The sequence below is a fragment of the Lissotriton helveticus genome, chromosome 6 (assembly GCF_964261635.1).
Source record: "Lissotriton helveticus chromosome 6, aLisHel1.1, whole genome shotgun sequence".
Classification (NCBI taxonomy): domain Eukaryota; kingdom Metazoa; phylum Chordata; class Amphibia; order Caudata; family Salamandridae; genus Lissotriton; species Lissotriton helveticus.
In genome coordinates, this window is record NC_136067.1 from 1101531693 (window position 1) to 1102685125 (window position 1153433).

The following is a 1153433-nucleotide window of genomic DNA, read 5'->3' on the forward strand; positions in this document are numbered from 1 at the left end:
AACGTGAGAGGCTTACAAGACCCGCGAAAAACCAGGAAAGTCCTCAAATACTTAGATAGACACAAAGTAGACATAGCATGTATCCAGGAAACACACACAGCACCCCAACGAGAATGCAGAGTGGGGTATAGATGGGCACAATTCCGAGTGGCATCCTCTTACTCGAACTACGCTAGAGGGGTATTAATACTAGTTAAGCGCAACATTCCCTTCATACTACTTAAGGCAACCACAGACGATCAAGGGAGATTATATTATACTCAGGGGTAATTTTGGAGGGACAGACCTTACAGTTGTCAGAGGCTACGGCCCCAATGTGGATGACCCGCAATTCTATGATGACCTTTGGGGTAAACTCAGAGAGATGCAACCGGCGTCCATAGTGTGGGGAGGGGACTTCAATACTTGCTTAGACCCACTACTAGATAGGGCCTCTGGTACATGGAAGACATGGGAAGCGAGCAGCCCGCTCAATTCTGGAGGGGATGGAGGAGTGGTCCATGGTAGATGTATGGCGATTAAGACACCCAATGAGACGAGAAGGTACATGCACCTCACTTTCTCACAATACCTGGTCAAGATTAGACTTCTGGTTGGCTACACAGGACGTAAGCACGTGGACAAAGGAAATAGAACACCTACCTAAGACCTTATCAGATCACTCCCCCTTGTGACTGGTCATTGAGATCCCCACTCACACACCAAGGGAATTCACATGGCGACTTAGACCATCAGCGCTGAAAGACCAAGTCTTCCGCGAAGAATTGCGACAGGCTATAGAAGATTTTTTTCAGATGAATACTGGGACAGTGTAGAGTTATAGGATGCTGTGGGAGGCCTTCAATTAACCATAAGAGGTCATTGCATTAGCAAGCACGCGGGCATTCTTAGAGATATTAGGCAACAATTAAACATGGTGGAACGAGAAATCCGAACACTGGAAGCCGAATATGCTACCACACTACAAGATTCTCTCTTAGCAGACATACGTAGAAAAATAGACACATATAACGAATATGCAGACACTGAAATAAAATACCTCTCTAAGCAATACACGGCCAGAGCGTACGGTGAGGGTGTGAGACCAGGCAGAGCACTGTCGCAAAAAATTAAGCTAACGCAGGGAGCAGCACTTATAAGAAACATCATGACCGGCCAAGATGTACAGATATACGACACTCCTTCCATCCTAGATAGTTTCAGGAAATATTACGCTACACTGTACACTGCGAAGACAACACACGCACAACCAGATATTCACAATTACCTTGATGACATAGGCCTGGCTTGGCTCTCTGATACCCATAGGGAATATCTGGGGCATCATATCAGAGAGGACGAATTTAAAGAAGCAATTACTTCACTGCCAAATAATAAAGCTCCGGGAATGGACGGTATACCGGGAGAATTCTATAAAGAATTCAAAGACTTGCTGATACCTCAATTAGCCCAGATGTTTGAGGAAGCGTATGAAGAGGGTGCCCTCCCGATGACATTACAGGAAGCGCTGTTAATAGCTCTTCCAAAACCGGGCAAAGATCTCAGCTTTTGTGAATCATACCGTCTTCTCTCACTTATAAATATAGACGTGAAAATACTGGCCAAGATATTAGCGAATCGAATACAACCATTGTTACAACTCCTAGTACTACCAGACCAAGCGGGATTCATCCCCACACGATCCACAACCCACAATATTCGCACAAACTTCACAATGTTTCACAGCCTACCTCCTGAGATACCGGCAGCGGCTGTACTATTAGAGGTGGCTAAAGCCTTCGACTCGGTAGAGTGGGATTTTATGATCACCGTCCTGTCCAGGATGGGATTCCCACCTGCTTTTTTTAAATGGATTGCCCTGTTGTATAATGAACCCAAAGCAAGAGTGCGCATCAACGGACACACCTCCCAACACTTTGAGATAAGCCACGGAACAAGGCAGGGATGCCCGTTGTCCCCTATTCTGTTCGCGCTTACGTTGCAGCCCCTTGCATGCAAAATCAGGCAAAACCACCCGGAAACGGCACTCCAGTTTAGCCTCCGGCCGTGGACATATCCCAATATGCCGATGATATGGTCCTGTATACTAGACCCCCGGATGAGAATTTAAACCCACTAATTAGAGAATATATCACATTTGAACAATACTCGGGCCTTAGTATAAACTGGAACAAATCAGTAGTGATCCCTTTAACCGAGAAGACCCCGGAACCGACATTGGACTACCCACTGAAATGGGTTACGGATCCGGTAAAATACCTAGGAGTATGGATCCACCGAGACCCAGAAATGGTAGTAAGGGCGAATTATGGTGTGGCAATGAACAAATTGGAAGATCACATAGAAAAATGGATTCAATTGCCTCTATCGATGGCAGACCGCATAGCTCTCCAGAAGATGATAGTTTTACCCAGATTCCTCTATCTGTTTTGGAATATCCCTATATGGCTTACTACTGAGTTTTTTGCCAGACTACGCACAGCGCTACAACGGCTCACGTGGGCTGGAAAACAGCCCAGGGTGAGTTGGAGAGTACTCACAAAACCGTACCACCTGTGGGGCTTCGCTGCCCCCAATCTGCAACTGTACTACTACTGTGCACAGGCACACCATGCACATTATTGGTCGCAACCGCACTCTCACATCCCACATATGGCGGTAGAAACTGACAGCGTCCGACCGCACAGGTTAACAGAATATATACCAGATCCAGTGAGGAACTGCCCTAACGGTGTAATACACCCAGTTAAATGCACATCCAGAGCATGGCACGTGTTGGCGACACGAGCACGGAAATTTCCTATATACGCGCCGGCGCTTCTCTTGATGCACCATCCCAAACTGTTGGTCACACAAGAGCAGAACATGACGAAGGTACTGGGGGAAATGGGGCTAGTGACGATGGGCACGATATTTCTGCATAACACATTCATTCCTTTAACATGCCCATCCCTAAGCACGCACCAAGCACCACTAAGAATGTTTGCTTACTTCAGATTAAGGGCGGCAATAAAAGACCTATACAACACATTCCCAGCTGAACCCACAACGCTACAGGCACTCCAGACGTTGCTCACAGCGCCAACGCATACAAAACTAGTCACAAAACTATATACTACATCGCAGAACGAACAGTATGCGGACCCGGATAGGGCATTGTCACGATGGGTGGAGACCACTGGGATGCCTATCTCAGAAGACGACTGGAACTATAGCTGCACACAGCTACACTTACTCACACCAAATTGTAATTTACGAATAATACACTTTAGATTCCTCCATCAGACCTACTATACGCCTGACAAACTGTATCGTTATGGCCTCAGAGCAGATGATAAATGCCGAAGATGCTCTGCCCCCCGGGCAGACTTTATTCATACGGCCTGGTCGTGCCCCAAACTGGAAAGTACTGGTGCGAGGTGCTGGCAGCGCTGGCGCGTATGCTGACTGAGCCGATCCCAAATACACCCACTGTGTGCCTCTTGGGCACTTACAAGCTCAGACAGCCTAGAAGGCGCAAGTTACTGGCGAAAAGGCGTATAGCCATTAAATGGGGGTAGTAAACGCCCGCCCCGGTTCAAGGACTGGCTGTCTGACATGATATATTGCAAAGAAACATTGGGAACCTATGAGGAAGAGCTGTCGCAGGCATCTAGGCCCAGAGACTTTTGGCAGCCGCTTCTGGACTATTTACTCCAACAACAGGAGGAACAGGTGTCAGATACCGAGAATGTGACGGGTGGGAACGGGGGATGCACAGAACCGGGGAGCTCGGGGTAATGCTAGTAGACTTGACAAACTGTATAACTGTCACAAGAATCAATCTACCAATACCCGTACAGGTTCCATGGGCGCAATGCAATGTCTGCATTACTGTTGTATATAAATGTCCAGGTTTGGATCACTGGGGTAATGTAAAGCCATCTTCCAATATAATGTTGTGTAGAAGAGCAATGGAATGTGAGATAAGATCGATATATGAATGTACAATTGTACAATGTCTCTAAGTTGCTGCTTGGTGAAATTAAAAAAAAATTACAAAAAAAATAGTTGTGTAGGAAGACCCATCTCTTGGCGCCTGCCTGCCACAAATTTTGCTGCATGTCCTAGTCTGTTAAAAAAACGGGCGCAGGATAGACTGCACAACTAATGAAAGATAAACCTCGAACGAATCGCTCCTCAAGATGAAAGAACATACCGAACAGCTATCGCCTCACTTTCTGAAAAGGAGAGGGCCATAACCAACTGATCGGTGTTAGGGAATAAATCGAAATTAATCACCCATGTTCAGCCAAAGTGAGTAACACTGCCACCAAGTGGCCATCAAACTTTAAGGCACCATGGCAGTACAATTTGTATGACACATTAATAATATTCACCCTCATTCTGTTTTGCCTCACCTAAGGCACCACTTGGGTACTCTACACTGGAGCGCAATCCTCTGTCCTGGACACATTTTTATGCAGTATCATTTTTAAGTCTGTCTGCAGTGTAGCTCTAAATTATTTCCGCAATTTAATCTTGGATCATATTCCGGGATCACTGACTAAATATCGACGGACACAATATAGACTACCCAAAATATCGACGCCAAAATATCGACGGACAAAATATCGAATTCCTATCTACAAACAGGTAAGTACCAAAATATCGAATCCAATATATCGTTTATATATATGTACATTGTAAAAATATCGAATTTGTTAAAAATATTGTAAAATTAAAATAATATTAAAAATAAATAGCTAAAATATACTTAAAAATACTTAAATTACCTTAAAATGATTAAATAATGAATTAAACTTATAAAAAAATACAATCATATCTGTTAAAACATATATATATATATATATATATATATATATATATATATATATATATATATATATATATATATATATATATATATATATATATATATATATATAAAAACATAATATTAATAAAAAAATACACAATAATATTACCGTAGGATAGCGGGGGTGTAAAAATTACTATTCCCACTCCTGGAAGTGCAACAGTAGGGAAAGCGTTGGATAGCGTAGGGGTAAAAATTACTATTCCTACTCCAAAGAGTGCAACAGTAGGGAAAGCGTTGGATAGCGTAGGCGTAAAAATTACTATTCCCACTCCAGAGAGGGCAACAGTAGGGAAACCGTTGGATAGCGTAGGGGTAAAATTTACTATTCCCACTCCAGTGAGTGCAGCAGTAGGGAAAGCGTTGAATAGCGTAGGGGTAAAAATTACTATTCCCACTCCAGTGAGTGCAACAGTAGGGAAAGCGTTGAATAGCGTAGGGGTAAAAACTCCAGTGAGAGCAACAGTAGGGAAGGCGTTGGATAGCGTAGGGGTAAAAATTACTATTCCCACTCCAAAGAGTGCAACAGTAGGGAAAACGTTGGATAGCGTAGGGGTAAAAATGACTACTCCCACTCCAGAGTGCAACAGTAGGGAAAGCGTTGGATAGCGTAGGGGTAAAAATTACTATTCCCACTCCAGTGAGTGCAACAGTAGGGAAAGCGTTGCATAGCGTAGGGGTAAAATTTACTATTTCCACTCCAGTGAGTGCAGCAGTAGGGAAAGCATTGGATAGCGTAGGGGTAAATTTACTATTCCCACTCCAGAGAGTGCAACAGTAGGGAAAGCGTTGGATAGCATAGGGGTAAAAATTACTATTCGCACTCCAGAGAGTGCAACAGTAGGGAAGCGTTGGATAGCGTAGGGGTAAAAATTACTATTTCCACTCCAGTGAGTGCAACAGTAGGGAAAGCGTTGCATAGCATAGGGGTAAAAATTACTATTCCCACTCCAGTGAGTGCAACAGTAGGGAAAGCGTTGGATAGCGTAGGGGTAAAAATTACTATTCCCACTCCAGTGAGTGCACAATAGGGAAGGCGTTGGATAGCGTAGGGTTAAAAATTACTATTCCCACTCCAAAGAGTGCAACAGTAAGTAAAGCATTGGATAGCGTAGGGGTACAAAGTATTTTTATTGTGATGATTATTTAAAATCTTACAACATAACACATATAAAAGAAACTATTAAAATATATATTACAGCATAAAATCGCATAAAGTTATCATTACCGGACCTTTACGAAGAGTTACGTTTTGCAGTGGTTACGTCTCCAAGTTTCCTTTTGACCAGCATCAGGAACTTTACGAAGGATGCATTTAGAGCAATGTCATTTGAGTCCATACATTTAATTACTGCCTGCCTGCATGTTCGTATGCCACGTGATTTTAGAGAAAACTTGAGCATTGATTTTCTCTCTTGCGTGAGTGCAGGGCAGATACACAGGAGATGTTGAATATCTTCTTCGCCCATGTTACATAGTCTACATTTCGTTTGGGTTTCTTGAAACTCCCATGGCGGAAGATGACATAGGCCTGGCATGGATCCAAATCTTGCTTTAATGAGCACCTGCTTATTTTTTTCCGTCCACGGAGTTTTCAGATATTGTTGTATCTCCTTCTTTTTATAGCCATTTAGCACCGTCCAGGCATGTTTTCTGTTGGTAAGGGTAGCCTTGTCCTTTAGAATGGATGGGTGGTCTGCAGCTTTATTAATGATTTTCTTAAATGAAGACTTGGTTATGTTCATTTCCCATATCGAGATAACCCCAAGTTCATTAATCGCATCTCTAAGATAAAGAGCTGCACTAGAATTAGTGTCCTTCTTTATTTCTCTCTATAGGAGCAGTGAGATCTCATTTTGATAGTCACTTTTTATTTGGTTCCAAACTTTAATTAAGTGGACTTGCCTTGCAACGTGTTGATTTATTAGGCCAAACTCCATCCTTATTTGCGCTGGGGAAGCGTTCACTGGGAGTTGGAAAAGCGCTCGGTATACTCGGGTTATAATTTTATTCAAAGAATCACTATCTTTACCCATTAGTGCTTCACTCCCATATGTAATTGTGGGTAAGAGTTTTGCACCAACAATGCTCAGGAGAGGACCGTAAGTCAGGCTAGGGAGAGACTTTTGCACAGTTCTAAATGCAGCAATTAGTGTGTTTGCTTTCCTGTTAGCGTCTGCTTTTTGAAGATGGTAATTGCCCTTTGCATCGAATAATACCCCTAGGTATTTGTAGACCTCAACTTGTTCGATCTCAATTTTATCCATGAACCATTTACATTTTTGTTTTATCTTTGCGTTTTTAGTAACTACCATAATCTTGGTTTTTGTCTCATTTATAACCATTCCATTTTCTTTTGAGTAGGTATAGGTCCTTTTCATTAAACGCTGAAGGCCCACTTTTGTGTGGCTCATAAGTATGACATCGTCGGCATACATCAGACTTGTGAGCCATCTATCCGCTATTTTCGGCGGATGCGCATTTTCTTTGTCCAAAAGTCCTGGTAGGTCAGCAAGAAACAAGTTAAAAAGAAGGGGGGCTAAAACACACCCCTGCTTCAATCCTTCATTTGCTGGGATCTCAGTAGATAGTGTGTGCCCGTCACCCATCCTCACCCTCACCCATGTCTCTGAGTATAGAAGGCGAATTAGCTTGAGCAGTGGAACTGGAATTTCAATTTTTTCTAGTTTTTCCCCCCCCGAGTAATTTTCGGTTTACGCAGTCAAATGCCGATTTGAAATCTATAAAACAAAAATATAACAGTTGTTTTAATCTAAGCGATTTGTTCATAAGTAAGGCAAGAATCATTATGTTAGTTGTAGTTCCAAGTGCTTGAATAAAGCCTGTTTGGTTTAAAGGCATTCTTTTTTTTCCCGTCACCCAGTCAGTTAGTTTGGTTAGTATTAGTCTGGCAAATAGCTTGGCATCCGAGTCTTGCAATGTTATCAACCTATAATTTTCTGGCAGTGCCCAATTTACTTTTTTAAAGATTGGGGATATTAAAGATCCACGCCATGACTTAGGTACCCTTCCAGTCATCACGACTTCTAAGTACAACTTCTGTAGGATTGTTGCCCATAGCTCAGGATTTTCTTTCAAAAGCGCGAATGGAATTCCATTCGGTCCTGGAGCGCCGTTCCTCTGTCGTTTTATAAGTTTAATTAGCTCTTCTTTTTCTATGGGAAATTGCATATCTATATCATTCTCTTGGTAGATAAAGTCTGTCTCATTGTCAGTCTCACGCCCCTGTTGTGTTTCCTTTGAGGTAGTGTGTATAGGTTCTTGATTCAAATGACTCCTCAGGAACTTGACCCATTCCTGCTCAGTTAAGGGAGATGAGACTACTTGCTTGTTGGGTCTAGCAAGGCCATTGATAAAGTACCAAAAGTCTCTTGAGTTCTTCTGTTTACTGGCGTGGAATATTTTTGTCCACATAGCTTGTTTCGCTTTATTTTTCTCGCTCCATATTAGTTTCCTCAAATTCTGGTTTAATAACTTTAAATTTCCAGGATTATCCATTTTTAAATACGGTTTTTTGGTTAGTCTGATAATCCTATTTCGTTCTTTCTTCAGTAATCCTATTGTATGTGGGAGATTTAGATTTGCTTCGTTTTCATTCTTCTAGTCGTTCCCATATTTAGACCTTTTCTTTCCTATTTGCCATTGTGTTGTAGTCAACATCCCAGTCAGGTTTTCCCATTGTTCAATTTCTGTATTTGTTACAGTGTCTTTTAGGCATTTTTCCACGATCTTTTCCACTTGCTCATTCATTTCGTTTTTATTACCCAAACTCCAGGTCAGTTTTTTGTAGTTAGTAGTACCGCAATGCCCTTGGACCGTCTGATAGGTCTTTTTCATAGTTATTCCAATATCCATTAGTATTGACTGCTGGGCATGATCACTCTCATTTACTTACGTTAGTTTGTATGAGGTGATACTTTGAAACATATATAGGGTTGTCATGGTGTAATCAATCCTAGATTTTGGTTTTTGCCCAAAATAACTATATCTGGGTGGGACATCCGTTTTTACTCTGCCGTTAACTGTTCGAAGACCCATAGCTTCCATATACTTTACAAGTTTCTGACCTATTTTATTTATATTGGAGTTGTTATCACTCCCTAGGTCCTGTTCAGGTATTAGCCATTATTGGTTTTGTAGTTGCGTGGCTTCATCTCTTAAGTGTGGTGACATTAAATTAAGGTTAAAATCCCCTGTAATCAGAAAGTCTGCTATCGGGTCCTCGAGCATACTATTAATTAGTACATTATTCAATATTCCACATGTTTTCTCCCTACTCTTGTTAGTGGGCAGTATATAGACAGTAATCAAATATATTGTTCTAGGTTTTTGATTATTAATTTTGTAGGAAAGTTTGACCATCAATATGTTCGAATCATCTAGTTCCACTTGCTCATTGTCAATGTACAATGCATTAGAAATGAATATAGCCTGCCCACCACTAGCTCGCCCAAACCTTTGCTCTTTTTTTGCATTTTCATAGTATCCTGCATAACCATGTAGCATAAATGGGTTAGTTTCCCATGTTTCCTGCAGCACTACGATATCTGGGTTTCCCACCATGGAGTCTATACATGCGTTGTGTATTTTCCCCCTCAAACCGTTAATGTTCCATGAACATAGACTTATTATTTCTTTGTTTGTGCTTTTTGCTCCGATTTGTAATGGACTTCTGTTTCATTGACTCTGATTACTATGCAGTGCCAAGTTGATCCATTTTACATTTATTTCTGTGTTTCTTTCTACCTCTTTTTGCAAGGTGGGACATTCATTTTTTCTGGAGATCTGCCAAGTGCATTTCTTAGGACTGATACAGTCTTTGTCCCTACCTTCTTTTGTTTCAGTGGAGTGTCAGCTCCTATAAAAGGGCTAGGGTAAACCTCTGGTATTTGTTTGGTAAGTATTATGCCCCAGGTTTTAAATATCTTTTGCTCCTTCATTATCTGATCAGCTATGGATATTGAAGATAGTGAGATTAAGGTTGGGGTCTGGCTATTCCGGTCATCCTCATAAATTGAACAGATATAATGTCATTAGTTACAATGTTGTTGAGTGAAGGTATGGATTTGAAAAGTCGCAGTAAATTCCCTCGATTAAGAATATCGTGTCTACCTCTAGAGCGGAATTCTGGTGTAAATTTGAGTTTCTCACTAGTTTCAGTAGTGTGTTGATTTGCGGCCTCCATTTTTTTAGTATGTTTCGTTGTACAGGTTACTGTTTTATTCCCATCCACACTTTTAATCTGCAAGTAGTCTCGTTCAGCTATTATATCAAGGCTACTTTCTGCCCTTCTCTCTGTCAGGACAATGTCTTTTTTGTATTTTTCTTCATACATGCTTTGAGCTGAGGATTCATCGTTTCCGTCTCTTTAATAGAGATGCTCCCATTCGTTGTATCAGAGTTATAAGTAGTTTGATCTCTTTCTTCTTTATTTTGGTTTTCATCCTGGTTAGGTTCCATTTGTAGACTCTCTGGCATACTGTTTATTACTCGTACTTCCACTACTCTATCTTCATCCCATACCTGGTTTTGTAATTCATTTATTGTCAGTTTTTATCGAACTATGAACGTTTAGTGTTTTTTTCCAAAGATAGGGAAGAAGTTGTTAGGTCCTGAGTTAGGTGATTTGAGGTCCTTAGGTGGAATACTTGGAATATTCAACTTCTGTTTCTCATTTTTTCTTGCTTTGCGGAGTTTTTTCTTTTGGCGTTTTGTCATTGTTGAGAAACCATCCGGCTCGGTATCATTCGGATTTTGGTCGTTTTTGGAGAGTTTACACGGGGCTTCACATGGGATTTCATTATCCAGATAATCCTTGGCCTGTAAAATATGTATGTTACCTGAATCATCAGATTGTCTTATTAATCGTTGTGGTTCTATGGGATTAGAGTTGTCCGTACCATCCCCAGGTGTAATTTTTTTCATTCCCATCATACTTGTGATGTTCGTTTTAGGATTATCCTTACTGTGATGGATGGTTCTTTTGGCATCATCTATTATGCTTGTTAATACTGCAGGTAAGGCTGATAGCTTATCCATGATAGGCACATAGATGCTGTCAGAGGATGTTTTTTCATTATCTCTTTGTACTCTGATTATCAGGTCATTTAATTGGGCCAGTTTGTTGTCAATCCCAGCCACATTATTTGCCATCATTTTTAGAAGGTCAATTTGTATATCCATTTTATTTGATTGGTAGTGAAGGGCTTCCAGCGTAAGGGTTGATGTTTGGTAGAAAATATCCCAGGGTTTGACTACACCCTGGTGTTTTGCTCCAATTTCTAAAGTTTCATCTTTGGATTCGTCAGCTCCCGCGGAGTCTAGTGTTTGCTCCCTAATTTCAACCTTGTTGACACTGTTGTAAGCCACTTCATTGGATATGTTGTCAGTCCGAATGCTCCTTTGGGATTCCTGTTGATGGTCTGGGTGTATTTCAGTTACCTCAGAGATTATGCCCGACCTTTTTGTTATCTCAACGTTGACTTCAAAAGGGACCCCTTGTACTGTCTGTCTAGCTTGCTCAGTCATATCGTGGCAGTCTTGTTGGTTGGATCCCATAGATTGCGACAGCAGTTTGTTTGGGGTAGTGACAACCAGGTTAGATGTTACAGCTATATTGTTTTCTTTCGTCGTATAGCAATTTCTCATATCTTTTGAGAGTTGTTCTTGAGTTTTCCACAGCTGTTGGGCTCCAGTTTTTGTTTCTAGATCCACAGATTCATTTTCATTCCAGATAAATTCTATTTGGTTCAAATCTTTTATTTCTTTGCTGTTTTGGGACTGATTTAGGGCATCAGTATTAGTATTAGTATTAAAGGGTTTCATAGGTGTTTGTAATTTGTCTTTGTCTTTATTTGTTTCCATTGTCATTGACATCATACCACCCGCAGGATCCTTCAGAAATTGAAATCTGTCTGGTATTTTAACAGATTTCTCGAACATCCGTGCAATCGGGGATATAAGAGATTGGTTCTGACCTGGAGTGTTTGTTTTTATTTTTTTTGCTACATTTGATTGCTGTAGTTTTTTTGTACGTTTAATTGCTGTTCCCACAGTCCTTACCTTTCCTGATCTCAAGTCTAGGACTGTGCTTTTGATTATATATTTACTTTTGATCCTTGTGGGTACGATTCTGGTACGATTGTAACACTCCTGCGTAGACCTGCTACTCCCCTCTTATAGGCACTTAGTTTAAAAAGTAAGAAATGCCAAACTCCTCAGTGCGCTCCCAAGCCTGTCTACTCCTTTTAGCTCTGGAACCTACCGCTTGCTGATCCACACGGCAGGTTAGACAGAGCAAGGAGCAGCTGCCGTCAGGGGGCAGCACTGCAGTGAGGACGGAGTAAGGGCGGACTAGGCGGATTAGGGTGTATACAAGTCCACAGAGCCTGAGGGGTGTGTTGTCTGAACCCCCAAAGTTCAGCCTAATCAATTCAGTTCAGTTCATTCTAATCACAAACTTTCGTGAGGTCTCCTGGGTAAGGGCTATGGGCTAAGGGTTGTGGATTATGGATGCAAAGATTTCCACCTCGCCCCACCAACCAATGACCTATTACCTATTACCTATTAACCCAAAACCCCAGAGTAGGTACTAGAGTAGGTACTATGTAAGGAGAAAACCCTACCTCTTCAGTTGTGGTTTGGGTATGCAACTCGCAAGTCCGCCGTCCGTGATGTGCTCCTGGTGTATGGCAAAAATGGCAGGCTCCCCCTCCCCTGCTTGGCAGTGTTGTTTTGAAGAGCGCTCACATCAGCCAACTAACAGGCAGCAGCAGGTTAATGGGATTCTAAATGGTCCCCTTTATAAATCCGCAGTTCTTAGAAAGTTCCAGGCTACAGGCTACAGGCAACAGGCTACATGCTCCAGGTTGCAAGTTACCGTAGAGCAAGCTCACACTAGCACTGGCACTTACGCAGGCTGAGGCGGAGGGGTGCTGTTATCTCAGCGCTTAGCCTCAGACTTGGCTCGGCAGCGCTCGAACCTTCTCACTCCCGCCCGCCCGCACACTACGTCTCTGCCCGCTCTTCTCAGCCCGTCTCTACCCGCTCCTCCCACACTCGGGCTCTCCCGTACCTGCGGCGTGAAGCGAGGCACACACGGGCAGTCCAGCAGGGAGATCAATGGGCGGTCCGGTGAATCAGTGAACCTCGCCGCTTGCGCTCCGCTTGCTACACCGCCGTAGCTCCCTTGGCGGGTACGATGTTGGGGAGCAGGAGACGGGGGGCAGGAGCGAGAGTGTTTCAGTGAGGCGTCTCTCCGTGAACGTCGTCTTTCGTGTATGGCGTTTTCCGACTCCACCAGCACTTGTGAGCTCCCTCCAGTGGCCGAGTGCTATTCGTAGGGGTAAAAATTACTATTCCCACTCCAGAGAGTGCAACAGTAGGGAAAGCGTTGGATAGCATATGGGTAAAAATTACTATTCCCACTCCAGTGAGTGCAACAGTAGGGAAAGCGTTGGATAGCGTAGGGGTAAAAATTACTATTCCCACTCCAGAGAGTGCAACAGTAGGGAAAGCATTGGATACCATAGGGGTAAATTTTACTATCCCCACTCTAGGGAAAATAAATTAATATAAATCACATACGTATAAATTAATCAATTAATACATTTTAATTAGCATTAAGAATTAATTAATTACCAATTAAAAAATATTTCACAATTTATTCTAAATAAATACCAATTAATTAATTAACATGTTAAATTAATTATAATTAAATTACTTCCCACCCTATTCCCCTATAAACCCACAACCCGCTACTAAAAATAAAATAATATTATTCACATAATTATCAATTAATCAATTAATAAAAATTAATTATCAATTAACAATTTATTAATTACCAATTAAAAATTAATTGACAATGTATTCAAAATAAATACCAATTAATTAATTAACATATTTAATTAATTATAATTAAAGTACTTCCCACCCTATTCTCCTATAAACCCACAACCCGCTACAGAAAATAAAAGGATATTATTCACATAATAATCAATTAATAAAAATTAATTATCAATTAACAATTTATTAATTACCAATTAAAAATTAAATATCAATTAATCAATAACAATTTATTATCAATTAACAATTAATTACCAATTAAAAATTAATTAACGATTTATTCAAAATAAATACCAATTAATTAATTAACATATTTAATTAATTATAATTAAATTACTTCCCACCCTATTCCCCTATAAAGCCACAACCCGCTACAGAAATAAATTACGCAAAAATTAAATCACATAAAATTAATCACTTACAATAAATTAGAAATAAATATACACTTTTCACACATATACTAACATACAAAACATTTAAAAAACATTCGATATTATTAAAAAGTCGATATTTTTAATAACCTATATTATGTACTTCGATATTTTGACTGTCTATATTTTTAAATTCGATATTACAGTACTTACCTTCAAAACGATATTTTGGATGTCTATATTCTGCCCAGTCGATATTTTGTCCATTCTATATTTTGGACTCGATATTTAGGTAGCTCGATATTTTGGAATCGATATTTAGACCATTTACCAAGGCCTGACGCATGTGTTGCCCTTTAAACTCCTGCCCCTACCACCGGGCAAAGCAGTCCAGTACGCTGGGGCCATGAGGTGGGGGGGGGGTTGCTGCATCGATTCCCAAAACTGCGTATCCGATTTTGTGCATGCCAACCCCCGCATCGCCGCTAGAAGCTGGGTGTGCGCTGTGAGGGCCTAGGACTCTCTGCCTACAAACAAAGCTGGCAAAGGACATATATTATTGGATACACTCCTGCTCGAACCTCCTTCTCGAGCACCAGAGTCCGGAGCTCCGGCCTTTATACACCCACTAGCAGCCCGTCCCGACGTTGTCCGGGTATGAAATACAATGTGTGTAATGCGTGTATTTGGCAAGGGCAATTCATTTTAAAATCTCGCGGTAGACAACATTTTTTGTTTCATTGGAATAGGGACGGAGAAGGCCCAGCTGCAGCCCTGGTTGAGGTTAGCAGGCGCGTGTAATTGGTGTAGTGATCCGCCGCCTGAGCCCGGCTACAGCCCTGGTTGATGTTAGCAGGAGCGTGTAATGTCGTTGAATGAGAGAGTTATCAGCCGCGGGTAAATCCGTTTAATGAGAGAGTTGAGTGACAGCGAGTAGGAGAGGCTGCAGTAATTGTCCCCGCAGACACGCTCATTTGCGTGTTCCTCCGCTTGAGGCCCAGATGCAGGCCTGTTTGATGTTAGCAGGCGCGTGTTTCCCCGCTTGAGGCTCAGCTGCAGCCCTGGTTGATGTTATCAGGCGCGTGTAATTAGTGTACTGATCCGCCGCCTGAGCCCGGCTAGAGCCCTGGTTGATGGTAGCAGGCGCATGTAATTTCGTTGAATGAGAGAGTTCAGTAACAGCGCGCAGGAGAGGCTGCAGTAACGTTACTTACCAGGCCTCCAGGTGAACGCGTTTGTCACGCCCCCAGCACACGGCCACAGCAGACGATCTTCTGATTAATGTACGACCCACATGGCATGAAGGGCGGAACGTTTCTCCAGCGTGCCCCTTGATGCGGCGCAATTGCGTTCACATGGCAAGAAGGTCGGACACACGCCCCCAGCGTTTCTCACACCCCAGCGTGTTACGCCCCCAGCGTGTCACGCCCCCAGCGTGCCCCTTGATGCTGCGCAGTAACGTAATTGGCGCTTGAATGTACGACTCACATGGCATGAAGGGCGGACACACGCCCCAGCACACGCCCACAGCCCGCGATTTGTGATGGCCGTACCACACGCCCCCAGCGTTAGTCACGCACCTAGCCCACACCTACAGCACAGCGCAGACACGCCCACAAGGGACTACTTTGCTGGCACGGTTCTTTTACCTTTTAAATGTATAGAGGAGTTGGCCTAACGGCTAAGGCGCTCGACCTCGGACCTGGGGATCTGGGTTCGAGTCTTGGTAACGACGCCAAACATCCTGTGATTCTGGGCAAATCACTTAATCTCCCCGTGCCTAACAAAAATGAATGTGTGTCCTCATGTAAGGTAACTGGTGCTATGTAAAGCGCTCTGATACCTGATTCAGTTCGGGTCAAGTTCACGCTATATAAAACTCTGCAAAAAAAAAAAAATGTGGTGGCCGTCTGCATAGCCTATGTCCTTCTGCTGCAACTGCCCTTTCCAACGCTGTATTGGGTGTTGTGATTGGTGCTGTGGTTACTGAGATTACCCACCTCAAAGGTTTGGGCTCTCTCTTTATAATATTAGTATGGATCATAACGAAAACAAACCTCGCACCACCGTGCCACCCACACGTGGTTCTCACTACTACACATCGCTACTACAACGCTGATGTAACCTGAAAGTTGCTTATTTAGGCAAATCTGCAATGAAAAGCCGCATGCTGGGATGAGGGCTCCCTCCAGCAAGGCGCACAGCAATGGGCACGGGCAGGAAGCAACTTATTCAGGCAGCTAACCGGAGCCAGGGGCATGCAACTCCACCCCCATCCTCATCTCCCACTGCGGAGCTGGCAAGAGCCCAGGGAGGTTCCACAGCGGAAACCCGCGGAACACTGAGGTGTCCCACAACTATGCCCCCCCGCCAGACTCCGCAGTTCGGGATAGGACCCCTGGAGCCCTCGCTGTCCACGTGGCTAAGGGGGGGGGACTTGCGCTCATCCCACACCAATAATGGCTCACCAGGCGGCACGGGGTGATCGGCTGCATGGCAGGCAAGGGGTGTGAGTAGCAGGGCATGCACCGCAATGCCCAGGGCAGGAGGGAGGCCCCACCTAAGCCCACTGTTCAATCGCAATCTGCGGCATACAATCATCAGTGAGGAGGCTAAGGGGGCTATCCCCCGGGGCATCTTCCCCTTAGGGTTCGCGCAATAATCAGGCCACACTGTTATTAAGCGTAAAAGGCCATTTTATTAGGACCAGGCTGCACAAACATAAACCTAATACAACGATCAACAACAACAAATCTCCCCCAAACATCAACTCAAGCTTCATACATTCCAGACTCTCCTTCCATTCCACCCCACGCCACATTCCGTTCTTCATCTCTTTCTTCCAATCTCTCTTAGCATTCTGGCACTACTCTCATGCCTCCAGTCGTCCCCCCATCATTCACTCCTCCCCCCCGAGAGGTGGGTGCGCCCGATAGTAACTCCCCCACCCCTCCCAAATACCACCAACCCTGCAGCCCGTCCTAAACTGAAACGCTCTGCCAACCCTACTCCCAAGCCCTATTAACTGTAGGGTGGGTGGGTGGCCTTCAAAAACTACTCCCACCCGACAATGCCAGAATGCAGGAAGAGGAAGTCGCCTTCCTCTCCTGCATTCTTATACCCACCCCCCAAACCACACCCATTCCCCCAGCCTGGCCCTTCCCTGCGCGGATGACCCCAGGGGAAGACTAGACTGCGTCTTCGCTTCCCCTGGGGCCCTCCATCGTGCAATAATCAGGCCACACTGTTGTTAAGCGTAAAAGGCCATTTTATTAGGACCAGGCTGCACAAATATAAACCAAATACAATGATCAACAACAACAAATCTCCCCCTCAACATCAACTCAAGCTTCATACACTCCAGACTCTCCTTCCATTCCACCCCACGCCACATTCCATTCTTCATCCCTTTTTTCCAATCTCTCTTAGCATCCTGGCACTATTCTCATGCCTCCAGTCGTCTCCCCATCATTCACTCCTCCCCCCGAGAGGTGGTTGCACCGCTAGTGACTCCCCCACCCCTCCCAAATACCGCCAACCAGGGAACCCCCTTTAGGGCGGTTACCTGCCCCCTCCCCCCCCTAGGGTTCTACTGTGCACCTTTCACCCTCGTCCCTCCTGCATTCCTGTGACACCATATCGCCTCGTTCCACAGCTTGCTCACCACATCCCTCACTTCCATCATATAATAGGCATTCCCAAGCGTCGAAAGATGCACTCCGTCATCCCTAAAAAGCAGTCCTTCCTCAAGTCGTCTTCCGGGGTGGGCTATCACCTTAACCCCTTAGACGCTCATGACGAGCTGGGCTCGTCATGAGGTAGCCTCCTCGCACGCCCATGACGAACCCAGCTCGTCATGTAAAGTGCGAATCCCTAAAACCCAGCGTACGGGCGGAAATCCTACCGCACGCATGCGGTTAATGTCTCTGTCATCACAAAAAACCCTCATAGCCCTGTTCAATTTCCTCCGGGCTTTCTCGACTGCCATGTGCTTGTTCGCCCCTTTCCAAATTCTGCTGGGAACAAATTCAGTCCATGCAATGCAAGTCCCAGATAATTTCTGCTTCATCACTTCCAGGTCCCTCTGCATCAGCTGCAAGAGCGCCAAACCCGACAGCTGAATCAAGTCATTTTCCCCCAAGTGAATAATCAACAGATCCGGGCATCCTTTTTGAGGGACCATCTTCGCGCGCCAGGGCAATAGTGCCCCCATCGCATCCCCCCTTTCCCCACCAATGCACCTCATGTTGTTGTCCTCTGAGTCCCAGGTTACGGCCGTACACCTGCTGCTCTGAATATTTTGAGGCTCAGTGCACAAATGAATGCCCTACAATCCATGTGACTGTCTTAGCCCCCGGTCTGCCCACGCAACCTACGAAAGAAAAATAGATTAATATACACCCTATAATGCAGCTAACAGCAACCCTAATCAAACCAGGCCTCTGATCCCCAAGACCCTACTTACTAACATACCGTTCACAACACCGGGACTTCCACCTACCAATTCGCCGTATTCTATCCCACTACCAACCCAACCTTGCCGCTGCTGTCGCTGCCCCAATTCGAAAGGAATGTGTCCCAAAGCCTGCCGGATTCAAACCCAACCTGAGCACTGCTATTCGCCAAACCGCCAACAACTGTGTAGCCGTAACCCTAGCCCCAGAGGCGTGACAGAAGATCTCACCCCCTGTAGCCCACGCTAGATGCACAAACTCCCTCCACTCAGCCAACGGGCACACCCCCCGCATCCACTCTCACACAGCCAGACCCACTTACCCCTCCCCAACTGATCCGTTTTTGACTGGCCCAACCAAATCCCCAGTCGTCCCATCTCCAACCGGACCTCCTCAAACCTCCTGCCACTCTTAGACCTTGTTCCCAACAACTCCAAGACCCTAAAGACCCCAAAAAACATCCATACCATACACAGCCTAAACAGGCGAACTTCAGAACTATCATAACAACACAACGGCACTACTTCAACTAAACGGACCAACAATTCAAAGGTCACTGCTTCCCTCAACACCCCCACATGCACTCCTTACTCCAACCCCTGAGCATCCTACCAATGACCACATCCTTTGTGGGGTCGAAAATAAAAAACAAACCACTCTAGAAGGACAACCCTGCCAATTTCCCTGCAATAGTCACAGCCGACAACCCCTTGTCAATACAGTGTAATACAAACTGTAACACCCCTTGCTCAATTACTGAACAAACTCCGCATTGCTGCATCCTGCCGCCATCCCATGAATGCGCCAAACTCCTCCCAAGCCAGCCTGTATGTTCTCTTCGTTGAGTACGCCACAGAATTCTCCACCAGTCCCAGAACCCTCACTCCCCCAAGGCCCAGACGCCGGCCGGCATTCTGGTCTTGCACTGATCTGCTCCAGGCACCAACCTCCGGAACCGCTGCCACTGCGAACGAGACAAAGCATCGGCAATGTCATTATTCGCTCCAAGGACATGCTTGGCTCGAAAGATCACATTCAACCTCAAACATCTCAGCATGAAATTCCTCAACAAGTGCAGCAATCTGAGATCTCTCGCCCTCTGTCGGTTGACCAACTCAACCACCGTCATAATTGTCCACATGAAACAACACTGATCTGTTCTGGAATTCCGCCCCCCACACCTCCAATGCTACCAGCAGGGGAAAGAATTCCAAAAACGTAATGCTCCTCCCCTGCTTCATCCACTGGGCCGGCCACTCCTCCGTGCACCATCTGCCGTCCCAAAAGATACCAAAACCTGCTGCCCCTGCTGCATCTGAGTAGATCTGAATCTGCCGACCGTCCGCTCTTCCACAAAGTCTAGAGACACATTAAAATCAGAGAGGAACATCAGCCATGTCCTTAGGTCAGTCCGCACCCCCATGTGGTGTGGTAAGATCGTCCCGCCCTCACTACCCGGCATGCAAAGTTCAAGAAGCCCAGCAGTTGCTGCACAGCCCGCAACGCAATCCTCTTTTCTCCAATTGCCCACAACAGACATGCCCGGATTTCCTCCACCTTTGCCTGCGGGAGGCGAGCCATCCACTGAATGGAATCCAGCTCAATCCCTAAGAAAGTCAAGCAGGAGCTAGGCCCAGCTGTTTTTTACGGCGCCAAGGGCACTCCAAACTGCAGTGCCATCTCCTGAAACTGTGACAGGGCCCTGCCACAGTCCCCTGATTGCGCTTCACCGATGAACAAGAAATCATCCAGATAATGTGTCACGTCCCGATGCCCACTACTCTGAGTAAAAGCCCACTGCAAAAATGTGCTGAACGACTCAAAAAGCGCGCAGGAAATGGCACACTCCATGGGCAAGACCTTGTCCACGTATATGGCCCCTGCAAACTGCATGCCCAACAGAGCAAAATCCAACGGATGAATCGGCAAAAGGCGAAAGGCTGATTTTATATCGCATTTAGCCATTTCCGCCGCACTAATCGCATGGCGTCATCCACCGACGCATAGAGCACACAGGAGTCTACCTCCACAATGAAGTCATTGACAGACTGACCTTCCAGCCAAGAGAGGTGATGTATCATTCAAAACTCACCCTCTTCCTTTTTGGCACTACTCCCAACGGGGGAACGATCAGATGCTCAAGGGGCCACTCCGCAAATGGCCCGCCACCCTGCCTTCCACCACCTCCTTCTGCAACTTCGCCGCCACCATCATAGGCAATTCTTTCGCTGATTTAAGGTTGTCCACCCATCTCCGCACCCTTGGTCCTTGGTAGCCCACTCTAAAGCCATCCGTGAAACCCCACGGCAATTTCAAAGCCGCCTCCCTGTCCGGGTAACACGCGAGCCAAGGGGCCATGGCCTCCACCTTAACCGGAGTAGGTGCCCTTCTGTCCAGGCTGTCCCCTACCGATCGCGTTTGTGGTTCGCCACTGCTCCGAGGGTGTGGCCCATGTGAAACACTGGGTGATCGCATGCCGCCCCCCACATTTGGAGCACTCGTGCTTAAACTTACAGGAGTATCGTGAGCAATATCACTTGTTATAACTCCAGCAAGCACCGGTCGTGCTGGTGCCCGGCTTAGCTGGTGGGGCTGTGTGTCCTGCAGGTGTAACAACTCCTCCCGCCCCAGACTGGGTGGGCCGCGGCGGAAAGGACCGATAGGGGACCGGTAGACCACTAGCGGTGTGAGTGGATGCAGACGATGTGTCCATACCATCCACAGTTCCTGACCAATTTCACCCCAAGGTTTTTCAGGGTTTACACTAACACGGGCCCTAAACTCCTCATCATAACTCAGCCAGGCAAAACCCTCAAACTGCAACTGAGCCTTTCTGATAATGTCCATGTACTTCAACAGGGGGATAGCCCTATCCAGGTGCTTCTCACAATAGATACTTGCGTATATGAGAAAGGCAGACGTCCAATTCTCTATATTCAATGGCACCCTGGGCCACCTAGTCAGTTCCCATTCTTCTTCCTTAGAGCCCTCCTTCACCTGCACTTCCCCGTGCAGAAGCTTGAAAACATCTACGTATTCATGTTTCCAAATCTTACTCTTAATCTTCTTGGATAAGTGTGACCCCAGGGGCATGGCCAAACCCATATAGGGTAATTTCTTCTGATGCTTATCCTCCCCTTTTCTGTTTTTGTCCTCCTTCCCAGCAGACCGCTCCTCTGTCCCCATACGTTTGTCAGTTTGGACTCCTGCCGTAACCACCTTCTTACCTGTCGCAGCGGTCTGCGCCCGATCCTTGACCCACTGCCCCCCCCCTGTCTCCCTGACAGACCCCTCCCTCACTCCAACCGATCTGCACGCCTTCTTCCTGCCCTCCTTTGGGCCCTCCTCCCAAGCAGCCCACCACTCGCCCTCACCTGCCAAAGTCGTCTGTGTCACTCCCGGCCGTCCTTCCGAGCTGCTGGCTTTGGATGTAGACACCTTCACCTTGCCCGTCTTCTTCCGAGTGGCCTGCAAGACACCAAGACCACTGTTGCTCTGTCCCCTCCCCCGTCTTGTCCACGTCATCCCTTACCTCCCCTTCTTCCAACTCCTCACTCTCCGAACCATAATCCAGCTCCAACGCCAACTTATCTTCCACAGGCTTCCACACTACCTCATGGACCGCTCTTTTCACACCTTTCTGCACCTGCATACCACTCCCCATCCCTCCATCCACACACGTCGCCGTTGCCCGATCCCACAATGGAGGGAGAGCCGCCGCCCCTCTGCTGACCTCCGCCAGCTGGGAATCCCCCAGGTCGCTCCAACCTGGGCGGGCTCTGGCATTGCCAGGCCTCGCTGCCGTCCTGGCCGTCCCTAACTGCCCCTGCCTGCCACCTCTTGCCCCCACCGGTACCCCTCGTACCCTACCGGCTCTTTCCCTGTCCACCTGCTCTGCCCAAAGCTCCTCCTCCGAAGTAGGGGTAGGAGGCCCCTCCATCTCCACCTCCCAATCAGCCCCAGCCCTGATAGCCTCAAGTTCCACCCACCGTGCCTCCGACTCCTGGACTAGTCGCCTCTGCTCCCTTATCTTGGACTCAAGGTCCATGGCCTCCCATCTATTCAATAATAGTAGGCAGTAGCCCCTGGGCCCTAAACCCTGCATGCTCCTCCAAGTGGTGGCCGCCGAAGGTATCCCCCCACCCCAGACCTACCCTCCTCCAAGTCCAACTGGGAGATCGCCCCACCCCCTCCCCCAGGGCCCAACCCTCTACACAGGCAGCCTCCTCGCCATCACTACCCACCTCCCGCTCTGCCCCCTCCTGGATAACCCTCCCCGGCCCCCGCCCTCCCACCAGAGCAAACCCCCCCTGCCCACCAACATCCCATGACAGGCCACTCACTCCCTGCCCCCGGACATAACTGCAACGTTTGCTCCACTACCGCTCGAGGGGGGAGCGTTCTGCACCCCCCCCCCCCGAGCGCCAGCCTCTCTGTGCCCCGGTGCGCCCAACTCCAGACGTGGAGGCAGGCTCTTGGCCGGCCTCCGCGTGACGCTCCTCTGCTCCCGGCGCCCGCCCCCTCCCGGACGCATCGCGGCCCGGCGGAGCAGGCTCATCCATACAGGCCAGCACCGCTGCCCACACTCCCACAGAGGCTCACCGCAGGACCCGCTCCAGGCCCACCCACGCCTCCCCCAACACACCAGGCCGCAGCAGATCCTCCCGCCCGGCCCTCCCCAGCCCTCGCAACGCCTCCCTCACAGCCTCCTCTGAAACCCCCGACATACCGCCACACGCTGGAACCACAACGACATCGCCTCGCACCTCTCCACCGACCAGTGGCTCCTGCCGCACACGGCAACACCGTCGACCTGTAAACATCCTAGAACCACGCAAAACCCTGTGCGTAACCGCTATCTCTTTCCCTTCAAAAACTACTCCCACCCATCAATGCCAGAATGCAGGAAGAGGAAGTCACCTTCCTCTCCTGCATTCTTATACCCACCCCCCAAACCACACCCCTTCCCCCAGCCTGGCCCTTCTCTGCGCCAACGACCCCAGGGGAAGACTTGACTGCGTCTTCGCTTCCACTGGGGCCCTCCAATGCGCTTGCCAGTCAAGCCATGTCCCTGGCGTGGGCCGGTTGGATGACCCGGAGGCCAACCCCCTGCTGGCACCCGACTAAGGCAGCTTGGCCGTCCCTTACCCTGTAAAATTACTTCTCCACTGCCATGAGGGAGTGTAGAGAAAGTGCGTGCTGAATACACTTGGCACCCATGTATGTGGCCAAACCAAACTCGCCGTGCTCTTGTCCATGGAGGAAGTCATACCCCGTGGTTCAATACGACCCGGCCACGGCATCCAAAAGCCTACCAGTCGGGGAGGGTAGGGGAGACGAGGGAACATTAAACCACCCCTGGGCCAAGGCCGATGTGAGGCACTAACCTCACATCGAACGATGACCCGAAAGCCGTGCCTCAGCGCGACATGCCCCGGCCCTGCCGAGTGCCTCTACCATCACTCTCTGCATTTAGGGCCCAGGTGTAGAACTCCCCCGTCAGGCCTATGGTTCTAAGTGCCCCAGCCATGCTGTGCAAACGTGCGTTCCAGCTCCACTCCATCTCTAAAGCGGTAAATATCTAAAAGATCCCCTTTGATGGACGCTTGCTTTAGTCCAGGCTACGACAAATGCAGCAGGATTTGGTGAAGCAGGAAAGACATTGAATGAAGACCTTGATCAGAACACAGAATCTTTCTTCATACTACTCTGGATTGAGACAATATTTCTTAGTAATTCTGAAAGAATTTGTTACGTTAAGGAGCCCTGTTTATACTTTCATTGATGTTGGATTATGATGTAGTCATTGCAGTGAGATTGAAAATCCGGAATTGATGCTAGTTGGATATGCGGTACATCGAAGAGATAAACAAGGTATGTGAACCAATACTACCTTTGGCACAACGAGGCTATGGCAATCAGATTGCATGAATCTCTCTTCTTCTTGCCCAGCATTATCTGGGTAAGGGGCAATGTATGCAAAGATCAAAATGCATTACCCCACACTACTGGTCGTACATTTCTACCTGCGTGTAACTAGAATTTTTGTTGATGATGGTTGCGAACAGGTCTAGGCTTTGCTCTCCCCATTGCCGACTGAGGGTTTCTGCCCAATCATAGTGAAGTAGTGTGGCTCAAGTGAAGTAGTGTGGCTCACTGGTTAGAGGCGGCAGACCCGAGAGCAGAGGACGGCCCGGGACCAGGGCTCGATTCCCGGCGCGGCAGGTTTCTGGACCAGGGTCAGCGGACTCGATAATTCTCTCGCCTCGGTGCCCACTCTGATCAGCGTTCACACTCGGCAACTCTGGGCATTAGCTTGCCTCATCTTCACTAACGGCCCCACCAGACCGCCGGGGATGCCTGGTCTCACCCTGGAGATACCCATTAAGGGACCATCTCTCAGGGAAGCCAGGAAGGGTTTCGCAGCGGTCGAAGCGCCTTGGGACCCTACGGGTAAGTAGTGCGCTATATAAATGCCTATACATTTACATTTACATTTACATTTACATTTATACATTACATTTACATACACGGTAGGTGTTCTGCTCTAAATCAGATTCAATATTGAATGGCCCAGTTCCATGACTTCTGTCAATAGGACACTGAGCTTTCTCCCTCTCTGTTGTTTCTGTAAAACATGCAGGTTATACGGTTTGACCCAGTAAGAAACTTTTTGATCCCTGCCTGGTGGCTTTCAATGCTAGAACATTTATGTAAGGATTGACACTTATTGTGACCATCTACTGTTTGTGGACAGTTCCTGTAAATAGGCATACCAGCCCTCAATAAATCCCGTAGATCATCATAACAAGGCACAATGTCTCTTGCTGGATATTCAGAATTATTGCTGTGTTTTCTCTATAGTTCCACCAGGGTAAGGCAGCTTTAATTTGTGGCATGACTCTCACCTTGCTGTCGAAACAGTTTGCACTTTTGATCCACTGTTTGTCGAGCTCTTGTTAAAGCAGTCTCAATCATAGGTAGCACAACAGATTGGAGTTTGCAGAGGATACCATCCCTGGGAAAGATCTGAGGAGATGCAGCAAGACTATCAGTTTCTTTTGATGTAATCGGGGTAAGTCATGTAGTATCAGTAATCGCTCCTCCATATGATAGGCTTTATCTCTGCCGAAATCCAGTACTGCTCCTAGGAATTGGTTATGCCTGTCAAAGATAAAAGAGTTTTTGATTAGAGAAAAGCCCAATTGTGAAAAAGTTTTAGGCTACTTTTAATGGATGCCTTGGTCGATGGGAATGAAACCAATTTTAATTGCCTAGGTAATGGAACACCTGGTGACCACATTGGTGCAGATGGTAATGTACTTGTTTGCTGGTGGCTGGAAGCTCAAATTGCTTCGATATCCTCTCGACAGTCATCCAATGGTGAGCAAGTAGGTGGATGAGTTCATGAGCTAGTGGTTGGCATAACATAGTCATCCCATTTCCCATCTCCTCCTTGATCTCTCCCTCTTCTTGCTTGTTGTAGGTGGTATCTCCTTTGCACAAAAGAGGGGCGGTTTCCCTGGGCATCAGAGACTAATGTGAAAGAGGTTGTGCCTGCTCTCTGTGAGGCTGGTGCTGTTGTCGCTCTTAAACTTCTTGTTGAAGTGGTAACTGTGGCTGCAGCAAAGGCAGTTGATAAGTGGTGGCAGTGTAGACAACTGTGGCTGCTTTGCAGATGGTAATTGTGGCCAATCAAGATTAAGAGTCCACCATTAAATATTTTAGTCACTATTTAAAGACTTTATGGGCTTATTTTTTGATTTATTATATTTGTGCTTCTCGAAATTGTTTGAGTATTTGAATTCTAATGAGATGTAAATCATTTATTTATATACATATATATATTAGCTATTGGTGGTCACCAGTAGGTAGTTATAGTTAGGACCCAGTTTCCATAGGAAGAGCATTTTTTGTTTTGCCAATCTTTGGCACCGTTTGACGAATTTTCACAACATTTCCAAAAATGATACAAAGCTCAGTTCAGCTACAGTGTTGAAAGTTTTTGGGTGACCTGTCAAGAGGGGGCTGAGAAAAAGGGGGGGTCCCAAAACACATTATCCCCATGCTAATTCCTATAGGGATTTTGAACACAAATACAGCCCGAACCGCTGGACGGAATTCCACCAAATTTGGCAGATAGCTAGCTCTTCGCCTGGAAAGTGTGCTTCTGTGACTTGGTGTACATCCGTTCAATTGTTTTAGAGCTAATAAATGAAAACCAAATCTGTATATCTAGGGGCGCGGACCCTCTGAAGATCCACCAGCGGTGAATCTGTGGCTCCATGCGCCAAACTAAAGTCCTGATTGGCTGGCCACACATTCACAGAAAAGTTGCAGCTGCCATTTTATTTATCGGGAACAGTCGCTGGGGCAGAAAAGTTGCATGTATTGGGAGGGAAGGAGTCAGGTGAGAGGTGTCCTGACCCCTTGTGCGTGTTAAAAGCGAGTGGTAAGCATGTGTACTGGGCAGTAAAATGCCTCAAAACTTTTTGGGGGCCACAAGTAAAATATGTGAGGTCCAGCTCGGCCCCGTGCAGATCCACGAACCTCGCTTCGAAGTTAAATGGGTGGAGGCGGCCATGCTGAGCATCGCAGAGGATTCGTGGGGAAAAACAAATTGGTCTTCTTCACAGGAAACATGGAAAGGGTAAAAAAAAAAAAGTACTGACCATGTAAACATGGTATAAGAAAAAAAGAAAGATGAAAGGAAGCCTGCGATTTGTTAACTAGAGCAGCATAAGTAAGAGCACTTGGTGAGGCGTAGCCATTTTACCTACTTTTCTAATGAGAGGAGGTGCTTTGCAGGAGTTATGACTGGAGATTTAGAATGAAAACAGATGTTATCAGAAATAGAAATAAAAGTAAGAGAACAGCAAAGAGCTTTTATAGGTATGTTAAATAGGTAGTAGTATATAAAAGTATATTTAGCTAAATCTGAAAGAAAATGTGTACCTTCTAAACACTATACTAGAAGAGAAAATAGAAGGGAGCTTAGATGAGAACATTAACTAAAAATACAGAGAGCAGGAAAAGAGAAAGATAAATTGGTATAATGAAAGTACAGTCATTTTATTAAGTCAGTTTGAATAAAGGTGTTTTAAAATACATACTATAAGAAAACACGCAAAACGAATTTCATAGTATGTAATTTGCACTCACTCGCACAGTCAGGTAAGCACTTACATTTACACTCCCCAAAAAGCATTTATGTACCCACCACTCATGTAGCCAGACAGTGACTGCAACACTCAGTCAGACACCCATAACACCATTCACACACCCATTTGCTCACCTATAAGTCCAAGTTTGAGTACTAGTTTTCCCTTGGAACCTGGTAGGACAAGCACAGAGTGCAATATGCACCACTAGAAGAGTTTGAAAAGGAATACTGTAACACTCTTGAAAAAGAAGAACCCTGATTGGTGTTGACTTCTGAACCAGGGCCCCAAAGGGTAGTGGGTTTCAGAAGGAGAGAGAGGAGTGGAGAAATGAGTGGGTAAAGCCTCCAGAGGAGAGAGGGAACACCACAGAGAGAGACTTCTCTAATGGATACAGTTCAGGAAGTACTGTCTCCTCCCAACCCCAGTTCCCTGAGGACCTCAAGGACAGACAGGCTGAGTGGGACCTAAGGCCACAGCTAGCCCAGCTGGGTGCAGAGGAGAGAAAAGGTGAGGCTAAGAGAACCTTGAAGGACAAAAGGGTCTTGCTGGCTGGAGTGTCAAGGAGGTGCACTAGAAGGCTAAATAGTTGTTAGAGTCTAGCAAAAAAGGTGTGAGTACCATAGTGAGTCCAGTGCAGAAGAGTTCATATATTCAGAGACAATCGGCCACATGCATCATTGTAGGATTTTGCGATTCTTAAATTGCGAAAATTAAGGAATCGCAATTTAGGAATTGCAAAATCCGATGCATCAAGAAATCTTAAAAGTTTTTAGGATTTCTTAATTTTCTGTATTTGCGATTCCTTAATTGCGAATCGCAATTAAGGAATGGCATTACATTGATTCCTATGGGCCTAGAGGCCCATAGGAATCAATGGAAAGGCATTAGCTTTTTGCGAATTTGATTTTGCGAATGACAATTTGTTGATGCATTGCAAGGGTGCACCCTTGAAATGTTTTTTTAAGTGCAAGTTTCACACACACATGTCCAAAGGACATGTGTGTGTGTAACATGACACTTTCAAAAATGCTTTTTTGAGCTTTTTTGCACAATTTCGCAAATTAACACGAGGGTCAACCTCGTGTTAATTTGCACTTCCTATTTCCTAATTCGCATTTTTTTTTTAATTCATGCATTGCATTTAAGGAATCGCACAAATGCGATTCCTTAAATGCAATCACATTTTTAAGAATTGCAAAAAATAGCGAATTTTCTAAAATTATTTCATGCATCCCAAAAAATGAATTTTGAATCGCAAACGGCTGATTTTTCCGAATCGCACCGTTTGCGACTCCAAAATCACTTGATGCATGTGGCCGTTGGTGCCTGACTTTAGGGAGGTGTTTGATATAGACAGATTATTTCTGGCATAAAAAGTAGCTGTAAAGGTACAGAGGATCTCTTAAGAGTATTGCAGAGGAGCCTTTAGAGTCATATTCGTGGTGATGGGAGGGGCAACATACTGGCTATAGAGAAGGGGAAGAGGCTGAGGTATCCCACAATAAATGAGGTCCTTGTCAGTAAGTATGAATTAACCCCAGAGGAGTGCACGTTGAAATTCAGTGCTAGCCAGGAACTGTTTCACTACCACTGGGAGAATTTTGTAGTTTAATTTTAAAATGTTTGTGAAAAGTTCTGTTGTTTTTTAAGAAGGTGTTTCTAATAGTTTTATACGTTTTCTTTTGTTTCAAAGAGAACTAAAAAGAAGCAACTTGAGGAGCCTTTACTACAGACACTCATTGGAGTTCTTTTAGCATGCCTCATCAGATACAGTTCAATGGCATCCCCATAACCTCTTTTGAATGTAGTGAATGGATACTGCAATGATGGTACATTTTTTCAGGTCTGCTTCTATCCACTTTTCAAACTGCTCCCGAAGGCAACATTTCTTCCTCTATGCAACTTCCATGTTAGAGAGCATCTACATATTTATAGTACATACTATTGTATTTAAGATATAATGTAGCTTTCTTCACCTTATTTACATCCAATAGTTCCTGTCAGATTTTGTTGTTGTTCGTGGGCACACTATTCACTAGACTGCCAAATCCCTCTGTACACCCACAGGTCCAATATTGTCTTTGGAATCTAAAGGAAAATACACAACTGTACCTTTGAGCCCTTTGTGAAACTCAGTAGATGATACCTTTAATGTTAGACTTTGCTTCTCTCAGAAAGTAATTATGTGATGCCATGGATATTCTGCACCATTCAGAGTTAGAAACCAAGTTAGTGTTCCCAAATTTCACAACATATACTTAGGCTCAAATTGACAATGATACCAGATTGCATTTGTCCCAATATTTGCAGATGTGAAGTAAATAGACAACAGCACTGCAAATACATGGGTGGTGTCCTACTCTATCAATTTATTCCTGGCAAATAATACAAATACTACTGCACTCCCATTTATACACAGGGGATGGCTACACTTCCCTTGTACTTCTTCACACATGTCTTCCTTGGCATTTCTAGGAATCATCTCTTCTTTTTCAATGTTACAACTTTTTGTTATAAAAGTTCAAGTTTCAGTGTGTTTCTGTATTGGTAAATAGTTAAATAAGTTATGTTTGTTGGTTAATTGCTTGATTTAAATTGTATTCTAATATGTTAACAAATATACTTGTAAAGTTATAAATATATTTAATATTAAGTAAGGGTCACAAACACACCCATATAGGTACTAACACAAGGACATACCCAGCCAAACAGTAATGCATCATATAGCGCACTCAGACACACACTGATGTGTACACTGGCATACCCATGCTCACACTGATGCATATGCAAACTTACCCAGGCACATACTGATGCATACACTCACACATTCAGGCATACACTCACATATACACTAACACACTCAGGTGCAAATTATTGCACACATTAAAATACCAGGGCACACATTAATGCCACACTAACACACCCAGGCACAAACTTATGCATACACTAGCCCACGCAGACACACACTGGCATACAGACTGACACGCCCAAGCACACATCGAATCATACAGTGACACACTCAGTGACATGCCATGTCTGAACTGGGGTGGTGTGGAGTTAAAAAAAACGATGGATTTAGGCCCAGATCTCTGTACTGGGGTGAATGTATGACATTGTTCTGCATTCTGTCCATCTATTGTTGTTTTTGCATTTGTCACCCCGAGTGGGACGGGTATGCTCAGACGTGAGGCCCGTGCTCTCCACACCACTGGAGTCAAGCTATCCTGGCTGAAGACGGCTGATAGCCAGAAACCGGTCCTAGGATGCTTGATTCCGGTTCAGGGAAGACATGGCTTGGCAGTTCGGGCTGGACTGTTCCCATGAGGCACAGGGTCAAGGCTGATTTGCATATGGCCATGTCTCAACTGGGGTGGTGTGGAGTGCAAAAAAACGATGGATTAAGGCCCAGATCTCAGTACTGGGGTGAATGTGTGACATTGTTCTGCATTCTGTCCATCAATTGTTTTTGCATTTGTCACCCCGAGTGGGACGGGTATGCTCAGACGTGAGTCCCGTGCTCTCCACACCACTGGAGTCAAGCTATCTTGGCTGAAGACGGCTGATAGCCAGAAACCGGTCCTAGGATGCTTGATCCAGGTCCAGGGAAGACATGGCTTGGCAGTTCGGGCTGGACTGTTCCCATGAGGCACAGGGTCAAGGCTGATTTGCATATGGCCATGTGTGAACTGGGGTGGTGTGGAGTGCAAAAAAACGATGGATTTAGGCCCAGATCTCTGTACTGGGGTGAATGTAGGACATTGTTCTGCATTCTGTCCATCAATTGTTGTTTTTGCATTTGTCACCCCGAGTGGGATGGGTATGCTCAAACGTGAGTCCTGTGCTCTCCACACCACTGGAGTCAAGCTATCCTGGCTGAAGACGGCTGATAGCCAGAAACCGGTCCTAGGATGCTTGATTCCGGTCCAGGGAAGACATGGCTTGGTAGTTCGGGCTGGACTGTTCCCATGAGGCACAGGGTCAAGGCTGATTTGCATATGGCCATGTCTGAACTGGGGGGGTGTGGAGTGCAAAAAAACGATGGATTAAGGCCCAGATCTCAGTACTGGGGTGAATGTATGACATTGTTCTGCATTCTGTCCATCAATTGTTTTTGCATTTGTCACCCCGAGTGGGACGGGTATGCTCAGACCTGAGGCCCGTGCTCTCCACATCACTGGAGTCAAGCTATCCTGGCTGAAGACGGCTGATAGCCAGAAACCGGTCCTAGGATGCTTGATTCCGGTTCAGGGAAGACATGGCTTGGCAGTTCGGGCTGGACTGTTCCCACGAGGCACAGGGTCAAGGCTGATTTGCATATGGCCATGTCTCAACTGGGGTGGTGTGGAGTGCAAAAAAACGATGGATTAAGGCCCAGATCTCAGTACTGGGGTGAATGTATGACATTGTTCTGCATTCTGTCCATCAATTGTTTTTGCATTTGTCACCCCGAGTGGGACGGGTATGCTCAGACGTGAGTCCGGTGCTCTCCACACCACTGGAGTCAAGCTATCCTGGCTGAAGATGGCTGATAGCCAGAAACCGGTGCTAGGATGCTTGATTCCGGTCCAGGGAAGACATGGCTTGGCAGTTCGGGCTGGACTGTTCCCATGAGGCACAGGGTCAAGGCTGATTTGCATATGGCCATGTGTGAACTGGGGTGGTGTGAAGTGCAAAAAAACGATGGATTTAGGCCCAGATCTCTGTACTGGGGTGAATGTATGACATTGTTCTGCATTCTGTCCATCAATTGTTGTTTTTGCATTTGTCACCCCGAGTGGGACGGGTATGCTCAGACGTGAGTCCCGTGCTCTACACACCACTGGAGTCAAGCTATCCTGGCTGAAGAAGGCTGATAGCCAGAAACCGGTCCTAGGATGCTTGATTCCAGTCCAGGGAAGTCATGGCTTGGCAGTTCGGGCTGGACTATTCCCATGAGGCACAGTGTCAAGGCTGATTTGCATATGGCCATGTCTGAACTAGGGTGATGTGGAGTGCAAAAAAACTATGGATTTAAGCTCAGATCTCTGTACTGGGGTGAATGTATGACATTGTTCTGCATTTTGTCCATCAATTGTTGTTTTTACACTAACACACCCAGGCACAAACTTACGCATACACTAGCCCACCGAGACACACACTGTTATACAGACTGACACACCCAAGCACACATCGAATCATACAGTGACACACTCAGGGACATGCCGGTACATACACTTACATACCCAGGCATACAGCAATGTAGACAAAGATGCACCCAGTCAAACAATATGTGTGAGTCCAATATTACATCCAAGCACACACTGATCCATACACCAACATACCAAGGCTCACGCATATACTAACAAGCCCAGGCACATACAGATGCATACACTATAACACGCAGGCACACACTGATACAAACACTGACACATTGAGGCATACACTGATGCATACACTGACAGAGCCAGAGATTTACAATGTGGACACTGACACACCCAGGCATATAGGAATGCATTCACTGACAGTCCCATCCAAACACTAATGCATCAAATACCATACCCAGGCACACACTGATACATACACTAACACGCTCAGAGAAATACCAGTTGAGACACTGGCACGCCCAGGCATACAGCAATGCAGACAGTAAGACACCCAGCCAAACATCAATGCATCCAATAAGACACCCAGGCACACACAGATGCACACACTGAGACACCAAGAGAATTACCAATACAGACACTCACACACACAACCATACAACAATGCAGATAGTGACAAGCCCAGTCAAACACTATTGCATCAATAACACACCCAGGCACACATTGATGCACATACTGACACAACCAGGGACTTACCAATGCAGACACCGACACACCCAAATATACAGCAGTGCAGACAATGACACACCTAGTCAAACAGTAATTCATCTAATAACACACACAGGCACACATTGACACATCCAAGGACTTACCAATGCAGACATTCACACACCCAGGCATACAGTAATACAGACACTGACCCAGCCAGCCAAACACTATTGCATAAAATAACACACCCAGGCACACACTGATGCAGAAACTGACACACCCAGGCATACAGCAATGCTAACACACCCAGCTAAACAGTAGTGCATCAAATAACACACTCAGGCACACACTGATGCATATACCGACATAGCCAGGCTCACACTGATGCATACACCGACATAGCGATGCTCACACTGATGCAAATGCTAACACACCCAGGCACTCCCTAATGTATACCTTAACACACCCAGGCACTCATTAATGCATATAATAACACACCCAGGCATACACTCATGCACACACTGACACACCCACTCGCACACTGATACAGTCATTGACACATTAAAAACACAGAGCTAGCTCCTTGTTCGAGTATATGGTGGTTCTACTAAGAACCATTTTTTTCTATAAGGTTTTTTTAACAGTTTTGTTTCCTTTTTTTATTTTTACAACAATTGAACAGGGTAGTAAAAAGGGTAAGGGTGGGGAAATGCAAAGAAGCAACTGGCTTCCCTCTTCAACAAACATTATGTAGTCACTGGAAGCAAAAATATACCTAACAGCTATTCTTCTTTACTGTATCCAAGAATGCACATACAGAAAACATTTTTACAGCAACAAGCATGGGGCATTTTGAGCAGTGAATAACTATGTCACTCACTTCCTCACAGGCAGATGGTATTGTAAAGACTGCAGCTGAAGATGGTTCTATCAGGGCTGCTGTAGAGGTCGACTGTTCCTGTTGCACCTGCTTTCTCTTGTATCATCTGGTTGTAGACCCTTCCATGAATTCTTTTTAGGGGCTTCCACAAAGACCTTGTCCCATGAGAATACTTCTTTGCATTGTCTCTGGATAACTGCTTGCCACAAACTGTGCACCTGACATATTTTGCTGTTAGCTTCTTTTATCCAGAAGGTATAATAAAGTTCTCCAAGAATCACTTTTTTTCCTGCGCTGTGGTGTGCCTTCTTCCTGATTCTCAACAGTTTGTAGATGCTCATCTGTGACGCACGATGTAGCTTCAGCCATTGTGTAAAAGCACAGCACTGCTGGAACTCAATCCTCCTTCTAGAGACTTAACTGGAAAAGTAACTACTTTTGGTTTGGTTTTCCATGTGGAAGGGTGGGGTCTTAATTTATCCAATCAGAAGGCAAGGTTTGGGGGTGTGTTCAAGTAAATTTGCTATTCCGGTGCATAAATTCACAGCTCCGTGAAACTGGTAAAATCGGTACATAAAAATAAAAAACCCAGATATAAGGTGCTTTACATAGACTTGTAAATATGTTCACACTGATGTTATTAATGACAATGAAAGGGTGTGCATATGCACAGTAATTTTGAAACTTTTCGTCGAATTCACGGATTTGGACTTGCTGGTTTATTCCAATCACATGATAGGTTGTAAAAACCATAAAGTAGTAGCCCGTCTATATTTCCAGGTATCGTGGTACCCCTAAAATATTTTTACAAAAATAAAATGCATTTAATTACAATAAAAAAACTGTATTTACTTTACATTAACTACATAAGTGATGTGTATATTTTAAAACGTATAAAATGTTTATTTAAAAAAAAGAATCTACAGTATAAAAAAAGTAATTAATAAAAGAAATGCAATGAAGTTTGTATTAAAAAGAACCCCTGCAAATTAATCAAAAAAGAAAACATTAGAGGGACATAATATTTTAGAAATGGAATTTGAAAAACCTTTGAAATTCACTGAAAAAAAAGGTTACAGGGATGTTATCATTAGGAAATAGAATTTAAAAAAACCTTAAAAATTCACGGCAAAAACCAAAGATTACAGGGAAGTTATAGTTGGGCTCAGATTTCACTCGCAGAAAACCATGTCAATTCAGCAGTTATAGTTACCTGACCTAGCTGCACTGCTTATGACCTCACATATTACATTACTCATGACATGATCGCTGACAAGACTGATGACATCACTGATGACATCTCAAATGACATCCACAGAACCACTCACACCCCATAGTCTAATAGACCCACACAACCACTTACATACCCATTAACAGACCCTTACAACTACTCACACACCCACCCACTCATCCATAGAGCAACTCAGTCACTCATACAGCCACTCACACAACTCACCCATAGAGCTATGCACACAACCACTCACTCACCCATTCAGCCACTTACACACCCACTCACTCATCCATTCCGCCTCTCAACACAGCCACTCACTCGCCGATATACCCACTCACACAACCACTTACATACCCATTCACACATCCATACAACCACTGACACATACCACTCACTCACCTACACAGCCACTCACACACTCACTCTCCAATACAGCCACCCACACACAAACTAACTTCACCAAACACCCACTTAAACAGCTACTCACACAACCATTCACCCACCCATACAACCACTCACACACACGCCGCTACAACCACTCACACACTCATACAACCACTCACATAGTCACTCATACACCCAGAAAATCACTCACAACCCTATTCACAGACCCATACAGTCACATACTCACCAATAGACCTATACAGCCACTCACACATGCAAAGACAGATCCACACATGCACAGACAGATCCATACAGCCACACACAACCATACAGTCACTCAGATGACCACTAACACACTGAGACAGTCACACAGCCACTCCGATGACATATGTTAGAAATAGTATCACTGAGTAGTACAGAAGAATAGTAATTTAACTTATCCAATAGTTTAGTACATATTTTTAAGTCACAGAAACGTTTACGGAACACTTGCACTCACTGGATGAGGCCATTTGAGATGGCATCAGTGATGTCACGGACCATGTCGTGTGATGTAATATGTGAGGTCACAAGCAGTGCATTTCGGAGGCTTAAGTTATCGTAAGATCAGATAACTATAACTGTTGAAATTCTAATGTTTTTTACTAGGGAAATCGGAGCCTAACTAGAATGTCCCTGTAACACTGAAAACACCAAAATCGAGTCCCAAGATGGCTGCCAACACTTCCTGGTTGAAGAGTTGCCAGCCAATAAAATTTCAGTATGATCTGCAAGCCCACTGCAAGAACTCATGTCCCCAGATATCTATATTTTTTCAACTTAAATATTTCTGAAACTAATGAACGAATTTACACCAAATCACAAAAAGCATGCGTTCTGGACCAACATCTACCTTTCTGCCAAGTGTGGTGTAATTCTGTTCAGCGGTTTGGGCTGAACAATAATAAAATAATTAAAACAATACTAAATCTCCATACACTTAACATGGGGAAATTGTGTTTTAACAACCCCCCACCCTTTGTTCCTGGCCCCCACTTGACGGATCACCCCGAAACTTTCAACACAGCAGCTGAACCAAAAAGTGGAAGTTCTTGGGAAATGTCATATAGATTTGTCAAGTGGCCTCAAAGTTATTGGCAAAACAAAAAAAGCTTTTCCTATGGAAACTTTGTTCCAAGCTATAAGTCCCCACTGGCTATCACTGGACTAGGAAGACTGGGAGAACAATCGGACTAGCCGAGCAGTGGACGCGAGGAATAGGTCGACTCTGATCTTACCTGCCTAAAACTAAGTTGTTATTATACAGGCATTGACCCTACGCCCTGCCCGTTGAAGCCCAGAGTACTCATATTGGAGTCTCTTGTTTTAACCCGCCAGCTCACTTATTTTATTGAGCGGCATTTACCGCTGGCAATTTTTTGCCAGTAGGCACACAGGGGATCAAGGCCGGGAGTGCTTTTTAGGGAGCACGCACCCCCTGTCCACCTGTTTTTTCTGGTCCTGACGAAAACCGGGCAATAGCCCTTATGGTAGAAACATGTTGACCACTCAACACATATAGAGATCCCAGGGTCGTAACCCTCCCTACCAGGATCTCGCCAGTATTAATTTTAAAACATTGTTCAGTTGCTCTATAAATAAAATTACTTTTTCTGAGTACAACCAGGACAATTTTTAACATTTTTTTGCACCTACAGCCACAACCCGCTCCACTGTAGTCCAGGTGATGTAGCACACCTTGGTGTCGCTAGGACGCCAAGGTGGACCCCAATGATGAAGCATGTCACCACTAGGTGGTGAGTGAGGGGTTTCTATCAAAAGGATGAATTTCCTTCTTTTTGCCAAGAACCAATCCTCCAGATACGTCTGTTCTTCTAAATCATAGTGGATACTCCTTCCTTTGTTTTTGCCAGAACAATCGGAAGAACAGACACTCAGCAGAGAAGGCGTATGGAATAGACTGTGTAAAGTCACTCAGAATGGAGTGGAGACCAATGACCATAAATACCCAAGACCAGGACGTAGCAGGCAAGATAGTTGTAGATGGCATCACATCCATGGAGTACTATAATTGCTCTGCTATTGATTAGACAATGCCGCAGAATAGAGAGAACCGCTTTGTACCCATTGGGGCAGTTCTGATGCTGACCACAGCATTGATGATTATTGCATTGATTTTCTCATTTTAAATCTCCATCACACCTCACAAGGTGGCAAGGTGCAAGTTTAAGGCTCTTGATCGGGCTATATCCTTCTATGACATGGTGTTGTTATAGAGGTAAAATGTTTAAAAATGCACAACTTTAGATATGAGATGGCTTGGGTATACTAGGGACCTCTTTGCAAAAACATCCTGAAGAACAAAAGTTACTTGCCTGCCGTAATGCTCTTTCAAGTGGATACTCTATCTAACTGCTTATTATTCGCTTTAGAATACTCCCTAGGAGACAGACTGGATCCAGAAACTTTTTAAAATGATCCTACATGCCGCTAGGTGGTGCTGTGCAGGTCTGCTCTTGCTCCATTCTGTCATGGAAGTGACAGTAGAAGTGCACATCATTTTGGAGCATGTTGTCATCAGTGTTGGGCTGAAGTAAGTTATCATTTAAAAGACCGATACTTGCCTTGTGCTTTAGATTTATTTTAAGGGACCAGTGTAGGTTTTCTCCAGGCTGACAAACACCTCTGGCATACAGATACAGCTATGGATGAAAAATAAATTATTTGTATCTCAAACTGATTATCCAGACATTTCACCTGCTTTAACTACAGTAAAAACACTTCACCTTAGCTCATGTGTGTCTGCCCCTTACTGTAAGGGATAGTAGACATCCTTTCTACCAATGTGAAGGTATACTTTTAAACCTTATGAAACCTCTTGGTCCCTTTCATTTATCTTCCACAGTCCCAGGAGGCATTCTTACTTACAAATTGTGTACTCAAGTTATCTCCCAGGAGCACATGAGATTACATAAATACAGCAGACAATGTCTTAACAAGCAATCATAAGTGTCACTTCGCTAATCTACTACCTATCATGGAGTTCGTTGTACTTCCCATCTGTGCTCGTGTGTGCATTCATTGTAAATCAGCCAGTTCTTAAATCAGGCCCCTTGTGGATTTCACAAAGACTTTGTAGAGTAGCACACAACTTTTAAATCCTGTGCATGAATAACAGACTTGTTTCTCCCCAATATAGAAAGATGCCACCATGCCAATCTACACATGGTTTATAAGAAATTAGTTACTTACTTGTAACTCCAGTTCTCCAATACTGTTATCTTTTATATATTCATAAGCTAGTCATTCCCAGTTGTGGGGTTGGGAATCCCCAGTACATTAACATAGCTGTATACAGGGTCAAAATATACAGCATATAGTGTAAAAAGGCCAAAGACCTGAAACAACATATCTTTAGTAGCACATTCCCCTCATTTGAAGGAACCCAAACGTCAGCCAATGAGGTGGAAGCTTAAGCTCTCCTACTCCCCCTAAAGGCCAACATAGCTCAGATTTCAAAGCACAATGGTGAGAATAAAAATCCATGAGCCTCTGACTGGGGAGGCGGAAGGGCTACTCATGAATATATAAAAGATAACAATGCTGGACAACTAGAGTAACAGGTAAGTAACCAATTACTACTACTCCAACATTGGATCTTTTATATATTCACAAGCTTGAATCAGAATAGCTTGAATCAGAATAGCAAGAAGTACACATTATAAAATACAACAAAGCGGGAAACAGGCTCACCTTTATTGAAACAGGTCAGAACTGCTTTCCCACTGCTGCGTCAGCTTTTGTGTCCATGTCTAGGTAGAAGTGCTTTGTGGACAAAGGTATGCGTGCTTCTCCAGGTGGCTGCACTGCAGATATCCTTCACAGGCACCCAAGCAAAGAGAGTCCCGTCATTGAAGCCATGCCTTTGGTGAGGTGCGCCCTGACTTTTCCATTGAGGGTACACTCGGCTTTGGCATGACAAAAAGCGATGCAGGCTGAGAGACAACGAGCTATCCTCTCTTTGAACAGCGTTTGACCTTTTTGTGGTTGACTAAACAACACAAAAGCATGGTCTGATGTGCGTATGCCCTTTGCCTTGTCTGTGTAGAATTCAAGCCATCTACTAAAGTCCAAAGAATGTAACAATCTTTCTGCTATTGAAGATGGCTTTTGAAAGAAAGATCTAAGAATGACGGGTTAATTCAGGTGAAAGTCAGTTGGAGCCATTGGAATGAATTTAGGGTTGGTTCTGAGAATTACCCTGTCCTTCATGAACCGGAAAAAAGGTTCCCGGATAGTGAGTGCTTGAACTTTACAACATTTCTAGCTGATGCTAGAGCTAGGAAGAGTGCTGTTTTCCAAGAGACACATTTCAAGTCTGCTTTATGTATAGGCTCAAAAGGAGGTAACACCAGCTGACTGAGGACTTAAGTTTCCACGGAACCGGAGGATGTCGAAGAGGTGGAAATACTCTGAAGAGTCCTTTCATAAACAGTTTGATTCTTTGGGAAAACAGAGTAGATGCTGATGTATAAGTTCTCCTAAATCTCAAAATTGCAGCAAGATGGACCCTGACTGAAGAATATTTGAGTCCACTCTTGGTTACATTTAACAAATATGGAAGGACCTGAATAGGTTTTATTTCAAGTGGATGATAAACCTTATTCCTGCACCAAATACAAAAACGCTTCCATTTAGCGTTGTAAGTCTTATTAGTCACTGGAGCTTAAGCCTTTACAAGAATATGTTTACATTCTTGTAGCAGATCTAAGTGGTCAGGTACCATGTTGTCAAATTCAGCAACTTGGGATTGTGGAGGAAAATATTTCAATGTCGTCTGCAAAGCATCCAGGGATGCACCTTCAGAGGAATGGCTGGATGTGCTGATAACTGCAGCAGCTCATTGTACGAATATTGGTGAGGCCACACCATAGCAATAAGCATCAGAGTGCAATGGTCTATCTTCAACACCCTGCGGACAGGGGGAAAAGAGGACAGACATATATTGGACCAGCTGATTGAAAGAGCATTTCCCATCCTTCCTTGATGCCCAAACCGGCTTGAGAAGCACAGGCATTTCTTATCGCTTGAAGTGGCATACAGATCAATTGTGAGGTGGCCCCATTGATTGAAAATGTCATCCACCTGTTTCTGTTCTAGTTCCCACTGACAACAATGCGCACATTTCCCGACAGAGGGCATCCGTCTGATCGCTCTGGCAGATGTCCCTCAGTGATGTCTATCCTGTGAGAAATGGCCCAGGACCATGTGGTATATAAATAAATAATACCGGATCTATTTTTGAATGAATGAATGAATAACAGATAGCTCAATAAATAAGAGTCAAGATTCGAGGTAGTGGGAGTTTTGCAGGTTTAATACAGCATAAGGACAGGAACAGGACAACCTGCATAGGAATAGGATGACAGGGCCCAGCAGCTGCTGGGGCTGGGATGAGCGCGCTAACTTTTAATAACAAAACATGAGCATATATACATAGCGCAAACACATAGCATTACATTGCGGTAGGCGTAGCAGTGGGTGTGACGCGTAGCAGTCGCGAAAGATAAGAGTAAAAAGAAGGTGTAACTCAGACATGTGATGCAAACGTAACAGAATATGTCATGAATGGGCGGAAACATAGGAGGGGGCTACCTAAGGAGCCGGGACCTCTAACCTGACGGTGCGCGCAAACTGGCAATGACGTATTACTAGGAGAAGCTGGGGGCTATGAACTCTGTACTAGGAGCAGAGACTAAAGTCTGGAGGGTCGGAGCGACATGTACCTAAACCCTATCTAGTATCTGATGTTTAGGGAACATGTTGATATAAACTAGAAGTCATGAGGGGAAAGGCTAACTGACTCTAAGACTGGAGCATGCATTTATTCTACATATAGTGCGTGATGAAGAATATTAAATGACCATTAAATACAGTATTTCTCTTAATATGGAGACGTGAAGGCTAGACAATGACGGAAACTATTGATGCAGTTCAGTAGCTTAGGAATGCAGAGAAGGAGGACTAAACTGATAGCTGGAATCATAACATAGTCTTGGCAGACTCAGAGACTGAGCCAAGCTGCACCGGGCACTGCGAGGCAGGAAGTAAGTGAAAGGTCGAGGATACAGGTGGGGGCTGGATCGCTCCTCAGCGAGGCTTCAGGGGACAGGAGCTGAATCTGATGTCCGGGCCCTGTTGAGGCCTGGAAACGGGGACTTTATAATGAAATAACGTGCACACTGAGAAACGTGGCAACATAGCTTTACATAGGCCTGATATTCGTAGTATTCACGAGGACTGGAAACTAGCATACTAGAGGTGGACACAACTGTAATTGCGTCATTAATTGGACATGGGGAGTACATATGCATATCGGTCATGCACACATAACATATGATGGATGACACGTGGGGACACAGAACATGGCAAAATTTACTTTTCCACATTCCCTCCTTGTCACTACGTTTCCATCAGGAAACATCAATATTCATGATACCATCTATCATTTCATACAGTACCATTTGTTCATCTCGAATTGTCTTGGAACGAGATTTAGAACGGGGCTTGGGACTAGGAATACAAGAGGTAGCACACATGCCGCAAATCGCAGGGCCACATTGTATACAGAGGCAGCAGCTGAATATGATCGCTACTGCAATACCTAGAAAGGACAGGACTTTCCATCCCCATGCGGAAATTATATTCCAGAACCAACCGGACCATGTCCAGGTGCCTGGATCTTGGTGTAACAGATGGGCAATTTTATGAAGTCTGGTTATAGCTAAATAAACAGACGGCGCGTTATTTGGAATGAAAATGCAGCAACTAGATCCGATGAGTCTACAGGCCCCGCCCCTATCGGCCAGTATGACGTCAAGGACGAGACGATTCTGGAGCACAACAATTCTCATAAAGGATTGCTCTTCGGTTAAGTTACCTAGAGCGGAGGCAGTCTCATCTACTACTGCTTCAAGGGTTCTTGTTAACCTACGGATTAGCTTACTGTTTACAACTGTACCTAAATAAGGGAACACACCTTTATCAATATCAATGAATTGCTCTGCAGCAGTTTCAGTATAATCGACAATCGGGAGATTTCTCTTGTGTCTAGCATGTACTAGGAAGGAATTCCTATGGTAGTCAGGTGGGGCTAGGAAAACAGGTGGCAGTAGGAAGGCAATGTAACAGGTTCCCTCCCAATCGAGGGGCAGACGAACATATGCGGTCTGATCACAAACAAAACAAGCATTTGCAATGCAATAGGTCTCGCATTAGGAAAGTTTGAGCTATTGGTCTTGTAAATGACACATTTTTTATTTATGTGTTTGTTTTGAAAATAGCGAAATTAATAGCTTTGTCATTTTCAATGCCAATACTTTTATCTTTTGTAATTGTGACACCTATAGGCATTTGTAATGCAACATGTTTTGTATTTACGTGACTTAGATGTATTGATATTACAAATAACAATGGCTTTTAATTTTTTTAAATAATTAATACTTAAATAAAAGTTATTGTAACTTATAATGGCAATATCTTAAACTTTTGTAAATAACTTTTGTGAAGAATATGTTCAGTGTATTTTATTGTGATGAAAATCCAAGAACAGAAGTGAAATATTACCAACTTTTTGTGACATTGGTAATAAAGCTTGAAACATTGAGAGAACATATTTGAACCAGTTGTTGTTGAATGGTTGCACAGATTGATACTGTGGTGGCGCTGAGTGATGGTGTGGCGTTTAGTGATGTTATGGTGCCCCTGAGTGATGCTGTGGTGCCCCTGAGTGATGCTGTGGTGCCCCTGAGTGATGCTGTGGTGCCCCTGAGTGATGCTGTGGTGGTGCCATAGATTGAGTGAGGGCGATAGATAGGGTCAGGGCGATAGATAGGGTCAGGGCGATAGATAGGGTCAGGGCGATAGATAGGGTTAGGGCGATAGATAGGGTCAGGGCGATAGATAGGGTCAGGGCGATAGATAGATGTGTGCGGTTGTATGTGTGCGGTTGTGTGTGTGCGGTTGTATGTGTGCGGTTGTATGTGTGCGGTTGTATGTGTGTGGTTGTATGTGTGTGGTTGTATGTGTGTGGTTGGGTGTGTGGTTGGGCGTGGTTGTGTGCGTGGTTGTGTGCGTGGTTGTGTGCGTGGTTGTGTGTGTGTGCGTGGTTGTATGTGTGTGAGGGTGTGAGTGAGGGTGTGTGATGGTGAGGTGTGAGGGTGGGTGAGGATGAGGCTGTGAGGGTGTGTGATGGTGAGGTGTGAGGGTGTGTGATGGTGAGGTGTGAGGGTGAGTGAGGATGAGGGTGTGAGGGGGTGTGAAGGTGAGTGTGTGTGGGGGTGTGATGGTGTGAGTGAGGGTGTGAGGGTGTGTGATGGTGAGGAGGTGTGATGGTGAGGAGGTGTGATGGTGAGGAGGTGTGATGGTGAGGAGGTGTGATGGTGAGGAGGTGTGAGGGTGAGGAGGTGTGAGGGTGAGGAGGTGTGAGGGTGAGGAGGTGTGAGGGTGAGGAGGTGTGAGGGTGAGGAGGTGTGAGGGTGAGGAGGTGTGAGGGTGAGGAGGTGTGAGGGTGAAGAGGTGTGAGGGTGAGGAGGTGTGAGGGTGAGGAGGTGTGAGGGTGAGGAGGTGTGAGGGTGAGGAGGTGTGAGGAGGTGTGAGGGTGAGTGAGGTGTGAGGGTGAGTGAGGATGAGGGTTTGAGGGTGAGTGAGGATGAGGGGGTGAAGGTGAGTGAGGGTGCGAAGGTGGGTGAGGGTGCGAGGGTGGGTGAGGATGTGAAGGTGTGATGGTGAGGAGGTGTGAGGGTGAGTGTGTGTGAGGGTGTGAAGGTGAGTGAGGGTGTGAGGGTGGGTGAGGGGTGTGAGGGTGGGTGAGGATGAGGGGGTGAGGGGTGTGAGGGTGGGTGAGGGTGTGAGTGAGGGCGTGAGGATGTGAGGGTGTGTGAAGGTGAGGAGGTGTGATGTGAGTGAGGGTGGGTGAATGAGGGTGTGAGGGTGACGAGGGTGAGTGATGGTGTGTGAGGCGGAGGGTGTGAGGGTGAGGGTGAGTGAGGGTGAGTGAGGGTGTGTGAGGGGTGAAGGTGAGAGGGTGTGAGGGTGAGTGAGGGTGGGAGGGTGAGTGCGGGTGTGTGAGGGTGAGTGCGGGTGTGTGAGGGTGAGTGCGGGTGTAGGAGGATGAGGGGGTGAGGGGTGAAGGTGAGGGGGTGTGAAGGTGAGTGGGGGTGTGAGGGTGATGGGGTGTGAGGGTGAGTGATGGGGGGGGGTGAGGCTGAGGGTGTGAGGGAGAGTGAGGGGGGGTGAGGGTGAGTGAGGGTGTGTGAGGGTGTAAGGGTGAGTGAGGGGGTGAGGGTGTGAGGGTGAGGGATGGTGTATGAGGATGAGGGGGTGAGGGTGTGTGAGGGTGAGGGTGTGAAGGTGAGTGAGGGGTGAGGGTGAGTGTGGGTGTGAGGGTTGTGAGGGTGAGGGGTGTGTGAGGATGAGGGGGTGTGAAGGTGAGTGATGGTGTGTGAGGGTTGGTGAGGGTGCGAGGATGTGAGGGTATGCGATGGTGAGGAGGTGTGAGGGTGAGTGAGGATGAGGGGGTGAGTGTGTGAGGGTGGGGGGTGTCAAAGTGAGTGAGGGTGTGTGAGGGTGAATGAGCGTGTGTGAGAGGGGGTGAGGGGGTGTGATGGTGAGGAGGTGTGAGGGTGAATGAGGATGAGGGGATGAGGGGGTGAGGGGGTGTTAGGGTGTGAGTGAGGGTAAGGGTGTGTTGGTGAGGGTGTGTTGGTGGGTGAGGATGTGAGGGTGTGTGATGGTAAGGAGGTGTGAGGGTGAGTGAGGATGAGGGTGTGTGAGGGTATGAAGGTGGGTGAGGGTGTGAGTGAGGGTGGGTGAGGGGCGAAGGCGAGTGAGGGGGTGAGGGTGAGTGAGGGTGTGTGAGGATAAGGGTGAGGGGGGTGAGGGGGTGTGACGGTCTGAAGGTGTGAGGGTGTGTGAGTGAGGATGAGTGAGGGTAGGGTGAGGCGGTGTGAGGGTGAGGAGGTGTGAGGGTGAGGAGGTGTGAGGGTGAGTGAGGGTGTGAGGCCTGCAGTTTTGGCCTGCAGGTGGCGATAGGCGACCACGTCCCGAAAGAAGGTTCACATCACAGGAGGGGGATAAAAGTTTGCGGCATTTAAAAACCAGTGGCTTACATAATGTCATTGACTTTCACTTAAAATAGTCACTCTCAGTGAGAGACGGGTAGATTCCATGTGCGGCAAGAGGGCCTGTAAGCCGACATCACAGGGTGTGGATAGAGGGGAGGGTGTAACTAGGGAGGGAGAGCGAGAGCAGGGAGATGAGAGAAGAGTTGAAGAGAAAGGCAGAGGGGAAAAGAAATTGTATTGAGGCGGTTGATATAAAGCAGAGAAGAGAGAAACAAAGGGGCAATATGTAGGAAAAAAGGCTTCATTTGTGTAGCTTTCGTGAGTGTCTGCCACCAGGACAATTAAATTCACTCAGTGAAGGCGCTGTTTAACAGTGGGCTATACAAAACTAATCTATCAGGTTTTTTTTGCTTAAAGTCCAAAATCATTGTGTTGTTTGAAAGTTTATTTGTTCAGGCAGTCCTGTATTTTTAGTCATCGCCACTTGTATGTTGGACCGGGGAAACCCATGCTTGAATGGGAACAAAGCTAAGTGCCTACTGTAACGCACAAAGGAATCTATTTCTTATATTCATTTTATTACAACGACATAACTGCCGCCTTCTACTCGCAGTGAAGTGCCTCTCAAAAAGTTTCATACGTTATCAAAATGTCACTCATATAGTGAGATGCGTGATGAGAGATAGCATATGCGGGTATGGGATAAGAGAATCAGTGCATAGGCTAGTAATAGTGTTTATAAAAAAAAAAATTAAAAAGACATTTACCGTAAACCTCTTGTGCTCGTCTGATGGCTCTGATCGTCCAGCGGCTGTTCCAGCGAAAGCAGGCCGGGCGGAAGTCAGGCAGCCCTCCTCGAGACAGAGGCGGGGCCTGACCAGAAGCAGGAAGTCGACCGCGACCGGAGCTTCCCAGGAGGCAGGCTGCAATGGCTGGCGCAAGGCTCCGGAGCAGAGAGAGGAGAGCCCTGCGTGCAGCCGGCGTCCGCCCGGGAAGCCAAGGAGCGGAGTGCCAGTGTCCCTGTGCCCGTTGACGCCGGAGGGAGCAGCCCGGAGCGGGACGAGTAGAAGTCCGGGTGAGTGGGGCTCCGTGCTTGCGTGTCTGTGTGTATGCAGGGGGTGCAGGGCGGCAGTGTGTATGTGTGTGCGTGTGTGTGTGTGTGTGTGTGCGCCTGTGTGTGCGTGCGTGCATGCAGAGGGGTCGGGGCCACTCATTTAAATTTAAAAGTAAATATGACGCCAAAATAATAAATAAATAAACCAGCAGCTTGACCCATTTATTCACTGTGATGCTTCCGATAATTAAAAATGTGCCTTTACAAAGAAGTGTTTTAAAAAGAATACCAGCGTGCATGTTCATTACAAGACGGCTAGAAATAATTACTCATGATGTTCAAAGCAAGCCTGTTCATTTCAAGCTACCCTCAGCCAGCCTCGGAAAAAACGAAAGTAATACAAAAGCGAAACTGACACTGCCACTGCAGACAATGCTGCGCGCTCCCGAGGTGAAATCCGGCACTGAAAACGCTCGTAACACTTTGGTGTCCACTCTCCTAAAAACGGATCACATTAGTTGTCGAGCTGACAGCATTCATGCTTCGCATGAATGCTAACGTCAGCTCGACCTAATAAGAATGACGTGAAGCTTTAAAAATAGATTTCCCAATGTCACTATACTTGATAATAGTAGTACAATCACTATGTCCTACGTGTACAGAACCATAATTACGGACACATAATTCGCCTTTGACTGGTAGTACTGAAATAGCAGGTGAGTCTGGAGTAGTATCAGACTGAACATTCAGGACCATAAAATTCGACGAATAGTTACCTAAATTATACACTTCATTTTCTAGATCTAAACCTGTTCTGTGGGGGAAACCTTGCTTGTCTGGGAAACATGTGCTGTTAAGAAAAGACATATCTGTTGAGGATGACGTTAACGTGGACCATGCTCCACATGAACCATTATGTGAAAAAGGATAAGGAAAAAGTGGCAGAACTCCCTTTGACGTCTGAAAAGGGGGGAGTCGACCACACACCCAGCAATTAGTGGCATTGCTGGTCTGGTGTGAGTAATGTAACATGCGGATAAATGTATTGTTACGCATAGCGAGGCGGTATGAATATTCGTGAGGAGGCAGATCACTAAACGTGTGCTCTACTGTAACATTAGAAGACTTATTTACATGAGAAACTGGAAAACACAGGAAAAAATGCGTAACTAGTGCAGGAAATCATTATGCTGATGAATAATATGAAACTTAGAAAAACGATACATCGATTTGAGTTTTGACTAACTCTCTCATTATGGGGGTCTATTTTATACATGTCAGAAACAGTCTAACCGTTTCACCTAGGGGAGGACTTAGACAATCAAACTGACTGACTTATTTTACTAGACCTTAGCTTTTGCTTATACTCCTGCTGCGGAGTTTTCTCTAACAGGGGAGGGGTTGTATCAATGTCATTTGCGGGACAGTCCTTAGGAACAATGTTTTGACAAGTCTTGATATCCTGGGAAATGTTCTTAGAGACCGGCTTTAATCCGTAGAATTTCTTGACGTGCGAAAGGTGCACCCAGCCGCGGCGTCCTTCCAATTTCACGGCTGTACGGGTGGTGAGGAGGACCTGACGGGGCTCCTTCCAACGTGGCTCCAGCGGACTTGATCTGTCAAAGTTCCGGACGAGCACCATCGAACCTGGAACGATTTCATGCGGGGCCACCTCGGTATTGTCTGGAAATGCGGCGGCAACCTGTGAACGACATGAGTTGAGGGCAGACATCAAGGAAGCTAGGTAATCTGTCAGCATATTACATGAAACATCAGTAATACTTCGGGGTCTAGGAGTACCCCACATGTTAGGGGGGCGGCCGAATACGACCTCATACGGGGACAGACCTGATCTGGAATGTGCGACCATGCGCATATAAAACAAAGCAACTGGCAGAGCTACTAGCCAGTCCACACCCTTATCTTTACATATTTTGGCAATTCGAATTTTCAGAGTCTGATTATGTCTCTCTACGAGACCGGCTGCTTCAGGATGGCGTACACAATGAAACTTCCACTGGTACCCTAACAACAGGGAAACGTGCTTCATCAGTTCAGATGAGAATGGCTGACCGTTATCAGAATATACGACTCTAGGGAGTCCATATCGAGGGAAGAATTCACGAACCAACTGTTTGGCAGTGGTCGCGGCTGTGTAATCGGGGACTGGATATGCTTCTGTCCATCTGGACAAAGCGCATACAACTACAAGAACATACTTGAAACCTCGACATCGCTCCATCTGAATATAGTCCATCTGGAGGACCTCAAAAGGGTGGTCAGGAGGCTGGAATCCCCCTTGTTCCACCGGGACACTTTTACCTGGATTAAACTGACAGCATATCATACAGGTACGGACTTTCTGCTTGGCTGCAGCTCGTAAATGCTTGTTAAACCAAATGTTCTGGATACTGTCTAACATTGCTTTTTCTCCTAAATGTGCTGGACTATGTGCGGTATTAATGATGACTTGAACCATAGAGTCGGGGAGAAACCATGTGGTTCTACCCTTTGTTAACCATCCTTGATCTGTCTGGACCCCTCCTTGTTCAGACCATTTCTTGATTTCATCGGGAGTAGCATGTAACTGGATATCTATGACATCTTGAGTAGGGTCCTTAACTGTCATACATGTAGTCAGATCTGGAGTGTGTGTCATGTTAACTGGACTGTCTGCAGTCTGTGCTGTAAGCTTGGCTGTGCGATCTGCTAGATCATTACCTTGGGAAATAATGTCAGTAGCTTTCGTATGTGCTTTGCATTTCATGATAGCGATAGATGTCGGTAAATGTATTGCATCTAACAGAGCTTGAATAAGGAGACCATGCTGAATCTTGGTTCCATGAGAAGTCATGAAACCTCTCTCCTGCCAGAGCACTCCAAAGTCGTGTACAACTCCAAATGCGTAACGTGAATCTGTGTAAACATTAACTTTCAGGTTCTTGGCGTGTATACAGGCTTGTGTCAGAGCAACTAGCTCTGCTGCTTGAGCGGACAGAGTATCAATACGGTGTGTTTCAATAACTTCGGTGTCAGTAGTCACTGCATACGCGGCGACTAGTTCTCCTGTACTAGTTCTCATACATGAACCATCCACATAAAGTGTCAGGTCAGGATCTGGTAACGGAATGTCTGTCAGGTCTTGTCTTGGCTTTGTCGTAATGTTGACTACTTCCACACAATCATGTGTGGCAGAATTTGAACTAGCTGATGGTAACAGTGTAGCAGGATTCAGGATGTTGCAGCGTCTAATATCTATGTGTGGCTGAAACAGTGTCAATTCATAACCTGTTAAACGTGCAATTGTCAAGTGCTGTGTTTGTGTTCGGTTTAAAAGAACTTCCACGGAGTGTGGGACTTGTACTGTCAAGGTATGTCCTAAAACTATGGAATCACTTTGTCTGATAGCTAGTGCTGTGGCTGCAACTGACTTGAGGCACGCAGGCAAAGCCTGGGCGACTGGATCTAATGTGCTAGAAAAATAAGCACAGGGCTTGTATTGTCCTGCTTGATCTTGTGTAAGAACAGATAATGCTGTACCTTCGCGTTCAGTAACGAAAAGTGTAAAAGGCTTACTGTAGTTCGGTGTCGCTAGAACTGGAGCTTGACATAAAGCTTTCTTTAACTCGTTGAAACTAAGTGTATGTTCAGATGTCCAAGGGAGGACAGTCGATACGGCTGCCTCCTGTGTCGTTAACTGTATCAGTGGCTTGGCTAGGAATGCATACTGAGGAATCCATTGTCTGCAATAAGAAGTAAGGCCAATAAAAGCACGCACCTCCTTCTGGGTTCTGGGCTGGGGAAGACTCGCTATCAACTGGATACGGTCTGGTGTCAACTGCCTACCGTAAGTGTCCTAAGTAGACCACTTGCTGGACACAGAATTGAAGCTTCGAAGGGGACACCTTGTGCCCCATCTCGGCTAGGAAATACAAAACCGTGAGTGACGCTCGCTCGCAGTCACGTTCAGAACGGGCTGTGATCAGTAGATCATCGACATACTGGAGCAGGGCAGTGTCAGTTGGCATGTGAATGTTGTCTAGTTGTCTCTTAAGTGCTTGACTGTAAATACTAGGACTTTCTGTGAAACCTTGAGGAGCGCGTGTGAACATATAGCTCCTTCCATTTAAACAAAATCCGAAAAGAAACTGGCTGTCTGGATGAATAGGAACACTAAAAAATGCGTTCTTAAGGTCGATTACTGTAAAGAACGTGGCTTCGGAATCAATAGCAGTTAACAGGGAAGAGATATCTGGGACAACTGGGTACTGAGGAATAATACATTTATTAAGTTCTCGTAGATCAATCACTAATCGATATACTGGGGGTGCATTTGGATCAGTACGTTTCATGACTGGAATGATCGGAGAGTTACATACGTTGGAGTCAGTTTCTACAACTACTCCTTGAGCCATGAGCTCGTCTATAATTTTGGATAAGGCTGCTACAGCCTCGGGTGGCAATCTGTACTGTCTGATTCGTGGTAACACTACACCTGGTTTGAGAGTCACACGATGGGGTGTGATTTGCATATAACCTACATCAGTTGGACCTTGCGCCCATAAATGCTGCGGGACATTAGACAGTCTGGAATCAAAATCTCGTAATACATAGTGACCCTTAAAGTCACGTAGGAACAGACGTATTCCCTCCGGGGAACAACATATAACTGCACCTAACTCTTTCAGTGTTTTAATGCCTAATAGATTTTCTGGACATGACTTAGTAAGTAACAGATCAGTAGTGCGGGACAATGGACCTACTTCTAGAGTGACTGGCTTTGAAATCTCATTAACGATAGGCTTTCCTGAAAATCCAAGGGAAACATTTCTTGAGCCTGAGAGCGGAGCCCCTGGAACTTCGGCATGACTAATTGTGGTCCTACTTGCCCCTGTATCAATCAAAAACTTTCTGTCTTTCCCTAATACTTGACTGTGAACATAGGGACCTTCTTGATCTACAGGTATCTCGATGAGAGGCAAGCCTACCTCCCTCTCTAGGCTGTTTCATGAATATGGCTGGTACTCTGGATACTCAGATTGTGCATACTGGTACATCTGCGATGTAACATGCTGTGTTGCAGCGATAGGCTGCGGTACTGTAACTGTCTGTGGTGCATTCTGTGGCCGAGGAATCTGTGAAACTTGTTCCTGTCGAGGCGGACGTGGTCTTTCTTTAGTCTTACCAGTAGCTATGTTATGTTTCAGGACTGCACACTCATTTATAAAATGACCTGGCTGTTTACAATAATTGCAGTTCCCTTTAACGGGAGTTGCAGGATGACTGGCTTGATTTGGACCCCTCTTCTGACTGTCTTGAGGAACAGATTGTGCAACTAGCACTTTCATTTTCGTGTCTTTCATACGTTTTCTCTCGTATTCTTGCTCTTCCCTGATTCTATTCTGGTGGTACTGGAGCATCTGCAACATCTGGGACGGAGTATTTGCTTGCCAGGTACTTTCGACTTTCAAAACTCGGTTTTTAATTGGTGGACTTGAATTCTCGACTAATTTGGTAACGAAAAGGTGAGGGTATGACTCACTACTTGTCTTGAGGCCACTGTTGATACTAAAGCACTTTTCAAACCTAGAATAAAAATCACTAATATCTTCATCTTGTTTCTGTTTACAGGCTGAGATTGCATCCCAGTCTTCTTTTCTCGTTGTTAATAATCTGGGTAAAACTTGAATTAATAATTCTGGTAATTCTTTACATTTCTCTCCAAGACCAGTACCTGGTACACGTATCTTATCTTCTGCTTCTAGGACTGCCCAATCTATCTTTTTCTCTCCCACCTCCCATTCTTTTTCCTTTAGCTTTTCATACACCCCTGCGGGTAGCAGAACCTTTAACATTTTAATGATATCTGGGTATGTGTATTCTCCCATACGGAGCATGTCTTTTAATTCTCTATGGAACCCTGCTGGATCTTTGTCATGACAGGGAATTAATTTCTTCATTTCGAGGAGTTCCATCTTTGTGATCGGAGTGTATACAAACACTCGTTGCATTTCGCCACCCGCTCCTCTGACTGGGTGGACTTCTCGTAACGGATTCTGTCTGTCTATGTAGAATGATTTACTTTCTGGGGGTGAGACATGAACAAAATGCGGGTTCAAGAATGTTCTATATTTATGACGTTGTTCTAGAATGACACTAATTAAATCGGTACCTAGACCTCTCCATCTGTACTGGAGTAATTCGTTCAGGATATCATGTAACGGGCCTGGATCAGAATGTTGACCCTCATACAGAGTAATGAGGTGCTGAATCATATACATACCCACCAGTCGCTGCTCGGCTGGGGGCATTTTCAGGAACATTTGTGCCACTATTTCGTCTGGAAAAGTGGTAGAATCAGTAATCCATCTGACTGCTGATCGGGCTAGTTCTTGTTCATGCATGGTACTTAACTCACTATAACCGATTCGTGATTTCAGAATATGATCGGTAGCTTGGAATACTTGTTCTAGGGAACCTTGTTCTGGTGCTGAATGATGGAAAGTTGACTTGTGTTCTAGACGTAAATGGCGATCTGGAAATCTAGATTTTCCTACATACGCTATTCTGGCAGTATTCTCATCGTCTTCCTCTTCAGGGTCAGAGGTACTTTCTTTCTCGCTTACTTGTGCTGCTTTACGCTGTTCGTGTATCTTTATTATTTCTCTACGGATTTTCTTGTACATACTTTCCATGGCACCAATGGTATTGTGCTTTCCTTCGGCTATATTATCACTCCATTTTGTTAGAGTTTTCATTTCTTCCGGGTCTTTAGACGGGTGATCCTGTTCCCTTATTAGACAATTAATTAAGAACTTTAATATCATGCGCTGAATCTCGGCTTTCCTTTGAGACATGGCATCACTAATACTTTGTGGGTCATCCCCTGTACGGATGAAACGATATATCCTGTCTAGATCTTCTTTCATATTCGGCAGGGTGACTAGATACTCGGTCACCCTCCTTACACGTACGGAATATAAAACCATATTAAACTCGCCTGGAACTGGGTCATAGACACATTCGCCAAGGGTTTGCCTGATTTCTGCAACAGACTTATTACTCTTGGGAGTACGCTGTGATGCTTGAGCATGTAATTCGAGTGCTGATAAACGTTTGTATGGCGGCGGGGTTTGAGGAAGACCTCCTCCCGCGGCCCCTAAACTAGAATCATCAACTGATGCTTTTCGTCCTGGCAGGGTAGGTAATTGTAACGTGGGCTGGACTTGTATGGCGGGCTGACCCGGGGGAGCTGTTAAGGGCACCCCGGTGTCTGGAGGAGCAGGAATTACCTGATTTACAGGGACGGGCGGAGCGCGAACAGGATTTGCATATTCGGGGACTGTGTCGTCCAAATAGGACGAGATGAAAATATCAGCTGCGGTCGGTTTGTGACGTAGTTTGGTCGGAACTAGTGGTGGCGGAAAGTTACTGGATGCCTCCGGGGTCGCCTTTGGCAAGCCTTCGGCAAGAAGAGGATACATACCCTTAATAAGGGCATGCCTCTGTCTGTCTGACTGTTCGGCTTTGACTTGTTCACCTATCTCGATTAGTTCTTTTACTTGGGCTCGTTCTAAGGATTCTTTACTTAATTCTGACTTTCTGATTTCTTTTTCGGTTCTTTTATGAGATTCTTTACGCCATAACTCGATGGCATCTTTCTGTGACTGTCTGGCTTTCTTTTTCCATAATGCTTCTTCTACTCGCATGATGCACTCGGCATCCCATGTACCCGATACGGGCCATCTATACTTTTCTTCTAACTGTTTGGTATACTCTACCCATAAATCTAGATACAATATGGCGCTTATGCCATGCTTCTGATACATAAAGTGACCTGGACTGTCCCTCGGCGGAACAGGAACTGCTTCTTCTAACAAACCCTTTCTAGTTTTTAGCTGACGTAATCTCGAAAAGAGAGACATTGTAAACTTGAATCGGAACACAATACAATACACGAGGAACAATAACAACTGGGAAAACAATTCAGGCATACCACGATATTGGAATTACATTGAACAACATCATAACATAACAGTTCGGACAGAATATTACCTGGAATACTGAGAACAGAATACAAGAATTTCTCGAGAACGGAACAGACTAGAGTTACTGGATGCACTGCTGAAACAGTACGGAACATACCGGTCCCATAAAGGGACGCATCAAGACCCGTATCCACCTAGGTGAACACTTCGTTTGTGAGTCTGTGTACCACCAACCCACGGACCAGAGTCAATTCAGATTGACCCTGTCTAGATACTACCCCAGTAATGGTACTCACCGGGCAGCAAGAACGGAAAGCTTCGGACTGGACTGGACTGCTACGACGACGGACGACGAACTTCGGACTTCAGTTACGGGTGGGCCTCCGGATACCTCGGACCTTGGACTCTTGGCTTGGGCTCTGGTCGGGACTCGCCGCGTTCCTCCACCGTCTCGTTTGGATGCTGGACCGCCTCCTCCGTCTCCTCCGTGGGCCTGAGGGATACTTGAAGCAGAAATATCTGCTGGTGCACAGAAGAGTTCCGTCACGACTGCAGAGGGTCAGGGGGTTGGCGTGGCTTCACCGACGCGTGGGGAAAGGGCAAGTCCCTATTCGGGCGCCATTATGTGGTATATAAATAAATAATACCGGATCTATTTTTGAATGAATGAATGAATAACAGATAGCTCAATAAATAAGAGTCAAGATTCGAGGTAGTGGGAGTTTTGCAGGTTTAATACAGCATAAGGACAGGAACAGGACAACCTGCATAGGAATAGGATGACAGGGCCCAGCAGCTGCTGGGGCTGGGATGAGCGCGCTAACTTTTAATAACAAAACATGAGCATATATACATAGCGCGAACACATAGCATTACATTGCGGTAGGCGTAGCAGTGGGTGTGACGCGTAGCAGTCGCGAAAGATAAGAGTAAAAAGAAGGTGTAACTCAGACATGTGATGCAAACGTAACAGAATATGTCATGAATGGGCGGAAACATAGGAGGGGGCTACCTAAGGAGCCGGGACCTCTAACCTGACGGTGCGCGCAAACTGGCAATGACGTATTACTAGGAGAAGCTGGGGGCTATGAACTCTGTACTAGGAGCAGAGACTAAAGTCTGGAGGGTCGGAGCGACATGTACCTAAACCCTATCTAGTATCTGATGTTTAGGGAACATGTTGATATAAACTAGAAGTCATGAGGGGAAAGGCTAACTGACTCTAAGACTGGAGCATGCATTTATTCTACATATAGTGCGTGATGAAGAATATTAAATGACCATTAAATACAGTATTTCTCTTAATATGGAGACGTGAAGGCTAGACAATGACGGAAACTATTGATGCAGTTCAGTAGCTTAGGAATGCAGAGAAGGAGGACTAAACTGATAGCTGGAATCATAACATAGTCTTGGCAGACTCAGAGACTGAGCCAAGCTGCACCGGGCACTGCGAGGCAGGAAGTAAGTGAAAGGTCGAGGATACAGGTGGGGGCTGGATCGCTCCTCAGCGAGGCTTCAGGGGACAGGAGCTGAATCTGATGTCCGGGCCCTGTTGAGGCCTGGAAACGGGGACTTTATAATGAAATAACGTGCACACTGAGAAACGTGGCAACATAGCTTTACATAGGCCTGATATTCGTAGTATTCACGAGGACTGGAAACTAGCATACTAGAGGTGGACACAACTGTAATTGCGTCATTAATTGGACATGGGGAGTACATATGCATATCGGTCATGCACACATAACATATGATGGATGACACGTAGGGACACAGAACATGGCAAAATTTACTTTTCCACAACCATAGCAGCTGAGCCTCCTCTGAAAGGGGTTTATCTATGTAGAACTTGCTTGGATATTTAGACCATAGATGTTGTGTTGTCTGTTCTTGCCAGGACTGGTTGACCTGTATCCTTTCGAGGAACGCTTGTAAAACTAGTCATAGGGCATACAGTTCCAAAACATTCATGTGAAGCCTCTTCTATACATCAGACCAAAGGCCTCTGGTTGAAAGTTCTTGCAGGTGAGCTCCCCACCCTTCCATGGACGCATCTGAAGTGAGTATTATCCTTTCTGTTATTGGCAGAAAAGAAAGTCGAGCATTTAGGTTTGCTGGGATTCTCAACTACATTAAAGTTTACTTTTAGTGCTTTTGACATAGACCGTATCTTCCCATGAGCCTTCCATCTGTTTACATTGCAAATCCAGTTCTTGTTGGACAGGTCTCATACGAAGCCTGCAAAATGGAATGATGCCATTGGACTCAGCAGGGACTTGTATTGCCTTACTGTGGTTGACTGTCTTGCAGCAGTAGTATTTGCAACTCTCTGCAACTTTCTCACTCTTTCCACCGATGGAAAAGCTTCTCCCAAATGTGTGTTCAGTATTAGTCCCAGAAATTAGATCTTTGGGTTTCATAAAATGATTTCTCTCTCTTCAAAGTGATACCCAATAGCCAGAAGAGACTGATACAGGCATTCGTAGAAGCCTTTTCTCCTTCCCAAGATGATGCTTGGACACACCAGTCGTCCAGGTATGGGAACACCTGGTGACCTTCTCGCTTGAGAAAAGTGGCAACTGGAGCAAGAGAATTGGTAAATATTAGTGACTGATTTGATTTGAGTCCAAAAGGGGTACGTGGAAGTATGTGTCCTGAAGGTCCAAGGAAGTCATAAAATTCCCTTCCTGTATTATCAGGAAGTCTTTTTGAAAAGTAAGCATCCAAAATGACAGTTTCTTTAGAAACTTGCAGCTGACTCAGAACAAGTATTGGTGTCTTTTTGATTAGGAATAGCCTGGAATAAAATCCTTGATTTCTTTGTGGTTTTGTGGCAATTGTTATGGCTCCTTTGAAGAGAAGCATGAGAATTTCCATTTGAAGTTCCTTTTTTGGGGAACTATTAGGGGAGGTCCCTGGGTGAACTCCAACATATGACCTGAATGTACAATTTGCATCACCCATTTGACTGATTTTATGATCTTACAGTGGGAGCGAAAAGGGAAATTTCCCCGTCCCCAACTTCTGAGAACCAGATAGAAAAGGGGGAACAAGCTATTTTCTAATTGTCATTGTTGTGCTTGTGAGAAACCTCTCTTCCTCCTTAAAGATCTTCCATAAGACTGTCTTTTATTCCGATTGAAGAGGTATCCTTGATTGTATCCAGGCTGTCTTGGAGGATAATATGAGCGCCTCTGGCTTCCATATAGATTAATTTCTACTCTGAAATATTTTGATCTTCTTGAGCCATGAAAATTACACATCCCAAATCTGCGATACTGCAAAAGTCCTTATGCCTTTACAGTGTCAGTTTTAAAACCTTACAAAGCCTCATCTACATACTTACCAAAAAGAGTGAGGTCATCAAAAGGCATATCTAGAATGTTGGATTGGACATCCGTACAGAAGGTTGTACTCCGTAAACAGCCTTGTCTTCTTAGAACAATACCTTCCTTTAGAATCAATCAATCAATCAATCATGCCATTTGTATAGCGCACTACTCACCCGGGAGGGTCTCAAGGCGCTTGGGGGGAGGGGTATGCTACTGCTCGAACAGCCAGGTCTTGAGTTGTTTCCTGAAGGCGAGATGGTCCTGGGTCAGCCGAAGGTGGATGGGGAGGGAGTTCCAAGTCTTGGCAGCCAGGTAAGAGAAGGATCTTCCTCCGGCGGTGGCTCTTCGGATGCGTGGTACGGCTGCGAGGGCGAGGCTGGTGGACCGTAGCTGGCGGGTGGGCGTGTAGAAGGTCAGGCGGTCGTTGAGGTACTTGGGGCCCAGGTCGTGGAGAGACTTGTGTGCGGGGGTGAGGAGCCAGAACGTGATCCTCTTGTCGACGGGGAGCCAGTGCAGGTTCCTCAGGTGGCTGGAGATGTGGCTGCGTCGGGCGACATCCAGGATGAGTCGGGCGGAGGCGTTCTGGATGCGCTGGAGTCTTCTCTGTAGCTTGGCTGTGGTTCTGGCGTAGAGGGCGTTTCCGTAGTCCAGTCGGCTGGTGACGAGTGCCTGGGTGACAGTTTTCCTGGTCTCGGTCGGGATCCAGCGGAAGATCTTGCGAAGCATACGCAGGGTGTTGAAGCACGATGAGGAGACGGCGTTGACTTGTCTGGTCATCGAGAGGGAGGGGTCCAGGATGAAGCCCAGGTTGCGTGCGTGGTTGGTTGGCTTGGTTGCAGTGCCCAGGGCTGGGGGCCACCAGGAGTCGTCCCAGGCGCAGGGCGAAGATCCCAGGATGAGGACTTCCGTCTTGTCCGAGTTCAGTTTCAGGCGGCTGTCCTTCATCCACTTGGCGACGTCTTTCATCCCTTCGAGTAGGCAGGTTCTGGCGGTGTCGGGGTCTCTGGTGAGGGAGAGGATCAGCTGGGTGTCGTCGGCGTAAGAGATGATGTTGAGGTTGTGCTGGCGTGCGATGGCTGCGAGAGGTTTCATGTAGATGTTGAAGAGGGTGGGGCTGAGTGAAGATCCTTGCGGGACGCCGCAGATGACTTCGGTGGCCTCGGAGCGAAACGGGGGAGGCGGACTCTTTGTGTTCTTCCGGCGAGGAACGAGATGATCCACTCCAGTGCCTTCTCTTGGATACCGATGTTGCTGAGGCGCTGGACTAGGGTGCGGTGGCAGACCGTGTCGAACGCAGCGGAGAGGTCCAGGAGGATGAGGGCTACTGTTTCCCCCTTGTCGAGCAGGGTCCGGATGTCGTCGGTGGCTGCGATGAGGGCGGTCTCGGTGCTGTGGTTGGCTCTGAAGCCGGACTGCGAGGGGTCGAGGGATCCGTTCGTCTTGAGGAAGGCGGTCAGCTGTCTGTTGACGATCTTCTCGATGACTTTAGCAGGGAAAGGGAGGAGCGAGATGGGGCGGAAGTTTTTGAGATCGGTGGGGTCCGCTGTTGTAGGTTTCTTCAGGAGGGCGCTGATCTCGGCGTGCTTCCAGCTCTCCGGGAAGGTGGCGGTGTTGAAGGAGGCGTTGATGATGTTCCGGAGTTGGGGTGCGATGGTGGAGTCGGCCTTGTTGAAGACGTGGTGTGGGCAGGGGTCGGTCGGTGATCGGAGTGGATGGTGTTCATCGTGCGGGCTGTGTCTTCGATGGTCACCGTGGTCCAGGTGCGAAGGGTGGCGTGGGGGGCGTTGGTTCGACGGTTGGGTGCGTGGGTGGGGTGCCGAAGCTGTTGGGGATGTCGGCGATCTTGCGGTGGAAGAACGAGGCGAGGGAGTCGCAGAGGTCTTGTGACAGAGTGATGTCGTTGGTGCCGGTGCTGGGGTTGGAGAACTCCTTGACGATAGTGAAGAGCTCTTTGCTGTCGTGGGCGTTGTTGTCCAGTCGTCCTTCAGGGATTTCTTCTTGGTGATGCGGATGAGCTGGTGGTGCTTGCGGGTAGCGTGTTTGAGGGCGGTCATGTTGTCGGTGGTCCGGTCGAGGAGCCAGGCTTTCTCGAGGGTGCGGCAGGTCTTCTTGGAGTCCTTGAGGTCGTCGGTGAACCAGGATGCCTTCCTGCTTCTGGGTCTGCTGGGAGGGTTATTTAGTGGCACGAGGTCGTCGGCGCAGGCGGTCAGCCACTGTGTGAAGTTGCGGGCTGCTTCGTTGGGGTCCGTTGTGTTGGCGGGTGGGCTCTGGCTGAGGGAGGTGGTGAGCTGGTCTGCGGTGATCTTGCTCCAATTCCTGTGAGGTACCTGTTGCGGGTGGTGGTGGGTCGTGGATCTTTTGAAGCTGAAGTGGACGCAGCTGTGGTCGGTCCAGTGGAGTCCGGTGGCGTGGCTGAAGGTGATGTACTTGCTGGAAGAGAAGACGGGATCAAGCGTGTGGCCGGCGTAGTGGGTGGGGGTGTTGACCAGTTGCTTGAGTCCGAGGTTGGCGAGGTTTTCCAGCAGGGCGGTGGTGTTGCGGTCCTTGTTGTTCTCCAGGTGGAAGTTGAGGTCCCCGAGGAGGATGTAGTCAGTGGAGGGGAGGGCGTGCGGGCTGATGAAGTCTGTGATGTCTTCGCTGAATTGTGTGCGTGGTCCCGGGGGTCTGTAGACGAGGATGCCTCTGAGGGTCGTCTTAGGGTCGGTGTGAATCTGGAAGTGGAGATGTTTGGCTGCGGCGAAGGAGTCGTTGGCGTCGGTCGTGATGCGGATGGTGTTCCTGTGGACGATGGCGATGCCACCTCCGGTCTGGTTGATGCGGTCCCTCCTGATGATCTTGTACCCGTCCGGGATGGCGATGGCGATGTCGGGTGCAGAGGAGGCGTTCATCGGCGACGTCCGGTGATGTAGCGTCGAGGAGGTTCCAGAGTTCCACGGCGTGTCTGTGGACGGAGCGGGTGTTGATCAGGATGCACTTGAGGTGGTTGCTGCTGGTGTTTGTCTTGGCGGGTGCGGGGCAGGTTCGGAGGCAAGTGAACTTGCAGGTGCAGCAGGTGAAGGGTCCGTGGGTGCGTCTCGGGGTGGCTCGGCAGCAGGCGTGGGTCCGGCCGGCATTGAGTGCGTTGAGAGTGGCGGCGTCGTAGGTCAGTCGGGTCGTCTTGCCTCGGCGGGGAGGGCCAGGGGTCAGGGGTCCTGGCGCTGGGCGCGGGCCAGGCGCGGACGGGCGCAGACGGGCCTACCTTTGGCGCGCCTTCGGCGCTCAATCGGCGCTCCCGCTGCGCGCGTCCCCTGCGCGGTCGCTCTGGGGGCGTCATAAGTAAGGAGCCGGGAGGGAGGAGCAGCTGGGTGGCGGGGCGGCGAATGGAATCATAGGGGTGCGGGGCCGCAGGGAGGCAGCGGCGGGAAATTCCAAGAAGCAGCGGGCAGCGGGAAATTCCCAGGAGCAGCGGGAAATTCCCAGGAGCAGCGGGCAGCGAGCGAAGGAATCTGCAGGCAGGAGGCGGCAAAGGCAGGCAGGAGCGGCAGCAGTGAGTGGGGCGACCAAGCCCTGTGGAGGGCTGAGCTTTTGCCACTTTCCTCTAATCTTCGGGAATGAGTTCCAGTAATGCAGCGTTGTCATGCCATATCTGGCGATCATAATGACTTAAAATTGCCAGGGCACTGTCTTATTTGAGGTTGTTGTGTAGACAAAATTCTTCAGCCCAGATTATCAATGCATATTTATCATTGTCTGGCTTACCAGAAGATAGCATTATTGGGGTTTTGCTCCTTCTCTGAGCTGCTGAAGAAATTACTGAAACAGGTTTGACCAGTAAGACAAGCCAGAGACGAATCCAGAGCCTTATACTTTTTCTCCAGACGAGGTACCACAGCTTAAACTGTAGCCTGTCTTCATACATTTTTAACCTTCCACCAAGACATAATCAAGAATGGGTATGGACATAATAGACTTCCAAGGTTGCTCTTTAGAGTCCCAAAGAAAACATGGTTGATCTATAGACACCATTGATAGGTTACATTTCTTGGTAGCTCCTTCTATTAATGCATGAAATTTAGACATGTCATCTGCAGAATCATGTGAATATAGTTCATAATCAATGCCACTTGGAACAATGAACTTCTGTTGTAGACGAATCTATATTCCCGATTTATGCCCTTATGTGGTTATATCAAATCATATCCTTATATAGGCATAAGAATCATACCCATATTAAGACATAGCCAATGCAGTCCAAATACGGCAAGGCTACTCCCATAGACTCTTAGAAAGCACAACGCGTTCTTAGATAAACCAAGCCTCCAGCAGCCCGGGAATTCCCCCTTCTTCTGTATTGATTTGTCCTAGAACTCCCGGAGTCCTGAAAGAACTGCGAGTTCTTAGTGACGTCTTATGTCCAACCTTACGTCAAACTCGGCACCTTCCAGGTATAAATATACCATCATCTGCCATTGCAAAACACACGGTGTTTTGGAGCAGATCGACTATCTACTTGCCCGACGCCCTGCTGTAGCAAGTGCCGAAGGAAGCCGACCCTCCTGCTGACGCACTGAGAGAGACGCTGTCTTTTCTCCTGCCGAGAAATCCAGCTCCAGTGTTTCCCTATCACCCTTGCGGGTTGCTGGGAGATCGAGTCCTGAGAGAGAGATACAAGACCTCCTTCATTCTATAACCAAGGTACGGAGCTGATTAGATTCCTGGCAGAAAACTAGCTTAACTCAAACTACATCTCACTTACTCCTTCCCATGTACTAGGCTTAGGTTAGGTACACCGGGGTAGGCGTATCTTAGAAGCACCAGTTGAGTACATTTAGTCATTATTTTATCATTTTATGTATTTTATCCATTTTAAGTATCTTAGGGCTTAAAAACCATATAAATGCTTTTACAGTATTATTTCACAATACTCTTTTTACTGTACGCACTTTACTTCATGACAAGTATTGCGATTATAGCAATTCACTTCTCTTGCATGAGAAATAAGACTGCTCAATAAATAACCTCTTTTATTGAAAACGCCCGTCTCTCTATTTTTCTGCTCCTCTGGTGAAACTAAGCATGCACGATTGACTAGGTGAAATAGCTATCTATTGCTTCCGCGACTCTGGAGATATACTCCTTATTCTTGGGGGAGCAAAGTTGTCATGTTTATGCCGTTGTCAGAAACTAATCCCTTCTTGTGAATTCGAGAAGGTTTCTAGTGACCTCTGAGCTAGCTGGCATTCATAATTAAGTCTAACATATTCAATAGAGACCTAGTCGACCTAAGTCCTACGTCTAAACTATCGTTTATGTTATTCCAATGCCCAGAGCCTATTGGGAATATAGGAACTACACTACACTTCCGTCTACTGTAATTTTGTCCTCATCGACTTGTAGAAGTTCACCCTCCTCCTCATCCATCAGAATATACAGACCCATTAGAGCGGACATCATACATGTCTTCTCTGGAACAGATCAGTAACATGGTTCCCTTGGCAGTGGAGGAGGTAATAGAGGCAGTTGCAGAGGAGGTGAAACCGGTAAAGGAGCAGCTAGAGGAGGAGTAAGAATGGGTGAAGCAAATAACACCATTTTAGGATTTTATGTCAAGACCCGGAGGCCAATATTATGCAATAAATCCTTTATTGCCACCACTCAGCAGCATGTTAAAAGCTTCTTAGAACAAAGAATAAAGAACTTTGAACAACATTCCAATTCAATAAAACCATCCTGCAACCAGTCCTCTTCCTTCTTTTATTGCTGCTGCTCAATGAGATGAGTATTGTTATATTTCTCAAGTTATTTAAATCAATAAATACTCTTGTATATGAGTGTATGTGTAAATTGGTTGAAAGATATATATCTATTCGATTTATAGTTTGTCTCTGAGGAGTAAATGGTTAATTTTTATTTTAAACTGAACATGTTATATATTTAAGAATCTTACCCTTAACAATTGAGATATTTTGAAAATATCCGGTTTTTAATTTTATTGGTATTCGCAATGTGTTTTGGTTGCCTAGAAAGGAATATGTAGTTTTTCCTTCGTGTCATCTCTCTGTTTTTTGGCTTATAAATGTTTTGTTTAAAAAAGGGTTTAATATTGGTTTCAATCGTTGTTGAAATCGCTGTATTTTAAAGATGAATTTTAATTCATTTTGGCTAAATAATAGGAGTTCAAGGGAAACTGTAATTTTAGCCGTTATGGTTGCGGCAACCATAGCAACGGCTTTGCGAGCTCCTAATTGAAAAAATTACTACTGAGGTGTCAATTAGTATGGAGAGGAAGTTGGAACTACTAGCATCTAAATCTGCTAAGCAAGATGAGGAGAGATGTTGGTCTGCTCCTGAAGCTGAGGTGGCTCATAGCTCAAACAAACAGGCTTCACGCAAAAGGAAGCATGTGTCCACCAGTGTTCAACTGGGAAAGAAAAAAAAAATTCTACTTTGGTAGAACATGTCTGCTGTCCACAGGCAAGAGGGTGAAGTCTCGGGCATAAAAGATGGGCAAGTTAAAGGCCAGAGAGAAGATGTGACTAAGAGAGCACGCATCTGTGGTTTGTGATGAATCCTCGGTAGTGCGGAGGTTGAACTCAGTTGCTCTTCTGATATCGATTCAGAAGAAGATATGTCACACCTTAAGAGTTTGAGAAAGGAAGACACCTTATAAAGCATCCTCTTTCACCTGAATGGACTCCTTCTGATCATGTGGCGGAATACATTCAATACTGTATCAGAAGGGAGATACTTAAAGAGGTGTGCGTGAGACTGAGATCAGAGTGCCCTCGTCCAACTATTGAAAATAAGGTGCTGGTGACCTCGGCGCTTGATTCTAAAATCATAGCCTTCATTGCTAAAGGGGGGTGTGACCCTAGAAAAGGCATTGATCGAGCTTAGAAGTCCAGTCATGACAGGTTGTTGGATGTTGCTGGGCCATTGTCAAAGATTTTTGACATGGCGGAAGATGCATATTGATGTAGAAGAGTTGCGTCAATGGATTCAGAAAGTTTTTTGCTTATTAGGTAACGCTATTACAGCCTCTCCATTGAAAGGAGGGAAAGTATTTTGCTAAAGATTGATCCTAAATTGGCAGATCTGGCATCTAAGGAGGAAGGAACTTCGGCAAAGGGTCTTCTTTTTGGAGATGCTTTTATTAAGGATCTGTCTAGGTATGTTGGAGCTTTAAGCTCTCCTCAGAAATCACAAAGGGATATTAAAAAGGTTTTTAATGACCGTGTTTTTGAGTCGGCTCCCCGGCTGAGGCCAGGACATCACTAGAGGCTCCTTTTCATGTGGCTAGAGGTTTCCAGGGTCAACGATATTTTCGCGGAGGTGGATTTTACGCCAAAGACAAAGAGCGAGGGGAAGATACAACCGAGGAGATAAGCGGATCAGAGGATTGACTGGTAAGTCTAGACCCCTCTGTTATCCCCTTAAAGTTGGGCGGCAGACTTGCCCAATTTTGTCAGGCATGGTTGTCGATCACAAGGGACTCTTGGGTTTTAGAGACCGTTCAAGGATTTCGGATAGAGTTTATTGCTCATCCAGTTCAGAGATTTTTACCAAGAAAACTAAAGTTTCAGAAAGATCAAATCAAATTGACAGATTTGGAAGTTCAGGAATTATTAATGAAAGGAGCGACAGAAAGAGAGAGAGATCTTGTAGAAGGTTTTATTAGCAACATTTTTCTGGTAGAAAAAAAGGACAAAGGAGGTATGCTTCCAGTGATAAACTTGCAAGAATTGAACGATTGGGTGGTTTATCATCACTTCAAAATGGAGGGAATACATTTGCTAAAGGATGTGTTGTTGAATGGGGATTGGATGACCCGATTGAATTTGAAGGATGCTTACCCTACGATACCTATTTGCAAAGATCATCAGAGATTTCTGAGGTTTGTGTGGAAAGATCTAACAAGGAAGTTTGTTTGTTTGCCTTTCGGCCTGTCATCAGCACCCTGGTGCTTCACGAAGGTTGTAAGATCGGTGCAGGCATATCTGAGGGAGAGAGGTGTACGTCTGATAATCTATTTGGACGATATTTTGATAATGGATCCAGACAGGAAGACACTTCTCTCACATACAAGGTTAGCCGTAGACTTGCTGGAGTCACTGGGTTCGTGGTGAACAGGGAAAAATCACAATGTGTTCCAAATCAGCAATTTTTGGGTTTTGTAATAGATACGAAGGAGGGTGTTCTGAAGTTACCCAAAGATCAGTTAAAAAGAATTAGAAAGGAGTTAAGGAATAATCCCAAGTTGAACTGTATCTCTTTAAGAATTTTGGCACGCATTGTTGGGCTTCTATCATATACAATACAGGCTGTTTTCCCAGGTCCATTACATTACAGGGCCTTACAGAAATTAAAGACTTTACATTTGAGAAATGGTTTAAAATATTCAGAGAATTTATGTCTTTCACTAGAGGCAAGACAGGAATTGACTTGGTGATTGAAAAATATGGAAGCTTGGAATGGGCGAGCAAATTTTGGAGAGAATGCAGATCTGATTGAGGAGGCGGATGCAAGTTTGGAAGGTTGGTGTGCGAGATGCCGATCGCAAAGCACTGGCGGACGTTGGACAAATCAGGAAAAGAAGCTTCATATAAATTGTTTAGAATTGTTAGCAATAAAATGTTTTGGGGATCAGACTGCCAAATGTGCAGTAATTTTGAGGATGGACAATGTTTTCTGCTGTGAGGTAGGTGAACAGGTTGGAAGAACCACGTTCGAAGGGTTTAGCCGATTTAGTGACAGTTTTTTGGGATTATTGTTTGGAGAGAAACATTTATGTCAAAGCAGAGCATATCCCGGAGAAGAGCAATTCAGTGGCAGATTGGTACTCGAGGAATTTTTACGATTCCAGCGACTGGACTTTAGACAGAACTGTTTTTACGAGATTGGATCTTTTTTGGGGACCTTTTCAGGTAGACCTTTTTGTGAACAGATTAAATGCTCAACTGGGAAAGTTTTTCAGTTGGTATCCAGATCCAGAGGCTTTAGGGATAGATGCTTTCTTTTCTGCAAGACTGGAGGGGACTCAGTCCCATGCTTTCCCTCCCTTTTCAATGATCAGCTAAGTAACAGGAGTGATTTGCAAGTAGAGAGAGATGGTGTTGGTGATCACCTCGATATGGAGTTCTCAGGCTTGGTACCCTATGTTGTTGGAGATGAGTGTGGAATACCCAATACTTCTTCCCATGTTTCAGGGAATTTTATGAGGTCCTCAGGGAGAAATACATGGTCTGGTAGAATCAGGTCAGCTCCAACTTGTGGCTTGGAGACTTTCAGGAAAGTCTGGAGAAAGCCTGGACTTTCATTTGAGCCTTCAAAACATATTGAGGAGTCCTGGGCACCTGGAACTAGGAAGGCATATAAAATGGCCTGGAATAAGTGGAATGGTTGGTAAGTGGAATGGTTGCTGTGTACATGTATTTATATAGCGCAAATCACCGACACGGTATCTAAGCGCTTGCTTAGGGAACCCGTCCTGGTATTCCCCTGTGAGATACCCCGGCAGGGTATCCACAAGGTGAAAGCTAGGCATCCCGCCGCGAGGGGCCATAGTGGAGATTAAGCAAGCTATTGCCCAGAGTCGCAGCGTGTGACCCCGTGAGTCGAGGAGGCACCGGAGCGAGAATTATCGAGTCCGTGGAATTTTAAAGCCCGAGACCCGCCGAGGCGGGGAATCGAACCCTGGTCCACGGCCGATCTCAGCTTCCGGGTCTGCCGCCTCTAACCACTGAGCCACACTTCTCCACAGGTCCCTTTCTGTGTGGAAAGGGACCTGGATCCCGTATCAGCAGATGTAGTTCAGGTGTTGAATTTCTTAACTGGCTTGTTTAAGAGGGGTTTAGCTTATAGGTTCAGTGAATCTTCATAGATCTGCTATTTCAGGGGGGCATATCCTTGTGAATGGTATTACAGTTGGACAGGATATTATGGCGAGAAGATTGTTAAGGAGCATCAGATTGGCTAGACCTCCTGGAGCTGGATATTCTACCCTTTGGGATGTTTCTCATGTTCTTCTTTTTCTTGATTCTTGGAATGACAATATAGGTTTAAGTCTAAAAGATGTATCCTACAAACGTACGATGTTGTTGTGCCTTTTTTCTTATCGTAGAGTTTCTGATGTTTGTGCTTTAGAGGTCTAAAGTAGATGTTTTACTCCTGAGGGTATTTGTTGCTACATTAAACAAAGAACTAAAACTAATTCTTCTACAATTTTTTATCCGTACTTGGATGAAAAGGAAAAACTTTGTGTGGTGCGTTGTGTGAAAGAGTATGAACAAAGAACGAGTTCCTTGAGACCTGTTGGGGTGTATCAATTACTAATTTCTTTCAGGTTTCCTTATAAAGCTGTATCTTCACCCACTTTGGTGAGGTAGGTGAAAGGTTTGATGAAGAAAGCAGGTATTGATATAAATTTGTTTGGTGCGCATTTAGTAGAAGGTGAATTTGAATTTGAATTTAAAAGCATTTATTTAGCGCGCTTATACCCAGCGGTTTCATGGCGCTATAGGAGCTACTACTAGCAACAGCAGCAAGAGGGGCAGGTTAGGCAGCAAAAGCTCTGGAGAAAAGGAAGGTTTTCAGATTCTTCCGGAACTCCAAATTGGAGGTTGCGGATCTGAGTGTCATGGGGAGGGAGTTCCAGAAGACAGGTGCAAATTTCGCCCCACCTGCTTTCTTTTTCTTAAAGCGAGGTGTGACCAGGAGTGCCATGTGGGTAGAGCGGAGTTCTCTGCCCGGCAGGTAGGGTTTGATGGCTGAGCATATAAACTCGGGGGCAGTGCCCATCCTAGCCTGGAAGGTGAGGCAACCTAGTTTAAATAAGGCCCGCTCCCTCACAGGTAGCCAGTGCAATGATTTCAGCAGTGGGGTTGCTCGATGGAATTTGGGCAGCCCATGGATCAGGCGGGCAGCCTGATTTTGCACTAGCTGCAATCGGTGTATGGCATAGGCCGGTGCGGCTGTTTCTAAATCTTGTGTTTTGGGTGGTAGCCTGCAGGACATTCTACGTTGCGCAGATTGGTCTTCGGACTCCATATTTAGAAGATTTTATTTCAAACCAATTGAAAGTGCAGCAAAAAGTCTGGTCAATGTGCTTTGAACTTGCATAATATTGGCTTCCGGGTCTTGACATAAAATGTAGATTTTCCACAGCCTTGGTGGGCTGAACACTGGATTTTAGTAAAGACACGGAGGCTAATATTATATCTCCCATGTGTTTTCCAACCCTGGTGTTTTTTCTGTTTTCTTATCAATGCAGGTCAGTCTTAAGCTGTCTGGAGCTTTTGGACTCATTTTTTCTTCATCGGAAAGTCTCAGGAAGAATGGAGTTTGTCCTTTAATCCATGGATTGTTAAGAGACTGAGAATTTGTTTAAAGATGAAATGTTTTACTTTATTTCGCTGTCAATATAAAGAAGGAAGAGGACTGGTTGCAGGAGGGTTTATTGAATTGGAATGTTGTTTAACGTGCTTTATTCTCTGTTCTAAGAAGCTTTAACATGCTGCTGAGTGGTGGCAATAAAGGATTTATTGCATAATATTAGCCTCTGTGTCTTTAATAAAATCCAGATTTTCAGCCCACCAATGCTATGGAAAATCCACATTATCAGCTGGTTGCTGTGGTAAAACCTACTGAAAGTATCCTTCATTTGTTTCAGCGTTAATAAAAACAAGGCCATTGGCACTTGGTGGTTTCTCTCTCGTACCAATTTGAATAGTTTGAGACTCCTAATCTTGCTGAGAAACATTTGTTGTAAGATTCATCATTGTCCATTTCTTCTCCAAAATCTGGGACATATCGTACATCAAATTGTGTTGGGATGCAAGTTGTCATCAAGGCACAATTACAAACCTCCTCTTCTTGGTCCGATTGCATTATCTGAGTACGAGGTAAATTTGACACTTTTAATGGTGAAAAAATATCTCCTCTTAAGTTTATTGTTGACAGAGTGGCCGTCGACAGTGAGTTCGTTGACAGAAGAGTCATCATCGAGGACTGTGTTGATGTCATCATCGACGATGTTTCCTTTGAAGAGAAGTCTTTGAGGATTTCATCTTCTTTACTACTGTTTGAGCCCCTCTATACTGCCTAGAGGTATGCTTATCCTGCAATTACCCGAGGAGGTGACTGAAACAGCGGTACGAAATCATGCTCAGGAAACTGTACCTCTTGCGCACTGCCTTCTTGGAAGGGCACTTTTACACGAGTTCTCCCCTGAAAAGGGGCATCTTCTTTACAAGAAGGAACATTTTCTCTATACATAAGGATAATGACAACCTTGTTTCTCTGTCCTTTAGTGTTTTTGTTGCAAAGGTTTTGCAAATATTTCACTCTGATGCCTTATGAATTGGAACAAAGGTGATAAATACACTGAGAATGTGGGTCATCTGTGTAAATCATGTTACCACAAGATGAACAAGGCTTAAATAGAAATATCTTCTCTCTGTCAGCTATAGTGACAGTTAGTTGTTAGATCAAATGATCTTCTTGGACTACAACATATGGTAATCTTCTCTAAAAATAACTCACAGTACTTCAGAGCTGGTTCAAAATTAGGAAAGACCAAAATAGTAACATTTTCAGGCTCACTGAAGGGTCAAAACAGAGTACTGCCAAGTGGACTCCCTTGTGCATGACATGCGGTAGAAAGATGAGCCATGGTGGCCTCTAGGGGGAGTAAGAGAGCTTAAGCTTACACCTCATTGGCTGAAGTTTGGGTTATTTCAAATGAGGTGGATGTGCTCCTAAATATATTATGTTGTTTCAGTCCTATAGTCTTTGTACACTGTATACTGTATGCTGTTTGGTTTTACACTGTTTACTGCTATGTTTATGTACCAGGGATACCCAGCCTGTCGATGAAGAATGATACAAGCATGTGAATATATAAAAGATCCAATGTTGGAGAATTAGTTGCTCTTCTCTCACCAAACTTTATATTTCTTCATTCAAGCACAGAATGTCATCTGCCATCATAAGGGCAGAGGGCATCCACCATTTATCACCAGGATCTAGTCTCTACCCAATCTCTGTTCAATAGCTACTAGAATTGACTATACATGGTTCTTCCCCCCACCTAGATTGACATACCACTGAGATGCTTACCTAGATCAACCTGCCACCTCCATTTTGGCCCAAATCTTTGCCTTCTTTCAGGAGTATAGGCTCTTAAACGGATACCCGCAATTATACTTTCTCTCAGGTTTGCATTGCCCTCAGCATGCTAGAGCTACAGCCACCAATATCAATTTAAGTGTCACAGCCATGGTACCTAGCAAAGTCAAGTTAGTTTTAATATGATCCACCATATACATCACTAGTCTATGTGTAAAGGATACACAAATAGTTTAGCAAATATCACCAGGGCCTTCTCAAGTCCTGGCGGCTACCCAAAGATATGTACCGTATGACTTTAATCTTAATTTCAGAATTTCATTGAAGTGGCTGACACAGAAGGCATCAGAAAGCCATACCATCAAGGGCATCACATTTTTGCCACACACGTGAATCTTTTGAAATCTATTCGGGTACAGTAAAAAGGGCATTAAGGGAGCAGTTTTGTGTTTTCATTACTTATTAGTCGTGAAGTCTTTTAGAACAGACTGCTACAGATTTGCTTGGGCATTTAAGAAGAGCTGTAGGGTATCAAAAGGCTTGAGAGAAAACTTCTTGTTACATGAAAGATTAAAGATTATGCATCTGTTTGTAACAAGGGTGTGAGTGGGGCTCCTCGTGCGTGCAAGCTATCTTTTTGTGCTGAGGCATCCTCTTTGGTAACACTCTTAATGGTTAAAAAGGGAGCTGAGAGTAACTTGAAACAACAATGGAAACCATAAAATATTTAACTGCTTTGAGTAGTTCAAATGACCTCTTGAGAAAATATTCATGCTGCAAGAAAAAACAAAACTGTTGTTTTAAATATTTCTCATTTACCAGCCGTTACACTTTGGAGCATACCATTTTATGTACTGACAGTGATTTATTTGTACTTTAGGTCAAAGTTGATTAGATATGTACTTCTTATGAACAGTCTACCCAAGAAAAGCGCAAAATTCCAAAGATGGACTGAAGGTAGTGTAAAGTTCAAATCATTTATTTTTGTTCACACAGTGCAAAAATACGTTTTGGAAAATAAAGAATTTAACACAAGTTGTATTTTATTAGTTTTACACATCTATTATTGATTTAAAAAGCAAAAAATAGACATTCTTAAAAAAAGAGTATCTAATGGCATTAATATTTGTATCATAGTGATATATTAAATAAATTACAATTTATGTTCATACAAAACTAATATGAAGGAAATACAATGTATTTTCTGCAAAAACAATCACTCTACAATGACTGTTTCATTTAGTAGGATTTTTAAATACCTAAAACATTCTGCGCAGTTGCAAATCAGTGGAACTTTAATATGATAACAATTAAGTTACACCTGGCTGGAGAATACATCTCTAATAGGTATATGGGAGATGTTTGCTGGAATATTCGTATGGTGCCATACTGGTAAATCCAATAAGGGAGAAAGAGAATGAAATGTGCTTACTGAAGGCTGCTCATGGCAGAAGACTCAACAAAATTAAATGCAATTAAATCAGTTATAAAATTTTATAAGACCCTTTGTGTTTCTGCTTTAGAGCAGGTGCGGAAGCAAAGAAATATCTGGAGTTGCTTTATCAATTCTAGAATCAGTGGCGTAGCAAGGGGGGCACAAGTTTTGGGGGCAGCGGCCTCCCCCTGCTCTAACCTGCAGCTGTCGAGGGGTGGCCGCTGCAGGAATCGCCAGCACCCCGCTATTACATACGGGTCGGTGCTTGTTCATATCATGATCATCACATAGTCAGTCATCTGGCAATAGTCAACTTTGCATATGGAGCGCAAAGTGCAGTGGCAAAGTTTTAAGGCAAGTCCGGAAAGAATCTGTCTCTAAACTTTTTTGCACAGGTAAACTCAACCATGCTGGTCTGCCTGTAGTTTTATACTGCGGCAACAAAGTATAAAGTGGAGGAACAGGGGAGGTAGGTGGGCAACAAACTGCAATTTGTTGATAATTTTCATTTAACAACAATTAACTAAAATGGCTAGCGCCACAGCAAAGTGATTACCTACTAAAAGTATCTCCTAACAGGGAATACAGTCTAAAAGCTTTACACATAAAGCAATTTTTATCTTTTACAGTAGCTTCCTAAAGGGAACAAATGAAAATAAAAGAATGTACAAAAAATACTGATTTACTTAGCAATTTCTGGCTGTTTTCCCATGTCCCAAATATAGGCATTAAGCTGTCGCCATTCGTGCCTCACCCAGAAAATCATATGTTATTTCTCCAATGTCAAAAGCTTCATGCACTCCTTCTGGGGACAACAGCGAGAAGAGAGAGCCCTGTTTTTCGTGATTTTTCCGAAGAAAGTCCGCGATCGCCTTCCAGCGAGAAGCTTCAGAATCTTCTTCTGCCCATTTCAGGCCAGGAAGGAAGGTGGCGACAAGGAGAGGGTATGCAGAGTCATGATATGCCTGGATGAACAAAGACTTCAAGAATTCTTTGTCTCTCTGTAAAGAACAAGAACAAAGTTAACAAAAATGCAAATCCCAGAAACAGGGATCAGTGATTACACATTCACACACACAATCCTTTTCAAAAGATAACATTACTCACCTGTAAAAAGATCTCTCCCATTACTATTGTAAATTGGGTACAACCATTTTGAATTTCACTCAGTCTCCAAGGGATGAGGAAAAGGCAGAATAGAGAGATATTTTTTTTAATGAACTGGCCAGAATGAGGTCCCCACTCAACGATTCACTGCCACTACCGGCTACAATCCTCCAGTTCAATCCTAAATTCAACCCCTTCGCTGCGGGGGTAATTCCCCCCACGGTGCGGCGGGGGGTCTGCAGCGCCGCTGTGCTCGTGGCGAGCCCAGCTCGTCATGCCTCACAGTGGAGCTGTGCTCATGACGAGCTGAGCACGTCACAGACCCGCCCACTGATTAATTATCCCGCACAGGAGGGGAATCAACCGCGCGTGGGCGGGCTGCGGCCGTTATGATGAACTTAGCTCATCATGAGCACAGCTCCACTGTGACTCATGACGAGCTGACCTCGTAATGAGCATGGAAGGGGATAAAGAACCTCATATAAAAAAGGTTGGAAGGCAGAGTTCTGTACATAAAAAAATAAACAGTGACCTCTGATTGATTTCTCTGCTTCTTCTGGCCATTTTATATTAAAATATATAGTTAAAAGGCTACCACAAATTGCTGGTCACATCCACAATTGAGTCAGTGCCAACATTCGAGCTGTGGTACATGCAGTAATGCGAACAAAGAAGATAATCCTAGGCACTCCTCCCTGTGATTATTCCAGTTTATTGCGATTTTGCTGACATCATGATAAAGTGGATTAATGACTGTATGGAGTGCCTTGGATTGTCTCCTTTTATATATAGACAGACACACAGTCCCCCCTCCCCTCCTGGAAAAACATGCCATAACCTGCACCACCATCAATGTTGTTCTTTTGATATCATTTTCCTTTGTTCCCATACCATTGGCAAATTGGTGATTTGAGCAGCGCAAGCAATTGAGTGTGCATTTTGTCTTGTGATTTTTCTTTTTTATATGTTATTTATTTTTCCCTCCGCTATGGGCAGCCTTTGGTTATGTATAGCAGGAGTTAGCTACAGGTTTTTTTTCCAGAAATATTTAGATTATGGAAGCTATTTCAGGATGAGGGGCATGGTCTCCATGCCCCTCATCCTGAAATGGCTTCCGTAATCTAAATATTTCTCTTGGGGTAGCCAGTCAGATCACTCCGATCTGGAGCTACTACTCCAGAACTGGAGATTTTGAATGGGAGAAACTGCACTTGCATCCAATCGGATTCCTTTGTTTGTATTCATTTCTGACACTTTACAGCCCACTCTGCAAAATGCTTATATCTAAAAAAAAATAGTAAAAGGAATTACACAAAACCTACAAAAGCATGTAAAATTTTACTTTCATGCAAAATTTGATGTAATCCACTCACAGTTTAGGCTGAAAATATTTCCTATGCGAGATAAATGGGAAAACACATCTTTTTTTCACCCCCTTTACCTTTCCCCCTGAACGGATCAGTATTAAAAGTGTCATGCTGGGTCATAGCTCTCCTTGCTAACTGATTATCAAATTTGGTGCAAAACAGTCAGCGTGCGCAAAAGTGACAAACAAATCCGGTTCTAGCTGAAACATACCTACAGAATGACTAATGCTGCTTTGTAAAATAAATATGAAGAACAACAAAATGGAAAGCCAAATGAACTGCAGAACATAAAAAACCATGCAACCGATATCATTCTAAATAAAAAAGTAAAAATATTTGTCAAATGCCAGGCCTAAAGCAAATATCAATTCAGTCTAGGTCAATTAATGCTTTCTATTAGTGTCCTTCATCATCTTCCTGGTCTCCAAATATATGCGATAAAGTTCTCCCTATTGTAATAGGGATATTGTAAGTCACCTAAGTGTCCTAAGATTCTAAGTGGGCATGAGGCTGAAGGCTGAGTGCCCTTATAGTGTAATGAAATATCAAGGTGCCTTGCAATATTCTCAACAATCGCAACACAAGGAGATTTTAAGTATTATAATATGTATCTAAGCACTGTAAAAAATAGGAGTAACTATTACATAATTTGACTGTAATCAATGAGGTTAAGGACACCCTAGCAGATGGCACATCCGCGAAAGGCCCAGGACCAGATGGGGTGCCCTTGGACTTATTTAAAGGCAACCCTCAACTATGGGGCCCCCTGATGCTGAATGTTTTTAAATCGGTCATAGTGGGCCGTATCTCATTATCATGGAGAAGTGCAGTGGTAATCCTGATTTTAAAAAAATGTAACAGGAATGACCCCACATGCTATAGGCCGATCTCTTTAATTGACGCCACGTGCAAAGTAATGGGGAGGGTAATCCTTGCACGTTTGGAGTCATGGGCCAATGCCTCTGGACTTATATTGAATACCCAATATGACTTCAGACAGGTGATGGAAACAAATGAACAGTGCCTCAACTTGTCCATGATCATGGGCAATTACATGAAGGCCAGGAGGGGGTCGATCCACCTGGCCTTCATGGACTTGTCCAGTGCTTTCGATACAGTGAGCCGTGGGAAGTTGTGGACACTGATGAAAATATGGGCTTTGAAGAAACCCTCATCCCTGTTGCGTCGGCTACATGCATCTACTACTGTAGCCATTCGCTTTGGCCCTGGAGGAGAGAAGACTAGGCCAATTGCTTCTACCGAGGTGGTACGCCAGGGATGCATTCTGGCCCCTTTTTTATTCCTAATATATACCAATGGACTGGAATCATTGATGTTAGAACAGCAATTGGAATTCCCAAGCATAGAAGGGAAACAGGTCCCATTGCTGTCTTATGCAGACAATACAGTGTTGATGTCCTTAACGGCCAATAGCCTACAAAAGTGTTTGAAAGCATTTACTGAATTCATGATGGAATTGGATGTAAAGGTAAATTTTAGAATATCATTTATTATGGTATGCAGTCCCAATTCGACAAAAACAAGGCTGTTTACTGTATAGGAAAAAACTATTGATAAGGTGCCAAATTTTGCCTACTTGGGTAATGTTTTAATAATAAATTAAAATGGGATAATCTAATTGTGGCTACGAGTCAATATTCTAGCAGAATAATAGAGGGGCTTTTTCGCTTTGCTGGTAAACTGACATAAGCCTATTGGAGACATGTTAAAATGATATAAATCGAAATGTCTCAGTAGCCACTTTTGGCGCAGGAGTATGGGGCTACCATAAAAGTTTCCAGATCCAGATTTTAGAGAACACATTTTTAAAATGGTTACTGATGACTCCTAGCAGTTCTTTTTGTCAATCTGAAGTGGGTCTGGATTATGTAAAAGATAGGATAAACACTGCCCCATTGATTCTATGGGGGAAAATCTGGACCTCGGAGGACTTATTGTTTTCAAGAAGTATTCTAAGAGATTGTATGAATCTTGATAACGCAATGTCTATTCCTTGGCTACGTTATATCAAAGATACCTTTTATTAAATTGGCTTGGAAAATTACTATGATAATTCGAGGGAATCCAACAAAACATGAAACACGTTCTAAAGAAAGCTTTTCGTACTGAAATATGCATGCCTAACCCAAATCATGGATTACTAGATTGTATGTTTCCAAGCCAACCACAATTTTACTTGTCTTTTACCATGCATGTTCAATCACGTTTCCTAATGACCAGATTCCGTCTCTGCACATTGCACTTTCTTGTTGCTTTCCCCAATCGGGCAGGTTGATGTGAGAGACGAACCCCCTGTCCTTGTAATAATTTAGCCCAGCAGAGCACAATGCACTTTATGTTGTTTTGCACACTTTATAAAGACCCAAGGGCACGTTTTATCAAGCCCATTTTAAAGGAAATTCATCCCTGCTCCTATCAGGAGGGTTTTAATTATTTGCGGTCATTATCTACTGCAGTCATCTGCAGTGCTGTGCTCAACTTCATTAGAACTGCACTCTTAATCGGGAAACGTTATGAATCGTAAAATGAACTTACATTTTTAGTGATTTTATGGGTTTTTAATATCTTATAAAAATATGTTGTAGAATGATAGGAGGCTTCCTTTAAACTCTTAGAATCTGTGCTGGGATAAGATGATCTAGGAGAAGAAAATAGGTGTACCGCATATTTAACCTTTGCACAATTTTTTTTCCAATGCATACTAAGTCATGTTTTTTTCTTTTTAATGTTTGTAATGTATGAATATAAATTTCAGTGATTTTAGGGGTTTTTAATATCTTGCATAAATATGTTGTAGAACGTTAGTAGGTTTTTCTTGAAATATCTAGATTCAGTGCTGGGATAATATGACTCAGGAATAGGAAATAGATGTATTGTATATTTAATGTTTGCACAACATTTCCCTATGTATATTCTGTCTTGCTTTTTTAATGTATGTATGCAGACTTTTATGATTCAATTGAATCGAATAAAGAACCTGAACCTGACTGTAGTCAATATCCCGACTTAAGAAGGAGCAATGGAAGGGTGTTTTCGAAGAAAATCGGACTGAGGACTAAAGAACAACTACTGTGCCTGCTACCGTTGCTGTCAACGCACAGAGTGGGCTTCTGCCCTCCTGCTTCTTTATGCTTTTTGAGTAAAGACAGCCACTGGGAAGGATGGGTGCATGGCGTTGTCACTAGTAGTCTGTAATAAGTTAATTCAAGTGACTAGGTGCTATTGCACATTGAGTAACTTTACCAAGCTACATGTCTAACACAAGCATAAAAAATCACAGATTTTGGCCACTGATTTAATCTGCTCATGTAGAGGCAAACATAAAATGTGTGACTGCTTCAATCAGTATAAGTGGGAGGGTGTGTGTGAAAAATGCAGTGTGCCACTGTGTGAGGTGACCAAGGCTTGGGATGCACTGTTTCAATCAGGGGCAGTATCTGTACTAATTTGCATTAGGGGACTTATGCAGCTGATTTAGATTTTGGCAGACAGACACTCTGTTGCAACTGCGACGGAGTACCCTGTCTGCCAAACTCAAGGTCTGCCTGTTTGATTTTGCATTGAGCAGACCACAAATTTTACGCCAAAGAAGTCTAATTTACTCTGTCATTGTAAAACTTCCTTCAACAGCCCAACAGAGGAGGTGGTATCGGAAGTAAAGTATCATTAAGGTCCCTTGGTAATAAATTTGGTTGGGTGTGGAGACTGGATGTAAGTAGATTGTTGTTTCAAGTTCTCGTAGGGGTAAACTTTTGTTAATTTGTGGTTGGATAAACACTCTCCCCTTGCATTCAGAGGGGTTTCTCTCTTTGCTTCTGAAGAGGTATCGGATGTAAGCCATCACACCACACACCCTATTTAGAATCCAGATTGATAACAGCCTCTCCTTTAAAACTCAGGTGGCTGGTCTGGCCGGCAGGTGTTTTGCGATCTTGAAGATGCTGAGGAAGTTTCTGCCTCTTCTTTCTCTAGAGCATAGAAGAATCACGGTTCAGGCCCTGATAGGCTCGCGCCTAGATTATTCTAATATACTATATCTAGGCCTCCCGGACTTCCTGCTAGAGCGTCTTCAGGTTGTGCAAAACTCTGCAGCCGGGCCATTTTCGGACTCTCCAGGAGAGCCAGGGCCAGTGATCTTCTTAGAACCCTTCATTGGTTGCCCATCAAGAAGCGAATCACCTTTAAGGCCCTGACCATTGCCTTTAAAGCCCTTCACGGTACTGGCCCTTGTTATCTTCGGAAACGCATCAGTTTCTATTTACCTTCCAGATCTTTGTGATCTGCTACCCAGGCTAGGGCTGTTAACCCGGTGATCCGACGTGCGCGCTGCGGGGGGCGGTCTTTTAAACATCTTGCCCCCCGGTTATGGAACGCTCTCCCGCTGTCTCTCAGATCCAACACCAATCTTCTGGCTTTCAGGAAGGATCTGAAGACTCTGCTGTTCACGCAGTGATTCTTTTCATTTTGTTCTCAGTTCCCCTCCCTTTCTGCCTTCCACTCTGGGTCGGTGACGGTCTTTAGCGCCGGGACACTCCTCGGAGTAGCCGTGCGCTATAAAAGTACCCCTAATAACATAACATAACATAACAGAATGGACAGTCCTGATGGCTTTTTTTATTTTACTAGTAATCACAGCCAGGTATATATTGGTGGTGATTGTGAGTAAACAAAAAGGAAAATGACCCCCACATAATGAGAGAAAACTAGTAAGGGGGGTCATTTTTTTTCAAAAATTATTTTATTAAAAACAAACTCCGCTTTGGGAATTTGACAACCAGCCATCATGTTTTAAATGAGCCATCTGTTAAACTGTTCCTACATTGACAGGAACCGCAATGTTGGTGGTTCTTGCCGATATTTAGAGATGTCCACCGGGCTGGAAAACATCTCTTAACTTGGCAGATGGCTTAATGGAAGAAAGTCCTCCACCACTCTGTCTGTCTTTATTCTGTGCTAAAAAACTATGGTTTTGAATAATACCCCCAGGGTCTGCCAGTGGTTAGATTATTTTTAAACATTTATCCCATCATCTTTTGGGTGTTTAATTGTCAGTAGTATGCCTTGGAAAGTAAGACTTGTAAGACTTGCATAGCTTTCCAAGCATATTACTGCCGTTTGTGAATTTAAAAAAAGTAGTACATTTGCATCCATTTCACAAGCACTTATATGGGTGCAGATTAGCTACTTTTTAGGTCTCGCCTAGCGTTGGTGCGCGCATGCGCACCTCGCTCTGTGAGGAGTCTTGTAATCAATAAGATTTCTGAAGGGGAATTGAAGCGCTGCCCATTATTTTGATTGGGTGGCGTCATCATTTATGTTAAACGCTGGCCTCCATTTGAAAATGAGGCTTCTTACTTAATGCCCTGTCTCCTTTTGGCCCCACCCATCCGGACTCGATCTTTTACTTAAGGCGTTACACAGTGGGCTTTATCTGGTGGGCTGCAGTCTTGTTAAAATGTACACTGATGGGGACAATGGTGGCTGCCGCGCTATGGGACACTGCGCTTGTTTTTTGTTTTTTTGTTTAACTTTAAGACGGAGCGCGGCGCCCTCTTCAGGGACACCGTGCTTGTTTTTTTTTGTTTTTTTTTAAACTGTACGACTGAGCACGGCGCCGCTTCTGGGACACCGTGCTCGCTGCTACAAACTCTACAATGCTCTGCAGGGAAGGACAGACTGGCCTCAGTCTTTCAGTGCTCAGTGGAGAGTGGAGTTAGAGCGTGAGGTGCGGACAGGACATTTTCAGGAATATGTTCCACAGCGCCATTGTGCACCAGGTGCACCATTTCACAGTAAAACAGCCCAAGAGACTCATACAGTAATCCAGAAAGAAGAAACCAATGAAGATAAGGCTTCAAAAATTGAGGTTTGATATTGTGACAGCTCTGATCACCTGTGTAGAAGGAGCCCAGGCCTCCCGTTACCCACACAAGGAGAGTGCAACCATGCTACACCAGCTGCAGCGCCAACCACAGGCACTGCGCACAGCATCACCCACCTTAAAGCTCGGCGAGTCACTGCATGGCACACTGCATCATCGCGACTCCATCTTTTAAACATTGACTTTGATGCTTTCAAAAAGTCAAGTATTGGAAATATTTCTTATGCGCCTCCTCCCCATACGTTCCAAGAAGCGAACACGTCCGGGCAGCATTTTGGTTTCACAACAAATCCAAAAGTGCCTCCAAACCCAGGCATTTCTGGAGCTGCAAATCATTCTCGGACAGTTTTTGACATCTTTGGACTTACCGCACAAATCTTCTTCTCTGCAGAATGTCTCCATTGATGGCCCACCCCAGCCCCCATAACACACTTACATCCTGCCAGGCACCGCGTGCAGCAGGTACATCAGCTTTACCTTTGCCAATAACATGCAGCTTTTAAAAACCAAGCATTTGCAATGCAAAAGGTCTCGCATTTATGCAAGTTTAAGATATTGGCATTGTAAATGACAATGCCTTTAATTTATGTTTTAAAAACCAAAACATAAATAAAAGGCATTGTCATTTACAATGCCAATAGCTCAAACTTGTGTAAAGGCGAGAGCTATTGCATTGCAAATGCTTATTTGGTAAACTGGTCGATAAGGGGCATACTTACAAAGAAATGGTGCAACACAGTGCAGCAAGCAACGCTCCATGCACTGGAGCAATTCAGGCTTACTGGCGGTGCCAATGCAGCCACCCTTGCGCCATAGTGCAAGGGTGTCTGCGTTATGGTCAGGATAGTTTTGTGCAGGAAGGAGTGCCTACCTGCAAAAAAACGATTCTTTGAGGCGTATTCCTCTTTGCAGGTGTACTGCATGCAGCACACATGCAAAGAGAAAGTAACAAGTTATTTCTCCTCATTACACAGCCTCAGGTAGGCGCACCATATTATGCAAACCCATGTCTACAACTGCAAATCAATGGGTGGATACATGGGAATGCACATGCACCACCCACCTGACGCAAAGTACCTCAAGCAGCTCAATGTTACTCAGTGTTACTTTTTCTTACCATACATGCGACTGGACATTTTCCTGGCTTTGTATATATCAAAAAGTATTGCGCTTCAGGGCTGCGTCAAAAGTGATGCAACATAGATGCATGGTGTTTTTAAATCTGGGCCTATATTAAAATGGGTTTGCGTCAAAGTTCATGGGCCCACTCATAGAATGCCTTCCTACCTGAAGCAAAGTAACAAATCTCATCTCAATGCACCGCATTCGTTTTTCTTACAAAGCCATGCAAATCTACATTTGTGAGTACCATATAGGATTTTGCGTCAGGGAGCATCAAAAAAGTGACACAACCCTGATGCAAAATCTTTGTAAAACGGTATCCAAATATATTTAAGTTCCAGATCTAAAAATGAACAAATTAAAACCTCTTAGTGAAATCAGGATGACAGGAAAAACAGACACAGACATAGCAGACTCAAATCAGGGCTACCCAAGCCCCAACTGCCAAGAGTATGATTAACGCCTTACGGTGCGGGCATTCTGAAGAGTGGGCGGGGCTGCGTCGGCCGTTGGTCGACGGCAGCACTAGGGAGGTAGTGCTGCCGTTGGCCAACGGCAGCGCGAATGGGGTTAATTGGGGGTGTCACACCCCAAATACCCCAAGCCCGCCCCATCACCCAGACTTTGGCCCTGGTTACAGTGACATAAGTTTAAAAGGTGTTCCTCTTTTACATCTTGCATCTCTGTCCTTCCAAAACGTCTAACCAACACGCTGTCAACTTAAAATGTAGCGATATCAGCAACCTTTAGAGGCCTACTCAAAGTGAATGGAGCTTAAATATGAGACCATACCACAATGTGTAGATCAATAAAAGGCATGTTAGATGCTTCCTCTGGGAAACAGCTACTCCACACTCTGGGACGTCAAGAAGGCCCTTTCTGCAATTACTACTAAATGATGAGCTATGGAGAAAACAACTTTCTAGGGAAATGTCAATGTTCAAAAGGGTATGAGCATTTAAACAAGTGTGACATGGTTAAGCTGTGGAGAAAAGGAGAAAAACATTTACACCGGCAACAACTTTAGCATCAAGAAGAAAACAGAAATGATTACACAAACAGCGTAGTAGTCGTTTTTTTTCCATAATAACAACAGTTGTATGCGTTAAAAAAAAGTGAAAATGAGGGGTGATGAGACCTCCAGTTCAGAAAAAGACAGCATTTTATTTATTTATAAAGTTTTGCATAGCGCGAACTTGACCCTTATGGGTATCAGAGCACTTCACAATTTTGGGTAGGAGGGATACAGTATTGGGAGGCAAAAATAATCATTACATAATTATGCAAGATGCGTGCAGGACTCCTGAAGGTATCGGAACATTCAAACATATGTATGTACAGTGCATCTTAACGATGTTGTTCATGATGTGTAGGAGTAGCTTCTGAATGGAAAACCTTGGCGGAGGCAAGATGGCGGCCGAGTAGCTGAGGCCGAAAGCAGTAGCAGAACAGTGGAGCCCATGATCATCTAACTCTATCCGTTTGCCGGTCAGAACACGGGAAATAAACAGGAAATAATGAAATAAATCTGTGGATACGGCGCAAGCGGCTCTTTTTGCAGAGTGAATGCGGATGTTCCTTTTGCTCACCTGCGGCTCGGTGCGGTCGAACGCCCGCGGACTGGTTCCTCTCCCCGCCACTGTCCGTGCCTGCATCAGCGGTTTGGCTGGTGACGAGAGCCGGTGGAGATTGCGGTGCGAGGTTGACCTGAGGCGGGTTGGAGGGATTTCCTCGGTGGTGGTGGCGGTGTGGCCGGCGCCTGCAGCGTCTGCAGCTTCTCGGCATCGGCAGAGGAAAGGAAGGCGGGGCAAGGGCGAGACTCCGCGCAGGGGGCCAACGGGAGCTGAGCAAGGCCAGAGGCTGATACAGGGAGTAAAGTCGGCCGAGCAGACTACGAGCGGAGAAGCAGTGAAGATAGAAGGCAACCACAGTGCCAACAACATAACCAGAGCAATGGCCCCCAAACTGAACACTGGTACAAAAACTGCCACAGAAAAGAAGAAAAAGACCGGGGGTGAGACGGTACCAGCAGAAGCAGAGCAGAAAGTGCAGTCCCCCCAGGCAAAGAAACAAATCGCTTCCAGAACAAGACAAGCTACGGCTGCGGCTCCCACTGCTCCTATTGCTGATTTTTTCCCTAAGGTGATCAAGGAAAAAGGCCTAAAAAATATCTTGGTAATGGAGGGAGGGGGGAATGATCAGTCAATAGCTGAAAATTCAGCCATGCCAACACCAAACACTCTGGATGTGGCAACCACGATCAAAGATGGGCCTGAACAAGTGAAACAAGGGGAAGAAATTAATAACCAAACAAGGAAGCCCAATGTCATTGAGAGATCAGAAGATGACGGTAGCAAACCAACCGAAGGTGAGACAAAAGTGGGACCATTATGCTGTGGACTGGTTAGCTCTGAAACAGGAGATCCTCAATTGGATAAGGCTGATATGGACAAAGATGAGCATACGGCAGATGTTTTGATCGAGCTGGAATCAGCAGAGACGCCTAAAGTACTCCAGGAGCATCTGGGGGGTCGTCCTGATACGGAAAAATGCAAGGAGAATGAAAAAGTTCCAAGCGAATGCTTCTTCTCTGTGTCAGAGGGGGGCGAGTGGTCAGAGGAGGACGATAGCTCCAATCCTGGATCAGATCTGGACACAGAAAGTGATCATGAGCTGGAGTTACCGGTAACAGCAGTAAAACCACACAAAAACCGAGAGAATTCTAAAGGTGAGCTGAGTTGGGACCACTCATCAGCAATGCCACTGCAGGGCAGCCCTGGAGGAGCAGCGGCTCAGATGTCGCTTCTGGAGACCATCCATAAAGAGATTTTGGCACACAGGGAGGAAGCCCGACAGGAAAGCCGAAAATCTAGAGCAGCAGTAAGAAAGATGCAGGGCGCAGTAAGGAAGCTATCCAAAGTCTGTGTTAACCTGGGGGATCGAATGACCAATCTCGAAGATAGAGTGGTCTCAACAGAGGCGGAGGCTGCAGCAGCAACCAACAAAGTCGAAGCCCAGAGCTCACAAATAACAGACATCCAGTGGAAGCTGGAGGATATGGAAAATCGGCTCAGGCGAAATAACCTCCGGATTCTGGGGGTACCAGAGGGAAGGGAAGGGTCCGATATAAGGGCCTATGTTACTAAACTGTTTGAGCAAGCATTCCCTGAGTTATCGAGCTGGGACTGGGCCACAGAAATTCAACGAGCCCACCGCTTTCCGTTTAAAATCAAAAGGGGGGCGAAGGAGGATGAAAGACCAAGAGCAATCCTTATCTTTGTGAGCAACTTTTTGCTTAGGCAGGCGATTTCAGAGAAGGCAAGACCAGATGCTAAGAGGAATGTAGATGGGGTATCCTTCTTCGTGCGTCCTGATTTCTGCCACACAACAGTAGAGAGACGCTGGCGACTCAGACAATTGATAAAACTGTTCAATGAAAAGAAGATGCAGGCCTACCTGGTAAACCCAGCCCAACTAAAAATTATCAATGACGGGAGAACAATCTATTTTTCCTCAGAAATAAAGGCCAAAGAGTATCTGGAATCTCACGGGAAATAAAGTAATAAATAAAGTAATAGTCGGGTAGAAGTAAAGTAGTAGACCTTAAAAATACCTTAAAAAAAAAAAAAGGGGGAAAAAAACAAACAAAAAAACAAAAAAAAAAAACGACTGAACACTGATAGATAAATGGAGAAGTACGGCTGGTAGGATGTAATGTAGAGGGGGGTAAGGGGAGTCAGAAATGGCAAACGATTGGTTCTGAAAGGGCTCCACTGTTCATACTGCGCCCATCACACGCACAGACCAGGTCTGAGCGCCTCACGAGCAAGGGTGGGGGAGTGTTGGGGAAAGAGGGGGGTGGGGGAGTGCTGGAAGGGAGGGGGAGGGGTGGGAAGGGCAAAAACAAAAAAAATGGAGATAAGGAGTTTTGAAGTGGAATATGTCAGAGCTAGCAGTTATTCGCAGGAAATAATGATAATCAAGATTCGACAGGGAATGTTAGATCAACATTATAGAAAAAATGGTAAATACGACAAGCATTAACATTTGTACGGCTAATGTAGGCGGCCTGAACGACCAGAGGAAAAGACTTAATGTAGAGTACTTTGTAAAATTTAACAATATTGATATCCTTTGTATGCAGGAGACCCATCTCCCCTGGGCAAAACAAAATCTGATGAAACTGAAGGGGTATGAAATTCTATCTTGCTCCACACAAACATCAAATATCAGGGGGGTCGCTATATTGGCTAAATCCTATTTGGGGGGGGCCAAACGTCATAAATCTGATAGCGGTGGTAGATGGGCGATTGCAGAACTCAACCTTGGGTACACCCTATGTGTAGTCAATGGGTCAAATCAAGATGACCCCGAAGTTTTTGATTTTCTGGAGGGAGAGTTAGCAAACTGGCCAACACCCATGATAATCTGTGGGGATTTTAATATATCGGTGGATTGGAATGATTCGGCGGGCTATTCTGGGAGGAAATCAAGGGTATTCCGAGCCTTGGACTCCCTCAAGAATTCCCATGGGCTCAAGGACGTCTGGGGGGACAAGGAGCCTATAGACCCAGGCTACACCTACTTCTCTTTCCCTAATGCGAAATATTCCAAGCTGGATTACTTTTTGATCTCCCTCTCGGAAATGAATAAGATTGGCATCAGGAAACTCCCGAAATCAATATCCGACCACAACCCACTAATTATGAACTGTACAATTTCAAGTATGGAGAGGAAACGAAACAGCTGGTCGTTCGAGCGTAAGCTTCTGTTAGATACCAGATTTGTAGAACACATTAGAAACTGGGCAGAGGAATTTTTTGATGTCAACAGATACAGCACATCCAGAAATATGGTTTGGGAAGCCTTCAAAGCCTCTCTGAGGGGGGAAACAATTAGCTGCTCAGCTAGGCTCAGGAGGGAAGATAGGAGAGAGGTAGAGAAGCTGATGGATGAACTTGCAACGGTAGAAAAACAGCATATTAGAGAAATTAGTTTGGGGCAGGATGGTCATGGAGGCCTTACAAGAATTACCAATACAAAAGCTAACCTCCAGAAAATAGCTACGGAGAAGGAGGCTAGAAGCCATCAAGCAGCAAGGGCTAAACGGTATGAAACAGGGGAGCAGGCAGGAAGAACTTTAGCCCTGCAGATAAGACAGGAGAGAACTAAAAACATAATTCCCTGTATACAGGACGAAGGTATAGAGTTTACAGAGCCTAAAGAGATACTGAGAGTATTTCATGGGTTCTACCAAAAATTATATGATGAAGAGGAGCAGACCAGAGAGCCAAGTCCGGGCTTTATAGACAGGGGTCCCAGAGTAAGTGTACAGGATCGGGAAGAATTGGAAAAAGATATACAGATAAATGAGGTAACGAAAGCCCTACATGAGTTAGCCGCGGGTAAGGCCGCAGGTCCTGACGGGATACCCCTAGAAGTGTATGTGTGCCTAGAAAAACAGATTACCCCAATATTGCTTGACCTATTTAATGGGATTCTATATACAGGGAGAGTACCAGAATCATGGAAAGAGACAAAAATCATTATCTTTCATAAGAAGGGGAAACCCAAGGAATCACCAGGATCATACCGCCCCATATCGCTCATAAATGCTGACACAAAGCTATATTCAAAGATCTGGGCGAGTAGATTGGGGGGGATGATTGGCAATCTCGTGTCTCCGTGGCAGCATGGGTTTGTGCCAGGGAGGGGGGCACCACGGACCATATTAGAAGGGCAACAGCATTGTTCGACGCTCAGGGTGCCGCGGGGGAGGAGATGGCCATGATTCTCCTCGACGCGGAGAAAGCCTTTGACCGCGTGGTCTGGGATTATCTCTGGGGTATATTGGTAGGCAGAGGGTTCGGTAACAATTTTTTGAGGGCAATTAAAGCCATGTATTGTAATCCAGTGGCTAGGGTCTCAGTCATGGGGCATCAATCTGATAAAATAATAATCAAGAGAGGGACGCGCCAGGGGTGCCCCTGCTCTCCAATTCTATTCTCTATGTATATAGACCCCCTTATACAAAGAATCCTGGCCTCAGGACAAATAAGCCCAGTGGTGGTCAATGGATTCACTACCAAATTATTGGCTTATGCAGATGATCTGGCAATAACTACTGTGGACCCCCACCAAGCAATGCCGGAAATTGTACAAATGGCCAAAGAATTTGGCAACTGCTCTGGGTATAAGCTGAATGAGGGGAAAACCCAGATCATCTGTACCAAGAATATTAGGAAAAGTGATCATAGGTATGTAGAGTGTGCGACATATCTCGGGGTTAAAATTAATTCATCCGTTGAGAAGATGGTTGAGGAGAACTATCTTCCGCTGCTGGGCTCAATTGAAAAAGAGCTTAGAAGAATTGACGTCCTGCATCTATCCCTTATAGGTAGGGTGAATGCCCTAAAGATGACCATGTTTCCCAAAATATTATATCTTTTTAGGGCTATTCCCCTATTTATAGGGGAGACAATGATCAGGAAAATTGAATCCACGTTTGTCAGATTTGTGTGGCAGTACGGTAAAATCAGACGATCTATTAACTATCTATCTTTACCGGTAGATAGGGGCGGTCTGTCATTTCCGAACCTTAAATTTTACCATTTGGCATGTCTGTTCACACAAATGAATATATTGATTCAATCTGAACCCTTGCCAGCAGTAGGTTATAATGAAAATCAAGATCCTCCCTCCATCTATGAGCTATTGCTGGGTAGAAAAGCATATGGGTTATTACAGTGTGAAGTGGAACGGAGATTCTACAACAGGACGAGATATAGGATTATCGAAGGGGTTTGGTGGACGTGGAAATCCATAGGTAAAATTCTAGGAATCCCCAAAATAAATGCTAATACCAATCTGTGGAAATCAAGTCTATTCATCCATCTTGGACAGAATGAGAATAGTTTAATTTGGAGGGCACAAGGGATAAGATGTTTGGGCGATGTCATGATGGGAGAGAATATATTTAGCTTTACTGAAATACAGCAGAGGTTTGGGATCCCTGGGAATCACTGGCTGCTATATTGGCAAGTCGCTCAAACTATTTCAGCAATAAGACCAAAACTAGTGATGACACCAAACTGCCAACGGATTGAGTATATAAAAAGAGGGGGAAGGAAGATTGGTACTGCCTATAATTTTCTGGTGTCCGGGCTCCTAGATGATCTGGATAAAACTGAGGTGGCTTGGTCACATAAGTTAGGGGATCCAGACGTAGATATAGATCTGGCCTTACTTTTAAGCAGTAAAGTATTTCGAGCTTCAAACTTAAGGGCCCAACACTACAAGACGGTGTTTAATCTTTATTACACCCCCGCAAAATTGTTTGGGTGGAGGTTAAGGGAAGACGATAAGTGCCCAAGATGTAACACAGGCCCAGCAGATTTGATACATATGTTTTACGGCTGCTCTAGTCTGGCCTCAATCTGTGGTGAGATAACAATCTTTCTGAGGGGGCTGCTAGGTAACAATATCAACCTATCCCCCACACTGGTTCTTTTAGGAGCGGACTCTAAACTTAAGGTTGGGAAACATGCACAAGCATTGTTATTTATTGCCGCAGCAGTACTCCGTATGCTAATCTCTGCTGGGTGGAAAGATTCCAACGCCCCCACATTTCAGATGTGGATGTCTAGGCTGCTGGGTATCCACAATCTGGAAGCCTGCCTTTATGAATTAAAGGGTAGAAAGAAGCAGGAGTTTGGTAGGAATATTTGGGCACCGGTTAAGATCTGGAGAAACTCTGATTCATGAGATTTGTGGGGACTTAGCCCCTTTGCTTTTTCTTTAAGAATTATGACTGCATGTTATTAACTTTTGTAAAGCTCTGATTAATGTATTGCATATTATGAAATCTTTTTACATTCTATAATATATATTGTATCTATATATCCAGATATGTATTGATTCTGTAATTGTAACTGCCTTATCTCTAATAAAAAAAAAAAAAAGAAAAAAAAAAAAAAAAAAAAAAAAGGAGTAGCTTCTGAATGTAGGTCTGAATATCTTTTTCCACTCTCGCAAGACCTTAAATCCTAATGTTGCAGCAAGATGGGTTTTCCAGATCTCCTTGCTCTAAAGCTTTTTACTATTTGATATCACTCCGGATTGTGCCGACTTCATCATTTATTTGTTAAAAAAGCTTTTGGAGGAACTCGTGTGATATTTGACTTATATGATTGATTATCCAGCCAACAGTTGTCAGCCCAGCTGTTTAGGTTGTTGCCCACTACTGAGTTTGGTTTTATCCAAGTTAAGCACTGGACAGGAAACAGACTCAAAAGAAGCCAAAAGGCCCAAAAGAATCAGGAATGCAACATCATCTTTGTCAATAGTCAGATGGATGGCATCTAACAGGGACGTCAAGACTTGATCAGAGGAGTGCATTGGTCTAAAACCTGATTGTTGCGGGCTGAGCAATTATTTTCCAAATAACTTGATAACTGTTATGTGGCTTATGTGCCGATCCGATATGGCGGCTCCTATCTGAGTTCCGCACCAACGCAGGACTTTGCTGTATTTTAAGAGCCACGTCTGGCGGCTTTTACATCCGCGAACCAGTGACATGGCTCCGTAAAGGTGTGGTGAGCCTTTTCATCGGTTTCTTCGCGCTCCTGCTCCAGTTTTGAGCCCCTTTGTTACGGCGGTGAGTTTCCTCACAAAAAAAACCCGCCATTTTGTTTGTGGCGCTGGCGCTCGCATTTCTCATATTATCGGTCCGTTTTCCTTCAAGACTTCCTTCAAGACTTATTGGATAAAACATGCTTCTGGGCCTCATCTCCTTAAAATGAATGTCACTCATAATAATACCTTCACAATGTTCAGCCTGGTCATTTGACCATTTTTTTTTACTATGTCAAACCTGTTCACTTGTCAGCATTTATTTTATTATGCAAACCTTGTTCTATTTTAATGAACTGCTGAAGGAAGATTACGGCTGCACCATTATTAATCAGTAATTGATCAATGTGGCAATATACAACAAACGGAGTTTAACCCGTTGGCCGTGGCCGTGATTTCGCGGCAGTACGGCACTTCCTCAGAAACGTGCGGGGCCGCACTGGCCGTTGGACTTGCGCAGCACTACGAAGGTAGTGCTTGCGACGGCCGACAGCAGCACTTAAGGGGTTAAATGCAGGATTAACACCAATTCAAAGAACAACATTTACTCAGTGCTCATGCCATTTTGCATTGAGACACTTGACTTTGTCTTTATCCATCTGCTTTCAGATGTGTGTGTGCTCAGACAGTACCTCTTTTATTTCATACAGCTTGAAGAATGGTTGTCCATTGACTGTCTGTCATATAAAAGTGCTCCCATTCATTTGTATTCAATATTTTCTGTGGCAGTGACACGTCTACTCTTTAGTAAGAGCCTACTGGGGTATTTGTTATGCTATCCTTCAGATTCTCTTGCTTCTACTACAAGGTGTGACACATGCTGAGGATTACGAGAATATAATTTCTTCAGCCTTATAAGAAATACGTTTTCTCATCTCTATTTTTGAGGCATATTCACCCAGTGATGTGCATGAATCGATTATTTCAGTGTTTCACTATAGCTAGTGATCCTCATGCTATCAGATCTTCTTCCTCTGGTACAAAACCGAAAAGGCATAAGAATGATCCACCTTCTCCTATCGTCTCCTCACAAAATCCAGTCCTGGACTCTATATTAGATGAAGTTCGTGGCCTTCAACCTTTCATGTCCGCCACCCTTGAAAAACTAAAACAGATTGAGGAGAGATATGGTCCAAGGGTTTGGAACTTGAACAACGAGTAAGTGACTTACAAGATGTTTCTTCAAAGAATCCATCATTAGAACAAGAAATTCACAAATTAAAACTACACACGGAGGATCTTAAAAATCGCAATCGAATGCATAATCTAAGCCTTTACGGTCTTCCGGAAAATATTGAAGGGTCGGATATGGTTTCATTCCTACAGAAGCTTCTTCCTGAACTTTTAGATCTTCAGCCTTCGGCTTCTCCCCTCAACATACAGAGAGCGCATCGTCTTGGTCGTTGTCATCCTACTTCAAATAAGCCTCATGGTATAATGCTTTTCTTGGAATTCACCGAGCTTTTGCATGTACTGAAGGCAGTAAGGCTTAAACGTCGTCTCATCTGGTCAGGCCATAATATCTTCATATCCCAGGATATTTCCAACGCAACTAATGCTCGACGTAAAGAATTTCTTGCCCTACGTTCTCAGATGAGACAACTTAATATTCAATATGGAATTCTACATCCATGTCTTTGTAAGATTACACATGAAGGACGGTCACGTTCATTTGATGATCCTGACAAACTGAAACGTTTTCTCCATAATATTTCCTCCCGTGGAATGGATACCAATATTTGACTGTTCTTATAGTACAATGTTTGTTGAAATGGTTCTAAAAGTTGTACTTTGTTAAATTTCTAAGATTATTCACTGTTGTTTTCTTATCTACGTGGTTCTCACCTCATTTGTTATCCTATTATTTATAAGGTTCTCATTTCATATATCTTTTATCAACGTTGTCCGTGTCCTTCGGCGTCACTTTGCCCTTCTCCACTTGGTCATTCTTTTCTCCACAGATCTGGAATCTATTCCTTGATCTGTTTATTTTTTTCTTGTTCTATCTTCTTCTTTTTTCTTTCTTCTACTTCTTCCTCCTCTCCTTTCTTTCTGATCCTTTTATACCTATCATCTTTTCTCCTTTTTGGTTTTGCTGTATGTCCGTCTTGTTTTATGGTACATGTTTTACTATTAACAACATGTTTTGTTCATCACATAATAAACATTGTATTTTATCCTTTTTCCTTGTTACTTATGCAGTTCCAAGGTCCTGTCCCCTCTCGTATCTCCTAACCCAACATCATGGTTAATGTGATCTCGTGGAATGTACGTGGTTTAGGTCATCCTGACAAACGTCAAAAGGTATTGTCTTATTTAGCTAAACTTAACACCCAAGTTGCTTTTTTACAGGAAACCCACTGCAATGATCTAGAGTCTCTTAAACTCAAACGCCAATGGGTTAATCAAATTGTTTTTTCTCCAGCTACGGATCGTCATGGTGGTGTTGCTATACTATTTGATAAATCAATTAATGCCCAAATATTATCATCAGATTGTGATCCTTATGGTCGTTGGGCGCTGGTTGATACTATCATCAACAAAATGCAAACTACTTTTTTCAATATTTATGGGCCTGTTAAACCAGATCCGGCATTTTGGCGATCTATAAAAATGAAACTATTAACTATATCTAATTTTAACGTTGCCGTTGGTGGTGACTTTAATAATTGGTTGGATCCTTTTTCAGACAGACAATCCAAATTTAAATTTAAACCAGACAAAACTCGCAAATCATTCCAATTTGCCATTTCATCTCGTCCTTTATTTGATTCATGGAAGACATGTAATCATGATACCTCAGAATTTACTTTCTTTTCTCCTGTACACCATACAAGGTCTCATATTGATTACATTTTAATTTCCAAATCATTATTGCCTTGTCTCCACTCCTCAGAAATCGGTTCTATTTTTATTTCTGACCATGCTCCCGTCCCTACTTCCATCGATCTATCCATCACCACATGCAAACAAGGCCGATGGCAATTTAACAATCACCTTTTATCAGCTCATACTTTTATTTCAGAAGCCACCTCCTTTATTAATGAATTTTTTGTAATTAATAACTCGTTAGACACCTCAATCCATAATAATTGGGATGCCTTTAAAGCATCCTTTAGAGTTTTCACTATTGCTTATTCTTCAAAGAAAAGAAAGTTAATGAATGCCAAATATAAAGAAACCCTAACACTAATCAAAACTCTGGAACACAAATATTTTTCTTCCAAATCCCCCTCCTCACTACAGGAGTTAATTAAAGCTAAAGCCACCCTAAATAAAATCGCCACTGTAGACGCCTGTAACATCCTCCTTAAGATTAAATCGAAATTTCACAGAGGCCAAAACAAAAAAGGAAAAATGCTAGCAAATTACTTAAAAATCAAATCAGAACATAAAACCATCGGCCCTATACATGCAGAAACGAACAATACACTCCTCTCATCTGATTCCAATATTATTAGTACATTTCAATCGTATTACAATCTCCTATACACAGAAACTACTAATTCCTCTAAAGAACACTTCATATCTTTTTTCCAAAATATTCCTAAACCTACATGTCTCCTAGATATATTTTTGGCATTAGAGGAGGATATTTCTCTTCAAGAAATATCTGAAGCCCTCTAATCTTTGAAGAAATCGAAGGCTCCAGGCCCAGATGGCTTTTCAGTCTAATTATTTTAAGCCTTTTCTTCAATTTTTGCACCTAAATTATTAGAGCTTTTTAATTCATTCATATCCAATTCTAAGGCCTGTGGTTCTTTTTTAGAAGCCCTTATTATTGTTATCCCTAAACCAGATAAAGACTCTTCTTTCTGCAAAACATTCCGTCCTATAGCACTAATAAATTATGATTGTAAAATGTTTGCCAACATTTTGGCCTCCCGTTTGGAGAAAGTTATTCCTCTTCTCATTAATCCAGATCAAGCTGGCTTTGTCAAAGGACGTTTAGCCTCTGATAATGCCATAATATTTTCTAATGTTCTCACTCTTGGTAACAAATATTCCCTCTCCTCTAGCTGCATTATCTTTGGATGCAAAAAAAGCTTTTGATCTAATTAATTGGGAATTCATGTTACACATTATGTGATAGGGGCTGGGCACACCTTTGTATCCAAATTAGTTGCGCTTGATTAAACTTGTTTATGTTATGCGTGCTGCGTAGGTTGGCACGATGTCCCTGTCGTGCATGTACTATACTAACAAAAATTCAAGCATGAACCGCTTGACCTAACGCGCACTGTTGCACTTCCAGCTGGAGTATTACTATTTCTATAGTATACTTGTGATACACATTCGGTAAACAATATAATTTTTTAGTAATCAAAAAACCATCATAGTGTAATAACTTTCATGATTATTTACTTTGCGTTTCCAAAAATTAAGCATTTAGTAACCAATTGTAAATAACATTGAGTTACATGTTGAACATTTCATAATCATGACATTCGTATTAAGATCAGTTTACAATGCGCATTGTAAACTGATCTTAATACGAATGTCATGATTATGAAATGTTCAACATGTAACTCAATGTTATTTACAATTGGTTACTAAATGCTTAATTTTTGGAAACGCAAAGTAAATAATCATGAAAGTTATTACACTATGATGGTTTTTTGAGTACTAAAAAATTATATTGTTTACCGAATGTGTATCACAAGTATACTATAGAAATAGTAATACTCCAGCTGGAAGTGCAACAGTGCGCGTTAGGTCAAGCGGTTCATGCTTGAATTTTTGTTAATTCATGTTACACACCTTACAATGGTTTGGATTTGGCCCAAAGTTTATTTCATATATCAAATTATTATATACAGATCCAAAAGCATGTGTTTTTGTTAATGGTCTTTTTTCCCCATATTTTTCCCTGCAAAGAGGTACACGTCAAGGGTGCCCCCTTTCACCATTACTTTTCTTGTTATGTTTGGAACCTTTTCTTGAACATATTAGAAATAATCCTCGTATTACTGGTTTTACTTTGAAATCCAAACAAAATAAACTTTTTGCATATGCAGATGATGTTCGTTTTTATATGTCCAATCCTGTTACTTCTCTACCTCCATTTTTACATGAAATCTCATCATTTTCTAATGTTTCAGGCTATAAACTTAATTTCTCCAAGACTGAGATTTTACCTTTAAACTCCTCATGTTATAGACATATGATTATACCAATGTTACATGGTGTCCTCAAAAAATTAAATACTTAGGCACAAGGTTCTCCTCTAATATTCGTGATACACTATCCCATAACTTTACTGCTCTAAAACTTAAGATTACCAATTTGTTATCCTCTTGTTCCCCTTTATTTCTATCTTGGTGGGGCAGACTTGACTCCATTAAAATGATGATTGTTCCACAAATACTTTTCACATTGTCAATGATACCATTCAAAAATCCCAATTATTATTTTAAACAGATTAACTATATATGTACTAAGTTTCTTTGGAATAATAAACATGCACGCATTGCCTTATCCAAGTTACGTCGTCCCAATACAGAGGGAGGGGTCAGATTCCCTGATTTTACATTATATCATACTGCTTTTTTGATCCGTCAATTTTATGCTATGTCTAAAGATTATCAGGATTTACCTAAACCTTCTTGGGTCACTGTTGAATGTTCATTGCTAAATGATTTTTCTTTACAGGATATTGTTTTTACGACTAATTATACTTTTATTTCCAAATATCCAATTTTGAAATATTCTCAATATCTTCTAAATACACTTTTCATTAAGAATTTTGATAAATATCAATTTTTCCTCGCCTCCTCATTATGTTATAATAAACACATCAAATTTCGTCACAAATCATTTTACTACAAACATTGGAAAGAAAATGGTATTTTTTATGTCAATCAAATGATTGTTAATAATATGATTTTAACTTTTCATCAATTGCAAGAGATCTTTAATTTACCCGATTCATGTATTCAGCAATATAACATTTTAGCTCCAATACTCCAGAGCTGTTCCTGTGGGTGAACATGAAACTGCACTGTATCCAGAACAGCTCCGATGCAAGGGAGCATCTGAGGGGGAGGCCGGTGTGTTTTTGGCGCATTGAAAGTGAACCCCAGCGGGTGTAGGAGTCCGCCGCAGTCTGGAGGTGGGAGATGCCTGCCTGTGGTGAGCTCACCTTCAACAGCCTACCATTGTGAAAGGGGAAGACTGGAACCCCTGACCACCGCAGATGTGCTACAACCACAGCCATCACCTTGGAGAACACCTGAAGGGCACTGGTAAGATCAAAAACACAGCAAACTGATAATACTCCTGGCCCACCATGAACTGCAGGTAGCCTCTGCAGGTAGGAAGGGAGGGAATGTGGAAATAGGCATTCTGCAAGCCCAACACTACCATCCAGTCTCCGGGGTTGAGGGTAGATAAGACCTGATCAAGGGTAAGCATCTTGAATTCCTTTTTCAATAAGTAGTTAAGAGGGTGCTGATCTAAGATCGGCCAGAGGTCTCCATCTTTCTTTGGCACCAGAAAGTAATGGCAATAACAACCACAAGCTACTTCTGATACTGGCCCCCTCTTGATGGCTCCTTTGGCCAGAAGGGCCTGTACTTCCTGATGTAAGTGTGCAAGGTGGTCTTCTATCAGCCAAGGTGGGGACAGAGGGAGTGGCGGTTGGGTTTGATGGAATGGGAGGCGTACTCCATTGGACAATCTGGAGCACCCACCTGTCTGTTATAATCCCACTTCATTGGTGCAGATGGTATCAGATTTTGCTGTCATCCAGATGTCCATGCTGGACTGAGGGCAAACTAAAGAGTTTGACTGTGCGGCTGCAGAGGGGAGGGAGAGCCGATTGGGCTGACCTCTGGGTTTGGGCCCCACTAGACTTGTGGGAGCTGTGTCCGTGGCCATGAAAGGACCAAGACTACTAGCTGTGGTGGTGGGGGGAAACAATGCGGCTAATAGAGCCTACCATAGCCACGGATGCGGTGTGTAGTGGAATGTCGATGCTGTGGGATCACAGAGAGCCCCAATGACCTGGGAGTGGTCCTACTATCCTTGAGCTCTCAAAGACAAAGACCGAATCCATCTGGTCTCCAAAGAGACGAGTTCCATTGAAGGGCATGTCCATGAGCGAGACTTAGACAACTCCTGAAAAGCCAGTATTCCTCAACCAGATGTGATGTTTAGGCGCCACGGAAGAAGCAATGGTTCTGCGAAGTGAGTCGTCCTATCGAACTGTATCTGATTGTGAACTTTGCTGTGTCTCACCCATCAGCATTAGCTTGGGAAAGTGTGGCCCAGGGCTCATCCGGCATCATAGGGGGCACTTGTGCAACTGAATCCCACACAGTATGGGAATAATGGCCCAATAAGCATGCAGTGTTCACAGATCGCAGTGCCAGGCTGGTGAAAGATACAATTCTCTTTCCAAAGGTATCCAATATCTTGTATTCCCTATTGGTGGTGTGGTATGGAATGCACTGGTATTGATTCTGGACATTGAGGCCTGAACCATCAGACTTTCATGTGTGGGATGCTGATGAGGAAGGCTAGGTCCCCGGGCACGGGGAGATGACGTTGGGAGATAGTTCTCTGCAATAGAGTGCCTGTGCAGGGTGTGGCCTAGATCCCAGAGCAGGACATCAGTGAGGGCTTTGTTGAAGGGTAGTAAGGGTTCTGATAGGCATACAACCAGTTGAAGCTTCTCTGTAAAAACATTTGTTTTGACTTGAACTGGACGCCCTCCTGATCACAATCGCAAAAACAGCCCCTTCATCCTTGCCACTGTGGAAGGAGAGAGGAGGCCATTGTATTCTAAGATATCCAGACCACTGGCGTCAGCCAGGTTCTCATACCAGTTTTCATGGACCATGGACTCTGCTAGTGGGTCAGTGTAGGATTAGTAATCCTCAGATCACCTCCGTTCGGGTTTCTCAGTGAGCTCTAAATGAAATAGGGCTCTTGTGAGAAGTTGGCCTGATGTATGATGCTCATTAGTTCTAGTGATCACCTTGTATCAGTCCAAACAACCCTTATGGTGATTGGTTGTAAGTCAACCTTATAGACCAGCTATCCTAATGGTAGCATGGACAAAGCAGTCTTAGGCTAAACTCTTTTGGCATGTGAAGCCAACTGTTTTACCACATATAACCCCTTGAATACCAGATGAAAGGACACCACACAGGTTGTTATGAAAATAAACAATATATTTATTAATAATAAACACCTCTGAACTCTTTATGAGATCAGAGGGCTAAGCACATGACAATCTCTTAGGAAAAATACGATAAGTTGCACAAAATTACAATGGTGCCCTAGGGGCATGATAAACCATATACTAAGTAAATGGGTTAAGGAAATCGATAGAAGGAATGGAGCTGTATAGAGGCTGTAGGCTCGCTGGGACTACACTACCCTAACTTTAGGTAAGTAATAGGAGGCCCACGGAACGCGTGTGCAGAGTGTGAACTCACACGCAGGATGCGTAACAACGTCTATGGACAGTACAGTTCAAGAAAAAGGTGAGTACGGACAATCCTGACTGGTTAGGACTAAAACGACTGTGAATCTGGACACTAGGAGAGTTAATCTATCTGTGAGCACCGAAATGCTCTTGTTACTTCACCCACGGGCTACGGGTGCATAGGTGCGAAGTCGTGTCGGGTTTCGGCGTTGAAGTCTATGGAGCCTGAAAGAAAAGATGCTGCAGGCAACCAAGAGGAAGATGTCCGGTGTGATCCAAGGGTGGATCTGGAATGCTGAAGACCTGAAAGCAGAGGGGACAATGTTCAAAGTCACTAGCCAGTGACTGGAGTGGAACCAGGGAGGAACCAGATGCTGTCGTTGCGATCAGGTGAAGAGTGGACGCTTGTCTCTGCAGCCACGTGGACCAGGAGGTGTCTTCGAAGACCAGGATGGAGGCACGAGCTGTCCCACGCAGGCTCTCGCTGTCAGCGGTGTCGGATCCGGATTTGGAGTCCACAGGCCTTGGCAAAGGCAACCCACACGGTGAGTGGAAATGGCGTCTGGAGTGGACCAGGAGGGTCCAGGATACTTCTCTTTTGGAAGGAAGCAAGGGCCACTCTGGAGCAACCAGACCAGCAGTGTAGTTTTCAAAGATCGTCGTCTAGGAGGTCACTAGCCAGCCGGCAAGTGTCACCATAGTGACACTGGCACATGTGTCCCTGTAGGCCTGAGCCATTTTTCCATTGATTAAAGGTGTTTGCCTGTATTTGCCCAGAGTACTGGGACTTACAGTAGGGGTCATATCCATGTCCCCAGTACAAACAAGAACAGCCTGCGTAGGTATTCTGACTAAGTCAGAACCCACCTCAGTTCCCAGGGTTAACCCAACTATAGCCTTGGGAGGTACACTACCACTACTAACTGTACTAGGGGGTGCAGGTGTCTTAGGGACAGTAGTGGTAGGAGTTTGGCCTTTCTTGGTGCACTCACTAAACCAGTGAGTTTTACTTTTACAGTATTGGCACCATGGTTTCTTTGGAACATCAGTCTTCTTCTTTTGGGAATTCTGGGACCCACCCTCCTTGGATTGTTGGGGCCCTGTTGAAGACTTCTGGTCATTTTGTGGATTCTGAATACTACCCTTTTAGTCTGCTTTCTTTTGGCCACCACCCTGGTTCTGGTTCTGCTGCTTGACCCTGTTTCTGACCCATCTGTCTGCCTTCTTTCCCAATTCTTGGGGAGAGGTCAGATCTGAGTCAATCAGGTGCTGATGCAACAACTGGTTCTGACAATTATTTAAGATTTGTTCTCTCATAATAAGATTGTACAATCCTGCGTAATCAGTAACTTTACTACCCAGTAACCAGCCTTCAAAAGCCTTAGTGGCACAATCAACAAAGTCAGTCCAATCCTGAGCTTGAGTTTTCTGGGTATCTCTGAACATCAACCTGTACTGTTCAGTTGTTAAGCCAAACCCATCAATCAGTGCAGTTTTAAGGACTTGGTAACCATTAGCATCCTCATCTCTAACAGTGAGGAGCTTATCTCTCCCTTTACCTTCAAAGGAGAGCCACAATATTGCTGCCCACTGACTCTGGGGTACCTGCTTTGCAGGCTCTCTCCAGAGCAGTTATCCACTTGTGGATATCATCTCCTGTTTTATAGGAGGGCACTATTTTACTCAGGTGTCTATTATCTAAACTCCTGTCTTTATCCCTAGGGATATTGCTGCCACCAGTCGGTGCTAACCCACTCAACTGTTTCTCTCTAGCAAAGGCAAGTTTTTCTTTGGCAAGGGCAAGTTCTTCCCTTTGAATCCTCAGATTAACTTCGTTCATCTTTGCCTCATGCTCTCTCCTCTGAGGGGAAGTCATCCTCCTCTGAGCAGATGCATGAAAGGCATGGGAGTGAACAGATCTATTGGAGTCCCTAGAAGGAGATCTATCTCTCCTGACCCCAAAGTTAGGCCTGCTAGTGGATGGTACTGGGGCTCTCCCAGTTCCTTCCCCATGTAGGTCTAAGTTGGCCCTGGTAAGTCTACTGACTAAAGGTTGGCCATTTTCTGCCTCATCCTCAGACAAGTCCCCTTTTCCCCCGCCATCTACATTCTCTGTTTCAGGGAGGTTAGAGTCTGGGTCACCTTGTTCACCTTCTAAGGGGGTCATGCTCCCATCTGGATTAGAGGGGCCTGCATTAGCAGCCCTTCTAGCATCATATGTCTCTAAGAGACCTAACAGAAAGGGAGTGGTAGGGTTAGAACCCCGTTTCAGTCTCCTGGAGGTACACAATTGTCTCATCTCCTGGAAGCTGAGGGCTGCATATCTGGAAAGGATCTGTGGAGGGTCGCTAACCACAAGGGAAGTCACTGAGGTCTCTCCTGTGGTAGACATGCGTTCTAGTGAGGTGTAAGTGGTGCACTTACCTACACTATGGGTTTTCCTACTGATCCCTTGCTAAGAGTTGTAGTCAGGGTGTGCTAGGCCCTTTCTACTACAACAGCTGGTTCAGTAGAACTCAGAGTATTTCTAAGCTTGTTATATGTACCTATGGTACCTTATGTGATCTTTCAAATGATATTTCAAGATTATATTTGGTAAACACAACAGCAAGCTCAAATCCCAACCGCTGCACACCAATGTGAGAAGTTGGCCTGATATATGATGCTCACTAGTTCTAGTGATCGCCTTGTATCAGTCCAAACAACCCTTATGGTGACTGGTTGTATGTCAACCTTATAGACCAGCTATCCTAATGGTAGCATGGACAAAGCAGTCTTAGGCTAAACTCTTTTGGCATGTGAAGCCAGCTGTTTTACCACATATAACCCCTTGAATACCAGATGAAAGGACACCACACAGGTTGTTATGAAAATAAACAATATATTTATTAATAACAAACACCTCTGAACTCTTTCTGAGATCAGAGGGCTAAGCACATGACAATCTCTTAGGAAAAATACAATAAGTTGCACAAAATTACAATGGTGCCCTAGGGGCACAACAAACCATATACTAAGTAAATGGGTTAAGGAAATCGATAGAAGGAATGGAGCTGTCCAGAGGCTGTAGGCTCGCTGGGACTACACTACCCTAACTTTAGGTAAGTAATAGGAGGCCCACGGAAAGCATGTGCAGAGTGTGAACTCACACGCGGGATGCGTAACAACGTCTATGGACAGTACAGTTCAAGAAAAAGGTGAGTACGGACAATCCTGACTGGTTAGGACTAAAACGACTGTGAATCTGGACACTAGGAGTGTCAATCTACCTGTGAGCACCGAAATGCTCTTGTTACCTCACCCACGGGCTGCGGGTGCATAGGTGCGAAGTCGTGTCGGGTTTCTGCGTTGAAGTCTATGGAGCCTGAAAGAAAAGATGCTGCAAGCGACCAGGAGGAAGATGTCCGGTGTGATCCAAGGGTGGATCTGGAATGCTGGAGACCTGAAAGCAGAGGGGACAATGTTCAAAGTCACTAGCCAGTGACTGGAGTGGAACCAGGGAGGAAGCAGATGCTGTTGTCGCGATCAGGTGAAGAGTGGACGCTTGTCTCTGCAGCCATGTGGACCAGGAGGTGTCTTCGACGACCAGGAGGGAGGCACGAGCTGTCCCACGCAGGCTCTTGCTGTCGGCGGTGTCGGATCCGGATTTGGAGTCAACAGGCCTTGGCAAAGGCAACACACGCGGTGAGTGGAAATGGCGTCTGGAGTGGACCAGAAGGGTCCAGGATACTTCTCTTTTGGAAGGAAGCAAGGGCCAGTCTGGAGCAACCAGACCAGCAGTGTAGTTTTCAAAGATCGTCGTCTAGGAGGTCACTAGCCAGCCGGCAAGTGACCAGACAACGCGTCGAGCAGCAAACAGGCAAAAGGGCCCCACGCAGATCTCGTGGATGCTGGAGGGCTGATCTTTGGTGCAGGAGCTGCTCGGGGCTGGGGCTTCTCAGTCCCCAAAGCACTTTGTCGAGGTTACCTCAGAAGTCGTGCTGGAAGCGAAGTGCAGTTTTTCCAAGATGGCCGGTCCCACGTGTCTCGTCGCACCCACGGATCTCAGCTGTGCTGCAGATGTGAGTTGAGGTCGGAGAGGTCTGGGAGTCCAGGTCTCGTCGGGCTCTGAAGTCTGGATCCTCGAGGGAAGACGACAAAGTGAAGCCGCTGGACGCTTGATGGTGCCTGCAGTTGCAGGGTGGACACTCCTTGCCCACAAGGGAGATTTCTTCAGTCTTCTGTGGAGCAGAACGTCGAAGTCCAGAGTTTCTTCTTGTAGAGTTTCAAGTCAGGATTAATCTAATTTGGAATGGGACCAGCTCCTACCTTTATCCTGCTAAAGGGGGCTGGAGTACGACTAGGTCCCTCCTATGGATGGGACCAGGAAGGGGGGTGGTTACACCCCCTATCCTTTGTCCGGTTTCGCGCCAGAGCTGGGGCTGGAGTGCCCCAGCAACTGGTTTGAAACGGTGTATGCACAGGGCACCTTGTGTGCCCCAGGCATGTCTCATTCCTTTCAGGCCTCCCTACCTCAATACACAAAATCCTGTCTGGGGTGGTGCTAGCACCTCCCAAGGCAGGAAACCCTTTGTCCAGGCCTCCCTCGCTGGAAGGACTCCCAGCAGCAGGAGGTCAGACTTGTGTCTGTGGTAGCAGCATCCATTTTGTGATGCTGAGGCTCGAGTTAACTTTAACTGGGGTTCACAGTTACATACATGTTGTGTCCCTCTAGAAGGGTGGAATGCTACCCCCGTCGCCAGAATTGGCGAGGGGGTAGTATTCCAATTCGTATGACACCTTACTCGACATGTTTTGATAATGTTATACCAGAGTTAGCATCCAACCGCGAGGATTATAATGCACTTAAGAGTATATGGTATAGCGTTATCATGGAACAGCTAAAAGGACTTGGTTCCGCAAGCTGCAGACAGGCTCAGCTCATGCTAGAGCACCATCTCACATAATTCCAAGCACTCTGCCTTCAGGATTGATAAGGCCTGCCATAGGAGTGACTGATAAGAATATATGTGTCCATTTTGGGGTTAGATATAGGTATACTATATCTACAGCAAAGGGTGATTACACCACCTTGCCCCAGCTGTCTTACCAGCCAGTGGTGTCTGTTTAGATGGCCAGCCAGGGGTGGCATAATACATGCTTCAGTCCCTGGTAGGCCCTGGGTACACCTATGCCCTGGGTACCTAAGGTACACTGTACAGGGACTGATAAGGTGGCCCAGTACCAATTGGTAAATTCACCTAAAGTACATGGATGTCAATTTAGAGAGAGAACAGCTAGGCTGTGGGTCTGATTAGCAGGCCCACAGCCAGGGAAAGTCGTAAACCAGTGAAGCAAAAAGCAAAAATATGGGGTGACCATAGGATTGCAGACCCCACTCTCCTACAGCTCTTTCTCCAAATCAGGCCGTGTGGGCCTGGTCGGCACTGGATCCGACATCGTGGGATGCTGGTTTAACTATGTATCGGAGTAAGGAATCACAGTATGAATCACGGCGCCACTGGAAGGGTCCCCCCAGGAGGTTGTTAAGTAGCAGCCAGGTCTGATCCACCCACAGATCCTATGGGATCGACCGGCACTGAGGGTGAACCCACCAGCAGAGGTCTAGTCATAGACCCTCCCAAACCTGTGGTACCTGAAGGTTCTTCAGAGTGTTTCAGCTGACAAATGGCCGACCAAAGGTCTCATAAAACTCTCAGAGCTGGGCGAGGGTTGCTCTGAAAAATTCAAGGAAGTATGAAGCAGACCCAGTTTACAATGCCGGCTGCACAGGGACCCCCTGCAAGCGAGGTCCGGATATTTGGCGTTGTTCCCTCTACTTATCAGAAGAATGGGAGTTACATGGAGTAGTTCAAGAGCGCTTTGACTTCCTGAACCTCTTAATATGGGACAATACAGAAGTCCTGTGGCAATACAAGGATAGATGCGAGTAATTCTGAGAAAGGTCCTGAGACCTCCCATGTAAATGGAACCTGGAGTTGCGAGGAGTCACGTGTCGAGCAGCCAAAAAACTCATGGCTCGCTCGCGGGTGGCCATAGGGCTCATCATACTGCATTCTGCACACAACGCAAATTTGTGGTCCTTCTCAAGGCACCAGAGACATACTAAGTGAGGGGGTCTGCCACCGACATCTGTCGATGACAGACGCCGCAAGGTTTGAACCCAGTAGGTTTTTTCAGGGACATCTCAAAAAAAGAGGAAAAAAAGGCACAGAAAAAGTTCAAAGTCACTCAAAAAATTAGTATGGGGAGCTTGATTTGGATCCACACTTGTGCAGAAATGAAGGAATGGAGGTCAGCCACAATGCCACATAGTCAAATGACACCACCTACACGTGTGCAAGGGGGATCCTTAAAAATGTCTGGATCCATTCTGATGCCTGGGAATTTTCTCAGGTAAGGAATCTGCGACTAGAGGTCTCTATCAGATATATCAACTTTTGGGCAAATTCACTGAGTACAGGTAATACAATGTAACTTCAATATTTAAAGGAATAGTGCTTATTACGGCTGGATTCATATAGCCATGGAAATAACCGCTTGCATATGGGGAGTGCATTTTCTCCTCAGATCTGAACATATGGAAAGAAGCAGTGGGAGAAACCCTGATACTAAGAAGAGGGACGGGGTAGCAACGCAAGAGAAACAAAAATGTCCCTTTTCAAGCATCTACGTTTTAAGCAAAAAAACTGTATCCAAGAGCTTGCCTCCATATGGACAATGTGCTATATGTATGTATGTATGTATGTATGTATCGCATACTTCAATAGCGCAAAAACTGTCACCCAAAGGGTATCCTGGCGCTTTGACTCTACCCGACCAATTACGCAATCACAAGATTACACTGCCCTGGGGAAAAGATAAGTCTTCAAATCTTTTTTAAAGGATGAGATTTCTCCCAGGCTCCTCAAAGAAAGAGGGAGTGAGTTCCAAAGTTTAGCGGCCGTGTAGCCAAAAGAGCGGCCACCCATCCGTAGCCTCTGGATTCTAGGAACTACCACCAAACATGCCGAGGAAGAACGTAGAGGTCTGGCGGTGGAGTACCATGAAAAAAGCTCTTGCAGCAAAACCGGCCCCTGACCATGAAGGGCCTTGAAAACTAAGCAAGATGCTTTAAAACAAATACGCTGCTGAACAGGCAGCCACTGTAGATCTTTGAGCGCCAAAGAAGAGGAAGCAGAGCGCAACCGAGAAAGGGCAAGCCTAGCTGCCATATTCTGTATGCGCTGCAGCTTACTGATCAAGGTACTAGGTGCGCCGGGAGGCACTAGGGGGCGCACAGCGGAATGGCTGGGTGATCCGCAGCTCCGCCGATAGCGTTATGGCCTGTACCTGCCTCTAACTCCTCAGAAGCACCGGAAAACTGCTCCCCAAGGTGTATGAACACACCGTGCGTGTGGGGGTCAGAAATGGACTGCGACACTGCACTCAACTCGGAGTACACTGCCTGAGTCTGCGAGCGCGGAGACCCGGAGTTCAAGATGGCGGAGGACGCGGCTACCGTCCACAATAACACCGCAACTGTCGCTGCAGCGCAACAGTGAGTAAAGCGTGGCTCAAAATCACGGAGGACACTGGAGGGGCTGGACATGCTGCATTCCTAGGGCCCCGCACAATACTTACAAAAAGCGTGTCTGATACACGGGGACCGCAGTGCGATGACCGCTCGGCAACCGACTACATATGGGAACAAGATGGCGGCGCCCGAGTGACCGGTGCCCGGCGAAAGAGCGCATTCTTTATTATCGTCCTCAACGGCATGCAAGTGCGATAGAAGCAGTACATTACTCACCAATGACTGTGCGGTCAGTAGTGCGCATCGGTTTTGTCCACGTGACAGCGACTCCATAGTGTGAATGGTTGGTACTGCTTCAGATGAGGGGCTGGTAAAACGGCGCGCAAACAGTTACCGCATCTAACGACAACGCTGCAACGCCGAATAGATCTGATGGAACGCCCTGCATGAGAGGGAGGGGGCGTGTGCACATTGCTTGTGTTCGGACCGAGGAGGGATCACTACGAGCATCACACACCGGGCACTGCTACACCAGTCTGGAGCTCCTTTACTCTTTGCTGAGACTGCCCAACATTCTCCCCGATGCATGCACCGAGAACTGGGGAGCACAAGCATCGCATGCGGGACCCCAGTGACGGGTACGGGGATCAATCGGATTGTTCCGTGCATCCACTCACAGGGTGCTATTACCGGAATACATCTAGAAGGTCATCCCGCACGTAGCCTCCAGGCGTACACCCCGACCCGGGCATCAGGACAGCGGCGTCAAGCAGGGTCACCAGGTCTTCAAATCAAACTGCGAAACCACCAACGTCGCAGCCAGTAACGATGGTGAAACCTGACAGGCAACAGCAGAAGATATCCTTCGAGAGCAAAAAAACACCCAAACCCTCAGAGCAAATGGCAACCAGCGATGGTCCGGCGGACCCACTGCCAAGCAGCAACATGGAAAAAAATATTGTTGTCTATCCAAGCAAACCTGCAAGACATCAACGGTAAACTGGATAATCTGACGTGCAGGATGGACAGCATGGCTACCAAACAAGAAAAACATGGCGAGAGACTGGACACGGCCGAAAATCGCATCTCAGCAGTTGAGGATGAGTCGCGCATAACGACTACCAAATGCGCCGGCATGAAACGCGTCCTGGATGTGATAAAAGCGAAGGAGGAGGAATTGGAAGCGCGCTCAAGACGCAACAATGTGCGCATCACGGGCCTTCCAGAGTCGACCAACACCGGGAGGATGGAAGTATATGTGGAGAAACTATGCAGGGATATCTTCTGTGAAGAGGCGCTCTCCCAGATCTTCATAGTGGAACGCGCACACAGGTCTCTTGCGCCTCGCCCACCACCTGGAGCTACGCCTAGACCAATTGTAGCGCGAATATTAAATTATCGCGACAGAGATACCATCTTACGTCTGGCTCGTGAAAAAGGAACGATCACACACCAAGGTACCACTCTCGAATTCTACCCGGACCACACTGTAGCAGTACAACAGGCGAGGAGGGAATTCGCATCCGTAAAGGCCAAACTCAGAGAGCTTAACGTCAACTATTCCATGTTGTATCCGGCCAGACTGCGTGTGACATGGGAAGGCAAGGCGGTGCTGATGACGTCTCCTAAAGCGGCGCAGGATTTTGTAAAAAAAGCGTTGAAACACAACAAGACTAATGCTAGGGCTGAGCAGCAGCAGGACTCGGAATGATGATGCTGTTAAGGATCACTGGTGAACTGCGGTAAGATTTTAAATGAGTGCTTTAGGGGTTTGGTGAGGTACTTGCAAGATACATTGACAATAAGTTCATGATGCCTCCCATACTGGGGTGGAGGCCCATGCGCTGCAAGGCACACTGTATGACTCTTATGCCCACCAATTAAACCCCCTGTTTCCTTGGTGAAGTGGAACTACTGTAGCGTTTGAGTCACTGTACACGGCATTAATCTACGACGCCTGCCTTCTATCATGTGTTCAAAGTCCCGTTCAAGGAGACACTAACTCACTGATCCAGGACCTTTACAGAGAACATTTATTGTGATATGATACACTGGGAGAGTGGTAAAATAAGACACTTTGTCCAGTCTATCAACGCATGTAACTAGTGCCTTGTTCCTGGGTTAGTCAGAGGCGCCGATATATACAGTTTGTGTCATCTGTACTATCACTGATACCCTCAAACTGCAATATTACAAGTGTAAATGTTACATGTAATTATAAGCCGCACAATTTATTGCCGAAATAAAGCATGGGTTGGAACACCTGGTGGGCACCACCGGAGGGCGGACGCTCCTGAGTCGGTGATCGCTTGTCACCATGGGTGCCTTGTTTGCATGGGTATTGGTGCTGCTGTTCTCTGACCTGACTCGAGTTTCTATTTGGAGGTACATGGGGTAAGGGCAGCCTACCACACCAAACGTGTATGCATACATAGTCAAGTGAGTCGTCCACACCCATTCAGATGGGTGCTGTGATGTGCCCCAAGCGGACCTCCACGAGGGTATTCCCCGAATATGTTTTGGTTTATGACAGGCACTGACCTGAAGTTCGCTAGTTTGGAGGGTGTGTCTCAAATGGGAATATGGCTTCGGCAGAGTTGGGTTGCTGGAGTGGGGGGGGGGGGGGAGTAGGGATGTTGTTCATGTTACGGGACCTCGAAATGTATACACTGTTGCGATCCTGTGCATTGCTTGGCAAAGGGCTGATCGACCACGAGTAGCCCCACACACTGCAGTGAGTTTGGACTCTGATCCTGTTTGTTATCGGCTCCTGACATGTACTGAATGGCCGTTTCGATGACTCCGGCACATATAACTACCGGTAGAACACACCTAAATTTCCTAACGTGGAATAGTAGAGGCTTTACACAACCTAAGAAAATCAGGCAGGTATTTGCTTATCTGAACAGGTGGGATGTAGACGTGGCTATACTGCAGGAAACCCACATCGCGCCTAACACACATCAACATATAGGCAAACAATGGGAGAATCGTCTTACACTGCCACGTACTCCTCTTATTCGAGGGGGGTGATAACACTGATCCGTAGGGCCGTGAATTTCACGATACACACGGTGCTTAGGGACCCTAACGGGAGATATGTCATAGTGTCCGGTGTGTTACGTGGACAACGAATCACACTCCTCAATGTGTACGGTCCAAATGTAGATGCGCCGGAATTCTTTCAAGAAGTGTGGGGTCACTTACAGACATTCACTGACACGCATATCATATGCGGGGGAGACTGGAACGTGACCAGGGTGGATGGGCCAGATCGTTCCTTACACTCATCAGAACAACACAAACAAGCTAGGACGAAATTAGATCATATGCTGGCGGACCTGTCGTTAACAGATATATGGCGACATAGACATACTCACACACCGGGAGCCACTCACATTACTGCGATCCACAATAGTTGGTCGCGTCTGGATTACTGGCTAGGCACAGATAGCATTACATTGTGGACACGGGATATATGCGTCCTACCAAGGACACTGTCAGATCATAACCCTGTGCTACTCAAGCTCACGATACCGAACTACACACCACCCCCGTTTCACTGGAGATTCAATTCTCGTGCTCTGACCGACACTGTTTACGCTGACACCATCAGTACTGCAATTGAAGAATACTTTTAGATAAACACGCCAGAGAGCAAAGACCCAGGCCTACTATGGGAGGCCTTTAAAGCCACGATCAGGGGTGTGTGCATTAGCACTACAATAGGAGTATTAAAGGACATTCGACACCAGATAAAGCGCTGCGAGACGCGTATGTCAGAATTGGAGGTGGCCTATGAGTCCACCCAAGATGCGGCATTTCTGGGGGAATTACGCCACATACATACAGAACATCAAGCATTTGTCGAAGATTAAATAAAATACCTAGACAGGAAACACACAGCCAGATTATTTGGGGAGGGAGGTCGACCTGGCGGCCTACTAGCAAACAAAATCTGCGAGGGTAAAGGACACACAGCTATACTGCGCTTAAAATCAAAAGATGGTACTCCGCAGACACACGCTATAGACATATTGAATAGCTTCGTGGACACATGGGACATTATACAAATCACAGCCAATACGATCAGAGGGGGAAATACTCAGCTATTTGAATGATGTGGCAATAGGCTGGCTGTCAGATGGACAGAGGGAATGGCTAGCACTGCCTATCACGGTGGAGGAGGTGACTGACGTAATTAAATCACTTCCTAATGGAAAGGCACCTGGGCCCGATGGGTACACAAACGAATTTTATAAACAATTTGCGGATATCCTGGCGCCTTATATGGTGAGAATGTACGGTGCGTCTTTCGACCAATCAGAACTACCCCCCACGCTTCGAGAGGCAGTGATAATCGCCCTTCTGAAACCCTCCAAAGACCCGGAGATGTGTGACTCCTACAGACCGTTATCGCTTATAAATGTGGATTCCAAGATACTCGCCAAACTGCTTGCAGTTCGGCTGACTCCACTGATGACCAAACTGATCCTCCCAGACCAGGCTGGTTTTATCCCTACTGGAACAACATCACACAACACTAGGTCGTTATTTGCCCTATCGCACTACCTCCAGCCCTCCATGAAAGCGGCGGCGGTCATGCTTGATGCCGCCAAGGCCTTTGACTCTATTGAATGGAGCTATCTGCTCACCATTTTGAATAGAATGGGCTTTCCCAAACGCTTCGTAAAATGGGTGGCATTGATATACACCAAACCGTGCGCCCGGGTTCGCGTAAATGGTTATGTGTCCGACGTCTTCACTATAGAGCGAGGCACGAGACAGGGATGCCCTTTGTCGCCCTTACTCTTCGCACTTGCCCTAGAACCACTAGCCTGCCTCATAAGACAAAACTACAAAGAATCGGCTCTGCGCTTCAATTCCAGACCTCTTCATATCTCGTAATACGCAGACGACATGTTACTATAGGTTTGCGACCCAGACACACACCTCAATAGTCTGCTCAGGGAATACATCAAATTTGGGGGTCACTCGGGATTGGCCATAAACTGGTCCAAATCCTCCGTCATCCCTCTAACGGATGCGACGACTCCTATTGCCCTTGAATACCCGCTGGAATGGCAGCATGACCCCATACGATACCTGGGAGTAATGTTCCATAGAGACCCCGCGGAGGTAATAAGGTCGAACTATGGCTCAGCCATCTCCAAATTGGAAGATAAAATACATCGCTGGATACAACTTCCACTGTCCTTGGCAGACCGTATAGCGATTGTAAAGATGAACGTGTTGCCTAAACTATTGTACCTTTTTAATAACATTCCTATCACGCCCCCTGGAGAGGTTTTCCGCCGCATCAAATCGCTTGTACTGAAGCTCATTTGGGCAGGCAAACAGGCCCACGTAGATCTTCAAACACTGACTCTTCCATACATACGCGTGGCTTCGGAGTACCAGATTTTTTATTGTATTATTTATGTGCTCAGGCACAATACGCGGCTTATTGGTATCATGAGATACCATATCTCACACATACTGCTATAGAAGAGGGCGATGCAGAACCCGTCCCATTGACGGCAATTTTATCTCATGTCAGACAACCCCTACACGCTCAAGACATCAACACTATAGACACCACGGTCAAAGCCTGGCAGAAACTGGGGCACCTTGCACACAAAACACCACTGTATGCGCCTGCAATGCCATTGGACTACCATCAGGCGCTATCGGTAACAAGCGAAAAAGTGGGCATGTCGCTACTGCAGCATGCAGGGATAATTCGGATGGGAGATCTATTCCATGAGGGCACATTCTTAGACATTGCGAATCTAACATATATCCAAAATAAATCACCGATGTTCTTATTCACGTATTACAGATTGAAGCGTGCGCTGCAAGTACTCTATCCGTCATTTCCCGACGAACCTGAGAGTCTATGCACGCTGCAGATGATCATTACCACCCAGGATCTCTCGCACTTAGTGTCAAGGCTATACTCCTCAGCACAGGCCGAAATATCACACAACACTGATAAAGCTAGAGCTAGATGGGACATGGTTTTGGATGAGCCATTGACAGATCTAGAATGGCAGCAAACATGTGCAATAACACAAATACTCACTTCTAATGGTAACCTTAGAATTATACACTTTAAGTTTATACACCAAGCTTACTACACGCCTGCGCGTATGCTTAAATTTGGCCTACATGAGGACGACAGATGTAAGAGATGTGGTACAGAGGGCGCAGATTTCGTACACTTGGCCTGGTCTTGTCCTAAGATACGGGAATATTGGGCAGATATAACCACTAAGGTCTCAACTATGATAGAGGTGGAGGTAGAATGCACAATAAGAACCTGTCTGCTGGGAATAGTACCGCAATTAAGAGCCACCAAACGCAAATTTTGTGTAATATCCCTGCTGTTGGCCAAAAGACAGATTGCGCAATGCTGGCACAGCAGGAAAATACCACAGACATCTGGTTGGATGAAAGCCATGTCAGGTTGTAGAGATAAGTTATTAACTTTATGAGGAAGAACTACCAGCGAAATCAAGACCCAAGGTCATTTGGAGTTATTTCACAGACTACTTGAGTGCATTGCAAACGAACTCGGATGTATGACCTACCTATGCTTACTGAGTGGTGAGGTTGGATACTGTGTGGGTAGTGTGCCGTAAAGCCCAGTCAAGAAGACAACACAGGAATCGATAGGTCTGAGTTGTTAACGCTGATAACTGTACTGATATGTATTTTTGATTTCCAAGTTATGGTCCTATGTTTGTTGTAATCTACAAATATCATAAAATGTAAGACTTCATGCACTGCATTACGCCGCCGGACCTAGTGTTGTCGGCTACAGGGCTGTGTGAATTCAACGTCAATCGACGATATAACTCGCAGCCGGCCCTCAGGGTTGTAGGCTTTTGGCCGTGTATATTTAACTGAGATCAATAAAGGTCTTACAAAAAAAAAAAAAAGGTACTAGGTGCGCCCAGAAGCAGTGCGTTGCAGTAGTCTAACCTACTGAGAATGATGCCACGCACTACCTCCGGTCTAGCCTGCGCCGGAAGCATGGGAAGGATCTTACGCAGAGTACGGAGCAACAGCATGCAGGTGGCGATTGTCTTATTGACAAAAGCATCCAGTTGTAAATTAGGGCCAAACATGACCCCCAGGTTGCGTGCGGAGTCCGCCACCGCCGCGCCTAAGGAAGATGTTGGCCAGAAATCCGCCGGCAAAGGACGCGGGGTACGATCTATAGAGCAATACAGCACCTCGGTCTTGGATCCATTGAACTGGAGGGAATTATGTCGCAACCAGTCCGCAGTAGCTGTCACCCAACGATGGAAAGTCTCTAGGCACAACATCTTTGTCTTCAAAGGAAAAGATGAGCTCCGTATCATCGGCATAATCGATTACCGAGATACCAAAGGATTTGATCAATGTAATCAGAGGCCGGAGATACAGATTGAATAATATAGGGCTGATTGCCGACCCCTGAGGCACTCCTTGCCCTACTCTTTTGATGCCAGAACTAAAAGGCGGCAGAGCCACCACCTGATGTCTGTTATGAAGGTAGGAAACTAGCCAATCCCGCGCCAACCCAGCTACCCCGATCTCTTCCAGTCTGCTGATAAGTATAGCGTGGCTGACGTGTCAAACGCGGCCGACATGTCGAGCAGCACTAAAAAAGCTGCCCGACCAATGTCAACCCGTGAACGAAGATCGTCCAGAAAGACTACCAGCGCAGATTCCGTGCCATGGGCTGGCCGGAAGCCGAACTGCGCCACGTCTAGACAGATGTTGGTTTCCAAAAAGCTGGACAGAGACTGAGTAACAAGTTTCTCCATGATCTTAACAGGAAAAGGGAGCAGCGAGATTGGCCGATAGTTCGCCGGGCAGGTAGGGTCCAATGTGGGCTTCTTTAAAAGAGGAGAGACCACTGCTAGTTTCCAACATTCAGGCACTGTGGCGGTGCTGAAGAACTGGTGACAGATAGAATAAAGAGGAGGGAAGAGTTCCTCTTGGAACACCTTCCAAAATTTATGAGGCAGGGGGTCCATCGGAGAGCCCGATGAAACACCATTCGCCAGAGCACAGAAATCCTCTAGAGAAGGTAGAGTGAAACTATCCAGCCGAGGTTGGCCTACTACTTCCTTTGGATCACCTGGAATAGATAGGGGTGCTGAATCCGCCGAGGGCTGGAGGCAAGGAGTGCCTGGGCAGGAAAGTCCGCTCAAAATGGTGGCGATTTTGTCCTCAAATGCGGCTGCCAAGGAGTCACAAAGGGACTGAGAGGCCGGGATATTATTCGTGGCACAGGCTGGACGGGAGAGGTCGTTAACAATTTGAAACAAAGTCTGCGACTTGTTTGTTGCCTGCAACAGCATGTCCTCGAGATACTTGGCTTGAGCACACTTGATCTGTGCTTTATAATCCAAAAGTGATTGTTTGAAAGAGGCTCTATCTGACTCTAAATAATGCTTCCTCCAAGCTCTTTCCGCCTGTTTACACCGCAGTTTCAGCTGAAGAAGATCATTAGAATACCAAGGCATGGCAAGCTTATGCCTACCCCTAGCTCTCCGCAAGGAGACCACTTTATCCAAGGAATTTGTAATTTGCTGGCACAGCCTTAAGTAGCTCTCTTCCACATTTTCCCCCAAGGAGAAGCCGCCGGCTAACAAAGATAGTGGACTAGAATTTTTCAGGAGTCTAGAACATTGCCTACTAAGTTTGGTAGAACCTGAGCTATTGTCTCTCAATGAGACAGCAGGGAGGTATAGGGAGAAGTGGACAAGAGCATGGTCCGTCCAACATTGGATAGTTATGTCCCTAATCGTGGCTTGAGTAACATCCGCAAAAACTAAATCTAAAGCATGGCCCTTCAAATGAGTCTGGGAGAGTATCAGCTTTGCAGCTGTATATTGCTGCAAGCCTGGCAAAGGTCTCTATAAGCTGTATCAAATGGCCCATTTGGCCACAAATTAAAATCCCCCAAGACTATTAGCCTGGCATGTGTATTAGAAAGATCATAAATAAGATCAGTCAGCTCAGGTAGAGTGGATAGTGTATTACCAGGTGGTCTATAACATAACCACCCCGAATACAGAACTCCTTTTTGCCCTTTAAGAGAAAAGCCCATGAGTTCAAAACCTTGGACCTCCTTAACCTCAAACTGAGATATAGCCAAAGTGTCTCTAAAAATAAACCCCACGCCTCCACCTCTGCTCCCCACACGAGGATTATGCCTGATTTTATAGCCCAGAGGGCAGGCCAATCCAAGTTCTACATCACTGTCAGCTCGAGTCCATGTCTCTGTGAGCAAGAGCGCATCCAACCCATAGGATTCGATTAAGAGTGAAATTTCAACATGATGTTTGCAGAGGGACCGAACATTAAGCAGACCGCAAGATAGTACCCCGGGGCGACTGGTGATAGTATCCGGCAGGCTACTCACCTTGTGGTGCTGGTCAAACTGGACAAGCTCCTCCCTAGAGTACGCCTGACGGGAAGGAGCAGGAGAAGCAGCATGACTGGCGCTGGTCGCGACCTGAGCGCGAACGGGCGCAAATGGGCTTACCTCTGGCGCACCTCCGGTGCGCCGTCGGCGCGCCCGCTGCACGCCTACGCTGCACGCTTGACCGGTATGCATCTTAAATACCGTTAAGCGCGGGAGTCCTGCGAGGCAAACCTCTGGCCCCTCACCCAAGATGGCACCTGTGAATCGGCACCTCCTGGCTACCCACACCCATATATCAATTTGCCTACATTCAACATAGCTATATAATAAAAATCACAAAATATTTCAGTGTTTGCTATAGATTATTTTAACAAAATTTAGTGAGAAAATTATTTGTGTACACATAAAAGCATTTATTTTATAAAAACATATGTGCAAACGAAAAAGACATTACAATTTTCACAAGATTAAAAACATCTTCTCAAAGGAGAAGTTACAATACAAATTTAAGTCATACTTGATTACACATTTGAAAGAAAACTTAAAAGAGTTGACGCAACGTTTCGGTAAAACGTAAATCCTTCACCTTCTTCAGGACCAAGTTTTCATAAAAATCTATTCGCTTTCAATATGACCTTCAAAATCGAATCGTCTTTCAGACTTGAATAAATCGATTAATTGGAATGAATCGGAAGGATAAACTCAACCGAAGGAAAGGAAAATGAAGATAGAAGTGACCTATTGGTACACAGAACTTTCTATTTGTTCGATAGAGCCACCAGTATTTATAATTCAAGGCTGTTTAGACACGAGAGCCTAGACACGCTCAAAATTAGACTGCATGTAGCTAATCTGTTGTGCCATGAATATCGGCTTTACTTCAGTGAGTCAACATTATTGATACTTTTTTTTGTGTTGCTCGATATTCAAAATGATGCTGCACGTTAAACCTGAACTGGCAGCGTAAGACAGGTAACGCACGCTAACATTGTACTTATCAGGAGCGCCTGGTAAAGGGCTCCTGCGACATATCACTTGGAGAAATTGATTATTGTTAAATTTCGTCAAATTGCACTGTTTTTAAAAGTTGCTCTTCACTTTACCGGTTGAAGTTTCCTTGCCTCTTGCACTTTCCTCGTCCCACACTGAGCAGTCAGTTTGAGAGGAGGGAAGCTACACACTTGCATTCACCTGTGGAACTACACTTTCGGCTCACAAGCGGCGTTAAGGTCAGCATACCAGTTGTTCCTCTTCCCCATCCTACTTAAGTTGGACACGGGGCGCTTCGCCCTACAGACGAGCTAAGGCAGGTAACACATGCTGACATTGTACTTATCAGGAGCGCCTGGTAAAGGGCTCCTGTGACATATTACTTGGAGAAATTGATTATTTTAAAAATTCGTCAAATCGCACTGTTTTTAAAAGTTGCTCTTCACTTTACTGGTTAAAGTTTCCTCACCTCTTGCACTTCTCCGGTCCACCGCTGAGCAGTCAGTTTGAGTGGAGGGAAGCTACACACTTGCATTCACCGGCAGGACTACACTTCTGGCTCACAAGCGGCGTTAGTTGTTTCTCTTCCCCTCCCTACTTAAGTCCATACCGGTCGCTACGCGCCTGGACCGGGCCACCCCCCTTGGTCGTACCACCAAAGACCTCGCCCGGCCATCAAACTCGAGCTAAGAGACCAGCCTTCTCTCCACTGTCCCACTTGTCCTTTCTCCTTAGACAATAATTACGATCTTTCTCCACCACTCACCAAAGCGCAACACCCCGCATAGAGAACCATTCGGTCAGCCCTTATAAATGCCCGGTCGCTGCCCAGACACAAATACGAAATTCTAAATTGCCTCGAAGAACTCAAACTGGACCTCCTTTTTATAACTGAAACCTGGGGTGACCCTTCCTGTGGCCCAGATTTCTGTACAGCAACTCCTGAGGGTTTCACGGCCAGTAGATTTGACAGAACCTCCAAAAAAGGAGGAGGTCTGGCAATAATACACCGTGTTACTCAGTGAGGACAGCACTCATCCCTACAATGATTTGTGAGGCAGTCAGCTTCACTATCACGATACCCCACTATCTTCCATTTAAAGGCATTCTCCTATATCGTCCTCCCCGGCTCCCGAATAGAATTTTTCTCTTCTATGGGCTGTCTTTTAGAGTTAGTAGCAGGAGAAAGCAACTTCTCCATTCTCGGAGACTTACATTTCTATCTTGAAGCCCATAACGACCAAGATACCTTAGCCCTCCTGGGTGAAATTGAAGCGGTAGGCCTTACTCAACTAGTTTCATCCCCCACACATTGCGTGGGCCACACTTAGATGGCCTCTTTTCTAACCATCAGCAACTCATCTTAGGGGATATTATTCTCTTGCCTTGGATGGACCATTGCACAGTCCTCTTTGAAATTCAATCTAAAACCATCCCTTCCCAGGCCCACCAAATCCTCTTCTTCCAAACACTTTAAAGCATGGGGCAACTTCGCATCTCAAGAGTTCAAATCCAAATCACTCGCCACCCAGCAAGTCGCTCCTTCCTACCCTGATTTGACAGCTACCCATTACACCAAATGGATCTCCGACGCTGTGAATACGGTGGTCCCTACTAAAAAAGGTCCAACAACAGGACCATACTGTCAGCCCCTTGGTTCTACGAAGCCCTCAGGCTTGAGAAACAAATTTGTAGACGCCAAGAACGTTGCTGGCGCTTAGACTACGATCCTGTTCAAAAACTTCACTATAAACAGGCTTTGTCCAAATATAAACATCTTCTGATCACTGAAAAAAGTAAATTTTATCGTAAACAAATTGAATCAGCACAAGATTCGGTTAAGCACATGTATCAGGTAGTCACTCGGCTATCTGGACAAGGTCCCACTACTTCCATAGCTGCTTCTCAAAACCTCTGTAACTCGCTGGCGACCTACTTTCAAGAAAAAGTTAGTAACATATATTCGAACTTCACAACCCACATCTCTAGTGATACTCATTTAGCAGCCTCCCAAGAATATAAAAAACCCTCTTGCGATGTCAATGCTACATCCACAGACAAAAATCTTTATCCCTCGTTTCAGGAATTCAGTCAAGTATCTCCAGACTTGGTTTCACACCTACTCACTACCATCAATTCCGGGTCCCCTGACGATCCTTGTCCCCCGTCCACTCTTAAACTGTTCCCTGACATCATAGGCACTAATATAGCCGATATTTTTAACTTGATGTTCAAAACTGACACTTATTCCTCTATTTGGAAAACAACAGTCATCAAGCCCCTTATCAAAAAAAGTAATTTGGATCCATCAGACGTCACTAGTTATAGACCCATCGCCTGTCTTCCTCTTCCAGCCAAGATCGCCGAAAAGATCATGAATGTCCAGTTATCGTACTTTATTGATCAAAACAATTGCCTGGATTAGATTCAGAAAGGAACATGGCACCGAAACCGCTCTTATCAAGGCCTCGGATGAAATCAAGAAAATACTTGATGGAGGAGGGGCTGCTGTCCTGATACTGTTGGACCTCTCAACGGCTTTTGACACGGTAGATCATGCGACTCTGATCGACTGTGTCGCGGCTGTCGGAATCTCTCATAGGGCTAAGGCCCTCTTGGCTTCCTTCCTTTCCAACCAATCACAATCTGTCACACTTGGGAACTTTAAGTCACCGTTGTTTGCCTTACCTTGTGGTGTGCCTCAGGGATCCTCGCTGAGTCCGACCTTATTCAATATCTATGTGTCTGACTTGGCGAGGGTCATTAAATCCCACCACGTGGGCATAACATCATATGCAGATGACACGCAACTGGTCTTAGCGGTCAACAATAACGGGGCAAAAATTGCGCACAATTTCCAACAGGGAATGCTTGCAATCAGTACCTGGATGGCAGATAAGTGTCTTAAATTAAATTCCGACAAGACGGAGGTAATGATTTTTGGCAATCTCCTCCCTACCTGGTCTCCCATATGGTGGCCAGCAGAGCTGGGACACCTCCATCACCGGTTGCAAAGGTAAGAAATTTGGGGTTATATTTGACAATAAACTGTCATTCATGCACCATGCAAATGCAGTCATCTCCGCTTCCTTCTTCATCATTAAAATGATAAAGAAACTCCTTCCCTACCTTCGCGCCGCTGTAGCTAAGACCCTTATCAGTACTCTAGTCATGTCCAGGATTGACTACTGTAACTGTCTTTTAATTATTGCCCAGGAAAGAGTTTTAAACAAATTGCAATTGTTGCAGAACACAGCAGCCAGACTGCTCACAAGTACCCCCAAATTCAAACCGATCTCTAACATAGTTCGCCAGCTTCACTGGCTACCCGTCAGAAACAGAGCCAAGTTTAAGGCCCTGTGCATCGCTTTCAAAGCAATTCATATCTCTGGACCTGAGTTTTTTAAAAAGTCACTATGCGCATACACTCCCTCAAGATGTTTACGCTCCTCCACAGCAAATCTCCTGACGGTACTGCGGACGAAAAAAGCATCTTGGGGGGGCAGATCTTTCTTAGTTGCCACCACCAAACTTTGGAACAGTCTCCCGCCTCATATCAAGACAAGTCCATTCTTACTTACATTCAGGAAGCAAATAAAAACCTTGCTCTTTAACCAATAGTCACTTGTTTTGCCTGCAGGCTCAGTCTATAGTGCCGAGACACCCACAGGTATTTGTGCGCTCAATAAATCGCATTATTAAATAAATAAATAAACCTGATCCAGAAGTGTTCGATAGAGCAGGGAGGCCGTCTGTTTTTTAGCCGATTTTTATTTTAACATGCCAGCATCACTTTGAATCTCAAGCAACAAATAAAAAATTATCAACAATGTTGAAAACGTTGGCTCACTGAAGTAAAGCCGATATTCATGGCACAACAGATTAGCTACATGCAGTCTATTTTTGAGCATTTCTAGGCTCTCAAACAGCATTGAATTATGAATGCCGGTGGCTCTATCGAAGAAATAGAAAGTTCTGTGTACCAATATAAAGGTCACTTCTATCTTCATTTTCCCTTCCTTCTGATGAGTTTATCCTTCCGATTCATTCCATAGCAAACACTGAAATATTTTGTGATTTTTATTATATAGGTATGCTGAATGTAGGCAAATTGATATAGCACATGATCCAAAGTAGATCCTTGAATAGGGACATTTTTGTTTCTCTTCCATATGGAAAGAAGACCAGGACTTGGGCATGTTGGGAGAGAAGCACATATATGAAGACAGAGGTGGCCCAAACAAGAGGGCCAAAGTTTGGCAGCACTGGCAATCCTACAGAGGATTAAGCCTGAATAGATTAGAGTATGCAGAGTCTTAAAAAAATATTAGTGGAGACTGAATGCACAACATTTAGAGGCACCAAATTGATACAAAATGATGCTCACAGTTATGCTATCTGAATATGTTTCAAATAGTATCATAAAGCAATCCATCCATAAATTAAAGGTGGCCTGTACTTTGAAAGTGATAACATTTAATAAACTGCTGTTTAAAACATATTTAAAGAAATACTTAAAATAAATTAATATTACCCTCTCAGATCTTTTTAATGAGCTCTCCTTATCTGCCCAGGAACTCTAAAAAAAGAAAACCAATAGAGAAAATGTAAAATCAGAATTACACTTAGGCTAAACAATGGGATCCCTAAGTAGAAATTGTAAATTTTTAGGGGTGCCTCAGACAAAAAGTATGCAAGGTTCAGCACACTTAAACCCACTGTCCAGCTCACCTTTCCCGACTTTTTGTTTTTTTAACATGACCGCAGAGGAATGTTGAAAGGAAGAGATAGTTAATATGGTAAGATAAAAAATGTATTTAACAAAACAAAAAAAGATTTGTTGTATGATTAACGAATAGTTACAGTTGCAGCTAACTGTATACTAGCAGTACAAATAAGATTCGTTGGTTTGAGTAAAATACTGGGAAAGTTCATTGTAATCATGCACATACTTACCACCTTTAAGGTACCATAAACAAATGCACAAAATTGGCTTTACAAGTTCTGCGCATTAACACGCTCAAGCAGAAAAAGTAATTCAACTTTGGCAGAGTTTTTTCCGATGGATATTGTGCTTGGCTGCAGATTTTTTCTATTCATTTTATTAACAAACAGATCAAGTTACTTACCTACATTAACACTCTTTCTGGTGATACTCAATAAAACTGTAGATTCCTCACCTTATAAATATTCCCTAGCCATCAATCTGGATCCACAAAATCTTTACCAGCTGGTAAGCTGGTAAGTAGCTGGTGAGTAGCGTCATGTAGCTCCACACCAATGTCATTCTGCTCTGTAATTTATGTGCAGTCGTATATAAGTGCCACCCATGCGTGCCAATTTCAGTTGCTTGCTACGCTGTGTGTGCCCCCAGATGCAGAGCCCATTCGCAGAATGGTTTTGACCTGGGTGCATAGCTCTAAACTTGGGACCTTTTTCGATGGATAAAAGAGTCCAGGTTGCAGAATGGGGAGGATCGGGAAAAATATGCAGCTTAATGGAGTATCCACCAGCAAGCATGTTACAGAAAGTAAGTAACTTGCTCTTCAGATGGATACTTCTAACAGCAGATTTTTTATAGTTTGAATAGATACCAAAGCAGTACCCGCCAGGTGGTTGGCCTGCGAACTTGTTCAGACCAAGTAGTCCTGCAAGATCAAGCGGGCACAGTGCCCCTCTCCACAGCCTCGACTTTCCAGCCATTAGTGCTCCGTGAAGGTATGAAGCGACCCCACGTCATAATATGAAAAATATCCAGAACAGGTCTTCTGTGTGCCAACACAGTGGTAGCAGCCTTGGCTCTGGTAGATTCAGTTTGTACGCTTTTTGGGCAGTACATAGCAGTTTTTGATAAAGCGCATAATCCAATGAAAGATGGTTCTCTGCTGCACTGCTTTGCCCTTTTTGCTCCAGTGTACCCAATAAAGAGCTGATTGTCTACCCAATAGGTTTTGGTAAAATTGATGTAAAATTTTAGATAAGGGGAGGCTGCTTCTTTGCCTGGCTTTATAAGGAGTCACCACTTTAGGAAGAAAGGAGGTGTGGATTCTCAGGACCAACTTATCCAGAAAAAAACCCATGTATGGTGGGTTTACAAGAGGGCTTGCAGCTCACTCACACGTTGTGCCCATGCTATGGTGATGAGGAAAACTGACTTGAGGGTGAGTTGCCATAACTGACAGTTGCGTAGTGGTTCAAAGGGCATACACATGAGGAATGCGAGGGCTAGAATCAGATCCCACCGAGGCGTGATCAAAGGAGTAGGCGGAAACGTGTGTGCAAACTTTTAAAACACACACATCAAATAGCTGATTTAAATAAAAAGGGCTCATCGAACAACCACAAAATGGCCTAAAGAGCAGACAATAACCTTTAACTGTGCAAAAGGAAAGTCCTATCTAGGCTAGGGCCAACACAAAAAGCAACATTTTAATGAGTTTGGTCTGATGTGGGTGACTCTACTGAGTAACGCAACAAGCCACAAATTTGTCCCAACAGCAGGTTTATACCGATTTAGTGAAGGGATGCTTGGTTGCCATGATGGCATCAACAACCTCGGCTAAGTACAATCAACTGCTGCCACTTAATTTAATTTCCAAGCACGGAGGTTCAGATCACTCAAGCCAATGTGCAAGACCCTGCTCTTCAGGGGCAACAGGAGATCCTCTCGAAGCTGCAGCCTGATCAGGGGACAGATATGCATGCTCAGGAGGTACGGGTACAACACATTCCTGGCCCAATTTGCTGCCACTAGTGTGACTTGGACCCAGTTGTTCCTGAGCATTTTGAGAACTCAGGGCAGAAGAGGTACTGTCGGAAATGTGTGCAGGAATCCAGAGCTCCACACTAGGGGGAATACATCTCTGAGACAGAGACGCCTGCATAACTCCAGCACAGAAAAGTGTTGATATTACCAGCTCTCAGCGGTGACAAAAAAATTCAAGCCAAGATTCTCTCCATACGCGGAAGATACCTTGTGCTGTTGGACTGAAAATGCTTCTAGCTGACTACTTCTAGCATTGTACGAGTTAAGTTAGCATTTGCGGCACCATTTTGTATTCAGCAGCCATATTGTACCATGATTACAATGAAGCTTCTGTCTCATACTGTCTGCCTTAGCAGAAAGCAGCCTCATTTTTTCTCTTTATTATTCAAGGTTGAGCTTCGCTGCACTAATGAATAGATCATTCTGTAACTGCATGCCTTTCCCGGTAGGTAGGCCTGCTCCCACTCAGAGAGACGGGCAGAGAAACCTTGAAACTAAGATAGCATGTACCCGGTCTCAGGATGGTAGCTCGTCCTTCTGGATCACCTTTGTTCATGAGCTCTCAGACTGGAAAATTCCTTTCTGGGCGGGTGTTTGGGGGTGATGGGAATGTATATCTTGTATTTCCACTTTGGTGGGGGCCAGTCCCTTGGCAGCAATCTAAGGAGGCTGGTCAGACTTGACTCCGCTTGAGCGTATACTAATAAATAACTTTGGTTTGTATTCTCTACCGTCTGACCGACTCTTCATTTGTATGGAAGGCTGAGAGGTGGTCGTGAGTGACCCTGGTGGCCCTAATCAGGTCACTTCCTTCAGTGCCATCACCGGGTAATTGGTGATCCAAATAACTTGCGATCCGCTAGGCACTGGCGCCTGAGTTTATCCACCCTAACATTGAGAGATCCCACCAGGTGGTGTAACAAAAGGAAAAATAAATGCCTTTGTGTTTGCGTCACTTCTAGAGGCATAGTGTCTCCTGTCATATGGTCCACGACCCTACCCCGCTCTGCCTGTTACAGTACCATATAGCGGGGGTATTGATCCGGAGTACCTGCACCAGCCTCCTTTTCATAAATGGCAAGAAGGCTTTCAATGCCAAGGGGAATCTTAGGGAGAAAATCCCATATGGTCATCATTCTTCCTTCTGCTTCCCAACCTCAGAAACCTAGATGTGGTGTCATCTCAAGTTCAATACCATTACCTTTCCTTTTTTAACCTATGCGCAATGTACCTAGGCAATGTTCCTCACTCAGCAAGGGCCAAACTTTATATGTATGCAGATTACACCCGCTGAGTTTCAGTCATCATAACAGGTTCAGGAAAGGGGAGGGGGGTGTGTGGCCAAGATGGCAGCCACATTGGACACTCTCTGAACGAGCTCCGTGCTAGGCCTAATCAGCATCGTGCTTTATCAGTGGCATCTGACCCACCAGCGTGTCTTTTTTGCCTGCGCGGTCATGCCTGTGTGCTAACACAGGGCTGGGCTGCAAGAAATTTGGCTGGGAACCTGTGGAGGACTACTTGAGGTAATGCCAATATGTGGGGCCTGAGGCTCTCTCTGGCCGCGTGGGCATCAGAGGGCACAAGGCTGTCCCAGGAGGGTGGTGTGGAGTGCAACTGTGACAAGGCAGTCCCGCTGGCGCGAGCTGTTCCTGGCTCAAGGGCTCTGGTGTCTGCAGTGTGCCCCTTCGTGTTGCTGCCAGGAACAAAGCCCTTTCATCCATGCTGGAGCGCTTCAGTGCTGGCATGGGACTGTGTTGTCGGAGGTGTGGCTGTGGACCCTTGGGCAGCACTGGAGAGCTGAGACTGCAGCAATCATGGGCCGTGACGGAGCCCGAGTCCCGCTGTTGCTGACCCTGGCAAGTGAAGTGTGGACAGCGGCTGAGACAGGGTCGTGCCGCCTGAAGGATCTGGCCAGGAGCCAAGAAGCATTGCGGTGAGCAGTAGGCCCTGCCACATCCTTGCAAGCTGCAGCTGAGAGCATGGGTATTTATTAGGGGAGCGCAGCGGATGGGGAGTGGCTCCCTCCGTGCGTGCCCTTTCGTGACGGTGGCATAAGGCTGTCCTGCAGATGTACAACAGCCCGGCCCTCCCCCCATGGGAGGAGCCCTTTATCAATGCAGAGGCCACATTCTTGCAGTGGCGCTGGTTTAGATTCTGTAAATGTACTGCATATTGGCAGCAACTCGCTTGTGTGATCCTGGAAAGTGGCTGCCTGACAGTGGACTTGCTTGGCCTCACAGTTGGCCACGACTGCTCAGAGCGCAACCTTCTTGCCCTCTGTTGCTTTGGAGGGGCTCTGCAATTGGATGACCCTGCATGAGCTGTATCTGTTACCCAGTATTTCTGCCCCTTGTGCCAGTAGATTATCTAGCCTGGAGACCGGTCACCACTTTATATAGGGCTGCCATAATGTTCAGGCCCACACTTTTGCCCTGTTTCTGCCGCCTCAAATAGGTTTGGGGGCACCTGGATTGACGCAGACACTGGGCGGCTTGTTTCTCGTTTTGCACCCTGCGTCTCCTACCTGCAACTGCAAGAGCCCTTCCTGGGGGGAAGATACACTGAACAGATTTGAACTTGATCTCCTCTAAAGAGGTGCAACCAATTTGCCCTGTACCAGTGCATGCCCTGCCCAGTGGACTTGAGACTGGGTGTCATTGGTGCGACGGTCGGACCAGGGGAGGGCTCTGCTTAAAAACAGCTTGGCAGAGCGGCCGCGCTGTGGACAGGGGACAGTGGCAGTGTTCCAGGTCCGCTCGCGGTGCAGTCCGTGAACAGTACGATTTTAATTGTGTTTTTAAACTTACTGCTCAGGCTCTTTTTACTTGGAGGTAACACCGTATGGGAAGAACGGTGTAAGCACCCTTACCTGTACTCGATCTTTGGGTCTCCCTGCCTCGGTCCGACGCGGTGTTTACCGTTGCGCGGAAGGCAGTGGAGACCGAGACAGGTACGTGCGGGAGGGCAGCGGTCTAGTTGTGGGGAGGGCTCTGCTTAAAAACAGCTTGGCAGAGCGGCCGCGCTGTGGACAGGGGACAGTGGCAGTGTTCCAGGTCCGCTCGCGGTGCAGTCCGTGAACAGTACGATTTTAATTGTGTTTTTAAACTTACTGCTCAGGCTCTTTTTACTTGGAGGTAACACCGTATGGGAAGAACTGTGTAAGCACCCTTACCTGTACTCGATCTTCGGGTCTCCCTGCCTCGGTCTGACGCGGTGTTTACCGTTGCGCGGAGGGCGGGGGAGACAGAGACAGGTACTTCCGGGAGGGCAGCGGTCTAGTTGTGGGGAGGGCTCTGCTTAAAAACATCATGACCTCGAGTCCACGCAGCGGGCGTGCTGGTGGCGCGCCGAAGGCGCGCCAAAGGCAAGCCCGTCTGCGCCCGTCCGCGGCCGACCGGGGTTAGGGGCCAGAACCCCTGCCGGTTTCGGCCTGAGACGCCGTTACAGCCCAGGGAGGCTCCGCACTCTTTGCCCAAACCTGGACAAGAAATGTAGGCATAGTATTAATGTTGAGGGGGAGACTTGGCAATGCAGTCACTGCTCTTTCGGGGCAGAAGCACAAGCAGAGATTAGAGAAGGCGGTAATGCACTCAGGCTAGCGCTTATCAATTGTAGATCCTTAAGGAAGCATAGATTTGAAATATGTGACCTACTCTTGGAAGATCAAATTGATGTCCTGTTTCTTACGGAAACATGGCTGGATGTTGACTCTGCGCCTGAAATCTTGGAGGCACTCCCAAATGGCTATGGGATTGTGAGAATTGACAGAGGTCTGATCACTTTCTGATCCCGTTTAGGATCAAGCTGCCCATTTTAAAAACTCAGGAGGGAGCCAAGCCCGGAATAAAAAGAAGAAAGTGGGCTGGTTTCTCGCAGGGCGCTTTTGACCTGGCCTTCTTGAGGGAGGTTCCTCCCTCCGGGCAGGATATAAATGAGGTCTGCAAATCTCTCGAGAGACGTATTACTGTTGTCTTGACTGTACCGCACCTTGGTCTTCTAAAATGTCCACGAATAGACGTAAAAACGCGCCCTGGTTTAGCGAAGAGTTACGTTGCGCTAAAACCACTTGTAAACAGTTGGAAAGGTGATGGAGGAAGTCTTTCTCTGTTCGCCTGAAAGTAGACTATAAACTCAGCCTTAAGATCTACCATTCACTCATTAGAAAGGCAAAGGGAGCCTATTTTATTGATAGAATACAAACAGCAGAGAACTCTACTAAAGAGATGTTTAAGGTCTTTACTGAGATTTCTTCCTTGGCATCTGCTGCAGCACCTTGCGCCGGCTCTGAGGAGTCATGCAATCGAGTAGCGGAATATTTTGCGGATAAGGTGGAGAGGATTTATTCTTCGGCTCGTGATGGGAAAATAGTGGAAATGGAAGTAGTGGATGTGGCTGAAATGCAGGGTCCTTTTGAATTTGATGTACCGCCTCAGGACATCCGTAAGAGAATTGCCATGGATATTAAATCAGGTTTGCCTAGGGACCCGGCTACCCCTAAGGTGTTGAGGAGTAGTATGGATGCACTAGAGCCTTTTCTGAGACACCTTTTAGAACTGTCTTTTATTTCAGGAGTGGTCCCAGAAATGTGGAAGGAGGCTGTGGTGCTTCCCCTACAGAAAAAGCCTCACATTAGTGCTGACCAACTTGACAATCTGCGCCCCATCTCTCTGCTCCCGTATTTTGCAAAGGTTGCGGAAAAGATTGTGAATTCTCAGCTTACTGCCCACATTTGCACCAATAACCTTCTTCACCATTCCCAGTCCGGCTTTCGGGCTTTTCATTCCACGGAATCGGCCCTGCTGTACTCCACCGAGACCATCCGGAAGTATGTGGACGAAGGTCAGACTGCAGCCTTGATTCTCTTAGACTTAAGTGCCGCATTCGACACTGTCGCCCACCATACTTTGCTCCACGATCTGGAGAGAGGGGGTGTAGGTGGCAGAGCATTAAAATGGATGGAGTCCTTTTTATCCGAGCGCAGCTTTCGAGTTATGCAAGGAAACCATTACTCTAGAAACATCAAGCTGGCCAAGGGGGTGCCTCAGGGTTCTGTGTTGAGCCCTACACTGTTCAATCTGTATGTCGCCCCCTGGCTAAAATCTCGGATAAATATGGAATTAGCGCCTTGTCCTATGCTGATGATACCCAGCTAGTAGTCTCCCCGACCCAAGCTCGGGTAGATGCTGCCTCCAACTTTGTTGCCTGCCTCCAAGAACTGGCTGACTGGTTGGCAAATAATTGCTTACGGTTGAATGTTTTTTTTGCAATTTTCACCCCGAGTGGGCTGGGTATGCTCAGATGTGAGTCCCAGGCTCTCCACACCACTGGAGTCAAGCTATCCAGGCTGATAGCCATAAACCGGTCCTTGGATGCTTGATTCCGGTCTGGGAAAGACATGACTTTGTAGTTCGGACTGGACTGTTCCCATGAGGCACAGGGTCAGAGCTGATTTGCATATAGCCAGTGTCTAACCCAGGGTGGTGTGGAGTGCAAAAAAACGATGGATTTAGGCCCAGATCCTTGTACTGGGGTGAATGTATGACATTGTTCTACATTCTGTCCATCAACTGTGTTTTTTGCAATTTTCACCCCGAGTGGGCTGGGTATGCTCAGACGTGAGTCCCAGGCTCTCCACACCACTGGAGTCAAGCTATCCAGACTGATGAAGGCTGATAGCCAGAAACCGGTCCTTGGATGCTTGATTCCGGCCTGGGAAAGACATGGCTTGGTAGTTCGGACTGGACTGTTCCCATGAGGCAGAGGGTCAGAGCTGATTTGCATATAGCCAGTGTCTAACCCAGGGTGGTGTGGAGTGCAAAAAAACGATGGATTTAGGCCCAGATCCTTGTACTGGGGTGAATGTATGACATTGTTCTACATTCTGTCCATCAACTGTGTTTTTTGTAAGGTTGAATGGCAGCAAGACCGAGGTGTTGGTGATTGGGAAGGCTCCTTCTGTTTGGTTCTCGGCATGGTGGCCCCAGTCTCTGGGCTCGACTCCCATACCTTGTGAGCGGGCTAAGAATCTTGGGATCTGGGTGGATAACAAACTGTCCTTCGACTACCACACCAGGCAGGTGGCAGGTGCATGTTTTGGTATATTGAAGAGACTGCGGAAAACCCTTGAAGCCCTTCCCACTGCATCTAGAAAGATCCTGGTCCACGCCACTGTAACATCTCGCCTGGACTATGGTAACCTTTTATATTTGGGCGCAACTGCAAGATGCCTGCAGCGTCTACAGTGCATTCAGAATGCAGCGGCTAAACTAGTTCTCAGGCTCTCTAAAAGGGCCTCAGCGACTGGTGCGCTGGCTTCTCTGCACTGGCTCCCCATTAGGGAGAGGGTTAAGTTCAAGGCCTTGTGCGTGAGTCATCGGATTTTACAAAGAAAGGGCGCCTCATATTTTCACAAACTTCTTATACCCTATGTACCGACCAGACACTTAAGGTCCAGCGGGAAAGGCACTGTATACATGTCCCCAAAGTTAAGAGAGACAGGATACTTGGCTGCCCAATTGTGGAATTCGCTCCTGCAGACACTCCGTTTGGAGCACTCCGAAACGATCTTTCGGAAAGGTTTGAAGACCTACCTTTTCCCTGCGTCCTAATCTGTGTGATAGGCGCTACTGTTCTTTACTGCCACTGCAGCGCAGGGACACACTGGCTCAGTGTAACCAGGTGCTTTATAAATGTAACTATTATTAATATTATTATATACTGTGCTCATTGCTCCTCAAAGATCCCCTTCAGTTCACCCAGACTCATTTATAAAGATGGGAAAGCCCAAGACCACTGAATCATTGAACACTGGCACTGGGAAGGTGATGACATTCTCTTTGCCCGTTGACAGGACCCTTGACAGCCTCCAACACCTTGAAGCGATTCTTCAAACCAACTCTACTCAATTTATCAAGGTGCTCTGGGCCATCATGGACAATAAAACCTCTCTGGAAGTTTGCATTGACACGGTCTCGCTAGACGTGAATATGTTAGGAACTGACCACCGCAAACTAGTGGAGAGAGTGGAGGAAACTGAGTACACCTTTGCTATGGTTTGACCGACAGTGAAGGACCTGCAGGAACGGCTGAAACACATGGTAGAGGAAATTGCTAACCTACATTGCAGAGCGGAAGATGCGGAGGGGCATTCTAAAAGCAACAATATTCACTTTCCGGGCTTCAGCGTATGCTCAGATGGTCCAAGCATGGAATTATTTCTTGAAGACTGGCTGACGAAGACAGTTCTGAAAGACATGGTGCCAAAGTTCTCCTCCATTGGGCGAGGGCACCGGACACCGGGCCGGCCCACCTCCCGGGCACGCCATCGCGTCCCATCAGAGATCGTCTCCTCAACTATCAAGACCGTGACCTGCTGCTGCAGCGGTTTCAAGCCAAGTGCTCTTGGCAATGCAAAAATATATAATAGACATGACATATCCTGACTTTACAATGGAGGTACAGCGCTGCCAGTGTTCCTACTCCGAAGTTAAGCAACGTCTCCGTAAGTTGGTACTTAAAAATGCGCTTTTGTTTCCAGCAAAGCTCAAAGTGGCTGATTGTAAAACAGTTCACAAAGTACACTTAACGAAAGAAGTATGTACTTGACTCTATGCTAAGAATCTGGCAGCAGTTCCAACCGAGGACTCTAGGGCTGATGACAGGCTAATGCCCAATCTCAACAGTGCAAACGCAGATCCCTTAAGGCGAAACCAACCAAGGACTAAGTGGCAGCTGAGAAGAATCAAGCGGTATTGGAGGCCTTCCTCCACAGCATTAACTCCTTCTCTCCTCTGCGCTCCAAGCACCCATCGGAGTCGGAATTGGACTCGGCTGTTTGCTCGCCTCTGATGCTGGGGCCCATCCACAACGAAGATCATTCCGCGATCTGGGGATGATTTGCAAGGTAGATCCTCCTGTTGGTGGGGTGGATGATCCGGCTGGGTTGGATTCTTTTTGAGTCCGATACTCCCCTGAAGGTAAGCCACATTATTAGGGGGTAAATGGGGGGTCTGGATGCCAAATTAACCGACATGGACCCACATCATGGCTGCATTGAACATTGACAATTTCACACTCTGCACAATTTCACTTGGCCCGCCCCTGACAGACTGCTTCACATGTACATGACTATGTTGCGGGCCTCTAATGCATACCAGTTTAATTGTTTTTGGGGCTCGCAGCATGGGTCCGAAAAGTACGCAGGCCAGAGATAGGGGAGTTGTTTCTCAGAATTGTTTGAATGTTTTTCTGGCTGGTTGGATGGGTAGGCAGGGGATGAGAGATTTGTGAGGGAGGGCGGGATGGCAAGGGCCTTGAGAACCCTGAGATATACAGTTTGCATTCATGCCACTACCTTTAATGCTTTACCATGGAATATTCGTTGCATGGCAATCCTCGCAAGGAGACACAGGATATATGCTTACCTTTGTCGCAAGCGTATACACTTCGCTTGTCTCCAGGAGACTCACCTGACCATGGGTAGAGCTTGACAATGTAAAAAGGCGATGGAGTGGGCAGGTATATGGTACTGGATATTCAGCCTATGCCTGAGGGGTCCTCACTTTGGTCGCTGCAGAGGGACCATTTGTAAAATCCATAGTCTTAGCTGATATGGATGGCAGTTACGTGATTTTGGAGGGTGTCTTGGATAGGAACCCTTCATGTGCTCAATACCGCTCAAGACGCAATTTTAGATACTCTTTCCACAAACATGTTGCTGGACCCTTTTAATTGCATACACAACACTGATTTGGACTGGTCAATACCCCTAATTACGGGTATGCCGGGTATACAGGCAAAGAAACACTGCCAGCAGTGGTCTAGGTTGTCCAATTTTCATGTCTGGCGCTTGGGGCACCCAGGAAGACAGAATATTCTTACAATGCACCCGGACATCAGGTCCACACTTGGTTAGATTACCTCTTTTGTTGGTCAGACTGTTTGTCCCTCATACGTGGTTCTGAATACCTGGGTAGGACCCTCTCAGATCACAACCCGCTCAGGGTCACGTTCCAGTGGGTGGGGCGACAAGGGCTCCTATCCTTACGTGGCGGCTTCAGACAAAAGCCACACACCTTTCCAGATATTTTGAGAAAACAGGTCAGTGGGATCCTGTGTGTTGGGGTGGGACGCCATGAAGGTGGTCATAAGGTGCCACTGCATTGCCATGACATGGGTAGTTAAGTATTCTCTTACTCGTAGTATGCTGACTTCAGAGACACAAAAACTCATAAAGGGAGATGGACTTTTGAACAAACTTAAAACTCTGAGCGTTTCAACTTGGACTTTCGGAGATGCTATTCAGGTCTTGTGATATTCACTTAAGGAGGAAAACCCAAAAGGTTGTAAATACTGCCCACACCCACTAGATAGTGGCATGCTTCATCATTGGGCCGCTAAGACACCTTGTCGTAGACCAACGCTCCGGGTGGAGTGCATATTTCTTATTTTCAAAAAGAGCATATTTCTCTTGGAAAGGGATCCCACATACAGAGAAAAATAAAACATGTTAAAACTGTCTAGGTGGTGTGAAACTATCTGACCTTATTCTTGGGCCACCATTGACAGGGTTAAAAATGTTTTGGAGGGTATGTTGGAGAAATAATGTCTCCATTTCCCCCACTGCCAGTATCAACATGTTTCAGACTCTATACACTGCCCATAAGGGTCTCAGGCCTTCTTCAGGATACAGATCCCTCTATTTTCAATTGCCCTATCCCTATTGATAGGTAGTTCCTATATTTAAGGGATAAATATAGTTGCCAATACTTGCCTACTTGACAAACACTCTCGGGCATGTTCCCAAATTTCACTTTTGCCGATCTCAACTCTGGTCTGAGTAGAAACGTTCGCCTATAGTCACACTTTCTTCAAGGAGTAAAATCTCCGTACCGGCAACTCGCAACCCACCGACTTGACAACAGCCCGAGTGTGTTGTCAAGTAGGCAACTGTCCCACCTTGTCTGGGGCATCAGGGTAGGACTAGACTGAGACACTGTGTCCTTACACAAAGACGATTTGTTACTATATCTTCGGGACCATGCATGCATGCTACAGCCCTCTATGACCTGCTCGACCTCTTCGAGGAGATGGCAGGTCTCAATGTGTAAATGTTTGCCACACAGACAGGGACTTACTCAGTGGTATTCATGTTAAGTCCTTGACCTTGGCTCGCCAATCCATGCACTTCTGGACTTGACTACCCCTTTCGCTATGGGAAGGGCATCAGTGGCAAAGATGCTGGTTCTTCCAAGGCAGCTATATATTTTTGCAGCTTTGCCAGTGATACCAACTAAAGCCTTTTTCAGGACTCTGAGGCGTATGGAATCTGAGCTCATTTGGGGACCTGGTGGGAAGCGAGTTTTGATCCCCATACTTCAGCACCCTATGTTCGAGGGGGACTTGGGGTCCCAGACCTGGAGTTGTATTTCGCAGCAGCTCAATTGCAGTGGCCCATGCCCTGACTGGCTGGGGATAGAACGGTTAAGGGTAGCCTGGTTTGGGCGGACCTGGGGGCATGAACGACCTAGAATGTCTGCTCTCGCAGGGTGGACTGACCAGGAAACTGGGCAGGCTCACGTGAATGGCCAAGCTCATCTGGACTCAATATATCCATCCCAGACATGCAGCAACCACTCTATGCACCACAGCTGCCCCTCTGGAACGTGCCAGCCATGAAAAATCTGGCGAGGGTTTTGATTCTTCTCCATGATGAGAAGCCGGTCTCATCTAAATGGGTGATCTAGTCTATGATGGTGCTCTGCTCTCATTCCAGGGACTGAAGGAACTATACGAGCTTGGGACACACACTGCAGTTAGGGTGGCGATTAGGGACATGGGCACTAGGGCCGGCCAAACCGCCATTACACTTGGGTCTGCAGTGCTTCTTAACGCACGGGCTAGACGGTCAGCAGTTTCTTATTACATATGGAACTACGGGGGGCATGCAGTGAATTTCTGACCCGAGGAAAGCCCAAATGGGATGATTGCTTGGGCACGGAATTGACCACCAAGCAGTGGACCAGGGCTTTAGAATGGGTGAAGTGAGTCTCGCACAATGCCCGTTTGAAGTTCACACAATTCAAATACTTATATCAAACCTACCTTACACTGCATTACCTGCACACATGTTACTGGTAGTGTCCCCGTGGTGCCTGAGATGTGGTCACATAGATGCTACATTTATTCATATGGTTTGGAAATACCCACCGTTGATGCACACATGTAACCAGGCGATGGAACATGTGTCAATGGTGATTGATCTCCAGCTGCCACTAGACCCACTCCTTTGTCTCTTTGGGATCACAAAACTAACTAAACATACCTAACAGTATCTGAAGCTTGTTGATCTGGCATTGGTCCTATTTAGGTGAATAAATGCCGTGGATTGGAAGGGCCCTCTTCTGCCCACGATCAAGTGCTGGTTACAGGTGACTCACAAATGGGCTCTGGCAGAAGTGGATGCCATGATATGTGATTGTAGGTTGCAAGGGGAAGGTGGAGCAGCTACAATGTGGGACACCTCTGTCCTTAAATTGCAAATCCCCCCTCCCCCCCCCCAGTTATAGAAGTTCCCACGGTGAGTCAGGCGCTGGCCAGATTTTGCCCCATTCGCTATATCACCGGACATTAATGAGAAATCATGCGCTCTCCATGGTGATTTGCGCAGGGGCTCACCCCGCTCCCTTTCTTCCCTTGTATCCACTAATAGCCTGTGCCCTCTATGTTGTAGTATCCTCCTGCTGCTCATGTTACTGCACTTCCAAGTAGCAAATGACAGCGACAGCCATAGTGTTTCAAATGTTACTGTTTTGCTTCGTTTTATTCTGTGATATACACATTGGCTAATTTTCTGCATGATAGGGCGCATTATGTTGCTCTGGATCAACATCATACTCCTTTTGTCTCATTATAACCCGTTATCCCTTTAATATCATTGTATGATCTGCTACCAGAATATTGTTCATGTTGAAATGATGGGAGATGTCTGTTCATCCATCTCATGAACATTTTGATTACTGTATACTATAACATTTGTGGTGATTCTTAATTTAATGACACTAAAGAAATTTGAAAAAAAAACAGGTTCAGGAAGCTGGAGATGGTCAAGATCAATCCTCCCTAGCTAACTCCCTGATCCTCATGGTTGTGGTTTCCAAAAATGATCTTTAGCCCACAACAATAGAGCTTTTACTTACCATTGGGATACAGCTAGCTGGTAGAAGAATATTAGGCACCGATTGTGTTTCTGTAGCTCCTGCGGCCAAGTGTGAATGCACCATTTGCATTTATCTATCTTTGGAGAAGACCAATATATTCAAAGATACAAATTTTTGCTTTCTCAAAATGAAAATCATGAAGAATTTACTACCTTTCGACTTAATTTGACATATGGCAGTGATCGTACCCTTCTCCAATATCTAACTTGCTTCTAGTAAATCCATAATGTCCAGATTATATCCTGCTAGGTTGATTTGTCGGCAAAATACAGAGCCAACGTACTACACAGGCTGTTTGTTCCCTGCACTGGCTACCACGAAACATAGGATTACCTTCAAGGCTATGACCATCCAGAACTGAGAATGCCTGCCTTCAACTTCGAAATGTGGGCCCTTTCTATGCAGTGGCTGTAAAGGGATATAAACATATGTGTCTTTCATGGTAAACGGCACCACCCAGTCTCCCTCTCACATTTCTGCTAGAATGTGTAGCAAACTGGTACACATAAATGTCCTCACATGGGGACCAATTAACCATAAGTGGATTCACTAGTTGGTCCATGAAGCACCTGCTTGTAATTTCCTTACTCAATATAAGAAATGAATCATATATAAAACACCATTATTGAACAGTTCAAATATGTAAGATCATCTGAAGCCAGTTAATGTATTACTTTAGTGATCAGCACCAAAAACATTTACAGGAAATAATATTCTTTTATATAAAATGCTATTGTAAACATCTATACAATTTGTGATACACACGTACATTCTTGAAATGTGCCTAAAATGCTGCTGGTAGAAATTCTTTTTAGAGAAGCCAATTTATAATCTTCGTACACATGTGACCTAAAATCCACCATGTAATTTCTTTTAGCCAATCACATCGCGTTTCCACCCCTTTTTCACTCATGGGCCTTCTCAGAACTCTTTTTGCAACCAGAAACATTTTTTAGGAACTGACCTATGTACTAATAGGTCAGTTAACAAAACAAGAAATCAGAGTAGGCTGCAGACCAACCTACCAAATTGATAATAATTAGGTTGGTCACAAATTGCAGCTCACTCCAATAGGATGGTGGCCTGTAGGGGTCCATAGACTAACCTACCTATTATTGCTTTTAAATAAAGATTTTTTTAAGGTAACCAAATTTCCTTAAATGGAGTGGACTTAAAAATATATATACTTTTATATATAGGTGATACATATGGGACAGACAGACACACACTTTTTGTTTTTTAAGTTTGCGTTCCTCGGACCACTCCCTGCTCCTCTTGAAGCTTTAATGCAAATTCACAAAGGGCACTAACATTTTTAGTGGTGGCAAACCCACCAATTTAACAAATTGCAGGGTGTGCGATAGGTAAAACGTTTAGTATATCTCTGGCTCTTAGTTCCCATTGATGTACATTAATCTTATCACTCCAGTTCAGCAATAGTGGTGTCTCAACATATCTGTCATAAAACTCGGTCAGAACTGCCAGCAAAAATGCCACTGAATTGGGTAAAGCTATTTGCTATCCTCCAATGTGTGAACAGATAGTCATACTGTAGACTATGCAAGCCAAGTGCTTTGCATGAAAATAGGAGCTAAAACTTTGATTCCAATGAAGAAACCTTTTTTTAACATATGGGGACATGACCAGTGTTTCCAACCACGCATCTTAAGAAAAACAGGCAATGTCAACCCCAAATGGAATCAGTTTGCTGAAGTAGGCATATGCTTTTCAATCAAGTCCACAGAGAAGATACCTTTCAAAATCATGGCTCTGAAGAATCCAAGCCAATAGCCACCATTTGCTTCAACACCTGAACATGTTCCTTTAGCATAAGGTTAAGCGCCTCTTCCACAATACATTTTAGTAGGTAGCTGAATTATTAGGCCCTCAAGACACAGAACCAGAGGCAAAAACCCACTCCACCACATTATCTATCTTTTACAATTCTCGTTTAGGAGGTAAAGGGTACACAGAAATGGCTTCTGGTCAGAAGATTTTACCGACAAGAAACAATTTACAAATAGTCAATAAGGAGCTGATCCCTTGAGGAATTAAGGCATTCTTATTGTTCCTCGCAAACCTGAGAGGAAAATACAAGGAGGGAAGGGGGTTTTATCTTTTCAAATTCAGAAGCAGCCTTCAAGTTAATTTGCTCACACACCCAACAGGATTTGGAGGTGGTTGGGAATAGCCTGCGGTAGTCCCTCTCCCTGTCCTTTCTGAGACATCTGCTCATTGGATAGGTCAGCCTGATGTTTGTCTTCCCCCTAAGGTTTAAAGAAGGAATCTTTAAAACATTCATTTACTTGAAGGGAGGTGATCCTTTATACTGTGGGGGATGTAATTCAATGTATGCTGATCTTGTGGTTATTCTACTCGCCCTTCCCCATCCCCACATGGCACTAGAGAATTCTACTAGAGCCATTACAAAAAATACGTGTGCAAAAGTATTTTTACTGAGAATCTATACTGTCTTTTGGAACGTATGTTTGAATTTGCATTGCATATCATTTACCAGCTGTTTGCATCAGCTTTCTTTAACAAAAAACTTGTAAAACATAAAAATAATAATAGTCTAATACAGAAGCAGGTTCACTTACTAAAATCAGAATGCAAAACCCTAACAGATTTCTCTGATGCATCAGTAAGGCTAGCAAATCATCTATTTTGCTATCCAAACAATATTTGAATTTGAATATTCACAAACTGCAAAGTACTAACCCTTAGAGCATCCATAATGTCCGGCTGTTCCATTACTTTTGGAAAAGTTGCCAAAACAGGATTACAAATCAAATCTGTAATACAAAAGACTAATAGTTATGCAAATTAAAAGTAGCCTGCTATTAATTAATTTCTAACCAATCAATTTAGGTTAGAGTCTACATTTTATATCATGTGGACCACATAAATGATGTAGCCTTGCTTTGGAGAACAAATTACTCCACCACAGTGGAGAAAGGAAATGTTATGACTAAAAACCCTAGGAATAAGTTCAAAACTTCGAGAGAGATCTCAGTTTAACAATACCAGTAATGGCAATTCATGAAAAGACCAGAAAACCTCCTGTTGAATTTTACTTTTCCTTTCGAATTTTGAAATAAAATGCATCTCTCATGCTACGAAGCAAAATAAATTAAACAAACATATCAATGAAAAAATAACACAGTCTATTTGGACTATTACTACTAAAGCAAATTAATATAAGATAAATAATGTGCCCCCCTGCATGCACCCAAGGGCCCACAGGGAACTGGGGGTCCGTAGGGCCCTCTTGGTTTCCTCACTGCCAGAATTCCATGGCGTTAACATCACCATTAAATCCTGGTGGTGAGGAAAACTGGAATATGCTTGGCAGTGCTGCAGCGGCATTGCCAGCATATTTCATGCCTCTGACCGCCACACCATTGCCAGGGAACGTGGTTCCCTGGGAGTTGCACCAGTCCCCCGGAGGTCTGACCGTCGTAGTTGTAATACAATGGTCGGACCACTGGTGCGGCAGTCCCCCACAACCAATGCACCTACTCTACAGGTTCGGGGGTCCGATGGTCTGCCAAACTCATATCAATCAGTAAAATAATTAACTTAGTAAATTCCAGATAACAAAGCCAACAAGTTCCTTTGACACAATTCGTTCTTACAAATGAAATCTAAACACCTGTAATCAAGACAACTAGTTTATATTACAGTGCACTGTATTGAAATGCCACCAGACTCGTTGAGTACACTGCATCCCAAAATGCGATGCAGTGCGCTCAACGAAATTCGTTTTATTTATTCAAATGTTTACTTACCTGTAAAACTCCGTAATCCATACATTACTACCCCCCACCCTGCGCCTCCCCCTCCCCACGTCACCACCCTGCATTTCCTCCCACTGCCGGCCGCGGCTGTCCAAAGATCCATTGCTTCAACGTAACAGATTATCCATAATGGAGTATGCTCCAAGAAATTCAGGGATACCTTCATTTGCATGAAAGTGTAAACAATGACATGCCATGGGTTGTCATTGAAGCCTCTATATTGATCAAACTGTATAAATTGAGAAGACCAACAAAATGTCTCAAAACCCCCAATCTATCCTTCTACCCGAAGAAAAACAGGCAGTAAACCATATCTGTAAAGAGATGACTCCAGCATGATGCCATTCTATTAATCCCTCCCATCGCTGGTGCATTCGGCGCCAAAATGTTGTATTCCCAGAGCTTGCCAAATATTAAAGCAATTAGTTGCTAAAAGGAATAAAGGAAAATTTGCTAGGGATGGCAGGGAACTGGTATCAGATTAATCTTTGGAAAGTAAATATGCATGGCAGCGGCATCACCGTTGAGCAGAACGCAATGGAAGGAAGCAGTGGTGGCAACATTCGATGAAACCACAGGGTTTAAGGACTTGCTGGACCAGTTCAAAGTGTTCCTTAAAGCGTGGTTGGTCATTGGAATGATTGTTAGAAAGTAGGCAGACCTAAGAAAGGGATTTCCTAGCATTTTGCCATAAATGAAAACACCAAGACATCCTTGCCACATAGGAAAACTGTGGGACCTTTCTTTGGTCACACTTAAGTTGAAGGTTATGGACCAAACATGACACAATAAGAAAAAGAAGAAACAGGTATGGTGTAGGACTAGAGACAGAAGATATTAGACATGGGTTGATTTAAAAGGAATGTACTGACAGTCATGTGTAGTTCTTTTTACAGAAACAATTTAAGATGTCAGAAGGAAACTGAGGGTCTGCTGCCAAAAGTGTAGAACTACCAGAGCTGAAGGTCCAGTCCGAATTCAAAGGAAACTGTGTCTCTTTTTCATCTGCACCTGCCCTCCCACAAATCTTTAATGAATCACTGTGCCATGGCATTGACCATCTGCAATTGGATTTCCATTCCATGTGGGTGCCCGAAACTACAATACGTATACCCTTGAAAAATGAGGAAAGCAAAATATGCATATCTTTCTGATCCACTTAAGTCAACCAATCCTGAGCCTTCAAGGAGCGCCTGAACACATTGATCATTTGCATGCTGAAATGGAGAAACAGCACTGGTAAAATCTCTTACATGTATCACCAACCTCAAGACCTCTGGTATTTCTTTTTCACCAAATAGTATTGCTCACAAACCTGGAGCTATACCTTTTCTTTTGTGGGCTCAGAGAACAATTCTTCAGCCTCTTCCTCTGCCACAAATTTGTGCTCCCTTCAATGCAATACTCCATTCGGAAGTCTGTATCTAATAGGCAATTTCTAAAACAAATTGTTATCCTTGCAATGACTGTATGACCCATGATATTATCTCTAAATACCTCTCTGCATACTCAGTCAGCCAGCCCATGGCCTCTAGGCAGAACTTGAACAGTACTGGTGAAGATGGAAGGGACAAAAACCTTGACTACAAGGTAGACCAGCCACAGCTACTACACATTTATGTACAGCCACTGCTCCAATATAAAACATGGACCCTGCACAATGATGTCCCCTTGATGAGCACCGCAGCCCAACATGGAGGTGTTCTATACTATAGTAGCCTGCAACTGTCAGGAACTATCCACTGACAGGTCACTGCAGATATGGGATGGCTAAACCGTTAATCTGAGCCAAGGTGGGGGGAATGTCTCCTGATGCTGGTGCCTTGCCTCCTTGAGCACCACAGAAGGGCTCTCATTCATTATCAGGTGTGTGGCACCAAAGAATGCATGAGGCTGTCAAGCATTACAAAGGCAGGACATGCAGACCCAGGATGGTGTCAGAGTCAAAAGCATGGGAATCATATTTTGAATATCTGCAAACCTCTCAGGATGGGGAATGACCTTTACAAGGGTCGCATCTAGCAACAGTACCCTGAAAAACAGCTTCTGTGTGGGGGCAAGATGGAAAATCTGGGAATTAATAAAGAAGTCCAGATCATGAGAAAGTACGATGGTGTGCTGACGATATTTGGTGAGCAGTCCAAGGGACCCTGTCATCAGCAGCAGCTCAACCAAGTACAGGAATACATAGACAATAGACTTTCACAGAGAAGCCGCCACAATGACATCAGACAGGTGAAAACCATAAAAGCAGTCATCAGCCAGTATGGCAGAACCGTGAAAAGTGCCAAGACCACAAGGTAAACTTTATGTAGCGCATGCGAGCAGAAATGATAGGTAGATGAAATCAGTTATCTTGGAGTTCTAGGCACTTCAGCCAATCTCTAGTATTGAGGACCAGTAGGACAGCAATTTGAACTTGTCCTGCCGAATGAAAACGTTAATGTGTTGAAGGTTCAGAAGAAGACTCTGATCTTTAGCTTTCTTGGAGACCAAGAAGTAAAGGGAATATACGTCTGTGCCTCTTTCCTCCATGGGTACCACCTCAAAGGCACCTTTGTTCAGCAGGTCAAGAATGAATCCAAAATCGAGATGTGTTCTGTAAAGCACATCATGGTGGAAGGAGAGAATTGCACAAGTTACTTACTTGTGTAACGATATATCTGTAAGAGACATTAGTTAGTGATAGATTCCTTACCTTAGAATATCCCCAGGCATCAGACTGGATCCGGAAAGTTTTTCTGCTTAGCAGTACCTCTGCGCGCCAGTAGGTGGCGTCCTATGTCTCCGTCACTGGCGTCATAGGCGCCGAGATGATGTCACGGAGAGTACTTGGGCGCCACCCATGCGCGCTGTCAGTTCTGTACACAACTATACCGCGCTGAAACGCAGAGCTATGTAAGATACTGACAAGTGGTGCATAAAACTAGGGCCCTAAAAGGATATGACCTTAACCCTAGGAATCAGTTCGCAGAACGGGGAGGATGGGTGGGGCAGTAAGGAATCTATCACTAACTAATGTCTCTTACAGATATATTGTTACACAAGTAAGTAAATTGTGCATCTGAAAGAGACACGTTAGTGATAGATTCCCTACTTTAGAATAGATACCCCAGCAATACCAACCCAGGTGGTGGGTCTGCGAACAAGATTACACCAGAAAGTCACGGAGCACAGAACAGCCAAAGAAGCCATCTCTCCGGACCTGACTGTCAAGGCAATAGTGCTTAGTAAACATGTGCAGCCGGGCCCACATTGCTGCCTGACAAATATCCTGCAAGGGGACACCGCGTCCCAAGGCAGTAGTGGTTGCAGTTGCCCTGGTCGAATGGGTATACAAGCCCACATGAGGCTCCTTCTTGGCCAAGGAGTAACATGCTTTGATGCACAGAACAACCCACTGGGAGATGGTCCTTTTGTGCACCGCCCGACCTCTTTTGGCGCCCACGTAGCCAACAAAGAGTTGATCATCTACCCGGAACTGCTGTGTACGCTGCAGATAGAATGCGAGCGCACGCTTTGGGTCCAGACGGTGGAGCCTCTCCTCTTCCCTTGAAGGATGCAGAGGCGGAAAAAAGGTGGGCAAAGTGATGGTCTGCCCGATGTGGAAGGGCGTGACAACCTTTGGCAAGAAAGAAGGATGTGTCCTCAGAACCACCTTGTCCGGATGAACAGAAAGGAAAGGGGGTTTGGAAGAAAGAGCCTGGAGCTCATTCACTCTCCTGGCAGAGGTGATAGCTACCAGGAAAGCCGTCTTGAGAGTAAGAAGATGTAAGGGACAGTTATGAAGGGACTCAAAGAGAGCGCACATCAGAAAAGTCAAGACCAGATTCAAGTCCCACTGAGGCATTATGAAGGGCACAGGAGGGAACGTATGCGTAATGCCTTTAAGAAAACGTTAACAACCGGGGACTTAAAAAGAGAAGGCTGATCTGGAAGCTGAAGAAAGGCAGAGATGGCCGAAAGATAACCTTTGACAGTGCCCAGAGCAGAGCCCTGCTGGGCCAAATTGAGAAGGAATAGAAGAACCTCAGAAAGAGGGGTGGAAAGGGGATCCACAGTCTTAGCTGTGCACCATGCCACACATCTGTTCCACCTACAGGCGTACACCGTTTTTGTGGAGGGACGCCTGGCTGCCAGAATGACATCACAGACTTCGGAAGAAAGATCGAAAGGTGTTAACTGTCGCCTCTCAATCTGCAAGCATGGAGGTGGAGGCTGGACAGGTTTGGGTGGAGGACGGTCCCCTGCTGCTGCGACAGAAGATCCGCCCGAAGAGGCAGGCGGACCAGGGGATTGATGCTCATACTGAGTAGCTCGGGATACCATACTCTTCGAGCCCAGTCCGGAGCCACAAGAATGACTTGGGCCCGGTCGCGCCTGATCTTCTTCAGCACTCTGGGCAGAAGTGGTATAGGCGGAAAAGCTTAAAACAGACCGAAGCTCCACTCGCGTTGAAAAGCGTCGCCGAGCAAGTGCCGCCTTGGAAATTCCAACGTGCAGAACTGATGACATTGCTCGTTCTCTTCGGTGGCGAACAGATCTAACCAAGGCTCTCCCCACTGCAGAAAGAGACCTTGCGCCACGTCCGAGTTCAGACGCCATTCGTGATCCACCATGCACTGGCGGCTGAGTTTGTCCGCCCTGGCGTTCAGAGAACCTGCCAGGTGTTGAACCATAAAGGTAATGCCTTAATGTTTCAGCCATGTCCAGAGGCGCAGAGCCTCCTGCCATAGGGTCCACGACCCCACCCCGCCCTATTTGTTGCAATACCACATGGCGGTGGTGTTGTCCGTGAACACCTGCACTACACTTCCCCGGACAGAGGGAAGGAATGCCTTCAGTGCAAGCCGGATCGCCCGCAGTTCCAGAAAGTTGATATGGAGCCGGGACTCCACCGGAGACCAGAGGACTCTGATCTCTGCCTCTCCCATTTGGCCTCCCCATCCCAGGAGGGACGCATCCGTCACCACTGTGTGCTCCGGTTGGGGAAGGGAGAGGGATGTGCCACTGACCCAATTGCGATTTGTGAGCCACCACTGCAACTGTCGTGCAGCGCCCTCCGAGATCTGGACGTGATCGGACAGGTTACCCTGATGCTGTGCCCATTGGAACTTCAGGTCCCACTGCAGGGCCCACATATGCCATCTGGCATGTGTCACCAGCAGGATGCCATCAGGCCCAGAAGCCGGAGGGTCATCCTGACTGAAACCCGGGATAGAGGCTGAAAGAGCGGAATCATAGCCTGAATATCCCGGACTCGCTGCGCGGGAGGATAAACCCGAAGCAGCGTCAAATCTAGAACCACTCAGATGAAGGGGAGCTTCTGAGAGGGACTCGTGTGCGACTTCGGCACATTGATTGAGAACCCCAGCAAATGGAGGAGGTCGGCCGTTGTCTGGAGGTGGGTGACGACTGCCTGGGGCGAGCCCGCCTTCAACAGCCAGTCTCCGAGGTATGGGAAGGCGGACACCCCTGACCTGCACAGATGAGCTGCGACCACAGCCATCACCTTCGTGAACATCGAGGGGCACTGGTAAGGCCAAAGGGGAGCACAGCAAACTGAAAATGCTCCTGGCCTACCGTGAACCGCAGGTAACGCTGGTGGGCCGGCAGGACGGGAATGTGAAAATAAGCGTCTTGCAAGTCCAACGCCACCATGCAGTCTCCAGGGTCCAAGGCAAACAGGACCTGAGCCAGAGTCAGCATTTTGAACTTCTCCTTCCGGAGAAAGCGATTGACATCCCGGAGGTCCAAGATGGGGCGCAAGCCCCACTTGTCCTTCTTGAGGACCAGGAAGTAGTGGGAATAACAACCACGAAGTAGTGGGAATAACAACCACGAAGTAGTGGGAATAACAACCACTTCCTGCTTCCTGATCAGGAACGCGCGCGACGGCCCCCTTGGCCAGGAGGGCCGTAACTTCCTGACGGAGAAGAGCCAAATGATCCCCCGACATGCGGTGGTACCGAGGTGGCATGGCTGGAGGGAGGACAGAAAGGGGAACGAGTAATTGTGACAGATTATCTGCAGCACCCACTTGTCTGAGGTAATTTTGCGCCAGTGGTGGAGGTGGTGGTGTACCCTGCCACCCACCGGCGTGGGGTGCTCTCTGAAGCTCGGATTAGGAAGGCTTAGAAGCAGAAAGAGCGGGGGTTGAGGTGGACTGATCCGCTCGCTGATTACCAGACCTGCCTCTGCGGAAGCCACGCCGCAGCCACGCTGGGGCTGACTCTGCACAGGCCTAGCGGAGGAGCGTGCTTGGGTGTTCTTACCCTGGTCACGAAAGGAACGAAACCCAGACGTGGCAGGGCTCTTCGTGGAACAATCCAAAGATTTGGCCGTGGCCCGCGAGTCTTTAAAGCGCTCCAGGGCATTGTCAGCCTTGTCACCAAAGAGGCGGGAGCCATCAAAGGGCATGTCCATGAGTGAGCTCTGGACATGAGCGAAAACCCGGTAGATCGCAAGCAGGCATGGCGCCGCAACGGCACAGTCGTGGAAATTGCCCTGCCCAGCAAATCAGCAATGTCCAGACCACACCTGATGGCAAACTTCACTGCATCCTTGCCCTCAGCAACCGCTTGGGAAAGGACAGCCTGGACCTCTTCAGAACACTGAGGTAAGACCTCGGCTACCGACTCCTACACCGCGTGTGAGTAGCGGCCAAACAAGCAGGCAGTGTTAACTGACTGCAACCCCAAGCTGGCTGAGGAGACCAACCTCTTGCCATATTGGTCCAGCCTCTTAGAGTCCTTATCTGGCGGAACCATGGGAAAGGCACTCTGCAAAGTCGAGGCCTGAATGACCAGGCTCTCAGGTGTGGGGTGAGTGGTCAAGAAGGTAGGATCACCAGGCGCTGGGCGATGACGCCTAGCGATGTTCTTATCCACCGGCGCTCCTGAGGCCGGCCGCAACCGAGTGCCCAAGAGGACTTCGGTGAGGGCCTCATTGAAAGGGAGCAGGGGCTCCGACAACGTAGACGCTGTCTGGAGCACCTCTGTAGGGAGGTTGGTCTTAAGGGCCACCGTAGGGAGGTCGAGATGAAGAGCCTCCGCCACCCGTCGTAACACCATAGTGTAGGAAGCCCCCTCCTCCATAGTAGGCAGAGGAGAGGCAAAACCCGGGTCAGAAGACACATCAAGTTCCCCCGCATCTTGAAGGTCATTCACCCAATCCTGCTCGGAGTCACATTGCCGCGCAAGGGGGTCCTCGGAGCCGTCCCAATCCTTGTCTGGCTCCGGGGTAGAAGGAGCAGGCCGTGGCTGCAGGACCGGAGCCAGAGAGGGGGTCAGCAGCACCGGAAGCGGTGCCGACAACGGCGCCGCATCCCAATGTGGATCCCAGGCCGGAACAAAATGGTCCGGGAACCAGGGCAGGGGCGGCCATAAACGGCACCCAGTGCTGCGCCTGTGGCGGAGCCAGGGGCGGCGCAGGGGACGGAACCAAGGACAGCGCCGGGGCTAGAGGCGCTGCACCTTGTGGCGCCATGGCCGGAGCCAAGGGCGCTGGATCCAGTGGTTCCGGGGCCGGCGCCAGAGGCGTGCCGCCATGCCAACAGGATCTGGACGCAGGACAGCGGGGCCAGCAGGCGCGCCAGCGGGAGCCCAAGCCCCAAAAAGACGGTCCATGACAGCAAGAAATTCTTGCATCTGTTCGGGAGTCGCCGATGGACCTGGGAAGGGCGGCGCAGGGGACGGAACCAAGGACAGCGCCGGGGCTAGAGGCGCTGCACCTTGTGGCGCCATGGCCGGAGCCAAGGGCGCTGGATCCAGTGGTTCCGGGGCCGGCGCCAGAGGCGTGCCGCCATGCCAACAGGATCTGGACGCAGGACAGCGGGGCCAGCAGGCGCGCCAGCGGGAGCCCAAGCCCCAAAAAGACGGTCCATGACAGCAAGAAATTCTTGCATCTGTTCGGGAGTCGCCGATGGACCTGGGAATGGCGGATAGGCCGTGGAACTCCCAGGCTCTGGAGGAGCCGCAGGGGCGGAGCCCCTGTCCACCTTGAAAGCGTCCGAGGAGCGACGGGGGGATGTCGGAGAGCGAGCACGCTTCTTCGACTTCTTCTTATGGTATCGCTTACCGGAGTCTGAAGGCGAGGACTTAGAGCCCGAGGAGCGATGGTTCCGGTCCCGGGAGCTGTCCCGCGAGCAGTCCTGCGAATGGCCTCTAGACCCTGAGCGGCGGTGAGAGGAGTGCTGGGCCTCCAGCAACTTCCGGCACCCTCTCGCAAGGCATTCGGGGCCATGGTTCGACAGTCCAGACAATCCCGGGAATCATGGTCGGTCTCCAGGCAGTAGAGGCATAAATCATGGGGGTCCGCACCCGACATATTACGGCGGCATGACCCACAAGACTTGAAGCCGAGCATCCCTACGTGCACCAGGAGAGAAATTGAGGAGACAAAAAGTCTCAAAAAGTGGCCCAAAAATGACAGAGGTACGTGCTCAATCCAGATCTGCGCTTTCGGCGTGGAAAAAGAAAGTACTGACGTCAGCGCGCATGGGTGGCGCCTAAGTACTCTCCGTGACGTCATCTCGGTGCCTACTGCGCCCGTGACGGACGTGGAGCCGCAGGACGCCACCTACTGGCGCGCAGTGGTACTGCTAAGCAGAAAAACATTTGGTATCCAGTCTAACGCCTGGGGATATTCTAAGGTAAGGAATCTATCACTAACATGTCTCTTTCAGATGCTGAGAAGTTGGCAGAAAAGATAAGATGTAGCCCTAGTGGATTAGCTACATGACCCAGCTTTCCATTATGACTGTATTCCATTTTGTGGAGAAATGGGAGACCCCTACCCATCTGAAGTTGGTAGCATGTAGAGTTCTGAGGCCCCAGAGCTAGCAGAAGATGGCAGTGAGTAAAGCTGCTGCTTTCGGTCATGATGGCATCCCTTAGACCCACCCCGTTCCAAAAGCAGTGATACATTTGTTGGAGTACTTTGATCCGCTGCAAAGATTAGCTACAAAATTCATAACAACTAGAGCTTTGAAAAATGAAGGCTGATCTGGCAACCGCAAAAAGCAGAAAGAGCCAAAAGGCACCCCTTAACTGTGCTCAGAGCTAAATCTTGCTGGCTAGGCAAATCAATCAGATAACTTCACCGGCAGGGGTGGTCTATCTCCCGAGTGCTGCACCAAGCGACAAATTTGTCTCAACAATAAGTGTATGCATTTTTGCCAAAATAACATCAACCACCTCTGGAGAAAGGTTGAATGTGTTCAGCTGTCACTGCTCAATCTCCTAGCATGATTGAGATGGTCTGGGTGCAGAACCCCCACCTCGTACTGCAACAGCAGATCCTCCTGGACGGGCAGCCTAATTGGAGGATAGTTGCTTAGGCCCAGGAGTTCTAGATATAAACTCTCTGTACTCAATCCAGAGTCACTATGATGACTTGGGCCCTGTCCGTTCTGATCTTCTTGAGAATTCGGGGCAGGAGCAGGAATCGGCAGAAGTGGTGACACTGCACGTTCTTGTCAGTGGTGAAGAGATCAATCCAAGGTTCTCGTCATTTGTGGAAGTGACTTTGAGCCACCTACAGGTGTAACTGTCACTTGTGATCAGCTAGGCGTCAGTTGCTGATTGTGTACGCCCTGGCATTAAAAGAGCCTGCCAGGTGGATCACCACCACAAAACTTCTTTGACGGTCCAGTCATTTCCACAGGTGCAGGACCTCCTTGCCTAGGGCTCCGACTCCAACTGGCCCAGTTCTTTACATCACCAGGAGGCCAACTTGCCCAAAAAGAAAGTTGTGTATGGTGGGTCGACCAAGAGGGCTTGCAGCTCACTCACACGTCGTGCTGATGCTATGGCAATGAGGAAAACTGAACATTTGTGTAAAGGTTTAAAGAGCATACACATGATGAATGCAAGTTCTAGTTTCACATTTCATTGAGGCATAATCAAAGGATGTATTTTGCAAACTTTAAAAAAATACATCATAATAGGTGGTTAAAATAAAAAGGCTCACCCAATAACCACAAAACGATAAAAAGAGCAGATAAAACAACCTTTAACTATGCCCAATGCATGTCACTGCTGGGCTCTGAAAACACAAAAAGCAAATATTCAGAGAGGTTGGCTTGAAGTAGCAGAATCAGCGGAACATTGCACCAAGCTGCAAATTGTCCCAACGGCAGGCGTGAAAGGGTGGTTTGGTTGCCAATATAACATCACCAAACTCAGGAGGTAGGTTGAATGCAGTCAGCAGCCGCCACTCCAAGAATGATGGTTCAGATTGCACAGGCCGATGTGCAAGACCCTGCCCTGCTGTTGCAACAGAAGATTCCACCGAATCTGCAGTCTGATAGAAAGACAGATGCTCATGCCCAGAAGTTAAGGGTAGAATACTCTCCCGGCCCAATCTAGTGCCACTAGAATGACTTGAGCCTGGTTGGTAGTTTCTGATCTGTTTCAGAACTCATGGCAGGCAAGGTAGTGGCAGAATGGCCTACAGGAGTCCAGAGCTCGACTCTAGAAGGAATGCGTCTCCGAAGGAGAGAGCCGGCTGCGAAACTCCAGCATGCAAGAGTGTTGACATTGCGAGTTCTCGGCTGTGACAAAAAGAGTGAGCTAAGGGTATCTCCAGTTGCAGAAGATACCTCATGCCATCTCTAGGTGATCCATATGATTTATGATCTGCTAGACGTTGGGGGCTGAGTTTGTCCTCCCTGGCATTTAGAGATCCACCAGGTGGTGTGCCACCAGGAAAACCTGCTTGTGTTCCAGCCAATTCCAGAGGCAAAATGCCTCCTACACACGGACCATGACCCCACCCGCTCTGCTTGTTCAATACCACATGACAGTGGTGTTGCCCGTGAGCACCTGGACCAGCCTCTTCTTGATGGATGGGAAGAAGGCTTTCAAGGCCAAGGAGACGGCCCTCAGCTCCAGAAGACGCCCACCCCAACCCAGAAGCCATACATTAGTCAGAACTGTCAGCTCTGGGTGGGGAAGGGAGATGGGTCTGCTGCTGACACAATCGTGGTCTAGTAACCTACACTGCAAGTCTTCTGTAGTCTCCTTCAAAATATAAATATCGTCAGAGAGGTCCGTTGATGTTGGCCACTGAGACTTCAGATTCCACTGCAGAGCACGTACATGTCATCTGGCGTGCTCGGCCATCGGTCCCAGAGGCCTCTGAGTCAACCTCACTAAAAAGCCAAGTGAGAGGCTAAAGGATCAGGATCATAACCTGAATGTCCCAGACTCTCTTTCCTGAGAAAAAAGCATGAAACCGAACCATGCCCAGAATGGCTCTGATGAAGAGGAGCATCTGAGAAGGAGGTAGGTGTGACTTTGGCATTAATAGTGTACCACAAAGATGACAGGAGGTTTTTAGTAGTCTATAGGGGTTTTACGACTGCCTGCGGCAAGCCCCCTTTCAACACTAGACCTCAGGGTTGATGGGTTACATGGCCTTTGCTGTGAAACTGCTGGTCACATTGCTGAGGCTGGATCCCTGCCAAAACCATTAAAGGAACCGTAGTGTTGATGCAGCTGGTGCGGCAGGGACAGTGCTCTTGCCCTGCTCTCTGTGAACTGTTCTGGGGCGGAATCTGACTTTTCCCAAAGAGGCAGGCCCCATGAAACAGCATGCCCAATAAGGGATGACTGGACACCGCTCTAGAAGTCTGTTGGCCAGGTATCGGAAGAAATGGTGAAACTAGTGCTAATGGGGCGCACAATGGAGTCTGTGGTATTTATGTCCCAGGGTATCATAAATTTGGCAGCATCATTGCCATCCTGCATAGCTTGCGTCAGGACAGGTGAAAGGTCTTCCAGGACACCTGGGAGGACTTGGGCAACCAAATCCAAGAGAGCCTGGAAATAAAGGCTGTTGTACTTGGCCCTTTCTGAAGGCTTGTCCCCAAACTTTTTGCCTTCACCCTCCTGTTTTCTGAACCCATTTTTGGAGGCTTTTAGGACTCTGCACTCTTTACCACTGCTAGCCAGTGCCAAAGTGCTTGTCCTGTTTCCTTTAACCATAGTAAAATTGGCTTACACTCTATTGGCACATTTAATTTACTTTAAAATCCCTAGTAAAGTGGTACTGCATGTACCCAAGGTCTGTAAACTAAATGGTAGTAGTGGGTCGGCACCAGTCATTGTGCCACCCACTCAAAAAGCCATTTGAAAATGTCTCAGGCCTGCCACTGCAGTCTTTGTGTTCAATTTTAACTATTGCCAAGCCTAAACCTTCCTTTTTAATACATGTAAGTCACCCTCGGGTAGGCCCTACATAGCCTAGAGGGCAGGGTGCAGTGGAGTTAAAACATTGGACATCTCTTAAATTCCTTTTTCACTACTTCAAGGCCTATCTCTAACGTAGGATAACATTGGGTTACCTTATTACATGTAATAAGTGATAACTTTCACTTGGGAGCAAGTAGGGAGATTTGTGTCTAAATAATTGTATTTTAAAACTATGGGAGCAAGTAGGAAAGTTTGGTGTGTAAAGAATTGTATTTTAAAACTATCTTTAATGGTAAATGTAGGAAAGTTCCCCTTTTTGACATGGTCACCTCTACTTGTTGCCTGCCATTTGATATGATTTCGACCGGAAGTGCATTGGGTTCCTGCTAACCAGGTCCCCAGTGCCAGATCTCTTTCCCAAAAATGTGCAATTGTTTATCCAACTGACAATACCATTAGTACCCTCTGTAAGTCCCCTGATACATATGGCTGAGGTACTAAAGAGGGTCCCTAAGGGCTGAGCACGAATTGTGCCACCCTAAGGAACCACTGACCAAACTCATGCAAGACTGCCATTGCAGGCTACGTGCTTTGGTACAGACAAAATAGAAAACACAACATGACGCACATCCCTGTGTGCCATGTCCCCTAACATTGCATATAATATTTGAAGTCACCCCTACCGCAAGCCTTACAGCCCTAAGGCAGGGTGGCTTATACTTCATGTGAGGACATATCTGCATGAACATATATGCCCCTGTGCTGGTCAGTTTCATAACTGTCAGCGCAAGTGAACAAGGAAGCCATCTTAAAGCATCTGATGTACACTGATGAAAATGAGTTCCCCAGCTGCATGACGGCTTCACTGAAAATAGGGATGTTTGGTATCAAACATCTCATATTAATAAACCCACACTGATTTCAGTGATGGATTTAATAATACATGCACTCAGAGGACAGCTTAAAGGTACTCCCTGGAAACCTACTAGTTACTGGTGTGCTGACAAACTTGTTTTTGCCTGCCTGCCACCAGAGATGAGTTTCTAAACCCCAAACGTGAGGGACTTTGTGCTCAAGAGGTCAGAAACAGAGCCTGCTCGGGCAGAAGGTGTTTTCACCCACGCCCACAGGATGAACTGCAGGTTAGCATTCCAAGGCAGTGGAGCTTCAAAGAGACCACCTCCTTTGGTGGTGGTCTCACCCTAGAGGAGACCGCCCCCTTTGTCCAGAGCCCTTCGGCACCTGGACAGGCAGTAAAATTAGATAGTAAGGTAGAGTATCCACCTTTAGAGTAGTGCCACCACTAAGGTGGGCTACCTGAAGTGGATAGGAGTTTTCAGAGTTTTCCATCTTGGTGATGCCAAACTTAGGGACTCTGGGAAAGGGCCATGCTCACTTCCCACAGAAAGTGGTCATCTAAGGGGCCTTGGGACCTCATGGTTCAGTAGCCCATTGGCTACAGCCCTACAGTCCCTTACACCCGTAAATGCAGTATTTAGGGGAGGCACTGGCACCAGAAAATGAGATCCTGCAGACCTATGAAGAAGAAGGACACACAAAAGCCACAAAAGCAAAGACTGAAGAAGACTACCTGACTTGGCAACCAGCCCTGCCAGCCTGTCTGCTGTTTCCTGTTGATTTGCACCCACGTTGTCTCGTCCTGCAAGCTGATGTGCCTACAAAGCCTGGGTGGACTGCATGCCTTCAATAAAGATTCAGGACTCCCATGTAGCAGCAGACACCGCCAAGAACCACAGCACCCGAGCCCCAAGCCCAAGTCGAAGTGGCCAACAGTTTCAGCGTGGTCCCCAAGCCCTCAAGAGGCAAAGTCCTCTTTGGTTTCACCCCTCGTGAACTCCACAATGCTGCCTGCAGCCTTTGTGGGCATGTCCCCTCAACAGCGAGTGTTCCCAGACAAAATAAAACGATACCTCAAAGACCCTCTGCACCCAGCCCAAGGAGAAGAGAACCACCGGTGTCCCTTAACATTGCAAGACCTGAACCTAATGGTTGATTCAGTCGGACTGACCTCTCAGTCCCCGCCTGCAGCCACTTTGTGACTGGACAGATCCCCTTGGATAACATTGGGCACCCGAAGCTGTTTTGCATCTAAGTGTCAACTTTTTAAACATATAAGTATTTCTCTTGCAAAACATACTTACCTGGTTGTATTGATTCTGGGGCCCAAATCTGTGTTATTTTTATAAATTGATGTGGATGTCTAACACTCCTTTCTGATAAGCCTGAGGGTACTCAACCACCCTAACCCCTGAAAGCAAGCCCATGTCCATTCATAAGGGAATACCTGGACTCTGCACAGTATTCCTCTTTTTGGTTCCTACAATACAGTTGTATTTTAAGTCACAATTCTGAAAATGTCACTTTTAGAGAGCTGCCATTTTCCTGTCGTCACAATTTGGTGTCTGCCGCCTGTTTCCTGGGTCCCAGGACTAGCTGTAGCTGGCAGTTGGTCTTTGTGTATTGCATCCAGACGGAGAAAAAGGAGGAATAGTTGTGACTTGAAAGGGGGCGGAACTTGCCCCTATCATGCTTGCACATCACAAAACCTCTGCCTAAGCACCCTCACAAAAGGTTTCACACTAGTCTTTTATGTTCCCAGACAAGATGGGGCCATGACAGGGAGACAGGAACTTCCAAACACCTCAGGGGGTGGAAACCTCCATAACCTTCTCTTACTTCAAAGCGGGCACCAATTATAAATATTGGAACCTCAGACGCAACTCTTCAATACACCTCTGGACCTGTTGATACTACAAAAGAAGAACTGCTGTATTCCTCTGCTGTCAGAAGGACTGCTACTCTGCAACCCTGCCTGCTGAGTAGGAAGACTGGACCTGCACCCTTCATCCCAGGCTGAAATGACTCCCAAGGGTCAGCTGATTTACCTCCTGTTCTGAGCTATAGGGACATACGTTCCAGAAGCCTTCCTGTATCTGCCCTACTGCCTGGACCTGCAACTGGGCCTATTTGAGCCCAGCTGGCCTCTGCTGGAGTGAGTTCCTATGCCCACAAGGTGCCCTCAAGTTGTGGACTCTTGGTGTGCCATCCGGGGAGAGCCCTCTCCAAGAAAAAGAGAAATCCTGACATTTTGGGGTCTTCGCGACAGCGAATTGCGTGTTCGCATGAATATCTTGCCGCCCACGCCGTCTGCCAACAAGAAGCGTTGGTGAATCAGACTCTTCGTGCCACAGTGACTGCCAGCTACGCCCAGCAATGGGAGATCTGCACCACGAGCTACAGCACCGACAGCCCGCAGAGACCGCAAACACTAATCTCCAGCAACGACCATCTGCGACACCCGATGGGATCTTCACGCTATAGTGACGACTGACCACGACACCTGGCCTGCTCCTAATGCCAGAGCGACAACCATCCACAATGCTCTCTCTGCTCCAATCAGTCCTCCTCCGCCATGAACGGAACTCTTTGCAATGGACTTTTTGAAGCTAACTTAGCGGTCCCAACGTGGTCCCTGTATCCAGTGCGCTCCATCGCAGCCAGCACGAACATGTGATTTCACTCCGTATCGCATGACTAGAGAACCGAGAGGGTCGATTTGTGCTTTTAGACACTATACCTACCTTAAATCTTTAAAACTGTACGTCTTCGGTTTCAAAGATTGGATTTTTGTCATTTTGGTTTCAAATATTTTATTACATTTTGCTCTATTGGTGTGTGATTTTTCTTGTTTTGTTTTCTCACTTATTACTGTTTGAAGGGGTATGTGAATACTTTACATGTTGTGTCTAAGTTAAGCCTGACTGCTCTTGTGCTAAGCTACAAGCGGGTTGAGCATAGGTTAATTTGGGGTTTGATTGTGCCTCGCCCTGACAGAGACTGTGGTTGCTGCTTGAGTGGGGATTCACCCCCTCAAACAGTAAGCCAATTTCCTACAGTGGCCCACCAGGCTACTGGCTTAACAGGATCTAAGGGCCAAACTAGTGGAAGGAAATAACCTCTTCCCAAAGGTGTCCAGTTGAGCTCTATTAAAGGGAGCACTTGAGAAAGTGTTCAGGCAAGTCTAACTATCTGAGGCTGCACCACCAAGCTTTCAGGGCAAGTGTGCGGTGACAAAAAGGCTGGGTTGCCAGAGGCAGGTCGGTGGAGCCTTGCAATCCGGACACTGACTGGGAGCCAGAAGAAGATTGTGCCAGGCCCATAGGAGGGTATATGTGAGTGCCTCATTAAAAAGGCAGAAGATGCTCCGGAGAGGTTTGATCCAGCTGAAGCATTTTTGTCAGTATATTGGTTTTGACTTCTAAGATAGGGCTTAGGTATGGGATCTGCCTTGTGGAGGCGGAATAGTGGGCAGGTTACGTTTTGGTTTGATAGAAACCGATCACAGCCTTGGTCAAGGTCACAGCGAAGCCAACTCAGAGTAGGAGAGAACAATAGGCACCTCTACTTCCTTCATCAACACTCTGGGAACCGGCATGGATTGTGGAGCTGGTACTGGAGCAGGGGGGAAACCCCATGGTCGGTCCAGAGTGTCCAACTAATGCTGAGGGTGAACCTACCAGTGGTATCCTAGATAGAGGGCCTCTTGGCTACTTGGGGCACTCAGGCCAGAGGAAGAATCGAAGCATGGCCTTGGGGGATTATTAGACCTGCCATGGTGTCTGAGGCAGCCCCAGAAAAAGTGTGCTGGGACAAGCTGCAGATTGGCTCCAATATCAAAAAACTTCAAGACCAAGACCGCAAGGCATGGTGAGGCTTCTCTTTCTCAGCAGTACAAGAGTGCCTGGAAGGAGCCGAGTCCCATTTGTGTCTTTTATGTTTTTTCTTCGACTTACCTGAAGATTTGGAGTAACTTGTCAACTGAGACAACCCTTTGGAATTGGACCGGTCCGACAAGGAGTCTTCCAGTGTTTGACATTAGAGTTTCACCCGGGGTCTCGTATGGCCTTCGGATTCATCAATATGCAATCGCTGCTGGTTTTGGAGTTGTGAGCCTACCCCAAATACATAGACTAACCTGATTGTTATCTGTCACAGATACCTGTTTATAACAGTCCTTACAGGACTTAAAACCTGCCATTAAGGGAGTTGAAAGTTCCATAGTCCACTGTAAATTATTTAGGAAGAAGCGTTTCAAAGAGACAAGAGGAAGCTCTAGCTACGCCCCTAGTGGCGCAGAAAGAGAGAACTGATGTCAGCATGTAAGAGTGGAATCAGTGTGGAGCCGCATGGCGCCCTCCATCGGTGTGCAGAGGTACTGCTGAAAAAGTTTCCTTATCCAGTCTGATGCCTGGGGAAAAATAAAAAGTGTGCGATCTATGGTTAGAAGTCAGAAATCTCTAAGTCCGTTTTTTTCTGACCTCTGTACATACCTTTGGATGAAGAGCCAATAGAAATCAGAATACCAGTGTACAGATCTGTAAATTGGAATCTTATTACTGTACTGTTTAAGTCCATTCCACAGAATGGGAAGGAGGATTGGTCGGCGAGGAAACTGCAGTTAGATAGAGACTAACAGAAAAAGGTGTATCGAAAGTAGTAACCTGTTATTCTGATAAAGACATAAAACTGCAGATTGCTCACCTGTGAATAAATACCAAATGAGTGCCTCCCCAGGGGGTGTATCTATGGAATGGCTCAAACTAGAAAATCCTGCGAGGCACATTGAGTGAAATGCCCGTACAGCAGGTCCAGGCAGTACTGCTTCGTGAACATATACAGGGACACTCATGTAGTAATGTGGCAAATCCCCAGAACTAGTACACCACATGCCAAAGGTGTGGTAGCTGCAAAAAACACAGTTGATGGACAGAATGTAGAACAATGTCATACATTCACCCCAGTATAAGGATCTGGGCCTAAATCCATCGTTTTTTTGCACTCCACACCACCCTGGGTTAGACACTGGCTATATGCAAATCAGCTCTGACCCTGTGCCTCATGGGAACAGTCCAGTCCGAACTACCAAGCCATGTCTTTCCCAGACCGGAATCAAGCATCCAAGGACCGGTTTCTGGCTATCAGCCTTCATCAGCCTGGATAGCTTGACTCCAGTGGTGTAGAGAGCCTGGGACTCACGTCTGAGCATACCCAGCCCACTCGGGGTGAAAATTGCAAAAAACACAGTTGATGGACAGAATGTACAACAATGTCATACATTCACCCCAGTACAAGGATCTGGGCCTAAATCCATCGTTTTTTTGCACTCCACACCACCCTGGGTTAGACACTGGCTATATGCAAATCAGCTCTGACCCTGTGCCTCATGGGAACAGTCCAGTCCGAACTACGAAGCCATGTCTTTCCCAGACCGGAATCAAGCATCCAAGGACCGGTTTCTGGCTATCAGCCTTCATCAGCCTGGATAGCTTGACTCCAGTGGTGTAGAGAGCCTGGGACTCACGTCTGAGCATACCCAGCCCACTCGGGGTGAAAATTGCAAAAAACACAGTTGATGGACAGAATGTAGAACAATGTCATACATTCACCCCAGTACAAGGATCTGGGCCTAAATCCATCGTTTTTTTGCACTCCACACCACCCTGGGTTAGACACTGGCTATATGCAAATCAGCTCTGACCCTGTGCCTCATGGGAACTGTCCAGTCCGAACTACCAAGCCATGTCTTTCCCAGACCGGAATCAAGCATCCAAGGACCGGTTTCTGGCTATCAGCCTTCATCAGCCTGGATAGCTGGACTCCAGTGGTGTAGAGAGCCTGGGACCCACGTCTGAGCATACCCAGCCCACTCGGGGTGAAAATTGCAAAAAACACAGTTGATGGACAGAATGTAGAACAATCTCATACATTCACCCCAGTACAAGGATCTGGGCCTAAATCCTTCGTTTATTTGCACTCCACACCACCCTGGGTTAGACACTGGCTATATGCAAATCAGCTCTGACCCTGTGCCTCATGGGAACAGTCCAGTCCGAACTACCAAGCCATGTCTTTCCCAGACCGGAATCAAGCATCCAAGGACCGGTTTCTGGCTATCAGCCTTGATAGCTTGACTCCAGTGGTGTAGAGAGCCTGGGACTCACGTCTGAGCATACGCAGCCCACTCGGGGTGAAAATTGCAAAAAACACAGTTGATGGACAGAATGTAGAACAATGTCATACATTCACCCCAGTACAAGGATCTGGGCCTAAATCCATCGTTTTTTTGCACTCCACACCACCCTGGGTTAGACACTGGCTATATGCAAATCAGCTCTGACCCTGTGCCTCATGGGAACAGTCCAGTCCGAACTACCAAGCCATGTCTTTCCCAGACCGGAATCAAGCATCCAAGGACCGGTTTCTGGCTATCAGCCTTCATCAGCCTGGATAGCTTGACTCCAGTGGTGTAGAGAGCCTGGGACTCACGTCTGAGCATACCCAGCCCACTCGGGGTGAAAATTGCAAAAAACACAGTTGATGGACAGAATGTAGAACAATGTCATACATTCACCCCAGTACAAGGATCTGGGCCTAAATCCATAGTTTTTTTGCACTCCACACCACCCTGGGTTAGACACTGGCTATATGCAAATCAGCTCTGACCCTGTGCCTCATGGGAACAGTCCAGTCCAAACTACAAAGCCATGTCTTTCCCAGACCGGAATCAAGCATCCAAGGACCGGTTTCTGGCTATCAGCCTTCATCAGCCTGGATAGCTTGACTCCAGTGGTGTAGAAAGCCTGGGACTCACGTCTGAGCATACCCAGCCCACTCGGGGTGAAAATTGCAAAAAACACAGTTGATGGACAGAATGTAGAACAATGTCATACATTCACCCCAGTACAAGGATCTGGGCCTAAATCCATCGTTTTTTTGCCCTCCACACCACCCTGGGTTAGACACTGGCTATATGCAAATCAGCTCTGACCCTGTGCCTCATGGGAACAGTCCAGTCCGAACTACCAAGCCATGTCTTTCCCAGACCGGAATCAAGCATCCAAGGACCGGTTTCTGGCTATCAGCCTTCATCAGCCTGGATAGCTAGACTCCAGTGGTGTAGAGAGCCTGGGACTCACGTCTGAGCATACCCAGCCCACTCGGGGTGAAAATTGCAAAAAACACAGTTGATGGACAGAATGTAGAACAATGTCATACATTCACCCCAGTACAAGGATCTGGGCCTAAATCCATCTTTTTTTGCACTCCACACCACCCTGGGTTAGACACTGGCTATATGCAAATCAGCTCTGACCCTGTGCCTCATGGGAACAGTCCAGTCCGAACTACCAAGCCATGTCTTTCCCAGACCGGAATCAAGCATCCAAGGACCGGTTTCTGGCTATCAGCCTTCATCAGCCTGGATAGCTTGACTCCAGTGGTGTAGAGAGCCTGGGACTCACGTCTGAGCATACCCAGCCCACTCGGGGTGAAAATTGCAAAAAACACAGTTGATGGACAGAATGTAGAACAATGTCATACATTCACCCCAGTACAAGGATCTGGGCCTAAATCCATCGTTTTTTTGCACTACACACCACCCTGGGTTAGACACTGGCTATATGCAAATCAGCTCTGACCCTGTGCCTCATGGGAACAGTCCAGTCCGAACTACCAAGCCATGTCTTTCCCAGACCGGAATCAAGCATCCAAGGACCGGTTTCTGGCTATCAGCCTTGATAGCTTGACTCCAGTGGTGTAGAGAGCCTTGGACTCACGTGTGAGCATACCCAGTCCACTCGGGGTGAAAATTGCAAAAAACACAGTTGATGGACAGAATGTAGAACAATGTCATACATTCACCCCAGTACAAGGATCTGGGCCTAAATCCATCGTTTTTTTGCACTCCACACCCCCCTGGGTTAGACACTGGCTATATGCAAATCAGCTCTGACCCTGTGCCTCATGGGAACAGTCCAGTCCGAACTACCAAGCCATGTCTTTCCCAGACCGGAATCAAGCATCCAAGGACCGGTTTCTGGCTATCAGCCTTCATCAGCCTGGATAGCTTGACTCCAGTGGTGTAGAGAGCCTGGGACTCACGTCTGAGCATACCCAGCCCACTCGGGGTGAAAATTGCAAAAAACACAGTTGATGGACAGAATGTAGAACAATGTCATACATTCACCCCAGTACAAGGATCTGGGCCTAAATCCATCGTTTTTTTGCACTCCACACCACCCTGGGTTAGACACTGGCTATATGCAAATCAGCTCTGACCCTGTGCCTCATGAGAACAGTCCAGTCCGAACTACCAAGCCATGTCTTTCCCAGACCGGAATCAAGCATCCAAGGACCGGTTTCTGGCTATCAGCCTTCATTAGCCTGGATAGCTTGACTCCAGTGGTGTAGAGAGCCTGGGACTCACGTCTGAGCATATCCAGCCCACTCGGGGTGAAAATTGCAAAAAACACAGTTGATGGACAGAATGTAGAACAATGTCATACATTCACCCCAGTACAAGGATCTGGGCCTAAATCCATCGTTTTTTTGCACTCCACACCACCCTGGGTTAGACACTGGCTATATGCAAATCAGCTCTGACCCTGTGCCTCATGGGAACAGTCCAGTCCGAACTACCAAGCCATGTCTTTCCCAGACCGGAATCAAGCATTAAAGGACCGGTTTCTGGCTATCAGCCTTCATCAGCCTGGATAGCTTGACTCCAGTGGTGTAGAAAGCCTGGGACTCACGTCTGAGCATACCCAGCCCACTCGGGGTGAAAATTGCAAAAAACACAGTTGATGGACAGAATGTAGAACAATGTCATACATTCACCCCAGTACAAGGATCTGGGCCTAAATCCATCTTTTTTTGCACTCCACACCACCCTGGGTTAGACACTGGCTATATGCAAATCAGCTCTGACCCTGTGCCTCATGGGAACAGTCCAGTCCGAACTACCAAGCCATGTCTTTCCCAGACCGGAATCAAGCATCCAAGGACCGGTTTCTGGCTATCAGCCTTGATAGCTTGACTCCAGTGGTGTAGAGAGCCTGGGACTCACGTCTGAGCATACGCAGCCCACTCGGGGTGAAAATTGCAAAAAACACAGTTGATGGACAGAATGTAGAACAATGTCATACATTCACCCCAGTACAAGGATCTGGGCCTAAATCCATCGTTTTTTTGCACTCCACACCACCCTGGGTTAGACACTGGCTATATGCAAATCAGCTCTGACCCTGTGCCTCATGGGAACAGTCCAGTCCGAACTACCAAGCCATGTCTTTCCCAGACCGGAATCAAGCATCCAAGGACCGGTTTCTGGCTATCAGCCTTCATCAGCCTGGATAGCTTGACTCCAGTGGTGTAGAGAGCCTGGGACTCACGTCTGAGCATACCCAGCCCACTCGGGGTGAAAATTGCAAAAAACACAGTTGATGGACAGAATGTAGAACAATGTCATACATTCACCCCAGTACAAGGATCTGGGCCTAAATCCATCGTTTTTTTGCACTCCACACCACCCTGGGTTAGACACTGGCTATATGCAAATCAGCTCTGACCCTGTGCCTCATGGGAACAGTCCAGTCCAAACTACAAAGCCATGTCTTTCCCAGACCGGAATCAAGCATCCAAGGACCGGTTTCTGGCTATCAGCCTTCATCAGCCTGGATAGCTTGACTCCAGTGGTGTAGAAAGCCTGGGACTCACGTCTGAGCATACCCAGCCCACTCGGGGTGAAAATTGCAAAAAACACAGTTGATGGACAGAATGTAGAACAATGTCATACATTCACCCCAGTACAAGGATCTGGGCCTAAATCCATCGTTTTTTTGCACTCCACACCACCCTGGGTTAGACACTGGCTATATGCAAATCAGCTCTGACCCTGTGCCTCATGGGAACAGTCCAGTCCGAACTACCAAGCCATGTCTTTCCCAGACCGGAATCAAGCATCCAAGGACCGGTTTCTGGCTATCAGCCTTCATCAGCCTGGATAGCTTGACTCCAGTGGTGTAGAGAGCCTGGGACTCACGTCTGAGCATACCCAGCCCACTCGGGGTGAAAATTGCAAAAAACACAGTTGATGGACAGAATGTAGAACAATGTCATACATTCACCCCAGTACAAGGATCTGGGCCTAAATCCATCGTTTTTTTGCACTCCACACCACCCTGGGTTAGACACTGGCTATATGCAAATCAGCTCTGACCCTGTGCCTCATGGGAACAGTCCAGTCCGAACTACCAAGCCATGTCTTTCGCAGACCGGAATCAAGCATCCAAGGACCGGTTTCTGGCTATCAGCCTTCATCAGCCTGGATAGCTTGACTCCAGTGGTGTAGAGAGCCTGGGACTCACGTCTGAGCATACCCAGCCCACTCGGGGTGAAAATTGCAAAAAACACAGTTGATGGACAGAATGTAGAACAATGTCATACATTCACCCCAGTACAAGGATCTGGGCCTAAATCCATCGTTTTTTTGCACTCCACACCACCCTGGGTTAGACACTGGCTATATGCAAATCAGCTCTGACCCTGTGCCTCATGGGAACAGTCCAGTCCGAACTACCAAGCCATGTCTTTCCCAGACCGGAATCAAGCATCCAAGGACCGGTTTCTGGCTATCAGCCTTCATCAGCCTGGATAGCTTGACTCCAGTGGTGTAGAGAGCCTGGGACTCACGTCTGAGCATACCCAGCCCACTCGGGGTGAAAATTGCAAAAAACACAGTTGATGGACAGAATGTAGAACAATGTCATACATTCACCCCAGTACAAGGATCTGGGCCTAAATCCATCGTTTTTTTGCACTCCACACCACCCTGGGTTAGACACTGGCTATATGCAAATCAGCTCTGACCCTGTGCCTCATGGGAACAGTCCAGTCCGAACTACCAAGCCATGTCTTTCGCAGACCGGAATCAAGCATCTAAGGACCGGTTTCTGGCTATCAGCCTTCATCAGCCTGGATAGCTTGACTCCAGTGGTGTAGAGAGCCTGGGACTCACGTCTGAGCATACCCAGCCCACTCGGGGTGAAAATTGCAAAAAACACAGTTGATGGACAGAATGTAGAACAATGTCATACATTCACCCCAGTACAAGGATCTGGGCCTAAATCCATCGTTTTTTCCACTACACACCACCCTGGGTTAGACACTGGCTATATGCAAATCAGCTCTGACCCTGTGCCTCATGGGAACAGTCCAGTCCGAACTACCAAGCCATGTCTTTCCCAGACCGGAATCAAGCATCCAAGGACCGGTTTCTGGCTATCAGCCTTGATAGCTTGACTCCAGTGGTGTAGAGAGCCTGGGACTCACGTCTGAGCATACCCAGTCCACTCGGGGTGAAAATTGCAAAAAACACAGTTGATGGACAGAATGTAGAACAATGTCATACATTCACCCCAGTACAAGGATCTGGGCCTAAATCCATCGTTTTTTTGCACTCCACACCCCCCTGGGTTAGACACTGGCTATATGCAAATCAGCTCTGACCCTGTGCCTCATGGGAACAGTCCAGTCCGAACTGCCAAGCCATGTCTTTCCCAGACCGGAATCAAGCATCCAAGGACCGGTTTCTGGCTATCAGCCTTCATCAGCCTGGATAGCTTGACTCCAGTGGTGTAGAGAGCCTGGGACTCACGTCTGAGCATACCCAGCCCACTGGGGGTGAAAATTGCAAAAAACACAGTTGATGGACAGAATGTAGAACAATGTCATACATTCACCCCAGTACAAGGATCTGGGCCTAAATCCATCGTTTTTTTGCACTCCACACCACCCTGGGTTAGACACTGGCTATATGCAAATCAGCTCTGACCCTGTGCCTCATGGGAACAGTCCAGTCCGAACTACCAAGCCATGTCTTTCCCAGACCGGAATCAAGCATCCAAGGACCGGTTTCTGGCTATCAGCCTTCATCAGCCTGGATAGCTTGACTCCAGTGGCGTAGAGAGCCTGGGACTCACGTCTGAGCATACCCAGCCCACTCGGGGTGAAAATTGCAAAAAACACAGTTGATGGACAGAATGTAGAACACTGTCATACATTCACCCCAGTACAAGGATCTGGGCCTAAATCCATCGTTTTTTTGCACTCCACACCACCCTGGGTTAGACACTGGATATATGCAAATCAGCTCTGACCCTGTGCCTCATGAGAACAGTCCAGTCCGAACTACCAAGCCATGTCTTTCCCAGACCGGAATCAAGCATCCAAGTACCGGTTTCTGGCTATCAGCCTTCATTAGCCTGGATAGCTTGACTCCAGTGGTGTAGAGAGCCTGGGACTCACGTCTGAGCATATCCAGCCCACTCGGGGTGAAAATTGCAAAAAACACAGTTGATGGACAGAATGTAGAACAATGTCATACATTCACCCCAGTACAAGGATCTGGGCCTAAATCCATCGTTTTTTTGCACTCCACACCACCCTGGGTTAGACACTGGCTATATGCAAATCAGCTCTGACCCTGTGCCTCATGGGAACAGTCCAGTCCGAACTACCAAGCCATGTCTTTCCCAGACCGGAATCAAGCATCCAAGGACCGGTTTCTGGCTATCAGGCTTCATCAGCCTGGATAGCTTGACTCCAGTGGTGTAGAGAGCCTGGGACTCACGTCTGAGCATACCCAGTCCACTCGGGGTGAAAATTGCAAAAAACACAGTTGATGGACAGAATGTAGAACAATGTCATACATTCACCCCAGTACAAGGATCTGGGCCTAAATCCATCGTTTATTTGCACTCCACACCACCCTGGGTTAGACACTGGCTATATGCAAATCAGCTCTGACCCTGTGCCTCATGGGAACAGTCCAGTCCGAACTACCAAGACATGTCTTTCCCAGACCGGAATCAAGCATCCAAGGACCGGTTTCTGGCTATCAGCCTTCATCAGCCTGGATAGCTTGACTCCAGTGGTGTAGAGAGCCTGGGACTCACGTCTGAGCATACCCAGCCCACTCGGGGTGAAAATTGCAAAAAGCACAGTTGATGGACAGAATGTAGAACAATGTCATACATTCACCCCAGTACAAGGATCTGGGCCTAAATCCATCGTTTTTTTGCACTCCACACCAGCCTGGGTTAGACACTGGCTATATGCAAATCAGCTCTGACCCTGTGCCTCATGGGAACAGTCCAGTCCGAACTACCAAGCCATGTCTTTCCCAGACCGGAAGCAAGCATCCAAGGACCGGTTTCTGGCTATCAGCCTTCATCAGCCTGGATAGCTTAACTCCAGTGGTGTAGAGAACCTGGGACTCACGTCTGAGCATACCCAGCCCACTCGGGGTGAAAATTGCAAAAAACACAGTTGATGGACAGAATGTAGAAAAATGTCATACATTCACCCCAGTACAAGGATCTGGGCCTAAATCCATCGTTTTTTTGCACTCCACACCACCCTGGGTTAGACACTGGCTATATGCAAATCAGCTCTGACCCTGTGCCTCATGGGAACAGTCCAGTCCGAACTACCAAGCCATGTCTTTCCCAGACCGGAATCAAGCATCCAAGGACCGGTTTCTGGCTATCAGGCACAGGGTCAGAGCTGATTTGCATATAGCCAGTGTCTAACCCAGGGTGGTGTGGAGTGCAAAAAAACGATGGATTTAGGCCCAGATCCTTGTACTGGGGTGAATGTATGATATTGTTCTACATTCTGTCCATCAACTGTGTTTTTTGCAAAGGTGTGGTAGCAGCCTTTGCCTGGTTGGAATGAGTGTGCAAGTCTTCTGGGGGCTACTTCTTGGCCAGCCAATAACAGATATGTATGCATAACACAATTCATCAAGAGATTGTTCTCTTTTGCACCGCTCTGCCTTTTTTAGCTCCAGACAAACTGCCAAAAATGTGTTCATCCAGTTGTTAATCCCTGGTCAGAGCTATATAGAAACTAAGGGCCCTCTGATGGTCCAGGTGGTGGAGCCGTTCTTCCTCTTTGAAAAGCTGAGGTGGAGCATAGAAAGCCACCAAAGAAATGGATTGTCTGATGTGAAAGGAATTGACTACCTTCAGCAGGAATGCCACTTTCATCCAGAGGACCAGTTTGCCCTGGAAGAATGATGTGTGTGGCTGCTGTACAGATGGAGCGTGAAGTTCGCTCACTCGCCTGGCAGAGGGTATGGTGATGAGGAATGCTGCCTTGAAGGTCAGTAGGCAGATAGGACAGCTGTGCATCAGTTCAAAGGGAGTGAACGTAAGGTAAGTGAGGACCAACTGAATGTTGCACTGCAACAACAGGAAAGGCGTTGGTGTGAACAAATTGACAATCCCTTTTAAGAAAGGCATCATAACAGGTGATTTAAAAAGGGAGCACTGATTTCATAAACACAGAAGAGCCAAAAGATGACTCTTAACGATTGATACAGCAAGGCCTTGCTCGGCTAATGAGACTAACATCAGAGAATTTTGCACGCAAGGGCTGGATGTTACATGAGGAACACCAAGCTACAAACATCTTCCAGTGTACTGCAAAAAATAGTTTGGGTTGATGGATGTCTGGCTGCAAAGATTGGGGGGAGGCAGGAAGCAAAAGCCATCAGCTGTCGCTGTTCAATCTCTAGGCATGGAGGTGTGGGTAATGCAGACTCGGATGCAGAACGACCCTGTTGCTGATACAGGAGGTTCTCCCGAAGGAGCAGCCAGATCAGAGGACAAATACTTACGGCCAGAAGAATAAGTTATTTACCTTTGGTACGCTTTTTCTGGTGGATACAGTATCTGCCTGTGGATTTCTCACCTTTGAATAGAATCCCAAAAATGCCTGTAATATGGTACGAGCAAAAGGGCCGCCACTCATCACTTCCGAATTCAAGCAATAATGCTTTGCAAAAGTTTGGAGGGAGGCCCAAGTTGCCACTTTGCAGATGTCAATCGCGGGGACACCCCTAGCCAAAGCCTAAGTTGATGATTTAGCTCTGCTAGAATGAGCTCTAATAACTGCAGGTGGGTCCTTTTTAGTAATGGTGTAGCAGATCTTGATGCACAGGATTATCCACCCGGAAGGTTTTCTTGTGGACTGCTTTTCCCTTCACCTTGCCCACGTAGCCAATGAACAGCTGGTCGTCCAGTCTCAATCCACGGGTTCTGTCCATGTAGAAACTCACAGACCTTTTGGGGTTCAAACGATAAAGTCTCATCCTTTGATGGATGTGAGGGAGGGTAAAAAGTAGGCAAGGTAATAGATTATCCCAAGTGGAACGGAGTGACCACCTTAGACAGGCAAGCAACTCTGGTCCTAAGTACCATCTTATCTGCATGGAAGGATGGCTTAGAACTAAAGGCCCGCAACTCATGCACCTTTCTGGCAGATGTATTAGGAACTCAAAGTATAGTTTTAAAGGTAAGAAGCCTCAAGGGCAACTATGCGACGGTTCAAAAGGAGACCCCATAAGAAACTTAAGTACAAGATTAAGATCCCACTGAGGCATTATAAACGGAGTGGGAAGAAACTTATTAATGAGCCACTTAATAAATCTCATAACTATAGGGGACTTTAAAAGTGAAGGCTGATCTGGCAAACAAAGAAATGCCAATAAGGCAGATAGATAACCTTTAATAGTTGCAAAAACGCAACCTTGCTGTGCCAGGGACAGCGCAAAACTTAAAACATCTGATAAATGGGTTTTCGGAGGATTAACTGATTTCTGTCTACACCATTTAACAAATTTCGCACACCTGTCAGCATAGACCGCCACATCAGGTGGGAGAGAGAAAGAATTCAGGTTGCCCCGTTTATTTTCCAGGCATGAAGGTGCAGGCTCTGGAGGTGAGAGTGTAGAACCTGCCCCTGCGAGAGAACATCTGCCCTGAGAGGGAAACGGAGCAGAGGGCACAATGAGAGGTAAAGAAGGTCTGTGTACCAGACCCCTCGCTGCCAGTCCGAGGCTATTAATATGACTTGGGCCCAGTCTTGACAATTCTTCCTCAAAACCTGATGAATCAAGGGTATGGGGGAAAATGTGTCAAGAAGCTGGAAGCTCTAATCTAACTGAAATCCGTCCTCAACGCTTCCTGCATTGGATACTGGAGACTGCAGAACGACGGGTAGTGTGCATTCTCCTGAGTGGCAAACAGGTCTAACTGAGGAATTCCTCACATCTCGAAAATGTGATGCATCACTTCCGGATGGAGACGTCACTCGTGATCTGCCGAATACTGCTGTCCGAGACTGTTCAGAACGGCCAAGTGATTTGCAAAGATTCAAATCTGATGGTCCTGAGCCCAGAACCAAAGTGGCAGAGCTTCTCTGCAGAGAAGATACAACCCTAGTCCTCTCGGTTTGTTGATATACCACATTGCAGTAGTATTTTCCGTTAAGACCTGAACTGATTGACCATGAAAGGGAAGGTAGGAAGGCCTTGAGAGCCAGATGTATCGCCCACAAATTCCAAAAGATGTATGTGCAACAGTCTTTCCTCTGGAGACAAAGACCTTTCACCTCCAAATCCCCCAGACAAGCTCCCCAACCTAGAGTGGAGGTATGTGTTATCACTATGGCCACTGGAGGACGAGAGTGAAGCGGCTTCCCTTGAGACAGGTTGCCGGACACACCCCAATATTGCGGATTCACCCTAGTGTCTCTGGAGATCTTGACCAATTTCTCGAGATCTCCATTGTGTTGAAACCACTGCCTGCAGAGGCACCACGGAAGAGCCCTCACATGCCATCTGGGAATGGTTGACCAACATAATGAAGGAAGCTAATTGACCGAGCAGGCACACGACCTTCAGGACTGGAACAAAAGCTCCATTCTGAAACAGTGAAATCATAGCCTGAATGTCTTGAATCCTCGGAAGAGGTGGGAAAGCATGTCTCACTGTAGTGTTCAGTACTGTCCTTATGAAGAGGTTGCCCTGAGAAGGCTCCAGATGAGATTTGGGCACATTTATTGAAAATTCCAAGCTGAACAACAGTGGCGTTGTAGGCTGCACATGGTGCAACACCATCTTTGGCGTTTTGCTTTGAGCAGACAATCGCCCAGATACAGGACTACAAGCATCCTCGATCTTCTGAGATGTTCCACCACCACTTTTATGAAGACCCACGGCGCAGAAGTAAGGCCGAACTGAAGGACTGCAAACTGATAATGCTGAGACCCCACCAAAAGCGAAGATACTCTGATGCGATTTCAGAATGGGGATGTGAAAATACGTATTCTGTAAATTGATTCGCAACATCCAGTCTTCCAAGACCAGTGAATGAAGAACCTGTGCTAGGGTAAGCATTTTGAACTTTCCTTGTTTGAGGAGGTGGCAACTTTGGTACCAGCACCATAGGCTGATCAGAAGGTTGTTGAAGCAGAGAAGTCGGATCCGGACAATGCAGGGTCAGTTAAAACCAAATGACGGAGCGTCAGTTCAGATCCAAATGACACAGCGTCAGTTTGGATCCAGATGGCGCCAGTCAGGGTTCATGTGACTTTAAAAGGCTCTTGCCCTTCCTGTAGTGCCAACGTGTCAGCTGTCTTGGCACCTGTGGAGGCCAGGCCACTGGAGTCATGGGCATAAAAGGTGGCTGTGAAAAAAATGGGCAAGAAATCCTCTGAGAGAATATGAAAGTAGACCCATGGGGCCCACAGGCACACCGGATGGAGTCACAGCCCTTGTAAAAATACTAAACATAGCATTCAGAAGGGTTATCATATCCATGATCCGTTAACAGTAGATACTCCTGCTCCTGGTTTGAGGGCACTGGCACCAGAGGTGGTGCATGGTCCACTGGATCCAACTCCGGCTCTGGTAAATGTCGTTCCGTCTGAGTCATCGATCTTGGAGCCAGGGATGAAGCCAGAGACATCCTCGGAGATGGAGTTGGTTCTCTTTCTCCCTGAGGTTTTGGATCTGAAGAACAAAGCCGAGACCCATGACACTGCTTCTTCTTAAGTTTTCTTAGCCTACGATGACCTCTAGTCTGCCTCTTTGCCTTCCCCATAAACAGCTTCCCCTCCTTTTCCATCTAGGCCTTCAGATTCATCTGGCACATGGAGAGCGGTATTCAACATCATGGTCCGACGAAAAACACCAGAGACAGTCTTTATGCAGGTCAGGGATGGACATCAGACTGCCGCATTCCCTACAGTGTTTAAAACTAGACTTTCTCGGTGGAGACATCTTCACCCGCAACAAAGTTGCAACCACAGAACAAAAGATATCTCCCCTAAAAAGGAGAGCCTGGAAAAACCGTTACGTGTTGATGGTGCGGAAAAAAGGGAACTGACGTCAGCACACTGACAAGGCCTTCTTATGGCTCCGATGAGTCACGTATGGAGCCATGGTATTGCGAAGTCGTCGACGACGTGAGAGAGCTATGGAGAAAAGTGTCTGGGGAATGCTGCTCATGGGGTATATTCAAAAGGTGAGGAATCCATATCCATCAGAAGTTCCGGGTACCAGACTCTTCTCATCCAGTGTAGTGCCACTAGGATGATTTGGACCAGTGTTTCTGCTTTTTCAGTGTTCTTGGCAGGAGGGATCCCCAGTTCAGGCAAAAGGCATCTCCAATACAGAACCGTCCTGGGAACTCCAACATGCAAATGTTTAGACACTGTGCATTCTCTGCAGTGGCGAACAGCTCGAGCCAGGGTTCTGCCCACTGTTGGAAGAAGCCCTATACCACTGCCAAGTGCTGCTGCCATATGTGATCCGCTATGCACTGTTGTACTGTCCCGCCGAGCGTTGTGCAACAAGGAAGATGCTCTGAGTTTTCAGTCATTTGCAGAGATGCAGGGCCTTCTAACACAAGAACCACGACCTACGCTGCCCTGTTTGTTGCAGTACCATTTAGCAGTTGTGTTGCCTGTGAGCACTGTAACCATTCCCTTGATGGTCGGATGAAACACCTTCAGCGCCAAGCGAATTGCTCACAATTCTAGCAAGTTGATATGGAGGTGATGCTCCACAGGAGACCAGAGTCCCTTGGTCTCCACCTTTACCAGATGACCTCTCCAACCCAGCAATGATGCATTTGTGAGACATGTTAGCTGTGGGTGGGGTAGGAAGAGGGAGAGAGAGAGAGAGAGTCTCCTTCGACACCTTGAGAGATTCTGACCAGTCTCCTTTGTGTTGAGCCCACTGAGATTTCAGATCCCAGTGCAGAGCTGCATGTGCCAGTTGGCTTGGTCCACAAGCAGGAGGCCAAGTGTCCAGATACTCAAACCACTCTCAATGTCCTAAACTCGAGGCAGAGGGACAGCTCGGAAGAGCACTGTAACAAGGATGGCTCTGATGAAGGGGAAGAGTTGTGAAGGAGTTCAGGTTTGACGGCGAAACACAACAATATGAGCAGGTCGACCATTTTCTAGAAGAGGCTCATCACTGCTTGAGGCAAACCCACTTTCAGTAGCTAGTCGATGAGGTTTGAAAAGACTGATATTCTCAACCTCCACCACTATGCCCTTGGTGAACATCTGAGGTGCACTCGTTAGGATGGAGGGGAGCAAGGAACCATGATCTACACTTCGGAGCACCTATTGGTCGGCTAGGATACTCCTTCACACGGGGAGGTAAATGTTTATACTATTTTCCACTCGGTGATCGTGAGCTGCCAAGGGCTAATTGCACAAGTTACCTACCTTCGGTAACGATATATCTGTAAGAAACAGTAGTTAGTATTAGATTCCTTACCTTAGAATATCCCCAGGCGTCAGACTAGATCCGGAAATGTTTGCGTAGCAGTACCGTTGCGCGTCGGTAGGCTTCGTCTGCAGCTCCGCGTCCGTCGTCGGCTTCGTGGGCGCCGGAATGACGTCGCCGGAGTACTTAGGCGCCGCCCTCGCGCGCTGACGTCAGTTCTTATACACAGCTTTTCCGCGCCAGAAACGCAGAGCCATGATAAAAAGCAACACTGGTGCCATGAAACTAGGGCCCTGAAAGGGGATGACCCTAACCCTAGATATCGGTTCGCAGAACGGGGAGGATGGGTGGGTCGGTAAGGAATCTAATACTAACTACTGTTTCTTACAGATATATCGTTACCGAAGGTAAGTAACTTGTGCATCTGAAAGAAACAGGTTAGTATTAGATCCCTTACCTTAGAATAGATACCCCAGCAATACCAACCCCGGTGGAGGGTCTGCGAACCAATAATCACACCAGAAAGTCCTGGAGGACGGAATGGCCAAAGAAGCCATCCCTCCGGACTTGGCTGTCCAGGCAGTAGTGTCTTGCAAACGTGTGCAGCGAGGCCCACGTAGCGGCCTGACATATGTCCTGCGAGGGGACTCCCCGGCCCAGGGCAGTCGTAGGCACCGTGGCCCGAGTGGAATGGGCCCTCAGCCCAACAGGAGGTTCCTTTTTAGCCAAGGAGTAGCATACTTTGATGCACAAGACGACCCACAGAGAGATGGTCCGCTTGTGCACCGCCGACCTTTCTTAGCGCCCACGTAACCAAGGAAGAGTTGGTCGTCCACCCTGAACTGGCGAGTGCGATCCAGATAGAAGAAGAGCGCACGTTTTGGGTCCAGACGGTGGAGCCTCTCTTCCTCTTTCGAGGGATGCAGAGGCGGAAAGAAGGTGGGCAAAGTGATGGACTGCCCGATGTGGAAGGCTGTGACTACCTTGGGCAGGAAAGAGGGTCTTGTCCGCAACACAACTTTGTCCGGATGGACAGAAAGGAAAGGAGGTTTAGAGGAAAGAGCCTGGAGCTCACTCACCCTCCTGGCAGAGGTGATGGCAACCAGGAAAGCAGTCTTCAGAGTAAGAAGGCGAAAAGGACAGTTATGAAGTGGCTCAAAGGGAGCCCACATCAAAAAAGTAACTACAAGGTTCAAGTCCCACTGTGGCATCACGAATGGAACAGGAGGAAACATGTGTGATGCCCTTCAAAAACCTATTTACAATGGGGGACTTGAACAAAGAGGGCTGATCAGGTAGCCTCAAGAAGGCTGAAAGGGCAGAAAGGTAGCCCTTGATAGTGCCCAGAGCAGAGCCCTGCTGGGCAAAAGAAAGAAGGAAGAGGAGAACCTCAGAAAGGGGTGCAGAGAGAGGGAGAACCTGAGAAAGGGGTGCAGAGAGAGGATCAACAGCCTTTGCTGTGGACCATGCCACAAATTTGTTCCACCTGCAGGCGTATACCGACTTTGTGGAGGGACGCCTGGCTGCCAGAATCACAGTACAAACTTCAGGAGGCAATCAAATGGCCTCAACTGTCGCCGCTCAATCTCCAAGCATGGAGGTGGAGACTGGACAGGTTCGGGTGGAGGACCGTTCCCTGCTGCTGTGACAGAAGGTCCTCCTGAAGAGGCAGACGAATCGGGGGATCGACAGACATACTGAGTAGCTCAGGATACCAGTACCTTCATGCCCAGTCCGGAGCCACAAGGATAACTTGGGCCCGGTCGCGCCTGATCTTCTTCAGCACTCATACTGGGCAGAAGTGGTATAGACGGAAAGGCGTACAAAAGACCGCAGCTCCACTCGCGACGAAAAGCGTCTCCGAGCGAGTGCCGCCTTGTAAATTCCAATGCGCAGAACTGATGACATTGCGCGCTCTCTTTGGTGGCGAATAGATCTAACCAAGGCTCTACCCACTGCTGAAAGAGGCCTTGCGCCACGTCCGAGTTCAGACACCATTCGTGATCTATCATGCACCGACGGCTGAGTTCGTCCGCCCTGGCGTTCAGAGAACCTGCCAGGTGTTGAACCACCAGGGTCACGCCCTGATGTTTCAGCCACTGCCAGAGGCGCAGAGCCTCCTGGCATAGGGTCCACGACCCCACCCCGCCCTGTTTGTTGCAGTACCACATGGCGGTGGTGTTGTCCGTGAACACCTGCACTACACTCCCCCGGACAGAGGGGAGGAATGCCTTCAGTGCAAGCCGGATCGCCCGCAGCTCCAGAAGGTTGATGTGGAGCTGGGACTCCGCCGGAGACCAGAGGCCTCTGATCTCTGCCTCTCCCATGTGGCCCCCCCCAGCCCTGGAGGGTCGCGTCCGTCACAACTACGTGCTCCGGTTGGGGTAGGGAGAGGGATCTGCCGCTGACCCAATCGTGGTCCGTGAGCCACCACTGCAACTGTCCTGCAGTGCCCTCCGAGATCAAGACATGGTCGGACAAGTTGCCCTGATGTTGGGCCCACTGAAACTTCAGGTCCCACTGCAGAGCCCGCATCCGCCACCTGACGTGATGCACCAGAAGGATGCAGGAGGCCATCAGCCCCAGAAGCCGCAACGTCAACCTTACCGAGACTCGGGATAACGGCTGAAATATCGGAATCATAGCCTGAATATCATGAACCCGCTGTTCGGGAGGATAAACCCGAAACTGCTCTGAGTCTAGAACCGGTCCGATGAAGAGGAGCTTCTGAGAGGGGCACAGGTGTGACTTCGGCACATTGATGGAGAACCCCAGCAGGTGCAGGAGGTCGGCCGTAGTCTGGAGGTGGCTGACGACTGTTTGGGGCGAGCCCGCCTTCAACAACCAGTCGTTGAGGTAGGGGAAGACTGAAATCCCTAACCTGCGCAGATGAGCTGCGACCACCGCCATCACTTTCGTGAACACCCGTAGGGCGCTGGTAAGGCCGAAGGGGAGCACGGTAAACTGAAAGAGCTCGTGGCCTACCGTGAACCGCAGGTAACGCCGGTGGGCCGGCAGGACGTGGATAGGAAAATAAGCGTCCTGCAAGTCCAACGCTACTATCCAGTCTCCCTGGTCCAGGGCAGCTAGGACCTGAGCTAGTGTTAACATCTTGAACTTCTCCTGCCGGAGGAAGCCGCTGACGTTCCGCAGGTCCAAGATAGGACGTAGGCCCCCTTTGCCCTTCTTGGGTACCAGAAAGTAGTGGGAGTAACAACCACACCCTACTTCTGGCCCAGGAACGCGTTCGATGGCCCCCTTGGCCAAGAGGGCCGTAACTTCCTCTCTGAGAAGTGTCAAGTGATCCCCCGACACTCGGCGGTACTGCGGTGGCATGGCTGGAGGGGTCGCCTCGAATGGGAGGGAGTAGCCCCTTCGGACGATTTGCAGCACCCACCTGTCCGATGTAACAGTGCGCCAGTGGAGGTGGTGATGGCGAACCCTGCCTCCCACTGGCGTCACATGGGCCTGAAAGCTCGGACTAGGAAGGTTTTGAGGCGGATGCTGCAGGGGCAGGTGTGGACTGGCCGCGCCGTTGTCACCGAACGCGCTGGATGTTAGACTGCGGCGCTTGGCTGGCAGCACGTGTGGGGGCGCACCTTCCTTGGCCACGAAAGGAGCGAAAGGCACCCGTTTGCTTGCGCGGGGCCGAGAGGCCCAAGGACCTGGCCGTAGCCCGGAGTCCTTAAAGCGCTCAAGCGCATGGTCTGCCTTGTCGCCAACGAGGCGACGGCCATCAAACGGCATGTCCATAAGAGTGTTCTGGACATCAGCCAAGAAGTTGGCGGACCTCAACCAGGCGTGGCAGCGAATCGCCACAGTCGTTGCCACCGCTTTGCCCAGTGAGTCCGTGGTATCCAGCCCACACCGGATGGAGTACTGTGCCGCATCTCGACCCTCCGCAAGGGCTTGGGTGAGTTTAGTCCGGACCTCCTCCGGACATTGTGGCAGCACGTCCGCAACCGTGTCCCACAGAGAGTGGGTGTAGCGGCCCAAGAGGCATGCGGTGTTGACTGACCGCAATCCCAAACTTAAGGATGAGAATACTTTCTTTCCGTACAGCTCATACCTCTTGGATTCCCGATCGGGGGGGAGCCGTCGGGAACGCGGTCTGGGAGTTAGAGGCCTGGATGACCAGGCTCTCGGGAGTGGGGTGGGTGGACAGGAAAGCAGGGCCTCCCAGAGCCGGGCGGTGGGGTCTGGCCACGTTCCGATCTACAGGCTGACCTGCAGCAGGCCTGGACCAGGTGCCTAAAAGATCGTCAGGCAAGGCCTCATTAAACTGCAGTAAAGGCTCGGCCGAGCCTGCCTGCGGTTTAAGGACCTCAGTGAGGAGGTAGTCCTCACGGCCGCGACGGGGAGCTCAAGATGTAAGGCCTTGGCTGCCCGTGTCAACACCACACTATAAACAGCCCCCTCCTCCGTAGCCACGGTGGGAGGGGAGACAAAGGTGAGGTGTACAGCCCACTGACATCTAGCAAATCCAGGAAAGTGTTCTCATCATAGGGGTGCCACTGTTATCATCATCATCAACCATCTGATGCGATATTTCAGGGTCCATGAAGGAGAATAGGTGATAAGGCTGTGACCTCGTGGGGGGAGGATTTCTGACCCTCAGAGTCTGACAAATGGTGGGGACAGATCCACTGGTGGTAACCCGACTGGAGACCACCACATATCCTTGGAACTCAAAGGCTCTCCAGAGGAATCTGCTTCAGCTCAAAGAGCTGTTGAGGCTTTGCCAATGGCCCAGGGAAGTATTTACATATCTGGACAAGATTCACAATGAGGTTTAAAACAGAGGACCGGCTCTGTGGCCTAGAGGTGCCCAGGGCATCACGCGTCTCTGAGTAGTGGGAGTGTCGGGATGAAGTGGTGTTTTGACCTCTTGCGTTTTTTGTTTTCTGAGACTTACCTGAACTGCACATCTTCAACAATGATCGGTTGCAAGATTGGCCTCAGGAACAAGAGTACACCTGCACTCTCGACTTCAACCGAGACCAGGCCTTCTTTAACTTTCTCCTAAGTTCAACAATGGCAAGTTTGGCTTCGCGGTCGGAGATGACCTTTTTGTTCATTGTGGTGCAGCAGTTGCACAATTCAGAGTCATGCCTGGAGCCGCGGCAAAAGAGAAAGACATGGTGGGTGTTTGTCACCATAATCTACCAGTTGCAATCAATACATGGCTTAAAGCCAATCATTTTAGGAGAGGATATAATGAACAATGGAAAAGAAATCTCTGACAGTGTAGAGAGGATTCAATGAGCTCCGAACCTGCGTTGTAAGGCGTGGGAAGAAAAGAACTGATGTCAGCATGCGGAGGTGGTGCAGATATAAAGTCCCCAATGTCACGTTGGGATAGGGCAAATCAGTAGCAGGGACCCATAATGCCACCAACCGATGCATAAGGGAATTGTTATCAAAAGTTTCCGGATCCCGCCTGGTGCTTGGAGAAAATATTCACGGTGAGGGGCTTGTAGTTAGAAGTCTGCATTAAGTGCTCCTCAATTCTTATCAAACTTGGAAGTTCTTTTAATCCTCATTGCCATGTGCGACGTCTGCTACAATGGCTTCTCAAAGATGACAGGACTCTGTTTGGTAAACCTAACATTCTCTTATTCCAGATACCTGCTCATCCCTTCAATGTTAATTACCAAATTCAACCCTCAAAGCATTGCAACACAAAAAATCAAAACCCTCTCTAGAATGATGACTACACCAATATTTGGTTTCCAAACAGGTTTAGAGAATTATTTTGGATTATATATTACAATACCTGTTGCTACTTTACCTGTATTTTGCATGCATGTTCTGTCCTTCAGCAGCACATCACCAAGAATTTGTCGGTAATATACCAATGGAGTGATGCAACAGACACTGCCAATCATCGTTTCTGGAAGGAGGCTGTACAAGAATACAAAGAACAAACTATAAAGTTACGGTTCTCCCCATTAAAAAAGGGTCAATCTTGTTCAGAATTTACAAACGGCATATGACTTGCTTCCCATAGACAGGCTAACTGTAAATGAATAAGGAATCTTAGAATCTTTTGTACTTTGTGCAATAATAAGCTTATGCACATTTTACAAGTTGCAGGGGAAGCATTTGAGCTTCAATATTTAAGGTGGACGCAATAATCAAAGCAAACCCCATTTTGCATCATTAATCACTTTCTCCCCTGCTCAGTGATATATACCAACGTTTGTTCGAACACAATACAAAAATGTAGACAATGTTACACAGGAATTGCAAAAAACAACAGTTTTTCAGTTTTAAAAAGGAACTAACCTTAGCAATGAAAAACAAAATGGGATGAATGAAAGTGCACCATACTTAATAGCTACATAGGACTTGCCTGCATTTGATATTTGACGCATTTTATTGGTTTGATATATTTCCAGTCATCCGTTTTGGAAACACGTGTAAAAAAAAAGCTGTTTTTTGAGCATGGCTCATTTGTCTGCATGTCTGTGTGTTACTATTTCGAAATGAGAAACAACAATTCTCATTCAATGCTTGTTTATATCAGCTGCATTGTCACTGTCTGCTGTCTTCAGCCTCACAAAGGACTAATTTCTTACCATTTCAGGAATGGTTCAACATCCCACTCTCAATCTAAAAGCAACTTCTTCCACTGCTTAAGTGGGGGAGAGGTCACTCACACTTTTATCATTTTTAGACTAGGGTCGTTTAGTGCTTCTAAGGTGTCCACAGCCCCTTTCATCCGTGTCCAACAACTGAGAGGGTGCTTTTAGACTCCATCCTTGACCTTCACAAGGGCAGGGAAGGTGATGGATTTATCTTTTTTCATATTCCTTTACATTTCACTTGTCTTGTCTAAGTGGTGATGTGTTTATGATTGAATTTTATATTTTCAGTCTTGCCTAAAGGCCCGAAAATTACATTCTGCCCCAAAATGCCCCCATGGAATTGCCCTGCCTTGCTGAAGTTTGGGGAGTGAATTGTTTCTTTTCTCTTTTTGTCCCTTTTGGCCTTGCTGGGTGTCCAGGAAGTTTCTATGCAAAGCTTTCAGATGGCCAGGTTCTCTATGGAAAATGCTGTGGGGCACCAGCCAGTTGACCCTCGATCTTTAGCGCAATTCCACACAGAGCACTGAGACAAGCAACACCTGTCTTGGTCCATTTCCAGCCCCATTTTTTGATGGTGAACAAACACCAATTGTGCAGGAAGTCCCCTAAAACCTGCTCCACTCTTCCTTGTCCAGTAAAATTCTACAGGGCAAAAGGGAATGAGTCAGCTGATACTCACCTTGGTACTGTTGACCCTATTTGCATCTGAACAACCTTCTGTGCGATAACCTTCCCAATGGAGATAAAACATTCAACCAGAAACTCGTTTAGAATGGAGTACAACCCATTATTCATAGGCCATGTATCCATCCGCCTCTAGTAGAAGCGGAATACAGCACCTTAAGTGTTGTTGCTATATCATTTCAAGAGTAACACATGAAAACCTGAGTGAACAGGTGTAGCAACAGTAAAATCTAATTCAGCTGTCACAGGATTAATCATACAGAGTACTTTGTAAGGTCTAAAGAACCCCGGATGAAACTTTAATGGTCCTTTCAAACATAAGTGTTTTCAGGAAAGCCACACTTGATCCCCTTCTGGCAAAGGCCAGACTAGTGATGGCTGTCAACTTGCCACTTGTATTGGTTTTTGGCTTGTTCTAGATTTTGCTGAAGCGCATCCTAATTGCCTTTCAGTTGTTCATGGTGGTTAAGTACCTGGGTACTGGGTTTCCAAGATTGCACCCAGTCTTGCAGCTTCAACATTGTCCTGAAGAGGAAGGCTTATCCGAGACAGATGCTCATGCCCCAAAGTTCCAGATACCACACTCTCCTTGCCCATTCTGGAGCCACTAGGATGATTTGGGCTAGGTCGTTGTTGATCTTCTTCAGAACTCAGAAAAGAGAAGCAACGTCGGAATGGCTACAAGAGCCCCTTGTTGCGCTCTAGCCTAAATGAGTCTTCCAAAGAGAGTCTTTTTGGGAACTTCAGTGTGAAAAAGCTGTGACAATGCTAGTTCTTGGCAATGGTGAAAAGATCTAGCCAGGGTTCTCTCCATAATTGGACAATGCCCGGCATTATCTCGGGACAAAGTCACCATATGTGATCTGTCAGGTGCCATCAGCTGGTACGTCCCCTATAAGCATTCAAAGATCACACCAAATGATATGCCCTGACAGTTTAGCCAGTTCCATAGCTGAAGACACTATGCACAGGTGTCCAACCCACCATTCTTTTTGCAGTACCACATGGCAGGAGTTTTGTTAGTGAGAACCTGCTCCAGCCTCCCCTTGGTGGATGACAGGAAGGCCTCCAACACCATGCAGATGGTCCACAGCTTCAAAATACTGATGTGGAGCCAGGGTCCCATGTGAGGCCAACATCTTCTATTCTCCAATTCTCCCAGATGACCTAGCCAAGCCAGCAATGCACCACCGTCAACTTTAGGTGAGATGTGTCCGCTGCTGGAAATGTGGCCCAAAAGCCACCACTGCAGATCTTTTGCAGTCTTCTCCGAAACCTGGATAGAATAGGACAGGTTCCCCTGCTGATGACCCAACGAAACTTCAGAACCAAGTGCACAGCCTGTAGGTGCCACCTGGCACTTTTGGCAAGCAATGATGAAGGAGGCAAATTGGCTAGGAAGCTTCAGAGTCACTCCCACTGAGATCCCAAGCCAAAGCTAAAACATCAGGATCATAGCCCGAATGTTTTGGACACATTGAAATGGCTTGAAGGCCCTGAACAGCACTACATCCAGAAAGGCTCCTATAAAAGGAAGTCTCTGCGACGGAGTGATGTGTGACTTTGGCAAGCTGATTGTGAACCCTTAACGATGAAAGAAGGTTGCTGTCATCTGGCAGTGGTCTACAACTGACTGAGATGAGTATCCCTTCATCAGCCTGTCATTGAGGCAGGTGAAAACTGCTATACAAGACCCAGGAAGATGTGCTGCAATCACCATCATCACTTTCGTGAACACCTAAGGGGTACTGGTAAGGTTGAATGGGAGCAAGGCAAATTGGAAATGCTCCCGGCCTATCATAAACCACCGGTAACATTTGTTGGACATCAGGATGAGAAAATAAACGCATCCTGCAGGTCCAGGACTACGATGTATTCATCCCAATTCATTGCAGACAGAATATGGGCCAATGTCAGTATCTTAAATTTGTCCTTCCCCAGGAAGGCAAGATGATGTAGGTTTAAAACAGGACGAAGGTCTCCATCCTTTTTTGGCACCAAAAAATAACAGGAATACCATCCAGTCTTTACATTTCTGAGCCCGGTACCCTCTGTAAGGCCCCTTTGGACAAGAGAGACTGAACTTCCTTTAGTAAGACCACCAGGTTGAAGCAAAGCAACTATAGCGTTGTCAAACTAAACCACTAGGCGCTGCACTCTACAAACATAGCTTCAGCAAACCCACGCTAACAACCTTTGAAAAGCTGATAAACAATTTCTTGCGAACCAGAGGCATGATTTCCAACTCATAACATACACTATAAAATAGCAGTCAGGCAAGAAAATACATACTGTTGTGAATTGGACCTGGGACGGATCAGGGAAGAGACCTGGCGAACAATAAATGGGAGAGACTGTGGCTGGATATTCTGAAAAGGGGAAGTAGTGATAAGAAAATGTAATAGTGGTAACTGACCCTAGTACGCATAAACCTCATACTCCCTGTCACTGCCAAAAAAACCTGACTCCTCCTATGAGGAAAGAGGGACATTCTTGCATAATTGGTGGTCAGGCACGGTAATACAAATATACTGGCAGGTGGTCCTGTGTCACATTAAAGGTATTCTTGGATACCTATTTCCAGAAACCCCAGACCTTCTGCTGCTTGCGACAATGTCAGATGAGCTAGAGTATACATCCTCACTTGAATGAGACATGGCGGCTAAATATTTGATTTCTCTTTTTAGGGAAAAGAGAAGACCTCCCCCAAAGAACTTTGGTTCAACAGAATATGGCTGGCATTACCATGGAACAGCTCACACACACTCATCACAAATTCACTACATTGACAACCGCTAGAGGCTTAATGCCTCAAATTTGAATACATCTGTTTGTATCCCCCCCTCAATAAAGAGCATTTAAATGTTTTAGTTAACACCTCCATTTCTGAGAACAACAAGTAATGGCAGCCCAATAGAACAACAGGAAACATCACACCCTCTGTCTTGCTGCAAATCTTATTTGTCACTGAGTTTCTAGTTATGGACAAAATGATTCCCTACACTATGCACTGATCGTGATCATTAAATAAACCTAACGACCACAACTCTTTGACCTTTTTCACCCTTAAATTGTTTTTATTTTGGGAGAAGGGGTATTAATTACAAGGTGATGTTATTATTCTTGGCTTTCGGATTTATATCAAAGTCTTCCAACTGTGAGAACTTTAATTAGATTGAGTGGGCTGGAGACAGTTTTCCTGGTGTGCTCTTTATTGTATCCAGTTGAAACATTTACTAAAAAACAGGGGGCTTGCCCAAGGTGTTCCAAAACTCTAGCCATAAACCGGAGGGCCCAGTATTAGAAATATACAAGGTACAAGCTAGAGGTGCTGCTCTATATGGAGCAGAAATGTGGGGCCACGGTCGCACTGATAGCCTAACACAAGCGGAAAACTCCTTTGTTAGACAATTGTTTGGTCTCCCCCGTAGTACCCCACTCATACCGAATTAAAATAATTAAAAATGTAAAAGTCAATAGACAGTTGTAATTCGAATTAGGAAAAACAAAGCCTGTATCTGGTAAATGGAAAAATTGTAAAAAAAATAATATATGTCTATGCTCAACTATTAAGTACATCTACAAAACAAGTATTTGCAATGCAATAGGTCTCGCATTATAAAAGTTTGAGCTGTTGGCATTGCTATTAATAAGGCAACACTAGCAGCTTAAAGATTCAGTAATGTGAGAACTATTGCACAGCAATTGTTTTGTTTTATATATATATATCACAAACTACACACACAACCACACACACACACCACAACAAGCATTGGCATAGCTAATAGGTCTTGCTTTTGGGACCTTCTAAGTATTTATTTATGCAGCATAATATCCTTTGTGCAACTACATCAACTGTTGCATGGCTAAACACTTATAAGGTCCCAAATGCTAAACCTATTGGCTATGCCAATGCTTGGTGTGGTTGTGTGTGGTTGTGTGTGTGGGTGCAGTTATGGTGGCGGGTGTAGGTGTGGGCGTGTGTGGATGTGTCTTTGGGTGTGCTTGGGTGTGGTTGTGTGTGTGGTTGTGTTTGTGTGTGGTTGTGTGGGTGGTTGTGTGTGTGGGGTTGTTTGGTTGTGTGTGTGGTTGTGTGTGTGGTTGTGTGTTTGTTTGTGTGGTTGTGTGTGTTTGTGTGCGTGGTTGTGTGTGTAGGTGTGTGTTGTGTGTGTGTTGTGTGTGTGCCGTTGTGTGTGTGTTTGTGTGTGTGTGTGTGGGTGGTTGGGTGTGTGTGTGGTTGTGTGTGTGGTTGTGGTTGTGTGTGTGTGTGGTTGTGTGTGGTTGTGTGCATGGTTGTGTGTTTGTGGTTGTGTGTGTGGTTGTATATGTGTGTGTTTATGGTTGTGTGTGTGCTTTTGGTTGTGTGTGTGTGTGATTGTGTGGTTGTGTGTGTCTGTGTGGTTGTGTGTGTCTGTGTGGTTGTGTGTGTGGTTGTCTGTTTGTGTGGTTGTGGTTGTGTGTGTGGTTGTGGTTGTGTGTGTGTGTGGTTGTGTATGGTTGTGTGTTTATGGTTGTGTTTGTGCTTTTGGTTGTGTGCGTGTGTGTGTGTGTTTGATTGTGGTTGTGTGTGTCTGTGTGGTTGTGTGTGTCTGTGTGGTTGTGTGTGTGGTTGTGTGTTTGTGTGGTTGTGTGATGTTGTGTGTGTGTGAGTCCCTTCCACTCTCTCTTCAATGCAGGACATGTGCAGACAACGTGGCAGATGACCCCATTTGTGCATTGGCACAGCCAGCATGCGGTCACAGTGGTTTGTCTCAGCCAGACAGGGTCATTACATGAAGTGTTAAAGGTGCCAAGCTGGTAACTCAGGAACTTGAGCTTTGCCCTTAAACCACACAGTTCTCCTAATTACGGTGGTGACTTTGATGGGCCATATTTGCCTACAGTCATCCATGCATGGGATCTATTTGTCAGCATGGCTCTGTCAGTAAGGGAGGAAAGTTTATTGGCTGCTGAATTAATGGCTCCGTTGAAAGCAGATTGAGTGAGTGTTGAGCCCCACAGTGGATTAGATTGCAATATTGTTAGAGCCAGGTTCGTATATTTGTGTGCTTGGCTGTGTACCCGGATCTGATATAGCACTCCACAGAACTTTGCTCAGTGTGCCTCCCGACTCGTTTTTTATATTATACCAGGTTTTCTACATAGGCCCCAAGCATTGGCCGCGCGCGAGGTGGGGGAGGGGGAGAAGCGGGAGATGTGTGCGCGCGCGGCCAATGCTTAAAAAATTTAGCATTGGCCCTGCGGCCGCGACATAAATAAACAAGCCCAAAACTGCATGATTTTGTGCTCTCCTATTTTACAAACACAGCTAACCCTCCTCTGCCACCTCAAAACCATTCCGGAACCCTCTCATAAACCTTTGCTGGTCATCCTCACTTTTTCTTAAAGATGCCAGCCAGGCATTCCCACAGGTCTAAATCCAAGAGGCCCTCCATAATGTCTTGATGTGCCCTTCATTGTTGATTGTCTAGTTAACCCTTGTGAATGCACTTGGGTTTATTCCTTGGCATGGGTGGGCTAGTTCTCTAGCACTGTTGAACCTGTTGTTTGGCACAGATGAAGTTATGTTGTTACACTGATTGGTGTATTGAAGGGCGTACCTTGTAGTATTAACTGGCAGGGGTAAGCTTATTTTTCGGGGCAGTTTGAATTATTTTCTGGCAGAGTTGACCAAATTCTAATGCATGTGTGTGTGCTCTACAATATGATGATAGCCATAATTTGTACATTAATTACAATATTCTATAGTACAGTGCTACGTGCATTCAGAAACCCTTTGCTGGCAAGTAGAAGGTAGAAATTATTTACAAAACAATAAGAATTGACAAAGCCAATTAGTCTGGGTTCAATATGTGAACTCATTCATCATTCGCACATTAGAGTGAGATAAAGGAGAGGAAGCCAGCAGGAGTGGACTGAAACCGCTATTAGTTGTAAAACAGTTCCTCATTCAGTTTAATGCAATCACTCGAGTGGAGGGTGACCGATACATCTAAAGAGCCAATAGTATTAGGTAAGGGATGATACTCTACTTGGCTGAGCCAATGATTGATAAAGTCTCAGCACAATAACTGGAAGAGGCCGGGGAAAGAAAATCAATGGTAGGAAAGAGTGGACCTAAAGTCCACCCGAGGACAATTGTTAGCAATTGGCCTGTTTGGCAGCTACAGTGTCAACGCCCAGATGTAAAAACATCTAAATAACCCCTCACTCATGACTATTTCTCGCCATAATTATTTACTTCCTAATCAAATCAACTCCAATGTAGATAGTAATGCATATGGCACAGTATATTCATCACATACATATATGCCCTGGCGTATTGGTATTTGTTTTCAGTAATTCTGTGTCGATGTTGTAACTGTCAAAACTCCCCATTTGTCTGTGCCTCCTGGAAGTAATTGTATAGCTGTACATTCCCCCAAAATCTAAGTAGAGACAATAAATACACATAACGTGTATTTCTATAGCATATTTACCCATCAGGCTTCTTGGTGCTGAATGGCAGGTATTTGTCATCACCAACCTCAATGGTACATATGTCATTGACTTTGAAGGGCTGAGTGGACCCACCGAGATTTGAACCTGTGACCCTAAGATCAAACATATATTCAGGAAACTAATGCATTTGTCCACCAAGCCACCAGACATGCCGCAATATTCATTGTCAAGATAATATGCCTTTCAAAGTGTTGTCCTCGAATATTTAGGAAAAGTCTATTTTCAGGTGCCTTTAAATCTACTCAAACAGGAAGAATGAAAATAAAGGCATGGGAGGGGCTTACAAACTTAGGAGAGGGTTTAGTGGTGGGTTGAACAGACGAACACTGAGACCATTCAGGCCATCCCCAAAAGGTCAGTGTGTCGCTCATTCACAGATTGACTCCTTCATTACCTTTACTCTTAAACAAAGAGTCCTGATGAAGGTCTGTTGGATGCGTTTTCCTGGTGGTGTAATAAATGAGTATTATAAATATGTATAGTAACACCAATGCAATATATATCTGCACAGACCTGAAAAGAAAACGATCTGTGACCTGCAAAGCACCTGTTAAAATGTCTGGCTCCTAGATGATAGATTCTACCGAAAAGTCAGAAAATTAATTTCTACATCTCAGTTGGCAGAAAAATGTGCTATAACTGCTCATAGTCTGGATGTAAAGCTCTTTCAAAGCCGGCCTTAGCTCTCTATTTGCTTCCCGTGAACAATTCAATCGTTATTTTGGATTATAAAAAATATATTGGAGAGATTATTTACCAACCTTGAGAAATGTACTCCTGCATTTATGCTTCAACCTACAATGACCTACAGCTAGTTTTATCGACACATACATTTTTATTGGGTCTAGCTGTGTGGCATGGTGATAAAAATGCACTATGACCTTGTTAAATATTGTAAGACCTGCGGTTAAATAATAATACGTTTTTAGCGCGCTCCTCTGGTGCCATTTTTAAACACTGCAAAAAAAACAAACCCGAGTATTTCTATTAACTAGTTTATTGGTATTCAACTCACCAACCTCTGAAGGAGCGTGAGTCGGCCTTGCAGGGATTCGATCTGAGGGACCTGCAGGTTTTAGCGGCCAGGCTTGTTCGTGCAGACAGGAGGCAAATGGAGGCTTCCGGTCTGTGCTCTTCTCGCAAAGGGAGCAAACTCGATCTCATTCCATGCTCAAGTAGTGAGTATTTTTTGCACTGCATCAATAGCTGGTACATGTTGGGTGAGGTCGGTTTGCAGAGCAATGGTCAGATGTGTATAAGTGACGCTGGCAATGTTATTGTCTGCTAAACCACATGTTAAGGACCTGCTCCATGCCTGCCAACTTGAACAACAAGAGCAGTTAAGGTATCACCGCCGCCGGCCTGAAAACCTGAAGTTTTGGAGCGTCAAGCCTGTCATGGGGCAGGACTTTTGCCTTCTGCGGGAAGCCCGCGCCCTCGGAGTGCATAGCTGAGAGGAGCAGTGGTGACGCGGGGCTCCAATGCCGGAGGGAGAGCCCCCCGGGGTGGCTGCAGACGTAAGGAGGAGCAGAAGTGGCGGCTGAGGCCGCCGATGCAAGTGCGGGGCTCCCATGAGTGAAGGAAGCCCTGCGTGTGCCAGGTGATGCGGAGAAGATGACACCAGCGCAGCAACAAAAGAACCCGGTGAGGGGCTTGTGTGTGTGTGTGTGTGTGTGTCGCTGACTTGCCTCAGAAGCGGGACAGGAGATGTGCACAGCGCGTGGCTGTACGTGTGCGTACACCTGCTGAAATCGCTGGAAAGCTCTGCGCGTGCCCATCTCCTGACCCATTTCCAAGGCAAGTCCCTAACAATAGAGCTCGCTGGCGACAGCACTTTCGCGCTGCTTACACCAGGCTGAACCTAAAAAATGAGATAACATTCCCAACTCCACTGAGCCACCTCACACTGGAACTGTCCTAGCTAGTCTAAAAAAAACAGACTTGAATGGGAAAAAAGAAAAGTAGACAAATAATTGGACAAGGAAATCGGTCATAATATCGGGCGCAAATAAACAAAATAAACTGTGACTTCAAAACTGTTTTAATTCAGCAGAAAATAAGTTTGTCCGACCTTGACTCTGCTTAAGAGGTCTCATTCAAATCAAATCAAAAAGAGCTTTATTCGATTTTAGTCTTGTAAAATCACAAAAGCTAGCAGATAAAAGCATGTATAAAAACATTTCATAAAAACATCTTAAAAAAGCATGAGCACACAGTTACATATTTAAAATCGTCATTTCATGGAGTTATATAAAATATATATGTCTCATTCAAAAATGTTATGAATACCTAAATTGAAGTCATGTGCAGAAAAAGTAAAATTGGCGAATCAGGGTTTTGGATTTTTTTGCTTAAAATCTATTTCTGAGGACAATATACTCATGTCTGTTTTTCCAGTCAGAAAGTTCAAACTAAGGGAGATAAGTGGCCACTCAAGAGGTGGTGGGTACTCACAAACCTTATTTGGTCTGCATGTTTCTTAGGGAGAAATAGGGGCGTGAAAAATGAGGTTTGGAGAAATAGTTTCTCTATGAAAAATATATGTTTCCTCCTGAAGGTAAAAAGACAAAATAAGACACGTTTGCACCTCAAAAACAGGTGCACCTAATGCTTAAGGAAAACACATCTGTGTGACATCCACATAGGAAATTCTGCATGTTTGGCAGATTTCCATGGAGACATCTGTGATTAATGTGAGTCACAAAAAAGTTATTTGATGATATTCCCAAAAGTAATCCTCCAAATGGTGAAAATACTGCCTAAATTATTTGTGAACTCCAAGTATATGTAAATTTGCAGGAAACAGTAGTAGATTCACATTTCAATTTACGGTTGTAGACCAAATTTAATAATACATGCTGTAATAAACTGGATTATTATTTGGGGTGGTGACTACCCACCTCAAGAAATAATCACAACCCTTATCAAGGAGGAGTTTCAAAATCACTAAATTAACCTGAGCTCACACCCCGGTAGCTATGGCACATACATACAGGCTTAATTGAGGAAATGTGTAAAGTATTTGTACAGCATTAAAACAGAAATAAGGTTAAAATGCAAAACAATAAAAATCCCAAACTATATTAGTAAAATAGAGTAAACTTAAATAAACAAAATGAGGTCTAAATGACAAATATCCAAATTGGTGAATTGGAGTTTTAAGAAGAAATAGTGGCACAAAGCGGTAATGATAGTCAATGGTCGCGTTAGACCATTACCCAAGCACAATTTGAGGTTAACCTCAATGGATCGCTTGTCAGTTACACCATCCAGTTTCATCCTGGTTAAAGATTTAACCTTCTGATTTATTATATTTCGGAGGATGGAGTAATTACCATCGCCATCAGTGGTGTAACACAGGCCCCTGAAGCCCCAGTGGTGCGGGGGGCCCCAAAGTTCCAGCGGGTCCCCTCAGCACAGTACTCTGACCAGGGAGCACCCGATTGAGTCAGAAGGGGGCCCCTCCACGTATCTTACAGGGCTCCCCCATCATGTTTCGTTTTCCCAGTGATCGCCATTGACAGAGTTGTTTACTTCCGCCAAGGCAAGTGTGCTCTGCGTACCGTATTTAGGGATATCCCCTGTCCCAGCGGAGATCTCTTGCATTTTCAGGAACTCCCGTCATGGTGGGTCCTAGTAATGCATTGTAAGTGTAAAGGATGGCTTGGTCAACATGAAAAAAATAAAAAGAAAATGCCCCCCTTGCCATTAGAGTTTACTCTCAAGGCGCGGGGGCATTGAGCACTTTTCAATGTCCCCACATCTAATTTAGGTTAGCGGACATATATATTCAAACCTTCAACAGCCTTAATGGGTTTGACCACTAAGGAGATAGAGTAGTCTCCGACATTGTCAAACCCATGGTCCGCCCGACTCTAAATCAGGAGGACGGACTATAATGTTGGAAGTTAGGGAACACCAATGTTGTTGTGACAGAACTCCCTCTCTGACAAAATACAAGCATTTGCAGTGCAATAGGCCTCGCATTTGCGAGACTTTGAGCTACTGGCATTGTGAATGACAAACCTTTTATCTATGTGTTGGTTTTGAAAACATATAAATCAAAGGCATTGTCATTTACAATGCCAATAGCTTAAAATTTCACAAATGCAAGACCTATTGCATTACTTACTACAGGCAATGTTTGTAGTAATATCATGGAAATCGACAGTAAAAATAGGCCCACCTACCAGGTCCAGAAATTGCCCAAACGCGCCTACACACTGACCTTTCAGATCAGCCCTCCCTTCCGGCACTGCCTGATTGCCCTGTAGGCCAGTTCCACCCTGGTTTTAACAAAATATATTTAACCAAAACCAGTAATGAGGGTTAAATGTGTGAGCTATGGTAAATGCGCATTGAAGCTCCTGAGTGCCTATTAAGAGATGGGGCTCTCTGTGAAAGGCGGTAAGAGTTAAATGGATTCTGTGAGGCAGTAAAGGTGTTTTTCTCACATCAATGAGATATACTGTTGTACAAAAAATAGAACATTATCCTTTTAACTTTAGTAATCCATTAGTGAGGACCCGATACACAAGCATAATTTTTTACTAATTCTTTAATGTCATCGCCACAACATAGTATGTGGTTAATCTGTTATCCTTTTGTGAAAAGTAAAATGATCTTGCGTGTCATGTATGTTCTCTCCAATTCACATTTGTGTATTGGAGACTGGAGAACATACATCTGTGTGCCGGGTTATTCAGGCTTGTCTGCTAATATGTACATGTGTTTACTGGGACTACACCTGTGTGTGCTAAAATAATAATGCATGTATGTGCGAGGTAGTGAGGCATGAGTGCAGTGGAAGTTTATTAGTGGAGTGGAAGTGTCCTAACGCGTAAAGCTGTCGACTTTGGAGCGAGAGAACCAGGTTCGAGCTTCAGTGTCTGATTAACACCCTGTGATTCTGGGCAAATCACTTTATCACCACATGCCTAACAAAAAATGTATTCGTCCTTGTGTAATATAACTGGTTCTCATTTAAAGCGCTCCCATACCTTTGGGTCGAATTTGCACTATATAAAAAATATATATGTCCATATGTAATACATAGATGACATATTGATTTCGGATAATATGTGTCTGTTCTAGGCAATACAAGCAAGTGCACATTGGATAATGTGTGCGTGTAGGTACGTGGACAATCTAGCCACTCGGTGCTCATGAGAGGCTGGAGTCCAGCCTTGTGGCAGCGCCAAATACATAAAAAAAACAAGCTGCAGCCAGGCCACGGTGGGAAGGGGAGGCAAGACCCCCAGCAGGAACAATAGAAGCGGAGCAGCAAACATGGCGATCCGACAAAGGAGGGCATGATGCAGCAGGGAATGCTGCATGAAGCCGCGTACCCGTCACCAGGGACTACTAGATGCAGGAAGGGATCCCTCAACTCCACAGAGACTGCTGGGGGCAGGACGAGCACCCCTACCAAGCCCTGCCTGCCCCACCACGTGGAGGGGTCCCGAGACTGCCTCAAGCCTCATCCCCCAGAAGCCGATGGGCTCGAACACGCCCCTCCATTTCTGGAGCTCTGAACATGTAGTATCCCCGGGCACACGTAGGTCCCTGGAGAGAGGAACAAAGAATGTTGGGGGAACGAGGGGCACAGACCTCCACTCCACGGGAGACACATGTCCTCGTCTCAGAAAGTAGGCAGTGTGAAAAACCAGATAAAGGGAACACCGTGGCAATCATAAAACAAGCTGTCAACACGTTGGATGTCCCTGCGGCGCTTGAGGGAGATGGTGACAGGGGGACGTGGCGCTGCCTGGGGTCCGTAATCAAGCTGTCGCCATTGTAAAAAAAATAGTGCCTACTGACTAGTTAAGGAGACAGTTTAACGCCACAAGTAAAACATCCAGTCCGGAAGGGCCGTCCAAAAAAGAGACAGGACGGTAACAAAGCAGCCCCATTTTCAATCGGAGGCCACGGTGTAGCATATACGATGACGCCAGCCAATCAAAAAGATGGGCAAGGCTTCAACTCCACTTCAGAAATATCCCGATTACAAGAAGCCTCGCAGAGCGAGCAGCGCGTGTCTGCTGCAACGCAGGTCTGTGAGACCTAATAAACCAGGCCCATATTCCTTTAGTCCTGTTGTCGATTGGGACTTACACTTCCAAAGCCCCTCCAAGGACCATATGGGAGAACCTTCGAGACTCAAAGAGTGTCAGGCAGAGGTCAACAGCCGGGTCCAGTCCAGGTCCAGTTTTCACTAGTCAGCTGGAAGAGGCCTCTTGAAGTTTGTTGTTGGGAATGACTCCTGGGCACATGCTAACCAATGGGGTAAAACTTTCTGGGCCATTCCCACCCACTTTGGGAATTTTCAACATGGTGTAAGTCTTTGGCCACACTAAACGTGCGTACTGGGTGAATGTGTCTGGAGTGTACTATAGTAATCCCTATTGCCCTCCCACATCTAACACTAAAATCCAGTTTTAAGCAGGTACTGTACCTACAGCAAAACTAAGAGACCTAAGTCTAGCAGAGTCCTTCAGCAACCAGACAGTGAATCCACAAGAACTGTCTTGGCATTCTGTTCTCTCCCCTTTCAGGTGTGCCACAAGTATTCTATGAGACACAACAGACCCGTCAAGCAGGATTGGACTATGGGGTGTCAACAAGATGGGTGCAGCCCCAACCCTTCTGCTGAGCTAAAAAGAGTCCTCCCTGCCCATTTAGGATGACCCGTCAACCTGACCCATTGAGTAGTTCCTGAGAAGAATTTCACACTTTACTCAGTCTTAAAACAGGCTAGGAGAAGCTGGAGAATTAATGCAATTAGCCTCTATGAACTCCGTGCAAGGAAAAAGTAACTTTCTAAAAGTTACTTTTCCATAATAGTCAAAACCAAAATTCACCATTGAATTAGAGTTTTAGTAACTATTAAAACCAGTTGTTTAGTTTTTTTCCCAGCTTACACTTTCCTGAGATACATCAATAGTATTGTAATCTGTACTCTGTTTTTTTTACATAGGACAACTAAGCCAGCCACAGTGAAAATAGCCTTTGGGAGCTAGTCAATGTAAGGAGATGTTAACATCACATTTCTACTTTTAAATATCATGCACCCTACCCTGCCTCTTGGGTTACAGTGTCTACTTATCAATATTGAAAAAGAGCTTTTGCCTGTCAAAAATGGTTTATTTGGCATGTCAAATCGCTGTTTTTACACTGCTACAGGCAGGTACAATAGTAGGCATAAGGCTGTGTTTGTACTGCCACTGCAGTGGATGGCACAATAGGTGCTGCAGCTAACTAATGGCATTTAACATCCAGGACTTGGGAACATTATATAGTATGTACTAAGGACTTTCAGGCAAGTTAAATATACCAATATAACTATACCAATGTTCAGAGACAAATCACAGGTGCTTTAATACTGGTTAGCAGGAATAAAGTGCACAGAATTTTAAAGATAGCAAAAAGATAGGGTCCAACAAAAGGCGAAAAGTCTGCAGGGTTTTCCTACATTCGGAACTCACAAAAGATCCTAAATCCATTATGCCATCATAATGTTACCCCTTGTGTAATATCTCACTGGAATAAATCACAGAAAGAAGCAGGGCATGTGAATTTCAGTTTCTTTAGATGGACTGATCACCACTGGCTTCCCTTTTAAATCAAAGTCTCAGGGAAGTTACAGCAGCTGAAGATCTTACTAATTCTCCATCTTGCAAATGAAAAAACTTCAATCTTGAACTGGTGGTCCCTACATTCAAAACGGTCCTCCACAAGGCCCCAAGTATCAGCACTGACAAGAAACCAGATGTGCTGCTTCGTTTATTCATTAGTTCTCTATTGATGGGTTTATATGTCACTCCGGCTCCCAAAGCAGAAAGCTCTCACAGCGTGTAGAACTAAAAGGGATACTTGGTTCTCTGCCAAACTAAAAGGTTTTAATTTATAGCACACAGAGTAAAAAGGACATTGATGAGAACCTATGTGCCAATCTCATAACTAATTTTACAACCTTCAACCTCCTCATGTAAGCATAGAATTAATTTTAAAAACTGCATACTTCACCAAATGCATTGTTGCAATGGAAATCTTCAATATAGTTTCTGAATTGCAATCATTCCAAGCAGTCCAGATTAGGCTCAGAGTTTCCGACAACTCTGAGAAGATATTTTAACTCTCTTTGAAGATACAATCACCAGACTACAAGCTGCTTTTGCCCTTAAAAACAACACTATGCCAGAAGATCTTATTAGTAATCCTCTGTCCAGTATTATTGATAGTTACCTTTCAATTTTCCAGCCCATATCTGATAAGCTACATTAGTCTTCTAGCAGATGGCTCCCCCAGGGATCCATGCCCAGACTGATTCATAAAGGTAGATTTTCAACCAGGGTGTAGCACAGAGCTATTAGTTGTTGATGATTTCAGAAGGCTTGTAGACGACACAGGTTTCGGGGTTCTGAATTGACCATGACATCCTACTAGAAACCATTGCAAACCTTTGCTTTTTTCTTGGCTTTCCCAGAATGGTCTCTAATGGGTCAAATCCTTTTTGTCTAGTAGAAATTATGTTGTGGCATTATCCCTATTCACAATCAAAGACAGAATTTTGAGCTGTGGTGTTCTGCAGGGATCTATTCTTTTTCCTTTCTTGTTCTTTATATGCTCCTTTTAGTTCTACTCCAAACAGAGGTCCGCTTCTAAATGCTTGTGGACCACACCCAGATCATCTGTGAGCTCTCCCATAGTCCCATCACCAGATCACCGGAGCCCATGCATGATGAAAAAATGCCTACAATTAGCTGGTAGATGTCTACTAACTTCCTCAAATTAAATCTTGCCAAACGTTTACTGACTTTAAGGGTAATGATACTGGTCATTTTAAACATTGCCCATATGGAGCAGCCTTAAACAATTTGGGGGCTGATTATGATCTTGGTCGGAAAGCCTCCGATCTTATGTCGGAGGCTTTCCGACAAAGATCGTTCGTTTCACTTCAGACCGCCTAATTACAATGTAGGTGGTCGGAAGTGAAACTAGATGGTCATTCGAGCTGGATTACGACAGGCTTCAGTAAGAGACTGACCCATAATCCACATGGTAAGTGTTTTATGCGTCCAGATTACGATGCTTGGTTTCGGCAGGCTCGCCAGGCTTTTTGACATGGATAACCTGTTGAAAGGCAAGTTTGGGGGCCCCTAGCAGGGACACCTTCTGTTTGCGGCCTCTGGTTGGGGGCTGAGGGGGCCCCTATGGTGCCCCCTTGTTGATCCCTGCAACTGTGCGGCAGGCACTCTGAGGTGCCTGCCACATGGTGCAGGGATGAACACAACTTCCCATTTCCCTATGGGAGCTTGTGCTAAGGCTGATTTACAGCCACGGCACATTCTTCCATAGAGAAATGTGAGTATTCGAATGCCCCTTGTGTGGTCGTATCGTAAGTTGGCGGCTGGTATGCACCGACCGGAGGTCAGTCGGACTTGTATCTGCGACAATGTGCGTCCGCCCAACTTCGTAATAAGCCCCTTGATGTTTAAATATAATTTAAATATGGCAGACAGTTAGTGCTCCAACAATGAACCTCAACCCCAACCCATATTTGTTGAGGATGTAAAAATAAAATAGATGGCATTCTCATCTTGGATAGTGAAAGAATGAAACCCTATAATTACCAGGTGGGAAAACTATATTAGTGATCAAAACCCAGTGATTTTAATAATTCGAATCTGGATACAACCAGTAACTGTGACAGGCAGAATACTAAACATTATACCCGTTGGGCAAAATGGTACTAAAATGAAATGGATACGTGTGAACCCTTCTAAATTTATAACAGACGTAGTAACTATGTGGCCTGGCTTTGGAGGATAACCACGGTAAGACTATAGAAGTTCATATAGCTTTAATTCTACAAGCCAATTTTTGATAGGAAGACTAAGAGTAAAGGGACGGAGAATAAAGGTTGGTTTAATCGGACTTGCACCCTGGCTCTCAATAATCTTTGAAAAATAATTTTTACACTTGAATTCTAGGGACATATCTGCTATCCTGGTCACCAAGTTTAGATATAAAAAGGCACTAAACAATCGGAAAAAGAGCTTCAAGATGAGACATTGACAAAATTAACACAGACGGCAGAGACCAAGGATAGTATACTTTTCTGGAAGACAATAAATGCTCCATTGTTCAATAATACAACAGAGCTCAACCTTGCATATTCAACTAACAGCAGCAGACTGGGTAGACCATTTTGCTCCAATTTTCTCTACACCTAAAGTACTAAGCATAGAGACTAGGACTCCCTTGGCATTCCTGCCAACATCTGGGTTCTTTATGTTGGAAGAGTTTATGAGGGCACTGGACAAAAGTCCAATGGGAAAGGCTCTGAGTGTAGACGAAGTTTCAATGGACACCTACAAGTCCCTCCCTTCCTTTATTTTTTTATAAATCTTTTTATTAAACAACAAAACGACATCCTAATCACTATTTCGGCAGATTAATTCACATTTACATAATTGTGTGCACATTCATCACTGTTATACAATGAGCAGTAATACAATAAAACGATCACTATCGAGTTACAGGATCTTCCAATGAAAGAACAGCTGGAGGTTCACAAATATTGCCACAATAGTTATTCCACATGCTCCAGATATCTATCCATTTCTTGGGGCACCCTCTAGAGACATACACAAATTTTTCACGCAGCATGCACCAGTCCATGTCTGTTTTCCACCCAAAAACGGTGGGTGGTGCCCTGGCCCCCAAAAGTCTTGCCAGGTTCCCTTTGGCACCCATGAGTCCCAGGGTAACCCAAATACGATCCTTTCTTCTCAAATCTGTGGGCTCCCAGATGTTTAGGAGTAATCTCTTAGCCTCGATCCCAAACGCAAGCCCGAGGACCTCCCCCATACAAGAGTGTATCCTCCTCCAATATCTCTATATGTATTCACAATCCCACAGAATATGCATAAAAGTGCCCACTTGTCCGCATTGTCTCCTGCATAGGCCCTCTTCCGCCCTTCCCATGCTAACGAGCCTAGGCCCGGTGACATAAATTCTATGTAGAATCTTCAATTGGACTAGGCATAACCTTGAGGAGATTGCCACTTCTCTCAGTGAGGCCACTGCCTCCTGCCACTCCTTGTCATCAAATTCCAACCCATTGCTCCCCCAGCGGTCACAGAAAACTTGGAGGGGGCCGGGTGTGTTATTGACCAACATCTTGTACGTAAAAAGAGACTGCCTTCGTGGGCAGGTAACCATCGAGCAGCCTGTCCTCAAGCGGAGATGCATCCGGGAGGGGTGAACCCCTCCGCACTTGCATCGTCAAGACATGCCTTACTTGCAGATAGCAAAAATATTCTGAGTCGATCAACTCATATTATCTCTGCATATCAGCAAAGGAGATAACATCTCCTTTTTGCCAAAGATCCCTGATTTTGGTAATTCCAATTAGGTCCCATTTATCTAACCCCTTCTATCGTCTCAGGGTACCCAGTTGTTCCGAGTCCCACAAGGGGGTCACCATAGTGAGCTTTCGGTCCCAGCCCAGCTTCCTATTTACGCTATGCCACACATCCATAGTGTGCCTAGTGGGCCCGTTAAGGGAATTCTCCTGGTCTGGACTAAAAGGGCTGCGGTATAGTTACCCCCTGGCAGTAACCATTTGTCCATTTTATAGCCTGTATCATCTCCCTGCCGATAGATGCATTGGTTTATGGCTGTCAGGTGGCTGCCCAATAGTACTTCCTAATGTCAGGCAGCCCGATCCCCCCATCATATCAGCTCAGTATCAGTTTGGGAAGTGCTATATGGGTATGCAACAAAGTAATGTACAAAGTTCCCCAGGAGGTAATGCTAGTATGGCAGGGTAGTCTCTCCCTCTAAGGATGAATGTGAAATCAGTGATCAGGGAGCCAAAGGGGTCCCTTGTCGGAACTAGGAAGCCTCACACAACTAATTAGCTGGACGACTTGTTTCATCCCGCAAGATAGTTGTCTTGCCTCATCAACGGCTACCTGCTCCAACGTCAAGCCGGCGCTGCAATGCCTGACGGGTAACACAAAGTGATACACTTTTATGGAGATCTTTTGTTCCTTGCAGTTGTTGAGTGCGTGTGAGGGGCCTGGGAAAGTGAAGTAGTGAGCGAAGGGAAAGTGTATTTTAAAAAAGGTTAGTTTAGTCCACTAAGACAACTTTATTCACGTGGCTAACTGCCTTATTAAAAGGGTGAAGGGAGGGGTACCGAGACCCAAAGTCAATGTAGTTTGGCCTCGTTCAACCCTCGTCAGTGGTCAACATGTTTCATGCCCTATAGGCAATTCTTCAGGACCTAATTGTGCTCATAAACTTAAAAGGAGCCCAGAATGGGCAACAGTGTATGCAATATACAACCTGGTGGGTCAGTAACCAGAGCAGGCTGATGGTCCTGCGTAAAAATCAGACCTAGAGGAATAAGAAAAAGTGTTATAGACACAGAATTACATGCTGGTTGTTGCATGACAAAACCATAAATAGTCTAGACACATCAAACGGGCGTCGATGATCACCCAGCTATAGGGAGGTCATGTGGTGTGAGCGTAAAAGAGAGACTAGGGATGCTTGTAGCATTGTTATACAAATCTTATTGCTAACTGGGACTGATAGTCTACATCTTTTTCATATGACAAGTTCAGTCAGTTAGTATTACGGTGGTGAGGAGTCATTAGAGCCAAAAAAGGGGGGGGTAAGAGTTGACGTCCCAAGTGTAGAATGTTAGAACTAGGATCTTACCCTAGTAACCCATGGGAAAATCCACGCAGACTGTTCTTGTGGGACCTGTGCTTCTAGGTGATTACCTGCAAGGTGGAGTAAGGAGAACGACGGGGTTAATTAACCCAGTCAGGGGGCAGGAAGAGGTCTAGAGCCGACCAACAACCCGCAGGAAATCTCGTCCCACCAAACAGCAGGTGCCCATCAGGAGTACCTCTCGAGCCAAGGGGCGGCGCCAGTGGCGGCTCCGCAAGTGAAGCCCGAGATATGCTCTCTCCACTGGGGGCCGTAAGGATGATGGGCGATCCAGCCCCATTTGGTACACCAACCGTTAATGGTGTCTCCGGGCATAGCAGACCAAGACCCTCGGGGACGAAATGGTAACATCCCAATCAGACCAGCGGATGGCACGCAACGGGGCGACACTGCGGAGTTCGCAAACCAGCGCCGCTTCCCCGGGTGAGGGCAGTCCTCAGTCACCGGAGAGTGGCGGGGGCCGAGACTCCAACGGTCTCGCTAGAAGGTCCTTGGACAGGGACAAGAAAAGAAAAGAAAAGAAAAGAGAATGCGTATCCATTCACACAGGCTTACCTGGTCAGCGCGAGGTCAGTGCCTCTAGGAACCTACCCCCACACTCCGGCGTGTTATGACACGCAGAACAGCTGGTAGCGTTCTGGGATTACCGCCGCCATTAAATACGGAGAATCCCAATCCTCGAGGACGTATTGTGGGGGCATGTCCCAGGGGACGTCACCGGGCGACGCAGCCAATCGGATGCCTACTGTGTGTGGAATAGGCTAGAGAGTAAGTCTATGTGATTTAGCGCCACAAGGGCGCGCCATATTGGGAAGGGGTTGCGTTCTCAAGACTGGCAACAATGAGGACCCCTTGACGTGGGATATCTAGACCAGCCGAGTTAAGGATACCCCAATGGTTATTCACTGTTTTTTTGATGAATGTAGAATTTTTCGTGTAGGACGTTACACATGTAATGACATCTTTGGTATCCTTAATGTGTGTTTCAAGTAGAGATTCTCTATTGTTGTTAAGTGCTCTCTTCACTGATTTTTTTATGAGTCTCGTAGGGTAGCCCCTATCCTGGAGTTTATGTTGTAGGGTAGTTGCCTCCCGTTTGTAATCCGTTATCGAAGTACAATTTCTGCGGATCCGCAGAAATTGACCGAACGGCAAATTTTCTCTCAGTGTCCTGGTGTGATGGCTGTTGTAGAGTAGGAGGCTATTTCTGTCGGTATCTTTTTTGTAGAGAGTAGTGGTGATCTCAGTGGGCCCCAACATAATCGTCAGATCCAGGAAGGGTAATGATTGTTCAGAAATGGTACCCGTGAACTTTAGGAATGGGTTCTGGAGATTACTCCATGTGCAGAAAGCCTCGCAACTTGCCCGGTCACCTTTCCAAAAGATCAAAATATCATCAATATAGCGTCGCCATAGGGTTAGGTGTTCGAGAAACGGGTTGTTGTCAGGAGAGTAGATAAAGTATTTCTCGAAAGTGGCCATGTATATACATGCCAGGCTCGGTGCAAAGGTTGATCCCATTGAAGTGCCACGGATCTGGTGGTATAGCTGTGATTCGTATTAAAAAAAGAAATTCTCCGTTAGAGCTATGTCCGCCAGTGCCATGATAAACGAGATCGGGGTGGGGGATGCCCACTCTTCCGACCTCAAAGCGGACTCAACTGCCTCTAGTGTTGCCTGTTGGGGGATGTTTGTATATAGGGCTTCCACATCCAATGTGAGTAGAAGGTCAACATCTTCCCTACCATCCACGTCGTTAATCAGGCGTAGGACATCCCTGGTGTCCTGGAGGAAGGATGGGATTTTCCTAACTACGGGTTGTAGGAATACGTCACAAAATTGGGAAAGTGGTTCCAGTAGAGAACCTATTCCGGAGACGATGGGCCTGCCCGGGACAGGGGTGACCCCCTTATGGATTTTCGGTAGTGTGTAGAAATAGGGCGTTACCGGTTCAGTGGTGATGAGGAACTCGGCTTCCTTCTTGGTTATCCATTCATTTGTCTCGCCCTCGATCACCAGACTCATAATGGTAGTGGTCAGGCGTTTGGTAGGATCCACGGTGAGAGCTCTATAATGGGTGGTGTTGGACAACTGTCGTCTGCATTCCAGGTCATAGTCGTCGTAGTCTTGGATCACCGTTGCTCCCCCTTTATCAGCTTGTCTAATGACGATGGTATTGTCATTTCCCAATGTAATGGAGGCTTGTCTCTCCACATTGTTCAGGTTGTGGAATTGGTTGATCTGAGGTTTGTTTTTAAGGCTAGCGAGGACTGCTCGCTCAAACGTCAAAACCTCTGGAGGGACCATCCCATCTGTGGGAGTGAAGGTGGAGGGTTTCCGTAGTCCGGTGTCTGGACTCTTTGGTTCGGGTTTGTCATCAAAGAAAGCCCGTAGGCGTATCTTTCTGAAAAGTTGTCTGATTTCGATCATCTCCTGAAAGCTGTCTGGAGTAGGAGTGGGGACAAAGCCAAGTCCTTTTTCCAAAACTCTGCTCTCAGTCGGGGTCAGGACTTTTTTTGAAAGGTTAACAGTCAGATTCTTCTCCCCCTGGTCGTACTCCTCGTCTCCACCGTAGTCTGCGGTGTTGGCTGGTCTTGCCACTGGACCCCTTTCTGTCCGCCTCGCTTTCGCCCTCTTCCTCTGCCCCAACCTCTGCCTTGAAAAGGTGGCGGATTCAAAGGGTAAAATTGCGGCGGGACCTGTGTGTAGAAGGGTTACTGCCACGGAGGTGCCATGTGTGGAGGCCCATGGAACATTGGTCCCTGTTGGTAGCCTTGTTGCCAGTTGGGGCGGTGTGGGATCCGGTTGTTCTTAGGAGTATACCCTCCGCTGGAATCGCTACTAGTGGAGCCTCGCCTGCTGTTGTTGTCTGAGTTGTCATCCGAGGAGTAGCTGGTCTTTTTACCATTGAAGCCGTCCTTCAGGTATGGGTATACCTTCTCCTTCTCAAACTTCGAAATATCTTTTTGGAGTTTTGCTGTTTTTTGTTTCAGAAGGTATTCATGATGGTCAGTCATTTCCTGATTGATATCAGCTAGTTTGGTGGTGAAGGCGGCTTTATTGTTCTTGTTAACTGCGCTCCTCATAGTGGCTTCTATAGCTGTAATTTTCTCTAGTAAGGCATCAGACAGCCGTTTAGCTGTTTGTATGATTAGGAAGAGTAAGTCCTTGGTGCACTTCCAGGACACCTGACACCAGTCAACCTTGAATGGTTTGTCTTCTAGAAAGAGCCTGGGTATAATGTTTACGATTAGGCCCTGAGTGCTATATGGGGGCAGCAATCCTAGAGCAATTCCCTCCGGGAAGTTCTGGAGTGCATACAAAAAGCGGGGTAGAGACATCATTTTAAATAAGGCCGCCCTCCCCAACAATGAGAGCAGTAGGGTCTTCCAGTTGGCAACGTGATGTTTCAGCAGCTGTAGCGCGGGGGGGGGAGACTGGTCATAGCTAGCCTTAGGATCTGCTGTGATAAAGATTCACAGATATTTGAATCCACCTATTGCTTCCTTCATGGGGCACCCTCTAGACAGCGCAGGTATCTCACCAGTAAGTTTGTATATCAGGGATTTATTCCAGTTGATTGTATACCCAGAGTATCTCCAGAAGTTTGTGAAAATATCCAGGAGTGTGTGGATCGACGACCTGGGGGACGCAAGATACCGAAGTATGTCATCTGCATAGAGTGAGATGCGGAGCTCCCACACATCAGCCCACCGCAGTCCCCGGATTACCAGGTCTCTACGAATCCAGGCCGCCAATGGTTCCAGAGTGAGGACAAACAGGAGGGGAGACAGCGGACATCCCTGTCACGTCCCACGGCTCAGCTCGAATACCTCTGATTTCTTGTTATTGACGACCACCTGTGCCAAAGGCTTAGCATACAAAAGGCGCACCCACCCAATAACTTTGGGTCCAAAACCCACCTTGGATAAAACTTCAAAGAGGTACGGCCACTCAGTGATGTTGAAGGCCATTGCGGCATCTAAGGAGACCACGGCCGCATCTTCTCGACTCGTACCCCGGCGTCCTAAGACACCATGCAGCCTCCTCAGTTTCAACGCGGTGTTTTGATGGGGCATAAAACCTGATTGATCTGGGTGTACTAATTTGTCTATTACCTGGACCAAACATTTGGCGAGAAGCTTGGCCAATATCTTAGGTTCAGCATTTAAAAGCGAAATGGGTCTATAGGATGAGCATATATCCCTAGACTTGCAACTTTTATGTATGGCGACCCTTTGGTCCGGTGGGAGCAACCCTGAATCACGACTTTCTTCAAACATTTCTCGCATGTAAGTAGCGAGTAGATCAGGCTTCAGCTTGTATAGCTCAATTGGCAGGCCGTTTGGGCCTGATGCCTTGCCGGATTGGAGACTTCTGATCGCCTGGGCTACTTCATCGTTGGTCAACTCACTTTCTGGCAGGTCTTTGTCTTCCGCTGTCAGAGAGGGAAGTTTAATATCTCTGATCAGGGCCTGCAAGCCCTCTTGTGTGTAAGAAGAGCTCGAAATGTATATAGAGCGGTAATATTAAGCTAATTCAGTAGCAATTGCTTGCAAGTCTGATACGACCTCCCAGGGTCTCTTCAGGAGTTCCCGGACCAGTCCACTGGCCAATTCTTTTTTATCCAGCTAAGCAAGTAATTTTCCGGCCTTGTCGCCTAGGTCATAAAGTCTACCCTCCTTGTCCCTTCCCAGTGCCTTGATCATGTAAGTCGCTGTAGATTTGTACTCGGATTGCTTAAGCTTCAACATGTGAAGCCTCTCCTGCTACATCGACTCCCCCCCGCCAACGTCGAGGCGGAGGATGTCATCTCCAGGCGCGTCAAGTCCTTTGACTTTTCCTTTCGCACCCCAGTTATTAGCGAGAGCGGCTGACCCTGCACAACGGTTTTGAAAGCCTCCCGTAGGGTTAGAGACGAGGCCGCAGACTCTCTGTTTTCTGGAAAGTAGGCTTCTATAGTTGCAGTTACCTTGTACCTCACCACTGGGTTTTTGAGGTACCACGGGTTGATTAGCGCTACCCTCCCGACTCTTCTCACCAATGACTACTTCTGCCCATAGTGGGGCGTGATCAGATATACACCGGGCTAGGTGCCGGATTACCCTAAAGCTACCGGCTAGGGGTGCCGCAGTTAGGATATAATCTATTCTAGATAGGCTGTTGTGGGCCCCAGAGTGGAAGGTGTGTTGGATGTGCCCTGGGTGAAACACCCTCCATGTATCCACCAGGCCCATAGCATCAAGAAAGTTAGGGAGACAACTTTGTGAGGGGCCGAGGGTCTGGGGTGGACTACGATCCATAGAGCCCGACACCACAACCAAACAACCACCAGGGAATGATGACACGATTTTACCTAGATACCCAAAGGACTTGCCCTGCAACCCTGGTGGGATATATACTGAAACTAACGCAAGAGTCTTACCCTCCCACATCCCGGAGATCGCCACATACATATCCATCTCATCAGTCCACGTCTGGTGTATTGACATTGGGAAGGAGGTTTTTAGGAGGATACCCGCACCCCTGGAACCCGATGTGAAGCCAGAATGGGCCACCAACCGACAGCCCCATCTATTCAAGACCTGGCAGGAATTGCCACCCAGATGTGTCTCCTGAAGAAGCACCTCCTCCCTGGGGGGCGTTTGACATACTGCACTACGATACTGCATTTAACTCTGTCCCGAGCCCATTCACATTCCAGCTCAGGAGCTTAAAGGCCTTTTCCCAGTGTGTCCCCATGTATAGATTCAGCTTTAACACAACTCCGCTCTTTATTAATGACTCGTGATGTCTCACTTTCGTAAAAAAAAATAACAACTGCTCACCACCCCAACTCCCCCCTCCCTGCTCCCCTGCAATCTGGGCCTAAAACTGCCCATGTTTCAACAATGCAGAGTGCATGTCGCCCAAACTGGAACTAAAGGTAGAAAACAACAGGGGTGGGAGCACTGCCCGACCGCCCTGCCTGACCATTCATATTGTGTCCTGCCAAAGTGGCCATTTCAATAGCAAGAAAAGGATATACAGGATAGTCAGTCAAATCAGACAAACCAGTGTCCTTCAGGGAAGGTCAGGATGTGTGTCAAATTGGAGTCGCCTCCAGATGAGGCGTCGACAGCTGCCACCGCTGTCCTTTCACATCGGGCCAAGACCCCAGGTGAGATGACCCCTTCTGCCATCTAGCGAGCCTTGTGATCCTTGCGGCTCTCTATTCCTTAATTCAGTCTGCAGCCGCCACAGGCCCATCAAAAAACCAGACCCTACCCTCTGCCTCAACACGGAGCTGGGTCGGAAACAGCACAGAATACTTTAGACCTTTATCGCGGAGGCGCTTCTTGAAGTCTGGAAAGAAGGAAATCTCCGAGTTCTCGTATTTCAAGGGGGGCCCATACAAGAGGTTTGCAGGATTATGTCCCTATCTCTTAAGTTTAAAAGTCTCACCAACAGTGGGCGGAGAGGAGCCCCGGGTTTCAGACATCACCCCGGGACTCTGTGCGCCCTTTCTACCACAAAAAATGTTGACAGATTTTTGGTCTGAAACTGCTGAAGGATAAGTTCTTCCACGAAGAGGTCCGCGGCAGGCCCCTCCGCCTTCTCCGGAACCACATTGTTCCGCCTGGAGCGCCCCTCGTAGTCGACCAGCTTGTCCTCAGTGAATTTGCGGAAGGCCTGTAGGTTCTTGACGTCTTGCTGCAGTTGTGTAGTGTCTCCCACGAGGCATGTAGTAACTAGGTCCATTTGCTTCAGACTTTCACCGTTTTGTCTCTGTAACGGAATAGTAGTACTATTGTACGAACCTATAAGATTAGCCAAGCTTTGATGCCAAGGTCCCGTGAATGTGAGTTCTTTAATTTAATTTGTTTCCACTTTGCCCCTTTCCAATTGTATTGTCTTCCTTTCCTGTATTATTCCTAAGTCTTCCTTAATTTTTTCCCTCTTTTTGTTTATTTTTATTAGCACAATAACTGAATCCCTGTATGAATCTGGCTTTGTGAGTGTGTCAGACTGCGAACAATGTCAAATCTCTCTCCCTCTGTCTCTCTGCCCCTTAAGCCCTTCCCTCTGAGGTTCTCTACTCTTTCGGGGACCTATGTAGGATACTGAAAGAAGGATATATACCATAAAGTAGAGGAGTTGAACAACTAAAGGAATAATCACAGGGTAGTATACTATTAGTGCAATTGCTAGAAGGTTGAAAAAACTGGGAGAATTATTCAGATCCATTACGGGAAAGATTTCAACCTACAGAGATAAGAGATTTATTTGCTTGACCAAGATTTAACGAATTTAGAAAAGGGACACGAGCTAGACACAAATTACCCAGAAATCTAACTACAATGAAATGAAACAAGTCCAAAGTCTTCACACTTCTGTCAGAGTGGTAAGCTTTTGTCATTAGTCTGAAAACTTGTCACAAAATGTGCAGCTAATTCCCCAGCTTTAGGGGAAAACTTTAGTGTGCCACAGTAAGTACTGTATCTTTCAGTCTGAGTGGTAAACTGATACCTACAAGAAGTTACTCCAGTCTTAAAGCAGTAATGGTGCAATTCATTGTTAATGCATAATTTACTGCATAAGCAGTGTAATAAAATATTGTTCCGATTTGGAGAGCACACGACTGATTCATATAGTGCATTGTATGGTTGAAAAATTGAAAGCCAAAACAAAATCACAGGAATATGTCCATGAGCTAGTCTGATCACAAGTGCATTTCCAGTTTACAGTACTTTCATAGGAGCAGATGAACTTACTTCATCATCTCTCTTCTTCTTGAACGCAACGTTCTCAGTTTTACCAGGAGTCGTGGCTGCTTCCTTAGAGCTATCATCTGCTGGAAAACACCGCTATTTGCTGAAATGGAAAATATATGTTTTTCATACATCAATAGGGATTAGGTGATTAGATAATTGAAAGAAAATGTATCAGAAGCATGCAGTTGCATACAATCACACAGTGCTCAGCTCCTTAAATACATGGTTGTATTCTTTAAACCCTGTTCAACTTGCTTCTGGTTTTCTGACTTCTAGACTTTTAACAAGAATACCATGTTATGTTTAAGAGCGGCTGTATACTTTTTATTCTGGCTATCTATGTAAAAGCCATCGCTTAATTTGAGTTGGAGGTTACCGGTAAGGGGCACCAGCACATATTTTTGGGCACCAGCACTCATTTCTCCTCATCAGACATTTCCAGAGAGCAAGAGAGGGAAACCACACCAAACAGAAAGATGGAGGAAGAGAAAGACGGCAAATTCATCATTATGGGACAAAGAAGAAACCTGTAAGAGTGGGATAATAGGGCAGGGAGTGCCTGGCAGCGATTAAAGAGGGCAGAGGTGGTTTCAGGACTACACACCCTTGGTTTTCGGCACACTGACATTTTATAGCATCGAGCACTGGTGTCTAAGCAGGGCTTTGGGCACTGGCACGTATTATTTTATAAATAAAGCACTGATAAAAGCCTAATACGCTTGAGTTTAGAATAATTACAATTCATAATAACAATAAAAAGTGTTGTAAGAGCTGTAATAGCATAAGTTACAGGACTGACAATCTATGACTAGAGTACAATAAAAACAAATTACTACTTTTTATTTCATTTGACTGGAGTGTTTTGTTTAAAGATATTTATAAGACTAAGAAATTAGTTAAAATATGCGCCTACCATTTTACGTAGGCTACAATTCTGTGAATTCCTTACCAATGGAGGAAAGGACCATGTTATATGTATTTATATAGTGCATAAGTGTGAGGGTATCCTGGCTCTGAGGAGGTGTATGCACTTAGCCTTGCCCTGGCAGGGAAATTATTTGAGGTCTTTAGCTTGTTGCAGAATTTATGAAGATAGTAGGAGGCTTTGATGTGAAGCTGGAGGTCATTCCATGCTTCAGGAGCAATGTAAAGGAAGCCCTGTCCTCTAGATCTGGTTCTATATATGCATGGATTTTGTGTCAAAAGGAAGTGCTTGAGTGGTTTGCGGAAAGAGAGATCATTGTTCAAGTAGAAGGGGCCTAATATGTGGAGTGCCTTGTACATGTGATTGAGGAATCTGAACTGAGAGCATTTGTGTATTGGGAGCCAGTAGAGCTCCTTGAGCTGCAGTGTGATGTGAGTTCAACATGGGAGGTCGGGCAGGAGTCTTGTTGACGTGTTCTGGATAGTTTATAGTCCTCTGCTGAGTTCCTTGGTGATACCGACAGAGGTTGTTCTCGTAATCCAACTTGCTGGTGACTGGGGTCTGAGCGTCATTCTTCCCTGGGATCCATTTGAAGATTTTTCTTAGCATCTTTAGGGTGTGGAAGCAGGATGCAGTAACAGCATTGACTTGTGAGGACATGTCCAGGTTGCTGTCAATTATGATTCCAAGGTACCTGGCAAGAGTGCTGGGATTGGATAGGAGACTTAGTTTGGCCCGCCACCTATTGGAGTCCCATGGTGAGGTGTTCTTGCCAATGGTAGGCAAGACAACCTATGCAAAAGAGTATGTCCATTCTGAACTACAATCAGTAAATTCCAGTCGCACCTCCATTGGTCCGTTTGCCCTCAATATTTGTCACATGGGGGTTAAAACTGAAAAAGGGGAAACTGAGAATGCAGGGATTATGGTAGTCCTAATATTATGGTAGTCCTAATATACCACAAAGGTTAGGTGCCTACAATTCGAGACACATTTCGTCTTTTCTTTTATTATATTATGTATGTACAGCAGGTTCAGAGTCTTTCAATCAATTTCCAAAAGAATGCCTAAGTTATGTTCAGGAAGAGGATTTTTCTCTGTAAATTAAAATACCGCTAAATGCAATTTGAAGCTCTTACTTTAACTATTATTATGTGGGGGGGGCGTGGCCGGTCGAGCAGCAAGATGGCCGCTGAATAAGCGAGCTCCGCCGACTGCGACACTAATCCTTTATTTATCCTACTAGATCTCAAGGAACAGTTAAAATATTTGCACGACGCGGTTGGCTAGAGGGACCGGCAGATACCTTTTATTAGACTGCAGCATGAGAGGTTTAGAGGTGACACGCTCAGGACGCTGACGCCAGGACGAAGCAGTGGCGGAAGCTGAGGGAAGCGACATCCTGTCTGGGCGCCTGAATCAACTCAAGCCCGGGGTCGAGAGGGCCGCACTGATAGTGCCACACACCGGCTTGGGAGGGACGGCGGACTCGGACCGGACAAGCGGTGGAGATACCGCGATTCTCCTGCCTGATACCAGTAATGCGCAAAGATGTGTGTTGCCTGGAAACAATTTCCAAAAGAATGCCTAAGTTATATTCAGGGAGAGGATTTTTCTCTGTAAATTAAAATACAGCTAAATGCAATTTGAAGCTCTTACTTTAACTATTATTATGTGGGGGGGGGTGTGGCTGGTCGAGCAGCGAGATGGCCGCTGAATAAGCGAGCTCCGCCGACGTCGACACTAATCCTGTATTTATCCTACTAGATCTCAAGGAACAGTTAAAATATTTGCACGACGCGGTTGGCAAGAGGGACCGGCAGATACCTTTTATTAAACTGCAGCATGAGAGGTTTAGAGGTGACACGCTCCGGACGCTGACGCCAGGACGAAGCAGTGGCGGAAGCTGAGGGAAGCGACATCCTGTCTGGGCACCTGAATCAACTCAAGCCCGGGGTCGAGAGGGCCGCACTGATAGTGCCACACACCGGCTTGGCAGGGACGGCGGACTCGGACTGGACAAGCGGTGGAGATACCGCGATTCTCCTGCCTGATACCAGTAATGCGCAAAGATGTGTGTTGCCTGGAAACAATTTCCAAAAGAATGCCTAAGTTATATTCAGGGAGAGGATTTTTCTCTGTAAATTAAAATACAGCTAAATGAAATTTGAAGCTCTTACTTTAACTATTATTATGTGGGGGGGGGTGGCTGGTCGAGCAGCGAGATGGCCGCTGAATAAGCGAGCTCCGCCGACTGCGACACTAATCCTGTATTTATCCTACTAGATCTCAAGGAACAGTTAAAATATTTGCACGACTGAGGTACTGGGTTTTAAGAACTGGTACAGAACCGGCAACCCAGCGGTGTCAGGGTACACCCAGAGACCTCGGGTTCTTCCTGATTCAGACCACAGAAACTCAGAGTCTTCTAGGTGAAGTCAAGGATCGATTTTATTGGCTGCAACCAAAGTTACAAGTGTCCTAGAAGTACAACACACAGGAAGTATGTTCTCAGGAGACTGCTCGCCTTTACAAAGTCAGGCTTCTCTCTTTATCCAGAATATTCAGCTTCAGGCAAACATTCTTCGAATTTGCAGTATATCATTTACAATTCTTTGTTACAAAAGAAAAGCAGAGTCATGATGACATGTACATATTTCACTTCGTGCTGCCCACAACAAATCACCCGGCAAGGCCCAACATTTCATCAGATATCGGTGGACCCCCAATAAAACAGGCATCTCCCCACCATAAAGTAAGTGAAGCACAAAGAGTAGAGACAGATGTGAGCAAGATACGGCAGGTGTGCATGCTGAAATGGTTTTATGGCTTGTTGAGCCTTGATGCTATCTTGTTCGGCCACTGGGAGGGAAACTGACCTAACGAGTTCGGCCTGGGGCAATGGTTCCAACTTGCACAGGTCATAGGAAAGTCGATTAAGGAGTATGTGTCCTTGTGGAATTGAATTCAGCTGGATTAAGGCCTATGTAAAGGGCAACACATAAATGGAAGTCAAGGGTTCAGAACGCAGATGACGATTTCGAGGTGAAATCGTCACTCGAATATGCTGAAAATATTTGTACATGGTGTGCTCGTCATTCTCGGTCTTTTGATACCAAATTCGTCATGTTTCGACGAAGTTTAATTCTCGAGTCCAGAATAATTACACGAGTCCAGAAGTTTCAGAACCACAAACCCTCCTTTTGCCCTTACATAGGCAATTAATCTGTCCTCATGCTAATCTGAGTCCAGATCTATATTCCTGAAGTCATTGAGATGTTGCTGTAACATCATTCTAGTACTTAGTTTGTCTCTTGATACAGGTTTCCTTGCACATGATGTGACACAAAGGCCACATATTGCAGGAGCACACTGCACGCATAGACAGAACAGGAAAAGAATGGCTAAGACCATTCCAATGACCATCAGGATTTTCCATCCCCAGGCGGATATCAGTTCCCAGAACCATCCCATTAACGACCAATCTCCTTTATCCACATGAATAGATTCGGAAATCTTATGTAGTTTGGAGATGGCCTGGTACACTGTTGGAGCGTTATCTGGGATGATAACGCAGCAACTCGATTGGATCAATCTGCATTCCCCACCTCGGTCTGCAAGTATGACATCTAACGCGACCCTGTTCTGAAGGGTCATAAGTCGATCCGACTGGAGCTCAGCAGTCAAATTACTAAGGGCACCAGTAGTTTCAATCACGGTGGACTCAACTACCCTTGTCAATTGCCTTATGTTCCTGCTGTTAGCCATGGATCCCCAGAACGGCAGAAAACCCTTTGCAAAGTCCCCAAATTCTTGACCTGCAGTGTCTTCTGTACTCAAGACACCTCTAACTATCCTTGTCCTGTGGTAGTCTGCCGCTGCTGTGTAGGTGGGGGGCAACAGAAATGAAACAAAACATGAGCCCGAAAAGTCAGGGGGCAACCATGTATAGGCTCTATCATGGCAGATGAAATAAGTACCCTTAGCTGCTAAAAACGCAGGGGAAGTCTGGGCTGCAAAAACATATGTTTTAGTGCAGATACTCTTCCCTAACTGAGCCCTGGGATTCGTGCCATTACCTTGCAGACACAGATGACCCTGGTGGGGTACAATCCAAATCGGGGACGATCTCTTAGCTTGCTGTTTCTCACTCAGAGTAGCTCCATATCCAGTCATGTTCCATCCTATGTATACTAGTGTCTCATCTCTCGGGATAGTCTCATAAGAAATACCTTCCTTAATCATGTCTACTATACCCTTGACTAGAGCACTTTTTCTAGGATTGTCTGTTACAGAACATAGGGGGTAGATTTCGTGTGCATATATGAACATTGTCCTATATGCCCATACAGAACCATTGTGACTGAATGGCAGGATCAGATAAGGGATACCTTTATCCGTGGTGTGAGGCATAAGACCGCACACCCAACAGTTAATTGTGTTCATTACAAGTTGGTGTTGGTGCAAGAGCTGAACCAAGGAGTTATTATTGAACTCCAATCTCCTATTGGATTCATGGTCAGGAAGGGAGTGGAAAGAATGAGAGGAAACAGTAGGAGGAGGTATGGGTGATGCAGTGGGTGCAAATGTTACACGAAAAGAGAATAAAACATAACTTATCAAAAATATCATTACACTGAATAGCATAAAAATACACAATATTATAAAACTTTTCTTTGTTATCACGTTACACAATTTGTGTTTAAAGTTCGTTCGTTTGGCAGGTCTCTCCACATCGGGAAACTCCATCCTCTCTAAAGTGCTGCCCGCGGTGGGAGGTTGCCTCTGCTAAGGGATGCTTCTGTCAGTCTAGGGCAGCTCCCTTGGACCAACCAGAACTACCGACCTAACGTCGTTAGCTGCACCCCAAAGACTTTAATCAACCGCGGCCCTAGCAGCGGAACCCGGATGGCGGTTCGAAAAACAAAAATGAGCAAGTTTCTCAGATGGGAGAGCTGCACTTTAAAAAAAAAAATGGTATTTGGAAGGAAAAAGAATTCTTTATTTGTCCATGGGTCTCGGTCTCAAATTGCAAAAGAAAATCGTTTTTATTAGTTTGTTTTTCTCGGTCTCAAATTATACCGTAGTCTTCCAGGTACTGTCTGATCCTGGAACAAGAGTTCAGGCTCTGTAGTGTTCAATAGCTTGGATGGGGGCACAGCCTTGTGCGAAATGTTCTCATTTTCTAGTTCAGTCAGTTCTTTTTACATGTGCATCACTGAAAGGTATGACATGTGGCACGGTATCAGGTTCTGGGTCAGAGACACCCTTCTGGGCCCACTGGTCATAAGGCAGAGGAAAAGGGATTTTCTTACAATGGATCCCGTGGACCCAGTTGGCCTTCCCCTCCACCCGAACGGCTGATCTTGTGGAAAGAAGTACGAGATGCGGTCTGGTCCACCTGGGCTGGTCGTTCTTGGTTCTCTGAAAATTCTTGACCAAGACCCAGGATCCAGGGTCTATCTTATGTCCTGGAGTCTCAGAGATCGGAGGCAGGGTGTCGTGAACCTGTTGATGCAAAACACGCAATTTAGCCGTCAATTCATACAGGTAATCAAGTAAAACAGGGTGTTCAAGTTCACTGAACTTCGTGGGTCTAGGCACTCCCCATATGTTGGCCGGGCGGCCAAAGACTATTTCATAAGGGCTAAGTTTCACTCGTGAATGCACAGTCATTCTGGTGGACAGGAGTGCTAAGGGTAGAGCGTCAGGCCATTTAAGACCTGTGCTCGCTTGGATTTTGGCCAGTTTAAGTTTTAGAGTGCCGTTGTAACATTCTACTAATCCAGCTGATTGGGGGTGATTTGCAGCGTGAAACTTCTGTCGAATACCTAGCCCCTCGCACACTCTCTTCATCACACGACCCACAAATCCACTTCCATTATCAGACCAGACCATTCTAGGCATTCCAAACCTGGGGAAGTACTCTTTCACAAGGGCTTTTGCTGTGGACAAGGCAGTGTTGTCTTTTAGGGGATAGGCTTCTACCCATCTTGAGAAGGCACAAACAACAACGAGTACGTATTTTAAATTGTTGCACCTCTCCATGTGAATGAAATCTAGCTGCAAAACCTCGAACGGATACGTGGGAGGTGCAAAATGACCAGCTGGAGTTGGGGTTCCCCTACCAGGATTGTGTTTCAAACACACCATGCAGTTCTTAACAACATTCTCTGCACACTTGGGAATCCCTGGATTCTGCCATACTGGAGCCAACAACTCGCAAATCCCTTTTACGCTGATATGAGCCATTCCATGAGCCATTGTAACCACTGCAAGCACATACGCATCAGGTAACAGCCATCTCTGATGCTCTGATAATTCAATCCAGCAACCATTCGCATCCATTTTACCCGCACCTTCTCTCCACGTGCTCAACTCTTTCTCTGTGGCCTCAGCTTGAATGGACTTCACACTCTCTATCGTATCTTCACACATTCCAACATCACCAGTCCGTCTTGCAGGGCCTGCAACATACATTCGGCTCATTACATTCTTTGCCGTCTCTTTCGCGATCTCATCAGCAAATGCATTTCCACGACCAACATCATCAGTCACCTTCTTGTGAGCACTGCATTTCACAATCGCCATCTGCAGAGGCAAGGTCAGTGATTCAAGAAGCTCATTCACCAACTGACCATGCTGAATCTTAGCTCCATGCGAAGTCAGGAACCCACGTTCTCTCCACAATCGTCCAAAACTGTGAGCCACTCCAAATGCATACTGACTATCGGTGTAGATAGTCACTTTCATCCCTTTAGACAACACACATGCTCTCGTGAGTGCAATTAATTCTGCTGCCTGAGCTGAATTATGTGGGACACGTGCAGCTTCAACAACTGTATGCAAAGTCGTAACAGCATATGCTGCAGTCGTGTCACCATTCGGGAGCTTGAAGCATGAACCATCCACCCACAGCGTACCATCACATTCAGCAAGAGGAGTATCGGATAGATCTACTCTCCCTTTCGTCTCTTCCTCTGTTCTAAGAAAACAATCACGCTGTTCTGAAACACCTGATTTCTCTACAATTGGCAACAATGTGGCTAGGTTTACAGTACTGCACCTTTTTATGTGCACATGACTCGCTAGTAAGGTTAATTCGTAACTGGTCAATCGAGCACTAGTTAAGTGCTGTGTCTTGGTTCTATTTAACAACGTGTCTACTGCATGTGGGACCATCACGACTAGTGTATTATTCATTACTAGACCAGCAGACTGTCGAATAGAAACAGCTGCTGCTGCTGTGGCTCTTAAACAACTTGGCAATGCTTTAGCTACCAGATCCAAAGTCGACGAAAAATAGGCACATGGACGCTGCCTACCTCGAAATAACTGAGTCAACACTGACAATGCACAGCCCTCTTTCTCGTGGACATACAATGTGAAAGGCTTACTGTAGTTGGGAGTACCTAACACAGGAGCCGAACAAAATGCTGTGCGCAATTCGAGAAAACTTTTCTGACACTCTTCAGACCAAGGAATGGGATTGGGTGCATTTTTACACGTTAATGCCACCAAGGGTTTGGCTAATAACGAAAAATTCGGAATCCACTGTCTACAGTACGACGTAATGCCCAAGAAAGCACGCACTTCTCTCTGTGTCCTTGGCACACTTAAATTCGCTATTGCCTGAATTCTTTCTGGGGGTCAGTTTCCTTCCCTCCTTCGATAAGAGGTGACCTATGTAGGTCACTTCTTGTCGGCAATATTGCAGTTTAGAAAGTCATACCTTGTGATGAAGATCACACAGATGACGCAATAATGACAGCGTGGCCTTTTTACAAATTTCCTCAGTGTCTGCAGTAATGAGCAAATCATCCACATACTGTACAAGAGCAGCACCTTTAGGTAAACCAATCGTATCAAGCTGTGTTTTTAGAGCTTGACTGTATATCGATGGACTTTCACAGTAGCCCTGAGGAGCGCGTTTAAAGCGGAAACTGCGACCTCCTAAACTGAAGGAAAAAATATCCCTGCTTTCCTCAGCAATCGGGATGCTGAAGAAAGCATTCTTTAGGTCAATCACCGAAAACCAAGTTGCAGAAGCTGGAATCATAGTTAATAATGTGGTAATGTCGGGGACAACTGGGAATTGTGGCACAACTATTTTATTCACCTCCCTCAGATCAATTACGAATCTGTACACAGGTGGCTTAGAGGGATCAGTTCGTTTTAAAACAGGCAGAACAGGACTATTGCAAACGTTGCCTCGTGTTTCTTCAATCACATCTTTTTCAATCAATTCGTTAACGATCGCTAGCAAAGCTTTTTCACCCTCACTAGATATCCTATATTGGGGAATTCGTGGCATTTGAACATTGGCTTTCAATGTTACAACATATGGTGGAATTTCTAAAAGGCCCACATCATTAGGACCAGCAGCCCAAAGAATATCTGGAAGAAACGACAATTCTGCTGGAAGTTTGTCCCTCGACAAATACATGGGAGAAACCACTTTCTTACCTAAAGTAAGTTGTACTCTTGAAGGAGAACAGTACAAAGTCGCATACAATCTTTTTAACAAATCCAATCCTAGCAAGTTTTCACCACAACCTGTTGTCAGAATGAGGGGTGCTTCGAATTCGCAAGGACCAACAGAAAGAGACAAAGGGTCAGAAAACGGATTTCTAACTGGGGCGCCAGAAAACCCCACAGAAACGTTCATTTCGCCAGACAAAGGTGCGCCAAGGAGTTTGGAGTGCATAATAGAACTCTTTGTAGCACCAGTATCCAACAGAAAAGGCTCTGACACACCTGATGTAATCACCTCAACGTAAGGTCCACTCTGATCTACTGGAACTGAAACAACTCCCTCTCTTTGTCTATGGCTGTCCTAGCAAGCATTACCCTCCAAATACTCATCTTCCGTATAGTAATCATCAACATAGTATTGAGCTGTCCTGTCAGATGCGTTGTTCTGCTGATCGAACCTATTCATAGAATTTTGGGGTGGAAAGGGACGTGCGTTCTGGGGACGTTTCCACGTCCTCTACCTCTAGGTGCTTGCTAAATACCACGACCTCTTACACCAGAAGCACCATTTGCACGTTGTAACAAAATAGGGCAACTATACTTAAAATGACCTTCTTCCTTGCAATACGAACACTGGTTGGGGCCTACAGGGACACGTGGCTGAGTGTACTCGGCTCTTTGCGAGTTCCTCTGATACTGTTGAGGCTGCTGGAAATTATTCTGGTAGTGATTCTGGCCACTATTATTTTGATTACCACCACCACGTGGCGGATATGCTTGCTGTAACAAAACCTTCGTCTTCAACTCCTTAGTTTTCTTTTCTGCTCTATCTTTCTCGTCCTTGTCTCTATTTTCATAATATTGTGCAGTAGCCAATATCTGTGCTGAAGATGACACAGCCCAAGAACTTTCCGAATCCTTTAACTTTTTACACAATTCTGGAAGTAGATTGTGCACGAATTTATCGACGAACAATCTCTGACCACCTTCTGTGCTCATATCTTGACCGCTGTGGTCGACAAATGTTTCTTCAAATCTGGTGAAGAAATCTGAGACAGTTTCTTCTTTCTTCTGCTTGCATGCAGACAACTTATCCCAATTTACACGTATTGCAGGCATTAACGTTTTCATGTAATCAACTATTTTACCAGGGAGTTCTGCTATCAAAGGCTCAGGCTTAGCACCACCAACTTGTCGGGCATCTGCAGCAGCAATATTAGCCCATGAGTCACCTAACTCCTGATCATGATCTGTATGACGAATTTTACCCCATAAAGGCTGGGGAACAACATTCCCAAATAACATATCGATATCCGCTAAATTCATTATACATGATCCAGCAGTTTGTGACAACTCTTTGTAATACCCTGCAGGATTTTTACGCGGATCAGGTAATGTCTGTTTAAGTGCTAAAACTTCAGCTCGCTTCCATGGGACATGTACCCATACACGCTGAAAGTGTGGCAGAATAGGTGGGTTAACAGTTGTGTCGCCCTCTCTCCATTGTGGGGGAACTTCTCTCATGGGGTATTGTCGCGCCTTTTTCCTACTAGATGCACTAGGCTCAGATTGTGACCCAGAACTGCTCCCCTTACTCCGATATGATAACAATATTTCCACCGCTTTCTCCACATCGGGACCTACAATCATGCCCTCTCCAAACTTGAACCGTACACGACACAACTCTTGCGGGTTGCATTCCAGATCATTGTCTTCCAAATCCTCACAAAGGAAAACACACATCTGTTCAAAAACATATCTCTGCGTCGGTGCTTCCCATTGATGGAAGACTTCCATGACAGACTCTACATCATACTTTACAGTGTCCATAACCCATTTCCGTGCTAATCGATTCAGTGAATTTCTCTCTTGATAGTCAGGCAGTTGACTTCGCAACTGTCTTCGTCCCATGTTAGGGGTCGTTGTAGGCGACCCGAAAAGAGGTGAGAAAAGGTTAGTGACAGTGCTGGCCATTTTCTGCCGAATGGAAGGTGAAACTGAAGGAAGAACGGGTGGAACAACGGGGTGAGATAAGGCAGGGGGAGAGACAATAGCAGACGAGGCATCAGGAGAAATAGAAGGAGCACTAGGCAAAATCGTAGAGGGAACATTAGGAGAAGTAGAAAGTACACTAGGCAAAATCGTAGAAAGTACAGGTGAAACAGATGTGGTTGGTGGGCCTGGAGCAGGCTGCACCATAGAGACAGGAGTCAGCTGGAGAACAGCTGGTGGGTGCTGCGGAGGAACAGGAGGCGTAGGTTGCACAACTAAAGGTTGCGGCGGTGCCGTGGCATTTTGCGCATAGGGGGGTGGCGAACTTAATAAATGTGACAATAATGGATTTTTTCACCCTCTTTTGCTGCCTCTTGCTGAAAAGACGGCAACACTGGATAACATTTATCTATTGCCATTTTACGTTGCCTGTGCAACTGCTCACTCATCTGCTCTTCTTCATCGTCTTTAAACTGCAGAGCAGCTTGCATTACTGAAAGTCCCCCTTCTCTCTTATTTTTCTTAGCTAATTTAATTTCCTTTTGTTTGGCCTCCTTACGCCATAGGCGGAAAGAGTCAAACATCGCCGACCGGGCTTTCTTTTTAAAGAGTTTAACTTCGAGATTGTCTAAGATTTCGGTATCAAGGCTACCGTATTGGGGCCATTTTAAAACACCATCTTTCCTGGTGTATTTGATCCATACTTCGTTGTATGTGATGGGGCCTACCCCATGTTTCACATATAGCTCGTAAGTCGGAGTTCCAACCGGAGGAACCGGACATGAGTCCTCCAATCGGGAGTCCCTATTATTATAACCAAGACAAAACAAATTTCCAAGTCTAAGACTAGGCATCTTCGCTCTCTAGTCTAACTCCAAACTTCAAAGGATTATCGATTACGATATTTCTCGTGAATACACGAGTCCTTCGGCTTTGGCGCTTGCAAGCTCCAAATCAAAGCCAACTAAGGACTGGGAGACGCTCCACTTATACTTAACTGAAATATCGATGACGTCACCAGAAGACTCGTCTTAGTGTTTCGCTCTACCAAACTTCAAGGGTCCAAATCAGGGCGATAGCCAGGGCAGCAGTCCTCTGCAGCCGTTGGGAAGCGGGGAACCTCGCAGCAAAGACCTTCGGACCACGTCAACATGCAGGGGTCGATGAGGTGGTTGGCCGTCCTCCGGAGTTTTCACACGAAGCTCCTCACGAACCTCTGGCTGACTGGTACCACTGGAATCGCCCCAAACGTTGGGCGCCAGCTGAGGTACTGGGTTTTAAGAAGCGGTACAGAACCGGCAACCCAGCGGTGTCAGGGTACACCCAGAGACCTCGGGTTCTTCCTGATTCAGACCACAGAAACTCAGAGTCTTCTAGGTGAAGTCAAGGATCGATTTTATTGGCTGCAACCAAAGTAACAAGTGTCCTAGAAGTACAACACACAGGAAGTATGTTCTCAGGAGACTGCTCGCCTTTACAAAGTCAGGCTTCTCTCTTTATACAGAATATTCAGCTTCAGGCAAACATTCTTCGAATTTGCAGTATATCATTTACAATTCTTTGTTACAAAAGAAAAGCAGAGTCATGATGACATGTACATATTTCACTTTGTGCTGCCCACAACAAATCACCCGGCAAGGCCCAACATTTCTTCAGATATCGGTGGACCCCCAATAAAACAGGCATCTCCCCACCATAAAGTAAGTGAAGCACAAAGAGTAGAGACAGATGTGAGCAAGATACGGCAGGTGTGCGCGCTGAAATGGTTTTATGGCTTGTTGAGCCTTGATGCTATCTTGTTCGGCCACTGGGAGGGGAACTGACCTAAACGAGTTCGGCCTGGGGCAATGGTTCCAACTTGCACAGATCATAGGAAAGTCGATTAAGGAGTATGTGTCCTTGTGGAATTGAATTCAGCTGGATTAAGGCCTATGTAAAGGGCAACACATAAATGGAAGTCAAGGGTTCAGAACGCAGATGACGATTTCGAGGTGAAATCGTCACTCGAATATGCTGAAAATATTTGTACATGGTGTGCTCGTCATTCTCGGTCTTTTGATACCAAACTCGTCATGTTTCGACGAAGTTTAATTCTCGAGACCAGAATAATTACACGAGTCCAGAAGTTTCAGAACCACACAACGCGGTTGGCAAGAGGGACCGGTAGATACCTTTTATTAGACTGCAGCATGAGAGGTTTAGAGGTGACATGCTCCGGACGCTGACGCCAGGACGAAGCAGTGGCGGAAGCTGAGGGAAGCGACATCCTGTCTGGGCGCCTGAATGAACTCAAGCCCGGGGTCGAGAGGGCCGCACTGATAGTGCCACACACCGGCTTGGCAGGGACGGCGGACTCGGACCGGACAAGCGGTGGGGATACCACGATTCTCCTGCCTGATACCAGTAATGAGCATAGATGTGTGTTGCCTGGAAACTGTAAGTTAAAACGTCGGAGTTGGCCGAGTGGTGTGAGGCGCCATCTTGGATTGGGACGGACTGTGTGCCCGAGGCCTGTGCTCCCTCCCCCACTGTGTGGTGCATCGTCGCGCTGACGGCCTGTATCTCGCCCCACTCTTTGCAATACCCCTGTGGTGCTGTGACCATTTGCGCAAGCGGGACTGAAACAATCCACGCGTACCAGGGGGTGCACTGACATATGCCGCAACACGCTTGTATTGGCCTGTGCTGATTGAGACAAGATGGCGGCCAGCTGCTGAAGGTGGGAGGGAGCGATCGGCGGCCAGGAAATGCTGGGAGAGCTCTAAGCGAGGCCTGGTGAAAAAAAGCTACACTAGCTGCACTGCGTGCTACACCTCCAGTCCTCGAGCCACCACTGAGGACTGGTTGAGAGGCCTGTGAACTTCCTTAGCCTACGCGGGCCGTCTGCTGTGCCCCTCGGTGACAACTTGACACTGGCCTGGCCTTCTGCGAGTGCTGTAGCGCTGTATACGGGGCCGAGAGATCGACGTATACAGCGGCTGGGTCCGGAGCAGCAAAAACCTCCCTGTCTGCTGCGCTTGTGCTGCCGGGTTGAGCCCTGTGGACCTAGTATTCAGCCAATCCTGATTTGCCTTGTCAGTACCCCCAGGATATTGCAGATAGGCTGTTGTAGACACTGAGTTGGTGAATCGACCGGGCCGGGAGGATGGATAAAGGGGACCCCAGACAGCCGCTCCTCACCTTTGAACAAAAGCGCCAAAACAAGCAGCCAACTCAAGACCCTGGTGATGCGGAGTCGGGGGCAAATGGCGACAAACTGAATATTGATGTAAAAACATTGCTGGTGGAGGTGCGATCTAGCTTACGGAGTATTGATACGAAGTTGGACTCAATGACAGCCCAGCTGGATTCGGTGAGAGCGCAGGTCAGCACGCACGAGACCAGACTGGATTGCCTAGAAAATCCCCTTACTGAGTGCTGCGAATTCCAACGGGACTCGAAGGCACGATTCACAAGCATGGAGAAACATATTGAGGATTTGCGCGCCAAAGCTGACGACCTGGAAGCGCGTTCTAGGAGATGCAACGTCCGGGTCACAGGGATTCTGGAAACTACGGCGATCGGGAAAATGGAGGTCTTCATCACTGACCTACTGCATGAACTATTCGACCCCAACCTATCGCCTGTGTTCACTGTGGAGAGGGCGCACAGGGCGTTGGGTAAGAAAACGCCGGTTTGTGGAACACCGAGACCCATCCTCGTAAAGCTGCTGAACTGCCAGGACAGAGATCTTATACTCCGACTGGCGAGAGAGAAAGGTAAAATAACACACAAAGGTAATAATCTCTCCTTCTACCTTGACTTCACACCTCTGGTGCAGGCGGCAAGGTAAGAATTTGTGCCAGCGAAGCGCCTGCTGCTACAGGAGGGCCTCCCGTACTCCCTCATATACCTTGCAAAACTGCGAGTTTTTCATGAGGGGACAGCTAATTACTTTACTGATGCTCACTCCGCCCTTAAGTTCGCGAAGCACATATGTGGCTCCAAATCGAGGAAGAAGACTGTGCTTGATGGGGACACGGAGGCGAGATTAAGTGACAATGACTAAACACTAGTACCCCTTGCAGTTGTGTACCTTGTGGGGAAGACTCTGTTGGTTGATTGGGTGTAATGTTTCATTGTGAGCCTCACCCGTCATTGCTATATCCCGCTGCTGCTAAGCTTATGACATACGCTAGGAATTATTTTACACTGTACCTATGCTGGGTGCCTCTCCTATTACGCCACTGTGGACACTAACACCTTTTATGATTCAGTGCCTTAGATCTTACTTGAATTTTCGCAGTCACCCTGTGCAAACGGGGTTGTATGCTCGAGATTCCTAACCCCCAAGGGGTGTCTCCCACTGTTCACTTGTTTGATTGTTTTACCGCCTTGTGCGATTTGGGGGGGGGGAATTTATCACAACCTGATTGGGGGGTTGGTGTGGGTGGAGGGTGGGCTGGGGGACGGGGTAGTTTGGCTGAAGGTAGATACTTCGATGATATATGTTTTACTGCTACGATACATGGTCATACTGTGGTTGGGCTGGATGGAGATCACCGTGACTCTGAAATGGGCAAATGGGAGTCACTAGGGTGTTAACGTGGAACATTCGAGGCTTACAGGACAGTAGGAAGGCAAGACTGTTGCATGGCTATCTGCAAAGGCACAGCATTGACATATGCTTTTTACAGGAGACACATCTGAACGCCTCGCCATCACCCAGACTCAAACATACTAGATGGGGCCCCATATACTCTGCCGTATTTTCAAACTATGCCCGTGGTGTGGCGATACTTGTAAGGAAGGGCCTTGACTGGAAGGAACACTCGATGATTTGTGACGCGGAGGGACGATATGTGGTGTTACATGGGACTCTATTGGGTAGGCAAGTGGTACTGGCGGCTGTTTACGGCCCCAACGTAGACGATCCAGAGTTTTTCAGGAAGGTGTGGGCCCAGATCACACTGATGCATTGCCCGACGATCATCTGGGGCGGGGACTTTAACGTGGTGCTTAATGATTCCCTGGATCGCAAAGGTGCCCCTAGACCTCCACACCCACATGCAAGCACGGCCCTAAATGACATACTCAAGGAGGGCTCGCTGATAGACATTTGGAGGGTGCGGCATCCCATGTGTAGGGAAGGCACATGCATTTCCAGTCACTACGGGGCCTGGTCTAGGCTAGACTTTTGGCTGGTCACTTCGGATGTTGCTGCTTGGATCGTGAATGTGGAGGGAATGGCTCGCTCGTTGTCTGACCACGCCCCTTGTCTGTTAGAACTGAGAGTCCCAGATGCCCCAACCCATGCCTTTTCCTGGCGCCTGCCGCCACACGCCTTGCTAGATGCTGCCTTCACCGAAGAAATAAGGGCGGATATAGTTGGTTACTTTGATAACAATGTTGGGTCAGTGTCTATGGAATCAATACTGTGGGATGCATTCAAGGTGGTAATTAGGGGGCAGTGCATAGCACATCAGGCTGGTGTTCTTAAGGCTATTAGGGGCACCCTCAGCAAGTTGGAAAAAGATCTCAAAGACCTTGAAAAATCATTCTGTGACAACCCCACCCCTGAGCTTGCGACACAGATCAAAGCCAAGCTACTGGACTATACCGAGGAAGCACTGCGCGAGCTTAAATTCTTAGGCAAACAGGCAGAGGCGCGCAGATATGGTGAAGGGGATAGGCCCAGCAAGACACTAGCCAGGCTAATTTCTACTATGGCAGCGCCTGCCCACGTGCATACCATCATTAACCCTGAGGGTGGCGTGGTTATAGGCCAAGAGGAGATTCTGTCGACTTTTGCCACATTCTACTCCAAATTATACAAATCCACACATGTGCAGTCTCGGGATTTGCTCGAATCCTACTTAGACTCCATTGCCTTGGTCTGGTTTAACGATGCCCACCGCAAATATATGTACCTCCCGGTGACGGTCCAAGACATCGCTAAGGTTATTAAAGGTCTGCCCTTGAATAAAGCCCCAGGCCCTGACGGGCTGACCACGGCCTTCTACAAGGCTTATGTAGATGAGCTGGCACCGAGGCTGCATGCTGTCTTTACAGAAACTCTAGTGGAAGGAAAACTGCCGGAATCTATGAGAGAAGCCCTTTTAGTTACGCTTTTAAAGCCAGACAAAGACAGCAAATCCCTAGATTCCTATAGGCCCTTGTCTCTAATAAATGTTGATGTGAAGATATATGCGAAAATCATTGCGGACCGCCTTTTGCCACTGCTTCCAATGGTAGCCCTCCCTGACCAATCGGGGTTCATACCGGGCCGTGCAACCTCACATAATTTACGGACTATCTTCTCAGTGCTGCACTACCTCCATCCAGACGTGCAGGCCGCAGCGATATTTTTAGATGCCACTAAGGCCTTTGATTCTCTTGAATAGCCCTATCTCTTTCGAATACTGGAGCGCGTGGGATTTAGCCCAATGTTCATAGCGGTGATTCGCCCACTCTACACGGCACCTAGGGCGAGAGTGAAGGTGAACGGCCTAATATCTGCCCCATTTTCTATCTCCCGAGGCACGAGACAGGGCTGCCCCTTATCCCCGCTCCTGTTTGCCATTGCAATGGAACCGTTGGCGGCCAGAGTTTGGCAACACCACACTGCGCGTGGGATAAGCTTTAGCACCCGCAGCCTATTGATTTCACTGTATGCGGACGACGTGACCCTGTATGTCTCGAAACCGGCTGAAAACTTGAACCCGTTGCTCCGCGAATTTGTAAAGTTTGCTGGACTGTCAGGCATTGCAATAAATTGGGCCAAATCTGTCATTTTTCCACTAACTGACAGCACCCCTGAGGTGCAGTCCGACTTCCCTCTGCTTTGGGAGGCGGATGAAGTTAAATATTTGGGAGTATGGATAAGCCGTAAACTCCAAGACATCTGGACCCTAAACTTTGGCAGGGCGGTTGCCTGGCTGGAGGGGAAAGTTGCCGTATGGACAAGATTGCCGCTATCTCTTGCAGGCAGAATTGCCCTAGTGAAGAATGGTGATTTTGCCGAAATTCCTGTATCTCTTTGTTAATATTCCGATCCCCTTGACGAAGCACTTTTTCACCTGTCTGCGCTCCCAACTATTGACATTAGTATGGGCAGGCGGACAAGCAGGACTATCTTGGGCGCTCCTGACATTGCCATTGCGACAAGGTGGCATGGGTGCGCCGGACATGCACCTGTATGCCCTTTGTGCCCAGGCCCAGTTTGCACACTTTTGGGCCTACCCCACTCCCTATCAACCACATGTGGCGGTGGAGATGGACTCGGTGGCTCCGCTTCCACTCAGTGTCGCCCTCTATCACAAAACTCCGAGGCCATCACTTGACGTGGATACTGCTAACATGCTGCGTTGGGCGTGGCAGGAATTGCGCAAGCGTGCAGGTCTTTCTATCCTATACGCGCCGGCAGTCCCTCTCGGGCAGAACCCAATGATGCCATGCCTAGCGGAAAGTAAAGGAGACATTTCCCTGGCAGGTGAAACATTACACACATTTGCTGATCTCTATCCTAATGGCATGTTCCGCGACATGCAATTGACGGAGGATGGCCCGGCCCTTTCCTTCGAGGACAGGTTCATGTACCATAAACTGAAATCTTCCTGTAAGGCCTTCGGTGACCGCTTCCCAGAGGAGCCTCCACCACTTCAAGCTCTCCAAAATGTACTAGCAAGAGCCTCCCCGAAGAAGCTGGTATCACGCTTGTATAATGCAATGCAGGAGCAATACCCCCTTGTCACTCCCAACTCTATGCAGCTGTGGAATGCAGAACTCGACCCGCAACTCTCTGAAGACCAATGGGATTTTTGCTGTAGGCAATTATTGGACCTTTCCCTAATTATAAACTCAGGTTGATTCACTTCAAATTCTTACATAGGTTTTACCGCACCCCCGTTTCTCTGCATCGAATGGGTCTAAGAGAGGACAGCAGGTGCTGGAAGTGTGGCGCGGATGGCACCTCCTTCCTCCATGTTGCATGGAGCTGCCCATCCCTCCATGGCTATTGGACGGCGATCTTCGATGCAATAAATCAGATCCTTAAGAGAGCCGACACGCCTTCCCCGCTGCTGGGCCTATAGGGGGGGGGTAGCTGACACGGAACCCAAATGTCGCAAACTACATGCCCTCTTGTTACTATATGCCAAGCGCCAGGTGGCTATCCGCTGGGGACGCAGAACCCTTTCCAAATTCGCAGACTGGTTGTCGGACGTGACCTATGGCCATACTCAACTTGGAACGTACTGGGAGTCCATGCCGACTGCCTCTTGCCCTCGAGACATCTGGGAACCATTCCTCCAGTGGGTGCGTGATAGAGATGAGTCAATGTCTCCTGGGCCTGCTGGCACATCATAAATTGGTATTGCTGCCGGAGGGCGGAGTGTCAGACTGGGCACAGAGAGGAGGCTGTCGCTTCTAATGCGTTGGCCATCTTTAAAACTCACATATTGACTACATTGTCTGTGATCGTATCGTTTTCTCTGTCTTGTGAATTCGTGAGATGCCCCCTGGACTCCCGACAAGCCTATATATCTATGCCTTGATTATTTGACATCATACCGGCCACTCGACCACTGATGGCCTAGCCTTTTGTAACATGTTTCTGCTATTTAAAATGTGATATACATGTTTCATCCTTGAGGTACTGCCGACAGCCTACGTTGTTATACTGTTTATAAAACATGCATCCTTGTATTTGAAAATAAAATGCAATTGTAAGAGCTTTGCTGACTGTACTGCATGTGTTATTTGTGTAAAATGCAACCTGCTATGTGAGTTTTCATTCTTCAGATAATAAAAAGAAGTTAAAAAAAAAACTATTATTATGTGAACCTAGCTAGCACTTTGATTGACTGTAGCACAAATTGGCATTAGTACCAAATTATTTGCTACTGGAGTTAGAATAGTAGATTGGAAAGGTCAAAGAGATGACAGAGTCCAGTGAGAGCTATGTTCCAGTGTCGAAGTAAGGGTAGAAGAAGAGGTACAAGTGTAGAAAAGAAGTAATTCCAGTGGGAAAAATCAACATTAAATGAAAACCGTTAACATCTTTTCAACAAAAAAAAGTTGAGGGTGCATTTTTATTATCTTTCTGGTGCTGCTATTCAGAAGAATTAACAAGCATTTGCAATGCCAAAAGGTCTTGCATTTGCAAGACTTAGAGCTATTGGCTTTGTACATGACAATATCTTTTACCCATGCTTTTTGGTTTGTAGTGAAGTGGATGTATGTGGTGTGGAGTGGAATTATGTGGGTTGGATTGGAATTTTTAATTGTGGAAGAGTTTGTGTATTTGTCAAGGTTCCAGAACATTAGGGGCTCACTCTTCTTATGGACAACATGCACAGCAAACTTAATGGAATGAGTACATTTCTGAAGCCTAAACGTCTCACTGATATGTGGTCAATGCTCGCTGCAATTGAAAAGTGCATGACTGAAACTTTTTCTTGCTGGCAAAACCCATACTTGCATCCTTGTTTGTGGAGTAAAACCCAGCCAATCACCTGGTTGTGTTGTCCATGTGCAGGACAATTAAAATGGGCATGTGGTATGAGCAGATCTTTCCCTAGAAACTATCACCTACTTTAAGCCATTATCCAGTCAGGATTATTTTACACTAAAGTATTTAATTTACCATATCTACCTCACACACACACACAGAACACAACTAATGATCAAGAAAAACAAAAAGAAATTTACTAACCTATTTACTACTAATCTTGGGTTCTGGAGTAGAGTCCTACTCACCGAAAAAGCGCTTCAATGCCTCGAATGTAAGCGGTAAATAAATACATTTAAAATTACAAAAGCTCCTCTATTCGTCTTGTGACTTATTATCACTTTTTTTCTTAAAACCATATAGCATAGCTGATCACTCCTATAGCCATTCTTTCTTTTGTCAGAATGAGGCCTTCATTCTCAACCAGTTCTTCTCATTTCACTTCAAACCCGAAGAGACACAGTGTTTGGATTATTAGGAGGAAATGTTTAGGTTATATAGCACCATAGAAACATTTGTTATTTGGGTTGTAACCTAGTCTTACAGGGCATGGCTCCATCATTTTACAGCTTGTTGGCATGCTGAGTCTAGTCCTAGCAGTCACAGGTCACTAGCCTGGATGGGATTCGATGCCCCTTGAAAGGACTGTCCTGCTGCTCTTTTGCATACCTTGCGACTGGCCACATGAACCTGAACTTCCTCATCTTAGAGGAAAATGTGCATCTATTCATACAATTATTGCTCCCTGCTCCTTGGGTTCCGATTGGAAGGATAGCGCTTAGAAGCGGGAACGTAGCACTCAGCATTCAGTAACATAAAGGGAAGTAACATGAATCAAACTGTAGGGCAATAAAGCGTATCACAGCATAGCAATTCACACTATAATATATCACCAGAAAGACCTAAAACATAGCATATACGTAACATTACATGAAACATACCCTGATGTAAAACTTGTAGTATGAAATAATATAACGCATACAAAAAAGGAACATTGAAAAAGCAAAAGAGATAATAGAGAGAAAAAGAGAAATAGTAGGAAAAAAGCGAATCAGAGGTAAAAAGTGGAAAAGTGAGCGCAAGCAGTAGCAAACAAGATTACCGGCGATGCTTTGTAACGCATAATGGAATTGCCTTATAATTGTGCATTCCAAAGGAGTGCCAGCCATCTTACATGATCTCGAGGGGAGAGGATATGGCTTAAGGGCTAAAGCGGCCAACCTTGAAGCTGGAGAACAAGGTTCGCATTTGGGAGGAGGCTCAACATCCTGTTTCTCGGTAAATCACTTAATCTGTCTATGTCCCTCTGTAACGGAACAGAAATGGAGCACGGGTAATAGATTTAAAAATAAATCCTCTCACAAACCAACGATGAGTTTTTGGAAATGCATAGTGCGGCTTAAGTGTTTCCCGGTAAATCACTCAATCTCTCCATGTCCCTCTGTAACAGAATGTAAATAGAGCGTGTGTATCACATTTAGAAATAAATCCTCTCACAAACCAACTTTTTTGGGGGGAAATAAATAGCACAGCGTAAATGAAAAAACGAGTTACTTACCTGTACACTATGGTTCTCCAGTATTATCTTTCATAGATTCACATGCTTGTATCTTCCCTGTCGTCTGGGTGGGAGTCTCACGGTAACAGAATGACTATAGCAGTATCATAGAGTAAAACACTGAATAGAAAGTCGCATAGGGGACCATTATATTTGGTTGCCAAACCACCTCATTATTTGGACCAAAACTCAGCCAATCAGCTGGCAGCCCTGACATGACACTCCCCAGTAGAACCATCATACCTCAGATTTCCGACCCCGAGTGAGAGCCAAGGATATATCCAGAGATAAGAGGTCTACCTGAGTAACGGGGAGGTGGGAGGTTCGCATGTGAATCTACGCAAGATAATATTGGAGAACCATAGTGTACAGGTAAGTAACTAGTTTTTTATCCAGTATTGAATCTTTCATAGATTCACATGCTTGTATCAGACTAGCGAGCAGTACTTATAGAAGATGCGTTGCTCAGGATAGAACCTCACAGACTGTGGGCTCTGCTCCTATTTTTTGCATATAAATAAACAGCATCTTAGAATATTTTTTTGTTGTTTTTTTTAAAAATTGTACACACAGCATGTCTGTTGAAGAAACAGAATACCAATAAAGCAAAAGTATAACCTTGAAAGAAAGCAAATATATACACATTGATATATAAATATATATGAAGATATATATAAGTATAAACTCTTGAACAATACCTCAATGAAATAGATGGCGAAGAACTGCTTGTCCCACTGCTGCATCATTTCGCCATGCTGTATCTAGACAATAGTGTCTAGTAAAAGTGTGCACATTTTTCCACGTTGCTGCTCGGCAAATGTCTGGCAGTGACACTCCTGCAAAAAGGGCTGTAGAAGTTGCCATTTTTCTGGTGGAATGTGCATGTACTTTGGATTGGAGAGGATTACCGGCTTTGTCATAGCACAGAGAGATAGCCGAAGAAATCCATCTAGAAATACTGGCTCTTGCGCCAAACCCTTTTCTTGGACCAGAAAATGCTACAAAAAGCGCGCTTGTTTTTCTGAACAACTTCGTCCTGTCAATGTAGAACTTTAGACCTTTTTTAACATCTAGGGAGTGTAGAGATTGCTCAGCAGGCGACAAAGGATCCTTAAAAAATGTAGGGCGAAATTGGAGAAAAGGTTCAGAAATCGAGAAAGCCTGAATTTCACTTACTCTCCTTGGTGAAGTGAGAGCTAAAAGCAAGGCCGTTTTTCATGAGAGAAAATGCATATCCGTTTTATGTATCGGTTCAAAAGGAGACTTCATGAGTTGTGCTAGAACTGTGTTAAGCTGCCGTGAGACTGTTGGGACGGTGAACTGGAGAAAATGTCCTGAAAAGTCCCTTGAGAAATTCCTTTATTACTATTTGAGACCAGAGAGGACGTCAGGATGTCTTCTATATCTTGAGATAGCTGCCAAATGCACCTTTACAGAAGCATGAGAAAGTTTTGCTCTAGCCAGATGCAAAAGATAAGGCAGGATTTGTTCTGAAGAAATATTAAAAGGATGAAGATTTCGAGAAGCGCACCATTGACTAAACCTCCTCCATTTTCCCGTATAGGTCTTGTTCGTAGAGATCGCCCGTGATTTGGAAAGAATCTCTCTGCATTCTTGTGAAATATTCAAAGATTGAAACTCATGTTCATGAGGTTCCATGCCGATAAATTGAGCGATTTCAAATTCCGATGAAGAATTTGGCCTTTGTTCATGGAAATCAAATTCAGAGAGAGTGGAAACTGAATCCTGGGTGCCACTGACAGCTTGAGGAGATTGGAGAACCACGCCTGTCTCGGCCAAGCTGGAGCTATGAGAATCAAGTGGCACGGCTCTGATTTCATTTTCCGGATCACTTTTGAAATTAGAGAGAATGGGGGAAGGCAGATGCGAACATTCTTGTCTAGCACATTTGGAGAGCATTGCCCCACGATCCTTTCTGATGGAATCTGCTTGCGAAGTGCTTGCATTTTGAGTTGCGAACTGTCGCGAAAAGTCCAGTGACAGGGTTCCCCATAGGTGGAAGACCTGCAACAGGTGATTCTGATGTAATTCCCATTCGTGAGAGACACTTGGAGATCTTCTGAGAGCATCTGCCCTCGAGTTGTTCACTCCTGGAATGTGCTGCACTTGCAGCGAGATGTTGTGGAGAAGGAACCACCTCCAAATCTCCCGCGCTTGTCTTGAGAGACGTTCCGACCTTGTACCCCCTTGTTTTAGCAGGTAAAACATGGTAGTTGTGCGGTTGGTCCTGACTAGAACCGTGGAACCTCTGATCCTGGGTAGAAAAGCTTGTAATCCCAAAAACACTGCTTTTAACTCTAGTAGGTTGATGTGAAGATGCGATTCCCTTTCTGACAAAGGACCTTGAATTTCCAAGTCTTGAAGATGAGCCCCCCCAACCTTGCAGAGATGCGTCTGTCATCATTACATTACTGTGATGTTGAGGCTCGAATATCAGACCTTTTGTTAAGTGTTTTCTGATTGTCAACCATGACAGAGCTCTCTTTATCTGAGGAGAGATGGACACTATATCTTCGAAAGATCCTAGAGATTGAATCCACTGTTTGTCCAGAAGTTCTTGTAGAGGCCTCATATGTAGCCTGCAATTGGGAAGGAACTGGATACAAGAAGACATCATTCCCAACAATGACTTGTAGATCCTCACTGAAGTGAACTGCTTTTTTTTTAATAAGAGATGCCAGATTTAGTATCTTTTTAACCCGTTCCTCTGAAGGGTAAGCTTTAGCTTTTTTTGTGCGAAGCATAGCTCCTAGAAACTGAAGAGACTGAGACGGGAGAAGACATGACTTTTCCATGTTGACTTTCAAACTGAGAAGACTGAAGAGATCCATGCAACACTGCAGAGAGAGCTGCGTTTCCTGAAATGAAGCGCCTTTTATGAGCCAGTCGTCCAGGTACGGGAAGACTTGAAGACCTTGAAGTCTTAAGTGAGCTGTCACTGGCGTCATACACTTCGTGGAAACCCTTGGGGCTAACTTCAGACCGAATGGCAAGACTTTAAATTGGTAGTGGCGCCCGCCACCATAAAGCGAAGACATTTTCTGTGTTTTATGTGGATGGGAATATGAAAATAAGCATCTAAGAGGTCCAGGGATGCTATATAGTCTCCTCGGCAAAGAAGTAGTAATATTTCTTGAAGGGATAACATGCGAAATGAAATCTTTTTTATGAATTTGTTCAAACTTCTTAGGTCCATTACCTGCCTCCATTTCCCAGTAAGCTTTTTCTTTATTAGAAAGAAATGCGAATAAAAGCCTTTTCCTTGTTGATGACGTGGCACTTACTCTATTGCCTACTTTGCAAAGGGAGATAACATTTCCATTTTGAGAGCGGACAGGTGCCGCTGTTTTCGGAGTATAGGAGGCTGATGCGGAGGCTTCTGTATAAATTCCAGGGAATGGCCCTGATGGATTATGTCCAAAACCCATTTGTCCGTTGTAATGGACTTCCATGTTTGGTAGAATAAAGCTAGATAATGGTCGCTGGAGTTTGGACAGGTGGTGGGCGCAATGCTGAAGTCACTGTCTTCTATTAGACTGCTGAGCCTTGCCTCTCGCCAATGGTTTTCCTCTTGTCTGTTGCTGATATGAGGAACCTGAGGAGCGAAACTGCTGACCACTTGAGAACTGACGATATCCCTGTTGATTATAAGGCTGATATCTGCCAAATTGATATGCCGGTATATTATCCCCTTGACCCTTTCCTCCGAAAGGATTGAAACTTCCCTTGCTGCAAAGATCCTAGTGCCCGTGCCGTATCAGTGTCGTCCTTGATGGGCTTCATCAATATGTTGACCAAACAGATTTTCTCCATCAAACGGCATGTCAATTATCTTAGCTTGCACTTCAGGTCTAAACAAAGTAGCCTAAAGCCATCCCTGTCTTTGCAGCGCTACAGCCGCTGCCATCTGACGAAAGGAAAGCGACGACATATCCATGGCTATATCGATGGACTCAGAAGCTGCTCTGGAACCATCCTGGATGATGGTGGCTGCCTCTTCTTTTTTATCTTCTGGCAAGTGAGACAATAAAGGAGCTATATCCGACCACATCTGGCGATTGTATCTACTGAGGAGGGCTAAGGCATTTGCAGCCCTAATTGCTGCTGCCGCCAGCACAGCAAAGCGCTTCCCCGCTCCATCCATGCGTCTTCCTTCCTTGTCCAGAGGCGCTGCAGTTGTTGATACCGGATTTTTTGAGTTGCGTCGCGCCACCTGCATCACCACAGATTCCGGCCGTGGATGCCCAATTAAACAAGCCGGAGAAGATTCAGGTGCCCGATACTTTTTTTCTATCCTCTGTACCGAGGCTGCAACGGAGGCAGGGTTTTTCATCAATTTTAACCCTTCTTCCCAAATGAAGTCTATAATTGGGATTGATCAGACGGATTTACGTGATTCTTCCATAAAGTCCTAAAGGAAACATTCTGCCTCTTTGACTGGAAGCGGGAGCTCAAATCTCTTTGAGGCCTTCTCCATTATATCATGGAATCCTCCAATATCTTGAGGAGGAGAAGTGGCTGGCGACGGCGATGGAGATGGTGTAGTAGGGATAACATATTCATCCCATTCAGTTCCAACGGGGCTATCTTGAAGAAGCTCACCTTCCTCTGGTTGATCTCCGTCACTTTCTATCAGCAACCAATTTCTCTTCAGGAGTCGAAGACTTTCTTTTCTTGGGAGTCTGAGGATTAACTTCTTCTTCAGAGTCCGAATCTGTAGTGGACTTCTTCTTTTGAAGCCACAATAATAAACGTGCCTCCCTGTCCCTCAAGGTTTTAGCCAAAAAAGTCCTACAATGCTTGCAGTCTTTAGGGACATGTTTAGGGTGGAGACAGTATAAGCAATCCTTATGTGGATCCTCAGAATAAAGTGTAGGTTTTCCACAGGATCTGCAGGGCCTGAAAAGCCTCTTTTTAGAGCTTTCAGCCATTCTAGTTAAAGGAAAAAGACAGTACCTCAATCCAGAAACAAGAAAACTTTCAGTTGAGCAAGGAAGTAAACTGAGCAGAGCTCAGGGAGACTCCTCTTCACACGTAGGCGGTTGGAAATCTGAGGTATGATGGTTCTACTGGGAAGTGTGATGTCAGGGCTGGCAGCTGATTGGCTGAGTTTTGATTCAAATAATGAGGTGGTTGGCAACCAAATATAATGGTCCCCTATGGGACTTTCTATGCAGTGTTTTACTCTATGATACTGCTATAGTCATTCTGTTACCGTGAGACTCCCACCATGACGACGGGGAAGATACAAGAATGTGAATCTATGAAAGATTCAATACTGCAGAAATAGGCATAGCGCTTAGACAAACAAACAAAACACAATCACGTATAAAAAGTGCTAGTTAAAAAAATATATATTCCCAAGACACATAATACAAAGACAGAAGTGGAAGAGGACAAGTCCTGCGGCGATACTCCATGGGAGTTAACAACTGCAAAAAAGGTGGGACAAACTTGAAACATTAGCCACTTAGAAACAACGTTGTTAAACGACAAAAGCATAAGCCAATCGAAAGCGAATACAGCATGTCTCAAGGACAGCACATGCCTAAAAAAGGAAATGCAAAGGGACAGGGATGTTAATGACATAATGGGAATTTAAAGCCAAAGTACACTTGATTATTCAAAGAGCAATATTTACTCTGATGTTTCACCAAGGTGTTGGTTATGAAGAGTTCCATTTTTTTAACCTTCTGCGTTCAGTCAAAACAATTCAATCTAAGCGAGTTTTATTTTAGTGTGTGCGACTTATTCACGCATAACTACACTTATTCATAAAAGTAAATGTATTTCTCTTAAACAACCTGTGTTTCTAAATATATTTGCTATTCGTGGTTATCCTGCTAATTGTGAACATACAAAGTAATAAACCATTGTTTTAGGTTCTTATTATGAGTGATCCAATATATGGAATTGGTTCGGTAACAAACTTTACTGGCTTCAGCGGAATAAGGTTTGCAGGTTTGGTGCAGGTGCGTGATGTTTCTCCTGCTGCAAGCAGATGCGGCTGCCGATGACGAATATGGGGAAAACATGAACAAATCAGGATAGGAATTCCAAATTCCTCATTTCCCAAAACGTGGAATCTCTGTTGTTTCCCCACTGCATAATGGTAATTCAGGGGGAGGGAAATAACAAGGCCACGTGATTAAGGGCTCTACATTCCGAATCGCTTCATAGGTACAACCCGACCAATATCTGGTCAAAGAGAGATCATTTTGTGTAGTAGATTTCTCAGTCTTAGAAACTTAGCCAGTTTATGAAATATGTGCTCAAAAGCTGTATGGAATAGATGTATGTTATACAACCACCAAGCGTTTGTGGTTCCTCAGGTGAAACAATTAGCAGAGACGCCTTCTTCTGTAATCCCTAAATATAAACACTGCACAGAAGTGATCTCACATTCAGGTATTATTCCTTCAAAACCAGGTTAGTACTATTTGTAGACTCCTAGGTGTCTTAGAGAGTAATACTGTATTAAAGTATGATTACAACCCAATGTGTAGAGTAGGATGTTTGCCTCTGGTCATAAATATGTCTTTATAAGTTTGCACCTCCACAAGGGTATGAATATATATTTTCATCAGTTTGTTCTTTTGAGATATGACATTCCTTAAGGGTTTGCTATTACAAGCTGAAAGCCACAGGATTGTTCATATTTGACTACCATGTGCCTATTTGCATATGTTTTAACAGATCAATAAATAGAGAACGTGTAACATCAAGATGACTGAAGTGTATAGAGTTTCAGAAAGTGGACTTTGTGCAATTTTCATGAGGCATAGTGTGATGTCTCTCCCCCCCCCCCCGGTCAGGCATTCAAAATAGCAGTGTTAGGCCACAGGCAGACTGGCAACTATTTCAAGGGGATTAAAGCCACTGAAGGATAATTTTGAAGGGTTAGGGAGGCTCTGTTACTCTTGCCAGCTACCTAAGGAATATTGAGCAGCCACAGAGGGGTATAAGTTGATAGAGTTGATAGAGAGAGATGCAAAGATGGAAAGAGAGTTGAAAGTTTGTGATAGAGGGATAAGAGAAGGAGAGGAGAGTGACACACAAAGAATGGATGGAAAGAGACAGAGAAAGGGGGGAAGCCAGCAGGTTTGGTTTCAACAATTTTACCAGTGTTGCTTTTGGTTCCCGGTCCAGCCCAGGTTGTTTCCTAAATCACTTAGAAAGGAGAGTAGATAGAAGTTTTACTTAGCGTTATACTATTAGACCAATTCTGTTGCATTGTAAGGGGAACATTTGTATACTTAAGCCTTGCTGAAATGCCTAATCAGATTCAGATCGAAAGAACCTTCTGTGTTTTGTAAGGGAGTTTGACCAGTCTGTCCCATTCATTTGACTAGGGTTCAATCCCATTAATTGGAAGGTGGCTGTCTTTGAAGATAGCAACTTGTGATGGTGCAACATTACCTTAAATAAAAAAGAAGATTGCTGCATGGATGTAAGTACGCCTGAGATGTGGTTATATTCAGCAAGCAATTGCAGTAATATCTGCATCATGGGACCCGTGTATGATTGAGGTAAAACAAACTCACCTGTTTGGAATTGCTCATTGTTGAAGAAACCAATACCGCTGACCTGAATGTATCAGATCTACGTCATTAGCAATGTATGGTAAATACTTGTGAGGTAGAGTGCTATGGAGGTATCTACAAGAACTATATTGGCAACAGTTGTCATATCCTGAGTAGGAAACAGAAGGAATGTGTTACTTACCTGTAACTGCAGTTATCCAGTATTGGTATCCCACATGCCTGAATCATTCCCCGTCGTCGGGGTGGGAGTCCCCGGTACATAAATAAAGTAATGTCACATAGACATATATACACAGTAATGGGCCAGAGGCCGCTCATTAGTAACATATCCATGTCATTTTGTGAAAAGGACCAAACTTTGGCCAAGAGCCAATCAGCCATCACAACCCTCTAGAACCTTCCTGGAAGGAGCTCTAGTCCCTCAGATTTTCGTAAGCACGGTGCTAAGTAGCATATTACTGAGAGAACTAAGCTGAGCCCTTCCAGGGGAGGCGGGTGGGTTGCATGTGAATCTATGAAAGATACCAATACTGGATAACTGCATTTACAGGTAAGTAACGCATTCCTTATCCAGTATTAGGGGTATCTTTCATAGATTCACATGCCTGAATCAGAGTAGCGAGCAATAACAAGCACATTTCGAATGGTACAACATCAAATCTCACTAGATAATAACATATCAATTGTGAAATGCAAAAGGTACCAAAATGCAATATTAGAGAGAAATGTGCAAGTAGACAGTAGGAAGGTGGGATGAATGAGAAGGCTCACCTCTAGTAAAATAGATGACGGAGCACAGCTTGTCCCACTGCTGCATCTTCATAAGTTCAGTATCCAAGCAGTAGTGCCTGGTGAACGTATGCGGCGTCTTCCATGTTGCCGCTCTGCAGATGTCAGTAATGGGCACTCCAGCAAAGAGCGCCATGGAGGTTGAGACTGCTCTAGTGGAATTAGCACGAACCTTGGAATGCAGAGGATGTCCTGCTTGCTGATGACAGAAAGCAATAGTCGCACAGATCCAACGTAAAATGCTCTGCTTAGTCAAGGAGAGACCTTTCCTAGGTCTGCTAAAAGCAACGAAGAGTTGGTTAGATTTTCGAAATGTCTGTGTTCTGTGAATGTAGAATTTAAGACAGCGTTTGAGATCAAGAGAGTAGAGAGACCCCTTGTTTGTTTATATAGTGCATTGTTGTGGTATTGTCTGTCCTCACAAGCACTGGGGAATTTTTGATCCGAGGAAGGAATGCTCGAAGCGCCAGGTAAACTGCTCGTAACTCGAGAAGGTTTATGTGCAGTTGTCGCTCGGAAGGGGACCACTGTCTGTTGATTCTGATTTCTTGGAGGAACGCACCCCAACCTTCCAGGGACGCATCTGTTGTTATGATATGCGGAGAAACTGGAAGCAGGAAAGCCAAACCTCGCAAAAGGTTCTACGGGTGAATCCACCACTGTAGAGGTTTCACCATGGGTGGAGTCACCCGTATGACACCGTCGAACGATCCTGTACAACTGGATCCATTAAGTGGACAGCGCTTCATGAAGAGGGCGCATGTGAAGACGGCAGTGTGGAACTAACAGGATGCAAGAAGACATCATCCCAAGCAGGGACTTGTAAAGGTGCACCGTGAGGGATCTTCTGGTTTGTATGCGGGCCGCTAAGGATGTCAGCTTGGATTGACGCTCCTGCGATGGAAATGCTTTCTTTTTTGCCGTATCGAGGACAGCGCCTAGGAAAGTGAGACGCTGGGAAGGTTGAAGGACGGATTTGTCTCGATTGAGCGTGAGGCCCAAGTCGTTGAAAAGTTGAAGACAGGCGTTGGAGGACTTGGTCACGCTTGCAAAAGAAGGCGCCTTGACGAGCCAGGCGTCCAAGGATGGGAAGACTTGGTGATGTTGCTGCCGGAGGTACGCAGCCACTGGAGACAGGCATTTTGTGAAAATGCGTGGCGCTAATTTCAGGCTGAAGGGCAACAGCCGAAACTGGTAGTGTCTGCCCGCCACAGCGAACCTGAGGTATTGCTTGTGATTCCTGTGGATAGGCACGTGAAAATAAGCGTCTTGAAGGTCTAGAGACACCATGAAGTCGTTCGCATTGAGGAGTTGTAGCACCTCCTGAATGGACACCCATACGGAATGACTTTTTTGAGATACTTGTTTAGGTTCCTTAAGTCCAATATAGGTCTCCATTTTTTCTCCTTCTTTGGGATCAAGAAAAATCGGGAATAGAACCCCTTGCCTCCCTGACCACGAGGGACTCTTTCTATAGTGCCTTTCTGGAGCATTAGTGAGAGTTCCAAAAGCAGTAGATGTAAATTTTTGTGGAGCATTGGACGAGGAGGAGTTTGAGGCGGAGTTTCTATGAACTCCAGAGAGTGTCCGAATTGAACTAGTTGGAGGACCCATCGATCCGTAGAAATCTTTTTCCAATTTTGCAGGAAAGACGAAATTCTTCCTCCAATCTTGCATGGTAGAGAGGAAGTGGAGACCTGTGGCAGAGAGAAGTCATTGTCTTCAGGCTGTGTCCTTCTTTCCTCCTTTACCACGAAAGGAAGATTTTGTGTAAGACAACTGCTGCTGATGTTGTCTCTGTTGATATTGAGGCTTATACTGCTGATTTGAGTTGTAAGAGCACCGGTAACCTTGAAAATCTCCTCTTGCAGAAGATTGTCCTCTCCCTCTTAAGCTCCGAAAGGGAGGAATCTTAAACTGGAGGGTACCCAGTGCCCTCGCCGTATCGGTATCTTTTTTAATACCTTGTAGCGCCTCATCAATGTGTGCTCCAAACAGAAGTTGGCCGTCGTAAGGCATGTCAAGCACTTTAGTTTGTACTTCCGGACGGAAAGTAGTAGCTTTCAGCCAACCTTGGCGTCTCAGCACCGCAGCCCCAGCCAGTTGGCGAAACCCCGTCGATGCGATATCCATCACACAATCGATTATCTCTGAGGCTGAGCGTTCACCCTCCAAGAGAAACTTCCTAGCCTCCTCTTTTTCTTCCTCCGGTAAGGATCCCAAATATGGGGCAATATCAGCCCACATTTGACGGTTGTAACGTCCTAACAGTGCCAGAGAGTTTGAGGCGCGCACTGTTAACGCCGACATAGAAGAAAATCGCTTTCCAATATTGTCCAGTTTTCGTCCTTCCTTATCCGGAGGAGCAGTTAGAGTAGCAGAAGGATTTTGGGATTTACGCTGCGCTGCTTGAGTAATGACAGTCCGGTTTAGGATGGCCAGTAAGGCAAGCTGGAGCCGTGTCTGGAGCCCTATATTTCTTGTCCAGCCAAGGCAGCACTGGGGGCAAGGAAGATGGGTTTTGCATGATCTTAACCCCCTGATCCCAAACGTAGTCGATGATAGGTATGGACCTGACAGCCTTTTTGAAGGGTTCCTTAAAATCATAAAGGAAACAGTCTTGTTGTTGAGTTGTAATAGGAATTTTGAAACGCAAAGCCGCCCTCTTTCCAGGATATTATGGAACCCCCCAATGTCCTCCGGGGGGCGAATCGGCTTGCGTAGGCACAGGAGATGCCAGACATGTAATGACTTAATCGTCCCATTCGTCATGGGAGTCCTGAAGTTCCCTTTCTTCGTGTTGTTGCTCTTCCTCTTCATCATCTGAGGATGATGGAGGTTGTGAGAGAGCAGGGTCCGGCTGAAGTACTAGAGGCGGAGGCCGAGGTCTAGGTGGAGGAGAAACCACTGGAGGCGTAGGCGTAGATGGGAACCTCTGTTTATAATCCGCAACCAAAAACTGAAGATCAGTGACCATAGATGCAGGCAGACACACCATAGGTTGAGGGGGAGTAGGCTGGAATTACTCCTGGTAATCTATTGGTTCTTCCTGTTCTTGTTCCTCATAATCTGAGCTCTCGTGGTATTTTACGTTCAGTTCGGATGGGCTAGTAGCTGTCTGGAACATAGAGCCATCATCTGAGTCCTCGTCGTCCAGGAGATGCGCAGGTGGTAAAGCCTGGACTCTGCGGAGAGGTTAAATCCAGTGTCAGTGTGCGTCTGGTAATTTTTAGATGAACATACGCACTTTTTAAGGTAGGTTCTGTTGTCGTCGTCGAACCCGTCGACTGGGTGGTCATCGACGGCGGGACGTCGACGACTGATCCAGATGGCATCGTCGACGATGACGTCGATGATGTCATCGAAGGTTGCGGCGTCGACTGTGATTTCTTCGTCGACGGCCTCGTCGATGTCGACGACGATGGCTTCGTCGACGACTTCGATGGTGTCGACGTCGATGATGTTTTCGTTGATGACGATGGTGCTTTCGTCGATGACGATGATGACTTTGTCGACGTGGAAGTGCTCGTCGATGGCAGCTGAACAAGCGTAGACGACGACTTCTTTATTTTAATGATAGATGAAATGGACCTACCCGTCGAATTCGACGATGTTGTAGACGTCGACGTGGACATTGAAGAAGACGCCACAGAAGTGGAGATGGTAGCTGTCGACGCAGTCACAGGAAAAGCTGACGAAGTTGTGAAGGGTTTCTTGAAGGTGGAAGCAGAGCCCTGAGGAGAAACCAAGACCTTAGAATGAACCTTTGTGTCTTCTTTTGAGGTGGCTCCGAAGATGGTCCTGGGGATGTCACTCTAGGTCTTTTAGGAGATGAATGTGGACTCCTGAAGGAACATTCACTCTCACCAGAGGAAACTGTCTGGTCTTTATCTTTCAGTCTCTGTAGCCATATCAAAAGGCGGCCCTCTCTGTCCTTGAGGGTCTTTGTTGAAAAAGTCCGGCAGACCTTACAATCTTTAAAAGAGTGGTCTGGGTAGAGACAATAGAGACAATCCTTATGCTTGTCGTCTACATGTAGCCTCTTCTTGCCACATGAAGCACAGGGTCTAAAAAGTCCTTTTTTAGGAGTATCAGCCATAGTAAACTGAAAACCCCACACAAATCAAGAAGTTCTGAGAGAAAAATACTGGAAATCCAGAGAAGTAAGGAAAACTGAGCAGAGCTCAGTGGAGACTCCCTTAGCATGACGTGTGATAGAAAATCTAAGGGACTAGAGCTCCTTCCAGGAAGGTTCTAGAGGGTGGTGATAGCTGATTGGCTCTTGACAAAAGTTTGGTCGTTTTCACAAAAGGACATGGATATGTTACTAATGAGAGGCCTCTGGCCCATTACTATGTATATATGTCTATGTGACATTACTTTATTTATGTACCGGGGACTCCCACCCCGACGACGGGGAATGATTCAGGCATGTGAATCTATGAAAGATACCCCTAATACTGGATAATGTGTTCTGGTTCAAATTGTCATGACAAAGCTAAGGATGGTTTAGCGGAGATCAGGTTCAGTCGGAGGTGCTATTGCATTTTACTTTGGACTAAGGCTATCATAAAACGGCCGATGGGTGAGCTTTATTGTAACTTGTTAAAGTCTACAGTCAATTACCTGAGGTAGCACTGCTCTTTTCTTACCATTGAAAGTCTCTGGTAAAGTTTCTAACAAAATGATTCCCCTACTGTGAACTTAGGTAAAGCCCCTGATGTGAGTTAGATGAGCAGTCTAGTTGTCAACAGCTAATAAGCATGAGACAAGATGGCTTCCATCCACCATCTTGTGTGCCATAGAATTGAGGCTATGTCACTTCTTTCATATCTCTGACAAAATAATAGTGAGCATGTGATTTGTCAGTCAACGTAGTGTTTTATCCTCACAGAATCAAAGGTGTCTGCAAAAGAACTCCATTAAAACAAATGAAATGTAAGTGAATGTCAAGAAATAAATTTAGCAGTTCAGGAATTTCTTTAAGAGTAACTAGTGGATCCTCCCTGCGTGTTTTATCTGGCATTCTGTTTGGATCTGAAGAGTGTGGAATGACCATGTGAATGGAGACATTAGAGGAACAGAGATGGCCAGGAAGAAAGACAACCAAAACTTGGATGATATTCTAACCAATGACTAAAGGCTTCTTTGTGGCCAATGTAGGACTCTTCTGGCTGCAAGCACATTTTAGGGGAGATGGTACCATCAATGCAAATTTTGTGCCACATTCTGAAAACCCAGAATTCTCCTCACACAGTGTTGCAAGAGTTGCAGCTTAGAGTTGGCAATACCCAATAACCTAGTCGCCCAAAAATCTTTTCACCACCAAGCAGATACGGAGGATGAGGTTGCTGTGCCAGCCGAAAGATGAGCTGAGGCTGATGAATTGACACCTGAGGACGTGAAAGAACTATGTTCCACAATGCACACCAAAGGTCCCTGACAGGAAAATTGTTATAATGTTCAACACCTGCTGGGAGACAACTTTCAACTCCACAAGGGCTATCCTTTTATATTTTTCAAGGCTAGACCACCTGCTTTAGGACTGAGGCTTGGAAAAAAATGTACAATGATCAAATGCTGCACCATACCACTACGGCATGACAGACTGGCTAACAAAGTTTGTTATCAATTAAGAGACTCCTTCGATGGAGTTACTTTGGTGGGGAAAAACACAGACCTTGTGGGAAACCATATTCATGGTCAGTATGTTGCAGCTGGCCTGGTAAAGGTAATTTTTCCATCACTAGAGTGAATGTGGCGACTATCTCACCATACTCTACACGAAGCCCAAATATATAATTCACAAGCGTGTGAGAAAGTGTGAAAAAGGAGTGTCAAACGGGTGAAAATTGAAAAGTGTGTATGAAAAAGGGACTCCTATATGTGTTTCCTCCAAACTGCCTTTTGCATTCACGTCTGGACTGATCACTGAAGAGGAGGGGATGGTAGGAACCAGACAGAATAACAGTACAAAATACTTATGAATCTAATTAAGGTAACGGCGCTTGCAGGGTTGATGGCACAGGACCAGAAGACTTTGGATTTTAAGGCATAAATTGTTCCTAAACAGCTCCATCATTGTATCATGTTATGTAGGTAGTGAAAGTAGGAAGTACAAACCTTGAATGGCAACTAAGGAGCTATGGTTGAGCTTATGGCAACATGTCAGTAATTACACACACTAGCTTCATGGAAACCTTGTGATGAAGGTGTGGAATGGCAGGGTAGAACTGGAAATATGAATACCCCATAATGAAGATAACCTTGGCCCCATGATCATGGTGCAGGCTCATCTGTAACTCAATAAAGGGAGCCTTTCGGCAGTCTTTCTGCTTTCACTGAGCTTGAATCAGTAATTCTGCATGAGACCCAGAGGGAAAGTATCAGCACACCACTTTTTATTACATCTTTACTTAACATAGGTAATGTTACTATATAGCGTGTTATCACTCTGGAATAATTCACTTTCGTATCAGCCAACCCTGCATTTTGATAAATATTCCCCCCACTCCCCAAAAGCCTCCATATAGAAGTAGTGTCAAATATTGACAATACTGGGTATCCAACCTTTGACCACTGCAGCAAATACCAATTAAGACTAGTATAGATCACTCCCCATTCACTATTATGGTTTCATTCCCATCAATAGCAGATTTTGAGATCAGGCATGCTAGAATTCACAGGATCACAATTCGTTTCCATGGCATGAGGGTATAGTCCAGAGCCAAATACTCAATGCCTAGCAGTGACAAAGAAGAGTATTCTTTGGAATCTCCATTTTCCCCGGCTTCATCCTCCCTTGGTATGTTAAAAGGAAAAGGTATTTGGGGGGGGGTGCGGTGGGGGTTAAAGTACAAGGAACTGAAAGCTCAGGAGGTTGAGCAGGTAAGGAAGCTATAAAGTAATCTGTAGGATTCTTAGAAAGTGAGACACCTCTTGTAAGTGAACTTTTCTATGAGTTGTTCAAAGAAGAACCAGTTTTAAAATTAATAAAATGATAATTTGCTGCATCTTACGGTACAAAAGAAGCACTTCTTACAATTATTTTTCCTTTGGAAACCACGTGCATTCAGCAGCTGTTTTGCTGAATGCTTTGCTTGCTCGATGCACTAATGCTTGCCTGACCAGGAAGCCATGTTCCCTCAACAGGTTTTTCCAAGTCCTAAATTCGGGGTTGTGAGAGAGTAGCAAGACGATATAACTACTGGTCTTGGGCATGTCTCACTTGCTAATGTCAGTATTGCATTTATTGAGATGAAGTCACCTGTCAACTCATCAGACAGCAGCTCATCGTATGGTTTGCAGTGAATTATCTTACTTAAATGAGCCTTCATATTATCCCCACACATAAGCAAATTGTTAAGGTCAGTGGCAAATACTATGTTTACAAGTGGTGAGGATTGGCTTGTGCAACCGACGCAAGCTTTGAACCTGCTCTGGTAACAAAAGACATGCACATATTGACAGTAAGGGGATGCAATTTTAAACAGGCATTGGCAACACCAGAAGGTCTGTCTTGCCCTTTCAATATATGGCATCAGATGTGCAAAAAGGGAGCAGTGGCCCAGCTGCAGGATGAGGGGAAACTGCTGGTAATGCTGAAAGCTAACAGCGACCGGATGGCAGTAGGAAAAAGAAGTCGCTGGGTGGGGAAAGGCAACAGAAGGTTTGCTGAAAGGGAGCAGTAGCCTATCGACTGGATGACAATGAGGAGCTGGGCATGCTGAAAGCTAATAATGATGCGAGGGCAGAAAAAACAGAAGCTGCAGAAAAGCTGAAAAACGGTAGGGGCCCAGTGTCTGAATTGAATATCAGCAGCAGTGCCTAGAAGATAGGGAGCCGCAAGGTGAACTGAATATGTAAGCAACTTGTGGTGGCAGCAGCGGAAGTACTTCTCAGCATGCTATGTACCATTAGTGTCACTTGATGGTGTAAGTTAAAGTCACAAAAAATGAATAGGTCAGAGACAGGATGGCCTGACCACAAGATGGCTGGCCAAAGGTTTTCGAGATCCAGTAGCACATTTGTCGGGCTCTTCTAATCTGTAAGGGGATGCTATAAGAGGGCAGCCATTTAATGGTCAGGCTTGCAAACTATCTGTGACAAAAGCATTAAAGATAGGCTGCTATAAAAAAAAAATAATACCAAAAACGAAAAAGTATGTACATAGAATGCATGAATGAAAAAGATGTGAATGTGTGATGAGAGTACTTTTTAGATATGAAGTAGGCTCCCATGCACTGTAATGCAAGCAGTTCATAGGAATCAGAAGGGTACACTAAATGGGCAAGATCATGTTGTGAGACAGAAATACTCCTCTGTAGGAAAGCCAAAGCCCTCTATCTATATTTTAAAGAGCTAATAACAAAGAACAAGTAGCTTACGTTTGGAATCACTGTTTCTGGTGGATACTCTAACTACAGATTCTTCACCACTAGAATACTCTGAGGCACCAGAATGAATCTGGATTTTCAAAGCAGTTGCTCCTGCACAACGGCAGGTGGTACGGTCAGACTCTGTGATAGCCTCACGCCACCCCCGAAACGACAGTGCAGCGCCACATAAAGACACCACCCCTCTAAGCTGATGGGTGATTACTCTTTTCACTCTTCTGTGCACTAAAATGCTGATCAAAGATGACAAATTGGAGGTGAAAGTGTGCCACAACTAATTTGGGACCCTCACACAGGGTACACTCCACAGAATGGGGATGAGGGTGGGCAGTGAGAAACCTGCGGTTCGATAGAATATCCACCAAAAAGACCAATACTGCAGGTAAGTAACTTGTTCTTTCGATGGATACTGCTAACCCCGGATTCCACACACTTAGACTAGATTCCCAAGCACTACCTCAAACAGGAGGAGGGCCTGAGATTTGGAAGCATTCTAAAACGTCTTGCAGAACCGAGCAGGCAAAGTTTCTCTTCCTTCGAGCTTGACTGTTGTGGCAATAGTGCTTGGTGAATGCATGCATGGTTGCCCATGTAGCGACCTGGCTGATGTCCAAGACAGGAACACCCTTCATTGTACTCTTGAGACAGGCTTTGACTCAGGTTGAATGAGCAGGTAGGTCCAGGTGAGGTTCCTTTTTGGCCAGAGTATGGCCATGCATAGGACAATACACCTGAAAAGGGTCTGTTTTTGCGATGTCTTCCCTGTTGTAGCACCTAAAAAGCCCATGAAGAACTGGTCGCCACCACAATATTGTTCATGCACTTGATGTAAAATCAGAGTATCCTCTTTGACCTGACTGATCGAGGGATGTGGCAGATACAAAAAGCCAGGTACGGTGGTGGACTGACCAATGTGGAAGGGTAAGACAACCTTTAGCAGAATATTTAACAACAAGGGGTGGTGATGGACAGAGTTTCTGAATTAAGCAGAATACTCTCACCCAGTCAAGAGATCAGGGCTAGATCCAACACCGTTTTTTAGCTCACTGCACCATCCCAGTTCAGAACCTGGCTATATGCAAATTAGTCTGTTCCTGTCCCAGTGCATGATGGGAACAGGGCAAACCAAACTACCAAGCCAATTCTTACACTGGGAAGGAAACAAGCTTCCGGGGACCGGTTTCTGGCATTTCAGCCGTCGTCGGCCCGGCTTGCTTGAATCCTGATGGTGCAATGAGCAAGGGACTCACATCTGAGTATACCCTTCCACGCTTAGGGTGGACAAAATGTTTAACAACAAGGGGTGGTGATGGACAGAGTTTCTGAATTAAGCAGAATACTCTCACCCAGTCAAGAGATCAGGGCTAGATTCAACACCGGTTCTGAGCTGGGATGGGGCAGTGAGCTAAATAACGGTGATGGATCAAGCCCTGATCTTTGGACTGGGTAAGAGTGGTCTGCTTAATTCAGACACTCTGTTCATCACCACCCCCTTTTCTGAATCATTTTGTCCACCATAAGCGTGGAAGGGTATACTCAGACATGAGTCCCTTGCTCACTGCTCCATCAGGATTCAAGCAAGCCGGGCCGACGACGCCTGAAATGGCAGAAACCGGTCCCCGGAAGCTTGTCTCCTTTCTGGTGAAGAATTGGCTTGGTAGTTTGGTCTGCCCTGTTCCCATGATGCACTGGGCCAGGGACAGACTAATTTGCATATAGCCAGGTTCTGAGCTGGGATGGGGCAGTGAGCTAAATAACGGTGATGGATCAAGCCCTGATCTTTGGACTGGGTAAGAGTGGTCTGCTTAATTCAGACACTCTGTTCATCACCACCCCCTTTTCTGAATCATTTTGTCCACCATAAGCGTGGAAGGGTATACTCAGACATGAGTTCCTTGCTCACTGCTCCATCAGGATTCAAGCAAGCCGGGCCGACGACGCCTGAAATGGCAGAAACCGGTCTCCGGAAGCTTGTCTCCTTTCTGGTGAAGAATTGGCTAGGTAGTTTGGTCTGCCCTGTTCCCATGATGCACTGGGCCAGGGACAGACTAATTTGCATATAGCCAGGTTCTGAGCTGGGATGGGGCAGTGAGCTAAATAACGGTGATGGATCAAGCCCTGATCTTTGGACTGGGTAAGAGTGGTCTGCTTAATTCAGACACTCTGTTCATCACCACCCCCTTTTCTGAATCAACCTTTAGCAGAAAGCAGGTACTGGTTCTCAGCACCAATTTGTGAGAAGAGAAAGTGGTGTACAAGAGGTTGCACAAACAGTACCTGCAGCTCCCTAACACAGCACACATAAGTAGCTACAATCAGAAAAAGCACACTCCTGGTGAGGAGCCACAGAAAGCAGCTGTGTATGAGCTCCAATGGCTTGCCCAGCATAAAAGTTAGAACAAATCAGGTCACATTGAGGCAAGATGATGGACTAAGGTGGCAATGTGTGCCAACGCTTTTAAGACCCTTATCACTTCAGATGACTTGAAGGAGGAAGGTTGGTTAGTCAGACGTGAAAAGACCTAGAAACCCGAAAGCCTTGCTGGTTGAAAGTTTAGACAAAAAATAAAGTACCTGATCAACTAGCCTGTTTGGGGTCAGTGTGACGGTTCTCACGGGTCACACCAGTCCCAGTGCCCAAATAGACAGATTAGCCAAGCGGTGCCTGGCCGGAAGAATCACATTCACTTCCTCATCCAGCAAACCAAATCTCCCCAGTTGTACCCTTTCAATCGCCATGCTTGGAGATTAGATTGTGAAGATTAGGGTGCAAGACTCTGCTCTGTGGTGAGATAGTAAGTCCTCTAAAGAGGCAGACAGATCAGAAGGCAAATACTCAGTCTCAGCAGATCGGGGTACTCCACTTTTGTGTGCCAGTCCAAAGCTATCACAATGACTAGAATCACTCTCTACTGCCCTTCTTCAGAGCTAGAGTTAGGAGAGGTAATAGTGGGAAAGACTACAGAATTGCTGTCCTCCACTGCAGGTGGAATGTGATCCTAAGGAACCCTCTTGGTGGATAAATCCATTGAACAGTAATCTCAATACTGCATTCTAGCCGGAGGTGAAAAGATCCAACCAGGGCACAAGCCCTTGTTGAAGATGTCTATCCATAGTTGGAAAATTCATGGTCTTCCACCAATGCCTGTCAAGCTCATCTACTTCTGCATTTAAAGACCTAGTCAGGTGATTGGCTCCCAAAGAGATTCCCCTGCTGATCCAGCTACTGCCAAAGGTGCATTGCCTCCAGGTACAAGTTTCAAGACCTTACATCGCCCTGCTTGTTCCAGTACTACATGGCAGATGTGTTTTCTATCAGGATCTGCATCCTTTTCCCCTTGATGGTCAGGCTTTCAGAGCCAAGTAGATGGTGAGAAATTCCAAGAGATGGATGTAGGGCTACTACTCCACTCGAGAAGACAGAACCTTGATTATCTACCCCAGGTGACCTTACTTAATCTGAGACAATGCACTCTTCACTACTGTGAGCTCTAGGAGTTGTATGGAGAGTGGCATGCTGCAGGACATGTTGATGTTCACCTGCAACCAACAAAGATCTAGGGATGCTTCCTTCGAGATGCAGTTGTCATCCAACAGACAGCCTTAGTGCTGTGCCCACTGGAGACTGGAAACCCACTGCATGTGCCATAGGACACAAAGAACTAGGAGGATGCATGACAAAAGAAACCCAAGAAGACTCAGAACTTTTGTTACGACGATTGAGCCCAAACACATCGTGATCATATCATATCTTCAATGTCCCAAACTCACTGCAGGAGTGTAAAGGCCTTGAACTGCACTGTTCCTAGGATTGCTCCTATGAAGAGAATCCTCTGCACAGGTGTCAGTTGAGACTTCGGATTGCTGGTAGAAAACCACAGGAATGGAATGACAGAAGGGGGATCACTGTCCAAAGGTGATCCATGACAGATTGAGACAAGCCCACCTTGAGGACCCAGTTGTCAAGGTACAGGAATTAATGTACCCCGACTGGCGAAAATGGACCACAACAATAAGAAGGCAATAAGAAGGCATTCAGAGGGCAAAGATCCAAAATTGGTCTAAGCCCACCATCCTTCTTAGGCACCAGGAAGTAGAGGGTGTAACACCTCTTTGTAATCACAAAGTCTGTTACCCTCTCAATGGCATCTTTGGCCAGGAGCAACTTGACCTCATGCAGACGGGTTGCAGCAAGAACTGCCGAAACCGGAGTAAGAATGGGTGGGATACACGAGCAGATGTAATGTATGGCAGAGCATACCCTTTTTTAACAATTTGCAGCATCCACTGATCTGAAGCGATGGATTTCCAACCAGATAGGGAAAATCAAATCCTGCTTCCTAACACATGTGTATGGTCCTGCAAGGGGAAATAGCTGCTTGGAAGCTGGTGAGGAGTTATGGGAAAATGCTGCCTTTCGAATCACCTGTAGCCTCAGACACCAGCAAGTCGTTTAGAGCCTCAAAAGCCTGAGCTGTCTGCTGAACTGATTACAAAGGCTGCTTTTATTGATAGGCCCGCAAGTAGCCTCTTAACTTTCGGTAATGCTTGTGAAACTGACCGACAAGTGAGCAAACCTAGAACCAGGCCGTAATGCAGCGGTTATTTAAGTGTTCCAGTACAGAATCAGCCTTCTCCCCACAGAGCTTGGATCCATCCAAGGATATGTACATTAGACATCCCTTGACTTTGCCTGTAAATCCAGCAGCCAAACTGGCATAATCCGTCCCACACAGACTTTGTGTTAAGGCTAGAACTTAGTACATATTTGGCTGCATCTTGTGCGTCCTGAATTGTTCAGGCAAATGTTTCCCTGGATTCTCCCAGAAGAGCCAGAAAAATCTCATTGGCCATCTCTTAAAGAGCATACACGTAATGGCAGAATAGGTTGACGTGTTACCCTGCACACTGTCTTCAGTCTTTTTGGCACCGGGTGAACCAACAAGGTTCTCCTGATCCACAGCAAATGGTGCAGAAAGAAACTAAAATCAGTGCAGAAGTTTGTGCCAATATGTGTTGCCTCACCGTGATATGTGGCCTTTGGGGTACATTTAATATGCCGACTGCCATTTAGCCACCTGCCCTGCAGCACTTACTTAAACAGCCCTGCAGATGTAAGTGGCAAAATGCCTGTCGGCACAGTGGGGAGAGCAGCAAAGAAACTGGGTGGGGTAACCCGTAAAAATAAATAAAAAAGGCGATCACCACAGGCAAACACCAGCATCCAGTATGTGCTAGTGCTTGTCGAACAGTGAGGTGTCCACAAATCCCTCAGCCTCACTTCCAAGGCGATGCAAGGCTGAAAGGGAGTTCAATTGGAAAACCTAATGGCGTGTGGGAGAAATAGTTTTGAATATCCAGATTCAGATCCAGTTTGGTGTATGAGATTATTCTTAAGGTGAGGAATCTACAGTTAGAAGTATACGTCAGAAAGTTCTGCCAGACAGCTTAAGATATCTGTAGCCACATGTGACAAAATAACTAAAAACAATCATAACCACCAGACAAAAAAGTGCTTGCTTAAAAGTGACATTGCAATAGGAAAAGGCCATGCGATAGACAGTGCCCATGTACAATTGAATATGAATTAATGAATCGCTTATTGTTCAGTTATTTAAAACTTTAACAAGAACGCAGCCAGTCTAAGCCATACAAAATATTATAGTTTAAACATAATATTTGCAGAAACATGGCCAACAATTTGCAAACATAATAAAAAAGTTTAAAACATCAAGCCCTTCTAAATAAGGATGTTGATTAAAGTACTAGAGGAAAGGTGCAAAGTGCAGTGGAATACCTTATTTTGGAAGGAACAAATGTAGTTGCCTCAGACCAAGTAAGATACCGAGATTATCACCATAATGTATTCTTGCACTTTAAGATCATTCACCTCTAAGTAGTATATGAAGTGCTCAACCCCTTCCATGCGTCAGACAGCAGGGAGCCAACCGACACCACTCTGGGCGTGTGCATCATATGGCTCCCGGCTGTCATAGCACCCAACCACGGGGTAAGTGCTGGCACTCCCCCCATGGGCCGCCCTTCATGTTGCCCCTACCGGGTAAGGCACCGGAAGCCCTTCTGCTGCTCCCCCGCCTCACCATCTACGTCATTAGGTGATACAGGACGCGCTGAAAGCCATTTGCTTCTAATGCGTCCAAGGAGGAGGAGGTGAGTTTCTCCCTGGGGAGGGGGGGTTAAAAAGAGGCATTGGAGGAAAGGAAAGGGTTTTCCTTTCCTCCGATGTCTCTTTTCAGCACTCCTGCTGCACGATCGGGCATGGGGCGTGATAGTGCAGCAGGAATGCCCACTAGACACCAGGGATTTTTTGTTTTATTTATTTTTTATGATTGTGTTGTGGGGAGCGGCCCCTTGGGAAAGAGTTTCTCCCCTTTGGGGAGCAATTTGTTTGGCCGTTTCTGCATCCTTGGGGGGAGATCGGCCCAATTAATTAAATATTTTTATTGTGTGCCCACAAGGCCACCAGGGATTTGTTTTTGTTTTATATACGTTTGTGGGGAGCAGCCCCTTATATAAGGGTCGCTCCCCTTTGAGGACCAATTTGTTTGTCCTTTTCTGCCCCCGCGGGGGGCATATCAGCCCAATTAATTGAATATTTTCATTGTGTGCCCACTAGGCCACCAGGGATTATTATTATTTTTGTTATATATGTTTGTGGAGAGCGGCCCCTTATGCAACAGTCGCTCCCCTTTGGGGAGCAATTTATTTGGCTATTTCTGCCCCCTGGGGGGCAGATAGACCCAATTAATTAAATATTTTTATTGTGTGCCCACTAGGCCACCAGGGATTTTGTTTTAATATATATGTTTGAGGGGAGCGATCCTTAGGCAAGGGTCATTCCCCTTTGGGGAGCATTTACTTTGGCAGTTTCTGCCCCCCTGGCCTAGGGGGGGCCAGGGATTTCTGATTTCAATTTATGTTGGGGAACGTCCCCTTGGGCAAGGGTCGCTCCCCTCTTTGGGGGTGAATATTTTGGCCATGTCTGCCCCCTTGGGTGTAGGTCGGCCTTATGTTTTTAGGCCCATCTGCCCCCAAGGGGGGCAGAAGCCATTAGAAACCAGGGATTTTATTTGTGTTGTTGGAGACCCGCCCATTAGGCAAGAGTCGCTCTCCTTCATGGGGTGATTATTGTGGTTGTTTATGCCCCCTTTGGGGGCAGATTGGCCATTTGTTTTTAGGCCCATCTTTTCCCAAGGGGGGCACAAGCTACTAAACACCAGATTTTTTTTTAATGTTGTTGAGGAGTGGCCTCTTGGGCAATGAGCGCTCCCATGTATGGGGTGAGTATTGCGGGCCTTTCTACACATATGTTTTCAGTAACATCCGTCCCCAAGGGGGGCAGTGGCCACTAGACACCAGGCTTTTTTTAAATGTTTGTGTTGGGGAGTGGCCCTTGGGCAAGGGTCACTTTCCCATTTAAGGGGTGCCTAGTTTCGCTGCAAAAGCTTGGAAAAATATGACGATTTTAACGTTTAGCACGTTCTTCACTGAGTTCAGAGCTGCAATACAGCTTGGTGGCAAGTTCGACCCCCGAAGGTTAAAGTCTCTCCAAAGTAGGTCTTTACTTAACTGAAACAAGAAAAGGCAGATACGATGGTTTCCTTGCTCTGAATACAGAGTTCGGACATTTCTTATTTTGTTGTGGGATTCCGCCATATCGGTGTGTGACCCAATAGATTTAACCACGACCGGACTGGCCGTAGCGGGCACCAGGCATTTCCCCACGGGCCATTTGTGTGCCTGTGGGGGATGGTTTTGCAGCAGTTCTGCAATATGCAGTATCGGCCCCCTGTAGCAAAAGCGGGAGGGGTGCTTCTTGCTTTAACCCCCACGCTCCCCCCCCACCCCCTCCCAGGGCTGGTCAAGCAGCAATCTGCCAATATTAAAAACTGTTCCATTAAAAAAACAGGTTGTGGGTGGTCTGCTATGCAGCAGCTGCCAATGAAGGAGAGCATGATAAATGCTTAACAGGCCGTATTCATTAAAACAATTATTTTCGTTCTCAATGGTCTGATTTACACATTGTGCTACTATTCATTTAATTAAAGTCATCCATGGCAGTGACGTCATCAAAAATAATTTACCTGTGAAATCCTTCTTAAAATATGGCTTTGCCCAAGAATGACTAAGCATATGTGCATTTTTGGAAAAGTTAATGGATATTAAACTCGGAGTATTCAGCATTCTTATTGCTGTAATGACATCTACAGAAAAAATCGGGCATAATAAAGAAAAAATAGACTTGGTGTCAAATTTAGCACAGTGGCATTAGGTCCATTACAAAATCTGAAAACTGCAAGTGTTGTAAACCGGTTATTAATGCAGCACACGGTATACTGCATTAAGCTTGTCGTTAGTGACATAATGTTCACCGGTTTGTCTAGTCTTGAACAGGCGTTGTGACTCAACACCCTCTCAGCCTAACCCCTTATTAAATTGGATGGGAAAAAAAATATCAGACAACATTATGGGTCAAACAAGTTCAGAACTGAAAATGCCAGAGAGCTATTTGTTATAGCAGATGCCTCAATAGTCTTCAACCAATTGTATACGGTTGTTTGGTGTACTATGGCAGAATTTCTTTGGATCGAAACCACATTTTGATTCAAAACTAAAACATGTAAATAGGTTATTCCCTGGGATTCTTAGAGGCAGTAAAAATTCTGCGTGGCATGTAAAAGGATTTCATCATACTTTCTGAGCTGTAATGGCAATTAGCCAATAATAGCACGCCCAAGGTTTGCAGTGATACTATATAAAGCAAAACGTTGAATGTCTTATAGATCACTTAACACACATCTTGATAAGCGCTGTTAATCTCTCCCAAATTTCTAGCGCTGTATGGCAATTTTTACTCTTAAACTCACCACAGCGCACACAGCCTTGGCGTGCTTCCAGCTGCACTCCAGTTTAGTTTTAGGCAGCACTAGCTGAGGCGCAATGCTTGACAAAGCATTTCAGTGCGGTGATGCGGAGCACCACACTGAAATGCGTCAGTCTAACACCTGATGCTTGATACTTGGCATGACTGCTCACGCAGGATAAAGAAGGACATTTAGCAGCCTGGTTTAACAAGTATCCTAAATGGCTTGAACTGCTTTAGATTTCACATTTAAATCGCACTAAAAAAGGAAACTACCTCGTCTTGAGATTGTTGGATCCACTTCAACACCACTCTCATATGGTGTACCGCCATTCAAAGGAAGTTCGTAGGTCCTAAAAAAAATAGAAGGACAGGCCTTTTTGTCAACTTTCACAATAGTAAAAAAGTGTGCTGCAAGCATCTTATGATTTCTTTACTAGACACAAAAAAAGTATTTGCCGCAACAAATTTGCTAGTTTTGAATGCAGCTATGGCCAAGTAGATCATTTAAGTGAAGTGGACGGAATTAATAATAGTTTTTGAAACAAATTATTCAGAAATGTCCCAGAAGCTTACTTTTTCATTGTAAAAGTATTATTTAAATAAAGTTTAATAATCACAAAGAATTTGCTCCCCTCATAGTGATTTTGCAAACAGCTTTGAATGAATCAAAAGGACCAATCGGAAGGCTTCTGAGTGAAAAGGTCACATCACTTGGGCTGAGGTAACACCGCAGTGTAGGTTAGTGACACAGAATAGGCTCTAGTCGATATAGGTGAGCATGCGTGAGGGTTATAATAAAAACAGCAATCCACAGTCAGTATGACTGCATCTAGTGAATGTTCTGTTCTTTGAGTAAAAAAACTCCAGGTCTATGGTGATCTTCATTTGGGTGAGAAATTTCTCCCTCAGATTTTTGCCTTTTGTTGCTAAAACCCATTTATGTTGGAATTAGGGCAATGTGTACTTTTTCGCTGCTAACCAGTGGTAAATTGCTTGTGCTCTGTCCTTCAAACATTGTAAAGCTAGCCCACACCTAATTGGCACATTTAATTTACTTGCAAGTCCCTGGTAAGTGGTACCACATGAACCCAGGGCCTGAAAATTAAATGTTACTAGTTGACCTGCTATTTATAGAGACAAGGGAACCCAAAGGTAATATACTAAGGACCTTGGACGTTAGATTGTTACTAAAGACAAGGGTCCCTAGAACATGAGAAATCCGAGTGAGAATCAACATACGCTAAATAGCCAATATGTTCTTTGTCCAGCTGGACAGGAATTTATTTTTTCAAATGTGAAAGATAACAATGGATAAAAAATAATGTCAAGGGGGCACAGCCTGTGACCCACAGACAACAAGACAGAACAAAAATTTTTTGGCAAGGACGAACGAAGCGGTCTGTTTCCTAGTAATCAGTGGACAGACTTGATTAATTCATGGTACCATTGTGCAATACATTGTGAGTATTTAGGAAACATATGGTACAAGAGTGTCGACGTTTCGATGCCAAAAGTTTAGATGTGTGGCATCATCTTCAGGACAGTATTATAAAATATGCCTGTCTTGAATTTATACAGTTGCCAAAGCGATGTCAGTCGGTATGGAATATCTGGAAGAATATGTCAGTAGACTAGGGGATACAGTCAACCTGAAGATGATGCCACACATCTAAAGTTTTGGCATGAATTATTCAAGTCTGTCCACTGATTACTAGGAAACAGACCTCTTCGTTCGTCCTAGCCTAAAAATTGTTGTTCTGTCTTGTTGTCTGAACCAAGAAAACTGAAGGAGGAGACTGCCCCTGTACTGTGCTATTTCTGGGGTTGGCCTGCAGTGGTTACTTTATTTGCCAAGGAAAGGGGAAGATGACTTTTGTGAACTTTTCATAATCTTGAAGAAGAATCTCTAAGGGATTGAAGTGTGCTTGCGTCCTGCCTGAAGTCTCAGGGATACAAGACTTCACCACCAGCTCCCCCTGAATTTCCTTGCTGTGAATTCTACCTGCAGAGAGGTACCTATTGTTGTTTGGGCCTTCTGAGAAGACTGTATGTCGTTGGGAGCTGGAAGCGCGACGCAATGAGGAGAAGCGTGTCGCTGCCGCTGTAGTTGCAGTCGCATCGCCGAAGAAGCGGCCCGCTGCCGCAGCAGTTTGCCATTGCCTCACCGCCGATGCGTGACGCAGCACCAGAGAAGCGTGTCACCGCCGCAGAGGTCGCCGTTGCATCACCAGAGAAGCGTGTCGCAGGGCCTGTCGAGGATTAGAAGTTACCGAGTTCGGAGCATGGCTGTCTGGCGTGCACGCATCGCATCAAACGTTGTTGCATCGCATCAAAGATGCCATATTGTCACATTGCACCAGATTATCGCGGCGCCATCTTGTCGCATCGTAAGCGGAACGCAGCAAGAAACCAACGCATCACCTTCTCTCCTGTAAGGAACCAACGCATCACCCAGCCGCGGCCGGCAGTGGGAGTACCTGCAGGGCGGTGGATAGCCGATAATATAACATTCACCACATCTGGAGTGAGAGAGAAAGAATTCAGGTTGCCCCGTTCAATCTCCAGGCATAAAGCTACAGGCTCTGGAGGTGGGGGTGTAGAACCTGCCCCTGTGACTGTGAGAGGAGGTCTGCCCTGAAAGGAAATGGAACAGAGGGTGCAATGAGAGGTGAAAAAGGTCTGTGTACCACAACCATCTTGGCCAATCCGGGGCAATTAATATGACTTGAGCCTGGTCTTGGTGAATCTTCCTCAGTACCAGAGGAATCAGGGGTATGGGAGGGAACACGTAAACAAGCTGATCTAACTGATACCCGTCCCCTAACGCTCCCCGCATTGGATACTGGAGACTGCAGAATGACAGGCAGTGCGCGATCTTGTGAGTGGCAAATAGGTCCAACCAACCACCTCCTGATGAAGACGCCACTCGTGATCGACCGAGTATTGCCGACTAGGACTGTCTGCATGCACATGCAGCACTCGCAACCATATGATTTGCAAGTACACAGATCTGTTGGTCCTGAGCACAGGACCAGAGTTGCACAGCCTTTCTCCTCCCTGTTTGTTTATGTGCCACATTGCGGTCGTGTTGTCTGTCAGAACGTGAATTGACTGACCGTGAAGGGAGGGAAGAAAGGCTTTGAGAGCCAAACGAATTGCCCGGAATTCTAGATGATTGATTTGAAACAATCTGTCCTCTGGAGACCAAACCCCCTTGATCTCCAGATCCCCAGATGAGCTCCCCACCCTAGAGTGGAGGCATCCGTTATCACTGTGGCCACCGGAGAAGGAGGAGGAAAAGGCTTCCCTTGAGACAGGTTGCCCGGAACACTCCACCATGACAGCTCCGCTGCAGCGTCTCTAGAGATCTGAACATGCGGAGGCATCACTGAAGTGCCCTCATGTGTCAGTGTGCATGGTTGACCAACAGTATGCTGGAAGCAAACAGACCGAGCAGGCGCAAAACCTTCAGGACTGGAAGAGCTGCTCCATCTTGAAACATTGGAATCATAGTCTAGATGTCTAGAATCCTCTGAGGAGGCAGGAAAGTATGACTCACAGTAGTAGTAGTAGTAGTGTGGATTACCAGTCCACATAGGGTAGCCTGGCACAGAGTAGGAAGGACTATTCTCCAAGGCACATTGTGTTAAGCTTGCATCACACTTCGCATAGTAACTCAGCGCCCAACCACTAAAAATGACACTACACCAGTTTAGAAAAATACAGTTTGCTATATAAAAGAAATCTTTAGTATGTCTTTGTCTTTTAGCAGTGTTTAAATTCAGTACATTAAATATCTCCACATTCGATTATTGGTATATGCAAAGTTTCACATGGCATTAATAGTACCTTTCTCCCCCAAATGAAAGGAGCTCAATAATAACTCCTGCACCCTAAGCAGGCAGTGCATATTCCACAGTTTTAGATAAGGTAAACAGCAGGTATAAAACATCCTTACAATGAGGCAAGGCTGTACGTTACCCTTGAGGTCTCAATGATATTACAAGCAGGAAGATACAGGTTTTCAGCAACAGTTCCACTAAAGGCCCACTTGTAACTTGGTTCAAACAGCTGGATATCTGAATAGAGACAGGCAGGATATTAAATCATTTCAAAAAGCCATAAAGCTTGCTCTAAACCCCCAGTGGATTAACAGGTTTCATAGTGACACTCTCAGGCTCTGATAGATCTGCATAAAAGAAACAACCCCACAATCAATGCTTTCTTATTCCAGGAATAGCCCTGTTCCCCTGGCTTTCATTAGCGGTAAATTAACCCTCCATTCAGAAACCTCTCTCCCTCAGACGACTTTGCCCAAGCAGGGAAGGTACTGAAATCAGTGAGTCACGTACTTATGGGTTAATGTCCATGGCGTAGTTTATCATATAGGAGATGTCCCAGAGCCGGGGTGCTACTTCATGGCCAATATCGCTGCCCCCGCTTAAGGCCCCAATATCGTTCTTCTCCTCCCGCCAGACTAGAGGCCCCAGCTTACTTTTTCCTGGTAGTTCTAGCGGTCCGCTTACAGCTTGTGTCCGATCCGTTGACCGGGGACTGGAGAAGTCTCCGCTACCAGCGGAGCTGCACGGCCTACTGACCGGAGTTAAACCTTGTCGCTTTCGCTTCGCCGGGCTTCAGGGCGTCAGTCAGCTCTCCCGGAAGTCTCTTCCCGCCATCTACACACGCACGAAGGACTCCGCCCACAGCCGGCCTCCTTTAGCCTCTCCCCGCCTCTTCCGTCGTCATAGCGATCTTGTCAGCAAAGTTCCTGCAGCTGAAGGGGCTGGTGTCAGGGTCTCTCCCGCGAAGGAAAGGGTCACAGTTAGCGACAGTGGGCGCCTCTCTCACGGCACTCCAGAGCCCCTACGGTGAGTTCTTCTTCCCGTGACAGGGTTCTCTCAGGGATCTGGGCTCCGAGTAGATGTCTTAGGGACTTGCCGCACTGCTGGATAGTATGCTACAAGCGGAGTTTGGGAATTGACAGATAACACCACTGTTCTTGGTGTCTTCACAGGATCAGTTGCTCCCGCTTTCGTGTTCCCCAGTCCAGCTATCTACAACTTCTCTAGAGGTGGCTCAGGGACGATTTATCAGGGACACTAGCAAGGTTTAGGGAGCAAGTGGTAATCCAGCGATGGCAGGGTTAGGTCAAAAGGTAGGGGGTCACGTCATTAAAGAGGGGCAGCCGGCCCAAGGGATGGTCTACCCTCACCCAGTGCGCCTTTCTCCACACGCTATCGCCTCACTCCTCACCAAGTTCAACTCAAGCTCCCTGGTCATTCTAAAATGGCCGCCCTGATTCTGACCTTTTATAGACTGGGCTCTGGTTGCTAGAACTAACTGGAAGGTTCTAGAACTTCCCCACTGTAGTCCTATGGCTCAGGATCCTGAGGTAAAATGTTGACAGTTAGAAGCCTCCATTTTGGGTCTCCCTATTTTCCATTTCAAAGGAGCACCTGTGCCTGAGGATATATGGAGTTGATGAGGCACCCAAAGCCCTAAGGACAACACCAAAAAGTATAGTGGACACAAAAACAAACAAGGGTTAGGAGGCCAAAAAGGGGACAAAATAAATAAATAAATAGGAGGGACCAACCAAAGGGCTGACAGGTCTAACAAGTGTTAGACAAAAAGAGGGAGTTCTCAAAAGGCCCCCAAAACAGTTCTCAAGGAAGGGGATCAGGATTCACTCCTAGGGCCAACCCGCAGAAAAACCCTCATCCTGACCACAGTCAGCAGCCAAGGTTGTCCGCTGTTATGAATGTGGTGGAGTTGGGCACTATAAAGGAGATGTCAAGTGCCCAAAGAGAATACCCCCTCCCACTGGAGGAAAAACCCCGGGAGTAGCTAGTGTAGAGCTCGGGGAGGAGTTGCCCTTAGATAAGGGAGGGGAGTGGGCGGGAGTCACTTTAGTGTCCCTGGGAGACAGAGAGATGGTTCCCAAGATCCAGGTGCCCCCAAATACTACCAAGTATGGGCAATGGGTCACCATCAATGGCCAAAGAGGGGAAGCTCTGAGGAACACAGGTGCCAGTATGACTATGGTAAGGAGTCATCTGGTGTCCCCAGAGCAGGTGATCCCAAACGTACTCCACCCCGCCGCGATGGCTGACGGCAGAATGGGCCACTACCCTGTGGCCGAAGTTCCCTTTGAGTGGGAAGGGAACGCAGGTCCTCTTCGAGTTGCCGTAAGCCCTGCCGTGCCAGTCGATTGTCTGTTGGGGAATGATCTGGAGCACAATGCTTGGAAGGAGGTGAAATACCGGACTCACTCAGAGATGCTGGGTACACCTGACTGGGCCTGTGCCAGCACACGGTCCTCGACTACCCGGAGGGGGAGTTCGCCAGGGCTGGAGCCTGGGACAAAGGCACAGCCAGCTGCCAAAAAGGGAAAGATCCGGGGACAGGAGACACCTGCCTCGGCATCCACGCCCCGTGAGATGGATGGGCCACCTGAGGTGGTGGACCCGGAGTCCACGGAGGGGGATGTTGTCTCCCTGGAGAACCTATCGATCCCTGCCGAATGGCACGTGGAGGGGGGCCTACCAGGGAAGAGTTTTGTCAGGGCCAGAAGGAGTGCCCTACCCTTGAGGGTCTAAGGCGACAGGCCGAAGCCCAGGAAGCAGGTAACATTGCAGGGAACTACCACATTTACTGGGAGGATGGTCTTCTCTACAGTGAACCCAAGGCACCAGTGCACGGTTCGTCACGGGCCTTAGTCGTCCCTCAACATTACCGAGCCTTTCTTTTAGAATAGGCTCACGAGATACCCTTGGCAGGACACCTGGGTCAGGACAAGACCTTTGCCCGGCTTGTCCCCCATTTTTACTAGCCTCAAATGAGGGTAGCGTCCGACACTTATTGTAGGACGTGTGTGTCTTGCCAAGCCAGTGGGAAAACAGGGGTTAAGCTAAAAGCTCCCCTGGAACCACTGCCTGTCGTTAGCACCCCCTTTGAAAGGGTGGGCATCGACATTGTTGGGCCATTGGATCCACCCACTTTAGCTGGTCACAGGTTTATCCTGGTTCTGGTGGATCACGCCACTCGGTACCCAGAGGCAATTCCTTTGAGGACCGTTACTGCACCTGCAGTGGCTAGGGCCCTGATGGGGATTTTTACCCGAGTGGCTTTCCCCAAGGAAGTTGTGTCCGACAGGGGGACCAACTTCATGTCGGCCTACATGCGGGCTATGTGGAAGGAGTGTGGGGTTACCTACCGGTTGTCCACTCCTTACCACCCCCAGACCAATGGTCTGATGGAAAGGTTCAATAAAACCTTGAAGGGCATGATCAGAAGTCTGCCTGAGAGCAGGCGGAGGAAATGGGACGTCCTCCTACCCTGTCTGTTGTTCTCATACAGGGAAGTGCCACAGAAAGGAGTGGGCTTCAGCCCCTTCGAACTTCTGTATGGGCACCCTGTTCGCCGACCTCTCAGTCTGGTGAAAGACGGATGGGAAAAGACTCCCCGGAAGCTTCCCCAGGATGTGGTGAGCTACATGCTGGCCTTCCGGAGCCAAATGGCTAAATTGTGGAAGCAAGCTTCTGACAACTTGGAAGCCAGCCAGGCAGTTATGAAAGAGTGGTATGACCACAATGCTCACCCGGTGGAGTTAGAGCCTGGCCAGAAAGTGTGGGTGATGGAGCCTGGAGAGCTTAGTGCCCTCCAGGATCACTGGACAGGCCCCTTTGAGGTGATTGAGAAGAAGGGCAAGGCCACTTATTTAGTGGATCTTAAGACCCCCAGGCAGCCCCATCGGGTGCTCCATGCCAACCGCCTCGAACCCCACCATGAGAGGCCGAGGTCATCTTGATGATGGTGACTGATGGAGCAGAGGAAGAGGAAAGTGAGCCTCTCCCTGATCTGTTTTCTTCTCAAGAAAAGGATGGGTCTGTGGAGGGAGTGATTCTCTCACCATCCCTAACTCCTGAACAGCGGAGGGACTGCCTCCAAGTCCTGGAGCAATATTCCTCGCTGTTCTCCCTTATCCCGGGAAGGACCCACCTGTGTACTCATGATGTGGACACAGGAGACAGCCCACCTGTGTAGTCTAAGCCCTACCGGCTGTCAGATAAGGTGAAGGCCAGCATTCACAGTGAAGTCACTAAGATGCTGGAGCTAGGAGTGATTGAACCTTCAAGTAGCCCCTGGTCCAGTCCGGTGGTTCTGGTACCAAAAGCTGCCCCGCCGGGCACCACTCCAGAACTCAGGTTCTGTGTGGTTTACCGGGGACTGAATTCAGTGACTAAGACTGATGCCCATCCAATCCCTAGGGCGGATGAGCTCATTGACCGGCTGGGAGCTGCCCAATATCTGAGTACTTTTGACCTCACATCAGGGTACTGGCAGATCTCCCTTACAGATGGAGCAAGGGAAAGGTCAGCCTTCTCCACACCTGAGGGCCACTACCAGTTCTGTGTGATGCCCTTTGGGCTCAAGAACGCTCCTGCCACTTTTCAGCGGCTGGTGAACAAGGTCCTCTCCGGGATGGAGGCCTTCTCTGCTGCTGATCTAGATGACATTGCTGTCTTCAGCAGCAGCTGGGAGGACCACTTGTGTCACCTACAGGCTGTTCTCCAAGCCTTGAAACAGGCTGGCTTGACAATCAAGGCCAGCAAATGCCAGATTGGGCAGGGGTCGGTAGTGTACCTAGGCCATTTGGTGGGCAGGGGAACGGTGCAGCCCCTCCAGGCTAAGATTGAGGCTATCATGGCCTGGGAGCCCCCCAAGACCCAAAGCGAGGTCCGAGCATTCTTGGGCCTGACAGGATATTACCATCGCTTTGTGAAGGGGTATGGCACAATTGTGGCACCCCTAACTGAACTCACATCCAAGAAGCAACCCCGACGGGTAGTCTGGACAGAGGCCTGGCAACGAGCCTTTGACACCTTGAAGCAAGCAATGTGCGCAGCTCGAGTCCTAAGGGCCCCTGATTTTTCTAAGGAGGTTATCGTCCAAACAGATGCATCAGAGCATGGCATTGGGGCAGTGTTATCGCAACTCAATTAAGAGGGCCTAGACCAACCTGTGGTCTTCTTGTCCAGGAGACTACTTCCCCGGGAACAGAGGTGGAGTGCGATAGAGCGGGAAGCCTTTGCGGTAGTATGGGCTCTAAAGAAGCTGCGGCCATACCGGTTTGCCTCGCACTTCCTTGTACAGACGGACCACCGCCCCCTTCGTTGGCTGATGCAAATGAAGGGAGGGAATCCCAAGTTGTTGAGATGGTCCATCTCCCTACAGGGAATGGACTTCCGGGTGGAACATCGGCCTGGAGTGGACCACGCCAATGCAAATGGTCTTTCTAGGTATTTCCGCCTCAGTGATGAGAACTCCCAAGGGGTTGGGTAGCTCTCCCCACTTTCAGCTGGGGGGGGACGCGTGTTAGACCTGTCAGCCCTTTGGGTGGTCCCTCCTATTTATTTATTTTGTCCCCTTTTTGGCCTTCTAACTCGTTTGTTTTTGTGTCCACTATACTTTTTGGTGTTGTCCTTAGGGCTTTGGGTGCCTCATCAACTCCATATATCCTCAGGCACAGGTGCTCCTTTAAAATGGAGAATAGGGAGACCCAAAATGGAGGCTTCTAACTGTCAACATTTTACCTCAGGATCCTGAGCCATAGGACTACAATGGGGAAGTTCTAGAACCTTCCAGTTAGTTCTAGCAACCAGAGCCCAGTCTATAAAAGGTCAGAACCAGGGCGGCCATTTTAGAATGACCAGGGAGCTTGAGTTGAACTTGGTGAGGAGTGAGGCGATAGCGTGAGGAGTGAGGCGATAGCATGGGGAGGAAGGCGCACTGAGTGAGGGTAGACCATCCCTTAGGCTGGCTGCCCCTCTTTAATGACGTGACCCCCTACCTTTTGACCTAACCCTGCCATCGCTGGATTACCACTAGCTCCCTAAACCTTGCTAGTGTCCCTGATAAATCATCCCTGAGCCACCTCTAGAGAAGTTGTAGATAGCTGGACTGGGGAACACGAAAGCGGGAGCAACTGATCCTGTGAAGACACCAAGAACAGTGGTTTTATCTGACAATTCCCAACTCCGCTTGTAGCGTACTATCCAGCAGTGCGGCAAGTTCCTAAGACATCTACTTGGAGCCCAGATCCCTGAGAGAACCCTGTCACGGGAAGAAGAACTCACCGTAGGGGCTCTGGAGTGCCGTAAGAGAGGCGCCCACTGTCGCTAACCGTGACCCTTTCCTTCGCGGGAGAGTCCCTGACCCAAGCCCCTTCAGCTGCAGGAACTTTGCTGACAAGATCGCTATGACGACGGAAGAGGCGGGGAGAGGCTAAAGGAGGCCGGCTGTGGGCGGAGTCCTTCGTGCGTGTGGAGACGGCGAGAAGAGACTTCCGGAAGAGCTGACTGACGCCCTGAAGACCGGCAAAGCGAAAGCAGCAAGGTTTAACTCCGGTCAGTAAGACGTGCAGCTCCGCTGGTAGCGGAGACTTCTCCGGTCCCCGGTCAACGGATCGGACACAAGCTGTAAGCGGACCAATAGAACTACCAGGAAAAAGTACGCTGGGGCCTCTAGTCTGGCGGGAGGAGAAGAACGATATTGGGGCCTTAAGCAGGGGCAGCGATATTGGCCATGAAGTAGCATCTCCTATATGATAAACTACGCCATGGACATTAACCCATAAATACGTGACTCACTGATTTCAGTACCTTCCCTGCTTGGGCAAAGTCGTCTGAGGGAGAGAGGTTTCTGAATGGAGGGTTAATTTACCACTAATGAAAGCCAGGGGAACAGGGCTATTCCTGGAATAAGAAAGCATTGATTGTGGGGTTGTTTCTTTTATGCAGATCTATCAGAGCCTGAAAGTGTCACTATGAAACCTGTTAATCCACTGGGGTTTTAGAGCAAGCTTAATGGCTTTTTGAAATGATTTAATATCCTGCCTGTCTCTATTCAGATATCCAGCTGTTTGAACCAAGTTACAAGTGGGCCTTTAGTGGAACTGTTGCTGAAAACCTGTATCTTCCTGCTTGTAATATCATTGAGACCTCAAGGGTAACGTACAGCCTTGCCTCATTGTAAGGAAGTTTTATACCTTCTGTTTACCTTATCTAAAACTGTGGAATATACACTGCCTGCTTATGGTGCAGGAGTTATTATTGAGCTCCTTTCATTTGGGGGAGAAAGGTACTATTAATGCCATGTGAAACTTTGCATATACCAATAATCGAATGTGGAGATATTTAATGTACTGAAATTAAACACTGCTAAAAGACAAAGACATACTAAAGATTTCTTTTATAAAGCAAACCGTATTTTTCTAAACTGGTGTAGTGTCATTTTTAGTGGTTGGGCGCTGAGTTACTATGCGAAGTGTGATGCAAGCTTAACACAATGTGCCTTGAAGAATAGTCCTTTCTACTCTTTGCCAGGCTACCCTATGTGGACTGGTAATCCAGGTCCAACAGCATGGCTGACCAACAGTATGCTGGAAGCAAACAGACCGAGCAGGCGCAAAACCTTCAGGACTGGAAGAGCTGCTCCATCTTGAAACATTGGAATCATAGTCTAGATGTCTAGAATCCTCTGAGGAGGCAGGAAAGTATGACTCACAGTAGTGTCCAGTACTGCCCCTATGAACAGGTTGCACTGAGAGGGCACCAGGTGAGATTGGGTACATTTATCGAAAAACCCAAGTCGAACAACAGCCGCATTGTCACTTGCAGATGATGCAGCACTATCTCTGGCAACTTTGCTTTAAGCAGCCAGTCGTCCAGATAGGGGAAAACAGGAGTCGCCGACCCCCTGAGATGTGCTGCTACCACTGCCATCACCTTTTGAAAAACCTGTGGTGTGTATGCAAGACTGAACGGAAGGACAGCAAATTAGTATTGTTGGTATCCCACCTTAAAACTGAGATACTTCTGATGCAACTTTAGGATGGGAATGTGAAAATACGCACCCTGTAAATCGATCGATCAACACCATCCAGTCTTCCTGTTGCAGCGCCAGATGAACCTGAGCTAGGGTCAACATCTTGAATTTCTCCTTGTTGAAGTAAAAATTCAGGATCCTGAGGTCTAGGATCGGTCTCAATCGTCCGTCCTTTTTGGGGATCAGGACATACCAGGAGTAGCATCCCTGACCCCTTTCCTGCTCCGGAACCACCTCTATCGCACCTTTCTGTAGTAAAGATAGAACCTTCTGCTGCAGGAGCAACAGAAGGTCCTCCGAACACCAACTCTCATGAGGGGGGAAAGGAGGGTGAAACTCCCGGAAAGGAAGGGTGTATCCATTTTCGACGAGATCCAAAACCCAGGGATCTGATGTAACAGATTTCCAATTTCGTAGAAAATGGGACACCCTCCCTCCCACAGGTACAACATGCTTTGGGGATCTAGAGCTGCTTCCCTGCAAAACCAGTTGGGAGAACAGGAGAGGGGGACGAGGAGGAGGAGACATGTTGGTGAGGTGAGCCTCGCAGGCGACCCCTACTTTTGCCTCTGTATGTTCTATACAGCGGGTTCGCCTACTGTTGTTTTCGCTGCTGCTGCTGTCGAGCCCAACATGGAGTAGCCTTTCCAAAGCCCGATATCTACGGTAACCAAAGCCCCTAGGTTGAGACAGCAGTCCTAGAGATCTAGCAGTGGCTCTACTGTCTTTAAAGCGCTGTAGCGATGAGTCCGCCTTGGATCTGGAAAGTCTAGAGCCATCAAAAGGTAAATCCAAAAGGGCGGCCTGAACATCCGGAGAGAAACCAGACTCGTCAGCCAGGCATGCCTCCTAGTAGCAACTGAGGAAACCCAGATTAAATAACCTGACTGGCCCCAGCTTGAGTGTCCAACGGCACCTCTGCAAAATGGCGCTGGACATCCTCTGGGAGTTTAGGGATCACCTTTTTAGCCAAATCCATCAACGCAGGGATGTAGCGCCCCATTAGGCATGTTGCATTTGTTGACTTTAAAGACATACTGGCTGATGAAAATAGCTTTTTCGCCGACTGTTCCATCTTTTTTTAAATCCTCTCTCAAGGAGTGGACAGAAAAGAGCCAGATGATTGCTCCGATGAGCATGATGCCTAAACTACCAATCTCTGAGGAGAAGGGTGCATGGATAAAAAAGCTGGATGCCCAGGCATAACTTTGTACCACCTTCCCACTGACCTGGACACAGCTGGGACAGACATAGGCTTTTGCCATACTTCTAGAATGGGCTCCGTCAAAGCTTCATTGCAAGGGAGAGGAGGCTTCATTACGATGAAGGGTTAGTGAAGAACCTCTGTCAAGATGTTTGATTTAATCTCAGCAGTGGGCAACTGTAAGTCCAGAAGATCAGCCGCATTCCTGATGACAGAGTGGTAGGAAGAGACCCCTGTGAAGGAAGAATCTTAGGAGAAGAAAGATCCCACTCTGGCAACGTATCAAGCTTAGTAGCTTCCTGAAGCCCTTCAAAGTTATGCATGGGATCCACTATTTCCCCTTCTTCAGCCCCTTCCTGCTGCTCCGGGAACTCTTCCTCCTCCAGAAGCCTCCGTGCCTCCCTTCTTGACGTTATCTTGGGTATCGGCATTGGCAGTGCCAGGTGCAGCTTCGATGACATCGGAGCTGGCATCGATGAAGACCCTCCAGGTGCCGCATGAAGTCAAGACGGCACCGGACCAGAGCCCAATGGCGCCGGAGAATAATCCATCCTTCCCTCATGGGGGGTCATTGGCACAGCTTGGGGGCACTTTCAAACAGCGTACCTGCCAGCAGAGGAGGCTCCGGATTGTTGACGCTCTCCCCTGCCGCCGAGAGCTCACGGCTGCCGAGTGGGGAGGAGCGCTGCACCAGGACTACACTTCCCAGCGTCCCAGCACTACCGGGACCGGGACGCTGCCTCCTGACCCGTGCAGCTTCCGCCCGGAGGTGCATAAACACCAGGAGCACCTCCGGTGGAGCGGGGGTCATTGGCACAGCTTGGGGGCACTTTCAAACAGCATACCTGCCAGCAGAGGAGGCTCCGGATTGTTGACGCTCTCCCCTGCCGCCGAGGGCTCACGGCTGCCGAGTGGGGAGGAGCGCTGCACCAGGACTACACTTCCCAGCGTCCCAGCACTACCGGGACCGGGACGCCGCCTCCTGACCCGTGCAGCTTCCGCCCGGAGGTGCATAAACACCAGGAGCACCTCTGGTGGAGCGGGGGTCATTGGCACAGCTTGGGGGCACTTTCAAACAGCGTACCTGCCAGCAGAGGAGGCTCCGGATTGTTGACGCTCTCCCCTGCCGCCGAGGGCTCACGGCTGCCGAGTGGGGAGGAGCGCTGCACCAGGACTACACTTCCCAGCGTCCCAGCACTAACGGGACCGGGACGCCGCCTCCTGACCCGTGCAGCTTCCGCCCGGAGGTGCATAAACACCAGGAGCACCTCCCGCGTCGCGGGACGCGCGCGAGCGAAGCCGGGCGGAGCCCGGGCAGAGGGCGGGCCGTCTGTGGCCGTCCGGGGACGAAGAGGGACGGGACGGGCCACCCCCCTTACGACCAGGATCCAGGACACAAGATCAAAATGGGTAAGAGAAAATTACCCTCCCCTACTGTTGGCAGGACACCTAAGGTTAAGGCTCCCAGGAAATCCAATAGCATCCTTTCCTTTCTGACTTCGGAGGTGGGGAAGTTGACAACTGAAATCGCTAGAACTGAACGCAAACTGGGATTAGAACCATCGCCGACTAGTAAGGAGGACATAAGTCAACCGCAAATTGGTACTAAAACTATCCCTCTTGAACCGAGGATTGTAATTGCCCCGCCAAAGGAGACAGCGATATCCCCCACCCTTGCCACTGCCACTGCTGAACCCAACGGGGTGACCTCCAAATCTCCTAGTACAGTCGGAGTAAACAGAGCAATACGCTCAAAGCAAACGAAAAGACAGTATAAAAAAAAGAATACGAATAAACCTAATGGAGGAAAGGGCACAGTGGGCTCACTGGAAAATGCTATCAGAGACATGGTGGAAAAAGTAATCACTGAAAAGATAGAGTCCACACTAACAAAAATTGCTTCAGATATCATTGACGTTCTACATCAGTGCGTCGATGGTATCCTAAGGAAATGTGAGCGCCTGAATGTATGCCTAAAAACTGCCGAACCTGCTACTTTTGTCTTTAAAGGGAATACAACAGGGGCATCAGGACCTGTATGTACGCAACCAACTAGTGGTTGCAAAAGACCTAGGGAAGAATCCCCAGTAGCTAAGAGTGCGGTAGCCATTATGCCCACTGACCCAGTAACCACCCAGGCTGACGCCCCCAGACCAACAGGAGTTATTAATAGGCCCTCTAAACCCGTGATCATAGCACAACAGAAGCCATCCAATTCGCCCAAACCTGTACGCCAACCCATAATTAATTTACCCCCTGAGGCTGTGCCTTTTGTAGCCATTCTGGTAAATGTTCCCCCACTTAAGCCAGGAGAGTATGAACAACCGTTCCAACTGCTAGCCAGGGCCAAGTCTTGGGCAGACATAACTTGCTCGGGAGACAACGAAATTTCTAGTGCAATTCTTTCTGCACGGCGGGTGGGTTGGATAGGGCGAACAACTAAATCAGCAGAGGGTGATTGTGTGATAATTAATTTCAATAATCCCGGGGAGGCTCGCAGATTATTATGGGACGCTTCGCCCTTAGAGGGATTAGATGCTGGGCCCCGTGCTGTACCCTTGGGCTTTTTCTACCCTACCATTAAATCTCACTTAAATTCGAACAAGGGGTATGCCCAAAGCAAGGGTTATGATAATACATCTACTCTGCTTATTCAACCCGTCTGTACTCGACAGGAACCTGATTATAGCTGGACTATGTTTAATAGGACGACCAACCTCAATCCTGGTACACACACACTAATGTCCTTAAACAGACCCATACCCTGCACAATAGATACACGCCTCTGGTTCGGGCGGCTGAACATAATTGACGCCCAGCTAACAACGATCCTTTGCCCACACTACCCACAGTGGGCAATCCCCTTATAGGAAAACTTAGTAGAAGATCTAAAATCATAAGTTGGAATATAGCTGGCCTTCGAACCAAAAGGGAGGATAGTGCATGGCTGAATCTTCTAAACCAATATGATATCATAGCCTTACAAGAAACCTGGGACTGTAACACCAACTTCTGGGTTCCTGGGTACACATCCTATTTTGTCCCAGCCACTAGATCCCTCAGTGGCAGGGACAAAGGGAGCCTTATGATCCTGATCACTGTTCATCTGGCAGGATCTGCCAAACAAATAACTACCGGCTCCCCCAATTTTTTATGTTTAGAGATTAGTTTAGCTAACGGCTCCAAATTCACGTTCATTAATTTTTATAATTCCGTTTTAGACGGAGATTCCACTGAACATCTCTGCTCTTTACAGCTTTTTTTGATCAATTACAAAGAACGCCAAACTACCTTTACGCACATCATAATCATGGGGGATTTTAATACTCATCTCTGTGGGCTTTCTTGTTACATTGAAGATACTGATTGTCCCACTTCAGGCCACTACCAGCATTTTGAACACAGCCCCAAAGGTCATGCCTTAGAAAATCTATTATCTAGTGTTGATCTTTATGAACCTGGGTTTAATGATAAAAGCGTTCATGTTATGACATACAGCGCCAGAAACTCTGAATCCATAATAGATTATATTTTTGTTTCCCCTGGCTTATTAAGTATGGTTTTCTTCTATAACGCAGTCGTGGCCGCGTTCAGTGACCATAATCCAGTCATCCTTGAGCTCGCTAACTCTGTTGGTTTACTCAAGGAGGGAATAACAATCTAAGGCCAATTGCACATACACTGGAATTTATATATCTAATCACGCCCACACATTTTATTGCCTTCTACCTCATATCGATTTTTGTTGTTATTAATGCTATTATAATGGATATATGTTTGACATTAGGAATTTTTATAGCTAATTACGTCCATACATTATACTGCCTCTACCTCATATATATTTTGTTTGTTTATACTGTTATGATAATGCTATATGTCATTCTTTGCCTGTTAAGCGCTCTGATACCCACGGGTCTTGTCCGCGCTATATAAAACTCTATAAATAAATAAATAAATAAACAAAATGTCAGTGATGGCTGTGCGGTCCGTGGACCAAGGTAGAAGGGTGAAGTGGTCCAAAGTAGTTCCTGTAGAGTTTTTTAATAATATAACATGTAAAGCCCGCAAAGAAATCGATATTTGTCAAGACAACTCAAAATAGGGGGAGGAAGTGATTAACGCCTTTGCCACCATGTGTGCTTTGGTTTCTGAAGAACTCACTGTCAAATCCAGAAAGAACACACAACCACATAAGGGCTGGTTTGACAGAGCTTGTTCAAAAGCACACAGTTGCCTCCTGGAAGAACTGAAAAAATCACCAAGGGATAGGGGGGAAGTGGCCAGATTAAGAAAAGAATACAATAACACTACCCATGCACGCAAAGATGCACTCAAAAAGGATGCTTGGGCCAATTTAATGGAACAGGCAACTTTAAGAGACAGTGCTAGCTTCTGGGCCATTATAAACAACCCTCTTTTTTCCGGTGAGGCAAATGATAACTTGGACGCCAATATTAGTGAGGAGGACTGGTTAGCGCATTTCAAAATCATTTATGGGAGCGATCATGTGTGTGATACACCCACTCTTCTCACAACTAACCTCCCCAAGTCAGTACTCTCCTTCTCTGTGGAAGAAGTAGAGAAGGCCATAACTAATACCATAGGGAAAAAAGCGCCAGGCCCGGACAGCGTCCCAGCTGATATGTACAAGGCCAACTCCTCCTTCTGGGCCAATATCTTGACCAACGTTTTTAACGCCGCCACCAACCATAGCTTGCCTGTCTCCTGGTCACACGCCACCATCATACCCATTTTTAAGAAAGGTCAAAGGGGAGACCCGAGGTGTTACCGCCCCATCTCACTCATCGATTCTTCCTTTAAAATCCTAGGGAAAGTGATATTGGCAAGGATTGATGAGTGGGCTGTCAACAACAACATTCTATCTAACGCCCAATATGGGTTTCGAAAGGGAAGAGGGACCGAGGATCAGTGCCTCAATTTACATCTGATCCTAGGTAAATACACAGTGGCATCCAGCGGATCAATTTATTTAGGGTTCATGGATTTGTCCACAGCCTTCGACCTAGTGAACAGGTCCAGGCTGTGGAAAATCCTTTTGGACCTAGGGATGGACCATTCTTTGGTTTATTTTCTGGCTGAGGCACACCGGGACTTACAGGCCTCTATCAGGATGTCACAGGAGGGAGCTTGCACTGCCGGTTTCAAGTCCACTAGAGGGGTACGACAGGGGTGCATCCTCGCCCCAATGCTATTCACACTATATATAAACCATCTCGAATCAACACTGGAGCTGGCAACATTAGACGTCCCGCGTTTTGGAGGACTGTCCATTCCGGTCCTCCTCTACGCGGATGACGCCGTGCTTGTGGCTCGTACTCCCCTTGGGCTACAAAGATTATTGGCGGCCTTTGAGGCCTTTATGACCTCCCTTGATTTAAAAATTAACACAGACAAGTCCCATGTCATGTCAGTGGGCGGGAGAAAGAATAAGAACTTGAAGCCCTTTTTTTGTGCCAACACACCAATTTCTAGCGTAAAAACTTTTACCTATTTGGGGGTGGTTTATGACGACAAGGGCACCTGGGCACCCCAAATAACGGTCAAAGTTAACGCTATGAAAAGAACTGCAGCTGCTATCGCCGGTTTTGCGAAACGATTGGGCGGCAAACCCACGGAAGCATTACTAGCACTTTATAGAGCTAAATCTATTGCAGTAGCAAGGTACGGGGCTTCCATTTGGGGTTATACCAATAACATAGAAGCGATCCAGGTTGAAGAAAACATATTTTTACGCACGCTGTTAGGTTTGCCGCAATCCACGGCTACCTTCTCCGTTCATACGGAATTAGGCCAGGGGTATATAAGTGATATTATCAAACAGTCCCCAATTCTGATGTGGTTAAGAATGTGGCTGAACTCTAACTTAACCCTGAACCACACAATCATGAGGGACTGCTTAAACTTGGACAATGTGAAAAATATCCCGTGGCTCGCATACATTAAAAACACCTTAAATTCCCTGGGCCGCCCTGACTTATTCTGCAAACCGGAATGTATTGTCAAAGATGACCTGGAATGGTTCAAAGTGACTTTTATTAAAATGAGAGAAATAGAGCGGGAGAGCTGTGAGCTTGAGAAACCCACTGTGAGGGAGCACTTTATTTCTAAGTCTACAATGGCCATTGAACCTTATTTAACGGTCGTGTCAATTCCGTTACACCGCTGGTTACTAACCAAACTAAGACTTAACCAGATTCACTTCCTGCTAAATGATTCTAAGGTGTGGGCTAAGCCCGAGGATCTACCCGTCTGTAAATGTAATAGTTACTCTTCACAGGACACTATTCACTTTATGTTTTTCTGCAGTACTTACGCCTTGCCTAGGAAAAAATATATTGTTCCGTTGCTTAAAAACAAGGGGTTTGTTCAAGCTAAACCAGCCCTACTCTATTTAAAAAAGCTAGACTCGCCACTAACAATGTTTAGTGTGGCAAATTTCTTGGTAGCTGCTTTTCGCCTTAAAAAAAGTAGCGGAAACAGACAACATAACATCATTGGCGACAACTTATGAAATTATTGAAAAATTGTTGTACTTTTTAAAAGCTGTAAATATTTTAATTGTTCAATTTTAACAGTGATATCTATTTAATGTAACTGTATCCCCTGATCAAGTATTTGTGTCTGTGTGCTTTTTATGATTTGTTATGAAGCGAAATAAAGCTGTTTTGAACTGAACTATTGGTGTCGAGAACCTCGGCGTCAGGGGAGGCCAGTTTAGGGTCATCAGCATAAATGGCATAAAAAGTGCCTGGGCATAATGAGGTGGTAAGCCCATGTTGAATGACAGCGGTCCCGCAGGCCAACAGGCGCACCGGAAGGGTTAGCTGCCCAGGTAAACATGCCATACATTGCATTTAAGAAATGCGAAGGATCCGTACCTGGAGCTGGAAAAGGTGGGTACGGATCTGCTACAGCCTGTTCTGGAACAGCTGGAGGTCGTAAGGCTGGGTCTGGCTGTGGCGCTGGAAACACCGGAGCCGAGGGAGGAGTGGTCGGAGGCTAAGGAGTTGCTTGCCTAGGCGTCAGAGAACGCCTCGGAGTCGGAGAATGAGCCGGAGTCACCTGAGGTGAAGGGGAAGGTGAGACTTCATCCTTCCTGTGAAGCCGTATGGCTGGGGAGACCTGACTCCGGAGACTTGTCCTTAGAAGAACGGCTTCTGGAGTCATGCCGCCGCTTCTTCTTGTGTTTCCTTGCCGACTTTGAGGTGTGCTAAGTCAGTGACTTGACTTCGATCTTGTTCTCCTACGGGCCCCTCTTCTGCTTCTTCGCCCTAGCCATGACCAATTTCGCTTTCCTCCCCTTGAGGGCCTTCAGATTCATCCGGCAACACGAAGAACATCTCTCGTCGTGGACCGACAACAGGCACCAAAGACAATCATCATGGGGGTCTGTGATGGACATATGACCCCGCTTTCCGTACAAGGATTAAACCCAGACTTCTTCTGAACAGCCATTCACACTGCTACAATTACAGACAATTGTAACAATGTTAAACTACTAAGGAATGGAGAGCCCAGAGAAACAGTTACACGTCAATGGTGTGGAAAAAAGGGACCTGACGTCACCACGCCGACAAGGTCTTCTTATGGCTCCGATGACGTACGTGGAGTCGCAAGCAGAGCTGTTTCATTGTGAAGTCCTTGTCGACGTGGGAGAGCTATGAAAAAGGTTTCTGCGGAAAGCAGCGCAAGGGGTAATTCAAAGGGTGAGGAATCCACAGGCAGAAGTTTCCATCAGAAAGTGCTCTATACTTAATGCCACCTTGAATGAGTTTGATTCAATGTCCGCTATGAATAAGTTGTACCCGAATATGAAAGAGTTTGTATCCACCTTTACAGAGAGAGGATGTAAGTCTTTTATCGATTTTGTATTTGTGCCCACACCTTTTTGTCTTACATCGCGAATTTCACCATTAAAGAGATTGTATAGTGATCATATTCTGATGTGTCTCCTGACTGGTTGGCCCGGGTAGCATGAGAAAGGAGCAAGTGGGTCATTGATAGCTGTGGAAGGGACAGGAGTCTCAAGTGGGCACAGATCATCACGGACCAGATTGCGTCTTTGCTTACCCGGTGTTACACGGAGTTCGCCACCTGCCTAGACAGGACGGCAAAACCTACAGCTATCTTGGAAGCTTTTGGAACCATGTCAGGAATTTTAGCTAATCTCTATTGGGATCCAGGTGGGCAAACCTCTCATACTGGCCCAAGATAGTTCCGCTCAAAGTGTTCCCATGCCTCCAGGAGTCTGAAGGAAGTTTTGTGCATTACACCAAGAGACCCTCCAGCTGTCAGGCGATATCGTAGACAATACAAGGCCACCTTGGCAAAGCGTAAGTTTTTATCTGAAAGAGGAGGCCTGGTCAGATTTGTTAAAGGCTGGTATCCTGAGTAACAGCTCCAGGTTTTGGAGCACTGTCAACGGCCTGCTGCTGGTAGTAGAGAGCATCAACTTACTGGATGCCCATATTACTGAGGCTGACTGGGCAAGTCACTTTGAGGGTATGTTTCAGCCTGATCCCAAGTTCAGGAAATTGTTGAGAGTAAACCAGAGGTCACATTTACAGCTCAGGAAGTAAGAGCAGGTATAATGGGGTTGTCAAAAAAACACAAGGCCCCATGTCCTGATTGGATCCCCCAGACCTATATATCTCAAACCTGGACTTTTGGGTACCTGCACTCACCTCAATCATCAATGCCGCTGTCATGATTTGCCACCCTGGCTCATTGGCATTATCTACTATTGTCCCGGTTTTTAAAAAGGGAGATTGGGATCACACTCATTGCTATAGGCACATCTCCCTTTTGGTCTCTGTAGTAAAGGTGGTGGGTCATATGGGACTAGATCGGCTTGCAAGCTGGGTAGATGATGATAAAATGTTGGCCGAGCTCGAATATGGTTTTCGCCCTGGTTGCCCAACGGTGGATCAGAGTTGAAATCTATATATGGTTTTGATATACCGTCACCCGTACTGGCACCATCTACTTAGCTTTTATTAATCTGCCTTCTGCGTTTGTACAGGTTAACAGATCCAAGCTCTAGCAGATGATCCTCAATATCAGCAGTGATAAAGACACTGTCCTGTTTTTAAGGGCTCTTCATAGAGACACTAAAGCTGTAGTCTGGTACTCTACAGATCTTAAAGTTACACTTGAGTTTTAAATCCAGAGAGGTATTCATCAAGGGGGTATTCTGGCCCCTTTTCTTTTTAAGCGGTATATGAATAATTTGAAGCAGGTCCTCTTGAAACTAAAAACTGACTTCCCCAAGGTGGGCAAGCAAAGTCTGCCAGTCCTCCTGTATGCAGATGATGCTGTCCCCATGGCGAGGACAGAAGGGGTTTACAATCCTTGTTGAACTCCTTTGTACATTTTATGGAGGATTTAGACCTGTTGGGTAATAATAGCAAATTGTTTGTTATGCAGGTGGGCCATCGACCAGCAAGTCCTATACATTCATGGCAGGGGTTATGCCAGTTCCGAAGACTGATGTTTTTTCCTATCTAAGGGTTGTATTCCATGCAGCCTTGAATTGACACCCTTTGACAAGCCAAAAGAAAGGGGACCTTGTTTGGGCCATTGCCGCCGTTTTTAACTTTGCTTCTAGATTGGAAAGTAGATCAATTAAAGCACGTTTCCAAATTTACAAAAAGTTATATGTATCTCTAAGTCTTCTTATGGGAGTGAGATTTGGGGTTATATTTGGCATGACGCATTGCAAACAGTTGAAAAAACCTTCCTTACATGTATACTCTGCTTGCCGCAGTGCATTCTATCCTTTGTGGCCCATGAACAATAGGGATGGCCTTCCTTTCAGATGAGCTGGCTTAATGCCCTTCATTGTTGTGGATGAAAATCTGGACTAAGAAGGGAACTACCCTAAGCAAGGACATCTTAAGGGACTGTCCTTCCCTTGACCATTCCAATCTTATTTGCTGGTTTAAGTATGTTAGTGAAAGTTTTATCTGCATGGGAAGGGTAGATCTTTTTGAGAACCCGGAGGAAATCTGCAGAATGAACATGTATTGGGTGAAGGAGAATTTTAAAAAAAGGCATACATGGGTGGTGGCCAAGATGGTGGCGTGAGCAGATGTACTGCTCCTAGGCTCCCGCCGACAGCCTGTTATAGCACCGGCTTTCTGGCAGTTTTAGCTGCTGTCGGCCCAGCACCGGGACTGGTGAGGTTCCAGTACTGCTGAGATGTCGGCCTGGGGTAGTAGCGGAGGCCGGGAGTGCACATTTCCTGCAATGTGAGGCGTGGGCCTATCGGCGCGATACACCCGCGGGGCGCGAGGTGAGGCCTGGAGACTGCCAACGGGGCCGCGTGCTGCCTGAGAGACGGAACCCCAGGGGCCGGGTGAGAGTGGTGGCCAGCGCCGAAGACTCCCATTCACCAGACACGTGGCTATGAGCGGCGGAGTAGTGGAGGCGCACTAGCGACGGTCCGGTGGGGCTCCTGAGACGGATACCCGGTCCGCCATTTTGGGACGGACTCCGCCAACTCCAGGTTCGCGCAGATACGGTTGAGGGACCAGCAGGGATTTCGGTGCCCTCCCGTTGCGGAGCAGAGGAGAAACCGACCAGCATTGTTTCCCCAGGACCCGTGTGAGGCTCCGCGAGGTGGAATGTAGGACGATCACCGAATTGCCCAAATTGAGGTACAGCGGATGGAGATGCCCTAAGCCTGGACTTGCCCCTCGGACCGTCTTTGAGAGACACTGCTCATCGGGGGCGCCTGGGGGTGAGTGAAAGGAGGAGAGCGGGTCCCGCCGGTAACGAAGCAAGCAGAGGTGTAGCCGCCATTTTACCAAGTGTGAGAACGAGCCGGGCTTGCCTGGACATGCAGAGGCCTGGTCCCTGAGGGAAGTGAGAGGGAGACCTACCGCTGCAGGAGCCTGCCACGAGGCGCGATATTGTAGATCCCACTGGCCGAACGTGGAAAAGGATTGTCAGCCGCCCGGGAGGTGGAACCAACCAGCGCTGTAATCAGGCGCTGAGGTGGGGCTCCGGATGGCAAGGAGCTGAGCGGTTGCCGAATGCCACACTGCTGCTGAACGCCACACTGCTGCTGAACGCCACACTGCTGCTGAACACCACACGCAGCTGAACGTGGCTGCTGAACGCCACACGCCCGGGCTTCCATTTCAGTGCGCTGCCCAGTGGTGGTTTCTGTTTGACTGGGACATGGAGAGAGGAGCACACCGGACAGGGGTGAGACGGCCGGTTGCGGTACCGGGGATCAGCTGCGGCAGGGTGTTGACGCTGCGGCTGGATCCGGGAATTACTGCCGGCCGTCCCCCTGGGTGAGGAGAAAGAGCGGTCTGACCCGGCGCCATCCACTGCTGGGCCTGACATCATGACCCTACCAGCGTATTGAGCGCCAGTAAAAGCACACACCGGCAGGTGGGGGACCAACCAGGGACACACAAACAGGCCGGTCATGGGTGGAAGATCTTGGCAGTCTGGTGGCGCTTTCCAGTAGCAAGGCCAGCTGGGGGCGGACTGGTGTCCTGGATGCCCATCTAACATAACAGCGGCATCGGACTGGTACAGGCAAGTGCATCTGCTGGATAGCGTCCTAGTGGTGGGGAGGTGTAGCGAAGAAGATAGCCACGGAGCACTGTGGGCCAGCTCCGACCCATAGGGCCCGATAGCGACAAATTAAGGCGTGGAGCCTCTCCGGAGCAGCTTGCGGAGGAGAGGGCTGAGCAACCCGTTAAGGAAAGCATGGACTCTTTAGTGCCCTAGCTCCTTCACCTCCTTGATGGGAAACACGTAGGCACTAGGCGCTGAGAAGAAGTCAGGCATTGCACCACAGGGTGTCCCTGGAGGTGGGGCTGTAGGAGTGTGGTCGGGGGCCTGGTCATCTCAAAGCTTCCCTAGATCTGGTTGTGGCGCACTATGTCCTCCTCCAGGGGAGGCAAGGACAAGACCCTGAAAGACTTGTTTGGGAAAGCACAGGCTGGACATTCGGCTTCCAACATGGCGGCTGGTACTTCTGGCCCGACATCAGAGTGTGACGATGGCATGGAGCCCATCACGAAAGCATTTCTTGAGTCTATGTTTGTCGTACTGAGAGAAGATATCCAATCACTCAAGTGGGAGTTCACAACGGAGATCAAGGAGGTCTGTCGAGTCGCCGAGTTGGAAGGCAAGAGAGACGGGAGGGACACGGAGCTGGCAGCGCTTCAGCAGGAGGTCCTCAGGATACATGATCAGCAGGTCGACCTCCAAACCCACCTTGAGGATCTGGAAAACCGCTCCCGGCGCCATAATATTCGGATCCGGGGAGTGAAGATAGACAACGACTCAAAAGAACTTGTCACCTACACAAAGGAGCTCTTCAATCACATCCTGGGGAGACCTCTCGAGATGGAACTGCGTTTAGACCGCGCCCACAGAGTGGGTCCTCCGCGGGCCCCATCGGCTCAGCCGTTGGATATCCTGGTCTGCGTCCAAGACTACCACACCAAAGAAGCTAACCTCCAAAAAGCGCGTCAGATGCATCCCTTAAAGTTTCGTGACCAGATGCCAGTTCTGTACCAGGACTTATCCGCCCTCACCCTTCAAAAACGTAGAACCTTCAAGCCTGTCACTATGCATCTTCAGCAACGCAATATTCCTTACAGCTGGGGCCATCCATTCGGATTGGTGTTTCGCATGGAAAACAAACTGTACCAATTACACTCATTGTCAGAGGCTTGTACACTGCTGGGTGTGGAATCCCCAACGGAAGAGAGTGGGGACAAGAGCCTTAAATAGGATGCAGATGACTCCAGCCCCCGATGGCGCCAGCAAGGCCGTAGACGCCGTCCCAGGAAACCTCATGGTGCGGAAATAACAAAGGGCCGGCAGTCTGCTCTTGAGACTGTCTCGGCGGAACTGTCCAACTCCCAACCTGGCTGACTTTAGAAACAATAATTAGCCGGCTGGCTGATTTGTCAGTGCCCAGGTCGTGGGCAGGAGGGGGCCTTTCAACTATTGGTGGTTTACCCCAAACTGCATGGGGGCAGGAGGGGGGCCTTTCAACTATTGGTGGTTTACCCCAAACTGCATTATTGCAAATCACCGAAGGATGATGGACAATGTGTTACCCGTTTACTCTTTCCAATTGTTCTTAATTTTGTTTTTACTTGGGGATTTTACAGGGGGATCTGGTGTTCCATGTCCACTTTCCTTTTAGAGTTAGTGTAGCTCCACATATCCACAGGGCCCTATGTCAACAGATCGCTCCATGTTCCAGTAGCACCAGGTACGGCACTTTACCTATGCTTTTGGTCCTCTTAGATGCCGGTTATGCCTGCCACCACGCTTAAGATATTAACCCTAAATGTGCAGGGTCTCAATAACCCAGTGAAGAGCAGAGCAGTCCTGTCATGCCTAGAAAATACCCAAGCAGATCTCTGCCTCCTACAAGAAACCCACCTCTTAGCCAGGGATTGCCACCGTCCTCGGTATCGGAAATTTCCCACCCAATTCTTTTCCTCAGGCCCTACTAAAACAGCTGGGGTGGCGATCTTAGTGGCTCAGTGGTTTAAGGGGGAGGTTCTACATAAAGAAGTCGAGATTAAGGGGCGGCTTTTGACCTATCGATTCGCCCTAGGTAGCTTGACATTCACTATTGGCTCGATATACGCCCGAACGAAGGCAAGGAACGATTCCTGCACTCCGCTCTCATGGAAGCCACAGCCACGACGGACCGCAATATTATTCTGAGGGGGGACCTGAACCTAGTTTTTGATAACAATAAGGATAGATCTAGCCAGCGCACTCACCAGTCAGGCGCACTTTCCGCAGAGGGGCTTGCTTGACTGCACGACCTGGGGTTATGCGACCTGTGGCGCTGCTTTCACCCTCATGATCGGGAGTATTCCTATTACTCCAACGCAAATAAGACTTACGCGAGGCTGGACCACTTTTTAGTATCTGCACCTATCCCCACGCTCGTGACTGCCATTGAAATAGGAGTTGCCTCCCTTTAAGACCACGCACCAGTACTCGCCGCTCTCACCCTCCCACCCATATCACGGCCCTCCAGGGTATGGCGTCTCAGAGATTCTCCTGTACCGTGAGGAAGTAGTTAAGTGTCTACAGCGCTCCATCACTGATTACCTCTCACATAATGCCAACACTGATACAACACTTGCAACACAGTGGGCAGCACTGAAGGCAGTTCGACCGCAGATAACGTGGAAAGCAGGCACAAAAGGGAAGAACTCACGCAACAAACCAGGGAGCTGGAGCAGATGCAACAGAGGACGAGAGCCCCTCGGGTGTGGCGATAGCTTAAGGCCGTGCGCCACCAACTTGCGGTGCTTGATCAAGATAGGGCAGAATTTGCAGCGCTGTGAGTGAGGCAAGCCTACTATACATATCCTCCAATTTCTCTCCTTAATATAGATCTTAAATTGTATGCAGGGATTCTTGCCGCCAGTCTTCCCCTCATATGCCCTGTCTTATTGACCCAGACCAAGCGGGATTCATTCCTTAGCGCCAAACATCAGACAATACAAAACGTGTCCTACATCTCATCGAGAAAGCCACACCTCTGCAGGGAGAGTACATGATGCTTGCTATTGATGCCGAGAAGGCATTCGATCGCGTCCACTGGCCTTACTTGGAGCAGGTTTTGGAACGCGTGCGGATAGGGGAACATTTCGCACATACATCTTGAACTGCTATAAATTCCCCACAGCTACGGTCCGAGTGAACGGCTACACATCCTCCCAATTTCCCATCGAAAGAGGCACGAGACCGGGGTTTCCTTTGTCACCCCTTATCTTTGCCATCTATATGGAACCTCTGGCTCAGAGAATGCGGCAGAATCCAGTGATTACCGGGATTACATTTGGCGGCTATACACATACTATCAGCCTCTACGCTGACGATGTTTTATTATCACTTGCTAACCCGAGGAGTGCGTTGCCGGCATGACTAGCAGACTTTGATATCTTCGCTCAGGCTGCAGGATTTAAAGTGAATACAGATAAATCGCTGGCCCTAGATCTGTCCCTGTCACGACCCACCCAAGAATATCTGCAAAGCCTGCTTCCCATTCAATGGGCGACTGACACAATCCCGTATCTGGGGATTCAGCTGGATTCCTCTCTACCGGCAGTAGTTTCTACCAATTATGCACTCCTGCGAAGGAAGATCCGCTGGGAACTTGGACAATGGAAACTTTACCCTCTCTCATGGCTAGGCAAAATTGCAGCGGTCAAAATGACCATTCTACCCCAGATCCTCTATCTATTTCGCACCATTCCTGTCCAACCAGCAGGCTGGATACAGCAGACGCAATCAGATCTTACTCAATTCATCTGGAGCGATCGGAAGCCATGATTGAGGCAGACACTGGCGACGCTTGCTCCTGAGGGGGTTGGACTTGGAGTCCCCGATATCCGGCTCTACTTCCAGGCGGCTCAACTGCGGCATCTGGTTGAGTGGAGTTGTGGGAATCGGAGAAACACTGGTTGTTTCAAGACCAGGCAGTGGCGGCAAGACCCTTGCAAGAAATTCCCTTTTTGCACAAGTTCCATAGACCCCCCCAATTTATATGCCTCCTATATTACGCAGGCCCCCCTTGAAGTGTGGGACGTTACTAACATTAAACACAAACTCACTACCTTCCTGTCTCAGCTCACCCCGTTGATAGACAACCCTGACTGCACCCCAGGTATGGACACGGTTGCGCCTTTGCAGGTTGGAGGCCTGCCGGATGCCGATTCCTGTATCATATGTACGACGCCAAAGGAGTGATCCTATTTCCCCAATTTAAGCAGAAATACAGGCTCCCGGAAACGGAGAGGCTTCGGTATTTACAAGTAAGGCACTGGGCGCTCCAGGATCATGTCTGCTCCGAGGCAGATAGGCCCCTTTCCCCTTACGAGAAGTGGCTTATTACACGCACGTCAGATAAACCAATCAATCAATCAAACCATTTGTATAGCGCACTACTCACCCGGGAGGGTCTCAAGGCGCTTAGGGAAGGGGTAAGCTACTGCTCGAACAGCCAGGTCTTGAGTTGTTTCCTGAAGGCGAGATGGTCCTGGGTCAGCCGAAGGTGGATGGGGAGGGAGTTCCATGTCTTGGCAGCCAGGTAAGAGAAGGATCTTCCTCCGGCGGTGGCTCTTCGGATGCGTGGTACGGCTGCGAGGGCGAGGCTGGTGGACCGTAGCTGGCGGGTGGGCGTGTAGAAGGTCAGGCGGTCGTTGAGGTACTTGGGGCCCAGGTCGTGGAGAGACTTGTGTGCTCATCTCTGATCTAAACAAGATGCTACAGGCCAGGCATGCTCACACGTACAACCCCGGCAAAGCGCGTTGGGAGAGGGAACTGGGTAGGACACTCAGCCACACAGATTGGGAGGGGATATACTATAGAGCCCGACACTCAGCATACCACATGGGGCTTACAGAAACTCTCACGAAGGTTGTAACATACTGGTATTATACTCCAGAGCGTCTGCACGCAATGGACCACACTTGGGAGACGACATGTTGGCGAGGCTGCGGCCAGGTAGGCACTTTGGTGCACCTATAGTGGGAGTGTGAACACGTTCAACCCTACTGGACCCAGGTGATAGACGAATTGGACAAACATTTCGAGACAGAAATCCCACGCTTCCCAGCATATATCCTGCTAGGTCTCCCCAATCCCCTGACTTACCCACTACGATCCCGCAGAGGCAGACAGATGGCAATTGCGCTGGGGTCAGCGATACAAAATATACTCACACACTGGCGCACCCCCACTACCCCAACCTTCACAGGCTGGCTGTCCCGCTTGTGGCATGTTCTCGGCATGGAGAAGCTGACACTTACCATGGAGGGGGAGGGATCCAAATATGTTGAGCTGTGACAACCCTTCCTGTTGCTCTTAGCCACCGAATTCCCTGAGGTCACATGTCCCCGATAACTTTGCTTGCTGCGCCTCATGGATTCACAGCAGACGGACTGACGAGGGAAGCCACCTATGGTTTAGCAAAGCTCAGGTAGTGGACATGGAACACAGGGAGGGAGTGGGGTAGGATGGGTGGGGGGGTGCCCAAAGTCCCTTTCCTTTTGTTAAATTTTATTTTATGTATATGACATTAGCCGGATGCGTGCCCGCTGTTAAGCTTGCGCTCTTGAATTGCCCTGTTAAGTCGTATGTTCCACAGTACCAGTGGGTTGACAGCTAAACATACATGGTTGTATTTGTGTGTTGCAACCTTAATAAAGAAATTTAAACCATAAAAGACATACATGAGCCAGAGAAGAAGTGGAGTTGAGGAGCCCTACCTTTTATTGTTCAAAAATAACCACAATCATTTTTTACTGACCAGATTTCGATTGGACCTCTTTCACTATCTTTTGGCGCACCCCCATGGTGCACACAGAGGGCAGTGCCTCCTACCCTGTGGCTGCAATGGAAAGTCTTGACAGGACATAATGCACTTTTTAATGTTCTGTAGCTTTTAAGAGGTATTAAGAAAGCATTTTTATTTCCCCTATTCTTTAAAAAGCAGGTTTTAGGCAGGTCAGACCTGCTTTTATGTTTTTTACAACTGCTTTCAAGTAACTCAGTATTACAAGTTCTTCGTTTCTTAAGGGCTGCAATTAGGCTCAGGTCCAGCTGCAATAATTTTTTTTATGGACACAATCCGGACACTGTGGCAATATGGAATTGTTTTTAACATGGTCTATGTTAACAACATTGCACTTTTGGGGTCATATTAGATGGTCTTATTGCTTTTAACATAGTTTTTATTTTTAACTTTGTACTCCATGGGGCATGATGACGTCCTTTTATATTTTTGGACCGTTTTATTTTTGATATAGTGTTAGCCATTTAAATTTGAATTTATGGGCTCATGATGAACAAACGATATTGTTTTTTCTTGTAGTTTCTGATGGAGTTTATTATCCGTGCCTGTTTGACTTTTATGGTTTTGTTTCTAAAATACAAATAAAGTTGTTTATGATGATGGCTGAACTTGTTTTCTATAGTGATAAATATTTTAATGTCATTCTTTTAGGTTACTTTTCATGGTAAAGCTCCCACATACTTCGTAGTAAATGAGCAATGTAGGAATGTGCCCTTTCTGCATGGTTACCCCCTTACTTTTTGGCAGATACCGGATGCACTTTGACTGAGTGTGCCCTGGGTCCCTGACAATCAGGTTCCCAGGACCTGATTTCTTTCCATAACCTACACCATTGTTTCCACAATCGGCACAACTGTGGCTTACCTGTAAGCCCCTTGTAAGCAGTACCTACGGTACCAAGGGCATAGTAGCCAGGGAAAGGTGTCTATGAGCTGCAGCATGTATAATGCCACCCTCAGAGACGTCTCACAACAAACATCCACCATTGCCATTGAAGCCTGCGTGTTTTGGTGCAGCTAAAAGTGAAGAATCGACATGGCACACATCCCAGTGATCCATGCCCGTCCAGCACTGCATGAATCTTAGATAAGTCACCCTTAACGCAGGGTGCCCTATACCTAATGTGAGGACCTATCTGCATGAGCAGACAGTTCCCTATAATATTTAAGGTCATTCTTAAATATTATAAGTGCCCAGGAAAGCCATCCTGAGTATATGGTCTAGAAACTGGCCATTATGAGTTTGCTAGCAACATTATGGCTTTACTGAATCCTGGGATGTTTGGTATCAAACATCTCAGAAAAATAAACCTGAACTGATTCCAGTGTCAGATTTATTATTCCATGAGCTCAGGGGTCCCTTATAGAGGAGACCTCTGAACCAAACCAACCACATGTGGGTTCCTGACTGGTAAACACCACCCTGCCACCACTGGGGTGGGAGTCTTTGCTCGCAGGGCCCAGAAACTAAGCCTTTCCTGGGCAGAGGTGTTCACACCTCCCCCAGGTCAGGAAGAGCCATCTGTGGTAGGGTAGCTTTAAAGGCCTTGTCGCCTTTGCAACACAACTCACCGCCTCTCCTGCTATCAGGAGCATGTCCTCTTCCTGTCTCAACCCCTTTTCAGCAGGAAGACAGGAAGGAATCTTTAGCCCACCTCTGGAAACTCCACCCCTCAGGCGGGTCGAACACCACTCCTCAGTGCCCACCATCTTGCTGATGAAGGGCATCCCCAAATCAGGGTTAGGGGATGGGTTCACTCCCCTACTGGTGCTTTCTTTTGTGACGTAATCTGTGACACAAACAAGGTAAAGAGCACTGGAATTGGGAAAGAGTAATATAAGTTTGTGTGGAGTTTCATAACTGGAGAATTTAATTAGTGTTTTATGTTTTGGGCAATGGCCACAATGTTATTTAAATGAAGTATGTAAAGATGATTTGAGGAAAAAGTAAATATATGTGTATAACAATATATTTGGATAAAAAAAAACATAATATATTTGTACAGTTTATGTGTACACACTGCAAATCCGGGTATGTCTGAACATGTAACTTTTATTACATGCATGTGCATATATGGATGCAGAGATATGGGAATGTATTCCTTGCACATCAATAATAACAAGTATAAAGCTTAGATGTGTGCATGTTATATGTATTAGTATAACCCCAGTTAGATCTAGATGTATGGATATGTTTGTATACATGTAATATGTATGTTATGTTATTTATAACTTAAATGAAAAATAAACCTTAGAAATACCAAATGCCTCTGAAGATTAATTTATACATATATCTATAAATGTATGTATTTCACAATGTATATGTATATATATATCTATATATATATATATATATATATAGATATATATATATATATAGATATATATAGATATAAATCTATGTATATCTATATATGTATGCCATAATACATAATAAATTCATGTTCTTTACATAACATGAATGTGTGTGTATGACGTTATGCTTCTTTTAATGTAAACACGTCACAGTATGTACATTTGATTATAATGAAGGTACTCGTAAAAATATTACAATATACTTTAAATTAAAAAAAACAAAATACATAAATAAAAATATTATCCTTTTGTATGTATATATGTGTGTGTGTATTTACCCAGTGGCTATCACCAGTTGGTAGTTATCGTTAGGACCACGTTTCCATAGGAAATAGATTTTTGGGGTTTTCTTATAACTTTGGTGCATTTTGATGAACCTTAACAAAACAAAATAACATTCTCATCCACCTTAGCTCCTTCTTAGAAAGTTTCCGGGTGACCAGTCAAGCGAGGGCTGAGAAAAAGGGTGGGATCTCAAAAAGCATTTTCCCCATTACATTTTCCATGGGAAAATTGAACAGCAATATGGCAAAAAATGGCTGATCGGAATTACACCAAATTTTGCAGAAAGCTAGAGCTTAGTCTAGAAAGAGTGCTTTTTGTCATTAGGTTTAAACCCCTTTGGTACTTTTGGAGAAATTAACATTCAAACTGTATGTGTATATCAAGCCATAGAGGATCCGCGGAGCTGACTGATCTAAAAATAACATCTGATTGGCTGCCACCACAACAACAATGATGTATAGGCAGCCATTTTAGGACTTGGGTACTCAGTCAGTGTCCTAAAAAAAGTGTAAAAAAAAATTTGGGTGAGCAGGGTCGGGATACTCTGCCCCTTCACGCCTGGTGGGAAATATTGGGGCCCAAAATGTTTTTTGTGTGTTTTTTTTTTTAACATTATCATCAGTGGATCCGCAGTGCTGGTTAAAAATAAAAAAGGCGGGTTATTTCCTTTTTTTTTTTTTTTTTTTTAAAAGGCCCTTGGTGCAGGCAATGTCTAGGAGGTCGGCAACTTTTCAGAAGTCCCCAGGACCCCTTCCTCCAGGGCGATTTCTTTATGCGGAGGGGGCGTGCAGACCCTTTTCCTGAGCCTTTTAAATGCCCTAGGGACACGATACCCTAGGGCACATTGCGGAGTGGGCATTTAGTCGTATAGAGTTTATTTCGGGGGGTCACATTTTAATTATGGGGCGGTGTAGCCCAGCATGTACTCCATCCCTCAACCTGATCAAAGCAGTGTTCCAGGGACCGCATCCACTGGAACACTGCTGTGTTCTCTGCCCGGGAGTGTGAGGGCAAGGAACGTAAAATGTATTCTCTGGCTGCACTGTCCTGGGCAGGCATCACAACTTTGCTCCCCCCTGTGGGAACACAGAAATAAGCTAAAGAATGGATCTGGCCAACTTCAAATATTAGCAGACTCCTGCCGGCATCCACTATGGTTGCTAGCTGGGTAGCCAGCAGAGGTCCTGGGGATCCTCCTGTTGCACTCTTTTCCCTTGTTGTGGGTGCCCTGGGTCGGCACCCACTTTGAAATAATAGCTAGCTTCTGCCAACACCAACTATGGATGATGGCTGGGGAGGGAGTGGGAGACTTGTGGCTCTCCCACGGCCTCAAACTTAATATAAACTTTGGGAGTCCTTGATGGAACTGGGATACCCCCCAAAAAATATATATTAAAAGGACTAATAAATGAGCAACAGGAGCCACTCAATTATTATTCACTCATCACAGACAGACTAGACTACGGCTATGCACTCTACATTGGAATCTCTAGCCATTTCCCCCACACAATGCAGCCACTTTGTACCACACCTCAAAAAGCTGCACTGGCTCCCCATACACAAATGCAGCCAGTCCAACCTTCTCACGCACGCATAAAAGGCACTGCACAACATTGGACCAACATGCCTGAATAACCTCTTTCACTTCCACCAACCCACCAGACACCTGCCTCACTCTCTCAGTCTCTCTCTCTCGCTCGCATTCTCCTACATTACACCCAAGACCTAGAAAGACCTCTCGAAACACATCAGAGCCTCCTCTTCACTTCTTGAATTCAGCAAAAAGCTGAAGACCTGGCTGTTTGACTAACTCACATAGGCAGACTCCCAACATCTTCAACCTCAAGCGTGCTCCAGCACAAGGATACTCTCACGGGTGATTAGCCATGCAAGACAAATTCACATAACATAACTTCTCCATGCAAGGAGTAACCCGTAAGGCCATGCGAAGGGTTTTTATAATGTATTTTTCTTCCCGGTGGTGCCCCAAGAAGGGGCAGGCGCACCACAAACAATTTTTTTCATGATGTGGAAGGCTGCAGGCAGTGCAGCAGCCCCACAACATTTAATAAAAACACAGTAAGTCTCCTGGGTCATTGATTTCCTGACTGCAGGACAGCTTACCATATTTTTAAAGCACTCCAAGCTGAAGCTGTATGGTCTACAGCAGGAGGGCAGGGAAGTCTTGTGGTTCGTACTATGGGTGCAATTTGAGGTTTTAAAAATATTAAAAGAAGCCTCAAATACATGTTTTTTGTTTTTTGTTTTAATAATGCCTTCTTGAAAATTGTTTGTGACATTTACAAATATTAATCATTACTTTTTGACAACACCAATAGGTTTGCTTTATATATGTTGTGCAAAGTAGTATGACAAACTAAATGTTAAAAGTTCAGAGTATCAGACTGTCCTCGCCAAATCCAGTGCAATAAGAATCAGAGATACCCGGCCCCGCAATCTTCTGCAGAACTCAGAATATCAATGAAGCCACGGAAAATGCACAATTAAGATCAAAGTTCCAAGATATCCACTGTGCATCCCCAAGCACTCAGTAAAGGGGAAACTGAAGAGTACAAAACAGGGAGCATTTCACATTCTCTTAAGAAGCAAACAACCCAGTACAGCACCTCACTGGTCAAAGGTCAACTTAATCACCTACGGCAGAAGTTTCCACTTGTAATATGCCAGAGGGAAGTCTGGGCTTTTCATAACCAGCGCACACAGCGTGACCTTAGTGTATGATAAATAAATAGCCCAATAACACACTAATATATGATACCTGATATGATGGAAAGAAAGAAGGACAAGTTACCTAACTTCGGTAAGTCCCCATAGATGCAGATTCAACACTTTAGACTACTCCTCAGGCATCAGATTAGATCCAGGACATCTTGAGCAGTACCCTCTGACCACCACTAGCTGGCATCGAAAGGCTTCGCATCAGCAGTTTCGGATGTGATGTGCACGGTGCTTATCTAGGCATAACACCAGCACATGGACATCCGTTTATTTTCGTGGCAATTTTAGTGTCAGTAGGAGGAAATCACATCAGAAGGCTGATCAACCCAGTGTGCAGATTATAAGTGCCTTCAGGGGTGTTTTAGACTGAAAAGCCCACGACGCAGAATGGAAAGCATGGAATGGTCAGTAGGGAATCTGCGCCTAGAAAAAATCTCTACCAGATAAGGCGTTACAGCTGTAAGTAACTTGTTCATCTGAAAAAGACGTTCAGCTGCACATTCCTTACATTAAAATTGTTACAAAAGCAATACGTCCTGGAGGTGAGTCCACAAGATGGCTTAGACCAAAAAGTCCTGGTAGAAAGAACAGGCAAAGTGCCCGTCACGACGGACCGGACTGTTAAATCATTAGGCGGGATCTCTAAATGCCAGGGTGGATGAACTCAGCCGTCCATGCCTCATGGATCACAAATGGTGTCTGCATCAGGGGTGGCTCAGGGTCTCTTTCACAACTTGTGAGAATCTTGGCTAGATCTATTAGCCATTTCCTTAAATATGCAAAGTCAACACTTCGGCACTCGGGATTTTCCATAGCGGCTTTTGCTCTGAGACACATTCAGACTAGAGTAGAAGATGAGACTCGTAAACGCCTTCCTTCTGATATCAATCCTTCCTAGAGTTCTGAAAAAGATCAGAACTGACTGTTTCCAAGTCATCCTGGTGGCTCTGGATTTTTGAGGAGAGTATTATATCCAGAACTCCTGAGCATGAGCATCTGTCCTCCAATCAGGCTGCCCTTTCTGGAGGTTCTACTGTTGCAGCAACAGGGCAGGGTCCTGTACCCAAATCTGCCCACACTCCACATTCATACATGGAGATTGAGTAGTGACAGTTGAGAGTATTTGACCTCCTTCCTGAGGTATGTCACAAAATCTTTACAGCCAGGCGTCTGTCAAAAAAAAAACTGTATACGCCTCCCATGAGAAACACGTCGACCCACTTTATGCTACCATGCCCGAAGTGTTGATTTTCGTTTTATAGTTAGCCAGGCAAGGCCTTGCTTTGGGCACAGTGAAGGGGTATCTTTCGGCCACCTTGCTATTGCAGGACCAACCCCTCCTGTTTAAGTCATCTGCAGTGACACATATCCTGAAAGGTCTTCATCATATGTTTTCTCCAAAATCTTGCATTATGCCCCAATAGATTCTTAATTTGGCTTTAAACTTTTTGAACCCATGCACGCTGTTCCCTCAGACTATTGACAATCAAGACAGTCTTCTTGGTGGCCATCACATTGGCCTGCAGAGTCAGCAAGCTGCAATCTCTTTCTATTCAACATACATATACCAGCTTCTTCCCAGACAAACTGGTTCTCTGAACCTGTGCCTTTTTTTCTGCTAAAGGATGTGACACCTTTCCACGTCAACCAAACCATCACGCTGCCAACTTTCTTAGCTTTACCCTACCCCTCTAAGGAGGAAGAGAGATTCCCCCGTCTGGATCTTAAAGAGCACTGTCATTCCATATTGATTACACCAAAAAACATCGGGTGGATGATCAACTCTTTGTAGGGTTCACTGAAATGAAGAATGGGAATAGCAGTGCAGCAAAAGACCATCTCAAGGTGGATTGTACTGTACATAAAGATCTGCTACGTATTAGCCTAAAAGCAACCCCTGAGGGTTTGCAGGTGATTCCACCAGAGCCAAAGCTGCTTCAGCGTTTGGTGTTCCTGTCCAGAATATCTGTCAAGATGCTATGCAGGGTCAGACTGGTCTATAGGGCAATCAGGCAGTGCCCAATGGTCTGGTCTGACAGGTCATTGTGTGTGGGCCATTTTTTGGTCTGTTTGCGGTCCTGTTGTATGTTATGTTATGCTATTGTGATTTTTATAGCGCACAGCTCCCCCAGCAAAGGGGCGTCCCGGCGCTTTAGCTGGCAGAAGAAAATACCAATACATAACTGAGCAAATCAAAGAGGAAAAGGTCTGGTGGGCCAGCTTTTACTATTAATTTAACTGATCTTAAACAAACATTGCCTTCAGTAAGCTCAGATCCATGCAGTCTTCCATACCGTACAACACACTTAAACACTGTGGGCCTCATTTCGATGTAGGTCAGAGTTGCCTCCGACCGACACCGTTTCTGTGTAAGAACCGACTGACCATAGGTAAATGTTTCCGCACACCTCATTAGGATGTGACCGCACATGGATGTGTGGCAGGCCGAGTCGGATGGCTGAGCAGTCAGGAAAATGTCCTGACTTCTCAGTCATCACCAGAGGTGCATAGCCTTCTGGCATAGGGTCCACAACCACACTCTGCCATGCTTGTTGCCCAACCAAATGGCAGTAGTGATGACCAGCTTCCCCTTGATGGAAGGTAAGAAAGCTTTCAGTGCCAAGCAAATCGCTCTCAGCACCAGAAGGTTGATATGAAGCGGAGTCTCCGCAGAGACCAGAGGCCTCTGTTCAGCACCTCTCCCAGATGGCTGCTCCATTCAACCATATCCCCCCCTCCCTCCAGAAACAACGCATAGGTCACCATTGTCAGCTCTGGATGGGGAAGGGAGAGGGGTTCGCCACAGACACAATCGCAGTCAGTTAGCCATTGCTGCAGGTCTTTTGCAGTCTCATTCAGAATCTGGACCAGGTCGTCCCACTGGAACTTCAGATTCCACTGCAGAGCCTGCATAAGCCAGCTAGAGTACTTCACCAGCAGGAATGCTGTCACCCACAGCAGCCTCAGAGTCAATCCCCAGGACTGAAGTTGAAACATCAGGATCATAGCCCGAATGTCCTGGACTCCAGTAAATCCATTGCCATGCTCCAGGGTACATCTCACCAGCTAACCCAGCTAACCTAACAACAGGGTATGTTCACTCAGAAAGGATTTTGTCTTTAACATACTGCTCAGCTCATACAAACCATTTTAATTTCTTTCAGTGTCATCCTAATAACCCTAACCTTTCAGAAGGGGGTTGCACGTGAGGAAAAAAGGCAACGTTCTGGAGTGCACTTCATGACATACATATTAAAAATAGAGGCGGCCTACACAGTGGTCAACTATTTGGGACATATAATGAGTTAGGAGTTTTTGATCAGTCATATATGACCTAAGACTATATTGTTTGTGCATGTTAAATCTGCATTTGATTAATTCAAAAGTGGTTTCAAATTACTTACAAATTATACAATTCATCTGAAGAAAATAAATGTATTTCATATATAGAACAAACATTTTATAAAAATAAATATTAACGCATTGGGCCAAAATCCCAAATTGTATGGTGCTTGTAAATGCAACATAAGTATCTTACTTGGGAGTAGCAGGAATTCCTCCAGAATCGAAAAGTTTTAGAAATGTCCAGCCACAGCTTAACTCTCCCCTTTCTCCAGTTGTCTAGGCAAAAAGTGACAAGGAAGTTTCAAGAATGATCCTTATTCGAGATTAAAAGGTGTAATGATTTGATTATCAGAAAGTACACAACACAGATTGATAAAAATTAAATGTCTTTAATGGGCTTCACTTTTTTGAGAAAATAATATACATGTTTCTACTTAGCATATACATACATGTCAACAATTTTGCTTAACTACCATGAAAACCAGACTAAGTTTATCTATACCCAATTAAATACCAGCAATGATCTGTAGTTAGGAATAAACTGATACCTTAACTCAGGAAACAAAAACATGTATTTCTAAGGTTTCAGAATCAATGCACACAAACCATTACTGAAAATCAGCTGTGCCAACGGACAGATGCCTAACAAAGGTGGAAGGACGGCCACTGGGAGTGGATGGAAAAGTGGAATTGCTGAGTCTTTGGTGACTAACCTGGTGAATAATGGAATTGCTTTCAATAACTTGCGAGAAGTCCTAAATATCCTGGTTGATATGTTACGTTCTCACTAGATTCCTGATAACATATTTGCGAAAAGAAATTGCGGACACCCAGCTGCCATTTAATCAAAGAAAGTAGCCCTAAACTAAAGGATTTCCCCACAAAATTTGTATTGTTCATTTTGATGTAATAATTAAAAAACAAATGTACAGAAATGTACACACTGATCTTATCAAACAATAAACTGATTTGCCTACAGTTTTTTTAATGCCAACGATAGAGATAAATATTGTAAAAACAACTGAACAATCAAGCACTCGTAAATGTGTTAGGTTCGCCTATGTGATTAATAATACACTTTTATTTTGTAAGTTGTGGCTCGATGAGTATTTGTACAACATAGAAACTCTGTTAAAGAGTTATAACTTGTTTATGCACAAAAAGGCTATATATTTTGCTGTTATTAGTGGTATAGTGCAGGCAAGTAATAGTAACATTTTGAAAAATCAAATGAAAGAGGGAAATGATAGAATGAATTCATGTAATAGCAATATTATGTGTTTAGAGGAGTTCTGACAGCTTTTGTCCCCGGTGCCACTGCACCTGCTGCACCATTCAAACCATGACCCAGTTGTCTGTAAGGGAACTGCACTTGTAACTGCCTGTTTAGTAGTAAAATATAGCAATATTATGTGTTTAGTATGGCGCCTAAAGCTCTGGTCCTGGTGCTACTGAACCTGATGCACCATTCAAATCATGACCATATTGCCTGCTAGATAGATGCACTTGTGACTGTCTTGTTAAGTAGAGAAATTCAGCAATAATCTAGGTTTAGTGGATCCCCTAGAGATTTTGGTCCCAGGCCCACAGCACCTGCTGCACCATTCAAATCAAGTCCCTTTTAAGTGCAGGGTAACTGCAATTGTGACTGCCTGTTTAGTAGTCAAATAAATCAATATTATGCGTTTAGAGGAGTTCTGACAACTTTTAGGCCTGGTGCTACTGCACCAGCACTCAAATAATGAGCTGAAGCATTCGAATCATGAACCTGTTGTCTGCAAGCTAACTGCACTTGTGACTGCCTGTTTAGTAGTAAAATATAGCATAACTTGTCTTTATTAACTATATTTTTAATGCCAATGTTTATTACAATATTTAGAATTTGATCATAATGACCAAATAGATTAGGCTGAAAAAAATCAATCCGATAATGCTTAAAAGTGCAAAGAAAAGTACTGAGGCATGAATAGGAAATGCCATGAGGTTCTAAGGCTAAAGCATCTGCTTTACACAACCAAGTAATAAAAAGCAAGAATTTCAGCATACTATTAGAAGCTGTCTGCCTTTTCCCTGGGAAAAGAACTTATCCTTACAGTGAATGGGTGTTAAACAGTGTGGACAGCTTTAGTAGAAGTATTGTAAATGTGTGCAGCCAGGGGAAGTTAAAAAAACGTTCCACACAAAAGAGAAAGAACACAGTAATTTGCCATTGGGAACTAATAAGAGGCCCCTTTCAAGCAGCTAGATAACAGCATGTCCTCCCATCCAGTGATGAATGAAATAGACGTAAAGGTTGACGTTTCGGTCGAATATTGTATATATCCACTAGACCATCTTCAGGACATTTAGTTTAAAGATGAATGACCCTTCTAACACAATATGGAATAGAGTTAGGCTTGATTTAATAATCCACAATCAAGACAAGTGGTGGCCAATCAGCCTCCCACTAATACTAGCAATGAATACTGATAGTTAAAGAGTTTGGTTTTGTTTATCGCCCTTCTGACCAAAACACGCTTCAGTCTGTATTTCAGAACGGTTCAATTTAACCTGCGTCCCGCTGTCTACACAGTAGGCGTCTATCTTGATATTGGCAGCCCTTTTTAGGTCTCGGCAACGAGAACTATTGTCACCTAGTAAGCTAGCAAGGGACTACAGAGAGGTGGACGAGCCGACCAGGGTCTGTGGACGCGCACAAAGGCAGGCAGGCAGGCAGGCATGCGCCAGACACACACACAGACAGACAGACAGACACACGCACGCACGCATGCATGCATGCATGCACACACACACACACACACACACACACACACACACACTCTCACACTCTCTCTCTCTCTGCCGCCCCCCCCCCCCCACTCACCGGGCTCTTTCCCTCCGCATCGGGTCAGTCACGGCAGAAGGCAGACTTGTGTCTTCTCCGGCGATCTTCAGCTGATGTGCACGCCCACGCTGCGTCGTGCGCGCCCGTTGATCCTCAGCTTGTTTACAATAGCGATCGTTTCTTCCGCTAGCACTCCGTGGCATCTCAGACGCACAGCAGGTAGCATTAGCACCTCTTGTTTTAAAATGTGTTTGTTTATCTAGGACGGACACGTTTACTGGTTGCTTGTTATTTATTGTCTTCTTTCCTCTGCTTTCCCCTCCCACCCCCTGCATGCGTTGCTTCTTCCCTTCCCACCCAGTGTGTATTGCTTCTTCCTAACCCCCAACCCCCCACGGTCGGTGTTGCTTCTTTCCCTCCTACCCCCATTCAGGGTTGCTACTTCACCAGTCACCCCAGAAAGTGTTCCCTATTCTCCTATTGCACATACGACATGCTTTCCTACAAGGACACCTGCTTTTCCACTCCCTGCTCCTCATCTCTGGCCCGCCCCGGGCGTCGTGCTTTAGGTTTTCGCACTGCGCCAGCTTTCATATTAACAACACTGGCGCCATGCTTAATATTTTGACAGGAGCCCGCTTTTATGGGTTTTTTTTTGGTATTCATTAGCATTTTTTTACAGTAGTACAGCACGCTACACGTAATCTTCAACAAGGGCAGCCACGCAGCCCGCCTAGCTCTATTTCAACATCTGCCGCTCCTAATCAGCAACAATGGTGGCTGCACCTTCTACATCTTTTTCGTGTTTATCCAGTTGGTTCCTTTGTGAGATCTCCACAACTATGTGCCTTTCCATTCAGTGGTCTGGAGTGCAGGTTTGCACGTATGTCGCAGTTTATTCAGATTCCTAACATACCGCGGTTTTGCACCAGCACTGGTGTGTTTCGGGCGGCATTCAAACTGATTTATGTTCTGCATCTCTTCCCCACCAAAGCAGTGTCCAGTCCGAGTGCGCTCTTCGAGGACTGGTCGTTTCACTAGTTCTAGGAGCAGCTCGTGTGAGCACCAGTGTTTACAGGCGCACAGGCTGTTCATATTACTTATCGTCCCTGAGATATTTATTACCTATCTCGACTCTAGGGCAGTCACAAATTCTGACACTGCTTCCTACCAAGGACCTTTTATGGCCACATAAGAACCATTGTTTTTCTAAAACATTAGTCAACCCCAGGTTCACTTATTAGAGTCCCCTTGTTTTCCTTACTACATTGTTCTCACACGGCACGCCGCACTCTATTTCAACATCTTACAATGCTTTTTAGGTCTCGGCAACGAGAACTATTGTCGCCATGTAAGCTCGCAAGGGAGTACAGAGCGGTGCACGAGCCGACCAGGGTCTGTGGACGCGCACACACAAAGGCAGGCAGGCACACACCAGACAGACACAGACAGACACACGCACGCACACACACACACACGCACACACACACACACACAGCCTCCCTCTCTGCCCACTCCCTCTCTGCCGCCCCCCCCCTTCTACCCCCACTCACCGGGCTCTTTCCCTCTGCAGGGGGTCAGTCACGGCAGCAGGCAGGCTTGGTGTCTTCTCCGGCGATCTTCAGCTGATGTGCACGCTCACACTGCGTCTCCTGCGCGCCCACCACGCTGTTTCGCGCCCGTTGATCTGCGTCTCCTGCGCGCCCACCACGCTGTTTCGCGCCCGTTGATCCTCAGCTTGTGATTACTACTCCTTCTAACCCGGATTCTAAATTACTATTTCTTGGTTCTCTAACTCCACTCTGTTGATTCGTAACAAACTGATATTCAGCACATTTCACAGTCTCGCTTTTGCTTCTCATAAATACAATAAGATTATTTTAAGCAATGTCTACCCTTCTTTTGGTTCTGTGCCTATTATGCTTCGGACTATAGAGTTTTAGAAAGTGTGGTGGAAGATTCCTTGATATCAGCGGTGTGCACAGTGCAGAGTGAGTGTGCAGAGTAGTGAGTGCAGAGTAGTGAGTGCAGAGTAGTAAGTGCAGAGTGAGTGTGCAGAGTGAGTGTGCAGAGAGAGTGTGCAGAGAGAGTGTGCAGAGAGAGTGTGCAGAGAGAGTGTGCAGAGAGAGTGTGCAGAGAGAGTGCAGAGTAGTGAGTGCAGAGTGAGTGTGCAGATGAGTGAGTGTGCAGATGAGTGAGTGTGCAGATGAGTGAGTGCAGATGAGTGAGTGCAGATGAGTGAGTGCAGAGGAGTGAGTGCGCAGAGTAGTGAGTGCGCAGAGTAGTGAGTGAGCAGAGTAGTGAGTGCGCAGAGTAGTGAGTGCGCAGAGTAGTGAGTGCGCAGAGTAGTGAGTGCAGAGTAGTGAGTGCAGAGTAGTGAGTAGTGAGTGCAGAGTAGTGAGTGCAGAGTAGTGAGTGCAGAGTAGTGAGTGCAGAGTGAGCGTGCAGAGTAGTGAGTGCAGAGGAGTGAGTGCAGAGGAGTGAGTGCAGAGTAGTGAGTGCAGAGTAGTGAGTGCAGAGTAGTGAGTGCAGAGTAGTGAGTAGTGAGTGCAGAGTAGTGAGTAGTGAGTGCAGAGTAGTGAGTGCAGAGTAGTGAGTAGTGAGTGCAGAGTAGTGAGTAGTGAGTGCAGAGTAGTGAGTAGTGAGTGCAGAGTAGTGAGTGCAGAGTAGTGAGTGCAGAGTAGTGAGTGCAGAGTAGTGAGTACTGAGTGCAGAGTAGTGAGTAGTGAGTGCAGAGTAGTGAGTGCAGAGTAGTGAGTGCAGAGTAGTGAGTGCAGAGTAGTGAGTAGTGAGTGCAGAGTAGTGAGTAGTGAGTGCAGAGTAGTGAGTAGTGAGTGCAGAGTAGTGAGTAGTGAGTGCAGAGTAGTGAGTAGTGAGTGCAGAGTAGTGAGTGCAGAGTAGGAGTGCAGAGTAGTGAGTAGTGAGTGCAGAGTAGTGAGTGCAGAGTAGTGAGTGCAGAGTAGTGAGTGCAGAGTAGTGAGTGCAGAGTAGTGAGTGCAAAGTAGTGAGTGCATAGTGAGTAGTGAGTGCAGAGTAGTGAGTGCAGAGTAGTGAGTGCAGAGTAGTGAGAAGTGAGTGCAGAGTAGTGAGTGCAGAGTAGTGAGTGCAGAGTAGTGAGTGCAGAGTGCAGAGTAGTGAGTGCAGAGTGCAGAGTAGTGAGTGCAGAGTGCAGAGTAGTGAGTGCAGTGCAGTGCAGGTATGTGCAGTGCAGTGCAGGTGAGTGCAGGTGAGTGCAGTGCAGTGCAGGTGAGTGCAGTGCAGGTGAGTGCAGTACAGGTGAGTGCAGTGCAGTGCAGGTGAGTGCAGTGCAGGTGAGTGCAGTGCAGTGCAGGTGAGTGGAGTGCAGGTGAGTGCAGTGCAGGTGAGTGCAGTGCAGGTGAGTGCAGTGCAGTGCAGGTGAGTGCAGTGCAGTGCAGGTGAGTGCAGTGCAGTGCAATGCAGGTGAGTGCAGTGCAGTGCAGGTGAGTGCAGTGCAGTGCAGGTGAGTGCAGTGCGGTGCGGTGCAGTGCAGGTGAGTGCAGTGCAGGTGAGTGCAGTGCAGGTGAGTGCAGGTGAGTGCAGTGCAGGTGAGTGCAGTGCAGGTGAGTGCAGTGCAGTGCAGGTGAGTGCAGTGCAGGTGAGTGCAGTGCAGTGCACGTGAGTGCAGTGCAGTGCAGGTGAGTGCAGTGCAGTGCAGGTGAGTGCAGTGCAGTGCAGGTGAGTGCAGTGCAGGTGAGTGCAGTGCAGGTGAGTGCAGTGCAGGTGAGTGCAGTGCAGTGCAGGTGAGTGCAGTGCAGGTGAGTGCAGTGCAGGTGAGTGCAGTGCAGTGGAGTGCAGTGCAGTGCAGTGCAGTGCAGGTGAGTGCAGTGCACACTGCACTGGAGTGGAGTGCAGTGCAGTGCAGGTGAGTGCAGGTGAGTGCAGTGCAGTGCAGGTGAGTGCAGTGCAGTGCAGTGCAGTGCAGGTGAGTGCAGTGCAGGTGAGTGCAGTGCAGGTGAGTGCAGGTGAGTGCAGTGCGTGCAGTGCAGGTGAGTGCAGTGCAGTGCAGGTGAGTGCAGTGCAGGTGAGTGCAGTGCAGGTGAGTGCAGTGCAGGTGAGTGCAGTGCAGGTGAGTGCAGTGCAGTGGAGTGCAGTGGAGTGCAGTGCAGTGGAGTGCAGGTGAGTGCAGTGCAGGTGAGTGCAGTGCAGGTGAGTGCAGTGCAGGTGAGTGCAGTGCAGGTGAGTGCCGTGCAGGTGAGTGCAGTGGAGTGCAGTGCAGTGCAGGTGAGTGCAGTGCAGGTGAGTGCAGTGCAGTGTAGGTGAGTGCAGTGCAGTGGAGTGCAGTGCAGGTGAGTGCAGGTGAGTGCAGTGCAGGTGAGTGCAGTGCAGGTGAGTGCAGTGCAGTGCAGGTGAGTGCAGTGCAGGTGAGTGCAGTGCAGGTGAGTGCAGTGCAGGTGAGTGCAGTGCAGTGCAGGTGAGTGCAGTGCAGGTGAGTGCAGTGAAGTGCAGGTGAGTGCAGTGCAGTGCAGGTGAGTGGAGTGCAGGTGAGTGCAGTGCAGGTGAGTGCAGTGCAGTGGAGTGCAGGTGAGTGCAGTGCAGGTGAGTGCAGTGGCATGCAGGTGAGTGCAGTGCAGGTGAGTGCAGTGCAGTGGCGTGCAGGTGAGTGCAGTGCAGGTGAGTGCAGTGCAGGTGAGTGCCTTGCAGGTGAGTGCAGTGCAGTGCAGGTGAGTGCAGTGCAGGTGAGTGCAGTGCAGGTGAGTGCAGTGCAGGTGAGTGCAGTGCAGTGCATGTGAGTGCAGTGCAGGTGAGTGCAGGTGAGTGTAGTGCAGTGCAGGTGAGTGCAGTGCAGTGCAGGTGAGTGCAGTGCAGGTGAGTGCAGTGCAGGTGAGTGCAGGTGAGTGCAGTGCAGGTGAGTGCAGGTGAGTGCAGTGCAGTGCAGGTGAGTGCAGTGCAGTGCAGGTGAGTGCAGTGCAGGTGAGTGCAGTGCAGTGCAGGTGAGTGCAGTGCAGTGCAGGTGAGTGCAGTGCAGGTGAGTGCAGTGCAGTGCAGTGCAGGTGAGTGCAGGTGAGTGCAGTACAGGTGAGTGCAGTGCAGGTGAGTGCAGTTGAGTGCAGTGCAGTGCAGGTGAGTGCAGTGCAGGTGAGTGCAGTGCAGGTGAGTGCAGTGCAGTGCAGGTGAGTGCAGTGCAGTGCAGGTGAGTGCAGTGCAGGGCAGGTGAGTGCAGTGCAGGTGAGTGCAGGTGAGTGCAGTGCAGTGCAGGTGAGTGCAGTGCAGTGCAGGTGAGTGCAGTGCAGGTGAGTGCAGTGCAGTGCAGGTGAGTGCAGTGCAGGTGAGTGCAGTGCAGGTGAGTGCAGTTGAGTGCAGTGCAGGTGAGTGCAGTGCAGGTGAGTGCAGTGCAGTGCAGGTGAGTGCAGTGCAGGTGAGTGCAGTGCAGTGCAGGTGAGTGCAGTTGAGTGCAGAGTGGTGTGTATTGACAATGTAAATGACAATGCCATTTATTTATGATTTAAAGAAAAAAAAAGAAATGTCATGAGCAATGCCAATAGCTCTACCTTTAATGATGCCGAGACCATTGCATTGTAAATGCTTGTTTTATATGGCATGTGCCACAAAAGAATTGCTGTTTTTCTTATTGTTTCTTCTTGTGCATGCAATACTTGATTGCAGTCCTATCTAATTGGGTGTTGAGTGCTCTTTCAGCTAGAGTCTTTGTTTGTTGAAAAAAGATGGGTAGATAAATTGACTGGATTATGGTAATTATGCCTACTATTTTCAGTTGGAACACTCATATGTGAGATGCTACTTCTTGTCTGCTTAACTTAGCTGCATCTGAGTGTTGTTCCCTGGTAGGTGGGCTGCCACTATCCATATCTGTCTTGTGTTAACGAGACTCAACATTTTCTGTGCTAGCTTCAAAAGAGTGTATGGCTTCATTCAATTTGTTTGTTGAGGATGAATATTACTTTTGTGTGGTATGTTTGCTTAGATCTGGATAATTGTTCCTAGCACTTGTCATTGAAATGCCTTGTGGACTAGACAAATCATTTTAGATCTAAGAAGATGATATGTTTCAATGCCTCCTGTTATGTCCACTGACCTCTGATTTTGAGTTTGCCTCAATGTGCATTCCATCCTGTGTGTAACACACCCACAATGATTGTCCCAGAGTGGATTATGTCTGTGAACATGTTTTCCTGTGACCACCATCTTAGGCCCTTCAGTAATTTACGTGTGACAAACACTAGAACGTCCCAATCCCCCATCGAGTGTTACCACCGACCAGAAATCAACATGTGCATAGGTTTAAAATATATTCTCACAACTGGTGTTAAGGGGAGTGCATGAAGCCATTTAATTACCTTTTTTATTCTGTTCTACAATATTTGTAAAAAGTTCAGGTTTATCAGCCAACCATCTGCGTAAGGGTACATAGATATAATTAGTTGTCTCAAGTGCACAGACCCTAATGCCGAACAATTTGGGAAAACCCATGTTCTGACTTTATTTCAAAGTGTAGCACTTTCAGTTGATGATGGGAACATAAGATACCTGTGATGTTTCTTGGTCATTGGAACATGGAAGTTGCTGTCCTTGAGGGCTAGTGTTCTTCCAACATCGGCAACAACTCCTGTAAAGCTGAAATCTTGACCTTTGTAGTGCTGGTGAACTTGTTTATGAACCTTAGATCTAACATTAGTCTTAATGTCAGTTCTTGTTTGGGCATGAGAATATAAACAGAGTAAATACCTGTGCTTTGTTTCTCCTATGCTACTTCTCAGTAACAGTTCTCATACCTTTTGTAGCAGAACATATTTATAGTCTTACTTGTACAACCGGTCTCTTTGGTGGTATAATGGGAGATCTACTTGTCAATTCTGCAATATGTGTGGCGTTTGATGTTAGCATCAATTTACATGGTGTAGCTGTCTGCCCTTCAATCAGAAAACAACCTATTCCGTTGCCAATCAGAGCACTGAGATCATTGAGATTCACAGCAGGATCATTTGCTATTGTGATCGGCACCACGAGAAGGACTTCTCAGCTTCCTCTGCTTGGCAAGGGCTGTAAGCTCTGACCTGCCTAATGCCATTCTTGTGCATCCTCTTGACTTCCTGAAGTTTGTCTCCTTTGAAAGGGTTGTAATTGAAAGGGAGTGCCTGGTTCTGTTGTTATGTTTCTATCTTTTGAAATCTCTGCATACTTGTAGATATTCCTCTACACTATATTGTTCTTTTGCTTTTCATCTATTCAAGGAAGTTGTCCACAACCCGGCCAAGCATGTTTCCGGTCATGAATGGGGTATTAATGATGTTGAAGAGCACTTCAGGATTAAAACCTGATATTCTTAGCAATGCATGCCTTCTAAAGGTAATACTAGTACACAGTTGATGTCTTGAAGTATCTGCAGTGTCAAAAGATTATTTTAAGGTTGCATTTGCTATTTCCTTCTCCTACTGTACTACTGTCTTTGCTCTCTATACTCTTTCCATAGGTGCTGTATAAACCCCTTTATGCCATCCAACTGCCGGTGCCCATACCTACTGAGCAGTGCGTTTGAGTTGGCAATTCACTTATCCTAATGGCTGCAGTGATGGCAACAAGAAAAGCAGCTTTCCATGTGAGATGCTGCAAAGAGGCTTTAAGTATTGAATCAAATAGAGGGCCCATCAATTTGGAAAAGACAATATTAAGTTCCAATGGAGGAGAGGGAGCCCTAACTGCAGGGAACACCTTTCTAAGCCCTTCTAAAAAATCTTTCACCACTGGAATTCTGAAGAAAGATTTTTGTGAAGGAGATTTCCTATAAGCTGCAATGGCTGCAAGGTGTACCTTCATTGAGAAAAACTGCAGCCCTGATTTAGCCAAATGTGAAAGATACAAGATGACTACAGCTACCTGGCATAAAATTGGATTGTGATTATTCTGTGTACAACATAAATAAAACCTTTCCATTTGAAAGCATATGATCTTCAAGTGGAAGGCCTCCCTAAGAATTACCATACATTATTTAGAAAGACCTAGATGTCCATATTGGAGGAATTCAAGAGCCATGCTGTCAAGTTCAGGGATGGGAGGTTGGGATGCAGTATCTGTCCTCCGAACTTGAAAAGGAGATCTTGTCTGCAGGTCAACCTTGTCTGAGGCCTCTCTGGCAGATGTAGAAGGTCAGTGAACCACCACTGGTGAGGCCACTCTGGTGCTATTAGGATAATTCTGGTCTGGGATTGATACAGTTTGAGAATCACTGGTGGAATCAGAGGAGTTGGTGGAATCTGGTTGTGGCATTTTCAGTTGTTTGCGTCTGCAAACAGGTCTATTTAAGGATATCCCCATTCATGAAAAATGTCCTGTAACATCTAGTCGTTTAGAATCCCAGTCGTCATTGTCTTGAAAATGTTGACTAAAAGAATCTGCTTGCATGTTTTCAATGGCTGGCAGATGAATGGCTGCTATCATCAAGTTTCTGGCTAGTAGCTATTTTCAAATGGTTTGAGCCTTGAGAGACAGAGGGTGAGAGCGGGTTCCTCCCTGTTAGCTCACATAATGCACAGTTGTCGTGTTGTCGGTCTGGACAAGGATGCAATTGTTTGAGTAGGCTTGAAAGAAAGAGTCTGAATGGAACCCATGCGAGTTCCCCATCCCTCGAAGGAGGAATCTTTGATTAAAGTCTGACTTAGTGGTTCCCCACCATCAGAGTATTCAGTTGAGACCCCCATGTGATAGATTGCTGTATAGCATGTAACAATGCCAGCTTGTCTTCCCAGCAGTTGGAGTGTTGATTTTGCTAATCTTCCAGGCATTGCTGCAGAGGTCTCATGTGCAAGCTTGCATGCAGTACTATGAATATGCAAGTTATTGACCGCAGTAGAAATGCCTTCTGCCCCGTAGATGGATGGTGAACCTGTAGAAGATTGCAACATTTCAGAGTGATTGAATGTTGTCTCTCTTCTCTGAAGAATACACTTTTACGGACTGGGTGTCCTGTGTGGCCACAAGGTAGTGCAATTGCAATTTGTGTACTGGGCATGCTGTCGACCTTTGAACATTTATATGAAGACCTAGATTTGTGAGTGCCTCGACACAGATATCAAAATGCTCCTTTGTCTGTGAAGGTGAGGGGCTCTGGATGAGTGGATGTGGATGTGGAAATATGCTTAATGTAGATATATGCACACATCCAATCAACCTTTATGCAGTTGTGGGTAAATTTGGAAAAGGTCAAGCATTCAGAACCTTTTGCGTCGTATGTATTTGTTGAGCACTCTCGGGTCTAAGATGGGTCTGAACTCTTGTTTTGGTCCTTTCCTTTTTTCCATGAAAGTAACAGGAATACTTTCCTGATTCCCTTTGATGATATAGAACCGCCTCCATGGTCTATTTTTGCATTAGGGTGTTGACTTCCGACTGCAAGAGGTCTAGCTGGTATCAGGATATTTTTGTGGAAGAAACAGTAAGCGGCGGAGACCTGATGCGGAGAGAATAGCCATTCCGTGCAATATTTTAGACCCATCTGTCTTGTGTGATTTACTGCAACTCTTTCAAGTTCAGGGATGGGAGGTTGGGATGCAGTATCTGTCCTCCGAACTTGAAAAGGAGATCTTGTCTGCAGGCCAACCTTGTCTGAGGCCTCTCTGGCAGATGTAGAAGGTCAGTGAACCACCACTGGTGAGGCCACTCTGGTGCTATTAGGATAATTCTGGTCTGGGATTGATACAGTTTGAGAATCACTGGTGGAATCAGAGGAGTTGGTGGAATCTGGTTGTGGCATTTTCAGTTGTTTGTGTCTGCAAACAGGTCTATTTAAGGATATCCCCATTCATGAAAAATGTCCTGTAACACCTAGTCGTTGAGAATCCCAGTCGTCATTGTCTTGAAAATGTTGACTAAAAGAATCTGCTTGCATGTTTTCAATGGCTGGCAGATGAATGGCTGCTATCATCAAGTTTCTGGCTAGTAGCTATTTTCAAATGGTTTGAGCCTTGAGAGACAGAGGGTGAGAGAGGGTTCCTCCCTGTTAGCTCACATAATGCACAGTTGTCGTGTTGTCGGTCTGGACAAGGATGCAATTGTTTGAGTAGGCTTGAAAGAAAGAGTCTGAATGGAACCCATGCGAGTTCCCCATCCCTCGAAGGAGGAATCTTTGATTGAAATCTGACTTAGTGGTTCCCCACCATCAGAGTATTCAGTTGAGACCCCCATGTGATAGATTGCTGTACAGCATGTAACAATGCCAGCTTGTCTTCCCAGCAGTTGGAGTGTTGATTTTGCTAATCTTCCAGGCATTGCTGTAGAGGTCTCATGTGCAAGCTTGCATGCAGTACTATGAATATGCAAGTTATTGACCCCAGTAGAAACGCCTTCTGCCCCGTAGATGGATGGTGAACCTGTAGAAGATTGCAACATTTCAGAGTGATTGAATGTTGTCTCTCTTCTCTGAAGAATACACTTTTACGGACTGGGTGTCCTGTGTGGCCACAAGGTAGTGCAATTGCAATTTGTGTACTGGGCATGCTGTCGACCTTTGAACATTTATATGAAGACCTAGATTTGTGAGTGCCTCGACACAGATATCAAAATGCTCCTTTGTCTGTGAAGGTGAGGGGCTCTGGATGAGTGGATGTGGATGTGGAAATATGCTTAATGTAGATATATGCACACATCCAATCAACCTTTATGCAGTTGTGGGTAAATTTGGAAAAGGTCAAGCATTCAGAACCTTTTGCGTCGTATGTATTTGTTGAGCACTCTCGGGTCTAAGATAGGTCTGAACTCTTGTTTTGGTCCTTTCCTTTTTTCCATGAAAGTAACAGGAATACTTTCCTGATTCCCTTTGATGATATAGAACCGCCTCCATGGTCTATTTTTGCATTAGGGTGTTGACTTCCGACTGCAAGAGGTCTAGCTGGTATCAGGATATTTTTGTGGAAGAAACAGTAAGCGGCGGAGACCTGATGCGGAGAGAATAGCCATTCCGTGCAATATTTTAGACCCATCTGTCTTGTGTGATTTACTGCAACTCTTTCAAGTGATTGACAATACTTCTGTTTACCGGAATGATGCAGCGAAGGGGGAAGTGACAATTAGTTGTTTTGCAGGAGGCTTTCCTGCGGCTGCCGTAGACTTGAATCTCTTCTTCTAGATGGTCTGCGGGGATAAGAGTGGGAGCTTGCCTGCTGCTAATGTTGCTGTCAGTGAGGGGTTTGAACCCTCTGCTGGAAATACAGTCTGTCATAAATCCTCTACCTTCTGTGGAATTTCATTTATTTTCTAGGCCACCAACCTTGAGAGTGTTCAATTCTGTCCTCATTCTGGACATCTCCTCGTCTGCATGGGTCCTAACAAGCGTGTTACCCGAGCAGGTTCATTATTCTATGTTGTGCCTCTGGCTACAACCCAATAAGATGCAGCCACGGTGATCTTCTTCAACATATGCTGTGTGCATAACGATGCATCCACAGGTGCGATAATAATTTGACTAAAAACCAGGCCACCCTCATGGAGTATTTCCTGAAAATCAGGCCTAAACCCCCTTAGGCAGTTTCTCTGTGAACCTGGCATATCTTCCAAGCAAAGCCAACAACTTGCAACCTTCATATAGGATGCTGATGTTCCACACATCTTTTTTACCCAAGGCATTGATATGCTTACTCTCTTTGTCAGGTGGAACCAAAGAAGAAGAATAAGCTGCAGAGTGTCATTTCTGTGCAGCTGCCACTAACACAGAAGCTGGAGGAGGAACCACTCTCTGAAAAATGATGTCCTCATCAGGAGCCTTGTATTTCTTAAGGATTCAAGATGGGGCAGATCTCAGCCAAACTGGAATTAAAAATAGCTGCAATGCCGGCCCTAGGTGTCTGAGCACCAGTGGCAAGATTTGTCTTGATGCTGTTCTGTGATGCAATGTTTCGAAGCTTACAGATGACATCGTCCTAGTGGTTAGAATGTCCAAAGTCAATTTTGTCGCACCTCTAATCAGGATATCACTGAAAGTCAAGAGATTGTCCACTGGTGAATCTATTTTTGCTGGAGATTAATCTGAGCGCATCAGAGAATAATCTTGTACCAAAAAAGAGAAGTTATAGACCAAAAAGGTGATCTCCTTCCATTTCTGGCTGATGCAGTATGAGAGCTTCTGGACCTTGATCTGGTTTTAGATGTTTTTCGAGATCTAGAATGATGACAGATAGAAGTTCTTGACCTCCGAGATGATGGCTGCAGACTCCTATGCGGTGTGATTCTTGGATGAACTGTAGGTGATACAGATGGTGTGCTAGAAGAGAACCTTGAAGAAGGTGTTCTTTTCGGAGATAGTGTATGTGGTGTGACTCTGGAAGGAGAGTGCCTGTGGATACTCTGAGTCAGAAATCAGAGGCACAGGTATTTTTCGCAGGCTGTCCAACCACCTAAGGGAGACACTGACGGTAGACTGTAACTTGGATCTAACAGGAGATAGAGGCCTAGATGCCATCAATTTCACTGAGACACTATGGACCTCTGTTGATGTCGATTGAGCCCTTCCACAGAATGGGAAAATGTTTGTTTGTCTCTCGACATCGAAGAATGCTTCTCCTTAGAAGTTGTATGGGATTTTCCCACAGATGTCGACTTCGACGAAGATGGATGCCTCGTAGATGTCTGCGTCAATGGTGACGTCGACTCATGAGACTTCGACAGTAATGACTGTCACCTGGCCATCGATGCCAACCTTGATGGCGATGGCTTTCTCAATGTCGACTGATGGTCCCCTCCTTGCCAGAGATCTGACTCTCAACGTCGAATGCCAGGTGTGTTCTAATGTCAAGTGATGAGTCAACCCTACCTTCAGCAGTATTTTCAATGTTAAATATACTGGTATTTTCCTCAACGTCATACCTCTCGACATCGATTGGGACCATGTTCTTTCGTGTTTTTCACACAATCTACCTATGTGAGTCTTTGGGACAGCAGGAGGACTCTTTGAAGGAAGAATGATGCTCCCAAGGCATCTTGACGATGCAGCTGATGCTCTCTTCTAAGTCCATGAAGTCTGATCTTCTCCCTGTCCTTGAGGGTGCCCTGGACAACTTCTGGCAGAGAGGACAGGTGTCAGGACTATGACAGGCAGACCATACAGACAGAGTGAAGATCAGTTTAAGCCTTCTCCTAGTCCCACAGGAAGTACACTTCATGATAGAATTCACTCCTGAGGCGGAAAGCCGGGAGTTAGCTTTATTTTTAAATTGTGTACCTGTTTTTACTTGTAAATACTTTCCTGACTCTCGAGCTTCACTAAAGCGACCAGCCGATTCAGGGCTGACGCTTAAACATTGTTGCTAGGGCGACGCCGCCTTCCTTCCGGCGGACACACCCACACGCGCTGACACGCCCCCTCTGACTACAAGAGCGAGCGCTGACCACGAGCGCCTGTTCATAGAATTCACTCCTGAGGCGGAAAGCCGGGAGTTAGCTTTATTTTTAAATTGTGTACCTGTTTTTACTTGTAAATACTTTCCTGACTCTCGAGCTTCACTAAAGCGACCAGCCGATTCAGGGCTGACGCTTAAACATTGTTGCTAGGGCGACGCCGCCTTCCTTCCGGCGGACACACCCACACGCGCTGACACGCCCCCTCTGACTACAAGAGCGAGCGCTGACCACGAGCGCCTGTTCATAGAATTCACTCCTGAGGCGGAAAGCCGGGAGTTAGCTTTATTTTTAAATTGTGTACCTGTTTTTACTTGTAAATACTTTCCTGACTCTCGAGCTTCACTAAAGCGACCAGCCGATTCAGGGCTGACGCTTAAACATTGTTGCTAGGGCGACGCCGCCTTCCTTCCGGCGGACACACCCACACGCGCTGACACGCCCCCTCTGACTACAAGAGCGAGCGCTGACCACGAGCGCCTGTTCATAGAATTCACTCCTGAGGCGGAAAGCCGGGAGTTAGCTTTATTTTTAAATTGTGTACCTGTTTTTACTTGTAAATACTTTCCTGACTCTCGAGCTTCACTAAAGCGACCAGCCGATTCAGGGCTGACGCTTAAACATTGTTGCTAGGGCGACGCCGCCTTCCTTCCGGCGGACACACCCACACGCGCTGACACGCCCCCTCTGACTACAAGAGCGAGCGCTGACCACGAGCGCCTGTTCATAGAATTCACTCCTGAGGCGGAAAGCCGGGAGTTAGCTTTATTTTTAAATTGTGTACCTGTTTTTACTTGTAAATACTTTCCTGACTCTCGAGCTTCACTAAAGCGACCAGCCGATTCAGGGCTGACGCTTAAACATTGTTGCTAGGGCGACGCCGCCTTCCTTCCGGCGGACACACCCACACGCGCTGATCACACCCCCTTCTCATGACACACGCTGGTCTATAAAGTATGTGCTACGATCGGAAGCGCAGCGGACGAGCGCAGCGAGCGCGCCGAAGGCGCGCATAAGGCAAGCTCGTCTGCGCTCGTCCGCGCCGAGGACGGGCCAGGGGCCACCCCCCTTGCAACACCAGTACCACGAACATCCTCGAATACGGTGAGACTACAATACTCATCTGCTGATTTACTAGAACTTAAATATACTGCCTCTATGCCCCATGATCTACCTCACTTAGAACATTCCAATCCTGTGTTAGGTCCATTCCGATGTTCAACATGCACTCAAATATCCTCGACAGCTGATATAGATGTCCCGCTACTGGTTCAAGCAGCACTAATAAATGCGAGATCCCTCCCCAAACACAAACTTGAAATCGCTGAACTGATTGATGCTCACAAACTAGACCTCTTGTTTATTACCGAGACCTGGGGCGATGAAGCCTCAGGACCCGACTTTAGAGCAGCCACCCCCGCCAATTACAATGTAAGCAGATTGGACAGGCCAATAAAGAAAGGTGGTGGGGTTGCGATAATTTATAGAGATCATATCAAAATTACAACGAAACATTTCACCTGTCCAGAATATGAATCTCTCCTTTTTTCGTTATGCCTCTCCACTAAATCCTCCTTCAAGGGCATATTAATTTATCGCCCACCCGGTTCAAGAGCTAAGTTCTTAGCAAATTTAGGCAACCTAACTGAAGCGGCTGCAGATTCCGCCCACTTCACGTTACTGGGTGATTTTAATTTCCACCTTGAAGCACTTGATAACCATGATACCTCACAGCTAACATCAGACCTTGCAGCAGCCGGCATGACTCAATTAATAACTTCCCCCACGCACCAAGCTGGCCACACTCTAGACGGTCTGTTTACTAACAGCCCCCTAGTAAAGATCACTCGCATAATTCCTCTCGTCTGGACAGACCATGCAGCGATTTTCTTCACCATACAAACAAATCCATCTAAACCAACAGTCTCAGCTTCCTCCCAATCCTCATACAGAGACTGGAAAAACATCAATCTATTGCACTTAGCTGAGATGATGCAAGAAAATCACATCCCTGAAGAGAATGACCCCATCATAGCGTCTTCTACCTATTTGAGGAATTTAAATATGGCTTGTAATAAGCTAGCCCCTAACAAAACCTCCTATCGAAACAGGAAAACACCATCAGCACCATGGTTCACTGAATCCCTTCGGATGCAGAAGCAACACTGCAGGAACACTGAAAGGCGCTGGCGACGCAAATATAGTCCGGCAGATAAAATGACCTACAAAAATGCCCTGGCCACCTATAAAGGACTTATAGTTGCTGAAAAAAGCCGCTACTACACCGCTCAAATCGAGCAAGCAAAAAACTCAGTAGGAGAACTTTACAGAGTGGTCAACACTTTGTCCAACCCCCCGGCACCTCACCTAGAGGGCTCCCAGTCATTAGCGGATGCCCTGGCCAACTACTTTGAGGAAAAAGTCAGATCTATTTTTAATACTTTTACGAATTCCGCTCCTCCTCCTTTCTCTGAGCCACCCCCCGATAATACTCTGCCCTCCCTATTATCCTTTGATACTGTCGAACAGGAGCATATTTATCGTTTGGTAGCCAGCATTAAATCCAGTTCCCCTCTTGACCCTTGCCCTCCAGCTATTTTAAACCGCATCCCTGACGCAATCTCCCCGGCTCTGACCACCATCTGCAACGCCATGTTTGCAACTGGAGTTTATCCTTCAGTCTGGAAGGAAGCCATTATCAAGCCCCTTCTGAAGAAGCCCACACTGGACCCTCAGCTCCCAGCTAGCTACAGACCCATCGCCTGTCTCCCTTTTCCAGCCAAAGTTTTTGAAAAGTCTATCAACATCCAGCTTTCCAAATTCATCAATGATAATAATCTTCTTGATGAGACCCAATTTGGTTTCAGACAGGGTCATGGGACAGAGACGGCACTTTTAAAGGCTGCAGACGAGATCAGAGCAACCATGGATATGGGAGGAGCAGCGGTCTTGATACTTCTGGACCTCTCGGCTGCTTTTGACACGGTCGATCATGTCACTCTGATCGACCGTGTCTCAGCTTTAGGAATAAGAGGCAAAGCTAAAGACCTGATTGCCTCATTCCTGGCCAACCGCCCTCAGACCATCAAGTTGGGCAACTTCAACTCCCACACCTTCTCCCTCCCTTGTGGTGTTCCCCAGGGCTCCTCGCTGAGTCCGACGCTCTTTAATATCTATGCGTCAGACTTAGCGAGGGTGATCAAATCTTACGGAATTGCCCTCACGACTTACGCCGATGATACCCAACTTGTACTATCGGTGTATAACAATGGAACATCCATCGCAGCCAACTTTCAGGAGGGAATGAAGGCGATAGGCTCCTGGATGTCTTCAAATTGTCTTAAGCTCAACTCCGATAAAACGGAGGTGATGACATTCGGGAGCTTGCGCCCAGCATGGTCTCCTCAGTGGTGGCCACCCCAGATGGGGCCCCCACCCCAGCCGGTGGCAAAGGTTCGCAACTTGGGAGTCATCTTTGACAACAAGTTGACGTTTCATCATCATGCCAACGCCATTGTTTCATCTGCATTCAATACTCTCAAAAAAATAAAAAAACTGCTCCCTTACCTCCCACAATCAGCAGGAAAAACTCTTATTAGTACATTAGTGTTCTCGAGAACTGATTATTGTAACTCACTTCTCCTGAATGCACAGGAAGGAGTTCTCAATAAACTGCAGACAGTACAAAATGCCGCAGCCAGAACGCTATTGTCCATTCCCAAATTTTCATCTGTGTCCCCGTACATCAAAAAACTTCATTGGCTCCCTATCAGGAGCCGAATCAAATTTAAAGCCATGTGCATAGCTTATAAGACCCTGAACAACACAGGACCACAGTTTTTAAAAGAAGCTCTCCGTCCAGTCGAACAACATAGGATCTTACGGTCCTCCTCAGCCTATCTGTTGAAAGTCCATCGAACAAAGAGGGCCAACTGGGGAGATAGACGCTTCAGCATTGCCACGGCCAAACTGTGGAACACCTTACCGCTCCACATTAAAATTGCTCCCACGCTTCTAAAATTCCGTAAAAGCCTAAAGACATGGCTATTTTCCTCCTCCTAACTTCCCGCCCATTCCTGGCCATTCTACATTTAACTCCCCCGACATCTCTTAGTGAGTTCTACGAATTTAGCGCCGAGACACCCTCACGGGTATTTGTTTGCGCTGTAAAAATTGCTAAAAATAAATAAATAAATAAATAAATAAATAAGAGTAAATGCATATTTTGACAAAAAATCACAATTTTTCCATCTGAAAATAGATTGTCAGTACTGTAAGTGAGACTATTTTGAAAATGTTTTAGAAACATTTTTCTGACAATTCTTGTAAAAAAAAAAAGGAGAGCCTAGTGCTCCAGGATCCTAACAGCAGTAACTGGAAAATTAACTGAGGGCCAAGGTGGGATACAAAGGTCGTTGTGAGGTTCTTAAAGGCACAGTGCCAGATTCATGTTTATTCTTTTAATGCCAACCTATTGGTTACCAATGTCTCATATGTTCTTTCCTTTTAAATAAAGGTTGGTTGAATGCTTCCTATGGTCAGTTTTCTATTATTAACATGAACTTTATTGATTTATGCAGTTTAATAAAGTAAAGTAAATTAAATCTAGCCATTTTTTACACTTTCTATAGGCTGCAGATAAACGTGAAGTACTACTTACAAGGTTGCAATATATATACATTTCATTGATTAGCGTGTGCGGAGAAGTTTAGATTGGGCCACCACGTATCATGTTGGGATTACCTAAACAGCATATGTTCTATCGTGATTAATCCCTTAGTGCCATATTTGATACTGGAGTGAGTAACTTAACCGATATTGTGCTTTACAAGTAACATCACTTTGATAACTAGGACAATTAGCACTCAGAGCTTAATCACGATAGAACATATACTGTTTGGATAATCCCCAACAAGACACGTGGTGGCCCAATCTAAACATCTCCCCTTGTGCTAACCAATGAAATCACACCACATATTTTCCGATTACACATGGCACGTCTGGGGTCAACTGACCCAGGTTATGGGTTCTATATCTGTTGTAAATACTCCTCCTAAATTGGACTATGACTTTGTTGTAGATGTTAAGCCCTGATAAAGTCTGCTGTAACAGGAACAGTCAGAGATGAAACACGTGATGGCAAGGGGCGTACATGACTACAAGAAAATAAAAGAACTATTGAAAGCACAATCTCAATTCTAATTTCTGCGTGCCTGGAGAACTTTGTTGATAATTCCTGGACCTCTTCAGTTGAGAAAGAATGGATAGTTCTTCCTCCTCCTGAGCACCAGAAAATACTTGGAAACAGAAGATAATAAGACTTACGGACTTTATTATATTTATGTGGTAGAGTGCGCCAACTGTCCCAGCCATTGCACCCGCTTTCTCTTATTGTACATGGATTTGTTGAAATTTGGTGAACCACCCATATTTGCTGGCAAGACACTTGATTTAGGAGTAGTGGCCCTTTTGGTCAGTATGTGGATGGGAACATCTGGCAGTGTATAGCTGTTCAGTAGCTGCAGGTTAGTTGGACTACTCTCCATTGAGGGACTAGTGCAGGTTTTTGATGTTTCACTGTTTACTTTTGCTTACGTCAGTGAGTAGACAACTCCCACAGGTTAAATATCATGTGTTGCAGAGCTCCGAGGACTCAGAGGTGAACTTAGTCATGCTCTAACTACAACCATTCTCGATGTTTAGTCCTTCACGCGGTCTGAGGATGCGTGATTCCCTTCACTGTAAGTGTGGCTGTTTAGGCTATCCAGAGCATGGGCTGAAAGTTTGATAGTTAAACATGGCTGTACCATTATTTATACCAATACTTCACACCTAGAGTAACTAGTATCTTGAGTACAATCAGGCACAGGGTGGGAAGTGCTGGGGAGCAGCGTGGTTGAGGGCAGCTTGATCATTTGTAGACGGATACAGGAACTTCCTGCCTCCGGCTTATTTGCTGTGGTTATAATTACACTGTGGTCTGTACTAACTTGATCCTCTTCCTGTCTGACTGGTGTTGAGTAATGTGGGGAGACAAAAGTCTCTGAATCCTTCACCATGTCTTTACTTGTTGTTGGTCTCATTTGTCGGGCCCCTCATTCTTTTTGTGTTATAGCTGCAGCAATGTGATTTGCTCTGGAGGTTTGAACAGAAGTCGGAAATACATTTCTTAGATTGGGAGGGTGGCTTGGACAGCGAAACAAATGGCAGCCTAATCCTGCTGTTCCGGGCAGCATGAGCAGAGGAATCAAGATTAAATCGTCTGCATCACATGAAAATGGTTGCAAGTAACTTCAGGTGACAGCGTATGACTGCTAGATCGTAGCGATGCTCATTACTCTTGTTGGAATATCTATTTCAAGGACTTTCATGAATCGCTGCACCAATCACAGCCTCGGGACCAGCTCAACAAAATGGCCACTGCCTAGCTCCTCCCTCCAGTCCTGGCAGCAGCCGAATTAAGTTTAGGATGACAACACGACCGCAAGCCAGGCAGCTGATATCACTACTCCTGTTGCAGTGCTCATTGTTGCATTCCATCTGCTGTTATTGATCCTCTTCCCCCGACGCTAATGCGCGGAGAAAATAGCCATGTCTAACCAGAACATGTCGCATTAAAGATTTCGGCCTAAACACCTTAAAATATAATAAATACTGCTCCTGGTCTCAGCTTGTGAACCCAAAATTAGGCACTAATGATCTCCAACTATTCTGATGAATTTGAGGCCTAGCTGTTGAGTCTGCTCATTGCACACTCAAAGTGACTCCAGGTGTCTTTGCCTCCTCCAGTTACCATTCACCACAGCTCCTTGATTGCTGACCATTGATTGAAGGTCTGGGGCTCTACTAATATGGGTCCTACGTTCCTGCCTCTGTCACCTTGGCCAATGTATCCAGAGGGTGCACCATGTGAACCTGACATACCAATACAGCAGTGGTCTTCAATCTGTGGGGTGCGACCCCTAAGAGGGCCCTGGAGTCCTGGAAAGGAGGTTGCACATTCCCCAGCTTCACTTATCCCTGCAATCCAAAACGTTTGCTTTCCTCTTGGAAAAAGACAGCCGTCCTGGGATGGATAATTTAGATCCTTATCAGCTCCTTGCCTGAATGAAATGCAAATCAGTTAATCTGCAAGAGTAAAGGATGAGCTGTCCTGGCTTTAACTGATCAAATAGCTCCAAGGTTTGTGACGACAAAAACAAATCTTTGAGTGGAAGTGCAAAGAGTGAACAATTGGGCTGGGAAGTGCTTACTTTTAATTATTTTAATTGCATTTACATAGCCCTTAGTACCTTTAAAAAGGTGTTGAAGGGACAGTTATGTAAGAAACATTAATTGCATTAAATACGCTCTAGTATTACTAAAATCTATATTTTGAAAGCACCATTTTATGGTAAAACTATTTGCACAATTTGAAGCATTCTATCTTACACTGTGTGTAATGCAAGTATAAAATAATGACTTGCATATTTGCAGTGCTTTCTGGCACACGCTGGGACCTCGCTGCACTGAAAATACACATCACTTTTATCCACTGCACCAATCAAGATTTCATTCTGTGGCTCTCTGGTTACACACATACCTCTGCAGTGCATTAACGTATAGAAATTTCATGATGTGCTGCAGTACATTTTCCACTGAGTAACAACTTTTTTAATGTATTTTTCATTTACACTGCCCATTATTGTATATGTAGATAGCTGATGGTGAAAGGCCTAAAAACCTACAGAATATATTGGTGCTTATTTTTGAGAGGCTTGCATCGCCAGAGCATCACTTTTTTTTACGGTCCGGTGATGCAATGGTCTCAACCATACATATGAGGCGGTGCAAAGTCACCCTGCATGGCATCGCATGGCCTCATAGACATGGAGTAGGACATAGCAGCGCAAGCACTGCATTGCCTTACTCTGCATCAAGGAGGTGTTCCATGGGCTTTGCGTGGGGTTCCCACGTAAGACCCATGGATTTTGATGCCGCCCCACATTTACAAAATCACGTAAACCTGGGGCAACTCCAGAAAAACAGACGCCTCCCCAGTGGAGGTGTAACGAGGAGAAATGTTTTATTTTCTCCTCGTTTTTCCTCTTTCCATGTGCGCTGCATTCTGCAGCTCACATAGAAAGAGGAAAACATCTCTCTGGATTGTTTTTGTGAGGGGAGGTGCCCCTTCCTGTACAGAATCAATCCTGTCTATGTTGGTGCTAGGCAGCAATTAGTGTGCCAATGGAAGGGAAAAGGATAAGAATATCCTGCCCTTTCACATTGGCATAGGGCAGCGCCGCAAGAAGACTTGAGGCACTGTCTTATGCCAATTCCTACTTAACAAGGCCCTTTGTTTTTAGCTACATCTTTGACTACACCCCCCACACTCACAGACTTTTCTGATTGCTAAACAGTGTTTAATATTATTTCCCCACCGTACAAATGATTTGCTGTGGGAATTGAGGGCTTTTATGGTTGTCGATGAGGAGTACTACGTTCTAGAAATTTTTGTCAGAAGGGGGTCCTTACGCCTAAAAAAGTTTGACAAGGGGGTCTCGGCATCAAAAAGTTTGAATACCTCTGCAATACAGAGGCTGCTCAATGACTGTGCCTCCTCCAGGTCCCATACATGAACGTTCCTTGTTTGCTGTTCACCGACTGAAGGTCTGAGGCTCTGCCAGTAGGGGCCCCAAGTTCCTGTCAATGTCAACTTGGCCCCTGTGCCCCAAGTGCATCAGGTTATTGTGACACACCAATACCAGAGAGTCTCTGTAATACCAGTGATAACCTGCCTTTGCGTCCTATCGACACTGTGGACCTGTGGAGTAACGGATACACACCTCACACTCTAAGTAGTCCCTCTCACAACCCAGTCTGCAGTCCATAACAACCAATGATGGCACAGCAACGCGAAAATCTCACTAAGCCAACTCAAACACACTGAGGGCAACTCAAGGAACCAGGACATCACCCCTGCTGCCCACTCTGCACGCCACTAGCCAACTCACAGTATTGTCTGGCCATCAAGCCTGTGACCTCTCATACTGAGGCTCCCTACCACTTGTGGAACTACTAGTACCTGGAACATTGCAGAAAAAGACTCCAAAACATCACTAACATACTCCAAGGCTGATCTCCTATCTCTGACTCACCAATAAAAGGGAAAGTAGACATTAATACTACTATAGAAATGATCCTAAAAAAGCTAGCGGAGGTTCAACAAAAACCAACACAGATGCAATGCAGCTAGAATCGAAAAGAGCAAACATCAACAGCATTATTGACAAGTTCTCTAATGCGGAGCAACGGATCAATGCTGTGGAAGACCTCGCATCCATAGGCATTTGGAGGCTGTTTGAACAGGACTAGAGCTTAGTGCACTGACCTGTAAGTGGGCTTGAAGTGAGCCATAATTTGCTGTTCACACAATCCAGTGAAGGTGGAGTAAAACCAATGTATCGTGGGACCCAGGGAGTATCCCACTTTCTATTAGCAATACGCTGTGCTTCCTTCTTACCACAATTCAGTGACGCTGAATCAGCTCTTGCAATGATGATTAATACACTCTCAGGTAACAATCTGAAAATAGTCTCACTGAAAGTTCAAGAACTTAACCACCCAAGCGTCACTGAATGTTAAAGGACTCAACCACTCTGTGAAGCAAAACAAATTGAGAAATACATTTTTTAAACTTAAGGCTGATCTAATACTACTTCAAGAAACTAAACTAGGTCAGAAAGAATCTACCTAGCTTAACAAGTGAAGTTAATTTTCCTGCCACTGTGAATAAAAAGAACGGGGTCATAACAATAATTTCGAAGAAATCCAATCTCACTTTAATATCTCATTCAACTGATGACGAGGGTAGGCTAGTACCAGCAAACTCTGCCAGGATGGAAAATACATTCTCATTCATTAATCTTTATTTCGGCAATTTGCCATAAAAGATAAGCATAAAATTGATACAAACAAAATCAAACATCAGTGTTACATCAATAACGGAATAGCACATAAGTACAGAGAGAGAACACGTCATCTGTTCTGTATAACAATCCAGTAAACCACTACTGATTCTTTAAAACAGTCTAAAATATTACAAATTAGCAAATAATTTTTTTTTAAGAGTAAAACTAAAATCTTACATATAGTAACCTAACACAGAATTTTAGCACAAAATAGCACAAACGGAGGCTCAGGAACAAGGTACCCTAGGAATTAGGAGCAATCTCTTGTGCCATGCTGCTTCTAGAAATTTGGCCATTGCGAAAACTGTTACTTTTGAAAGGTCAGTTTTAAGAATTCTGAAGGCCTCAGAGCATTTACGAAACCCTAGATTTTTACATAATGGAATTACCCAAAACCTTCTGGCCGCAGTGTAGGCAGGGCAGAAGAAGACTAGATGCAGTTCATCTTCAAGCCTACAATTGCAACCAGGACAGTTTTCCAGGGACTGCTGCTTCCATTTACTGGTGAATGCTCTTAGCGGAAGAGTACTGTACCGCCATTGTAGATATAACTTCCTGGCCAAATTTGGAAAGATGTCATCGAAAACTGACTCGAACTTATAGAAGTCTTTCACCCCGAGAAAAACATTAGCCAAAGAGTCTGGACGTGTACCCGGTGTATAGGATGCCAGGTTACATGCATAAAAGGTTGCCACCAGATGTTTACGGGACAAGCCCTGGCATGCCACTTCAGGATCACTCCACAGGGACGGAAGGCCCAGCCGGGCAGATTCAGTTTTTATGTATTTAAACCACGGAATGTTCTCTATAGCAGGAAGAGCAAGGATTTCCTGCAATTCCTGCCTATAATTGGCTAACTCAGGAGTGGACCATAATCTTCTCCAAAAAGTTAGGGGTTTCACACCCACCACTTCGTCCAAAGGCTTCAGACCCAGGTCCAGCCTAAGAGGCAAAAGTGGAGTATTTACCGGTAACTTTAGGAGTTGTCTAAGGAACTTGTTTTCTAGAATGACCAACTCTTTTTTACAGGCATATCCCCAGAGTTCACTACCATAGAGGATCGCTCCTCTGGCCTGGAGTCTATAAATCTCCAACGAGGGGGCTAGCGGCCTAACAGATGATCTATTGGAATTTACTAGCCTAATTATTCCCCCTGTTAATTGAGCTGGGACTTAGCCTGGTGATCACCCCATTCCAGTTTATCATTAATGGTCACGCCCAGGTACTCAAACGTAAAGACTCTTTCTAATCTATTCAGGCCTATAGATGGGTTGGGTCGTGTTTTTTGGGGGGGATTAAAGATCATATACTTGGTTTTCATGGCGTTTATTTCGAGGCCATGCTCTCCACAGAATGCCTCAAACCCCTCCAGGATACGCTGAATCCCCATAGGGGATTTCGACAGCAGCAGGGTGTCGTCCGCAAACATAATTGCGGGCACCCTGCTGCCGCCGAGCCTAGGTGCATCTGTGTTGGTGACATTGTTTAAAAAGTCGATTACCCCGTTGACAAAGAGGCAAAACAGGGTCGTGCTAGAACACAGCCCTGCCTTACCCCTCTGCCAACGGGAAATCTTTTAGAGAGGCAACCCATCCTCCCGCACCTAACCTGTGCATAATTATGTGTATGTAAGCGAACAATGATGTCTAGGAGAGCGGGGGGGATGCCGAGTTTGGCAAGTACCGTCCAAAGTTTGCTCCGCGGAACCAAGTCAAACGCTGCACGGAGGTCGACAAAGATGGTATACAATGTACCCCCCTCCACCCGCACAGTCTTCCAGAAGAGAAGGGCCAGCCGAAAGATTTGATCCGTGGTTGACACCTTACTCCTAAACCCCGCCTGGAATGTGCTTAAAATTGAGTGGGCCGTCATCCATTCCTACAGGCGGTCAAGGATCAGCCTCGCAAAAACTTTTTGTGAAACATCAATGAGGCTGATTGGCCTGTAGTTGGCTGGGAGCAGAGGAGAGCCCTTCTTAAAGATAGGTACAATCTCTGCTCTCAGCCAAATACTGGGGACCGCCATTCCCCCAAGGATTGCATTAAAAACTACCAGCAAGTAGGGAGCCCAAACCCTAGGTTGGTGCTTAAATAGATCACCCGGAATTTTATCTAATCCGGGGGCTTTTCCTGATGACAGTTTGGATATTGCGTTAGAGACCTCCCCTAATGAAAATTGCAATGGCTCAGCGCCTTCCAAAGTTAAAACTTGCGCAATTGACCCACCGGGGGATATAGGATGTTCAAATAATGACCCAGCTTGGGGCTTGTACAGGCCCGGGCCAACCTCTTCATAAAGACTGCGGAAGTGATCTTCCCACACCGAAGCCGCTATGTTGGCCTCCACAGCTTGAGTTGGCTCGGCAGACCCTGTTCTCACTATCTGCCAGAATTTACGAGCATCTCTAGCCTGGAGGGAGGCCAACATATTTTCCCAGTTGGAATAGTCCCAATCCACCTTTGCATGGTGGATGGCTTGCTTCAGCTCCGCCCTCCTCGACTTAATTATCTTTAAGTCCCTGGGGTGCTTCAATGCAGCGAGCAGTTTGGCCTTTGCCTTCCTACAAGCTGAATTGAACCATGAGGGTCTTTGCCCCCTACGGGGCCCTTTCCTCACAACTGGATTTAAGAGTTCCACAAGGGTATTCACCAAATCCGTATGGAGGGTACCCAGTTTGGGGAAAAGTTCTTCTGAAGAGGATTGATTAATGAGGGCCCCTAGGCGTTCGAATGTGGGAAGGATCCGTGCATAAAGCTCGGAGATATGGGCAGGGTTATTCAAGAGCTTAGTCCATCGGACTCTGCGCCTATCGTTAGTTAAAATTAAATTATGATCTGGGGATGCCTCACCCGGCTGATCATCCGTAAAACCACGGGGCGAAACCAGCGAGAGAATCAGCGCATTGTGGTCGCTGTCACTTCTTTGGACTACTTCGAAGTCAGAGACCTTGTTCCAGTCCGAGGTCTGAACAAGGATGTAATCCAAATGAGACTCCTGCCCGGGTTTATTAAAAGTAGGTTTTGAAGGGATGTCACTCCTAGATCAGCCATTACAAGCCCTCAGAGAATTACTGAAAGTAAGTGCCAGAATTTGTGTTGCTAGGGGAGTCCATGGCTTAGCTGGGGGGCCAGCCAATTGCGGAATTCCCCACTGGTCATCCTCCTCGAGAAGTGCTCCCTCCATAGTCAGGGTTACCGGCTCAAACTGGCAATTAAAATCTCCCCCCAACAGGATCCTAACACCCTTGGGTAATGTGGGCAAAAATAGGGAGAGCTCATCAAAGGTGGGTGATGGCCTTGTTATACCCACCGGTCTGGAGTATACGTTTATCAGCGCGAGTTGTGTACGGTTCGACCATTCCAACAGCACGCACTGAACATCCAGTGAGTTAGTTTTAAGGGCCCTAGCCATGCATCCCAGATGGGATGCCACCCAAATGCAAAGGCCCCCCGAGGGCCGTCCTCTCCCCTCCCATTTAGCTGGGATTGAGAAGGTTGCATAGCCTGACCGCCATATGTCCTCCCGCACCCATGTCTCCTGAAACATGCATACATCCTGAGTGTCAATAAAAGACCCCCAATCTGGGGAGTCTAATTTGCCCTGGAGTCCGGCTAAATTCCAGGAGAGAATAGACAAACAGGATATACGCTTGCCGGAAGACGTCGCAGGGGAATCAGGTAACGTAGCCACAATGATGGCTGATGACTCGGGAAGGGGTTCAATAGATTGGACTTCCCCACCGATCACACCCTCGCCCATTTCATTTATTTGGCCACCCATGCACTGGTCAGACTGTAATCTTCAATCGGAGTCGTCCAGACCAGAGAAGACATCAAACCTGTTTACTGACTCCAGGGGTGTGAAAGGTCTCAGGTGCTCCATTCTCCTATTAGGGTTTCTATTAGACCTGGGAGGTACCGTATTCCACCCGAAGGGGTCAGCAACATGGTGAGGGTGTGGGGCTTGTGACGGATACCCCGTATTGTAAGACATTAGGGGGACGATCTGGTTAGGTACCTGGCCACCAATGTAGGTGGGGGAAACACGAGGGATCTGGGGTAGAAATAAGTCAAGGGACGCGGGACAATGGAGTTGCTGCCTCCACCCTGGGGCCAATTTAATATATAATTGACTGCTCGAGGGTCTCTGAAATTTACGACAACTAGATCTCCATCGATGTCCTTGACCCTACTACCCAGCCAAGAGAGTCGTCTAACGTGCACAATATCACCATTGATGTTATGTGTAAGTGGTCTGAATTGGGCAAGCCAGTGCATAATTTTATTTTTGAGCTGAAAAAAACCCTCCCTCTTATTAACTGGCAAACTGGGGACCCCCGTCAGAACAACCACATACGGGGCAGCTTCAGGAGGCAATTCTACTTGGGGGCTTTTACGAGAGGGTGACCTGGTATGTCTAATGGAACCCCTTGTGGTCTGCTGTGGATTCCCAGCAGATGGTTTTCCAGGTCCCATCATGGCTGCACTAACTGGTTTGAAAACTGAGTTGTTATTCTGCTTGGGGGAAGGAACCTTCTGTTGCTTGGAGTTCGTTAGTTTAATGGATTGGGAAGTGCCTTTAGAAGCGCCGAAAGTGCACAAAGTCACCACGGCTGGCGGTGCCGGAACCCCACTCACCAATGCCTTGGATGGTCCCTGGTGGTTATTAACTACAGCCTATATGTCTTCAAGCTTTTTCTCCACCCTCCTCAACCTCTCTATAATGGGTAAGATGAAAGACCTTATTAGGTGTTCCATGTTATCCAGTGTGGCGGCAGTAGAAACATCCATTAGGGAGGGGTCATCAGGAATATCAATTGGGACATTAGTGTTCACAAATTGTACAACTGGTACCAATGGTGGCAAAGGTGCCGGATTTGGCGTGTTAACTTGAGCGACCACTGGGACCAAAGCAGTTCTGATGAAAGGCTTGGAAGGTTTTCCAAAATCAGTATGACTAATCTTTGGCTTTTGCGAGTCCCCCCCCTTCCGTCTTCTTTTTGCAGAGGGTGGGCCATGAGTCTTTGCCTGCACTGGTTTTTTCAATTTATTTTGAACATGTTTAGCCTGGGCCAAGGTCCGAGTAGTCCAGTCAGCATCGAACAGTATCGGACTAGAGGGAGGAATGTCACTTACAGGCTGGTCTATATGGGCCAAGGGTGTTGGAGTGCAGTCTCGTAACAAAAGTGGGAAGCTTTCCAAGGATAAAAGATCTTCATTGCTGGGAGTACATCCAACAGTAAGGGGAAGGGCGTTGAGCGGGGAATCCGCGGAAACCTTATTCTTCATACTTTCGACAGAGCGACGGCGCTCTGCCCTACGCTCTGCCAGGGTCTTTTCCCTATCTGGATCGATGAGAGGCTTTGTGAAATAATTGTCAAGGGGGCCGTTAAAACTACACCCAGCCTTCTCAGGAAGTGGTTGGTCCGGACTTTGGGGCATTGTTGATAAGTGGACCAAATAACAGTAAGAATCAATAAATGAAAGAGAGTAGGCCCTGCCCGGCCTCACTCGGTCTCCGAGGGCCCGCCGTTTGCCCGGGCTTCGCCCCGAGCTCCGTCCCGCGTGCGTCCCGCGTTCGCAAGAGTAGGTGGAGTTAAATACAGGGGAGGAGGTGGAGCGGGAAGAGTCGCAGGTGCGCTGGTACCTCACGCGCTTATCCTGCTGGGACTCGCAGTCCCACACCCACTAACCGGACTGGCTCTGGTCTCTCCCCGGGATTCTTGCAGGAGTTTAAGGGTCCACGGGCATCCAGGAAACGACAGCAGTCCAAATGTAAAACAAGACGGCTGCGAGCGGCACAAAATACATTCACCTCATTAATCTTTATAGGCCAAATACTGATATCCCCATCTTTTGAGAATCCCAGAGTGATACCCTAAAAAATATCCCTCGAGTACCTGTAAACGAACTAAAAATAGTGGGCGGAGACTTTAATCTTCCTCTTGATTTAACTCTAGACAGACAATCGAAATCCTCTCTCCATTCATCAAAATCTCACATGGCCTTGCTAAACATCTGCACTAGATTTAACCTGAAGGAGAAGCTTACACCTTCTTCTCATTTCCACACTCCTCAAATGCAAGAATGCATTACTTGCTATATCAGGCGCCTTTACCCACCTCATTGACCAAAGAAGCAGTAGCCATAAAAAGCTTTGCCTCTCTTTCTTTTTAGATGTGGGCCGTGCTTGCTGTGCCACTGGAGTCAAGCTAGCCTGGCTGATGAGGGATGTTACCACAACGGGTCCCAGGATGCTTGTTTCCGGTCCAGGGATGACTCGGCTAGGCAGTTCGGGCTGGACTGTTCCTATGAGGAACAGGGTCAAGACTGATTTGCATATGACTGGGTCCAAACTGTGGTGGACAAGTGAGCAAAAGAATGATTGATTTAAACCAGATCTCGACTGGGGGTGAATGTTTGATTCATTCAGCATTCTGTCCATCATTTGTTGCTGCAGCACTTTTCGCACTAAGTGGGATGGGTATGCCAAGATGTATGTCCCTTGCTTGCAGTGCCACTGGATTCAAGCTAGCCTGGCTGATGAGGGGTATTACCCCGAAACCAGTCCCAGGATGCATGTTTCCAGTCCAGGGATGACTCGGCTCGGGACTTAGGGCAAGACTGTTCTCATGAGGAACAGGATCAAGACTGATTTGAAAATGGCTGGGTCCAAACTGGGGTGGAGGAGTGAGCAAAAGAACAATGGATTTATCCCAGATCGCTTGACTGGGGGTGAATGTTTGATTCAGCATTCAGCATTCCGCCCATCATTTGTTGCTGCAGCTCCCTTTCTTTTAAAGCCTTCGGATTCATCTGAAGCCACAACTAACAGGCTTTGACATCATGATCAGACGACAGGCACCAAAGGCAATCATTGTGCCGGTCGGTGGTGGACATTTGACTGCCGCAGTCCCTGCAGAGTTTGAAGTTTGACTTTTGTGGAGGAGACATATTTACTTGCAACAACGTTGCACCCACAGAAAAAGAAAAAATCTCACTCAATATGGAGAGCCTAGGAAAAACTATTGTGCTTTGTCAGCGTAGAAAAAAGGAAACTGCCGTCAGCACGCTGATGTGGTCTTCTTCTTGCTAAACATGATGTCACGTGCGGAGCTGTTGTATTGTGACGACTTCGGTGTGGAGGAGCTAGATTCAATGGAATGCTGCACAAGGTGGACATTTAAAAGGTGAGGAATCCACAGGTAGATGTATTCATCATAAACACTCTACTCCCTTCACGACTCATCAGTCATATATGCGAAATCAGCCACTTACGGTTCCTTTCTCACAGTGAGCACATACCCATTTTTGCTTCTACGATCCCTCAATACTCCGAGATCATTAAGCCATAGTTTTCCTTTATTGCTAATAAATATTTTCTCATGGAAGTGTACATGGATCTCATGCTAAGCTATAAATATTGCTTACATTTTTCACAGATGGTGTTTCAATTCTGTGCCATGTCATCACGTTGTTATTCCCAATGTATATGCTTCATCACAATCCTTCCTCACCGATTCTATCCGGCGACTTGTGTATCCCCACATGTATGATTTGCTTTTTCCTTTTGTACTTGTACTTTCCTGTCTGCTCATGCAAACTTATACAAACTATACTTTCTTTGCATAATCTTATGTTTGGATTATGTAAAATTTCAATAAAATTCCAATGAAATAAAAAAAAAAAGAAAGTGTGCAAATTGAGGCCAGAACAGTGTCAGTACTTCTTCCCAGTGTGTACAGTTAACATTGCACAACCTACACACCAGTTAAAACGGTTCCCATTCATACAATAGGCTGTAGCCACCACCTTTTCTACACTTCTACATGTCACAGTGAAACTGTATGAGGTCATATTGTGAGAACCGTGTGGGTTTGTGAACTCTGGGTTAGCTAGTTTGCATAATACAACAATAGGAGGTTTTACAACAATAAAACCTCTAATTGAAAATTGACTTTAATGTGATTCTCAGCATAGTATGGTACTTGGCAGCAAACTTTACACCACTTCCCTTGTAGTTAGCCTTGATGGCTCGCCCATGTCATGTAGATTATAGCGTTATGTCTAACAACTTCAAAATTATTATGCTGAATGTTGGGCCACTATAAAGAAGAAATAAGTTACTTACCTGTAACTACAGTTGCTCAACACTGGTATCTTTAAAGCCCACAGAAAACAGAGCACACTTGTCTCGAGGAGCAGCATAAGAGGTGTACAGTCTCATACATGGAAGAGAGGCAGAACATGTTTCCTAAAACCACACATGAAGGGCAAACAGAAGAACCATCACTAAACCACACATGCATGAGAGGTAGACAGTTTCCTGTAGCGATAGGTGCAGGGCAGAGGAAGCTTCTTTGAACCATAATATGTAGAACAATCTTCTCTAAACTGCAGGTGCTAGACAAGAAAATAGAGCTCCTGTATACGTTAGGTGCAGAACAGGCAACTCAAGCTTCTATAGATCATGGGACGGGCAAATTGAAATGAGGTGTATAGACTATCAGTTGACAAGCCACCTCATTATATGACCTGAAGTGCAGTCACTCAAGTGAATATATTCACTGGTCTATTCCTCCTCAGAGGCACCAACAATCAGACTTTAATTCCTCATTTGTTAGACATTAGTAGCATCATGAATAGGGAGGAGGTGGGTCCATGTGAATTTATGAAAATACCAGTGTTGAAGAACTGTAGTTACAGGTAAATACATCTTTCTTCTCTAGCACTGGATCGTTCACATATTCAAATGCTTGAATTAAGATTACCAAAGCACTACACAGAATACGAATAGTACCTTGGTGAAAATGAGGATCATCTTGATGAAAAAGGTCGCACAGTACTGCAATCTCACTGCTGTTTCTGATTTAGACTGAACATCAAGGCAGTAGAGATTCATAAAGTTGTCATCCAAAGCACATGTTGCAGCTCTGTAAGATTGGCACTCCTGCGAAGAGTGCCACTGTCTTTGTCATACTTCTTGTCTAGTGAGCTCCCCACTTTGCACTGAATTGGTCTACCAGCCTAGGAATATCAGAAAGTAATACATTAAATAATCCTGGTAGTCTATGGTTGTTTTCAATGTGTTTTCAGTGCTACTGAGTGTAGTGGGACTACTTTGTTGACTTTGACTACAGAGGGTTCCTACCCTGACTTCAGGGAACAATTCAAGCACTGTTGGTGCAGGTTGGTTAAGGAATTTGAGAAGTCTATGCCACCATTTACCTTACTTTGATTAGGGCCCATGGTACTCTTGCTACACCACTGGTTATTTTCTGAGCCACATCTACAAGGGTGCCCTTTCTGGTGGCCTTGTAAGTAAAACAGCTGACGGTGGATGGTAGGAGTGGGTGGCAATGTAGGTTACTCAGTGTTGGAGTGATGTGGATTAACTTCTTCAAGTCTCTGATGTCATATGCTGTAACATGAAGGATGACTTTCAGATGGGAAAATGTAGGGTCTGGCAGACCATTGAGTAGACTTGCCTCCACCCAGGAGAGAGAGGTCTAAGGTTAGAACTGTTCTTAGAAGATGATTTCTGCTCCAATGATGTGATTGTTCTTTTCAGCAATGGTTCACAATGCTACAACCGACAGGCTTGCAGTGATAGTGAGCAGCTCGTAACAATATTTATGGTATCACAGTTTTATTTACATCAAGAAGGCAGAAGAATCTACCCATCCACCAATTTAGCAAAACACATACATAACCCTAAAGGGAGACAGCAGAAACACATATTTAGGGAGAAAAGGCACCATAGTGGCAATAACAAATTAGCTTTTCATAGCTTGGCAAGTAGAGTCACTTGCAAACACTTACACTGCGCATATAAGTAATTCCAAGTTCAAATAATAATCCAATGTCTGTGGATGGGGAACTGGATCTGACAAAACAGTCACCATCAAGCAAGCTGGGCAGGATGCCAGAGACCTAAAAAGATATATGTACATATGAAAGCTGTACTGTCATGTAAACGCTTTTTTTTCTAGTTTAGCAGAAAAACACAATAAAATAAATAAACAACAACAAACACAGAGTTTAGTAATAAAAACATTTATATTCACTGTATGTTGGCTTTTTTGGCAGAGCCATTTCAATCTGGGGGAATTCCCAAAAAGTAGCACTGCCACCCCTTGTCGAAGTTAAAAGGAAGTCATCAGCAGTGCAGTAGGATCACCTACAGTGTGAAGGGCAGGTGTCACATTTCAGAAGATGTGTGCAAAGTAAAATTGATATAGTTTGGAATCCTGTTAGAAAAAATACACAACTACATGTTTAAAATCTAATGGTTGAGTAGAACAGGACAGAGGAGAGCATAAAAGAGATGCACAGAGGCAAACAGACTAGCAACGGTAAAATGTAGGTAAGAAACTGGAATGGAAGAGAGTGCAGGAGTGGCACTGTGCTGCAATTCACAGTCAAAAGAAACACCCTAAGCTGATGCGATTATGAGAGCTGTGCAGCAGGGTGTGGTGTGTGATGAAGTCGGGCATATTAAACCAACAAGAACTCGCAAATTCAATCGGTCTTGGGTCTAACACAGAATCGGGCTACTGGCTTTGCCAATGATTTATTAACCGCATACGAACATATCCTTCGTGATTAATGTGCACGCATGCAGACATATGGATGGCAATTTTGCAATGTGTACCCAGTACTGTTTTAGTCACTTAGGGCCTAATTTAGATCTTGGAGGATGGGATACTACGTCACAAACATGACGGTTATCCCATCAACCGTATTACAAGTGCACTATATCTCAAGGCATGTGTATAGAATATCTAGCCCATCCGTCAAGATCTAAACCAGGCCCTTAATCTCCAATTACGATTTTACTGGAACCAATCAATCAAAAGATGGTCCTCCAAGAGGTCACCGAGGTACATGTATTACCCTTTTTGGACTGACCTAATGACTTTGTAAGCAAACAGGCACACTGCTATTTAATAAACTATTTGATTATTTGCCCAGTTGCTAAACACTTTTTTAAAAGGGTCATTTTGCTTCCCAAGATCAAACAAGAGAAATTCTCTATGCTTCATTAGAAATTCATTATCCAGTAAACTGCACTCTACAGCTGGAAGCATTTGCTTTGCGGCAGAGATCACTGTGTATCAGGTGAATTGCGCTATCGTTGTTTGAATCTTTTTTTAACCATATATAAGGCTTTTTGGTTTATTTCCAACACCTTTGTAAAGAGTGCAGTTCAATGAGGGTTCAGAACACAATGTGAATAATATATGATGTATGAAAGCCACAAATATAGTCTACTCTTTTGAGAAGAAAGCCAAGACAGATGTGCGGTCTGTGGATATTACTTGTAGAATACAGTGTACCGAGCGTATTTAAACAAGAAGCAATGGCGGTAAACAAAAACAAGCATTGGCATAGCCAATAGGTCTCGTCTTTGGAACCTTGTGTTTAGCCATGCAACAGTAGTAGAGCGTCCCACACACAATGTGTAATACAGGAGCAGCACAAACTTCCCACACACATCACAGGCAGCAGCAGAGCAAGCTTCAGTCACATCAAACATGAAATATATGCATCATTTGTAGCTGCAATGCATGCATCACAAATAGGGAACAGTTACAGCAGAATGAGCAGCAGTGCAAGCTTCTCAAACACAGAAGAGGTATTTCTGCTGCAGGGAAAGATGTTCTCACATAGCGACAGGTACAGTACAGGAAGCGTTATTGCAAACTATCCTCACACAAACCAGGTAAGACACAGGCAGCATCATTGCACGCTTCACTCACACATATCAGGTAAGAGCAGGGCCAGCACCAATGCAGATGGCACTTAATGTATATTCAGTACATCACAGGCGTCAATATGGAAAGCTTCCTTCACGTAGAGAAGAGGGGCTCTAGAAGCAGCAGTATATGATTGTATACATGTGCTACATGGGCATGATCAGTACAAGCTATGCACACCTAACTCCTATTAATTCAAACTATGTTGTGTTGTGTTGTGTTATGCAGATCTGTAGAGCGCACTATCACCTGGGAGGGTATCCTGGTGCTGAGCAGGTATGAATCTACCACAAAGAAGCTGTGAAATCTTGAATTTTTTTGGGCTGAACATTGAAGATTAATGCCGACAATACTCAAAAACACTGGACAAACCACTAACCTTGGGTTCCGGAGCAGTGTGTTGCCTGGTGTACAGTGCCTTAATGCCTTGTCCAAGGTAAAAGACGCTTTATAAATGCAATTACAATAAAAAATACAGTGCTTAAACAAACACACACCCACCCACACCTATCGTGCAGCATGGACATCAGCAATGTGTGTTTCCATACATCTGCAGCCTGTGCAGCAGCACACGCTTCCCTCACACAGCCAAGTAGAACAAGGGCAGCAGTAGAGCAAGCTTCCCTCACACACAGAGCTCGGTGAGTTCAGACTCCCCATGTAAACAAAAGGGGTTCACCACAACCACTGGTACAGTCGAGTCACTCTCACACACAGTGCCTTCTAATCTTCCTAATCAGCCTGTGTGGCACGAAAATGATAAATCTCAGCCATTTCCGCCCCTCAAAGAGATAAAATGCCTTTTCTGAGGGAAGGGATGCGACTTCCTCTCCCGTGCCCAAGCTTTGGCATTTCACCAGTCACTAGCACATGAAAACTTGTGAAACCAACCTTGGATTTTACCCTCGGTAAAGAAACAAAAAGCACCAGTCGCCCATGATTTATTTTACCCACCACCTTGTCAGGGGCCAATGGAATAATAAGGGTCGTTGTTTTTTTTTCCTGTGGCTGCTGCTGCCAAGATGAGGGCTTCGAAGAACTGTAAATAACAAGTTTCTCTCAAGCTCATCAGAAGAATTAATGGAAACTGAGTTGGGCTCAGGAACAGGGCTGGACAGCTCAACTGGGCACAGGCTGCGGACCAGAGAGCTGCTTTTAAACGTGGTCGTTAACAGTTCACCCTGCTTACACAACCCTGGGGGAACACACACAGCCACTTGGCACACACTTAAACACTTTGTTGCTCTTGCAGTCCTCCTGCAGGTGGCTGGACTCAGTGCAATGTGGCGCTGGTTCGAAGACACCCAGGGTTGGTTTTAGCCCCCGACCACCGCGGCTCTCTCCAGTGACAGGAGCAGTGAATGTGTGCTTTTCTATGGCAGCTGCGGACGGGTTCGCTCACTGTGTAAACTTTCGAAGTCTGCCCCTCATCCCAGGGCTCTGCTGCGCATGGATCCACTACGCTTTCTTAGTACAGTTGTGACTGGTGCAAGTTGCACTCGGGGGAGCCAGCTGCGAAGACATGAACCCACAGAACTTTCTTTGAGCGAACACGGCATTTCAACTCACCAGAAACACACGATAGTTGAGCCCAGGACAAGGGGTCGAGGTATTGAATGTTGAAATTCGGGGAGCAGTTTTGGCGCGCCCAAGCGCGGGTCTTGCTGCATTCTGTGTCTCTGGGCCTCCTTCACGTGCTCAGCGCGTGCACACCCTTCTCCCCCTTTGCCGAGTCCACTGCTCTCCCTTTAGGAACACCCGCCCTTGCATTGGTCGCAGGCACCACCAGCCTCCGGTGTGCTGCTGGTGAAGGAGGAGCCTCGGATTTTGATCTCAGCCCTCTCCCCTTGAAACCACTCCTATTTTTTGCTCTTTAAATGACTGACAGAATTTGGCATTCCCCCAATGAAAGCTTACAGTGTGTGGTTGAGAGTTACAGTGTGTGGTTGCCAGCTCATCAGGTCACAAGTCCTAAACAAGCATTGGCCGCGCGGCAGTAAAGCAGCGCGGCAGTGAAAGTGGCAGCAGGGGGAGGGGGCATGGGCAATTTCCTTTCGGGAGCGTGCGACCATATGGCGCCACCATATGGCGCCGTCCGCTCCCGAAAGGAAATCGGCAAGATGTGCAAGCGTTGCATTGCACTTCTTTGCTGAAAAAGCTCTGCCGATGGCATTAGGTCTCCTCCTATGCAGCGCATGCGCGCTGCGTAGGACGAGACCTAAACAGCATGATAAATAGGCCTGGGCGGTAAATTCCATTCCGCTTGCGGAATTTGGGTAATTTCGCTTTCTGCAGAAAACGCGAAATTGCCCAAAATTCTGCGTTCCGCGGCTTCGCGAAATTTTCTGCTTGTTCGCGTTCTCAAATGCATGTTCGCGAGATATATCCCCCCGAGCACGCAAACAGCGTTTGCGAACAGTAAAAAAGCATGGCGAACAAGCAGTTCCGCGTGTTCTCGGATTTTCTACGTGTTCGCAGAGATTTTTTACCGTTTCGCAGAGATTTGCGTAACGCGATTACGCAAATTCCGCCCACCCCTAATGATAAATGTACCTATATGGGCAATTCACAGCTATGTCATAGAGAAGGTTAACAACATTGCTGCCAAGTTTTCAGATTTCTGATGTGGTTCAATGGTTTCTATGGTTTAAATTTGGATATGAGTGACATTCTAATATCAAAAGTCTGGCACTTTGAATGACACTTTCCCTGCAGCGAATAAAAGCAATTAACTGTATCAGAGTGACTATAACTTTTCTGTTCCTTTATCCAGACATCAAACTGCATTGAACAGAGGACTAAAACTAGTTAATCCAATTGGCTTTGTGAATGCTTGCTAGCAGTATCAGATCAATCATTAGTAACAATGATTATGGTGTACATAAATTGAATTAAACATATTTAAATATCTGAGAATATTGGACTTTGAATTGAAAACTGCAAGAACTGTGGGAAGGATATTGGGCTTCTGAGCATCTCAAGCACACCTGTTCTTTGCTTCAAGCTACTTTAATGTGCAGTTTCTCGCTCTAGAGGCCTCTTATGCCCTTTTTATTCCTCACATCTTTCAGAAATCCTCCATATGCATATCTCACATCTTCTTCCTCTTCCACACTGTCTTTTCACTCTGTCTTTCTACGTTACATCCTTGTGATACCCGCTTCGCCATGAACTCATACACAAAGGCACATACTGTCTCTCACTCTGTCCTTACCTGTAAATACAGCAGTATTCCAACAACTGTATACCGCCTCCACACAAAAAAGTAATTATAATTGTCACATGTGTGACAATCCGTCTGTGCGCTCTGTAGAAGGATACAGAGAGGATGTGCATGTAGTCGAAACAAATTAATGATCCGTTGAGAGGCACTGTGAGGAATTTTCACTGACTTCAGCCTCAACTCCAGAGTAATCAATCGTGCACTATAATGCACACCCACTCATAACCTGAACTCACCCAGATCCCTAGGGGCAACTTTGTTCATAGTATGCACTATACAACAGTTGGATGTTGCATGAAAAAACCTACAGAAGCAGGACATCCAGAAAAAAGATGTATTCTTAGGGAATGCAAGATCAAGAAAAATGTGAAATGTTAACAAAGGTTGCACTAACGACGTGGATTATCGAAGTCCAGGGTTTACCGTCTTTTGTGCACTCTTTAGAGAGGCCAATTACTGGACCATAACGTGAACTTAAACAGACATTTTGAGGCAACTCAGTTAACCTTTTATGCACGGCACAAGAGTCACATATGGAATGGAAATAAACAACAGAAACACATTCGGTAATAGTATATATTCACACAGTATGCAAGATTAAGGATTTATTCAGAATGCAAGATTAAGGTAAATAGCGCTGGATTACCTGGTTGAAGCATTAAAAAATCTACATGGGGCCAATGAGCTGGTGCCCAAAAATCCATGCTGCAGTCTATATGCACTTGTCTGTCTGCTTCTGTGCGAGTGATTTGTCAGAAGCTCAGAATGGAGCAGGGTTGGATTGGGATAGAAAACAGGCCCACGAATCATAATAAAAGAGGCACCCATTAACAAATTAGATAGCTAAACAGGTGGCTCACATATGCATATAAGGGCAGTTTTAAACTTGTAAAGACGAGCTGTATAGGTGTTCTGCAAAGTATGGGAGACTCCATGCACATAGCTTCCAAGGTTTCAGACTGCTTTATGTGTGACATTTCCATAATTACAGTCTAATTATGAGTGACATTCAAAGACTATGAGTGACACTTTCACGTGCGCAAAATCAAACAATGAAGAAGAGGGAAACGTATAAATAACAGAAATTACACCCATTTGAGCAATGAGAAACTTCAAGAAGATCTTAAAACAGCTGCAAAGGACCTGATCATACTGCAGACTGCGACACACCTATTATATCAAATGAAACATGTTGTTTTAAAATACAACAACTATGATGTAAAGATTGTGGCTATAATCAATTTTTTACATTTTATCTCAGACAGAGATAATATGTACAAAATACCGAGAGGTATTGACCTGACAGTAACTGAAAATCATATCTGCGTGACACTTCTGATTTCATTAACAAACTAGACTCCATCAATTTCAATGAAAGCTCGGATTACTTAGTGACACTAGACGTAACATCGTTATACACACAGATACCTCAAACGGAAGGCTTGGAAGTTATAGGTTCCTTTCTAGAGACCAGAGACAAACCAGTAAGAATTCCTACTGACTTCATCCTGGAATTGGCATCATTCGCCTTAAAGAAAAATTATTTTAATTTTAATGGTGATTTCTTTTTTCAAACAGGGGGAGTGGCGATGGGTTGCCCCTTCGCTCCTGAATTGGCTATCCTTTTCATGTCCAAATTCGAAGACAAATTCATTTACGAAGATAACCCTTTCCTTGAGTACATTTCACACTGGAGTCGTTTTATAGACGACGTGTTTGCTGTCTGGACAGGCAGTGAAGAAAAACTGATCAAGTTCCACGAGTGGCTCAACAACAGAACCCAGGAAATCAAATTCAGCATCAAATACTCACAGATAAAACTGGCGTTCTTAGATGTGGAGGTGTATCCTGTAGGGAACAAATTAGCAACAACATTATATAAAAAACCGACCGATCGAAATAAAGCCCTACATTTTGACAGCCACCACCCAAGAAATTTAAAAGAAAATCTCCCCTTCGGACAGTACTTACGGATCAGGAGAAACTGTCACTTCAGAGATGAATATGAACTTCATGCAAACCATCTCACGAAAAATCTAATGGACCGAGGATACCCCAAAAAATTACTGAGGCGGTCCATGAAGAGAGCATGGTGGACACCGAGAGAAGATCTATTAACCAAAAAAGAAAGAAAGCCAATGGAAAGGTTGGTCTGTGTATCAACCTTCTGCCCCAACTCAAACAACTTCAAAAAAGCAATAAACCAAAATTGGCACTTAATTCAAAACCTGGATGAATCACTGAAAGACAAACCTTTGTTTGCTTTCAAAAAGGATCAGAATATTGCCAACCATTTGGTGCGTGCCACTTTACCAACAAAAAAACAACCGTGCTTACGAGCGATGTTGAGTCTACCTCCAGTGCAGGGTCACCACAAATGCGGCACCTGTATCTGTTGTTCAACAACAGAAGAAGGATCGCTGTTCAAACATAGACAGACCAATTGGAAACATGACACATTTACAAATTGTAAATCGCGGTATGTCATTTACGGAATACGCTGTCCTTGTGACATGCTTTACATCGGTAAGACCAGCCAAGAGATCAGGTGCAGAATTATACAACATAAGTCCAGAATCAAAAAAAATGTGGAGACAGCACCTTTAGTCAACCATTGGAAATCACACAACCATTGTGAGGCTGATATAAAATGGACGGTACTATCAAAAATTGAGATGGACCCCAGAGGTGGAGACATAGAGGAGAAACTGTCGAGGAGAGAAGCTATGCTTATTATAAAATTCAATACAGCAATCGACGGTTTGAACGAACTCTCAGAAATTTATAAGCTGTAAACCCCCATGTAGAAATCCTTCTAATGAGTGTTGCCCCACACTACACACCCATCGTTTGAATGATCACACTACAATCATCCCTCCAGCGCCATTCATTGCAACACAACAAAATGCTACCATCACAGAAAAGTATTATATTTAATGTCGGGCCCACACAGGACCAACTTCTACATAAGAGCGCCTTAAAAAACATCCCATGTACACATCAGCTTGCAAAACAAAACTACATCTACCAGAAACTACATCAGCTTGGAAGACAACACTACATCTCCCATAAACCAGCGGGGGATCACGTGTACTTATAACACACACCACACAGGAAACCACGCAAGTCACGTGATTAATGATTCCTGACTGACAGAGGACAACCGATCCGGATTCAATCGGCGGAGAAAAGTGCACAATCTCCCGGTAAGAATCGTTCAATCAAAAGCATGCAAACACGGAGGCTATGCAGACAGGCGAAGGTATTGAATTAAAAACCTCGCGCTTGTTTCCCCACAGTGTACGAACACCACACAGACGGCTGGACGCCATTGAGCATCAGTCCGCCGTACAAGTAAGTCCTGAACGGTGAGAACCCACAATGCGCTTTCTGCCCCAGGAACGTGCAGATGTAAAACTAATGCGCGCTCCCTCAAATTCCTCCACAGAATCAACTGTAACGAAAAATAAAACCCGTTTAAACAAGAATACACGCAAGGTGCACATGTGAGTATGATTGTGAAGCAGAATCAAGTGATCGACCAAGAAACATGGTGTTTGTTTTTGGGTCCTTTTTCACATACTGAATATCGATTGTTGATTATTTCAGATTCCACAAACCCCATCCTTTCCATCTATTGCCACTATTGGGCTAAGGTAAGACTCAAGTTGAGGCTTCCTATGCGCTTACTAGGTGGTGCGTTAATTAGTGATTCTAAAATACAATTCCTCTCGTTTTTGCAGATATGCGGTCCTGATGAAAACACCCCCAAGTTTGGGTGTTTGAAACGCGTAGACCCTTTCACGCGACCTTAGGTTTCTTTGAAGAAATTACAAACAAAAAGTTAATTAAAATCCACACCAAGGTCGCTCTTCTTTGAAATTTGTTTCGAATTCTGATTCACTTTTACCTCAATGAGGATTCTATGTATATTGTGTAAATAGGAGTACGAATGTGATTTCTGAATGGTATGAGTGGGAAAGGTGAAAGTTGTACAGTGAGTTAATTTGTATTTGTTATGTATTGAATCACTATTACAATCTGTGTCTTTTGTGTTCATATGTATACAAAAAATGTAAAAAATGTTTTGATGTTATATAAAAAAAAAAAAAAAAAAAAAAAAAAAAAGTGACATATAAAGATTAATTTCAGACAGAATAAGTAGTCTGGTCTATATAGTGTTTAAATTCACTACATTGGTATGAGCATTTGAGAATTTATACTGCAGTACTGGTATTTTTGTTTTGTTAGTAACTGAAAACAACGGCTGAGTGAACTCGGAAAAAATATGGGCTTTTCTTACAGGTAATCCCCCATGTGTAAAATCCACAGGGTAGGATTGAGTTATTGTAATGATGGTCCAATTCGTAGAGACCCGGATCAGTAACAACATTTGTATTACATTTTACAGATTGCTGCATTGCTATATTGAAATATTTCGTTTTTGAAATCTGAGAACACTCACACAGGTGCGATTGCACAGGTGAGCTGTGAATATCTCTATAAGGCATAGTGAATGTGGTTGTTAGTATGAGAGAGTGTGGGTTTTATCAGTGGCATATAAGTGAAGCACTTACAAAGAATAATGAGACAAGTTGATAGTTAGAATAATGAACTGTATTGTTTATAGATATAGGGTTGAGGGAGTGAACCTTTTTTACCTGTCTATGTTTTTTTTTTAATGTTTCCAGTGTTTGAAATAATGATGCGCTATCAGAAATGTCCATTGGAATACTAGTTGGATGTGATTGCAGCAGCCAGACTTGATTTGAATGTAATAATGCTGTTGTCCATAGTGTCTTAATGCTTTTATGCTAGATAGGTAAAAGAATGTTTTGTTTTCTTTTCACTCTGCATTAGGTGACATCAATTATAAGGAGAAGCATATATAAATTGTTCTGATGAAGGGGGTTGTAAAAATCTAAGATCCCTGAAACGCGTCGACGCCATAGTAAGTGTTAAATTTGGAGTGGTCAACAACATTGGGGCTATAGGAAACAAGAAACTCAGTCTGTCGTTGTACCAAATCTATCTAAATTAACATTAACAAGACAACATTTACTTTCTATATTTTTCTCCTGTGAAGTTGTATGAATTGAACTTGTGTTTTTATTGTTTTTATTAATTGTTTTTTATATATACTTGTACATTCTTATGAATGTTTTTTAAAATATATATTATAATAAACAGCCTGTTTTGATACATTTTTTAATGTACATTTTCCTTGTAAGTGTTTCACAATCTTTGTTAGGTTTAAGAAGAGTATTTGAGATGATTGAACAGACGTGATGTGACTGTTGTATATGTGATACCATTACCAAAAGGGAAACTTTTCTTTTTTACTTTTCAAAATTGATTATAGCCACAATATTTACATCATAGATGTTGTATCGAAAAACAACATGTTTCATTTGATATAATAGGATACCATTTTATATCAAAGTAGAGTTATCTCTGCATCTTTGTCTGCTGAGTGCATGATGGGTGTGTATGTATGAGAATATGTGAGTAGAGTTTGATATGGTGGATGACTTGTTTGTATGTATTAATTGATGGAATTATTTATAATTCTATATTTAAAAACAATACAGTGTAAATATAATGACTTTGAATAATCAACATTTCTACTCTTTGTGCACGGTTTATGTTTCTTCTTCCATGTTTGAACGTGCTTTCAGTTCTGTTTTTGTGAACAGTTGTCTAGGATACCTTTTGAAATTGACAGTGTGATTGCTGCAATGTAGCGCTCTCAGCCATAGCTGAAACGTTTTCCGCTGGCTCTTGAGTGACATTTAAATGTTTTCAGTGTCCTTATGAGTGACATTCCGAAGCCATACGTGTGACACTATGAGTGAGACTTTATAGCAAGAATAACAAAGGTATTACTTCACCCACATTGAGCTAAATTACAGAAATGACTCCTTTTTGTGCAATGTAATAGTCTACAAATACCTATAACAGAGATCAACATCTTTCAATTGCTCATTTAATGGCACTTGCTTACTTCCTTCTTCCAATAAGATCAGCCTGGATTTTTTTTAAAAGGGGTTCTGAAGCATAAACAGAATGGTTATGTGTGTCCACTGCCCTTTGAAAATGTCAAAATAATGTATGCAATACAGTGACAAAATGAAAGGGATATAATGTACAGAAGGCAAAAGACAGAAAGTGCTGTTCTCTTTCAGGCCAGCACAATCACTAAGTGTGTGCTAATCTTGCCCACTAGCAGTGTAAGGTGATGCTTCAAACCTAGGTACAGGGTAAAGGAGCAGTGCTTTACTGAGAGCAACTTCAAATAATAGAAATAAATTCCACCCTGTGAGACTGGCACACGTGTTACCAGAATCAGCTGGGTGCACTGAAGCTGGTCTAGTTGCCCCTACTCTATCTGTCCACTTTTCCTTTTTCTCCTATATGGTCTTTGTCCACTTGAGTTCTTCTTTTTATGAATTCACCTTCTTACTTTCACTTCTTTCGTTTGTTCCACACTTTCTCTCTCTCCTCCATCCAACTATCCTTCCTCGGATTCCTTTTCTTTCTCTTAAGCTTTTTCATTGTTCTGTCCTCTCCCTTGATTCCTCCTACATATTTTCTTCCTCACCCTAATCTACTTCTGCAGCAGTGATAGCTTTGCTCACTATAATTTAGGCGGGCCAGTACGTTGGTTCATGCACCCCAGCAACAAACTGAAGAGGCACTCATAAACAAACATAAAACACTGCAAGAAATACTAACCTTTGAATCAAAATGATCTGCATTTCAGATAAAAAATAAACCTAACCTATACTAAGATGACTACTTGGTCTCCCCATAGGACACAAGCTGAAATGAAATGCCTTTCTGTACTTGAAGTTGAAGGCATTCAGTAAACTTAGTACTGAGCTACCCCTATAATATACAAGACATGCATTGCATTCTTTAGTATCACAGTGCATCTGTTGATTATAATGCGTTTTTATTCCTGTAGAAGCTCATTTAGCCTCTCAAGGATGAAGGGTCTACAGAGAAGATACAATATAAACAAAGGATAAGCATAACACATGGCAACAATTATGTTCCTACAATCTCACAAATTACCGTATCATACAAGACGTATAAGGTTAACATATCATGCAGATGTCTTATTGCAACATAAGGTAGTCTCTGGTTTATTAGGGTATCTTTCCAACAAGCAATGATATCCAATCCTTGTTGAGCCACAAAGTTCTGATCACTGAGGATAAGTTTTGTTGTTGTTTTTGCCTTTTAACGTTTTTAATGCGAGTTCTGTTATTTACTTGCTCTAGTCTGATTTCTCCTGTAATTGAAATGCTTGTGCCTGATGATGGTTTCTGATGTAGACCAATAAGAATGATTGGCAAAAGAAAGGTCTCAAGGAACGTTCCTTGCTAGAAAAACAACGAAGGACTGACCTGATCAGGATTGGGTCTGAGTCGTTCTTCCTGCACCAGGTTGTCCCTTACTTCCGGGATCTCACAAAGAGGGAGGCTCCTAGTGCTGAGTCACTATATCTGGAACTGCAGAGGTGAAATCTGCACCACTCAAGTCGGAATCCTCTGAAGACTAAGCTCATGCTGTTGAGTTTGGATCGTATTTATGACAGGCCGTATCCAAGATGGCTGCTGCCCATGAATTCAGCGATTTGTAGAATTAGAACAGCACTGGAGATGGTTCCTCCGAAGGTGGCTCCCCACTGGGCAAGCTGTCTAAAATCAAGTGAAGGCTTAACTTAAAGGGGCTGATAGGCCTTACATGTAAAACAACTGGAAATGGGAAATAGTATCATCAAGGGCATTCTTACTGTGAGGTTGTGAAATGGGCCACCAGCAGCATCAACACCTACATCAGATCCACAGGACACCTAAGTATGCCAATGGTCCCATTACACTCACTTCTGAGCAAAACACCACCTCTATACTTCCAGAGCACAATACTTAGTACAGCCTCTCCATAACATCTGCCCAAGATTCTCTGATGTTGCCGAATAGGATGAGGGATATTATGAACCCACTTACAGTTTAGTCAAGCTTAAAATGAAAGATTAGGACTAGGATGAAGAGCAGGATACCGGTCATGATACAGAGGAAGAAAACCATGACAGTGAAATATGGGGGTAAGCGGCTGAGGGGAACCTGGCGGCTTGCTAAAGTGCCAGCCATGAGCATTGTACCTCCGTCTGCCTCGTCTTCCCGAGTCTTACTCCATGGTGTCCTGCGCAGTTGTCCTGCGCAGTTATCCAGTGCAGTTTTTCGCCGTTTTTCATAAGACGCAGTTCGCATCTCCCTTCCCTGCAAGGTACCCTCATTAGAACCTTTTCCGGCAGCTCTAGGCAGGAGGAACGAACGGCTGCGACACGGGCTCTCAGTGCCTTCATGCCGCTTCTAAGCTCCAACGGAACCGCCATGCAGCAGCTTGGATCAGCTTCTAAGAAATGGGGGGAAGAGTCAGCACCTGTTTTCCAGCTGTAAATGCATTCTCTGAAAACTCGAAGGTAGTAGGGACAAAAGGAAGGTAGCTTCTTACATCTATGACCCCCCATAAAGGTTTATAACCTCGTTCCTCCAGGAAAACAAAGTCACCCTCCTCTAATAAGCTATTTGATCAGGCAGCTCGCACATTTAAGAAAGAGGAGACAATAGTTACAGGGCGTCCTGCTGACTTCTGCACCACTTCCTCCACCCAGAGAACAGGCAAAAATAGATACACCTTAAGGAATGCTACGTTTGGGGGGGGGGGGGGCACAGAATAGCAAAGCTAATCAGAACCCCTGCAGTACAACCATTTCTCCAGGGGTTAGTCTGGAAGCAGCCCAGATCCAACAACCTTCACAAGTAGTTATACGCAAGACTTCCAAAAGCGCGTCAAACGCATGGAACCTGCTATCAACAGTTCGGGAGAAAGAGTTAAAATCACCCCTTCACTGAGGTCATATTTTAAGATTAAGAACACTGATGGGCCTCAGTCTAATCAGACCGGTACCTACACAATGGAGCCCCCCCTCCAACTCCCTACTGAAGTGGAACCACAGGTCTTACACATCAACAACTGCTTTTCACCCCTTGCGAACGACGAGCTTCTCTATAACCCCTCCGTGGACTGCCCGGCAGTAACCCCCAAGATATGAGTAGGATGCGCTCCAACAAACCTTGCTAATACAGGGGAGAACACATGGAGGGACCAGAGTTCAGTGGGCACAAGTTCGATAGGTAGGGAAAAAGATTCTTTAAATATGGACATTACTCAGATTCTCCACTCCCTTTCCAATGATATCAAAGTAAAATTTGATATTTCAGAGCAGAATCAAGCTAAAATTCAAGAAGCATGTGAGGGTTTAGAGGAGACGCTGGTCGATACCACAGAGAGACTTCTTACCATGGAAGGTTCCCTGGGATTTTTGCAAGAGGAAGTTAAGTCCAATCAGAAAGAGATAGTAGCATTGAAGGCAGGAGAAAAGAAGTTGAGAGACAAACTTGAAGTGTTGGAAAACAATTTTAGAAGAAATAATTTAATGATCCTGAGTATTCCTGAAGGAATAGAGGGTGGACATTTGCAGGGCTTAGTAGTGGATTTACTCAAAGATTTTTTTCTGGAAACAGCAGAATTAGATCTGGAAAACGACACCCAGAGGGTGCCCCGTGACCCTTTTAGAAGATCTTCGGAAAAGGGAAAGCCAAGAAATTTTTGATACATTTCCGTACCTACACAATGATAGAATTAATTCTCACAGCACGTGAAAAAATAGGATTGGTACTTCACGATAAGATCAGACATCACTAAAGCTATTCAAACCCGCCAATGGGAATTAGGAAGGCACATTCAGGACTTGAAGGCTTTAGAGGCAACAGCACAGTTAAAATTCCTGCAGCCCTCAGAATAATGTGGAATAACCACATGTTTAACTTACTCGAGGTATCCAAGGTAGAAAATCTAATTGCTCAGATTAAGTCCCACAAAGACTCATAATAACTTTAAAGTTTACTCTATAGGGTGGAAGTACGATGCTGTAAGAGGGTATGTTGGAATACCCAGTCTGGACCTAGGGTGGGAGGGAGGGTTGGGACACAGAAATGTACATTTTATTGAGCACAAGGTGGGGAGCATTCAGGGAAAAAAACTAAATTAAAATCGGTTCTCATTGGTACAAAGGAAAAGATTACTAGCATGGAGAGGGAGGTCTGAAGACTATCACAGTAAAGAGAATGGGAAACAATGGTCGGCAACATAAAAATACTCTCTTGGAATGTGAATGGCCTATGGGTAAATTCTAGATGAAGGAAGATTTTGGAATTTCTCAAGACTCTTTAATAGTGAGGTTATTTTATTACAGGAGTCACATTTACAACGAGAAGAATAGCAGGGAGTGTTAGAGAGGAACATATGGATTTCCCACCTTGTGTGTCAAATCAGTCCAGTAATATGAAGGGGCTGGCAGTTTGGTACAAGAAGTCTGCTCAAGCCAGGGTGGAGGGCTTTGCATCCGACTCAAGGGGCAGATGGTTAATGAGTTACGCTAAAATTCATAACATAGGTTATGCTTTTGTGGCCTATTACGACCTAAATAGCTATGACCCTTCACCACTTAAGGAAATATATCAACAGCTTCTTGAAACAAAATACCACATCATTATTTGTGGAGATTTCAATACATGCTGGACCCAGTCTTGGATAAATCCACACTTAGACCATCAGTGAACTCTCCTAAAATGAGGGATTAGGTTCACTACCTGATAAAAAAACGTAGCCCTGGTGGATATCTGGAGAATGAAAGCAGGACAGGTGAGAGAATGTATGCTTTTCAGAATAAAAAATTGTCTCACTCTTCCAGAATCAAATATTTTCTGATTGATCAGAAATTGAATAACAGCATTCTCAGTGTGGTACATCAACTGTAACATTTATCTGATCATGCGGCAGTTAAGTTAGAGATATTGGTTGAGGCTCCTCTAGTTAAGACAACGTGGACCCTGGACAGTACCCTGTTAGGGGATCCAGAAATAATAAAAGCATTGAAAGACAATACAGTTTTTTCTTTAAACAAAATGACCACTCCGCTCCACCACAAATTGTTTGGGTTGCTTACAAAGTGTATCTTTATGGGAAATTAGTTAGTATGGCAGCACACAAGAACAGGGCGGGAAAAAACAAAGTAAGGAAAAATTAACGTTCCATTGAAGAAATACAGGAAAATTAGCAGTTAGTGAGTCCAGGCAAGATTTTATAAAAGAGGAGCTACAAAATAATCTGAGAGAAGCAAAGGGAAATGTATAAGATTATTTGTAAGGTTTAGTGAAAAAGAGATGGGAAGTCAGCAGGTTGGCAAACCACAAATATGGGCAAGGATGTGGGAAGATGCTAGTGTGAAGGTGAAACAAGACTTTGTTAGAAATGAGATAACGGAAGTAATAAACAACAAAACAAAAATTAGGTGTACGGAAGATCGAGCAACTGGGGAAGCTTTTTTGGGGTTCTTACAGGATTTATACACTGATGATGTGCAAGTGACACAATTAGAAATAAGAGAATGGTTAAATCAGGACAAAGTCCCCTGTTTAGATATTATTCAGCAGACAGCTCCTAATAAGGAGATCTCTATGGCAGAAATAGATAGTATTATCAATAACTTAAAAAATGGGAAAGCACATGGCCCTGATAGCCTACCTAATGAAGTATATTACATTTTCATCATCATCATCTTACATTTTGAAAGAGGAAATCATCCCCTTCTTTGCTAGCTTACTTAATTGCATATATTCACAGCAAGCACCCCTTCCGCCCACATGGAATGAAGCAGTGATCACCTTAATACTGAAACCTGATAACGACCCGAAAAAACAGGCTTAATGCAGACTATAAACTTTACTCACATATTTTGGCCAAAAGATTGGACAATATGCTAGGCGAGATAATAGATATTAATCAGAAGGGTTTATGAAGGGAAGGCAGCTTTCTGGTTTGACTCAGGACTTGGCGTGCGCAATTGACATGGCTACTGTGGTGGGTTCCCCCTTATTGTCATAATCGTAGACGCCACCAAGCCATTAGACAGAGTTAGTTGGCCCTATCTGTATGAAGTGACAGAACAAAATGGTCTGGTGGTAATTTACTTCATGCTATTCAAAATATATACCCTGCTCCCACAGCAAAAATACTAAATAATGGTTCTCTAACTACTAGCTTCCGCATAAATAGAGGAACCAGTCAAGGCTGTCCGCTCTCGCCGCTATTGTTTAATCTATATATAGAGCCACTTGCAAGGAAAATAAGAGCAGAGCAAAGAATCCCTCCATTTCAATACTGGGATTGGTATGAAAAGGAAGCTCTATATGCAGATGACTTAATAGTCTACACAAGTAATCTGGAGACATCACTACCGGTAATAATGGAATTAGCGGTCAATTTTGGGATATCTGGTCAATGAGAATAAGACTGAGACTATGTCATGGAACAACCCCATCCCTTCTCACCTTAAGCACCTGGATAAAACAGAGATTAGATATCTAGGAATAAAAGTGACAAAGGATCTGGAAAAAATGGTGCATATTAACTTTAGCAGACTTATGCAGGAGACTAAAAAACTGGAACTCCCTTCCTATCTCCATTTTAGGAAGAGCTAACTTAGTCAAAATGACAATTCTCCCTAAAGTTATGTTTATTTTCAACTCTCTGCCTTTATTCTTCAAACAAGCCTGATATAAAAAACTTCATGGTCAACTTAGCAGTTTTATATGGAGAAGCAAGGGTGTGATAATTTCCTGGAAAAAAGTTAGAAAGAAAATAAATGGAGGGTGGAATTGTGCTCCCTGATTTTTAATTGTACTATTGGGCCTTTTTGAAAAAAATTGCCAGACGACTGTTAATGGATTCCCAGGACGTACCAATGAGATATAGAGCCCTAATAAGCAACTTAGGAGAAGAAAGCGGAGGTTTCTTATTTAAATTTGGCCACTCTAAATTCTTTAAAAAATTCAAATTTAAGACTCTAACTTCAGCATGTAAAGTATGGACTCAGGTCTCTGCGTCCTGCTTTAACACCCTCCGCATGATCTTCAAATGGATCCCTCCCGACACGAGAAAAACCGTCACCCAGGCCCTCATCACCAGCAGACTCGACTATGGGAACGCCCTCTACTCAGGAACAACAACCAAGCTCCTGAAACGACTAAAACAAATCCAGAACGCCTCGCAACGACTGAACCTCAACATCCCCCGACGCAGCCATATCACACCCCACCTGAAAGGCCTGCACTGGCTCCCCGTCAACAAGAGGATCACCTTCAAACTCCTCATCCACACACACAAAGCCCTACACAACACCGGACCCACATACCTCAACAACTGACTCAGCTTCCACGCACCCACCCGAAGCCTCCATTCAGCCAACCTCGCCCTCGTCACAGTTCCTTGTATCCGGAAAACCACCGCCGGCGGCAGATCCTTCTCCTACTTCGCCGCCAAGACCTGGCACGCTCTCCCCACCAGCCTACGACAGACTCAGGACCTCCTGGCCTTCAGAAAACTCCTCAAGACCTGGCTCTTCGATCAGCAGCGGTCCCCCCTCCCCCCAGCGCCTTGAGACCCTCACGGGTATGTAGTGCGCTTTACAAATGCAGTGATTGATTGATTGATTGATTGATAGGTCAGACGAATTTTAGAGATACCATACCATAGCTGTATGGCACCAATCTGGAAATCCCCTTTGCCTGAAGGACAGCTTGGCATTGCCGCTGCTAAACCTGGTCTGCTAAGATGGGGTCATCTGGCTGAGCAAGGTGTCCTAATACCATGGTCTGCTTTATCCAAAGTACTAATTATAATCTATCTAGATTTAAATATTACCAGTTGGTTAGCTGGTCGCGAACCTAATTAAACCTAGGGATGGAGACGGAAATCGAGAAGGCATTATTAAATACTCTGAATTACAGAAAGGAGTTCCCAAGGTGGTACTGGGCACTGGCTCAATGAGACAACGGCCTTTTGACTCCTCCGGAGAAATCTGGATGCTGGACATGCCACGCTGTGATGTCCAATACCTATGGCAAGTATCTGCTGCTACACTAAGGTCTTCAGGGATTTCTGCACCACTTAGGAAGAACAATTTATTTGCTGTATACAGTGCTTATTGGTCCCCCAAGAAACTTGCTAAAATGGGAGGAAGTAAAAGAAGATACTGTCTGAAATGCCAATTGGAAATTTCGGATGATGAACACCTTTTTTGGCAGCGTTCAGCTATCCAGTCCTTCTGGCGAGAAGTAGGTGAAGTATTGAAATAAATCCTGGGTTTCGACCTTTAGGTCAGCCTTCCTTTGGTTCTATTTGAAGTACTGGAGGCAGATATTATAGTTCTTGGGAAAGATATGGCATCTCTACTTTTCATATAATTAACTATTTCACGCAGGGAAATCTGTTTAAAATGGGTTTCTGGGCTTCCTCCTACTTGTGCGGGTTGGTTAAGTTTCTCAAGGCACATAGCTAGACTGGATTGCCAGATGGACTCGACCAAGAAAGAAAAAATGTGGGCCCCCTTTCTTTCATTCGGTTCCTGAGAGTACGGCGGTTAGTACCCCCTTGAGAGGTTCTGAAACTATAGAGCTTCTGGTTTCCAATATCATCATAGTCCAAGGATTAAGATACATCTCAACGAGTTGGCGAGACTACTGGTGGCTACCATTAGATTTCTCCTCAATTGTTAGTTGAAGAAGGCTTGTTTTGGATTTTTATTTAAAAATGTATTATGTAAAGAGTTTTGTATAGCGCGAACAAGACCCTTGGGTATCAGAGCGATTTACATTACCTGAGGTAGATTAGAGACAAGTCTTAGATTAGAGAAAAGTCTTGTATAGTATAACGATTCACAGTGATATGGCATCTCTACTTTTCATATTATTAACTATTTCACGCAGGGAAATCTGTTTAAAATGGGTTTCTGGGCTTCCTCCTACTTGTGCGGGTTGGTTAAGTTTCTCAAGGCACATAGCTAGACTGGATTGCCAGATGGACTCGACCAAGAAAGAAAAAATGTGGGCCCCCTTTCTTTCATTCGGTTCCTGAGAGTACGGCGGTTAGTACCCCCTTGAGAGGTTCTGAAACTATAGAGCTTCTGGTTTCCAATATCATCATAGTCCAAGGATTAAGATACATCTCAACGAGTTGGCGAGACTACTGGTGGCTACCATTAGATTTCTCCTCAACTGTTAGTTGAAGAAGGCTTGTTTTGGATTTTTTTTAAAAAATGTATTATGTAAAGAGTTTTGTATAGCGCGAACAAGACCCTTGGGTATCAGAGCGATTTACATTACCTGAGGTAGATTAGAGACAAGTCTTAGATTAGAGAAAAGTCTTGTATAGTATAACGATTCACAGTGATATGACGTAGGTAAGTATACAACCATAAATGGTTAATCACAAAATAAACGGTTAACACAGTATATACAGTGACATGATGTAGATTTAGGAAATAACTCTATATATGGTGTACTGGGACTTCCTGACTGCAAAAAGTTTTTAAGTGTCTTTTCCCGTGCATTCTGTCTTCTTCACTTCTGGGACAAGGATTAGTATAGTACTGATCGCGCCTATCCCCCATACAGCTTCAAAACTATAAGTAACAGGTTAACACAGCATATACAGTGATAAGAGGTAGATTTGGGATAAACCTAAGTGCAAAGGTTTTTAGTTGACTTTTCCTGTGTATTCCATATTCTCCAATCCTGGGTCAGGATTCGTGTAGTACCGGCCACGGATATCCCCAAAAAAGCTGGTGAATTTCTTTTCACTTCCCTTGTTGTATGTCTTGGTTAGAACTATCACCTAGATTCATCAAAGTCCCGTTTTGCGAGTCTGTAATAGCGATTATTAAGGAATCGCTATTACAGACTCGCAAAACGGGATTCATGTACAAATCGCAATTTATTTTGCGATTCCTACAGCTTCCTTATTTACGATTAGCTAATTGCTAATCGCAAATAAGGAATAACTCCCCATTCATTCCTATGGGCCTAAAGGCCCATAGGAATGAATGGGAAGACATATCAATGTGCGAATCGCTATTAGCGATTCGCATTTTGAGTTTGCGATTTCAAGGGTGCAGGGGTGTCCAAAGGACACCCTGTTGCACCCCTGAAATGATATTGGACGCTGGTGTTACGCACTCTTGTCCCAAGGACATGTGTGTGTGTGTAACATACAACTTAGAAAAATGCACTTAAGTGCAATTTTCTAAGTTTCCGCTATTTACCACGAGGTTTGACTTTGCGGTAAATAGCGGCCCAAAATTTAAATGTTTCATGAATTGCATTTAATGAATCTCAAATAGAGATTCCTTAAATGCAATTCCTCGCAAAATTGCGAATTCTATAATAGCGATTTTTGCATTTGGGATGATGAATCCCAAATGCGAAAATTGCGATCGCAAAGGGCCAGATTCTCAGAATCTGGCCCTTTGCGAGCCGACTTTACGTTGATGAATCTGGCCGTAAGTTCTGATGCTAATGATGAACTGTCTTGTCTATGGCAGGAACTTACTCATTAGAAATATCTTAGTTTCTCTCTTAAAGGTTGCTGTGTTTGGTATTTTTCTAATGTTTGGCGGAAGTGAGTTCCAGATTCTGGGGGCTGCTCCTGAGAAAGCTCTATCATAAGTTTTCTTCTTCCGGAAAATGGGCGGCCTCAGGACCAGCTCCTTGGCACTCCTAGCTGGTCTATTTCCTCCAGATACTTCGATTTTCTGGGCAAGGTATCTTGGTGTATTGTAGTGAAGCGCTTTGTGGGTGATACATGCCATTTTTAGCTGAATTCTGGCTTCGAAAGGTAGCCAGTTTCATGCTTTCAGGTGTGGTGAGATATGGTCGAACTTCCTCGATCCGGTGATAATTCTTGCAGCTGCATTGAGGCATGCTTTTAGTGGTGCTGTGGAAATTTTTGGTAGGCCTGCTAAGGTAGTGCATCCATATTCAATCCTCGAGATAACCAGTGATTGAACTGCTAGTTTGAGATCCGCCTTAGAGATGAATGGTTTCACTTTTCTAATGTAGTTCAAATGAAAATGGGCACTTTTTGCCATTGATTTGATGTGGGCTTTCATGTCTAGGTTCTCGTCGAGTGTGATTCCTAGTGATTTTGCCGAGTCAACTAGGGTAGGGGTGCAGTTAAGCGCGCCGTGATCACTTTGGACCATTCCTTCACCTCTGTGTGGTTCTTTGGTGGTGAGATTAGTAGGAATCCTACTTTTTGTGCGTTTAGCTTCAGATGATTGCTAGTTAACCATTGTAATGACATTTGTAAGGCCTCATTCATTAACCTGATGTCTTCCAGAGACGCGATCTTGATGTATATCTGCGTGTCATCTGCGTAAATGTGAAAGGATATTTTGGAATTTCGGAGAATTTGTGTAAGAGGTTCGACATACAAGTTAAACAGTGATGGAGATAATGTAGATCCTTGAGGGACTCCAATTGAGTTAGGACACGATGGTGAAAGTGATTGGTTGACCAAGAATCTTTGCGTTCTATTCTGGAGGAAGGATTCAAACCATTTCAGCACATTACCCGATATTCCCATCCTGTCATGGAGCCTGTTCAGTAATTTTTCATGATTTACCGTGTCAAATGCAGATGACAGGTCCAGGAGAATGAGTAGACATGTTCGATTGTGGTCTAGGGCCTGTAGAGCATCATGGACAATATGTAGGATCGCCGTTTCCGTGCTGTGTCCTGTTCTGAATCCAGACTGGCAGTCGTCCAGTAGCAAGAAATTGGCTATGTGTTGGCTCAGTTGTTTTTGTACACATTTCTCTATTAGTTTGGCCAGTACAGGAATGTTGGTCACTGGGCAAAAATTATTCGGATCTGCTGTGTCTGCTGTCGGTTTTTTGATGATGGGGACGACTTGACTTGTTTTTAGGCATTCTGGAAGGATCCCTTGGGATAGAGAGGTGTTTATAATTTTCGTCCATATAGGCATCACGATATGGCTGACTTCTTTCAGGCATTTTGATGGGAGTGGGTCATTATAGTGTTTATTAGGTTGGATATCTAATAGCGTTTTGGCGATGGTATTCTGGGTCCAATAGTTTGAAGGTATCCCATTGTGCCTTGTTTTTTGCCCTATCATCGTTAATTTTAGAGTTGGTATTGCTCGTTGAGGGTGTTTGGTTGTCAAGGTTATCTGCTACTCTCCTGAGCTCACTTTCAAATGTGTTGGCTTTGTCGGTGAAGAATGTTGAGAATTCTTTACAACTTAGTTGCGTTTTTGTGATTTCTTGGGCCAATTTGGCCAACTTATTGGATTGTTGTTTTAAGATCTCAAATAGTTTCCGTGGTCTGTTTTTGGCGTTATCCAGTTCTGATCTAATAAATTCCTTTTTGGAGTTGAGGATCTTTTTGTTGTATTCTTTTCTGATTTTTGTGAGGGATTTCAATTCGGGGGATGATGGGTGTTGTCTCCATTTTCTTTCAGCCAGTCTCAGCTTCCGTCTTTCCTCATTCAGTGTCCCATTAAACCATGGATTTTTAACCTTCTCTGTAACTCTTTTCAAATTTAGTGGCATGGTGGCGTTGACTATATATGTTATTGATGAAGTGTAGTGGTCCGTTAGATTATGGTCTGTACTATAACAAACATTACCAGAATACACCAATGTTTTAGGTCTCAGAAGATGTGATTAAGGATAACCCTACTGATGATGCCAGACTTTAACATTGCATTTCCCAGCCAACCATATCAACTAACAACCATATCATTACCGCTGCTCTGCCTTAGCATCAACTAAGTGTGCCTCTGTCTCAGCAGTCTGTGTCTTTTCCACCAGGTACTCCTTCCTGTCAAGTAGAAATAGACACCAGAGAGGATAACGAGGAAGAAGAGAAAGATGGTAAGGTGCAAGATGATACAGCGACTGACAATAGGGAATGAGATGACTATAACGATTCAGTTACAAAGGTGCCAACTCCACCCTTGGCTGACAAACCGCTGAACGATATCAACAGTTTCCACTCGTATTGGAAAGATCATTCAAGTATTTCAGGATAATGATCTCCACTAACTAATCTACTTATGTCCTCCAAATTGTCTGTAGCCAGCCAAGAAAATCCATTGACGAAATATTCATTACAGATTACATCTAGCAGCAAGGGCCGTAATTGTGCAATCGCATACAACTGTGCTTGGATACGAGCCAGACAACATGTACAACTGCCCTATTGACAGTCAGCAGTGATGCAAGCATCAGCAACTTTAGGACAACATAAACAGAGCACCCCTCCAAAGTACAAGCACAACCACCAAAGCTTGCCACACAGGCCACTCAATAAACCTATCCTTAACACTCTCCTACCTACATCTTGCTCTGTCCATTTTAACACCTTTTGTGCAGCGCTAAAACATCAAGCATTCCCAGTCAAATACGCCCTTTAACTAAAATACATGGGGCCAGATGTATGTAATTCATATTTACCGACTCTTAAATACCGAATTTTACCGATTCGGTATTTAAGAGTCGGTAAATATGAAGGGGGGAGATGTAGGTATTACAGATTCTGTAAATACTGAATCATTAAGATTCGGTATTTACCGATTCTGTAAATACAGATTCGGTATTTCCTATTGATTCCTATGGGCTGTGAAGCCCATAGGAATCAATGGGAAATACCGATTCGGTAATTACCGAATCGGTAAATACCGATTTTTGCAAGGGTGCAGGGGGTGTCACTTTGACACCCTCTAGCACCCCAAATACTGTCATGTGTGCCATGTGGCAGACAGACATGCCCTAAGGGCATGTCTGTCTGTCACATGGCACAGGTGTGCATGCACACATGTGCATGCACACCTGGATTCGGTATTTTACCACCCAATTGGATTGGGTGGTAAAATACCGAATCTGTAATGGCTTTGGGACTCTGAAGAGTCCCACCTACATATGAAAGATTCCGAATCGGTAAAAATACCGATTCGGTATTTTACTGATTCGGTAAATTTACCGATTCGGTAAATTTACCGAATCGGTAAAATATGCCCCCTACATGCCAAATCTTAAATACCGGTCGGTAACGGCCGAAATCGGCCGTTACAACCCGGTATTTTGGCTCCTACATCTGGCCCTGGATCACTAAGAGAAACCTTTACATTTAGGGCTATTGAAATCTGCTCTCAACTTGCCTGTACCTCTATGAGGTCAGACCTTCTTCACAAGGACCTGAACTGCCTTTAACTCCATATTGGCAGACCTTCTTCTCAAGGACCTAAACACCTCTAACAAGAAGGAGCCCACCAGAACTGGTGGAGCATCTATCTTCAAATTTCCATAGGAATGAACTCTGCTTGACGTTACACAATGCTACTATGCTAAATAATTCTCCATTAAATTACAGTGTACGGCAAACACCTCTTTTTGATTCATCCAAGATCCTTATATGCCTAATTTCCTAAAGATTACGATAACCATTTGGCAAAGGCTCAAGACGTACTCACCATGTCCTCCTTGAAAATGCTATGATTGAGTGCTCTCACTACCAACCGAACCTACAGACTAGTGGCAATGTGCTTATTAATAATGAATACCTGGGTCTTCACCAAAACGTCTTTAGCCCCTCTTTAAACGTATAGTTCCACATGCTTCCTGCTGAATCCCATCATTATGCCTGATGACCAAATTGCTGTAGAACTGCAACATAGAATTGCCTTTTTTGTACCTTTGAAAATACTCTGTTCATGCTCCCCGTTTGCTTCATACTTCCCATCAGGGGTTTCTCCACTTACAATCCCAATTGAAAATGGAACAAGCTTGTCACTCCTGACCTATCTTCCGTTTTATGCCACTATTTACATGAAAACTCACCTTGCCAAAATGTAGATACAGCCCCCACAATTTTCTAGAACTGCATTTAACCAATCCTGATATTTTAGTATGGTTGCAAACTACAATGTTCTCTACATTTGCAAAAGCCATTTAGAACATTTCAGACCTAGCTGTCCTGTACCAGGCAACCATGCCATGTCAAGTGTATCCGAAGATATCGCTCTCTTTTTGAACCCATTATAACGACTCTCTCTTGCCCAATATAACAATTCACCCACACCCGTAAGTTGTGCTTCTGTAGTTCCTGGTTTCCTTTTAACGGGCATGGTCCTTCAAGTGATTAAGTCTTCCCTACTCCATGGTCGCTTCATTATTAACTATATCCATTTTTGTCTTTGAACTTCTTAAATGAGCAGCCTGCCAACTACTTTGACAGTTACAAAAAGGGGGTGGTGATGGACAGAGTATCTGAGTTAATCAGAACACTCCTACCCAGTCAACAGATCAGGGCTTGATCCATCACCGTTTTTTAGCTCACTGCACCATCCCAGTTCAGAACCTGGCTATATGCAAATTAGTCTGTCCCTGGCCCAGTGCATCATGGGAACAGGGCAGACCAAACTACCAAGCCAATTCTTCACTGGAAAGGAAACAAGCTTCCGGGGACCGGTTTCTGGCATTACAGCCGTCTTCGGCCCGGCTTACTTGAATCCTGATGGTGCAATGAGCAAGGGACTCATGTCTGAGCATACCCTTCCACACTCATGGTGGCCAAAATAGTTACAAAAAGGGGGTGGTGATGGACAGAGTATCTGAGTTAATCAGAACACTCCTACCCAGTCAACAGATCAGGGCTTGATCCATCACCGTTTTTTAGCTCACTGCACCATCCCAGTTCAGAACCTGGCTGTATACAAATTAGTCTGTCCCTGGCCCAGTGCATCATGGGAACAGGGCAGACCAAACTACCAAGCCAATTCTTCACTGGAAAGGAAACAAGCTTCCGGGGACCGGTTTCTGGCATTACAGCCGTCTTCGGCCCGGCTTACTTGAATCCTGATGGTGCAATGAGCAAGGGACTCATGTCTGAGCATACCCTTCCACACTCATGGTGGCCAAAATAGTTACAAAAAGGGGGTGGTGATGGACAGAGTATCTGAGTTAATCAGAACACTCCTACCCAGTCAACAGATCAGGGCTTGATCCATCACCGTTTTTTAGCTCACTGCACCATCCCAGTTCAGAACCTGGCTGTATGCAAATTAGTCTGTCCCTGGCCCAGTGCATCATGGGAACAGGGCAGACCAAACTACCAAGCCAATTCTTCACTGGAAAGGAAACAAGCTTCCGGGGACCGGTTTCTGGCATTACAGCCGTCTTCGGCCCGGCTTACTTGAATCCTGATGGTGCAATGAGCAAGGGACTCATGTCTGAGCATGGAAGCTTGTTTCCTTCCCAGTGTAAGAATTGGCTTTTGTAGTCTGGTCTGCCCTGTTCCCATGATGCACTGGGCCAGGGACAGACTAATTTGCATACAGCCAGGTTCTGAAACTGGGATGGTGCAATGAGCTAAAAAACGGTGTTGGATTTAGCCCTGATCTCTTGACTGGGTGAGAGTATTCTGCTTAATTCAGAGACTCTGTCCATCACCACCCCTTGTTGTAAATAACTACTTTGACAGCACATGGATCACAAGCACATGCTGAGCTATGGTCAAACTGTTCACCATCCACTTTACTGAAAGGATTCTGTCTTTCCATTTCTATCTAACCCCACACCTCCATCTCCTGACTTGATAGTTAGGTCTGCATCATACTCATCCAGCTAGACTTAAAGGCAACATTCAACATCTAAACCACCTTCTGCCACAAAAACTGCCAAATCAATGCTAAAAGTATTTGATGTGTAAACCTAATGGCTGGCATCATTCCAATCAAACAATTAAGTGTGAGGTGCATACAGTTTTTGTTTTAAACATTTCATTGTTTTATTAGATCAATATGCCACAGTCATAACCAAACATTAAACTCCTTAATGTACACGGCTGACTTTTGTAGATCCATCAAAAATAACATCACATTCCATATATAATAGGTATAGGATGATTAAACTGTGGCTATTCTCCGAACTGCATAAACTTTCATTTGCAACACACACAACCTGATTGAAAATCTACAACTATGGAAAGTAGCATTGCCCATGTACTCAGAAAATACCCAGCTCTACCAAGGCTTCCCTGGCAATGACCAAGCATCTGGACGCCCTCAGAGCACCTTTCTTACCTTTTCCTAGATCTGAAACAAGCCAAAATTGAATAAAAAATCATATTACTAAAGAAAGTGAAGAGGCTAGTACTCTCAGTATAATTCCTGAAAAAAGCGTCCATCCTAAAAGGTTGTACAGCCTGTTCCCAGCGTTCAGGCTAAACAGATTCTCCCAGAACTAGACTTTGAATCACCAAACACCCCACTCTCAATAACACTCGCCCAATGCAACACACTCTACAAGGTCATAAACACACTGGTGAATAAGACCGACAGACAGCCTAAAACATATTCCTGGCATAGCTGATCAGGCACATGGCTACTACCGAAATAACAGGTCAATTCAAAGTTCATCACTGTAAAAAAAAAAAACTTGCAGGGAATCTCACCGGTGGGCTGTTTAGAAGCGATCATAGTCTAGAAAGGAGCTCTGACAGAGCTAATGCATTGCCTAAATAGAAAGAGGCATAAGGGTAAATCTTGAGTATCACCGTTTCGTTGTTACTAGCTTGGCTGCGCCGCAAGGCGATTCCCAGATATGTGCGTGAGATATTTATGTAGAACAATAAGCAACAAGTGACAATGTAATTAAAGAAAATATGTAAAGGCCAAAACAAAAATAAAGAGAAAACCGTAATCATACAACGAGAAAACCGTAATCATACAAAAAATGTCATAAGGTATGGGGCTGCTGGAGGAAATATTATGGTCTGGATATAATGGATAATACGAGTTAGACGTGCCTTAAGGAAATATCTCGGATACCACTATACAAAATGCACCGAGGGTGAATGTGGATTTGAACACAGGGGAAGCGAATGTTGCACCTGCGAGGGGGGAGGTGGGGAAACCCTACTACAATGCCCTAAACATCCTTAACCAAACTGTAAATGGTACTTTGAATGTATTACGGACATAATGATCTCCTTTAAGAAGGCTCGGTGGATACTGACTGAGCAACTATAGATTAGTTTTTGTTACTGTTTAAAGTGGAACAAAACAAGAAGAATATTTCAATAAACAACACTAACGTATTTCTGCAAAATGCCCTAGAATTTGTTTTAAAGATCACAAGCTTTCCTTTTTGGAAAGTGATACTCCAGCATTCTAACACTAGCTAAACTCCTGTAACTCACCTATTGACCCTGCCAAACATCTGGATGGACTCACGTATCCCCCTTTCCCTACCAATGATCACATCTAATTTATATTATTTGAATCTACTACAAGAAACGGAAATTAATGCATATAATACAAGATTAATCCCAATGACCAACAATAACCAATAACACAGAACTAACCACTAATTTTTGGGTGTGGAGCAGCGTGGTGCAACAGCATAAAGCACTATATCACTTCGTCTGGGGTAGTAAGTGCTAAATAAACACAATTACAATGAAATCCAGGCCTATTAGCTTTTCCAATGTTTGTTCTAATGTGGGTTCACAATTACACAGAGAACAGTAACGCTTGGAAAAGCAAGTCAGAATAATCTTCCCCACTTTTGCTTGAACCCTCTGGTTGCACAAGACAGATTTGAATGAATGCCTCAAGGTCATCGGTGGGTTAGCAAAGTTGAAAGATATTTGAGGTTTGGTTATGGATGACCAACACTACGCAGAAAGCACACAATTTCAGAAAAAAAATAAGGCAAACAGTCATATTAAACATCAATTTTCTATGTTTTGTGCATACCCGTGGCGAAAAGGTCCATGTTTTGGCATTTTTCGGTTGCCATGTTGCTCGGACAGTATGGATGTTACTCAGCACCTACAATGAAATACAAAACCAGTTAATATAGTATTATATTTCCAGTTCTCAGTAACATTTAAATGTGATCTATTTGGTTCCACATTACAAACCATTATATCACTAATAAATACATCAGTCCTGTCCTTTGTGCATACGGCTCACTCACAATTCATTGACTTCACACTTAATCGATAAATATGGACGTCTCAGTGATATCCAGATTTGAATGAGAAAATGCACCTTGTATCCTAACACTTGCAGTTTTCAAGTATAACTATTAAAATGTACCCAGAGGGCGGTGGTTACTTCAGTACCGGTGTGTTTATCAACCTATGTGTGAAAGAAAGCACGATTCAGAATGATGATGTTTAGTGTTGCGCATCCGACAAACCATGTTCTTAGACAAATAGATAATGCTTTATTGACTCTCCTAATGATGAACTTTAGAAAAATGTATCTGCATCTCCTGTGATAGCCCATCACATTTACAGGGAGAGTCTATGTATGGATTGGCTGTTACTCCATTGTGCACTTGATGTGAGAGGCAAGATCCCAAATCTAATGGTAAGAAATAGTCGCTTCGCAGATGGAAGGGTCATTACGTCCAGATATGCTTCTCTTTCTCCCTGGCATCCTAACCTACTGGCGAGGGCTTGTATGTATAATATGAATCATCGTATAAACTAGTATGTCGATTTCTGTATGCTCATGTGTCTGCTATTGTGAGACATCATCTGCTATTCAAATGGGTTCAGCTTGCTTTTTCTCTGCTGTGGCTGCTAAAATTCAAATGATGCAAAGCTCATGGCCAAAAAGGCAAAAGAAGCAACAAGCTCTAATTTGTTTTGAACTTGTAAGAGGGTACCCACAGAAGACAAACTGGAATGTTGAGGTGGGAAATATCAGATGCAACCTAAGCTGAAATGTTGGCTTAGGGCGCTTGCACTTTGGGGACAGAGATCACCCCAGGTCCATTGGGAAACACACCAAATCAATTTATTTTCAAAATCCACTTACCCACAGAAATTCGTCAGTGGGTATCAGGCAGTATGGCTACAGGTGGCCATGGTATAAGAGCAGCTCCTATTTTCTCTTGCTTGGATTTTAGCCAAAGCAAACATTTTTATTTGGCTGCCGAAGGAGAGCAAAAGGTCATTTGGTTAGGTTGAGATGTATGTTTATGCCCATGGATCCCCTGGAATTAGGCAAACCCAAATGCCTCATTCTTCTCCAGTCTGGCTTGTGCTTCAACTTGCCTCTAATCCATCTTGTGCCATCTTGTGCCTTTCTTCTCTCACAAATTTTTTTTTTTTAAAGTTTATATAAATTTTATATATAGTGCTATCCACGCCCGCAGGTATCAGATCGCTTTATATCAAAATGATCCTGAAAAATAAGAAAATAGGTTTACATAAAATACGAGACATATAGGTTTGTTATGAGCATAAATGGAGACTAAGATAATTGTTAGGCAATGAGGGAGGTTATAGTGTGCAGACAATTAGAGCAGCAAGCCAGACCCCTCCTCTCCTGAAAAGAAAATCTATTCAGAGGAGACCTACAAAATGTAGGACCCGTCTCGAAAAACCCCTGCAAATACTTTATTTGGCCTGGGAGCCTGTGTGCTTCCGTTCCAAGCTGCCGAGAGAAGAGGAAGGAGGAGAGGCGACGTTCACAGCAATACTTTGGCACGGAGACACTTTAACCTCACCTGACCAGGACTTCAGCGGCACTCATCTTTCACCGCCCATACCTCGCCGCACCCGCTCCGCGGGTGCTGCATCGCACCGTGAGGCATAGGGGAAACCGGAAAAGACACAGCAGCTGTAGGGCGGCTTCGGGTGAGAGGCGCTAGCGGGGCTGCGAGCGTGCAGGGACTCCAGGAACCAGGAGTCCCTGCGAGACCGTCTTCCAGCTTCCGGTCCGCTCTCCCTGCTGGCCCGCCCCCCGCCCTACCGAGGATTAAAAACCTTCCCTCACTGCCTTTCCTGTGGGACAGCAATACTTTGGCACGGAGACACTTTAACCTCACCTGACCAGGACTTCAGCGGCACTCATCTTTCACCGCCCATACCTCGCCGCACCCGCTCCGCGGGTGCCGCATCGCGCCGTGAGGCATAGGGGAAACCGGAAAAGACACAGCAGCTATAGGGCGGCTTCGGGTGAGAGGCGCTAGCGGGGCTGCGAGCGTGCAGGGACTCCAGGAACCAGGAGTCCCAGCGAGACCGTCTTCCAGCTTCCGGTCCGCTCTCCCTGCTGGCCCGCCCCCCGCCCTACCGAGGATTAAAAACCTTCCCTCACTGCCTTTCCTGTGGGACAGCAATACTTTGGCACGGAGACACTTTAACCTCACCTGACCAGGACTTCAGCGGCACTCATCTTTCACCGCCCATACCTCGCCGCACCCACTCCGCGGGTGCCGCATCGCGCGGTGAGGCATAGGGGAAACAGGAAAAGACACAGCAGCTGTAGGGCGGCTTCGGGTGAGAGGCGCTAGCGGGGCTGCGAGCGTGCAGGGACTCCAGGAACCAGGAGTCCCTGCGAGACCGTCTTCCAGCTTCCGGTCCGCTCTCCCTGCTGGCCCGCCCCCCGCCCCCCGCCCTACCGAGGATTAAAAACCTTCCCTCACTGCCTTTCCTGTGGGACAGCAATACTTTGGCACGGAGACACTTTAACCTCACCTGACCAGGACTTCAGCGGCACTCATCTTTCACAGCCCATACCTCGCCGCACCCGCTCCGCGGGTGCCGCATCGCGCCGTGAGGCATAGGGGAAACCGGAAAAGACACAGCAGCTGTAGGGCGGCTTCGGGTGAGAGGCGCTAGCGGGGCTGCGAGCGTGCAGGGACTCCAGGAACCAGGAGTCCCTGCGAGACCGTCTTCCAGCTTCCGGTCCGCTCTCCCTGCTGGCCCGCCCCCCCGCCCTCCACGCCCCCTATATCCTCCTTCATCCCTCCCGCAGCGCGGGACGCAGCTCGGGGCGAAGACCGGGCTAAGAGCGGGCCGTTTGAGGCCGTTCGAGGCCGTTCGAGGACATAGAGGACTGGCCTGGCCCACCCCCCTTGGTTTGTGTTTGCTAGCTTGCTTATTGCAATTACTAAGCACATTGTTGGTATTGTGATTCATACTTACTATGAACACACGGGGTAGCCGCAGTAAAACTGCCATGGGGCTGAGTAAGCCCAGCGGGACATTGGATGATTTTATTATAAAGACTAACTTGGCAATTGATGTTGAGATTACAAAAATGCAAAAGAGGGTGTCATTAGAGCTTGACGCTGCACGTAGGCTCTCACAGACCTTTGCCCATTCCAAAAAATCTTCTTTGGGGAAAATTGCGTCTGCTGTTTCGCCACAACATGTTTCCTGCCCACCCTCACTGTTAATTCACGCCGATATTCACCATGCTCCCCTTTTCCTTCAACCAGAGCCTATACCCATTCCAATTGCTGTGCCCCCTAAAACCCCCGAGGGAATCGTGCCCATTGGGCCTGGGACTGTCATTACTTTGCCCAAAATACCCGACCCTCCTCCCCCCGTAGCGAAAAATAAAAATAAAGAGGGACCAACTCTAAAAATAAAGAAAAGCTATGCGAGGTCTGCCTATGTCCGCAAGAAAGCTAAAATTGCAAGGTTGCAGTTTTTTAAAAATAGACGAACACTACCTACCACGGGGGAGATTACAGAAGCCATAAATTTGGATAGCCACCTAATAGGGGGGGTAATGAATACAGTAATCATAATGTACTCCCGGACCCGACTTTAGGGCCTTTTTCCACATATGATGAGAAACTTACAGAGGGAGGGCAAAGTAAGCCAGGGAGGGACAGAGACAAGAGGAGTGATGACGAAGATTTTCTCAAAACAGTTTGGGTCACATTAAAACAGTTACTGTCACCGCTGGAACTCAGACTGTCACGCATCGAGAACAATCTTTTAGAGATGGATAAGACCTTAGTCTCCCTGGCCACTCTTAGCCTGAAGCAACTGGAAGCAAGTTTTCCTCGCATCGCTGAAGGTACTCACCAGGATGGTGATGATGGTATTTATCCGGCCCCAGTGACTGACGTTAGTCCCCCTGCCCCTGCAACGGTGCCCCCTGTCTTTCCTCCACCTTTACCTAAACCCACCCCAATACCTAAACCCCGGTCTAAGCTTAATGCTCTAGACCTCTCCTCATCAAAACTCTCAATACCAGTGACAAAAGGCCCTGAGGACGTGACTTTACCCAAACCAGTCCCTATGGCTGCCAATAAGCCCAATAACATTTATATGCCTCCTATTGCATCTGTAGCCAATCAGCACCATGGTCGCCAGAATTTTCGTGGGGGTTACATTGATCTCCCTCCTGACGCCGGACCCTATGTTGTTGTATTGGCTGGTGCACCAGTACTTGACTCACATTCCATGGAGAACCAGTGGTCCCTAAGGAATAAGGTGATTCACTGGCTTAATGTCAATAGGCAGCTTCCTAACGCTCTTAGGAGTAGGGTACTAATGGTTAGGAGAGTGCCATGGGTGGGTCCTACATATAAATCCATTCCTGGCGACTGTATAGTGGTTTCATTCGCAGACCCCCACACAGCCCAATATATTAGTTCATGGGGCCCAGGTGATACTGACCAATCCATTGTCATTAGACCACTTACTTTTTTCTACCCTCCAAAACAGATTGTAGAGCCACCTGGGGCTTGGTCAATAGTTCGCAATCGAAGACGGAAAGGATACGGGGATGGTTGGCAATCTATTAACAACTGGTGGGAAGGAGCGCCCACTAGGAATAGGTTTGAGTGCCTGGATCAGGTGGATTGACTGGGAATGAGTGTTGCTCCAATTTTTACCAATGCCCATAACCCCCAAATGGAAACTGATCCTAGTGAAAAGTTAATGCTTAGATTCTAAGTTCCAAGTCACATTGGGCCAGACTTAAGCCCCCCTAAACAACAAGATCTTACTCCCCAGGTTGCACGACTGGTAGAGCCTGCACACTCGCAAGAGCCTGCACATTCGCAAGAACTAAAAGGCACAAAGGGGACTGGAGGGCCTCACCCCCAGGGATGTAGAAATCCAATGCACTCTCTTCTTTCCTGGAACGTAGCAGGCCTTGGTAGTAAGATCACCCACAAACCTTGGCTGGAGATTGTTCAGAAGTATGGCATCCTCTGTCTTCAGGAAACTTGGCTTACAGAGGAAGCCCACATGTTGGGCTATCGAACCTTTCACTCTCCTGCTGTGCCTTCAGCCAAGGGTCGTAATAAAGGGGGCTTGTGTACATATATATCTCGAATGTAGGGGATGTAAAAGTTTGTGACTTTCACTCTAGTCAGTATTTCCAAATTATATCATTTAAATGGGGCACTTCGCAAAGGGTGGTTCTTGTGAACTTTTATAATAACTTGCCAATTAGCGAAGTGGAATCAAATATGAACATTATGATCCATCATATCCACAAACTGAGAGAACAAGGTACAGGGGATCACATAATGTTGTGGGTGGGTGATTTCAACTGTACCATCTGCCCGTTTTGTGAGTTAGGTTTGTGCGGCCTCTCAGACCTCGGGGAGGATGGTCCCTTGCACTTCTCACTCACCAACATGGGATCTCTCCTTAATAATGTCATATTTACCTTTGACCTCACTTTTATCAACCAGGCATGCTCCCCCCGGTTCCCTTTGTCCCAACGTACAATGGAAGAGGTTGTAAAACCACAATTGATTTTGCGCTGATATCACCAACTCATCCCGATTTCATAACCTACTGGGAAATTGGGGATGACCCTATGAGCGATCATTATCCCATCACCTTTGGGGTAAAACTGCTGGGGGATAAACCACACGAACCGAGCAGGGTTTCATACCCATATGAGGTTACCCTAACCAAGACTAATGGGTACGCAATTAAATGGGAGAAAATGAATCCAACATCCTTCTTCCAAAACCTCCTATCCTCTTGTCCCACGGACATTCTTGTGTGCCTAGAGGAAGATACTGATCCAAAGAGCATTATGGCTGCTTTTTCTAACATTCAGCGTCATATAAAAAATGCACTTACTAGGAACTACAAGGATAATGGGAGGCATACCCGTGGGTGGTTTGACTCTAGATGCACATCGACACTGAAAAATTTAAAGAAAGCTCTGTCCGCTGACCCAAAAAATAGGGTCCAAATCCGCCAGGCGAGACAAGAATACAAGCTGGCTATTAAACAGCAGAGGGCGAAACTGAAGAAGGAGGCCTGGGAAGCCTTGGGGGAAGCCGCTAGGAATAAGGATAGCAATGCCTTTTGGAAAGTTATAAGATCTGTCTATAATTTAAGAGATAGAGATAACTCTGTGGAAGTAGCTATTACGGGTGAGCTGTGGGTAGAACATTACGGTAACCTCTATTCTAATAATATTCAGGGGAATGCCTCGAGCCCATGTAGGGCGATTTCACCTGTAGATAGTATAACACAGGGTAACCAGCTAATTGTCTCTCCAGCATCTCCTTACCCGATTGAATTGGTATTTACTACCTCAGAACTTGAAGAGGCCCTTAGGGAAAGTGCCTCAGGTAAAGCCCCCGGCCCTGACCACACCCCAGTGGATGTTTATAAATCTGAGCCGCATTTTTGGGTCCCTTTGCTTACGAACGTATTAAATATGGGAAATAAATGCGGGTTCGTATCCACCTGGTCGGATGCGATCGTGGTCCCCATATTCAAAAAAGGGAACAGGGACGACCCTGCTTGCTACCGTCCAATATCGTTATTGGACGGACTCATGAAAGTCACATGCAGGATACTTCTCAAGAAAATACAACACTGGGAAGAAGAGAAAAAGGTCATCTCGGAGTTCCAATATGGGTTCCGGAAGGGACTAGGGACACTTGAGCAATGTCTAAACTTGTCCCTATTAGTCTCTAAGTACACGCAGGCTAAGAAAGGGGACCTATTTGTAACCTTTGTCGACCTCAGCTCCGCATTTGACTGTGTGGATCACGCGCTGCTTTGGTCGACGTTGGAGGACATTGGGGTGGACTCAACAATTCTCACATTCATAAAGGAATTATACAGAGATGCAGGGGCCAGAGTAAGGTTCGGGACTAAGGGGGAATGTTCTCAAAAATTTGCCATAAATAGAGGAGTCAGGCAAGGCTGCATACTCGCGCCATTGCTTTTTACCTTTTATATAAATTCTATTGCTGAGAGTTTATTAACCCTGTCAAGCGATTATCCGGCTGTCAATGGTAGGTCCGTACCCATTCTTTTATATGCCGACGACGCGGCAATCATGTCAAGGACAAAAGTAGGCTTGCAGAGAGCAGTAACCGAATTCTCATCTTATATGGGTAAAAGAAACCTGAAGGTAAACATTTCGAAAACTTTTTCAATGTCCTGCTCTCAAAAGACCAATAGACCCCCCATGCTCAATATTTCTGGACCAGCAAAAGATTGCTATAACAGACACATTTTGCTATCTGGGAATTGTGTTTGATAGGCGGGGAAGGTGGAAACATGCAGTATCAGCAAGGAAACTTGCTTTCACTCGCGCCATAGGTGCTTTACGAACCTTCGCAGGCAAAATTGGGGGTAAACCCATTGAAGAAATGATACAGATTTACCGGGCAAAGTGCATATCCACGGCCACGTATGGCGCTGGTCTCTGGGGCTTTGAGAATGTGTCCTCTTTACAAATCTGTGAGAACATTTTCATTTGTTATCTGCTGGGCGTATCAAAAACCACGTCGACTTTTATGACCCACATTGAGACTGGTGTTAAATATCTTAGCGACATCATAAAAATATCACCATGTCTGCTTTGGCATAAGATTTGGACCAATGAGGAGTGCAAATTGAATAGAAACCTCATTAAAGACTGCATGGGTCTGGATGGTGTAGCAAAAATCAAATGGCTGCGACATGTACAAACGATGTTCTTTAACATTGGACACCCTGAATTTTATGATGACCCAGAGAGTTTACAAAGCATGACTAGGCTGGCCCTTAAAAAATCACTAATTACACATCTGGAAAGTGCAAGATGGGATAGGGAGAAACTCAAAGGTACAATCCTAAGTTATCAGCAAATCACCCCTATTGAGGGCTTACAATCGTATCTTGGGATTGAAATAGCACCCTACCCTCGCATGCTCCTGACTAGGCTGCGCCTAGGGATTTTCTTCCGCATGGTCACTTTACCGAAACAGAATGACTGGACCTCGCTGAAACTAATATGTCCATGTGATGACCATTCAATACAAAGCAATATTCACATCATGTTCTTTTGTAATCTGTATATTAGCCCCAGGAAACTATTTCTTTTACCACTACTTAAGCGCTGGGGGATAAGAACTTGTAAACTTGCATATCTGAAACTATTGCTTCTAGAAGACGCGGATATTATCTTTGCTGTTTCTTGCTTTTTGAAGTCAGTGATGAAATTTAGAAATTCAATGTGTTAAGTAGTACATGTCAGTATTGACCAGCGGAATATGAGACTCTTTGTTTAATGATCGCGTGCAGATTTTAAATTTTAGAGAAATGTTTTACTATTTTCTAAATTTGTTCAAACTGTTTTTTAATTTTTTGTGTATAAATTGTACCTGTATGCTTTTATGATTTTCTTGATAAATCGAATAAAGCTTATACTTACTTACTTACTTAATACATATCTAAAGAAAGGTATAGATAGTGCTTTGCCTCCGACAGTTCAAAAAGGTGCACCTTCCTTGCTATGAACTGACATCCAAACTCAATATATCGGTGTCAGATCTATAGTTCTTTAATTTCGCCAAAGTTAAGCAAGGACACCACAAAAAGTCTTGAACACTGGCTTCACAAAAGTCAAGAAGAATTACGGCATTCTGTTGACCTTTTTAGCAACAAGGTATCTGAGACTAGCTTGTCCCAAAAACTAGATAAAGTCAGTTAGTGAGTGCAACATGTCCTACATTTCCTGCAGAACATAAACACAGACTTGTCAGCAGAATGGTACAAATGTGTCAAACTGTGTATCTACCTCAAAACTATATGGATGGCTTCTAGAGCGCCTCCACCAAGTCTCTTTGGGTCTCCTTTTTTACCTAGGTATCCAGACACTTGATGGCTTTCAGTGAATTGGATAAAACAGAGTCAGCGGGTCGTCACACTTTAGAACTCCAACATGTTTTCCACAACACTGTACTGCATTGTTTCCGCCAGAGGGTCCAATGAGAGTTTACCAAGTACTTCTGGAGCTACAAAAGTGACAAAGTGGTGGCTGCCCCAAATGTGCACAACGCAGCAGGTTCAGAGGAGTCGTATTCCTTCAGAATACAATATGTCAGAATCAACTAGAGGGAGGTCAAATTATGTTCCCATATGTCTCACATCATTAGCCGTAGGATCTCCCTCCGCAAAGTTCACCAATGAACCACTGGTCTTATAACCAATTCAGGGGTACAGTGTTGAATCCACGATTTCAAGATGAGACATCTTTCTTTTAGGTCTGTTCTTTTCAAATGAGATGAGGTCATGAAGCTGGACCTGTGAGATGCTTACCTGCTGCATTTGGAAATGGGCATTTTGGGAGGTCATTTGCCTCTCCTTTGGCATTTCCTTCATGGTACATACCACTGTAAAGATACTCACAAGTAGTTATCCAGTGGAACATGAAATGCATCAGGCTTGTGATGTAGATGTGGTTGCTTTTAATGTACTAATGTAAGCATTTGAATTAAATAGAAAACATTCCAACTCAACTGGCAAACCCCACACATGTGGGTTTGCATGAATCTGAAAAATTCAAACAAATTGGCTTAGCAAAACCTTCCCAAATAGTGTCTAAAGCATACAAAGAAGGAATTGCGGAGATGACCTGCCTCTTAAATGTTCTATATAATAAATGTGACCCGGGTACTTGACCTGCTCTGGAGTTTCCGTTAGACAAGCTTTCCAGGCCCCTTCCCTTTCAGCTTCTCTACAACCTCAAGAGGAAGGCAAAAACGTATGCTATGGGGGCACACTATAACACAAACGTGTTTAAAACTGATTTAACCAATTGAGGTGACATAACACGCTTGGCATGATGTTGGAGTCTTTCCAATGTAGTCAACCATTAGTCATCAATAAAGGTATGTAAACAAATGTCACTGCACATGATGTTAAGTTTTTGTGGAGTACCCATACCCATGTCCACATGTAGCTGTATGGTTTCATGGGCATGGATGGAAAAATGAACGAATGCAAGGACAGGTATCAACTGTGTAAGGGGATTGTGGATAAATAGAGGCATCAGAGTGTGACTCAATGGACAACTAGACAGCTGTAACGATTAATTGGAGGGTGCAAAGCTGGATATATGCATGAATAAAATACCTGCATTGATGGATAGAGAAATGCCTGGACGTCGGGGAAGGGGAGTTGGATAGATCAACACCTGGAAAGGAGGTAGTAGCTGAGCAAACGTTTACAAGTTAAAGCATGGAGAGATATTTGAAGTTGATCTGTGAACAGGTTAAAGGATGAATGCTTTGAAATGAGGGTGTGAAGGGCAATTGTCAAAACAAGTATGTGGGTGCATGTCTAAATCTGAATGGCATATGAATGGGAAAAAGGATGAATTGAAGGCTAAGTGCCAAGAACTGAATGTATGGATATAAAAGAATTTGGGCATGGAAGGAACAGACAATGGGTGTGAATGGAATGGAAGAATATGTGGGAATTAATAGGAGAAAAAAGGCGTGCAAGGCTACTATTGGACAGAATAATATATGGGCTAGGTGCATGGATAAATTAATGAATCTATGAGTGAGCATGGAGAGCTAAAGAGATACAAATGTGAAAGGGTGGACAGATAGATGTTTCTGTAGACTAGGGTGAGGTTGCAGTGCGGGCTGGCTGGATATATGCATAAATAAACAAATGTATGCACCGATAGTTGGTGAAGGCTTACAAAGGAGGTGGTTACTAAGCACATGGACAGGTGTAGGGCTAAAAGTTAAAAGAGAAATGCAGAGACGTACGTGGGTGGATAGATTAAAAGATAAATGCCTAGAACTGAGGGGTGTGTGGAGAGATGTTCAGAAAGGTGTTACTGGATGGATGTCTAGAAGTAAGTAGATGGGCATATGGCTGGAGGAAGTCTAGAAGAGAGCTCAATGGAAGGATTATTGCCTAGAGATGGATGGATGGATGGATGGATGGATGGGTGAATGAAACAATGCTTGTGGTCGGATGGATGAATGTTGAGGGATTAAGGGACGAAAAGTGAATGTACAGATATGATTGGAAGGATCATTAATGGTTATAAGGTGGATGGATAGCTGAATAAATGAACAAATGTTGGTGGAGGGATAGTTGATGAATGGGCTTTGGTTGTGGGACAGTAACTGCACGACTCCACTTAACTGCATGACTGAAGGACCCACTTTTTAGGTCTCGGCAACGAGAACTATTGTCGCCGAGTAAGCTCGCAAGGGAGTACAGAGCGGTGCACGAGCCGACCAGGGTCTGTGGACGCGCACACACAAAGGCAGGCAGGCAGGCAGGCACACACCAGACACACACAGACAGACACACGCACGCACACAGACAGACGCACGCACGCACGCACGCACACACACACACACACACACACACACACCCTCCCTCTCTGCCCACTCCCTCTCTGCCGCCCCCCCCCTCTCTACCCCCACTCACCGGGCTCTTTCCCTCTGCAGCGGGTCAGTCACAGCAGCAGGCAGGCTCGGTGTCTTCTCCGGCGATCTTCAGCTGATGTGCACGCTCACGCTGCGTCTCCTGCGCGCCCACTACGCTGTTTCGTGCCCGTTGATCCTCAGCTTGTGATTACTACTCCTTCTAACCCGGATTCTAAATTACTATTTCTTGGTTCTCTAACTCCACTCTGTTGATTCGTAACAAACTGATATTCAGCACATTTCACAGTCTCGCTTTTGCTTCTCATAAATACAATAAGATTATTTTAAGCAATGTCTACCCTTCTTTTGGTTCTGTGCCTATTATGCTTCGGACTATAGAGTTTTAGAAAGTGTGGTGGAAGATTCCATGATATCAGTGGTGTGCACAGTGCAGAGTGAGTGTGCAGAGTGCAGAGTAGTGAGTGCAGAGTAGTGAGTGCAGAGTAGTGAGTGCAGAGTGTGAGTGCAGAGTGTGAGTGCAGAGTAGTGAGTGCAGAGTAGTGAGTGCAGAGTGCAGAGTGTGAGTGCAGAGTGTGAGTGCAGAGTAGTGAGTGCAGAGTAGTGAGTGCAGAGTAGTGAGTGCAGAGTAGTGAGTGCAGAGTAGTGAGTGCAGAGTGTGAGTGCAGAGTGTGAGTGCAGAGTGTGTGTGCAGAGAGTGTGCAGAGTAGTGAGTGCAGAGTGAGTGTGCAGAGTAGTGAGTGCAGAGGAGTGAGTGCAGAGGAGTGAGTGCAGAGGAGTGAGTGCAGAGGAGTGAGTGCAGAGGAGTGAGTGCAGAGGAGTGAGCGCAGAGTAGTGAGTGCGCAGAGTAGGGAGTGCGCAGAGTAGGGAGTGCGCAGAGTAGTGAGTGCAGAGTAGTGAGTGCTGAGTAGTGAGTAGTGAGTGCAGAGTAGTGAGTAGTGAGTGCAGAGTAGTGAGTGCAGAGTAGTGAGTGCAGAGTAGTGAGTAGTGAGTGGTGAGTGCAGAGTAGTGAGTGCAGAGTGCAGAGTGTGAGTGCAGAGTAGTGAGTGCAGAGTAGTGAGTGCAGAGTAGTGAGTGCAGAGTAGTGAGTGCAGAGTAGTGAGTGCAGAGTAGTGAGTGCAGAGTAGTGAGTGCAGAGTAGTGAGTGCAGAGTGTGAGTGCAGAGTGTGAGTGCAGAGTGTGTGTGCAGAGAGTGTGCAGAGTAGTGAGTGCAGAGTGAGTGCGCAGAGTAGTGAGTGCAGAGGAGTGAGTGCAGAGGAGTGAGTGCAGAGGAGTGAGTGCAGAGGAGTGAGTGCGCAGAGTAGTGAGTGCGCAGAGTAGTGAGTGCAGAGTAGTGAGTAGTGAGTGGTGAGTGCAGAGTAGTGAGTAGTGAGTGCAGAGTAGTGAGCCAGCAGTCCGTCAAGGATGAGTTCGTCGCGGTGTCTCTCGACTCCAGGATACAACTGCCTTCCTGTCCTGGGGCGGCCTCAGTTATAGGTCTGGCGCCCTTTGATGTCCGGACCCTCGCTCTTGGAGGTCGGGAGGTCTGGGATGAGGGAGTCCAGACACCCAGCAGGGGGGTGGAGCCAGCGCCCGAGGAGGCTGGGGGTGCTCGGCACCTGGCGGGGGAGAGCCATCGACACTTCTTACTCCCATTGACCTGCCAAGTGGTCCGTTCACCTCCTGGGTGGAGGGTGGTGCCGGGATGTCGGGGCCTGGCCAGGCCCAGGGTTGGGGTCGGGCTGAGGCCGCGCGGCCGCGTGGTGCCGTGTCCAAGATGGCGGCTGGGCCGGGCAATGGTGCTGACGGTGGCCCGGGCCCTGTCCTGCGGGGAGGGAGCGAGCCCTTCATGTGGCCTGTCCAACATGCGTCCCCCCCAGCTGAAGGCGGGGAGAGTCACCCATCTTCTTGGGGACTTTCCTCGTCGAGGCGGAAAAAGCGGGACAGGCCATCCGCGTTGGCGTGGTCTTGGCCAGGACGATGCTCCACAGTGAAGTCCATCCCCTGCAGGGAGATGGACCATCGCAATAGTTTGGGGTTCTCCCCCCGCATCTGCATGAGCCATTGCAGGGGCCGATGATCTGTCTGTACCCGGAAATGGGTTCCGAAGAGGTACGGCCGGAGCTTCTTGAGGGCCCATACCACTGCGAAGGCCTCTCGCTCAATGGTGCTCCAGCGCTGTTCTCGGGGCAGTAGGCGTCTGCTGATGAAGGCCACGGGTTGGTCCACTCCTTCGGGGTTCAGTTGGGAGAGGACGGCCCCAATACCATGGTCGGAGGCATCGGTCTGCACAATGAACTCGCGGCTGTAGTCGGGGGCCTGGAGCACCGGAGCGGTGCACATGGCGGCCTTCAGCGTCTCGAAGGCCGCGTGACAGTCGGGAGTCCAGTTGACTCGTTTTGGGTTGTTCTTAGACGTGAGTTCCGTGAGGGGCCCCACAATGCTGCCATAGTCCCTCACAAACCGCCGGTAGTATCCGGTGAGCCCCAGGAAGGCTCGGACCTCTGTTTGTGTTTCGGGGGTTGCCAGGACTGGATGGCAGCTACCTTGAGTTGGAGGGGGGCCACCAGACCGCTCCCCACTTGGTGTCCGAGGTAGGTCACGGACCCCTGGCCGATTTGGCACTTGCTGGCCTTTATGGTGAGGCCGGCCTGTTGGAGGGCCTGCAGGACCGCTCTGAGGTGGTGGAGGTGGTCGGCCCAGTGGCGGCTGTATACCGCGATGTCGTCCAGGTAGGCGGCGCTGAATTCTTCGAGGCCCGCCAATACCTGGTTCACCAGTCTTTGAAAGGTGGCTGGAGCGTTCTTCATGCCGAAGGGCATCACTCTGAAATGGTAGTGTCCGTCCGGGGTGGAGAAAGCGGAACGTTCTTGGGCCCTGGGGGTGAGGCCGATCTGCCAGTAGCCCGCTGTCAGGTCAAAGATGCTTAGGTAGCGGGCTGCCCCCATGCGGTCGACTAGTTCATCTGCTCGGGGGATAGGGTGAGCGTCGGTTCGGGTGACCGCGTTCAGCCCCCGATAGTCGATGCAGAATCGGAGCTCCGGCGTGGTGCCCGGTGCCGCGGCCTTGGGGACCAGGACGACCGGGCTGGCCCAGGGACTGTCCGAAGGCTCGATGACCCCGAGGGCGAGCATCTTGGAGACTTCTTCTTGGATGCATGTACGTACCCGATCCGGTACTCGGTACGCCCGGTGTCGGACAGGAGGACTGTCCCCCGTGTCCACGTCGTGCAGGCACCAGGAGGTGACTCCGGGTGCGAGGGAGAACAGGTTTGCGAACGGCAGCAGGAGGGCCCGGCAATCTTGACGCTGCTCTGGGATCAGGGCCTCGGAGAGTCGGACCCCGTCCACCGAGCCATCTCTTTCCCGAGTCCTCAGTAGGTCAGGGAGGGGCTCGGAGTCTCCTTCTGTGCCACTGTCGGTCGCCATCAGCAGGCTGAGTTCTGAGCGCATGAAGTGGGGTTTGAGCCTGTTGGCGTGGAGAACCCGGAGGGGGTTCCGGGGGGACTCCAGGTCGATGAGATAGGTGACGGGACCCCTGCGCTCGATCACCTTGAAGGGCCCCGTCCATTTGTCTTGCAAGGCACACGGTTCGATGGGGGACATCACCCATACCTGCTGACCCGGTTCAAACTCGATGGAGGAGGCATGTTGGTCGTACCACTTCTTCATGTCCTCTTGACTGGCCTCCAGATTGGCTTTAGCGATCTCCCTGAATTTCCGGGTCTGATTGCGGAGGGTCAGGAGGTATTTGTAGACGTCCGGAGGGTCTTTAGGGGGGCCATCTCCCATTCCTCCTTCACTAGGCTGAGAGGCCCGCGAACGGGGTGTCCGTACAGGAGTTCGAAGGGGCTGAAGCCGAGGGACTTCTGGGGGACTTCTCGGTAGGCGAAGAGGAGGCACGGTAGTAGCACGTCCCACTGGCGGCGTAGGGGTTCTTCCAGCCCCATGATCATCCCCTTGAGGGTGCGGTTGAACCGCTCGACTAGTCCGTTCCCCTGGGGGTGATAGGGGGTGGTGAAGCGGTAAGTGACTCCGCACTGCTGCCAGAGGGATTTCATATACTTTGAAATAAAGTTCGTACCCCTGTCGCTGACGACTTCCCGGGGGAAGCCCACTCGAGAGAAGATCCCCATCAAGGCTCGACCCACTACTGGGGCTGTTATCGTACGAAGGGGGACCGCCTCAGGATATCGGGTAGCGTGGTCCACCAGGACCAGGATGAAGCGATGCCCCTGTGCTGTTCGGGGGTCCAGGGGCCCCACAATGTCTATTCCCACCCTTTCGAACGGGGTGGTCACCACGGGGAATGGTTGTAGGGGTGCCTTGAGTTTGCGGCCGCTCTTCCCGCTGGCCTGGCAGGTCGGGCAGGACCGGCAATGGTTGGAGACGTCATTTCTCATTTTGGGCCAAAAAAAGTGAGTCACCAGGCGGTGGTAGGTCTTGTCTTGGCCCAGGTGCCCGGCCAGGGGGACATCATGGGCTAGGTTCAACAGGAAGTCTCTGAAGTGGAGGGGCACCACCAGCACTCGCCCGGCCCCCAGTTCTGCGATTTTCTGTTCGCTGTACAAGAGATCATTGTCCCAATAAACCCAGTGGGCCCCGGTGGTGTCTCCTTGGCTCTGGGTGAGCGCTTGCTGTCGCAATCCCTCGAGGGAGGGGCAGGTCTTTTGCTCCTGCCGGAATTGTTCCTGGGTGGGCCCCCCTTCTTGACGCCACTGAGCCAGGTCGGGAAGCTCGGGGGGCTGTGGGGACCCCTCTGGGGCGGGGTCCGGGTGGTCGGTCTGGAGGAAGTCTTCTTCTGGAGTGATCGAGGGCGGAGGTGCTGCCCATTCTGGTTCTTCTGGTCTAGGGATGGTGCGGGTGGCCATGTACCGGGTGGTTACGCACGCCCAGTCCGGGAGACCCAACATCCCCAGATGCTCTCTTCTTTCCACAGCGGCCCACGGGGAGCTCTCGAGATCGTTCCCCAGGAGGCAGTCTACGGGGGCATCGTCACGGACAGTTACTTTCAGCATGCCGGACACTCCTCCCCATTCGAAGGGGACGCAGGCCATCCGACACAGGCTCTCCGAGTTATCTGCCGATCGGACGGGGCAAAGTACGTTTGGTAGGATTTGTTCTGGGGTCACCAGGTGACAGCGGACGGCCGTCACACTGGCCCCGGTGTCACGCAGGGCCTCGGCCTTGCGCCCATTTATGCTCACCCATTGGCTGTACTTCCGAGTGTTGGCGGGCAGGGGAGTCCGCGGGACCATGTCTCTTCCTCCTAGGCATGCCAGGGTCATGGCGGCGGGTTCCCACTCGAACTGCTCCGACTCATAGGTCTCCGTGTCTTCGGAGACTTGTTCTTCTCCCAGGGCGGCGGCCGCCATCTGGCGGGGCCCGGGGACCTGGTTCTTCGGGCAGGTCGGGTCACTGGCATAGTGGCCGACTCGCTGGCATCGATGACACGTCACGTTAGCTCGGAACCCCGGGCGCATCGGGGGGTTTCCCCGGCCTGCTGGGGCCGGGGTGGCGTTAGTGGGTGCGGCCGGGACGGCGTCTCTGCCCCGGCCCGGGCCTCCTCCTCCTCCTCGGGGACGATGATGACCTTGGTTGGTTCTGTTCTGCTCATTCGGCCAACTCCGGGCCACTCGGGTGCTCTCCCACCGGTCAGCCTCGGTGGCGAGCTGCCGGGGTTCAGTCAATTTACTGTCGAGGAGGTGCTGCCTGAGCTCGACGAAGCAGTTGTTGGAGAGGTGCTCCCACACAATGAGATTGAAGAGTTGTTCGTAAGTGGTAACGTTGTTACCCTTGATCCACCCCTCGAAGGCTCGGCTGAAATAGTTCACGTATTCCAACCACGTCGTACCTGGGATCCGGGTGCAGTTGCGGAACCTCTGGCGGTACATTTCGGGTGTAAGTCCATATCGACTGAGGAGGGCGGCCTTCATGTGGTCATAGGACGTCATTTGATGGTCCGGAAGCGGCAGCAGGGCATCACGACCCTCGTTGACGAATCTCCCCCATAGACCGGCTCCCCAGTCACTTCGAGCGACCCGGTGGGCGGTCATGGCAATCTCATAGGCCTTGAACCACTGCTGTATGTCGTCGTTCCGGTGATATTCTCGGACCACATCCTTGGGGATGTGGACCTTCTGCTCGGTAGGACCCGGGGAGTGCGGTTGCTCGGGCACCCCTAGGTTTTTGTTCAGTTTGCGTATTTCTATCTCCGCTAGTTTGCACTCGTGCTCGTATGCCAGTCTTTTTTCTTCGAGGTCTCTCTGTCTCTGTTTTTCCTCTCGCTCTTCTCTGAGCCGTAAGTGTTCTAAGTTTATTTTTTGTTCCGCCAGTTTCAATTCTCCGTCTAATCTGAGTCGTGCCAAGTCTAACTCGTGTAATCTATTTTTTTCCCGCTCTTGGATCTCTTCACGGGACGGGCCTGTTCTCCGTTCCTCCGTCCGGGTGGTGTTGACTTCCGGGGCTGCGGGTCCCGGGGGGTTGCGGTATATGTCTCTGTCCAGGCCTCTAGGGCGTTTTTGAAGTCTTCTTTTGTGCTTAGCCCGGTGGTAGCAATGCCTAAGTCCATGCAAAATTGTTTGAGCTCTCGGTGGTTGTATTCCTCCAGCTTTTCCATCTGGAACTTCTCCGCCGATCCGCTCTCTTTGGTCGTCATTGTGGTTTTAGTCGTAGGGTGAGTTACTGTCTGTACGGTACGCGTTGGTTCGGATCGCGCCGCTAGCCACCAATGTTAGACGGGGACCTGGAGGGTCGGCCGAGCACAGTGATCGCACAGACAGGTAACTTCCCCCCCACAGATGGACACCACACAAAGATCAGGGTAACACCTTTTATAGGCACTTCTGGTAGTAGTGTGGTACGATACAAGGCGATTAGGACACGATGATCCTCTCAATTCTAGTCTCTAGTAAGGAAAGGGGGTAGCGGGACAGTCTTGGTACCCACGGGTACGGAGGTGTAACGGTGATAGCTCACAATCCTCGAGCTCGGTGTTCGGATGGGTCAGACCGCGGCAGCGCCGGCAGGTCCCGAAGAGGTCGTAGGGGGCAACGGGCCGCGGCAGCGCCAGCAGGTCCCAACGAGGATGAAGGTTACAACGGGCCGCGGCAGCGCCAGCAGGTCCCACGAGAATGCAGGTTGCAACAGGCCGCGGCAGCGCCAGCAGGTCCCACGAGAATGCAGGTTGCAACGGGCCGCGGCAGCGCCAGCAGGTCCCACGAGGATGGAGGTTACTACGGGCCGCGGCAGCGCCAGCAGGTCCCAACGAGGATGAAGGTTGCAGAGGGCCGCGGCAGCGCCAGCAGGTCCCACGAGGATGAAGGTTGCAGAGGGCCGCGGCAGCGCCAGCAGGTCCCACGAGGATGAAGGTCGCAGAGGGCCGCGGCAGCGCCAGCAGGCAGAACAGTAGTTCACAAGGCAGGGCTGTGGCAGCGCCAGCAGTCCGTCAAGGATGAGTTCGGCGCGGTGTCTCTCGACTCCAGGATACAACTGCCTTCCTGTCCTGGGGCGGCCTCAGTTATAGGTCTGGCGCCCTTTGATGTCCGGACCCTCGCTCTTGGAGGTCGGGAGGTCTGGGATGAGGGAGTCCAGACACCCAGCAGGGGGGTGGAGCCAGCGCCCGAGGAGGCTGGGGGTGCTCGGCACCTGGCGGGGGAGAGCCATCGACACTTCTTACTCCCATTGACCTGCCAAGTGGTCCGTTCACCTCCTGGGTGGAGGGTGGTGCCGGGATGTCGGGGCCTGGCCAGGCCCAGGGTTGGGGTCGGGCTGAGGCCGCGCGGCCGCGTGGTGCCGTGTCCAAGATGGCGGCTGGGCCGGGCAATGGTGCTGACGGTGGCCCGGGCCCTGTCCTGCGGGGAGGGAGCGAGCCCTTCATGTGGCCTGTCCAACAAGAGTAGTGAGTGCAGAGTAGTGAGTGCAGAGTAGTGAGTAGTGAGTGCAGAGTAGTGAGTAGTGAGTGCAGAGTAGTGAGTAGTGAGTGCAGAGTAGTGAGTGCAGAGTAGTGAGTGCGCAGAGTAGTGAGTGCAGAGTAGTGAGTGCAGAGTAGTGAGTGCAGAGTAGTGAGTGCAGAGTAGTGAGTAGTGAGTGCAGAGTAGTGAGTGCAGAGTAATGAGTGCAGAGTAGTGAGTGCAGAGTAGTGAGTGTGAGTGCAGAGTAGTGAGTGCAGAGTAGTGAGTAGTGAGTGGTGAGTGCAGAGTAGTGAGTAGTGAGTGCAGAGTAGTGAGTAGTGAGTGCAGAGTAGTGAGTAGTGAGTGCAGAGTAGTGAGTAGTGAGTGCAGAGTAGTGAGTGCAGAGTAGTGAGTAGTGAGTGCAGAGTAGTGAGTAGTGAGTGCAGAGTAGTGAGTAGTGAGTGCAGAGTAGTGAGTAGTGAGTGCAGAGTAGTGAGTGCAGAGTAGTGAGTGCAGAGTAGTGAGTAGTGAGTGCAGAGTAGTGAGTAGTGAGTGCAGAGTAGTGAGTGCAGAGTAGTGAGTGCAGAGTAGTGAGTGCGCAGAGTAGTGAGTGCGCAGAGTAGTGAGTGCAGAGTAGTGAGTGCAGAGTAGTGAGTGCAGAGTAGTGAGTGCAGAGTAGTGAGTGCAGAGTAGTGAGTAGTGAGTGCAGAGTAGTGAGTGGTGAGTGCAGAGTAGTGAGTAGTGAGTGCAGAGTAGTGAGTAGTGAGTGGTGAGTGCAGAGTAGTGAGTAGTGAGTGCAGAGTAGTGAGTAGTGAGTGCAGAGTAGTGAGTGCAGAGTAGTGAGTAGTGAGTGCAGAGTAGTGAGTAGTGAGTGCAGAGTAGTGAGTGCAGAGTAGTGAGTAGTGAGTGCAGAGTAGTGAGTAGTGAGTGCAGAGTAGTGAGTAGTGAGTGCAGAGTAGTGAGTGCAGAGTAGTGAGTGCAGAGTAGTGAGTGCAGAGTACAGAGTAGTGAGTGCAGAGTAGTGAGTGCAGAATGCAGAGTAGTGAGTGCAGAGTAGTGAGTAGTGAGTGCAGAGTAGTGAGTAGTGAGTGCAGAGTAGTGAGTGCAGAGTAGTGAGTGCAGAGTAGTGAGTGCAGAGTAGTGAGTGCAGAGTAGTGAGTGCAGAGTAGTGAGTGCAGAGTAGTGAGTAGTGAGTGCAGAGTAGTGAGTGCAGAGTGCAGAGTAGTGAGTATTGAGTGCAGAGTAGTGAGTAGTGAGTGCAGATTAGTGAGTAGTGAGTGCAGAGTAGTGAGTGCAGAGTAGTGAGTAGTGAGTGCAGAGTGCAGAGTAGTGAGTAGTGAGTGCAGAGTAGTGAGTAGTGAGTGCAGATTAGTGAGTAGTGAGTGCAGAGTAGTGAGTGCAGAGTAGTGAGTAGTGAGTGCAGAGTAGTGAGTGCAGAGTAGTGAGTAGTGAGTAGTGAGTGCAGAGTACTGAGTAGTGAGTGCAGAGTAGTGAGTGCATAGTAGTGAGTAGTGAGTGCAGAGTAGTGAGTGCATAGTAGTGAGTAGTGAGTGCAGAGTAGTGAGTGCAGAGTGCAGAGTAGTGAGTGCAGAGTAGTGAGTGCAGAGTAGTGAGTGCAGAGTAGTGAGTGCAGAGTGCAGAGTGCAGAGTAGTAGTGAGTGCAGAGTAGAGAGTGCAGAGTAGTGAGTGCAGAGTGCAGAGTAGTGAGTGCAGAGTAGTGAGTGCAGAGTAGTGAGTGCAGAGTAGTGAGTGCAGAGTAGTGAGTGCAGAGTGCAGTGCAGGTATGTGCAGTGCAGGTATGTGCAGTGCAGTGCAGGTGAGTGCAGTGCAGTGCAGTGCAGGTGAGTGCAGTGCAGTGCAGGTGAGTGCAGTGCAGTGCAGGTGAGTGCAGTGCAGTGCAGGTGAGTGCAGTGCAGGTGAGTGCAGTGCAGTGCAGGTGAGTGCAGTGCAGTGCAGTGGAGTGCAGGTGAGTGCAGTGGAGTGCAGTGGAGTGCAGGTGAGTGCAGTAGAGTGCAGGTGAGTGCAGGTGAGTGCATGTGAGTGCAGTGGAGTGCAGTGCAGTGCAGGTGAGTGCAGTGCAGTGCAGGTGAGTGCAGTGCAGTGCAGTGCAGGTCAGAGCAGTGCAGTGCAGGTCAGAGCAGTGCAGTGCAGGTGAGTGCAGTGCAGTGCAGGTGAGTGCAGGTGAGTGCAGTGGAGTGCAGGTGAGTGCAGTGCAGTGCAGGTGAGTGCAGGTGAGTGCAGTGGAGTGCAGGTGAGTGCAGTGGAGTGCAGGTGAGTGCAGGTGAGTGCAGGTGAGTGCAGGTGAGTGCAGGTGAGTGCATTGGAGTGCAGGTGAGTGCAGTGGAGTGCAGTGCAGTGCAGGTGAGTGCAGTGCAGGTGAGTGCAGTGCAGTGCAGGTGAGTGCAGTGCAGTGCAGTGCAGGTCAGAGCAGTGCAGGTGAGTGCAGTGCAGGTGAGTGCAGTGCAGGTGAGTGCAGTGCAGGTGAGTGCAGTGCAGTGCAGTGGAGGGCAGGCGAGTGCAGTGCAGTGCAGTGGAGGGCATGCGAGTGCAGTGCAGGTGAGTGCAGTGCAGTGCAGGTGAGTGCAGTGCAGTGGAGTGCAGTGCAGTGGAGTGCAGTGGGGTGCAGGTGAGTGGAGTGCAGGTGAGTGGAATGCAGGTGAGTGGAGTGCAGGTGAGTGGAGTGCAGGTGAGTGGAGTGCAGGTGAGTGGAGTGCAGGTGAGTGCAGTGCAGGTCAGTGCAGTGCAGGTGAGTGCAGGTGAGTGCAGTGCAGGTGAGTGCAGTGCAGTGCAGTGCAGGTGAGTGCAGTGCAGGTGAGTGCAGTGCAGTGCAGGTGAGTGCAGTGCAGGTGAGTGCAGTGCAGTGCAGGTGAGTGCAGTGCAGTGCAGGTGAGTGCAGTGCAGTGCAGGTGAGTGCAGTGCAAGTGAGTGCAGTGCAGGTGTGTGCAGTGCAGGTGTGTGCAGTGCAGATGAGTGCAGTGCAATGCAGGTGAGTGCAGTGCAGGTGAGTGCAGTGCAGTGCAGGTGAGTGCAGTGCAGTGCAGGTGAGTGCAGTGCAGGTGAGTGCAGTGCAGTGCAGGTGAGTGCAGTTCAGTGCAGGTGAGTGCAGTGCAGTGCAGGTGAGTGCAGTGCAGGTGAGTGCAGTGCGTGCTGTGCAGGTGAGTGCAGTGCATTGCAGTGCAGGTGAGTGCAGTGCAGTGGAGTGCAGTGCAGTGAAGTGCAGGTGAGTGCAGTGCAGGTGAGTGCAGTACAGGTGAGTGCAGTGCAGGTGAGTGCAGTGCAGGTGAGTGCAGTGCAGGTGAGTGCAGGTGAGTGCAGTGGAGTGCAGTGGAGTGCAGTGGAGTACAGTGGAGTGCAGGTGAGTGCAGGTGAGTGCAGGTGAGTGCATTGGAGTGCAGGTGAGTGCAGTGCAGTGCAGGTGAGTGCAGTGCAGGTGAGTGCAGTGCAGTGCAGGTCAGAGCAGTGCAGTGCAGTGCAGGTGAGTGCAGTGCAGTGCAGTTGAGTGCAGTGCAGGTGAGTGCAGTGCAGTGCAGGTGAGTGCAGTGCAGTGCAGGTGAGTGCAGTGCAGTGCAGGTGAGTGCAGTGCAGTGCAGTGGAGTGCAGGCGAGTGCAGTGCAGTGGAGTGCATGCGAGTGCAGTGCAGGTGAGTGCAGTGCAGTGCAGGTGAGTGCAGTGCAGTGCAGGTGAGTGCAGTGCAGTGGAGTGCAGTGCAGTGGAGTGCAGTGGAGTGGAGTGCAGTGGAGTGCAGGTGAGTGCAGTGCAGGTGAGTGCAGTGCAGGTGAGTGCAGTGCAGGTGAGTGCAGTGCAGGTGAGTGCAGTGCAGTGCGGGTGAGTGCAGTGCAGGTGAGTGCAGTGCAGGTGAGTGCAGTGCAGTGCAGTGCAGGTGAGTGCAGTGCAGTGCAGGTGAGTTCAGTGCAGTGCAGGTGAGTGCAGTGCAAGTGAGTGCAGTGCAGGTGTGTGCAGTGCAGGTGTGTGCAGTGCAGGTGAGTGCAGTGCAATGCAGGTGAGTGCAGTGCAGGTGAGTGCAGTGCAGTGCAGTGCAGGTGAGTGTAGTGCAGTGCAGGTGAGTGCAGTGCAGTGCAGGTGAGTGCAGTGCAGTGCAGGTGAGTGCAGTGCAGTGCAGGTGAGTGCAGTGCAGGTGAGTGCAGTGCGTGCAGTGCAGGTGAGTGCAGTGCATTGCAGTGCAGGTGAGTGCAGTGCAGTGCAGGTGAGTGCAGTGCAGTGAAGTGCAGGTGAGTGCAGTGCAGGTGAGTGCAGTGCAGTGCAGGTGAGTGCAGTGCAGGTGAGTGCAGTGCAGGTGAGTGCAATGCAGGTTAGTGCAGTGCAGGCGAGTGCAGTGCAGTGCAGGTGAGTGCAGTGCAGGTGAGTGCAGTGCAGGTGAGTGCAGTGCAGTGCAGGTGAGTGCAGTGCAGGCGAGTGCAGTGCGTGCAGTGCAGGTGAGTGCAGTGCAGGTGAGTGCAGTGCAGGTGAGTGCAGTGCAGTGCAGGTGAGTGCAGTGCAGGTGAGTGCAGTGCAGGTGAATGCAGTGCAGGTGAGTGCAGTGCAGGTGAGTGCAGTGCAGTGCAGGTGAGTGCAGTGCAGGTGAGTGCAGTGCAGGTGAGTGCAGTTGAGTGCAGTGCAGTGCAGGTGAGTGCAGTTCAGTGCAGTGCAGGTGAGTGCAGTTGAGTGCAGTGCAGGTGAGTGCAGGTGAGTGCAGTGCAGTGCTGGTGAGAGCAGTTGAGTGCAGTGCAGGTGAGTGCAGTTGAGTGCAGAGTGGTGTGTATTGACAATGTAAATGACAATGCCATTTATTTATGATTTAAAGAAAAAAAAATGTCATGAGCAATGCCAATAGCTCTACCTTTAATGATGCCGAGACCATTGCATTGTAAATGCTTGTTTTAACTTCTCGTTGTTCTCTTAGTTGCACAGACACATCACCTCCTCACCATATTTGTCCTGCTATGATATCGCAAAATGAATACTCTGTGAGTTAGGCCTCATTAGTAGTTGTTACATTGTGTACGAAATGCAGCATTTTGCAGTTTGTTTTGGTGATTAAAGTGGGATGATTTACAGGGGTGTATGTCTTTAAAGAGTGTATTTGCATGCAGTATGTAAAGTGAAACTGCAAAACAATCACATACTGCAAACGTACAGGCACTTATGCACACCAAAGGATAGTTGCACAAGAATGAGGGTGACTGTATGGATTAATCATGGAAAAATCGTGCCTACAAAATATCAAAGTTAAATATATATGAAATATAGTTTGCCATAACATTTTTTAACTGTGTGGTAATATGCATGTCATTATTTTTACTATGGTGAAATGTAATTGTAATTATAGTTAAATAATAAAGTAATCTATCTTTTTTTATTTGGATGTCTGAGTTTATTGGGGGTTTAGGTGGGTAGTTGTTTTTTTAGTTATATATTGTTATTGATTAATGTGTTATTTTTCTTTTTGGTTACAAGTTGATACATTTTTAAATTGTTCATTTAATTTCGGATTGTGGGGTTTAGTCAGTGTTTGGAGAGGTAGTGTTTTTCCTCGATTGAGTAATAGTAATCGATTTATTTGTTTACATGCTAAATACTTTTTTTAATTATTTAATTAACTGTAATTTTGGGTTGTGGGATTGGGTGGGAAGTAACATTTATGCATTATATACATGATTAATAATTAATGTATTAATTATGCTAATGTGTTACGTTTTAAATGGTTTTATCTATATGTGTAATTATTTTTAATGTATACAAATGTTTGCTTATATGTTTTTGTGAAATATATTTAATGTTTTTATGGGCTGTGTTGTGTATTGGGGTTTGAGTGGGAATTGCTGTTTTTAAGGTGCATATTTAATGATTTCTACTTGGTTAATATTTTCTATTTTAATGTTTGATATGTTTTACATCAGTGTTTCCCAACTGTGGGTCTCAAACGGATGTTTAGTGAGTTGTGAAAGTCCAAACAATAAAGATGCCTTTAAATTTTATGTGTATCGAGTCACATTTGCTGCGCTTCGAAGACAGAGGGGTCAAAGGCCATGCTAGGTCTTCTGACAAAGAACTACTTATTTTTTTTAACATGGGGATTGGTGTTTACAAACTCCTCTCCTTTGCAGTCAGAGAAATAAAACTAATGTAAATGATGTTATAATCTTGCCGGGGTTTCGAGCCTATGAAAGGAAAGGTTATCCTTTTTTGTGACGCACCAAAACAAATTTCAAAACACTTGAAAATGAACTGTGCACATTCAACAGTTAGAAAAGCAAAAACGAAGCAACTATTTTTGCAATTCTTGAGTGTGATGGAAACAAAGATGTTAACAGGATCAAAATAAAGCAAGACATTTTACTTGGTGGTGCATAAATGATAAATACTCACTGAAATCCGATATTCACACTTTATTATTTGTGTGCAATATAGTTTTATCAGTAAAACTGTATGTCTGTGGAAATTTAGCACCCATTTCAAGGGAAAATATGCTATCTTTAAATGACAGCGCACTACTAAAACGATGCCTTAGTTACATTAAAAGACAAGCATTGGCATAGCCAATAGGTCTCGCATTTGGGACCTTATAAGTGCTTAGTCATGCAACAGTTGGTGTTGTTGCACCAAGGATATTCTGCTGCATAACTAAATACTTATAGGGTCCAAAAAGCGAGACCTATTGGCTATGCCAATGCTTGTTTGTTTTTTGTTGCTGTTTTGTTTAAGTTGCCAGATCTACAATAGCTCGACATGGTTTTTGTTAACAGTTCTTCGCATCAAATTAACTTATTTTCATTGCTCTGAATGTTGTTTCCATTCTGGTTGTAGGAAGCAGTTATTCCTGTGAGTGTAGGGGCTGCCTAGCTGTGCGCATGCGCCGAACTTTGCAAATGAGAAAAAGCCTGGTGCAGGCGCAATTTACAAGTGTGGAGTGAGTGAGCCCCAGGCAGCATGACCCACTCACACAGGAGTTCATGCACTGCACCTGCATACTCAGCATGGTTTAAGGAAACTCAACCCACTCCCTCCCAGGCTTCGAACACATATTTACCAAGAAACTCTGAGAAGAGCCTGCCTGCTGCACTGACGGCTGGTGATGTGTGTGCCTGGAGAAAGTGTGCACTGATGGCTGGTGGTGTGTGTTCCTGGTGGAAGCGTGCACTGTCGGCTGGTGGTGTGTGTGCCTGGTGGAAGCATGCACTGACAGCTGGTGGTGTGTGTGCCTGGAGGAAGTGTGCACGGACGGCTGCTGGTGTGTGTTCCTGGTGGAAGCGTGCACTGACGGCTGGTGGTGTGTGTGCCTGGTGGAAGTGTGCACTGTCGGCTGGTGGTGTGTGTGCCTGGTGGAAGCATGCACGGACGGCTGGTGGTGTGTGTGCCTGGAGGAAGCGTGCACTGATGGCTGGTGGTGTGTGTGTGCCGGGTGGAAGCATGCACTGACTGCTGGTGGTGTGTGTGCCTGGTGGAAGCGTGCACTGACGGCTGGTGGTGTGTGTGCCTGGTGGAAGCGTGCACTGGCGGCTGGTGGTGTGTGTGCCTGGTGGAAGCATGCACTGACCGCTGGTGGTGTGTGTGAATGGTGGAAGCGTGCACTGACGGCTGGTGTTGTGTGTGCCTGGTGCACAAGTTACTACTTGTGTAACGATATATCTGTAAGAGACATTAGTTAGTATTAGATTCCTTACCTTAGAATATCCCCAGGCGTCAGACTGGATCCGGAAATTTTTGCGTAGCAGTACCCTTGCGCGTCGGTAGGCGTCGTCTGCGGCTCCGCGTCCGTCATCGGCGCCGTGATGACGTCGTCGGATTACTTAGACGCCGCCTCCGCGTGCTGACGTCAGTTCTTAGACACAGCTTTTCCGCGCCAGAAACGCAGAGCCATGTTAAAAAACAACACTGGTGCCATTGAAACTAGGGCCCTGAAGGGGACAACCCTAACCCTAGGTATTGGTTCGCAGAACGGGGAGGATGGGTGGGTCGGTAAGAATCTAATACTAACTAATGTCTCTTACAGATATATCGTTACACAAGTAGTAACTTGTGCATCTGAAAGAGACACGTTAGTATTAGATTCCTTACCTTAGAATAGATACCCCAGCAATACCAACCCTGGTGGTGGGTCTGCGAACCAATAATCACACCAGAAAGTCCTGGAGGACGGAACAGCCAAAGAAGCCATCCCTCCGGACTTGGCTGTCCAGGCAGTAGTGTCTTGCAAACGTGTGCAGCAATGCCCACGTAGCTGCCTGACAGATGTCATGCAAGGGCACACCCCTGCCCAGGGCAGTGGTAGCCGCCGTTACTCTGGTAGAATGAGCCCGCAATCCAGCCGGGGGCTCCTTCCTAGCCAGGGAGTAGCATGCCTGGATACACAAGATGATCCACCGGGAGATGGTCCTCTTATGTACCGCTTTCCCCTTCTTAGCGCCCACGTAACCAACAAAGAGTTGGTCATCCACCCGGAACTGGCGTGTGCGATCCAAATAAAATGAGAGCGCACAATTTGGGTCCAGACGGTGGAGCCGCTCTTCCTCTTTAGAGGGATGCGGTGGCGGGAAGAAGGTCGGCAAGGTGATAGACTGCCCGATGTGGAAGGCCGTGACAACCTTGGGCAGGAAAGAAGGTTTGGTACGTAGCACCACTTTGTCCGGATGGACAGAAAGGAAAGGTGGAGTACAAGAAAGAGCCTGGAGCTCACTCACTCTCCTGGCAGAGGTGATGGCAACCAGGAAAGCAGTCTTCAAAGTCAGAAGGCGAAGAGGACAGCTGTGAAGCGGCTCAAAGGGCGCGCACATCAGAAACGTAAGAACCAGGTTCAAGTCCCACTGAGGCATCACAAACGGAACAGGAGGAAACGTGTGTGTGATGCCTTTAAGAAATCTGTTTACAATAGGGGACTTGAACAAAGAAGGCTGATCAGGTAGCCTGAGAAAGGCTGAAAGGGCAGAAAGGTAGCCCTTGATAGTGCCCAGAGCAGAGCCCTGCTGGGCAAGAGAAAGAAGGACGAGAAGAACCTCAGAAAGAGGGGCATTGAGGGGATCCACAGCCTTTGCTGTGCACCATGCCACAAATCTGTTCCACCTGCAGGCGTATACCGACTTTGTGGAGGGACGCCTGGCTGCCAGAATGATGTTACAAACTTCAGGAGGCAAGTCAAATGGCCTCAACTGTCGCCGCTCAATCTCCAAGCATGGAGGTGGAGACTGGACAGGTTCGGGTGGAGGACCGTCCCCTGCTGCTGCGACAGAAGGTCCTCCTGAAGAGGTAGACGAACCGGGGGATCGACTGACAGACTGAGCAGCTCTGGATACCAGTACCTTCTCGCCCAGTCCGGAGCCACAAGGATGACTTGGGCCCGGTCGCGCTTGATCTTCTTCAGCACTCTGGGCAGAAGTGGTATAGGCGGAAAGGCGTACAACAGACCGCAACTCCACTCGCGACGAAAAGCGTCTCCGAGCGAGTGCCGCCTTGGAAATTCCAACGCGCAGAACTGATGACATTGCGCGTTCTCTTCGGTGGCGAATAGATCTAACCAAGGCTCTCCCCATCGCTGAAAGAGGCCTTGCGCCACGTCCGAGTTCAGACGCCATTCGTGATCCATCATGCACCGGCGGCTGAGCTCGTCTGCCCTGGCGTTCAGAGAACCTGCCAGGTGTTGAGCCACCAGGGTCACGCCCTGGCGTTCCAGCCATTGCCAAAGGCGAAGAGCCTCCTGACAAAGGATCCACGACCCCACCCCGCCTTGTTTGTTGCAGTACCACATGGCGGTGGTGTTGTCCGTGAATACCTGCACTACACTCCCCCGGACAGAGGGGAGGAATGCCTTCAGTGCCAGACGAATCGCCCGGAGCTCCAACAGGTTGATGTGGAGCCGGGTCTCCGCCGGAGACCAGAGGCCTCTGATCTCCGCCTCTCCCATGTGGCCTCCCCAGCCCTGGAGGGACGCGTCCGTCACAACTACGTGCTCCGGTTGGGGAAGGGAGAGGGATCTGCCGCTGACCCAATCGCGGTCCGTAAGCCACCACTGCAGCTGTCTCGCGGTGCCCTCCGAGATCAGGACGTGGTCGGATAGGTTGCCCTGATGCTGGGCCCACTGAAACTTCAGGTCCCACTGCAGAGCCCGCATCCGCCACCTGGCGTGATGCACCAGTAGGATCCAGGAGGCCATCAGCCCCAGAAGCCGCAGCGTCAACCTGACCGAAACCCGGGATAACGGCTGAAAGATGGGAATCAGAGCCTGAATATCCCGGACCCGCTGTTCGGGCGGATAAACCCGAAACCGCGCCGAGTCCAGAACCGCTCCGATGAAGAGGAGCTTCTGAGAGGGGCACAGGTGTGACTTCGGCACATTGATGGATAACCCCAGCTGGTGCAGGAGGTCCGCCGTCGTCTGGAGGTGGCTGACGACTGTCTGGGGCGAGCCCGCCTTCAACAGCCAGTCGTCGAGGTAAGGGAAGACTGAAACCCCTAACCTGCGCAGATGAGCTGCGACCACCGCCATCACCTTTGTGAACACCCGTGGGGCGCTGGTAAGGCCGAAGGGGAGCACGGTAAATTGAAAGTGCTCTTGGCCCACCAGGAACCGCAGGTAGCGCCGGTGGGCAGGCAGGACGGGGACATGAAAGTAAGCGTCCTGCAAGTCCAACGCTACCATCCAGTCTCCTGGGTCCAGGGCAGCCAGAACCTGAGCCAGAGTCAGCATTTTGAACTTCTCCTTCCGGAGGAAGCCGTTGACGTTCCGTAGGTCCAAGATAGGGCGTAGGCCCCCTTTGCCCTTCTTGGGTACCAGAAAGTAGTGGGAGTAGAACCACACCCTACTTCTCGCCCAGGAACGCGCTCGATGGCCCCCTTGGCCAAGAGGGCCGTAACTTCCTCCTGCAGAAGTCGCAAGTGATCCCCCGATACACGGTGGTTCTGCGGTGGCATGGCTGGAGGAGTCGCCTCAAAGGGGAGGGAGTAGCCCCTTCGGACGATTTGCAGCACCCACCTGTCCGACGTGACAGTGCGCCAGTGGAGGTGGTGATGGCGAACCCTGCCCCCCACTGGCGTCACATGGGCCTGAAAGCACGGACTAGGAGGGTTGTGAGGCGGATGCTGCGGGGGAAGGTGTGGACTGACCTCGCCGCTGCCCCCGACCGCCCGGACGGCAGTTCCCACGGCCGCCACCGCGTTGGGTATTGCCCTGCGGTGCGTGGCTGGCGGCGCGTGTGGGCGCACCCCTTCCGTGGCCACGAAAGGAGTGAAAGGCAGCCGATTGCTGGCGCTGGCCCGAGAGGCCCAAGGACTTGGCCGTAGCCCTGGAGTCCTTAAAGCGCTCAAGCGCATGGTCTGCCTTATCGCCAAAGAGGCGACGGCCATCGAACGGCATGTCCATGAGCGTGCTCTGAACATCTGCCGAGAAGTTGTCGGACCTCAGCCAGGCGTGGCGTCTGACCGCCACCGTCGTTGCCATCGCTCTACCCAGCGAGTCAGTGGTATCCAGCCCACACCGGATGGAATACTTGGCTGCATCCCGGCCCTCCACAAGGGCTTGGCCGAGTTTGGCCCGTACATCCAACGGACACTCTGGCAGCACTTCCGCGACCTTATCCCACACAGAGTGGGTGTAACGTCCCAAGAGGCAGGCGGTGTTGGAAGACCGCAGTCCTAGACTAAGGGATGAGAAGATCTTCTTCCCATACTGGTCATTCCTCTTGGATTCCCGGTCCAGAAGAACGTCGGTCAAGGCCTCATTAAAGGGCAGCAGAGGCTCGGCCGAGCTTGACAGCGGTTTAAGGACCTCAGTGAGGAGGTTAGTCCTCACGGCCGCGACGGGGAGCTCAAGGCCCAAGGCCATGGCAGCCCTCATCCGCACCACACTATACGTTGCCCCCTCCTCCGAAGCACGGTAGGAGGGGAGACAAACCCAGTATCTGGAGAGGTGTCCAGGCCACTGGCCTCCCCAAGGTCTCCTGTCCAGTCCTCCTGAGACTGACACTCCCTGGTCAGAGGGTCCTCAGACCCCTCCCTGTCCTCCTCATCACCCATCTCCTGAAATTCAGGGTTTTCAACCAATGGGGCCTGTTCATAAAAGTGACATTCACCAAACGACGTCTGGAGCGGCGCCCAACGGGGCCGTCCCGGTGCCGGGACAGGAACGAAGGTGGAACCGGGGCCGGCGCCGCCCGAGGACGGCGCCTGAGGCGACACCTGAGGGTCCGACACCGGGGAGGTCGTCAGATCCACCGGCGACGATCCCGAACCCGAAGGAGGACCAGCGGCATCCTGCGGCGCCGGGCCCGAAGGCGGCGTCGGAACAACTGGACCCCTCGGCGCCGGGCCCGAAGGTGCCGGCGCCGGCGGGATAATGGGGGCCTGCGGCGCCGGGCCCGAAGGCGTCGGCGGCGTCGGGGCGGAAGCACCCGACGGCGTCGGGGCCGGAGCCGCTGACCGGCTAGGGCCCCCAGACGGGTCCGCTGGGCCCGAAGGCGCCGCGGAGCCCGTCGGAGGAGAGAGTTTCCTCATGGCCATGAGGAAGCGCTCGATCTCCTCCGGCGTCGCGTTCAGCCCAGGGACCGGAGGGTGTGGAGCTGCACGCGGCGCCCGCGACTCCGACGGAGCCGCGTGGGCGGTGTCACCCGAACCCCCGGCCGCATCGCGCGAGCGTCGGGGGGAGTCCGAGGAGCGATGACGCCGCTTGGACTTCTTGTGCCTCTTACCGGACGACGACTTCGACCCGGAGGAGTGCGGCCTACTCTCGGAGCTGTGGTGGCTCCGAGCCCGCGACCTGTCCCTCGACATCCCATGGGTTCGGGACCGCTCACGCCGCGGGGCCGACTGCCGGAGCTCGAGGCGCCTACGGGACCGCTCCCGCCTGACCTTCGAGGAGAGGGCCCGGCTGTCAGAGCAGGCCTTGTCGTCGTGGTCGACGCCCAAACAGGACAAACAGACGCGGTGAGGATCCGTGACCGACATCAGACGGTCGCAATCGTCACAGTGCTTGAAGCCGGGCATCCCTACGGTACCGTTCGGAGTCGAGAGACTTCGAAAAGCAATCAAAAAGGATCAAAAAAGTTAGTCAAAAATGACTAGGGTTACTGCTTTTTTCAGATCTGCGCTTGCTGGCGCGGAAAAAAGAAGAACTGACGTCAGCACGCGGAGGCAGCGTCTAAGTACTCCGACGACGTCATCACGGCGCCCACGACGCCGAACGCGGAGCCGCAGACGACGCCTACCGACGCGCAAGGGTACTGCTACACAAAAATTTCCGGATCCAGTCTGACGCCTGGGGATATTCTAAGGTAAGGAATCTAATACTAACGTGTCTCTTTCAGATGGAAGCGTGCGCTGACGGCTGGTGGTGTGTGTGTGTGCCTGGTGGAAGCGTGCACTGACGGCTGGTGGTGTGTGTGTCCCTGGTGGAAGCGTGCACTGAAGGCTGGTAGTGTGTGTGCCTGGTGGAAGCGTGCACTGATGACTGATGGTGTGTGTGCCTGATTGAAGACACAAATGAAGCTGACCAGGAGGGAGGGGGAAAAACAGAGATGGCAGCTGTGCACGTGCACAAGCTCATGAACGCAAGCTGTAGGCCAGCAAAAGCCTCTAGCGGCACTTTTAAAAGCAACTTACTAAATGTCTCGAAGAGACAGCGCATGCGCTGTCTCATGCCAGACCTAATGACCCGCCGCTGACCATTAAAGCTAGGTGGGTCGCAGATGTTTGCCATTCTGAAAAGTGGGTCGTGGTTCTAAAAAGTGAGGGAAGCCTTGTTTTACTTTTTTTATATAATTATTTTTGGCACATGGGATAATATTGGGGTAGTGAGTGTTTTTATTTAAAATAAAGAAATTATAATTATAACATTTTTATATCACTACATATTTCATTACTTTTCTTTTATCTTTGTGTGTCATAGTAGGCTGGTTGAGGAATACTCTGTATTTTAATTATAATTTAGTTAAAAAAAAATATAATTTTGTTCAACTCTGGTATATCTGTATTTTTAAGATTTATTTTAAGCTTTTTATTGGTTACATATTTATTATTTTATAAAGTTGTATTTACATATAAGGAATATTGTTTAATGTTTACCTATTTTACTTGCATGCATTTTATTGAATCATCCAAATGCTTGCACTTTGCTCAACATTTGTTAGACTGCATTTGAGATATTAAATTTGCTCCATCTCCCCCAAATAAAACATAAGCACTTTTTACAGTGTTTGTTGCAATAAAATCAAAATTGCAAATCTGCCCTACTACTCCCGCCTCATGATTGCTCTTTCCTGATTGACCGTTGCACTGAATTTAAAACAGTAAATCTGCCCTTACTTCTGCCCCAATGCATGCACTTTCTTTCATGTTTGGTAGATTGGAGTTACAATAGTAAATATAAGGCCCCCTATGCATGCATTTCCCCAAATATTTGAAGAAATTTAATTAGAAGAGTGTATTTGAGTTGTTTCTCATTTTTTGTTAGATAACTGTGGTTATAATAGATTTTTAAACCCTGGAATCTTTTAAAAGATAACATTGTAGCATATATAATTAAAATTCTATGTTCTTCAAAATATTATTCCCATTTTGTTTTAATCACTTGTTATTTATTCAGTATTTTATTATAATGAATGAATGAAGCTACAGTCTATTTTAATATTTCTTTAAAAATGATAATTATTTTTTTTGTTTCAAAAAGGGTTGGGCTTGAAGCCATGTATCTTGCTCAGCCTCCTGGCATAGCTGAGCTATTAAAGGCCATCCTGAGAGGTAGAAAGTTGCATTGATGCCCAAAAGACCTTGACAACAGGATGGTGGGTGTTTAGCACTGCCACAGCATATTGTGCAGTTTGTTTTCCAGAAATGCCTGAGAAGAAAGCTGGAAGGCAAGAAGGGAGATATGCAGCTAGAGAAGTCTAGCAGCAGAGGAGCAGGAAAATCCTTGCTGAGGTGAAAAAGAGTAGCGCCCAAATGGTAGTGAATCACCGCAATAGTCAAAGGTATTAAGTAAGGGCATATCTGACTAAGGGGCCACACTCTTTCACAGAGCAGGGTGTGAGGACAAATTTGGCATAGAGTTGGCCTGAGCTTGACCTGACGAGAGGCCCGGTCTGGCACTCTAATTGTTACTAAGAAATTGGGCTGGCCTCTGGAAGTAAAGAACTTTATCACTGTCTGTACCAAGCCAATGTGAGTCAGTACATGTGTAAGGGCATGGGCCACCAGTTACTAATCCTTTTATCAGTCGCACATGTGCAATGACACACACTCTGGAGGTGTGATGCAATTAGAGTTTATTGTTGTGCAAGCAAAGTGAACCAAACACATTTCAGCTTGCAACACGAGCCATGTACATGGTGGTATGCATTTTGGAAATCGTCACATGTTAGACAACACTATAACAAAGATTGAAGAAAGACTGAATAGTCTGTTGCTTTAGTCTTTCTTTCATGTCCGTGGCCATTCAAAACACCATGTCAGATTGAAAAGGGCTGACATATTGTGAGAAAAATGAAAAAGGGCATTTGATCGCCTGCATCCATTCTACCCAAAATCTCGTTGAAGCTCGAGTGGGCATACTCAATGGGGGATATTTATTGGCAAATTTCATCTCAGGATGCTATCACAAGCTGCACAATGGTCCTAAATAGTGGCTCCATAATAGGGAATCACATTGAAAACTACTACCATTACTGGCACCCCTCTCAAACTGTAACGTTAACAGGTCAGTGTCATTTCAAGAATGAATCCTCTGTACCTGCATAAGGTATAAAAAGAAGGCACAGGTAGATATCAAGCCATGATCCTATACATTTCTCATTACAGAATATTTCAAAACGTGTATGCTTAACTTCCAGTGTCTATATATTCTATCATCTGACGCATATCAATATCAAAGTAAGCTAGAACAGGTGGCAAAGTTAAGTGTATCTGGCTTTTATTTGCTAAATCCAGCAATAGTTATATGAAACCCCAGAATGACGCAGATTTTCCTCGAAAAGTTTCAAAACACTCACCCCTCCAACTGTCTTTGTTGAGTCCTTAAATAAGGTCCGAAAGAATGATAAATAACGCCCTATGGTCGTTGCAATGATTAGTTGGAGGCTTATATTTCTAGAAAGTGCCAGGATAACTGTACACAATTGAAGACCAAATGCTCTCTTCAATAATTTAATGTTATCATAATTAAACAAGGATCTGAGAATAGTAGTTTGATGGTCATACAATACTGTTGGTATAATTTTAGCTTTAAAGCCCCTCCATAAAGGCATCACTGCAACCACCCCATACTTCATATTAAATTATTATGAGATATCTGACAGACATTAGAGCATTTCTCACAATCAGATCAATTTTGCACCTTCCACAACAAATCAGATGTACACCTAACTCCCAAACTCTTGTGTATTTGGACTGAATGTATCCTTTTCCCCATTCTAAAACAAATTAAAATCCTTTTTGTTCCTCCAAACGTAAGAGTTTGTTTCTTTGTACATTAATTACTAGCTTATTTCTTATGCAATACAGCAATAATAAATGAATATGGCCCTGTAACCAAATACTAGTTCTGTTTAGTAGCATTAAATAGTCAGCATACAACAGAACGTACAGAAATGTCTTTCCCATTATGTATCTAGGTCAGCCTCCTTCAGCCATTGGCTTTTGTAGCTCAGGACCCTTCAGCCACTGTCTTGAGGCATTGGCATTCATATCTTGGAGCAGCCTTGGACTGTTTTTTTACTGGTGGTTGATATTTTCTTTCCACCTCCACTGGGAAGGGCTACAGCATCTATTTCTCAGATGCTTTTATGAGTGATTCATACTGCAGCTTCCCAAGGAAAGTGCAAGCTGATCGAACAGCTGTCTTTCAACAGTATTATTCATATTTTAATATTATTTTGTCATTCAGTTGTTGCTATAGGGTTTAGAATCATCACAACAACCATGTTGAAACCTTATGTACTAGGCAATTCCAAGATAGGCGCCATGTTTAAATTGAATGTGGTGGCTAACCTAAAATGAAACTGCACCTACTCTTTCATTGTTTTACTGTTCCAACATAGTTGCAACTATTTAAATCAATGGGGTGAGCACCTCTGACCAGTCAGACTATGACCAATGCTGTCCTAGGAAGGCCACCAGCTTTAGAATCAAAGTTGGCGTCATCCTTAGAACGGTACATGCAACATTATTGTTTTACCATTCCAAGATGGTAGCCAAGTTTAAAATCAATGTGGCTGTCAGTTTGTCTTGCACTATATAAAGCATTAATTTCTAAAGCAAAAAGGTTTGGCTTTAATATGTTATCACATACAAACACATGGTTGAACAAGTGTACACTTGTGCATGCTTATGTTTGCATGCATGGATAGCACATTATTGGTGTTGCCAATGCCTGTTTTATTGAATTCTCATTTGCTTTCCCTTTTTGCTGTTATTTAAGAGGGAAACCTTTGATCACTTCTTTATCCGCAGTTGATAAACAGAAATACATGTCACCTTTGTCCAAGCAAATAATACATTTGTTTTGTAGAGATGACTTCTCTAACACTTCAAGGACACAGATTCCTTTGACATAATGCAACAAAGAGACAAGTAATTTCCTATTGGTGCAATTACTAAACTGCAAGTGATGAATCATTGCAGTTCTTGCTTACTACAAAACCTTGACGTTCATTAGCAGACTTTCCTTTTCAAATGTTCCTTAGAAAAACTTGTATGAGAGCACCATTAAAAGTGTAAATAAAAATGAATGCCGAAATTAGTTCAAAGGGTACTCACCCTGCTACCATCAAATAGACAAAGGCGAACATGTCTGCTGAGCACTTGTATGCTCGTTCCTGGTAACGGAATCATTTTACAGCTCCATAAAGTTAAAACAAGAGACAAACGACTCTGTCTAGATTGAATCTGGGAAAAAAAAAAGTTTTAAATTAAGTTGAATCTTCGTATTGTTTTCAAAATTGACATTTCTTTGAAAAGGGATATGGTTCGGGTTTTTGTTATCAGTGCAGAATGAAAACGGTTGCTCATCATTGTATAAGTCCATGTGGTGGACAGATCTTCTACCTTTGTCTGTGACTTTCAAACTTCCTTCATCAAGCTACAGTATGAGATGCCATATGATACCACTTTTTTTATAGAATGCGATTATATATAATCAAAGCAGAATGTAGTTAATCGTAAAGGATAGTGGGGCCTTGTTACAAAAGCTGTTTTGGAGTAACGCTACGTTATGTACTCCAAAATGCAATTCAGAAAATTCCAGCTTTAGATCTCCTCATTCCACCTCTTATATCTTTTCTGTACCGAGATTTCCTCGTCTGTGGCAATCTCTGCACACAAGTATATGATTTAGTTGGAAATGTGGGAGGAACAAGGAGGAATGGTTGGAAATGCAGGATAATTACTAAAATTTGTGGGGTTATAACAAATTGGAGGAGGGGTTTAGAGAGGGACATCTGATGCAAAACACCCACCTCCATAAGAGTAAGACAACTGCAATTCACAAAATATACATTTACATCAACTACAGTAATACTATTTAAATAAACAGGCTCGCGTGTACTCCAACCCAGCCTTGGAGTAATTCAAGCATCAAACATGGCCATACTGAAACACAATCCCACAGAAATCAGTGGAGGCAGGAAACAATAATAACACATAAGGAAATAAATCAATTAAAAGAAGGGAAATTATGTTTTAAATTACATTTTACTTAAAATATTTTTACATTTAAAATTAAATATGCATTTAAACTAACACGTTATTTGGTATGCTTTACTATACATAACATTTTAATAAAATATGTTGTACATGGTAAATTATTGTTTTGAAATATAAATCACAAATAAAATGATATATAATTTTCCTCCAGGTGTGTGATCCATGCAATACAAATGATAATGTAAAGGGGGACGGGCAGAGCAGTAAACTGGCAAGTAATTAAGTTAGTGCTGGGACAGAAAAGTATTCTGAATAGTGGCTAAAGACGTGTAAGTAAGTAATATTTATTTTGCTGATTAATTAAAATCATTGCAATATACATACAATGTCTAAGTGAGAAAACATTTCCAAGTTAAAAGAATTAATGCAATATTAAAATGTCATCACTTTACAAAAATACGGTAATCTAAAAGCAGCGATTGTCCATCAAGTGCTCTTTGAATTTTGATGAGGATTTTTTATTTTATTTAACAATAAAAGGAAATTGACGCGCAGGAAATTGACGCGCAGGTCAACTGGCAGATTTAAAGATCCTCATTTGAAGTTTCCCTGTCCTGGGACTGCTATTGTCTTTCTGGGGTGGCCCCATTTGTTGGAAGTAAAGCATTCACTCGTAGAAGGAACATGGGGGCCCTGCAGGAAAGCAGAATTGATTTGCTGTTTAGTAATGTCAGCACTGCAAAACGTCATGATCATATAGTGATGCCGCAGAAAGCAGGGCAGAGTGGTTTCTGCTTTAAAGAGTTAACAGCCGGGCAGATGCACAGTAAATTTAACAGGCTTTCGTAAAATAGACGGCAAAGTCGGCAGAGAGAGTTTGACCATCTTTGTTCCAAGGGAGGCACCTGGTCTTTTGAAGGAAAGGCTCCCATTTGTGTTTTTAAATAAAAGTGCTCGACGGTTTGAGGAATGTGGCACATAAGGTATGGTTAGGGCCCCCGCTGCTGTAAGATTGTAAGACTGACCCCCTGTGTTTATTTCCTGCCAGTTCACCTTTATCCATCAACCACGATTTTAATTTGGCGGCTTTGTTGGCGATTTTTTTAAATGCTGCGTGGCTAATATTTAGCTCCCAGGTCTCGTGTAAATTGATGGATGACAAAGCTTGGCGGAGCGTGGTTGGAGAGCTGTGTTTGATCTTATGCTGGCTTTCCATTTCAGACCAACACAAAGCGGCCAAGGACTCTGGAGGGGCGGCTCTCAACTTCCAGCACAATTTAATTAGAGAAGTCATTCTCACCGGGAACTGGTGCTTAAGTCCGAATTCCAAGCGCACTTGAGCTTGGCAGGTATGTTGTGGTATGCACTAAATTATTTTGAACAGGACAGACTGTAGAGTGTTAAGGATCATTGCGACTTTGACCGTGAGGCGTTCCGAACCATAAGTCAAAGACGGTAAACATTTAGCACTGATAATTTGCAATAGGTATGAATGAGACGGGCTACCCCTTTTTAGGTCTCGGCTAGAGACGCGCGAAGCGCGATCTCGCCAGAGAACTATAGCAATCGTTTCAGCCGACAAAGGGAGACGAGCTGGGCACGCGCCCAGCATTGTGAATGGGAGAGGGAGCGACAAGAGCTGGCCACGCGCGGATTTGGTCGCGCGCACGCTCACAGCGACTGCGTCTCCGCCGCGCGGCTCCTAGGTTTCGGTTTCGTTCCTTCCGGTGGCAGAAGACGCTACAAGACCATCTTGTTTTCCACTTCCCTTCATTCTTTTCCCTTTTTAAAAAAAACAAACCGCACAGGTCTGTCGGGCGCGTGGAGAGCCCCCGTGCGCACGCCAGCTGCAGGTCCCAGTTTCTAGTTTTTCGTATGTGATGGACTCCGATCATTCCCACGGAGGGGCGACGGTCTCCGATACCTTATTGTTTTGCTCTCTAAGGAAGTAAAAACACAAATATAGAGAGATGTTCTTCTCTGTGTGTACGGAATAATTCCTTCAGGCAAAAACTACATATACTGATATATACCAACGTTTTCTTTACTATAGGTGACCTGTCGATTGTATGTTAAGGTGTCCTGGACCCCGGGTCTCAGTGGCAGTATCAGTTTGTTTTCTCAATGCTTTGAAAATGAAAAACGCAAACATACGGGGCTACTTGATCTTAGTTGGAGCATCCCAATACTTGTCTTTGCGTGGCCAAAAGAATACTGTCTGTCTGCACCACTCCTGAGCCCTCGTGTTTATACAACTATAATACGAAAACAGCGAAGGTCAGTCTATGCATTGTCCGCTCTTTGCGCAAACGCTGTTCAATGCCCTCGGGTCTTTACACCTCGACAGGAACATCCTGATGTCTCAGGGCCTTACATGCTCCAGGCGGAGAAAGAGCTCCCCCACCCCCCCAAAACAAGGGTCCCCTCCACTCACTCACCTACGCTCTTCGCTTAGACCTGCCTTCTCTCCTTAAATATGTTATATTTTCACGGGTTTCGCTATAACTCTCGCCAGACTTCCTCACGCCATAGTTTTCTTCTTCTACAGTCTAGTTGTAGTGATGTAAATAAATCCTCACTTCTTGACACTATTACCTATTCTCGCATATAAATGCAACTGCACTGAAGCCTTCCACCTTGGTATATGGGCCCTGGATTTCTACCTTACGTGAATGGGCACCATGTTGAAATCTCTGCCACTTTTAGTTTCAATGCATCTCTCTACAGTGTGGTAAGTCTTAAGCTAATTGCAATCTAATACAAGCATTTAATAACACCATTATTAATTCGTATTATAGCAAATTCACTTCTTTACGCTTCAAACAAAGAAAAACGACTCCACATTAGAGTATTTGTGTTCTGCTTACATACGAAAAGGGTATCCCCTAAATATGCTACACCCTAGGCTGAGAGTAAATTGCTTTATTTATGGGTAGGTTTGTCCTGTGTAACCGAAAGAGAAAGAAGGAACTCCATGAAAGTTGTTACAAATCATTGGTCCTGTTATGGCGAAACCGATCTTAATCGATACTAGCTCAAGGAGGGAAATGACTTGCGTAGCTCTAGTTTCTAGTCGTGAGCCTGATGAGAGTTTGCATTGTGTGTGGCGCTAGTACTGACAAATCATGCGACCCGACAAATAATTTCCTCATTTAGTCCTTCTTTGACAGTCAAGTTTAAAAATCCAGAACGTTTCTCTGCGTTTCCGTCCCTTTGTAGTATCTTGTCCAGGGCAGCCTCCCCCTTAAGTATAAGCCATCTGAAGTGACTTTCCTTATGATCGGATTCTGTACAATGTTGAACAGCAGGTGATGATGTCTTCCCGGTTCTGATGGTCGGTTTATGTTCAGAGTAGCGCACTCTGAACTCGCGGCCTCTTTCACCTGCATCGCCTGGATGCAAGGACAAAGAATGAGACATGCTCTGTTCTTGCTCTCACAGGTGGTGCAATCCTCGAGTGCCCCTTCCTTGCCTCTGTACTTCCACAGGTTGCGGAGTCCCTGGCCACACAGGCGCCACATCTGCGATTACCATCTGCACTTGGGAGACCTAAGATGTTTTTTTTGAGTCTAAATGATATCTGCTCTGCTTCTCGGTTGGACCATCGTGTCCTTTAAATTGGCATTCCTATGCTAAGCCGTAATAGGTTTCTGCAGAATATTTAGATCTTCGTGTACATTCAGAATATGCCTATTTTTGTCCAAAATTCTCTTAACCTTATAATTAAGGGTTGAATGATTGACAGAAACTAAATGTTCTTGTTTGGATCGTGCGGTGCCTGTCAACGGGGCATCGCGATCATAGTATTGTGCCCTCTTAAATGTGTCCGGATCAGGCGTTTGGGATCCCCTCTCTATACAAGTCTCTCTTCGCTCATCCCCATATTTGTCGCACTGTTTGACGTTCGTCTTTTCCTCAAATTCTCCGAAGGGGATGGCGTCTCTGAGTGTTGGGGTGGCAGCGATCATGCTCTTCGCAGTGGGTTTACGGAAGAAACTGACTTCATTCTGAGGTATGTAAACATCCATAAAAGCACCTACAATATTACATCCAGTACAGTACATACTATTTCATATAACAAAAGTTAAAATGTTCATAAAAATGTAAACTGTATACATTACAATAATTTAAGACCACATAGACCTACGAGCATGCACAACAGATGGTGAGTTTCTAAATACGCAACTTTTTTTTCTGTTGCTGGCATCGGCTGAAGTAGGACACTTGTGTTTAATGTCTGTTTAATCCCTCCGTCGTGAGAGTCATTCTACTAAGCACATGTTCTACTCTCTGCAGCGAAGAAAATCGAAAGCATTACCTTGAAGTACCTTCGACGGCCTGTTTTGAGCGGATCCCTAATGTGCCGTTTGTTTCTGCCCATATCACTTCTTCTCTCCCCCCGGCTTGTTTTTCCTGTGCACGCACTCACCCCTTTGCACTCATATTTGTGCGCAGGCGCTCGGCGCCTGCCTGTGTCACATGTGTGCAGAAGTGACCTCTTGCAGAGACGGCTTTGGGGTAAGGGTTAGTTCGTGTCTCCGGTCACACACAACATTTCAGGCACGCTTTATTGTGAGTTGCTTTATCATACTCGGGGTTTGGAGAGAGGGTGGACTGTGCCGATCTGTTACCGACCCTGGTAGGGCTCACCGAGCCACACATACCTAGTTTGGGGGGGGGATATCTATCAGGTATATGGGGCACGCACAACTCTTCTCCATATGCGCAGAGAGAGGCCGCTGCTTCTTTCAGACCACAGGCACACGGGCGGCACAGGCTGGCTCCGGCTGGTGCCAGGCGCTGGCAGTACTCACCTCTGGCGGACATGGCTCGCAGCCCGCTGGTGCTGCACTGCTCCCCGCAGCCGGTGAGCGCTGCGTCCCCTCTCTCGGGCCCGGGGGACTGCGGCGGTGCTGGAGCCTCTGCTGGAGGTGTGTGGAGTCTAAAGTCAGAGTGGGGCGACCCCAGAGTGAGGCTGCCGGAGCAGCAGCAGGCAGCCCTGCTCCATGGCAGTCCGTGCAGCAGGCAGAGCCGGGCTGGGAGGTGCCGTCCCTCCCCCTCTCCCGGTGCCAAGACAAACTGCGGGCACAGAGAGAGATCGGTGCTTACCAGGAGCCTGTGTGTGTCGTATATATTATTATATAGGTGTGCGTGCAGGTATCTGTCTTGACTACACGTGCCTACAGGAGTTCGTGTGTGCGTGTGCAAGCAGATGCGATAGCGTGAACGTTTACCTGTGTGGATATATGTGAATGCATGTTAACAGGTGTCCATGTCTGTGATTGCGATATTGGTGCTTCTGTTATATGTGCTAACATATAAGCATACATATAACTACATCTTTCCATGTGCTTGTATGTGTGAGTGCACTTTTGTATCTCTGCTTCTGAACATGGGTACATGTCCTTGTGTTCGTGACCCTATATATATGTGTACTTTAGTTTTATGTCTCTATACGCCCCAGAGTGTGTGAGTGTGTGTATGTGGCTGTTTAGAAGACACATTTTTTGTTAGTCTGTTTGTGTTCGTTTCTCTGTGCGTACATGCCTGCTTTCCGTTGTTTTTGCATGCTCCTCTGTGTGAGATGAGTGAGCCTGTCTCAGTGACTGCAAAACTGAGAGACAGAGTGCGACGGAGTGTGCCTCTGTGTGTCCTATTGGTGATACGTGCGATTTGTCTATATATACATTTCCATGGCACTGTGTGCCTACATGTGCTTGCAGTGTGAGTATGGGTCATCTTCTCAGCACTCACAACTGCTGCTTGTGAAAAGTGGACTGTCTGCTCCTACAAAGGTTCACTTACCATGGCCCACGCTATTTACTTTGATTAATTTGTTACAGGACCACTGGCGTCTCGTGCCTAGTTACCTTTTAAAACTTTTAGTTGCGTTGTCTTATTTGTAATCTGTGTCATGAAGAGTCATGCTGGCTATTATCACTCAACTGGGCAGTTACAAAATTTGGAAATATACTGAGCGGAGCCCCCTAAAAGCGGTATGGCCCTGTGGCCCTTGGAAGCACACACAGCTGTAACTAAGATATACGGAACTACTGACGTAGTGGCCGCAAGGACAGGGGACAAAAAGAGCATGCTGTGGATAAAAAAACTATAAACATCTGTTCCATTCACGACATCCACAGTGCTTCTGGGCTGCTCTGGACACATGTGCCCAAGGTAGAGGAGATGTGAGGTCCAGTACCTAAGCTGAGTATGAGAATGAAAATACCGCCTTTATTTAAATCCTAGATTCGGTACATGCCCAAATTGTGTGATCCTGCTCAAATCAATGTATTTGCACCAGCGGCGCGCCTCTTATGAAAGAAGGCAAATGTGGTGTGACGTTTGTGAGAAGCTTCAGGCGCCTCATTTCCGCCCACTTGAGCAAATATTGGCCCGAGTGGAAGAGACTTATATTGCACATATGAACATTGAATTCCAGGGAGATGCGGAGAAGTTTCTGTTCAAAAGCCAGTCACTCTCTCGAAGTCCCTCATGTAGGATGCCCCTCCCTGTACCCAGGCCTGGTCCCTATGGGCTTTATCTTTTCTACTCTCCACACCTCACCCTTTTTCTCTGTCTCACCTTCCTCTCTCCCAACTTCACCCTCCTTTCTCTCTACTTCAACTTGCTGCCCCACCCACTTCACCCTTCCACCGACTCAAATACAATAACTTTTATTTAAGTATTAATTATTTAAAAAAATTAAAAGCCATTGTTATTTGTAATATCAGTACATTAAGACACATAAATACAACACATATTGCATTACAAATGCTATAGGTGTCACATTTGCAAAAGTTAGAACTATTGGCATTGTCATAAACAATGCCAATAACTCAAACTTTAATGCTGCGAGACCTATTGCATTGTAAATGCTTGTTTTGTTTATTAGATTGAGTGCACAAAACGATTTGTTTGCCGAAGCCCTTCGTTGTGCAAAATACTTTTTAAAGTTTAGTCTGGAGTAGTTCCACACCCTAGAAATTTGTAGGTGTTCACCTGCTCGATCTTATTGCAGGCGACATTCCATTTGAATTTGAAGTCTTGCTATCTGTTTTTTTGCAAGAAACGGATGGCTTTGGTTTTACTGTAGTTTAGCTTCAGACCGAAAGATTTAATTATACTATGTAGAGTGGTGATTTGGCGCTGCAAGCCAAGAAGTTCGGCTACATAAAACAATGTCATCTGCGTATTGTAAGCTGCGCATTGGTCTTGTGCGAGTTTTGGTGGGTCACTCGAGACTTCAGATAGCAGTGTCCAGGTCTGCAGCATCAATATTAAAAAGGCAGGGGGCGAGAGCACATCCATGTTTCAGGCCAATGGATGTGGGAATCCTTCTGGTCATCCTATCACCCTTACCTATTTTAATTTGTACCCAGGTATCGAAGTATAGAATCATTATGGCTTTGAGAAGGTTAATGGTGTGTACTCCCGTCCTGGGTGGCCAACTGTACTGTTGTCTGTATCCCTAATGCGGGTTTTCTGTCACAGATGAATACATATCATGCATTTGCGTCATGACATAGGCCTGTCTCACGAAATAAAGGAGGATGAGCCTTCCCATTTACACTTATAAGGTTACTCTTTAATTCAATGAGCGATCACAAGGAAGGGGGCCTAGACACATCTCAGGAAAGGAGATGGGGCTGATAAGGGATTCAAAGAGTAGAGCGGCCAGCCTTGAAGTAACCTTATGAAACACATATCACTGTGACTGACATTCAGGTGTAAACTCTGGTTATTCACATGAATTGTGTTGTGGGCAGTGGCAGCTCGCCGAGGAAGTGCTGCGGGGCAGTGGGGCGGGGAAGGGGCAGGGTGAGCAGGTAGTGGAGTCCGACATACCACGGAGAGCAGTAAGGTAAGTAATTGAATAAATAAAAATATTTAACTTGTGCGTGCTGCATCGTCAACTCGGCGATGATGTGCACGCAAGGTATATATTTTTATTTATTTAATTACTTACCTTACTGCTGTCAGTCGTATGTCGGACTCCACTACCCCCCCACCCTGCCCTACCCCACAGCTCTCCCTCAGCGAGCCGCCACTGGTTGTGGGTCAATCAGTTTCGCAGTCTTGCCTTCTGTGACAGACATCCTTTCAAGGGGAAAGAATTAAAAAAGAGAAGTGGACACTTCAAAAGAGGCAAAACCCCAACATGCAACTTCAAAGAGTCAGACCCTAAATCAAATTTTGATGTTTGAAGATGGAAAATAAGAAGGGGAGGCTGAGACCCCAAACTTTGTCATCTGTCAAGCAGCCAGATGGGCTGTGTGAGAAGGGGAAGCTCCACAAGACTTCTACCTGTTACTAGGACATGGGGGGAAAGGCCTGCTAGGTGAACTACACATCACCCAAGAAAACCAACACCATCTGCCCTGGAGCACCAGCGCCTGCCTGCTTGCCAAGACCAGAGTGCCTTGTGAGGAAGAGGAGAGCAATGGAAGGAGTGAGGTCCTGTGGGGAGCCCGGTCAAGAGGACTCCCTCAGCTAGGTGTGAGGGAATGGCTGTTGGCCAATCGGGCCATTGCCTGTGTGCACTGTAGGTTTGGTGACCCCTGTATTGCAGGAGAGGGCCTCAGTAGACCAAGCCATGTGTTAAGTGCCATTTTGGTAAACACTTATCGCTGCACTGCAGTGACCACATATGCCAGGGGGCCCCACTAGTAACCTTGCTGCTAAAGTAGCGCTGAGACTGTAACCACCATGGTGGAGGCATTTACACGGATGAGTCTGCACCTGATTTTTCAAGTACCTCACCAATCCCATATGCCAGGAGGGACTGTAATACGTATGTTGCCAATAGGTTTGGGTTGTAGCTCGAGGAAAAGAATGAGGCTGCATATAGCAAGTGGAGCCCGCACAGAAAGAGACCTGCTCCTGACATAACACTACATAACATGTATATTTGAAAAGTGCATGTTTACCCAAAGGTATCTTGGAGCTGAATAACAGATCAAAACACACAAAAATGGACAGTGGACCAAAAAGAGCAACCAGTAAGGCACCGATCCAATACAATTGCCAATTGAAATTGTATAAATGCTAAATTGAGTTCTTGTGTGCAAATCTCCAAACGTGCCCCCTGTCCAAGAGCACTCCCCTATTACTAGGGGCCACCAAATGAAACACTAAATCAGAGATGCACCACTTTACAACAATATTCAACAACTCCTTTAAATAGTAATTCTCTATGAAGCCACCAAGTCGCTGATATTTAGACACCGATCACCTGTGGAGTTCCCCAAGGATCCTCCATTAGCCCCACCCTGTTTAACTTCTACATGACCCCGCAAGCCCCCATAGTCAGTTCCCTCGTATTCAACATTGTATCCTATGCAGACGACACCCAACTCATCCTCTCCCTAGCCGACAAACCCAACATATCCAAATATAACTTTCAAGAAGGAATGGAAGCAGCTGCCAAATAGATAAAGAGAGCAGCTGCTTACAACTCAACACCGGCAAAACAAGGTACTCATCATGGGCCGACACCTGGAACAACACATGGTGGCCCCCCGCCCTCTGGAACCTGCCCACCCCAACAGACCACGCACGCAACCTCAGAATCATCCTGGACTTTGAACTCAAAATGGACCGCCAAATCAACTGTATCCTCCTGTTTCCACACCCTCCGACTCCTATGAAAGACCTTCAAATGGATCTCCTTCTAACACAGAAAGAACGTCCCCATGCCCTTATCAGCAGCAGACTCAACTCCAGCAACAGTCTCTATTCACAATTCTCTATAACCAACAAGAACCTTAACCGTAAACTCCAGAACACCTCCGCCAGACTAGTCCTCAACCTACCACATCACCAAACACCTGCGTACACTACACCGACTCCCCATTGAGTAGAGAATCATCTTCAAGCTTCTCACCCATGCCCGCAAAGACCTCAACAACACCGGACCTGCATACTTGAACTACCGCCTCACATTCTACGCACCCCAAAGATCCCTCCTTTCAGCCCAGCTCTACCTTTTTATGGTGCCTCGCATCAAGAAGACCAGAACAGGAGGTCATTCCTTCTCCCTCCTGGCGGCGAAGGCATGGAACACCCTCCTGCTCCACCTCAGACAAACGCCAAAACTCTCCAAGTTCACGACGGACCTCAAGACCTGGTTCTTCAACAGATCGCCTTGAACATCCTGGACCTGCGCTCCCCCGACTCAAAAAGTGCCTTGAGACCCAATCTGGTGAGTAGCAGCGCTTATCAAACCTATGATTGACTGATTGAGTGATGGTCCATCCCGTAATGGAAGCCAGGAAGTAGTATCTCTGGAGTACAAGAAAAGTATTCGTGTTTTTTAAATCCCACTTTCAATAAAAACTAGGCCATGCTTTCCAGTTTATAAGAGAATGGCTCCACAAGCAGGTCTCAAATACAGTAGGTCCTCGTCTGCATACAATGGAATATTTACTCCCTGTTCTGGCAGCAACTATCAGGTTAACAGTGAGACAATTTAATTCAGACATGCTAAATAGTTCCATGGAGTCCTACTAAACTCCAAATGAGTGTAAAGCAGTGTACCATATCTGACTATACTATAATGCTGTCACAGGCCAGAGCAGTACCAGTAGACCAGTTGTTTCTTCATCCAGAATATGCAGACCGTTACTCGATACCTGTAGGGTTGCAGTCTATATAGTCCATATTGATCTAACTCTAAGTTGATGGAAAAAGACTAATTTGAGTGGCAATGTGGTAGTGTAGCTTCATATTTTCGATTTCAGATAGTTACAGGCTCATAGATGGCTGCGCTTCATTGAATTAGCTGCAGCCCATCCCTGTTCACATTGCCATTGACCCTTCAACAGTCACTTCCTATATAGTGAACTAAGTGGGTTGGTTCAAGATAAGGATTATACTGTGAATTATGTTTCAACTTTTTAAGATTCACCTCAAGGAACATACAATGGGTTTGCCTTTCTCCATACATGGATAAAATCCCCACAGATTGCTGCCGATTGAAAAGTGGGTACCTAACTTGCAGAACTCAAAAGCTCTATCTCAATTATTTCCTTTCAAAAGTACTGTGTGTGTTCCATGTTCAGTGCTCCCCATCTATTATTAAATATATTTGGAATTTAAAATAAATTAAAAAAATAAAGCATGTTAAAACGTCTGAGAAACTATATCCATTGAACTGTACTTACCACATTTGTTTCGGCATCCCATACAAGATCTTTAAAGGTAAGCTGAGAAGGACTGAGCTCAGGTTGGATACAGTGACTTGCTCGCAGGTGTTTTTCTGCAAATATAGGCATTTTAATTTTTTTTCAGCATGTATTTTGAATCTACAAATGTGTTTCTTTATTACCTTACACAATGAACACTGTGGTGAAATGCATTTAGAGATTATTGTAAAACTTGATGTTAGACTACATTGGAATAAATTAGAGTTGAAAATGTTTAACACGTTAATGGCTCATCAAAAGTGCCCACCTTTGTTCCATTCATCTTACGTTATAATATATAAATTACCATACACGTTGAACATTGTAGTGAAATATATTTAAATATTATTGAAGACCTTGATATTAGAGTATATTGCAGTAGATTAGAATTAAAATTGTTAACAATTTAATGACTCATCAAAAGGAACTTCCTGTGATCCATTCATTATACTATATGCGTCTGGCATTCATGTAAAATAAAGGCTAAAACCTGAGTGAACAAAACACTTTAATTGAACTGAAATGCAAATTAAAAATAAGCAGTTATGTCAGTTTTTGCTCTAGAGCAGTGATACTCCAAGTGCGGCCTTAGGGGCGCATGTGGCTCTCCTGACCTTTACCTGCCCCCTGGTCAACAGCAGCACTGGGCTACTGTTTACTTGACTCAGCAATATGATTAAAAAGATGTTAGATTAAACAGGCAAGCGTTTATTTAAATGTTAATTGAAGTTAAGAAAGGAAGCAACTAGGTTCTCCTGCACTGCTTATCAGGAGCACCTTCATTTTTAAAGACATCTTGCAGCAAATGTGTAAAAATATTATTAGGTCTCTTCAAGAATCAAAACAAGCAGATCTTGAAGTCATGCATTTAGATGTTCTCTTATATATGATAATGAAGAAAAAGGAAGGAAAGTGAAATAAAACAATTTCCTAGGATCACACAATTTGATAAACTGGGGAAACCTGGATTTAATCCCAGATTTTCTGGTTTCACATTGTGCAATCCAGTCACTAGATGCATATGTGTCACTTCCCCTACACCCACCATACTGCCACAACACCCCCCTCCAAATGCCACCTTCATGAGCGCCACCGTGCTAGCATCAATGCGACCCTTGGTCAATCAATCGCTCAATGATTTAAAAAGTGTGACTACTCACCCGTGAGGGTCTCAAGGCACTGGGGGAGGATGAGGAAGGGGCATGAGAGCTGCTGGTTCGTCGAAGGTGCTTTGGTTCAGTCGAACAACCAGGTCTTGAGGTCCTTCATGAATTGAGGCAGTGACGGTGATTGCCTCAGGTGGGATGGCAGGGTGTTCTAGGTCTTGCTGGGAGGTAGTAGAAAGATCTTCCTCCGGCTGTGATCTTGCAATACCTGGGATGGTAGAAGGGCCATTTGGGCAGAGCGGAGGTCTCTGGTGGGTAAGTGGAATGCGAGGCGGTGGTTGAGGTACGCAGATCAAGCATCGTGTAGGGCTTTGTAGGCATGTGTGTTGAGCTTCAAGGTGATTCTTTTGTTGACTGGGAGCCACCGGAGATCTCTGAGGTGGCTGGTGATGTGGCTGCAGCGGGTGATGTTGTGGATGAGTCTGGCTGAGGTGTTCTGGATGTTCTGCAGTTTCATGAGGAGTTTCTGGGTGATGCCGGTGTGGAGTGAATTGCCATAGTCAATTCTGCTGCTGACAAGTGCGGTTGGGATCCATATGAAGATCTTTCAGAGCAGGCGTAGTGTATGGAAGCAGGATGAGGAGATCTGGCAGCTCATGGTGAGCGAGGAGTCCAGGATGATGCTGAGGCTCTGCGCTTGGTATGTGACTGTGGGGAAGGTTCCAAGTGCTGCAGACCACCAGGAGTTGTCCTAGGCAGATGGGGTAGAGCCCATGATGAGGGACCTATGTATTTTCTGATTTGAGCTTGAGGCAATTGTTCATCATCCAGGCGGCGACAGCCTTCATCCAGTCGTAAAAGTTGTTCTTGCGACTAAGGATTCATTGGTGGGGGAGAGAATCAGCTGGGTGTCGTCGGTGTAGAAGACTATGTTGTCTCCATGGTATCTGACGATGGCTGCAAGTAGGGCCTTGTAGATGTTGAAAAGCATGGGGGGAATCAGGGAGAAGCCTTTAGATACTCCGCAGCTGATCTCTATGGGTTTCAGAGAGGAACGGAGGTCGTCTGACTCTATGTGTTCGGCGAGTGAGGAAGGAGCAGATCCATTCCAAGGCTGTGTCAGGATGCTGGTGCTGTGAAGTCATGTGCGTAGGGTACTGTGAGAGACAGTTTCAAAGGCGGCTGAGAGGTCCAGGAGGATGAGGGCTGCAGTTTCGCCTCAGTTGAGCAGGGCACAGATGTCGTCTGTGGCAGCGAGGAGGGCGGTCTTGGTTGGTCACATCACAAACCAAATGTTGTGGTCCCTGGGAAAATGTTTGCGAGTACCCTTGCTCTAGAGTATAGGGAATACAGTGATCTTAACTGTGTGCATTGTATCTCATGTGGTAAGAAACAACTGATAATTGTTTGTTTCAGAATAAGCCCAATATAATGGAGAGCAGCCTTAAGGCTTAATCCTGAACGAATATAAAGCAGCTTGTTTCACCAGAATACCACCACCTGGATGACTAAATGAAAGGAGAACCACACAGTAGTTATATATAAATATGTATTTATTAATATAACACTCTCTACTAACCTCTACATGAGATTTGAACATAAAGCACACAATACTAAATCAATAGAACACTCGCAAGTAGCGCAATACACACCGGCCTCCAGGGGGAGACAGAACCATATACTAAACAAGCATTTGCAATGCAAAAGGTCTCGCATTTGCGAGACTTGGAGCTACTGGTATTGTAAAGGCCAAACTTTTTATTTATGTGTTGGTTTTGAAAATAGATTAATAAAAGGCATTGTCATTTACAATGCCAATAGCTTAAAATTTCGCAAATGAGAGACCTATTGCATTGACAGTTAGCAGTTAGGAAAGTAGAATACTGGCAAACAAATATTTATTGTACTCGTGTATGCATGAGCATCTGTGCACAATCAAAACACGCGTGTTTTCTAAATTTCCTAGACATTTTTAAAAATAAAATGTAGTCAGACACAGCAAAACAATCCATTTGTATAAATATTGGATTGCAACATTGAAATTATGCTCATTTCTCAGCTCTCTGTTGCTTATTGCAAAAAATAAGGCGTATACCATAACACGATTTTACGAATGCCATTAAATAATGAAACAATATTATATATGATATATCTAGTACCTCTGGAGCAAATCTAAAATGCAGTAATGAGCAACCAAGGTGTTCTTTCGCTGTTTACAAGAATCAAGTGATTCAGTCTGTGAAAATCAATCATATTGTTGCATAGCCCTTTCTGTCTGTCACAGGTGAGCAGCGTTGTAGCAATAGAAACAGAAATACCAGATGTTACCAAAGCATGGTATTGTAGCGATTTCTAGCTCATCTTGTTCACCATTGTGGGGCGGAAAATTGTAACAGGGCAGGTGCAGGAGCGTTAGGAGTCTGGTAATAGGTAGCTATCGGATGTTGACAACCCTTCCTTAGACAGATGATGTGTGTGAGGGGACTGGGAGCAGCAGGTGCAGAGGTGCGAGGGGCAGGAGACGTATCAGGAGCACTGTGTGAGAAAATGTTTTTGTTTGCAAACAATTTTTATTGAAACATTGCTCAGCATACAGTAAGTACAGGAATGACCTGAAAGGGAGCATTTAGGATACATTTCGATTAAAGCAGCACATTCCAAAAGTAAAACATGATCATACATTTGAAGTGGAGCCTTTATAGCCAATGAGATCACTGAGAAAAAATTGAGTCCACAAGAGCAAGGGACAGAGGAGACAGCAAGAACAGGACAAAGGGGGGGAGGGGGTAGGAGGAGTAGAGCGGGTGGGACCTGCCACACAGGAGCAGCAGACTGAGAAAGCATTTGGCAAACAGCAGGAACTGCCTCGGTAGCAGACAGCAGCAGTCTAAAATTAGAGACAGTAGAATTAGAGTGAAAGGGAGCTGTGTGAGACAAGGTAAGAGTGGGCCAGAGGAGCAGCTGGTAGAGCAGCGAAAGAGGGGCAGAGTAAGAACATGAGCAGTGTGAAGGGACAGCGACAGTAGTGTGACTTGTAAATACTAGTGTTGGGTTATATACACCTGGCACAGAGTGAGCGTGGCAGTGGAGTGAGGGAGGGAGAGAACCCAGACAGGAGCTGGCCAGCCCAGGGAAGCTGAGAAGTGATGACGTGCCCTTACAATGCTGCCAGCATCCCGAGCCGCTGGTCATGGGATACGGGCACAACTTTTGAAACCGCCTGGGCAGTCTGGTAATAGGTAGCTGTCGGATGTTGACAACCCTTCCTTAGCAGAGTTAAATTGGTGGCTGTGGGGGTACTGGCAGCGAGTCCTTGGAACCTGGCCCGAGCCCCGGCATTCCTGCGCAGGGGGTCTTAGGATTTTGGCAAATGCATACACTTTAATAGACCCAGTGCAGGCGAGATGCTCCAAAATGTATTATTTTGCCTGTCTCACGCCTGAAATCGCCTCAATGGAGACGTAGCAGCGTAGAGCCGCAGCATTAAGGAGGGTTGCAGGGGCTGGAATGCGCACATTCCGGGTGCCTTACAGTAGACAGACCAGGTCAATCCCTTTGAGCTGCTCATGGGCCGACTTTCAGAAAGCATCAGCTGTGGTCGCTACTGGTCATGCAAACATATTACTGCCAATTACCTGACGCTTGGTTCCCCACGCAGCCTTCAGCAAACACCGCACTGCTCCTGTCCGCACCACAACAAAGGACGTCACCATCTTCCAAGTGACGCTAGCTCCTCAGGCCCGTCCACTGCTGTCAGCCATTCCATAGAGGCGAAAGTGGTTAGAGCGGCAGAATTTCCATGGCGTTTGTAGACGGCATGCAGTCACCATCTTCCAAGTGACGCTAGCACATCAGGCCCGCCCACTGCTGTCAGCCATGCCATAGAGGCGAAAGCGGCAGCATTTGCGGCAGCATTTCCATGGCGTTTGAAGACGCCATGCAGTTGCTGAGATTAACGAGTGGGAAACGGAAGCTGCGAGAGTCTGGCATGGTGCTCTGCGAGAAGTCGCAAGTATCCTGCCAGCATCGAAAGTGATGCGCGCGTGGCCGTCCTCCTAAAAGAAAATAGTGCACACCAAAAAGCGGACGATGTGGAATTGCGCTTAGAGCGCGGAAGAGCGCGGACGAACACAGTAGTTAGGCGCTGCTGCTTCCGGTCTTAACCGGAAGTGAGTATCGCATCAATAGCCAATTGAAATCCAGCTAACAAGAGTAATGACTAAGTTCAACTAATGGTAAGCGCTGCCTATGCGAGACCTAAAAAATGGTATAACAATCATGACTTGACTAGACACAGTGCCTAGAGCACGTAGAATCGCTGGGACCCCAAGGAACTACCCAAGGCAGTGACACAGGGAGCCCATGGAGGACGGGTGCTGTGAGGAAACACGACTGTGTGCTCCGTACAACTCTATGGGAAAGTTTTGGTTGCAAAGTAATAGTTTAGGACACTTCTACGATGACTTCAAGCAAACCCTTTCAAACATAGGAGGTTCTAGAGCCAACCCACCAGTGAGAACCGAAGTACCCGTGTTACCTATCCCAGAGGAGCAGGGTGCATAAGGGTCAAGAGGTGTCGGAAACCTTTGTCGTTTTCAATGGAGAGGAAAGTACATCTGCGAGGAAGGCGAAGAGTGTCTGGTGAAATCCAAGCCTGGATTCTAGGTGAGAGGAACCTGCAAGCAGAGGGGACAGAGTCTAGGTCATGTCAGCTGACCAGGGGCTCGGTAGTCGAATGCCCACTGATGTCGGGTGCTTCAGGTGCGAAGAAGGGATGCTTGACTCTGCAGCCACGGGGACCAGGAGACAGAGGACGACCAGGATTTGGAGGTGAGCTGTCCCATGAAGGATGTCGAGTGCTATGGGGTAGGTGTCCGGCTGGGGCACCAACAAGCCTTGGCAAATGCAACCCATGCAGGCAGAGCAAACAGGTTACGGTGTGGACCAGCAAGGTACAGGAGTCTCTCCAAGCAATGGGGAGTCAGGGCACATCTTGAGCAACCAGGTAAGCCCAAGAACAAACAAGATGACCCTCACCAGGACGCACAGGCCAACGAACCAGGGATCACGAGGAGACCTAACGCGAATTTACAGAGCACCAGCCCACGGAAAACTCTGTGCGAGGAGCCTGGATTTCTTCAGTGCAAATACTGCTCGGGGTCAGGACTACACAGAATCCAATGCACAAGCTCGGGAATCGCCAACAAGCATATGCACTTGCAAATGTACGCTGTGCACAGGGGTTCGGGTCACAAGGTCCCCACAAGAGATAACTAGTCTCAGAATCGCTTAAAGGTCAGAACAACCACAGGGACATTCAGAAACCCACCCCCTGTGTTGCTGAAATCTTTGGAGTCCTCAGGAGCTCTGGAGATGCAAGCCGGTCAGATGCACTTAGATGCCTGCTACTGCAGGGGAGTGACTTCTTTACTCCAAGGGAGATTCTTCAGTCGTGCAACGGCGTGCAGGCAGTTGAAGTGCTTGGTTTCTTCTTAGTAGAATCTTGTCCAGGTAAAATCTAAAGTCCTGTAGTCAGGTAACCTACTTTATACCCATGGGAAGGGGTTAGAAAGATTCTAAGGACCCTCCTAGGGGAGGGGCTGGACAGGGGGGTGGCTACACCCATGTCCTTTGTCCAGTTTCGTGCCAGAGCAGAAGCCAATGGCTCCCAGAACTTGATTAAGCTGGAATATGCCCAGAGACACCAAATGTGCCCCCAGTGCAGACTTTCTGGCACTCTCAGAGTGCACCCACCCAGCCCCAATACACTAAACCCTATCTGGGAGGTGGTTACACCTCCCTGTGACAGGATGCCTATTGTCATGCCTTCCTCTGCTTGTGCTTGGCTCAGCAGCAGGAGAGCAGATTTGTGTCTGTGGCTGGCAGGTTCCATTTTGTGCTGCCTGGGTCGAGAAAGCTGGTACCGGGTAGACTGGTGACCCACAGTAGTGGTTTCAGAAGGGAGGATTCGTACCTCCATACCAATTACTGGTGTGGAGGTATGATTCCAAGGTGTTTGACACCAAACACAACATGTTTCTAAGCAGCCGTTTTAAAGTTAGCATTTACCGCAAGGTTATAATGAAACTCAACCTATATGTCTGGCTGCATCACAGACAACCCCGGGGAATGGTCTCTGAAGGATGCAGAGGGCCCTACTCATGTAGGAGCACTCTCTCGCGTAAACCCAGCACCCTGCCGTCCGGATTGATAAGGCTTGCCATATGGGTGCCTGATGGGTGTTCAAGTGAAGTGATTTAGATAGATATAGTGAACCTATATCTAAGTAAGTGGCGCAAGCACCAGCTTACACAGGCTGCTGTAGCAGACCTGTTGTGTCATTTTGAATGGCCTCTCATGGGTGGCATAATAAATGCTTCAGCCCATGGGAGGCCTCTGGGGGTACCTATGCCCTGGGTACATGGTGTACCATATACTAGGGACTTACGAGGGTATCCCAGTATCCAATCTGGAGTGTACCTAAAGTACATACATTGCAATTTTAAAGGAGAAAGCAGATAGACTGGGGTACTGGATAGCAGGATCCCAGTCAGACTAGTGCAAAAACAGTGAGACATCAGCAAAAAGTGGGCGTAACCATAGGAAGCAGATCCTACCTTCCTACAGTATCAAAGGTTATATTAGGGTATGAGGAGGTGCATCAGATTATCACATGGAGGATGTCGTTAGTGATGTCATCAGTGATGTCATTTGAGATGGCATCAGTGATGTCATCAGTGATGTCACTGACCATGTCATGAATGATGTAATATGTGACGTCATCAGCAGTGCATTGTGGGGGTGCGAGTGATAGTTAGCTGAACTAACTATAACGGCTGAATTTCTCTGGTTTTGTACGAGAGAAATATCTAACTAACTATAACGTCCCTGAAACCTGTGGTTTCTTCAGTGAATTTCTAAGTTTTTTTAAATGCTAATTTTTAACTATAACGTCCCTGAAACCCATATTTTTTTCAGTGAATTTCAAAGGTTTTTAAATGATGATTTCTAACTATAACGTCCCAGAAAACGATGGGTTTGTTCTGTGAATTTAGATTTTTTAATGCTAATTTCAAACTATTCCTACAGAGGTAGGACGTGCAGAAAGAGGAAGACAAGCGCAGAAAGAAGCAAGAGAAATGCAGAAAGAGGCAACAGAGGTGCAGAAAGAGGCCAGTGCTATGCTGAAAGACACTTAGAATACAGTGAAAACATCTACATACACTAGGGTACACTATGGGTTGGGGTACCCCTGTGATTGGCATGAACTCCCCTTAAGGCCCTTGTACATAATAGGGCAGGGGGGTTAAAACTACCTCTAAGTCAGAGGTGCAGAAAGAGGCAAGAGAAGTGCAGAAAGAAGCAACAGAGGTGCTGAAAGAGGCAAGAAAGGTACAGAAAGAAGCAATAGCAGTGCAGAATGAACCAACAGAGGTGCAAAAAGAGGTAAGAGGTGTGCAGAAAAAGGTAGGAGGGTGCACAAAGAGACAAGAGAGTTACAGAAAGAGGCAGGAGGAGTGCAGAAAGAAGGAAGATTAGTACAGAAAGAAGTAACAGAGGTGCTGAAAGAGGTGTGAAGGGTGCAGAAAGAGGCAAGAGAAGTACAAAAAAAAGCAACAGAGGTGCCAAAAGAGACAAGAGAGGTGCAGAAAGAGGCAGCAGAGGTGCGGAAACAAGCAAGAGAAGTACAGAAAGAGGCATGAGAATTGCTGAAAGAAGCAGGGGAGGTATAGAAAGAAGCATGGGAAGTGCAGAAAGAACCAACAGAGGCACAAAAAGAGTCAAGAGGGGTACAGAAAGAGGGGAGAAAAGTGCAGAAAGAACCAATAGATGTGCAGAATGAGGCAAGAGCCGTGCAGAAAGAGGCAAGAGATGTGACGAAAGAGGAAGAAGGGTGCAGAAACAAGCAAGAGAGGTGCAGAAAGAGGCAAGAGAAGTGCAGAAAGAAGCAAGAGAGGTGCAGAAAGAGGGAAGATCAGCGCAGAAAGAGACAACAGGGGTGCAGAAAGAAGCAAGAAAGTTGCAGAAAGATGCAATATAAGTGCAGAAAGAAGCAACAGAGGTGCAGAAAGTCAAGAGGGGTGCAGAACGAGGAGAGAGAAGTGCAGAAAGCAAAAGAGGTGTACATTGAAATAAAATGGGTGCAGAAAGAGGCAAGAGCAGTGCAGAAAGAACCAAAAGATGCGCAGAAAGAGGCAAGACGTGCAGAAAGAGGCAAGAGATGTGCAGAAAAGGGAAGAAGGGTGCAGAAAGAAACAAGAGAAGTGCAGAAAGAGGCAAGTGAGATGCAGAAAGAGCAAGAAAAGTACAGAAGGGGGCAAGAGAAGTGCAAAAAACAAGAGAAGAACAGAAAGAATAAGAAATATGCAGAAAGAGGCAAGAGAACTGCAGAAAGAGGCAAGAGAGTTGCAGACACAGGTAAAAGGGGTACAGAAAGAGGGAGCAGGTGTGCAGACAGAGGCAAGAGAAGTGCGGAAAGAGGGGTAGAGAAAAAGGCAAGAGGGATGCATAAATTTGCAACACAGGTGCAAAAAGAAGCAAGAGCAGTACAGAAAGACCCAACAGAGGTGCAAAAAGAGGCAAGAGAATTGCAGAAAAAGTCAAGAGAGGTACACAAAGAGGCAAAAGGGGTACAGAAAGAGGCAAGAGAAGTGCAGAAAGAAGCAACAGAGGTGCCGAAAGAGGTAAGATAGGTGCACAAACAGGCAAGAAAGGTACAGAAAGAGGGAACAGGGGTGTAATAGGAGCTAAGAGGGATACAGAAATTTGCACAAGAGGAGTGAAAAGAAGCATGAGCAGTGCAGAAACAAGTAAGAAAAGCACAGAAAAAATGGTGTGAAGAAATAGGGAAGAGGGGTGCAGAAAGATGCATGAGGAATGCAGAAATTTGCAAAAGAGGTGACGGAAAGAAGCAAGAGAAGTGCAGAAAGCACCAACAGAGGAGCAACAAGAGGCAAGAGGGTTGCAGAAATAGGTAGGAGAGGTGCAGAAAGAGGAAAGAGGGATACAGAAAGTGGCAGAAGGGGTGCAGAAAGAAGGAAGGAAACTGCAGAAAGAAGCAACCGAGGTGCTGATAGAGGCGTGAAGGGTGCAGAAAGAGTCAAGAGAAGTGCAGAAAGAAGCAACAGAGGTACAGAAAGAGCTAGAGAGGTGCAGAAAGAAGGAAGGGGGGTGTAGAAAGAGGCTAGAGAGTTGCACAAATAGGGAAGAGGGGTGCAGAAACAGGCAAGTGAGATGCATAAACAGGCAAGAAAGGTAGAGAAAGAGGAAAGACGAGTGCAGAGACACCAGAGGTGCAGAAAGAACCAAGACAGATGCAGAATGAAGCATGGAAAGTGCAGAATGAAGCAACAGATATGCAGAAAGAGGCAAGAGAAGTGCAGAAAAAAGCAAAAGAGGTGCAGAAAGAGTAAGCAATGTGCAGAAAGAGGCAAGAGAAGTGGAGAAACATGCAAGAGAAGTGGAGAATGAGGCAAACAAATGCAGAAACAGGCAAGAGATCTGCACAAAAGGCAAGAGAATTACAGAACATATCAAGACTTGTGAAGAAAGAGGTAAGAGAAGTGCAGAAAGAGGCAAGAGTAGTACAGAAAGAGGCAAAAGGAGTACAGGAAGAGGCAAAAAAGTACAGAAAGAGGCAAGTGAGGTACAGAAACAGGAAACAGAAGTGCAGAAAGAGGGAAGAGAAATACAGAAAGAGCCAAGAGAAGTGCAAAAAGAAACAAGAGAAGTGCAAACATAGGCAAGAGAATTGCTGAAAGAAGCAACAGAGGTGTAGAAAGAAGCAAGAAAAGTGCAGAAAGAGTTAAGTGAGATGCATAAACAGGCAAGAAAAGTATAGAAAGAGGAAAGACGAGTGCAGAAAGAGACAACAGGGGTGCAGAAAGAGGCAAGTGAAGTGCAGAAAGAGGCCAGAGAGGAACTGAAAGAGCCAAGTAAGGTGCAGAAATAGGCAAGAGAGGTGCAGAAAGGTGCAAGAGAAGTGCAAAAAGAGGCAAGAGAAGTGCAGAAAGAAGGAAGAGAAGTACAAAAAGAGGCAAGAGAGTGTAGAAAGAACCAACAGAGGTGCAAAAAGAGGCAAGAGGCATGCAGAAATAGGTAGGAGAGGTGCAGAAAGAGCCAAGAGGGGTAAAAAGAGGGGTAAAAAAAGGCAGGAGGGTGCAGAAAGAAGGAAGAGAAGTGCAGAAAGAAGAAACAGAGGTGCTGAAAGAGGGACGAAGGGTGCAGAAAGAGTCAAGAGAAGTGCAGAAAGAAGCAACAGAGATACAGAACGAGCAAGAGAGGTACAGAAAGAGGGAAAAGAGGTGTAGAAAGAGGCTAGAGAGTTGCACAAATAGGGAAGAGGGGTGCGGAAACAGGCAAGAGGACTGCAGAAAGAGGTGTACAAAGAAGCATAAAAAATGCAGAAAGAGGCAAGTTGGATGCATAAACAGGCAAGAACGGTAGAGAAAGAGGGAAGACGAGTGCAGAAAGACAAAAGGGGTGCAGAAAGAACCAAGACAGATGCAGAAAGAAGCATGGAAAGTGCAGAATGAAACAACTGGTGTGCAGAAAGAGGCAAGAGAAGTGCAGACAAAAGCAAGATAGGTGCAGAAAGAGTAAGAAATGTGCAGAAAGAGGCAAGAGAAGTGCAGAAACATGAAAGAGAAGAGAAGAATGAGGCAAAGGAAATGCAGAAACAGGCAAGAGATCCACACAAAAAGGGCAAGAGATGTGCAGAAAAAAACAAGACTTGTGCAGAAAGAGGCAAGAGTAGTGCAGAAAGAGGCAAGAGAAGTGCAGAAAGAGGCAAGAGATGTGCAGAAAGAGGCACGAGAAATGCAGAAAGGGGCAAGAGAAGTGCAGAAAGAGGGAAGTGAGGTGCAGGAAGAGGCACGAGTGGTACAGAAAGAGGCAAGGTACAGAAATAGGCAAGAGAGGTACAGAAAGAGGCAGGTGAGGTGCAGATAGAGGAAAGGAAAGTGCAGAAAGAGGGAAGGGAAGTGCAGAAAGAGGGAAGAGAAGCGCAAAAAGAGGGAAGAGAAGTGCAGAAAAAGGCAAGAGATGTGCAGAAAGAAGCAAGAGAAGTACAGAAAGAGGGAAAAGAAGTACAAAAAGAGCCAAGAGAAATGCAGAAAGAAACAAGAGAAGTTCAGAAAGAGGTAAGAGGAGGGCAGAAAGAGGTAAGAGGAGGGCAGAAAGAGGTAAGAGGAGGGCAGAAAGAGGTAAGAGAAGTGCAGAAAGAGGCAAATGAAGTGCATAAAGAGGCAAGTGAGATGCATAAAGAGGCAAGAGGGGTACATAAAGAGGCAAGTAAGGTACAGAAAGAAGCGAGAGTTGTAAAAAGAAGCAAGAGAAGTGCAAAAAGAGGAAATGGAGGTGGAGAAAGAGCCAAGAGAAGTGCAGAAAGTAGCAAGAGAAGTGTAAAGAGGCAAAAGAAGTACAGAAAGAGGCAAGTAAGGTACAGAAAGAGGAAAGAGATGTGCAGAAAGAGGGAATAGGAGTGCAAAAGAAGGAAGAGAAGTACAGAAAGAGCCAAGAGAAGTGCAAAAAGAAGCAAGAGAAGAGCAGAAAGAGGGAAGAGAGATGTCAAAAGAGGCAAGAGAGTTGCACAAATATGGAAGAGGGGTGCACAAACAGGCAAGCGAACTGCAGAAAGAGGCAAGAGCATTGCTGAACGAAGCAACAGAGGTGTAGAAATAAGCAAGTGAGATGCATAAACAGGTAAGAAAGTTAGAGAAAGAGGGAAGACGAGTGCAGAAAGAGACACCAGGGGTGCAGAAAGAAGCAAGACAGATGCAGAAAGAAGCCTGGAAAGTGCAGAATGAAGCAACAGGGGTGCAGAAAGAGTAAGAAATGTGCAGAAAGAGGCAAGAGAAGTGCAGAAAAATACAAGAGAAGTGGAGAATGAGGCAAAGGAAATGCAGAAACAGGCAAGAGATCCTCACAAAAAGGGCAAGAGATGTGCAGAAAAAAGCAAGACTTGTGCAGAAAGAGGCAAGAGTAGTGCAGATAGAGGCAAGAGTAGTGCAGAAAGAGGCAAGAGAAGTGCAGAAAGAGGCAAGAGATGTGCAGAAAGGGGTAAGAGAAGTGCAGCAAGAGGCATGAGTGGTACAGAAAGAAGCAAGTAAGTCGCAGAAATAGGCAAGAGAGGTACAGAAAGAGGCAAGAGGTGCAGAAAGAGGCAAGAGAGGTACAGAAAGAAGCAAGAGAAGTGCAGAAAGAGCCACAAGAAGTGCATAGAGAGGCAAAAGAAGTGCAGAAAGAGGTAAGTGAGGTGCAGAAAGAGGCAAGAGAGGTACAGAGAGGGGCAAGTAAGGTACACAAATAGGCAAGTGAAGTGCAGAAAGAGGTAAGAAGTGCAGAAAGAGGCAAGAGAAGTACAGAAAGTGGCAAGAGAAGTGCAGAAAGAGGTAAGAGAATTGCAGAAAGAGGTAAGAGAAGTGCAGAAAGAAGGAAGACAAGTACAGAAAGAAGGAAGACAACTACAGAAAGAAGTGCAGAAAGAGGGAAGAGAAGCACAAGAAGAGGGAACAGAAGCACAGAAAGAGGCAAAAGGAGTGCAGAAAGAAGCAAGAGAAGTACAGAAAGAGGAAATAGAAGTACAAAAAGTCAAGAAAAGTGCAGAAAGAAGCAAGAGAAGTTCAGAAAGAGGTAAGAAAAGTGCAGAAAGAGGCAAAAGAGTTGCAGAAAGAAGCAAGAGAGTTGCAGAAAGAGGAAAAAGAAGTACAGATAGAAGCAAGTGAGGTACAGAAAGAGGCAAGAGAGGTACAGAAAGAGGCAAGTAAGGTGCATAAATAGGCAAGAGAGGTGGATAAAGAAGCAAAAGAAGTGCAAAAAGAGGCAAGAGATGTGCAGAATGAAGAGAAGTGCAGAAGAGGCAAGAGAAGTGAAGAAAGAGGCACTGTGTCACCAAGTTTACCCCTGACTCCAACCATTTGAAAACCATCATCAAGAAACATTGGGGGATCCTTAATACAGGGTGTTTACAGTTCCCGCTACCGAGGTTTGCTTTTAAAAGAACAAGCAACCTCAAAGACATGCTGATACATACCAGACCCAAGGTACATCTGACAGTAGCCCAAAGATCCTTGTGGGATTAGCCACCTGTAAAGGGACATACCCCCTGTGGCTCATGCACGGTTTGTCCATTTACAAAAATGACTAAAGAAATCACATTTGCTAATGGGTTCAGGTGGCAGCTGAATGAACACACTAACTGTAACACCACTAATTGCATCTTTATGCTGTTGTGCCCGTGCGGTCTTCTCTACATGGGGATGACCACCAGACCCATAAAGATTTGCATCATGGAACACCGCAGCAATTTCAGGTGTCGAAAGACCAACACCAAGATGAGGGCACATTTCCACACCCTACACCATCCACCAGATTCCATCAGATGGTGTGTCCTAGAAGCACACCCTGGCCTAACGAAAGATGCCCTCTTCAGAATCGAACAGAGATGGGTACTGCGTTTGGCATCTGATAGAGAGGGTCTCAATGAAGACATACCTTTGGCAGCATTCACGAGATGAGTTTTCTAGCCTGGACACAGCACACCATTGCTAATAATTCCATTAGGTGAAGGTTAGGAGTGTGTCAGTCTCTGACAGAGACATCCACCCCACATTTTGGTTGCTGTAGCGTATTTTATAATTGAGTCCACTGGACACTTACACTATGAGGACCTAGTTGTGCACATGGGGTAACTAAAGGGTCTCACCAGTAAGCCCCATGCCCCCTAGTGCATGGACCGCAGGACATACGCACTGCAACCATGATAAAGATACATAGCACTTTGCGATGATATCACACCTGGTATGCCCTAGCTATAATAAAACCTACACCTGACACGACCTTACAAATTAATGTGTACAATACCTAACGTACCTACATGTACCGACCTACATAAACAGGATGACAGCACCCGGTTGGTTGGCCACGTAAAGAGATCAGCATACACATCATTAGCCAACCACATAATGGCGCCTTAGTTAAACAGGGCGCATGAATGAACGTGGCTGACATGCAGCCCTAATTTCCCACCCCTGCGCCAACGGCCCTGTGAATATACGGGAGAGCCTTCCCGGCTTCCAGTGTACCAGCGGGGCCGGCAGAGCTGGGGTAGGTCTGCTGACTTTGAGCGCAGATGTCTAAGTATGTACCAGCATTGGTTTTCTAAATCCCTGTGACAAAAGACAGACGCGATTACTACCTATACCGGGGCCCTATGTGGGGACTAATGCGGTTCCCACGAGTAACACACCGGCTCTGTTGCATGCTTAGATACCTACCATGGTCACTCACTCCTAGCCTTAACCCTTCACGGGGCGAAGGGTGAGGCTGATTTTGGGGTCAGCGGGTGTCTCAACAATAATCCGGTGTTTTACCGTGTGCCTAACATTTTGATCACTATATAGCTGTGATGTTATTATATACACTGACTGTTCCTACAAACCGGGCGGGAGTGATTTAGCCGGTGGACACACCAGGGTTACCTAATGGGTGACGCCATGGCGTGATTCGTGGTGGGATCACGCTAACCAGCGTGTGTTTGGGTTAACATGAGACACGCACCTGAATAGCATCAACCCTGATTATTGATTTACTCGGCCTTGTACACGAGAGCTCCTTACAGTGACAATTACTTTCTGGAATTTGACAATCTCTTTGTCTCTCCCGCCTATCAAGGACACTGAACTATTCAGTGTTTGAGCTCGCCGGCCACCGATGTAACACCTCTCTGACCCAGACTGGGTGAATTTCCCTGGACGTGAGGAGCTTCCGTATTCCACACATAATGCTCCTTTGTTAACATAATTTTTAATTCTGTCTGCTATTTCTTAACGCAATGCATGGTCACTACCACAGAGTGCAATGCATGCCTTTTTATCACTATTTTAGTTAGAACACTGAGTATATCAAGTTGGTTCATACAATGTCTTGATGTACCTCTACGCTTATATTTCTCTACAGGTTGACGTCATAGATCTGCAGGTACAACTTTTTAGAGTGCTGTAAGGGTGGTCACTTTATTAATTAATTGTGTACCACTACCAAAAAAGTGTGGATAGATCTTGATTTAATCCTTAAGAATTGCCTTCTAAATGAAGTATTGGCAACAAACATGTTGACCCTAAACGCGCACAGCCCTGTGACCTCATAACAGGGGTGCTCAACTTTTCACGTTTTTTAGTCCAGAGAATAGCCACGATCATTAAAGTAGTTCTAGGTGGACCACTTCCTCCTGTTTTAACCTCACTTCTACACTCTCCACATCTACACTCACTAGGGCCCTCACACGCACAGCACCTTACGGCAAAGGAAATAAAGATCTCTGCCAAAAGGCCCGTCAAGGGCGCTGATCAGGTATTGTAGCGCCGACCTGATTAGGAGCAGACCCGATGATGAAGCAAGACACCCCACTGTTGGGGGGGTGTGAGGGTCTCTTTTCCGAAAGGAGGACATTTCCTCCTGCCCCCAGTGTGTGACCCACTACACACTAACTGCACGTCTACCTACAGTGTTCACTAGGAACAGAATACCGTTCTGCTTCCATTTGTATATCGTGCCAGTCTAGATAGGCATGGATATGCTGCCTTTTACGGGATCTCCCAGTCCCCTGATATTCCATGTTAGGAGATTTAAACCAAGTTGCTAATTACATGCCACGTGCTCCTAGCCTGTTTGGGTCTAATGGGACAACATTCTTCCTGAGATGTCCACTCTGGTTGTCTAGTTGTACATAGTGATCCATTTGCTTGTTTTCTCCGCATGTGTTGTGCCATCTTATTCCCCCTCCCTCTCACATCATCTTCTCCAACCGGCTGTGTACAATCCCCTCCCATATCCCCTAGAAATCTAAACTCTCCCCAGTACTAACAAACATTCCAGTTTAACATCAGAAAGATTACAGCACTGTCATGGGACATCGAATATAAGCAGTTTTGGGGAGCTTAGGTTTAGAACAGAAAAGAAGAGTGCCCTGCAGAGGAGCAGGGCATCAATATTCGAGAAGAAAGAAAGAAAGAGATAAGAAATGCAAAATAATAAAAAAGAAAACACTTATCAGTTCCATAATTAAGAGGAGGGAATTCCTGCTGGGGATATAGTCTAGGGGGCGAGGCAGTTCCTCCCCAGGTAGTGCAGGGGTAAAGGGGGGGAAGTGTCTGGGACTTCAGCAATCGTACACTTCAAGAGCCCTTACCGTCAGTGATGTTAGCCTCACAGTTTTTTGCACTCCCAAGTATCTTGTATATTTATTTCCACAAGAGGGGCATTCTGCCTTGGATCTGTATTTAGTTATTTGTGAGCGGTGCAGATTAGTATCAATACAGCATTATCTTTGCTGTCCAATGCATCGTCATGCCCTGTCTGGGAGTTCTGAGTGTCTATCCTCTGCCCTTTTATACCCTTCACTCCAGCTCCGATGTTAGGGAGACCGACCTGCTTCTGGATGGCGAGTTTTCTGTCCGGTGAGGGCTATTAGGCAGTTTTTTCGATGAACTCCATCACTTGCTGTGGAGTTATGCAGAAGTGCTCCGCAATCACGCCGGGAATAGCATCGCATATGTGATGTTGGCTTGTTGTAGTTTTTCATTTGCCAGCTGAAATTTATTTCTGGCTTCCTGGACCGCGATTGTGAAGTCTGGATATAGGGCGACGCTATGTCCCTCAAACATCAACGTTTATTGCTCCCCTGCTTTACATAGCGCCACGTTGCTGTCCCGGTAATTGAGTAGCCTAGCCACTGTGGGTCTGGGGGGTCCCCAGGAGGGGACCGAACCACCAGTGTGCCCGCTCCACCACAAGCAGCGGGGAGATGGAGTCCTTCCTGAAGCTAGTGACCAGCATGCACTCTACAAACTCCTCCATCTTCCCTGTATTGGCGGACTCCGGTAATAAAAGGATTCTTATGTTGTTCCTTCTGAACCGGGCCTCCACGTCTTTATTCTTGGCTGCTATTATTTTCAGAAGGCGATCCATTTCTTTTGTTTGTTCGCTTCTTTGAGAGGTGGTGCCTTCAAGTTCCGAGATTCTGTGCTCTGCTTCCCCTATCCTTCCATCTTGCCTCTCAATTTTTGTGTGATAAAGTCGATGCATGTGCACATGGAGTCCATTTTATAAGGCTACGTTTCACTGTCGCCAACAGCGATTTCCTATCTTGCTATCCCAATCGTTGATTAGTTTTTGCCCTTTTTATCCCCCTTGGGTCTCGTTCATGGCTCTAGGCTCGGACCAATTTACAGAAATTCAAATGTTAGTTTCGATGTCCTGCCTTCAGTTTTGCCCATTTTGGTGTCCATTATTTCTTTTCAGTCGTCGTTTGTCACCTCAGTGTTTTGTGCAGGCTTTCAAGCGTCTGGTCTCCGAGCCTAGCACCGGGCAACAGAGTCTACAGTGAACACCGGTTATCTATCTGCTCATTTTGTGTTTCACTGTTGTCCACCTGTGTTTTGCTCCCAGCGGCAGTGCGTCCATTGGGGCGTAGGGGCGTAGCCCAACTTAGCCACATGGACGCATGCTAAGCATGATTGGATTTGCCAATGCTCCTTCCTTCCTCACGCCCGACTCAATCCAGAGTGCGCTGTGCGCGCCGCTGAAGCCAGGGGGTGGGGCGGCTGGGCTGCGGCAGCTTGAGTGACAGTCCAGACTCAGCTGCCGCAGTAGTGCGCATATACATTTTTGGGCTTTGACCAGCCCGAACATGCGCGCACACTAATCTTCACTTTACAAGTTACCCAGGGGTGCTGCTTCATACAGCAGACATCATCGCAGATATATAGATTCACTAGTATTCCTCCAGCCCCAGTAAGTAGGTTCACATTGTCTGCGACTGCTCCCCCATGTTGTATTCTTTGTACGTGGGGGTTGGGTCACACTCTCTATGCAGGAGTACACCGTCCATGTTCCACTTCCCAAGTGCTATCTATTCTAATGTTTCAGTCTGCTTGCCAAAAGTTAAACATTTCACTCACACACACTCACTGGCCCATGTGCGACAAGACGCACAGGCCCTGAGCTGGGAGGTACACCGCTGTAATCATGGGATTGGTTGCTCGCCTCAGGTGGAAAACCACGTCCCCTACGGCATTGCTCAAGAATGATAAAATAAAATATTTAAAGAACAATTTCCTACACTGCCTTTTTCCACTGCGTGTTTCTGCTCCCAGAATACTCTTTTTTTGAGTGCAGAGCACAAGTCTTTTTAATAATATGCTTAGAACACAATGCCTCAATCGAGGCCTATTTCACACCTGAAAAGCAGCGGTCCTGGCTGTCATTTCTGAAACGGACACAAAACAGCACCAGTAGTTTGATGAAATGTCTCTCATCATTCCCCCAAACACGCAAAACCATTCCGCTGGCAGCATTATGTTAAATGCTAAATTACCCATAGTCACCCCTCCTCTAACACTACTTCCCACAGCTATAGACTTAATGCTCCAAAAAGCGATAGGTGTGGTAACATCTGAAATTGAATTGACAGAAAGACGTCTATCTATTACACCTGACTGCATTTTACCAGTTTCACCTTCTTTAGATGTTGCATTAAGTTTACCTGAATCTATTAACCCCCCACAATCTGGTTACAGTTATTGATGATCCTATGTAGTCATTGGGTTCAGATTTTAAGCCAGAGGACTCCCCCCCACTGGCTGTCCGTAACCCTAGGAAAAGGATCTTGGCCAATATTAGGGGCATTAGAAGTAGAAAACCTAGGGGGGGCGGTGGTAACTGGTACCAAGAAGTCAACTAAAAGTGGCGCTGTCGAGTCTAACGATAATGAGTCCCAGCAGGCCTATACCTACCCTCCCTGGGCCCAGGCTCTAATGGTCGACTTTTTGGCCCAATGCAGAATGTTGATTAGGGAAGAGATTCATCCAATCCTTCAACATCTTCAGAATTATACACCCCCCTCAATGACACCACCAATACATACCAATAAGGAAGCAATTATTTACGTTGATGATAACACACACAACGTGGGATCTTTTATAACTCAGGATGCAATCACATCCCGGTGTTCCCATTCACCTAAAGCTTCGAACAAAGAGCTGCCCAAACACTCTAAATCAAGTAATTCAAAGGGCACTGTAAACCCTTTCCCTGGCCAAGGTCCCTCTCGATTAGTTTCAGCACAAGGTTCCCAGGGGGATATCTCTAAACCTTCTAAGTCATCTAGTGGACCTAAAAATCAATCTGAGCCAAATACAATAGATGGGGATTCAATTGTGTTGCCCAATGGCAAAGGGAATGTAGGGGGTGGTAATGGTTTGACTCAACAATCCTCCCTTCCCATTATTAATCTTCCGCCTGAGGCTGTTCCATATCTTATCGTCCTGGTGGGAATTCCGGAACTAAAGGAAGATCACAAAGAATCCCAGCTAGAATTACGAAATAAGATCTTGTACTGGCTAGTGAAGAACAAGCAGTTCCCTTATGACAAGGCTGGTGAGATTTATTTTGATGGTTAGGAGGGTTGCATGGGTGGGCCCTGCCCACAAGTCCATTAATGGAGATTGCGTAATTATCAACTTTAGGCATCCAGGAACTAACCAAAGAATAATGTCTCACTCCCTTCCAACCAATCCCTGCCATCAGAGCCCTTACCTTAGACTTTTTTTATCCTGGGCCAGGGAGGGAAGGCTTCTTTCAGCCCATAAATCGTATTAACTTACGGGCCAATAATTCCCTTAATACCCCTACTTTCTGCTACCGCAACCCATTTTCTTTTGGTTTTCCTGTTTCAAATCGTTTTGCTCCCCTGGAGGAAGTTGACTGACTAAGTGGGCAGGTTATCCTCGACAATCCTGTCTCCCAACCCAGGTCATGTGTGGCTACATTTGTCAAGGACCTGTCCCCTGGAAAATTAGATCCAGCTGCCACCACTCCAGGTGGGGATCTTTTAGTAACCCTAGCCCATCTAAAACCAGCCTTATCTGTAGGTCACTTTCAACCGGACTATCCATTAAGGGGCTGCAGGGAGGTGGAAGCCAGCAATGTTGATACCGTAACCAGTGATAGTACTTTTGCTGGCCAAGCCCCAGTGACTAGGATTGAACCTGGACACAATGGTGGGGCGAAAGGTTCTAGTGATAAAATTTCTATTTTATCCTGGAATATTGCAGGACTCTCTAACAAAATGCATAGCCCTGACTGGGGAGGCTGTATAGACAAGTTAGACATCTGTCTCTTCCAAGAGACGTGGGCTAGGGAAAACATACACAGGGTAGGATTTTTGTCAGTACACACTCTGGCTTCGTCGGGTGTGAGAGGAAGACCCTTTGAGGGCATGACTATTTTTGTAGGCTCCCATTTGGGGTGTACGGTGACACACTTAAATCCCCCTTCATTAGATCTTCAATGCATTAAACTCTCCTTTACTCTAAAGTTTAGTCTAACCCTTATTAATGTTTATTCGCGTTCTACTAGGGCGGGTAAAGAATCTCCTACTTTGGATATATTAGATAATTTCATCACAAAGGTTAAGAGCGAGAGTACTTTGATAGTTGCGGGAGATTTCAATTGTCAATATGAGCCGCTCCCAGGCTTGCTAGAATCTATCTCTAGCACCGAGGACTCTCTATGGTCCATCCCTGATCTACTAATTTCCCTGATCAGGGCCTGGACCCCTTTAGCACTCCAAATGAATTCCATTGCATTGGGCCACTCTTTGAGAGCTTGTAATGGTCGTACTAAATCTGACCTAGAGGGTAATCATACTTTCAATCGGCTAGCCCAATCTTCCCTTATCGACTATATTCTGGTTGAGGCTTGTACCTGGCCCAAGATCATTGATTTTGTGGTCCTTCCTCGTCACGATAGTGACCGCAATGCCCTGGTACTTGATTCAAATCTCCCTGAATTGGGCATAACCCAGGGCGATGGAGTAACCACCTGGGAGCCTCCATTTATATCCAACAACAGAAGAAGGCTTAAATGGCCATCAGTTAAAAATGCTCCCAAACTCATGAGTTTATTGTACCAAAGTGTCCTTCGGGCACTTGATGATCTAAGTGGTCACTTAGAACAGGTGCAGGAAGCACTTCTCAACCAAATTCTTAACATCCATTCAGAACTATTAACGAGTCTTATGCAATTACTTAATCCACCTGCCCGTAATCCAAGGAAAAATAGGAGGGGAAATTCTTGGTTCGACGCTAATTGCAAGGCAGCCAAAGTGGCACTTCTGGCTGCTATTAGAGCCAAGAATAGATTATTAACACAAACCAAGAGGCATGAGTATAATAAAGTACAGTTTGATGCTAAACAGACCTGGGAGGATTCTAAATGGACCGCTATAAAAAATGCCCTTAGGTCCAGGGACATGAGGGAATTTTGGACCATTGTTCGCTCTGGTACTAAGGTGGGTCAAAAGGTTGATGTTTGTAACATCGCACCAGAGAGATGGGTCAAACATTACCAGAAGCTGTATGCTTCTCCCACTGAAGAAGGTACCATAATGGATGTTTCTATTCAGGTACCGTCTTATGTCCTAGCCCCAAATAACAATCTTGTCCTTCCTCCCTTAGCCCCCTATAATAGCCAACCCTTAGAATCCAAAATAATACTGAAGGAGCTCGAAACAGCCATAACTAGGCTCCCATTGGGTAAGGCTTCTGGTCTCGACAAAATTCTTGGAGACCTTTTTAAAGATCAAATTGTGGTTTGGGCCCCTTATCTGTACATCTTATATAATGCAGGGTGCAACCTTACCCAATACTTGGGTGGGTGCTGAGATTATTCCGGTGTTTAAAAAAGGTTCTCCACTTCTCCCGGTCAATTACCGTCCGATCAGTCTGATCGGCGTTAGTCAAAAAATCTTTTGTCGTATCATTTTGGATCGGCTTTAGTTTTGGATGGAGGAACATCAGATTCTCAGCCCTTTTCAGGCCGGTTTTAGGGAAAAGACCTCCACGGTTGATCAGTTATTAAGACTCCAGCTTATTTACTGGAAGACCGTGAGAGTAGAGGGTGGCAGCCTCTACTTAATTTTTGTCGACCTCAAAACGGCCTTTGATCTAGTACCACGCAAAATCCTTTGGGCTGTTTTGGAAGACTTAGGGGTTGAGACTTACCTTCTCAATATCATCAAGAGACTCCATTTTAACAACTTTGCACAAATTAGGAGTGGTAAATGGGGTAGTCTGACACCCAAAATTCCAGTCAACAGGGGAGTCAGACAAGGGTGTGTGTTGGCACCCACCCTTTTTTGTCTCTTCGTCAATGCCCTGACCTCCCACCTTAAGGGGGTCAAAGATATCGATGCCCCCAAATTGAACAACAAACAGGTGGTGGAATTGATGTTCGCAGATGACACCCTCTTATTGCCAAATCATCTATGGGTATACAACGGGCCCTGAATAGTTTTGTTAACTTCTGCCATCTTAGGGGGTTAGAAATGAATGTCCAATAAACCAAGTTTATGATCTGTAACCCACCAAAGACTAGATGCTCTAATCCCTCCCTTAATGGCACAGCTTTGGATAGGGTAACAGTCTTTAAATATCTTGGTATTACCCTCACGGATAAAATGGACTGGGCACCCCAACTTGCAAAGGCCAAACTTAGATTAGTTCAGACCACGGGTGGCATTTTGAAAATCCATAGAGAATCCACCTTTAAGCCAGTGGCCCCCATCATAGAAATGTATAAATCCCAAGCTCGGGGAGCAATGTTATATGGGGCTGAACTCTGGGGCCATTGCTCGTGGATGGCATTAGCAAAGCTGAAAAACAATTCCTAAGATCACTCCTGGCACTTCCATCCAGTACCCCCTTGATCCCTATGCGATTGGATCTCGGGATAACAACTATTCAAGAGGCAGTCGCACTACGCCCTATAATTTATTGGCGCAGACTATGGGTAACCCCCGAACTATTATGTTTTAGACGAGCATTAGAAGAGGTTTTGGGTCTCCCTGGTTCTGAGAAACTGCCATGGTTTGCCTTTTTAAAAAGGGAAAGTAAGAGACTGGACATACCTGGACTATGGTCTAACCCAGCTGTGGTATGTGCGCAACTGTCTCGTGCAGAGTTAGTCAACTATGACCGTCGGTCAAGGATCTTGGCTACCCTTGGCAGCTCTTCCTTGGGTCCACTCACTGTCAAGTTACTTAGTTTCAAATATGATTATTTAATTGAGCCTTTTCTTGACGAGATTTTACCTATCTCAGCGAGGAAATTTTACCTGCATTTTAGATATGGTACTCTTCCTCTTAGGATCTTCTCCCATAAATGGTCTACTTCTAAATTAATTAATTGCCCTGCGTATGGAGCCAAAGAGGAGTCTGAGTCCCACGTTTTCTTTTTTTGCCCTAGTTACAAAAACATACGGCATCGTTGGCTCATCCAACTTTGTAAAAAATTAGGGGTTCAGATCCCACCAAGAGGTTCTCAGGATTTTGTAAAGTAATACTTCCACTCCGTTGTATTTTCAGTCTCCCGTTTTATTGATGCTATGTGGCGCAGGAGAAGATCTTTTTCGTAATAACTGTTTGTAGCTTGTGGAATTTACTTATGAATTTACCAAGTATTTATGCTGTACTTTTTTAATGTATTTATATTTTTATAATCATTGTTCTTTGTTCAAGTTTTAATTTGTCATGAACGGCTGCTATGCATCTTTTATGGTCTTCGGACCGAAATAAAGATTACTTGACTGACTGGCTTATGATGTACTCAAATCGCTATGGTACGGCGTGTTTAGTCATATACTATAACATGTCAGATGCGAAGAGCCAACATTCGTCACCGGCTCTCCAGGCAAAGTTAACGACAACCCTGCTGTTCCTGAAATTGATATTTTTTAGGACTTTTTCGTGCAACGCGCAGTGGCGTTCGGGTCCAGGTGGAAATATTATGCTTCGCAGGAGTCACACACATATGAAAACAGCCGCACTATAATATTCATGGCTCAGCGGGTATTCTCGTCTCACTGTATTTTTGATTTCAAGAAAATTTTATTAATGAGAAAAATGGTAAGAATAATGAATATAAAATACAATACAAGTGATACAATCAATGCAAGAGACATATGCAAAAAGGGCTAAAATTGATAGGTAAACCAAGAGATTATATATATATAAGGAACATCAGCCTGTGAGAGATATAAATTTCATTCAAGTAAAAGCCTCTATCAAGGCAATAAAACAAACGTATCACTATCAAAATGTGGAGAAGGGGATAAGGGAGGAAACAGAAAAGAAGAAGAGAGGAGAAAAGAGAAAGAGTAAAGAGAGGATGAGTAGGAAGAGAAGACAGGAAAGAGAGAAGAGAAAAAAGAGAAAAGAAGGATTCCCACAGGACTAACCCAGCCTAGAGACCAAATAGCAGACAACAATTATACAAACACATCAAAAGGAAACTGAGGAACCAACCCTTTGGAAGACAACTCCATATAATCATCCAAAGCTTTCCAAACCCCACTAGAAATAGATGGAGAGAGGTGAGCTTGATCAACCGAAGTGTGTGCACTGCGTAAAAAGGAGACCCAAGCCCACCACGTATGATAGGAAACCGATGAAAAGGATTTCCACTCCATAAGAATAATTTTCACCGCTACAGTCAGGAGAAGATCCAACAACTGCAACTCCAATGGATCTAAAGGGAGAGGAGTAGGGGCCGCCAGTGGGCCTAATAAGATTAAGGGGAAGGAAAGTTGGAGCTCAAAACCAAAGATAAGAGAGAGATGCTTCTGGATGAGGTTCCAAAAAGGTTGAAGCAAGGAGCAATGGAAAAACATATGAGGAAAGTCGCCTGCCACCAAACCGCAGCTCCAGCATAAGTTGTCATCTTTAAGGTTAAGCGAATGAAGACGTACAGGTGTCCAGTGGAGAAGATTAATAGAGAAAAACTTAGACTGCATTAAAGAAGGTGCGATCTTATTACGGAGAGAGAATTTACCAATTGATTGCCAAGTATCAGGGGAAATATGCTCCGTAATAGCACGGTCAAAATGATGTAACCATTTTTGTTGAGCAACCGTCTGTGCAGGAAGTGAAGCAGAAGACAAGAATTTATAAAGTTTGGAGGCGACATGACCAGATTTAATCCATAGATGAAAAAGTGAGATTGTAGAGGAAGTAGGATGAAGACGAACTTTAGCAATGGCCACTTTAATTTTAAGAAAATTATAAAAATCCAGATTTGTTAAAGAATGCTTTTGAGCCAAGGTAGAGAAAGGTAATGGTTCATCAGAAACACCATAGAGATGTTTGACAAGAGAAATCCCTTTAACTGCCTGTCACGGGGTCCCCTGGCCGGTCCCCTGCTTGGCCCCGGATCGGCTAATGGATTCTTCGTCTTCTCCACAGGAGGACTACTGGCCCTTTAAGAATACCCGCTCTGGTCATGACGAGGTTCTTGCCTCTGGACCAGCTGACTTCGGGAACCAATCAGGAGCGGGATGGGGACTTAACAGGGAGGATCCGGAAGACGCCGGGTCGCGGATGGAAGACTCGTGGGAAGCTGCGGTTCAACGCCAGGAGAAGAAGAACGCGAGCTGGAGTACCGAGGACGAGACCAAGACAACCGAAAAGGAGGACGGGACCCAGGCGGCGGAATCCTGCACGGGAGCCGACACAGCGAGGGCAGAAGGCGCCAGGACAGAACCGGATGTGAGGCAGAGACCGGCAAAGGAGACGCCAGGAGGCCAACGATACCGTGTATCGCCCAGCCACGCAAAGGAGGACGCGTGGCTCACCCAGGTGCGTGCTCGTTTGGGTTCGCTATTCCGAGCTAAGAAGGGCGGGAGCGAGTAGAGAGACGGGAGGGGAGGTCTGTCAATACTGCCTTTGTAGTACCGGGATATCTCACCGGACCTCTCGAGCACTGTGCACGGGTGCCTGGGTAGACGCATTTGATGGTGGCGGTTCTGACTGTTCCCCTCACTCCCTTCCCCTACCTTCTGAGAGCGTGACCAGTACCTAATAGCCTCGTTGTTTTCTTTGTGTTTCCCTACATGCTCTGGGACGCTCGGACATCCGCCACAATACCTGACGCTGAGGACACCAAGGAAGGACCCTGGACCCTCACTGTGTTTTTGTTTGAGAACTCTAACTTTGTGTTATCCACAATAAATAACGTTAACTCGACCCCCTTCAGTGTTGGCTACTTACCTTCTTGTGACCCAAAGGTGACAAGTGGCGAGCCAGATAGGAGCCTTCCATCAGAAATATGATGGAGACCGTAATGGAAGGACAGGCCAAACTGGAGTGGGCTATTGGGAAAGCCAGCGAACAAGCAGACAGTGACCGAGCAACATTCACTGCGGCCATACAGCAACAGGCTGACCACCTCACTAAACTGGCCGAAGGGCAAACGCAATTGCTGGCGGTGTTGGGTCAAAGCAGAGCAGCTCACCCTCCTGGAGCAGTAGTACCTCTCCAGAAGTATGTAGCAGGGGATGATCCTATTTCGTTCTTCCTGAATTTCGAAAGGGCGGCACGGGCTAGTGCCTGGCCAGGGGAGAGATGGCCCTTTTACCTGGCTCCTCTCCTCACTGGAGAAGCTCAGGCTGCATATCAGTTGGCTAACAAAGACGGAACAGCCGCTTATGGACACGTGAAGCAACTGATCTTGGACAGATTGGGGGTTGATGATGAAACGCATAGAATCCGCTTTAGACAAGAAAGAGGCACCCCAAATGACGCTCCTAAAACCCTTTTCTATAAGTTGAAAGACGCAGCTGACAGGTGATTGAAACCACAAGAGGGTAACCTGGATAATGTCATGAACAAGATCTATCTGGAACAGTTTCTTGAGGCCTTGCCTTACGGCACCCAGCGGTGGCTCCGGCAGCATGCAGGATTAACTTTAGAACACGCCATTGAAATGGCCAATTCCTATGCAAGAGCCCAATCCAGGCCGGTATTCCGTGAAACCGAGAAACCTGTTGTCAGCAAACCAACCACAAAGTCCGATAAAAAGCCCTTTAGAAACCCTAGTGAGGTTCCTCCTCTTAAGACAAGACCCCTGAAGGTAGAACCCCCTGTCTTCACAGGTCCACAATGCTATGAATGCGGTGAATGGGGACATATTGCAAGGTACTGCAGAAAAAGGAAAGAAAAAGAAGAAGAACCCATGGAGGTCGGGTATGCTCCTCGCGCCATCCTGTATGCACAAGAGACAGGACCAGCCTTTTATGTAAGTGTCCTGGTAGACGGTAAGAAAACCCGTGCCTTGTTGGACTCAGGGTGTCGCCACTCCGTGATAAAGAAAAGCGCCCTGAGCGATACTTCTGTACTCTTGGACCATACCGTCCGGATAAGATGTGTACATGGGGATGTGCGCACTTATCCGTTAGCCCAGGTCACCTTAACAACCGAGAAGGGAACCCAATTACAGTGTAGGTAGTACAGGTAGGGTCCCCTACCCATTCCATCAGTGTCTGCTCGCAACCTCGGTGTGATCTTCGATAACCAACTTACTTTCAAACATCATGTTGTGAAAGTTGCGGCCACCTGCACTACCATCATCAGGTGGCTGAGAAAGATCACTTGGATGCTGCCTAAAGACACCTTGAGGACCGTTGTCCAGGCCCTTGTCATCTCACGCCTGGACTATGGGAACATCCTGCTCTTAGGTGCTGCCAAAGAGGTAACCAGAAAATATCAAATGGTTCAAAATATGGCAGTTCGTTTGATTTGTCACCTTCCCGCAAGATCCTCAGTCACTCATCACAGGCGTAACCTGCACTGGTTGCGCATTGAAAGCAGAGTGCACTTTAAAGCACTCTGCTACATGCATAAAATCATGACTGATAGAGCTCCGCGCTATCTTGCTGCTCTAGTCCAGCAATATGTTCCCCCTCGTACACTCAGGTCCTCGTCACAAAACAAATTTAAAATTCCACGCATCAACAGAGCCAAAATGGGTGGCCGCTCGTTTGCCCTGCTGGCCCCATCCTTATGGAATTCTCTTCCTCAACCCTTGCGCACGGAATCGTGCTTTCTGAAATTCCGTAAAGGAATAAAAACATGGCTTTTTAACAACTAATGTCCCTCCCTCTGTCCACCGTTCAGTTTGCCCTAGCGCCGGGAAACCTCCGGGTAGCTGTGCGCTTAATAAATGTAATAATAAATAAATAAATAACTTAGGAGTAGTACCAGAATTGCCCGAATCCCTTCTTATAGGAACTGATAATAAGTGGTTTTCCTCTTTGGTGGCAGAAGTTCTGGAAAGACAGGGGCGAAATGGGGTTCGGGAGGGACTGCTAGCTGAAGAACCATGGTCCACTGATACCAATTTCCGGGCAGCACAATTAAACGACGCCTCCTTGGCAAGTGCTTGGCAGAATGCCCAAAATAACAAAGGACAGAACCCCCTTACCTACCCGTTTTATCGAGCAAAACGGCCTCCTGTACAGGGTGGGACAGAAGCAGGCCACCCCCCAGCTGATCGTACCAACTATATTTCGTGAGCAAGTGATGTTTTATGCTCATGCACACCTTCTAGCAGGTCATTCTGGTGCGGAAAAAACCACAAACTCCATCACGGAGCATTTCTATTGGCCTGGGGTGTATGCTCAGGTCAAGAAATATTGTCAGGAATGCCATATATGTCAGAAAAGAAACCCGTACATTCCTCCCAAAGTCCCTCTTGTCCCTCTTCCGATCATAGGGAAACCATTTGAAAGAATAGGGGTAGACATCATAGGGCCCCTACCCAAGTCACATAGGGGATACCAATACGTCATGGTGATAGTCGACTATGCGACGCGTTACCCGAGGCGTTCCCTCTTAGGGCTGCCACTACCAGTGCCATTTCACAGAAACTGGTGGAAATGTTTTCTAGAATGGGATTCCCCAAGGACATCATAGCAGACCAGGGAACACCTTTTGTGTCTAGACTCATGAAACAAGTGTGCAACCTTCTCAATGTGAAACACCTACGTACGTCGGTATATCACCCACAAACCGACGGCCTAGTCGAACGGTACAACGGGTTGATCAAAACCACATTGAAGAAACTATTGACAGGAGACGGTAAGCAGTGGGACCAACTGCTTCCATTGGCCCTCTATGTACTGAGAAGCCAATTCCAAAGCAGTCTAGGAACTTCGCCCTTTGAGTTACTGTTTGGGAGAAAGCCCCGGACCCTATTGGAAATAACCAGAGAGAGCTGGGAGACAACAGGGACACAAGACGCTGAAGAGTTGTTGGACTACTCTCAGCAGTTAAAGTCCAGGTTACACAAGCTACGGACATTGTCCTATGAAACATTGGAGAAAGCCCAGGGTAAACAAAAGACCTTTTACGATAAAGGAAAGAAATGGAGAGAGTTAAACTTAGGAGACTGGGCTCTGGTCCTTCTTCCCACATCTACTCACAAACTCCGAAAGGAGTGGCAAGGTCCGTTTCAAGTAGTAAGGAAAATAGGAAGGACTACATATGCGCTACAACTGTCTCCTACCCGAACTCAAATTTACCACATTAACATCCTAAAGAAGTGGTTGGGTTCTCCTCCTAAAAATCCTGCTTCAGTATCCTTAGCTACACCTCCTGTTCATACCATAGAGCACGCAGTTGTGAACCCCGACCTTCCCGAACCCCAGAAGGACGAACTGAAAGAATTAATGATGAAACATCAGTCCGTCTTTTCTGATCAACCAGGTCGGACTACATTAGCCGAACACCACATTCCGACCGTTCCAGGGGTGACGGTAAAACAAAAACCCTATCGAGTCCCAGAAGCCCGACGCGCAGTAATAAAAGAGGAGGTACAGAAAATGTTAGAGGCAGGGATCATAGTGCCCTCTAAGAGCAACTGGTCCTCTCCTGTGGTACTAGTGCCAAAACCTGATGGCAGTAAAAGATTTTGTATCGACTTTAGAGCAGTGAACAAGGTATCAAAACAAGATGGGTATCCCTTACCAAGAGTCGATGAATTAATAGAACATCTCGGTGAGGCCCAATACATAACAACCATTGACCTCACCAAAGGATATTGGCAGGTGCCCCTTTCCCTAAAAGATCAGGAAAAGACCGCGTTCACTACCCCAGACGGTCTGTTTCATTTCACCGTTTTGCCCTTTGGCCTCCATGGGGCTCCTGCTACGTTCCAGCGTCTTATGGATACGGTGTTAGCCCCATACAGACGCTTTGCAGCAGCCTACTTGGACGATATTGTCATACATAGTCCAGATTGGCAGACCCATCTGCAGCATTTAGAACAGATCCTGGGAGCCTTGGAAAAGGCCGGCTTACATCTTAACTCAAAGAAATCACGCTTTGCCTTTTCACAAGTTAAATACCTAGGATATGTCTTGGGGAACGGCCAACTGTACCCCCAACAAGAGAAGGTCAAAGCAATTCAGAGTCAAGCTTTCCCCCAAAATAGGAGGGATCTCAGAGCCTTCCTTGGCCTAGTCGGCTATTACCGACGGTTTATTCCGCACTTTGCCTCCCTCTCAGCCCCTTTGACAGATATGTTGAAGAAAACAGCCACTTCCGGCCAGTTCAAACAACCCTCCCCTGCAGTTCAACAGGCTTTTCAGGCACTAAAAGATGTTCTATCCTCGTCTCCAGTCCTAGTAACCCCTGACTTTGACAAACCGTTTTTCCTCCAGACCGATGCTTCTGGGGTTGGGTTGGGTGCAGTGTTGTCCCAGGTAGATCAGGATGGGAGGGAACGGGCTATTCTGTACTTAAGTAGGAAACTATTTCCTAGGGAAACTGCCTATCCCACGATAGAAAAGGAGTGCCTGGCGGTGAAATGGAGCATTGAAAAACTTCACTACTATCTAGATGGCCGTCATTTTACCCTATTCTCGGACCATGCCCCTTTGCAATGGCTTCAACGAAATAAGGGCCGCAATGAACGCATCTTACGTTGGTTCTTGTCCTTACAACCCTATGATTTTGAGGTGTGTCATCGAAAAGGTTCTGCTCAGACAAATGCTGACTATTTGTCCCGTTATCCACTTTCCCCAGAACGGGAAAAGTCTAGGGGGGAGATTTGTCACGGGGTCCCCTGGCCGGTCCCCTGCTTGGCCCCGGATCGGCTAATGGATTCTTCGTCTTCTCCACAGGAGGACTACTGGCCCTTTAAGAATACCCGCTCTGGTCATGACGAGGTTCTTGCCTCTGGACCAGCTGACTTCGGGAACCAATCAGGAGCGGGATGGGGACTTAACAGGGAGGATCCGGAAGACGCCGGGTCGCGGATGGAAGACTCGTGGGAAGCTGCGGTTCAACGCCAGGAGAAGAAGAACGCGAGCTGGAGTACCGAGGACGAGACCAAGACAACCGAAAAGGAGGACGGGACCCAGGCGGCGGAATCCTGCACGGGAGCCGACACAGCGAGGGCAGAAGGCGCCAGGACAGAACCGGATGTGAGGCAGAGACCGGTAAAGGAGACGCCAGGAGGCCAACGATACCGTGTATCGCCCAGCCATGCAAAGGAGGACGCGTGGCTCACCCAAGTGCGTGCTCGTTTGGGTTCGCTATTCCGAGCTAAGAAGGGCGGGAGCGAGTAGAGAGACGGGAGGGGAGGTCTGTCAATACTGCCTTTGTAGTACCGGGATATCTCACCGGACCTCTCGAGCACTGTGCACGGGTGCCTGGGTAGACGCATTTGATGGTGGCGGTTCTGACTGTTCCCCTCACTCCCTTCCCCTACCTTCTGAGAGCGTGACCAGTACCTAATAGCCTCGTTGTTTTCTTTGTGTTTCCCTACATGCTCTGGGACGCTCGGACATCCGCCACAATACCTGACGCTGAGGACACCAAGGAAGGACCCTGGACCCTCACTGTGTTTTTGTTTGAGAACTCTAACTTTGTGTTATCCACAATAAATAACGTTAACTCGACCCCCTTCAGTGTTGGCTACTTACCTTCTTGTGACCCAAAGGTGACACTGCCCAATAGGACATGAGAGTTGGAGTAATGATAAGCTTAATTTTGGAATTTCGCCAGATAGATGACCACCTAGTTTTATGCAAAGGAATTGCCACCTTCTTGTCTATTTTCCTGACCGCAGCAATTGTATCGAGAATGATAGAACGGGAAAACAGGATATGGAAAGTAGAAGTAGTACAAAAAGAGGCGGGAGGCAAAGGGGATGCTAGTTCCTGTTCTATCAGCAGCCAAGAGGGAACGTGAAGAGATGGCGGAGGGAACCATAAAGCACCTTGAGAGGCCAAAAAGGCAGTTTGGTATTTTTCCCAATCAGGAAAATTACAACCTCCCATATCACAAGGGCGACGCAAACATTTGTATGCAAGGCGAGCACGTTTGTCATTCCACAAAAATTTAGAAGTCAGAGTATCGATTTCGCGAAAGAAGGAATCTGACAATTTGAGCGGAAGCATGGATGAAACAAAATTAATAATCGGTGTAATCATCATTTTGAGAGTCTGGAGGCGACCCCACCATGAAATATGTTTCGGAGACCATGTATCCAAAAGACGACGCACTTTAAGGATAGTCTGGGATTCATTATAGGCAGTGGTGGCAGACAGAGTAGAAGAAAAATAAATTCCTAAGTACTTCAGGTGTGTAGACTGCCACTTAAAGCCCGCTGAGCCCATATGAGAAGGGAAACAATAGGCATTCAAAGGGAACATTTCCGTCTTATCTTTATTCAGGGTATACCCTGAAACCGAAGAGAATAAGGAAATGGTGTTAGAAATAGCAGGGATTGCCAAAGCGATATCATCTGAAAATATAAGAACATCATCTGCGTATGCAGCAGTTTTAATACAGTGAGGGCCAAAAGAAAAACCTTTGATGTCAGGGTGTAACTCAATCAAACGAAGAAGGGGATCAATAGATAGTAAAAATAAAAGTGGGGATAAAGGACATCCCTGTCTAGTGCCCTGACTAAGATTGAAAAACGACGACGTAGCACCATTAACTCTAATGTTAGCTTTAGGTTGAGAATATAAGGACATCACCATATTAATGAAAGAGTCGCCAAGGTTATGCGCGCACAGAACAGCACGAAGAAAAGGCCAAGAGACCTTATCGAAGGCCTTTTCCGCATCAAGGGCCACGGCCGCGGCGGGAAGTTGAGATCGTTTAGCAGCACCGAGAATATGACAGAATGTGCGTATATTGTCTCGCGCAAGACGTCCTTTCACAAAACCAGTTTGGGAAGGATGCACAAGATGAGGGATAAAGGATTCTAATCTTTTGGCCAGGATTTTAGCAAAAATCTTAGCTTCCATGTTAAGGAGAGAAATAGGTCGGAAGTTTTTAGGATCCGAATGGTCTTTCCCTTCCTTCGGGAGCACCACTATAGTAGCCTCAGCAGCCGTACCAGAAACAGATCCATCCTTAACAAAGGAATCAAAGACAGATTTCAATTTGGAGACAAGCGTAGGGAGAAAAGTTTTATAAAATAAAATTGGATAACCATCAGGGCCTGGAGCCTTGCCAGAACGAGTAGCTTTAATCGCAGACACGATTTCGTCGGGGGAAATAGGCTCATTTAAAAAAGAGCGATCAGCATCAGAGACCGACTGAATCGGAACCGATTTTAAAAAATCTTGACATTGTTCAAAAGAGGAATGATTAGAAGGAGTATATAACTTATTATAAAAATCACGAAAAACTTCAAGTATTTCCCCTGTTTGGAATTTTTTAGCGCCTGTGTGGTCAGTAATGGAAGAGATTTGCGAAGATTTGAAAGAAAAATCCTGAAATTTTAACGTAGCCGCCAAAAGTTTCCCAGCCCGATTTTTTAATAACAGCTTCTTGGATTTTTGTGCTTGTACCCCAATATGGGCTCTTTTAGTAACAATGGTATTATATTTGTATTTTAGTAGTTTTATTTGTTGTAAACAAGTTGGATCCTTACATTGCCTAAAGGAAGCCTCCAGAGATTTTATATCAGAAGACAAATCCGTAAGTTCCTTTTTAATATCTGAATTACGTTTGGACATACATTTAATGACTTGACCACGGAAAGTGCATTTAAAGGAGTCCCATAGAACAATTGGGGAAGAAACAGAACCTTCATTTTCGTGGAAAAAGGTAGCTATAGCTTCAGAAAACTCATTAACCTGAGAAGGATCATGCAAAACTTCGGTATTTAATCTCCACGAACGAGCACGTGAATTAGGGGCAAAGGATGATAACGTAAAAGTTACCGCAGCGTGATCAGAGATCAAAATAGGATGTATAAGCGGAGAAGAAGAAGATGAAACAAGAGAAGAATGAACCAGGAGATAGTCAATACGAGAGAAGGAAGAGTGAGGCGAAGAGAAGAAAGAAAAATCACTACCAGTTGGATTATGAAGACGCCAAATATCTTGAAGATGAATAATGGAGCACATGTTGAGCATTTGTTTGTGGGATTTAGGAGGACGAAACTGAAAAGCAGAATTCTTGTCTAAAAGAGGATCCATTGGTAAGTTGAAATCTCCACCAACAATAAGATTACCAGAGTGCGGGGTGTCATTTAATTTTTTGGTAACCGATTTCCAGAAGGATGGATCATCAACGTTAGGAGCATAGATATTCATCACATACAGATCATGCTGTCCATCCGACAATTTAGACAACAGCCAGCGACCCTCCGAATCATGGTCGGAAGAGAGTATCGATAAACCAGAATTCTTTGAAACCAGTGTAATGACTCCATTTCGTTTACCAAAGGCATCAGAACAGCAAACAGCCGAAACCCATTCCTTCTTTAAAAACAACGCCTCTTTGTTAGTGACCTTGGTCTCTTGAAAAAGAACCAAATCAGAAGACAGAGACTTACAGTAATCTAAGATTTTCGACCTCTTCACCGGATGATTCAAACCCTTAACATTAAGGGATAATACATTTAAACCTGGCATAGGGAAACATAAAAATAGAAAAAAGACGACATGGATGACAGAAAAAGGACGAACGCCACGAATACAAGGAGCCAGTCAGCAAACAAAAGAAACATTGCGGGAGCGGCCATGTGGGGAATCCAAGAAAGAGAGAAAGAAAGAAGAGAAGAAAGGAGAAAAGAGAGGAGGGAGAGAAGAAGCAGGAGGGGAGGCCTAAAAAAGACCAACATCATACTAGGGAGAACGTGGAAAGGCAAGTAAGGGACCCGTACTAGGCGAAAAAAATAGTTTATAACAATAGCCCCAAAAACTAGAATAGCCGGATAGCAGGAAAAAAGAAACTGGTAACAATCAAAAGCAGTACCGCAAAGCAGCTTAATAATGTAAATAAACATACTCTAACTAAGATATTGTATAAGCACATTTAAATAGCAGTCAATGGCGAGAAACATAGCTATATTCCTAAATACTATTAGAAAAACTGATAAGAAAAAGAAAAGCATGAGGAAAACCATGAACAGTAGATTAATGCAAGACAAACAATATGTATATCCGAAAAAAATAACTACATCTTCAATGAATACACTACAACTGTATAAAATAACATTATATATGTGAGAGAAGAGGGTAGGAAAATATCAGAATAGGAGGAGAAAAAAGAAAAAAGAAAGATAGAGAATATCCCATACCAGAAAAAGCAATGTAACTATTAAGAGATAAGCAGGAAGAAAATTGAAAAGTAAGTCGAAAGAAAGGATGACAGAGATGAGAGATAAGAATAGTTGAAGACAAGTGAAATAAACAGAATAAATTGATTAAAAGAGTAAGAATAAAGAACGACAAGTTGATGAAACGGAGTAAAATAGTAGAAGAAGAAAACATTAAAGAGATACTAAGAGGTACCATGAGAAAGAGAGCTATAAAAGGAACGAACAAGTGTGGATGCCAGAAAGAAGAATAGAACAGAAATGAGTGGGAACACAAGAAGAACAGAAAAATATCATGAACATCCATGGAAGTTAAGGTCGGCCTATAAGCTCAACAGGAGAGAAGAGAGAACCAGTCATACAGAAAAATATATCCAGAAAAAAGAAGGAGACAGTTCAAGTGCCCGAGGCACCAGAAGTCTGTGAAGTCGCTTTTTGAATCTCCATCTCTATCTCCAGCTGGTTGTCCAGGAAGGTATTTAGATCAGCTGGCTCCTCGAAAATTCTAGAACGTCCTTTATAAGTAATGCGGAATTTCGATGGACCAGAAAACGAGAAGGGAATACCCATCTCAGAAAGACGTTTTCGAAGATTTAGGAAGCCTTTTCTCCTTATAACCGTATCTCTGGCAAAGTCCTGAGAAATTGAGATCCGATGACCGTCCCAGATGACTTGTTTAGCTTTCCGTATATGAGAGAGAATCAGTTCAGTATGCTGATGCCGCAATGGTTTAAAAATGATTGCTCTTGGCTGGGTAGCTGTCTTAGACCGAAACGTTTGAACACGGTGTGCTCTTTCTATCTCAAAGTCTCTGTGGAAAGAGATTTGTAAGGTGTCCGGAATCCAATGGGATAAGAACTCTATCATAGATGAAGATGATTTCTCTGACTCTTCCGGCAGACCAAAAATGCGTAGGTTAGATCTACGATTACGGTCCTCCTGCTCAGTTAGGTCTCTGCGCAATGCCGCCATGGAGCGCTCCAAGTGGTTGAGGGATCTGGACTGCTTTTGCATACCATCCTCTGCACAACTGATTCGTGATTCCGTAGCAGATACACGAAGAGAGAGGGCTTTAAAGTCATTCCTGATAGCAGCCACCTCCACTTGTAATAAATCTGTGTTTGTTTTCGTGGACTGCGCAATATCATGTACTTCATTGAGGTGCGCTAATATTGTGTCCAGCGTTGAAGTGGTGTCTGACTGAGGAGGGTCAGGCGTAGGAGACACTGACTTAAGCCTTTTCAACGACGTGCCAACATCCTTTGAGTCTTTGTTGGTCGAAGAACGACCCATATTTGCAGCCATGAAGGAGCAGCCTCCAGGAAAAATACACAACCACTTGAGGAAAAAAGGAGAGGAACAACTGCGCAGACTATACCAAAAAATATATAGCACACTTAGCTCAATGGGCGCTAAGATAGGAACAGCGGCGGACTTATATGCAAGGCAGACAGGTAGCAAAAAATAATATAGCTACAAGAACGCAGGGGAGCACAGTAATAAGCTCGTAGGAAAAAGATTTACACCTACATGAGAGAGCTGCACTGAGAGAAACACCGCGTGGACAGCTTAATTACCAGCCAAGCAGCAAAAATATACCAGAAAAAAACTATAAACGTTACCAATTGCAGGCATCGTAGACAAGACGAAATGGACAGCGACTACAAACTGCAATATTGTATCCCAGGCGGCGCTTCTGAGGAGAAGATAAATCAGCGTCAATAGTGGGAAAATGGCGGCCGCCCGTGAGGTAAACGAGCGCCTCTGAAGCAAGAAGCAGAAGTCATGCAGCCGGTGACCAGAACCACATGAAAACACCGTCAGACAGCTCTCCGCATGTTCCGGTGCCGAAGGGTGTCTTTTCCGCCGATAGGGGCAGCTGGAAACGGAGAAATTAGCTCAACGGGCCAAACTCGCCTCGGAGCTCAAGCGCGACCCGCCATACTGAAGCGGCGCGCAAGCCACGCCCCCCTCGTCTCACTGTATTGAGATGAGGTTTTGGATAGCTTGTTAAGTCTCTTTTTTCACACAATTCAGTACATTGATGTGTAATAGTGTAAGACAAACCACAACTGCACCAACTAATGGACTATAATGCATCACGCTGCAGAGATGCCGGACCAGTACCCTGAGTTTCACGCACTGGAAATAAATGTCAATTGATATCCTGTAGGGATCAGCGCATAACAAAATAACCGGAAATAAGAAGAACAGCTATTTTCTGATGCTAAAACAGCTTTGACACTTAATCGATTTCTCGTATCTTATTGTATAAAATAAATCCTCTTTCCGTAAGTCTGGGCTCAGGAAAAATGTGGGCACATTGGGAGAGCGTTAATTTGAACAACAATCAATACATTTTTCTGGGAATTAAGTGGCAGTAGGCGGCCCCGGCCGTTCAGCAAATCAAATCAGCATGCAAACTAGTTCTGTTTCAGTGATCAAAACGGAGATATAACTAAAGTTACCTCTGTAAAAAGCAGTTTTACCTTAGACAGAAATATTTATTCTGCTTGCTGGAATGCAGTTTCTTTAGATATTGGAACACCAGGATCAGATGTGCATGTGATGTCGCTTGCAAGACATTTTGCTGACCTACATGGGGGAAGGGGCGGGGTTGGAGTCTGCTCATTGCAAACCATTTGTTGACTTTTTTGCACAGTATCCATACTCTGCTCGTCCTTTCACTGCCTGTCTGTCATGCTGCTTGCCTCCTTCTACCTTTCTTCCGCTGTCCATTGTTCCTTGCCTCCTCCCACTAGATCTCACTGTCCCTCATGTTGCTTGCACCCTCCTTCCCTTCTCCTGCTGTCAGTGGTAACCACACCACCCTCCTGCATTGTTGCTTGCCCCATTCCCCTCACAATACTTGTCCCATACCCAGGCCCGGTTCTAGAGGATGGGCCGGGTGGGCCAGGCCCATCCAAACATGAGCCTGGCCCACCCAAACATGAGCCTGGCCCACCCAAACATGAGCCTTGGCCCTCGCAGTGAAGACATGAAGGGCAATAGAAAAAGGGCATTTCATTGAAAACGTCCTCCGAACGTTGTTTTTCTTCATATTCTGGGAGATGCGTTATTGGGCTTGGGTTCTTTCACACAGCCACCCCCAATCGCCCTACTCCTTTTAACAAGCATTTACAATGCAACAGTCTCGCCTTTGCAAAAGTTAGAGCTATTGGCATTGTAAATGACAACTTTTTTATTTATGTGTTGTTTTTGAAAACAGATAAATAAATGGCATTGTCATTTACAATGCCAATAGCTTAATCTCTCGCAAATGCCACACACAAACTCACAGACCCACACACCCACACACACAGAGCCCCCCCACACACAGAGCCACACAGAGAGCCACACACAGAGAGCCACACACACAGAGAGCCACACACACAGAGAGCCCCACACACACACACACACAGAGCCCCACACACAGAGAGCCCCACTCACAGAGAGCCCCACACACAGAGAGCCCCACACACAGAGAGCCCCACACACAGAGAGCCCCACACACAGAGAGCCCCACACACAGAGAGCCCCACACACAGACAGAGCCACACACACAGAGCCACACAGAGCCACACAGAGCCACACACACAGACACACACACACACACACACACACACAGACACACACACACAGAGACACACACACACACACAGAGCCACGCCCACACAGTAAGCTGTAACAGACAAAAGACACACAGGCAATTGAAGTTCTACGACATGTTTTTAGGAGTTAGAAGCCAATTGAAAACACATGTATGCAAATATGCAAAGAAAACTTCCAATCCCGCATCTGACCTTCAGTAGCACTAACAGGAAGGAGAAGCCAGCGCCAGACAGGACTTGCAGTGTTTTAGAAAGAAAATTCTGAAAGGAACGGGGAGGGGTGGTGGCGTGGAGGAAGTGAAAGGCCTTGTCACCCATCGGAAGAAACAAAGAATTTGACATCAGTATGTAAGTTAGTGCTTTCTTTACACGGGGCTGTCACAAAAAGTGTCTGTCCACAGAGCAAGCAAACAGCCCTTCAGAGGAAGCCAAACTCACATGAATTAACATTATTTTTTCAGTTGTAAGAATTGATAACTTGTTTTTAAGTAAGGTTGTATTTAACTGTGAAGTGGCTATGTTAAGCGAAGGCCATGTGTAGGATGTGCTCTCTGCCATGCAAAGAGTGAATGATGTGTATGTGCTTTTTTTAAAAACATTTCTGCGGGTACATTAGAACTTTATTGCCACTTTTTACAATGCTTAGCAATTGTTTCAAATCTACAATAAAATATTGAAGTACAACATAAAAGCAATGGAGAGTATTGGCAAGGGATCCTTAATTAAAATGTTTATTTAATGAAATTAGATGTATTTATTTAAGTACTCACCTAATCAATGTTTAGCGTAAAACGAGACGGAAAATAAGTGAAAAGTTTTAAAACACTGTACAGTAGACATACTCTCACCCCAGAGTTGGGCCCCAAAAGAAAATCTTTACATCTCTAGTAGTATGAAAACAAGGTGACCAGTCAAGCTCTGGTAGGGGCCTTCTATGGAGCAGCAACGCGTGCTGCTCCACTTTCAGTAACTTTGGAAACACTGAATTGTAAAGATTGCCTGGACACAGATGATGCAGTCCGTCTGTAGGGTGCTACTGAGATGGGGTTAAAGAGATCTGGCCCAGTTTCAGGGGTGGAAAATATGGTCTGGTGTGAAGAGATTTAAGGGGACTCAGAGAGGGGGTTAAGGAGACATAGATGCCAGAGTTGTCTGGAGTAAAGAGGGGGTCAAGGTGGTCTGATCTTAAGGGGCACAGAGGCCTGGGTCAATCGGTTGTTACAGACGGGTTAAAACCTTAAGGTAGTCTGGTTCGGTGGTACAAGAGGAAGAGTTGAGGTGGTCTGGCTAAAGGAGCCTGGTTTTAAAGGGGTCTGATCAAGGAGGTAATATTGCAGGTCCGGCTGAAGTGATCTGGTTGCAGAGGGGTTAAAGAGGTGTCTGTGTAAGGTAGCCTGTTTATAGGGAGTAAAAGGGGGTATAGCGGTGTGGTACAGACGGGTTAAATAGGAGGCTGATTAAGGAGGTCTGCGTCTATGCGGCTAAGGCGCCGTGGTTAAAAATATGTTGTTACAGACGGGCTGAACGAGGGTCTGATTATGGTGATAGGTCAGAGGGGGTGGAGGGTAGATGTATGGGTAAAATGTTCTGCATGCATACGCGCCCCTGCACACTTACCTCTGGATAGCAGTCCTTGGCCAGCCACTGTAGCATGTCCGTCTTCCCACAATGCACCTCTCCCATGAGGACCAGCTTACACCTCACAACGGTGGGGGCCTGGGGGCTGCACCTTTATTTCATACTCGGGATGTGCTCCGGACAGGGGCCCATCATGTGCCATCATGTGCTAAAGCTGGCCTGCTGATGGTGGTACCCCCAGACTCTGCCGAGGCCTCTGCGGGTCCTGAGGCTGCAGTAAAGTGTGGAGGATCTGGGATATCTGCGGGTCCCCCGGCTGTCCCACTACAGTGGGTCCTGTCTGAGGGGTGCTCTGACTACGCACTGGACTTTGAGGGAGCACCCCCCAAAACTCGTAAGGTGGCATGGTCTAATAAATGATAGAACATGTTTGTTGAAACCAGCTCTTCTTGTGTTTGGGGAGAGAGAATGTGTCATAGCCCACCCATTAGTAATCGAACGGTGGTGTGCCGGTTGCAATGAAGCATCAAGCTGACCACTGATAGCCCTCGAGCATCTGATGAATGGAACCTTCTTTCCGGAGTACGCATTTGAGAACTTGAGGCAGTTATTGTGCAATGAATAGTGAAGGCGGAGTGTTGAACAGCTATACAGGGTTTTGTTGGGGACGGTGCCGCATACAGACAGGAAACTGGAAAAGACAGAACTCCGGCAGGCTGGAGTAGCTGACCGATATTATGGGCACCTCTGAAAGTTGATGTTGAAGAGCAGTCCTGCAGCTTAGGTGCATAGGTACTGTGATACTGGTAGCCCATCTTGGAGCATTAGATGGTACTGAGGGGTGACAATAAGCTGACCGGTGATGTTAGATCAGACCTAGAAATAATCACAGGTGGAAATGGAGCATCACGCTGTAGGTTGGAACAGTCCCAGCAACAACAACAACAAAAATGCTGAACACTGGTCCCTTAGGCAGAATGAGATACACGGTTCAACACAAGGCAAATGAGTGGTAGAAAACGACAATCCCTCCTTGTGAAGTACGGTTTCAAGTTCCGCGAAATACTGTGGGATCTGACTCATGTGATGCAGCATTTCGAGTCACAGGGTTTTTTTTTTTTTTTTTACCAAACCACAAATACTGGCGATCCATCTGGACAACACATGTCAGAGACAATCAGCACAAAAGGATAAAGTTGATACGAAATAGAAAAGCCCTTGATTGGAATATCATTCGGAGCACAGCGCTTCCTCTTCATAGGAGGGCAGAGGCAGCACCTTCTCGGGCAGCTTGACGGTCAAAATGTGCACTTAAACACAGGGTATTTGTCCTCATCCATGAATAATGCAGCGCGGCGCTGCCCCCAATTTAGGAAGCCCAGGCAGGGCGGAAAGCGTACAAACAGGCCGCAGAAGCTGAGGATGCTGACGGACAAATCTAGTGTCTGGAACGCGAGGAAGGGTAGCAACAGTGACGGGATGGCCTTCAAAACCCCGCACATCATACCCAGGGCCACCAGCATCAATAACGCACCACACAGATAGGCCAGCACCATGTCAGCCAAAGTCGAGTTTCTGCCGTGAGCCAGGTCGACCGTATACATCACAAGTATAAGCGCCGTGGAGAACATAATGTACAGCGCCAAGCCCAGGCTCACCGAGCGCAACATAAGGCAGCTGCAACAGCGCGGCACCTCCCGAGAGCGGAACGTCACCATTTCCAAGCCGTCTCTCATCTTGGTCTTACGGTGGAAATGGAATGTGTTGAAACACATCAGGGTGCTGCGTCACTCCCATGAGTCATCTGGTTATTGTGCTGACTACGATGGGCGGTCCGTTACAAGGGACGAGAATGACACGTTAAAGTCAGGCACTGTGAAGGCGATAGGACCTTAATCTCCACCTTTTGTGGTGTTAAAAATAGACGCCATTTTCTGGTTTCTTTCACGTACTTTAATAAGACAGACAAAACCTCGACAATGATATGGAGCCGCGGCAAAGAGAAGGATTACCGCACCGGGAGCCAGCCTAACACCGCCCCCACCTCTAGCTTGGAAGAACAGCAAGAACCCTCACCTTGCCGCAGCAGCCATGACCAAGAGCCACCATGTTTCTCCGAGGTCAAGCAGAAATGCCTCGGAGAAACGCACAGTCTGTTTGGGATTCGGGGGCGTGTTTTTCTTTCTCTCCTCTTCCCATTGGCTGGAATGTAAAATTCCAGCCAATGGGAAGAGGAGAGAAAGAAACTAAAAAACACACCTCCTAATCCCAAAAAGACGGGGCATGAACGGAGTGACGCCCCTCTCCTCCAATGGCTGGCCTCCGTTTAGGAAGCCAGCCAATGGAGAGGAGGGCAGGGTTCAAGCCCCACTCTCTGAAACATCAGTTTTCTCCCAGCGAGAGCTGCACAAGCGCAGCCTTCGCTAGGCGAAACCTAAAAAGGGGAGCTGTGTCGTGCAAGTGCAATAGGGGCATGGCGAAGGGAACAAATTATTTATTTGACACAGAGTACTGTGTTGCGTGGATATTTCCATTTCTGTTTAGCATTGAAGAAAATAAGTTTGTTAATTCTGATTCACCTTTCCTGACTCCTGCAGCTGCTTATCAGATCGGGCTGTGACACAAGGAGTAGGTAAGAGAATGTGTTACTGTTTGTTTTTAATTTTAAAATCTGCACAGGCCCAGCAAGGCACATACTTTGTGTATGCTTCATTTAAGTTTGTTTTTATCATTATCATGGCCCTGGATGCAAGACAACAATAGCAAATGTCCAGAGAGCTGGTTATTAATGATCCTGCTGGAGAGCAGTCCTCTGCCTGTTGGTAGTTTTGAAATGCAGATAAGCTGTATTTTATTTGGATAGCTCAGTGGGTTACTGCCTTTGTCACAGAGATTCTTGTGTTACTTGCAGTTCAGAAGTTACAATCCTAGCATAGGACCTATGAACTGTCATCAAGGAGCTGCATACAAACATTAATTCACTTTTTTGTGTTACTATATAGTTAGAAGTTCCCGAGTCTTTCATAATTTTAATGTTGCTGAAATGAATTTGGGCGGATATACATTTTTATTAATAAAGTCAACCCCAACCACTGGGGTGTGCTTTAAATCCTGAGTTTGTGCTTCCCCAGCACAAACCCTCTTAAAACATATTGCCCACCAGTATGGAAGACATTTAATTCCAACACCTTGTAATCCTCATTGGCTCATGTGACATCCCTATATACTGAATTACATACTTGTATAATATTCATTGTCTCTGTATAATGTGTGTATGATGTAAAGTACTGTGACACCCTACATTGATATGAGTAGTGCAATACAACAAATGAAATGCATATGAGAGGGGGCTACAGAGAGATGAAGGGCACTGTTGGAGGGTGGTAGTAATGGTATCTGTGGAAAAAGAGGTCATTGGTGGGGTGCCAAAAAAGACTTTCGTACTAGCACTAAAACCGGCCCTGTCATGGCCTTTCTGTTTTTATTTAATTAGCAGTCAGGTCATTAGGGCAACTGTGGAACATATTTTAAAGTGTGTGCTAATTATATTTACTGCTTTATTCAATGTTTTAGGTTTGAAGGTGATTTTAGTAATGTTTTTATGGGAATAATGTAAATAGAGCTGGATGGTGGCTGATATGGGGCTGTGGCGCAAGGTCAGGTGTGAGATAAGTAAGCATGGGCGTAAAATTCGTTCCGCTCACGGATTTTGCAGATTTTCCGAAATTTTGCGATCCGCGAATCGCGCGAAATCGCGGCAAAATCCGCGAGCGGGACGAATTTTGCTCAGGAAGCACTTACAGGGTTAAAGCAGGTGCCCAAGTTGAAGCTAATTTCTTTGTAACCATTTACAAAATGGTTACAAAGAAATTAACTTCGACTTGGGCACCTTCTGTAACCCTGTAAGTGCTTCCTGAGCGGCGCCTCGTTGCCTACTTGCAACTATTCTCTGACCCTGCTCTGACCCTCGAAGCAGGGTCAGAGAATAGTTACAATTAGGCAACGAGGCTCATGTCACTAAAATTAAACCTCAGCAGGAAGCACTTACAGATAACAGGTGCCCGAGTTGAAGCTCAAATTCAGTAACGCATTATAATCAGCCCAAGAATCTAGTGAGCACGGTCGATGCTAGGCAGGTGTGCTTTCTCCCCAGATCTACCGTCTACAATTAGCTGTAATCCGTGATGGGGGTCTAGGCATCCACTAGTTTCTTGAGCGCAATCCCCCTGTACTTCCAGTGACCAGGAGGCTGATTTCTCCTCATCTGCTGCGCTGATCGGCCTCTGACCTTTATAAACGAGAGGCATGTGAACTCGCACAGAAGCCCGGCCCCACACACACTAGGCTATGCAACCTCTTCCCGCCCTTTCCCCCACTGTGATGGACAGCTCACTCGAGGGACCTCGGCGCCTATGGGCGCGGTGGCAAAGTTACAGACACACGGGGTCACTGGAGACAACTCTTCTGGGCCTTTACACAGCTGTAGTGCAGGAAAAGCACGATACATTTACCCAACGAGGTAGCACTTACTGCTTTCTCCTCATTTGCTGCTCTGATCGGTCTCTGACCCTTTATAAACGAGAGGCATGTGAACTCGCACAGAAGCCGGGCCCCACACACACTAGGCAATGCAACCTCTTCCCGCCCTTTCCCCCACTGTGATGAACAGCTCACTCGAGGGACCTCGGCGCCTATGGGCGCGGTGGCAAAGTTACAGACCAACGGGGTCACTGGAGACAACTCTTCTGGGCCTTTACACAGCTGTAGTGCAGGAAAAGCATGATACATTTATCCAACGAGGTAGCACTTACTGATTAGCCAGTAGAAAGTACTCCAGTTAAGTATGGTGCAAATCGCAAAAAAATCTGCGATTTTGTGGGAAAATCCGCAAATTCGCGCATTTGTTTGCGAATTCGCGGACCGCTGATACGCAAAATTCGCCCATACTTAGAGATACGGTACACAGGAGAGGGATGGTAAAAAAGTGGATAATCGGGCATGGATGTACTTGTGTTTAAACCTGGCCTATTAAAATTTGAGGGTTTGCACTTAGGTCCAGACATCGCTCTTACTTTCAAATAACACTCCACATGCTCTGTATACACACAGAATTGATATGTTGTGTCATGGTGACTGTTTGCAAGTAAATATAATGTAATCTAGAGCTTGTAGGATACGACAAGAAGCAACAAGTTGGGCCCGCAGTGGCCCACCCAAATGCACCCTAGGCTCACCCAACTAAAAATTCCTGGAGCCGGGCCTACCCATACCCCCGCTCATGTTTTTGCTTGCCCCACCCGGACATGTTGAGCTCTGACTCGTCGTTGCTTGCCCCATCCCACCGCCCCCTTCCCGTATTGCTTATTGCCTGACCCACTCACTCTCTTGCATTGTTGCTTGCCCCGTTCCCCTCCAACATTGTGAGGCTTGTCACCGTGTAAACTGCGGAGTAGTACACCATGCCTTGTTGTGGGAGACTTTCCCGATGAAGGGAGTGAGCGGTGAGACCACTGAGGTGTGAACTGTGGAGTGCCCCTAATAGCAGAGTGTCACGGTGGCAGGACGTGGACTATGCTTGTGATGAGAGATTATAACAGTGTCAGGGGTCAGACCGTGTGAGTGCAGCCTAGCCCGGTGATAAGGGTGGAAGTCAGTTTGTGTGCCCTGAGACTGTTTCTCTGATGGGAGACTGCCAGAGTGACTGAAGTGAAGCCAGGTGTGCGAGCCTTGTGACTGTGGGGGGATATATCCAGTGCTCTAAATGGGAAAAAATAAGTGCAGGTACTCATTAAATTGAGCTAGGGGCGTGGCTAGTGGGCGGGGTTAGAGGCGGAGTTAGACATGATACAAAAACACTTCTATTGAGTATTCATGTTATCCTTGCATTGCCCTATAGTGGTCTCAAACTTTCCATTGTGCAGATTAACAACTAAAACCCTGAATGAGCCAAACCATCAACAGTACTTTTAGCACTTTCAGGCTAAGATTCAACTTGCTCTAGGACGAGAGAGATTGGCACTTACACTTGTTGCAGGACAGAACAAATCATGTGAGAAATGTATCAATCCAAACAAAATGAATGTAAACTACTAAATATTCATGTTTTCTTGTTTTATAATATTTGCAGTTTCTTAATATCATAATATTTCTAATGTTCCTACTTGCTTGCAACTGGTGCAATCCTTATATATACACAAGAGTGCACACACACAAACAAGCATTCCATGCATTTCTTTTCAAATACCTCGTGATTCTGTTCCTCTTAAATACACACTCTCTGTTTTCACATCTCTAAGCTCCAGATCCCTCCCGCACTCACTGCTCTCCCGGTTGTAGCTAATTCTGTCCCATTCTCATTACCCCAATTGTTTCCTATCACTTTCTCTCTCATCACTCTTTCTATGTCTAATTTGCCCTCTTCGCGCCTCTCTACCTCTTTCCATAACTGTCTGGATGTCTTCAATATCTCGGTCTGCGCTTACTCCTTCTGCCTCTCTACCTTTGCCAACTTTAAACTCTCTGCTCCCCCCCTCACTATTCACCTTCATTCACCCTCATTTACCCTCCTCTCCCCTCGGCAGAAGGCCCCACGCACATGCACAGTCCAGCAGGGTAGAGGGCAGTGGAAGAACAATCCTGGCCTTCAAAGGGAAGGTCAGTTGACCTCCCCCACCTCCCCTGTGCCCCAGGAGGCTGCTTAAGCCAGCTTCACCACCTCATCCCCACCCATCATGGACTTAATGTCCCAGTGGGCGGTGCGAATGACAGTCAGACTTCAGTGGGAGGCCAAGGGGTGAAAATGAACCTTTGTGCTTGTGTGCCTTCACGAACCCAGCATCGATGTCTGCAGGGGGGTGATGAGGACAAGGAGAGGCTCCATCTGGGTAGGAAGGGACCAGAGACCCTCTTGCCCCTGCGCAGGCCTCCAATAGGCCGTTCAGGCCCCATCAGGATGCATGCCATAGCCGAATGATACATATGGCAATGTCCAACATGTTGCCAAACAAACGGCACGCAGCTGGCCCTCGGGCACCTGTCCAGTGCCCACCTCATTAACCGACCCTGAGTACAGGTACTCTCTTTGACAGTGGAGAAGTGCCAGTACTCGGATCGGTACATTTAAAAAGTGCCGGTACTCAGTACCTGTGAGTACCGGCCCATTTAAAGCACTGGATATATCACAGGGCAGGGCTAAGACCAGGTGGGGAGACGAGGGACTAACTGTCCCCGTGATGAGTGAGTGATGGGGCCACCCAATTGTATGAGCTATGGAACTATTCCGGTAATAAGAGTAATAAGAAGCTGTCACCTTAACGCAGTGCAGCCGTATAGTAGCAAGCGTCTCTGGGCCTCGTCACGCCACAAGGATGTCACTGGACTCCGCTGGATTGCTGATCACGGAGTAGCTATCGTCTCTTGAGGACTCCTCCCAACACTTGCCCCCTCAAAGCCAGTAGATTGATAAGCATAATTCAGCTCTCTGCTGTCCAGTAGGAGCGACAGCAGCACAGGATTCCAAAGGATTAGGCCTGACAACACGGGAGCTGAGCTCGGCTACATCCTGCTGGCCATCTTGTCAGGTCAAGCCCCCCCTTGATATACTCTTTTTTTTATATATATTTTTATTATTTTAAACACAAGAGAGGAAATACACATATCAGGTGCCAATAAACGAAACATATTACATCTACAGCTGGGCGAGTGAAGTACAGCGACACCATACGGTCATGAGTAGCAGGATAAACGATACCAGCGAGGGTCGGAGCAAAACAGGTAAACATCAATGACCGCAGGCATCCCCCACCACATCCACCCACCAGAGAGACCGGATTTACGATGCATATACGTGACACCCAGATACGATAAGAACAGGAGAATATGCCACAGCTCGTGTGAGAAGAGGGAAAAGGGAATAGAAAGGTCCTAGAAAATAACAAAGGAAAAAAAAAAAAAAAAACACAGCCCCCACCCTACACCCCTGCCGATGGCTACGACCTAACCCCACTAGCAGTGTGTCTGTCGCCCCCTAAACTACACCCCAAGGAAGGGGAAAAAGGCGGAGGAGGAGAATGGTACAACACGATACGAGCTCCCGGACTCCCGTCCCCCCGCCAAAAGCAGACACCCCCTACCCTCAGAATAGCAAAACGGAGTAAATCAAAAATAGCCTGTAGGGGAGCCGCAAACAGAGAGGAAAGAGAACATCCCGTCTGACCCCAATCAACAGAGACAGCAGACCCCGTCCAGATACATTGGAAAAACAATAATCAGACTAATCAAGTAGACAGCCGGCCCCGCTCCCACAGATACAACCCAGCAATAAACTAAGGAAAACATTGCATCAAAGTCCGAAAAAGTTCAGCCCAAACCCTCACGGTCAAAAACAAAAAGACCTTCTAGCAAAAACAGGTCGCCATAATTCGCCGTGTTGAATACACCCATTTGAACCGCCATCTCATCAAGAATGCCAAAAAACAGGAAAGTGTCAAAGTTAATGCGAGAAAAGGTAGAACAGGATAAACGTACTCGGAGATCAAAAGTCAGAGCAAGTCCTTTGCCCACCAGCGGGAAAGCGTCCAAGCGGTGTCGATCGCTCACAGGAAGAAGAGAGGGTCGAATTCGGCAGTCGTGGAAGAAGGCATACTTTCTCAGTGGGGTAGTCACAGCCAACTCGGGTGGTATCGATGCAGGGCTGAACACACATCCAGTCGTTTCGGCCTCGTTCGCCGCCATCTTAGGGTTGCTGGGAGGTTCCAAATGAATAATCCGCTCGGGGTCCTCGAGGCCAATCAAGACGGTATCCGCGGGTGGAGTAGCTCGGCTTCCCAACGACAAAGGGTCGGAATCCGGTCTAGGGCTAACACAGTCTGCAGTGACAATCATCCCCTGGACGGTGGCGGTGAACCATTCATGAAGCTGCAAAATGGCGGCCATTACAGTGCGTAGCGACGGTGTAGATTCAGACCGCTCCATCGCCCCTCAATGAGCGACCGGACGGATATCCGAACCCCGGAGGTCGACTTCTCTGGGGCTAAGGGCAGAATCGATGTAAAGACCACTGTAAAACACTTCCACAGCACAGTAGACACACCGTCGCCGCCCACGAGGAAACGAGCCCAGAGAACCACCGGGCGTCTAACGGGGTCCCCAGGAAACGGATCTTCGAACAAATAATCGATAAGAGCGGGCCACCGTAGTTGCAAGGTAGTACCGTCACCGGAGCACCATCCAATAAGGGAGAAGAGACAAAGCCACTTCGGAAGACCGGATCCACCCACTTTACACAGCCGATGTTGTTCGACTCCAACCCGGCCAAGTCGAAACTCGAGGCCCCGGCGTCAAGTCCGGGACAGGCCAAAAATGGCGCACTACATATCTTCGCCGTCCGGGCCACCAGAAACTTCGGGGTAGCACCTTTCGCATCAGACGCAGTTCACCAGCACGGGAGTCCGGCGGGAAGTCAGGATAAAGTACAGGATTAATGAGCTTCTGGCGGAGGTCGACGGAGCCGGGAGCTTATGCGGCCATCTTGGTTACGAGCGTAGCTCCTCCCCTCCCCTTGATATACTCTTGACTTATTCTTGGTGTATGCTGTCTGATTCCTTTTGTTTCTTTTGACGTGAAGGAGTTTACCCCTTGGGATTTTGTGTATAATGTTTCTGGGGTGGCATTTATTGGCATGTAGTGTAGAGTCAGATGCAGTCTCGTTTTGGGAAGTTTTGCTGCTGATTTTGTTGTTCTTGATACAGGTGGTAAGATACATGTAATCCACCTGCATTTGAAAGGACAGGTCCAGTACTGGAGATCATCCCAGTGACTCGCAGATCAGGATCCAAGTGTGGGTATCCCCTGTGGAGAGCGATGGGGGGGGGGTTAATCCATTTAAAGGATTGTGGGGGGGAGAAAATGCAGGTGTGTTGACAGTGAGAGTGTCTGTGTGACTCAACTCTTCCACAGTGGCAGGGGTGATACAAGGTGTGTATGGGCCGTGTGACTGTGTTTGTGATGGGAGAGTGAGTGAAGGCGAACCAATCCAGTCTTTGGTCACTGTGGCTATTCTTGAGCTAGGAGCGCTGAAGTGTCCAGCTGAGAGCAGTGAACAGCCATTGGGTGTGTAAGCTTTTGGGCTATTCTTGTGATACCCTCACGGGAGATAACGCCCTGGGTGGAATACTGTCACTTTCAATGAGGGCCTTATTGTTAGATGACTAATGCCCAACTGCCTCCCAGACCATTTTGTCCTGATGCCTCTAGCCTACGATGGCCATATATGTGTGATATGATATGTGCAGCCTCCGTCCAACTCATAGCTCACACTTCATAATTATTTTGAGGCTGCATTTGTGAACGAGAGAAGGTTTCTGTAATTTTTTCACCTAGTTGCCAAGACCTGATCTATGTTGAAGGAAACAAACATGCAAGTGCTGGCTTATGGTGTTACACATGAAATGCAGAACTTGGACACCTATGATCTTGACCACATTTCTTCCACTACCTCACAAGACTCAAAAACTGTGCATGATTATCTTTCAAGAAGTTACTGTAGATAGTGCAAGAGTTGCCTGATGTCTCTGGATGGTGTCAGGGTGCCCATATGTGTGGTGGTGGGTATCAGGACTTCCTTGCCTTCTCTGGTGGATATCAATGGCTCACTGTCATCTCTAGAGGGGACAGGGTGCTCGTACTGTTTATGGAGTGTGTTAAAGCTTCTCTTGGGGGTGTCAGAGTTTCCTCCATTCTCTGAAGACCTATCCATCCCATGATCGGACTATGAAATGCCAGTTCTGTAATAGCATTTCATGGTCACCCGGTTTCTAAATCCCGTCCACGTGTGCCCGGAGCTGTTGTTGTCATGAGCTTTCAGTGATGTGTGACTGGTTCCTGCTGAAGGCAGTGGTAAGTGGGATGGCGCCATTGTCTACCAACAATGAGGTGTGTGCCTTTTGCTATTCTCCTGGGGTCAACTGAGTTAATTAGTTTTAAGTGTTCATTGATTCGAAGAATGCACTGTGCATAATATACATTTTATGAACTCAAATACAGCCAAAGATGGATTTATATGACTGTATGTTGTTTCTATGGCAACACAACATTTTCCAGGCTTGTTCGTTTTAGAAAAAAAAAGTAGGTCTGTGCCCTTTTAGGGGTGTTGCAGAGAGGTTATTAATTACAGGTCGTCTTGAAATTGTCAGGTAGTAAACTGGAGAAGCAAGTGGAAAATATATTAAACCTTTGCCCACACAAACATTGCTATGTGCACGGAGCATCGGGTCCCAAGGCCTTATAATCAACGTTAAACACCACATCAGACGTGGGCCAGCACCCAAGATGTGCCCTCTTGCATCTAGAAGCCCCTGTATAAGAACATCCTTAAAGATAACAGTGTCAAAGTTACAACCTGCTGTGTAAGCACAGGGAAGTTCCGAAGCACTTCCTCAACTTAAGTTATTGGCCGGAACAACCTGGGGTAACTCAAGGCATTAAGTAATGTCCACTCAGCTTGTCATCCTTGCACACTCAAGCGTTCCATTAATTTATGATGGCCCTTATTTGGCACTTTTTCTCGAAGCGCTTTAGTAAGCGGCCTCCTAACGAGAGACAATAAAAATGTTATGATAACGCTGATGATCAGAGTTTTGTCTAGTGGAAGTTTTGACTCATGGAAAGGTAGCGCAGAAGGTTAATGTGCCTGCTGCAAATAACATGTACCTGATGCAGATCACAAAATGCATATGAAGTAAATAGGTCAGTGAGTCACTGCTTTTGACAGAGAGATCCTTTTGTTACTTGCAGTTTGTAAGTTAAAATCCTAACATACAACAGCGAGCTATTAACTGTCATCTAAGAGCTGCATGCAAACTGCAAGGAAAACATTGGAGCATTATGTTTTTTCCCCACAGTCTTTGTTTGATTACCCTAGTGTTTCAAAAATAAATTATTATCTTTTTATTTTCAGCACCTGGTAAAGCCTGACAACCTGAAACATTACCAAATTTTGGGGCAATTGTTCAGCAAACAACAAGAGGCCCCCAACCTCTTTTGCTGCTCTTTCACCACGGCTACGACCCAGCAAGTGTTAAAGGTAAGGAAACTGATGCTATATTATTTTACATGGGAGTTAGGCCTATGTATGTGGTCACTCTCAAGGCCCTCAAGCAGTATCTGTTTCAGTGCCTCCAGCAACCACTATGGCACAGAGAGGTAGAAGGCAGTAAGGCTGTGTTTTTAGCAGTCATTTTGTGCAAAGGGTAGCTATTGGAGATGTATTACAATACTGCACAAGATATATGTATTTATACTGAAATTTGATATTATTGCACTGCACCTTACACGTTGTACTTTGATTATTGACAGGTTTCTTTATTATATATATTGGTAAGGCCAGCATCTGCATCATAAATACAGTACAAGAGCTGATTACAAGATCATTCCAGGCACGGGCACCTGAAGAGAAACTACATTTAAAGCAATTAGGACCTCATCAGCCTGACATAAACCTACAGAAAACTTCCCAGGACAGAGAAAAAATGTCAAAATGTACATTCTCAAATGCCCGGTACACAAAAGCTGATTGGCTTACAGGGTGCCCTTTAAGAAATTCTCTGTTCTGCTTCCCCTGCTTGCTGTTTGGTGGTGAGTTTTCTTGGACAAATCAAGAAATCACAGATTTGAAGCATTTGTCGGAAAAAATAAAGAAGCATGCATACACAAGAAAGCATATGGAAAACCTGACGAGGCTGGGAATGTTGGGGAAGACGCACCAATCGAGCAGTAGATAAACGATGCATATCGCAAAACCATACAGAAACACAATGAAGCCGTCGATAGGAACAGACAGATTCTATCCAAATTAATTGATTGCATTAGTTTCTGTGGTGCTTTCGAACTGGCATTGCGAGGCCATGATGAATCAGAAAGTTCCTCAAAACCTGGGATCTTCAGAGACCTAGTGGATTTAATAGCAAGCATAGACAAGGAATTGGAAACACATTTAGCAAGTGCTACAGTCCTTAAGGGTACCTTTAAAACAATACAAAATGAACTCCTTGAGTGTATGCTCGAAATTATAAGAAGCCTTATTGTGCAAGAGTTGCAAAACACGGGCTTTGTGGCTATTCAGGCTGATGACACCACTGATGTGGCCACTAAAACACAGTCCGTATTAGTGTTTCGGTACCTTGACAATGACAGAGACGTTGTGGAGAGATTCTATGGTTTCACACATTTAAGAGACTCTAGTGCATAAACCATTACTGCAGCTATACTGTGTCAACTGAACTTAATTTTTCCGGAGCTGCCTCAAAAACAAAAACTTATCGCACAAAGCTATGATGGTGCGTCCGTAATGAGTGGAAGCCTGAGTGAGTACAGAAAAGAATTCAAGATGTGTACCCTAATGCTCATTATGTGCAGTGTTACGCCCACCAACTCAATCTTATTATGCAACAGGCAGTATCAAAGATCACTGAGATATGAATTTTCTTTCAGGATATAGGAGGCATGGCAGCATTCTTCTCACGTTCCCCCAAAAGAACAGAAGCCCTTCATGAGATTGTGGACAAAAGCACTCCAAGGGGATCCTCAACGCGTTGGAACTTTAACATCTGTACAGTCAACCTAATCTTTGAACATAGGGAGGACCTTGAGAAATGTTTTGTCGCCATAGAAGCCAATGATGAGTTTGATTGCATAAGTGAGAATGAAGCCCGTGGCTTTGTTAGAACACTACAAGACAGATAGTTTCAGTTCTTACTGTTTTTATTTCATGAAATAATGCTTGCTGTCGACATGTTATACAATCGGTTACAAGCACGAGAGATAGATAATGTCAAAGTGCAAGAATGTACCACTACGTTTGTACAAAGCATAGGGAAAGTGAGAGATGGGGTTGACAATTTAGAGAGCAAACTGCCAGAGCATTCTACTTTTGCAAACCGCAGGAAAAACATCACCACTTTGGTTCGAATTGCAAAGGAGATATTTGACATTGTAATTGTGCAGGCACAAGAACGTTTTTCATTCACTAAACAATTTTTGAGTGCCACATTATTGCAAAGTAAAGATTTTGCAAAATATGATGAATCCTTCCTGGCGCGTGCTCTGAATGAGGCTGTGCAAGCGTATCCTATGCTCAAAAAAGAGCAGCTGAGAACTGAGTGGACTGTATTGTACGCAATGCCTGTGTACCGGAAGGCCACAAGTGCCTTGACTTTGCTGGCTTTAATACATAAACTGAATATGGAAAAGTCACTTACAGAGACAGTGACTTTACTAAAAATTGTCATTACCACTCCTATGACAACATCCGAATCTGAACGATGTTTTTCAGCCTTAAAGAGGATTAAGACATCCCTCAGGAACATCATGCTAGAGGAAAGACTCAATGCTTTGGCAATGCTCTCTGTAGAAAGAAAGCTAGTTCAAAAAATCCCAGACTTCAACATTAAAGGTATTGACAAGTTTGCTGCTCTTAAAGAGAGACGTGCTGATTTCATTTACAAAAATTAAACAATGTTGAATGCTGCTACTTTGCGACCAGTTTAGTAGTTTGTTAAATAAAAAACATCTGTGAGTTAGGTACTAAGAAATGCATTGTTATCTCTCTTTTTAAAAGTTTTCTAGTGTTTGTTCTGATTGGGGACTAAACAGATTTTACTGATCAAATGGCATATTAAGTACATTCTGTAGCACCTATACACTATAAACTGTGTGGAAAGACATGCGTGGTAAAGTCACATGCGTTGTAATGGAAACGTGGTAAAGATAATGCGTGGTTCCTGATGCTTTGTAAAGGCTGTTTCCCAACTGCTGTGCAACTTCTGCTACTCTTAGAGCTGAGATTTTCATGAAAGTCTTATAGTCTGAATTCAGCAGCGTAATAGGACGGAATGTATGAAGCTCTGTGGTTATACTCAATAAGCAGTTACCTATGTTATGACATCTATTAATGTAATAACTGCACTTTCACAATTGCTTTATTAACCTTCCTGCTTTCTCAAATTTGCTTGAAAATGCACCATTTTTCTTCGCTTTTTTTCAAAATTTTCTCAGCGAGAGAACCCCCCCCCCCCCCAACCCACCTTATGGTGGTTCGGGCTTGCTCGCAACCGTGCAGTATGTCAATCATTTTACGCCTCACCACTTTCAAATGTCACCAGCCGCCCAGTTTGCTCTACCCTCTATCTCTAAGGACAACTCCCTCCCTCAACCTATCATATTGCTGCGTCAATTTATGCTGTGGTGTCTTGGGGGGAGCCCGCTATCCTCGTTGACATGCACTGTTTGTCTCCGTGGACCAGAGGCTATCTTGCTCCCTTCCCCGTGTGCCAGGGCCTCCTGATGAGGTGTGCTCATAACCTATGAGAGCTTCAATATCTACCGACTGTCGAAAGATGGCAGGCTTTAACTCACTTCAGAGGCTGATCATATTTCCGTTCCGCACTGACTTATCACTCTCCGCCGCCGCTTACTCCTATTGCTCCGGTTATGACATCTGGTGGCGTGGGTGGGGAGAGGGGTTTCAGTCCCAAGTGTCAAAGGCGGAAGACCCAGCCTCCGCCAATACCTCAGCAGCCTTTCCCCCCACGCTAGCTGCCCCCGCCTCCTTACTTTTACGTTGCTGTGGCGTCAGTCTTCTGCCAATATGCTCTCCACTCCAGTATTTGTTGCCCCGTCCCGGCCTTGCCTTCTGCGTGTTCTTTCTGCACGTTCGGAAGGCAGTGGCCTTATTCAGGATGCTTTCTGCACGAGTGCCTCCTTTCGCTCGCAGCGGATCTCTGTAGTTCTCCTTACCTCACTCGTAGGCCCCGTCCCCCGGCAGACACACCCAGTACAAGGCCACCTGCTTCAGCAGGAATCTTAACGAGGCGCAGGAGTCTTTGCAATGTCCCCTCCTAGTTTTGTGGCATTCGGGGGTCCGACAAAGGCTCTTAGTGCCGGATATTTATGTTTTGAACATCCCGGCCCGCAGGAGCCTCACGAGCGTGCAGACATCTTGCTAGCTCGCCCTCTAGCGCACCCCATGTTTAAGTTTGTTTTTAAATGTTATTTAAGGTGCTATAACTAATACTAACCATAACTTCACCGTAAACATATTTTTCAATAAATGTATATTTATGTTTACATATATGTATGGTATTTGATCTAATGTGTTATGCTATGTGTACAGCATGTTAACATCATTTAAATAAAAGTGCTGAGACTATAAATACAATTAGTCCACATTATTTATACATTAGTCACAAACAAGCATGGTATTTGATCCTAGGGACTTGGGTAACATGTGCTAATGGTTAATATATATAACCACAAAGCTGTCTGTTGAGATGTGACAAAATTATATAATTTGAAGACTTACCTTTATCAAGAATTTGGGCGAGAGTTGATATTCGAAATCCTGAAGGTATGACTCCCATGGTTACTAAAGCATCGATTGAACTCATCTGAAAGTCCAAAGAATTTTCTATTTTAGATCATATCTTGATAAAAAAATGCCAACACAACTCACTGAAACTCTTAGTCAACTACTTTAACATTAGTAATCTTTATGAACATCCATAAACTGAGGATTTTGGTGACTTGAGTTTTGTTCGAAAGAGTGGGATGCAATGTTAAAAAGATTAAGGTGAGCAGACTGGGATACTGGGTGGTATCTCTGAGTATGTCCTGCCCTCGTCGTGCTGGTTGTTTGGGTGATGTGATGATATCGGATATGCGAAATGGACTTAATTATTTAAAACCTTGTATTAATCTACGACAATCCTGTACTTATATGATTGTGAGAAGATGTTTACTGTGGAGAACATCTTGGGTTTTGACCGTATATATTTCAGATACTATTTTACAGTAAGGCTTTAATCATGGACAGTGTCTGTGTTAAATACATTTATAGAATAAATGGCTGCCTTGTAGATAACAAATGTGAATCCGATGATCATATTAATTTGTTATGTACCCATGTGTGTAATTTGGGTGACGTGAGACATTTGGTTTAGAGAGATAGACTAAAGTTAATGATTTCTAAACATGTGTGCCTTATAACAATTTAATGATGTGCAACTAAGAAAGAATGCATATTACTAAGTGGAACTGGTTATGTGCGCGAGTACGAACTTTAACCCCCAAGACAGTGTGGTTTTATTTCTGTGAAATGTTTGGTCTGACTCCATTTTAGGTGTGACGGCTGCTCCGTGAATAACTAGCTAGTGGTGAATTCTGGGAATCAGGCTCAAGCTAAGTCAAGAGAAGGTTAAACATAAAAATAGGGGGTGAAAGGGAGTTAAACAGAAACATTCTGATCAGTGAACTTCTTTTTTCCATCGACAAATTATTATATATGATTTTGTAATTGGGGATTGGTACCTGTTGGAACTTAAGAGTCCAGGTGTGTACATAATTTGGACTGAATAGTTATATTTTATTAGAATTCAAGTTCTCATTTTTGATGGCTCTCATAGTTTAAAATAGATAAAGCATTAGGGACAGTATGAAGTGGAGAACATCTCTGGTCCCATTGGCTGCGGCGTGAGGAGGAAAAAGTTTCGAGCATGTGCGGCACAGCAGCATACAGAGTCAGCAGGAGGGGCAAGACGAGTGTTGGGGCAGCTGGCTTGACCCGACCTCTGCTTGAAACGCGGCGGATGGAGACAGCCTGAGACTGTTAAAGGGTCCCTTCACCCGGGTCAGCAGGCGTGGCCAGATACTGGAGTGACTTGGTGTGTCCCAAACACATTGGGTGATCCTACCCTGCATACCAGCGGACCATAGACCTGCTACCCCTACTCAGGAAAGATTTCAATCGATTCAACTCCTGCAAACCCACCTTCTGCCCCTCCTGCCTCCCCCTTATGCTAACCCACGAAAACACTTAGATCCCAAACATGGGTTAACAACGTTTCTCCTCTCCCGCTCTCACAGACCCATACGAACCTCTAACACCTACTCTGCCACTGACCGCTCTACCCCCTGCCTCACTTACCTTAACGACCTCCCACCTAACCTAAAGGATCTCCCCCTTTCACTCCAGTATCCCTGTTATTCTGGGAACCAGCAGAATCCCGGAGCCCCCTAGCTCCCGGAGACCCCCCCAACTCACTAGTATTCAATTACTCACCCCCCCTGCAGCCAAACCCAAACCCTTGACCTGCATGCTTGTCAATTGCCGTTCAGCTGTCTGCCATGCGACCGATATCTCAGAAACCATTCTTAACGAAGATATCGATATCGCCTTCCTTACCGAAACCTGGCTCAAAGACCATTCGACACCCATCATCGACCTTCCTTCCCCTCCTGGCTACTCTATTCTCAGAAGAGATAGACCGAAAAAAATTGGGGGTGGCCTAGCGATCATTTTGAAAGAAGAATTTAAACTCTCCCCTATTAATAACACCGACTACACAACCTTCGAATACTTAAGCGCCAAACTCAAAATGAAATGCTACCCCCTATACGAATGTATACCATCTATCATCCCCCGGGTGAACCCCTTCCCTTTGCTGAAGAATTATCTGACCTCCTCACTAAATCGTTACTCTCCAACTCCAAAAACATTTTCCTAGGAGATCTCAACCTCCACTGGAACGAACCTAATGACCCGGCAATCAGCCTCGTAAATAATCTCCTCGAGATTAGCGACCTCAAGCAACTTTGCCTCTCCCCTACCCACGCCAAAGGAGCCATCCTAGACGCAATCATCTCCAACCCATATCTGACATCCCTATCTAACATCATCCCCATCGACTGGTCGGACCACCATCTCATTCTGTTCACAATATCCTCCCCTGACCCCCCGGCCCCTAAAAAAATAAATAAAACTACAGTCGTAGTTAGAAACTTTTAAAAAATCACTCCTGGCGCACTGGAGCATAAACTCCAATCCCAACTCAGTCTCACCCCCCCTGCCCCCCCACCTCTAATGCTAATGACCTCACGGCGCATTTCAACAAAACTGTAACAGAGGTGTTAGACCAACTTGCACCTTTGAAAACTAAAACATTAAAAAATGCCCCCTCTAAATCTTGGTTCACCCTAGACCTTAACAAAGAAAGACGCTCGCTGAGACTGGCTGAAAGAATATGGAGACAACACCCCTCCCCAGGCCACCTTACCCTCCTTAGCACAGCGAGAGCTTCTTACAAAAAACACATCTTTTCAGAGAAAGCGTCTCAAACTCTCACGAGCCAAAAACAGACCTAGAGAACTGTTCAACATCATTAGAAACCAAACCACCCCGGCACCCCTTAACCAGATTGCCTCCACTAACAAATGCAAAGAAATTGCCAACTTTTTCTGTGAAAAAAATTGAAAAAATAGACCGCTCCTTCCTCAATATTCTACCCTCGCGCACCCCCAACCACCATTGATCTCCACACCTCTTTAACCTCCACCTTTGAACACTTCCCTGACCCCCTCTCCCCCCTCCCTTCTCTCACCCCTCCAGAACCCATCTCCCTCCCGCTTAAAAATAACGCCTCATGGCATAATTTCCACCCTGTATCAGAACCGGAGGTCTTCAAGATTTTAGCCAAAATTAAACCTTCCTCCCACACAAAAGATACTCTCCCTTCCGCACTCATCCAAGATCTCAAACATGTCATCGTCCCCTACTGGACCAACATCATCAACACCTCCCTTTCAACAGGGAATGTACCCATCTCCCTCCAACTCGGGAAATCACTTCCATCCCCAAAAATCCCAAAGCTGACCCCAACGACCCAAATAATCTCCGCCCTATCTCCAACCTTCCCCTCCTCTCCAAAGCCCTGGAAAAATGTGCCCTCCTCCAACTGGACAAACACATTGATACGTTTTAACCTGCTCAACCCCCTTCAATCTGGCTTTCGCAAAGGGTGCAGCACAGAAACCGAACTTCTCAACATAGTCGATGATATTCACCTAGCCCAGGATAAGGGTGCTACCTACCTACTCATCCTTCTTGACCTTTCCGCGGCATTTGACACTGTTTACCACCCAACTCTACTAAGCACACTCAAAAACCGCTTCGGCCTCAGTGGCACGGTCCTTAACTGGTTCACTTCCTACTTTCAACATAGAACACAACAAATTAAAATTCAAAACTGCCTCTCTAACCCAACCTCTGTCTCCCTTGGCGTCCCTCAAGGATCCATCCTGTCTCCCGCTCTCTTTAATCTCTTTATGGAACCCCTTACCAGGATACTCAAACAAGAAAAAATCAACTACCACCTATATGCTGATGACACCCAACTGTACTATAAAATTAAATCCCATGCGGATATCCTACACCTTAACTCAGCCTTAACCAAGATACAAACCTGGTTCCACATCAATCATCTGAAACTCAACCCTAAAAAAACTGAGATCATCCTCTTCTCTCCCAAAAACAACCCACTCCCAATCCAAACATGGATCGCCGACCTTAATGCGCTAAACTGCTCTCTCTCCCTCGCCGATTCGGTTAAATCACTAGGCATCACTGTCAACAATAAACTCACACTTAACTCCCACATCAAGAACTCTGCAAAAAGTGCTCTGCTCACTCTCGGCCATCTCAAAAAAATCAAACTTTTTATCCCAGCTGAAGACTTCAAATTAATTATCCAGTCTCTTGTACTATCCAAAATAGACTATGGTAATGCCCTTCTATCCGGAACCCCCAAAATTCACCTGGCCCCCTTCAAATCTGTTCTCAACCTAGCCGCCAGGTTAATAACAAACTGTAAACGCATGGACCACATCTCCCCTGCCCTCAAGTCCCTAAAGTGGCTCCCCATTGAAGGCAGATCCTCCTACAAAATTGCCAGCATTACTCACAAAGCCCTTTACCAGAAGACCCCAGTCTACCTCTCCAATAAACGTAAAAAAGCTGGCTGTGCCCGAACACTGAGAAGCTCCAACACTCTCCTTCTCATTCCCCCCCTACTCAAAAAAACTGCTTCCAAATCCCGCTCCTTCTCAGGTAAGGTCCCAACCATTTGGAATGCCCTACCCAAAGACCTTTGATGCAACCCCTCCTACCCCAGATTCAAAAAAGAACTGGAAAATCATCTACTCACCACATTCTGGGGAAACTAAATCCCTGATCTCCTTCCTGACAACCTCTCCTCCTCCCTCCTTAGTCTTCTCCCCTTCCCTCATCTCACCCCTCCCTTTTTCCTTTAGTCACCTCCCCTACCCCTCCCTTTACCTCCCACGACTTACTATGTCAGCTGAATCCTCCCTGACATTATATATATGTTCCTCTACAATTACATTCAGGTTCCTGCAACTCGCTATTCTATCCCTACCTATTCTGTGCCTTTAATCATTATTGTTTTGCCTATATTATTATTTGTATTTTGTATTGGTTCTAACACCTGTATAACTCGTTTGTGGTCAACTACTTTGATTGTTTTCTTATTGTTTAATGCCATTACTCATGTAAAGCGCTCTGATACCCTCGGGTGGAGCTAGCGCTATATAAAACCTTCAAAATAAATAAAAATAAAAGAGACAACTGCTGGACCTTGTTGACATGGCTTGAGTTATCTTTCAGGAGGGGACATCTGGCTGGAACAAGGGACGTGAACCTTCCTGGGCTGTTTCAAGGGAGCTCTAGATGCTGATCCAAGTAAGGAACAGCGTGTCCCGAGGTATTGCTGCCTGGTATTGTGCATCTGCTGCAGAGGCAGGGTGAGCAACAATGGTGCACGATAGGGGCCAGAAAGCAACCGCATCGCATAAGCTGGAGAAATACATGTTCCACACCCAGGCAATGGGGAATGAGCAGGTGCACAAGGCCCCTGTGGTTGGCAGCAGAGGATATCTCCCCAGAGCTCATCTTGTGGGGCCTCCTGAACACAGTGCATAATACCAAAACAGCGCTGGATCAGAAGATAGACACGGTTGCTATAGATCTCACTCTTATATGGGCAGACTTGCAGAAGATGTCGGTGAGGGTGGGATGGTGGAGGCTACACTGAAGGAGCACAGTGGAGCTATTATGCAACTGCTGGCGGTGGTGCAGGACTTCTGAGAGACCACTAGCTGCCTGCACGCAAGGGATGAGGATGCAGTGGGTAGATCGAGGAGGAATAATGGGCACCTGGTGGGTCTGCAGGAGTAGATGGAGGGCAGGAACGTGGAATAATTTCTGAAAAACATTTTAGCCCACTTTGCAATGTAGATGGCCCACTGAGTTCTGGGGGTGCCGCCTGTAGGAAAGTAGGATCTGCTTCTTATGGTTATCCCCACTTTTGGCTTGATGTTACACTTGTTTTGACTAGTCTGACTGGGATCCTGCTAATCAGGATCCCAGTCTATCAGCTTTCTCCTTAAAATTGTCATACACTTTGGTACAATCCAGATTGGATAGTGGGGTACCCTTATAAGTCCCTAGTATATGGTACCCATGTACCCAGGGCATAGGTACCCCAGAGGTCTCCCATGGGCTGAATCATGTATTATGCCACCCATGAGAGGCCATGCAAAATGAAACCACAGGTCTGCTACTGCAACCAGTGTAAGCTGGTGTTTGCACCACGTACTTTAGATATAGGTTCACTATATCTATAGGTCACTACACTTAAAACCTATAAGTCACCCCTGTAGCAGGCCTTAAAAATCCTGGAGGCAGGGTGCTGTTTTTTACATAAGAGGGTGCCTCTGCATGAGCAGAGCCCCTTTGCAGCCTTCAGAGACCATTCTGCCGGGTTGTCTGAGACTCAGCCAGACATATAGGTAGAGGTGCATTATAACCTCGGGGTAAATGCTATCTCAAAAACGGCTGCATAGAAACATGTCCTGTTTTGTATCAAACACCTTGGAATCATACCTCCACACCGGTAACCAGTGTGGGAGGAATGATTCCACCCTTCTGAGCTTTGTGGGGTCACTGGTCTATCCGGTGCCAGCCTTCTCAAACCCGGTCAGCACAAAATGGATGCTGCCGACTGAAGACACATTCCTGCCCTCCTGCTGATGAGCCAAGCTCGAGCAGAGGAAGGCAGCATAATAGGTGTCCTGTCACAGACAGGATTTAGTGTATTGGGGCTGGGTGAGTGCACTCAGAGTGCCTGATAGTCTGTATCCAGGGCACATTTGGAGTCCCTTTGCATAGTCCAGCTCAAACCAGTTCTGGGAGCCGTTGGCTCGTGCTCTGGTGCGAAACTGGACAAAGGACATGGGAGTAACCTCCCCTCTGCTCTGACCCTCCCCTAGGAGGGTCCCCAAAACTGTCCAACTCTCTCCCTTGGGTACAAAAGGGCTTACCTGACTGTAGCGCTCTAGATTTTACATGGACAAGATTCTATAATAAGAAACCACTGACCTTCGACCGTCTGGACACTCTGGACTTCGACTGGGCCCGACTTCGTCTCCCTCTTTGTCCAAAGCTTTGTACGTGCCCTTGCTCCAGACAGGATCCGTTCAGGACCTGTGGTGCACTAAGGACAACTGAATAATCTACTGTGGGGTGAAGGAGTCACTCCCCTGCATTCGCAGGCACCTCAACGCAACTGACCGGTCTGCTGCTCTCGAGCTCCTGCGGACTCTGAAGACTTCAGCAACACTGGAGGTGGGTTTCGAAGGTCCCCGAGGTTGATCAGCCCTCTCAGCAAGTTTGAGGCCAGTATCCCTCGTAGGGATAGCATAACCTGAACCCCTGTGCACCGCTTCTATTTGCAAGTACATATGCTTGTTGGTGATTACCGAGCTTGTGCATTGGACTCTGAAGTCCTGACCCTGAGCAGTATTTCCACTAAAGAACTCCGGCCTCCTCGCACCGAGCGCTCCGTGGGCTGGTAATTTGTGAGCTAGCTCGAGGTCCCCTCGCGACTCCTGGTCATTCGGCCTGTGGGTCCTAAAGACGGTCATCTTGAATTCTGTTGAGTTTTCTTGGTTGCTCCAGACGTGCCCCGACTCCCCATTGCTTGGTGAGTCTCCTGGACCGTGCTGGTCCACACAGTAACCTGCTTGACCTTCCTGCGTGGGTTGCTTTTGCCAAAGGCTTGTTGGTGCTCCAGCCGGACACCCACCCTTCAGCACTCGACATCCTTCGTGGGACAGCACACATGTGGCTCCTGGTTGTTGTCGATGTCTCCTGGTCCTCGTGGCTGCAGAGTAAAGCCTTCCTTCTTCGCACCTGAAGCACCAGACATCGGTGGGCTCCAGAGCGCCTGGTCACTCTGAAGTGACCCAGACTCTGTCCCCTCTGCTTTCAGGCTCCTTTCTTCAAGAATCCATCCTTGGATTCCACCGCACTGGACCTTCACCTTCACGGCAGCATCACTTCTTCGAAGCCTTCCATAGAGAACGACTGCGGTTTCCGACGCCACTTCAACCTTATGCACCCGGCTCTTCTGGGATAGGTAACTCTGGTACTTCAGTATCCACGGGTGGGGTGGCTCTCCAACCTCTTAAGTTCTGAAGGCTTTCCTCAGAGTCCTCCTCAAAGGGTCCTTAAACTGTAAAATTTCAACCGCAACTTCCCAATAGAATTGTACGGAGCCCATTGTCGTGTAAGCACACTGCACACGTCCTCTGTGGGGTCCCTATCTAGTCACTTTGGGTGGTTCTTGGGGTCCCAACGATTCTACGTGCTCCAGACCTTGTCTTGACCAAAGTCATGGTTGTTATACCACTATTTTAGTATATGGTTTGGTCTCTTCCTGGAGCCCACTATGTATTGTGCTACTTACAACTGTTCTATTGATATCGTCGTGTGTGCTTTGTGTTCTATCCTCGGGTAGAGGATACTAGAGAGTGTTATGTCAATAAATACATATTTTAACATAACTACTGTGTGGTTCCCCTTTCATTTAACTAATTTAGGAGGTGATATTCTGGTAAAACAAGCTGTTTTACATTCCTTCAAGATTAGGCCTGAAGGCTGCTCTCTACAGCTGCCACTAGGATAGCTTTCTAAAGGTTATCTTTGACCTCATGCATCATAAAGGTCATTTGGACTGGTGCACGGTGCTCACTTTAATTAGTGGACAGCATATACCAGGCCAACTTCTCACACCACCTAGGCCAGGAGCACATCCTCAGCCAATAACAGCAAGACTGTTGAATTACAGGGACCAGGAGGATGTGTTGTAAGCTCACAGAAGGCATGGGCAGCTCTGGATTGAGAACAATACAGTCATCATCGTCCCAGATTTTATGGAGGAGGTACAAGCACAGCACAGAACATATGACAAGGCGGAACATGGGAAAATGAGTCTACAATATATTATGCTCCTTCCTGCAAAGTTGAAAGCCCTGGTTGAGGGGAAATTCTGATTCTTTCAAACCCTGAGTGGGGTGTGCGATTGGCTGGAGGGCCTAGTTCAGGGCTGGTGGGGGACCAGAGATGCCCAGACGAGTAATGGCGGCCACACCCAGCCCCGGCTCTGGCCACTGAGTACCGGCTGATGCAGTCAGATTCTGGAGAGACCCTGACCAATGCCCTTAAGGCGGGCACTAAAGACGACTTCCCAAATTGAGAGAAAGGTAGAAGGGTTCACCGGAGGCAGGGGGGACTCCACAAGGGCACCACACACTAAGCACTACAAAAAGGGAGGGAGTTAACTAATGTTGTTATTATTATTGAGTAGTAGTTTATGGGGAAAGGGCAACAGACACCATGAGTATTGGGGGGTTTGAAACCTAACCTTATGGGGGTGGGTGTGGGGGTTTAAGGGTTTACAATGGCATCTGAGGGAGGATTGATTGATGGTGCAGCCGGGCAGGCTAAAATGGGATGACAGGCACCTCAGGTAAACCGGGGAGGCCCATACATGAGACTGGACCCTTTGGCTTGTCCTTTTTATCCTGGAATGTGAATGGCTTGGGGTACAAGGTTAAAAGAGAAAGGGTTCATAGTTTTATCAACAGACACAGCCCAAATTCACTAATCCTATAGGAAACACATCTGAAGGGCAATAATTGCGCCTTTTTGGGTCATGTTAGGTACAGGACTGTGGCACTCTCTGGGTTTACATCTGATGCCAAAGGAGTGGGTTTCGTGGTCCGTAGATCTCTCACTCTGGTGGCAACACACCTGTAGACTGAAATTGTAGGGCTCTTACGCGACACTTCTGGAAAAGTAGAATGGGGAAACCGTCTTGGTGGTTTCCTGAAATGCCCCCACCCCGGGGCTGCAGTCACAGGATGTGTAGCAGACGGAAAAGTGGATCATTCAAGCCCCAAATGCATTACTGATTATAGGGGGAGACCTTATTCTGACTATGCACACAGACCTTAATAGACAGACTGCCACAGGTGGGATAGGGGTGGGTGGGGGCATTACGATCATAGATTAAGGTACTTTACCGGAGCACTGGGGTTACAAGATCTGTGGAGGGGTAGGTATCCTGACACAAGGCAATTTTTCTACACATCCTTCACCTCCCAGGAGGGATCAGGATTAGATTATTTTCTGGTCCCCTGATCCAAGCACATAGATATTGTGACACAACCTTTTTTCCGAGGGGTGTTTCCGAACACACACTGCTCTATACCAGACTGACGAAGCAGAGTGGGGTCTGTTGACCCACGTGGCGCCTGGATCATCATTGGCATATCAAGGAATGGTCCACTAGGGAGGGCCTGAGGAGGGCTACAGAGAACTACTTCACCGACAACAGAGGCTCCGAGGAGTGTGAGGCAACAGTGTGGGATGCGTATAAACCAGTGATAAGGTTTTTTTTATATCTGGGATGAAAAAAGGAGGTGACAACTCAACAATGGGGGACATGGAGCAGCACTTATTGATGTTGAAGGATTACCGGGCCACTCCGACTCCTGCACTAGTGCATCGCCTGGCGCTCCTGCAAGAGGAATACAGGCAGATAAAGTATACAAGAACGGTAACAAGGCTGGGAACTTCGTGGCTTGATTGGCACACCACGAGGAGGGTCGGAGATGGGTGTGGCAGGTGGTACAGACAACCGGGCGCACCGTAAAGAGGGCCCTGGAAATTGTTGGGCGGTTTGCAGACTACTTGGAGGCCCTCTACTCTCCCAGGCAGCATGACACGACTGAGGAATTACTGAGCTTTATAGGCGATATCCCCACCCCATTGCTGACTCTAGAGGCTAAGGCAACTTTAGACAGGAATCATGAGGTGACAGAGATTACAGATGTCATATGCCATCTTAAGGGTGGAAAACTCCAGGCCCCAATGGCTTGCTGGCAGAATTTTTCAAATGTCTGGAGAAACATCTGGGGAAGCCTCTCCTTTGTATGTAATGTGATGCTTTGGCCGCAAGGAGCTTACTGCCAGACATTCAAATGGCCCTCATTGCCCTAATACATAAGGCGGAAAGAAGCTGGAGGACTGTGCCCATAAAGGCCCATCTCCCTTTTAAATATAGAGGTAAAATTATTGGCAAGTGTGCTCGGAACCCAATTATATGACGTAAGCGATAAACTGCTTCACAGGGACCAATCTGGGTATATGCCACTTCGTGCTGCAAGACACAATCAGAGACGCCTCTATGGTGTTCTCGAAAGAGCGAGTAGTATTGGAGAACCAGTGGGGATTTTATCCCTGGGTGCCGAAAAGGCATTAGATTTGCTTGAATGGCCGCACCTACTGATGGTGTTGGAGAATATGGGGTTTGGAGCAGCATTTCCGGCTTGCGTCTGACTGCTTTACACTGCGCCTGTGGCTAGGGTGTGTGTTAATGGGACCCTATCGAGGGAGTACCGGCTGGGGGGGGGGTTAACCAGGCAAGGTTGCTCGCTATCACCCCTGCCGTTTGCCTTGGCCATCGAGCCACTAGCGGAATGGGTCAGGAGGGATGCGCTGCTGAGGGGTTTGCGTTGGGACCCCTATTGGGAGGATGTGATCTCCCTTTACGCTGATGGCCTGTAGTTGTATTTGCCAGACCCACTACGGTCCATCCCTCAGGTGCAACAAATCCTTAATGTCTTTACGAGATACTCTGGGATCAAGATAAATTGGCATAAGTCAGTGGCATACTTGACAACGGGTCGGCCTCTGCCGTAGGATTTGGACTGCCTCCTGCAGTGGCCCCGGTCTGGCTTCCATTATGTTGGGCATCTTTATTACAAAGGCTTCAGCGATTTCTATGCTTCGAATCTAGAACGGCTGCTTGGTCAGTACAGGGAGGACGTAGCCAGATGGAGAAAGCTGCTGTTATCCCTGATGTGTAGTACAGCGCACTACCAAATTATCTATTTTTCTAGATTCCTCTGTCTTACAAAATAAAATGTACAAAATACCTGAGGATTTTTTGGGACGGTACAGAAGACTACTACAACACTGCTGTGGACAGGTGTTGTGCCAAGATGGCGCTGGACACCTTCATGGGAGGCCCATATGAGGAGGGCATTGTTTTGTCCTATTTGAAACGCTACTACTGGATGGCACAGCTGAAGGTGGTCAATGTCTGGGCATTCGCGGACTAGCCGATCCGACCTTTATGGCGAACAGGAGAGCTCTGCTTCAGTGGGGATGTGAGGGTGCTCTACAGTCGGGCCATAGTACGGGGGATTAGGCCTCCACAGCTCGACATGGCAGAGGTACCAAGGCAAGTTATGGGGGTGTATGAGGAGCACTCCGTTAATTATCTTTCTTTACAAATTAAACCACCGGTGCTGCGGCTATTAAGGGTAGTCACTCCTTGTTTGAAAATATAAGTTATGACGGGTTTACAAATCCATCTAGACGCTCACTGTTCACTCGGTGTGATGCAACTTCAAAATTTTGAAAAATTTCTACTGAACTCTTATACTAGAACACAGTTCATTATTTTAATTCACGATACTCTTTGTTTGCTGTATATTTCATACTCAATGCTGATTAATTCATCATATCAACAAATGCATCATGTTATTCACTTTTTCTATTGATTATTCATATACAATATTCATTACATTGTAGTTTAACAACACAGTATTCGTATTCTGCCCAATGCATTTCGGTACTCAATGGTACCTTCATCAGAGGCCAGCCTGTGTGGACAAATCACTGCGCCTGAGGGCGCTTCCTTTACAGTGTTTTACTGCGGATAAGCTGAGCTGCTGCCAGAGTGTTTCTATTCCCTCAAGACTTCGATGTCCAATCTGAACTAGTACGTCTTCCCGCCTTCACGTTACCGATGTTGTCAAAACCGCTGAAAGCGGTTTTGACAACATCGGTAACATGAAGGCGGGAAGACGTACTAGTTCAGATTGGACATCGAAGTGTTGAGGGAATACAGTACCGAAATGCATTGGGCAGAATACGAATACTGTGTTGTTAAACTACAATGTAATGAATATTGTATATGAATAATCAATAGAAAAAGTGAATAACATGATGCATTTGTTGATATGATGAATTAATCAGCATTGAGTATAAAATATACAGCAAACAAACAGTATCATGAATTAAAATAATGAACTGTGTTCTAGTATAAGAGTTCAGTAGAATTTTTTCAAAATTTTGAAGGTGCATCACACCGAGTGAACAGTGTGCATCTAGATGGGTTTGTAAACCAGTTATAACTTATATTTTCAAACAAAGAGGTACCAAGGCTACAGGGTGGAAGTGGAAAATCACCTTTGAAACGCCCATGTGGGACACAGACACACTTGCGGGCTAAGACGACTGGAGGGTTACCTACAATGGGATTTAATTGTAATCTCCAAGATTGGGGAACTATGGGAGGGAAATGGGAAGGAATCTTTTGAGCGCCTCCAAGAGCAGTATGAGTTGGTGGAATCCCAGAGATTTCACCACCTGCAGGTTAGACATGCCCTTAATAGTCACATTGGTCATATAGAAACTCCTTTACTCCTTTGCAAATTAGACTCTTGGCAGCCTTACTTCAAAGCCATGTAGTGTCCATCATCTATGTCACCTTAGTCTCGAACTGCGTACGGGCTTGAGCAAGCTGAAGCATAGTTGGGAGTGGGACTTAGGCATACTGGAGGATGCAGACATGGTAAAGGCATGCAGATATCTGTGGAAGATGGCGATTAGGGCTGGTTTTCACCCCATACAAATCAGGATACAGCACAGAGCATATTCCATGAGGACAAGGCTCCATGCCAAACAGGTGTTTGAGGGACTGCAGTCAGAGGGGGACCCTGGTGCATTCCCTGTGGAGTTCCTGAGACGAGAGGCGGCAGTGGGAGATTCGGTCGGCACAGACGGTGTATATGGGCATCTAGGGGCAGCAGACGCTGCCACAGTACTCCCTCCTTCTGTAATACTGCATTGATGGCAGCAAGGAGGGACATTATACAGGTTAGGGAACACAGTAACCTCCCAGAACGACAAGCTAGGGTACAGAACATGGACTGGTGTATGCTAGCAGAATGGACGGGGTATCGGTCCCGGGTTGTCTGAGGAAGTTTGACAAAATATAGGGTCCATGGACGGAAGCGAGGGAGGAAGGGGACTAACCTTGACACTGAAAGGTTGCACACTTGGATGGGAGGGACGGGCCAGACAGATGATTTGGGTGAGTCGGTCCTTAACAATGCTTAGTGACTGTCAAGATTGTGACACTTTCCTGAACACAATACCTCCCGGGGATGCCGAAGGTATATTAATTGTGATTTTAATTCTCATTCATTGTAACCTTTTATATTGCAAACAAAATGTTTTTTAAAAATGAGGGTTCTGAATAGTCCAAATTTGGTATAAAAAAACGTTCCACCTGATTGACTGCGACTGGTTTCATATCATCTGTAGGTGCAGGCCGGGTGCTGCCTTTCCTGTAAAAGGTGGACTGGCTGCTTCAATCAGCTGGTCTATTTTTCACACATGCACTGCCTCAGGCCCCTGGAGTGTGGTGAGTTTCTGCCCTGACACCTCAAGGAATGGCAGATTGGGGTAAATTCTAGAACATTGCCCATTGGGGGGGGGGGGTTGGCAAAGAGACTGTTGGTGCCATTTTGGGCGGGCCAGCCTGCTCCCGTCTATATTTTTATTTCATATCCCCTGACTTCTAGCGGGCTTAGGGCAGATTAGGGTAAACCCTCGAAGCCCCCTCAAGGCAACAGAACGACTGTTTCTTTTTTCTCTATAACTGCAGGAACGCTTGTCCATGTCCGGGTGGCCACTCCGCCATTACTTGGTATCTTGTGGGTGAATTCCTACTAGGGGTTCATGATCCTGCGCTGATCCACAAACAGGGATCCAGTGGGGAGAGGTAGTCATAAGTAAAAGGCATGGGTGGTGGGGTGGTCACTAAGGGGAGGTAGTAGCCCCTTTGGATTAGCTGCAAAACCCAAACATCTGAACTTATTGACCTCCAGTGGTGCAGGTGATGGTGTATCCTGCCCCCCTCACTGGATGCCTATGATGGTCAGAGGGCATACTAAAAGGGTTTGGAGGCTGCGGCTGCTGGGGGGGATGTGGAGGGAGGGACAGGCTAGATTTCTCACTACCTTTCTCATGTGACAGGCACCACAGGGTTTGAAGCCAGTTTTCCTAGTTGACATCCTGACACACTAACAAAGCTTAACAAAAAGTTAAAAAAAAGGTCAGTCAAAAATGACTGGGGGTAGCTCTTCTACAGATAGGCGCTGACTGGCACAGAAAGAAAAGAAGAACTGACATAAGCACGTTAGTGTGGCGCCTATTTAGGCACTACACATGTCAAGTCCGGTGCCGACAGCGCAATACGGGCCCGAACCAAGCCACCAACAGGCGCGCAGGGGTACTCCTCTCAAAAGATTTCCAGATCCAGTCTTACACCTGGGGATTATCCTAAGGTATGGAATCTAAAACTAGAAGTCACAATCAGATGTTTATTGCCATAGAGTGTTGAGGAGGAAACTGGAAGAGCAGGCCTAGTTTATTATCTCCTGGGATTTGGGTAGAGGGGCACATTCCTGTGGGAAAGCTCTGAAATTCAGCTGTACTGGTTGGGGGATAATGGGGGTACTAGCGAAAGCTGCGGGGCTCTTTATCTTGGGTATACGGGGGAACCAAACAAGCACCAGATAATGTTTATTTTGCAATTTAGGTAGGAATGTAGCACAACCCAATATTGTGCAGCTGTGGGGGTGGCTTGCAATGCCACAGTTGGAGTAATGAAGTAAAGATATGGACTTGTGCATGGAGCCGAGTGGTTTGTTTATGAAGAGAGAGGCTGCAGGAGTATATTTGAGAAGGTTTGGGGCCCATGGAGGAATAATAGGGGTAGGTATGTGCATGTCTTTGGTGCTTGACAAAGACCATAAAGAAATTATTGCAGCAGTTGTTGCATGTATGGAATGTTTATTATTAAAAAAAATAATGTCTATGATGCCCGGAATTGTTCTACAGAGATACCCACCGGTGTACTATGTCACAAACCACACCATGTACTTTGTAAAGCTGTATTTATTTTAAATTAAAAAGTTTACAAAAATAATTTATCATACAGCAATGAAGTTGCCTCTATCACCATCGTCTGAACACAAATAATCAAGAATAAAGACAACGCAACAGTTTGCCATAAAATCAAGTTATAGCTATGCAAAAAAACAAGATGTGTGCAGTTTTAATGTTTGCTGCAGGCCATTTGTTTGCATAAACACATTTTGCCAATGAAGAACTTGATGGATACAATCATGTTTCATTAGTACATCCACAGATCATCTAAGAATGTAGGTTAATCAAATACATTTCCGTACACTAAACAGAGTACCACAGTGGAGTTGATACATGATACTTGTAATACTTGCCTCTGCAATTGGTTTTGTTGCCGAATTCAACTCAGACTCGGAATTTCTTTTGGCACTAATGTGAAAAAAGAGACGCTTAAGTCACCAAAATGCAGTTTTAAGATTACATTTGTTATGTATCTTAACTTTTCCAAAAACGGACCACTATTCATTGTGTCACTAGGGACAACAGTTCTATGTCTGAATTTATATATTGGCTTAGTTGTAATTGGATTTATTCTGTATTGTTGTGGTACATAAATTCTGTGTGATTTCCAATTTTAATACCATGACACCATGTTGCATAACCAATTCTCTCTTTCGGGGAAAATCTTACTATGCGATGCACTGAAACAACGCGATAAATGCAAAAACAACAAAGATGATGGCTGGAATGCTTGACTTAATCTCAGACACTGGCAATCGCTCAGGACCGCATCCCAATCCATCATTAATCACACACAATACCACCACAGTTTGGACCCAGTCTTATTCGAATCACCCTTCACCCTGCTCCTGATGGGAATAGTCCAACCTGACCCGCTGGCCAGGTCCTCTGTAAACTGAACACAATCAAACTACAACCCATTTTGTCCTAGTTAGGGCTCTTCAGCCAGGTATAGCTTGTTTCCAGTGCTACAGTGAGCTCGGGACCCACGTCTGGGCATACCCAGCACACTTAGGGCGTGAAATGCAAAAACAACAAGGTGATGGATGGAATGCTCGACATAAACTCAGCCACTGGCAATCTCTCGGGCAGCATCCCAATACATTGTGACAGCATGAAAGTTTGGATTAGTCTTCTTATGGCCGATAGCAATCTTGCAAATGCGATCAGAATTTTCAGCTGGTTTTTCAAATGCGAGCAGTAATTCTTTAACGCTGCAGTAGCCAGTCAACATTTTGGGTAGATTTTTTACTCGAACAGTTGGAAAATAAACCTGCATGCGTTTTAGGGCAGATACTTTACCCTATTTGATTATTTTCTTTCACGCAAAAAAAACGCTTTAAAATGGGTTTTTTTCAGGACAGACGCGCCATAGAGACTGGGAGGCTACAGTACATACAGTAGCAACTTCATCTTCCTGTCCTGAAGACTACTTCTTTTGTTTTGCACAGCCCATGATCACTTTGGATTAAGATTTTGGAGGGAAATCGCTCTCTTTGTCTGCAATCTCTGTTGCATCCAGACCCAAGGAATCTTAATGTTTTGAGAAAAATAAAATACGTTTAATGCAGCACTTTAGAAAAAGTTTGTTGTTTGAGAGAATGCATGGACCAGTGTTATTTTTATTCCTTTTAGTTTTTTAGTATTTTGTATCTTTGTGAGAGCGTGGCCAGAGGTCTGGTTTGGAGTAGGGGACCATGTGGATAAACCTTTTTTTAAGGGAACATTTTTGCACTTTTTTTTGATGGTTGGAAGCCAGGGGTGAAATATAATTTTTTTCAATTTTCCTGTATGGTTTTTGTGAATTTTGCACTTATTTGTTTATTATTTTAATGTGATGTTTTGTTGTTTGGGTCCTAGTCTGCCCTGCACTAGGCCGTGGGTGTATTTTTGCTGTATTTTTTTAATTCTCACTGCGGCTGAGCCATATTCTTTTTAAAAACCTTTAGGGATTGTGGCGGCATAGGTTTTGGTCGTGGTGGTGCTGCCATTGATGTAGGAGGGATCAGTGATCCTCCCAGGCTCTTTCTGCCCAGAGGAGGATTCAAAAGGTACATCACTTTTCCTAAAAAAGTACAAGGGCTTGATGCCAGTGTTGTCAACAGGGTTATTCTCCTCCCCACCTGCTGCATTTGACACTTAGCACTGGGTGCGGAAGCACTTAGTAGAGGAGGACTAATTTGCAGACTTCTACCTGTATCAGTACAGTGTGTGCTGTCTTTTTTTGCACCTACAAGCAACAAATAAGTCTGTGAAACGTGGGCAATCAGAATCTAGCTGATGTAACACGAGTGAAGTCATCATCATCATCATCATCTCAAATGCTTTGCAATAGTGTACCCAAACCATGCATAAACTATTTTACTCACAACAGCATTTCACATGAAAATTTTAATTTGTGTCCCTCCAGAGCCGTAGTACCCCTATGGAAGTTATATGGTGCAGGGGAAGAATTGAATAAATGATTCAATTAATTACTGGTGTTGTTCTGGGGCCATGGGAATCTTATGAGAAGCAGGAGGTGTAGAGAAACAATAAATAAACAATTGAATTAATTGCATGTGTCCGTCCAGGGGCATGATACCCTATGGGATGCAGTCAAAAATCGAAAATAATGCTGGTGCCCTTCTGGGTGACAGGAGACTCTATGGGAGGCCAGTAGAGGAAGGAAAAGTTGAAAAAGATCATTAAATAATTGCGAGTTCCCCTTCAGGGCCCATGAGGATTGCATGGAAGGCAGACAGATATTAAAAATTAAATTAAATAATTACTGGTGCCCCTCCTGAGCCTTGTAGACACTATGGGAGGCAGGCAAAAAAATGTATAAAAATCAACAACGCTATTCTAATCAGTCACAAGCACAAACAAATATATCAGGAAAAAAAGAAAAATAATAAAAATGTCATAGGCCTCCTATCAATGCTCCTAGAAAATGGCTTTTAAAAGTGGAATAAAAGGATTGACATACACACTTATTGCACACAATGGCGGTAAGTAATTCATGTAGGCATTGATAACTAATATTAAATGGCCACCAAACACACCCCACCATAACTTCACAAGATGGTACTAGCTGCATGTACAGCAAATAAGGCGACAAAAAGATAAAATGGTGGCCTATGACAACACAGTACACAACATGGCCACCGCCATATTGCCAGCAAAGGATGAGGCATAGAGAACAGAGACAAAATGGTGGCTTATGACAAACATAGGTCAAACTGGCCGAACGAAATGGCCACCAACACATGGCCAGCAAAGGAGGAGGCATGGTGAACAAAAAGCAGGTGGCCACCCATGGTAAACACACACAGTGGCTTCATAAAATGGCCACCATTACATGGCCAGCAAAGAAGGAGGCATGTAGAACAAAGATGACAATTGTCCTGCCCTGCCTGGAGCACCTTCCCCACAAACAAAATTATGTAGCATCGCAGAGAAATGATCGTGAAGATATTATTTAACCAATGTGTCGGGCCCACACATGCACCACCCTTTACCCACCACCATTAAGGGCCTGATTACGAGCTTAGTGGTCCGACTTACCAAATACTGCGGTTGCGTTCTGTAGAATACTGCAGTGCTGGCAGTCTTCCGACTACTGTATTACTAGTTGACTGGGGTGACCGTGGTGTGGCTGCAGAGTTCTTCCGGCAGTGGTGAATTGTTTTCCATAAATATCGATGCCTGTATGAGCATTTTGACTATTTATGCGTCGAATACACACATATGCATGATACATGTGGGAAAATACCACCTACCCATTGCCAGAGTCCGACCCATATGTGGATAGTCCAGACAATCTGTATATGGTACAAAATGCACGTACCTGTGTATTGTGCAATCTGTATATGGTACAAATAGCACATACCTTGGTATCGCCACAGACAGGGTCCTATTCCTCGCGTTAAAGATCCTGCTGTGAAGGGGGGACCTGGAGACTGGGATCCATGTCAAATTCTGATAGGAAGAACAGAAAGGGGGGGCTTATACACCACAAATCTTTAGTTTCTGCCAACTTTAAGACGCCGGTCCCACGGCCACTGTTGTGTTGTCGGAAAGCCAACTCGTAATACGGACGCAGGTGAGACTTCTGTAACGCCCTATGGCAGCTGAATTTCCCCGTCTGCAGCGGTCTGCGGATGGCTGGCAGTGTCGGTGGTTCAACCGCAGTCTTTGCAAAGGAACTTCGGCAATCTTGTAATACAGCAGTCGGACTTTCTAGCTCGCGGCGGTTAAACTGCAGCCACGGCGGTTCCTCGACCGCCAAACTCATAATCGGGCCATAAATCAGCAGTGCAAAAGATGAAAATTAAATTAAGTTTAAAAATAAAATTTCATGATCACAATGTATCAAGCATGTCCCACATACACATTGGGAAGAAGACGGTATATGAGAATAAAGGAAGAATATGCCTAAATGGACCTGGACTCCTGGAGCCACCCAAACCCTATACACCTCAAGGCACACGATTTCTTCAAAGTTGGTGATGTGGGGAGAGATACCAGCCATCGAGTGTAGTACTGAACCACCCGGGACCCCCCCCCGCCACTCGGCACCGCCCGATACTCCTAAGCGTAAGAGACCATTGTGTCTGTGCAACCGGCAGTTGCTGAGTATTTCTCCCCACAGTACCAACTTTGAAGAAATAGAGTACGAGACCCTAGCGGTCCGTTAATTCGACACACCAGGAATCTGATGAACTCCCGATGCTTCACAGTTGTTCATAATTGGTTTTTCAGGCTGACAGTATCTCTGTCCTGATGATGAACCCAGTTATTCTGTGAATGGGTCCGAAACGCTGTCGACCTTTAAAAACACCTTGCACACAAACAATTTAACTAATATGTGTCACGGCTGTTGTTACTTATCATGCTTGTCCAACTATGTACAATTGAGAACAAGAGACATTTTCTGTTTCGCCTGACTGTTTTTGGATTTGTTTTTTATGTAAACTGTCACTTTGTCACTTTTTGTAATTCTCGGATACAGGACTGTATCCCACTAGGTTATTACGTCTGTCCTTTGACAATATTTAGTCATTTTGATTAAATTGCACTATCCGGCTGGATAGAACATATAGAATTGATTCCGTTCTATATTTATTGTCTATGTTGAAACTTTTTCCTACAGCAAGGACCACTGTTTTCCTTAAAACTGATACCCTAGGGGAGGAGCTTCGCGAGCATCCGAGATGGCCGCGTGAGCACCGAGCCCCCAAGACCCTCACCGCCCTTCGCATATATCCTGAAATATATCCTGGATTCGAATATGGGCTTTTGAAGACGAACTTTGACTGACATTGCTACTCTTTCGAAAATTTAATTTGGACTTCAGGAACCACAGCTACGTCGATCTGAACTTTTGTGGCCCACCCCAGGACGAGACCGGGGGCTCTACTAGCCAGGATGCCGTGAAGTAGTTGAACAACAACGGCTAGAGGGGTTCTCTCCCTGGCAGCCTCTGTTCGACTTTCAGTTTCGCTTTCTGAGTTCGGGCCATATCTGATTGTGTGGCAGCTCAGATTTACCCTGGATCCGGCTTGGCTTTGCCTCTCCCCGCGTGCCAACATCTGTAAGTGCCTCGTATCGAACTGAGTCGGCATTTACGCCACTTTGGCCCACTTTTGAAGACTTGTGGCCTCGTTTCAAACGGCCCTTTTCACCAGGTCTCGCGGGCCCCTCCGGGGCACTTTTTCCAATATGGCCACCAGACCCGACAATGAGAAGCAGAAAACTAAGACGCCTCTCCGAGGGGGACCGACCCAAACCAACGTTATGGATCGTTACACTCAGCCCAAGGGATCCCCGAGGATCCCCGAGACCCCAAGGATGACCCAGCCGCTCCTTCCGAATTGACCCTCCAGGATGTCATGGGCGCCATTGCTAGCATGAAGGCTTCCATGGGTCAGCAGTACGAGGCCCTTGCTCTGAAGATTGACACGGTGGCCGTCGATGTTACCTTGATCAGAGCTGACTTGGTGAAAACCAATGAAAAGGTCAAGTCGTTGGATTTAAGGACCTCCAGCCTTACTACCGATGTCTCAGACATACAGACCGAAATCGGTAATCTGCGCTCTTCCAACGAACTTATGGCTCACCGACTTGAGGATTTCGAAAACAGGGCCCGTATGCATTATTGGTGTCCCTGAAAACCCCGAAAACTCTGCAACTGATCTCCTGGTGGAAGACCTTGTTTTGAACCATCTCGCCCCCACTGGACTCAGCAAATTCTTTGCAGTAGAGCGTGCCCACCGAGTTCCGGGTGGAAATACGAAGCCGGGTGCCCCCCCGAGACCTATCATTGCCAGACTCTTCCACTTCAGAGACAGAGATGCTATCCTGCAGACCTCACGGGTGGGCGGCCCCGTAAAGTTCGAAAATACATCAGTGAACTTTTACTCGGACTTTACCCAGCTTGTTCAAAGGCAGAGTATGGGGTTCCAAGGAGTGAAGCGAAAGACTGCGAGATGTAGGCCTTAAATATGCCATGCTGTTTCCGACGAGGCTTCGAGTCGAATACGAGGACCGGACATTTTTCTTCGACCGTCCAGAAAATGTCAGTGACTGGCTGGATTCTTTGCCTAAAAGGGATGATCGAACTGAGCACCCTGGTGGTGCCGAGGGTAGTGTACCGGACCAAGAGTGACACTGTGGTTCCCGATGTCTGAACACTTCAATTGTCTCACAGCTGAGTTCGATGATTCTCGTCCTATTATGTTTCATTGGCGATTGGCCCGAGGGTGGCGGGGGGAAATGGGACTCTTTCCTCCTCCAGGTTTCTTTGTGTAGATTAGTTTAATGTCAGGGCGACAGGCACACTGCAAGTTGGGGAGGCTTTTGAGTCGTACGCAGGGGTGCAGGGTGGGGGGTGTTGTAACGGGTTCCAGTTGGGGGGTGGTGGGGGGGTGTTTGTGTGTTTGTTATTTTTCACAAGGCAACGTATTGTTTTCTCTTTTGATCCGATCATTGTGTCCCGTTTGGGGTGGACTCTGCATTCCTTACCGAGATGGGGGTAGTGGGTTGAGGCTATTGTCTTGGAATGTCAACGGGTTGGGGGATAGGATAAAGCGGGGGGTTGTCCTCATCTGTGTCATTGTGGGAGGCTTTCAAGACTGTTATATGTGGTCATTCTTTGTCGCTAATTGCTGGTGCTAAGAAAGCCAAATATGAGGAATTAGTTCGTCTTGAGACAGACATAACTGAGCTGGAGAGTGACCTCGAGGCAGGTCTAACTCGTGCTAACCTCCATTCCCTCAGCCTGACACAGCTGGATTATAGAGCCCTGGTGACCGACGCTGCTAAAGTAATGAACAGAGAGCAACAGGGCAGATTGTATGATGTGGGTGACAAGGCTGGTAAATTGATTGCATGGCTTGATAAGAAAGAAAGAGCAAATCGTGTTGTCCCTGTGATTGAGAAGCCAGATGGAGTGTGTGTGAGGAACCCAGCTGAGATTGTCGAATGTTTTGTGGACCATTTTCGAAAGGTTTATTCTTCGGTCTGTGGTGGGGATGAGGAAGACTCCCATTTGTTGCTGCGTGACATTGCACTGCCCCTGCCTATCCGAGGCGGATAGAGACCTAATGGATGCACCACTCTTGGCAGACGAAGTTGCCGTCGCCATCCGTTCCCTTCGTTCTGGTAAGGCTATGGGTCCCAACGGTCTGCCCATTGAACTGTACAAATTGCGACCTGACAAAATGGCGCCCTATCTTAGGGATATGTTCCTGGAGTCGTTAGACTCTGGCTCCCTCCCTAGTTATCAGTGGCTTGCCACGATCGTGGTCATCCATAAGGAGGGGAAGCCGCGGGACTGTTGTGCTTCCTATAGGCCCATTTCGCTCTTGAACGCTGAACCCAAAATTTTAGCCAAATTATTAGCTAACCGGTTGATCAAGGTAATCAGCCACTTGATCCACCCGGATCAATCCGGCTTCATCCCGCATCGTAATACTGCTCTTAATCTTCGGCGTTTACATGGCGTTCTCGCGAGGGCGGAGACTCTCCCCGAGCCGGCCATTTTGGCTTCCTTAGACGCCACGATGGCCTTCGATACGATAGAATGGCCGTATCTCTGGGCAGCTCTCGCGAAATTCGGATTTGGCCCTGTATTCATTGGTTGGGTGAAACTTCTATATGAGAAGCCTTTGGCTCAGGTTGTGGTTAACGGTAGAGCTTCGTACTCTTTTACCCTCGGGCGTGGCACACGGCAGGGCTGCCCGTTGTCTCCCCTGCTTTTTGCCCTCGCTCTTGAGCCGCTGGCTGCCTGGCTTCGTTGGGAGCCTTCGATAAAAGGTATCCGGTGGACCCCTAATTTGGAGGATCGCATTTCGCTTTACGCGGATGATATCCTGTACCTTACGTCCCCCCAAAAATCCCTCAACGTGCTTTTTGATGTTCTTACTTCTTTTGGCAAGAACTCGGGTCTCATTATCAACTGGACGAAATCCTGTGTCTATGTAATTTCAGGGGGTCTCCCTCCATTGCCTCGTAGATTCCCTATCCAGATATCGGAGACGGGTTTTAAGTATTTAGGGATCTACATATTCCTGGACCCCGCTGTTCGCTACGAACGCAATCTGCTTCCCCCTCTCCAGAGGCTGAAACTTGATGTTGCACGCTGGCGTAGGTTGCCCTTGTCATCGCTCGGGCGCGCCGCCCTTTTCAAAATGATGTCATTGCCGTGATTTCTGTACGCACTCCAGAATTCTTTTGACGTCATTCCTTCTAGCTATTTTCGTGAAGTGGACACCCTGCAGAGACGGTTGATTTGGGACGGGCGTACATGTATTGCCCTCTCCAAGCTCACGTTCCCTTGGTATGATGGGGGCATCGCGCTTCCAGATATCAAGCGTTATTATTGGGCCTCTCAGCTGACTGCGATTAACCATGCAATTTATACGCCCGGTTCTAACCCGGCATTTGCGATGGACAAACACTTGCTACCGGGTGGGAACTACAACAGGGCGCTTTATTCTAAGGCGATCGGTGGAAAACTGTCTGGACCTACTAAAATTGCTGTGTGGGTTTGGCACGATGCGAATGTGGCTTTGGGATGGAGAGAGAGACTGACTTGTGCAACCCCTTTGTACGCATCTGAAAGATTGGGATGTCTATGGAAAACGAAAGGTTTCGAGAAATGGGAAATGATTGGCATTAGCAGGGTGGGTGACCTCTGGTCCAAGGGGAACATTAAAACCTTTGAAGCATTGAAGACGGAGTACGAGCTTAGCGATAGGGAATTTTTCAGATACGTGCAGGTTCGCCATGCCTTGACTTCGGTTTTTTCCGCGGGCACCGATATTCCCGAATCTTCTCCTCTCGAGGACCGTATACTGGATGGCCAGGTGCCTGACAGCACAATCTCACTAATATATAAGAAGTTGATCAACAACCGGGCTGATCTGCTCGTGCGTCTCAGGGAAGTTTGGATTAGTGACGGTTTGGAACTGGATGACAAGGACTGGCAATCTGCGTTGTCCTCGCCCAAGGAGGTAGCTATACCTGCCCGTCTTCGGCTTGTCCAGCTCAAGATCCTCCACTGTGTATATGTCACTGGTCCGCGTTTGGTTCGAATGGGTTATTCTCAGGGTGGGTTGTGTAAGCGTGGCTGCGGTATGACTGGTACCTTCCCCCATATTATATGGGAATGCCCGGAGGTGGTTCCGTTTTGGACTCGTGTGCATGCAGTGATGGAGAGGGTTACCGGGGTGCCGCTACAGCCTGAAGCCAGGCGTTGCCTGTTGAATGTGTGGGAACCGAATGACTATAATGTTGCTCAGACCCAGTGGGCGACCCTTGGGAACATGATAGCAAAGAGAGACGTCGTACAGCTGTGGGGCTCCCAGCGATCGCCCACGGTATCGGTATGGAAGGAAAATATGGATTGGTGCATGTTTAGAGAGAAGACGGTTTATTTGGCTTGGGGTAGACCTAGAAAATGGAGCAACATCTGGTCCCAGTGGAATGCCTATCGTGGGAATATATGTACTCCCCCTCTGGATTTAATCTCAGACGTTTCCCTATCTCCCTGAGCGACATCCCATGTATTGTTTATCATATGTAATTATTGCATTGCTTCCCCGCGAACCCCCCCTACTCCTTGCTTCAAATGTATGATTTATAACGATTCACTCAGAGACTCATTCTGTACGGACACGTGACTGTAACTATTATGACTATTGCCTTGTTTTATGTTCTTGTTTTCTGTTTACCAATAAAAATTAAAAAAAACTGATACCCTAGGTCCGTGGTTACCTTATAGGGTCCCCTTGTCTTTAAACTAAAAAGGACCATAACCATCAGCATTGAAAATACCCTTTGGAAAACCGTGAGGTATGGGCAATGTGGGAGAGGTAGCAGGCATGCTTTATTTATGCAGGTAAGAAAGAAGTATGTGGACACTAGAAGTCATTAGTTACAGTGTGTAGGGTTTTGGCAGTAAGTAAGTAGTATACAACTATTAATGATGGGAGAATGGGTGCAGGGCAGACTGGTCAAGACGTAAAGAATCAGAAGCTTGTGGTGATAGTCATTTTTGTGTTATGGCTTGGGATGTATGTGACAATTGCTTTATGATGGGACAGGTGCAGAAGACAGTCTATTCAATATGTTGGTAGTGCTTCCTTTTTAAATAAGAGTGATATTACGCTAACTAGTAATGCAAAGACAGATTTTCAAGTAACTCATTTATTAACAAAAAAATAAAATTAACTCTCTCCCTCCCTTCTCACAACTGGATCACAAATGTCTGACTAACCAATACTCTCTTCAACCTCCACTCTAAAGTTAGTTCTCTTTCCTACCAATTGTTTGCTCCTAGAAATGATATTGCTACTGCCATCAATTCATATGTTTTTCTGTTGGCCAGAGTCAGTCTCCCTTCACATAATGCACCTCACGGAGATAGAGACTGTATTAACGACAAAAGTCACGGAAGACCGCAAACATTTCTGATATCAGACTAGCCTAGTGACATCCTTTAAATCAGCCCATGCCTGCACCTGGCTCATCCTGGAACAGAATCCAGGCAGTATAACTCACTTGTCATCCACTCTCAGTCCTCCAGTCCTACATCCTCCTTGTTCGACTGCCAACATACCCCACTATTCGTGCATCAAATGCACTCTCCCAGGCGTATACAGAAACCCTAATGTATTATATGCCTGCTCATTCGAAACAAAGACAGTGAACGCAGGCACTATCTAATGCAAAAAGTGTTTTCATTTATGTGTGTGGCACACAGTAACATTAAAAAACCTTTGGCCTGTTCACTGCAAATATGGTACCACGTACATAAATAAATATCTTTTTTGCACCTGAAGGCACTTGCGTCCACCATTTTTGCTGCAAAGGAGTGGCCAAACATACATACATGTATATGTATATAATGTATGCAATGTATGTTTTGTTATATAATAAAAACATATATATGCACTCATTGATGTATAAATAAACAATTAATTAAAATATATAGAAATACAATGAAAAATTAAAATGTATCTATATATCAATGTGTGTATAAACAATATATGTATTTATATGTGATTGATTTTATGCATAAATATGTAAATATATATTTATAAATATACACACCCACACAATTATATATCCATATTATAAACATTCATTTTATTTATAAAACATATTGCATATATACTATACATTGTAAACGTGCATGTTTATTATATATATATAAAATATACTTAAATGCATTGCAAAAGCACCAATTATATATATAATGTATAAAATATATATATATCCATCTCTCCCTATGTAATATGTGTGTATATATCTGTGTGTGTAATATACATCACCTAAAGTTACAGATGAAGCAATGCTGCTTGAAAAGTAATACACAAGTTTTAAAACTAATTTGACAAGACATCCCTCACCTAGCCCAGTCAATTCGGCGCCATGCAGGTCTTGCTTCCAGTCAAGGATGTCTGCCTAGTAGTGCGCATCTTGCTCCTGGGAGTGAGAGCCTCTGGTGTGGCAGCGCATGGGGGCAGCATTCTTCCATACTGAAATCATCGCTCTACTAGACTGTAGCCCTTCCTAGTCTTGTCGCCTGCTGCTAGCAGAAGGTGGAGTGGATTTGCACTTAAACAATTAGCGGCATAAGTAACCTCTGCCTCAGAAAAACATAGCAGGTATTCACCCCCTAGTGCCATCGCCATTCACAGGGGAGTGCAGGACACCGCAGTGGTGCTGCCTACCTCTGCCATAACTCATTTGGGTGGGATTGGTACAAAAAAGTTGTAAAATAAAAGATGTAAAAATAGACAAGACTGTGGACAAAAATATAAAATAAACGAGGACGAGTAGCAATCTAATAAAGCGAAAATATAGTTTAAAAAAGGTAATGGGTGCAGCAGAATGGAATGGATTGGGTTTTTGTGGGACGTAGGGAGCAGGAAACACAATGAGTTGGCTAGACAGGAGCAGGCTGCAGTAAACAAAATGGCCACATGCTTGTGCACCGGGACGTGCCATTTGCACTGCTTTCGAGCAGTGAAAGCAGAGCTCAAAGTGGGCCGGGTCCCACCGGGTCTGCACACGGGCTTTTAGGTCTCGCCTATTCTATCCCGCAGGGATAGATAGGCGAGATTATAGTAAGCGGAAAAGAAAAGTCTACCTAGCTGCGGATCGCGTACAATTCATGTGAGCTATGCCCATGCACATCATCGCCAGCCACATCACACACCACCATTTGTCTGTGCCTCGGCATCAGACTTCAAAGGTGCCGCTCCCCCGCCCCCCCGCATCAGACTTGAAAGGAATGCACTCCCCCGCCCCTACCACAGCAATGCCGGGAGCTTTTTTCTTTTTTTTTCTACATGGCTCGTTACTTACTTCCTGTCTTTCTCTGGTTCACATTTTACTTTCTTCTCTGACTCATGCTTTTTTCGTCGGATTGTGAATTTCTTTCCCCACTCTTTCGTCTGCTAGTGCTTTTTTTTCCCACTCTTGTCAGCTCAAGCTTTTTTCCTCCCACTCTTTCGTCGGCTTGAGTATCCCCTCCCCCACTCATTCGTCGGCTCGTACTCCCCCACTCTTTCTCAGTGCATTTTTTCCCCCACGCCTCACACTGCTGCACACCTCACACTGTTGCATGCCTCACACTGCTGCATGCCTCACACTGCTGCACGCCACACACTGCTGCACGCCACACACTGCTGCACGCCTCACACTGCTGCACGCCTCACACTGCTGCACGCCTCACACTGCTGCACGCCTCACACTGCTGCACGCCTCACACTGCTGCACGCCTCACACTGCTGCATGCTGCACACTTCTGCACGCCACACACTGCTGCACGCCTCACACTGCTGCACGCCTCACACTGCTGCACGCCTCACACTGCTGCACGCCTCACTGCTGCACGCCTCACACTGCTGCACGCCACACACTGCTGCACGCCACACACTGCTGCATGCCACACACTGCTGCACGCCACACACTGCTGCACGCCACACACTGCTGCACTCTGCACACTGCTGCATTACTCACACTGCTGCACGCCTCACACTGCTGCATGCCTCACACTGCTGAACGCCACAAACTGCCGCACGCCACACACTGCTGCACGCCTCACACTGCTGCACGCCTCACACTGCTGCACGCCTCACACTGCTGCACGCCTCACACTGCTTCACGCCTCACACTGCTGCACGCCACACACTGCTGCACGCAACACACTGCTGCACGCCACACTGCTGCACGCCACACACTGCTGCACGCCACACATTGCTGCACGCCTCACACTGCTGCACGCCACACACTGCTGCACGCCTCACATTGCTGCACGCCTCACACTGCTGCACGCCTCACACTGCTGCACGCCTCACACTGCTGCACGCCTCACACTGCTGCATGCTGCACACTGCTGCACGCCACACACTGCTGCATGCTGCACACTGCTGCACCACACACTGCTGCATGCCACACACTACTGCACGCCACACACTACTACACGCCTCACTGCTGCACGCCTCACACTGCTGCACGCCTCACACTGCTGCACGCTGCTGCATGCCACACACTGCTGCACGCCACACACTGCTGCACGCCACACCCTGCTGCACACCACATACTGCTGCACCGCACACACTGCTGCACCACACACTGCTGCATTACTCACACTGCTGCATGCTGCACACTGCTGCATGCCACACACTGCTGCTCCCCACACACTGCTGCACACCACACACAGCTGCATGACTCACACTGCTGCATGCTGCACACTGCCGCACGCCTCACACTACTGCACGCCTCACACTGTTGCACACTGCTGCATGCCTCACACTGCTGCACGCCACACACTGCTGCACGCCACACACTGCTGCACGCCACACACTGCTGCACTCTGCACACTGCTGCACTCTGCACACTGCTGCACGCTGCACACTGCTGCATTACTCACACTGCTGCACGCCTCACACTGCTGCATGCCTCACACTGCTGCATGCTGCACACTGCTGAACGCCACAAACTGCCGCACGCCACACACTGCTGCACGCCTCACACTGCTGCACGCCTCACACTGCTGCACGCCACACTGCTGCACGCCACACATTGCTGCACGCCTCACACTGCTGCACGCCTCACACTGCTGCACGCCACACACTGCTGCACGCCTCACACTGCTGCACGCCTCACACTGCAGCACGCCTCACACTGCTGCATGCTGCACACTGCTGCACCACACACTGCTGCATGCCACACACTACTGCACGCCACACACTACTACACGCCTCACTGCTGCACGCCTCACACTGCTGCACGCCTCACACTGCTGCACGCTGCTGCATGCCTCACACTGCTGCACGCCACACCCTGCTGCACACCACAAACTGCTGCACCGCACACACTGCTGCACCACACACACTGCTGCATTACTCACACTGCTGCATGCTGCACACTGCTGCATGCCACACACTGCTGCACGCCACACACTGCTGCACACCACACACAGCTGCACACCACACACAGCTGCATGTCACACACTGCTGCATGCTGCACACTGATGCACGCCACACACTGCTGCACGCCTCACACTGCTGCACGCCTCACACTGCTGCACGCCTCACACTGCTGCACGCCTCACACTGCTGCACACCTCACACTGCTGCACGCCACACACTGCTGCATGTTGCACACAGCTGCATTACTCACACTGCTGCACGCCGCACACTGCTGCACGCCGCACACTGCTGCACGCCTCACACTGCTGCACGCCTCACACTACTGCACGCCACATACTGCTGCATGCCACACACTGCGTGTGGAAATGTTGCACCAGACGTGTGGTTAATTTTCCTGATTTTATTGTGCTAAGATGTTCTTGAGTGTGTATTTTGATCTTCCGTGAGGGAAAACCTATATAGTGTAACCCACACTGACAAGTGAGTCTGTAAAACCGGTGCACAGTGTTGCAGTTACTGAATTTGTTCAAATACAATGTTCTCCCACTCAGCAACTGCACGTTGTTGGTCTTTTCCGTCAAATCACAGACTGAACAACTGCCACAAGGGTGGTGTCTTCTTTTCTTTTCCTATAGGTGAGGAAGTCACCAATGATGGGTATTGTGGGCAAGCTGGTGAGAACCTGCCAGTAGCTCCTCTGGTGTAGCACACGTGAGGGACTTTCTCACCTCCACACACATTTTTTCTTGTGTCTTTATATACACATTTTTTAATCAAGGGTATATTGGTAAAGAGTTGACTGACAAGCTGACATTTATGAAGCTGCATTGAATTTCTTGCGGGTATTTAGGACTGGATAAGACTGGTAAATTGTGTAGACCAGCTATTTGGTAGAGGTGGATACCTCTCAGTGCCAGTTTGATATTAAAAGAATGTACGTTGTCCCGCATAATCAGGTCTTTTTTTATTTATAGTGAGTTGTGAGTGGAGGGCGACCTGAATATTATTGTTCCCTCTAAAGCTCCCTATTGTTACCTATATGAGAAGGACAACAATTTACAAACTGCCAAGTTACAAAAAGATCTCTGTGTTAAACACAGTAACCCACTTACTTATGTACATAGAATAATTATCTGGAATCTGCCCATCACGTAATGTACTCTGCAGGAGACACATTAACCCTCTGTGCTACTCTGGTTCAAAAGTGGAACTAGACAAGACACAGATCTTGCCAGCAAATGTGTGAAAGTACAGAGTTATCTTATCATTATTATTATTATACCATGAAATTTACTGACCACCGAGATCTCTCCAGCAGGTGCCTTAACCCCATAAGATATTTTAAAATGCAGACTTTACAACCAACAAAGCAGAACATATTAACTGCCACGTTTCTCAGTGTTGTCAATTTATTTGTGGTAGAGTTTTAAAACATAAGACTAAGTTGAGACCCAGATTTTGCATCAGGCTTGCGTCACTTTTTTGACACAACCCAGACGTAAAATCTAATTTGTTAAATCTTGCAATGCCCATAAATGTACTCATGCTAGATGTTGGACCTGTTCCTTTTTGCAGGATTCTCCCCAAACTTTCTGCCTTCTTTCTCCTATTTTTCTGACCTGTTTTTGTTGGCTTGAGGACTCTGGGCACTTTACGACTGCTAACCAGTGCTAAAGTACATATGCTCTCTGTCTAAATTGTATTGGAGATTGGTTTATCCATGATTGGCATAGCTAATTTACTGATAAGTCCCTAGTAAAGTGCTCTAGGTGTGCTCACGGCCTGTAAATCAAATGCTAATATAGTGGACCAGCAGCACAGCCACCCACATGAGTAGCCCTGCAAACATGGCTCAGCCCTGCCACTGCAGTGTCTGTGAGTGCAGTTTTAAACTGCCATTTCGCCTGGCAGGCCCAAACCTCCCCTATTACTGGATGCAAGTTACTCCTAAGGTAGGCCCAAGGCAGTCCCATGGGCACAGTGCTGTGTATTTGAAAGGTAGAACATATACTGGTGTGTTTTACATGTCATAATAGGGAGATACTGCAAATTTAGTTGTTCATCATTGCAAGGCCTATCTCTTTCATAGGGTAACATGGGGATCGCGTTGAATTTTCTATTACATGTAATTTCCCATTGGGAGCAGATGGAGATTTGGAGTTTGGGGTCTCTGAACTCACAATTTAAAAATACATCCGTTGGTGAGTTGGTTTTCAAATTGCGTGTTTGACAATTTCACTTTTAGAAAGTGGGCATTTTGTTGCTTAACCATTCTGTGCCTCTGCCTGTTTGTAGTATACATGCCTGGGTTGGCTGAACAGTTGGGCTTTTGTGCATTCACTCAAAGGGAGGTGAGGTGTGCCCTTCATATCCTGATAGCCTATCACCAGGCTGATGGGTCTTCCTGAGCTAGAGTTGTGGGAGGATAGCCTATCACCAGGCTGATGGGTCTTCTTGAGCTAGAGTTGTGGGAGGAGCTGTAACTTACACCTGAATTGGGTTGTAACTGTCCTTCCACAAAGCTGACGCCACCCCCTTGTAGTGTGTCTGGAGCCAAGTCAGGAGAAGGCAGGGTCTTGTGCACTACAAAGTATTTCCTTTGAAGTTTCCCTACTTCAAAGGCAGAAAGGGGTATAAGTACTGGACCTCTGATACCCCAAAATCAGAACACTTCTAAACTGAGGACATTTTGCCAGAAGAAGAGCTGCATGCTGTAGGACGAAGTGCCACTCTACCTGTTGCTTTATTGTGCTCGCCTGCTGCCTGCTGCGTCTGTCCTGGGAGTGAAGGGACTGGGCTTTGCTTTCTACATCCTGCTTCCAATGTTCTCCAGGGGCTTGTGCGTGCTTGCCTCCTGTTAAGAAGTCTCAGAGCCATCAAAGACTTCACCTACCAGTCCCTGGGTTCTTCTGCAGAGAGAACTGACTTGCCAAGTGGTGCCAAATCCAGTTTCTGCGCCTTTGGAAGTGTAACCTGGTGATCTGAAGAAGAAAATCCACAAATCGACTCTCAGCGCCTGTTTTCTCGACACATCACTGCAAAAGATCGACGCAGCGCCGCTGCCTGCACCGAAACTTGGTTCCCGCTGGAAGCATTGAACGCGGCTTTTACCGCAGGCCCCAGTTAGCCATCGCAGCGTGCCAGGAAAATCTCCACAGTGAATCCCGAGCACCGTGTCACCGACGTCTGTGGCACCCAGCTCCGACGTAACACCTGCTCGCGGCTTAAGAATTTAGGCTGCGCCTGCCTCGTGGCTGCGAAATCGATACAGAGCCTTTATCGGCGCATCGAAGTAGCACGTCTAGATTAGACGTCTACACCAACTCTTCATCAAAACCGCACCACAGTAGGGAACAGAGATTGTGCGTCTGGAAACCGACGCATCACCTCCCCTGCCAGTAAGGGACTGATGCATCACCTCAGCTACCTAGCAGTAAGGAACTGGCGCATCACCTCCCCTACCTAGCAGTAAGGAACAGATGCATCACCTCCCCTGCCAGTAAGGAACAGACGTATCACCTCCCCTGTGTAGCAATGGAACCGATGCTTCGCTTTGCTTTTCCAGTACCTCACCTTCCCTGCATCCTCCACCGTCTTTGATTTTAGACGCATCTACGGGCCTTTGTGCTTAAACTACTCCATCCACTGATTTCTATGGACTAAACATGCCTAATCTTTTAAAAGTGATATCCGAACTTGTGTATTTTGGATATTTGCTTTTTTGGTCTTGTTTTGTCCAGATAAATATTGCCTATTTTTCGAAACTGGAGTGGGAACTTTTTGTAGTGTTTTCATTGTGTTACTGTGTGTAGATGCAAACGCTTTACACATTGCCTCTGAGGTAAGCCTGACTGCTTGTGTAATCTACCAAGGGGGTGAAGCAAGGGTTATCTTAGCTGTGGGCCTCCCTTACCCTGACTAGAGTGAGGGTCCCTACTTGGACAGGGTGCAAACCACTGCCAATTAGAGACCCCATTTCTAATAATAGACCTGCTCAACATGTGTGTGGTCTTAGGATCGGATGTCACTCCCTGTGAGGTTACTGGCTGTGATGACACTGACTGTAATGCCAAATGCAAGGTCACGCATCGAAATGTCACACTCGATGATGTCACTTGCATACTGCCTACCTTAGTTGAAAAGTAGTGATAGACAGAGCACAAATCCTAAAAAGAAGTGGCGGGACTAACAAACAATGCTGAATGTGACATGCTGCAGAATAGTGCTACTATTGTTTAATTACACTGCTTCATCCAAAAGAAGAAAATGTTATGAGCAAAGGAAAATGCATAATACACCTCAGCAGAAAATGGCCAAACTATCTTGCATTAGAGCCATTAAGCTGAGTATTTTTACAGTGAGTAATTGTAACATGAGCTAATTGCATCACTTAAAAAGATCACAAAATATTGGAGGAAGTGTGTAGACCATGTTCTTAACATTGTCCGTTTTTGTACTCTAACTTCAGCTCAGATTTAGAAATATTTGTATGCACTTTAAATTGACCTCTTATTCTATTTAAGAGAGACATTTGAGTCTCAGCACATACCCTTCAAATCAAATGTGGGTTTTCATCTGGCCTATGATTAACACCTTAGAAGGATTAGATAAAAGTAATGTAATAATGCCCATTATAGCCACAAGATTTCCCAAGGTAAGCAGATTGCAATAATCCTGACACGTATCAGAAAATGTTATCGAGTAAAACAAGCATCATTTTATAAATGTTTCAATTGGACCATTTTTTGTCCCTAGCTTACATGTGATGTTAAGAACAGTAACTCAATACTTCTTTTTTCTTCTCCTCATTATATACCTTGATGATATACATATTGTCAAATCACAGAGTTAAAAATAGTAAATCTCCACTTCCCTTGACAATATTGTGGTAGTCAATATTCTTGTGTGCAGTTGGTATGTTTGCAGGACAATAGTAAAAACTCAAAAATGTGGCAGGGCCAAATAATATACTTGTGATGAAAAAGCTTGGTAAAACCTTTTCCACTATACAAAGCCAAAAAGATTGATGAGGCCAATGCATGCTTTTTAATGATAGGTCCTAACTGGCAAAATTAGTAGCCAATTACCCATAACCGTACCTTATGTAACACAAATTATAATTCATTAATCAAGAAAGACTAAAGAAAGGTTACAATTCGTGCTGCGATATTTCAAAAGTGATTATAATGCTCAGAATAATATACCGTCTTCTTACGTAGTCACAGAACAGAACTTGCAAAAGATTCACTTTCCAAGTAATAAATCACGATAGGAATGCTTCAGGAAGCTACAAAAAGACAGTGGTGTCTAATTTGTTCATGCGAATGACACACCATCACCATTATCCCTTATTGAGACAGACATAAATACAGTTTTACACATCAGAGCCTAATACTTTGAAAGCACGGGCAGTTTAAAAACAAATTTCCCAAGCCGAGCAAGCTCAACCAAGCACCCACATCAACAAAACATCGTTCAAGTTACTTGGCGCACCCACCAGGGCACCTAACACTCTACAAACATCATTATCTCATTCAACTTATCTAACACAACAGAAAATAACTACTCAAAAAACACAACTGAACAGTCATAATAAGCGATCAATGAAAATCGAAGAAGTGCATCAAGAGGATGCACCCGATCCAGAAGGTTATATATATATATATATATATATATATATATATATATATATATATATATATATATATATATATATATATATATATATATATATATATATATATATATATATATATATATATATATACACACACACACACACACAGTTTATGAAAATTCCATGCTACAATTGATTTTAAGGGCCTTGTTTAGAATCTGGCAAACAGGGCACTCCGTTGTACCCTGTCCACCAATCTCTAGGTCTGCCCGCTTCATTTAGAGATGGCTGGACCGCAAGCTTTCGGTCGATGGAGCGCCTATTGGCTCTGTCGACAGAAAACTTCTTCCGATGGCGCGATAGAGGTGGGGCTGTCAGTAGGAGGGCATTACACTGCCCGCCATATTTGGGGAGGACAGTGTAATGACCTTTCTTTCTGTCCAACAGGGCCAGGTAAAAACTGGTGATGAGGGAGAGAGAAAGAAACACAAATAAATACCCACTGTGTCATGGGAAGCAACTCCTATGGTGTGGGAGTCATTCGTTTTCTGTTTTTCAGAAACTAACTCATGCTTTGGGAGTTTATTCCTGAAAAACAAAAAAAGTTTAAAAGTTTGGTGAACAACCATCCAAACTATCAGCAGATATCCACCAAACCTTTTGTACCTTAAAAAGAACCACTGTGATGGCACTTCTTTCCAAGGTCCACGGTGGTTCCCTTCAAGGTACAAAGCTGACCACTGGGCCAGAGGTAATCTCTAAAATCTGGCGGACAGTAATCGGTCTGGGTGGCAGAGGTAATTTCCTGAGTCACTCTGACAGACTGTATACCATTCGCAAAAGCCTAAATCAGACCATAAGTGTTCACCCACAACTGTTTTTTACATCTATTGCCTGTGGCGACCGACCATCGCAATTGTTCACCATGGCCTATTTTTTAACCAATGATGCCAAATAATGCATTCATTTTAAAGTACTTAAAAATCGTATTATTCTCTTTTTTTAACCAATTATTGCTTGCCTTGGTTTTGCTCTTTGGAGCACAGGTCGATATAATGTCTATAATGCACGGTTTTACTTAGCAGAGTTTATTTGGAATGTACAGCGCACCTATACCGATCTCAAAGAATTCTTTTAGAAATGTTGTTCTACATAGACTGGTCAGTGGCATCTTTTGTGTGTGTTTTTGTTTATATGTCCTCCGGCCCAACCTCCCAATGTCCCTACTCCCAGTCTTACAAGGGTTAAGTATCTCTTTTAGCCTTTCCACTGTACCTCTGATTTTGATTTGCCCCATCAGTGGGTTCATCAGCTTCACCATCATCTTCTTCACCTTCCCCTTCACTTGACTCTCTGTTAAATCCTTGTTCTCTGAAAACCTATAGATAGTGAAATAAATAGTTATGTAATGATGCACATGAGAAACAGTTTAAAAGCCAAAATTGCCACAAGCCAAATTTCAGTCTAACATTAATAAGCTCTCACTAGGACCACTCAACTCTTTCTCAGCTTAGTCCTAATGGGAAATGATCCCTTGTTTCTCTCCCCCAACATCATGCAAAATGTGAAAGTACTTTACAAAGTGAATTAATATCTCACAATGATATGTACACAAAATATAACATAATTCAACAATTAACTAATAAGAGCACGTTGTTAAAGAAAGGAGTCATCTTCAGATGCTTGGGGGGGTTGTGAAGGTACATTTTTTGAAGAACATACCACAAGAGCAAGCGGCCATCAAACAATGCTTCAAACGTAATATCAAATAGAACAGAGTTACAAGAGACATGAGAATGGCAAGCCAAAGAACATTCTAATAGTTCGACATCCCCCCACCTGCAAGGTAATACAAACTTTCTTTGAAGCTTACACATTCAGTTATTCACCCAACTGAGTGTAAACTTAGTCTTTGAATCTCCCAGAGGCAAAAACAAACCAATAGTTTTGCAATTGGGACGGTGATTTTTTCTTAAACTTCAATAAGACACACTGAGGAGGTACCATGTGGGCAGCAGCAATTCATGCTTCCATAATGGAAAGAACAGGCACTTAAGTTTTGTATTTTTTGTTTACATTTTTTTATTGATTTTTTTATAATTCCAATTCACATCAGGTCACACATTTGTATCACAATATAGTTTTGATTTAATAAGATTCTCTGAGCAGGTTTGCAAGGCATGATGTCTCAAATTAAGGCATCAGAATCTTACTCAACATTGCTAGAATGGCTACGTTGACCTAGTGAATGTATGATAAGGCAATTTACAACATAACATTGATATAACAAGGGAAATAACACATTGACTCCTGCTCTCAAAAATTTAGACATGGAAACCGTGCAACACAGTGTACATCATATATCACCCTTCTACGGGACCTATCTGTTTGCTTACGCGCAGCACTTGGTTGTATGTTGACCAAATGGTATGCCACCCTCTAGGCTCCTATTCCACAATTAGTGTCTACTGCTTGCTGTGTTGGTTGGCTTGGGTAAGCGTCAGTAAGGAACATTACACGTGTCGCCCTCTGTGTGTCGCTGAGCGCGCCATGACTGCTCTGGCTTGACCCTTGTGTACCAGTTGACCTGCCAGAGTATGGTCCGTGCCTCAACCAAGTATGTTGTTTGGTGTCTCTGCCTGGTTCTGCCAGAAAGTGTAGAACTCTGTCAGGATCGAGTCCCAGTCCGCAGCAAGTGGTAATTCCTATTGCATCCTCTCAATGCAGCACTATACTCTCTGCCTGCGCCCAGCAGAGCAGCGACTGGGACCAGGTCCTCTCTGCAGGAGGCTCAGGAGATTTCAAGCCTCACGTGTTCAGACGTTTGGCCACTATGAGCCCTAGATCTATGTAACGGGACGTTACCCTATATTTGTTGGACCTCTGGTATAACCCCAGTATGACCAATGTAGTGGGCGCTTCGAGCCCTGCACTAAGGTTGTGTTAAGCACAGCCCAGTATGATTGTATGGGCAGGACCATAGCATATGAAGCAGGTCGCATCCCACTTCTCCGCATCTTGGTCAGCTGGCGTCGGTGCAATTGAAATATATATTTATTTTGGCTGGTGTCAGGTAAGCCCTGTGCACTATGTAATGCTGGATGAGCAGGAAACTTGCGTTATGCGGGACACGAGTGGAGCCTTCAAGGCTGGCTACCCATTCACGCTCAGTGCTGGGACGCTGTAGGTCCACATCCCAATGAGCCCGTAGGGAACTCAGTTGCTGTGCTGTGTGTACCCTCAATGACTCCGTAAACCATTTGACGAGGTGGCGGCCTGTCCCTAGTCCGTGTTGGTATTGTATGGTTAAATGTGTGGCCGGCTCCTGCACTATGTTGCCCCATGCCATCTTCAATGCGCGGATTACCGACGCATGCAGCAGGAATTGGCCATGTGGTAGGCCCGAATTTTCAGCAGGCACATCGAAAGGTAGGAGATGCCCGTCACTGTACAGGTCTCCTACTGTTAGGATGCCTACCTCTTCCCACTGCAGTAGCTCCATACTAGTGATAGCTCGGTGCCTTCTGGGCGTGCCCACTATGGGTAGGGACGGTACATATGGGATCAAACGAACAAGTTACTTACCTTCGGTAACGCTTTTTCTGGTAGATACAGTATCTGCCTGTGGATTCCTCACCTTGTGAATATCCCCCTGCGTCAGCAGCTTCCGGAAATTCTTTTTGTAGCTTCGCGCCGACGTGGACCGATGTCACAGATGCACGGCATCGCGCGTGACTCCGCTGACGTCACCGACCCCATATCAGGCCCACGCTGGTGTGATGACATCAGTTCCGCCCCTTTTTTCCGTGCCTTCGAGGCACACGGACGGACCAATGGCAGTAGAACAATACAAAGTATACACAGTACACAATGTCCAGATTACACACATAGTGCGAAAACAATAAAGGAAAGCAAAATGCAATAAACATTTCCTTTGACAATATATATATATAAATATATACAACAAACATGGTATACAAGAGTGGACAACGGGGAGGCGGGCGGGTCAGTGAGGAATCCACAGGCAGATACTGTATCTACCAGAAAAAGCATTACCGAAGGTAAGTAACTTGTTCTTCTGATAGATACATCTGCCTTGTGGATTCCTCACCTTGTGAATAGAGTCCCACAGCAGTCGCCACTCCCGGAGGAGGGGGTCCACTCTTCTATACCAAGAAATCCTGGAGGACAGAGCGCACAAAGTGGCCGTCCCTCCTCACCTCGGTATCCAAGCAGTAATGCTTCGCGAAAGTGTGGAGGGAGGCCCAAGTCGCGGCTCTGCAAATGTCTTCTACGGGCACACCTCTAGAAAGAGCAGACGTTGCAGACTTAGCTCTAGTGGAATGAGCCCTTATACCCTCAGGAGGGTCCTTACCGGCCAGAGAGTAGCAAATCTTGATGCACAGGATTATCCATCTAGAAAGTGTGCGCTTGTGCACCGCTTTGCCCTTTTTGCAGCCAGCAAAACCCACGAAGAGCTGATCATCAACACGATAGTCTCTAGCCCTATAGAGATAGAAACTGACTGCTCTCTTTGGGTCCAAGCGATGAAGCCGCTCCTCCTCCTTGGAAGGGTGAGGGGGAGGATAAAAGGTAGGGAGGGTAACGGATTGCCCCAGGTGGAAAGGAGTTACCACCTTCGGCAGAAAAGCAGCCCTGGTCCTAAGAACCATTCGATCAGCATGAACGGATAAAAACGGGGGCTTTGAACTAAGAGCTTGAAGCTCACTTACCCTCCTTGCAGAGGTAATTGCTACAAGGAAGACCGTCTTGAAAGACAAAAGCCTCAGGGACATGAGTGCAAAGGCTCAAAAGGTGAACCCATCAAAAATGTAAGAACAAGGGTCAAGTCCCATTGGGGTACAATAAAAGGAGTGGGCGGAAATTTATTGGTAAGGCCCTTGATGAACCGTAAAACAATAGGTGACTTAAACAAAGAGGGCTGGTCAGGCAAACAAAGGAAAGCCGATAAGGCCGACAAATAACCCTTAATGTTTGCCACCGCAAAACCCTGCTGGGCCAAGGAAAGAGCAAATTGAAGAATATTGGACAAACGAGCCCTTAAAGGGTCAATGGACTTCTCCCCACACCAAGCAACGAACTTTGACCATCTATAGGAATAAATGGACTTAGTGGAGTCACACCTGGCTGACAAAATGACATCCACCACATCGTGTGGGAGAGAAAAAGAACTCAGGTTGCCCCGTTCAATCTCCAGGCATGAAGGTGTAAGGTCTGGAGGTGGGGGTGTAGAACCTGCCCCTCCATCTGGGAGAGGAGATCTGCCCTGTGAGGGAGACGGAGCGGCGGGTGAGAGGAGAGGTGGAAAAGGTCTGAGTACCACACCCTTCTTGGCCAATCCGGGGCGATCAATAGGACTTGGGCCCGGTCTTGGCGAATCTTCTTCAGAACCCGAGGAATCAAGGGTATGGGAGGAAACGCGTAAAGGAGTTGCGAGTCCCAACTCAACTGAAACGCGTCCCCCAAGGTTTCCTGCATCGGAAACTGGAGACTGCAGAATGACGGGCAGTGAGCATTCTCGCGAGTGGCGAACAGGTCCACCCGAGGAGTTCCCCACGTCCGAAAGACGTGACGAACTACCTCTGGATGAAGCCTCCACTCGTGGTCGGCAGAGAACTGCCGACTGAGACTGTCCGCACGAACGTTCAGAACCCCGGCCAGATGATTTGCCATCAGACAAATCTGGTGGTCCTGAACCCAGGACCAGAGTCGTAGAGCCTCTCTGCAGAGACACTGCGACCCCACTCCAACCTGCTTGTTGACATACCACATCGCGGTCGTGTTGTCCGTCAGGACCTGAACTGACCGACCGCGAAGGGAAGGGAGGAAGGCCTTGAGCGCCAGACGTATCGCCCGTAATTCCAGCAGGTTGATGTGAAGCAACCTTTCCTCTGGAGACCAAAGACCCTTGACCTCCAGATCCCCCAGATGAGCACCCCACCCTAGAGTGGATGCATCCGTTATTACCGTGGCCACCGATGGAGGAAGTTGAAAAGGCTTTCCTAGTGACAGATTGCCTTCCACGCTCCACCAAGACAGATCCGCTGCAGTTTCTCTGGAGATCTTCACTGACTCCCTGAATTCTCCGTTGTGCTGATACCACTGCCTGCGGAGGCACCACTGGAGTGCCCTCATGTGCCAGCGTGCATGGTTGACCAACAGAATGCAAGAAGCCATCAGACCGAGCAGACGTAAGACCTTCAGGACTGGAACAACCGCTCCATTGTAGAACATAGGAAACATTTCCTGTATGTCGCGAATCCTTTGAGGAGGAGGGAATGCACGGCATACAGTAGTGTCCAGTACCGCACCTATGAACAGGTTGCGCTGGGAGGGCACCAGGTGAGACTTGGGTACATTTATCGAAAAACCCAACCTGTGCAACAACTGAGTTGTCTCTTGCAGATGATGGAGCACCTTCTCCGGCGACTCCGCTTTGATCAGCCAGTCGTCCAGATACGGGAATACAGGTATCCCCGACCTCCTGAGATGTGCTGCCACCACTGCCATCACCTTGGTGAAGACTCGAGGCGCAGTAGTAAGACCAAACGGAAGGACCGCAAACTGGTAGTGTTGCGACCCAACCATAAAACGGAGATACTTTCTGTGCGACTTCAAGATGGGAATATGAAAATACGCATCCTGCAAGTCGATCAACACCATCCAGTCCTCTTCCAGCAGCGCTTGAAGAACCTGTGCAAGAGTGAGCATCTTGAACTTTTCCTGTTTCAGGTAAAGGTTCAAGATCCTGAGATCCAGAATTGGCCAAAGCCTGCCATCCTTCTTGGGGATCAGAAAATACCGGGAGTAGCATCCCTGACCCCTCTCCTGCTCCGGAACCACCTCTATCGCACCTTTTCTGAATAGTGCCAGGACTTCTTCCTGCAGGAGAAGCAGGTGGTCCTACGAACAAAAACCCTGGCAAGGAGGGTAATTTGGGGGAAACTCCCGAAAAGGAAGAGCATACCCATTCCCCACGAGATTGAGAACCCAAAGATCCGATGTAATCAATTCCCAATCTCGTAGGAAATGGGTAAGTCGACCCCCCCACTGGACCCACATGATCCGGAATGGCGGATCTAGGGCTGCTTTGCTGCGTTGGCAGGGGGCTGGGACTGGGAAGAGGAGGAAGAGGAGGAAGCTTGACGGCCTCGAGAACGGGCTCTTTGCTTGCCCCTATAAGACCTGTACAGCGTGTTTTGCTGCTGCTGTGGCTGCTGCTGCGTTGTCTTGTAGGATCGAAAAGAAGATCTGCTAAATCCTCTAGAACGTCTCCCAAAACTGCCCCTGGTCTGAAGGCCCAATGACTTAGCCGTCGCCCTGCTGTCTTTAAAGCGTTCTAAAGCAGCGTCTGCCTTCTTGCCCAATAAACCAGACCCGTCGAACGGGAGATCCATCAATGCAGACTGGACATCTGTCGAAAATTCACTCGACTTCAGCCACGCAGCTTTCCTCGTTGCTACAGAAGAGCCCATGACCCTTGCCACAGAGTCCGCCATGTCTAATCCACTCTGAATCACCTGCCTCGCTGCAGCCTGAGTATCAGAGATAACTTCTTGGAAGTTCTTTCTATCCACTTCCGGCAATTTGGGCACCAACTGTTTTACAGTGTCCATAAGGGTGTGAATATAACGCCCCATCAGGCAGGTCGCATTTGTGGACTTCAGTGCCATACTGGCGAAGGAGAAAACCTTTTAAGCAGCCTGATCCTGCTTTCTCGACTCTTTTTCAGCTGTAACCTGAGGAAAAGCTCCCGTTGATCGTTTGGAACAGGCCGCCTGCACCACCAAACTCTCAGGCAGAGGGTGAGTGGATAAAAATTCTGAGTCATCAGGAGCAGCTCTGTACCTCCTGGCAACAGCTCTAGACGCAGCAGGGGCTGACAAAGGTTTCTTCCAAACTTCTAAAATTGGATCTTTAAGGGCATCATTAAAGGGCAGCAATGGTTCAGACACTGATGATGGAGAGTGAAGGACCTCTGTGAGAAGATTTGACTTGAACTCAGCAGTAGGTAAAGCAATGTTCAACAAACTTGCAGCCTTCTGAATCACAATATGGTAAGGAGCCGCATCTTTAGAGGGTTCATCCGGTACTGAAACCAAATCCCACTCAGGGGACAGTTCAAGGCCACTGGCCACTGAAAGATCCTCAAAAGGGTCCTCAGGATCCTGCAGCTCACCCTCCTCCAAATACTCCTCACGATATCTCTCTTCCTCCATCAGTCTCTGGGCTTCACGCCTCGACCTATCAATCAATCAATCAATCAATCATGCCATTTGTGGAGGCGGAGCTACGTAGCGAAGCAAGATGGTCGCCTGAGTCCTCGGCTCCTCTGACCACCGTCCGCCGGCCGTATATCCTGTCTCGCATCCTGATTTTTAGTCCGACTCCCGCACAGCTGATGGATTGCTGGGTCGATCGTTTTGATCCCGAGTCTTCCAGCGCTCCGATTCGCTGAGTTACGCCGTGTGTAAATCTCCGGCCTCCGACTGCTTACGAGCCAGGGTCTGGAGTACTGGCCCTGCCGGGGCGCAGAAGCACAACATCGGCCGTGACACCTGACCGGATGCCGGCCTCTTGCCACATAACTGACCTTCTCGTCCTGGAGTTTGTGGGGGGCGATTGACCAGATACACGCAAATAGCATTGCTGCCAGCACCGGACTGCCCCTTCGGGGGGTTTATGGCCCGGAGCCTGTGCTGCCGTCAGTGTGGGGCCACAGTTCAGCATTTGTGCTCTGCTGCCCGAAGGTGTGTTTTTTCGTCAACGGACGACCCTGCTTCAGATATCCTGTTCGGTGCCATCGGCTGCCCACTGATGTGGTGTGCGGAGCGTGGGGCGGTAGCCCAGGGACGGAATGAGCCGTCTTTGAGCCGGTATCACTGGCGCCGAGCGGCCGCGCCTGGTGTCCGCTCCTATCGACGACCGCCATGATCCGGACTGCCGGGGGGAGGACCGAGATCGCAGCTGTGCCACCGATTTGCCTCCACTGTCTCTGTCTCGAGGCGCTACCGACCCCACTCCAGGGGACGGCAACTTGATTCCACTGCCGGGGGCCCTGATTGTTGGAGTCACGGTATGCTACAGCCCTCCCCCGGGGCTCGATGGAGATCAAGGGATGTATGACCCCTTTGTGGTCCCGGTCTCTTGTGTAGGTCTGTTGACTGTCGTGCCCCGTGACATTGACTTGGTGATGGTGACCACAGTGGCTGAGGAGGACTGCGAGGCAAACTGTGGGTTCAGTGGACGCACGCCACGGATTCTTGACCTGCCCTACCGTTCTGACTTTTTAAAGGCTTCTGAGGCTCTACTGGACGGTGTTTGCTCGATGCTTCGGAGGGGTCAGGGATGAAACGGTTGGACGGAGATGGCAGCTGAGCCGCTGGGAGTTGAGAGGGACACTTATGCTCTGCTTTGAGGGCTTTTGGATGTTGTTTAACGTTTTCCCATTGTAGTCCTGTACTATTCGAATTTCTTGATTGTTGCTTCAGCTTTGGGCGGCGCGAGTCGATGGGCGGTGGGGGAGGTTCAGGGGCGATTATTCTGGTAGTTTCTCCTCCTCCCTATTTCTTTCCTTTCTTTTTCCTTCTTTTTCACTCTACACTCTTCCTATATTTCGGGTTTTGTTACGGGGCGACAGGCACGCTGCTGGGGGGGTAGGCTGTAGCCATCCGCAGGGGTGCGGGGTGGGGGGCTGGGGGGTGGGGCTTTATTGTTTTCAATTATTATTTCTATGGCCTTTTTTCCCCTTTTGTTTTTCCGCTTTTCTTTCCCTTTTTCCTATGGGTTTGAAATCAGTACATTTGGTCACCCTTTGGAATCTCGAGATTTTACTGTAGTATGTGCCTCAATTCTCTTGTTCACTGTAGCATTGAGCGGGCGCATGATCGTTGCGTATAGTGATTGTATGCCTGCTTATCCTACGTTCTTCTATTTGACATTGTTCAAGGTTTCGGATTAGTTCCTTTGGCCCGCTCACCCGATGATTATGTTCTAATTTGGCACCTGATTTCTCCTCCCTTTTCTCCCCCCCCTTTTTTTATCTATACTTTTATTGTATAGGGGAAAACCATACGTGTTATTTGAGTCCATCCTGATTCTAAACTTCAAATTGAACCTCATGTATCCTGTTATTATGGTCCGTGTGTGCCGCAAACTTTATATTTATGATGTGCTGCCGTACCCCCGGGATGTTCGGCTGAATAGCTGTGTACACTTTGGTGTGAATAAAGGTTTTCCCAAAAAAAAATTAAAAAAAAATCATGCCATTTGTATAGCGCACTACTCACCCGGGAGGGTCTCAAGGCGCTTGGGGGGAGGGGTATGCTACTGCTCGAACAGCCAGGTCTTGAGTTGTTTTCTGAAGGCGAGATGGTCCTGGGTCAGCCGAAGGTGGATGGGGAGGGAGTTCCAAGTCTTGGCAGCCAGGTAAGAGAAGGTTCTTCCTCCGGCGGTGGCTCTTCGGATGCGTGGTACGGCTGCGAGGGCGAGGCTGGTGGACCGGCGAGGCTGGTGGACCGTAGCTGGCGGATGGGCGTGTAGAAGGTCAGGCAGTCGTTGAGGTACTTGGGGCCCAGGTCGTGGAGAGACTTGTGGGCGTGGGTGAGGAGCCCGAGCGTGATCCTCTTGTCGATGGGGAGCCAGTGCAGGTTCCTCAGGTGGCTGGAGATGTGGCTGCGTCGGGGGACATCCAGGATGAGTCGGGCGGAGGCGTTCTGGATGCGCTGGAGTCTTTTCTGTAGCTTGGCTGTGGTTCCGGCGTAGAGGGCGTTTCCGTAGTCCAGTCGGCTGGTGACGAGTGCCTGGGTGACAGTCTTCCTGGTCTCGGTCGGGATCCAGCGGAAGATCTTGCGAAGCATACGCAGGGTGTTGAAGCACGATGAGGAGACGGCGTTGACTTGTCTGGTCATCGAGAGGGAGGGGTCCAGGATGAAGCCCAGGTTGCGTGCGTGGTCGGTTGGCTTGGGTGCGGTGCCCAGGGCTGGGGGCCACCAGGAGTCGTCCCAGGCGGAGGGCGAAGATCCCAGGATGAGGACTTCCATCTTGTCCGAGTTCAGTTTCAGGCGGCTGTCCTTCATCCACTCGGCGACGTCTTTCATCCCTTCGTGTAGGCAGGTTCTGGCGGTGTCGGGGTCTCTGGTGAGGGAGAGGATCAGCTGGGTGTTGTCGGCGTAAGAGATGATGTTGAGGTTGTGCTGGCGTGCAATGGGTGCGAGAGATTTCATGTAGATGTTGAAGAGGGTGGGGCTGAGTGAAGATCCTTGCGGGACGCCGCAGATGACTTCGGTGGCCTCGGAGCGAAACGGGGGGAGGCGGACTCTTTGTGTTCTTCCGGCGAGGAACGAGATGATCCACTCCAGTGCCTTCTCTTGGATACCAATGTTGCTGAGGCACTGGACTAGGGTGCGGTGGCAGACCGTGTCGAACGCAGCGGAGAGGTCCAGGAGGATGAGGGCCACTGTTTCCCCCTTGTGAAGCAGGGTCCGGATGTCGTCGGTGGCTGCGATGAGGGCGGTCTCGGTGCTGTGGTTGGCTCTGAAGCCGGACTGCGAGGGGTCGAGGGATCCGTTCGTCTCGAGGAAGGCGGTCAGCTGTCTGTTGACGTTCTTCTCGATGACTTTAGCAGGAAAAGGGAGGAGCGAGATGGGGCGGAAGTTTTTGAGATCGGTGGGGTCCGCTGTAGGTTTCTTCAGGAGGGCGCTGATCTCGGCGTGCTTCCAGCTCTCCGGGAAGGTGGCGGTGTTGAAGGAGGCGTTGATGATGTTCCGGAGTTGGGGTGCGATGGTGGAGTCGGCCTTGTTGAAGACTTGGTGTGGGCAGGGGTCGGTCGGTGATCCGGAGTGGATGGTGTTCATCGTGCGGGCTGTGTCTTCGGTGGTCACCGTGGTCCAGGTGCGAAGGGTGGCGGTGGGGGGCATTGGTTCGACGGTTGGGTGCGTGGGTGGGGCACCGAAGCTGTTGTGGATGTCGGCGATCTTGCGGTGGAAGAACGAGGCGAGGGAGTCGCAGAGGTCTTGTGACGGAGTGATGCCGTTGGTGCCGGTGCTGGGGTTGGAGAACTCCTTGACGATAGTGAAGAGCTCTTTGCTGTCGTGGGCGTTGTTGTCCAGTCGTTCCTTCAGGGATTTCTTCTTGGTGGTGCGGATGAGCTGGTGGTGCTTGCGGGTAGCGTGTTTGAGGGTGGTCATGTTGTCGGTGGTCCGGTCGAGGAGCCAGGCTTTCTCGAGGGTGCGGCAGGTCTTCTTGGAGTCCTTGAGGTCGTCGGTGAACCAGGATGCTTCTTGCTTCTGGGTCTGCTGGGAGGGTTCTTTAGTGGCGCGAGGTCGTCGGCGCAGGCGGTCAGCCACTGTGTGAAGTTGCGGGCTGCTTCGTTGGGGTCCGTTGTGTTGGCCTGTGGGCTCTGGCTGAGGGAGGTGGTGAGCTGGTCTGCGGTGATCTTGCTCCAATTCCTGTGAGGTACCTGTTGCGGGTGGTGGTGGGTCGTGGATCTTTTGAAGCTGAAGTGGACGCAGCTGTGGTCGGTCCAGTGGAGTCCGGTGGCGTGGCTGAAGGTGATGTACTTGCTGGAAGAGAAGACGGGATCAAGCGTGTGGCCGGCGTAGTGGGTGGGGGTGTTGACCAGTTGCTTGAGTCCGAGGTTGGCGAGGTTTTCCAGCAGGGCGGTGGTGTTGCGGTCCTTGTTGTTCTCCAGGTGGAAGTTGAGGTCCCCGAGGAGGATGTAGTCAGTGGAGGGGAGGGGAGGGCGTGCGGGCTGATGAAGTCTGTGATGTCTTCGCTGAATTGTGTGCGTGGTCCCGGGGGTCTGTAGACGAGGGTGCCTCTGAGGGTCGTCTTAGGGTCGGTGTGAATCTGGAAGTGGAGATGTTCGGCTGCGGCGAAGGAGTCGTTGGCGTCGGTCGTGATGCGGATGGTGTTCCTGTGGACGATGGCGATGCCACCTCCGGTCTGGTTGATGCGGTCCCTCCTGATGATCTTGTACCCGTCCGGGATGGCGATGGCGATGACGGGTGCAGAGGAGGCGTTCATCCAGGTTTCCGTGAGGAAGGCGACGTCCGGTGATGTAGCGTCGAGGAGGTTCCAGAGTTCCACGGCGTGTCTGTGGACGGAGCGGGTGTTGATCAGGATGCACTTGAGGTGGTTGCTGCTGGTGTTTGTCTTGGCGGGTGCGGGGCAGGTTCGGAGGCAGGTGAACTTGCAGGTGCAGCAGGTGAAGGGTCCGTGGGTACGTCTCAGGGTGGCTCGGCAGCAGGCGTGGGTCCGGCCGGCATTGAGTGCGTTGAGAGTGGCGGCGTCGTAGGTCAGTCGGGTCGTCTTGCCTCGGCGGGGAGGGCCAGGGGTCCTGGCGGTGGGCGCGGGCCAGGCGCGGACGGGCGCAGACGGGCTTACCTTTGGCGCACCTTCGGCGCTCAATCGGCGCTCCCGCTGCGCGCGTCCGCTGCGCGGTCGCTGTGGGGGCGTCATAAGTAAGGAGCCGGGAGGGAGGAGCAGCTGGGTGGCGGGTGCGGGCAGCGAATGGAATCACAGGGGGGCGGGGCCGCAGGGAGGCAGCGGCGGGAAATTCCAAGAAGCAGCGGGCAGCGGGAAATTCCCAGGAGCAGCGGGAAATTCCCAGGAGCAGCGGGCAGAGAGCGGGCAGCGAGCGAAGGAATCTGCAGGCAGGAGGCGGCAAGGCAGGCAGGAGCGGCAGCAGTGAGTGGGGCGACCAAGCCCTGTGGAGGGCTGAGCTGCGCTTCACATTCGAAGCCGCTGGATCCACTGACGGCTCCGTCGAAGCCGGTGCCGGCGCCGAGCCCGACGCCGGACGAGGAAGAATCCCACGACATCGCTCAGGGTTCGGCATCAGGGATGATGGAATCGGTGTCGAAGGATTCGGCATCGAAGACTTCGGCGTCGATGGCTTCGGAGTGGAAGGCCTCGCCGGCGTCGGAAAATGCCAATGCGGCGCCGGAGCTGGCATAAAGGGCGTAAAGGGCGCAGGAGCATAGGTTTGGGGAACACCAAGACCAAACGCCATCGTACCCGTAGGACCAACAGGAGCCCCAGACGGGTACATAGCCCTGGAATAAATACCATACATCGCATTTAGAAAATGCGTCTGATCTTGACCTGGAGCCAGAAAGGTTGGGTACGAACCTCCAGGCTGTTCCTGAGGGCGTGGAGTCGATACGACGTCGACTTCCTCTTCAGGCTGGTGCACCGGAGTCGACAGACCTTCGGGCAACGGAGCCTCTCCCTCTCCAACCATCTCCACCTCACCTTCATCCTCCCGATCCGGAGAATGGGATGGAACCGGAGATGGATTCGCTGTCTGCTTCGGCGAACCTGGCGAATTCGCATGCGACGCCTCACCCCCGGCGTCCTGATCTTCCGAAGCCGAAGACACCACCTCTTTCTCAACCAGCTTCACCTGCGACTTCGGCTTAGAACCCGAATCTTTCCTCGAGCGATGTCGGGATTCATGAGACCTCTTCTTATGCTTCTTTTTTGAAGATCTCGAAGCATGGGCCGAGGACGAGTCCGAACGCGACCTCGAGTGAGATCTTGACCTCGAGCATCGAGTCCGCAACCTCGATTTCTTCTTCTCCTTACTTCCTTTAAGCTTTGCAACAATAAGCTTAGCTTCTCTCTCCCGGAGGGCCTTAGGAGTCATCTTCTTACAAGACCGGCAGTCTTCGACATCGTGGTCGGAGCTAAGACACCATAAACAGCATTCATGCGGATCCATAATGGACATGGTCTTGCCGCATTCTCCACAGGCTTTAAATCCGGTCTTCTTCGAAGACATGTCGATAGAGAAGACAATGAAACACCAACAACACAAAGTAACAAAGTTACTGTAAAAGCTACGGACGATCCCTAGAAAACCGTTAGCGTCGACGACGCGGAAAAAAGGGAACTGATGTCATCACGTGGGCGTGGGCCTGATATGGGGTCGGTGACGTCAGCGGAGTCGCGCGCGATGCCGTGCCTCTGTGACGTCGGTCCACGTCGGCGCGAAGCTACAAAAAGAATTTCCGGAAGCTGCTGACGCAGGGGGATATTCACAAGGTGAGGAATCCACAAGGCAGATGTATCTATCAGAAAGCGTGTGATCCGCAGGCTGCGGCGGAAGCAGTAGTGAGCTATCTCCAACAACTGTTGGGCTTGCGGTCTACCCTTACTGCTGGGATGGAATAATTCCACCACCTGTGGATGCGTGAGTCCCGGAGTCTGAGACGCAAAGTCCTCTAGGTGGCACGCGCTCAGTCATCTTGCACCCACTGGAGCTGGGCTGCGAGGTAGTATTGCTCCATATTCGGCAGCGAAAGGCCTCCATTAGTTGTCGAGGGGTACATCTTGGCCACGGTCACTCTGCTGCGCGACCCGTTCCAAATGAATTTCCTCATGTCCAGTTCCAGGCCTTTAAACAGCGCCGACTTAAGACAGGACAGTAGATTCATAAAATAGTATAAGAGGCATGGGAGTACCACCATCTTTAATAGTGCAATCCGTCCCATGACTGTCAATGGTAATGTGCCCCAGAAAGACATTTGCGCTCGCACCGCAGTGATGGCACGCACCAGGTTTCCCTAGAGCAAGTCCGCTGGGTCTCTATATATAAGTATCCGGAACATGGACAATTGCCAGTGCACTGACTTGCCATTAATAGACAGGTGTGGGTCTGGAGCAGACTCCGAGAAGGGGTATAGGCACGATTTATCCCAAAAAGAATAGGCACTTAATACTCAAGACCGAACAGGGATGTGGAATTCCTACAGCCCGACGCCTAGGACATATTGTCAGGGGTCAACGGCATCAAGTTATCATGTGCATTTTGTCCTTGGGACAAGCAGGCCCAACCCCCTAAAGCACAAACCCTTTGGTTGCCAGTTTACAGTGTCACATTTTCTGCAGTTAAGGTAATATTTGGGTCCATGTATTAATGCAGTGCAAACTTGTATTTATGGTTCGTTAATGCAAAGCCTTTATTATTAGGGGGAGTGTGCTAAGTAAATGTTGTAAAAATGGACTACACTACTGACGTATAAAAATGTGTACACACGTTTTCAACGTTTATCAATATGAGACTTTGTATAATGCTCTCTGATTAGATGCAAATATGTGCAGAAGCTTGAAAGCAAGATTAATGATTCTTTCCTTTCAAAATAAAATATTGACAAATTGCAAGTAGGGAAAAAAATCATTAATCTATTGTAAACCTTTAGGTACAATTTATTTGCAGGCTAATTTAGTCAAATGTACTGATGTTATGCTAGTATTTCCCAAAAATATTCATAATGAAAGATCAATGTAACCAGTTTATGGGAAACAAAAATAAACAAGCATTAGCAAAGCCAGTAGGTCTGGAATTGTTTTGTGTAAAACCTTATTGGTGTCGGAGCTGCCAGGCCTTCACCATTATAACAAACATTGGCAAAAGCAAAAATTGCTTTTGGTCTCAAAAAGCTCACATTACTACAGTATTTTCTGGCACTGAACAAAACTACTTTGTGTACAGATATGCTCCTTGTGAAAGAGCAGAATGCGGTCACTCACAGTGAAGCCAGCCTATATACAGAGAAAGAGAGACAGAATTTTAATAAACACAAAAGATCATGTATATGCCAGACCTAATTAGGGGCCCAATTACTAAAGTCTAAAAATTGCACCCATAATACATGTCCGTGCATTAAGTGCAGATATACAGCTTTTGTGAATTTACAAGAACTTACAGAAGTAGGCCAAGAAATAGTACTCCTAGAAAATATTTGTGAACTTCATTTTAGCATGAACAAATATGCATATGTAGATCAGCTCATGCGAAAATCTGAGTGTTAGCAAGTTCATTTTCCCTCCAACCACTTTTTTTCCCAACCCTGGAAGAAGTTTTAAGTCTGCCAGTGTCAGGAGGAAATTGTCAACCTTTCTCTGTATGGGAAAAGATTAGAGAAGGGTCGGTGAAAACTCTTAAGACATACAATTTAGTAGGTTTGCACAGACTCAAAAGGGCATTCCAGCTCTGGAAATCAGCCCCAGTATCTGCGGAAACATGGCAAGATAAAGTAATTGCTAGTATTCAAACCCTATTCTGGCATAAGATCCTGGCATCAGAGAGGCTATATCAGAGCTCTTTTTAATAATTAGATTGCTGCCATAATTTGTTGCTGCATTACATGGTATAAAAAGGACAAGTGGATTTAGTTAGAGGACAAATAGATTTATGAAGAAACCTGCCACATGGAGAAGTAGATATTTATTAAATTCCACAACCCTGCGCAAACATGGAAAGTAGAACAAAAGAACTGCATCAACAGAGTAGCACCAAACAGTACAAAGCCGAATTTTAAGGCTTCTCCGGAATAACAGCTGAGTTTGTATCAAAGTAATGTGACATAGCAGTGCTCTAGAGTTCAGCTGCGGTATACGAGAAAGATCTGCCACCTCATCAAGTTTAGTCTAATTCTGGGCACAACCACAGATTTACTCCTGGCAAGTGCAGATCCCTCCATGATGCATACCATTGAAATGTAGCTACTTATGGGGGGTGTGGACAACTGCCGCACAAGATGGCCACTTGCGGTAGTCCCTCTCACCCACATACCGCCTAATCCCCCCACCATCCGTAAAATAATCTGTTCCCCGCAGCTCCAGAGGCGCAGATCTGAGCCCTGGGGGCTGAGGGGAAGCCTCAAAGCCGCCGAGGAGCCTCCGGCAGGGTCTGCACAGGAAAGAAGTGCGGAGTGGCCTAATTCTGCATGGAGCGCCGTGGACTTGCATAGCAGAGCTGCGCCAGGAGTGGAGACGGGTCCGGAGGTGAGAAGCCCTCCAGAGGACCTTCAGGTCATAGGGGTCCCCCAGACCAGCAACTACAGCGGAGAGAGGAGAGACCACCGTGGACCTGAGATTCCCGGGTCCAGCGGTGAACTGAGAGCGGGCCGAGCCATGCGAGGTGCAGCAGCCTTGTAGGCAGAGCTGCTGCGAGAGAGCACAAAAAAGGAGACCGCCTTTTGTCGGCTGGACGGCACTCGGACCGAGTAAACACATCCTGGAGTCATCCCCAAGCAGATCTGCTGGGGAGGCATTGTGGAGACAGAGATATGTCAAGTCCCTGAAGACTGAACCGCTGTGACACTTGCTGGAGGGGAGGCTAGCAGCAGTGCAGGACAAGTATATAATGGCCTAGATCCAGAGTTTAAGGCCATCACTCTCCCATTTGCTGGGCGGCCGCTGAGCCTGTGCCCCGGAAAAGGAGAATGCCGCACCATGTTTCGGCAGAGACCTGAAACAGCTGTCCAGTTTACAGTAGGAAAACCGTCAGGCTGCAGAGGGGCTCTTGGCAGGCAGCGACAACCACGGTGACCCCACTAGTGGCAACATAGCAAGTGACCATCTGAGATGACTGTGGCAAGGGCGGCCGAGCCTCGCACCAAACAAAGCTGAACAAATGTGATCTTCCCTGGGACACAACTGGGAAAACGACAATGGATGAGGTACAGACATCTGTGGGGCAATCTCCGCTAGACAGAGAGATGCACACAACCTAAAATACATTATTGATGGCAATTCAGGGGGGGGTCTGGAGACAAAAATCAACACGGTTTCCACAGAGGTCATGCCGTTCAGAGCGGACCTCTGCAACATGAGTGCAAGGATAAAAAAGGCGGAAGACTCAATTGCTGCCCTAAAGGCCATGAAGTAAGAAAACAGGTCAATGAACTAGGTACAAGCGCTGATTTTTAGGGGTAAAATTGCACGACTTTGAGGGCCTCTCGAGGAGGAATAATATGTGAGTGGTCGGGTTCCCTGAGAGAGTGGAGAGACCAGAGGTTGACCTCTTCCTGGAGGAACTCATACTCAAGGTCCTCCAGCCACAAGGATTGTCTAAATACTGTTTCATCAAGTGAGGTCACAGGGTGCCGGGCCCCCCATCCAAACCAGGCGCACTGCCATGTAGCACAATTGCCTACATTTTCAACTACAGAGATCAGAACATAATCATTCAGTCAGCTTGCCATGCCCCGCCGATCAAGTAAGAGAAGGCAATTATCCGCTTTTTTCCCGGATTTCACACTCCGAGTCCAGCAGCTACACTGCATCTCTCATGAAGTGAAAAGAGTAATGAGAGAGCGAGAACTGACATACACTATGCTGTTTCTGGTCAAGTTAAGAGTGGTGGCAAATGGTCAAACCTGGCACTTAGCAATCCCAAAGGAGGCATAGAACTGGCTGGAGGCCGGCAAAAGGAGCACAAACCAGGAATAGATTCCACCAACAGCAATGCGAGAAAACTGATCCGGATCGTAGAGCAGTGACAGAAGAAGCGCAACGAGACCAGCAACCAAAGCAAAAACAGGCCTCACAGGACGCCACATGCCAGGGGGCCCAGAGGGACTAGTTTGATAACATAGGGTAAGGTTGAATAGAAAAAACAGCACTACAACTGATGCGCCGCAATGAGGAGTCTGATTTAAACTCGAAATCAAAGTGGATTTATATCTTTGTGACACAATTTGTATATTGTATATTTAGGTTCTATATTGTTTGATTTGAACCAATTGTGTCCGACTACCTCGGAGTGTACTTCCTAGAATTAATAGGAGGACACCTAGCTTTTGCTTCAATAATTTTGTCTGGGTGAAGATGGATTTACTTGTGATTATGTATTGTTTATATTAATTTTGTGAAATTTGTGTATTGTGTTTTTTTTGTGTTGTACATAATCGTGTACATATGTATGTATATTTTTGTTTTATGAAAATTTGATATTCTTTGAAATTATTGAATGATGTACTCTTGTGATTATGATAATTAAAATGTATAATCACGTTCTCCATTTTTCGTGATGGTATGCTTAATGATAAAATAGTAGGTCAGTGGACTAGTGCCACTAGTATAGGAGAATTAGTAGTACCCTATTAGTTAATTATTTAGATATGTATTCCTCCTTTTCTATTTTGTGAGTTTGCTTGCAATGAGGTAGTCAGGCAAATAAAGGACTCTGCCACCAAAGTATAAGACGACAAATGCAAAGACAGATGGCTTGCAGTATAACATTTGAAATAGGGTGGGGGAGTTTCTGATGAAACCACTGTTCTTACTATTTGAGTTCTGATTTGGACAACAGGCAATCTGCAATCTTGGGGGGTGGGCAATTTACAGTTGCAGGGAAGCAAGGCGGGTACACAAGGGACAAAATACTCTAAATTGGCTGTGTAAGGGTTTTTTTGTTAAGAGGCACTGTCACTACGACTTGAGAAGCACACCCAATTCTTCTGCTATGCCCACATCCCAGGGCTGAAGGGCAGTATAGATAGATAATGCAACAGCAGGAGAAATGGACGACATGGCTCCCATGAAATTGTTGTCCTGTCATGTCAATGAACTGTGTGACAAAATCAAGAGGGGCATCATATTGCCATACAATAAACGCCAGATGTGGTCCTCCTACAGGAGACCCACATGATGGGCAATAGCTACTGAGCTCTAGACAGGTAGGGATACAAAATGGTGGCTCATGCTGGATACTCAACAGGCTCAAAAGGGGCTGGGATTCTGGGGAAGAATCACTCCCACTTACTATCCACCAAGTATGGCCTGACACTCAAGGAAGGTACGTGGGCCTGTCGGGGAGCTGGGAAGGGATGACCCTTAATTTCTGCTCTGTATATATCCTGCTGTGTCTCCATGACATAACATTCCCTGACCGGAGCGCCCGGTTGCTCCAGTTGCAGGATGGAAAATTACTTATAGGAGGGGACTTTAATCTGGCGCTCAGCGAAGAGTGAGACCGTTGGCCCCCCAGACCGATGGGGTCAACCCTCCCCCACTGTGAGACTTCCTAACAGCCCTTGGATATGGTGAGTGTATAATCCCAGAGAGCAGCAATACACTTTCCACTGAAGAGCACATAGCAGCCTCTCACAAATAGATTACCGCCTCACACTTATCCAACAGATCTATCATTACTCAGAGGTCCACCAACTGGAACGAGGCGTAATGGACCACTCCCGATGTGAGCATTGTTTCGGTCTGGGTAAGGGTCTCAGGAGAAGAGCCACATCAATTAACCCCAAGTATCTCAAACTACCCCACATCAGAGGGGGCCTGAGGGAAGCAATGGAGCATTACTTCAATGACAACACGTCCTTGGTGGAGTCCTCTCAGACTCTGTGGGAAGCATACAAAACTATAATTCAAGGTCAAGTCCTCTAACTTATTGAAGGCACAAGAAAGATAAAAGGGTCAAGCTAGAAGAACTCGAACAAGAGATTCAGACACAACAGCGGAGATTCACCACAGTGGAGAGCAGGGAAACCAATGTATATCCTAGCTCTAAAGCAGGACGAATATAGGGCTGTGGCGATAGACGCCAACATGCATTTTACAGGGCCACTCAACATCGCTTATACTAAGCGAGCAACAAAACGGGCAAGCTTGTAGCTTGGTTAGATAGCAGGGAACAATTCAGATGCTGAATGTTAGAAGTGCTGACGCAGGAGGGGACAAAGGTGAGGGATAGACAACGTGGCAAATGCCTTTGCCACATACTCGCCCAAGTCTGCTCCCCAGTTGTGCTCACCACGGCTGGAGGTGCCAGAGAATTTTTCTCCGACATCCACATGTTGAGTCTCGCAGGTTGAGATCGAGATCTCCTAGATGCAGATATTTTTTTATTTTTTATTTTTTTAAAAACCTTTATTAATACAGAAAGGATATACAAAGCAGGGCCTACAACCGATCTGGCCGGCCACGATACGATAAAGCAGTCAAAAAGTACAAATGAGAAATCGCAGAAACAGGCGTGAAGAATTGCGTGCAATACAATCATAAAAAGGGGGGGGGGGGAGGTAAGAGGATCTAGACGGCAAGCAATCAGGAGGAAAATAAGGTTAATTTTATATTATAGTAATGAGGCGTATGACAGGCTCAGCGACAACAAAGAAGTAGCCGGATACCCAAAACAGATCATTAGCAACAAAAGGATAAACGGCAGTAATGCAGAAGTGTCAACACTGTATACATCGGTCAGCGCTCGAAATGGCCGCTTAGGCTCTCAGCTCCGCCGCCCGTTTTATCCTGCACACTCATCCTGCTACTTATCCTGCACCCGAGCCGTAACTTTGTTGCGGAGAAATGTTGCTGCCTCCGGTAGTGCGCTCCCGAGACTTCTCCCAGCTGTAACGCCGGAGAAATATCCTTGTTCAACCTTCAGCCCCAAGCAGACATGGAACCGGGGCTTTGCGTGAGTGGAACGGCCGGCCTCTGACGTGGCCAGAGTGGCCATCTGCTGCGGGGTGGAGACTGCCTGCCGGAACGTGTTGACTGAATTCATCACCTTCGCCGCGATTATCCGGCTGCCTCAGCGGGTCGAGTGCTTGCATTACACCGTAAACCCGAGTGCCCGTCTTTGACTTTTTTCTGCCCGTTTGCCGCTTGGACATTCTTTCTTTCTCCCTATGCTGTTGTGGGAGACATTTTGGGCATCACGTGAGCTATGTCGGGGCGCTGAGGACTCTCGTTGGCGATGGCCGTCCTGGCACATGTCGAGTCTGCTTCCATGCTACTGTAGGCAACGCAATGGAGCCATTCACTCCTTTGGTCGCGGCTCGACTGTTTGTTGGTGTGCGGCAAGACGGTGACCGGCTGGACGCTCTGGAGAGTAACGTCCTGTCTGCTGAATCACGGCCGGCCGGAGAGCCACCTGTGAGAATGAGTACTGCGGCTCGTGCCTGCGAGGCAACGCCAGGGATCGAGGATGTTATGGCTGCTCTTGATGCCCTGCGTGTCGCCCTGGAATACACCGCTTGCGACCTGGGGAGAAAATTAGACGCCATGACTCGCGCTGCGGGACGCACTGTACGGGATTGTTTCCGAGTGCAGGGCACTGGGCCACACCTTGCACCCGAGCGAAGGGAATTGATTGCTCCGACGGACATGGCAATGTTGAAGTGCCGGGACTGCCCCATAGCCACTGGTCTGCTTACTACTGGTAAGGGGGTGCCCGGAGATTTTGGACCTGCACCGTGGGTGGAGAGTCGGCTCCGAATGCTGCTTCTGGTGTTCCAGCTGTGGACCGATGGGGTGACCCTACCTCTTCTTCCGGACTCGATATTGCGAAGCCAGATACCATGCACTGGGGACTTACGGTTCTACGTGGAACTTTCCCACATTGACTTTGCCTGTACATTGCTGCTTCCCACTGGCTTTCAGAGGCAGTCCAACGGATTACCCTGGTTACAATGGTCTCCCAAACTACCTAAGATGGCGGCTGGCCAGCTGAACTCACCATGTCCGATTGATCGCACGGGCCAGGGCTGAGGATGTCTCGGTGCTTTCTGGTGATTGCTTGGCTGATGACAAAGTGGGACGCGCATTATAATGTGTATACTGTGTAGAGTCCTGTGGTACTGTATAACTTGCTTTATCGACTGTTCATTGGTTATTAATCCTGAGTTTGATGACTACCGGGGGGGGGGGGGGGGAGGTCTGAAGTTTGCCTGCGGGAGAAATCGAGAGCCTTTCCGATAGCCCACCTCTATGCTTCCCTTTTCCCATTACCTTTTCTGCTCTCTGTCGGTTTCACATTGTGGGGCTCGGGGGGGTCGGTGGCTGGGAGCTCGTATAGCGCTCTTTTCTCCTCCTCCGCTTTTCTACTTCTTTTCTTGTTATATTTCGGATCTTTATTTTCCTCTCTATTCTTTCTCCTCTTTCTTCTATATTTCGGGTTTAGTTACTGGGCGACAGGCACGCTGCTAGGGGGGTAGGCCGTAGCCATCTACAGGTGTGCGGGGTGGGGGGTTGGGGGTTGGGGTTTATTATTTTTCTTTTTTGTGTTTCTAAGGCCTTTTTCCTTCGCTCTTTTGGTTTTCCTTTCTCTTTCTTCGGATGTGGGATCGGTCTATTGGATAATTCCCTGAGTTTTCATTGATTTGTTGTGATTCATGCCTTAACTGTTGCTGCATTATTGGTGTACTTGGGCGGGCGTTTATTCGGTGCTCGTGATATTTGAATGCACGTATATCCTGATTCTCTGCTATGTGACCCATACCTTCTTTGTGGTCGTCTCAATATGCGGAACTTTTGATTTGGTTCGTCCGATGTATGACTATATCTTACGGTTAGGCACCCGATACCCATGTCTCTTTACGTTATATTGCAGCTTTTTACGTTATTGATGTCATCCTGATTTAATGGTAAAATTGAACCTCACTTATCCGGAAATGTGAACGATGTATGCCATGATAATATGCCTTTCGATATGCTGCCGTGCCCCCGGGATGTTCGGCTAAATAGCGGTGTACACTTCTCTATAAATAAAGGTTTTCAAAAAAAAACCACTGTATACATCGGTATAAAAACAGATGTGGTGAACACAAATCAATATGCAAGTAGCAACAACTTTGCATTCCCACCGCCCAATAGCACATCGGATACAGAACAGGGGGGCCGGAATAGCGACATCGACAAAACCAGCCCGTCATACTAACCTTGGGAGAGAAGGAAAAGGGGAATAGGGGAGAGGGGAGAGGAAAGAAGAGGGGGAAGGAAAACACAGACTAAAAGAGAAGAATGCCGCGCTGAAACAGGCGCCCCGTAGCGATGAGCATATACAAGAACAGGAATAGTAGCAGCGAGGGGGGCCTGGGAGTCGCAATGGAAAGCAACAGAACTATAAAGGAAGAACAGCGATGTTACAGACCCCACCCTAATCATACCACGGAAGGCGAGGACAGACGCGGCACTCCCATTAAGATACACAAAAGGGCCATAGAACTAAGAAAAATAAAACAACAAAGAAGACCCGACCCACCCATCCCACCCAGCACCCCTGCAGAAGGCTACGGCCTACCCTCCAAACAGCGCGCCTGTCGCCCTAAACCAGAACCCGAAATGTAGTAGAGACAAGAGAGAAAGGAAAGAAAAAGACAAAAAGAAGATATGAAAACAAGGTAGTAAAGAGGAGGGAGGAGCATGAGGGCAAAAATTAAGACGGTCGGCTACAGCCCTCCGCCCAACCATACAATCATAATACGTGTGCACCAGAACGACACTAACTCGAGCGCCACAGAACTTACAGAGGGGTCTCCCATAGCTCTATGGAAATGAGCCACTGCGTCACGAATCCGTTTATCAATAATCCAACGGGAACCATGCATCTTACCCCAATCCCTTCTTCACCGCAATTACCACCAACCAAATAACAGTGGGAAGTGAGCAATACGATGTGAGGCAAGCACACAAATGAAAAAAATTACAAGAAAGACGCAGGTCAGAGAGGTCAATCAATAAGCAAGTGAACAAAAGGTCAAATAGGCAGTCCAAATGTCTCAGCAACAGCAACAGGGGCAGTAAAAGACAAGAGTTCAGTCCCGCAGATCGAAAAGGCGGGGATGTGCTAGCAAAATGTGAACAAGACCTCATCAAGGCAGAAACAAGCATCAGTCCGCCATTTTTCTCAGGCACCCGGGGACGATCGGGCCTCCGCATGACGTCCAAGTCCCCAAGTTCCAGACATCGAGGAGCCGGAGGTTCCAAAGCCGTCGGCCTGTAAATCCGTCGATGGATAGTAGCAGCATCCGTCGGAGCTACCGAGGGGGGGCGAAGCAATAACATCACCAAGGCAAGCGGGGACCATGAAGAAGCGCCCACCCAATATGGCGGCGGGTCGCAACGAGTCTCCAGGAGCACCGGGGGCCAAGGTCGCGTGCAAAGATCGCAAAGCATCAAGAACGTCGCCAATTGTAGGCTATTGCCCACATGACCATGTTCCCGTGCAATCCAGCAACCGAAGACCGCCATCAAGAGGAAGTCCACCTTTCAAGTCATCGGCAGCCATTTTGTAGGATCAGCCCCCACACTTCTCTCCGCCACCCCCGGAGCAGTTCACAAATGTAGGACTTTACAGATGTCCGGGGGGTCCCGGTCACGGTCGCTTCGGTGCAGAAAGGAGAGCCGCCCGAGGCGGAGGGTCGTCTATACGAAAGCCGGCGCCCTTCAACGGCAGAGCCCGAGCGCGAGGGTCCAGGCTCGATGGACGGAGCAGCGGCGGGGGGACCCCTTCACACGGTCAGTCCACGGAGCACCGCGCCCCGCACCAGCTTCCCGGCCGCCAAGGCAGGCCCGGTTCAGGGTCACCGGGAAGTTCTCACAGTGGCTCTCTCCAGTGGTGCAGTCTCTCGGCCGGGGCCAACGGGTACCACAACGCCGGGCCGGATCCAAAAGGCGACGCCCCGGTCTCAGCTCCACGAAGGCCCCGGTCCCCCCGGGGGGCACAGCTCCGGAACCGCTGCAAGCAGGAGCCTCCAGGACAAACGGTGAGTGAGAGCGAAATGTTGCGGTTTCATGTCTTTGAAAATCTGTCGTCTCTGGGCAGGATATGCAGCAGGATATGTGAGTCAGGCCGGAGGGCTGACGGAGCCGTTCTAAAAGGCGACCATTTCGCTCCTCCCCCCGATGCAGATATTTTTGATGGAGAATTAGTTAGAGGAATACGAGAGATACACTCCGGCAAAGCGAGTGGCTTCAATGGAGTGCCAATCGAACTTTACAAAATTAATGGCCTCCAAGCTGGCCCCTAATCTTCTGACAATGTTTTAATAAAGTGAACAGTGAGGGTCGCTACAACAGGATCAGAGACTAGCCACCATCATGGCAGGACTCAATAAATCTACTCGCCCACTCTCAATGGTGAGTCAGATTTCATCAGGTAGTACTGTTTTTAGCACTGTTTTTAGCACCTACTCTTCAATAAGTGAACCTAATCTGAAAAGGAACAGGTGTTCTGGTGATTCAGACAGTGAATGAGCAATAAAGATGCCTTTTAATCTTGTTTTTATCTTGACACATTTTCTGTCTGTTCAAGGAAAGAGGTCAAATATTATTTTTTTTTTTTTACTGATAGCAACTTGGAAAATGAATTTTATTTTTCTTTCTCCTACTCCAGGTAGAGGTTTTTGCCAAGTGAGCTGTTTGACAGGCATTGTGAAAGAATAGGCTGTAAGATGTTAATTTTTTATAACATATAACATTTGAATAGTTTGTAAACTAATTTTACAAAAAATTCAAAATTTATCAGGAATTAGGAAAGTACATGGTTTTGTAATTGAGAAGTGTGATGCAAACAAATATTTAAATTGGAGCGAAACAAATCAGAACACTTTACTTGGTGATGTGCAAACAGCAAATATTTACAGAAACTCGATTTCCAAACATTATTGTTTGAACACAATATAGTTTTGTCAGTAAAATCGTATGTCAGTGGGAACTTTTGTGGCCATTTTCACTACAATCTGCTGATTGCAAATGACTAAAAAGTGCATTACCACTTCATGCTTTAGTTATGTATTTATTAAAAGTGATAGGTTTTAAACATGATTTGAGAAACATGTCTGCTGCAACCCTGATTACAATGCTGTTAATGACCTAAGAGACAATTCGGGGGTCATGTGTATCCTATATGTGGCTAGATTTGTATTATTTATGGAGCAAAAGTTTACACTATTAAATCAAACAAAAGAGTTTTTTGTACAGCAGACATGCTGAACTTGCATATTTGAAGATGCTCTCAAAAGAGATAATTAAGAAAATTGCAACTCAGTGATTTAAATATTTGCCCAGGATCACATAATTTGAAACCAGTTTATGGGTCAAGAGCATTACATTTAGGTCGCAGAGATTATTTAAGTCACTAGGCCTGCAGGTCTAGTAAACATTTTTCGTGGCCTTCATGGTTATCCATAAAGATGGGAAACCTCCAGAGGAGTGTGCCTCATACAGACCGATCTACTGCAGCACCACCCTAAACATAAGATACCTGCATGGCGTATTAGGCCAGGCGACCAACCTATGAGAATGGGCAATGGTGCTGTCACTAGGCGCCAGGTTGGCGTTTGACACAGTGGAATGGGATTATATGTTCGAAGTGCTGGCTAACATGGGTTTTGGCTGGCACTTTATACAGTGGGTGCAACTCCTTTACTCAGGTTCACTCACACAGGTTAAAGTCAATAGGGGGATGTCCCGATAATTCTGGCAATGGAGCCCCTAGCGGCCTGGATCCGACAAGACCCCTGGTTTCGACGCCTACATTGGAATAACCAATGGAAAAACAAAGTCTCTCTATACGTGGACGATGTGCTGCTATATGTAACAGATCCGGAACACATACTATACAGACTAACGCAGATTATCACCATCTTCTGCCATTATTCTGGCTTTACCAACAATTGGTGCAAAAACTTGATATACTCACTACAGGGACAGGTACCACAGCTGCCACATGACTGCACTGCAGCGGTTTCTACCAAGGGTTCCGTATATTAGGGATGTATATCACTGCAGACCCTGACCTGTTCTTCTGCAGTAACTTGGCACCGTTGTTAAAGAGGCTGAATAGAGATGTGCATCACTGGAGGAAATGATGTCCCTACTCAGCATCCAATACGCCCTACAAAACAAACCTTATGCCATATACAAGTCATACTTTAAGGCTATTGAGGGGGAAGTCAGAACACAGTTCTAGGATGGGGGCCCGACACGCCTAGCGCTACACAAGCTCACAAAGGGGTGATACACTGGAGAGCTGGCACTACCCAATGTATAAAAATATTACTGGGCGGCGCAAGTGAGCACCGTTATTAGCTCGGTCTTCCGCACTCAAAAAGAGCCTGCATTACGGATGGACAGACTGGTTCTGCACCCTGGGGGGAACCTTAGGGCACTCCATGAAGAACCTAAGAGCACCAACTTACCTGACCCTATAAGGATGGTGGTGGACCTCTGGCACACAGCAACACAGGCCCTGGGCTGGAACGACAGGATCACATAAGCATTCCACTTTGGGATATACTGAAATGCTGGGTACACTGAGGAAACAACAAGGGTTTGATAAGGGGGGCCTTACAGACAGTTCCTGGGTAGGGAATGTGTGGGCCCAGGTGACGTTATCCCCTTACCTGATCTGCAACGTGACTACCAGCTAGCACCAACTGCAACCTACTGCTACATACAGTTACACCACACTCTTAGAGCAGTACTGCCAAGATGAGCAGAACTCAATTAGCCTGCAACCCTGGAACACAGACTCCTAGGCAAATATATGCCATGGAAGGGCACGTCACTTACATACAAAAAGTTGCTGAACAATACACCTGATGCCCTGGACCACCCGCGGGAGCAGTGGGCCCAGGAACATATAGGGACTTAAAGACGATGAATGTATGGGGTCCCTGTTGTCCCCCAGGGAGGTATCCATATGGGCAGGCTTCCGCCTAGTCCAACTAAAGATCCTTCATTGAACGATGATGGTGAAGATGGGTAGGATGGCAGATGGACATTGTGTGTGGAGGTGTGGACAGACTTGAACATTTTTCCACACTATATGGGAATGCCCAGAGATACAGAGGTTTTGGACCGGGATAGTCTAATTTATGGGCACGGTGGGCATAGGTAATATGATGGTCTCCGAAAAGTGGTGCCTACTAAACATCTGGGGTGAAACAGATATAGGACGCATGCAACAAACTTGGATGATTCTGGACCTGTCGGTGGCCAAAAGGAATATAGCGCAACCATGGGGAGTCGATCAATCTCTTCAGATTGAGGACTGGAAGCATGAAATGGACTGGTGCATGCTGGCGGAGAAGGCAGTTTTGGAGAGCAGGTGATGCACCCAAAAATGGGGTAAAACTTGGAACACTTGGAACGCCTATAGGGGCAGTATATGTAGCGAACGTACCCTGCCCAGTGATGAGGAGACATTACCACGGAATGCTGAGTCGGCAGCCAATGTCAGCAGAAAGAGGCAGGGAGGAAGGGGGAAGATGGCAGTTGGCAATTGCTGAAAAATTGAACTGTGCGACAGTGCACAGTTACAAATTGTACTTGTTATCTTAAATGCCAATAAAAAGATGTATATATAAAAAAGGAATGGGTACTTATAGATTTTGTTTGCTCCTCTCATCAAATAACTTATATGCTCTGTGAAGAAAGGACAAGACATGTCCACAGCACTTAAAAAGGAGAATTGTTGTCCATCTTTTGGCGAAACAAAAAATAGAATGGACCTGATGGTGCAGTCAAAATTCAACCCTCTTACCAACTTGCCTTTATACCATCAAATAGTTGTAATTCTTCATTTTACATTGGGAATTGAATGTTCCTTTTGCACAACACGGCTGCTGTGCAACATGGCTGAAAGCTAGAAAAAACAAAATAAGCAATATGCCAGTGCTGACTGCGGGGGTCAGTGGTCTGTTTTCTTAGTATGGGATTATTATCTGCCTTCCCAAAAAAAGTTTAATTATTATATGTCCAAGCAGACATTGGCCGTATTGGCAGCACCAAAAAGGTCATGCAGAGCATGGAGTGCAGCCTTGTCTGCATCTTTGTAGTATCTTGAAACCCGTTGGTGTACCTTTTGGGTTCTTTTTTCTGTAGTGGCAGAAGAGGGCAAGCAATGGATGGGTAGGATGTGGGGGCAGACGGAAAAAGCAACAACGGATGATGGGAGAGGGCAGACCAGACAAGCAACAACGCAGGTAGAGGGTGGGGGGGGGGTCAAGCAACAATGCAGAAGGGGGAAGGTGGGTGAGCATGCAAGTAAAAGTAAAAATAGAACCTCTGAAAGCAGTAAGTAGTAGAAAGACACTGGGCAAGGGAAGTAGTACTTGGGCTAATTTTCAGGAGGGAGGTCAGGGTGGCTTGAGAGTTCAGGGGTGGGTAAAGGGAAGTGGGGGTGGCAAGGGTTCAGGAGTAGCAGATGTAAAGGGAGGTGTGAGTGACTGGTGAGGTTAACTTAAGGGTTCTTGGGTGGCTAGAGGTAAAGGCAGGTGAGAGTGACTAGAAGGTTCAGGGATGAGTAGAGGTAAAGTGATGTGAGGTTTACTTGAGGGTTTGGAGTGACTAGAGATAAAGGGAGGTAGGAGCGATTATAGGGCTCAGGGGTTGGTAGAAGCAAAGGGAGGTGCGGGTGGTTTGAGGGCTCTGAGGTGGGTAGGCGGAAGACTCAATTGCTGCCCTCAAGGCCATGAAGTAAGAAAACAGGTCAATGAACTACGTACAAGCGCTGATGTTTTAGGGGTAAAATTGCACGACTTTGAGGGCCTCTCGAGGAGGAATAATATGTGAGTGGTCGGGTTCCCTGAGAGAGTGGAGGGCCCAGAGGTTGACCTCTTAATGGAGGAACTTATACTCAAGGTCCTCCAGCCACATGGATTGTTTAAATACTGTTTATTCGAGTGAGATCACAGGGTGCCGGGCCCCCCCACCCAAACCAGGCGCACTGCCATGTAGCACAATTGCCTACATTTTCAACTACAGAGATCAGAACATAATCATTCAGTCAGCTCGCCATGTCCCGCCGATCAAGTACGAGAAGGCAATTATCCGCTTTTTTCCCGGGGTTCACACTCCGAGTCCAGCAGCTACACTGTATCTCTCATGAAGTGAAAAGAGTAATGAGAGAGCGAGAACTGACATACACTATGCTGTTTCTGGTCAAGTTAAGAGTAGTGGCAAATGGTCAAACGTGGCACTTAGCAATCCCAAAGGAGGCATAGAACTGGCTGGAGGCCGGCAAAAGGAGCACAGACCAGGAATAGATTCCACCAACAGCAATGCGAGAAAACTGATCCGGATCGTAGAGCAGTGACAGAAGAAGCGCAACGAGACCAGCAACCAAAGCAAAAACAGGCCTCACAGGATGCCACATGCCAGGGGGCCCAGAGTGACTAGTTTGATAACATAGGGTAAGGTTGAATAGAAAAAACAGCACTGCAAGTGATGCGCCGCAATGAGGTGACACTTTCCATAAAGAGGAGTCTGATTTAAACTCGAAATCAAAGTGGATTTAAATCTTTGTGACACAATTTGTATATTTAGGTTCTATACTGTTTGATTTGAACCAATTGTGTCCGACTACCTCGGAGTGTACTTCCTAGAATTGATAGGAGGACACCTAGCTTTTGCTTCAATAATTTTGTCTGGGTGAAGATGGATTTACTTGTGATTATGTATTGTTTATATTAATTTTGTGAAATTTGTGTATTGTGTTTTTTTTGTGTTGTATATAATCGTGTACATATGTATGTATATTTTTGTATTATGGAAATTTGATGTTCATTGAAATTATTGAATGATGTACTCTTGTGATTATGATAATTAAAATGTATAATCACGTTCTCCATTTTTCGTGAAGGTATGCTTAATGATAAAATAGTAGGTCAGTGGACTAGTGCCACCAGTATAGGAGAATTAGTAGTCCCCTATTAGTTAATTATTTAGATATTTATTCCTCCTTTTCTATTTTGTGAGTTTGCTTGCAATGAGATAGTCAGGCAAATAATGGGCTCTGCCACCAAAGTATGAGACGACGAATGCAAAGACAGATGGCTTGCAGTATAACATTTGAAATAGGGTGGGGGGTGGTAGGGGGAGTTTCTGATGAAACCACTGTTCTTACTATTTGAGTTCTGATTTGGACAACAGGCACTCTGCAATCTTGGGGGATGGGCAATTTACAGTTGCAGGGAAGCAAGGCGGGTACACAAGGGACAAAATACCCTAAATTGGCTGTTTAAGGGTTTTTTTTTTGTTAAGAGGCACAGTCACTACGACTTGAGAAGCACACCCAATTCTTCTGCTATGCCCATATCCCAGGGCTGAAGGACAGTATAGATGGATAATGCAACAGCAGGAGAAATGGACGACATGGCTCCAATGAAATTTTTGTCCTGGAATGTCAATGAAGTGTGTGACAAAATCAAGAGGGGCATCATATTGCCATACATTAAACGCCAGATGTGGTCCTCCTACAGGAGACCCACATGATAGGCAATAGCTACTGAGCTCTAGACAGGTAGGGATACAAAATGGTGGCTCATGCTGGATACTCAACAGGCTCAAAAGGGGCTGGGATTCTGGGGAAGAATCACTCCCACTTACTATCCACCAAGTATGGCCTGACACTCAAGGAAGGTACGTGGGACTGTCGGGGAGCTGGGAAGGGATGACCCTTAATTTCTGCTCAGTATAAATCCTGCTGTGTCTCCATGACCTAACATTCCCTGACCGGAGCGCCCGGTTGCTCCAGTTGCAGGATGGAAAATTACTTATAGGAGGGGACTTTAATCTGGCGCTCAGCGAAGAGTGAGACCGTTGGCCCCCAGATCGACGGGGTCAACCCTCCCCCACTCTCAGACTTCCTAACAGCCCTTGGACTGATAGACATATGGTGAGTGTATAATCCCAGAGAGCAGCAATACACTTTCCACTGAAGAGAACATAGTAGCCTCTCACAAATAGATTACCGCCTCACACTTATCCAACAGATCCATCATTACTCAGAGGTCCACCAACTGGTGCGAGGCGTAATGGACCACTCCCGATGTGGGCATTCTTTCGGTCTGGGTAAGGGTCACAGGAGAAGAGCCACATCAATTAACCCCAAGTATCTCAAACTACCCCACATCAGAGGGGGCCTGAGGGAAGCAATGGGGCATTACTTCAATGACAACACATCCTTGGTGGAGTCCTCTCAGACTCTGTAGGAAGCATACAATACTGTAATTCAAGGTCAAGTCCTCTAACTTATTGAAGGCACAAGAAAGATAAAAGGGTCAAGCTGGAAGAACTCGAACAAGAGATTCAGACACAACAGCGGAGATTCACCACAGTGGAGAGCAGAGAAACCAATGTATATCCTAGCTCTAAAGCAGGACGAATATAGGGCTGTGGCGATAGACGCCGACATGCAATTTACAGGGCCACTCAACATCGCTTATACTAAGCGAGCAACAAAACGGGCAAGCTTCTAGCTTGGTTAGATAACAGGGAACAATTCAGATGCTGAATGTTAGAAGTGCTGACGCAGGAGGGGACAAAGGTGAGGGATAGACAACGTGGCAAATGCCTTTGCCACATACTCGCCCAAGTCTGCTCCCCAGTTGTGCTCACCACGGCTGGAGATGCCAGTGAATTTTTCTCCGACATCCACATGTTGAGTCTCGCAGGTTCAGATCGAGATCTCCTAGATGCAGATATTTTTGATGGAGAATTAGTTAGAGGAATACGAGAGATACACTCCGGCAAAGCGAGTGGCTTCAATGGAGTGCCAATCGAACTTTACAAAATTAATGGCCTCCAAGCTGGCCCCTAATCTTCTGACAATGTTTTAAGAAAGTGAACAGTGAGGGTCGCTACCACAGGATCAGAGACTAGCCACCATCATGGCAGGACTCAATAAATCTACCCGCCCACTCTCAATGGTGAGTCAGATTTGATCAGGTAGAACTGTTTTTAGCACCCACTCTTCAATAAGTGAACATAATCTGAAAAGGAACAGGTGTTCTGGTGATTTAGACAGTGAATGAGCAATAAAGATGCCTTTAAATCTTCTTTTTATCTTGACACATTTTCTGTCTGTTCAAGGAAAGAGGTCAAATATTAGTTTTTTGTTGTTTTTTTTTGTAAAATTTTCATTTGCAGTTTCCAGAATACAAAATAGGAGAAGGAAAGAAAAACATTGTAATAAGCGACCCCCTTGTAATGCAGACTACCTATGGGCAGGCAAATCAGGAATCAAGCAGCTCATAGTTCAGCAGGAAAAGTCCAAAGTCCATATCTTGAGTCCTGCCATGCGGGTAGCCGGACAGAAGCCGGCAATACCTTGCACACTGGTTGACCCCTTCTACGTGTATCAGGGGGTGCCGTATAACAGGACCAATCAACAAAGAACCCCTCCCCATCCCACCCCCCCCGTGGTGATGACAGCCATTCATACTCACAGACATACTTTTGTGGAGTTAAAGTTGAAACAGGTGGAGCGCACGCACTGAGGAAGGGCAGACTGCCGATGGCAATCCCCGTGACAGGAAGCGAACCAGTGGGCCCCAACGAAAGATAAAGTTCTTAAAGTTGCCAAGAAAGATGTCCGCCACTCGTTCCACACTCAGGAGTCTCCACAGTCGAGCGTGCCAGAGGGAAATCGCTGGTGCAGCCGGTTTCTTCCAAGCCGCCGCAAGGGTGAGTTTAGCTGCTCCAAGACAGAGCCAAAGAATCTGCTTGTCGGCTCTCGTCTGGTGTTCGAGAGCAGGGTCTCGAAGTCCGAGTAGGATATGTTCTAGCGAGTCAGAGATTGGGTAGCCAAGAATGTCCTTGAGGTGGGACAAAATCTCCTCCCAATAAGGGCGAATGATCGGACAGTCCCACCAGATGTGGCGGAAGTCCCCCAGGAAGCCACAGCCTCTCCAGCAACGGTCTGATGAGGACGGAAAGATGCGGTGCAGTTTGGATGGGTACAAATACCAGTCCATCAGTGTTTTGAGATGGGCTTCCCGGAGCGCCACCGAGCGGTTGTGTGCCGTGATATCCCGCCAAAGGCCCGTCCATTCTGCATCCGTGACGTCTCTTCCGAGCAGTTCCTCCCAGTGTCCCATATAACGTGGACGGGGTGATACTGCCGTAGTGAGAAGCAACTTATATAGAAAGGAGATGGCTCCTTTTATAGTGGCAGTACGAAGGAGGAAGGCCTCGAAGGCGGATGGCGGCCTTGAGGCCGCCTCCCCCACTCCGGTGGAGGTAGCCCAGTGGAGGAGCTGGAGATGGTGGTACCGTTCAGACGGAGGAACCCCATAATCCCTCATGCAGTTAGCAAAGGTAAGCGGGGCGGTACCGTGGAAAAGGTGGGTAAGCGTTCTACAGCCCCCCTCGCGCCACAATCGGAAGGGACCCTCCTGTAATGCTGGGGGGAAGGCCGGGTTGAAGTGAATAGGGGTGAAGGGCGACGGGAACGTCGTCCAGCGGTCATCTCCCGAGACTGTGTCCCACACTTTCAGCACCATGCTAGTGGGGGTACTGATATAGGCATTCCTGGGCCTATCACCTTTGGGCTTCCAAGCCAGGCTCCATATCGACCGACCCGTAACACTCCTGTCCATATGCAGCCAGTGTTTTTCTGAGAGCTGCTGGGACCATTCCACAATGACGCGCAATTGTGCAGCCTTATAATATAAGTGCATATCAGGAAGACCCACGCCCCCTTCTGATCGTAATCTGCGCAGTGTAAAAAAGGAGAAACGGGCTCGCCCGTCTTGCCAGATGAAGCGGAGCATCAAGGTCTTGAGGCGCCTAAAAAAGTCCAGGTCAAGTGGAATGGGAAGGGCCTGAAAAAGGTAAAGGAATTTGGGGAGGAGAACCATCTTGATGGCGTGTATTCTGCCCAGCCACGAAATGTACTTGGGTTTCCAGCGGGCTAAGGCAGCTCGTATGGACGTCAGCAGCGGGGGGAAATTTGCAGAGAATAGTCCTCCTATAGTAGGAGTCAAGTGGACCCCTATATACAAGAGGGAGCTGGTCGTCCAGGACAGGGGGGTCAAGAGCCGCACACGCTCCGTTTCAGCCGGTGAAAGTATAAGGTTAAGAATATACGACTTCCCAAAGTTAACCTTAAATCCGGCTATCTCCTCAAACTCGGACAGGACCTTCTGGACATGCGGAAGCGAGCGGGCTGGGTCCCCCACGGATAGTAGAACGTCATCCGCGAAGAGCGAAATCTTGTGTTGTTCCCCGGTGAAGGGGAGGCCCCGAATCCCCTCGTGCTCCCTCATCACCGATGCTAGCGGTTCGATGCTCAGCGTGAATAGTAGAGGGGAAAGGGGGCAGCCCTGTCTGGTCCCGCGGGAGTGGGAGAAAAAAGGGGACAGGTGGCCATTAACCGACACCCTGGAACGGGGAGCATAGTAGTTCGCCCGGATCATCGTGATAAATTTATCTGAGAATCCGAAGGCTGCCAGGGTACGGAACAAAAAACCCCAGTCCACCCGATCGAAAGCCTTCTCCGCATCAAGTCCCACCAGGACTGCTGGGATGCGGAATCTGTTGGCTTTTTCAATCAAATGCATCACCCAACGTAAATTGTCGTGAGTCTGTCTCCCCCCGTGATAAAGCCCGATTGATCCGGGTGAATGAGGATCGGCATTAGATCCTGGAGGCGCCGTGCAATGATAGCTGAGTATAGCTTCGCATCGATATTTAAAAGGGCAATCGGGCGGTAGGAGGAGCAACTAGAGGGGTCCTTCCCGGATTTAGGGATGACAGAAATCACTGCTTCGGCCATAGAGCCAGAGATTGTTCCCGTCTCGGCCATTGCGTTGAAGAGAGCCACCAGGGAGTCACAGATCTCGGTGGAGAAGGTCTGATAAAAAAGGGCGGTGTACCCATCCGGCCCCAGGGCCTTGTGAGGTTTCAGGGATTTGAATGCGTCCAGGACTTCCTCCCGGGAGAAGGGGGTCGTTAAGAGGTCGATCCGATCAGCAGAGACTTGAGGCAGCGATAAGTCTGCCAGGTATCTCCTTTGCGCCTCAGGATCAAGGACGTCGCTTCTATAGAGGTCAGCATAAAAACGGCCAAACAGGGCCGCCTTGTCCTCGTCTCGGTGTAGCGGGTCACCCGTCCCGTCTCGCATGCCCCAATATATTCTCTTTCCCGTTTATCGCGAAGCTGCCGGGCTAAGTGTCTCCCCACCTTATCTCCCTGCGCATACGAGGTGTGTCGCAGCCGCAGTAAAGCAAATTCCGCCCTGTTGTTGTAGTGGGCCCTTAGCTTCCCCCGGACCGCCGTAAGGGGTCGAAGGGTGATTAGGGAGGGGTTCAATTTATGCGCTGATTCCAGGGAGGCTAGCTCCGTCTCCAGCTTCTCCCGCTCCGCCCGCCGCAGCTTGTTAAGGTTAGCGTTTAGGGAGAGGCACGTGCCCCTCAGGGAAGCCTTGCAGGCATCCCAGGTATAGAAGATGGAGGTGTCCGAGACGGGGTTTAGAGCCAGGAAGTCCCGGATGGCCGTTCGCAGTGCCTTACACGAGGTGTCATCTCGAAGCAAGGCCGCTGGGAAATACCATTTGCGCAGCCCGTCCCCCTTCGCCGACCAGCGTAAACCAAGGACCAGCAGGCTGTGGTCCGAGACAGAGAATGGAAATATGCTCGAGTCGCAGACATCGCCCCGAAGGGCCTGGTTTAGGAAGATAAGGTCCAGCCTGGAATAGGAGCGATGGACAGCAGAGAAGAAAGTGTAGTCTCGGGAGTGGGGGTGGAGCGCGCGCCAGCTATCAATCAGACCCATGTCACCAGCCTGACTTTGCGTGGCATTAGAGAACGCGCCGGCATCGGCTCTAAGAGTACCTGAACTATCCAGGGTCTTGTCCCACACCAAGTTAAAGTCCCCCAGGAAAAGCAAATGACCCTCAACAAAGGTCTCAACCCTACGTAGCAGATCCTGGAGGAAACTATTTTGCCCTGAGTTAGGAGCATACACCACCACAAACGTACAGAGTCTTTCGTGCAGTAACCCTTTGACCATCAGCCAACGGCCCTCTTTGTCACTCTGCATCCCCAGTGGCTGAAAATGGAGAGCTGCTCGAAACATAAGGGCCACCCCTCTATGTTTGGTGGAGGCCAAGGACCTATAAATAAGAGGAAAGTGCCTATGCCTAAGATGGAGCTCATCCTTACGTGCTAAGTGGGTTTCCTGTAGGCCCACCACATTTAGCTGATGGTCAGTCAGGTATTTCCATACTTTCTGGCGCTTTTCCGGAGAGTTCAGGCCCTTCACATTCCAAGTAGCAACATTAAGTTACATTGAAACAAAGTAGAGTCCCCCGCTTTGCAGTCATCTCATCCACTCTCCCTCCCGGAGCAGCCAACACAGTGGTCCAATTCATCCAGCCCTCCCAAAGCTCGTCGTCCCTCTCCTCCACACGCCCCATCACTTCCCTCAGTAGCATCCATCTGCGCCCCCCACCCTCTCCCTCGGGTGTCCCCAAAAGCCTCTCGCTATCGGGCCCAGCTAAGTCGGGAAACAGTCTATAACCTCCGCAGAACCCCATGCACTCGGGATAAGGAAAGAGCTCCCCAGCGGAATCAACAAGCATAACTATTCAAGCATTCCTGTCACCACCACTCCCCCGAACAACCCATCCAATCGCCCCAACCCCCAGCCCCACCTCCCTCTCAACACCCCCCCCCGGAGCACCCCTCCCATCCCCACCCCAACTACCCCCCTCCCCACCTCCTCCCCCAGAACTCCCCCCCTCACCCCAACATACCAGAAAACCCAAAGAACAAACCAAAACAATCCCAAAGGAGTAGAGTAGTCCGAAGGACCTCCCAAGGGCTGGGGTCGGGAACCAGTCACAGGGTCCCCCAGGGCAAAGGACCGGGGTGTCTTCTCACAAAGTACAAACATACCCTCAGTACCTGAGTTCACGTGCCCCTCCGGCACCGGATGGCCAGTGGAAAGTTCAAGCTGCCCCGGAACTCTGCTGGGAGGACATCTCCGTTACTGAGGCCACGGACGCCACCGCGGCCCCTCGCTCCTGCAGACTGGTCGTGCGGTCAGGTCGCCTGCGGTTCGCCTCCGCGCCCACTCTATGCCAAGAGGAGGAACGGCGCCGTCTCCGTGAGGACGGGCTGCCATTTCCGGGATCGGGGGAAGTGTCATCTATGCCCAAAAGCTCCTTTGCCTCCTGGAGAGAACGGATCTGCGCCAGCCTGTTTTGCCACCGAAAGACAATGCGAAAGGGATGGCCCCATGAGTATGAGATATTATGCTCTCGCAGGTAGGTGGTCACCGGTCGGAACTCGCGTCTCTTTTGAAGCGTTGTGGCTGCCAGGTCCTGATAAAGCTGGGGTCGATGCTCTCGGAATTGCGAGGGAATGTCCCGCGCCTTCCTCAGGATTCGTTCCTTCAGTTGAAAATCATGCACGCAGACCAATATGTCCGGAGGCGGTCCGCCCCCACGTCTGGGTAGTCCCACCCTGTGAACTCTGTCCATCCTGATTTCTTGCAAGTCCTCTTCATCTAGTATTTTCAGGAAAAGTGCCTGCACATAGCCTCTAAGATCGCCCGCTTCGCCGTCCCACGGCACAGCCCGTATCCGGATGTTGTTCCTCCGGGAACGGTTCTCCAGGTCTTCCGCGTGAGCTTGGAGGTCTAAGTTTTGCTCCATAAGTCGCAGCACGTCCTGCTGCAGCTGGTGTACATCATTCGCCATGCTCAGGTCGTGGTCTTCCAACGTAGCTACACGTTCTCCTATGCCATCGACATCCCGACGCACTTCGCGAAGATCAGATGCAAGTTGAGAGCGAAGCTCCGAGATGTCCTCTTTAATGGATGCGAAGAGCTCCATCATGAAGGCCTTGGTAGCAGGGGCGTCATCATCCTTCTGCCCAGGCGAGGTACTAGGGCCCGGAGATGCTGGTGGCTGGGAACCCTTGGCCGGGCCGTCCTTGCCAGGCTTCCCCTTGCGCTGCGCGGCCGACATCACCGCCGCTCCACACCGCCAGAGATGTTAGGCAGAAAGTCCTGAACAACAGCGCGGAACTCTGTCGAAATGACTGTCGTCTGTCCCAAGCCAGTCTGCCAGGCGGTTACCAGCTGCCGGTGCAGGGTGGCAAAGAATAGTCAAAGGTCCACTGTTCCACCTGGGGCCACCAGTGCAGTCTCAACCCTCCGTTGGGCCCAGGGCCGGTCTCTCAGTAGCACGCTCACCGCAGGCCGGCTTCCATTGCCATGCAGGGATCGTGTCCCACAAAGTGCTGACCCTTTACGTTGAAGCTGGATACTCATTGCGGTTGGAGGGGGGGGGACAAGGCAGACCCCCAACGGCTGAATGCACAGACTTCGCCTGATTCGGGGGCCCGGGGGATCCCCAGGCCACTCGCGCTCCCAAACACCGCTCTGTCGTGCTCACTAAATGGCGTCACGCCGGTCCCCGGTCACTCCACACGTGTCCAGGCCCCCAGCGGACACACGTGCCTCGAAGTGCTTCCCCTCTGCGGGCCGTCTGGGATCTTCATGTAGACCGCGCTGGGCACCACCTCCAACACTGCAGCGATGAGTGAGGTCAGGGACCCGGCTATCCCCGATGTCTATTCCTCCCCCACGTGGCTCCCAGGGTCCCAGGCACCCACCTCGTAGGTCAAGAGGCTTGGCAGCTGGAGTTCCTCTACTGCGGTACCGGCCTCCGCTCTCCTCCTGAAAGCGCCGCCCTGAGCTCCGCCGCTCCCACCGCTGCAGCGTCTCTGATGAGGGTCCCAGCAACCCAGCCCGCCTAACGCGGCCAGGCAGCAAGCCTCGGTCTTGCCTGAGCCGCTGTCCGGGCAGGCCGCACCACTGTCCCCAGCTCCGTCTCCACTCCGATCCCGGAGGCTGCCGCCTCGGCGGTCCGGTAGGGGGAGTGCCGCCTCGTCACTCGCGGGAGTCCCCGGGTCCCAGCCGCCGCCGCAGAGCCGCCTCCGCTCTTAGCTCTCCTCCTCAAGGCCGGCACTGCTCGAGGCCGCGCGATGGTGCAGGGCGGTCCTCGGTGTACTCGCTCCCAATGCAGCGCCCCGTCCAGGCTCCGCTGCCGCTCGTCAGGCCAGACACCAGACACTGCCCTCAGGGGAACACAGGGGCGTCCAGAAGTGCAAGGAGAGCCCGGGGCAGAAGCTGGACAAGGCTATAACGGGCCTGGCGCCGGAGGGACCGAAAACACGTCTCACTCCGTCGCCATCTTGGCCACGCCCCCTAGTTTGTTTTTTTACTAATAGCTGCTTGGAAAATGAAGTTTATTTTTCTTTCTCCTACTACAGTTAGAGGTTTTTGCCAAGTGAGCTGTAAACTAATTTTACAAAAATTTCTAAATGTATCGGGAATTAGGAAAGCACATGGTTTTGTAATTGAGAAGTGTTATGCAAACAAATATTTAAATTGGAGCGAAACAAATCAGAACACTTTACTTGGTGATGTGCAAACAGCAAATATTTACAGAAACTCGATTTCCAAACATTCTTGTTAGAACACAATATAGTTTTGTCAGTAAAATCGTATGTCAGTGGGAACTTATGTGGCCATTTTCACTACAATCTGCTGATTGCAAATGACTAAAAAGAGCATTACCACTTCATGCTTTAGTTATGTATTTATTAAAAGTGATAGGTTTTAAACATGATTTGAGAAACATGTCTGCTCCAACCCTGATGACAATGCTGTTAATGACCTAAGAGGCAATTCGGGGGTCATGTGTATCCTATATGTGGCTAGATTTGTATTATTTATGGAGCAAAAGGTTACTCTATTAAATCAAACAAAATAGTTTTTTGTACAGCAGACATGCTGAACTCGCATATTTGAAGATGCGCTCATATGAGATAATTAAGAAAATTGCAGCTCAGTGATTTAAATATTTGCCCAGGATCACATAATTTGAAACCAGTTTATGGGTCAAGAGCATTACATTTAGGTTGCAGAGATTATTTAAGTCACTAGGCCTGCAGGTCTAGTAAACATTTTTCGAGGCCTTCATGGTTATCCATAAAGATGGGAAACCTCCAGAGGAGTGTGCCTCATACAGACCGATCTACTGCAGCACCACCCTAAACATAAGATACCTGCATGGCGTATTAGGCCAGGCGACCAACCTATGAGAATGGGCAATGGTGCTGTCACTGGGCGCCAGGATGGCGTTTGACACAGTGTAATGGGATTATATGTTCGAAGTGCTGGCTAACATGGGTTTTGGCTGGCACTTGATACAGTGGGTGCAACTCCTTTACTCAGGTTCACTCACACAGGTTAAAGTCAATAGGGGAATGTCCCAAGAATTCTGGCTCCAAAGAGGTACCAGGCAGGGCTGCCCTTTATAAATGCTAATTTTCGCACCTGGCAATGGAGCCCCTAGCGGCCTGGATCCGACAAGACCCCTGGTTTCGACGCCTACATTGGAATAACCAATAGAAAAACAAAATCTCTCTATACGCGGACGATGTGCTGCTATATGTAACAGATCCGGAACACATACTATACAGACTAACGTAGAATATCACCATCTTCTGCCATTATTCTGGCTTTACCAACAATTGGTGCAAATCCTTGATATACTCACTACAGGGACAGGTACCACAGCTGCCACATGACTTGCACTGCAGCGGTTTCTACCAAGGGTTCCGTATATTAGGGATGTATATCACTGCAGACCCAGACCTGTTCTTCTGCAGTAACTTAGCACCGTTGTTAGAGAGGCTGAATAGAGATGTGCATCACTGGAGGAAATGATGTCCCTACTCCGCATCCAATACGCCTTACAAAACAAACCTTATGCCATATACAAATCATACTTTAAGGCTATTGAGGGGGAAGTCAGAACACAGTTCTAGGATGGGGGCCCGACACGCCTAGCGCTACACAAGCTCACAAAGGGGTGATACACTGGAGCGCTGGCACTACCCAATGTATACAAATATTACTGGGCGGCGCAAGTGAGCACCGTTATTAGCTCGGTCTTCCACACTCAAAAGGAGCCTGCATTACGGATGGACAGACTGGTTCTGCACCCTGAGGGGAACCCTAGGAAACTCCATGGAGAACCTAAGAGCACCAACTTACCTGACCCTATAAGGATGGTGGTGGACCTCTGGCACACAGCAACACGGGCCTTGGGCTGGAACGACAGGATCACATAAGCATTCCACTTTGGGATATACTGAAATGCTGGGTACACTGAGGAAACAACAAGGGTTTGATAAGTGAGGCCTTACAGACAGTTCCTGGTTAGGGAATGTGTGGACCCAAGGTGACTTTATCCCTTTACCTGATCTGCAATGTGACTACCAGCTAGCACCAACTGCAACCTACTGCTACATACAGTTACACCACACTCTTAGAGCAGTACTGCCAAGATGAGCAGAACTCAATTAGCCTGCAACCCTGGAACACAGACTCCTAGGCAAATTTATGCCATGGAAGGGCACGTCACTTACATACAAAAAGTTGCTGAACAATACACCTGATGCCCTGCACCACCTGCGGGAGCAGTGGCCCAGGAACATATAGGGACTGAAGGACGATGAATGGATGGGGTCCCTGTTGTCCCCCAGGGAGGTGGCCATATGGGCAGGCTTCCGCCTAGTCCAACTAAAGATCCTCCATTGAACGATGATGGTGAAGATGGGTAGGGCGGCAGGTGGACATTGTCTGTGGAGGTGTGGACAGACTTGAACATTTTTCCACATTATATGGGAATGCCCAGAGATACAGAGGTTTTGGACCGTGATAGTCTAATGTATGGGCACGGTGGGCATAGGTAATATGATGGTCTCCGAAAAGTGGTGCCTACTGAACATCTGGGGTGAAACAGATATAGGACGCATGCAACAAACTTGGATGATTCTGGACCTGTCGGTGGCCAAAAGGAATATAGCGCAACTATGGGGAGTCTATCAATCTCTTCAGATTGAGGACTGGAAGCATGAAATGGACTGGTGCATGCTGACGGAGAAGGCAGTCTTTGAGAGCAGGTGATGCACCCAAAAATGGGGTAAAACTTGGAACACTTGGAACGCCTATAGGGGCAGTAGATGTAGCGAACGTACCCTGCCCAGTGATGAGGAGACATTACCACGGAATCCTGAGTCGGCAGCCAATGTCAGCAGAAAGAGGCAGGGAGGAAGGGGGAAGATGGCAGTTGGCAATTGCTGAAAAATTGAACTGTGCGACAGTGCACAGTTACAAATTGTACTTGTTATCTAAAATGCCAATAAAAAGATATATATATATATAAAAAAAGAATGGGTACTTATAGATTTTGTTTGCTCCTCTCATCAAATAACTTATATGCTCTGTGAAGAAAGGACAAGACATGTCCAAAGCACTTAAAAAGGAGAATTGTTGTCAATCTTTTGGCGAAAATAAAATAGAATGGACCTGATGGTTCAGTCAAAATTCAAGCCTCTTACCAACTTGCCTTTATACCATCAAATAGTTGTAATCCTTCATTTTACATTGGGAATTGAATGTTCCTTTTGCACAGCACGGCTGCTGTGCAACATGGCTGAAATCTAGAAAAAACAAAATAAGCAATATGCCAGTGCTGACTGCGGGGGTCAGTGGTCTGCGTTCTTAGTATGGGATTATTATCTGCCTTCACAAAAAAAGTTTAATTATTGTATGTCCAAGCAGACGTTGGCCAAATTGGCAGCACTAAAAAGGTCATGCAGAGCATGGAGTGCAGCCTTGTCTGCATCTTTGTAGTATCTTGAAACCCGTTGGCGTAACTTTTGGCTTCTTTTTTCTGTAGTGACAGAAGAGGGCAAGCAATGGATGGGGAGGATGTGGGGGCGGACGGGAAAAGCATCAACGGATGATGGGAGAGGGCAGACCAGACAAGCAACAACGCAGGTAGAGGGTGGGGGGCAAGCAACAATGCAGGAGGTGGGAAGGTGGGTGAGCATGCAAGTAAAAGGAAAAAAGAACCTCTGAAAGCAGTAAGTAGTGGAAAGACACTGGGCAAGGGAAGTAGTACTTGGGCTAATTTTCAGGAGTGAGGTCAGTGTGGCTTGAGAGTTCAGGGGTGGATAGAGGTAAAGGGAAGTGGGGGTGGCAAGGGTTCAGGAGTAGCAGATGTAAAGGGAGGTGTGAGTGACTGGTGAGGTTAACTTAAGGGTTCTTGGGTGGCTGGAGGTAAAGGCAGGTGAGAGTGACTAGAAGGTTCAGGGGTGAGTAGAGGTAAAGTGATGTGAGGTTTACTTGAGGGTTCGGAGTGACTAGAGATAAAGGGAGGTAGGGGCGATTATAGGGCTCAGGGGTAGGTAGAAGCAATGGGAGGTGCGGGTGAATTGAGGGCTCTGAGGTGGGTAGAGGTAAAGGAAGGTGAGGCTGGCTTGAGGGCTGTGGGGTGGGTAGAGGTAAAGGAAGGTGAGGGTGAGTTGAGGGCTATGGGGTCTTTAGAGGTAAAGGAAGGTGAGGTGATGAGGATTCAGGGGTAGGTAGGGGCAGGTAGGGGTAAAAGGGGAAGTGATGGCTACTTGAGGGCTCGGTGGTTAGGAGGTGAGAGTGACTAGAGCGCTCAGGGTTGGTTGAGGTAAAGGGAGGTGAGGGTAACTTAAGGGCTCAGGAAAGGGTAAAGTAAAGGGAGGTGAGGGTGACTTGAGGGCTCAGAGATGGGTAAGGGAAAGTAAGGGTGACTTGATGGTTCAGGGATGGGTAGAGGTAAATGGATGTGAAGGTGACTTAAGGATTTAGAGGTGGGTAGAGGTAAAGGCAGGTTAGAGTGACTTTAGGGTTAAAAGGTTAGTAAAGGGTGGCGAGGGTGTCTTCAGGGGTTGGTAGAGGTAACAGAAGGTGAGGGTGGCTTCAGGGCTCAGGGGTGGTTAGGGGTAAAGAGAGGTGAGAGTAACTTCAGGGCTCAGGGGAGAGTAGAGGTAAAGGGAGGTGAGTGTGACTTGATGGTTCAGGCTGGTTAGAGGTAAAGGGAGGTGAGGGTGTCCTGAGGGCTCGGGATGGGTAGAGGTAAAGGGAGGTGAGGGTGAATATAGGGCTCAGGGGTGGGTAGAGGTAAAGGGACGTGGTGATGACGAAGGTTCGGGCAGTAGAGGTAAAGGCAAGTGAGGGTGACAAGTGTTCCGGCGAGGGCAGATGTAAAGGGAGGCGAGTGTGACTGGTGAAGGTGACTTGTGGATTCAGGGGTGGCTAGAAGTAAAGGAAGCTAGGGTGAACTTGTGGCTCAGGGGTGGGTTGAGGTAAAGGGAGGTGACAGTGACTTGAAAGTTCAGAGGTGGGTAGAGGTAAAGGGAGGTGAGGTTGACTTGAAAGTTCGGGTCGGCAGAGATAAAGAGAGGTGAGGGTGACTTGAGGGTTCAGGGCTGGATAGAGGTAAAAAGAGGTGAGGCTGACTAGTGTTCAGGATTGGGCACATGTAAAGGGAGGTGTAGGTGACTGGTGAGGGTGGCTTGAGGATTCAGGGGTGAGTAGTGGTAAAGGGAGGTGAGGTTAACTTGAGGGTTCAGGGGTGGATCTCGGTAAAGGGGAGTAAGGGTGATTTTTGGTTTTGGGGAGGGTAGAGGTAAAGGGAGATAATAGTGATTTTAGAGGTTAGGGGTGGGTAGAGGTTATAGTGAAACATAAACCTTTGGAAAACCACTACCTGTTTAATCATGAATACAACATTATGTAAATTGTGAAAGAGATAAACAACAAATAAGCAAATGCAACAAAGCTGCATACATTAATTCAGAAAAACACATACTGTCTGCCAAAAGTTTTAAGCAAATGGAGTACGATTACAGTTTCATCATCAATAAAGGCAACAGGCGACTGAAATGTATGATTCGGAAATTGGTCACATGCAACAAAGTTTTGTTATTTCTGGTTGTTTACATTCAGCTCTTGTAAATACCGGGTAGCACGAGCTTCAATTATGATGTTTCAAGGTGTCTTGCAAGCAAAAACTTAAAAAAGTACCACTCGGTCGCAAGTAGCACTGAAGAACACAGATCAAGAAATCAATCAGTACTTGGTCCATGCTCCAGGGAAGAAAACAAACATACTAACACGAAGTGAAGCAGACATGTGCTCACCAATGAAGAGGAAGAAAATAAGAGCAACAATGAAGCCAACCAACTTTAAGTAATGAGCAGGTTAAATTCCTCATTTCAGAGTAATTTTTTTAAACAACAGATCATTGCGAGTGACAGTGCATGCGTTGTCTAAGGAGATGTTCTCTCTTGATCTCCTGTCACAGTTGCCCCGTTGTTACAATGGCTCAGAATCTGGGCTCAACCTTCCCCAAATTTAAACAAACTCATAATCTCGGATTGCATTGCGCTAGAGAGAGCCCTACACATCCCTTGGCTGAAATACATAAAGGAAGAGACAAGATGTCTTGGCTGTCCAGAATTGTTTTTGACCGCAAGGCCCTTGGGCAAGACCGTGAATATAGATTTTAAACAGCAGTTTATGGATAGGCGGAAATGCCTCAAGGAGGAGGTTGAGTTAGCTAAACCCTCGGTGAGAAGGTTTGTTACATTGAGCCTAAGTCTGCAGCTACAACCATATCGATCTTGTGTCAACAAACCATACCATTGTTTTGTTTTGATAAGATTTTGTTTAAATATGGTTCCCTGGCTTCTGGCATTTCCGAGAAGATATTCAAAACCAGAATCACTAAAACCTTGCCCTTGTGATGACTTCTCGGAACAGGATACCTTGCACCTAATGTTCTTCTGTGCTTATTATGATTCTCTGCGCAGGCTGCACATTCTTCCTTTACTTAGAGATTGTCAGTTTTCCCAAGTGAGGCCAGCCCTGCTCTATCTACAAATGCTAGCCTCACATATGGTCTGTTTTGGGGTTGCCAGCTTTTTAGTCGGGCCATTAGACATAGGACCAGACTATCGCTGCAATAGCAATCCTGTGTTACTAGCTGGTTCAAATATGCTTTCTTAACTCATACCTTGAGTTTTAAAATGTGATATTAACTAAGGATTTGGTTTACTATTCTAGCACCGTTGCACTTTATATGAAATAACTTTTTTAAGGTTTTTTAATAAGAATACTGTAATTGTAATGCGGGATGATTTTATTATAATGTATTTTGATGGAATGTGTATTTTTATAACATTGTACGCTTTTATGACTCTTGGCTGTCGAATAAAGTACTTTTGACTGACTGACTGGCTGAGTAACAATGAAGCCAACCAACGGTAAGTAATGAACGGGTTAAATTCCCCATTTAAGAGTATTTTTTTTAAACAATAGATCACTGCAAGTGACAGCGCATGCGCTGTCTAAGGAGATGTTCTCTCTTGAATTCCTGGCACTGTTTATCTAATTAATAAAAATCATACAAAGTACAGTATACATCCCCATAAGAGTAAACAACATCTGGAAACCCATATAATTAATTAAAAGAGATAATATTATATGTTATCACAAAAGCCCAAATTCATTTTGCCAGAGCACCTCTATGAGTTCTTGTCCTCAGGCGAAGGAAATGATAGGTGTCAAATGCCTATTATTTGTGAAGGAGTTTTTGGAGCACAAAAAAAGCGTTTTTGTTGCTCGACAGTACCCACATAATCTACACCTATGTCCTCCTAATGTATTATTCCTACAAGAGGAATAATCAAAAGTTGGATGTGCATACATTTATATTTCACCATAAAGCTCGAATTATAAAAATGCAAATTACTGCAAGGCATAAGTTGCCAAATTTAGCCCCCCTTAAAAGGTCCTTAAAAAAGCACCCTTTTTAAGATTGCCTTGTAGGATCCATGCAAGATTGTTTCTTGGTAGTGTTGGCAAGATATATCCTTAAATCAGCGGATATTCACAGAGACATTATTGATCATTCTTAACCTCTTCCACCAGGCCTAAGAGCAGATATCTTGAGATTGTAAGTACTAACCACCTTGTGGTATCTGACTTAAAAATGCGTAAAGCATCAGCAGGGTGTGTAAAACATAATAAACAACAGGCAGGAATTATCCAGTTTTTCCGAAGGTCAGCATTAGAGGGACAAAAAGAGACAAAGTGATCAAGGGTCTCAGGGAAAGAGTGACAGGTCGGGCACATAAAAGTTACAGATGCGTTTTCCCAGGTACTTCGCCTAGAATTAAGTGGAAGAACTCCATACCTAAATTGAATGTACAGAGCTCTTGCCTGGGGTGGTTCGATATCATCCATAAACATTTCAAAGCCAAACCATCCTTTTACATTAATAAAACTAGAATTTGAAGTGCCATGTGCAATACCATCAATGCGTTGTGTATCCATGTACTCCCAGAACCTTTTTTTGAGGAGGGGGACCATTGTTTTCGCTATAGAGCCAGGGTCCTCCCACAGGGGCCCAGCCCTAGTTTGAGAAACCATTCCTTGATCTTGTTGAACCACACAAGACGGTCTGTTTGTTTGTGTAGGGTCAGTAGCTCTTCCAGGGCCTCTTTCACCAGAACCTGAGTGTTGCGGGTCCATATCCCTACCCATAACGAGAGAGCTTTAAGAATGGCAAAGTTGTTAACAGGTTTAAGACCAAGGTCAAGTCTTAACGGCATAAGGGGAGTGTTCACTGGTAAATTAAGAATCGCCCTAATGTATTTATTCTCAGCAAGGACTAAGGGCCATATGTTTCAAAATGTTGTTTTGCGATTCTCAAAATGCGATTTTCAGCAAATCGCAATTTGGGAATCGCAAAATGCAATGTATGTGGGATTTGCTAATAATTTAGCGAATCCCATATAATCCTTATTTGCGAATCGCAAATTGAGATTCACAAATAAGGAATGCCTTTCCATTCATTCCTATGGGCTAGGAGGCACATAGGAATGAATGGGAAGGCATTCTCAATTTGCGATTAGCAATTAGAGAATCGCAAATTGAGAATGCAATTGCAAGGGTAGCAGGGTGTCAAAAGGACACCATGTTGCACCTCTGAAATGTGCATGTGTGCACATGTGGAACACATAATGCCCTAAGGGCATGTATGTGTGCCACATGGCACTTTGAAAAATGCAAAATAGTGCATTTTTAAGTGAAATCACAATTTACCACCAACTTGAAGTTGGTGGTAATTTGCGATTCCTTAAGGCCAAATCGCACTTTCTTTTGTGCTTCTTACCTTGCATTTAAGGAATCGCAATGTGCGATTCCTTAAATGCAATCGCAAAATTTGCGATTCCTTATTCTGCTAGGGTTTTTTTGTGTGCTACATTGCACACTGCTAATTTGCGGTCACCAATGCTGAAATTCTGCAAATTTCAGCGTTTGGGATCGCAAATTAGCTTCATACATATGGTCCCAAGTCCTTGAGGTTCTCCAGGCCCCATAGCTCAACTCCATAAAGGGCAGCTCCTAGACCTTTGGCCCTATCAAGTTCCAGAATTGGGGAGAACGGTCGATATGGATATGCCCTAGCCCTCCAGACTATTGCACAGTCGGCATACTGGAGGGTCAGAGTACTCTTTTCAATTTGGGAATTCCAAACCAGCCTATCTCTGATTTGTACTCCCAGGTAGTCAAATGCCTTAACCTGCTCCAGGGTTTGCAAGCCCAGCGTCAGTTTACCCATGTGGGATATATAGGGGTTAAACGTCAAACTTTGTCTTAGAACAGTTAATTTCTTGTCCCCTGTCCTTACAGGCTTTGGCAAATTTGTTCAGAACATTCTGAATCTCCTTTGGCGTCCTAGCAATTAGTAGCGTATCATCTGCGAAAAGCAGGGAGGGCATAGGACTACCCGTTAATTTTGGGGGGGTCACCTCCACAATCATACAGCTCACCTATTAATCTGTTTATGTACAGGGTAAATAATGTTGGGGAGAGAACACAACCCTGTTGTACTCCCTTGCGAACAGATATATAATTTGAAAGACTGCCATAGAGATTCAACCTGACCTTTGCATAGGTGTCATGGTGTAGGCGGATCAAAATATTAAGAAGGTATGGTGGGAGTCCTCTTAGGGCCAGAGTGGACTTTGTTTTATTGAATAAAAAGCTGTTTTTAGGTCCACAAACAACATACAAGTGGCCTCTTCTAATGTTCACTTCCTTCCATATTAGCAGGAGAAATCTAAAGACTTGATCTAAAGTGCTTGTAGAAGCCCTAAATCCTGCCTGCAGATTTGATAAAATGTTATTCTCCTCAATCCAATTGTGGACTGGGATAATTTCAGCGCCTCTCCAGAACACCAGGATTTCACCACCGCACAACATGGCATTGAAAACCATTCGTAGCAGTGGTCCCCATAGTATAGGCTCTGTGTTATACATGTCTCCCGGAAGCTTATCTAAACCCGGGTCTTTCCCATTCTGTAGAGAATTAATAGCTGGGATGGTTTCCTCTATTGTAATGGCAGTCTCATCAGTTGGTGTATGTTCTAAATAATTCAGCTGTGAGCCTAAATTAGGGTCAACCCATTTACCTGCATACATATGCTTAAAATACTCCTCTCAGACATGGGGCTGTATATGGAAATCTGTTTCCATTTTCTGTTTTGGTGACTCTTTCAACAGGAGATGCCAGAATAATTGGATGTCCCTTTGCCTTGATGCTTCTACGAGTGAGAGCCAATTTCCTGACTCCCAATCCCTGGTTTCCTTATCTTGTGCCGATTTACACAGCTTCCTGCTATTTGTAATATCTATATGGGATTTTCCCTTTATCGCCATTATTAAATCGTCCTTGGCTTTCTTGCAAACCTCATTGTACCATGGGGCAGTACTCGCATGAGTAAATTCTGGTTGCACAGTTTATTAAAAAATTGTCTTAGTGTACAGGTCAATTGCTGATAAGTGGCCATAATGTCATCTGCACTAGCAGCAGTATTGCTCATGTTGGGGAGAATGTGCACAGACCTCAGAGTATATTTTTGTGAGAATAGATGGATCAGCCAGTATTTGTGGCCATTTTACTCTTTTATTGTTGTCGGAAGTAATTACAGGGGCGATCTTATGCCAAGACTGTCCATATAAGAGTACTAGGCCAGACAAAATAAGTGCCAGAGCATTATAGTCGCTATCATCCCGAATTAGTACGACCATATCTTTGACGTTTGGCCAAAGATCAAGATCAACAAGATATAGTCGATCCTAGACTTAGCTTCCCCCCTCTTAAACGGGTGGGATGATTCTATATCTGATCACGTCCGATCATTACAGGCTTGAACCCTGTGGGAAATGGTGAGTGATAGAACCTGTTGCCCCACCCTAGTGCACTTCTTAATAGATGTAGTCTGAAGCTTTTCAACCCTCTGGCTTTGTAACCATTGTATATTAGCTCCTGTATGTAGTCAGCCGGTTCAAATGTTATATTAAAGTCACCTGCAACTATAAATTGATAATTCCCCTCAGTTGAGTCAAGATTATTTGTTAAGGTGATTATCGTATCGGATAACTTGTGGGGACTACTAAAGCGATTGTAGATGTTAAATAGCCTAAGATGGGCGGCAAACTGAAAACTGCCTGTCTTCTACACTGAAAGTAGTAAACCCCACCCTGTGTACCTGCTCAACGCCCAGGTTTCCGGGAACAAACATAGATGGAAGTCATCCACTAACGTACACCACTCAGGGTCAATTAACTTGGACTTTATGCCTGCAATGTTCCAGGATAAGATTTTCAAATCCTGGGTTTTAAGCATAGGTTCCTGGGCACTACATCCTATAGTTGTTTTTACTCTCTCATGGTCTGGCTGTTGAAACTGATGGCAATACTTGATTATTGGGCTGCAGTGTGCAATTTCATTACTAGTATCGGTTTTAATAGACTCTTCAGACAGAATAGCAGGTGGTTCCTCAAATATCCTTTGTAAATTGGTAGTTACACTTGGTAGTCAATCTAGAGAATCCAGGTCAGTCAAAGGTTGAAATCTATTTCTCAGTTCTGTGAGTGGGAACTCCTGTCTCGCAAAAGGCTTTTTAATAAGTGACTTAATTACCAGAATTTTTGGGCCTGGACATTCGAGGTGCCTATAAAAAAAACTCATGCGGAACAATATCAATCCCTGATCTTGGCCTCTGGACTAATGGATTATTCCTCCAGCTAAGCACTGCTGTCCCTCCAGCGTTGGGGATTTACAGTTTATGATGATACACTATCCTGCTGTGGACTTTCGTAACGGGCCAACCCAGCTTATCGGTCTTAAAAACAGCATGCCACTATAGTTGGTATAGGAAAAATGTGTATTCTGTGTTAACCAGTGACAGACCTTATTTTTAAACTGATTCAGTGATTCTTTTTGATTTTCCTGTAGTGGGGGGACATTAGTTAGGATTGCCACATAGGGGCAACATTCTGGGGGAAGATGTAATGTCACCTTATCATCTTGATCGATCAGGCCATTTTGATTATTCTTTTCAGGAAATATTTGTTGACTGCTATGAGTTAAGTTCCCAATAGGGGTTAAATGGGAGGCAGTAGGCCCATTGTTACTAGAAAGCAACCTTTCATTGCCAGGGTGAATAGAGCGTAGGGGCCCTGTCTGTTTTTGTGGTACTGCCCTAGTGACGTTCCTATTGGTTCCAGTATTTAGGGTACAAGTTCGTAAATCTACATTTCAACTAGAAAGCCCCTCACCAGAATTTAAACCCCTGTGACAATTAGCCCACCCTTCATATATTTTCGTTATTGCCCTTGCCCTAGATAATATATTAGCAACCGATTTATCCTTTAGTTCCACGCTTGACTCCTGTTGGAATTAGGTAGCCTGGCCTAGGGCAAGACTAACATCTAGAGGCACAGTGTAAAGGTTGCAGACCACCCAAAAGTAACTTCACGCAATAGCACTCAAAAAGAAAAACACTACACCAAAATTATATGAAAATACGTGCTGCTTTATGTAAAAATAATATTCTCTTTGTTGTCAATTATTAGTAGCTCACATATAAATAGTTCAAAGCAGTTTAGATCACTTTCAGGGTCAACAATTACACTTTGTACGTTACTAGCAGATTGTCACTTTTTCAATTACTAACAGTCACTATATTTCTGAAATCTTATCACACTTTTGCATTTGGAGAACCTGTACCTTAGAATCAATAATTACTTTAGAAGCTACTAAACAATTTATCAATAGAGTTTCTAAGGTGCATTACACTTTCCAATTAATCAATAATGACCCTTTCAATTATAACACATCCGCATTCAGCAGGATTAACAGTTTACCTCATCAAACACTGTGCTTATTTAATCTGTTAAATTATAGCTTCCTATGACTCCTCAACGAGATAATACCAGCACTTTACTTTAGAACAGGCTCTAGTATTCCAGATTTGTAGGTACAATCCCCTCTGCCACAGTTGAACCTCAACTCACTAAGAGGACATGCACCCTTTCCCTCTCCAGCAGGCACTTTCAGAGATATTAGGTTAATTTAACATTGATAGTGCAGTTAACTAATCTCCAGAGTCAAGGAGGGTTTCCTCAGGCTTCCCACCACTTTATAAATTGCAGTAGCTGAGAGGAGCAACAACCATTAACGGATTACCAGATGATCACAGGCTCTAGCGCCACCTTCCCCCTCCAGATGACCTCCTTACTGTCAGTTACGGCTCCTTCGAGGTCCCACCGGCCTCACTTCAAACCCTCCTGCCGAGCCAGCTGCCTTTTTAATGCTGGGGCGGGGGGGGGATAATGAAGCGCACTCGCCTCCTCGTCACTGGGGCAGAGAATCAGTGAAGCGCACACAGGAAGGCCCCCTTTCCGCTCGCGCTGGCTCCTTTCTGAAGCGCCTGAGCGAAGGGGGAAAACGAAGCCTCAAACTCCCTCGTCGGAGACGCGCTGATCACGGGGGGCATGCGCAATGCTTCTCGCTCCTCCGCAGTTGCTCCCGCCTTCCTCGATCCGGCTCCACCTCACGGAGCCCGGCGGCGCCACAGAGCATGCGCGAAAGATCAGCGTCTTGCCGCTGGAGGCCGCGCTGCACTTCCGATGCTGTTCTCTCCTCCCGGCTCACTCCTCACGCCGCCGAAGACTTCCCTGGCTCCGCTCCTCACCTCAGCCCTTGACACAGCTCCACAAGCGCGTCGCTCACTCGCACAGATGAAAGGACAGCACGGCCAACTGAACAACCGGTCCGGCTCCCTCAGCGTTTCCACACCGACCCAGGTGTAGAGCGACTCGTGGTCCTGCGGTCCCCGCTTCTCCAGCCCTGGTGGTCGCAGGTAGGGGTTTGGCACCAGGGGGGGCGCGATCTCAGCAGATAGGCAGCACTGGGGTACAAGCAGAACAAGGGGAGGGCACCAGGATCAGCCCTTCTCCGTAGGAGAGTCCTTCTTTTCAATCTTCTCCAGGGGTTTACAAAGTAGGGGTCAGTCTAGAACCATTTACCAGTCTCTGGACTCCCTATGCTGGGCAGAGGACTGCACACCGCAGCGCTGCAGTCTCCTTCTCCTGAAGCTGTCCCTGTATAATTTTAGACAAGGGGCTAGCTAGGCGCCCAGGGTCTCCAGTAACTTCCCACAGCGGGGCCAGGACAAGTAACCAACAGGGGAGTTGTGGGCTGGGCCAAATAGACAGCTTCCAAGTCCAGGAGGTCAATCCAAAGTCCAACCTTCTCCCACCCTTAGCCACCACCTGTCCTCCAGCTGACTTCCACAGGTAGACAAAATGGCTGCCCCGCATTCCGCCTTATATAGGCTGCCCTTCAGTGGTCCAGAATGGACCAGAAGGTTCTGGAATGCCCTATGTTGGTCTATAGCCAGGTTCTGTTGGTGACAGTTGGGGCAGTTGGTGGCCACCATTTTAGGTGGTGCCAACTTTCCTGTCAGAACAGGCCTCTGGACCTGAGGTAAAAAACTATGAGGGGGAGAGGGAACACCTATCCCCCTGGCCAACACCTATAAAAATCCAGTAGACACAAAAATTAATAAGGGTATGAGGGGCAAAAAGGGGACAAAATAAATAAAAATTAGGAGGGACTTCGCCAAAAAGTCAGACAGGTCTAACACGCGTCCCCCCCAGCTGAAAGTGGGGAGAACTACCCAACCCCTTGGGAGTCCTCATCACTAAGGCGGAAATACCTGGAGAGACCGTCTGCATTGGCGTGGTCCACTCCAGGCCGATGTTCCACCCGGAAGTCCATTCCCTGTAGGGAGATGGACCACCTCAACAACTTGGGATTTTCCCCCTTCATTTGCATCAGCCAACGAAGGGGTCGGTGGTCGGTCTGAACCAGGAAGTGCGAGCCAAAGAGGTATGGCCGCAGCTTCTTCAGAGCCCACACCACCGCAAAAGCTTCCCTCTCAATGGCACTCCACTTCTGTTCCCGGGGAAGCAGTCTCCTGGATAAGAAGACTATAGGTTGATCCAGGCCCTCTTCATTGAGTTGCGATAACACTGCCCCAATGCCATGTTCGGATGCATCTGTTTGCACAATAAACTCCTTGGAGAAATTGGGAGCCTTCAGGACCGGTGCTTCGCACATTGCCTGCTTCAACTTTTCAAAGGCTTGCTGACAAGCCTTTGTCCAAACTACCCGTCGAGGTTGTTTCTTGGAGGTGAGCTCTGTGAGGGGCGCTACAATAGTGCCATACCCCTTCACAAAGCGACGGTAGTAACCTGTGAGGCCCAGGAAAGCTCGGACCTCAGTCTGTGTCTTGGGGGGTTCCCAGGCCATGATTGCCTCAATCTTCGCCTGTAGGGGTTGCACGGACCCCCTACCCACCAAGTGTCCAAGGTACACAACCGACCCCTGCCCAATCTGGCATTTGCTGGCTTTGATGGTCAATCCAGCTTGTTTCAGCGCCTGGAGAACTGCTTGCAAATGTTGCAAGTGGTCCTCCCAACTGCTACTGAAGACAGCAATGTCATCCAGGTAAGCAGCCGAGAAACCCTCCATTCCAGAGAGGACCTGGTTCACCAGTCGCTGAAATGTGGCAGGGGCGTTCTTGAGCCCAAAGGGCATCACACAGAACTGGAAGTGTCCCTCAGGCGTGGAGAAGGCTGACCTTTCCCTTGCTCCATCTGTCAAGGAGATCTGCCAGTACCCTGAAGTGAGGTCAAAGGTACTTAGGTATTGGGCAGCTCCTAGCCGGTCAATTAACTCATCCGCCCTGGGGATGGGATGAGCATCAGTTTTGGTAACTGAGTTCAGTCCTCGGTAATCCACACAGAACCTCAGTTCTGGTGTGGTGCCCGGTGGGGCAGCTTTTGGGACTAGCACCACCGGACTGGACCAAGGGCTGCTGGACGGTTCTATCACTCCTAGCTCCAACATCTTGGCAACTTCGCCATGGATGCTAGCCTTCACCTTGTCCGACAGCCTATAGGTCTTGGATTTCACTGGGGGGCTGTCTCCTGTGTCCACATCATGGGTACACAGGTGGGTTCTGCCTGGGACAAGGGAAAACAGGGAAGAGTACTGCCCCAATACCTGTCGGCAGTCCTCTCGTTGCTCAGGAGTGAGAGACGGGGAGAGAATCACTCCCTCCACCGACCCATCCTTCTCTTGACATGAAAAGAGGTCTGGGAGAGGCTCGCTTTCTGCTTCCTCAGCACCATCAGTCACCAACATCAGGATGACCTCTGGCCTCTCATGGTGGGGTTTGAGGCGATTGGCATGCAGCACCCGTAGGGGCTGCCTCGGGGTCTTAAGATCCACCAAGTAAGTGGCCTTACCCTTTTTCTCCAACACCTCAAAGGGGCCTGTCCAACGATCCTGAAGGGCACTTAGCTCTCCAGGTTCCATCACCCAGACTTTCTGGCCAGGCTCCAACTCCACCGGGTGAGCATTCTGATCGTACCATTCCTTCATGACTGCCTGACTGGCCTCCAAGTTGTCAGCAGCCTGCTTCCACAACTTGGCCATCTGGCTTCTGAAGGCCAACATGTAGCTCACCACATCCTGGGGAGGTTTTCTGGGAGACTTCTCCCATCCTTCCTTCACCAGGCTGAGAGGCCCACGCACTGGATGCCCATACAACAATTCAAATGGGCTGAAGCCCACTCCTTTCTGTGGCACCTCTCTGTAGGAGAACAGTAAGCAAGGTAGGAGGATGTCCCACTTCCTCCGTAAACTCTCTGGCAGACTTCTTATCATGCCCTTCAGGGTCTTATTGAACCTCTCAACCAGTCCATTGGACTGGGGGTGATAAGGAGTGGTGAACCGGTAGGTCACCCCACACTCCTTCCACATAGTCCGCATGTAAGCAGACAGGAAGTTAGTCCCCCTGTCAGACACAACCTCCTTTGGGAATCCTACCCTAGTAAAGATTCCCATCAGGGCCCTAGCCACCACAGGTGCAGTAACAGTCCTCAGAGGGATGGCCTCTGGGTACCGTGTGGCATGATCCACCAGAACCAGGATGAACCTGTGACCAGCTGTTGTTGGTGGATCCAATGGCCCTACAATGTCGATGCCCACCCTTTCAAAGGGGGTGCTAACGACAGGAAGTGGTTCCAGGGGAGCCTTTAGCTTCACCCCTGTCTTCCCACTGGCCTGGCAGGATACACATGTCCTACAGTATGTGTTGGACGCCGCTTTCATCTGAGGCCAGTAAAAGTGGAGAACAAGCCGTGCAAAGGTCTTGTCCTGGCCTAAGTGTCCTGCCAGTGGTATCGCATGAGCCAATTCCAGCAGAAAGGCTCGGTATTGCTGCGGGACCACCAAGGCCCTTGATGAGCCAGGTAGAGGAACCTTAGGTTCACTGTAGAGGAGGCCATCCTCCCAGTAAATATGGTGGTGTCCCGTAGCATCACCTGCTGCCTGGGCTTCAGCCTGACGCCTCAGTCCCTCAAGGGTAGGGCACTCCCTCTGCCCCCTACAGAATTCCTCTCTGGTAGGGCCTCCCTCCACATGCCATTCAGCAGGGATGGGCAAATCCTCCAGAGAGTCTACTTCCCCCTCCACGGACTCCTGGCCTACCACTGCAGGTGGCCGATCTGTCACATGGGGCGTGGAAGCAGGAGCAGGCTGTCCCTGTCTCCGTTTCTGACCCTTTTTAGCAGCGGGTTGGGCCATTGTTCCAGGCTCCAACCCAGGCGAACTCCCTCTCCGGGCAGTCGCAGACCTTGTGCTGACACAGGCCCAGTTAGGTGTACCCAGCATCGCAGAATGCGTCCGGTATTCCACCTCTCTCCAAGTGTTGTGTTCCATGTCATTCCCCAACAGACAATCGACTGGCACGGCAGGGCTTACGGCAACTCGAAGTGAACCTGCAACCCCCTCCCACTCAAAGGGAACCTCAGCCACTGGATAGTGGCCCATTCTGCCGTCAGCCATCGCGGCGGGGTGGAGTACATTAGGAACAACCTGCTCTGGGGACACCAGCTGACTTCTCACCATAGTCATGCTGGCTCCTGTATCCCTCAGAGCCTCCCCTCTCTGGCCATTGATGGTAACCCATTGCCCATACTTTGTAGTATTTGGGGGCACCTGGATCTTTGGCACCATCTCCCGCTCTCCCAGGGACACTAAGGTGACACCCGCCCACTCACCCCCCTTATCTAAGGGCAACTCCTCCCCGAGCGCTACACTAGCTACTCCCGGTGACTTTCCTCCGGTGGGAGGGGGTGGTCTCTTTGGGCATCTGACATCTCCCTTATAATGTCCAACGCCACCGCATTCAAAACAGTGGGGAACCCTGGGCTGCTGGCTTTGGCCAGGATAAGGGTTCCGGGGCGGGTTTGCCCTAGGGGTGAAACCTGCTCCCTTCCCTTGGAAGTTATTTTGGGGACCTTTAGAGAACTCTTTCTTTTTCTCCCCCCCCCTTCCTTCTTCTGGGGGGCGCCCTGTCCGGCTTTTTGAGATTCCCCTCCAGTCCCCTTGGAGGACACCCGAGTACTTGTCCAGATGTCCGCCTCCTCTGCAAGCTTCCGGGGATTGGTCAGCTTGCTGTCTACCAGGTGTTGGCGCAGCTCGGGAAAACATTTCTCGAGGAGGTGTTCTTTCAAAAATAGATTGTACAGCCCCTCATAATCCTTTACCTCACTGCCCTTGACCCAACCCTCTAAGGCCTTTCTGGCATAATCAAGGAAGTCCACCCAGTTCTGAGTGCCCATCTTGTGACTCCCCCTAAACTTCTGTCGGTACCTCTCTGGGGTGAGCCCGAACTTCCTCAATAACGCCAACTTCATGGTGGGGTAGTTTGTCTGTTCCTCTGGATCCAGGGCCAGCAAGGTGTCCCGACCAGCAGGAGGCATGTACTTGTACAAACTACCCCCCCAGTGCTTCTCCTGCACTCCATGAACCTTCAAAGAAACCTCATAAGCGGCCAGCCACTTAGCTACATCATCCCCCTGACTGAAACTCGCTATCAGGTCCTTTGGGATATAGGGTTTGGTCTCCCTGGCTGACTCTTTTGGTTCGCTGCCACCATTCCTAACAGGAGAGGACCCCCGTCGCAGACTTTGGAGCTCCAGTTCCTTCAGTCTAAACTCGTGGACCATCCTCCTCTCCTCTTTCTCCTGCTCCAACTTAGCCAACTCCCACTTTAGCTGTCTTTTCTCTCTCCTATCGGTGAGCTCGGCTTCTGTTAGGCTTCTCCCAGAGATGCTACTGCCCTTAATGGAATAGGACATTGGTTTGGTGAGTAAGTTTTCCCCCTTATCGCGGAATAACTCTTCTACCTCCCCCAGCATGTCCTGGTCAACCTCTTCATCCTCCTCCTTTGTCTCTTGGTGTGCCTCCACCCAGGCCCTAAGGCTAGTCTGGAGCTCCCCCTTCCTGGCACCCTGTTTGAAAAAGACCCCCATTTGTTGGCAGAACATTCTCAATTGGGGCACGGAATAGACTTCCAGGTTTTCCACTGCAAACTCCATTGTGAGTCTGGCAAACCTGGATACACACCAGAAATTTCAGAGGGGTAAGGGTAACCTAAAACCAACTCCACCCACCACCAGGAATAAATTTAGAAAAAACAAAAGGACTAATTGGGAGGGCCGCAAGGAGAAAACTCCTGGTGTAGGTTAGGTGTATTACGTCAAATTACTAGTAAGTAGCTGCAACCAAGTCCGCAATCCCACCGCTAGGCACCAATATGTTGGAATTAGGTAGCCTGGCCTAGGGCAAGACTAACATCTAGAGGCACAGTGTAAAGGTTGCAGACCACCCAAAAGTAACTTCACGCAATAGCACTCAAAAAGAAAAACACTACACCAAAATTATATGAAAATACGTGCTGCTTTATGTAAAAATAATATTCTCTTTGTTGTCAATTATTAGTAGCTCACATATAAATAGTTCAAAGCAGTTTAGATCACTTTCAGGGTCAACAATTACACTTTGTACGTTACTAGCAGATTGTCACTTTTTCAATTACTAACAGTCACTATATTTCTGAAATCTTATCACACTTTTGCATTTGGAGAACCTGTACCTTAGAATCAATAATTACTTTAGAAGCTACTAAACAATTTATCAATAGAGTTTCTAAGGTGCATTACACTTTCCAATTAATCAATAATGACCCTTTCAATTATAACACATCCGCATTCAGCAGGATTAACAGTTTACCTCATCAAACACTGTGCTTATTTAATCTGTTAAATTATAGCTTCCTATGACTCCTCAACGAGATAATACCAGCACTTTACTTTAGAACAGGCTCTAGTATTCCAGATTTGTAGGTACAATCCCCTCTGCCACAGTTGAACCTCAACTCACTAAGAGGACATGCACCCTTTCCCTCTCCAGCAGGCACTTTCAGAGATATTAGGTTAATTTAACATTGATAGTGCAGTTAACTAATCTCCAGAGTCAAGGAGGGTTTCCTCAGGCTTCCCACCACTTTATAAATTGCAGTAGCTGAGAGGAGCAACAACCATTAACGGATTACCAGATGATCACAGGCTCTAGCGCCACCTTCCCCCTCCAGATGACCTCCTTACTGTCAGTTACGGCTCCTTCGAGGTCCCACCGGCCTCACTTCAAACCCTCCTGCCGAGCCAGCTGCCTTTTTAATGCTGGGGCGGGGGGGGGATAATGAAGCGCACTCGCCTCCTCGTCACTGGGGCAGAGAATCAGTGAAGCGCACACAGGAAGGCCCCCTTTCCGCTCGCGCTGGCTCCTTTCTGAAGCGCCTGAGCGAAGGGGGAAAACGAAGCCTCAAACTCCCTCGTCGGAGACGCGCTGATCACGGGGGGCATGCGCAATGCTTCTCGCTCCTCCGCAGTTGCTCCCGCCTTCCTCGATCCGGCTCCACCTCACGGAGCCCGGCGGCGCCACAGAGCATGCGCGAAAGATCAGCGTCTTGCCGCTGGAGGCCGCGCTGCACTTCCGATGCTGTTCTCTCCTCCCGGCTCACTCCTCACGCCGCCGAAGACTTCCCTGGCTCCGCTCCTCACCTCAGCCCTTGACACAGCTCCACAAGCGCGTCGCTCACTCGCACAGATGAAAGGACAGCACGGCCAACTGAACAACCGGTCCGGCTCCCTCAGCGTTTCCACACCGACCCAGGTGTAGAGCGACTCGTGGTCCTGCGGTCCCCGCTTCTCCAGCCCTGGTGGTCGCAGGTAGGGGTTTGGCACCAGGGGGGGCGCGATCTCAGCAGATAGGCAGCACTGGGGTACAAGCAGAACAAGGGGAGGGCACCAGGATCAGCCCTTCTCCGTAGGAGAGTCCTTCTTTTCAATCTTCTCCAGGGGTTTACAAAGTAGGGGTCAGTCTAGAACCATTTACCAGTCTCTGGACTCCCTATGCTGGGCAGAGGACTGCACACCGCAGCGCTGCAGTCTCCTTCTCCTGAAGCTGTCCCTGTATAATTTTAGACAAGGGGCTAGCTAGGCGCCCAGGGTCTCCAGTAACTTCCCACAGCGGGGCCAGGACAAGTAACCAACAGGGGAGTTGTGGGCTGGGCCAAATAGACAGCTTCCAAGTCCAGGAGGTCAATCCAAAGTCCAACCTTCTCCCACCCTTAGCCACCACCTGTCCTCCAGCTGACTTCCACAGGTAGACAAAATGGCTGCCCCGCATTCCGCCTTATATAGGCTGCCCTTCAGTGGTCCAGAATGGACCAGAAGGTTCTGGAATGCCCTATGTTGGTCTATAGCCAGGTTCTGTTGGTGACAGTTGGGGCAGTTGGTGGCCACCATTTTAGGTGGTGCCAACTTTCCTGTCAGAACAGGCCTCTGGACCTGAGGTAAAAAACTATGAGGGGGAGAGGGAACACCTATCCCCCTGGCCAACACCTATAAAAATCCAGTAGACACAAAAATTAATAAGGGTATGAGGGGCAAAAAGGGGACAAAATAAATAAAAATTAGGAGGGACTTCGCCAAAAAGTCAGACAGGTCTAACAACTCCAATTTGTCAAGTCTAGCCAGGATCAGTAAAAAGTTTTTGGCAATAGTATTTTCGATGCATGATATTAATGTTGCAAAGGTTTGACAGGATAGTCCCTCATAGTGGGGAGGCGAATTAGTATTCGAGTCAGTCATGAGAGATGGACCATGCAGTATATCAGCTATAGCTTCTGGGGCTCAATCCGGTCTCTTTTTCCTGGATCTAGTCCGTATAGCCCGTAGAGGCTCCAAATGTTTTACCTTTTTTTCTTTTTGACTGGGATTTCATGCACGGGAGTTGCCGTGAGTAAAGAGGAAGGGCACTGCATGGGGGACGAGACAGATGGACTTCTAATAAGTACATGATTTGTCTGGCTGGAGTCACTTGATGGGAGAACTTGAACAGTAGCCTCAACAGTAGGGCCAGCTGAAACCCTTTCCACTGACAAACGTCGCTCTGCAACCTGAATCTCCTTATCAATGGCCTTGGCGCCCGTAGGAGGAAGCAATCGAGTGTAGAATTTAGCGATGTTTTTGAAGTGACGGCTTTCCCCCATTGATTTCAATTTAGCTGCCATTCTAAGTAGAGGTGAAATACAAAAATAAATCAAACTTACTTATGCTGGAAGGTTCTAATCAGCCTGCCCCTTGTTGGACAACAAATTTTGAAATCAGTTTGATAACCGGATACAAGAACCAAGAGACTGGCCCGACCCAGCCCGGCCCGGGAGCGTGTGTGTCTCGCGCCGCTTGGGTGAGGCAGCGCGATGGAGGGCGCCTCCCCCTCATCTGCGGCGGCGAGAAGGCACGCATTGCACCCTGGGACTTGTAGTCCAACCAGGGTGTGTGATAATCCAGTGAGATGAAGGTTGGTGCAGGATGTTGCACTCGGGGATCAGCTCCCACCAGGGTGAGTTTCGGGTGAGATAGATGACCCCTGGAATGTCCCAGCCGAGCCCCGCACAGAAACAGTGTCCTGCGCCGCGGGGTGAGGCAACGCTTTTGAGCGCGATGGAGGGCGCCTACCCCTCCGCTGCGGTGGCTGGAAGGCACATGTTGCACCCTGGGACTTGTAGTCCCACCAGGGTGTGTGTCAGTCCGGCGAGAACAAAGTTGGCGCAGGATGTTGCACCCTGGGATCAGCTCCCACCAGGGTGAGTTTCGGGCAAGATAGATGACCCCTGAGATGGCCCAACCGAGCCCTGCACAGAAACTGTATCCAGTGCCGTGGGGGGTGAGGCAGGGCTTTTGAGCGCGATGGAGGGAAATTCCCCTCAGCTGCCGTGGCGGGAAGGTGCACGTTGCACCCTGCAACTTGTAGTCACACCAGGGTGTGTGTCAGTTCGGCGAGAAGAAAGTTGGTGCAGGATGTTGCACCCTCGGAACAGCTCCCACCAAGGTGAGTTTCGGATGAGATAGATTAGTATTAGACAGGTAGTGCAAAACGCTGCAGCGAGATTACTGTGCCGAATCCCTAGAGCCACCTCCATCACCAGCTATCTACGTGATCTCCATTGGCTGAAAGTGGAAAACCGTGTCAAGTTCAAAGCTTTGAGCTATCTATTCAAGATCAAGTCCGGCACTGCTCCTCAGTACCTGCAAGTCCTAGCCCAACCCTATTACCCTTCACGATTACTGCGCTCCAATACTCAGGAAAAATTCTTGGTCCCCAGGGTCAGACTTTCACGGATGGGAGGCTGTTCCTTTGCCTTTCTCGGTCCCACTCTGAGGAACACTTTGCGAAATTTGTTTTGGGCCGAAGAGATGCAGGCAAACATCTAAACACATGGCTGTTTAACCAATAATTCCATACTTCTGTTTCCATCCTCAAGCTGGCGCTGGGAAACCCTTTTTGGGTAGCTGTGCGCCTTACAAAAACAATTTAACATAACATAATTTCACCCCGTGATGGCCCAGCCGAGCCCCGCACAGAAACAGTAATAAGTAATACTTTCCAGTCCCTCCTTGTAGGGTCGTGTATGAAGGCATCACATGTAAACCCCCCACATATACACACACACACAAACACGTACCCAATATGAGAATATCTTCATATACAATTGGGAGAAAAAATTATTTTGAAAAACCAAAGAATAAAATCTAAGCTTATCATACTGATAGGGTATATTATTGCTGTTTTTAAATGCTATTTACGATAATCATAGGTACACCAGGGGCTGTATTACAGAAGGTACCCCTGGGATGCAATGGGTGTTTGCACTGCTTTGCGCGCCCATGGGGCACTTGGTATTATAGAAGGGGATGCAGACGCTTGAGTGTCCCCTTCTATAACACCGATAGCGCTGGCGAACTTAAAGTGCCAACGCTACCTTCAGAGGGTGTTCCCTAATTTGCATAGGGGCGTGCCCTATGCAAATGAGGGGATTCCTTTGACTCTGCATCCGGGCCATACTACAGATGCTGGCGCAGAGTCAAAGAAGCCCCCAGGAGGCGCACTGACAGTGCAGCTTTTAAAAGGTAGCGTACTGTCAGTGCGCCCCCTGAGAGCAGCCCTCTGCAGGGGATAAAGGAGGTCCCAGACAAACATCCCCTTTCAGTCACTGACTGCACCCGCCTGCAAGGAGATCTCTAATCTCCTTTGAAAGTGCAGGTGGCTGCCACCTGCAAAGTCAAAACACAGAGAAGCTGCTCCGTATTTTCACATAAATGCTCTGCCACCAGGGTAGCGTGACTTGCTGCCCTGGGGGCAGCGCATAGATGATAATAGGGCGCATTATCACATGATAATAGGGGGCATTATCATTATTTGCGCCCAGTGCACCTTTCAAAAGGTACATCGGGCGCAAACAATGATAATGTGTAATACGGCCCCAGGAATCAATTTTTTGGACGTAGGAATACAGAGTAAAGGGTCGAAATTTGGGGAAAATATTTACTTAATTAAACCACTGGTAATTCATTAATAAGGCTGTATGGAAACTAGTCGTGACCCTGCTCCAATAGGAAAAGACCTGCCCGAACTGCTGGGCAAATCCTCTCTGAACTGGAACACAAGCAATCTTGTCAGGGTAAATCAGCCAATTATTCCTCAGTTCCAGGGGTACAGTGTGCACAGAACCCACAACTGGGCATACCTGTACCACTTAAGGCGAAGTGATAGGTAGAATGCTTGAATTAACCTTAGCCACTGGTAATTCATTGGGGCCACATCTCAGTCCATCCTTAACTAACACACCGTGCCACCTCAGTTTGGACCCAGCATTATGTAAATCAGTCTTGGCCCTGCTCCAATGAGAACAGTCCAGCCTTAACGGCCAGGTACTTCTTGTACCAGAACACAAGCAATCCATGACCGGTTTCACCCTTGTTAGGACTGATCAGCCAGCCTGATTCTAATCCTGCCATAACACTGGTCTGATAGTGGTATCAACATCATCCCCGTTTGTAATACCGCAATACTTGCAATGCCAGCGGCCACTCTGCTACTTTACAATATAACTCCAAAGTAAAGAAAATAACTATTTACACATCAATGATAATATTCCAAAATCTAAGGCCATTACTGCCATACTCATCAGTAAGATAAGCATCATTTCCATGACGGCTTATAAATTTCCCCAGTATATAAAAGGAGTATTTCCAGTCTGTATCAACATTGCCTTGACATATTACACTACATTTCCATACAGACCTGCGCTGCGAACAGTATAAAAAGGACTACTGCCCTCCTACTATTCAAATAGACAAGAGCATGCCCCTATCCACCTGGTGATAGAGCAAGATTTCGCATCGCGACTTGCTCGATTCATGAACCTCGAAACCGTTGTAACCTCGTAACGAATTGTATGTTTTACTAATATCTTTTATTTCCGATATATATGTATGATAGAGAAGCTTGCCTATGTGTTTTACTAATACGATTAATCCGTGTTTCTAAAATGGCCGCTGCTTGACTTTCCTCTTCTGCGCATGCGTCAGTCACACTCACGTGACTTCGTGTAGAGATAGTTTTGGAGGGAAAGGGTGCGCATGCGTAATAAGCAATAAGATGGCTATAACGTGGTGAAGCTTTGTGCTGCTGCTCTTGTGAAATTGTTTGTTGCACTTACCAATAATGCATAGTATATTTTTATAATGATGAACCTAAAATGTGAAATCATGACATGTAATACATTCATTTATTTTTATGTACTAATTTGTTTTCGCTTACTTTTCATGTATCACGGGAAATGGGGGTCCGAATGGGTCGTGAGCCATTTTGAAGGTCCTTTCTGCGCATGCTCAAAATGCGAGGCCAAAGACAACCTTGGACCGTGGAACTCAGCCAGCTGGCAGCCACAGTCAAGATGCTCCTGGGAGAATTACCTCTGACCCAGGAGGATGGAGCAAATGTCCCTATATTGTAACAAATGTATAAGTTTTCATTGTATTCCGTGGGACTTCTCGTGGGAACCCAAATCTTGCTAGGCGGCACCTTAGGATGCAAATTAGGCCTTAGAATAGTCTGTTCTGATTGGTGTGTTAACCAAAGCCTACCTTAGGACCAATCCAAATTGGGGATTCTGACACTTTGCAACATTTGGGGGGTGGTACTCTGTCCCAAAACAGTATAACTAGCCTAGGTTTAGCTAGAGAAATTGTCCGACTTGTCTGAATAGCTGACCTGTCACTGACCCAACGCACTCAATAGGTGACTTGATACAGAGGTGCTGCGGAGCTCTCTGTCCGAAATCTGACCATAGACTCTGAAGGTTTTACTGAACCTTAAGTGCTAGCGGAGCACTTTTTCTGGGAATTCGCTGACCCAATCGGGGTCCTGACTGATAGCTGCAGAGAGGGTGGAGCGCAGGCGTTGCTTCCGAACTGCGGGTGCTGGTCGTATCCTGGTGGTCCTGTCCTGATCCGAATCTGGGTTTCCTGTCCTGTCCTGGGGTGTCCATTCTGCACCTGCTGTCCTACTGAGGGTTATCCTTCCTTGAGGGTTTTCCTGTCCTTAACTGACCCGTGGCCAGGGTTGGTTTTCACACCAGTCTAGGTAAATATTGCTCTGAAATTCTTAAAACTGCACCTTTCTATTTTTCTGTCTTTGCTTCAATAAAGACAAACCTTTGCACGTGAATAATTTTCCATGCTTTCTCCTGCAACCATTGCATTTCATAAAGTCATTTGCATTTGATTTCATAGCGTGTTCCTATGTTACCCTACCTTTTAGAGATCATTTTCTGTATTGCAGTTTGCAACTTCCTGATATGGTCTTGGTTTTTCTCTCGAAAACTGACTAAGTAACTCAGATGAATAGCGTGTTCATCTTGCCCCTTATCTTAGTTTTCCTCTCACTTAGCGGGTTCCCTGTCGCACTAGTATTCTATTGATAAAGCTGTATGACTGCCCTTTATTTGAACTTAAGATAAACTTTTCAAAACTTCCAGTTGTCCGTGGTCATTTTATAAAAAGTAAAAGTCATATTTTGAATGGTGTATTTTGCTGCCTTTCCTTTTACAGCTAGCTCCCTGACCCATCGTGGTCATAGGTACCCATAACGGTGGATGGTAAGTTGGGTACACTGAAAATAAATTCGAAAAGGAACTCACAATTATTGGTAGTAGATGGTGTGGGCACCTGATCAATGTATATGATAAAGTAAAGTATATGGGCCCGAAGCCAGAAGTGGCGAAATTATTGGTCGGGTGACCCGCGATCTCTAGCAGTAATTTTCTGGTAGCAGAGGTATGGTTAGGGACTAATTAAAGGATAGGTAGGACTAGTTAGTCTAGCTAAGTCGGATGCTGCTAACAAGAGTAGGCAATTCGGGTGATCTGATCACTCACTTGAAGTGTTTGCTTTGAAAAATTATGAAATGTTTTAAAATTGTTATTCTTCTTATCATACTGTTATATGTATTAATCCATTCGTACGTAAAACGTCTTGCATGTTGTTAAGAATCCCCGGGGAATTGAATAGCGAGTGGTGAACAGAATCCACTTGCTTTGAGGTCACTGGCCCAAGGAAAGTTGGTGCAGGTTAGGCAGAACTGGAAGCACTAACTAGGGTTTTTTCTGAATGTATGATTGAATAAATGTTAGTGACGAGGTTCATTGGCAAAATTCCTACTGTGGCATAACCTAGTGAGGGTCGCACCGGAAGAGTAGCAGGTTCATCGGAGCTCGAGTGAAAGCAAAGGGGTTCGCTAGGGAAACTTTAGGCTCGGATATATCCCGGAAAGGTGGATGAGTCTAGGGGAGTAACGGGTTCTCCAATGCTAGTGTGAAGGGTAGGCAGAAGAGATCTACTCGTAGTGAGTGAAAAGTAAATGGAAGTAGTTTACTTGCAGTAAAACAAATCTTTCTTGTCTAGACACTTGAGCACAGTGGCGAATGTGTATTCATTGTAAAATAACCAAGCACTAAGCACTTTAAAGGGAAAGAAAGTTTCCGTTACCTTGTGAAGGAGGGAGTCAGTCGCGAAGCTGCTCTGACGTCACTCTGTGCCGCGCGGGGATTGGTAGACGCAGCGGGCTGGTAGCGGAGCTGGAATTGTAAAGGAGGGGCGAGCGCCAGAGCGTGGGAACTGTCTCGCGAAAAGGCCGCGCACCCATTGGTCGAGATTTTTTGAACTCGTGCATTTCATTGGTCGCACGAAAATAAAAGACGCACTCGGGTTGGAAGTGATTTGTAAACAAGTCACTCGTAAAATTGTATGTGGCATTCGTATAGACCGCATACCAGACCTGATCCACGGCATATGGGATTTGAGAACGATCAGTGGAAAGGAGTTAAAAACGACATTATGTACGGAAATAAAAGAAAGGTGTCTCTTGTAAACAAAGTAAAGAATTTTTTCAAAAAGGACAAGCCGATTAAAACTAGAGAAGGTGTTGTCATACCACAACCCAACACTCCCGCATCTTTCATGATGTTCGATAAAGGGTACAACACATGTGTATGGTTGGAGAATTGGGTGAAATACACGAAAGATGACGGAGTATTGGCTTTTCCGTTAGATGGAACATTTAACAGCAGAATTCTATTTAATTTGAGAACCCGAATGAATGATTTACATCCCAGACCTAGATTAACGCAGTATGAAGCGCTAGAGGAATGGGAAATCGAGGCTTTCGAAAGGGATAAGCCACGGATGGACAAGGGGTTAACTAAATTTTATCCAAAGTTGAAGCAGGAAGCACGAGCTAAAAAGATGAAACAGTGGAGGCAGAATATGATAGTGGAGGGATTGTTTCCCATGATGCCAGCAGATGATCCTTCTGGGGGACAGAAACGGTTGGAAAAATCTAAACATTGGGTACCCATTGGAGAGTCGGATGATGAATTATTAGATGACCTATGTACAAGAAGTCTGCCTCCTTATAATGAGGGACATCGACCTTCCAGTACAGGAGATATTTCCTGAAGACTTCCTCCTCAGGAAGAAGTTAGGTCCGCAAGTGTAGGAGGGGGTTACCACATTCCTCCCTATACCGAGAGTCTAGGACCAGTGGATACAAGAAACATTTACCCCAGGATGTCAGCTAGTGGGGAGACAGGATATTCCCGTGAAGGAGATTTTTGTTCTCGACCTCCCTACGGAGGCGAGATGAGACCCTCAAGTTCAGGAATGCCGTTATTACAGTCACCGTATGAGGAAGAAAGAAGATCCCTAGGTACAGGAAGTTTATTCCCAAGACCAAATTATGTTGAAGGACCTAGTGAGACTCATCCCACTGCCCCAAGTTATGCTCCCACACTAACCCCGCAGGTGTTACATGACCAATCCATAGAGAGATTACTGGAAGAAAAGGAGCGGGAGGTTCTAGCAAAACAGAGAGCTGAGATCGTTCAGAAAATGACCCAGTTAAATACCAGTCCTGAAGCATTGACAATCCCAGTAACAATCGGACCCGTAGTTTCATTGTACGGGGATCGGCATGAAAGTCCAAAACCTCCAGTCATTACTCCCGTAATAGCACAACCCAGACCAGAACCCTTAATTGTAGATGAACAGACGAGTGAGTGTGAGTCTGAAGTCTCACTGATGGATCTGCCCATTAGAAATACAGGGAAGAGAATGCAGAAAAGACATAATCCTTTCAATGCGAGGGAGATTCAAATGGAATCGACTTCGGGTACTAGAAGTGTCACTTTGGTCACACCTGAAGAAATTGAAAGATGGAGTCAAGAATTAGAGAAACAAACTTCGCAAACAAAACCTTTAGACCTCTACAAACTGAGAGTAGAAATAGAAGAATTAATGGCAGGAAACGTAGGATTAGACAGATTAAATACCTACTCTGAAGAGAGCTGTTGTTTATGTGCAAAAGTCTTACCCGCAATGTCCGAGTACTTCATGAAAAATTGACCGATACTGCTGCTAGTATGGGAATAGACATTTCAAAATCGAAACCCTTGCAGAAACCCTACCGAGCAGAATTTTCAGACAAAGATTTGGAAAACCTGAATGTGTCAGGGAAAAAGGCACAGGTCAAGGAACTATTGACAGTATTGCAGAAATGGGGAGACGTGGAAAAATGGAAAGCCAGATGGGCTAGGAAGAAAGATGAGGCCAGGTCTAGGCAGGTAACTCCCGAATTCGCTCTAAGAGAAGCTGAAAAGCCAGAACAGTTATGCCCTATGCGTGAAGTACCAGGGGGAAAATATGTACATGTCCTATGGTCTCGACAGGATATTGTGTCCTTCACAAATGACTTCCCAAAATTACGCGAAAAACCAGTCGATTGGTACCGGCAGGTAGAAAGATTCGTAAAAGTGCAGAAATGCCTATGGAAAGACCTGGATGGGTTCTTCGACATAGTGGTCCCTGTAGATCTGTGGACTGAGTGTAAAATAGCCATCGCCTGGCCTAGTGAGGAATACCCGAGAGATGACAAAACAGGGGAACCATCAAAGGAAGTGATGAGGAAGTATGAACAGGTAATTCAACATTTGAAAATAAAAGTACCTGCAAAAGAAACTGATTGGACCAAGATAGATAGAACAACGCAGGAAAGGGACGAGACAGTGCACTCTTTTTATGAAAGGCTGTTGCAGGTGTTCAAAACATACAGTGGTATAGATAACATCGAGATGAAGGACATGACCCATTTCATTTACAGGTTTGTAAACGGTTTAAGACCCGAAATTTGTCAGTGGATAAAGGATAATAAAATCTGTTGGCATACCAAAAAGATAGATGAGGTCCTACGGTACGCAAAGTACTGTGAGGACGAAATGGCAGAAAAGAAAAAGGCCCTGAAGGAGAAAGTGATGTGGGCTCAAGTAAAGCTCGCAGAACAACAGGAAAAGCAGCTGAGTAAATTAAATAAAGTTACTCAGAACCAAGGTCCTGGGGGAGGGAATGGAGGAAAGCCCCGACCTAAAATGAGTAGGGAGGAAGCCAAAAAGAAATTTCCCTGCCATCAGTGCGGAGAAATTGGACATTGGCGAGACGAGTGTCCGTATTTACAAAATGATAATGCCCAAACACCTGATTTAATTCCACAGACGCAGAATGAAAAGCAAAGAAAGACCCAGCAACAGGTAAAAACGATTCAAGTGCCTCGAGCGCCAAAGCCTATATTTAAAGGGAAGTCACCACAGGGTGATGATGTAGAAGTCTGGGGAGGCAATGAGGATAGAAATACAGCAACTTCGCAGTATTTGTTGAACGACACCTTTTTCTGTGATGACCAATACTGACGGGGCCTGAGAGGGGAGGACGAGGAGTGCGTACTTGGCGCCTCTTTGCCGGTAGACCAGACAGGGCCATACATTGAAGGAAAGGTTGATGGAAATGATGTCACCTTTCTATTGGACACTGGTGCTACCCGTTCTACTGTGAGAACAGTGGACGTTCCAAACCTACCCCTCTCGGGAGAAGCAATCCAAGTAGTAGGAGTATCTAATCAATTGATTAGTACACCTGTTACCGAACCCATGGAGATCTCAATTGGAAACTTTAAACAATGCACAGATTTGTTGTCTGTGATACCAGTCCGGTAAATTTACTGGGACGTGATTTGCTGTGCAAAATGAATTGTACCATCTTTTGCACACCAAAGGGCGTCGAAATTCAAACACCAGATGAAGACGGTATCTACAAGCTAATGTTAATTAGACCTGACTCAGAAATAAAACGAATGACTATACAGGACTTACCTGAAGAACTCCAGCAGACAGTGAAGTCAGAAGTGTGGGACTTTACTGGAAAGGATGTAGGGTTGATGAAAAACGTAGATCCCATACAGATAACAATGAAAGAAAATGCAGTTTACCCCAACACTAAGCCTTACAAAATGAGTGCCGAAGTGAGAGCAGGTGTTGCCTTTGAAGTACAGAAATTGCTAGAAGCAAACATCATACAGGAAGTAATGAGTAGCCCGTGTAATTCACCCATTATGGGCTTCAAAAAGCCTAATGGCAAGTACAGAGTAGTGCAGGACCTGAGAAAGGTAAACAAAATTGTGGTTCCTTGCTGTCCCATTGTCCCAAACCCAGCAGTCATCCTGTATCAGATTCCCTGGGATGCTGAATGGTTCACTGTGATAGACCTATGTCATGCTTTCTTTTCGATCCCATTGCATCCAGATAGCAAATTTCTTTTCTCATTTGCTTTCAACAGTAACGTGTATGTCTGGAACAGGGTCCCCCAGGGGTACACAGAAAGCCCCTCTATCTTTAATCAGATCTTGAAAAAATGCCTTGAAACTTTAGTCTTACCTGGAAAATCTGTTTTGGTACAGTACATTGACGACCTATTGGTGGCGTCTAAAAGCCATAGGGATTGCGTGGTTGACACCATTGCCCTACTGAATCATCTGAGTGAAAAGGGACATAAAGTGGCCCCTGAGAAATTACAGTTCTGTTCGAAATCAGTGAAATATCTGGGACACCAGATAGAAAAAGGTATCAGAAAAGTCACCTCAGAGAGAGTCAGAATAATTCAAAATATGCAGTTACCCCGTACTCAGAAAGAAATCAGAATGTTCCTCGGAGTTGTAGGTTACTGCAGGCAATGGATTGTGGGATTTGCAGTTCTTGCAAAACCTTTGATACAAATGACAAAGAAAGGAGCAAAGGACCCAGTTGAATGGAATGACGAGAGCCTAACAGCTTTCACACAGTTGCGAAATTGCCTGTGTACAGCCCCTGCTCTGGGAATGCCTGACTACTCCAAGGAGTTTGGCTTATTCTGTGACACTCGTGACAATTGTGCATTGTCAGTCCTGACTCAGAAGCATGGGTTGACCAGAAGGCCTGTGGCATATTTTTCTGCCACTTTGGATCCAGTGGCTGCTGGACTACCTGGATGTCTAAAAGCTGTAGCTGCAACTTGCACCAGTTTAGAACAAAGTGAGTCTATCATTATGGGACATCCTGTAACTGTATATGTTCCACATGCAGTTGTGATACTATTGACTCGTACAAAAACTCAGTATCTCACCCCTAGTCGGCTGACTAAATATGAGAGGATTCTCATGGGGGCTGCAAATATAGTTATTACCCGATGTAACATTTTAAACCCTGCCACTCTACTCCCTGACTCAATGGTAATGGAAGAGAAGGGAGATAATGAGCATGACTGCATTAACCTGACAGAGTTCAGTACCAAACCTCGCCCAGACATTAAATAAACTCCTTTGCCTGTGCATGATGTGGAATGGTTCGTGGATGGTTCCTGCCTAAGACATGAACTAGGAGGCCTAAGTGCTGCCTACGCTGTGGTCACGTTAAGCAAAATTGAAGAAGCATCTTATCTATTTGGAGTAAAGTCTGCACAAGTAGCCGAATTGATCGCCCTGATAAGAGCTTGCAAATTGGGAAAAGACAAAAAAGTAACAGTGTATACTGATAGTCAGTACTGTTACGGGGTTGTGCATGACTTTGGCCAATTATGGCTACAAAGAGAATTCCTGACTTCCTCAGGTACCCCCATTCGAAATGGAAAAGTTGTCCAAGACCTTTTAGAGGCAATCCAATTACCAAAAGAATTGGCAGTGGTCAAATGTGTTGCTCATAAGAAGGGCCTTGACCCTGTATCTTTGGGAAATGATTTCGCTGATCGGGTGGCAAAGCAATGTGCTATGGATCGACTGAGAATAAATCCCAATCGGGGTGGGGTTGGAAACAGCTGCCAACTTAGAATGTTTGAAGAAGTGCCTACTTGGGATGAAGTGAGAGAATGGCAGCATGTGACGCCCTGGGAAGAGAAAGAGAAATGGAAAGAACAAGGTTGTAAACCGAGACGTGAGGATGGTGTCATGGTGGGCCCAAATGGTATGCCTGTGTTACCAAGACACCTGCTTGCCCCAATGGCTCGATTGATACATGAAGGATCACACATTGGGAGGGACGCCATGGTTCTGGTATTTCAACAGACTTGGTACAACAAGAAATTCAGGAAGGTAGCAGAATCCCTTTGCCAGAGGTGCTTGACATGTCAGCAGTTCAACGCTGGCAAGAAAACAGAAGTTGAACTGATGAAAATTGGGAGATCAGGGGGTCCCTTTGTGAGAATACAAATTGATTTCATTACCATGCCACGATGTGAGGGATAAAGATATGTCCTTGTCATTGTCTGCTTATTTTCAAAATGGGTGGAAGCTTACCCTGCCACACAGAATGACGCCATAACAGTAGCTAAGCTCCTACTAAAAGAGTTGATACCTAGATTCGGGGTTCCAGTCTTTATTGACTCAGATAGAGGCGGACATTTTCAGAATGAAATTTTGGCCCAGCTTTGTAAAGCATTTGGGATCACACAAAAGCTGCACTGTGTATATCATCCAGAGGCTTCTGGAGTGGTAGAACAGATAAACGGTACTATAAAAAATAGATTGGCAAAAATATGTGATTCTACTGGCTTGAACTGGATAAATGCCCTGCCTCTTGTTCTGATGGGACTCAGAAGCATTCCAGATCGAAGAACAGGCCTGAGCCCCCATGAGATATTGATGGGAAGAGTGATGAGACAAGCATGGGTACCAGGATACAAACTGTTAAGCATTTCTGATGATTTGGTACTTGAATACTGCAAACAACTGGGTGACCAAGTGCGTTCTATCTCTCGCCAGATTGGGGCAGACGCCGTCGCCAACCCAACAACTCCAGTTCACAAATTGGTTCCTGGTGACTGGGTTAAGATAAAGAAGCATACTCGTTCAAGTTGCCTTGCGCCAAGGTGGGGGAAAAAGCGTCAAGTAATCCTGGTAACGACGACAGCAGTGTGCAGGCGTTCCCAAGTGGATCCATGCCAGCCATACCAAGAAGGTGATACCAGACGAGGAGCCTGGAGCTGAAGGTTGTCCAGCTGAGGGGTCTACAGACGTTGGTCCTGAAGTAGCTGATATCAGACGGCCGAGCACCAATCCCGTTGAGGGTCCTTTAGGCGTTGGTCCAGAAGTAGCCAATGACGTGTGGCCAAGCACCAGTACTGCCGAGGAGCCCACAGACGTTGGTCCGAAAGTAGCTGATGACGAGCTGCAGAGGATTTGGCCAGAGGATTGGATACCCATAATCGATCTTACTGGAGATCCACTGAGAACAAGAGAGCGAATAGGGGAAGACAGAGAGTGGAATAGAGAGGTTGAGCAAGGCACAGGCGAAGACCCTCAGATCATTGAGATTCACATCAAAACTGAGGACGAAGAAGAAGGTCAGACAGGGACAGAACAACTGATCGATACTCCTCCACAGACTCCTGATATCGAAAAGGGACAGACTAGACATAGTGTAATAGTTCGAGCAGAAGAAAATCAAGGGATCGAAGTGCTCGAGCAGGATCAGACAGAACTAGGAGAACATGTTCAGGACATAGAAACTGAGACAGTTGAAAGCGAAACACAAAAAATACCTGAACCAGGCCAGCTTAGCGACCAGGCAGAAGAAATAGATACAAGACCTGGGACTAGCCAGACAGAAAGGGAGAAGACAGAAATTGAAGTGCCACAAACAAGTGAAAATAAAAGAACATTAGAGGAAAGCCAAATAACAGTGCCAGCTAAAAGACTCAAGAAAAAGAAGCACATTGAGCCAAGGTATATTAAAAGACTAAGATTAAGAATAAAAACAGTCCAAGAGAAACTTGCAGACATAAGAAAAAGTCCCCAAATTGCAGAAATACCTGAAGATAACTCCAAGAGAAGGAGTGAAAGAATAAAAAGACAAAACGAAAAATACAAGGATCCAGAGTGGACCTACTTGATCTTGGAAAACTTTGAGGATCTTGATATTACTGACGAAAGCGACGGAGAACGGATTACTGATTACTCTGCAGAGGAAGAGGAAGAACCTCCGTGAAATTGCTCAGCAATAAAATACCTGGGAAGAGCTGCAAAGAGGGGTTCAAATTTCCTTCTGAGCCAAAATGTCGGATACAAACGTGAGTGGTAGACCTAGCCGCAGTTGTTGCAAAACATGCTGCAAAGTGTGTATATGTAGTATAGTTATAGTAATATTAATTTGGATAGGATTAACAGTTTTCATTCCCTTTATGGTTAGCAAAAATACTAATATTGACCCTACTCAGATTACCGACACTGAAGAACTGACAACACGAAGTGTAGAAAGACGTGAGAAAGCACTCAGACAGACCTAACGGGACTTAGAAGCATCAGATGAGGAAGGACTACATTACCACGGAGTTAGAAACAAGACACATTTAAATGTTTTCGCAAACCTGTTAGTGCATTATGTAGAAACTATGGAAATAGAAGATTGTTATGTCTGCATGAAGCTGCCTATTTCTGTGGCTGAAGGCGTGACATATCATCACCTACCTCTGACCTATGGAATCTCCTGTAGTATTTCAGCAAGCTTATTTTACAAAAGAGGACCGTTACAGTACTATTACTCTAACAATGACGTGATCTTTTCTGAACTTCCCATTCGTGGAAATCTGAATCCTGTACATACCAAAAGTGACGTAATACGATATATGGGATACTATTTTCTGACTATAGGCAATATAGACATAGCTGAAGCACACAGAGATAACTTGACCTGTACATTACATGTACAAGAAAAGATATTTTTAAACATGGCAGAGAAAAGAAGGGAGAGTTTCCAAAGAAAGGCTAATGACAAGAAACAGAAAACACCTAAATGGGCTGAAAACATGGAAAGCACCTCAAATGGCGGGACAGGGCCTGCTTTGTTGCTGGATTTCGAGAAGAAAGGGAAACTCTGTCTTCATCGCGAGAAGACTAGTTATTATAATAACATTTTCATTGGTTCCAGTCAATGTGAACACAATTACAAGGTAATTGGAGGTTGGGGATTTAAAAATGGGTCAGAGCCTGTGTTTCCTGGAATTTATTATATATGTGGAGACAAGGCTTATTTCAAATTGCCGGATCACTGGTATGGAAGCTGCTATTTTGGCATTGTTTTCCCGAGAATATACCATGTGAATGAAATTTCTGGAAGCAATGAAAATACTAATGGCTTAGTGCGTAGTAAAAGAGAAAGCATAGGTGAAATAATGGGTAGTATTTTTAGTGCACTGATACCTGGAGTGGGAGTGGTTCTAAACACTCACAGAATTTGCAAATTGTCCACTATAGTGGATGTGCTGTCTACTGACACAGCTCATGGATTTCTGCTGGTCAATACCGAAATGGTTGCGATCAGATCAATGGTTTTGCAGAACAGACTTGCTCTTGACACCTTATTAGCAAAAGAGGGGGGAGTCTGCCGAATGTTGAAGGCGCAACATTGTTGCACTTACATTCCGGACAAAAGCGTACAGCTCAAAAGATATGTGAAAAACATTACTAATTTGGAAAAGGAACTTAAACCACTCGAGGTTGACAGTGCCTGGAAGAGACTGGTTGATGGTCTCTCCAATATAGGTCATTGGTTTGCTAGTTTAGGTAAAAGCTTATTGTTTAAGGTACTGATGCCAATTGGAGTGATAGGTCTTATCCTATTTCTCATATTCGTCTGTTGCAAATGTCGCAAACACCGAAAGAAATACCAAGTGAATGCGAGAGGAGTGAAACGAAGTGCGGATGAGCTTGAATTAGAAGAAATGAATAATAAGATTTATAAAAAGGTGAAAAATTCTCACCCTACTTTAAATGAGAAAGAAAAATTGAATCGCCTGTTGGAAGAGATAGAGATGTACAAGGTGTGAAAGAAAAGTTGGCATCTGGTTCCATTTTTGTGATGATAGTAAATATCATCAAAGAGGGGATTGATAGAGCAAGATTTCGCATCGCGACTTGCTCGATTCATGAACCTCGAAACCGTTGTAACCTCGTAACGAATTGTATGTTTTACTAATATCTTTTATTTCCGATATATATGTATGATAGAGAAGCTTGCCTATGTGTTTTACTAATACGATTAATCCGTGTTTCTAATATGGCCGCTGCTTGACTTTCCTCTTCTGCGCATGCGTCAGTCACACTCACGTGACTTCGTGTAGAGATAGTTTTGGAGGGAAAGGGTGCGCATGCGTAATAAGCAATAAGATGGCTATAACGTGGTGAAGCTTTGTGCTGCTGCTCTTGTGAAATTGTTTGTTGCACTTACCAATAATGCATAGTATATTTTTATAATGATGAACCTAAAATGTGAAATCATGACATGTAATACATTCATTTATTTTCATGTACTAATTTGTTTTCCCTTACTTTTCATGTATCACGGGAAATGGGGGTCCGAATGGGTCGTGAGCCATTTTGAAGGTCCTTTCTGCGCATGCTCAAAATGCGAGGCAAAAGACAACCTTGGACCGTGGAACTCAGCCAGCTGGCAGCCACAGTCAAGATGCTCCTGGGAGAATTACCTCTGACCCAGGAGGATGGAGCAAATGTCCCTATATTGTAACAAATGTATAAGTTTTCATTGTATTCCGTGGGACTTCTCGTGGGAACCCAAATCTTGCTAGGCGGCACCTTAGGATGCAAATTAGGCCTTAGAATAGTCTGTTCTGATTGGTGTGTTAACGAAAGCCTACCTTAGGACCAATCCAAATTGGGGATTCTGACACTTTGCAACATTTGGGGGGTGGTACTCTGTCCCAAAACAGTATAACTAGCCTAGGTTTAGCTAGAGAAATTGTCCGACTTGTCTGAATAGCTGACCTGTCACTGACCCAACGCACTCAATAGGTGACTTGATACAGAGGTGCTGCGGAGCTCTCTGTCCGAAATATGACCATAGACTCTGAAGGTTTTACTGAACCTTAAGTGCTAGCGGAGCACTTTTTCTGGGAATTCGCTGACCCAATCGGGGTCCTGACTGATAGCTGCAGAGAGGGTGGAGCGCAGGCGTTGCTTCCGAACTGCGGGTGCTGGTCGTATCCTGGTGGTCCTGTCCTGATCCGAATCTGGGTTTCCTGTCCTGTCCTGGGGTGTCCATTCTGCACCTGCTGTCCTACTGAGGGTTATCCTTCCTTGAGGGTTTTCCTGTCCTTAACTGACCCGTGGCCAGGGTTGGTTTTCACACCAGTCTAGGTAAATATTGCTCTGAAATTCTTAAAACTGCACCTTTCTATTTTTCTGTCTTTGCTTCAATAAAGACATACCTTTGCACGTGAATAATTTTCCATGCTTTCTCCTGCAACCATTGCATTTCATAAAGTCATTTGCATTGGATTTCATAGCGTGTTCCTATGTTACCCTACCTTTTAGAGATCATTTTCTGTATTGCAGTTTGCAACTTCCTGATATGGTCTTGGTTTTTCTCTCGAAAACTGACTAAGTAACTCAGATTTATAGCGTGTTCATCTTGCCCCTTATCTTAGTTTTCCTCTCACTTAGCGGGTTCCCTGTCGCACTAGTATTCTATTGATAAAGCTGTATGACTGCCCTTTATTTGAACTTAAGATAAACTTTTCAAAACTTCCAGTTGTCCGTGGTCATTTTATAAAAAGTAAAAGTCATATTTTGAATGGTGTATTTTGCTGCCTTTCCTTTTACAGCTAGCTCCCTGACCCATCGTGGTCATAGGTACCCATAACGGTGGATGGTAAGTTGGGTACACTGAAAATAAATTCGAAAAGGAACTCACAATTATTGGTAGTAGATGGTGTGGGCACCTGATCAATGTATATGATAAAGTAAAGTATATGGGCCCGAAGCCAGAAGTGGCGAAATTATTGGTCGGGTGACCCGCGATCTCTAGAGCGCTTCACTTACAGTGGTACTGCAGAAATAGGCATGGGCTAGTGCTTGTCCTACTATGGATTGTGCTAGTTTCTTTAATGAACAGACTCCCCAGATTAACCAACGCCCGTCCAAGCACCACACAGAGTTCCAACAGCCCAAACGCATGCTGACCGCAGGGATCAACTCTGCAGGCGAAGAGTCCTCCGACATCAGGAACCTGCCCTCGCGCTGAGGCAACATCTCGGACTGAACAGGAGCCCGCAGAGACTACTCACAACACGCCACGAGGTACGCGAACACGTTACAAACTACGCAAACACGTCACAAAGTACGCGAACACGCCACAAAGCAGTTGCTACGCGACAGCTCTATGACCTCCAAGGAACGCACTGTGCGTGCTACATCGCAGGGGCGTAAATAAGGCCCCAGTGGTGCGGGGTGGTTACCAGGCTAACCTATACTGGAGGAAGCCCCCTCCGCGCCTACTAGTATTAATGCGAGGCGAGTGTGGGGGCCCTTTCATCATCTCTTGCAGCGGGGGCACCCTCACGTTTTGTTACTTTACTGTTACAACGGTTACTTGTTAGCAAAAGTCAGAGGATCAGCAGAGTGGGTGGATATTTAAAATCTGAGAACTGGTCGCATTAAAGTTAAAATGTGGAGCCTAATGTGAATTAAACCCCCAGACATATTTCATAGTGTTTCATTACCATTTCATTAACATAGGCAAGAATGATGAAATGCGACAAGAGACATTTTCAAATCTAATCGAAGTTGCGCCATTTATTACACAGAGCAGTACACAAAAGGTTGCGCTGTGTAAAAGGCATAGCGCAGATGTGCTATAGAAGTAGGCAGTGGGGTTCGGTGTGCACTGGGGGAATAGAGAAGAGAAAGGGCCTGCCTGAAGGCCAATATTTTTGTCCACCCTAAGCGTGGAAGGGTATACTCAGACATGAGTCCCTTGCTCATTGCACCATCAGGATTCAAGCAAGCCGGGCCGAAGACGGCTGTAATGCCAGAAACCGGTCCCCGGAAGCTTGTTTCCTTCCCAGTGTAAGAATTGGCTTTTGTAGTTTGGTTTGCCCTGTTCCCATCATGCACTGGGACAGGAACAGACTAATTTGCATACAGCCAGGTTCTGAAACTGGGATGGTGCAGTGAGCTAAAAAACGGTGTTGGATCTAGCCCTGATCTCTTGACAGGGTGAGAGTATTCTGCTTAATTCAGAGACTCTGTCCCTCACCACCCCTTGTTGTAAATATTTTTGTCCACCCTAAGCGTGGAAGGGTATACTCAGACATGAGTCCCTTGCTCATTGCACCATCAGGATTCAAGCAAGCCGGGCCGAAGACGGCTGTAATGCCAGAAACCGGTCCCCGGAAGCTTGTTTCCTTCCCAGTGTAAGAATTGGCTTTTGTAGTTTGGTTTGCCCTGTTCCCATCATGCACTGGGACAGGAACAGACTAATTTGCATACAGCCAGGTTCTGAAACTGGGATGGTGCAGTGAGCTAAAAAACGGTGTTGGATCTAGCCCTGATCTCTTGACAGGGTGAGAGTATTCTGCTTAATTCAGAGACTCTGTCCCTCACCACCCCTTGTTGTAAATATTTTTGTCCACCCTAAGCGTGGAAGGGTATACTCAGACATGAGTCCCTTGCTCATTGCACCATCAGGATTCAAGCAAGCCGGGCCGAAGACGGCTGTAATGCAAGCTTGTTTCCTTCCCAGTGTAAGAATTGGCTTTTGTAGTTTGGTTTGCCCTGTTCCCATCATGCACTGGGACAGGAACAGACTAATTTGCATACAGCCAGGTTCTGAAACTGGGATGGTGCAGTGAGCTAAAAAACGGTGTTGGATCTAGCCCTGATCTCTTGACAGGGTGAGAGTATTCTGCTTAAATCAGAGACTCTGTCCCTCACCACCCCTTGTTGTAAATATTTTTGTCCACCCTAAGCGTGGAAGGGTATACTCAGACATGAGTCCCTTGCTCATTGCACCATCAGGATTCAAGCAAGCCGGGCCGAAGACGGCTGTAATGCCAGAAACCGGTCCCCGGAAGCTTGTTTTCTTCCCAGTGTAAGAATTGGCTTTTGTAGTTTGGTTTGCCCTGTTCCCATCATGCACTGGGACAGGAACAGACTAATTTGCATACAGCCAGGTTCTGAAACTGGGATGGTGCAGTGAGCTAAACAACGGTGTTGGATCTAGCCCTGATCTCTTGACAGGGTGAGAGTATTCTGCTTAATTCAGAGACTCTGTCCCTCACCACCCCTTGTTGTAAATATTTTTGTCCACCCTAAGCGTGGAAGGGTATACTCAAACATGAGTCCCTTGCTCATTGCACCATCAGGATTCAAGCAAGCCGGGCCGAAGACGGCTGTTATGCCATAAACCGGTCCCCGGAAGCTTGTTTCCTTCCCAGTGTAAGAATTGGCTTTTGTAGTTTGGTTTGCCCTGTTCCCATCATGCACTGGGACAGGAACAGACTAATTTGCATACAGCCAGGTTCTGAAACTGGGATGGTGCAGTGAGCTAAAAAACGGTGTTGGATCTAGCCCTGATCTCTTGACAGGGTGAGAGTATTCTGCTTAATTCAGAGACTCTGTCCCTCACCACCCCTTGTTGTAAATATTTTTGTCCACCCTAAGCGTGGAAGGGTATACTCAGACATGAGTCCCTTGCTCATTGCACCATCAGGATTCAAGCAAGCCGGGCCGAAGACGGCTGTAATGCCAGAAACTGGTCCCCGGAAGCTTGTTTCCTTCCCAGTGTAAGAATTGGCTTTTGTAGTTTGGTTTGCCCTGTTCCCATCATGCACTGGGACAGGAACAGACTAATTTGCATACAGCCAGGTTCTGAAACTGGGATGGTGCAGTGAGCTAAAAAACGGTGTTGGATCTAGCCCTGATCTCTTGACAGGGTGAGAGTATTCTGCTTAATTCAGAGACTCTGTCCCTCACCACCCCTTGTTGTAAATATTTTTGTCCACCCTAAGCGTGGAAGGGTATACTCAGACATGAGTCCCTTGCTCATTGCACCATCAGGATTCAAGCAAGCCGGGCCGAAGACGGCTGCAATGCCAGAAACCGGTCCCCGGAAGCTTGTTTCCTTCCCAGTGTAAGAATTGGCTTTTGTAGTTTGGTTTGCCCTGTTCCCATCATGCACTGGGACAGGAACAGACTAATTTGCATACAGCCAGGTTCTGAAACTGGGATGGTGCAGTGAGCTAAAAAACGGTGTTGGATCTAGCCCTGATCTCTTGACAGGGTGAGAGTATTCTGCTTAATTCAGAGACTCTGTCCCTCACCACCCCTTGTTGTAAATATTTTTGTCCACCCTAAGCGTGGAAGGGTATACTCAGACATGAGTCCCTTGCTCATTGCACCATCAGGATTCAAGCAAGCCGGGCCGAAGACGGCTGTAATGCCAGAAACCGGTCCCCGGAAGCTTGTTTCCTTCCCAGTGTAAGAATTGGCTTTTGTAGTTTGGTTTGCCCTGTTCCCATCATGCACTGGGACAGGAACAGACTAATTTGCATACAGCCAGGTTCTGAAACTGGGATGGTGCAGTGAGCTAAAAAACGGTGTTGGATCTAGCCCTGATCTCTTGACAGGGTGAGAGTATTCTGCTTAATTCAGAGACTCTGTCCTTCACCACCCCTTGTTGTAAATATGAAGGCCAAAGCAGGACTGTGTTTTGGGGGATGGGGGATGGGTCATTGGGGATTAGTTAGAGAGTAACGGAGTGAGAGGAGAACGAGAAAAAGGGGCTGGAGAGAGTGATGCTCCTTAGAGTTGGAATTTACCTGCACCTTTGCTTTCTGTATAAACCTCAAAAGGTAGGGCACTGACTGGCAAAGGAGGCGTAGCAGCAGTGGCAGATATTAACATAGTCTAACAAACCTGCTGGCAATGACTAAGGTACACATTAACCTTAATAAGAGCTCAGCTTAGTTGAGGGCTAGGCAGAGCAGAGGACAGCTTGGTGAACTAGTCAGCATGCCAGTCAGTCAGTCAGTCACCGAGTGACTCCTAACACCTCGTTAACGGAATGCAACAAGCAGGTTGCGCGCTTAGGAGTATAAATAAGAGGCGGAGAGCCACCTGGTGAAATGTGTGTGCATGAGGGAGCAGACACCTTATCAAAATGACACACAAAGCCATAATGGAATGTTGAGGAGTTCAGTTTAATGCTCTTTTCTCAACATTTTCTGCATCGGTCTAAAAAAATAAACGATGTTTCACCATGGTTTCCCCACAGACATTTTAAAATATATTCAGAATGTTCGCGTGCCCACGTATCTCTACTGTCTCCGTACTTCTGTAATCATTTTTGCGTCACAAGTGTTGATTCAAAGGGTAGTACAATACCACCACCCTGTGGACACTTTCGCGCACTATACTAAAGACACGTATGTAGTGGGACACAACTGCATATCAATCAATTACATTCTAACTGAATTTGAAGAAAACAATGCATTTGGACCACCCAGCTGCTCCTCCCTCCCGGCTCCTTACTTATGACGCCCCCAGAGCGACCGCGCAGCGGACGCGCGCAGCGGGAGCGCCGAAGGTGCGCCAAAGGTAAGCCCGTCTGCGCCCGTCCGCGCCTGGCCCACGCCCAGCGCCAGGACCCCTGGCCCTCCCCGCCAAGGCAAGACGACCCGACTGACCTACGTCGCCGCCACTCTCAACGCACTCAATGCCGGCCGGACCCACGCCTGCTGCCGAGCCACCCCGAGACGCACCCACGGACCCTTCACCTTCTGCACCTGCAAGTTCACCTGCCTCCGAACCTGCCCCGCACCCGCCAAGACAAACACCAGCAGCAACCACCTCAAGTGCATCCTGATCAACACCCGCTCCGCCCACAGACACGCCGTGGAACTCTGGAACCTCCTCGACGCTACATCACCGGACGTCGCTTTCCTCACGGAAAACTGGATGAACGCCTCCTCTGCACCCGACATCGCCATCGCCATCCCGGACGGGTACAAGATCATCAGGAGGGACCGCATCAACCAGACCGGAGGTGGCATCGCCATCGTCCACAGGAACACCATCCGCATCACGACCGACGCCAACGACTCCTTCGCCGCAGCCGAACATCTCCACTTCCAGATTCACACCGTCCCTAAGACGACCCTCAGAGGCACCCTCGTCTACAGAACCCCGGGACCACGCACACAATTCAGCGAAGACATCACAGACTTCATCAGCCCGCACGCCCTCCCCTCCACTGACTACATCCTCCTCGGGGACCTCAACTTCCACCTGGAGAACAACAAGGACCGCAACACCACCGCCCTGCTGGAAAACCTCGCCAACCTCGGACTCAAGCAACTGGTCAACACCCCCACCCACTACGCCGGCCACACGCTTGATCCCGTCTTCTCTTCCAGCAAGTACATCACCTTCAGCCACGCCACCGGACTCCACTGGACCGACCACAGCTGCGTCCACTTCAGCTTCAAAAGATCCACGACTCACCACCACCCGCAACAGGTACCTCACAGGAATTGGAGCAAGATCACCGCAGACCAGCTCACCACCTCCCTCAGCCAGAGCCCACCCGCCAACACAACAGACCCCAACGAAGCAGCCCGCAACTTCACACAGTGGCTGACCGCCTGCGCCGACGACCTCGCGCCACTAAAGAACCCTCCCAGCAGACCCAGAAGCAAGAAGGCATCCTGGTTTACCGACGACCTCAAGGACTCCAAGAAGACCTGCCGCACCCTCGAGAAAGCCTGGCTCCTCGACCGGACCACCGACAACATGACGGCCCTCAAACACGCTACCCGCAAGCACCACCAGCTCATCCGCACCACCAAGAAGAAATCCCTGAAGGAACGACTGGACAACAACGCCCACGACAGCAAAGAGCTCTTCACTATCGTCAAGGAGTTCTCCAACCCCAGCACCGGCACCAACGACATCACTCCGTCACAAGACCTCTGCGACTCCCTCGCCTCGTTCTTCCACCGCAAGATCGCCGACATCCACAACAGCTTCGGCGCCCCACCCACGCACCCAACCGTCGAACCAATGCCCCCCACCACCACCCTTCGCACCTGGACCACGGTGACCACCGAAGACACAGCCGCACGATGAACACCATCCACTCCGGATCACCGACCGACCCCTGCCCACACCATGTCTTCAACAAGGCCGACTCCACCATCGCACCCCAACTACGGAACATCATCAATGCCGCCTTCAACACCGCCACCTTCCCGGAGAGCTGGAAGCACGCCGAGATCAGCGCCCTCCTGAAGAAACCTACAGCGGACCCCACCGATCTCAAAAACTTCCGCCCCATCTCGCTCCTCCCTTTTCCTGCTAAAGTCATCGAGAAGATCGTCAACAGACAGCTGACCGCCTTCCTCGAGACGAACGGATCCCTCGACCCCTCGCAGTCCGGCTTCAGAGCCAATCACAGCACCGAGACCGCCATCATCGCAGCCACCGACGACATCCGGACCCTGCTCGACAAGGGGGAAACAGTGGCCCTCATCCTCCTGGACCTCTCCGCTGCGTTCGACACGGTCTGCTACCGCACCCTAGTCCAGCGCCTCAGCAACATCGGTATCCAAGAGAAGGCACTGGAGTGGATCATCTCGTTCCTCGCCGGAAGAACACAAAGAGTCCGCCTCCCCCCGTTTCGCTCCGAGGCCACCGAAGTCATCTGCGGCGTCCCGCAAGGATCTTCACTCAGCCCCACCCTCTTCAACATCTACATGAAACCTCTCGCAGCCATCGCACGCCAGCACAACCTCAACATCACCTCTTACGCCGACGACACCCAGCTGATCCTCTCCCTCACCAGAGACCACGACACCGCCAGAACCTGCCTACACGAAGGGATGAAAGACGTCGCCGAGTGGATGAAGGACAGCCGCCTGAAACTGAACTCGGACAAGACGGAAGTCCTCATCCTGGGATCTTCGCCCTCCGCCTGGGACGACTCCTGGTGGCCCCCAGCCCTGGGCACCGCACCCAAGCCAACCGACCACGCACGCAACCTGGGCTTCATCCTGGACCCCTCCCTCTCGATGACCAGACAAGTCAACGCTGTCTCCTCATCGTGCTTCAACACCCTGCGTATGCTTCGCAAGATCTTCCGCTGGATCCCGACCGAGACCAGGAAGACTGTCACCCAGGCACTCGTCACCAGCCGACTGGACTACGGAAACGCCCTCTACGCCGGAACCACAGCCAAGCTACAGAAAAGACTCCAGCGCATCCAGAACGCCTCCGCCCGACTCATCCTGGATGTCCCCCGACGCAGCCACATCTCCAGCCACCTGAGGAACCTGCACTGGCTCCCCGTCGACAAGAGGATCACGTTCCGGCTCATCACCCACGCACACAAGTCTCGCCACGACCTGGGCCCCAAGTACCTCAACGACCGCCTGACCTTCTACACGCCCACCCGCCAGCTACGGTCCACCAGCCTCGCCCTCGCAGCTGTACCACGCATCCGAAGAGCCACTGCCGGAGGAAGATCCTTCTCTTACCTGGCTGCCAAGACATGGAACTCCCTCCCCATTCACCTTCGGCTGACCCAGGACCATCTCGCCTTCAGGAAACAACTCAAGACCTGGCTGTTCGAGCAGTAGCATACCCCAAGCGCCTTGAGACCCTCCCGGGTGAGTAGTGCGCTATACAAATGGCATGATTGATTGATTGATTGATTGATTGGAGTAAAATAATTTGTCAGACATTTCTCTTGATAAGGTGCTTCAGGATTATGTACAAAAACAGACAGCTCACAACCGAGAATCAGATGTTTGTGCGTCTTTAAAAAAACATGTTGAGTTTTGCCATTTCATGATGATATGGGAAAGGCGACTAAATGTGCACACTGCAAACTAATGAGAGAGGACAATGAGATGTAAAAATGAGGCAACCCAAAAGAATTCCTAAGTCTTCCTCTGTCAGAAATCATCTGCATAAACTGCATTGGCTCCCAGTTAGGAACCACATTATTTTTACATCTGTCTGCATTACCTACAGAGCACTCCAGAATACTGGCCACATTTTTTTGAGCGCTTGTTCCACTGGTACATTCCAAAAAGGCATCTAAGCTCTGAAGGAGCTAAACTGCTAGCAACTCTTAGAGTCTTTAAGGACACATGGGGTGGCAGTAGCTTTAGGGCAGCTGCCCCCAAACTCTGGAACGAACTCTCCTTTGCCATCAGATCCAGGCGCGCAACACCCATTGGGCTCACCGGGCTTCAGCCCACCACCCCCTTCCCCCTTCCCCCTTCCCCCCTCCCCCCGTCGTTTTCTTCAGCCCGGGCTAATTTGACACGCACTGAAATGACTGCGCATCGGAGCTGAGAATGTAATTTTTATGATGCTTTCTGAGAGGCCCAGCAGCCCAAGCCAGCCAGCCTCTGAACAGTTTCAGTGAACCCCCTGCCCCCACTTCTTGTTTTCCTTTACTGGTGCCGAGGTGATATCCTTGCCTGAAGGCAGGGATTTCACCTAAGCACTTGATGTGTTCAGCATGGGGTGGGAGTGGGAAGATGCACACAGCAGGGGTAAAGGGACGGCCAGTGCAGGTGACGCTTTTCCTTTGTAAAGGAATTTCTGCTGGCCTCATAGCCCAGGGTTTGCTGTCTGTGAACTTGTATGGATGTGTATTCCATACAAGTGCACAGACAGCAAACCCTGGGCTATGACGCCAGCAGGAATTAATTTACAAAGGAAAAGCTTCACCTGCACTGGACATCCCTTTCCCCTTGCTGTCTGTGCACTTGTAGGGAATTCGCATCCAGGGCGCTGCTCACCAGATAAATGGTGAACAGGGCCATGGATCTTTCTCTTGTTGCATCTGAGGGCACCAATGACGCAGAAGCAGAGGAGGGCCTGGCAAGGAGAAACCAGGAAACATTTGACCCACACCTGTCCACACTGTGAGATCTTCGGGTGGGGCTGGATGCCAGGACGCAGTGCTGCTGATCAGCCCAACTAAACTGAATAGTATCAGAAGAGCAGGCAGCCGTTTTTTTATGTAAGTTTCAGTAACTTTAATGCATTCTTCAGCACAGCATTACCTACTGCCTGCATATCTAGGTTACTCTAAGTGAATGTTGTTTTTGACTTACATACATGAAAACGTCAAAGAGGAGAGTTCCCCCCGAATATGCAAATGTAGTGTAAGTTTGTAGTGTTCATTTTTTGGGGTGCTAGTGGGTAACTCTAGGGTTCAGGGTGGGTGTGGGTTTTAGGGTGCCAGGGAGTAATTTTAGGGTTCTGAGTGGGTATGGGTTTTAGGGTGCCAGGGGTTATTTTAGGGTTCAGGGTAGTAATGGGTATTGGTGTGCCAGGGGGTAATTTTAGGGTTCAGGACGGGTATGGGTTTTGGGGGTCAGGAGGGTAATTTGGAGGTTCAGGGTGGGTGTGGGTTTTGGGGTGCCAGGGGTAATTTTAGGCTTCAGGGTAGGTATGGGTTTTGGGGAACCAGGGGTAATTTTAGGGTTCAGAGTGGGTTTGGGGTGCCAGGGGGTAATTTTAGGGTTCAGCGTGAGTATGGGTTTTGGTGTGCCAGGGGTAATTTTAGGGTTTATGGTGGTTAAGGGTTTTGGGGTGCTATGGGGTTAATTTTAGGGTTCAGGGTGGGTATGGGTTTTGGGGTAATTTTAGGGTTCAGCGTGGGGTTCAGCGTGGTTATGGGTTTTGGTGTGCCAGGGGTAACTTTAGGGTTTAGGGTGGTTAAGGGTTTTGGGGTGCTATGGGGTTAATTTTAAGGTTCAGGGTGGGTATGGGTTTTGGGGTGCCAGGGGGTAATTTTAAGGTTTAGGGTGGTAATGGGTTTTGGGGTGCCATGGGGTTCATTTTAGGGTTCAGTGCGGGTATGGGTTTTAGGGTGTGAGGGGGGGACATTTCAGGTTTCAGGGTGGGTGTGGGTTTTCAGGTGTCAGGGGGGCAATTTTAGGGTTCAGGGTGGGTATGGGTTTTGGGGTGCCAGGGGAGAATTTAATGTTCAGCATGGGTATGGGTTTTGTGGTGGCAGGGGTAATTTTAAGTTTCAGGGTGGGTATGGGTTTTGGGGGGCAAGGGTGTAATTTTAGGTATCAGCGCGGGAATGAGTTTTGGGGCTCCAGGGGGGTGATTTTAGGGTTCAGAGTGGTAATGGGTTTTGGGGTGCCAGGGGGTAATTTTAGGGTTCAGGGTGAGTATGGGTTGTGGGGTGCTAGGGGGGTAATTTTGGGGTTCAGGGTGGTAATGGATTTGAGGGGGCAAGGGTGTAATTTTAGGGATCAGCGCGGGTATGATTTTTTGGGCTCCAGGAGGGTGATTTTAGGGTTCAGAGTGGTAATGGGTTTTGGGGTGCCAGGGGGTATTTTTAGGGTTCAGGGTGAGTATGGGTTGTGGGGTGCTAGGGCGGTAATTTTGGGGTTCAGGGTGGTAATGGATTTGAGGGGGCAAGGGTGTAATTTTAGGGATCAGTGCGGGTATGGGTTTTGGGGTGCCAGAGGTCATTTTAGGGTTCAGGGTGGGTATGGGTTCTGGGGGGTAAGAGTGTAATTTTAGGGATCAGCGCGGGTAAAGGGTTCTAGGGGGATAATTTCAGGGTTCAGGGTGGTAATGGGTTTTAGGGTGCGAGGGGGTAATTTTAGGGTTGCATGTTTTCTCCGCTTGACCTGAGCATTAATCGATCCTGATTATCTGCCATTTTAGCCCTGCCCCATTGATTAACATTAGCCACGCCCCTTCATTTGCCATGTTAGCCCCCCCCGAAATTAAGACCTAGTTGCGCCCCTGATCAGATCCCTTCCAGCTCTACTTGCATTCAGGAAGTGTCGTGCCTGCTTGCAAGCCGCCGATTCAAATCACGGGGTTGGCAAAGTAATGGTTGGCAAATTACGGGATGACACCCTAGGGCGCATGCGCTGAGTCATGCGCATGCGCATTAAACATAACAACGTATTTAGGCCCGCCTTAGGCTTCCGGATACGCTTTGCGATTAGCCAGCTTCAGAACATTCGTTCCGGGTCACTGTGTGGTGTCGTCCGAGGAGTTAGTAGTTGGAGCCTGTTTTCGGCGTTCTTTGCGGTTCTAAGCGTCGTGGTACTTTGTGAGTACTGCCGCCGTTTTCCTTCTGACTGTTTCTTTATTTGTACTATTTGTTTAACCTATTTTAGTTGAGCGAATATTGTATATCGCTTACTGTGTGTGCACACCGATTATGTCAGACATTCTTTGAGAGAGTGTGGAGTTCCCACATTCATGACTTAGTGTTCTTTTTTCTGACATAAATAAAAGAAGGAAAGTTTCCTTCTCAAATTCTATATTCCGGCGTGAACTTCAACCTTGTGATTTGAAACAAGGTTTTTCTAACCGACTATAGAACTTTGGTTGCCTGTTTAGTTTAGGATTTGTTACCTGATTTTATACAGTGAGCCTATGGATGGGATAGTAGTGATATTCCTATCAATTGGTATTATTGCTTATACATTTCTGTTCACTTGTAGGAAGTAGGTGTTTCATATATCTTGTGAGTCCTGATTTACTCTGCACCTTTATGACTTGGAAACCTGCAGACCCCCTGCAATCTGAAGGTACATTATTTCTGGGCACATAAACTATAAAACAGAGTAGGGAGGGGTGTGTACTAAAATTCTGCTTTCTCTTGACCTAGCTCCAGGTTACAGAAGATTGACAAGACTCTGAACCTGGTGAAGATTGTGGAGTGCTGTTTCTTCCTCTACTACCCTTGTTTTGTTTCCCCCTTTTTCCCCCTGGTCACCTCTTGAGTGTTAGTGTTAATTCCTGACACCCGATGGTGATAGGGGTGAAATTGGGTACTTACGTCGAGCTTCCACGACACTCCTGAGACAATAAGGTGCGTGCACGACAGATCGCAAAGCCTAATACATTTGTCTCCTGAGTGCCATGGATCTCACTTTACAGGATGTGGCCAATATGGTAGGGAATCTCCAGAGAGAAACCCAAGCCCTCGCAGACAAGGTGGAAGCCTTGCGAATACACAGTGGAGAGGGAGCTGGCTCTAGCGCCACTGCACCGGTAGTGCAGGTAGTGACACCACATACCATTCCTTTAGCCCCTCCTGAGCGCTTTTAAGGAGACCCTACCAAATGTGCCGCTTTTCTTACCCAGTGTCAATTAAACTTTCTGTGTAAGGCCTCTTGTTTTCCCAATGACCAAGCCAAGGTGGCTTTTGTCCTTTCTTATTTGGGAGGATCTGCGGCAAATTGGACCATCCCTTTGATTGATAAGGATGATCCCCTTCTACTAAATTACGACGCATTTAGAAGAGAATTGCGTAAGATGTTTGAGAAACACACATTTACACATGCTGCAGACACTGAACTATTGAACCTTAAACAGGGGTCCAAAGACCTTATCACATACATTTCCACCTTTAACAGGTTAGTGGTGGAAGCTGATTGGCCCACAGAAAAACGCAGTGCCCTTTTTTAAAAAGGCCTGCGCGACGAGTTAAAGGATGCGCTAGCTCATGTGGTGGATCCCCCACCTCCTGTCCTGAGCTTATAGACCTAGTAGTAAAGCTGGATCATAGGTTGGGAGAGAGACGAAGAGATAAAGGCAGATATGAATATCCCAAGATATGGAATAGAGAAAGGAATACCTCGACAAAAGCGTAATCGCTTACATTGACGACCTACTTATTTATTCCAAGACCCTACAGGAACACATTCTCCATGTTCAGGCTGTGTTACATAAACTACAGAAGAACCATCTATTTTGTAAATTAGACAAATGTTTTTTTCATCGACAACAGGTTGCCTTCCTGGCATATATAGTTTCAGCTCAAGGGCTGCAAATGGATCCCCAAAAGGTCTCTGCCGTGTTACAATGGCCACCTCCGAAAAATGTGAAGGAGGTTCAACAATTTATAAGGTTTTCGAATTTCTACAGACGTTTCATCCACCACTTTTCAGATGTGGTTGCTCCTATCACTCGTTTGTTAAGAAAGGGTACTCCCTTTCTTTGGTCTAAAGAGGCAGACGCTGCATTTAACATATTGAAGAATGCATTCACTCAAGCCCCCATTTTGAAACATCCGGATCCCAAAAGTCCTTTTGTAGTAGAGGTAGACGCCTCTCAAGTGGCAGTAGGGGGGTCCTATATCAGGCTGATATTGACACAGGGGAACTACATCCTGTTGCTTACTACTCACATAGACTCACACCTGCTGAAGCCAATTACGCAGTGGGAGAAAGAGAACTTCTTGCCATCAAAAAGGTATTGGAGGAATGGCGGCAATATTTATTGGGCACTCACCATACTGTAACAGTTATGACCGACCATCGTAATTTACTGTATTTAAAAACTGACAGATCCCTGTCCATGAGACAGTTGAGATGGACTCAATCCTTCAGCGAATATGACTTCGTCATCCACTTCCGGGCAGGCAGACAAAATGGGAAAGCAGATGCTCTTTCACGGTTGGGGTTTGAGCCATTCCCACTTGAAGAAACACCTCCCAGTATTATTAGTCCCCACAAGATCATAGGGGTACTCACTACAGAGGAAAGCTTTTTACTTCAGGTGAAAGACGCTCAGCAGGACACCCTCCATGCAGACACTATTAAATCAACAGTCATCCCATGTCAAAGCGGGTCTACATTATGTGCAAGACGGATTGGTGGTACCTACGTTGCCCCTTCAGACACAAGTGTTAGATTGGTGTCATTCCCATGGGGTTGCGGGACATCCTGGATATAAAAAGACATTAGAATTGGTAAGAAGATATTGTTGGTGGCCTCATCTGGCCAGTGATGTCCAACAATATGTACGAACTTGTCATGTGTGTGCTCAAGGAAAGGCGTCCCATGAAGGGTTGGTGGGTTTGTTACAGCCTATCCCCACTCCTCCGGCACCATGGCACACAGTGTCCATGGACTTTATAGTGGAGCTACCATGTACAAAAGGGGGCAATACCACACTCCTTGTTGTAGTAGATATGTTCACAAAGACAGCCCATTTCATCCCATTAAAGAGTCTTCCTACGTCTACCATACTGGCTAAAATCTTTTTGCTCAATATTGTTAAACTACATGGACTACCTTCGGTGTTGATTACCGATAGAGGAACACAATTTGTATCTAGATTCTGGAGACAGTTGTGTAATACACTGCACATTGATGTCCGCCTTTCATCCAGTCATCACCCACAAACGGATGGGCAAACCGAAAGGGTGAACCAGAGTTTTGAACAATTCCTTAGGTGCCAGTTCCTACAGGATCAGACTGAATGGGATGAATTGGTGTGGTTAGCAGAATTATCCTACAGCAATAGTCATCACTTTTCCACTTTGTACACTCGTTTTTATGGTTCATATGGTTTCCATCCTAGAGTTCTCCCCTTTTCTCCGTTAAGGTCCTGTAATACTCCTGCTGTACAAGATCTGGTCAACCACCTCCAGACAATGCATTCAAACATACATGACAATCTTGACAAGGCTAAATCTGAATACAAAAAAAGGGCAGACACACATAGACGTATCGAACCAGCTTATAAAAAGGGTGACAAAGTATGGCTTTCCACCAAACATTTGGCCTTGAAGGGATCCTGCAAGTTCAAGCCCAAATATGTTGGTCCCTTTCTTATTTCTCATGTAATCAATCCCGTGGCCATGAAATTGCAACTGCCTTCGCCCATGAAAATACACCCTGTATTTCATGTATCCCTCTTGAAACCTGTCGTGCCCGGTAGTCGTCTTCCAACCATTCCTGTTCCCACACTGATTGATGCCAATGATGAATTCGAAGTTGGGGCTATCATTGATTCTAGACGTGTACGACGTTGACTTCAATATCTCATACATTGGAAGGGTTATGGTATAGAAGAGCGGTCGTGGGAACCAGCTAGCCAGGTACATGCGCCTCGTTTGCTGAGGGCCTTCCACGGGAGATACCCTCACAAGCCCAAACCAGTGGGGGTGTTGTGGGGGGGGTGTTCTGTCGTACCTGCTTGCAAGCCGCCGATTCAAATCACGGGGTTGGCAAAGTAATGGTTGGCAAATTACGGGATGACACCCTAGGGCGCATGCCCTGAGTCATGCGCATGCGCATTAAACATAACAACGTATTTAGGGCCGCCTTACGCTTCCGGATACGCTTTGCGATTAGCCAGCTTCAGAACATTCGTTCCGGGTCACGGTGTGGTGTCGTCCGAGGAGTTAGTAATCGGAGCCTGTTTTCGGCGTTCTTTGCGGTTCTAAGCGTCGTGGTACTTTGTGAGTACTGCCGCCGCTTTCCTTCTGACTGTTTCTTTATTTGTACTATTTGTTTAACCTATTTTAGTTGAGCGAATATTATATATCGCTTACTGTGTGTGCACACCGATTATGTCGGACATTCTTTGAAAGAGTGTGGAGTTCCCACATTCATGACTTAGTGTTCTTTTTTTCTGACATAAATAAAAGAAGGAAAGTTTCCTTCTCAAATTCTATATTCCGGCGTGAACTTCAAACTTGCAACTCAGGACGTTAGGTAAGAGACGGGGATGTTTGAGTTTGAATTTACCGCTCATCTGTGTGGGAATGACATTTCAACTATAGTATTTGTTGGTTTTAGGTAGTGGGTACCACGGCTATCCTTTACTAGATCGGTGTGGACGCAATCAAATACAGAGGTAGGCATTTCTAGTGATAATGTAACTGGCTCAGCATACTGATTATATGTACCGTAGTTTGTTATAGTTTATTGTATTTGCGCCTGTTTCTACAGAATCCTGGTGTTAGTTAGTGATCTGAAGCCAGCACGTACTGCTTGTCATGAAGGTACCCCTATAGTTTTTCATTTAAGGAAACTGTGTTTGTATATTACCAATTGCTATACACCTGGTTGATAACATGGTGATGGTACACTTCACCAACAATAGGGTCACACTAGCAACCTGGGCTATCCTGTTTGGTTAGTTGCATGACAGGGTTTGAGAGTCCTGTGGGCAGGTACACCAATCCCCTAGCATGGACCACCTCGCGGTCTGGGTTTGATTTAACTTGCACATCGTTAAAACTAGTGTCTTTTGATGTTGTTTTCTGTTTCTTTTTGACTCTGTGCGTTGAAGATGTATCAATGATTCATGCCTTCATATTCTTACAGATTCGCCCCTGACGAAGGGACAGGAGTCCCGAAATGCATTGGGCCTTTTTTTTAATTTGTTTTTGTACATTGATTTGAATGCATTTCCACTGTTTTTACTTTAATTGAAACATGTATAACAATTGCTTCTTTTGAATATGCTTTAGAAAAAAGTGAAATCAACATTGCTGCAATGATTAAAATTGCATGAAGCAACTATTGTATTCTTGCATTATAAATTGTGTTAAACACAGAGAATTGCTGAAAGATAAGTCAGTATTATCCCTTTATGCTGTGCTTGTGTGAGCCCAAGTCGCCTGTTGGGACTTGGACACTTTACTGTTCATTACATGTTAGGCTAACATGATTCACACAAAGCATGTAATATTCTTGTAAATAATTGAATTCTGAGAACTACAGTTTACCATAGGTGTGCGCTATCCACATTCACTCTTCATACAGTATGCATACATACACCCACAGCTCTTTTTGGTGGCGGCGAGTGAACAAAGACAAATTTAAGATTAAATGAAATGATGAGCTACTCAGAAAAAGCTAAATGACCACTGTGTACTCACATGAAGGTACGTTTTGGGAACAAGGCCTTTCTTTCCTTGGTTATTTTCAGCAACCCACCAGCCATCCGGCCTCTTATCGAGTATGTGCAACAATTCACCTTTCTTTAATGTAAAAGAAAAACAAAAGTTAAACATGAGATAGCTTTATGGACTTGTTAAATGAATCAACTGCATCTGTATAGGACATTCTGCTATAGGACAGTACCGGAGGAGGTGTCCTATAAACCTATGATGCTAACAGACAGAGTAGGTGAAAACATCAACCCTAGATCCATGCCCTTCGCACCCATGGAGCTTCTCTAATACAAGTCCTATTTTTCTGCCCGAATTTGGCACAGTGTTGCAACCTGTAAGGAAGGCGATTGACATGAATGAAAGAGGTGTAGAACTAAGTATACAAGAGTAGCTACGGAGAGTAACTTTTAAATATGTCCCAACTCCTTCAGTGCAACACATAGGGCATTTTCTAAGCATGAGATATGAATAAAGGTCGACCACTGTAAACTACTAGGTACATATGCTTATCATCATGGCTTTACCAAACTGGGAACCAGCCTTGAAACTAGTATCCAACACAAGGCTTACAGAAGGCATGGAAAGTAGCCTTAAAGTAGATTTCCATCATTCATTTATCTCCATCTCTGAATGAAATGTTATTCTAAGCAATGGCTTTTTCTCGTCTTTGTCAGTGAGGCACTCAAGGAGGACTTACTAGCAGCTTTTAGCACTGATGTTTGTGTTGAACCAAAAACACTGGGGCATCAGGCATGAATGCAGAAGCCCCCACTGCTGGATTATGTGGATTTGGAAGATATACAGGTGTTGGTTGTAGGATAACAGGACAGGAAGAGGATTCCTGGAAGCTGCAACACCAAGAAGCTGGGATGTTGAAGTAGTTTTATCCATATGTGGTTGACAGAAAGATCTTTTGGGATTCAGGGCCGCTCTAAGAAATAAGTCTTAAACTTTTCTCATTTCCTAAAAACTGCTTCCTAGAGACGCTGCCTGGAATAGTAGAACAATGTCAGGATGCAAACACCTTGACAACAGGGTAATTTAATGCAAAAAACATGAATACTAGAAATGTGAACTATTTTCGAGATATAACGCAAAATAAAAAACAAGAATGCTAGAAATGTGAACTATTTTCGAGATATAACGCAAAATAAAAAACAAGAATGCTAGAAATTTGAACTATTTTCGAGGCTGGAAGATTCTGAGAAAGGAAATATTACTTACCCTTTATGCATCTGTTCGTAGCGCAGAGTGCTGTAGCTTCACATGCGCTGCATACTCCTGCCATTTAGTGTTGAGCTCAGACATTTGCATTTTATATTTCTTCAAAGAATTCTCTCGAGTCACGAAGCAAATGATGACTCCCCCTATTTTTCATGGGCATAGATTCAAATTTAGATTGTTTTTAGTCCAGCGGGTGATAGTTGTATGGAGTGGTTAAAGAAAAGTGGTGCACGTGCGCATTGCTAAATTAGTAAGTATTGAAGAGAAAGTAAGAGGGGCGTGGCTACGGCGCCAAGGCGACATGGTGGACCTAGCCTGAGCTCCCCTGCACCGCGGAACTCTTTATTCATTTTACAGCCCTTAATTCGGTTCCCAGAGGCACTGAACATCGGTATTATCTGTCGGAAGATGCAGTGAGTTTAAAGACTGCTTTATGGACTAAGATACTCCTTTGCTGCACGGAAACTTTCAATCGGCAAATTCACCCTGTGAGAGACGCGAGCGGCCGCCATTTTAGGTTGCTGCGCTCGCGTCTCGTTTTTCTGTCTGAGGATGCCGTTTTCTCAGCTAACTTTGTCTCCATGCTCGCTGCCTCCATTTTTCAACATCAATAAGCATGATCTCCTTATGAAATGTGCATTGCACCGTCTTTTGCCTCTTACTAATGACTTTTAGCTGCTTTTCACTTTCTACATCTTTTTCCTCTACCTCAGCATATAGTTTTTCCTCATGAAATGTACTATAATTTGAGGAAATTGAGTTGTTCTTCTCTCAACTGATGCTGCCTCTTATTATTTTGAGGAAAAGTGATTGTAGTTCAGCTGATATCTTATTTTTTGGAGGTCCTTTTTCAGTATCAAGCACAATTGCATGCTGCACCAGTTTTTTTTCACCTCAGTACTACAATTCTATTACTGCAATGACTGTATTCACATCCTTTTGCCACTTCCTAGTGAATTTGACTACTTTTTACTATACGTATGTCTTCTTTACATCAGTTTATATTTTGCTCTCATGCAATATTCAATATTATTGAAGGAATTGAGTATCTACGAATGATGCCCTTTTATTTCTTTGGATACTTACCTGTGGCTTTTTCTGCTTTTTGGAGGAATTTTCCCTTATCAATCTACTTTACATTACTCATAACGGACATTATACTTACACTAGCTTTGGAGTTTCCTGTGGCAATCGTTGCATGTTCTCTTCTTTTACTTCTGCTGGTGTTTTCCAATATAATCTACAATGGCTAATGAGTCTCACATCGCCAGATCCTCTAGATCTGGGACAAAACCAAAAAGACATAAAAATGACCCACCTTTTCCCATTCATTTTTCTCAGTATCCCGTTCTAGATTCAATACTGGACGACTTAAGTGGTCTTCAACCATTTATGTCCACGACAAATGAAAAGTTAAAACAGATTGAGGAGAGATGGATCGTTATGGAAGACAAAGTTCTGGAACTGGAACAACGTATTAGCGATCTGCAAGATGTTTCATCAAAGATACCTCTACTGGAACAGGAAATTCATAAGCTAAAAATCCATTCTGAGGACCTCGAAAACCAAAATCGCAGAAATAATTTACGCCTGTATGGACTTCCGGAAAACATTGAAGGTGCAGACATGGTATTGTTTCTTCAGAAATTCCTTACAGAACTTCTAGATCTTCAAGCGTCAGCAAGTCTCCTCAATATACAAAGAGCTCATCGCTTAGGTCATCTAAATCCTAACGCTACCAAACCACGTGGAATAATCATGCTTTTTCTGGAATTTACTGAGCTGATGCTGGAGCTGAAAGCTGTAAAACTTAAGCATCGTCTCATTTGGTCTGGCCATAACCTGTTTATTTCCCAGGATATATCTAATACAATGAATACCCGTCTCAAAGAATTTCTTCCTTTACGTCCTCAAATGAGACACCTCAACATCCAATATGGAATTAGTACTGTGTGTTTTTTTGTAACGGTTTTCATATATGAATCTCATGTGTGGCGTTTTATTTCTTGTAGCTGTATTCCTGACGTGTATCAACTCCATTCGTGTATTACCCTCCTATCCCTCCATTATGTGTAAGTTTGTCACGTGGAACGTTCGTCGTCTTGAAAATCCTGTCAAAAGACAAAGGGTATTATCTCATTTATCCAAGCTTGACTCGCAGGTCTCTTGTCTTCAAGAAACTCATTGTACTGAAGCAGAGTCACTTAAATTGAAAAGGCATTAGGTGGGTCAAGTTGTTTATTATCCTGCATCTAGTAAAAAAGGGGGTGTTACTATATCTATACTAATATAATAAAGAGAGAGCCCAAACATTTGAGGCGGGTAATCTCAGGAACCACAGCACCAATCACAACACCCAATACAGCGTTGGAAAGGGCCGTTGCAGCAGAAGGACATAGGCTATGCAGACGCCCACCATATACATTTAAAAGGTAAAAGAACCGTGCCAGCAAAGTAGTCCTTTGTGGGCGTGTCTGCGTTGTGCTGTGGGCGTGACAAACGTTGAGGGCGTGTGGTACGTTCCGCCCTTCCTGCCATGTCTCATATCTTGTGCTAATCCCACCCTGCTCCCTTTAAATACACCTGCACCCCATAATCATAACTCACCCTTACTCCTTAAAATACCCCAACACCCTTAAACACTAACCCATCTTAACCCCATAAATATACCCTGTACCCCAAAACCCAAACACATCCCTAAACCCTAAAAATACCACTGTACACCAAAACCACCCCTGAACCCTAAAATACCGCTGTACCCCAAAACCCAAACCTACCCCTGAACCCTAAAAATACCCCTGTACCCCAAAACCCAAACCTAGCCCTGAACCCTAAAAATAACCCTGTACCCCAAAACCCAAACCTACCCCTGAACCCTAAAATACCCCTGTACCCCAAACCTAGCCCTGAACCCTAAAAATACCCCTGTACCCCAAACCTAGCCCTGAACCCTTAAAATACCCCTGTACCCCGGAACCCAAACCTCCCCCTTAAGCCTAAAAATGCCCCTGTATCCCAAACCCCAAACCTAGCCCTGAACCCTAAAAATACCACTGTACACCAAAACCACCCCTGAACCCTAAAATAGCCCTGTACCTCAAAACCCAAACCTAGCCCTGAACCCTTAAAATACCTCTGTACCCCAAAACCCACACCTACCCCTGAACCCTAAAAATATCCCTGAACCCTAAAATTACCCCTGTACCCCAAAACCCAAACCTAGCCCTGAACCCTAAAAATAACCCTGTACCCCAAAACCCAAACCTACCCCTGAACCCTAAAATACCCCTGTACCCCAATACCCATACCTAGCCCTGAACCCTAAAAAATACCCCTGTACCCCAAAACCCAAACCTAGCCCTGAACCCTTAAAATACCCCTGTACCCCAAAACCCAAACTACCCCTGAACCCTAAAAATACCTCTATACCCCAAAACCCAAACCTAGCCCTGAACCCCAAAAATACCCCTGTACCCCAAAACCCATACCTATCCCTAAACCCTAAAACTACCCCTGTACCCCAAAACTATATCTGAACCCTTAAAATACCTAAACACCCCAAAACATATACCTCAGTACCCCAAAACATATACCCCTATACCCATACTTACCTTATCCAAACATTTTTTTAAAAAACATGCTTTTACCATTCATGCATTTACAACGAATTTCGTTGTAAATGTATGCGTGGTAAAAGCATATAAAATGAAATGCCATGCGTTATAATAGCATTGCGGAGTCATGGTACTTTCGTAATGAAAGTATGAGGAGTGATGGTATGCGGAAAGAAAGTTGCGGAATAATGGGTGTTTACCCTCCCCGAGTAAGTACATTGGTGGTACGGCGGCCCACATCTCCAGCAACATACTCATATTTTTTCACCACCCATTTGAAAAATGCACAGGTCTCTCTCATTGATGGCCAGCACCGACATACACTTTTAGACACACCTCCCGCCACAAGTTCTAGAATTGTGAACTTTAGAGCTGGGGAGCTAAGTTTGAATCTCGGCATCAGCTCAACATCCTGTGATTCCAGGCAAATCGCTTTGTCTCCCCGTGCCTACCACAAATGAATGTGTTCTTCTCTAATGTAAATTGCGCTCATGCCATGCTGTCGAGTTCGCGCTATATAATTTTGCAAATAAAAATAAAGTAGGGAAACTCGAGTTCACACTCTTAAGTGCATCAGCACTGCACTGTGAATCGGAGCGTTTCACAGGCCTGTCACAGATAAATGCTATAATAATAATAATCCACATTTGTATAGCACACAATCACCCGTTAGGGTCTCTAGGCGCTGGGGGCCGTCGGAAAGATTAAGCAAGCTATTGCCCAGAGTCGCATCATGCTGGGCTAACCTGCCCCCAGGGGATCGAACCCTGATCCCCAGATTCCAGCGTCAGTCGCCCTGGCCGCGGCGCCTCCCTATCAAAACGAAATCCTACAAAACAATATACTACTGGCCGGCAGCAATTCATACCCGGACAATGTCGGGACGGCCTGCTAGTTGTTTCATAAGTCATTATCTGTACAAATGTTGTCTACACAAAATGATGATGATGGACGCTGGGTAATGGCAAAGGTTGTTATACAAAACAAGACTCTAGTCTTACTAAATATTTATGGCCCTGTTAAACCTGACCCTAAGTTTTGGAATGACATTAAAATTCTACTCTTTTCCATAGACTGCCCTAATATTATTGTTGCTGTTGATTTTAACCAATGGATAGACAGACCCTTTCTCTGATAGATTCTCTAAATGTAAATTTAACCCTGATAAATCTCACAAAGTATTTAAATCTACCATTGCCTCTCGTTCATTATATGATGTTTGGAAGACATGTAACCCGGACACACTTGAATATACTTTTTCCTCCAATGTGCATCACACTCGTTATAGAATTGACTATATTTTGGTTAGTAAATCCCTGCTTCCTTCCATTCAATCCTCAGAAATTGGATCCATTTTTATTTCTGACCATGCACCCGTTCATGCTGTACTTTACCTTTCACTTACCTCCCTTCAATTTAGTCGTTGGAAACGTAATAATTTTTTATTATCTGCTGCTGTTTACTACATCAAAGAAGCCACTACTTTTATTAATGAATATTTTTACTCCATTAACCCACTGGACACCTCTGTTTCTAATAAATGGGATGCCTCCAAGGCCTCTTTTCGTGCCTTCACTATTTCATATGTCTCGAATAAAAAGAAAGCTACGCGGAAAAAATATAATGACCAATTACAACATCTTAAATTATTAGAACATACGTATTTTACTTCTAAATCACCTTCCACTCTCTATGAATTGATTAAGGCCAAGTCTGAACTCAACAAATTGGCAACAATTGAAGCCTGTGATATTCTTCTTAAAATTAAATCCAAAGTTCATGGTGGTCAAAATAAAGCGGGTAAAATGCTAGCCAATTATTTGAAAATTAAATTTGAATGTAAAAATATTGGTCCCATCTTAAATGAATCTATTAAAACAATGGTGTCGTTGGATGAAGATATTGCCGAGGTTTTTCATGAATATTATCGATCTCTTTATTCTGATGGCACGTTTCCCACTAATCAAAATTTAGATACCTTTTTCTCGGGCCTCCCTTCTCCCCCTTCTCTTCCTGATGAATTTAATGCATTAGAAAGAGAGGTCATGACTCCGGAGATAACTAACGCTATTAAATCTTTAAAAAAATCAAAAACGCCAGGCCCTGATGGTCTCTCTGTTGAATTTTACACCACCTTTACCTCAATTTTTGTTCCCTCAACTTTTAGCACTTTTTAATTCCTTTATTGCGATGCCAAAGCGTCCGGCTCTTTTATGGATGCCTTAATTATTATAATTCCCAAACCAGATAAAGATTACTCCCATTGTAAAAATGTTCGTCCTATATCTTTAATAAATTTAGATTGTAAAATATTTGCCAAGATTCTTGCATCCTGACTTGAAACCATTATTCCTTTATTGGTTAAAACTGACCAAGTTGGGTTCGTGAAGTTTAGATTAGCATCAGATAATGCACAAATGTTTGCAATTATTATTTCATATGGTAAAAAACACAAATCTCCTCTTGCAGCACTGTCATTGGATGCCGAAAAGGTCTTTGATCGTATCAATTGGCAATTTATGTTTAAAACTCTCCAATGGTTTGGTTTTGGTCCTAAATTTATTTCTTATATTAAATTATTGTACTTGTGCCCTCGAGCTAGTATTTTTGTTAATAATCATTTTTCTAAAATGTTTTCTTTATCCAGAGGTACATGACAGGGATGCCCGCTTTCACCTTTATTATTTGTTTTACCCCTTGAACCTTTCCTGGAGCGTATCCGTGTTAATTCACATACCTCTAGCTTTACTTATAACTCCATAGAAACCAAAATATCTGCCTATGCCGATGATATATTAATTTACATGTCGAACCCCATTGACTCCCTCCCGCCTTTTTTGGATGAGATCTGACTATACTTCAGTATTTCTGATTATAAACGAAACCTTTCACAGACAGAAGTTTTACCTTTAAATTCCATATTTTACCAATTTATGTTTAAAGATACTAATTTTGCTTGGTGTCCCACAAAAATTAAATATCTTGGTATTTAGTTTCCTACCTCGTTGCCCGCCACAATTAGATACACGTTTAATGCGTTACTTACTAAAATCCAATCACTCCTTCTCACTTGGTCTCCCCTCTATCTTTCCTGGTGGGGTAGGTTGGATACTATTAAAATGATGATTGTACCTCATGTTCTCTACACATTATGTATGTTGCCTATTAGGATTCCCATCTCCTATTTTTTTCTCAACTTAACTCCACTTGTATAAAACTTTTTTGGAACAAGAAGCATCCACGAATTGCTCTTACCAAACGTATTCGTCCTAAGTCTGAGGGTGGTGTACGTTTTCTAAACTTTCAAGCCTATCACTTGGCTTTTCTGATTAAACAATGCTTTGCTTTATCCTATGATTTTGCTGATTTGCCTATTCCCAGATGGATTGTTTTTGAACGATCCTTACTAAAAGACTTTTCTTTTCAGAATGTAATTTTTATGTCCAGCAGCACTTTCATGTCCAATAACCCTATTTTAAAATATTCCCAGAGTCTACTATACAATACATTTTCGAATGGTTTCACTCCATTTCAATGTTTTTTATCCTCCACAATTTGGTATAACAAATTTCTTAAATATAAAGGTAAATCATTCTACTACAAATACTGGAAGGAGAAGGGAATTATTTTTGTTCACCAATTATTTCACCAAAATGCTGTTATTCCTTTTTATGCCCTACAAGTACAATACCAATTACCTGATTCTTGCATCAATGAATATACCATAATTTCCAATCCCTTACAATCACAATTAGCTACTTTTTACCTTCCAGCTGATACACCTTCACTTACCCCACCCACTCCTTTATATCTTTTATTTCCAACACGCAGACCTAAAGCTGCTCTTGTATATAAGTTATTGTTATCGAATGTTACTGAGAGACCCAAATTCCCTATTGAAACTGCGAGGGAAACTGATTTGTCCGTTTCTTTTTCTATTACGACTTGGGATAAATTGTGGTCTAAGGTATTTAAACTTTCTGCTGCTGCTCGTATAACCCAATCTTTGTATTTTATTTACAATAGAGCTGTTATAACTCCTGTTTGTATTTCTATGTTTTCTCCATCCTCTTCTCCTCTATGCTGGTTCTGTTCTGTTCTAACGATACTGGCACATTGAGACATCAACTTTATGATTGCTCAAATGTATTAACATTTTGGAAATCTGTTTGGACTATTTGCATGACAATTTTTAAATGTGATATTACATTATCGTTGCAAAATGTTTTTCTAGGTTCTTCTTCTCCTGACGTTGAAGACTCCTCTTCTATTTCCTTGTTATTTGACCTTTTTATTGCATTAGCTTTCAAAGTTATATTATCTTCCTGGAAAGATAATGCTAAAATATCTTCATTAACTTGGTGGAATTTTATTTGTGATGAGCATAGAATTGCTAATGTTTCCTCTATTTCCCTTTCTCAAAAAATTCAATCTGACCTTCTTTGGCTACCTTTTACATCATATCTCTCTACTCATACACCTGTACACTAGTTCTTTTCTTCTTCTCTCAATGTTAGCCCTTTCTTCCTCTTCTTTTTCTTTCTTTTCTATCTCTCCCTTCTTTTCCTCCCTTCTCTCTCTCTAATGTTATGCTCATATTACACCACTATGTTATTTACTTACCTATATTTTGTAATATGCTGTATATATTTATGATTGCTTCTTTTTTAAAAAATGTTGTTGTCCTTATTTTCTCTTTTGTCTCATGTACTTGAAAAATCAATTAAAACAAAAAAAGAAGAGAAAGTAAGAGAGCAATCTGCAGCCAAAGCTGCATTCGTCCACGGATGAGGGTGTTACATGTGAAAGTACAACACTACGAATAGAGGCAGGTACGCAATGAGCTGTAGATACATACTCTGCATGGTCGGTAAACTAGTCCCTCCAGTAAAGCGTTGGCTAGCGTGTTGTTTGGAGCAGATGTCTGAAAGCGGGTCGTTAGGACCGTCTGGCCTACTATAGCTTGCTGTTTAGCAAGAACATCAACACAGAAGTGTTTGGCAAATGAATTTGGTGTTGACCAAGTAGCTGTTTTGCAAATCTCAGCTGATGGGCTATTTCCAAGGAAAGCCATGGAAGCAGCCTTTTTTTGTGCGGAGCGTGCCCTGGTGGATACAGGGAGAAATCGCTTGGCTTTAAGGTAGCCAATTTGGATACATCTGACTATCCATCTAGCAATTCCTGCTTTTGATATAGGTTGACATTTTGGGGGTAGCTAAAAGCTACAAACAGCTGGTCTGCCTTACAACAGGAATTGGTCCTATCAATGGAGCACATGAGAGCCCTCTTGAAATCTAAAGTGTGAGGGGGGCACTCTCTGCCACTGACTACGGTTGTGGAAGGAATACCTGGAGTTCTATGGCCGGACTGACGTGTGAGGGAGAAATAAGATTGGTCCATAATACTACTCTATCGCCGAGGACCAGGATGTAGGGTTCCTGTAATGTGACAGCATGCAGCTCACTAATGCATCTGAGTGAAGTTATAGCCAGTAAGGATGCAACCTTCCATCAGAGGAACTGCAGGGTGCAAAAATGCATTTGATCAAAAGGAGAACCCATAGGTTTGGAGAGGACTATGTTCAGAATGCAATGAGGGGCTAGTGGCTCCATGAGGGGAATTACTCTTTTGAGGCCCTCCATGAAAGCCTTAATGACTGGTATATGGAACAAGGAAGAGTGTTGCCTGTTCTGCATGTATGCAGTTATGGCAGCTAAATCAAGTTTAATGGAAGTGTATGCTAACCCTGAGTGTTGTAGATGAAGGAGGTAGCATATGATGTCCAGGACCACAGGGTTCAGTGGATCTATATGCTTTGGAGTAGAGTACCGGCCTCACCTTTTGCATTTTGCTGCCCAGCAAGCTCAAGTAGTTGGTCTGCATGCTTCTTTGAGGATGTCCATGCACTCGTGTGGGAGGCATAAGTTGCTAAACTGGAGGATCTTAGGTGTCAGATCACTAGGTTCAGTTGTTTTGAATCTAGATGTCTTCTAATCTGTTCCTGGTTTTTGGTTAGAATGTCTGCCCTGTTGGGAAGTTTCTTGTGGGGAAAGATGGACATTTTGAGTAGAGTGGAGTATAAGGACTGTCTGGTCCAGATGGGAGTTACAATGATGAGTCTCTGCAACATTTGCTGCCTCTTCCACACCACTAGAGAAAGGAGAGGTGGAGAAGCGTAAGCAAATATCCCTTACCAGTTCATCCACAGTGCATTGCCAATGGACTGTGGGCGTGTGAACCTGGAGGCGAAGTTTGGGCATTTTGCTTTCTCTGGGGTGCGAACAGGTCTATCTGTGGAGTGCCACAGCATTTGTAGTAGCTGTTTAATACTTGGGAAAGGAGTGCCCAATAATGGACTTCTTGATGTGACCTGCTGAGTAAACCTGCTTGGTCATTGTCCACTCCTGAAATGTACTCCGCTATCAAATTGATGCAGTGACAAAGGGCCCAAAAATAGATCTTTTGAGCTAGAAGGGAAGGACGGACAGTGTGGGTGCCTTCTTGTGCCTGTAGGTGGTACATCGCTATCATGTTGCCTGTTCAGACTAGTAGTACCTCGTCTTGTATCTGAGGGAGGGAGGGTTTGAGGGCTAGCTGGATTCATAGGAGTCTGAGGTAGCTGCTGTGGTAGCATTACTGTTGTGGTGTCCACGACACTTGTACTGCTGTGAAATTGAGTTATGCCTCCCATCCTGCTTGTGATGCGTCTGTGGTGATGATGATCAACAGTAAAGGGTCTTGAAAAGGCTAGCACTGCAACAGGTTGCTGCTGTGCCTCCACCGAAAACAGCAATGAACACTGGCCTTTACAAACACTAGGGGCCCGATGTAGGTCGGTCGGTAACGGCCGAAAATCGGTATTTTCGGCCGTTACCGATCGGAATAGAGACAACGGGATGTAGGAGGCCGAAATCCTGCGAAATCGGCGAATTTACCGAATCGGAAAGTCACCGAGTCGGTAGAAATCCGAATCGGAAAATAATTGGACTCGGGAAAATCTCCGATTCGGTAGAATACCTAATCGGAGATTTTTCCGATTCCGACCTTTTTCCGAATCGGAATTCTACCGACTCGGAGACTTTCCGATTCGGTAAATTCGCCGATTTGGTATAAATTCCGAATCGGTTAAAATCCGATTCGATGCGAAAAGCTGAAGAATGAGATGTAGGTAAGCACTGAAATACCGAATTTGCTTCAAATTCGGTATTTCAGAGTCGGACATTACCATGGATTGGAATCAGGTGGTAACCAGGTGCAACCTATAAAAAAGGACCCAAAATGCAGTTCTACTTGCAACATGGCAGCTTTCTATGTCATAGCAAGACGGCTACGGCTACAGCAGGAAGGAGAGAGGGAATGGCTGAGACAGGAGCAGGTGTATAGACAGCGGATCACCCTGTGCATGCTGACAGATCCAGAGATCCTACAGAGGTACAGGCTGGAGGCAGAGACCATCAGAGACCTCATCAGGGACCTCCAACCCCTGTTGCAGCACCCCACCCCAAGGGCACACGCAATCCCTGTGCAGGTGCAGGTGCTATGCTGCCTACACCTGCTGGCGTCTGGCAGCTATCAAAGTGTAGTTGCTGTGGCAGGAGGGGTGACCCAGAGCAGCCTGTCAAGGTTCTTCCACAAGTTCCTTGATGCCATGATCCAGAGGATGGACCACTACATTTCCTTCCCTTCCACCTATGCAGAACTGGCACAGACAAAAGCTGAATTCTATCAGATGGCAAGATTCCCCCACATCATTGGCTGCATAGATGGCACACACATACCGATTTGCCCCCCTGCTGACACGGAATACGTATACCGCAATCGGAAGTCACGGCACACCATAAATGTGCAAGTGATATGCAATGCCAAGTGTGTGATCACTGACCTGGTTGCAAAGTTTCCGGGGAGTACCCACGACTCCTATATCTTCCAGAGTAGCGGAATTTATGCACGGCTGATGGCAGGGGAATTTGGCGAAGGATACCTCCTAGGTAAGACACAGTGTCAGACCCCCATAACCAAAATTGCAGTGTGAAGTACATGTATGCATGTGAGTAATGTTACCCCTTCTCCTTCTAGGCGACAGTGCATATGCCCTACGCTCGTTCATTCTCACCCCTTACCTCAACCCCTCAACACCCAGCCAAAGGAGGTACAACCGTGCCCACAAAAGCACGAGGAATGTAGTGGAAAGGACCTTTGGCATCTGGAAGAGCAGGTTCAGATGTCTGCACAAGAGCGGAGGTGCAAGGCAATATACCCCCATCACCTGCTGCAAGATCATTGCTGTCTGTGCAATGTTGCACAACCTTGCAGTCAGGAAAGGCACTGAGGTAGAGTTATCCGACTACGAGGACCCTGACGATGACAATGCTGTGCCACTACCACTACCTGCTGGAGTCTCTGCACCAACTGACGGCAGATACAGGCGTCAGGAGATCACAGACAACTATTTCTGAGTGAGTACAGATGCACAAACAGGTCAATGTATGTTTTCAGAAATTAAATTTAATAATGTTGCATCAACGTTACTGCACTGATGTGCAACAAAAGAAAAGTTAAACAAGAAGGGGTAGAAATGTCCAATGTCCGGGTTGCCTCACCCGCAGTGGCAGTCTTATTTTTTGCTGCGCTTAGCAGGCCCACTAGGATGAGCCTCACCCCCTTCTGAATGCCCTGCAGCCTCAGCTGAGCGCCTGCTGCTCCGGCGCGGCTCTGACGCAGCGCTGGCCGGGCTGCTGCGGCTGCTGCTGTCCCCAGCCTCGCCCAGGACGGGATTCACTACGGTGTTGGAGATCAGTAGTGTCTCCATGGCGGTGGTAATACGGCCCATGCCCCTAGTGACCTCGGACATGTTCTGTGTGAGGCTGGCCTCCATGTTTGCCCCACGTTGGCATAGCTGGGCAGTCGCAGCTGCAAGGCGGTTGAGTGACCTGTTCTGTATTCGTGCATCCCTGCGACGACTCAGCTCATGGTCATCCAATCTGTTGCAGAGCTGGGTGATGGCAGTGGTCATTCGGCCAATAGATGTCGCTATTTCCTTGTTGCTGTCAACGAAGGTCTTGAAGCCCTGTGTCATTTCACCCATCTGCAGGTTGTGCAGGCGCAACTGGCGATGGCAGGCCAGGATGGATTTTGCCTGCATCCTCTGTATCGTTACCATGCTGGTCTCCAGCCCTGCGAAGACGCTGCCTCCCGGTGCTGGTATTGGGCTGCTGGTTGCACGTGGCCTACGTGGATTTCTGCTGCCCTGCTGTGTGTGCTCTGGTGACGCTGGTGTCACGGGGTCTTGTGCAGGAGCCTGACCCGCTGCCCCCTCCATGATGACTAATGGAGCTACAATTCTCCTCCGGGCCGGGGAAGTGGCAGGTGCAGGGTGGCTCTGTGGTGGTGTGTTCTCCGGGGAGAATAGCAATGAGGGCGACTGAGACTGAGACAGTCGGGGGGAGTGTGGAGTTCTGAGGCAATGTCCAGTGTCCTCCTCATTTGCCAGGGCACAGCTGTTGTCCTCCTCCTCCTGTGCTGCTGCACTGGTGCTTGCCACCGCCGCACTGGCTGTTGGTGCTGGAGCTGGTGCTGGAGCTGATGCTGCTCCCCCGCCTGATGGTGCCCCTAGGTATAAAGAAGCATTTGTCAAGTGGGTGCTAATGTGTTCCAGTCACTACTATTAAAGCATTGCACATCTCATTACAAACACGTTGATGCTGTATTACTGTTATTTATCTTATGCTTCTGCTGTGGCATTTTTGGTAACTTTTGCAGAGTACATTTAGCAAGATGCATTGCTCATGTCTGTTGCTAGCAGTACTGGCCTGGGGTTTGGCTGTGCATTGGGTCTGTAGGGGAGGTGTCTGGTATGGTGTGTCAAGTTGCGCATGCTTCTTACCTGTAGCTGTAGCTCGGAATGAGCTATCCAGGTCCCCAATTCCCACGACACTGGCCCTCTCGATGGTGGTCGCCACTAGTTCCTCCAGCTGAGTGAGGGGTGGCGCACGGTTTGTTCCTCCTCCAGTGAGTCCAGCCTGCTTGTGCAGGTCGGCCAGTTTGCGCTTGGTCACGCCACGGATGTCATAAAACCTCTTCTTGAGGTCGTCTAGGCTCCTGTGGGTGACATCAACTGCATTCACTTTCTCCCCGATGTCGATCCACAGCCTCCTCTTGGTGCTCTCCGGAACAGTGAGGGACTGCCTTCCATATAGCTGGGTGTGCACCCTCACCACCTCCTCCACCAAAGTTTGCAGCTCCATGGTGCTGAATTTTGGATTGCGCTTACGCGCTGCCTTCTGGCTCTCTGTGCTGGTATCCATGTCTCACAGGGATCCTGCTCACAATGCTGCTCTCTCTGTGTTTGCTCAGCTCAGGCAGCTTTCCAGAAAGTTCTGATGAGTTGCACCTGCCTGGGTTGCCACTCCCTGTGGGGGAGGGTGCTTACAGCTCATTGGCTGATGTCTTCAGTGTCACTCAACCTGCTCGGCAAATCGGCATTCTCCGATTCGGTATTTTCCGATTCTGTATTTTCTGAATATGTTCGGTATATACCGAATCGGAATGTATAATGCCTTCCTATTGGCCTTTCGGCCCATGGGGCGTATTTATATTTCCGAATCGGCGTTTACCGAATCGGTTGGTTCCGCATTTTTTTATTACCGATTCGGACGTGTCCGACCCGGCCTATACCGAATCGGTACTTGGCGATTCGGTACGTATCGACTCTCGATACCGAATGCTACCGATTCGGTATTTTTCCGACTATTTTTTCCTACATATCATTTTCCGATTTTGAAATACCGATTCGGTACGGATCGGTATTTTAAAATCGGTAAATGCGTTTTACCTACATCGGGCCCTAGATCCTCCATCTGACCCTCTGCTTGGCACCATTGTGCTGAAAGGTACTGCTGAAGGGGACACCTGGGGAATTCTGGCATAGACTACTATGGTGATACAGGAGGCCAGCATGCCAAAAAGTTGTATAACTGTTCAGATTGTTAGTTGATTTTTTGGTTGAAAACGAGAGGCAAGTTGTTGGAAAGCCATGACACTGTTTGCCTTTTACCGAATTTAGGGCCCCAATACGATGGCGGGCAGACTTTGTCCGCCCACCACCGTAATGAAAAACGGGACCGACCACCAGAGGTGCAGCGGACCCGCAGGGCCATTTAGGATGGGACCACCACCCTGGCGGTCGCATCCTGCATCTTTTACATTGTGGCGGGCGGTGCTGTAAGCAGTACCCTGCCACCATGTGCATGCCAATGTATGGGGGTACCATGGGTACCCCCTAAGTGCAGCCTCCCACCCCCGCCCGGGGGCCCACAACGGGCCCCCATAGCCATTTACCGTATGCCTTTCCATGGCGGAGTCTCTGCTATGGAAAGGCATAAGCACACAGACATCATAAAAGGGATGGTGGTGCCTGCAAGGCACCGTCACCATATTGTGTGCCTTTTTACCCTTCGCCATGCTAATGTGGCGGTGGGTAAATGGGCTTTGGATGGCCGGCGGATCACCACCGCCGCGGGCGGATCGCAACTGCCCGGATAGTGGTGGCGATCCGCCCGCGATCGTAATGGGGCCCTTAGAATGGACCCCAGAAGGGGTTGCATCTGGACAGGGACCAGATGTGACTTAGTGTTTTTGATGGTAAAGCCTAAGTCTTGAGGCAGTGATATAACGGTAGGTGTATGGGTGAGACCCTGTCTTTCGCTTGAGCTCTTGATCATCCAATCGTCCAAACAGGGGAAAAAGTGAATGCCCTTTTGTCTTAAATGTGCTGAGACTGCCATTAGGCATTTGGTAAAGACACTTGGTGCGGTGGTTATGCTAAACGGTAGGAGGATGAACTGGTAATGTTGGCCACTTACCACAAAGCACAAGTAGCATCTGTGGGCTGGGATAATGGCAATGTTAAAATACGCACCCTTTGGGTCCCATGCTGCCATGGAGTCAGCTTGTGGCAGCAGCGGTATGACGGCCTGAAGGGTTACCATGTGGAAGTGTTCTGACAATATGTATCGGTTGAGAGGTCTGAGATCAATGATTGGTCTGTGGGGGGTTCATCCTTCTTGGGGATAAAAAAACAGGGAGTAAACCTCCTTTCGTGGTGTTGTGAGGGGACTGGTTCAATGGTCTCTTTTTGTAGGAGGATTTGTACTTCTTCCTCTAGAAGGTATAGGTTGTATTTTCTGAGATGTGAGGCGCAAGGTGGTATGTCGGGGGGCATGAGTGAAACTCTAGGTAGTAACCGTGTTCTATAGCTAGAAGGGTTATGGGGTGGTGTGGAAGCTGTAGGGAGTCAGTGTTTTGTAGTGGTGGTGGCTCCCTGGGTTATTGTTAACCCTATACTCTTCTCTCGTGTAACTTCTAGAGGCGTACAGATAATAGTATTGCTGCTGCTGTTGCCTCTGGTACGAGCTCCCATCTGGGGATGTGGTCTTAGAACCTGCACAGTATTGCTACCTCCAAAAGGTCACCCTTTGGGTAGTGGTCTGGAGAGCCCCCCTGGCCTTAGCATTATGAGTATCATTTTTTACGTTTTTCTAACATTTTGTCGACATGTTTTCCATCAAAGGGGAGTTTAAGTAGATGTTGTTGCACCTCGCGTTTAAATCCCGAAATACAGAGCAAAAGATGGAAGCGAATGACAATCTTTGTAATAACCTCTAATGCCATGGTGTCTGCAGCATCAAGGGCGCAAAGTATTGTTGCAATAGAGATGGTTTTGCCCTCTCTGACCAGTTCCTCTTCCCTTTGTTTGTTTTTGGACGGCAGGTGGACGGCAGGTGTTGAAGCAACTCCTGCATTTGGTTCCAATGGGCCCTATCATATTGTGCCAGTAGGCCAATAGAACTGGCAATGCACCAGTGGTTAGCTGTCCCAGTGCCACTGTGTTGCCAGCTGCATCTTACTTCTTACTCTCATTGTCGGGTGGTTGGGCGTCCACTACTGCATCCACCGTCTCGACAGTTTGCACACTTACGTGCAGAGTGGACGACTAAGAAGTCCAGTTCTACATATCCCCTGTTGTATGGTAGGTCAGAAGGTGAGGCCTTGTACTTACACTCCACTCTATGGGTTAATACCCTGGGTCTGACTTGGTCCTTAAAGGGCTCTGGAGCTTGAATTAACATGCCCTTGAACATGAGTAGGACCTGGACAGTATGTTCTGCCTTAGAGAGGTTCTCGACCAAAAAACACATCCTCCTCTGGAGGTCTACTTTAAGGTATTGAGCTACCCGTTGGATTGTCTCGTGGTATGAGGTTGTATCATCTGGGAGGGGGTGTATGGTTTGGAGGGATACAGAGCTGGGTCAGGGTACCTAGGACGGCATGCAGAATAATCATCCCAGGGGTTTCCCCTCTCGCAGGGTTCTCCAGCAATCTCATATGCCTCATCCTTGAGGTATGGGCAATGTGATCCAGCTGAGTGTATGGGCAATGTGATCCAGCTGAGTATTGTGGTGATCCCAGGGTGTATATATGCCTTTAGTAGAGTGTCTGGAGGTAGCAGACGTGATGAAGGAGGAGTGAAAGGAGCCAATCAAATGGGTCTCGGGCCCTTGTCCTTGAACATCTTTTTGTGCTGGGAAGACGGTTCTGGCACCAAAGCTAAGTCCTCCTCAAAAGTTGGTTTCTGCTTAGGTGGTAGGCCGGGCATCAACCACTTTGGGGGGTGCTTTAGTAGTCAACCATACAGTCTCTGGATGAATACAGTCTATTTTCCGGGGCATCAAGCTTCACTTGGAGAAGTTTAAGGATTGGTTGCTTTGACCCTTCAGGGCTTTCTTAGCGGTTGGTTTGCAACGTCAAAGGTGTGGCCCTAGCAAGTGACACTTTTGGAGTTGGCAACATTGGCGTCTAAGTAGGTATCCTTTCCCGCTCTTTCGGTGCCAACAGTGGTGTTTTGGTATTTTCAACTTTGGCATAGGCTTAGGTGATTAAGAGGCAGACATCTTCCCGTGAATGAGGGAGGTTCCAGCTCCATTGGATTATCATGAATTCAACCTGTTCCAGAGTCATGTGGTACCCTGGAGGGCAGTCCCAACTTCAAGGGGCTAATGGCCCGACCCCATTTATGGTGGTGCTCCGCCTCTCCCCCAGGGACTTTGGTGGACTTGGTTTAAGTGTCTGCTACACTTAGAGCCTGAATTGCTGTCCGTCTGCGTGGTCAAGTTCCCTCAACATTGAGGTGGGATTGTTCTTCCTCAGAACAAGAGGAGAAACCCACCTCTGGATTTGGTTGGTAGGTAGGAATGTCCGAGGGCCAAGCTTCCTTGATGTCCTCCGTGCCATAGGTTTCTTATCCTAATATTTCTTGGGTGTCTTCAGTGGAGTGGCTATACATTTAATGATGTGCCCTACGTCTATCCCTTCAGTGACGAGGAGTCTTTTTCGACCTGAACGCCAGGCAAGCCTCACACTTGGTGTTGTTGTGTTAAAGCAACAAACACAAATTACACACCTGGTGGTGGTCAGACTAGGGAGATTTTGCATTACAGCGGGGGCAGTGTTGAAACAGGGTCCATTCAATCACTTGCAAAGGAAATGAAGTAGGAGCATCAGGGTCTTTAGAACATGCAGCTCCATGGTGGAGAATCTCAATAATCGCTGTCATGAAGGTCTTAGTAGTGAGTCTGGAGTAATGAGTAATTTTCTGCTCTAATCAGTGTAGAAAGAAGACCAGGAATGGTGGAGAAACTGTTGAAGGGCACCTTATTCCTGAAGCTACAGTCGTCACAGTCAAACCCGACGACGAAAAAAAAATTCTGAAATGGATTCGGTTACCACATATATTGTGACTCTAGAGAATTCGTAGAAGAAAAACAAACTGCAAACATGCAAGTACAACACTAGACAGCAGGAGTATGCGGAGCATGTTGATCTACAGCAACACATGCTACAGACTTAAAATTACCTACAGGTTTCCTTTCTGTGGGAGATGCTAAAATGACTGGGCAGGGTGTTGTTCAAAAATCCTTTCCCATCTATGGACATGTGTTTGGAGGCTCAAATGGGCACAAAGTGGATGATTGGGTACTTTACTGGCAGTTTATATACCGGTCCAGGCAACTACAAGTTGTCTGGTGTCTCCAGGCCTGGAAGTATTCAGTCTATAAATTACAGGCCCAAACTTGCTAGCCGAGCTGCAGGAAGCTGCTGCATCATCCACCCCCCATATAGCCATGTATGGGGGACAGAAAAGGCGCCCCCCCCCCAGCTGGAACTAAACAGTTATTTTCTCCCACCAATGTTGCCCCCAAACCACCACAGATACAAAAATGTATCCCGATAATTTAACACCTGCTCCAAACAGGTGGTAAAAGTGTGTGGACATAGGCCTGTTATTTCAACTGAAGGGGCAAAACAAATAAAACTGGACCAAGTATTACCAGGTCCTATTGTTATTTCCCATTCCAGGGGAGAAATATCCTAATCCCCAAGTAGAGGTGTGAGAATACCATCCAGAATCAGAGATTCCACCCATCTGGTATCCCCACATCTATATCAGGGGAACTCATAATGAGACGATTCGGGATATTTGAAAAGTGTGGTACTTATACTCACGGGTGGGATGACGCGAACCTTAAAAGAGGTATTTGGCATAAGTAATGACTTCAATAGGAAGGTAGAGTTGATCGACTCAATTGCTCCTCAATATTGTGGGTAAAGAAGTTAAGTCCAGGCTTCATTAACAAACATAACAGGATGTAGCCTAGTGTGGAGTGTAGGGGTCTTGATTTATTTACAGCATCATTTAAGTTTTAGGGGTTCTTAGATGACATATGGGCTCCTGTTTTCCATGCGCACAAATAAAATCTGACTGCAGACTTTGTAGAGGTGGTAGTATAGGTGGATCACGATGGTACACCTTTTTAAAACTGCATTCTTCATAGGTCTAGGGAACAGATGTGTTGGAGACTGTGAGATTGTCTTACATTTTAAGGTAATTACTTTCAGTGCCAAATTGGCCTATGCTTAATACCAGCAGCAGGACCCTTCAATATTTCTCAGGAGGTTGGGTTTGGATAACAACACTGCATCACAAACCAGCATTGGAGAAAAACGTTTTCAAATGCGAAGAAAGGCAAGGACGGTGATCATAAAAGTATCTGGGGGTCAAATGATGGTGATAATGCAGCAGGAGAGATGAGGCGCTTCAATTAAAACCAAGAAGTCTCAGATATTGTTGATGAGAAACTCAGTGAATTCATAACTATTGAGGAAGCGCAAATTAAGGTATGATGTTGCAATCTGGGAAGATGTAACAGCATCTGAGTATCGCCATCACCACTTTTTGGTCTTGAAAGGCAGCTAATTTAAAGTCCTAATCACAGTAACAGAAGGCGCTTATTTGAAAAACGTAAGCCTATAGTGGAGTAAAGACATGATAGTGGTATACAACTTATAGTTTCAGCTGAATGCATAGAATGTACTCTTCGAGTGCACTAACATAGACACTAACTGAAGTCATATACATAAACCCCTCAATATTTTCAGTACTAGCTGGGACACATCATATGTAGCCTGTGGGAATAAGTCACTCAGTGGCAGAGTCCATAATGCATTAAAAAACCCCTGTTATTATATCTGTCCTTATAGGATGCCTGCAAACACAATGAAACGAATTTGGCGGAAGGAGGCAAATTGAAATGTCACAGTCTGCAAACATGTTGCAAAAATAAAGAACACCACCTTCAACTTGGCCAACAGGACACCAACGAGAAAAGGGGACGTCTACAACTCAACTGACTAGACAAGAGGGCAGATTAATATATATTTACATTTTCTGGGCCTTGGTTATAGTTGGAAGATACATTTGCAGTGATGAACCTACATCACACAATTACAACTACCCAAAGTTTGAATCCAGGAAGGCTGCATTGGATGAGCAGGGTGTATATCTGACAAGCCCTCCTGGTGGTGCTATGTTAGCCTCCAAAGTATGATAAAAGCCACCACCAGTAAAGCTGTTTACCACATTTCTGAGATCTCGCTGTTGCTTTGTCTTTCATCCTTATTAAGCCCCCAACAATTATCTGGTACAATTATACAATCATCTCCTCTCATTATTTCACACAGCCTAAAATGTGCACTGAATTGGAGAGTCAAAAACAACCCCTGGCACTACAGAAAAGACAGATAGTTTATTCAGGCAAATACCTTTAGCCTCAGAAGTGGCATGGACAAAACTGATGCAGAGTGAAAAGGTGGAGACCAAGCTGCTGAAACTATGTTGCACGTATATGGAGACTCCTCAAATGAGCCATTAAAAATATATAAGCAAGTAAGTACATTTAAAAAGAGGAATAATCGCAGGGTCTTTAATTGTATAGGCGTAAAGATAAGTTACTTGTGTGCCATACTGGATTAAAAATCCAGATAGCATATCAGTCTGTTATCACTGCCAACAAGATTAGATTATCAGCAACACCAGGAACGCCTCTTACCATGAGAAAAACCTATCTCACAATGACACATGGGATAGATTGAATAATGAACCCATCAGCTTTGTGAGGAAAACATTCAGTTCCTAGGAAAACCCAGGAAAGAGTTGGCTATATCGACGATTGGCTACGTACCAATTTTAATAAAATTCTTGTTTCATCTCTCTGTTAATTAATACCCAAGTCCACGTTTTATTTTTAGCTGGTTTTATCTGCCAAGTGTACTTTGAATCAAATAATTTGAAGGACCCATGTTAGCATAAGGTAGCAAGTAAGGCTAAGTGCCTGGTTTAGGTCTTGGTGGACGGGTTACTCCGTCACAATGGTGAAAGATATCCCAACTGTTGAAATAAAAATCCCACAAGATATAATGCGATTTATATTTCGCCGGACGGAATATACGTCTCCGTTGTTATGGGATAACCCATCTGCCAAGATCTAAATCAGGCCCGATGTTTGAAATGGATAGCAATGGATACAATTTTAAATGGGTTGGAAGCACCATAAAGTGAAGCATTTCAGTTTCTTCACATAGTGACTCTTGTCTAGGAAACTCCGGCTAGTCTTAGGATCGCCATGCTATCTAATAGTGTCCAAGTAAAAGAACCTCACAAGTCAAGTTGCTAGATTCAAAAGCAGGGTTGTGATTGATACAATCCCCGCCCTCCTCTGCGAAGATCAGATTTCAAAAACATTGTGTCATTGGAGTATTGTTTCAGTTTCACATATTTCTTCTGCATTAGCTCTTTCACTGCCATGCTGTCTGCGCACCACTGTGTTATAGTTTTTTCCTAAAAAATACATTGTTTAAACACATGTACCTCTTTGTACACCCATACAAACATCCGGGAAAAATAACAATGGAAATGCTGCCCTGAATGTCTGGAGTCCAGAATACCAAATATGTGTGGACTTTACGAGGGAATTTAGTCTGCATAATCAATGATGTAATATACTTCACTGATCACAAAATTGTGGCAAATCACTGTTTATATGCAATGTGTATTTGATGACAAATATAACAGTCAGCACTTCACAAAGTAACGTTTTGTAGCAAAATGTAATTTGCTGGTAGCTCATATCCCTTTATTTGCCTAAGTGCATACTCGACAGAAAAAGAATACAGAAATGGTGTGTGACTTTGTGCCCAAACAAACATCTCACTTGAATTATTCTACACTAGGGGACCGTAGAGGTATCACCTGAGGTAGAGATGAAAAAATACTTCTTTCTATACATTTCTATACTTTTTAGTCACCTGCTAGTTGATGGGGTTTTTGTGATGTCTGGTTATTACCTTGATGCAAGTGTTGTTCTTTGATGATGGCAACTTTCTCAACAATGAAAGGGCGAATGTCAATGATGGAGTGATCACTGTAACTGGGCAAACGAACCCCAACCAAGTATGGATAATCAACAACCTCGACTCAGAGACCAAATGAATCAGGAAAAATGGCTAAAGAGAGCATCATTTCATTCACCCTAGCCAACAAAGTCATGTGTGCTGAAGGTCAGATTAAAGTTTGGAGGCAGAACGTCTGGGCAGAGGAATTATTGTGGAACTCCTTTATTTTCATCTTTGCTAAGACCTTTCAAAGTGCTCTGTACTCCTATCAGACCAGCCGACTTAGAAATCTTCCCATGGATCTGATCTTCCTGCTTAGAGATGAATAAAGCATATTATTGCATAAAATAAAGTACATGTTTAGCTCTATTTTTTTTTTTACAAGATAAAGAATGAATTCTGGCTAGATTACGATGTCGGTCGGTAAGCTTCCGATCGCTTGTCAGAGACTTACAAACGGACATGGTAGGTTTAGATTCCGACCGTTGAATTACAATGTCGGCAGTCAACTGTAAACCCGCCAGTCAATCTGACATGCTTCCAACTGGCTCAAGGAGCCCGTCAGTCAGTCGAAAAGGCCTCATAATCCCTTACAGACATTGTTTCCGACGTCAGGATTATGATGTTGGTCTCCGACAGGCATTCCATGTCAGCCTTTCTGAAATGGAAAGGCAGGCAGAAAGCGACTTTGGAGGCGCCTAGCAGGGCCTGCATACATCCGAGGCCTACGGTTGTGGCCAAAGGTGCCCCCCTCAACATTCCCGCACCTCACAGTGCCTGTCACACGGTGCAGCGATGTTTAGAAACTTCCACTTTGCAATGGGAGCTTGTGCTGTGAAAGTTTTTCGCCAGCCGCACAAGCTTGCATTGAATAATGGATGTTTCCGACTGCACCATGTGCAGGCGGTCAAAACAGCCCGACCTCTGGTCGGTTCCCAATCCACCACTGTGTCGGTCGTAGGTAACTTGGACCAACATCATAATCAGGCCCTAAATGCATTATGTGTGAGGGTATTCCAAGGTTATATTCCTTTGATTAATTTGTGTACAATATCTCTAAAACAACATTATGCGTGACTGTCTATTACATGTTAATGTCACTAAAATCAGAATCCTGCAGATTGAACAAGAGTATTCGATTCAAGTTTTTAATTGGCCTGAAAGCATCAAGGCTGAACAATTTGCAGTTTTTGCAGTCATATTGAAGCCCTTTCTTTAATGTCTCCATGATAGCAAAGTGTTCTCTTTTGAAGAATGCTGGATTCAAAATCAAATGGGCTGAATTCTCTGACACACAATTTTCATGGCAATCATATAAAGAAAGAATCTGATATGACATCCAAGGGCAGGACATAAAGTTGCCACCTAGTACATGAAGTAAACAACAAAGCTTCAAAGACTGGAGGGCTACACAACCATACTGCTACATACACATTGCAGATGATTCAAAGCTTCTCAAAGGTGAATAACAGCATTTGCTTGTAAATCTGTTAAAGGCATTACATTGAAGAAAATGTTCATTTTACAGAATAAGAACAACTCAAGTTGTACACTTACCTTAACTGTGAGATCCTCTTCTTGTTGGGCATGAAAATCCCCTACAGCAGTGTATTCTTTGATATTGGCTTGTTCTTCATCCTCTGCCTCATCATCATCTTCATCATCTTCTTCCTCATCCACTTCATCTTCTTCCTCCTCCTCATTTTCACTCTCATCTTCCTCCTCTTCATCCTCTTCCTCTTCTGTCACTCCCTCCTCCTCATCATCCTCCCTTTCTTCTTCTTCCTTTGCTGCATTAGATTTTTCATCTCTATCCAGAAACGCAAGTCGATCACAAAGTTGCATGTTTTGAAACAATTCAACAAATATATAATATTGTAAAAAGAATACAATCAAAGAGATTCAATTACACATCAAAGAACACAAAAGTCTTATATACTTTACTCCACATAAATAAAAATAACAAATGTAAAGCAAGAAATTAATTCACAGAAGGTGCAGCCACTATTTATGAATGTGAAATGCATGAAGTACTATGATTTTGGTTGTCTGTGTTAATATGGCAGGAAGAAGAAATTGCCTACCTTTGTAACTCAATCTATCTGCAGATTCCTTACCTTAGAATACTCCCCAGGCATGAGACTGCATCCAGAAACTTTTCAAGTAGTACCTCTGCAAGTGCAAGTAGGGTAGATGGCATAGTTTGGCTCTGCATCAGGGGCCTCGTCCGCATCGTCCGCATCGGAAGTGACGCGCACAGGGCCTATATAGGCGCTACCCCAGAGCACAGTTATTTTTCACAACCTTTTCATGCCAGAAGCGCAGAGCCATAAAGCTTACTGGTGGACCAGTGTGCAGACACTAAGGACCTTATAAGGGGTACCCTATAACACAAAATCCATTCGCAGAGTGTGGAGGTTTGGAGTGCCTAAAGGATTCTGCAGGTAAAGTCTCTACCATATAAGGCGTTACCAAAGGTAAGTAACTTGTTTATCTGATAGAAATGTCTTGCTGCACGTTCCTTACCTTATAATAGATACCCAAGCAATATCTCCCTAGTGGTGGGTCTGCAAACAGACTAGGCCAAGAAGTTCTGCAGAAACAAGCAGGCAAAGTGTCCATCACAATGTGCCTAGTAAACGTGTGCAGAGATACCCACGTTGCAGCCTGACCAATGTCCAGGACGATAACACCACGAGCCAGCACTGTGGAGGCAGCCATGGCTCTGGTGGATTGAGCAATCAAAGGGTTGTGTATGCATGGACCATGCTACTACATCCCCACAGGTGGCACACCGGGTAAAGAATACTTCAATGAATTGTCTTTGTAGTTGAATTTATTCAAGCGAGGGTTAAACCTCAACAGCAAGTTGATATTTAATTCATATCAATTATATATCCATGTTCAATCAAATTCATTTTTCAAAATGAGGAACAGTCAAAAAATGCGACTCCAATGCATTTCGGGCTAGGCCCTTTATCAAGGAGTGCTGTAAAGAAGGAGACGGATCACAATCAGGTTGAGTGTCATAAAAGAAACTAAAACAAAACAGCGCACTGGGCTAAAATCATATGAGGGGCCCAAGATGAGGTTAATGATTAAGGTGCCGATCAAAAAGTGACAAGGATATAAATAAGTGTCGTGGCTCATGACTAAAGGCTAAATGCAGGGACATCACTGCAGGCTACCAACGTGCTCATTACTGCAGGCTACAAAAGTGCTCATAGCTTTAACGGCTTTATATGTGGGGAAGACCGAAAGAAAAATTAAGATCCGCTTAAATGAGCACAAATCAAACATTCGACTAAAAAATGTGAAGTCCAACATTGCCATGCACTTTGATGAAGCTCGTCACTCCATTGCACAATTGCAATATATCATTTTGGAAATTGTCAACAAAAAGGAGGGCACTGATAATAACAAACTCCTTTTGAAGAGAGAACTGGAATGGATATATCGTCTCCAGACCCAAAAGCCTTTTGGGTTAAATGATCGTTGTGAATTTAGTTGCTATCTATAATGTCTTTATCATGCTACATTGTCTTCTTGCTGCGTGTGTTTTCACATGTTTCATTATCACTCTGCACGTTTATTTTCATTTTTATTTCATTTTCATTTTTATTTTATATTCATTTTTATTTCTCTTTCATTCACACTTACGTTCTTTAGTACCTTCCTTGTTTGTCTAATTTCCCCTGTGGTTGTTTATTTTCACCATTCCATCATGGCGCGCAAATAACCTTTACACCAGTCAAGTCCGTTTTTTATGTTCACACCTCTTGTCTCGCGTCATGTTTGTTATCTCCGACACAGTTCCCTAGCGTTCTAGTGTGAATCCTGAAGCTGCCAGTAACACGCGCCGTTACATTGAACCTGAAGTAAGTTTTTGAACGACACTTAGCTTAACGCTCACATAGCCTTTCACGTCCGTTAAAGCTATGAGCACTTTTGTAGCCTGCAGTAATGAGCACGTTGGTAGCCTGCAGTGATGTCCCTGCATTTAGCCTTTAGTCATGAGCCACGACACTTATTTATATCCTTGTCACTTTTTGATCGGCACCTTAATCATTAACCTCATCTTGGCCCCCTCATATGATTTTAGCCCAGTGCGCTGTTTTGTTTTAGTTTCTTTTATGACACTCAACCTGATTGTGATCCGTCTCCTTCTTTACAGCACTCCTTGATAAAGGGCCTAGCCCGAAATGCATTGGAGTCGCATTTTTTGACTGTTCCTCATTTTGAAAAATGAATTTGATTGAACATGGATATATAATTGATATGAATTAAATATCAACGTGCTGTTGAGGTTTAACCCTCGCTTGAATAAATTCAACTACAAAGACAATTCATTGAAGTATTCTTTACCCGGTGTGCCACCTGTGGGGATGTAGTAGCATGGTCCATGCATACACAACCCTTTGATTATTTCCTTATGTGTTTCGGACGGAGACACTACCCACGTGTGCACCCAAGACTCTCTCCATCTGATAACTGTTTTACAACACTGCTGTGCATCGCCTTACACCATTTATTATCTGGTGGTTTGAGCACACAAGCCATCAGGGGGTTACTTCTTGACCAATGTGCAGCACATTTTAATGCAGACCACAATCCATTGTGAGATGGTCCATTTCTGAATGGCCTTTCTATTTTTGCACCCCGTATGAAGAATTGATAGTTCTCTGGAACTACGTTATGTTATGTTATGTTAAGATAGTTTGTATAGCGCACAAATCACCAGGGGGCATCTCGGCGCTTTTTCTTAGTCACAACAAGAGACAAATAACCAGATAAGGCAGCATTAGAACAGGTATGCTTTAAGATGTTTCCTGAAAGCCATGTAGGAGGGGATACTTCAAAGGGTCACGGGGAGACTGTTCCAGTATTTATGGGACAAATAAGAAAAGGCCCCGCCCCCTGACCTACTGCGTTTAATACGCAGAGTGTGGAGTAGTAGCAACGAGCTAAACCTCAAAGGGCGGTTGGGAATATGCTTTTCCAGTTTCTGTTGGAGATATACTGGGCCTATACCCTGGAGAGCAGAGAAGGTCAGGCAGCAGACTTTGAAAAAAGACCTTTGTTTAACTGGCAGCAAGTGCAAAGTTTTCAGAAGTGGCAGTGAAGGGGTACCCGCTGGTTGATTCAAGACCAGCCTAGCGGCCGTATTCTGAATAATCTGCAATTTCCTCATGTGGGTTATACCGACCTCGGCAAGCAGAGCATTGCCATAGTCCAGCCGGCTTATAATCGTTGCCTGGGTTAGCGTTCTGCGAAGTGTCAGGGGGATAAATGGGAGAATCTTACGTAGCAGTCTTAGCCTATAGTAACACGCCCCGGCTAGCGAGGAAATGTGATCTCGCATTGAGAGGGAGCGGTCCAGTTTAATACCCAGATTGTTCACACTCTGTAATGGCATGGGAGACGAACCAAGTTGGGCCGGCCACCAGTCCAGGGACCAGGACTTGCCAGCCTTTCCCAACAGCATGACTTCCTTCTTGCTCGGGTTCAGTTGGTGGCAATTTTTGGCCGTTCCTTTAGACACTTAGCCTCTAAACATTGGAATGAACTCCCGCTCCATCTCCGAATGGAACCCTCCGAATCTAGATTCCGGGGGAAACTCAAAACATTTCTGTTCCCTATCACGTAATCCTTCCCTCTCCTCGGCTTGTTACCATCTGCCTCCTGAAATCTAGCAGCAGTTAGCGCGGGGACACACTGTTCTTTTGTGTAGCCAGGCGCTTTACAAATGGCTTATTATTATTATTATTATTATCCAACTTGCGATGGCCAGCATACCCGAGCGGAAACGGAGTCTATCGCCTCCACATCTGGACCACAGTTGAACACCAATTGGGTGTCGTCGGCGTAAGATATCGTCTCGAACCCCAGGGCTTCCACCACCTTAGCCAATGGCACCATATAGATATTAAAAAGCGTGGGGCTAAGGCAGGAGCCCTGGGGAACACCCTTGTCCAACAGAGTTTTTTTGGACTGATAGGGGCCCATAGTGACCGTTTGATATCTGTCCCGCAGGAAGCTCTGCAGCCACTTAAGGGCTAGGCCCTGTATTCCTGCAGCTCTCAACCTCTTGGCGAGCTTAACATGAGAGATGGTATCAAAAGCCGCGGAGAGGTCAAGCAAAACCAGAATTGCAGAGCCACCTGCATCTATGGTCATCCTAAGGGAGTCCGTTACGGCCAGTAAGGCCGTTTCGGTACTAAAGCCCCTCCGGAACCCCGATTGTGAATGGTCCAAGATGTTATTTGTTTCTAGGTACCTGTTTAGCTGTTGGTTTATGAGGCTCTCCAACATTTTTCCCATTAAAGGGAGCAGGGAGATAGGGCGATAGTTGCCCAACTCCTGAGGGTTGGCTGTGGGCTTCTTAAGTATAGGGCGAACAAAAGCTTCCTTCCACGGTAGTGGGACCACACCTTCTGAGATCGAGAGATTAAAAAGCCTATGAATCAATGGGGCCAGAGTGTTAGAGAGAAGTGCCATGGTTTTGGGGGGGCAGGGGTCTGCCGGGGAGCCAGATTTCGCAACCTCCAAAGCTTTTTGTGTCTCCAGAAGGGAAATCGGCGTAAAAAATTCCAAAGAGCAGTCCATCTGCTTGATGTGGCTTCCCAAGCTACAATCAGGTGGTGGAAGAGTCTGTTCCTGAGTTGGAAAATTGGCATAAATTTTATCGATTTTTTTGATGAAAAAAATCAGCCAATGAGTCACATAACTCTTGCGATTCAGTGGATGGAGGTTTACATGCAGCCGGATCGGTGAAGTCCTTTACAATGTCGAATAGGGCTTTAGAGGAGTTTTCTGCCCTCTCGATTTGACTCACAATAAACTGACATCTGGCTGCCTTTAAATTGTGATGATATACCGCCTGTGCAGATTTAAATAACTCCTTCGCCCGTGGAGACTTATTCCGTCGCCAGGTTCTTTCCAACTTTTTACAGGAGGATTTTTCCTGTTTAAGTTCGATCGAGTACCATTGGGCTAGGGGCCGGCTTCGTGTGGGCCTGGACTATCTGTTTACAGGTATGATTGTATCCAGAACATGTTCCAGGCCCTCCCCGAAGCCCTTCAGGGCTCTTGATACATCTTGGTCCGCCAGCGGGGGCAACGCTTGGAATTTGGTTTCAAAAGTCTGGAAGGACAGCTTATTCCATTGGCGCTGAAATTGTTGCCCCCTCCCTGTAAGCTGGTCTACAAGAGTCATCATGCTAGGGGTCGACGTGAACTTGATCATCGCATGAACCGTCCAAGTGAGGGGCGCCGGAGGATCAAAACTGAAAGAGTCTATATTCGTGAAAACTAGATCCAGGGTGTGACCCCCTTGTGGGTGGATCCTAGGACTCTCTGCGAGAGCCCTAGCTGTTCCAGGTCCATAAGAAGCTTACTCACTTCCGGGGATGTGAGTAGTTCTCCATGGAAGTTGAAATCACCCAAGAGTACAAATGTATTCACCGCGAGAGCAAATGTGGCTATCAGATCGACAAGTTTGTCCGCAAAGTCCGTCTTAGGACCTGGAGGGCGGTAAACAAGTGCCCCAGTCCAGCACTCCGACGGTGAGAAATTAGCTTTGAAGATTCCTACTTCCATGCTATCGTCAATTTGCGTTTTGACCCAAGCAATTTTTATGTGGCTCTTAAATACAATCGCCACCCCTCCCCCTATTTTCCCCGCCCTGTCCAGATGGATGATTTTATAGTTCTCCGGGATAGCTATATTAATCAGCGGGAAATTGGTGGTGTTCAGCCACGTTTCCGTCAGAAAGCAAATTTCTGGTGAATATGAGTTGATCATATCCCATATCTCACAAGAGTGTTTGGCCAACGAGCGCACGTTACACAGGATGAAAGTGCGATCACCCACAGGAGTGGTCTTTAACTGGCAGGTTGGAACCACACGACTGAACTGCGTATTTCCTTGAAACAAGCAGTGTTTACAAGCCACCGGACCTTCAAGTTGGGAAGGGAAGCGATGAGGGCAACTGAGCATGACGCCACCGTCTTTCATTGCCTTTTTCCGAATACTACACCGCTCTATAGTGGAGCGGACTATCCTGGGAGAAGGCTTAGAGGGCAACTGGCCAAGAGTTGTGGCCTCTGGGCTCGGACTGGACCGAACGGGCACAGACGGGCTTACCTCTGGCGCACCTCCGGCACGCCCATGGCGCGCCCGCTGCTCGCGACCGCAAACCCATATTCCTTTAAGCAGCCTCAGGTCGCGTCATCGGGCTAAGCCGCACCCCCAGTGTCCCACCTCGGAGGTGGGCGTGAAGGTTACCAGCGGCCACTCTGCGCGGGAGATGTCAACTCCGCACCTAATCGGCGGAGCAGGCAAGAGCTTCCTAGTGTCAGGTAAGGGTTTATATATTAAAAATACCACCCGTTCAATAAGCGGCAAGTAAAGCAATGATCTCTTTAAAATGACAGCAGCGTTTGATCCTAGCTCCCGGCTTCCGCCTCAGGAGCGACTGATGCTTTTCTAAAAGTAACAGGTTAAAAACGGCAAAATAAACAGTCCAAATTTTAGAAATTACAGCAGCCTAAAGTCCTAGCTCCCGGCTTTTCGCCTCAGGAGCAACTGAGAAGGGCGAAAGTAACGCAGGCTGCTTTCTTTAAGCAGCCTCAGGTCGCGTCATCGGGCTAAGCCACGCCCCCAGTGTCCCGCCTCGGAGGTGGGCGTGAAGGTTACCGGCGGCCACTCCACGCAGGAGATGTAAATTCCGCACCTAATCGGCGGATCAGGCAAGAGCTTCCTAGTGTCAGGTAGGGTTTTATATTTTAAAAATACCACCCGTTCAATAAGCGGCAAGTAAAGCAATGAGCTCTTTAAAATGACATCAGCGTTTGATCCTAGCTCCCGGCTTCCGCCTCAGGAGCGACTTATGCTTTTCTAAAAGTAACACAGGTTAAAAACGGCAAAATAAACAGTACAAATTTTAAAATTACAGCAGCCTAAAGTCCTAGCTCCCGGCTTTTCGCCTCAGGAGCAACTGAGAAGGGCGAACGTAACTCAGGCTGCTTCCTTTAAGCAGCCTCAGGTCGCATCATCGGGCTAAGCCGCGCCCCCAGTGTCCCGCCTCAGAGGTGGGCGTGAAGGTTACCGGCAGCCACTCTGCGCGGGAGATGTAAATTCCGCACCTAATCGGCGGAGCAGGCAAGAGCTTCCTGGTGTCAGGTAGGGGTTTATATTTTAAAAATACCACCAATGTAGAATGATAATGCTCTTTGATAAAGTTGAAAAAGTGTTATTGTATTTTTCTTTTTTGGACTCTTCACCAATTTGTATTATTTATTGTTACAGTGTTTCATGAAACACCTGTGAACAGGCAGGATGGGGATGTGGAGTAGGCATCCTGAAATTCAGGGCTACCATCCAGTCTCGGAGTCGACTGTAGGCATAACCTGAGCCAACATGAGCATCTTGAACTTCTCATTCTTCAGGAAAAATTTTAGAGGGCGCAGGTCTAAAATATGGCAGAGGACCAAGTCCTTTTTGGGCAGCAAAAAAGTAGCAGGAATAGCATCTACAACCTTCTTCTGATGCAGGCACACTCTCAATGGTTCTTTTGGCCAAAAGAGCCTGTACATCCTGACACAGCAGGGAGAGGTGTCTTTCGTCAGCTGGTAGGAAGATGGTGGCCTGGGTGACAGAGGCTCCGGAAAGGGGATGGAGAACCCAGCTGAACGATCTAATGTACCCACTTTTCCAATGTGAAGGACTGCCAGTGGGGCAGGCGATGGCGCATCCTGCTACCAACCGGATATCCGTGATGGTAGAACAACAAATTAAAGGGGTTTTTACGCGGTGGCTGCCAGGGGGGCGGGCTGGACTTTTGACTGCTTGTCCCACAGAGTTTGTGTGAACCACGCCCACGAAAGGACTGGGGAGCCTTTTGGACTTGGTGGCTAGTCGGGAATGTACACGGCTGGTAGCCCAAACTGTAGTCATGAAAGGGGTAGAAGGTAGAGGGGGGTAGGCAGGGGGCCTTGGAGAGGCCCAAGGACCTGGCAGTAGCCTGGCTGTGCTTAAAGCGCTCTAGCGCTGAATCTGTCTTATTACCAAAAAAGCAGGTGCCATTGAAGGGCATGTCCATGAGGGAATCCTAGACATCCCCTGAAAAGCCAGTGGATCTCAGCCGGGAATGGTGTCTAAGTGCTCTTGAGGATGCAATCGCTCTGTCTAGTAAGTCAGTTGTGTCCAGTCCTCAGTGAATAGTGAACTTTGCTGCATCTCTGTAACAGCATGGCTGAGGCCACCTCAAAGACCAAATGAGGCACTTGTGCAGCCGAATCCCAAACCATGTGGGTGTATATGCCAAAGAGGCACAAGGTGTTCACTGACCGCAGTGCTAGGCTGGCGGAAAAGAACATCCTCCTGCCAAAGGTGTCCATCTTCCTGGATTGGAGTGGAGAAGCGTGGCTCAGTGGTTAGAGGCGGCAGACCCGGAAGCTGAGATCGGCCTTGGACCAGGGTTCGATTCCCCGCCTCGGTGGGTCTCGGGCTCTAAAAATTCCACGGACTCGATAATTCTCGCTCCGGTGCCTACTCGACTCACGGGGTCACACTCTGCGACTCTGGGCAATAGCTTGCTTAATCTCCACTCCGGCCCCTCGCGGCGGGATGCCTGGCTTTCACCTTGTGGATACACTGCCGGGGTATCTCACAGGGGAATACCAGGACGGGTACCCTAAGCAAGCGCTTAGATACCGTGTCGGTGATTTGCGCTATATAAATACATGTACATTTACATTTACATTCCCTAGCTGGTGGTGTGCAAGTGAAAGCACCAGGGGATAACCCTGAAGGTGGATGCCTGGATAACCATGCTATCCAGGGTAAGTTGCTGAGTGAGGCAAGCTAGGTACCCTGGAGCAGGACAATAGTGGTGGGCAATGGTACAGGGCATAGACGCCCATGTGCAGGGTATGGCTACGGTCCATTGCAGGATATCAGTAAGGGCTTCATTAAAGGGGTGAAGGGGTTCTGAGAGAGTGACTCCCAGTTGAAGCACCTCTGTCAAAACTTTCGTTCTGACTGCCACAGAGGGCAGCTGAAGGTCCAGGACCTCAGCTGCTCTTCACACCCCCATAGTGAAAGAGGTCCCTTCCTTCTATGCCCCACTAGGAGGAGAGACCAAGTCAGTGTCTTTTGAGGTGTCCAGACCACTGGCATCCTCCAGTTCCTCAGACCAGCTGTTGTCGGGGTCCACCAGGGGTTTTTAGCCACAGGGACCCTCAGATCCACATCAATCATACTCCACCCCAGGACTCTCAAAAAAAGGAGGCATGGGCTCCGATTCAGAAGGTACAGTAAGGGCCGACGCCGGACACCCCATTGGCCAACGCCGGTCCAACTCCTTATCAAAGTTGTTTATGATAATGGGGTCAGTGGTGCCAGGAATGACGACGCTAGAACCAGCTCCAGGGAAGGTCAAGGTCTCGAGGGCAGAGTCATTCCGGATACAAGACTTAAGCCAGCGGAAATTCAGTGGGTGCACCCGCAGAACACATGGGCCTGAAGGCCCGCTAAACAATTAGGTCAATGGCATCATAAATTTACACAGTGGGGGGTCGCTAAGGCTCCACAAAACTGAGGGAGGTATGGAGTGGAGCTAGAAGCAGGCTCCGTGTGAGAGCGGTGCCTAGAGTGACATTCAAGCGTCTCATGCGAAGAACGCTTCAATATTGTCGATTTTTTTTGTAGGACTTACCATACGATGATGAGAGCCTGGACAGACTCTGTGAACAGGCCCGTGACCTGGAGGTTCATGGACGTGACCGTCATCAGTTAACAAGGAGCATCAGGGAGCGCTTCCTCAACGCCTTCGGATTCATGGCACTGCAATCATCACAGGTCTTGGAGTTGTGGTTTGGCTCCAAGCACCAGACATGTATGTGGCAGGAACCACATGGCTTAAACCCCACTGGTTTCTTGGAGGAGATCCCTAGCACACTGGGAGACAAGGTCTCGAACAAAGCTTTGACAAAATGTTCAAAAATGGTAAGTTGAAAAATGACTGGAGGTAGCTCTCTCTGGATCTGCAATGACTGCCACGGAAAGAAAAGAACTGATGTCAGCGCGCTGGGGAGGCACCTATAGAGGCACCGCGCACATCACTTTTGTCGCAGAGCTAAACAGTGCCACCTACTGGTGCGCAGAAGTACTGTTCAAAAAGTTTCCAGATCCAGTTTGACGCCTAGTAAATATTCTAAGGTAAGGAACCTGCAGCTAGAAATATATATGTCAGTTATATTCATGCAGTTACAAATCATTGTTTTTCAATTTGACTTTTCACACTCTTGTTTTTGACAGATTAATAAAGTTCTTAGTTTGCTTTACAGAAGGGAAAATACCCCACCACTACTACCGTACCCATTGCTAATTCTTTACTTTTTGAAAAATTCTCTAATAAAGGTGCGATTTAGGAATACCCAACTTCACCCATGTATTTTAAGGGTGCTAACAGGATTTGTGAATCTAGCGTTAGTCTCCCATGCCCTCGTTAGTCCATCTTTTGTGCTTTTATGCCCAAATTACAACATTATTGAGATAGAATTCATACATACTTTAACATACTTAAATAGAGGAGGGTATGACATATAAGTGACAGAGTTTATGTGAGGAGCATATTTTTGAAGAAATATGGTCAGATTTTGACACATTGTGCATCAAAGTGTCAAAGAGAACAGAGAGAGGTAGGCAAAAGGAATTCATCCACTAAAGAGATTCATGCTATTCCCATGAATTATTACTTGTAACTGTTTTATATAGCGCTTCTACGCCACATAGGTCGAACAGCGCTTTATAAAAAATAAAAAAACTTCAAAATCATATGATCAGTAAATAATTACACATGAGATGCACCGAACACGTAAAATATCAAGAAAAGGTTTGATCAGATTTATCAGAAAAGGCATGCTTAATTAATCGAGGTTTGTAAAATTGGAGGTTTAATGGTTTACTGAGGAAAGAAGGCTAGTTTTGTCACTGGAAGGAAGTTCAAATGACTGTTGTAGGATATGTGAAAGTAAGGTTTTGTGCTTCTGCAAATTATGTCAAGCTGTGTTTAGCAAAGCAAAAGGCAGCATAATAATAGGGCAGCCCTTTATTTAACTTTGATGACCCAGGCATTTTTAATGTTTTGAACAAGATCAGGTTCTAATCACAAGTTATAAACTTACATTTAATAGTAGGAATTGATACATGCTGGTAGTCACAAACTTACCGAGTGCATTTGGGAGAGCAAATAGACTTTTGATGGATCCGGTAACCCTACCCTTAGTAAAGACTGAATTGCAAAGGCTATGGAGAGGAAAGACTGGTGGAGGCAGATTTACACGAATACACATCTAATTAAGGTTTTAATTAAACACAAAAATGAAATTAAGCATCACTGCAATGAGATAATTTGGTAAGAGCATTGGAAGTGAAAGAGTTACCGTTCCATCAAGAAAACAGGAAGTGTATGCAAACCTTTATTGCTTGACATTAGGTTTACAATAGGTGGATCTATATTCCAGAAAACGAAGAGGTCCTTTAGTATGAAGTATAAATTGAATATATGATGTTGCAAGGCAAACAATTACAACGCATGCTTTTAGAATGCGTTTTTTACATCGCAACTACCATTACATCGCATGATTTACCAACGCATGCCATTAGAAAGCATTTTTTTAAACTACAATTACAATGCATTCCATTACAACGTATAGCTTTACAATGCATACCTTTACAACACATAATACTTTTAGGGTAAAGGTAGGGTAAGTGTTGGATAGTGTAGGGGTAAAATTACTATTCCCACTCCAGTGAGTGCAACAGTAGGGAAAGTGTTGGATAGCGGAGGGGTAAAAATTACTATTAAGGGGGCGTTACCAACCATCATGGGCACGAGGACGTGATCTTGCTCGGCTCCCGCACCGGAGTCCTGCTCGAGCACTTTTGCCAGCGTCCAGACTCGCTCCAATGCTAGGAGTGCAGAGAGTTTGGGGGCCCAACAACTAGAGACCACCTTGGGAGCGCAGATGTAATTAGGGGAGTGCCCGAAACAGCAAAAGAAGAACGGACCACGAGCCGACCGCCTAGCCAACATGTCGGCCAGGCATCGTTATATATAGCTCCACGCAGCTCCTGAAAGCAATAATCTACCAAGCGGCTGGCGGGGGCGAAAATGCAGCGACGGCTCCTCTGAGGAGTGTGAGACCGGCTGTTTGATGGGGCACAGCGAGGAGGGGGTGCCGCAGGCTGCGCCTCAGATAAAACCAAATGGCGGCCGCCTCTGAGACGCGGGCCCGGAGATGAGGCAGCCCACCCAGAGGAACGGAGAGCACCAAAAGCCAGGAGATAACGGCGAAGAGAGAGACCGCTCACAGTGGGGGTGAATTTGTGAGTACCTCGACCACCTCGAGCCCTGGTGAGGGGGGCTGAAAACCCAGCCCCCCCTCCGGGGTGCCCAGTCTCTCTCTGACTGCTTGAACGGACTTTGTTGGATCCTGGGGTGCACCTGAGGAATTGGAGCCACCGGAGGGATTTGCCTGAACACATCCCAGCACACAATGAGTGATCTGTTTCAATCAATCCATCAATCAAGGCATTTATAGAGCGCGCTACTCCCCGTGAGGGTCTCAAGGTGCTGAAGGGGGGCGGGGGGGGGGGGGGAGGGGGGGTTGGTGCTACTACTGCTCTAACAGCCAGGTCTTGAGTAGCCTCCTGAAGGTCAGAAGGTCTTCGGTCTGCCGTAGGAGGATGGGGAGGGCTTTCCAAGACTTGGCGGCGAGGTAGAAAAATGATCTGCCGCCGGTGGTCGTTCTTCAGATGCGGGGACAGTGGCTAGGGCAAAGTCTTCTGAGTGGAGCTGGCGGTTTGGGGTGTAGAAGGTGAGTCATCTGTTGAGGTATGTTGGTCCGGTGTTGTAGAGTGCCTTGTGTGCGTGGTTGAGGAGCTTGAATGTGATCCTTTTGTTGACGGGAAGCCAGTGCAGGACTTTCAGGTGGGGTGTGATGTGGCTGTGGCGAGGGATGTCAAGAATCAGGCGTGCAGAGGCGTTCTGTATGTGTTGTAGTCGTTTCAGCAGTCCAGTCTGCTGCTGACGAGAGCCTGGGTGACCGTTCTTCTTTTGTCGGTGGGGATCCACCTGTAGATCTTTCGGAGCATGCAGAGGGTGTTGAAACAGGAGGATGAGATGGCGTTGACTTGCTTGGTCCCAAAAAAGGGCAGCCAAACATGGTTTCCAGCTACTTTGTCGAGGATGAATCCCAGGTTGCGTGTGTGGTCGGTGGGTGTCGGTGCTGCACCCAGGGCAGTCGGCCACCAGGAGCTGTCCCAGGCTGAGGGGGTGGAGCCGAAGATGAGGACCTCCGTCTTGTCCGAGTTCAGCTTCAGACGGCTGTTCTTTATCCATTCAGCGACGGCTTTCATTCCTCCATGGAGGTTGGTTTTGGCGGTGCTAGGGTCTTTGGTGAGGGAGAGGATCAGCTGTGTGTCGGCGTAGGAGATGATGTCGAGGTCGTGCAGTCTGGCGACGCGGGTGAGCGGGCGATGTAGATGATAAACAGGGTCGGGCTGAGGGATGATCCTTGGGGTATGCCGCAGATGATTTTGGATGATTCGGATCGGAAGGGGGGAGACGGACGGTCTGTGTTCTGTCGGAGAGGAAGGAGTTGGTCCAGTCCAGTGCTTTGACGCGGATTCCTGCGTCGTGGAGGCGAGTGCGTAGGGTGCAGTGGAAGACCATGTCAAAAGCGGCTGAGAGGTCCAGGAGGATGAGGGCCGCGGTCTCGCCGTTGTCCAGCAGGGAACTGATGTCGTTGGTGGCGGCGATGAGGGCCGTTTCGGTGCTGTAGTTGCTGCGGAAGCCAGACTGCGACGGGTCCAGGATGTTGTTCTCCTCGAGGTACTGGGTCAGCCGTTTGTTGACGGTCTTCTAGATGACCTTCGCTGGGAACGGGAGCAGGGAGATGGGAAGGAAGTTCTTGAGGTCCCTTGGGTCTGCCTTGGGTTTCTTGAGCAAGGCGTTGATTTCGGCGTGCTTCCAGCTCTCTGGGAAGGTCGCGGTCTTGAAGGAGATGTTGATGGCCTTGCGGAGGTGGGGTGCGATGTTCGCGCTGGCTTTGTTGAAGATGTAGTGAGGGCATGGGTCTGACGGGGAGCCGGAGTGGATGGTGCTCATGAGTTTGATGGTATCGTCGTCGTTGATGTCAGTCCATGCGAGCAGGGGGGTCGCTGTAGGTGGTGGCCGTGGGGTCCGAGGTGTCATTGGCTGCCATTGTGGTCTGCATGTCGAAGCTGTCGTGGATGTCTGATCTTGCGTGGAAGGAGGAGGCAAGGGAGTTGCACAGGTCTTGCGATGGTGGGATGTTGTTGGTGTTGGAGCTGGTGTTGGAGAGTTCTATCACAATGTTGAAGAGCTCTTTGCTGTTGTGTGCGCTGTTGTCGAGGCGGCCTTTGAAGGAGGTCTTTTTGGCGGGTCTGATGAGGTGATTGTGTTGGTGCATGGCGTTCTTGTGGGCTGCTTGATTCATCGGTGTCCGTTTGTGGCGCCATTTCTTATCCAATTTTCAGCAGTTTTGTTTGGAGGTCTGGAGGTCCGCGGTGAACCAGCTGGCATTCCTGTCGGTGCGTCTGTTGGAGGGGGTCTTGACCGGGGCGAGGGTGATGGCGCAGTCGTCGATTCAGCGTCTAAGGTTGCTGGCGGCGGGATCCGGGTCGGTGGGGTCAGTGGGTGGGCTCCGGGCGAGGGTGGTGGTTGGTTGGTCTTTGGTGACTTTGCTCCAGAAGCGGCGGGGGATCTGTTGGGTACGGTGATTCGTGGTGGGGTTCCGGAAGGAGAAGTGGATGCAGCGATGGTCGGTCACGTGCAGTTCGGAGGTGTGGCTGAAGGAGACGTGGGAGCTTGTGGAGAAGATGGGATTGAGCGTGTGGCCGGCAGAGCGGGTGGGTTGTCACGAGCTGTCTGAGTCCGAGGTTGGCGAGGTTGTTGATCAGGGTGGTGGAGTTGGTGGTGTTGTTTGAGGTGGAAGCTCAGGTCTCCTAGGAGGATGTAGTCCGTGGAGACGAGGGCATGCGTGCTGACGATGGAGTCGCTGAACTGTGGTTGGGGTCCGGGTGATCTGTAGATCAGGGTTCCTCTGAGGGTGGTGTTGGGGTCGGTGTGGATCTGGAAATGCAGGTGTTCGGTGGTGTTGAGGGCGTCGTTGGAGTTGGTAGAGACCTTGAGGGTGGACTTGTGGACAATGGCGATTCCTCCTCCCACTCCATTGGTGCGGTCTCTGCGGGTGATAATGTAGCCATCCGGGATGGCTATGGCGCTGTGTGCCGAGGAGTCGTTCATCCAGGTCTCTGTCAGGAAGGCGACATCTGGGGAGGATGTGTTGAGCAGTTCCCAGAGATCGACGGCATGTTTGCGTGCGGAGCGGGTGTTCAGGAGTATGCAACGGAGGTGGTTGGGTCATGTCCTGGTGGGCCGATTGGCGGCTCTGGTGCTGGTGAAGCTGCTGTGCCAGCAGGAGAAGGGTCCATGGGTGCGCTTTGGGGCGGCCTGGAAGCAGGTGTGTTCTCTTCCAGTGTTGAGTGCGTGGAGGGTGCTGGCATCGTTGCGGATTCGGGCGTTGTGGTGTTCGCTGGGGTTCTGGTGCTGGGCGCGGTCCAGGCGCAGACGGGCGCAGACGGGCTTGCCTTAGGCTGCCATAAGAAGGGGAGGTGGAAGGGAGGAGGAGCTGGGAGGGGGGGCAGGCGAATGGGTGAGCGGGCCGCAGGGGACGCAGCGGTGGGAAAACAGGAGGAAGGAACGAAAGGAAAACAGAAGGCAAAGGGGCACAAAGGAAGGGGAATGAAAAAACCATCACAGAAACCAATTACCAAAATACAGTGCAATTAGCAGAAAAAGCAGAAAAAGAGCAGAAAAACAATAAAACAAAATACAGTGCAGATATCAGAAGCAAACCTACGGCCTGACCACCAGGGATGAGGCGCAGGTGGTAGCCTGCGGGTGGAGGCGGGCCTCGAACTTCAGTCAGCAGGAGCGGCAGCTGGGCACAGAGCACGGGCACAGACAGATGGAGCTGCACGGCGTGGGGATCGATCTGCCTGGAAACAGGGTCAAGGGTTGCTCTGGTTTGCATTGGTGCTTCACTATTATCTGGGCAACCTGCTGCAGAAGTGCCCCATAGAATCAGTGGGTACATCCACAGGAAAGGGCGGGAATCCGAGCCTGGGAGCCCTCTTCGCTATCCACACAACGATTCGGTCGATCCCCTCTACGGCGGGAGACACATTTGTGACAGTGTGGGGTTCTGAGCTGACCATTTGCCTCCCAAAAAAGGGCAGCCAAACATGGTTTCCAGCTACTTTGGGACCCCCAACACGGGAGACAGTCGGGAACCAGAGCACAATCAAGAGGCAGGAGGGATGGCGCTCACTCGGGAGGATCTCCTGGCAACGTTTCGAGACTTTAAAAGGGTACTACGGGACGACATCAAAGCAGACATAAGCACCTCCGTCTTCAAATCCGAGATGGGTGCTAAACTTGGTGAACTGCGGGCAGATGTGGACTCCGTCGGGACTCGCGACCTCGAGGCAAAGTGCCAGGACCTAGAAGATCGACTTCAACTGCTGGAAGAAGGATCAGGGGCCCTTGCAGCACAATTGAACTCTGCGCTTCTTAAATGCGAAGATCTAGAAAACCGTTCACAACGGGAGAATATAACGGTGCGCGGCATGGAGGAGGGACGTGAAGGAGCCGATCTGGAGCAGTACATGGTGGGCCTCTTCACCAGCATTGTCGGCGAGGAATCTCAGGCGATTCATATGGATTGTGTCCACAGGGTGGGCAGGGCTCAACAGGGCAAGAACCAACGCCCAAGAGACATCCTAGACCAAGGAAATGGTACTCCGCAAAGCCCGAGAAAGCGACAAGGTAGACTATCAGGGGGCGTCCTGTGTGCTCTTTCAGTACATTGCCCAAGTCACGCTGATGAGGCACCAACAATTCCGCCTAATCACATCCGTGCTGCGAGAGCGACTAATCAAATACAGATGGACTTACCCATTCGGGCTCGCCTTCTCGCTCAACAACAAACAACACCACTTCTCTGAGGTCAATGAGGCAACAGCCATGCTGGGGCTGGGTCGAGCATCGCAGCTAAAAGACGCTACACCACAAGAAGCCACTGGTGGAAGGCACTCGGGCCAAGAAGCCCCTGGAGCCTGGAAGAAGCCCATTGGAGCCAACAAGAAAACGCTGTGACCGGAATGAGCAAACACTATTCTCCCTCACCTAACTTGCAAGGCGGGCTGCTCTCCATTGAACGCTATACAGTCTCCTGAGATCCTACCCGGAAGCACCTGATGACCCCTGAGGGGGGTCCGCTGTGGTAAGGGGGGATGAACCCCCACTTTGTGAACTTAGGAGACTAACGGGGAGCGTTCACCAAGAAGCATAGATGAGCAAGAGCAGCCCTACTGACTTGCGCTAACTCAAGAGCCCACCAGAGAGAATGTCTCATTTGGAACTCTTGCAGGGCTCTGGGTGCGGGAATGGTCCTGCCCTGGAAGCCGACTGAAGATACAGTCCTTAGGGACAACGCTGAACTTCATACAATTCTTGTTTTTTATTGTTCTTACTCTGTTTTTACATGTTCTTCCCAGGGATTGCAGCTTGAAGATAATGGGGGGATGGAGGCGGAGGGAAGGCGGGTGTCCGGTTACCACATGTCCTGGTACATGGAGAGGGATGGGAGTTAAACTTTTCTCATTGAATGTCAGGAGCCTTAACTCCCTTTACAAACGGCAACGCTTCTGGAAATACTTGGGGGATCAGGGTCCACAAGTAGTGGCGGTTCAGGAATCCCATCTTAAAAAGGGAGAAGAGCACAGGCTAAAACATAGACATTTCCCCCTGATATACTAGGCCGTTAGCCCCAAAAGCAAAATGGCGTTGCCCTCCTATTTCACTCCTCCGCCCATTTTATTCACAAGGCTAGGCAGAGAGATAAGGAGGGTAGATTTATCATGGTCAAGGGGCTGCTAATGGGCAGGACCTGTACAATAGCCTCGGTATACGCTCCCCAATGCAGGGCAGCCAGATTTAGTCTCTTCCATTTTTGGAATCTCTAGCGGGACTTGTGTCTGGGGATATGTTTATCATGGGGGATTTTAACCTCACCTGGGACCCGCATGCGGACACAACTCTGACTCAATACAACCACTGGGCCTGATTGACATCTGAAGGGTCCTCAACCCCACCACCAGGGACTTTTCTTTCTTTTCACACGCTCACAGGTCATATTAGAGAATTGACCACATTTTTCTCAGCCAGTCGCTTTCACATGCAGCCGCAACTTCCCTTCTCCTCCCTATGGCTATATTGAACCACGCTCCTCTGACCTGCCTCCTAAATTGGCCAGCCCCAGGATCCAAATTGGCCAGATGGTACTTCCCAGAGAAGTTATGTAGGGATAGACTTCACAGGGATGACCTCCGCAAAGTAATTAGGGACTTTTTTCTTCTAAATGACCCGGTGGATACTTCCCCAACAAATAACAGTGATGCGTTTAAGGCACACATAAGGTGCCACTGCATTTCTCTAGCCACCTCCCTTAGAAGACTTCAGACTAAGGAGCGGTTAGACTTGGAACAGGAGCTACTCGAGGCGGAAAGAACTCACAAGGACACACCGTCGCCCCCCTCACTCAGAAAGGTTACGGCTCTTAGAGGGAACAAAACACTGTTTATACCAATAGAGCAGAGAAGAAGATTCTGAGGCTCCAAGCCCATGGGTATGAAGGGAAAGACAAGGTAGGCACACTACTAGCAAAGCAGTTGCGGGTCAAACAGGAGAAAGCCTTTGTGAAACAAATTATCGACAAGAATTGGACAACACACATTAGCGGAGAGGGGAAAGCCTGGGCATTCCATGAGTTTTACCACATATTATACCAGGCAGATCCTCTCAGGGAGGCTGATCAATCACAATACTTGGACACTCTAGATCTCCTCCAGGTCCCAGCTTTAGTCAACGATAACCTAAGAGCTGCTATCTCTACAGGGAAAGTGCAAGCTGCCATCAACTCCCTAAAAAGACATAAGGCACCAGGCCCCGATGGGTTCACGGCGCAATTCTATCGTACTTTCTCCGCCGAACTGACCCCTCAATTCACTGTGCTCAACAAGCGGTGTCATCAACCATGGGGGAAGCACTAATCTCCATCATCCCAAAAATTGAAAAAGACCCACAAAAATGCTGGTCCTACAGACCCATCGCCCTCCTCAACCTAGACGCTAAGCTCTACTCCAAAATACTGGCCACTAGACTAGAGAAAATCCTACCTGATCTCATACATCCTGATCAATCAGGGTTTATCAAAGGGCGCCAGACCCATGAAAACCTCACAAGAATATTCCACCTTATAGACAAGGCCCAAAAGAAACTAATACCGGCAGCCTTGTTGTCACTCGACGCAAAGAAGGCCTTTGACCAAGTTGATTGGGCATACTTGAGGTTTTCTCTGCGTCGCTTCGGGTTCTGTGAGGCCTTTATAGGGATGATACAAGCTAATTTTAGTGCCTCTGGATCGTGTCCCATGGATTGAGTCCTGATCAATGGGGTGGCCTCGAATTTTTTTAACTTAGCCAGAGGGACTACACAGGGCTGCCTTCTATCCCAGATGCTCTTCGCCCTCAACATCGAACCCTTTGCGGCGAGAGTAGAGGCAAACTAGAAGATTAGCGGGATCAGATTTGGGACTGACGATCACAAAATAGCCCTATTTGCGGACAATGTCCTTCTGCTGATTACCAATCCAGCTACCTCCCTCTCTGAAATTAGTCAGGAATTAGAACACTTTGAAATTGTGTCAGGCTTCAAGATCAACCCCTCAAAATCTTTCATACTAAACCTTACTTTGCCCCACGAGACCCAGAAACGGATAGAAGAAATGTCTCCCTTCCAGTGGGCCCGTAAAGCCATCACACACTTAGGGGTCAAAATTACCCCCAAACTCAGCGATTATATAGGGCACCACCCTTGGAGAAACAGTGGGACGCCTTGTACAACGATATAGCAAAGTTTAATCGCTCCATGTATCCGAGAGAAGCCCACTATAATACATTATACATTATTATACGATTGGTACCTCCACCCCCACACAAACTACACTCCATCTTTCCTGACACTTCTGACCAATGTGGGCGAGGGTGTGGCCTCCTGGGGGACTTCAAGCATATATGGTGGGATTGTCAGGTCATACAGAACTTTTGGAAAGAGATCCTATCCCAAATCAAGCTCATCCTGGAGTATCTGATTGGGGATTCTATTGAACACATCCTGCTGGGTATCTGTGATCCAATGCTCAAATACCAGACTCACGGGATAGATCCTTCATACGGTTATGCTTGGGAGCAGCAAAGATGGCTTTGGCCGCAGCCTGGAAGAAGCCGGAGACTCCTTCACTCACCCAATGGCATGCCCGCTTGTGGCCTGCGTTGGAACGCCTGTCAGACATAGCTAAAGACTTCCACAAGGGCTTTGATTTTATTTGGAGCCCCCTCTCTGAGGGACTCCCCCTGTTTGCTTGTAGTCCAAGATTAAGAGCTTTACATCTCCTCCTGATTTAGTCAGGACCCATTGTCTCCTGAGGTTGGGACCACGGAAACGTTGACCCGCCTGGGGTTCCCCAAGTGCTGGCTGCGGGTGGTTACCGCTACGACCTGCCCCCCTCCCCCCATATCAATAGACTAGCTCATGAACCTCCCTGGGTACAGTTGTTGATGGTTTTTTCGCTTTTATTCTTTTTCTTTCTTTCTATTACTGTTTGAAGGCAAACCTAATTACTCGTCTGTATCCTAGTCGTTCAACCAACAAAAGTGTTCAACTATTCCAGGGATTAAAAAAAAGGGGTTTGCGCTTGTATTACGTATTAGATAATGGGGTTATACAACGAAATAGTGAAAAACTGTGTCTCTATTCTAGCTATCTAAAGACTGGGACGTGCACCTGTAAATAAAACCTGAAAGCACTATGGTTCTTGTTTTTATGCACTGACTGTAATCTGTGAAATAACATTCAATAAACAGATTTTTATTAAAAAAATGTTTACCATTACCACTCTAGGTAGTGCAACAGTAGGGAAAGTGTTTGATAGAGTGGTAAAAATTACTATTCCGGTCTACCCCAAAACCATTACCCACCCGAAAACTAAAAAATCTCCATTACTTACTGTATAATGTGTTGTAATGGCATGCTTTGTAATGGTATGCGCTGTAATGGCATGCGTTGTAATATACTTGAGGCTGAAACTTTGCAAGTTTGTTTAGTCCTTGCTTGCTATATCGCAGAGTCAGTGTACTATGAAGCCTATAGCCGCAAAGAAGACCGCCAGTGTGAAAGGGCATGACTGGTGAATGCACACTACAGGAGTCAATACTGTGATAACCATTGAACCTAACTGTAGAATCCGGAGGCTGATACACTGACCTTGAAGAAGACAGATTCCCTAATCATTCTTTCTATAACTGTACAAAACAATCTACTCTGTGCCTACAGCATCTCTTGATAAAGAACCAAGGAGGAGACTATCACATTATCAATGAATTGGATGTTTTGATCTGGTGGAAGCCGTTTACAAATGGTTTCATGATACAATTTTATCAAGAGCTTGGATTCTACTTTAGAAATTTGACATTGAGAATGAATACCAATATGTTGCCTACCTGATACTATCCTTTTTGGGACAAACACAACTTGTTCAAAATGTCTGTGCTATTAAAGGATGTCTAATATGTGTGTAGGATATGAATATTCACTATGCTAGACAACCTCTCATGCTGAGATGGAGATAGCTTTTTATTCATGGGGACCAACACTTGAGCAGTATCTCAAAGGTAGCCTGGGCAAATCTAGTGTTTGAGATTTATTCACAATATTTCATCAACATAAATATCATGACAAAAGGTGCTATTTGATTAAATAAAGGCTAAGAAGGTGGTAGTACTTTCTTTGGCCTGCTAAGATTCCTTAGGAAAATGCTCCCAAAAAGTTGTGAAAAGTCTAGGCTACTCCTAGATGAAGATTTATCTATGAAACCTCAGAAAGGTGCAGTGACCACATCCTGTTTCCAGCAACTCTGGAAAATAAGAAGGTACTTTACCTTTGAACATTTATTCAAATTATAATCGCTTTAGTAATGCCCTGCATCAATTATGGCAATGCTCTTTATATGAGACTCTCTTCCGGCCTTGCTCACAGATTGCAGATAATACAAAATCAGGCAGCCTGGCTGGCCTTTCGGCAGCTTAGATATTGCCACATCAAACCCTGAGGAAAAAACTGCATTGGCTTCTGGTAGCTCAGAAGCCCATTTTCAAAATAGGCTGGCTAATCTTTAAATCTCTCCATGGCAAAAGCCCTGCATCCCTATCTTCCACAATTCAGCACTATGGGGCACATGATTCAAGATAAGGAATTGTGATTTCTTAATAGCGATTTTTAAGGAATTTCTAATTAGGAGTCGCAAATCCTTATGCATGTAGTAATCGCAAAATAAATAGCGATTCCTACACATTCCCTAATAGCGAATCGCTATTAGGGAATACATTACCATTCATTCCTATGGGCGTAGAGGACCATAGGAATGAATGGGAAAGTATTCACAATTTGAGATTACCAAATAGGTAATCGCATATTGCAATTGAAAGGGTGCTAAGGGGCCTAAGGCCCCCCTGATGCACCTCCAAAAATGGTAAGAGTGCACATGCGGCGCGCACACATGCCCTAAGGGCGTATGCGCCACATAGTTCTTTGAAAAATTTAATTTTGTGAATTTTCTAAGGATTTGCAAATTACCATCAACTTGAAGTTTATGGTAATTTGCGATTCCTTAATGCAAAGTCACATTTTCAAACTCCTTCATGCATTGCAATTAGGGAATCTCAAATTGCGATTCCCTAAATGCATTCGCAAGATAGGTAATCACAATTTTTGCTATTACCTATTTTGCGAATGCATTTAGGTTTGATGCATCGGAAATGGCTTTTTACCAGTCGCAAAGGGGCCATTTCTACAAATCAGCCCATTTGCGACTGGTAAAAAGCTTGATGAATGTGCCCCTATATACCTAAATGCCAGTTCAGATCATCACACTTAAATCTACTGGCTGTTCCTAGAAGCAAAAGAAAGAGACTGGGTGGAGCCAGGTTTTCCGTGACTGCTTTCTATCCCTGGAACAATTTCCCCCTTGAAATAAGATCTTTAAACTACAAGGTATTCAGGAAAAAACTGAAAACTTGGTTGTTTAAACATGCATATGAATAATTCTGGCAGCAGCAGCCTCTCTCTACCTCAGCACCAAGAACCCTTATTCGTGTGCGTGTGCTTAATAATTGACCAATAGCATAACAAATATAATTTCATCTAAAAACAAGCTAACCTAAACCACAAATAAATACAAACTAAATTATTAAAATTGATTTTTATTTTATTTATATTAACTAAAATATTAAATACATTCTTTTTCAAACTTTCCAAAACTTAAAAAGGCAAAGTAACAAGTACATTAGGATTTCAAAATTATCCTATCAAAAATAATGTAATAAATATTTTTGAAAACAAAATTACAATTTCAAAACAATTTTTTAAAAATTCTACAATGTTGAAAAAAATACAAAAAGTATAAAAGTATAAATTTGTCATTCAAAATGAGTTCTAAATGTTATTTTTATGAAACATTTTATATTATGTTTTAAACTTTCATCTTAAATATTTTCTTATAACATAAAATATATCTTAATGGAAAAAGGTTTGCTAAATATTAAAATAAGAACAGTTTAAAAAACGTTAATTGATACATTTCCATATTTTCCCAATTATTAACAATATTATTATTTTAAATATACTTATTTTAAAAATCTCTCCACCCTTATCTCCTAAAAACCTAATATCCTTCTGCTAAAAAAATATTGAACAATTATTAATATTTATTAATACAACTAAATATAAAAAATTTAAAAACGTAGTTACAAAACATGTTGCTTACTAAAACATTAAGCTGAAAAAATATAAACAGATACAAAAAAAATACAATAAATTAAATACTAACCGACACCAGAATAAATGCAAAGGGTGGAGTGACCATAACCCTCTCGCGCTAGTTCTAAAATATCAGAGTCGGCGCTCTCCCTTACCGACCTCTAGCTTGTAGCATTTGAATCCCACGGATCAAGATAGACGTCTAAGGGGGTCTAAAATTATTCTAGAGGAACTTTGTCAGACTCTTCAGTAGTTAAGTCGAGAGGTGAAACACTATCTTAATCCTGACCTTATCCTAAGGACGTTCTAACCACCTTTTCGCCTCACCCCCTTACTGTCCATGGTTTAGCCCTCTCTGCTTCTACCAGACCTCTGTGATTTATTGAGGTATACTCTAAAGCCTATGGTGCCCTAAAAATGGCCATGAAATGCTGTCCAAGAAACATGGATCTCTCTTCAACTTTTGATCGGGTGAACCGCTCACAGCTGTGGTCAATGTTGCTGTCCTTAGAGGTGGAGTAAGTCTTAGTCTCTTTCCTGGCAGACATCCACATGGACATGACTGCCTCTGTAAGAGGTGGGAGACAGGGGTGCATTTTGGCCCCCTTTCTATTCAACATTTACATCAATGGTCTAGAGGCTGCATTGTGCTAAGCACAAGGACCCCTCAGGTGGGTTCTCAGGTGTTACTAGTCCTAATATATGCTGACGATGGTGTCCTTATGTCAAGGACGGCATTAGGCCGTCAAAGGCTCCTAGATTCTTACGTTGAGTTTATGGAGGGCTTGGACCTCTCCATGAACACATCGAAATCTTTTGTGATCGCTGCGGGGGTTAAGCCTACTAAAACCTAGAGTCATTTCTGCCTTAAGGCTAAGATCACTCAAGCCCACACCTTTAATTATCTATGTCTTCTGTTCAATGACAAGTCCTCTTGGGGAACTCTTTTCAATTGAAAAGGTTTACCTTGGCCAGACTGTGTGGAGTGGTCCTGGCTGTTAGTTTAAGGGTGGGCATGACATGCGTAAAAGTATTTATTCATCGCTATAAAGCGAAGTGTGTTTCTGCTACCAATTACGGCAGTGATATTTGTGGGTATCGTGACTGTGGCCCCCTTCAGTTAGAGGAAAATATATTTTAAAAAAGGTAGTTGGGGGGGGGTCTGTAATCAGTCCGAGGCAGATCACGGTACCTCCAATAAGGAGGCCACATCTTTCCACACAGGATGTTCATATCCTGTTTTAGTAAATCCTAGGAACTCTGGAAGACTGCAGCTGGAGTTCCGGAAATTACGGGGTGGTGTCCAGGTTGACGGCGCAACGTCGATGATGGAGATTCCAGCTGGAAACAAGGACATCATAGGAGAGAGCCGAAACGGAGAGGGAGAGGAGCCGGACGATCTGACCGAAGAAGGAAGGACTACGGGAGGGGGAGAAAGACAGAAGGAGAAGAATGGATCCCCCTGCGCCATCCCAAAGTCCGACGAAGCCAGAGGACGCCGAGTCTACAGGACGGGAGGACCGCTCAAGGAACAACGTGAGCGAGTCCAGTGGTCCAACCAGGAAACCAGACGCTGGAACTCCCTGACCACAGCCCAGGCGAGTCATGGATTCAGGCAAGTGCTGAACGATTTTGTCAAAATTGAGAATGCAGGAATTCATAAATGTAACTCAAAGATTGAATCAAAATTCAGTTGCATCAAAGTTTCTGTGAACCACCGAATAACAATGAGAAAATCTGTAAATTGACTTCTTTGCCTGATCCAAAATGGCTACCGGGGCACGATCACATGATGTACGACACAAAGATGAAAGTGCCAAGTCAACGCTGAATGGAGTTGCGGCTTTAGCAAGAATTGCAAGGGCCACAATCAGAGATCGCGGGCGGGTTCTCGAGCCACGCTTGCTCGAGTGCAGGCCATCACAAAGCTAAATGCAACACCAAAGCTTTGGGGACTGCAATGGCTTGAGTGCTGCACTCCGCAGCCGGCAGATGACGCATGCAATAAGAGCACACAGAGGTGCACATGAATGCCCAACTTATCCACCATGACGTTTTAAAGAATTCGTTTTGAAAAATGAAATGAAGACGCTGACCTGATACTTGAATACCAGAGGGTTGAAGCATGAAAATGCTTGGTTGAGGCAAGAAACAATGTCTTTATTACGCAAATCAGACGTAGTGACATTTGGCTGAGATGAAATGAGAAAACAAAGATGTTGAGGTGCTTGGTCCTGGTGTAGAGTTTATTCTTTTTCCGCTCCTTGCCAGTGTAAGTTTTCAGGAACCTGTATGTTGATCCAAAGGTTTTATTAAAGGTTACGTCCAACAAACCCCATCCAACAGAAATCATCTACTGTGCAAACCTCCAGTCATAGACTGAATCACAACATTCTATGTTCCTACTAACAGTCCACTGGAGTTCTAACATTCTTAGGTTGCCACATTACCCAACTCAATGGCTCTCTTTTTATTGACCTTGGAAGCATAAACGTCTGAGTAGACCCACTGGGGCTCGAACCTGTGACGAGGAGGTCAAACACAACTCCTGCAGTAAATGTATTAGTCTATTAAGGCACTAGACTCGGATATCTCATACACACTTGCATGATGAATGTCAGCTTCTTATAATGACGTACCTTAAAAGGAGGAGACTTACTCTAGCCCACGGCATTATGCACACACAACCTATTCATCCTACTCCCCACTTACGTGCCAATATTCATCTCTCCTAGTGCCACTGCAAGGTTCTGGAGCTCTGTGGACAGTTTTGATAAACGTTTCTGTTCATCTTGTTTTCTTTGATCATAATTTCCCACTGGTGCAGGTTCATCGCTCTGAAAGAAAAAAGAAATTTGCATCATATTTTCCATTTTGATGTTTATGAAACATTTGACTTGCATTTTCATTAAATGGTCCATCTGATAAAATAAAATGTAAGCATATTGTCCTGAAGCTGACATCCCTTTGTTGGGGTGGGGAAGCAGTATTGAGAGGCTCACTTTAATCAGCCTGCACTAGTGCTCTGTGAAGCTCAATCAAACGGAAATCTTTCAAAGAATCTTGGCGGCTACATGGCTTCTACCATATCAGCAGTTGAAAAACTCAATTACACATAATGTCTGCCACAGGGCTGGGCTGCCAGGTTTCTTAAAATAGTTGAAGAGCAGGAGCAATGCTATGTTGCCACTTTAGGCCGTGGTAAATGGTTGCTTTTCGCAGGAATTTTCAAGGCATCTGCTGCTTTTGGCTGGAAATGTAGCAGCATTTGCTGACACCTCTAACAACAGAATATAACTCAATATCAGACAGCAAGTAACAAAAAACGCAATAAGAGTAAAAATCGAATGCAACATAACAACTACAGTACAACACATCACATTACAATAATACAGCATACAAATGCAACAACATAAAAATAATACATCACCACAATAAAATGCCATAAAACAAATGTACACAAGCATTCTTGTCAAACACTATCACCTCCAGAAACATCTTTATTTAGGGCCCGATTAGGGTGGCGCCACCCTATCGTAGACGGAGCGCCTGACAGGCTTTCGCGATGCGACCGCCACCACGGCATTCGCAATGCATATTTTTTACAATGCGGGAGGTGCTGGGAACAGTGTAAGACATTTACAGGGTACGGAAGGGTGGGTACAGGGAATAGTGTAATACCTTTACAGGGTATGGAAGGGTGAGCACAGCAAACAGTGTAAGACTTTTACAGGGTACGGAATGGTGGGTATAGGGAATGGTGTAAGACTTTTACAAGATATGGAAGGGTGGGTACAGGGAATAGTGTAAGACCTTCACAGGTTACGGAAGGGTGGGTACAGGGAACAGTGTAAGACTTTTACAGGGTATGGAAGCGTGGGTACAGGGAATAGTGGAAGACCTTTGCAGGGTACGGAAGGGTGGGTACATGAAATAGTGTAAAACTTTTACAGGGTACGGAAGGGTGTGCGCAGGGAACAGTGAAAGACTTTTACAGGGTACGGAAGGGTGGGTACAGGGAATAGTGTAAGACTTTTACAGGGTACGGAAGGGTGTACAGGGCATAGTGTAAGAGTTTTACAGGTTACGGAAAGGTGGGTACAGGGAATGGTGTAAGGCTTTTATAGGTTACTAGCAGCCCGTCCCGATGTTGTCCGGGTATGAAATAGAATGTGTGTAATGTGTGTATTTGGCAAGGGCAATTTATTTTAAAATCTCGCAGTAGACAACATTTTTTGTTTCATTAGAATAGGGACGGAGAAGGCCCAGCTGCAGCCCTGGTTGATATTAGCAGGCGCGTGTAATTGGTGTAGTGATCCGCCGCCTGAGCCCGGCTACAGCCCTGGTTGATGTTAGCAGGCGCGTGTAATGTCGTTGAATGAGAGAGTTTTCAGCCGCGGGTAAATCCGTTTAATGAGAGAGTTGAGTGACAGCGAGTAGGAGAGGCTGCAGTAATTGTCCCCGCATACACGCTCATTTGCATGTTCCCCCGCTTGAGGCCCAGATGCAGGCCTGTTTGATGTTAGCAGGCACGTGTTCCCCCGCTTGAGGCCCAGCTGCAGCCCTGGTTGATGTTATCAGGTGCGTGTAATTAGTATACTGATCTGCCGCCTGAGCCTGGCTAGAGCCCTGGTTGATGGTAGCAGGCGCGTGTAATTTCGTTGAATGAGAGAGTTCAGTAACAGCGCGCAGGAGAGGCTGCAGTAACGTTACTTACCAGGCCTCCAGGTGAACGCGTTTGTCACGCCCCCAGCACACGGCCACAGCAGACGATCTTCTGATTAATGTACGACCCACATGGCATGAAGGGCGGAATGTAGCACACGCCCCCAGCATTTCTCAGGCCCCCAGCGTGCCCCTTGATGCGGCGCAATTGCGTTCGCATGGCATGAAGGCCGGACACACGCCCCCAGCGTTTCTCACGCCCCCCAGCGTGTCACTCCCCCAGCGTGCCCCTTGATGCTGCGCAGCAACGTAATTGGCGCTTGTATGTACGACTCACATGGCATGAAGGGCGGACACACGCCCCCAGCGTTTGTCACGTTCCCAGCACACGCCCACAGCCCACGATGTGATGGCCGTCCCACACGCACCCAGCGTTAGTCACGCCCACAGCCCACGCCCACAGCACAACGCAGACACGCCCACAAGGGACTACTTTGCTGGCACGGTTCTTTTACCTTTTAAATGTATAGAGGAGTTGGCCTAACGGCTAAGGCGCTCGACCTCGGACCTGGGGATCTGGGTTCGAGTCTTGGTAACGACGCCAAACATCCTGTGATTCTGGGCAAATCACTTAATCTCCCCGTGCCTAACAAAAATGAATGCGTGTCTTCATGTAACGTAACTGGTGCTATGTAAAGCGCTCTGATACCTGATTCAGTTCATGTCAAGTTCGCGCTATATAAAACTCTGCAAAAAAAAAAAATGTGACACTTTACATATCCCTGCACTACATGGCAGGCACCATGCGGTGCCTGCCACATGGTGCAGGGATATGTAGGGGGACCATAGGTGCCCCCCAGTGTCCACAGCTGAGGGACAGGGGGAAGGGGAGCCAGCTAGAGGCCCCCAAAGCCCCTTTCCACCTGCCTGTTTATGGCGGGTTAACAACCATGAACAGGTGGGCGGCAAGGGACATCGTAATTAGTACAGCAGTGCCTGGTAGGCTCCGCCCCCATTGTAGGTACTTCAAGCGCCTCCGCCGCACCGGCGGGCTCAAGGAGCCTGTCAGATGCATGGCGGTTGGTCTTTCTGACCGCCTACACACCGCCCTACATCGTAATGTGGCGGGCGGTGATTCAACGATGGTGGTGGGACCACGACCGACGGGCTGCAGGTGGCGGTCTCACTGCCGTCGTAATCGGGCCCACAGTGTAAAAGGTTATTTACCTATCACCAGGATATGAAATAGCACAGTTACAAATGTTTTTGATCTGACCCTAGGTCGGTATGTATTTTCCACTCAGTGACATTCATTTTATGAGGTGTGAGTTGTAAATTTGTTTCGGTATTCATTTATCGACTGAATTGATTTCGAAGCAACCTTATTACGGTGAATTTACCTCCTCAGGTCTTCCTTGTGCCAGTTTTTTCATCGTGAGTGTGTCCACACCTTCGAGACCGGTACGTCGCAGCCAACGAAATACACAAATGTTTAACATCTCCCAAACCGGTGTATCTTTAAAGGACCACCTCTACCCAGAATCCTATGGTTTTGTCAACTCATGTGGGAGGAAATTGTCAAGTGCTTCTTGTCTTTTGTAGTAAGTCCATCTTCCCTTTTGTAGCCGTTAAGGTATTTTCTTCTTGCTCCTCCTGTTTTGTAGCATTTTAGAATCCAAGCGTAATTTACAGATTCATGCCCTTATATAGGTACAATTTACATTGCCCTTATATAGGCATAGAAATCATGCCAATGTTTAGACATAACCCATCCCGTCCAAATACAGGGATAGCTACTTCCACTAGTTCCAAAAAGTCACAACGATTTCTTGGAAAACTCGGCTTCAGCAGTCAGGGACATCCCCTCTCTTGAATATTGATTTGTCCTAGAAATCATGGAGTTTTTAAAGAACTACCATTCCCTTGGGGTTCTTTGATGACGTTATTATGTCCGACTTTACTTCAAACTAGGCACCTTCAAGGTATAAATATGCCTACACTTGCCCTAGCAAACACACGGTGGTTCGGAGCAGCTCGAATATCTACTTGCCCGACGCAGCTCGCTACAACAAGTGCCGAAGGAAGCCGACCCTCCAGCTGACGCACTGACGCACTGACGCACTGACAGAGAGGCTGCATTTCTCACGACGAGAATCCAGCTCCAGTGTTTCCAAGCTCCCCTCGCGGGGTGTTGGGAAATCGAGTCCCGGAACAGAGATACCAGACTTCCGTCATTCTAAGACAAAGGTACGGAGCAGATTAGACCCTAAGAGAAATCTTGGTTAGATTCTTGGCAAAGAAAAACTAAACCTATGCCACACCTCACTTACTTCTTCCCTCGTACTAGACTTAGGTTAGGTACATCGGGGAATGCGTATTTTAGAAGCCCCAGCTGAGTACTTTTTAGCCTTTATTATTTATGTATGTATTTATCCATGGTCTAGGAACCATACAATGCTTTTACAGTATTATTTCATAATGCTCTTCTTACAGTACGCATTATACTTTGCAACAAGTATTACGATTGTAGCAGATCACTTTACTTGCATGAGAAAGACGACTATTCAATAAACCCTTTTATTGAAAACGCCAGTATCTCTATTTCTCTGCACCTCTGATGAAACGAAGAATGCACGATTGACTCAGTGAAATACCTATCTATGGTTTCCACGACTCTGAAGATTAGTTTAATTCTTGGGGAAACATGGTTGTCATGTTTATGCGGTTGTCAGAAACTAATCCCTTCTTGTTTATTCGAGAAAGTTTCTAGTGACCTCTGAGCTAGCTGGCACTCACAATTAAGTCTAATATATTCGATACAGAGCTAGTCGACATAAGTCCTACGTCAAATCTATAGGATATATTATTCCAATGCGCAGAGCCTATTGGGAATATAGGAACTACACTACATGGCGCCCAACGTTTGATAAGTCACTAATTTAATGCTAGATACTAGAGTAACTCAATCGTGCTTTTCACAGGGACTCCATTTTCCCGAAGAAATACTCCAATAGACGTCTGGAGTGGGTAAAAGGATAAAATATCAGCCATTACTAAGTAGGACGAAAATCATATTTATAAGTTTTTGGTTTGATTTAACATTGAAGGATACAGTGTTCCAAAATATTGTGCACCTTATCTTTGTTTCCTTGAAACTTGCCCTGCATACTTTCAGCCAACAAAATGACTAAAAGCGAGACCGGGGGAGCTGCAGGAACTGCAACCCAACTGGGTTTAGACGTTACAGGTTTCCAACAAAATGACCCGGATGCTATAATCATCCCGGAAAACCTATGGAAAACCATCACTATTAAGCTTATAACAAATGGCCTATCACGTAGAGGTGGTAGGGTAATTTTTGTCATAGAGGCCCACGAATATCGGCAGACAGAGGTATTCTATTCATCGATAGTCTTCCCTGAAGAACATGCAGTATCGCATGTGTTTCACTTCTACAAAGTAGAGGATAATCCAACGAAATACGTTCCTTTCGAGGACACTGAAATTCCACTAACTTAACAAGAGCATCCGCTCTGGTTTAAAGGCGCCCTACAACATCAAAATCACATTACCAGGCTCGGTCCACTAGGTGGACCAGGAGCAACATGGCCGGTACGAGCCAGCTATACACCACGTCCTGACATTGAAAAAATGTCAAGTGAAGAACTATTAGTTCAACTAAAACAACTAATAAAAATTCATAGACAATTGGTTTAATATGTCATGCGGACTCTAAGAGGGTCATTAGGATGACGGGCGGACACTATCGGTGAAAGGGACCACCCGCCATAAGGGCGGGGGTCCCGTGGCTAGCATTCGGGTGCATCCTTCATTCCTACCATTGTGGCGGGCGGTGCACTCAGCACCGCCCGCCACAATGGCAGGAAGGCATGCTGTGCCTGCCATGCTATGCATGGAACGGCTGGGGGGTACCATAGGTACCCCCCATGTGCAACCCCCACCCCCCCGGAGTCCATGGGGGCCCGCGTCGGGCCCCCAAAGCAGACTCCGCATGCAAGGCATCTGAAAAAGCCCATTGTAATATGGCTGGCAGTGTCTGATAGACACCGCCACCATATAAACCGGGGGCGGTCTTTCCGCCGCAGACCCCCCAGCCATACTAATATGGCGGGGGGTCATTCCGGCTAGGATGGCGGGCAGATCGCCCCCACCAGGCCGGCGGTGGCTACCGCCAGCCTGGCGGGGGCGATCCGCCCACCATCCGATTGGGCCCCTAACAGTCCATCCTCCTATAAGGATTCCACAACAAACCCCTCACCAAGGGAACACAAATAAAATCACACCACAGACTATACAATCAGTCATTGGTAAATTACCCGCAAAAAGGGAACAAATTCCATTCTAGATAGCTCAAAAAAGTACTCACATAGAGACAGTATTTCCTGACAGTACACCTCATGAGAAACACAGAATCTGTTTGCCAATGAGGATCGCACCACACCTGGAGGACTGGGACGCTTGGGGTACAGTCTTTGCTGCAATTTACACAAAAACACGTGGTGTTCCGTCTATGGCGGTGATACCAGATGTCCTGAAACAGATTCAAAATGAATACGAGGCAGAACCTGCTTTAAATCTGGGTATGAAATTACTAAAAGATTTCAAACAGGTCTCAGCTATAATATTAGCTAATATTAAAGGTGAAGCAGCATCCGTGGCGATCCGTGGCCAAAAAATAAGAGAAATTGATATAACTGAGCAACCATATTAACTGACCAGAATAATTGAAAAATCCTATGAAGAACTAGGTAGAGATAGTTTGGATGGTAAACCAGAAAAGCCCCAACTAACAGAACATCCTGAAAAGGACTTTATTAAAAACACTCTCACTACTCCTAAAAAGAGGTGGGAAAATACTAAACAAACTTCTAATGAGAAGCATTCTCAGTCCAGAGGAAGGTCTCCTCAAAAGGAGCCCTCTGAAAAGAGGTATAACCTCAGGAACAGGGATAATTTGAGAAAATCTGATAGATATCAAGATACTGATACACGTTCCTCTCGTACCTTTCAGACTTCCTCCCAGAAATCGGAAAGAAGAGGACGGTCAGAACACAAGGAAGAACGTGTAAAGTCCAAAGACTATCAACACGTTCCAAAAAATAAGAAAACCGGGAGGAGCTACGCGCAGATCCAAGATGGACGCGTGAGCACAGGGTTCCCGAGACCCCATCTGCCACCCTCATCTATCCTGAAGCAAATCCTGATTTGGACGACGGGTATTTCTTGCTGATGCCCTGCTGATACTAAAACTTTTTCTACAACTCGATTTGGCCGTCGGGAACGGGACTTGCTGCACCTCGCAATCTGAGGCCTATAGCGTAGGCCAACCGGGGGTTTGAGTTCCCGAGATACCCAGGTGGCAATTGAACAACACCGGCTGGAGGGATACTTCCGCTGCCCCTGTGGTACTTTCGGTTTCGATTTTGGTTATTGTTGACGCCACTTTGTTGCTCATCTATACTGCTGCCCTGGTCTGGTCGTCAATTCTACTTTGGCCATTGATCCTTGCCCTTTCGACTCTACAGGCTGGCCATAGAGTGAATTATTTTGGCTAGATCCCTAAGGTCCTGTCGGAGCTCGTCGCCCATCATGACGGGCAGGGCGGACTCTGAGAGACGCAACACCAGAGGTTCGAACCGTGGAGGGGCTGCCCAAGCTCAGACTATAGATCGCTTTACTCGCCCGAAGGGTTCCCCAGGTGGAGTGAACAAGGCCCTTGGGGAGACTGGTGACGATACGCCTGCGACTGAGGAGCCGACTTTAAAGGATGTCATGTGCGCCATTGCCAGTATCCAGACCACGATGGGCCAGCAGTATGAAACACTAGCTACTAAGTTGGACACGGTGGCGATTGAGGTCAATCTCATCAGGACGGATTTGGGGAAAACCAATGAGCGAGTTAAGTCCCTGGACATCAAGACGGCAAGCCTGACTACGGATGTCTCGGATCTTCAGACCGAGGTCCGTAATCTCCGAACGGTGAGAGACTCGTTCGCCCGTAGACTGGACGATTTCGAGAGCCGGGCCAGGCGCAACAACGTTCGCATCGTGGGTGTCCCGGAGAATTCTACAGGTGTGCCTACGGACCTTTTGGTGGAAGACCTTATCCGGAACCACTTGGCACCAAAGGGCCTCAGTACTCTTTTTGCTGTTGAGCGTGCCCACAGGATTCCGGGTGGGAAGCCCAAGCTTGGTGCCGCTCCGAGGCCCATAATAGCCAGGATTTTTAATTTCCGAGACAGAGACGCTATCCTGCAGGCCTCCCGTGTTAATGGCCCCACCAAGTTTGAAAATGTGTCGATCAGCTTCTATCCGGACTTTACGCAGGCTGTACAGAAGCAACGTATGGGCTTTACGGGGGTGCAAAGACGTCTCAGGGACATGGGACTGAAGTACTCCATGCTTTTTCCTGCCCGCCTGAGAATTGAACATAATGAACGTGCGTTCTTTTTCGATCGACCCGAGGTGGCTAGTGATTGGCTGGACAACCTGCCGACGCAACACACCAGCTCGGAGAGTTCGAGGGGTGCCGAGGGCGGCTTGGAAGAACAGGAGTAGTGAGTCTGCACCGACGAGCCAATTTCTGGTCGCTTAGCAGTGGCTCTGTGATAGCACTGTTTGTACGTTGCAGATTCCCCGGGGTGGGGGATTCGGGACTCTTCCTCCTCAGGTGACTTTTTTCTCTCTCTTCTTGTAGGTTAGTTTAATGGGGCGACAGGCACACTGCAAGTTGGGGTGGCTTTTTGGTCTACCGCAGGGGTGCAGGGTGGGGGGTTGTGTGTTGAGGGTTCTTCGGGGGGGGGTGGGGGGATCTTTTCTTGTTTGTCTGTTTCGAGGCTACGATTTGGTTGGTATTCTATCCTTTGTGCCTGTTTCGTGGTGGGGGGAGGGTTTTTTTATTACTGGGATGGGGGTAAGGGGCTGAGAGTGCTAAGCTGGAACGTTAATGGTCTCGGGGATGGGATTAAACGGGGGATAGTGTTGCAGTATTTGAAGCGCCACTCCCCGGATATTGTTCTGCTACAAGAAACGCATCTCGTGGGTAATACGTGCCACTCGCTGAATAGACGCGGCTACCGTTTGGTGGCACACTCTGGATTCACTACTGGATCAAGGGGAGCGGGTATCTTGGTTAGAAACTCCCTCCCCCTCGAAATAGATGATAGGGTGCTGGACGATAGGGGGCTGTTGTGGGTCGATGGGAGGGGAAGACGATCTCCATTTTGTCTGTGTATGTTCCCCCTGGTCTACAGTCCACCACGTTTTCTGATTTGGGCGGGGTGGTCCTCGGACTCCCCGATGACTTGTTGGTAGTGGGTGGCGATTTTAATTCGGTCGTCAGTGGAGAGGAGGATCGTAGCCCTCGTAGGATCCTCCCCACGTCGCAGTTGTGGTTGGGGAATTTTCTAGACACATTGGGATTAGCGGATTGTTGGAGGCAACTTCACCCTGGACAGTTCCAAGACACCTTTTATTCTGGAGCTCATGGTAGTCTTTCGAGACTCGATTACATCCTTTTACCAGCGGTGCAGATGGTCTCTGTAAGGGAAATTAGGCATTTGGCTAGGGGGATCTCGGATCACTCCCCACTTTGGCTCACTCTTGACGTGTGGCTAGAGTCCGGGGGTCGGGTTGCTCCGATTAATCCGTGGCATCTTCGTAACCCCCACATTGGTGCGGAGGTGGTTAAACACATGGATTACTACTTTGCTGAGAATGAGGGGTCAGTATCCTCCCCTGTTTCTTTGTGGGAGGCTTATAAAACTGTCATCCGTGGTCAGACTCTCTCTTTGATTGCTAGCGAGAGGAGGCGCAGAGCTATGGAAGTGGTGCGACTGGAAAATGATATTACTGAGTTGGAGGAGCGGATGGAGTCTGGAACTACGCCTGATGGCTTGCACTCCTTGGTGCTTAAACAGTCTGCATACAGGGCTCTGGTGACTGATGCGGCTATGGCATTGAGTCGTGAGCAGCAGGGGCGTTTGTAGGATGTGGGTGACAAGGCGGGGAAATTGATTGCTTGGCTTGATAAACGGGAGAGATTGAATCGGGTGGTGCCTGTTATTGAGAGAGTGGATGGTGTGCGGGTGGTGGACCCGGTTGAGATAGTGGGGGTCTTTGCCCAGCACTTTCAGAAGGTTTACGCGCCGGTCTCGGACAGACCAGAGGAGGATTCACACCTGTTGCTCCGCGATATACCGTTGCGTAGACTGCCTGACTCGGACCAAGAGCTTATGGAGGCGGATTTTTCCACCGATGAAGTAGCGCTCGCTATCCGTGCGCTTCGTTCGGGTAAGGCTTCGGGCCCGAACGGTATACCAGTTGAGCTGTATGAGTTGAGCCCAGACAAAATGGCGCCATATCTTCGTCGGACGTTTTTGGCATCGCGAGATCTCGGGATTCTTCCACGGGATCAGAGACTAGCGTCCATTGTGGTTATCCACAAGGACGGCAAACCTCGTGACCAATGTTCGTCTTATCGGCCGATCTCGCTTTTGAATGTGGAACCCAAGGTCCTTGCTAAGATCTTGGCGAGCCGACTGGTTACGGTGATCGGTGATTTGGTACACCCTGATCAATCCGGGTTTATCCCCCACCGCAATACCGCGCTCAACCTTCGATGTCTTCATGGTGTCCTGGCAAGGGCGGGGTCTCTTGAGGAGCCGGCCGTCTTGGTCTCCCTTGACGCCTCAATGGCCTTCGACACAGTGGAATGGCCTTATCTGTGGGCTGCCCTTGCCAAGTTTGGCTTTGGTCCTAAGTTTGTCGGGTGGGTTAGACTCTTGTATGAGCAACCACTGGCTCAGGTGGTGGTCAACGGAAGGGCCTCAGATCCTTTTGTCCTTGGGCGTGGCACGAGGCAGGGCTGCCCTCTGTCGCCTCTCCTTTTTGCACTTGCTCTTGAACCCCTTGCTGCGTGGCTCCGTTGGGAGCCCTCGCTCCGGGGCATACGGTGGTCCCCTACCTTCGAGGATCGGGTGTCGCTTTATGCCGACGACATACTGTTGTACCTTACTTCTCCCCGTAAGTCATTGGGCGTTCTGTTTGACATCCTGAATTCTTTTGGAAAGAACTCTGGTTTGGTCATCAACTGGGCTAAATCCTGTATTTACCCACTTACAGGTGGACAGCCTTCTTTGCCCCGCGTTTGCCCTATACCTGTCTCCGGAGTTGGTTTCAAGTACTTGGGGATTTACGTTTCGATGGACCCCAAAGTACGCTATGAGCGGAATCTACTTCCTCCGCTTGCCCGGCTTCGGTCGGATGTGGCAGCGTGGTGTGGATTGCCTCTGTCCCCTTTGGGGAGAGCGGCCTTGTTTAAAATGATGTCTCTTCCCCGGTTCCTCTACGCCGTCCAAAACACGCTTGATTTGGTTCCGGCCGGCTATTTTCGTGAAATCGAGGGCCTCCAGAGGAAACTGGTTTGGGGCGGACGGCCTCGCATAGCATTGGCGAAACTGACTTTGCCCTGGTATGATGGCGGTATAGCTTTGTCTGATATCAAACGCTATTATTGGGCGTCCCAGTTGAGTGCCATCAATCATGCCATGTATGGTCCCGTTCCGAATCCCGCTTATGAGATGGACAGGTGGCAATTGCCGGGGGCGATTATAATAGAGCGCTTTGTTCCAGGACCGCCAGGAGGAATCTGACGGGCCCCACTGCGGTGGCGGTACGTGTATGGGATAGCGCAACATCGGCCATGGGCTGGACGAATAAACTGACTAGAGCAACTCCCCTGTATGCAGCTGAGAGATTGGGTGGCCTGTGGTCCTCGAAGGGTTTCGATAGATGGGACCTTATTGGTATCAGCAGAGTGGGTGATCTTTGGGTCACTGATAGAGTCAAATCGTTTGATGAGCTGAAACAGGAGTATAAGCTGAGTTATAGGGAGTATTTCCGATATCTTTAGGTCCGCCACGCTCTTGACTCGGTCTTCCCCGCTGGTACTACGATCCCTGAGTCGTCTCCCCTGGAGGATAGAGTGCTGGATGGGCATGTCCCTGACAGCACTATCTCCCTCATATATAAAAAACGTATTAATGCCCGTTCGGACCTTCTTATACAGCTACGGGATACATGGACTGGTGATGGTCTGGAGATAGACGACGAAGACTGGCAGGCTGCAATATCCTCCCCTAAAGAAGTCGCGATTCCGGCGCGTCTCCGACTGGTGCAGCTGAAGATTCTGCATCGTATCTATGTCACGGGTCCACGGTTGATGCATATGGGTTATTCTGAGGATGGGTCATGTCGGCGTGGTTGTGGTATGCTTGCTACTTTCCTCCACATTATATGGGAATGCCCGGAGGTGGTGCTTTTCTGGAATCGAGTGCATGCGGTGATGGGAGAGGTCACTGGTGTTGGGCTGCTCCCCGAGGCCAGACGCTGTTTGCTGAATATTTGGGAACCGAATGACTGTACGGTTGCTCAGACTCAATGGGTCACACTGGGCAACATGATAGCGAAGAGAGATATCGCTCAATTGTGGGGATCTCAGAGGGCACCACTGGTCTCGACCTGGGAAGAGAACATGGACTGGTGCATGTTTAGAGAAAAAATTGTGTACATCTCCCGTTGTAGACCCAAGAAGTGGGGAAGGATATGGGGTCAGTGGAATTCGTACCGTGGAGAGATATGTGACCCTCCCTTTGTTGAGTCCCCTGATGTTCCACGATCTCCTTGACTGTACATTTCGGTATTTTGCGTTATTGTTATGTGTAATGTATTGCTCACTCTCGATCCCCACTCCCCTTTTTCATGATTTCTATATGCTTGCTGCTCATTTGTCTCCCCCCTCTCGCGTGTAACAGTCCTTCTATTGCTTGGTTTTGCCTCAAATTCTTTTTTGTGTTTTCTTTTTGTTGTGTATGTATAGTAAAATATGAAACCTTTTATTTATCCCCGCCCGCCATGAGCACCGGAGAATGTCGCGTTTATACGCTGCCGGACCCTTGGGTTGTCGGCTGATGAGCTGTGTACTGCTTTGTTATTTTTCATCCGTATAACTGACCGGCCTTGGTGGTTGTGGGTCTGTAACTGTACTCCTTTTTTCAAATAAAGGTTTTTAAAAAAAAAAAAAAAAAAATAAGAAAACCCAATTCACCAAAAAGAAGGTAGCAGGTCTAAAAATCAGACATGCCGAGGATCTTGAGGACACAACTAAAGAACGGGGAGTGGGCCCAGACAATGTTGGACAGCGCAACAGAAGTCACCATAGCTCGCAAGATCTTGAAGGATCATCTGGAGACAGTGGGCTTGAATGAGTACATTCTAGTTGAAACAGCTGATACCAGGGTTAGTGTACCCCATAAGTTGTATGAAGTTACGCTGCGGATGGAGGGGGACATAACTAGGAAAATAAGAGCACTCTTTTGGGAGAAGCTCTCTAAGGGTTATGACATTCTTCTAGCTGAAAAAGGCTGGCCACCAAAATTAGTCAGGAGTGCTCACATGGCGAAGATATCATGATACCAGCCTTCTCAAATCATATTCCAATTCATTTAAAATACACCTATGCCAGAAAATGGGCTGTAGCCCAGGCTCCAGCATTATACAAAAATCATGTAGGATGGGATAAGAATTCCCCTCACCACAAAATCCAGTTCAAAACTCAATCAACTGAACAGAGCAGTGTAGTGTAGTTCCTATATTCCCAATAGGCTCTGCGCATTGGAATAACATATCCTATAGATTAGACATAGGACTGAGGTCGACTAGGTCTCTACTGAATATATTAGACTTAGTTGTGAGTGCCAGCTAGCTCAGAGGTCACTAGAAACTTTCCCGAGTTCACAAGAAGGGATTTAGTTTCTGACAAACGCATAAACATGACAACTTTGTTTCCCCAAGATAAAACTGATCTTCAGAGTCGTGGAAACAATAGATAGATATTTCACTCAGTCAATTGTGCATGCTTCGTTTCACCAAAGGTGCAGAGAAATAGAGAGAGAGGTGTTTTCAATAAAAGGATTTTTTGAACAGTCTTCTTTCTCAAGCACAAGAAATGAACTGCCAGGCCAAGACAAGATGTTTGTTGAACAGTTTCATTTAAGAACAGTATTTGTTCTGGGATGATGCAGGCTCTGAACAATGCTTCTAAACCTTGTACCTGCTGGTCTTTTGTGCCCCTAACAGGTTTTGTCTCAATGTTGTCTTTCCAAAAGTCAAAGCCTAATGTGGACAATTGAGCATAAAAGGCCGCAGAATAAATCTGTTTAGTATTTGTCAACATACTTTTCATGCCTGTCTTATTAACATTTTTAAAGTAAAAGCTTTCTGGGTTTGTGACATTAAAACCTGGAAAATATGGAAATTTTCTATAGAATGTTTTAGAGCCACCTTTTGGAGGTGTTGGACAATGTTCCCATTGATTAGAAGTTAAAATATTTCTAGGGTTTGCTGATTTATGCAAATATTGATGACCAAAATGATTAAAACAATACATTTCTTCATAATCTGATGAACCTTCTAAATATTCATGTTTTGCAAATTTTGCTGACATTTCTAAGTCTGCCATCATGTTATTAACAGTCTCAAAGTCCCAATCATCACAAAATGTACTTGGTGAAACACATTCACTCAAGGAAAACTTAAATTGGTGTGGAATCTTCAGCAGCTCAACAGGGCCATAAATGTCATAATCAGTACTTTCCCAAGCTATACCACCAGGTAGAGGAACGGCTGTGATGTTCACTGATGACAGGTCTCTTTGTTCACGATGAGATGATTTGTGTGGCTTCAGGAGCAAGTTGATGTTCTTACTTGCTGTGTCCATTTTAATTTGTTTTCCATCTATCAGCTTTCCCAAACTTAAAACAAGAATGAGCCATAGTAGGAGATAAAATACACCTAACCCAATCCAAAATTCAACCCATGGTGAAACCAGATATGTATGTGCAAGCTGGTGACCAAGTTCGTTAATTGTTTCTTGAAAGTTTTGTTTGTTGGTGTTGTTTCAGGCTCACTGGGATCCTTAGAAAAGGTATCGAAGTTGATGAAATAGCCAGAAGCAGTTCTGTCAATAGTTAGTATTGCATCTGGATTATTTGAAATCGCTGGTGCTGCTTGTTCCCTTGACATGTTTGTATAGTCAGATGCTACATCATTGTAGACGGGAGTTTCTTGACGAACTGTTATTTGAGTTTCAAGAGGCACAAGTTCCATGGCTTTGTTACATAGTCCTACTTTTCTCACTGCAGAATCTTCAAAGGTGATGAGTCTTTCAGTTTGAACCTCTTGGATAGTAGCAAGATCTGGTCGTCTGCTACATCTTGGGAGTCTACTGGGCCTACTACTTATTATCGGCCACATGATGTGGTTTTACCAGGTCAATTGATACGGACCTGTTCTTTTTTCTTCCAGCAAGGGGCGGCAGTAACACTGTTCTTGATCCGTGGACTGCTAGTACAGGTACTGGTTTTCTGTAAGAAGGCCCAAATTCCTTCTTATCCGCTACTTTCTCTCTGACCAGATCCCCAATCTTTGGAATCCAGACAGGTCTTGCTGGGACAGGTGGTTTTTCTTCAGTGGTCGTTGGCTTTTGTATGGTGTTGCTTAGACTTCTTCTTGTTTCATTTAAGTCCTGTAAATCAGCCAAACGATCTTTGATATGACAGGGTTTTTGTTCTACCACTGAAGTATGACGATCGAGGTCTTCAACTATCATTCTAGTACTAAAAAGGATTTCATAAGGAGTGATTCCACCCAGAGAATTTCTTGGCAGGTTATTAAGACTACGTTGGATACTTAGATGTTTGACCCACCCATCACCTGAACCCAATACCCTAGCAGTTATAGATTGCTTTATGTCACGGTTTTTTCTCTCCACAACCGAATTTCCCTCAGGTTTGAATGGACTCAAAACCGCAATGCAACGCCCAAACTGGCCATGGCCTCCGTATAAGCCTGAGAGCTAAAAGCAGGACCCTGGTCAGAATGTAGCGTGCCGATTGCGTACGTGCCGATAAAGACTCGCAAATCTTTTATAACAGTTCTGGCGACAGCCGAGCGCTGAGGCCACATCCATAGGAATCTTGAGCATGAATCCACTGCAACCATGATGCATTTATAGTTACCATCCCTTTGTAGGGGACCACAGTGGTCCAGATAAACACATGCTAATGGTTTATCTGAAATAGGAAGGGCCGTCTGCCCGGGGCGTTTTACTGTTGAAACTTTCATTTTCTGGCACATTTCACATTCCAAAAAATATGTTTCTGGTTAGTTTCCTCATGCGTGGCCAGCAGTATTGCTGTTTTAATAATGAAACTGTGGCAGAAACACCTGCATGTGCAGAGGCAAGCCCTTCATGTGCAGCTAAAATTAATCCTAACCTGTGTTCCATGTTTGGGATTACTCTATCCCCCAATCCAGGGACTCGAGCAAAAGGAACATTATTTGCAACGGTTTTATAGGAGTACTTGAGTGGAAACCCTTTTGGTAATGTTTTACCACTATCTTTTATTGAAGCAGTGACAGCTTGCATTATTTCACTGTCTATTTTCGTTTTTGAACGAGTGATTGCAGCTACGGGAGCCGATTGCACAGCTGCCTTCGCGGCCTCATCAGCCAATGAATTCCCTTCAACATGAACGCCATCACGCTGACGACTCAGTGTATGGATCACGTGAGTCTTTTGTAGTTCTTTCTGCAAAAGAACTACTTGTTCCCAAAGCATTTTATGCTTGATTGTGCCACCTTTTGCGTCTTTAAATCCATTTTGAACCCAGTTCTGCAGATATTCATAGTAAGACTGGACACAGTAATAAGAATCGCACACTATAAGTGTGGGGTATTCGCGATCGGTATTTTCAACCGCCATCTTGAAAGCCTGTAGTTCAGCTTGCTGAGCTGTACAGTCTCCTAGGGATTGAGTTTTTGTAACCATAGGTCAGAATTTACCATTGCGCCAGCGACCTTTAACAATCACGCACACAGCACTATAAGCTTGTTTGCCCCCAATTGCGGGCTGTGCTGATCCGTCTGTATATATTATACATCCGTAATGTTCTAGAGGCAGCATCTCAATGGGCAGAGGACATTCTTGTTTATATTGTAGAAAGTCTTGTGTTTCAAGTAGGGGTCAAAAACGTATTCAACGTCTGTTGCAGCAAGAGAATTAACCCATTGTATCCATCTCGGATGTAGAGCTTTTGCATTTGGAATGCTTGCTTTCGTCACTGCCTCTAAGGCAGCTCCAGGAGTAACGACTTTTATGCGTTTTCCCTGCGCGAGGGCTCTCTTTTGCTACCGCAGTTTGAACCGCTGCAGAATCTATTCTGTTGAAGTGAATTTCATTTCAGCTTATGAGTACAAGTGTGACTTGTAAGCTATTGGTACCTTTTCACCTTCATTAAAGGTTAGGTATGTGAATCCGCATCTCCCTGGGATGATTCGGATTACAAGGTTGCGAACGTTGTCGCGTGTTTGTAAATGTTTTGTTGCTAACATGTCTGTTTGCACTGAACGCGAAGTTTCTATGTGATTTTGAGTCCAATTAGTAGGTTTGAAATCCGGTTTGATTAATTAATCACCCCTTGGTATTCAAGTTGATCTAGGAACTCCCTGACTTGTTTCTTTGATTCTTGTTTAACTGGATACTGCTTCTGAGCAGTTGGTTGATTTTGTTAACTGGATTTTGTGGTGAGGAGAATCCTCATCCCATCCCACATAATTTTTTATATAATGCTGGAGCCTGGGCCACAGCCCATTTTCTGGCATAGGTGTATTTTTTTATAAATAGGAATATGATTTGAGAAGGCTGGCATAATGATTTCTTCGCCTTGTAGGCACTCCCTGACAAAATTCAGGTGGCCAGTCTTTTTCAGCCAGAAGGATGTCATAACCCTTAGATAGTTTTTCCCAAAAGAGTGCTTTTATTTTCCTAGTTATGTCCCCCTCTATTCGGAGTGTGACTTCATATAACTTATGAGGTATACTAACCCTGGTGTTGGCAGTTTCAACTTGAATGCATTCATTCAACTCCACTGTCTCCAGATGATCCTTCAGGATCTTGCGAGCTATGGTGACCTCTGCTGCGCTGTCCAGCATTGTTTGGCCCTACTCCCCGTTCTTGAGTTGTGTCCTCAAGATCCTCGGCATGTCTGATTTTAAGACCTGCTACCTTTTTCTTGGTGAATTGTTGTTTCTTATTTTTTGGAACGTGCTGATCATCTTTGGACTTCACGCGTTCTTCTTTGTGTTCTGAAAGTCCTCCTCTTTCGGATTTCTGTGAGGAAGTCTGAAAGGTACGAGAGGAACGTGTACCAGTATCTTGATATCTATCAGGTTTTCTCAAATTATCCCTATTTCTGAGGTTATATCTTTTTTCAGAGGGCTCCCTTTGAGGAGACCTTCCTCTTGATTGGGAACGCTTCTCTTTGGGAAGTGTTTGTCTAGTATTTTCCCATTTCTTTTTAGGATGGTGAGAGTGTTTTTAATAAAAACTTTTTCAGGATTTTCTGTTAGTTCTGGTTTTACTGGTGTCCCTCCCAAACTATCTCTACCTAGTTCTTCATAGGATTTTTCTATTATTCTGGCAAGTTCATACGGTTGCTCAGTTACATCAAGTTCTTTTAGTTTTTGGTGGATTGCCACGGAAGCTGCTTCACCTTTAATGTTAGCTAATAATACAGCTGAGACCTGTTTGTAATCTTTTAGTAATTTCATACCAAGATTCAAGGCAGGTTCTGGTCCGTATTCATTTTGAATCTGTTTCAGGACTTCTGGTATTACCGCCATAGACGGAACACTATGTGTTTTTGTGTAGATTGAAGCAAAGACTGTACCCCAAGTGTCACAGTCCTCCACGTGTGGTGCTATCCCCATTGGTAAACAGATTGTTAGAATCCTGTGCTTCTCATGAGGTGTACTGTCGGGAAATACTGCCTCTATTTGAGTATTTTCTTGGGCTAACCAGAATGGAATTTGTTCCCTTTTTGCGGGCAATTTACCAATGACTGATTGTATAGTCTGTGGTGTAATTTTGTTTGTGTTCCCCTGATGAGGGGTGTGCTGTGGAATTCTTATAGCAGGTTGGACTGTTAGAGTCTGCATGACATATTGTACCAATTGTCTATGTATTTTTATTAATTGTTTTAGCTGAGCTAACAGTTCTGGACCAGTCATTTGTTCAATGTCAGGATGTGGTGTATAGCTGGCTAGTACCGGCCATTGTGCTCATGGTCTACCTAGTGGACCGAGCCTGGTAACGTGATTGTGATGTTGTAGGGCGCCTTTAAACCAGAGCTGATGCTCTTGGTAAGTTAGTGGAATTTCGCAGTCCTCGAAAGGAGCGTATTCCGCTGGAGGTTCCTCTATCTTGTAGAAGTGGAACACATGTGTTGTTGGATTTGCTTGTGGAAAGATAATCCATGAATAGAATACCTCTGTCTGCCGATATTCACGTGCCTCTATGACAAAGATTACCCTACCACCTCTCGGTGATAGGTCATTTTCTATAAGCTTTATAGCTATGGTTTTGCTTACATTTTCCGGGATGACTATAGCATCCACGTCGTCTTCATTAAACCCTGTAACGTCAAAGCCCGGTTGGTTTGCATTCACTGCAGCTCCACCTGTTGCGTTGTTGTCGCCGTTAAGCGACATTGTTTAATGAAAGTTGCAGAGCAAGTTTCAAGGAAACAAAGATAAGGTGCACAATATTTTGGAGCACTATATCCTTCAACGTTGAACTAACCAAAAACTAATACATAGGGTTTTTCGTCCTACTCTGTTATGGCGGATTTTTTTATCCTTTCACCCACTCCAAATGTCTATTGGAGTATTTTACGGGAAAAAGGGGTCTTGGTGAAAAGCACAACTGAGTTACTCTAGTATCTAGCGTTAAATTAGTGCCTTACTAAACGTTGGGCGCCATGTAGTGTAGTTCCTATATTCCCAATAGGCTATGCACATTGGAATATTATATCCTATAGATTAGACGTAGGACTGAGGTCGACTAGGACTCTATTGAATATATTAGACTTAATTGTGAGTGCCAGCTAGCTCAGAGGTCACTAGAAACTTTCTCGAGTTCACAAGTAGGGATTTAGTTTCTGACAACCACATAAACATGACAACTTTGTTTCCCCAAGATAAAACTGATCTTCAGAGTCGTGGAAACAATAGATAGATATTTCACTCAGTCAATCGTGCATGCTTCGTTTCACCAGAGGTGCAGAGAAATAGAGAGACGGGCGTTTTCAATAAAAGGATTTATTGAACAGTCTTCTTTCTCAAGCATAAGAAATGAACTGCTACAATTGTAAACCTGGTTGTAAAATATAATGCATACAGTTAAAAGAGTAGAATAAAATAATACTGTAAGAGCATTGTATTGTTCCTTAACCAGAGATAAATACATACATAAATAACAAAGGCTAAAAAGTACTCAACTGGTGCTTCTAAAATACGCCTACCCCGATGTACCTAACCTAAGCTTAGTACGAGGGAAGAAGTAAGTGAGGTGTAGCATAAATTTAGTATTCTTTGCCAAGAATCTGTCCAAGATTTCTCTTAGGGTCTAATCAGCTCCGTATCTTGATTTGCAATGAAGAAGGTCAGGCTCAGAACTCAATTTCCCAACAACCCGCAAGGGGAGCTTGGAAACACGAGCTGAAATTCTCGGCAGGAGAAAAGACAGCGTCTCTCTCAGTGAGTCTGCTGGAGGGTCGGCTTCCTTCGGCACTTGCAGTAGAAGGGCGCGTCGGGCAAGTAGATAGTCGAACTGCTCCAAACCACTGTGTGTTTGCTATGGCAAGTGTGGGCATATATATACCTTGAAGGTACCGAGTTTGACGTAAAGGTGGACATAATAACGTCATCAAAGAGTCTCAGTTCTTTAAAAACTCCATGAGTTCTTGGACAAGTCAGTTTTCGAGCACGGGGAAGTCCCTAGCTGCTGAAGCTGAGTTTTCCAAGAAATCGTTGTAGATTTTCGGAACTAGTGGAAGTAGCCCTGCCGTATGTGGACTGCATGAGCTATGTCTAAATGTGGTTATGATTTCTATGCCGATATAAGGATATGGTGATTTATACCTATATAAGGGCATGAATCAGGAAAATTACAACAGGGTCCTAAAATGTTACACAACAGCAGTATCCAGTTAAGCAAGAAGCTAAAAAACAACAGGTCAGGGAGATCTTAGATCAACTTGAATACCAAGGGGTGATTGAAACATGCACCTCATCCATGAACAATCCTTAGTTTCCTGTCTCTAAACCAGACAATACATATCGTCTAGTTTTGGACTACAGACATTTAAACTCAGCAGTGCAGCACTGATGAATAACAATATGCGCAAGAAAATATAAAACAACATTAGATATTTCTAATGGTTTCTTCTGTCAAAACATTGCACCTGAAAGCAGGAACTTGACCGCTTTCTCAATTATGGGGACACATCGTCACTTCTGTCGTCTCCCCCAGGGATTCAAGAATAGTCCGTGGTTATTTTCAGCCAGAGTAACAGAGTTACTACAAACGTATGATGATGAGGCATTATCTTATGTCGATGACATCTATCTAACAGACGATGATTTGGATAGGCACTTGAACAGAGTGAATACCATTATATTTGGATTCGCCTCTGAAGGGTACAAATTCAACTTATCAAGTAAAGGCAAAAGCCTGGCAGACAACTTTTTAGAAAAGTGTGCGCTGCTCCAACCTCCAAAAACGCTGGAAAAACGTAGTCAATTCTAGGTTTCCTGAATTTTGGAAGAATATACATTCTACATTACGCAGAAAGGGTTAAACGTCTCTACGAATTAGTCAAACCTGAATTTAAAACAGTTAATTGGACTCAAAAACATACAGAAATGTTGCGTTCAGTGCAAACAGACATGTTAGCAACATCACATTTACAAACACGCGTAAACGTACGCAACCTTGTAATCAGAATAATCCCAGGAAGATGCGGATTCACATACTTACTTTTAACGAAGGTAAAAAAGTACCAATTGCTTACAAATCACACTTGTACACACAAGCTGAAATGAAATTCACTTCAATAGAAAAAATTCTGACAGCGATTCTAACTGCAGTAGCAAAAGAGAGAGCTCTCACATAGGGTAAACGCATAATGGTCGTTACTCCTGTACCTGCCTTAGAGGCAGTGACAAAAGCAAGCATTCCAAATGCAAAGGCTTTACATCCAAGATGGATACAATGGGTTAACTCTCTTGCTGCAACAGACGTTGAATACGTTTTTGACCCCTATTTGAAAACTCAAAAATTTCTACAATACGAACAAGAATGTCCTCTGCCCACTGAGATTCTGCCTCTGGAACAGTACGAATGTATAATTTATACAGACGGATCAGCACAGCCCGCAATTGGGGGTAAACAAGCTTATAGTGCTGCGTTCGTGATCGTTAAAGGTCGCTGGCGTGATGGTAAATTCCGACCTATGGTCACAAAAACACAATCTCTCGGAGACTGTACAGCTCAGGCTTTCAAGATGGTGCTTGAAAATACCGATCGCGAATTCCCCACACTCATAGTGTGCGATTCGTATTACTGCGTTCAATCTTACAATGAATACTTGCAGAACTGGGTTCAAAACGGTTTCAAAGATGCAAAAGGTGGCACAATCAAGCATAAATTGCTTTGGGAACAATTAGTTCAATTACAGAAAGAACTACAAAAGTCTCACGTGATCCATACACTGAGTCATCAGCGTGATGGCGTTCACATTGCAGGGAATTCATTGGCTTATGAAGCCGCGAAGGCAGCTGTGCAAACGGCTTCCGTAGCTGCAATCACTCGTTCAAAAACAAAAATAGACAGCGAAATAATGCAGGCTGTCGCCGCTTCCAATAAAGACAGTGGTAAAACGTTACCAAAAGGCTTTCCACTCAAGTACTCATATATAACTGATCTAAATAATGTTCCTTTTGCTCAAATCCCTGGAGTGGGGGATAGAGTAATTCCAAATATGGAACATAGATTAGGATTAATTTTAGCAACACATGAAGGGCTCGCCTCTGCACACGCAGGTGTTTCTGCTACAGTGTCATTATTAAAACAAAGATACTGGTGGCCACGCATGAGGAAACAGACCAGAAACTATGTTTTGGAATGTGAAATCTGCTAGAAAATGAAGGTTTCAACAGTGAAATGCTCGGCGCAAACACCCCTTTTAATTTCAGATAAACCATTAGCATGCGTTTACCTGGACCACTGTGGTCCCTTTCAGAGGGATGGTAACTATAAATATATCATGGTCGCAGTGGATTCATGCTCAAGATTCATTTGGATGTGGCCTCAGCGCTCGGCTGACGCCCGAACTGTTATAAAAGAATTGCGAGTCTTTATCGGCACATACGCAGTCGGCACGCTACATTCTGACCAGGGTCCTGCGTTTAGCTCCAAAGCTTACAAGGAGGCCATGGCCAATTTGGGCATTGCATTGCGGTATTCGAGTCCATTCCATCCTGAGGGAAATTCTGTAGTGGAAAGAAAAAACCGGGACATAAAGCAATCTATAACAGCTAGGGTATTAGGCTCGGGGGACGGGTGGGTCATACATCTAATAAGTGTCCAACATAGTTTAAATAATCTGCCAAGAAATTCTCTGGGTGGAATCACTCCATATGAAATCCTTTTTGGTACTAGAATGCTGGTCCAGGACCTTGATCGTCACACTTCAGTGGTGGAACAAAAACCCTTTGATATCAAAGACCGTTTGGCTGTTTTGCAGGACTTAAAAGAAAAAAGGAGAAGTCATAGCAACACAATACAGAAGCCAACGACGACTGAAGGAGAACCACCCGTCCCAGCAAGGCCTGTCTATATTCCAAAGATTGGTGATCTAGTCAGAGAAAAGATCGCGGATAAGAAGGAACTTGGGCCTTCTTACAGAAAACCAGTACCAGTGCTAGCAATCCACGGATCAAGAACAGTGTTACTGCCGCCCTTTGCTGGAAGAAAGAAAAACAGGTTTGTATCCATCGACCTGGTCAAACCACATCATGTGACCGATAATAAGTAGTAGGCCCAGTGGACTCCAAAGATGTAGCAGAAGACCAAATCTTGCTACTATCCAAGAGGTTCAGACTGAGAGACTGATAACATTTGAAGACTCTGCAGCACAGAAACAGGGACTAACCAATAAAACAATGGAACTTGTGCCTCTTGAGACCCAAATAACAGTTCGTCAAGACACTCCTGTCTACAATTATGTAGCATCTGACTATACTAATATGACAAAGGATCCGGTAGCCCCAGTGATTTCAAATAATCCTGATGCAATACCTACAATTGACAGACCTGCCTCTGGCTATTTCATTAACTTTGATACGTTTTCTTAGGATCCCAGTGAGTCTGAAACGACGCCAGCAAATAAAACTTTTAAAGAACAAGTAACAGAACTCTTTCAGCAACTTGAAAAAACGTATCTGGTTTCACCATGGGTTGAATTTTGGATTGTGCTAGGCGTACTTTTTCTCCTACTTTGGCTAATCCTGGTATTAAGTTTGGGAATGCTGATAAATGGAAGATATAGTAAAATGGACACAGCAAGTAAGAACATCAACTTGTTCCTGAAGCCACACAAATCATCTCATCGTGAACAAAGAGACTTGACATTAGTGAACATCACAGCCATTCCTATACCTGGTGGTATAGCATGGGACAGAACTGATTAGGACATCAATGGTCCTGCAGAGCTGTTGAAGATTCCACATCAATTTAAGGTTTCCTTGAGTGACTTTGTTTCACCCAACACGTTTTCTGATGATTGGGACTTTGAGACTGTTAATAATATGATGTCAGACTTAGAGATGTCTGCTAAATTCACAAACAATGAATACTTAGAAGGTTCATCAGATTATGCACAAATGTACTGTTATAATCATCATGGCCATCATTACTTCCACAAATCTGCAAACCCTAGGAATATTTATACTTTTAGTCAATGGGAACATTGTCCAACGCCACCAAAAGGTAGCTCAAAAACATTCTATGTTAAATTTCCATACTTCTCAGGTTTTAATACAACAAATCCGGAAATGTTTTACTTTAAAAATGTTAATAAGACAGGAATGAAAAGTATGTTAACAAATACAAAGCAAATGTATTCAGCAGCCTTTGATGCCCAGCTGTCCTCATTAGGTTCCGACTTTTGGAGTGACAACATAGAAACAAAAACTGTCTGGGGCTCAAAAGACTGGCAAGTGCAGGGAATAGAAGCTTTATTTTGAGCCTGCATTATCCGTGAACAAATAATGTTTTAAACGACACTGTTCAACAGACATCCTGCCTTGGTCTGGCCAAGATAAAAGATTTGAACAAACCATCCATACCTACACCTACACCTACACATGATAGTAAAAACACTTCAGAGGGAGGGGTCGACGTAAAATTTATTTTTCTAAAAAACAGAACTGATCCTGAATGGAAAAAATGGTCAATCTGACCCACAGACACGAATAACTGTCAAGATAGATTCCTGAACAAGACACAAGGGTTTACAGTAACTAGGCCAGATCCAAGATATGTCCAGAGCCAACATCCAGGGATAGTAACAACATGCAGTGTAGGAAAATTGTGCCTTGAGTGGCCATAAAAATCTACACTTACAGAGGTTAAACAACACTTATCGTTACTTAAAGATGGCGTTGATTTAAGGGACTTCTTACAAGGTCCTGCAAAACGACGTCATAAACGGTTCATATACGTAGGTATATATGCCAGTTATAATGAAGCATGGAAAGCGACACAGGAAGAGACTGCAGAAAGAATACGAGAAATTGATCGTATTAATTTAGAGAAAGCATTCTCTGTAGTTGACAATGGGTTAACGACTCTGTCATCCAGAATTTATTCTTTGGACAGCATAGTATCCTCTGCCATAGACATAATGGAACAGGACTTGCGCATGCTACAGCATGGACAGTCGGAATTACGTTCTATAATGATTCTAGGCTGGACGTTGCAAAATCTTCGTTCTGGATATGTGCTATGGCGTCTAACCAACACCACGTCATTGTTTTCTGTATTTAACCTTACAGATAAACAAATCGCTTTGGCACAGAGAGGAGAAGACTATACGGTGCTCAGCATTGAGAAATTGGAAAGATTACCATTACCTGTTTCAGAGAAACCTGCAACAGAATGGCTTATACATGGGATAATCACTCTTTCTGTCACAATTTTCAATTTGCAATACTGTTTGAAACATATACCAGTTGCAGTGTATGAAAGGTTGGGTAAGGAATACATAAAGTCAACCTGGGAATTACCATACACACACAAATGTTGGAGTGGGGGAAAAGAAGTATTTCTTAGTGGTACACAATGTAAAAGCGCACTAAGTGGTACACTTTTGTGTCAGAGTATTAATTTACATGGAGCCTGTGAAGGTTCTTCGAACAATTTATCCTGCCACCTTCAAGGTTCTCCAGCAGCAGTGATAGATCCAAATTTTAGGCAGCTTTCCAACAGGAGCTATATAATGTTGAATGATCACAGCTGTTGTAGAATGAAGCCAGGAACCGCCTATCTCGTAACTGTGCCAGCCAGGGTCACTTGTTATATGCAAGTATTGTTTCCTAAAGCTAAGACAGACGGGGAGTTGCCGTTCTGGCCTTCACTGAACATCTCTTCTATTCAAAAAACTGTGCCACTGACCTCGTCCAAAGAGACGTATGAACTACAAGTTGCAAGGTCCCCTGCAGAGATACATGCCCTATTATCAACAAACTGCCCTGTACATTTCGTAGAAATGTTAGGTCGTAACTTAAACATGTCTGATACCAGTGGTATTGTACATGTAATTAAGACAGTTTTTTCGGGGCTGTTAGCACAATTTCAAGCAGTCCTCGGCATTTTTCCAAACTTCGTGTACTCTGTGTTCGGCGGCCTGCCTCTCATTTGGGGACTCGTAGCAGGAATACTATTCTTGTTCCTTCAGCTCAGATATGGCAAGTCCGGTCAGCAGCGACACCCAGATTACCATAGAGACCACTCTCCTAGCAATGAAGTGTCGTGAGCGCATGATACAGATCCTGGGCCTGGCTTGGTTAAGAGACCTGAATACCACGTGGTTCCTATCATTCCGACCAATCTGGCAAGATTGCATCTTACCTGTTCTACGATGCCTGCTATGTGGAGAAGAATGCTTGTTGGACTACTGTCTAACACTTCCATCAGCACTGCCAATGGATGTTGATACCTTGCTTGGTTCAGTAACGGCCCATGCATCATGTTGCCCCCAGCGGCTACCAATCCTGATGACGGCATACATGGAGGTCTCACAGATGCAATCTGCTGACGTTGAGATACGTGGATAGACAGGCACAAAGGTACCACCTCCATCTCCATCTCCGACAAACATTGCTAACGTGGCTAACGCTGACAGCGATGCTTCACATTTTTGTGCTATCAGTTTACTTAATGAAGTGGTCCAACTTTCACCTACTGTGGGAGACTATTTCTTTGCCAGCTTAGAAGATTTGATGTTTTCTCCTAACAACGAGAATGACTTTTGAAGTTAGCACACAGCGTTCTACGGGACTCTGTATTAGACCTTCATTTTTCATAACAAAACTTCCAACTGTAGAACTCTATTTTTTTGCAATTTGTCTTTTTCCAAAATTGAACTTTTTTTGACACAAAGTAATCTGCTTAAAGTAGAACTATTCTTAGAGAACAAGAATTCTTTGAAACACTTCCAAGTGACAATATTTGACCTTGTCCACAACCTAAACAGTTTATATATTCTGTCATGGAATGGTCTCGACCTTTCTTCTGTATTTACGAGCCATTTCGTAAATGTTATTTCATGACTCATTCTGATAAAGCATTTTTCCAGTGTCACACTACATGCTTTGAATGAAAACATTGCTTTTTTAAATGCGTACAGCACAAATGCTCATCTTTCGTGTACAGCCATTTCAAATGCATTTTATGTATTTTGGGAGGGATTTTTACACATCATGTTTTAGATATGTTTAAAAATGCTTAGAATTTAGTAATATCGAACAGAATAAAGTGGAGTGGGTGTTGTGTAGCATTTTAGAATCCAAGTGTAATTTACAGATTCATGCCCTTATATAGGTACAATTCACATTGCCCTTATATTGGCATAGAAATAATGCCCATGTTTAGACATAACCCATCCTGTCCAAATACAGGCATGGCTACTTCCACTAGTTCCAAAAAGCCACAATGATTTCTTGGAAACCTCTGCTTTAGCAGTCAGGAACATCCCCTTGCTTGAATATTTATTTGTCTTAGAAATCATGGAGTTTTCAAAGAACTACCATTCCCTTGGGGTTCTTTGATGACGTTATTATGTCCAACTTTACGTCAAACTAGGCACCTTCAAGGTATAAATATGCCTACACTTGCCCTAGCAAACACACGGTGGTTCGGAGCAGCTCGACTATCTACTTGCCCGACGTATCTTGCTACAGCAAGTGCCGAAGGAAGCCGACCCTCCAGCTGACGCACTGACAGAGAGGCTGCATTTCTCTTGACGAGAATCCAGCTCCAGTGTTTCCAAGCTCCCCTCGCGGGGTGATGGGAAATCGATGCCCGGGACAGAGATACCAGACCTCCGTCATTCTAAAACAAGGTACGGAGCTGATTAGACCCTAAGAGAAATCTTGGTTAGATTCTTGGCAAAGAAAACCTAAACCTATGCTACACCTCACTTACTTCTTCCCTCGTGCTAGACTTCGGTTAGGTACATCGGGGTAGGCGTATTTTAGAAGCACCAGTGGAGTACTTTTTAGCCTTTATTATTTATGTATTTTTTTATCTATGGTCTAGGAACCATACAATGCTTTTACAGTATTATTTCATAATACTCTTCTTACTGTACGCATTATACTTTGCAACCAGTATTACGATTGTAGCAGTTCACTTTACTTGCATGAGAAAGAAGGCTGTTCAATAAACCCTTTTATTGAAAACGCCCATCTCTCTATTTCTCTGCACCTCTCATGAAACGAAGCATGCACGATTGACTGAGTGAAATATCGATCTATTGTTTCCATGACTCTGAAGATTAGTTTTATTCTTGGGGAAACAAAGTTGTCATGTTTATGCGGTTGTCAGAAACGAATCCCTTCTTGTTTATTCAAGAAAGTTTCTAGTGACCTCTGAGCTAGCTGGCACTCACAATTAAGTCTAATATATTCGATAGAGACCCAGTCGACATAAGTCCTATGTCAAATCTATAGGATATATTATTCCAATGCGCAAAGCCTATTGGGAATATAGGAACTACACTACACTCCTAATCTGTTTCTTGGAGGACAAATCTGACCTTTTTTGTTTGCGTTTTATCGGGACTCGTCGACATCCTTTATGTGTGCTTTCCTCCCTGTGGGACTCTGGGCTTGAGGTTGCTGCCCTATGTTAATAGGTGCCTCTTCAGGCTTCTCCTGTATTTTTATGTACTTTTCTCAGTCTGCTGGAGATAGGGGTTGTGGTATTTCCGGAGTTTGTCATTTGGCTCTTTTGGTTAGGTAGCAGGTGTTTAAATGGTTCTTCCTAACCCTCTTATTTGTTTAAGCATGATGGCCGATGGTGGGCTGCCCATGTGCTACAAACATATTACTCATGGGACTTCTTTGGAGGTGTTAGCACTTTTTTGTGAGTGTTTCCTACACACCCTAGTGAACATGCTGGCTCTGTGTACCCCTTAGTTGCTTTTTGCTCTGGCGTGCTTCCAGCACCTGGTCCTATAGAGGGTTTTGACGTCTTGTTGTGTGGCCTAGTATCGCTTGCTGGGGACGATCTGGGACTGTGCTGTATGGTTTGCACTTGGTAGCTCTTTTTGCTGTCTGCAGGCCTGATGTTCAGTGTCCCTGATTTTGGGATTGGGTGCTAACCATTAGTTTAAGATGTCTGAGCCGCCTTTGTATTGTGTCCTTGAGCAATGCTGGAGTTGGGATTTGGTGTATCTGGTCTTCTGGGCCCCCTTGCTGTTTTCTGCTTCTCCAACTAACTCTGCCCTCTACTTCTTTGATTACTGTTTGCCTCTGGGTATTTTGGTCATGCTGTGGGTTGGCCTGGATTACTTTCTTCATGCCCCTCCAGCCTCCTCAGACATTTGGTGTGTTTGAGCTTATTGACTCTGGCATAATGACCAATATGAGTCTTCCATTGCTCCTGCAGTGTGATAAATTGTGGTGTTGGTGCCTTCTGTGGCAGTCATGCCCTTCGTTCTCTGCTGCCCCAGCTGCCTGCCTTTGTTTGTGCTCGCTTGAGTAGCTGCTTCATGGTACTTTCCCATTGAACCTTCTTGGGTTTTTCCCTCTGAAATGCCTGACATCATGAGCCAGGACTTCTCCCCAAGTGGTCTTGGCACCATTCTGCTGCCTTGAGGGGTAAGTGTGATCCCTGCTTCCAGTGTTTTCCTTTTTGATTTACCGTCAGTACCTAGGTTGGGGTAATGTGCTTTTGTTACTCTGTTTTGAGTCTGGTGGTGAAGCTTTCTTTGGCACTCTTTCTGCATCCTCCAGGGTGCTTGGATTTTAGTTTCTTTTGGGGTCTTGCTCTCATGTTCGAGCTGCTCTTGGGTTTCCCATCTGGGGGTTCTGTTCCTGACCTTCTTGTATTAGTATCTCACCTGTGTACTTTTTTTGCTTGGGCCTTGGGGACACTGATGGCTTCGGTTCCTGGTCTTCATTATATTGCTTTCTGGTGTATTTTACATGCATCAAGGGTATTGCAGGATGTTCTCCTCCTCTGTAGAGAGCATTTAGTTCCCTTGTGTCCCCAGGTGCCTTATGTTGGTTGTTTCTTGCAGATTTGAAAGGTAGCAGTACAGTAATGCACCCTGAGGAGCATTTGCCAGCTCCTCCGGGTGCATTATTGTACTGCTACCTATTGCTTTCTGTTGCTTGTTGGCCCGCTCTGGTGTTGGCGCCTGGGGCAGGGCTTGCTTTCTTGGTTAGGTGCATCCTCCTTGGTGTCAGAATTGTACCCTTTATAATTAGATACCATTGTGGGCAGTTGATGTTGGTCATATCTGCTTAGGTAGATCCTCATGATGTAAGGGCTGCAAAGAGAAAATGATAAGGAGATAATGCTTGGGTTACTTACCACTAATTTCATTACCCTGACTAGTCATACTTGTTATAGACCTTACAACACAGGGACCCTCCTTACTAGATATCAATTTTTCCTCGTGGTCAATGGTCCTGCTTTGAAAGTTGACTCAGAAGTATTCTCAATTAAGGTGATCCATGAAATGCCGATTCCGAGTCACCCGAGGCACAACAAACGTGGAGATCCGCCTGTTCAGAACCAAATTAGCACATTAGCCAAACATGCTGCTCTTGGACACTGCCACTGAAAAGATTTTCCTTTCTTGTCACCTAAATGTTCAATAAATGTGCGCTGTCAGACCACAGCTGACAAAATATGCATATGGTGCAAGCCAAATGATTTCCTGTTAGCTATAAAGGCTCCTGAGGGATAGGCGATGGATTAATTTATTTGTGTTATCAGCGGTTTATAGCATTATTAGGCGTCCTGTTGATCTGACCCTAACAGAGGTTTTCTTTCTTTGAAATATATCTCTTGCTTCTTAACTCTCTTGGCACAAGATCACTTGATTTTAAACGCAGTCACTATTGCTGCTTGTGGAAATACAAATTAGAAGGTTCATCACAGTTTAAATAATTAAGGATGTTAAGCCTATTCCTAAATCCTCACCTTATCTACTGGACACTGCAGGACATTTGGGATTTACCCAAAACACTGCAACCTCCTGCTAGAAAGCATGGACATATTCTAGATCCTATTGGCTTGAAAAAGTTTGTAAACCCAACAAGAATACACCTGTTTCACACTATTTTTCTTGTAAGCATACGTAGGCGAACTTGGAGAGGCAGGCCAACATTTAGTCATCTTATATTACACTTTTGAGGCCCCCAGTGCTCCAGAGCAAATGTTTTGTACTTTTAGCTATGGAGGAGAAAATAGGTCAGGTCTTTTTCTGCGTGTTTGTGGTAAGAGAAAGTCAGGCCCAATTCTCCCCTGGTTCCTGACAGGTGGAGGGAGGCTTTCGTTTTTTCAGGTAGTCATTGGTACATTTAGGGCCAGATGTAGGAAGGCCATTACCGGTTGGTAACGGCCGAAATCGGCCATTACCGACCGGTAATGGACTTTTCCTATGTAGGAGGCACATTTACTGATTCGGTAAATAACGAAACGGTATTTACCGATTCGGTATTTACAGAATCATCATTTACCGATTCGGTATTTACCGAATCGGTAAATGAAATGTAGGAAGCACTTCAAAGAGTGCTTCTGGGCATTAAGGATTCGTTATTTACCACCAACTATTAGTTGGTGGTAAATAACGAATTTCTATGTAAATGCAAATCTGTGCATTTACACCTGTGCCATGTGACAGACAGACATGCCCTTAGGGCATGTATGTGTGCCACATGTGCACACAAGCACTAATCAGTAGTGCAACAGGGTGTCAAAGTGCCACCCTGCCACCCTTGACTTTTCCCCAATTTTACCGAATTGGTAATTACCGAATCGGTAATTGACATTCGGAGGCCCATAGGAATGAATGGCAAATACCGAATTGGTAATTACCGATTCGGTGAATACCGAATCTTAACGATTCGGTATTTTTTACCGATTTTTTACCCATATGGCATTTACCGATTCGAAAATACCAAATCGGTAAAATTCGGTATTTTCGAATCGGTAAATTTAAATTACCTACATCTTAATCTCCAATTTTTTTTTTGTCGTAAGATCTTTATTGACCATTGGTAGCAATACACAGCAGTGAGCCTACAACCCTGAGGCTGGCTGCGACAAAATAAAACAATCAAGGATTGAAAAAATACACAGCCCTTCAGCCGACAACCATGGGTCCGGCGGCGCAACTTCGGATGAGCCTCGATTGTATTGGCATCGTTCAATTAATATCAAATGACATCTTACTTTTGTTTTATAACAACCATAACAAAACTGAAAGACTCAATAGCTTAGACATTCGTCGAATTGCGTCTGTGGCAGTAACGACGACGTTCCGACACTGGTATCAATAATGTGGACGCACAAAGGTTGCTCGGCACAGGGCCATTGAATACCTTAGCCCCTCAGCCCTGTAGCGCTTCTAATCAGTTACAACTGCGCTAACACCTCTTATGTTGATCTGGTTAAAGACACTCAGTCCTCCTCCCCCTCGTCGCCCGAGCTATCACTATCCCCTTCCATCAATGGGTCACACAAATCTCCTCGGTAACGGTTCCACGGCAGCCATACTTTATTCCATTTTCGAGGGTTCGCCCTTATCTTGTACACCGCTCTTTCCGTCACCATGAGTGTATCCATGTTCCTACACCATTGCGCTAAAGTAGGCGAGTCCACCGCCCCCCACTTCTGCGCTATGTCTCTTTTCACAACCATAATACCCACAATGTCCCAAAGCTGACCCTGGCGCGTAAGTAATCTCCAATTTTTGCTTTGAGGATTTTTCTTCGTTGTTTGGAACAACAGCCTTTTTCACAATCGATTTAGGGTGACCTTTTTTATTTCTAGTTGAATCTGAGCGATTTTATTTCCATGCTTCAGAGATTTTTTGTTTATATTTGTGTGTTGGCAGAAGGATAAGTAAATATCGCTCACTAGTTGATTTATCAATTTTAAACCCCTATTCTTAGAAAATTGCTTTTCTTGAGAGAACACAATTTGTGTTGTCATGGGTAGCCCAGGTGATCCTGGTGGACTCATTTTTACCACTTGTTTCCGATGAGTAACATTCTTTAAATGTGATTTTGTTATTTTAACATGATTGGAATCCAAATGGGCTTTACAGAGTTTTAGTATGCTCCATTGGTTTAGGATGTCAAATTGGCCTCTTGTCTTATATTTTGGAAACTAGATTTGTTGTTTTAAATGTTCTGAGGGTTCGAGGCTGTAACTCGAGTTCTGTCAAACTGTCACATTTTGATGGAGTGAGATTAAAGAGGAGGCTCAGCTGCAAACATTTTTTACCTCTGTGTGAGAGAGGTTTTCAGGTTATAAGTAATTGACATTTTGTTAGAAGGGGAGGAATTTGAAAAGGGGTCCAATAATCTTATGCCCTCGTGGCCCTCCTTTTCCAGAGTATGAGGAGGTTTGTAGATATCTGCAATATGGGAGCTTAAGTGCAATTATGGGCTCTGTTGGATATTCACTTGATTTGGAGAGTTATGACAGCACCCCTTCCTTTTAGGTGAACAACGAGCCCTGCACTCCCGTATTGTTGGTGTTCGAGGCCCTCCTCCACCTGCAGATTATACCTGCACCTCATCCCTGGTGATCCAGTGGACCTCAGACTCCTCTCTCTCTCTCGCTCCGCTTCTGCCCCTTTTGGCTCCGTTTTCACCCTTCAGCTTTTCTCACCCTTTCACTCTCTTTAGCACTTATCTTCTGCTTTTTGCTCCATTTCACCCTCTGACTCCTTTCTCCCACTCCGCTTTCTGCTCCATTTCACCCTTTTATTCTTCTCATCCTTGCACTCTTCATATCTTTTTTATTTTCTTTTTAACCCTTCTACCCTTTTTTCCTCTTCTTTTATTGCCTGCTTTCCCCCCCCGTTTTTCCTGCCGCTGCTGCCCCCACGGCCCCTCCCACAGCGCATCCAGCCCTCCCCAACCCCTACTTAATGGCGGCCACTGTGCGGTCGCGCCAAAGGCAAGCCTGTCTGCGCCGGTCCGCGCCCCACCCACAACCAGCGCCAGGAACTCTGGACCTCTGCACTGCCAACGCTACAACCCAGTGGCACTCCACGCACTCAACCCAGGTTGCAACAACAACTGCAAGCTAGCATCACCAGCCGAGGAATGGCCATCGTCCACAAATCCACCCTCCGGCTGAGCACACTCTCCTACGAGCCTACAGACCTGATGGAACACCTACACTTCAAGATACAGGCCAGCCCTACCACCACCCTTCAAGGAACTCTCATCTACCGACCCCCGGACCGCACGAGTCTTTCACCAACTCCATCACGGATATCATCTCCCCCAAAGCCATCACATCCACCAACTACACCCTGCTGGGAGACCCCAACTTCCACCTCGACAAACAACTAGACCCCAACACCACATCCCTCCTGGACAACCTCCACAACTTTGGACTCCGTCAGATCGTGACGGAACCCACGCACTCAGCAGGACACACCCTCGACCCCCTCTTCACAACAGGAAACTCCATCACTTTCAGCCACACCACCGTACTCCCATGGACAGACCACCAATGCGTCCACTTCACCTTCAGAACACCCACCATCCACAGACACCAGCACCTGAAACTGGACCAAAATCACTGACGACCAGCTCACCTCGTCACTCAGCAACTCCACCCCAACCACTGCAGAAGGAGATGACTCCAACAACACAGCCCTAACTCTGCACAGATGGATCTCCGGCATCGCCAACACTATAACCCCCCTCAAGAACAACAACAACACACACACCAAGAAAGCCAGATGGTTTACCACCGAACTTCGAGAGTCCAGAGGCACATGCCGCCACCTCGAAAAGGCCTGGAGAAACTTCAAACCCATAGACACCCCCAACAACTTCAGAGCTGCCACCAATGCCCACCACCAACTCATCAGAAAAACGAGGAAAAAAGCGATCGAAGACAGAATCTCCACACGCGCACAACAGCAAAGAACACTACAGCATCATCAAGGAGTTTGCCCAACCCACCAGCGAGTCTACGGACATTCCTCCCTCACAAGACCTCTGCAACAAACTCCGCACCTTCTTCCACCACAAAATCAAGAACATTTACGACAACTTCGAAGAAGACAACCAACACACTGAACCCTCACCAGCCACCCCGACACCCTGAAGCCAACGATTGACAACTGGACAGCCCTCACCACTGATGACACACTAAAGACTAGGAAGTCAATCCACTCCGGGACCCCACTGACTCCTGCCGCCACCACATCTTCAAAAGAGCCGCCAACACCATAGCACCCATGCTCTGCCACACCATCAACCGCTCCCTGGCGAACGCCTCCTTCCCAGACGACTGGAAACACGCCGAGATCAACCGCCTCCTGAAGAAGCCCTCGGCAGACCCCACCGACCTCAAAAACTACAGACCCATCTCCCTGCTCCTGTTCCCAACGAAAATCATTGAAAAAGGCATCAACAGCCAACTCGCCAATTTCATCGAAGAGCACAACATTCTCGACTCCTCCCAATCTGGCTTCAGAAAAAACCACAGCACAGAAACCGCCCTCCTCGCCGCAACAGACGACATCTGCGCCCTACTGGACAGAGGAGAAACAGTAGCCCTCATCCTCCTCGACCTCTCAGCGGCCTTCAACACAGTCTCCCATCGCACCCTGACACGCAGACTCCACAACGCCGGGATCCGGGACAAGGCCCTTGACTGGACCCACTCCTTCCTCTCCAGCAGAGCGCAGGAGGTTAGACTCCCTCCTTTCCTCTTGGACCCTAAACCAACCACCTGCGGAGTCCTCCAGTGGTCCTCCTTCAGCCCCACGCTCTTCAATGTCTACCTGGCTCCAATCGCCCCCATTGCCAGAACCCACGACTCAACATTGTGTCATACGCAGACGACACCCAACTCATCCACTCCCTATCCAACGAACCCAACGCAGCCAAACACAACTTTCAAGAAGGCATGGAAGCTGTTGCCAAATGGATGAAAAGCAGCTGCCTACAACTCAACACTAACAAAACAGAAGTACAAATAAATTAAACAAAGAGACAGAGTAACTCTATTCGTAATCAGAGTAACACTATTTGTAAAAAGAACCCTCACTCACCCTAGTGATGACATGCTTCATCATGGGTTTCCCACGGGGGAGACCAAATATCTCTACCATGTGCTACAACGCCTGCGATTGCAGCGGAGCAGGTTGATAGTGATGTGATTTCAGGCGTTGTAGCACACGGGGGAGATATTCGGTCTCCCCCGTGGGAACCCCATGATGAAGCATGTCATCACTAGGGTGAGTGAGGGTTCTTTTTACAAATAGTGTTACTCTGATTACGAATAGAGTTTCTTTGTCTCTTTGTTTAATTTATTTGTTTTTTCACTAGCACACAGTGATTTAACTGACAGTCACTCATTTGTTGTTGAAATATATTGAATTGGGGTAGGAGAGTGACCATCTATGTCCCTGGCTCTCTTGTTGTTGAAATATACCAAAAATAGTTTTGCCTTCAACCGATTTTTTTTTTAAAGATTGATGAAGACCTGGCAGCTTCCCCAACAAAGACGTTTTGCAAAAACCATTACAGAACAAAACAAGAATTGCCATGGTCAAAAGGCTGACAGCCAACGCCAGACCAATCGGCTTTGCCAATCCTTGTTTGCACTAGCAGTTGAGCCTTCAGTGCAAGTAAGAAGGGATAGTGTAAATAGTGGTGGGATAACATTTGGTGGGAAGGAACATAAAATGAGTCTTATTGTGGAAGATGTGTCTCGAGATCAGCTTGGCTAAGCACAGCTCGAGCACTCAATTCTGGGTGAGTATTTTCCTTTGATTGTTGACTAGAATTCTATGTGGGCATCTGGGGAGAAAGGTTAGGACGAGAGTGGAAAGAGAGGCTGACTGGCGGCTGCGTACGTACTTCCCTGGCTGTATGAGGGTTTAAGCTGAATAAAAGTTATTTGATTACTTCAAGCGTGGAGGTATTATCTTCATAACAATGGCGACGATTGCTGCTTAAACCCTGAAGAGAATCTACGCGTGATTTCCTTTTCAAAAGAATTTCAAGAATTCTTGAGGAGCCTTCTACATAATTGTGCATTCGGAAGAAAGAAGTAAAAGAAATTAATTATCACAGCGCTTAAAGGGACAGAGGACACTCTCAGAAACCGATGTAAGTCACAATTCTCTTTTTTTACATATTTTCGTTACCCACATATTACGTTGGAGTAATTGGGAAAATATATGTAATGACATAGCTCTTGTCTGGATGACCGTGTTCGGCCGCATTACTCGAGCGGCGGGGAATTTGGGAGTTTAATGCTAAAGATGATGTGCACTACTCAAAATTTACCTTGATGCACTTTCCTTCCGTCAACTGTTATCGACCGCAATATTCGAGCAGTAGCAGTGTTCGGGTAGAGTCAGTTGCCACGGAGGTCGTGCCACATACGTCACTGCTTGTCACACTTCATTGGTTAATAGCGCAACGCGTCAGATTTGGATCGCGCACACCAACGCAAGGTCACGCTGCAAGGTCACGTAGCGGGACTCCATTTTGTATCGGACTTTGTTAATCCCTACGATCCAGTGTAAAAGGATATAATTGCCTACGATCCAGTTTAAAAACAGAGTAACGTTTACCGAAAAGCTCGGTATTATTCTTTAAGGAGCACCATTGTTTTGAGTTCTTCTGTGACACGCACACAGCGTGCTCCCCCCTAAGGTACTGTGACTTTTCATTTAACAAATTTGCCGATATACAATCTTTAACACCTTGGCTGCTTGAGTTGAACTTCTCCTGTGCTGGGCCATAATGGAAATGGGTGTGGTCAAGACGAGCTCAGCTCGTCATGAGCACACGAGAGGTATACCTCATGACGAGCTGAGCTCATCATGAGCATCGAAGGGGTTAAGGAAAAGTGAACACTGGAAGTTTTAAACAGACAAATTGATCTTCTTTATGGAGATCCTGGTTCTTCTGTGAAACGCACACAGTGTGTCTACCAAAGTACTGTTATTTAAAAAAAAAAAAAACATAAGCTATTGTCATTTGCATTTCATTTCACCAGCTGATTTGTCTATTGCATTTTATTTCACCAGCTGATTTGTCCATTGCATTTCAGTTCTCCAGCTGATTTTCATTTCATTTCACCAGCTGATTTGTACAATTATAAAGCAACAACGTAGGAAGTATCTTAGTTTGTTTACTACCATTTATCAATTACAATTGGTCACTGTATATACTAAAATGGCAACTACTACCATGAACCTACCTGCACCACAAGCATTTAAGGTTAAAGATTGCGAAGTATCCAGCCAAAGGTGGGAAGAGTGGAGAGATTATTTAATAAATTATTTGGAAACCTTTGAAAGCAAAGAACTACCTCCTGAAAGGAAAAATAAAATACTCTTACATTGCTTAGGTCCAGGTGGGTTGAGAGTATATAACAGAATTTTAAAAAAAGCCTTGGGTGGTAGCGAGGTAAATGTATTTACCCAGGCCATTGCTGACCTTAATGCCTATTTTGCTCCGACAGTTTGCAAAGCAGTACATAGATTTAATTTCTATCATAGGAAACAGGAATCTAATGAAAAAGTGGAAGACTATATGGCTTCACTGAGAAGCTCAGCCTTGTCTTGCAAATTTGGCATTATTGAAGAGGAACTAATCCGTGACCAATTGGTAATGCACTGCAATATTCAAAATTTGCAAGACAAACTTTTGATAAATGGAGATTCTTCTCTTCGTGAAATTACTGCTATCATCAGTAAAGAGGAGTTAACTTCTAGGTGTGCTAAGACTGTTGTGAACAAATCTAAAGTAGATAATAGTGATGAAATTGTTAAAATAGTAAGAGTACCAAACCAACCCAGTTCTGATAAGATAAAAAACAAACCAACAGTTAGAGGAAAAATTTAAACTAAGGAGCGTTCTTTTTTCAAACCTAGTGATTCGAAAGGTGTTTGTTATCGCTGTGCAGTTCATCACATTTGGCAATTGATAAGAAGTGTCCAGCTCTCGGACAAAGGTGTGCATATTGTAAGATGCCTGGTCACTTTGCTCGAGCTTGTAGGAATTCAAAAACAGTTAAATGCATTGAAGATGAATGTGAAGAGGACAATGTTGCTGATGAACCAGAAAGTTATGAGTACAGAGTGTGCTGTGTGGATGAAGATGAAATAGTCACTCATGGCAAATTAAGGAAAAAACCTGTTTGTGATATAATTGCAGGCGGAATTGGAGTAACCTTAATGGCAGATTCCGGTTCGCCATACACTATTATTAACAAAAACAAATGGGATGAATTATTCAGTGTTAAAATGGGTCAAAACCTTGAGAAACCCGATGTGCATCCGGTAAGTTATACCGGTGAACGTATTGATCTGTTAGGAGTTAAGAAACTTAAATTTGAGTTCAAAGGCAGGTCAGCTTTTTGTAAATTGTATGTTTCTAAAGCGGGACCTTGCGTTTTAGGATGGTGGGACCAAGGCGAATTGGGAATACGCTTTGACCCCAACAGACCAGATCCTGTTTTGTGTGTTGATACTCTTGATGAAGACGCTTGTGATGAAGTTGCATTGCGTTTTCCAAAGGTTTTCTCTGGAGATGTAGGTGAACCTAAGGGATTTTGCCATAAAATGATACTTAACAATAATGCAAAACCATGCATTCATAGGGTTAGGAACATTCCCATAGAGGTTAAAGATGAGGTCCAAAAGGAAATTCAGAAACTTATTGATAAAGACATAATCGAATGCATTGAGTCATCTGATTGGGTCGCACGCAAGGCCAATGGAAAAATCCGTTTGTGTGTGGACCTCAGGGAAATGAATAAAAACATCTTCATTGATGTGTTTCCTCTACCTAAAATCACAGAACTACTTTCTGCCACAAAATATATGGATTGGTTCTCCACCATCGACCTGACCTCCGCTTACCACCAGGTACCACTTCATGCTGAGAGTAAACAACTAACAGCTTTTGTCACCCCATTTGGATTATTTCAGTTCAAACGTGTACCATTTGGTTTGGCATCTGCTGCTTCAATGTTTCAGCGTATCATGTATAATATCTTCAAGGATATGAGGAATGTACTTTTCTTCCAAGAGGATATACTGATTATGGGTAAAGACAAGGAAGGTCATGATACACAGTTAATCAAATTGTGACAGTTATTGGAAAAGAAAGGTTTAACAGCTAAGAAATCCAGGTACAAAATTAGTAGGAAAAGTGTAACTTATTTAGGACAGGAAATTAGTGCAAGTGATATTCGTCCTAAATCTGATCTAGTCGAGGCCATATTAAAAGCTCCTGTTCCACAGAACAAAGACGATGTTAGGTCCTTCTTAGGACTTGCAGAATATTACTCAAAATTTGTGAGCAATTTTTCTGATAAGATGTACTGTATAAGACAATTGTTAAAAAAGGCAGTGTTTTCCATTGGTCTAATGAACATCAGACTAGCATGGACAATATAAAAAGAGATATTTTGCACAGCACCCGCCCTCAAAGGATTTGATCCCAAACTTAAAAGTTTCATCACTACTGATGACAGCGGTAAGGGACTCTGAGCTGTACTCTCTCAATTACAATGTGATGGTTCAGAATGTGTTAAGGCTTTCGCATCTAGAGCTTTAACAGTTATTGAGGAAAGTTACTCGGTTATTGAGAGAGAAGCCCTTGGATGTCTTTGGGGTCTTAAACACTTTAGGCAGTTCATTTGGGGAACAAGTGTAACACTTTGTACGGATCACAAACCACTCACCAAAGTCCTGACTTCTAATGGACTTAATAATGCCTCACCCAGAATTTCACGTTTTTCAGCACAATTGTTAGATTTTGTATATGAAGTGGTATATGTGCCAGGTGTTTGAAATAGAATTGCGGATTTCTTAAGCAGAAGTCCTTTATTTGCAAAGGACAACACAGATGATGACTGGGACAAATAGTTTGTCGCCAGTATTTTCAGCAGCGAAATGGCGAGTGTTTCTCACGATGAGTGGGTTAAAGAATTTTCACTAGACTTGACTTTACAAAATGTGTGTAAATTTGTTCAAAATGGCTGGCATGTAAAAACTAATCTTGATAAGTCCCTTACTCCATTTTGGAAGTGAGGAATGAGCTGTCTCTAGAAAATGAATTATTACTTAGAAGTGGGAAATGAATCCCACCAAACACCTATTGTGACAAAGTGATCAGTCTGTGCCACGAAGGTCATTTGGGTATTGTCAAAAACCAAATGCAGAATAAAACAATCATATTGGTGGCCTGGTATTGACAAGGATATTGAGAGAGTTGTGCGTGAATGTGTTGAGTGCATTCATTCTGATAAATGTTTAACTACTTGTAATACCAAGATACACCCTATTATTGTTCCCAATATGCCGTGGGAAAGAATTGGCATTGACATATTTGGTCCTGTTAAAAGCATTGATAGCATGCAAAAATACATTTTAGTTATTATGGATCATTTCTCAAAATGGCCTGAAAACAAAGTTGTAGAAAACTGACAGTGATACTATTTTACATTTCTTAGGAGATGTTGGAATGTTTTAAAAAATTAATTAATGAATCTGGTATCATTCACAGAACAACCTCAGTGTACCACTCAGAAGGAAATGGTAGCGTAGAACGCTTCAACAGAGTCATAAAGGGAATTATTGAACTTTCTAATAGCAATGACAAAGACTGGGAAGATGAGCTAAGGAAAACCATTTGTGCATATAGAATTACTAAAAATGATTCTTCTGGGTTTTCACCTTTTGAATTAATGAGAGGTCGTTCACCACGTACTAAAGATAACATGGATTGGCTTGATTGCACGAAGAAAATCGATTGGTCTGTTAAGAATGTAAGACAAACTCTTGTGGATAATCAAAAGAACTGGATGATTAAACACAACAAGAAGGGAAAAGGTGTTAGTCTTGAGATTGGTGACATTGTAAAAGTAAAGAAAGGGAGAACTGTACGGAAAGGTGAAAGTAAATATTCTGATCCACTCAAAGTTATCAAAGTTCTCTGTAACTCTGCTCTTTTGAGTGATGGGAAAGTATGGAATGCAAACAGGATCGCTTTATTTAAAGGCAAAATTAAATTACATCCTCAAACAAAAAGTTATGATTGGATTGAAGATAGTGATGAAGCTAACGTAAGTTTCCGAAACATCAATGTGTCGGTTGAAACACACGACACCACTGAAGAACCATTGTGCAATACTGAGTTATCAGGTTATGATATTTCCAACGCAAAACAATGTTCTTCTTTTGATAATATTAGTTCAAAAAATTGTGGTGCAGTTGCCCTGCGTTCTAAACATGTTTGTAACAAATCTAAAAAATGTGAAGACTATGTTACATTTATTCGTTAAGTGTTGCTCATTCTGATTTTACAAAATCTATATTGTGGTAAGTTTTTTTAGTTTTTTTTGGGGGGGTATTGAAGGGAGGGGGAAGTGTTGTGTCTCGAGCTGAGCTTGGCTAAGCGCAGCTCGAGCACTCAATACTGGGTGAGTATTTTCCTTTGATTGTTGACTAGAATTCCATGTGGGCATTCGGCAAGGAGGGTTAGGACGAGAGTGGAGAGAGGAGCTGACTGGCGGCTGCGTCCGTACTTCCCTGGCTGTATGAGGGTTTAAGTTGAATAAAAGTTATTTGATTACTTCAAGTGTGGAAGTATTCTCTTCATAACGGAAGACATCTAGCTCACACTGACCGACCCACAAGGGTCCATGTTTCAGCACCTAATGTTGTCTCTCATCCTTAGCAAAACACGAAAGAAATGCAGATGAAGAACCTGGGATTTGTTCGGAAAGACCGGAGTAGTATGCTCCACATTTATGATTCCAAAGAAATGGAGTCGCATACCTCCATACTCATGAATAATAATAGGTGGTGAAGAAAAGTTAATGTGGCTACATTTTCACTATTTGTGCATTGCAAGCACGATTGGAGCTGCAGTATAGGTGTAATGGAATCTCAGAAGTTCGCATGTTTCTTTTTTTTGTCACTCGGCATCTTGGGCTTGATTGACATATAAACCGTTAAAAGTCAATTTCTGCCTACATATGATATTCAAATGCAACTTAGGCATTGCAATTTTATACGACAACTTATTGGGGAGAAATAAATGGAAGTCTAAATATCATCATAGTTTCATGGTCTTAAAGAAATGCCACTACATGTAATAAAAAAAATAATTCCACATCTGTAAAGCGCAAAAGTATCCGTCCTAAGGGTATCCAGGCGCTGGGGGGCCGTCGGAGAGATTAAGTGAGCTATTGCCCAGAGTCACATGAAGCTAAGAAGACTTGCCGCCGGCGATCAAACTGTAAGCCCAGCGCTCCGGAGTCAGCCACTCTGGCTGCTGACCCCCCCCCCCCCCCCCCTGTAATGTAGCAAAAACATTTTTCATAAGATATTTTGGACTCGGGTTAAAAGAAATCATTTGATTTTTAAGGAGATTGGCTGTCAGGTATGCAGCAAAAATTATGAAACATTGATGAATATGATCTGGGAATGTGATGCCATAAAAAGAGCTAGAAATAACTTCAAGACTACATTTCAAGAGTGAATAAGGGTAAGTGGATGGTGGTTTAAAAAGTATGGTAAACGCGCAAGGAGCGTTTGGACAAACATGGAGTGAGTAGACACAATTGTTTGAAGCTCGTGACAGGAAATATGACTTTAATTGGGGTCAAATCATTCCTGTTTCTTTGAACATTAGGGTGAATTCATATTTGTTGTTATTTTATTTGAGTGGCCAGCCTGCAGCGGGCTGTATTGTACCTGTGTATATTGTAAAGGGCTTTCACTTTCTGTATTTAGTGCTTTGTAAGGAAACCCCAACACTTCAATTGAGGCACAAGGCACATGGAGGAGGTTAATAAGGGAGATCTTATGCTGAGTTCCAAGATTGCGAAAAGTTATTTTAAACTGTAAGTGTAAGAGATATTATGGCATTGTGATCTATGTATTCAACATTCTGCTTAACTTACTGCATTTCCATTTTTCCGAATTTTTGTGTGTCATAACATGAAAAAAGAACGAACGTGGAGTTTGCCACTTTTATTGTCTGTGACGCTCACATTGTAAAACATAATAGTCTCTCAAGATTTAACAACTTACTTTCTTCAATTTTTGGAGAACATCCTTATTTTCATCCACCGACTTCTTCAACTGGACACATCTAAAAGTAAAACGGAATGCATATGAGATTAATTAATGAGGTTAAGGACGAAAGCCAAAAGATAAAGGAACTATAATCAACGAGGCGTGTTCACACAAACCCGTGCACTGTGACACACACGCAAAGAAACAAGAGCCATCCATATAACTTAAATGGGCTACAAGAGAAAGGCGCGTGCCTAGGTTTATCCAGCTTCAGTACATGGCTAGTGGAGCTGCAAACATTCGTGCAGGTGTCGATGGCAGTATGACAATAACAAGGCACACATCACTCGTTTCGTAGTGTGTAAATGTCTTAAAATGTGTAGGATACAAACCAACGTGCAAAAAAGAGCGAGCGCAACTCTTAAGTGCTAAGTCAAAATGAGAAAAAAGGGATGCAAGAAAGAAAAAAGGGATGCAAGAAAGAAAAATAAATCATACATTCACTACAGATGTACATGGTTCCCACAAATTAGAACAATCGGAATAAAGCAGAGTGAAACAGCTGCAAGAAAATACATTTAGAAAATCTCTCATAATTGTACAACATGAAGCTTCTTGTGGACACTGCCCATACCAGAATAAATATTGTTACATTATGTGTGATTCTGCTAAGACAGCTTGGTGGCATTGGCCATTCCCATTTTTTGCCAGTAATACAATAAGTCCAGTTTTTTTTCTTCGACGCACAAAGGGAGCACTTATAGACATTATAAAACACAGTGTATGGAATTTACCTCAACATCATGTCCATAGATCAGATAAAGGATTTATATTGGGACAGAGAGTGGACAGTTCACAGGAGTAAGGACAGAGAAGTCCTTGCTAAGTTTATTACGGACCAGTTTGAGATGCTGGGTGAAAGGGAAGAGGCTGTAGTTGACTCTAGAGAGGGAACCATGGTAGAAACCCAAGAAAAGAGCGCTGGTGATTCAGGCTCTAGGATCCCTTTAGCACAGATATATCCCAAACACGTGCCTTGTACTAATGCAACATTTTATTATTCTTGTGAAGTTCGTTGCCTTGCCTGTAAAAACTAGATTCAAGCATTATTCTACTGAGACATGAAAATACGAGTTTATCAACATGATAAAGGTCCCTTGGCAGTAAACTTTACATACAAGAAGGAGTATGAGGCCTAAAATTTCTATTTTAGGCAGAGTCTGCGTTTCGTTGGGTCAATGCATTACATTTCAGTAAACAACTCTATCAACTGTAACCATTCGTTGACCTCCAGCTTATCAATCAATGCTCGAGATCCCTGGGTTTAACATTCATGCCCATAGAAAATGACATGCTCCCCAGTCATCTTTAGGAAAAGTCTAAAGTCAGCTCTTATTAAACTAATTGCTTCTGATGTCCATCTTGTCCCCTTGAACACTAAATGCCACCACAAGAACCATAAAGAGATGTTTGACTTTTATTACATTCTTGATGAAGTTGATAAATGGAAGTGGTAAGAGGAATTTCTAAAATGTGCCGCACAGGCTGATGATAAATTGCATGTTTTTTCATGTGGAACCACTCAAGATTATTAGACAAGAATTTTTAAGTGTTTCAGGTTCATCTGCAGCGGTCAGACAATATTTCAACTGCAATCCATGGTGGCAAAACAGTGAATCCAATGAGTTACTCTCAAACATGACCCCAGGTCATAAATAGAAGGTCTCCTTGCCACAGTACTCTAAGTGTTACAGCAAACAAATGATGGACGGAATGATGACAATGCAAACATTCTCCCCCAGTCAAACGATCTGGGTTAAATCCATCATTCTTTTGCCCACTACGTAACCCCAGTTTGGACCCAGCCACATGCAAATCAGTCTTGACCCTTTGCCCCATGGGAACAGTCCAGACCGAACTGCCAGGCCAGGTTCTCCCTGGACGGGAAACAAGCATCCTGCAACCGGTTTCAGGGTATGCCACCCTTCTTCAGCCAGGCTGATTTGCATATGGCTGGGTCCAAACTGGAATGGCATGGTGAGAAAAAAAACGATGGATTTAGACCCAGATCTCTGTACTGGGGTGAATGTATGACATTGTTCTGCATTCTGTCCATCAATTTTTCTTTTTGCATTTGTCACCCCAAGTGGGACGGGTATGCCCAGACGTGGGTCCCATGCTCTCCATGCCACTGGAGTCAAGCTATCCTGGCTGATGAGGGTTGAAAGCCCGAAACCGGTCCTAGGATGCTTGATTCCAGTCCAGGGTGGACCTGGTCTGGCAGTTCAGGCTGGCCTGTTCCCATTGAGCAAAGGGTCAAGACTGATTTGCATATGGATGGGTCCAAACTGGAATGGCATGGTGAGCAAAAAAACTATGGATTCAGACCCAGATCTCTGCACTGGGGTGAATGTATGACATTGATCTGCTTTCTGTCCATCAATTGTTCTTTTTACAGTACTCCAAGGGCTTCATCACGAGTCAGTTGGTAATCACAATTCGGCTGGTAAAAAGTAACCAGTAGAATCGATATTATTAGTCCCACTGAACAATGCTGGTCAGAAGTCTAAAGAAATATACGGGTGACAATGAGTTTAACAATGGAATAACCTGCAGAAATCCACAAGGAAACAGAGATTCCAGATGTGGATTCTTGTAATAGCCTGGTACAGGTGTGTTGCAGTACCTGTAATACCACACCATGCACAATCATGCCTTCTGCATTGAACCACTTGTGGTTTGGTGCTAGATCTGCTATGTTCTCCCCTGGTGCAAGTGTTCAAATCTGGCAATCTGAGCATGCCAATGGGATCAAGACAAGCATTGGATCTCTTAGTTTTATGTGTATTTTACTTCCTATTGCATAAGCTATCCTGCTAAATCTACTGTATCTTGCTCAGCAGTGCATCTACACGCACAGGATAGTGTTCCAACAATGTTCTAGGCAATTTTGCAGCCTGTCATTCAAGGGGAAGTAAACATATCTTTCCTCCAATAGAAAGATAAGATCTGATCCAATCGGGGCCCTCCTTCTATTCAAAGATGGTTCTAAAGTTTCAGGAGTAGCCACATCGCATCCACCACATGTAACTGGCACATGCCACCCCCACTTGTCATGGGTGTTGCTTCAACCAATTTATCCTCTGGTTTTACTTTGCTTGCAAATTGTTCACAACTGCTGATGCCTCAGCCCCACCCAGCACACACAACCAAGTGGTCCTCCCTTCGGGTCTATAGGTCCTTCTACAGCTCAAAATAAGCAACCCTATACCACGCGACTGTCTTAACACTAGCATGCTGATAGCAAGTGTCACAGTCACAGGTACTTTCATTCACTTGCAGGTGGTTTGCAGCTGCTCACGCTCCAGACACTCAGACACCGTAGTGCTCAGTGTACCATTTTGTTATTCAGGTCCCCTTCCTCTTCGTAGAGGATAGTTATGTTGACAGTGTCTCGCCGCTTCTCATTCGCAAGTCCTAGTGATTTGTGCAACAACTACCCGCTCTCTAGTATCACCTTCTTTCCTGCTGCAGATCTCTGTTTCAATTCATTCTATACTTAGTTCATTGTCTCCATCAGAATCTGGTCCACAAAGCTGATATCCAAAAAAACACTGTCAAGTGTCCTCTTCCCCTCAAAAAGGCAACATTGTGTTGCATACCCACAAAAATATAACTTTGAGGGCCCTGTCCCCACTGTACTATAGGAGATTAGCTTGAGTGTGTGAAATTCTACTTCTCTATCTGTTAATACTGGATGGCTTAAGATGGGATCACATTTAGTTTTGCACTCAGACAGCTTTAGATGTCAGTCATTGAAAGGCATATACTTAGAATGGCCTTTGGGTCAGCCTACTTCAAGCCATTGCCTTTTTTTGTTCCTCCTCTTCTGGGTATTGGCTTGATACATTGTCTATCACATCTTAGATCAATCCTCAGAAGATTTCGCTTGCAAATCATTCTATAAGTCCACTTTTCATGTGCCCCTTCTCCTATTATATAATCCTTGCAAATCAGTGCATGGAAGTCTACTTTCTTTCCTGCCTCACCTATCTGTATCTCTGCTGGAACCCCGCACTTTCTCCCCCCTCCCCCCAATCCACTCACCACTTTCCAAAGACTTTCCCGCCCCCATTCTCCATGGGTTGATGCCACCCCATCCACTAACATTGACAATGCTTGAATATTTCCAATGATAAAGCAGATATAAGTGCTCAACCATCTGTGAATGGTATTTTATCTCATAAACATTCAACAATGGAAGCTGGGTCATCCACACTTCCTTGAATGGTTTTTGCCATAAATCATTCAAAGATGGCTGCAGGTGTGTGTGTGCATGTTTGATAGTGCACTTCTACTCATTTTACAGTTCAACCTTACTACTGTCTAATTTGGAGACATGGACTTATTTGCCTTCTGCCTAGATGCCACAGTCAGCCCTGTTAAAAATGTACAATCCAACCCCACTCTGCAGGAGAACAAGAATGGGGCCGCAGGTGCTTGTTTTGGTTATGGTAGCCCATCCTCTTCTGAAAACAGCCCCCTAAACTGCAGCCTAAAGTGGAAATGCCAGAATTGCTAATCTGGTCTTGCTTCTGGCGATTGTTGCTAAGCTCAGGCATAGTCTTTAAACACTTCATTTCCACTTGAGAACTTATACCTTTGCACGGTATACCTGCAACTCTGTTCTGTGCACTATCTTACCTACAGTGAGCCTCTCCAGCCCAAAACTTTGTTCTTGAGTTAGCCACACATTCCCTGCAGCTCTAATTCAAGTCTTTGATAATCGTGTACCTCCTTATGAGCAGGTTCATTTAATGAAATCCTGTCAGGGTCCCTGGCACCACTGGGGTAAGTGTGAGTCTCACATAGTTTATCATGACAGTAGTTTCCTTGAGAAAAAGTTTCTTCTTCCAACAAAGCTTTGCCATTTCACCTTTTAATTTTGGCAATCAGTCCATTTCCCAAATGGGGACAAAACTAATCCATGATTGCTGCCTTTCAGATTTTCGCATCTTTTCCGATGTGTTCTACAATAAGCGTATAAGCACATGTACAGAGGTCAGTAGGTATGGCTTTTTTTGTGCCTCAACACTTCCACTTAGCTACTGTGAGGAGTTGAGTTCTTCGCTTTATCTAGCGGAGGTCTTAGAATGTCGAAGTCACAGATGCTCTAGCTTCCTTCCTGTCCACTGTGATCCTACACTGCCGGTCCATCAAATAAAAGCCTGAAGACTCTCTCTCTATCAGATGACCTCAGTCCAAGATTTACAGGTCCGAACATTCTATTTCAACAATCAGTCTGTCATAATGACTGCACCAAGAATGTTTTATTTATGGATGTGTGACTCTTTCTTCATAGTGATATTTGCCACAACTTTCAAGGTACTATCATTCTGGAAGAAATATTTCTATCTGGGAGGCACTAGGGCTACTTGAAAGGGTTGGGCTTCATCCAGGAAATTTTGTTATGCATGTTGCATTGTTTGTATTGGTGCCCATCATATTGTGCACCAGTCTGCCACTCTTTTAGAGCCTTAAGGCATCATAGGTTTCTAACTTGCTTATTTATATTATGATTCTATTACAATATGTTTTATATTCGTTATGAGTTTTGAAACTGTCATTTTAGTTTTCATATTCATAAACTTGTATTTTCAGTGGTGCTGTATCAGCTTGGAGAGACTGTATTTATAAAATTGGGCTATCCTGCTCATGGATTTGCTCTCACGTGACATGCCAAGTGATAATTATATATTTTTCTTAATGGTTTTGAAATCCAATATAAAAGCAGCATTGCCAGTACCCTTTGGTTGAGAGGAACATATAAAGTCCTGGAGAAGTTGCTGACTTTCTATTAAGGCTGCAGATTGAGAACATCATGGCTTCTCAAAAGTGCAGACTGTCTTTGCAGGCAGAATTGGATATGGGACTAATGCTAGGCACCGTTCAAAACAGTGATTCTTTCAGTGCTAATTATCATGAGCAATGATTTACTAAATAGGGAAATAATTTAATGTATTATTTTGTCTGTGTTCATAATTACGCTTTGCTGATTTACAATAGCTACAACTACTTTACAATGTATACATATGTTTACATATTCTATGCATTAGATAGGCTCCAAATAACGCCTGGAAAAATAATGCTCCAAATTTCTAGAGAGTGTTCTATTAAGAAAAAGGGAAAAGGACACCCACCTAAAACCCTGTGTCTGACATTCACTAGTGTGGTATTGTTATATCCAAATGCAAATTCATTCTGGGTAGGTTCAGTAGAACCATCAATCTCTGCTCCCCGCTCAAGTTGACAAGCTGGTTACCCGTGCTTGCTTCAGGGCCAAAGGAAGTCTGACAGAAGTGGTCATAATTGACCCTTGACCCGCATAAGCTTAAGGATCAATCGCTATGTTGAGCCTTTGACAGCAAACTGAATGGAAGGACAGACTGACTCACCTGATACCAACAAAAATGGCTGTCTCACTTCCCCTAGGGTGGTCTAAGTCTTTCAGAGTGGAGTCAAGTGTGACTGAATTCTTTTCTGATCAGTTCACCCCAGGGCCCACTAGGAGGGTGCCCTCAACAAACTCATAATGTGGTATTGGGCCTGTGTGTATTGGATCCGATGATAGTGAGCTCGGACTGCGAGTTATATGAGATTTCCTTTCTATGCATGTGTCAGGGGGTCCCCTGCTCGGCCCAGGCTGAGCTAAGCGATTCTCAATCTCATCAACAGGCGGACTACTACGGGCCCTTTAAGGACAGCCTTTGCTTTCATGAGGGTGGCCTCGCCCCTGGACCACCTGACTTTGTGGGCCTATCAGGATCAACCTCTCATGTTATGAGGGAAGACCCGGAAGACGCCAGCGCTCGTGTGGGCCTGAAGGAATCTTCGTGGGAGGAAGAAGTGAAGCACCAGGAGAACGGAACACGCAGATCCGAGGAAGCGGAGATCTACACGACGAGACCGGGAGTCGAGACCAACGCGGCGGAGCCCTTCCCGAGAGCCGACAGCGGGTGCGGAGAAGTCGCCAGGAGTGGACCGGAGGAGAACCAGACGACGGAAACAGCCGTAGCTGAAAAGCCAGGAGGCCAACGTTACCGTGTCTCGCCCAGCCACGCGAAGGAGGACGCGTGGCTTATCCAGGTGCGTGCTCGCTTAAGTTCCCTGTTGCGCTTTAAGAGAGGAGGGACAGGGTAGGAATCAGGAGGGATCGCCTGGGCACCGTGATTTCAGTGCACTGTACACGAGGCTCTGTTGTATTGCCGTGTTTCTGGTGGTGGTGTTTCTGGCTATCCCCTCACACTCCCCTTCCTTGCAGCCCTCTAAACAGTATACAGCCCACTAAAGCCTCGTTGTTTTCTTTCTTTTTATGCGCTGGAACCGGGAACCCAACCCAAGGGACGGAACCTGAAGAACCCAGGAAAAAGGATCCGGGACCCCTACTTCTTTTGTGTTACATTGTACTTGTTTGTTACTCAATAAATGAGTTAAGAATCGCCCTCCAGTATTGGCTCCTTCCCTTCTTGTGCCCCCAGGGTGACAGCATGGGAGGCATAGAATTTTCCAACTGTAAACCTACGGCCTAAACAAATGACATAGCTACCTTAGTTCAGAAGTGACCACCTATAATGCTAAAATCACTGTTAGTGACAACAAATCCTCTTAACTACCTAATAGTACTGAAAGTGTCGGAGAGATACAGCATAATGGGTTCCTTGCTTCTCACTAAACAAATTATAAATGACCTAATCTGGATTACCTCAGACAAGAAGGCTGGAGACAAAGTAGGTAACAAGAACCTGTGAGCAGCCGCTGCCCGTTCAGGTAAGAGAGGTTGCGTGGTGGGGCCTGGTTGGTGCGGCAGGGGGATTCGACAGACGACCACGCGGAAAAAATAAAGAAATAATTAATGTTCCCTTGTCGTCTGCCGAAATCCCCCCCACCCGACCCCACCACTCTTACATGCACAGGCCACGGCTGCCTGTGCGTGGTAGGGTCTACGCTACACTAACAACCAGTTGCAGTCTTCCATTGGACAGGTACCCCCCTCACCAGTTTATTTACTTGAGAAACATTTTTTGTAACACCCTAAGAATGAAGGGAGCCATAACCATAATTAAAGTGCAAGATGATCACACAGGGATATGAGGAGTACAACGATTTTTACGTGCTCAATTTTATATCAGTAGATAGCAGCAAGTAAAATGGCCAGGGTCAGCTGTTTTTTTTTTTTAAAGAACAATCTTTCTTGATATTTTCTTTGTCCCCATGAAAACCACAGACAATGATGTATATGTACATAATAGGAAATAATATTTACTATCATGAGCCACATGCAATTTAGGTGAAAAAGAAGGACTACAAAAAAGGAAATGAAACAAAGCTAAACATAACAAAACATTTTTTATTTTTTGCAGAGTTTTATATAGTGCAAACTTGACCCGAACCAAATCGGGTATCAGAGCGCTTTACATAGCACCAGTTACGTTACATGAGAACACGCATTAATTTTTTAGGCACGGAGATATTAAGTGATTTGCCCAGAATTACAGGAGGTTTTGGCGTTGTTACCGAGACTCGAACCCAGATCCCCAGGACCGAGCATTGAACTATTGTTATAAATGTCCAGGTCTCCAACGGCAATTTGGTTGATCCAGTCACCTCAGTCATTCGGTGACTATGTGTAAACACCAGTTTTAACTGTGGGGCAGAACTTTTAATACTGGGGATGTGGGCGTGATGGCGGTGTCAAGACAATTCCTTTAAAATCCACCCAGCGCTGCCATATGTGTGTGCGTTTGTGTGGGCAACCAGGGTAAGCTGTTTTTGAGGGTAAAAGGATTATGGTGCTCGTGCATTATACTCAATTTGGGCAAAAGTTGTACAAGTCATTTGAATTGCTTGAACAGGAGTTGCAATAACAACACTTGAAGTGCATGCTATTTCTAAAAAATGGAACTGGAGAATGTGTGCGACAGGCTGGAGTGAGGGGAGATATTCTGGCAGGGCTCTGGCAGGCCAATGACTTGGAGCAGAGCACTTCCACGAACAGGAGCACCTCCCTAAAAAAATGCTGATATGAAGGACAGAGGTCCAGAACGATAGAAGGTTCACAAAGTGGTGTTCAGAAAGGGTACCTTGACAGGACCACACAGACAGTGAAAATTAAGATCCTGCTGGTCAGCAGGACGATAAACATTGTAAATGAATCACTGGGAACTGGAGCTCATCAGAGATCCGTCCTGGAGAACACAAATCTCCATCTATCTATTTATATTATTCTACTTTTTGAGTTTGGAGTGAAGGTACCCTATCCCCAGTTTACTCTGCAGAGAACTGAAGTTGCGCTCTAACCATCATCACATAGTTTGAGTTGAGCTAGAAGGCAAGGCGGTTTCTGGCAATTCTTGTCTAACGCAGGGACCACTGATCAACTATTGTTACCTATGAGAGGTGGGTGGTGCAGTCTTGCAGAATGAACCAGTAAAGTGGCTAGTTCTCTTTGAACCCAGGACTGGGCAACTTGACAACAGGGACATTACACCCCACAGATTGGGGATCGGGGAAATTCATGGCTATGGGTCGTTTTAAAGGTTTCTAAGTTGTACAGGCCAAATTCTGTCTCATTAGGAAGTGGAGGGAGTAGGTTCTGGGTATTCAAGGGGCTGTGGTTTGGGTGGCCAAACTGATAAATGAGGATGGGCAGCATACTACCAACTTTGAAAAGAGGGGGTTCATTAACTTCTCTGTGCTTATTTGCTGCACAAATGTCTGGTAAAAGGGATGAGGAAGTTTAAAGTTTTCTCAGGCTGACAAACTAGAAAGGTGATTTGTGGGAGGAAGGGCTAGGGAAGATCTGCAACAAAGATTGGGGTGAACAGATTAACCAGGAATATGCATATTAGTATTGCTATTCAACATGGCTATCAGTGTGAATTTGCTTAGATAAAATGTTCAAGCCTTAATTGGCATTCTAAAAGGAGAAAATCCTTCTTGTGCAAAAACAGATTCAACAGGAATTCATGAGGGAACACCGTATGTTGCCACAGGCATGCCTGGTGTGGATTCAAAATGGATATGAAGGCTCTTAATGGCCACATACTTGGCATATTCAATAGGGTGGGCCACACAGTTGGTACCTGCAGTGCCCTTTAAAGTTAATGTGTGACAGAGGGAAAAAGGAGGCAGGTATATAGTAGGAAGAGGGCTGTTAGGTGGCAAAGAAATATGCCTCCTGAATATTTATGCACCCAACATAGAGTGTGCGGCTTTTGTGATAAGCTAATGAGGGTGGTAACTCCTTACAAGGATGTGCAGAGGATGCAAGTGAGCAACACAAACTGTATATTAGATGTGAAAAATGGGGCAGAGATATGCTGCAGACATGCACCAATCTTAAAATAGAGACAGAACAGAGGGGAGCTATGGAAAGGGTTGAGCTGGAGGATATATAGGGCCTTAATACATAAAGTGCCCCGGGGGAGCAACGGGTGTTACCACCCGCATTTCACACCCCGGGGCACTGTGGTATTACAGAATGGCCCGCAAACGCTTGTGCGGCCCCTTCTGTAATACCAATAGCGCTGGCGCACGTATAGCGCCCGCGCTATCTTCAAGGGGGCGTTCCCTCATATGCATGGGGTGTGCCCCATGTAAATAAAGGAATCCCTTTGCCTGTGCACTCGCTCTTTATTACCAACATGGGCGCAAAGGCAAGGAAGTGCTCAGGAGGCGCACTGTCAGTGCGCCCCCTGATATCAGCCTTCTAGCGGGGGGAAAGGAGGTCACATCAACCCCCCAGACATCCCCTTGCAGGTGGGGGCAGTCAATGACTGCCTCAGCCTGCAAAGAGCTCTCTAATCCCCTTTGAAAGCGCAGTTGGGTTGCCGCCTGCACTGTGAAAACACGGAGCGGCTATAAAGCAGCTGCTCTGTTTTTCACCTGAAGCACAAGTTACTTACCTTCGGTAACCTTCGGTAACATTAGTTAGTGTTAGATTCCTTAACTTAGAATATCCCCAGGCATCAGACTGGATCCGGAAAGTTTTCGTCAGCATTACCCCTGCGCGTCGGTAGTTGTCGTCTGCGGCTCCGCATCCGTCGTCTGCGTCGTGATCGCTGGGATGACGTCGGAGTACTTAGACGCCGCCCTCGCGTGCTGGCGTCAGTTCTGTGCCTAGCTTTCCGTGCCAGGAACGCAGAGCCATGCAAGAAACCAGCACTGGTGCCATGAAACTAGGGCCCTCAAAGGAAGATACCTTAACCCAAGATATCGGTTCGCAGAACGGGGAGGATGGGTGGGGCGGTGAGGAATCTAACACTAACTGATGTTTCTTACAGATATATCGTTACCGAAGGTAAGTAACTTGTGCATCTGAAAGAAACACGTTAGTGTTAGATTCCTTACCTTAGAATAGATACCCCAGCAATACCAACCCCGGTGGTGGGTTTGCGAACCAAGATCACACCAGGAAGTCCTGGAGAACGGAACGGCCAAAAAAGCCTTCTCTCCGGACTTGGCTGTCCAGGCAGTAGTGCTTGGCAAACGTGTGCAGCGAGGCCCACGGAGCTGCCTGAGAGATGTCCTGCGAGGGGACTTCCCGAACCAGGGCAGTAGTAGCCGCTGTGGCCCGAGTGAAATGGGTGCGTAGGGTGGGCAAGGTGATGGACTGCCCGATGTGAAAGGCGGTAACCACCTTGGGCAGGAAAGGACGAGTCCTCAGAACAACTTTGTCCAGATGGACAGAGAGGAAAGGAGGCTTAGATGAAAGTGCCTGGAGCTCACTCACTCTTCTGGCAGAGGTGATGGCGACCAGGAAAGCAGTTTTGAGAGTCAGAAGACGGAGAGGGCAATTATGAAGTGGCTCAAAGGGAGCGCACATCAGATAAGTAAGAACCAAGTTCAAGTCCCACTGAGGCATCACGAAAGGAACAGGAGGGAACATGCGTGTGATGCCCTTCAAGAATCTATTCACAACAGGGGACTTGAAAAGAGAAGGCTGATCAGGAAGCCTCAAGAAGGCTGAAATGGCCGAGAGATCGCCTTAGATAGTGCCCAGAGCAGAGCCCTGCTGGGCAAGAGAAAGAAAAAAGAGAAGAACCTCTGAAAGAGGGGCAGAGAGGGATCCACAGCCATTCCTGTGCAACATGCCACAAATGTGTTCCACCTGCAGGCGTATACCATTTTTTTTGGAGGGACGCCTGGCTGCCTGAATCACATCACAGACTTCAGGAGGCAAGTCAAATGCCTTAACTGTCGCCGCTCAATCTCCACACATGTAGGTGGGGACTGGACTGGTTCGGGTGGAGGACCGTCCCCTGCTGCTGCGACAGAAGGTCCTCCTGAAGATGCAGACGAACCGGGGGATTGGTTGACATACTGAGTAGCTCGGGATACCAGTACCTTCGTGCCCAATCCGGAGCCACAAGGATGACTTGGGCCCGGTCGCGCCTGATCTTCTTCAGCCTTCTGGGCAGAAGTGGTATAGGCGGAAAGGCGTACAACAGACGGCAGCTCCACTTGCGACAAAAAGCGCCTCCGAGGTAGTGCCGCCTTGGAAATTCCAACATGCAGAACTGATGACATTGCGCGTTCTCTTCGGTGGAAAATAGATCTAACCAAGGCTCTCCCCACTGTTGAAAGAGACCTTGTACCACATCAGAGTTCAGACGCCATTCGTGATCCATCATGCACCGGCATCTGAGTTCGCCCGCCCTGGCGTTCAGGGAACTCGCCAGGTGTAGAACCACCAAGGTGATGCCCTAGTGTTCCAGCCATGTCCAAAGGCGTAGAACCTCCTGACAAAGACTGTCTCCTGTCGTAGACCACGACCCCACCTCGCCCTGTTTGTTGCAGTACCACATGGCGGTGGTGTTGCCTGTGAACACCTGCACTACACTTCCCCGGAGAGAGGGAAGGAAAGCCTTCAGTGCAAGTCTGATTGCCTGCAGCTCCAGAAGGTTGATAAGGAGCCTGGACTCGGCCGGAGACCAGAGGCCTCTAATCTTCGCCTCTCCCATGTGGCCCCCCCATCCCAGGAGAGACGCATCTGTCACCACTGTGTGCTCCGGTTGGGGAAGGGAAAGGGTTCTGCCACTGACCCAATCGTGGTCCATGAGCCACCACTGCAACCGACTCCCAATGTCTTCCGAGATCAGGACGTGGTCAGCAGGTTGCCCTGATGCTGTGCCCACTGGAACTTCAGGTCCCACTGCAGAGCCCGCATCCGCCACCTGGCGTTTTGTACCAACAGGATGCAGGAGGCCATCAGCCCCAGGAGCCGTAGCGTCAGCCTGACCGAAAGTCGAGCTAAAGGCTGAAAGATTGGAATTAGAGCCTGAATATCCCGAACCCGCTGCTCGGGAGGATAAACCCGAAACTGCGCCGAGTCCAGAACCGCTCCGATGAAGAGGAGCATCTGAGAGGGACTCAGGTGTGACTTCGGCACGTTGATGGAGAACCCCAGCGAGGGCAGGAGATCGGCCATAGTCTGGAGGTGGGAGACGACGGTCTAGGGCAAGCCCGCCTTCAACAACCAGTCGTCGAGATAGGGAAGACAGGAACCCCTGATCTGCGCAGATGACCAAGACCACCGCCATCACTTGCATGAACACCCGAGAGGCACTGGTGAGGCTGAAGGGGAGCACGGTAACCTGAAAGTGCTCGTGGCCTACCGTAAACCGCAGGTAGCACCGGTGTGCCGGCAGGACAGGGATATAGAAATAAGTGTTCAGCAAGTCCAACGCTACCATCCAGTCTCCAGGGTCTAGGGCAGCCAGGACCTGAGCTAAAGTCAGCATCTTGAACTTCTCCTTCCGGAGGAAGCTGTTGACGCTCCTGAGGTCCAAGATAGGGCACAGGCCCCTTAGCCCTTCTTGGGTTCAAGAAAGTAGTGGGAATAACAACCACATCCTACTTCTGGACCAGGAACGTGCTCGATGACCCCCTTGGCCAAGAGGGCCGTAACTTCCTCCTGCAGAAGTCGCAAGTGATCCCCCGACATGCGGTGGTACTGCGGTGGCATAGCTGGAGGGGTCGCCTCAAAGGGGAGGAAGTAGCCCCTTTGGATGATTTGCAGCACCCACCTGTCCGAAATGATGGTACGCCAGTGGAGTAGGTGATGGCGAACCCTGCCTCCCACTAGTGTTGAATGGGCCTGAAAGGTCGGACTAGGAAGGCTTTGATGCGGATGCTGCGGGAGCGGATGTGGACTGACCCGGCCTCTGTTCCCCTGCGCCGCCACGGCGGCCACCACGTCAGCGACCGCATTGAGGTTGGTTCTGCAGCCTGTGGCTGGACGAACCTGTGGGGGCACCCCTTCCTTGGCCACGAACGGGACGAAAAGCAGAAGTTTGCTGGCGCTGGCCAGACAGGCCCAAGGACTTGACCGTAGCCCTGGAGCCCTTGAAAAGCTCAAGCGCGCTGTCTGCTTTGTCGCCAAACAGGCGACCGCCATCAAAGGGCATATCCATGAGTGTGTTCTGGACACCCCCCGAAAAAATGGCGGGCCTCAGCCAGGCGTGGCGATGGATCGCCACCGTCGTGGAAAGTGCTCTGCCTAGCGAGTCTGTGGTATCAAGCCCACATCGGATAGAATACCGTGCTGCATCCTGCCCCTCAGTAAGAGTCTGGGCGAGCCGTGTCTGGGCCTCCTCCGGACACTGGGGCAGCACGTCCGCCACCGTATCCCATGGAGAGTGGGTGTAACGGCCCAAAAGGCATGCAACGCTAATGGACCACAATCTTAAGCTGACCGAGGAGAACAGTTTCTTCACAAACTGATCAAGCCTTTTGGATTCCCGATCCGGGGGGGGGGCAGTCGGGAATGCAGTCTGGGACGTGGAGGCCTGGATAACCAGACTCTCGAGTGGGGTGGGTGGACAGAAAGCAGGGGTCGCCCGGAGCCGGGCGGTGGCGTCGGGCCCATGTTCCGATCCACAGGGGGCACTGTGGAGGGCCTGGACCAAGGGCCCATCAGAACGTCGGTTGTGGCCTCATTGAACGGCAGCAGAGGCTCCAAAGAGCTTACTGGTGGTTGAAGCACCTCAGTGAGGAGATTAGTCCTCATGGCAGCCGCAGGGAGCTCAAGTGCCAAGGCCTTGGTGGCCCTGCGCAACACCACAGCATATGTAGCCCCCTCCTCCATAGCCACTGAAGGAGGAGAGAGAAAACCAGTGTCAGGCGATGTGTCAAGACCACTGGCATCCCTCAGCTCATCTGCCCAGTCCTGACTTAACTGGCACTGCTGTGCCAGAAAGTCCTCAGACCCCTTCCAGTCCTCCCCTTCATCCGTGTCCTGATAAACAGGCATGAAGGACGGAGCCCAGTCGTAGGTGAAGGGCTCACCCATCGATGCCGTTGCGACGTTGGACCTGGACCGGGGCTGAAACCAGGGGCGGCGTCGGCGTCCGAGGACGGCGCCAGGAGTAGCACCATAGGGACCGGCGACAGCGGAGGAGTCGTGAGGTTGACTGGCGTCAACTGGGATCCATGCCTGGATCCCGGGGGGGCCTGCGGCACTAGGACCGACGTTTCCGACGGCGCCGAAGCCGCCTGCACGCTAGGACCCTCCGTCGGACCAGCGGGGCCCGAAGGTGCACCGGTAGACCTCAACGGCAGAAAGAGAGACCTCATGACCATGAGGAAATCTCGAATCTCGCCCGGAGTCGCATCAAGCCCAGGGACCGGAAGGTGTGAAGCTGGACGCGACTCCTGCGGAGCTGCGCGGGTGGTGCCACCCGAACCCTCGGCCGAGTCGCGCGACCGGGGAGGGGAGTCAGAAGAGCAATGTCACCTCTTCGAATTCTTCTTTCCATGCCTCGACTTACCTGAATGCGAGGACTTGGAGCCCAATGAGTGGTGATGGCTGCGGCTCCGCGACCGGTCCCTCGACTTCCTCCTCGACCGGGACCTCGAGCGGAGCGGAGCTGACTGCCAGAGCTCGAGAAGCTTACAGGACCGCTCCCGCCTAGCTTTCTAAGTCAAGGCCCGGCAGTCGGGGCACGACTTGACGTCGTGGTCGGCCCCTAAACAGTAGAGACACCGGCGGTGGGGGTCGGTAACCTACATCAGTCGATGACAGGCGTCACACGGCTTGAAACCGGGCATCCCTACCGGCACCAGGAGTCGAAGTCGATTCGAAAAGGATAGTCAAAAAGACCAAAAAGTTTGTCAAAAAGTGACTAAGAGTACAAGCTCTTCCCGGATCTGCGTTTGCTGGTGCGGAAAAAAGAAGAACTGACGTCAGAAGACGGACACGGAGCCACAGACGACGCCTACCGACGCGCAGGGGTACTGCTGATGAAAACTTTCCGAATCCAGTCTGACGCCTGGGGATATTCTAAGGTAAGGAATCGAACACTAACGTGCTGCTTTCAGATTGCGCTGTTACCAGGGCACCGCAAGTTTGCGGCTGCCATCGGGGCAGCGCTTTCATCGTACTAGGGTGCATTTTCACTGTTTTCAGGAGGTGCAGCCGGCGCAAACAATGATAGTGCGCTTTATGTGTCATGTGGCCCCTGGAGGGCTAATCATCTGACTAAAAGGGTTTACTCTTTTTATTCAGCTCAACAATGGACGGGTGGAAGGATTGACAACATCCTGGCAAGTCTTGGCCACATAAATAGACATTTAGAGAATGGTTATCTTGGCAAAGATGCAGTATAACAATATCAACTTGAAGCTCGCATAAAGAAACAGTACAAGATTTAATTTTACAGCAAACATTAAGACTGAAGAAGAAGAATGGGTTAATGTTAACTAGCATCCACTTCATCTACAGCTACTTAGATGGTTTTGAGAGGGATGTGCTTCAGTAAGATCAATGAGGTTAGATGACAATTGGGAAAGAAGATTAGGTAATGTGGAAATTAAATCAGAAAAACAAACAGAGGTACAAACAAAATCTAAGAATTCGGCAGAGGACAACAATCATGCATATAGCTATCTGAAAATGATAAATCTGAAAAATGTACCAACACAATAAAAACAAAAAAATGCCCAGAAAAGGGGATAAATCAAAGTCCATGACGGCAAGTAAACTCAAGATGGAGAAGTCGAAAACGAACATACTTGTTAAGGCTAATGTTAAGTAAACCACTGGACGGGTTCAACTAGTTTGAAATTGGATTAACCAGCTATATACTTAATCAATCTGATCAAGCACTGCATCATTGGTTGAGTTATCAACAGCAGCAGACTTGGGTGAAAGGAAGTCAAAACAAACAGAAGAGACTCAAGCTCTGTTGAAGACTGAAGAGTTGCGTTACACAGGGTATGAACAAGGACAACATGCTGTGTAGCATTGATCTATTAATGAATTTGCTAGGCTTTCTCAGGACTGGCAGTTATTAGTCGTCCTGCGGTGTACACGGAGGCCTAGGATAAAATGGTGCTGCCTCCAAGGACGGCCATAATTGATGGTATAGGGAAACGGGCAGAGAACTATTGCACTGAATATCATACAGACCTCTATTCATGCAATCCTCATGTCTAAATATTGAGAAAAGCAGCTACGAGCTGAATTCTAAGGGTACTTGCAGTTCTGCTGCATCCTGTATCCCTATTTAAATATCTTAATGAACCATGGAAGGCCAACACACAAGCTGTTAGCTGCATCAACTAAAAACAGAGGGTGGGGTACGATATTGCTTCATTGGATATCAAAGAAGCATTTGATATAGTCAAATGACAATATATGATGGCAGTGCTACAAAGTATAGACACTGGACAAACCTCATTGGATGGATACTATTTTCATGCTGAGCCTACTAAGGTCATGAAGACAGGTATTCTGGGAAGAGAGACTCTAAAGAATCTCTTGCTGATTTAGGATGGTGCGGTGAACAATGCCCCTAATTTGTTTCAGCTAGTGGGACAAGTATGGGACTGGGCAAGTAAAAGAATTATTAAAAAAAGAAGTTGTAAGCTCGAGCCATATATCTTTGAGAGAAGCATACTGCTTAAAAAATGAAAGAATATAAAGTGGTAGCTGAATGAGCAGAATGCCACTGTCGTACAAATAAGCAATTTTTTCTATGAGTGTATGTTCCACTCCTTTGAGGAGACAAATACACTGATTGGGGTGGCATTAGGGCAACTCCTTCAGTATGCAAGGGTTGCTGCAGTAGTTAGGGAAAAGTAGACATCATTCCTACGGGACACAGTAGACCTTTAGCATTCAGTGAGTAAAAGAGCCCACATGCTGGTAATTAGAGGTTAATGGGATGAGGGTAACACACAGTCACTGGACTTCAACCTGGCCTGTTAAACAGATATCTGGTAGAGAGCTATTTAAAATGGTACAGCTTCATTAACTATACAGGAATCATCTCACTTCTAAAGTACTTAGTATCATATATCAAAGAGCACAATTTGAAGTGCACATCAGCTATTGAGAGTTCATGATTGTGTACGCAAGGCTCCAAAGACAGAGAACCCTTTGGCATGTAAGCAGATAAGAGTACTAAAAATAATAAGACATGTGGCATGGCATGTTTATGTCTAATATATGATGTTACATACAACACAGGCTTTGCGGTATAGGACTATGGCCACTAGTCGTGCACTGCAGTGCATGAAGAGAGCAATAAGGCATGCAAAAAAGGCCTGCTTATTTTCTAATAACAGCCTTTCAATTCGTGCAACTAATAAAATTTGTCCTTGATTGTCACGTTTTCAGAGGCTCACGTTCACCGGCCAGAAGAGGAGAATTGTCCATTCTGTGAAGCTCTTTAATAAACACTGCCACTGAAATATGGCTAAGGGGAAAGAAGACCTTGTAATATCCACCTTGTAGGAAGAAGAAATATAGTAGCAGTGAGCTTTTATGAACAGTGCTGTCTGAACAAGAGCATTGTTCACTGTTGTGTGTACCAAAGCAGGAGCCAAGTGTGTGTTGAACCCTCCTCGCTACATAGCACACCACGCATAAAAAGGGTATATACAACACTAGTGTTTGGGATGGTGTTAGGTACGCTAACCAGTTGCTGAAAGAAGGTTGAATTATGAAATTACGACTTCAGGCCTGATGGCACAATAAGGTACGTGGGGCAAACTCCACATGACCCCAGGCATATTGATGAATTAATATGGCCATGTGGCCAGACAGCTGGCAACAACATAGGTGGGGATTAGACTAATTGATTAGGAATGTGTGTTGAAATATGCTGGGACATAGCTAATTATTTGCCCTCAGTTGTACAGTACTTGCTGAGATGGTACAAATATTTTCAATCATTCTTATTCACATTAAGTGTAGATGACTAGTGAATAATAAATAGGTGTTTAGTGTAACTTACCAATATTTGTGTGTGCAGTGACCTTGGGAAATAGGGCTGGGGTCTGCTGTATCGCCTGCAGATGAGAAATACATGTTTTCCTGACTTTTAACACTCTTACAGCCAGATTCATCAAGCACAAAGCGGATCGCAAAGGGCCAGATTCTGAGAATCTGGCCCTTTGCGAGCGCAATTTTTGCATTTGGGATTCATCATCCCAAATGCAAAAATCGCAAATTGCGAAATCGCTATATTGCGAGGAATTGCATTTAAGGAATCTCTATTTGAGATTCCTTAAATGCAATTCATGAACCATTTTAGAATTGCGAAATCGCAATTTTTGGCCACTATTTACCGCGAAGTCTGACTTCGTGGTAAATAGCGAAAACTTAGAAAAATGCACTAAAGTGCATTTTTCTAAGTTGTATGTTACACACACACATGTCCTTTGGACATGTGTGTGCGCAACACCAGTGTAAATCACCATTTCAGGGGTGCTACATGGTGTCCTTTTGACACCCCTGGCACCCTTGAAATCGCATCCTTATTTGCGATTAGCAATTTGCTAATCGCAAATAAGGAAGCTGTAGAAATCGCAATTATTTTTGCGATTTCTACATGAATCTTTAGTAGCGATTCCTTAATAATCGCTATTAAGGACTCGCAAAACGGGACATTGATGAATCTGGCCGTTACTCATTCTGATCAGTTATCTTTCTTTTCTGAAGAGGATGCAATTCAGTTTTAAAGCTTAGGAAATCTACTGGGAAATCTACTGGGTGTGAGGCCCAATATTTTGTGGATAACACAATAATATGAGGTCTCACATGTTTGGGACAAGATCATAATATGTTGTTTCAAGATTGTGTAGATAATGAGTTTTTGTCATAAAAGGACTTAACCAGGTATTATTTTAGGGAGTTAGTCTACCTTTCTTTCTCTAAGTATCTAAAATTGCATGTAGTTAGCTGGCTTGATTCAGCTGGCAGACTTGTGGTCCTAGGCGAAGAGGCATTAGTTGATCTCGTTCAAGAAAGTTAATGATTTGGTTTCTTCCCCTACTCTGGCCCAGTGAGTTAAGGAGACGAGGGGGAAGGCTGGTCCTGTGCCCACAGAATTCCATATGCACAGCTTTTCTCCTGTGCAGTATGTACTGGATACCAAACATGCCCTTTAACCATGACCTGCACTCAGTCCCTATGCTCCAACACCTCCTACTCACACCCTTTGGCAAAAGTTTCTCACTTCCCAGAACTATTTTCAAAAGTGTACGCAAAAACTTCAGGGGCTCCTAAGCATGTGTGTTAGAAATGGAGGTCTCTAGTTAGCTGGTTGTAACCCTATCCAATTAGGGATCATTCTTCCTATTCAGGATAAGGGAGTTACACTTCTGAAATAACCCCTGTTCACCCCCTTGGTAGCTTGGCACGAGTAGCCAGGCTTATTTTAAAGGCAGTGTGCAATGCATTTGCACATAACCAAAAGTAGAACAGTAAAAACACTACCAAAGGAAACCACACCAGTCTTACAAAAATAGTCAGTATTTATCTGTGTACACCAAGACCAAAATGATAAAAATCTAACATATAATTATTCAAAATGCTAATGAAGCAAAAATGACTATAACAAAATTTCCTTGAAGTCCATAACTCCATCCGGGGCTTTCACGGAGTTGTGCGGTGCCTACAGATCACGGTGCAAGCAGCGACTCAGTGGCGGTGTCTAGCATCGTCGTCTGTGAGTGAGACCGAGGGCAAAGTGCAGTAGTGCCCTCTGCAGTGCATTCAGGTTACGAAGTCAGCAGTGGCGTCGGGTATGGCATTGTGTTTATTTTTTCCTCTGTGGTAATTGAATAACCAGTTCCAGAAGACGGTACGCAGAGGATCTTGAAGCCTTTGTTGTTCCTGAGACTTCTTGAACAAAGGGGCAAGCTCTACTTCAAGCCCTTGGAGACCCTCAAGAAGAAGTTGCAGAAAGTTCAGTCCAGTCCTTTCTCTGACCAAAACAGAAGCAGCTACTGCAGGCCAACGTAGCAAAGCACACAGCAAAGTGGTAGTCTCTCCTACCAGCTTCTCCAGCTCCTCTTTTTGGCAGGTTGCTTGATCCATAGAAGTTCTAAAGTTCTGGGGTCAGGGCCCCAATATTTATACCACATTTTCCCTTTGAAGTTGGCGCAAAGTTCCACTGGCATACATAAACTGGTGCTGTCTGGCTCAAGCCAAGTTCACTTTAGGAGGGTAAGACAACTTTGTGCACAGCAGCAACATTCCATTCAGATGCAAGTGACAACTCCTCCTAGTACTCTAAATGCATCCAGGTCTATCCAGCTTGGCTATGCGTCACCCAGGAAAGGCAGGGCACACCTCAACCCCCCTTGTGTCTGTCTAGCGTGAATGCGCATCCCTGCTCCCGTCACTCTGACCCAAGACGGTGAATACACAAAATGGCAGAGGCACACAGGATGTTAAAGCAAGAAAATGCCCACTTTCTAAAAGTTACGATACAGAAAAGGGGGTGGTGATGAACAGAGTGTCTGAATTAAGCAGACCACTCTTACCCAGTCCAAAGATCAGGGCTTGATCCATCACCGTTATTTATCTCACTGCCCCATCCCAGCTCAGAACCTGGCTATATGCAAATTAGTCTGTCCCTGGCCCAGTGCATCATGGGAACAGGGCAGACCAAACTACCAAGCCAATTCTTCACCAGAAAGGAGACAAGCTACCGGGGACCGGTTTCTGGCATTTCAGCCTCTTCGGCCCGGCTTGCTTGAATCCTGATGGAGCAGTGAGAAAGGGACTCATGTCTGAGTATACCCTGCCACACCTATAGTGGCCAAAAACGATACAGAAAAGGGGGTGGTGATGAACAGAGTGTCTGAATTAAGCAGACCACTCTTACCCAGTCCAAAGATCAGGGCTTGATCCATCACCGTTATTTATCTCACTGCCCCATCCCAGCTCAGAACCTGGCTATATGCAAATTAGTCTGTCCCTGGCCCAGTGCATCATGGGAACAGGGCAGACCAAACTACCAAGCCAATTCTTCACCAGAAAGGAGACAAGCTACCGGGGACCGGTTTCTGGCATTTCAGCCTCTTCGGCCCACCCCTTGTTGTAAACACTTTCTAAAAGTGGCATTTTCAAAAACACAACATGAAAATCATCTTCACTAAAAGAAGTATTTTTAAATTCTAAGTTCAGGAAGCCTAAACTCCATTTCTCTATCTTGGAAAGTTATGTTTTGTAAGATGTTACAAAGCAACTCCTGTGTTAGCCTATGGGACAGATAGCCTTTCAATAGTGAAAACAAAATTGGCAGTATCTCACTATCAGGAAATGTCACACATACCTACCTTTCCCATACACTGCACCCTGCCTTGGGTGTACCTTGGGCTACCTGAGGCTTGTCTTACATGTAAGACAAGGGAAGGCTTGGGCCTGGCAAGTGGGTGCACTTACCAGGTCGACATGGCAGCAAAAATTGAGCGCTGACACTACAGTGGCAGATCTGAGACACCTCTGAAAGGCTACTTGTGTGGGTGACACAACCAGTGCTGCAAGCCCACTTGTGGCATTTGATTTACAGGCACTGGGTACACACAGTGCACTGTACTAAGGACTTACTAGTAAATCAAATATCCCAATATGACACAATTTACAGTTGGGCACTTGCACTTTAACACTGAACAGCCATGAGAAAGAGAAACTAAACCAGCAAGAACAAAATACAGCACACCCTCAAAACCAGTAGGTCAGAAAGCAAAAATACAGAGGAAACACACCAAAAGATGCCAGGTCTAACAATGTGAAAACAAATATCCAAAACGGAATGGATTACACCAAGCCAAACAAATTAGCTTTTCTTAGTGAAGTTCTAGCTTCATCACAAATTTGGTGTAATTCCATTCAGCGGCTAGTTATGTAGCATAAAAGTTCTGAACGTATTGACACATGGAAGAAACATTAAAATCATGTTTCGAAATGTCACTCATTTGAAACATCATGCAATATATGTCGTTTGATACCTAAATGAAGAGCATGGCTATATATTTAGTGTCTATATACTATGTTTCTGCGGGATTAACAGGCCATTAGATTGGCCCCTGTTGTTACAATATTTTATTAAATATACAAAGGACATATTGGCAATATATTTGATCAAGTAAGAAAGCTCAAGAAAGAAATGGTGATGTCAGTTTTGGCATGCAGCTACATATCAGCATGTGTTTCTAATTAGTGTTCATAGACTATGTATTTGGTGGGATTGAGAGCCCATAAAATAGAATTCATGATGTGATGGTTCCTTTTTAAAACTCATATAGAAGGTAATGGTAGTATGGCTAATCATGCAGGCGCATCTCAAGAAAGAATTGGTGCTGCTACTTTTGACCTACTTTCTTTGAGGTATTTGCACATTTGAGGTATGTGTTATGGTGATACTTTGTTGTTAATTTGTATGTCATGCATTTGTGACTATGGATATTTATGTTACGTTGGAGTTTGCTTAAAAAAACAAATCCATGCAATGAGGTATTTTTGTCACATAATTTTTCATGATGCAAATGTTGACTTTGTCTTAAATACACTAGTGTCTATGTGCACAATGGTATTTTAGATACATGCGTTGGATGGGTCAATGCAGAATAGTAGTACTAGTTTGCAAAACCATTGTCTTGTCAAAAATCTTTTGAACAGAGACAGTTGTATATGGTTAGATTAAATGACTGGACTATACTACCGCAACATAGTCATCTCCTTTCTCTCTAAATGTTATACATGCAGCTAAACGTACATGTAGAGCCCATAATTTACATATTCGATCAATTAAAATACATTTAGGATCCCAATCAGTCTCCCCAACAATGGTAAGACTGAAACATTTTTTTGTAAGGGACATTTATGCTTCATCAAAGGGTATAAACTAACTGTTTGAATGCTTATCTTTTTAAATGACAGATAATCGCCAATTGGAAACACAATCCATAATGTTACTAAAAGACCTCAAGCTGGTAAATGATGCTTGTTGAACTATACATATTAAAAGAACCTCTACAAAATATGCAGCGTTACAATACTGGGAAATATATGTATGATGATATATAGGATGTTGCCTTGAGTAAATGAGGCTGGGCTTTGTATGCATGACAAACTAAGGAGTGTAACATATTGGTTCTCAAAATATGGAAAATATTCAAACGACAAGGGACAAGGAATGTGTTCATATAGTACTATAGCACATGGTTTTTCATGACGTCTGCAGAATAATTCATTATTATGGCTACACATGGGGTTATGAGACCCCAATCTTTCAAAAATGGAGGTTTTTAAAATATTCAAGCATATAGATAGGATAGATAGATAAGATAGATAAGATAGATAAACACACATATATATAAAGAATATATATGCCCTTTTTCTGTTCACAAATAGTGTAAGGCCGGCACACTCAATAATTCATTGATCCCATATGAATATACATCATGTTGCTTTTAGCGAACATTGTATGACACATCCCTTATGCTATTATATATTCGTACTCGCCGCCTTTAGTCCTTCATGTTACTAAAGTTATCTTAATCATACTAGAGAGTCTCTAATTTACCGTGGTCTATAGTTTTGCCTCCAGATTGTCATACACTGTTCTTTTATAAGTGTACTGCCAGTTCCTCCCTGCTGTTTAGCCAGGTCGGAGTCTTTGTTTGAATGTCAATGATGAACAGCCATTCTAACCTCCGAAGCCTTAACTGCCTGTCTCCACCTCTTATATCATTCAGCACATTATCCATGCAGAAGAACCTCAACAGATCCCTATTGCTACCATGACAGGATTAAAAAAGTCTTCACACCGGATACATCCTTGTTGCTATTGGCTCTAAGGTGTTCGAGGATCCGTACTTTAGTAGGGTCTGTGGTGCTCCCAATATATCTCAATCCTCACGGCACACCAGGCAGTAAACTGTGTAACTTGTGTTACAGTTCATAAACCTCGTATTCTTCTTTTGGTGTCACAAGGCCCGGTACAACATATGTCAGGACTTTGTGGCTGTTAACACAGGCTTTACATTTGTCTCATGAGAAGAAACCTTGTCTATTGTCCTTTGGGAGATGGCTTCGTACTAATTGATCTTTCAATGACCAAGCTTTTCTAAATGTTAACAAGGGTGATTTGGGTTGACTTTCCTCTATTATTGGGTCAGCTTTAAGAATCCTCCAGTTTATCCGTGGAGACCTTCTAATATCAAAGCCATTGCTAGAACAGTTAGTGATCATTCTGAAGTCTTTCTGGCCTTCTTTATTCTTCTTTGTGGTATGATTGTCTTTCAAGAGATCAAGTCTTGATTAGTTTTCCACTTTATTTTTAGCTCTATCTAGGATTTTCTTGAGTAACACCTAATTTTTAATCTCTGAATACTCTGAGATGCTGCTGTCTGAAAGTCACATTCCCTCAGACAGTTTCTTTTTATACGTAGTAACTCTCCATAGGGGATACTGTTTTTCAACCTATCCAAATGACAGCTACTAGCATGCAGCAAGGAATTCCCTACTGTGGGCTTCCTGTGCAAGGCCGTACATAGTCTTCCATCTGAAACAAAAACTTTTAGGTCTAAAAAATATTCAGATGTTCTACTGATTTCCCCCATAAATCTGAGATTAATCTCATTGTTATTCAATATAGTCAGGTAGTCATTAGCAGATTGTTCCGTGCCCCTGTATATGATGAATAAATCATCGATATATCTGCTCCAGCTGACAACCTTGCTAGTCCATTCATTATTGGTATCCGACCAGGCCACCAGCCTCTCCCACCAGCCTACAAATGAATTTGCGTAGCTGGAGGCAAGCCAGGTGTCCATGGCCCTACCCTGTATCTGCTTAAAAAATGTGGTCCTGGAACAGAAATATATTATTATTCAAACAGAAGTCAACAAAGTCAATCAACATGGTATTGTGCTCCTTGAATTTCAATAAGCGTCAATTCAAAAAGTACCTGGCCTCATTCAGGCCATTCTTATGTCCAATGTTAGTATACAGACTGGAAATATCAAGTGCAATCATCACAAAGTCAGGTTCCCAAATGACCCTTTAATTTCGCTTTAAGAAGTATTTAGTGTCCTGGACATATGACATTAGTTGAATCACATGCCCAAACAAAAAAATAGTCCACATAATTTGACATATTCTCTGTGGGACTTCCCTGTGAGGACACTATTGGAGGTCCTGGTGGGTTTGTTCTGTTCTTCTGAATTTTAGGTAAGTGGTAAAAAGTTGGTAGACGTGGGTGAGGGCAGCTAAGAAACCGACGCTCCTCGGTTTCCAGCATGCCTTTTTGGTTGCATTTTGCAATCAACTCATGATATTCCTTGATGCCATTGTCATACTCTTTTCTTGATGTCTTGATGTAACTAGTGGCATCCTTAAGTTGCTTCAGTGCTTCTTTGCAATAGTTCTCTGATGTCAAAAGCACTATGTTCCCACCTTTATCTGATTGTTTGCAAATGATTGACTTGTCTTCCTGTAAACATTTCACTGCTTACATTTGTTCTTTAGTGATGTTCCCTTCATTTACCGGTTTGGCTTTTTGTATTCTACGTTTCTCGAGATCCTTGCTCACAGTCTCCGTGAATATGTCAATGGCATCCACTGGCATTTGTGGCAGAAACTTAGACGTGGGCTTAAATGGACTTGTCGGGCCCAGCGGCGTGATTCCTAGATGAATGTAGCACTTTACTATGCGATGTATTACAGCGCGTGCTATACAACGCGGTTGTTACAACGACCGCGTTGTTAGTACGTGATGCATTTACAGCGCAAGGCTTTACAGCGACTTCCACTAGGGGGCGCGCTAGACTTAGGAATAGTATTATTAACTATTTCTACTACAGTTGGCGCAACAGTAGGGAAGGTGTTGGAATTCATTTCCAATACCTCAGCGCCCCAGAGTGGAAGTGATTGTAAAGACTTGCAATGTAAATGCATTGCGTACTAACAACGCGGTAGTTGTAACAACCGCATTGTAAAGGTATTGTGGTATAATGACTGCGTTGTAAAGGTTGTTTCCCTTCCTAGATGCTTTACTCTATCCATATTGTTTATCGTCTCTTCCACATGAGGATTCCCTTCATCCTGTAAATTCTCCAGGAGAGCCAATGTTTCTAAATCATTGCCAGTTAAGGGCTCCATGTCTGTGGGTTCCGTTGTTCTACTTCGGTCTTTGCACCCGGGTCTTTTTAATTTAAAGAACTTGTGAATGTATGAATGTTATTTATGGATGTCACTAACCGGCGCCCGCTATCATTGAGAAAGGCGGTTGCCGAAGCGCGTCTGTGCCTGTACATTTATCCCAATACAATTTGGGTTAATTTGCTCCTGAGAGAGCTGGTATTTGTTTACTGAAAAGCGTGTGTGTGTGTGTGTGTGTGTGTGTGTGTGTGTGTGTGTAAGGTAATTGAGTTACATGTTGAGGGGTGTGAAACGTCACTGAAACAGCAACCACAATTCCTGTTGGGGCGAAGCCAAAGCACCACAATTCCTGTTGGGGTGCAGCCAAAGCACCTCCAAATTAATCTGTACTTAACCCTCTGGTAGCTTTGCACAAAGCAGTCAGGCTTAACTTAAAGACAATGTGTAAAGTGATTAAGCCCCACTTCAAACAGTAATCAAGTGAAAACACAACACAAGGAAAATCCTACATCAATTTAGAAAAACAGAGTAAAATTGAATTAATTATTTGAGACCGAGATGACAAAAATTCAATCAGTAGAATCAGCTATATGAAATTTCATGCAAGTGAAATTAGTGGCCTAGAAGCACAGAGTGCCAATTGTGGTTATCTGGTTGCATCGGACTGGGAAAATCATATGTTCAGGCTGACCACAAGGGAGAGCAGGCCTGATTCAAGGACCAAGTTAAGCCTGCTGAACAAAGTACCTTTAATCCTGGTTGCGGAGCATTGCGAGATGCGTCATGCAGCGGTAGTTCCAAAAAACTACGGGGCTGAGATTCAGAGTCTTGCATCGTTGTCAAGGATGCTATTGAAAAGGGGCTTGAGATGTGAGGACTGGTGTCAGGGAAGCATCGCATAGAAGAGGTTCTGAAGAAGATGCGGTGTTGCAATGCGAAGTCCTGCATTGATGTCAAGGATGCGGTCGACAAGGGGCTTGTGATGCGCAGGCTTGCGTTGAGGATACGTTACTCAGCGGCGGTTCTGAAGTGGCTGTGGGGTGCGATGCAAGGTCCTGCGCCAGGGATGTGTTTCACAGCAACGGTTCAGAAGCGGATCTGCAAGCAGATTGGTTGTGCTGTGTCAGTTCTGCCCACACAACTACAGCTGGGCTGGCAGAATACCTTCAGGCCCACTTCCAAGGGTCCAGGACTGGGGTGGCACCACATGAGGGATAGGACTCACAGCAGACAGAGTCCAGGAGCTGAGTTCAAAATGACTGGAGCATTTTCCTTCTCTGAGGCTACGATCAGGAGGCCAGCCACTTAGCCCTTGGAATCACTCTGAAGGTCTTGGGTTCAGGATGAAGGTCCAGTCCTTTTCCCTCAGGCAGCAGGGCAGCAAAGTAACAGACCTTCTTACAGCGCAGGACAGCAGTCCTTCAGAGTATTCCACAGGTCCAGAGATGTACTGGAGAGTTGGGTCTGAGGACCCACTATTTATTCCTTGTGACCACTCTGGCACAGAAGGTTCTGGAGGTTTTCCAGCCTCAGAGAGTTTTGTATTTCCTGCCTTTTTTCCCTGGCCCGGCTTCTCTGGGGACACAAAATACTACTGTCAAAACCCTTTGTGAGTGTGCTGGACAGAGCCTTTGTGATGTTCAAGAGTGGTAGGTGGCAGCTTCTCCCCCCCATCAAGTCAGAGATTGCCCATCCTACCAACACCTATTTCCCCTTTGTCTCACTGCCTAGGAGTAATACACAAAGACCAGCCTGCCAGCTACACATAGTCATGTGACCCAGGATACAGGCTGCAGGCACCAAATGGTTGGAACATGAAAATGCCAACTTTTTAAAAGTGTCATTTTCAGAATTATGACGTAAAATGTGACTTTTTCTGTTTTGTTTTATATAGCGCAAACTAGACCCGAGACATCGGGTACCAGAGCGCTTTGCATGAGCACCAGTTTTGTTACAGAAGGACACATTCGTTTTTGTTAGCACGGGGAGATTAAGTGATTTGCCCAGAATCACAGGATGTTGCGCGTCGTTGCGGAGACTTGAACCTGGTTCCCCAGCTTCGAGGTCGACCGCTCTAGGCGTAAGGCTACATCCTCTCCCTACTTTACAGTAAAGCTTTTTGGATGAGCCTAGCACTCAATGGAGGTGCCCCCTTTTCCCCCCAGGGCCTTAAGACCCTCACAGGTGATTAGTTGCACTTTACCAACCCTTGATTGATCGATTGAAAGAGAGTTTTAAAGTACAATTCTTTCAACACTAAACTTGACATTCTCAACTGCTCCCAATTAAAAGCTATAATGTATTTAATGTAATAAGTTAATCAAATGTTATCTTTTGGGGGTGGCAGGTCCTGCAGCAGTGAAAAACAAATGTAAGAGTTTTTCACTACCAGGAGATGTAAAAGTTAATAGTACATTTCTGATACAATTCACCTGCTATATGGGCTGTTTAAGGCATAACCTTGGGGTAACTTATATAGATCGAAAAGGATGTTTTAGGTCTGGCAAAAGATTCATTTTGCCACGTCAAAATGACAGTTTAAAACTGTACATTTAGGCTGCAATGGCAGGCCTGAAACATGCTTAAAGGATAATTAAGTGGGTGCCACAATCAGGGTTGCAGGCCCACTAGTAGCATTTGAATCACAGGCCCTGGGTACATGTAGTACAACTTTACTGGGGACGTACAAGTAAATTAAATGTGTCAATTGGGTGTAAGCCAATTTCACCATGCTTAAAGGATAGAGCACACACACTTTAGCACTGGTTAGCAGTGGTAAAGGGCACAGAGTCCTAAATCCAACAAAAACAAGTAGAGAAAAAATGGAGGAATGAGGCAAAAATTGAACACCCTAAGGCTGAGAGGTTTCATATATGTATATTGTATCGCAGCATTCATAAAAGGGCTTCCTACTACTATATGGGGCACTGAAATTATTGCCTACATGCGTAGCACACTACATTGTGTAGGTTGTGTGGCTGGAAGAATGTGGTCTTTGTTTTGATCCTATGTGGGAAGTGTTTCCATATCACAAGTGATGAACACCAAGGTGCGTTATTGTGTTATGGGATGCAGCATGTAACAAAGTGTTGGATGAGGAAGTGTGTGGGACAGAAGCACAGTTTTATGGTTTTCAGTATGCTGGTAGCTTTGAACAGCTTTGCAGGTCCCTTTATGGTATTTTATATGGTACAATCTGCTGAGATGTTGTGTATAGTTGTGGTCGAGAGGTAGCATGTTTGGAGGGAAAGAGAAGTTGGGAAATCCATTGGGATGGATATTTTCTTATAATCATCCCATGTCTTAGTGTTAGTGTGGGATGTAAAGACTTGCATGTCATTAATTGCAGTCCTGAAGAAGTGCACAATGAAGAGGAACAAAACGTGTTGAATGGCAACGTTTTTTCAAATGAAGATTTAAAGAATCACTAATTGGACTACAGTTTACTTGGAATATATGGAGTTTGACAAGGTCCATAAAAAGTGTGCTATGCTGTCTGAGTATTTCACAGATAGATGTCATGAATATTTATAAGGGAAATCCTGCTTGAAAAGCTTTGGGTAGCAAGGGGTATGGCAGCTATTGCCTGATGGTAGATGCACCTGATTAGTAGAGACTTACTAAACCAACCATTTTAGTGTGCAGTAGGTTTGCATTAACTGCCTTTTTTCAATCAGTTAGTATTTATTGAATCCTGGCTCAAAATATGGACCCAATTATAAAAACAATAACTGAATTGTAGGGAATGTGGTTCAAATGGCCATGGTCACAGGGGCTCACCCATAGCCATTGTTCCCGAAAAAGCTTATGAGTCTCTAGTCTCTTGTCTCTTGTCGTGGAGTAAGCTAGGTAGAATGGAACCATGGCATGATTCTGGGCAGAAATAAGGTTGCACAAGCCATACTGGAAACATGAAGATCTTCTTTTAAGCCAGAAAAGGAGCCCCCAAGGTCTACAAAAAGCCTGCGATCCCCAGTCTGAAACCACACAACTAGGCAACGCAAAACTTGATTGATATTATCACATCATTAGGAGCATCCGCTATCAGGTACAAGTAACGCCTTTGGCCCCAGTGAGAGCATTTTTTGCTGGCATTTTTGGACTTTGCACAGAGTTTCTCCCACCTCATCAGTATCATGAAATCTATGTGCACACTTGATAAAACTGTCTTTCTGTGATGGATTAATAATTCAGGCTTTTGGTGAACTTATTCAGAAATAATGTCCCGAGATACTTTCCCATGTCTGCCTAAATGCCATGGAATTTTGATGCAATGTAAACAATTATAATAAGGTAATGGACTACTATGCAATGCAAAGAATATTTTTTTTTAAATAATATTGATGTAAGGACAATACAATTGAGTGATCAAGTTATTATATTTCCCTATTTCCATTAATCTTATTGCTAAAGATGTAATTCAAATAAATATACCTTCTCTATTTGATTTATTGTGATGGTAGAAAACTGTGTAAATTACCTTTGATGAAGCAGGCTCCTCTTTGCAGGGTCCAAAGAAGTGGTTTCTTGGCTTTCCTGGAGCAAAATGTCAACCTGCAAACATATAATAAATCTTAGGAGGAGATGCAAAATACTAAACCAATTGCAATGCCTCTCAAAAAATCCTCTTTTCATCACTTTGCCTTTTAAAACATCAGTTAAACTACTTCTCGAAGATATATTCACAAACAGTCATGACTTAGTTGATTTTCAAATTGCAGTTCCCACCATCTAAGTTAGCTTCATTGGACTATGAGAGACAATGTGGCACAACGGACCCAAGTTCTCCAGGTTTGCTTTTCATAACAGCTCTTTTAAGTGACGAGTGGAAACATCAATGGTCTTCTATTTATTGTATGGGATGGGTGAGATCATTCTACAAGTGGACTAATCAGAATTCTCAAGTGACTAACACACTTTAGAAGGTGGTCGGAGGCCTGAAAAAAATCCACTTCTTTATGGCCTTTGTATCTGCCTTTTGTGTCTAAAATAGCAGAATTTCATGTTCTGTCAAGAAAATTTATTTTTACTCTATGTGCGGATCCTTAGAGATAACGTGATATGTTGCCCAGATTTAAGCCCATGGAACAATCCAGACACCATGGTTAGGCATTATTGGAAGCTGGCATGTACAATAGCTTGTCAACACCACGTGAACAGAATTGCCATTGTCAAGGTGCAAAGTAATGACTGCCCATACCAGCATAGTCCGGTAGGTAAATGACAGGAAAGGTGTAACACTTCACAATACCTTGAGGTAACATTTCAGGTCTTAACTTCCTGCTACATTTGAACTTCAGATGGTGAATTACAGTCAATGATCCATGATCACCCACATTTCTGTGGCCTTCTGAGTCAAGCCTCGCAGAGACACTTGACTGGGCAGGAAAGATTCTACTACCAACCATTGTTATTGGAACCATTAGATTGCATCCAGGCGTGTGCAATGCAAAGTCATCCATTGTTGCAAAGATTCTGCTGGTAAAGCAAAAATGTATGTTAGGACGACAGGACGCTGCAATATTGGGACTGAGTCTCTCTACAACAGTATCTGTCGGCCCAAATCCTAGATTGCTTACTGTGCCTCACCTGAACTCCTAACTTTCCCAGAGTAACAGATGATTTCAGCAACCTCAAACATGACCCTCTTATCCCCAAGGTAACCTTGGAGTGAGATCCTCCTCTTTCGTTACTTACTCACTCACACATGCCTGCTGGTTGTAAACATAAACAAGTCACGAAGAAATATCTACTAGGGGAAGATTAAGAAAATTCGGCACTCAAGATACAGTACACAAAATCGCTGTAACGTGTTATATTGGTGCAGTGCTAAAAGAGAAAGGATGTCATCCCTAACACAGAAATAAGAACATAAACACAAGTCTCCTAGCACACGCAATGTTATATAAACACAATTATGAGTTATTCCATTATTCTTATGCTCTTCAATCTTTTCTTTTATTGGATTTGAATTCTTCCGCCAGCCAAACTGCAAATTTTGAAATTCCCTATTTTGTGAATAACGATTAGCAATTCGGTATTAGAGAATTCGAAATTTTGGATTTGCAATCAATTGTATGATTGATTCGCAATGAATTTAGCGAAAGATACCTGCATGGTAAATGCATGCAACACTGTCTTACTGACTCTCTGGTCATGGTGAAACATTGCAGTGATTAATATTTTGCCTCTACCTTGTAGATGACAGCGCATATGCTGTTCGCTCATTCATGCTGACACCATACCTGAATCCGACCACACCAAGTGAACGGCGATACAATGCAGCGCACATATCAACTTTCAATGTGATAGAGAGGACCTTTGGTCTACTGAAGAGTAGGTTCAACTGCCTACATAAAAGTGGAGGTGCACTGCAGTGCAGGCCAGATACATGTTGCAGAATTGTGGCCACTTGCCATCTAAGCCGTCAAGTAGCCGTCAAGTAACTGTTGGTGCCTTTTGCGGTGAGACACATTGTATTCCTGCATTACGTTGCATAGTTCCTTGATGGCTTGTGTCCTGTGACTGAGGTTTTCAGTTATTTCCCTCTGTCCTTCCGCCACTGCTGTAGTAAGCTGAGGGATGCTGTCCTTCATATCAGCCATATTTTTTTTCATAGCCAGAAGCTGTGCATGCATTGAACGCATGTATTTGCATTGCAGGCGCTTCCCCTTTAGCATTGCGTGCTCTATCCCACTACAGACAGATAGTCCATCGCCTTCATCAGCTTGCCGTTGTGCCCTTGCCCTGTGCCTCCTGATGTGGATATTTCTGCACCGCATGTGCACTTGGATTCTTGGGGTGGGTGTTTTCTCAAGCTGTGTTGTGGGAAGGTCAGGTTTGCTCTCCTCTTCCATTATAAACTAAGGTAGTGGTGCCACTGTGGTCCTGCGTCTTGTGGGTGCAGGTGGGGGTTGATGAGGCCCCTGTGTTGTCATTGCCTGACTCTGCCTGAGTCACCCGAGGTTCATGGGATTCACTTTCATCTGACTCCTGCGCCGGTGTATCTGTGATGTGAAACAGTACTATTTCAGTTTGTGATTTTTACATTTATATCACATTGAGCATTGTTTTGTCTAATAAAGATATTTAGCAACACACAGTGTGTCGGTATGCACCTATGTTGTCTTCATTTTACTCCTTGACTTTCCTTTTGGAATTTCTGACTACTAATCCCATGATGCATTGGTGTGTAGCAAGTAAAATGTGGACTGGAGTAATATTTGCTTCTCTAAGACTGATCTCACTAAAGGTGTATTTGATTACCTTTACCATGCATATGATCATTTTCATGCATCTTACCTTAGGCAGTACAGGCTGGTGCAAAGGTGTCAATCTGCGTCACTCCATCGACAGCTTCAAGCTGAAGTGAAGACTCCACCAGGTCCTCTACGGATGTAGATGCAGTTTGTGTTAATGGGCCTCTTCTAGTTTTCCTCGCCTATGCAAGCATTGCAGCAACCTTTCCATTGGCCCCGGCTCCACAGGTCATACCACCACTTTCATAGATCCACAATGGGGCACTGTGTGACCCCCACTGTGCTTATTTTTGTTTGGATACCAAGCTATAGTTTTCTTTTTTCGTACTCTGGGACATGGAGTGAATGTTTTCCCAAATATTTCTCGCAGCTCTTCATCACTTCCTCAATTAGCACTTTCAACTATTTCTCGCTAAACTTTAGCTTTCTTTTGCCAAGTACTGGCTCCTTCTCAGTGCTTTTTGACACCAGGCTGGTTTTCTTGCACAGGTTCTGCTGTCCAAACAGGCTTCCGACGGATGTGCACCTGCAGTCTGCCGCCTCCTCTCACTCAGTACACAGGTAACAGCATGGAATTCCTCACTTCCCGGTTGTCAGGTCATCATGCTGTATCAAAATGCTAGATTCGCTAATTGCGATTCTCAAGATTGCAAACTCACTATTTTGAGAATCGCATTTACATAATCTGTAATTGCAAATGCGATTTTTACTGATTCGCAAAATTATACTGAATTTCTACATACATAGGCTTTTGCGTTTTCCAAATAGCAATTCGTTAAATATCGCTATTTGATAATTGCAAAATTGGATACATGTGGCCCTTAATCTCCCTGTGCCTAACAAAATGAATGTGTCCATCTGTAATGCAACTGGTGCTCATGTAAGGCTCTCTGATAGACTTCGGGTCGAGTTTGCGCTATATGAAATTCCCGGAAAAAAAAAAGAGAGCACATTGGCAACAGTTTTTTTTTAAAAGAATGATTATCTTATTGCCAACATTGGACAATAAAAGGAGATTTACATATAAAACTTACAATGAATTAACATTAAACTCTACGTGATTATGTTTTTAAAACATAATAGATGGGTTTTCTCCAAGGCATAAATACATTCAATTAGAAATGCTGATGGCTCCAGCCTATCTAAATATTGACACAGAAATATCCCAAAGAAATTCTTATTTAGTAGTCACCCGCGCTGATTAATTGCTATTTACGTCTGGAATGAACAGTGCACCTGGCTGCAAGATCTGTTGTTGGCAAATCTTCGAAATATACATAGAATGGGTTTGGCTTCACCATGAGGTGTATTATTTTTCCGCTTCATACTAGTGGCTGTTTGTGTATCATTCCACCTGCGGTCATGCAGGCCTCTTATTTCTTGTGTTTGGAGTCTTGTCCGAGAGGGAGAGAATGAGTAGCGTCTTGTCTGCGAAGGAGGATATGGATGTGTACGTGGATAATGTTGGCAGGGGGTATCGTGTATGGATTGAAGAGGATGGGGCTGTACGATAAACCTTGAGACACTCTGCAAATGAGTTTGCTGGCTTCCCAGCAGTAAGGTGCCAGGCTGACAGCTTGTGTTCTATCGTTAAGAAGGAGCAGATCCAATCAAGTGTGGGACCTTCGATGTCAATCTAATGCAGGCGCCCGATGAGGATGGGTGTAAGACTGTGGCAAATGCTGCAGAGAGGGGCAGGAGAATGAGGACTGCTATGTATCCTCTGTCAAGAATCATGTGGATGTCATCTGTGGGTGCGATGAGTGTTGTTTCTACACCATGGTTGAGCCTTAATCCAGACTGCACTGTGTCGAGGAGTTGGTGGTTGTAGAGGTGGTCGGTGAGGCATCAGTTGATTAAATTCTCTAAGACCTTTGACAAGTAAGGTAAGAAGGAGACAGGTCTGTACTTGGAAAGTGAGGCTGGGTCAAACGGTAAATACTAGTAATATAATACGGCCAGCAGTTTTATATAGTGTATAGCCAACAATAAAAAAATCTGTATCTGACATACATTAACTAGTCTCATTTTTAAGACATACCTTTTGTATACAGAATGCATTAGGTCAATATGGATTGAGTAATTAACATTGAAACAGTATATAAAATTACAGATCCATACAGGACTTTTCAGCAAATATAATTTATAAAGTTCATAGGTCATAGAGAATGAAAACAACTGGGCAGCCAACACGTGTTTTGCAATAAGAACAAAACTTTTTCAGGGCTGCAAGATTTTTTTTTTAAACTTGGTTTCACCTCATTATATTCTCCAAACCATTAGGATCTTTTTCCAGAGACAACAACTTTAGTCAAAGTCGTATATAGGTAAAGCTGAACCTTTAACAATGTATAGCCATCCAATATTTATAATGCAAAGAATACTTTCTTATCTACAGGTGAAACACTTGTTGGCTGCCCAGTTGTTTTCGTTCTCACTTGATGCATATTGACCTGCTGTATTCTATATACAAAGGGTAAATTTTTTAAGAATGAGATTAATAAATCCATTTCATATAGTTTGGATTTAATGGTTTACTATAAACTACATAAAACTACTCCCCACATTATATTACTAGAATCTAAACATTTAACCCAAAGGGGAAACTGGATTAGTGTGTGGAGTGCCCAGGGCTAGGTGTTCTGTTATCCTCTGTTTTGATGTTTAATTGAGTCAGCAGGTAGTTTCTTGTGCAGAGAAATGACGGCGGCATGTTTCCAGGTGTACAAGAATGTGGCTAAGTCAATGTAGGGATTAGGAATACGTGTTAGTGCTTTGCTGATCATTAGAAAACATTTAGTGAAGGTGTGGTAGGGCGGAGGTCAGATGGAGAACTTGAGTGGATTGTCTTCATGGTAGCAGCGATTTAGACAGTGGTGACAGCAGTATACAAGGGTAGGGTTCTTTCATCAGCCGAGATGGGAAGTTGAGTTGATACGGTGATGGTGTCCAGTTGAGAGTTAAAGTTGTTGTATATAAAGGTGATTTTGTTGCAAAATAATTCAGAGAGCTTGTTGCAAAGATGATGTTGCTGGAGGCGCAGTGACATTTTTGATGATGGTGAAGATTTCCTGGCTCCTGTTAATGGCATCAAAGTGATCTGCAAGAGCCATGCACTTGGTGTTAAGTACCTGCTGATAGTAGCGTCTTAGGGCTGGTTTGAAGATATCTTTATTTACAGTGTAATTGACTTGATCCCAATTTGCACTGCAGTTGCTTGCAGTGGCATTTCATACGCCTGAATTCCTCTTGGTACCAGCAGACCTATGGCCAGTCCCTTACCACTGGGCCACGTTTGAGGGGAGCCAAGGTATCGGCACATGCGTTGATCCAGCTGTCGAGGTTTTTGGTGGACTTTAGCAAGTTGCTGGTGTGCTCGGGTAGGAGCTCGGAGATGGCAGAAGCCCACATTTTTACGAAGATGTTTTTCCAGGTGCATCGGCTGTTACAGTGGTGGTACATTTGTGATAAAGTGGGATGGGTATGCTGAAACTGACGAGGGTGTGGTCTGTCCAGGTCACAGCTGCTGGTTTGTCGACTATGATGCTGCTGATTGAGGAGAAAATTGGGTTCAATAGGTGTCCTTCTATCCCAGGGATTGTCAATGGAAGGTCTTTAGTATGAAGCAGTTGGTTCATACTCGACGTCCAGATAGGTCCTCGTGCTCAGGGCCTGCTGCTTCCTTCACTTCTTCCAAACTCCAGACTGAGACAAGAGAGTTTGGGAATGAAGAGATGCAGATTGAATTCTAGGAGGGGAAAAATGAAGACTAGAAATACATTTCAAAGAAGACAAGAGACCAATTCAGGAGCAGAAGAACAGGAATCATAAATGGAAGGTAGCAGGGAGGCAAAAAAGGGGTCTAACCCACATGGAGCAAGCAAACTAGCAGAAACTAGCATTGGTGCAACAAGTTATTTCCTATGCTCGTTTTATAGCAGACCAATTGATAAATTGGAAGGGAAGAAAGGAATTGAAAAAGTAATCTCCCTCCATGATGATTAGGGAAATCCCAATATAGGAAAGTCCAAAAGTTGTTGTTTCCCAATTGAAAACCTGAAATACAAATAAATGGCTCAAAACAATAAGAAATTGAATTTATTTCGAAAATACAGTCTCTCTCTCACTAGGTGCTGCTGTACAGTAAACCACCTCTCAGCCCTTCTGATTACCGTCCAATCATGGAGAACATGGTCAGCAAGAAGAAGCTCACCATATGCTCCTCCTGCAAGTCCCTAAAGAAAGTCAAGTGCTGCAGGTTCCAGGAGACAGGTATAAAGCCCTGGACACCCACATGGAAAAATGACATATATGCAAGCATTGTTACACCAAATGCATTGGCAAACAGGTTTCTGTGACAGGGTAATTTCTCTTGCTGTCAACGAGTTCTTGGCGTCATTCCTGTCTGTTCACTGAATACCCTAAACTATTCTGCCTGCCTCCAGCAGGGCCAGGTTTTTCTGGATGCAATATATGAAAACTTTTGAGAAGACCTGGGTTCCCAAGATCGATCAAATGGTGAATAGGCCTTCCCAATCAATTATATATTTTAGAACACCCCTAAGAAGTCAGGAATTACCAAGGTCTTTGGCAGTACACCAGTGACGACTCCTCGAGGGAGTGCTGCGGGGCAGTGAGGCGCGGTGGAGGAGGGGCAGGGTGGGGGTAGTAAACTCCGGCATACGGCCGAACGGAGTTAAGTAAATAAATAAATAAAACAATTTACATTGCACGCGCTGCAGTGCCGCATAGGCACGAAGTGGCACCGGAAACCCTTGTCGTTCTCTGTGGATGTCGACAAAGAAATGCTGCTGCTGGAAGTATGAAAAGTGTCTGGTGGAATCCTAACGTGGATTCTAGATGAGAAGAACCTGAAAGCAGAGGGGACATTTTGGAGTGCCCACCGATGATGGGTGCTTCAGGTTTGTTGACAGTGATCTTGACTCTTCAGCTGCGAAGACCCGGAGATGTCTAGGATGACCAGGAGCCGGAAGCGAGCTGTCCCATGAAGGATGTTGAGTGCTGAGGGGTCGGTGTCCGGCGGGAGCACCAACAAGCCGTGGCAGTGGCAAACAACGTAGATGGTCAAATTCGGTGTCGATCTGGCTCAGCAAGGACCAGGAGACTCACCACAGCAAGGGGGTGAGGGCAGGCCTAAAGCAACCAGGGGAGCCCAAATAAAGCAAAGTTGACCCTCAAATGGACCCACAGGCCGAAGGCACCGGAGTCGCAAGATGACCTCAGGCAGTTTCACAGGATACCAGCTAGCAGGGTACAAAGTGCGAGGATGCCTGGGTCTTTCTTAGAAAAGATGCACTGGGGTCAGGGCTACAGATGGCCCATTGCACAGACTTGTTGCACAAAAATAAGCATGTGCAATGCAAATAAACATGATGCACAGGAGTACGGGTATACGGTCCCCACGAGGGATATCCGCCTCAAACTCGGTGAGAGAGAAGCTCAACCTCTGAGACCTTCAGAAACTCATCTCCTGTGTTGCTGAAGTCTTTGGAGTCCGCAGGAGCTCAGGATCCGCAAACCGGTCGGATGAGTTACGGTGCCTGCGTTTGCAGGGGAGTGACTCCTTCAACCCAAGGGAGATCCTTCTGTTGTCTTGGAGGTCCACAGGGTCCAGCACAGAGTCTGTATGGATCACGGACAGAGACGAGACTGGAGACGGCAAGGGAAAATAAAGCCGAGCCCAAGGGAGGTCCAGCGAAGTCCAGCGTGTCCAGACGGTTGAAGTCTAGTGGTATCCTCTTGCAGAATCTTGTCCATGTAAAATCTAATGTCCTGTAGCCAGGTAACCCATGTTCTACCCATAGGAAAGGGTTGGACAGATTCTAGGGACCCTCCTAGGGGGGGACACAGGACAAAGGGGTGGCTACACCCATGTCCTTTGTCCAGTTTCGCGCCAGAGGAGGAGCAAAAGGCTCCCAGAACTGGTTTGATCTGGACTATGCACAGGGAAACCAAATGTGCCCCTCGTGCAGACTTTCTGGCATGGAGACCGTGCACCCACCCAGCCCCAATACACTAAATCCCGTCTGGGAAGTGGTCACACCTTCCTGTGACAGGATACCTATTGTCCGACCTTCCTCTGAGCGAGCTTGACTCAGCAGCAGGGGGGCAGACTCGTATCTGTGGCTGGCAGCATCCATTTTGTGCTGTAAGGCTCGAGAAAGTTGGTACCCGTAGACTTAGGTACCCATAGAACCTCGGTTCTGAGGGGAGGAATCATACCTCCCACACCAGTTACTGGTGTAGAGGTATGAATCCAAGGTGTTTGACACCAAACACGATGTACTTTGTTGCAGTCGTTTTCGAGATAGCATTTACCATGAGGTTATAATTAGGGCTCCCGGTTTTATGGTATTTATTTTTATGCAATTTCCGTCTGTATTTATCCATATTTATTTTTGGGGCATCTTTTCTGTACTTATCCACATTTATTTTGCCTACAGCTAGTATTTTTCCACATTTATTTAAATTGACAATGCACACATGCGCTCGGTTGTTATTGGCCAACACTACACATTCATCTGAAAACTTTGCCGTTTGCAGAATGTCCCAAATATGCTTAAAAGTGCTATCACAAGCCATTTGTCTCAAAACCTTGTAGTTTCTTTCATCGGCAGAGTGCCAAATCCTCTCCCCCACTGAACTCCATACTGCCCCACTGAGAGAAACTCACAATGCCTTCAGCTGCAACTCAATTGTGCCCCGCTATAAACACCTGGAAGCAATTCAATTCAAATTATGCACTAGATTACAGTAATATGCTGCCTGAAAAAAAGTAACAACACACTGGAAAAAAGCAAACACTCATAGGGAGTACAACTTAAAGCTTTTACACTCATTACTCAGAAATCAATTACTGTTTTTGCTTGAAAAACTAACAACATGAAAAGAAAAGTAGCGTTTCACTGGCAAAATCTGTAAGTTGGCACTAATGTGTTTCAGTATAAATAAAACCAATCTGGCCACTATTCAACTACTCTGTCTTGCTTTATTTAGTTATGTATTTATTGTTTGTATTTTAAAACTTTTTTTCTGTCCACCTGAGGCTGCAAAAGTGTTTCTTCTTTTTTTGGATCCATTTCATTGTGGTGCTTAAACCGACTCGCCTCTTGTCTCCTTTCTCAGCCCACGCACAATACAGTTCTTCAAATGCTATCTTCAAGGCGCAGCACCCACTGCTGACCTCTAATGTGACCTGCAGGCCAGTGTGGTTCCCTACCCCTACTACAGATGTGAATGGAGCGATCCTGGACCGAGTAAAAATAACCTACTAACTCCTGTATTAAGCGCTATGCAAAGAGCTAACACACACAATCCACGTGGTACACTCTGCGAGAACAAACGAAGGTGCAGCCGAGAGAAACAATCCTTTTGTGTTCATGTAAATGCAGCCTCGAAGCAGGCCCAGCTGGGGTGCCCACAGATAGCCGATCTGCCTTGAGTGGAAACATTTTGTGCCTCACAGCATACCTCTCGTACAGCACAGGCTTGTGTGATGAAAGAACCACAGGGAGTGCGAGCTGGGCACAGTATCAATGGTGGCACAACAGTTGAGCCAGCTACGGGGGTGAGTGCCAAAAGGCTCTGAACATAAAACCCAGTCTGCGAGGAAAAGACGGGTGCTGGAGCAATCGGCAGAGTGAAGAGGCAGGGGCTAAGGGGTGAAAGAACAACAAAGCCGCATTATCATGCAAATGGTCTTTCAAAGACCTGTGAAGTACTCGGGTGTGGCTGTGTGTGCTGTATCAGCCCGGGGTGACACCTCTTAACCCTCTAAGGAGGGGGAGACAGCAGATGGTTGCAAACTGTACTAGTATTTTCCCGTTTTTACATATAAATACAGATAAAGGAAAACTTGTTTTCCGTCTGTATTTATATGTAAAAATCCGTTTAAACGGAAAACCGGGAGCCCTAGTTATAATGCACCTTTACCTATATGTCTGGCAGTATCACGTACAGCCTGGGAGAATGGTCGCCGAAGACTGCAGAGGGGCCCTGCTCATGCAGGAGCACCCTCTCACATAAAACCCAGCACCCTGCCTTCAGAATTTTTAAGGCCTGCTATAGGGTGACTTATAAAGTTTAAAGTGTAGTGATGTATATAGATATAGTGAACCTATATCTCTCATAAGTGGTGCAAGCACCAGCTTACACAGGCTGCAGTAGCAGACCTTAGGTTCAATTTTGTATGCCCTCTCATGGGTGGCATAATACAGGTTTCAGCCCATGTGGAGGGCTCTGGGGTACCTATACCCTGGGCACATGTGTACCATATACTAGGGACTGATAAGGGTACCCCAGTATCCATTCTGGAGTTGTACAAAAGTACATACATATCAATTTAAGGGAGAAAGCGGATAGGCTGGGGTCCTGAATAGCCGGATCCCAGCCAGACTAGTCAAAACGGTGGGTGCAAAAAGTGGGGGTAACCATAAGAAGCAGATTCTATTTTCGTACACAACCCCCCACCCTCCCCCCCCCCAAGAAAGGAGATGAGACTAACCTTGCCCAGTTGAGTCTTCGTGTTCTAAGTGGAAATCATTGCTTTGGCATGGTTACTCCCAGGTCTATGTTCCACTGTATAGTCCATTCCCTGTAAGGAAATTGACCACCTCAAAAGTTTGGGGTTTTCACCACAAGAGGCGCTTGTGGTCTGTCTGAACAATGAAGTGAGTTCCAAACAGGTATGACCTCAACTTCTTCAGAGCCCAAACCACAGCAAAGGCTTCCCTCTCAATAGCTGACCAACGTTTCTCTCAGGGGGTCAGCCTCCTGTTAATAAAAGCTACTGGTCATCCTGACCCTCTGCATTCAATTGTGATAACACAGCCCCTACCCACAACTCAGATGCATCAGTTTGAACAATGAATTGTTTGGAATAGTCAGGACTTTGCAGAATGGGGGCAGTGCACATGGCCTGCTTGATGTCATCAAATACCTTTTGACAGCTGACTGTCCACTGAACTTTCTTGGGCATTCTCTTCGATGTAAGATCATTCAGGGGAGTCACTATGGACCCATAATCCTTCACAAATCTTCTGTAGTACCCAGTCAGGCCCAAGAAAGCTCTGACCTGAGTGTGGGTAGTTGGAGCAACCCATTCATTATGGTCTGGATTTTGTTCTGTAATGGTTGAACCTGGCCTCCACCCACAAGGTGGCCAAGGTACACAGCCTGACCCTGCCCTATCTGGCACTTAGTAGCCTTGATAGTGAGGCCTGCCTTCTGCAAGGCCTCCAAACATTTCTCAGGTGGACCAGGTGATCCTCCCGGGTGGAGCTAAAGACAGCAGTATCATCTAGATACGCTGCACTATAGTCTTCCAGGCCTGTGAGAACCTTGTTCACCAACCGATGAAATGTGGTAGGTGCATTCTTCAAACCAAAATGCATCTCTATTAATTGGTAGTGCCCACTAGTGGTTCAAAATGTGGTTTTTGGCTTGGCATCCTCAGCTAGTCGGATTTGCTAGTAGCCAGCTGCAAGGACAAAAGTGCTCAGAAACTTGACTGAGGCCAAAGTATCTATAAGTTCATCTGGCCTCCGAATAGGATGAGCATCAGTCCTAGTGACTGCATTGAGTCCTCTGTAATCAACACAACACCTCATCTCTCTCTTACCATCTTTGGTGTGAGGTTTTGGTACCAAGATCACTGGACTAGCCAAAGGACTAGTCGAGGGCTCAATTGCTTCCAATTCCAACATCTTTTGGACCTCAGTCCTGATGCAGCCCCTGACATGGTCAGGTTGCCTATACATTTTGTTCTTCACAGGTAGGTTCTCACCTGTATCCAATTCATGGGTATACCTGGTGGTCCGACTTGTAGTCAGAGAGACCTTGTGCCTAAAAGGTTTGAGGACCTTTCTGCAATCAGACTGTTGCTGCTCAGTGAGGCTGCTTATCAATGCTACACCATCTACTGAGCCATCATCAGGGTTCTGTGAGAGGAGGTAAGGGAGTGGGTCACTCTCTTCCTTCTGTCCCTCATCAGTAGCCATGAGCAAGCCCTTGTCGGCCCTGTCAACATAAGGCTTGAGCCCGTTCACATGGAGCCCCCTATGGGGGCTCCTGAGAGTTCTAAGGTCCACCAAGTAGGTGAATTCTCCCTTTTGCTCAAGTATGGTGTGGGGTCCAATCCATCTGTCTTGTAGAGCTACTGGGGCCAAAGGCTCCAACACCCACACTTTCTGTCCTGGCTGGTAAACAGTCAAAACAGCATTTTGGTCATGCCAGGCCTTTTGCAATTCCTGGCTAGCCTCAAGGTTTTTGGATGTCTTCGTCATATACTCAGCCATCGTGGAGCGGAGACCAAGTTCATAGTCCACAATATCTTGTTTGGGAGGGTTGAGAGGTAAATCCCATCCCTCCTTCTACAAACACAGTGGACCCCTAACTGGGTTACCAAACAAAAGTTCAAAAGGGCTGTAGCCAACCCCCTTCTGTGGCACCTCTCTGTAGGCAAAGAGAAGGCAGGGTAACAGAACGTCCCATTTTTGCCTGAGCTTTTCTGGGAGCCCCATCATCATGCCCTTTGGAGTTTTGTTGAACCTTTCAACTAACCCATTGCATTGAGGATGATAGGGTGTGGTAAACTTGCAGTTCACTCCACACTCTTTCCACATTGCAGTTATGTAGCTAGACATAAAGTGTGTACCTCTGTCTCTTAAGACCTCCTTAGGAAAACCCACCATGGAGAAACCCCCCTGGAGGGCCCTGGCCACCACAGGTGCTGTGATAGTCCTAAGGGGAATAGCTTCTGGATAACTGGTAGCATGGTCCACCACCACCAGGATGTAAGAATGTCCAGATGCTATTGGAGGGTTCATGTGACCAATTATGTCAATCCCAACCCCCTCAAAGGGAACCCCCACCACAGGTAGTGGTATCAGGGGGGGCTTTGAAGTACTACCTGTCTTACCACTGGCTTGGCAAGTGATACAGGAGAAAAAAAACTCCTTGGTGTCCTCTGACATGTGAGGCCAGTGAAAGTGAGGGACAAGCCTGTCCCAAGTCTTGCTTTGGCCTAAGTGTCCTGCTAGGGGAATGTCATGTGCTAGGGTGAGTAGGAAGCCCCTAAATGCCAGAGGTATAACCAACCTTCGAGTGGCACCAGGCTTGGGGTCTCTTCCCTCCGAATATAGGAGTCCCTCATTCCAATAGATCTTGTGAGATCCACTGACATTCCCTGCAGCCTCGGCAGCAGCTTGCTGTCTGAGGGGTTCAAGAAAGGGGCAGGTTTGCTGCACCTGGCTCACATCTTCCCTAGAAGGCCCCCCGTCCCCAAAAACTCAACCTGAACAGGTTCAAGTTCATCTGGGACAGTTCCTTCCACGGGAGGCGCCTTGATGCCCGATGGGCTAAGTCAGCGCGTTATAAATTTGTTTTCATTTCATTTCATTTCGACTGGAGTCATCTTCCTCAAAAGATTGACCCTCAGTCTGAGCCGGGGGGGAAGATACAGCCTTACCCCCCTGCTCCTCTTCTTGAAAGTCACCTGGTCCATTATTTCAGGATCCAGGGCCTCTTCAGTGGCTCTACGGTTGGCCTGTGACCTAGTCACAGCAAACACATCTGCAGTGATGCCCAACATTGCTGCATGAGTCCTGAGTTCAACTTCAGCCCAGGCTGAAGTCTCCAAATCATTACCCAACAGGCATTCCATAGGGAGGTCTGAACGTACCACAACATTCTTAGGGCCAGTTACCCCTCCCCAGGTGAAATTAACAACTGCCAAGGAATGGTGTGTCCTGACATTGCTAGTATTGGTTACTTGGTATATCTCACGAAGTATGATATGGTCAGGGTCCACAAGATCTTTTGTCACCATTGTGACACTTGTACCTGTGTCCCTATATGCCATGGCCTCCTTACCATTTATTAAAGGTTGTTGTCTGTATTTGCTCAGGTTACTGGGACTAACAAATAAGGAGGCAATGTCCATGCCTCAATCACAGACTAGAACAGCCAGAGCTTGTGTACTGACTAGGCCAGAACCCATCTCAGAGCCCAAGGTTAACCCCACTATTCCCTTGTACTGTGTACCACCACTTAAAACTGTGCTAGGGAGAGCAGTTGCCTTAGGGGCAGTGGTGATAGGAGTAGTTTCCTTTGCCCTTGGAAAACTGACATATTTTGTCCAATGGGTCTTCTCTTTACAGATATTACACCTAGGTTTCCTTTTGCCTTTTACCTTGTTAGATTGTGACTCCCCCCAGATGTAGGTTTTTGGGGCCCTGATGAAGACTTTTGATCTTTATTTTTGTACCTACCCTTATCTGTGTTCTTAGAGTCTGGTTTTTTTGGTCACCACCATTGGTCTGAGTTTTTCTGCCTTCTTTCCCAACTCTTGGTCTTGGGGAGAAGTCAGATCAGAGTCCATCAGGTACTGATGCAACAACTGGTTTTGGAAATTATTAAGGATCTGCTCCCTCATAATCAAGTTGTACAATTCTTTAAAATCATTCACCTTGCTACCAGGTAACCAGCCTTCCAGAGCCTTAATGGCACAACCAACAGTCCTGAGTCTGTGCCTTCTGGGTGTCTCTGAACTTAATCCTGTACTGTTCAGTGGTTAAGCCAAACCCTTCTAAGAGAACACTCTTCAAGACTGAATAATTGTCAGCATCCTCTTCTCTAACAGTGAGGAGCTTATCTCTACCTTTTTCAGCAAAGGAGAGCCCGAAGATAGCTGCCCACTGCTCGAGGGACCTTCTGTACTTTGCAGGCCCTCTACAAAGCAGTTATACATTTCTGGATGTCATCCCCTACATGGAAGGGAGGGACACAAATCTTGCTCAGGTTCCCATGATCAAAAGGTGTGTTCCCTAACCCTAGGGACACTATAGCTGCCACCATGGGACTCTAGTCCCAATTTCTTTCTAGTCTTCTGAACCTCTAGGGACTCTTTATCAAGGGTCAACTGATGTTGCCTGAGCCTAAACTTAGCTCTCTCAAGCTCTAGGAGTTGGCACTCCCTGTCATATTAATTATCCCTCTTACTAGAAGCAGAGGTTCTTACAGAATGTCCAGAATGATCTGACTCCGCAGAGGGAGATCTCCTTGGTAAACTCTGCACTCTCCCTGGAGGAATAAAGGGATGGTCATCTTAACCCTCCTCCTCCTCTTCCTCCTCTGGGAGATCTGAGTTGTTCAGGGGTGGATCATTTTGATCCTCCTGTCCAGGGTTGTACTCTAGGTCATAGAAGGTGTCTCCTCCTGACCTTTCCTCCTCCCCTGTACCACTCACTCTATCCTGCTCATCTGACCCAGGAGTCTTCCTAATGTCGTCTAGCAGTAATGCACCTATGATACGTTGAGTGTTGGCATTTCTCCCGGTCTTCAGCTGCCTAGATACACACATGGCTTTCAATTCAGTGACTGCGAAGCTATCATATTTAGTAGGCAGGATGCCACCAGTGGCATTCCAAGTAGAAGACATACTAAACGAGGTGTGGTGTAGGCACCTACCTGACCTAGTGAGAAATTAACTCTCTTGGGTTGGAGAAAGGGTGTGCTAGACCCTTGACTTACCCAACCCCAAGTTCAGTAAATCCTACTATCTTAAGCTAGTATTATATGTTCCTAGATACTAGTGGTTTTTCAGTTAATCAATACAAAAGATTTTTCTGGTAAAACAATGCAGGCTTGAATCCCAACAGCTGCACACCAATGTGAGAAGTTGGCCTGGCATATGCTGTCCACTAGTTAAAGTGGGCACCTTGTACAAGTCCAAACTACACTTATGGTGATTAGGTCAAAGATAACCTTTATCGAAAGCTATCCTAGTGGTAGCTATGGAAAGCAGACTTCAGGCTAAGTCTTAAAGGAATGATAAGCACCTTGTTTTACCAGAATGCAACCTTATTGCATTGGTTAAATGAAAGGGAAACCACACAGTAGATATAAAAATATGTATTTATAATCTATAACACTCTCTAGTATCCTCTACAAGAGGATAGAACACAAATCAAATAATACTGTTGCTAAGAATCAAACGTAAGTAGCACAATACACAGTGGGCTCTAGGGGGGGGACCAAACCATATACTAAATAAGTGGTATAAGAACCACGACTCAGGAGTAGACTTAGTCTAGAAGGTGTAGAATCGCTGGGACCCCAAGGAACCACCCAGGGTGAGTGAACAGGGACCCCATGGAGGACGGGTGCAAAGTGAGAACACGACCGCGTGCTCCGTACTATGCAGGGGGAAAGTCGCGGTTGGAAAATTAGCAATTAAGGACCCATCTCAGCAGATATCGAAGACAACACGTGGAATTTAAGAGTTTGAAGAGCCATCCCACCCGTGGATACCTTTGTACCAGAGTTATCTATCCCAGAGGAGCCGGGTGCAAAGGCACGAAGTGGCGTCGGAAACCCTCCTTGTTCTCTATGGATGTCGACAAAGAAATGCAGCTGCTGGAAGTATGAAAGTGTCCGTTGGAATCCAAACATGGATTCTAGATGAGAAGAACCTGACAGCAGAGGGGACTGAGTCTGGGTCACTTTGGAGTGACCAGGGGCTCGGTAGACGAATGCCCACCGATGTTGGGTGCTACAGGTGTGTTGACAGTGATCTTGACTCTTCAGCTGCGAGGACCCGGAGCGTCTAGGATGACCAGGAGCTGGAGGCGAGCTGGCCCACAAAGGACGTCGAGTGCTGAGGGGTCAGTGTCCGGCGGGAGCACCAACAAGTCTTGGCAGCGGCAAACAATGTAGATGGTCAAATTCGGTGTCGATCTGGCCCAGCAAGGACTAGGAGACTCACCACAGCAAGGGTAGTCAGGGCCGGCCTGGAGCAACCAGAGGAGCCCAAATAAAACAAAGTTGAACGTCAAATGGACCCACAGTCCGAAGGCACAAGAGTCGCGAGGGTATCTCAGGCGGTTTCACAGGATACCAGCTAGCAGGACACAGAGTGCGAAGATGCCGGAGTCCTTCTCAGAAAAGATGCGCTGGGGTCATGGCTACAATGCACGGAATTGTTGCACGACAACAAGCATGTGCAATTTCAAATAAATGTGTGCACAGGAGTACGAGTATAGGGTCCCCACAAGGGATATCTGCCTCAAACTCAGTGAGAGGGCAGCTCAACCTCAGGGACCTTCAGCAACCCACCTCCTGTGTTGCTGGAGCCTTCGGCGTCCGCAGGAGCTCAGGATCAGCAAACCGGTCAGATGCATTACGGTGCCTGCGTTTGCAGGGGAGTGACTCCTTAACCCCAAGGGAGATTCTTCTGTTGTCTTGGATGTCCACAGGGTCCAGCACAGAGCCTGTATGGATCACGGACAGAGACGAGACTGTAAACGGCAAGGAAAGACGAACTCGAGCCTAAGGGAGGTCCAGCGAAGTCCAGACGGTTGAAGTGTAGTGGTATCTTCTTGCAGAATCTGGTCCACGTAAAATCTAATGTCATGTAGCCAGGTAACCCATTTTATACCCACAGGAAAGGGTTGGACAGATTCTAGGGACCCTCCTAGGGGAGGGACAGGACAGAGGGGTGGCTACACTCATGTCCTTTGTCCAGTTTCGCACCAGAACAGGAGCAAATGGCTCCCAGAACTGGTTTGAGCTGGACTATGCACAGGGACACCAAATGTGCCCCTCGTGCAGACTTTCTGGCAAAGAGACCGTGCACCCACCCAGCCCCAATACACTAAATCCGGTCTGTGACAGGATACCTGTTGTCCAACCTTCCTCAGTGCGAGCTTGGCTCTGCAGCAGAAGGGCAGACTCATGTCTGTGGCTGGCAGCATCCAATTTGTGCTGTAAGGCTCGAGAAAGTTGGTACCGGTAGACTTAGGTACCCTCAGAACCTCGGTCCTGAGGGGAGTAACTGATGTGAGAGGTAGGATTCCAAGGTGTTTGACACTAAACATGACATACTTCGTTGCAGTCATTTTCAAGATAGCATTTACCGCGAGGTTATAATGCACCTCTAACTATATGTCTGGCAGTATCACGTACAGCCCGGGGGAATGGTCTACAAAGACTGCAGAGGGGCCCTGTTCATGTAGGAGCACCTTCTCAAGTAAAACCCTGCATCCTGCCTTCAGGATTGTTAAAGCCTGCTATAGGGGTGACTTATAAAGCTTTAAATGTAGTGATATATATATATATATATATATATATATATATATATATAGATATAGATATAGATATAGTGAACCTATATCTCTTGTAAGTAGTGCAAGCACCAGCTTAAACAGGCTGCAGTAGCAGACCTGAGGTTCCATTTTGCATGGCCTCTCATGGTTGGCATAATACATGCTTCAGCCCATGGGAGGCCTCTGCGGTACCTATGCCCTGGGTACATGTGTACCATTTACTAGGGACTGATAAGGGTACCCCAGTATCCAATTTGGAGTTGTACAAATGTACATACATATCAATTTAAGAGAGAAAGCAGATAGGCTGGGGTCCTGAATAGCAGGATCCCAGCCAGACAATTCAAAACAGTGGGAGCAAAAAGCAAAAAAGTGGGGGTAACCATAAGAAGCAAATCCTACTTTCCTACACCCATACAAGGCAAAGGAAGGACCAAAGCTGACTGAAGCATGATTAGCATTGGTATATACATATTCAGGGGTTCAATGAAGAGATTTCCAGTTACCTTGATTGCCTTTCTCAAGACAAAATACATTTTATTCAAGAGATCTCTTGCACCTCTCTGTTTTTCCATTTGCTTGAGGTTGAAAACCAGGTGTTTGATTAAGTAATTTTGGACTAGTGTAGACCAAAATTACATGTACAAAGTAGTCCTCAATCGTACAATCGTATATTATTTTTGCTAGTATCTCATGAAGTTCAAAAGGATAATCTAAAAATACTCCATAAGAATTTTAGCAAAGGCAGAAAAATAAGCTATTCTTCCATATGAATATACGGTGGTAATCATTACCCAACAGCCATCAGAGGGAGTGATACAAACAACAATATCAGTTGAAAAATAATCCTAACATTTAGAATGTCATTCAGGATATCTTGTAATAGTCCAGTTTTTAACTGAGTGCTCCGTTTAGCTTGCAAAGATACTTCGCAGGTATGTGTGTAATTGGTGGCGTCCTTGTAAATGGGAAGCCACCAGAAACATATTTGTATTTCCTCTTTGGTACATCTAGTTCCAAGATGGCCGGCAACCAAAGTTTCATGCAGTAATTTTAAAGGGATAAACAAAGGTCTCAGTATATATGAATAATTTCTTTAAAAAAAAAAAACACAACAAACTATCCTTGCTCTTGAAATCTGTTTTATTCAGACATTTCTTTCATTGAGAATAGCGCAGTTCCTTCGTCTGATGCCATAATTGGTCAATAAAAGTCTCTGTAGCCAATGTCACAAAAGTCTTTGGAAGCAACAGTATTCTTTTGGCAAGGAGATGATTTGCTCAAGAAACTGCTGAGAAAGGCAATTGGCATTAATTTCTGTGTGCGTCTGTATAGGTAATAGGAAAGTCATGTTGGTGGAAAACAATATATAGGACCACCTTGCTTGTCTGTGATTTCTGCATTCTGCCTCGGTTAAATCTGTGGATTTCTATGATCTTTTTTACATTTACATAAGGTCTTAAAACAAAATGCGATTCAGGGTCTAAGACTTTGAAGTGTGTGTTGGGGGTCTGCTTTTTTTAAAGCACTCTCTCCTCTGCCCTTCTTCAAGAAAGCAGTCTGTCACAGCAGGAGCACTTCCAAATCTGATAGCCCCACAACAAACCATGGAAGCGGCTAGAGGTTCACAACTGAATATCAGCCCCAGTGAAATGTGAATCAAAAGGGTTAACCCAGGGTCATAGACCTACTTTTTTGATTGTCTGATCAGCCCCATCTTTTTTCTAAGATGTGCCCAGCACACTTCCAGTGATCTTTCCCTTCATCAAAGTGCACCCTGTAAAGTGTACTGGAGAATCTGGATCTTCTTTCTCCGGTGTGTGTGTGTCCCACCCAGCTCACAAGAATGCAGGAATTCACAAATATATCTGGGGGATTCCTCTACCTTCACATGCTCCTCCAGCCAGGCCTGAGATTCCAAAATTGAACGCAGAGTCCTCTATGCACTGCACCATTCACAGGCACACACTCACATACCATATGCAAGCAACAACACATGCAGTGAACTTCACAACATACTAAGTTAATGTACGTCAAGGGTGAGTTAAGCACAAAGCAGAAGAACTTTACATGAGTGAGATCTATCACTCCAGTGACACAGGTAAAAAATCTTGTTCACTCCTACTGATAACTACACAGTGTGTCACTCCTACTGATAACTACACACGCATGATCCAGGTTTGCTCATGACACAAGAAAATCGTTGGTGCACGTCCATCACTTTGCGAGGGACATTTTCAACCCAACAGGTGCACCTTAGGGGGGACTTATAAGCATTAGACAGGAAGGTTTAAGCCTGGCAAAAGGTTTATTTGGCCAGGTCGGAATGATAGTTAAACTGCACACACAAACGGCAAGTGCAGGCCTGGAGACATGTTTGTTTTATATTGTTATTTTAGTGGGTGGCACAAGGCTTGCTAGAGTCCACTAGTAGCATTTATTTACAAGCCCTAGGTACAAATATTACAATATACTAAGTACTTGTAAGTAAATTAAATATGCCAATTAGGTGCGCACCAGGCAAAGCACCAGAAGTTTGCCACTGGAAAGCAGGGGTAGATTGCGTTGAGTCCTATGGACAATAAAAAATGGGTTCACATAAAGAAGGCAAAAAAATCGGGGGGAATATCACGCAAAAGATGGTCATTTCCAACAATATGTCTAAGGGAAAACAAATCTTTTAAAAGAATGTATGTGCTTAATAAATATAAAAATATAAGGATTTTTTTTAATTTATTGCATCTGATATTAATTTCCGTTTTTTCCTCTTCTTTTTCGAAGCAAATGTAAATTAGTATACATTTTAATTGTTTGAAGAAAACAAAATAAATCGAAAATATATTTTTAAAGGGAAGCCTAGGTAGAACAGATGGTCAACAGTGTTATGCTAGAACTTAGTTTCTCCAAGAAAAAAAGAAAAATAAACTCCATGAATTTAGAAAAATTCTTAATGGATTTGTAGTAAACATTAGGCAAATGCCTTTTACTTGGACATCGCTGAAACAAATGCTAGTGTTCTTACAAAATGCTTAAAATATGGAGGCTCAGTAAGGTTTTTCAACCTAGAAAGTCTGCATCAGCTTCCAGCAGCAGCTTGAGTGAAACTCAAGCACTTCAGCATTCTACTTAAAAACAGGGAAAGAACTGCCTATGGGTAATTCAAGATACTTGAAGACTATGCACCGGCAACATCATTTTCTTTTTTACTCCAAACCACTGCAATGTTTTCCACTGTGGACGAAATAGGGTACTTTTGTTTTAGTGTTAACATCCCATCTGGAAGAATTGTTAATGTCTGGCACTTAGAGACACGTGTTGTGATAAGCACCTTATAAGCGTCCTGAATATTAATAACAACAACAACAGTAACAAAATGACTGTCTCTCGGTTTTAACTCTCTCATTAGGGCCTTTTCTGACTTTTATGGATTCGGGTTATGTGCTTTCATATGTTGTCGCAAGTACTAGAATGTTGCACATAAGACATTTATTAGATGTCTTCCCATTAGTTTCTGGTATTTCTCTTGGATCTTCTGTATTTTATTCCTCTGTTTTGATATTGTGTTTCGTGGGACTGAGAGACTGCCATAAGCAATTTCCAATTTGTGCACCTAGCATCCGGGTAAGCATTTCTTTATTGGCTTAAGCGGGTGCTTTGATTAAATGTTTAGCTAGTTCTTGATTTGCTTTATTATATATAAACAAAGTGAAAATTCAAGAACATTTGATGGTACATCTGGCTGTCTAGATGATTGGGACTCCAGTGCGCACCAACTGAATAAACAATTTTTCAACGTTTTCAAGTTATTGTATATTTAATCCATCATTTCATTTTAAACACATACAGTATAAGCAAATGCAATATTTACATACAAAATATGCAATTAACGTATTGTATCACACATTTTTTCACAAGTCTTAATATCTAGGCCCCTGACGAAGGGGTTCATAACCCCGAAATGCATTGGGTTGTATACATAATTGTGTTGTGTATTAAGACTTGTGAAAAAATGTGTGATACAATACGTTAATTGCATATTTTGTATGTAAATATTGCATTTGCTTATACTGTATGTGTTTAAAATGAAATGATGCAAAGATCAAAGTATATGGATTAAATATACAATAACTTGAAAACGTTGAAAAATTGTTTATTCAGTTGGTGCGCACTGGAGTCCTGGTGATCTAGCGATCCCAGGCTATATTCATCTTACTATAGGTTCTTTGCAGGCACCAATCTAGTGCAGCACACGTATCGACCAAACATTTAATTTTGAGGACTGAGTGCAATACCACCAACCATACATTTGTCTAGATGATTGGCCAATCTCCATTGATTTGAACGAATGGAAGACAACATCCAGAAAACCACTACGTCTGCAAAACTCTCAACACAAACGTGCAACACAGCCCATGACAACAAGTTCTACAGTACTCTTTTGCTCTCCTTGTACTACTTGACCTTTATATTACCTTCTACACTGTCATGCTTAGCTTCTTTGAATCAAACTGCTACAGCGTTCTTATGCCTTAACTTGTTTGAGTAATTCCTTTTGTCCAGGCACCAACCTATATAATCGAATTTGGAATGTGCCTCTTTCCACCATTGAAGTTAGGGCGGGGAGATATTCAAGTCTTCATTTGATTCAAGGTCTGGAGTTGGTGTGTACCTTGGCGATGAATAAGGTTGTGGGGCGCATGTCAGAATTCTTAAGTTGCACTATAATAGTTGTGTGAAGAGGAGCTGAAAGTACAGGTAGGTTCACCTTTATAGTAGTTACATAATAGACAATCTGCCAGAAGACCAGTGGCAACAGCGAATGGCATTCAAGTATCAACATTCCACCCACCGAGCATCGCATCATTATTACATCATGGTCTAGAGCAGCAGTTCTTAACCTTTGGCTCAGGAACCCCTAGGTGACCGAGGCACCTACTCTGGGGAATCACGACTGCTTAAAAAATAAAACAATATTGGCAGATTAATAAAGTGTTTATGAAAAAAGAAGCAAAATGCAGAATGTAAAACTTTAAAAGATCTGTAAATGTAAAGGAATTCTGAATTGGAGGATAAAATATTAAGTTGTTTGTCTCAGGCTTCGTCGGAGCACTGCGAGTGCATCAAACAGATTTAGAAAAGCTCCAACCCTCCCGTTAACATTAACATTTTGCCTTTTTATTTTTGTTTGTGAACTAAATAACATATTTAATCATTTTTTGACGAATGCTTGTTTGTGTAATTGTGTGTATTATTTTGCGGTTCAAATTATTGAAATTATTTAGGCCGGGGTCCTAGGATTCGAACAATGACTCAGTGGGAGTCCCTGGATTCAAATCATGATTGAATGCCAGTACCTGGATTCTATGTCAGGACCGTAGGCTCCGATTATGCTTCTCATTTTCTTTACTGAAAAAGTTCAGCAGCCAATTAGATCAAGTAAAAAACAAATAACACTACAATACCCATACACACTCCTGGGTATCACATGACAACCATAGAGTAGACCCCTATATAAGGAGCACAGAGAATACTACATCCTCTTTCTTTGCTGCTCCTCAGCCAGTTAAGTGCTTTTGTGTCTTACTATTGCTTATAATTGACTGTATGGTACTTACATTCTGTTACTGTCATTGCAGGTACGTTTCATTTGTTGTGGCAACTTTGTGATGTGCTCACGTCTGCTCCGACGTTTTCTTTGATCTCTGCCGGTGCGCGTGTATCGCGCCTTTGCTGGTCTGTTTCTTTTTTTGTCCCTTTGTTTGTGCGGGGTTTGCGATATTGTGCCCGCATCGGAGCTCCTTCCTGTTGCGTATAATGGGCCTGGGAACGTTTAATTCATACTCGTTTGTGCTGCCTGTGCGAGTTCGCGCCTTTCTGTTTTTTCCCCGTATCAGTGGCATTGTACTTGGGCTGTACGGAACGGGGTGTTTGGGAGAGCTTACAGCCTCCCCTGACAGGGCACTCTGTGCCTGCGTACTTTTCAGTGGAGCGGGAGTCGGGATGAGAACGCGCGTCACATCAACGCGTAGTCCTCTTTCTGGTTCTCTGGCAAGGTCGCACTGCGCATGCGTGGTGACCATTTTACCCACATTTGTTCATGTTTATGTCGGGTTTGAGTGAGCGCAGGAGCAGCGCTTCAAATGCTCGTATCCCACTAGCTTGAACCTGCCCCAACGACGCCCATTTTCGCATTGTGTTGCTTTTGGGCCGTACAATAGAGCATAGGCTTTGCTTAGAGTGGGTGTTTCTAGGCAAGCATTCCCTCCACGTCTTACTTATTTGTACACACTGTGTGCTTTGGTGCTTGTGGTGTACTGGCTTGTCTGGGGTTTTTACACGCCCCCTTATTGTATCACTGTCATTATTTTGCGGTTTCCTGTATTTTTTCACTCAGACAGTGTCTTTTGCTCCACTTTCTCCTCAGTGGGTATATTGGTCACTTTTCAGTGCCCTCATGGCTGAGTATTTCTATGATGAAGAGTATTTTGATGAGGGCCCCTTAGGGTCTCTGGAGCATGAGCTGATTGGAAGCTCTTGATGTTGGAATTCAACACTCAGTCAATAAAGTCATGTTCAGGGCTATTGATCCTCTGAAGCTCCATTTGTGCATAAATATCCTCTGCAACAGGGATGGCTTCCAGGGTCTGCTCCCCGTTTTTCCTCTGGTGGGAAAGGTTCTGCTAATCATATTCTTCTGACTTTGCCAAATTAGCCAAGACGTTGTCTTCTGACCATACATATATTTCTTCGTCAAAGGTAGTCCGTTCTGGTTCGCTACAAGTTGCTGATACTTCTACCTCTTCTGATACGGTTTCGGACTTGAGGCTCCCCCTCCGTCTTCTAAAAAGCAACGTAAGGAGCGTTATGTAGATGCACCTTCCCAGCCTGCCTTATTCACCTTTGATCCCACAGAAATTGTTTACCCTAATTCTTCGTCCTGGCTCCCCTCTCCTGAGGTCGCTGATTATGTGCAATCACATATTCGCCAGTCCTTTGATAAGGATGTTAGAGCACGTTTGCTTTGGAATGCCCTAGACCAGATTTGGCTGACAAGGTGGCAGACACGCCAGAGGTGGACCCCTCCATGCTCACCTACCTTAAAGAATATATTAAAGATCCTAAGAAAGGAATTGATCGAGCATGGCGTTCTTGTCAAGATAAATTGCTTGACTTGACTGGTCCCCTTACTAAAATATTGGACTTGGGCTTTAGAGTTAAGGCCTCTGGCCACGTTATTGATCCTGAAGAGCTGATTGGATGGGCTCAAGAAGCCTATTGGGCAACGCAAACTGCGCCATGTCTTGTGAGCGCCGTCGCTCTATTCTTTTGAAACTTGACCCGAAACTGGCGGAACTCTCTACATCTAAATCTGGTCCTTTATCATAGGGTCTGCTTTTTGGTCAACCTTTTCTGAAGGAATTGACTACGTTTGTGGCTACCTTCAGTGGCCTTGACAAGGCGCAGGGTTCACTCAAGCGAGCTTTTCGTCAGTTATTTGGCCGGGCCGGACTTCATCGTGGGCGGTCGTTCGGCCGTGGTTCCCAACAAGGTGCCCAGCGGGGATATATCTCCCAACATGGTAAATATCAAGATTCCAACTCCTCCGCCTCCTTCTATCCAACACGTGGAGCCCGAAACAAGTTCAAGAAAGGCGGTTATGGAGGTAACCAGGGAGGTCACCATGACGCTGCATCTTCAGGTGAGCCTGATTTCCTTTTCGGAAGTACAATTGGGGGGCAGGATACAATATTTTCTCCACAATTGGCAAAAAATCTCGCAGGATGCGTGGATCCTGGACACAGTGCAGGGTTACAAAATAGAGTTTTTTCATTCCCCCTCTCAAACTCTTCCCCCTCTTTCCGATACTTTTTTCCCTTCAGGATCAATGTTCATTTCCAGAGAGAGCAAGTCTCTGCTTCACAAAGGGGCCAAAGTGCAGACGTCTCGTCATCACCAGGGTTTCATCAGCAACATCTTCCTAGTACAGAAGAAGGAGGGTGGATCCAGGCTAGTTTTAAATCTCAAGGAGTTCAATGAATGGGTTGTATATCGACACTTCAAGATGGAGGGGATCCATCTTCTTCACCATCTTCTTCAGGAAGGGGACTGGATGGTCCGCCTAGATCTGAAAGATGCATATCTGTCTGTGCCCATTTACAAACCTCATTGTCGGTTTCTCCAATTCCAATGGCAGGGAGTCTGGTATGAGTACAAAGTCCTTCCCTTCGGCCTCTTGCCAGCACCTTTGTGCTTCACGAAAATTCTGAGGCCTGTGGTAGAATTTCTTCGAGCCCGGGGCTTTCGTCTAATTATTTATCTGGACGACATTCTCATCATGGGTCAATGTCCTCGTCTAGTGATGCAACATCTTGCTTGGACCATAGATCTTTTGCAGACTCTGGGTTTCCTGGTCAATCCACAGAAGTCTGTGTTGATTCCATCTCAGTCTGTCGAGTTCCTGGGTTTTTGGGTCAACTCCCTCACTTGTCAACTCCTCTTGCCCAATCAGAAAATCAGATCTATCAAGAGAGAGTTGAGGTTGATTTTGCACAAGCAGATTGTGTCCTTGAGGTCTGTAGCCCGGATTGTCGTCTTGTTAGCTTCCTCCATCCAAGCGATCTTCCCTGGTCCCCTTCATTACCGGGTGCTTCAACGACTCAAGATCCGTCATCTCCAGAAAGGCCTCAAGTATTCAGACCAGATTCTTCTCACGGAGGAGGCGAGGTGGGAGATGTTGTGGTGGCTAGAGCACATGGAGTCGTGGAACGGTTGAGTCCTATTCGGAACCACTCCGGAGGAGGTGATCGAATCCGATGCCAGTCGGTGGGGTTGTGGAGCCCGTTGCGGTCAGGTGTCTACAGTCGGCCATTGGTCTCAGGAAGAATTGAATCTCCACATCAATTGCTTGGAACTCCTAGCGGGTTCCTTTGCGATTCGTTGCCTCTCGCCCCGTCAGACGAATTGTTGCATTCTTCTCCGCATGGACAACCTGTCGGCGGTTCGGTATGTGAACAAATTGGGCAGGACAAGGTCCCCGCTTCTAGCGGAGATTGCCAAGGACTTTTGGCATTTTTTACTTTAAAACAAACTGTTTGTGGTGGCAGAATATCTTCGTGCAACAGCCAGATTGCCGATTGGCACTCCCGACATCACCGGGATTTCAGCGATCGGAGGCTTCACCCTCAAGTGTTCCGGTTGTTGAACCAGAGATGGGATCCTTGTCAGATCGACCTGTTTGCCTCTCGACTCAACAAACAGGTTCCAGTATTTTTCAGCTGGCGTCCGGATCCGGAGGCTCTGGCTACGGATGCTTTTCTACAGGTGTGGTCTCCAACTCTATGTTACGTGTTTCCTCCATTTGTAATGATCCCCAGGGTCCTGGCCCGGACCAAATTTTATCAGTCGGAACTGATTCTAATCAGTCCTCTTTGGAGAGCTCAGGCATGGTACCCGGTACTTCTGGAAATGCTTTGTGCAGTACCGATCCTTCTACCCCAGAGAGGGGATCTGTTACTGGATCCGCTCAAATCACTGCATCCCTTGATAGCCTCTCATGGCCCCCCAGAGCACCCCTCGACCCCCCCAGTCCAGCAGCGAGTCAGGCACTTAGACCCAACTGGGATAGCCAGCCCTTTTCGGTACCGAAACTAGATGAGATCAATGACTCTTACCTCGCTTCCAAACAGAAGTCTGCCCCTTTCCACATCCCTGTTATTATTGGCACTAACAGAATCCCTAATACTGTCCACTCGCCTAGACCCCCTGCTCAATACACCTCTATCCACCTAATTCCCCCCATCATCGAGGCTCCCCATCCTCTCTCTTGTATGCTCCTACAACACGCTACTGACATTGCTGAAGCTCTTCTCGCTGAAGAAATTGACATCGCTTTCCTCACTGAATCCTGGCTCAATGTCCACTCTACCCCCATCCTTGACATTCTCACCCCCCCAGGGTACAACATAATCAGACAAGACAGGCCGATCAAAACGGGGGGGGGGGAACTAGCCATCATCCACAAAGCTGAAATACAGAATACCAGTCTCAAACCTGCAGAATACCTATCGTTTGAATACCTGGGTGTCGAACTCACTCCAAGGGCACCTCATCCATCAAATTCCACACCATCTACCATCCGCCTGGAGAATGTTCTCTTTTCCCGAAGAACTAACAGACCTAATAACACGGTTCTCCTTGACAGATACCAAAGACGTGTTCCTGGGTGACCTCAATATCCACTGGAACGACCCAAAAGACTCCACTGTCCTGAACCTATCCAACCTTCTGGAAATACATAACCTCAAACAACTCTGCAATAAGCCAACTCACATCAAAGGTGAAACACTAGATGCGATCATTACCAACAACGAACTGGTCTCTCTGAGAGCGATTTCTCCCATTGACTGTCAGCCACCAACCTATTTGTGACGTCAAACCTAAACTCTTGACCAGAAACATCAAAAAAGTCCCTTTATCCGAACTTGAATCCATGATTCATCCCCATCTGCAACTCCATCCCCCATCATGGATGGCTTATGACCTCACTACACACTTTAACTCAAAAATGACAGAGGTTTTAGACCAAGTAGCTCCACTCACACTCAAACAACAGAGGCGAAACAAATCGAAACCCTGGTTTAACGTAGAGCTAAACGATGAACGGCATCAACTCAGACAAACGAAAAGGGTTTGGAGGCTTAACCCCTCTACCTTACACCTAACACAACTTAGATCTGCTCGGCAGGCATACAAAAAACACATTTTCAGTGAAAAGGCGTCCTTTTCTGCAGCCAACTAGATCTGGCAAAAAACAGACTGAGAGAACTCTTCAGAATTGTCAAAAGCCAAACTAACGGCACTCCCTCTCAAGATATCGAAGCCACAAATGAGCGATGTGAAGAAATTGCCACCTTCTTCACTAATAAAGTCTCTAAAATTGATCAATCTTTCATACAAACCGCAAACACTCCTTCCCTCATAACCTGCCCCCCTTCTACTTCCCTTGACCAGGCAGAAAGAGTTCTGTATAAGGAAAATCAGACCTGCCTCCAGCTAAAAAACAATGCGCACTGGTCCGACTTTGAGCTAATGGCGGAAAAAGAGGTCTTCAAGATAATTTCTAATCTAAAACCTTCCTCTCACACCATGGACCCCCTCCCTTCCACAATCATAAAAGAACTCAACCACACCATTTCCCCTTTCTGGACAAAAGTCATCAACGCCTCTCTCACCTCAGGCTGTGTCCCAGACTCACTTCAACTAGGACAAATCACGCCCATTCTCAAGAAACCAGGGGCCGACCCTAATGATCTTAACCTCAGACCTATCTCAAACCTCCCATTCCTTGCAAAAACATTGGAGCCATGTGTTCTCCACCAACTCTATAAACACATTCATGAGTTCAACCTCCTCGACTCCTTTCAATCGGGATTCAGGAAAGGCTGTAGCACAGAAACAGCCATACTCAACGTCTCGGACGACATTCACAAAGCCTTAGATGATGGTGATGCCTGCCTACTCATCCTTATTGACCAATCTGCGGCATTCGACACAGTAATTCATCCAGCTCTTCTGGAGACCTTGTCGAAGCGCTACGGCATAAATGGTACTATACTACAATGGTTCACCTCTTTCCTTCAACATCGCTCACAACAAATTAAAATAAACTCCTGTCTCTCTAAGCCAACAAAAGTCCCACTTGGGGTACCACAAGGCTCGATCCTCTCCCCGTCCCTCTTCAATCTCTTCATGGATCCCCTCACAATCATCTTGAAAAAAGCTGGAGTGAGTTACCACCTTTACGCGGATAACCCCCATATCTATTTCAAAATTAAGTCCCCTGATGACATCCAACACCTCAATACCACTCTAACGGAGATCCAAACTTGGTGCAACGTCAACCACTTAAAGCTCAACCCAGATAAAACGGAACTGATCCTATTCTCTCCAAAAAGAAACCATTGTCCTATCCAAGAGTGGCTTAAGAATCTGGTTGCCCTAAACTGTCCCCTCGTTCTATCCGACTCAGTTAAGTCTCTAGGCATCAGCCTTGACAAGAACCTATCAATGGAGGCCCACATCGAAAACTCAGCAAAAAAGTGCTCTTTTCTCTCTAAAACACCTCGAGAAATTGAAACCTTTTCTTCCCCATGATGACCTCAAGACAGTAGTTCAATCCCTGGTTCTCTCTAAAAATCGACTACGGGAACACCATCCTTACAGGAACTCCAAAAGCTCACCTAGCCCCTCTAAGGGCAATGCTGAACATGGCCGCTCGACTTGTATCTGGAGTAAAAAGATTTGAACAAATCACTCCAGCTCTCAACTCCCTCAAATGGCTTCCCATGGAAGGGAGATGTATTTACAAGCTGGCCTGCATCACACACAAAACCCTCCAGTCTCCGGACCCCAACTACCTGAACAGCAAACTGGTAAACGCAGGTCAAGCCAGAACACTGAGAAGTTCCAACTCACTCCTTCTCATTCCGCCAAAAATGAAAAAGAAAACCACCCAATACCGATTGTTTTCTGGCAACGCTCCCAGGATATGGAACGCTCTCCCTGGAGTCCTCAGACGCAACCCCTCCTTCTCCCATTTCAAAAGGGACCTCAAACTCCATCTCCTTAACAAATACTTTCCTGAACAACGTCAACTAACCTAGACCTCAATATTCCGAGTTGACTCCCATTCAAGGATTGTTGGTGAACGGACTATGCTAATCACCTTGTTTTCTTTTTTTTCTCTCCCCCTCCGTTGCAGTTATTTATTGTTCATGCTGTATTCTTTATCCGTGGTTTGCTTACTTACTGTCAGCCTCCTAGGTAATGTAAGGCCCTTCTGTTTTATTCACAATGTGTATGTGAAGCGCTCTGATACCTACGGGTCTAGCTAGCGCCATACAAAACGTTTAAAATAAAAATAAAATGCTGATCGCTTGGCGTATTTCGTGGATCGCTGGAAAATCCCAGACCTTCCGCGAGACGCTCCCAGATTTATCAGTGAAGCTTGGTCGCCCAACACACACAAGCGTTACGCTGCAGCCTCTGGAAACAATGGTGTGATTGGTGCTCTCAACGAGAGGTGGATCCCGCTAAAGTGGATGTCTCCTTGGTAGGGAATTTTCTTGCGTCTATCGCTTCTCCGGGTCTTGCCTATCGCACTGTCAATAATTTTCGGTCAGCCATCTCGGCGGGTCACTTGACGATTGATGGCAAACTGGTTGGTGAACATCCCTTAATTTGTAAATTACTCAGAGGTATCCGGTTGGTAAAACCACCTTGTTCTAAATATTCTGAACTATGGGATGTTTCCACTATATTACGCTTCTTAGAAGTCTGGCCTTCTAATACGTTTCTGTCCCGTAAGCAACTTTCTGCCAAACTAGCTATGCTACCTTGTCTTGTCTCTTGCAAGCGGGTTTCAGATATCCGCGTGTTAAATCTAGCGGGTCGTAGTTTTTCTCCAGAAGGTGTTACTTTTCTGGTCACCAGACGCACTAAATGTAACACCACCTCTATTTCATATCCTGTTTTTCCTGATAATCCTAAACTGTGTGTGGTGCAATGTATCCGGGATTATGAGGTAAGTACTACAGAGTTTTGACAGGATATGGGAGGTCAACTGTTGATTGCTCTTCAAAAACCTTTTCGCCCAGTGACCCCAGCTACTTTAGCAAGATGGGTGCACTGGCTCATGGGCGAAGCAGGAATTGATGTCTCAAAATTTGGTGCTCATTCTGCTCGTGGAGCTATGGCATCTAAAGCCTTTTCTGTTGGAGTCAGTTTATTACACATAATGAAGGCAGCCAAATGGTCTTCTGACTCTACGTTTAAATGTTTTTATTATAAACCTATTGTGAATATTGCATCTGTTGTGGTGGCACAGCTTTAAACAAGCATAATCGGAGCCTCCGGTCCTGACATAGAATTCAAAATGTGCGAACATACGTGACAAAAAGTTTCAATTCTATTAAGGACACGGAGGCGAGGATTATCCCACCCATGATTCCGTATTGTGATTTATGTCGCTCCTGAAGAGAGTAGGGTATTACGACTTTGTCTTTACATTTCAGGTTCAGATCTCAAATAGAGTTCGCTGATCTTTCACCTTTGGAGAAGTCTTCATGGTCTCTGCAGGATGGAAGTGTTCCTTTGAAGCTCGCTTCAAGTCTCCTGTTACTGCCCGTTGGCCTGCTGCTTTCGTTCTGAGGACTTTGGGGCATATTACCAACAACTAGCGAAATATATAGCTAAATGTGCTTAGCGACTTTATTTTTTATCGCTGCCCATCGCCGGATATTTTAGCGGGGAAAACATGCTATTAGCAACGTTTTTCTCCATAGTGCTAAAATATCCAGCGATAGCGGCGTAATGCGAGAATATCGCTGAGAATATAGTGATATTCTCGCATTAGCGACAAAATGCTCTTAGCCATGTTATCCACCTCCCATTGGATAACATGGCTAAGAACTGGTCAGAGCAAGCTTTCGTTTTTGGCGATAGCGGGAATATTTCCATCGCTACGCCAGCCTTGTGAATAGACGATAACGATGTTATTGACTGCTTTCAGTCGCTAACGGGTTGGGTACGCCCACTTTGCATGTCATTAGCGATAAATATCGCTGACATGCAAAGCGGGCCCCAAACCGCTCGCTATCACCTTCAAGCTGTCGCTAACTGCTGTTAGCGACAGCTTGATAATAGGGCGATAGAATTTTCTCCGCTTAGCGGACGAAAACGGCCGCTAAACCGGCGAAAAGTGCTTATCGCCCCCCTTGATAATATGCCCCCTTGTTCTTCTTTCAAGCTGGTTCACAGATGTCAGACTTATTTCTTGGACTTAACTGTTTATTTTCACACAAAGAAAGAGGATCTAGTATTCTCTTGTGCTCCTTATATAGGGATCTACTCTATGGTTGTCATGTGATACCCAGGAGTGTTTATGGGTATTGCAGTGTTATTTATTTTTACTTTATCTAATTGGCTGCTGAGAATTTTCAGTAAAGAAAATGAGAAGCATAATCCTCGCCTCTGTGTCCTTAATACAATTGAAAATTCTTGTCACGTATGTTTGCAAATTTTGAATTCTTGTAATGATTAAATGAGGGTCCACAGCAGCCAAAAGGTTAAGAACCACTCAAAACATTTCCCCCTTATATATTTAAAAAAATAACAACTGCGAATATACTGAACAACATACACTGGACTGATAATTAATAAACTTACAAGAGGACCCTATATCCCCTGATTAATGAAACTGAACTGATAAAATAAAAAAAATAAAAAAATTGAATACACAAAATTACCATACTACACATAGTCATATAACTTAACAGGAGGCCTCAGTTTATCAGCAGAACTTAATGATCTCCATATATTAGAAGACACCGCCACAGGTTTAATTTTATATTTGACATTGGTATTTGAACAGATAATTTCTCTTTGTTCCACCATTTACCATCTTCCAACATGACCACCCATTTTTTAACTCTTTTGAACACCCTTTGGAAACTATTCCCGGGAGTTTGATCCTAACCCAATCACCCACCTTGATTTGCAAAAAAATTTCGTTTTCCGCACATTGGGTACTTGCTTTATGACTCTTCATTTCTCCCCGACCAAACTTAGTTTACCCAGTGGTAACTCCAAATTTCTCATCCAGGGACAAACCAACTTAGTAGTGGGAACAAGTGTTCTCAGAAGCACAAATGGTTAAACTATAGTGACAACAAATCTGGGTGTTTTGGCTTGATAACTTGTTATGTTTCGAGCCATGAATCAAAGTGCCGACTGTCTACTTTGGCACACTCAGAAGCTTTATAATTATCATTGGCTTGTTCCATTCCCAGTTTCTGAGGATGATCCTCCGGTCCTTAATCACCTCTCGCCTTGACTATTGTAACATCTTGTGTTTGGAAGCCACGACGTTTGTGAAAAACAGACTACAATTTATTCAGAACACAGCATCAAGACTACTTTTTCATCTGCCAAAATTCTGCTCAGCGTCTAAGATACTTTGTAAGCTGCACAGGCTTCCGGTAGAAAATTGCATTCAGTTCAAGGCTCTGTGCATAGCTCAAAAGATTGTGAGCAAGCAGGGTGTGTCTACACCTTGCTTTTTATTTAATGCGATTTTCTATAGCGCGAACATTACCCGAAGGTGTCAGAGCGCTTTACAAAAGAACCAGTTGCGATACATAAGGATTTAGGATTACATATGTTACATAAAAGATACAAACACGGGGGGAATTGCAAATGTACAAGTTTAAAGTCACACAGGGAAGAGATACAAATAGAAAAAATTGCAAATGTACAAGTTGTAAAGTCCCTCAGGGAAGAGATACAAATGGATAAACTCTAAGGGCCTCATTTATGAGGCCGTGCGTGAGTTTTGCGCTTCCGATGCGTCACTTTTTGTGACGCATCGGCAGCGTAAAACATGCGTCGTGTTGCGCACTATTTATAAAGTGACGCATTTAAGCAGATGGGTCACTTTGTAAACCCCTGCGCTACATTTTACCTGCGTCAGGTATAATGTATGCAAGGAAGGGTCGTAGAAGTGACTCAGTGAAATCTATGATATTTCACTGCGTCACTTTTAGGACGCTGGTGCGTCAAAATCTTGCGCCTGCCTCACAGCAGGTGTAAGACTGACGCAAGCCCTTTCACATGGGGCTTTCCCCATGTGAAAGGACACATTGCTGGAGTTGCGTCACTTTTGTGACACACCCCAGCAATGCGTGACTTTTGCGCTTACAGATACGTCAGAAATACTGACGTATCTGTAACTCCTTGCGACATGATGCGTCATATTATAAATATGACGCATCAATCATGTCGCAGGGAGAGCGCAGTGAAAAGTGACGCATCGCTGTTTTCACGCAGCGATGTGTCACTTTTCATAAATAAGGCCCAAAGAATCACAAAGGAATGGTAGTCTAGGAAAGGTCTACTACATACTAGTGTCTTTAGGAACGAACGGTTGGCTCTAACTTGGGGATTGTACCTAGCATCAGTCTGGCGAGAAGGGAAAAACGTAGGGGTGCCAATACATTTTATAAGGGGAAAGTGGGACATTTGGAAAGAAAATCGGGCTGAAGCCCTTTGAGCCCAATGGGCGTTGCGCGCCTGCTGCATGGCATCTGCTACTAGTGGGCCGTTACAACAAGCTGATACATACTTGCTGCAGAAGCAGAGGGAATCAAGATCTGTGCATGACCTCTGTGAATGGGAGGACTAAGATGCGTGCATGTCTTCTCTTAGTGTAGGACTTGGGGTGTAAGTAACTGTAAACATAACATCTACAGACGCCCCCGGGGTTGAACACGTGCCAATTCCTTCCCAAGCGAAACGGGTGGTAGGAGCGCGAAATTCAAAAGGTTTTTGGATGCATGCAGCAGGGAAGTCAGAACAAATATTAAGTACAGAGTGGGTGCATGTCCAAGTCAGTGGTTGCTTCTGGCTACTACGTACCTGCTTCTTCAGCTCGTCGTTTCCACGCTGAACGTTCTGTAAAGGGCCGCGTGATTTTTTCAAAGCCATGCTGTGAACCGTGTTTAAATTAAACTAATGTCATTACGATCAAAGCTCTAGGATGGGGAGCGACCAGTCTACTGACAGACCGCTGAGCGGCACTCTTTCCACCTCGGTCGCTAGGATATGGAGAGACGCTTTGTTACAAAACGATGATGTCATCAACGCGCGTTCGATTCGAACTTGGACGCTGCTCGAGCGAAGAGCTAGAGCGCTAACTTCTCTTTCTCAGCAGAGCATACACGGCAACCCTCCAGTTTCAGGAGGCAGCCTACCAATTTTAAGGCTTGTCTCCCGCCTCACGCTCCTGCATGCATAATCCCGATTCCTCGGTGGGCTTCTTCTGACAGGGATTGTTCTTCTGTGTCTCGGAGTATGCGCTGCCAGGAACTTGCTCCTGCAGGGCACTGCATAGCATTTGTGTCATGCTCTCAGCCTGCCACTACGCATAGTCCGTGTTCCTGACAAGAAAAGGAAACAAGCATTTGCAATGCGATAGGTCTCGCATTTGTTAAATTTAGAGCTGTTGGTGTTGAAAATAACAATGTTTTTTACTTTTGGGTTTTTATTTGTAGTAGAATTATTATATTTGCATAGCACTATTGGCAATAGTATTAAAAAAAAGCAAAAATAAAAACCAGTCATTTTCAATGCCAACAGCTTTAACTTTAACAAATGCTAGACCTATGGCATGCACCCACACTGTGCTTGTCCGCTGCTCATCTCTTCTGTTGTGAAAGACCCCCCCTACGCAGAAAATTTGGAGGAACACGTCTACTTATCTGACCAGCTTATTCAGGTGAACTCTGTCAGCAGCTCTTGAGAAGTGACTGTCCGATGTTTAGCTGAGACCCAGCCTACCTGGTGATGAGAGGAAGTGAGTGTGTTTCTCTAGAGAGATTGAAGAGCTTATGGGAGGCAAACATGAACACTTTACCAAGGAGGGATGAGACGTATTACTAAAGACTCTGATGCCCTGCCTGGACTTTGAACCTAGCCTTCCAGTGCTGAGGGCAGTGGCATTTCCTGGCCTGGCTCTCCTCCTGCTAATGCAAGCCACAGCAGCCAGAGTCGGTGCAGCGGCTGCAGGTACAGACCAGAGAAAGACTTAAGATCCTGAGCCTGGCCCGTCTCCCTTACCTGGCAAAGCCTCACCTGTCTGAGACCCTAAGCAAGTCCCTAGTGGCCTACAGGATGTCTCCATCCTCTCTATCTGCAGGGAGGATGTTTACCAGATTCTACTCCATATACTGAAAGGCAGCATCTGTGTAGACAAGGCCCAGACACTCGGCCTGACTCACAACGAGAAAGGCTTGTAAGTCCACAACCTGCCACAGACCCTCCTTTGCAAACCCGCCTACTCTCAGCTCCCTCAGAAGTCACAGACCCAGGACTCCGGGCTCAATATTGCTGTTAGAATGTCTTAGCAGCAAAGCGCTTAGAGGCAGCCTTGGATGGAATATGGCGCACGCTGAAGCAGAGGGCAGAAGAAACTGCCCACTTCCCAGATGTCCCCTTTCTCCTCTCTACGCTGCAGAGACCAAACAAGTATTTGTGCGAATGAAAAAAAAAAGTGCTTACCGCCTTCTTCTCACTCCTTTTTCTGGTGTCCCAGGTCACTGATTCACACACACTCTGACAACTTTTCTCACTCGCCTCTCATTAAACCCCCCTTCTCAAATATCCTTCTTCTACTCACTCGATAAAACAGGACTAACCAGTTCATCTGGCCAGGGGTGTAACCAGCCTGCCTTCAGTGTCTCCCCCAGCACGGCAGTCCCTCACCTATACCGGGTCCGCCGCCGTGACTTCAAAGGAACTGAAAGCAGGCTGTTGGACGCATCACGTGACTGACCCCTTGCGGCCGCAGGCCAAAAGAAGCGTAAATGTTTGCCGGGCCGACAACATCACAGCCCTGCAGCTTGTGATGTCATCAGCTCGGCAAAGACGTTGCTTCAGGGCAGAGTCTCCACCCCCTGATGGCGTGGAGGTTTAGTTAGCCCCGGGCGTTTTAAGTCTAAGCCCTGTAACTCTAACCCTCCACGTCAATCAGAGAGTGGAGAGCTTGTCACACACCCGTTTCCCAACTCATTACAGGACGGGAAGCCGAGGATTCGAGTCTGCGCAGACTCGACCTCAGACTGCTTCCCGTGTGTCTGCAGTGTAACTTTCTGGAAGGCAGAAGTCAGTAAGCCACTGCAAGTCGCCCCCAGACAGTCACTCCAACCATCATTAAATAGTGCCAGTTACCTGCTTGCCGGCCCGGTGCCACCACGACTGACTTGACTGCAGCTGCAGGAGGTTAGAGGTTATTTGGACATATTATTAATTAATTCTGGGGCCTCTTGGACAATGCAGTGTCGTGATTATGTGCATTCGACGTGGAAAAAGCCGTAGTTAATAAGGAGTGCAATATAAGTGCCAGTGATTGATTGAGTATATTGACATTGCCATTAGATGTGGTTATGCATCATTTTGACCTTTATGGGTACAGATGATGAATGTGCCAAAGGGCATTATCTGTTGATTTCCTTTCATGTGTGGTGTTTAGTTGTTTTGTACGTTGCTTCGGGGACACAGTCTCTGCTTTGTCAGCCAGGGTGCAGGTGAGAAGAGGGCAGCATGGGTTATACCAATTTTAGGAGCGACGATGCTGCGTCCTTTGGGGCGAAGGGGTCCGCATGTTTCTTTGAGAATCAAATATTTCACTTTCCACGCACAAGCTCAATATTTGGTTCCCTTCGTGGAATACGGCCTCTAGTGTACTATTTATTTGAGAGGCACGGCCTGTACTTTCCTTTGGGGTGAGTGACCTCTGCATTCCTTGGCAGCCTCTGTCTTTCCTTGTGGGCGTGGCGGGTCCAAACTGCCACGGTGAAAGCTTAATTCTGCCAGAGTCGTGCCTGTGTGACTAAAGTGGGCAGTGCTGTTGCATTGTCTCGGGACCCAAATTAAATCACACTTTTTCTGAAGGAAAATATAAAGAAGGGTTTAACACAAATGCGTGGCGCAGGGTTACATTTACTGGGAGTTTTCATCTTGATTTCAAGTAAGTAGTAACTATCATAGGAGTGCCCGCCCCCTAGACTAGAAATTCAGGAATGTCCGTGTCCCAGTGGGTTGCACTAAGCAGGGTTCATCAGGAGAAAGGACAGGTATGAAAGCTCTGTCTCGGGAACTTGTGTGACCCGTATTGGGGTATGAGTACTATAAGGATGCACGTGAAAGCTAGCAATCCCCCTTTTACTCACATAGTGAACCATTCAATATTGGATTTCCATTTTAATGCTAAATGCAAGTTAGTGTTTTTAAGTACTCTCAAACCTTAACAAATTGAGCTGCGAGTCCGTATATTTTGTGCTAATTGGATTGGTGGTTTTAGGAATTCCACTTAGCTGATTGTACTTGTACTTCATTCAACGAATGAGCACATTTTAAACTTTTGCCTCGTTCTCTGCTCCAGTTTTCCTCTAACTTCCTGTACATTCAGTGGGGACAGAGACGCTAATCGAAAATTTGATCCGTATCAACTTTTAAAATGATGTCTGTTTTCTCAGTTCTTGAGTAGTATTTTAATTTGTTTGCAGGCTAATCAGGGAAGGGGTGGCTCCCAAGGTGTGGTGTGCCTGCTTTCACTGTGTGATTCAGTGGTGTTTTGTCATCGTCGTGACATAGGATATAACATTTGAGGGGAATAACAAGAGATTTCAGTGACATTGTGAGGGAGTAACCTAACCAAACAGTAGTTTAATTTAAGAGATTTTAAGTTCTCCTCTGGAAGAGGTGAAACTCATGTGTCACTCTATTCTGTCCTTAAATGTGCACTATCTCTAATAAAAGTGGTTGTCAGTCTGGCTGGCACATGATCAAGTTTGTTTGAAAGCATATGTCAAATAGTCTATACCACTCTTCATTTCACTGCTGTTCATGTTCTGTGTACGAAAGATGACAAAGGATGCATGATAATATATCACTTCTCATATGATGTGCCTAGCCCACCATTTCAGCTGTTACCTCTCAATCAGTGGCTGCTTTTTGGGCGGTGCCACCGCACCAGTCGTCAAACTGGGGGGGAGGTGGGCACCATTTGCTCATACACTCGGAAAATATGCATCATTGGCAGCCACAGTGCCAATTCCATCCTGTCCCCTTGGTGGCATGTAATGGGGAGTTGCACTTAATTTGTGCGTCCCACCAGCACTTATTTGTTTGCTCCAGTGGCTTTGCCGAACGACTGGTGGTGACAGGATCTTCAGTGCGGCCTGGCCGGTGATTGTATGTCAGTCATGCATGCCGTTTTATTGATTAATTGAAATTGTTGTGGCTGAGAGCAGCGGTAGGGGTACACAACAGGACTTGAAAGTATATGTGGGTGGCAACAGTGCCTAGAATTTGTTCTGCTTTGCATGTGATGATGTGCTCTGAAACCATTTTCATACTTATACCACCCGTTACCTGCCCTGCTCATCTACTCTGCATGACTTTACTTTGTTTAAAACAGTTCTTAAAGCTTACTGCAGCTGTTTACTGTTCCCATTCACTATGGGCTCTGAGCTTGCAGCGGTTTCCAGAGGCATTGGCCCCTTCCTGCCTCAGCACCTACAGCTGATCCCTGCAGCAGCAGATATGGTGCACGTTTGAATGTGACTAGTACAGTGTTGGTGAACAGGGCAACTGTGTAGTTCTATGTTTGTGTGAGCATGTACTCGTGAAAATATTTATCTGGCTAGATATTAGCGTGGTGCAATAAATTAAATATGTTTCTTAGTTGAACTGACGTGGTCACAAATGCGGTATATGTCTGTGGTTTCGTGTTAAAGATGTCAATTGAACTGTACATGCCACAGGATTGGTGTTTTAATTTAAGCTGACCCGGTTTGCTTCAGTTGTTAACATACGAGACACATATGCCTAGCTGATGGGTGCTGTTAACATGTGATTTGCATTCCTCTTTGGTGTAGTCAGGTCAGGTGCACTATGCTTCTTTGTGTCCAAGTATTAAAACAGTTGAATAGGGTTTACATGACCACAAAGAAAGATCTTTGGGCCTCACAAGAATTAATTTACAGAGATATCAGAAAAAAATAATGTGCCTGGCCTGGACTGCAACTTAACCAATGTACATATTGTTTCCTAATTTGCACGTAGACTACAGCTTGCAGAGTAGTGCTTGCAGAACTTGGTTTAGCACCCCTGGATCTGTCAGCACAACCCTACGATGCGCAGCCACCCAGGCTGCCAGGGCGTGCTGAATCTGAACAAAGTAAAATGGCGCATGCGTAAGAACTGCTCCACCCTGTATCCTGATCCTAGCACGGACCAGCATGGCATGGTGTGACTGGTTCAGTAATAGAGTTATGCCACTCTAAGAGTTGTAGTGTATTGGCTCAAAGGCCAGAGTCTCGATTGCTAGTAGGACCGTTTTGTGCTGTAGGTCAGGTCTGTGGTGAGCGGCACACTTTAAATCTTTTTGGGCCAATTTGTTAGCTGTTTGTCTATGGAATGTTTTTCTCTTAAAAATGATATATTATTACGCTTCCTATAAAATGTCATTGGCTATTCACTGATCTCTGTGAAATCTGTAGCCACTTTGCATATTAGCATAATAGTTGGTTCTCTCTGATCTTGTTTAACTTGATTAACCTGTTTCCATTGAATTTAAAAAAAAAGAAAGTATTGGAAAGTTTAATGTGTGTCATAACAGAGTCTATGGCTTTTCAGCAAATGTAAGTGAAAGTATCGCTATAAAATGCACTATTGAACAAACCTTTTAGATTTTTTTGTCTGATGCAAGATGCATCAACCCCACTCTTGAAACTTTCGGGGGGAAAAAATGCTCCTTTTCCCTCTGCAAATTCGATCAGGTAGTACATCTGAATTCAGTCAGTCTATGCAGGCAGCAGGTGGTGCAGTTGGTTGAAGAGGATCATGTCAGTAGTAGAAAAGGGCAGGGGCCTCCTGAGAACAATTTTAGTCACCTGCACTTTTTTTAAAATACAAAGTTCAGCGTGGGCGTGAGGGGGCGCCAACATAGATTCCCGCACAGGGCAGCACCAACCCTGAAGCCGGCCCTGGTGACGTGTCTCTTCCCTCTAACTCTCAGTCAGAGCACTCTCTGCTGTCACCGTTACTGTACACACATCCCAGTGTCCGACCTCTTTTAGTCTCTTCCCTCTAACTCTCAGCTCTCACCTCAGTGTCAGACACTCTCCCTCCCTTACTCTCTGCTCTTGTCTCAGTTCTCACTCTCCACTCACTCACTCTCCCCTTTTTCTCTTCACTCCCCCCCACTCACCACTATCTTCCCTCTCACTCTTCACTCTCATTTGTATCTGAAATAATCTCGCCCCTCTCAGTCTCCTCTGTCAGACCTCTCTCCTCTCACTCTCTGCTCTTGTCTCAGTGTCAGACCTCTCTCCCTTTTTACTCTCCACTCAGTCTCCCCTCTCACTCTCACTGACGGCTGGAAGGGAGGTGATTAAGGTAATTTAAGCTGTTCACAAATGACTTTGCCGCTGAATAAAATCATTCCTTGGCTGCGCTGCGTTCCTTCATTATCTTTAAGTGGAGCGTGCGTAGTTTCCCCATAAGAAGCTTCACCAACTGCCGCTTCCTGTACGTTTTCTCATGTCTATTGATTAATCATTTTGTAATTCCATTCCAGGCTGCCTTGCTCGCTTTTATGGTATGTGGCTTCCCTGCTTTTTTGTGTGCGTGTCTAGCCGGCGATGGTAATGTTGTCACGTCCAATACTGCGCTTTATTGCTGCAAGTCGTGCTTTTCAAACTGTAATTCTCCGCACTTTAATTTCATATTCTATAACTCGGCTGAATGCCAACATTGCCTACTTGCAGTATTTTGCTCGGGTTGACTCGTCATCACGTGGGCCTTTGCAACTGGCTCAATAGTGAGTATATCCCCGAAATGTGTATTTGGTTGTTCCAGAACTAATTGTATGCGTGTTCTTTGAAAGGCTGCACAATATTCTTTCACCACAAGCTGCAAAAGAAAAACATCTGCAGCCTCGAATCACCGAACATTTGTTAATTTTATTCTAGTCTGTTGTGAGGTGAGGTAATATTCCATGGCATTACGTGGCATCAGGTAGGGTAGTTCTGTAGTCTTACATTTTATATCTAATGGCAAGTCGCAACATCCTATAATCTTTCTTCTTTTTTAAACAATTCCAGAAGATGTGTTATATGTTATTGTATTGCAATGTATTTGTAGCATTTATATTCCTTTTACTATCCTGATGTGGGGCACAGAAGTGCTTGCCTGCATTAGTAGCACACTACACTGTACATGAATGGTTTATTCATGAGGCCTTGGAACTGATGATAGTTTGAGGGGAGGCAGTGGCCTGTTTCTGTTTAGCACAGTGGCTTCCGAAAGTCTTGAAAATGCACCATTTGCCTACTAATTTTTCAAAATTTTCTCGGGGGGAGAACTCCCCCGAACCCTCCTTGGGGGGTTCGGGCTCGCTCGCACGGTGTGCTACACCAATAATTTTACGCCCACCACTTTCAAATGTCACCAGCCGCCACTGGGTGTAACACAGGCCCCCGCGTTGTGGGGGGGCCCTTCACTCCAGGGGCCCCTCACTCAGCAGTGGAGCTAGCAAGCGCAAGGGCAAGTGCAAGCCTCTTTATCATGATGGTGCGCAGTACGCCCTTCTTAATAAATTAAATGGTGCGCAGGGCCGGGAACCGGCGGGGCCTCAGAGGCTCTTGAATATGGTGCATAAATTCAACTGCGCATGCGCAAGGCCCCAGCCGGGCCTCTGAGGCTCTCATTAATTAAATTGAGGGCGCGTGGCGCGCAGCTTAGTGTCTTGGCATCTGTGCAGTCTTCAGGGTGAGTGGGGCTGGTCTGGTCCATTGTCATGGGCATTGCAGACTGGAGCACAATTTAAAGTTCGTGTGACTTGACGTGAGCCATCCGATCCCAGGCCAGGACTGTTCCAGCCACGCCAGAGATGAGATTAAGAAGGTCCCGGGAGTCAGGACCTGGAAAGTCCATCACCGGACACTCCATAATTTAATTTGTTGCTGCAGGCCAGGCCGCCCTCAGCCCTCCTTAGGTAAGTGAGTCTGTGTCTGTCCGAATTTGGAATCAGGGATGCAGGGGCTGTTGACGTCACACTCATATAGAGACAGTAAGTACTTCTAGCCGGGCAGCCTGCCACTTTAGTACTGTGTTGTCACACTTACACTCTACTGTGTACTCCGTGACACGTAACCGAAATGCCCTAGGGGTGTTGTAATGACTGTACATGTAACACTGTACCGGCCGCCAAGTTCCGGAGGTTCCATTTGCCCCCTTGCAAGACATTGAGGGGCAGATTTATGTTAACTGGCGCATCCCCAGGGATGCGCCAGTTAATGTGCGCCACAGCTCCGCCACCCATGGTGCGCCGCATTTACAATGCGGCGCACCATGGGGCAAAAACGGCACAGATGCGTGACGCATCTGTGCCGTAAAGGCGGCGCATTGCTGGAGTTGCGTCGCAAGCGCGACGCAGCTCCAGCAAGGCTCGGGGGGTGCCCTATCTGACCAATGCTGCATCAAGACCTACACCTGCTTCAAGCAGGCGCAGGCTTTTGACGCAGCATTGGCCTGAAAGTGACTGAGTGAAATCTTATAGATTTCACTCAGTCACTTTTGCGAGGCGCACCTGCCCCGGAACGCCCACCCTGCGCCAGAACGCCCACAAGCGGCGCAGGGCTTTACAACGTGACGCATCTGCCTAGATGCGTCACGTTGTAAATCGTTCGTAGGGATGCGCCACGTTTACGCCGCCTTGCGTGACGCAACAGCGGCGTAAACGTGGCGCAAGGGCCTCATAAATCTGCCCCTTAGGATATTCTGCTCTAATTTCTTCAGGCAGGCTCCACGGTCTGCCCAGTTGCAGCAGTCTGGCGTTTCCAAGCTCTATTGGCATGATACTTTGCCTTCCGAGTGTTTCTACTTTTAAAGGCCGTCTTTTGCTGTACCTCAAAGTATATTTTCGTTCAATTGGCATACCTGACCTCCCTAGTTCTGTGTCTTTTTTTCTATTTTTGTTTTTCTTTGCAGGCTGCTAACCCCAGGGTGAAGGGTGCAGTCCGTAGGAAACGCACACCAGGTGTTAGATTCAGTGGGGAAAGTCAGAGGGAGACTTCAGTGTAGTTCAAAAAGCGCAGCACAGCTCATACAGCTCTTTTTCACCGCAAGGTCATAATAAGAAAGAATGTGAAGCTATCCCCAGTGCAATGGGTATGGAGCCAGCGACGTGGCTATAAACAAATTATTAACTATTCTGCTTGCCTTTTACCTGCAGGTAACTGCATATAAAACCAAATGTACTCACATTTAATTATGAACATAAATGCAAGTTAAAATAACATTTGGGAAATGCACTGTTAGGTCGTGAAAGCTCAGCTGTTAAGGTGATCACTGCAGGTGTCTGATTGTAAGCTCGACACAGAATTTAACCCTTGTTGATGCATTGGAGATTAGAAACATGTATTTGAAGTGATATGAAGTCCTAGCCTCTGGCATCACTTTGAATATGCATGTCATTATTTTCAAATACTATAACACAGAGTGTACGATAGGCTACGATAAAAATGTGCACAAATAACCAGGGACTATTTAGGGTTTAGCAAGGATATAACAACACCCTCCCTACCGACAGAATAGAAGGGGCCCTTGGGTCCCAGCCCTGAAAGTGGCACCTTAGCAAATGTATGCATTTGGTATGGTGTCTGCTTTGTTAAATGTTCAGCATGTTCTTTAGTGAGTGAAAAACAAAGTTAGTTTAGCATTCAGTTTGGCCGGTCTCGGAGAGGCCTGGTTTATGGTATAATCTCCAAATTGCGCTTGCTATGCTATGAACTTTGTTTTTTAGGCTAGCATGCTGTCATGAATGATCAAATCAATTAGATCTTCTGACCAGCTGCAATGCCTGCTTGCCTTATGTTACTGAGAACTGCAGTCACGCAGTCTATCTCTGGTTAGTGCCCTTCCATTTCTGGTGCTTTGTAGTAGTTTAAAGATCTTTTTAGAGGTTACCATTACTCAAATGAGTGTAATTTCTGATTTTTATAAGTTTTCCTCATCTTTATCGCATGATTTTGCTCATGATAAAGTGTCACTCATAGATATTGAAATGTCACTCATAATTACAATGAAATTATGAAAATGTCACACATTGCAATCTGAAACCTTGGCAGCTATGATATAGTGTAGGGTTATGTTATTTTAAATCGTGAGGTCGCAGGCTGATGCTTTTGAATAGGCTGATTCATGAGTGATATCACAGACTGCACAGTGAGGCTGAAATGCGCTGGATGATGCAAAGACTTGGGGGCTTTCGATACATAATCTGAGTGCTTATTCTCATAAAGCTTTAATAGTTCATGCATGAAAAATTAGGATTATCTAGTTTTCTACTTTTTCTTTGTTCCTGGCAATTTTCCCCACTCCAATTGGTTCTCTCTGATATTTTACCTTATTATCTTTTGACACATGTCTATGACTTAAGGATGGACAGAGAAAGAAATGTATGTTAAGTAGAAGCCAGTCTTGGAGGAGATAGATATTAATGTCAGCACAGAAATTCCATTCTAAATTACAGCACAAATGGCATTTTCAGTAGCAGCAACAGCAGTCACACTACCTTCAGCATCCTCTGGTTTATCTCAGGGCATGATTCCTTGCAGCCATTAAGTTCCAGCACTGAGCTGCAGTTACATTGAACTAGATTGTGGCCCCAGCCTTATCTGCTTTCAGTAGTGCCATCATCGGCTCAGAGAACAACAGCAATACCCAGGACCGGACTGGGAACCAAAACCGGCACTGGCAAAGTGAGCGGCCAGCCCCCCGGCCCTTAACAAAAACGGCCCCCAGGGGCCCAAAACCGGCCCCCACCCATTCGGCCCACCGGGGGATTGTCCAGTGCCCGCAATGGCCAGTCCGGGCCTGGCAATACCACTACCAGTGGCAAGGAAAAACTGGGTCTAAAAAAAGACCTCAGTTGATTCTAAGGTCAGAAGTTGGTATAAGAATACTCTAGCTCAGGAGACGTTCAGACAACAAACCGCAGTTATCAAATTTAGGGTTACTTCTTTCCCCAATTTCTATGTGGAAGGCGGAGCCTTCATCCCTTCCAACTGTTCAGTTTGACAGTTTGTACGTGCATATGTTTGATATCAAGGCAATAGTGCAGATGCAGTAGATAAATATGTGCAGTGGCCACTAAGAAATATCAGTTGTTGGAGAATGCTAGTGACCGTCAACTGCAGCAGCTAACACCATTGCCATGGCATCTACTACCTTCAGACAACAGTAACACCCAGCACCCCATCCCCCAGTTCAAGAATAATCAATAGAGAATGGATAATCCCCACTCAAGCTCACCTTAAAATAATAAGAGCCAATTCCTGTCATATGATGCTGTTGATAGTAATGTGTGGTAGCTGTCATTACTTTATCTTGGGACTAATGCAATAGATTAAGCCTCAAGGACTAGCAATCAGTGACTCAGAAGCCTTATTTTGGTAGCCTTGATACACCAATAAAACAGAATTAGCATTGAAGAGAAATCAATAGTTGCCTCCTACCATGTTATTTTCATCATGAAAATAGAAGCACTTCACCTACTCCAGTATAATTCAATATGGTGCAGTGCAAGCACCAGTCAGAGAGGAAGTGAACCTCACAATATTCTAGCATTTTCTACTTTTATTGCCTTTCAGAACTCCTGCAAAATAGACACAATCCTGGCTAAGATGCTGCCCATACCTGCAATAGGCTACCAGCCGAAAATATCAGCTGTAGCCAATACAGAACAAGAAAAAAGATGAGGCAGCAAGATGTGAGGGGAAAGGAACTGCACCACGAGCCTTACAGATTAGCTAAAATTAATAAAAATTAATTAAATCCTACCAGATTAGAGTGAGAAACGGTAAAGTAATTAAGAATAAAAACTAATAAAAATGGATTAAAAATAAGAAAAACAATGCACACCTCATAATTTTATTAGTGCATTAACAAACATAAGGGCGTTTTGCTCAGTAATACAAAGAAGTCTTCCTGGCCCCACTAGCCTAAATAAACTAAAACAATTCTTGTAAATCTACCAGTGGAGGCTTTAATGATGGAATTTTATGGAGATTTAGATTTCATATTGGTAACCGAGAACTAGGGTGTTGAGGCCTTATTTTATTTTTAATAGTAAAATAAGCGCCACTATACAAAACATAGAAGAGCGCCCTCAATCACACTCTGTACAGTCACTACAAAAAAACATCAAAAGCCCTTACAGTTACATCATCATGGTGGCAAAAAGAGAATACACTTCTCATACATTGTTGACATCCCAAACAAGAACTTATTTCCTCAATCACCATGCTAGTGGGACACCAGAGAGACCTGGAGCCCTGAATTGAGGACTTGTAATGACTTAAGACACCCCATAGATTGCAATACTTGCACCAACAACCTCTCACAACCACAACTACCCACATGAGAAACAATGTTGGTATTCCCCCAAGTTAGGATAACACCTTCCTCTTTAATTTAGTCTGTAGAAATGGAATCTCCTCCCCTTCCTGTGAGAAATTGGCCTGGCATATGCTGTCCACTATTCTAGTGGGCACTTTGCACCAGTCCAAACGGCCCCTTCTTGATGGTAGGTTAAAGACAACCTTTATTGAAAGCTATCCTAGTGGTAGCTGTGGAGAGCAGCCTTCAGGCTAAGTCTTGAAGGAATGTAAAGCAGCTTTTTTTACCAGTCTATAATCTCAAATGAAAGGAGAACCACACCAGGTATATATATAAAATACATGTATTTAAACTAAACACATCCCTCTAGTCTCCTTATGAGGCTAGAGGCAAAAGTACGTACAGTAAGCTTATTTAGCACACAGTAAATTAGCACGTACTTCTCATGTATATGGTCAGTCGAGTTTTTATGGAATTGCAGGTTTGGGTTTCTCTTTCAAAGTTTCCAGTTATTGGTCATTAATGTCAATTCTATTTCAGAACCTTCATAGTTGTTCTTTGTTCTTCAGCCATAGGCTGTCCCTGAGACAATAGGATCGCTCCTTGGAATTGTTCTGATTGCCGCCTCAGTTAAATAATCTGCTTTTGACATTATTGTTACAAATGGTGTAGCTTGTATGCTAAGAGTATTTCCCATTTTCTCATTAGAACTTAGAGGAAAACAATATAGAGGCATTTTATTTAAATGTTGGAGGTTTCTAATCAAAATATTCTAGATTTCTGGGTGATAGGGCAAAGTGGTGGGCCGAGCCGCCGAGGGACCCCTCCATGTGCGTTGCAGGGGGGCCCCCTCAAGTTTCGTTACGCCACTGCATCTGGCTTTGGGGGTGGGGGCTGAAATCATGCAGCTTGCCTGATTCAAACGGCAGGGGAGGGAGGGAAGGACAGGTACATAAAAACAAAAGGGAAGTGAGAGTGAAGAGTAAGTCCCTGACAGGAGTCTGAGCTGAGAGGGGAGGGGAGGGGCAAGGAGTTGGGCCTGTAAGAGGCTGTGGCGGGCTGGGAAGCAGTCTCTGTCACCGCAGTTGATTTCAAGCAAAAAACTGTCTACCCCCTCCCACCCAGCCAAGATTAACAACCTTGTTTACAGGGGGGGGGGGACAAATGCTTCGGAAGCGGCGGTCCCAGCTAGAGAGAAGTGGGGAAATAAAGCAAGACTTATTGGTCTATGTTTTGAATATTATGTGCTTTTAGTAACCAGAGCAGCACAAGCAGCGTGCAGCGCTTGTTACTTAAAGTGTATTGTCATATAGTTACTGATTATCTATATACTGGGTTAAGTTAGCATGAGCTTATTAAATGTTTAAACGCCATTTTTCCTTTTGCTGCTTCTGCACACGACACTTAATTGTTGATTTAGCTTTCAACCTACAAGAGCGTTGTGATTTACATGAGAATAATATGTTATTGCTCTGATATCAGCTTTGCTTAGTAAACTATGTCTGTACAGAGAGTGCTGAAGCTTCAAGGATAACTCGACACAGAATTGTTGTTAGGTCTGATCTCGGCACCTTCATAGACATAACATAAGTGCAGCTCCTGCCAAATGTTTTATATTGCTTTGCTTAGAGCACACATACACACTTGATGCGGTTCGCATGCAGAGAGAGCTGGTGGAAGTTGATGTGATCTCTTCATACTAGGATCTTGAGGTATTGTCCCGCCCTGCTAAAACCCAAAGAGACCTTCTTAGATATTAATATAATATGCTAGTTAGGGAGGGTGAGAATTAGGTGTTGTTAACCCTTATTCATTAAAGCATCTTAGCATGCTATCACTTTTTGCTTTCTATGGACTAGTAACTATGCTGATAACTTTGCTTCTGATAATATGTTTCCTTGTATTATCTAAGATACTGCTTTTGAGAAAACGGCATTAGTAAATAAATATTTCAAATGTGCACGTGTCCTCATTTACTCCACGTTCTGGTTTGAAATGATTGTATAACGAAAGAGTGTTCATGTGTTCCACGTAACCTGAGGTATCGTAAGTTCATGTTCTGGTTTGTCTAATCATTGGAAGTTTGTGATGACCAATGAGACACTGTAGCTAGCCTGGTAAGGGGATTTTGGGCACTGAGGTGAGTTTTGGGTCACCCTAATTCGCCGAGGTTCCAAATCTCTATGCACAGTTCTGGGGGAGAACAGAAACCCTGCTACATGGCGACCATACGTTGGTGGTCTTATATCATGACACTCGAGTAGTATATCATTCAAACCTTAACCCCTTCACTGTCGTTTCCGGAAAACGGTGGTGTCGGACAAACGTACCTATTTTTGAAATAGGTCTTTTCAAGCTTGAATCTCTCTAAAACGGTTTTCTTGAATTACTGCCCAGTTGTGCTACAAAGTTTACTTTGTTTTTCTAAGTTCCTGTGCAGTCATGGCTCAGCCTGTGGACATTCCGCAGCATAGTCGCATTGCGGTGCGCAATCATTTGCAAACTTACAATGTACCCGTTGATGGCTTGGCTGTGATTTTGGTGGTGAGTGCGGAAGCAGCTTACCCATACGAACTCTTTTATTCGTGGATGACGTTTCCGGCTGTGGACGCCAATTCTGGTGTGTTCCACACTTACACTCCCTCACCTGTGCCGAATGAATATACTCCGTACAGGGCACTGGAAGTACCTATTGATCATTGGCAGCATTGCGTTTGGTTTGGTGGCGCCCTACCCCATTCTTTAACCACTCCGAAGGTTAGGTCCTTTGTCCATTCCAGGCGCAAATTGGCCTGTTTTGGCTGGATTTACTCCTCATCCTCAACACGGCAATTGTACCTTAGCGGAGGTTTGTAGACTACATGTAGTTTCTATTGCCGTGATTTGTGCGTTAGTGCAATACATAGGTCGTCATCTCCCGGGTGGGCCCCGGGGGGGTCCGGCTCTTCCAGCGGGACAGGGCGGTTTGAAGCTCAGTCCTGTGATGGTCAATGCAGTGACGGGTAAGCGTCCCCAGGAGAAGGATGATTTTCCTTTCTGGCTTGCCGAGAAATTTGACCAGCTGGAAGCAGTATTTCCTAATACAACACCTGGTGATAAACATAGAATCTTAACGATTAGTTTACCGAAGGATTTGGCCCCCGAACTCGTTGACTGTGAAACCTGGGGAAGGACATTTGCGGCGGTCTATGCGAGGTGTTTCGGCACTCCGTCTATGGCTGTCCTGCCTGCGATCATTAAACGTGTTCAAGATGATCACGGACCGGAGGCAGCGGTTGAATTGGGTATGCGCCTGTGTGGCTCCTTTGATATAGTTTGCGATCTCATTCTTGCTAATGTCAAGGGGGATGCGGTGAACTTTCAAGTAGCTAACGCTTTGGAGGCGATTCCCGATGTCGATAAACCCAGGCAGTTGGCGAGGATTATTGTGGCTGCTTATAGAAAGGTGGGTCGCAATAGCAAGGGTCTAAAGCCTTTTTCTGTAAAAGAGAAGAAGCAACCCCAAGGGCAGACTTCAGAAACGGAAGTTCAGCCCCAGTCCAAAAAACAAAATTGGCCTAAGAAACAGAAACAGGGTAAGCAACAGCAACAGCAACAAAAACAGGAGTCTCATCCTGCGTCTCAGATGCCTGTGCAGACAGAACGTGTTTATGACTTGCACGATCGCGCGACGATTAAATCACCTGATCGATTTCAGGTTTCTGATAAACGCTCTCCTCTTTCCTTTCAGGACTCATCGGCCCCAAAGACCGGTGGTGGAGGAGGCGGAAGGGGTCGGGGTGGTCAGCAAGGACGTGACCAGCCCCGTCAAACAGACGTCACAGGACAGCAGGACGGCTCAACGCCGAAGAGACCACAGTTTGCGAAAAAGAAAGTCGCGGCTTTAACAGCGCATCGATATGCCACAGATAGTGAGAACGCGGCTTCGGAATCTGACATGGGCCCTGACTTTGCTGGACAGCGCGGCGGAGATTACCATTGTGAGAGAGGCCCTGCGTCCACTACTGAAGGTGACAGCGACTGATATTTATGTTGTTATAGAAACAGCTGATACAAGAGTTGCTCCCCCTGATAGACTTTATGAAATTGTCCTGTTAATAGAAGGTGACATACAACGTACCATCAAAGGGGTATTTTGGGAGAATCTTTCGTCTACGTATGACATTTTGCTTTCGGAGGCTGACTGGCCCCCACCTTTTGTGCTCGCGGCGCCGCGAGGGGAGGAGGTAATCCTCCCGAGTTTCGCGAACACTGTCTCGAAGGAGCATGCGCAGCATTTTGCAGAAGAGTGGGCTAGGGCTCTAGCACCTGCTCTGTACCGCAACCAATGTGGTTGGGATAAATTGTCCCCATGCCACGAAATTCCTTTACGGTCTCAGCCTCAGCCTCAACCTCAATATCCCATACGGCGTGAAGCAAAAGCTTCCGTCGCGGCAATTCTTGAACAATTGGAATATCAGGGAGTTATTGAAACATGTGTGTCACCGATGAATAACCCTCTTTTTACTGTGACCAAGCCTGACGGTTCATATCGTTTGGTATTGGATTACCGGCATTTAAACTTGCATTGCCGTAACTGCGCAGTACAGAATACTCACGGCTCTGCCCTAGTGGATAGTCTAGTGCGTAAGCGTTTTAAAACAACGCTTGACATTTCCAACGGTTTTTATGCCCATAAATTGGATGGTCTAAGTTCCCAATGGACCAGCTTTAGTTGTGGCGGTGTCCAAAAACAATTTCGGCGTCTCCCAATGGGCTATAAGAATAGTCCTGGGATTTTCACCGCCAGTATAGTGTCTCTCTTGGAGAGGATCGACCCAGATGCTTGCTCGTATGTGGATGACATATATCTCACAGACGACGAAATTTGGGAGCATCTGTGTCGAGTGAATTCCATAATTTGTACCTTTGCTGACATGGGTTACAAATTTAACTTTGCAAAATTGCACATTGCGGAGTACACAGTGTTGTTCCTGGGCTATGAGCTCAACAAGGAAGGTAGAGGTTTGGCTCCTCACTTCTTGGAGAAATGCGCACAGTTGCGCGCTCCTACAACACTGAAAAAATTACAGTCTTTACTGGGCTTTTTGAATTTTGGGAGGACATACATTCCGGAATATGCCCAGCGTATCAAGCCTTTGTATGCTTTGATACAACCAACGTTTTCCAAGTCATGCTGGCTGCCTGAGCATTCAGCCATCTTGCAATCCTTGCAGGCTGATCTGCTCGCTTCTAAATTTCTGCTGACTCGTAATAACCACACTAACCTGGTGATAAGAATTATTCCTGGGATGGTGGGTTTGACGTACCTGACTTTTAATGAAGGAGACACAGTACCTATTGCTTACAAGTCACACTTGTACACTTCGGCTGAAATGCGGTTTTCCACTGTGGAGAAAGTTTTAACGGCTGTACAGATGGCGATTCTTAAGGAACGTGCTCTGTCACAGGGAAAACGCATGTTGGTTGTTACACCCTGTCCTCATTTGGAGGCAGTTACGAAATCCAGTGTACCAAATTCTAAAGCTTTGCACCCTCGGTGGATTCAATGGGCTGCTTCCTTGACGTCCACGGATGTCACGTTTATTTTTGACGCCTCGTTACGGTCGCAGGAGTACTTGCAGTATGAATTCGTTCATCCTGCTCCTCTGGCTATGCGACCATTGGAGGACTTCCATTGCATCATTTACACTGATGGTTCGGGGCAGGTTGTGCATGGCTCTAAACATGCCTACGTTTCCGCATGCGCCATTGTGGTAGGTGCCATGGTGAACGATGAGTTCAAGTCCAGGGTTGTGCACACGCAGACTCTAGGGGACTGCACCGCACAGTTGGCAGAGCTTCGTGCTTTTTTACTAGCGTTGGAGTACGCTGATCCTAGTGTGACTACTCTTATTGTGAGTGATTCTTACTACTGTGTCCGGTCTTACAATGAGAACTTGTTCTTTTGGATTCAGAATGATTTTCGTGATTCCAAGGGTAGCACAATAAAACACAAGATGTCCTGGGTTCGAGTGGCTGAGCTTAAGGCTAAGTTGCCACTCGTTTTTGTGATTCATACTCTCGGCCATCAGCGTGTGGGAGTTCACGCTGTCGGTAACTCGCTTGCTGATGAAGCAGCAAAATCAGCGGTGTCTACATATTTAGTTGCAGCAGTTACACGGTCCAAAAGTAAGATTGATGATGACATCTTGGCGGCTGTTGCTGCCACTGAGAAGGGAGGTAAACATCCTACGGGGTTTCCTTCGAAGTACACATACCACTTAAGTCCCGAAAAGATTACTTTTGTGTGAATACCTGAAGTTGGTGAACGTTTAATTCCCAACTCGGATCGCAGGGCAAGCTTGATTACAGCGGCGCATGAAGGTGTGGCGTCTGCGCATGCGGGCGTCTTGGCCACTGTAGCTCAATTACAACAACGTTTCTGGTGGCGGGGACTGTACAAACAGACGCGAGATTATGTCCTTCAATGTGACATTTGCCAGCAGATTAAACCTTCGACTGCTGCGCGTCCGCCACAGACACAGTTGTACATTTCTAATAAACCGCTCGGTTGTGTTTATTTAGATCACTGCGGTCCTTTTTCCTCTGATACTGCGTATAAGTATATCTTAGTAGCAGTTGATTCATGCACACGCTTTGTGTGGGTTTGGCCCCATCGCAGCGCTGATTCACGGACTGTCATAAGATATTTGCGTGTCTTTGTAGGGATTTTTGCCTGTGGTACCTTCCATTCGGATCAGGGTCCGGCTTTCGCCTCTAAGGCGTATAAGGATGCCATGATTTCGATGGGGGTCCAAGTCAAGTTTTCGTCTCCCTACAGGCCTGAGGGTAATAGTGTAGTGGAGCGAATGAACCGTGACTTAAATTAATCATTGACAGCTCGAGTTATAGGCACTGGCAGAAACTGGCTGGCCCACCTCAATAGCGTGTGGCGTGCGCTTAATAATCTCCCTAGAAGGTCTCTGGGTGGGCGGACCCCATGCGAAATGCTCTTTGGCATCAAGTTGTACGTCCCTGACCTTGATGGTCTAGACTGCGTGGTTCGCGCCACAACCTTTGACGTAGATGAACATTGCAATGTTTTACAGGATCTACAAAAGACCAGAGACAGTCTTGCAAAGGAACATTTGCCCTCCACATCGGATGATGCGTTGCAGATCCCGGTAGTTGGCTGGCTACCCCAAGTTGGAGAATTGGTTCGAGAGAAGATCGATAACGAGAAAGAATTTGGACCGTCCTATCGCGCTCCGGTTCCGGTCCTTGGAGTGAAGGGCACAAGAACAGTCATTTTACCTCCGCTTCCAGGTCGTAAGGAAAACAGGTTTATCTCAATTGACAATGTCAAGATACACAGAGTGGCCGATTCTTCTTAGTATGACTCCGGCAATTTCCTGTCCTTCCATTGTGAGAAATTCTGTTTTGACCACTACTTCTAATCCTGAACCTGTGGTGGCCATCATCGAATTGCCTGCAATTTCCAGTCCTTTATTAAGTACTTTGCCTGGTACAGACCATGATGAAATTGACTACACTTACCCCACTGACTTATCTATGCCAGATCTGCAGACACGTTTGGCCACAGAATCCAGATTTTCATTTGACTCTGTTTCCAATGCCTCGAAGAGACCCTCACGGTTTGCAATCTATGCCAGTTTGTTTAAAAAATATTTTTTGATACCCCCTTGGACATATGTTTGGCTGGTACTTTTTTCAATTTACCTTTTTATGTCAATTGGGTTTGTGTTTTATTTTTTCCGGATTGTAAATGGACACTATGTCGAGGAAAGAACATGCATTCGACATCTCAATGGAACTTTGGCCCCCCTTTCCTCATCGCATTCTGCACACAGACTGAGAAGAGACTTGACATTTGTTAACATCACTGCTTGGCCTGTCCTTGATGGGATAGTGTGGGATGCCGTTAGATTTCAAATTCATGGCCCTACAGAGGTTGTTAATGTCCCTAATGTGCTTAGAGTTAACATGGGAGATGTAGTGAAACAAAACATACGTTCTGATGATTGGGATGTTCAGGCCGTAGAGTCTTTGTTTTCTGATTTGAAATACTATGCTGCCTTTGATGCAGAAGATTTGTACTTAGAATCTGCTAATTATTGTGATTTGTTTTGCTTTCAACATTTTGGAAATCACTTCTTACATAAAACTACTTCTAGAAGGAATACTATAAATTATACACAATGGGAGCATTGCCCAGCTCCTGAACAAGGCAGTCCCAGTACTTTTTTTAAAAAGTACACTTATTTTACTGACTTCAATCAGTCCAATCCCGGGTCCTTTTATTTTAAAATGACACAGAAGCCAATGTCCAAGGTTAGACTTACCGATACTGAATTATTATACTCGAAGACCTTTCTTGATCAGCTGGCAATTGGCGGCTACGAATTATGGAAGGAATCTATTGACCTTAAATCTGTTTGGGGTTCTAAAAGCTGGCAGGTACATGGCACAGAGGGTTTGCACAGGGCATGCCTCATCCCGAATCATATGTTGTTTTTGAATTCATCTATTTGGCAAACAACATGCTTTGGATTGGCTACTTCTAAAAAATTAAATACACCTACCATCCCTGAGTTGGAAGACTATTCTGGCTGGAGTAATTATACTCAGTTTTCAATTAGGGACTTGCAGAGCCTTTTGCTTAATTCATCCTTTAACATATCCGGTTTGGATCCAAAGGGTTGGCTGATGTGGCACAGAAGTGCTGATTCATGCCAGCACCGTTTTTTGGGTTTATCTGATGGCTTTAAGCAGGTCAGACCTGATCCACGTTTTGACTCTGACCATTTTGTCACGACTTACTCAGTAGGCAAATTATGTCAAAATTGGCTGAAACATTCTACATTGGCTGCGGTTAACTTACATCTGTCCAAGCTGAACGAAGGTGTGGATTTAAATGATTTCATAAAAGGCCCGGCTAGTGGTAGATCAAAAAGATGGATATATGCTATTTACAATGAGATCTGGAAGACATCACAGATTGAGGCGGCGACACGCCTTAGAGCTATTGATCAAGCTAATCTAGAAAAAGTGCTTGCAGTGGTAGATAATAGTATTAACATGTTTCTTCCCGCATTTACACGTTAGATAATATTGTGTCCTCTGTCGTGGATATTGTGCAGGATGAAGTGTCTGTATTGTACCATGGTCAAAATCAATTGCGTTCTATTATGCAATTTGCGTGGTGGACCCTGCAGACACTGAAGTCTGGCAAGGTGCCATGGACCTACATGAATGTCTCCTCTCTCTTTGCCCCCTTTAATTTAACTGACAAGCAGCGCTTGCTTTCCATGCGCGATGCGTCTTTTTCAATGTTACATATTGAACGGTTGGAATCCTTGCCTTTCTCTGTGGCAGAAGCCACTGCTGCAACGTGGCTTATCCACGGTTTGATAACATTGCCGTTTGCTTTATATAAATTCACAAATTGTATGCGATATGTTGCTATAGGTCGATATGAACCATTAGGTAATGCATTTCTTCATGAAGTCTGGTCCCTCCCATTTACTTATAGATGTTTAAAAGATGGACAAGAAGTTTATCTGAATGGGGAGGAGTGTACTGAGACTCCGGATCACTCCTTAATGTGTAGACACATTCAATTGCACGGTTCTTGTAATCAGGCCGGCCAAATTTAGCCTGTGTTTTGAAAGGCACACCAGTTCCCGCTATCGTTCACACTTTTAGCTTACTGGCGAACGGAAGTTATTTACTTTTAAATAATGAGGATTGTTGTGGATTAATTAAAGGTGTTGCTTATGTGGTGACCGTATCTGAACGTGTGGTTTGCTGCAAAAATGTACTTTACCCACCCACGCATGAGAACGGGGATGTTTCCATCTGGCTGCGCATCCCAACCTTGACAGCGGAGTTCAATGGCATGAGTAGAATAAGAGCTCTTTTGTCCCAAAAAGAAGTGGCCTTGAGTTCGGCTCGAGAAACATTTGTGCTTCACATAGCTAACACTCGCACAGAAGTTCAGGCCCTTTTAAATACAGACTTGCCGTTGCATTTCAGCGAGCTGGTCCATTCAATCTTTAACGCGTCCTCCACGACCGGACTGGCTCATTTTTTCAAAATAGTTAGCAGCGGTCTAGTGACTTCGTTTGAGAAAATATTTGGGGTCATTCCTGCTTTCTTCCATTCTATTTTTTCAAGCCTGTTCGGTGGATTCCCCGTTTTACTGGCACTGGCGGCAGGCGTTCTGGTGATCTTTTGTTTCATTAAGCATGGATGCCCTTCCTGTGCAGGAAGCTGCGCACCCCCTACAGGCACTGTTTCGCAACAGGATGCTTGAATACTATGGAACTTTGCCGCTTGCGACTTTGAGCACGGCATATGGATTATCGTTTCGATTTTCCTATTTTACATGTGTCCAGCCTGTGTTTCATTGCCTGAGCTGTGACTTTGACTGGGCCATTGATTTGTGTCTCTGCAAGAAGGTATCTCCTGACGTCGATTTTTATCAGCTGATGAGTCCCGTCGTTACTCACGAGTTGGTTTGTTCTGGCGAAAGGATTATGGCTTTGGCAGCGATGCATGGACTAATGGGTCATTGGAACATTCTCGAGGCTGCGCTCGACTTCTTGGCGCATAGCTTTCTTGAGAACCCACCGAGTTGTCCTCTGATGGTGATAGAGGCTCCGGTCCTAGAAGAGCACGTGTGTTCTTTCCCATTGTTAAATTGGATGGCTGAACTGTTTTCGGATGAAGACGGTGATTTCATGTTGGAGGCTGCTGCTGCATATTTTGCATATTCGGTCTTGCCCTAGAAACTTTACGAGTATCAGTTCACGGCCCCTTACTTTCTACTGTCATAACTTTTTGCAAATTTTGCTTGCATTTTTCACCTCCCTGAACTATTGGCTTGTGCACATAAACACTAAATTGACATTTTGGAATTTTTATATGAAGATTTTTTCCTTCACTTTTTAGATTATAACATTGCTCATCGTTCTTGAACTCTGCTTTCATGAAGATGCCCTTATCTTATCTTATCTTATCCGTGCTCGGATCATGGGGGGGTGTCATATAGTTACTGCTTATCTATATACTGGGTTAAGTTAGCATGAGCTTATTAAATGTTTAAACACCATTTTTCCTTTTGCTGCTTCTACACACGACACTTAATTGTTGATTTAGCTTTCAACCTACAAGAGCGGTGTGATTTACATGAGAATAATATGTTATTGCTCTGATATCAGCTTTGCTTAGTAAACTATGTCTGTACAGAGAGTGCTGAAGCTTCAAGGATAACTCGACACAGAATTGTTGTTAGGTCTGATCTCCGCACCTTCATAGACATAACATAAGGGCAGCTCCTGCCAAATTCTGGCTTTAGGCGCGTTTTATATTGCTTTGCTTAGAGCACACATACACACTTGATGCGGTTCGCATGCAGAGAGAGCTGGTGGAAGTTGATGTGATCTCTTCGTACTAGGATCTTGAGGTATGGGCCCGCCCTGCTAAAACCCAAAGAGACCTTCTTAGATATTAATATAATATGCTAGTTAGGGAGGGTGAGAATTAGGTGTTTTAACCCTTATTCATTAAAGCATCTTAGCATGCTATCACCTTTTGCTTTCTATGAACTAGTAACTATGCTGATAACTTTGCTTCTGATAATATGTTTCCTTGTATTATCTAAGATACTGCGTTTGAGAAAACGGCATTAGTAAATAAATATTTCAAATGTGCACGTGTCCTCATTTACTCCACGTTCTGGTTTGAAATGATTGTATAACGAAAGAGTGTTCATGTGTTCCACGTAACCTGAGGTATCGTAAGTTCATGTTCTGGTTTGTCTAATCATTGGAAGTTTGTGATGACCAATGAGACACTGTAGCTAGCCTGGTAAGGGGATTTTGGGCACTGAGGTGAGTTTTGGGTCACCCTAATTCGCCGAGGTTCCAAATCTCTATGCACAGTTCTATGGGAGAACGGAAACCCTGCTACAGTATAATATTGAAAAAATTGACTTGTGCGTGCGGCGCTAGAGAAATGAAAGGCGCGGCTTGTAGTAATGGCATATTTTTTTAAGGAATGTAGTGTAAGAACTGACTGTGTATATGTAATAGAATGTTGTTCATGTAATGATTGTAATGTTCTCTACTGGTTTTAAGAATGTTGTTATTCATTCTTCCAGCAGTTCCCCACGGAGCTGCATGCACTTTCATGTACTCTTTTACTTTTATTAAATTACCATTTGGATTTATCTCTGAGTGTGGATTCTACACTTATTCCATTTATAACGGAGTACTACACAGCTCCCAAAGTCTAGTTTTTCAAAATGTTACGTTTACTGACAGTGCTGCTGCACGAGGCGCTACATGTGACTGGAGCACTGACCGTGCTGCTGCACGAGGTGCTACATAAAGTGAAAGCACCTGAGGACCAGTGTGAGAGTCTAGGAACCTGTGGTCAGGCCTGTCCCCGTACCCGGACAGGATGCCACAAGTCCAGATAAGGCAGTAGACCTAATTGCTATTGCTTTTCATACTATTACTTCTAACTGGAAACAGGCTGCCAATGTGTCTTATCGTTCCTGGTGGAATGCAATCTGCTTCCATCACCGATTGGATACAAACTATATCTCTCCCATCTCACTAGCTATCAAGCGGGACCTTTTATGGATCCCTTTGATATCATATCTCTCTTCCACTGCTCCTGCTTGCCCTTCCTTAGCTCCTGAATCTGTTGAGGTTCGCAAACCACCATGAATTTACTTTGCCTTTTTATTTCATTGTTATTTCATCATTTGTATACAGAACATTTATATATCTTCTTTGTACCTTATATGATCATATTTTACATGCTCATTGTAATACTTATTTAATATTCTTTGTAATTTTCCTTAAGTTGTAATTATTATTATACCCTTTTGCTGTTTCTTCTTTTCCTCCCCCCTTTCCCCTTTTTCTCTTATTTCAATAAAATCAAACTTAAAAAAACAAACAAAAAAACGAAAAAGGCAGTAGACCTCTAAGGGACAAGGGAGCCTGCGTGTGAAAGGCATCGGGAGACCCAGCCACACACCCAATAGGTGTGCCCATTATCACACATGATGTCACTGGCAGCGCTGAGTTGTCCAGCACTTCGCCAGTCGCTAACATGTGAGCGGACTCCCACGCTCTACCTAAATACTGGGAACAACACTAGAGGATTAGAGCTTACAGGCCAACCCACAAACATCCCTTCCATGCACAGGGGTGACTTATTCCTGGAAATTCACAAGTGCGTCGGAAGCAGGCCAAGCCCCCTTAAAATATCATATTTGAAGCGGGCCCTGTGTGTCATGGATAAAGTGCTGAATCACTGGTGTATGTTTGTCTCAAAGTGAGTTTGGCTTTAACCAGAAAGAACTCTCAAAGCCTTCGACTCCCAAATGAATTAGGACCTTCCCTGTAACCCCTGTCTGCAGACACGTGTGATCTTGGATATATATTCCTTCTGCGCTCTAGGCTGACTCCTTCTCACTCAGATGTAGTTTCTTCTCCCCCCTGAACGTACTACTTTTACATACGTTTAAAGGGGGTGCACTAACGGAGCCGGGACGAGACCCCCAAACTCATTTCACAGTGTAATAAGGAATAGGATCCTGTTTAAACAGAGGTGAAAGGTCAGAATTCTGCCATTTCGGGCAAGCTCCATATTTTAGCAGATTTGACCCTCCCACTATATATGAGTCTCTTTCCGCCCTTCTCTGTTCCCCTCTGACCTTTCTCTTTTTCCCATCTTCTCTGAGTCGTCTACAAAGAGTGCCTTGAAGCAGCTTCGTCAGCAGCACGTGTAGCGCTTTATCAACACTCAAATAACCTACTCACAGCTTCAGTAAAAGCAATCGAACTGGTTTTTTTCCTTTTGCATCCCACCTCAGGTTCCCCGAAGTTCCAATGAGGCACTTTATAATATACTCCCTCGCACGCGCATAGAGGTGCTTGCTCACCCTGGAGATCGAATTACAAACTCTTAACCAGTGCAATAACTCAATGAATTATATGATGGCCCACGGATTGTAATAGCAGCTGCCATCTGGGCCGACCCAGGCCTTGATCGATCCGGGCTCGAAACGATAATTAGCATGTTGGGTAACAAACAATATTACTGCACATCTCACGCAGTCTATCTGTACTGTGAATAGCGGCACCATATTCATCTCACTATCTTCCCCGAGTACCTACCTAGGTAACGGCAGACAATTGCCCTTTTCATCTGACCTAAAATGTTTTGAAAGGCCTTCGAGGAACAATACGCCATACAATTTAACTTCATCTAAACCTAGTCACAGAAGCTACTTTCCAGATAAATGATTTCCATTGATCAGTGTATATATTTTCCACCTCTTACCAAGTACCAGCACTTCTTTGAGCAGGAAGCGCTTAAAAGCCAGTCCTTTCTTAGGGACGCTACAGAAAGTGATGGGGATTCCCTTTGTGCTGTTCTTGGAGCCACGGGACGGACCTTTGTTTGCTGCTTTGACCCCTGGAAAGGAAGCCAGCACCTCGCCGGACCCGCTTCGCGGGTCCCGCATCGCTGTCGGACCTTGAGGCAGAGACTGCGTCTGAGGGCTTTTGGACTTCTGCTTGTTGAGCCGTGGGGAGCGCTGATAGGGCAGCAGGGCTGCGAGCTGTCTCACAGGGACTCAATTTCCCAGGAGCCCCTGCATGAGTAACTGACCCACAACACCTGGGCCGCTCTCCCTGCCTGCCACGCCCCCCGCCCCTCCTTCCTACTTTACTGACTCGTTATACCGCTGCGCGGGAGCGCCCGGGGCTAAGCCCCGGCAAAGGGCGGGCCCTCTTAGGCCCTCCGAGGCCCGTAGGGTCTGGTCTGGGCCAGAACTCCTGGTTTTGTTTCAGGTGACTGTATTGTATTATGCATAATCACGGGGGCCTTTAGTAACGTGAGCAAATCTGTGTGCCACTATTTCTATTTGAGGTATTAAGGAACTAGGGTCTTTGGGTTGTGCTCAGCTCATCCAGGTATTAATCTCCAGCCAAAGTGATGTGCACTCGTGAAACACGAAGCAAAGCTGCGGCTGGAGCTTCTAAATTGACAGGCACACTAGATAATTTCATTGTGCGCACTAACTCTTTAATTGATGAGGGAATTGCCCTCATGGAAAGAAGGGTGTCCCAGGATCTCGCACAAGCGAGAAGGTCCTCACTAGGCCCTATAGCCTCTGCACACACACCAACTAAATCCCAATGTATTCCTGACTCCAACCCTTCCTCTACCCCCTTATTAGCAGTCTCCCTTACTCCTTCTTTGGTTCCCTCGTTAGCTATTGACCATCAAGCTACAACACTCTCACAAAGAGGCATACTGGAGGGTGCTATCCCTAAACGCACCCAACCACATTGTAAGGACAATGGCGAGCGCATAGTTATTGATGATGAGGCAGGAGGCCCCAGCGGTGCTGCCAGTACCAGTGGTGGGCTTGAGGAGGGGAGAGCTAATTTGGATAATTTGGGTAATAGTGCTGGGAGAGTAGAGGCGCCTCATGTATCCCGCCCCCTATCGATGGGCATTCCTGATGATACAGCCTCAAATATTAGTGGGGAAAGTATCTTTGAGGCGAGCAGCTTGGATGAAACTTCAGAGGGTACAGAAGATAGGAACGGTATATTTATGAGCTCCTTATCTGATCTTATTAAGTCTTTACTTTCTCCTTTGGAGATCAGATTACAGGGCATTGAACATCAGCTCCAGACTTTAAACCGGGAGCTAAAAATCCGGCCTAATGCTCCCACCCAAAAAGCTCCTGTACACTAGCTTTGGCTGGGTCAAAACCGCCTCTATCGACTAAACAGTCTGAAGGGAAAAATCCCACCCCCAAAACGTGCTTGCCCAAAACCCCACCCCTAAGAGCAATATAAATTGTATCACTAAGTTGCCTTCTAATGTCCCTAGCAAATCGCTGGAAAAAGATGGACCCATTATCCCTGCTCCTAAATCCCTTACATCACTCCCAGTGAACCCCAAGGTACGCCGGAATATTAGTCTACCACCTGACGCCTGCCCTTATGTTATAGTTCTAACAGGTGTCCCCGAACTTGCCCCCGCAACATCAGAACCATTTTGGGCCCTAAAAAACAAAGTTTGCCACTGGTTAGATAGAAACTACCCACTTCCACCCAATATCCATACTAATCTGCTTATGGTGGAGAGAGCACCGTGGGTTGGCGAGAATAAAAAAAACATCCAGGGCGACTGTGTGGTTGTGACATTTGAGGACTCACGATCGGTGGAGCATATTTGTGCTGGGCCCCCTTGTAACAACAACTCTTCAATTTTAGCTAAACCCCTTTCCTATTTTTATATGGTTGCAGATCATGGCAGTAATAGGTGGAGCTGGTTGAGAGCCTCTAAGTATATGAGAGGGGGAATAAGAGGGGAGCCTCTGTTGGATCATAACATAAACCAGTGGGATGAGGGTCTTGATGGAGGATGGAACACAGTTCAAAGAAGAGCTGGTAGGCCCCCTTTTGGTGCTAATCAGTTCAATGGGGCATGGTTTGGTCAACAGCACAATCCTCTTCCAATACCCTGTTTCAATTGATATAGTGGTCTGGAAGCAGTTGATTGACATCCAACCCACTCATCTGGTGATGATGATACGAGGGAGGTGGTAACTTCTCCATTGGTTGTACTTGGAAGTGGTAGGGGGGGTCAAGCGAATATGGAAACTATTTGTCCTAGTTTGGGTGAATCTGAACATAGCCTTACAGTCACAACTAAGGTACCATCGGCACCCCTCACCCCGATTAATATCCTTTCATGGAACATAGCAGGGCTTAGGAGAAACCTTGTTAACCCGGAATGGAGCGACTTTATTGATTCCTTCCAAATTTGTATGTTTCAGGAAACTTGGTCCTTATCCCCGCAATACAAAAACGGGTATTCTACCTATTTTGTCCCAGCAGTTTCCTCAGGGAAAGGACGCCCCTCTGGTGGTTTGCTCATCTGGGTGAAGGTTAATCTAAACTGCACTGTCATTACACATAAAGTTTATTCTAATGATATTTTGCACATTTCCCTGAAAAGTCCACATGGGGGTATTGTACATCTTTTTTGTGTTTATGCAAGAGGGGTTCAGGGTGGTCTAACCTCGCCAATAATTGAGCTGCTGGATGTTAAGCTTTCAGAACTGCCGCCCAGGTCCCAAATTTTGGTGGGGGTGATTTTAACTGTACATTTGAACCTTTGGATGATGAGGATCTACTGGGTTTGAGTTCTGAGGATTGGAGACAGACAATTCCCCCTTTAGCATCCTATTAAGAAATGGTCTGACAGAGCAATCCAGTTGAATGCCCTCACCCTGGAACACAACTTACGGGCTCTAAATGGACGGACTACATCCGATCGTGACAGGGCAATGACCTACAATAGGCTAGGCTGCCCATCACGAATCGATTACATTCTTTTAGATGTACAATCTTGGGCCAGTTTAGTAGACATGGAGGTTAGACAGACCTCAGACAGTGATCACAACCCATTATGTATGAAAATCAATTGGGCTAATGGAATTTGTAAGAGTGGGGGGCCTGAGCTGATCACTAAGGAGGTCTTCCCCTCCAACTGTAATCGGAAACTAAGATGGGATGTGGTAAAATGTGAAGAGGGGAAAATTAACAGCATTAGGGAGCTAGTCACAGCAGAAACCGACAGCCTCTCAGCGGTGGAATTGGCAGATCCCCACTTTTCAGGGCCTAACTTGCTAGCCCAGTACAAAAACCTAACTGTTAAAATAGGAAAGTATTTTCTTAAAAACCCCCAGGGGCCCACTCGAGTGGATCTCAGACCCCCCAAAGGCTAATCCATGGTACACAGTGAACTGTAGAGAAAAGAGGAAGGCTATCGCACTGGCCATAAAATCGAAAGACCCTATAGCAGTGAGAGTAGCTAGAAAGGAGTACCGCAGCACCATAACCTTAGCCAAGAAAAATTGGGAGGAGGAGCATTGGCAACAGCTCAAGGTCGCTGCCTGTGGAAAGAACTCAACTGTTTTTTGGAAATTAATCAATGTCTTAGATCGCAGGGGAGTTGACCCTATTTTAAACCATATTAATGAACAGCAATGGTATGCCCATTTCTTAAAACTGTATTGTGAGGATGGTGCCGAAGCTCCCTCAATACCACCATCCATGGGTAATCAGACTAACCCTAGATCGGACTTGGGGAGTAAGGCGGATTCATTCACCCCGCGAGAAGTTAGAGATGCCATCTTAAAAATTCTTCCAGGTAAGGCAGCCGGTCAAGACGGTCTGCCTGGGGACCTATTATTACACAATCCCAAAATTTGGGCTGATTATGTAGCATGTTTAATGAACCTAATTCAGCAAGGCCACCCCATTCCGGAATCATGGAAAGGGGCGGAGGTGATCACGATACACAAAAAAGGTGATAGAGAGGACCCTGCCAACTACAGACCAATCAGTTTAATAGACACCATTCAAAAGGTAGTTGGCAGGGTCATTATAAATCGAGTAGAGACTTGGCTTATGGACGATGGTATTCTAACCCACTTCCAGGCTGGGTTTAGGCGGAATGTTGGGGCAGTGGATCAGGTCTTCCGGTTTTGTGCGGTCTATTGGAAGTCAGTATTAATTACCAAGGGCAGCCTTTACTTGGCTTTCATAGACCTGAAAACTGCGTTTGATGTTATTCCACGCGCCAAATTATGGGAGGTTCTATTGGCCTTGGGGTTTCCTAGTTATTTGCTGCAATTTGTTATCAAGCTCCATGAGAATAACTATGCAAGGATACGGTGGGGGAGTCAGGGCCAATTGACAGGGAGGGTACCAGTTAACAGAGGGGTGCGGCAGGGATGTGTGATGGCCCCGACACTGTTCTCCCTCTTTATAAATGGGGTGGTGGACCATTTGAGGGAGGACCCTGCGGATGCCCCTGTCCTCGCCGGGGAGAAAACCCCCACACTCCTCTTTCTGGACGATACCCTCTTGATGTCCAAGACCCCCTAGGGTCTCCAAAAACTGCTTGACCGTTTCTCCCTCTTCTGTAAAGATCGTGGGCTAACAGTGAATACCTCGAAAACAAAGTTAATGGTTTTATCCACACACAGAAAGGTTAGGAAGGCTTATCTTACATTGTATGGGTCCCCTCTAGAGGTTGTGAGTGAATTTGACTATCTTGGGGTAAGGTTGTCCAACAATATGAGCTGGGATTCCCTTATAACAAAGATGGTATTAAATCTCAAAAGGATCTCTGGAGCTATATTAAAGAACCAGCGTCTTTCCATTAGAAAGACCGGTGGCCCCTGCGTTGGCAGTCTACGAAGGGAAGGCTTTAGCTTCTGCAGTCTACGGCTCCGAACTATGGGGTGCCGAAAACACCAAGACCCTAGCTACTGCGGAGAACAAGTTCATTAGGGACGTAGTCTCACTCCCAGTTTCAACCCCCTTGACACCACTATTTTTTGATATGGGTAAAAATCCTATTACAGATAAAGTCCAACTAAGGCCGCTGTTATATTGGGTGCGCCTTAGAAGGACACAAGAACTAGCACAATACGCTCGAGTGTTGGACGAGTTAATCTCCCTAAATGTCACAAACAAAATAAAGTGGCTAAATAACCTCAAAACGTTGGTAATATCCATAGGTTTGGGAGAGTTCTGGGTCTCACAATGCCCCCCCCCCCCGCCAAACAAGTTGTCAAAAAACTTTATTGGGATTGGGTTGAGGCTAAGGTCAACTCTAACTCAAACCAGGGAACCCTGACGTCCAACTTTTTGGATCATAAACCTTCAAGGAAGCTAGAACCTTTCCTGGATTTTTATCCAATTACCTAGAGATAGAACTTTGTTTTTAAAATTACGACATGGTACCCTGCCCCTTAAAAAATTCATGGAAGGGTGGAAGACCAAGGGAGGGCATGACTTGAACTGCCCTGGCTGCCCATGTCCAGAGGAAACCCTCGGCCACTTTATGTTTGCATGTACAGCCTATAAGCATGTTAGAGCTAAATGGTTGAAACCAGTATGCAGGGAATTAGGAGTGAAGGATCACAGATCAGCCCTGCGTATTATTTCAACCAACACTGTTTCCATGTTTATTATTTGTGGGGTCGCCAAATATCTAGCGGGTGCCTGGCTAATTCGCTCAAGGTTGTTGGGCAATGTACAACTTTCTTTTTAGAAATAATGTATTGTTTTTAACTTTGTTTTTACCCTTGTTGTTCTGGATGGAATTGTAGTACTATTGGATGAATTGTTTTATGTATTTTTCTTTTCTGAATGTTTGTACTTTTATGATATATATCTATCGAATAAAGTATTACAATACAATACAATGCTACAGAAAGTTCTTCACTCATGCACTCCCTCAGAGGGCCTTACCTGCCCCAGCACTTCTTCGAGAAGGAAGCGATTAGAAGCGAGTCCATTCTACACAAGTTCCTCACTCGCTCATGCATCAGAATGACTGTGTTAAGAGATTTTTTTAATAGATTGTCGCACTAAAGGATGCATCTAGCAATAACGTCAGTGCAGTTGTTCAAATTAGGTAGACACCATCACAGACTAAACAGTTATTGAAAAATATATTGATACATTTTTGGTGACTCCAACCGGATTGGGTTAAAACATGGGTTTTTTGCCACTCCAGACACTGCTTAATGACGGCATTTAGTGCATGACGTCACATCGGGGCCCAAACGCGGCGCTCAGGAAGGGACTGCAGAGGCCCAGGGCTCCGAGGACCACTCGCGGCCTCCGAGAGCCAACAATGCCTGGGAGCGCTCAGACAGAGCGGGTGGAGCGAGAGGGCGGAAGGGAGTAAAGTGACAGGTGGTGCGCTTTTTGCCTGCCTGCAGCCCTGCCTCCTTTTGGGACTGCCCATCCGGACTGGATCACAGCTAGTTTACATAACACGCCTCATAAAGTTGCCCATACAATCGCCCCAACTATATTAGAACTCATTAATCTATCCTTGAGTACAGGGAAGGTCCCATCCTCATGGAAGCAAGCCATGGTGAGAGCACTGCTTAAAAAAGCAGGAGCCGACCCAGCAGTGTTCTCGAATTATCGCCCCATTTCATTGCTGCCAGGGATTGCAAAAATCGCAGAATAATACGTAAACTCCATCCTGTCCAACTATCTGGAAGAGAATGGCTGTCTGCACTCTACGCAAACAGGATTAGCAGGGCACAGAGACAGCCTTGATTACTGTCACTGAGGAAACAAGAAAAATCATGGACTCGGGAGGCTCTGCAGCAATCATTCTCCTGGACCTGAGTGCAGCCTTCGATACTGTTAACCATCATCTGCTGATCTCTAGCATTAGAGAGGCAGTGATATCGGGAGCTGCACTGAGGTGGCTGGAGTCTTTCTTAGACGGCCGCTCATTCCAGGTCTTCGAGGAAAACTGCACCTCCAGAAGCATGCCCTAGAGGTGTGGGGTGCCACAGGGCTCATCGCTGAACCCTACCCTTTTTTAATATTTATATGAGCCCCCTGGCTAAAATGGTTTGGGCCTTTTGGCATTCGAATTGTCACATAAGCTGACGACACCCAGTTGATAGTATCCCTCAACCAACCAGGAAATCTACCCGATTGTCTCAAAACAATTTCAGCCTGGATGGAGCGCTCCTTCCTTCAACTGAATGAAGCAAAAACAGAATTGATGCTTCTGGGTAAACCTTTTCCAGGGGGGGTCTACTCCCCTATGGCCTAACTGTTTTGGCAGCGCACCAATGCCCAAAGACCAAATAAAAAGTCTGGGAGTTTGGCTGGACGCAAAACTAAACATGATGGTCCAAGCGCAGAAGGTTGCAGGATGCTGCTTGGGACTACTAAGCATGATGAGGAAAGTTTTTCCGATACTGTCCTGGGAGGCTAAGAAACTAGTAGTCCAAGCTTTAATCCTCTCCCGCCTGGACTATGCGAATGCCCTTTATGTTGGATCACCACGATCCACAATAATGAGACTCCAGGCAGTGCAGAACTGCGCAGCCAGACTGCTTCTGAATATTCCCCGCAGAGAATCAGCTCGTGCGGCTATAGCTTCACTGCACTGGCTGCCTGTTGCACAGAGGATTCAGTTTAAAGTCCTCTGTGTCACCCACCAGATTATGGCTGCCAAAAGCCCGCCAATTTTACAGTCAATCATTGTCCCATATCATCCCAAAAGAGATCTGCGCTCTGGAAACAAACGCTTGGCCACTGTCCTGAGAATTAACAAGACCAGAAGTGGAGGCCAACAATTTCCTTATGTTGCCTCCAGAAGATGGAACACCCTTCCTGACCATATTCGGTTGGAAGAAGCCCATCTGGTTTTCCGAAAGCATTTGAAGACTGTCTTATTTCCATCTAGTTGAGGGGCGCACTCGCAGGTTAGGTTCTTAGCACTTGGAGGCCTTATGGTAGCCATGCGCTTTATAAGTACCATTTTCATTTCATTTCATTTCATAAAGATAAGAAAGTGCTTCATGCAAGCCCTGAAGCAAGCAGTCCAGTCCGGAGGGGCCGTCCCAAATGGCGAACGGCCGGCAACAAAAAAACCTAATTTCCAATGGCAGGCCACCGTTTAGTATAAACGGTGACGCCGCCAGCCAATGGAAATGAGGGGCGGGGCTTCAAGCCCCCTTCTGAAATCCCTCTCTCACAATATCTCTCACCAACGAGCAGTGCAAGCACTGCAACGCTAGGCAAGACCTAAAAAGCCTATTTGCATTTCTGATATCTGATCCTGTTGCAGCGAATATACCTGATTCAGGCCTCAATGGAAGTCAGTGGGAGAAATGTATTCTCCGGCAGGGCACAAGTCCTAAAGATAGAAGTTGGTGACTAACCTAGGTAGACATCACGGCACGCAACATCATGGCAACTGACATCACAGGAATTTACATCATAGAAAGTGGCTCAACAAGCCACGACCTTACAGGAAGTGGCATCACAAGAAGTGACATAATATCTAAAGCCCTCACATATGTTTAGCAGGTCTATCATGTGTATGTTTGAGCGCATTGCGAGGATAATAGCACACTGAGCTATGGAAAATGTATTAAGTGGTCACAACGTCATGGTTAAAACGAGAGACGGGTAGGGATTCAACAGATATACCCCAGTACATTAGGTCAACATGTTTCTGCTAACAGGCATTTGTCAGGACCTAAGTCACTCTGCAAAAAGGTGATACAAGTGAAATTATACAAGCCACCACTGGAACTGTGTGGCCTGATGTTCAACGTCACTCTTCTTTTCAGAGGGAAACATGAAATTGTTGAGAATTGGAATCAGACCTCTTTACACATTATGACAGACCATAAAACTCCTGTGCTCCATACATTCATGTGTATTGGTGCTTACCTATTGTGCAAAAAAGTCATGTGCACTCACCATGCTCTTGGACCATCTCCTGGTGCGCAGCTGTAAGTGCACGCAACATAAACTTTGTAAAAATTAGGTATATATCTACCTTCATATACAACAGACATGGCAAATAATGCAGTCCTTATCAAGGGATCAATCAAGAAGTCTCAGCACAGCCATGAGATTAAGTATGGCTATGCAGATACAATAGCGTATTTTTTAGAAGCCCTCTTTACAAAGCCCCAATCTGTTAGTCCTCCATGTGGCATACTAGATCTAATGTGTCCAAGGAACGTGCCACATGTCAATCAACCCTTAGGGGCTCACCGTTTAGAATCTCATGGCCCAGCCAAAGAGAGGTGTGTGTACGTGTGCCTCAGCACCCTCCTCTGGTCCAAGGTCCAATATATGTATCCCTAGTACTGATGCGCATGTCAAAAAAGCCCCCTGGGAGGAGGGTGCCTGCCGCAACTATGTTGCATTCTGGGTCCACACAGAACCTGAGGAGCCTCGCTACCACCAGGTGAAAAGTACTACCCTGTGTGGCGCACCCACATTAGGTGACCCAGGAGACCAAAAGTGTAAACCCTATGCAGGACGTGAACCAAATGCAAGGTTAATGTATCCCTCAATGCGCATCGAGCATCGTGGACCCTAGACTGCGGTCCCACTCTGATTACAGCCAGCTTCCCTGCGCGGCGCTTACCGGAAAGGGGTGAGACACGCTGTCAGTGCTCATTCCCTGCTTAAGGTTGAAGGAGGGAGAAACGAGGGGCGTTCCCGACATGAAGTGTACTCATGCCCTGCGAGTCTGTGCGGGCGGGGGACGAGCGCGCTCATATTAAGGATACAAGTTAGAAACGATATCCACGGTGGGGGAATCCGCACTTACTTTGTGATCCTGGAATCGTCCCTGAATGAGATGGCAGGCGAGAGTGGCGAGCCACTTTTCCCAGCCTCTCATAGGTTCAGGTGAAGGGACTCGTGGACGCTGGAGGCGTCTGGTCATGTGACCCCGCATCTGCTGGGAAATGTAGTCCGGTCCGCAGAGGCGGACCGGTACAAGGAAACCATGCCATGCACCTTCTGCATAAGAGCAAGGAGTGCCATACCTACAAAAAATTGAGTGCATTTTATCCTAGAATACGTTTGCATTGCCCCATTCAAAGAAGGTCTCCGGGTGAAGCCCCTCTCCTCTGTAAACCTCAGGAGACATATAGGGCCTGATTTAGATCTTGGAAGACAGGTTTCTCAGTCACAACAGTGATGGATAGCCCGTCCGCTGAAATATAAATCCCATTATATCTTATGGGATTTATATTTTGGCAGACGGGATATCCGTCACCTTTGTGACTGAGTAATCCATTGACCAAGATCTAAATCAGGTCCATAATGTTTCATATGGCTGTGCCTTCAGCATCCTCCACTCAGTATTACAATGTTCTTGATGTCACCTTAAGACCAGACATGGTGGTGTGTAGCTCCTTTAGGGATCTTTCTATCCACTGTATGTCTGATGTCCTGCTGAAGCAAGCTCATGTCAAGACTTACTTTGTCTATCTTTCCTTCCAGAGCCATTTGTAAAGACTTAATTGCTTCCAGGAAAGCTCTGTGGTGATATATGTCATTTAATGGACAACAGACACTGTTAAATCACATTAGAGGAAACCAAATCATGGAAATCCAATTTTAAGGAAATACAAAAAAAGAATAAATGAACAGAGACATTTTAAAGGAAAAATAATTTTAAGGAAAAATCCAAAATTACATAAATTTGGGTGGACTACTGAGGGCTTTTGGGGTTTAGGAATCGGTAATATTTAGGGTGATGAGGAATTTTTAGGGGTCAGAAATAACTGGCGTTTGGGCATAGAAAGGGTTTTTTAGGGTTCAGAGATGGGTGGAGTGTAGGGGTGGTGAGGGTTTTTAGGGATCACGGTTGAGTGGTGTTTAGGTTTGTGAGGTGTTTTTAGGTTTCAGGGATGGGTGGAGTGTAAGGGTGTTTAGGGTTCATGGATGGGTAGATTTTAGGGCTGGTGAGGTTTTTTAAGGTTCAATTATGGGTAGCGGCTGGGTGGCGAAAAGGTTTAGGATGGGGTGGAATTTAGGGTGGTGAGGGATTGTAAGGATTCAGGGATGGTTGGAGTTCAGATGTACGAAGGGGTTTTTAGGGTTCAGTGCTGACTAGTTTATGGTGATGAGGAGTTCTTATGGGTTCAGGGATGAGTAGTTTAGGGTGATGAGGAGTTCTTATGGGTCATGGATGGCTGGTGTTTAAGGGTGTTGAAAGTTTTTTTTTAGGGTTTAGGGATGGGCGCAGTTTGGGTGTGCTGAGATATTTTAAGGGGTATGGGATGAGTGGGGTGTAGGCATAAAAAGGTGTTGTTAAGGTTCAGGAATCGTTGGAGTTAAGGGTAGTGTTAGAAATAGGATTTCGAGTTGGCTATGGCTTGCGCCTAAGCCAGGCAGAAACCACCACTCTAGTCAGGGCAAGGGAGTTACACGCTGAAGATAACCCCTGCTCACCCCCTTGGTAGCTTGGCACGAGCGGTCAGGCATATCCCAGAGGCAATGTGTAAAGCGTTTGCACAGCACACACACACACAGAAGCAACATACTAGGCACACCACAAAAGGAACTCCACACAAGGTTATATATAAAAATAGCCTTTGTATTATCATAAACACTTTAGAATAGTAATCACACAGTATACACTGTGCCAACTGGCACTAGGCAATATTTACAGGGATTATATACACATGACAGGGCCAATTGGACCACTGTCAGAACCATCCAAAGTGAAAAATAGTAGATATAGAACACAATCAGTAACTACTGGCAAAACACTGTACTCAGCATTATAACCTGCAACATAAATCATATTATGCAATCGGTATCACATCAGGCGTAAAATACATTATGCACCAACCTCATAAGCCTAAACATATTAGACCATAACCTCCTAATCATAAATCACATTACAGGCATAAATCACAGTAGAGAATAACCTCAGAAACATAAACACAGTATGTAAAACTTCATAATCGTAAACCACATTAGAGGCATTAATCAGGGTGCATAAATCATATTTCCTGCGCACCACAGAAATCACATTTAGGGCCTAGCGCCCTATCAACCAAACACAGTCCCCCTGGCCAACTGGCCGCCTTAGAGGGCTCAAATGCCCTATGTCGAAAATGTCAGGGCTGGCTGCCAATGCAGCAGAATCTCAAAGCCTGGCCTAAACCTTGCAGCTGCCACTAATTGCTGTGCAGCTGGGAAGGTACTGGGGACAATGGCACAAATCGAAAAGGGGAACTGGCACCTCTGTGCCCTCTGGACCCTCACTGGGGCCCTGGAGACAATGTGCCCCCCCAAACGTTGCAGCTGCCTGCGCTCTAACAGGGCAGCTGGGAACAGCAATGCAAACTAGGGTACCACTGTGCCTTTGGACCTCCATAGCAGCCCTAAGAATAAATTATGGCCAACGTTGCAGTTGCCCGTTATTGCGGTGTACAGCTGTGAATAAACAAAGAGCACCTGCTCTGGGGCTCTCTAAACAAAATCTACCCCCCATTGCAGCTGCCCTCAAGCAGGCGGGCAGCTGTACAAATAGCCAAAATAACAGAGTCATGGGCCCCTCCGGGCCCTCTAGACCCCCACAGGGGCCCTAGAAACAATGTGGAACATGTTGGAGCGGCCCGCTCTCCTGTGGGTCTGCTCAGGACAAAAAGGCACTGGCACTGTGCCTTGGAAGGTACCAACAGGGTGCAACACTGAGCCCCTCTGACCTGGGCTCTGCTTCTCCGGTGTCAGGCGGTGTCTCATCACGGACAGCTGCTGTTCCCTCGGCAAGGCCAGCACTCTGGTGCAGCCTCCGCGGTTGGAGCAGACCTCCGTCTGTCTTGAGACTCTCAGGGCGCTGCTCCTCGGGCCGGGTCAGCAACATGCGGGCTTCTCTCCGCTCACGAGAGCCCCGCCTCGAATCCGGCCGGTGCTTCCTCTTTGCAACTCACGGGAGCCCCGCTCGGGCCGGCATCACCACCGCCTGGCTTCCGGGCAATATGCCTCCAGTCAGGCAGTTTGCCTGGCTTCCGGGCTGGCCATACTGTCTTCCCCGGGTCGTGGGCAAGGGAGTTACATGCTGAAGATAACCCCTGTTCACCCTCTTGGTAGCTTGGCACAGCGAAAGGAACTTGGGCTCCCACTAAAGCAAACAATGCGGGGTGGGCACCCGCCGTAAATAAAATCCAAAAGCGGGGTGGGAACCCACTATAACACTGAGCAAAAATGTGGGGTGAGCACTCGCGAAAAAGGCATCACAAGACGGGGTGGCAACCGGCCGTGTAGCATATCAGTAAAGCGGGGTGGGCTCCAGCCGAAGATGCACCAAATGCAGGGGAATCCCTACGTCGGGATTCCCTTCAACAGGGTTGCAGCTCCGCACTGCGAAGCCCCAGCACTCCCTTCTCCTAGGGAAAGCAAAGCACAGCGCTCACAAGGCACTAGATGCCCAAAGATCCATAGCAAAGTTTCATTTTGAAAGTTCAGGGGCACAGCTGGGCCCTGAGAGGCCAGCACACAGGGCCCTCCCCCGTGGCGGCTCCTCCTGGACCCCCAGCGGCAGCAAGCCCCCAGCAGTCCAGAAACTGCGCAAATTCATGGGGTCACAGCCCCTATACTTATACCCAGATTCTCTTTGTCTGCAGCACAGGGCTTGGGGGAACCAGATGCAACTAGTTCAGGATGGAAATAGAGCTCTTGGTTTAGCAAGCTCCTCTTCACCGTTTGTCAGGTGGGGGGCTCGGTGATCAGACATACCACAGGGGTCGGAGCCAGCATTGTACAGGCCAGGTACAGACCTATTCAGCGTCAGTGGATTACTCCTCCCACTACTCCCAATGCAGATGTCCCATTCAGCCTAGTGCTGACTCACCCTGGCCCTCATGGAGCCACACACACCTCCCAGCCCCTGTCACTCAAAGCCAGACATGCAAGTCAGATCAGGCAGGCAGACACATAGCACACAGAAATGCCAACTTATAAAAGTGGCATTTCTAAAATAGTTATAATAAATCTGCGCACACCATTGCGCAGCATTTATTATGACAATTCCAACTTTACTAACCTTGACCAGGCTGCTCCTCTCATTACTGGAATTACCACTGAAACACTTATTAGGGTATCCCCAATGTACTCCTTTGTGAGGGTAGCGTGTGACATGTCACTACCAGCACATGTCACACACTCAAGGTACATGTCCTATCTATTACCTACAATGCACCCTACCCATAGGGCTAGCTAGGGCCCACCTTAGGGGCGACTGACATGCAGGAAAAGGGGGGTCACAGACATGGCACACACTTTAGGTGCCACGTCACAGTGGCAGTGCCACTGGGCGCACAAGCCCTGCAATGGCAGAGGCCTGAGATAGGTTTGAAAGGCTACTTTGGTGGGTGACGCAATCAGCGCTGCAAGTCCACCAGTAGCATTTAACTTACCAGCCATGGGTATATGAGATACCACTTTACAAGGGACTGACAGGTAAATTAAATATGCCAAACAGGTGTAGACCAATCTTATCAAATGTAACACAGAGAGCACACGCACTTCACACTGGACAGCAGTGCTAAAGTGCCCAGATGCCTAAAACCACCAACACCATGTCAGAGAAAAGGCGGGGAGAAAGGCAAAAAGTTTAGGGATGACCCTGCGAAAAGGGCCAAGTCCAACAGGTAGTGATTGATGTTTTGGTTCAGGATTGTGGATTTTTATAAAGGGCTTATAGGCTTCAGACATAAATGTAGTTTAGATGTGGTGAGAGGTTTAGGGGGTAGGGATTGATGGTGGTTAGGGGTTGTGGAGATCGGCGATGGATGGTGTTTATGGGTGGTGATGGGTCAGCGAATTAAAAGCATCCAAAGTAAATTTTTGACAATGTAAAAGATATACATATGAAATAATGTCCCTTAAAGTAAAGCACTGAAATAATTATCTCCAACAAAACTGTTTCTGAAAGTAAGACCTGCAACCATTGTATTTACACTGAAAACATAAGCATTCAAAAGCCAATTCCGATCATAAAGACATTCTAGGAGCTGGCATGGCCAGCATGATGGCCTTGAATTAGCACATCCCGTTGGCTACGGCAGTCCAATCTGAATCCTAGTGATATCCTGCCATCTCAGAAGCCATCACCTCACCAAAAGTGAGCTTAAGAGATGCACATGCACTAGCATCAACCAAGGGCAAGTAGTGGGCCCCTGAGGAGCTGGGAGACGTGTGAGGACTTGCTTTGTTGGTGCGGCGGCCATGGCCTTCCCCAAAATGGCAGCCACTGGAAGGGGAGCGCCGCCTAGCCTGAAGCAGAGCAGAGTCGATGGTGTGGAGATTGCTGAGAAGGCTGCTAACGGGACCAGTGCATTCCCTCTCCCCCCATCTCCACCAGTTGGGGGAGCCACCCCACCTCCCGGGAAGAGTGCAGCAGAAGGCTGCGTCTCTCGTTTGTGTGACTGGTAGCTGGAGGAGTGGAGAGAGGCATTGGGGGTGGAGCCGCCCGCTTGAGAACACCATTGTGGGTCGCTTTTCCCAGGACTGCGGTGGTTAAGGCACATGAGGCTGTACAGCAGCTGGGAGAGGGGCATTGGGATACTTCCCCATGACATTGTTGCCGCGACCTCCACCCTGAAGATAGTGGCTGCTAGCAGCTGAACTCCCCAGAGGACAGGGGACTAGACGACTGAGTCCCAGGCTGGGCAGTGAACATCTAGTTGGGCCCCACCCTCTCTGACCGATGCGGGCCACGAAAAGGAAACCAGTCAGAAGGGGGCGGAAGGACAGGATCCCCACCCAAGAGCCCTGATGGACCTGAGGAGCAGCGAGGCATTGTGAGGGGAGCGGTACTGCTCCAAGACAACATTGCAGGGCCTTACTCCCCCGGAGGGCCAGCGGCAGAGCAGGCACGTTAGCCCGCAAAGTGGTTCTGGCAGCAGACCGAGAGACACCGCTAGTCACAGAGGCTGCAACCTCCCCCCACGATGGCAGCCACATGCGGTCAAAGCCCTCCAGAGCCCCGGACACTAGAGGACCGGTGCCAAGGACAAGCAGGCAGAGACAGATTGTGTGTGTTGGACCCGGCCTCATGGCGTGGTCCTACCCTTCCCGCATGGCGGGCCCCGGACGACACCAGCCCTCCTCCGGACCTCGGGCGGCCCCTTCGGCCCGACCCCGCACGCCCCAACACCACCGATCCGGCTGCCATCCCGGATCCCCGTCACCAGCCTGGCTCCTGCGTAGGCCTATCACGACCTAAGCACGAGGCCGTGCCCGACTCCATCTTGGCTCCCCCACGTCACGACCACGTGGCCTCGGCCCAGGCCCAGGCCCCAGCGAAGCCCCGACATCGAGGCACCAAGATCCTCCCAGGTGGTCGAGTGGCCACTCGACAGATCCCGGAGGGAGAGGAGTTTCGATGGCCCTCCAGCCGTCCCCGGACGCCTGGTATCGATCGCCCTCCGGCCTCCCTGGGCGCTGGCTCCACCCCCCTGCTGGGTGTCTGGACACCATCATCCCGGCCCCTCTGACCCCCAGGCGGGAGGGTCCGGACATCAAAGGACCTCCGTCCTATATCTGGGCCAGCCCCGGAGTAGGACGTCAGTAGTATCCTGGACTGGAAGCCCTACTGACGCTGTCACGGCCGACACCAGACAAACTCATCCTTCCTGTAACCCGTCGTCCATCTGAGAGCCTGCTGGCGCTGCCGCGGCCTATCTTGCTGAACCATCTGAGAGCCTGCTGGCGCTGCCGCGGCCTATCTTGCTGAACCGTCTGAGAGCCTGCTGGCGCTGCCGCGGCCTACCTTGCTGAACCATCCGAGAGCCTGCTGGCGCTGCCGCGGCCTACCTTGCTGAACCATCTGAGAGCCTGCTGGCGCTGCCGCGGCCCACCTTGCTGAACCATCCGAGAGCCTGCTGGCGCTGCCGCGGCCTACCTTGCTGAACCATCTGAGAGCCTGCTGGCGCTGCCGCGGCCTACCTTGCTGAACCACCCTGTAAGCCTGCTGGCACGGCCGCGGCTCGAACCTCTCGGAACCCCCCAGCTCGAGGATTGAGAGCTGTGCGCAGGGTATCCCTTCCTCCCCCCAGAAGCGAGACTATCCCGCTACCTCGCCCCCCTTTTCGAGACTTTACGGATCCCTCGATCCGCCTGTATATACTGCCAAGAATCCGCAACCCTTATTCCTTATAAAAGCTTGAGAACTTGACCTCCTGTGTGGTGTCCGTTTGTAGTGTTGTGATTACTCTGCTGTACGATCCTAGGAGAGGGCCCTCACCCAGGAGGCCTCTCGGTAACGCTCGGCTACGTCTCGACGGAGAGGTGGACCTAGGGGTGGTCAGTCAGACATCTTCTGCCTCCCCCGGGGTCGCCTTTCTAACATTGGTGGCAAGCGCCGGGATCCGAGCCCACGTAGATCGTACAGAGAGTGATTCACTCGCTACCAAGAGAAACCCACTGCGACCATGAGCACAGAATTCCAGAAAGAGAAAATGGAAGACTACAGTCACAAGGAGCTAAAGCAATTCTGCAAAGACCTAGGCATCGCTATCTCTGGCTTAAGCACCAAAGAAGACTTTAAATCGGCCCTACAGGCCTGGGTGGACGCCGGCGAGGCGCCACCTCCGAGTGAAGATAACCCGGGCCCGAACGGACGCCCGGAGGCTGAGGTGAACCCAGCGGGAGGGAGACCCGCAACCCCAAACACGGGCCTCTCCCCCGAAGACGCCCGAGAACGAGAGAGGAACCGGCTCCACGAATTGGATCTGGCTCGACTCCGACAAGAAGGAGAAATCCAACTGGCAGAAAGGAAGCTAGCCCTCGAGGAAAAAAAACTCATGCTCGAGCACGAGCGCGTCCTCAAAGAAATAGAACTCAAAGCCAAGGCAAACGAGTCTGCCCTCGCCGGGAGTAAGACCTCACCCCCGCCGGTGGACACGAAGGTGCACATACCCAAGGATGTCGTCAAAGAGTACTATAAGAACGACGACATCCAACAGTGGTTCAAAGCCTACGAGGTCGCCATGGCCGCCCATCGAGTACCCCTCAAAGACTGGGGCGCCGGCCTGTGGGGGAAGTTTATCAACGAAGGGAGAGACGCCTTGCTGGAGCTCCCTGATACCGAGAGGACCTCGTACGAGCACATGAAGACCGCCCTCCTCACTCGCTACGGACTCACCCCCGAGATGTACCGGCAGCGATTCCGAGACTGCAAAAAAATCCCCGGTACCACGTGGGTGGAATACGTGAACTATTACAGTAGAGCCTTCGAGGGGTGGACTCGGGGCTGCCAGGTCACCACCTACCAGCAGTTGGTCGACCTCATTCTATGGGAACATCTGTCCAATAACTGTTTCATCGAACTTCGGCAGCACCTCCTCGACAGCAAATTGACGGAGCCACGAAAACTCGCTGTCGAGGCGGATCGATGGGCGAGCACCCGAGTGCCCCGGAGCACGATGGGAGACTACGGCTGGGGATCCCCGGGGAACCACCGACCACGAGGCGGCGGGGTAGGCCAGAGCCGGGGTCGAGACATCCCCCAGGGGTCCTCCCCTACCTCCACGCCGCCCTCCCTGGGCCGGAGAGGGGCCCCCCCAGCCAGAATGACCCCCTCTGCCCGATGAACCAGCGACCCGGCACCACCGGGCCCCCAGCCCGCCAGATCGCGGCGGCTGCCCTGGGTGCAGAACGAAGTGAGGAAGAGGACGACGACCACGAACAGGCCGAGTGGGAGCCCGCCGCCATGACCTTGGCATGCCTGGGTACCCACGACCTGATCCCTCGAGGTCCGATCCCCGGCAACACCCAGAAATACCGCCAGTGGGTCACCATCAATGGTCGCCGGACCGAAGCCCTCCGTGACACCGGAGCCAGCGTGACAGCGGTCCGCTGCCATCTGGTGACCCCAGAACAGATCCTTCCGAACGTCCTGTGCCCAGTCCGGTCTGCAGATAACTCAGAGACTTTGTGCCAGATGGCCCGCATCCCCTTCGAGTGGGGAGGAGTGTCGGGCATGCTGAAAGTGACTGTCCGAGACGATGCCCCCGTGGACTGCCTCCTTGGGAACGACCTGGAAAGTTCCCCATGGGCTGGCGTCGAACGAAGAGAGCACCTGGGGATGCTAGGCCTTCCCGAGTGGGTCTGTGCGACCACCCGCTCCATGTCCGCCCGGGCCTCCACCCCCGCGGGGGGAGCTCCGACCGAGGAACCCGAGTGGCCCGCACCTCCACCACCCGTCGTCCCCGAGGACGCCGACCCCGAACACGGCCCCCAAGGGACCGACCAAGAAGACCTCACCGAGCTCAACCACCTCCCAGAACTCGCTCAATGGCGCCAAGAAGGTGGCCCCACCCGCGAACAGTTCCGGCAGGAGCAGAAAACCTGCCCCTCCCTCGAGGGGATTCGACAACAAGCCGCTACTCCAGCCGCTGGAGACCCCGCGGGGTCCCACTGGGTCTATTGGGACAACGACCTCCTCTACAGTGAGCAGAAGATTGCTGAGCTAGGGGCCGGCCGGGTACTGGTCGTACCCCTCCGATTCAGAGACTTCCTCCTGAACTTAGCACATGATGTGCCCCTCGCCGGGCACCTGGGGCAGGACAAAACCTACAGCCGCCTGGTGACCCATTTCTACTGGCCAAGAATGCGCACCGATGTGCATAACCACTGCCGAACCTGCCCGACCTGTCAAGCCAGCGGGAAGAGCGGGGGGAAAGTCAAAGCCCCGCTCCAGCCGTTCCCCGTGGTGACCACCCACTTCGAGCGAGTAGGAATAGACATCGTAGGGCCCCTCGATCCTCGCACCTCGCAGGGACACCGCTTCATCCTAGTCCTGGTGGACCATGCCACCCGCTATCCTGAGGCCATCCCCCTCCGAACCATCACGGCCCCCGTGGTGGGCCGAGCCCTCATGAGCATCTTCTCCCGAGTCGGCTTCCCCCGAGAAGTCGTGAGTGATCGGGGCTCCAACTTTATCTCGAAGCATATGCGATCCCTATGGCAACAGTGCGGGGTCGCCTATAAGTTCACCACCCCGTATCATCCCCAAGGAAATGGACTAGTGGAACGATTTAACAGGACACTGAAGGGAATGATCAAGGGCCTCGAAGAGCGCCTCCGGCGCAAATGGGATGTCCTGCTGCCCTGCCTCCTGTTCGCCTACCGAGAGGTACCCCAGAAATCTCTGGGGTTCAGCCCTTTTGAACTCTTGTACGGACACCCGGCTCGAGGCCCCCTCAGCCTGGTCAAGGAAGGCTGGGAGACAGCAGTTCGAGATGCACCGCCGGATGTCTACCGGTACCTCCTGACCCTCCGCAATCAGACTCGGAAGTTCCGGGAACTTGCCGAGGCCAACCTCGAGGCCAGCCAGGAGGAGATGAAACGCTGGTATGACCAGAACGCCTCCTCCACCGAGTTCGAGCCGGGCCAGCAAGTCTGGGTCATGTCCCCGGTTGAACCATGTGCCCTCCAGGACAAATGGACGGGGCCCTTCAAAGTGGTGGAGCGCAAGAGCCCCGTCACCTACCTGGTAGACATGGAGTCCCCCAGGAACCCCCTCCGGGTTCTACACGCTAACCGGCTCAAGCCGCACTTTGCCCGCACTGAACTGAGTCTGCTGCTAGCGACCGATGACGGAGCTGAAGACGACTCCGAGCCACTACCGGATCTCCTCAGCACCACCGAGAAAGACGGCTCCTTCGAAGGGGTCCGGCTCTCCTCTACTCTGACCCCAGTGCAGCAACAAGACTGCCGGAAGATGCTGGGGCAGTTTGCGGATCTGTTTTCCCTCACGCCGGGGTCACCCGGTGGTGTGTCCACGATTTGGACACCGGAGACAGCCCACCTGTAAAACACCGAGCTTTTCGAGTGCCCGACCGGGTTCGGGCCTGCATCCAATCAGAAGTGGCCAAGATGTTGGCCCTGGGGGTAGTCGAACCCTCCAACAGTCCCTGGGCTAGTCCCGTTGTCCTGGTCCCTAAGGCCGCCTCCCCCGGAACAGCTCCAGAGCTCCGGTTCTGTGTTGACTACCGGGGACTGAATGCAGTCACCAGGACTGACGCCCACCCCATCCCCAGGGCGGATGAACTGATCGATCGCCTAGGGGCCGCCAAATACCTCAGCACCTTCGATCTCATGGCGGGGTATTGGCAGATCGGCCTTACTCCTGGTGCACAAGAGCGATCGGCCTTCTCGACCCCTGATGGCCACTATCACTTCAAAGTGATGCCCTTCGGCATGAAAAATGCGCCGGCCACCTTCCAGAGACTAGTGAACCAGGTGCTGGCCGGACTAGAGGAATACAGCGCCGCTTATCTAGATGACATTGCGGTGTACAGCCTTCAGTGGGATGAGCATCTGACCCACCTCTGGGAGGTCCTGACGGCCCTCTGGCGGGTCGGACTAACCATCAAAGCCAGCAAATGCCAGGTAGGCCAAGGGTCCGTCACCTATCTGGGACACCAAGCGGGGAGCGGCCAAGTAGCTCCCCTCCAACCAAAGATAGACGCCATCCGGGCCTGGGAGCCCCCGGTCACCCAAACAGCCGTCCGAGCCTTCCTGGGGCTCACCGGATACTATCGGCGATTTATAAAAGACTACGGGAGCATTGTGGGGCCCCTTACAGAACTGACCTCCAAGAAATTACCCCAGAAGGTGCATTGGACCCCTGCGTGCCAAACAGCCTTTGAGACTTTAAAGACTGCCATGTGCACCGCCCCTGTGCTCCAGGCCCCCGACTACAGCAGAGAGTTTGTAGTCCAAACCGACGCCTCGGAGCACGGCATCGGGGCGGTCCTGTCCCAAGTTAACCCCGAAGGAATCGACCGGCCTTTGGCATTCATCAGCCGACGCCTACTGGCAAGAGAACAGCGATGGAGCACCATCGAGAGGGAAGCCTTGCCGTGGTGTGGGCACTCAAGAAGCTCCGGCCCTACCTCTTCGGCACCCACTTCCGAGTCCAGACCGACCACCAGCCCCTACGGTGGTTAATGCAGATGCGGGGAGAGAACCCGAAACTGCTGCGCTGGTCCATTTCTCTGCAGGGGATGGACTTCACTGTGGAGCATCGCCCCGGCAACGACCACGCCAATGCTGACGGCCTGTCCCGATTCTTCCACCTCGGCGAGGAGAATCCCCAAGAAGATGGGTGACTCTCCCCTGCCTTCAGCTGGGTGGACGCGTGTTGGACCCGGCCTCATGGCGTGGTCCTACCCCTCCCGCATGGCGGGCCCCGGACGACACCTGCCCTCCTCCGGACCTCGGGCGGCCCCTTCGGCCCGACCCCGCACGCCCCAACACCACCGATCCGGCTGCCATCCCGGATCCCCATCACCAGCCTGGCTCCTGCGTAGGCCTATCACGACCTAAGCACGAGGCCGTGCCCGACTCCATCTTGGCTCCCCCACGTCACGACCACGTGGCCTCGGCCCAGGCCCAGGCCCCAGCGAAGCCCCGACATCGAGGCACCAAGATCCTCCCAGGTGGTCGAGTGGCCACTCGACAGATCCCGGAGGGAGAGGAGTTTCGATGGCCCTCCAGCCGTCCCCGGACGCCTGGTATCGATCGCCCTCCGGCCTCCCTGGGCGCTGGCTCCACCCCCCTGCTGGGTGTCTGGACACCATCATCCCGGCCCCTCTAACCCCCAGGCGGGAGGGTCCGGACATCAAAGGACCTCCGTCCTATATCTGGGCCAGCCCCGGAGTAGGACGTCAGTTGTATCCTGGACTGGAAGCCCTACTGACGCTGTCACGGCCGACACCAGACGAACTCATCCTTCCTGTAACCCGTCGTCCATCTGAGAGCCTGCTGGCGCTGCCGCGGCCTATCTTGCTGAACCATCTGAGAGCCTGCTGGCGCTGCCGCGGCCTATCTTGCTGAACCGTCTGAGAGCCTGCTGGCGCTGCCGCGGCCTACCTTTCTGAACCATCCGAGAGCCTGCTGGCGCTGCCGCGGCCTACCTTGCTGAACCATCTGAGAGCCTGCTGGCGCTGCCGCGGCCCACCTTGCTGAACCATCCGAGAGCCTGCTGGCGCTGCCGCGGCCTACCTTGCTGAACCATCTGAGAGCCTGCTGGCGCTGCCGCGGCCTACCTTGCTGAACCACCCTGTAAGCCTGCTGGCACGGCCGCGGCTCGAACCTCTCGGAACCCCCCAGCTCGAGGATTGAGAGCTGTGCGCAGGGTATCCCTTCCTCCCCCCAGAAGCGAGACTATCCCGCTACCTCGCCCCCCTTTTCGAGACTTTACGGATCCCTCGATCCGCCTGTATATACTGCCAAGAATCCGCAACCCTTATTCCTTATAAAAGCTTGAGAACTTGACCTCCTGTGTGGTGTCCGTTTGTAGTGTTGTGATTACTCTGCTGTACGATCCTAGGAGAGGGCCCTCACCCAGGAGGCCTCTCGGTAACGCTCGGCTACGTCTCGACGGAGAGGTGGACCTAGGGGTGGTCAGTCAGACATCTTCTGCCTCCCCCGGGGTCGCCTTTCTAACAGTGTGACCCACCCTTCCACCCCCAACCTCCCTCTACATAGACGCTGGGCACTGGAGGTGAGTCAGGGGCATCTATGCTGCGAAAGGACAGAGGAGAGGACAAGCAGGGCCAATCGGAATACAGTGGCATTGGAGTTGGACCCCCTCTGACTGGACTGAGGCGGGCCACAAGTGGACAGCTTAGTTAGGGTGGCCTGGTGACTTTGGCCTGCAACGTGAAGGTAGGGGAGGAGTGACCAACCCCGACAAGGTGTACCCAAAATACACAGAGTAGTCGAGATTGTCCAGTGCCTCCCCTTCTTTTCCCCTGTTCCCGTTGGGCCCGGGTCCCATACCCGTGCTGTGGTGTTGGGTCTTGTACAATAGGTAAGAATAAAGACCCTAAACCACAACGGCAGGGAAAAATGGACTGCTACAGTAAAATGGTCACTCCACTGGAAGAGAAGGAGACGCAGACCATGCCTGAGAATGCAGCACTGCTTTTATCCATCCAGTCCTCCCGGGAAGCCCTGAAAGTGAGAACAGAAGTGCGCTCAGAGGTCTCCCTTTGGCGACAAGACCTACGCAATTTGGCGGACAGGGTGATAGCAAGGGAGACAAGAATCTCGGAACTGGAGGATACAGTCCACGTGCTCTGAAGGGAAGTTGACCGAGGCTCAGTCCACTACCAAAGATGTGGTCTGGAGACTGGAAGATGCAGAAAATTGTGCACTATGCAACAACGTGTGACTCTTGGGTTCCCCAAAGGGAATGAGTGAATAAAGATGGTGGCCTTTCTGGACTCTAGGCTGGAACCACCCACCCCCAAGACAAATGTTCTTGCTTTTTTATAATAGAGCATGCACACAGTTATGGGTGGACCGGAAAAGAAGCATCCTGGGACTGGTTTCGGGATATCACCCCTCATTGGCCAGGCTAGCTTGAATCCAGTGGCATAGCGAACACTGGACCACATTTGGGCATACCATTTCCCCTCAGGACGACTATAGCAACACAAAAAGAGGCTGAACTAGGAGGGGTGATACCCAGAAACCGGTCCCCAGATGCTTGTTTTCTGATCCAAGGAAGGCCTGGCCTGGCAGTTCGGGCTGGACTGCTCCTATGGGCAGCAGGGTCAAGATTGATTTGCAACCAGCTGGTTCCAAACTGGGGTGGCATGGCAAGCAAAAAAACAATGGATTTGACCCAGATCTGTGACCGGGGTTGAATGTTTCACAACGTTCAGCATTCCGTCCATCATCTTTCTGTGTGTGTTTTTTTATGTTATATGGATTTGCACCCTGCAAGTGGCATCTAAGAAGTGGTTCTCGGCCTCTGCCTCCCTTTAGATAGCTACTGTTCTGCTGTCATGGTGGTCTGCTTCAACTAGGCACAAATATGCCTCATTTTCCTGCATGCTTTTTTTACGCATGCCATACAACGACCGCGTTGTAATAATACATGCCATTACTTTGCAAGTCGATACAACGACTTGCGCGGGGGGGGGTGCTGAATGTTGGATTAGTATAATTTACTCTTCCAACTCCAGTCTGTGCAACAGTAGGGAAGGTGTGGGATTTTAAATCCAACACCTTCTGACCCCTAGAGCAAGCCGTTGTTCTGACTTGCGGAGTGATGGCATGCGTTGTAACAACATGGTCGTTGTAGCAACCACATTGTAATGGCATGCGGTGTTCTGGGTTCGGGGTAAACGATGTTTACCACTAGGCACAGGTCTTCCTTGTGTGGCCATTGTTACATTGATTTCTACTGTAAGGCCTCAATGCAGAGGTTCTTTTCAAGCTTTTGATTTTACTTCTGGCCCATTCTCCTAGGGCTATCAGATCTCAACTCCAGCAAACAGAGATGGTGGCGGGCTATGGAGGATGAGAGCACAAGCAGGTTTCCCAATTTTCTTTGCCATAAGTGTCTGTGGCACCTTCAGTTGTCATTCATTGGGGACAGACCTCCCAAGCTCTCTATACCGCAATTCCAGGCCCACTACCCCCATGCCCGATTGCTACATAGGGGAGTAGGAGCTGCCCAGGTCCTGACAGCAGGTAATACAGAAACCCCTCCAGTGGACTTGCAGTCTCAGCTGCTATGACCCTTGGTTCTACCTATCCTTTATGTCTTGTTTCAGTCAATACAGAGTATTGCAGAGCAGGCACATGTAGCTGGGCCTCTCACAGCACTCACCAGTCGTCACCATGCCATGGTCCAACATCACGGCGTCCAGTCATTGCAGCAGGAGGTCTTTGAGAGCCTCAGTCCGCCCATCTCTCCTTGCCATTCAACAAGGACAGCTGCCCCGCAGACCCTGGAACATGGCACCTGCAGCTTATAAGCATGGGTTTCTGATGCCGGTGCCATGGGACGCCATTATCACACAATCTCTTGCTGTCCTTAGGAGTTCTCCTGATGTCTCCCCTAGCACCATTGTCCCAATTACTCTCTGCTGGGCGAGTCACACTGGTGTCAGTCCCTGGTTCACCACATCTCCACTTAGGCCTCCTTCTGCTCTACTTATTGGGCCTATTCTCCTTTATTACTGTTTCAGATGAAGCATAGTGCTAAAGCCAGCTACTTGTCTCCATAGTAAGGACACCTTTGATGAAACAAGCATGTAGGGACAAGGTATTAAAATCTTGAACCCCCAAATAGGGTGAGAAAGGACTAGGTTTCATAAATTTGGATATTTATCATATTTTCCTCATTGCTCCTTATGAAAACAACAGTGTGGAACCTACAGAATATTTAAATACAGGATAACACTCACACCTGTTTCTTTAATTCTTTTCTCTTCTTTTTCTATGTATACATCTGGATATTTTACAGATGATGAGCACTAAGGTTTTATTTCATATATAAAGAATAATTTCAGCAATGCTTTCTTTATGATTGCATGAATTTTGATGTTTTCCAGAGAATTGCAATAACGTGTACTGTATATAAATACTTGTGAACTGAAATTATTACATATTTGGATACTTTGTATGGTTTTTAAATTATTTATGTCTATGAAATGTTTAAATAGATTATATGTATAAATATAGAACTATGAGTGTACTGAATGTTCTTTTATCACTGTTTTTAGGTTATTCAGTGGCTACTCCTGAAGAAGGCGTTTTTGATTACGCCGAAACGTGCGTCGATATAATTGATTAAGAATATAAGATTGCCACTTCTCTTTTTCTGTAAAATTGATTCAAATCGTTATGATTTTTTATTGTGTGTCTAACACAAAATTTTAATCTCATGTCATTTTTAATATGATTAAAGAAAATGCATACATTGTTTCCTATTTTTCCCGTTGTTTGCTTTTCCCTGTTTTACTTTTGTTTATTGTGTTTTATATAACAAACTGATTGAAATTTCCTAGGATTGATTCGCTCAAACTAGGTTTCATGATGTACATTTGTAATTTTATCTTTAATATTTAGTTGTGTGGGGATTCAAGTACGTTTTAAAAAAAAATACCAACAATGGCTGGGTAGTGGTTTATTGTTATTGCATGCTTTGTTACTATCTGAGGTTCTAGGCTAAGCTCACCCCAAGAAAGTACCCCGATGCTCAAGTCTTAAAGGGGTCTAATTTGCATTCATTTTGTGTCGAGTAGTAGGTCGGTCTGAGAACTTTGGTTCCACCCTTTTGTTAATCTTTTTTGATGGGCATGTGATTTGGTGCAGTTGTTTTTTTTTAAACATATTTTATTTGTCAAATAACCAATATATCGCAGAGCACTGTAACCCAGCAACTCGTGCATATAGAATGAACATTGAATTGATTTTGACAAATTCAACGAAAATTTAGGACAAATGAAGAGCAATACATGTGAAATATTTAGCAAATAAAAAAAACAAAGAAACAAACCCCAAAACCCACCCCCATCGTACTCACGCCTACCCAAAAACAGCACCATACGTGAACAATCCCATTCATCCAGACACATTGCCCCAGTAACTAATGAGCGATGTTGCATACCAATTATAGGCAGAGGGACACCAAGTCTGTAGGACTGGCCACTGAAACAGGTTCTAACTCCAGGCCACGATATTCTGCCCATCGCCTCCAGATTTTATAATGTTTAAGCGGGCATCCCCTGCCCGCAAAGTTGGGGATCTCCAGCCCCATACAGAAATCCATGCTATTTTACCACACAGATACTGAGAGCACCCTCTGGGCCTTCCAGGCTTTGGCAATATTCCTCTAGCCAAGGTGAACCCTAATAGCATAAGATGGCGTTTGTATATGTTACCTCCTATATCATCCATAACATGCAGTAGGACCAACTTTGGGGAATTGGGGAGATCCCAGCCTAGTACCTCGGATAGGCACGACAAGACTCCTTGCCAAAATCGTGCCAAGGCGGTACATTGCCAGATTGTGTGGATTAAAGTACTCTCCTCATGTTGGCATCGAAGACACACCGGGGAGGCCACCAATCCCGCCCTCCAGAGCCTGACCCTGGTGAAATAGACCCAGTGGAGATACTTACACTGAATAATATGAAGACTTATGGCTATAGATGACCCCCGCGGGGGGGGCTAGAGCCTCCACCCAGTCCTCCTCCTCCAGTGGGCCTATGTCTCCCTCCCAGGCCTCCCAAAGACGCTGCAGTGTGGGGGGAACAATGTGTAACCAGGGACTGATAAATCCTGGAGATCTTTTGGTCATGGAGGTCTCCCATAAATACCTTTGCCTCTATGGGACTAAACTCAGCCAGAGACCCCAACCCCTCGATGTAAGGAGTGATGGCATGTCGGAGCTGTAGATATCGGAAAAATTGAGTTTTAGGCATGTGGAAGTCCTTTTGTAAATCCTGAAAGGACTTTAGAACTGGTCCCCGCATTACATCTCCGAGAGTAGAGATGCCAATGCGGTCCCAGCTCCGAAAACCGGACAGCACCACCAGTTGCGGTAGTCGCCCATTTGACCAAAGGGGAGTCTCCCGAGTAGCTTATTCCACCACCCCGTCCTCCGCAACGTCTGTCGCCACATTTGAAAGATCAGTTTCGTAGCCGGTGGCAAGGAATTACACAGCGGCGCGAAGTATAGTATAGTATGTAGGGTGTGATCTCCCATACAACACCTCTCGACCACGTAGGCTGGGTCCTATCGCCATACCACCACTCATTGAGGACCAGTAGATGGGAGGCCATATAATAGGATAGGATATCAGAGGTTGCCAATCCCCCACAATACGTAGACTGGAAACAAGTCTGCAGAGCTACCCTCGCCATTCCATCAGCCCATAGAAACTGACCCAAGGCTGCATTGACACGTCTGAACCAGCCGGGCGAATTCGGATAGGGATGGTTTTGTAATGGATATAAGAGGCGAAGCGATAACATTTTAAAAATAGCCGATCAGCCATATATTGAAAGAGGCATATGGGACTAAGTTTTAAGATCTTCCCGCACCCGCTCCCATACAGGAGCCAGATTCCTTTCCCAAGAGGTGATTGGTGAATCGAATAAAAACACTCCTAAAAACTTCAACCCCCCAGAGGCTACCTGAACGGAGGAGGCCCAGGGACCAGGGACCACCCCTCCCCCGAGGACCCACAGTGTAGATTTATGAGGGTTCATGAACAGGCCCGGCATCTCCCCGAAAATCTGCAAAATACGTTATAGACGCGGTCCCCTCCTATCTATATTTGTAAGAAAAAAGAGTACATCATCCGCATATAAGGCAATACGATCCGATAGACCCGTCGCCCATTCCAGTCCAGTGACCTGGGCATCAATCCGTACCCAGGACGCTAAAGGTTCCATTGCCAATGCAAACAGATAGGGGTACAGCGGTGGTGCAGTTATTTTAACGTACTTATGGATTGATTCCAATGCTCATAACTGATAGAGACATTATTAATGCAGTCCTTGTGCCAAATAGACGAATAGAGGGCTTTGCCCAGTGTAACTGTCAGGATCTCACCTGTATTACCACAGGAACGCCATAGAACTGAAGAATAGTCCACAACTTCTCCCAAACACCTATTGTGCTTATCTAAGTACAAGCAGCAAGAGGTAATCCGGGGAAGAAGGGAAACAAAACAAGGAAAGAAGGGGAGACACAACCCAGGAAATGCGGATATACTTTGGGGACAGACAATCCCTCGTCGCAACCCAGGAATGGTAAAAATACTTCAAGGCGAAACAAAAGCTAAAAGGTAAAAGGGAACATTTAGCAATCAAACATGACACACTGGCTGTACTTGGATTATGTGCAAGGTCTGTTTTTACCTAATTTTCCCTTTCTTCAACTCAGGAGAATATAGAAGGGTTGTGGAGCGCCAACATGTGTCATTGCTGTAAAAGCAAAGTAATTGTAAGGATATGAATAAACTTAGATGCTGTATCTGAATTTCAGTGAAGTACTTTGCCCACCTAAATAACTAAAGCAGCTAAACTTTGCTTCTAATGAAGGTAAGTAATTGAATGAAACACTTCTGGTTTGCCTCTCTTCATTTCCCTTGCTGGACCAACAGGACATTGAGCAGTGAGACGAACTCCGGGCAGTCCTGAGCCCCAATTCAGGTAAGAGAGAGAGGACAATAATCAAATAATAAAGTAAATAGCAGTGCAATGCGCTGTTACCGTAACCACGGTCAGCAATTCAATAATGTTTTCTTTTTCTTCCTTTTGCAGGTCCTTTTGCAGGTATTCCAGGGACTACACAGACCAGGAGACAAATAAAGGACGGCTCAACGGAGGTACTCGAACGAGACGCGACGCGGAAGTGAGGGGCCGCGCCGCACCGGAAGTGAAAGGTAAGGAATCAGAGTTGAAAACGCGAAACGCATTCCCACTGGAGAGGCGGGGCTTTAACGTGCCCGATCTCTCCCTGCGCATGCGCGTCAATCAGTGGCTGCCATGATTGTAGTTCGATTGCCTCCCGAGCCGGCAATCGTGACAGGACATCCCCCCCCCCTAATGCTTCCCCTACTGGCTTGGGTTTATCAGGATGCTGTCTATGAATATTTCGCAACAGGCGAGGGGCATGTACCTGACTAGCTGGTTCCCAAGTGCGTTCCTCAATACCATAGCCTTTCCAGTGTATAAGATACTGAAGCCTGTTTCTCACTCCCCGTGAGTCAATGATGGCTTCAAATTCATATTCAGGTTCACCATTTATTAGTACATGACTTAGGAACAGCAGGAATACGTGTACCCAAGGTCACAGGTTTCAGAAGGGATACATGGAATACCGGATAACATTTCAAAGAGGTGGGCAGGTCCAACTTCATTGCCACAGGGTTTGTTACTTTACATATCTTATATGGACCTATGTACTTAGGCTTAAATTTGCAAGACCGTCTTAATATTAGGTTCCTTGATGACAACCACACCTCATCCCCTTGTTTGTATTCTGGTTCCAGGCGTCTGTGAACGTCCGCCTCTTTTTATAACTAGCTTTAGCTTTGTCTAAATCCACTAGTGTGGACTTGTGTATGTTTTGTAAGTTTTGGACCAGATCTATCGCTGCAGGAGTGGAACAGGAAGAGAACTGAGGAGCAGGCAAGATTTGTGGGTGATAAACGTACGTACAATAGAAAGGTGTATGTGCAGTGGAAAAGAGGTAACTGTTATTATAGGACAGTTCAGCTATCCATACTAACTCATCCCATTCATCAAGAGAGTGTAAGACCTGGCATCTGATGTAGTGCTCAAAGCATTGATTCACCCTTTCCGTCTGCCCATCTGTTTGTGGGTGGTGACTGGAAGACAGACGTACGTCTATGTGTAGTAAAGCACACAACCCCGTCCAAAACCTTGAAATAAACTGAGTTCCCCGATTGGACACCGGGACTGATGGAAGCCTATGTAATTGCACCACTTGTTTGAGGAATATAGAGGCTAATGTATATGAAGTGGGGAATCCTGTCATGGGGATGAAGTGAGCCATATTCGTGAATAAATCCACCAACACTAAGAGGGTAGTGTTTCCTCTTGTAGTGCGTGGTAGTTCTACTATGAAGTCTAGGGAGTCAGTATGCCAGGGACAAGGGGGAGTAGGTAAAGGTTGTAACAATCATACCGGACTCTGGTGAGAGCCTTTCCCCTGGGCACATGCTTGTCTGAATGATTTTTTTTGGTGTCCTTTCCCATAGCAGGCCACCAAAAATGTCTCCTAAGGGATTCTATGGTTTTCTTGTATCTTGGGTGACCAGTAAGAAGATGAGTATGACACCATTCCAAGGCTTGCAATCTTAATTCTTGAGTGGGGAGCACCAGACCACCTTGTACATAAGAAAGTTCATGCTCTATGGTAACATCTTGTGTACCCACTGCCTCTTCCATAACTGGGGATTCCTGCGCTTCCTTGACCTGTTTTAAAAAATCTTCATCAGAACATAGAAGTCCAATTATCCGTTCTTGAGGTATGATAGAGGGTGGTTCATCTAAGACCTATATAGGTTCATAACCTAAACGGGACAGCGCATCTGATTTTCCGTTCTTTTTTCCCACCTGACTCTGTATGACAAAGTCATAGTCCATCTTAGTTGCCTCATGGATAGTGCTCTCGCAGATTTCAAAAATTGCAAATTGCGATGGTCAGTCAAAATGGTTATGGTGTGATTTGCTCCCATTAAATATTGCCTCCACCCTGAGGTTCTGTAATTCTCGAGTCTGACTCCATTTTGTTCTGTGCCACCATTTTGTGTTGCCCTCACGTAGGCCTGTGAAGGTAGCCTGGTGAATAAAGTGGCCTGGCCTTCTTAGTTCATGTATACATTAACTAAGGTTTCTTTTTGACTCTGAAATGAACTGTAAGAAACTGACCTCGCAAAGCCAATTTCCCTGATCGATCTTTGCTGAGATTGCCAATCAATGTTCAGGACATCGTTAACTTTTAGTTTCCTTGCACATGCCTTATCTTGTTCATCATCATCTGTTACTGTTTCTTTTTATGTTTCTTCATTACATGGGTTATGCTTTCAATTATAGGTTTGTCCGGCTTTTGGAGGTTGAATTTGGGTCTTTCTTAATGATTAACTTTTGGGTTGGGATACTGTACATGTAATCATGCCCTGCAGTGCCATCTAAATCAGATTAACCTTTGTGAACTATGTAATTATAATGTTTTGCCCATATCCTGCTAAAACCCCAAAGGCTACTCACCTGCTGACTCTCCAGATTTTCCATTTGTTTAGGAATGTAATTGGTACAACTCCCTTACATGCCTGGGGCAGGATAAAGAGTATATAAGACGTGAAGTAAGACCATTCTGGCAGACTGCCTCATTCAGTTGCTAAGGCTTCTGTGTGACATTGTCTCACTCATTTGAGGTTAATAAAAAGGTACTTTTATATTCCAGCTTCTGTGTCCAGTTCTTCTTTGTGAGTTTAAAAGGACTAAGTATCAGTGGAACCACTGAGAAGAGGAGTTCAGATTTCTTCAACTCTTCGAAGAATCTCTTCATGGCCAGTAACTCTTTATCTCCTATGGGGTAGTTAACTTCAGCTGGCGTCAGCTTCTTTGAATAATATGCCACTGGATGTAGATCTCCTGTAGTATGATCTGCCTGAGAAAGAACACCCCAACTGCCACCTGGGAAGCATCCACCTCAACTAGATAAGGACAAGAAGGGTCGGGATGATGTAGAATGGGGTTTGTGTAAAAGCTTTCTTTAGTTTGTTAAATGCTTCTTCTGCTTCAGGAGTCCATTGAAATAGCTTTCCTTTTCTCAACAGTTTGGTGATGGGAGAGGCAAGATCGGAAAAGTTGCATATAAATCGCCTACAAAAATTGGCAAAGCCAAGAAAAAACTGTCTTTCTTTTACTGTCTGTGGGGCTTGCCAACAATGAATAGCTTATACCTTTTGGGGATCCATACTAAGTCCCTGTGGGGAGATCATGAATCCCAGGAAACTGACTTGTTGTTCATGGAACTGACATTTTTCCAATTTGCAGTACATATGGTTCTCCTGTAGTCTTTCCAATACTCTTTGTACATGGGTTTCGTGTTCCTGCAAGGATGGGGAGAAAATCAAAAGGTCGTCTATATAAGCTGTCGAACTTATCAAGCATGTCCTTCAGAACCTCGTTTATGAAAAATTGAAAAGCCGAGGGGGCACTACAGAGCCCAAAAGCCATCACTAAATACTTGTATAAACCATATTTAATGCAAAAAGCTGTCTTCCATTCATCTCCCTCCTTTATGCGCACAAGATGGTATGCTCCACGTAGATCTAATTTAGTGAACACATGTGCATATTTGATCTGATCAAGAAGGAAGGCAATTAGTGGCAATGGGTATTTGTTTTTAATGGTAATTACATTGAGTACCCTATAATCTATGCAGCATCTGAGACCCCCCTTTCTCTTCGGTATAAAAAAAAGAGAGGCTGATGCAGGGGACCTAGAAGGACGGATGAACCCTATTCTCAACATTTCATCCAGGTAATCTCTAAATACACGTTCACGTTTGCAAATCAATCCTGCAATTATAGACCCTGGGGGAAGGTTAGCGGCTTGTCCTACATCAAATACATTCTTGTAATTCTGATAGACAGTGGGTAGTGTGCCTTCGTCTGTACTAGTGAAAGAAACACTGTTCATGGGTTTCTCTGATGTATCAGCAACATGGTCACTACAAAAGTCGTGATTGAAAGTGATCGTCATTGATTTCCAATCTATTTAAGGACTATGTTGACATAGCCATGGTATCCCTAATATGGCGGGGAATTGAGGAGACTGTATGAGATCAAAGCTTATGTTTTCTTGGTGTTTCTGTTCGATAATCAAGGACAGCTCTATAGTGGTGTGCGTAAGGGGCCCAGATTTTAAGGCACTGCCATCAATAGTCGTGACTTCTTCCCAAGCAGATTTAGACACTTGAGGGATCTTCCACTTCTGAGCCCAGTGTACATCCATAAAATTTCCTGTAGGTCTGGAATGTATCATCACTTGCACTTCAACTACGTTATGTTCCCATAGCAAGCGGAAGGACAGAAGTAGATGACGTGATTGACATAACATTATGTCTAGGGATGAGACAATTAGTCCTGAAATACCTGAAGTCCTTGTCTCTGGAGACTTCAGGCTTGCTAGTTTTCCGAACGCCTCTGTTTAGGTTTTATAGGACACTCCTTAAGGAAGTGACCTTGCTTACCACAGTATAAGCATAGGTTTTTGTTCCTCCTTCTTTGTCGTTCTTTGTCACTAAGGGGTCCTCTTATACTCCCTATTTGCATGGGCTCAGGTTCTTCGATGGCTTTTTCAGACTCCGGTTTCTTGTCTCGATAGGCTACCCATCTGCATTCTGACCTGCCTCTTTCTCTCTTCCATTCACTGATTCTGTGGTCCAACTTAACCACCAAGTCAATTAAAGCAGTGCATGAGTCGGGAGGGTCTACCACTCGGGCAAAGGCATCTTTTAGGTTGTCTCTTAAACCTCTGTAAAACAACGTACTACGCTTCTCCTCGGGACATCCTGCTTCTGCTACCAATCTATGAAATGTGTAAATGTATGTAGGTAAATCCTTAGTTCCTTGTTTCAGAGTCAGTAATTCAGTGTCTGCCTAGTGTGTGAAGGTGTGTCTATCAAAGAGCTTTCTTAATTCTTGTTTAAAAGCATTATAATTTTGTAGCAAGGGATAATTTCTTTCTACCAATGGTATGGTCCAATTAGCTGCAGACCCCCCAAGATAAGAAATGACAAAAGCCACCTTTACACATGAAATGGAGCTAGCACTGGCTAGCACTGGCAAGTGACCCGAACGAGGCAGAGACGCTACACCGGATCCACGAAGGACATATCCAGTTCCAGTGAGGCCCTTAGACACCGTATGCCCGTTCGAGGAGAGTTTTAGAATACTCTAAGATACATCTATCCAAACGATAAAAAGACGGAGCAAAACTACAAAAATAAGAAACCCCCCCATAAGGAGTCCTGTAAACGAGAATAAGACTACAGCAACAAGAGACTGCAGAGGCTAGAAGTCAGCCCTAGATTGTATCCTTGACCACATCTAGCGAAGGGGAGAACCTCTCCTAGTCAAAGATCGAGCAACTAAAAACTCGAAATCTTCTTGACACAGGAAACCCCTAACAAGAAGTCCTGAGGAAGGTGCCACAATATCAGATGTATTGCACCGAAACGCGTCGACGCATTCTGTAAATCAGGGAATCCAAGGGAAGCCTAGTACACACTGGATGTACATATATGATGTGTCCTGCCACAGTGGTGTACAAAAGTGGAAGTAATTTGAGGCTTTGGATCCAATAATCTAGAGTGGCAAAAATATCCATGAGCCATAGTTACTACAGGGGTTTGTTGAATTGATTGTATAATGTATTCTTTGTGATTTTTTCCGTGTACTGTTAATGATCAAATTGTGTGGGATATATGTACTAGCTTGTTATGTATTTTTTATTAATGAATATGTGAAATATTGATTGTAATGTCTTTTAGCCTTTCAAAGAATATTGCTTTGAAATTTTAAATAATTTTTGTGGTGTATTATTGTATGGTAAATAAATATTGCTTATCATTTTAATAGAGTGTGAACAAATTTTATTTTTCTGTGGAAATTATTATTATTTTGACACTATAGTATTTCTGAGTACAGCATCTTGCTGGACTTATACTCGAGTGTAATCACCGTGGTTGATAAGTTCTTAGCAAATGAGTACACCCCAGGGATTTCCCTTTGACTTGCTAGCACTGGCTAATGGCAGCAAATTTAGAAGTGTCCCCTAAAAAACGTTCAGGAGGTGCCAAAGGAATGGACTGAGGAGCCGTCACTTGTATTACGGGACTATGTGTTCTAGAACTTGGAGTCCCTACTCTGGCATCGGTTCCCCTTTCTTGCTGCAATACATACACCCTAGCTGACAGGGATTGAGTTTCTGCCTGGAGATTCCCCAACATGTGTGCTAAGTCAGCTAATGGTACCTGACTCAGTCCATGGCGCTCGGGTAGAAAGAAAGGCTATTCTTTTTGGGCTTCGCGTTCTGTCAGGATCTCACCTGTATTTCCACAGGAATGCCATGGAACTGAAGAATAGTCCACAACTTCTCCCAACCACCTATTGTGCTTATCTAAGTACAAGCAGCAAGAGGTAATCCGGGGAAGAAGGGAAACAAAACAAGGAAAGAAGGGGAGACAATCCCTCATCACAACCCAGGAATTGCGGAGATACTTCGGGCCAGACAATCCCTCATCACAACCCAGGAACGGTAAAAATACTTCAAGGGAAAATAAAAGCTAAAAGGTAAAAGGGAACATTCATTTAGCAATCAAACATGACACACTGGCTGTACAGAGCATAGATCTGCCATTAAAACTGGCAAGGTTTTGGCACCGCTAATTAAACATTATCTTGAACAAAAACACAAACCCGACGAATTTCAGTGGCGCATCTTGGAGAAAATCAGAGTACCAGATAGCAAGGGTGGATGCGCCATTCGTAAGAAACGAGAAGTTTACTGGATTTTTGTTTTTAACACTTTCTCCAAGGGATTAAACTCTGAAATCCCTTTGGGAGAATGCAATATTTTAAAGAAGCTGTTTCTATTTCCAGAATAACCTCTCCAATGCAGAATACGTGAAACTATTGTCCTATTTGAAATTAGATAATGAAGTGCTTCCTACTCCAGTGTAGGGAACATACTCTTAATGTAAACTACCTCCCTTGTATTGGGTAACAGATAGCCCCCTATCTTTTAGAAATTTAGTTTAGATTGATTGAAAGTCCTTTAACAATAAATTTGAATATTTTCTCAAATTATCGTCTAGATATATTGTATCCTTTTACATTACCGGAATGACACAGTGTGGTATTATTTTTCCGCACACTCGGCCTTCTATAGATAACGGAAGGTACCTGGTTCCAACTTTCTTAGTCACGCTGACCCGGTGTACACTGTGCTTCCATGGTAAATTATATAGACTATTTTCGCTGTAATACATATAAAATATAATTTTAAAAAGAACAAAAAGATTTGTTACACAATACATTGTAATCTAACACTGCTCCTTTAACAATTCGTATCAGTGTTACACGTGACCTACTCCGGAAGCTACATTAACTCCCGTCAGGCGTGTTCTGTTTGTTATCATCGTAACGGACGCCAGACGCCACCAGTTATTTCTCCCATCATTCTCCAGTTTCTTTATCGTGGTAAGTGTAGTCCCTGGCGGGCTCTATTGTTTAACGGGTCCTGCTTTCTATCACGTCTAATGCTTTAGCGAGCGTAGATGTAATTCGACACACCTTACCTCAATCTGGTTTGTTTTTTCTCATTTTCCTTGCAGACTCGTGTAATCTACATCACGCTGTCTCTTAAACTAGCAATTGCGGTAGAAAATAACTCCGCTCCACTTCGACTGGGCGATCTACCTTGATAATTCGTTCTGGTAGTGAACATTAATTCTTGGGAACTATTGGAGATTTCTCCTTTCATATTTTATCGGTGAGTTTGTTACCCACATAATGGCCCTTACCCACAGAATGGCTCTTGCTCTATCTTCTTTTACCGATTAGTGAATATTAATTAGCTCCATCATGTTTTCTTTTTGTACAGATATATACGTTGTCTAAATCGTTGGCACTTCTCGTCTTTTTACACGTTCCCCTAACTCGAGCTGTGTTTCAACAAAAAAGTGTCTTATCTTGCAACCACAGTTGCTTACATGAAGGTGAGGTACCATGGCTTCATTTAAATAGCTCGCTTCACTTTTCTGATGTCCTCTCTACACTGCTAATAGATATTCCTTATTTTAATAAATAGGTGATCTCATTACTGATTTAAGGATCGTACTCATCTTTATGAAAATCCTGCTGTATGAGTCATAGGTCTTTTACATATCGAGTAAGAGATCCAGGAGAGATGTTCCTCTTTCCTTGTATTAAGTAAGTTAGTCCTTATCTATATTGCAGATTATATATTGCATGGAACTAGTTCCTGAGATCTACATTAAATTGCGTCTCTAATATGAATCTATATGTATGGGTATAATGAATTGTTACCTACAGGAGTCAAATGCTTATTCATTGTGTCGTTAGTGGTCAGATTATCTGATGTCTTTATGCATTAGAATTATTATTTTTTCCATTATTATATTGGTTGTCAAATTGTGTCTTTTTGCTAAAATTCAATGTATGAGCTATATAAATGTATTATTAGGGTCTAGTAATTGTATTGTGGAGGACATTTTTTATGATATGATGTGAATGCAATTTGTTTTTAAATTGTTCATAATTGTTTATGTTCTGTTATATTTATACTCCCTTTCTGTTATATGTTACAGAAATTTTTGTGGCTCCTAAAGAAGGCGTTGTCTCATACGCCGAAACGCGCGTCGAATATACTATCTTGCCACTTCCTTTATATATTAATTTTCTTATTGATTATTGTTGTTCCTTGTTACAATCTTGCTTTATCTTTTGTGTGTATTTTAAACTGTGATGAATAGTTTTTACCCGATAAACACGTGTATAATGTACTGTTGTTTAATAAATAGTATATGATTTTATTTGCATTTGCCTTTAATGTCCTCCCCCACCTCCCTATACTAGTTCCCTTGTTTTCATTATAATTGCCTAGGAATTGTTGCACATTTGTTCATTTCCCTGTCCTAGGAATTGTTATCTCTATTCAGGGGGTCCTTGTTCTTCACATACGATTACCCACAGCTTGTCTGTGTAGGGCTGTCTTGTTCCAGAAATTAATCCTATTATCTTTTGTTTATTGGTTGTTTATCTCAAATATTTACTCTTACTAGTTGATGGTCTTCTAATCATGTCTCACTTGAAAACCTTCGGTTTCACCGATGCTGAGTTTGCCTTACTTGTGGGCACTTCAGCCTCATTTAGCAGTACTAAATCTAACAACAAAGGCAATGATGAGAGTAGAAAATTAGTGGATCTTAAGAAAAAACTAATTCGTATGGAAGCACATGGAGAATTCATGTTAGCCTATTTAAGATCAGGGGTTATTCCCATGGGGCTACGAGTACGCAACATACCTGGACTATTCATACAACATAGACCCTTCCTTGAAAAATGGAGTATGATTGCGAGTAGATGCTCCCGCGACCTTATGATTCTGATCGTGGAAACCGCTAAAGAATTGGCAGCTACCGTTAAAACAGAAATCGACGAATTAGAAAGTAAACTTAAAGAAATAAAAGGAGTAGAGGAAGCTATGAATAAAATAGAAGAGTGCAATAGAGAATTAGAATCATTCTACAATTATCTTAATAAACGAAAAACGGATAAACTTTCCAAAGACAAAAGATTTTACACGGATGAAATAGCTTATCCTTATTTAGGAAAGGAATTTTATAAACAAAATCAATACATAGATGAGAATAGGAATACTCCCCAAAGGGAAAATAACTTTTCTGATACGTCTGATTCCGAAGGGGAAAACCCTAATAATTACTATGAATCAGATGGAGCTCCCAACTCCTACTCGGGCTCACGACCCCAAATACCTTTTTTATCCAACCGGGGGCCTTTGCAGGGGACGTCCGAAAGTGAGATTCCAAGGTCAGAACAGGGGCAATTTTCAGAATCACCAACAACATCAGCAGCAAGAACCCCAATTCATCAGGGAGACCCGCAGTCGTCAATACTGGGGTCAAGGAATGTAATTCCTATCTTTAATTTATCATCTACTACCCTGGACAGTTGTAGTGAATCTCTACTCTTCAAGGGCCTTTCCTTTGTGCCACATGAACATGTAAATACCTTTGAAATATATCAAGATATTATTTCCTTTTTTAGGAAAATAAGACCTAAGAAGTTTTTCCAAACAAACGTATGTAATGACAATGATTTCGATACAAACAAGAAATTATCATTGCCCTCTACCTTTAGTCCTTCCTTGGACCAAGTGGGCCCTGAAGTTGCTGCATTCGAACTGGTAGTGCTCCAAATATTAGATAGAACCATGAAATATGTACCTAAACCCATTTATAATCTTAGTAGAGAAGAGTCTCTTGCTTTGAAGTCACTGTCTAATAACAATAACCTTGTCATTAAAGCTTGTGATAAAGGTGGTGGGATCATTGTCATTGACTCTGATAATTATAAATCCAAAATGAAGTCTTTGCTGAGTGATAATACCACCTATCAGAAAATAACTATCAATCCCTCTAGCATCATTCTCAAAAATATCCAACTCTTAACGAGTGAGGCACTCTCAAATGGAGATATTAGCTCTAAAGAATATGATTTCCTTAACTACAATAAAGGTAAGACAGCGTGTATCTATGGGTTACCCAAGATACACAAAGTTGTATGTGACCCTCCCTATAGACCCATTGTGTCTACTATAGGAACACCAACAGAATCATTGTCTAAATTTGTAGACCACTTATTAAGACCTCACATACCAAAAATTAAATCATATATTAAAGACACTGGTCATATGATTACAAGAGTTGAAAATTTAGACTTCATACGTGATAGAGACATTCTAGTTACTATGGACATCGAGTCCCTTTATAGTAACATCCCCTTGAAAGAGGCCATAATGGCAACAGACTGGTTTATTGATAAACACAATATAAGCTGTCCCAAGAAATTTCTTATTGATTGCCTCTTCATTGTTCTCACTGAGAACATATTTGAATTTGGAGACACCCTCTACCGTCAAACAAGGGGAGTCAGTATGGGCGCATCAGTTGCACCATCTATTGCCAATATTTACATGTCAGCATTTGAAGACATATTTATTGACAATGAAATTGCCCCCTTCTTTGAGTCTATTTCCCATTGGTCCAGATATATTGACGACATCTTTTTTATCTGGACCAATGGGAAAGACTCTCTACTGGAATTCCTTGAATGGATTAATATGGCTGATACCAACCTTAAATTCACTGCTAAATATGACACTGACCAGGTAAAAGTTCTCGACCTACTGATAAAAAATGAGAATAACAAATTAATAGTTGACTTGTTAGTCAAACCCACCGCCCGGAATACATTACTTGACTTCAATAGTTTCCATCCTAGGAGTCAACGTGATAGTATTCCTTTTTCCCAGTTCCTGCGAGTTCGCAGGAATTGTACGAATCTCAGTGATTTTGATATAGAAGCCTCTGAGATGAGGAAGAAATTCATTGAGAGAGGATATCCACACCGATTAGTGAGGAGTTCCTATAAACGAGCGAGGTTCTATGACCGTAATGCTCTATTGAAAACAAGCGAAAAACACTGACCAACTTGTATGTGTCATTAAACATTCCACCTTAAATGACCGTGTCAAGCAAATTATTAACAGTAATTGGCACATTCTAAATTGCAATCCGACATCTAAAAATACCTTGGCTAAACATTTATTTGCGCACAAAAGAAATAAAAACATTAAAGATCTGATCGTCCACTCGAGAGTTAGCAGCAGCGCAATTACCAGTGGCTCTTCACAACGTTCATTGTTGAATAACCTACCTGTACGTGGGACAGTGCCCTGTTCCTCCTGTAAATCGTGTACCAATATCTTGAAAGGTGAAAATGATACCCATAATGGCTTTTCAACAAAAGCGTGTGATATTTGGAACTGTAAAACCACAAACATTATATATTTCATCTTATGTCCCTGTGGTTTAGGCTATGTCGGCGAAACCTCAAGATCAATTCAAGTTCGCCTAACAGAGCATAGATCTGCCATTAAAACTGGCAAGGTTTTGGCGCCGCTAGTTAAACATTATCTTGAACAAAAACACAAACCCGACGAATTTCAGTGGCGCATCTTGGAGAAAATCAGAGTACCAGATAGCAAGGGTGGATGCGCCATTCGTAAGAAACGAGAAGTTTACTAGATTTTTGTTTTTAACACTTTCTCCAAGGGATTAAACTCTGAAATCCCTTGGGAGAACGCAATATTTTAAAGAAGCTGTTTCTATTTCCAGAATAACCTCTCCAATGCAGAATACGTGAAACTATTGTCCTATTTGAAATTAGATAATGAAGTGCTTCCTACTCCAGTGTAGGGAACATACTCTTAATGTAAACTACCTCCCTTGTATTGGGTAACAGATAGCCCCCTATCTTTTAGAAATATAGTTTAGATTGATTGAAAGTCCTTTAACAATAAATTTGAATATTTTCTCAAATTATCGTCTAGATATATTGTATCCTTTTACATTACCGGAATGACACAGTGTGGTATTATTTTTCCGCACACTCGGCCTTCAATAGATAACGGAAGGGACCTGGTTCCAACTTTCTTAGTCACGCTGACCCGGTGTACACTGTGCTTCCATGGTAAATTATATAGGCTATTTTCGCTGTAATACATATAAAATATAATTTTAAAAAGAACAAAAAAATTTGTTACACAATACATTCTAATCTAACACTGCACCTTTAACAATTCGTATCAGTGTTACACGTGACCTACCCCGGAAGCTACATTAACTCCCGTCAGGCGTGTTCTGTTTGTTATCATCGTAACGGACGCCAGACGCCACCAGTTATTTCTCCCGTCATCCTCCAGTTTCTTTATCGTGGTAAGTGTAGTCCCTGGCGGACTCTATTGTTTAACGGGTCTGCTTTCTATCACGTCTAATGCTTTAGAGAGCGTAGATGTAATTCGACACACCTTACCTTATTCTGGTTTGGGTTTTTTCATTTTCCTTGCAGACTCGTGTAATCTACATCACGCTGTCTCTTAAACTAGCGATTGCGGTAGAAAATAACTCCGCTCCACATCGACTGGGCGATCTACCTTGATAATTCGTTCTGGTAGTGAACATTAATTCTTGGGAACTATTGGAGATTTCTCCTTTCATATTTTATCGGTGAGTTTGTTACCCACATAATGGCCCTTACCCACAGAATGGCTCTTGCTCTATCTTCTTTTACCGATTAGTGAATATTAATTAGCTCCATCATGTTTTCTTTTTGTACAGATATATATCGTTGTCTAAATCGTTGGCACTTCTCGTCTTTTTACACGCTCCCCTAACTCGAGCTGTGTTTCAACAAAAAAGTGTCTTATCTTGCAACCACAGTTGCTTACATGAAGGTGAGGTACCATGGCTTCATTTAAATAGCTCGCTTCACTTTTCTGAGGTCCTCTCTACACTGCTAATAGATATTCCTTATTTTACTAAATAGGTGATCTCATTACTGATTTAAGGATCGTACTCATCTTTATGAAAATCCTGCTGTATGAGTCATAGGTCTTTTACATATCGAGTAAGAGATCCAGGAGAGATGTTCCTCTTTCCTTGTTTTAAGTAAGTTAGTCCTTATCTATATTGCAGATTATATATTGCATGGAACTAGTTCCTGAGATCTACATTAAATTGCGTCTCTAATATGAATCTATATGTATGGGTATAATGAATTGTTACCTACAGGAGTCAAATGCTTATTCATTGTGTCGTTAGTGGTCAGATTATCTGATGTCTTTATGCATTAGAATTATTATGTTTTCCAGTATTATATTGGTTGTCAAATTGAGTCTTTTTGCTAAAATTCAATGTATGAGCTATCTAAATGTATTATTAGGGTCTAGTAATTGTATTGTGGAGGACATTTTTTATGATATGATGTGAATGCAATTTGTTTTTAAATTGTTCATAATTGTTTATGTTCTGTTATATGTATACTCCCTTTCTTTTATATGTTACAGAAATTTGTGTGGCTCCTGAAGAAGGCGTTGTCTCATACGCCGAAACGCGCGTCGAATATACTATCTTGCCACTTCCTTTATATATTAATTTTCTTATTGATTATTGTTGTTCCTTGTTATAATCTTGCTTTATCTTTTGTGTGTATTTTAAACTGTGATGAATAGTTTTTACCCGATAAACACGTGTATAATGTACTGTTGTTTAATAAAGAGTATATGATTTTATTTGCATTTGCCTTTAATGTCCTCCCCCACCTCCCTATACTAGTTCCCTTGTTTTCATTATAATTGCCTAGGAATTGTTGCACATTTGTACTTGGATTATATGCATGGTCTGTTTTTACCTAATTTTCCCTTTCTTCAACTCAGGAGTCTATAGAAGGGTTGTGGAACACCAACATGTGCCATTGCTGTAAAGGCAAAGTAATGTTAAAATAAAAAAGGATATGCATAAACTAAGATGCTGTATCTGAATTTCAGTGAAGTACTTTGCCCACCTAAATAACTGATACCAAAGGGGATGATGGACGGAGCGTTTGAGCAAACCAAACACTCACCCTCAGTCAACTGATCAGGGTTTAATCGATCATCATTCTTTAGCTCACTCCAACACCACAGTTCAGACATGGCCATATGCAAATCAGTCAGGCCCTATGCCTCATGGGAACAGTCCAGCCCGCACTGCCAAGCCATGTCTTCCCTGAACTGGAAACAAGCATCCTGGGACGGGTTTCTGGCTAATCAGCCAGGCTAGCTTGAATCCAGTGGCAAAGTGAGCAAGGGACCCACGTCTGGGCATACCCTGCCAACTTAGGGCGAACAAATCGATACCAAAGGGGATGATGGATGGAGCGTTTGAGCAAATCAAACACTCACCCCCAGTCAACTGATCTGGGTTTAATCCATCATCATTCTTTAGCTCACTCCACCACCTCAGTTCAGACATGGCTATATGCAAATCAGTCTGACCCTGTGCCTCATGGGAACAGTCCGGCCCTAATTGCCAAGCCATGTCTTCCCTGGACCGGAAACAAGCATCCTGGGACCAGTTTCAGTCTAATCAGCCGTCATCAGCCAGGCTAGCTTGAATCCAGTGGCAAAGTGAGCAAAGGACCCACGTCTGGGCATACCCTGCCAACTTAGGGCAAACAAAGCGATAATAAAGGGGATGATGGACGGAGCGTTTGAGCAAATCAAACACTCACCCCCAGTCAACTGATCTGGGCTTAATCCATCATCATTCTTTAGCTCACTCCACCACCCCAGTTCAGACATGGCCATATGTAAATCAGTCTGACCCTGTGCCTCATGGGAACAGTCCAGCCCGAACTGCCAAGTCATGTCTTCCCTGGACCAGAAACAAGTATCCTGGGACCGGTTTCTGGCAAATCAGCCGTCATCAGCGAGGCTAACTTGAATCCAGTAGCAAAGTTATCTCCACAGTGGACACCACCAACTAACCCTAATGAGATGCAGAGTAGGCGTTCCTGTGCAAAAAGACACGAAAAAAACACAACACCACTTTCACAACGAAATGCAAGATCCGCAATGATAAACAAAAACAGTTGATAAGCCGCAGTAGCAGCAGGGAATTAACACCTGCTCATTTCTGGCGTAAAGCAGGATGACTACCTGCAGCATGAAAGGGAGCCCAGCCAAGAGCCACACCTGAAGACCCACAGATGCCATGGAGACAATGATCATGCAACGCGGATACCTATGAGGGCCACAACACCCACCGCACCCACCCCAGGCCCACCACCACCCTCAGGACCTGTCCTGACCCCCCCCATCGGACCACAACAGAGGCAGCGTACACAAAGACCGTGGGCCCACCTGAAATGCACCTGCCACCCACAGTCATGCAACTCACGACACTGCCAATGGGCACGCAGAACAACTACATCCAACATGACACACAACATGCCTACCGACTGGACTTGACAACACAACTCCATAGTAAATTCGGCCTTGCCATGCCCACAAACCAGCCACAGCATGACACCACAGACACACAATAGCAAGATGTGAGGAGGGACATGGAGCAGACATGTGCAAGAGCGGCGAGTCACAAAGGAATGTGAACCTACCGAATGCCAGGTGTGGCGTGGCATGCCGGACAGACCGCAAAGTGCAAACCACGGAAATGGCCATGTGGAGATCATCTGCTGGTGCATGGAGTGTAGTGGCCAGTGGACGCTACCATGTCCCCACAGGCTGTGGGGCAGAACGCGGAACTGTCACACGTTATGCCCCCCCTGCATGCGCGTGTGTAGTGGGTTGGACCTGCGTACACCAGGCCTGCATAGGGGTGGGAACAAAAAGCCTGTCACCCTGGACTTGGTTCTCATTTGGAATGGACGATGTATCAGCCAGGGTGGCGCCTCCCATCCTGCCACGAGTGCTGTGCCGAGACGGCGTGGCCTGCGGCCTTGAGCGCCAGCTGCACCCCGGGACTACGGTCCCCAGACCCACCATGCCTCCTCCAGCACAGCAAGGAGGCTCCGCTCACCTGCCTACACTGGCGTTTGGCAAACAGTGCCGGTGCAAGCTCCAAGCACCAGTCATGCGACCCCTGTGCTGCTGCCCTGTAGGTCCCACATGTGGAACTGTGTCCTGAATCCTGAGTGGCAGTGACCCCAAGTCAGTGGCAGCGGCCACAGCACCAGACCCCCATTGATCAGTGAGGCATAATTCCATATGGCATGCCGGCCACACTTAGGGGCCACTGAGTCTGAGTCTGAGTCCATGGCCAGGTGGTTTCCTGCATCTACCACATGCTGGACCGGACTTGGTGTCCGACATGTGTCTGTTCCATACGTCTCCACCATTATGACTGTGGCAGCGTGGTCCTGGACTCTGCATCATGCCCACTGTCCACGAGACACTCTGTGGCAAGCTCCTTTCACATCTACGGGAACCTGCTCTGCACTCGTGACCCTGCCCCAGTGTCCTGCAAGTCAGCGTCCCATGGTGGTAGGCCCGTGCAGGCCGCTATGCATCCGGGGCCACTATGGTCCTTTGCGATGTACACTTTTGTTGATTTGTGACTGCACCAGGCAGCCCTTGCCTGCTGGTGTGCACACACCACACACACATCCAACACAGGTGTCACTCAGTATGTTTTCCAGCTAATAAATGTGGCTGTGCGCACGTAGCCATTCACACCATCTGAGCAAGTGTGTTCGTGTGGTCATTGTGTCAGCATGTTGGGCACGGGCACTGCAATATCACAGTGTGCTGTCTTCAACGGACGTTACCATGTCACCTCAGCGTTGGCAGTGACCCGGGACATGCACCTTCGCACTCCCCCTGCATGTACAAGCGGCGTGTGCTGGTCTGGTGTACGTCAGGTCAGCGCAGGGGTGTGCAGAATTGGCAGGGGGAGCAGGGCGTGGCTTGGACCTGGCCTTGGGACGTGCGTGAAGTGTGTATCTGTGTTGGGGTGTAGTTGCCACCTGGGCCACAGTAGTCGATGTTGCAATGTAGCATGCACCAGGAGGGCGGGTCCACATGTACGGGGACATGTTGGAGCGCTAAATCGCACAGGGTCTTTGCACATGCATGCCCAAGTGTCTGGTGTATCAGCCCTGCGGATGCATGAGTCATTTGCCTGGGCTCAGTTGCAGCGCGGACTGTACACCTGTGTCCACCCTGTCTGGTCCATTGTCCTACGCTCACATGGCCCCACACCTTCAAAGGCCAGCATCACAGTGTTCCAAGGGTCGCAGACATCACACCACACCCAGGCCAGGCCCTGTGCATCTTCTTTATGCATGCAGATGGTGAAGTAACTGGACAGATGAAAGGTCCTTTGTGTGAACTATCAGGCGGTAGCACATCTGCAGCTCCGAGCAGGAACTGGCTTGTGGCCCGCACCCCCTGACAGATACAATGGCATTTGCTTGTGACTCCTACACTACGCACTACCCGAAGTGAGACCAACGTGTACACATCCCACCCGAAGTAGTCCTTGGTCGTAGTTGGCGTGCGTGATATGGCCTTGACACGTACTCCCACCCCACCCCAGGCCTGCACCCGTTACACACAGACACTGCTCATTGCACCGGGCTGTGCCATTTCATCCACATGACTGGCACAGGGCAAGCCAGTGCAGCTTCTAGCAGAGCCACTGACGCCATGGCAGACCATCCCAAACACATGCCCGGATCCAGTCACGTGGATCTGTACCGTGCATGTCTGCTGCATGTACGGGGGGCACTCCCATAGGCCATCTTGCGGATCAGTTACCGTCTGAGCTTCCGCCTAGCGGACATCACCTGCGTTCAGCCTGTGTTGCATTGTCGCTCGTGCATATTCGAGTGGTCCATGGATGTCTGCCTCTCCAACGTAATGGTAGCTGACCTGGATTACAACGTGTGTGTGTGCCCCCTGTTGGTCCACGACCAGGAGTGTCACCGTGAGGTCCGTTTGCGGCATGCATGGATATTTGTCATCAGGCAGGACACTGGACCTGGGAGATTGCACAAGTCCTCGTGTGCAGTGAGCACATTGAGCCACTACCCGATTGGGCTTTGGTGCACATTGGGTCCAGTGGTTGGAGTCAGCACATCTGTCCAGGTCAGCTGATGGATTACGTCGATGACATGTCAGATGTGGTGGACGACGAGCGCTCATTGGAGATGTTGGCTTACACACCTGCAGTCACATTCATGGACGAGTGACAAGGTACCCGCAGCCACAACTGGATGTGACCCATTGCACGTGTCCCGACGCCTGGTTGCATGTTGGGAATCTGGTCACATGTCCCAAAACGACAGTGGACATGGCTGCATTTGCCTGGACTCATGATCCATGCGCGGACAACCGAAGCGGGTTGGCACGAACTTGTGTTGGTGATGGACTCGAGGTGGACATGGGCGCTGTCCTACGTTCCTCATTCAGACATGCTGCTGCATTGGTCTGCATATCGTGGCACTTCTCTTGGCCATACTGGCACGAACTTGTTGATAAAGTTTCCGCACTTTAACTTGTCTCCAATTGTGTTGTGTCTTGATTTGTATGCCAATGTGAGTGTCACATACTCTCTGGCTCCCTGCCATACATGCATTGCCACCCCATCAGGACTCTGGGTTTGTACTTGTGAATTGTCATGTCTGTGTGTCGTGCTTAGCCAGATGCATGTGGCCGTTTACCTGCACCAGGAGGGTGCATTTATGTCCTGTGTACGGTTGTGCAAATGTTAGTGTTTGTGCCACATTGTGTTCGAGGTTGTGGTGCTCTGCTTCCTATGTGTGTATGCTGTGTTGTGTGTGAGATGTCCCTTCAGCTCTGATTTGGCTCACCCTTCTCCCCTTCAGGCAGTGTGGTTTCCACTTCTGTGCTTGTTCTGTGGTGTGATATTGCCGGGTTGTGTGACTTGTGCTCTTGGTTGGTGTTGTCCCTCTTGGGCATGGTCTGTCTGCAGTGGTGCTGAGCTCAATTGTGCATTTGTGCCATTGTACCCATCTCCCCCAGGTCCCTGCTGGTTCCTCTCCCTGTTGCTGTTGTGTCTGTTTTAGTCATTTTTCGGTCCCGGCCCTGCCACCGTCTCCAGACTGATGTGGTCGACACCATGTCATCCAGCTCCTGGTGTGACGCCGGCCTCCCACCTCCGGTGTGCATTGCTGCCTTCTTGTTGTCGGCGTGTTTCTAATTGTTTGTGGGTTTCGCATCATTCCAGATGTTCTGGTTTTCTTCCATTGTCCACCTCCGCTCTCAGGCTGCATTCACTTTGTCCAAGATGGCCTGCCAATGGGGCTTGTGGGGTTGTATGCTGGCTCGGGTTGCCTCCATTGTACTTGGCGATTGTTTTCTGTTTGGATTGTCGCTTTTTTTAAGGCTTTTGTTGTGCGTATTCCTGCCTGCCGTGTGTGTCCCGGGCCTGGCGGTGCTATCCCTGTTTTCCTCATCACAAATGCGCTCTTCGCACGTTTTTTTGTGTTGTGGTTTCTGTTTTTATCTCCATCGAGGTGGTTATATCACAGACATTGGCAGCAGTTTCGGCAGACTATTGCATGCTACCGCCTTGTTGTGAATTCCACGTTAGCGCTGGGTTATTTTCCTGCGATCGGCTGCGATGTGTAAAGTTGCGTTAGCTTTTTTTGATGATGTTTAGCACATGTTCTTGTGAATATACCCCTGAGTGTTTACGGCTGTGCGGTATCACTCTCCTGTTGAAAAGCCCACATGCCGAGCCGGTGTGAAGCCTTCTTGGACTCAACCACTCGGGACATAGTTGTCGTTCCAGTCGGATCATCCATTTTAATCCTGGACTGCTGAGGAAGCTCCACACCTGCTGTAGACCAGGTCTTGCTGGGTTTAGCTCCTATGCCCAGCATACTCTGATCCTGCAGCCATCAGACCAGTGACTTGCTACACACTTGTAAGTAGCAGTATGCAGATCGTACTGTCCGCAGAGCCAGGGTCAATCTTTCCTGCTCCGCTGAAATGCTGTTTCATGGGGTCCAGGAACCTGATACAACCCAGCTCATCATACCGCTCAACCAAGTCAGGTTATCTGATGTCCGAGTTGTCGATCCCCAGTATCATTTCGTCCACATTCCTTCACTCCACTATTCTTGGAGAGAGCTTGAGGAGAGCAGTGTGTGAGGCAGCTATGCGGATGTCATCTTGCTCATAGGTTTCCCCCATACATTTGCAATTTTATGTTTAGTACTTCATAGTCTGTGAAGTACTTTTTCTTTTTATAAAAGTACAAGCACTGGCTAGAGCCATATTTACAAAGTGTTACTGTTTGCTTTATGAAGGTCTGAACCTACACCACTTTCCAGAGTAAGCCGTCGACTGCTCTGCTCGCTACCCTGAGGGTCAAGTGCTAGAGGGGTCTCTACTTGGTACTCAGTTTGGGTTCAAGAGTAAGATGGCACCAGGGCATCACAGGGGAAAGACTCCACCTGTCACACTAGGTTCCCAGTAATACCAGCTTGCCCTGGGACACCAAATAAATTCCCACATTCCAATTGGAACTGCAATGGAGGGGGATTGTGCCCAAACAGCACGTCATACCGCATACCATGTGCCGTAGCAGCAGCACCAGTGCAACACAGCATGATGAACTGTAGACTCCCTACTCATAAGGCAGCTGCCCCATTCAAATGTAATGATGCAGCCGCATATGGGCCTACCAATGGATGCTGCATGGTATTATAAATGAATATCAGAGATCCTGCGGTGCGCTCCCTGCCCCTCACCCAACAGTGACTGTATTATGTATTATTATGTCTGCTGCTAGGTGTTCCTTATAGTTGACATCCCTCCAATGCAGTGAGCTATGACACTGAGGCTGCGAGTATGCTGCCTTTACTGGCTTATGTACTGCTTGACTTTGGCCCTTTTTGATACATGACCAAAAACTTGCTCTTCTGAAATGGCAGCACAGACTTACTTTTTGTGATCTTGCATGGTGCCAACCAGGTATCTGCTCCTGGCAGGCCTATTATGAAACAGAGGCGCCCTGTGCGTGTTAGATACTTTGCCACACATGCACATTATATGAAAGGGAGCATGGGAGGATCAAGGGAACTGCAGTGGGGCTGGCGGGATCCAGGAGGAGCAGCTACCAGGACGGCTGTGGAAGTGTTTATGTGACGACAGATGCAGCGTCCTGGAACCAAGATTCAATGGCTCCAAGCATCAAGGGAGGAGTGGCCAAGGGGCTGGGACAATTCACTGGAGAAACTAGTACCCGGGAAAGTCATTATATTCACCTAGTTGGTTACATGATTTCAGGGGGTTTTGGGGGAAGAGGGGTCAGTGGCGTGTGCTGGGAAGCAGGATTAGTGGGTGTAGGTTTCATGCCCTCTGTCACCGAGCAAAGGTTCTTGAAAGTTAATACATTGACAGCCTGGTCAAAAATGCCAGCACTTATATAGCCTAATAGCCTGCCGTACTAGCCATTAAAGGCCTACCCCAGCGTTTGAGCCGAAGGCGAGGGTCTTCAACAAGGGAGCGGGCCTTTAAAATAGCCTTATAGCCCGCAGTAGCGGGCTATACCAGATATTAAAAGCCCGCTGCAGCATTAAAGGCCCGAGCCGAAGGCGAGGGACTTTAACAAAGCAGCTGGACTTTAATATAGCCTTATAGCCCATACCGGCTATTAAAGGCCCGTTGCAGCGTTAAAGGCCAGAGCCGAAGGCGAGGGACTTTAACAAAGCAGCAGGACTTTAATAGACGGTATAGCCCTGCTACTGAGGGCTATAAGGCTATTAGAACATTCTGCCACTAGAGGGCAGAATGTTCTAACAAATAAAACAAAGCCTTCAGGGAGCGCGGCGGGATTGAAATCCCCTCAGGCTCCCTGAAGCACTGGAATGTTGGAGCTCCGGGCTTGTACCAGCCATTATGAGCTACTCCATTGTTTTCAAAGGAGCTTCCAACGTTCCAAAGTTCTAATTGCCGGTATAGCCCTGCTACGAAGGGCCATAAGGCTATTAGAACATTCTGCCACTAGTGGGCAGAATGTTCTAACAAATAAAACAAAACTTTCAAGGAGCGCGAGGGGATTGAAATCTCCTCAGGCTCCCTGAAGTCTTTGGTCACAACCAGAGCTGTGAACAAAGAAACATTGGAATGTTGGAGCTCCGGGCTTATACCAGCCATTATAAGCCCGGTGCACTCTGTTGTTTTCAATGGAGCTACCAACATTCCAATGTTCTAATGGCCGATAGAGCCCAAGGGCTTTAAGGCTACAAGACCATTCCGGCAAAACGTTCTAATTTGTAAAACAAAGGCCTCACAGAGCCCGAGGGATTGAAATCCCCTCTGCTCCATGAGGCCTTTGTTCACAGCAACAGCTGTGAACAACCATTGAATGTTGATGCTACGGGCTTCTACCAGCCATTAGAAGCCTGGAGCACTCCATTGTTTTCAATGGAGAACTCAACAGTTCAATGTTCTAATAGTAAGTAGACTCTTTAGGGAAAGCAGACCCTTGACCCGGTCACTCCACTCACCGCACGGCCCCCGTGTGCCCTGATCCCGCCTCTGCTGCTGCTGCCTGCTCTTGGCCTCTCTGCCTGCTGCCTATCCTTGGGCCCTGCTCGCCAGGCTTGTCCTCGTTCTCCCCGCATCGTTTTTACCGTTCTTTCCCATCCCCCTCCGCTCCCCGCCGCTGCTCCCCTGCGGCCCCGCCCCCTTCTTCTTCTCTCCCGCTCCCCATTCGCCGCCCCGCTCCCGCCTCCCAGCTGCTCCTCCCTCCCACTTGGCCATAAATGGCGGGGACCGCGCGGCAGTGAGCTGTGACCCTTGACCCGGTCACTCCACTCACCGCACGGCCCCGTGTGCCCTGATCCCGCCTCTGCTGCTGCTGCCTGCTCTTGGCCTCTCTGCCTGCTGCCTATCCTTGGGCCCTGCTCGGCAGGCTTGTCCTCGCTCGGCCCGCATCGTTTTTCCCGCTCTTTCCCACCCCCCCTCCGCTCCCCGCCGCTGCTCCCCTGCGGCCCCGCCCCCTTCTTCTTCTCTCCCGCTCCCCATTCGCCGCCCCGCTCCCACCTCCCAGCTGCTCCTCCCTCCCACTTCGCCATAAATGGCAGGGACCGCGCGTACGCGCAGCGGCCACGTGCAGCGGGCGCGCCATTTGCGCGCCGAAGGCAAGCCGTCTACGCCCGTCCACACCTGGACCGTGCCCGGCGCCGGAATCCCTGGACCTCGCAGGAGCCAGCCAACCCGACGGAGATACGACCCCGCCACCCTCCTCGCACTCAACATCGGCCGACAGCCAGCCTGCTACCAAGCCACGCCGAAAGGCACCCACGGAGCCTTCACCTGCCAAGCCTGCAACTTCACCTGCACTCGGCCCTGCACCGAGCCAGCCAGAACAGCCACCAACAACAACCACCTCAAGTGCATCCTGATCAACACCCGCTCCGTCCGCAAACACGCCGTCGAACTCTGGGACCTCCTGGACAAAACAGCACCAGACGTCGCCTTCCTCACGGAAACCTGGATGAACCCCACCTCAGCCCCCGACATCGCCATTGCCATCCCGGACGGCTACAAGATCATCCGGAAGGACCGCATCAACCAGACCGGTGGAGGCATCGCCATCGCCCACAGAAACACCATCCGCATCACGACCAACACCGACGACACCCTCACCGCCGCAGAGCACCTTCACTTCCAGATTCACGTCGACCCCAAGACCACCCTCAGAGGAACCCTCCTCTTCAGACCCCCGGGACCACGCTCACACTTCAGCGAAGCCATCGCAGACTTCATCAGCCCGCTCGCCCTCGCCTCCCCCGACTACATCCTCCTAGGAGACGTCAACTTCCACCTGGAGAACGACAAGGACAACACCACCACCACCCTTCCAGACAACCTCGCCAACCTTGGATTCAAGCAACTGGTCAACACCCCCACCCATTACGCCGGACACACGCTCGACCCCGTTTTCTCCTCCAGCAACCACATCGCCTTCAGCCACACCACCGAGCTCCACTGGTACCGACCACAGCTGCGTACACTTCAACTCCAGGAAAACAACGACCCACCACCGCCCGCGTCTAACCCCCCGTAGATGCTGGACCAAGATCACCACTGACCGGCTCACCACCTCCTTGAGCCATAACCCTCCCACCAACACCACAGACCCCAACGAAGGAGCCCGCAACCTCACACAGTAGATCACCGACTGCGCCGATGCCCTTGCTCCACTAAAAAACCCTCCTAGCAACCTGGACAGCAGGAAAGCCGCATGGTTCACCAACGATCTCAAAGACTCCAAGAAGTCCTGCTGTGACCTCGAGAAAGCCTGGCGCCACAACCAGTCAACGGAAAACATGACCGCTCTCAAGAACGCCACCCGCAAACACCACCAGCTGATCCGCACCACCAAAAGGTCATCCTTCAGAGAACGACTGGACAACAACACCCATAACAGCAAGGAACTCTTCAACATCGTGAAAGAGCTCTCCAACCCCAACACCAGCAACAACGACATCACGCCTTCACAAGACCTCTGCAACTCCCTCGCCACCTTCTTTCACCGTAAGATCGTTGACATACACGACAGCTTTGGTGCCCAGAACTCGTACCCCGCCGCCGAACCTACGCCCCCCACCACCACCCTGCGCGCCTGGACCCCGGTGAGCACGGAAGACACCACCCACACGATGAACACCATCCACTCGGGCTCCCCAGCCGATCCCTGCCCACACCACATCTTAAACAAAGCCGACTCCATCATCGCACCCAAACTTCGGGACATCATCAACAACTCCTTCGAGTCCGCCACCTTCCCAGAGAGCTGGAAGCATGCAGAGATCAGCGCCCTCCTGAAGAAACCCACCGCAGACCCCTCGACCTCAAGAACTTCCGCCCCATCTCGCTCCTCCCCTTCCCCGCAAAAGTCATCGAGAAAACCGTCAACTAACAGCTGACAACCTTCCTCGAGACGAACGGCTCCTTCGACCCATCACAGTCCGGATTCCGAGCGAACCACAGCACCGAGACCGCCCTAATCGCAGCCACCGACGACATCAGGACCCTGCTCGACAACGGAGAAACCGCCGCCCTCATCCTGCTCGACCTTTCGGCTGCGTTCGACGCGGTCTGCCACCGCACCCTGACAACCCGCCTCCGCCACGCCGGGATCCAAGGAAAGGCCCTGGAATGGATCACCTCCTTCCTCTCCGACAGAACCCAAAGAGTGCGTCTCCCGCCCTTCCTCGCAGAAGCCTCCAAGATCATCTGCGGCGTACCTCAAGGCTCCTCGCTCAGCCCCACCCTCTTCAATGTCTACATGAGCCCCCTCGCAGCCATCGCACGCAAGCACAACCTCAACATCATCTCCTACGCCGACGATACCCAACTGATCCTCTCCCTCACCAACAACCCCGCCTCCGCCAAAGCCAGCTTCCAGGACGGAATGAAAGACATCGCGGACTGAATAAAGCTCAGCCGCCTGAAACTGAACTCAGACAAGACGGAAGTCCTCATCCTCGGCCCATCCATCTCCGCCTGGGACGACTCCTGGTGGCCCCCTGCTCTGGGCTCCCCTCCCAAGCCCACGGACCACGCACGCAACCTGGGCTTCATCCTTGACTCCTCCCTCACGATGACCAGACATGTTAACGCCGTTACTTCCTCCTGCTTCAACACCCTCCACATGCTCCGTAAGATCTTCCGCTGGATCCCCACTGCAACCAGGAAGACGGACACCCAGGCCCTAGTCACCAGCCGTCTGGACTACGGGAACGCCCTCTACGCTGGGACCACTGCCAAACTACAGAAAAGACTCCAGCGCATCCAGAACGCCTCAGCACGACTCGTCCTGGACATCCCCCGACACAGCCACATCTCCTCCCACTTGAGGGACCTGCGCTGGCTCCCCGTCAGCAAGAGGATCACGTTCAGACTCCTCACCCATGCACACAAGGCTCTTCACGACTTGGGCCCGAATACCTCAACAACCGCCTTACGTTCTACACACCAACCCGCCAGCTCCGCTCCGCCAGCCTTGCCACCGTCCCACGGATTTGCAGAACCACCACCGGAGGAAGATCCTTCACCTACCTGGTGGCCAAGACCTGGAACACCCTCCCCACCCACCTACGACTCACCCAGGACCATCTCTCCTTTAGGAAGCAACTCAAGACCTGGCTTTTCGAGCAGTAGCAGCCACCCCCCCACCCCAGTGCCTTGAGACCCTAGCAGGTGAGTAGCGCGCTTTACAAATGTTATTGATTGATTGATTGATAGACTGTTAAAGCTTACAAGCAGGTGAAGAGTTATCCACTGAGAAAAGATTGTTACAGCATTGTTTCAAGATTAAACCTCATCCACCACCAGTAAATAGGTCGCACTTCTTCAGTCAGGGCCTCAACATCACAAGCATTTGCAATGCAATAGGTCTCGCATTACGTGAATTTGAGCTATTGGCATTGTAAATCACAATGCCTTTTAATTGTGTTTTTGTTTTTAAAACATACATTAAGAAAATTGTCATTTTCAATGTCAATATCTTAAACTCGCATTAATGCGAGACCTATTGCATTGCAAATGCTTGTTTCTGCTTGATGGCACCTGTCTAGGTAATTTTCCCAGTCTGTAATTCTCAGAGAGGTTATGGAAATTCTTGGGCTATAAAAAGTAAATCATACAATGAAACTCAGGAGATATATTAAGGGAATTAAACATTTTCTAATTTGGCATTGGGTTTGTGAATTCGTTTTCGAACATGATCATTTGTTTTCCATTGACACCCGGCATTTTTTGTGTGTAACCTATTACTGTTTAATTACTGTTTTATTTTATCATCAACTGTGTTTCTCCTTTGGCATATTCTGTCTTTCTCTGATTTGTTTTTCTGATGGGGTTAACGTGTGGCATAAACAGGCATCTCAAAACTTCTTTTGGTGTTCCTGCGATTTACAGACTTTTTTTTTAGCAAGTGTTAATTTGCTGTCCTATAGTTCTAGCAATTGTTAATTTGCTGTCCTGTAGTGAAACTGCAACATCGCTGTAGCATGAAAGTCGGAGCCTTATTGCCAGCTTATACGTCATCCCTGGTCATGAGTTGTAAATTTGTAAAAATGCATGTTAGATGTCTGCAAAAAGTAACGGAATATGCATAGTTTAACACCGTGTCTTCAATCTTTGTTTTATAGAATGTATTAAACCAAGAAAGGGGACTTATGAGGGTGTCCTCATGTGAAGACGAGAGTCGTCTTATAATGATGCAGAAGAGCAGAACTACTGAAGGGGAAGACGGGCCTCTGACTGATGGAAACGTAAATGGCACGTTTGACGCCGTTGTCAGTGGGACTCCATCTGAGGGCAGTGAGAAAGGGGGCTGCAGTCACTGCAAGAGCAGCATGGATGTGTACAGTGAGGCCTCAGAGTGCGAAAGCTCACTGAAGCCAGTACCAGGAAGAGCCAGTGGTGTATCCGTCCCACCCTGCGCCGACACAGACCAGGCCTCTGAAAAAATAAATAAACCAAGTGCAGTGTCCCTGAAGCGGGCGCAGCGCTCAGTGTTGTCCGGGCGTGTGCACTAGGAAAGGGAAAGCGCGACGGGAGCCGTACACGTGCACATCGCCTGTCCGGGCATGTGGACATCTTCTGTCCCCCTTCTGCCGAAAAACCCACAACAATAGATCTCGCCAAGGCGACAGTGCATGCGCAGCGTCGCTAGGCGAGACCTAAAAAACAAAGCAACCTAAATACCGGCAGCACACATGAGCCTCACAATTTGTCAGTCTCGCACTACTGATAGCATTCCCACAGTCATCAAAGTACCAAGCACACAGTACCAGAAACACTCACACCGCTCAGACCCTAGTCCCATACTACCCTCAACATACACCCATCAGAATAGCAGTCTGCTCTATCAACAGCACTCACATCACTTACAAACTAGCCATCTCACAAGACATTACTTCACACCGCTCAGGCTAGCAGACACACACACTACCGACATCACTCACACTTCTCAGAGTAGCAGTCACACACCACTGAAAGCACTCACATCCCTCAAATGCTAGCAGTCTCACACGCCCTACAGCACGACAACCCCATCTGAGCATCAGCTACACACAACAGATGCGCTTGCAAACTTCCTAGATAGACGGCAGTCCCACACTAGTGACAGCATTTATGCTCCTAAGAATAGTAGTCTGATCCTACTAAGAGCACTCTCACACCCCACATACATTAGCCCTCTCACTCTACCAACAGCACTCTGACTGCCCTACCAAACTGCCCATCCGAAACAGTCTCATACACATCATAAACAGCAGCAAAACAGCAAAACAATTCGGTCTGGCTCGTACCTGAAAGTTCCTTTTCATTGAAGGATGAATTTATGCGTATAATATTATTGATGGGAGAAGGGTAAGTGCAACAATGAGTCAAATTGCAAATACAAATATGCATAAGTGACTGAATGCATGGATGCTAAGAAACGAGGGCATGGTAGGATGGTGACTGCTTGGATAGGGTATCCAGGCACTCTCAGGTATAAGCCAGACATTACCTTTGACAAAGCTTTTTTTTGTATACCTGCTTTGTTATCTGATATCAGTTTTTCTGAGCTGGGGTTTTATCTGGGTAATTATGTTATTTTGTTGCTTATCTTGTGATGTTTAGTATTTGGACGCAATGTTGTCTGGCATTGTATTTCATGGTAAACAAGCATTTACAATGCAAAGGTTTCGCCTTTGGAAAAGTTAGAGTTATTGGCATTGTTAATGACAAAATTTGTATTTATGTGTTGGTTTTGAAAACAGATAAATAAATGGCATTGTCATTTACATTGCCATTAGCTTAATCTCTGCAGTCACTCTGCACTCTGTAGCACTCCCTACTCACTCTGCACTCTCTAGCACTCCCTACTCACTCTGCACTCTCTAGCACTCCCTACTCACTCTGCACTCTCTAGCACTCCCTAGCACTCCCTACGCACTCTGCACTCCCTATGCACTCTGCACTCCCTATGCACTCTGCACTCCCTATGCACCCTGCACTCCCTATGCACCCTGCACTCCCTATGCACTCTGCACTCCCTATGCACTCTGCACTCCCTATGCACTCCCTATGCACTCTGCACTCCCTATGCACTCCCTATGCACTCTGCACTCCCTATGCACTCTGCACTCCCTATGCACTCTGCACTCCCTATGCACTCTGCATTCCCTATGCACTCTGCACTCCCTATGCACTCTGCACTCCCTATGCACTCTGCACTCCCTATGCACTCCCTATGCACTCTGCACTCCCTATGCACTCTGCACTCCCTATGCACTCTGCACTCCCTATGCACTCTGCTCTCTGCACTCCCTATGCACTCTGCACTCTGCACTCCCTATGCACTCTGCACTCTGCACTCCCTATGCACTCTGCACTCTGCACTCTCAATGCACTCTGCACTCTCTATGCACTTTGCACTCCTGATGCACTCTGCACTCCCTATGCACTCTCTATGCACTCTGCACTCCCTATGCACTCTGCACTCCCTATGCACTCTGCACTCCCTATGCACTCCCTATGCACTCTGCACTCCCTATGCACTCTGCACTCCCTATGCACTCTGCACTCCCTATGCACTCTGCACTCCCTATGCACTCTGCACTCCCTATGCACTCCCTATGCACTCTGCACTCCCTATGCACTCTGCACTCCCTATGCACTCTGCACTCCCTATGCACTCTGCACTCCCTATGCACTCTGCACTTCCCATGCACTCCCTATGCACTCTGCACTCCCTATGCACTCTGCACTCCCTATGCACTCTGCACTCCCTATGCACTCTGCACTCCCTATGCACTCTGCACTCCCTATGCACTCTGCACTCTGCACTCCCTATGCACTCTGCATTCTGCACTCCCTATGCACTCTGCACTCTGCACTCCCTATGCACTCTGCACTCTGCACTCCCTATGCACTCTGCACTCCCTATGCACTCTGCACTCCCTATGCACTCTGCACTCCCTATGCACTCTGCACTCCCTATGCACTCTGCACTCCTTATGCACTCCCTATGCACTCTGCACTCCCTATGCACTCTGCACTCCCTATGCACTCTGCACTCCCTATGCACTCCATATGCACTCTGCACTCCCTATGCACTCTGCACTCCCTATGCACTCTGCACTCCCTATGCACTCTGCACGCCCTATGCACTCTGCACTCCCTATGCACTCTGCACTCCCTATGCACTCTGCACTCTGCACTCCCTATGCACTCTGCACTCTGCACTCCCTATGCACTCTGCACTCCCTATGCACTCTGCACTCCCTATGCACTCTGCACTCCCTATGCACTCTGCACTCAGCACTCCCTATGCACTCTGCACTCCCTATGCACTCTGCACTCCCCATGCACTCTGCACTCTGCACTCCCTATGCACTCTGCACTCTGCACTCCCTATGCACTCTGCACTCCCTATGCACTCTGCACTCCCTATGCACTCTGCACTCCCTATGCACTCTGCACTCTGCACTCCCTATGCACTCTGCACTCTGCACTCCCTATGCACTCTGCACTCTGCACTCCCTATGCACTCTGCACTCCCTAGGCACTCTGCACTCCCTATGCACTCTGCACTCCCTATGCACTCTGCACTCCCTATGCACTCTGCACTCCCTATGCACTCTGCACTCTGCACTCCCTATGCACTCTGCACTCCCTATGCACTCTGCACTCCCTATGCACTCTGCACTCCCTATGCACTCTGCACTCTATGCACTCTGCACTCCCTATGCACTCTAGCACCCCCTAGCACTCCCTACTCACTCTGCACTATGCACTCTGCACTCCCTATGCACTCTGCACTCCCTATGCACCCTGCACTCCCTATGCACTCCCTATGCACTCTGCACTCCCTATGCACTCTGCACTCCCTATGCACTCTGCACTCCCTATGCACTCTGCACTCCCTATGCACTCTGCACTCCCTATGGACTCTGCACTCCCTATGCACTCTGCACTCCCTATGCACTCTGCACTCCCTATGCACTCTGCACTCCCTATGCACTCTGCACTCCCTATGCACTCTGCACTCCCTATGCACTCCCTATGCACTCTGCACTCCCTATGCACTCTGCACTTCCTATGCACTCCCTATGCACTCTGCACTCCCTATGCACTCTGCACTCCCTATGCACTCTACACTCCCTATGCACTCTGCACTCCCTATGCACTCTGCACTCTGAACTCCCTATGCACTCTACACTCTGAACTCCCTATGCACTCTGCACTCCCTATGCACTCTGCACTCCCTAGGCACTCTGCACTCCCTATGCACTCTGCACTCCCTATGCACTCTGCACTCCCTATGCACCCTGCACTCCCTATGCACTATGCACTCTGCACTCCCTATGCACTCTGCACTCCCTATGCACTCTGCACTCCCTATGCACTCTGCACTCCCTATGCACTCTGCACTCACTATGCACTCTGCACTCCCTATGCACTCTGCACTCCCTATGCACTCTGCACTCCCTATGCACTCTGCACTCCCTATGCACCCTGCACTCCCTATGCACTCTGCACTCCCTATGCACTCTGCACTCCCTAGCACTCTGCACTCCCTTGCACTCCCTAGCACTCTGCACTCCCTAGCACTCCCTAGCACTCCCTAGCACTCTGCACTCCCTAGCACTCTGCACTCCCTAGCACTCCCTAGCACTCTGCACTCCCTAGCACTCTGCACTCCCTAGCACTCTGCACTCCCTAGCACTCTGCACTCCCTAGCACTCTGCACTCCCTAGCACTCCCTAGCACTCCCTAGCACTCCCTTGCACTCCCTAGCACTCTGCACTCCCTAGCACTCTGCACTCCCTTGCACTCCCTAGCACTCTGCACTCCCTAGCACTCTGCACTCCCTAGCACTCCCTAGCACTCTGCACTCCCTAGCACTCTGCACTCCCTAGCACTCTGCACTCCCTAGCACTCTGCACTCCCTAGCACTCTGCACTCCCTAGCACTCTGCACTCCCTAGCACTCTGCAATCCCTAGCACTCTGCACTCCCTAGCACTCTGCACTCCCTAGCACTCCGCACTCCCTAGCACTCCCTAGCACTCCGCACTCCCTAGCACTCCCTTGCACTCCCTAGCACTCTGCACTCCCTAGCACTCTGCACTCCCTTGCACTCCCTAGCACTCTGCACTCCCTAGCACTCTGCACTCCCTAGCACTCTGCACTCCCTAGCACTCCCTAGCACTCTGCACTCCCTAGCACTCTGCACTCCCTAGCACTCTGCACTCCCTAGCACTCTGCACTCCCTAGCACTCTGCACTCCCTAGCACTCTGCATTCCCTAGCACTCTGCACTCCCTAGCACTCTGCACTCCCTAGCACTCCCTAGCACTCTGCACTCCCTAGCACTCTGCACTCCCTAGCACTCTGCACTCCCTAGCACTCTGCACTCCCTAGCACTCTGCACTCCCTAGCACTCCGCACTCCCTAGCACTCCCTAGCACTCCGCACTCCCTAGCACTCCCTTGCACTCTGCACTCCCTAGCACTCTGCACTCCCTAGCACTCCGCACTCCCTAGCACTCCGCACTCCCTAGCACTCCCTTGCACTCTGCACTCCCTAGCACTTTGCACTCCCTAGCACTCTGCACTCCCTAGCACTCCCTAGCACTCTGCACTCCCTAGCACTCTGCACTCCCTAGCACTCTGCACTCCCTAGCACTCTGCACTCCCTAGCACTCTGCACTCCCTAGCACTCCGCACTCCCTAGCACTCCCTTGCACTCTGCACTCCCTAGCACTCTGCACTCCCTAGCACTCTGCACTCCCTAGCACTCCCTAGCACTCTGCACTCCCTAGCACTCTGCACTCCCTAGCACTCTGCACTCCCTAGCACTCTGCACTCCCTAGCACTCTGCACTCCCTAGCACTACCTAGCACTCTGCCTTCCCTAGCACTCCCTAGCACTCTGCACTCCCTAGCACTCTGCACTCCCTAGCACTCTGCACTCCCGAGCACTCCCTAGCACTCTGCACTCCCTAGCACTCCCAAGCGCTCTGCACTCCCTAGCACTCTGCACTCCCTTGCACTCCCTAGCACTCCCTAGCACTCTGCACTCCCTAGCACTCTGCACTCCCTAGCACTCTGCACTCCCTTGCACTCCCTAGCACTCTGCACTCCCTAGCACTCTGCACTCCCTATGCACTCTGCACTCCCTATGCACTCTGCACTCCCTATGCACTCTGCACTCCCTTGCACTCCCTAGCACTCCCTAGCACTCTGCACTCCCTAGCACTCTGCACTCCCTTGCACTCCCTAGCACTCTGCACTCCCTATGCACTCTGCACTCCCTATGCACTCTGCACTCTGCACTCCCTATGCACTCTGCACTCTGCACTCCCTATGCACTCTGCACTCTGCACTCTCTATGCACTCTGCACTCTCTATGCACTCTGCACTCCCTATGCACTCTGCACTCCCTATGCACTCTCTATGCACTCTGCACTCCCTATGCACTCTGCACTCCCTATGCACTCCCTATGCACTCTGCACTCCCTATGCACTCTGCACTCCCTATGCACTCCCTATGCACTCTGCACTCCCTATGCACTCTGCACTCCCTATGCACTCTGCACTCCCTATGCACTCCCTATGCACTCTGCACTCCCTATGCACTCTGCACTCCCTATGCACTCTGCACTCCCTATGCACTCTGCACTCCCTATGCACTCCCTATGCACTCTGCACTCCCTATGCACTCTGCACTCCCTATGCACTCTGCACTCCCTATGCACTCTGCACTCCCTATGCACTCCCTATGCACTCTGCACTCCCTATGCACTCTGCACTCCCTATGCACTCTGCACTCCCTATGCACTCTGCACTCCCTATGCACTCTGCACTCCTATGCACTCTGCACTCCCTATGCACTCTGCACTCCCTATGCACTCTGCACTCCCTATGCACTCTGCACTCTGCACTCCCTATGCACTCTGCACTCTGCACTCCCTATGCACTCTGCACTCTGCACTCCCTATGCAGTCTGCACTCTGCACTCCCTATGCACTCTGCACTCCCTATGCACTCTGCACTCCCTATGCACTCTGCACTCCCTATGCACTCTGCACTCCCTATGCACTCTGCACTCCCTATGCACTATGCACTCCCTATGCACTCTGCACTCCCTATGCACTCTGCACTCCTTATGCACTCTGCACTCCCTATGCACTCCCTATGCACTCTGCACTCCCTATGCACTCTGCACTCCCTATGCACTCTGCACTCCCTAGGCACTCTGCACTCCCTATGCACTCTGCACTCCCTAGGCACTCTGCACTCCCTATGCACTCTGCACTCTGCACTCCCTATGCACTCTGCACTCCCTATGCACTCTGCACTCTGCACTCCCTATGCACTCTGCACTCCCTATGCACTCTGCACTCTGCACTCCCTATGCACTATGCACTCCCTATGCACTCTGCACTCTGCACTCCCTATGCACTCTGCACTCCCTATGCACTCTGCACTCTGCACTCCCTATGCACTCTGCACTCCCTATGCACTCTGCACTCCCTATGCACTCTGAACTCCCTATGCACTCTGCACTCCCTATGCACTCTGCACTCCCTATGCACTCTGCACTCTGCACTCCCTATGCACTCTGCACTCTGCCCTCCCTATGCACTCTGCACTCTGCACTCCCTATGCACTCTGCACTCCCTATGCACTCTGCAGTCCCTATGCACTCTGCACTCCCTATGCACTCTGCACTCCCTATGCACTCTGCACTCCCTATGCACTCTGCACTCCCTATGCATTCTAGCACCCCCTAGCACTCCCTACTCACTCTGCACTATGCACTCTGCACTCCCTATGCACTCTGCACTCCCTATGCACCCTGCACTCCCTATGCACTCCCTATGCACTCTGCACTCCCTATGCACTCTGCACTCCCTATGCACTCTGCACTACCTATGCGCTCTGCACTCTACACTCCCTATGCACTCTGCACTCTGCACTCCCTATGCACTCTGCACTCCCTATGCACTCTGCACTCCCTATGCACTCTGCACTCCCTATGCACTCTGCACTCCCTATGGATCAGGGAGGATCAGTGGCAGTAATCCTCCTTGATCTAAGTGCGGCTTTTGACACGGTCAGTCATGATACCTTACTGAGCCGCCTGTCCTGTGTGGGGAGTAAGGATAAAGCTTGGGCATGGTTTGAATCCTTTCTGGGGAACAGATCCTTCAGGGTCTTTGATGGCGATTCAGTTTCCTCCACAGACCTCTAAATTGTGGAGTACCTCAAGGCTCCTCTCTGAGCCCTGCTTTATTCAACCTATATATGAGACCGCTAGCTAGTGTCGTCCGCCCATTTGGAGCCAAAATCATCTCATATGCGGACGACACGCAGCTGGTGGTCTCACTGGCGCAGGAAGCATCTCGAACCGCGCCAGGCGGGCTCAGAGAATGCCTGAAGGAAGTGAGGAACTGGATGTCATCATCATCCCTGAAACTGAACGGAGAAAAAACTGAGCTGATGCTCCTAGGACCATCAGAGCTGGCATTTCCCCCTTCCCTATGGCCCCCATGCCTAGGACCCCCTCCAACCCCAAAAAACACCATTAAAAGCCTTGGTGTGTGGCTGGACAGTTCACTATCTTTCAATGTCCAAGCCACTAAACTGTCAGCCACCTGTTTTGGCATTTTGAGAGTGCTAAATAAAATCTTCCCCCTCCTTCCCATGGAAGCCAAACAGGCTGCCATTCAAGGTCTCATCCACTCTCGTCTTGATTTTAACAACGCACTTTATCTGGGTACACCAGAATACACCCTTCGTAGGCTGCAAACTGTGCAGAACTGCGCAGCTCGCCTTCTACTTAAAATCCCTCATAGACACTCAGTGAGGACCGGACTGACTAGCCTTCATTGGCTACCGGTCCGACAGAGAGTTCTGTTCAAGGCGCTATGTATAGCCCATCAAGCCTTCTGGGACATGGGACCAGTCATCGCCCGTGATCTGATCACCCACTACATCCCAAATCGTAGTCTTCCTTCCAGCCAGGCTCTCTTAGCAGTAGTCCCAAGAATAAAAAGATCTAGAACTGGCGGAAGGACGTTCATGTACAACGCAGCCAAGGCCTGGAATACTCTGCCATTTCATCTCAGAGCCACTCAGAACCTTACTATGTTTCGCAAGCAACTGAAGACTCACCTATTCACATCCGCTTGCTAAAACCGTTATTTTTCCCCCTCCTTGTTCTCTGTAGGTCACGGTTATCCTAGCGCTTGGACGCCTTCGGGCAACAACTGCGCTCTATAAATCCCCAAGTTTACAAGTCTGCACTCCCTATGCACTCTGCACTCCCTATGCACTCTGCACTCCCTATGCACTCTGCACTTCCTATGCACTCCCTATGCACTCTGCACTCCCTATGCACTCTGCACTCTGAACTCCCTATGCACTCTGCACTCCCTATGCACTCTGCACTCCCTATGCACTCTGCACTCCCTATGCACTCTGCACTCCCTATGCACTCTGCACTCCCTATGCACTCTGCACTCCCTATGCACCCTGCACTCCCTATGCACCCTGCACTCCCTATGCACTATGCACTCTGCACTCCCTATGCACTCTGCACTCCCTATGCACTCTGCACTCCCTATGCAGTCTGCACTCCCTATGCACTCTGCACTCCCTATGCACCCTGCACTCCCTATGCACTCTGCACTTCCTATGCACTCCCTAGCACTCTGCACTCCCTAGCACTCTGCACTCCCTAGCACTCTGCACTCCCTAGCACTCTGCACTCCCTAGCACTCTGCACTCCCTAGCACTCCCTAGCACTCTGCACTCCCTAGCACTCTGCACTCCCTAGCACTCTGCACTCCCTAGCACTCCCTTGCACTCCCTAGCACTCTGCACTCCCTAGCACTCTGCACTCCCTTGCACTCCCTAGCACTCTGCACTCCCTAGCACTCTGCACTCCCTAGCACTCTGCACTCCCTAGCACTCCCTAGCACTCTGCACTCCCTAGCACTCTGCACTCCCTAGCACTCTGCACTCCCTAGCACTCTGCACTCCCTAGCACTCTGCACTCCCTATGCACTCTGCACTCCCTAGCACTCTGCACTCCCTAGCACTCCACACTCCCTAGCACTCCCTTGCACTCTGCACTCCCTAGCACTCTGCACTCCCTAGCACTCTGCACTCCCTAGCACTCTGCACTCCCTAGCACTCTGCACTCCCTAGCACTCCGCACTCCCTAGCACTCCCTTGCACTCTGCACTCCCTAGCACTCTGCACTCCCTAGCACTCTGCACTCCCTAGCACTCCCTAGCACTCTGCACTCCCTAGCACTCTGCACTCCCTAGCACTCTGCACTCCCTAGCACTCTGCACTCCCTAGCACTCCCTAGCACTCTGCACTCCCTAGCACTCTGCACTCCCTAGCACTCTGCTCTCCCTAGCACTCTGCACTCCCTAGCACTACCTAGCACTCTGCCCTCCCTAGCACTCCCTAGCACTCTGCACTCCCTAGCACTCTGCACTCCCTAGCACTCTGCACTCCCTAGCACTCTGCACTCCCTAGCACTCCCTAGCACTCTGCACTCCCTAGCACTCCCTAGCGCTCTGCACTCCCTAGCACTCTGCACTCCCTAGCACTCTGCACTCCCTTGCACTCCCTAGCACTCCCTAGCACTCTGCACTCCCTAGCACTCTGCACTCCCTAGCACTCTGCACTCCCTTGCACTCCCTAGCACTCTGCACTCCCTAGCACTCTGCACTCCCTAGCACTCTGCACTCCCTAGCACTTACTTTTAACTTGAACACGACAGCAAGGAGACACAGAAAGGGGAGACGACATAAGACGGAACACGGAGCAAAAGTATAAACAAAATGCTGCTTACCTGATCGGAAATCACAACAACTTCCTGGCAACGTAAATCTCGCCGACCACTCCGGCTAAAGGCACTTCCAAAAAGACGAAAAACATCACGGGAGAAAAAAAAAAAATACATGCCCACAGCCACATGACGTCAGAAAAGAGGCAGGATGAGAAAAACATCGCCGAAACGCCCACGAATCGCCTCGAACTATGACAGGCAGATCTCACTTCCAATGGCTAGCCTCCATTTATGGAGGTAGCCAATGGAAGTGAGAGGCGTAACAAAGCACCATACTCTTCACAAAATATTTTGCCTGCGCGAACCGCTGCTTGCGCAGCTTTTCGCCAGGTCGAAACCTAAAAAGGAGTGTTGTTCCCTGTTTTGTACCATGTGCTGTGATTGTCAGTAGGTCAATGTTTTAAGGTATAAATATGTGATGTGTGTAGTGTACCGTGACTACTGACTGCTTGGACTGACAGTTAGGAGTAAGAATGAGCAGAGAGGCCATCCCGCTCTTGGCGAGAGTATGCTTTCCATCTACAAGAAGAGGGTATTCCAATTGCATCAAAAAAACCGTAATCACAAGTGCTTGAAGGTAGAAACCGGGCCTGAAATGAAACTACATGTAATGAAACTTTCTACTGCAGTTTGCATTTCCTATCTTGTTTTAGAAAGCTGAAAGTGTTAACAAACAATGGGGAAATGGGTCCACTCCTCAAGGACAGTGCTTGCTTTCAGTCTTTTCATTTTTTCACAATTTTCATGAAGTTGTAACTAAATAATGCATAGCCAAAATATGACAATTTCTGAAGAGTTTTATTCACTAGGATCTGGTCTCCAACATCACATCCAAACATGCCTTATGTCTCCTGCTGAAGGTGACTCTCCTACCACAGCAGAAATATATATACTACTGAAAGTAGCGTCAGGCAATACATTCTCCTCCCTAGAGATCCATCAAGTCCAGGAGTTCTGAACATTCAGTGACGTGCTGGACTACAGAATACAAGGTTTGAAGGCATTCTATGAAATACGAGGCAATGTAAGTCCAATATGTGCCTTCACAAGTCAAGGTTGAAACTGCAGGTGCTTTTTTAACCGCAGATTCCACCCAATTGGGCACCTGGAAGTGGTGGCATCCTAGCGTAGTCATTTGTACCACCATATGAGACCGGATTTAACTCACCTGTATCAAAACTGGAAGGTCAGTAAGGACGTCTATATACTATAACTAATCACAGGCACTCTACTTTTGTCGAGGCCGTCCCATTCTCAAACAACTCCCTCTAGGGGGCGGAGCCAATCGGTCCAACATGGCGGACACGCTCTGAGCTAGCTCCGCTGGCCCGAGCCAACATCCTCATAAACCCTCCTGGATGCAGCCTCCCTCGATGATCCACGGAACCTCGACTGCCTAGCGCCAGTCAGCGTGGTGTTAGGAGCAGTTGCCGGGTTGGAGCAACAACGAGGGGACATCCTGTGACCCGCGACTTGGCGAGGGAGCGGGCTGTGTGTGCCTCCCGAGGGGGGGGGGTTGCTGTGCAAGCGCAGTCGGACACTTGCGGGACCCGGGGCTGGTGATGGGCCAGGCCTGAGTCGGCAGCATGGCAGAGAGGCCGGAGAGGGAAGCAACAGAATGACTGGGCCACTGTGGGAGGGCCAGTCCAGCAGTCTCCTTCCTGGTGGACGCCGCGGATCGACAGGCATCTGACATTCTCTGCGAAGTGGTGGCGGTGCGGCATCAAACAAAGGCACCATTAGTGGCTGTGAGCCCTGCAGCAAACGACCAAGACAGAAGTGAGGCACCCATTAGGGGGAGGGGGGCCGTGCTCCAGGTCGTGCAGGCGGCCGGCCAAGGCCTGGTGCCGCTTGCAGTCGGAGTTCCTCCCTCGGCCACATCTGTAGTGAGGCTGTGACAGTTTGCTCTGTGTACTGCGTACAAGGTACCACAGGTCTGGGCGAGATGGCAAGGGCCAGTAAATACAGGTCCTGGGGTCCTCATGGCACATCATGTCTCAAGATAAAGGCCCTTGCCTCTGGGCCTAAGCATAACACTCTAGATTGGTTTACAGGGATGGCGGCGCAGTCCATAGACAATGTGGACAACACAGCAGGACTGTCAGATATGTCTGCCCTACTAGCCGCCATCGCCCAGTCGCGGTAGGCACTTGGGACCCAAATCGTGCAGTAGTAGGTACAGAAGGCACACTCCTAAGCTAAGACCTCAACAAAGCAGCGGATCGCATAACGGAAGCAGAGACCATGGTTTCGGGAGTGGAAGATACCGTTACCAGGCTTCAACATAAAGTTTCTACCCTTGAACAACTGACTAGGGGCTTAGCACTGTAGGTCGAAGATGCAGAGGGGAGGGCACGAAGGAAAAACCTCTGTTTCGTAGGTTCCCGCAAAAATTGTGAAGTGGATGATGCCAGAAAATTCCTCACCCGCTGGCTCAATTCTTGGATTCCGGACAATGCGTTCTCCTGCTTCGTGGTTGAGCACCCACACTGGGCCCTGCAGCAGCGACCTCCGCCAGGGGCTAGACCATGGCCCATGATCGCACGGATCCTGACCTTTCATGACCGAGATGTGATCCTGAAACAGACGCGGCTACAGTCTGATTTGTTCTATGATGGCCATTGTATCATGATTTCCCCAGACTATACAAAAATGGTCCAGCAGCACGCCAGTCTTTCACTGCAGCTAAGGCTCGCATTCAAGACCTTAAGATCCCCTATATGCTTCTGTATCCAGCCCGCATGTGAGTAGTCTTCCATTCCTGCACCATCTTCTTTGAAACCCCAGAAGACGTTTTCACATGGACAGATGAACAAAGGACCCTAAAACACATACTCCACTGTGAAGAAACTCAGACTCCTCAGCAGCAGAGCCCAGTCGCCCACAGCAAAAACCCTCCAACAAGTGCAGACACTGATCCAGATCGACATGGTGTTCCAAAAACAGCAACAATGACCCGGAGAACACGCCGCCAAACATGGAATAATGCTACAGTCACTTAGACCAAACTCCCTGGAACGGTAACCTTGAAGCCTTCTGAAAATGCAAGGCTGCATTCAGGCCAAGTATGGGCCAATCGCTACAGTGTGCTTCAGACCTTCACAGTTCTGGGACACCATTGGGACTTTTGGGATCCATTGGGGAGACCACGCTTCGCCTCCTTGTTGGTGGCGGGGAGTGGTGCTTCCCGCAATAGATACTTCACCAGTTTTGAGGTATTGGGGTGGGGTGGGGTGGTGGGGGTGGGGATGTTGTTCATTTTCATGTTTATTTTAGCTTTGTTAGTACACACATATGTTGTGAAGACCGATGATCCCTGGAGCTGGGCTCCCCAGTGCAGTCCCAAGATGATTATCTCTCCCTCGTAGAACAATGGCAGTGCAACCCACAACGTGCATCTCTGGACAGCGATATGTAGTTAGTTGTAATACCTGGGGTATGCTTGATAAGATCAAGCGTGATGCAGTGCTTCGACATGCCAAGCATATAGGTGCTGACATTTTCCTATGCTGGGCACCTAGACCCCATGTCTAGCTCACTATGGGTACATACACACATTCCACCCAAGCTTAACACAATGCTCCCGTGGAGTGGCCATTCTGATACACCGCAGGACCTCATTCACGCTGGTGCCAAAGGGGGCAGACTTACATAGCAGATACATATTCGTTCATAACCGGGGAACATATAGTATTCAGCAGCATCTATGCCCCCCCACCCCAGGATCAGAGTTTTCTAGATCATTTAGTTGAAATTTGGGGCTCGCAGTGGTTGGTGGGGACTGGAATGATGTAATATGTCCGTACATAGACAGAGGGCAACCCTCTGGTACCGTACCTCAGCTAGTCCCTACAAGTCCAAATTAAAGACCCTGACAGATATGGTTGGGAGGGTGGATACCTGGAGGATACATCACCCACAGATGCTGACTAAACCTTTAATTCCCATACCCACTCATCTTTCTCCAGACTAGATACATTTTTTATCCCTGGGTCCTTCGTGCACAGAGTATTCTCAGCAACATGCTCATGAAGTATGTATCCCGTAACGAGACGATGGTGTCCTCCATTTGTGTACTATGGGAAGCTATTAAACCCACGATTCAGGGGGTAGACATCAGTCACTGCACGGCTGAATGTAAACGACAAAGACAGTCACTAATCCACTGAGAAACGCGCATTATGGCACTTGAACGCCAGACTCAGGATAGAGACACATTGCGTCAACAGTTATGCTTGATGCAGCAACAGTACCATATTGGGCTGATGGAGGAGGCACGTGGTGCATCGCTCGCTAAACAGAGTAGAATTTACCAATGGGGCGATAAATCGGGGAGACTTCCTTACCGGTTATGTTAACAGGCGCAAGCGCATACCTCACTTCCGAGAATTTGTGACCCTGATAACTTACTGATGACAGATCCGAGGTGCTGGCCAGTAGCTTTGCAGCCTACTACCAGTCCCTATATAAGCCACACCAGGTCCTAGATACTTCTACCATTGAGCGATTTTTGATGACATTCTGCCAAAGGCCCTGTCTCAGGAAGCTCCTGGGTCACTAGAAGCCCCTCTTTCACTGGAGGACCTGACCACCGCACTGGCCGATCTGCGTACTAGAAAAGTGCCTGGCCCCAACAGCTTCCCTAGTGAATTCTATAAAGCATACATGTCTCACCTAGGCCCACTCTATTTGGCCGGCGTACAAGAAGCAGCCCAAACTACATACATGCCTCCAGACTGGAGACATGCAGAAATTGTGGTGTTTCAGAAACCAGGACGCCCCCAGAACTCTATGCCTCCTACCAGCCAATTTCCCTTTTAAATGTGAAGGCGAAGCTTCTAGCCAAAGCGCTTGCCACTAGATTTCTGGCTCATCTCCCCGACCTGATCCGCCCAGACCAGAGCGATTTTATGCCACGGGCTGCCACACAGGCGCAACATACCTCATGTCCATAATGAGATAGCTGCTGTGGATCGTCAACACCATCCAGCGGCTCTACTCCTGGCTGACATTGACTTGAAATTGACAGAGCGTTTGGTTCAGTCAGCTGGACCTATTTGTTTATTCTCCTGAAATTATTAAACTTCGACCCCCGGTTTCTATCATACATTCGAGTGCCGTACCTTGGAATGCAATATGTCCTAGACAGGATTTGCACAACCTGATTCACTCACTTGTGCGTGTACATTAACAATTCCTCAAAAACGTAATTGCTTTACACAATGCTAAAACAATGATATACACAATCCACATTTTGTCAATGTGATAATACTCAAACAATAAACCATGAAACATCTTCTTCTTGGTGTGCTTCTTTTATTGGCACATCTATTGAAGATCCAAATCAATATAAATTTCAATAGTCCATAACACGAATCAAAAACAATGTAATGGAACTCATTCCTCAATCCCAATGCATTTCGGGTGTAACCACCACCCTTAGTCAGGGGATATCTACAAACAGAATTAATCACATTTGTCACATGCAATAAACCATAAGTTTATAACTGTAACAAGAGTAAGAGGCTAGGTGTTGGAACTATATATTCCAGGAGGGTTAAAAGCTACAACATAAGTGAATTGAGATGCGTCACATTTCACAGAAGTTGCATAGTGTGGCCAATCACCAACTCACGCATCTCAGTTCACTTATGTTGTAGTTTTCAACCCTCCTGGAATATATAGGTCCAACACCTATTTTTTATCAATTAAAATATTAATATTAATAATTAACTAATAACAAATTAAATATATTTAATTAACTTCCCACCCTTTACCCATCCCTACAAATACAACAACTCACACCCATTATATATATTTAACAATATCTCAATTATACACCTAACATAAATATGTATCATATGATTGATTATTAAAAATGTAATTATTTTTAATTAATGTAATTAATTTCCTACTTATCCTTTATCGATACAAAAACTACACACTACTTAAAGAAACAAAAATACATTAATCTATCACACAATTTACATATTTAATTACCAATCAACTATTAAATATTAATTCTTAATTATAATTAATATACTTTTGGCCTATACCCCAACAAAATGCACACCTAAAATATAACGTTTAAAAAAATATTTACAAAATTATCATAATTGTCAATTACATTTTGAATATTAATTAAAAAATAAATATTACGTTTCATTTACTTCCCACCTAATACCCCTACAAAACCCACAACCCACACCTGAAACTTAACTTTAAAAAGAAACCAATTACATAATTAATTATGAAAAAGAATTAATATTTTTCTGATTTTTATAATATTCTACGGAAAAAATGTATCCTTCTGTTGGTAAGGACTTGCAATTTTGAACAAGTGAGGTCCGCCCTGGTTTATCTACAAATGGTATCTCCCCCCCATGGTTTGCTTCAGAGCTGCAAGTTTTCTTTCAGGAGTCCTAAAACAAAGGGAAGAAGTTTATTTATGGATTAGAGAGCTCCTATTTGATTCTGTGTCTAGGTGCATTTTCCCCGTATTTTTAATTATGGTATATATCACAATTACATTGTTTTTGTGCTTGCACTGTTACATTTGCATTTTACATGTCCAATTTTTATATTTTTGATTCTGTGTTTCTGTGTTCTTGTTCTAATGTCGCGCTTTATTTAACTTACCTCTCTTACAAAAGGTTTCAGCTGTTTTTAAGGTCTCGGCCTGCGTAGGCTGTGCTTGCGCAGTCTCGCCGGCGAGATCTTATGTTTTTCAGAGTGGGGCTTGAACCCGCCCCTTTTCTCCATTGGCTGGCTTCCTAAACGGAGGCCAGCCATTGGAGGAGAGGGGCTTCTGTCCATTTAAGCCCCGTCTTTTTGGGATTCGGGGATGTGTTTTTTAGTTTCTTTCTCTCCTCTTCCCATTGGCTGGAATTTTACATTCTAGCCATGGGAAGAGGAAAGAAAGAAAAACACGCCCCTGAATCCGAAAATGACGGGGCGTTTCTCCGAGGCATTTCTGCTTGGCCTCGGAGAAACATGGTGGTCCTTTCCCCCTTGCGCTGAAAAGCTGATATATGTTTTCCAGTAAAGATGGCAACCCTATTTGCAAGGCTCAGGAAATACTTTAAAAAGTTTGCGCAAAATTCTCAATTATCTTTCTAAACTTGATAAATCGGTCTTAATTTACCTCAAACGTCATTACTGATTGAATAGGTAGCCCGAAAACACCGCCGCGAGAATTACCTTTCGTGCATCCGGAAGGGTTTAAAAGGAGTAACAATTAGCAAATATATGTAGCTGTTCTGAACACGCTGATGCTTTTATGTCTCGAATAGACTTTGCGTATTATCGTTTACTGTGTCCGTGCACTGTTGACTTACTCGGAGATCGTCAATATTATAGTAGGGAAATCATACTGCTAATGCAAGGACACGTTTATTGGAAATCTTTAAATGTAAAAGCCCATGCATGGATGTTGGGAGCGCTCGCTTGGCCGCATCATGTGCGTGCCGCCGACCTCAGTTCTGTTAAAGGGCGCTGCGGACATCAGAAAGCTTGTACCGCATTGCATTAAAAATGGCCTCTGCTGTTGTTGAAACCCCTTGCTATCTTTTAGAAGTAATTGAACAAGATAGGAGCTGCAGTCTTGGGCTAAATTTTTTCAAGTCACTGTAAATGTATTTCGTTTCTGAACTAATTGGGAAACGTGCAAAAAGTAAAGATAAAAGTGAAACAACATGAGGTGTGGAACTGCTGCACGGGTAAATAGAGCAGCCATCTTGAAACGGTAAAAGATCTCCATGTATTGGAAGTCCAAATCACCAGTAGTAGGACTCGCCACACGTGCATAGGCGTACAGGAAACACATGAGGAAGATTATATGGAATTTCCTACCTCCACATCTCATCTCATCTCAGAATTACTAGTCACTTTTTCCTAGGACAGAAGTGAGACTTCACTGCACTTACCGTGTGAAACAGGTAAAGCGCCGAACGCACAATTTGTTGATTGCAGTAGCAGGCGGTCTTAAATCGTCATACAGGGTAGCGATTCTCACACCACTGGCTGCATCTGCTTATCTGCTTTCTTGCTTGCCATGCGCAATGCCTAGCTGTAGCCGATGGAAAGGGGGGCGGCGGCAGCTATTACGTAGCTTAAAAGTTCTTGGAGTTTTCTAGGTTAGCTTTCAATCTGTTTGCAGCGGATACAAGACAGCCTGTATGATCAGCATGTCTTTAGAGTGTGTAGAATTATGAGACTGATTCACAAAAGTAAAATTATAAGTTTTGTGTACTATTTGTTTTTCCTATTCACAAGCTACATCCCCACGCCGCCCAGGTGGGAAGGGATCCTGGGCGGGCGGAGGGGCGGGACGAGGAGCCTCAGCAGGCGGAGGGGCCGGCAGGGAGGGAGCGGAGAGGCAGGGCTGTCCGGGCATGCTGTGGAGCACCGGGGAGCTCCCCTGCACTGACCAAGCGGCCAGCTGCCCTGCCGTACGTAGGACCTTCGAGAGAACCCATACTTCCTGGGATTGAAGAGCCGACAAAACCAAGCTTGCAGCACAATGTGTAAAATCATGCGGAGAGCCGAGATTTCACAGGTACAACTGGCGGTTTGTTGTTGTTTTTGCACTGCATTTGCGCTGGGAAGTTGTCTACCCGGATAATAGTTGAGCCTTTCGGAGCTCCTGGCCGTTTTAGTCATCCACGCTGATGCAGTGGTGTTGCTTTAAAAAAGCTTGTTTTTCTTGCCTCTGTTCCCTGCTTGTGATCGGTTTTTCTTGCCTCTGTCCCCTGCTTGTGATTGGTTTTTCTTGCATCTGTCCCCTGCTTGTGATCGTTTTTTCTTGCCTCTGTCCCCTGCTTGTGCTCGCCTTTCTTGCCTCTGTCCCCTGCTTATGATAATTTTTTCTTGCCTCTGTCCCCTGCTTGTGATCGTTTTTTTCTTGCCCCTGTCCCCTGCTTGTGATAAATTTTTCTTGCCTCTGTCCCCTGCTTGTGATCGTTTTGCTGTGTGTGTGTGGCTCGCTATTGTGTTGTGGCTCGCTGTGTGTGTGTGGGCTGTGTGTCCGCTAATACTCTCTACTACTCTCTAATGCTCACCTATTGCCATTGTAAATGACAATACCATTTATGTTTTAAAAAATGCTTGTTATTCTTATCAAATTGGAAATGTACATGCAGTATTGGTCTGTATCCATGTATTTAACTTGATTTTAGGTACATATGTTTTATTTAATGTGCTTATATGGTCTTGAATGGCCGTATAAAGATCTATTGACTTGACCCCGATTGTGCCCTGGTTTCTGCTAACCAGGGACAAGTCCAGTGCTCTGTTTAAAAGGTATATGACAATTAGGTGTAATTACACTTGGTACTGACAACCTACCAGTAAGTCCCTAGTATACGGTAGGGAATATAGGTTTAGCGGCCCAGTAGATTTAATGCACTTAAGTGTGCACTACTGGGGTGCATGCTGTCATATTAAAAGCTAGCCCAGCCTTGCATGCTGCTTTTAAAATAAAACTATGCCCAAATTCGAATTAAAGCTACTTCTTTAGTCTTAAACTACCTGATTTTTACATATAAGTCGCCCCTGAGGTCTGCTCTGGTTGCCCCGTGTAAGGTGCCATGTTAAAATAAGCAGGGGCATTACTATAAAATAGATTTTATATTCGCTGGTCAGGGAAAACTGGCAATTACATTTTCCCCAATTGTAGTACATTAGCCCCATAGGCTAACATAGGAAGATTTCTTCTTGGTGGGGGGTCTGTGTGAGAAAGTCATCTTTTTGCCCTGATCACCTCCATTTCATGACTAATACTGGTGGTTATGGACTCCGATTGTGCTCTTGGGTCTGCTAACCAAGCCCAGGGCTCGGTTTAAAAGGTATATAGTAATTTGGTGTAATTACAATTGGCACCAACAACCTACCTGTAAGTCACTAGTATATGGTAGGGCACGTAGGTTTCGGAGGCCCAGTAGATTTAATGCACTTGAGTGTGCACTGCTGTGGTGCCTGCTGTCATTTTAAAAGCCAGCCCTACCTTACAGACGTTTTTTTAAAAAAAACTATGTCTAAATTTGACTTTGGAATTAAAAGTACTTCCAAAGTCTTAATATACTTTATTTTTATATATAAATCACCCCTAAAGGGCCATGTTAAAATAAGCAAGGGCAGTAATAATATGTTTTATATGCCTGTTGAAGGGAAAACTGCCAATTTCGTTTTCCCCATTGTAGTATATTAGCACAATAGGTTTTCATGGTAAGGCTTCATTTAAGATTAATAAAGTCTATCTTTTGACAGGTGTGAGCATAAATAATACTTTACAGTATGAAAACAAAAGCTGCAATAAATCCAGCAACTTGCCAAGGTTGGATTTAATATAACTATTATAGGAAAGAATTTATAGAACTGCTTTCCTAAAGTTACCTAATTCAGCTCTGTTTCAGCCTCTTCTGAATAGCTAGCCTTTGACAGGCTGAGCCTAGCTGCCTTAATGTGGTGTGAAGTGGCCGGAATGGAAACATCTGGTGGGAGGAGATCTGCTGCCTGTAGATGCTAGAACAGGAAGGGGGCTGGGTAGTTACACTGGTCTTCAAAGAGAAAATGACAGTGAGGATGGGAACCGGACCCACTCCTACTTCCTGTGTCCACCACCAGATGGGAACCCTTGTAATTGAAGTAGGATAGGGGCTGGAAGGGGAGTGTAGGGGAACGTTAGCCACATCTGTGGGTGGGTTTAGCCAGACCTGAAGCTCCATTTTTATTTTTCAGGAACAGTGCTTTCTGGGACAAGAAAATACCAAACTGCAGGGGACGTGGTCATCACAGAGGATGCCACCCTGCACTCCATTGTTCAGGGGTACCCCCCCTTCCTCCTTACCCAATCAGATACCTGAATAAATATGGGAGAGCTGCCAAGCAATTCAGATCCCTGCCTAGAGGAGAAGGAGGACTGCTCTTCTGAACCCCTGGTCTGCCCCAAGAGGACTGCACTCTTAAGTACTGCACCTGCTGCATAAAAAGAGGACTCTGCCTTGCTTAAAAGTTTGAGGAGAGGACTCCCTGACAGCAACAGGTACAAAAGAGCTTCAAGAAGTCACCTGCATCAACTCCACTAAGAAAAGCCCAGCTGACCAGCAGACTTTTAAGGATTTGTCAAGGTGCATTGTGGAAATTGTAGTCCCAACTATCCAAGGAGCAGCTCTGGAACCCTGGCTGGCGTTGTGGACACTTCACGACCCTAAAAAGACCTTCTGGAAGAAGATTCAGAAGTATGGAACTATTTGAAGAAATGTGGGTAAAAAGCTCCATAAGATGACCGACCCATCGTTGAGAATCAAGCTGGCAAAGTCAAACTGCGACTTGGCCTCAACTCCAGGTTTGCCCCGCTGAAAGCTACGGAGCTCTTCACCATCGACGACGAGACCAAGACCTCCCGGTTCCACTGAGGCACCAAGTCGAAGCAAGATACAGTTGTTAAACTGCAACTCGGCCTGACAAACACCTGCGCTCTACGCCAATAGAAAAAGCTAAAACAAAAGTAACTACATCAGAAGGTAAAAACTTGACCGTGCCCTACCGCTCATTCTATCTGACCCGTGCTCCATCGTGGGCGGCCTGAAACTTTGACTTTGTCCCGGTCAAGCACGGCCAGATGTCCTAAGTTGGAACTTTTGGCTTTAAGGCACTAGAAAGTACATTCTTACATTTAAACTTAACAAATTCATATCTCCGGTACCCTACATTGGATTTTTGTTGTTTTAGTGTCATTTCAATCATGAAAATATTTCCTAATAATATAAATTAATGTTGGATTTTTATTGTGTGTTGTGTCTTACTTATTTACTGTAATTGGTGTTTCAAATGCTTTTCACACCTGTCTCCAAAGTTAAGCTCGTGAGCCAAGCTACTAAGGACAAATATATTCAGACTTATTTGTGATTGTGGTGTTGTTACTAGTTGTAGGTACCTACCTGCACCTACTAACAAACCACCTACCAACATTCAGCTACTCCAGAATGCGGAGGTTAGGATGACATGTAAGGCTCTTTTAAGGACACATACCCTCCAGTTATTAAGGTACCTTCATTGGCTCCCAGCCCTAGGGGATTCAGTTTAAAGTGTGCAGTCTAGTATTCAAGTCTCTCCATGGTTTAGAACAAGATTTCCTTGCTAAATATTTAATTAGATACACCCCTAAGAGGACTTTGCGTTCTTTTAAGGCCAATCCTCTGGTTGTCCCTCGGTTTTCTAAATCTAGGAGAGGTGGACACAGCTTCTCGGCTGCGGTTCCCAGAGTATGGAACTCTCTTCCTTTGCATAATAATTTCTTTTCATCTTTGGATACTATTAGGCATTGAAAATCTTGGTTTTTAGGGGGGCTTCTGGCTGCGACTCATAATTCTTTCTGGGTACTTTACCTTCTTTCCTTTGAGTTTTAGTGCCACAATACCTTCGGGTAACCATGCTCTCTGTAAGTTCCGAAACCATAAACCACACATATTTGTTTCAGTGGCAGTCAACAAAGTTCAGCTCAAATTCTTAGGAGGTTATTTGATACAGCAGTGCAGCATTGTTTCATCCTGCAAAATTTTCTTTGATTGCAAATGTTGTGCCAACACATACATTTGCTCCAGTTACAAATAAAGGAAATGTAGAAGTTTTTGCAAGATGTTTTAACCTTATTGTTGCCAATTTGCTTTAATCTGTCTTCTTTTACAAGAAAAGACGACTGCTTGCTCCCAGTCAAGAGTACTGTATTGGTAATTGGGCTGTGATTTGTGTGCTTTCTTTTATTTTGGATTGGTCAATGGCTATTAGACCTTAGGGGAAACTGTGGTTTGTGTATTCTCTGGACTTCTGCTATTGTTAATAAATCAAAAAAAGATAGCATACTCGCCTAGGTCTTTCATAAAATGTAGTCGTTCCTTCATGAAAAAAAGGTATGATGATCTACATTTCAGGAGAACTATGCTTTGTCCTGCAGTAATCAACAGCACATTGCTAGTCAAGCAGAGCTCAAATCTGACCCGAAGTACTTGTCTGAGTAAAAGTGACTCCCAACCACTGCACAGATTGATTTTGCAGTAGCAGATTTGACTATGGCAAAGCACTCTACGCCAGCGTCACCCAGAAACAGCTCAAGAAACTACAAAACGTCCAAAATGCCGCAGCAACTGGTCCTCGAAATCCCCCGCCACAGCCACATAACACAACACCTCAAACAACTCCACTGGCTCCGAATCAACAAGAGAATCACCTTAAAGCTCCTCACACATGACTACAAAGCTCTCCCTCCGACGCAGGACCAGAATATCTGAACCACTGCCTCGCATTCCACATACCCGCCGGACAACTCTACTCTGCCCAACTTGCCCTGGCCGTTGTCCCACGTACCAGAACCAGAGAAAGATCCTTCTCCTACCTCCCCGCCAAGACCTGGATCACCCTGCTCCTCCACTTCGGGCAATCCATGTTGATGACCAAATTCAGGAAGGTCCTCAAGACCTGGCTCATCGCCTGAACCTCCACTCCCAGACAGATCAGCAGCCCCCGCCCCACTTCCCCCCCAGCACCTTGAGACCCTAACAGGTGAGTAGCCGCACTATTTACAAACTCCTGATTGATTACCACTACAAATAAGACTCATCTACACTCCAGTGTACTATTGCCGAGTGCACGCTCAATCTATGTGCACCTATTTTATTGAATTGTGATTTAATAGGTTGGTTTACTAGTGGGAATACTGCAGAGGTGCATTATTTTCTTCATCTTGAGAGAAATCATTAACAATGAACACCCAGCAATTGGTGCATCCTAAGAATAAATATGCAAATCTGTGTGGGAATAACAGGATTTTTTTCGGAACCACCACTAACAATCAGACTGCAGCTGCACAATAATTTTAAACAGTGATTAAATGTGAACTTCATCCGTAGATTATTTTTGTAAAAGTGCCTCTGCATTTAAACAATAAATTCTATGTCAGTACCAGAAAAGAAGATTATGCTCATCTTTCTTCACTTTTATCAAACAGCAGCCTTCATTAACCAGAAAAAAACGTGCTTTCCCATGATACTATGGGAAATGGAAACAGAAAAAACATCAGCCAATATCAGCTTTAGCTGACACGCATAGCCCATTGTCTTTATCCAGGCCTCCTATTTCATCGCTGCTCCAGCAGCCCTGAAGATAAGTGAGTCCCTTCTCTTCTAAGTGATTGTACCGAGTCTTCAAAGGCATGCAGTTCAACCCCTTGGTTGTGCTTCCTCTTAGATTTCTTCTTAGACAGGGCTGATCATGATTGACCAGTGCAGGGCGGAAGCCCCACTGTCCCCGAGTGATCTGTGGAAAAGTAAATTTTGCCATGTTCTGTGTCCCTACGTGTTCCCCATGTTATGTTGTATGTGCATGATTAATATGCATATGTATTCCCCATGATCGATTAAAGACGCAATTACAGTTGTGTCCAACTCTAGTATGCCAGTTTCTAGTTCTCGTGAAAGCTACGAGTATTAGGCCTATGTAAAGTTATGTTGCCACGTTTCACAGTGTGCACGTTATTTCATTGTAAAATCCCCGTTTCTAGGCCTCAAAAGGGCCCGGACACCAGATTCAGCTCCTGTCTCCTGAACACTCGCTGAGGAGCGATACAGCCCCCACCTGTATCCCTGACCCTTCACTTACTTCATGCCTCACAGTGCCCGGCTCGGCCTGGCTCTGCCTGCCAGTCTGCCAAGAGTATGTTATGATTCCAGTTATCAGTCCAGCTCTCCTTCTCTGCATTCCTAAGCTACTGAATCGCATCAATAGTTTCCGTCATGGTCTAGCCTTTACGTCTCCATGTAAGAGAAATACTGTATTAATGGTCATTTAATATTCCTCAACACGCACTACATGTAGAATTATGCATGCACCAGTCTTAGAGTCTGTTAGCCTTTACCCTGATAACTTTTGGATTCTATCAACATGTTCTCTAAACATCAGATACTAGATAGTGTTTAGGTACATGTCGCTTTGACTCTCCAGACTTTAGTCTCTCCTTCTAGCGCAGAAGTCATAGCCCCCAGCTTCTCCCTAGTAACACGTCATTGCCAGCTTGCGCGCACCACTAGGTTAGAGGTCCCGGCTCCTTAGGTAGCCCCCTCCATGTTTCCGCCTCATTTATGACATATTCTGTTACGTTTACATCACATGTCTATGTATACGCCCTGTATACGCCTCTTGTTACACCTACTTTATGCCTTATCTTTCGCGACTGCTACAAACCCCGCCCACTGCTACGCCTACTGTACTGAATGCTATGTATTTTGTTTAACTATATATACTTGTGCACTGTTATTAAAAGTTAGCGCGCTCATCCCAGATCCTGCCCCGGCAGCTGCCGGGCCCTGCCATCCTATTCCCGTGCAGGTTGTCCTGTTCCTGTCCTTTATGCTGTATTAAACCTGCAAACTCCAGCTACCTCGAATCTTGACTCTTATTTATTGAGCTATCTGTTATTGTATATCTAGTCAAAAATAGAGGTATTATTTATTTATTTACCACATAATGGCGCCCGAATAGAAACTTGCCCTTTCCCCACGCGCCGGTGAAGCCACGCAAGCCCCTGATCCTCTGCAGCCGTGACGGAATCATACCGTGCACGTGCAGATATTTCTGCTTCAAGTATCCCTCAGGCCCACGGAGGAGACGGAGGTTGCGGTCCAGCATCCAGACGAGGCGGTGGAGGAACGCGGCGAGTCCCGACCAGAGCCCAAGCCGAGAGTCCAAGGTCCGAGGTATCCGGAGGCCCACCCGTAACAGAAGTCCGAAGTTCGTCCGTCCGTCGTCGTAACAGTCCAGTCCAGTCCGAGGCCTTCCGTTCTTGCTGCCCGGTGAGTACCGTTGCTGGGGTAGTATCTAGACAGGGTCAATTGCATTGTCTCTGGTCCGTGGGTTTGGGTACACAGATCCAACACGAAGTGTCCACTTAGGTGGATGCGGGTCCTGACGTGTCTCTTTATGAGACCGGTAAGTTTCGTACTGTTTTAGCAGTGCATCTAGTTTCTGTTCTAGTCTGTTCTGTTCTCGAGAAATTCATGTATTCTGTTTTCAGTATTCCAGGTAGTATTTTGTCCGAACAGTTATCTTAAATGTCATTCATGTATTTCAATGTCGTGGTATGAAAGTGGTGTTCTTCAGTAATTATCGTGTTCATTGTGTATTGTATTGTGTCTAGACTCCAGTTCAGTCATGCCTCTGTTCTCAAAGTTACGTCAGTTAAGAACTAGAAAAGGTCTGTTAGAAGAAGCAGTTCCTGTCCCGCCTAGGGACAGTCCAGGTCATTTTATGTATCAAAAGCATGGCATAAGTGCCATATTGTATCTAGATTTATGGGTGGAGTACACCAAACAGTTAGAGGAAAAGTATAGATGGCCTGTATCAGGTACGTGGGATGCCGAGTGCATCATGCGAGTAGAAGAAGCATTATGGAAAAAGAAAGCCAGACAGTCACAGAAAGATGCCATCGAGTTATGGCGCAAAGAATCTCACAAAAGAACCGAAAAAGAAATCAGAAAGTCAGAATTAAGTAGAGAATCCTTAGAAAGAGCCCAAGAAAGGGAATTGATCGAAATAGGTGAACGAGTTAAAACCGAACAGTCAGACAGACAGAGAAATGCCCTCATTAAGGGTATGTATCCTCTTCTTGCTGAGGGCTTGCCAAAAGCAACCCCGGAGGCATCCAGTAATTTCCCGCCGCCATTAGTTCCGACCAAGCTACGTCACAAACCGACCGCAGCTGATATTTTTCTCTCGTCCTATTTGGACGACACAGTCCCAGAATATGCAAATCCTGTTCCACCAGCTCCTGTAAATAATGTAATTCATGGTCCTCCAGCCACCGGGGCACCTGTTGCAGCATCTGTTACGGTACCCCCGGTCCAGCCCGTAGTACAAATTCCCGCCACATCAGTCACTCTGCCAGCACGAAGAGTATCAGTCGACGATTCCAGTTCAGGGGCCGCGGGAGGAGGTCCTCCTGGTACCCCGCCGCCAAATAGACGTCTAGGGGTAGTCGAGTTACATGAACGTGCATTACAGCGTACGCCTAAATATCAGTCCATTGCAGAAATCAGGCGAGCTCTTACTGAATGCTGTTATGATCCAGTCCCAGGCGAGGATAGTATGGTTATATATTCCGTACGTATAAGGCAGGTGTCCGAGTATTTGGTCACCCTACCGAATATGAAAGAAGATCTAGACAGAATGTATCGTTTCATTCGTACAGGACAAGATCCAGAAAGTATTGCTGAAGTCATGTCTCTCAGGAAGGCTGAAATCCAGTTCATGTTATTAAAGTTTCTGATCAATTGTTTAATTAGGGAACAAGATTCCCCGACTAAAGATCCGAACGAAATGAAAATTCTGACAAGGTGGAGTGATAATATAGCCGAGGGTAAGCACAAGACACTCAATAGTATAGAGAGTATGTACAAGAAAATTCGTAAAGAAATAATAAGGTTACACGAACAACGCAAAGAAGCTCTAGGAAGCGAGAAAGAAAATGACTCTTCTACTGAAGAGGTAGACGACGAGAATCCCGCCAGAATAGCGTATGTAGGTAAATCTAGATTTCCAGACCGACATTTACGCCTAGAACACAAGAAAGCTTTTCATCTTCCAGCACCAGAACAAGGCTCTCTAGAACAAGTATTTCAAGCTACCGATCAAATTCTGAAATCACGAATCGGTTATAGTGAATTAGGTACCATGCATGAACAAGAACTAGCCAATCAGCAGTCCGATGGATTACTGATTCTACCACTTTTCCAGACGAAATAGTGGCACAAATGTTTCTGAAACTGCCCCCAGCCGAGCAGCGACTGGTGGGTATGTATATGATCCAGCACCTCATTACTCTGTATGAGGGTCAGCATTCTGATCCAGGTCCGTTACATGATGTCCTGAACGAGTTACTCCAGTATAGATGGAAAGGTTTAGGTACCGATTTAATTAGTGTCATTCTAGAACAGCGCCACAAATATAGAACGTTTTTGAATCCGCATTTTGTTCATGTCTCACCTCCAGAAAGTAAGCCGTTTTACATAGATAGACAGCATCCACTACGAGAAGTACACCCAGTTAGGACAGCGGGTGGTGAAATGCAACGAGTATTTGTTTACACCCCAGTTACCAAGATGGAACTCTTAGAAATGAAGAAGTTAATTCCCTGTCACGACAAAGATCCAGCAGGGTTCCACCGAGAATTAAAAGACATGCTCCGTATGGGAGAATACACGTATCCAGATATTATTAAAATGCTAAAAGTCCTGTTGCCTGCGGGCATATATGAAAAACTCAAGGAAAAAGATTGGGAGGTGGGAGAGAAAAAGATCGATTGGACAGCTCTAGAAGCTGAAGATAATGCACGTGTACCAGGTACCGGTCTTGGAGATAAATGTAAAGAATTACCAGAATTATTGATACAGGTTTTGCCTAGGTTATTAGCCACTAAAAAGGAAGACTGGGATGCAATCTCAGCCTGTAAACAGAAACAAGACGAAGACACTAGTGATTTTTATTCCAGATTTGAGAAATGTTTTATCATAAACAGTGGTTTGAAGACGAGTAGTGAGTCATACCCTCATCTTTTTGTTACTAAATTAGTCGAGAATTCAAGTCCACAAGTTAAGAATCGAGTTTTGAAAGTCGAAAGTACATGGCAAGCTAGTACTCCGTCCCAGATGTTACAGATGCTCCAGTATCACCAGAATAGAATCAGAGAAGAACAAGAACACGAGAGAAGACGTATGAAAGACACGAAAATGAAAGTACTAGTTGCACAATCTGTTCCACAAGACAGTCAGAAGAGGGGTCCGAATCAAGCCAGTCATCCTGCAGCTCCCGTTAAAGGGACATGCAATTATTGTAAACAGCCAGGCCATTTCATAAACGAGTGTGCAGTTCTGAAACACAATATAGCCACTGGTAAAACTAAAGAAAGACCACGTCCGCCTAGACAAGAACAAGTTTCACAGACTTCTCAGCCACAGAATGCACAACAGACAGTTACAGCACCGCAGCCTATTGCTGCAACACAGCATGTTACACAGCAGATGTACCAGTATGCACAGTCCGAGTATCCAGAGTATCAAGCGTATTCATGAAACAGCCTAGAGAGGGAGGTAGGCTTGCCTCCCATCGTGATTCCTGTAGATCAAGAAGGTCCCTATGTACATAGTCAAGTATTGGGGAAAGACAGAAAGTTTCTGATTGATACAGGGGCAAGTAGGACTACTATCAGTCATGACGAGGTTCCAGGGGCTCCGCTCTCAGGCTCTAGAAATGTTTCCCTTGGATTTTCAGGAAAGCCAATAGTTAACGAGATTTCCAAACCAGTTACTCTAGAAGTAGGTCCATTGTCCCGAACTACTGATTTATTACTTACGAAGTCATGTCCAGAAAATTTGTTAGGTATTAAGACATTGAAAGAATTAGGTGCAGTCATATGTTGTTCCCCAGAGGGAATACGTTTGTTTTTGCGTGACTTCAAGGGTCACTATGTATTACGAGATTTTGATCCAAGATTGTCTAATGTTCCGCAGCACCTATGGGCACAAGGTCCAACTGATGTTGGTTTTATGCAAATCACACCCCATCGTGTGACTCTCAAACAAGGTATAGTCCTACCACGAATTAGACAGTACAGATTGCCACCTGAGGCTGTAGCAGCCTTATCCAAAATTATTGACGAGCTCATGGCTCAAGGAGTAGTTGTAGAAACTGACTCCAATGTATGTAATTCTCCTATCATTCCAGTCATGAAACGTACTGATCCAAATGCACCTCCAGTATATCGATTAGTGATTGACCTTCGAGAACTCAATAAATGTATCATTCCCCAGTATCCAGTAGTCCCAGATATCTCATCTCTATTGACAGCCATTGATTCTGAGGCAATATTCTTTACAGTAATAGACCTCAAGAACGCATTTTTCAGTGTTCCAATTCATCCAGACAGCCAGTACCTTTTCGGTTTTTGTTTAAATGGAAGGAGCTATAAATTCACACGAGCTCCTCAAGGTTTTACAGAAAGTCCTAGTATTTACAGTCAAGCACTTAAGAGACAACTAGACAATATTCACATGCCAGCTGACACTGCCCTGCTCCAGTATGTCGATGATCTACTGATCACAGCCCGTTCTGAACGTGCTTGCGAGCGAGCATCACTTACAGTCCTGTATTTCTTAGCCGAGATGGGGCACAAGGTGTCCCCTTCGAAGCTTCAATTCTGTGTCCAGCAAGTGATCTACTTAGGCCACTTACTGTCCAAGTGGGGTAGGCAGTTGACACCAGACCGTATCCAGTTAATAGCGAGTCTTCCACAGCCCAAGACACAGAAGGAGGTACGTGCTTTTATCGGCCTTACTTCTTATTGTAGACAATGGATTCCTCAGTATGCATTTCTAGCAAAGCCACTGATACAGCTAACGACACAGGAGGCAGCCGTATCGACTGTTCTCCCCTGGACATCTGAACATACACTTAGTTTTAATGAGTTGAAGAAAGCTTTATGCCAAGCTCCTGTTCTAGCTACACCGAACTACAGTAAGCCTTTTACACTTTTTGTCACAGAACGTGATGGTACAGCATTATCTGTTCTTACACAAGATCAAGCAGGACAATACAAGCCCTGTGCTTATTTTTCGAGCACATTAGATCCAGTAGCCCAGGCGTTGCCTGCGTGCCTCAAGTCAGTTGCAGCCACAGCACTAGCTATCAGACAAAGTGATTCCATAGTGTTAGGACATTCCCTGACAGTACAAGTTCCACACTCCGTGGAAGTTCTTTTAAACCGAACACAGACTCAGCACTTGACAATTGCACGTTTAACAGGTTATGAACTGACACTGTTCCAGCCACACATAGAAATCAGACGCTGCAACGTTCTAAATCCTGCTACACTTTTACCGTCAGTTACTTCAAATCCTGCCACACATGACTGTGTGGAAGTAGTCAACACTATGACAAAGCCAAGACAAGATCTGACAGACATTGCCTTACCAGATCCCGACCTGACACTTTATGTGGATGGTTCATGTATGAGAACAAGTACAGGAGAACTAGTAGCCGCGTATGCAGTGACTACTGACACCGAAGTTATTGAAACACACCGTATTGACACCCTGTCTGCTCAAGCAGCAGAGCTAATCGCTCTGACACAAGCCTGCATACATGCCAAGAACCTGAAAGTTAATATTTACACAGATTCACGCTACGCATTCGGAGTCGTACACGACTTTGGAGTGCTCTGGCAAGAGAGAGGTTTCATGACTTCTCATGGAACCAAGATTCAGCATGGTTTCCTTATTCAAGCTCTGTTAGATGCAATACATTTACCGACAGCTATCGCTATCATGAAGTGCAAAGCACACACGAAAGTTACTGACATTATTTCCCAAGGTAATGATCTAGCAGATCGAACAGCCAAGCTTACAGCTCAGACACCAGACATACCAGTTAACAAGACACCGACATCCACTCTAGAACAGACTACTTGTATGACAGTTAAGGACCCTACTCAAGATGTCATAGATATCCAGTTACATGCTACTCCTGAAGAAATCAAGGAATGGTCCGAACAAGGAGGGGTCCAGACAGATCAGGGATGGTTGACAAAGGGAAAAGCCACATGGTTTCTCCCCGACTCAATGGTTCAAGTCATTATCAATACCGCACATAGTCCAGCACACTTAGGAGAAAAAGCCATGTTAGACAGTATCCAGAACATTTGGTTTAACAAGCATTTACGAGCTGCAGCCAAGCAGAAAGTCCGTACCTGTATGATATGTTGCCAGTTCAACCCAGGTAAAAGTGTCCCGGTGGAACAAGGTGGGTTCCAGCCCCCTGACCACCCTTTTGAAGTCCTCCAGATGGATTATATTCAGATGGAGCGATGTCGAGGTTTCAAGTATGTCCTTGTAGTTGTATGCGCTTTGTCCAGGTGGACAGAGGCATATCCAGTTCCAGATTACACAGCCGCGACCACTGCCAAGCAGTTGGTTCGTGAATTTTTCCCCCGCTATGGACTCCCAAGGGTCGTGTATTCTGATAACGGCCAGCCATTCTCATCTGAACTAATGAAGCACGTTTCCCTTTTGTTAGGGTACCAGTGGAAGTTCCATTGTGTACGCCATCCAGAAGCAGCCGGTCTCGTAGAGAGACATAACCAGACCCTAAAAATCCGTATTGCCAAAGTCTGTAAAGAGAAAGGTGTAGACTGGTTAGTTGCCCTGCCAGTTGCTTTGTTCTATATGCGCATGGTCGCACATTCCAGATCAGGTCTGTCCCCTTATGAGGTCGTATTCGGCCGCCCCCCGAACATGTGGGGTACACCCAGACCCCGAAGTATTACAGATGTTTCCAGTAATATGCTGACAGATTACCTAGCTTCCTTGATGTCTGCCCTACACTCTTGTCGTTCACAGGTTGCCGCTGCATTTCCCGACAATACTGAAGTCAAGCCACACGAGGTCCTTCCCGGCACCCTGGTTTTAATCCGGAATTTCGATCGTTCAAGTCCGCTGGAGCCTCGCTGGAAGGAGCCGAAGTTAGTCCTTCTGACCACCCGCACGGCCGTGAAGTTGGAAGGCAGAAAAGGCTGGGTGCATCTGTCTCATGTCAAGAAATTTCACGGACTAAGAACTAAAACGTTTATTGACACTTCTACAGACACTTCCGAGTCTAAAAATTGCCCTATTCTCAAGGACTGTCCCGCTATTGACTTTGACTCAAAGCCTCCCCTGTTAGAGAAAACTCCGCAGCAGGAGTATAAACAGAAGCTTCGGTCTAGTAAAATAAGTCAGCCAGTTTAATTGTCTAAGTCCCCCTCGGGTGAAACGGTTAGACAGGTATCTGACATGTATGAGATAGACCCCCATAGTGAGAGAGTTAGTCAAAACTCAATCCGATGTATCGTTTTTCTAAGTTTTATATTGTTTTTGAGTTTGATGGTTACCTGCACAAGTTATGCATTTCATTTATGTTTGCCAATTTCTCATGTAAATAAGTTTTCTAATGCTACAGTAGAGCACACGTTTAGTGATCTGCCTCCTCACGAACTATCCTATCGTCTTGCTATGCGCAACAATACATTTATCCGTATGTTACATTATTCACACCAGACCAGCAATGCCATTAATTGTTGGGTGTGTGGTCGACTCCCCCCTTTCCAGACACCGAAGGGAGTTCTGCCACTGTTTACTTATCCGTTTTCACATAATGGTTCATGTGGAGCATGGTCCATGTTAACGTCATCTTCAAATGATATGTCCCTTCTGAACAGTACATGTTTTCCAGACAAGCAAGGTCTTCCCCACAGAACAGGGTTAGATCTAGAAAATGAAGTTTATAATTTGGGTAATTATTCTTCGAATTTTATGGTCCTGAATGTTCAGTCTGATCCTACTCCAGACTTACCTGCTATTTCAGTACTACCAGTCAAAGGCGAATTATGTGTCAGAAAGAATGGTTCCGCACATGTAGGACATAGTGATTGTACTACTATTGTCAAGTATAGTGACAGTGGGAAATCTATTTTTAAAGCTTCACGTCATTCTTATTTTGTTTGTGGTCAGACCGCATATGTTCGTCTGCCCCTCGATTGGGATGGAACATGTTACATTGCCTTCCTACTGCCACCAGTTTTCCTAGCCCCATCCGATTATCATAGAAACACACATCTAGTACATATTAGACATAGAAGGGAGATCGAGTCCCCGATTGTCGATCAAACTGAAACTGCTCTAGAACAGTATACAGATTTCAATAAAGGTTTCTTCTTCTTTATAGGCCCTATCCAGAATAGTAAGTTAATACGTAGATTGACTAGAACCCTTGGAGCAGTAGTGAATGAGACTGCCTCTGCCCTAGGTAACTTAACGGAAGAGCAATCTGCTATGAGATTTGTCGTGCTCCAAAATTGTCTCGTTCTTGACGTCATACTGGCCGATAGAGGAGGAGCATGTAGAGTCATCGGATCTAGTTGCTGCATTTTCATTCCTAATAACGCGCCGTCTGTTTATTCAGCTATAACCAGACTTCATAAAATTGCCCATCAGTTACACCAGAATCCAGGCACCTGGACATGGTCCGGTTGGTTTTGGAGTATAATTTCTGCCTGGGGATGGAAAGTATTGTCCTTTCTAGGTATTGCAGTAGCGATCATATTCAGTTGCTGCCTCTGTATACAATGTGGCCCTGCGATTTGCGGCATTTGTGCTACCTCTTGTATTCCTAGTCCCAAGTTCCGTCCTAAATCCCGTTCCAAGACAATTCGAGACGAGCAAATGATACTGTATGAAATGATAGATGGTATCATGAATATTGATGTTTCCTGATGGAAACGTAGTGACAAGGAGGGAATGTGGAAAAGTAAATTTTGCCATGTTCTGTGTCCCTACGTGTTCCCCATGTTATGTTGTATGTGCATGATTAATATGCATATGTATTCCCCATGATCGATTAAAGACGCAATTACAGTTGTGTCCAACTCTAGTATGCCAGTTTCTAGTTCTCGTGAAAGCTACGAGTATTAGGCCTATGTAAAGTTATGTTGCCACGTTTCACAGTGTGCACGTTATTTCATTGTAAAATCCCCGTTTCTAGGCCTCAAAAGGGCCCGGACACCAGATTCAGCTCCTGTCTCCTGAACACTCGCTGAGGAGCGATACAGCCCCCACCTGTATCCCTGACCCTTCACTTACTTCATGCCTCACAGTGCCCGGCTCGGCCTGGCTCTGCCTGCCAGTCTGCCAAGAGTATGTTATGATTCCAGTTATCAGTCCAGCTCTCCTTCTCTGCATTCCTAAGCTACTGAATCGCATCAATAGTTTCCGTCATGGTCTAGCCTTTACGTCTCCATGTAAGAGAAATACTGTATTAATGGTCATTTAATATTCCTCAACACGCACTACATGTAGAATTATGCATGCACCAGTCTTAGAGTCTGTTAGCCTTTACCCTGATAACTTTTGGATTCTATCAACATGTTCTCTAAACATCAGATACTAGATAGTGTTTAGGTACATGTCGCTTTGACTCTCCAGACTTTAGTCTCTCCTTCTAGCGCAGAAGTCATAGCCCCCAGCTTCTCCCTAGTAACACGTCATTGCCAGCTTGCGCGCACCACTAGGTTAGAGGTCCCGGCTCCTTAGGTAGCCCCCTCCATGTTTCCGCCTCATTTATGACATATTCTGTTACGTTTACATCACATGTCTATGTATACGCCCTGTATACGCCTCTTGTTACACCTACTTTATGCCTTATCTTTCGCGACTGCTACAAACCCCGCCCACTGCTACGCCTACTGTACTGAATGCTATGTATTTTGTTTAACTATATATACTTGTGCACTGTTATTAAAAGTTAGCGCGCTCATCCCAGATCCTGCCCCGGCAGCTGCCGGGCCCTGCCATCCTATTCCCGTGCAGGTTGTCCTGTTCCTGTCCTTTATGCTGTATTAAACCTGCAAACTCCAGCTACCTCGAATCTTGACTCTTATTTATTGAGCTATCTGTTATTGTATATCTAGTCAAAAATAGAGGTATTATTTATTTATTTACCACAGATCCCTGCCCAAAAATATGGTGTCATGACATGCCTGTGTCAATTCATTCAGTTTTCTTTCTAGGTCCACAGCTTGGTGGATAGAGCGTCCACCGCCTCACAAAATTCATCATCCATTGTAAAGAAGAAAGCGTATTCCTCTTCCAAATAAGTGTTTTTGCAGCTCCGCATTGTAGTGGTAAATATCGCTCCCACTTGTACCGAAGGGTGCTTTGTGGTGCTGGGGATCAGCTGAGTATGGTAAGTCGACTCTTACGCAGTTGGCCTGGGATCAAAATTACCCAAAGTGTTCACTGGGGTTTGGCAGTCTGAGCTGGTCTTTGTGGTGCTGTTATGGTGGAAGGGATACAGACCAGATTGTGCTCCTCAGTTATCCGCATCAGAAAGGGAAGCCAGGCCTCTGCAATCATATATACCACTAGGATTGTCACTCTACAGGCTGTGTCGGGATTGTTTGAGGCCAAGTCTCTACTGTGATTGCGCTGCACTCCTTGTTCTTTCTCAACGGAGGCAGAAACGCACGGCACAGAAGCGTTTCTTTGGTATGCGAGTACCCTCTTGTGGCTAACCAGCAATACTGCGGTCGCGGGGCCCCGGTTGAACAATATATCCTCTCATAATAAGAGTTGAATTGCGGTCCTGCTGGGAAACAACATATGGATATAGAGCATGTTAGGAACCAAACAAAAATGTATCACAGTAAACCCACTTAGAACTCTTTGACCTGATAAGTGGGGCCCTATGAAGCCGCATACATCTACCCAGAGCACTGTGATGTTCCCCACAGGCCTACAAAACCAATAAATCATAACGAAACGTGACAACTCAGTGCACTGTCAACTCCCCTTAACTCTATAGGGCAAATCCCTCCAGAGTGCCGGGATCGTCCCTGGACTCTGTATAACAGCTATTACGTTTTGTTTCTCAACAACAAAGTTTATTGACTACAACCACGGGATACAACGAAACCTTTTAACACTATTTTCTTTGCCTTCTCTCATTTCACAGTTGCCGAGTGTCGTCACTGATCTCATGAGGTCCTGACTCTAATATTAAGGGGTGAGAAACATGATGTATTTTTCAAAAAAACAGGACAACAGTGTCTAGAGGTTTGCCATCAATAGTGGAGCCTACTTTGCGGTATTATATACCTAGACAGCTATGGTTCATATACTTACCTTATGAATGAGCCTTTTTATAGTCACATCACCTGGGTACTTTACCTAGGGGTACTGTATGAACGACAGAGTAAACGTATAAACGAATGGATATAGAACTACACCGGCAAAATCTAATCATTGATCTTATACCTATTTATGTATGTCTGTCACTATGCTAAGAAAAATCATTTTATTTATTCACATCACTATTATTATACATACACTTATGCCAACCTATAGCGATAATACTCATGCTAAGGGTAATGCGCACCAGGCCCTCCAATGGAAGACCCGGATAACCTATCATGACAAGATATTAAGCATACTATACTTTTGTCCTACACTTTCTCTCTTTTCAGAAACGCAACTCCTTTCTACAAACTTGGTGGCACTGGTTAGTTCAGGCTGGCACTGATACTAAAATTGACCATACTTTGGTCCTGACGAAGCGCTTTGGATCTCCTTCTGAGGCCACATACAGCGCGAAACATGTTGACCGTTACATATGTCCATTAGGGACATATACCCAGCTACAGAGGGACATAATATCCCCTAGAGCAGCACTGCACACTTTGTTTTAACAATGACAGAGGGATCACCCTAATAAATAGTACCCACTCTCCCTCCAGTCATTTTTTAACACACCACTTTAGACTTCACTGCCACTTACACCCATGCACCCAAACGGCTTATCATCAAAAGAGACCCTTCAGGGGACCCGTAGGGCATTGCAGCACCGGCCCGATGAGGAGTAAAGCCCAAATGATGAAGCATGACATCCTTCGGGGTGTGTGAGGGCATTATGATGAGGACTCTGTCCCCCACAGATAGAGTAGCGCATGAAAAAAAGTTTCTTCCTCTTTCATCCTCTACAAGGAACAGTGACCCCTTTGTGTACTAGTACAACATTTTTAGCCATGGCGGAAGAAGCCAAACAGTCCGTTCCCTCTTCTCAACAAAGATCATCTCCGGGTGGGCCCAGCGAGGAGTGATTTTTCTGGGCAATGCGAATTGTGTCCAGTCCGTGGATAGATTCCGCTTATTTCTCATTAAGATATATCCAACACTAGAGGATCTGGCATCCTCAGAGTCAGAAGCAGTGGCCCGAGGGGCCTATTAATCAAAACCTTTATAAAGGAGCTGGGAAATTTCGGTGCCACATTTAATTCCCTTGACAAGGCGCAAGCTTCCATAAAAATAATTTTGCCCCCAATGTCTTGCCTGGAGTGGGCTGTGGTAGAGGGAGCTTGACTGGCCATTTTGCTTCCAATGTCCCCTAATAACGTGAAGTTTCCTGGTGGTCAGTGACTGGACCAGTCCAGTTGCAGAGGTTCCTTCCCCTCCAAGTGTTTTTGGAGGCACTGTATTTCCACAGGAGCTGTGAGGGGACACATGCAAGGAACTAACCAACATAACATTTATCCTTTCTTCCAAACTAAAAGTGGAAGGGAGACTGGCCCAATTCTTTCACAAATGGAGGATGCTGAATTCTGACACTTGCATTCTCCAGACAGTGCAAGTGTTCCACAAATAGTTCTATGGCACCCCGTTTAAACCATGTAGGCCAAAGCTTTCATCCTTCTCCACTCTGGAGGTTTCCCTTATCAAGCTAGAAGTAACAGAGCTGTTGGAAAAAGGGGCTATCGTCACTACCAAAATCAATCTGAATGACTTCGTGAGCAATGTTATTTTTCTTCGCTGATATTCGTCCTTCTGTTTATCTTTGCCGTTTTGCTCTAGCATCGCACTGCCTTTTCTTGATCTAGATGTATCTAGAACTTATTGCGTGGTTCACTATGTCGTAATATATACTGTATATATTTCTACTTGTCATGTAAAGCGCTCTGATACTCGCAAGAGTCTGGTTCGCGCTATATAAAACCTTCAAAATAAATAAATAAAAATAGTGAAAAAAGGGATGGTGGTCAACATCGGGTGATCAATCTTCAGAAGTTCAATGAGTGGCCAGTGTGTTGCCACTTCAAGATGGATGGATTCTGTTAGAACCTGGGGTAGCCTGGCCTAGGGCAAGACATACAGTTCAGAGGCACAGTGTGAAGGTTGCAGATCACCCAACAGTAAAACCACGCAATGACACTCAAAAAGATAACGCTACACCAAAAATGTGGAAAAATAAGTACTGCTTTATAAAAATAATCTTTCTGTTCTTCGGTTTCAAATTATACAATTTAGGACATTTCAGTTCTTCTCAGAAATAACAATTATACCTTTTAAATTACTAAGCAAATTATCAATTGGCTTCTCAGAAATAACAATTATACCTTTTAAATTGCTAAGCAAATTATCAATTAGCTTCTTCAGTACATTACATTTAAATGTCTTGTCATCAGTATCACTACCTTCAGAGAGGCTAACTTATTCTCAGCATTTATCATTAACAATACATTTAATCAGATCCCAGCATTCCAGATTTGCAGATGTAGTCTCCTCTGATACGCTTTAACCTTAACTCTCTACCCACCTTCGTTCATAGAAGAATTATTTAGCCTCCCTCTACTCTAACTCCTGGCAGTTGAATTATCTACTAGGGTTATCATTAGAATTATTTGAATCAGATTAACAGTTTACATTTGTAAGTTCCCTCCACCTTCAATGTTATATTATAAACTGTTACTTCTCAGGACCAGAGGGACGCTCCCCAGCACCAGCCTGATCCTGATCTAGTCAGTCGGCAGTCTCTGCTCTTCTGAGAGACACTTCTCCACTTGTAACTTTTCCCCCTCCCTTCTCAATCCCTCCTTACTTCGTTTGGTGTGAGGGGGGGGGTCTGGGCTCTCCGGCCCGTGTCTCCGCCGATTTCAGGAGACAGGCCAAAGGCTTCCGATTCTTTCAAATGATCCCGGGGCCTCCTGACCTCCCGCCTCGCTTGTGCGGAGGCAAGGGATCAAATCACCTGGATTCCACTGCTCGGGCAGAAGGGCTCGTAACAAATGGACCGCCCGCTTCCTTTTTCCTTAGAGAAGCAGGGGTCCTTGCTGCAGACGTTTCCCGCTCTGATGCGGGGCATCGATGCCCGGCGGCTGCTCCTCTCTGTTTCCCTCGCCGTCGGCTGTCTGGATTTTCCTCACCTCGGAAGGAGCGCAACACGCATGCGCGGGGAAGTAGCGACCCGCCTCCGGAGCCTGCTCGACCCTAGGCCCTTCCTGGGGATTAGCGGAACCAACGAGAATGCGCAGTAGCGCTGGTCACAGTCCCTGCGTCCCCTCTCACTCAGTCAGCGCTGCCTCAGGGGCGCATACGAGACCCCAGGGGGCCCGGCCCACGAAGGAACAAGGCAGCAATGGAAAGACAATTAACCCTTTCACTCTACTTGGCAGGTCCAGACACCGGTAAGGGGTAGGGACAGAGATCTCCGCTTCAGGCAGGCCAAGAACCTGCGGTCACCACACAGATAGGAGGCAGAGCTGGCTTGTCACTTATAAATCTCCCAGCCCTTCATATACCTCACAGTTCTGCTAGTACTCAATACTGGACAGGGGCAAGTGAAATAATAGAGGGGTACCAAGATCAATTCTCAGCGCAGGGCCACTTGCAGCTCCTCAGCCCACTGGGATTAACCCCTTCACTTGACTGGAGGCGCCTTACTGTCCAGGGTCAGCAGGATGAAACTAACACGGCTAGGACAACAGGCCTGGGGGGGGAAAATACCTAGACAGAGGGCAACCCTTGTAGAGTAGACCACCCTTCAGGATCCTACCCCTACCAGACCTCAACCTTCACTCCAGCTGTTCCTCACTGACAGACAAAATGGCTGCCCCGCATTCCGCCTTATATAGGCTGCCCTTCAGTGGTCTAGAATGGACCAGAAGGTTCTAGAACGCCCTATGCTAGGCTATGGCCAAGTTCTGAGTGTGACAGTTAGGGCAGTTGGAAGCCACCATTTTGTGTGGTTCCAACTTTTCCTGTCTGAACAGGCCTCTGGGCCTGAGGTGAAAAATAATCAGGGGGGAAAAGAACACCTATCCCCTGGGCCAACACCTAGAAAAAGTCAGTGAACAAAAATTATCAAGGGTATGAGGGGCAAAAAGGGGACAAAATAAATAATAATTTGGAGGGACTACGCAAAAAAACCAGACAGGTCTAACACGCGTCCCCCCCAGCTGAAAGTGGGGAGAACTACCCAACCCCTTGGGAGTCCTCATCACTAAGGCGGAAATACCTGGAGAGACCGCCTGCATTGGCGTGGTCCACTCCAGGCCGATGTTCCACCCGGAAGTCCATTCCCTGTAGGGAGATAGACCACCTCAACAGCTTGGGATTTTCCCCCTTCATTTGCATCAGCCAACGAAGGGGTCGGTGGTCAGTCTGAACCAGGAAGTGCGAGCCAAAGAGGTATGGCCGCAGCTTCTTCAGAGCCCACACCACCGCAAAGGCTTCCCTCTCAATCGCACTCCACTTCTGTTCCCGGGGAAGCAGTCTCCTGGATAAGAAGACTACAGGCTGATCCAGGCCCTCTTCATTTAGTTGCGATAACACTGCCCCAATGCCATGTTCTGATGCATCTGTTTGGACAATGAACTCCTTGGAGAAGTCTGGGGCCCTCAGGACCGGTGCTACACACATTGCCTGCTTCAACTTTTCAAAGGCTTGCTGACAAGCCTTCGTCCAAACTACCCGTCGAGGTTGTTTCTTGGAGGTGAGCTCTGTGAGGGGCGCTACAATAGTGCCATACCCCTTCACAAAGCGACGGTAGTAACCTGTGAGGCCTAGGAAAGCTCGGACCTCAGTCTGTGTCTTGGGGGGTTCCCAGGCCATGATTGCCTCAATCTTCGCCTGCAGGGGCTGCACTGACCCCCTACCCACCAAGTGTCCAAGGTACACAACCGACCCCTGCCCAATCTGGCATTTGCTGGCCTTGATTGTCAATCCAGCCTTTTTCAGGGCCTGGAGAACTGCTTGCAAATGTTGCAAAGGGTCCTCCCAACTGCTACTGAAGACAGCAATGTCATCCAGGTAGGCAACAGAGAAACTCTCCATTCCAGAGAGGACCTGGTTCACCAGCCGCTGAAATGTGGCAGGGGCGTTCTTGAGCCCAAAGGGCATCACACAAAACTGGAAGTGTCCCTCAGGCGTGGAGAAGGCTGACCTTTCCTTTGCTCCATCTGTCAAGGAGATCTGCCAGTACCCTGAAGTGAGGTCAAAGGTACTCAGATATTGGGCAGCTCCTAGCCGGTCAATTAACTCATCCGTCCTAGGGATCGGATGAGCATCAGTCTTTGTAACTGAGTTCAGTCCTCGGTAATCCACACAGAACCTCAGTTCCGGTGTGGTGCCTGGTGGGGCGGCTTTTGGCACTAGCACCACCGGACTGGACCAAGGGCTGTTGGAAGGTTCTATCACTCCTAGCTCTAGCATCTTGGCAACCTCTCCATGGATGCTAGCCTTCACCTTGTCTGACAGCCTGTAGGTCTTTGACTTCACTGGGGGGCTGTCTCCTGTGTCCACATCATGGGTACACAGGTGGGTTCTTCCCGGGACAAGGGAGAACAGCGAAGAGTACTGCTCCAATACCTGGCGGCAGTCCTCTCGTTGCTCAGGAGTTAGGGATGGGGAGAGAATCACTCCCTCCACCGACCCATCCTTCTCTTGGGATGAAAAGAGATTCGGGAGAGGCTCGCTTTCTGCTTCCTCGGCACCATCAGTCACCAACATCAGGATGACCTCTGGCCTCTCATGGTGGGGTTTGAGGCGATTGGCGTGCAGCACCCGTAGGGGCTGTCGCGGGGTCTTAAGATCCACCAAGTAAGTGGCCTTACCCTTCTTTTCCAACACCTCAAATGGGCCTGTCCAACGATCTTGAAGGGCACTTAGCTCTCCAGGTTCCATCACCCATACTTTTTGGCCAGGCTCCAACTCCACCGGGTGAGCATTTTGGTCGTACCATTCCTTCATTACCGCCTGGCTGGCTTCCAAGTTGTTAGAAGCCTGCTTCCACAACTTGGCCATCTGGCTTCTGAAGGCCAGCATGTAGCTCACCACATCCTGAGGAGGTTTTCTGGGAGACTTTTCCCATCCATCCTTCACCAGGCTGAGAGGCCCACGCACAGGGTGCCCATACAACAATTCAAAAGGGCTGAAGCCCACTCCCTTCTGCGGCACCTCTCTGTAAGAGAACAGCAAGCAAGGTAGGAGGACGTCCCATTTCCTCCGTAAGCTCTCCGGCAGACTTCTTAGCATGCCCTTCAGGGTCTTATTAAACCTCTCAACCAGTCCATTTGACTGGGGGTGATAAGGAGTGGTGAACCAGTAGGTCACTCCACACTCCTTCCACATTGTCCGCATGTAAGCTGACAGGAAGTTGGTCCCCCTGTCGGACACAACTTCCTTGGGGAATCCTACACGGGTAAAGATTCCCATCAGGGCCCTAGCCACCACAGGTGCAGTAACAGTCCTCAGAGGGATGGCCTCTGGGTACCGTGTGGCATGATCCACCAGAACTAGGATAAACCTGTGACCAGCTGTTGTTGGTGGATCCAATGGCCCTACAATGTCGATGCCCACCCTTTCAAAGGGGGTGCTAACGACTGGAAGTGGTTCCAGGGGAGCCTTTAGCTTCACCCCTGTTTTCCCACTGGCCTGGCAGGATACACATGTCCGACAGTATGTATTGGACGCCACTTTCATCTGAGGCCAGTAAAAGTGGAGGACAAGCCGTGCAAAGGTCTTGTCCTGGCCTAAGTGTCCTGCCAGTGGTATTGCATGAGCCAATTCCAGCAGAAAGGCTCGGTATTGCTGCGGGACCACCAAGGCCCTTGATGAGCCAGGTAGGGGTACCTTGGGTTCACTGTAGAGGAGTCCATCCTCCCAGTAAATATGGTGGTGTCCCGTAGCATCACCTGCTGCCTGGGCTTCAGCCTGACGCCTCAGTCCCTCAAGGGTAGGGCACTCCCTCTGCCCCTTACAGAATTCCTCTCTGGTAGGTCCTCCCTCCACATGCCACTCAGCAGGGATGGGTAAATCCTCCAGAGAGTCTACTTCCCCCTCCATGGACTCATGGCCTACCACCGCAGGTGGCCGATCTGTCACATGGGGCGTGGAAGCCGAAGCAGGCTCTTCCTGTCTCCGGATCTGTCCCTTTTTGGCAGCGGGTTGGGCCATTGTTCCAGGCTCCAACCCAGGCGAACTCCCTCTCCGGGCAGTCGCAGACCGTGTGCTTACACAGGCCCAGTCAGGTGTACCCAGCATCGCAGAATGCGTCCGGTATTCCACCTCTCTCCAAGTGTTGTGCTCCATGTCATTCCCCAACAGACAATCAACTGGCACGGCAGGGCTTACGGCAACTCGAAGTGAACCTGCAACCCCCTCCCACTCAAAGGGAACCTCAGCCACTGGATAGTGGCCCATTCTGCCGTCAGCCATCGCGGCGGGGTGGAGTACATTAGGAACAACCTGCTCTGGAGACACCAGTTGACTTCTCACCATAGTCATACTGGCTCCTGTATCTCTCAGAGCTTCCCCTCTTTGGCCATTGATGGTAACCCATTGCCCATACTTTGTAGTATTTGGGGGCACCTGGATCTTTGGAACCATCTCCCGCTCTCCCAGGGACACTAAGGTGACACCCGCCCACTCACCCCCCTTATCTAAGGGCAACTCCTCCCCGAGCGCTACACTAGCTACTCCCGGTGACTTTCCTCCGGTGGGAGGGGGTGGTCTCTTTGGGCATCTGACATCTCCCTTATAATGTCCAACACCACCACATTCAAAACAGTGGAGAACCCTTGGCTGCTGGCTTTGGCCAGGATTAGGGTTTCTGGGCGGGTTTGCCCTAGGGGTGAAACCTGCTCCCTTACCTTGGAAATTATTTTGGGGACCTTTGGAGAACTACTCCTTTTTATCTCCCCCCTCCTTCTTCTGGGGGGCGCCCTGTCCGGCTTTTTGAGAATCCCCTCCAGTCCCCTTTGAGGACACCCGGGTACTTGCCCAAGTGTCCGCCTCCTCTGCAAGCTTCCGGGGATCGGTCAGCTTGCTGTCCACCAGGTGTTGGCGCAACTCGGGAAAACATTTCTCGAGGAGGTGTTCTTTCAAAAATAGATTGTACAGCCCCTCATAATCTTTCACCTCGCTGCCCTTGACCCAACCCTCCAAAGCTTTCTTGGCGTAGTCTAAGAAGTCTACCCAATTCTGGGTACTCAGTTTGTGACTTCCCCTGAATTTCTGTCTGTATCTTTCAGGGGTAAGTCCAAACTTCTTCACCAGTGCCACCTTCATTGCAGGGTAGTGGGTTTGCTCATCCTGCTCCAGAGCCAACAAGGTGTCTCTGCCAGCAGGTGGCATGTATTTATACAGCCCACCTCCCCAGTGAGTTTCTAAGATCCTGTGAGCCCTTAGAGAAACTTCGTAGGCGGCCAGCCATTTGGCAATGTCATCGCCTGGGGTGTAACTAGCGATGACATCTTTGGGTAAATAGGGTCTGGGTTCCCTGGTGTTCACTTTATTTTCGCTGCCACCATTATCTGGATTGGGAGGCCTTTGTATTAAGGCTTGTAGGTCCATCTCTTTGATGGTTCGCTCATGGGCTAACCTCCTTTCCTCCCTTTCCATCTCCATCCTAGCTAATTCCAACTTCATTCTCCTCTCCTCCCTCCTATCTTCTAGCTCGGCGTCAGTTAAACCCCTGTCTGAGACGCTGCTGCTCGCCCTCGAAGGTATCCTGGGACCTGTCAGCAGATTCCCCCTCCCAGGTTGGTTCAACATTGCAATCTCAAGGACAGTGTCCCCGTCACTCTCTTCAGTATCTGGTTTTTCCACTAAATGAGCTTCCACCCATGCCCTTATGCTTGTCAGCAACTCGCCTTTCTTGGCACATTTGTTAAAGAATACCCCTTGTTGCTGACACCATTCTCTGAGTTGGGCCACAGTATTGGATTCTAGCTCTTTAAAATTCAATTCCATCTTTCGCTATGGAATAAAATTAACACACAGGAGAAAACCAAGAAGTGACCTGAGGTTAACCTCCACCCACCACCAGAAATAAATTTAGAAAAAACAAAATTCAAATTAGGAGGGCCGCAAGGAGAAAACTCCTGGTGTAGGTCAGTGTATTGCGTTGAATTACTAATGAGTAGCTGCAACCAAGTCAGTATCCCACCGCTAGGCACCAATCTGTTAGAACCTGGGGTAGCCTGGCCTAGGGCAAGACATACAGTTCAGAGGCACAGTGTGAAGGTTGCAGACCACCCAACAGTAAAACCACGCAATGACACTCAAAAAGATAACGCTACACCAAAAATGTGGAAAAATAAGTACTGCTTTATAAAAATAATCTTTCTGTTCTTCGGTTTCAAATTATACAATTTAGGACATTTCAGTTCTTCTCAGAAATAACAATTATACCTTTTAAATTACTAAGCAAATTATCAATTGGCTTCTCAGAAATAACAATTATACCTTTTAAATTGCTAAGCAAATTATCAATTAGCTTCTTCAGTACATTACATTTAAATGTCTTGTCATCAGTATCACTACCTTCAGAGAGGCTAACTTATTCTCAGCATTTATCATTAACAATACATTTAATCAGATCCCAGCATTCCAGATTTGCAGATGTAGTCTCCTCTGATACGCTTTAACCTTAACTCTCTACCCACCTTCGTTCATAGAAGAATTATTTAGCCTCCCTCTACTCTAACTCCTGGCAGTTGAATTATCTACTAGGGTTATCATTAGAATTATTTGAATCAGATTAACAGTTTACATTTGTAAGTTCCCTCCACCTTCAATGTTATATTATAAACTGTTACTTCTCAGGACCAGAGGGACGCTCCCCAGCACCAGCCTGATCCTGATCTAGTCAGTCGGCAGTCTCTGCTCTTCTGAGAGACACTTCTCCACTTGTAACTTTTCCCCCTCCCTTCTCAATCCCTCCTTACTTCGTTTGGTGTGAGGGGGGGGGGTCTGGGCTCTCCGGCCCGTGTCTCCGCCGATTTCAGGAGACAGGCCAAAGGCTTCCGATTCTTTCAAATGATCCCGGGGCCTCCTGACCTCCCGCCTCGCTTGTGCGGAGGCAAGGGATCAAATCACCTGGATTCCACTGCTCGGGCAGAAGGGCTCGTAACAAATGGACCGCCCGCTTCCTTTCTCCTTAGAGAAGCAGGGGTCCTTGCTGCAGACGTTTCCCGCTCTGATGCGGGGCCTCCATGCCCGGCGGCTGCTCCTCTCTGTTTCCCTCGCCGTCGGCTGTCTGGATTTTCCTCACCTCGGAAGGAGCGCAACACGCATGCGCGGGGAAGTAGCGACCCGCCTCCGGAGCCTGCTCGACCCTAGGCCCTTCCTGGGGATTAGCGGAACCAACGAGAATGCGCAGTAGCGCTGGTCACAGTCCCTGCGTCCCCTCTCACTCAGTCAGCGCTGCCTCAGGGGCGCATACGAGACCCCAGGGGGCCCGGCCCACGAAGGAACAAGGCAGCAATGGAAAGACAATTAACCCTTTCACTCTACTTGGCAGGTCCAGACACCGGTAAGGGGTAGGGACAGAGATCTCCGCTTCAGGCAGGCCAAGAACCTGCGGTCACCACACAGATAGGAGGCAGAGCTGGCTTGTCACTTATAAATCTCCCAGCCCTTCATATACCTCACAGTTCTGCTAGTACTCAATACTGGACAGGGGCAAGTGAAATAATAGAGGGGGTACCCAGATCAATTCTCAGCGCAGGGCCACTTGCAGCTCCTCAGCCCACTGGGATTAACCCCTTCACTTGACTGGAGGCGCCTTACTGTCCAGGGTCAGCAGGATGAAACTAACACGGCTAGGACAACAGGCCTGGGGGGGAAAAATACCTAGACAGAGGGCAACCCTTGTAGAGTAGACCACCCTTCAGGATCCTACCCCTACCAGACCTCAACCTTCACTCCAGCTGTTCCTCACTGACAGACAAAATGGCTGCCCCGCATTCCGCCTTATATAGGCTGCCCTTCAGTGGTCTAGAATGGACCAGAAGGTTCTAGAACGCCCTATGCTAGGCTATGGCCAAGTTCTGAGTGTGACAGTTAGGGCAGTTGGAAGCCACCATTTTGTGTGGTTCCAACTTTTCCTGTCTGAACAGGCCTCTGGGCCTGAGGTGAAAAATAATGAGGGGGGAAAAGAACACCTATCCCCTGGGCCAACACCTAGAAAAAGTCAGTGAACAAAAATTATCAAGGGTATGAGGGGCAAAAAGGGGACAAAATAAATAATAATTTGGAGGGACTACGCAAAAAAAACCAGACAGGTCTAACAGATTCCCTCTGCTGCAAGGCCTCCTTATACTGGCCAACTGGATGGAAAGGCTAGACCTAAAGGATACATACATGACAGTTCCAATGTTTCCCCTGCATCACAGATTTCTGCAAATTATGTGAAATTGCCAGACCTTTGAATTTCAGGGTGTACCATTCGGCCTCACCTCGGCACTGTGGTCATGGATTACCTCTGTTCCCAAGGAGCCACCATCTAGTTTACCTGGACGAATTCTTCTGATGGGTCAATGTCCGAGAAGATTGCCTGAATATCTTTGGATGGTGGTGAAGTTGCTGGAGGGTCTGGGTTTCGTGAACAAAAAGAAGTCTCTTCTTACTCCCGCCCAGAAAAAACACCTTTTTGGGGTTTGTCATAGAGCCCATTGAAACCACATTAAGCCTCCGTTCCAGGAAGAAGGCGAAATTACAGCAAGAATCCCAGAAAACTCTGTAGCGACAGACCACTTCACTAAGGTAAATCACCTGGTTGGCATCGCCAATACAAGCACTATTTCCGGCCTGCTGCACTACAAGGAGCTTCAACATCTGAATTTCATCATCTATGAATGGAATTGACTCATTGGGAAGTGGTCCCTCTGACAAAGAAAATAAAAGAGGAGATGAGATGATGGTTAATCCATATGGAGGCTTGGAATGGGAAAGCATTTTTTAGATCCAGCCCAGACATCATCATAGAATCAGAGGCCAGCAAAATCTGTTAGGGTGCTAAATGGGGAGACTTTTCCAGATTAGGGAACTGGTCTGCTCAAGAATAACAACTGATTTTAAACTGCCTGGAACTGCTAAATGAATCGTTGTGGTACAATGTTTGAAGGAAAAAGTGCAATTTTATGTATTGCTGAAGTTGGACAAGATCTCAGAGCTGCAAAATATCAAACACATGGGGGAGGTTTTCAATCCAAAACCCTGGCACACCTTGTGAAGGACTTCTGCCTGGAACACAATGTCTCGGTAACTGTAGAATACCTTCCAGGTCAGGCCAACAAGGTGACAGACTGGCACTCCAGAAATCTACAGGATCTAAGATTGTGGAAGTTGAACCCCGTTGTGTACCGGATGATAGAACTCCGATGGGGACTGCACCATCTACTGGAGAAGTACTTCAGCTGGAGACCGGGTCCGCAAGCAGCGGCCACAAATGCATTCCTCCAAGATTGGAGTCAAGAGAAGGGCTATATGCTTCCCCCATTTATATTGCTAACGAGGTTGTTGGCTTAGGTAAGATGGCAGAAGGTGGATTTGGTCATCATCACATCACAGCCTTGTTTCCAGTAAGGTTGAAACTTTCATGGGATTCTCGAGTTCTACTATTGCAAGCGTGCCTTTTAGTAGCCACAGACGATGTCATTGCCCTAGCTACCAAATCGGCTGTGCCCAGAGAAGACTGTATCACCCAGCAGACAGCAGCTTGGGCATCTGCCAACACCTCTGAGAAATGCCCTTGTACCTCCTTGCACAATTATGGGACCACCTCACTGGCTAAGTCCATGAGGGTGCCACAAAAAGTAGGTGGCATTTGTCAACCGGAGGGCCATGCTCCCCAATGAGAACACATTCTTTTCCACATGCTCCATGCGTTCTGACTCCCTATCTGCAGGTGTAGATGGGAAGGAACCTGCAGACTGCTTTAAGGATCACGAAGCCTGGACGGCCAAGCTTTCCGGTGAAGGATGAGTGGACAGGAAGCAGGATCTCCAGGAGCCACCTTGTACCTCCTTGCCACAGTCCTGGACACCGCTGGAGCAGATATCAGTTTCTGCCAGATGTCAAGAATGGGCTCTGTCAAAGCCTTGTTAAAAGGGAGTAAAGGCTCTGAGATAGAGGAAGGAGAATGGAGCACCTCTGTCAAGATGTTAGATTTTAATTCCGCTGTGGGAAGAGGCAATTTCAGCAGATCCGCGGCCTTCCTGATCACAGCGTGTTAAGAGGTCACCTCCTGCGTTGGGAGACTTTTTGGAGATGAGAGCTCCCTTTCAGGAGAAGTATCCAGGCCACTAGCTTCCGGTAAACCTTTAAAATCCTGATCAGGATCCACTATCTCCCTTTCCTCAGCCTCTCCATGTTCTTCCTGATATTCTTCCTCTTCTAATAAACTCTGTTGCCTCTCTTCGAGACCTCATTCTCAGAACAGGAGCCGATGGCGCCAGACGCGGTGCAGGTGACTTCGGTACCGCGTTGAGGGGAGGTCTACCGGAACAGTAGTCGACACCAGTCAAGTCGGTGTCAGTTCAGAACCAGACGGGAAAAATCAATCCAGTGGCACTCACCCCTCTAGAGATTGTACCAGCATCATGAGAGGCCAACTCCCTGAAGTCATCGGCATAAAAGGTGCCCGAGCGAAATGAGGTGACAAACCTCTTAGGGAAAATGCCAGCGGGCCCATGGGGCCAACAGGCACACCAATAGGGTTTGCTGCTCTGACAAACAAGCCAAACATTGCATTTAAAAAATGCAATGGATCCGTACCATGAGTCAGGAAGGCAGGATACGCTGGATCCTGCACTGCAGGCTCTAAAGCCGATCGAGGAGGCAGCACAGTTGGTTCCAGGTGCGGTGCCAGAGACTCTGGAGCCAGAGGTGGTGTGGTCAGCTTCAACAACTGTGGAGGCGTTGCTTCTCTTGGAGCCAGTGGAGTCACCGCTCTTAGAGCTAGAGACGGGTTGGAGTCCCCTCAGGAGAAGGAGATGGAGAGATGTCATCTTTCTGATGACACCTAGGAACGAGGGACACAGACTTTGGCACTGCATCCTCCGACAAACAGCACCAAGACCCATGGTGCCGATTTTTCTTGTATTTCTTCAACGACCTAGAAGTATGCAGAGTCGGCGACTTGGAAGGGGACTTCAGCCCCTTTTTTTGCTTCTTGGCCTTGGCCATGAATAATTTGGCCTCCCTCTCCTTCAGCGCTTTGGGATTCATGCACTTGCACAAAGTGCACGTCCAGACGTTGTGGTCCGACGAAAGACATCATAAACAGTCTTTATGGGGGTCAGTGATGGACATATGACCCCCACGTTCTCTGCATGGCTTGAAACCTGATTTTCTAGGAGTAGTCATCCTCGATGGCTACAAAATCACGACAATCAGCAACATAAAAACTCCCTGAAATGGTGAGTAGCCATAGTCTATGCAACAAAGTATCTACGACTTGTAACAAAGAAACTCCCAGAACTGGAAGCCCTGTGAAAAACCATTACGCGTCGATCACATGGAAAAATGGGCACGATTGCCAGCATGCCGACGAGTTCTTCATATGGCTCCAATCACGTCACGTGGAGTCGCACGCGGAGCCGTTCCATTGTGACATCCTCATGGACGTAGGATAGCTGAGGAGAAAAGTTTCTGCAGAATGCTGCGCATAGGGGTAATTCAAAAGGTGAGGAATCCACAGGCAGATGTATCTATCAAAACAACTCTTGTTGACAACATAGGCTGATGGCACAGTCGAGCAATAAAGATCCACCTGGAATAGATGGACACGTTGGTGTCTACAAAGAGGTACAGAACCCGTGAGGTCTGACATGGTCCACCTTTTGAATTTTTTATCTTCCTTGGCCTCAGCATGATTGGCATACAAGTTGGTGCAAGGGCCCCCAAATTAAAATGCACGTTGTATGCAGATGGCTCCACACCCATTAGAGGAGTTTACCAAATCTTCAAGGTCAGAGAGGAGTATAACAAATCTCCCATGAAGGTATGACTGCTTAGTAGGCTATTACATTGTCTTTGAATGATGTACACTATTGGCGTCAGTGCTTCTTCACGAAATTGCCAAAATTGAATTTGGAATGTCTGTATTATTTAACTACTCTGTTTGGGCAGACCGCATTTTGTTTCTGTGGTGAATTTGGTTGAGAGAATACATCACCTTACTTAGCACCAGTAAAACATTGCATCGTTTAAATTTGGGGATTCTTCTATCGCCATAATTGAATTTGGAGCGTCTGTATTTCTTTAACTACTCTGTTTAGGCAGATGGCATTTTGTAACTGTGGTGACTTTGGTCGAGAGAATACATCACCTTACTTAGCACTGGTAAAACATTGCATCATTGAAATTTGGAGATTCTGGTTATGTCAACTTATTCATTACCACTCACTGGTTTACTCTATGACAGAAATTGCTCTTCTATAGGATTCTTATTGGGAGTTCAAGAACAGCTGACCTGTTCTTGACAGACCATTTATGCGTTATTAACTTTAGAAACAGTCTTAAAGAAGTCACTTGGGTGACAAACATGTGTTGGCTGTGCGTTTGACATCACTTAACTTTCAGCTTGCACATAACAAAGGGACTTAAATTCAACATATTACTACGAGAACTTTGCGACGCATCTTCTCTCACCTGGGATTTCCACACAAGGTCCAAGCCACTATATCTACTGTACTGTCTAAACTTGATAATGCCAATGGCCTCTACCACAGATCATTTTTCTCAACTACAGAAAGACTATAATGGATTCAGATCTCTGTTGCCAGGCTACTCCTACATTTAAATCCACATCTCCTCAGCTTTGAAGGTCCTGCAATGGTTACTGGTTGCCAGAAGATCCACCCTCAAGCTGCTTTGTATACCCTACAAAGCAAAACATGAAATGGGACCACTTTTCATTGGGAATAAAATCACCAAATACATTCAACAAAGGAACCTCCGAATCCAGATAGGCACCTCGCCTCAAAATCCCACCATTCAAAAAAAAAAACAAAAAAAAAAACATAGGTGGCACATCTTTTTCTGTTCATGCAGCCGAATTATGGAATTCATCACCCCAAAACATAAGGTCCACAGATAACTATCTTATCTTCAGAATACTACTCAAGAGTTAGCTCTTTCCTACATAACCACCATGCTCAAAACACAAATGTACAGCATATCCCTGTGTAAATAAACATTTAATTTGATTATATGTATGTATTTAGAGGTGTATGTATATAAATATGTACTTATGTATCCATATATTTATTACTTTACTCCCACTATATATTAAAAATTTGACTCTCTCCAATGCACAACCGTACATTTCACCCTGTACCTCCCTCAATATATATCTACCGACCTCAATCCCAACCCTCATTCTACGACTGTGATCTCCAAAACTGCCCTTTCTAGTCTCTTCCATCCCCCCATTATCCTTTACAATTCAATCAATTTCAATTTCAAAAAGCTTTATTCGATTTTCTCAGGTATTAAAATCATAAAAGCATTTCCTGTTTCACATTACAAAATACACATAATAATTAAAAAAAGTATTAAATTGTTGAGAAGGTAAACAATCGATTAGGCCTCGATACATAAAAATTCTGTTGTTTTAACACGCTTTTTAAAAACATTGCCATGATCTTAATACATAAAGGATTTCCTAATTGTTGGAGATTCAGGTAAGCTACCCTACATTGCCGCCATGCCCCGCTTTTCAAGTAATGTTTCAGCCATCTAGCACGCTCTTTCTTATACAATTTACATAGTAAGACAAGATGGAAGGTAGACTGGGCAGATACATTATCACATGGGCAGGATGCCAAAGATCTATTCCAATCATTTTTTTCCGGGTAGGAGACCAGGTGGTGGAAGATGTTAAACCTGAATCTACACAAAATAAAGCGTTCAAACCCCAAAGTCGTAATGGTCAAGTATGGTTGTATATTATACGAAGTCAGTAGCAATTGGTGACCAACCACAGTTTTTTTTACTGACTTCGATCGCAAACCTCAAGTTATTAAAGTGCTCCATGCATAGATTTCTTAAAGATTTCTTGGGAATTTTCCCAATTAACTCAGGTTTGTGGTACCATTCAGGCCTTTCAATGTCCACAAAAACTTTCCTCACATACTCAAGCCATTTGATACTTTTTGCATTGTCCAGGGCCATAACATCGTTAATTACTGCTCGGTTCAGTGCTAGTTCTGGTGTCACCCAGATTCTCCTCCAGAGTAGAATTGGCTGCATTTTAATCAAGTCTGTCAGGTGCTCCATTCCTAGTTCCGTATGGGAGTTATAAACTGGGGAGCTTTTTGGAAGGGACAGAAGATATCGAAAGAAGTCATTTTCGATGATTTGGAGAGCCGTTACGTCCTGATATCCCCATACTCCCGCTCCATACAGGGCAATGCTTCTACATTTGGCCACATAAATCCTAAGCATTATATCTGGTTGTTTTTTCCCTAGTTTACTTGCGAAATGCTTTACAGCTGCAACCGAGCGTTTAAATGCTAGGGATCTATTTTTCACCTCAGTGGCCCATGCCCCCGTTGCCTCAATTGTGACACCTAAGTATGGGAACGTTTTTGTAGCTTGTAAGTGAGAATCTCCCACACTAAGTTGCTTACATCTAGCCCCTCCTTTGCCGGATCCCATCACAAATGATTTTTTGGCATTAAGAATAAGTCCCCTCTCCCCCATATAGTCAACATATTTTTTTAGAGCTTTTTGAGCACCGACTTTGGTTCTTGCCATCAGAACAGCGTCGTCCGCATACAGAAGGGAGCAAACCTGATTATTCCCCACCTTGGGGGAATCGATGCCGCTGGCTCCCAATTCCCTCTCTAGACTGTTGGTATACAATGAGAACAGGAAAGGGGCCAGCACACATCCTTGCCTCACTCCCCTCTGTATGCGGAAAGACCTGGTGCATTCCCCGCTCAGCCCGTACCTTACTTTAGCCGTAGCCTTCATATATAGTTGTCTCAGGAAGAGCACAATTGATGGGTCTACCTTCATCTCCTCCAAGGTTTCCCACAGTTTGCTGTGTATCACGCAGTCAAACGCCGACGAAAGGTCGACGAAGACTGCGTAAAAACAACCCTTTTTAGCTCTGATGTATTTCCCCTGGAGGAGGACGAAGTTCAAAACTTTCTCCACCGTGCCCATCCCTGGGCAGAAACCATATTGAACTGGCGTAAGGATATTCTTTTCCTCTGCCCAGACCTGTAGTTTACTCAGCACCACTCTGCCTGCAATTTTCGCTAGTGAATCTAAAAGCGATATTGGTCTATAGTTAGAGGGGCTATCCCTATCACCCTTTTTATGTATGGGGATAATTAACGACTCTGCCCATGTTTTGACAAAGCCTTTCTCACAGCTGGCCTCTATTACCCGTAGGCATATGGGTGCCCACAGCTCTATGTTTAATTTGTAAAGATCGCTTGGGATCCCATCTGGGCCCGGTGCTTTATTATTCTGTGTAGATTTTATGGCCGTCACAACCTCCTCTAAGTTAAACTCTAGTGGTATGGGGCTAAAGTTACTTTGTACTCGGCGCTCCTCCGAGGCATTACAATATACTTTTGAGAAGAACTCAACCCATGAGTTCTCGTCAATAGCAATTTCTATTTTGGCGGTCGCTTTATTATTAAAAAATGGTGAATTTACTACTTGCCAGAATAATTTAGAATCACCCTTGTCAGCGGCATTCGTTAGATCCAGCCATGCTTTTTCCTTTATGGCCTTTTTTCTTTGGGCCCTTGCTACGTTATATGCCTTCCTAAGTATTGTGCTCATGGCATGGTCTTTTACTTCTTCCTTTAAGGCGCTTTTCAGGACTTTATGTGTCTTTCTGCATTGGTTATCAAACCATCCCTTGTTGACTATGTTCTTCCTAGAGCACGTCCTAGTCAACGCTCCCTGTATAGTCTTGGTAATATTACTAAATGCCTCCAGGATCTCACTTTTCCCAGGATTGTCCTGTAAGCATATGAGTAGGGAAGGGAGTGCCTCTTTCACGATTTTTTGTGAAGTTTTATCGGGATCTAACATTTCCCACTTTAAGGCTATACCGTTTTGGCGTGCAACCGCTAAGTTCTGCGCCCAGGCCAAGGTCTTGATTAGCGAGGGGGTGTTTATTCCCATTACACTAAGAAGAATTTTTATTGGCAAATGGTCACTCAGGCCAGAGGCAAGGGTCTCAAAGTTCATCACCCGGCTACCATATCTATTGGGCAGGATAATGAAGTCTATGATTGAATGTAGCCCCCTTGCCAAAAAAGTGGGGGTAAAATTTACCTTAGGGTGGCATAACCTATTTGCAAACCCTAAGTCAAACTTGGCCATGATGTTGTTTAAAATTTCCCCTTTCATATGGTGTTGAAAGTGGCTGCAGTCCCCTTGCTCATCCCTACCATATTCTTGATACCCACATATTTCCATTGTACATGGATTTACATTAAAGTCCCCTACCCAAACCCAAATTAAGTCTTTCCCTTGCATGGGTTTTACCCCCCTCATTTCTTTTGTCATTTTCGCTAATTCGTCCCTGAAGACCGTGCTCTCAATGTTATTGTAAAAGTTTACCACTATTAGCACGTCTCTACAATTTATGTGGATGGTAACCACTTGGAAGTGGGCTGAGATTGATCTACCCGAACTAATGGAAGTATTTAGGCGATTAGAAACGTAGACGCATAACCCCCCTTTATGCCTTCCATGACTGGAGGGTACTGCAGGGACATGAAATGTCTTGAAGCCATCAATGTGCACTTCATTTAGAGCCCAGGTCTCCTGGACACAAAGTATGTCTATATCTTTTACAAACTCTCCCCATTGTGTTTCTGACACCTTACTGGCAATCCCACATACGTTCCAAGTTACTAGACTTATTTGAGGTGTTTTTATAGTTATGTTATTTATCTTGGGGGTATTTCTGTCTTTGATTATATTTGCTGATGCTTTCTCCCTTACCTTACTCCTTAGTACCTCATCTGTTAAATTTGTGTTCTCCTCATCCCTGGCCTGATTTTCGGTTTCGCTGTTTTGAGTCTTCCCTATTTCATTAACTATGTTTGTTTTTAACCTCCTACCTGATAACAGTCCACTTTTAAAGCTATTGAGCCCAGCTTCCTTTATACTCCCTGACTTTATGCTTTTGTTCTTTATGGGGTCATCATGTCAGTCATTTTGATCTAGGCCTGAAAATGGGTCGAGGAGGTGATGTAGTGGAACATTCCAGTGATAATTCGGGTTGATGGGATAGTGGTTAGGATCGAAACGTGGTTTGTATCTGTTAGAATATTGACGGATGGGGGGAAATGGGGGGACGGGGGAGTCATTGAAGTTTTGTCTTACTGGAGCATAATATGGTTTATATCTGCCAAAAGCGCAGAGGTTAGAATGCCCCTATTTTAGTAATTGTACGTGGGGCTTCATCATTGTTTGTGGATAAAAATAGGTCAAGTTGCGCGCAGACACAGTCCCCTCTTTTCTTCCTGAGTACCAGTCTAAGATATGAGTAACAACTCGGTGATCCCTAAAGTTTATAATGATTACGTCACCTTCTATGTCTTTTGGTCTCACACCCACCCAATCGAATCTTCTCACAGACACAATGTCCCCATTTAAATGTGGTGGCAATGGTCTGTTCGTCCTTAGCCAGTGTATGACCCTGTTTTTTAGACTTGTATCTGACTCTATTCGATCTGTCTGTACCCTAGGGACCCCAGTCAGGATAATAACGTAATTTGTTGACTCTGGGGGAAGGTCGACATTGCCCTTGTATTTTAATTTAACCCGGTTGTCTAGTGTCACATTCCTTCTACTTGTCTCTATGGCTGTGGGTACCTTTGTTGGCCTAATCTTGGATTTTCCCTCATGTGTTACTAGGCTGGGGTTATGTTGGTATTCGCGGGAGTTTTTTCTAGGGGAGTCTTACTTTGGGTCACTACTGGTTGGGCCTCTATTCGAACAGTTTCTTTAGCAATGTTTTGTCCTGTGGCCTCATTTAGTGTCTTTTCCGCTAAAATGCGGTCCATGGTCTCTCCCAGCTTTTTAACTCTTTCTAGTATAGGAAACATGTAGGATCTTAGGAGGCGTTCAATGTCCTCAATTATCCCTCTATTCGATTGGTCTTCTAATGATTTGTTTAGTTCCATTTGTGGTTTGTTTGATGTCTCTTTATCACTAGATTTGTTGGCTTTAGCCGAGGGGTACTTTACTGGGATTGGAGTCTTTATGTTGAAAGATTTTTTCCTCCCCATTGTGTTCCTCCTTTTTTTCCTTGGGGGCGAGCGGCATACTTCGAGGGTTCTCTTTTTTTGTGTTTTCCCTTCGAGTAATTTGACTGCTTGAAGTGGATGAGCCTTGCCTTGAGAGCCCTCCTCCACCGTCCAAATATGTACGGGGGAAGAGTGGGAAGGGGCACGTTGCAGAACATGTTCCACGATGATAGGGGAATTTAGATCAATCAAGGCGTCAGTGCCCAGTGATGGCTGTATCGTGTTACTTAAATTAATAATCTCCTTTTCATTTGTTTGTAGAGGGACCTCTTTAAAAATCCGAGGGATATCATTAATATTAAATAAGTCCGTGTCAGACTCTCCTTCAGGTGCGACATTATTATTTTGTGGTGGACTCTTTGCCTCCATTCTTGCGGGCACCAATGGTTTATATTTTAAGAGTTCTATAGAGAGGCGGCGTTCTGCTCTCCTTTCTGCCATCTCTATTTCTTTGTCAATATCCCTTTTGGCCCTTGCGAAATATTTATCCAGGGGGCCCAGTATACTTATAGTGACAGACGTGGGGAGCGACAAGTTCAGGGTGTCTGTAGCCATATTTTTTGCAAGTTAGCCTGGAGCTCACAATTGCGGGCACAATAACCAAGACTTTTTTTCCTTACCCCAATTCCGCAGTTAGATGGTGGGCCCAGCCCGGCCGTATCGGCCCTAGACGGCCACAGACGGCCCGCCCTTTGCCCGGGCTTAGCCCCGGGCGCTCCCGCGCGATACCGCGTCGGGATCCGCTGAGTCCTATGTAGAACTAGGGGTGGGGGCGTTACCGGCAGGGAGAGCAGCCACAGGTGTGACAGGCAGGGACTCTTGGGATATTGAGTCCCTGCAGTACTGCTCGCAGCCCTGCCGGTGCCTCAGGACGGTTGAAATCACTCGGTCCTCTAGCCCCAGAAGTCCGGAGTCCAGAAGGGCGCAGCGGGACCCGCGGAGCGGGTCCGGCAAGGCGTGGGGTTTTGCAAAGCAGGCAAAGGTATAAATATTAAAACCAGCTCCCAGCGGCAGCAACAGTCAGAAATAGATCCCGCAGCAGACTTCCTCCAGTGCTGTTAAGAAGGGGCGGGGGCGTTACCGGCAGGGAGAGCAGCCACAGGTGTGACAGGCAGGGACTCTTGGGATATTGAGTCCCTGCAGTACTGCTCGCAGCCCTGCCGGTGCCTCAGGACGGTTGAAATCACTCGGTCCTCTAGCCCCAGAAGTCCGGAGTCCAGAAGGGCGCAGCGGGACCCGCGGAGCGGGTCCGGCAAGGTGTGGGGTTTTGCAAAGCAGGCAAAGGTATAAATATTAAAACCAGCTCCCAGCGGCAGCAACAGTCAGAAATAGACTCACATGCCCACCCTTCAAATTTACACCATTTTCACAATACAAATCCTTTTTTGGGTTCCGGAGTAGCGTGCTACTTGCCAAAAAGCGCTTCAATGACTCTTCAGGTGTAGTATAGTAAGCACTATATAAATACAATTACAATACAAAATTGGATTTCTTACTTATTAGACTACTAAACCATACTTTGGCCTTTACTTATTAGACTGGGGATGTGACTACTTACTGAGTGCTGTGACATCTCTTTATATGCATTGTATGTGCAGTGGCCTCAGATCCACTGCCTATAGACACCTTTGGCAGTAGAGTGTCCAGATATATAGGTATAGCACTATTAATTCTACTCTTGGAAATATTTCTACTAACCCACTAAGACTGTGTATCAGTAGGAGGTCGATTCATTTACCACTACAACCATCCTGTTTTTTCAAGTTGGTCAATACCTTTAGGCCAGCAAGTTCTGCAGGACATATCCCGATGGGGGGTTCTCTTGTTGGAGAGCTTCCTTTGGCAGGAAGCTGATGAGGTGCATGCAGCCATCACTTTCCCCGAAACACAGGTATTCTGTCCAGTGGGATGTAAATAAGGTTCTCATTCTCTTTCTGTCCTGGCAACATAATAAATATCTTACCCGGAAGTAGTTATCTCGTAAGTTGGCTATGTTATTGTGCCTCCCTATTGCCGGAGGCTGTTGGACGTTAGAGCCTTAAGAGATTACATGTAGAGTATTCAACCTGGAAGGGGTAACTTTTCATATCTCAAACTGAATGTAATCCTACATTGGTTTCTTTTCCAGCCCTAAATTAAGTGCCCCAGCTATGTGTGGTGATGTGCATTAAGGCCCACTAGGCCTTAATTGAAGACGTTTGTTCAGCAGGGAAGCGTCAACTTCTCATTTCTGTACAAAACCTTTTAGGGCAGTCTCTTCCCCTACTATAGCCAGGTGGGTGAGAGGGATAATGTATGATGTAGCCACGGAAACGTTCATATTCAGCGTACATTTGCAGCAACGGCCCGTGGAGGGAGTTCCGGTGGGGCGGGGGGTGCTAAAAACCAGAATATGGACAATTGGAGGTAAGTAAACAATGTAATTAATAAAAACAAATTTCGTAGCGCGCCCTGCATCGCAAAATGTGACGAAGCGTCGCTACGAAATTCGTTTTTATTAAATACATTATTTACTTACCTCCAATGATCCATATTCCGGATTTTAGCACCCCCCCCACCCTGCCCCTCCCCTGCCGCCTTTCTGCCCCACCGGAAATCCCTCCACGCTTTGAACTAGCTTAATTCTCATCTCCAATCCTGACACAGAATGTAAACTTTCCCAGCTTGGTAACAAAAAGTATCTTTAAGGACACACATGAAAGGATTTCCACCTTCTCCCACTCCCCCCACGATGAGTGGTGTCATCCTCTTCCCACCAGAATTGGAGGGTGGAGAAAGGGACAGCTAAGGATGAACGGTCGCCGTAGGGTATGAGAATGTTCTTTTTTTTGGGACTGAAGTACTGTTTTTCCAATCACTGTTCATTATAATATATAGGAGGTAATCTAGTAACTGAATATAATACATGTTGGAACCTAAATATGTCAGGTCACCTAGGGTAGCCTGGCCTAGGGTAAGACAAAATCACTAGAGGCACATGTGTAAAGGTTGCAGACCACCCAGCAGTAATTCAATGCAATAACACGCAAAAATGACACTACACCAAAATTTGTGTAAAAATACGAGCTTGTTTATAAAAATATTCTCTGCTCTCTTGTCTTCAGATATCACAGTTCAGTACATTACACTTTTCCATGAAATTATTAAGATTTTCAAAGTTGCCAAATTATGTCATTAATCAGCATTAACAGCACATTACATAAGTCTCCAAACTTTACTAGACTTGACTCCTCTGAAGGGTTTTATACCTTTATCCCCTCTCCACCTTTGACTCCAGAAGAATGGGCTAGCCTCACCCACTTTAGTTTCTCTAAGCAAGTTTTTCACTAGAGCTGTCAAAACAGGGGGGGGGGGTTGGAATATAGTTATTTAATCATAAAAAGGGGAACATCCTACATTCAAAGTTAAGTTTCAGAAGATCCTTTCAAGAAACTAGATGGGCATTACCCAGTACTAGCCCAATCCTAATATAGCCAACCGGAAGTCTTTGCTCCTTTAAGAGAGACGCTAAAGCCTCCAAGTTCCCCCTCACAACCTCTCCTTACTTTGTTTTATGTTGGGCCCACCGGCCGGTGTCTCCGTTTGCTGGGGGGGGAAAAGACAAGAGGAATCAGACTCCTGCGGCCGAAGTTGCGGCCCCTCGTCCCTCCTCCTCGTTAGCGCGGAGTCAGGGAAAGAAGACACACCAGTCGCACCTCTCCGCTTGAAGTGCGCTTTCCTTTGGAAACCGGGCCGCCCCGCTCCCTCTCTTCTCAGAGAAGCAGGGGCCCGCCTTGATGTCGCTCTCAGCGCTTAAGCGGGAGGCCAGGTGCTCGGCGGCTGCTCCCCGAAGATCTCCCCACCGGCTGCTGACAGGATTTCCCCCGCGAAGACGCAATCGCGCATGTGCGGGGAGTAAGCGGACCAGCCAACAGAGTCTGCTCCGCCTGCCTGACGCGGGTAGTGGCTCCGCAGCGGGCCTGCTCGGTCCTAGGCCCCTCCTGTGATTGATCACCAGTTCAACTTGGAATATGCGCAGTGGCGCCGGGCACTATATAACTAGCCCCCTTTTTCTCTTTCTTAAAGCAGCGCTGTCACGGAAGCGCGATCAGCGCCCCAGGGGTCTCGGCGTCACGCAGGGCAGGAACCTGCTTCACACCATGGAGAGAGGGGTTTAGAGGTGGAATCCCTCACATTTGGGCCCCCCCCGATCTCCAGTTACAGCAGTAATCCACTAACCCTCCATACTGGACAGGAACAGGTGCACAGGAGAACTCCTTGTTTGGTTCCCACAGCAGGGATCTCCGCAGCTCCACAGACCACTGGGATTGACCCCTTCACCTAACTTGGGCACCTCCCTGACCAGGGTCAGCAGGACGAAACTAACTCGGCTAGGACAGCAGGAATGGAGGGCGGGGAACCCAGACAGAGGGCAACCCTTGTAGAGCAGTCCACCCTTAAAGACCCTACCCCTTCCAGACCTCAGCCTTCACTCTAGCTGTTCCTCACTGGCAAGACAAAATGGTTGCCCAACATTCCGCCTTTTATAGGCTGACCCTCAGAGGTCCAGAAGGGACCAGAAGGTTCTGGAATGCCCTACTCTATCCTATGGGACAGGTTCTAGGTATGTCAGTTGGTAGCCACCATTTTGTGACTCCAAAGAAATTCCTGTAAGGGAAGGCCTCTAGGCCTGAGGTGAAAAACTATAAGGGCGAAAGAGCACCTATCCCCCAGACCAACACCTTGAGAAATCTAGTGGACACACAAAAAAATGAATAAGGGTATGAGGGGCAAAAAGGGGACAAAATAAATATTAAATTGGAGGGACTACGCAAAAGGCCAGACAGGTCTAACACACGTCCCCCCCAGCTGAAAGTGGGGAGAACTACCCAACCCCTTGGGAGTCCTCATCACTAAGGCGGAAATACCTAGAGAGACCGTCTGCATTGGCGTAGTCCACTCCAGGTCGGTGTTCCACCCGGAAGTCCATTCCCTGTAGGGAGATGGACCATCTCAGCAACTTGGGATTCTCCCCCTTCATCTGCATCAGCCAACGAAGGGGTCGGTGGTCAGTCTGAACCAGGAAGTGCGAGCCAAACAAGTATGGCCGCAGCTTCTTCAGTGCCCACACCACCGCGAAAGCTTCCCTCTCAATTGCACTCCACTTCTGTTCCCGGGGAAGCAGTCTCCTGGATAGGAAGACTACAGGCTGATCCAGGCCCTCTTCATTCAGTTGCGATAACACTGCCCCAATGCCATGTTCTGATGCATCTGTCTGGACAATGAACTCCTTGGAGAAGTCTGGGGCCCTCAGGACCGGTGCTGCACACTTTGCCTGCTTCAGGTTTTCAAACGCTTGCTGACAAGCTTTCGTCCAAACTACCCGTCGAGGTTGTTTCTTTGAGGTGAGCTCTGTGAGGGGCGCTACAATAGTGCCATATCCCTTCACAAAGCGACGGTAGTAGCCTGTGAGGCCCAGGAAAGCTCGGACCTCAGGCTGTGTCTTGGGGGGTTCCCAGGCCATGATTGCCTCAATCTTTGCCTGCAGGGGCTGCACTGTCCCCCTACCCACCAAGTGTCCAAGGTACACAACCGACCCCTGCCCAATCTGGCATTTGCTGGCCTTGATTGTCAATCCAGCCTGTTTCAGGGCCTGGAGAACTGCTTGCAAATGTTGCAAATGGTCCACCCAACTGCTACTGAAGACAGCAATGTCATCCAGGTAAGCAGCGGAGAAAGCCTCCATTCCGGAGAGGACCTGATTCACCAGCCGCTGAAAAGTGGCAGGGGCATTTTTGAGCCCAAAGGGCATCACGCAAAATTGGAAGTGTCCCTCAGGCGTGGAGAAGGCTGACCTTTCCTTTGCTCCATCTGTCAAGGAGATCTGCCAGTACCCTGAAGTGAGGTCAAAGGTACTTAGGTATTGGGCAGCTCCTAGCCGGTCAATTAACTCATCCGCCCTAGGGATCGGATGGGCATCAGTTTTTGTAACTGAGTTCAGTCCCCGGTAATCCACACAGAACCTCAGTTCTGGCGTGGTGCCCGGTGGAGCGGCTTTTGGCACTAGCACCACCGGACTGGACCAAGGGCTGTTGGAAGGTTCTATAACTCCTAGCTCTAGCATCTTGGCAACCTCTCCATGGATGCTAGCCTTCACCTTGTCGGACAGCCGGTAGGTCTTTGACTTCACTGGTGGGCTTTCCCCTGTGTCCACATCATGGGTACACAGGTGAGTCCTTCCCGGGACAAGGGAGAACAACGTAGAGTACTGCTCCAGTATCTGGCGGCAGTCCTCCCGCTGTTCAGGAGTTAGAGTGGGAGAGAGAATCACTCCCTCCACTGATCCATCCTTTTCCTGAGACGAGAACAAGTCCGGGAGAGGTTCGCTTTCCGCTTCCTCTCCCCCATCAGTCACCATCATTAAGATGACCTCGGGCCTCTCATGGTGGGGTTTGAGCCGGTTGGCATGCAGCACCCGTAGGGGCTGTCGAGGGGTCTTAAGGTCCACCAGGTATGTGGCCTTACCCTTCTTTTCCAACACTTCAAATGGGCCTGTCCAGCGATCCTGGAGGGCACTAAGCTCTCCAGGCTCCATCACCCACACTTTCTGGCCAGGCTCCAGTTCCACCTGGTGAGCATTGTGGTCATACCACTCTTTCATGACTGCCTGGCTGGCCTCCAAGTTGTCAGAAGCTTGCTTCCACAACTTCGCCATTTGGCTCCTGAAGGCCAGCATGTAGCTCACCACATCCTGGGGAGGTTTCCTGGGAGACTTTTCCCAACCATCCTTCACCAGGCTGAGAGGACCGCGTACAGGGTGCCCATACAGAAGTTCAAAGGGGCTGAAGCCGACTCCCTTCTGTGGCACTTCCCTGTAGGAGAATAGCAAACAGGGTAGGAAGACGTCCCATTTCCTCCGCAGGCTTTCAGGCAGACTTCTGATCATGCCCTTCAAGGTCTTGTTGAACCTCTCAACCAGTCCATTTGACTGGGGGTGACAAGGAGTGGTGAACCGGTAAGTCACTCCACACTCCTTCCACATTGCCCGCATGTAAGCTGACATAAAGTTGGTCCCCCTGTCAGACACAACTTCTTTGGGGAAACCCACTTGGGTAAACATCCCCATTAGGGCCCTAGCCACCACAGGTGCAGTGACAGTCCTCAGAGGGATTGCCTCTGGGTACCGTGTGGCATGATCCACCAGAACCAGGATAAACCTGTGACCAGCTGTTGTCGGTGGATCCAATGGCCCTACAATGTCGATGCCCACCCTTTCAAAGGGGGTGCTAACGACTGGAAGTGGTTCCAGGGGAGCTTTCAGCTTCACCCCTGTTTTCCCACTGGCCTGGCAGGATACACATGTCCGACAGTAGGTGTCGGACGCCACTTTCATCTGAGGCCAGTAAAAGTGGAAGACAAGCCGAGCAAAGGTCTTGTCCTGCCCTAAGTGTCCTGCCAAGGGTATAGCATGAGCCAATTCCAGCAGAAAGGCTCGGTATTGTTGCGGGACTACCAAGGCCCTTGATGAACCAGGTAAGGGTACCTTGGGTTCACTGTAGAGGAGTCCATCCTCCCAGTAAATATGGTAGTGTCCCGTTACATCACCTGCTGCCTGGGCTTCAGCCTGTCGCCTCAGTCCCTCAAGGGTAGGGCACTCCCTCTGCCCCTTACAGAATTCCTCTCTGGTAGGCCCTCCCTCCACATGCCATTCAGCAGGAATGGGTAGGTCCTCTAGAGAGACTACTTCCCTCTCCATGGACTCCTGGTCCACCACCGCAGGTGGCCGATCTGTCACATGGGGTGTGGAAGCCGAAGCAGGCTCTTCCTGTCTTCGGGTCTGTCCCTTTTTGGCAGCGGGTTGGGCCATTGTTCCAGGCTCCAACCCAGGCGAACTCCCTCTCCGGGCAGTCGCAGACCTTGTGCTCACACAGGCCCAGTCAGGTGTACCCAGCATCGCAGAGTGCGTCCGGTATTCCACCTCTCTCCAAGCGTTGTGCTCCATATCATTCCCCAGCAGACAATCAACTGGCACGGCAGGGCTTACGGCAACTCGAAGTGAACCTGCAACCCCTTCCCACTCAAAGGGAACCTCAGCCACGGGATAGTGGCCCATTCTGCCGTCAGCCATCGCGGCGGGGTGGAGTACATTGGGAACCACCTGCTCTGGAGACACCAGTTGACTTCTCACCATAGTCATACTGGCTCCTGTATCTCTCAGAGCCTCCCCTCTCTGGCCATTGATGGTGATCCATTGCCCATACTTAACAGTATTTGGGGGCACCTGGATCTTAGGAACCATCTCCTGTTCTCCCAGGGACACTAAGGTGACACCCGCACACTCACCCCCCTTATCTAAGGGCAACTCCTCCCCGAGCGCTACACTAGCTACTCCCGGTGGTTTTCCTCCGGTGGGAGGGGGTGGTCTCTTTGGGCATCTGACATCTCCCTTATAATGTCCAACACCACCACACTCAAAGCAGTGGAGAACCCTTGGCTGCTGGCTTTGGCCAGGATTAGGGTTCCTGGGCGGGTTTGCCTTAGGGGTGAAACCTGTTCCCTTTCCCTGGAAATTGTTTTGGGGACCTTTAGAGAACTCCCTCTTTTTATCTCCCCCCTCCTTCTTCTGAGGGGCGCCCTGTCCGGCCTTTTGGGAATCCCCTCCAGTCCCCTTTGAGGACACCCGGGTACTTGCCCAGATGTCCGCCTCCTCTGCAAGCTTCCGGGGATTGGTCAGCTTGCTGTCCACCAGGTGTTGGCGCAGCTCAGGAAAGCATTTCTCGAGGAGGTGCTCTTTCAAAAATAGATCATACAACCCCTCATAATCCTTCACCTCACTGCCCTTTACCCAGCCCTCTAATGCCTTTCTTGCATAATCAAGGAAGTCCACCCAGTTCTGGGTGCTTAACTTGTGGCTCCCCCTGAACTTCTGGCGATACCTTTCTGGGGTAAGCCCAAACTTCCTTACCAATGCTAGCTTCATGGTGGGGTAGTTGGTTTGCTCCTCTGGTTCCAGGGCCAGCAAGGTGTCCCGACCAGTAGGAGGCATGTACTTATACAAACCACCCCCCCAGTGCTTCTCCTGCACCCCATGGGCTCTTAGGGAGACCTCATAGGCAGCCAACCATTTGGCTATGTCATTCCCCTGACTATAGCTAGCAATGAGGTCTTTAGGCAAAATAGGGTCTGGACTCCCTGGCTGTTTCTTTGGATTCGCTGCCACCATTCATCACAGGAGAGGACCCCCGTTGCAGGGTCTGGAGTTCTAACTCTTTCAACCTGAACTCATGAGCCATCCTCCGCTCTTCCTTCTCCTGCTCCAGCTCAGCCAACTCCCATTTTAATTTTCTAATTTCCCTCCTGTCAGTGAGCTCTGCTTCGGTCAAGCTTCCCCCGGAGTCACTACTGCCCCTCCTGGAGTAGGACACTGGTCCTGGGAGTAGGTTTTCCCCCTCCGAGTGGAATAATCCATCTATCTCCACAACCGTGTCCCGGTCTGTCCCTTCATCCTCCTCCTTCCCTTCTTTGTGTGCTTCCACCCAAGCCCTTAGACTGGTCTGGAGTTCCCCTTTCCTGGCACCATGCTTAAAAAATACCCCCATTTGTTGGCAGAAATCTTTCAGTTGGGCCACAGAATAAGTGTCCAGTTTTTCCAGTGCAAATTCCATTTTGCAAAAGGCAATACAAAGTTACACACACAAGGAAATTTGAGTTGCAAGGGCAACCTGAAGCTACCTCCACCCCACCACCAGGAACAAATTTGGAAAAACAAAAGTAAAAATTAGGAGGGCCGCTAGGAGAAAACTCCAGGTGTAGGCTAGTGGATTACACTAAATTACTACAGAGTAGTTGCAACCACAGTCAAGATCCCACCGCTAGACACCAACATGTTGGAACCTAAATATGTCAGGTCACCTAGGGTAGCCTGGCCTAGGGTAAGACAAAATCACTAGAGGCACATGTGTAAAGGTTGCAGACCACCCAGCAGTAATTCAATGCAATAACACGCAAAAATGACACTACACCAAAATTTGTGTAAAAATACGAGCTTGTTTATAAAAATATTCTCTGCTCTCTTGTCTTCAGATATCACAGTTCAGTACATTACACTTTCCATGAAATTATTAAGATTTTCAAAGTTGCCAAATTATGTCATTAATCAGCATTAACAGCACATTACATAAGTCTCTAAACTTTACTAGACTTGACTCCTCTGAAGGGTTTTATACCTTTACCCCCTCTCCACCTTTGACTCCAGAAGAATGGGCTAGCCTCACCCACTTTAGTTTCTCTAAGCAAGTTTTTCACTAGAGCTGTCAAAACAGGGGGGGGTTGGAATATAGTTATTTAATCATAAAAAGGGGAACATCCTACATTCAAAGTTAAGTTTCAGAAGATCCTTTCAAGAAACTAGATGGACATTACCCAGTACTAGCCCAATCCTAATATAGCCAACCGGAAGTCTTTGCTCCTTTAAGAGAGACGCTAAAGCCTCCAAGTTCCCCCTCACAACCTCTCCTTACTTTGATTTATGTTGGGCCCACCGGCCGGTGTCTCCGTTTGCTGGGGGGAAAAAGACAAGAGGAATCAGACTCCTCCGGCCGAAGTTGCGGCCCCTCGTCCCTCCTCCTCGTTAGCACGGAGTCAGGGAAAGAGGACACACCAGTCGCACCTCTCCGCTTGAAGTGCGCTCTCCTTTGGAAACCGGGCCGCCCCGCTCCCTCTCTTCTCAGAGAAGCAGGGGCCCGCCTTGATGTCGCTCTCAGCACTTAAGCGGGAGGCCAGGTGCTCGGCGGCTGCTCCCCGAAGATCTCCTCACCGGCTGCTGACAGGATTTCCCCCGCGAAGACGCAATCGCACATGTGCGGGGAGTAAGCGGACCAGCCAACAGAGTCTGCTCCGCCTGCCTGACGCGGGTAGTGGCTCCGCAGCGGGCCTGCTCGGTCCTAGGCCCCTCCTGTGATGGATTACCAGTTCAACTTGGAATATGCGCAGTGGCGCCGGGCACTATATAACTAGCCCCCTTTTTCTCTTTCTTAAAGCAGCGCTGTCACGGAAGCGCGATCAGCGCCCCAGGGGTCTCGGCGTCACGCAGGGCAGGAACCTGCTTCACACCATGGAGAGAGGGGGTTAGAGGTGGAATCCCTCACATTTGGGCCCCCCCCCCCGATCTCCAGTTACAGCAGTAATCCACTAACCCTCCATACTGGACAGGAACAGGTGCACAGGAGAACTCCTTGTTTGGTTCCCACAGCAGGGATCTCCGCAGCTCCACAGACCACTGGGATTGACCCCTTCACCTAACTTGGGCACCTCCCTGACCAGGGTCAGCAGGACGAAACTAACTCGGCTAGGACAGCAGGAATGGGGGTCGGGGAACCCAGACAGAGGGCAACCCTTGTAGAGCAGTCCACCCTTAAAGACCCTACCCCTTCCAGACCTCAGCCTTCACTCTAGCTGTTCCTCACTGGCAAGACAAAATGGTTGCCCAACATTCCGCCTTTTATAGGCTGACCCTCAGAGGTCCAGAAGGTTCTGGAATGCCCTACTCTATCCTATGGGACAGGTTCTAGGTATGTCAGTTATGACAGTTGGTAGCCACCATTTTGTGACTCCAAAGAAATTCCTGTAAGGAAAGGCCTCTAGGCCTGAGGTGAAAAACTATAAGGGCGAAAGAGCACCTATCCCCCAGACCAACACCTTGAAAAATCTAGTGGACACACAAAAAAATGAATAAGGGTATGAGGGGCAAAAAGGGGACAAAATAAATAATAAATTGGAGGGACTACGCAAACGGCCAGACAGGTCTAACAATCCCCAACAGTGTTTCTATTTGAATAGACTGATAACATCGTCCTTCTTGCTATAGGACATGAGAAGTCAAAGCAAGACTGAAGCGCAAATGGCAAAGGACAACTGTTACACGAAAAAGGGGCATAGGGAAAGACAATGGACTAGGAGTACCCATGAATGCTGTGATTAGTTGATGTTTGTTCTGTTTTTCATTCCCCAATGGTTCATGGGAAATCGTTTTTTTTCATGCTGATGAAGGCTGATGTTTAATAAAAGTGCAAGAGCATAATCCTCGCCTCCATGTCCTAAATTGAATAGAAACCTTCCATTACGAAATGTAAGAAATAGTACATTCCAGATCAGTGGAGAGGTGTGGCTCACTGGTTAGAGGCAGCAGACCTGTAAGCAGAGAATGGCCCGGGACCAGGGTTCAATTTCCGACGCGGCAGGGTCTTGGACCAGGGTCAACGGACTCGATAATTCTCGCCTCAGTGCCTACTCTAACCTGGGAACACACTCGGTAACTCTGGGCATTAAGCTTGCCTCATCTCTACAACGGCCCCCCACAGACGCCGGGGATGCCTGGTTTCACCCTGGAGAAACCCAGAAAGGGACCATCTCACAGGGAAAACCAGGACGGGTTCCCCAGCGGTCTACAGCGCCAGGACACTCGGGTAGAGTAACAGTGCGCTTTACAAGTATCCAACATTTACATTTATATCTGAAAGTGAATAAAACTGAGACAGAAGAAGCTTAAATGTGTTCAGAATTGTTTCAATTGTTTTCTTGATCATAACAATGCCATGGGATCAGCCTGGTTAATATTATTGCTCTCTTCTTTCAATGTTCTAGAATTATAGATGGCAAATGTGTTTTTGTGACTCATTCCTTAGTAGTTAAATATTTGCTTCTTGCTGCCCTTCAGGAGAAAGGGAGAACACAAAGTGGTTGAAGACATTGAACCACACATGTGTCTGTAACCAGCTGTTGTACCCTGACATTCAGTTGTAGATATTTTTTTAATTGTTGAAAGAAGTTTTTTCACACAACTTTTTGGACCATGTTGGAAAAAATTGACAATGAATTTGAAGAATATGCAATTTACCATAAAGGTGATGGAGCAAGGATTTGCACGTAAAGCGACTTGCTCATATTCAAGAACCTCGAATAAACAGTATTAATAAGTAACCAACATGTTTGTCCTACTAATTTTACCTTTTCCCGTATATTCTGGGTGTCCGAGAGAAGCTTGCTTATGTGTCTACTAATACGCTTGCATCTAAAATGGCTGCTGCTACGCGAGAATTTGGACTACGCATGCGTCAGTCATACCCATGTGACGTGACGTATTCGTTGTCTTGGTGGGAAACTGTTCGCATCTGCGCACTAGAATTAAGATGGCTGCTTTGTGTTCTCACATGCGAGAAGCTTGCACTGCTGCTTTTGCTAAGCTGTTTGTTCTGCTTAATCCTACTGCTATAGTTTATTATAAAGCAATGGGTATAGAGTAGAAATTCATGGTATACAGTGAAATCATTTATTTCTGTGTTCTAAAACTGTTTCCTTTTACTTTTCATGTAACGTAATCTGTGGGCCTGAGGGACGGGAATACTCCATTTTGAAAATCCTTCTGCACACGACACTCTACAAGAGGCGGGCTGAATCCTTTGTCATTGAAACCCAGCCAAGACAGTCACAGCCAAGATGCGCCTGGGAAGCTGACCTCTCCCCTTGGTCGAAGAAGCCAATGTACCTGTTGAATTACAATGTACTTATTAATAAAGCAACCATTGTGAAGTGACATGCAGATGTAATGTGTACCTGAAATTGATGGGCCGGAACGTAAAAATTAATATTCAATGCTGAAGTATCAAATATTTAGGAGGTGTGTCGACCTCTCCTCTTCTCTAGTCCAATCGAAATTGGGGATCCTTACATTTGCAACATTGGGGGTTGGTACACTGACCTGGAAAACAGTATAACTAGCGTAGGTTTAGCTACAGAATTTGTCCGACTTGTCCGAATAGCTGACCTGTCACTGACCCAACGCACTCAATAGCTGATCGAGAACAGAGGTGCTGCGAAGCACTCTGTCAGAAGGCTCGCTGACCCAATCGGGGTTCTGGGACCTGAAGTGCTGGCGAAGCACGTTGCTGGGGAATTCGATAAACCAATCAGGGTTTTGACTGATAGCTGCAGAGAGGGAGTCGCGCAGGCATTGCAACTTGAAAGGAAGAGGATCACACCGTCTTGAAGATAACTTCCTTTAGGCAGCAACGAAATCGTCGATGGACTCTCCTGGCATCTGCGCACGTTGCAAGAATTTATGACGTTCCAAGACAGTATTTCGTTTGGGACTAAATCTTTTGTCCAGAGTTTTGACAAGAGAAGCATATTCATCCAATATTTGTGCATCGCCATCATCACTTGAGATTGATATTCTCACTTCTTCAAGAGGTAAGGTTTTGAGAATGGACCTTCCTTCAGGCCCCAAATTGTAAACTAATAGGGCCTTCTTTTTTTTAGATGTGAAGACATCGCCATCAATGGCTTCAATGTAAGCGTCAAACGTAGCTTTCCATTGCTTCCAGGGCATAGGAGGAGGCCCAGAAGACTGCAAAAAGGGAGGTGGCGAGGCTACCTTTTCCATTTGCGTGGGGAGCTGCTGCCACGAATTTCCAATTAGAAATGTTGTAGAACTGAAAAGATTTTCTTTTTTTTCTTTTTTTTTTAAGATATTCACTTGCTTCACTTGCTTTTTTTTTTTTTTTTGAGTCAGGTCTTAAGTCACTTAAGTTACTAAATTAGGTGTACTTTGTTTTATCTGTGTTTTATAGTGTCATAATGCCCAAGTTCTGTATTGGTAAGGAGAAACAATGAAGATGTGCGCAGGTTGATCGTCAGAACACACGTCACAATGCGCTCTGAACTGCAGGATTGACAAGCATTATAATGTGCTGAGAATTCTACTGAGAGCGCACATCACAAAGGATATCCAAAGGTAGAATTTCAGGAGCGTGAATGTTAACGTGTGTCAGAACTGACGTGACAGATTGCGCACATGGGCTCGAGCAAACAGTGCTCGCGCTTAATCATTTAAGTCGTTTAAATCTGTGTCAGTGTCAAGGTTCACGCTAGTACTTCAATATATCATCAGGGCAAGAGAGTTTGAAGCAATTGACAACAGGGAATAATTTAAAGGTCTTTTGTAAACTCACAGTACAAGGCTCCGTTACTGTGTGAATGTCGTGCCGCTTTTCTTAAGTGAAGGTTTCACATCAGATTCGACGTGCTGGCTGCTCCCTTGAGACTGAACACCTGTTCTTGGAAGAAGCGAAGCGCTGGACCATCGTCGCCAGTGAAAGGAAGAGGATCACACCGTCTTGAAGATAACTTCCTTTATTAGTGTCCAGACACCAGCTCTCCCGGCAGCAACTGCCGTCCCGGGGATTCCACACCGCCAGCATAGGAAACCCCACGAGCACAGTCGTGCTCGTGGAGGCAGCTCGTGATATTAAAGGAACAGTACATCGTGACATTAAGATACAGTACATCCCAACACAACTGAACTGCGGGTGCTGGTCTCAACTTTCGGTGATCCAGTTCTGATCCAAATCTGGTTTCCTGTCCTGTTTCTGACCTGCACCTACTGGCGTTTGCAACTTTCAGGGTTTCTGTCCTTAACTGACCCGTGGCCAGGGTTGGTCTTCACACTGTTCTAGGTAAATATAAATCTGTGTGGGTAACAAATAGTATATTTGCGTCCTTTTCTTACCCTCCCTTTAAGTTTTGCTAAAGTCTTAATTGCATATGTTCCTTTTCTTTCCCCTTCCTTTAGGATAAATAATAAATCGTAAATCTTGCAGTTATGAGCATGTTCCATTTCCCCCCTACCTTATAGTTGGATGTTAAGTACTGTTCATGAATAAATAGATGATCCTTTTCTTTACCTCCCTTTAAGGAAAGCTGAAGTGATTACTCTGAATTATTAGCGTGTTCCATTTTCTTACCTTCCCTATAGTTACATGGGAAATTCAGTTACGTCATTAAAATTTGTGTTCCCTCTTCTTACCCACCCTCTTGAAAACGATTAAGCTGTGACTTAAAGTATGTCCCTTATTTTTCCCCATCCTTTAGAAAATATTGTTTCAAGTCTGATTCTCTATAAGTTCATTTTCAGTATGTTCCTTGTTCCTACGTTCATTTTCAGTATGTTCCTTGTTCCTACCCTCCCTTTAGAATTCTAAATGGTTGGCACAATATATCTTTTGCATAGTTATACACTGTTTGTGATTCTGATTATCGATAGCTTGCTTGCTGTTAATCTTTGGCTTATGACTTTTGATGAAGATTAGATAAAGGTTTTCAAAACTTCTAGAGTCTGTGGTTATTATATGAGTGCAAATTGTTGTCTTGCTACCATACTTATTATGCTAGACTCCCTAATCCCATAGGTTCACAGATACCGATGACCAGGAGAGTAAATCAAGGGTATAGGACCTAGGAAGTACAAATATCTGATAGATAGTGCACAGGTTACCTAATCTAAGAAATTGTGATAATTTGGATATGGGCCTAGGTGAGTATTTGACAAATTTATAGACGGGTGACCTGCGCGCTCTATCAAAGGTAATTGCCATACAATTACTTTAGCTATTTTCTCACGTTTTATCAGCGGTCTAGAATACCATGAATGCTTTTCAAAGCATTACTGGTCACATAGCCCTGTGTGACATGGAGGAATACACTCCTTAACTGTTAAGGTCAGAGTCTTGTACCACTATCAGTCACTCTTTCCGAGTTCCTAAATAAAAAATGTTGTTGCAGAACTATAAAGTCTCAATTATTTTGCAGGCCAGAGTGAAGTCTGCCCACAGTGGTCCATAAGAAAATCGTAGTAGGGCCAGAGAGCAGAAGTGCAAGCTACTAATGTGGTAGTGGTAGCCTGCTGGTTCACATACTTACCAGTGTATGGTTGGTAATGACGTTGCCAAGATGCCGAAGATAGATATAAGACGTGCATGAGTTGAAGAAACCGCAGAACCAACCACATTTTGTGCATCTCATGAATAACTTAGAGGTGGGAAATGCACAAATGCTTTCTGGGAATTAACTTTTAACACAACGAATACCAAACGATTTAACGTTAAGTTTTAAAGTGCTTATTCAGTCAGTTTCAGTGTATTACTCATGAAATGCCACATATTTCCTTCATGAAATAACAACGCATTACCTATGTTTGTTGCTCACAGTGGAACATGCGCTCCATTTTAAGGTTTGCAGCTCATATCTAACACACTATGACCACCATTCAGTACCAAAAATATCATATTTACATTAATGGCCATGCACACCAACGAGTAGACCTGTAAACTTAATTGGAGAAATATATGAATAAAAAAATAAAAGTAGTGGTATGAAGAGAAGAAATCAGAAGTGGAAATAAAGACATAACAATATAAATTATCAAATACATTTATAAACTGTAAAACATGCTTTAAAGCAAGGACACATTTAAAATCATCAATTCTTTGTCCAAAAAGCAAGTCTTTAAAGATTTAGTTCCACAGTTAAACACAGTTTGTCTTTCCCGGGTGATAAATGTGAATCCAGAAGAACAAAGAATGGCCACGTTGTATGATTCCATCCATAAAATGTAGGACAGTTAATCTTCTTTTAAACTGGTTGACTTCTCGCAAGTTCCATAAACAAAAGTACTTATTACATTTTTAACAAAAACATATGAAGGTTTCTTTAAGCACTGTGTCTCAGTTCAGCGTTTTGCTTCATTCTTTGAAAACCTGTCAAAAGCAAAAGAAAGAAAATCAAACAGAGTAAAGACACTTGAAGGCTAACAGAGACTAACACGATTGTAAACAATCTCACACGTTGCATATGTCAGAATTAAATAGCCTTCTTACACAATGAACAAAAGAAAGAAAAGTTGTATTTGCAAAATGGAAATCTAAAGTTTACTTATCTGAAATTCCCTCGAAGGTGTAATCCCGCCTACATTTACAGACCTTAGATCTAAGTCCAAAGCTCCCAAAGCCAACTCCAAGAGGTCAAGCTTGGAAAACGGATTCCTGGCAAAAGAGTACCATTTAACTTATATAATCTTTAGGTCTGGCTTAACAGAACTGCTGCAGCAAATCATACGTGATCAACCAAAAAAGGGAAAAAAAAACTAAAAAGCAGGAATAAGGTAGACGATTCGACCGTGGTTTCAGGATTTGATTTGACCAGCATGTGTGTTAGTCCGCTTTGTAATTAGTCCCATTGCTGTACAAGGGCAATGGATTTTGTCCATGCTTTAAAATGAAAGCACAATGATGTAATATACATTTTCAGAAAACAAAGAGGGAGTATCCCCAGGCCACAGTGTCCTAGTGAATCAAACGGAGAAAGACAATACAGAAAGAATCTTTTCTTTCTTTAGGAAACCCCTCACTCACCAACCTAGTTGGTGACATGCTTCATCATCGGGGTCCACCCAAGTGGCTGAGTGCCACTCGGGTGTGCTTCGACGCCTGCAACTGCAGCGGAGCTGGTTTTTTTGGGAAGTGACAGTGTTACAAGTGAGTGATTTAAAAATATCTTTGTGATGATCCTTATGTATTTTAATGTGGGGTCACAAGATATGGTAAAAACAAGTGTGATACTAATGTTGGCTACATTGACCAGAAAGTATCAATATTTTTGTGGATACTTTCTGGTCAATTTAGCCAACATTAGTATCACACTTGCAGTTGCAGGCGTCGAAGCACACCTGAGTAGCACTCGGCCACTTGGGTGGACCCCGATGATGAAGCATGTCACCAACTAGGTTGGTGAGTGAGGGGTTTCCTAAAGAAAGAAAAGATTCTTTCTGTATTGTGTCTTTCTCCGTTTGAATCACTAGGACACTGTGTCCTGGAGATACTCCCTCTTTGTTTTCTGAATATCTGACCCTAGGGGACTGGGAGTGTTTTTCCCAATATACTATCCCTTGCTCTCCCTTCTGTTTATACGTAATATACATTTTCCCACAATTGCCCCAAAAACCAGAGAACACTCTTTCTGCTGCTACATCACCCCAACAAGAAACAGCATCATGCCCAGCAGCAGAGCCAATGATACAAGCATAAAGTCCGGTGGCCCTTCTCGGATGTACAATGGCTTCACAGCGGCCTACAAAGGGCAACTCTAGTCTAGGTGGAACCATGAAATGGAAGGAAAAGGGAAGTTAAAGGTGGCATTTCTGCAGTGGCGTTGGCGAACATGATGGGGCCCCATTCATAAGGAGATGAATGCCTGATGGCGCCTTCTCAGGTCTCTTGATACACTGTCAGTCCTTCACTGACACCCTTCAAACAGCTCCCCACTAGTCCAGGAGGTTGTAGGAACACTGCCATGGCAGTTGTTATTGGGCAGCTTCCTTGACCTGGATATCAGAGCAGAGGTCAGCTGAACATGGGGGTAGAAGGCAGCAACAAGGCAGCCTAGAATACAAAGGCAGAATAAGCACTTCACCAAGGTAGACCTCAGAGCTGGACACGCCATTCTAGTCGTCCTTGCATGTTTTTTAGGTCAAAGCCAACTAGAAAGCACAGCTGTCTGGTTGCAAAGACATATTGGAGCCATGCTGGAAGCTGATCTCGAAATGCCTTCCGCCTATTGCTTACCACTGGCTTTGCCTTTGGTCACTCACATTTGCATGCTTTCTGTTCACTGACTTTGTTTTAGGCTGTCTAGATTGAGCTAGTTCCTCTTGCGGAACACTGCCTTTTTACCACCTCCCTGATTGACTCCTTTTATTCTCCCACATCTGCCTATTGTTTGGGAACTCCATTTTTTTCCTTTTGTGTGAAGCACTTCACGAGAATGTAGGTTTTAAAGCTGTCTCTCCTTGTACGATTCCCCCCTCCCCTCCCCTCCACCCCTCTCTCTATGGCGCTTTGTGGATTCTGCAGTCACTTTTACCAGAAGCGGTCCTGGTTTTTGAGGCACATTTTTATTCATGAAAGTGTAGGTTTTGTTTAGAGGCTGGTTTTCACAGGGTGTGCTTCACTATCTGACAAAACATGCCTTCCCTTCCACTGGGAAGCCAGAAGCAGTCATTTTGTTTTTACAACTGCAAAGATTTGTGGGTCAATTAGCTGTATGGGAGTGTGCATGGGTGTATGAGTGGTTGTGTGGGTGGCTGCGAGAGTGGTTCTGTGGATAATGTCATTTGATGTGTCATCAGTAACTGGCCACGTCATGAGTAACGTAATATGTGAGGTCATAAGCAGTGCATTGCGGGGTCGTAATTTATAGTTAGCTCATTTAACTATAACTGCTGAATTTCACTGGTTTTGTACAAGTGAAATTTGAGCCTAACTATAATGTCCCTGTAACCTTTGGTTCTTTCATTGAATTTCTAAGGTTTCTTAAATTCTATTCTATTTCCCCAACTATAATGTCTCTATAACCTTTGTTTTTTTCAGTGAATTTCTAGAGGTTTTTTAACATCAAATAAGATGCCCATCACAAAGCATGGTCGGGGTTGGATGCAGGGTATGGCCTGGCATAGTGCTGCCCCTACCCAAGCTCGCTACTCCTGCCCCCCTCCTTCTTGCCATCCATTGTCTAAGTCCATGCCCCTGCTACCTCTTTTCAGCTTTGTGGGGTCATTGTTCTGGCACTGCCATTTCCACCTACCCTGAACAGTTAGTTTGCTGCCCCATCCAGCCCTCTGTTGCCTAATTCTATGCCCCATCATTGCCCTCCACTTAGCCTCTCTGCTTAGCTTGCTTTCCCTACTTTGCTTCCCCTTCAATGTCTGTGTGCATACCCCTGCTACCACATTTTTTATCACCATGTTCCATGGACCTGCCACTGCCCACCATTTCTAATCTTCAGTGTTCTGTTGAGCTGCCACTGCCCCTCCCGCCTTCTAGCTTGGTCAGATGGCTGCCGCCAGTCCCTGCCACCTCCACACTGCATGTTCAAGTTCCATGCCCCTATCCCCTCCCTCCTGTACTCCATGGTTCATTTTGCTGCCACGCCCTTTTGCCTTCCATGCTCTGTTGTGCTGTAACTACTCCTCCTGCATGGTCTGTTGTGAAGCCCCTACTTTGTGCATGCCCCTGCCCCCTTCCTCTTGCCCACCATGGCTGTTGTGTTGCCACTTGACATGCATGGTCTTCAGTGCTGCCTCAGCCCCTCTCATCTGCCCTTTTGTGGTCAGCTTGCTGCCGCTGACCTCCTTCCAGCGTCCCTCTCTTGTCTGTGTGTATGCCATTATAGTCTCACTGTTGCCCTCCATGGTGTTTTGTGCTTCCAGTGCCCATCTCGTCTGCCCTCCATCTTCCTGCTCCAGCCCTGACGCCTTGCCCCCGGCCCTTTGTTTTCCATGTCCAGGCAGGCCCCTATCCCATCCCCTCTGCCTTGTCTGGTCCTTTGTGGTACCCGTGACCCCTCCCTCCTGCCCTTTATGGCACGTTATGCTGCAACTGTCCCTCCTGTCTGTCCGGTATGGTTAGCTTGCTGCCATTGCCTCTTTCCCCTCTTCTCTCTGTTGTCCATGTGCATGGCCCTGTCCCCTCCCTATTGCTTTCCATGGTCTGTTGTGCTGCACTGTCATTCCGCTTGCCCTGTGTGGTGTATTGTGCTGCTGCAAACCCCGATGCCTGCCCTATAAGGTCATTTACACGCACCTGCCCATCTCTCTCCTGCCCTCTCTTATCAGAGTCCATGTCCCCACCCCTTTCCTCCTGCACTCCGTGATCCAATGTACCTTACTTGGCAACAGTTTCAACTTGGTGAGAGGGAGATTTTGGAAAAGAGAACCTGGGGCACCGATTTTCCCTATTGACTTACATTGAAAAAGAGGCAATTTTAGGCAGGTGACAGTTAAATGAAGCCTTTTTGGGCTTAAAAATATCAGGAGACTTTTGCCTGAATCGGGTCTGTTGGCATGCATGGTTGTATTGCAACTGCCTCATTCTTCTGCCCTCAATGGTCTTTTATATTACAACAGCCTGTCTTGCATGGTTTGTTGCCCCTAACCCCTTTCCCCTGCCCGCCATGGTCCGTTGTGCTGCCACTGCCCCTCCTGCCTGCCCAGCGTGGTCAACTTGTTGCCTCTGCACCCTTCTCCATGAGAGGTTTTTATTCCCATTGAAATTATTGTTAGTGCTCTAAACAACTAAAATGAGGACATATTACGCAGTTCTCAAATAACAACACTGTAATTTTAAATAATTTGCTATCTTTAAGATTTTTTTATCCAGTTGATCACTTGAATGTATGTTACACTTAAGGGAGGGGAGAGGCATTACGGCCAGAGATGCATACTTAACAATTGGGGAACCAGGTTTGAGTTTCAGCATCAGTTAGACATCCTACGATTCTGGGCAAATCACTTAATCTCCCCATGCCTAATACTAAAATGAATATGTTCTTGTGCAATATAACTGATGCTCACGCACACGAAAGCACTCCAATACCTTCGGGTCAAGACTGCGCTATATAAAACTGCAAAAAAAAAATTTATGTAGTGTTTTGCACTCTTCTGTCGTTGGGCTATACTTGGGCTACATGTGGATGATATGTGTACTACATTTGGGCTCTTTTTTCCCTCATTGGGCCACCTAATGAGACTTATTTGTTATGAAGCTCCCTAATTTCCTCATTTAATGCAGAATCCTCAGTAGAAAATGGTTTCAGTTTTCCACTTCGATTCCATCAAGATAGCATTCAGATGTGCAACACTTTTGGCATAAATTCAGAATGTTAGCGCTCAAGTTGCATATTAGAACACTGTAGTAAAGCTGCAGATCATCAGAGAGTTAACTGCCACTCCGCTGCAGGTGTTGAAAGTGCATGTTTCAATTTGCATGTCAGAATGTTTTAATGAAATTGAAGGGGAAGATATTAGAGAACTCACTTAAAATGTGTCCTACTTTTTCTTTCTACAGCACTAACAATAATTTCTATAACAAACTGAACCCCCTCATTTTGTTCCTTTCTAAATTAAATGTTTTCAATTTTACCAGTTTGAGTCACTTAAGATGGCTTCAGGTGTTCCATACTTTTGTCACTGCTTTAGAACACTCTGGGGTGCTGCAGTAGATCACAAGGGAATCAAATGACGGGCTTCTCCTGTAGGTAGTGCATAATTTAGTGAGAATGTCAGACTTCATTCTCATATGACCGAGTAAGGTTGTGAGAATTCACAGAAAACATGCTCACATTTTAGCTTCTGGAGCCCCTTCCATAACCTCTGAGAAAATCATGAGAAAATAGTTCTCTCTCAAACATGACTGATGAAATTCCAGCAGAAGACTTTTCACCTTAGAACACACCACAATTCCTAAATGTTTTTTTAAAACTTTATTGATTTTACAACTTTCAGTGAAAAGCAGGACTAGGAGCACAGCACCAATCCAACAAATCGGAATACATTCCATTACTACTAGAAGGCGGAAAAGTTATCATATTACATTTCACAGCTGAACTACTGATCACCTCTCTGCGGGGCAGGGTCCGATTCTCCTGCTCTCACATTGATATTGTCCATTCCACACAGACCTGTGACCCCACCATCCACCTCTGGCCTCTCTGTGCACGGCTCTAACTGTATCCCTCTATTGTCCACCCATTCCTTCCAGATCTTTAAGTATTTCTGGGGTAGCCCCGTGACAAGTAAATCAGAAGTATCATTGCCATGCAATGATCCATGCCCTTGGCCCAGGTGTCTACAAGTTGAGCCTCCTTCGCCTTCCAGGCCCAAGCGATATCCCTCTTTGCGACGATGAGTCCCAGCCAAAGAAGTGCCAGAAAGTGTGAGGTAAACCCCCCTTGGGTCATTGCCTGCAGACAGTTCCTCGTGGGGATCAGGCCCATGCGGCAGAGCCTGGCTCTTGTGAGATATACTGTATGAAGTATCTTAAGTTGGATCAAACGAAACTGAGCAGTTATCATCGTCTCTCTGGATGCTTCCATCGCCTCCCTCCAGTCGTCTTCTGGACAGCCCAGTTCCCCTCCCATGCCTGCCGCACTCCCGCCATCGGCTCCGACATATTACACAATAACACTTTTATTTCCAATAGTTTATGCTCTTTAAGGCACAATTCCTAAAATGTGTATGGTACCATCAAAAAATGATTTATATTGTAACTAAACTCTGTTTCACCTGTTTTTTCCTTTTTGTGACCCTCAAAACCTGCCATTTACTACAATGCATTTCAATGCGGTGCTATCATTTTAATTGGTCCCAAGATGACTGCCAACACTTCCTGGATAAAGTGGTGGCAGCTAATCAGACCCCACCATGAGATATGCGTCCTAATGCTCTGACCAAATATACAAATTAGAATTTCCTTTAATATCTCAAAAACGACTGAACGGATTTACACCAAATATAAAAAGCATGCTTTCTGGACCATGAACTACCTTTCTGCTAAATTTGGTGTCATTCCATCCAGTGGTTCGGGCTGCAGTCATGTCAAAAATCTGAGAATTAACATGGGAAACAAATTTTTCTTTTTTCAAACCGCCCTTTTTTCTCTTCCCTGGCTTGACAGATCACCCTAAAGCAGGTGTCTTCAACAAGTCGATCGCAAGCTACAAGTAGCTCCCGAACACCTTCAGAGTAGCTCACAACCTTGAGTTCATTTTTAATTAAGCATTGGGTCACCTTTTTTTTTTAAGTTAAGGGAAGGCTGTGTTTAAATTATTATCATCAGGCTGCGAGCCTGATAATGAGCAGTGCTCAGTCTGATTTATGGGCCAGACTGGGGTACAGGGGTAAAGAACTGAGTATTTAACTCCTAAATAAAAGTCCTTGTCAACTCAATAGTGGAGCGTGAAAACAAAATGATGTTTCTGAATGCTTCTAAATGACAGAAAATGTAAATTTAAAGTTACCTTAATGATTGACTATCATTTAAATTTTCTGTTGTATTTACAAGCAGTAGGTCTTTTGCTCCCAGTGACCAGTAGGCACAGTGCAATATTTATAACTGAAAAAAAAAATGTTTTCAAATGGGAGAAACAAAGTGAAGAAAACATTTTCCACGCAACAGTAAGTATTAATGTCTTTCTCTACTTTCAATTAAACCAATTACTACTTAGGGGTCGATTCCGATGTTGGCCCGAAAGGCTCCGAGGGGCATTCGGTTAGTCCAAATTGGTGTCGTAACCTTGTTTCCGACCGACTTGGAAACATTTCCGACCGACTGATTACGATGGTTGGAAACCGGTCGGACTGTCCCACTCGGTTCAGACGCGCGCCCGAACGACATTCGGAGACTCGGAGTTGGTGGGAGCAGACTCGTACGTCTCTACGGACCGTGTTTCTGACCGAGAAATTACAATGTTGAATTCGGACAGCCTTTCCGAATCGGTCTGTCGGAAACAGATTGGCTGTCAGAATATGACTTTGGGGGCCCGTAACATGCCCCCCTTCACCCAGTGGCCTCCGGTTGGCACCCGTGGGGTTACCCATGGGTGAACTCTTTCCAACCATGCATGGTGTGGTAGGCACCAAGGGGTGCCAGCCACAGGGTGCAAGATTTTCCGTGACCACCCCTTTCTTCAATGGAAGCCTGTGTTGTTGGTCAGAACACAGGCTCTCATTGAAGTCAATGGGAGTCTGACTTAACGGTGCTCGGAATCATTGTAATCAGTCGGTTGGACTCCCCGAACCCGAGTCGGTCGGAAACCATTCTGAAACAGAGTCGGTCAGAATGCTTTCTCACCGACATCGTAATGAGGCCCTTAATGTTTTATGACGATTGTTTCTTTACTTAGAATTCCTACCATTGAAACAAATGTATTTTTATGTTATAAATATGGCACCAAGTCTACAGGCCACTGGTGGCAAGAAGCTTTGCGTTTGTAAATGTGACAATTGGAAATGGGGAAACATTTAAATGACGAGTTTTAAGGAATCCATATAAACAAAGTTTTACTTATTTACTTAATTATTTTAAGGAGGAGAGATTGAAAGTGCAGACATTTTTTCCTTATTCTAAACATTTTTGCAGAACATTTTTCTACACTTTAAATTTCTCCCATTTGCGTTACACATGTAACAGTGCCACATATGGCGAAAGGTATGTCCTGAGCCACAAGTACATACAAAAGTGTCTCTCAGTCACCCATACACATATTTCCCCTTCACACATCTCCACAGACCAAGCTCTCACTGACAGACATGGCAGCACCGTCACAGTGACCCTAGTCAAAGTATGTTGTTCAAACCATAGTATCTGGCTCTATGGACATTAGGCTTAAAGTCAATTACGCTGGGTGTGGGGGCATCTGGTATTTTGTGAGTTGCTTAGCCATCAGCAGCGCACAATGATTTTCACTGATCAGAACAGGGCAAAAAAATGTATTAAAATGTTACTAGACTTGCAGGTCTAGTAACTCGAATAATCTACCTGACCTAACTGTAATGTACTTGACCTATAAACTGGTCACAAATTGTGTGATCAAAGGTAAATATTTTGTCTTATGGAGCTGCCTTTCCTTCATTATCACATAAGAGAGCACCTTGTGATAAGCAGGTTCACTATTTCTGCTGTACAAAAAAATCCTTTATTTAGTAGAGTAAATGTTTGCTCCATGTATAATAAGAATCAAACCCACATATACGGTACACATGATCCCTATCTTCCCTATTAGTTCACTAATAGCATTTTCATCTGGGCAGGAGTAGGAACATTTCTCAGTTCATGTTTAAAAACTCACTTTTCATAAATATATTACTAAAGCATGAAGTGGTACTGCACGTTCATTCAAAGATCGCACATTTCCCATTGAAATGTCTACAAAACCTTCCCAGTAATATGTAGTTTTATTGATAAAACTATATAGCGCATAAACAAGGTTTAGAAATTTGAGTTTCAGCAAAAATATTTAAAATTTGCACATCACCAAGTAAAGTGTTTTGATTTGTTTTGATTCTATAAACATTTTTTCCCACCACAGAATTACAAAAATGTGTCTTTATAACTAGTAAAATATATTTGAAAGGTTTGAATAGTTAACTTATTATCTATTTCAGTGCTGAGTTAAGAAAAAAAGCCTGTAATCTTACAACCTTTCATTTCATAGGCTTTGCGCAGTTCGGCACAGTTCACTTTACAAAATCCTCTAACTTCAGTCACAGAAAGAGAAAAATAGATGTAGGAAGACAAATTGACTTTTGACCGCTGTCTCTGAAAGCCAGCAAATGCGACATAAGATTTAAAGGCATATTTGTTGCTCATTCACTTTGTGAGCAAGCAGAACCCTGGTTGTCGGCTCACCAGAACAGCGAGTAGTCCCTAAAAATAGCTCATCCTAATTAAATCTGGCTCACCAAAGCGAGTGTTATTTTCTAGCCCTGCAGAAGTAGCTCTCACTACAGAAAAGGTTGGAAACACCTAGCCTAGACAGAATATAGTGTCCTTGGTGACATGGAAAGGGAACGACAAAGGGGCTGGAGCAGTGAGAGAGATGAGGAAACTGAAAGTAGACACTCAGAGATACAACCAGGAGCTTGGGGATGGGAGGGAATAAACAAAAGCTAATGGTGCGGGAAGTAGTGGTGGAGCTGGCGGTCCAAATAAATCAGAGCATTAGAAGGGCAGAGGTGTGAGAGGGAGAGCAGCACAGGACATAAAGTGCCATAAAACACATGCAGTCTAATGGAGTGCTAAGAGGTAAACAAAAAAGTAGAACTGTGAATCTAAGCAAAGAAAGTATACAAGCCATCCAATTAAAAAAAGGATGGCTGAGAAGCTATGCTGCAAGGGAAGGACAAACACAAGCTGAAATCAAGCCACTGAAAAAGATGCAAGCAAATGAAATTGACAAGAAAGCCAACTAATGTTAAGCAATAATAGCTTGCCAAAAGTCGACTAAGTATTAGTATTGTCCACAAAAGATCTTAGACAACAGAGCTAAAAGTGGCCGGTACCTAAAAAAGAAGGGGTAGAATGCTTACATTCATTTCAGCCAAGGGCAACAAGTCAGTCCACAGGCCAGTCCACTGTTTTTTTACCCACTGTGCTACTCCAGATACCATATACACATCATACTTGTTTTTGCTCCAATAGTAACAGTCTAGCTCAGTGGTTCTTAACATCTGACTTCTGTGAACGCAGCTGAATCACCACTGGAAGCAGAGACCTGCAAGCCATTTCTATGGTGTGTATCTCAACAATAAAATACGAAAAAGACACGAAAAAGTATACACTATTTGAACTGACCACATCTACTTTCCTCTGCCACTGCATTAGAGTAACAACACATCAGTATCGGCTTCACAAATCAACAAGTAATAATGTGAAATCAGAGCTTGCAGTAGAAGTGGTGGGACAGAAGTAGTAACTAGACTGACACTAGCCGCAGACAGAAACAGGGTAGCAATCAAGGTTGGGATGAACAAAGCTGGACACCATGCAAGTATTGGGTGTCAAAAGATGACAAAGACAAGGACTGTATAAAAGGTAGAAAACAAAGCAATGGGTGCACTATCCCCGTTTGCCCTGCAGCGCCATTTTAACGAGGAGCACCAGGAATAATCAGGGATAGTGCACTCTATTACATATCTATTGCACTGCCCTCAGAACAACTGCGAACTCGCAACTGCCTGGACGTCAGCGCATTATTGAACAGCGGAGCAGTTGTTTGTAGCAGCTGCTCCACCATTCACATTGCAGGCAGCACCCAGCCGGTACTTCAAACAAAAGGGACAGGTGGAAAAGCAAAGTGTTTTGGTAATTTGCAGAGGGATGTGCCCCCATGCAAATGAGAGGAACATTCCCATAAGAAAGCACCAACACTATCTATAGAACAGAAGGGGCTACTAAAGAGTCTGTGGCCCTTCAGTAGTACCACCGTGCCCTGCCAGAGCAGAAAAGAACAAGTTACTTACCTTCGGTAACGTTTTTTCTGGTGGATACAGTATCTGCCTGTGGATTCCTCACCTTGTGAATATCCCCCTACGTCAGCAACGTTCGGAAAATTCTTTGCAGCTCGCCGGCGTGGACGACGTCACAGGAACGCACGACATCACGCACGGCTCATCTGACGTCACCGTAATAGGTCTACGCCGGCGTGATGACATCAGTTCCGTGCCTTCGAGGCACAAGGATGGACCAACAACAATAGAAATATACACAGTATACACAGCACAAACTAGTCAAGGTAACACACATAGTGTGAATATAACATAGTAAACATGTCCAAGAACACATTCCTTTTGAGAATAACATGTATACATTAAAAAACATTACCAAAAATTCAGGTATAGAAGAGTGGACAACGGGGAGGCGGGTGGGCATGTGAGGAATCCACAGGCAGATACTGTATCCACCAGAAAAAGCGTTACCGAAGGTAATTAACTTGATCTTCTGATGGATACATCTGCCAGTGGATTCCTCACCTTGCGAATAGATTCCCACAGCAGTCCCCACTCCCGGAGGAGGGTGTCCACTCTCCTATACCAGAAAATCCTGGAGGACAAAACGCGCAAAGTGGCCGTCCCTCCTCACCTCGGTATCCAAGCAGTAATGCTTTGCCAAAGTGTGGAGGGAGGCCCAAGTTGCCGCTCTACGAATGTCCTCAACAGGAACACCCCTAGACAAACCAGATGTTGAAGACTTTGCTCTAGTAGAATGGGCTCTTATACCCTCTGGAGGTTCCTTACCAGCCTGGGCGTAGCAGATGTTGATGCATAGTATTATCCATCTCGAAAGTGTGCGCTTGTGCACAGCTCTTCCTTTTCTGCAGCCAGCAAATCCAGCAAACAGCTGGTCATCCACTCGATAGTCCTTTGTCCTATCAAGATAAAAGCTCACCGTCCTCTTAGGGTCCAGACGGTGAAGCCGCTCCTCCTCCTTGGAAGGGTGAGGGGGAGGATAGAAGGTAGGAAGGGTAATAGGCTGTCCTAGATGGAAGGGAGTTACCACCTTAGGCAGAAAAGCAGCCCTGGTTCTAAGAACCATTCGTTCAGCATGAATGGTCAAGAATGGGGGCTTTGAACTAAGAGCTTGAAGCTCACTTACCCTCCTTGCCGAGGTAATTGCAACTAGGAAAACCGTCTTAAAAGGCAACAACCTCAAGGGACAACTATGTAAAGGTTCGAAAGGGGAACCCATTAGATAAGTAAGCACCAGATTCAAGTCCCATTGAGGCACAATAAAAGGAGTAGGAGGAAATTTATTTGTAAGGCCCTTCAGAAATCTCAAAACAATAGGAGATTTAAATAAGGACGGCTGATCCGGCAGGGAGAGAAATGCCGACAACCCCAAAAGAAAACCTTTAACTGTAGCCACAGCAAACCCTTGCTGCGTGAAGAAAGAGCAAATAGAAGTATATCTAACAAACGAGCCCTCAAAGGGTCAACGGACTTCTCCCCACACCAAGTCACAAATTTAGACCATCTGTATGAATAGATTGAATTGGTAGAGTCACGCCTCGCCGATAGAATGACATCCACCACATCATGTGGGAGAGAAAAGGAATTCAGGTTGACCCGTTCAATCTCCAGGCATGAAGGTGTAAGGTCTGGAGGTGGGGGTGTAAAACCTGCCCCTCCATCTGAGGGAGGAGATCTGCCCTTTGAGGGAGACGGAGGCGCGGGCACAAGGAAAGGTGGAGAAGATCTGTGTACCACACTCTTCTTGGCCAATCCTGGGCGATCAAAATAACTTGGGCCCGGTCTTGGCGAATCTTCCTCAGAACCCGAGGAATCAAGGGTATGGGAGGAAACGCGTAAAGGAGCTGTTTGTCCCAACTCAACTGAAACGCTTCCCCCAAGGCCCCCTGCATCGGAAACTGGAGACTACAGAATGACGGGCAGTGAGCATTCTCGTGAGTGGCGAACAGGTCCACCAGAGGAGTTCCCCACATCCGAAAGACGTGACGAACCACCTCTGGATGAAGCCTCCACTCGTGGTTGGCTGAGAACTGCCGACTGAGACTGTCTGCACGCACGTTCAGAACTCCGGCCAGATGATTTGCCATCAGACAAATCTGATGGTCCTGAACCCAGGACCAGAGACACAGAGCCTCTATGCAGAGACACCGCAACCCTACTCCTCCCTGTTTGTTGACATACCACATCGCGGTGGTGTTGTCCGTCAGGACCTGAACCGACCGCCCGCGAAGTGAAGGGAGAAAGGCCTTGAGTGCTAGACGTATTGCCCGCAACTCTAGAAGGTTGATGTGAAGCAACCTTTCCTCTGGAGACCAAAGACCCTTGATCTCCAGATCCCCCAGATGAGCACCCCACCCTATAGTGGATGCATCCGTTATCACCGTGGCAACCGATGGAGGTAGATGGAAAGGCTTTCCTTGAGACAGATTGCCTTCCACACCCGACCAAGATACATCCGCCGCAGCTTCTCTGGAGATCCTCACAGACTCCCTGAGATCTCCGTTGTGTTGATACCACTGCCTGCGGAGACACCACTGGAGTGCCCTCATGTGCCAGCGTGCATGGTTGACCAACAGAATGCAGAAAGCCAGCGTGCATGGTTGACCAACAGAATGCAGAAAGCCATCAGACCGAGCAGGCAAAGGACCTTCAGGACTGGAACGACCGCTCCACTGTGAAATAAATGAATCATTGCCTGTATGTTGAGAATCCTTTGAGGTGGAGGGAATGCTCGACATACAGTTGTGTCCAGTACCGCACCTATGAACAGGTTGCGCTGGGAGGGCACCAGGTGAGATTTGGGTACATTTATTGAAAAACCCAACCTGTACAACAACTGGGTTGTGACTTGCAGATGATGGAGCACTGCCTATGGAGAATCTGCTTTGATCAACCAATCGTCCAGATACGGGAATACAGGTATCCCCGACCTTCTGAGATGTGCTGCCACCACAGCCATCACCTTGGTGAAAACTCGAGGTGCAGTAGTAAGACCAAACGGGAGGACCGCAAACTGGTAATGTTGCGATCCCACCGTGAAACGGAGATACTTCCTGTGCGACTTCAGGATAGGGATGTGGAAATACGCATCCTGCAAGGCGATCGACACCATCCAGTCCTCTTCCAGCAGCGCCTGAAGAACCTGAGCAAGGGTGAGCATCTTGAACTTCTCCTGTTTCAGGTAAAGGTTCAAGGTCCTGAGGTCCAAGATTGGACGAAGTCTGCCATCCTTCTTGGGAATCAGGCAATACCGGGAGTAGCATCTCTGACCCCTTTCCTGCTCCGGAACCACCTCTGTCGCACCCTTTCGTAACAGTGACAGGACCTCTTCCTGCAGGAGAAGTAGGTGGTCCTCCGAGCAAAAACCTTGCCAAGGAGGGTAATCCGGAGGAAATTCCCGAATTGGAAGAGCATAACCATTCTCTACGAGATTGAGAACCCAAAGATCTGACGTAACCGATTCACAATCCCGTAGAAAATGGGTAAGCCGACCCCCTACAGGACCCACATGATCCGGAAAGGCGGATCTAGGGCTGCTTTGCTGATGATGGAGGGGGTTGGGAAGCGGAGGAGGAAGAGGAGGAGGCTTGACGTCCTCGAGGACGAGCTCTTTGTCTGCCCCTGTAGGATTTATATAGTGGATTTTGCTGTTGCTGCTGCTGTTGAACTTGACGGTAGGGTCGAAAGGACGAACGCCCAAAACCTCTATACCTCTTAGTCGCAGAGCCTCTGGACTGCAGCCCCAAAGATCTGGCAGTAGGCCCTACTGTCCTGAAATCTTTCTAAAGCTGCATCAGCTTTTTTGCCAAATAATCCAGTACCATCAAATGGCAAATCCAACAAGGCTGCCTGAATGTCCGCAGAAAAGTCAGATGACTTCAGCCAAGCAGCCCTTCAGAGGCAACAGAAGTTCCCATAATGCGAGCAACTGAATCAGCAGTGTCAAGTCCACTTTGAATCACTTGACGTGCAGCCGCCTGTGTATCAGTCAACACCTCATCAAAATCCTTCCTGCTGTCCTCTGGAATCTTTGGAGCCAACTGCCGTACAGAGTCCATCAGAGCATGTATATATCTCCCCAAGAGACATGTGGCATTGGTCGATTTTAGAGCCATACTCGCAGAAGAGAAAATCTTCTTCGCAGTCTGATCCTGTTTCTTGGACTCCTTATCCCCAGGCACTTGAGGGAAAGCACCAACAGACTTCTTCGAACAGGCTGCCTGTATAACCAGACTTTCAGGCAAAGGATGCGAAGATAGAAACTCAGGATCACCAGGAGCTACCCTATACCTCCTTGCAACACCCTTAGCCCCTGCAGGAGCTGTAAGAGGCCTGTTCCAAACCTCCAATATAAGCTCAGTCAAAGCCTCATTAAAAGGAAGCAATGGTTCTACAACCGAAGATGGGGAATGAAGGACCTCAGTCAATATATTAGCCTTGAATTCAGCTGTAGGCAAAGTCAAATTTAAAAGAGCCGCAGCCTTTTTAATGACCACATGGTATGGTGCAACGTCCTTTGAAGGGGCATCAGAAACAGAGGACAGCTCCCATTCAGTGGAAAGCTCTAAGCCACTAGCTTACCTCAAATCATCAAAATAGTCCTCCTGAAGCTCACCTTCTTCCATCTCAGCCTCAACCCTCTTTTCTGTTTCGTTAGTGGTTGTGATTTTCGAGAACAAGTTTGCAGGATTTTGCCATCATTTGAACACACCTGGAGACTGAGAAAACATAGATCTGCCGTTCACCCTAATTAACCAACGAATCTAAACAAACATGGAACTGTGACCATTCTTCCAGTCCCTCTTGAACTGTCCTCGATGAACTCGCACATTTTCTATAGCTAATTCAGAATCGTGCATTCAGCTTTGAACTGCTGCTGTACATTATTTTTTTTAGCGCTGGAATATCAAATAAGGATGCTCTCTGCACGAGCATCAACAATCAAATAAGCAGTCATGTTTAATTGAAATGTTATAAAATTGTTTCAGTGGCCGTCACAATTTGATTGAGTGTTGTTTCTTACTTTTGAATGTGCGTTTATACAGATGTTAACCTCTGATTACACAAACTTTTGGGTCTAAAATTATCTGACGAAAGAAATAAGCAATTGCCTCCAGTTCACAAGTATAGACGGAAAGGAAATTGGTTCTGATTTGCTCAAATCTAATATACATCCTTAAACTAAGGAGTAGCACGAGACCTTAAATGAACGTTGGCCTTCACTGCTTGAAAAAGTTACTTTAAAGGACCCATTGGAAGAAAATCATGAAAACAGCTGGGTGGGGACCCACCTGGTCATGGCCTCTTTGTTGACTAGATTTGAATATGGTGAGAGCTCAGAATGCTATTATGTATTCAAAGGCTGGGACATTCAACAAGTCATCCCTCATACATGCACTGTCACTCATTCTTGTGCACCATACATCCATTCATCTGCTCACTCACAGACTTGACCTTGCATTTACCCATCAACACCAAATATACACCCAAACACAAGCTAAATTAAAATAATTAAAGGGGAGCATAGAAAAATGCACTGTTCTAAATTTGGCTTCTGGGAATGTTATGGTGCACAGTGTATCATTGTTTTAAATTTCCAACATCTCCAAATTTATCAGTAATGTGTTTGCCAACTTGGCGTGGTAAAATAATGGTACACTATGCGCAATACCATTCCAGGATGGCTGCTCAGGTCATCTTCAAATGGTATTATGCATTGTATATTATAGTTGTGCTGATCCAAAATGGGACAGCATAATGCTTCAAAATGCAGTTTCCCTCATGGAATGATAAAACAATTATACACTATGGACAATACCATTCTAAGATGGCCGGCTGGTTTAGAAGCAGGTTATGTTGATGCAGCCCACTACAGATTAAATGAGCGGCTAGCAAGCTGCCTACAAGCACTGTTCAGGGAGCTGCTGGATGCTGATAAAAACAAAATAAACAAAAACATAGGAAAGAAACTCAAGGTAAACTAATAATAGAGAAAATGCAAACCAAACACGCATTTGCAATGCAATAGGTCTTGCCTTTTATTCGTGTGTTTAAAAACCGGCAATAATAAAAGGTATTGTCAATTACAATACCAATAGGTCAAAGTTTATATCAATGCGAGACGTATTGAATTGAGACCTATTAAATTGCAAATGCATGTTGTTATTTGATGTAAATCTGTTCAGTAGTTTTATATTTATTAAACAAAATCAAAATTTGGATATCTAGGGACATGGATCCTCCGAGGATCCAACAATCCCCTTTCTGATATCTGATTGGTTGGCAACACTTCAATCTGGCAGTTATCTTGGGACTCTGCTTTAGCAGAGTCCCAATCAAAATGTAAAAAAAAGAAAAAAAGGAGCAGGGTAAGAATACCCTCACCCCCTAGCCCTGGTCTTGAGGTCCCCAGCAACTCAACCAGGGCAAAAATGCATCTTATTTTTATTTGGCCAACAAAATTGCAACAGAGTCTTGAATCCGCTGCAAAGAAATTTAAAATAATAAAAAACACAAGCGAAGTCTCTTGCGCTTGTTTTTAAAAAAGCCCTGGGTGGGCCTGGTCCCAGAGGGATGCACATACATGAAAAAAATTAAAGGAGGGGGGGCGCACAGGACCCCACCCCGAGGCTGTTTTTAGCCCTGGGTACCACCACCTCCCCGGGGCTTTATTTTAATTTGGGTGTGGGGGGGTGGGTGGAGAACGGACACTCTGACCCCCTCCATGGGGCTTTTTGAGCCCTAGGAACCACCATCTCCTCTGGGGTTTCCAACATAGTGGAGGCGGGCTACTCGGACCACCCTCCAGGAGCTTTAATATGCCACAGGGACCACCACCTTCACAGGGCCACAAAATTTAAAAACTAGGAAGGGGCGCCACGTGGCCCCACCTCCCTGGCCATATATGGCCCAGGGGACCACCAATTCCCCGGGGTGGGCTCTTGCATTGTAATTAAGGGTGGCTACATGGCCCCCCTTCTGAAGCAAATAATAACCTTGGAGACTGCCACCCCCCAGTGCTGCCTCCTGCAATGTTCCGGGGTGCCCACCTCCTGGACATAGCAGTTTGCTTTCGCTTAGCGGGAGAAGCAAGAGCAATTATAACTCTGCTTCCAGCAAGTGGGAGCTTTCAAACTGCTCCCGCTATCTGGAAGCAGAGTTTTTATCTGTTTCCTTGCCCGCAGTCACGTGGGCTAGGAAACAGATGAAACAATTGCTTCTGCATACAAGGAGCTGCATTGCTAGCATCTCTCTGCGTGCGGGAGCAATGCCAGCTTTGGGGGGGGGGGGGATTGCAGCCCTTTTGCCATTACAGAAAAGGTCAAAACACAGGGCAGAAAAATTAGCAGAAAAGGCAAAACAGAGCAGAAGAGGGGAAACCAGAGGGAAGAAAAACTACCAGAAAAGGTAAAATGGAGGGCAGAATAATGAGCAGAAAAGACAAAACGGAGGGCAGAAAAATGAACAGGAAAGGCAAAATGTGGTGCAGAAAAACGAATAGGGAAAGGCACAACAAAGGGCCGAAAACGAGCAGAAAAGGCTAAACAAAGGGCAGAAAAAACTAGCAGGAAAAGGAGGGCAGAAAATCTAGCAGGAAAAGGCAAAACAGAGGCTAGAAAGCGAGCTGAAAAGGCAAAACAGAGGGCACTCACACACTGAGACACTCACGCACCCACTCACAGACCCACTGAGACACTCATACATCTGCTCCCAGACCGACTCAAAGACTGATGCACTCACTGAAGACCCACTCAGAGGCTCATGCACCCACTCAGAGACTCAAGCAACCACTCCTACACCCAATCAGACACTCACGCACCCACTGACACACCCAGTGAGACACTTATGCAGCCATTCCAAGACCCATTCAGACACTCCCCAACCCACTGACAGACCCACTCAGACACTCTCACAGATCCACTGAGACACTCATGCACTCACTCTCAAAGTTTACAGTTAGGAAATAAAATTACAAAAACCTAAGAGATTCACTTAAAAAATGAATGTTACAGGGATGTTATAGTTAGGAAATATTCTTTTAAACCTTACAAATTCATTGAAAAAACTAAAGGTTACAGGCTATAGTTAGGCTCGGATTTCACTCGTACAAAACCAATGAAATTCAGCAGTTATAATTACCTGAGGTAACTATTGCTTACGCCCCGCAATGCAATGCTTATGACCTGACATGTTACATTACTCATGATATGGTTAGTGACATCACTGATGACATCTCAAAGGACAGCACTGGTGACATCATCCACATAGCCACTTACACCCTTATATAACCTCTCATACACCCACTCACATACCCATTCACAGACCCAGATAAGTACTTACACAACCACTCACTCATCCATTGCCACTCAAACAGCCTCTCATACAACCACTCACTAACCCATTCAGCTACTTATACAACCAGTCACTCACCCATACAGCCACACATTGACCCATACAGCTACTCACACCCACGTATTCACCTATAGGGCCACTCACCCATATAGCCTTTTAACAGAGCCACTCATACAAACACTCACACATCCACTTACATACCCATTCACACATCCATACAAACACTCATACATCCGCCAACTCACCCATACAGCCATTCGCACAAAAAACTCTCCAATAAATCCACTCACACACCAATTCACTTAATCAAACAGCCACTCACTCACCCATACAGCCACTTACACATCCAGTCACTCACCCATACAGTCACTCACACACCATTCACCCACGGGCATACCTACTCTCTCACCCATACAGATATATATATATATATATACACACACACACACACACACACACACACACACACACACACACACACACACACACACCCACACCCACACACACACACACACGTGTATCCACACACACGTGTATCCACACACATACACCAAAGTGAAGGCTAAGTTTAAGTTATATTTAACAAAATTGTATTTATTCTTTCTATACAAATCCAACTTAAAATTCGAAACTTATAACTGAAATTTTGAATTTATGCACCACCTTCAAATTACTATCCTTCTTGCACCTCCATATCTCAGTCTTGTCACCTCACTCGCCATACTACTTTTTGCAGGTCTACTGTTCAATTTGACAAGAAAATTTTAAATGTACTTTCTTTTGTTATAAGGAATGTTGAATTAGTATTTCTGTTCCTTTTGTCATAATTAGATAGAGGGAATAGACCGCTTAAGAGAGTCACTCACGTAATTCGCATAGAAAGAGAGCATGAATTATGTCATTATTGAGGAAATGCCATGTTAGTAAGGCCAAAACTGGTGTGTGTAACATGTTATGTATTATAAAATTACTAAAAATTGCCTTACAGCTGACATGACAAATAGAATACAAACTATAGTGGTTGACTGTAGTTTACGAAACATGTATAGAAAGAGGACATGCATTTCGTTATTCCTGAAAGTCATAGAATCTGAGAAAATAGAGCCAAAATATCTTTTTGTCACTTGACTAATTTTTATGGTCTGCCCTTTTATAAGGAAAAAATATATATACTTGTTCCAAAAGCACTTGGCCACTGTGCAATGTTATAAGAAAGAATGTGCCAAATATTCAGCTGCTGGTAATGTTCACTTATTCAATGTATTGTCTAACCTAGCACTACGCTTTTGAGCAGTAATGTGCACCCAAGTGCATTGCTCAAACTCACACCTCAAAGATTATGTCACAATGGACATACTTCAAGAAATCACTTAAGCAATTCTTCAGATCCTATTTCTATAAAGATCTGGCTGTGCTCAGCAGTCATGCACACCAGGTAGGACCTTTGTTTCAACTCATCATGCTTGGTAAGGGAAGCTGAAGCCGGGGCACTTCTAATTTTTATTTTGAAATAAAAGCTTGAAACAAACAAATAAATCCAGAATTCATATGGGGGGCGTAGGCCAGATTGGTTTACCTTTTCATGCTCTGAGATCAGGTCAATCAGTACATTTTTTAGGTTGAGCATTCAAGACCGCTTGTATACTTTAGTATATACTTATATGTGTATGTACTTTGTGGGCTCTGGAGATCAGACCTAGGACTAGTCTGCTTCTGCGTAGGGACTTTTGTTTGTTCAACTGCCTCTTTTTAACCATCTTGATAGAAAACGACCAGTAGAGTTCAGTAAAATACCAGAATTTCTTTGATTGTTCAACTGCCTCTATTTCATAAAAATTGTCTTGCATGAGCACCGGTATACAATATTTGTTCAACTGCCTCTATTTCATAAAAATTGTCTTGCATGAGCACCGGTATACAATATTTTTTCAAATCTAGTATTTTCAGTGATATGACCAATGAAGGCCCTGATTATATATTAAAACCAGGTCTCTGGACTATACCATTTTCCGCTAAAAGGCAATATTTCTCTCGATGTGTTGCCATACCTGGCGTGTCATTCTGTTTGGTGCTTACTTTCCCTCCATCTTAAAGAAAAGAAGATGTTTCAGCACCCAGGCTAATGTGCTGCATAGCTAAATACATATAAGGTCAAATGCTTGTTTTGTTTAATGTTTCTATGCATGGGATCGTCCGGCCCCACTGAACATTTGTTTTCACCTGCAGATGTTGGCACCCTTTTGGGTATTAGCTGTATCTTTCTGCAGTGTGCCAGACACCATTTTGGTGGGGCCTAAAATACATAAGGGGAATACTGTGCCCCAACTGTGGAGTTTGAGGTAGTCTGCCATTGTGTCCTGGGCCTGGTCACAGTATAATTCACTAATCATATGCTGGCACCCAGGTCAGGGGCAGTAGTTCGCTATGAGATCACTCTTGGTGCACTTCTCCGTGTCATAGGACTGATCCTGGAGCTCTGATTGTCAGGGACAGGACCAGTCCTCCGTGGCCTACAGGAAAAAACAGCTTCTCAACTGGAAGGACTTGATTTTTCAATTCCTATGCCAATATTCTGTTATATTTCTCCAAATCTCCAGTCCCTGGTCCTCTGCTTTTTGGCCCGCTATTCTCGGTCCCTCCCCCACTCCGGTGTCCTCTGTTAAAACGCTGGGCATTAAGGTCAGCCAGGACCGGTCTATGCATGATCAGGTTAGCTCTGTTGTATCCTCCTGTTTTCTTTCTCTTCGTTTGATCCGAAAAATTTCTTGTTTTTTTTCTCTGGATTCCCTTAAAATTATCATTTCGGCCCTTATTATTTCCCGTCTTGATTATGGGAACGGCCTGTTCGTCGGCATCCCTGCCTACGAAACTCGCCGTCTCCAAGCAATCCAAAATCAGGCTGCCCGTCTTATTTTTCATTTTCCCAAAACCCATCACATTACTCCCGTCCTCAAATCACTTCACTGGCTACCGGTCTTGCAGAGATCCCTATTCAAATTAGGGTGTCTAGTCTTCCGTGCGGTTGACCGCTCTGCTCCGGCGTTCATCAACACTCTGATTTCCACTCACACCCCTGTTCGCACACTCCGCTCCTCTGGCTCTGCCCTTCTCACTGTTCCTCGTTTCCGTAAATCCCGCACTGGTGGTACCAGATTTTCTGTTCTTGCCCCCCGGTTCTGGAACTCCCTTCCTCTTTCTTTGCGTTCAATCCCCATCTTTTCACACTTCCGTAAAGCGCTTAAGACCTTCTTGTTTGTCCAGGCATACTCTGGCTAACTTCCTCGGCCCCGTTCTGTTGTGACCGGTAGAGCTCTCAGCGCCAGGAAGCCGTTTGGCCATCGTGCGCTCAATAAATACCTTATTCATTCAAAGCTGCTAAAATGACATGCCAAGGAAAGTTTAACTAACCTGCATCACTCCAGCAGAATTTGCCGTAGCTGAAAGCAAAGTCGTCCATTGAAAATCCATTACAAAACTACATAAAATGTTTCAAAATCAATTATAGGTGCATTTAGTAAGATCAATATAGACGTGGTAAACAAATCATTACTGTAATTAAATAAATGTTTTCATATATAACAACAACCTTAACCATAGTTACAGCTGCTATTGCCAGTTCTGCAATAAAACCCACACATATATCACTGAAGACAATTTGTTAAAGGAAATGTATGGTTATTTACTCAAAACCAAAAACTATTTCGAAAAAAAGAATTGTCAGTCCCCTAAAAACCTTCACTTTGATTGAATATTATGCTTACTGTAAAATAAAATGTAACAAACACAATTACCACTGAAGTTACCCAGTTATGGTGAGCAACATACTCCACATAGAATGGCTTGTGAATTCACTAACGATGTTAAAGATAATATCACAAAAGACAACTATAACATCAATGAAGGAGGCCTTGAGGTGTGGCACTCAGGATTTAAGTGCATATGTAGATTCTGCATCAGGAGCAAACTGTGATGCTTCAGAAAAATGGTTCTATTTTGAATGAGGATAAAACCAAGTTGTTTAAGGCTGGTGTAGAATTAACAGGCCATAGTATATTCGAGGAAGGTACTAGACCTTAATATTCACCAGTTGAAACCACAGAAAAGTTCAGAGTAAACTTATCACTAAAGAAAATCCTCTGTGCAGCATGTCGTCAATGGTGCTGTTGGCAGACTGGCGCTATGTTGAAGCACCGGCTGCAAGTTCACATTGATGCAGGACTTCCAGAGCACTTTAAGGAGCACCAGAGAGGCAGCGTGAGTCCCAGCAACATTAGATTGTTGTAAGACTTTGTAGTGTAATCACCAGCCGCCTCGACTACAGCAACGCTCTCTATGCCGGCATCTCCACCCAACTCCTCAAAAGACTTCACAACATGCAGAATGCTGTAGCCAGACTCATCCTCGACCTTCTTAAATGGACCCACACCACCACCACCTCAGAAACCTCCACTGACTCCTCACCCAGAAGAGGTGCCAGTCAAGATCCACAAGCACGCCTACAAAGCTCTGCACAATCAAGGACTGGCCTACATCAACCATTAACTAAAATTCCATCTAACCACAAGACACCTGCGCTCTTCCTCACTTGCCTGTGGGCATACACCCGCATTCCCTGCAGCCGTAGCGGCGGTTGCTCCTTCTCCTACATCGCTGCCAGGACCTGGAACAAACTACCCCTCCTTCTTCGAACAGCACCCTCGCTGGCGCACTTCAGAAAGAAACTCAACACCTGGCCCTTCGACTGAGACGTCGCACCCACAGCACCCAGATACCACTCGTGGGGACAGTGCTGCGCTATTCAAATGCCGATTGATTCAACTGATTTGGAGTTCCCCATCACCCGCTTATGCTCCCTGCTCCTTTTTTGTTTTCTACCTAATTATTTGGAGTTTACAGGAAAAAGAGACATTATCCTTTAGGGTACTATTAGTTAGGTAAAATACTGGGTACTAGTTATTACTAATTCACAACTGTTTTCAGCACTGCCTATGGTTCTGCCTCGATTGACCCCTCAGATGTCTGGTGCAAAGAACCTCTTCAGTCTGATTATTCGGCCACCAAGGACGGCGAATCATATGATGGCGGTCCGAGATGGGGAGAGCACGGTACACTGAGATACACAGGCCATTATAGGGGTCTTCACCACTCATTATCAAACGCTATACATGTCCTGCGCGACATGGCAAGCTGAGACTCCGCAATATTTGTAGCAGATAGAATTAGCCTGGCTCAGTCACAGGCAGCGAGAATGCTTAGCAGCTGATTTTGGGGTGGACGAAATTCGGGAGGCCATCATGTAAATAAGGAATGGGAAGGCGGCAGGCTCTGACGGCTTCTGAATCTAATTTTATAAAACCTACATAGACACGCTGGCCCCCTTTCTGAAAGTGCTATATGAAGAATCGGCCCAAATCGGGATGCTCCTGCCCACCATGCGGGAGGCACTGCTGGTCTCGCTCTTGAAACCCGGGAAACCCCCAGACTCGTATCGCCCTCTGTCCCTAATTAATTGCGATGTTAAGATATTGGCTAAAGTGGTGGGTAATAGGCTTGCGCTGTTGATGGACAACCTCATCAGGCCAGACCAAGCAGGTTTCATAACGGTCCGGACAACTTCCCACAATTTGCAGACCCTCTTCGCCGTAATGCATGGTATCGACCAAGGTGACCAGGCGGTGGCGGTCTTCCTAGACGCCACCAAAGCATTCGACTCCCTGGAATGGGGGTACCCATTTGCAGTCTTATCGCATATGGGGTTTCCACCCGGGTTCCTTCAGTGGATTAAACTGCTGTATCATCTCCCTAGCGATTCACTGTACTGAATGGGGAACGCTTCCCTGACTTTAGTATTTGCAGGGGTATGCAACAGGGGTGTCCTCTCTCACCCCTGCTGTTCACGATAGCAATGGAGCCGTTGACTGCCATGTTGAGGCAGCACCGCAAACAGTACGTGCTTGACTACCCGACTCGGCCCGTTTTAATTTCACTATACGCGGACGTCACACTGTACGTGCATGACCGGGTAGATGGATTAAACATGATGATTCGCGAAGTAATAAAATTTGGGGCTTTTTCGGGAATCACCATTAACTTGGGGCAAATCTCAAGTCCTACCGCTCTCTAGGGGTACCTCCCCTTTCCCAATGAACTACCGGCTGCAGTGGTGCGCAGATGAGGTCCATTACCTAGGCATCAACATAACCAAAGACAAAGGCGAACTCTTGCAGGCAACTAAGCTGTGGTCCTCAATAAGGTGGAAGACTTGATTACCAGATGGATAGCACTACTGCTCTCCCTTGCTGGCCGGGTGGCCTTAATGTAAATGGTCATAATGTCCGAATTTTTATATCTGTTCACGAATATCCCCTTCTCCCCGGGCCACCACTTCTTCATTAGACTGAAGATTCAGCTTATTCGCCTGGCATGGGGTGGGAAGTAGCCCCGGATCAAATGGAGCACCCTCACTCTGCCGTTCGCCCAGGGCAGTTTTGAGGCGCCCGATCCTGAACTTTACTATCTCAGCGCTCAGGCACATTACGCAGCGTTTTGGTGAACCCCCCTCCCTTCATGTCACAGCTCAAGGTAAAGTAGGGACTCATGGCACCCATACCCCTAACAGAGTTCATTGGTGTGGATAACACAACAGCTGGGGGGAAATAGTCCACAGTAGCCTGTACTAATAACGTGTAGCGCGCTATAGCAAAGCGGTCCTAAGCTCCCATGCTATACTCCCCATTACTTCCCCTCAGAGACCAGCCCAACCTGCCAGTTACGAAAGAAGGCCTCTGTAAGCATATGCTCCAAAAAATAGGTATTAACACCTGAAGAGGGATGTACCAACTAGGGAAATTCAAAAGCGCAGCAGAGTTCTTTGGTGCCACTCCCCACCGCTATGGACCGCTTCCTCTACATCTGCCTGCGACAGGACGTCAAGGCTGCCACGCCGGCGTTCCCGGAGAAACCACCGACACTGCTCCCATTGCACCAAACAATACATGCTTGGGCATCACATGCGGTGTCCTGTATATATAAGGCCACTGTCGGTGTAGGGACGCATAACGCTCAAAAAGCAAAACAGGGATGGGAAGTGGAGGTAGGCCAGCCAATCACGGAGGCCTGGGCTTATTGTTGCCAACAAACTGAGCGCATCACTGCCACCATCAGGTTTAGGTTCATTCACTTTAAATTCTTCCACAGAATGTACTATACCCCTGTGAAAATGCACAAATTTCAATTGCGAGATAGCGACAAATGTGACCGCTGTGGCCAGGAGGGAGCGGGATTTTTGCACATTGCATGGGAGTACAAGCCCATAGCACACTACTGGACGGAGGTAGGGGCGGCCTTGGGGGACATGGTTGGAGGGCAGCTCGAGCTGGGACTCCTGGGCTACCTCCCCGGTACAAAGGCTGCACTAAGCCCTTCCTGGCGATAGGCCTCCTACTGGTCAAGCGAAAAATTGCATGTAGGTGGGGAAGGGGGAGGGCTCCCAAATTTAAGGACTGGCTAGTAGACTTCACTTACTGTCAGGAGCAAAAATACATCTATGCAGAGCTCCCACCGCGCTCACGGCCTCGTGATATCTGGGAGCCTCTCACCACCTACCTGCTACGAGCGGCTGCAAGCGATACTGAGGATGGCGCTGAACGGACATAGACTTGCCAAGGACTTAAGGCCGCTAGGCCCCAACCGAGTGGGTCACCCTATAGCAACAAACTCTAGGACAGTCTGTATGCTTCTCATACCAACGTCAGAGATAATGTATTGTATTTCTTTTTAACAGTCTAAATTTACTTCGACTACTATTGCAATATTTTACAGAATATTTTAATGTTGTTTTTGTTTATTTGCAGAGTTTATTCAGTGACCGGACTTCAAGTCTCTGCGGCAGACTGTATCTTCGTCCGGTAACATGTGTCTAAGTCACCCGAGCCCCAGTTCTTCCCCATTTGCCCTACTGTACCCAGTTTAACTATACTCTGGGAGAACATTAGTTTGATAAGTTTTGAGTTAGCAATGATAGTCCAACACAGTATCCTTTTGTGTCTAGTCCAGATACCTGGTCCCATGCACTAGAGGCAATTATTTTTTGTAGCTTGTGAGAGTGAAATGCCCACTTGGATTTACGTGTGGCGCAGATCAACACAAATTATTTGATTTATAAAAAGGAACAAACTGTCACTGGACCAACCCGGAAGCTGTTTGATATAAGCTGCTACTGTGACCCTCTACTGATGGCAATGTATACTGCTTTTAAAAAGGTGTGGCAAAGGACCTAGAGCAACACCAAGTGATTTCAAATAAGGCATCACAAATGTGTGACGTAAGCAAATATGTGGTGTGAGCCACTAGCCACTGGTTTATGTGTTACCTGTGGATAACTGAAGTGCCAAGGCTTGGACAGTATGGCTAAGTTAAAACATGCCTCGATATAAGTAGAATGTAGTCTGAGTTCCAAAAATGTCAAATTTCCTTCACACCAATTCAGTCACCTTCTGTTTCCAAAGAGGAGCCCAAAATTCTTACTCGCCTGTCTTGGGGGGGGAAGCACCAGGCGTCTTGGGTCCCACACCACTACAGACTTGATGTGCACATCATGCTCAGGCTGGGGTTCAGAAAATCTTGGTTACACTCTTTCCCTTAGAGAAGTGTTTACGGTGGAGCTTGTAGCGAATATTGTGCTTCGCCCTAAAGCCAAAACTTTAAACAGAAAAACACTGAAGCTAGTTTACCTTTACTGCCTCATTCCTAGGATATAGAGGTTTCCTCACGATCCTTGAAAAAACATTCTTACAAAAGCAGTATTCTTTCTGTATGAGTTTAGTCATCCAGGAAGGCACCTATTCCTTTCATCTTCACCCTAAATTATTTCCCTTTGAAGTAATGAGTCAGCAGGTGCTAATTAAGGGCCCCAATTCTAAGATTCATCGTCATAACTCTTCAAAAGTCCCGTACTGTGCGCTGCTCACTTTGAGTTCCATACTCTTCGTAATTTTATTTTTCCTCGATTCCAGATGTGAGTCTGAAACACACTTGTTAAACCTGGTCTTTAGAAGTCTAGTATCTCATATGGGTTTTCTTCAGAAAATATAATTCATTTGATTCTGTTTCAAGCTCCTGCTTTGTAGTTCTTGTTTAGAACCACAAAAACATTAAGGTGGTAGAAGGAAACAGCAGGCCATGTCTTTGTGAGAAGAACAGAACTACTAGATGTACGTCCCTTTTGAGACTTGGGCTTAAGGGGCGAGACCACGCCCACGAGGAACATGGCGGCAGGCTGAGAGCCGGTCGCGGTAGCACCAAGGCGTCCCGATGCCCGAAAATGAATGCAGTGCGTTAAGGAGATGCGAGAGAGCTCAAGCCCCCCCTCGTCTAGGTGAGTGGTAGAGGCATTTCTCTCCCCACGTTTATCGAATGGTTTCTAGCTAAACCCGGCCTCTTGTGTTCCCTTACCCCGAGGACTATTGAAGATTTGCAGCCCGATAACGAGGCGCAGCGGCAGGCGGCACTAGGACCTGCTAATCAGCTGTTCGGCTGTGCTCGGCGAGTGAACGAGTCTGCGCGAGTGAATGCCTCCACCGGAGAGCGCTGCCCGCCCCTAGCAGAGGCTGCTAGCAGCGGCTGCGGAAGGACTGGTCAGCCAGGCAGCAATGCAGTAAGGCAGCCCCATTTGTGCCTCCCAAAGCGGCGAACAGCAAAATTAAACGGAGATTAATGTTCAGCAACCAGCGGTAAGGTGGAATATACGGGGGGGGCAAAAGTAAGTTCCAGAAGCTGTATACTATACTATACTGTTTTGAGTCAGAAGCCATAATTGCTCTACAGTATTTTTCCACTGAGGCAGCAGGCGCTTAAGGCTGGCCGGTCTACTGAATTAGCACTAGACCTTCGTGGTCCTGCACTCATCAATATTCACGCTGGAAGAACGGCGACGAGACTTATGGAGCAGATTCCGCTCCGCCCTTTTCAAACTTAATTTTGGAAGTTTGGCAATACAACAGTTAACCAAACCGGACCCCCTGAGAAAGAGGCTTTACTCTTTACTGATTAAGTGTGAGGAGAGGGGGAGTAAGGTGGAAGTGACCCACGGACCTAGTACTGGGAGTTGGGGTTGCATGGATCAAACGCCGCCCGGTCCCACAGCACATAAGAATATTGAAGTTCCAGAACGAGAGTCGGTACTACTGAAGTACTCTGAGCCAGGAGGAAAAAAAGTGACGCAAGCTGCTTTGGTTAAGAACACTAAGTTAACTAATATTAGCTCAACACATGCAACGCAGGGAGACACTCTTCCGATAAAAAGAAATAGGTATCAGCTGAGATCAAGGGTGGAACTAAAAGAGAAAGGGGCATTAGAGTTTGAAGAAAGGGAGCGACCTATGCCACTAACCCCTTGCAAAAGCAAAAAGAAAAGGGCTACATTAGTTAAAAAACCTAAAGGAAAACCCCATGAGGGCCAAAAAGTGAAAAGCACTCCATCTCTAAAATCTTTTTTCAAGGTCCTAGATCAGGCTAAGCGCTCGTCGGGGCAGTTGGAGGGGGACATTGGCATTATACCTTCAAAAAATCGTTACGAAGCTCTAGAAAACTTGGGAAATATGGAAAATGTGGAAAATGTGGAAAATGCTGAGGAGGGAGTAGGTGTTCCTGCTAATTTAAACAAAGCACCTCCTGCAGATGAAGTGGGGGAAAACCCCGACACCAGGCCCAAGAGTCAGGCTGCAATGGCCAAACCTGTTCCAACCAGTCCTAAGGACCCAGGCGAGGAGACCTGGAGTGTAGATATAAGCAATGAAAATGTTTCAGATACTGCTCGAATAAATTTAGAAGCGAGGAGGAGTTCTGTGGACTCAAGTGAGCGCGAGAGCGACCGGCTAGGGGATCTTTTTAGATCCTTGAAAAGTGATATGATGTTGAAATTTGAAATATCGGAGGCCAATCAAAAAACAATAAAGGACAGATTCGATGTGCTAGAATCTAAATTGGAAGAGGTCACTCTGCGTACAGGGAATCTTAAAATAGGGGCTGCTGCTCTGAATAAAACTGTACACGAGAACCAAAAGGACATAGAACATCTTAAAGCCCAGAATAAATTATTGGCTACGGACCTTGAGCGGTTGGAGACCCAAGCCAGGAGGAATAATTTAAGGATCCTGAAAATTCCAGAAGGGGAAGAGTTGGAGGACTTAAAGGGATTTGTTTGTAAACTCCTCAGAGATGGTGTTTTAAAAGACCGCCTAGACATAGATTTAGAGGCAGAGATTCAGAGGGTGCACAGAGATCCTTATAAGAGGCGTATGGATAGGAAAACACCTAGGAAAATACTGGTAAATTTTCAGACATATAATGTCAAGGAACTTATTTTAGGGAGATCCCTTGCGAAAACAGACTTACGATATAAGTCCAGCTCTTCCCTTATCAGGTCTGACATTGGCGCAAGAACTGCACAAAGACAATGGGAATTGGGTACCAGGATGCCAGATCTAAGGTTACTGGGAGCACATGTCCAGATGAGATTCCCGGCTATGCTCAGGATCATGTGGAAAAATAAGACATACAGTTTTACACAGCCAGAGGAGGTTGACAGCCTCTTAGATAGAATGAAGAGCGAGCAGGAGCCATAGAACTGGACAGATAAGATGTTTATTTCAAGGAAGAAAAAATAATAAAACGAAAAAAAAAAAGGGAATGGTGGAGGGGAATTTGAGAAAATAAATTGTTGAACATGCAGACTGTATGATAAAATGGGGGGGGCATGATGATTTATTAGTGACTTATTTTGTCTCGCTAAAATACAGTAAACTGGGCATGGGTACTCCTTGGTTGCTCCGAAAGGCGAAGTCATCGCCAGGTATGTAGGGGGGGTTCCTCAGGGGGGAGGGGTTCAATGGGAGGGGGGGAGGAAGGAAAAAGGGAAAAAAAAAGTCCTCATATATAAGTAAGTGTTTAATGCACAAAGGGATGGGTGGGTATAAGCATTCACTAGACTTATGACTAATTCTTACAAGCTTAAGGTCCTGTCATGGAATATTAATGGTATAGGTGAAAAAACAAAACAGAGTAGAATTTGTGAATTTTTAAGAAATTCAGATGCTCAAATTATAATGCTACAGGAAACACATTTGGAAGCAGCAATATGTGACTCTCTCTTTAAGAAGTTTAGGTGGGTTCAAGATATAATAAGTTCCAGGCAATCGGGCACCACAAGGGGATTTTCCATCATAATCCGAGCAAATAGAGGGATTAGCCTGAGAAGTTTTCAGCCAGATCAATCGGGAAGATGGCTAACCGCAGAAGTATATATTTTAACCTACCCATATACAATTGCAGTCTACTATGGCCCAAATGAGGACAACCCAGCTCCGCTGTCTAAACTCGAACTTGCATTATTCACGACAACTGGTCCTTTAATTCTAGGAGGTGATTTCAACCTGGTTTTTGATCAAAAATTAGACAGAACCTCTAGGGCTAAATACCAGGCCCCCACAAAGTCACTCGCCACCTTAGATGCTATTATGAAAGATTTTACTCTGGTAGACGTCTGGAGGAAAAAGTATAGTTCTCAACCCGGTTTTACTTTTTATAGTAAAAAATATAAGAACTACTCTAGAATAGATCATTTTTTAGTTGATCAACACCTGCTCATTGATATCAATTACCTTTCCTTTACGCCTACAGGATTATCAGATCATGCTGTTTTGGAACTGGCAATTGAACTAAATATAACCCCATTAAAACCAAGGTGGACATTGGAGAGATCACTTTTACTAGACAATCAGATAAAAGTAGAGGTTAGAGATAAAACACTAGAATTTTTTATAACAAACTTGGGATCCTCCTCCCCCCAGGTAGTATGGGAAACATACAAGGCCTACCTGAGAGGTGTTTTGAGCTCTTTAATGCATCATAAGAGAAAGAGCATAAAAATAAAAAGAAGGGAAGACCTGGCAGCAATAACAAGAAAAGATCTTGAACTACAAAATGCCGTTTTAAAGAACTCCAGCAGAGTCCATTTGTTAGAGAAAGAACTTTTTGACCTACAGCTCCAGTTAAAAGTGTCTGATGAGAGAATTCTTAAAGAAAAATGGGAGTCTAGTCGATTAAAAAACTTTGAGTATGGAGAAAAGTGCGGAGCTCTCCTCGCCTGGAAAGCTAGAGAAGAGAGAACTAGAAATAATATTAAAGCCTTACTACATAGACAGACAGGAGATCGGATCGAAACAGATTTAGAGATAAGAGAAGAAGCAAGGTCATTTATGAGGAGTCTTTATACAGAAGACAAAGATCCTAAGGGGGAAGACTTAGAATCCTGGTTGGCAACAAAACACTTGCCGCAAATGTCTGACACCGATAAACTATATCTGGAAAGCGAGATAACAGAAGGGGAAATCTTAGGTCAATTAAAGAAAATGAAAAAAGGGAAAGCTGCAGGGTCAGATGGGCTGCCAGTGGAGATATACTCGGACAACAAAGAGCAACTAATTGCGCCATTACGTGAACTCTTCAACCTTTTACTGATTCATGGTTATTCCACGCCTTTTTCTTGGGGAGAAGCCATAATAACGCTCATACCAAAACCAAATAAAGACTTAAAAAGAATTGAGTCCTATAGACCTATCTCATTGTTGAATACGGATATGAAGATCTATTCCGGTATTCTAGCTACTAGACTATCGAAGGTCATAAAATTTATAATTCACCCGGACCAGAGAGGCTTTATTCCAGGGAGACAGTTGAACGAACTAACATTTCAAGCAATAGGGGCCATAGACTACGCTAACGTTAAAAATCTCCCCCTGGCCCTGGTTGCCATAGATGCGGCCAAGGCCTTTGATCAGGTAAATTGGAAGTACCTATGGGCGACGATGGCGGCTTTTGGGTTCCCTCAAACGTTTATAGAGGCAGTTAAATCTTTATATCATAATCCGAGGGCAAGGGTCTTGGTCAATGGAATTTTATCGGAGTGGTTCGACATATCTCGAGGTACCAGGCAGGGTTGCCCTCTGTCTCCCCTTTTGTTTGTCGTTTATATGGAGCCTTTTGTTTGTGGGATTAGAGAGGATAATGTTATTCAACCATTTCAGCTTGGAAATATGCCACTGAAGGTGGCCTTGTACGCAGATGATCTTCTCCTATACACCTCGGATCATTCGGCGGCTATTCCAAGGCTATTTCTGTTATCGGAAGAATTTGGGAGACTGTCTGGCTACCAGATAAATAAGGAGAAAACGGAGATTATGGGATGGAATAACAACACACACATACTGGGCGCAAAACAAAGCATGAGGTACTTGGGAATTCATTTAACCCAATCAATAAAAGATATCACATCACTTAGCTGGCAAAAGGTGGTTAAGGATATTAATAAAACATTAATAAGATGGGGGAATTTGCCATTAAATATATACGGCCGGGTTAACCTTATCAAGATGACAATCCTCCCAAAATTGACTTTTTTATTTAACAGCATACCCTTATCATTTTCACTGAAAGACATTAATACTTTACAGGGTAAAATTGGATCTTTTATATGGGCCTGTAAGTCAACAAGAATTGCATGGAAGAAACTGAGGAGGGGTCTAAAAATGGGAGGGCTCGCCCTCCCTGATCTTTTGTCTTACTGTCATGCATTTCACTTCAAAAATTTCAGGCTTCTTGCAAATGAGCTAGATGCATCATCACAGGGGCGCCTATTTCAAGCTCTATTAATTGATTTACCTTATGGCCACGATTATTTTTTATTTAAGTTTGGAGACCAGAATTTTTTTTTAAAAATTCGACTAAAAATCTTACAGACTGCACTAAAAAATTGGGGGTTCATTAGGAAAATATTCGCTATTCCCTATTACCATACACACTCCCCGATATGGGACTCCCCTGGCACTCCTCAATGTCTCCAGGACCAATTGTCACAACCTTGAAAACAGCTGGGTTAAATAAATGGGGGGGGATCTCTGGGCAGATTTGGGCCTTGTAAGTTGGAATACCTTAGTACAACTCACAGATGGACAGGTGACAAGGTTTAAATATTACCAACTATCCACCTGGTGGTCCAGTCAGAATATGCAAAGGGAGAATGATACAGAAATTCTCGATGCAATTGGTAGAGTGGGGAAATGGGTTAAAGAGCTTTCATTTTGGTACAATTTGATGATTAAGGAAGTGGAGAGTAAATTGCATTCCGAGATAATAAAGTTATGGGGAAATTGTATATCTGAGCCCCCTGAAGTGGTTAGCAAAGGTTGGCTAGATTCCTTTTCTCTTTCTCAGAGGTTAATTAAACCAGCCAATTTAAGACGCAACCACTTGTTTACGGCTTATAGCTTACTGGACACCGGCCAAGCTGCATAAGATTACACGAAATAATTATTACTGTCCTCGCTGTAACTATAATGCTGCTGATGATATCCATATTTTTTTAGAATGCCCACTTATTCAAGAATATTGGAAAGCGGTTTTGGATTTTGTGGGCGAAGTACTTTCAATAACCCCTATTTGCTCTCGCCAACTTATCTTTTTTGGTCTGCTGAAAGACTACAATATTAATAGTTTGGATATCCAGTTTATTTTTTACATAATAGCTATTGCAAGGAGACAAATTTGTATGGAGTGGAAGTCGGTGTCTCCTCCGAGATTTGCAGCATGCTTGAAATACATAATGGAAGTATGTAAAATGGATTTGGCTGGCACTAGTGCCAATACTGAGAATGTTTGGTCTAAATTGATGGTCTGGATAAATAGGTGAGCGGTCCTGTGATTATGCCAGAGGTTGTGTCGGTCCCGTCCTCTTTCAGGCCTAGGGCGCCTAAAATAGGCCTGGAGGAGTAGGATAAGGAAAGCAGCCTACCTCTGGGGATCCCTGTCTGCTATGACACTGTTTCCAGGGCGGACTCGAAGTAAAACAACAATGTAAGAGGCAACAGTGGGACCCACCTAGAGCACATATATTCTGGTGGCATATATGAGGACAAAAAAAAGAAAGAAAAAAAAAAAAAGACGGGCTTAAAAGGAGATGATCAATGTGACTGCTAAATGATTGTCACAGCAGTCTTTTGAAGAAAGACTGAATGGGCATGATTGAGAGAAGCATGGATAAGGATGCAGTGGCAAACATTACTGACACCCAGAAGATATGAATCAGTAGAAGAGTATAGTGGGTTTACATAAGAAAAGATTAAAATTATGTAAGATCAAATGATCTGTCATGGACAAAAAAAGTGATCATCAAGAAAATTGATGAGAAACGGAGTTTGGGGAGGTGGGGAAGGGGGAGGGAGGGCTATGAGGGGATAAAGGGAGAATATTTTTTTATTTGGAATTTAGATTGCAGTGGAACATAGATGGTAAGCAGCAAGGTATTTACGATATGACAAATGGGGACTGAGATAGAAGAAGTACTATAATGTTTGATGTATGCCTTGTGGAAAAAAAACAATAAACTACGTTTAAAAAAAAATATCAAGAAAATTGATGAGAACATAAGGACATTTGCAGAGACAGACTTAGTGATATTTGTGAAAGCTGACCTGGAGAAACCACCGAAAGACGGAAGGAAAATTGACTGATAATGCAGAGCACACTGTAGTCATTAGGGAAATCGACCACATAAAGATCATCAATGACAGAGGTTGGATAACATGTGTAGCGCCAATGGTTTTGCTAGGCTGGACAGACAAACAATAGCAGATGTTGGTCTTGGACATTGTGTGTTCTTTCAAAGCTTTGCCTGAGAGATAAACAGGCAAATGTGACAGTTGATTCTCAGAACTGAGAAGGTGGTTTGTGTGGAGAAAGTGGTGTCTAAAAGACTTTTTTTGAAAGTTACTCCATTGTGAAGGGTTTCCAGAGATGGTAACCAGTTATGTTTTGCCGTTGGTATGACATGATGAATTTCTGAAGATGTTGTAATCAGTAATGGTTTGCAATCGGTATCCCCTGAAATGCAGCAGTCTCTGAGTCTTTCTAAAGTGAATTAAACGTAGGCTGTTTTAAACAATCCACAAAGGTGTGCATAGCTAGAAAAAGTTACCTTTTTTGTAGAAGAGTCAATATTGATGTATTCAATGAGTTGAACTAATTGGAAGAAGCAAGTGCAGGAAAGCATCTCGGTATGCAGATTATTGCCAAATTATGTTACAGGAGTGAGTACTTTTGGGAATAGGGAAAGTGGTGTTAGGAGTTTTTGTGTTAGCAAAAGGTTCAACAGGCATGTGGAGAGACAGCAGAATTGAGCGCCTGTAGGAGGAAGCGTACTGCAAAGGGATCAGTATGAGATTAAGTAAGGGACTAAGAAGAACTATTTGTCAAAGGGAGATATGATTTAGATGAGGTGCTAGATTTTGAGGTTAAAGGAAAATCATAATGTAGTAGCACAGTATACCAAACTGGTTAACGCTCTTTGCCGTATGTGGGTAGCATCCACATCAGGACTATAGGCAAGTACAGCAGCAGGCATTCTGCCCTGATCAAATATTGGGTACTCTGCTGATGGTTGGTTCATCCCATGCAGAAGTGGAGGTCAAATGTGAAGAAAGGGAAACAGGGAATGCACCAATAGATCTTCAATTCTGCTCCAGAAGGTCAAGAAAAACATGTAACCACACCAATGGTGATTTTCAGTTTCATGTGAGTTTTGATTAAGGTTGATTGTGAATGGTTTAGGACTAAAGAATCAACACCACAACCAGAAATCGACAGCCTGCACACAAGAGTCTCTCTGGAAGCTTCCTGTGGACATTGGGAACACTGCCGGTTGGTCATGCGAAAGGTGACAAGGATAGTCAAGTAGTAGGCAATATCCTATGTTAGTTAAGGGCAGTTACACTATTTCATCCAACACTCTCTGGACTAACCACAGGAGTAGCAGCGCAGTGATAGTACAGAATAAGTAGACCAATATAGTCTGTTATGTTACCTTCTAGGTTCTATGATGTACATTAACAGGAATGTTCCAGCATTTCCTAAGGAATATACAATTCATTGTGGCAACATAAGTTAGTAATTGTCATTTTCTTCTCCGTCCATGTAGGTTCTTATCTCTTTGGCCAGGCGATATTCCCGGCTCCACTAGAGGCTTCCAGTAGACTTCCTGTGCCTATCTGCAGTCAAGATTCAGTTGTAGCCGGGCAGGGTTATAGTTTTGTGTACCTGTCTGTGTACCATTCTTGTGGCAACACGTAGATGTTCAGAAGAGAGTACAAAATTAATCTAATCTAAATACTCAAAAATATTGATTGGCTTATCCATTATTCTTGGCCTCTGAAGTAGTGTACTATCCGTACGCCTCTGGGGCAGTATGTGCAATATAAATGTGATTACAATAACATAATGTGTATTTGTAAAGCGCACTTTCCCCGTAAGCGACTTGGAGCTGAATAACAGATGTTTATTGGTACCCAACGGTACTCATTTAATCGACCATAGAAATGCTGAGTGTAGCCGCCAGGATTTTAACCTGTGACCATGAGGCCAAACACAGGCCCCTACAGTGGTCCCTATGCAATGCATTTACATATTTAAGCATGAAACATTTTTCAATTATTAAGTGACATGCAAAGTAGACAGTGTTAAAAGCACGTAAACTTAGTAATATGTGTGTGCTGGGTTCGGGTAATGGGAAATTACTGTGGTGTGAGAGAGAAATTGGGTACAAGGTGATGTTTATCTTTCGACACTAGCAAGAAGGAAACCGGTATCGTCCCTATTAAGTGAGAAAATGAGTTAGGGTTGGCCAGCAATGGTCAGGCTGAGTCGTTGCAGTCTGTGTTACAAGGGATGGAAGCTTGGAGTACAAGGTGGAATGTTATGGGTTAAACTAGCGGCAGTTAATGGGGGCATTGGAAACCATAGGTGTCGGTAGTCTTTAGGAGCAGCATGGATTTGAACTGCATTTCTACATCAAGTCTGACGATATACGGCACCTATTCACTTTACACCAGTTCCAATGGCTTAATTGACTACAATCTTTCCCACCGGGGAGTTTCACTTTTTCTAAAACCCTTGTCATATACCACAGACCAAACCTGTGACTAATGGGCGCAAAGAGTTACCAAAACCTGCCCGGAAGCATTAGAACACGAGCCACTTTCAAAACACCGCACTCCTCTGTCCCGGACACACATGATGCTCACTAAGGGTTTATTTACTTTGGGGAGACTCGCCTGTTCGAGCAATGTTTAGGAAAGGTCGAGCTTCTTCTGGGTCTCGATGAGTTTGTCATGCAGTCGCTTTCGTTTCCAGTCCAAGAACCTTCTACGCTGGCGGTTAGCTTGCCACCCCACCAGCACCCCTGAGGCAAAGGCGAGAGTTATGGCAAGATACAGGCTGCGCTCCGAAACATCACCCATGGCGGTCCCTTCTGTCTAGGAGCCCGCCTACTGTCGCGCCGAGCGCCCGGGCAGCTTCAACTCCAAGGTCACCGAACACGGTTCTACTCAAACGGCTGTTTGCATACAAAGTGGCAGCTCACAGCGTAAAAGACAGCCCGGAGCTCACCGCCATCTTGGAATGGTGCCGTTTACTTTAGTCACAACGGAAACCTTGTAATTGAATCAAAACTAATTCAGGCGTTGTCATCATTGCGTCACTTAGTAGAACTCGCGCATTTCCCAGCCTTTTAATTATTTTTAACAAATCTTGAAAGCCGTAAGTACTAGATTATTGTGTCCTTTATTTGCCTTTTCACGTGTATGACTGCGACACACATAGGCACATCTGGGTCTCAGGAGTTCGAATAGTACAATTAATTACAGGAGCGACAACAGCATGTTTTATTTAAAGTTCGGGACGACGCATGTCCGACCTCACAGTGACACATCAAAACAAGAATTTGCAAAGCTATAGGACACGAATTTAAGCTACTGCCATTGTTAATGACAATGCCTTTTATTTATGTTTGGGTTTTTAAAACATAAATAAAAGGCATTGTCATTTACAACACTAATAGCTTAAACTCTCGCAAATGCAAGACCTATCACATTGCAAATGCTTGGGGGCAGATTTATGATAACTGGCGCATCCCCAGGGATGCGCCAGTTATTTTGCGCCGCAGCTCCGCCACCCATGGTGCGCCGCATTTACAATGCGGCGCACCATGGGGCAAAAACGGCACAGATGCGTGACGCATCTGTGCCGTAAAGGTGGCGCATTGCTGGAGTTGCGTCGCAAGCGCGACGCAGCTCCAGCAAGGCTCGGGGGTGCTCTATCTGTCCAATGCTGCGTCAAGCCTTACGCCTGCTTCAAGCAGGCGCAGGGTTTTGACGCAGCATTGGCCTGAAAGTGACTGAGTGAAATCTTATAGATTTCACTCAGCCACTTTTGCGAGGCGCACCTGCCCCGGAACGCCCACCCTGCGCCGGAACGCCCACATGTGGCGCAGGGCTTTACAACGTGACGCATCTGCCTAGATGCGTCACGTTGTAAATGGGTCGTAGGGATGCGCCACGTTTACGCCGCAGTTGCGTGACGCAAACGTGGCGCATGACCAACATAAATCTGCCCCTTGGTTTTTTTGGATCATGTGCTCTTTCCATAAATTATCTGGCTTGTCCACATCTTGGGTGCACTGCACATCCTAGAAAGAAGCAGGCACTAAAGGGTCTTTTCTTGAAATGTAACCTCTGTACTGTAATGATGAGGAATACCTCGAAATGACATGTGCCAGGCTGGGAGGTGTTAAGCAAATACTTTTATTTATCTCAAGAGAGCGCCGGGAACACGTCCAAGACGCTCGGCAATCGGCTCTCAAAATGCCTCTACAAAATGTCCGCCGCGCTCTACATTATCTCGTGGAACGCAACGACTAGAGCGCGACGCTACATATCTCCCTTCTTTATATAACAATGACAACACATAAAAATCTCTCCCTCTAGGGTCCTAGTTGTTTCCCTTCACCCAGTTCATAGTCTCTGTATTTGGCGGGCCTCACTATGATTCTCTCTGCCCGCGTATGTCTTACCGGAGTGGAAACGCAACTCCCAAAGTTGCTCTCTGCCTGGCTCGCCAGTCCCCTTCCAGTTCCCTTAGGACTCTCTCTCTCTCCACAGTCTCGCCAGCTTTTTCCTGATGTTCCCCTGCCATAGGATTGTCTCCATCTTCGAACTCGGCTCCTCTTCCTTCTGCTCTGGAGTCTTCATCTCCTCCGCTCGACAACTCTCTGTCTGCAGATGAGTCATGACCTTGTAGTGTCCGTGTTCTTACTTCATTGGTCCACTGCAATATCTTGTTGCACTTGGACATGCGGTCCTGGGACCAGACATTTCCGTCGTTAAGCAATGCCGCTCTGTCGTATACCTCCTTTACCTGTAAGGGCTGGCTGTATTTGCTGTCCCCTTTCCTTCTCAACTGGGCGAGTTTGTCTCTGACCCACTCTCCTCTCTCTAGCGCAGTCTCTTTCACATTGCGTCTCTTATTGTAATGCTCTGTGTATATTCTTTGTACTTTCTCCAAGTTGTGCTGAACTACTGCTGGGGACCACTTGCTCGTGACGGTCTTTTCTTTCCACGCCAGATTGTCCTTAGTGAATGGTTCACGTCCTCTTAGAATTTGGAAGGGACTACACCCAGTGCCAGTGGGTGTGATACGGTAGGCCGACAGCATGCTCCGTACTTCCTTCTCCCAATCCTTGCCCATTGCAATGGCGGCTTGCATGGAACCCATTATGACACGGTTAAATATTTTGGCTAGACCATTGCCGGCAGGGTGGTAAATGGACGTGTGTTTTGTCTTGATTCCGTTCCGCTCCATGTATTTGTACCATTTTTCCGAGGTGAATTGGGGCCCATTTTCACTCAGGATGGAGCGAGGTATGCCTTCTCTGAGAAAAGTGGCTGTCAGAAATCTGAGGACTGTCTCTGTGTCCATCTCCTCCTGTATGTCTACTTCAGGCCACTTTGAATACCGGTCGATGAGAACACACACATACTTCAGGGTTCCCTGTGCATCCAGTATTGGCCCCAAAATATCTATGGATACTTCCTCCCAAGGGTTCGCCGGGTTGTCGAATTTCCCCAGTGATGGTCTTAGTAGGGTTTGAGACTTGTCCGTTCTCTGGCACTGGTCACATTCCCTTACATGCCTTTCAATCTGGAGGTCCATTCCCGGCCACAAGTACATCTGCTTGGTTCTCATCTTCGTTTTTACAATACCTAGGTGACCTTCATGTAATACCGCTAGCAGGTGAGGTATCAACAACGTTGGAGGGACCACTTTATCCCCTCTAAACAAGAATGTCCCCTGATCTCCAATGGACAACTCCTCGCGCACCTCAAAGAATTTCCTTAGTGCTGTACTGAGATGTTTCTTTTCGGGCCATCCCTGTAGTAGGAAGTCTTTGACCTCTTTGATGTCCGGATCATTTCCATAGGCTTGTTCCCATTCTTGACCACTTATCACCTTCTCCGGGTCTTCTGCGAAAGCCACTTGCACTTCGTCTTAGCCTGCGCTGGTCGGTGCTTCTTCCATGGCTGAGGCTCGGCTGAGGTAATCAGCTACCTTATTCCTTGCTCCTGGGATGTACTCCACATCATATCTGTAGTCTAACAGCTTCAGAGTCATCTTGGCAATGTGGGGTGTAGCACCAGCGTGACCACAGGACGTGAGTAATTTGACCAAAGGCTTATGGTCAGTCTTGAGCTGGAACCTTTTGCCCCATAGGAATTGGCAGAATTTCCCTATTGCCCACACCACAGCTAGCATCTCTTTTTCTATGGCACTGAATTTTTGTTCTGTTGTTGAAAGGGACCTGGACACAAAACTGATGGTCGCCATTTCTCCGTTCTTCCTTTCTTGCATCAGGACTGCCCCTAGTCCTTTTTCGCTTGCGTCGGTGGTTAATATGGATTTCCCTTGCGGATCATACCCTTGAAGAGGTACTGCTTTGCTGATGTCTTCCTTGATTTTCTGGAAGTCTCCTTGTGCCTCTTCTGTCCATATAAACGTTGTTTTGTCACGTATGAGCTGCCTCAGGTGGTGCGTCTTGGTGGCAAAATGTTGCACAAACTCACTGTAGTATTCGGCCATCCCCAAGAACGGCCTCACATCCTCTTTATTCTGCGGAGCTGGAGCTTCGCATATCGCTTTTACGTTAGCTTGTTTGGGTGTAATTCCCTGTTCTCGTATCTCGTGACCTAGGTAGGTAACTGACGTCATTCCGAACCAACACTTTTCCCATTCGGCCGTCAGGCCATTTCCTTCCAAGACTTGCAGCACCTTTGCCAGCTTTTTGTCGTGATCCGTTTGCTCCTTGCCCATCACGAAGATATCATCTTGGAAGTACTGTACTCTCTCTATGTCTCTAAACAGTTTGTGCATACGTTTTTTAAACACTGCCGCTGCTGACGCTGAGCCGAAGGGCATTTGGCGGAACTGATAGCATCCGAAGGGTGTTATGAAGGATGTCAGTTTCCGGCTCGTGTGGTTTAGGGCTATCTGGTGATAGGCCGACGTGAGATCAATGGTGGAAAACCATCGTATCCCCTTTGTTTTTGCCAGCATTTCTTCTATCCGGGGTAACGGAAATTTCTCCACGACAATGCACTTGTTCAGTTCACGTAAGTCCACACATAGACGAACCTTACCATTGGGTTTCATCGCCACCACCAATGGGGCCAGCCACTCTGAGCAGTCGATCGGTTCAATGATCCCGTTGTCTTCCAGCCTCTGCAATTCTTGTTGTACTGCGTCCCTAACCGCTATGGGTATATTTCTTATTTTGTGGGAAACTGCCGTGGCATTCTCCTTGAGGTCTATTTTATGCGTGAATTTCGTTAATTTGCCCACTGTTCCTCCGAACACTGTGGGGAACTCGATTTTCATCCTCTTGAAGTTCGGTTGATGCTCTGTGCTGGTCATCAATACCTGCTGTCTCCTCCTGGGTTCAATTGTATGCCTAAGTCGCCTTGATCCATCCATCCTAGAACAGACGGACCCTTTTCTGCCACACATAGTTTGCACTCCGCGCTGCGATCTTTGAACTCGAACTTCAGGACTCCAAATCCCACTATTGGAATGGGTTCCTCTGTGAACGCAACAGGCCGTATATCTAGGGGTACCAGGTGCGATCCCAGACTAGGTTTGAAGCTTCCGTTCCACACTGACTGTTGTACAATGGTGTACGGGGAGCCCGAATCCGCTACCATTTTGATCGGTACCCCTCCTATTACCATGTCACATTGTGGTTTCTTGGAGCGTCTGCAGTCAATGCCTAGCACCTGTTCTTCGATGCACAGCACATTGTCCTCTTCGTCCTGTCCTCCTTCTGCTTCATCTCCCGGGTCTTGCGTTACGTATTTCACCGTTGGTCTCTTTATCTTGCGGCGACACACTTTTTCATAATGCCCTACGATCCCGCAAAACATGCATTTAGCTCGGAATGCAGGGCATCGTTTGTCGTACGCCGCGTGGGACGGGCTTACGCATCTGTAGCATGTATTTGTGCTCTCCTTGTTCGGTCTTTCTTGTTGTGTGGGCCTTGTATTCCATTTGTTTTGCGCCTTCCCTTCCGTTGCCATTGCCTTGCTTCTCTCCGGTGGTTCCGCCTCGTCAACTTTATTTATTCTCTCTTCGCTGCGTCTGCGCATCTTTTGGAAAGTTCCGCTTTTTTTACCATGGCTATGACTTCCTTCAGGGTAGCGTCTCCGTTCACCCATAGTTTGTCTTGGATGGCTGTGTATGTCGTGTGCATGACTATTTGGTCCTTTATAAACTCATCATGCTGCTACATAGTCGTCTATAGATTCACCTGTCGCTTGTTTCCTCTGTTGGAAATTGTATCTGTCTATGGACATGCATACTGCCGGTCTGTAGTGGTTATTTAGGTCTTCTGACGCGTGCCGAAACACGTCGTCGTCCGCAGCTTGTCTTGGGGTAGGGACTAGGTTCTGGAAGACCCTAATCCCTTCTGGGCCTAAGTTGTGTAGTAATATTCTCTTCCTCCTCTTGCTGGGAAAGACGTCTCCGCTCTCATCCTCCTGGGCTTCTAAGTAGTTCATAAAGTATTCTCTCCAATCCTCCCACTCCATCAAGGGTTCGCCTGGGTTGGGTAGGAATAGTATGGGGGTCGTGAGTGAGGACGCTTGCGCACACATTTTGGCGCATCTTTCTGGCGCTGCTTCTTCTCCCCTGGGACTGCCTGGCGCGCTTGTACTTCCGCTGTGTGTTTGGTTCGGTTGGGGCTCAAGGGCACCCTCCTCTCCACGGTGCGCTGTTTCTGCCAGGGCCCTGGCTATCTGATAGTCACTTAGTAGGTGACGGTGCTCCTGGTGGGGCGATGATTCTTTGTGCTTCACTCCTTCCCTTGGTGGTGGTTAGTTCCCCTGTGTGAGTGCTTCGCTGGATGGTGCGCTTTTGTGGTGCCTGGTCGTGCTCCGTGGGGGTGGGGCTGCCCTCCTCCCTCTTTGCTCTAGAAGGTGTTCCTGCCCCCGGTTCCTTGGTTGCCACCTCTCAGGTCACTGCTGTGGTTGCTTGCCTGTAGAGGCGATGTCCTCTGCCACGCTCTCTTGCTGCTTACTTTGTCCCCCAATTCACTGTTCCTCGTGTCCTCCTGGTGTATTTTCCATTTCTGGTGGGTCCTGGAGTCTCCTCTTCTTTAGTCGCCACTGTAGTGATGAGGAATACCTCGAAATGACATGTGCCAGGCTGGGAGGTGTTAAGCAATTACTTTTATTTATCTCAAGAGAGCGCCGGGAACACGTCCAAGACGCTCGGCAATCGGCGCTCAAAATGCCTCTACAAAATGGCCGCCACGCTCTACGTCATTGCGTGGAACGCAACGACTAGAGCGCGACGCTACATGTACGTTAAGTTTATTTTACTTTTAACCATGTAAGATGTCAGTCGTCTCGTCTGTAACTGTCTACCTATCAAGGCTATCTACAATCTTTATAATACCCCAACTTGTATGTGCTTTCACTGCACCTGTTTGGCTCCACTTATGGAAACACTTCCACGCATGCCAGCAAACCTCTTGAACACTTTACATCTCAGCCTAAGAAGTGCCTGTACTGCCAGGGAGAAGACTTCACCAGTAGATTGATCATTCAGAGAGTAGGAAACATGCAAGAGGTGGGAAAAAAACGAGCACTTGGATGAGCTCTAAATAAAGTCTAAGCAAAACAACAATGATATGGGCACAATTTAAGCAGACGAATCCCCTTACATGGATGTTCATCAGAAAAGAAAATGTTGTTAAATTATTTCCTAAACACAAAATAAAAACTTTCTGCAATAAAAAAAAATGCCAATAACAAACCTTGTTGTTAAGCATTTTAACTGAACATTTCAGGTGGTATTCGGCAAACTTACCTGAAAAGTACACAAAGGTGTCAATATTACATATATTGAGAGTCTGCTGATAAATAATGATAAAAAACCAGAAAGGTCCCTTGACACGCTCTCGGCTACACCTAGGCACCAAACGACACAACCACTTGTACAAAATGATCTTTTAAAAAGGAAGACTGATTGGCTTTTCTAGCGCTCCTTCTGTCTGAAATAACAAGGCACATGGCCTGCAAACATTGGGACAGTCAGAGCTTTGTTTTGAAATGAAAGCAACCAGTGCAAGGGCTTGTCACATGGTCAGTTCTCCAACTCCCATTGATTGCTGGTCTCATGTGAGGTCTGCCATAGCACAGTGGACATGCTACTTACTTGCCATTTTCACTCTGCATGGATACCTCCAGCGGCTGTGTAGAATCGCACACTTACAAAGGCACTGCTTTTGCTGCGCGAGTCCACATGTGCAAAAGTTGGGTTAAGTCCTGTACTGTAGCCATGCCAGGATCAGGCTATTTCGTCATTGGAGTGGTGAGGACTAAAACAAAGTCGCATGTTCAAGCACACCTTTCGTGTTGAGGGCATGTCTGTCACAAAATCCAGAGCACTGGGGTTACAATTATAGATTAAAAGGAAATGATCTAATGGGTTTATGGTCAGCTTTGCAGATTTTGAAATGAGGGACCAAGGATTGTGTCCTGGCGTATGCACATTTTGAAACGAGGGACCAAAGATTGTGTCCTGGCGTATGCACAATGTACAATATTGAAAAAATAGAGTTTGGCGAGCTGCGCCAGAGAAAAGAAAGGCGAGGCTCGGGTGGGAGAGCAGAGAAAGTGGGTTGCAGCAGCTGGGAAAGAACACAAGAATGAAAGTAAAACCAGTGCGGTGCTCGTGAAATAGGCGCCGCGCTGATAAAGTATGTTCACAGTTATTAAAAAATGCGAGACCTATGGTATTGAAAAGAAGTGTCCGCCATTGTCCCAGCTGCCTGCAGGAAGAGAAACTCAATGAAGAAAATAGTGCTTACAAGACTAAATAACACATACATTGTAACAACCGAAGTGAAGGGGCCAGTAGCTATGGAAGGTTACAAATGAAGACAAGGTGGTACAAAGGAGGGATTAACAAGCCTATTAATCAGATGCCTGCATTTACGAAGGACAAGAGCACACAGCAATGACAAATATGGGCGGGGAGTGGGCTGAGCTTCTCTTCCATACTTCACTACTGCAGCTCGCCAGAGCAGCGCATGGGCGCTGATTAAGGCTCGACTTAAATATGTGACACTATTAACAGTTACAGTTATTCACCTCATGTCCAAGGTAGATTATAGAGGACTGATGCAACACTTGGTTGCCTTCATGGTTAATTTCGCCTCCTGTTTCCGCCCTAACACCTGTGCTAGGTGTCTCAGGTAGAACTGCCATAAATTGCTGAACATGGCAATGTCATCTAGGTAAGCCACACAGAACACTTCCAGCCCTGCAAGAACAGGGTTCCCCTGTAGTGAACAGTAGCAGGAGAATTCTTCAACCCAAATGGCAATCAATGTAAACAGATACAAGCCCTCTGGCTTACAAAAATCAATCTTCTCCTATGCACTTGGTGCTAAGACAATCTGCCAATGCCACTGGTCAAATCAGAGGTGCAAGGGACTTTTCCATCCTATCTATCAATGTACATTTGTGACAATGTTTGCAGTATACATATTATATGAGTTTTGCATGCCTCATATGACACTTTGATTGGCACATCGACAAAGCTGCAATGACAATACAAGCTGACATAGAACAAGGACTAAACTTGCACATCCCACCTACATGTAAGAACGGATATAAGAAAAACAAAAAAGTAGTAAAGCTTCAGAGAAATTGACTTGGTTTTATTTCAGAATGTTTTGACTAGCCCTCTGAGGGAATAACAGATCTCAAGTCGTTCCATGTAACACACTAGCAGATCATTCTTTAACTCTGGTAGAGACAGCTTCATATGGATGTCAAATCTTCTGAGATCCCTGCAAAATATATAACACACCAATAGTGACTTTGGGGAAGTTTCCTTCAACAATCATATTTTACAAGTGTCATGCATGATGTGGCTCTGTCGACCTTATCCTTAGTCCAGACAGTCCTTATCACAGGCATTACTTTTGAGGTGAACCCATCTTTCATAGAAGAAAGGTACACAGAGTGATGTAACTTCCACCCTCCCTCTGCGTACCTTAATGTTAACTTCATGCACATGATTTTCTCTTAATACCAAGCCACTGAAGGCCAGTATCACAGGGAGGATGTGTGGCTCATAATGACTGTGACAAGGACTCCCCAGACTAAGGATAATGTGGATTACCAATAAGTAACCAGTCATTTTTCCAACATGTCTTTATCTTCGACCCAGTCATTACTTTGAAGACACTACATGTTTTCAAATTAAAAAGATAATAACAATCAACAAACTAATTATGTTACACTGTAATTAGTGAGAAGGAAAAAGAGATATCATTTGTTTTCATGAGCAAATTACTGAATTCAATACATCTTGAACGAAAGAATGACCTTCAGATCTCATATTCTGGATAGAATCATTTTTAACAAATGTATCAGAAGAAGCCAAAGTTGCACCTCAGCAATTTTCAATAAAGCTTTCTACCTCCTTCAAGATCACTGCCCAGGAGGTAGAGTCTTCTTTGGTGGATCTGACGTGAATTCTTTCTGGAATCAGCGCTTCAGAAAGAGTATATGCCATAACAACTATAGAGCGTAACCATCTGATAGTCATGTTTAATCAAACAGCATTTATAAAACGTGGCTAATCACATGCAAGGGTATCCAGGGGCTTGCAGGTCACAGAGGTTTATTCGAACAGCCAGGTCTTGAGGGCTATTTGGAATTTCAGAAGTGAGGTGATGGTCCATAGTTGTGTGGGGAGTCTGTTCCAGGTCTTTGCTACGATGTGGTATAAGGAGCGTCCTCCACTTCTGCTTCGGTAGATGCAGGGAGTATGGGCAAGTGAAAGGGTGGCAGAGTGCAGTGTTCTCGACAGTTGATGGAAGTTCAGGTGGTGGTTAACGCAGGCGAGTCCTTGGTTGTGTAGAGCCTTGTGTGTGTGGGTCAGAAGCTTGAATTGTATCTCTTCTGCATGGGGATTTAGTGGAGTTGCCTGAGGTGGGTTGCGATGTGGGTTAGTCGGGGAAGGCCAAGGATGAGTCTGGCTTCGGCGTTCTGTATGGTCTGAAGTCTCACTGGGATGTTTGCAGCGATTCCTACGTAGAGAGCTTTGCTATAATCCAGTCAGCTGGTGATGAGTGCCTGTGTCACGGTGCATCTCGTGTGTAAGGTTAGTGTTATATTGTGAGCTTGTCTTATTGCTTTGACTACTGTCGATTTCACGCTGCTGTGAGCGATTACATCACAGAATTCTATGTCAGACGTTTCATGGTTGAAGTTGATGGTGCCTGACCGAAACGCAGGTTGTAATGCCAATACATTTCAAGAGATTTACGTACAGCTTTGAAGTGAGCAGCCTTACTAACAACTTATTTCGTGACAAACAGGATCTCAGTGGCCTGGAACCCGGTGATATGTGCTGGTAGATCAACCTGCATCATCTTCTGAGAGCAGCCTCTAAGTGCCTAGGTCTGACCAAGGCCTTCTTGATCTTGTCTAGAGAGTACCTGCCTGATGGTTCACTTCCCAATTTTCTGGCTGAGCACAAGCTGCACCCTGTGTGCTCTCTCAAGACCTGATCTCCCTGCTGCTTCGTGTCGGAGTGCGGTCCAACTCTCTCAGTTTCCTGTGCCGTGATGGAGTGGCGCTACATTTACAGGGGAGGGAGTCATTGGTTGGAACACCTGAGTTCTCTTGGTTTCAGGGGCAGTGGTGCCAGCTACACGCCATCCTGTGCTTGACTGCCACTGTGTGGTGGAGCCATTATTACTTCCTGTACAAGTAGTTCGGGAGAGAGCAGGTTTAAGTTCATTATCTTTTCTGAAGTGTTCGGGACGCTAACTCTGCCTTGGTGAGTACACAGTCAATTTTTATTTTGGTTTAGTTACTCACTCTGACAGGGTTGTGACATTGGGGGCATTAGTATCTCTGGTTTCAGCAAACTTCTCTTTTGTCAGAGACAGCATGAGCTTATTTGTAGCTCTGCCAGACACTACGTACTCAGACGTTATGTTAATTATGAACATCGCTTACCTGCTCAGGTTCTGACCGGCGCCACCGGCACCTTGGGGGGTGGCGCCCTTAGTGGCATCTCGGGCGGGAGACAGTCTGTTTTCTATTTTCTGTATGTGGACGAAGTGAGGAGGCCTGGGCCCTGCTGACGTCATGCAACTTTAAAAGCAGCTGGAGAGGTCAGGAAACCCTCTTTGTGCCTTCCAGCAGCTCCCGAAACGGCAGACCAGCGGCAAATTTCCCAGGGATTCGGAGTTCCAGTTTCTATGCGGAAGGCAGTACTAGAAGCACCTACCTTGGGGTGAACGCTGCTTGGTAGGCTGCTTCTCAGCTTCGGGGGTTAGGGGTGGGCCTCATAGCGTAGTCGTGTTTGGGTGCTAGAAGGAGTCACTGTGGCCTAGTGGTTAGGTTAGCAGACTCTCGCACTAAATGTCACAAATGGAAGTCCTGAGCTTTAACGGGTTGTGGTGAATATGGTACTGATGGTCGCGAGGTTTGTTCCACGATTTCTTGGCATCAAGGTTTGTAATCCGGGTAACCAGATGCCCGCGGTTAAGTGCATTGCGTGCACGTGTCCACAGGTTACCTCGAGGTATGGTGGGAACTTGAATGGGTGTTTTTAACTGAGGCAATAAGTGATTGTCTGTACCCGATGCCTGGGGATGTTTGGTGCGTGGCGGCATTTGCATAAATTAATATCGGGATAAGGTAAACCGCGGCTCCGGGATAGGAAATATCCCATGGGCCATGGATGGTCATCGCAGAGGGTTGAAACGTCGGGGATGGCAAGAGGTGGGCGCGAATTAAGGGACGCTAGGCGGCCGGGGAAAAACAAGGAGCAGATTCCCCTGTTTCAATGATTTATTTCCTGGTGCTTGGATTTGTGTTCAGCTTAGGTGCGGCGAGCTACAGATGTTGCCTTTAACTGGCGAGAGGTGGGCCGCAAACTAAGAGATGCTAGTAGGCCGGGGAAAACGAGGAGCAGATTCCCCTGTTTCGATGAGTTATTTCATGGTGCTTGGATTTGTGTTCAGGCCTAGGTGCGGTGAGCAACAGATATTGCCTTTAACACAACCAGCGGAATATTGATGATGGGGGGGTGCCAACACGCACCAATAGGGAGAAGCATGGGGGAGGGGCCTACCATGTGTGTAGCCATGGATTCGTTCGAGGATTGCATCCTTGAATAACTTATGGACAACTAGGGAGTGATTTAGTGTTATTATGAGGGAACAGGTTTAACTCTCCTCGCTATATGGCAACATTCTCGTCGAGTAGAATTTATTTAAAGTTTTCTTCCCTGTATCATCAATCCGATTAATGCTGGTCTTTCTCTCTTCCGGTCTCTCTTCCGGTCTATGTTTGCGGGAGGCTTGTGAAGGGAGCTGGGTCATTGAGCAAGATCCGGACCTCCCTCGAGCAACTGGACGATCACAGTATGGGTTCGTACGCTGGCTGCACCAACTGGGAATACGAAAAGGATCTGGTATGAATGACCCGCCTGGCGGAATTGAAGACTCCTTTTCATGTCCTGGCGTTGGCTCAATACCAGGTGGTTAGTATATGGAATGCAGGCGGGGAAGGGTTTTGTATTATTTATTTTTTTTAAAAACCTTTATTGCACTTTAACATTTTACACAGCTATAGGCCTACAACCCATGGGGCCGGCCGCGACATTAGTAAATCAAGTATAATTCAACAGGAGAGTGCCGCCTATCGGCCGCCAAGCTTGGTGTTCGGCTAAAGCGCAACGTAATGAAGGCGCAGAAGTCGCAGCAGCATGCTGATCTAGTTCGGTTCGGTTTTCTGTTTTTATAACATCAAACAACATAACAATGAAGAAACCACATTTAGGTCGTCAGTAAACTAAGTATTTAGCACCAACTGTGTCTGGTAGTGCACCCGTTAAGGAAAGCGGTGTCAACACTCCTAATAACGGCCGAGGCTGCGATGTCTATGCCTGTGTGCGGTCATGTGTGTCTGGTCCTACTGGGGCTTTGCATTGTTTGTCCCATCTACTTTCTACCCACCGATTCTCAATTCCTCCCTCCCTGCCCTTGGCACCTCACCCCCCGCTCCCACTTCTAGGTTCCCTTAATCGTCTTCCTCGTCATCATCTGATGTTAGTGCGTCCTCGTCCGGTAAGAGTTCACAAATCTCCCCCCTGTATACGTTCCAAGGGGTCCATATCTTGTTCCATTTCCTTGGACAAGCCCGGCCTGCATATACCGCCCTTTCTGTAATCATCACCCTGTCCATATTCATACACCATTGCGTTTTTGTCGGCACCTCTGTTGCTCCCCATTTTTGCGCTATGTCCCGTTTTGCGATTATCATGCCTAGGGTGACCCATTGCTGTCCGTGCCTGGACAAATCGTTGGGTCCCCATACATTTAGTAAGCATTTTCGTGGCTCCGGGACCAACGAGGTCCCTACCGTCTGTGATATCGTGCGCATTATCCGCCTCCAGTATTCGTGAATGCGTGGGCATTCCCATATCGTGTGGAAGAACGTGCCCTCCTCACCACATCCATGAAGACAGTAAGGGTGCTGAGCACGGTGTATGAGGTATAGCGTCGTTCTGGTATAGTACACCCTGTGTAGAATTTTTAATTGTACCAGTCGGAATTTAGCAGAGATGCCGAGCTCCTTAGGCGACGCTAGTGCCGCATTCCAGTCATTCTCGTCCATAGCTTCTACGTCTCCCTCCCATTTGTCCTTCAGTGTATGCATGGGGTCTGGCAAGTTATTAAGTAACTTGCGGTAGACGATGGAAGTCGCCCGTTCCGGCATGAAGTCCGTAAGAAGGCGATCTTCAAGTGGAGAAGCCTCTGGGACCTCCGTCTCGGGGGGAATGGCCGTCAGTAATACGTGCCGAATCTGGACATACCGGAACAATTCTCGAGTTCCCAGTTCGTATTGCTCCCTCAGCTGCTCAAAGGGGACCACCGTGCCTCTTTCCCATAAGTCTCCCACCGTAGATATCCCTATGGTATCCCAATGTGAGAAACCTTTGCTATTTCGCAGGCCTCCCAGTACCCGAGAGTCCCACAGTGAGGTGAGTTTGGTTAATCTTCCTTTCCATCCCAGGGCTGTCTGCGCTGTGTGCCACAGTAATGCGGTAAGTTTCGTGGGACCCACCAGTTTGCGTACCTTTCGTTGGTCGTATAGTGGGGCTATTAAAGTGTTGGTGCCTAACTGCGCCCTGTCTGCTTGGAATGCCGGGTCGCTCTGGGGAGCATGCAGCCACTGATTTATGGGCTTCAACTGCGCCGCTCAGTAATACAGTTTCAAATTAGGCAGTGCGATCCCCCCGTCATACCAGCCCCTATGCATTTTAACCTGTGCTCTGCGTGACGGACGATTACTCCACAGAAGACCAGCCACCAACGCTGATACTTTCCTGAAGTATCCTGGTTCCACCGGGTACGGCGTATTTTCTAGAATGTATAAAAAACGGGGCAGCGACATCATCTTATAGAGTGCTGCTTTACCCAGCACCGTTAGGGGCAGCCCTGCCCTATACGCAACGTCCTGTTTAAGCCGCTCCAAGGGCGGCATCAAATTCTTCCGGGCAAATTCTAACGGATCCATTGTGACATGGACTCCCAAATATTTAAAGGAGGAGCCGGCTACCTTCAAGGGGCAGTCTGCGTTTAACGCCGAAATTGGGCCCCTCAAGACATACAGTTCTGATTTAGTCCAATTCAGCGTGTATCCCGAGACTTTCCCGAGTTCATCACAGAGGGCCAATAGCGCTGGAACACTACGCTCTGGATCTGTCAGGTACACCAGCATATCGTCCGCGTATAGTGAGAGGCGGTCTTCCTACCCCTCTGCCCAGGATATCCCTTTCAGCAGTGGAGTGGACCGTATCAGGTTCGCTAAAGGTTCCACGGCGATTGCGAAGAGCAACGGCGACAGAGGGCAGCCTTGGCGGGTGCCTCTTTTCAATGGGAATGTTCGCGAAATGTGGCCATTTGCTACCACATGTGCCACTGGTTTGGCGTAGAGCAGCCTGACCCATGCTATGAACTTGGGTCCGAAACCCTTACGTGTCAGGACCTCGAATAGATAATTCCACTCCACCAAATCGAAAGCCATCTTCGCATCAAGTGCCAATATGACCGCCGGTTCGGGGATCGATTCCGCCCTTGCCAACACTCCGTGTACTTTGCGTAAATTCATTGCCGTGTTTCTATGCGGCATGAACCCGGATTGATCGGGATGTATAAGGTCAGGCAGGTGTGCCATCAACCGGGTAGCTAGGAGTTTGGCCAGTATTTTAACTTCTGCGTTAAGCAGAGAGATAGGGCGGTAGGAAGTGCACTCTTCCGTTGGCTTCCCAGGTTTAGGGATTGCGACGATAGCCGCCACTCTTTGGTCATGAGGAAGTTCGCCCTTCCCCAAGCAGTCCGCGTACATAGCAAGTAAGTATTCGCTCAGTCTCTCCGACGTGGCTTGGTACCATTCTATCGGGATATCGTTCGGCCCAAGCGCCTTACCGGGCTTTAACGCTCGTATAGCCCTCTGTATTTCTTCCGTAGTTATGTCGGCGTCCAATTCCGCCGACCTCTCCGGCTGTAGTGTTAGCGTTTGGATAGAGTCTAGTGCCACCCTGGCCATGTCAGCAGATACCCCCCGTCTGGTGTATACACCTCCTCGAAGTGGTCCGCAAGTGTCTCCACTATTAGTTCGGGGCTTGTGTGAACCACCCCTCGTCTGTCTTTTACTCGTTGGACGCCTCTGGAGCTCCCCCCCTTTTTATCTAGCTAGGCCAGCATCCTACCTGCCTTGTCCCCTATATCGTAGATTTTGTGTTGTGTGTCAGTAATTTGTCCCCTCACCTGATGACGTAAATGTTCAGTGTACAGTTGTTGTTGGATGTGTAGGGCATGGGACGTGTCAGGCCCAGGGTGTGCTTCGTGCGCTACTGTCGCATCCCCCAGCGCCAGTTCCAGACCAGCTAGTTCAGTCGCTTTTTCCCTTTTGTGACCCGTGATCGAAACTATGGCCTGGCCCCTAAGCACCGTCTTATATGCCTCCCACAAAATTGCTGCGGAAGGCACCGACGTTGCATTCTCCGCAAAGTAGTGCGTCGTCGCCGTCTTGAGTGCTTTCCTGACCTTGGGGACCTTAAGGTATGCGGCCTGTATGGGATAAATTCGTCTACGTGATTTGTCTTGGGTGGAGATCGTCAGGGTGACCGGTGAATGGTCCGATATGCCTCTAGGGTGGATGTCTACGGTGTCTACGTGTTGCATGCCATCTCCCAATGCCAGGAAATAGTCAATCCTCGATAAACTGTTGTGTACAGTGGAATGGAAGGTATATTGCTTCTCTTGAGGGTGCGCATGCCGCCACACATCCACCAGACCCATAGCGGTTAGGAATCGCTGAAAGCGGGAGGGACCTTCCGTCGGGGTCACCACTGGGAATTTGTCCAGTAGGGTGTCTATTGTGGCGTTGAAGTCTCCCCCAAGTATAACATCTCCCTCTGGTAGGGTTAAAAGGAAATCACCTAGTGCCGGCAACATGACCGAGTGAAGCGCCGGGGGGACGTATACTGAAACCACATTGATGAGTCGCCCCTCCCACTGTCCCTGCAGTGCTGCAAAGCATCCCTGTCCATCAACCTTTGTGCCCATTGGTATGAACTGTGAGGATTTCTTAAGTAGAATACTGGTTCCCCTGGACCCAGATGTGAATTCGGAATGTACTACCATTTTATAACCTCTTCTATCTAGGGCCTTGGTTGCCCCTCCCAGTAGGTGAGTCTCCTGGAGGAGTGCCAAGGTTGGCCCTTGTCTTTTCAATGCAGTAAGCACCAGTCCGCGCTTTACCTTATCCCCCAGCCCTCTTACATTCCATGTCAGCATGCGGAGTGGTGCGCCCTGCTTCCTCGGCTCCTCTCCCTCTATGCTACGTACTGGGCAATCGGCCATCGATCATCTTGAGGTGTAATGTATGACTGTCTTGCCCTGCGGCACACGCGCACCACCCTTCTCCGCCATTCAACCAGTGCAAATAGCCATTTGCACATTGTGACCCTGTGTTTGGTATTGTCAAGTTTCCAAGTGCGCGCCTGTCGCACCTTTCGGCCCAGGTACATCGTTTTTTCCTGTCTTTCAAGCAGCTCAACGGTTAAGCATTATGTCTAGACCTTACATGTGGATTTCTAACAACTACTAAACACCCCCCCTCTCCCCCCTCTCTCCCCCTCCCTGCCTCCCTGCTTAACGGACCTTCAACTGCCCGCCTCCCCAACTGAGCAGAGCGCTTGACCCTTCCCAAAACCAGAGTACTTGCGTGTCGGGGGAGAGCGTCTCCCCAGGCAGGCGGCATCCCTGCGCTCTTCCGGGCGACCCAGTCCAGCGCCCAACCGCGACTGCTATGCAATTAGTACAATTAGGAAATGACAGCGTCCATTATCGCCCCGGGTGTTCCGATTTATTCTCCTCCATCAGCTGCTGTTAGTTCTTGTATCGGTGACCTTCCTGCGCCCCCTCCGCCTGATGTCTGTGACCCGGTCCGGCTGCCGTCGCGGTGTCCGTGGTTCGTTCTATGCGTCCTGTGTGGAGGTCCTGTGGTGCGCCACCCCTCGAGCCAGTCCCTGGCGGCATCAGGGGTGTCGAAGAACCAGACTTTTTTATCAGCGACTACCCGAAGTCGGGCTGGAAACAGCATCGAGTAGGGTAGTTCTTTTTCTCGCAGTGTCTTTTTAACCTCGAGAAACGTTCTCCTTCTCCGTGACACTTCCGCCGTGTAGTCCGGGAAAAAGGATACCTTGGAGTTTTGAATTTGGATGGCCGGCGCCACTCTGGCTGCTTGCAAAATGGCGTCCCGGTCACGATAGTTGAAGAATCTTGCTAGAATTGGCCTCGGTGGGGCCCCCGGCTTCGGCTGTCCTCCTGGTACTCTATGGGCCCTTTCCACAGAGAAGAAGTGTGAGAGTCCTTTCGGATCAAGCTGTTTTTTGATCAGAAACTCCACGTAGAGGTCCATGGCTCCTGTGGCTTCCGACTCCGGCACTCCCAGTATTCGGACGTTGTTCCGCCGGGAGCGCCCTTCCTGATCGTCCAGCTTCTCTCTAAGCGATTTATTGTCAGCCTGCATTTTCTCCATTTGGATTTGTAGCTCGGACACATCTTCCACTAAGGATTTAGTGACAACCTCGACTTGTTTCACCCTTTCATTCATCTTTTGTAGGTCCGCGCGTATAAGGGTTACTTCCGTTGCTGTCGCCCCCACCATCGCCTGCACTTGAGCCAGGGCGCTGAGCACATCTTCCAGCGTGGCTTTCTTTGTCCCGTCGCTCTCCGTTGTTTTCCCCACAGACTTGCGTTGTTCTGACAGATGGGGAGTCTGCTTTTCATAGGCAAATTTATCAAGCTTGGCTTGCGTGGAGTTATGCTTTGGCCCTCTGCCCGCCATGGCTATGACCTAGGAGTCTTCTTGCCACTGTTTGGATGCAGTGCTGTTGTCTGGTCCTTGCGTACCCCTCCTTAAGTGGTGGGTGCCAAGCCAGGGCCAATTGCGCTCGCGTTGTACCATCCGGCGCAGCTGTGGCCAATGTCTGTTCTGATTAGGGCCCCTCGAGTGGGTTCCCTTACCGGGGCGGCTACTTCCCTGTATGGTGTATGTGCCGTGATGCACCAAGCCCACTGCTCTTCAGCGGCGCCCGCGGAGCTCTAGTTCTGCCGGCTAAAGGAGGATGTGTGAAGGTCCACCACCACTGTGCCCATTGAGTTGCCCACCTAAACAGATGTGTGGGCCAGTCGCTGGAGTCTGTAGACACGCTACTCCGCACCTCCTCTGTAGGCACTATCGGACCTGCCCTACGTGGTATCCCGCGGCCACTTGCCGCCGCCGTTGCCCAGAAAGAGGGGGGGTGTCGTCTATACTCGCTGTGCGTGCCAGGTATTGCGATGTTCGTTGCGCCCAGGCTATGTTGTGCAGGCGCTGTGACCAGGCATTCAATGGGGGGTACGTACCAAGCGCTTAGCCACCATGCCCCACGATCCTCCGCTCTGACCCCCGCAGCGTCACCAATGCAGGTGTCTGGCGTGTGACTTCGAAGGGTATTCTACCCGGGATGTCTCCGACCTGTAAAATGGCGGAGCCGTCACTTGTGTCGCGGCGTCCGCTCCTGCGCCCCTCCGCCGTCTCCCGTAGTATTGTGCCGCAGCTCGACCTCTCTCAGAGCTCGCTGGTGGTTCGGGAGGCTCCCCAGGCTTTTTGCGATGTTCCCCGATCTTTCCCCTCCCGTCGGCCACTTCCGGTATTTGGTGCCCGCCAAGGCCGCACTTCCGCCCGGGCACCGCTTCTGCTACAGTCCGCTGCTCGCCGGAGGGCACTAGGCCCCGTCAATCACGCCTTCTCCTCGTTACTTTCCGGTGCGCCGCTGCTCCCAAATTGCTCCTCCGGTTGCAGCTTGGTCACCAGTCCCGGGCCACTTCTTCAGAGCAGATTATTTTACGGATGTGTGTACGGAGTGGTGCGGGATGCCGCCTTACACCGGGAGCCTCTCTAGGTTGCTGCCGCCATCATCGGCTGTCAGCCACGCCCCCTCGTTTTGCATTATTTTATGAATATGGGGGGCCAAGGAATTTTGGGCCTGGGCAGTTCTTTTACTTACGAATGTTAGGGGAAATCATACGGACGAAAGAAAGTGAACATGTGAGAGGTAACAGTTGTACAGATGAATCATGATATTTTGGTAACACTTAGCAGATGGGTAGTACGGTTGCCGGGCTTGGCATTCGTTTGTCATGGTGTTAGTCGGTCTCCGTGCCGAAGAAAAGGTGCATTACAGACTTCGAAGTAGGAGCAAATAGGGTCAGCATAATTAACAAGCTGTTGTCTTCTAAGGGCAGTGATTTAATTTCCCTGTGGCATTACTAGGGTAAATGTTACCCGTTCCCCCATCCACTTTAGCCTTGGAGGGCCAGGTTATCCTGTTGCGCATCCGACTGGATAGCGGAACTGTGCAAGAACTCAACGGCAGAAGAGACTGAGGTCCTATCGTACACACTTACGCTTCAGGGTTGGTCCATCGCTCTTCATCGGACTGAGAATAGTGTGCTGGTGTTTCCTGTCCTCGCTTTAGGGAAGTGCAGAGGCGGGGGGTTCCACATGCAGCATTAAGTGACACAGCATTGATTAGAGGCTTAGGTTACATATGGGCGATACAATCCGAGGAAGTCATGAGTAAGAACTATCACTGCTGAACAGCCCCTTGTGTGAATACATCCTAACGGTAAACGTGCATCACACTGCTGTGTGTCTGCAAATTTATCACAAACACCGCGAGTGGTAAAGGTACTGTTGGAGGTCGAGCGGGGGTGTGGGCCCTTTGTAGCTGGGTTTCATTGGGGGTGCCTGTACAAGCCTTAACTATTGGGACCGTCTGGCCTTTCTTTTGTCTACGGGGTGCAGCCCATTAAAATCGAGATAAGGGGTTGGTACACATAGCACAGCACACTGAACTGGATCTTCCAAGCGAATCGTTTGCAGGGTTCGCGTCCCACTAATCCTTTGTTTGGAACTGACTAGACGCATGGCCTCGAAGCATCCGCCACTGGTTTCTTGACCCTTGAGTTGGCGGTTTGATTCAGGCCTCATACGATACAATTTGCCTCGGGCGAAACTAGCTTAGGAAGGCCACCATCAAGTCCGTCGAGCTATAGGGGATGCCGCCACATGCTGATTATATTTTAATTTTACCCGTTGATGGGTGTCTGCACAGATGGCGGCCCAATTTTGTCTGCACTATATTGTCAAGAAAGGCGCTCAGGGGGCCTGAAGTTTATCATCGCCTTTTTCTTTTTTAGTTTAGTAATGGGGAGAGGGTAAGACCTAATAGCCGAGGGGTACGGCTGGGTGGATGGTGCACCAGAGTAGAGCCTGGCGAGGGGGGATGTGGTCCGTCGGCTAGACTGCTGACTATCGTGTCATATAACCCCCAAACAACACCGATGCTGCAAGTGGTAAATGTTTAGTGGGGGATTGAGCCGAATCCCAGTGTGCATGGTATAGGCCCTTCGGGGCTGGATTCCAGTCAGGTGGGATGTATCATTCTCCGCAATTATTGGGACAGTCTGGCTTTACTCTGGCCTACAGGGTGCAGCTCATTGGCATGGAGCTAAAGGAATGAAATAATCAAATGCATTTGTGATTTACAATTGGGGGTGGGGTCGCACACTACTCACACACCAGCGGTATCGCCCCTAAGGACTGTGGTCAATGTAGTTACGTGTTCCGTGATGCATCTTCTTTCGATTATCTGATATCTTCGCTGTAGGAGAGTGGGGTCTGCAATCCCATGGCCACCCCAGATTTTTGCTTTTTGCTTCACTGATTTACGACTTTCCCTGGCTGTGGGCCTGCTAATCAGACCCACAGCCTAGCTGTTCTCTCTCTAAATTACAACCATGTACCTTAGGTGCATCTTACCAATTGGTACTGGGCCACCTTATCAGTCCCTGTACAGCATACCTTAGGTATCCAGGGCATAGGTGTACCCAGGGCCTGCCAGGGGCTGAAGCATGTATTATGCCACCCCTGGCTGGCCACCCAAACAGACACAACTGGCTGCACGACAGCTGGGGCAAGGTGGTGTAATCACCCTTTGCTTTAGATATAGTATGCCTATATCTAACCCTAAAATGGACACATATATCCCTATCAGTCACTCCTATGGCAGGCCTTATCAATCCTGAAGGCAGAGTGCATGGAATTATGTGAGATGGTGCTCTGGCATGAGCTGAGCCCGTTTGCAGCTTGCGGAACCAAGTCCAAATAGCTGTTCCATGATAACGCTATACCATATACTCTTAAGTGCATTATAATCCTCGCGGTTAAATGCTAACTTTGGTATAGCTTTATCAAAACATGTCGAGTAAGGTGTCATACAAATTGGAATACTAACCCCTCACCAATTCTGGCGACGGGGTTAGCATTCCACCCTTCTAGAGGGACACGACATGTATGTAACTGTGAACCCCGGTTAAAGTCAGACATAGCCTCAGCTCCACAAAATGGATGCTGCCACCGAGACACAAGTCTGCCCTCCTGCTGCTGGGAGTCCTTCCAGCAACGGAGGCCTGGACAAAGGGTTTCCTGTCAGGGGCGGTGCTAGCACCATCCCAGACAGGATTTTGTGTATCCCAGGTAGGCAGGGCTGAAAGGAAGGTGACTGCAAGTGGCACCCTGGTGCTCACTGTGCATATGCCGGCTCAAACCAGTTCCAGGGGCACCCCAGCACCTGAGCTGGGGAGAGACTGTACAAAGGAGAGGGGTGTAACCACCCCCCTCCTGGTCCCACCCATAGGGCAGGACCTAGTCGCGTGCCAGCCCCTTTTCTTAGGATAAAGGTAGGAGCAGGCCCCCTTCCCAAATTAGATCATTCTGAATCTTGAAACTACTTTCCACGAAAGGAACTCTTGACTCTTCTGAAGACTCTCCCTTGTGGCTAAGGAGTAGCCACCCTGCACCAGCAGGCACCATTGAAGCTCTTGCGGTTTGCTGTAAGTCCATCCTCCGGATCAAGACTGCCCAGCGCGACGAGACCCGGATTCCCTGCCATCTCTGACCTCTACCTACATCATCCAGCCCAGCTGAGATTCGTGAATGTGACGAGACCCGTGGGACCGGTTATCTTCAAGACCTGCACGACGCTTTGCCAGCACGACTTCCGAGAGACCCTCGAGTAAGTGCACTGGGGTTTGAGAAGCCCTAACCCTAAGCAGCTCCAGCACCGAAGTCCAGCCCCCCAGCGTCCACGAGATCTGTGTGGGGCCCTTCTGCTTCTTTGCTGCTTGCCACGTTGTCCGGTCACTTGCCCGTTGGCTAGTGACCCTCTACACGACATACCACGACGATTTCACTGCTGGTCTGGTTGCTCCAGACTGGCCCTTGCTCCCCTCCAACAGAGGAGCACCCCGGACCCTCCTGGTCCACTCCAGACGCCATCTTGAGTCCACCGCGTGGGCTTGACTTTGCCAAGGCCTGTTGCTCCAATCCTGGTTTAAGCAGCGCCGACAGCAGACACCTTTGTGGGACAGCTCGCCCCTCCATCCTGGTCGCCGATAAAGCCTCCTGGTCCGAGAGACTGCAGAGCCCAGCGTCGCCCACCCACCTGGTCGAGGTGATTTCATCCGGTGCCATCCTGGTGCCCATCTGATCACTGGCTAGTGATCAAGAACTGAGTCCCCTCTGCTTTCAGGTCATCTTCAACTCCGATCCAGGCTTGGATCCCATCGAACTTCATCACTGGTCGCCTGCCAGCAACTTCTTCTTTCAGGCTCCATAGACTGTAACGAGGATTCCCGACGTCTTTTGAACCCTATGCAGCCGCGGCCCCTGGGCTAGGTAACTCGAGCATTTCGGTGCTCCAACGTAGGTTCACTATCTAAGTGTCCAGATCCTTTTTCGTTTTCAGCCTAACTAGTCGGATTCGTCCGATAACACTAACTTTACGAAATCTAGCCTCCATAGACTTCTTCCCGCATCCCACGTGAGAGTGCACACTCTGCACCCGACCTCCCTAGGCCTCCTGCTCGTAATCTAAAGGTTCAGTAGTATAGTCCTAGCGATCCTGAAGCCTCTGGATCTTGTTACTTACCTGCTAGTATTTCGCATTCCACTTTTTGTGTATATGGTTTTTCGTGCCCCTCGGGCATTTGTGTAAATTGTGCAACTCAAAGTATTTTCTAAAGAGTTTTGTATTGTGCTTAGCTCCCTGACTCATAAAGAGTTCAGGGTAGAACTGTTATTAATAAATATCCTATATTTTTATAACAACTTGTGTGGTGTCCTTTCACTTGGTGTTCAAGGGGTATATGTGATGGTAAAACAGCTGGCTTAACACGCCCTCTAGAGTTTAGCCTGAAGACTGCTCGTGTCCATGCTACTAGGATAGCTGGTCTAAAGGTTGACTTACAACCAATCATCAATAAGGGTTGTTTGGTATGATACAAAGTGATCACTAGAATAGTGAGCACTATATATCAGGCCAACTTCTCACATTGGTGGCAGCGGTGGGATTTGAGCTTGCTGTTGTTTTACCTCGCACGTATCCTAAGAATATCAATTGAAAGATCACATAAGTACCCAGGTACATATAACTTAACTTAGAATACTCTGAGTTCTACTGAACCAGCTGTTGTAGTGTAACAGGGCTTAGCACACCCTGACTACAACTCTTAGCAAGGGATCAGTAGGTAAACCCTTAGTGTAGGTAGGTGCATCACTTACACCACACTAGAAGCATGTCTACCCATGGAGAGTCTTCAGAGACTCCCCTTGTGGTTGTTGACCCTCCACAGGTCACTTCCAGATATGCAGTCCTTAGCTTCCAGGAGATGACCCTACCACTCCTTTTCTGTTAGGTCTCTTAGAGACTTATGATGCTAGAAAGGCTTCTCATACAGATGGGAGCATGCCCCCCTTAGAAGGTACCCTTGGTGATCCTGACCTCCCTGAAACTGAGGCAGTAGAGGAGGAAGAGGATGAAGAGGTTATTTCTATTTCTGGGGATGAGGCAGACAATGGTCCTGAGCTAGTCAGTAGACTTACTAGGGCCAACTTAGACCTACATAGGGAAGGATCTGGGGGACCCCCAGTACTGACCCTAAGCAGGCCTAACTTTGGAGTTAGAAGAGATAGGTCTCATTCTAGGGACTCCAATAGATCTGTGCACTCTCATGCCTCTGCTCAGAGGAGAATGATCTCTCCCCAGAGGAGACTGACTTCCCCTCAGAGAAGAGAACATGAAGCAAGGATGGAACAGGCTAATCTGAGGATTCAGAGGGAAGAACTTGCCCTTGCCAAAGAAAAGCTTGCCTTTGCTAGAGAGCAACAGTTAGGTGGGGTAGTCCCCACTGGTGGCAACAATATCCCTAAGGATAAAGACAGGAGTTTTGATACTAGACACCTGAGTAAAATAGTGCCCCCCTTTAAACAAGGGGATGACATCCACAAGTGGATGACTGCTTTGGAGAGGGCCTGCACTGTCCAGTGCATCCCCCAGAGTCAGTGGGAAGCTATTTTGTGGCTCTCCTTTGAAGGTAAAGGTAGAGATAAGCTCCTCACTACTAGAGCTGAGGATGCTAACAATTACCAAGTCTTGAAAAATACACTGATTGATGGGTTTGGCTTAACCACTGAACAGTACAGGTTGCTGTTCAGAGACACCCAGAAAATTCAGTCTCAAGATTGGGCTGACTTTGTAGATTGTGCCACTAAGGCTTTTGAAGGCTGGTTACTGGGAAGTAAAGTTACTGATTACACAGGATTGTATAATCTAATTATGAGAGAACAAATCTTAAGTAATTGTCAAAATCAGTTGTTGCATCAGCACCTTATTGACTCAGATCTGACCTCTCCCCAAGAATTGGGAAAGAAGGCAGACAGATGGGTCAGGACAAGGGTCAAGCAGCAGAACCAGAACCAGGGTGGTGGCCAGAAGAAAGCAGATCCCAAGGGTAATGAGAACAAGCAAAATGACCAGAAGTCTTCAACAGGGCCCCAACAATCTAAAGAGGGTGGGTCCCAGAATTCCCAGAATTCCCAAAAGAAGAAGAATGGTCAGAAGAAACCATGGTGCCAATACTGCAAAAGTAATACTCACTGGTTTAGTGAGTGCACCAAGAAAGGCCCAACTCCTACCACTACTGCCCCTAAGGCACCTGCACCCCCTAGTACAGTTAGTAGTGGTAGTAATCCTCCTAAGGCTATAGTGGGGTTAACCCTGGGAACTGAGGCGGGCTCTGACTTAGTCAGAACACCTACTCAGGCTGTTCTTGTTTGTACTGGGGACATGGATATGACCCCGACAATAAGTCCCAGTACTCTGGGCAAGTACAGGCAGATGCCTTTGATTAATGGAAAAATGGCTCAGGCTTACAGGGACACTTGTGCCAGTGTCACCATGGTGACACCCAACTTTGTGGACCCTGACCAGGTAATACTGGGAGCAGACTACCTGGTGACCAATGCTAGCAATGCCACTATCTCCCATAGTATGGCACTTGTTAACTTCTCCTGGGGAGGGGTAAATGGCCTCAAAAGGGTTGTTGTTAGTTCAGACTTCCCTGTGGACTGTCTTTTGGGCAATGATTTGGAATCCTCCTTATGGTCAGATGTGGAGTATAGGACTCATGTGGAAATGTTAGGTTTGTCAGCACATGTCCTTGCTGTGACTAGGTCACAGGAAAAGAAATGCCCAGCTGAACTAGTGCTGGATCCTGGAAGAATGGACCAGACACTACCCAAGAGAAAGAGAAGTAGGGGTAAGATTGACTCTTCCCCCCTGCCTCAGGTGATGGATCAGCTCTCTCAGGAGACTGACCCCAAGACCCCAGAAGGAACTGTCCTAGAAGAGCTTGAGCCTGAACAGGTTGAGTTTCTTGGGACAGGGGGGCCTTCCAGGGCAGACTTGAGGCAGGCACAGTTAGACTGTTCCTCTCTTGAACCCCTCAGACAGCAGGCTGCTGCTGAGGCTGCAGGGAATGCCACAGGTGCCCATAAAGTGTACTGGGACGATGGACTCCTTTACTCTGAGGCAAGAGACCCCAAGCCTGGTGCTACCAGGAGGCTGGTCATCCCCTTGTCTCTGAGAGGTTTCCTTCTCACCTTGGCCCATGAAATTCCCCTTGCAGGTCACTTAGGCCAGAATAAGACTTGGGACAGGCTTGCCCCACACTTTCACTTGCCCCATATGTCTGAGGACACTAAGAACTTTTGTCGTTCATGTGTCACCTGCCAAGCCAGTGGCAAATCAGGTGGCACAACAAAGGCCCCCCTTATACCACTACCTGTGGTGGGGGTTCCCTTTGAAAGAGTGGGGATTTACATTGTTGGACCAATGGACCCCCAACAGCATCTGGGCACAGATTTATACTGGTGGTAGTGGATCATGCCACCAGGTCTCCAGAAGCTATTCCCCTTAGAACCACTACAGCTCCTGTTGTGGCAAGGGCCCTGGTTGGAGTTTTCTCCAGAGTGGGGTTCCCTAAGGAGGTGATCTCTGACAGAGGTGCAAACTTTATGTCAGGATACTTGACTGCTATGTGAAAGGAGTGTGGTGTCAATTACAAAGTCACCACACCCTATCACCCACAATGCAATGGGCTTGTTGAAAGATTCAACAAGACCCTCAAAGGGATGATAAAAGGGTTACCAGAAAAGCTTAGGACATCCTTTTACCCTGCCTTCTGTTTGCTTACAGAGAGGTCCCACAGAAGGGGGTTGGTTACAGCCCTTTTGAGCTTTTGTTTGGACATCCTATAAGAGGACCCCTATGTCTTGTGAAGGAAGGATGGGAGTTACCTCTCAAAAAGCCTACACTTGACATAGTGGACTATGTACTTGGTCTCCGCTCCAGGATGGCAGAGTACATGGAGAAGGCATCTAAAAACCTGGAGGCCAGCCAAGAACTTCAAAAAGCTTGGCATGACCAAAAGGCTGTCCTAACTGTTTACCATGCAGGACAGAAGGTGTGGGTGTTGGAGCCAGTGGCCCCAGCAGCTCTCCAAGACAAATGGTCTGGGCCCCACATCATCATTGAACAGAAGGGAGAAGTCACCTACTTGGTTGACATGGGAACTCCCAGGAGCCCTCACAGAGTACTTCATGTGAATAGGCTCAAAGCATTTGTTGACAGGGAGGACATGGGCTTGCTCCTGGCCACAGATGAGGGACAGGAGGAAGAGAGTGACCCTCTCCCAGACCTGCTCACTCAGAACCCTGATGATGGGTCAGTAGATGGTGTAGTCTTTTCTGACAGCCTCTCTGAGCCTCAGCAACAGGATTGTAGGCAAGTCCTTCAATCCTTCAGACAAATGTTTTCTCTGACCCCCAGTCAGACAAACTGGTGCACACATGAGGTGGACACTGGAGACAGTCTGCCTATAAAGAGTAAAATCTACAGGCAACCTGACCACGTCAGGGACTGCATAAAAACTGAAGTACAAAAGATGTTGGAATTGGGAGTCATTGAACCCTCAGAGAGCCATTGGGCTAGTCCTGTAGTTCTAGTGCCTAAACCTCACACCCAGGATGGTAAGAGAGAGATGAGGTTTTGCGTAGACTACAGGGGTCTCAATGCTGTCACTAAGACAGATGCCCATCCAATACCAAGAGCAGATGAACTCATTGACAGATTGGCTTCTGCCAAGTTCTTGAGTACATTTGACCTGACAGCTGGTTATTGGCAAATCAGGTTAGCTGAGGATGCCAAGGCCAAGACAGCATTTTCTACCCCAGGAGGTCATTACCAATTTGTGGTGATGCCCTTTGGTTTGAAAAATGCACCTGCCACTTTTCAAAGGTTGGTGAACCAAGTTCTCACTGGGTTGGATGGCTTCTGTGCAGCTTATCTAGATGATATTGCTGTCTTTAGCTCCACCTGGGAAGATCACCTGATCCACCTGAGGAAAGTTTTAGAGGCCCTGCAAAAGGCAGGCCTCACTATCAAGGCTACTAAGTGCCAGATAGGGCAGAGTCAAGTTGTATACTTGGGCCACCTTGTGGGCGGAGGCCAAGTTCAACCTCTGGAGAGCAAGATACAGGCTATAAAGGACTGGGCTCCTCCAACCACCCAGACACAGGTCAGAGCTTTCTTGGGCCTGTCTGGTTATTACAGGAAATTTGTCAGAAATTATGGAACCATTGTGACTCCACTTAATGACCTGACAAGTAAGAAAATGCCAAAGAAAGTTCAGTGGACAGTTAGCTGTCAGAAGGCATTCGATGACCTAAAGCAGGCCATGTGCACTGCACCTATTCTCAAGAGTCCAGACTACTCCAAACCTTTCATTGTCCAAACAGATGCTTCTGAATTGGGTGTGGGAGCTGTTCTATCTCAGCTGAATATTGATGGTCATGACCAGCCCATTGCTTTTATAAGTAGAAGGCTGACCCCTAGAGAGAAACGTTGGTCAGCTATTGAGAGGGAGGCCTTTGCTGTGGTTTGGGCCCTGAAGAAGTTGAGGCCATACTTGTTTGGTACTCACTTCAAAGTTCAGACCGACCATAAGCCCCTCTTATGGCTAAATCAAATGAAGGGTGAAAACCCCAAACTTCTTAGGTGGTCCATTTTCCTACAGGGGATGGACTTTACAGTGGAGCACCGCCCAGGGACTGACCATGGTAATGCAGATGGTCTCTCCAGGTACTTCCACTTAGAGCAAGAAGAATCACCTGGTCAAGGTTAGTTTAATGTCCCTAAGTTTGGGGGGGGGTTATGTAGGAGAGTGGGGTCTGCAATCCAATGGCCACCCCAGATTTTTGCTTTTTGCTTCACTGATTTACGACTTTCCCTGGCTGTGGGCCTGCTAATCAGACCCACAGCCTAGCTGTTCTCTCTCTAAATTACAACCATGTACCTTAGGTGCATCTTACCAATTGGTACTGGGCCACCTTATCAGTCCCTGTACAGCATACCTTAGGTATCCAGGGCATAGGTGTACCCAGGGCCTACCAGGGGCTGAAGCATGTATTATGCCACCCCTGGCTGGCCACCCAAACAGACACAACTGGCTGCACGACAGCTGGGGCAAGGTGGTGTAATCACCCTTTGCTTTAGATATAGTATGCCTATATCTAACCCTAAAATGGACACATATATCCCTATCAGTCACTCCTATGGCAGGCCTTATCAATCCTGAAGGCAGAGTGCATGGAATTATGTGAGATGGTGCTCTGGCATGAGCTGAGCCCGTTTGCAGCTTGCGGAACCAAGTCCAAATAGCTGTTCCATGATAACGCTATACCATATACTCTTAAGTGCATTATAATCCTCGCGGTTAAATGCTAACTTTGGTATAGCTTTATCAAAACATGTCGAGTAAGGTGTCATATGAATTGGAATACTAACCCCTCGCCAATTCTGGCGACAGGGTTAGCATTCCACCCTTCTAGAGGGACACGACATGTATGTAACTGTGAACCCCGGTTAAAGTCAGACATAGCCTCATCTCCACAAAATGGATGCTGCCACCAAGACACAAGTCTGCCCTCCTGCTGCTGGGAGTCCTTCCAGCAACAGAGGCCTGGACAAAGGGTTTCCTGTCAGGGGCGGTGCTAGCACCATCCCAGACAGGATTTTGTGTATTCCAGGTAGGCAGGGCTGAAAGGAAGGTGACTGCAAGTGGCACCCCGGTGCTCACTGTGCATATGCCGGCTCAAACCAGTTCCAGGGGCACCCCAGCCCCTGAGCTGGGAAGAGACTGTACAAAGGAGAGGGGTGTAACCACCCCCCTCCTGGTCCCACCAATAGGGCAGGACCTAGTCGCGTGCTAGCCCCTTTTCTTAGGATAAAGGTAGGAGCAGGCCCCCTTCCCAAATTAGATCATTCTGAATCTTGAAACTACTTTCCACGAAAGGAACTCTTGACTCTTCTGAAGACTCTCCCTTGTGGCTAAGGAGTAGCCACCCTGCACCAGCAGGCACCATCGAAGCTCTTGCGGTTTGCTGTAAGTCCATCCTCCGGATCAAGACTGCCCAGCTCGACGAGACCCGGATTCCCTGCCATCTCTGACCTCTACCTACATCATCCAGCCCAGCTGAGATTCGTGGGTGTGACGAGACCCGTGGGACCGGCCATCTTCAAGACCTGCACGACGCTTTGCCAGCACGACTTCCGAGAGACCCTCGAGTAAGTGCACTGGGGTTTGAGAAGCCCTAACCCTAAGCAGGTCCAGCACCGAAGTCCAGCCCCCCAGCCTCCACGAGATCTGCGTGGGGCCCTTCTGCTTCTTTGCTGCTTGCCACGTTGTCCGGTCACTTGCCCGTTGGCTAGTGACCCTCTACACGACGTACCACGACGATTTCACCGCTGGTCTGGTTGCTCCAGACTGGCCCTTGCTCCCCTCCAACAGAGGAGCACCCCGGACCCTCCTGGTCCACTCCAGACGCCATCTTGAGTCCACCGCGTGGGCTTGACTTTGCTAAGGCTTGTTGCTCCAATCCTGGTTTCAGCAGCGCCGACAGCAGACACCTTCATGGGACAGCTCGCCCCTCCATCCTGGTCGCCGATAAAGCCTCCTGGTCCGAGAGACTGCAGAGCCCAGCGTCGCCCACCCACCTGGTCGAGGTGATTTCATCCGGTGCCATCCTGGTGCCCATCTGATCACTGGCTAGTGATCAAGAACTGAGTCCCCTCTGCTTTCAGGTCATCTTCAACTCCGATCCAGGCTTGGATCCCATCGAACTTCATCACTGGTCGCCTGCCAGCAACTTCTTCTTTCAGGCTCCATAGACTGTAACGAGGATTCCCGACGTCTTTTGAACCCTATGCAGCCGCGGCCCCTGGGCTAGGTAACTCGAGCATTTCGGTGCTCCAACGTAGGTTCACTATCTAAGTGTCCAGATCCTTTTTCGTTTTCAGCCTAACTAGTCGGATTTGTCCGATAACACTAACTTTACGAAATCTAGCCTCCATAGACTTCTTCCCGCATCCCGCGTGAGAGTGCACACTCTGCACCCGACCTCCCTAGGCCTCCTGCTCGTAATCTAAAGGTTCAGTAGTATAGTCCTAGCGATCCTGAAGCCTCTGGATCTTGTTACTTACCTGCTAGTATTTCGCATTCCACTTTTTGTGTATATGGTTTTTCGTGCCCCTCGGGCATTTGTGTAAATTTTGCAACTCAAAGTATTTTCTAAAGAGTTTTGTATTGTGCTTAGCTCCCTGACTCATAAAGAAGTCAGGGTAGGACTGTTATTAATAAATATCCTATATTTTTATAACAACTTGTGTGGTGTCCTTTCACTTGGTGTTCAAGGGGTATATGTGATGGTAAAACAGCTGGCTTAACACGCCCTCTAGAGTTTAGCCTGAAGACTGCTCGTGTCCATGCTACTAGGATAGCTGGTCTAAAGGTTAACTTACAACCAATCATCAATAAGGGTTGTTTGGTATGATACAAAGTGATCACTAGAATAGTGAGCACTATATATCAGGCCAACTTCTCACATTCGCTATCTTCGCCATCCCTGGACACGTGTTTCAGGGTGTCACCCCTCCTCAGCAGGGATAGGCCGTCTTCTGGGGTTGCCGGTGGCTGCCAAATATCTGCCAGGTTTAGTACCACTCAGGCGCGCAGGTGCGGGGTCCCAGGCTCGTCAGTCAACTGCTCGAGGGAGCTTTAACATTACAATTGGGGGTGAGGTCGCACACTACTCACACACCAGCGGTATCGCCCCTAAGGACTGTGGTCAATGTAGTTACGTGTTCCGCGATGCATCTTCTTTCGATTATCTGCTATCTTCGCTCTCTTCGCCATCCCTGGACACGTGTTTCGGGGTGTCACCCCTCGTCAGCAGGGATAGGCCGTGTTCTGGGGTTGCCGGTGGCTGCCAAATATCTGCCAGGTTTAGTACCACTCAGGCGCGCAGGTGCGGGGTCCCAGGCTCGTCAGCCAACTGCTCGAGGGAGCTTTAACATTACAATTGGGGGTGGGGTCGCACACTACTCACACACCAGCGGTATCGCCTCTAAGGACTGTGGTCAATGTAGTTACGTGTTCCGCGATGCATCTTCTTTCGATTATCTGCTATCTTCGCTATCTTCGCCATCCCTGGACACGTGTTTCGGGGTATCACCCCTCGTCAGCAGGGATAGGCCGTGTTCTGGGGTTTCCGGTGGCTGCCAAATATCTGCCAGGTTTAGTACCACTCAGGCACGCAGGTGCGGGGTCCCAGGCTCGTCAGCCAACTGCTCGAGGGAGCTTTAACATTACAATTGAGGGTGAGGTCGCACACTACTCACACACCAGCGGTATCGCCCCTAAGGACTGTGGCCAATGTAGTTACTTGTTCCGCGATGCATCTTCTTTCGATTATCTGCTATCTTCGCTATCTTCGCCATCCCTGAACACGTGTTTCGGGGTATCACCCCTCGTCAGCAGGGATAGGCCGTGTTCTGGGGTTGCCGGTGGCTGCCAAATATCTGCCAGGTTTAGTACCACTCAGGCGCGCAGGTGCGGGGTCCCAGGCTCGTCTGCCAACTGCTTGAGGGAGCTTTAACATTACAATTGGGGGTGGGGTCGCACACTACTCACACACCAGCGGTATCGCCCCTAAGGACTGTGGTCAATGTAGTTACGTGTTCCGCGATGCATCTTCTTTCGATTATCTGCTATCTTCGCTATCTTCGCCATCCCTGGACACGTGTTTCAGGGTATCACCCCTCGTCAGCAGGGATAGGCCGTGTTCTGGGGTTGCCGGTGGCTGCCAAATATCTGCCACGTTTAGTACCACTCAGGCGCGCAGGTGCGGGGTCTCAGGCTCATCAGCCAACTGCTCGAGGGAGCTTTAACATTACAATTGGGGGTGGGGTCGCACACTACTCACACACCAACGGTATCGCCCCTAAGGACTGTGGTCAATGTAGTTACGTGTTCCGCGATGCAACTTATTTCGATTATCTGCTATCTTCGCTATCTTCGCCATCCCTGGACACGTGTTTCGGGGTATCACCCCTCGTCAGCAGGGATAGGCCGTGTTCTGGGGTTGCCGGTGGCTGCCAAATATCTGCCAGGTTTAGTACAACTCAGGCGCGCAGGTGCGGGGTCCCAGGCTCGTCAGCCAACTGCTCGAGGGAGCTTTAACATTACAATTGGGGGTGGGGTCGCACACTACTCACACACCAGCGGTATCGCCCCTAAGGACTGTGGTCAATGTAGTTATGTGTTCCGCGATGCACCTTCTTTCGATTATCTGCTATCTTCGCCATCCCTCGACACGTGTTTCGGGGTATCACCCCTCGTCAGCAGGAATAGGCCATGTTCTGGGGTTGCCGGTGGCTGCCAAATATCTGCCAGGTTTAGTACCACTCAGGCGCGCAGGTGCGGGGTCCCAGGCTCGTCAGCCAACTGCTCGAGGGAGCTTTAACATTTCAATTGGGGGTGGGGTCGCACACTACTCACACACCAGCGGTATCGGCCCTAAGGACTGTGGTCAATGTAGTTACGTGTTCCGCGATGCATCTTCTTTCGATTATCTGCTATCTTCGCTATCTTCGCCATCCCTGGACACGTGTTTCGGGGGATGACCCCTCGTCAGCAGGGATAGGCCGTGTTCTGGGGTTGCCGGTGGCTGCCAAATATCTGCCAGGTTTAGTACCACTGAGGCGCGCAGGTGCGGGGTCCCAGGCTCGTCAGCCAACTGCTCGAGGGAGCTTTAACATTACAATTGGGGGTGGGGTCGCACACTACTCACACACCAGCCGTATCGGCCCTAAGGACTGTGGTCAATGTAGTTACGTGTTCCGCGATGCATCTTCTTTCGATTATCTGCCATCTTCACTATCTTCGCCATCCCTGGACACGTGTTTCGGGGTATCACCCCTCGTCAGCAGGGATAGACCGTGTTCTGGGGTTTCCGGTGGCTGCCAAATATCTGCCAGGTTTAGTACCACTCAGGCGCGCAGGTGCGGGGTCCCAGGCTCGTCAGCCAACTGCTCGAGGGAGCTTTAACATTACAATTGGGCGTGGGGTCGCACACTACTCACATACCAGCGGTATCGCCCCTAAGGACTGTGGTCAACGTAGTTACGTGTTCCGCGATGCATCTTCTTTCGATTATCTGCTATCTTCGCTATCTTCGCCATCCCTGGACACGTGTTTCGGGGTATCACCCCTCGTCAGCAGGGATAGGCCGTGTTCTGGGGTTGCCGGTGGCTGCCAAATACCTGCCAGGTTTAGTACCACTCAGGCGCGCAGGTGCGGGGTCCCAGGCTCGTCAGCCAACTGCTCGAGGGAGCTTTAACATTACAATTGGGGGTGGGGTCGCACACTACTCACACACCAGCGGTATCGCCCCTAAGGACTGTGGTCAATGTAGTTACGTGTTCCGCGATGCATCCTCTTTCGATTATCTGCTATCTTCGCTATCTTCGCCATCCCTGGACACGTGTTTCGGGGTATCACCCCTAGTCAGCAGGGATAGGCCGTGTTCTGGGGTTGCCGGTGGCTGCCAAATATCTGCCAGGTTTAGTACCACTCAGGCGCGCAGGTGCGGGGTCCCAGGCTCATCAGCCAACTGCTCGAGGGAGCTTTAACATTACAATTGGGGGTGGGGTCGCACACTACTCACACACCAGCGGTATCGCCCCTAAGGACTGTGGTCAATGTAGTTACGTGTTCCGCGATGCATCTTCTTTCGATTATCTGCTATCTTCGCTATCTTCCCCATCCCTGGACACGTGTTTCGGGGTGTCACCCCTCGTCAGCAGGGATAGGCCGTGTTCTGGGGTTGCCGGTGGCTGCCAAATATCTGCCAGGTTTAGTACCACTCAGGCGCGCAGGTGCGGGGTCCCAGGCTCGTCAGCCAACTGCTCGAGGGTGCTTTAACATTACAATTGGGGATAGGGTCGCACACTACTCACACACCAGCGGTATCGCCCCTAAGGACTGTGGTCAATGTAGTTACGTGTTCCGCGATGCATCTTCTTTCGATTATCGGCTATCTTCGCTATCTTTGCCATCCCTGGACACGTGTTTCAGAGTATCACCCCTCGTCAGCAGGGATAGGCCGTGTTCTGAGGTTGCCGGTGGCTGCCAAATATCTGCCAGGTTTAGTACCACTCAGGCGCGCAGGTGCGGGGTCCCAGGCTCGTCAGCCAACTGCTCGAGGGAGCTTTAACATTACAATTGGGGGTGGGGCACACACTACTCACACACCAGCGGTATTACTCCTAAGGACTGTGGTCAATGTAGTTACGTGTTCCGCGATGCATCTTCCTTCGAATATCTGCTATCTTTGCTATCTTCGCCATCCCTGGACACGTGTTTCGGGGTATCACCCCTCGTCAGCAGGGATAGGCCGTGTTCTGGGGTTGCCGGTGGCTGCCAAATATCTGCCAGGTTTAGTACCACTCAGGCGCGCAGGTGCGGGGTCCCAGGCTCATCAGCCAACTGCTCGAGGGAGCTTTAACATTACAATTGGGGGTGGGGTCGCACACTACTCACACACCAGCGGTATCGCCCCTAAGGACTGTGGTCAATGTAGTTACGTGTTCCGCGATGCATCCTCTTTCGATTATCTGCTATCTTCGCTATCTTCGCCATCCCTGGACACGTGTTTCGGGGTATCACCCCTAGTCAGCAGGGATAGGCCGTGTTCTGGGGTTGCCGGTGGCTGCCAAATATCTGCCAGGTTTAGTACCACTGAGGCGCGCAGGTGCGGGGTCCCAGGCTCGTCAGCCAACTGCTCGAGGGAGCTTTAACATTACAATTGGGGGTGGGGTCGCACACTACTCACACACCAGCCGTATCGGCCCTAAGGACTGTGGTCAATGTAGTTACGTGTTCCGCGATGCATCTTCTTTCGATTATCTGCCATCTTCACTATCTTCGCCATCCCTGGACACGTGTTTCGGGGTATCACCCCTCGTCAGCAGGGATAGACCGTGTTCTGGGGTTTCCGGTGGCTGCCAAATATCTGCCAGGTTTAGTACCACTCAGGCGCGCAGGTGCGGGGTCCCAGGCTCGTCAGCCAACTGCTCGAGGGAGCTTTAACATTACAATTGGGCGTGGGGTCGCACACTACTCACATACCAGCGGTATCGCCCCTAAGGACTGTGGTCAACGTAGTTACGTGTTCCGCGATGCATCTTCTTTCGATTATCTGCTATCTTCGCTATCTTCGCCATCCCTGGACACGTGTTTCGGGGTATCACCCCTCGTCAGCAGGGATAGGCCGTGTTCTGGGGTTGCCGGTGGCTGCCAAATACCTGCCAGGTTTAGTACCACTCAGGCGCGCAGGTGCGGGGTCCCAGGCTCGTCAGCCAACTGCTCGAGGGAGCTTTAACATTACAATTGGGGGTGGGGTCGCACACTACTCACACACCAGCGGTATCGCCCCTAAGGACTGTGGTCAATGTAGTTACGTGTTCCGCGATGCATCCTCTTTCGATTATCTGCTATCTTCGCTATCTTCGCCATCCCTGGACACGTGTTTCGGGGTATCACCCCTAGTCAGCAGGGATAGGCCGTGTTCTGGGGTTGCCGGTGGCTGCCAAATATCTGCCAGGTTTAGTACCACTCAGGCGCGCAGGTGCGGGGTCCCAGGCTCATCAGCCAACTGCTCGAGGGAGCTTTAACATTACAATTGGGGGTGGGGTCGCACACTACTCACACACCAGCGGTATCGCCCCTAAGGACTGTGGTCAATGTAGTTACGTGTTCCGCGATGCATCTTCTTTCGATTATCTGCTATCTTCGCTATCTTCCCCATCCCTGGACACGTGTTTCGGGGTGTCACCCCTCGTCAGCAGGGATAGGCCGTGTTCTGGGGTTGCCGGTGGCTGCCAAATATCTGCCAGGTTTAGTACCACTCAGGCGCGCAGGTGCGGGGTCCCAGGCTCGTCAGCCAACTGCTCGAGGGTGCTTTAACATTACAATTGGGGATAGGGTCGCACACTACTCACACACCAGCGGTATCGCCCCTAAGGACTGTGGTCAATGTAGTTACGTGTTCCGCGATGCATCTTCTTTCGATTATCGGCTATCTTCGCTATCTTTGCCATCCCTGGACACGTGTTTCAGAGTATCACCCCTCGTCAGCAGGGATAGGCCGTGTTCTGAGGTTGCCGGTGGCTGCCAAATATCTGCCAGGTTTAGTACCACTCAGGCGCGCAGGTGCGGGGTCCCAGGCTCGTCAGCCAACTGCTCGAGGGAGCTTTAACATTACAATTGGGGGTGGGGCACACACTACTCACACACCAGCGGTATTACTCCTAAGGACTGTGGTCAATGTAGTTACGTGTTCCGCGATGCATCTTCCTTCGAATATCTGCTATCTTTGCTATCTTCGCCATCCCTGGACACGTGTTTCGGGGTATCACCCCTCGTCAGCAGGGATAGGCCGTGTTCTGGGGTTGCCGGTGGCTGCCAAATATCTGCCAGGTTTAGTACCACTCAGGCGCGCAGGTGCGGGGTCCCAGGCTCGTCAGCCAACTGCTCGAGGGAGGTTTAACATTACAATTGGGGGTGGGGTCGCACACTACTCACACACCAGCGGTATCGCCCCTAAGTACTGTGGTCAATGTAGTTACGTGTTCCGCGATGCAACTTCTTTCGATTATCTGCTATCTTCGCTATCTTCGCCATCCCTGGACACGTGTTTTTGGGTATCACCCCTCGTCAGCAGGGATAGGCCGTGTTCTGGGGTTGCCGGTGGCTGCCAAATATCTGCCAGGTTTAGTACCACTCAGGCGCGCAGGTGCGGGGTCCCAGGCTCGTCAGCTAACTGCTCGAGGGAGCTTTATCATTTCAGTTGGGGGTGGCGAAGATAGCAGATAATCGAAAGAAGTTATGCGACTACTGTCCACGCGAAGCCCATGGAAACTGTCAGGCCTTGTTCACGCTATGTAACATGGCAAACAAAGTGGGTTGGGGGGTGGACTGGTCCCAGCATGTCCTTCCTTGAGAGCCGGCATGTACACCATCACGATCATAAGGCTTTATATAATATTCTGTTTTTGGGAGGGCGGCAGCACCAGAGGACGTAGATTCAGGTAGGCCCAGTGGCACTACATGCTTGAAGATGCCCCTAAGATCCTAACAAGACTTGGTTGCTTCCGTTCATGGAGCAAATTCTTGTTGAGTTATATATCGTTATCAGTGATGAGGATCTTTGGGGTGGGTATGTAACGTCCTCTCACATGTTTATAGTGATGGCTGGCAAAGTGCAAGTTCAAAAGGCTAAGTAATTATACTAATTCAGAATTGATGGTCACTTGTTAAGTACAGTGGGACAATTATAGAAACAGCCTTATGTGGGATACTCGCATAATCTAGTATTGCGTCTGGCGGGAGCTACAAACACAGCTGGTCTCCTTGAATCACAGACAGATAAGGATAGCAGGATCAACAATCTCAGCTGCGAGCCTTTGCTGCATTATTAAGTATTTGCAAATCGGGGGATTTGAGGCCCGATGTAGGTAGAATAGATTTATCGATTCTTAATTACCGAAAATTACCGAATTTTACCGATTCGGTAATTAAGAATCGGTAAATCTAAGGGGTGGATATGTAGGTATTCCAGATGTGCTGGAATACCGAATCGGTAACATTCGGTATCGTGTTTCGAGACTTACCGATCCGGTATTGACCGATTCGGTAGATACCGATTCGGTAATGGCAATACAACCGTATGGTCCAAAAGTCCCATAGGAATGCATTGGCAAAACCGAATCGGTATTTACCGAATCGGTAGTTCCCGATTTGGTATAAATACCGATTCGATAAATACCGAATCGGCAAACACGGAATCGGCAAGCAAGAAAGTGAAACTAATGAAAGCAGCCAATGAGGTGAAAGCACCCTCCCCCACCCTAGCAGGGAGTGGCAACCCAGGCAGGTGCAACTCATCAGAACTTTCTGGAGAGGCAGCCAGAGCTGAGCAGTGAGAGTGAGCAGCAGAGAGAGTTTTTGAGATCTGTGAACACAGTGGAAATGGCAAGCAGCTCTGAGAGCCAGAAGGCTGAGAGAAAGCGCAAGGTGAAGTTCAGCAGCATGGAGCTGCAAGTATTGGTGGAGGAGGTGGTGAGGGTCCACAGGCAGCTGTATGGGAGGCTGTCCCTCACAGTCCCAGAGTCTACAAAGAGGAAACTGTGGAGTGCCATCAGTGAGAGGGTCAATGCTGTTGGTGTGACCCCCAGGAGCATGGATGACCTCAAGAAGAGGTTTTATGATATCCGTAGCCTCACCAAGAGGAAATTGGCGGAGCTGCACAAGCAGGCAGGACTGACCGGTGGAGGCAGGAACCCCGCACCCCCCCTCACTGAACTGGAGGAACTGGTGTCCACAACGATTGAGACTGCGAGTGTGGTTGGAGTTGGGGACATGGACAGCTCAGCCAGAGCCAAAGCAAAAGGTAAGAAGCATGCACAGCATGACACACCCTACCAGACACCTCCCCATTGGCCCCAATGTACAGCCAAACCCCAGTCCAGTACTGCTAGCAAAATACATGAGCAATGCATGATGGAAAATGTAGACAGCTAATGTAGAAACAATTTACAGTGCACATTAAACTGCAATGCACTTTAAGAAAGAAGCAGAGTAATGAAAATGACATGTGCAATGCATTTATTATAGTGACAGTAAGACATTTCCGCTCAGTTGACAAATACTACTTTATTCCTAGGGGCGCCATCAGGTAGTGGAGCAGCAGCTGCACAAGTCTCAGCTCCAGCAACATCAGACAGTGCGGTGGCAGGGCCAAGCAGCATGGATTCCTCGCAGGAGGTGGAGGACAGCAGTGCCATGGCCAATGAGGATGACTCAGGACATGCCCTCTTATCTCCCCACTCCCCCCAATTGTCACAATCCCCACCATTGCAGTTCTCACCAGAGAACTCACCCACACGGTCCCAGCCAGCACCTGCCACTGCTCCAGCCAGGAGGAGTATTGTGGCCCCATTGTCCATCATGGAGGGAGCTGCGGGTCAGGCACCAGCACCCACACCTGTGACACCTGTGGCACAGCAGGACACCCAGCAGACCAGCACCAATCGCCGCCACCCACGCACTTCAAGCAGTGCAAATCCATCACAGGAGGGCACCGTCTTCCAAGGGCTTGAGGGGAGCATGGTCCGAATCCAGCGGATGCAGGCCAAGTCCATCCTCGCTTGCCACCGGCAATTGCGTGAGCATAACCTGCAGATGGTGGAAATGACAAAGGGATTTGCAGAGTTTGTGGCAAGTAACCGGGAAATTGCAACAGGAATGGGGCGCATTACAACTGCCATAACACAGCTGTGTGCCAAGATGGACCAGCATGAGCACATAAGGCGCAGGGATGCCTGTGTACAAAACCAGGCAATTAACCGGCTTGCCGCAGCAACAGCCCTGCTATGCCGCCGAGGGGCAAATATGGAAGAGTGCCTCACTCAAAACACTGCGGAGGTGACCAGGGGCATGGCCCGCATCACCAGTGCCATGGAGACACTCATCATTTCCAACGCAGTGGTGAATCCTGCCCTGGACGTGGCCGAGGCTGGGGACAGCAGCAGCCGCAGCAGTCCGGCCAGCAGCAGCCGCAGCAGTCCGGCCAGCGCAGTGTCCGAGCCGCGCCGGAGCTCCAGGCGCTCCGCAGAGGCAGCCGGACATGCAGAAGGGGGGGAGCCGCATCCCAGTGGGTCTGCAAAGCGCAGCAGGAAATGACACTGCCAGTGTGGGTGAGGCAACCCGGCCCATTTCCTGTCCCCACATTGTAGTTAATCATTTCATTTGTTGCACATCAGTGCTGTAACGTTGTACCACAATTAAAACAGTTTCATTTCTTCACATCCATAACGTGTCTGTGCATCTGTACTCACTCAGAAATAGTTGTCTGTTATCTCCTCACGTCTGACCCTGCCATCACTTGGTGTAGACACTCCAGCAGGTTGTGTTTGTGGCACAGCAATGTCATCGTCAGGGTCCTCGTAGTCAGACAACTCTACCTCTGTGCCCTTCTTGACCGCAAGGTTGTGCAACATTGCACAGACAGCAATTATCTTGCAGCAGGTGATGGGGGTATATTGCCTTGCACCTCCGCTCTTGTGCAAGCATCTGAACCTGCTTTTTCCAGATGCCGAAGGTCCGTTCTACTACATTCCTTGTGCTTTTGTGCGCACGGTTATACCTCCTTTGGCTGGGTGTTGAGGGGTTGAGGTAGGGGGTGAGAATGAATGAGCGGAGGGCATATGCACTGTCGCCTAGAAGGAAAAGGGGTAACATTACTCACATGCATACATGTACTTCACACTGCTATTTAGGGTATGGGGGTCTGACACTGTGTCTTACCTAGGAGGTATCCTTCACCGAATTCCCCTGCCGTCAGCCGTGCATAAATTCCGCTATTTTGGAAAATGTAGGAGTCGTGGGTACTCCCTGGAAATTTTGCTACCACGTCAGTGATGACACACTTCGCATTACAAATCACCTGCACATTTATGGTCGCCACTTGTTATGGCACTCTCCGCAAACTCAGATCTACTTTTAGATTTTTTGATGCTCCTACTAGACAGCTTATTGTACAAGCCACGATTCTGTCCAGGTTGGATTACGCAAGCTATCTTTTGCTTGGCGTTAATCAGGCTGAACTCTTAAGACTCCAACGTGTTCAGAACGCTGCCGCCAGGGCTCTGGTACGCCTACCCAGATTCTGCTTGGCCCAAAAAACTATTCAGAAGCTCCATTGGCCTCCTGTGGCTCAGCGAATCAAGTTTAAGTCCCTCTGCCTCTCGTTTAAAATTCTTAAACATTCTTCTCCTCAGATACTGGATCATCTTATCTCTCCCTATATTCCCACTCGCTCTCTGAGGTCCTCAAGCCTTCATCTGGCTATAGTTCCACGCTTCAAGAGATCTAGATCCGGCGGCCGCTCCTTTTGTGTGCTTGCTGCCAGGCTGTGGAACTCTCTCCCCGTTCACATCCGTGCGATTGACAGTCTCTTGGCTTTCAGGAGAGCTGTAAAAACGTTCCTTTTTCCACTGGATTTCTAATGTTGTTGTGTTTGTTTTCTTTGGTACTGCTTTGTCCGGTTTTCTGTTCTATTAGCGCCAGGACGCGCCTTTGCTGGGGCATCTGTGCGCTCTATAAAAACGGATAACATAACATAACATAACATGCAGAAAGCAATCAAGGACATGTTGTGAGCATACCATACCACAGTGAATTTCAGGACGGGAAAGACACCTTTCGAGCTTATGAGAGGCAGGAAACCAGGTACCAAATGAATTCCATCATGGTACTAAATTAGTTCCATCATGGATGCGAGAGTGTGATGCCAAGGCCATAAACAATTTCTAAGAGGTCAGAGTTTGATTAGCTTTGACGATTGGGTAAGAGTCAAACCGGGTGGAGTCAGTGGAGGCTTATCCAAATTTCAGGGCCCATATAGAATAAAGGAGGTGGGTTGCAATTGGGTCAGACTGGAGAATGGACAAACTTGGAATCTCAGAAGAGTACCTTTGTTAAAAAAAGAGCAAGGTCTTGTTAATCCATTGTCTGAGGAGGAAGAAGGTAGTCCTGGCTGATCTCTCATAAATGACAAGGAGTCCGCAAGATCTCTAGACAAAGGCTCTAGGAGGACTGTGGACATAGGAGTGAGTGGTGAGGACTCTAGCACGTGTGGTGTGTGGGTGAGCAGCCCTCCTGCCTGGTGGGATGATTATGTTTTTAGTTAGCTTTTCTTGTCTGTGTTTTAGTCCATCCTTCTCTTTGATTCGTTCCTGGGTGTTTTGTGTTTGCTGTAGTGATTCTTGTCTGCGTTGTGTCTCTGTCACGCATGGTCTTTGTTTCTCTGGTTATCAGTACCTTTTCTTGCATTTTCTGTATTTGTTTTGGGTTGTGTGTTGTTCTTTGGTGGAAAGAAAGGGGATATGTTATAGTGTGATCTTGCCTTATCGCGTGGAATATTGTTGATGTCACGCTCCTGTGAGCGATGACATCACTGGATTCCATGCCAGACATTTTGGCGGTTAGATACGGCGGTGCCTGACCGAAACGCAGGTTGTAATGCCAGTAAACTTCAAGAGATTTACTTACAGCTTTGAAGTGTGCAGCCTTATTAACACAGTTAGCCATTTAAAGATCTTACGCAACATGCGCAGGGTGAGGAAACAGGCAGTGGAGACGGTGGCAATCTGTGATTAAATGGTGAGCTTTCTGTCAATGATTCTGTGGTTTCTGGTGTGGTCGGAGGGAGTGGGTGCAAGTCCTAGGTCTGATGGCCACCAGGAGTCGTTCCACGTGTTGCTGCTGTTGCAGAAGATCAGTAGTTCTGTCTTTTGTGTTCAGCTGCAGGGAGTTGTTCTTGTTGGAAGCTTTGTGTCCCTTATTTGTACCACCACATTTAAATAAAGAAATGTTCAGAATTAGAAACCAGGTGAGAAAATATTTTCTCCTTATGCGACTTGGGAAATTCTTTTGGAAGGAAGGCAAAATTAGGACTTAACACTACTCCACCTTCCAACATTCTAACAAAAGGTGATTACACAAAATAGCACCACAATCTCCAATTCTTCTAGCCGATGTGAGTGCTTCAAAAAAGGCATTTAAGGTCTACTGAAGATAGTACTTCAAAGGGGACCCCTTCCAGAACTTTTAAAACCAAGGGAAGATCTCAAAGAGGAACAGAAGGGCTATTAGAAGATCTAGACATAGACAAACTCCTTAATATCCTCATAAATAAAGGTTCACCCCACCCAAAACCTCCTTTAAGTTCTCTAAATGCTTTGATTGCTGTCCACTGAACTTTTAACATAGCTACTGCCAATGTGTTTCTGAAACCAAGCAAGCGAACACTAAAAAACAGAAGTTATCAGGCAAAGAAGAAGGGTAGATAGAAATAGGCTTACACCAATGTTGGAATAGACTTTGATGTTTATAATATGATTTCAGTGTTGCTGAATATCGTGATCCATGTACAATCCGAGCAAGATTTTCAGGAATCTTCTTATTTTCAAGCCTGATCCTAAGCCGATAGTGAAAACTTTGACAGAGAAAACAACTCCACTGCTCCCAGAGGACAAGGTGAGGATGACATTTTCCTATGAGGCAATATTGCCAATGGCCAGGAGGGAAGTACTATCATTACCCCCACTGACTCTCTCTGAATTTTGAGAAGCACATGAGGGTTAAGAGGAAAAGGTGGGAAGGCATAGAGAAGATGAGGAGAGCAAGTTAAGGCTAGGGCATCCCCAAAGATTCTTGGTTTAGTAAAGCCTGAAAATAATCTCAGTAGTTGAATGTCAAATTCAAATTTCAAAACTTTATTTCGGTCATCAGACCATAAAAATGCAAAGTGCTTTAAAACATTGTTTACATTTTTACATAAAATAATTTTAGGATGATGAATTGGTTCATAGAGGCCTTGTACAAGATTAGGATAAAAATGATACCCATTTAAAATCTGTACAAATAAAAACTTTTTAAATGTGTGGTGGGAGTAATGACGGCAAAAGCCACTAGTGTCCTGATGTCCGTGGTGTAGTTGAATGTCTTCTTGGGAGGCAATCAGGCCTATGTAAGGCCTTAAAACCTTGAATGAAATAGTTGGCATCACCCCTGCAGTTGCAGTAACTTGAGTAGTCCAAAGAAAGGATTAAAAAGGCAGACTCGCTGAGTAAAAATACTCAAGAATGGTCAAAAGCATACTAGAGTAGAGAGAGGCACATTCTTTACATCACTGAATTGTACAAATGTTGTAATTACATTTCAGTGTTTTTGAATATAAAATATATGTACTTGTGACGGGGTCCCTCCGCAGGACGAAACGGACACTGAACTGTTGTATAATTGGTGGGACGCCCCCACCCTTTTACCTCCTGCCTTTGGTTCTCAACAGCTGCCGGTACAAGCATGGACAGAAGGACAGGACTCCGGTTGGCCGAGCGAGAAGGAGGGCGACGGTCCCTTTAATTCGGCAGCCTGGGTTGACGACGCCCCGCCCTACACCCGGCCGGAAACAGGAAAAGGAAGCGCGGCCCTGTGGAAGACGGACGGCGTATCCCTGGAGGAGAGAGAAGGATCCAGAGCCGACAGCCGAGAAGAGACCCTGAACGACGACCGAAGACGGGAGGAGTGGAGCGGAGAAGCAGAGACGAAGCCCGGAGGCCAACGGACCCACGAGTCGCCCTGCCACGCACCCAGGGGAGGGGCGTGGCTGCAACAGGTACGGGGCCGGGTAGCGGGTTGGGTGGCCCAGCACGTATCTCCGCCTCCGCCTCCCTAGCTTGCACAGACCCGTGTAAATAACCCTCAGCCTTACCCTCCCTACACAAACACTCCTTCACTGCGGGTAGAAAAGTGCACCTTCACCTGTTGTGTCCCTCACCCCCGGCCCTATCAGAGATTTGTATATATGGATGCCTGACTCCCGTCTCTACTTTGTTTTTGGGGCAACTGGTGCGACGAGAGAAGAAGAGCCTCCGGCTGTCCCGTGGGTCCGGTGAAGCAACCTGGAGCCACCGAGGAAACCGCCCTTTGACCCTGCCGCATTTGCAAGGGAGCGGATAACCAGTAGACAGAGACGTTGTTATACCAAAATAAAACCTTCCCTAAAAACCTTAATTAAAGACTCTGGCTCTATCGTTCCTTCAGCTCACTTGGGTAGCACCTCTATCCACGACGCTACCTTTGAGGGTCCCCCTGACCTGGGACATGTGGTGTCAGAAGTGGGATCGGTTGCATCCCCCATCTGTGATACAAAGATGGATACCCTTATCGAGCACATCATCAAGGGTCAACAGAAACTAGAGTGGGCAGTGGAGCAGCAGTTATCAGCCGCTCACGCAGACCGCGAGTTATTCAAAACTTCAATAGCTGCCCAGATAGAAGGGCTAAAGAGTGTGCCGCCTCCCCCTACACTGTTTTCCGGAGACGCTCGCCCTCACACCCCGCATCCTTCTGGTATTTCCCTACAAAAATACCTTCCAGGGGAAGACCCGGATGCCTTCCTGTTGAACTTCGAGAGAGCAGCTAGGGCCCTGGGATGGCCCGAGGACAAATGGCTGTTCTTCCTTGCCCCACTCCTCACTGGGGAAGCCCAGTCTGCCTACCAAGCAGCGAATGCTCTAGGAAGTACTCCGTACACTGTGGTGAAGGAAGTCATTCTCGACCATCTAGGCCTGGATCCCGAAGCCTATCGAGTGAAATTCAGGAAAGAAAGAAGCCTTCCCGGAGAAAACCCTAAAACGCTGTTCTTCCGGTTAAGGATGGCTGCCAATAAATGGCTTAAACCAGAGACCTGTAGTAAGGAGGAAATCCTCAATAAAATATATCTGGAACAATTTATGGACGCTTTGCCCTATGCTACTCAAAGGTGGTTACGCCAACACGTAGGATTGGAGGTAGACCAAGCAATTGAGATGGCGGCCCAGTATGCCCGGGCCCAGCCCCGCCTCGGTGCCGGAGAGGCAGAGAAATTCAGCAAAGGACTCCCCCCACCAAAGAACGAAAGGAAACCAAGGCCTCCGATAGAAATGCCCAGAACACGGCCCGGCGGATTGCTTCCCCCTATGTTTAAGGGACCCCAGTGTTATGAATGCGGAGAGTGGGGACACATAGCCAGGATGTGTCCCCGCAAAAGACCAATAGAGGAGCCGATGGAGGTGGGATACCTCCCAAAGACAGTGATGTATTCCGCTGAGTTGGGCAGCTCCTTCCACGTGAGTATGGGGATGAATGGTTTCCAAATCAAAGCCCTCCTTGATTCTGAGTGTAAGCAGTCGGTAGTACAGGTGCGATTTGTCCGGCCCGACCAGTACCTACAAGAGACCCAGGTGTACATCCGTTGTGTCCACGGAGATGTGAAACCCTACCCCGTGGCTTCCGTCCCTGTGGAACTCCAGAATGGGGTGAGAGGTAGGGTAAGGGTAGGGGTGGTGGACAGCCTACCGGAGGAGATGATATTGGGTAGTGATAACCCGGAGTCCTATCCCTTTTTAAAGAGCGATTAAACCTGAGTACCTCCAAAGGGGACAGCTCCTCCCCTGCATTGCTAACTCCTGATCCTTGGGTGATAGACAGGAGTTTTCGGTTTGCGCAGGGCGAAGATAGAACTCTCATGAATGCGTGGGACAGTGCCCACCACACTCAGGATTCTCCCTCCCTCTCGTACCCCAGATTCCTGATTAAAAACGACCTGCTCTATAGACAGGCCACTGGAACCAGCTGCTGCCAACTGTTGGTACCTACTTCTTTCCGAGACCAAGTGTTGTTTTTCGCACACACCCATCTCACGGCAGGACATGCTGGGAAAGAGAAAACCACCGAGAGCATAACCCGCCATTTTTTCTGGCCTGGGGTCTATAAGGATGTGCAAGACTATTGTGCCAGATGCGAGGTGTGCCAACGGAAAAACACCCATCGACCCGGAGCAGCCCCGCTACAACCCTTGCCGATAATAGGGGTTCCCTTTGAGCGCGTAGGCATGGACCTTATAGGGACACTACCCCGATCCACGAAAGGTAATATATATGCCCTGGTCATAGTGGATTACGCCACTAGGTTTGTGGAGGCGTTCCCCTTGAAGTCCACCACCACCGCAGCCATTGCAGAAAGATTTGTGGAACTGTTTGCTCGAGTGGGTTTCCCGAAGGAAGTCTTGACGGACCAGGGTACCCCTTTTACGTCCAAACTCATGAGGGAAGTATGTAAGTCCCTAGACATCAAACATCTAAAGACCTCAGTGTACCACCCTCAAACCGACGGTCTCGTAGAGAGGTATAACCAAACATTGAAATCAACGCTGAAAAAGATGTTATCCTCAGAAGGCACGAACTGGGACCGATTACTACCTCTGGCTCTTTACGTGATAAGATCACAGAAACAAAGCAGTCTGGGGTGTTCCTCATTCGAGTTATTGTACGGACGTCTACCCAGGTCCCTCTTGGAGATGACCAGAGATCTGTGGGAAAACGAAGAGCTCCAAGAACAAAAAGACATGCTGGAGTACACCACCCAGCTACGGTCCAGGCTGGGAAAACTACAGAACCTGGCACATACCGGTTTAGAACACCACCAAAATCGTCACAAGAGAAATTACGACAAAGGAAAAAAACTAAGAACTATTGCCGTAGGGAAGTGGGCTCTGGTACTTCTCCCCTCCATCAGCAGCAACGCAAAGAATGAATGGAAAGGACCTTTCCAGGTTATAGACAGCATAGGCCAGACCACCTACCGGTTACGGATTTCCGCCCACAAAACGCAGACGTACCACATCAATTTATTGAAAGAGTGGTTGGGGCCCGTACCCCAGGAATCCCATTGGATGGAAGCCGCTTCCCACCAGGAAGCGTCCACGGTGGATCAGCTGGTAGTAAATCCGGAATTGACTCCTGAGATGCAAACAGACCTAAGGGCGGTCCTCACGCCTTATTCCGACATCTGCTGAGGTACTGGGTTTTTAAGAACCGGCGCAGAACCGGTAACCCAGCGGTGTCAGGGTACACACCGAGACCTCGAGTTCTTCCTGATTTAGACCACAGAAACTCAGAGTCTTCTAGGTGAAGTCAAGGATCGATTTTATTGGCTGCAACCAAGGTAACAAGTGTCCTAGAATACAACACACGGGGAAGTATATTCTCAGGAGACTGCTCGAATTTACAAAGTCAGGCTTCTCTCTTTATACAGAATATTCAGCTTCAGGCAAACATTCTTCGAATTCGTAGTATGTCATTTTCAGTTACTGGTTACAAAAGAAAAGCAGAGTCATGATGACATGTACATATTTCACGTCGTGCTGCTCATAACAAATCACCCGGCAAGGCCCAACATTTCATCAGATATCGGTGGACCCCCAATAAAACAGGCACCTCCCCATCATAAAGTAAGTGAAGCAAAAGAGTAGAGACAGATGTGAGCAAGATACGGCAGGTGTGCGCGCTGAAATGGTTTTATGGCTTGTTGAGCCTTGATGCTATCTTGCTCGGCCACTGGGAGGGGAACTGACCTAACGAGTTCGGCCTGGGGCAATGGTTCCAACTTACATAGGTCATGGAAAAGTCGATTAAGGAGTACGTGTCCTTGTGGAATTGAATTCAGCTGGATTAAGGCCTATGTAAAGGGCAACACATAAATGGGAGCCAAGGGTTTAGAACAAAAATGACGATTTCGAGGTGAAATCGTCACTCGAACATGCTGAAAATATATGTACATGATGTGCCCGTCATTCTCGGTCTTTTGGTACCAAATTCGTCATGTTTCGACGAAGTTTTTATTCTCGAGTCCAGAACGATTACATGAATCCAGAATTTCAGAACCACAAACCCTCCTTTTGCCCTTACATAGGCAATTAATCTATCCTCAAGTTAGTCTGAGTCCAGATCTATATTCCTAAAGTCATTGAGATGTTGCTGTAACATCATTCTAGTACTTAGTTCATCTCTTGACACAGGCTTCCTTACACATGATGTAACACAGAGGCCACATATTGCAGGAGCACACTGTATACATAGACAGAACAGGAAAAGAATGGCTAAGACCATCCCAATGACCATTAGAATTTTCCATCCCCAGGCGGATATCAGTTCCCAGAACCATCCCATTAGCGACCAATCTCCTTTATCCACATGAATAGATTCGGAAATCTTATGCAGTTTGGAGATGGCCTGGTACACTGTTGGAGCGTTATCAGGGATGAAAATACAGCAACTAGATTGGATTAATCTGCATACCCCACTTCGGTCTGCAAGTATGACATCTAAAGCGGCCCTGTTCTGAAGGGTCATCAGTCGATCCGACTGGAGCTCAGCAGTCAAGTTACTAAGGGCACCAGCAGTTTCAATCACGGTGGACTCAACTACCCTTATCAATTGCCTTATGTTCCTGCTGTTAGCCATGGATCCCCAGAATGGCAGAAAACCCATTGCAAAGTCACCAAATTCTTGACCTGCAGTGTCCTCTTCACTCAAGACACCTCTAACTATCCTTGTCCTGTGGTAGTCTGCCGCTGCTGTGTAGGTGGGAGGCAACAGGAAGGAAACAAAACAGGAGCCCGAAAAGTCAGGGGTAACCATGTATAGGCTCTATCATGGCAGATGAAATAGGTACCCTTAGCTGCTAAAAACGCAGGGGAAGTCTGAGATCCAAACATATACATTTCAGTACAGACACTCTTCCCTAACTGAGCCCTGGGATTCGTGCCATTACCTTGCAGACACAGATTGACCCTGATGGGGTACAATCCAAATCGGGGACGATCTCTTAGCTTGCTGTTTCTCACTCAGAGTAGCTCCATATCCAGTCATGTTCCATCCCATGTAGACTAGTGTCTCATCTCTAGGGATAGTCTCATAAGAAATACCTTCCTTAATCATATCGACTATTCCCTTGACTAGAGCACTTTTCCTAGGATTGTCTGTTACAGAACGTAGGGGGTAGATTTCGTGTGCATATATGAACATTGTCCTATATGCCCATACAGAACCATTGTGACTAAATGGCAGGACCAGATAAGGGATACCTTTATCCGTTGTGTGAGGCATAAGACCGCACACCCAACAGTTAGTCGTGTTCATTACAAGTTGGTGCTGGTGTAATAACTGAACAAAGGAGTTATTAACAAACTCCAATCTCCTATTTGATTCGTGGTCAGGCAGAGGGTGGAAAGAATGAGAGGAAACAGTAGGAGGAGGTATGGGTGATGCAGTGGGTGCAAATGTTACACGAAAAGAGAATAAAACATAACTTATCAAAAAGATCATTACGCTGAATAGCATTAAAATACACAATATTATAAAACTTTTCTTTGTCATCGTGTTACACAGTCTGTGCGTAAAGTTCATTTGTTTGGCAGGTCTCTCCACATCGGGAAACTCCATCCTCTCTAAAGAGCTGCCCGCGGTGGGAGGTTGCCTCTGCTAAGGGATGCTTCCGTCAGTCTAGGGCAACTCCCTTGGACCAACCAGAACTACCGACCTAACGTCGTTAGCTGCACCCCAAAGACTTTAATCAACCGCGGCCCTAGCAGCGGAACCCGGATGGCGGTTCGAAAAACAAAAATAAGCAAGTTTCTTAGATGGGAGAACTGCACTTTCAAAAATAGTACTTGGGGGGAAAAAAGAAATATCTTTTTATTTGTCCATGGATCTTAGTCTCAGATTGCAAAAGAAATGAATTTATTAGTTTGTTTTTCTCGGTCTCAAATTATACCGTCGCTTCCCTGGTATTGTCTGATCCGGGAACAAAAGGTCAGGCTCTGTAATGTTCACTCGCTTGGATGGTGGCACAGCCTTGTGCAAAATGTTTTCGTTTTCTTGTTCAGAGTCAGTTCCTTTTACATGAAAATCATTAAAAGGGACGGTATTTGGCACGGCATCAGGTTCTGGGTCAGCGACACCCTCCTGGACCCACTGGTCATAGGGCAGAGGTAAGGGTACCCTTTTACAGTGGACCCCGTGGATCCAGGCCTTCTTCCCTTCCACTCGAACTGCCGATCTGGTAGAGAGAAGAACGAGGTATGGTCCCGTCCACCTGGGCTGGTCGTTTTTAGTCCTTTGGAAATTCTTTATCAACACCCAGGATCCAGGGTTTATGAGGTGTCCTGGAGTATCAGAGGCCGGAGGCAGGGAGTCATGTACCTGTTGATGCAAAACACGCAATTTAGCCGTCAATTCATACAGGTAATCAAGCAAAATAGGGTGTTCTAGCTCGCTGAACTTAGTGGGTCTAGGCACTCCCCATATGTTGGCTGGCCGGCCAAAGACAATCTCATAAGAGCTGAGTTTCACTCGCGAATGCACAGTCATTCTGGTGGATAGGAGTGCTAAGGGTAGAGCGTCAGGCCATTTAAGACCTGTGCTCGCTTGGATTTTGGCCAATTTAAGTTTAAGCGTGCCATTGTAACATTCTACTAATCCAGCTGATTGGGGGTGATTTGCAGCGTGGAACTTTTGCCTAATGCCTAGCCCTTCGCATACATTCTTCATCACTCGTCCCACAAACTCACTCCCGTTATCACTCCAGATCATTCTAGGCATTCCAAACCTGGGGAAGTATTCTTTTACAAGGGCTTTTGCTGTGGACAAGGCAGTTTTGTCTTTTAGGGGATATGCTTCTACCCATCTTGAGAAAGCACAAACAACAACGAGCACGTATTTTAAGTTGTTGCTCCTCTCCATGTGTATGAAATCTAGCTGCAAAACCTCGAACGGATACGTAGGAGGTGCAAAATGACCAGCTGGAGTTGGGGTTCCCCTACCTGGGTTGTGCTTCAGACATACCATGCAATTCTTGACAACATTCTCTGCACACTTGGGAATCCCTGAATTCTTCCACACTGGGGCCAACAACTCGCAAATCCCTTTCACGCTGATATGAGCCATTCCATGAGCCATTGTAACCACTGCAAGCACATATGCATCGGGTAACAACCATCTCTGATGCTCTGTCAATTCAATCCAACAACCATTTGCATCCATTCTACCTGTACTCTCTCTCCACGTGCTCAAGTCTTTCTCTGAGGCCTCAGCTTGGATGGACTTCACACTCTCTATCGTGTCCTCACATATTCCAACATCACCAGTCCATCTTTCAGGGCCTGCAACATACATTCGGCTCATTACATTCTTTGCCGTCTCTTTCGCGATCTCATCAGCAAATGCATTTCCACGACCAATATCATCAGTCACCTTCTTGTGAGCACTACATTTCACAATCGCCATTTGCAGAGGCAAGGTCAGTGATTCAAGAAGCTCATTCACCAACTGACCATGCTGAATCTTAGCTCCATGCGAAGTCAGGAACCCACGTTCTCTCCACAATCGTCCAAAACTGTGAGCCACTCCGAACGCATACTGACTATCAGTGTAGATAGTCACTTTCATTCCTTTGGACAACACACATGCTCTCGTGAGTGCAACTAATTCTGCTGCTTGGGCTGAACCATGTGGCACTCGTGCAGTTTCAACAACTGTGTGCAAAGTCGTGACAGCATAGGCTGCAGTCACGTTACCATTCGGGAGCTTGAAGCATGAACCATCCACCCATAATGTACCATCTCATTCAGCAAGAGGAGTGTCAGATAAATCTACTCTCCCTTTTGTCTCTTCCTCTGTTCTGAGAAAACAATCGTGTTGTTCTGAAGCATCTGATTCCTCTGCAATTGGCAACAACGTAGCTAGATTTAAGGTACTGCACCTTTTTATGTGCACATGACTTGCTAACAGCGTTAATTCGTAGCTTGACAACCGAGCACTAGTTAAGTGCTGTGTCTTAGTTCTATTTAACAACGTGTCTACTGCATGTGGGACCATCACGGTTAGTGTATTATTCATTACTAGTCCAGCAGACTGTCGAATAGAAACAGCTGCTGCTGCTGTGGCTCTTAAACAACTTGGCAATGCTTTAGCTACCAGATCCAAAGTCGACGAAAAATAGGCGCATGGGCGCTGCCTACCTCCAAATGACTGAGTCAACACAGACAATGCACAGCCCCTTTCTCGTGGACATACAATGTGAAAGGCTTACTGTAGTTGGGGGTACCTAACACAGGAGCCGAACACAATGCTGTGCGTAATTCGAGAAAACTTTTCTGACACTCATCAGACCAAGGAATGGGATTGGGTGTATTTTTACACGTTAATGGCACCAAGGGTTTGGCCAATAACGAAAAATTTGGAATCCACTGTCTACAGTACGATGTAATGCCCAGGAAAGCACATACTTCTCTCTGAGTTCTTGGCACACTCAATTTTGCTATTGCCTGAATTCTTTCTGGGGTCAGTTTCCTTCCCTCCTTCGATAAGAGGTGGCCTAGGTAGGTCACTTCTTGTCGGCAATATTGTAGTTTGGAAAGTGACACCTTGTGATGTAAATCATATAGATGACGCAATAATGACAACGTGGCCTTTTTACAAATTTCCTCAGTATCTGCAGCAATGAGCAAATCATCCACGTACTGTACGAGAGTAGCACCTTTAGGTAAAACAATCGTATCAAGCTGTGTTTTTAGAGCTTGACTGTATATTGATGGACTTTCACAGTAGCCCTGAGGAGCGCGTTTAAAGCGAAAGCTGCGACCTCCTAAACTGAAGGAAAAAATATCCCTGCTCTCCTCAGCAATCGGGATACTGAAGAAAGCATTCTTCAGGTCAATCACCGAAAACCAGGAGGCAGAGGCTGGAATCATAGTTAACAATGTGGTAATGTCGGGGACAACTGGGAATTGTGGCACAACTATCTTATTCACCTCTCTAAGGTCAATCACGAATCTGTACACAGGTGGCTGAGAAGGGTCAGTTCTTTTTAAAACAGGCAGAACAGGACTATTGCAAACATTGCCTCGTGTTTCTTCAATCACATCCTTTTTAATCAATTCGTAAACGATCGCTAGCAAAGCTTTTTCACCCTCAATAGATATCTTATCTTGTGGAATTCCTGGCATTTGAACATTGGCTTTCAATGTTACAACATATGGTGGTATTTCTAAAAGGCCCACATCATTAGGACCAGTAGCCCAAAGAATATCTGGAAGAAGCGACAATTCTGCTGGAATTTTATCCCTCGACAAATACATGGGAGAAACCACTTTCTTACCTAAAGTAAGTTGTACTCCTGAAGGAGAACAGTACAAAGTAGCATACAATCTTTTTAATAAATCCAATCCTAGCAAGTTTTCGCCACAACCTGTTGTCAGAATAAGGGGTGCTTCTAATTCACAAGGACCAACAGAAAGGGACAAAGGGTCAGAAATTGGATTTCTAACTGGGGCGCCAGAAAAACCTACAGAAACGTTCATTTCGCCAGACAAAGGTGCGCCAGGGAGTTTGGAGTGCATAATAGAACGCTTTGTAGCACCAGTATCCAACAGAAAAGGTTCTGACACACCTGATGTAATCACCTCAACGTATGGTCCACTCTGATCTACTGGAACTGAAACAACTCCCTCTCTTTGTCTATGGCTGTCCTAGCAATGATTACCCTCCAAATACTCATCTTCTGTATAGTAATCATCAACATAGTATTGAGCTGTCCTATCCGATGCATTGTTCTGTTGATCGAACCTATTCATAGAATTTTGTGGTGGAAGGGGACGTGCGTTCTGGGGGACGTTTCCACGTCCTCTACCTCTAGGCGCTTGCTGAACACCACGACCTCTTACACCAGTAGCACCATTTGCACGCTGTAATAAAATAGGACAACTATACTTGAAATGACCCTCTTCTTTGCAATATGAACACTGGTTGGGGCCTACAGAGACACGTGGCTGAGTGTACTCGACTCTTTGCGAGTTCCTCTGATACTGTTGAGGCTGCTGGAAATTATTCTGGTAGTGATTCTGGCTACCATTATTCTGATTACCACCACCACGTGGCGGATAGGCTTGCTGTAGCAAAACCTTCGTTTTCAGTTCTTTAGTTTTCTTTTCTACTCTATCTTTCTCGTCCTTGTCTCTATTTTCGTAATATTGTGCAGTAGCCAATATCTGGGCTGAAGATGAGACTGCCCAAGAACTTTCTGAATCCTTTAACTTTTTACACAATTCTGGAAGCAGATTGTGCACGAATTTATCGACAAACAATCTCTGACCACCTTCTGTGGTCATATCTTGACCGCTGTGGTCGACAAATGTTTCTTCGAACCTGGTGAAAAAATCTGACACAGTTTCTTCTTTCTTCTGCTTGCATGCAGACAACTTATCCCAATTTACACGTATTGCAGGCATTATCGTTTTCATGTAATCTACTATTTTACCAGAGAGTTCTGCTATCAAAGGCTCAGGCTTAGCACCACCAACTTGTCGGGCGTCTACAGCGGCAATATTAGCCCACGAGTCACCTAACTCCTGATCATGATCTATATGACGAATTTTACCCCATAAAGGCTGTGGAACAACATTCCCAAATAGCATATCGATATCAGCTAAATTCATTATACATGACCCAGCAGTTTGCGACAACTCTTTGTAATACCCTGCAGGATTTTTACGCGGATCAGGTAATGTTTGTTTGAGTGCTAAAACTTCAGCTCGCTTCCATGGGACATGTACCCATACACGCTGAAAATGTGGCAGAATAGGTGGGACAGCAGTCGTGTCACCCTCTCTCCATTGTGGGGGAACTTCTCTCATAGGGTATTGTCGCGCCTTTTTCCTACTAGATGTACCAGGCTCAGATTGTTACCCAGAACTGCTCCCCTTACTCCGATGTGATAACAATATTTCAACCGCTTTCTCTACATCAGCACCTACAATCATGCCTTCTCCAAATTTAAACCGTACACGACACAACTCTTGCGGGTTGCTTTCCAGATAATTGTCTTCCAAATCCTCACAAAGAAAAACACACATCTGTTCGAAAACATATCTCTGTGTCGATGCTTCCCATTGATGGAAGACTTCCATGACATGCTCTACATCATATTTTACAGTGCCCATGACCCATTTCCGTGCTAAACTATTCAGTGAGTCTCTCTCTTGATAGTCGGGCAGTCGACTTTGCAACTGTCTTCGTCCCATGTTAGGGGTCGTAGTAGGCGACCCGAAAAGAGGTAAAAGAAGGTTAGTAACAGTGCTGGCCATTTTCTGCCGAATGGAAGGTGAAACTGAAGGAAGAATGGGTGGAAAAACGGGGTGAGATAAGGCAGGGGCAGAGATAATAGCAGAAGAGGCATCAGGGGAAATAGAAGGAGCACTAGGCAAAATCGTAGAGGGAGCACTAGAAGAAGTAGAAGGAACATTAGGCGAAATCGTAGAAAGCACAGGTGAAGCAGAGGTGGTCGGTGAGCCTGGAGGAGGCTGCACCGAAGAAGTAGGAGCCAGCTGAAGAACAGCTGGTGGGTGCTGTGGAGTAACAGGAGGCGTAATTTGCGCAACTAGAGGTTGCGGGGGTGCTGTGGCATTTTGTGCATAGGGGGGTGGCGAACTTAATAAATGTGACATTAATGGGTCTTTTCCACGCTCTTTTGCTGCCTCTTGCTAAAGAGACGGCAAAACTGGATAACATTTGTCCACTGCCATTTTACGTTGCCTGTGCAACTGCTCATTCATCTGCTCTTCTTCATTGTCTTTAAACTGTATAGCGGCTTGCATTACTGAAAGTCCCTCTTCTCTTTTATTTTTCTTAGCTAATTTGATTTCCTTTTGTTTGGCTTCTTTACGCCATAAGCGGAAAGAGTCAAACATCGCCGGCCGGGCTTTCTTTTTAAAGAGTTTAACTTCAAGGTTATCTAGGATTTCGGTATCAAAGCTACCATATTGGGGCCATTTTAAAACACCATCTTTCCTGGTGTATTTAATCCACACTTCATTGTAGGTGATGGGGCCTACCCCATGTTTCACATATAGCTCGTAAGTTGGAGTTCCAACCGGAGGAACCGGACATGAGTCCTCCAATCGGGAGTCCCTATTATTATAACCAAGACAAAACACATTTCCAAGTCTAAGACTAGGCATCTTCGCTCTCTAGTCTAGTTCCAAACTTCAAAGGATTATCGATTACGATATTTGTCGTGAATACACGAGTCCTTCGGCTTTGGTGCTTGCAAGTACCAACAAATTATCCAAAAGGATACCCAAGACTAAGACCAACTAAGGACTGGGAGACGCTCCACTTATACTTAACTGAGCTATCGATGACGTCACCAGAAGACTCGTCTTAGTGTTTCGCTCTACCAAACTTCAAGGGTCCAAATCAGGGCAATAGCCAGGGCAGCAGTCCTCTGTAGCCGTTGGGAAGCGGGGAACCTCGCAGCAAAGACCTTCGGACCACGTCGACATGCAGGGGTCGATGAGGTGGTTGGCCGTCCTCTGGAATTTTCACACGAAGCTCCTCACGAACCTCTGGCTGGGCTAGTACCACTGGAATCGCCCCAAATGTTGGGCGCCAGCTGAGGTACTGGGTTTTTAAGAACCGGCGCAGAACCGGTAACCCAGCGGTGTCAGGGTACACCCAGAGACCTCGAGTTCTTCCTGATTTAGACCACAGAAACTCAGAGTCTTCTAGGTGAAGTCAAGGATCGATTTTATTGGCTGCAACCAAGGTAACAAGTGTCCTAGAATACAACACACGGGGAAGTATATTCTCAGGAGACTGCTCGAATTTACAAAGTCAGGCTTCTCTCTTTATACAGAATATTCAGCTTCAGGCAAACATTCTTCGAATTCGTAGTATGTCATTTTCAGTTACTGGTTACAAAAGAAAAGCAGAGTCATGATGACATGTACATATTTCACGTCGTGCTGCTCATAACAAATCACCCGGCAAGGCCCAACATTTCATCAGATATCGGTGGACCCCCAATAAAACAGGCACCTCCCCATCATAAAGTAAGTGAAGCAAAAGAGTAGAGACAGATGTGAGCAAGATACGGCAGGTGTGCGCGCTGAAATGGTTTTATGGCTTGTTGAGCCTTGATGCTATCTTGCTCGGCCACTGGGAGGGGAACTGACCTAACGAGTTCGGCCTAGGGCAATGGTTCCAACTTGCATAGGTCATGGAAAAGTCGATTAAGGAGTACGTGTCCTTGTGGAATTTAATTCAGCTGGATTAAGGCCTATGTAAAGGGCAACACATAAATGGGAGCCAAGGGTTTAGAACAAAAATGACGATTTCGAGGTGAAATCGTCACTCGAACATGCTGAAAATATATGTACATGATGTGCCCGTCATTCTCGGTCTTTTGATACCAAATTCGTCATGTTTCGACAAAGTTTTTATTCTTGAGTCCAGAACGATTACATGAATCCAGAATTTCAGAACCACACTGCTCAGACCTACCTGGAAGGACCAACAGAATAGAACATTGCATAGACACTCCCGCAGGGAAAACGATAAGACAACGACCCTACAGAATTCCTGCGGCTCGCAGAGAAGCAGTACAAAAAGAGGTACAGGACATGCTACGATTGGGGGTGATACGCCCTTCCACAAGTCCATGGTCCTCCCCGATTGTTATGATCCCCAAGCCGGACGGATCCAAACGCTTTTGCATGGATTTCCGAGCCTTAAATGCCATCTCTACATTCGACACCTATCCGATACCCAGGGTTGATGAGATGATCGAGAAAATTGGTGAGTCCCAGTTCATCACGACCATCGACCTCACGAATGGGTACTGGCAGGTGCCTCTTCGTGAGGAGGACCGCAAGAAAACGGCCTTCGTCATCGACAGCGGTCTTTATGAGTTTACCGTGCTTCCCTTTGGCCTTCATGGAGCTCCAGCGACGTTCCAAAGACTCATGAACTCGGTCCTGCGGCCATATACCGCTTTCAGCTCGGCCTATTTGGACGACATAGTGGTCTACAGCAAAGATTGGGATACCCATCTGGAACACCTCCGGCTCCTATTTGAAGCATTGCGTCAGTCGGGATTGCACATCAACTCCAAAAAATCAAGAGCAGCGTTCACTAGCGTCCGGTATCTGGGGTACCTGTTGGGAAAGGGTACTATAGCTCCCCAAAGTGAGAAGGTGAAAGCCATAGCCGAGGTCCCCTTCCCTAAAACCAAACGAGACCTCAGGGCCTTCTTGGGGCTGATAGGCTATTACCACCGTTTCATCCCCAATTTCGCCGAAAGGGCCGCCCCATTAACGGATCTGTTAGGGAAAGAAACCAAAACCCGAGAGCTAGAACACCCCTCCCTCTCAGCTATGCAAGCGTTCCAACAGCTGAAGGAAAACATGACCACAGCCCCAGTACTTATGTCTCCCGACTTCAGGAAACCATTCATCGTGGCTACTGACGCCTCTAATGTAGGCATCGGGGCTGTACTATCCCAAACAGGGGCAGACGGGCAAGAACATCCCCTTCTGTTCCTTAGCAGGAAGTTGTTTCCCCGGGAATGTAGATATTCCACCATAGAAAAGGAAGGCCTTGCTATTAAGTGGGCGGTGGATAAACTGCGCTATTATCTAGAGGGGAAACCATTCATCCTGCATACCGATCATGCCCCATTGAAATGGATGTACCAAAATAGCAGCAAGAACGCTAGGGTCCTGAGATGGATCCTGTCGTTACAACCCTACTCATTCACCGTCCAACATCGGAAGGGACGGGATAACGGTAACGTGGACTTTCTGTCCCGGGTCTTTCCTCTCCCCGAACGGGAGATGCCAGGGGGGGAGGTATGTGACGGGGTCCCTCCGCAGGACAAAACGGACACTGAACTGTTGTATAATTGGTGGGACGCCCCCACCCTTTTACCTCCTGCCTTTGGTTCTCAACAGCTGCCGGTACAAGCATGGACAGAAGGACAGGACTCCGGTTGGCCGAGCGAGAAGGAGGGCGACGGTCCCTTTAATTCGGCAGCCTGGGTTGACGACGCCCCGCCCTACACCCGGCCAGAAACAGGAAAAGGAAGCGCGGCCCTGTGGAAGACGGACGGCGTATCCCTGGAGGAGCGAGAAGGATCCAGAGCCGACAGCCGAGAAGAGACCCGGAACGACAACCGAAGACGGGAGGAGTGGAGCGGAGAAGCAGAGACGAAGCCCGGAGGCCAACGGACCCGCGAGTCGCCCTGCCACGCACCCAGGGGAGGGGCGTGGCTGCAACAGGTACGGGGCCGGGTAGCGGGTTGGGTGGCCCAGCACGTATCTCCGCCTCCGCCTCCCTAGCTTGCACAGACCTGTGTAAATAACCCTCAGCCTTACCCTCCCTACACGAACACTCCTTCACTGCGGGTAGAAAAGTGCACCTTCACCTGTTGTGTCCCTCACCCCCGGCCCTATCAGAGATTTGTATATATGGATGCCTGACTACCGTCTCTACTTTGTTTTTGGGGCAACTGGTGCGACGAGAGAAGAAGAGCCTCCGGCTGTCCCGTGGGTCCGGTGAAGCAACCTGGAGCCACCGAGGAAACCGCCCTTTGACCCCGCCGCATTTGCAAGGGAGCGGATAACCAGTAGACAGAGACGTTGTTATACCAAAATAAAACCTTCCCTAAAAACCTTAATTAAAGACTCTGGCTCTATCGTTCCTTCAGCTCACTTGGGTAGCACCTCTATCCACGACGCTACCTTTGAGGGTCCCCCTGACCTGGGACACGAATGTTTGTCTAAATGTCAATACTAACGTTCACTAAAAAATTGCCCCTGTTGTCCTTGATGATCTCTTAATTTTGTGATTTGATTAGGTACAACTTTTGGTCTTTGTAATTTAATGTCTATGGTAAAAAACTGGTAATTGAATGTTAAAATTATTTTTCAAATCAGTTAGGTTATAAGTTAACATGGCCATGTTATTTAAGTTGCTAGTCCTCGGACACGGACATGTCATGTGTGTTCTGTATGTTGTATGTCTCAGTGTGGGCAAACAAGTTTTTGTATTTGTGACTAATTCATCTCAATAGAAGTGCCACGGGTAACCACGAACGAACGAGCAGACAAGTCACTATTAGTTTATCTCTTCACTTTGGAGGTGCACACATGGATGAAGGGCATAGTGAATTATCCCCGTCTCAGTATGGCAAAAAGAAATTAACAATACAAGTAACAGGTGGTATTAATTATTTGTGCACCTGAGTAGGCACGTGCGATTGATGCACTTTTTGTAAGTTGTGATTAGTGGAACAACTATAGGAGTGGAACTAGGTATTTGACAATTATTACACCAGGTCCTGAAGAATAGCCGAGAGGGGTAGGCTAGAAGCATGTTGATCATTTGGGTTTGGGAACATTAATTCCAAAAATCCTAATCTTTTCCCCTGTTTTTAATCATACCGACTAGGGGTCGGAATAAAGTAACATTACCCACTAGCCAGGTATTTTTAATGCTCAGAAGATATTGAGATAGTAGCCAAAAAGACCAACGACTGGCTGTTAGGAGCCCTAGACATATGTCTGCCCTTAGCTCATAAAAAACTTAAAGCCCATAACCCTCCAGCACCATGGTTCAATGAATCATTGAAGATCTTAAAATCCAAATCCAAGCGTTTGGAACGTTCATGGAGGAAAGAATACTCCAGCATAGCTGGAACCACCTACAGAATGGAGCTCAAACTTTACCATAAAGCTTGTACCATGGCCAGAGCAACCTATGTGGCAAAAACCATTGCCGAAGCTACAGACAAATCAAAGACACTGTTCAACCTAGTAAAGGATTTGGCCGGTGCAAATTCCACAGCTAAACCCCCTTCGTTGAACGAAGTACAATGTGAAGAGCTAGCACTGTTCTTTACAAACAAAATAGAGACCATCTACCACGATATAGTCACGCAACAACAGACTCAGGCAAAGACTCACCCTGATCCTGATCCTAGCGAGGTGAATTCCTCCCACTCTATAGACCTGCCTTACGAGCCCTTGTCGTTCTGGCCGGGATTAAAAACTCAGGATCTTCAAGCCATCTTAGGGAAACTGAAGTCGGGCTCCCCGATTGACCCCCTTCCTGTCTCAGTATTAAAAATTCTTGACATCTCACAAATGTCTGTGATATGTCAGACCCTCAATTTATCCCTATCTTCAGCGAAGGTTCCATCCATGTGGAAACACGCAATGGTCTCGCCACTGTTAAAAAAACCTTCTGCAGACCCCAAAATCATGGCCAACTTCCGTCCGATATCACTGCTACCTGCCTTCTCCAAAATCCTGGAGACCCATGTCCATGGGCACCTTGTTAAATACTCGGAGAAAAATGGCCTATTACACTCTTCACAATCGGGTTTCCGCCCTGGCTTCTCGACCGAGACTACATTGCTCAGGGTGACGGAAAATCTTTGCCTTTTGGTCGACAGAGGCGAGTCTGCTGCGCTGATCCTTCTGGATCTCAGTGCAGCATTTGACACCATCTCCCATCCCATTTTGTTAAAATCTCTCTCAGCCATGGGCATTAGAGGAACTGCATTGAATTGGATTGCATCGTTCCTTACTCTTAGGACTTTTCAGATTGCCTCCAATACCTCGACTTCAAAAATCCATCATTCCCCCTATGGGGTTCCCCAGGGATCAGTCGTGAGTCCCCTACTTTTTAATCTGTACGTAACCCCTCTTGCCCAGATTGCGGAAGACACAGGTCTAAATATGTATACATACGCAGACGATTCCCAGATTATTTTCTCCCTTTCAAAGGGTGAACAGGACGCTCCCTCTTGCCTTCAAAATGGCCTCAGAAAGATTGCAACTTGGATGAGTAACAACCTACTCAAGTTAAATGGCAACAAGACGGAGGTCCTAGTAGTGGGTTCAGATCACTACTTGTGGAACCCTAGGCACTGGCCCTCTGAAATGGGCCTTCTCCCTACTCCGTCTAACCAAGTACGTAATCTGGGTATCATCATCGACAATAAATTAACCATGGAGCCACAAGTCAACAATGTCGCAGCCATCTGTTTCACCATACTGAGATGGCTTAGAAAAATCATCTGGATGTTGCCAGAAGACACGCAGAAGTCAGTAGTCAATGCTCTGATCACCTCCCGATTAGACTACGGGAACGTCCTATACCTGGGATCAACACAAGCAGTCAAGAGACGTCTCCAACTTGCCCAAAATGCCGCGGCCAGATTACTCTGCAAGTGCCCCAGAAGGGAGAGAATATCTGGACACATCAAGGCGCTCCATTGGTTAAAAATCGAAAATCGCGTGAAATTTAAGACTCTGTGCCTCATGCACAAAATCAAATGGGGTAATGCCCCCAGATATCTACAATCCCTTGTGCAGGCTTATAAGCCGGCCCGCTGTCTCAGGTCGGCATCTCAAGGCCTCTTTTGCGTACCGAAAGTGCGCAGAGCTACGATCGGAGGAAGGTCTTTCTCACTGCTGGGCCCCAAGCTATGGAACACTCTCCCACTGAACTTACGTCTGGAAACTCGCTATGACCACTTTCGCAAAGCAACCAAAACGTGGCTTTTTAACCAGTAAATTGTTCTAGCCTCCCTCTCAGAGTTTAACATCCTGCTCTGCAATTTAGTGTCTTTCAGCGCCGGGAAACCCTTTGTTGGGTAGCTGTCGCGCTTTAGAAAATTAATAAATAAATAAATAAATAAATAAATAAATAATGCAAATCTTCCTTTAGTTCATTCCACGCCTGCAGGATCAACTGCCTCTCCTAGTTATAAAATCAGTGCTCCCGCGTAGTTCGTCTGGCCGCATCATGCCTTGTTCCAGAGCGGAACGGGAAGGACCCTATGATGAAGTTTGCCACCAGGGGTAACCCTGGTGGGTGAGGGTTTTATGGAAACTGTAATGGTTTTCCATGTGAAGGAACAATAAATTCCCTGCAAAAGTAAGGTTGGGTCCTTTGTTTCAGTGCATAAATGATATGTGATCCACATCAGTAGTTCAAAGTGTAGGACGTTAGGTTCCTCAGTGCACCCCTTGCTCAACATGACATGTATGACGGGAGGGCATTAAAAATAATGAGGAGGGTGGGCATGGCACAAGTAACATTTTGCCCTTTCTTGTCCCGTTACAGCCGAGGTTGACAAACAGGATCCCTTCTGGGTCACCCACATACAGCATTGGCACACCAGTAGCTTGTGTACACTTAACCTGCATCCGGCAATGCTGCATAATGGTATGGATTTCAAGTTTTAGGCTTATAGTTTGTCTGTGGTCTGGTCTTCCTTTACTTTGTGCTTTTAAGATGACCAGCCTCCTGTGGTTTTTGACTTCCAGAGCTCTTCCCCTTCCTAGTTCTGTCTCTCATCCCCAAAACTGTTTTGTAGTCTTCATAAAGGTTATGCCAGCTCCTCCAGATCCTTGATTGATCTGTAGAATCTACCTGGAGTTTGATGCAGCCCAAGTCCTGACACAACTGGTAAAACAGAATTAATTTGATTTAATTGTTTTAATTGTATTTGAGACACTCTATTTAAATAATAAATACCATGTCTCACAGGTCTGTTAGGTGCCCCGGAGGTCACCTTCCTATTTCTCATTACAAAGTATGTCCAGAGGAAGTTCTGAAGCTTGGTGAGTCCCTCTTTATTGGGGAGCTAGCTCCAACAGAGGGCAGGTCTTCTTGGCATACCTTCATAATATCAGCTCTTCTAGAGGCAAGCTTGCTCAGCTACATAATGGAAAACCTCTTCCATATCCGAAGGTTGCAGAAGGCATTTCAATAGTGGAAAACATAGGGGAAAGCCTGCAGGATTCTAATCTTTTTCATGTTTATGGACAGTTCTAAATTGAAGATTCATAACCCCCTTCAATGTGTGATAGAATCCTGGCATTAGGGTTTCTAACAATTGTGGCAAGAGATTGATGGTCAGTAGTACAGGACAGACCAACCACCTATCCAACGCGGTTTCAAAGGAAATTCTAGGCACGTAGGCACAAGATGCTTTGCAGAATCATTGTGGCGTAGGACTCCGATAAAAGTGTTGCCAGGTGACTCCATTGGTAATACTTTTGGACAGTGCTGAATACGTAGCCATTTCTAATGTATACTTTCTGTTGGAACTGGGGTCACCAGTCCCCTAGGGTAGCATGGCACGAGCGGGTAGGCATCCGAAAGCACATGTGTTAAGCGATCATGCAGCACACACTCACACTGAGACAGAAACCTGGGCACGCAATAAATGACTCCACTCCAGAGCTTGTATAAAAACAAGTGATTTGTATTAAGATAAATAATCAGATAGATAGAGCAGGATCAGGGAAATCATAAATTCATTTAAAATACATGTGTCTCAAAACTTGCGATCAATATTAGATGAATAAATATCCGTTCTGCAATAAATATTAAATATTGGATCAATAAATAGTTAAATACATTTTTAGTGGGACACAGGCCCAACCTACGCCTTGCTTCTTGGTCAGTACCTGAAAGGAATACATCTCAAAGTCATAAGAACAACACTGCATTAAGCATCAATATCGATTTCCTCAGGTAAACAAAGGGACAGTTCCATAACAGAAACATCTCCCTGCTGTAGGAATAAACAATTTGTTAAGTGTAGTTCAAACATTTCCTTAAATATGAAACATTTCATTTGCCACAAAAGTATGTGGACGTAACTCTCCTCCTGTAATAGGAATTAAACATTTCATTAAGAATAATTATTCCATATAACAAGGTTGGGCATCCCTTTGGGAGAACTTCTCATTGGGCCCAGCTAACCATTGCATTAGCCAGCACTAACTAGGAGAAAACATTGCAATCTAGGTAACCATCCCCTTGTGCAGGTTTAACTGTATCAGGGCTACACCAACATTCCATCAGGGAAGTAGAAATCCCTACATTGAGCAGGTGTAAGTAGATCTCTGTTATAGCAGGGGTATGAGACCCTTCCCTGGGCAGGAGTGTCACCACTTCGTTTTTTGAACCAAGGCACAGCATTTCAGCTACTGTTTTTTATCTTCCCTACCGGACCTGCGACCACAGCTCGCGGTACCCGCTCCGCGGGTCCCGCTTCGCCCTTGGGGGCTCATCCAGCAAAGAACAGTATCCGTGGGCTACTGCACCGTTTGGGAGGAAGGGACAGCGGGGAGGCGTGCAGGGCTGCGAGCGAGTGCGGGCGCAGGACTTCAAGTCCCAGGAGCGCCCGCCAGACCCAATTGGTAGCACCTGGGCCGCTCTCCCTGCACGCTCCGCCCCTCTCACAAGTAGCCAATATTAACAAGTGACCCTACCCGCTGCGCGGGAGGGCGCCGGGAGAAGCCTGGGACAAGGGCGGGCCCGTTCTAGACCGTGAGAGACCGGACCGGGCCACCTCTCTTGGTTGTGTGGTCGTTTTATTTGTATTTTAGGCATCAATTTTTATGGTTCATCATTTTGACTAGGGCACCTTTTCTAATAATGTCGTCACGCGTGACTCGCCACATGGCAAAAAAAGTTTAAAAAGTGACGGGACCTTTGGATGACTTTATAACAAGGACCAATACAAGTATTGATAATGAAATTTCCAAACTCCAGCATAGAGTTTCCTTGGAGCTGGAGGAAGCAAGGAGACTCTCCATTGATCTAGGCTTGGCCAAAAAATCATCCTTGGGTTGTATTGCCTTAGCTAGGACTCCAGAACGTTCCACTGTTGTTAAATCACTTGTTATTCCGGTTGAGGTACACCCTGTTCCCGAGGATGTCTTGCCATCTGCTAATGTCTCACTGGACTGTTCTGAGGAAACGCCAGATAGGACGATACCTGAAGTATCACCCAAAATGGATACGACACCGAAGGACATTGCTGCCAAAGACATCAAAACCATTGAGGACATCAATAAAGTTCTGTATCCCACTAAGGTAACGCCAATCCTAAAGAGAAAATGTACGTTTGGGTCAACGTATCTTAGGAAAAAAGCTAAAGTGGCGCAAAGCCAGTGTTTATTAGCGGGTTCAAACCTGAAGGGGGGTACGAATGATCCATCTTCTCAGTGTTTACCCAGTATAGAGCTGTCTAAAACATGTTATGTGAAGGAAACTAATAGTACAGCAGATGTCATTAACATTGATGTGCAGGATGCCGCAATGGCAGAGAAAACAGATACATCTCTGCTAGAATCGGAGGGGGGGAGGGAGGACTTTGTTAGAACTGTATGGGAGACCCTAAAAACGTTGTTAAGGCCACTTGAAGTTAGGCTATCTAGTATTGAAAACCAATTAATGGAACTGGAGAAAAGTATAATTACCTTGTCTAGTATCAGCCTAGACACTTGCGGCATAAAATCACAGCCCCCAGATGCTGCCTTTAGCAGCTCTCATGCTTCCATTTGCCCCGTGCCTATTACAACAAATATGGGTGTCATACAAACTACTTTAACAAGTGTTCCTCAAATACCTGATCGCGGAGTGACCCAAGTTTTTACTTTCTCTGCTACTCCTTTGGCTCCTCCAAAAGATAATAATGCAAATACTCAGATTGGTAAAGGTCCTGCCCTTGTAGCAAATACAGGAACTGTGGGTACCAAAAACGTGTGTCCTAATAAATTGACTGTTCCCAAACCCCCCGTATGTGCAGTATCTACCCCTAGGGTGACCTCATCGAGCAAAACAACAGAAAAGACTATTCAAAATGATCACTCCGCCCAATCTAGCAAGATTCCTAGGGGGGGATTTATAGATCTTCCACCCGATGCAAGTCCTTTTGTAATTGTACTAACTGGGGTTCCTGAGTTAGATAACCAATATGAGGAGAATTTTTTGTCCTTGAAAAATAAGGTAATACATTGGTTAAACGAGAATAAGCCCATTTCAAATGACACTAAAAGTAAAATCCTCATGGTAAGAAGGGTACCGTGGATTGGCCCCACACATAAAACCATTAAGGGAGACTGTATTGTTGTTTCTTTTGAGGGTTCTCTTACCGCTCAATATATCTGCTCACAAACCGTTTATGCAGGCACATCATCTATTGAAGTAAGACCTTTGACATTCTTCTATCCCCCCTTGAGGCATGTGAATAATGGAGGTAACTGGACTCTGGCTAATTACCGCCCCATGCCTGAAGTTAGGCCCCTGACGCACCTTTACCCCTCCTTAAGGCATGTGAACAACAGAGGTAATTGGACCACGGTTGATTACCGTTCCATGCCTGGTACGCGACATGGCAGACATGGCACTGGGATTGGGTGGAATTGTGCCTCTACCTACAATAGGTTCAGCCCTCTGGATGGAGTCGATTGACTCCCAATACAGAGATATGGGCTCCCTATTGGATACACCAATGATCGCCTAGTTGGTACCGATGGTATCTCTAGTAAATCTGTCAATACAAAAACAATGACTCGTGTTGGAGAGGGTGTTAAGGATTGTCAAGTCATAAGCGGGCCTTTAGATATGCAGCACGGTACTGCGTCTAGTATGTATAACTGTGGGGATATTCAGATTGTTCTAGCTGAAGCAGTACCTAATTATGTAGTGGATCGGCCATCTGATCCAGTCCTGTACCATGGAGATGGAATAGCCAACGACCCAATGATAGGACCAGAATTGGTTTTAAATCCTATCTGCAGTACAATTGGGGTAAAATCTTCTTTGCTTATTATCTCCTGGAATATTGCTGGGGTACGGAAAAATCTGAGGGACCCAGAATGGGCAGAATACATAGACTCCAGTGATTTTTGCTTTCTGCAAGAAACCTGGGCATTAGATATACCACACAGGATGGGGTACAAAACTTATGGTATTGAGGCTGTCCAAGCAGGTAGGGGAAGACCCTCGGGGGGTCTTATCATATGGGCCAAAGTCACGTTGAAAATTAAGATCGAAATAATTGACACAGGTTCATTAGACATCCTGGCCTTGAAAATTATATCTGCAAAAAATGAAGAATGTTACTTGATTAATATCTATAATAGACCTTCCATGCACTCTAAAAAATCCCCCACTATTGAAGTCTTAGACGACTTCTTAAAAAGGGTGGTTAGTGAGATCCCAGTAATCATGGGTGGAGATATTAATTGTAACTTTGAACCCGTCCTGGGACTTGTGGACATTCTTGAGGAGGAAGACCTTGTTAATAACATCCCCCAACTTGAGAGCACAAAATTTGTTAACTGTTCTGTATTGGTCGTACAATTGGTAGGTTTAACAATCGATCATAATCTCAGAGCATGCAATGGTCGTTTCCCTTCTGATCTGTTAAAATGCCCCACGTTTGCAAGGTCCAATATGACAAGTAATCTGGACTTTATATTTGTTTCACTAAGCATCTGGCAATATATGTTGGATTTTGTGGTGTCTATTAGGGGTGAGAGCGATCACTACCCACTAGAATTATTGGTTGATGGCACTTTGTTCAATGCAATACCTTCCTATGTAACAGCTGAGGTTTCTAACCAAAATTCATGTGACGAGCACCATGTCAGTAATAATAGGCGTGCGCTGAAATGGTGCCAAGTTCTTGATCACGAAAACGCACTGGCAAATGTATACTCAACCTTTGACTCAATCTTTGGGCCTTTAGATGGTCAAATGTTCTTGCCCGAATGTTATGATAGTTTCATCGAACTCCACCATGTATTTTTTGAAAAATTAAAAATATGTCTGACAAAAATGCCGAAAAAAAAACACCAAAATGTGAGAATGGGGTGCCATGGGAAACTATGGTATGACAAGTTTTGTAGAGCAGCCAAAAGGGATTTATTGGTGGCAATAAAAAATAAATCGAAGGAGGATGTGAGAGTGGCTAGGGAATTTTATAAATCAACCCAAAATAGCGCGAGAAGAAGATGGGAGGAGTCAATTTGGGCAGAGATGCTGACTGCAGCTAAGGCAAAAGATAATGTGGGGTTCTGGAGGTTGGTGGCCAATGGGTCCCACGCAGGTAGAGTTGTGAAGGATGTTTTTCTTGATGAGTTGACCTGGGTAAATCACTTCACATCTCTCTATAAACAATATGACAATGGGACTGATGTTACAACCTGGTCTTCGCCACAAATTGAGTGTATGAACTTCACAATTAGTGAGACAGAAAGAGCCATTGCTGATTTAAAAAGTAGCAAAGCCCCTGGCCCCGACAAAATTCCAGGTGATTTGTATAAACATGAGGTGGAAGTTTGGGCCCCCTATATAAATCACTTGTTTAATGCCCTGTCTAGCAACTGTCATTTTCCAGACAGCTGGCGCGCTGCGGAGGTTGTTCTTATATTTAAAAAGGGCAGTAGGTCGGTTCCTTCGAACTATAGACCAATTAGTTTGATGGATATTTTGCAAAAACTTTACTCCAAACACTTATTGTTTCGAATGAATGATTGGATCGAGGAAAATGCCATACTTACCAAATTACAAGCTGGGTTTAGGGGTAAGATCAGCACCATAGACCAGGTGTTTAGATTCTGTTGTTTATATTGGAAGTATGTGCTTATCAGGAAGGGTCGTTTGTATGTCGCCTTCGTGGATTTGAGGGCGGCTTTCGACCTTGTTCCTCGTAATTTGCTCTGGAGAACACTCAGTGAAGCTGGTCTTCCTGGATGCCTCCTGGCTCAAATAATCCATCTAAATGATAGGAACCATGCAAATATCAGGTGGGGACCATCAGGAGAATTGACACGCGACATTCCCATAGAGCGTGGAGTACGCCAGGGATGCGTCCTGGCACCCACTTTGTTTTCGCTCTTTGTAAATGACATTCCTGATTATCTGAACAGTAGTCCCAATGATTCACCAAAACTTAGTGGGGAGTTGGTGCCGGCACTACTTTTTGCGGACGACACCATCTTGGTATCACAAACCAAGAAGGGTCTGCAAACTCTTTTGAACTCCTTCAGCATATATTGCATTAAGAAGGGCCTAGAGATAAATATTAATAAAACTAAATGTATGGCTCTAAACCCACCCAAGCCTGACAGGGGGACCTTAAGTTTGGATGGTCAAATTTTGGAAATAGTGGACAACTTTTCCTATTTGGGTGTAGTGTTAGATTCGAATCTAACATGGAAAAACCAAATAGAAAAAAGTAAGATTTCATATGCCCACAACGTCAGACCAATTATCAGTAAACTAAAAAATTGCTCAAGTAAAAGTATTACTCCTGCACTTGAGCTATTCAAATTCAAAACACAGTCTGCTGCCCTTTATGGGGCAGAGATATGGGGAGCTTGGTCGAAAGAAAGCTTTTATGGGCCTGATAATAGATTCATGAGATCAATCGTAAGGGTCCCTAAAAGCACCCCATTGATTCCACTTCAAATGGATTTGAACTTTAAAAGAACTGATAACTATGCTACGTTAAGGCCATTAATGTTCTGGGTACGTCTATGGTCAACCCCTGAATTAATTGACTATCGGAAAGGACTCCAGGAGATATTGGGTCTTGATTCCCTGCATTCCATTGTATGGCTCAGGCATGTAAAAAAATGGTTCTTTATCCTGGGCCTATCACAGTTTTGGGAATGCCCGGAAGGGTTACCGTCTAATGCAAAACTCATGGTAAAACACATATTCTGGTCCTTCATCATAACCCGTCTAATAAGCGGTAACAGTACCGGATCCCTTACCCAAAACTTCTTAAAGTTCAAGGGAGAGCCTTTTTTTGAAACTTTTTTGGACGAGATCGAGCCACCGCTCGCTAAGTCACTATTTTTGAAGTTTAGGTATGGGAACCTTATGACAAGCTGTAATGTTGAACGCTGGACTAGGAAAAATGGGGATGGTGTTGACCCCACATTAGGGAAGTGTGTAATGTGCCCAGGTATGCACATGGAAGACGAGAGACATATCCTTTTTTTCTGCTCAGCGTATGACAAAGCAAGGAAAAAATGGATCAAAGCCTTGTGCAATACTCTAGGAATAAGAACATGCTCTCAGGCGTATAGGATTGCAAAGACTAATACCCTACAAATTGTTGTATTCAGCATTAGCAAATTTCTCCTGTCAGTTTACTATGCAAGAAGGAGGGCTGGTCAACCATTATGAGCAGATAAATTATGTAAATATCTCTGTTAACTAATATGGTGTATGATGTTGCACTTTGAGGATAAATGTAATTGGTGACACTTTTTTACTATGTATTTTATTGGAAATGGTACTAGCATTTTACAATACGATGTTTTTTATTCTCTTTTTAACCTGTATATGCAATTTACTTGCTGTGTGCTAGGCCGTTGTTTTATATGTATCTTTTATGGCTGAAAAAGTCGAAATAAAGATTTAATTGAAATTGAAATTGAAATTGAAAAGGGACAGTTCCATAACAGAAACATCTCCCCGCTGTAGGAATAAACAATTTGTTAAGTGTAGTTCAAACATTTCCTTAAATATGAAACATTTCATTTGCCACAAAAGTATGTGGACGTAACTCTCCTCCTGTAATAGGAATTAAACATTTCATTAAGAATAATTATTCCATATAACAAGGTTGGGCATCCCTTTGGGAGAACTTCTCATTGGGCCCAGCTAACCATTGCATTAGCCAGCACTAACTAGGAGAAAACATTGCAATCTAGGTAACCATCCCCTTGTGCAGGTTTAACTGTATCAGGGCTACACCAACATTCCATCAGGGAAGTAGAAATCCCTACATTGAGCAGGTGTAAGTAGATCTCTGTTATAGCAGGGGTATGAGACCCTTCCCTGGGCAGGAGTAAACATTGCCTCAAATGAGGTCAACACCTTTCATTAGGCATAAAGTATTTCTTTAGGCATCACACACCATCCTATTACCTGATGCCTGAACAGGCAGGGCCTTCCCCCTATTAATCAGGAGCTTACAGGTAAAACATTTCCTGCAATAGAGATAATCAGTTTAGCAGAAGTAAAACACTTCACTGAGGGTAAAACATTTCATTAACCATTTCCTTAGGCAGGAATGAAACTCCTATGGCGGGAATAAAAACACGCCACTGCGGATAAAACATCTCATTAGGCAGTGTAACTATATCCTTATAGCATTAACGTTCCCCTACTCAGCAATCAACAGTTAACAACTCTTCAAGGCAGAGATAACATGCATAAACCAAGAAGACTTGGTTTATGCATGTAAAGCCTTTTAGTAAATGTAAACATTTCTTTAAAGCAAGGAGCACCTCACTCCATAACTGTGGGCATGTGCTCCACCTTTCAACCAACATGAATAAATGTTTCATTAGTCAGCAGACACAGTTCATTATGCAGCTGTTGGCGTTTCCACCCCCAGGCCAGGATCAACATTCTAATTCCTACATTAAGCAGGCATAAACCTTTCAGCACCCAAGAGTAATCCTGTAAATAAGTAGAGGTTATAACACTGGGGCAGGGGTGTAATAAAACTTCTATAGTTCAGAATAATCCTGGTTCCAAGCAGGAATAACCACTTCAAAACTCTTCCCCAATCATAGGTAACATCCCCCTAATCAGGAGTAAACATTACAGGGAAGGAATTAGGCATAGGCATTTCATTAAGTAACTTTTAAATAGAACATTACTCATTGCTAGAGAGCAACATCTCATTAAGTAAGCACAGGCCTTGCTTTAGATTAGTAAAACATTTCTGTTAATTAAGGTGAACATTTCAATAAGCAATTCAGTAAAGCATTCTCAATGAGCATTTTACTATGCCTTGGACTCCCCTATGCAGGGCTAAGCCATCGCAGATGAACTCAGTATGTCTTTAGGCCTACGCCGGAACCAGGGCCCAAACAGTTCATGAATGGCAAGCCTGTCCTCAGGCATAAACAGTAACTTAATGGCCTCCACGTCACTAGAGGCACATAGGGGCCAACAGGTGGGCACTTAAGGTCAAAAATACAGCGTTTCTCTGGGGCCTACAAGAGAGCGCTTGGAGGCACAATTACAGCGCTTCTATGGGACATTCAAGAAAGCGCTTGGAGTGAAATTACAGCGCTTCCCTGGGCACTACCTCAGTTCCTCACATGACAGCGCTTGGCCACAGGCAATGCTGGGGACAGCGCTTCAGCAGGCAATCAGGTTTAGATAATAGCACCCTGCAGGTACAGCACTTCACAAGGCAGCAACCCCCTTCAGTACCTCAGCACTCTTCACAGGGACAGCAAAGGAGCGTTGGGGGAGCAGGGAGTCAGCGCTTCAGAAGGCAGCAACTTCTAGAGCCACAGAAGTTCTTGGTGACACAGCGTTTCAGGGGATAGCGCTTTTCAGGATTCACAGCGCTACGATATAGCAGGCAATTCACAGCAGAGGTAGCGCTCGGCAGACAGTTCATTCCAGGTAGCGCTGCTGAAGGGCACCACAGAATATAGCGCTTCAGGCAGGAATCACGCCCAGGATTCTAGCGCTTCACAGACAGCAGGGTGCAGGGCTATAGCGCTTTGGCCCACACGAGGTGGGGGCAAGACCAGCAGGTCTAATAACATTCAGTTCAGGGTGCTGCAGTTCAGGCAAATATAGCGCTTCAGAAGTCAGCAACCCCCTCCATTACTTCAGCGCTCTTCACAGGGTCAGCAAGGGCAGCGCTAGATATACAGGACAGGTGACACCCCAGTAGCAGGTTAGCAAGGGAGACCCCAGGTGACATCAGGAAACGCAGGGTCAGTACCGCGCCAATACCTGTTTGCTTCTTCAAAAGTCCTGTGATGATTTAATTTCTTCTTAGCGCTTTAGGTTTCTTGCGCCCTTGTAAATAGAGGCTTAGTTTCTTGTTGGCGTGATGTTTCTTGCGCCCTTGTAAATAGAAGCTTAGTTTCTTGTTGGCGTGATGTTCCTTACGCCCTTAGTTTTGTTGCTTGGTTTCTTGTTCCTCGAAGGGGGGAATAGTTTGGTGGCTGGTGTTCCAAGTTCTTCTCAGCCAATCCCTTCAAGTGGTCCCTGGGGGTTCCCTGCCGCGGGGTTAGGTCAGTGGGGGGGGTACAGGATGCCTCAATACTTGTAAAGCAGCACACTAGGCCCTGTCATTCCAGCATCATAAGACCCTGCCCTGACCCCCACTGCCTATCCTCCTGCGTAGGTACTTCCCCAGGTCTCCCCTTAGTCCCTCTGACAGGAAAGTTTACCTTCCTTTCCTTATACAGTGCCAGTTGACAGTTGGCAGTGGCAGTTGGTGTCACCTCACCTGTTCCAGAAGGTTCCAGGGGGTTCTAGGAGGTTCCACCATTCTACCTGTGGACAGGCTGGCAAGCTAAGTTGATACATTGTTTGGAGGGTTCCAGCCAGGCCCTAGCCACTAGAATGCGCCCACTAAACCCCGCTGCAGCAGCAGTGGTCAGTGGCAGCCATGTTAGGGGTATAAGACACCTGCATCTTAACATCAGTTTCACAGTACACAGGGCTTTCCTCACTACACAAGGCCTATACATTGTTGTTACAATAGGGGCATTCTAAATTAAAAGGGGTAAAAAAACGAAAAATTTCTGGGGAAAGGGCCAAGTCCCACACTTTCCTATTACACTTATGTCTCTCATGTAAACTGCCGATATTGGACTACTTTACACCAAAGGATTAAGGCAGTACTTAATCTGTAAAACAATTTCTTGCCAGGGCTCTATTCAGGAGGTCACTGCAGCTTCCACCACACTTTGCCCCTGCCATGCTGCCAATGATAGTAACAACATAACTTCTAACCCTCACACTCCTACAATTGTGACAATTCAGACTATCTCAGGCCCCAAATCTATAAGAATGGCTTGGGCTGCAGGTAACAGTCATTTTTAATGTATATTAAATCAATAATTAACTCTTGTTGTGGTCTTGTCTAAATTAGCCAGACAGCACAACCCTGTGGCAGACTGTCAAACGCGCTTGTGTTGACAAGTAGGTGCCTGTGCCGAGCATTGGAAACCACCGGCTCAAATTAAGCACTGGATTAAGGTCTACGATGATGTGAAAATGCGGCTTCCATAACATGAAAGATGAACTCTCTGTATGGTCCTTTGGGGTTTGTTGCCTGGGGTGCTTTGAGTAACATCTTTAACAGTGTTAACCCGGTTGGGTGAATTAAGTTTGGGAGAGGAGTGGCATACCATTTTATATCAGGGACTGCGTTGTGTAATTTAGGTTAGATGTAAGCCTGGGCGGAGTTCATGGAACTCTGCGAAGTCCAAAAAAAACACTGCTGCGCTATGGTGGAGTGCGTTAGATAATTGCTGTTCGCAGTGATTTTCAGTGCCATGTGCTTTTCTACACTGTGCAATCATCGAGAACGGCACCATGCACAGCGCAAGTGGGCGCTATTTCCTTTCTGCCACTCGAGTAGATCTTTACTCGAGCAGCAACTTTCTCAAAGCGAATGGGCGGTTTCTCAACGCGAGCGGTCGGAGCATACGCGACCACTCGCAATGTGACATCTGACCGCCCACGTTGAGAAATCTCGCCGGGAGGTTGATTTTCAACGCTTGCGCTTGCCAACTTTATGTTGACAATCGCAAACAAGGAACAAGGAAAAATGTCGCCGGGAGGTGGATTTTTGGCGCTCGCCAACTTGACATTGACGAACGCAAGCGGGGAAAAAACTATGCTACGCAAAGAGGAGTTTTTCGGAACTCCGTGAGCTCAGCGTAACGCGGAGTGTGGAAAACTCTGCAAACTCATCAAGCGGAGTTCACCGCCCAGACTTAGTCAGATACCCTAAAATAAACCCCATGGCAATGGAAATGGTTACAAGGACAGACCACTCAAGGTAAAAATATACATAGCCTATTTACATCAGTTTTTCTTTCCTCTTCATAAATAGGCCTTGACAACGCCCATAGGTCTGGATTTGTTTTTTAGCTTAAAGAGATTCTTCATTTATTGGTGAGTTTTTTGTTTGTGTGTGGGTAAATGGGAAAATGCTACAGTCAATGGATCACTGGGTGGGTGATTTGATAGATGAATAGCCCAGTGGCAGCACAGAGATGGAAATGGATGAGTAGATGACTGCGTTCAAAAGCAGCAGTGGTGGGGAAAGCCACTTGTGACCCAGGCCACTGCCACTCATGCATTTGCTCTTCATCTTACCCATTTATCTTTCCATACACTCACTCATCAATTCAGTGACCTATTCATCCACCCTCCTGCCCGTGTATATGTTCAATAATCCATACATGTGTTCATCCATTCATACATCCAAGCATTTGGTCAATCACCCTTTCAATCATGGATTCATCTGAAGCCATAGGTATGCATCCTACCCACCCATGCTCCCATTTAGCCTCATACCCTATCCATCCACCCACGTAGTCACACTTATCCCCCTACTCACTCCTCAATACTTTCCTCCAAAGACATCCATCTGGCTATTCACCAAAGCAGCCATCACCCATCCACACACAACCATTCATTCATTCATTCATTCATCCCACACCCAAGCATCCATCCATCCACCCACTCACACTTTCATCCATCCAGCTACACAATCACACACGTTAATCAACCCCTCCTCTGTAGACACACATAGCTACCCAACAATCGCCTCATCCATATACACAGCCACCAAGCCATTTAAAACCCACCAGTGTCTGTATGTACCCTTTTGTATATTGCCTAACTTCATGTGTTTTGTGCGTGTTATTATTTTGGGAAACATTGAACATAGATAAACAAAACACGCCTACTCTGTGTGCCACTGGCCAATGCCCTTTTTCAGTACATACCCAGACTTCCAGTCCTGAAATTCACTGGTACAAAACTATTAGGGGCATATTACCAACCAATAGAGATAATTTTTGTCTCTAACTTGTTTAGAGACAAAAATTATCGCCGCAAATCGTCGATTTTTATCGCAGATAAACCTTGCTATTAGCAAGGTTTATCGCAAATGCGATAAAAAACGGCCGCAATGCATGAATATCGCTGAAAAGTCAGCGATATTCATGCATTATCGAGCAAATGCTCTTAGCCATGTTATCCACCTCCCATTGGATAACATGGCTAAGAACTGCTCCTGGGCAAGTGTTAGCTTTTGGAGATATTCACGCTTAGCGCGAATATCTCCAAAAGTTGGTAATAGGAGATAGCGATGTTAGCGACTGTTTTCAGTCGCTAACATCTTGGCACGCCCACTTTGCATGTCATTAGTGATAAATATCACTGACCTGCAAAGCGGGGCCCAAGATGGTCACTATCTCCTATTAGCTCTCGCTAACTGGTGTTAGCGACAGCTTGGTAATAGGGAGATAATTTTATCTCCGCTTTCTTGGCTTTTAAAGCCAAAAAAGCGGAGATAAAGCCCCTTGATAATATGCCCTTAAGTTCCACGATGCAAAGGATAAAAACAAGACTGGATAAGCTACAACATTTATTTTTCGGTCAGGCATAGTGGAAAGTGGTAGAGAGACAGGTCACAGTGGAAGTTGATTGCGTTCTCTACATAACGAACCAAAAAGAAAACAATCGTAGCCCATTTTTTAAGGTTTGATGTACACTCCTGTTAAAATCTATCTGATTAAAACTTTGCAAAATAATGTTTTATTTAGACAAGAAATGTTTTGCCCTGGCCAGAGGAAGGCTGGTGCGTTTAAGCCTTAGATGAGGTTTACCTCGAATTTCTCTATAATACCTGGTGTGCTGCATGGATGAGATGATGCAGGACAGCACTCGAGTCTTTTTTTTTTAATATTGATTATTTTCCAAATAACAATGCCCAAATAAAAAGAAAGGGCATTCAATCTGTGATTAAGAAGCTTCATGCAAAATCAGTTCCAAAATGTTGGGGCAACAGGAAACACGATAACGTTGTGTTAAGATATGGAACGATATTAAACTGGAATAAGTACATAATTAATAAACACATTTATGGGGGTTGATGAAGGCATGCCTAGTTCTTAATTTGAACCGGTGCTTGCCAGGGCTCAGCACTGGAGTCCGTTATTTCCTCATATACTTCGCTTGTCTGTTTTATTACGCCATGAAGGGAACGATCTGGCTTCTCAGGGTAGGTACCCCTTTGCAAAGCACCCTAAATCCTTCCAAGCTAGAGGTTTTGAATAAATCCCTCCATATAGGCTACACCTTCCTTTGTGGTGCTGTAAAGCAAGGACTCGCCCCAACCACATCCTGGTTTTTCTTTGTGCTCCAGCTGGTTAGACTCTCCACAGTCGTTCCTTGTTTCATGCTTTTTGTGCATTCAAGAGGGTAGACAGTGTGAACGTGGACGACTTTCATGTTAGTGATGGCTGTGCCTCACCGCCGTCTCATACTCCAGTTGCAGAAGCCCTGGATGACCATCTAGCAGGTGTGCAGGCAGGAGTGGTGTGTTACTGTGGGTTCCGCTTAGGCCTGGGTGTGGAATTCCGCTCCGCTCGCATAGTTTGCAGAGTTTTTCCCACTCTATGCTCCATGTAGCCTGTGGAGTTCTGAAAAACTGCCCTGTGCATAGCTGAGGTATTTCCTCGCTCGCAACGGCAAAGTTAAGTTGGTGAGCGCAAGCAAGGAAAAACTTACTCCAGACCACCTCCCGGTGAGATTTCTCAATGCAGGCGGTCACCGATGGCCGCCATCGCTCGTGTTGAAAAACCTTCCATTCGCATTATCGAAGCTGCCTCTCGAGTAGAACATCTACTCGAGCGGTAGAAAGAAGCAGCGCCCTCTTGCATTGCCCATGGTGCAGTACGCGTTGATTTTCCAGCGCAGGACATACACCCAGCGCTACACATCAGAGTGAATAGCGCAACCTAAAACACTCCACCGCTTGCGCAACTCGGCGTAGCACAGCTGAGTTTTTTGTCACTTTACCCAGGCCTAGTTCCGCCCCTGCTGTCTCGTTGGTTACAGACAGTGCTCACAAACTGCTGCTGCATGCATGGACAGGTTCAGGACATTGCAGCTGGATGTCAAGCTTGCGCCCTGGAAGTAAGGTGATTTGGCATGGCTGCCCGCTGCTCCCCTTCTGGCCAGCTTTTCTGGCAGGGTGGGGTCTTGATTTGTACTAGCATGCCCATCTACTCGCAGTCTAATTCATGTATGTTCATTTAGCAGAAGCTCAGGAGGGTGGCTCAGTGTGATGGCTGTGGCTCACTTTCCTTCCCTCCTCATGCCACTCCAGGCTGAAAGGCCCAGGCTGTGGCATGGCAGGCGTGAGGGCCAGATTTGTGCATAGCTGTGGGTCCCACCGCCACCTCTTTTGTTCTGACCAGTGTTTAGTGCTGCTGCTCTGTTCTTCTGATACCTTGAATGATTCATGGCACCAATCAGTGGGTGACCTGGTACATGCCCTGTAAGTGCTGAGAGTTGACTAGGATATCTGCCATTCCTCTCCTGGTCAGCCCTCCTATTAGGGGTATTCGGCCACATGGCTCGACTTGTGGCAGGCTCGGTACTAATCCAGCAATTCGGACCTCTGCTTATTGCATCACTGTATTTCACCTGCTGGATGCCTGATGGATTAATGTTTCTCCTGGTGGCATTGTGGTGGCAGGCTGTGGTGGTGCCGCTTGTGGTATCTCCTGCCTCCTTTGTGTGCCAAGGCTCGTCATTATGGGGACTTTGAAGACACTGTTCGGTTGTGGCATTCGGCTTTGCCTCAAACTAGCCCGGATGCCTGTCTGTGCTGTTTTCAGGCACAAGGAACTGCTTGAATCCTGCAGCTGGATATAGGTTGGGGTCTATCTGTTTCTTAGAAGTCATGCAGCTACAGTGATAATGCTTTCTACTGGGCCCTGGGGTGCTCCACCCAGCAATGGGTGTCTCTTTAGGAGCTGTTCCCGGTGCCGGTCTATTGCACCATGCTATGACTATGCTTCCTGGACGCTCAGCTTTCTTCCTCCCTTTTCTTGAGTTTGTACAGTGGGGTTTATGAGAACCTTTGGGATGGTTCTTGCACCTGGGCCTGGTTGAGGATTGCACACAATAGGGGTATTCCAAAAGGTTCCTCTTTCCTCCAAAGATGACTGGGCAACCCTATGAGCAGCATTCCTGTCGATGCATACTGCACTGTCTGTGGTTGTTGGTGCACAGACTTGGTTGGGGAACCTGATGTGTACATTTAAATTGTTGCCAAGCCTCATTCTCCTCTCCGCTCCCTGGCCGGTGGCATAGATGGTGTGTAGGGTTTCAGCACTTGGGGACTAGGTAAGAGCTTTGCTTTTGGGCAGCTACTCACTTCTTTCTTTGAGTCCCGGCTGTCGTGTTTAGGTTGTTATCCATCTGCTGTGCATGGGGCCATGTTTTTACTTGGTGGCTATCCACGAGTTCCCAGAGTTCCTTGAGATAGGCGGCATTTCCTATTCTAGTTCTTTTTACCTGCTGCCATACTTTGGATATCCTAATGGTCAACAGAGCTGCTTATCCTCCCCTTTCCTGCACAAGAGCGTCAGATGAAAGGGTTGTGCAGACCCTTCCCAATGCAGTTTTGCTGTTGTCAGTACTCTGTGTAGGGTGACTACCTGACATGGAGGCAAATTCTGTGCAGGGCAGTAAAAATATCAGGACAAAGGGTCAACATTCAGGACATAAATTCAGGACAAAGGGTCAAAATTCAAGACAAAAACTCAAGATAAAAGGTCAATTTTACATACACATCCAAGGAGAGGCCATACCCCACTACATTATCAGTGAACTTATTTATTAATTTCTACATAGCACTATTTATTCACTATGGTCTTTATGTGATTGCCTATAGGTATGCTACATTCAGGTGGCAAACTATGTCTTTGCTCAATAGTAAATTATTGCCCTTCGGCACGTGTTGTGGTTTGTGCTCGTTAGGCCAGCGCCAAGTTAATTGTTGAGTGTGTTAGCCTTGTGCGTGCTACTTGTTTAGGTTTGTAATGGGTTCTGTATTCTGTGAATGTTAGAAATGTTATTGAGGACAGTTGCTGCTGCACTGCACCTGAAGGATGTGTTACCCTGTACTTGCACTTGAGGAATAAAAGTATATGTTTTGGAACTACGCGTACCTCATCACTTCAGCGTGGTATCAAGGGCATCACCCCGATCCAGATTTGCTTAAACTTTCTTGGATAGAAGCAACAGCAAAATTTTGATTATGTTTTTAAGCATTTTTAAACCTATTGCAAACAGTTTGGGTAACTTTAAGGTAAGTGACCATCTTCTAGTTTAGACAAGTTGAACAAAAACATTTGACTCACCTCAACCTCCAGTCAACGTTAAACCTAAAGAAAATGAATGAGGCAGAGCAGATAGTGTGAGCAACATTCAAACACTTAATATCAGGATGTGAGGTACCCACAACTTGTCTGTAGTCTCACAGCACTAGAATAGGCTTCTGGGATTCTACATTAAGCTTAGTCCTAGGGAACTAGAATACCAGACAAATAAAGTTAAATAGCAGGATGAAATCAAGATCAGATGGGGCATCCACAGTGACTGATTCAAAGGGTTGTTGCTAAGAACTGGACACATAAGGTAGAGAAGAACAAGGGGGGTCAACTCCTAATATGAGACAAGATGGGTCTGCCATGAGTATCGGAAGGTATTGTGTACCTGGGGGTTTGTCTCAGCAGCGAGGAGAGAAACAGAAGAGGCACCATCAAGTGGTTGAACAAGCAGCACCCACCTACCCAGGCAAACCCTGATGGATGTGCTTGTGAAGGGTGAGCAGGGGCCAGACCCCTTGGAAGGTTGTGCTGGGCATTTGGCCACTCTGTCTATGTCTTAAAGTGGTTCTTCCGTCCAGCCAAGGCTGAACCATTAATCAGACTCATCCTTAAGTGCGAAAGGACATGCAAAATGTTCAAACTATTTGGGATGTAAATTTCACAAGCAAAATGTAAGAACATAATAAAGATTTTATAAGGTAAGAAGGGTTTCTTTAACATATGATAGTGTTTTCCCCTTTATATAAAATTAGACCCCAGATTGAGATGGTATGGTAATCTTTATTGCTTAATTAATTAAAATCTTAGCAATCTGTACAAAGAAGCACGTATTTAGGACAATTTCATATTCAATTAAAAACTGAAGCTCTGTATTCTTAAGCTGGGATTTTCCTATTTGAAAATATATAAACAATGCAAAAAAGGGGGGGAAGAAATGTATAAAATTTAGGTAAGTAATATATATTTGGGTAGCGAGTGCTACTTGGAAGATTCAACCCATTAAAAGTCAGTTACAACCGTGGTTGTCTTGTCCATTAAAGCTGTTCGCGCGTGATAGTTGTATTTGGCAAAATTAGCCATATGCTTCACAGTGTCCAACAGGTATAATTGGAGAACAGCCTCTTTTGCCGTCCGTACTCCTATTTGGAGAAGGATGGGTCTTAGATGGATTCTACGAGCTGACAGGAGGGCAGGGCAGCATAATAGAATGTGAGATAAAGTTTCACGCTTGTAATGACAGATGCGACATTCCATGATCTCTGGGCCAGCTTTGACGGAAGGGTATAGCTGTTTTAAGGGGAGCACATGCAGTCTTGCAGCCAGGATCCTTTGAATGGCTTGCCTGCCCACCGACTGTACCAAATGTGGTTTTGGACCATTTAAAATGTGCGGAGAGCTTTGAGATTCATGGAAGCCTCTGATCGTCAAGGCTTCAATATCCAGTTTTCGTGAGCAGGTTCTTACTTGCTTTCTCATAACTGCTTTGATGTTTGTGTATTTTATTATGTTAGGATCCCAGTTTTCTATTGCTAGCTCCAGATGCTCTTTGGCTAGAGTCAGGCTGGCTGACCAGGGATTGCCAGACTTTGTGAATATATTGTTTATTACTTGCTTCATCGAATACTCTGGAGCTGTAGTCGTTAAATAGAAATATTTTACCATGCTTGCCAATTCTTCCAGGTATTGTCGGGTGAGGTTAAATTCAAGGCGTATTAGAGTATTCCTTGTGCAAGATGGAAGACAAAATAACTTTTTATAGGCTGCGCAGTTGATCTTTTCAAGGTCTTGCCACAGTTTTCCTGGGAACGCCTGTATGCCGTAATTGACGGAGGGTAATAGTTTTGCTTTCAAGACCCGTTGGATGGCCGTGGTGGTCGGGCTTTCCAAGGTTGCGTTTAGTTTGCAAATTGCATAAGTTACCGTTTTGGCTTTCTGCATGAGCTTGAGTCGATGAACGTGAGGCCGGCCGGTTTCACTAAGCCATACTCCAAGATAGTTATATGCTTGAGTGGTAGATAACGTGAGCGATCCCAGTCTCCATTTTGTTAGTTTCTTTTTTGGATATCGGCCAAAAATCAGTATTTTGGATTTTGCTTGGTTTGCCACCAGTTTGTTTTTGGCGTTATAGTCTGCTAATGCGGTTAACCCTTTTTGGAGACCGACTTTGGTGTGGTCCAATAGGACGAGTTCGTCGGCATACTGCATCAATTGGAGTCTGGTTCCCCCGATCCTTGGAGTCACCAAATTTGCTCCCTTAAGTGCTTTGCCCAAATCAGCTGTGTATAAGTTAAAAAGGAGCGGGGCAAGGACACACCCCAGCTTTAGCCCGTGATCTGTGCCAATTTTTTCCGTGGCTGATTGGCTCGAAAGTTTGACTCTTACCCATGTCTGGGTATACAGCGATCTGATGGCTTGTAGAAGTTTCGGGCAGATATTCCAACCCGCCAATTTACTCCATAGGATGTTCCGGTCAACACCATCAAATGCTGCTGTATAGTCAATAAAGCAGGCAAAAAGAGGCTGGGTGCCCTGGGCCATTGATTGTTGTATGAGGTATGAGAGGACTATGATGTTGTCTATGGTTGAGCCGCCCGGACGGAACCCTGTTTGGTAGAAGGGGAGCAAATTTTCCTTGGTTGCCCAATGTGCTAGTTCTGTTAGGAGAGAGCTTGCATATGCCTTGCCTTCTACATCCAGTAGGGCAATCATTTGATAGTTCTTAGGGTCAGTGCTTGCCCCTTTTTTATGGATTGGGTGTAACAGGGATCCCCTCCAGGAGTCTGGGACGTCCATCACAAGTCTGCACTCCGCGTGCAGCTGGCTCAGGCTCTCGGTCCAAAAGTCGGTGTCCTCTCTGAAGAGAGAGCCCGGCAAGCCATTTGGTCCAGGTGCCCCGTTGGGGCGTATTTTTTTCAGGATTGCTCTCAAAACCTTTTTTTCAGCAGATGTGACATTAGCAGGGAGGGGCGTTGGTTTGGTTGATTCGCCAGTTAACTGTTCATCAAAGGGGGATCTTTTGCTTGGGTTTGTTTCTGGGTCGTTAGTATAGAGGGATTTTACGTGTGCTACCCAAGTGCTCGCGTCGATTGAGTTCTCTCTATTACAAGACCCATGGCTGAGTTTGTTTATATATTGCCAAAATTCTTGTGACTTGCTAGGAGCAAGCAATTTGAAGATTATCAACCATTTTTGCTCGGTTGATTCGAGTTTCACCTGCCAGACAATTTTTGTGTGAGCCTTGGCCGCCTCGTTTAGATCCTTTTTTGCGATTGGCGATCCGGTAGCCTTGTAAGCTCTACGTTTGGAGTTGAGCACTTTTTTGGAACCCTTTATTGCAGGCTGAAAACCCAGTTTGTCATTGGTGTTGGCGTATGCTCTTTGATTGTTGTTCCCTCTGAGCTGTTGGGCTAGATCATATGCAAGGACGCCCCATTCTCCAATTCTTCCCTGATCCTTATGGTCAGTCTGCCATCCTTTCCAGGATGATTTCCATTCAGCAAACTTATGGGTCGGGAGCGGTCCCCATTTGATTCTTTTAAGCAGTCTATATAGTTCATCTCCATTTGTGGTTCCTATGTGATGGAGAGACTGTCCAAAATTTGCACTCATGGACAGCTCTAATATTGAGATGGGAATCAGTTACAGTTTGATACCTAGGGATTTATTTCTACCATTACGTCACTGACTTTAAGGAAAGGAATCTACGTAGAGCGACATGGTCCCTCAAAACCCACTTTGCTTTTTGGTCTTCTCTTCCACTTTCAGTAATGAGCCACGTGGCACTAGTGATGATGGTGGTACTTCCCCAGTTATTGTATTATTTTGCAAATATTCACCTGCTCATCCCTAGTTTCTTCTTCAGACACCTTAGCATGTCCCACATCTGATTTCGGGGCTGATGCACCACCGGATAGCTCTTTCCACTCTGAAGCTACCCATGACTGCTGGTGGATTAGTCCGTCTGTAATTAGAATGCCATTATTTAGCTACACAGCTCTAATGGGTGTTTCGCTGACTGTCAGGCCACCCCCTGCATGAGACGGGATTTACCCATAAAGACATTAAGGAGGTTCACTACCCTACTCATTGTTTCCTATGGACCATTCTACCCAACGCCACCAAGGGTTATTCCACCTGGCTTTCTCTTACCTTACTAGAACCCGTGAACTCACTAACACAAAGAAACCCTACGCTGCTCCTGCAATATCTTTGCTAGGTCCCCCACTTGTACAGGACAGCTTCGTTCAAGGTAACTCCATCAGTGGTATGCTTCAGGCTTCTCAAAATTGGGGTATTTGTTTGTTGACACCGAGCTACAAGATTTCTAAACCATTATAGGAGACTAGAGTCTTCACCTGGGTCAATTCCTTTATTTTTGAACACCTTAACCAATTAATAAATGCTCTATTTCATGTCTGTCACCAAGCAGCAGCCCCACATGAAGTGTACCTGATGCTGTACACCATAGAGATTGGCAGCAAATTGATAAGATGGGTATACAGAGCTTTACTGTAACATGGGAGCCACTGCAGGACTTCTCTCTGTACTAACTGGGAGACTGACATGGCCAAACCTCTGCACTATGCAGACTGGGCTAAAATATTGAAATATCCCCACACAATATCCCATGGCTCACGTTTTGAGTATATTCAATTCATATTAAATTTCATATTCTGAACTAAGCCTACTTTATACCTACCCAAATTTCAAAATATACCCAGGAGCTGCAGCTGCATGTCCTTACTGTATGCAATTAGGTGCAGATTTGCTCCATGTGCTTTGGTCTTGCCCCACATTCCTTTCATACTGGTTGAGAGTTATCTAGGTGGAACACATAAACATAGAAAAATCCTAATTGTAAACTAAGCTCTGAACGAAACTATTTTTTTCTGACATCTAAAATATAAATATAATATCAAATAATGTTATCCTTTTTCTACAAAATATTTGACATAATAAATATATTGTATATCTTTAACAATATCAGTAACAATTATATACATAACAATTCCCTCCCACTGCAAATAATTTAAAATAACTTCAATTCAATTCAATTAAACTTTATTTCGGCCTTTTAGACCATAAAAGCACATAGAAAAAGAAAAAAATCCCCGTTGTACACTTGATCAACAGTTGGTTTTAACACATGGATTGGGTATTAAAAGCACCATTCATGATCCGTTCATAGTATATAATTAAAACAGTTTTCTGAATAAATATAATAAGACATATAAAATATGTTACAGCATTAAAAAAATAGACAAGTTAAAACCTAAAAGAAACCCTTCAATCGTCCTCATCATATTTACAATCTATCAAACAATTTAATGTCTAGTAACCCCACCAAATTCCATTTCCTGCCTTTGAAGAGAATTCATCGCAGGGTTCTATAATTTTAAAATACGGCCATAAGGTATGTCCATGATTATCTAAAAGCTACGTGGTACACTATTACTGCTCGTAACCACTATGGCTCACATAGCATCAAAATTTACTAGAACTACATAATGCACTATTACAACTTCAAACCAACTTTTGCTCTAATAATCATCACATTGAACAGGAATCTGCTTACACAAAAAAAACACCAACGAGTGGTATTCGTCCTCATTATACACTCTGCCTATCTATAATGCCTAATATTTAAATTGTAACAGAGAGGTTTAATCCATTTTCTCCTTGGGGTATCGTATAAAGGGCAAAAACAAAATATGTGTACATCATCTTCCTTAACCTTGATTACCTTTGTGCAAAACGTGCAATTATCATAGTCCTTGTCCTCACAATTACTGGCCCATTTGGATGTTCTTATAATTTCTTTGTAAAACCCCATATCTAAATTTCAGGTACAAGGATTTGGTGATTTGTGGACACACTTCATCTAAGAGTGGTTCAAACTGGGCTATGTCTTTAAACAGGAGAAAAATGATGTTGTTAAAGAACCCAAACTAGAATCATGTAGCAATTTATTGTTAACATAAGCCCAAAACGATGTTTTTACTAACTTGCTACATGCCATGGTCAGCTCTGAAGGCTCCTCCCAATAATGTGATAACCCTATTTTTCCTAACCAGGTTGACACATGTTGGAACCACAGTATGGTCTTAAACAGTCTATTACTCATTATCTCCTGTAAACCTTTTTTATAATGTAAAAGTTCCACTGTCGACCAAATTCTTACCCAGAATAAAAGGGGGCGTAGTGTAGCATAATTATCCGTTCGTTTTATATCCAGATCCATTATTACTGGAATCAATGGGGTCCTATTTGGAAGAGACAATCATTTTCTAAAATAATTATTTTCCCCAATTTCAAAATTTCGCTTACAATAGGGCCCCCATATCTCTGCTCCATACAAGGCGGCTGACTGAGCCTTGAACTTAAAAACCTCGATAGCAGGAGATACAGCCTTGGAAGTACTCCCCCATGCTTTTTTATTATAGGAGTACAATTTTGGAGCAAGATTATTGTATTTTTTTCCAGTTGCGGCTTCCAGGTCAGCTTCCTGTCAAGTGTGATGCCTAAATAATTAAAACGGTTTACATATTCTAATCTTTGGCCGTTTAGTACTAAAGTCTTTTTAAAAGATCTATGAGGGTTAATAAACATGTATTTGGTCTTGCTGGAATTTATTTCGAGGCCCCTGCTAATACAGTATAACTGGAAGGAGTTCAACAGATTTTGGAGTCCACTAGGGGTTTGTGAAATTAGAATAGTATCATCTGCAAAGAGTAAAGCAGGAATTATTTCACCTCCCAGCCTCAGCGAATCTGATTTGCAACCTTCCAGATAGCGAGGGATGTCGTTTACATAAAGGCTGAACAAGGTGGGCGCCAGTACGCAGCCTTGGCGCACTCCCCGTCTCACCGGTATTTCCTTGCTGAGTTCACCCCTCGGCCCCATCTAACTTTAGCATAATTTCCCTCATGGAGCCTTATTATTTGAACAAGCAATTCGATTGGCACTCCCAAATCGTACAAACAACCCCATAACAGATTCCTGGGTACCAAATCGAATGCAGCCTTTAAGTCTACGAAGGCAATATATAGACTTCCTTTCCTCGAATTTATATACTTCCAGCAAATACACGTACATCTAAATACTTGGTCAATAGTACTAGTCTTTTTCCTGAACCCAGCTTGGTATTTAGAAAGTAAATCAACCTCTTCAATCCCTGTAGTTAGCCTGGATAAAATGTGTCTGGCAAATATTTTCTGTGGAATATCAATTAAGCTGATGGGGCGATAGTTTGCCGGATCATGCCGATTGCCCTTTTTAAGAATTGTGACTATTTCTGCCCCTTTCTATGTGTTGGGTATTGGTTCAAAATCAACTATTGCTTTACAAAGGTGATTAATATAAGGTCCCTAAATACTCATGTCATGTTTTAAAAGATCGCCCGGAATTTTGTCTGGTCCTGGTACTTTACCTGATTTAACTGACTCCAGGACTAGTAAAGTGTCATTAAGGCTAAAATGCAATTTGGCTGCCTTAGCGGCATTCTCCATATCTTTTGTTACCACAAAGGCATCGCCGCTAGTTTCGGAGTAGAGACCAGAGAAATGATTCACCCATGTGTTTTCGTCAAGGAATACATCTCTTTGGATCTTTCCTAACCTATTGCCTTTGGCTATCAGATTTAAAAATCCAGCCTGGTCCTTGGCTTTAGCCGCACAGATTAGGCCTGTCAAGATTTTGTCTACCCATAATCTCTTGGCTTCTTCTAGGGTCTGTTTATAACTATGTCTTTTTGCCCTTATTATGGATATATTTTCGCTCTTAACAGCCTGGATTAACTCTGTCTTAGCCTCTCAACACTTCCCATTGTACCAGTGATTTCCAAGATTGATCTTGTTTTGTACTCCTGCATTCCCCTCTTTAGGTATTTTACTTAAGACTGGACTTAGGGCATTTACCAGCATACCATGAAGGTCCGTCATCTTACTTTGGCCGGCTAGGTGTTCTATATAGGAAGCAGTGATATCTGCAAAAGTGAGATAAATACTGGTCATTGCTATAATATTCCCTAGGATATAAGGCCACTTTACTGCTCGATTATTTTTGTTTAGAATAATTTAATCTTCCTTAGCCCCAATATCCTCAAAACCAAGTTGAGTAGGGGGAAGGAATTCCGATGCTACCATCAGCCTCAAGGGACGGTGATCACTCTCCGTTCTAACATCAATCCTTAAATCGACCTGGTGGCTCCAAAATCCTAGTGTCACCAGTATATAATCTATATTTGTTCGGTATATACCTCTACTAAAGGTGTGTACATTTGGTCTGTCCGAGGGCAGGCGTCCATTGCATGCTCTCAAACTGTGCCCCATTGTAAGCCTTAGTAATTGTGTTGCAGCAACTGAGCTCTTCACCTCCCTATCACTTTCTACAACTGGGATGTTGTATGCCATGTCTTCTTCCTCATACAAATTACCAAATCCAGATATAGGTTCAAAATTACAATTGAAGTTACCTCCGATTATAATATTTGGTCTATATCCTTCTGTGTCAAGAAAGAGCTCCAGTTGACTAATTACCACCGATTCACAATGAGCACGACCTGGTTTATTTTAGATGTTAAAAAGAAACAAGACCTTCCCATTTTTCGAAATTAGTTTTAGTCCCAATATATCTTGAGACGATACATTTAGTGGAACAATATCAATTTCCATAGAGACCCCTGGCCAAGTGACCAAACCTCCAGAGGGCCTTCCTTTCACTGAAGGGCTTGCCGCCACGCTAAATGATTTGTAACCAACTCTATGTGGTGGCTCTAGTAGCCATGTTTCCTGCAGAAGTGTAATATCACTGACCTCTATATATTCATTCCAGACTGTATCAGCTATGCTCCTCTTTAAGCCTGCAATGTTCCACGATGTCAAACATAGGTTCGAAATCTTAGGCAAATCCCTAGTTAGAGCAAGATCTCCTCCTGTATTCCTAACTGGAGTACTTAAATCATTGCTTTCTATCATGGATGCTACATCCACCTCAATGTCTGTCACCTGTAGTTTCTGAGTACCCTCTGTTAACTCTGTATTTAGTGCTTCAGTAATCTGGACCCTGGATATATCAGGCTGGTAGGTCTCCACAGCCAATGGTCCTGAAGCAGGTCCCCTAACCTTAAAATCAATTTCCCGGGAGAATATTGAAGCAACCAGCCTACAATTTAAATACTTTGTATGTCAATCCAGGTCATCTAATGATGACAATGCCTCAAAGCTATTTAGTAGTGTGATACTAGAATCAATACCAGTTGCCATTCCTCTCTCAATTAATCTGTAAACATATCCCAGCGGTAACACACTAATACTTGTGCTCCCTGGGGTGGTTATCTCTTTACTTGTTAATATGGCCCTGACTATGGTTGGCCGTTTGAAATTTACCACCACACAGTCACCCCTGATATTTTTCCTAGATCTTCCCACCCATCCCACCCTGCGTACCATCGAGATGTCAGCTGCTCTCAATTTGTTAAATTGCTTAAACTTTACTAACCAGTCTACAGTTTTATTTCTTAAGTTCACCCAATCCTCGTTCTGCTCCCTCCTAAGTGCTGGTATCCCTGCCAAAACTATCACATACGGGCATGAGGCAGGGGGTAGGTTTAGAACATCGTTGTTAGGAATTAGATCTGTGCCTTTTGGACTATATAGTACTGGTTTTTCCTTCTGAATTTCCTAATCTATCATGAAGAGTGTCTCGGTACGGATGTCCATTTTCATTGGATTGGGGATCGATGCTAGCTTGTGTCTCGTTTTCTACTGTTACCACCCTCTCATCTCCCATGGGAATGGGAAGTAGTCTAGAACTGTTCCTACACGCACTACATCTTGTACTAATCTCCGGTTGATCCAATATAGGCTTGTTGACACCTTGCACAGATATTGACAAGGAGTCTCTGTTTGTTTTTTGCGTCACTTTCTTTTGTACACACTCACTAGGGGAATTGTTAACATTCTTCCATGGTCCTTTGACTTTTTGCAATTGACTCAACTTCTCTTCCAAGGGTTTCAGAACCGCACTAATATGACCCACTAGCTCAAGCAACATGGTCTCCTTAACAAACTCCAGGGATCTTTTTACAATATGCTCTAAGTCCCCATAGTAATTACCTAGATCAGGAAAAATTGGAGCATCGTTGGTCTCTGTCTGCATACATACACTTTTCGTTAGAACGCTTTGAGGATTAGAGCTAGATTTTGGTTTCGCCCCATGTGCTGACCCCCCTACCACCTTATTCCTAGGTTTTCTTACAACGGGGACAGCTTTCTTTTTTTGGTACTTATTGTCTACCTTTTTCCCCAGTCTTGGATTTGGCTTTCTTAGTTTAGCTCCTAGTATCGGACTCGGTGAGCTAGTTATATCATCATTTTGCCCTGGGGGTATCGAGATGATAGAGGAGTTAGTTGTCGGCCCATCATTTCTGCCTGTTTCTATTGATACTAATGGGAATAGATGCGGAGTACCTGAAAGCCTAAGTGAGTGTATTTGGGTGTGTTTCGGTTCAAGGGATAGTTACTTTCAGTCATTTGTATCTCGTGGTTTAGTAAGGATTCAGCCCTAATAATAAAAGCGTCCAAGGTGGCAGCTGGACCCTTACGTTTACTCATTTTACAAAAAGACACCTCTTAACTCTAGAGAAATAAAGAGAGAAACAGGACACTTGACAATGCGCAGAAAGTTCTGGCAAAATAATAATTAGCTTACCATACCGCAACTAAACTACCAATGTCCAGATATCAGAGGGGTGGCCCAGTCCAGTCTCTATCGGGCTATGACAGGCGCGGACTGGCCTGTCCTTGGCCCACGCGTGTCCCGCGCTGCGGGAGCCCTCGAGCAGTTTTTCTTTTTTTTTTTTATATTTCTTTTTATTAAGTGAAAACATAATGCAAGGATCAACATCAGGTGCCATACATCATGAAACAACAGAATAATATACGAACATATGACGCAGAGTAAACGGAAGATCAACCAGACCAGAACTGCCATGCATTGTAAAAATTTCGCGGCTGTGTAATGTGCGAACGTTCGCCAAAGCCCAGTGCGAGCGTTAAAGTCCACTAACTCCACCCCCCAAGAAAACAGGATAGTCATTGGGAGATAGTTCGAATGGGGGGGAGATTAAAGTGCAGCAATTCAACGGAGCTCGGCAACGACTGAAACTAAATCGCAACAATATAAAACTCAACTCATTGCTAGTGACAGTTCGATCAGTACGGAACTCAGACCCCATCAACCCACAATACAAAAATATGTTCCGATAAGGCACCCGACTCCAGGATTCTGATAGGTTTTGCAGAACATACAAAAAACACACACAATACGAACACCCCGTCCCCCCACCCTGCACCCCTGCATATAGCTTTCGCCGACCCCAATTAGCAGTGTGCCTGTCGCCCCATCTAAACTAAGTTTCTAAACATAGAAAATGGAGGAGGATCATTCCCGTAAGGGCCCCCGGTCCCCCCTCCCCCCCACCAGAGCCGAGCAACCCCTATGACAGTATCTACATTTTACGAATAAATGTACAGTTGAACACCGGGGAAGCTCAAAGAAACAGCGCCCACCCTCCCGTAGGCGCAATAGTAGCAAGTCCCACTTTCACCGGCACCACAATTCAAGGTCTAGCCCATCAGTTTCAGCCTTGGCCCGTACGATCATTCGTTCGAAACCCCTCCGGTCGAACAGTGGCCTCCTCAGAAGAGTTAAAGTGTGCATAGAGTTCCACAAAGTACATCCGGAGACGAGTCAATAGTGTTAAGGCTATGAGAACCCCATCTCCATTAAGAATACCCCTCACCGACTTCAGATCCCAACGTTGGTTCTATCACAACCGTATTAAGACTGCCGGTGAGGGGATAGACACTGTCTCAAGCCCAAGATTATTCTAAAAAAAAACAAAGTGGAAATGCCAGTACTGATGCAAAATTAACAAATGTTTAAACACAGAACCTGAAGGAGTAATTCAAGACTGGGAGCTGATTAGTAGCTTTTATTATTTTGTTCAAAAGAACAGCTATATTTTAGAAAAACTTGTTCAAAAAGGTAGACAATATTACATGCTAAGTACAAAAATAAGAGATAAGGGAATCTTTCATCATATCAAACATGTCACAAGCATACGACATTCAACCATTCAGGAACAACAGGAAATTATAACGTGTGCAATATATTACAGTGACCAATATTTACAGTGGACGAACAGGCACAAGAATGCTGGAGAAGGCCACGGTCTGCAAAGTATTTTGGAGGGTATTACTAGAAAATTATATATACGAAAAGTACATTCCTTAAACAAATTCAGATATTCTCAGTTTTTTTGTTAAAGAAAAAATGAACAAAGTAATGTACAAAGAGTAGTGATAAGCAACAGGGCGATTCAGATGAGCTTATCACCCATGCAGACTCGAGAGTGGCAATGGGCCTACGCGTTTCGAATCCTACTGGTCTATGAGGATTCTCTTCAGGGCCTTTGGTTATATCTGCCTTGATAGTAGGCGGGAATGCTATGCTAGAGGCAGAGTCACTTGGAGGAACGATTGTGGTACCTATTATTATTGAGCCTTTATTTTAAAGTGCCAGAGTGCTGCCTCCCCGCTACGCCGTCGCCTGAGGTTTTGGACTAGTGATTCATTTTAATCATCTTCAAAATGCCCTCAGCGTGCAGCGCCGCGTTTACGGGCCTGTGATTCGTTTGTAATCAGCGAGCTGCGTTTGGCGGACCACGCCCTTTGCAATTAACTACGGTTCCCCAAACTACTCTAAATAAAGTGTCGGCTACAGTAATTTCAACATTGAATGTTCAGTCTTTCTGACATCGTGCTTTGTTTTACTCTCATTTCGACGGCGGTTGCACTCTAAAATAAAGGCTCAATAATAATAGGTACCACAATCGTTCCTCCAAGTGACTCTGCCTCTAGCATAGCATTCCCGCCTACTATCAAGGCAGATATAACCAAAGGCCCTGAAGAGAATCCTCATAGACCAGTAGGATTCGAAACGCGTAGGCCCATTGCCACTCTCGAGTCTGCATGGGTGATAAGCTCATCTGAATCGCCCTGTTGCTTATCACTACTCTTTGTACATTACTTTGTTCATTTTTTCTTTAACAAAAAAACTGAGAATATCTGAATTTGTTTAAGGAATGTACTTTTCGTATATATAATTTTCTAGTAATACCCTCCAAAATACTTTGCAGACCGTGGCCTTCTCCAGCATTCTTGTGCCTGTTCGTCCACTGTAAATATTGGTCACTGTAATATATTGCACACGTTATAATTTCCTGTTGTTCCTGAATGGTTGAATGTCGTATGCTTGTGACATGTTTGATATGATGAAAGATTCCCTTATCTCTTATTTTTGTACTTAGCATGTAATATTGTCTACCTTTTTGAACAAGTTTTTCTAAAATATAGCTGTTCTTTTGAACAAAATAATAAAAGCTACTAATCAGCTCCCAGTCTTGAATTACTCCTTCAGGTTCTGTGTTTAAACATTTGTTAATTATTCTTTTGCATCAGTACTGGCATTTCCACTTTGTTTTTTTGGATATTGGCTCAGCCTTACTGATTAGAGCCCCCCCTTTGTAGTTTTTTGGCAAGATTATTCTAGACAGGGGTTTCCGGGGAAGGGAGCACCGACTGATCGGACCACAATAAAAGGAGATGATATATACAATGATCCGATAGAAGTATCAAGCACACAGTTTTCGGCTGCCACAACACATAGTAGTCGCATCACCTCGTGCTGCACGGGACCGTCCTTTTCCGATAACATGGTCAGTGCGGGTGGTACAGCACTCAATGGTTCTTCCAATGGTGTAGAGTCCGGTCCAACTCGCCCTTTCTCAAAAGTGATATCAATCATTTTATGCACAATGGCCTCCACATACGATTGGAGAGCCCCGATGGCCGCCATTACAGTTCTCAGCGATGGTTCACTTTCGGCCCGTCCCATCTCTCCGCACTCGATGTCGACCATGTTTACTTTCCCAAGAGAGCTTGGTCTCTCTGGGTACTCAGGCACGGGTGGCACGGACATCTATGGAGGGTGACAGTTCAGTTATCACTGCAGCTATTCTCACTCGCTGCCGCGGGTTAAGACCCCGACCCAGCGAACACCGGAGGGGGGCAGACAGCGTCCCCGGGAAAGGGCCTCCGCCCGCGGCTTCAGTCTTGCATCGTCGCCAATCCTTCGATGGGATAAACTTAGGGGACTGCCGTCCAAATCGGCCATGAACCAACCTCCACAACGGTGGACCGGACCCTATCGAACCCTCACGGCCGATGTTGTTCAATTCAAACCCGGCTATGCCAGCACTCGAGGCCCCGGTTCCCAAGCTAGAGAAGGCCTCAAACTTAAGTTCGACGTAACTTCGTCGTCAAAGCCGGTAAAATGTCTGGGACTGCACTGTCAGACTGCTCTTCGGTTCATCCACAGGGAGGGAGGGCGCAAACACAGGATCATCTGGCAGGAGACGGAGGTCGGCGGAGCCGGGAGCCTAAGCAGCCATCTTTGTTCCTAGCGTAGCTCCTCCTTTTCGCCCTCAAGCAGTTTTAAGGCCCCTCCTGGCGGTTTGGTCATGACGCGCTGTTAGGCCCTGCAGGGTAGCCGATGGAGGACTCTGGGAAACGTAGTCCTCGTCCCCGTGATCCTGGTCACAGGTGTAAGCAGCAAACAGCAGCAATTTCGGTGCAGTCCCTCCTTGGACTGTACAAGCCGTAAATGGCAGCAACGAACCAGCAGGGCAAAACAGGGACAGAGCTTGAGTGAGGGAGGGAGGGACTTACGTTTTTGTAGCTGGAGAATATAATCCAGACAGCAAGTAAAAAATCCAAAGTTATCAATATTCCAATACTCAGTTAAAAAAAATGTAATAAAATGGAAAGATACAACTGTTTTAAACAAGCACCGCTGACAAAATATTAATAGTGAGGAACTATAAAAAAAAACAAAAATAAATTTAATAAAAGAACACATTTCCTTTTTTTTAAAAAAAATGAGATCCTTCTTCCAACGCCAATTTGTAAACGTAGAATACCTGTGAAAAAACCCACAATCCCGCCCACACACACACACACATACAGTCATATTGTTTGAAAACACACATAAACATAATTACAATTCCTTAACACAGCACTCTAAATAGAATTAAACATATAAAGCAAAATATAATATTATTTAGTATAAATTATATGAATAAATAAAACAGAGAATACAACAAAAGAGTGTTTACAAAATATATATTAAGAATAATGCAAAGTGTATATAATTATCTAATACATATTTACAATATAAAGTAAACTGTATAACTGTTATAAAATAAATATATATTAAATAAATGTATACAAAACAGTGGATAACTTCATCTTATGTTTGTAAAAAATTTATATTTTACCATCTTCTGCATTATATAAAACATACAATTGTTTCATACTTACTATGCTTAAAATTGTTATTATTTGTGTTAAAATGTTTACCAAATATGTTACATATCCAAAAATAAAAATAATTAATTATTTTGCTTTATAAAAATATATATGAAAGATTGTAAATAAAATGCAATACATTTCTTTGCTTGAATCTTTCAATAAAAATCAATAAATTATAAATCGTGTTATTTACTTTCTATGTTATTTTTCTTACATTATATTTGCAATAAAATAATTGTCTTACATTTAATACCTCATATAAATTAATATTTTAATAAACAATTATTATGTACTTGTAGTCATAGTCTGGTTATTGTTTGATTACTTAAAATCGTGAACAATTAGAATAAAAATAGAAGGAAAAAAAAATAAGCAAGAAAACACAGTTCACCTTAAATTAACAGGAAAAAGCTAAAAGTGTTAAAAGGATACAGTGGTACAAAATATTTTAAAAAGTGAACAAGAAACAAGCCAAAATATGTTAAAACATAATGACCTTGTTGATAGGGCTGCGACCCAGCCATAACTTTCTATAAGACAAGCTGAGGCTCGAGATATAATAAGAAAACAGGAATTTCGATTTATTCGTAGATGTACAAATTATGACAGTGGTTCTTGTGAACCTGCAGATGTAAGTTTTTTTGCAATTTTAATGACAAATTTTGTGAATCTGACATTAAGCATTGTATTGTTGAGATTCATTGCTGCTATAATGGCTTGATCGATCTTCATGTTTAATCCATTTGCCCCGCAACAAACTCCTTCTGTCATCAAGAAATGCGGGGCCAGCACACAACACGTGCTCAATTGATTCTGAGGGATGACCGCAGCCCCTACATTTAATGTCATCATTTGACAGGTGTTTTAGAAAAAGCCATTCGCCCATCCTCAGTGCCATAAATCTTTTCTTCCAGAAGGCTGCATAAGTGCTTGAAAGATAGGGGGCCTCTGATCTGGGTTTGAGCTCCGCGATCATGGACCAGGCGTGTTTTCTTTTAGACAATTGTGCCCTGTCCCGTTGGAAAGACCAGAGTCGAACACTTCTTTTAATAGACAGTGTTAATGCCTGCTGGGGCGGATTAGTACCCCATCTACAACGTGAAGCAGTCGCAAGGAGTGTTCACGGTAACATCAGTGTTTTTGACTGGATTGGCCGGCTGATATTTCTTACCACAACATGGCCTCCAGGCTTCCTTCCCTTGGGTTGCGCAATCTATGACACAACTGGATGAATGCGCCTGCTCCGACACCCTCATGGTTCAAAAGGCCAAACTCGAGCCTGATCTGAGCTGGTGATGCTGATTTCAGCAGGTGCCAGGCTCTTTTAAAAATTCTAGTTGTTATTTTATTCAGCATTATAGAATTGCTCACCAACAGAATTTCTTGACTGTAGGTTAGATAATTTGTAACCTTTGCCTTCATGACTGTCAAGAGGGGGGATAAGCTAGGGCCAAGTAGCTGTCTCAAGAGTTTCATTGATGCTGCTTCGAGAGACAATGCTTTTGCTTTGACCACTTCTTTCTGTTTTAGAAAGGAGCCCTTGGAGTCCATATAAATGCCCAAATATTTGTACAATGTCACAGTTTCATTTTTTAATCATTGAAGAACCACCCGCTATTTTGCTGCTTCCGATTACCAAAGTCGATAGCTTTTGTTTTTGAGAGAATTAGTTCCAGAGCATTACTTGATGTAAAAGAAAGCAGCTGGTCAAGGTGTCTCTGTAAACCAACCCTCGTATGTCTGAATAAAACAAGGTAGTCGGCATAAAGCAGAATACTGATTCGAGATCCACCAAGTTGGTGGGCTGAGAGTTGACTTTGTCTAATAGATGGGATAGATCTGAAATGAAAAGGTTGAATAGGAGGGGGGCCAACACACATCCTTGTTTAACCCCACAGGAAGTCTGTATTTTGTGGGTGAGTGGCCTGTACCACTACTCTCACCATGCTCCCTGTCCCACACCCCAGCAGGATGGAGCCCTTCCCCACCCCACCCAGAAGTACTTGGAAGCCATTGCATTGTTCACCTTTACCTAACAGGTAGGTAGCCATCTTCCCTGGAAGGGCTGTTTGGGGTAGGAGGACTGCACTACTACTCCCGCCATGCTCCCTGCCCCACATCCCAGCAGGATGGAGCCCTCCCCCACCCTACCCAGAAGCACTTGGAAGCCATTGCATTTTTCACCTTCACCTAACAGGTATGTAGCCATCTTCCACGGGAGGGCTGTTTGAGGGTGAGAGGCCTGTACCACTACTCCCACCATGCTCCCTGTCCCACAGCATCATCAAGATGGAGCCCTCCCCCAACCCCACCCAGAAGCATGTGTCAGCCAATTACATTACCCACAGCAAACTCACAGGTAGGTAGCCATATTCCCTGGGAGGGCTGTTTGGGGGTGGGAGACCTGTACCACTACATTCACCATGCCCCCTGTCCCACAGCATCACCAAGATGGAGCCCTCCCCCAACCCCACCCAGAAGAATGTATCAGCCAATTACATTACCCACAGCAAACTCACAGGTAGGTAGCCATCTCCCCTGGGAGGGCTGTTTGGGGGTGGGAGGCCTGTACCACTACTCCCAACATGCCCCCCATCCCACCCAGAAGCAGTTGGAAGCCATTGCATTGTTTACCTTCACATAACAGGTAGGTAGCCATCTTCCCTGGGAGGGCTGTTTGGGGGTGGGAGGCCTGCACTACTACTCCCACCATGCTCCCTGTCCCACACCCCAGCATGATGGAGCCCTTCCCACCACCCAGAAGCACTTGGAAGCCATTGCATTGTTCACCTTCACCTAACAGGTAGGTAGACATATCATTCTGTCTCATTACACCACTGAGCAGGATGTAAGCCTACACCACGCACACACAGATGTGTCACATTACCAAGCCACATGTTAGCACATAACAGGTAACTAGCCAGTACGTGAACTCACACATTTGTCACAACCAATATGGTGCCTTCTCATTGCACTAATATGCACACCGAACCCATTGCTACGCACAGTGTGCACACAGGTAAGCTAAGGACACTTTCACAGCTACCACAGTGTGAAGATTTAGGAATTGTTGTTGATTCATGGGCTGAATATACTTCATATATGTACTACTTTATGCTTTGATGTTTTGTTGCTATATGGTCATATACTTATATATACGGAATAAAGCATTTTGAATCTGAATCTGACACACTAATGCACATGTACAATAAAGTTTGGTCCCAATCATGCAAGCAGTGATTGACATGTGCATCACCATGGGGCCAGAGCAACAAGGACCATTCCAAATTTAACAAAGCATGTGTGGTGGTATGAATCAAGAAATGCACATGACAGGACAAATGTATGCTGGAGGTGACAATGGCCAGTCCATGGCCAGATGTGACGCCTGCCAGGTCAGAAAAATTTACAAACAGTCCTCATTGAAAAACATGTTGTGCCAGTCCCTAGATGTCAACAGGTCCCTGCAATCATAAATTATGCATGGGTCACATGGTATGCATTGACACCTCACACCAGGGACAAGTAATGCATGTACCACTGCATCATGTCAGGAGGCACAGTAGTGCACATAGCAAAAAATGTGATGATCAGTCAATTGTGTAGTGTACAAACAGTGGTTGACACGCAGCTAACACAAAGCTTGCGGGGTGCACTACAATTACCATTTCCCATCTAATCCACAGGTGACCAAGAACTCACTGCAGAGGGCAACACCAGCAACCTGCAGAGTGGGTCTCCCCCTGGTACATGTACTCTCGAATGTTGACTCCCAGGATTATCTGGACGATGAGCTTAACGCCGGCCCATCTGGTGTGCCAGGGAGCAACAGGTCCCAGGAACCCATCCTCCCCCCACCAAATCTGCTGCAACAACAACCTCACTGCAGACCCCTGATGTTATGGCCTGTGCGTCTACCACCTCCGCCACCACCACCCCCACCACCAGTGCTACCTGCAACACCCTCCCTTCCCAGAGGATGACCACCCCACACCACCGACTGAGGAGGGCAGGGAGAGGATGCAGGGCCCACAGTGGTAAGGCAACAGGTCCATGGCAGCAGGGTTGGTGGGAGGGCCAGGGTCACCCACAGACACCAGGAGGCTAAATCCCTGGAACACATCACCAGAATCCTTGGCGCATATGAACGGACCCCGGGGACAAAGTAGCCGGTCGGACGACCTGTACGCGAGCTCATCCTGCTGATGAGGTCCTTCGACACCAGCATGGGACAAATGGTGGACCTCATGGGCCAGCAAGTGGCGTTACTGAGGGACAGGCCTGCACCACAACCAACACCTCCACCTCCCTCTGGTGGGCCGCAGGATGACAGTACACCATCCTCCCCTGCAGCCACAGAGAGCGGTGAGTCCTCAGACGCCACTGGCCATGCAGCAAGGCCCCCCCTGCCAAGCGACCAAGGAGCCATCCTAAGAAGAGCCTGGGAGTATCTGGAGGCAAAGCACGTGCAAAACGCCAGTCACAGAGCCAGCCTGATGGCAACCCTCTTCACCAATACATTGACCATTTGGACAGTCCTTCCCCACACTGCCTTGTGAATGGCATCTGTCTGTTGGACTGTGTGACCACATCAATGTGGTGACTACTCTATTATCTCATTTAGGATGACTGTCAACTCACTGCTCCACCACCACCTCAATGGAAATGTACACCGCCCTCACATGTCACCATTGAAAATAAAAAACCTTGCACACATGTTGTCGTGTCAGCTCCGTCTTTATTGCAGGATGTTCAGTCTTCAACACTATCCATATGGTATCAGGAGTATGTACTGCATGTAGGCAAGGATGAGTTTGAGGCACCTAGAGAAACACAACATAGCAAAACTCACTGGTGTGTGTGTGGCATCACAGACATCACACAACACCTACCATCTACATAATCCAACATGCAGACGTCACAATGGGCAACACGTGTCAACATACACGTCCCATATACGTTCACTAATGCCATGTCCCAGAAACATTGCCATCCACTGCTGAGTCTACATCTGGCTGTTGTTACAATTCTCGCATACCCCTTCACGACAACAGCAATATCATCAGACAATGTGTAGGTTGTACATTGGCACCTACCTTCGAGTGAAGGTGAGGTGATGAGCTGTTGATGCATGTCACCACCTTCTTCCTCTCCACTGTCCTTATCACAGGACTCAGGTTGGTGTGCAGTCGGGGTCCTTGGGATCTCTTCATCCTCCAGGAGCAGGGGAATCTCCTTGCGAATGGCTAGGTTTTGGAGCATGCAGCATGCCACTACGATCTGACACACCTTCCTGGGCGAGTATGCCAGTGCACCTCCGGTCTTGTCCAGGCAGCGGAAACGTGACTTGAGCAGACCAAAAGTACGCTTCACCACACGACGTGTCTTCCCATGGGCCTCATTGTAGCGGACTTCAGCCGGGGTTCTGGGATTCCACATTGGGCTCAGCAACCAGGGAAGGTTGGGGTATGTAGAGTCACTTAGGTATGACAAATCAACATTGCAATGTCGCAGAGGCAGACGCCAGCAGGTCACACCCCCAGCACGCCATACGACTAGGCATACTCATCCACAATCCATGCATGCTCAGGAAGCAGATTACGTTTTTGTGGGGTCAGGACGCACACCTGTGTTTCAATCTTAAACCAATAGTTTAGTCCAACATTTATCTTTGCATGCGTGCAATTAACTGAAGTGCCCCGCCCAAGGGCACCGGGTACTAACATCAACAGAGGTGGGACTGCATCCAGTCCCCAGCGAATGCACAGCGTTATGCCATCTTTGGCCTTGCTTTTTCCAACTTTTATTATTTTGATCCATTTTATCCGTTTTATCATATTTTTATCCACTTTTGTAAAGACAGGACCACACGCTCCGTGTACATGTTATTTGCAAATTTCTACTGTTCAAATGGTGTCACTCCGGACTTTCCCAAGAACATGATTGATACATGAATTCTTTCAAAGCAGTGTTTATTCAAATAAAATCACCCAATGCATTTCGGGCTGTCGCGCCCTTCTTCGGGGGTCACTGTAAATGATCACAAAACAATACAATTACCCAACTGTTAACACAAAGCCTTCACGTTTACTAATATAACATTCTACTACAAAAACGTGTCATGTCTATTACTCGAAATTAATCACGGTGTTATGATTATCTAGTGAACCAACACAATGTACCTTTTTTTCTGACCCTTCCTATCAAGATCACTCCTTCGCAACCTCAGTATTGTGCTATGCCACCAAGTTCTTGCTAGTATCCTCCACCAATCCCTCATCGTGCAGATTTCACATTGCTATGTATCTACAACAACATTCTATTCAAAAGCTAGAGAATAACTGTTTATTTGTGCCCCTGATAACCATAACGGAAACCCCATGTAATAGCACGTTTCATTCACTCGTTTTTTTACTCGTTTTTCAACTAGCGGTATAGAAACCTTCTGAGCTATTTTCACAGCACCAAACATCCGCTAAAAAACACCTCCCTCCATATTATAAATTCGTTGGTCTAATCCCTCAAATGTCACATACCTGCCATTCACATTTGGAAGCAAACAAACAGAATCTGCCACTGCTTACTCCGCCAGCCTGTTACATCCCACAATCCCTCCCTGTATTTCACCTCCGTGCCTATGACCCTGATTGGTCCAAAGATTTTTGAAAAAAGGTACCAATCTAGTCCGTGTAAGTATTGATTCCACCTGATGTATATTACTGAAAGACTTCATTTCCCATGATACACTACCATGGAGTCAAACCCACTGGGACTCCCTATAATCACACACCGAGATTAACCCCAGTACCTTAATAAACATAAAAATAAACGTGCTTGTGTATTATATTAAAAGAACAGTCTTTCATTGCTCATTGTTTCACTGCCTCCATCCCGAACCACGGTGATATTTCTTGCGTGTGGACTCGACGATTATTCCATATTCTTTCCTTCATTTTGGGTGCAGTCCTGGTTTTGGGCAAAAGTTAAGATGCGTTTTTGTGGGGTCAGGACGCACACCTGTGTTTCAATCTTAAACCAATAGTTTAGTCCAACATTTATCTTTGCATGCGTGCAATTAACTGAAGTGCCCCGCCCAAGGGCACCGGGTACTAACATCAACAGAGGTGGGACTGCATCCAGTCCCCAGCGAATGCACAGCGTTATGCCATCTTTGGCCTTGCTTTTTCCAACTTTTATCATTTTGATCCATTTTATCCGTTTTATCATATTTTTATCCACTTTTGTAAAGACGGGACCACACGCTCCGTGTACATGTTATTTGCAAATTTCTACTGTTCAAATGGTGTCACTCCGGACTTTCCCAAGAACATGATTGATACATGAATTCTTTCAAAGCAGTGTTTATTCAAATAAAATCACCCAATGCATTTCGGGCTGTCGCGCCCTTCTTCGGGGGTCACTGTAAATGATCACAAAACAATACAATTACCCAACTGTTAACACAAAGCCTTCACGTTTACCAATATAACATTCTACTACAAAAACGTGTCATGTCTATTACTCGAAATTAATCACGGTGTTATGATTATCTAGTGAACCAACACAATGTACCTTTATTTCTGACCCTTCCTATCAAGATCACTCCTTCCCAACCTCAGTATTGTGCTATGCCACCAAGTTCTTGCTAGTATCCTCCACCAATCCCTCATCGTGCAGATTTCACATTGCTATGTATCTACAACAACATTCTATTCAAAAGCTAGAGAATAACTGTTTATTTGTGCCCCTGATAACCATAACGGAAACCCCATGTAATAGCACGTTTCATTCACTCGTTTTTTTACTCGTTTTTCAACGAAGCAGATTAGCCACCAGATGAGGCACACTGCTGTTCCTCAGGATGTTGGAGTCATGAACTGAGCCTGGGAATCTGGCAAACCCGTGGGAGATGATCATATCTGCCAGGCACACCACTTGCACATTTATTGAGTGGTAATGTTTACGATTCCTGTAAATGTGCTCACTTGCCTGTGGTGGCACAAGACCGACATGGGTGCAATCAATGGCACCAACAACATGGGGGATGTGCCCAAGGGGATAGAAGTCTCCCTTCACAGCTGGCAATTCAGCACCCCTGGGGCAATGGATATATCTGTCCTTGTATATCATCATGGCGGACAGAACATCATGCAGCACCATACTGAACATCAGTTGTGACATCCCTCCAGCGCTGGCTACTGTCTCCTGGATCGATCCAGTGGCAAAAAAATGCAGGGCTGCCATCACCTTATAAGTTGAGGTGAAAGCTGTTGGATATGTCAGGTGAGGCTGCAGGTGGGGCTCCAACATATCACAAAGGGTTTTTAGGGTGGGTCTATCCAGATGGAATTTCCGGAAGATCGCCACAGGGTCAAAACTGATTTGCATATGGCCATGTCTGCACTGGGGTGGCTTAGTGAGCAAAATAACGATGGATTAAACCTAGATCTGTGACTGGGGGTGAATGTTTTGCCATTGTGCAACATTCCGTCCATTATCTTGTGTGTTTTGTTGTTCACCCTATGTGGGAAGCGTATGCCCAGACGTGGGTCCCGTGCTCACTAAGCCACTGGAGTCAAAAAATCCTGGCTGAAGACGGCTGATAGCCAGAAACCGGTCCTAGGATGTTTGATTCCGGTCCAGGGAAGACATGGCTTGGCAGTTCGGACTGGACGGTTCCCATGAGGCACAGGGTCAAAACTGATTTGCATATGGCCATGTCTGAACTGGGGTGGCATGGTGAGCAAAATAATGATGGATTAAACCCAGATCTGTGACTGTCATTGACCAGAGCGGTCATTGGATGCTTTTGAAAGATGCACCATCGCGGTGGCGTACACCGGGCCCCTGCGGCGTATCACCGCCAAGGAGAATGCTCTAGAGCCAATGGGAACGATGATTGCAGTGGCATGATGCAATTTTGAAAATCGCTGTAGGCGTGCTCCACCACCGGGTAGGCGGTCATTGGATGCTTTTGAAAGAGGCAGACCTGGAACACCAATTGCTGCAGATTGGCTCCTTTGAAACGACCCCAGCGGGCTATATATGTGTGGCAGGGAGCCTCACATTTCCACTGCTTCCAGAGCCTCCTGCCAGAGACCCCTGACCTGCTGCTGCTGCCTCCAAGGACTGCTGCCAGAGACCCCCCCATCTGCTGATGCCTCCAGGGACAGCTGCATGAGACCCCTCATCTGCTGCAGCCTCCAGAACCTGCTGCCTGAGACCCCTCATCTGCTGCTGCCTCCAGAGCCTGCAGCCTGAGACCCCTCATCTGCTGCTGCCTCCAGAGCCTGCTGCCTGAGACCCCTCTTCTGCTTCTGCCTACATAGCCTGCTGCCTGAGACCCCTCACCACCCAATTCCACCACAGTTGTTCCATGTCCACAGTGATGGCAAGGACAGAGAAGATCCGTGCCAGTCCATTCACAAGCAAGGAGCTGAAGGTCCTGGTGGGCGAGGTGCTCACACAGTACCCAAGTCTGTATGGTGCCCCAAATGTCATGGTAAGTCCTCAAATGTGGAGGTGTAGGGCGGGGGGGCACACATGTAGTTGGACTGATGTAGTATGTGCCTGAGGGTGTGGGGTTGTGTCATGCACTGACAAACATGCTGTCTCCAGGGGGGAATGTGTGTGTCCCAATGTCACAGGTTACCCTGCCTGCAGTTTTTCTTTTTAAACATAGTTTTATTAGCAGTTTTTATATATTGTACAACACAACGCAATATTATCCTTCACAGACATACAGGATGGGTTCCCCAACTCGTGGCTGTAGCAATTAGATATATTCTGTACATTTGTGCCCCAAAATGGGATGCCATACCCCCTTACATTAGTATTCACAACAGTACTATCTGCACCAATAGGTGGGCAAGGGTATGGTTTGGTAAAGGGAAAAAGTCCAGGACATACATGGCAGCGTTCAATTATTCATGTCCTCCGAGTCGGGCTTGTATATGCACCATACATTGACATTGTCTGCATTAATAAAACAAAACTTTCCCAACAAACAAGTCTCTCCACCCACGCTCCAGTCCATTGAGCACATGTAAATGACCTAGAAAAGAGGCGTCTACACAGAGTCAACTAATGTATACAGTCTAATACCAACAGAGGCATAGGTAATCGGAGATACATATCCCTCCTAGTGATTTTTAGTATATCGATCTAGCAATGAAAGAAAGACAGACATAATTATCAGTAACATGGACTGTATAGGTTCATGGGGTCCGTTGGTGTTACTGTGAGTTGTAACGGGAGTCCACCACATCCACCTCTTGTGTTTTTAAGGATTCTAGAATTGTATCCCACTCCAACGCTATCGGGGTTTTACGTAGGCCTCTGGCCTCCTCATGCCTTCAAGCTGAACTTTCCACACTTCCCCACCTGATCACTTTGCCATGCCATATATGCAGGGGGGGTGGTTTCGTAGATTTCCACCGCATGGTGATGGCCCTTATTGCTAGGATCAATGACAGGTTGGCAAAAAGGAGCTGTACTTTGTGCTTTGAGGGGGACTTATGTAGGCCTAAAATGCATGGGAAACATCCATTACAACGAAACTTTTACAACGCACTACCATTACGACGCAACTTTTACAACGCAAACCATTACAACGCATAGCGCTGGGGGGCGCTCTAGGATAGGGAATGTATTTAATATACTATCCAACACCTTCCCTACTATCCACGGGGACTGGAGTTGGAATAGTAAATTAAATAAATCACTATCCAGCGCCTAAAAGCATTATGCGTTGTAATGGTATGCGATGTAAAAACCGCGTTGTAAAGGCATGCGATGTAAAAGTATGCGTTGTAACGTCATACATCCAAATGCATTCCTACATAGTATTGTCAATGTCCCTTTGTATCGCTGCAGAAATGAGCCGTCTCACCGAGTCCCAGAAGCACCTCAGGTGAGGGCAGGACCACAGCATATGCGCTATACCCACCCCTTCTGCATAGCACCGAGGGCAATGGTGTTGGGTTTGTGGGAACATTTTGTCCAAGCGGTGTGGAGTGAGGTAGCCCTGTGGAGGACCATGGCCTGGATATATTTAAATTTTGCGTTCCTAGGGACTTTCTTAGGGTGTTCTATGATTTTCCCTCACTCCTTCTCTTCCAGGACCCGTCTGGTGTCTTCCGACCAAGCATCTCGCAATTGGGTGAGGGGTATACTAGCATGTGTGCGAATCACATTTCACCAAGTGTCTGCCACATCCCATGTAATGTAACAGTTTGACTAATTCGTGTGTATCCGGTTCACATCTAAGCGGGGCCCACTGTGATTTCACATATTGCGTCACTGCGCATGCAGGATATATAGATGGTCTGGCACCCCCGTGTTCCTGACAAAGTTATAGTAGTCTAATAAATGACCTTTGTGGAACAGATCCGAAACCGTGCTTACACCTGCGTTAGTCCAGGGGGCAATAGCGCGGCATGTAATATGTCCAGCAGCCAAAGGTATGCCCACTAATGGAATGTTGCCTGCATAGGCAGGGGGCGTGTTTGTAGAGAGGAGAGCCGCCTTCCAGCATTGCAGCGCCATGCGTAATAAGGCAGGGAGGTAATGGGAGAGTTTACAACGGGGTAGCACCAGCGTGTGCAATGCTCCCGCTGCTATGTTGCGCTCGGTATAACCTATCTCCTAGAGGTTACGTCCGGCCGTCCAGAAGGAGATCCATTGCAATTGGCAGGCGTAATAGTAGGCCCTAAGGTCAGGAACCCCGAGTCCCCCCTGGAGCTTTTTGAGGCTAATCCTCTGTCTGCCGGTCCCCCAAATTAGATCAATCAGTAAGGTATTCAAAAGTTTAAAAGTACGGTGTGGGAGTAGTATCGGCAAATTCGTAAAGTAATAGAGGAGTCTCTGGAGGACCACCATCTTAGTAATGGCTATCCTACCCATCACTGATAACCACAATGTAATCCAGAAGGCAGTACTAGCGCAGAGGGCTCTAATAGCCCTGTGTAAGTTGCCATCCAATAAATCAGTGGGTGCCCGGTACACCTGTATTCCCAGGTATTTAAAAGACTGTGGGGCCACTTGTACATCCACTGGTCCGAAGGGAATTATCATGGGGAACGGCTGCTCCCAAAAGAAAAAAGCATGAGATTTGGCCGGATTAATGGCCTACCCCAATATGGTTTCAAAGACAGCGAATATCTCTGCCAGGGGTGTTAAGTCTGAGCAAAGATCTTTGACATAGAGGACTATGTCATCCGCGTAGGCTGAAAAAGATGTATAGTGTTTCCGATCTGGATACCTAGGTCCTGTACCTCTGCCCTCAATTTAATAGCCAGGGGTTCCAGCGCCAGTATAAATAAAAGTGGCGATAATGGGCATCCCTGTCTGGTCCCAATGAAAATCGGATAAGCATCGGATATATGGCCCCCAGCACGGACCCGAGCCGTAGGGGCTTGGTATAATAGACAGAGCCATTTAAGATAATCTTCTGGTAGCCCAAATTTGCCCAGTGCCTTAAACAAATAGGCCCAGTCCAGGGTATTGAATGCCTGGCGAAGGTCCAGTGACACACATCCAGCGTGAGAGAAGTGTGTTGGGGTGGCAGACATGAGAGAATGTAGTCTTCTGATGTTCAAAGATGTGCTACGGGGCCGGCAAAAAAGCAGTCTGGTCTACATGTATCAGGTTATGTAGGAATGGCAGGAGTCTATTAGCTAATACTTTACTAAGGATTTTATATTCCGTTGCCAGGAGCAACAATGGGTGGTAGCCTACCATGTCAGTGGGATCCCTACCCGGTCTTGGGAGTGTGATCGTCAGTGCCTGTGCCATTGTAAGTGGCAATACCCCTTTTTCAAATGTCATTTTATACAAGAGTTCCAAATGGGGGATGAGTGAATCCCCAAAGGCGTCATAGAATTCTGCTGGAAATTCGTCCTGTCCAGGTGTTTTATTACGGGGAAGCCCCTTGATTGCCGTTTTTATTTCAGTTCTTGTAATTGGGCCTGAAAGGTCCTTGAGTGCAGCCGGAGTCAGTTGTGGGTACGTCAATGTGTCTAGGAAATCGTCTATCTGTGTGTCCAGACGGTCGCAGGTTTGCCGTAGAGCGTGGCGTAGTAGTCGTAGAATGCCGTGTTAATGTCAAATTGTGTGTACGCTGTGTTACCCTCTAAGGTAGTGACCGTACTAATCACCAGTGCCGGTGGGTCATCCTTTATTATTTTAGCCAACAACGCCCCCGATTTGTCCGCTTCAGTGTGGGTTCTTTGTGTGTATCGCTGATAGTCTATGTTGCGTAGTGACTCAAGTAATTCTGCATGTTGTATACGAATTTCCAGGAGCAGCCCCTGTTTCTCCCTGTCGCACGCTGCTTCCTGTTCAAAAAGGTTGTATGTCAATACAACGCGGTGTTTTCACTACACTACCATTACAACACTGGTTTTACAACGCAAGTCGTTACCACGACTTGCGCTGTACGGTGCTGGACTTAGGAATAGTAAGATTTACTATTCCAACACCAGCCTACGTACAGTAAGGAAGGTGTTGGAATAGTAAATCTACTATTCCTTAGCCTAGAGCGCCCTCCAGCGCAAGTCGTGGTAATGACTTGCGTTGTAAAACCAGCGTTGTAATGGTAGTGCGGTGTAAAAACCGCGTCGTAATGGATGTTCCCTGTTCAAAACAATCCATCTTGCGTTCAGTGTCTATGAGGGCATTATTAACCTCCTGTTGAGCACCCACAGTTGTACTTATGGCCCTCCCGCACACCACCACCTTAAAGGCGTCCCATTCAATTAAACCATTAGAAGCCGTGTTACTGTTTTCAAGAAAATAATGCATAATAGTGTCGGCCATGGCGGTACGAAATACTGTATCTTCTAGCAGTTGTTGCTATAACCTCCAGGTGGGCACTGGGGTAGGTACCCGCCCCATGTAATCGTCACCTCCAACGGGTTATGGTCTGAAAAAGTTTTGGCAAGGTAAGTAGTGTGCATGACCTGAATTGCGATACTATTCGACAGTATATCCTGTCTATCCTGGTGTGTAGCATGTGAACAGGAGAATAAAAAGAGTATTCTTTGTGCATTGGGTGGGGCATCCTCCACACATCACACAGGGCCCAACCATCCGCCCATCTACACAGTGCCTTAGCTTGTTTAGTGACACCCGCCCCATTCAGAGGAGGGTGTGACCTGTCTAAGGATATGTCCATAACCATGTTGTAGTCCCCTCCTATAATCCACGGGTGCGCTTCCCAACCAGTCAGTGCCAGGTTCAGGGTGGGGAGGAATTGTTCCTGATCAGTGTTCGGCGCATATGTGCTACCTAGCACCACCATTTGGCCATTCTGTGACCCACACACAAATATGTAACGCCCCTTTGTATCAATTCGGTGTTCCAGCGGCATAAAGGGTACCCCATGACGGACCCAGATCGTGACCCCCCGGGCATACCCCGAATAACTAGTGGTGAACAATTGCCCCCTCCACTTCTTGCGGAGTTTCGCTACCTCTAGCTGTAACATGTGGGATTCCTGCAAATACACTATTTGCACCTTCTGTCGCAAGAGTTGGGCGTGTATTCTATGGCGTTTCTGTATGGATCCCAGTTCCCTAACGTTCCACGTTACTATGTTATAGTGGCTAAGTGTATGCATGTCAAAGCCCAGCTCACCTGAGTTTCTGTTTAGTTCTGATGGAGTTTGAAGACAGTCCGACCCCACCCTGAAACTGCTTGTTCCAGCACACTAGTTTTAGACAGTGCACTAAGAACCAGAAGCTCAAGGGAAGGGGGGAAGTGGATAAAATAAAAAAAAGAGACAACACCGTTCTTGCGTTTCCACTGTTGAAGTGCTGCTAAAATCTGCGGCCCTCTCTGACTTCTGTAGAAACTGGTGCCTCTTGGATCCTGGTCTCTAGCTTCCAGGTTTGGAATGTGTTACTGTTCTGGGATGTGCTTTCTATTACTGTAAAGCTTTTTTCACACATTTCCGGAATTTTTATAAAACGAATACTGTACTTTTACATCAAAATACAGCAGGTAATTTGTGCAAGTCCTTGATTTACTGTTTGCCTTGCTGTCAATGGTTTCCACTGTTCGATTCTTAAAAGTTCCATGTAAAACAATGTTTATTTCACAAAGTTCCACAAAGTATTCTTGTAACAAAGGGTTTGAATCACAATGTTCGTGGGAGGTATCTTGTTCCAAATTGTCTATACACGAATCCAGAAATCGCTGTCAAAGTTCTTTCAGGTAATAAAAAGTTTTGCACTTACTTGTTGCTGGAAAGGGATACTGATCAGTCTAACCTTGTCCTCTTTCTCTTTTGCAGGTCGATTGTATTGGACAGGAGAGGGGCTGAGGCAAGGAGGAGACGGAAACCGGAAGACAGAAGAGCCTGCAGCCGCGCCCGTTGAAGCCGATGAAGGTCTGTAGAAAGCAGGAGTGCCAGCGCCGAAGGATCTGTTCTCAGGTAAGCGGGAGGTACACGAGCACAAGCACTGGGTGAGGTTCGGGGGCTGCCTTTTATACACAGGGCTGGGTGTGATTCGAAGAGCTGGGTGTGGTTCGAAGAGCTGGGTGTGGTTCGAAGAGCTGGGTGTGGTTCGAAGAGCTGGGTGTGGTTCTCACATGCTGCACATGTTCTTGAAAGGTGTGCAGAGCTTCAGTTATTATGCAAATGAGTTGAATTAACACATGGCCTAGGGAGGGGTGCTCTAAAGAAGCCTTGGTAAAAGCAAGGTCCAATGTGTAAACAAGACAGCAATGTCCAAACTTGTGAGTACATTGAGCAACATACACAGAAGCCTAAGGGGGGGGGCTGAAATAACAAGAAAGGCTATCAATAGTATGTTTAAAAGAGAGCTATTACAGAGACCACTAGTGCAATGAGAGGGGACTTGCTCTTTGCTTTGCACAAACCCTAACAATGCATTGGGATAGTTTATTGACCCCACGGTTGGGCCAAGGCACCTTTGTGACTGTATGTAGAGCTCTCAAGGTCTCCAGACATAAAGGACTGCATTCCACCCCAGAAATCCCAATACTCGTTCCGGGCAAGAAAGTATGCCAAACCATGAAACTAAACACAGTCAACAGAACAACACCCTGTGAAACAACAGCATTTGCCGATTGGGGGAAATCGCTAACGCCGTCTACAGAGAGCGGGTCACGCTCCATTACATATACGAGTTCCGAACCTCACGGAACCCGGGCTCAAGAAAGTGTATTTGCTACAAATAACATAGCACAACGCTGCAACTTACACATACATTATCAGTGGACAACTAGGGTATCCTACCATTATCAAGAGTCAATACGTGAACAGCCTCACCATACCAACTTCAGTCGAACAGTCCATCCGCCATTTGAGGGGTTATTGAGGGGAAGAGAGCCACGCTACCCTCCGAGTCCGATTTGTCCCGATCTTCTTCAGAAGAGGTTGAGTCTTCCACAAGTGCAGGTGGACGAAAAGTGGCGGGCACTATGAGCGCCTGCTCCTTACCCTGTCGGTGTTGTTGCGACATCGGAGTAGGTTGTCGAATGTTCCCACGTATCCTTCTGCTGCGACGTACGCCTGTCCGATCTGCACGATCGGAGCCACCTTCAGTGCTCTGACAGACGTTGTCCCCAGCCTCCGAGGGGTCTGTTACCTCCAGCCATTCCTCAACATCCTCCGGGCTTTCGAAGAAATACGTTTTATGAGCATAAATAATTTTTAGACGAGCAGGGAAGAGGAGAGAGTATTTAAAGTTCAGAGCCCTCATTTTTTTCTTCACGGCCATTTATGAAGAGCGCTGTCTTTGTAACAGAAGCGTGTAGTCCGGGTACAGTGATATGCGCGCATTTTCAAAATTAATCTGGTCCAGCTCCCTCGTTTTTTGCAGCAAGGTGTCCCTGTCTCTATAATTTAATAATCGGACAATGAGTGGCCTCGGGGGGGGGGGGGGGGGGAGCGACTGGTTTAGGTTGACCAGTGGGTATCCTGTGCGCACGTTCCACACAGAATTGGGTGGAGAGCCCCTCCGACGTAATGTGGTCAAGGGAACAACTGCTCCATGTATGACGCCGGGTCGCGCCCTTCACAGCATTCCGGACGGCCAATGACGCGGATGTTATTCCATCATGTCCGCCCTTCCGCATCTTCCACTCGAGTTAGTAGACCATTGACTTTTTGCTGTAGTTGCACCATCGTCCGGTTCTGAGCTTGTTGCGGGGAAAGGTCCGCCAGCGCGTTATCCTTCACTTTGTCCGCCAGTTTTGCGTGATGTGCTTTGAGCAGAGTGAGGCCTGTGGTAAGTGCTCCTATTTGTTGTTCGATGGCCTTCCTCGAGTCCCTTACCTCCAGCAGGATGAGGTCCAGTTTGTCTACAGGTTCCTGCTCAGTGGTAGGCGGGACACAGCTGGGAAATTGCGAGATCCCAGTGAGATCCATCCGCGCCATGGTGGGGTCCGCGCTGGGTCCGGTGCCTTGTTGCTTCCCTCTGTTGTGGCCCATTACCGCCGGGTAGAGTATAGGAGTTTGCCGGTGCTTTCTCGTGTCAGCACTCCCTGCGTACTACGTGTGGGCGTCCCTTCCAGATCAATTTGCGGGCGTTCCGGGAGATCTGTCAAGCAGGGGCCAAGTGTGTCTCCCAGCCAAGTATGGGACAGGTTATCTCTAGTGTGTCCACATAGTCACCACACTGCTCGGGCACTACTCGCTGCTCCCAGCATGTCGCTAACAGGTGACAATGGCCTCCAAGGGGCTTATATGCATCCGTCCCTGGGGCCCCTTATCACGCACAGCAGGCATACACAGCCACATCCGGCCTATCCACCACCGCATCGTTCGCCAACACTGGGGCTCGCCTCTGCCGATCGGGCGCCCTCCACCGGAACTTCTCGGCTGGGTGACCCCTGGCCAGGCCAGCACCAAGCTAGACGAGCAGCCAACGGGCCCCCACCACCAGGCACAAGATGTTGTGGAGGGCATGTAGACCCTGAGCCAGGTCGGCGGACCTCACCGTCTCTCCCGGCGAAGGTAAGCGCCGCTTTTGGGGGCCCAACCGGTGCGTGTAAACATCCTCAGAATAGGGGTGGGGGAAAATCGCCGTGGCACACCAAGGCGGGAGTAGCATCCGATTACCGGCACGGCCGCTGAAGGCTGCAGCGCATCCCCGGGGCTCGTGTGACTCCACCCCAGGGGGACTTCTCCTAGAGTGCGGCTGCCGCTCACGATCTCACCCGGTATGGATGGTCCCCATGTGGGCCGCAGGCCCAAGGACACTCCTCCGTCCAGTCAGCCGCCTCCGTTGATCACACGGTGCAGGGCAGTCACTGCCAGCGCCAGCCTCGTCTCTCCAAGTCAGCGGGCCGGTTACCGATATCGGGATTTCTCCAGGTTCACAGGCGGCGGGAAGGCCCCAGGTGCAGCACTGTCCGATTCAGTAACAAAAGTGTTGAGGCCGGTCCATCGTATACCCCCACTCAAGCGGGCCGTGATCGTCACCTTTGCGGTAGGTTAGTGCAGTGTTAGGCAGATCTATTCAGGATATGGGAGACCCCGGGTCCGAAGCTCCACTAAAACACAGCCACCATGCTCGGCTGTCGGCCACGACCCCCACCCTGCCTGCAGTTTTAGGGATGAGTGAACTGTGTTACGTTGTCAGCCATACAGTGACGCAGTGATTGCTTGGCTGAATGGCTGTGTGTGCCCCTGTTGACCAATCTCAGTTTGAGCCCAGATAGTCAACACAGTGCCCGCCCACAAAGACAAGGACACATCACTTCACTTACTGTGTATTTCCAAGGTTTTTGCTCATTGCACTCCAGCTATGCGCCATCTCAGCCCTGTAGATTGCCCACGACCGGCCTTGTGTTGAGAAATTTCTGTTTGTGAGTCCATGTCCCTCAATGCGACACCCATGACCTAGTTATCGATTCACAGGGCAGGGACATTGAGTGCTGCGCAGTCTTGGACACAGTGAGTCCACCCCAGACACATGTTGATATGTGATGTATGTCTTGCTCTACCAAACAATGGACTGGAGATGTGTGCAGGCCACATAGGTGTTTCAGTGCTGGCATCCTGCATGTGTGTGAGATGTGCAAAGACTGTGTTCCTCCTCACAACTGCATGCAATCACATCAGCTTATCCCATGTGTAGGAAGTTGGAATCTAACTAATGTTTACCCCCACTTTTTGCCTGGTGTTTTGCTGGTTTTCGACTTAGTTGGACTGGGACCCTGCTATTCAGGGCCCCAGTCTATCTGCTTTCTCTATAAAATAGATTCAATGTACTTTAGGTGCATTCCAGATTGGCTACTGGGTCACCTTTGTGAGTCCCTGTATATGGTACCCTAGGTACCCAGGGCATTGGTACCCCAGAGGCCTACCAGGGGCTGAAGTATGTATTATGCCACCCCTGGTTAGCCTTCCAAACTGATACCACAGGTCTGCACATGCAGCCTGGGTAAGGTGGTGTAAGCACCCCTTACTTAGATATAGTATACCTATATCCACCTTTCCATATAGACTGATATTAACCTATAAGTATCTCCTATGGCAGGCCTTATCAATCCTGAAGGCAGAGTGCTTGGTTTTGTGTGAGAGGGTGCCCTAGCATGAGCTGAGCCCCTCTGCAGCTTTCGGAACCATCTCCTTATAGCTGTTCTATGATATAGCCATACCATATACTCTTAAGTGCATTATAATCCTCGCGGTAATGCTAACTTTGGTTTGCCTTTATCAAAACATGTCATGTTTGGTGTCAAACACCTTGGAATACTACCCCCACCAGTTCTGGCAGCGGGGGTAGCATTCTACCCTTCTAGAGGGAGAAGACATGTACACACTGGTATACCCAGTTAAAGTTAAACAGAGCCCCAGCATCACAAAATGGATGCTGCTGCCACAGGCATGAGTCTGCCCTCCTGCTGCTGGACGAAACTCCAGCAGGGGAGGCTTGAACAAAAGGTTTCCTGTCCAGGGACGTGCTAGCACCTCTTCAGACAGGCTTTAGTGTATTGGGGCAGGGTGGGTTGCATTCAGTGAATGCTTTTCAGACACTGCCTGGGGCACACAAGGTGCTCCATGCATTTCCCAGTTCAAACCGGTTGCTGGGGCACTCAGCCCCAGCTCTGGTGCGAAACTGGAAAAAGGGGAAGGGGTGTAACCCCCCTCCTCAGGTCCTCGCAAATGTGGACCCTAGAGTTAGTCCAACACGTAAACTTACTATAAGAATAGGACCCCAGTCCCTAGGACTTTAGATTACCCTGGACGAAACTCTGCAACATATATCTTGGACCTTCGACATTCCATATCGACTGGAAGACGGAAGAAATCTCCCATGTGGTCAAGGAGTGACCACCCTGTTCAAACAGGCACCAAAAGCATCTTTGCCGGTCTGCATTTTCGAGGTTTCCGCCGGATCCCGAAGAATCTGCGACACAGGACATGGACTTCCAGACATCTCTGAAGCTGACCCGAGATCCCAGCAAAGCTGAGACCCGTAGCTGACACAAGAGACGTGGGACCGGAACTCCTGGACATCCTGCATTTTTGCAACTGCACCTACTTCCCGAGGTATCCGTTGTGCATTGGGGTATTTGAAGCCCCTGCCCAGAGTACCTTTTGCACTGAAGCTTAGAGGCCTACACTCCACGAGTGTTCTGTGGGCCCGCTTTGTACATTTCCGCTTGAGGCTCCTTCGCGGTTCCTAGTCCGTTGGCTAGTGAGCCCCCACGAAGGCCAATCCTTTGTCTCTTGAGCTTTCCTGGTTGCTCCAGACGTGCTCTGACTCCCCTACAAAGGAGGAGTCCCCCAGACTTTTTTTTTTTTTCAGAAACCTTTATTAAAGAATAAAGACTCATCAGGTACAGTACACCATGCAGCACCAGCACACATGGCAATAGAATACAGTACAAGTCATGTAGAAAATTGCAATCAGAGCACATTCACTGCAACAGAGTAAAACAAGAATGCAAGGCCGTAGCTCCACAATATCAGGGTCTCAACCCCCAGAGGAGGATGTGCACATGAATGAACGTTTTTTTTAAGGGGAGCCTGAAGTTTGAGAGGCGCCGGTGGAAAGTGAAGGGACAGGGGGCAGTCACAGACCAGCACCGGTGGTTGCCGCGGGCCCAGGACCGGCGGGGAGTGTGGGAGAGGAAGCACCGCTAGGGTGGGGGCGAGAGAGAAGGTAGGAGACCAGTGTGGTCCAGATGTCAATGGGGCGGGACCTGGCAGGCATCAAATCCCAGAATTCTAACAGGAGAGTCTGGCACCGAGAGGCATCCTCCAGCCAGCTCTCAACCTGGGGACCAGGACGCCGCACCCAACACATGGCCACCCTGCGCCTGACAAGCACTAATAGCATCGCAATGAGACAGCGGGAGGCGTCAGGGCAGTATTTGACAAAGCCTAGGAGACACAGGGGAGGATCAGGTTGCACTACAGCGCCAGTGATGTCGGAGATGGTGGAACAAACCACCAGCCAAAACTCGGAAACCTTGGGGCAGAGCCATGCCAAGTCCGCGGCAGGGGCAGCGCAGCGAAAACAATTATCCCCGGGAGACAGCCCAAGCCATTGGAGCTGCACAGGGGTGCGGTAAAGCCTGTGCAAGTACTTGAAGTGGATCAAGCGGAGCCGATAATTTGGGGACAATTTTTTGGTTTGGTTACAGCAATAAAGCCTCCGATATGTCTGCACCCAAATTCGCACTCCACGCTCCCGCGCCCGATTAGAGGAGATGTGGGCTGACGCCAGGGAGCAAGCATAGAGCTTGGTTACTAACTTGTGCGGTGAGGAGGAGGAATATATGAAGTCCAGAGCTGGAAAGGTAGGCGGGGCGAGGGGAAGGTAGGGTGAAGCTTCGGGCAAGTGGCGCGCAGCTGATAGAAAAGCAGTGCATCCTGCAGCCCCTGTTATTCGGGAAGGGAGTAGAAGGAATTGTCTGGGTAGAGATCCACCAGGGTCCGGAGGCCCGAGCGCGCCGCATGTCGGGACATACTGGACGACTGGAGCGCGGGGAACTCAGGGTGATTCACAATTGGCATGGTGTTGGTGGAAAGGAGGTAGAGGCCAGAGAGTCGGTGTAGGCAAGACCAAGCCCAACGCAGCGTCCCAACCATGTCAATCTCTGCCCGGGGACGCACCACCGGCGTAAACAGAGCAGTTGACAGAGGCCAGGGAGAAGCCAAATCAGTCTCAACCGCGACATGAGGCTGATAGGGGGTGGGATGGATCCAAAAATGCAGGAAACTAGAGTGGGGACATAAGGCATAGATACGAAAATCAGGCCCACCCATACTACCAGCCGACATAGGGAGAGTGAGGAGATTATATGCCACCCGCCCAAACAAGCGAAATGATCAGAGAGCAAATTTTGTGGAAGAAATGAGAAGTAAGGGGGATAGGCATATTCAAGATTAGGAAGAACCACCATCTTAGCAATGGTGATGCGACCAGCCAGAGACAGCGGCAGGCGGCTCCACGAGTGGATCTTGGATTCCAGCCAATCCACCGTCCGACCAAAGTTCGCCCTCCACAGCTCATCCAGATCCCTGCTAAGCAAGATGCCCAAATAGCGCGTTGGGCCAGATGCCCATTCAAACGGGAAGTCAGAAGTAAAGGGTTGCCCTCCCAGGTATAAAGCCAGATTGATCTGGGAGGGCTATGGTGGGCATTAATAGGAGAAGGAGGGAGGCAATCAATTTGGCAAAGATGTTGTTGTCAATGTTGATAAGGGAAAGGGGCGGTAAGAGTCACGGCGATCTGCAGGTTTATCAGGCTTGAGGAGCAAGGTTATCAAAGCCTAATGCAGCGATGGCGGGAAGAGACCGTTATCAAAAGTTATACATGGCCGCCAGGTGCGGCACAAGGATATCAGCGAACAATTTGCAAAACGAGGCAGGCAGGCCGTCCAGACCCGGAGCCTTGTCACCGGGGAGGATGTTTATGGCTGCCAAGATTTCTTCCTTAGAGAAGGGCTCATCAAGGCAATGGACTCAAAATATTGGTCAAACTCCTCCCGTGGTGAAGAAGTACCAGCCGAGTAGAGCTGCGAATAAAAATCCAGATAGCGGGATTTGATGTCATACGGGGAGGTGGTCCTTTCCAGACCACCATCACTGAGGGACGTAATGTAAGATGCAGCGCGTGGCTGGCGTAGAAGGTTAGCAAGGGTTCGTACAGGGTGGTCACCCTCTCCGAAGCGACGCGCCCGACCCTCTCTGCCAAGAAAAGACAACTCACGGCAGGCTTTGTCCGAAAATTCAGCGCGGCACGGAAGTAGAGGCGCTCAGGGCAGCACAGCCTTGATGGTAGGCGATCCTCATGGCACTTTAGCAGCAGGGGCCAGGCGGATGCAACGGCATGCGCACACCAAGGGGGGAAGCGCCAGCAAGGGGAGCTAGGGAGTACGCTGCTCTCACGGCTCAGCACAGGCAACGACGCAGCCACGCCAGGCCGGACAGCAGTGCTAGGCCCCGACCAGGCCGCGGCGCCACCAGAACCATGCCGCTCAGCGGGCGGCCACCAACCCCACCGGCAAACCCCCTGGCAATAGCGCAACTCACCGCACTCAGTAGTGGTCGATCAACAGCCCTAGCCCCGCCGTAGGGGGGCCCAGCAGGGGATAGCGGCTGCGATGGTGACGATGGCAGCCTCCGGACGTGGGAGCCAGCTCCGCACACGAGGTAGAAATCGCAGCACGGGGAGCACGCAGCAGCACCGGAATGGCACAGGCAGGTGCTCGGCGCTCCCCCGAGTCGGAAAATGTGAGAGCAGTGCAGGCAGGGTAGCGATGTCAACAGGATTGTGCAGGAAAATAGAGCTTGACCAGCAGAGCCCACTACAGTGTGGCCATCTTGAAGCCGGTCAAGCCACGCCCCGTCCCCCAGACCTTGCTGGTCTGAACCGAAGCCAATATTGTCATCTTGCTTGGGTTGCTGTTGCAAAGGCTTGTTGTATCCAATCCGGATTCTAACGCTGCAGCACTCTACATCCTTTGTGGGACAGCTGGAATCCAGCTCCTGGTTGTCGTCAACGCATCCTGGTCCTCGTGGCTAAAGAGTCAAGCTTCACCTCTTTTACCTGAAATCATCCAACATCGGCCGGAATCTTCTCCTCGCCATCCTTGTCACTGGCTAGTGACCCAGACTCTGTCCCCTCTGCTTTCAGGTTCTTCAAATCTCCGATCCACCCTTGGATCCACCCAGACACTTTTTCTCTGGTCGCCTGTAGCATTTCTTCGCAGCTCTCCTTTGGAATCGACGACGAAACACAACACCAAAAGACACCTATGCACCCTGCTTCCCTGGGTGAGGTAACACGAGTACTCGGTGCTCCAGTGAGTCTTGACTCTCGAAGTGTCCTAGTCTAAAAGGGTTCCATCGTAGTTCACCTCTAGATACCCTTATTCTTTAAAATTGTAAGTTGTTCGTTCTCCATAGAAAGTCAATGATGATCCGAGGCTGTGTTTAGACACTGCAAGCATCCCCTGTGGGCCTCCTGCGTCCCTACCTTGGGTGGTTCCTGGTTACCCCAGTGGTTCTACAGGCCCTAGGCCTGCTTTCTATCCCTCACGTGGTTCTTATACTACTATTTTAGCATATGGTTGTGAGGCCCCTAGGTTATAACGTATACTGTGCAACTTATCGTATGCTAATTAAGTTCCTTGTATTGTACTTTTCCCTCTGACCTCATAAAGAGTCCAGAGGGGTTGTGTTTAGAATACATACACATATATTTGATATATAGCTTGTGTGGTGTGCTTTCATTTGATCATTCAAGAGATTATAACTGGTAAAACAACTTGCTTAACTCGCCTCTAAGTCTTAGCCTGAAGGCTGCTCTCCACAGCTACCACTAGGATAGCTTTCTATAAGGTTGACTTTACAACCTACCATCAATAAGGGTCGTTTAGACTGGTGCAAGTTATCCCACTAGAATAGTGGACATCATATACCAGGCCAACTTCTCACACCATGCAGATGTCCCATGTGAGATGTACCCTAGTCTCTGATGGACATATCGTTGAATTTGTAATGAGTTAGTATCTTGCTGCTATACTGATAGATGTCGGTACATAACACTGTGTCACTGATGTTTTCACCCTCTTATCTCCCATGCCTGCAGCTCAAGGTACACCAGCGTAAGGTCGTGTGGAGGGCCATTGCAGCTAAGGTGCGAGCTCTGGGGTTCTCTAACTGACGATGCATCCACTGCCACAAGAAGTGGGACGACATCAGCCGGCTGGCAAAGAACGTGGCAGAGATGACCTTGGGCTGCTTCCTTGCACTGGGTGTTTGGCACAGCGCAGCATGACACCACTAATGGGTTGCATCTTGGCGGGGACTCAGCCTGAAATGGATGCACGTTTGAAGGACCATCAGCAGTAAGCCAGTGGTGAGCATTTGGGGAGGGTGACTTTGGCTGGGAGTGGCTGCATGTGTACATAGCCTGTGCCAGCGCAGGCCTATGTGATGTTGGTGGTATGATGAAGTGGCATGTAAATGGCTGCTGGGCTGGATGCCAGTGTCATGTATTTGCCTTACCTGTACTTACAAAGGTAATTTGAATGCTGTGCATTTCCATTGCAGTCTGAGTTGTGCTCTTCAGGTTTCTTCAGCATTGGGGTAGTCTGGGGAATCACATTGGGAGGGAACAGCAGTGTTCCCAATCTGCATGTGACTACATCAATGCATGCACCCAGATTGTTGAGGCCTAGACATCTGACAACAATGTGCACCAGTCTTTGGGCCCCAAAGTACAACATGGTGGGTGGCATGGGCTCTTCGCCATTGTGCACTGTCATGTTGTAGTCTGTGTCTGTGTTGTCCCTAAGCATGGGCGTAAAATCCGCTCCGCTCGCGGATTTTTCGGATTTTCGGCAAATCCGCAATCCGCGAACGCTCGCGAATTTGTCGAAAATCCGTGAATCCGCTCGCGGCGGATTTTTTGCTTGGTTGCGGCGCGCGGCGTGGTGCACGGCGTTCACTTTCCGTCATTTTAGCGTTTGCCGAGTTGTTTTTCTTTGCGAGTGACGCGCCATTTTAGATCTTGCTGCGTGTTCCCGCGGGAGTTTGTCGCCCGCGAATACGTACTCGCGGCTTGCCACCTTGCACAGCACACCTCGCGAGAGTTCGCAATTGCGAACACGTAGTTGCGGCGGAAAGGAACAATCTCGCACTTGCGAAATAGAGATTTTGCAATTTCGCACAAGAAAATCACCAGCAAACAGGATAAACCTTCAGAAAATTATGATTTTTATCAGAATCACTCCTCAGGTTGACATTTGCATGGCTTTTTTTTTTTGCAAGGAGTCCATTTTGGGGGGGGGGGAGGAAGGAAGTGCCCCACAGTCTCCAACTTCCTGTTCCTGTCCAGCAGGCTCCTCCCAGTGCTTTGTCCATCTCCTGGTCACTTTCATTTGGATCTGGAGCTGGAAGGATTACTTTTTGTGGGTGCTGCTGGATATTTGGATTTGAGGCCTTTTTGACTGTCTTTGGATCACTTTTGGATTAGAAATCAACTTTCACAAGTAAGTTTGTTTGGGGCATTACAGTTGTTGCAAGTAAAATTTTGGAACTTTTTCAGAACATTAAATAAATTATATTGTGGGTAGCCACAGTATCCAGTAGGACCAGGGTTGGTTAGGGGTGCATGATACAACTGTTTTGTTGAATTTAAACACCATTTAGGCCATGGATGGGCTGGGATTGTGCTGATTTTTGTCTTTTTTTTGGGACTGCTGGTGGGGCCCTTTGCCCAGGGGTGGTGAGTGTTGCATGGGCCTAGTCTTTCTGTGGGGTGTCTTCTTAAATTTAAACATAATTGAGGCCATGGATGGGCTGGGATTGTGCTTATTTTATTGTTTTTTGTCGTTTTTGGGGGGCTGCTGGTGTGGCCTTTTGCCCAGGGGTGGTGGGTGGTGCATGGACTGAGTGTGCCTGTGGTGTGGTCTCACTCTCTTTAATGTAAACATCATGGATGGCATTGGATTGTGGTGATTTCTGGCTGTTTTTCTGTTTTTTGGGGGTGTACTGTTGATGTGGACTGGCCATGTGGGTGGTGGTGGTGGCCATCTTGAGTGCTGGCTGCTACAGGCAACATGTGCTTGGGGTGTAAGGGGCCATTTTGAGTAGAGGCAGTGTCTGAGGCCTGCACTTATTTTGCCTACTTTTCATCCATTATGCCCAGGGGTAGTGAGTGTTGCATGGGCCTAGTGTGTTTTTGAGGGGTGTCTTCTTGAATTTAAACACCATTGAGGCCATGGATGGGCTGGGATTGTGCTGATTTTATTGTTTTTTGTCGTTTTTTTGGGCCTGCTGGTGGGGCCCTTTGCCCAGGGGTGGTGAGTGTTGCATGGGCCTAGTCTTTCTGTGGGGTGTCTTCTTGAATTTAAACATAATAGAGGCCATGGATGGGCTGGGATTGTGCTTATTTTATTGTTTTTTGTCGTTTTTGGGGGGCTGCTGGTGTGGCCTTTTGCCCAGGGGTGGTGGTGCATGGACTGAGTGTGCCTGTGGTGTGGTCTCACTCTCTTTAATGTAAACATCATGGATGGCATTGGATTGTGGTGATTTCTGGCTGTTTTTCTGTTTTTTGAGGGTGTACTGTTGATGTGGACTGGTCATGTGGGTGGTGGTGGTGGCCATCTTGAGTGCTGGCTGGTACAGGCAACATGTGCCTGGGGTGTAAGGGGCCATTTTGAGGAGAGGCAGTGTCTGAGGCCTGCACTTATTTTGCCTACTTTTCATCCATTATGCCCAGGGGTAGTGAGTGTTGCATGGGCCTAGTGTTTCTGAGGGGTGTCTTCTTGAATTTAAACACCATTGAGGCCATGGATGGGCTGGGATTGTGCTGATTTTATTGTTTTTTGTCGTTTTTTTGGGCCTGCTGGTGGGGCCCTTTGCCCAGGGGTGGTGAGTGTTGCATGGGCCTAGTCTTTCTGTGGGGTGTCTTCTTGAATTTAAACATAATTGAGGCCATGGATGGGCTGGGATTGTGCTTATTTTATTGTTTTTTGTCGTTTTTGGGGGGCTGCTGGTGTGGCCTTTTGCCCAGGGGTGGTGGGTGGTGCATGGACTGAGTGTGCCTGTGGTGTGGTCTCACTCTCTTTAATGTAAACATCATGGATGGCGTTGGATTGTGGTGATTTCTGGCTGTTTTTCTGTTTTTTGGGGGTGTACTGTTGATGTGGACTGGCCATGTGGGTGGTGGTGGTGGCCATCTTGAGTGCTGGCTGGTACAGGCAACATGTGCCTGGGGTGTAAGGGTCCATTTTGAGGAGAGGCAGTGTCTGAGGCCTGCACTTATTTTGCCTACTTTTCATCCATTATGCCCAGGGGTAGTGAGTGTTGCATGGGCCTAGTGTTTCTGAGGGGTGTCTTCTTGAATTTAAACACCATTGAGGCCATGGATGGGCTGGGATTGTGCTGATTTTATTGTTTTTTGTCGTTTTTTTGGGCCTGCTGGTGGGGCCCTTTGCCCAGGGGTGGTGAGTGTTGCATGGGCCTAGTCTTTCTGTGGGGTGTCTTCTTGAATTTAAACATAATTGAGGCCATGGATGGGCTGGGATTGTGCTTATTTTATTGTTTTTTGTCGTTTTTGGGGGGCTGCTGGTGGGGCCCTTTGCCCAGGGGTGGTGGGTGGTGCATGGACTGAGTGTGCCTGTGGTGTGGTCTCACTCTCTTTAATGTAAACATCATGGATGGCGTTGGATTGTGGTGATTTCTGGCTGTTTTTCTGTTTTTTGGGGGTGTACTGTTGATGTGGACTGGCCATGTGGGTGGTGGTGGTGGCCATCTTGAGTGCTGGCTGGTACAGGCAACATGTGCCTGGGGTGTAAGGGGCCATTTTGAGGAGAGGCAGTGTCTGAGGCCTGCACTTATTTTGCCTACTTTTCATCCATTATGCCCAGGGGTAGTGAGTGTTGCATACTTGCATGTCCGTAGTCTTTCTGTGGGGTGTCTTCAATGTAAACATCAAGGATGGCATGGGATTGTGCTCATTTTTCTGTGTTTTGTCGAATTTTTGTGGTGTATAACTGAACTGATGTTCCTCTGTCTTCCATTGCTTTTAGGTGCACAAGAAGACTCAAGAGAACCACCAGTGCCAGGAAGAAGTCCTGCAGCGGTGTGTGCAGCATAACGTCACGCGACGTCACGTCTGGACACAGAACCCTCTGCAACTCGTGCAACTGCTGCCTGCTGACCTGCTCTGAAGAGGATGGCCCCAAAAAAAGTAACCCGTAGCTCCTCTAGCAAGAAAGGTGCCAGTAAGGAGCAGAAGAAGCAAGTTACCAAGGAGACTGGTGTGCCGCCCGCCCCTTTTTTTGGGAGTAAAAAAAAAAGTATGCCTGCAGCAGCAGCAGCGGGATCTGCTGGGGACCAAGCTGGCAGCACCCCCCCCGCTCCATTGGGCTCAGTGCCACCACCACCACCACGCCAACTTAAGTCCAAGCCCTTGAGTGCTGCAGAGGCAGCCAGTATAGTTCTTCAATCACCATCGACCAGTGATGTTGGCTCATCGCAAGAAAGCAGCAGCAATGTCCCTCAATCAACACAGGTTGTTGTAGCTCATCTGACGAGTGTTGAACAACCACAGCCGCAACAACAATCACATGTGCAAGTACAAGCCCAAGTACATGTGGAAGGAGAGGCAGCGCAAGGAGATGCGCAAGCAGAGGTGCATGGAGGGTCACAAGTGCCCACAATAGTTGTTCCTCCCGAAGTAGGGGCACATCAGGAAATCGACAATCAAGGCGAGGTATCATTTGAGGAAGCCACTCCTCCTGCTGATCCTTCATTGTCTTCCACAACCCTAGCAAGGAAGAGATCAAGGGTGGTGTCTACATCCTCTTCAAGCACACCTCCTTCTGATGATACGGATCAAACTTGGGAACCAGCACCACAGCCGTCTGAGAGTGAGGCACACCATGATCCAACAAAGGTACTTAAGCGTAAAAGGAAGCTCGTCCAAAGTCTCAGACTTATGGAGTGTGATGAGGCTCAACAAGAAGTGGCGGATACTGCTGCTGATGAAGACTCTGCCAACGACGACCCAGTCATCATAAAGGTCACTGCAGCCCCAGCGGGCATGCAGCAAACAGACATTTTGACCCTAGCCCGAAGAGCTGCTGCGCGTGATGATGATGATGATGATGTTGTCGATGAGGAGGCAGTGGAAACACCACAATCATTGGAGTTAAGTAGTACACCAACTCGTCCCGCTTCCATATTTCTTTCTGGCAAGAAGAGACCTGCGTCAACCTCGACCTTAATTAGTGGCGGTGAAAGTGGAAAACGTACAAAAGTTGGCCAATCCAGATCCTCCACTTCATCTGGCATTAGCTTCATGACCACCACCACCAGTATCGCCGCCTCCTCCAGGTCCCACAGACACTTCAAGTCCCCAGTTTGGGACTTCTTTACTGTTTGTCCCAAAAATCCAAAGTTTGCCATTTGTACCCTTTGTAAGCTTGCAGTTAGTCGTGGTAAGTCAGGTAGCAACTATGGTACCGGCGGCCAGAGTGGTCATCTTGAGAGAAAGCACGCTGTCCAATGGTTTGCGCACCTAGCTGCGATCAAGAAAGGCCAAAATCAAGGAAACGTTGATGTTTCATCTGATGTTGACGAGCAGGAAGAAGACGTGTCAAACACTTCCCTTACACCCAGTACCCCTGTCAGCAGCACACCCAATGTGAGGCACACTAAGAGTGTTGGAGCGAGTGAGACACCAACGCACAAAAGTTCACCAGCGAGCAAAATTGGGTCAACGAAGTCATTATCAGCCCGTAAATGCTTGGTCCAGGGCAACATTAGAACAATGCTTACTTCAGACGTGCCATATGAACGCAACCACCCACTGACGCGTCTGTATAACACTAAGCTGGCTAAAATGCTAGCTGTGGACCTTCTACCTTTTTCTTTTGTAGAAGCGGTAGGTTTTCTTGAATTAGTTGCAACGCTCTGCCCTAAATGGAAGGTTCCGAGCCGGTTCTATTTTGCCAGAGTTGCGGTTCCAGCACTACATGAAGATGTGCTGCAGGCGATTGGGGCAGCTTTGCAGAAGAGTGCTGTTCACACAATACATCTGACAACAGACATGTGGACCAGTGGCCCAGGCGATGATTACATGTGCATCACTGCACACTGGGTCTCTTTTTCAGGTGTTATAGCAAAGCTAAACGCAGGTATTGACCCGGACCAAGTTTTCAAAGCTGCTCGGAAACATGCAACACTAGCCATGTTTGGCTTGGAGAAAAGTCACACAGCAGAAAACCTTTTGGAAGAGTTTGACAAAAAGGTCTTGACAATGCTATCCCCCCTAAAACGCAAGATTGGTTATGTTTCCACGGATAATGGCGCCAATGTAGTTAAGGCCATGTTGAAGGGTGACCATGTTAGAGTGCCGTGTTTGGCGCACTGTATCAACCTGGTAGTTCAAAAATTCTTGAGTGATAAAGAGAGTCCAGCGTTCGAGGTAATGGCCACCTGCCGCAAAATGTGCAACCATTTCAGCCATTCTTTTAAGGCCCGGAAGCATCTGCGGAGACTGCTACTTGAACGTGGAATGCCAGTGAAAGCACTCATCCAGGAGGTGGCAACACGTTGGAACTCAACCTTCTACATGCTTGAGCGTCTGTATGAGCAGTATACGGTACTCGATCACTATTTCTTGACAGAGGCTACATCTCAGAAGGAGGACCTGCGGATGAGTAAGGCGCAATGGGCCATAGTTAAAAGCCTGACAGACATGCTTCGTCCTTTTGAGTTCTTCACGCGTGCAGTCAGCCAGGAGGACTGTAATTTGGGAAAAGCTATCCCATTGTTGTGCATACTGGAGCACCAACTGATGGCGGTTTCTTCTGAGTTTCAAAAAGATGAAAAAAAAACAAAACATTTCATTTTGTCTGAGAAATTATTACATCGCCTACGTGGTGATGAACGTCTTAAAAACATCAACTCAGATCAGCATTACATTTGTGCTACTATTCTGGATCCACGCTACAAAAAGGCGCTGGCAGACAACGCATTCTTTCCTTTCGCTGATGCAGATGTTCAAAAGTACAAACATTGGTTAGCCTGGTCAGCCAAGAGGTTTGAAAAAGAACGGCAGGTTATTGAAGGAGAAGCCAGTACATCAGCATCAGCATCAGCAGGCCATCCGCAGTCACAAGAATCCACTTCTGCACCTGTGGCTGGGGCACAAGTGACCTCTCAGCCGTTAAAGACACCGGCAACTGGATCATCTGCACCACACACAATGACAACACTAACAGTGGCTGGGGAGGAGGATTGGCTAAGTTTGATGGGGTATGGTTCTCGAAAAAATGTCACAGGCACAGCAAAAAGTAAGCAAAGTGGAGGAACAGTTGATGACCTTGAGTCGATGGTGCAGGACTATCTGAATGACTCAACAGAGGTCTTCCTTAATGATGAGCCATTGCAGTATTGGCATGGCAAAAAACAATTGTGGCCACAGCTCTTCAACCTGGCTATAAACTATTTGTCTTGCCCACTCGCAAGTGTGTCTTCTGAACGTGTTTTCAGTGCTGCTGGTGGCATTGTAACTCCCAAACGGAGCCGCCTCTCGCCCAAAAATGTGGAGCGGCTGACAATGATCAAGATGAATCAGCACCTCATACCACCAGATTACAAAGTACGAGAAAGCACGCCGCATGAAGACGAGGAGGACAGCAACGTAGATGAGGGGATTTTTTCTCTGTTCGGTGCCACTGACCTCATCCAGCCTGAATTCGCAGAGTTTGATGACGAAATCTTGTTCTTATTCCCTGACACCGAGCCCTGAAAATGAGACAATCAATCAAGAACTTTCTTTTTCGTCCTTATTCACTTTTATTCCTGTGTGCTTTGTGTCTCTCTTTCTTTGTTTTGCACAGTTAATTTAATTCAAACTTTAATCACCTAATCCCAAAAACAAGACCATCATCAGAACTGTCTTCACTTGTTTGCTTATTGATTTGAAGGTGCCGCGGTCTACATTCCTCAGGTTCACAAGTTCTGAAGAACATGCTCCTCTATCCTCCTCCTCCAGACTGCGATTTCCCTCCAAGCAGAGTGCTGGATTACGCACAATGAAGAAAGACTCAGCACTTGTGGGGGTGTTGTACTTCTTTGCGGGTGAGTTGACGGTTTTGGGCCCATTGCTGTGAAGCTCTAATAATGGACAAAAGTGTTTTGGACCAAATATGAGGTGGAAATTTCTTGCCGTTTTTGCTGACTTGCTTGCCTTTGAGGTGCTCTTTGGCGGGGTTCCGGGGGTTTGTGTGTAATTTTTGGTGTCTGTCGAAGCACTGCTGCGACAGTCTAATCTTGATTGCATTTGCTTTTCAGGAAATCCGTGGTGGAAAACAGGAGTTATGATGATTGATGATGATGACGACCTAGCTGCACAGCGCCGCGTTTGGACCGAAGGCCGAGAGACATTGTAAGTATGAGATTTAGCTTTTCCGCTGTTTGGGGGTGTTGTGTCGGGTGTTTTTTTGCGGGTGGGTTGGCGGGTCTTGCCTGGGGCATTCCTGGGAAGGTCTAATACCGGATACAAGTGTTTTGGACAAAATCCATAAGGAACAGCCTTTTTTTTGCCATTTCTTCAGACATCTTGCTCAATGTAGCGTTTTGGGGGGCTTCCTGCTGTTCGTGGGTGGGTTGCGGCCGGGGTCTCTGTCGAAGCACTGCTGCGACAGTCTAATCTTGATTGCATTTGCTTTTCAGGAAATCCGTGGTGGAAAACAGGAGTTATGATGATTGATGATGACCTAGCTGCACAGCGCGTTACTTTGGACCGAAGGCCGAGAGATATTGTAAGTATGAGATTTAGCTTTTTCGCTGTTTGGGGGTGTTGTCGCGTGTTTTTTTGCGGGTGGGTTGGCGGGTCTTGGCTGGGGCATTCCTGGGAAGGTCTAATGCCGGATAGAAGTGTTTTGGACAAAATCCTTAAGGAAAAGCCTTTTTTTTGCCATTTCTTCAGACATCTTGCTCAATGTAGCGTTTTGGGGGGCTTCCTGCTGTTCGTGGGTGGGTTGCGGCCGGGGTCTCTGTCGAAGCACTGCTGCGACAGTCTAATCTTGATTGCATTTGCTTTTCAGGAAATCCGTGGTGGAAAACAGGAGTTATGATGATTGATGATGATGACGACCTAGCTGCACAGCGCCGCGTTTGGACCGAAGGCCGAGAGACATTGTAAGTATGAGATTTAGCTTTTTCGCTGTTTGGTGGTGTTGTGTCGGGTGTTTTTTTGCGGGTGGGTTGGCGGGTCTTGCCTGGGGCATTCCTGGGAAGGTCTAATACCGGCTAGAAGTTTGTTGGACAAAATCCATAAGGAAACACCAGTTTTGGCACTTTTTGTAAGTTAGGGTTCGTTAGGGTTAGCCCTAGCAGCAGGATTGCATGTGTTTAGGGGGGTTCTATTGCAACGCGGTTCTGTTGTTGTAGAGCACTGTTGGAGCGATGCTGGCTATGGATACTTTTGCTTGCAGGCAAGTGGTTTGAATACAATCCACGGTCTGTATTTGGGTCTACTGTTACTTTCAAAGTACGTTTTGTAACCATTTTTCTGCTAGGCATCGTTTTTGGAGATATGATTGGGTTCTTCTACATTTTTGCGACTGGCTTTAGTAAGGGTCTTGGTGGGAGCATTGCTGGGAAGGTCAAATTTTGTTCTAAAACACAGTAGTACACCCACCTTGAGGGGAAAGATCCGCTATAATATTTTGGCCATACTTATTGATCCTTAAAAAGGTGACTCAGACAGAGCACGCAATTTCAAAAATATTGTACTGTCTATTAGGGAAATCAAAGTGTCACTTTTTGAACCACACAGCGTACATACCTTTTATTTATTTATCAGTGGTATTGTAATAGCACTTCCTGTTTTCCGTTCAATAATTACAGGCCGGGTTTCAGTCAACATCCGCCAGGCAGGCAGTGGACAGGGTGTCTCTTCTGTCAGTGGTCACCACCACATTGATGGACGAAGCGTCAGCTGGAATGGAGGAGTGCCGCCAATAAGAGGAATTGTTTGCTGCATGCAACTTACTTACCAATTTCAACAGGACAACTCCAACAACATACGCAATACAGATACAGTATCCATTGTTGTCTTTTATTCTATGAGTGTGACTGCATGTGCTTACCTTTAGTTTGTAACCAAAGATTGTCTGTAAACTCTGTATCTTCAATTATTGTTTGTCCATGCTCTGCTTTTTTTTTCTTCTCTCAACAAAACCTACCCAAAAAGAAACCCCCATTCCCATCCATTTTACAAACCCTAACCCTCTTCCCCCGGGCTGTGTTGTTTTGCTTGATGTCTGACTAAAATGACATCAATAATTCCACACACTTGCTGGGGAGGATACGGTGATAGCAGCAACAGGCTGGTGAAGGAATACGAGGATATCTTCTAGACTTACTCAGCTTCAGTACTATATCTTCTAGTAGTAGTAGCCAATGTCAAATAAATTCAACGCAAGTACTAGTTATACTTGCAATACTTTACCATTTGTTAGGCTACATTATGGCACTGTTCTAGTGTACTGTCACCTGCTATTTTCTCGATCGTACCGTAACCGTTGTAATGCTACAGTAAGGAGTACAAACAAGGTTTCGTTTTCTTTTTTTCCATAGGCATGCAACTGCCACTGTGTCACACCACTAGTACCACCGCAATGAGGAAATGTCACCCGCCCAGGAATGACAACGTTAATCCCCATTTCACCTGGAGCCAGCCCTGGGCCTAGCCCTAATTTCTAACACAAATTACAGGTAAAATAAGCGTTTGGTGGGAGGTAGTATAATGGAGTATTATTTCGGAGTAGACAAGAGATTGACGGTTGTACTACTAAAGTCCTACGACTGTTCAGGAAAACAAAGTTACTGTTACACCCCCGCCCCCCACCCACCAGACTGAAAAGCAGTAAAAAACAGGTATGGTCAGATAAAGTTGAAAAATATATTTATTTATCCCTAACAAAATAATCTCCCTCACCCACCCTAACCCCAACGATTGTCTCTGAAACGTCCCAAAACGATCCCAACTCCCAAATCCCACCCCCCAAAAGTCTATAAAAAAAGGGCAAGGGACACTCCACTACTGGAGGGTGCTGGTGCTGGTGCATGATGCAGCATGGGCATCATACTCCTTGCGGAGGGTGGCAAGCTCGGAGCGGAGGCCCTTAACCAAGGTCTTATACCTCAGGACCTCCTGCTCCAGGTTGGACATGCGGACTCGTAGGCGGCGTTGGCGTTCCTTGCAGCTCCTGTGGGGGGCAGCTGGTATTTCGGTTGCTTGGCGGTGGCGGTCGGCTTTCTTAGCCCGGCTCGGTCCCGCTGGCTTAGTCACGGAGGAGGATGCAGTGGTCACAGTCGAAGATGTTGCCCCGCTCGACTGCGTGTCCTCCTCCTCCTCCAGGGCCACCAGCCGCCGATACTCGGCGACTGTGGCCTCCAGCCTCCGTTGCCGGGCCAATCTAGCCTGCTCCCTCCTTGTTGTTGATTTGGAAGGAGCAACTATATGAAGAAAGAAAGACATAGTCTGTAACCAATGCTCCTTATTAATAACACAAAGTGATTGAGCCGAAAGTTGGGTCACAGAGTACAAGTAGCAAATTGAAAGCACAGTACATAACTATTGAGGACAGTATCTATGTAACCTCCCACTTCTGCATCCTTGCTCTAACAGTAGTGGTAGTTTAATGAACTAATTCTACGACCACTATGGACTTCCATTACAGTCGACTATGACAGTACACCAGTCTTATTCTTCTTCTTCTCTCTTGTTTAGGGAAATGGGTACGTTATCTTATGCAAGCCGGCAGAATGACATGGACACAGCACAGTGAAGTTGCACCCGAGAAAAAAAGTTGCACACCATGATGATGGAGACAGACTTGCGTTACTGTACCGGTCCAGTACATGCAGGTGGTGAAGCTATTACTTTTCTATTACGGGTGGCACTGAGAATACTCTGTTACAAGGGCTACTGCTTAATTAATTTACCTTTCACCCTACAGTGCAAATGAGTACTAGAAAAGGAAACTGAAGAAGCTAACTAATTTGATTATCTATCACTTCACATGGGACGTATTTAATGACAGATGAGATGACTTTAGGTGCTTTGCTTAATATTGAGTGAACAGTGATACACCCACACATGAATGACGTACTACAAGTAAACTAAAGTTATTAAGAGAGGTACGGAGTGTCCACCGTAATAACCAGATATATGCTGTGAATGCAAACGCAATACAAAGTACTGCTACTATTCATGGTAGTATTGGACACATTTACAATTTCTTTTCCTTGCCTTCCCTGCACTGGGACGGACGTGCGGGTGCGGTGGTACATGCTCTTCAAGGTAACACTTACTTCACCTGGCGACCATCTACTCTCTCTAGATACACATGTGCTATGTAAGAGTCAGAGAATACCATGCTCCAGGCATCCATTCAGTCAAAGTATACGCACACATACAGTTTCTGTTTCACCCACCCAGGCTGCTGTCCTTCCACCCATCCTTGCTTCATCATTGACCCAGCCATGCACCATACCATATTCTTTCCTTCCCAGCCACCTCTGGGTCCAAGCAAACACATATCGTTCTTCTTTGCCAGCCATCATACAAGTTCGCGTCCCACTTACTTACACCCTTCTTTCGCTTTTCGTTCATCCCATCCATCACGTTCGTCTAAGAACTTATTGGGATTCTTCTCACCAAAAACTTCACAGCTAAGTCGAAGTACATTTCGAGGAGGCTACTACCTGGTTGATTTGTAATTGTAATACACCCGTGCAGAAAGCACACTATGCAGTCTTCAATCTCAATAAGTAAGGAATATATAGCTTACCTGTTTCCGCCACCACCGTTTGATCCCCCACAGGAACGGCCACCAGCTCTTCTAACGCCGCCTCCTCCCCAGAGGCCTCCGAGTCCAAGTCCAACACAGCCACCTCCGCGCTGGACCCGTCACCAGATGTTACACCTACAAAGTACATTTAAGAATGTTAGAATTCACCACTCACTACTATATAATATTTGGTCTAGGAGAAATGTTAAAAAAACAGAATACAATGTAATAATTTGTGACTGTCTACTCCATAGTAAAAATGTCCCATTTTCCAGGGAAGGCTGTTGTCTTGCTGCACTTTTATGCACAACTGATGAATGCTTGCTTTTGATTTTTAACACGCACCACTTTTTCTCCTAACAGACAGAAGCTTGACTCCTGAGTCCTAAGAACACGACCAGGATCAAGTTCAAACTAGGTGAGAGTTCGGCTCGACCACAAGAAATGTGTCCAATTAATCGTCAGCACTAACCACTTTTCCGTTTACAGTTAAATAGTTTTATGACAAAGTAGATTTTAATAAATGTGTTTACTTTTAATAAAGCTTTTACACTTAAATAGACTCTGTGGTTTTTGTTCCTCTAGACTAGAGTGGATGAGCTAAAGGTTTTGGAATTTTTGCAAGCATGAGTGCCTCTGACACTTCTTGACTGTGCTGTGACTCCGTACTACTCTCTTGTCCTGCGTACGATAATCTAGAGATCATTGGGGATCTATAATCGGTGACTTCGGGAGCTGAATGACTCTGCCACACTATCTAGTCAGTAAGGAGACAGTGCATAGAGGTATTGCTGAATATAATGGGAGTCCAATGGAATTGCCAAATGTCCAATCTTAGTTAGCTACACAGACAGACTAATAAGAATAGTCTAGTAATACCACAGGGAGTCATATTCGAGGCAGGATAAGAATTTATATCCAGTCTACAAGAAGATCAAAGACGATTTAGAAAAAATCGAATGAGGAACGCTAGGAAAAAATATGTACTGTTTATTAAAATGTAAACTTACTGGGGCCAGCAAAGGAGCCCTCGCCTGCCCGATCCTGGCCTGCATCCTCAGCACCCTCCTCCTGTGTCCTCTTGCCCTTGGGGGGAGCTGATGTACAACATGAAAGAAAGAAAAACCAGAAAACATGGATGAGATTTTTCAACCAAATCAAACATTTCAAAAGAACAATAACAACATATTTTGGAAAAATAGCAAATAGATAGACAACTATTCCACGGGATCTATCTCATGTGGTATACTACGTTATTCGTATTGCCTGATTTGCGGAACGTTGACTTAGAAAGTTCCTATGTAACTCAATAAACAGACTACTAAAGAGGTTTGCCTAGGCCTGGCACTGCAGGCAGCAGTGCGCAACACGTGACAGACAAAGTCCATCCTGCTTGCAGATCAGTGAATACTTAAACTATCAATCCACCCGCCACCACCGCCACTATTTCTTCTGATAGCCATGTGACTGTCTAAAGGAAGGACTGGACTTCAGTCTGTTGGGGCTGATTTATAAGTCCCTTGCGGAAGTTGCGGCTGATTTTCCTCCATTGTTGCGTGCCTTTTCTGACGCAGCGGCAGAACAAAAGACTCGCCATGGTGTTGGTGCGGCGTATATATAAAAAAAAAAAACACATATGGGCATATGGGCGATGCATCACGTTGTAAAGCCCTGCGCCATCAGGGGGCGTTCCGGCGCAAGGGAGGGCGTACCTGCGCAGGAACGAATCCTAAAAGTGGCTGAGGGAAATCTACAAGATGTCAATCAGTCACTTTTAGGACAATGATGCATGACTCAAACCCTGCGCGCTTGAAGCCGACGTACGGCTTGATGCAGCATTGGGGAGATAGGGTACCCCAGAGCATTGCTGGAGCTGCGCCATCGTTGGCACGCAACTCCAGCAATGCGCTGCCTTTACGGCACAGATGCGTAAGGCTTCTGTGACGTTTTGGGCCAATGGGTGGTGGTGGCATGGCACACAATTACTGCCGCATCCCTGCTACTTTGCAGGGATGCGCCGGTAATTGAAAATATGACCCTTACTGTCTAGCATTACGCAGTTCTTTTCTTTACAGTACACTCATACATAATTTCTCAGGCCAATGAAATGCTTCTGAACACAACATACAAAACAAAGAAGCATAGTAGCAAGCAAGGCTACTGAGAAGGAGAGCAGTGCACCTGAAAATGAAATGCATAGAAGATTTTGAAATATAATTTACCTCAATGTAATCGGCAGCATTATTGCTCTTGGTAAAGAACAAAGATTTGCAAATAACAGAGCAGGATAAAACAGAGTAGTAAATGTACTACTACTACTACTCACCAAGCCCGGGGACCTCTACGCCGAGAGCGTCCAGCAAGTCCCGCTCCCGGTCCATGACATCGGTCCAGCGGTGGGTGGCCTGGTTATATGTGCGCCGGACCCCAGAGATCTTGTACATGGCCCGGCACACCTTCTCCCACCGCTGGCGGCGCTCCCGGATGCCATAGCCGGTCGCGATCTTGCCGCCTCCCAGGATCGTCTTGGGGAGGCGGCGCTGGACGTGGAAGATCAGTGCCGCCACTTCCTCCGCGCTGAAGATCTCCCTCGGGACCACTTGCTCCCCCCTTAAACGCCCGCACGGGAGCCGGGCACGGGGTGCGGGACCCTTCCCCTTCTCAGGGTGCTTCCCGGCTCCCTTTACCATGGTCTGGGCAGAAATAAACTTAAATGATAAAGAAGAAATAGAATAGTGAAGAAGAAAAGAAAAGAGTTTAAAAAAGTAGTTTAAAAGTAACTAAAAGCTGCAGAAAACACAAAAATATAGAGCTAGAAAAATAGAGGGTTAGATAATAAGTAAAATTAGATCAAAAAAACTTCAAACAAGCAAAGGATGACAGAGATTGAGAGAGGATAGAGAAAGCATGCCCAGAACCATAGCAATGAATGAGAAACAAGATGGCCGCGCCCGTTCACGACCGCGTGGGTAAGTTCGCGCGAGATTTTCCTTGCGAGTACGCGCGAAATTGTACTAGCGAGCAGCACACTTTGCGAGATTACACATAGCGGGCGGAAACGGAATTACGTCACGCCAACAAGATGGCCGCGCCCGTGTACGACCGATAGGGTAACTTGGCAAACGAATAGCTAGAAGCGCCTCGCGAACACGCGCAAGATCACGCGAACATACACGTCGCAACAAAAACAATTTTGTATTCGCACGTATTCGCGGCTTCCGAAATCGATCTCGCACGGATTCGCGCCCCAAAAAACTCGCGAAATTGCAGAAAAAACGATTTTAGCTAAAATGAAAGCAATGAGCAGGTGCAAAAGTTCAAACTTAACATTAGTAACATTCAAGGTAGTGCTTCCTGATGGGCCCCTCCAGAGTTTGCAACTATTCTATGACCCTGCTATGACCCAAACAGCAGGCTCATAGAATAGCACCATAAAGGTCCTGTGAAAAAAAAATTTCACTGCAACAAAAAGCAAATTACAGATAAGGAAGGAAGCAGGTGCCAGCCAGACTGGAACTTTCAAAATTACTGACACATTAATGAAACACAAATTAATTGATGGCAGTTGAAGAAGGGCAGGTGTGCTTGCTTTTTTCAACCACCATAATCTACAGTGATAAATAAACCTAATAGGTGCCAGTGAGGATGTACTAGAGGGTGGCATGGGTGTCCCAGAGGGTGGCAGTGGTGAAACAGAGGGTGCTGTGAACCTGTGATGATAAACCAGACGTAGAAACAACATAGTCGCGGCCGTTGCAAGCCGAAAAGTAAGTTCGCAATTGCGAACTTGTCCCAAAATCGGCGCGAACACGCGCCAACACAAAAAACTGAAAAATCCGCAAATCCGCTAGAGTTCGCGGATCTTCGCGGATTGCGAATCCGTAAATACGCAAGTTCGCGGATTGCCAATCCGCAAAATCCGCCCATGCTTAGTTGTCCCCTCCTGTTCCATCCAGATCTGTCAGTGGCAACAAGTGGTGTGCCCCCATCATGTTCCTAGGTGTGCGCAGAGCTAGTTGTGTGTCTTGTTGAATAGAGCCACAAACACAGTGTTGTGCTGTGTGGTCATCACATGGCTCAATCATGACTGAAATTCTGGATTACACACACTGTTTGGGTCTATGTAGTGAGTTGGCGTGATGTGGTTGCAGAGGGTGGTGTGTAACATGTAGATTTGGTCATCTTTTGTAATGCATTGCTTGCATAGCTTTGTTCTGTTGCGGCCACTGACCTGACCCTGCATCTCTCTCTCATGCAGAATGTCCTGTGGTCACGGAGGGACAGGAGCCGGACACCAGTGGGGGTGAAACCAGCACAACAGCTGCACAAAAGCCCAGTGACACAGATGTCACCAGCGCCTCAGAGGGGGACTGGAGTCTGCAGGAGGAATCCCAGCCTGAGACGCAAAGAATCACATCATCGATGCCAGCGGGGATGCATCCATGTTTGCGGGCACAGGGAATGGGGACTCGGCATCATCTTCAACCACACAGCGGCCACTGCCCACACTCCCAGCCACTTCCTCTGGTGCTGCCCGTGTACAGGTCAGTAAGAGGGGATGAGTTTCCTGCACACCTGGCACTGCTGCCCCTGCCCCCCCTGCTGCCATCAGTGCTGAGTCTGTGGAGCTTTTGCACCAGCTGTGTGTAAGCCAGACAGCTCTCCTCAATGCCTTTATTGACAATGACAAAACATTGGCCCAGGTGGTTGCTTTCATGGAGGGCATACATTCAGATGTGGGTTGGCTGCACCGTACTGTCCAGGCTTTGACCTCCACAGTGACGTCTGCCCTTCAACAGGCACATACTCCCAGTCCAGCTACAGGGCCTTTGTCAACCCCCCAGGTTGTGACCACGTCTGACGATGGTGACCACGGTCCACAGACGTCAAAGTCCCGATCCAGCACACACAGCACACAGCATCCCCACAGAAGATCAAAGCCACCCCATAGCGCAAAGACAAAAGCCCGTCAGGCAACAGCAAGGCCCAAAAATCAAAGGAGCAGACCTCAGGCTCACATGTCTCTGAGGCATCCTCAGCTAAGGACTCTCCTGTCCCTAAAGCATCTCGCAAAGAGAAGCATGCAGTTTCTGTGCCCACTGAGGAGGTGGTGCATGGCAAGGGTGCTCCAAGAAAGATTCACCCACCACCTCGACTCCCATTCCAAGCCCAGTGAAGCAGGGGAAGGAGGGCACTGTAGGCGTTACACCTGGCTAACAGGGGATGGAGGGTCAAAGGCGAAGCCAGGCGATACGTTCCGCAGGATCCAGCACATCCCCAGAGGGAGTGCCAGTGTCTGCACCTGATACAGCTCTGTTGGAGAGTGTGCCTGTTGTGTCCACACCACTTTCCATTAATCCCAAGCCATGGAAGCCATTTAGAATCCACAAGAAGTGGAAAGGCACCCCTCCACAATCTCCCAGCCACACTGTGTCTCTCGTCAGGTTGACTCCACCTCCACGTGCCACTGCACCACCTGGTCCAAGCAGCCCTCTGGCTTCCCAAGCCACTGATAGCTCTACCTCAGCTGGGCCGCTCTCTCCCCGGTCAAGTGCTCCTACTGTCCCGACACACAGCCAGCTCCCAGTCAGCCTGACAGCCAAGTCTGAGTGGTAGCCCCCTCATACACCTGTCTCTGACACAGGTGGGCCTGTACTGCACATTGTTACCCCTGACTGTGTTGCTGATCATGTAAAGGTACAGTCGCACACATTCTCTGTGCAGCCTCTCATGTACTCGCTCTGCACTTTGCCCTGGACACTGGCCTTGTTGCTCTTTGCTGTGTTGGACTATTCCGTTTGCAGCCTCTCATGTACTCGCTCTACACTTTGCTATGGACACTGGCCTTGTTGCTCTTTGCTGTGTTGGACTATTCCCTGTGCAGCCTCTCATGTACTCGCTCTGCACTTTGCCATGGACACTGGCCTTCCTGTTTTGCCCTTGCCTGTGCAGATTCTCATGGACATGCTGTGTTCCCTGAACTGGCCTATGGCCTTCATGTTTTGACGTTGCCTGTGCAGCTTCTCATGGACATGCTCTGTACTTTGTGCTTTGCTCTTCTCTACTGTTGGTGCCTATCTGTGCAATATGTGAATAAAGACAGTTACTCCCGTTGTCTGTTTTGTTAGTGTCCTTACTGAATAAAGTAATTTTAGTGTGTGTATATGGTTGACTGTGCCCCATGCTCTGTGCGCCACTTCTACATTGCCAATGTCTTTGCTCGCCTACTCTTTTTTTACAGGGGTGACAGGCACTTGAGTTCTTCATGACCCCGATACTTGTGGTGTCTATGATGTCAATTTTACCTGTGATGCAGTGTAATTTTCCTTGTTTGTAAATGTTGGCTATATTCTTAACAAGTCAGGTTGAGGGGCACAGTCAGCACAGAGTGTGATTCTCTCCACAGGTGTGCAGGCAGGCTGGCCAGTGTCATCATGTATGTGTGTACTTCCTTTATGTGTGCACAGCAGTGTATGGGTGTGATCATCTTGTGATGGCCAGTCATCCTGGTCCCATGGTCTACCTTAGATGTGTGCTCTTGAGTAGTCAAGAAGTGTGCAATGTGAAGGGTGTGACTTTGTCTGGAGTGGCGTCCGCAGGGGGGCAAGGAGGGGCGCTTGCCCCCCCCTGGAGCGACCCTCCTTGCACCCCCTGCGGACGCCCATGAAAACCGTGACTTCAAGACGGGGTTCTCACTCTCTTTCCTCTCCTTTCTTTTATTTGCTCCCCTGTGAAATGGATCCAAAAAAGAAAGACACTTTTGCTGGAAATGTCGGATTTTTCTGACATTTAATTTCCAAAGTGCAGCATTGGGATTAAAAGGCTAAAAATATGAAAAATAGATAAATAACTAAATAAAGTAAGACAGAGTTTACCAGTGAAGCGCTATTTTTGTTTTCTTGTCTTTGTTGTCCCTGGACTTGGAACTAGTGCACCAATCCTGGAGGTACTGCAATGTGTGGATTGGAAAAGAAAATGTGTGCTGCGGCTCTGTGGCCAGAGATGTGGTCTTTTTACCATACTGCTTACGTTTTGTAAGGATATAAGCAATGGCAATTGAAATGGGTCCATTCAGGGCACTGTGGTTGTGTCCTTAACTTTTCAGGCAAAAGCACTCACCGATTTCTGAATAGTGAGTGTAAAAGCATTAAGGTAACCATGTTGTTCCTGCTTACATTTCCCATGGTTTGCTAAATTTTGCATTCCCTATAAGTGTTTGCTTTTTCCAGGATGTTGTTACCTTTTTTTTTGTAGGCCGCATATTGCTCTTGTCTAGTGCGTAATTTAAATTGCGCATCCAGGTGTTTATAGCGGGCAACAATTGGGTTGCAGTTGAAAACAGTGGGAGTTTTTCTCAGTGGGGCAGTACGGTGTTCAGTGGGGGAGAGGATGTGGCACTATGGTCAGAGCTGCTGAATTTGGAACTGGGAACCAGATTCAGCCTTAATAACCAGCCCACCAGACCACTCTCCTGCGAGAGCACAATCACATGCTAGATCTTAGAAGGCTTCGCAACACCGTAGAAGTCCTGGTGTCTTCGCACCAGCAGGTGGACCCTAGCATGACAAGTGTAGGTTAACCTTCAAGGCTTGTCCACCACTATCCATACTGAAGTTCACCTCCAGTCTTGTGGACAGGCCTATGAAGCAGCACACCCTAGAACAACAGTCACTGAGGTCACAGGACCCTTGAGAAGGGCCAGCTATAGGGCGGTGCAACCAGTGTGACCGCACCGGGTGCTGACTTTGTACCGCTTTTGTACCACAATGTTAGGTGAAGGCATCATGTTTGCAAGTATATTATGGTTTTAAAAATGCTTGCTGCCTCCTTCCTGGCCTCCAGCAATTTTCGGCAACAATACAAATGACATGATGACTATGGTGATCAATGTTCTTCCTAGAGAGAGATCAGAATTATGTCTAGTGGAAGTTTTGATTCATGGAAAGGTAGCTTAGAGGGTTAATGTACCAGCTGCAAAGAACATGCGCCATGCAGATCACAAAGTGAACTTAATGTAAATAGGTCAGTGGGCTACTGCTTTTGTCAGAGAGATCCTTTTGTTACTTGCAGTTTATAAGTTGAAATCCTAACTTAGAACAGTGAGCTATTAACTGTCATCTAAGAGCTGCATACAAACTGCAAGGTATAAATTAGAGCGATATGTCCCCCGCCACCCCCCCGTCCCCCAGTCTTTGATTATCCTAATGTCCCAAAAAGTGTTCTTTTGGACAGAAATCAATTCTGATTATTGAGGAGAACCCCCAACCATGGTATTACGTTTTAAAATCCGGGTATTGTGTTTCTCCAGACCAATCACTATAAAACTATACGGGCTACTAGTATGGTGTCATGTGAGTTCCTTCACCTTGTAGTCCTTAGTTTTATGTAACATTGTCTATACAGTGATTTACACACATATTGATTGTTTCTGTGTAATGTGTGTGATGTAAAGTGCTCTGACACCCTACAGTGGTATGAGTGGTGCTGTAAATCAAATTAACCCCTTCGACGCCCATGACGAGCTCAGCTCGTCATGAATTACGCCTCTCGTACACTCATGACGAGCTGGGTATACAACATTTACAACGCAATTTTTAGAACGCACTACCATTACAATTAAACTTTTACAACGCAACATCCATTACAACGCATACATTTACAACACAGTCATTACAACGCATGACACTACAACGCACACCACTACAACGCATACCATTACAACGCAGTCATTACAACGCATACTATTACAACGCAAAACTTACCATCCAACACTTACCCTACTGTTGCACCCCTTGGAGTTAGAATAGTAATTTTAACCCCTACACTATCCAAAACTTTCCCTACTGTTGCACCCCCTGGAGTTAGAATAGTAATTTTAACCCCTACACTATCCAACACTTACCTTATATGCAATGTAATGTAATGCGTTGTAATGGTATGCGTTGTAAATGTAGTATGCGTTGTAGTGGAATGCGTTGTAAAGGTATTTTTTAAAAATTCGTTGTAATGGTATGCGTTGTAATGGTGTGCGTTGTAATGGATGTTGCGGTGTAAAAAATGCGTTGTAAAGGTATGCGTTGTAAAAGTGTGCGTTGTAACGTCATACATCCGACGAGCTGAGCTCGTCATGAACCGCGGGTTTTTGAAAAACTCAGCGGACAGCGGGAAAACGCTTAGCACGCATGCGGTTAAATGCATCTGAGAGAGAGTGGTTATGAAGACTCGGGGGCACAGTTAAAGGGTGGTAGTGAGGGAATCCATGGCAGAGGTGGTCATTGGGGGGGCACTAACAAACATTAATGCACAGGACACCACCAGTGCTATGGCTGGCCCTGCCCTTGAGGCCAGTCTGCCTCACCCAAAGGTACCTCCATTGGCCTTGTTTCAGCAGCAGTAGCTGCAACTCACCAGGGATTGGCAATGCAGGATTTGCACGAACACCAAACTAAGGCGCCTATTAGGATGGCGGACGGACCTGCGTCCGTCCGCCACCCCCGAGGTGGAGGGACCGTCCGCAGGGGCAGCGGCGGTCCCTCCGGTGGAATTAGGATGTGACCGCCACCCTGGCGGTCATATCCCTTACATGTAATATTGCGGTGGGTGCTTCTTTAAGCAGCACCCGCCGCAAGGTTAAATATGCATGCTGTGCATTTGCATGCACAAAGCGGCAGACACCGCGCGGTGCCTGCCGCATTGTGCATGCAAATGCAGGGGGGTACCATAGGTACCCCCCATGTGCACCCCCCGACACCCTGGGGGCCCGCAAGGGCCCCCCAGAAGCTATTGTCCACATGCTTTTCCACGGCTGTAAATCCGCCGCGGAAAAGCATGTTTACAAACCCATCGTAATTTGGCTGGCGGTGTCTTGCAGACACCGCCACTAAATTGTGTCCAACACCCCGCGGATCAGCGGAGGACGGACCTGCCGTCCACCGCTGATCCCACCGCCATCATAATCTGGCGGTGGGTGTTTTGAAGGTCTGCAGCGGTGATTCCGCATCCTCCGGGCCGGCGGAGGCTTCCACCGGCCCGGAGGATGCAGAATCACAGCAATCATAATCGACCCCTAAGTTCGCAAACTTCACAGTCTCCCTGCTTCATTCACAAGCACTGTGCTGCCTGCTGTGGGGCCACTGGAATTAATTATGCAGCAAAGGATGACAACATTATGCTGTAGTGTTGACTAAAAAAAGGGCTGCAGCGTAATGCAGTATATTTTCAGATATTTTATTATTTTGACGTGTGTACACATGCTAAAAGTCTCTGGAAAGATTTTGCCTTATTGGTACCAGTGATTGATTGATTGATTGAATAGAGATTTGTCAAGCGCAACTTTGACCGAAGGCGTCAAGGCGCAAATGATGGAATAAAGCCAGGTACAGAAATAGAGATACAGGGTATAGAGGCCTAAGAGTAGGCTTCAGTAAAGAGCAGAGTTTTGAGGCCCTTTCGAAAGAGAAGAAGAGATTCTTGGTCCCTGAGTTCCAAAGGGAGCTCGTTCCAGAGTCTAGGGGCGAGAGAGGAGAAAGCCTTACCTCCCCATCTCGCCTTAGCGACTCGGGGGACAGTCAACAAATTCTGGCCGGCAGAGCGCAAGGCTCTACCGGGGACATAGGTCGACACTAGGGTCCTGATGCCCTCAGCACCAGCACCATGAAGAGCCATGTGAGTAATGGTAAGGATTTTGAATTTTATCCTGGCATATACCGGGAGCCAGTGGAGATTTCTCCTAATCCTGGTACCTGAAGAACGTCTGGGGGCATTGACGACAAACCTTGCTGCCGCGTTCTGGACAATCTGTAAACGATGGAGTAGTTTATTGCTCATGCCAAGATGTAGGGCATTACAGAAGTCCAGTCGCGAGGATAGTAGGGCAACTGCAACCAGTTTCCGGGCATCAAGAGAGAGGTAATGGGTGATTTTTCTTAGTACCCTTAAAACCCCGCAGCAAGTTGAGACCGTTCTGCTTACTTGCCTGTCAAAAGTAAGTGAGGTGTCAAATATGACTCCCAGGTTGCGGGCGGCGGAAGAGGGTTGGGGACAGGTTCCCAGTGTCTGGGGCCACCAATCAGCTGACCAGATCTCCTTGTTCCCACCAAAAACCAGGATCTCCGTCTTTTCCCCGTTTAATTTAAGGAAGTTCGAGGCCATCCAGCCTGCCACTGCTTCCATACAATTTCGAAAGTTTAGGGCCGTGGTCTCAACAGAATGGGACAGAGAGACCATGATCTGGGTGTCATCAGCATACGAGAGCACTTCCAGTCCAAAAGTTCTAACAAGCCTAGCGAGTGGGGCCACATAAACGTTGAAGAGTGTAGGACTCAAAGCGGAGCCCTGCGGGACCCCACACTGCAAAGGCATGGCATTAGAAAGGAAGTTACCCAGTTTGACCTTTTGCTCCCGATGATTGAGGAAGGAAGTGAGTAGGCTCAGAGCCAGACCCTTCACCCCCGTCTCACTGAGGCGGGAGGCCAAGATGGTAGGGGACAGGGTGTCAAATGCTGCTGTAAGATCGAGCAGGATCAGGAGAGTAGTCTGACCACTGTCGACCTTAGCGCGGATGTTGTTGACCACCACTGTGAGGGCCGAATCTGTGCTATGCGCCTTTCGGAAGCCATGCTGGGAGGGATCAAGCAGGCAGGTCTTATCCAGAAAGGCGCTAAGGTGGTAATTCAGATGAGCCTCCAACATCTTAGCTGGGGCGGGGAGAAGGGAAATGGGACGAAAGTTCTTCAGAGTCCCGGGATCCAGGGAGGCCTTTTTTAAGAGGGGCTTAATGATGGTCGTCTTCCAGGAAGCTGAGAACTCACCGCTGGAGATGGCCCTGTTCATAACTTCCAGCAGAGGGGGAAGTAAAGTGTCCCTGCAGTTTTTTAGGATTTTAAGGGGACAGGGATCAAGGGGGGATCCTGACTTAATCGAATCTAGGAGTTTATCTAGGGCCTCAATGGTGAGGAGGGGAAAATTGGAGCAGATGTCATTGGGAGCTGAGGTGTGGTCTAGGCTGGGAGGGGGAACATGAGTGAGGTTGTGAGTCTGGAGAGCAGTATAAATATCCAGGATTTTTGTATGAAAGAAGGTAGAGATCTCCTCACAGAGTTCTTGAGAGGGAACAATGGGGTCAGGATGTTGGAGAAGAGATAAGGTATCTACCACCTTAAAGAGGTCACCCGGGTAGGTGAGGGATGAGGTTAACTTGGAGAAATAGGTTTGTTTTTCGGCCAGCACCGCCGCTTTGTAGCTCTTAAGGAGATATTTATGCTTGATCTGTAAGTCGGCATCTGGCTGAGCTCTCCAGAGCCTTTCTTGCCTCCTACACTCCTGTCTCGGTAGTGTAAGAGATTCTGAGTACCAGGGCGCTGACGGGCGTTTCCTGGCACAGTAGTGGGATTTAAGTGGGGCTAAGGTGTCCATGGCCCTAGAAATGGTGCTTGCGAGCTCACGGGCAGTGGTATCGATATCCTGAGAGGGAGAAGGCTTAAAGCTGGCAATAAGAGGGCCAAGTGATTCATTGGTCAGGCCCCTGTAGTTCCTTTTTAGAACCCAACAGTTCATGTCCGTGGAAGGGGCAGGAGGAGAGCCTGAGACAAAACCCAGTGTAACATACAAACGCAGCAGTGAGAAAGGTGACTAGTCAACCTTTACAATAGGCCATCCACTCCGCAGCAACACAAGTCACATTTTATATTAACTTTTGATATGTTTGAGCTACAAACAATTTATTAGTTTAAATGGTCAGATCATGCAGCAGATCTTGCATATGACAAATATGGCAGAGCCATAATTTTAGAGAAAACCTTTGCAAACTAGGATATTTTGCCATTCATGTTTGAACTGCTGTTGTTGAAAAAGAGTGAAGTGCTGATGACATAAACTCCATGGCTCAGAGACAAATGGCTTGTGTTCCACATTTTAACGTATTTGGTACATTCTTTGATTAGAAGCATATCCCAATTTGTGAATATATTTTAATGTCAATAGCTCATTTTAACCTTAAATAATCATGTGTATCCATTGGTTGATTAAACTGGGCAGTGAAATGCCAAACAAATACTAAAAATTGGGATGTCTGCGCATTCTAGCCATACTTCTGGCTCCACCCACAGATCCAATCCATGGGTTATTCCCGCCCTCTGATTCTACGCCCACTGTTCCCCTACTTTTTTCCCCCACTTCGACCACTGCGTAAGACTCAGCATCCCTGGACCTGTGATTTGGCGCAGCTGCGGGTGCCGCATGTGCCACACATTTACTGTGCCGGGCTTCCGCATAAGGGAGCTGGCCATTATTGTATCCCTAAACGTGCGCACGAAGTCAGTTTGACATTGACTACACGTAGAGGGACTCTAAGTTTCTTTTTAAAAATTTAGCTAACATTTGGACCTATACATTTTATTTTGTATAAATTAAATGAATGTGTGTAAAATTTAGCAATGCCCGGGGAATTCTAGTAAAGGGAGCACCCACTGGCAAATCACTAGCCGGTGTGATTGCTGCATTATTTATTACTAACTTTGACGTTGTGCTTTAACTTTGGATAAAAGTTATCATGAATTCTAGCAAGCCAATATTGGTAAATATGTGTGCTACAAATAATCCCTAACATACACTGTGCATACAGTATATTTAATCTGGTGCTTTAATCATAGGCTGTTTTAAAGTATTCTGATAAAAATCGAATCGTGCTGAAGACAGCCTTGATTGGTGTTGGATCGAGGACCCAGAAGTCTGCATAGCTAGCAGACAGAGATAAAGCACCTTGTCAGAAAGTTTAGCGTTTTCCCTACAGGTGGTGTTTGTTGGCCTGTGGCAGGGTCAGTCACATGTCCTGGATTCCTGACATTTAATGGAGTCTATCCTAGTTCTGCGCCCCAGTGTCTCTTGTGCCCCACCTGGCACACATCATGTCGGAGGATGGTGATGACGTTAACATTTTGCCCCCCCCTGGAAAAATGTCTGCGGACGCCCATGTGTGTGTGTGCCCCTGCATTGTCAACTACACACATGTGTCACCCAGGAGTTCAGTGCCTGATGTTTGGATTGTTCAGCCCTGTGGATGTGGTTGTATGAACATGTGTGAGTTGTATGTTGTGCATTGTGCAGTGTGTTGGTGTGTCCATGCAGTGCTGTCTGACTCCTAGACCAATTATTTTTCTGAAAAAATACTTTCAGCCGAAAATCAGCCTAGAGAAATTTTCTCTACCGTCCATGAGCTGGCCTTGTCAGACAGAACCTCCCTTAAACCTCCCCCCTCCCAAGCCCTCTGTGATTCCCTAAACAATTTTTTCGTTGAGAAAATCGCAGCCATCAAGGCCAACATACCTCCACCTCCTCCCTCCCCTCCTGCCCCCGAACCTCCCCCCAATAGGTTTCATCTAGATCACATACTCCCACTGACCAGAGAAACTCTATCTTCCCTGTTGGTTCGTGTCAAATCTGGTTCCCCCTCCGATGTTTGCCCAGCTCCTGTACTGAGAGAAATTTTTCAAGCCTGTCCCCCCCCCTTGGCATTCCTTAATGATTCCCTCAGTAACGGCTCTGTCCCTGATCTTCACAAAGCGGCAATAATCATTCCCATCCTGAAAAAACCTGCTGCTGACCCTTCCTCCCTTTCCAATTACCGCCCCATTTCCCTTCTCCCTTACCTGGGTAAAATCTTGGAATGCCACATCTCCTCTGTCCTCAGCTCTTTTGTGGAGGACAGCGGCTGTTTGGCCCCCTGTCAGGCTGGCTTTCGCCCGCTCCACTCCACCGAGAAGGTCGTGATTTCAGTCCTGGACAGACTCAGGGAGGGGATGGATATAAATCGGCCCCAAGCCTTGGTCCTCCTAGATTTGTCCGCTGCCTTCGACACGGTTGACTATTCCATCCTTCTCACCCGTGTCGAGGCAGCGGGCATCGGCGGGCCTCCTCTGTAAGCATGGGCGTAAAATCCGTTCTGCTCGCGGATTTTCGGCAAATTCGCAATCCGCAAACTCTCACGAACTTGCCGAAAATTTGTAAAATCCGTGCGAAGCGGATTTTTTGCTTGGTCGCACTTGCCAACTAGAATACTATACAATTTCGCGGGAGTAAACACTTGCGAACACGTAGATGCGGCGGGCAGCGACAATCTCGCAATTACGAGATTGCAAAATTTGCAATTTCGCACAAGAAATCCACCAGCAGGCAGCATAAACCTTGAAAATTATGATTTTTATCAGAATAACTCCTCAGGTTCACATTTGCCTGCACTTTTTCTTTGCAAGGAGTCCATTTTGGGGGGGGGGTGGGAGGAAGGAAGTGCCCCACAGTCTCCAACTTCCTGTTCCTGTCCAGCAGGCTCCTCCCAGTGCTTTCTTCATGTGCTGGTCACTTTGATTTGGATCTTGACCTGGAAGGATTACTTTTTTGTGGATGCTGCTGGATATTTGGATTTTTGCAAAACTGAAAGCACTCAGCAGGTGCAAAAGTTCAATCTTATCATTAGTAACCATTCCCTGTAGGGCCCCTTCAGAGTTCAGTTGCTTACTTGCAACTATTCTATGACCCTGCTCTGACCCTCACAGCAGGCTCAGAGAATAGCTACAAGTAGGCCACAAAGGTCCTGTGAAAAAAAGTTGCACTGCAACAGAAAGCAAATTACAGATAAGGAAGCAGGTGCCAGCCAGACTGGAAGTTTAAACTCAGTGACACATTAATCAACCCCAAATTAATTCATGTCAGTTGAAGCAGGGCAGGTGTGCTTGCTTTTTTCACCCCCATAATCTACAGTGATAAACCAACCAGAGGGTGGCAGTGATGTACCAGAGGGTGGCATGGGTGTACCAGAGGGTGGCAGTGGTGAAACAGAGGGTGCTGTGAACCTGTGATGATGAACCAGACGTAGAAACAACATAGTCGCGGCCGTTGCGAGCCGACAAGTAAGTTCGCAATTGCGAACTGGTACACAACCCTCGCGAACTGGCAGAAACCCCTTGCGAACACAAAAAAAAATAAAAAATCCGCAAATTCGCGAGAGTTCGCGGATTTTGCGGATTGCGAATCCGTAAATACGCAAGTTCGCGGATTGCCAATTCGCAAAATCCGCCCATGCTTACTCCTCTGGCTTGGCTTACCTCCTTCCTGATGGACCGCACCCAGGCTGTTCATCTAGAAGGGTTTTCTGCTTCCCCACGCAAGGTGCAGTGCGGTGTCCCTCAAGGTTCCTCCCTCTCCCCCCTTTTATTTAACCTGTACATTTTCCCCCTTATTTTTGCTTTGCAGCAACTGGAGGTCACTGTCTTTAACTATGCAGACGACCTCCAGTTGATCTTTAACCTCTCCCACTCGCCTGAGTCTATCCATAATTTTCAATCGGTTATGATTTTCATCAGGGACTGGATGAACTTCAACCACCTTAACCTTAACCCAGACAAAACTGAGTTGGTTCTTACGGGTGGTACATCCAGTCCCTGGACCCCCACGTTTTGGCCCTTCTCACTCGGTCCCCCCCTTACCTTCCCATTCAGTTAAAACACTTGGGATCACATTAAACCAACATCTTACCCTGCACTCCCAGATTAGTATGGTGGTATCTTCTTGTTTCTTTACCCTCCGCACTATCAGGAAAATTTCCATATTCTTCTCCCCTTCTGCTCTAAAACTCATTATGATGGCAATGGTGTTATCACGGTTAGACTATGGTAATATCCTGTATAATAGTGTTCCGGCCTATGCCCTCCGACGCCTTCAGCTGGTCCAGAACCAAGCTGCCCGCCTCATTCATGGTCTCCCTAAACTGCATCATGCTACCCCTTTATTGAAGAACTTGTACTGGTTGCCCATTAGGGAGCGGGCCCTTTTTAAACTTGGCTGCACCACGTTTCAGGCCAGAGCCGGAATCGCCCCAGCTTTTATAAATTCTGCAATTAAAAGTTATATCCCGGTCAGAGAGCTTCGCTCCTCCACCCAGCCCCTCCTTTCCGTTCCACGTTTCAGGAAGAAGAGGATGGGGGGGGGGGCGAAATTCGCTGTTCTTGGTCCCACCTTCTGGAACTCCCTCCCCCCCACCCTCAGATCTATTCCCTAGTATTCTGACTTCCGCAAGGCACTTAAAACTAATCTCTTCCTGCAAGCCTTTTCATTTTAAAATCTCCTGCACCCCCTTACCTAGGTTCTATTGTTTCCCAGCGCCAAGAAACCGCTAGGTATATGTGCGCTTAATAAATGTTTTTTAAATTCAAATTCAAAATTCCTACTTGTTGTTTTTGTCACTTGTGAGTATGCAGAGTGTGTGACTGGCAGTGTTGTGTTTTGTTGATCATCCATGTGTCTTGATACTGTTTGTGTGGCCTGTGCAGAACTGCTGCTCCGCACTGCCATTGTGGTTGTGTTTTCTCATGCATTGCTGTCACACTGTGCCTTTTTGCCTCCATTATGGCATGTTGTGTGTGATGTCATGCAATCCTCTATGTGTGCTTCAGATGCCTACCCATTGTGGGTCTGAACTCCCTCTGTTTATGTATGGTGCACTACTGCCATGTCCACTACTGACATGCAGTACACTTTACTTAGATGTCAGCTGTCCCCTTTGTTTCTATGTGTGTGTGCCTCCTCATCACTTCATTTGTGTCACTGTGCTTTGTGATGCAGTTCATGGTCCAGGAGCAATGTGCCACCCAGGATATTTCCCCAATTGTTTATTTGTGATGTTCTTGTGCTGTTTGGCAGTCATGGTTGCTCATCTACTGTTCAGCTGTGTGGGCTGCCCATTCCTCTGGTCAAGTTGATTCCACCTTTGTATCCCAGATTGTGCATCTGTTGTTGTTGTGTTGGATGTATGAGTGTAGGCTGTGGTATTGCTTCACTTCCTGGGTGTGCTGTTGTGTTTGTGCTGTGCTGATTTGTGTTGTGTTGGTTGATGTTGTGTCATTCATGTCTGTGTGTGACTGGTAGGCTTGTTTTGCACACCCTGCTTGTTGTGTGTGCGGTGCTGTGTGTATGTTGCCTTTTCATTGCCTGGTGTGCATCCCCTGATGTCCTGCAGTGTTTGCTCTGATTTTTTTTGCATGTGTATCTGTTGTTTGTTTGTGGTGGCTGTGTTGTATTGTGATGGTGCACTTCTTGTGTGTGTTGTGGTATGTTGTCTGTGCATTGTTCCTGAGCTCCCATTGCCTTTCCACAGTTTGGCTGCACAGGGCATGTCTGTTTTTGTTGTGGTTCTGTGTATGTTTCTGTTGGGTTATGTTGTCTGTTGTTTTTATGCAGACATTTGTTCTGGCATCCCTGTGTGTGTAATGTCTGTGGCTCCACCCAGGGTGTGTGTTTGTTTGTATGTGTATAGATTAGCAAGTATTGCCCGCATTCAGTGTGTTTGGCACTGGTGTTGTGTGCTGCTGGTGTGAGAGGGGTAGTGTGTGCATTCCTCTTGGTGTTTGGCAGTCATGGTGTATGTCAATGGGCCCTGTGTGTCGTGCTGCTGGTGTACTCCTGTGAAGTGGTTGTATGCACATGTGGCTGTTCACAGTTTGACTTCAGGGCCTCCTTTCATCCTTGTGCCTATACATGGTTTGCCTTACTGTCTCCCTGTGTTGTTGCACTGTGGTGTCTGTGGTTTTACTTTACTGACTGTACCAGCCATGTGTGGTTTGATGGTCTGAGAGGGGGTTCTGTGTTCCTTGTCTTGCATGTGTTGTGCACATGCTTGATGTGTGTCTCCATGGCCTTCCATGTGTGTGCATCCCACTTTGGCTTTCCTATTTGTTGTGCTCCATTGCTGTTGGCATTTGGGGTGTGTATGTGTCTGTGTGTCAGTCTGTAGTATGTATGTGTGACTATGCAGGCTGTGTGTCCATTTGTATGTTTGTTCCTTGTATGTGCTCATTTGGTGCTTGTACTGATTTTTGTTTCCCTGACTGTGGTGGTGTTGTGGTGTGTGTGTTTCCCTGGCCCTGTGCTACTGTGCTGTGTGTTGTGTGTTCCTGTGCAGCCACTCCTGCAGTGGCTGTCTCCCTGGTTGTTTGTTGTGTGGTGCAGGGCGTGGTTTGACCTGGCTTGTTGTTGTTCATGGGAGTGCACAGGATGGGCACATGGCATGTGCTAATGTGTGGTGGGAGGCAGTGTGGCTCTGTGTACCTTGCCCAGGCCTTTGGCTTGCCCTGCCTCCTGCATTGTGTGCATGTATTCCCTTGTGTTCACCGCTGTGGTGACGTGGCTGGGACATTGTTGCCAGATCGTGGTGTGTGTGTAATTTTCGATGCGGAGGGGTGACTTGGTGGCAGGTGGATCATGTGTGGGTGCCCTTGTGGATGCGTTCATGTCCCCAGCAGGGTGTCTGATGTGGCTTTGGACCCTGTGTCAGCCCATGTGTTGTGTGTTGTGTTTGTGTAGTTGCGTACCTGCAGCGGCATGAGTTGCTGGTGATGTAGCAGGTACAGCACCGGAAAAACGTGTTGTGCTGGGTCCATGGCGGTCGTGACCGGGTGGTGTGGACCGGGACTCTGGTTTCGCGCTCCGCTGTCGAGCTTCCGCCGTCTCTGGTTGGGCGGTGTCTCCGCTGCTGTGCGTTTGATTGTTTGGGGCATCCTAATTTGTGGAGTGGGACGGACGTCATTCCGCACGGTGGTGAGTCTCCATTGGCTCCCACCGCCGCGGCGGAAGGCGCACTTTGATGGCAGTGCGTGTCGCACCGCGGCGGATGGGAAATGATCTATGTTTGGCCAAACTAAAATGGCGGACGTGAGTACTGCTGTTCGCGGGCGGTAAAATGCATTGTTCGGCACCGCAGTGGTGTCACTGCCCCACATCCTAATGGGCCCCTATACATATATAATTAACTATTCCTTCAAATTGCATTCAAGTAAGGAAGGTGCTGGAAAGTAAACATATATAATTGACTATTACCACTCCAAACTATATATACTCAGGGATGGTGATGGACAACAAACATATAAAATATACTATTCCCACTCTAAACTACATTAAAACAGGGAAGGTGCTGCACCCTAAGCATATATGATATACTATTCCCACTCCAAACTACATTAACACATGGAAGGTGCTGGACAGTAAACTCATATAATGTACTATTCCCACTACAAACTACATTAACACATTAAAAATGCAACACACTACACATATATATTATCCTATTCCCACTTCTAAAAACATATCAACAAAAGATTTATTCTAATTTATTTTTATTTTGACAATATAATATAACAAAAGTAATATTTTCTTAAAAGTAAGTTTTTACTTACAAAATTGTTTAATAAATTATAAATATTTTTTTCTAACGTTAATAATTATAAACACAAACATTCCACCTCCTTAAATACTCAACAATTATTTGTCTTTTTATAAACTTTTTTAATTTACAATTTTTCAAAATATTTTTTCTTCATTTTAAAACACTCCCCACTCTTATCCCCTATAACCCCAACAACTCTCTCCTAAAAACAAATTATCAAATTCTTTATTATACCTTAAATTTTCAAAGATTTAAAAAAACATTTTAAAACACTCCCCACCCTTATCCCATATAAACCCAACATTCCACTCCTAAAAAATATTTATACATTTCTTTATTATAACTTAAAATTTTCAAAGAATAAAAAAAACATTTTAAAACACTCCCCACCCTTATCCCCTATAAACCCAACATCCTGCTCCTAAAACAATTTTCCAATTGAACATATCAAATTTCTTCAAAAGAATATTATATTTAAAAATATATACTATAAAAAAGAACAAAATTAAACTACATTACATTTAAAAAAACAATATTTTTTTACGTCATTTTCTATATCGATATTTTTAACATCGATATTTTAAACAACATACACTATCCATGTTCTTGACATCGATATTACATACCACAATATTTTTTAATATTGACATTAAAAACACGATTTCATGATACGATATTTTAAACTCGATATTATGTCTACTTACCCTCTAGGTGCTGATGACTACGATGGGCCATGGACTAACAAATTTTTCCAGAAGTAGTCCTTTTGCTTATTCCTCCTCCCTAAGTTTGAGAAACCCTCCACCAAGTTCCTCGACCTGGCTCTTCTTCTGGCAAAACACAATATTATGGGGTAAAGAATTTGCTAAAAGCAAGAACTATGCTATTACATTTACATCACAGACCTAATTTTAAATATGGTCCCCCCCACTTTTTCCCCAACCGCCCTCTCCAAACCCCCAAACCCCCTAAACCCCCCTCCATCTCAACCTTATCCCTCCCTATCTTCCATTTCATCCATATAATTACAGCTATTGAGAACCGATTGAAGCCCTTAGGACAAATCACAAGTTTGGAAGAGTAATTTCACCCCACTGATCCCGAAACTATACTCCAATATTGAACATCGAACTTAATAGGTATTCCCTCGATAAGTAGTCATAGTTGTCTTATATATCTATTTCTTCTAACATTTGGGATAATATGTTATCTTTTGTCACTCTTTTTTCTTCAAATCATATGGTTTATATTGACCATATGATGATTCTACACGGTGTGTGACTTCTCTTGTCATATAAGGATCCTGTTTCTTTAGCATGATATTCTTTGTTTTGTGTAACCTTATCCGTGTAGGATGAAGTACATATATTATGGAATGATATATAGCAACAGAAAGAGTTATTGATATATACAGGCACAGCAATTGTATATAGAGAATGAAACACTAGGGGCCAGATGTAGGTAGCCCAATACCGGTCGTTACCGACCGGTATTGGGCATTTGGGATGTAGGGGCCCAAAAACATCCGAATCGGTAAAGTTTCCGGTTCGGAAACTTTACCGAATCGGAAAAATTGCCGATTCAGAAAATAAGAAATGGTAAAAATTTATTTTGAGATGTAGGTAACCTTTTAAATACCGAATTTGCATGGATTTCGGTATTTAAGAGTCGGTATTTACCATGGATTGAAATCAGGTGGTAACCAGGTGCAGGCTATAAAAAAGGCCCCAAAATGCAACAGTTTCACCAGAATGGCGGCATTCTATGTCATTGCGAGGCGGCTACAGACAGGAGGAGAGAGGGTCTGGAGGAGGGAGGAGCAGGTGTACAGGCAGGGGATCACTCTATTACAGCTAACTGAGCCAGAGATCCTACAAAGGTGGTACAGATTGGCTCCCCAAACTATCCTGGACCTTATCAGGGACCTCCACCCACTGTTGGACCATCCAACCCCAAGGGCACACGTCATCCCACCCCATGTGAAGGTGCTGTGCAGCCTACACCTGCTTGCATCTGGGAGTTACCAGAGTGTGGTTGCTGCGGTAGTTGGGGTGTCCCAGAGCTGTCTGTCCCGTTTCTTAAAAAAATTCCTTGATGCCATGTTGCAGAGAATGCATCACTACATCAGCTTCCCTGCAACGCATGCTGAACTGCTCAGGACAAAGACAGACTTTTATCAGATGGCGCATTTCCCAAACATCATTGGCTGTATTGATGGTACCCACATACCAATATGCCCACCTGCTGCCACAGAGTACATTTATCGGAACCGGAAGTCCACCCACACCATAAATGTACAGGTGATCTGTGATTCCAAGTACATGATCACTGATATAGTAGCCAAATTCCCCGGGAGTACCCACGACTCCTACATCTTCTAAAACAGTGGTATCTACGCACGCCTGAAAGCGGGGGAATTCGGCGAAGGATACTTGCTAGGTTACACACTGTGTGAAACTCCCTTGATACGTATTGCAGGTGGATGTGTGTGTGTGCATGTGAGTAATGTTTTTTCTTCTTACAATTAGGGGACAGTGCATATGCCCTCCGGTCCTTCATCCTCACACCCTACCTCAACCCTACAACACCAAGCCAGAGGAGATACAACAGGGCACACAAGACAACCCGAAACATTGTGAAGCGCACCTTTGGTATGTGGAAGAGCAGGTATCGCTGCCTCCATAAGAGTAGAGGGACCCGCCAGTACACACCAATCACCTGCTGCAAGATGATTTCAGCCTGTGCAATGCTGCACAACCTTGCGGTCAAGAAGGGCACCGAAGTGGATATCTCTGATTATGAGGACCATGATGACGAGGAAGCAGTGCCTGAACCACACACAACTGGAGTTGCAACACCAACTGATGGCAGACACAGACGGGAAGAGATCACACGCAACTTCTTTTAAGTAAGTAAAGAGACACAGACAGGTGGAGTATGCACCCAATGTAGTTTAATTGTATAATGATGTAGCTTTCTAAAGCACAAATGTGCAACAAACAGCATTTAACTTCAATGATGTCGGTCCTGGTTCACCTCACCATGAACTGTAATAGTCATTTTCGTCTTCGCTTCCCAGTGCCACTTGTATGGTGCTCACTGTGCTCACTGTCTTGCTGGCCTGTGGCCTCTGCGTGGCGCCTGCTGCTCCTCCTCGTCTCTGGGACAAGGGAGCTTGCAATGCTGCTCCTGCTTGTGCTCTCCTCACTCACAGGCACATCCAGAGCAGCTGTCTGTGCAGTTTGGGCATTTAACAGCGCCTCAAGAGCACTGGTCATCCTGCCCATGCCCCTAGTGACCTCATTGCTGTTTTGGGTCATAGCCTCCTGCATGTTACTGATTCTCCTGCATAGCAGGGATGTGGCAGTGGCCAGGCGGTTGATAGCTTTATTTTGGCCATGAGCACGCTGCCTTTCCTTGCGCCTTGACTCAAAATCCGTGTCTAGTTTGGTGCATAGCAGCTGCACCGTTTGGCTCATTTCGCGCATCCCTGCTTCCATCTCTTTGTTCACTTCTACAAGCTCCCTGATGCCCTTTCCTATGTCTCCTATGTTATTGTTCAGGGACCTCATTTGGCATTGGCATGACTGGATGGCTCTTCCCTGCATCCTCTGGATTCTCACCATGCTCCCCTCCAGGCCACGGAACACACTTGGACCCTCCACAGGTGCATCTGCTGGCCTTTCTAGGACTCTGCCGCGTCTTGCACCAGTATGGCCCACCCCTGCACTGGAGTGCATTGTGCCAGAGCTAACATCCACAGGCAAGTTGTGTGTTTCGTCCCCCTCCATGTCAGCTGCTAGTGACTCCATTTCTAGAAGTGGGGCCACAACATGCCTCCTGCTTGGTTGTGATGCAGGTGTTGTGTCATGCTGTGATGCTGGCATTTCTGGGGATGACAGCAACAGAGGGGATTGAGATCTGCGAGGGGACACCTGCAACTCTGGAGCCATTTCTGAGTCTTGTGCAGGAGGATGGCTACTTGGTGCACCTGTGTCCTGTGGTACGTTCTGGGTAGTTGGACCTGGCTCCTGACTCTCCTCCCCCTCTGGTGGTGTGCCTTCAGTCTCTTGCGAACGCCTGCGAGACGTTTCACCTGTGGACATATGAGCGTACATTAGCTAAGCGCTACTGTCTTACAGTCACTACAATTAAATATTTATCACTTTAGCTTTATTCTCTCTGCAATCATTTCCCTAACTTGGTGGTTGCTGTGCTGTATGACATGTTCATACCTTTCCTGACTACATATACCATGATGCATTGCTCCTGTATAGTGCTAGCAGTACTGGACTGGGGTTCACTTGGCCACAAAGGGTACAGGTCAAGATGATGGTATGGGGGGGAATGCTGTGCATTTGTCTTACCTTTTTTGCTTGCAGCTCTGGCTGAGCTGTCTACTTCTCCCAGTCCGCAGACGCTGTCTGGTTCAATGGTTGAGGCCACCATCTCCTCCAGGTCAGTAAGGGGGGGTGTTGGGTTCTTGCCTCCGCCAGTTTTTGTGGCCTGCTTGTGGTGTTCAGCCAATTTCTTTTTGGTTTGGCTACTGAGGTCTTAGAATCGCTTTTTCAGGTCCTCTGTGTCTCTAGTAGTCACCCCAACTGCATTAACTTTGTCTAGTATGTCCAGCCAGAGTTTCCTTTTGGCAGATTCTGCCACAGTGAGGGACTGCCTGCCAAACAGTTTTTGGTGCACCTTCACCACCTCCTCAACAAGGACCTGCAGCTCCATGCTGCTGAATTTGAATTTCCTCCTCCTCTCTGGCTGCTCTTTTTCTTTGCTGCTTGCCATTTTGCAGTTTTAAAAGTGTTCAAAACCCTTTCTGCTGCTCAGGGACTCAGCTCAGCTCCAACTGCCTTTCCAGAAGCTTCTAATTAGTTGCAGCTGCCCGTGTAGCCACTTCCTGGTAGGGAGGGGGAGGGTGGTAGCACCTGATTGGCTGCCTACTTAGGTTTCACTGGATTTTACCGATTCGGTATTTACCGAATCGGTATTTCCTATTCATTCCTATGGGCCAAAAGGCCCATAGGAATGAATGGGGAATACCGAATCGGTAAATACAGAATCGGTAAATACCGATTCGGTAATTTCCGATTTTCCGATTCCGAATTTTACCGAATCGGTATTTTTTACCGATTTTTTATCTACATACCATTTACCGATTCTAAAATACCGATTCGGTAAAATTCGGTATTTTAGAATCGGTAAAATGGGATTACCTACATCTGGCCCCTATGTGTACATAATTGTATCAAGAATGAAATCTCAGGCCCTATATGTGGTCAATATGTGTTCTCATTGTGTTTTATTGTACATTCTGTTATAGATATGTAGAGACGGTTTCCCTGAACAAGGCTTAAAAACGTCGAAATGCGTGTCGCATGATATCCGACCGCCAGTCATAGCAAAGAATTGTTAATTCTAGGAACTCCCTCACCCAGTTTTTATATATGTACAGTATTGTTATGTAATGTACATGTATTGCGTGTATACGTTGTAAATATATGAGGTTGCGTATTATAATTGAGTACAAATTGAAACATGAAACCGAATAACTAATAGAAAAAAAAAAAAACTAATTACTTAAAAGAAGAAACTATTCAAAAAAAGAAATAAATAAAATATAGTTTGTATCAAATAGAATTTTTTGTGTAATATGTGCACATGTACTCTGTGAGTGACCCTATTTAAAATTAGGCCTGTAATATAGATGTAATAGCATAGTTCTTGCTTATAGAAAATTCTTTACCCCATGTTAATGCTCCCTACAGCTAGCAAGATCAATTGTTCCCAGTAGGGGGTCCCCTTTTTTCAAAAACAAAACACAATATTACACTGCTCTGGAAGGACTCACTACTTCCTGTTCTTGTAAGTTGGACCAAGGTCTCGCTCTCTTGGTTTCGATCTCAGAGCCCCTTGTTACACAGTGAGGAATGAGTCAGTTCGATATAATATTTTAGTCTACAGGCATGGGATATTTTGGTAGAGGGCTTAAGTCTGCACCAAGGAAGTTACTTTCTCCCCATAACCCACCCCAACACATGTACTTTTGGTTTCTATATAGTAGTTGTTCTTGCCACATCTAGACAACTACTCAAAGCAGTAGTTTAAGGGCACCTATCTATGAAACACCGTTAGGATTTCCTGTCTCGAATACTTTCTTCAAAGCACCACAGGCTTCATTGCCCTGCTCCTCTATGCTGACAGTTAAAGCAAGGGCATCTGGGCAAGTGGGTGGGGAAGGACAGTTTATCATGGGTCCGTTTGTTACACACAAAAAATGGTATGCTAACTCTTCATAAATATCCCAGCACTGTTCTTCTGTAATTGTATGAAGGAATCTATTGCTACATACCTGGCTACTATCATGCTATGTAACCTCTTGTTGGCATACAACAATAAAATCTTTTGAAAAACATAGTAGTGTTTCAGTTTAGTGCATTAGATCACACAGCATTGCATTGACAAATTAACTTGAAGTGAAAGTTTCTAAACATGAACTTTAAAGCATTTGTCAACCCTCCCTCTTGACAACACTTGGAGTAAACAAAGTGAACTAATTATATGGTGTCCCTTACTTCATGGGCAATATTTTTGTTATTAATGGTGGAACATTCCAGGCTTATTAAACATGCAAGTGATTTGTTTGTGTACACAGCCCATCTTAAACTGATTTACTTGAAAGAACTGTCAAATGTCCCTATCAAGTAAATTAGACCCATGAAGTAGATTGATTTGACGAAGATCATACAATTTAGCCATGCAGGAAATCTGGTATTTGGACCCAGGCCTCACATAGTGCACTATGCCACTGACTAGATGTATTTATTTTTCTCAATCCCCTTTAAAACCAGAACACATTGTTTTTGTACCACTCTTTAAGATGAATAGTAAGTATACTGTGTTAAATAAATACAGATCATAGGTTAATCTGACACAATATCTAAAACAAAAAGGGCCCATAATGAAGGGAAGGGAAGGAAGAAATCCATATTCTAATATCACTAACTATTTAGACTTTACATAGCTATTATAGAGGTGGGCGAGCCACTGAAGGCTTGAGCCAGACTTGAGTCTGAAGCATGGCTCTAGCTCAGCGTGAGGTCCTGTTGGAACCTCAAACTCATAATGAGCTGAGCTTTCATGTGGCTTCTGCCTGCCTCCTTCTCGCTACTCAGGATGCGGCGTTAGAGCCAGGACTGCCAACTTTTGAACTGGGGATCCAGGTTTGAGTCTCGGCATTGGTTAAACATCCTGTGATTCTGGGCAAACCACTTAATCTCCCCATGCCTAGAAACAATGAATGTGGCCTTGTGTAAATCAGGTGGTGCTCCAATACCTTTGGGTCAAGTTAAAGCTATATAAAGCTGCAGAAAAAGGCACAAAGAAGTAAAAACAAAGCCTTACCATAAAGAAAGACAAGTAGACATTTCCTGGCTCATTTGTTCAAAAGTAGATTTGAAAAACTGGATAATTTGTGGCTTCCCAGCTTAAATTGTGTAACCTTAGGCAAATATTTGACTTCACCAAAATTCTTTTCTTCATTAATGCGTATGAAACCACTTTCAAATACATGAGGAGTCTGAAAGCACTTTCAAATACATGAGTTCCATATACCAGTTGTACAAAAACCTACTGTATTTGATTTAATAGACTTTAAATGTGACGTATTTATGTCAGTGCTTCACGTGTTGAAGAAATACACTTCTTTTGAATTTTATTACATTTTGCATGATGTTTGTTGTTTGATTTACATTGCAAACACATCCGGGTTTTGGTTTGTGCACTGGCTCTAAAATCAGAGCCAGACCCTTGACTCAGCTCTCTTTGTTGGTTTGTTGGCTTGCCCACCTCGAAGCTATTCATAGGAGCCATTGAAGTGCATTAAAAAACATAATGGATACTGCCATGGGCACGGGGTAAGTGAGCGTGGAGGCAAAATCAAAGGGTGCCTAAAAAGAGCAAAATATTCTGTAACTATTTTGTTGATCTCTCACCGTCAGGTAACTACATAGAAAATAATGCTCACCTTATCTGAAAAAAAATAATAGTTAAACTAATCATTGGAAAATGCACTATTTTATGTTAAGAAACCTCTATTGGTTAATGCAATCACTACAGAAGTGTATGTGTGCAACCAGAGACTCACAGAATTGAATCCTGTTTGGTGCAGGCAGGGAAAAGTGACTTATGTATTTTTAATGCTAGAAGGTTCCTGAAAGCACTGTGAATGTTTAAGTCATTTATTTTTTGCGTATAACTTTGACTCAGTTTGACAAATCTTCACAAAGCTTTCCAAAAAATGTTCATCCACCTAGGCTCCTTTCTGGTAAATGTTAGGGTAATAATCTGTTGAGCGGTGGCCAGGAAAAAGGGGGCACCCTAAAACACAGTTTGCCCATGCAATATCCACAGGTAGTTTTTGAACACTGACACAGAGAAAACGGCTAAACAGAATTAAACCAATTTTTTCAAAACGCTAGATATTTATGAAGAAAGCAGGTTTTTGTGATACGATGTAAACCTATTCAGCCGTTTTTAGAGAATTAAAATGTAAAACAATAGTGATATCAGTTGCGGCAACTAGGTCATGTGGAAGTCCTGTGAGACCCCTGAGGGAAAAACACAATTAAAAAATTATTCCAATTGGCTCATCCCACTGGAGTTCCAGGGGACCGAGCAATGTGATTGGCTGGCCACAATATAAAGAAAATGTTTGCAGCCGTCATCACAGGACTTAGGGACTTGTCCCTGAGCCCTGAAAAACAATTTTAAAATATAGAAAAGGGGCCAGGCAGGGATACACCGTCCCCCTAGCTCTTGTGTGGGTGATCCTGCACCACCCTCTGTCAGTTGCCTTCTGAACAGACCAACTAAAAGCCCTGCCGTCTCTGAACACCTACACAGATGTGAAATGTGAATAACATATTTGCAGTACAAATCAGGTGAAAACAGGGAAACGGAGTGAGAGAATCACTGGGCTGGATTTCACTCTCAGAATGGATTTGTTATAAGTGTGGCGACCGCACAGGTCAACCTCAGTGTTGTAGGAATGTTAGTTGACTGCACTGACTGTAGGTAAACACTCAGTGGCGGCTGGTGACATTTGAAAGTGGCGAGGCGTAGCACGCGTGCCCGAACCCCCCTCTCGTGAAAAAATTTAAAATCGAGTGGACATATGGTCAGTGACTGCATACACCTGCTCTAACTGTACTCGGCAACCAAATGCGACAAGAGTAGGAGATCCTCTGAAAGATGACATTAACCCAAATGTTGTACTTGCACACACAAGATGTTATTCTTCGCTAACCCTTTGTGTAGCGAATGAACAAACGTGTTTCCCGACAGGGCTGCATCACTACTACACATTTACATCTGCTTCAGCCAGAAAAATTAATGCATACCAAGCAAGAAAATTCGTACCCATTTAGTATTGCCCTTTGGCCTTGCCCATGAAACTCACAAATCAATTTTAACAAATCTATCCAACAGAAATCTAATTTCACTCACTCTACCAACCGGACATCTCCAAAAACCGAGCTAGACTCAGTCTGTCGTGGTATCAACCAAACCATTTTGGATAAGTCACCAACGGACCGGAATACTAGCACAAATCCATACTAACAAATTGTGTCTTAACTCAAATATTAAGAACCATAAACTATAACAGCATTGGAGCAGAGAAGCATGAAAAGATTTTTAACTAGTATGTTCAACATTTTAGATTTGTTACATGTCTCACAAGTCATACAACAATTTCCAAAATAGAAAAATAAAGCTTTTGAATTCGTTGGGGGGGAAGCGGGATAAATAAAATAAACAAAAGTCAAACTTACCTTCTTCCCGCCTTCGAGTTCCGACTCCGAGACTCCACCAGACTCCCGACTCCCGCAGACGCCGTCCTGTTCTTTTGAATTCCGACTTCCGAGTCGTGCTCGTCATCACGGAGGAAGGCTGCAGGCAGCCTCCCTCCCCTCCACCACAGCACAGCGCTGTGATTGGTTCGGCCGGCTGCCCTACCCGCGTCATTTCTCTCTGTATGCTGCAGCATACAGAGAGCAGGGAGAGTGGGAGGGGTTACTCGAGGGCAGGGGGGAGCGGCTTGCCCACTGTTCTTAATACAGTTAATACTGTCTGTTTGGACAGCCGTTCAGGCTGTCCAAACAGACAGTATTAACAACAGTGGGGAAAGCCACTCCCCCCTGCCCTCGAGTAACCCCTCCCACTCTCTCAAGCAGGAACTTCTGCTTTCTCGCTGTGCGAGAAGGCAAAAACAAATGGTAGTTCTCTACTATTTGTTTCTGCCTTCTCGCACGGCGAGAAAGAAGCGGGGCGGCGCCCAAACGCCCCCATGGAGGATCCGCCACTGTAAACACTAGAGACCACGGTTAAGTATACGGTTACAGACCAGAGTGAATTATTAGAACATTTGAGTGATGAAGGGCATTCTGGTTTCTGCAGTGGATGTTACGATGACAAGTCTCCGACAAATCGGGACACCAGATAAGAACCCCAGACACCACCACAAACCAGTCAGGAGCAGAGGAGATAAAAGGAAGAAGAATCCTGCAGGAATACAGCACAAACATATACACATCAGGAGAAGGGACTTCAGGGTAATCCTAACTTGAGAGAACGAGAAGAGGAAAAAACAACAAACATGATGGAAGACTAAATGGGTGTGAACTGGTATGAAGTGGAGAGCCACAACAACTAAGGACACATTGCAAGGCGTGGACTGCATGTCAGAATGCTTGAAACCTATTCTGATGATGTTCCACCAAAACTTTCCTGCAAGGGCAGGTAAGTGAACACTCAAATAGAAGCTCACAATTAGGACCTTGAAAGCGGGGAAAAGGGATAGGGGGTTTGAGAGAGAAATTAGACAAAACAGGGCTGCTGTCCCTCATTTACTGGACTGAGAGTTGAACACAGTTCCTAACAAGTTGTTAATGAACCAGCTAACAGTAGGAAGGTGAAATCTTTGAAGAAAGAGAGAATCCTTAAGTGTCTGCTAATTACGATTATCACAGTTCTAAATGATGCGTTATATAACATTTTAGATATTGTTCAATGTTCTGAATTAAGCTCTCTGCCTATCAATTCATTTGAGGCCTAGTTGTTTGAGTAGTGTCTTCCAAAATCTGCCTATGCACTGAGATCTGTGACCAGTTATAATGATACGAGGTAGTCCATGTAACCTGGCAATTTCGTAAACAATTACTGTAACTAACATTGAGCTGTGGGGACCTTTGCTAAAGGGATAAAGTGAGCAGTTTTAGACAGATAGTCTATAATTACTAGTAAGACCGACTCTGTAGTGTAAATCTGTTATAAAATCCATGGAGATTTGACACCATCGGTATCGAAGTATGGGCGAGGGTTGTAATAATCCCATTGGCTTTTTCCGAGGTACCTTGGCTTCTGCACAGGTTACACAGTATTGTACATGTTTTTCGATATCGCTTCTCATGCCTGACCACCAGCATCGCCGAATTATTAGTACCTTAGTTTTTTGTATCCCTGGATATCCTGCTACTGGAGCAATGTCCCCATTTCATGACTGGCTCTTTTAACTTAAAATCAGGGATGAAGATTGATAGAGCGCATACAGCACTCTATTTGTAGGGGTGCACTATACGCACTATATTATTTAAACTGCACGTCATGCTGAACACTCCTTGAAGAAATGAGAGCAGCGGTTAGAACAACTGCAGGACAGTCATTATCTGCATCTTAAGGGTTAGAGAGATTCTGACAAGGACAGCAAACTACAACTTCTATGTAGATTGCTCTGTTCTGCAAAGATAAATGACAAGAATGTGAATTGTTGGTGTTATGACACTAGTCATAAGAGGGGGGAACTGATAGAGTGCATACAGCACTCTAATTGTAGGGGGTGCACTATACGCACTATATTATTTAAACTGCACCCGCATATGTTTTCAGTGTCACAGTGAATTACGTTTATTAAATGCATTTATTATACATGTTAAAAAAGAAATGTAATATGTCTTTTATGTAGACTTCGCATATATTTAGAAGACACCCGTTGTTTTGTATCTACAGGTGTAGGGAGACATTATATTCATATTCATGTAATCGTGTGTATTAAAGTTGCCTGCAGTCTAGGCCCCGAGCTGCAAGGCGTTTACAGTTTCACTCCTTAAGCTACTGTGGAATTAATTAAATGTATCCTAGTTTGTGCTGGAACAGTATGTTTTCATCTCATTGAAGGTAGAAGGAATGTATCCTCATTATTTTATTTTAAGGAGATAGCTGGAATGTCTTTGAACAGTCTGAGAAGCGAAAGGGAGGAAATCGTCTGTGCCTGGCTTATCTACACTCCAAGGTCAACAAAGCAAAGAAGATTTCAATGAAGAAATCATGGAAAACTACCCTTGTGTTGAAGACTGATTGGTCATGTGTTACATTGAGGAGGGGGCTGAATTTATACTTTTGTATTATGAGCATGGACAGAACGTTAGACTTCTAGATTTTCGGAGAGGAGGGAGCATCTCAAGAACGAGCTCCATAGCCTTAAGCTAATTGACCCATTTTGACGTGAATACTTCTAAGGAAGTCTACACATGTTGACACCTTTGGGAACTGAGATAGGGGAGCCAACCTTAAGCATCATTCATGAGAGTAGTGTAAGGAGAGATATTTCATGTTTTCTTTCCTAATGAAAAGGGATTTGGACTCCGCATCCATCTTGGGTTGTGTATTAATCCTGGAGTTTATAGTTTTGTGTCTCTTTTGCCGGATCAATTATATGCGCAGATTTGGCGCTGTATTCATTTTCTTGTACCTATATTCATTGATTTTGAGGTGTGTCTATATCCAATTATTTTTGCCCTTATAATAAAAATCCATAACTGGAATTCGGAGTTTGTGGTCTTTACAGCATGACTGCATTGTAAGTATAATTTTGATGTGTTTCTTTCCCTCAACAACTTTTAGTAGGCAAATAAAAGTCCATCGTAGCTGAACTTGAATGGTAAGGCAATGCCCAAGTTTGGCGTTACCAAATGGTAGCAGAGGATGGTTTGCCTCTAAAGTGAGGGGAAATGAGGGATTTAGAGTAGAAGGAGAGGATATTCTGTCTCTGGACTCGGTGTAGAAGACGGCAGAGGAACGGTGGTCGGTGGAGTTTGGCGGATGCTGACGGTGCAGCGGACGCAGTGGTAGAGTGAGTATGAAACTGTGTGGTGTGTTAGATGGCTGTAACGGGGTGGGAGCTGCAATCCCGATTGAATGGTGGAAAGCTGACTGTACTTCCCCTCCTTCCCTTCAGTCTGATTGGGACACCCGTCCCCTACTCTCGGACAATGAAGACGACTTGAGGGACGGCGCCTTTAACTGGGATCGCAGCTGTGATGTGGCCACGCCCCCGCATGACGTAGGAGGACCAGGACTGGACAAAGGCCCGGAAGCCCTCTACTGGGGGTGTGTCGACACCCGGGAGGAAGGAAGTCAGGACGAGGAGGATCGAGGCGGAGAAGACGGCGTGCGAGGAGAGGACGGAGGAGAAAGCGTGGAAGACGGAGGTGGAGAGCCAGGAGGCCAACGACCCGGTGAATCGCCGTGCCACACTCCCGAGGGAGGAGTGTGACTTTCTCAGGTACGGCAGCGTTGGGCAGCTTGGGTCGGGAGTAAAGGAGCCCGTGTATAATATTGTTTAGCGTCCCTCCTATTTCCCTTCCCGCTTACCTCAAACCCCCTACCCTCCTATCCGCCCTTCTGATCCTCACTCCCCCCCCTTTAGAACACCGAGCACCGTTAGTTGTACAGCACAGGTGTCCCTCACTATCACTTGGTCCCCCCCTGGTGACACCGGTATCAGTGCATTAACTGACGGTATCCCTCTCTGTTGGTTTTTCTCGTTGCGGAGCTGACCAGGCAGAAACATCCCTTGACGTGGAAAGAACAGCAGCGTCATCCCAAGGCAGTACAACCGCCATCACGGACCGGGTGGAGTTTGCAAGAGAACGCTTGACATTCCGAACCAGAAAAACCTTTATACGAATAAAACCCTCTTTACGCAGAATTAGTGTTCAGCCTGTTCTTGAGTTGCCCATTGAACCTATCGAGCCCGCTCCCACACCCTCGCTACAACTGGTGTCAGAAGTGGGATCTGCCCCCACCATCCAGGATTCCGAGATGGATCAGGTAATCAAGCACCTGATAGAGGGGCAACAGAAGCTGGAGTGGGCTGTCAGTCAACAAATGTCGACCGCCGATGCTGACAGGACTATGTTCAGGAACACTATTTCGGCACAAATAGAAGGCCTGCAAAAAGTGGTACAGAGCCCCAACGTGCCGGTACCTCTAGAAAGGAGGAATTATTCTCACCATCCCGCTGGGGTCTCCCTACAAAAATATGTGTCAGGAGAAGACCCTGATGCTTTCCTCACTAACTTTGAGAGGGCAGCCCGTGCTTGTGGGTGGCCAGAGGAGAAGTGGCCTTTCTTCCTGGCCCCACTGTTATCAGGAGAAGCCCAAGCGGCGTATCAGGTCGCAAACCATGCAGGAACCACTTCTTATCCCGATATAAAGGGAGTGATATTAGATCACTTGGGACTGGATGCAGAGGCCTACCGGCTGCGGTTCAGGAAGGAAAGAGGAACCGCCGGGGAAAATCCGAAGACGTTGTTCTTGCGTCTGAAAATGGCTGCTGATAAGTGGTTAAGACCAGAGAGCCGCAGTAAGGAAGAGATCATGTCCAGTGTCTACCTGGAACAGTTCATGGAGGCCCTGCCATATGGCACCCAACGCTGGCTGAGACAGCACTCTGGTCTCACCGCCGCTCAGGCCATTGAGATGGCATCCAATTATGCGAGGGCCCAGCCACGGACCTTATCATGGGAACCGGACAAAGGATCGAAAACAGCCCCCATGGGACGGACCTTATCATGGGAACCGGACAAAGGATCGAAAACAGCCCCCATGGGGAAACAAGAGAAAAGGGGTAAACCAGTAGCAGACCCATGAAGCCACGACCCCTTAAAATGGACATTATACTGTCTATGAAAGGCCCCCAGTGCTCGTAGCGCGACTATGCCCACGGAAAAGGAGTAGCAAAGAACCTATGGAGGTCGGCTACATCCCCAAGGCAGTGCTATACACCGCAGAGATGGGACCATCGTTCTATGTAAGGGTTATGGTCAACAAAAAAAGGGTAAAAGCGCTATTGGATTCAGGCTGTAGGCAGTCGGTGATCCAGAGGAAGTTCGTGCACGTATCGCAGATAGGACCTGATGCCTTGGTACACATTAGATGTGTACACGGGGACGTAAAACCCTATCCGGTGGCCCTAATCACCTTACACCCTGAAGGCCGACTCCCCTGATCAGTAAGGGTGGGGGTGGTGGAATCACTTCCAGAGGACCTTATCTTAGGGGTAGACAACCCTGACTTTTTATCACTGTTCAGGAGAGAGATAAACGAACAGCATGAAAAGCGACCCCAAGATAGCTATATGACCACAGAACCATGGGTATTAGACCGAAGCTTTAGGTTCGCTCAGGCCAATGACCCTACTCTTCTGAACGCTTGGGAGGCAGCACACATAACACAGGACAAACCCGATACTCCATATCCACGATTTAGGACAAACAACGACTTATTGTATAGGGAAAGTAAATTGGGGGATCCACCACAGTTGGTAGTGCCAAACGACTTCAGGGATCAAATCCTGTTCTATGCACATACCCATCTGACTGCAGGGCATTCAGGACCAGAAAAAACAACCCAGACAAAAATAAGACTGTTCTTTTGGCCTGGTATTTACAAAGAGGCGGAGACGTACTGTAAACAGTGTGAAGTATGCCAAAAAAGAAACATGAACAGACCCCCAGCGGTTCCTCTCCAACCCATGCCCGTAATAGGGAACCCTTTAGAGAGGGTAGGAATGGACATAATAGGACCCCTTCCACGTACCACAAGGGGGCATACTTATGCTCTCGTTGTAGTGGATTACAACACCCGGTTTCCCGAGGCCTTTGCCCTCAGTTCCTCAACTACGAGAAACGTGGCTGAAAAGTTGGTAGAGCTTTTCTCAAGGGTAGGTTTCCCCAGAGAGATCCTAACGGATCAGGGAACACCCTTTGTCTCGAAATTAATGAAGGAGGTGTGTAAGACCCTAGACCTACAACACATACGTACTTCTGCCTACCATCCACAAACCGATGGTTTAGTGGAGCGGTACAATAGGTCATTAAAAACAACGCTAAAAAAATGTTGTCTGCTGAAAACAAGGAGTGGGACAGACTGCTACCTCTGGCCCTCTACGTCCTCCGCTCACAGGTACAGAGTAGTCTAGGGTACTCCCCATTTGAACTCCTCTATGGCCGCCAGCCAAGGACACTCCTAGAAATCACCAAGGAAGCTCGGGAGCGGGAAGAAGCCAACGATCAGAGATCGTTACTGGAATACACCCAACAGTTACAATCCAGGTTGGGTAAACTTAGGGATCTGGCCTACTCCAACCTGGAGAAAGCCCAACAAAAACAGAAACGATATTATGACAAAGGAAAAAAATGGAGGACAATGGAGAAAGGCGATTGGGCCTTAGTGCTCCTTCCTTCATCAACACAAAAATTCAGGAGTGATTGGATGGGGCCATACAAAATCATAGACACAATAGGCAGAACAACCTATAAAATACAGATATCACCCTCCCGACAACAGACCTTTCACATTAATATGTTAAAGAAGTGGATCGGTCCTCTCCCAAAACCCACTCACCATGTCTTACCAACCCAGGGTGAGCGTTCCACTCTAGAGCACCTTCCCATCAACCCAGAGTTGTCAGAGGTTGAAAACAGAGAGTTGCTACAGGCGGTGCGTCCCTTTTCCAGCCTGTTTTCCGACAAACCTGGTCACACACATATGGCCGAACATTGCAATGACACCGAAGAGGGAAAGGTAGTAAACCAGAGGGCATACAGAATACCCGCTGCAAGAAGAGCAGACGTACAAAAAGAGGTAAGGGACATGCTCGAACTTGGTGTCATAAGACCCTCCAGGAGTAACTGGTCCTCACCTATTGTGATGGTACCCAAACCTGATGGGTCCACCAGGTTCTGTATGGACTTCAGGGCCCTCAACGCAATATCAACCTTTGACGCTTTTCCCATTCCAAGAGTAGACAAACTCATTGAAAGGATAGGAGGGGCCCGATACATCACCACATTGGACCTGACCAAGGGATATTGGCAGGTGCCGTTAAGGGAAAAGGATAAGCACAAGACCGCTTTCGCCACAGACAACGGCCTTTTCGAATTTAATGTTCTGCCATTTGGCCTTCATGGGGCCCCTGCAACCTTCCAGAAGTTGATGACGGAGGTATTAGCCCCTCATACTCCTTACAGTTCAGTCTACTTAGACGACATTGTCATCTTTAGCACCACATGGACGGAACACCTAAACCACATAACAAAGATCCTTAAAGCGCTACAACAAGCAGGATTACACGTAAACGCAAAGAAGTCAAGAGCAGCCTTCCCTAAAGTTAAATACCTGGGCTTTATGTTAGGCGAGGGAGTAATAGCACCTCAAGGGGAGAAGATCCGGGCAATAACCAATACGCCCTTCCCCTCCACAAAAAGAGAACTAAGGGCGTTTTTGGGCCTCATCGGCTATTACCGAAGGTTCATTGAGAACTTCGCAGAGATAGTGACACCTTTGACAGACCTCCTGAAAAAGAATATTAGAAACACCCTTAGCAAACCTCCCTCAGATGGAGCAATCAAATCCTTTGAAACCCTAAAGAAAGCCATCACCTCTAGTCCTGTATTGATACCCCCGACTTTAGGAAACCCTTCTCCCTAGCCACAGACGCCTCTGACACAGGGATTGGGGCAGTGTTGTCACAAGAAGGGGAAGACGGGCTAGAACACCCGATACTATTCATCAGCAGGAAGCTACATCCTAGAGAGCACAAATACCCTACAGTGGAAAAGGAGTGTCTAGCGATCCGATGGTCAGTAGACAAACTGAGATACTATTTGGAGGGTAGACCTTTCATGTTGTATACAGACCATGCTCCCCTCCAATGGATGCAGAGGAACAAGTCCCAGAACTCCAGGGTGCTACGTTGGTTCCTTTTTCTACAACCCTATGCGTTTACAGTCGTGCATAGAAAAGGGTCGGAGAATGGCAACGCGGACTACCTGTCCAGAACTCCTGTTCTCCCCGATCGGGAGAATCCAAGGGGGGAGGGATGTAACGAGGTGGGAGCTGCAATCCCGATTGAATGGTGGAAAGCTGACTGTACTTCCCCTCCTTCCCTTCAGTCTGATTGGGACACCCGTCCCCTACTCTCGGACAACGAAGACGACTTGAGGGACGGCGCCTTTAACTGGGATCGCAGCTGTGATGTGGCCACGCCCCCGCATGACGTAGGAGGACCAGGACTGGACAAAGGCCCGGAAGCCCTCTACTGGGGGTGTGTCGACACCCGGTAGGAAGGAAGTCAGGACGAGGAGGATCGAGGCGGAGAAGACGGCGTGCGAGGAGAGGGTGGAGGAGAAAGCGTGGAAGACGGAGGTGGAGAACCAGGAGGCCAACGACCCGGTGAATCGCTGTGCCACACTCCCGAGGGAGGAGTGTGGCTTTCTCAGGTACGGCGGCGTTGGGCAGCTTGGGTCGGGAGTAAAGGAGCCCGTGTATAATATTGTATAGCGTCCCTCCCATTTCCCTTCCCGCTTACCTCAAACCCCCTACCCTCCTATCCGCCCTTCTGATCCTCACTCCCCCCCTTTAGAACACCGAGCACCGTTAGTTGTACAGCACAGGTGTCCCTCACTATCACTTGGTCCCCCCCTGGTGACACCGGTATCAGTGCATTAACTGACGGTATCCCTCTCTGTTGGTTTTTCTCGTTGCGGAGCTGACCAGGCAGAAACATCCCTTGACGTGGAAAGAACAGCAGCGTAATCCCAAGGCAGTACAACCGCCATCACGGACCGGGTGGAGTTTGCAAGAGAACGCTTGACATTCCGAACCAGAAAAACCTTTATACGAATAAAACCCTCTTTACGCAGAATTAGTGTTCAGCCTGTTCTTGAGTTGCCCATTGAACCTATCGAGCCCGCTCCAACAACCTCGCTACAATGGCAGTGATGTTTTGTTTGTGCGTTGTCTTGCGAAGTGAGAATGCATGTTGAGTGAGTGTGAGTTAATCCGTTTACTGGTCTGGACACGTGCAGATCAGGAAGTTTGGTGAGTGGACTCAAGAGAAGTTCAAGATCCCAGGATAGTTGTATTTGTAATTGTCCAGTTGAATTGTGGGCGTTGTGAAGCGCTATCGACGATCCACTTGTAGGGAACTTTGCGTGAATGAAGAGTAGCATTGCAGTTGGAAGCCTAAGGTACCGGGGGTAGACTGCAGTGATTGGGTGATCAATGCAGGTCGGGGATCACAGCAAATGTTCTTGTGAGAGTGTTCTATCGATCTTTTTGCGGACGGACAATTACTTGTTTATGTGACTGTTAGTTATTGTGGCTGTAGTAGGAAGCAACTACTTGGTTGATAACTTTGGTTATACAGTTACTTGTGTGTGAATGTGTGAAAGAGAATGTGCAAAGAGAAATTGTAAAGGAGGGTGAGCCGCTGCAAAGAGGGAGTTGTGACATCAGAAAGAGCCACGCTGGGATTGGTTGGTTGGTGTAACGCCGCACTGGGTTTGGTTGAAGGTCGTACATAGTGGTAACATCGAATTCTGGATCGCAATAAGCCACTTTTACAATGAGATGTTTTAAAGTGTTGCAGGATATGTGTAGAGGTGATACAGGGGTGGTAACTAGGGTGGGAGAAGAAGCTCCACTAGATGATACCCCAGCACATTATATGGCAACCAATGTAGGACTCCATACCATAATGTGGTTGCAAAATTGGCACAAAATTACTGAGAAAGAGGGGGACTTGGCCTTTTCTCGTTGTGGGTCTTTTCGGATGGAGGTCTTGTACCAGCTCAGGGAAGTGATGAATGCTTTGAAGCCTCCACCTAGACCAACGCAATTTGAAGCTTTAGATGCATGGATGAGAGCAGCAATGGTGAAGAAAAGAGAAGCTACTCAGGGAAGGATAAGGAGGGCAAAGAAGGCATATCAGGACGCTAGGTGGGATGCTCAGTTGAAAAGGTGGAGAGTAGATACTATCGAGGAAGAACGCCTATATCCATTCAGGCTGTTGAAAAGAGGATCTGAAGGACAGAGTAAGACAGAAGAAGACAGTGATACAGATGATAGTTTCCTAGAGAGATTGTTAGCAGATTGGCCTCTACCTATTGATTCTAGGTCAGAGCAAGAAAGCATGCAACAGCCTAGAGAAACATCCAGGGTAGACCAGACAGGTTCAGTAGACCAGACAGCTGAGTACGAGGGAGAGTGGCAGTACGAATCAGGATCCCAGGAGGTTCTGTAGGGTCCGGATTTGGGGATACTGAGCCCAATCGAAGTGCATGTGCTAGACAGTTGCCAGACTCCCTTACGTTACCCATTACATTTGGTCCAGTGGTTTCGAATTATAATCCCAACGAGAGAGCAGAAGAAAGACAACCACAACAGTCCAGAGAAAGGGAGGAAACGATTACTGGGGCAAGTCTTACCATGAGTGGGACAGGTATGGTTCAGGGGCTAGTGGAAACTAGCACCCCATTGCCAGCTACTACTGATCCATCAAGGATGGGCAGCGGGTCGGAATGAAGACGTACAGGAGGTTTGGCAAATTCTAAATCAGATATTAGAATGTGGGTTCAGCCAGCAAGGGAGTCAATGCTACCAAGAGAAGAGCGGGAGATGAGACAGGAAGCCCCTAGGGTAACGTTTCCTCCGATGGGGCTGTATGAGGGTAATCATTGGAGAAGTCGAAGTTATAAAAGAGAAAGTCGTCCAGTGATGAGAATAGAGGAAGGCACAAGTCCAAGAAGGGCTCAAAGTTGGGACAGGGAAGATTCTGGGAGTGAGCAGAGAATGATACAGGAGGCGATGAAGGAACCATTGTTAGATGTGGTCAGATTGAAGATTGAGAAAGAGGAAGTAGTAGAAGGGAATTTGCCTATAGAAAGGATTGAAACATATGATCCCTGTGAATTGCTATTTTTAGCTAAGGACGTTACGAATAAAGCAAAGCGCGCTCATGAGGCATTGGTACAATTAGCAAGACGGTATGAGGTAGATTTGACAAAAACAAAGTTGATGCAGGGAAGTTGATGATTGAATTATACTGATCAGGATTTAGAGGAAAAGCGCACTACAGGATTAAAGGCGCAGATTAAAGATCTGATAATAGCAATGAGACCATGGAGAGCATTAGATAAATGAGAAGAAAGATGGACCAAAAAGAAAAGTACTAAGAAGGTGGTAGGGGACAATCCGCCTCCAGGTGGAGGGATAGGAGCTGCAGGAAACTTCCCTCTAAGAGAAGTACAGAACGTAGGGTATGCACATGTGCCATGGAGCAGGGGTGATTAGGCGTCTTTCACTAATGATTTTCCTCGGCTGAGGGAAAAGCCTGCTGATTGGTATAAACAAATTGATAGGTTTGTTAAGATCTCGAAGGTGTTGTGGATTGATTTAAACACTTTGTTTGATATAGTGGTTCCGGGTGACTTGTGGACTGCATGCAAGGTTGCTGTTGATTGGCCTACGGCGGAACCACCTAGAGATGCTTTAACAAATGGTCCTTCAGCGGAGGTGATGAAGAAATATGAACAAGTGATTACATGGCTGCAGTCTAAAGTAGCTCCACAAACTGTTGATTGGCTTAAAATTGATCGTACCGCTCAAGACCCTAAAGAATCTGTACAGGATTATTAGGAGAGACTGTTAGTGGCATTTAAACAACATAGCAGATTGGATACTGTCGAGCCTAAAGATATGGGACAGTTTGTGTCTAAATTTGTATTAGGATTGAGAACCGATATCAGTTTAATGATACAGCACCACTTGATATGTTGGCAGAACAAATCTGTTGACAAAATTTTGCACAATGCAAAATATTGCAGTGAACTGGTAGAAGCAGAAAACAATGGAAAAATTAGTGTTAGTACAGTTGAGAAATGATGAAAGACCAGACTGGGGCCAAGGAATTGGTCGAGGAAGAGGAAGCGGTAGAGGAATGAATCCACAACAAATGGTGACACAACCTGGACAGGGTAGAGGAAGAGGTGCTGATGGTGGAATTGGCGCTGAGTGGGTGGCAAATCAAAAACGCGTGACAGTATGTCATTATTGTCACAAAATCGGGCATTGGAAGCGCGAGTGTAGAGCAAATCCAGCAAATCAATTGCAATATGATGGAGAGGGACAAATGTTAGAAGGGGTGAAAACTGTGACGAGACCTAAATCCATGTATGGGAGTAATTGTGAGCCCCAAATGCAGATACCACAACCTCCTAAAATACCCATGAATAATCAGACATATTGGCAAATGGCTTATTTTGAGATAAAAGACAGAGTAGATCAAATACCAGATCCCCATGAGTGTCAGAGGGGGGAGCAGGGAGAATGCACGTTGGGTGCTGCCCTGGAAGTGGACCAAAGTGGACCATTTATAGATGCGAGAGTGAACGGACACCCTGTTACTTTTCTTTTAGATACTGGAGCTGCACGCTCTACGGTAAGGACAGAAGTGGTCCCAGATTTAACCTTGTCAGGAAAGTTGATTCAAGTCGTAGGGGTAACCAATTTGAAAATGAATAGCCCGTTGACAACTGAGCTACCTGTGACAATAGGATCCTTTCAAGATAAACATCAATTCGTAGTGTGTGATTCCAGCCCAGTCTGTCTATTGGGACAAGACTTATTAGGTAAATTACATTACAATATATCTTGCACTCCGAAATGTGTGGAGTTGCAGACATATGATGACGATGCTGATTTTAAAATGGCAAACATGAGTCTATGTGCAGAGCTGTTTGTGGTTCTCACAATAGAAGATTTAACCCATGACTTGAGAGATTCTGTTTCACGGAAGGTATGGGAATTTACTGGTGTATCCATTGGATTGATCAAAGGTGTTGAACCTGTGAAGATACAGGTCAAACCTAATGCTGAATTTCCACGAATTCCTCAATATAAATTGACTCCAGAAACTATGGCTGGAATACGACCTGTAATTGAGTCCATGATAATTCACTTATAATGGGACTACAAAAGCCTAGCGCAAGCACAGAATAGTGCAGGACTTACGCAGGGTTAATAAAATCGTGATTCCATGTTGTCCTGTGGTACCGAATCCAGCTGTCATACTGTTTCAAATACCATGTGAAGCCGAATGGTTCACAGTCATTGATTTGTGCCAAGCTTTCTTTTCCGTACCATTGCACGAAAATAGCCAGTATATTTTTGCGTTCAGGATAGACGATCGTGTGTTAACATGGTGTCGCATTCCTCAAGGGTATACAGAAAGTCCCTCTATCTTTACCCAATGTTTGAAAAAGAATCTTGAAGGATTGGTAATGCCCCAAAACTCAGTTCTGGTTTAACATATTGATGACCAATTGGTCGCATCAGAAACTGAGGACACTTGCAGGATTGATACAGTGGCTTTGCTTAACCATCTGGCAGAGAATGGACACAAGACAGAAGTGCAGTATCTGGGACATCGAATTGAGAAAGGAAAACGAAGGGTGTCACCGGATCGCATAGGAACTATTCTGCAAATGGGAACTCCGAAAAAAACACAGAAAGAAGTCAGCATGTTTTTGGGAATGGTCGGCTATTGTCGACAGTGGATCTCAAGCTTTTCCTTACAAGCAAAGCCACTTCTGAGATTGACTCGAAAAGATATTAGTGATACGATACCATGGGATGATGACAGCTTAAGTGCCTTCCACTTGCTGAGAGAGAGCCTATGTCGTGCACCAGCACTGGGAATGCCAAATTATAAAAAAGTGTTTTTGCTCTTTTACTGTGAGAAAGAAGGATGTGCATTAGCGGTCCTCGTACAGACACATGAGGTGCCCGTAGACCAGTGGCTTACTTTTCAGCTATGTTAGATCCTGTAGCTTCTGCGTTGCCCGGATGTCTGAAATCTGTTGCTGCAACAGGCGTCAGCATTGAAAGGTGTGAAAGCATAGTGATGGGTCATCCACTTGTGGTGTATGTGCCACATTCAGTAGAATTACTAATGACAAGGACAACGACACAGCACCTCACCAATAATAGGCTCACAAAATATGAACAAGTCATATTAGTCGCTGAAAATGTTACTCCAAAGCGTTGTACTACCTTGAACACCGCTACATTGTTGCCTCTTCTACAAGAGGAGGGTAAAGATTGTGAAGAGCATGACTGTCTAGATGTTACTGAACTATCTACCAAACTCAGACCTGACATTGTTGATGAACCACTGCCCGAATCAGATCTGATCCTTTTGCTGATGGTTCCTGTCTAAGAGACAATGAAGGGTACTTGAGAGCGGCTTTTGCTGTCTGTACTATTTTGGGAGTAGTCAAAGCTGCCTGTTTAACAAGAGTCTACTCTGCTCAGGTGGCCGAAATTGTTGCCCTGACCTGTGCCTGTGTCATCGCAGATGAAGTGCGAGTGACCATTTATACAGACAGCCAATATGGGTTTGGAGTGGTCCATGACTTTGGACAGTTATGGTCTCAGAGAGGATATTTGACGTCATCGGGATCCCCTATCCGAAATGGCGAATATGTTCGTCATTTACTAGAGGCTTTACAGAAACCCAAAGCCATAGCAGAAGTCAAATATGCACACATGGCAAAGGAGAAGATGTTGTTACCAAGGGTAATAACTATGGTGATGAAGTAGCTCGTTTTTGTGCATTACAAGTTTGTATTTTCAATAAAGGATATGTAGGAGAAAGTGCTGAAGAGACCGAGTTCAGCATGATGTTAGCTGTGGCCGATACATGGGATGAGGTGAAGGGACTGCAAGATGAGGTTCCAGAAGAGGAAGCAGCGTCATGGGTTAGAGCAGGCTGTCAAAAAGGAGATGATGGCATTTTGGTATCAACAGATGAAAGGGCAGTGTTACCAAACTGTTTATTAAGCCCAATGGCAAGGGTGATTGACGGAGCAGTTCATCTTGGAAGAGATGCCATGGTGCGAGTGTTTAGGCAAACCTGGTTTAAACCCCGATTCTGTGTGCGTGCTAAAGCAGTTTGTCATAGGTGTGTAACGTGTCAACAAATGAATGTGGGAAAGAGAACTGTGGTGGCGATGAGTCACATTGGAAGATCAATCAATCAATCAATCAGAGCATTTATATAGCGCACTACTCACCCGGAGGGTCTCAAGGCGCTGGGGGGAGGGGGTCCGCTACTGCTCGAACTGCCAGGTCTTGAGCTGCTTCCTGAAGGCGAGGTGGTCTTGGGTCAGGCGGAGGTGGGTCAGAAGGGAGTTCCAAGTCTTGGCGGCCAGGTAGGAGAAGGACCTTCCTCCTGTGGTGGCTCTTCGGATGCGGGGGACGGCTGCGAGGGCGTGGCTGGTTGATCGAAGCTGGCGTTTGGGAGCGTAGAAGTTGAGGCGGCTGTTGAGGTATCCTGGGCCTTGGTTGTGTAGGGCTTTGTGTGCGTGGGTGAGGAGCCGGAAGGTGATTCTCTTGTTGACCGGGAGCCAGTGCAGGTCTCTCAGGTGTCCGGAGATGTGGCTGCGGCGGGGGATGCCCAGGATGAGTCGTGCTGAGGTGTTCTGGATCCGCTGGAGTCTCTTCTGGAGTTTGGCGGTGGTTACGGCGTAGAGGGAGTTGCCGTAGTCCAGACGGCTGGTGACGAGGGCCTGGGTGACCGTCTTCCTGGTCTCGGTGGGGATCCATCGGAAGATCTTACGTAGCATGCGCAGGATGTTGAAGCACGACGAGGAGACGGCGTTGACTTGTCTGGTCATGGAGAGGGAGGAGTCCAGGATGAAGCCCAGGTTGCGTGCGTGGTCTGTTGGATTGGGTGCGCTGCCCAGGGCGGGGGGCCACCAGGAGTCGTCCCAGGCGGAGGGTGAGGATCCCAGGATGAGGACTTCTGTCTTGTCCGAGTTCAGTTTCAGGCGGCTGTTCACCATCCATTTGGCTACGTCTGTCATCCCTTCGTGCAGGCTGGCTCTGGCGGTGGTGGGGTCGTTGGTGAGGGAGAGGATCAGCTGGGTGTCGTCGGCGTAGGAGATGATGTTGAGGTTGTGCTGGCGTGCGATGGCTGCGAGGGGGCTCATGTAGACGTTGAAGAGTGTTGGTCTGAGCGAGGAGCCTTGAGGAACGCCGCAGATGACTTCGGTGGCCTCCGATCTGAACGGGGGGAGGCGGACTCTCTGTGTCCTTCCGGCGAGGAAGGAGATGATCCACTCCAGTGCCTTCTCCTGGATTCCGAAGTTGCTGAGGCGCTGTACTAGGGTACGGTGGCAGACAGTGTCGAAGGCCGCGGAGAGGTCCAGGAGGATGAGGGCCGCTGTTTCTCCGTTGTCGAGCAGGGCTCGGATGTCATCGGTGGCTGCGATCAGGGCGGTCTCGGTGCTGTGGTTGGCCCGGAAGCCAGACTGCGAGAGGTCGAGGGAATCGTTCGTCTCGAGGAAGGCGGCCAGTTGCTTGTTGACGGTCTTCTCGATGACTTTTGCCGGAAACGGGAGCAGCGAGATGGGGCGGTAGTTCTTGAGGTCGGTGGGGTCGGCTGATGGTTTCTTGAGTAGAGCGCTGAGTTCGGCGTGCTTCCAGCTCTCCAGGAAGGTGGCGATGTCGAAGGAGGTGTTGATGATGTCCCGCAGGTGGGGTGCGATGACAGCGTCGGCCATGTTGAAGACGTGGTGAGGGCAGGGGTCTGTCGGAGATCCGGAGTGGATGGAGTTCATCGTGCGGATGGTGTCTTCGGTGCTGATCGGGGTCCAGGCGCGGAGGGTGGTGGTGGGGGGCGGTGGTTCGGTCGTGGCGTGCGTCGGTTGAGTGCTGAAGCTGTTGTGTATGTCCGCGATCTTGTTGTGGAAGTAGGAGGCGAGGGAGTTGCAGAGGTCTTGCGAAGGGGTGATGTCGTTGTTTCCGGCGTTGGGGTTGGAGAGCTCTTTCACGATGTTGAAGAGTTCCTTGCTGTTGTGTGCATTGTTGTCCAGTCGTTCCTTGAATGCGGTTTTCTTGGTGGCGTGGATCAGTTGGTGGTGTTTTCGGGTGGCGAGCTTGAGGGCAATCAAGTTGTCCGGTGTTGGGTCTCTGCGCCAGGTTTTCTCGAGTGCTCTGCAGTTCTTCTTGGAGCTCTTGAGTTCGTCGTTAAACCATGGGGCTTTCTTGCTGCCGGGTCTGCTCGGCAGGGTCTTCAGCGGGGCGAGGTCGTCTGCGCAGTCGCTGATCCATTTCGTGAGGTTGGTGGCTGCTTGGCTGGGGTTCGTTGTGCTGGTGGGAGGGTTCTTGCTCAGGGAAGTAGCGAGCTGGTCTGCAGTGATCTTGTTCCAGCTTCTGCGGGGAACCTGTTGCTGGTGATGGTGGAGCGTGGTCCTTCTGAAGCTGAAGTGGACGCAGCTGTGGTCCGTCCAGTGGAGTCCCGTGGCGTGGCTGAAGGCGATGTCCTTGCTGGAAGAGAAGACCGGGTCGAGTGTGTGTCTGGCGTAGTGGGTGGGGGTGGTCACCAGTTGCTTGAGTCCGAGGTTGAGGAGGTCCTTTCAATAGAATACAGTTGGACTTCATTGAGATGCCAAGGTGCAATAGGTTGAGATATGTCATGGTGGTGGTCTGTATCTTTTCACGATGGGTTGAGGCGTATCCAACCAGGCGATGTGACAGTCTCACTGTGGCAAAGTTGCTTTTAAGGGAACTGATACCGCGGTTCGGAATTCCGACCTCGGTGGAAGCAGATAGAGGAACACACTTCCATAATGAACTCACGAAATTGTTATGTGCAGCTTTAAAAATTGATCAGAGATGACATTGTAGCTACAGGCCCGAGGCTTCTGGTCTAGTGGAACAAGTAAATGGCCCAATCAAAATGAAGTGCGTTCGTCAACTTCATTGAAATGGCCTGATGCGCTCCCTCTTGTGCTAATGAGTCTGCGTATTACACCTGATAGGTGAACAGGTCTCTCTCCCCACGAGAGATTGATGGGAAGAGCTATGCGACTGCCTTAGGTGCCAGCGACAGCATTGATAAACATAACAGATGATTTGATTATGTATTATTGTAAAGGACTGGCTGATGTGGTTAATGCTGTGTCCCACCAGGTCAAGGCTGCGTCTGCATCCACCTCAAGTGACCTGCTGCATGATCTAAGCCCGGGTGACTGGGTCGTGGTCCGAAAGCACGTGTGGAAAAGCTGCCTTGATGTTTGGTGGCGTGGACCCTACCAGGTGTTACTGGTCACAAGTACAGCAGTGAAGTGTGGAGGATTGCCAAATTGGATCCATGCTTCCCATACTCATAGAGTCCCAGAACCGGTGTATGAGACGATGCCTCTTGTTCCGAGAAATGCAATCGAGGGTGCAACAGAAACAGAAAGAACAAGTCCGATTGTGAGAACTCTCGATGAAACAGAACAATCAGTCGAGCAAAACAGCATAAATCAGGCAACTCCTGAACCCAAAACAGACTCTGAAATTATGAACTTTGAGCCAGAGCAGAGTGAACCGTCCAGTGCAGAAGGATCAGATCAAGAGGAAGAACGGCGGAGAGCAAACGCTGTAATAGCAAAGTGGCCAACAAAGAAAGAAAGGCTGAATCTAAGGCTTACAGCTGAGAAAGATCTTGCTCCGATTCCTGAAATGTCTGAATCTGATCAAAACTAAACTGAAGAAAGCTCGGATGGTCTGAGACTGTCCAGAAGGGAAATAGTGCCGTCTCGAAAGTACGCATCACCGAGTGGACGTACCTGGCTACAGATGTAGAAACCAGGAGACTCTGGGAGACTGGGAACACACAGTAAGTCACGAAGGGAGTACTCTGACAATCAATCTTCAGTTAATAGTTGCTGGAATCAACACATTTGGAATCCTGACTTTGACAGTTCCTGATCCACCAAGGCTGAGTGGATTGCGCTTTTTGATCCTCAACCAAGTTCCTTCTCTACTTTTGGTCGACGGCCAACTGCACAGGAATTGGGAGAAATTCGTGCTGAAATATTGCAACTTGTTCTTACTATGCTTGGATCAAACATCATAAAAGATGAAGAGTGAACTTTAAAGAGACATTTATAGCCATAGAAAGAAGATAACATAGCTCCAACAGGAAGAAGACTTAAAATTAGGGTATTTTCACTAGAGAGAAGAATTGAGAGTAGGGCTGACTACATCTCTTCAATAGGTTTAGTGTTATCGAACTTGAACATTGAGAAAAATAATCTAATAATAAAGACATTAAAGACATTGCAAATAATCAGATTAAACAAGCAAAATAATAAGAGACTTTTTGAAGGAAAAGAAGTAT

At 46.5% G+C, this 1153433-nt stretch overlaps 2 protein-coding genes across 3 annotated transcripts; both read right to left on the reverse strand.

The window, feature by feature from the left end:
* Positions 1-72564: 72564 nt before the first annotated feature.
* NPHP1 (nephrocystin 1) lies at positions 72565-768546 on the reverse strand. The gene is made up of 20 exons (XM_078648761.1): positions 768036-768546; positions 731661-731734; positions 699733-699793; positions 654953-655077; positions 627769-628021; positions 602573-602674; positions 505596-505699; positions 484127-484181; positions 467853-467937; positions 409718-409812; positions 397668-397796; positions 360394-360468; positions 330481-330591; positions 294717-294799; positions 255595-255671; positions 207245-207344; positions 178757-178869; positions 139241-139314; positions 122067-122111; positions 72565-74037 (listed from the first exon to the last, which is right to left on the reverse strand). Exons 1-20 carry the CDS (start codon positions 768102-768104, stop codon positions 73765-73767), a joined length of 2103 nt encoding a protein of 700 aa, XP_078504887.1. The 5' UTR covers positions 768105-768546; the 3' UTR covers positions 72565-73764.
* Positions 768547-928614: 160068 nt separating this feature from the next.
* MTLN (mitoregulin) lies at positions 928615-967935 on the reverse strand. 2 transcript variants are annotated; one of them, XM_078646941.1, is made up of 2 exons: positions 967556-967935; positions 928615-928956 (listed from the first exon to the last, which is right to left on the reverse strand). In XM_078646941.1, exon 1 carries the CDS (start codon positions 967754-967756, stop codon positions 967586-967588), a length of 171 nt encoding a protein of 56 aa, XP_078503067.1. In that variant the 5' UTR covers positions 967757-967935; the 3' UTR covers positions 928615-928956; positions 967556-967585. The 2 variants fall into 2 exon arrangements, with proteins under 2 accessions (XP_078503067.1, XP_078503066.1); XM_078646940.1 differs by having other exon boundaries at positions 967571-967926.
* Between the last annotated feature and the right edge of the window lie 185498 nt (positions 967936-1153433).

Excerpts from the sequence above, each read along its gene's own strand:
- MTLN (XM_078646941.1), bottom strand. The coding sequence starts at position 967,756 with ATGGGTGATGTTTCGGAGCGCAGCCTGTATCTTGCCATAACTCTCGCC.
- NPHP1 (XM_078648761.1), bottom strand. The coding sequence starts at position 768,104 with ATGGCTTTGAAAAAATCACGCGGCCCTTTACAGAACGTTCAGCGTGGA. Across the intron at positions 505,700-602,572 it reads TTCCCAAAACGTACCTTCAT|GTTTTCAGAGAACAAGGATT; the intron begins GTGAGTACACAG and ends CACTATCTATAG. Across the intron at positions 178,870-207,244 it reads AGAAGAAGAGAGATGATGAA|CCTCCTTCCAGAAACGATGA; the intron begins GTAAGTTCATCT and ends ATTCTTGTACAG.